This window comes from Lissotriton helveticus, chromosome 6 (genome assembly GCF_964261635.1).
Source record: "Lissotriton helveticus chromosome 6, aLisHel1.1, whole genome shotgun sequence".
Taxonomy (NCBI): Eukaryota; Metazoa; Chordata; class Amphibia; order Caudata; family Salamandridae; genus Lissotriton; species Lissotriton helveticus.
In genome coordinates, this window is record NC_136067.1 from 1,833,915,176 (window position 1) to 1,835,068,608 (window position 1,153,433).

General features: G+C 45.4%; 2 protein-coding genes and 2 long non-coding RNA genes across 4 annotated transcripts; 1 reads left to right on the forward strand and 3 right to left on the reverse strand.

Moving 5' to 3' along the window:
* Nucleotides 1-10,258: 10,258 nt before the first annotated feature.
* NEK2 (NIMA related kinase 2) lies at nucleotides 10,259-214,841 on the reverse strand. Its single transcript, XM_078649740.1, has 9 exons — nucleotides 214,645-214,841; nucleotides 186,504-186,721; nucleotides 152,637-152,877; nucleotides 131,767-131,849; nucleotides 97,915-98,041; nucleotides 59,677-59,896; nucleotides 36,364-36,418; nucleotides 30,315-30,370; nucleotides 10,259-12,725 (listed from the first exon to the last, which is right to left on the reverse strand). The coding sequence occupies exons 1-9, from the start codon at nucleotides 214,738-214,740 to the stop codon at nucleotides 12,505-12,507; spliced, it is 1,317 nt and encodes a 438-aa protein (XP_078505866.1). The 5' UTR covers nucleotides 214,741-214,841; the 3' UTR covers nucleotides 10,259-12,504.
* A 202,941-nt stretch (nucleotides 214,842-417,782) lies between these two features.
* Nucleotides 417,783-422,472, forward strand: LOC144763796 (uncharacterized). The gene is made up of 2 exons (XR_013596262.1): nucleotides 417,783-418,182; nucleotides 418,252-422,472. It is a non-coding gene; the product is annotated as an uncharacterized LOC144763796 (long non-coding RNA).
* Nucleotides 419,808-912,600, reverse strand: LPGAT1 (lysophosphatidylglycerol acyltransferase 1). Its single transcript, XM_078649741.1, has 8 exons — nucleotides 912,038-912,600; nucleotides 878,953-879,219; nucleotides 673,000-673,118; nucleotides 651,275-651,370; nucleotides 629,985-630,258; nucleotides 542,135-542,261; nucleotides 467,003-467,109; nucleotides 419,808-424,845 (listed from the first exon to the last, which is right to left on the reverse strand). The coding sequence occupies exons 2-8, from the start codon at nucleotides 879,188-879,190 to the stop codon at nucleotides 424,694-424,696; spliced, it is 1,113 nt and encodes a 370-aa protein (XP_078505867.1). The 5' UTR covers nucleotides 879,191-879,219; nucleotides 912,038-912,600; the 3' UTR covers nucleotides 419,808-424,693.
* Nucleotides 912,601-1,073,982: 161,382 nt separating this feature from the next.
* LOC144761916 (uncharacterized) lies at nucleotides 1,073,983-1,126,139 on the reverse strand. Its single transcript, XR_013595946.1, has 3 exons — nucleotides 1,126,014-1,126,139; nucleotides 1,125,719-1,125,848; nucleotides 1,073,983-1,074,277 (listed from the first exon to the last, which is right to left on the reverse strand). It is a non-coding gene; the product is annotated as an uncharacterized LOC144761916 (long non-coding RNA).
* Nucleotides 1,126,140-1,153,433: the final 27,294 nt, after the last annotated feature.

Sequence of the window (1,153,433 nt, forward strand, 5' to 3'; positions counted from 1 at the left end):
ACCCGCCAGGAAGTAGCAGATCTTGATGCATAGTATAATCCATCTTGAAAGCGTGCGCTTGTGCACAGCTCTTCCTTTTCTGCAACCAGCAAATCCAACAAAGAGCTGGTCATCCACTCGATAGTCTCTTGTCCTATCACGATAAAAGCTCACCGCTCTCTTAGGGTCCAGGCGTGAAGTCTCTCCTCCTCCTTGGAAGGGTGAGGGGGAGGATGGAAGGTAGGAAGGGTAATGGACTGTCCTAGATGGAAGGGAGTTACCACTTTAGGCAGAAAAGCAGCCCTGGTCCTAAGAACCATTCGATCAGCATGAATGGTCAAGAACGGGGGCTTTGAACTAAGAGCTTGAAGCTCACTTACCCTCCTTGCCGAGGTAATTGCAACCAGGAAGACCTTCTTAAAAGTTAAAAGTCTCATGGGACACTTGTGCAAAGGTTCGAAAGGAGAACCCATCAGAAATGTAAGCACAAGATTCAAGTCCCATTGAGGCACAATAAAGGGAGTAGGAGAAAATTTATTCGTAAGACCCTTTAAAAACCTTAGAACACAGGAGATTTAAATAAAGACGGCTGATCCGGCAAGCAGAGAAATGTCGACAAAGCCGAAAGATAACCTTTAACTGTAGCCACAGCAAACCCTTGCTGAGCCAGGAAAAGAGCAAATTGAATTATATCAGATAAACGAGCCCTCAAAGGGTCAACGGACTTCTCCCCACACCAAGTCACAAATTTAGACCATCTGTATGAATAGATTGCCTTAGTGGAGTCACGCCTGGCCGATAGAATGACATCCATCACATAATGTGGGAGAGAAAAGGAAATCAGGTTGCCCCGTTCAATCTCCAGGCATGAAGGTGTAAGGTCTGGAGGTGGGGGTGTGGAACCTGCCCCTCCATCTGAGAGAGGAGATCTGCCCTGAGAGGGAGACGGAGCGGCGGGCACGAGGAGAGGTGGAGTAGATCTCTGTACCACACCCTTCTTGGCCAATCCGGGGCGATCAATATGACTTGGGCCCGGTCTTGGCGAATCTTCCTCAGAACCCGAGGAATCAAGGGTATGGGAGGAAACGCGTAAAGGAGTTGCGAGTCCCAACTCAACTGAAACGCGTCCCCAAAGGCACTCTGCATCGGAAACTGGAGACTGCAGAATGACGGGCAGTGAGCATTCTCATGAGTGGCAAACAGGTCCACCCGAGGAGTTCCCCGCATCCGAAAGACGTGACGAACTACCTCTAGATGAAGCCTCCACTCGTGGTCGGCCGAGAACTGCCGAATGAGACTGTCTGCACGCACGTTCAGAACTCTGGCCAGATGATTTGCCATCAGACAAATCTGATGGTCCTGAACCCAGGACCAGAGACACAGGGCCTCTCTGCAGACACACTGCGACCCTACTCCTCCCTGCTTGTCGCAATACCACATCGCGGTGGTGTTGTCCGTCAGGACCTGAACCGACCGACTGCAAAGGGAAGGGAGGAAGGCCTTGAGTGCCAGACTTATCGCCCGCAATTCCAGAAGGTTGATGTGAAGCAACCTTTCCTCTGGGGACCAAAGACCCTTGATCTCCAGATCCCCCAGATGAGCACCCCACCCTAGAGTGGATGCATCCGTTATTACCGTGGCCACTGATGGAGGTAGCTGGAAGGACTTTCCTTGAGACAGATTGCCCTCTACACTCTACCAAGACAGATCCGCTGCAGTTTCTCTGGCGATCCTGATCGACTCCCTGAGATCTCCGTTGTGTTGATACCACTGCCTGCGGAGGCACCACTAGGAGTGCCCTCATATGCCAGCGTGCATGGTTGACCAGCAGAATGCAGGAAGCCATCAGACCGAGCAGACGAAGGACCTTCAAGACTGGAACGACCGCTCCATTGTGAAATAAAGGAATCATTTTCTGTATGTCGCGAATCCGTTGTGGTGGAGGGAATGCCCGACATACAGTTGTATCCAGTACTGCACAAATGAACAGGTTGCGCTGGGAGGGCACCAGGTGAGATTTGGGTACCAAAAAACCCACCCTGTACAACAACGGAGTGGTGACTTGCAGATGATGGAGCATTCTCTCTGGAGATTCCGCCTTGATCAGCCAATCATCCAGATAAGGGAATACTGGAATCCCTGATCTTCTGAGATGTGCTGCCACCACAGCCATCACCTTGGTGAAGACTCGAGGCGCAGTAGTAAGACCAAACGGAAGGACCGCAAACTGGTAATGTTGCGAACCCACCGTGAAACGGAGATACTTCCTGTGCGACTTCAGAATGGGGATATGAAAATAAGCATCCTGTAAGTCGATCGACACCATCCAGTCTTCTTCCAGCAGTGCTTGAAGAACCTGCGTAAGGGTGAGCATCTATAACCTCTCCTGCTTCAGGTAAAGGTTCAAGATCCTGAGATCCAGGATTGGACGTAGTCTGCCATCCTTCTTGGGGATCAGGAAATACCAGGAGTAGCATCCCTGACCCCTTTCCTGCTCCGGAACCACCTCTATCGCACCTTTTCTTAACAGTGCCAGGACTTCCTCCTGCAGGAGCAGCAGGTGGTCCTCCGTGCAAAACCCTTGGCAAGGAGGGTAATTTGGGGGAAATTCCCGAAAGGGAAGAGCATACCCATTCTCTACGAGATTGTGAACCCAAAGGTCTGACGTGACTGATTCCCAATCCGTAGAAAATAGGTAAGCCGGCCCCCCACAGGACCCGCATGATCCGGAATGCCGGATCTAGGGCTGCTTTGCTGTTGTAGGAGGGGGGTGGGTAGAGGAAGAGGAGGAGGAGGAGGATGCCTGACGTCCCAGAGGACGAGCTCTTTGTCGGACTTTGAAGGATTTACACAACGGATTTTGTTGCTGCTGCTGCTGCTGTTGTGACTGCTTGTAGGGACGAAAAGAAGATCTTCCAAAGCCCCTCTACCTTTTGCTCACAGATCCTCTAGTTTGCAAACCCAAAGACCAGGCTGATGCCCTGCTGTCTTTGAACCTCTCCAATGCAGCATCAGCCTTTTTACCAAAAAGGCCTGAGCCATCAAACGGCAAATCCATTAAAGCAGCCTGAACATCTGGAGAGAACTCGGAAGTCTTCAACCAGGCAGCTCTTCTGGTGGCAATCGAAGACTCGTTGACCCTAGCCACAGAATCCGCTGTGTCCATTCCGCTCTGTATGTCCTGCCGAGCAACAGCCTGAGCGTCAGCAAGCACCTCTTTAAAAAAAATTCTGTCCTCTTCAGGAAGTTTAGGGGTCAATTTCTTTACAGTATCCATCAAGGCATGGATATAACAAGTGGCATTCGTAGATTTGAGGGCCATACTTGCTGATGAAAAAACTTTATTCGCAGATTGGTCCTGCTTTTCTGAATCCTTATCACCAGGTACATGGGGAAAAGCACCTGCAGATCTTTTAGAGCAGGCTTCCTGCACCACTAAACTCTCTGGCAAAGGATGAGAGGACAAAAAGTCTGGGTCCCCAGGAGCCACTCTATATCGCCTTGCAACAGTCTTAGAAACCGCAGGAGTCGTAAGAGGCCTACTCTACACCTCCAGGATAGGATCCGTTAAAGCATCAGTAAAAGGAAGCATAGGTTCCACCACAGATGAGGGAGAATGGAGGACTTCAGTCAAAATGTTCGATTTATACTCCGCACTGGGCAGAGTCAAATTCAGCAGATTCGCTGCCTTCTTGATAACCACATGGTAGGGAGCCACATCTTTACAAGGGGCATCCGACACTAAGGCTAAATCCCAATCAGGGGACAGTTCCAGTCCACTTGCCTCTCTTAAATCATCAAAATAATCCTCCGATTCCTGAAGCTCACCCTCTTCAAACTCAGCTTCCCTATATCTCTGCTCCTCCAACAGGCGCTGGGCTTCACGCCTCGACCTCTCCTTCCGGAGCGACGTCGTCTGATCCGGAATCGACTCCGGAGGAGACGGAGCCGGCGTCGAACTCCGAGTCGGAAGACCATGCCGAAGATCTCGAGGTTGGACGGGAGCCGGTGACGCGGGAAACGGCGTTGATGACTTCGGCAGCGCCAAGAGATGCCAAGGCGGTGTCGGCGCCAGCATAAACGGCAAGATCGGCGCCGGAGCATAAGCTTGGGGGACTCCCAAATTGTATGCCAACGGACCCATGGGACCAGCCGGTGCTCCAGAGGGGTACATGGCTCTCACATAAACACCATACATGGCATTTAGGAACTGCGATGGGTCCTGTCCTGGACCCGGAAAAGGAGGATACAAACCCACCGGCTGCTCTCGAGGAGGCTGCACCGGAATGGACTCCTCTTGTTCCTCAGGTTGGTGAGCCGGAGTCGTCGAGCACGGAGGAACGGGAACCTCTTCCTCCTCCTGACCTGGAGACCGAGACGGAGCCGGAGAGGGATTCGACACCTGAGCCGTTGAATGCTCCAGCGACTCCAAGGGCAAGGTCTCACCTTCCGGATCCGGTACCGGAGAAGGAGATACCACATCCTTTCGATGTCGTCTACCAGGCGACTTCGCTCCAAATCAGACTCCTTTCCTGAATGGTGCCTTGATCCATGCTTCCTCTTCTTATGTTTCTTTTTCGTTGATCTGGAAGCATGCCCCGATGACGATTTTGAAGCCGACCTCGACCGTCTCGATCGCGATCTCAAACTTTTCTTGGCCTCTTTACCTTTTAATTTGGCAACCAGGAGCTTCGCCTCACGTTCACGAAGAGCTTTTGGATTCATCTTCCTACAGGAATGACAACCCTGAACGTCGTGATCCGAACTCAGGCACCATATACAGTCATCATGCGGATCCGTGATAGACATCATCTTCCCGCATTCACCGCACGGCTTGAAACCAGTCTTCTTAGTCGACATCACGACAGGAGACAGAAACACTGGAAAAGACACAGAAAACCACAATAGTAACAAAGTTACTATCAACGCTACAGAGGATCCCTCGAAAACCGTTTGTGTCGTCGACGTGGAAAAAAGGGAACTGAAATCATCACGCCGACATGGGCCTATTATGGAGTCGGAGACATCAGCGGAGCCACGTGCGATGCCGTGCTTCTATGACGTCGTCCAAGTCGGCGCGAAGCTACAAAAGAATTTCCGAGTGTTGCTGACGCAGGGGGATATTCACAAGGTGAGGAATCCACTGGCAGATGTATCCATCAGAAAAAGAATTACAGCCTCCTAGAGGCTGAAGGGGCAGGCCGTGGAGCGCGGAGTCAACGAGGCAGACTCCCGCGCTCCCAGGCCTTTTAACCCCTCACTGGCCAAGCCAGATCTAACCGGCCTGGCCTTCGTTCCACAGTGACCCTGAAGTGATTCAATCACTTCCGGGTCACTATGAGACCCGGGGTCCAATCGATGTGGAGGCGTGCCGGCCGCGTCATGGTGACACGAAGGGGGGCGTGCCCCACCACCGAGAGCGGGTGGGGCCGGCACGCACGCCATACTTGCGGCGGGGGCCGATGTCGGCCCCGCCTTTCTCAAACAGATGCAAAGGAGGAAGAGGGGCACAGAAGAGAAAGGTAAAGGACAGAAGAAAGGGTGGAGTGCATGCAAGGTCTTGATAGGGGGCCGGGGTGTGGCCAATCGGATGAATGCTCGCAAGAAGCCAGCTGGAAACTGTTGGGAAGGGACACAGGGGAGTGCCTGGACAGAGGTGTGGGGTGCAGAGCAGGGACTGGAGAGGAACACCGAAGGAGCCTAGGTGGGCTACAGGAAGGGGAAGTAACGAAGCACACAAAGAGGTGGAGAAGCAGAAGACTGAAGAGAGTGGTGCAAAGGAGGCAGATTTTGCAGAAAGGGTGAGGGAGCTGGTTAGGAGGGAAAGAAAAGCAGCAGGGACGATGTGAGCGGGATAGGAGACAAGGGGTCGCAGATGGAGGAAGCATGGGAAGCCTGCTAGTTGCAACTTCATTAGATACTACCAGTGAGTGGAAATCATGTTGGTGGTGGGAGTAGATGGAAAATACTTAGTGATAGAAGACGTAAAGGAATATTACAGACCCACAGTGTTTCAGGCACTGGCCGTGCTTAGGGGTATGAATGTCAGGATGACAGAGCAAAGGTCAGATGGCTTGTCAAGCTAGAGTTGTTTAGCAGGTAGGAATATAATCCTATTTTATGGGATTAAAGGCTCTGCTGAGTGAGGCTAGGCCCCTGCCTGGCTTGGTAGGTGTCTGCAGCATGTGTTGGTACAGTTAAAACAAAGAGCACTTTTGGTAAACTGTACAATATGTGTGTGTTGGTATTTGTAATGTGCTGGGCACCACGTAGAACATATACCATAACGTGTATTTGTAAAGCACACATTCACCCGCAGGTATCTTGGCGCTGAATAACAGATGCTTATTGTTACCCAACTCAATGATACTCATTTTATCGACCTCAGATGGATGAAAGGATGAGTGGAACCGCCAGGAGATAGAGGCAGAACTTGAATATGTTTATTGTTGAGTCAGTATATTTAGTGTGTGTTTTTTAACAGTCAATAATTGTGAATCATTGGCCAACTACAGTGACCGGGTGCGGCAAACAAATGTCTGTATTAAACGCAATAGCATAGCATCTAGTAAGTGTGCTACAAATAATGGGCCACGGAGACCTTGGATACTAACAACTGAAAACCAATATTCAACCTAAGAACTCATTACAGCAAATCCTAAAGGATGGGTCAACAGGAAACTAATCAGTGCCTGTCCGCAGCTCTAAACGTCGTTGAGGGACTATTTTGTACTTTTTAACTTTAAGTGCCCTGAAAACAGAAGCCACATAACTGGCAAAAACTTGCCCAGCAGTTAAAAACAAAATTGCTACATTTTATTTTCTTTAGTTAACTTTCTTTTATTTTGCAAGACTTCTTTTCTCCCTTTGAACTCATGTTTTCGTTTGTTTTTGCTTGTGGGTGCTGTTATCAAAAGATGAGGATTATCTTATTGCAAAGCAACATGGTTTCTTTCTTATGTGTAATTTCTGAACATAATCTTGCAGTTCATACCAGTCCACCCCACTCCAATCTGCCCCACTCAATCCAATGCACCCCAGACCAATCCAAGCATAACCATTCACCCCAATCCAATCAAATTCACAAATCCACCACACTCCAATCCTCCCAATCTGCCCCACTCCAATCCAAAACAATCTGCCCCACTCAATCCAAAACAAGCTGCCTCACTCCATTCCAAATCAATCTGCCCCACTCCAATCCAAAACAACCTGCACCACTCCAATCCAAAACAACCTGCACCACTCCAATCCAAAACAACCTGCACCACTCCAATCCAAAACAACCTGCACCACTCCAATCCAAAACAACCTGCCCCACTCCAATCCAAAACAACCTGCCCCACTCCAATCCAAAACAACCTGCCCCACTCCAATCCAAAACAATCTGCCCCACTCAATCCAAAACAAGCTGCCTCACTCCATTCCAAATCAATATGCCCCACTCCACTCCACCCCAGTCCAATCCACCCCTCCAGTCCAGTCCTCCCCCTCCACTCTACTCTACTCCACCCCACTCCACATCACTCTAATGCAATCCACCCCACCCAAACCAATCTAATCCACCCCACTCCAATACATCCCAATTTCAATTCACCCCACTCCAATCTACCCCACTCCACTCAACCGACTCTACCCCAATCCAATCCATCCCAATCTACTCCAATCCAATCCATCCCACTACCCCAATCCACCTCTCCCCACTACCCTGCACTCTACAACACTCTCTGCCACTGAACTACACTCCCCATATTCCACTCTACGACACTGTACTCCTGCAAATCCAGTCTATGAAACCCTACTCCCCCAACTCCACTCTAGGACACTCCACCCCACTAACTTGAAGCCAATCTGAACAGCAGCCACACTAGTGTACAATACAGCAAAAACACATTGCCAAAGCAAATTGCTTTTGCATAGGCAGGACCTATTGGCTTTGCAAATGCTCGTTAGCATAGTAGTCACTGGCTCAAATCTTGATAAAGGTAGTTTTACTACATATAATTTGCATTAAATGTGCTGCATATTCTATGCATCCCAGAATTCAGATGTTATGAAAGGTTTCTCCCGCTAGAAAAAAAAATCCTGCATTTCAATGCAATGCAATGTAATGGGGACATTAAGTGTCCCCTAATGTTTTTTTAAAGCTGCCTTTTACCTGTTCTCAAATGCTGGCATAAGTGTTTTTTTAAGGCCTCAGAATGTTTCTATATTAAGATGCCCTTATTAAAATTTACAAGGGAGTGGTGGCGCATGTTTGTACATTACACCACTGATGTATTTTTTGTGATGCTTACACAGGATCGCCTTCTCACTGTGTGTGCAACTTGGGGCTGGTTAGTTTGGAACTGAAAGAAGTACCTCGGAGAGCCGCATTTGTCAGGAGCTAGTATGCCATCCAATGGATTTTATTTTACCATTTGATACTTTTAGTCCTATGTTTATGGTGAATAAATGAAAAGGGCAAGTACCAGAACGCAATAAATGTAATCTACTAAGTTTTGACTCCATATTTAGGAGAGACGTCTTAATACGTATGTATTATTTTAAGTTACAAAACCCATAACTCAAATGTAAGCCAATAGACCAAAAACAAATCTGTACCAAAATCTTACTTTTCGATGCGCCAAAATGTTACTATGTAAGACTTGCAGCTGAAATGGAACAGCCCATTATAGAAAGTATACCTACCTACTCCTCTTTCACGGTACCCCTATGTAACTAACAAAGCATTTATTTGATTGCACATATTACATTGGGAGTGCTTGATTCTTCAAAATGTTCGGCTGCCAGTTCCTGTGTTCAACCCTCTGATCTGTAAGTCTTACACTGTTATTACTGCCAAGGCCTGTACGGAGCACCCAGCTGATTCAACCTGGAGCATGGTATACACTGCAGGCGATGCCGGCTGCCCATGAAGTGATTTGTACCCACCGATGGTAAACATGAATAATGCGCTGGTGGCGGAAGGGTTATCAGCCAGCTACTACACCTCTCATTCTCCCGTCAGCTGGATTTATGGCGAAAATCACTATTATTGGTTTTTGTAAATCCCTAAGGGAACATAATACATTTCAACTCCTTCAACATTTGAACACTTCACAATCCAGAGCTGCACTGGCATGTATGTTTCCTTATCCATTTCCAGGATACTTGTCAAAAAAACAGAAATAGAAACAAAATCACATCTTTCTCCTTTGTGTGTTAAACCACTATGACAAACCCTTAGTGAGCCCACCTGCACTCAGACAGGCTTTCCAGTTCAAACCCAAAGACTGCAATAAACACAGTCAAAGCAGAGGGCAACAGCTGTTCCCAAAGATACATAAAGTGTTAGAAAAAGCAGTTCCAACCTTCATCTAATGCTGCCCACAAGTACAAGAATGCATCATTGGGGAAGCCAGAAGAGTGCTTCCGTGTTGCTGGTTAAGCTTTCAGTTAACCGCAGCTGCAATTCTGCCGCATTGCGGCGGTTTAGCGGAGTGGGTGGGGCCGCATCAGCCAACGGACGTGCGCAGCCCTACGAGGAGGGTTAATAGTGTCCCAGAGCGAGGGTAGGATCCCAGCTAGTTGCTGCCTGCCGATCCCTACAGACCAACAACGTGCTCTGTTACCTCCCCCGTCAGGCTGTAGACCTCTTTACTAAGGGTCTTCCGCTACCGCCCAGTAAAAGCATACTAGGGTGTTTCTCTATTTTTGTCTGGTTACCACCCCACCAATTAGGAGCCAGACATCTAGTAGTGTACCACACTATTAACGTAGGTCCTGATGAAGTGCCACATGGCTAGTTAGGAGCAACAGAGGCACGAAACATGTCGACCCTTTTCACAGAGATAGCCCTCTAGGAACATTACATCCACATAGGGCTTCAATGTACTTTTAATCAAGCTGGAACTACCTTTAACATTAAAATAGTTTCGATTAGGACTGCTCCAGACTTATTTTAACTTTCAGTTTCCTTGCACTACCCTTGCCCTCTTACCCACACGTACTCTACGACTTCTTCAATAAAAGATCTCCGCCAAAGAGCCCCGCTTACGGTGAGCCCACCGGGCATTGCAGCGCCGGCCCAACGAGGAGCAAAGCCCAATGATGAAGCATGACATCCTTCGGGGTGTGTGAGGGCATCATGAAGAAAGACTTACCTCCCCCGTCCTCCCTAGGAACTTACCTATCCCTTGTAGCACAATTTACTAGGAGCCCTGTATGCAGGACATGTTTAAATAACGACTCCCGGTCCCAAACCCCCTCCTTTTGAATAATTCGTTCACATATGTTGTTTTATTTAGACACATGCTTTATTTTCTTTTTTTCCTGACCATTTGGCATTGTACAATACATTAATTTGATATTTTAAGAATTATAATTTCAAATTATACCTGATGGAACATTGCTGCAATTGAATAACTCACACCCAGTTCCTTTTTGGGTCTACAGACCACTCCTGTGCTCTATGAAACATATGAATTTGGGTCAGTGTCCGACATTGGTACCAGTACCAGATCCTCTTCTGCAGCTGGTGGTGTCAGTACCGGTGTTGCGGAGGAAAGGAAAGACAGAAAGAAAACATATTCTGACCACAGTCAGTACAAGCTTGTTGAGAGTCCCAAGGGGTCAGACAGCACAGAGATCTGCAATAGGTAGCCAGACTTGAGACCCCAGCGTTCTTTGTTATCGGAAGGCACAGATCGCCTTTGGTTGGGTGAGGAGACATTTATCGCACAACCTTTGAGTCGTTACCTGAGCCCAGACACAAGAGATGTCTTTTTTGAGGGTCTGGGTGTGCCATCTGTGTTTTGCAGTTGCGGTATGGTATAAAACCTGTCGTTTTGGGTGAGGACACCAGTCCCTAGCACACTGGGATTCATTTTAGAAGTCATCGACGGGCTGACAAAATTGGAAGCATAGTTCCCGATCCACTTCAGAAGGAGTGAAAAGAAAGGAACGGACATCAGCACACAGGGTTGGTGCTTATAAGCGGCTTCACTTTGTTACTTCCGGGGTGCTACAAAGCCAACGCTGAGTCACACAACGCCACCTAGAGGTGGCAGGACCACTACAGAAGAAAAGTTTCCTGATCATGGTTACCTACTGGGGATGATTCTAAGGTGAGTAGTCTGTGGATAGAAGTATCTTGCAGAATGGAACTCATTTACACAGTTGGCAAATATTCTGTACATCTGTCAAGGATCCAGCCCTCTTGTACTGGAAACCACTGATCTAAATCTCAGCATAGAATGTGTAATTTTGTGAATATATTTGTCGTGCATGTATCAAATGCACGCATATATGTCAGCTCATTGGTTTACCCCATTCATTTTTACAACGCAAAACAAACATGTTTTTAGAATGCCAGGTCAACACCAGTCAAGAAACAGGAGCAGTGTTTGCTGAAATGCATGCAAAGCCACCAATCTATGCTTCAAAATTAACCCAAACATTGCCACCAGAATTCTTAGCATTTCTCTGGCAGGAATCAATATAGGCGGGCAGCCTAAGGAGATTTGGCGGAGTCTTCATCTGACACAGTATGCAAGAGGCAAGCAATTCTACTGAAGGTGCTTGTTACCAGGCCACTCCTCATCAACTGTGGTTACTGCTTGCACACAATCTCAAAGCAGCCACTCAACCCCTGGCTACAATGCTGGCATGCAGGCAATGGGTCCAACTCAAGGTCTCTTAGCAGCTGCACAAGCATTAGCGGACCAGGAGACCATGATTGGTTCAGCAGGGATCTGAGGGGTGGGGGGCTGCGGGTAACTTGAAGTGGATTGGCAGAGGCAGGGAGGGAAGGATGGTTCGGTTATAGTAATAGCGATATGAATAAAAGAGGCCTACAATGTACATGCTGCAAAACAGAACATATTTGATCATACTAACATGCACACTTTAAGGAGTTTTCTTTAAATAAAAGTAGTTTAAATAATTTAATATTTAAATGTATAAAAGGCACAGATACTAAAATGTGTAAATTATTAGTTTCACAGATGCATGATATAGAACTAAACAAGTGTCAGAACATTAAGAAAACATACTTCAATGCCCTACATATCCAACAATAACAACTGCATATTCGTAAAATTACTTTCATAGTACAAAAATCACTAACATTCTTTAAGGGTTAGTGAAAGTTGCAGCTGCACACCAGAAGTTGAGGCTACACCAGACTCAAACACCCACAGCTATTGAAATGAATTCACTGCTTCAATATTCATGTTACCAGACCACACTGGCCTGCACACCAAAAGAACCACTCGTCATATCCCAGTACCTGTAAGCACAAACATACATCCTTGTAGCTCAGTTTTCTGAAATGAGTTGGATCAGGACTTAAATACAAAAATATATATATCCATTCTAATGATGATCAATTACATTCACTAATGTAGTATTGAGGTGTGTGGCATTTAGCACAAGTTACAAAGGTCACATTCAAAGCGGATATCAACACATTGCAGCAGGAAGACTGAGCTTACACCTACATAAAAAAAAATATGGAGGAATTATACATATGCACATTATGTATTAACGCATCCCCAGTATCTGTTTGCTTTTCAGCTGATAGTTTTTCTCCATATCGCACAATGCTTTTGCTCGTGCATTTGCTTCACGGAGACGTTTTTTCAGCTCTGCACTTTTTTCTTTACTGAGAGGATATTTCGCCGAGTTGCTATTTTCTTTACTTTCATCGACAAAGTGAACTTTCTTTTTCCTACTGGATGAGGAACTGGCCACAGAATCATCATCTGAAAAAGAAGAAAAGGCAAGTATTAAAGATTTCTAATTAAAGAAAAATAAAAAACAGGTATATTACGTAAACTCTGATCTACACGGAGTTCAGTAAACAAATGTATACATAGATTCTGAAACTAGACCTTTTTAACATTCTAGCAACAGCCTAATACACTCAATAGCTGATCTAACCAACCATCAACCTATTGACATTGAGCACATACACATCTAAAAGGTGGGAGGGGGATAAGGGCATGCAAAACAAAAATAAAAGCAAGCACTTAAAGAATACACCAGGAATAGCCAAAAAGATAAAGGTATCACAGTGCAGTGACTTGCAAGTATTTATTTTCATCTCGCTTTTTACTCTATGAATAAGTGCATGATGCTAGCCTTGGTGCTACTATAATTCAACCAATACTTTGTATCAGGTACATATTATTCACAAAATTCTATTTGCAGAACTAATATAAAATAATATTGTGAGTTCAAGCGTGGGCCCTACACCTGGCTATAAACCTATGAGCAGGGAGGTAAGTGATAAGTAGCTCATGAGTGGATTTCAGTAGCTTTTAGGTTTTTAATCAAAACTAGAGTATCTCTTGAACTGAAATAGTTTCTGTGAATTTAAATCTTTGGAGATATGTTAAAGGAATATCCTAGTTCTTTACTGAGAATATATATTAACAAGGTAAGATGAGGGGAGTGAAAGAGTAGATATGGATGGAAGATTGACCTACTTTGGGTTTTTCACAAGCCAGCGAAAGAACCCACTGACTTTCACCAACCCCTGGACATATGAGCAACTAGTTATCAACCCCAGATGAGATGGCTGCTTGTCGGGCATAGTATGGTAGCAGATATCTTTGCAAAAAGTCATTTCCCAACTCAACACTATCTCCAGTAGCTTAACTTTGTTGCAGAGTGGGACAGCAGAACAGGAGGACTTGCCCATCACTCGTGGTCCCCCTTAAAACACAACAGAGAGTAGGCGAAAGAGATTTGGAGTGGAAGAAGAACATATAGCCATACCCCATCCCATCAGCTTTCACCTCTTGCTCCTAAACTTTGTGTTTGGGGGTGAACTAGAGCAGATATAAGATGGCACCATCTGAAAACTACTTGCACTCTCCTGTCCAGATAGGATGGATAGAAGGAAAAGAGCCCCCTCTTCCCGCTGGGTAAAAAGGGTATGAGAAGAATGGGAGAAACAAATACAATAAGATGGGGATCAAATGCATCTGAAAGGTACGGAGAGGAGACACATGAACAAAGGGAGAAAGAAACACTTCAAGGGAACAGAAGTAATAAAACGTTATCTCAAAGCACAAGGGAGTGTGTCAGATTAGGGGTTGATGTCAGGTGATGGAGACCCCGAGGTAGGACGGAGGAAGAGAAATACAAAGAAAGCCAGCATTCAAAGTCATTCAGCCGAGTACAAATCATCTTAGAAACACAAAGGTGAAGACACAGAAAGCAGAAAGAAACCTCACTGACATTTAAGAGGAAGAGCCATACAAGACCCAGGGCGCTAGAGGGCGCACTGCGGAATGGCTGCCTTCTAAGACAGCTCCGCCGGTCCGGCTCAAACTGTGGTAATTAAGCACGTTCAGCGGACTCTAAACTGACCGCAATTGGCAGAAATGAGGATCGGAATATCTTGGCCCTGAGATGTGCAGGACTAAAAGCTGTCAGCAAGCAGTAAACGCTTTCAAATCATGAAAACAACCAGGCGCGAGGCGAGGCCCTAGTGGATCAAGATGGCGCGCCCTGATGTACGGTGGACTCCGAGAGGAGGTAGAGCGAATGGAGGCGTGCGGCGCATCATAGTGTGTAAATGCCATATTTATTGTGCAGCCGTGTCGAGACATTACACGTCGCGTTATCAGAGCGTGCCTAAGACACTGCATTGTTCGTGGGCAGCTTATATGATGAGCCCCGTATACCAGCGGCAGACAGTGTAAATGGCGGTGGCTGCTGAGATGTGAGGCGCGATGCTGTAGCGGGTATTGTGAAGGTCTGCTGCAGCGTCTCATCTGGATGGCAGCTCATTTGCGCCTTGCCGAACTTTGTTGTCCCGAGCTGCGAGATGCCTGCTGGTGATGTTTCAGTCCTCAGCGCTTATGACTGTCTTGCAAGCCCCACACCAACTGCACCCTGATTAAACCTGGAAGAAATGCGGAGAAAAACGGTGGCGCACCTTGCATGAAGGTTTTGTGTTGGCACTCACTCGCTAGCAGCACTGTAAAAGTTAAAATGGCTATCACTTGTACACTGCTAATAAACCTGGCGCTGCTGCTATCTGCTCATGTCCTAGTGAAGTGAATCCAACGCTTTCATGTACTGCTGACCCTATACTGCGTGTATCAGTGCATGTGTCTACTGTCATTGCTGCACATTGCCAATTGCGCCAAAAGTCTGACACACGACGAGTCCATTTACAAAACAGCTGTACATTTGGCCCTTTCGCCAGCTGATTCATCTTTGTGGCAGGGGCAGTAAGTTCTACCGTGACATATCCCGGCAATCCTCGCGCCGCCCCCTGCCAATGTCTGGATGCTCACTTAGCTATGATATGTTGATGGTTTGACGACTGTAGTTTTCAAATAACTAGATAATCATCTTCAGAGGAGCTGTAAACTGTGCATTGCCACGCACACGCCAGGAGACTCACCGTTATATTTTTGTGGCTTTAAAGCTGTTTCCGGCGAGAATGGGAAAGCCAGATAAGCAGCAGTCTAAGCTACCATTTGAAACTAAAAGACATGCCAAGGGTGCGACGGCGCATTCAGATACCGAACTTGAGACTGAGACCACAGCACGCACTGGCATGGAAGGTGTTCTGCAGGCAATACAGCAGAGCCTGCAGGACATTAATGGAAAGTTGGACACTATCACCTTAAGAGTCGACAATATGGCGGCTAAACTGGACAAGCATGGTGAACGCCTTTGTTAGACCGAAAATCTTATTACGGCGGTGGAGGACGAATCGCACGCCACGACACACAAAATGCACGGAAATGGAAAAGTTGCTGGAAGTTATCAAAAATAAAGCGGAAGATTTGGAAGCGAGATCTCGGCGCAATAACATCAGGATCGCGGGAGTTCCGGAGTCCACAAATACGGGACGCATGGAAACATATGTTGAGGAAATGCTTCACAGCGTGTTTGGTGCAGAACATTTTTCAGCGGTCCTCCTGATCTAGCGTGCACATAGATCGCTAGCCCCACGACCAAAGCCCGGCGCCACTTCAAGACCTATCATTGCCCGTGTACTCAATTACAGGGACCGAGATGTAACAATTACAGGGACCGAGATGTAATTTTGAGGCTGGCTTGAGAGAAGCGACAGATAAATTACCAGGGAAATGCACTGGAGTTCTACCCTGACTTCACTATGACGGTCCAACTTGCGCGAAAGGAATTCAACCCAGCGAAAAAGAAACTGCGAGAACTCGGAATAGAGTATGCTATGCTTTACCCAGCTCGTCTACGGGTGACACATGATGGCCAATCCACACTTCTCCAGACGCCGAGAGCAGCACAAGGCTTTATCAAGAAACTCAGCAACAAGCGAAAAGAACAAAAGAGAGCGGAACAGAACCAGGACTCGTAATGAGTGCAGACAGTGAGAGGGACTTCGTCAAATCTCGTACATTGTTAACTGTTAAGGCTTGTGTGAGTTTTGTGTCAACAGATTATTCTACTGGCGGTCTTGTACAACTGCGCAGGCTCACATGGACAACGACGCTTGGGGTCTACTGCCGGCGGCCAAAGATGGAACTATGGCACATCAGGCATACACCGACTTAGAACCACTTACTGCTGTTGCATAGTATGTCTAATTACTGTAATTGTGGTTCAAAAATGGTGACACTGCCTGCCCCGGGCTGACGTACTTTCAATTTTCATTGATGTCCAGATCGTGTCAGGAATGTTAGATCCTGTGGACCGCCGTGCACAGGTGGTTTGAATAACCCTGTTGGTCTACAATTGTTGGTCAATGCTATGCCTATATCTGGGGAGCAGAGAGAGACTTGTGCAGGTTATGGCATCGTAGCTGCACTGTGTACACAGATGTAGGAAATATGGCACTGGTGTTTGTCTCTTTTCCCAAGCTGTACCTCATTTGCAAACTATATTGACTATATGGGAACAGGATGGGAATTCCTTTACAGTATATTGCGTAAAACGGATATGGCCTAATAGCGGTCACTATGTTACTGTGTGTGTTGTATTAGTTGTTGGAGTCTGCGTCACTAATGTAAACCTGACCACATCCACTTTGCTGGATGGGGTTGTGTGCACTTGGCGGATCCCCCATGCGGGTGCTCCCCCAACAAAGTTAAGTTATGTTGTTCCTTTATTCTGGGGTATGTCTTTGGCATGGTTGGGATGCTGAAGTGGGTGGTGGGAGGGAAGGTTGGTGTTGGGTACTGTTATACAGACGTTTGCACACGAGAAACATCGCTGTAATCCAGACTAACACCGAAATACAAAATGCTGTCAGATCTTACATAGAAAACGAGAATCGTGCATGCTGCCAAACTTACAATATTTCTGCAGTAGGTATACTGTAGCTGGAGATGTCTACTGAAAGGGTACAACCTAAACATCTAAACTTGCTCACTTGGAAAATAAGAGGGCTTAATAACCCGAAAAAAAAATTGGCAGGTATTTGCATACTTTGACAGGTTGCACATAGATATTGCACTCTTACAAGAAACGCACCTTGCGCCCAACTCTAACACTAACATCGGACATAGATGGGTGGAGGCGATCTATAGCTCGTCATACTCCTCCTATTCTAGAGGGGTCATCATACTGATTAAAAAAGGGTTGCAATTTAATATAGAAGCCACTATGAAGAACGAACTGGGGCGCTATGTTATTATAACAGGTACACTCAGGGGACAGAGGCTTGCCATCATAAACACATATGGCCAAATATTGACGATCCTGAATGTTATCGCACGTTATGGCACAAAATCATCGACTTACCAGACATTCCACTAATTTGGGGCGGGGATTTCAATATTGCACTTCACGACGACCTTGACAGATCCGGTATGACAGTGGAACCCCACAAAAGGGCACTAGGCAAATTAAAAGATATAATATCCGACATGCGTCTCATTGATATTTGGAGAATTCGATACCCTGAGCATATGGAGGCAACGCACACGTCAACTGCGCATAACAGCTGGTCTCCCATAGACTATTGGTTGGGCACGGACGACGTATTGCTGTGGACGCGATCTGTGAGGCACCTACCTAGGACATTGTCTGACCACAACCCAGTATTACTATCTATGACTATGCCACATTATGTACCGTCCCCATACAGTTGGAGGTTCAACGCGAAAGCGTTACTAGACTCAGTATATACTGACACCATTAGTCAGCCTATAACAGAATACTTTGACCTAAATAAATCTACTACCGAAGATCCTGGCCTGTTATGGGAAGCTTTTAAAGCTACGATCAGGGGAGTCTGTATAAGCACTAATGCGGGCTTACTCAAATATATTCGACGTCAGTTATCTATTCGTGAGGATAAACTGCGCGCACTCAAACAGGTTTATGAGTGTACACAAAACACAAAGATATTGGGGGACATCAGGGTTGTATTGTCGGAATACCAAACATACGCTGAAGATGAACTCAAATATGTAACGAAGCGTCAGATAGCTAGGTCATACGGGGAAGGAGGTAGACCAGGTAGGGCTCTTGCAGCTAAAATATGTTCAGGTCATGCGCCACAAGTAATCCGGGCGGTCAGAGATACACATGGGGAACTGAAACAGGATACCCAGAGCACATTGAATGAATTCATGAACGCATATGGTGACTGGTACCCTTTGCAGCCTACAGCTTCAACCGATAATATAATGGAATATTTAAAAGATGTATCAATAGCATGGCTATCAGAGGCGCAAAGGGACTACCTGTCGTTACGGGTCACAGTGGAAGAAGTGACAGAGGTTATTAAATCACTGCCAAATGGTAAAGCGCCAGGCCCAGATGGATTCACCTGTGAATTCTATAAGTCATTTGTAGATCAGCTTGCACCACACTTAGTTGAGATGTATGGAGATGCTCATGATAAGCAACTACTACCGCTGACACTGAGGGAAGCCATGTTAATTGCCCTGTTAAAGCCTAACAAAGATCCAGAATATTGTGATTCCTATAGGCCGCTGTCCCTAATTAACGTGAATACTAAAATGTTGGCCAAACTTCTTGCCACTCGGTTGCAACCACTGATGACCAATTTGATACTGCCCGACCAATCAGGGTTTATTCCCTCAAGATCGTGGAGTGTAGCCGTGAAGAATAGAACTTTACTGTTCAAACGCTCTATTGCAGCATTAATGAACTTTGCCAAAAAATTAGGGAAGAGACCCCCTGAGATCATTCTAAATATATACAAGGCAAAATGCAGAAGTATAGCACTTTATGGGACGGGAATCTGGGGCTTTTATAACACAGCACAGATTCAAATAGCAGAAAACTGCTTCTTAAGATATTGGTTAGCCCTTCCCCAGGGTACGGCAGTTTTCAACTGCCACTCGGAATTAGGTATGGATTTTATCTCCGATCTCATAAAACTGCAACCAATTTTGCTCTGGCAGAGAGTATGGACCTCAGAAGCGTTGTCCCTTAATAGAGAAATCATCAAGGACGTAATGGCACTGGATAACGTTAAACAAATCCCATGGCTAGAGTACGTCAGGAAAACGTTCATTGACCTGCAAAGGCCAGAACTATATTATAACCCTGAACTGATAAGTGGGCTGTCTAGAAAGGAATTAAAGTCTATGTGCATGAATCACTATGAAACGTTAAGGTGTTCGGTTGAACTTTCCAAAAAAACTGTAATTCAACATCAGATGTCTTTGGTATGCTGCCCTATTCAACCTTACTTATCTTTATGTATCATTGGTTTTGAACGCTTTGTTTAGACTAGGTTTAGATTTAATTTATTTCACTACCTGGTAACTTTCACTACAAAAAATAATTGGTATAGGTATTTGGAACCATGCCCCTGCGACAAATCATCATCACAATCCACATTCCATGTAACCCTATTCTGTAATTACTATGAGAACGAACGCAGAAGATGGATTAGACAATATTTGAGACAGGGTTCCTGGCGGCAATGTAGACCAGCGTACTTAAGTTTACAGCAATTGGAAAATGCATTTTGATTATGATAGGCTTTTTAAAAAGTATCCTGAGGAAACGGAATTCTATGATCTCTTAATTTTACTAAGTAAATGCTTTAGATTGATAATGTATTAATTTAATACCATTTTAATGTTTTTAAAATTGGGAACTATTTATTCATCATGAAATAATGTGTGTATATATTTACATTGTCACTTTTATGGTTTTTATTTACTGTTAAATTTAGATTTTGTAGCGGTTTCTCATTTCTGTGGCGGCTGGGTGGAAGATGAGCGTTGGTTATTGAATATGTGTTGAAGCACCTTTTGTCCGACTTGTGCTTCCCTGTTCATCTATATATCCATGCAGTAGTGCTTCGTGAACGTGTGCACCGAAGCCCATGTTGCCGCCAGGCATATGTCTTCTATGGGTGTGTTAGCCAGGAAGGCTATTGTAGCACCCTTTTTCCTAGTGGAGTGGGCACGGGTCCCCTCTGCTAGTTCTTGTCCTGCTTGCTTGTGGCAGAGCTGTATTGTTTGTGCGATCCATCGTGCAATAGTCTCTTTAGTTACTGCTTTTCCCATGAAACTGTTGGCGAATGACACAAAGAACTGTTTTGTTTTCCTGTGTCCCTTCGTTCTCTCAATGTAGTGCATGACTGCCCTTCTGGCGTCCAGGGTGAGCAGAGCTCGCTCTGCGCTAGTGGCTGGTTTTTGGAAAAACCTCGGTATCTGTATAGACTGGTTCATGTGGAACTTGGCCACCACCTTTGGCATGAAGTGTGGGTCTGTTCTCATCACAACCCTATCATTGTGTATTTGTATGTAGGGTTCTTGTAGCGTTAGTGCCTGAAGTTCGCTTACTCTGCGCACGGACGTTATTGCAACCAGGAAAGCTGTTTTCATTGTTAGCATCTCTAGGGTGGCTTTGTGAAGTGGTTCAAAAGGCTCTTTCATGAGTTCCGTTAGGACTATGTTCAAGTTCCATGCAGGTGGTGGCACCAGTTTTGGTGGTGCGATCCTATTCGCCTGGTGTGATGTACCTGGCTAGTTTTCACCTCTCGGGTGTTCGTGACGGGGTGCCCCTTTTGCCACCTCAGAACTGCAATGCTCCCATGGACCTTGCCGTTTCGTTATCCTTTTTCAGTTGGCTGAGCTTCTCATCAACTGGTGCTCCAAACAAGGTTTCGCCGTTGAACGGTGTGTTTAGGATGCTGTGCTTCACCTCGGGCTTGAAACCTGAAATCCTGAGCCAGGCGTGTCTCCTCTCAGTGATGCCCATCATCATGAGCCTGCTGGAGGTGTCTGCCCCATCCAGGGCAGTCTTGAGGCAAGAATTTGCCGCGTTCTTCCCTTCCTCCACCAATTTCTCGGCCTTTTGCCTGGAATCTTGGGGCAGGTCTTTCACCAACTGACCGAGCTCCTCCATGATCTGGTACATGTGCCTGTTGATCAGGGCGTTGGAATTCGCCATGCGCCAGTGGGTTGCGGCATTCCGTTCAATCCTTCTGCCCACCAGGTCCATCCTCTTACTTTCCTTATCTGGAGGTGGCCCAGAAGTAGTGGGCACGTTTGCCCTCTTCCTTGCCGAGGCTGTGATGATGGAGTCTGCTGAGACCGTGCCCTGAATGTAGGGTGTGTCTTTTGACGAATGTTCGTATTTTTTCTCCGTCCTGGGGGTGACCGCCTTGCATGTTGCGGGCTCGTTGAATGCTTCCCTTCCCTCAGCCAAGACGCTGTCGAGCATGGGGAGGTACTGGCTCTTCGTTTGGGTGGGGAGCAGTATCTCTAGAAGGAAGTCTGCCTTCTGCTGCTCTTCATCGAGCTTTAGCCTGAATGCCGCAGCGGCAGTCTTTATCACAGAGTTGTAGGCCCCGATGTCGCCCGGCGGCAAAGGCATCGAGGGATATGTGTCGATGGCCTCCTCTGGGCTTAAGGTGTCGACATCCAGATAATCCACATCTTGTGTTTCCGAGGGAGCAGACCCGGGGTCCGTCCTGCTGTCCTCTTCCTACTCATAGTCGTAACTATAGTAGGGACTCTCTTCCTCTTCCTGGTCTATTTCCTCGACGTTAGCCGCCTGTTCCTTGGCGTCATAGTCTTCCTCTACGACCACTTCTACAACCTGTGCCTTGGTTTTGTGGGGGATTGTGTAGACCTTCATCTTGGCATCGAATTCCTTCTTCCGCTGCAAGATGCTTTCCAATTCGGCCTCGAGGCGCCTTTTCTTTTTCTCCATCTCGGCCGCGTGTTCCACGTCGGATGGCTCGGCCGCTCTTTTCGGCGGTTGGCTCGGTGCCGAGCTGATCCTCGGTGTTGAAGGCTTCGTCGCCAAACTGTATTTCGTTTCTCTGGTCGGCGTCGACCTCGAAGGTGCCTTAGGGTCCTTCTCCCTCGACGTCGAACGATCCTTTTCGGGAACGTTTTTCGACGACTTTCGCTGTTCAACAGCCCTCGCGCCGGGGACTCCTTCTCAGAGGATCCGCTAGGCCTGGATACAGCAGCAGGCCCCGAAGTTTTCGGCGCCGGCGCTTTTGAGGTCTTGCCCTCGTTCTTTCGAGACTCAGAGTCTCTCGGGTGTTTAGGGGCCGTAGAGTCTCCTACCTTATCAGAAGTCTTGGTATTATCGGTCTCTACGACCGTGTAGCCGTCGTCTTCGGCGGCGGCGTTGTCCTCTTCCTCGGAAGACATCCCCAGGTCGTGAAGGGATGAGTCGGGGCTTTGCCCTGCAGGGTGGCGTGCGCTACCCTCTGCCTCGCTCTCACACGAAGGGTCTTCGGGGTGAAGAAGGAGCAGGCATTGTAGTCCTCGCTCCCATGGTCGACCGGTAGGAAAAGGTTGCAAACCGGGTGCTCGTCCTTCTGCGCGTACTTGTGGTGGCAGTTACGGCAGAACTTGAAGGGCGTGTTGTCCATCTTGAGCGCTCAGGGGGCCCCCTGGTCGTGCGTTCGTAGACGGGCGTCGAAGTTCGACGTTTTCTGCTTCTCCTTCGTCGGCCTTTGGTTGATGAAGTCTCTTGAAGTCTTCTGAGTTGTTTTCCGTCCAATTTCTGTATTCGTCGTCTACTTTCCCCAAAAATGTCTGGAGCCCAAACGGGAACGATCCAGACCCGACCGCGGAAAAAAGAATCTGAAGATGGCGCCCAAGAGTGGGAGCTTCCGCAGGAAGCATGCCGACGTCACCGGAAATACACCCACAGAGGGGTGACGCCGACGCCCACCTGGGCTACGAAAAAATAAAAAACAAAGAAAAGACTACGATTCCGGACCCAACCACAAAACCGCGGAATAATGCAGCATAGCGAATCCAGAAAGATTCACGCTGCAAAACACTCTTTGCACTTTCACATTATTTGATTCCCACCACTAAGGCCGCTGCGATTCTTTTGGATGCTGCTAAAGCATTTGATTCTATTGAATGGTCCTACTTACACACTGTTTTAAGGCGTATGGGATTCCCCCCTATGTTTTTACAATGGGTGCAAATTCTATACACTGAGCCAACGGCACGTATTAAAGTCAATAAATATAGATCGAAGCCCATACCTATTGCTAGGGGGACAAGACAAGGTTGCCTACTGTCCCCTTTGCGATAGCTCTTGAGACATTGGCATGTAAAATTAGACAGGGACATCATTATTCCGCACTTCAATTTCCTCAGATGCCATTGTATATATCGCTTTATGCAGACGATATGATGTTGTATGTACGAGACCCTGAAATACATTTGAATCCTCTGCTGTCTATTCTTAAAATAAATTGGTCCAAATCCCTAATTATACCACTGACAGACACTATGCACCCACACTCAACGAACTATCCTCTAGAATGGCAATCAGAGCCCGTAAAATATTTAGGTGTTTGGTATCACCGAGACCCAGAAATTGTAATTTGTACCAATTATGGAAGGGTAATCAGTGTGATGGAAGATAAAATAGGGCGATGGATTCAATTACCACTCTCATTAGCTGACTGACTAGCCATCGTAAAGATGCTTATCCTACCAAAATTCCTATACCTCTATAATAATATTCAGATCAAACCTCCGGCAGAAGTCTTTCGCAGAATCTCCACCATGGTGCTTAGACTGATATGGGCGGGTAAACAAGCCCGGATCGAACTACGTGCTCTTACACTGCCCTATTCACAAGGGGGGGGTTCAAGGTCCTAGATTTTTTGCTCTATTAAGCACAAGCGCAATATGCACACTTTTGGTATCATCAAATCCATTACCTAACTCATGTCGCCATTGAAGAAGGGGATGCACTCCCAATTCCACTAAATGCTATTATAATCCACTGCAGATCACTGCTTCATAATCGTGACAAACACTATAAATGCGACAAATGGTGCTTGGCGAGAAATAGGTCGGAAGGAAAATAAGTTGCCACTATATGTCCCTAAACTGCTGCTACATTTTCACCCAGAACTATTGGTTACCCATTGATACTATGGGAGACTTGTACTCTAATGGTGTTTTCATATCGCTTGACGAGCTTTCATACATAAGTAATCAAACATTACTGTTTAGATTTACATATCATAGACTACAGGGGGCGGTCAAGAAAGTATATCCATCTTATCCTGAGGAGCCACCACGGTTGTCCACATTACAACTACTGCTAACCACGACTACTGCCAAACACATGGTGTCTAGGCTATATGTTAAATTGCAGGAAGATATAGGGGACACTACACAGAAAGCGCTAAAGAAATGGAATGATAGTCTGGATGTTCCATTGACGGAGGAAGAATGGGTTATAACGTGCTTATTAACTGGTCTGCTAACACCCAACGGGAATCTACGCATGTTACATTATAAGTACCTTCACCAGACCTATTATACTCCTGCAAGGCTCTTTAGGTATGGTATACACACAGATTTTAAGTGTCAACGCTGCAACACTGACTTGGCTGATTTTATCCACCTTGCATGGTCTTGTGCAAAAGTGGCGGAGTACTGGGCAAAAGTGGCACAAATATTAAGTACAATGGTGGACAGTACTATTGACTGCACTGCGCAGGTTTGCCTGTTGGGCCTGTTGCCCGAGGTGCTTGCCACTAAGCGCAAGTTTTGTGTAATTGCATTACTTCTGGCTAAACGCAGAATATCAATGTGCTGGGGTAGCAAAAAGGCCCCAAAGATTAAACAATGGCTGCAAGATCTGGTGTATTGTAAAGACACTCTACGTACATATGAAGAGGAGCTACCTACAGGTTCAAAGTCTAGAGATTATTGGAAATACTTGATTGCATATTTACAAATGTACCGAGTTGAATAATTGCAATTGTAAGCGACACAATAGAGAATGAGGTTATAGGTAATGATGTAATAATTGTAGAGACTGGATGATGGATGTTGTTGTGCAACGATCTGTATGTTAATTAAATGTTGGTCATTGTATGTCTTTAAAAATGGCAATAACATTTTTTTTTTTTTTTTTTTTTTTAAAGAGTCAAGACCCAAGGCAGACTTTAAGGAGACAGGATGGCAAGGAAGGGTACTGGAAGGAGTGGAAAGCTTCGCATCCAAATATTTGTGGGGAAATGGAGGAATCCACAATTCTTCCAGATGAACACTGTAAGCATTCTCGCACATCGGTTCCCATAGCAAAAAGCCCTAGTCAAACCACAGACCACCTAAATCCAGAGGTGCACATAGTTGTAAAGTCCACATATACTTATGCCGACTCACCCCCAAACACACACGCCTTAACAGAATCCTAAATATCCAGACTCCTACAACCAAGGTGTCCACCAACAGCAAAGTAGGCTTGTACATCTCATTACTCTGTGATACATACACAAAATGGCTTTATTATTAATTTAAACCAGGGGTGTCCAACCGTTTCTGTTGGGAGAGTTACTTCTGATCAGTGAAAATCATTATGAACTACTGAAGGCTAAGCAATTTGCACATTGTTACCAGGCGCCCCAATGCATAGGTTCACCGACTTTAGGCCTAAGATCCATAGGCCGGATACTATGGTTTGAACAAAATACTTTTTCTAGGGGCACAGGCTGCCATGTGTGTCAATGAGATTGTGATCTTTGGTATTGTATGAATGTAAGCCTATGAATGGCATATGTGTATGGGTGACACAGAGAGCCTATGGCGGTATGCACTTGTGGCATAGAACATACCCATCACCATATGTGGCACCATTACATGTATAAAACAAACTTAGAACCATTTTTTATATGGGAGCAATTTAAAGTGTAGAATTAAGTTCTGTACAAATGTTCATAGCATGAACATCTTTCTGTACTTTACCCCACTTAAATTAATGATTGTATTTTTCACTTATAAATAGGTCACCATGTCTACCAGCCACTGGGAGCAAGATGATCAGTTACATTGTTTTCTCATTTCGAAGTGTCACACTTACAAACACCAGACATCTTGCTACGGGTGGCCTGTAGACACAGTGCCATATTTATATTGGAACAATGCAGACATTTTTTTTTAAATGGGAGGACTTTAAAGTGAAGAAAAATGCTTCATAAAACATCAAGACATAATTGACTAAATTAAAAGTGGACAACGTTTCATAGAAATATTTGTCTTCACTTTAAAAAAATGACTATTTTTTAGTTATAAATATGGCACAGTGTCTACTGGCCACTGGGAGCAATAGACCTGCGGTTGTAAATGTGACTTTGAAATGGGAGAAAATTAAAATGAAAAGTTAATCTTATCATTAAGTTAACATTTCTTTTTCTCCTATATATAGGCATTCAGAAACATTTTGTTCTCGTGCTCCAATATTGAGTTGACAAGGACTTTTATTTAAGATTTGAATACCTCATTGCTTCAGTTCTTCACCTCTGAAACCCTCCCTGGCCCATAAATCTGACTCAGTACTGCTCATGATAAGTAGCATGAGACATGCTATCTGCAGCCTGAAGATAATAATGTAAAATAAACACAGCCTTCTGTAAACTTTAAAACAAAAATAGGACATTGTGTTTATTTAAAAAGGAACTGAAATGCTGCGAGCTACTCTGAAGGTGTCTGGGAGCTACAGGTAGCTCATGATCGACTGGTTGAAGACAACTGATTTAAATGAATGCGGTCTCTTTTGTGTATATAACAGGGCATGTTTCACACCTGTTCTGAAAACAGGCTGACATTTCAGACATTGCCGTTCCCAGACACCAGTGAAATCTATTAAAGTAATACTGCAGAGAGCCATTGAAGTACATGTATATCCACTCTCCCCGTGCAAATGAAGGTTATGTTGCATCTGTATAACACACAACTGCCATTAATGTGAACAGTAGTACACAAGGCTCTGTTGAGCATTACAGCCAGAACGGATGTTGAGTTTGTATTCTACCCAATGTGGTAAGAGGGGTGGGTAGTTTGTGAGTTCCTTCCCTTTACACGGTATGGTGTGTAAAAGCAATCATGTTCCTGCTGGAAGACACATGAATAAGAGACATACCAGCTTTTGAGACGTATCCAATTGGCAAGCATTAAAAAAAAATCACAAGTCCACACTGTTGATTCGTCACTCACCCATAAATCATTTATGGTCAGGAAAATCCCAAAATATCTCCTTTTTCCTCCATCGTACTCACACTTCAATACACCAGAATTTGTGGAGATGTCCCTTTTGGGCTCACTTTGGGTCACATTTAGTTTAGCATATTAGATATTTTAGGCTGCTTTGCCTTACACTGCCACACAACGTGTTTGTTTTTGTGCCATTATTTTAGGAATACACTGTATATGTTGTTCTGTTACTTAGTGATTCTTCATGGGAGTTAATCTGCACATTTCGTACAAGGTTGCCTGTCTATTCATAACAAAATGTACTGTTTTCTTCTGCCTGGTCAGCAACAGTTCCTAACGTTTTAGACATAACACAGTAACTCAGCTGCAGTTTTCCAATACATCAGTTTTATCATATAAACTGTGTTTTGTCTGCTCGGGATCAGAGAGGAGAATTACAGCACATAGACCTGCCTGGAACGAACACATGCAGAGCCTGTCATGCTGACTTTGCGGAAACGGAGTTTACACTCCTGACGCGGACCACCTAACCACAGACACCAGGTATGGGGTCCGGTGCTAATTCCAGAGATCACTAGTGTACCCCTTTGCTTACACAGTAGGCATAGGCATAGACCGATAATTTGCCATGGCGGGGTTCTTTATTGCATACAGCCTGCTAATAATGTTGACCCGTTACTTAGTTGTATTTGTCTACTCATCGCAGCACATATGCTTCATAACTTTTTGGGTCGAAAGATGATGAACTGTTTCACGGTTCCCTAGGGGACTAGAGGGTCATTTTCTAGGTTTGCCAAAATAACCTACTTCTCTGGGAAGGTTGAGAGTTCAGGTGAGGCACTGTGAGCTAGCCAGAATTTGGGAGGAGGGTGGTGGAGAAGAGAGAGAGCGAGACTCAGTACCTACATTCTGACGTACTGTCATCCCAAAGCACAGTTGTGCTTACCAGCAGAATCCTTGTGACACTTTTGAACAATTGCAGAAAGACGCAATGTTACTAGAAGAGTGTGTGGCGTCAGATTAGTGTGTAGATCATGGGAGCCATATTGGGAACGTAGGAAGCACAGCTTCTCGTTCATCTTGTTGACACCTGCTCAAGTACTGCAGCGTTGCGTCAGTGACCTTCGCAGTTGATGTTTCAAGCAATTCTTTGGAGTTTTGTTCAGGACTTTCTTATGCAAATGAAATTGACCCTAGGTCAAATTGGTACAGTACATAGTCTGTAATATTTGTTTGAACTGATTCAGGTATTCCTGTTCAAATGGTTTTCTGGACTCACAATTTCACACAAACTTCTTGGATATTGCTCTGTGATGTTAAGAGAAGGACTGCTGGTTTTCTAAATATGCGGGCATCAGCTATGAAGTATAACTGAACTTCAGAAATATTTTGGAACTATAATTAACAAGGTAGATTATAAGAATTAAAGGAGCTTAGAAAAACACTAAACAATATTTTTTTATTAAGACAGGAAGATAACACTACATGACGCCAGCTGTTGATTTCTCTTTCCCCAAGCCGCTGTCACCATTTTATTCTCATAAAGGAAGGGCAAACAATAAAAATTCCCCTCAGTTTTCGGGGTTATGCATTCATCCATCTCTGCAGTGCAGAACTATGACAATTGCCTGTGGCCAAGATTGCTAAAAGCATTTCACACATCACCTCTTCTTCCTCAATACCAGTGCTTAACCTCACTTGTATTCATCAGAACAGCTCTCAAAACTAGGTAATAAAGTGAAAGCACCCGCCTAACAAGGCTTCAAGCCTTACGCCCCCAATTGGTCCACCCCCGTGTAGGACCAAATTACATGTTGTGAGGATATGAAATGAAAAGAACTCACATGAACTAACATATGAAGGTTTCTTATTCTATTAGTTACTAGTACTATACTACTTACATGGACACCACGGTTTCATACAATGAGCAATCCTAGAGCTCTGCACTTCTTTACTGTACAGCTATGGTTTGAGATGCTCAAAGCATAAATATTTACAACAAGGGGTGGTGATGGACAGAGTCTCTGAATAAAGCAGAGTACTCTCACCCAGTCAAGAGATCAGGGCTAGATCCAACACCGTTTTTTAGCTCATTGCACCATCCCAGTTTCAGAACCTGGCTGTATGCAAATTAGTCTGGCCCTGGCCCAGTGCATCATGGGAACAGGGCAGACCAGACTACAAAAGCCAATTCTTACACTGGGAAGGAAACAAGCTTCCGGGGACCGGTTTCTGGCATTTCAGCCGTCTTCGGCCCGGCTTGCTTGAATCCTGATGGTGCAATGAGCAAGGGACTCACATCTGAGTATACCCTTCCACGCTTAGGGTGGACAAAATTATTTACAACAAGGGGTGGTGATGGACAGAGTCTCTGAATAAAGCAGAGTACTCTCACCCAGTCAAGAGATCAGGGCTAGATCCAACACCGTTTTTTAGCTCATTGCACCAACCCAGTTTCAGAACCTGGCTGTATGCAAATTAGTCTGGCCCTGGCCCAGTGCATCATGGGAACAGGGCAGACCAGATTACAAAAGCCAATTCTTACACTGGGAAGGAAACAAGCTTCCGGGGACCGGTTTCTGGCATTTCAGCCGTCTTCGGCCCGGCTTGCTTGAATCCTGATGGTGCAATGAGCAAGGGACTCACATCTGAGTATACCCTTCCACGCTTGGGGTGGACAAAATTATTTACAACAAGGGGTGGTGATGGACAGAGTCTCTGAATAAAGCAGAGTACTCTCACCCAGTCAAGAGATCAGGGCTAGATACAACACTGTTTTTTAGCTCATTGCACCATCCCAGTTTCAGAACCTGGCTGTATGCAAATTAGTCTGGCCCTGGCCCAGTGCATCATGGGAACAGGGCATAAATATAACTCAATTTCTGCAAATAGTATTTAAATAAAATAGACTAATACCTTTGTCATTATGGGACAGTTTTAACTTGTTGTTCCGGTTCAATACCTCTTCGGCCCTGTTGAAAAAAAAAAAGCACAGTTAACATGCATATTGCTTTTTGGTTGGTACTGGCAAAATGTATTACTTTCAATGGTAACAAAAAGTCATACTTGGCCACTGTAGTAAATACTGTGCCCTCACTGCAGAACCATGAGCAAGAACATTATTTTCAGAACTTAACATTTTAATAGCAAAATCCTGTACACATGCATAGCTAAGAACGTCACTCCTTTGTGCACCAGCCACTTGAAGGAGTCGCAGCTTTCTTCCTAATGAAGCAAAAATTTGCCTCGGGAAGTGCTTCCCAAACGTTTTAGAACCACGACCCAATTTTTAGAATGACAATCTTTTGCAACCCAATTATTAGACATGAGCCGGGCAATGTTTTAATGTAAGTAAAGCATGGTGTGGTAGTGCACGGACAGCACATTTTGCATTGAAATGGCCACTAAATTTGCACAGACATACAGTTGTACTGATAAAATTATAATTCACACAAATGATAGTGTGGAAAATCGGGTTTAATTGAATATTTATCATTTGTGCATCACCAAGTAAATAACTTAATTCAGCATTTTAGACTACAATAATAAACCCTGAGAGTAATGTCTTTTTTGGACAGTTTCTTGCCAGGAGAGCACTAATATCACACCCATCAAAAGCCAAAAAATCCTTCTAAACAGACTGGCCTTCATATAATCCAGGCAAAATCTATGACACCAAATGATGTTTAGCTCATGCAAAGCATCAAACCTTGAAAAGGAGTTAGGAAAAAGAACAAGAGAAAGATCCGAATGTTCAGAAAAGTTGAAAGGATATTGGGCAAAATTAAGGTTGATTCCACCTCAAACTTTGAATGTTCATATTCTAAACATGAAAGGACTCAATAATGGGTTTCCTAAAAGGGTTTTCTAAATAACATGGGAGATTTTAGAAATACCAACAGGGGATTAAGATGGATCCCAGAAACCATCTGAACACCAGACCTGGCCAAGTGAACTACAGAACCTAAAGAAAATATACTATGCATTTGCTTTGCACAGGTTCAATAACCTAATCAGAGCCACTTGCACATTTATTTTTGCCCGACTGTGGAATCGCTCCACGAACAAATAATGAATGTCAGAACAAACAAGTTATGAAAGCCGAGGCTGCCCGAAGAAATGGGGTAAAATATGGCAAAGGTGGGAAGATTACAGTGGGTTTGGGGAGCAGTAGGACACCTACACTTGGGCGGACTAGGATTTAGGATTTCTGCCAATCGAGTTATAATAAGAAATGCACGTCAGACTGAAGAGGTTAATGAGAACATGTAATTCATTCTCAATGTATGATCATGACAATGTAACGCTGACTTTGGTTTAATAAAAAGATTCTTTAAAAGAAAAAAGAAAATAGAAAACAGCAGCAAAACTCCGCCTTGGAAGACTGGGTTCGATATTTTCACTGTCTCACAATAACTGAGTTGGGAGGAGGTCCACCATTAGAATAAGGGGCCAAAAGGTATCATGCAGCATTTACGATGCTTTCAGAACTTCAGTACAACGTGGGTGATATAGAAAAAAGGTTGCATGCAGAAAGACAAATGCTCTCAGTCTGGGGAAAAAAGGGCCCACAGGGAGGAAAATCTTGCTCAGTCACAATACAGACTGACTGGACTTGACCCTGTGATATTAAGTTTCTATATAGCAAAGTGTAGACCAACCTCCTCAGAAGAAGTCAGATTTGAGATTCTACTTGAGGGTCACAAGAAACACTGATGGTCCGCTTTGGCAGTGTTCAACATTTAAGAGCATCATAGTGATGTATACCTAAAATTTTGCACAAATGTTGTAAACAAGCATCTCCCTGAAATTCACCCAATCTAATTCATATAAAACATTGAGATTAGTTCTCTAAGATCATTTTTCTCTGAAGAGGAAGTACGAGAAAGACGATTTTGGGGCGAGAAAGACTATTTTGGGGCAAGAAAGATGGTCTTCAATTGTAGAATGTTTGTTAGTGGAAGTTCATCCTGGAGGACGTTGTTGTGTTTACTAATGCACTGGGATTCAGGAAACATGGTCTCTGGGACATCAGTGATATGCAAAACGCAGCAACCAGTCCATAAAAAAAAGATTAGATAGGGAGAAAGAACATTAAGCTACCAAACCACCCTTCTATGGAACTTTTACAACCCTGCAGTTAGAGGATTAGGATTCCTTCAAGAAAAGTCTGATGAATACACTTTAGGACTGGATGTTACTAGTAATTACCACAGCTACTCTGTCTACTGATGTCCCCTTCTTTTTCCCTTCTCGGCATATCCGCCCCCTATCAATCACGTTTTCTAGCTTCTCTGTTTTCAGAGAGCTCTGACGAGGCACAATAAGTGGTATGAAATAATTCTTTAAATTATTTAAGTGAAAAAGTAAAATAAATAGCCTATTTATTTTCTCTGGATCAATCACGCAATTGCATGATTCCATCTATTCACCATCCTTGAACATATAAAAAAAAAAAGAAGTGTTGAAAGAAACTAGCTGAGACTTTTCTGCAGAATGAACTTCACATGAGATAATAGCAAGAGTGAAAAATAAATATAAAAATTGAGGTGAAAATGTACTAATAATGGTAAATTCCACTACATCAGGATCCATGATAAAAGTCTCTTCTATCTATAGAGACGTTGCTAATTGAGTGATCGATTTATAGTTAACGTTTTTAGCCTTAGACTTCTGGACATTGGATTTTTTTTTTTTTATTCAATACAAAATGCTGTACCGACAGTCAATCATTCACTGCTTTGTTTTACCAAAAAAGGGCATATGCTACCCTGTTGAGGCCTATCATTGGTAATGTGCACACTGGCTAGGTCTGACATGGCGGGAGGTTGTAGGGAGTAATTGAAAATTCAAAGGGCATCTGCTGTACAGCAGGACTAAAAGAAAATTGACAAAGCCAATAAATCTCACAGACGGAAATCCTATTGTCTTTGTCAATCCTTGTTCTAATAGTAGTTAAAATCGGCAGTGGCTCTTTCAGATGTGCCTGCGCTTTAAATACAACACAAAAAAAGTACAAACAAAATTACAAATAAAATCAAGGAAGACAATAATTAAAGAATTTCCAGTTTTCAAAAAGGATACTGCTAATTCTAAAGGCAGTTCTTTTTTTACCTCCATTTGATAATAACATGTTCTTTGAACATTTCATCATTGCAAAAAACATCAACACTGTATCTATTCAAGATTGGTGCCTAGTTCAATAATTTCACCTCATATTTAATGTTTACTCGGATGCTAGGGTTTTTGTTTCAGTCCTCCCTCTGGTTTGCTAAGCTTGCAAAGTGTGCTGGAGCTTAAAGCTTTAAGTTTAGGTAGGGTGTGCAAACACAAACATTACTTTTGTATTAAGACCCTGCATATTTACAAAACGATGCCTAAAGTAGTAAGTTAATAAACGCACACACCCTTCCAGTCTGCTTATTTCCTGTCTGATCTCTGCTTCCAGATAATGCATGGTCTCCAGCTTTTTCCTCGCTTTCAGTCTTCGATAAGTATTTTCTGATGGGGAAATAGGGTGACGTACATTTACAGAGACGTCATGCTCTGTAGACACCATTACAAAAGGACCCCAGATGACAACGTCTACGTCACTAGGATTGTCTAGCTTTCATTGGGGTAAAGTTCAGCAGCCGTGTCAAGGCTACGAATAGGCTGAAAGCATCTACGATAACATTATCAGCCCAAGTATAGAGCCGTATATGAGACATTGCAGGGCTTGCATAATGTCGGTGCAGATGTGCCGCATGCATTTTCGAAATATTTTCATGGTAGCACGGACAAGAATTATGTTTCTGTAATGGCTAGATAAACATCCAATAATATTTTTGAACCGCTCAGACTGTACATGTTTCTGAGAGCAGTGCATTACTAAACACCCGCTAAATGTCAGGAGTGCAGCTCTGGGACGCAAACTCGCTGCTCCTTTCCCGAGCTGATAAGATTCCGGACTGTTCTGTGGAGTAGGGCTGATATATATATATATTTTAAAAGCATTGTGACGCGGTAAGCACTGGCCGCGTCAAAGCTCTTTTTTTGTTTATTACGGAAGAGGGCGGGTCGGCAGGTAACAAGGAGGAAGGGATGGGGAGTCGGGGGGGCTACATGAACAACAGAGGGTTTAAGGGGGTTGGGGCAGAACGGAGGGGCTTCTAAAGCGGCCACCATTGTCCCTGCTCCTTCCTGCAGGCACGACATTCTTTGCTTAAATTCAAACACGTCCTGCCTGCAGCGAGAGAAACTTAATAAAGAAAATAGTTCTTACTGACTAAATAAAGCATCCAGTGTAACAACCAAAGTAAAAGGGCTGGTTGCTATGGGAGGTTACAAATGAAGACAAGGCGGTACTAAGGAGGGACTAACAAGCCTGTTAACGAATCAGAAGCCAGCATTTATGAAGGACAATGACACAAGCCAATGACAAATATGGGTGGAGCCTCTATTCCATACCCCACCCAAAGTCTCGCAGAGCAGCGCATGAGCGCGGACTCTAGGTTCGACCTAAAAAGGGACTACTAAAGACAATTCCAGACCCGACCACTAGATGGCAGAGTAATGCACAGCATGTGAATCCATAGAAGATTCACAATGCAAAATCTGATCTTAGACACCTCAGACAAACATTCTGGAAAGAGGACAATCATGGACAACATAGTAACACAGCACTGCAGATAGCAGGACCTAGGCTATAGTTTGATGCTGACATACACTTTAGACACCCAATATATCATGCAAAATTGTAACATTCAAAGGAACTTTGATTTACAGATCTGTCTGCTCACGCTACATTACATCACCATATGTCTTTCAGTATTACATTAACAACCATAACCAAATGTGCACACCTTTTAAGCGCGCTCATTTGGTATCTTGTAAAAAAAGTCTCTCAAGGTATGAACTCTAAAATATCTGACCTATGGCAAATATTCTCATGAGGTAGAAATAATGAGAGGTACCCCTTTAACTTAAAATCAAGGGAAGTAGGGTTAACCAACCAATAAACAAAGGATATTCCCTTGAAAAATATACAGTGAAACAATTTGAAACTCCAAGCAAGTAGTTCAATATTACTCTGTTCTATAACAGGACCAGAGAAGCAGGCAGTTCTCCACGGTAAAAGAGTAAAATGATTGTTTCTACCGGGAGGACATGACGAAAGCGCCCCATGTCCCACAAAAAGCTTTTAAAGAGAAAACCTGCCATCAGACAAGGAAATAGTGTTTGAAGACACAGCACGCCTACCATTTCAGGACACCTAACAAACTACAGACTGCTCAAATTTAGGAGAGTAAACGAAAAACGAAGCAAATCACTACGCCGTAATAGACCCCCACATGATAATATCCAACGGATAGCTTTAAGGGTGATCTAACTGACCCCAGAAACTCGACAGACAGAACGTAGTGTCTTGACAAAGGTGGCCCAGAATCATATATACCACCGAAACGCGTCGACGCATTTCATAGTATAATTCTTCAACTCGGACACCTTTGTTGACACATTAATAGACTGTGCATAACATATGGGGGTCGGATAGAGTTTGAATATACACTCAGTATTGCACAATTGAATGTCTCACTGTTGTCTGTCCTTGTAATTTGTTTCAATTTTGCAGGTCAATCTTGAATCCCATGTATTTTGATCATTTGTCTTATTAATTTTTTTAACTGTTTTTATTTGTGTAAGTGGTGCTATTGTCCACTTGGTATTGTAAATGAATTGTGTAATTTAATAAATTGTAATACAAATTTTTTTTTTTGCATAATTGTTGTTGATTTTATGTATTGAACTACTTGCTTGGAGTTTCAAATTGTTTCACTGTATATTTTTCAAGGGAATATCCTTTGTTAAATATTCTCATGAGCACTGCTCATGAGGACAGGCTCTTTAGGATTAGCTTACTGATCAAGACTTCAATAAGATTAAGAAAATTCTTTCATAAAGCAGAACATTAATGTCACTGTACCTGGCCAGCTGTTCATCAAAAAGTCTCTCCCTTACACAAAGCACACGTTCACGTTCTAAAAGAATTAACATTAGTTAGAATCAAGAAGAAACAACAAGTCTGCAATAAGCATCATGTACAGGTAAGAAAAAATGCACAATTATTTGTAATACAATCTATGATAAAAATGTTAGCAAAGACGCACAAGCAAATGTACTCATCTGTAAATTCCTGCATATAGAGATAAAAGCCCCAAGGGTATGTTTCAAAGGAAGCCTTTGTGATTCAGTCCATAATATATTGAAGAGTATTCACATATGATATGGCTGTGTACTAAGCATTAGCAGGAACAATGATCAACTTTCTTCATTGGGGATGATTGATCGATTGGTCACGTGACAGGAAGCAAGAGCTGTGCTGTGCAGGTGCGGTGCGGACGAAAAACGCAACGGAGCCACGGAGCCGGAAAAGTGACTTTTAATTAGGAGCCAGGCCCACGGCAGCCGCTCGGAAAAGCAGTTAGCGGTCAGCAGAGGAGTCCGCAGGGCTCGGCGCGGCACAGCAGGGGCAGTGCAGGAGAGCGGGAGAGCTGGGAGCTGCAGGAGCACTTCCACCGCGCTCACCTTTTCTCTTGTGTATCGGGCCGGGCCGGAGCAGTGCTGGGAGCTGGGGGGCTCTGCTCCCGGTGTGCCGCCGCAGGGGTGCTTCTATCGCCCCCACCTTTTCTCTGTGTCCTGGGTACTGCAGTGCCCCTGCGCCGTCGCGTTTGAGACAAGTCGTCAGGCTGGGCAGGGAGAGCTCCAGCGACCAGCGAGCGACGGAGGCCAGGACCACAACGGGGGCCCAGGTTGGGCTGGTGTCACGCTGTGCTGCCGAGCTGCCGGTCAAGGCGAGCAGCTGCCAAAGTGGGACCAGGGGCAGCAGCCATAAGCTGTGTGCAGAGTGCCGGGCACCGGCAACGCAGCCGCCATAAAGGAGACGGTCACGGGAGGCAGTTGTGAGCGGAGGTGACGCAAGCATACCATCGCCGCGCCGCACCATCCCGGGGCACCCGAATGCCCGCCAGGAGCAAGGAGTCAGGAGACAGGAGACAGTGACAGTGTTAGTGAATACATTCGTTTTTCGTTCACACTTGATCTGCAATCATTTAAATCTATTACATTTCCCGCCCCACCCTACGCCCGTCTTTGCCAAAGTTAACCTCAAATAAAGCTGGGGAACCTGAGAGCCATCTGTGGCCGGATGACTCCAAATCCAAAGCAGAAGCCACAAGAAAAGAGGTAGCGGGGGCAGCAGAACCGGGAGAAGAGGCAGGGGCAGGGGGGGACAGAGGGAACGGTGGCAGCAGCAGCGCCGCAGTACGCACCGCAGACATCCTTCGGCTACTGCGAAAAGGATAACATAAGTGCGAGAGAGCGGAAAGGCTCATAAACGACTGTCAGCAAGCGGCAGGTCTTACATTCACCAACTATCGAGACAAGAGTAAACAAATAAACAAAAAAAACCTTTTCAAACGATCAGATTCCGACGTAGGGCAAAGAGGAGCGCAAGGCCTTGTCTGGGGAAATGAGATCGGGGAAGATGCGCCAACCCACGGAAAGTAAAAACCCCAAATAAAAATCAAGGAAGCTTATTACGGAAGTTAAATCATCAACGGAAACAGGGACCGAATCAAACCCCAGGGAGAGGTTGGTATCAGCACCAACCCCCGATCTAACATCAGACTCCAGACGGAAAACCGGTCTCTTAAAATTCTTCTATTTAAAGGACCCAATGGCAGCGATCTACGCACCAACAGCCGAGGCTGGCAAGCTGCGAAGCCCCATTGCGCCATTGAATGTACCCTCCCCACTGGCAAACGGCTTGCAAAACACGACGAGCATCGAACCAGAGTGTCTACCCTTTCCATCTTGTTCAGGTTCCCCTCTCCAAGGCAAACTGGAGCTAGTAACCGCCCAGGTGCACAGTTCCAACACTCCCGTAGCCACAAACGAAACCAAGGGAGGTAGAGCCGGACACCATAGATAACCGCCTTGTAAAGGACACCCGGCCAAGTCGGAGTACAAGTGCGACAATCATGGAGCTCGTCGAAGTCAGCGTCCACACTAAGGAACCTAAGAGCGCCAAGGAGGGTAATTTAGGTCACAAAAACCTATCTACTTCATCTGGACAAGAAGGAGACCCATGGTTAAAGCCACTTTTCTTATCAAACGATTCTCAACTCGAGGAACTCTCTGAAAGAATCATGAAGTACATCGACTCACAAGGGCGAGGACCACGAACAGAATATGGTTTTGCTGATCGACATCTGAGTCCGGGTATGCTGGTCTCAACCCCTCGCTGCCCAGAACTAAAAAGAGACCAACAAAAAGTATCCATAAACGATAGTATCATTATGCAGATGAATCAGTCTCATTTCAACCATCCCGTACCAATTACAATGTCATCGGGGAGCACGCTGGACTCAGAGCCCAAGGACCCAAGCATAATCCAAAAAGTTGAACCCTCCACGTCATGGACTCATTCCCTGTTAAGCACTTTAGAGCAAGCAATAAGGGTATTGAACTACCAATCCAACAAAATGCAAGTCCAGATTGACCTCATCACGTTAGTGGCTGGGCACATTTCGGGCATAAATGCTAAACTGGACTCCTTAACATCCCTATTAACAACCCAGGGGAAATTGGAGGCCAACACCAGCTCGAGGAAACAAGAGTGCAACTGTGGATGCGGAAGCATAATCGAAAAGCTAGCAAGCCTCCCGGCCATCTTGATGGACATTTTAGGGGAGGTAAAACAATCGCGCAGTCACAGTCAGGTGATAGAAGCTAAACCAACCCCAGAGAAACCTCATATAGTAGAGGAAGCATATTAACGGTCCCACAAGGTGTAAACGAACAATGGATCAAGACCAAACATCAAATGAAACTGGTCAAGGAAAAATAGTCTCGGAAACTGACGAAACAATTTATCCAACAATCCTTCACTGAAGATAAACCAACAAAGAGGCAAAAGAAAAGGGCAAGGAAGGCTAGGCTCAAATCTAAAAAACAACTAAGCGCAGATCCGGATAAAAATTTTCCAATTTTCAAAACCAGCATCCCTCAGGAAAATAAACCTAAATTATTGAACGAGGCACCAGCGGGTGAGGAGTTTCTTGCAGAGCCATCTGAGAAGGCAAACTCATCGAGTACTTCAAGGGTCGAAGGCCCTAGAACAGGAGCCAACTCGTGTCCATCCCCATTGATAGGTGCAAACAGTCAAATGGATATAAGATCGGTCCAGCGACTAAAAGCGCAAGAGCCTGGACGAGAAAAAATGAGGTTCACGCAAGCGGTTGAAAATGGAGGATGTGAGCGAAACAAATTGAAATCAGCCCTGGAAAAAAACAGTACGGGCACAAAAGGCCTTTGCAGAGAGGGTTCAAACCACGGTACAAAAATTATTACTGAGAAACAATTACCCTCAACGTTTGAAAAAAGCGTAAACGAAATTCATGGTAAGCAGTAGCACCAAAAACAAAATCTGTGCCAACCCCCGTGCAAATCACAGTTTTTGAAAAGGATCGTAAATGTTCGCTAATGCCAAGGGTTTGAAGTACGGCACTAACTAAGTTAACCAACACAGCTCCATTACAGAAAAAAACATATACAATTGAGGGAGTACAGAAAGATGAAGCACTACAAGAGACACACCCCCCTTGCGGGAGTATTCAACTCCACAACTCGTCACCACGCAAAGCAGGCTTAATACATAAGGAGCTAAGTCAACATCTGGAGACATTTGACTTAAAATTAACTTTTATTCCCGAATATTTAACCAGGGGGACACAGGACATTCTAAACCGAGGTAATCTGTTAAGATTATTTAAGGAAATACCAGCTTTACAAGAAATTACTTCTCATGACCTTTACTCCACTGAATTTCAACAAAACCTAAACAACGCGGCCATTGAGGAAACAGTTACATGGGCACCCCTGCGGTGGATTATCAACATATGTAACCCATAAATATAATTGGGCATCAGAAGAGTTGGATGTGGGTCTGAACTGGGCCCAAGTGATTAGAATTACTGAAGCCCCGCTATCGGGGTTTGATCCATGGAAAATGTTAATATTTAATGTCTATATCCATCCCGACAGAAAGACACAAAAAGAAAAATAAGCGACCTTGCTGTCACTGATCAAGGCAATGCAAAGAACCCACTCACAATGCCCACTGGTTATTTCCGGGGACTTCAATAATGCCCTCATTTTCCAAAACAAGATGAAGTCGACCGCAAACATTGGCGGAAAAAGGCTAGTATCAAGCCTAAAAGAATACGGACTGTCAATCCTGAACGGCAACACAAAGGGGGATAGGCCGGCAGCCGTCACCTATCTGAGTGGTAAGGTCCATTCAACAATTGACTATTCCATAGTAAGTGACGAGTTAATTCCCAGCATCGAATCATTTAGCATTGAACACAGAGTAGAAAGTGATCATTTCCCCCAAATAATAAGACTGAATATCGTACTAAGTAAGGCTCCAACCATGACCTCCCTTCTCCACCATGCATCAAAGTTCAACTTAAGAAAACTGAAATGGCGTGGTGACGGGTTGGGCAAAATCACGAACACAGCTAAAGACCAAATGGCCAATCTTGGGACCCAAAAAGAGGAGGAGCTAGTCTCTATCTGGGAGCAAACGATTCAGGTCCTCCAGCAAAAGTTCCCAGCAAGGTCAGGGAACCAGAGTTTTCACAAAATCAAGAAGGAGCCTTGGTTCAACATGGACCTAAGAACAAAAAAAAGAAAAGTCGCCAAGGAAGTCCGAGCACTCGCAAGGCAAAAAATGTTGGGGGCCGTGACAAACAAATTTAATTTGAATGGAGCCAGGAGCATCTATAGGAAGGCACTGAGGGCCGCAAAGTACTCGCATAAAGAAACCATCTGGAACAAACTGCTAACTGCGGGCAAACAATCAAATAGCCGGGACTTTTGGGGTATCAAACGATTTAAATCAAAGGGCAAAACTCCAACAGGAAGTTGGGGTTGGAGCAGAAACCTGGACCAGACATGTGCAAATTCTATACTGTAACACAGATTCTCGCCCCGTTAATGGTTCCGGGGCATCACATGAAAATGTGGAGGAACTAAAAGGAGCCGAGTACATAGAAAAAAGAGCTTTCGAGCTGGAAAAAGTTCAGAAGGGGCCAACAGAGTTTGACGACTTAACCACCAAAGATGAACTAAGGATGACAATATCAAGATTAAAGTCAGAAGGAGCCGCAGGGCCAAATGGGCTGCCAAATGCGATCTTTAAGCATGACCCAGACCTGTGGTCTGAGATCCTAACGCCTCTGTTCAACCAAATATACAAACAAGCAGAGTTACCTGCATCCTGGAAAGGCAGTATCATCCACCCCATATTTAAGCATGGCAACCATCGTAACCCCAGAAATTTCAGACTGATATCGTTAATAGATGTAGAGGCTAAGCTCTATGCTTCCTGCATTCTAAGAGAACTACAAGCTTGGATAGCAGAAACAAAGATAATGCCCAAATTTCAAACAGGTTTCAGGCAAGGAATGGGAACCACAACAAATTTAACTTGCCTGTCCATCCTAATGGATCAAGCGGTTGCAAAGGGATGCCGCTTGTACGCCTGTTTTATAGACATCAAGTCGGCTTTTAATCGGGTGAATAGAGAGCGCTTGTGGATGAAATTAAAAAGCTGCGGGTTGCCACATCAACTCTTAATAGCCATCAAAGCCCTACATCACCATACTTGGGGAAGAGTGAAACTGGGAAACGGGGGTAATACAACCAGGAGCATCCCGACACGTCAAGGCCTAAAACAGGGCTGTGTATTAGTCCCCAACCTCTTTAACCTTCTTCTCTCGGACCTCTCAAGCGCACTGGAATCGGCAGATAGCCATCCACCATCTCTAGCTAACAACCCAATATACTACCTACAATATGCTGATGATATTGTATTGCTGAGCAAAACACCAATCGGCTTACAAAGAGCTATAAATAAATTAACATCGTACTTAGAACGGGAAAGCCTAGAATTAAATAAAGAAAAAACTAAAGTGGTCCGCCTAGTAGACGCGCACAAGTTACGGTACAAATGGATGGCTCAAGGGGCAACGGTGAAAGGAGAAAGGATTTATAAGTATCTGGGAATAATAATATCAAAAGGTGTTAACCACAAGGACCATAAAACAGCCCTACAAGCAAAAGCACAATCTTTAATCTTTGCGTATCGTTCTTTAAAAGTAAAAATGGATTGCCCTAACTATAACCATCTACTAAAAGTAATGGCAGCGCAGATCATGCCTACCCTATCTTATGGCCTAGCAACGTGGTGTGGCAAGGAGGCCGATCTTTTAAATGAACTACAGACGAAAATTTATAAAACTGTCTTCAATCTGTCAAAATCCGCCTCAGCTTCACAAGTCAGGCTTGAATTTGGACTGCAAAACCAGAAGTTCCGGAGCATGAGCGGCTTTGTGAAACTTTGTTATAAACTTCGATTTGCAGACCCAGACACATTGGACTGGCTGAGCTGGGAGGAAATCAAAAAATGGGCGGATACCGCACACCCGAACCCTTGGGGAAAGTACCTGAAACTAAGCGTGGAAAAGCTGGAGTTGGAATCAGTCTGGAAATTAGGGACAGATAAAGCAAGCCTAAGCAAATTAGCCAATGCGGCAGTAAAAAGGAAATCCTTTTTGGAGGATAAAGAGACATTGGCAAAACGTCGGCATGGCTGGACTATCATGAACTCTTATACAAACTCAAAACCACTCGCTTACCTATTATCTCACTTTAGTGGCCATTTAAAAAAGGCTTTCATTGATTATCGGATGGGGATGCACGTTTCAAAAGACTTATTACCGTCCTGGAAACCCTCCGACCAGAAGGAGCAATGTCGCCTCTGTGGGTATAAAACTGAAACCCTTGCCCACTTTCTTTGTGTTTGTCCTGCGCTGATAAGACAGAGACGACTGTTATTGAAACCTATTTTTAACGCGCTAAACATACGCTCTTGTAGACACGCCGTTACAAGCTGGCTTGGAGGTTCCCCCATAATCCTGGCATGCCGCGGAGTTAAATTCCTGGCAGAAGTAAGAAATCGCCTTGGACAAATTGAAAAGGGGGATCACCAGGTTGGTGGGTTATCAGGAACTTTTTAACATGATGATCTTTCACGTTTTGACCCTAATTTTAATAGATACAGAGAGTTTATAACTCTAGTATTTTTAATCAATTTTGTATTGCTATTTTACTATGCGAATTTTGTAATAATTTTAACCAATTATGCAAATAAAATTTTGACTTTGACATTGGGGGAACAAAAAAAAAACACACTTAAGTGTGTTCATTCGTATGAGCAAATGAAGTACATAACATTTTATGACTGTTATATGAATGACTGCTGATCAGTCTGTAAGGAAAAGCCCTTTTGCAGGATCACCCTAATTTTTCTGATAGATTTAATGCTGTTTTACGGACTCTGAATACTGAAGCACTGACACTCTGACCAGTATATGTGCAATTAGCTTATTCCAGACTGCCATATGTAACTTGCCTATAGGTCCCTAGTATATGGTACTCTGTTTACCCCTGGCCTGCAAGTTAAATTTCACTAGTGGACTGCAGCACTGGTTGTGCTACCTCTACGGTGACAACGTGAAAACAAGACTCTAGGCCTGCATCTTCACCCTAGCATGTCAGTTTTAAAACTGCAAATTTGACCAGGCAAAATACACTTATTGCCAGGCCTAAACCAGTCTTATTAATTCTTATTAGCAGGGCCACTGGAACTATACAGCAGGAGAGGGCCAAATTATGTGTCAGGGAGTGAGTAAATAATGAGACAAGAAAAAGCTAATTATGCAGTGTAATGTGGCATATTTTCTGATAGTTTTACTTCGTTAGTTTTCAATTGTTACACTTGTTCACCCTGTCTGAGCATTTGTTGTACCTCATTAGTACAAGTTTAACACCCTAATAGAACAATAAATAACAGAAATTTGACCAGTCAACCTTTGCAAAAGACCCTCCACTGCGCGGCAACCTGTGTCACTGCTTTTCTTTGTAACTTTTGAACCATGTGAGCTAGAAACATTTTTGGGGTTAAAATCAGCAGATTATGCGGCAGATGATGGATTATGTAGAAAAATGTGGCAAATCTCTAGTTATGTGAAAATCGCCACAGGCACACAATTCCAGTGGGCCTGCTTATAAGTTCCCACTAGGTTAGAGTCTAAAGGGCCCCAGGGCAGGGCGCATGGTAGTTAAAAAGTAGGAGATGTGTATTAAGTTTCATAAGTCATGACAGTGAAAAATCTTGTTGTTTTTTACTTTGGCGAGGCTGGTTCATCCCTTTAGAAAATAACTGGGTTACACAATAACACTTTTTAACATATGTATCAATTTGGGAACAGCTAAAACCATGGCTTAAGCACTCAAATTAATAGCAATTAAAATCCAAACTGGTCAGGGAGGAGCCTAGCTCGCGGCCGTGATGGTCGCCTTTTAGCTCGGCTCCCGCAGCCCTCCATCCTGACTGCCTATCCTGTCATTTATCCTGTCCCGGGACGGCACACTTTTGGGGAATTGGAAACATTACGGCTTGTTTGTACTTACCATCTGACCCCGGGGTCTTGACGTGCAGTGGCTCCGGAGTTCCGGCCTCCGAGAGATCGGGGCCTCTGCGAGACTTGAACCGGGACCTGGCCGGTGGGATCCGACGGCTCTCGGCCCCGGCCGAGAGCGAGAACCAGTGTTGGGAGCCGATGTGCGAAGATCCCGGCGATCCTGACCCGGACCTGCCCTGCTGGTCGCGTGGCCGACTTGGGTGAGAAGCCCCGGGACCTGATTCTGAGAGGGGGTCTCCCCCCGCCGCTGCTTTGTCCGGCGGCCCTGGTCCTCGAGGCCCGGACTCCGCTTGTTTGGGGCACCGGTGCTGGTGCGGGCGGAGACCCGTTTTGGGCGGACATCCTTTTGGCATCGAAGCCGCCCTTGCTGGGACCCCCGGCGCTTGTAAAGTCCTACATTTGAGAACTGTTATTTCCGGGGGTCCTCGTGGGCGGCGATTCGGCTGATTCACGAAATGGCGGCCGGCCCTCTGGATCGAGAGTCACCTTGTGGCGGCGGGCCCGAGTTGCCTGATTGTGTGGGGATCGGATCTGGTGGGCGTGAGCCGACAGTCAGAGATATCCTGGAAGCCCTCAGATCCCTGCACGCTTCCCTGGCCCTGGGCGTCTCGGTGGGTCCGCCACGATCCGCCGCCATTTTGGGCGGCCGTTTCTTCTTGTCGCCCTCTTGTTTCGATGCCTCCATTGCCTCACCCCCCTCGATTGACCTGTGTGTCTCCACCGCTGATCGAAGATCGTGTAATGTGCTGGTGACTTTGGGGCGCCCTGCTTTTCAAGGTTCGGACCCCGGGGACTCGGATGCTGTATTGCGACCCTGTTCGACATTATTGCCTGGAACTATGGGTGGACTTCCTCCTGTGCCCGCTTCGATGACTTTGCCTGTGTTTAAAATTGGGACCACCTCGCCCGCTCCAGTGGCGCAACTGAACTCCTGTTTCTCATGGCTTGTGCTTCGATTGTTGATGCATCGATACTTTCAGTTTGAACTATTGCTCACTTGTCGATCTATCTACTCCCCACGTAGCTATGCTAGTCTCCATTCCACTCGATTATATGCTGATTTCGTATTTAGTATGTGGTTGTACATTGCCATGTGGTGGGTGGGGTTTGTCGCTCGGAAGGGTTGGGGGTGAAATGTACGACTTCTGCTTGATTCCCGGTATGCGATTTCGTTGCTCAATTGTCTCTGATCGTAGAGGGGTGGGAGGTCCCCTTCTCCTAATATTTTGTGGCGCGTGATGGGGTGTCATCCTGGTCTGTTTTTTTGATTGTATTTGTCGGGTTGGGCGGAGGGCTGTGGCCTACCGTTTGTATTATAGTTCTTCTGCTCCTCCCTCCTGTTTTCTTTCTCTGCTTTTTTGGTCTTTTTGTCTCGTTTTTCATTCTTTCTTCTTGCTATATTTCGGGTTCTGGTTTAGGGCGACAGGCACGCTGTTTAAAGGGTAGGCCGTAGCCTTCTACAGGGGTGCAGGGTGGGACGGGTGGGTTGGGTCCTATTTTTTGTTTGTCTTCTGGTTCTATGGCCCTTTTGTATATCTTTTTCGTGAGGCCGCGTCTGTCCCGACCTCCTATGGTGTGTTTCGGGTGGGGGTAGGGCGTCGTTACTCCTCCTGCTACATTTTGGCTGTCTTTTCATCCGATTGCCATGCCCCACTTGGGCCGCTAATCCTTTTGTCTCCTGTCCTCTCACCACGGGGTGCCGTGTCGGCGTGTCTTTTCCCTTTCTTTTTTCATATTTCCCTATTCCCTTTTTATTGTTTGGTTTTTCTTCCCTCCATTTTCCTTTCCCTTCCTCTTCCCCCCCCCTACCTAGTCCCCCTTCCCTTTTTTCCTTCCTGCGTCCCAGAGGGTACTGTGACGGGCGGGTTTTCATGCATTGTCTTCCGATCCCACTGTTCTGGCTTGGTAGTGTCCCGGGTGGCGGGCGTGTTACGAGGATAACGCTCAGGGGTTGACGGTATCTCACATATCCTGATTTCTTCATTGCATTGTGTTGTCCCCCTGATATTTTGCCCCACGCCCCCTTCTTAATGTTGAGGTTGATTACGGGATATCGGATGCCTCCGTATTGCAGGTGTGCCTGTCATATGTCCTCTCCCCTTATTGTAAAATTAAGCCTTTTTTCCCCCATTGCGATTGTACGGCCTCTGCTTTGTATTGATTGATTATGTACTATTTGCCTGATGACTCCTGACTGTTTTGTACACTGCGGCCGGCCGGCTTGGTTGTGGGCCTCGATTTGTCTTCTTTGATATCAATAAAGGCTAAAAAAAAAAAAAAAAAAAAAAATCCAAACTGGTCGAAAAGTAGCATTTAAACATTACTATTTTGAAAAGGTCACTTTTGAAAAGTTGGCATTTTTCTGCTGTGGAAAGCCGGCTCCTTAGGCAGCATATCAAAATGAGATATGCTGAATTTGGGTATTCCCTTACGAGTGGCGAGGGCCTGCTCTAACAATCCTAAGGTGCTCTATTAGGGTGTAGTGTGATCGAACAGCCTCAGGATTATCAGAGGGGAGTGTTAGACATCTGAAAATGCACAGAATAGTCAATACATGATGCACACAACTCAAAGACATCCACACCAATTTATAAAAATAACAAACAAGTTACTTACCTTCTGTAACGCTTTTTCTGGTAGATACAATATCTGCCTGTGGATTCCTCACCTTGTGAATATCCCCTTGCGTCAGCAACATTCGGAAATTCTTTTTGTAGCCTCGCGCCGACGTGGACTTGGACGTCATAGAGACACGGCATCGCTCGCGACTCTGCTGACGTCACCGACGCCGATAATAGGCCCACACCGGCGTGATGACATCAGTTCCGCCCTTTTTTCCGTGCCTTCGAGGCACACAGACGGACCAATGACAGTAGTAATGTACATAGCATACACAGTACACGATAGTCAAAATAACACACACAATGTGAAGCAAATGTAAGTAAACATACACTTGACCATAAAATAAATACAATACAGATATACTGGTATAGAAGAGTGGACAACGGGGAGGCGGGTGGGTCAGTGAGGAATCCACAGACAGATATTGTATCTACCAGAAAAAGGGTTACCGAAGGTAAGTAACTTGTTCTTCTGATAGCTACACCTGCCGTGTGGATTCGTCACCTTGTGAATAGAGTCCCACAGCAGTCCCCACTCCCGGAGGAGGGCGTCCACTCTTCTAAACCAGGAAATCCTGAAGGACAGAGCGCGCAAAGTGGCCGTCCCTCCTCACTTCGGAATCCAAGCAGTAATGCTTCGCGAAAGTGTGGAGGGAAGACCAAGTTGCCGCCCTACAAATGTCCTCTACAGGAACACCTGTAGCCAATGCTGAGGTTGAAGATTTAGCTCTTGTAGAATGAGCCCTTATACCCTCTGGTGGTTCCTTACCGACCAAAGAGTAGCAGATCTTTATACAGAGGACGATCCATCTTGACAAAGTTCTTTTATGGACCGCTCTTCCTCTTTTGCAGCCAGCAAACCCAACGAAGAGCTGGTCATCCAATCGACAGTCTTTAGATCTGTCCAGGTAAAAAGACACTGCCCTTTTGGGGTCCAGACGGTGTAACCTCTCCTCCTCCTTGGAAGGGTGCGGGGAGGATAAAAGGTAGGGAGGGTAATGGATTGACCAAGGTGGAAAGGAGTCACCACCTTTGGGAGAAAAACAGCCCTGGTCCTAAGAACCATTTGATCAGCATGAATGGTCAAGAAAGGGGGCTTGGAACTAAGAGCTTGAAGCTCACGTACCCTCCTTGCTGAGGTTATTGCAACGAGGAAGACTGTCTTAAGAGTCAAAAGCCTCATAGGACATTTGTGAAGAGGCTAAAAGGGAGCACCCATCAAAAAAGTCAAGACAAGATTTAAGTCCCACTGAGGCACAATAAAAGGAGTAGGAGGGAACCTATTTGTGAGGCCCTTCAAAAACCTTAAAACTACAGGAGATTTAAAAAGAGATGGCTGGTCAGGCAAGCAGAGAAATGCCGACAGCGCAGAAAGATAGCTCTTAACTGTGGCAACAGCAAGCCCTTGCTGCGCCAGAGAGAGGGTAAACTGGAGAACATCAGACAAATGGGCTCTCAAAGGGTCAATAGATTTCTCCCCACACCACGTGACAAATTTTGACCATCTATAAGAATAGATGGATTTAGTGGAGTCACGCCTGGCTGACAAGATGACATCCACCACATCAGGCGGGAGAGAAAAGGAATTCAGGTTGCCCCGTTCAATCTCCAGGCATGAAGGTGCAATGTCTGGAGGTGGGGGTGTAGAACCTGCCCCTCCATCTGAGAGAGGAGGTCGGCCCTGTGAGGGAGACTGAGCGGCGGGTGAGAGGAGAGGTGGAGAAGATCTGTATACCACACCCTTCTCTGCCATTCCGGGGCACCCAATAGGACTTGGACCCGGTCTTGGCGAATCTTCCTCAGAACCCGAGGAATCAAAGGTATAGGAGGAAACTGGTAAAGGAGTTGTCTTCCCCAACTCAACTGAAACGCGTCCCCCAAGGCTCCCTGCATCGGATACTGGAGACTGCAGAATGACAGGCAGTGAGCATTCTCGCGAGTGGCGAACAGGTCCACCTGAGGAGTCCCCAACGTCCGAAAGACGTGACGAACCACCTCCGGGTGAAGCCTCCACTCGTGGTCGGCCGAGAACTGCCGACTGAGACTGTCTGCACACACGTTCAGAACTCCAGCCAGATGATTCGCCATCAGACAAATCAGATGGTCCTGAACCCAGGACCAGAGACGCATTGCCTCTCTGCAGAGACACTGCGACCCCACTCCTCCCTGCTTGTTGATGTACCACATCGTGGATGTGTTGTCCGTGAGGACCTGGACCGATCGACCACGAAGGGAAGGGAGGAAGGCCTTGAGCGCCAAACGAATCGCCCGCAATTCTAGAAGGTTGATATGAAGCAACCTTTCCTCTGGAGACCAAAGACCCTTGATCTCCAGATCCTCCAGATGAGCACCCCACCCTAGAGTGGATGCATCCGTTATTACTGTGGCCACATCTTTTGACTAGGTAGGAGTGTTCTGCTTAATTCAGATACTCTGTCCATCACCACCCCCTTTTGAATCGTTTTGGCCACCACAAGTGTGGAAGGGTATGCTCAGATGTGAGTCCCTTGCTCACTGCACCATCAGGATTCAAGCAAGCCGGGCCGAAGACGGCTGTAATGCCAGAAACCGGTCCCCGGAAGCTTGTTTCCTTTCCAGTAAAGAATTGGCTGGGTAGTTTGGTCTGCCCTGTTCCCATGATGCACTGGGCCAGGGTCAGACTAATTTGCATGTAGCCAGGTTCTGAACTGGGATGGTGCAGTGAGCTAAAAAACGGTGATGGATCAAGCCTTGATCTTTTGACTGGGTAGGAGTGTTCTGCTTAATTCAGATACTCTGTCCATCACCACCCCCTTTTGAATCGTTTTGGCCACAAGTGTGGAAGGGTATGCTCAGATGTGAGTCCCTTGCTCACTGCACCATCAGGATTCAAGCAAGCCGGGCTGAAGACGGCTGTAATGCCAGAAACCGGTCCCCGGAAGCTTGTTTCCTTTCCAGTAAAGAATTGGCTTGGTAGTTTGGTCTGCCCTGTTCCCATGATGCACTGGGCCAGGGTCAGACTAATTTGCATGTAGCCAGGTTCTGAACTGGGATGGTGCAGTGAGCTAAAAAACGGTGATGGATCAAGCCCTGATCTTTTGACTGGGTAGGAGTGTTCTGCTTAATTCAGATACTCTGTCCATCACCACCCCCTTTTGAATCGTTTTGGCCACCACAAGTGTGGAAGGGTACGCTCAGATGTGAGTCCCTTGCTCACTGCACCATCAGGATTCAAGCAAGCCGGGCCAAAGACGGCTGTAATGCCAGAAACCGGTCCCCGGAAGCTTGTTTCCTTTCCAGTAAAGAATTGGCTTGGTAGTTTGGTCTGCCCTGTTCCCATGATGCACTGGGCCAGGGTCAGACTAATTTGCATGTAGCCAGGTTCTGAACTGGGATGGTGCAGTGAGCTAAAAAACGGCGATGGATCAAGCCCTGATCTTTTGACTGGGTAGGAGTGTTCTGCTTAATTCAGATACTCTGTCCATCACCACCCCCTTTTGAATCGTTTTGGCCACCACAAGTGTGGAAGGGTATGCTCAGATGTGAGTCCCTTGCTCACTGCACCATCAGGATTCAAGCAAGCCGGGCCAAAGACGGCAGTAATGCCAGAAACCGGTCCCCGGAAGCTGGTTTCCTTTCCAGTAAAGAATTGGCTTGGTAGTTTGGTCTGCCCTGTTCCCATGATGCACTGGGCCAGGGTCAAACTAATTAACATGTAGCCAGGTTCTGAACTGGGATGGTGCAGTGAGCTAAAAAACGGTGATGGATCAAGCCCTGATCTTTTGACTGGGTAGGAGTGTTCTGCTTAATTCAGATACTCTGTCCATCACCACCCCCTTTTGAATCGTTTTGGCCACCACAAGTGTGGAAGGGTATGCTCAGATGTGAGTCCCTTGCTCACTGCACCATCAGGATTCAAGCAAGCCGGGCCGAAGACGGCTGTAATGCCAGAAACCGGTCCCCGGAAGCTTGTTTCCTTTCCAGTAAAGAATTGGCTTGGTAGTTTGGTCTGCCCTGTTCCCATGATGCACTGGGCCAGGGTCAGACTAATTTGCATGTAGCCAGGTTCTGAACTAGGATGGTGCAGTGAGCTAAAAAACGGTGATGGATCAAGCCCTGATCTTTTGACTGGGTAGGAGTGTTCTGCTTAATTCAGATACTCTGTCCATCACCACCCCCTTTTGAATCGTTGTGGCCACCGGAGGAGGCAGATGAAAAGGCTTTCCCTGAGACAGGTTGCCTTCCACGCCCCACCAAGACAGATCCGCCGCAGCTTCTCTGGAGATCCTCACTGACTCCCTGAGATCTCCGTTGTGTTGATACCACTGCCTGCGGAGGCACCACTGGAGTGCCCTCATGTGCCAGCGTGCATGGTTGACCAACAGAATGCAGGAAGCCATCAGACCGAGCAGACGAAGGACCTTCAGGACTGGAACGACCGCTCCATTGTGAAATAAAGGAATCATTTCCTGTATGTCGCGAATCCTTTGAGGAGGAGGGAATGCGCGACATACAGTTGTGTCCAGTACAGCACCTATGAACAGGTTGCGCTGGGAGGGCACCAGGTGAGACTTGGGTACATTTATCGAAAAACCCAACCTGTACAACAACTGGGATGGTCTCCTGCAGATGATGGAGCACTCTCTCTGACGACTCTGCTTTGATCAGCCAGTCGTCCAAATAGGGGAATACTGGAATCCCCGACCTTCTGAGATGCGCTGCCACCACCACCATCACCTTGGTGAAGACTCGAGGTGCAGTAGTAAGTCCAAAAGGAAGGACCGCAAACTGATAGTGTTGCGATCCCACCGTAAAACGGAGATACTTCCTGTGCGACTTCAGGATTGGGATATGAAAGTACGCATCCTGCAAGTCGAGCCACACCGTCCAGTCTGCTTCTAGCAGCGCTTGAAGAACCTGAGCAAAGGTGAGCATCTTGAATTTCTCTTGTTTCAGATAAAGATTCAAGATCCTGAGATCTAGGATTGGACGAAGTCTGCCATCCTTCTTGGGAATCAGGAAATACCGGGAGTAGCATCCCAGACCCCTTTCCTGCTCTGGGACCACCTCTATCGCACCCTTTCTTAATAGAGATAACACTTCCTCCTGAAGAAGCAACAGATGTTCCTCCGTGCAATAACCTTGGCAAGGAGGGTAATTGGGAGGAAATTCTACAAGATTGAGAACCCAAAGATCTGATGTAACCAATTCCCAATCCTGTAGAAAATGGGTAAGCCGACCCCCCCACCGGCCACACATGATCCTAAATGGCGGATCTAGGGCTGCTTTTCTGTGGCTGAAGGGTTGGAGGAAGTGGAGGAGGCAGAGGCTTGACGTCCACGAGGACGCGCTCTTTGCTTTCCCCTGTAAGATCTATACATGGAATTTTGCTGCTGCTGCTGCTGTTGCTGCTGCTCCTGACCTCGTCGGTAATTCCGAAAGGAAGAGCGACCGAAACCCCTGAATCTCTTGTTGGTCGAAGAGCCTCTGATCTGGAGACCTAAAGATTTAGCAGTCGCCCTACTGTCTTTAAATCTCTCCAGGGCCGTATCAGCTTTCTTCCCAAAGAGACCAGATCCGTCAAAAGTAAGATCCAGCAAAGTCGCTTGAACATCCGCCGAAAAGTCTGAGGATTTCAGCCAAGCTGATCTTCTAGTGGCGATAGCAGTGCCCATGATACGTGCCACAGAGTCCGCAGTGTCCAGACCACTCTGTATCACTTGGCGAATCGCTGCCTGTGCATCCGAAATTACCTCCTCAGAATCCTTCCTGTTGGCATCAGGAATCTTAGTAGCTAGAATACGCAAAGAATCCATAAGAGCATGCACATACCTCCCCATCAGACAAGTGGCATTAGTCGACTTCAAAGCCATGCTTGCAGAGGAGAAGGTCTTTTTAGCAACCTGATCCTGTTTCTTTGCCTCTTTTTCACAGGGTACCTGGGGAAAGGCCCTCACATTCTTTTTAGAGCAGGCTGCTTGAATGACTAGGCTCTCTGGTGAAGGATGAGACGTCAAAAAAGCAGGGTCTTCAGGTGCAACCCTGTACCTTCTTGCCACACTCTTAGATACTGCAGGAGCTGACAGTGGTTTCTTCCACACCTCCAAAATGGGCTTCGTCAAGGCGTCATTAAACGGAAGTAATGGCTCTACCACAGAACTAGGAGAATGTAAAACCTCAGTGAGAAGATTGGATTTAAATTCCACCGTTGGCAAAGTTAACTGTAAAAGTTCTGCAGCCTTCCTCATCACCATATGATAAGGCTGGACATGTTTAGAAGGTGTATCAGAGCCGGAAGTCAACTCCCACTCCGGAGAGAAATCCAGGCTACCAGCGTCAGCCAGTTCCTCAAAACAGTCCTCATCCAATTCACCTTCCTCCATATCAGGATGTGACTCCACATACCTTCGCTCTTCCAAAAGGCGTTGAGCCTCCCTTCTGGACCTCTCCTTCACACGCCTCGCAGCCGGATCCACCAACGGCTCCGACGGAGTCGGGAACGACGTCGGTATCGAATCCGAAGGACCAGCGGGATGCTCTCGAGGCCGTTCTGGAGCGGGTGACGCCGAAACCGGCGTCGACGGCTTCGGCGGAGCCGGAAACTGCCATGGCGGCGTCGGAGCCGGCTTATAGGGCATAAATGGAGCAGGAGGATAGGAGTGAGGGACTCCTAGATTGAAAGCCAAAGGGCCCATGGGACCCGAAGGTGCGCCAGAGGGGTACCGCGCCCTTGAAAAGACGCCATACATAGCGTTCAGAAACGCCGATGGGTCCTGGCCTGGGGTTGGAAAGGGTGGCTGGAAACTCTCAGGCTGGTCTTGTGGAGGGTTCGGATTCGGCTCTTCGGTAGGCGCGGAATCCACATCCACCTGAACCTCTTCCTCTTCTAGGGCCTGGGATGGCGCCGGGGACGGATTCAAAGCCGGAGTCGGCGACTGCACACGCGACTCCGAAGGCGAGGCCTCACCTTCAGGTTCAGAGACATCCAGCGTAACCACCTTAGAACGTACCTTCTTCGGTGATCTCGACCTCGAGCCCGACTCCTTACCGGAACGACGTCGGGACTCCTGTCTCCTCTTCTTCGACTTCGAAGCATGGTCTGAAGCGGATCTCGAAGACGACTCCTCTCGAGATCCAGATCTTGACTTCGACCTCGACCTTCGAGAACGAGACCTCGACAATTTACCTTTTCCAGCCTTCCGCTTCGCTACCAAGAGCTTGGTCTCTCTTTCCCTCAGGGCCTTCGGGTTCATCTTTCGACAAGAGGAACATCCATCCACATCGTGGTCAGAGCTCAAACACCAGATGCAGTCCTCGTGCGGGTCAGTAATAGACATCATTTTTCCGCACTCCCTGCAGGGCTTGAAACCGGTCTTCTTTGTCGACATCGTCGAAGAGACAAGATACAAAGAAGCAGAAATTGGTAACAAAAAGGCAACAAAGTACCAGTTGGCTACTGAGATTCCCGAAACCGTTAGCGTCGACGACGCGGAAAAAAGGGAACTGATGTCATCACGCCGGCGTGGGCCTATTATAGGCGTCGGTGACGTCAGCAGAGTCGCGAGCGATGCCGTGTCTCTATGACGTCCAAGTCCACGTCGGCGCGAGGCTACGAAAAGAATTTACGAATGTTGCTGACGCAAGGGGATATTCACAAGGTGAGGAATCCACACGGCAGATGTATCTATCAGAAACATATCTTATATGTTAAGGCACCAGAATTAATACGATTGGGTAAGTTGGTTTTCAAGAGAAATACTTTTGCATTTAAACAGTCGACACACAGTGCATTTGTCAGAATCTGCAATGTTATCCTATGGAAGGAAAAACCAATACGGCATACAAGTTCATTGCAGCAACTTAAGAAACCAACCTCCTGAATTTGAGGTGAGTATGGGGAAAAGTCCAAGGCAGCACCAGCAGATCAACGCCAGCGGTGTGAGGGCAGCAGGTGCAGCTGTGTCCAACAGTGTAGGGTGCCCAATGCAAGTCAATGGGGGTTGGGCTTCGTGAACAAATGCTGCAGTGCTGGACTGGGAGGCCAGTCGTGCTGAACCAACAGGAGGGCTCAGACCCCGCGATGCAGTTGTGGTAGATAGGGCCTGCCAACAGAGGTTGAATGAGGCATTGAGAAGACTACAGCGGGGCAATCTGAGGTGGGCTTCGAGTCTGGAGAGTAAGGGGACTATGTTAGCACTGTTGGCCAACTTCAGCTCGGGTGCAGTGGTGCTTTCCGGTGTCAGGTTTTCACGGTCTTGGAGTCTCATAGCTCAGTCCTTGCTACCTGGAAGATGCAGGGGAACAGCTCCCTTGTACCACTGGCGTTACTGTGTCTTTGGAGAAGTACTGGCAGTACTCCCAGGCTTTGGAAGATCAGCAGTTTGCAGGGTGAGAGGACTTTGGCTCAACTGTCGAGAATAGGCAAACAAGCCAGTCAGGCTGCTGCCAAGTCATTTACTTCTTCCGCAGTTCTTGCTTTCGCGTCTCTTCTGCCCTTCTTTTGGGTGGTAGGATCTGATTTTCTAGTGCCAGAGGTTCGCCTAAATACTGAATTTAGGGGTGTTAGAGGAGTGTAGGGTAGGAACCAATGACCTACCTACTCTTTGGGTCATTACACCCCAATATGACCACTTCTTGAGGGAGGTGGTCATAACCCTGTCCCAGAATTCCTGATTTTGCCATCACCAAGATGGCTAACTTTGAATAGTCGCCTCCACTTAAGTAGCTCACCTGAGGGGTGGCACGGTCCTGAGGGTGAACATGCCTCTTTGACCAGCTAATTTTCCCACCCGTCCAGGTGCCAAATGGCTCTGGACAAAGGCGGTCGGCCTTTTCTCTGGTGAGAAAAAACAGATTTGCATACCAAAGGCAGTAGGCCCTTTGAACCTCCCCTGCCCTGGAATGCTAATCTGCGGGTCATTTAAGGGGGCACCTCTAAGTTGCTCTCTGTAGGCATGCATTACTCAGACACTGGAATCAGTGCAGGTTTATTATTACGAAATGTTTGATACCAAACATCCCTATTTTCAGTGAAGCCATTATGTAACTAGGGAACTCGTTTCTACCAGTGTCCAGCACTGTAACATGGCTTCCCTGTTCACTTGTACTGTCAGCCGTGGAACTGACCAGCACAGGGGCACACCTGCTCATGCAGTGGTACTCGCACATGTAAAATGGCAGTTATTTTAGCCAGATCCCCACCTGAGCAGGACACTCACTTCACTGCAGGCAGCTCAGTCTCAACACATCCTCGACCACTCACCGACAATTTAAACAGGCCGATCTTTCCGTATGGGACTGCAGTGAAGGGTGCAGCAAGTGCCGCCAAACACAGGCTCGCACCAGTGGGTCAATGCTCCTGCATGGTCCCAGCGAATTGCAGAGGGCACAAGCACCCGCACCGAGATTAATCACTGCCAAGCGCCTGCGGCCCTCACAGCAATATTGCGGCTGCATCCACAGCAGGCCAGCACACTTCTGAGCACTCTGTCATGTCAGGAAATCCGGGAACGCTACTCACCAGGGTCTCACGGAGAAAGACATTAGATCAGGCACGCATCCGTGTCGTGGCCTCTTTACTCTCAAATTCAGCAGTGCCACCAGGCACCGAAGCAAGAAAAGCGGCCCAGGCCACATCTCTCGGCAATCCCAGAGCTGCATCCGCTAGCTTAAACTAGTGGACACATAAATTATAGGGCGCAGCTAGTAACAGGGAGCTGGTGTATGAGTCCGGAAGTGGCGGATGCCCCCAGCTTGTCGGGACAAATGTCAGGATTTAACTTGCTAGTTTACCTTGCTGAAAGCAGCGCTATTAAAAGAAAAGTTTCCAATGTCGAGTATTTCACTGGGATAAGCGCAGAGCAGCACACCGCTGTCGGATCAAGCCTGCCCTGCTGATGAGAAAAATCATCTACAAAAAAGACTAAGTCAGAAGGTAAACTTTGAATCTGAACAAATCTAGTCCCTGTAGCGGACCCATGCTCTATTGCCATTGGCCTTAACTTTTGATCAGGTCTAGTGCTACCAGATACCCGCAAGTGGCACTCCATACTTTTCGGCACCCTGAAAACCCCTAAAATCATATCTCCAGTTCTCTTTACTACTCTTCATTTTGGAGTTTATTTAAAGATACAAATATATACTATTTTTAGAAACAGGAGTGGGATTTTTTATTGTGTTGTGGTTTCGATTTATTAACTGTTTTGGGACTGATACATGCTTTACACTTGTTCACTTTGAGTTAACCCCAACTTCTCTGTGCAACTTTCCAATGACTGAGCTAAGGTTTAAATGAAAGCAACCTAACTGGTACCGATACAGAATAATGACAGTCAACTGGGTGGTTGAGAGACAACACCAAGTAATAATAATTAAGAAAGTAATCTAGCGAACAATCTGCATTCATAAATATCAGTGAACAATCATTGCACCCACAAACGATACAATTCCTGAATGATTGGACAAAATGAGATACATAGCATGGGCTCATTCACTACGACCTTGAAGACAGTATGCCAACAAGTAAAAAAAAAAAAAAGATGGCTCCAGATCAGTGTGATTGAGGCAAAGAGAGAAAAAGCAGAACAATTACATTTTTTATGACAGTCATCAACAAGGTAACAATTGCACTGGGCTCTATATGCTGCCAAAAGTGAGCCTCAGATTTGTTGCAGAGAAGAAGATTGTTGCTCGTGCTACAAAGATCTTTTGTATTGATTCTACTCAGACATAAATCTTTATTCCAGTTAAATATGGTGCAGACACTTGATGTGTGCGAGGTTTCTTGGGTTGCCTATTAGTCAATCAGCCAACTGAGGAATTCTGCTGTCCGCACACATCTTGAAGTACAACGGTGCTCTTCTGATATCTGTCCACAAGTATGGAGGAGAAACCCTTCTAACAAAAGGGACAGGGTTATGGATCATTGAAGACAACAAAAGATCCCTCTTGTGATATCCACTCGTATTCTCACACCTATAAACTCATCTTCCTTGGGGAAACACTTTCATTTACTATCCACTCAGCTATTTAAACACTGAATCCAGTTTATTGTTAAAATGTCCCTTTTATTTCATATAATGAATTCTCAGAAAAAAACAATATACTCTATTCAGCATTGTCTTTATGTAATACACTAGTTTATCATCAATAAAAGTTTCTTTAAAAACATTACTCGAATAATGAGAGAAATGTTTACATAAAACAGGATTCAGTGTTTAGATAGCTGAACTACATAAATATAGTACTGGGTACACAGAGTTGCTGCCAACATCAGTTCTCAAAGGAACGAGGGTCAAATGTATACAAGACTTCGCCCATGGGGACTGACGATCCACGAACTTTCAAGTTATTACCTTTGCGTGTGCCAATTTAAAGAACGTCTGGCTGCCTTGAAGCATGATCTCTAGCTGGGATGGTTTTAGAGTTTTGAGTATTTAATAATACCAGTGACAGAATAGTCTGTTTAAACCTGTAATATTTCCTCCACAGGCAGCTGCCATACAGCTGTATATCGTACGCATCACATTGAAAACTCAAATCCAATCCAATAAGGATAACATTCAGTAACATGCATTACATGTTACTGGGAAACTGCTGAAGTCTGTGAGAATTTGAACTAGATTTTGTATTGGATTTGATATTTGAGCGCGACATGTACTGTCCCAATTCCTAAAGATGAGGCAGTCAAGTCTGTAACCTCAACACTACTGGTATGTTACTTGATTGTGTCACAATGAATTAAAAAAGTATCTTGTAGCAGTTTTGGTGGTATGAGGCAGTAGCTATCTAAAGTACGATATTTTGTTACCTTAGCAATGAGGACCCTCCATTCAGACTGCAAGCCCCATATCTTGACAAATGTTAACATGCGTCATAACTGGCGTCTACAGTGAAAATACCTTTAACAAATTAAGCCACATCACACCAGAAAGAGCGTGTGGATGAATTGTCTAATGCCTAAAACATTGCTCAGGCCCTTCACAATATCCAGGAGAGGGTTTGGGTAGTAAAGTTAACTTAGTGCACCGTCATACCAGAAAATTAGAATCATAAAATGGAGGAATTTATTAGCACAATCCATACTTTCTAGTTGTGCTTCTCTCTCTTTAAGACTCTTCTCCCAGCTTATCAACTGCTGCTCCTTAAGTTTGTGTTCAAGCTGCGTAGGATTGGAGTGTTGGGCGCATGGATCGGGTACCAGGCATTTGCAGGGCTTCTTCTCAATCTTAGTTTTCTCTTCAGTAACCCATCGGGTTAACAGTGGATTTTGTAGGAGTTCATCCACAGAAGGTCTTAAATAATCCTGTAATGCATAAAAAGGAAATTATCCATTATAAAAAACAGCACTAAAACCTTTCAATACTTGACACCGCAATTGCGGATCAGAAAAATAACAATGTTTCTTGTAGATTCTATATCTCACAGATTACTCACCTTATGAATATCCTTCCAGTCGCCAGACTGGATCTGGAAACTTTTTCACCAGCAGTAGCTTTGCAGAACTGCCAAGTGGCGCCAGGCGGCTCGAGCTTCATTCCCCCCCCCGTACATAATATGAGGCACCGACTGACATGCTTGTGCCAGTATCTCCCACTTTTCCATTCCCCAGCGAGGCAGCAGAGAGGAGCTATGAGAGCATTAGAGACAACAACAGAAATATAGCATTGCATATCCTGGGATCTTCTAATAGCACCAACTCACATGGGAAGGAATAAGGGTGGTGCCGAATATGTGGAAAGATAGTAGCCACCTGAAACATTGATACCAAACGTAAACTACTTTTCCTTCTGATGGATCCTTTTTTCTGCAGATTCTTCACCTTATGAATTCCATAGCAATATCCTACAGGAGGAGGGATTAGGAAATACCTATTGGGCCAGGCTGCCAATGAGTCGTTGCTCAAGATAGCTGCATATTAATGAGTCTCCCTTCCATCAGTGCATCACTGCTTCTCACCTTTATGTGTGATATGGAGTAGAACGTTGCCTGGAGGTCGGTGAGCCCTTATTTCAGTATAAGTGAGCTGGATGCCTGAGATCTAACAAATCGAATGTCTTCTATCGGCTCCCTGTGCCCTAGATAGAGGCGGAGGTCCAGCAGGGACCGCCTGCTGCTGGTAAGCCTGCTTGTCCACTGGATGCCCATTTCCCTGAGTTGGCAAGGCAGAATTGTCTCCCTGGCCCAATAAGCAGAGCATATTAAGGCCTATGGCGTAAACTACGGTCCATTTGCTGTTTGGAAGTAGATCTTTCTGTGAGGAGGCTGGGCAAACCCCTATGTATGTTCATGGCCTGCCTGCATCACAGCTTCAATTCCTCTTCTCACTGCTAGAGTAGCATGAGGGGCAGCAGTGGGCCTGCACTACTCTTGCTGGGCTGATCATGCCCCTTATAGACTAGAAAATAAAAGTCTAGCAGACTGAATACATCAAGAGAGCAGGGTGCTGGGGAAATGGTTTTGCTAGAGAGGCCATGTCCAGTGAGCATGCTGCGTCTCTGCTGTTTTTAAACCCTCTAGAGAGCAGTCGGGGTTCTCTCCTAACGATTGCTCACTATCTAAGGGAAGTCCATGAGGGTTGCTTGAATGTCCCCGGAGAATCCACAGGAACACATTCAAACATTATGGTATCAGATGACAAGCAAGCCCATAATCAAACATTGCAGTCTACAGAATCTAGAATGCACTTCATGATCTATTTGTAAGCATCGGTTTTAACTCACAGAAATGTTATTTCATGTGATCAGGCAAACTGTTAAGTCTTTTTCGCCAAGTAACACAGGGCACAGACATTGCAGCCCAGAAGAGACCGTGCATTTGCCATGCAAAGGGAAAGACTACCCGAGGCAAAGATTTTTCAGCCTATGGATTACAGCCTGAGACTTTAGCTTGAGGGGGCCACACAAAAGACATTTGGGTTCAACTTAGCAGCAGAAGCTTGGACCACCAGACACTCCAGAAAAGGGTGCAACAAACATGTAGGTCTCTCACAGCCACACATGTGTAAACTGCAAACTAAAAAGGGGCTTCTCTCAGGCAGCCAGCAGAGGCTCCAAAACAAAAGTAATTCCAGCATCTTTGCGGCAGTTTTATCCACCCAGGTGAATGAAGAGAATTACCAGGACTCGGTCAGCTCTGTTGCAAGTTGGGAGTAGGAGGTCAGTCTCCAAGATACCATTCTCTGTATGGCCATAGTCTGTCAGGGCAAGGCTGTGCCAAGGCGTCACCAAAGCGATCCTGAAAGTTATTCTTTGAAGCTCGTAAAAGGTCAGCCAGCCCCAAAATTAGGCTGGGCGGGTGTAACTGCTTAGTGACCGAGGCAGTGACAAACACGATTGTTTTGTTGCCATGGAAGACACTGGCTTAGTTGGACCCAGATTCAAAGCCAGAGCTCGCGAAGGCATGGAGTCACCCATCGTCTAGGTCAGAGCCGCTAGAATCACCTATCCTGGTAGAGTATCTACTCTTGAGAAGTGGCTGGAGAGTGACGAAGGCATCCCGAAGAGATTGAGCATAGCTTGCAAGAAGTCTTAAAGGTAAAGGGGTGGGAAAAGTGGGAGGGTTTGGACAACTGAGTTCGATATTCGTGCATCATTTTTTTTCAGCGTTGGATTCTGTTCTGACAATGAGGAATTGCCCAGTGACAGGAGAACAGACCTAGGACACAGAAAAGTCACTGGAACAGGGTCATTTCATCGAAGAAGAGTAAGAGGTATTCTCCTTTCTATTATATTTTTAAACTTCTTGTGGGGACACGTCGTGAAAAATGTACCTGAAAGGTGAAGGACTATATTAATGTCTTCTTGCGAGACTTGGCCTGCAATAATTTGACATCCTGCGCTCCAACTGCTTTCTGGAGCATAAAAGAGCAGAAGTCGAAGGCATAGGGGTTGTGTTCTGACCCAGACACCACATTCAGATATGCTGTATGGGTCCAACAAGGAAATCCTTTGATGGAATCTAAGCAAGATTTGAACCCAGAAGGCTTTTGGAGGAGACATTTGAACTAGTTGCTGTCGAATGCTGAGGAATGTTGTTGGTAAGACACAGAGAATACTTCTGTATCTGCGCTGATGAGGAACAGAAAAAAGGAACCAATTCTAGCAGCTTAATATGCCTTAATGTTGACACAACCATGGCTGTAGCTGCAGTGTTATTTTGAGCTGCTAGGGAAAAAGGTATCCGGATCCACTCTGGTACATGGAGAAATATTCATAAGGTGAGGAATCGGTCAGGAAAACTATTCAACAGAATATTACATCATTGAATATGCAGCATGAAAGCAGTTACACAGTTGGAAGATCAAGCCGATGTCCCCACTTTGCATCCTTGATGAAAAATACCCTCTGCTTTACAGAATTGGATAGTATGCTTTAGAAGCATTACTCCAATTAATGCAAGCAAGAACACAGGCTATCACCACTGGAGCGAATTGGCAAATTAAAATCACTGGCTTGTAAAATAGCTCTTCAATTATTAGTGGTAGAAATTTGTGAAACAATCAGCATAAGTTATCATTAATAGATAGGCATTTAAACACTTGCAGCAGTAAGGTAGTAAAATGTTAACAGGATTTTAGGCAACCTTCTAATAGATTATGCCCACTCGTGGGCACCAGGCTTGATGGCAGAATGGGTTATTTATGTTAAATATTTTCTGCAACGATGAAGAGCCATTAATACATTTGAAGACTTCTTTTGAGATCTTCAGATTTCAGTAACGTTCTACTACTTTAATAAACCAAAGACCTGTTGTACAATATCTGCTTTCAGACATTCTTGCTCCTCATTGTACGAGTTACTTACCTTCGGTTACGGTGTAGAGAAGATTCTAGCCGCAGATTCCTTTACATAGAATTTTACCCAGGTGTAAGACTGGATCCGGAAAATGTTCTTTGCCACAGCATCTCTACGCGGCGGGGGGGGGGGTTTAGGGGGGGGGAGGTGGTACCATGTAACTCCGCCCTGACGTCGTCCACGGACGTGACGTCAGCAAGGTCACATTAGCCCCACCACGGCGCACCAACGTCAGTTTTCTTTGGAGAACTTTTCCACGCCACAACGCGGAGCCATCACAAACAAAAACTAAGAATATAGGAACAGTGTGCGAAAAAAGTCAGATGAACAGATAGGAAAAATCAAATGGTGAGGAACAGCACCATTCGGAAGAGTGCCAGGCACTGTGGTACCTAAAGTCATAGAAGGGAAGAGCAGAGCACAGCTACTGCGAAGCAACTCTGCAAGTAAACACAACATCCTCCCTGGGGGCAGAAAAGTATGTGAAAAATGTCATAGCAGACGAAGAGGCCTGCAACCACAGTCCATAAACACTGAAGGACAACAAGGCCAGAACATAAGAGTAACGACAAATTACCCCCAGACAACACCAGCAAGGAGAGGCACATCCCCTGTAAGAGCTAAGGGCTGAGGCACAGCCAAGAGACCCCAACCAGAGGACTGCAGGAGTCAGAAATTTCAAGCAATGCAAAAGGGAAGAGCATGAGTGGGCCCCACACTGGAAGACCAGGGTGCAGGGACGCAGAAGTACCCAGGAACCCACCAACCAACTACCAGAACGGAAGGAGTGGATCAAACAAACAGAACGAAGCATCCCACTAGAGAGGAAGTGAAACAGGGCAATCGCAGAAGACAAACCACCCGTAGGCAGGTGAGTGCAGAAGAGCAAGCTGAAGGTCCTCGCAGAACGGGGAGGAAGGGTGGGTCGTGAAGGAATCTGCTGCTAGAATCAGCTCTACCATATACATCACTACCGAAGGTAAGTAACTCGAACATTTGATAGAGACTACTAGCCGCAGATTCCTTAACATAGAATAGATACCCTAGACGTACCCAGAAGGAAGGAGGGGCTGCGAGAGGACCTCCCGGTAGGAAGGGACACACGGCCCCAGCAGGGGACGTGTAAGTAAGTATTAGACTTGTACAGCGCAGACTAAACCCAAGGGCATCAAGGCGCTAATGAAACTGAAAAAGGAGAGCGAACTAGACAACATGCTGATACTGGAATGTGTGAAAAGAGACAAGTTTTTAAGGTTTTACGGAAGAGAGAATGAGACGCCTGACCAGAAAGCTCTTCCGGGAGGGAGTTCCACTGCCTGGCCGCAGCCAAGGAGAAGGCTCTACCTCCCCACCTGGACTTTTTAAACCTGGACAATATTAACAGGTTTTTGTTTGAGGAGCGAAGAGGTCTACTGGGGACATACCGCTGGAACATCGCCCTGATTCCCTCTGGGCCTAAGCCATAATAAAGTAAACAAAAGAAATCCAACATTCAAAGGGAAGGGGGGGAAACGAAGGAGTGATCAATGAGTATTGAAGCACTCAGTGTTTGTAAAATACCCCTCACACACCAAAAGGCCCCTTGGTGTCATGCTTCATCATCGGGGTCTTCGCACCCCTCTATCGGGATGCGGCGTGCTGCGACCTACGGCTACGCGGGAGCACTTATAGTATTGGCTATGTGTGGTGTACAGTGTGTGGGGTATGTTTTTAAGAGAGTAGGGGGTGTAGTGAAAAAAGGTTAAAAAGTACCTGGCACTAGAGTGTTAAAGAAAAACAATTTTATTCTGAACTCTGGCTGGTACTGTTAAAAGAAGTGCAGGGAGAGGTCAAGTCTGTTGTATTAATGAAAGGGACCTCTGGTGTGCTTTGTTGTCGACATGTTTCGGAGGCAAGCTCCTTCTTCAGGACAGGGGCACAAACTCCCCTCCCTACTCACGTCTTCTTCTACAAAAAAATGTGTATTTACAGAAAAGTGAATTTTTGTAGGAATAGGCTAAGTGTGCCTACAGCGGTCTGCTACAAGCTCAATGACCTGTAGAAAGACAAAAATAACACCTAATGGTTACCCATGTAGCGGGTAGTTCATGCAGGTGCAGTCACCTGGAACCTCACTATTTGCTTATTAATAAGCCTGTTGAAAAAAAGGGGGACTCACAACACATACAACATAAAACACATAAAAACCTAGGATTTACTGTAAGTTGTTTTCATACTTGTGAAGCTTGGTTGTAGGCTTCATGAGCAAAATGGGAACGTCGGGGTGCTGCTCCAATGGCTATCTGTAGTGAAGAATGATGCAGCTTTTATAATTCATTCTATCACACTTACTTATGTAGAAGAGTGCAGATGGTCGTAGGATACTAGTTCTTCAGTATTATACTCACAAGGTCAGGACGCTCTGATCGCCGCCTTACCCCTCACGCTGCTCCGCTGGTGTGGAGTCAGGCAATGGTCATGGTTATTTATACCCCGTTTTACTGATTGAGCGGAAGCGATTGTGTCTCCATGTATGGGTATTCCGCTTTTCAACCATACAGGGCATTCGTATGTAATAGGCGCGTTAGCACGGGATCAGCGTCTGCAAGTACAGGAGGTCGTTTCTGAGCTTGTGCACCGGACTGCCACTGTTCTTATGCGCACGCGTGTTAGGAATTGATGTGTCCGTTCCTGGCGCATGCGCATTCTGCAACCGCGCGTCTCACTGAATGTCTTCAGCGCGCGTGTGTTAGTTATGTACCAATGTTACTAATGCGTGATGGATGAAATAAAGTGGATATTGCATGTGACTGCACCTGCATGAACTACCCGCTACATGGGTAACCATTAGGTGTTATTTTTGTCTTTCTACAGGTCATTGAGCTTGTAGCAGACCGCTGTAGGCACACTTAGCCTATTCCTACAAAAATTCACTTTTCTGTAAATACACATTTTTTTGTAGAAGAAGACGTGAGTAGGGAGGGGAGTTTGTGCCCCTGTCCTGAAGAAGGAGCTTGCCTCCGAAACATGTCGACAACAAAGCACACCAGAGGTCCTGTTCATTAATACAACAGACTTGACCTCGCCCTGCACTTCTTTTAACAGTACCAGCCAGAGTTCAGAATAAAATTGTTTTTCTTTAACACTCTAGTGCCAGGTACTTTTTAACCTTTTTTCACTACACCCCCTACTCACTTAAAAACATACCCCACACACTGTACACCACACATAGCCAATACTATAAGTGCTCCCGCGTAGCCGTAGGTCGCAGCACACCGCATCCCGATAGAGGGGTGCGAAGACCCCGATGATGAAGCATGACACCAAGGGGCCTTTTGGTGTGTGAGGGGTATTTTACAAACACTGAGTGCTTCAATACTCATTGATCACTCCTTCGTTTCCCCCCCTTCCCTTTGAATGTTGGATTTCTTTTGTTTACTTAAGTACCAAAGTGGAGCATAAATCCAACGATTAGCTCTACCTCCCTCATATGTTTTTGTTATAGCCTAAGCCATAATAGGCATTGTGAGTCAGGCAGAGAGACTTAAACAAGATCCTTTGGTCAAGAGACAACCAATGCAGTGACCTAATGAAAGCTGTGACAGAATGAAATTTCAGAAGATTCATCACCAGTCAAGCCACAGCATTCTGCACCATCTGCAAATGTCGCACTAGACCCTTGTTAATGCCCAGGTACAGGGCATTACAATAGTCCAGTCTGTACGTTATCAATGCAACAACAGCCTGCTTACGCGCTTCGAAAGAAAGAAAATGAAAAAAAATTCTAAGGACCCTAATGATCCCAAAACAGGTTGATATGGTCCTGCTGACCTGACGATACAGGGAAAGTGAATCATCAATGATGACCCCCAAGTTCTTTCCATATGAAACCGGACAGGGACATGCACCTAGACTAGCCGGCCACCAGTCAGTAGACCAAATATCCAGTTTACTTCTGAAGACCAGGACCTCAGTCTTGTCTCCATTTAATTTCATGACATTTTCCACCATCCAGGAGGAGACGGCCTGCATGCAGTTCATAAAATTGAGGGCAGGGTCCCTGATGTTCTGAGTAAAGGGGACAAGAAGGGCGGCTCAGCCCCCCCAGCGAAGCAGAAGGAAGCAAGGGCGAGGGGAGGCCAGGACACCCCCACGCCCAGTCAAGGTATCAGGAACATCCCCCCGAAAGCCCCAGAGGCACAGACCAGGGCAGAGGAGTACCGAGGAAGAAAGAATCACCCCAAAACCACAAGGAGACGAGGTAGAAGTGGAGGCAAGCCTTTCACAGGAAAAGACCCATGCACAGTGAAAGAGACAGCTGAACCAGCCACAGGCCCAAGGCAGCAGACAAGACAGGAATGGCTCCACAGTCAAGAAAGCAGGCATGAGTAGAAAGACGTAGTCATGGCAAGGCTCCAGCAGACCAAGAGGAAGGAGCACAAGGAACCACCCCAAGGCCCCCGGCCGTGCACCAGAAAGAGCAAGCATGCGCAGCTGGCAGTTGGGAAGTACTATGAAGCAGAGCGCCCAGACCAGTACCCCACTTAGGGTATGACACGTCCCAAACATGGGAACCACTCTTAGGGGGAAAAAAACTGCATCCAAGGACAAGAACATAAGATCTGCGGCAGGAACCACAGACGGCTTAGCAATCAGCCCAAAAATACACACTTGCCAAAAAGGGCTGAACCAGCAGCCAACAGAAGAGAGGGACCAACCAAGGGACCCCGAAGGCACGTCAATCCACACAAAGCAAGAAATGGGCCACTCAAAACACCAGAGCCCAGGACCAGGTGGGATAACGAATAGTTTCTTACCTGTCGGTGTAGGTTTGCAGCTTGATGATCTTTCTGGATTCACTATGCTGTGCCTTATTCCGCGGTCCTGTGGTTGGGTTCGGATTCGTAGTCTTTTCTTTCTTTTTTTTTTTCCCAATAGCCCAGGTGGGCGTCGACGTCCCACCTTTGGTGTAATTCCGCTGACGTCGGCACGCTTCCTGCGGAAGCTCCCACTCCTGGGCGCCATCTTCGGATTCTTTTTTCTCGTGTTTGTTTTGTTACCGAAGTTATGGCAATGTTCAACTAAAGTATTTTCACCGCTTTAACCTTTAAGGCTTCTTTTTCCAAGTATTGTCTTTGCTTCAACCACCTTATCACTCCCGCCTCATCTTTCTGGCGGAGTTGGGTGGGTTCGCTAGTGAATCCAGAAAGATCATCAAGCTGCAAAACAACACCGACTGGTAAGAAACTATTCGTTTTGCAGCGTGAATCTTTCTGGATTCACTATGCTGTGCATAGACTATGTAGCGGTTTCTCATGTTTGTGGCGGCTGGTTTGAAGATGAGCGTTGGTTATTGAATATGTGTTGAAGCACCCTTTGTCCGACTTGTGCTTCCTTGTTCATCTGTATATCCACACAGTAGTGCTTCGTGAACGTGTGCACTGAAGCCCATGTAGCCGCCAGGCATATGTCCTGAATTGGTGTGTTAGCTAGGAAAGCTATTGTAGATCCTTTTTCCTTGGTAGAGTGGGCACGTGTCCCCTCTGCTAGTTCCTGCCCTGCCCGCTTGTGGCAGAACTGTATCGTTTGGGCGATCCATCGCGCAATTGTTCCTTTAGTTACTGGTTTCCCCATGAAACTGTTAGCGAAGGACACCAAGAACTGCTTTGTTTTCCTGTGTTCCTTCGTTCTCTCAATGTAGTGCATGACTGCCCTTCTGGCGTCCAGAGTGTGCAGTGCCCTTTCAGCTCTTGTTGCTGGGTTTTGGAAGAAACTCGGTATTTGTATAGTCTGGTTCAAGTGGAACCTTGACACCACCTTTGGCATGAAGTGTGGGTCCATTCTCATCACCACCCTATCGCTGTGTATCTGTATGAAGAGTTCCTGTAGCGTTAGTGCCTGCAGTTCGCTCACTCTGCGCAGTGAAGTGATTGCTACCAGGAAAGCGGTTTTCATGGTCAGCATTTCTAGGGAGGCCTTGTGAATTGGTTTAAAAGGCTCTTCATGAGTTCCGTTAGGACTAGGTTAAGGTTCCATGCAGGTGGTGGCACCCTCCTTGGCGGTGCGATCCTCTATGCTCCCTCCAGGAATCTCTTAACGACCTGTGATGTGAAGAAACTCTTGCCCGTTTCTCCTCTCGTGTAAGCGACTATCGCTGCCAAGTGAACCCTCAGAGAGGATGAGCTCAGATTTTTGTCGAGCAGGTGCATTAGGTACTTTAGCACTGTTGAGTCCTTTTTTATCTTATTGTGTAGCTTTTCCCTCCTGCACCACAGTGTAAATCTCTTCCATTTTGCTACGTAGCACCGTGTGCTGGGTCTTCGTGCCTCCCGAAGTACCCTTATGGTGCTTTCTGGCATTTTCAAATGCGCAAACTTTATGTCCTCAGGAGCCATGCTACAAGGCTCTGGCTCTCTGGCTCCGGGTGCAGCACTTCTCCGCTTTGCATGGAGAGTAGGTCTTTTCTCCTCCCGAATCTGTGGGGTGCACTCTGTGTCATCTCCATGATCTGCGAGTACCATGTCTGCCTGGACCACTGCGGTGCGACCAGTATCAGGGTCATGTTGCTCGCTCTGCACTTGCTGAGCACCTTGCGTATCAACGGTATCGGGGGAAAAGCGTAAGCAAATGTCCTGGACCAGTCTATCCATAGGGCATTCCCCAGGGAGCCCTCCCCGGGCTGCCTGGATGCAAAGTTCTGGCATTTTGCATTCTTGCGTGTCGCAAATAGTTCTACCGACGGTGTCCCCCACCTGTTGAAGAGCCTCCTTGTCTCTTGTGCATTGAGTTCCCACTCGTGGGATGCTGATGTCTGTCTGCTGAGCCGGTCTGCTTCTACATTGTCCTTTCCTGGTAGATGTATGGCTAGCAGGTCTATTTTGAGTGGTATGGCCCATGTCCATATCTCCTGCGCAAGCTTCAAGAGCGGGGCAGATTATGTCCCCCCCCTGCTTGTTGATGTAAAACATCGCTGTTGTGTTGTCTGTCTGGATCAACACTATCTGGTTGTACAGTTTTGTTTGGAAGGCCTTTAAGGCTAGGAAAACGGTCTTCAACTCCAGGTAATTGATGTGCCTGACCGCATCTGCTGGTGTCCACAGGCCTCTTACTTTGAGTTCCTCCATGTGAGCGCCCCATCCCTTCTGGGACGCGTCTGTGGTAATGGTCACTGTTGGCGTTGGTGGCCTCAGAGGCTTCCCCCTTGTTATGTTCCCCATGTTCCACCATGCCATCTCTTTCTGCACTGCGTGCGTTACAACCACTAGATCCTCCCAACGACCTGTAGCTTGTGACCATTGATCCTGTAGCCATTCCTGTAAAGGTCTCATGTGGAGCCGTACGTTTGGCATTAGGTGTATGCATGATGCCATCATGCCCATGATTTTGCTCGCTGTCCTCACTGTCCGAGCTTGCCCCTTCTGGTAGAGCTGCGTCTCCCTCAAGAGCGCTATCGTTCTCTTCTCGCTGGGGAACACCTTGCTCTGTAAGCTGTCGATCTGTGCTCCCAGGAAGATTTTTATTTGTTCTGGTTTCAGGGAGGATTTTCCCCAGTGGATGGAGAATCCTAGGTTCATCAGTGTGTTGGTCACTCTCTGCGCGTGCTGTTTGCACGTTTTGTATGAGCTTGCTTTGATCAGCCAGTCGTCCAGGTAAGGGTACACGTGTATCCCTTACCTCCGTAGGTGTGCTGCGACTATTGCGAGACACTTTGTGAAAACCCTTGGTGCCGATTGGAGTCCGAACGCCAGGGTTGTGAACTGGTAGTGGTCTTCTCCGATGATGAATCTGAGGAGGTGCTTGTGGCCTCTGTTCTTTGGGATGTGCAGGTAGGCATCCTTTAGGTCTATGGTGGCCATGAAGTCCCCGCCTTGCAATTGAGGAAGTACCTCTTGTAGGGAGGTCGTCTTGAACTTTTGCGTTCTTTCGAACTTGTTTAAGAATCTTAGGTCCACGATGGGTCTCAGTTTCGTCCACCTTTGGTACCAGGAAGTATGTGGAGTATACGCCCTTGTTCCTTTCCCTGTAAGGGACTGAATCTATGGCTTGTTTTTGCAGGAGCTCCTTTGCTTCCTCCCGAAGGAGCTCTAGGTCTTTCCTTGCTAGTGGCCTTCTTTTTGGTTTCCTGTCCGTTGGCTTTCCTTCTAACTCTATGCAGTACCCGTATTGTATGATGTTGAGTACCCATTTGTCTGATGTTATACTCTTCCATTCCCTGAAGTAGTGTTTCAGTGTTCCTCCCACTGGTCTTACATGTACGGTGGTGTCTAGTTCGCGTAACTCCTGTCCGATGTGTTTGTGCTTCACCCTGGGAGTTTTTGCTCGGGTGAGCACATGGCGTTTTATTCAGTCACTTAGAGGCGGGTTGCTGTCCCCCTCTCTTATTCTGTCCACGTACATTCCCTCTCCCGCGAAAAGACTGGCCTCTTGGTTGGTACTGTTAGGACTGTTTTTGCTGCCCCTGCTGTGTCTGGGTGTCTGCTTGGTGGGTTTGTTGGAACGCCTGGTGTGATGTTCCTGGCTGGTTTCCTCCCCTCCAGTTAGGTCTTCGTGAAGGGGTGCCCCTTTTAGTACCTCTGAACTGCAATGCCCCCATGGATCTTGCAATCTCGTTATCCTTCTTCAGTTGACTTAGTTTCTCGTCAACTGGAGCCCCGAACAGCGTTTCTCTGTTGAACAGTGTGTTGAGGATGCTGTGCTGCACCTCTGGCTTGAAGCCCGAAATTCTGAGCCAGGCTTGTCTTCTTTCCTTGATGCCCATCATCATGAGCCTGCTGGAGGAGTCTGCTCCGTCCAGGGCAGTCTTGAGGCAAGAATTGGCTACATTCATCCGCTCTTCGACAAGGTTTTCAGCTCTCTGCTTGAATTCCTGTGGCATGTTCTTTATTAACTGGCCAAGCTCTTCCAGGATCTGGTATTGGTGCCTGTTGAGCAGTGCATTGAAATTCGCCATGCGCCAGTGCATTGCGGCATTCCGTTCAATTATTCTCCCCACCAGGTCCATTCTCTTGCTTTCTTTGTCTGGAGGTGGCCCAGAAGTGGTAGACACATTGGCCCTCTTTCTAGCCGTGGCTGCAATGATTGAGTCTGCTGAGACCAATCCCTGAATGTAGGGTGGGTCTTTGGAGGAATGTTTATACTTTCTCTCCGTCCTGGGAGTGACGGCTTTGCATGTGGCTGGTTCTTTGAAAGCCTCTTTTCCCTGTGCCATGACACTGTCGAGCATGGGCAGGAACTGGCTCCTTGTTTGTGTAGGGAGCAGTGTCTCTAGAAGGAAGTCTGCTTTCTGCTTTTCTTTGTCGAGTTTCACTTTGAAAATTGCAGCTGCATTCCTGATGACTGTGTTGTAGACTCCGATGTCCATCCGGCGGCGAGGGCCTCGAGGGATATGTGTCGACGGCTTCCTCTGGACTCTCGGTGTCGACGTCCTGCCAATCTATTTCCTGAGTCTCCGAGGATGCAGACCCGAGGAGTGTCCTGCGGTCGTCGTCTCCTTCCTCGTCGTAGTAGGAGGCCTCCTCCTTTTCTTGGTCGTCGAAGGTCTCGACCATCGACTGTCCTTCGACGTCGTAGTCCTCCTCCTCTGTTTCCTCGACTACCTGTAGCCTAGGTTTCGTCGGGATTGTGTATTCCTTCATCCTGGCGTCAAAATATTCTTTCCGCTGCAGGATGTTTTCCATCTCGGCCTCGAACCGTCTTTTCTTTTTCTCCATTTCGGCCGCACTTTTCGGTGCCGAGCCGACTTTCGCCGTTGAAGGTTTCGGTGCCAAGCTGGCTCTTGGGTCCTTCGTTGTCGCTGGAGCGCCCTTCGGGTCCTTTTCCCTCGGCGTCGAACGCTCCTTTTCGGGGGCGATTTTCGACGTCTTCTGCTGTTCTCCAGCTCTCGGCACCTGGGAGTCCTTCTCAGAGGATCCGCTGTGCCTTGGTGTAGCCGCGGACGCTGAAGTTTTCAGCGTCGGCGCTTTCGAGGTTTTGCCCTCAATTTTTCGAGACTCGGGGATCTCGGTGCCTTAGGGGACGTAGAGTCTCCTACCTTCTTTGGAGTCGTCATAATATCGGTCTCTACGACCGTGTAGCCGTCGTGTTCAGCGGCGGCGTTGTCCTCCTCGTCTGATGATAGCCCCAGGTCTCGAAGGGACTTTGGCTGTCCCTTGCCCTGCATGGTGGCGTTGGCTATCCTCTGTCTCTTTCTCACTCGAAGAGTCTTCGGCGTGAAGACGGAGCAGGCGTTGCAGTCGTCGCTCTTGTGATCGACCGATAGGCAAAGTTTGCAGACCGGGTGCTGATCATTCTGCGCGTACTTGTGGTGGCAGTTACGGCAGAATTTGAAAGGAGTGTTGTCCATCTCATGCGTTCAGGGGGCCCCCTGAGCTTGCATTCTCCGATGGACGTCGAAGTTCTTGAAGTTATCGAAGTTCTTCTACTCCTTCATCGTCCTCTTCGATGGTGTACTCTCTAGTAGTCTTCTTCTTTCCCCAAAAATGTCTGGAGCCCTTTCGGGAACGATCCAGACCCAACCGTGGAAAAAATAATCTGAAGATGGCGCCCAGGAGTGGGAGCTTCTGCAGGAAGCGTGCCGACGTCACCCGAAATACACCAAAGGTGGGACGTCGACGCCCACCTGGGCTACGAAAAAAAAAAAAAGAAAGAAAAGACTACGAATCCGGACCCAACCACAAGACCGCGGATAATGCACAGCATAGTGACTCCAGAAAGATTCACGCTGCAAAACACCTCCCATCAAGCCCCGGAGGAACAACAAGTCAGTCTACGGAGGGGGAGGAGGACGGAGTTCCGCAAGGAGACGCTGAATGGCGCAGTCCGCATGAGTGTTAAACAAAACGACCCTATCAAAGGGCAGGTCAACCAGACCCTCCCTAATATTCTCAGGAAAAACGGCATCCCGCAGCCAAGCATGGCGACGGAGAGCCACAGAAGTGGCCATAGCATGGCAGAGATGATCGGCAACATCCAAGGCAGCACGGAGAATAAACGCGGCCAACTCCCTACCATCCAACACATGGTGCCGCAGATCAGCAAGGGCACCCTCATGGGAGACATGAGAAAGAAGGAACTCCACAGAATCCAACAGGCTGGAAGTAGCCTTAGCCAACACACACAGTGTGTTGAGTGCCCGCAAGGCAGCACTGGAAGAAGCAAAGACGTTACGCCCCCATGAATCCAACTACCAGGGCCTCCCGAGACAGAGGGAACAACACTACAGGCAAGGACGGAAAAGCAGTCCACAGAAGAGAGCCTGGAGTAGAAGGGTGGAAGGAAAGGCAGACTGGGTCTTTCGGAGCAGGACGGTGGCGATGCAGGAGCGGTTGAGGCACCGGATCATCCGTGGCAGGACGCCCCCAGAAGAGAATTGTGGAGCGGCGCTTCAAGAGGAAGGATCAGCTCCCGTCCACAAGAGCCCTGGTGGAGGACTTTCAAGAGGTTATCAGTAGTGAACGGGGTGACAGGTTCACCCATCCGCAAAATGCCAGCGGCCGTGGAAATAGCCCGAACAAAGGTAACACTGGCCTCCGTAGGGCGCCGCGGGGGAGAAAGCAATTCCTCCGTGGGCGACGGCTGCAAACTGAGCCGTCCGTTCCCAAGTCCGGCTATAGGTGGAAGCGGCCAGCCCTGGAATGGTGGGGGATACATGCAGCTCTGGAATGGTGGGGATACATGGACGAGTGGAGAACTTGAGGGGCCCCCGGGGAAGGTGAAGAAGCCGGTGCAGGAACCAACTGCGAGCTGCGGAAATGAGGGTCTGAGGATTTAGGACGCGGGGACGGCGAGGAGCCCGCCCTGGAAGACGCCAGTGAAAAGGTGACAATGCGGCGTCCCTTCTCCGGAGAGGAAGAGACCAACAGATGACAAACCTTCAGAGAGGAAGGAGCCTCAGGAGACGAATCAAAGACCCGATGCCAGCACGGCGCCGTGGAGTGGGCATCAGCGGCGCAGAGTCAACCTCCTCCACCAGGTGTTCCCTAGGAGAATGGGAGCGGGGACGTAGACGGTTCGGCTAAGGAACGGCACCGAAAAGGCACTGGCTCGACCACTCGGGGAAGCAGCCCGCGTAGAGGACCGAGAGGGGCTCGGGAAAGCACCCCAGGCCTCCTCCCACGGCTCCGCCAGGGCCGGGGAGGAAAGCCGTCGGCCGTGTAACGGCACCGGTTCAGCCTCTGGTGAGGCAACTGCCTGCTCAGAGGGCCGAGGGGAACTCGGGGACAAGCCCTGAGTCCCGGTGACCTCCTGCGACGCCACAGGGAGCCCCGTAGGGATTTGCGGCGAGGCAGGGATGCCACAGGTCGAAGAGTGGAGCCCCGAAGGACAACCCCTCGAAGACACCACCCTCCTACAACCTGAAGCCGAAACCATCGGCCCGAAGCCGCTGGCGATGCCACAGAAGGCCCCGCATGAGGCAAGGGATCCGCGGACGTCTCAGGAGGAGGGGCCAAAGAAGCCTGCAGAGACGCAGCGTAGGCTGTCATTTGGGCCCCAGTCGCCCTGATGCCGGGAAACGGCAGGTAGGGTGGTGACTGGCAGGGGCGCATGTCCAGAGGGGAACCCGCGCCCTCCACCGAACGAGGACAAGACCTCGGAGACAAGCTACAGGACCTACCAGCTGGCGAGCGACGTCCTTGGGGCCATGGCGTAGGGCAATGCCGCAGACTGAATCAGCGGCTCCTGGACTCCGAGGTAGGGGACAAACGCTGGGACAACACTGACCTGGACAAGCGGGCCGACAGCAATTTCATCCGGCGCTCCCGCCGGGACTTCAGCTTGAGGTGCTGACATGCCTCGCAGTCTGTAGTCATGATGCTCGCCCAAATACCACATACATATATGGTGAGGGTCCGTCGCCGACATCCAACATGCAAAATCAGTACACGTCTTGAAGCCCGAAGGCATTCGCACACTGTTCCTCGAAGCAAAGCGTGAAAAGGAGGCTTGAAAACAGGCCAGGACACGATCCGGATCCGCATTGCACGCGGAAAAGAGAAAACACTGACGTCGGAGCGCTGGGGTGGGGCTTATGTGACCTTGCAGAGATCACGTCCGCGGACGAAGTCACGGCAGAGTCACATGGTACCGACCCCGGGCGCGCAGAGATGCTGTGGCAAAGAAAATTTTCCGGATACAGTCTTTCGCCTGGGGATAATTCTACGTTAAGGAATCTGCGGCTAGTAGTCTCTATCAGATCTTTGCTTACTAATTTCTAGTAAGGATACCTCACGCTACGTATAATTATTCCTGCTTCCCCATTCCTCTGACCTCATTTCCGGTCTCACATTTCAGTTCTAAACCCTCAGTCTTCAACCCAAGCACTTACCGTCATACGCTACTAGCAAGTCCCATTACCTCAAGCACTATTCCTTCCACTAGACTGCTCACACCAAATATTTCCTTCTCAGTACCTAAAATCTCATTGGACACTCTTCATTCCTCATCTCTCAACCCTGTTTTTCACCTCAAGAGTGAAGATTAAAATTGACAAATCCTAATAAAGTTTAGACTACAAGTCTGCAGGGACCCAAGCGGTATTAAAACAAAAAAAAAACACAATAAAAAAAAAACTTCGTCAATGGGGCCATTGTCATTCCTTAATGTCACTTGGTGTGTGTGTGTGTGCGCAGAGAATGGTACAGCAACAGTATGACAAATGCCCTTTTAGAAGGACACAGACCGTTCTAAAATGGCAGAGCCTTGAGGATGGAGACAAGTACAGATTCTAGAGGAAGAGAAGACACAATCTTTAGTCATCCCAGAGAGCATGTTTCTAATTTCTGGGCGGTTTGTCTGGCTTTGGGCTATGTACTTTTATTTAGAATGGAATTCTGCAGATGCAGGAAACGTTGTGCTCGTACTGAGTGCTGTCAAATGCAGCAGCAAAAAAATAAAATAACTGAACGCTATTGAGTCGCACCAGCTCCTGCACCCTTCAAGAAAGACTGTTTATTTTGAGTGACAAGGACCTATTTGTGAATTCATAGGCCACCTGATTGATGTGCAGTGAGGAGTAAAATTAGACAAGATCAGACTATAATCTGCCACGTGTAATTAGGAAGCAATAACATTAAACGCCTGTGATAAAAAGTCCAGAGACCCGAGTGTACAATGCTTAATTGGCGAGCCAGCTCCACTACTGTTTATTTGTATACCTGCCTTTTGCAGTCCAACATTTGCCAAGTTAAGTTCTGATGCGTGGATTTAGTGCAGTTACTCAAAAGCCACCACTACCTGTCTGCTGGAGAAGAATCCCTCACAATTTAACGGACTTCCCATACGTCTTATCCTTCAGCCCAAAATTTATACAAAGCACATTCTCATGCCCTCCATCTGAGCAACTCGCAACAGCACATTTTAAGATAAAAATATCTTGTGTTTCTCAATACAGTAAAATATTATTTTGTCCCAACTTTTGATCATTTAGGAAAGTTGAGCACTAGGGGCGTGAACTAGTCAGTTCAAGATTAGGGAGCACAGATACAGTATGACACATATGAATTACCTCAAACGGTTGAAATCTATCTTGTGCTGTAGTTTGGACATTATATAAGTCTTTGCTACTGTTCTATTAGCATATAGTGTCAACAAAGTGAAATAAGAATGTACAAGGACCTTCTGGGGCTGAGATACTAAACCAGTTATTTTAGTATTTGTGTTTATTTGCCAAGATGCCATAGCAGTGAGCGACGTAGACCACATGGAAATGGTAATCAAGAGCAATTTTTGGTGATAAAATCGATTGCATGTCATTGATGAAAAGTAAAAAAAAAAAAAAAAATTTGGTCATAAAAGTTGTGCCAAAAGAAAAAGTTATTTACCTGCAGCAACAATTTTCTAATAGATAACCTACCCACTTTTAGAATAATACCAGGCGTCAGACTAGTTCCACAAACGTTAAAGCTCTCCAAGTTGCTGGCAGGGGGGCCCTAGTAGTGTATATGTACAACAAGTGTCATGGGGGGGGGGGGGGGGGTGAGGAGCGTAATCGAAACCATAGTGTCCACTCCTGCATAACATCAGTTAGCATACATTTTTTCCAGGCGATCAAAGTGATTGGATTGAACTGGCATAGACAAGGAGTAGTGCAGTATGAGCTGGAATTGGAACCTTGTTAATCTTTCCCTAAAACACATTCATCAAATGGGTAGGTGGGCAGGGCCGGTGAGGAATAAAAAGGTGGATACAGCATCCACCAGAAGGAAATTGTTACTTACCCAGTGAGCATCAGTTTGTGGCATGTAGTGCTGTAGATTAAAATGCTTAACATAATCCTGCCATCTGGTGTTGGGTTTGGATGTGAGCAAGAAGATTTTCTTCGAAAAAAATTCTTTAGTCATGAGGTGTAGGGAATCCTCCTCTTGATATAATGTGGATGGTCCTCGACTCCATTCTTAGATTGTTTTCCGCAAGGCAGATGAGGATGGAGTATGAAGGATAGTGTAGTATAGTGAGATGACCATTCCCTTTTGCATGGTCGTCTCACTAAACTAAACTATCCTTCACACAACTTTAAGGACAGAAACTATCCTTCACAGAACTTTAATGACTTTAATAATTTGATTACCATTTCCAAGTGGTCAGCGTAGCTCACCACTACAGGGTCATGGCAAATAAAAACAAATACTATAACAACTGGTTTACTATCTCAGCCCCATAAGGTCCTTGTACATTCATTTTTCCATTTGTGAAAACAAACTCCGCCTGGAGGGGTTTACTGAGGGTTTGGAGCACGGCCGAACATCTAACTTCATTGAACGCTGGCTGCGCTCATGGATACCCGAGGACTCCCTCTCCCCATGGTTTGCCAGCGAAAGGGTCCACCGATCTCTCGTCCCCAAGCAGCCGCCAGGAGCGCCCACAGGCCAATAATAGTGCGGATCCTTAACTTCAGGGATCGGGACTCCATCCTGGCTGAAGCACGCAAGCAGCAGCAGCACCTTATATATCAAAGCAAGACAATCATGATTTTTCCAGACTATACCCGAGAGCTCGAAGGCCAACGACGCTCGTTCGGAGATGACAAACAAAAGCTGGGTGCCCTCAACATCCAGTGCAGGTTTCTTTTTCCGGCCCGCCTCCGGGTGGCGTCACTGAACAAAACCATTTTCTTCAATTCCCCTGAGGAGGCCTGGACGTGGCTGACAGAGGAGCGCCCTTCACGACTCCGCGCCCAGACTACAGCCCGCCCGAAGCCCAAATCATGACTGGCAACCTGGAATGGGGAGGGGGGGGGGGGGGTGTTGGGAATCTACAGTATCTATCGCTCCCTCATAAATAACACCCCCAACACCCTGCTCCGGCTCAGAGACAGATGGGAGGGATGGCTTGGGTCCTTGGAAGATGACTATTGGAGTGACGCACTGATGGCCACCAAAACAATCACAGCCTCGGCAAGGCTCCGCTTAGTCCAAATATACTACCTACACGCCGCCTACCTTACACCGCTGTGCCTCCACTACGCTGGACTCAGACCTAATTCATCCTGTCGCCGCTGCAGCCATCCACAAGCTGATTCTTAACACGTGGTATGGTTTTGCCCCGTAGGCACGCACTACTGGGAGTCAGTGGTAGGGGAGCTCACTGAGGTCCTGGGCTAGGAAGTTCCTCTCAATTCAATGAATGTGCTCCTGGGAATCATTGAGGGGATGGATGGCTCCAGAGCTGACAAACGCTTTCTGAATACCGCCATAATGGTGGCCAAGAGGAACATTGCGACAAACTGGCTGAACTCGACTGCTCCCACCATGACAAGATGGCAGGGGGGTGGATTGGTGTGCTGCGCAGGAGCGGCCCTTGTATGAGGCCAGATGATGCCCAAAAAAGTATCACAAAATGTGGGGCAAATGGGTGGGGTTATAGAAGATTGACGCTCTCATTGGGCAACCATGGGCTGTGGTGGGTGTTCCCCTGCCTTTCCCTTGACTATCAAGGTCATGTGCGATGTTATAATGACACCGGCTCGAAAACTCTGCTCAAAATATCCAGGATCAAAAAAGCAACCAACTTCAATTGTCTTAAGACAATGCCCAGACCACCTAAAATTTAGAAAGTCCTTGAAAACTGCCAACTTTTAGACCAGCCCACCGAACATCATCTTCTGCAAATCCGCAAGGGCGATTCATGCGCTATATAAGCCCATAAACTAAACTAAACCATGTTTTTGCTATTCGCTGATATCTGCACAAGCTGCTGGCTTTTTGGTGGCCTCTCACAAAACCAATAAAGTTGGTTATTAAAAAAAAGGCAGAAGGGGAGCACGGTAAACTGAAAGGTGCTCGTGGCCTACCTTCACCCGCAGGTAATGCCTATGGCCCGGCAGGATGAAAATGTGAAAATATGCATCCTGCAAGTCCAACATTACCTTTCAGTCTTCTTGGTCTAGTACTTGAGCCAGAGTGAGCATTCTGAATTTCTTCTTTTTGAGGAAGAGATTGACCGTCTGAAGATCCAAAATGGGCCGTAGCCCCTTGCTCCACTTCGGAATCATAAAGTAGCGGGAATAACACTTCTGAAACGGGGACCCTTTCTATAGATACCGTAGCCAAGAGAGCTGTAACTTCCTCTTGGAGCAACTTTAAATGATCCTCCGTCAGCCGTTCCTGATTTCCCAAAATAGGAGGAGGAAATGCAAGAAAAGGTAGAAAATGGAGCTCTTGGAGTATGTGCAAGACCCACTTGTCCGATGTTATGGATCTCCAGTGGGGGAGATGACAAAAAAAACCTTCTGGAGTAGTGTAGTCCTGCAGATTCAGCCTAGGAGTGCTTGGAGGCTGCGGCTGCTGGGGGCAGTGTGGTCGAAGACTTCTGGCCTCCAATCCGGGATCGGAATGCACCACGTCCTCGCACAGCTTGGGCAGTCTGTGTGGGACGGTAGCTGCGATACAGCCGACGCGGTTGGAATCCCCTTTTGTTGCCACAAAAGTGGCAAAGGGAAAGACTGGCCACGGGGGTGGAGGAGAGGCCAAAGAATCAGGCCGTTGCTTGAGAGTCCTTAAACCTGACCAGGGCAGAGTATGACTCTTTACCAAAAAGGCGAAAAGGCGGGTTCTATCAAAGGGCATGTCCATCAGATTGGCCTGGACATCGCTCAAGAAGCCAGTTGTTCGAAGCAAGGCCGCAAGGCCAAATCGTTAAAATCGATCTGCCTAGCAAATCTGTTGTATCTAGGCCACATCGTATGGTGAATTTTGCTGCATCTCTCCCATCCTTGACAGCTTGAGGGAGCATAGCCAGGGCCTCCTCGGGGACTTGTGGCAGCACTTGGGCAACCGTCTCCCAAAGGGAATGGGAGAAACGGCCTATTAAGCATGCGGTATTCACCAAATGTAATACATAAGTATAAATACGGGGACCCCCTCTCAAGTTACTTTTAGCCAGGGAAAAGAGGGGAAAATATCAAACACAATGAATAAAGATTTCCCCTGTGGCTATCTCAATTCTACCATAAACCTAGGTTCATACTAGGAATGACCTGTCCTGCACCATGTATTAACAACAAGTATACTGTGCATTTATCAAATTTTATTTATTTTTTCATAGTTATATCACAAAAGACTTTTTTTTAGATTAATAAACTTTTTTCTTCTTTTTTATACATCATGATTTCTTATTTCTTTAAGTCATTATATTATTTCAAACAATTTATATACATATAAAAACAGTTATTTCATCATCAAAATACAGTTGTATTATTTTATCCAATACCACTATTTTTCCAAAATCATGAAAACCTTAGATATCCACACCCAAATCACATGCATCACTCATACATTCATACCCTCACATACAAACATTCAGACAACCAGCTATTCCCATTACACTGGAAGGCTGACAGAGAAAACAAACTCTGACTGAGTAACCACAGAGTATTATATGGGATCACACGCCAGGTCGACGCGCGTTTCGGTGGGCTTGTACCACCTTCCTCAGGACCTCCACAGAATCCCTTTCTGTTTTTAGGTGAAAACAGGATATTCCATAATTAATGTGGTAAAAGAATCACGTTGTTTTTCCCGGAGTACCAAATTTCTCACTCCGCTCCAAATTTACATGCACGTAGTCATGTAGTAAGGGCTATTCTCGAGGGGACTTCCAATATACCAGTTTCTTAGTGTGTATCTTCAAACACTTCTCTTTCTTTAACTTGTAAAACGATATGCCTTCGTTTTCCTATCTATCTTCATCACAAAGTCTTGGTGAAGGAAGGAAAGATTTCCCCTTTATTTATAGTTTTCCTTATCTGCTAGTACGTCCGTCCGTAGTCGCGGATTCACTCGAGAAACGCCAGTGTTTTCACCAAATGTAATGCCAGGCTGGAGGAAGAAAACAACTTCATCCCGAATTAGTCCAGCCTCTTCGATTCCCTATCCAGAGGGGCGGAAGGGAACATGCCCTGGGAAGTAGAGGCCTGCACCACAAACTCTCTGGGGTGGGGCGTTGGCTGAGAAACTTTGGGTCGCCTGGAGCTGGGCGATAGTGGCGTGCAATCATCTTATTCAGAGGAGCCCCTGTGCAAGGTTTGGACTGTGTACCTAAAAGGAGGTCCGTAAAGTGCCTCATTAAAGGGCAAAAGAGGTTTGGACTTGGAAGCCCCAGGTTGAAGCACCTCAGTCAGGAGATTAGTCCTGATCTGCACTGAGGGCATCTCTAGTCCAAGGACCTTCGCTGCCCCTTTTACCACCATGGCATAGTATGACCCCTCCACGGTGGCCACTGTTGGCAGAGAGAGCATGCCAGTATCTGGGGAAGTATACAGTCCACTGTCCTCCCCAGGTTCCCCATACCAGTCCAAATTCTTCTCAGACATCCTGTTTTTTAATTCTGTCCCCAGACCCCTCCCAGTCCTCTCCTGAGTCTAGCACATCTTTTAAGTGTTCAGGTGACAATATAGAACCTCTGGGTTCTGTCGACTTCTGAATCTGCGTCGAGCAACCTCATTCTGGCTCTGTGTCGTCAGGGATGATGGCGCCACTGTTGGGCATCTGCAACATCGTAGGATCAGACGTTGCGGGGAGGGGGCGGGTGATTGGAGGTCGCGATGGCACGACCGGCGTCGAACAGGATCAGGAATCTGATCCCTGAGGCCCCACCTGCATAGACAGCGTTAAACCCGATGGGACCCCCTTCCTGCTCGCAGGGCCCCGAAGGCTCACCAGCGAGGTCGTTCTGCTCAAATACACGGCGCTTGGCCTCGTAACTCATATTTCAGCAGTAGTTGCTGGGGCTCCTGGAAAGGGGGGGTAGGCGCGAAAAATAATTTTGGCTCTGCGGAACCCTGCCTAGAGCGTCGGTGCTCCTTACCTCTTTCGCCGACGACGTCAGTTGTGGCAAAGATGAAGTTCGCGTGGATGACTTCTTGGGTCTCTTCCCCGAATCTCCAGAGGACCTTGAGTGGGAGAAAGAGGACTTAGGGCTCCAGGGCGGTCACGCTACCTCCTCTTCTTCGATCAAGACCTCCGTGGAGTCTCGCTGGACGGTGGCAACTACTCCATAAGAAGCTTGATCGCCCGCTCCCACAAAGTCTTCGGAGCCATGGCCCAGCATTCCGAGCACGACTTTGAATCATGGTGACGCTTGAGAGATAAGTGACAGACGCGATGGGGATCAGTGACCGACATCATGCAACAGGCCCACACGGCTTGAAACCGGTCTTCCTCGAAGATATATATCTTGCACATGAAGTCAGAAAAAAATCCTAGAATTCGACAAGTCGATAAAAAGCCTGCCAAAAAGCAGCAGAGGGGTAGCTCTTCCTGGATCAGCGCCTAACTGGCACGGAAAGAAAAGAACGGACGTCTGTGCGCCTGAGTGGCGCCTATACAGGCACTGCAGCGCCATAACAGACACTAACTACGCCTACAACGTCAACATCACGAGGAGCCGTATGGAGCCACCCGATGTCACGCACAAGGGGTATTGCTCAGCTAAAGTTTACGGATCCAGCCTGACGCCTGGGAAATTCAAAGGTAAGGAATCTGAAGCTAGAAGTCTCTACCTTCTGCACACTGCTTCTTCACCAGTGCATTACAGATCTTTATGCAGAGAGCAAATCCAACAGGAGATAGTTTGCTTCTGCACTGCTTTACCAGTCTTTGCGTTATAAAAAGAAGGAGGACCCCACACACACTTATTGGGGACTGGTGGGAAAGTTAGCAAATCAAGAAGGAATGTCCCCACGAAGAATGGACAATATAAAAGTGTCCAACTTCAATGTGTATTTCCTAGAAAAAACCTATTATTTAACGGACAGCACGCCACCAATTGGGCGGGAAAGGCAAAGGTACAAGGTTTGGCGTTATACTTCTCCAATTCGCATTCGAGCTACAAGGTGTTATCACCGACACTAATATTTGAAGGAGACCAAAGTACAAACATTAATCATAAAATACAATGAATAAAAGAAGATAGATGATTCCCACACTATGCGTTTTATAAAACTCTGTTACAATTTATTTTGATACAAAAACAATTTTACATCATCACAATATTTAAAAACATGTCATACAATTTTTAAAAAATGTCATGTTACATTAAAAACACAAAAGAATCAAAAAAGTCGACGCGGCGTTTCGGTATTCTGGTGGTAGACCTTCTTCAGGACTGATTCTAAACAAATTTGAAAACACAGAGTTACCATTCTTTTTTAGTGACAGAATCATCAACCATCTCCCTGTTTGTCGGAATCAACTTCCTAACCCTTGCAAATAAACACCTTATATCACATGGGCAGTATTATTTTCTATACTGGTTCCTTATCAAACAAAGTAATGCCAAACATTATGTTGATCTTATTTCTTGAACATATTGTCAGTTTGAAAAAAACATCTTCATCAAATATATCTCCACATGGCTACACTATTCACAAAACTAATGTTGTTTACCTTTCCCTTGGACATATTGTCCAATGCTGTTAATCCCTTATTTAGGAATATTCTGCACGTATTTACAGTGGCCTTGCCATTACGCATACCTTGTTCCAGTAGGATTTCTTATGACTACTGGGCACTGCTTTATGCTTTGCAAAAGGAATCCTGAAGGCTTCGGAATAATAGACCTGCCCCCGGTTTCTCTACACACTTCTTAATTTGTGGTGTCACTAGATGGAATGAACAATTTTTATTTATTTTACATTTTTGTTCGTTCTTAGTTATACAATGATGATTATTGTTTCAATTAATACGTTTTCATCACTAACTGAATATTTTCCATACCTTATTTAAAGACGAAATATTCGCAACCCTTTGAGTTGTCGTTTATATTATTCCATCTTCTGCTGAGCAAGTCTCTCTCTGCTCTATAGAGAAATTGTAACAGAGTTTTATAAAACGCATAGTGTGGGAATCATCTATCTTCTTTTATTCATTGTATTTTATGATTAATGTTTGTACTTTGGTCTCCTTCAAATATTAGTGTCGGTGATAACACCTTGTAGCTCGAATGCGAATTGGAGAAGTATAACGCCAAACCTTGTACCTTTGCCTTTCCCGCCCAATTGGTGGCGTGCTGTCCGTTAAATAATAGGTTTTTTCTAGGAAATACACATTGAAGTTGGACACTTTTATATTGTCCATTCTTCGTGGGGACATTCCTTCTTGATTTACCAGTCTTTGCTCCACAAAACCCTAGAAAGAATTGATCATCCATACAGTTTCCTTGGTACAATCAATATATAAATTCAGTGTCTTGGCGTCCAAATAGCATCCAAATGTACAATATCCAAAATGGCTCAGATGAACAGGTTTGTCTGCAAGGAAGTGAGGTAAAGCATGCAGTATTGGCGATAGCCCGCAGTGACACAACGTAGTAACCCCTTTCTGAAGACAGGAAGCTCTGGTCCTCAACACCAACTTCTCTGGAAAGAAAGTCATAACGAGGATTAATTGAATGTGCCTGCAGCTTATTCACATGTTTAGACGATGTTATGACAATGAGAAAACTATCTTAATCATCAGAAGTCTGAAGGGATAACCGTGCTGCTGCTCAAAAGTAGGGGTGGGTGGAATTTGCGTAATTGTGTTAAGCAAATCTCCGCGAAACAGTAAAAAATCTATAACACGCATAAATTCTGCGAACACGTGGAATTGCTTGTTCGCGATGCTTTTTTCCTGTTCGCAATTGCTGTTTGCCTGCTCGGGGGAGGGGGGGGGGGGAAAGTATCTTGCAAACACACATTTTGAGAACGCGAACAAGCAAAAAATTTCACAAAGTTGCGGAACGCAGAATTTTGGGCAATTTCGCATTCTCCGCGGAACACAAAATTAGCCATTTCCGCGAGCGGAACGGAATTTACCGCCCAAGCCTACTCAAAAGGGCTGCACATCAAAAAAAAGAGGACTAAGTTCCAGTACCACTAAGGCATCACAAAAGGTTTTGATGGAAACAAATTATGTCAATCTTTCAAAAATCTGATCACAAAAGATGTTATCAATAACGAAGGCTGATTTGGCAAAATAAATAAAGCCAAAAGAGTTGCAATGTAGCCCTTAACTGTTCCCAAGGTAAGTCCTTGATGGGCTAAAGACAGAACAACCAATAAAACTTCAGACAACGTTGCCATAAAGGGTCAGTTTGATTGTGACTCATCAAACTGCAAATTTGTCCCAACGACCCGCATACACTGATTTTGTGGAAGGATGATTCGTCACTAAGATGACATCAACGACCTCAGACGGAGGCTGAAGGAGGTCATTTGCCACCGCTAAATCAGCAATTACAGAGATGCAAGCTGTAGAGGCACAGGTGAAGTACACTGGCCTGCAGCTGTAACAAAAGATTATCAGAGAACAGAAGCTCATACCCAGGAGTTCCGGGTACCACACTCCCCCAGCCCAATACAGCACTACTAGGATGACTAGAACCCAGTCATTCTTGATCAAGTTTAGAACTTGGGGCAAGAGGCAGTGGGGGCTAGGCTTACAGTAGTCCCAAGCACCACTCCAGATGGGGAGTCTCTGAGATAGCTGCTTTAGAAACTGCAGATCGCAAAAGGGCTAGCATTAAATGCTTATAGCTGTAGCAACAAAAATGCAGAGTTAAGGTTCTCCTCCTTGCTGGAAGACCCCCTGTGTCACTTCTAGGTTCAGCTGCTATTCGTAATCCCCTAGCAGTTTGCGACTGAGTTTACCAGCTTTGGCGCTTAAAGATGCCTTCAGCTTGTTGACCTCCGATTAATCCATTGGCAGGTCAGTACTTTCAGGAGGTGAAGGGCCTACTGACGGAGGGGCCCAGGAACCCACCGGTCCTCTTTGTTGCATAACCATAGGAGTAGTGTGGTCTGTGAACGCCTGCACCCAGCATTCCTTTGATGGTTGGTAGGAAGGCCTTCTATGCCAAGCAAATCACCCTCAACTCCAACAAATTCTACAACGCTCCCAGATAGCCCCCTAACAGCAGTGGTGTGTCCATGACCACAGTCTGCTCTGTATGGGCTAATTTATTTATTTGAAAAGTTTTTAAAGCGCGAACATGACCCTTGCGAGTATCAGAGCACTGTACACAAAGGCAGAAGCAAGCATGAACTCAGAACAGTTGAGGTCAACATTGTAAAACAACAAGGAGTAAACAATCAAAGTCAGATATCGGGTAGAAGGCCCTTCTAGTTCAGTTTCTCAATATATTTCCCGTAACATTCAGTAAAACAATCATAGAGTGGCTCGTCACTCGTGGCTCATCACAGCATAGTAGTGTAAATGACAAATCTGTAATCGGCCCAAGAAGTATTCTTCTATTATAGTTCCGTAAGGGCCCTAGAGTAAAATAACAGTTAAACATCCAATCAAAAATACATAGCGAAAGATATGTTGGTATAAATGTCAAATCTGTCAACAAGGGGACTAGAGAAAGAGTACATAGTGATGCAGTTAATGTCCACTCAGGAAAAGCCATTTGACCGGTTTCTTGAAATAGGCAGTGGAGGGATTGGTTCTCATCTCCGTCGGAAGAGCGTTGCAAATTCTAGGCCGGAGAAAGCACGTTTGTGCGTACTTTTCTTTTTGAATTTAGGAGGTTTCAAGAGTAGTGCTGACGTACTTCTTAAGTTCCGACCGGAGTCAGAAAGAACACGCTTGTTCGCCAGATAGGCTGGAGTGTTAAAATGCAGGGCTTTATGTGTGAGGCAAGCTATTTTGAAATGGATCCTGGCTTCAATAGCCAACCAGTTGAGCTGCAAACGGTCAGGTGTGATGCGATTGTGTTTTTTGGAGCCTGTGATGAGCCTGGCAGATGCATTGAGCATGGCTCTGAGAGGGGCAAAGCTGACTTTCGGAAGCCCTGCAAGGGTCACCAGGCCATATTCCAGTCATGATATCACCAGGGATTGTATTGCAGGCTGTAAGTCTTCTGGCAGAAGGAAAGGCTTGATTTTCTTAATTGAAGAGAGGCCTGCCACGGACCCAATCGCAGTTCAGCAACCACAGCTGCAGATCTATTTTTGCAGTCCCCTCAGAAATCTGGATAAAATCTGACAGATTTCCCAGATATAGTGGCCATTGCTATTTGAAATCCCACTGCTGAGCCCGCATGTGCCACTTAGTGGCTAGCAGGATGTAGGAGGCCAACAACCCAAAAGCCTAGGAGTCATCTGTATGGAGAACCAGGACCAAAGCTGAAACATTGGTTTCATAACCTGAATGTCCTGGACACACTGCTCCGTCGGAGAGCCAGGCAACTGTACCATATCCAAAATGGCTCAGATAAACAGGATCATCTCCGAAGGAGTCTGTTGTGGCTTTGGCATGTTGACAGTGATTACTTATGTTGTTTGCTTGAAGCGAGCTCACCTTCAACAGCCAGTCATTGAGGAAGCAGAAGGGTACCTCGAACTCTGATTCTGTGTAGCCACTACTGCCATCACTTTTGTGAACACCCAAGGGGCACTGGTGAGGACAAAAGTTAGCATTGTGAATTGAAAATTCTCCTGGCACACGTGAACAACGGGTAGCGCTGAGCTGCTAGGAGGACAGGGATGTGGAAATAAGCATTCTGCAAGTCCATGGTGACCATCCAGTCTCTACAGGCAGAGAGGACCAGGGTTACAATGAGCATTTTGAATATGTCCTTCCATAGGAGAGCGTTAAGAGGGTGAAGATCTAAAATAGGACGAAGGCTACTGTCCTTTCCAGCACAAGGAAGTAGTGGGAGTAACACCTAGTTCCTACTTCATAGGCCAGAACTCACTCTATTTTCTTTTTGGCCAAAAGGGCCGGCTCTGCCTGATGTAAGGACAGACAAACAGGTCACCTCCATAAGCCACTCTGAAGGCGGCGGTTGGTGCAGCGATCTAAAAATGAAAAGAAGGGCGTAGCCCCGATGTGCTATTTGAAACACACACTTGTCTGTCGCTATGGCATGCAACCCCAGGAGGATATACCGGATCTTGTCTCTAACAGTGTGGCTGGGTGCTAGCAAGGAAACACTAAAGTGGTTTCGTGGGTGCGGCTGCTGGAGGTTGCACAGCTAGTATCAGGTGAAATGTTCAGCCACTGGCACCCTGAAGCTCTTCATACCAGTTTTCCTCATCATATTAGGTAACATAGTCCTCCCCTTACTCATAATTGTTTACTGAATTTGTGCCAATAAGATGGCGTAACATGTGAGCCCTACCATGTTATAAGGACAAAATATGGAATTTGAAGGATTGCCTATTGGCTAAGTGCCAGCCAGCGCTGGTTGAGACTTTGGTACAGGTAGTGGTGGATTCAGTCCAGAGTCAGAAAGCCCTATAGGTTCTGCATACTCATTGAGCATCTATGGGAGAGGTTCTGGAGCAGGCAAAGTCTGTACTAGAACTGAATTCAAATGCTTGTCAAATGGGCACAGCTGGTGCTTAGGGTAGACCGGCCAGCAGAAGCCAGGCCGCAGATTCCTGCAAATCCTTAGGGACAATACATCTCTTTATTTGTTCATCTGCCCTTGGCCCCTTTTCGGAGGTGGTCTGATCATCTAGATCACATCACCTTCTGCTACCTAAAACATCTGCAAGTGGAAACAAATTCTGTACTCTCTCATACTTTTAAAGCCATTACCATTTTGCCCCACTAGCTGGTACCTTTTAGACATGAAGAACAAGTTACTTAGCTTTAGTAAAGCCTTATTTAGTAGAGAAATGATCTAGCCACAGATTCCTTTCCTTTGAATTTCCCAGGCGTCAAGACTGGATCTGGAATATTTTTCTCCAGGCAATAGCCCTGCCCGCCAGTAGGTGGCGTTGAACACCTATATATGCACAACATTGACATGCTGATGTCAGTTACTTTTCACGACTTTCCATGCCAGAAACGCAGAGATATAAATAGTATTGACATTGGTGTGTTTTTAAGAAACAGGGGGTCTGAAAGGGAACAGCCATGACCCTAGAACCTTCTCAGAAGCATGGATGGGTGGGTCGGTAAGGAATCTGTGGCTAGATCATGTCTCTGTCTCTACCAGATAAGCCAGTACTGAAGGTAAACAAGCATTTGAGGTTTGAGATATTGGCATTGTAAATGACACTTCCTTTTATTGATGTTTTGTTTTTTAAAAATATAAATAAAAGGCATTGTTATTTACAATGCCAATAGCTTAAGCTCACGTAAATGCGAGATCTACTGCATTGCAAATGCTTGTTAAGCCAAACGGTGCAAGGCCCCTACGCCCGGGATGGGGCCAAGGGAGCAGAGCCGCAGAGCGCAGAACCCCCCGGAAACAAGCACCCAGAAGCCTCCTGGCCCCCATGGCTTCACAAAGCGCACGTTATCTCATTTGAAAAGAAGATGACGTGTACTTGTGTGAGCTGCCGACACTGGACTGGCAGCGACGCCGCTGATGCCCAGATGGGCCCCAGGGCTGGACGGGCACCCCCGAGGGCATCTTTAAACCCCCTTGTACGGGCTTCGGCGGCATCCTGTGCCAGTCAGCCGCACACGGACGGTTTGCCCGCAGGGAGGCCCGGATTCCGGGTTTAACAGAGCACTTCCTTCTGCTGGGACATGAGGAGGCCGGATGAGCCGTGGTGAGAACCTGGGATGCCGGGGGCCGCTGGAAGGAAGGCTGCGGAGTCAGCCATGCGTGCCAGCCCAACCTGGCACCCGTAGTGTCAGGTATGTGGCCAATGGCAGCTGACGGCGGAGGGCAGCAGAGTAAGGTGCGAGGTAATGCCACCTGACAGCCAGAGGTAGCTTGCAGGGCAGGGTGAAAGGCAACTATGCCAGGCATGCCCCCCAGGCAACCACAGGCAGCCGCAGTGTCAGGTGTGGGGTCAATGCCAGCTGACGGCGGAGGGCAGCAGAGTAAGGTGCCGGGTAATGCCACCTAACAGCAACCGGGGGAAGACAAAAAGGGGAGTAATAGGCAAAATGGGGAAGAGAAGCTGAGAAAAAAATGAAAAGGGAAAACGTGAGAGCAAAGAGAGTAAGAGGCAACGAAAAAAGGGAGGGAAAAGCGTAAGGAGACAAAAAGGAAAGAGAAAAGGACAAGGCAAGATGGATAAGTAAGATAAGAGGAAAGGAGAGAAGAGCGCTAGGAAAACGAAGAGGTAGAGAATTAGGGAAAGAGCAAACAGTGGAAAGTAGCAATAGGAAAAGGGAAGAAAAAGGGAAGAAAGGCGAGCAGGTGTCTAGGAAAAGTGTCTGTGGAAGAGTAATGGGAGACAAAGAAAAGTGAGCGAGAGAAAAGTGAGCGAGGAGGGGAAATGAGAGCGGCGATTAGGAAACGCGAGCCTGAATTAGATGCAGGAGGAAAGGATAAAAGGGACATTAGGAAGGAGAAAGAGCAGGAAGTGGAGAAACAACAAGGGACAGAGAAGAGGAGAAAAGAAAGAGGAGGAAACGAGAAAGCTGTAGTGCGCCGAGAAAAGGGAGAGGAAAAGGAAACAAGAATCCCGGAACACCTGGCAAAAGCACGCAGCCATGCACGTGTACGGAAAAAAAAAATGCGCACGCCTGTGCACATCCCGACGCTAATGAAAGTAAACAAAGATGGTGTTGGGCTGTCCACATGCGTGTGCATTTTTTTGTCCGTACGTGTGCATGTTTAGCTTTGTGGATGGCGAGTGCAGCCATCTTTGTCCATCTGGACGCGCATGAATTCAGCTTTGGCTGAATCGATTGCAAAAGGTCCTTTCCATGGCGAAAGCAGCGCATGCACTGCTTTCGCCAGGTGAGACCTAAAAACGTGCCCATCTGATAGAGACATCTAGCCGCAGATTCTAAACCTTTGAATAGTTACCCTAGCAATGCCATTCACAGAGGAACTGTGGACAAATTTACACTAGAAAATCCAGCAGGACTCAGGGGCCAAAATGGCCGTCCTTGCGGACTTGACTAGCCAGGCATTAATGTTTAGTGAACGTGTGCAGAGATGCCCAAGCTGCTGCCTGACAGATGTCCAGGAGTGGTACTCCACGTTGCAAAGCAGTGGTAGCAGCCTTAGCTCTGATGAAATGAGCCTTCAGGCGGCTGCTTCTTGGACAAAGCATAACAAATTTTGATGCAGAGGATGACCCCACAGGAGATGGTCCTCTTCTGCACCGCACAACCTTTCTTCACTCCAACTCACCCCATGAAAAGTTGGTTGTCCACCAGGAACTCTTTTGTGCTGTCAAGGTAGAAGGACAGCGCTCTTTTTGGGCCCAGGCAGTGGAGCGGCTCCTCTTCTTTAGAGGGATGCGCAGCAGCATAGAAAGTTGTCAAGGTGACAGATTTCCCCACAGGAAATGGAGTTACCACTTTCAGAAGTGTGAAGCACCAATTTTCTGTAAAACATATTACAAATTTGTTCCACCAGCAGGCCTATACAGTCTTAGTGAAGGGTCGCCTGGCAGCCAGAATAACATTCCAGACTTCAGGAGGAAGGCCGAAAGCTATCAACTGCCACCGCTCAATCCCCGACTCGTGCAGAATTGACAGGCTCGGGTGGAGGACCCTACCCTGCTCCTACGACAGAGGATCATCCCAAAGGGGCAGCCTGATTGGAGGATTGATGCTCATTTGCAGAAGCACAAGATGCCACACTGTCCGAAGCCAAAAGGATGACTTGGGCACGGTCTCTCCTGATCTTCTTGAGCACTCTGGGCAGGAGTGAAATGTGTAGATAGGCGTACAGGAGGCCTGAGCTCCACTCTAGACTAAATGCGTCTCCGAGCGAGAGCCACATAGGAAACTCCAACGTGCAAAACTGTTGACATTGCGCATTCTCTGCGGAGGCAAACAGATCTGACCAAGGCTCACCCCACTTTTGAAAGGGACCTTGTGCCACCTCCGGACTAGCTGCCATTTGTGATCCGCTAGGCATTAACAGCAGAGTTTGTCTGATCCGGCGTTCAGGGAACCTGCCAGGTGTTGAGCCTCCAGGGATATGCCCTGCTATTCCAGAAATGTCCAGTGACGCAGAGCTCTTGACAAAGAGTCCACGAGCCCACTCGGATCTGCTTGTTACAATATCACATGGCGGTGGTGTTGTCCGTGAACACTTGCACTAGCCTTTCTTTGATGGAGGGTAGAAAGGATTTCAATGCCAGCAGGGCTTCACAGAGCTTCAGCATTTTGATGTGGATACCTGATTCTGAAGGACACCAGAGTCCTCTGATCTCCACCTCCCCCAGATGGCGGCCCTATCCCAGAAGTAACGCATCGTCACTACCGTGAGATCTGGTCGAGGAAGAGAGTGGGGATTGCCTCTGACTCAATCGCGGTTCATCAGCCACCACTGCAGGTCTCGTACAGTTGCCTTCAAGATCTGGACCATGTCAGAAATATTCCCCTGGAACTTCAGGTCCCACTGCAGAGCCCGCATATGCTACTGTCAGGATGCAGGAGGTCTTGAGGAGCAGCAGCCTCAGTCATTCTCACCGAAATCCAGGATGGAGGCTGAAACATCAGTATCATACCCTGAATATCATGGACTCGCTGATTGGGAGGATAAGCCCAAAACTGCACTGTATCCAGAACGGCTCCAATGAAGGGGAGTGTCTGAGAGGGAGTCAGGTGAGACTTCGGTAGGTTGAAAGTGAACCCTAGCAAATGCAGGAGGTTCGCCATAGTCTGGAAGTGGGAGACGCCAGCCTGGGGCCAGAACCGTACTCTGACCACCAGACCCATGTTGTCAGAACAAACCGTGGCTGAATCTGTGCATGGGTTGCTGAACCTGCGCAGCTCGGTGGCTGGGGAGTGGCTAGCGCGGCTGCACTCCCCTTCCATAGCCATGAAAGGGGCATATTGGAGGCATGTGGCAACTGAGAGGCCCAAGGACGTGGCCATAGCCTGCGAGTCCTTAAAGCATTCCAGCACAGTGTCTGCCTGGTCTCCGAAGAGAAGGGTGCCATCAAAGGGCATGTCCATGAGAGAGGACTGGACATCCCCCGAAAAGCCAGATTTTCTCAGCCAGGTGTGGTGCCTGACGGCCTCAGTCGCTGAAATCACTCTGCACAGCAAGTCGGTTGTGTCGAGAATACACCGGATGACAAACTTTGCTGCAGCTCTCCCATTTGATACTGCATAGAAGAGGATGGCAAGGGCCTCCTCCGGGGCCTGTGGTAACACTTGCAAAACTGTTTCCCACAAAGTATGGGAATAACGGCCCAATATGCATACAGTGTACACCACTGCAATGCAAGTGTGGAGGAAGAAAAAAAATTCTTACCCCAACTATCCAGCCTCTTGGATTCTCTATACGGGAGAGCGAAAAGGAATGTGCAGTGAGATTTAGATGCCTGGACTACCAAGCTCTCTGGGTAGGTTGGATAATGAGTAAATTTGGATCGCCCGGAGCAGGGTGGTGGCAGCGAGCAATCGTCCTATTTACAGGAGCTCCTGGGCTGGGTTTGGCTTGAACCAGGTTCCCAGTAGAACATCCTCGAGGGCTTCATTAAACGTATTAAGGGTTCAGAGGAGGAAACTCCCGGTTGCAGCACCTCCGTCAAGATGTTAGGCTGACTATCACTGAAGGATGTTGAAGGCCAAGGACCTCAGCCACCCTTCGCTCCACCATAGCATAAGACACTCCCTCCTGCATAGCTATGGTAGGAGAAATAATGCCAGTATCTGGAGAAGTATGGCTTCACCCAATTCCTCCTACCAGTCCCTTTCCTCTTCTGGGTAGTCTTCTAAAGGGTCCAATCTTCTCCTACTACTATCCCTTCAGAATAAGGCTCAGTAAACAACCTAGAACCTGGAGGCACTGTCGGTGCCGGAATCGATGTCGAGTCATGCCGTACTGGCTCCAGGTCATTCGGGATGAGAATGGTGTTGACATAGATGGTGGGCACTGGCGGCGTCAGGAGCAGTGTCGGGGAAGGTTGCAGTGGCACGATCGACATAGATCCAGATCCGTGGGGGAATCAGCACCGGAGCTGCCGGCGCAGAACATAATGGAGCTCACATCTGACCCTGAAATCGTACTAGAGGGTTCAGGCTGCCCAAAAAGGAGATGTACAGCCTCATAAAATTCACTGAGTTGGGCGAGATTGCTCTGGCTCCTGTTAAATCAGGAAGGCGCAGAGCTGACCCAGTCACAGATTCCGAAGAGCAAGGCCTTGAATGCCGAGGCTCCTCGGTCGCGTCGGCTGATGGATTGGAAGAGGTTGAAGCACACTTCGACTTTGTGCTTCCTGTGCCTCAAAACTGAATGTCCCAATGATTTTGCATGGGTGGAAGAGGACTTGGGACTCGTGGAGTGGCACCCAGACCTTCCTCCTGAGTGGGACCGCAACCTCCGAGACATCAAGCAACATGGTGTCACCTGCCGGGCCGCAAGCAGCTTTAGGGACCGATCCCTGAGAGCCCTCGGGGCCATGGCCTGGCAGTCGAAGCACGACTTCGAGTCGTGCTCCAGATACCGTAGTCAAACCAAATGCGGGTCAGTCACCTAGATGGCACGGTGACAGTCGCTACCTGGCACGGTGACAGTCGCTACATGGAGCGGTGACAGGTGCCGCAGATAACCTTACCACCAAAAAAGGGGTCAACAAAATGTTTTAAAATCCTGTCAAAAAGTGACAGAGGGTTGATCAGTGGTTGACTAGCGTGGAAAGAAAAGATCAGACGTCAGTGCGCCGAGGTGACGCTTATATAGTTGATGCGAATGCCACTTTCGGCACGGAAGTCACTTCCAGGAATGGACATCACGCGGAGCCGACCAACGCCACCTATAGGCACACAAGGGTATTGCTCGAAGAAAAATCTTCGGGATCCAGTCTGATGCCTGGGAAATTCAAAGGTAGGTAATCTGCAACTACATATAGATAACCATTTTAAGTAAACAGTGGTCCAGCTGGACAGTAAATTTAATAATTGATCAAAAGAACACATTTATACAATTATTAAATTTACTGTCCGGCTAAAATACGGACGCCCATTGTCCTTATTCACTTTGTGGGTTCCCTTGTCTTTTTTTAAATAGATGTACATAAGCTGCATAATTTATTCTGGATGTTTCCATTCCTTTTGCATCACTGCCATAAAGGGCCAATGCACCAGTATGCTGGTCGTGGTTCACTGTTCATATTTGTCAAATAGTTCCATTCTTCTCATTCAGTCAATGAGAAAAAGAATCCCAGATTTTCTGAAAACTTTAACATTATAGAATATGCATTTATTAAAATGATTTCCTTCAGCTGAATAGATGATACTTTAGTCGTATATATATGTCCCAGGATGATTTCTCACCAGAAAGAATAGCAACTAAAGGCCCAATGATTTAATTGTTTATCATGCTTACTGGATATCAATACCATAGCGTCTACTGGCGGCAGGTCTAGCTGTTTGTGCATCATTGTGACTTTATCATGTAATGGTGCTGGCCTTGGCCACTGCCTCTGCATGCTTCCAACACACAGCCAACCTCCCAAAAGAGCAAATGTGCTTCCCAGCCCTCCACCCATTGGGGCTCAAATGTGTACCTCGCCATGAGTCTGTAGCACCAATGCATTTGTCCCAGCAACCACCACCGTAAACGGCTGAGCAGGAAGAAACGTCTCTGTGCATGAAGGACATTCTGCCTCTATTTATGCGGACAGAGCCTCTACCAGTGGACAGATGGGGAAAAAAGGCAAAGGAGGGCAAAGAGGCTCACTTTTAGAATCACATATAAAGGTTATGATACAGGTGGGCAGCTGCTGGGACAACAGGAGTCTGTCAAGCGGCATAAGTTGTAAAGGAAAGGATGAGGAAAGCATGAGGACACGAGGTAAAAAAAAAATTCTGAATGCACTTACATAACGATTTACAAACATAATACTTATACAATGTTAACATTTCAACATGAAGGATATGCATTTCAGAAGTGATTATCAAACATAAGTAACCTGCAGTACAAAAAGATGGACTTAAGTGCCAACTATAAACCAGTAATGGAGCATAAAATCCTCTACTATGTACACAAAATCACAAACTAGTACATTAATGAATTATTGGAGGACCTACCAAAATAAATACCTACATTGTATGATCAAGTGTGTTACTGATATTATGATCAACTATGGATGGCTAAAGGAAGTATTGATTGGGAAATTACAGTACAGCAAATGTAAAAAACAAAAACCTTTAAAAGGCAGGATATTAAAAAGAAAGGTGTTTACCTTCAAACTTAGCATTTTGACAATCACTTTATACAACTCATCAGAGTAACGAAATGGTATTCGTGAAAACCTCCCTTCCTTTATTTTTTCTGACAGCATCTTCTGGTTGTAAGCAGTGAACGGTGGCCTGAAAAACAATCCTTCATAAATATTTTATTGCAGTTTTATCATAATCAAAACACACAGTGTGGATGATACAGTTAAGGAAGAAACCTCTACGGCACCAGCAACCACACAAGATGAAGCATCTACTTAGTGGTCCCAGTTGATCTCCGTAATATCTACTAGAATTACTTATCTGTAAATGGCAAGGGAAGCATTGGTCATACTGAAGATGTATCTTAAATAAGTAGTTTATTTCGATTGTGATGCAGTGCTAAGGATTTCCTCTTAGTTTTTGTAGCAGTTCTGAAATAGCCAGAGTTCAATAGGTATGAATAGAAGTGTATGCAGCAGTCAACTACTATGAGGGCCCTACGCTAGTCTCCAACGACAACTGTTGGACCCAGTGAATATAACATAGCCCAATCACTGAAACTGTAAAGCAGATGATTCTTTTCGATTCTGTTTTTTATAAAATTGTTTACACTATAATAGAAAACTAGCATCTCTGAAAAGAAATACTACACTTGGTTCAAGAGAAAAAAGGGCACATTCACAAAGTAATGCAAAAAAATCCAATTTTTTGGAAGAAAAAAACACAGACTGAACAAAGTAGACACAGTGAACAACAGGACATATAAAAGATATTTCAGATGAGCCTATTCCTTGAGGTTTTCTTGCTAGGATACTTGAATGAATTTTGTCAGAAAGGCCCATGTACCGGTATGCAGTCTTTACCACGCAGGCCCTCTTTTGGTTATTTACTACACACGCAGGTAAGTTTTTTTTTTTTTTTTTAAATGTCAGTATTATATCCCTTTTTTTATAAAAAGATTTAAGAGTTATGAGACGGTACAGGGAGTCATAGCTAAGGGAGGGTAGAGATAAAGGATTTCTGGTGTTTACCATAAAAAAAGGAAAAATGTTTTTATGTGTATTTTTTAAAGGGGAGCTTGTGGTTGAACCTACCCCCCCACCTCAATGAGCAAATATATATATTTATGAATATCAGAAAATGCAAGCGCATTACATTGTAACGCCATAAGTAGTAAAGCCTTACTTGTTATTAAAGAGTGTTGTAAATATCAATACGTTGTAAAGCCCGGAAAGTTTAGGCATGTGTGGTAAATGAATGTGTGTTGAAGTCTGATATTAAGCTAAAACATCCTACAAGAAGAGCTCCTGAACCAGGAGCTTATCGGGTCCTTCACACCAACGTCACACTGTCTGAACTATCTTATGAGGGAGATGGTGTAGTAGACAATACAAAACTAACCATGCATCAAAATATATCCCAGCCCATATGGAAGAAACAATGCTTCTATATGGAAGATGGACACTGCAGTGAGCTAAATCGAAAATATGGAGGTTTCGAAAGCAGAGAAATCTTCATAACCTTCAGATAAAGACCATCACCACCAAGTGCAATCTGCAGAGAATAGCTGCTTCGAGACGGAGTCCATCACTTGGAACGGCATCAGAATACTCCTGGCAAGGGCCAAGTTTATACCTTCAAGCAAAGCTGGCCAAAGTCCATGCGAGATGCCGTCCTGATGGGCAATACCCCATAGAACAATGAACACATTTAACAGAGGACTCCCACAGTGTTCCTTGCCCAACCTTGGGTAGCGGGACCAGAGAAACAAAAACTATCCACAGAAGATAAATATATTATGTGCTATATGCAACAGCACAACTGCACAATGCAAAACAGGTTTAATTTTTTTTATTAGATTTTGCCAGAATCAATCACAGATGTGTAACAAAGGCACAAGAACAAAATAAGAGACGCAGCTAAGGTGTAACTGAAATTTGAGAAAACTTGAGTAAACACATAAGAATATAATAATCACCCCACCCACTTTGGGATGAGACTGTACCCGATCCATAAACATGCATGAAAAAAAACACACAGATAGACCTGTCAAAACCTTCAGTTCAACGTTAGACAAATAAAAGTTACGTTTGCAAGCTATTCCATCACTCCCTCTGGAACCCCGACCAGAGTCTGTCAAACTTCCTAAGAGAACGGATACCGCTTACTTTGGCGAGAGCGAGTGCAGACTCTTATATCTGCTGGATGTTAGACCACCACTCCGTGGCCTACGGCAGGGCTGAAGACACCCAGAATCTAGCAATGCAAAGTCTATCAGAGACAATAATTATAGACAACAACCGCGTTAGACCAGAATCCTATTCCGCTCTATATCCAATCATTATTTCCTTTGGAGTAAATTGTATTTCGAAGCCACAGCATAATACTGTCAGTTGACACACCCCCTACCCAAAATTCATGCAGGACAGGATTTCCTTCTGGCTTTGTGCAAATATGTCATGATGTTAGAAACTCACCTGGTCAATAGGAGCCTTACATCTAGACAAAAAGTAACTCCTCAGCAGTAGGTATTTAAAAACATTGTGTTAGGGAATATCATAAAAGGTTTGCAGCCCAGCAAACAAATGAAATCCATTCAGATCATATAGCTGCCCCACCGTGTCCACCCCTAATCGTGACCAAGCCCTGCCATTCGTCATGTAATACCTCCGGGAATCCCAGGTTATCTCATAATGGTGTATTGTCATTTATGAACACTCGAGAGTATTTTGCACACATCTCCCACCAAATAAAAATAATATACTTAATGAACTTAAATCTAACCCGCTCATAGTAGTTTGGGTCCATCAATATGTAGAAGAAAAGCCTGCAATGCGACCCAAAGGCAAGTCGATATTCCTGTATTGACTGATCTGGTTCAACTAATGTAAGAAATTGTGCAGTCAGCCAGCAAACGCTGCTCAGTAATACAACTTAAAATCTGGTAGTTGTAGCTTCCCCCCACCCAAGCCTGTACAGAAGCTTTGGAGCTGTAAGAGCTCACCAAGCTTGCTTAGATCTCTAAATGAAGCTGCTTATGGCTCCTTCAAGTCGTTTAAAAACGAATTTAGGACCCCGAGTGAAACTGCCCAGAATAAGTATAAGAATTTCGGAAGTATATTCATTTTTATGATGTGGTAACGGCTGATACTTACCGGCAGCCTGTTCCCGAACCGCAATTTAGAGACAACCGATTGCAGCAGGGGCCCGTAATTTAGCTTAAAGAGGTTATCGACCTGGTAGGGCGATCACTTGGCTAGAGGAGAAAATACACACTTGGTCTAAGCTTCCATTATCCCTCGCAGGACAAATAGCGATAATGAAGATTATTGTCCTGCCAAATGTTCCATCTATTCGCTAACATTCCTATACCGCTTACATCACAATTTTTCAAGCGTCTAAAATCCCCTATGGTTATCATTATATGAGTGGGCATTATACGGGTGGGCAAACAACCCAGAGTATTCTGGGAGCTCTCACTCTCCCGCTCGCACAAGGCAGAATGGGGGCTCCGGACCTAACACTTTATGCTTCTTGTGCTCAAGCTCAATATCTACACTTTTGGCTGTATCCGACACCATACCAACCTGCTGTATCCGACACCATACCAACCTCATGTGACTGTAGAGCAGGACCGTGCTGCCCTTGCCCCTTAAATGGGTGTTCCAGTATACTAAAGAAATGAAAGGCCAGCGTTTGCTCTCCTCTGGTGGGTGTGTTGCGATAGGTCAAGGACAGCTTACCTGAAAATCGTCGCCTCATTGTCGTGTGGCTCCTATTGGCTAAGCGCAGAGAGGCTATGGGGCAGGTGCCCTGCCCCCACTATCAAAGCTGGGCTGCGGGATGTCGCATTCTGTCAGGAACAACTATCCACTTACTGGGAACTCATGCCACTCAGGTCCAGACCCAAGGATATTTGGAGTCTGTTCACCAACTGGCTTCGACAACAAAGCTCCAACACCTCCACTCAGATGACCCCACCATAGCGGACACAATGTTGCATTAAGCTTTTTGTCACCCATCACAATAGATATATCTGTTTAATCCCTGCCGTTTCATACATGGTCCACCAGATGGATGTCAGGTATTATATTGTGGGTGTATTGTCTCCTGTTACCACCTTGAAATGTGTTGGATGGGTGGAACTATAGCTTTATCAATGACACACTTGACAGCACATATGCAATTGTTTACAATACAGCTTATTTATTTATTTTAGGAGTTTTATATAGCGCTAGCTGGACCCGAGGGTATCAGAGCGCTTTACATCAAGTAAATTATGCGCAAATAGGCAGTACAGTGTATAGTAAAACATGGGGCGACATGTACATACATGGTTACTTCCCTATAATCCCATTTCCCCTGGTTATCATTTAGTTATTGTTTTTTCTTTATTTCAGAGAGTTTGAGAATGCCATATGTTCTCTGGTCTGAATATGCAAAATTTCAATAAATACATTTCTGTATCTCCTTAACCGAGGCACGTATTTCGCCGCGGTGCGGGAGTTCTAAAGAGTGGGTGGGGTGCATCGGGCATCGGTCGTGTGCAGCACTGGGCAGGTAGTGCTGGCCGTTGGCCGACATGAGCACGGAACGGGTAAAAAAAAAAAAATAGATGTTATCGACCCTTGCCTCAATTTATTACCCAGATAAATAGCCAAGGAAACTGCCCTAGAGATCCGAACCACTGGCCTAAAATTCACATTAACAGAGTTTCAGCTACATTTAATTTATAGCCAGTGTATGTCAAACCGGTCTGCCTTTCAATCGCACATTTCATAGCATCCGATGGATTGGTCGAGTATTTAGTGACATCGTCAGCATCAGCGCTAATTTTCAGTTCACAATCTCCAGAGACCATAGGCCACAATTGTTCAGCAATGATTACAAACAAGGTTTAAGATAAAGAGCAAACAAAAGAGGGGAAAGCGGCCACCCTTTCCTTGTGCCCTCGATGTATCTTAAAATGTAGCAAAGAAATCCCAGAACAAACAAGCTTGGCATATGGAGTCTTGTATAAGGACTGCACCCATCTGTAAAACCGATTGCCAACCCCGAAAGCCCCCCCCCCCGTAACCCACAGAAAGTCCCAGACCAAACGGTTGAAGGCCTTTTCGGTGTCCAATAATATAATACCCAGCTCTTTCCCAGATTCTTCAGTTACTTCGAACGCAGCAATTGCTGTATTACTGTGACTGGTGGTGCCCCTGCCAAGGATAAGGCCATGTTGCTGTTGGGGCACTAAACCAGCGAGAAAGTGAGGAAGCCGAAATGCAAATAAGTTAGCAAAAATGTTTAGCGTCAGTGTTAATCAAAGAGATGGGTCAGAGGGAAACTAGAAGGTCCTACAAGATGGCTTCAAGTAAAGCCAAAAAAAGAATGGGAAAAAGATCGCTGGTCGTCGATCTGCTAAGCTTGTCGCAAAAATGACATGCAGCGATTTTGACTCTTAGTGACCAGGGGTGATGCAGTAATACCTCAGCCACCCAACAATAATAATTGCTGCCTGGCACCGTCATTTTAGCTCATTATACACTGGAGAAATTGAGCATACAAATGTGGCCCTTGAGCCTGAAGTCCATTGTCCCAAGACGAATGGGCTTTTCACTCTATCAGATATAAGGTCCAGAATCAACTCAATTCTTAGATCTAAAGCACCTGGGCCGGATGCTATCCCTGGAGGTCTCTCAGTAACACTGAGAATTGTCAATCTAAATTCTTACTCTAGCCAATGGTATCGATGCAGGCTCCACAATTCAAGCTTCTAGGAGGGGAGCGAGAGTAATTCCAGTGATCAAGAAGGGTGACCGCTTGATGCCTCCGAATTACAACCCTATTAGCTTGATCGATAGTGCTTAGAAGGTCTTTGGCCGTGCACTCCTTGTAAAAATACAAACTTTTATAAGTGACAATAACATTCTGTCTCTTTATCAAGCAGGATTTCGATGGAAAGTAAGCACTATCGATCAAGTTTTCCGCTTTCTGTTATCAGCTTGGAAGACTGTAACTATTGTAACTATTAGCCAGAGAAGCTTATTGACCTACGGTCTGCATTCAACCTCATCTCTAGACGCAGACTCTAGTGTGTTCCGAAGGAGATGGGCCTCCCCTCCGGCATACTAGCATTGGTTGTTCGCCTACATGAGAACAACTACGCAAGGGTCCGATGGGGTGGCCGTGGCCAACCGAGTGACCCCAATCAGGGTAGACAGGGGGGTCTGCCAGGGATGCGTGTTGGCTCCTACCCTTTTCTCACTCTTTATTAACGGCGTTGTACAGCATCTTGCGGACAGTCCAGCCGACGTGCCAACCCTGGAGGGTTTTGACAAGGTGACAACATTACTCTTCGTCAACGATACCCGGATAGTCTCCAAGAGCCCCAGTGGCCTGCAACATATTTTAAAATGCTTTGAATCCTTTTGCGCATTGAGGTCTCGACGTTAATACCTCGAAGACCAAACTTTTAGTGCGGAGTCCTCGTAGAGCTTTCAAAAGTAAGCTGTTTCTGGATCGGACCTCGAGAGAGAGAGAGAGATAGAAAGCACCTTTGATTATTTGGATGTTACTCTCTCTGAAGATTTGACTTGGAAACATCATGTTAAGACGCGGGACCTCCACCACAGGAGAATCACAGGGGCCCTGATCAAAGAGCAGAAAACCCCATTGAGTAAGCCAATAGCTGCCCCTCTTTGCATCATATGGCTGTGGGTGCAGTTTTTTACGGAGCCAAACTCTGGGGGTTTGACAAATTGGACACATTGCTTACAACCGAAAATAAATTATTAAGATCATAATGTTCATTTCCCCAGAGCACTCCCATGCATCCAATGAGATTAGACCTAGGCATTACCTCAATTGTAGAAAATGCCCAGCTAAGACCCTTACTCTTTTGGCTATGCCTAAAAACCACCCCTGAGTTACATCCATATGCTGCTGCCCTGGATGAGGTATACACAATTGATCACTTCAGGAAAATTGGATGGATGAGTAAGAAGTCTATGATCGATACTATAGAGTTGAAAGGCGCATGGGACACTAAAGACCAAGCATTGCTACCGAGTAAAGCCCTGATTAAGAAGCAATATTGGGACTGGGTGGCACAGTCTATTACTTTCTAACTTGGGGCCGTTTAGCACTTGATTTTATGGAGTTTAAACAGACAGGCGCCTTTGAATAATACTTGGAGGCCATCACAATTTCGCAGGATAGGAAGCTTTACATGCAATTCAGATTTGGCTCCCTTCCTGTAAACACCTTTTCAGCCTCCTGGCGTAAGTCACCTACTGTATCGCAGCTTTGCCCAGGCTGTGCCCTTGCAGCCGAGTCAATCAGCCAAATTTTCTTTGTGTGCCCCAGATACCAACTTGCAAGAACTAAGTGGTTGGCTGTGGCTTGGTACCCGTTGCCACAGTAAAGCCTTGCACATTTTAATATCGGACTCAAGTCTTTTAATAGTTTGTGCAGTTGCCAAATTTCTTCATAGGATGTGGATCATCAGGAGGTCCATGATGAAATTACAGCCATTTTAACGTTTTTTTCCTTAAAGACTCGTTGTTATATTGTTTAATCTATGTATATAACCATTTTTGGTTTGGTTTGAGTGCTATTTTTAGCATAGTGCCCGCATGGCGGGTCATGCTATTCTGTTTTTACAGTATAGACTTATGCAGCCATAGCTTATAAATGTTTTGCAAACCCTTTTAATAGTTTTTATCATGGTTTTAGCAATTTTGTCCAAGTGGCCACTGCTCAATGAGTCCGATCTACTGTTTTTCGCACATATAAATCTACCTTTCTTGTACTGCAGGCACATTAGTGGAGAAGTGTGGCTCACTGGTTAGAGGAGGCAGACCCTGAAGCAGAGGTCAGACCCGGGACCAGGGTTCAATTCCCGACGCGGCAGGGTCTTGAGCTCAAATATCCACGGACTCGATAATTCTCGTTTCGGTGCCTACTCGAATCACGGGTTCACACTCTGCAGCTCTGGGCATTAGCCTGCTTAATCTCCACTACGGCCCCCCCGCGGCGGGATGCCTGGCTTTCACCTTGGAGAAGCCAGGACGGGTTCCCAAGGCAAGCGCCGAGATGCCTACGGGTAATCGAGCGCTATATAAGAACTCATAATAATAATAATAATTACCTAGGCTATCATTCATTATTGTCGATCAATGGTTCAGATGGTCTGTGATAGTTTTTTGCTATCAGCCTTAGTACGTTATGCTCCATTTTCTGTTGGTATTGTGCGCACTTGCACTTTTTGGTCCTCCCACCATGGGTTGCAGATTAATAATTGTTCCGGACTTCAACACCATGTTATTAACCTCCTTATACGTGTATTTAGATGATAGTTTTTAGCTACCAGTTTTTAGTATGCTACTTCATTTTCCTACTGTACTGTATGCATTGGCACTTTTTGGCCTTTTCACCAGTGTTTGTAGATTATGAATTGTTCTGGACTTTTAAATCATCCATCTATCAATTTTCGTATTTGGATACACAACTTGTTGGTTGTCATAACAGAGGTTTGGCTAACCTACATGTAATTAATTTATACACCTGCTATTATCTTCTTTGTACCATATGCGTTGCACTTTAATGGTCAAAATGACCAAAATAAAGTTACTGATTTAAAACTATTACTTCTCGTAATGCCTCTCAATGCAGTGATATAATCTGATCTGCCATGGTAAAACGCTCAAGCATGTTAATAAAATTCACTTTTTTGAAGTTTGCAGAGTTTATCATGATTTTATGTGTTCAGTGCAAGATGTATTTAAAACTTAAAGTGTTCCTAAAGATTAGTTGTCTAGTTAACCTTCTTTGCTTCTTTACAGTTACTTTAGTTGACCTGTAAATAAAGTATGCCCATTTCACAGCTTTCTGAATGTTTCTGCTCAGTTAAGTGAACAGCAGCCCAGTGCTGCTGTTCACCAGGAAGCCGCAATTAAAGTCAGGAGGGCGGCATGCTTCCCTGTTCACTTATACTGTCAGTAATTAAACTGGCCAACTCATGGGCATATCTGCTCATGCAGATACGCCCTCATATGTAATATAATGCACCCTGCCGTAGCACTATAAGGCCTGCTGTATGGGTGACCTACAGATATTACCTGCAGTGTTAGGGGATATGGCACACATGGTGTGTGCCATGATGTGTTTTCACTTTTTAGAGCACCTTGTCAAGGAGCCTGCAGTGGCAGTCTGTATGAGTTTGGTGCTGAGTCCCTTCGAGAGGCACAAGATACTCTGCAGCTATTAAGGACCCTCTCTAATACATAGGCCCTAGGTACCAGGGGTACCATTTACTAGGGACTTACAGAGATGCTAAAGGCCTGGCCAACTGGGGATCAATTTACCAGTTTTGTTTGTTTTGGGAAAAGAACACTGGCACTGGGGATCCAGTAAGCAGGAGCCCAGTGCACTTCAGTTAAAGTTGCATTAAATACCACGTGTTAGAAATGGGGACTCTGGTTGGTTAGGGTATGCAACTAATCCAAGGAGAACCCACCACTAGTCAGGGCAAGTCTGTTACACACCAAACAGCACCTGTGCTCACCCTCTTGTAGCTTGGCGCAGAGCAGGCAGGCTTATCATTAGAGGCAATGCATAAAGTGTTTGTGAAACACACTCACACAGCAACACAATGCATACACTACAAAGAGACTCCACACAGGATTATGTTAAAATAGACTCTATTGTACCCAACATAAGACCAACAAACATTTGCAATGCAATAGGTCTAATATTACTGAAAGTTTGAGCTATTGGCGTTGCATCATTATTTGCAACACCAGTAGCTCAAACTTTAACTACTGCGAGACCTATTGCATTGCAAATGCTTGTTCTGAAGAAGGCTGGAGGGTAAGGGCTGGGAAGAGGTCCATTGAGGTTTCCGAGCGTTATTATAGAACATCTGGGGAGATGCTTCGGAGTTTGTTGAAATAGATGTTATATTTGAGGACTTCCCTATAAGCTCGTCTAGCGTACCTAAAGAATCTGTGGAAAGCTCCCTGAGTGCTTGTTACATGTTCCTATATCGGCTCTTGGAAGCGTCTATAGGGTTTTAGAGAAGTGTGTGGCGTCCACATAAATGTTATGGGTGGTCCCTGTACAGTTTATAGGGTCTGACATGTTCCCTGTCCTTTCGTTTACATCCTTAACGAATAAGATCCAGAACTGCCCTCCAGCCAGATGGTTTTTATAAACTATTTATTAACAGCAGTTTTCAGTAATAACAACAGCATTTGGGATTTCTCTTTTGGGCCCATGTTCAGAAAACAAAATGGCCAGATATGTGCGCGCGCATTGAAGTCTGATGTCACCGTTTTCACCTTTCCTTACCACCTCAACCTGCATTCTGCGTGTACCTTGTACATATAGCAAGTACTTATTTGTCTCTCGGGTGCCACGAGGCTGCTCCTGCAGCACGTGGCGCTATATTAAAGACAGCCAGATACACGGCAGCCGGCCACCAACCTAACAGTGAAAGGTTTCATATTTGTCCTCTTTTCATTTGCTGGTGTGAGCTCCTCGGATGTATTAAAGCTTCCGCCAATAAAGCAGATTTCCCGCTTTCCTGCCATCCTCTTCTAGTATACTTGTGGGGTAGCTTGTGTGGTTAATGCATTTACGGAAGAAAACTGCTTGCATTCGTGGTGTCGAGTCTGCACTTCATCCTGCCTAAGAGATTGAACGTGCTACTGATTACTTGGTGAACAATGCAAGCAATTTTTTTAAAGCACTACGAAGTTGGAGCATGTGCCTGCAGGTGCCACATCAAACGTTTATGATAAAAGGGCGGGGTCGCTGGTCCATGAAGTTCCATTGAGAGAAATCTGCCCAGGCTGAATCGAGTAAACCCGAAATATATGTATAAACGGTTAAACAATCTAAACTGAATTACACTGCATGTTACCATTCAATAAAACGTTGCAAACTCGCAAAAATTATATCGCTGCCTGCTTCTCAACCACCATTGAGTGGACTATAGTAATCCGGCACATTTAAGTCAAATTACGCATTAAAAAAATTATGCACTTTTTCCAACCAAAAAGTGGTGGATTTCGCATTTTTTTCCTCAAAACCCTGCCATTTCACCCCAGATCCACCCTCACCATCAACGATTTTTCAAAGATGTTGAAACGTCCAAATCCAATATTTTTAAAGGTCATTTTTCTCTTCTCGGGTGGGTGGTAAAGCGTAACCCCTTCTGGGGGTGTTTGTCACAAGGAGAAAGCGCTTCCCGAGACAGGGTGGACCGGAACCCGTGTTACGGCTTGGTCTGAAATGCACTTTTCTCGCCGAACGACCCCGCAATACCCGACCCGAAGCACAACTAGCAACAGCCGAAGGAAACGAGTAGTGCGCACCCTGTGAAATCGATCCAAAAAAGAAGAAGCCCGCGAGTTGTGCGCGCGCCACAGAGAGACATGTGGTTTTAATTATCACGCAAGTGTCTGGGCACAATAATTGAAACCACATGGCAGCGGTGCACGTAATAGACAACAATAGGCCATGGGCGGAGCAATGCGCTCCCCTTTGGCCAATTGCGTGCTGTCTTTGATAAAGACGCACGCAAAGGCCAATAGCGTGGGCCAAAAGGAAAAGCACACACACAAGCGTGTGCGATTCCTAGGTTCGTTTTCAAACCCCCTACATGAAGTCTCTCACTGCGCAAGCACTGCTGAGCACTAAAACGCTAGGCGCGAGACCTAAAAACGACATAAATCACAAAAAAACGCATTTATTTAGATGGTACTTGTCATCCTGATCACTACATGCTAAAAACAACATATCATAAATACTTTGCAGGTAATGCAGACATGTTTAGAGACCAACACATGACTCACGGCATAGAACCATAAACAAATAGGCCCCAGCGCACCTGTGCTCCTATTAGACTGGTTATGGTAAATTCTGTGAGTCTGATGGAAGCGAGTGTATTTGTGTACAAGATGTAGGGAGTAGGAGCATTTGCAAACCTACTCGACGCAATATGGTAATCTGGAATCACCTTTTGCTGAATGGCAAAAAAGTTCCTTTCCTTCTATTCGGCTACATGCAGGAGCACTGGAATTATGCAGCAGGAGAGGGCCAAATTATGAGCACGCAAATGGATAAAGGCGGGTGCATGTCCCACCTCTTTTTTAATGTTCACTCCCACAGCAGTTTTGCTCTTGGGAGTGAGGAGTGGCGTGCAGGGTGGCAGCTGCATTCCTCGTCATGGACCACGTTACTAATTAAACACAATGTGCCTTGCTTTTTTGCAAATGCTGGTTTCATTTGCCTTGGTAGCATTCTCGGATTGTTGTGTTCTTCGGCTGTTCGAACCAAACACGCTTATCCAAGGGTATTTGTAACTTTTACACACTTAGTTTGCCAAGATATTTTTAAGTTAACGTGTAAATGATTTGCTTTTTCAATCATTTTATTTGTAGGTTTACTGTAAAAGGGGTCTACGTTATATTTATCCCATTTACTTGTGCCCGCTTATAGGATCGCTTATATATCGTGTGTGTGATGTTTTGTTTTAAGGACAAAACCCACTCAGAAATGGGATCGTTTTTTAACAATCGGCATTCTAGTAACATTTGTTTTTTTAATGTGCGTTTACAAAGTGCCAGGTTTCTGATGGAAACCGAAGGGTTCAGGTCATGCAACACAAGCCGCTGACTGCATTTTAGGTCTCACTCAAGTGAGGGTCGTTCCTGGGTGCAGTTCATGAGCCAGGAGCGCTGCTCCGAAGTGCGGAAGTGCCTTGTCACGCCTTCTCCATGGTGTTGCTGCAGCATTGCAACTTCTGTTCAACGGGCTCACTAAATATGTGTATGAAGCATGTGTAAAAAAATATATACATATGCCATCTGCGCTACACCAAACCTCTTTAGCGGGGGAGCTATTGTCCGCTGCAAGGGTAGGGCATTTGATGCGAGCTCTCCATAAGAATGGCCGGACGACTGTCCTGCACTTCCCTGCTAGGACCCCCTTCCCTTCAGTGCTTGTGTAAACTGGAAGTACTTTACGTTTAGGAGTGAATGTGTCGGACAATGCTCTCATATAATGAACATCAAATGTTATTTTCGTTCGTGGGACAATAATCAAAGTTCAGTAACTTTGCCTTTACTAGTACTTTCTTTATGTTGGCTCTAGCCACATTTGCTTCTTTCTACGGAAGACTGTTAGAAGCTCCTTAACAAAGGAGTTTTATTGCCTCATTAATCAAACCGGTGTTTCAATCAGCGTTATCTGAACGGAATGCAAACATTCCCCTGCTCTGTTCAGAAAAGGAAGGCACAGAAACACTTTTTTAACAGCAAGTGATGTCAAGCTATGCCAGAGAGGAAACTCGGGAGCAGCTCAGTGGGTTTATGTGAAAATTACTGTATGGGAATGCTGAACGGAATCTGGGTTCTAGGCAGTCACCAGTTCATCTGACCTTCTAAGGGTGCGCTGTCTTTTCTTTAATGCTGGTTTTGCTCCTGTATGCCCCAAACCCTTGTATTATTGACAGCTTTCCAAGTGTACTGAAGACAGGGAAATATATATTCATAATCATTTTTGTTGTATATTTATCTCATGGTAATTAATTTAAGATATTACTTCAGCAGACCATGACTATTCTTTAGATACGATACAGCAAGGAGTAGGACTTATATTTTCATAAAACATGCTTATTTATTACAAAGGATACCTCATTGTCATGAACTAGCTTGGAGCGTGGGGGTAGTGATGCATGCTCCGTTTTTAGGTTTCGCCCTGGCGTTGCAACTGCGTAGCAGTTGCTCCGCCCAGGGCGATATCTCATGATCCTACATATGGGGCTTTGGTCCCGCCTCTGTCTCCCATTGGCTAGCTCCATTAATGGAGGCTAGCCATTGGGAGACAGAGGCTGTCAATCACGCTTTCCCGTGAAAACGCGATTCGGGGGCGTTTCTCTGTGTTTTTTTTTAAGTTCCGCACCTTTGTCCTGTGCCGCGCTGACATTGGCTGCCGGCCCGGGACACCCCCGTGACGTCATTCCCCGGGCCGCGCTGTGATTGACTGGCCGGCCCGGGACCTGACTTGTTTTCAGTGGGATGGTTGGCGAGGCAGATGCTTTTGGTGTAGTGGTCACTCCTTGGACATCTGTATTCTGTTTGCCCCCGCAGCAAGTCAGATTAGGCCAGTACATAGCAGCCTGAGGTAGCGTTGCAGTTACCATCTCCTTAAAGTAGTATCCTGATCAGACCTCCTCTACCCAAAAATGTGCCTCCTCCGAGCGCATCTGCAAATTTTACCCACAGTTAAGACCGGTTGAAACTACAGGATCTAATCCAAATATCAGACACTTCCTTCTCTTTGTGCATCTTTCCAAACCTATCTTCTCGACAAGTATACTTTACCCCAGGCATAGCTCGTGGTTATAAAGCAATGTATTTGCCCGCTGGTTTAATAATTTAGTTGCCCACTGTACGTGCAGTCGCTTATTTGATGAAATAGCTGACAGTCAAAAATTATTTATCCAGGATTTTTTTTCTCCATAAAATTGCATCGGTGTGCAAATTAAAATCCAGGTAATATGACACGTATAGGCAGCACTGTAAAGCAAATTGTTTAACTAATTGACTCATTTCCATGATAAAGGGCCATTGAGTCGGCGAGAAACCTTCTTACTTGTCGAAGGAACAGCTTCCTGGACACAAAACGCGATATTTAGTATCCCCTAGCTTTTGTTATTTTTCCAAATTACTAAACATTGTAAAACTAGTTTTACAGTTTTATTGTGCACTGGCCACAAAAAAAAAAAAATGCCTTCACAACAGCAATCTCCAGCGGCATCGAGCTGGCTGCTGTTGCGAAGCATCATTTTCGTCCTGCCTTTATAAAACAATTTATGATATATTTGTTGAGGTTGCCTGGACCCTGTTCCCTTCCCCCTGCACGGGGATTCCTCGCGTGCGTAACCATAGTAACCGCGCTCACGTGCCCGCACATTGATGCCTTGCAATGTTCACTCTGAACAACAGAGGTTATTCTAATCCCCTTCTTCTCATTTTAATTTAGCAGTGCGCATTGTTTCGGTAATTAAAGTGACCTCATCCACTAAGGAGTTTCATCTTAATTGTTAACAGGCTAATGTCTGTCTGAAATTGTCTCTATTGTGCACTGGCCACAATAAAAAAAAATGCCTTCACAACAGCAATCTCCAGCGGCATCGAGCTGGCTGCTGTTGCGAAGCATCATTTTCGTCCTGCCTTTATAAAACAATTTATGATATATTTGTTGAGGTTGCCTGGACCCTGTTCCCTTCCCCCTGCACGGGGATTCCTCGCGTGCGTAACCATAGTAATTGCGCTCACGTGCCCGCACATTGATGCCTTGCAATGTTCACTCTGAACAACAGAGGTTATTCTAATCCCCTTCTTCTCATTTTAATTTAGCAGTGCGCATTGTTTCGGTAATTAAAGTGACCTCATCCACTAAGGAGTTCCATCTTAATTGTTAACAGGCTAATGTCTGTCTCAACTTGTCTCTATTTCCTCCTCGCTAATGCTGGTTTGTGTATTTGCGAAGCAGCCTAGCAGCAGCATATTAGTGTTACTGAGATGCTGCTGCAAATCCCATCAGAGGAGTGACGACTAAATTTATGGATAATATTTTGAAACTTTAAATACAATGTTATAGGGCAAATATGTTAAAATCAGGCTTATCACGGTTCCCCCACAGTCAGAAAGTCGGAGATGCGAGTGCAGCCTATTAACGCCAAGCGGGATCACGACTTAACGAACTGGTCTCAGAGAAAATTCTCGGGTTACTCGAATGTTTCATTTTATGACACTTATTGCTCTTCCCTGTTCCTTATTAATGAGAAGAATCCAACTCCACACAGACACATCGCATACAAATGTGCAATTATATATAGTGATTTTATCTAAAGCACTTGTTATAGATTTTCTATACAATGTGTATACATATGTACAAAATGTATATATCTATCCTATACAGTATGGAAAGAGCCTGTGTCGGCCTTTTATCACCACTCCCTTTTGTAAGAGGAGGGTACAGGCCCTCAAACACCTGCTCCAATAGTTCCCACTAACCTGTACTCATAAATAATTCACTTTGCCATACAAAGATCATTGGACATTTTAGAGGGAGAGGAAAGGAACTAGAAATGGGATGAGAAAGAAAGGGCTCAATGTAATGATGTTGATCACATCATGCAGTTTCCAAGCCCTAGTCCTTCTTCAGTGAAGATGTACTTAGATGTGACAAATGCCTTTACTGACACTGGTATCTGATTGCTACTCACACTCCTAGGTTTATTATAAAATCTGTAAACTAAACAGAAACTTTTAATTGAGGGACCGAGTCAACTATTGCTCTGCTACCATTGGCTTGCAGTGTGTGATAAAGGTGTAAGGAATGGACCATGTAGCTCCTCTCAAGATTTGTGGACTAGCTACAAACTGAAGCCTGCTCTAACTTTTCCAAAGGCGAAACCGTTGCATTGTAAATGCTTGTTTGTACTATTTATCAAGGAAACAGATTCAAGATGGCCACACACAGAATGTTACAGTGCTGTTGACTTCCATCAAGCCACTTGTTATTCTGCTGTGGCGTTAAAAAGCCTTGGAATGTGCTCAAAAGTGGTTACTAAGTCAAGCATATATTCCTAACTCGGACTCCATGATCTAGTGTGTAGCTATTGTAAAGCTCTTCAATCCCTGGTGGCACAGCATCAAGGATAATGTGCTGTCTGTCTAAAGACTTGTAAGGTCCTAAAGGCAAGACCTGTAGGCTATGCCAATGCTTGTTAAACTTGCTAACACTTTCTGGGCCTTGGTTAGATTACATTAGTACCAAATTAACACTCAAATATATCAATAAGCAACAGAAAGGTGACCAGTCCAGCTTTGCAAAGAACCTAACACTGGGCTGCAGCACGTGTCATCGCATTTATAGTAACTTTTGAACAGTTTGATCTAGAAACCATTTTTTTTGGTTACAATCTGCAGACTATGCAGTAGATGATGGACTGTTAAGCAAATGCGAAAAAACCTATAATTATGTGAAAATCGCTGCAGCCGCACAATCAAATAATTCCAGTGGCCCTGGCTATATGTGGGACTACAGCGCACTGCCTCAGCACCAAACTACTGCGGTACATGCTCACACGGATCCCTTCTGGGCCCTCCGCCTGGAAGGAGTAGTTTCTGTCCTGTAACTCCAGTTCTGTAGTAGGGGTATCTCTGTTATAGTCATAATCTAGTGAATAGTCCCGCCCATGTGCGTGGACCCCGGAGCAATCAAAAATAATCTCTTACAGTGTCAAAAAATGCAGAAAAGCATAGACACTTAAGAGAGAATTTAAAGACAGATAATGCAGCCTAAAAAGAAAAAGGCTACACTGTCCAGTACTTCAACTAGAAATTCCACCATAAAATCCACAAAACAGCAAAAGCCTGTACAGATTTCCATTGCTTTAACAGCAAACTCCCTCAGGAATGATTGAGAGAAGAACCTGGACAGACAAGCCCCATAGGCTGCCATTATGTGGCTCAAAACAGGATACTGTGCCTTTAAGAGAATCTTCCAGAACCTTCTCCCAGTATCCCAGAATGCACATCAGGTCCAACTTACTTTCAGTTCTTTTTGAAGGCGTAACACGCCAGACCTGTAGCATTCCGTACATGAATATCTCGCTCCACCGGGGAGGAGGGCGGGCGCTTATGACTATAACAGAGATACCCCTACTACAGAACTGGAGTTACAGGACAGAAACTACTCCTTCTGTAGTAGGGGATCTCTGTGTATAGTCATAATCTAGTTAATAGAATGGCAAGCCCATCCCCACACCAAAGCGGCGGTGGAGAAAAGAGAATCTACACCACTATTTTGCGAACAGATTTCGCAGTGAAGCCTGTCCAACCTGTGCATCTGCCCTAGCATCAGTGTCCAGGCAGTAATGCTTAGCAAAGGTATGAACCGACTTCCAAGTGGCCGCCTTGCAGATTTCTGCAATCTGAACATTACGAAGCAATGCTGTCGTGGCAGCCTTGCCCCTGGTGGAATGAGCCTTAGGCTTACCTCCTAGGGTCTTATTAGCTTTTTGGTAACACAATTGTATGCAGGACACAATCCACCGCGAGATGGACTGTTTAGAGGTAGCAAGACCCGTCCTGACTGATCCATAATTGATGAACAATTGGTCTGACCTACGAATATCTTTGGTTTTATCCAGATAAAATTTCAACACCCTCCTAACATCCAGGGAATGCAAAGACCTTTCCGCTGGAGAGGAAGGATTCTGAAAGAACGTAGGTAAAGTTATAGTCTGGTTGATATGAAAATCAGAAACAACCTTGGGAAGAAACTTAGGGTGAGTACGCATAACAACCTTAGCAGCATGAAATACAGTATAAGGTTCTTGGCAACACAACGCCTGAATTTCACTCACCCTGCGGGCCGATGTAATGGCCACGAGGAACGCCGCCTTCCAGGACAGATGCTGCAACGAAGCCTTATGAATAGGTTCAAAAGGCTCCTTCATCAATCTGGACAGCACCACATTCAAGTCCCATGAAGGCGAAGGAAGCCTGACAGGAGGGAACACTTTCTTCAAGCCTTCCAAAAAGTCTTTGATCACAGGGATCTGAAAGAAGGAAGTCTGTGAAGGGCATTTCCTGTAGGCAGTCAAAGCAGCCAGATGAACCTTAATGGAATGGACATTAAGGCCAGACTGCGCCAGATGTAGCAGATACGGAAGGATGACATCTTCCTTGCATGTCGTAGGGTCATAGTTCTTAGACTTGCACCAGATGCAAAACCTCTTCCACTTGTAAGCATAAGTTCGCGTGGAAGGTCGCTTAGCCTCCTTCAGTATGTCCATACAATCCTCTGGGAGATTCAAATGGCCATATTGCACTATTTCAGGAGCCATGCCGCCAAACTCAAAGACGAGAGGTTGGGGTGCACCATCCGCCCCCCGAACTTCATGAGAAGGTCCGGCCTGCACGGCAGCTTCATGTGAGCAAGGAGAGACCGGTGAAGCAGGTCCGTGAACCACCACTGTCTGGGCCATTCCGGGGCAATCAGAATCATCTTCGCCCTGGATTGGGAGAGCTTGATGAGAACCGCCGGAATCAGGGGAATGGGCGGAAAAGCGTACAGAAAGCTGTTCGACCAGTTGATCCATAACGCGTTCCCCAGCGTCCCCGGCTGGTAGTACCTGGAGGCGAAGTCTCGGCATTTGCTGTTTTCGGCGGTGGCGAACAGATCTACCTCTGGAGTGCCCCACCTTGCGAAGACTTCTCCTAGTACTTCGTCGTTTATGACCCACTCGTGGTTTTCCTGAATCAGTCTGCTCAGCTCGTCTGCCTGAACATTCTGCACACCTGGCAGATGAGTGGCCGTTATCGAGAGTCCTCGAGCCAGGAGCCAATGCCAGATCGCCTGCGCCTCCTGAGACAGAGTGCGTGATCTCGAGCCCCCCTGCTTTTTGAGGTAATACATCGTGGTCGTATTGTCCGTCTGTACAAGCAGAGAGTTGGTCCGGAAGGACGGGTGAAAAGCCTTCAGCGCCATGTGAACAGCCCTGAGTTCCAGGAAATTGATGTGGTACGTGGATTCCGACAGGGACCACGTCCCTTGAATCTGTAAGTCTCCGGAGTGCGCTCCCCAGCCCTGGAGAGAAGCATCCGTCACGATAGTCTGAGTGGGAATGTCCTTGTGGAAGGGAACCCCTCTGAGGAGATTCTCCGCTGAACACCACCACTTCAGAGACTGAAGAGCATGTAGAGACAGTCTTATCTTGTCGTCCCAAGATCCTCTCCTCTGGTCCCACTGATCTTCCAAGCACTCCTGCAGCGGTCTCATGTGCAGCCGCGCATGCGGTGTCAGGAAGATGCAAGAGGCCATCGATCCTAGCAGAGAAGACACCGTCCTCACTGTCGTGGATGGAGTGGACATGAGCCTGAGCCTTCCGAAGGAGTGATAAACGTCGCTCTTCCGAAGGAGACACGCTTGCTGACAGCGTATCGATGGAGGCTCCCAAGTACTGGATGCACTGGACCGGAGTCGGGACAGACTTGTACATGTTGATGTGCAACCCCAGCTTGTTCAATAGAACGCACGTCTTCTGGAAGTGTGCCTGAGCTTCCGAGAAGGAGGAGGCCTTGATCAACCAATCGTCCAGGTACGGGTAGACAAACACCTTGTTCTTCCTCAGGTGTGCCGCTACCACTGCCATGCACTTCGAGAACGTCCGGGGCGCAGACTTCAGCCCGAACGGAAGTACCGTGTACTGATAGTGATTGGTGCCGACTTGAAATCGCAGGAACTTCCTGTGTTTGTGTGCAATGGGCACATGGAAGTACGCATCCTGTAGGTCTATGGCGCAAAGCCAGTCTCCCCGCTGCAGCTGAGGATAAATCTGATGCAACGACAGCATGCGAAACTTTTCTCTGCGAATCCATTTGTTTGCCTGTCGCAAGTCCAGAATGGGCCTGAACTCGTTCTTGTCCTTCTTGCGGACCAGAAAGAACCGGGAGTACAGACCTCTTCCTCTTTGAGACAGAGGGACAGCTTCTATCGCCCTTTTCCTTAAAAGGATGTCGGCCTCCGCCTGGAGCTCGCGCAGTTGATACTGCGAGCTGACCGGAGGAATCGATGGAGGCGGGATGGTGAACCGAAGACTGTATCCATTGCAAACAATATTCAGCACCCACTTGTCCTGAGTAATTTTTCTCCACTCTGCCAGAAAAAATTGAACGCTTCCCTCCACCGGAGCGGGTAACGGACGAAGGGGAAGTAACCGCTCAGGGTCGAGACCCAGCCGGGCCCTTGTTCGCGGTAGAGGACTGCTGTCCACCTCTACCCCTCTGACGTTTCTGGAAGGGTCTTCTGTATTGCTGCTGTTGTTGCTGCTGCTGTTGTGGCCCAGAAGACTGTCCCCTTCCTCAGCCCTGCGACCCCAACCGTCGTTGGAACTGTCGGTAGGGTTTCTTTTCTTTGGGCTTCTCCAAGCCCACAGCCGTCAGGGTTTCAGCCTCGGCCTTCATCCTGGCCATTTCGTCATCTGCGTGTTTCCCGAAGAGGGTGTCGCCGGAAAACGGCAGATTTGCCACTCGTTGTTGCGCTTCAGGCTTGAGCGACTTCAGCCGGAGCCAAGCATGGCGTCTCTGATTGATACCGTGGCAGTATCCATGCGCGGCCAGCAGGGAGATATCCGCCGCGGCGCTGATGGCCTGGTTCGAAACCAGCATCCCTTCCTGGACGATCTCCATGAAGTCCTCTTTCCTGTCGCGCGGGACAAGGTCCCCAAACTGTTCCATGGAATCCCACAGTGCACGGTCGTATCGTCCCAACAACGCCGAGTCACTGGAGGCCTTCAACGTCGTGGAAGACGTCCCACACGCCTTCCGTCCAGCTGAGTCAATCCAGCGGCTCTCCTTATCCGGAGGCACAGTGGAGGACGGGGAGGTAGCATGTAGTTTCCGAGCCGCCGTCACAATCACCGAATCAGGCACTGGGTCCTTCGGCAAGAAGGCCGGGTCCGACTCTGGAGCCCTGTACTTCTTGACAAGCCTGGAGGGAGCAGCTTTAACCACCGCCGGCGTAAGGAAGAGCTGTTCAGCCGGCTCAACCAGTCCCGGCACCAAAGGCAGTAGGGGGAGAGACAGGTGCTTCGTGTGCAAAGTCTCGAAGATCACAGAAGTTGTGGGCGTAGGGGCCGTCACCTTGATCCCCAACTTCGCCGCCCCTCTCAGGAGAACCTCCTGGAACGTGCCAATGTCATCTATCGGAGACACCCTCGTCTCCGGTGAATCCGACAATGTAGGCGAATATGAACGGGTCCCAGAGGCCGAACGGGACCTGGACCTATGCCTCCTATGGCGATGTCTGGATCTCGAGGAGGATCCGTGTCCACTCCTAGATCTGTCCCTTCTCCCTGAGCGTGACCTCGATCTCCTGGGTCTGGGACGCTCCGCCGGCTTCCCCGGGTCGGACGTCTTGGGCTTAGGAGGAACCTTCGACTTAGGAGTCTTCTTCGGAGGTGTCGGAAGTCTGGGCATCGACACCGATCTCGGTGGAACCGGAGGAGGAGCACCCGGCACCGGGGCCTGCGGTCCTGACGGAAGGGCAGGTAGAGGAGGCAATTGAGATGGGGTCGAAGCCCTCGGAGGAGGCCCTCTAGGCAAAGGAGGAGGAGGAGGAGGCTGTATAACAGTCTTCTTCGGTGTATACACCTCTGAATACGCCGTTCCCGGCGAGCCACCATCCTGTTCAGACTGAGGGGAGCCCCCCACAGTCCTCGGCCTGTCCTTACGACCCCCTGACGTCGAAGACCGGTGGTCAGACGTCAACCGTGGTTCCTTCGACGTCGAGCGGCCCTTCGGCGTCGACCGTTTCGCACTCCTCGGCGTCGACCGGCTTCTATGCCTCGACGTCGACCCCGACCAGATGGACGAACCTCTAAACCTCGACGACTGGCGCTGGTGCCTCGACGGCGACCTCGACCGCCTCGACGACGACCTCTTCGATCGCCTCGACGTCAACCTCTTCGATCGCCTCGACGTCGACTTCTTCAGCGCCGGAGACCTCTTCCGCCTCGACGGCGACCTCGCCGTCCTCGACGGCGGCCTCGACGACGAGGATCCCCTCGACAACGACGATGTCCTCGCCCTCGACGGCGAACGGCGGTGTCGCCTCGACAGCGAGCGCCGACGCCGGGCCCTCCGATGCCGTCCACTCGACGGCGAGGAAATGGACACCGGGTTCGACGGCGGCCTGTGTAAGTCCCTCCACGTCGACGGGCGACGTTTTCTCAACCCAGAGCCCTGGGGAGACCGGGAACTGGCCGTGGACCTTCCTCTCGACGTCGTGGTCATAGCAACCGACCCAGACGGAGATCTTGGACGTTTGCTGGACTTCCTGCCCCTGGGGAGCCCCCCAGAGGCCTCAGCATGGGCAGTAGAAGCCCTTCCAGACCCACCTTGAGCCTTCAGTCTTCTTTCTTCAAGTCCCTGAAGTCTGATCTTCCTCCTGTCCTTCAGGGTCCTGCCAGAGAAGCCTCTACAGATCACACACTCCTCTGGGATGTGGGAAGAGGGAAGGCAGAGGATAGACACCTCATGGGGGTCTGCCTTGGCCTTCTTCCTGGAGCACTCCGGGCATTTGTCAAATAATGCAGGCATTATGGACAACAAAAGAGTGCAGAAAACCAAGAAGAAAGTCACCAAAGTACTTTAAAAGTACACAAAAATCTAATTTAGTGAAAAAACACCAACAAAACCCTTGAAAAGGGAGAGCTCAATGCTCCAGGGTCCTGCTTGCAGGAGCCGGAAAAAAGAACTGAAAGTAAGTTGGACCTGATGTGCATTCTGGGATACTGGGAGAAGGTTCTGGAAGATTCTCTTAAAGGCACAGTATCCTGTTTTGAGCCACATAATGGCAGCCTATGGGGCTTGTCTGTCCAGGTTCTTCTCTCTATCATTCCTGAGGGAGTCTGCTGTTAAAGCAAGGGAAATCTGTACAGGCTTTTGCTGTTTTGTGGATTTTATGGTGGAATTTCTAGTTGAAGTACTGGACAGTGTAGCCTTTTTCTTTTTAGGCTGCATTATCTGTCTTTAAATTCTCTCCTAAGTGTCTATGCTTTTCTGCATTTCTTGACACTGTAAGAGATTATTTTTGATTGCTCCGGGGTCCACGCACATGGGCGGGACTATTCACTAGATTATGACTATACACAGAGATCCCCTACTACAGAACAAGGAATGCCCACAAATCTATGACTGACCAGGGGCCCTGACTGGACAGCTCTCAGGGGTATGAGGGGGGGGTGAGGGGGGAGAACGGCTTCCGCTGCCGTACAGGTGCACTGGTACTGCCAGAGGCTGGTCTCAGCCCCACCCTCCCAAGTTCTCCTAACACTATGGGGTACCCTCTTTGTGGATGGTCTCCCGGTACAGACTAGACTCCGCTCCAGGTCCACCCACCGGGATCTACCCTAACTCTGGAACTGCGTATAGGGCACCCTGGGACTTTTCAAGCCCCACCTGCCTCCTACCCCGAGAAGGGAAAAGGGACCCTTTACCTACCCCACTACATTGGGAACTGTCTGGGCTACTGTGAACCTCCCAAGTCCTCGGTTGGGGTGGGAACCTGATACACTCCCTTTAGGATCACTCCCAAATGCCTTTTTGAGACCATGTGGTACTCATCCAGAGGTCTACCCCCTTTTCAAGTTCCCTGGGGTCAGAGAACTTACACTCCAACAGGTGTTGGCGTAGCCCTAGAAAACAGCAACGGAATATGTGCTCTCTGACAGATTGTACAGCACTTCAAAAGTGTTTATTGTGCTACCCTTCACCCAAACATCCAGCGCTTTGCAAATATCCTCCATAAATTCATCCCAAGACTGGTGAGACAGCTTTCTGCTGCCTCTGAAGCTCAACCTTTACTCTTCAGGGGTGAATCCATATTTCTTCACCAGGGCTACCTTCGGGGGGGGGGGGGGGGGGGGGGGGAGTACCTCGGCCTGTCACTCCCTTCTAGGGCCAGTAGGACATCCATCCCATCATCTAGGATAGACCTACTCATGCCAGTTCCCCAATCCTCCTCAGGACTTCTGTGCACCTCCAGAGCTCTCTCATATGCCTGAAACCACTGATGTACATCATCTCCCTCCTTGAAGCTAGGCACCAAGTCTGTTGGTTTGTGAATGGTATCTTTAACACTAGACTCAATATTGCTGCCATCACTAAACTCTACTTGTAGTGTTTGTAAATCCAGAACTCTCAAACTACGCTTATGATCCAATTTACTCTCCCCAAGAGCAAGTTTTCCCTGGCAAAGTCCATTTCAGCCTCAGTCATCCTCTCCTTAGCTAAGGCTGTCCTCTCCTCAGCAGCCAGCAGAGCCAGCTGCAGCTTCAGGTCCCTCTCAGGCAGGGCCAGCTTTAGGGCATTATGTCCGGTGCGGCTGCACTGGGCGCTGACCTGTAGCGGGAGTACGGACATCAGGGGGTGGGGGGGTGGGAGGGAGTCTGTGTTTAGAAATAATGTACAATACAATTTAAAAGCACCTGCTGCAGAGCTACTTGTGTGCCCAGCTTTCAGGCATCAATATAAATGTCAAGAGAAAACTTGTGATTAATGTTTCTGCTAGAGAGAGATTGAAGTATTACCTTGTGGCAGTTTTGACTCGCCATAAAGTAGCGCAGAGGGTTAACATGCCTGCTGCAAAGACCAGATGTGTACTTTCTGCGGATTGCAGAGTAGAATAGTAAAGCCAGGCTTTACCAGTGCGTTTACACAAATAAAATGTATTTAAGGGATGGGCTATGGAGAGATGATGGGCACTTTTGCCCTGGTGGTAGTGAAGAAATCCAAGGAGGAGGTCATATTTGGGGGGGGAGGGGGCAAAAAATACTATTGCACCGGGTGTAATCGGTACTAAAGCCTGCCCTCCTCTCAGGCCGTCTATCTTTGAGTACCTCAGAGGACAGGTGGTGGGAGGTGACACAGCTCCCGGCAATAGACTCCGCAAGGGTCTCCCTATCTATGGGTTTCTCTCTCACTATTGGTGTCCCTGCCCAGTCATTTTCTCCCTCCTTCTCAATCTCCTCAGGGACACTACCCCTTTGGTGGCCAGGGGATTGGGGGTGTTGGGTCCTGATCCTCAGCAAACCTTTGATATTAGAGACCAAAGCTTAGGGTTTACGTGTTCTTGGCAATGGGAGACCCCTTCCCTTTTGGGGTGCAGCTGGGAATCCACCTACTCAGCGTCCTCACTGAGCTCGGAGTCCTTCTCCGGGTCTTCCCCAAAACACCAACCTCCTGGTCCCCGGTTGACATTTTTTCCCAGTGTGCCATTTTAATATGATACAGGGCTAACCGAAGGTCCCACTTTGTTAATTCCCCACTCCCACAGCGCCACAATAAATAAATACAAAGAGACTTCACAAAAGACTGTTAAAAAAATAGACTACACTGTGTACCACAAACCACATGAATCATAAATAATACAATCATTTAGATAGTACTCGTCGTCCTGATCAATACGGGCTAAAAAAGTCATATCTAACACGTTGCAGGCAATGCAAACTTGCTTAGAGACAAACACATGAATCACGACATATACCCATAAAAACAAAGGGACTAGCGGACCCGCGTTCCTATTAGACTGGCTATGGTAAATTCTGTGAGTCTGACTGAAATAAGTGCAATTTTGGACAAGATGTAGGGCACAGGAGCACCTACCCGATGTGATAAGGTGATCTGGAATCACATTTTGCCCAATGGCAGAAAAGATACTTCCCGTCTAGTCAGCTATATGCGGTACTACCATGCACTGCCCCAGAACCAAACTATTGCGGTGTAGGCACACATGAACCCCCTTCTGGCCCCTCAATCTGGAACAAGGAATGCCTCCACATCTGTGACGGACCAGGAGTCCGACCAGTAGGACCAGAGCTCACATGGGTAAGCAGGTAAGGGTTTCCGCAGCTGTACTGGTGCACAGAACTATCAGTGTGCATGGTGGGTGGAGCGTCCATGAGGTCCAGCCCTTACAATGTGAAGGGTGGATGCGGCTTCCCTCGCCGGAACCCTTGCATGCTGGCTTCTCCCTTACTCCAGGTTATGGCACCAAAGATGCCCAAAGCAGGCACGGAGCACCACAAAGGCAGTGATGTTTCAGGGGTGGGGGGACGGAAATGCTGCTGGACACACAAGGCTGCCTTCAGGAACTCGAAGTGGGCAACAAAGCAGTTCTTCACACGAGGCACTACCCTGGTCAGAGTGCGGCACTGTCTGCACACGGCACACTATCCTGCAATCCACGACATTCGACTTTGGTGCAGAAGGAAGCAAGGGAATCGCTCTCCCCTCGTACAGAGCGGTGCTGGAGATCACAAAGCACTCTAGGTTTACGCTGACCTGGGGAACAATACAAATGCTCCATGCACTGACTGTAGAAGTGCAGGATTGCTAGACTCAGAGTCCCTCAGAAAGGGATTGATGAGGCAGAGCCTTTTCTGGCCCCGAGACTATTGAACGAATAGGGGACAAGCCAACAAGCCCTTAGAGGACACTTAGGGTACAAAGAGAGCAACAAGTAGGCCAACACTAAAGTCCAGTTGCAGAGTGACAGTCCCTCCAGTACCCCAGCAGGCAGCCACCCAGCACAACAAAGCAGGTAGTCCCAATGGCGGGTCCTCCTGCCAGGACAGCAGTCCTCTGACAATGTGCTGATTGTAGAGCCAGCAGCGTTTAGTTACAAGTCATATCCAGGGTCTAAAAACATTAGGTCAGAGCCCCAGTACTTATACTCAAAAATGTCTTTGATGAAGGGGTGACTTCAGATGAACCCTAAGAAGTGTAAAACAATCCCTTTTAGCCCAGCCCTGGCTCCAGACTATCAGTAGGCGGTAAATCAGCCCTGTGTGTGAAGGAAGGACACAACCTGTACAAATGTGAAGTGTGAACTATCTCCCCAACCCCAAAATGACTATCGGTATGCAAATATATCCCATGTCACACCCAGACCTTCCTGTGTTGTGGCAGCTTAGAAAGTAGGCCTCACAGCAGTGAAAAATGAAATCAGCAGTTTGTCACTACTACGACATGTCACACAAAGGGACATATCCTACCTTTTACCTACACAGTACCTTACCATAGGGCTACCTTGTATAATAAAAGGGGATTTTAAGGCTTGGAAAGTCATTTTAAATGCCAAGTCAAAGTGGCAGTAAACTGTGCATGCAAGCCCTGCAGTGGCAGGCCCGAGATAGGTTTGAAAGGCTACTTCTGTGGGGGTGGTACAAGCAGAGCTCCAGGTCCACTAGTAGCATTTAATTTACAGGCCCTGGGTATAATGTATACCACTCTTCAGGGGACTTCTAAATAAATCAAATAAGCCAAACAGGTGTAAACCAATCATACCATGTTTAGGGGGAGAGCACATGCACTTTAGCAAAGTTCTCAGTGGTAAAACGCCCAGAGTTCCAATGCCAACAAACAGGTGGTCAGAAAAACAGGAGGAGGAAGGAAAAAAGTCTGAGGACAATCCTGCAGAAAGGGCCAGGTCCAACACCAGGTAAAAAGTGGGGGGAAGGTGGGGGGAGGGGGTGGGGGCAGTGCAAGAAAAACCCAGTTTCCTACACATGCTGTATATGTATTTTTCTCCCATAGGAAAGCATTACGCGTAAAGGCAAATTTAAGTGAACAATTTTACTTACCTGTGAAATTCAATATTTATAAGAGTACTTATCTGTTTGCTAAGTTCTTGGTATCAAACTGTATATAAAAATAAGACGCATTTTTCTGAATTGGTCTCAGATTTATTTTGTGTGTGTGTGTGTGTGTGTGTGTGTCTAATTTATTGTCTCTGTGAGTACTACAAATGCTTAGCACTACCGTCGGCAAGCCTAAACTGCTCGCCCTCACGACCACAAAAGAGAGCATTTAGTGTTATCATTTTTGACTCTGTAAACCAAGAAGGGCTGCCTGGGCTCTCTGCACAGTGTACCCATTCTGGTGCACTATGTAGAGCCAGCTTTCTACAGTGTGGATACAATACACTACTTTCAATTGTCCGCCATATCAAAATTTGGCATGCCTCGGAAAACAAGTTGGTTCACGTCAGAGAAGAAAAGACATATGATGAGTAGAAGAGGGCACCTATTGCATTGTTTTGAGGGACACAATGAAAGTTACAGATGCAAATCCAGCTTCTACAAATTTAGATTCATTATTCAGAGAGAACTGTGCTGAGAAACCATGAGCAAGTGAACCCCTGCTGAATTCAGAATTGCCAGACCTATTTACCCACTATTTTTAAACATCACAAAATAACAAGTAATGGACATAGACTGTGCCAGACAACCAAACACAAGTGCTGTTAACCAGACTATCATATGGTCAATTTATTATTCTCCTATTGATGGATTTTCTTTTCATATATAAAAAAAATTGCATTGACTTAATTAATAAACGTGCATGCAAGCAGTCAGAAGTCAGGCTCTAATATATATGTATATATATATATATATATATATATATATATATATATATATATATATAAACAGATCTGCCCCATTGCTCAGTCAAAGGAACGTGAATTTGACACTCCAGGTTTTAATCAAACAAGTGTAGTAGTAAAAGCATTTTAAGTACTCCTGAATTAAAGAGAATTTTTAACATTATGTGATCATGGGTATGTCACAAAGTGAAGAATGGAATTACAAACCAGGTCCTTAGTCCACAGCCACCAACATAATACCCTTTGACCACATTTCCCACAAAATAGACTGGCAAAGCATTCAAATATTGCCTGTGTCACACAAACCCATTTCTCAAGATTGAACCATTTCAAAGCCATCATGGTATATACATATATGTCATGAATTTCTGGGAAAATGGTGCCCTCATAGCATAAACAGCACTCCTTAACATTGTGTTTAAATAGGCAGAACAAACTAACTTCTCCACCTCGGCACTAGCAAGCTCTGGTATACATTAGAATAACAGAGACAAAAACAGGATTACAGATAGTGTTTCAAACGTGCACTCTTGATATTGTGGTTTTGTTGGTCATGAAAAAGAAACTAGTTGCTATTAGCACTGCATATAAGTAGGAATAAACACATACAACAGAAAAGCTCCATTTCCTTCGACAGCAAACATGTAGACGTGCGCTGTGGCTTCCACCTCTAGAAACAAAGAGACCCAGAAACAAAGAGACCCAGAAACAAAGAGACCAAGAAACAAGGCCACTGGGAAACAAGGCCACTGGGAAACAAGGCCACTGGGAAACAAGGCCACTGGGAAACAAGGCCACTGGGAAACAAGGCCACTGAGAAACAAGGAGACTGAGAAACAAGGAGACTGAGAAACAAGGAGACTGAGAAACAAGGAGACTGAGAAACAAGCAGATGAGTGACAGGAAATACGTTTTATTCCCTACAGCTACATGATCGTCACTCTGCGTTTTACTCCTTACACAGCCACTGAAATGATGGGGCTGGTGGAAGTTGAACAACATATTCCCTTTGCAACACAGGAGAAAGAGCTGGACGTATCCTCTGATATTTGAGAGGTTGGAGACATAAATGAGCCCGCCCATTCCATTCAAAATCCATTAGAGGCAAAATGGCAAAGCTGGAGAAGTAGTAAACAAGCAAACAAGCCCCTTTTAATGAATGCCCATCTGTTTTTTCAGCACCAGGAAGTAGCTGGAGTAACACCCAGCTCCTACTGTGTCATAGTGAATATGAGTAGCAGTCTAAGAGGCAGCTGGTACAGACAGATCCAAGATCAAGGCTCGCGGATGAGCATCATTTTTTCAAATGTGTCATTGCTTTCTGACTCACGATCAGATGGGGTGGTGGAGAAGGAGTTGGAATTTTCCTTACTTGTGAAGGCCTGTACCACCAAGCTCTCAGATGCAGGGTGATGTGCAAGTAAATCAAGGTCGCTTGTGTGAAGAAAGATATTAGTCTGTTAACTGGATATCCAGAGCCCAAAAGTGTATCCGTGAGAGTTTCTGTAAATGCCTGGCCCGGTTGGATTACCTCTTTGGGAACATTAGTCTTTACATAACTTCTGAATCACTACAGAGAAGGGCGCACTTTATTCTGTGGCAGGTCCAGGAGGGAAAACCAGCCCAGTATCTTGGGAAGTGTCTAGGCAACTGGCATCCTATAATTCCTCGGACCAATTGCCCTCATTATGCTGTGGTACAAAAGGGGGTGGTGATGGATGGAGCATCTGAACCAATCAAACACTCACACCCAGTCAAAAGATCTGGGTTTGATCCATCACCGTTCTTTAGCCCACTCTGCCACCCCAGTTCAGACATGGCCATATGCAAATCAGTCTGACCCTGTGTGCCTCATGGGAACAGTCCAGCCCGAACTGCCAAGCCATGCCTTCCCTGGACCGGAAACAAGCTTCCGAGGACCGGTTTCTGGCATTACAGCCGTCTTCAGCCCGGCTTGCTTGAATCCAGTGGCAAAGTGAGCAAGGGACTCACGTCTGAACATACCCTGCCACACTTGTGGCGGCCAAAGTGGTACAAAAGGGGGTGGTGATGGACGGAGCATCTGAACCAATCAAACACTCACACCCAGTCAAAAGATCTGGGTTTGATCCATCACCGTTCTTTAGCCCACTCTGCCACCCCAGTTCAGACATGGCCATATGCAAATCAGTCTGACCCTGTGCCTCATGGGAACAGTCCAGCCCGAACTGCCAAGCCATGCCTTCCCTGGACCGGAAACAAGCTTCCGAGGACCGGTTTCTGGCATTACAGCCGTCTTCAGCCCGGCTTGCTTGAATCCAGTGGCAAAGTGAGCAAGGGACTCACGTCTGAGCATACCCTGCCACACTTGTGGCGGCCAAAGTGGTACAAAAGGGGGTGGTGATGGACGGAGCATCTGAACCAATCAAACACTCACACCCAGTCAAAAGATCTGGGTTTGATCATTATGCTGTGGGGCAAATTCTTCCACCTCATCAAACTTACCATTGTTTGAGTGCATGCCATCACATATTGCGCAATTCCTGGACTCTGCTGTGAGATAATGGCAAGGTAGCTGAAATAGATGGTTTGGCTCAGAGTAGGAGAGCACAATGGGTTGTGCCTCCTCCTCAGTCATCAATGCAAAAGAAACCAGCGCTGGTAGTGGGCAGCACAGATGGCACCGGTGGAAGCCCGATTGAAGGTCCTTGTGGATCTTTGGGGCCCGAAGGTGGCCAACCTGCTGCAACATCATTGACGGACCCGGAAATATGGGGTGCATCGGGCCAATTTAGGAATCGGCTCCGATGGGGATAAGGAGCGAGACCGGAACGTGCACAGATGCCTCGCGCCTTTTGTGAAGTTCAAGAGTGGCGCAAAGGGGAAGAGTCCTGCTTAGGCTTCTTGCGTTTCTTTTTAGACTTACACATGGACTTGGACTGCGAAGAGGATCTGCTGCGGGAACAACTTTGGGAGCAGGAACGGGATCTTTATTTCGACCAATCACAGCATGGAGTCATTTAGTGTTTGGCAATGTAACGTTCCGCCTTGTGATCCCGTATGACTTTCGGGTTTCTCTGTGGGCAGTCACTGCAGGTCCTGGAGTAATGTTCCAATCCCAGTCACCACAGGAATATCTCTTGGGGATCTCTTTATGACAGTCCCTACAAGGCTTAAACCAGGTCATTTTGGGAGTGGGTAACACTTGCACACTAAAAATGGGGACAAATAAAGAAAAAAAATGTGTCTAAAGAAGAAGGAGTAGTTCCTGATACGCGCCTGAAGGTGCAGAAAGAAAGGAACTGATATTGGTGCTTGAATTAGGCTTTGCTTGTCACTTCCGGACTTCGCTGTGTAGCCACATGATACCACCTACCTGCACACAGGAGAACTGCTGTGAAGTTTCCAGAGCCAGTCTGACACCAAAGCAAAATTCACAAGATGAGGAATATGTGGTTAGAAGAATCCATTTAATTCTAGTTTTGTAGAGGAAAGTCGAGTTGCAAAGATAATAGTGTAGCTACACTCAAACAAATCGGCCTTTTCAATTTCTCAATTAAGTAACGGGTGAGGTGGCTTTTGCACAATGGATTTTTTCAACGGGAATTATTGTACTTTGAATTGGTTTTCAGACATTCATGTTCTTTTACACTGCGCCTAACTTAGTTGCCCTTGACTTTAGGCTACACTTAACTAAAGTGAGTAAAGAAAAGCAAGTCACATGTTAGAAATGGCAAAGAAAACAAGCACTGGTAAAATCGATAGGTCTGCTTTATTGTGTAACAAACAAACAGTATTTGTGCATGCTTGTACCTGCACTCATTAGCTCATTAAAGCCAGAACTATTGGTTTCTGCAAAGCATATATTACATGACAACAGATGAGAAGAACAATGGATAAGAAAAAATGGAGAAAATAATGAGGAAATTCATAAAAGGAAAAAAAAAACGGAAAATAAATAGAAAGGCAAAAGTAGGACGCGAAAGAAAAAAAAATCAGAGAGGACTAAATAGGAAAACCATGCACCTGAGAACTTAGTAAAACTTTTTTTTTTACTTGCTGGAGCAAAAAGACCAAACAAAAAAAAAAAAAAAATTCTGTACAAATCATGCTAGCACTCAAATGAGGGCAAAGACATGAGGTGAGAGGGAAATATTCCTCTGCAGTGAGCTAAAGCCAACTGGCTACAATATCATGCAGACAAGCAGCACCGTCATGCAAGACCTAAAAGATGGGCAAAAACAGTTGCACTTTTCTTTTTTACATGATGACAAACATGAAACCAATATAAAGAAATCCACACTTGCCCAACTTAGTTTGGAAGTGGCCACATATGTTATTTACTTTGCCAACAAATTGTACTCAATCACCCCAAAAAGAAAAGTAGTCACCATTCCAGAATGGTTACCATGGCTACTTGCCAAATCGAAGCACATTAATTAATCTCTATCGAAGGTCACTATTATAGGGTAGCTTTCTACTCCCCTTTGGATTACTAGTAGAAAACAATAAAACTTCCACTAAACAGATACATGGTAAAAAAAAACTTCTTTCTACAGCCATTAACCCCAACCTCCATATTTCCCCTTCAGTACATGACCACCCGTCACAAAACAATGGGTTCACACCATATTACCCCTAAAACGTGATCCATGTTGTTACACTTTTATGTCTGAACAATGTGTTCGTAATATGGCTTTAACCTCATACAGCACTGTACCAACACCATAGGATTTGTGTTATATGACACAAAAGACTAATCTGCTAGAATGCATGTGTACGATGTTGTTAAGAGTCCCCTAAAATGATAAGCGGTTAATTAATCCAGTGCACCATTGTTACAAGATCTGGTTTAAGCAACCCATACTTACGTCAGCGCACACAACTCGTATAGAAGACATCCTAGGGACCAGATGTCAGACTTCTCATTGTAGGCTTCATAATTCATTTGTTCCTGCAGACAAATTCTACAATTAACTGGAATAATTTTAACATAAACCAAGTATTCCCAAGAGGATGACAAAAGCAAATATCTTCCTTTCAGAGGGACTGCATTTTTTTGTAAGGTAGCTTATCACAAAATGTTCTTATGTACATTTTAAATAAATTCATCTGAAGTCACAATACATCACAGTTTCAGAAGATCTTAGGACATCAATGTAAATGTAGTCTAATTTGAAAAGTTTGACACATTAGTCTAAAGCACCCATGATTAAAACCTTTGGTGATAGTGAGAGTATTCTCTGCAGGCTACCGAATCCCAACACATTACAGTTTACAGTCAAAATTTGATAAAGGGCACAGAGAAAATCAATTGGGAAAACGCAACAACTTTTTTAATTATTATTATTGTTTTTAACCAAGATTTTTTGCTTTATAAAGGAGAAATGCACAAGTGCCACAAAGGAAATACAAAATGCATCAATCCTATTGGAATTCTCAATGGCGTAATTGCCACAAATCCATGCAGTGCCTAATATACTTAGTATTCTTCTAATGTCGGGTACACAAAATTAAAAATCAGGGCGATGTTTAGGATGGAAACTACATTAGTAAACTCAAAAAATGGGAAATTGGTCTGAAAACAAATAATACACACTGAAAACAAGGAAAAATAAATGTTACAAAATATGAATGTTTTTAGTAATGTTAAACACAACCACAAAAATATTTCCTGTGAAAAATGTTAAATGCAATTAATGAATAACAGAACTATGCATTGCCTGTGATGGACTTTTGAGAACCTATGGTGTGTTACACTGGGCAGGGACTGGTGGAGATTTGTTGGACATTGCAACAAAAAACAAACAAAAAAAAAATGAAGATTTGCGTCAAAAAAATCTTTATTGGAACAGACCCGGGGGTCTAACTCCAGTATGAACTCTAGAAGACCAGATGACCTTAGAAGGAGATCCGATCAACAATAACATTTCAGTCAGAAACATTTCCAAAAAGAACAGACCGAATGAACGAGGCAAGGCTTGGGCTTCTGGAGCTCACACATCTTGAGGAAGGCCCAGGTTAGTACAGACATCCAATGTAAAGACTTCTATGCAGCCCTAAGGGAAAATGCAAGCCAAGGCCTGCAGTACATGCAGCGACTCAGGGGATTCATTCTTGAACTATTCCATCCTGTGCTACAAAAGAAAGGAAGAAAGAAAGACAGAAAGATAGAAAGAGGGAGAGGGAGAGAGAACGAAATAATTAATTCAGTCTTTCCATTTCATTCCATGGTAACTGATGACGTTCCCTCTCAAAATAGATTCCTATTCGAGCGCATGTATGGCCCATTCTGGCCTGGCCCTAAGAGAAAGAGAAAGAAAGAAAGAGAAAGAAAGAAAGAAAGAAAGAGAAAGAAAGAAAGAAAGAGAAAGAAAGAAAGAGAGAAAGAACGGGAGAAAGAAAGAGAAAGAAAGAGAGAGAAAGAGAGAGAAAGTAAGAAAGAATTCAGTCTTTACATTTCCATTTCATGGTAACTGATGAGGAAACCTCTGTGACTTTTCCTCTTAAAATAGATTCTATTAGAGAACATTTATGGCCCATTCTGGCCTGGTCCTAAGAATAAAACATTATTGAAAGTTTCACATCTCAATTACACATGCATTTGTGTGTCCTTTAAGGAACTTGCCCAACATCCTGCTTCGCTGGAGGCCATTGGTTACACCAATAGAGAAAGATTAAGAGATTATTTACCTTCTATAATGATTTTCTGATGAATACATTATCTATCCGCAGATTCCTTACCTTAGAAATATTGATTCCAGATGCTCAGGATATCCTTTTCCTGATAATGCTCAGGATATCATTTTCCCCCGCAATGGCCCTCTAGCGCAGCCAGATGGTGCCATACACCTCAGCCATGTCACCAAACCAATATTAGGTGCCAACCACCGAAACTGGTGTCAGTTTCAAATTATCTTTCTATGTCCCAACAAAGAGCAAGGACGGGAAACAAAAAACTACAACAACAACAAACTCGGCACATACCAGCGGAGACCAAAAAATTAGAACAGGTGAGTTTTTAGCAACTTTCTGAATTGGGCCAGATTTTGACAAGAACGTAGATGGAAGGGGAATTTATTCCAAAATGCTGGGGCAAGATAAGAGAATGCTTTCCCTCCACTGCGTGCCTTTTTGATCCTGGGGGTACTGAGCAGAAGCTCAGTGCTGGATCTAAGTGTGCGTGTGGGGGTGTAAGAGGCAAGTTTGCTTGACAGATACAAGGGGCCGTGACCATTGAGGGCTTTATGGATAATACAGCCTATTTTGAAATTGACCCTCTTTTTTATTGGGAGCCAGTGGAGTTGGTTCAGGAGGGGTACCGAGGGTGTTCTGGCAGGGGCGTCGGTAGTAAGACGGGCAGCAGTATTCTGCACCACCTGAAGTTTATTTATGGAAGCTTCGTTGGCTGAAAATAGGAGGGCATTACAGTAGTCGAGTCTACTAAGTACTAAGGCCTGCATCAACATTTTCTTGGTGTATGTGGGTAAGAGGGGGACGATCCTACGAAGGAGGCCAAGGATGTAGAAGCATGAGCCCGCAGTGATGTTAGCGTGCGTCTCTAGGGTGAGGTTGCGATCAACCCTGGCACCTAGGTTGCTTAGGAAAACTATGCAACGATCACCATGTAGCCGCCCAGCATATGCCTGCAACAAGAACAAGAAAGCTATGGCGGCAACCATGGCTCTAATGGAATGGACACAAACGCCCTCCAGGAGGTCATTCCTTGACCAGGACATAGCAGATTTTGGTTAGATATTCCAGCATAAAATTGTGTTTGGTTACACCTTTGTGCTTTTTTGTTTTTATCCCTGTTGAAACCCACAGAAGGGCTAGTCATCCAGTTTGTCCTGACAGGTGGGGTTGATGTTATAAGACAGTACACATCTGGTGTCCCAAGTCACTGCACCCACTACTACAGGAAAATCTAATTTCAACATAGGGTCCACAACTCAAAACTCCTGGTCTTTCATAAGGGACGACTTTAAAACGCCCTTCATAGCAAGACCAATCACCCGTAGCTAGATAACTTTATGTGCACGTGCAGCAACATAAACTCAAACTATTTCACGCACCATTATGTCACCCCACTGAGCAACTCAGCCCAGAGTGGAGGAGGCTTCATGCATGCCCATGGTAGCCTTCGCATGTGTGGGGCTAAACTACCTCTATAAGGGATTGCTGGGGGCCATCAACCAGTGCAGATGCTTTTGCTCTGAATGGAAAATCTGAGCCTGTACTAAAAGATTTCCTTTGGTGTTGCAGCCACTGCCTCCTCTAAACACCATTGGTCGGTTCTCATCTCCCATCTAATGTGAAGCACCAATAAGTTGCACAATCATACGAGTCCTAACAGGTACAAGAACTGCAGGATCTGGATCGACATTGGAATTATCACCCGAGTATTTGCAATTCTCGGAGGAGGGGCAAAGGCCTTCATAAGGGTTGTGTCGAGCACCATTGTAATAAAGAAGTGAGGCCCCTGTGTAGACTGAAACATTTAAACACTTCTGGTAAAGCCCAGGTCTAGGAAGAGAGAAGTAGAGTCATGATCCACTTGTGAGGTTGGGCAGGCCAACGCTGGAGACTCCACCTTCACCAGCCAGTCAACTTTCTATGGAAACACCTGGACTCCCATCTTCCACGGCGGATTTGTAGCGACCAGCACCTTTGTCAAGATGCATGGGGCGGTCATCTGTCCACACAGAAGGACTGCAAATGGAAAGTGTTGGGACCCCACTATGAACCCTAAGTAGCATATGTAGACAGGAAGAATTGGAAGGCGAAATTAGGCGACCTGGAGGGCCAGGCACAACAATCTACCAAGGTACAGGACAGCATCTTGAACTTGTCCTGACGAATGAACAGGTTAAGAAAACTGAGATCCAGGAAAGGCCTCAGTCCAGTGTAAGTTTTTGGGCTAAAGAGGTAAAGAGCAAGTTACATGCCCCTCTCTTCCGGAGTTACCACCTCTATGGCCCCCTTCTTCCACCAAGGCAAAACCCTCCACCTCCAGGGCAGAGATGCGAGCCAATGAGCAGGAGAATAATAACTTTGAAGGGCGTAACTCTGGTGGATCTGCTGTAGCAGCCAGCAGTCTGTCACCAAGAAAGAAAATAGGAGACCCTCCTCCCAACAGGAAGATGACGATGTTGGTTGGTGGGACGGGAGGGGAGGTGGGGGGGATTGGGAGGGGTGGTTTGGGGATGGGTGGGGAGGTGGGGGTGCTCGAACCTATAGAGGACAGTGCTGTCTGAATTGCTGCTGCACTTAAAGCCTTCTAGATCCACCCTTGCCTCAAAAGGAGCAGTATATCTACTGGGGCTGTGACAGTTGCCAATAAAGGGACTTCACCGCCCTAGATAAATCACAGAAGGTTGAATACTGTTGATCGAATTGCTGTGCAAGGAAGACCAGGTCTAGGGTATGAGCTGTAGCTCTGCTATTTTTTTTAAGTGTTCCAAGGAGACTCCTTTCTGCCCGAATAGCAGCTCACCATCAAAAGAAATGTCCACAAGTGTAGGCTGAACATCTACCAAAAATCTAGTTTAATGCATCTATGAAAGTTAAGCACATCACAGGTAGGCCCTTAGAAAGTTGAAGGTGTCTGCAGGTTTGAAGCCGCATATCAGGATTTGTTTAGAGGTGTCAAAACCATGGCCCACCAGGTCAGAAAAAATTCTTCAGATGCTCCGGCAGGCCAGCATTCATAGGTTTAGCCACTTCCAATAAAGCATGGGCAAGTGGCATTAGCTATGTGGTGCTGCTAGAAGCAAACACTTTGTGAACCAAGGCATCCCAGCTTCTTGGATTCCTTATCTGATGGAGTAGTAGAGACAGTGTTTGGATTCTGCTTAGAAAAGGATACCAGACTGCCAAATGACAGATGGAAGGACAAAAAGTTGAGGTCACTAGGAGCTGGCTTATGTCAACTGGTAATCTGCTGGTAAGAGTGCTGAGCCTGGAAAGGGTTTCTCCCATACAGCCATAATAGGGAGTAGCTTACTTAGCCTCACTGGATGAAAGCATGGACCCGTGGAGGACAGAAAGATTTCTGTTAGAATAGTGAGACTTCACTTCTGCAGTAGGAAAAGTCAGTCCAAGGCCCCAGCTGCCTTCTGAACAACTTTTGTGAAAAAGGAGAAGTCTATGCATAAGGACAGGAAATGCCTGTAGGAAAGTGCCCCTTTTGCATGGTTGCCCCCCACTTTTTGCCTGATGTTGATGCTCTTTGACTACGTGTGCCCTGGGTTCCTGCCAACCAGGTACCCAGGGTCTATGTTCTTTCCCTAAAATTGTACTGTTACACCCCAATGAGCAACTCTTGCAATTCCCTTGAAAAAGGTACAATGGGTATCAGGGGCCCTGTGACCAGGGAAGGCCTCTAAGGACTGCAGCACATATTGTGCCACCCTTAGAGGCCCTGTACCCTAACACACACACACACACACACACACACTGCCATTGCAGGCTGCATGTTTTGGTGCAGAGCAAAGTGAAGAGTCGACACAGCACATATTCCTATGTGCCATTCTTACAATCCACTGCCTGTGGCATAGGTAGGCCACCCCTCTACCTGTGTGCACTATAACACTGGTGAGGGTGCAGGTGCATGAGCCCTGTACCCCTACAGTATCTTAATCCATCCGTAGATATTGTAAGTGCAGTAAAGCCATAAAGGGTATATGGTCTGGGAGTTTGTCATTACAAACTCCACAGCACCATAATGCCTTTACTGAAATCTGGGACTTTTGATATCCAACTTCTCAGCACATTAAATCCACCTTGAGGCCAGTGTGGGATTTAATACACAATGCACTCAAAGGGCATCTTAGAGATGCCCCCTGAAAAACGACCTAACTCTAGTGTTCTGGCTGAGTGGCTGCTCGCCAGCTGCCACCCCCAGACATGTTTCTGGAATCCCCCTGGGTCGAGAGCCTCCCACTCTCTGATTCCTGAAACAAAGCACATCTTGGAGAGGTGCCAAGCCTCCTCCCCCAGGATGGGCAGGGTCCACGAAGGCTTTGTGAGCCGACACCGCCATTTGCTGCTCCCAGCACCTGGCACCCACCGGTTCTGACCCCCACTTTGGTCGGGGGAATCAGCGGGAAAACCAAGGTAGGAGGAGAGGCGTGCCCACCTTTGCCAACCCCACCCCTCAGGTGGGTGCGATGAGGTGAAGCACAACTCTCCCCGCAATCTTTAATATGGGAGACCCAGCCAACCAGAGTGAGGCTTATGCACCCAAAGGAAGGGGCCCTTTAGTCCCAACCTGTACCGACCTGAAGCGCCCCTAAATTTAGTATTTAGGGGCAACCCTAAACCTTGCCTCCTCAGACAAAAATAAAGAAGGAGGACCAACGAGCTGTGCTGAAGGAAAAAGAGGGGGACACAAACTGACTTGGCCCCAGCCCTACCAACTAGTCCTAACCTCTACCTGCTCCAGCGGAATCCCGGTGCATCCTGTGCCAGCAGTCCCCCAGAACCCGGAGGACCTGCCCTGCCTTCACTAAAAAGACTGTCTCCCATGAGCACTGGATTTGCTCACCAACAGACTTCAACACCACAAGGAGGTCTCCCCGGCGAGTCTGACCTGGGGTCTGGTGAACCAGGACCTACCTCAACCCACTCGGCACCGCCTGCAGCCTCTATCTGAAGGATTACCCCATACTGTGACCGGAGCCTGTAAGGAAAACCAGACGCCAAAAGATGCCCCTGCACCTGACGCCCCATGGCCATAGGTGGCCCAACTGACTGTGTCCTGGCATCCCAACTTGCCTCTCCAACCGGTGGTCGCCTCCAGAAGATCTTCTTGCCCGAGCCTGCAGTGATTTTTATGACCGGAGCTTCCCCAATGAAATACACAGGGCTCCCAATGTCGATCCAGCATCCTGCACCCGGCCGCCCCAGGGGCACTTTGTGTGCTATCTTGGATCCCACTTCGTCCTGAGCTAAACCCTAAGAGCTTTGCTCCCACATCCAAGTGGCGTGCCCGTGAGCAGCCACCAACTGGATGCCCCTATCCCCATTTGGATAACATTGGGCTTTAGCACTATGCACCCGGCCGCCCTTGTGCCGCTGAGGGTGTTCTTTGAGTGAATTCTTGACCCTGGGGGAACCCTGGTTTTAACCCCAGAAATCCAACTCCCAAGACCGAGTACTTACCTTAAAACCGATAACATGATCTTCTCCCATAGGACTGCATGGACTTCTTTTCTGTGAAAAAGTTCTAAGTGAGGAGTTGTAACATGTATGAAAACCTAAGAAACTGAATGTTTACAAAAACAGACTTACTTACTTTTTATCTAGGAAATGTCCCAGTGCGATATCTAGGCATATCATACCGAGTACAAAAAGTAATCACAAAGTCATTTCAACTGTTTCTGAACACTTGACCTACATGTAGCAAAGCCAACTGCATTCATCTGTATTATTTTTGACGAGTATTATATTTACTTCTCTGCACCAAGTCCTGCTTGGTTCTAAAAATAAAATGCAACAAAGAAATATTTTTATACAAAACAATTAGTCAGTGTTCAGTCTTTGAGTGTGTGAAATCATTTCTTGCCTGAGTGTATACAATAAATGCTTAACACTATCCTATGATAAAGCCTTACTGCTTGCTCACACTACCACAAATGGAGAGTAAGGTATTATCTACTTTTACCTCTGTAAGCCTTTAGGGATCCACTGGATTATATACACAGCCAGCTTCCTACAATGCCCCTTCTGGTGTAGTACCTAGGTCACTGGTATATTTTAAGTCCAAGTAAATGCCTGGCATCAGAACTGTAAGGCAGCAGGAGACGATCGGCTCCAGAATCACCTTCCAAGTTGCTATAACCCCCATTTTCAAAAGCTAATAGCTGAATTTGAACCAAATAAAACATATTCATGCAGAAGGACTTTTTAGTCTTGGGAGAAAAAGGCCACGCAGTGCGAGCTGAAAAACCTTGATCTGTGCAAAGTCAGCTGAAGACTCAAGTCTTTCCTCCTCAGTTGCCCGGGTTTAGTGTGATGTCAAGATGAGTCTAGGGTCAGGGAACAGCAGAGACCCCAAGTGGTCCAGGACAGGGGCCACATCCTCCGGAAAAAAGTCTTTTTACTGCCTGTTGTACTTTGTGTCAAGATTCCTTTACGGAATGTTCCCTGGGAGAAGGCTTAGCATTGGGAGAGGGAATGTTCGTGGAAGTCTCCCCGAAGGCCATAGCCAAAAATACCTTGGCATTCCACTACGCTTTGGCCTACAGGTTCACAAAGATAGAAGAGTCACAGGCCGTGGCATCACACAGTAGTCGTGGGGGTCCGAAAGGGATTTCATCTTGCGGCACTGTGTGCAAGGCTTAAAGCTCAAGTCTTCTGGAAAGACATTTGACCTACTGGCTGTCAAAAGCAGAGTAATTTGTTTGTAAGGCACACAGAGAGAGAGCGCTCTGGAACTCATCTATGAGGTGTGGAACAAGAGAAATTGGTGTCCGGTCGCTGGCTGGCACCTAAACGTGACCGAACGTCCAGAGGTGGCGTCATGGTTGGAGCTGTATGTAGTCATCTGACGGCTTGGGAGGGCCATTGCTTGGTAAATGTTTTTCGGACTAATCTGAAGTCTGGAAGGAATATTCAGAAGGTCAGGAATCGACAAGTAAAGTCTATCCACTAGAAGTACCCAGTGGTTACTGTGTCTCTGTAGCACCTTGTAAGTTGAGGCTTTCATGGCAAGTAATTTCACTTCAGCTTGTTACCATAACAACGAGTCATATTTACTCACTGAATAATTAATATTTGAGCATTTGTTTGAAATAAGGAGCTACTCAACATCCCTGTAGACATTCTTCTCAATTTATAAATTTCTTGTTGTGATTGCCCAAGTGCTGGGAGGAAATGGGGGTTATTCTATGGTGCAGTTGCGTGACCTCCCTGTGTAATGCACTACCAACCCCTTTAGGACTAGTCAGGATGTGTTTGTTAAACCTTAGCTCAACTCTGGGTAGCTGTGGCTCTGAACAGTCAGGCTTACACAAATGAACAAGTGTAAAGCATTTAAATTGCCCCAAAACAATTGCAGAAGAGACAACTGAGACACTCAAGAAAACCAACACCAATTTATAAAAATAGATCAGATGTTTAAGTATTTTTAAATACCAAAATGAAAAAGATCCACCAGAGAGTTCCAGAGATACAGTTTAGAAACTATCTTAAATCACAACTTTTCACTTAACCGCGAACAGGCATTGTCAAATTCAACGGATTTAACACCTAGAAACTTTTTCACGAAAAACTTGAGTAAGCAGCAATGTGGTTACCTACTGTTAGTTTGGCGACCAACTTCGGCAGGAAGCTAGTCAAGGGGAACATCAAGGCCCACTGAAACAGTTACCTCAACAAGAAAAGCAGTCTCCAGTCCATTATCAGCATCAGTGGTTCCTTGCCATTTACTTCTATGGAGTGGTCATGATGCAAGGGAAACAGGATGCTGGGCGGTCAATGTGAGTCTTCCTGGGGCTACTCCTAGGTCCACGGGCTTGGTGAGGTGATCTAAGCCCCCAGGATTAACGTCCCTCAGAGGCCTCTTGAGCTTGGTAGAAGTCCAGTAGCCACTGGGCTACCAGTCACCCGCTACAGTGGTTCCTTTCTTTTGGCAGTAATTCGCCTACTGGGCAATCAAGCTGCACTCTGATGGCTCTCCCAGGTCCAGCAGACTCTGACGCAACTTCTGAGAATAGGATCCTGGTCCCTTAGGCTGCATGTGGCAAAGAATGGCAATCAGGGAATCAGGACTACCAACTCCTCCCAGCGGACTTCTTCAGCTGTGTGGCCCTGTTAGCCAACTGATGCTTCAAGTCTAGTGCCTTGGCTGGGGTCATGAGTCGACTTTGTATGCTGACGACACCCAAATAGTGGTATCTAGTGCCAAAAATGCAAAAGAGACGGCAGACAAATTTAAAAACTGCATGTCACAAGTCAATCAATGGATGCAGAGTAACTGCCTAAAGTTAAACGGAGACAAAAGCGAAGTAATGCTGCTAGGGTCAGATCCAGATATCTGGTCCAAGGTGAAAAACCTGGGTATGACACTGGACAACAAATGTTTTTTTGACGCCCAGTCAAACAAACTGGCATCTTCAGTGTGGTACATTTTGAAAATGATAAGGAAGCTCCTGCCATTTATCCCCCTTGATGCCCGGAAAACGGTGGTAACAGCTCTGGCCCTATCAAGGCTAGATTATGGGAACACCCTGTATGCGGGAGTACAGGCCCAGCACCTAGCAAAACTACAGCGCCTGCAAAACACAGCAGCGAGGCTGGTGCTGGATGTCCCCAAGTATGAATCAATTGCACACAAACTAAGTTCCCTCCATTGGCTTCCAATTCACAAAAGAATAAAGTTCAAGTCTGTATGTTTGGTCTACAAAGCTATTCATGGATATGGCTCCCAGTTTCTAAAAACGAATCCAAAACTATACGAGCCTTTCAGGAATCTACGATCCAGATCCCTAAGCACAAAAAGGTCAGGTGGGGGGGGGAGGAGAAGCTTTCTGCGGCATGCAGCCAGGGCCTGGAACCTCCTCCCACTATCCGTCAAAAACAGCCCATCACTACTATCCTCAGGAACGAAGTAAAAACGGGGCTATTCACCGCTGGTTATTTATTTGTTCCTGTAAGATCCAGAGTCTCTCTGAATCTACACAGCGCCAAGACGCCCATGGGCAATCGCGCGCTCTACAAATTCACAAATCAAATCAATTATATCAGCAGGCAGAGTCCTTTCCTTTGTTAGCCACCATTAGCAGTCCACCTCTTTTCGCAGGGTCCCTGGTGCAGTCAGGCAGTCCTTTGGTCCACTTCTCTAGTCAAACGAGATCCACGTTATGGACGCCCTTTTTTATGCCAAGAAAGCGTCCTTCTGCGAGGTCGGGGTCACTAGCCAATGGGCTACCAGGATTCCTCCTGCCTAATGACAACTTTCTGTGAAGTATGGCAGAACCCCTCTCCAGAGAATTTGGTAGCTAACCCCTGGGGTGTGGGTACTTGTGGCTACATGCCCGCAGGAAAAAAAGTTTGGAAACTGGTCTCCCTTCACTGTTCCTGCTGCTAGCCTGTCTACCTACGTACCTAATGGGGCAGCCCCCTCCCACGTGTGCTTACTACTTGCTCTTAAAAGGCAACTTCCACTGTGAAGGTCACCGTTTGGGCCATTTCTCCGTGTGGCTTCCTGCCAAGAGGAAGTAACACCTACTCCAAAGTTAGGCCTCTATTGTAACCTTTCCTGCGAGTCGTTGACATGTCCTCCCAGGAGGGCAAAAGGCTGCCTCGTGGAGTGCCTTAGCAAATGGCCATTGGAAAATTGGGCAAAAGAGAGGCAACTTTCTAAAAGTTGCACGTGGCGACAAGTTACACTAATTTCGACTCTGGCATCAAGTCTGGCTAAATGTAACAAGTAGTTTGATACCTTGAAGTAACAACTTTAGCAATCCCATTCAGAAATTATCCCAGCTGAGGGGCCTGCCTTTAACTCTGTACTTGCCAATAGGTCTACAAGTCTCTCTACCAGCTCAGCTGATGCTAATTATGAATGTAGCCCCACACATCTCGTGGTCCAAATGGCAGCTTACCATCTAGGCTACATTCAAGCCAAAGTTCATTATGCGTGGCCTATCAAAACTGTAGGTCAGTATACCAAAATGTTGGTGTACAACTTACAGTCATGCCTTTTTGGGTTTCGCCTGCCGAAAGGCTGCGCTCTGCGCAGCTTTTCAGCGCAGGTGAAATCCTATGTTGACCATAAGGACTTCGGGAACGTCCCCCGGCTCTCATTGGCTAGCTCCATAAATGGAGGCTAGCCATTGGGTGCCGGATCTGTCCGTCAAGGCCGGACCAGATTCGGGGGCGTTCCCGAGATTTTTTCCCTGGGCGGAGTTACGTTTTTTCCCCGTTCCCTCCCCTTTCCCGCCGTCCGTGTCCTCTCCCGCCCCCCTCCCGCCGTCCGTGTCCTCTCCCGCCCCCCTCCCGTCGTCCGTGTTCTCTCCCGCCCCCCTCCCGTCGTCCGTGTTCTCTCCCGCACGGTGCGGCATCCCCGCAGACCTCTTCTCCACGGCGAGGCAGGAAGCTGCTGGTGGTCCTGCCATGCACACGAAGGCTGTGCCAGGCACACTGCCCAGTCTGATCACATCTTCTTTCTCTTCGCCTTCCTCTGCTCTCCAAACTTAGGTCGGCCGTCCGCGCCGGCGGCTCCCGACGGTCACAGAGTTCAGCCTCAGGCCGCACGCCTTCCTGCCACCCTGGAAACTTGGGCACCAGCGGCTGGGCGGCGGGCGCAGCTCCTCCCCTGCGCAGGAGCGTCAGGCGCAGCCCAGGAGCACTCCTGCTCGGAGTGCCCGGCACAGATCAATACTGCCTGGAATATCTGAGCCGTGGTGGTGGGGCGGAGGGCTGTAGTAAGAGGGAGGAGGCTGGAGTGTGCGATTAGCACCACCTACCCTCCTTATTTGTAGCGGCCCCTTCCTCCCGTGGAGGGGCAGGAGGGAGGTTACCTCAGGACCTCACTGCCACATGAATTGCTCCTGTGCTGGAAAAAACGCGCGAGAGGTGGGAATGGGCATTTTTAAACTGACCACGTAATGTCCTGCTCCCCTGTCTCCCTGATTGGCAAACAAAGCGTCCATTTAAAGGCACGGGCAAGGGTGCAGGTGAAACTAAGGGGGCGGGGGTCATGAACGGCAGGAAATGCTTGGGAATTGAAGGTGGCCTTTTCCAAGCTAACCACTGTCTCATTCATCCCCCCACACGCCAACCCCCCCCCCCCCAAAAAAAATGTCTACTAGAAAAGGACCGAAGCTGTAAATGACATAGGAGAGAGGTGACAATAAGGCTGTGTGTGGTACAGGGCCGGAAGGAGGGGAGAGAGAGAGAGAGGGCCGAGGAATGCTCCCGAGGAGTCCTTCAAAATCCGGTTCAGCTTGCTACCTGGATCCAGAGAATGCCAGGCATTTATAACCGGATGTATTTATGGAGACCTCCGTGAGAGGAACTTTTATATAAATACATATATTGGTCATTCATTGAAAAAGCTATGGTTTTATATTACGTTTTTGCATGTATCCCCCCTCTCCTTCAGGTAGAGTAACCCACACCGATTAGATCTAAAAATCATACAAGGCCCGACTTCACAGTCTGTCTATGGAGTAATGTAAAAGGTACTGACCATTTTACTGTTTACCGAATGGTCTCCAAGGAGGGAAAACATGCGTGTTTTTCCCACCCGTACTAAAGATAAAAAAGTTACCCACCAATAACCGAAAAGGAGATTTAAGTCAGAAAAAAGTATTGTTTAGCGTTATCTAGTTAAGGAAAATGTGTTTTCCAGAAGAACAGTGGTAATTTACAGTGTGGTGCGGTAGGCGCAGGTTTGGGGTGCATGAAAGTGACTCACTTTGGGGGGGGGGGGGGTCTCCTCATGTTTGCGGTCTTCAGCCTGACACGCGTTGCCAGGAAGAGCTGCATCGACCTAGCCCAGCCCCAGAGAATAGCCGAGGGCAGTGTGTGTGCCCGACAGCTCGGGTGCACCGTTGTGCATCGTGCTGGTGTGGGATTGAAGCTAGCCAGGGTAAGTGACTGCTCGCCTCCCGTTCCCTTCTCATGGTGCGCACTCCAGGCCGCCTCCGACAGATCACTGCTTGGGATTCACCAGCGTCTACGTGTCATTTACAACTCAATTGAGGGGAGTCAGCACCGAATATACAGAGGCCACACTGGATTTAGTTAAAACAATGGCAAAACGTAGTAGACTTCACTTCATCAGAAATCTTCTCGGTGAGTTTGCAAGTTGTTTATTTGTTAAGGAGTTATATAATTCCACGAATGCGCCTCACTCTTCTGACGGTCGCTTGTTTTTTGACGAAGAGTATTTGTTCTTCCAATTCCTATTTTGTTATCGCCCTTGTCGTAAGCAATATTGTAACTACAATCATAAACCTCACTAACTTCTTACTTCCGCCTATTTCCTGACGCTGCAGAAGTGGCCCTGGATTGACTTCCATGAAGTTTGCCGCTGATATTAAACTAATTCGAACCTCCGGCAGCTTCGGTTGTAAACTGTGCGGTGCTCTGAGGCAACAGGTTACATCCTTTTCAGTAAGGAACTCTGATAGCTGTACCATCTAGTGTTATATATGTGATAACTTATGCTACGCTGAGCATCAGACTGTATTATCCCATTGCGCGTCATGTCGTTAACCTTGTTACTTGAGTGGGGTGCGTGTGACCTGTAATCGCGTTCAACATACGTTGCAGCCACGTTATTTCGCATGTTATGCGGTGGGGTCGTTCTTTCCAAGCCACAGAAGGGTTGCAGTGGGGTGGAGGGCTCCACAACGCACCGTGCTGTTGTCCTGCATTCGCTGGGCTGTAGTATACTCACTGCCACGCAGTATCCTGCTTTTAAATGTTCCTATTTTAATATTTTTTCTGGAATTTTCATGTCATGTTGTCACATTATGTTCTGTGGTGCGCTGCAACTCTTACTTCATTGCATTCTTTTTTATGCCTTGTTCTGACTTTCTGCTTCACGCACTCCACTTGTTACACGCTTTAACCACCAGGTCTGGTATTGTAAGAATAATAATATATTCCCGTCGTGCTCCGCTGTGCACTTTAGCCACTTCTAACTACTCCTGCTGTCCTGCTCACCTCTGTGCTCTCTGCTCCTCCTCTTCTCCGTTCATCTCGGTATTTCTGCTCCTCCTTTTGTGCACGCATTTTCATCCCCCGCTACTCCTCTACTTTCATGGCTCATCATTGACATCAGGGCAACTTGTTCCTCCTTTTTTCCATTATCCTAATTACTTTTTGCTCCTCCTTTTCTCCACTCGTAGTGGTACTTTCCGCTTCTTCTTTGACCTCACAGCGCCATTGTCCTCCATTTACCCCAAGACTATAATCTACTTTTCATTATTCACCCTGGTGTGCTACGTCCCCGTTTTTGTCTGCTCGTCTTTTTATTCAGCTGTCAGTATTCACTGCGCCTCATTCCCCACACTTGCCTGGCTTCTCTGCGCTTCTTTTCAACGCACCTCACTACTGTGCTCCTCATTTTCTCTGCTGATTTGAAAACGCTACTTCTTTTCTCCTGCAGGGGGTAGTTCCCACAGACTCCAGGCCCCATCATGCCCCCCAAGAAGATTGAACCCAAGAAGGACGCCAAGGCGGCTCCTGCCGCAGCACCTGCGCCCGCCGCCCCCGAGCCCCCGAAGGAGCCTGCATTTGACCCTAAAAATATTACTGTGAGTATCTCATGTACATTGAATTGCAGTATTATTCTAGCCCGCTGTTTCCAAGAGGATCAATCTTTCCCATTTAGGGTCTCATGACGTCAGCTTTAAACGCTGCGTTAACACTATAATTGCCGACAATGTCAAGTGTTGTAATTACCAGTTGCAGCAGTTCTGTGCTAATATAAGGTTTGAATATCGAAATGGGGGAATAACTGCGGGGGATCTGAGGTCGCAGATTATTCCCCATTCTGAACAGTTTGCTCTAGATGAATGCGGCTTGCTTTTTATTGCTGAAATGCTCTGTGTGTGTGTGTGTGGCTGGCTCTGGGTGTGTGTGGCTGGCTCTGGGTGTGTGTGGCTGGCTCTGGTTGTGTGTGGCTGGCTCTGGGTGTGTGTGGCTGGCTCTGGGTGTGTGTGGCTGGCTCTGGGTGTGTGTGGCTGGCTCTGGGTGTGTGTGGCTGGCTCTGGGTGTGTGTGGCTGGCTCTGGGTGTGTGTGGCTGGCTCTGGGTGTGTGTGTGGCTGGCTCTGGGTGTGTGTGTGGCTGGCTCTGGGTGTGTGTGGCTGGCTCTGGGTGTGTGTGGCTGGCTCTGGGTGTGTGTGGCTGGCTTTGGGTGTGTGTGTGTGGCTCTGGGTGTGTGTGGTAGTAACTGCTGTCTGCTGAGCTCGTCCGTAGGGTACAATAGGTCTCACATTTGCGAGAGATTAAGCTAATGGCAATGTAAATGACAATGCCATTTATTTATCTGTTTTCAAAACCAAATAAATACAAATGTTGTCATTTACAATGCCAATAGCTCTAACTTTTGAAAAGGCGAAACCGTTGCATTGTAAATGCTTGTTCTACTCAAGCATTCCATATTTTGGAATGCTCAACCCAGCATCTTTCTCCTCGAACGTTTAGCGCTCACCTGCCCTCCATCAAAAACACTGGAACCATGTATCTACACAGAAACACATGATGGTCTCCAAAGTAACTGGTTAGTTCTAGAGCCAAACTTCGTGTCAAAGGCAGCTAACACTACATAACATGTTATGAAATGTTACCTTTCAGGCATAAACCATGTGTACAGCAGAAGGTTTTCTACCAAATCTCAAGTGCTCCCTCCATGGCCAAACAAGCAGTAAACAAATATGCAATTAATGTACGTGAAATTCTTAGTTCAGCATTGCCTAGGAACAGTCAACTAGTAGTAAGAAAGTAGTTACTTACCTGTAACTCCAGTTTTTTAAATATTTTTTAATATTGGTATCTTTTATATATTCACATGTTTGAATCATCCTCAGTCATCAGGATGGGAATACCTGGCACATTAAAACAGCAGGATATAGTGTAAAATATACACCATACAGTATATTGCGTAAAATGGCCATAGGCCTAAAGCACCATAGTATGGTTAGCAATACATCCATCTCATTTGAAAGAACCAAAACATGAGCCAATGAGATGAAAGTTTAAGCTCTACTACTCCCCCTAGAGGCCAACATAGCTCAGCTTTCTACCACACATGTGTGAGAGTCCCCTGTCAGAGCTCTGCTGTAACCTTTCAGTGAAACATAAATGGTTTCCATGTTGGTCTGTCCTGGATTTGAACCAGCACTACCTTCAGCACTACTGTACAGCGAGTTGTTTTTAAGGAACAAGTTTACAAAGTCTGGACCTGCGAGATCACCTGCTCGGACAATTAACTGTCACCAACAATCACCCTTGCTGACAAAGAAAAAAATAATAATTCAAAAACCTGTTGCAGCGACGGCCCGAGACATTGCACAGGGCCTAGGGTGCTCCTAACGGCCGCTGCACGACAGAGGGATCCTGGGAGGGGGCCCAGGACTTTGTCCATGGTGAGATGCAGCAGCCAGAGTGTGGCGGACTTCCTGGGTGCTCTTCCCAGGAAGTGACGTACGGTAGAGCAGGGACTAGGTGGGGCGTGAAGTAGTGCAGCATCTCCCTGGAAGCTGTGAGAAGCGGAAGGAAGAAAAGGAGCCTGGGCACACGGCAGCTCTGAGGCAACCATTGGGTGGGGAGGATAACGAGGGCCTGAGACACCACGCAAGGTCCGTTTAGTGGGACTGGAGAACTCCAACCGAGTCTGGGAGCAGGCACGGCCCAGGACACTGCACAGGGCCTCACGGGGGTGGATCTACGAAGGCCCGAAACGGGGCCTCCGATTCGTGCGAGCGGTTGATCGGGGTCAGGTCACCAGACACCCACTAGATTCAATGTGTGGGCAGCAGGAGAAGCACAGGTATCAGGAAAAAGGTTTGCCAAGGGGGACAGTGAAGAATCCCTGAATAGAGAACAAAGACTCCACAGGGCCCTACGAGGGACAATCTGAGGCCAGATGTAGAGCTCCCGATTCACAAGAGTGGTGGACCGGGGCCGAGCCGCTGGACATCCTCAAAACTCATCGAGTGGGCACCGAGAGGTGAAGGAGCCAGACCTGAATTATACGCTAAGGTGGACAGCGAGATAACCCCTGTGGGAGTGGTGGAGCATAGAAGCCAGGGGGAGAGGAGGGCAGTGCTGGATCTATCAGACAGGGCCAGAAGCACTCGGCTGACCCTGAGAGACAGAGACCTACAGGGCCCATGGGTGAGGAACGAAGGTAGGGCCCGCAATAATGAACCCAGTATAGCCAACAGTTGTATACACCAGAAAACAGCTACAGAGAGGTACTGTTGCATAGGAGGCAAGGATACACCACGAACTGGTGTGACCGGAGGGCGTACCGAGGTGCAATGTGGAAGAGTAGAACTGACCTGCCGTCACCCAGAAGGGGAAGAAGAGCTGGCTCTAGGGCTTCTGTGGATCAGAGTCAATACGCTCCCAAATAGGCGCATAGGATTGACAAGACCCTACGGCTGTAGCGCTCCGGCAGTGGTCAGCTGCTAGCCCCTATCCTGACCAAATTGTTCAACTGCTTTGTAGGACCTGGAACGATTCCTTCAAATATGTTAGCGGCAGCTATAGTGGTCATCTCAAAGCCAGACAACACAAAACGTATACTACATTTAATAGACAAAGCACATCAAACAGCCATGAAAGCTCTACTTCCAACAGTTGATGCAGAGAAAGCACTGGACTGCGTGCACTGGCAATATATGGAAGAGACTCTCTCTCATTTCGGTATAGGAGATAGATACTGAGCCTGGGTAGCGAGTTGCTACAGCTCACCCACGGCCATAGTGAGGGTAAACGCTACCTCGTCACGCCCTTTCCTCATATGCCGTGGTACTAGGCAGGATCTCCTATGTCTCCTCTTTTATATGCCTTATATGTGCAGCCTATGGCTCAACGGATTAGGGGCAACCCAGAGATGAACGGCATTCTATTCGAAGGAGAGAGGCATTCGATCAGCTTGTATGCGGATGACATCCTAGCCTCCCTAGATACATCAGACATATCGTTGCCGGCCTTCCTCAGAGAACTCACCGCCTTTGGGTTAGCATCAGGGTTCCAAATAAATGTGGGTAAGTCACAGGCCCTTGCATTGGCGACCATTCCGGATCGCTTATCAGCACTTGAAAAACGAATTCCGGTAAAATGGACCACGTCCTCAATACCCTAAATGGGAATCCACCTGGCCCCCACGATTTCGCAAACCGTAACGCTAAACTACACTAAGCTAATCTGCCCACAGTAAGCAGGCAGCTAACACGCTTTGAAAAGGGACTGGTTACAAAACACACAGACAAGCGCCTGATCTCCGAACTATACGAATTCTTACGACCGCCCGCCCCAGTCCAACCTACACCCAGCCAGCGGCGAGGGAACTCTGAAGAGAGTTGTCTGTTAACAAATGGGGTGAAATCTATTACATGGCTAGGTACAGGGCTCAGAACACACCAGGGATAGAGGCAGCCACCAAGATAGCTACCTATTGGTACCTGACCCTAGAACGCCTTCACAAAGGGAATCAAGGGCGCAGTCCAAATTGTTGGCGAGGATGTGGATCGATAGGTATGCTTGTACACTTACTTTGGGAGTGTCCAAACCTAGCGGATTACTGGAATCGAGTTTTGGATGAGGTGGATGTCACAGTTTGATACACATCTAAGTAGAAGTCAGCAGAATGCAAGATTTCTGAGACTATCTCAACTAAGACGCTTAAGGACAAAGAAAGGAGGTTGGCTTTATTTCTTATGGACTAAGAGAATTTTCCTCATTCTAAAGGAGATACTCCCTCTTCAGGGGACGATTCCGTGAGATGTGCCCCTCCAAGCACTTCCATGACGGCAGTGCACAGGAGACTTGTAGTTTCCTGAACACTATTTATTTGGTTCAGCGCTTGCAGCCACCTCCTCTCCTGACAAACAAGATAAGTATGCGTCTAAGTGCTACAGAGATTCACTTGAAATAAAAAAAAATAGGTCTTCAAAGGAAACCTCGATGACACGACCATGGACTACTTCATCTCAGTCGTTCATAAAGAGGATAGCATCAACAATGAGCATTCCTTCAACAATGACACAGTCGACACTAGGACCTTGCAATAGCCTGAAGAACTTCAAAAGGGACTGAAGGAGAAACCAGCTGTAAAAGATTGTTCAGGCTGTGCATCTACAATTGCTGAAAGCAGCCCACGGTAAAGTGATAAGGGATTCGGGAGGGGGGCTAATACAGCAGGATAACTATTACTATGCAGACTGCAGTCTATTAACAAAGTTAGAAGGACAACTGCTACTATTATGCACCTCACTTATTGTGAATGTTTTATCAAAGACTACATTTATCCTCCTAGACACTTCAAAGCACAAAGAGATAAGAAACGAAATGCATCACATGGTACGGAGCGGTGGGTGAGTAAACTTGTCCAAAATTTGCCAATCCAAATCAGCGTCCCAAATGGAGTTCTGTTAAAGGGAAGTCTGAATACTTTGGTTTTGTCATGTCGTTGGGTTCAGATATTAAGCTCAAGCTGAGGGTATTGCAGAGTCATAGTTTACGTGTGCCCTGTGATCATTTTGAATGATCAGTGATTAATCTATGCCTATGGACTGAGTTAAGGATTCTGCCTGAGTTATAGTGAGGTACCTATTTCTGCAGCCAAACAGGGCTTTTGTCCCAGTACACTTTATGGATGGTGCACAAGACATTAAACATACTTGTGTGATAGTAATCATGTTCCAACACAAAGTATTCTTTAGAGTGATAAGTTAAGTTAATTTAAACGTGGAGTTCCACAAGGAAACAAAATTTAGGGAGATATAAAACTTTATTTTGGTGCTTGACTTCATACAGCGACAGGAAACCCTTTTGTATGACAGTGTGCTTTACAAATACACATAGCATTATATACAGAGGCACACAACCGCCCAGGCTGCCCTCACCAACCACTCCAATTAACTATTAAGTTGTGGATTATTTTTTTTCAATACTGAGAAGGAAGCTGCGGTTATTTACGTATAAAAAAGCAAATTAGTTACCTTGTTTAAGCACTAAGTGCAAATATCAGGAAAGAACCATACTTACAGGAGACATATAATAGGGAGTTCCAACAAATGTTTTTGCAAAACTGTGGTCGTGTTGCAATATCCGAGCCAATCCAAAATCCCCAAGTTTGACATTTTGTTTCGCATCCAGAAAAATATTGGCTGGTTTCAGATCACGGTGAAGTACAGTGGGGCCACCATCATTTCGTTTATGGCAATCTTTTAATGCCAAAGTCAGCTGGGCAAAGACGCGGAGGACAAAATCTTCATCTAAAAAGCGCCTGTAGAAGAAATACAAACCATGTAACCTGAACATGTCAACCAACCTTCCAATTTATCATAAGACCTTTATATCCAAACTGATCAGCTTCACTCTACAGTCAACTGCAATACAATTTGAGTAACACAAGAATCTCATCTACTGATGTATTGCAGGGCTTAATTTGGAGTTGGTGGTTTCCGATGCTCGGCACAGACACTTCATTGTAAACACCTGTACTTATGACAGTCTGTCACGTGTTGGCGCTGTTTAATTTAGAGATGAGCACACCAACAGTTATTTATTAATTCAAGATACATTAAAAATGACTAATACCTGCCGCCCAAACCATTCTTAATAGCTTTGGGGGCTTGGAATAGTCACACTTGTAGGAGGTTGATGGTTAATAGTTGTGTTGGTACAGTCTCTGGTGGTGCTGACAGGGACAATGAGTGGTATAAGTTGCTGTGCTCTTACAAGGGCCCTGGCCCTTTTTTGGACATACTTAGCACTGGCAGTGTTTATCATTTGAGATCAATTCAATAGACACATAATAAAGAAACGGAAGAACAGACACCACAAACCATGAGAAACTGAGCAATTGCTTTGATTAGGCAGTGTAAAAGTTATTTAGGAGTTTGCTGTGGAATACGGTGAATAAAGGGTGGGTTGAGCTAGTACTGGAGCAATATTCCACACATTTAAACCAAGTAGTCAGAAAAGTGACTTTGATGTGCTCAAACCAAAAAGAAAGTTGCCACGCTAAAATTCTCAAAGTCCTGGAATAGTCCAAACAAACATTATAATGTCTCTGAAGGACAATAAAGGATCACACTGTAGTCCTTGGCGTTGCCTTTACAATCCAATTCCTATGTGTCTTCACTTAGTACCAACTAGCCAACACGTTTCATCTGGCAAAATACAGCCACGACTTCGCCAAGGCTAGAAAACATAAAGCCCATGTTGGCTGGTTAGTGAGAAGTGAAGAAAAATAGAGGAATCTAATTACGACAAGCTAAGCACTGTACTGCAATCCTTGATTTTGCCCACAGAGACATTACAACACGAGTTTGCTGGGGTTTTAAAAGGATACAACTGATATTACCTTAATTCCTCTCTCCACAGATGTACAACAGATCAGAAAGCATTTATAAAACTATTGCTAAAGAGAGAGTTGGTAGCACACCTGGTTTGGGGCCACAAATGCAGCACACAAGGAAACCCTGCAAAACCAAACTTTCTGGCACTGCTGATAGGTCGAAGACAGGTCTCCTTACGTATTACATATTGGCACTACGGCTAGGCTCACAAGAAAGTGAAGAGGTGAGAGATCATGCATCAACTAAACAGGTTTACATTGACAATGTATTTGGGCCCAGATGTTAAGAGACTGGGCCGTCTGAATTCAGGGATGAAAGACATTTATGGGTTAGATAAGTGTTCTGCCCTCCACCTGTACAAACTTTGCTTTCTATCATTTCACTGCATACCATGTTGCCTATTGTTCCACTTCTCTCTCAAAAGATGCCACAAAAGGATAACAAATATTTTCATACGCTGCGTATTCTGAATGATCTAAGAGTAGCATACGTCTTGCCTCCCAAAAACATAAGTAGTCCACCTTAAGAAAAATAAAATAAAAGGCAAAAAAGCCATTTTGCATCAGATTATAAAAAACAAACAAAAAAAGTTTGGTGCCTAAATTGCTTGAGACATTTTCGAAAATGGCCAGAGGAATGCTTAATTAAGTGTTGTATACTACTTCTTTGGAAACTGAGAAATGCATAAAGACTCCAGGGGCTTAACAGGTGCTTAACACACAGAAACTTGTTTGACAGATAAATAATTTGGTACTTCAAGCAAAATCTATGAGGGTGCCTGGCAGTGCCAGATCTTTGGTGTTTGAACTTCTTAAACAAACCAGACGTGTGTCCCTAAATGTTAACTCTCGAATTGTATTTGGGTGTCAGTCATATGGGGCGAGTATGCTTTAATGGAAGCAAATCTGGATTTTTTAATCAGTAAATTTGCATGATCTTAATATAGGCAATGTTTGCCTCTGTGTATGGTCTTACCATTGGATGGTTATACCGTGCACACAGTCCAGGAGTTCCCCAAAAGTGTACATAGATCAATGTAAAACCCAAAGTGCTCTATTAGTGGCTGTGTGGGCGAGCAGCCTTAGCACTAATGTATACTTAGTTTATATTTTATTTTAAGACCAAGATCTTCGCAGAAAGGCGGGTACGCTTTTAAATAAAAATACGTTTCGCTTTAAAAAATCGTCACTTAGAAATTTAGCAGTACAGTTCAATGTTATCCTATGGGGAAAACAATATTGCGGTTAAACAGGTAAGTAATGCACTTACAACCCCAGTCTTCGGAAACAAAAGTTTCCTGGAAATCGAGTCTTCTGGTGTCGGGGTCCTTGGTGAGGGAGAGGATGAGCTGGGTGTCGTCGACATAGGATACCATGCTGAGTCTGTGCTGTCTGACGATAACGGCGAGGGGGGCCATGTAGATGTTGAAGAGCGTGGGGCTGAGCGATGAGCCTTGGGGTACTCCACAGTTGATTTCTGTGGGTTCGGAAAGAAAGGGTGGCAGTCTGATCCTTTGGGTTCTGCCGGTGAGGAAGGAGCAGATCCAGTCGAGGACGGTTCCCCGATTGCAGGCGTCGTGCATTCTGGTGGGTAGTGTGCGGTGGGAGACGGTGTTGAACGCTGCAGAGAGGTAGAGTAGGATAAGGACTGAGGTGTCTCCTTTGTTGAGGAGGGTGTGGATGTAGAAAAACCAAAGGTGATGATGGACGGAGCGTTGACAATACAAACACTCACCCCCAGTCAACTGATCTGGGTTTAATCCATCACCGTTCTTTAGCTCACTCCGCCACCCCAGTTCAGACATGGCCATATGCAAATCAGTCTGACCCTGTGCCTCATGGGAACAGTCCAGCCTGAACTGCCAAGCCATGTCTTCCCTGGACCGGAATCAAGCTTCCCAGGACCGGTTTCTGGAATTACAGCCGTCTTCAGCCGGGCTTGCTTGACTCCAGTGGCAAAGTGAGCAAGGGACTCACGTCTGAGCATACCCTGCCAACTTAGGTTGTGGATGTAGTCTGTGGCAGCGAGTAGAGCGGTCTCTGTGCAGTGGTTGCTGCGGAATCCGGATTGGGAGGGGGTCGAGGATGGAGTTTGGAATTTTCTTCGATTAAATTTTGTTAGATGGGCATTGACTATCTTTTCGGTGACATTGGCCGTGAAGGGAAGGAGTGAGAATGGTCAGTAGTTCTTGAGGTCCGTGGGGGACTGCTGAGGGCTTCTTAAACCGGGGTCTGACTTCTGCGTTTTTCCAGTCGTTGAGAAAAGTGGCGGTCTTGAAGGAAGTGTTGATGGTGCGTCGTAGTTCTGGAGTGATGGCGGCTCTGTGGTAGATGTGTGGCGGGCAGTGAATACCTTTCATGGTCGAAGTGGTGTCTTCGGTGGTGGCTGTAGTCCAGGAGGAGACAGCAGGCTGGCTGGCATTGCTGGAGAGGGAGGTGGTTTCAGAGCAAGGTGTCTGGTCGTTAAAATGGTGGTAGATGCCCTTCATTTTCAGATGTCAGTAGGATCCGATCTTGTCGCAGAGGTCCTGGGATGATATCTGTGGTTTCACTGGGGGGTTTGGTGAAGTCCTGGATGACCCTGAAGAGTTCCTTGGAGTTGCTGTAGTTGGCAAGGATGTGCTTTTGGTGGCTCCGATGCTTTGGTGGTATTAAGTCATGGCGTTCTTGTAGGTGGTGCGATCTTCTGGCGTTTTGCTGTTTCTCCAGTTCTTCTCGAGACGTCTGCAGGTGTGTCTGGATTCTTGGTGAACCAGGTGGCCTTCCTGGGGCGCTGTCTGTCGGAGTTGCGTCGAGATGCGAGCTCATCTGCGCAGTTGGAGATCCATCTGTGGAGTTCTTTGGCTGCGAGGTTGGCGTTGATCGAAGTGGTGGGGGTGTCACAGTTGAGGGCAGAGTTGAGCTGCTACTCTGTGATTTTGCTCCAGTTCCTTCTTGGAGGGCGCGGTGCAAGTTTGGGGGCGGTGGTATGTCAACGTTGAGGTGTACGGAGTGGTGGTCAGTTTATGGGGGTTGCGTGGTGTGGCTGAAGGGGATGCTGTTACCTGCTGCCAAGATGGGGTCGAGGGTGTGTACTGCTTTGTGGGTGGGTGTGGTGATGAGCTGTTTCAGGTCGTTGTTGGCGAGGTTGTAGTCCATGGAGGCGATGGTGTTAGTGCGAGGAGGTCAGTGATTGTTGTGGTGAACGAGGCGCGAGGTCCGGGGGTGTGTAAGCAAGGGTGCCACGAAGTGTGGTGCTAGGGCTGGTCTGGATCAGGAAATTAAGGTGTTCGGTGGTGGAGACGGAGTCATTTGTGGTGGAGGTGGAGAGTCCGAGGGAGCTCTTGTGTGCGATGGCGAGTCCTCCTCCTGTGCAGTTGGGGTGGTCTTTCCACTGGATCTTGTATCCGTCGGGGATGGCGGTGGCGATGTCAGGGCGGAGGAGGCATTGATCCCCGGAAGACCTCGGCCCACACCACATCTTCAACAAAGCCAGCAGCACCATCGCACCCCACCTCTGGAAAACCATCAACATCTCCTTCGAGAAAGCGACCTTCCCGGAGAGCTGGAATCACGCAGAGATAAACGCCTTACTAAAGAAACCCAAGGCAGACCCTAAGGACCTCATGAACTTCCGACCCATCTCCCTGCTCCCGGCAAAGGTCATCGAAAAGGCCAACAACAAAACAACTGACCAGCTTCCTCGAAGAGAACAACACCATGGATCCATCCCAGTCTGTGTTCCGCAGCAACCACAGCACAGAAACTGCCCTCATCGACTCCACCGACGACATCAGGTTCATGCTTGACAACGGAGAAACCGCGGCCCTCATCCTCCTGGACCTGTCAGCCGCTTTCGACACAGTCTGCCACCGCACACTAAGAGCACGCCTCCACGACGCCGGAATACAAGAGAAGGCCCTGGACTGGACCACCTCCTTCCTCACTGGGAGAACCTAGAACGTCTGCCTCCCCCCTTCCGCTCCGAAGCCACCAAGATCATCTGTGGCGTACCCCAAGGCTCATCCCTCAGCCCAACGCTGTTCAACGTCTACATGGCACCACTCGCCCGACGGCACGACCTAAACATCATCTCCTACGCCGACAACACCCAGCTGATCCTATCGCTCACCAAGTGTCAGATTCCCCGGGACGCGGCACGTCACCTGGCGAGGCAACAGCCGAAGAAGCCGCAGAACACCGCATCACGAGCGGACAAGAAACCACAAGTTCCAGCATGCCTGGCGCGAACAGCGCGCACACAGAAATGCGTATTTAAGACGCATAGGACGCCGGGAACGCTGTCGGATATTTGGATTCTTGCCGGCCGTTGGGTTATTTCCTGTTGTTCTCTGTGATCCTGGGAAACCGAACTTCGCGTGCTCCGAAGGAAGCGGTCCCGCGGATCAAGGTCAAGGAAGGCGAGCGGCTGCTCGTTAGTTTCCAACGCGTAGGAGTCTGGGTCGAAGCGTTAGTTTCTACGCTCCCTGGACGGATTGTGGGACAGAGACGCTCACCAAGGAGGTGATTGCCGCGTCTCTGTTTGGGCTGGAGTACCTCCAGACCCCTCGGTAGAGTGCCAGGCTGGGTGTTCCAGAGTAGTGTGTCTTCATAGCGCCTGGAAGCTGTTACTCATTCAAATCAACCCCAGCTAACAGTTCCAGCCCCATCAGTCGTACTCGAATGGCATTTTCGGCCGTTACTTACCACGGTGCCCTCTGTTGGACGAACACCGGGACCGGTGTTTCTGCAGAGGACGGTTGGACCCTGGCCCTCCTGGAAACCAGGCCTGCGACTGATGGGTATCGTATGATTTTGACTTAGTACAAAGCGAGACTATTCATCGCATTTTCTTTAGTTACCTTTATTTCCTGTATGTTATTGTGTTCATTAAACAGTAGCATATCAGCAGTACCTACACCTTGTTGTTTCAGTGAGTTCTTACGGTTTCCTCGATTCCGAGAAATAGAGAGGTTACATAATATCTGACCATTATAACAATACCAATCTTCTCCCGATCGAGGAACGCGGAACATGGCCACCCTGGATGACGTAGTGTCGGCTCTGGCCGCCGTCCAAATCGAGCTAACGGCGTCCAGGCAAGAAACAGCTGACTTGAAGGCCAGGTTCGAAGCAACACAGCGGAACCCCTTTGATGCTGGTAGCCTTCTACAGCGGTAGTGGTAGAGATGCCCGTGTCCGTTCCCCTGGCCACTCCAGAACGTTACAGTGGAGACCCTGACACGGTGCAGGTGTTCATGACTCAGGTGGCTTTGCACCTATCCTGCAAACCCAAGGCGTTCCCCACGAGCCAGGCTAGAGTGGCCTTTCTCATTTCGTACCTCGCAGGAAACGCAGCTCAATGGGCGGTACCCCTGGTAAGCAGGGACGACCCCATTCTATGCGATTGGGGGGCATTTCGCGAGGAATTCTTGAAAGTCTTCGACAGACGGGCAGATACATACACCGCAGACCGTGAAGTGCTTGAGCTACGTCAGGGCAACAACGACGTCGTGCAATACCTGAACTCCTTTCGTCGTTTGGTGGCAGAAACCAAATGGCCGGTTTCGAAACAGATAGCCTTGTTCCATCAGGGACTGAGCGAGGAGCTCAAGGATGTCGTTGCACAGATCGATCCACAGCCCAAAACCTGTGAGGGTCTCATCGCCTTGGTCCTACGCTTGGATCATCGTTTGGGCGAACGCAAAGGAGACCACAAAAAGAAAGGAAAATCCATGCCCGTACCAGGGACGCCCAGAACACCTGATAACAACGCCACCACCAAGGCGGAACCCATGGATATTGGAGCGAATCGGGCCAGCCTCACTTCCACAGAAAAAGAGGCACGCCGCAAACAAGGCCTCTGTTTATACTGCGGCAAGAAGGGACATTATGTCCGTGAGTGCCCTGCCAAACCAAGAACCAGCCGCTTCAGAACCAATAAACCGGTGACAGCGGCAGTCGACGTCCAGGCGGAAAACTAACAGACTCCCTGATTGATGAAGGGGCCTCTCGGAGTCGTTATAGCATCCCTTCTTTGTCGAGTCCTACTCGTACGAAACCACAGCACCTGTAGGTCACCATTCATATATCCGTTGAAACAAGGTGGATTCCCGTAGAGGCCATGGTTGACTCCGGGGCCACTGGCCTGTTCATGGACGAAGACGAGGCCCGACGGTTGGGTATAGCCCTCATACCCAAGGGTCTACCCGAAGAAGTATATGCCGTGGATGGTAGACGACTGATCACCGGACCCATAGGGCATCACACGGGAGTGCTGCCGGTGAGATACGGGGAAGACCGCGAAGAGGGCATAGACTTTAGTGTCATCCGAGCGCCTCAGTATGGGATCATACTGGGCCTGCCATGGCTCAAAAAGCACAACCCGACCGTTGATTGGGCGACACACCAGATCAGGATGACGTCTTCGCACTGTCGCCAACACTGTGGGGTACGGACGGGGTCTATCACCGGTCCTGTGACAGAACACACAGTAGCCACAGCGGCAGAGAAGGCGGTTACGTTACCCGGAGCATACCTTGCCTTCAAGGACGTTTGACGAAGCACGGGCTGAGGTCCTTCCGCCGCACCGGATCTACGATTGTCAAATCGACTTGGTTCCGGGTGCCAGTGTCCCCAGCAGCAGGCTGTACGCGTTGACGGAGCCGGAGAACGTCCATCTGCGCTCCTACCTTGATAAACTCCTGGGGTTGGGGTTCATCAGACCCTCTAAGTCCCCAGCTGCTTCACCCCTTTTCTTCATCCCGAAGGCCAACGGTGAGTTGAGGGCCTGTGTGGACTTCAGGGCGTTGAACGCGATTACCGTAAAGAACCGGTACCCTCTGCCGCTCATAAACGTCTTATTGGAACAAGTAAAAAAGGCCCGGGTTTACACAAAGCTAGACCTCAAAGGGGCATACCATCTGGTACGGATGCGCGACGGCGACGAGTGGAAGACGGCGTTTAAGACCAGATTCGGCCCTTCGAATACCTCGTCATGCCGTTCGGGCTTTGCAACGCCCCTGCGGCCTTTCAATACTTCCTGAATGAGGTGTTCCGGGACATCATGGATGAGTACATGGTGGTGTACATTGACGATATCCTCATCTATTCCAACACAGATGAGGATCATGTACATCACGTGGCCACGGTACTTCAGAGACTCAGAGACAACCTGCTGTTCTGCAAGCTCAGCAAATGTGACTTCCACGTCACGTCTGTGGAATTCCTGGGAGTGATGCTGAGCCCTGAGGGACAGGAAATGGCTGAGCGCAAGCGACGCCGCAGGGAGTGAAAGACGTGCAGTGCTTTATCGGGTTCGCCAATTTCTATCGCCGCTTCATCGACGGGTTTTCAGGGTTGGTGGCCCCGATTACTCAGATGCTACGAAAGACGCAGCCCTTCGTATGGAATGCGGATGCTCAGGGCGCCTTTGTGGCATTGAAAAAGGCTTTCGTTTCTGCACCCATCCTGGCTCATCCGAACCCCGACTTGCCGTATGTGGTAGAGGCGGATGCCTCTGAGGTCGCGGTGGGGGCCATTCTGTCGCAACGGCAACACCACTCTGGAGTGCTACATCCCGTGGCGTTCATGTCCAGAAAGCTGAACACCGCAGAACGGAACTACCACATAGCGGAGAAGGAGCTGTTGGCCATAAAGGACGCTTTTACGGAGTGGAGGCACTGGCTGATGGGGGCCAGACATGAGGTGACGGTATACACGGACCACCGCAACCTGCAGTTCATGACGGCGGCAAAACGCCTGTCGCCGCGGCAGATGCAGTGGATGCTGTTCTTTTCCGGTTTTCGCTTCCACATCACTTACAGACCGGGCACGGAAAACAGGAAGGCGGATGCGCTTTCCCGCTAATCGTCTGTTCTGGCTCCGCCGCCTACTCCCGTGCACTCCATCATACCACCGGGCGCAGTGATTGGGGCTATACAGCCAGACATGTTCCTTAAGAGGATCCAGAGGGGGATACAGACCTTTGCCTGGAGGAGGTGGCCATCGAGCCACAGGGAATGGCAGTTGATGGACGGTGTACCGGTGCACGGTCACCGCTTGTTGGTATCTACTCCCCGACTACGGAAACAGGCCTTTACTTGGTGCCACACGTCACCCTGAACGGGCCATCTCGGGTTTGCGAAAACAGTGTCTAGCCTGGGGAGGCATTTCTGGTGGCCGTCTTTGCGTGCTGATGTCCGTAGATGGGGGGATGATTGTTCCGTCTGTGCAGCCGCGAAATCGGACCATCGACGCCCGCAGGGCCTGCTGCAACCACTCCCCACACCCTGCAGGCCTTGGGAAAACATCTCCTTGGACTTCATTGTAGGATTGCCTAAGGATCAGGGCTGTACGGAGATCCTGGTGGTCGTGGACTATCTCACAAAGATGGGGCACTTCGTAGCCTGTAAACAGGTGCCCTCGGCGGGTCAACTAGCCTTGCTCCTTCTGAGGAATGTGGTGCGGTTGCATGGGCTGCACACACTGATCGTGTCGGACAGGGGATCACAGTTTACGGCCCAGTTCTGGAGGAAGTGGTGCTCGGCGTTGCACGTCACTTCCGCTTTATCAACCAGCTATCACCCACAGACAGACGGAACGCCTTAACCAGTCACTAAAGCAGTACCTGCGTTGTTTTGTGGACCAGGGGACCGAGGAGTGGGTGGATCACCTATGGCTGGCGGAGGTCGCCTACAACAACGCCACACATAGCTCCACCAAGGTTTCTCCGTTTTACTCCAACTATGGTCATCACCCCAGGTTTCTACCATTCGTTCACCCCGTCAAGGACCTTCAGGTGCCGGAGGCCGCTAGGAGGGTGTCGCACATCAAGGAGACTCTGGTTCGATCTCGTGCCTACCTGGAGGCGGCCAAAGCGGCGTACAAAGCTACGGCCGACAAGAAGCGACGGCCTGGACCTGTGTACACGGTTGGGGATTACGTATGGGTGTCCACCAGGAATCTGCGTTTCCGGAAGCGCAGCGCGTTTCATCCTAGGTACATTGGTCCGTATCGCATCACCAAGCGCATCAGCCCTGTGAACGTACGTCTGCGTTTGCCTAGCCACCTGAGGGTCCATCCGGTGTTCCACGTGTCCCTTTTGAAACCCTCCGCTCAGGGCGGACGTATGCCGCCTGTGCCGGTGGATGCCGATGTGGAGTACGATGTGGCCGGTATCCTGGATTCCAAGTGGCGGGGCGACAAGCTCTGGTATCTGGTGGCGTGGAAGGGGTACGGCCCGGAGGAACAGCCGGGGAGCCAGCGTCGGGTGTCCCCGCCCCGCGGTTGGTTGCTGCATTCCACAGGAAGCACCCGTCCAGCGCGGGCCCTGTACGGAGGGGCTGATGGGGGGGGGAGGATGTACTGTAAAAACGCGGCACGTCACCTGGCGAGGCAACAGCCGAAGCAGCCGCAGAACACCGCATCACGAGCGGACAAGAAACCACAAGTTCCAGCATGCCTGGCGCGAACAGCGCGCACACAGAAATGCGTATTTAAGACGCATAGGACGCCGGGAACGCTGTCGGATATTTGGATTCTTGCCGGCCGTTGGGTTATTTCCTGTTGTTCTCTGTGATCCTGGGAAACCGAACTTCGCGTGCTCCGAAGGAAGCGGTCCCGCTGTTCTGAAGTCCGGATCAAGGTCAAGGAAGGCGAGCGGCTGCTCGTTAGTTTCCAACGCGTAGGAGTCTGGGTCGAAGCGTTAGTTTCTACGCTCCCTGGACGGATTGTGGGACAGAGACGCTCACCAAGGAGGTGATCGCCGCGTCTCTGTTTGGGCTTGAGTACCTCCAGACCCCTCGGTAGAGTGCCAGGCTGGGTGTTCCAGAGTAGTGTGTCTTCATAGCGCCTGGAAGCTGTTACTCATTCAAATCAACCCCAGCTAACAGTTCCAGCCCCATCAGTCGTACTCGAACGGCATTTTCAGCCGTTACTTACCACGGTGCCCTCTGTTGGACGAACACCGGGACCGGTGTTTCTGCAGAGGACGGTTGGACCCTGGCCCTCCTGGAAACCAGGCCTGCGACTGATGGGTATCGTATGATTTTGACTTAGTACAAAGCGAGACTATTCATCGCATTTTCTTTAGTTACCTTTATTTCCTGTATGTTATTGTGTTCATTACACAGTAGCATATCAGCAGTACCTACACCTTGTTGTTTCAGTGAGTTCTTACGGTTTCCTCGATTCCGAGAAATAGAGAGGTTACACCAAGGACCCCCACACCGCCAAAATCAACCTCCACGAAGGAATGAAGGCCGTCTACGACTCGATGAGGAACAGCCGACTGAAGCTAAACTCGGACAAGACGGAAGTCCTCATCCTCGGGTCCACCCCCTCGGCCTGGGAAGACTCCTGGTGGCCGATGGCACTAGGAGCACTCCCCACACCCACAGACGACGCACAAAACCTAGGGGTCATCCTCGACTCCACACTCTCCATGACGAAGCAGGTCAACGCCGTCTCCTCCTCTTGCTTCAACACCCTCCGCATGCTTCGCAGGATCTTCAAGTGGATCCCCACCGAAACTAGAAGGACGGTCACCCAGGCCCTCATCAGCAGTAGACTGGACTACGGCAACACACTCTACGCAGGAGCCCCGGCCGAATTCCTGAAACAGCCCCAACGCATCCAGAACGTCTCCGCACACCTGATCCTCGACATCCCCCGCCGTCAAGGGTATGTAGCAGGCTTTACGAATGCTATGATTGATTGATTGATTGAAAGAAGGCTACATCTGGTGAGAGAGTGTCGAGGATGTCCCAGATCTCAATGGCGTGTCTGTGCAGGGAGCGCATGTTGAGGAGGATGCACCTCAGGGTTTCGGAGGTGTTGGCGTTCGGTGCGGAGGTGGTGGCCGTTAAGTGTGCTGATGGTGTTGAAGGTCTGGCGGCAATGAAGGCAGGAGAACTGTCAGTGGGTGGTGCTCGGCGTGGATAGTTGGCAGTTGTTGTTCCTCCCGGGGTTGAGTGCGAGGAGGGTAGATGAGTCGTAGCGGTGGATGGTTGGAGATCCAGGGTCTCTGGCGCTGATCGCGTCGCAGACAGGCGAGTGCTGTATACTGAAAAGTGGAACCTGTACTTTTACAGGTACAGGCAGTAAAAATTCTAAATTGTCGTGTTTACTGTGAAAAGGCTAGTAGACCATTGGCATATACAGAGTTACAGGCAACTGCTAACTGTGAATTGGACTACTAAGGTTGGTAGGTATCAGAAGAATCAGTACATTAAATCCGATTTAATGGTTACATCGAAATCAATGTCACTGGTGGGCAAAGTGCAACTCTAGAAGTTGCCACTTTAGTTGCCCAAAGTTTTCAGTCACTGGTTACTGATATATACAGGGCTTGACCTGCAGGCAGCTTTCTGCTTTCCTTGGGAGACGTGTCAACGATGCCCAAAGGAGGATACAATAGTGGCCTTCAAGGGAGAAAGGTAGCAGTAAGCCACACAGGTGTTAGCCCAAAATGCGGGCTTCAAAAGAGAAGCCACTGTTGATGGGTGTTAGACCGGTCTGGTTTTTTTGCGTAGTCCCTCCACTTTATTATTTATTTTGTCCCCTTTTTGCCCCTCATACCCTTAATAATTTTTGTCCACTGACTTTTTCGAGGTGTTGGCCATGGGGATAGGTGTTCTTTTTCCCCTCATGGTTTTTCACCTCAGGCCCAGAGGCCTGTTCTGTCAGGAAACTGCTGTAATTCACAAAATGGAGGGCTCTAACTGTTTCCAACTGCCACATCCTAGACTGCCCCATAGGATAACCTTAGGCCTTCCAGAACTTTCTGGACCCTACAGGACCCTGGGTGGATTGTCTATAAAAGGGCAGGGGTCAGGAAGCCATTTTGTGTTGACCAGAGAGTGGAGGAGTGAGGCAGTGGTGAGAGGAGGAGGACGCACTGGGAGCAGTTAGTTTGTTCTAGTGACAGACAGCCACTACAGGGAGACGTTCCCCCTTCAACCCCTGACCAATCCCTCCCAACCACCTCCTTCTGCTGAAAAGATTGGTCTGATTGTGGTGGAAGCCCCCTCTAAGCCTTGGCCCCACTGACCCCTGTCGGGACGCTCTTGCTGAGAGACTTCCTTAATTCCCTGGTGGCAGAGCTTCACCTACCGGTGTTGTGGAGAAAACGGACCCGGGCAAGGTGTAGTTTCCGGTATTCCCTCGAAGCTGTGAGCGGGAGACGAGTGTCTGCTGAGCCTTCGTGGCCTGGGGAAGTGAGCGTTCCGCTCTGACAGTGCCTTCTGTGAAGCCAGGTGAGAGGAGAGACTGCGGGCATAGGAGCGGTGACAGGCGGCGCCAGGCGGGAACACTAGGCCCTCGCGCCCGCGCTGCCCCGCTCCGTGACTGAGGAAGCTGAGCCGGTGACGCGAGGCCTGCGGGAGGCGGGGCCAAGAGAGGAGTGTGTCTCAGAGGCGAGTCGCCTTGGTGTACAAGCGGCCTGAGACGCGTGTTGGAAGCGTCAGGGAGACGCGCAGGCCCAGTGGGAGGCCGGCGGACCCCTGTGTAGCGTCTCGGCGGGAAGCGGAGAGCTGCTCTTCTGCCCTCGTTCTTTGCCGTTAAGGGAGCCCTCGCCTAGCGCTGTGACGAGGTAGCGTGGCTGCACTGAGGGGATCGGCGGAGAAAGCAAGCCGCCCTACAGGAGCTCCTCCTTCAATCCTTTGGTTCCTCTCTTCCCCCAGCAGTACTGTTCAGCATGGAAAGGAGACCTTCCACAAAGTAAGGAGAGTGGGGGTGTGGGAAGCGGAAAGCAGGGAGCCTCTTCTACCGGCAACGAGTCCTTGAGACAGGAGGGGATTTCTAAAACCTTTTCAGTTGTCATCAGGGATTACAGGCTGACAGGAATCTAAAGAGCCTGATAAAGAGGTATCAGAGGAGTGATCCTAGCCGTCCTACCGGGTGCCATCTTGGGTTGACTGCCTGGAAGAAACCTATCTCTTTTGACCTCGCCAGAATGTCCCTAGAATAACTGAGATTATTGATAATCCCCCCTCAAGTCAATTGCTCAATGACTGTACCCTCTTTTACCATAGAGTGTGTGAGATAGAGGGTTATAGGAGGAGGAAGTTATAGGGGATTTCTTCAGTGTTCAATTGTCCTGCTTCTCCCCTTTAATTGAACTGTAATGTCATGAAATTGTAGAACATAGAAGGTTTATTGTGACTTCTACTGAAATTGAATATGTATTGAATTGAACTGTTAATGCCAGTAATGTATTGATTTGGTAATCTGGAAAGTAACAACATCTATTCTCAAAACCAGCTGTAAAATACTAAACTGCATTTCTGAACCAAAGAGCAGAGCTATATTTTTATAAAGCAGTACTTATTTTCCCATACTTTGGTGTAGTGTTATTTTTGTGTGCCATTGCGTGGATTTATTATTGGGTGGTTTGCAACCTTCACACTGTGCCTCTAGAATTGCATGCCTTACCCCTAGGCCAGGCTACCCTAGGTAGCCTGACATCCCAGGTTCCAACAGATTGGTGCCTAGCGGTGGGATCCTGACTTGGTTGCAGCTACTCATTAGTAATTCAACGCAATACACTGACCTACACCAGGAGTTTTCTCCTTGCGGCCCTCCTAATTTGAATTTTGTTTTTTCCAAAGTTATTTCTGGTGGTGGGTGGAGGTTAACCTCAGGTCACTTCTTGGTTTTCTCCTGTGTGTTAATTTTATTCCATAGTGAAAGATGGAATTGAATTTTAAAGAGCTAGAATCCAATACTGTGACCCAACTCAGAGAATGGTGTCAGCAACAAGGGGTATTCTTTAACAAAGGTGCCAAGAAAGGCGAGTTGCTGACAAGCATAAGGGCATGGGTGGAAGCTCATTTAGTGGAAAAACCCGATACTGAAGAGAGTGACGGGGACACTGTCCTTGAGATTGCAATGTTGAACCAACCTGGAAGGGGGAATCTGCTGACAGGTCCCAGGACACCTTCGAGGGCGAGCAGCAGCGTCTCAGAGAGGGGTTTAACTGACGCCGAGCTAGAAGATAGGAGGGAGGAGAGGAGAATGAAGTTGGAATTAGCTAGGATGGAGATGGAAAGGGAGGACAGGAGGTTAGCCCATGAGCGAACCATCAAAGAGATGGACCTACAAGCCTTAATACAAAGGCCTCCCAATCCAGATAATGGTGGCAGCGAAACTAAGGTGAACACCAGAGAACCCAGACCCTATTTACCCAAAGATGTCATGGCTAGTTACACCCCAGGCGATGACATTGCCAAATGGCTGGCCGCCTACGAAGTTTCTCTAAGGGCTCACGGGATCTTAGAAACTCACTGGGGAGGTGGGCTGTATAAATACATGCCCCCTGCTGGCAGAGACACCTTGTTGGCTCTGGAGCAGGATGAGCAAACCCACTACCCTACAATGAAGGTGGCACTGGTGAAAAAGTTTGGACTTACCCCTGAAAGGTACAGACAGAAATTCAGGGGAAGTCACAAACTGAGTACTCAGAATTGGGTACACTTTTTAGACTACGCCAAGAAAGCTTTGGAGGGTTGGGTCAAGGGCAGCGAGGTGAAAGATTATATGGGGCTGTACAATCTATTTTTGAAAGAACACCTCCTCGAGAAATGTTTTCCCGAGTTGCGCCAACACCTGGTGGACAGCAAGCTGACCAATCCCCGGAAGCTTGCAGAGGAGGCGGACACTTGGGCAAGTACCCGGGTGTCCTCAAAGGGGACTGGAGGGGATTCTCAAAAAGCCGGACAGGGCGCCCCCCAGAAGAAGGAGGGGGGAGATAAAAAGAAGGAGTTCTCCAAAGGTCCCCAAAATAATTTCCAAGGTAAGGGAGCAGGTTTCACCCCTAGGGCAAACCCGCCCAGAAACCCTAATCCTGGCCAAAGCCAGCAGCCAAGGGTTCTCCACTGTTTTGAATGTGGTGGTGTTGGACATTATAAGGGAGATGTCAGATGCCCAAAGAGACCACCCCCTCCCACCGGAGGAAAGTCACCGGGAGTAGCTAGTGTAGCGCTCGGGGAGGAGTTGCCCTTAGATAAGGGGGGTGAGTGGGCGGGTGTCACCTTAGTGTCCCTGGGAGAACGGGAGATGGTTCCAAAGATCCAGGTGCCCCCAAATACTACAAAGTATGGGCAGTGGGTCACCATCAATGGCCAGAGAGGGGAGGCTCTGAGAGATACAGGAGCCAGTATGACTATGGTGAGAAGTCAACTGGTGTCTCCAGAGCAGGTGATTCCCAATGTACTCCACCCCGCCGCGATGGCTGATGGCAGAATGGGCCACTATCCAGTGGCTGATGTTCCCTTTGAGTGGGAGGGGGTTGCAGGTTCACTTCGAGTTGCCGTAAGCCCTGCCGTGCCAGTCGATTGACTGTTGGGGAATGACATGGAGCACAACACTTGGAGAGAGGTGGAATACCGGACGCATTCTGCGATGCTGGGTACACCTGACTGGGCCTGTGTAAGCACACGGTCTGCGACTGCCCGGAGAGGGAGTTCGCCTGGGTTGGAGCCTGGAACAATGGCCCAACCAGCTGCTAAAAAGGGACAGACCCGGAGACAGGAAGAGCCTGCTCCGGCTTCCACGCCCCATGTGACAGATCGGCCACCTGCGGTGGTGGACCAGGAGTCCGTGGAGGGGGAAGTAGACTCTCTGGAGGATTTACCCATCCCTGCTGAGTGGCATGTGGAGGGAGGTCCTACCAGAGAGGAATTCTGTAAGGGGCAGAGGGAGTGCCCTACCCTTGAGGGACTGAGGCGACAGGCTGAAGCCCAAGCAGCAGGTGATGTTACGGGACACTACCATATTTACTGGGAGGATGGACTCCTCTACAGTGAACCCAAGGTACCCTTACCTGGTTCGTCAAGGGCCTTGGTAGTCCCGCAACAATTCCGAGCCTTTCTGCTGGAATTGGCTCATGCGATACCACTGGCAGGACACTTAGGCCAGGTCAAGACCTTTGCACGGCTTGTCCTCCACTTTTACTGGCCTCAGATGAAAGTGGCGTCCAACACTTACTGTCGGACATATGTATCCTGCCAGGCCAGTGGGAAAACAGGGGTGAAGCTGAAGGCTCCCCTGGAACCACTTCCAGTCGTTAGCACACCCTTTGAGAGGGTGGGCATCGACATTGTAGGGCCTTTAGATCCACCAACCACAGCTGGTCACAGGTTCATCCTGGTCCTGGTGGATCATGCCACACGGTACCCAGAGGCCATTCCTCTGAGGACAGTCACAGCACCTGTGGTGGCTAGGGCCCTGATGGGAATCTTTACCCGAGTAGGATTCCTCAAGGAAGTTGTGTCTGACAGGGGGACCAACTTTCTGTCCGCTTACATGCGGGCGATGTGGAAGGAGTGTGGAGTGACTTACCGGTTCACCACTCCTTATCACCCCCAGTCGAATGGACTGGTTGAGAGGTTTAATAAGACCCTGAAGGGCATGATAAGAAGTCTGCCTGAGAGCCTAAGGAGGAAATGGGACGTCCCCCTGCCTTGCTTGCTGTTTTCCTACAGAGAGGTGCCGCAGAAGGGAGTTGGTTTCAGCCCTTTTGAATTGTTGTACGGGCACCCTGTGCGTGGACCTCTCAGCCTGGTGAAGGATGGATGGGAAAAGTCTCCCAGGAAACCTCCTCAGGATGTGGTGAGCTACATGCTGGCCTTTAGGAGCCAGATGGCCAAGTTATGGAAGCAGGCTTCTGATAACTTGGAGGCCAGCCAGGCCGTAATGAAGGAATGGTACGACCAAAATGCTCACCCGGTGGAGTTGGAGCCTGGCCAAAAAGTATGGGTGATGGAACCTGGAGAGCTAAGTGCCCTTCAAGATCGTTGGACAGGTCCATTTGAGGTGTTGGAAAAGAAGGGTAAGGCCACTTACTTGGTGGATCTTAAGACCCCGCGACAGCCCCTACGGGTGCTGCATGCCAATCGCCTCAAACCCCACCATGAGAGGCCAGAGGTTATCCTGATGATGGTGACGGATGGTGCCGAGGAAGCAGAAAGCGAGCCTCTCCCGGATCTCTTTTCATTCCAAGAGAAGGATGGGTCGGTGGAGGGAGTGATTCTCTCCCCATCCCTAACTCCTGAGCAACGAGAGGATTGCCGCCAGGTATTGGAGCAGTACTCTTCGTTGTTCTCCCTTGTCCCGGGAAGAACCCACCTGTGTACCCATGATGTGGACACAGGAGACAGCCCCCCAGTGAAGTCAAAGACCTACAGGCTGTCAGACAAGGTGAAGGCTAGCATCCATGGAGAGGTTGCCAAGATGCTAGAGCTAGGAGTGATAGAACCTTCCAACAGCCCTTGGTCCAGTCCGGTGGTGCTAGTGCCAAAAGCCGCCCCACCAGGCACCACATCAGAACTGAGGTTCTGTGTGGATTACCGAGGACTGAACTCAGTTACAAAGACTGATGCGCATCCGATCCCTAGGGCGGATGAGTTAATTGACCGGCTAGGAGCTGCCCAATACCTAAGTACCTTTGACCTCACTTCAGGGTACTGGCAGATCTCCTTGACAGATGGAGCAAAGGAAAGGTCAGCCTTCTCCACGCCTGAGGGACACTTCCAATTTTGTGTGATGCCCTTTGGGCTCAAAAATGCCCCTGCCACATTTCAGCGGCTGGTGAACCAGGTCCTCTCTGGAATGGAGAGTTTCTCTGCTGCCTACCTGGATGACATTGCTGTCTTCTGTAGCAGTTGGGAGGACCAATTGCAACATTTGCAAGCAGTTCTCCAGGCCCTGAAAAAGGCTGGATTGACAATCAAGGCCAGCAAATGCCAGATTGGGCAGGGGTCGGTTGTGTACCTTGGACACTTGGTGGGTAGGGGGTCAGTGCAGCCCCTGCAGGCAAAGATTGAGGCAATCATGGCCTGGGAACCCCCCAAGACACAGACTGAGGTCCGAGCTTTCCTGGGCCTCACAGGTTACTACCGTCGCTTTGTGAAGGGGTATGGCACTATTGTAGCGCCCCTCACAGAGCTCACCTCAAAGAAACAACCTCGACGGGTAGTTTGGATGAGGGCTTGTCAGCAAGCCTTCGAAAAGTTGAAGCAGGCCATGTGTGCAGCACCGGTCCTGAAGGCTCCCGACTTCTCCAAGGAGTTCATTGTCCAAACAGATGCATCAGAACATGGCATTGGGGCAGTGTTATCGCAACTAAATGAAGAGGGCCTGGATCAGCCTGTGATCTTCTTATCCAGAAGACTGCTTCCCCGGGAACAGAAGTGGAGTGCAATTGAGCGGGAAGCTTTTGCGGTGGTGTGGGCTCTGAAGAAGCTGCGGCCATACCTCTTTGGCTCGCACTTCCTGGTTCAGACTGACCACCGACCCCTTCGTTGGCTGATGCAAATGAAGGGGGAAAATCCCAAGCTGTTGAGGTGGTCCATCTCCCTACAGGGAATGGACTTCCGGGTGGAACATCGGCCTGGAGTGTGTGGAAAAGTAAATTTTGCCATGTTCTGTGTCCCTACGCCTCATCCATCATATGTTATGTGTGCATGACCAATATGCATATGTTATTCCCCATGTCCGATTAATGACGCAATTATAGTTGTGTCCACCTCTAGTATGCCAGTTTCCAGTTCTCGTGAATACTACGAATATCAGGCCTATGTAAAGCTACGTTGCCACGTTTCCCAGTGTGCACGGAATTTCATTATAAAGTCCCCGTTTCCAGGCCTCAAAAGGGCCTGGACATCAGATTCAGCTCCTGTCTCCTGAAGCCTCGTTGAGGAGCGATACAGCCCCCACCTGTATCCTCGACCTTTCACTTGCTTCCTGCCTCGCAGTGCCCGGTGCAGCCTGGCTCTGCCTCTGAGTCTGCCAAGAGTATGTTATGATTCCAGCTATCAGTTTAGTCCTCCTTCTCTGCATTCCTAAGCTACTGAACTGCATCAATAGTTTCCGTCATTGTCTAGCCTTCACGTCTCCATGTTAGAGAAATACTGTATTTCCTGGTCATTTAATATTCTTCATCACGCACTACATGTAGAATAATGCATGGTCCAGTCTTAAAGTCAAGTTAACTTTTCCCCTCATGACTTCTAGTTTATATCAACATGTTCCCTAAACATCAGATACTAGATAGGGTTTAGGTACATGTCGCTCCGACCCTCCAGACTTTAGTCTCTGCTCCTAGCACAGAGTTCATAGCCCCCAGCTTCTCCTAGTGATACGTCATTGCCAGTTTACGCGCACCACCAGGTTAGAGGTCCCGGCTCCTTAGGTAGCCCCCTCCAATGTTTCCGCCCCATTCATGACATATTCTGTTACGTCTGCACCACATGTCTATGTATACGCCCAGTTACACCTACTTTTACTGTTATCTTTCGCGACTGCTACGCGTCACACCTTCTGCTCCACCCACTGCTACGCCTACTGCAATGTAATGCTATGTGTTCGCGCTATGTATATATGCCCGTGTATTGTTATTAAAAGTTAGCGCGCTCATCCCAGACCCAGCCCCGGCAGCTGCCGGGCCACTCTAGCCCTGCCATTCTGTTCCTATGCAGGTTGTCCTGATCCTGTCCTTATGCTGTAATAAACCTGCAGAAACTCCTACTACCTCGAATCTTGACTCTTATTTATTGAGCTATCTGTTATGATATATGCCTAGTCAAAAATAGGGTATTATTTATTTATTTACCACATAATGGCGCCCGAATAGGGACTTGCCCTTTCCCCACGCGTCGGTGAAGCCACGCCGACCCCCTGACCCTCTGCAGTCGTGACGGAACCATACTGGCCAAGTGCAGATATTTCTGCTTCAAGTATCCCTCAGGCCCACGGAGGAGACGGAGGAGGCGGTCCAGCATCCAAACGAGACGGTGGAGGAACGCGGCGAGTCCCGACCAGAGCCCAAGCCGAGAGTCCAAGGTCCGAGGTATCCGGAGGCCCACCCGTAACTGAAGTCCGAAGTCCGAAGTTCGTCGCCATCAGTCCAGTCCAGTCCGAGGCTTTCCGTTCCGTGCTGCCCGGTGAGTACCATTGCTGGGGTAGTATCTAGACAGGACCAATCTAAATTGACTCCTGGTCCGTGGGTTGGTGGTACCCAGACTCACAAACGAAGTGTTCACCTAGGTGGATACGGGTCTTGATGCGTCCCTTTATGGGACCGGTATGTTCCGTACTGTTACAGCAGTGCATCCAGTAACTCTAGTCTGTTCCGTTCGAGAAAATTCTTGTATTTCTGTTCTCAGTATTCCAGGTAATATTCTGTTCGAACTGTTATGTTATGATATTGTTTAATGTATTTTCAATGTCGTGGTATGCCTGAATTGTTTTCCCAATTGTTATTGTTCTTTGTGTATTGTATTGTGTTCCGATTCAAGTTTACAATGCCGCTCTTTTCCAAGTTACGTCAGTTAAAAACTAGAAAGGGTTTATTAGAAGAAGCAGTTCCTGTTCCGCCGAGGGACAGTCCAGGTCATTTTATGTATCAGAAACATGGCATAAGTGCCATATTGTATCTAGATTTATGGGTAGAGTATACCAAACAGTTAGAAGAAAAGTATAGATGGCCCGTATCGGGTACATGGGATGCCGAATGTATCATGCGAGTAGAAGAAGCATTATGGAAAAAGAAAGCCAGACAGTCACAGAAAGATGCCATCGAGTTATGGCGTAAAGAAGCGCATAGAAGAACCGAAAAGGAAGTCAGAAAGTCAGAGTTAAGTAGAGAATCCCAAGAACGAGCCCAAGAAAGAGAATTAATCGAGATAGGTGAACAAGTCAAAGCCGAACAGTCAGACAGACAGAGGCATGCCCTTATTAAGGGTATGTATCCTCTTCTTGCCGAGGGCTCGCCAAAAGCGACCCCAGAGGCATCCAGTAATTTCCCGCCACCATTAGTTCCGACCAAGCTACGTCACAAACAGACGGCAGCTGATATTTTTATTTCGTCCTATTTGGACGACACAGTCCCAGAATATGCAAATCCTGTTCGCGCTCCGCCAGTCCCTGTAAATCAGGCACTTCCCGCTCTTCCAGACACCGGAGTACCTGCTACGGTACCCCCGGTCCAGCCAGCATTTCAACTTCCCGCTCCGCCACGAAGAATGTCCGTCGATGATTCTAGTTTAGGGGCCGCAGGAGGAGGTCCTCCTCAAACCCCGCCGCCACACAAGCGTTTAACGTTAGCCGAATTACATGCACAAGCGTCACAGCGTACGCCTAGACATCAGACTGTAGCAGAAATAAGAAAATCCCTTGCCGAATGTGTCTATGATCCAGTCCCAGGCGAGGATAATATGGTTTTATATTCGTTCCGCGTAAGAAAGGTGGCCGAGTATCTAGTCACCTTACCGAATATGAAAGAAGATCTAGACAGAATATATCGTTTCATCCGTACAGGGGATGATCCAGAAAGTATTCACGAAGCCATGTCTCAAAGGAAAGCCGAGATCCAGCTCATGATATTAAAGTTTCTGATTAATTGTCTAATAAGAGAACAAGATTACCCGTCTAAAGATTCTGCCGAAATGAGAATCCTGACAAGGTGGAGTGATAATATAGCCGAGGGTAAGCACAAGACCGTCGGTGCCATGGAAAGTATGTACAAGAAAATCCGTAAAGAAATAATAAAGATACACGAACAGCGTAAAGCAGCACAAGTAAGCGAGAAAGAAAGTACCTCTGATCCTGAAGAGGAAGACGACGAGAATTCCGCCAGAATAGCGTATGTAGGAAAATCTAGATTTCCAGATCGTCATTTACGTCTAGAACCCAAGTCTATTTTCCATCATTCAGTACCAGAACAAGGTTCCCTAGAACAAGTATTTCAAGCTACCGATCACATTCTGAGATCACGAATCGGTTACAGTGAGTTAAGTACTATGCATGAACAAGAACTAGTTCGATCAGCAGTCCGATGGATTACTGATTCTACCACTTTTCCAGACGAAATAGTGGCACAAATGTTTCTGAAATTGCCCCCAGCCGAGCAGCGACTGGTGGGTATGTATATGATCCAGCACCTCATTACTCTGTATGAGGGTCAACATTCTGATCCAGGTCCGTTACATGACATCCTGAACGAGTTACTCCAGTACAAATGGAGAGGTCTAGGTACCGATTTAATTAGTGTCATTCTAGAACAGCGTCACAAATATAGAACGTTCTTGAACCCGCATTTTGTTCATGTCTCACCCCCAGAAAGTAAACCATTCTACATAGACAGACAGAATCCGTTACGAGAAGTCCACCCAGTTAGAGGAACGGGTGGCGAAATGCAACGAGTGTTTGTATACACTCCGATTACAAAGATGGAACTCCTTGAAATGAAGAAATTAATTCCCTGTCATGACAAAGATCCAGCAGGGTTCCATCGAGAATTAAAAGACATGCTCCGTATGGGAGAATACACTTACCCAGATATCATTAAAATGTTAAAAGTTCTGCTACCCGCAGGGGTGTATGAAAAGCTAAAGGAAAAAGAATGGGAGGTGGGAGAGAAAAAGATCGATTGGACAGCTCTAGAAGCTGAAGACAAGGCACGAGTACCAGGTACCGGTCTTGGAGATAAATGTAGAGAATTACCAGAATTATTAATTCAAGTTTTACCCAGATTATTAACAACGAGAAAAGAAGACTGGGATGCAATCTCAGCCTGTAAACAGAAACAAGATGAAGATATTAGTGATTTTTATTCTAGATTTGAAAAATGTTTTAGTATTAACAGTGGCCTCAAGACAAGTAGTGAGTCATACCCTCACCTTTTCGTTACTAAATTAGTCGAGAATTCAAGCCCATCAATTAAAAATCGAGTTTTGAAAGTCGAAAGCACCTGGCAAGCAAATACTCCGTCCCAGATGCTCCAGATGCTTCAGTATCACCAGAATAGAATCAGGGAAGAGCAAGAACACGAGAGAAAACGTATGAAAGATACGAAAATGAAAGTGCTAGTTGCACAATCTGTTCCTCAAGACAGTCAGAAGAGGGGTCCGAATCAAGCCAGTCATCCTGCAGCTCCCGTTAAAGGGAACTGCAATTATTGTAAACAGCCAGGTCATTTTATAAATGAGTGTGCAGTTCTGAAACACAACATAGCTACTGGTAAGACTAAAGAAAGACCACGTCCGCCTAGACAAGAACAAGTTTCACAGATTCCTCAGCCACAGAATGCACAACAGACAGTTACAGTACCGCAGCCTATTGCTGCAACACAGCATGTCACATCGCAGATGTACCAGTATGCACAGTCTGAGTATCCAGAGTACCAGCCATATTCATGAAACAGCCTAGAGAGGGAGGTAGGCTTGCCTCTCATCGAGATACCTGTAGATCAAGAAGGTCCCTATGTACACAGTCAAGTATTAGGGAAAGACAGAAAGTTTCTGATTGATACAGGGGCAAGTAGGACCACAATTAGTCATGCCGAAGTTCCAGGGGCTCCGCTCTCAGGCTCAAGAAATGTTTCCCTTGGATTTTCAGGAAAACCTATCGTTAACGAGATATCTAAGCCAGTTACTTTAGAAGTAGGCCCATTGTCCCGCACTACTGATCTGTTACTTACTAAGTCATGTCCAGAAAATCTATTAGGCATTAAGACACTGAAAGAGTTGGGTGCAGTCATATGCTGTTCCCCAGAGGGAATACGACTGTTCCTACGTGACTTTAAGGGTCACTATGTATTACGAGATTTTGATTCAAGACTGTCTAATGTTCCGCAGCATTTATGGGCGCAAGGTCCAACTGATGTAGGTTACATGCAAATCACACCCCATCGTGTGACTCTCAAACCAGGTGTAGTGTTACCACGAATCAGGCAGTATAGATTGCCACCTGAGGCTGTAGCAGCCTTATCCAAAATTATTGACGAGCTCATCGCTCAAGGAGTAGTTGTAGAAACTGACTCCAATGTATGTAATTCTCCGATCATTCCAGTCATGAAACGTACTGATCCAAATGCACCCCCAGTATATCGATTAGTGATTGATTTACGAGAGCTTAATAAATGTATTATTCCGCAGTACCCAGTTGTCCCAGACATCTCTTCCCTATTGACAGCTATTGATCCCGAAGCCATGTTCTTCACTGTCATAGACCTCAAGAATGCATTTTTTAGTGTTCCCATTCATCCAGACAGCCAGTTCCTTTTCGGATTTTGTTTAAATGGAAGGAGCTATATGTTTACACGCGCTCCTCAAGGTTTCACAGAAAGCCCTAGTATTTACAGTCAAGCACTCAAGAGACAACTAGACAATATTCACATGCCAACTGACACTGCCCTGCTCCAGTATGTCGATGATCTACTGATCACAGCCCGTTCTGAACGTGATTGCGAGCGGGCATCACTGACAGTTCTGTATTTCCTAGCCGAGATGGGGCACAAGGTGTCCCCTTCGAAGCTTCAATTCTGTGTCCAGCAAGTGGTATACTTAGGACACTTGCTGTCCAAGAGGGGTAGGCAGTTGACACCAGACCGTATCCAGTTAATAGCGAGTCTTCCCCAGCCCAGAACCCAGAAGGAGGTGCGTGCTTTTATCGGCCTTACTTCTTATTGCAGACAATGGATTCCCCAGTATGCATTCCTAGCCAAGCCACTGATACAGTTAACGACACAGGAGGCAGCCGTATCGACTGTCCTCCCTTGGACATCTGAACATACACTTAGTTTCAACGAGTTAAAGAAAGCTTTATGCCAAGCTCCAGTTCTAGCTACACCGAACTACAGTAAGCCTTTTACACTTTTCGTCACAGAACGTGAAGGTACAGCATTATCTGTTCTCACACAAGATCAAGCAGGTCAATACAAGCCCTGTGCTTATTTTTCGAGCACATTAGATCCAGTCGCCCAGGCGTTGCCTGCGTGCCTCAAGTCAGTTGCAGCCACAGCACTAGCTATCAGACAAAGTGATTCCATAGTTTTAGGACACTCCCTGACAGTACAAGTCCCACACTCCGTGGAAGTTCTTTTAAACCGTACACAGACTCAGCACTTGACAATTGCACGTTTAACAGGTTATGAATTGACACTGTTTCAGCCACACATAGAAATCAGACGCTGCAATATCCTGAATCCTGCTACACTGTTACCATCAGTTAATTCAAATCCTGACACACATGACTGCGTGGAAATAGTTAACATTACGACAAAGCCAAGACAAGACCTGACAGATATTCCGTTATTAGACCCCGACCTGACACTTTATGTGGATGGTTCATGTATGAGAACTAGTACAGGAGAACTAGTCGCCGCGTATGCAGTGACTACTGACACTGAAGTTATTGAAACACACCGTATTGATACCTTGTCCGCTCAAGCAGCAGAGCTAGTTGCTCTGACACAAGCCTGTATACACGCCAAGAACCTGAAAGTTAATGTTTACACAGATTCACGTTACGCATTTGGAGTTGTACACGACTTCGGAGTGCTCTGGCAGGAGAGAGGTTTCATGACTTCTCATGGAACCAAGATTCAGCATGGTTTCCTTATCCAAGCTCTGTTAGATGCCATACATTTACCGACATCCATTGCTATCATGAAATGCAAAGCACATACGAAAGTTACTGACATTATTTCCCAAGGTAATGATCTAGCAGATCGCACAGCCAAGCTTACAGCACAGACTCCAGACATTCCAGTTAACCTGACACACACTCCAGATCCGACTACATGTATGACAGTTAAGGACCCTACTCAAGAGGTCATAGATATCCAGTTACATGCTACTCCCGATGAAATCAAGAAATGGTCCGAACAAGGAGGGGTCCAGACAGATCAAGGATGGTTAACAAAGGGTAGAGCCACATGGTTTCTCCCCGACTCTATGGTTCAAGTCATTATTAATACCGCACATAGTCCAGCACATTTAGGAGAAAAAGCCATGTTAGACAGTATCCAGAACATTTGGTTCAACAAGCATTTACGAGCTGCAGCCAAGCAGAAAGTCCGTACCTGTATGATATGTTGTCAGTTTAATCCAGGTAAAAGTGTCCCGGTGGAGCAAGGTGGTTTCCAGCCTCCTGACCACCCTTTTGAAGTCCTCCAGATGGATTATATTCAGATGGAGCGATGTCGAGGTTTCAAGTATGTCCTTGTAGTTGTATGCGCTTTGTCCAGATGGACAGAAGCATATCCAGTCCCAGATTACACAGCCGCGACCACTGCCAAGCAGTTGGTTCGTGAATTCTTCCCTAGATATGGACTCCCTAGAGTCGTATATTCTGATAACGGTCAGCCATTCTCATCTGAACTCATGAAGCACGTTTCCCTTTTGTTAGGGTACCAGTGGAAGTTCCATTGTGTACGCCATCCTGAAGCAGCCGGTCTAGTCGAGAGACATAATCAAACTCTGAAAATCCGTATCGCCAAAGTTTGTAAAGAAAAGGGTGTGGACTGGCTAGTAGCTCTGCCAGTCGCTTTATTTTATATGCGCATGGTCGCACATTCCAGATCAGGTCTGTCCCCGTATGAGGTCGTATTCGGCCGCCCCCCTAACATGTGGGGTACTCCTAGACCCCGAAGTATTACTGATGTTTCATGTAATATGCTGACAGATTACCTAGCTTCCTTGATGTCTGCCCTCAACTCATGTCGTTCACAGGTTGCCGCCGCATTTCCAGACAATACCGAGGTGGCACCGCATGAAATCGTTCCAGGTTCGTTGGTGATGATCCGAAATTTTGACAGATCAAGTCCGCTGGAACCTCGTTGGAAGGAGCCCCGTCAGGTCCTCCTCACCACCCGTACAGCCGTGAAGTTGGAAGGCCGAAAAGGATGGATACATCTTTCTCATGTAAAACTTTTCAATGGATTAAAACCCGTTTCTAAAAACATTTCCAAGGATTCCCAGGATTTTATGGACTGCCGAAATATTGTTCCTAAGGACTGTCCCGCAAAAGACATTGACACAACCCCTTCCCTGTTAGAGAAAACTCCGCAGCAGGAGTATAAGCAAAAGCTCCGGTCTAGTAAAATAAGTCAGTCAGTTTGATTGTATAAGTCCTCCCCTAGGTGAAACGGTTAGGCTGTTTCTGACATGTATAAAATAGACCCCCATAGTGAGAGAGTCAGTCAAAGTTCAATTCAATGTATCATTTTTCTAAGCTTCATATTATTCATCAGCATTATGATTTCTTGCATCAGCTATGCATTTTTCCTGTATTTTTCAGTTCCTCATGTAAATAAGTCTGCTAATGTTACAGTAGAGCACACGTTTAGTGATCTGCCTCCTCACGAATATGCTTACCGCCTCGCTATGCGTAACAACTCATTTATCCGTATGTTACATTACTCACACCAGACCAGCAATGCCACTAATTGTTGGGTGTGTGGTCGACTCCCCCCTTTCCAGACACCGAAGGGAGTTCTGCCACTCTTTCCTTATCCATTCTCACATAATGGTTCGTGTGGAGCATGGTCCACGTTAACGTCATCCTTAACAGATATGTCTTTTCTTAACAGTACATGTTTCCCAGACAAGCAAGGTTTCCCCCACAGAACAGGTTTAGATCCAGAAAATGAAGTGTATAATTTAGGTAATTATTCGTCGAATTTTATGGTCCTGAATGTCCAGTCTGATACTACTCCAGACTCACCTGCTATTTCAGTATTACCAGTCAAAGGCGAATTATGTGTCCGTAGTCATGGTTCTGTACACGTAGGACATAGTGATTGTACTACTATTATCCAGTATAGTGACAGTGGGAAATCTATTTTTAAAGCTTCACGTCATTCTTATTTTGTTTGTGGTCAGACCGCATATGCTCGTCTGCCCCTCGATTGGGAGGGAACCTGTTACATTGCCTTCCTACTGCCACCAGTTTTTCTAGCCCCACCTGACTATCATAGAAACACACATCTAGTACATACTAGACACAAGAGAAACCTCCCGATTGTCGATTATACTGAAACTGCCGCAGAGCAATTCATTGATATAGATAAAGGTGTGTTCCCTTATTTAGGTACAGTTGTAAATAGTAAGCTAATCCGTAGGTTAACAAGAACCCTTGAAGCAGTAGTAGATGAGACTGCCTCCGCTCTAGGTAATTTAACCGAAGAGCAATCCTTTATGAGAATTGTTGTGCTCCAGAATCGTCTCGTCCTTGACGTCATACTGGCCGATAGGGGCGGGGCCTGTAGAGTTCTCGGATCTAGTTGCTGCATTTTCATTCCTAATAACGCGCCGTCTGTTTATTCAGCTATAACCAGACTTCATAAAATTGCCCATCTGTTACACCAAAATCCAGGCACCTGGACATGGTCCGGTTGGTTCTGGAATATAATTTCCGCCTGGGGATGGAAAGTCCTGTCCTTTCTAGGTATTGCAGTAGCGATCATATTTAGCTGCTGCCTCTGTATACAATGTGGCCCTGCGATTTGCGGCATGTGTGCTACCTCTTGTATTCCTAGTCCCAAGCCCCGTTCTAAATCCCGTTCCAAGACAATTCGAGACGAGCAAATGGTACTGTATGAAATGATAGATGGTATCATGAATATTGATGTTTCCTGATGGAAACGTAGTGACAAGGAGGGAATGTGGAAAAGTAAATTTTGCCATGTTCTGTGTCCCTACGCCTCATCCATCATATGTTATGTGTGCATGACCAATATGCATATGTTATTCCCCATGTCCGATTAATGACGCAATTATAGTTGTGTCCACCTCTAGTATGCCAGTTTCCAGTTCTCGTGAATACTACGAATATCAGGCCTATGTAAAGCTACGTTGCCACGTTTCCCAGTGTGCACGTTATTTCATTATAAAGTCCCCGTTTCCAGGCCTCAAAAGGGCCTGGACATCAGATTCAGCTCCTGTCTCCTGAAGCCTCGTTGAGGAGCGATACAGCCCCCACCTGTATCCTCGACCTTTCACTTGCTTCCTGCCTCGCAGTGCCCGGTGCAGCCTGGCTCTGCCTCTGAGTCTGCCAAGAGTATGTTATGATTCCAGCTATCAGTTTAGTCCTCCTTCTCTGCATTCCTAAGCTACTGAACTGCATCAATAGTTTCCGTCATTGTCTAGCCTTCACGTCTCCATGTTAGAGAAATACTGTATTTCCTGGTCATTTAATATTCTTCATCACGCACTACATGTAGAATAATGCATGGTCCAGTCTTAAAGTCAAGTTAACTTTTCCCCTCATGACTTCTAGTTTATATCAACATGTTCCCTAAACATCAGATACTAGATAGGGTTTAGGTACATGTCGCTCCGACCCTCCAGACTTTAGTCTCTGCTCCTAGCACAGAGTTCATAGCCCCCAGCTTCTCCTAGTGATACGTCATTGCCAGTTTACGCGCACCACCAGGTTAGAGGTCCCGGCTCCTTAGGTAGCCCCCTCCAATGTTTCCGCCCCATTCATGACATATTCTGTTACGTCTGCACCACATGTCTATGTATACGCCCAGTTACACCTACTTTTACTGTTATCTTTCGCGACTGCTACGCGTCACACCTTCTGCTCCACCCACTGCTACGCCTACTGCAATGTAATGCTATGTGTTCGCGCTATGTATATATGCCCGTGTATTGTTATTAAAAGTTAGCGCGCTCATCCCAGACCCAGCCCCGGCAGCTGCCGGGCCACTCTAGCCCTGCCATTCTGTTCCTATGCAGGTTGTCCTGATCCTGTCCTTATGCTGTAATAAACCTGCAGAAACTCCTACTACCTCGAATCTTGACTCTTATTTATTGAGCTATCTGTTATGATATATGCCTAGTCAAAAATAGGGTATTATTTATTTATTTACCACAAGTGGACCACGCCAATGCAGACGGTCTCTCCAGGTATTTCCGCCTTAGTGATGAGGACTCCCAAGGGGTTGGGTAGTTCTCCCCACTTTCAGCTGGGGGGGACGCGTGTTAGACCTGTCTGTTTTTTTTGCGTAGTCCCTCCACTTTATTATTTATTTTGTCCCCTTTTTGCCCCTCATACCCTTAATAATTTTTGTCCACTGACTTTTTCTAGGTGTTGGCCATGGGGATAGGTGTTCTTTTTCCCCTCATGGTTTTTCACCTCAGGCCCAGAGGCCTGTTCTGTCAGGAAACTGCTGTAATTCACAAAATGGAGGGCTCTAACTGTTTCCAACTGCCACATCCTAGACTGCCCCATAGGATAACCTTAGGCCTTCCAGAACTTTCTGGACCCTACTGGACCCTGGGTGGATGGTCTATAAAAGGGCAGGGGTCAGGAAGCCATTTTGTGTTGACCAGAGAGTGGAGGAGTGAGGCAGTGGTGAGAGGAGGAGGACGCACTGGGAGCAGTTAGTTTGTTCTTGTGACAGAGAGCCACTACAGGGAGACGTTCCCCCTTCAACCCCTGACCAATCCCTCCCAACCACCTCCTTCTGCTGAAAAGATTGGTCTGATTGTGGTGGAAGCCCCCTCTAAGCCTTGGCCCCACTGACCCCTGTCGGGACGCTCTTGCTGAGAGACTTCCTTAATTCCCTGGTGGCAGAGCTTCACCTACCGGTGTTGTGGAGAAAACGGACCCGGGCAAGGTGTAGTTTCCGGTATTCCCTCGAAGCTGTGAGGGAGAGACGAGTGTCTGCTGAGCCTTCGTGGCCTGGGGAAGTGAGCGTTCCGCTCTGACAGTGCCTTCTGTGGAGCCAGGTGAGAGGAGAGACTGCGGGCATAGGAGCGGTGACAGGCGGCGCCAGGCGGGAACACTAGTCCCTCGCGCCCGCGCTGCCCCGCTCCGTGACTGAGGAAGCTGAGCCGGTGACGCGAGGCCTGCGGGAGGCGGGGCCAAGAGAGGAGTGTGTCTCAGAGGCGAGTCGCCTTGGTGTACAAGCGGCCTGAGACGCGTGTTGGAAGCATCAGGGAGACGCGCAGGCCCAGTGGGAGGCCGGCGGACCCCTGTGTAGCGTCTCGGCGGGAAGCGGAGAGCTGCTCTTCTGCCCTCGTTCTTTGCCGTTAAGGGAGCCCTCGCCTAGCGCTGTGACAAGGTAGCGTGGCTGCACTGAGGGGATCGGCGGAGAAAGCAAGCCGCCCTACAGGAGCTCCTCCTTCAATCCTTTGGTTCCTCTCTTCCCCCAGCAGTACTGTTCAGCGTGGAAAGGGGACCTTCCACAAAGTAAGGAGAGTGGGGGTGTGGGAAGCGGAAAGCAGGGAGCCTCTTCTACCGGCAACGAGTCCTTGAGACAGGAGGGGATTTCTAAAACCTTTTCAGTTGTCATCAGGGATTACAGGCTGACAGGAATCTAAAGAGCCTGATAAAGAGGTATCAGAGGAGTGATCCTAGCCGTCCTACCGGGTGCCATCTTGGGTTGACTGCCTGGAAGAAACCTATCTCTTTTGACCTCGCCAGAATGTCCCTAGAATAACTGAGATTATTGATAATCCCCCCCTTAAGTCAATTGCTCAATGACTGTACCCTCTTTTACCATAGAGTGTGTGAGATAGAGGGTTATAGGAGGAGGAAGTTATAGGGGATTTCTTCAGTGTTCAATTGTCCTGCTTCTCCCCTTTAATTGAACTGTAATGTCATGAAATTGTAGAACATAGAAGGTTTATTGTGACTTCTACTGAAATTGAATATGTATTGAATTGAACTGTTAATGCCAGTAATGTATTGATTTGGTAATCTGGAAAGTAACAACATCTATTCTCAAAACCAGCTGTAAAATACTAAACTGCATTTCTGAACCAAAGAGCAGAGCTATATTTTTATAAAGCAGTACTTATTTTCCCATACTTTGGTGTAGTGTTATTTTTGTGTGCCATTGCGTGGATTTATTATTGGGTGGTTTGCAACCTTCACACTGTGCCTCTAGAATTGCATGCCTTACCCCTAGGCCAGGCTACCCTAGGTAACCTGACATCCCAGGTTCCAACAATGGGTAAATGAGTAACACTTAGGAGAGGGGCGCTCTATTGTTTAGGCAGACAAGCTGGCACTGGGGACAGGAGAGGAGAAGCCAGTTGTCCAAATAGCTTTTCCAGGGGCATGTACCCCTTGGTAGCCACACCTCTCTCTGGGGTGTACGATTCCACCCACCAGGGGAAGCAGCACTCTCTGTACTGACTGGAGAACACCAGAGCTGATAGAATAGACTGAATGAAGCAATAAATAAGATTAAGAATCCAGTCCGTCTGCATGAGATGTGAGAATATCAACATGTTATGTAAATAAGTAGTAGTTGACATTAATACATGGTTAGCAAAATATATCACCAGCTACTGACCCCAGTGACTAAGATGCTTTACCATTGAAATAGCAGAACATGTTTTTGTTGACAATAGTAAAAAGTAAAGTAATTTGCGGTCTACTGTATGTATCATTAAATATCAAAGAGGCCTGTATCACTCATGACATCGTTATTTCCATTTTCCAAACTCAGGAACAGATACTAAAATCTATATGAGTAGCAAGCATAAAATACAATGGATGACATTTTCGTCTCTTCTAAAAAAAAAAACGAAGGAAGCAGAAAGTGAGAAACACAAAATATGTAAGTATTTACCATTTTAGCATATAAATTACCCTGAACAAATATAATAAAGGCAGTTATTGTTTTGTATTGCAACCTATACAATATATTAAAAACATAACAGAGCTCTCGTCGATCATGCACCCGTGTGAAACCTTAAGGATATTGGCTCAACAGCAAACATGGTTTAATTATATTTAAACACAGCAAAACACTTTCCAAGACATACCTCTCGCTCACACATTTCTTAATTAAAGTAGCCAGGTCTCCTCCTTCACAGTATTCCATCACTATATAGAGTTTTGCATTTGTTCGATCTACAATCCTATCGTAGTAGCGAACAATATTTGGATGCTTCAGTTCACGTAGTACATTTACTTCAGAAACGAGCATCTGCTTCTCAGACTCAGACATGCTGCTGTAGTCCAGCTCTTTCCAAAGCAAGATCTAGTGAGGAAAAGAAAAATATCTGATCTTAATGTAAATGTGTTATTTTGAATGAAACTTACAATGGCAGATTCCAACAAAGCACCACCAGCTTTTTTTTCTCCCCTTTTTTAGATGGAAAACCTCCAATATAGGATACCCAGAGTTCTATACATCAAGTTCTTTCCCACAATTCAATCTGAACTATAATAATAATAATAATAATAATAATACTGGATTTTATACAGCGCGATCAGCTACCTCGCGAGGAGGTGTCCCGGCGCTAGTAGATCACTGATAACCTTAGGCATACAAATAGGAGAGCTAGCGTGGCTGGGTGAAAAGCCAGGTCTTTAGCAATTTCCTAAAGCAGGGTTCGGAGGGGGCCTGTTGGATAACTTGTGGCAGGGAGTTCCACAGAACGGAGACGTTGGCTGAAAAGGTCCGACCGCCTAGCCGGGCCTTTTTTGCCCGCGGGATGACCAGTTGGACCCGGTCATTGGATCGTAGTGCACGGCTTTGAAAGTATCTAGGAAGGCGGTTTTTCAGGTATTGTGGGCAGGAGCCATACAGAGATCTGAACGCAAGCGTCAAAGCTTTGAATTTTATCCTGTTGGCTACTGGTAGCCAATGCAGGGTTCGAAGATGCGGAGAGACTGAATGCTTGAAAGGGATTCGCAGTAACAGTCTCGCAGCCGCATTTTGAACTACCTGAAGCCTGTGAGTCAGGTATTTTGGGAGGCCCAGGTATAAACCATTGGCATAGTCCAGCCGTGAGGTGACAGTCGCGTGGACAACCGTTTTTCTACAACTCTCCGGTAAGAGCCTTAGGATTTTTCGGAGGTTTCTCAGCTTGCTAAGACAGCATCCGGCCACTTGTTGGACATGGGATGAAAAGGACATGTTATCATCCCATCTCACTCCAAGATTTTTTGCCGAGTGACTTGGTGAAGGGGGCGGGCCCATCTCCGTGGGCCACCAGAGTTCAGGGGCGGGGGGGGACCCTTGCTGAAGAAGATGACTTCAGTTTTATTGGCATTCAGCTTTAATTTATTAGTGTTCATCCAGTGTGCTATATCCTGGAGACAGCCTTTGAAATTTGAGAAAGAATCATGTGTCATCTCCGAGTACGGAAATACCAACTGGGTGTCGTCGGCATATGAAATTGCCTTGACACCCCAGTTGGCAATTAACGTGAAAAGAGGAGCCAGGTAGATGTTGAACAGAAGGGGGCTGAGGGCCGATCCCTGCGGGACTCCACAGCCAAGAATTTTGGGTGTGGAAGAGAACGTCCCAAGTGCTACCTTCTGCGTTCTAAGTGATAGGTAGGAGTTTATCCACCCTAGTGCTCTGTCCTGAATGCCTATCTCTGCGAGCCGACTGAGTAGGCAACTATAGTTCGGAACCACCCAATGCACATCACTTTCTCGACTTACACCAATATAGGTTTTAAATGAGCAAGATGTCTTGTCCAATCCAAATTGTAAACCATTTTCTTTCTGCCCTGGGGCAGTTCAGAAAACCTTTCATGCACGCAACACGTATACATAGCACAATTGCAAAATTAATACAATAGAGAAGTGGATGGTTAAAAAAAAAAAAAAAAAAAAAAAAAAAAAAAAGGGAACCCACTAAACACGTAAAAGGAGGGAAGATGCAGGAAGTGGAAAGTTGCAAAATGTGAAACTATATTTCATGGCGGAATCCAAAAAGGATTATATACATTCCGGGTGGACCACCAGCTTCCTCATTATGATTGCCTGTCGAAGGAACTTGGTTGGCTACTTGCTGTGTCACGTACCCGTTAACAAGCACATTTTGCACAGCAGTGTTAAAAAGGAAGCACTATGACATCATCAGCCCTAGCTGTGGCATAGCTCTTTTGTATGTGTTTTTTTAATACATTCAGCCATGCTCCTGTATAACATGGCTAAAAAACATTAACAAGGCCAATAGCTCTCAAGTAGGCTATACCCATTTGCTTCGCCAATGCATTTTTTCTGGCAGAGGGGGCAATCAACAAGTGAGAGCGGTGAGGGTGACGGGGCAAGCACCAATGCACAAGGAGGGCAGAACAAGCAAACAAGCATTGGAAATGCAATAGGTCTCGCATTAGAAAAGTTGGAGCTATTAGTCTTGTAAATGACAAATATTTATTTATTTGTTGGTTTTTAAATAAGCTAAATTGATAGCTTTGTCATTTACAATGCCAATAGTTATAACTTTTGCGAATGTGACACCTATAGCATTTGGAATGCAACATGTTTTGTATTTACGTGACTTAGATGGCAGCTCTGGTTGTTAGGAAACATCTCTAGAGAGCAGGAGAGTGCAGAAGGGGAGAGAAGCACAGCAATGCAATAGGTCTCGCATTAGGAAAGTTTGAGCTATTGGTATTGTGAAGGACACATTTTTTATTTATGTGCTTGTTTTGAAAATAGCGAAATTAATAGCTTTGTTATTTACAATGCCAATAGTTTTATCTTTCGCAAATGTGACACCTATTGTAACACAATATGTGTTGTAGCACTGAATGGTTTGAGGGTGAGGGGTGTGAGGGTGAGGGGGTGTGAGGGTGAGTGAGGGGTGTGAGGGTGAGGGGGTGTGAGGGTGAGGGGGTGTGAGGGTGAGGGGGTGTGAGGGTGAGGGGGTGTGAGGGTGAGGGGGTGTGAGGGTGAGGGGGTGTGAGGGTGAGGGGGTGTGAGGGTGAGGGGGTGTGAGGGTGAGGGGGTGTGAGGGTGAGGGGGTGTGAGGGTGAGGGGGTGTGAGGGTGAGGGGGTGTGAGGGGGTGTGAGGGGGTGTGAGGGTGTGAGGGTGTGAGGGGGTGTGAGGGTGTGAGGGGGTGTGAGGGTGTGTGAGGGTGAGTGAGGGTGAGTGAGGGTGTGTGAGGGTGAGTAAGGGTGAGTGAGGGTGAGTAAGGGTGTGTGAGGGTGAGTGAGGGTGAGTGAGGGTGTGTGAGGGTGAGGGTGTGTGAGTGAGGGTGTGTGGGTTAGGGGGTGTGAGGGTTAGGGGGTGTGAGGGTTAGGGGGTGTGAGGGTTAGGGGGTGTGAGGGTGACTGAGGGTGTGTGTCATTTCTGGCGCCGATGACACCAACGGTGAAAGCAGAGCAGGTGGACGTCACCTACCAGTGAGCAGGAGTACTGCTCTCGAAAAAACTTCCAGAAAACCCCTGACGCCTGGGGGAAATTCACAGGTAAGGAATCTGAGGCTAGAAGTCTCTTTCAGATAAACTATATAGCCATCAAAGTGTCTCACCATAGACAAGTTTTGTCCAAACTTCAGTCGTAAATAAGGCACCCTCAGACTTTCATAATTAAGGGGTCAGTAAATTGAGAAGCATGAATTGGTTAATTTTAACGATATTTACAGTGCTTAGAAACAGAAGTGCTTCATGGAGTGCTATACAAAAATTGCACACTATTTTAATATTTAGTCCTGCTGGTTCTAAGCCTCTTCGGGGTGTTTTATTGTAGAGGTTTACAGGCCTTCTTATTAGGGGTTACACTGCCCGCATCAATTTCCTTAAAGGCTCTCAATGATCTCCTGTTTGACAAAGAGGCCTGCAGGCTTTATAATCAGAACCTCTGTAGTAAAGAATCATTCACCTAAGAGCAGTCACAACAACTAATGGGAGTAGGCAGCATCAACAAACTGAAGGGAGGTGTCTAAGTGAGCCTATGGATTACAGAATAAAGGAGAAGCAGGGTGTGGGTGGAAGAAGGATGCGAGTCCAAGTGTACACAGGCCAAAGGTTCAGGGGCTGCTCCTTAAAATGTCCAAAGGGAGAAGATAAGACAGAAGGACGCCCTTAACCTCTGCACCATTATCCTGAACTACAAACGTAGTTCCTTGCGGTGAACAGAGGCACAAAAAAAACAGACCCTGGTGCGAGAGAGAGGCCATGTGTGGAACGCGTCTACGCTGGGCAGGGGGTGATCAAAGACGACAAAGATCTGCTGAAACGAAAACAGTCGGATAGAGAGGAAAAATACAAATAGACACGCTAAAACCACTCACATTTACAGGTAGAGTGGCTGAATGTTCTTGAAATATATTCATGCAAAGCCGTTGTTGCCAAAAATGTGGCCCGCTACAGCTGGGCACTGAGTTCGGGCTCCATACGAGCTCATGCATCAGCTTCCCAGTAGTGGCACCGCTGCCATGGAGCACCAGATGGACGAAGGCTTACACTACTCCACTGTTGGCCAGTGAAACCCGAGACAGCTCTTCACAGCACGTCAGCGCGGGGGAGCTCGGTCAGCCGGAACACAGCGCGCTTGCTCGTCGAAAGTTATCACCCCCCCACACACACACGCACACAAAGAACAGTCAAGAGCGGAAACAAATCATAAGTCTTAAAGATTATAAAACAATTAAACGATTGCTTTTAGGTCAATGCGCTTGCGCACGGGCACAGCATCAAATCGCCCCTATAGTCTCGCTTCGCTCAATGCGCATTCAGAAGCGAGACCTAATAAAGGGGCAAGCAACAATGAGGAGTGGGACGAGTGTGGAGTTAGGGATAGACTATCTGTAAATACATGCCCTACTTAAACTAAGAGGAAACAAGCATTTGCAATGCAATAGGTCTCGCATTAGGAAAGTTTGAGCTATTGGTATTGTAAATGACACATTTTGTATTTATGTGTTGGTTTTGAAAATAGCGAAATTAATAGCTTTGTCATTTACAATGCCAATAGTTATAACTTTCGCAAATATGCCACCTATAGCATTTGTAATGCAATATGTGTTGTATTTACGTGACTTAGATGTATTGATATTACAATGGCTTAATTTTTTTAAATAATTAATACTTAAATAAAAGTTATTGTAATTTATAATGGCAATAGCTTAAACTTTTGTAAATAACTTTTGTGAAGATTATGTTCAGTGTATTTTATTGTGACGAAAATCCAAGAACAGAAGTGAAATATTAACATCTTTTTGTGACATTTGTAATAAAGCTTGAAACATTGATAGAACATATTTGAACCAGTTGTTGTTGAATGGTTGCACAGATTGATGCTGTGGTGCCCCTGAGTGATGCGATATATAGATAGAGGGAGGGCGATAGATAGAGGGAGGGAGGGCGATAGATAGAGGGAGGGAGGGCGATAGATAGAGGGAGGGCGGGCGATAGATAGAGGGCGGGCGGGCGATAGATAGAGGGCGGGCGGGCGATAGATAGATAGATAGCGGGCGATAGATAGATAGAGGGCGGGCCATAGATAGAGTGAGACCGATCGAAAGATAGAGTGAGGCCGATCGAAAGATAGAGTGAGGCCGATCGAAAGATAGAGTGAGGCCGATCGAAAGATAGAGTGAGGCCGATCGAAAGATAGAGTGAGGCCGATCGAAAGATAGAGTGAGGCCGATCGAAAGATAGAGTGAGGGCGATCGATAGATAGAGTGAGGGCGATCGATAGATAGAGTGAGGGCGATAGATAGAGTGAGGGCGATCGATAGATAGAGTGAGGGCGATCGATAGATAGAGTGAGGGCGATCGATAGATAGAGTGAGGGCGATCGATAGATAGAGTGAGGGCGATCGATAGATAGAGTGAGGGCGATCGATAGATAGAGTGAGGGCGATCGATAGATAGAGTGAGGGCGATCGATAGAGTGAGGGCGATCGATAGAGTGAGGGCGATCGATAGAGTGAGGGCGATCGATAGAGTGAGGGCGATAGATGGATAGAGTAATTATGTGGCGTGTAATTATGTGGCACTGAGTGGTATTTGGAGTGTATGTTGCGTTGAGTGCAGTGTAATTATGTGGCGTGTAACTATGTGGCACTGAAGGGTATTTGGAGTGTATGTTGCATTGAGTGCAGTGTAATTATGTGGCATTGAGTGGTATTTGGAGTGTATGTTGCATTGAGTGCAGTGTAATTATGTGGGGTGAAATTATGTGGCACTGAGTGGTATTTGGAGTGTATGTTGCATTGAGTGCAGTGTAATTATGTGGCGTGTAATTATGTGGCACTGAGTGGTATTTACAATTATTCAAAATGAATCACAATGGTTAGTGTTCTTCATGTGCTGCTTTCTTTCTTAGATGAACCCACTAACCACCGGTATGGGTAGCAGCAACCTCCTAACGCCAGCCGGCGCGGAGAAGCCTGTGTCGCTTTCTTCTATTGGAAATCGATAGCCTTAATTGCCCAATGATCGAAACGTATCCCGGACGCGAACGGGGCCGCTGTATGATTCAGACGCGAGCCTCGAACTCCTGAGATCGAGGCTCGCGTCTGGCGTTAGGAGGTTGCTGCTTCCCATACCGGAGGTTAGTGGGTTCATCTAAGAAAGAAAGCAGCACGTGAAGGACACTGTGGGACATGAATAGGTGTTGCAGAGTTTTTTGGAGAAAGAGGTTGAAAAGAAAGATTTCCCGTTTCTGTGTACTGATTGTTGTTGGTCATGAGGAGAATCCCAAGAATAAAAGGGATTCGAAACGCGTTGACCATCGGGTCTGCCAATTTGTTCCTTTGTTAATTTTTTGCTATTTTTTGTGATAGCAATACACCTAACCATTGTGATTCATTTTGAATAATTGTACATGCTAAACTGAATTGGATGGGGTGTATTTAAGAAAAACCAATGGTCCAAACATTACGTTTTGGCAAACCTAGTGCTATTCAAGTGGTGCATTGATTCCCCGTTTGATTTAGCACCGTGTAGGTTGAATGTGTCAGGTGTGATTGTGAAATGGGTGAGTTTGTGAGAATGATTGTATATGTGTGAATTTTTTTCACTATCCCTTGTGTCCATCCCCATTGTTTGTACAGAATTTTGATATAAATAGGATTACATTTCTGAGGATTTTTAAATAAGTACTTTTGAAATAAACAGCTATTAATGAGCATTCAGATGCATGGTCTTGTGGTCTATGCATCTTTGAGATATTGTTAGTTGGAATAAGGTATCAGTATTGGCATCTCTTTTTGTTGCTCAAGCATATAATTATGTGGTGTGTAATTATGTGGCAATGAGTGGTGTTTGGAGTGTATGTTGCATTGAGTGCAGTGTAATTATGTGGTGTGTAATTATGTGGCACTGAGTGGTATTTGGAGTGAATTGAGGGGGCAGTGTGTGTGAGGGTACAGAGTGGGTGAGGGGGCAGAGTGGGTGGCCTAAAGTAGTGTGTGGGCGCAGTGTGTGTGGCCTAAAGTAGTGTGTGGGGACAGAGTGCGTGGCCTAAAGTAGTGTGTGGGTGCAGTGTGTGGGTGCAGTGTGTGTGGCCTAAAGTAGTGTGTGGGCGCAGTGTGTGTGGCCTAAAGACGTGTGTGGGCGCAGTGTGCGTGGCCTAAAGCACTGTGTGCGCGCAGTGTGCGTGGCCTAAAGTAGTGTGTGGCCGCAGAGTGTGTGGCCTAAAGTAGTGTGTGGGTGCAGTGAGTGGGCACAGTGTGTGTGGCCTAAAGTAGTGTGTGGGTGCAGTGCTTGTAGCCTAAAGTAGTGTGTGGGCGCAGTGTGTGTGGCCTGAAGTAGTGTGTGGGCGCAGTGTGTGTGGTCTAAAGTAGTGTGTGGGCGCAGAGTGTGTGGCCTAAAGTAGTGTGTGGGTGCAGTGTGTGTGCGCAGTCTGTGTGGTCTAAAGTAGTGTGTGGGCGCAGTGTACTAAAGTAGTGTGTTGCCTCATTTGTCAGCAGCGAGCGCAGATGCTCTTCCGAGGGTCTTTGCTTAGTTTTCACACAGTCTATCACACGAGTCTGCCCTTACTTGAAAGCAGGAAAAGGGCGCGTTCCTGAGTTGTGAACAGCTAATGTGAGAATGAGCTTAGAGAGCGAAGTGGCCTGCTGTAGGGGCAGCCGGAGAAAATCACCAGGAAACTACAGGTCACCAAGAACGCAGTGCTCTAGTCCTGGATTTTACTGTGCATTCTGGGGGATGTAGTTCTAGTTCACTTCTCTTGCTCTAACGTGAAAACAATGATTTCTATTTGAGAAAATCAGGGCTGAAGCATTTTATCCTTGGCGATATGAGGTTATATGGTAATCTGAGGCATTTTAGAAAGTCGTCCTTTCACACTGTAAATGTCACAAAAAATATTAAAATAGAAAATAATAGCAAATTACCAAGCTAATAAGGAACTCACAATTTAGTCTAACAGTATTGACTGACTCTAAATTGCATTTATATGTAGATGTGATATAGCTCCAAGAGCTATTGTTTCTTTACAGCATCAAATACACATAGAAACCGATCAGAAGAATTGTGTAGCCAATGAAGCAGCCAACAGAATCAAAGGATGGAGGCAAAAAAGTGTTAGCCACGTGGACAGATTGTACGCCTATTTAGCACTATTCATTCATTGTATTAAATGCTTCACCATATAGCCATAACATAGCAAAACCAACACACAAGTTTAAAATTCCACTTAGCACCATTAACAACAAATGTGGAAAAAATGCATTCCGTTTCCTTCATGAAAGTAAGCTCAGTTTACCATATTTGCAAAACTACTAATAGACAATGACAATAATGTAACAATGTTTGTCCTTTCATCCTGGAGACAACAGAAATCAGTTCCACCGTTTAACAATTATTTGGTGCAAAGCAAGGAAAAAGTAGTGATAGTGTGCAAATATAGTAGGTTAAGTTCATTCTGCTTTTTTCCTCAAAATGGGCCACACGGTTCGTATATAAAAGACAACAAATGAGACAGTAGCAATAAAAACAAGCTCTCGGCATTGCGGGGGTGGGGGAGGGGGGCGGATTCCTTTGAAGTCCGATGCCCAGGCTCAGACAAATGGTGTGAGATGTGGCTGGCGATGTGCACGCGCCTGGCTCACATGAACTGTTCCTAATCCACAGTTTGGGTAGACTTTTGAAAGCCTTACTATAATCTCGCCAAACAAGCATTGCTAAAGCAATGCCTGAGGCTCGACCTAAAAAGTACCATAAAAGTCCTATGAACAGTGAACGGACACACTGGGCATGGAAGCAGCACTTGGGCTGTCTTCCAGTGGAGGGACAAACACAAGATGAAGAAGTGAAGCCAGCAAACGCAGACCAAAAGGAAGCATGGAAATGAGGGACGGTGAACCCAACCGAGAGCAATTGGTAGGCTCAAGCACCCTGTAAGGTAACAAAATGTCTCATAACCGACGGCACATGCGCTATATGAGGCAAGTCAGTCAGGTTCAAGAAAAAAGTGCTTCCTACCATTTCAAATTCGAGCTGGCCATAAAAGTCTGAGCAGGGTGAAGCTCCCAACTGACTTCATAAATTGGAAACATGAGTAAAAAATGTCTAGTGTCTTGAGGGTCAGCACCGGTGGCACAAAAAGACAGCAAATTTGTGTTGCTGGATTTATTTAGCACATTTTGCACCAAGCTGTTGCCTGCGTGCCTCTGCCAGACCATCTCCTTTTCCTGTAATTTTTGTGTTAAAATGTATTGTCATATGGTTTATCTTTGTTTTATTTATTTTCAGGTTATCCCTCTCAATGTAGATTTCCAGGGGGACCAATTGAGATTTTAGGGCTTTGTAGTTGAATGCAAAAAAATACTGCATCGTCTGCCTAGAGACTGTCAGAATACATAGCATGTTTGCATATGGAGAACAAGGTTGAAGCCTAAAGGCAATCTTGTTATTGTGTTTGCCTTCACCTAACATCTTTAATTGCCGACTCATTTTCATGGGATGATTGTTGGCTTGTTTATGTAGTTGATGAGCGTTAGAGAAGAATATATGATCACCCAAAAAGGTATCAATGCTGTTAATTTATATCCAACCGACTTGTTTTTTAAAGAGCCAAAACATATATAGCGGCTTATTGTCTAGGCATTTTTAGATTCTTCCTAGACTCAGCAGAGCAAAAGGATATGCTTGATATGTCCTTACTGAATTAAAAGACATGGAAAGACTTTGGGTAGCCGTGGCTTTCCTATCAACATCTGGAGCAATCCTTTTCTGGAAGACTACTATAGGTGTAACATGGAAGAGTTTGAGACACAATATTTGCCTACCACCGACTATCTTGATTCTGAAACCAACCAAATAGACCACACTGATGATCGGAAATAATCACCTACTTTCCACAATCAATGTAGACTCTAAGATTTTCATGATGGGCAGACCGAAGTGAGTAATGATCTCTGTTGCATAGTGATCAGCATTACATCATACCCCACAGGAATACAGTACATAACGTAAGACGACTACGTCACAGATTATCTGAAATCTTAGATGGACCAGTATGCCTTAGAAATGCTGGATTTAGAGGATGAGGTACAAGTGGAGGGTACTTGAACGCAAGGGATATGGAAAACATTATCTGAAATGACTCAAGGTGCGACAAACGATGCATACTGCAAGAGTTTAGACAGGTTGAAAGTTATCAGAGTGAAGGGTCTTGTAAAGAACTGATATGTCTGCTCTCATCCTAGGTGTTCTTGGAGGGCTGCTTAGGCAACTCTAGCCAGATATGGACCAGAGATTAATCTTTTCAATATTTGGGGATTCCAGCAGGTCAAGGGGAAGTGGACCGCTGGTTACTTAATACGGGCAGAGTTCTCTTTGGGTTGAAATGTTCAGTCGAGTTCAGAACACAGAACTTCTAGCAAACCTTTCCTGGCTAAAATGATTTTCTTACCATGTACTCCCCGGTCCACCACAGCTTCTGTGCTGATTGTTGTGGAGGGAGGTTCAAGCGACACCACTTCCTGGTTGCTCCATCCTGGGCAGCCATCTTGGGGAGGTTGACGGGCTAGTCTCCACCCTCACCTAATCTATATGACCTCTTCCTACCTCGCGCAGCGGTAGCGCCGTATACGCGCCGAAGAGGCGCCAAAGAGAAGCCAGTCCGCGTTCAGACGCTTCTCGCTGGCCCTGGCTTGGGAGCCGCCCAGCACTATGGTGGGTCTTCGTATTTCCTACAACTCTTTGTTGTTACACTCCCTACGTCCCCGCACCAGTCCCTCCTGTCGCCACTCTTTTCCCCCAGCTAATCTTGAACATTACTGTAAGCACTGTACATGGAGCACCCCACGCCCATACAGCTACACTCTCCCCCCGGGAGAGATTTGGAGATTGTATCTCCTCAACTGCCGGTCACTACCTAAACACTTCACAGAGCTGCATCTGATGATTGAAGAGCTCAATCCTGACGCTCTATTTTTAACGGAAACTTGGCTCCAGATGGACAATGACCCGACTACAATATGGGCCACACCTCAAGGCTATACCCTCAAGCGCCTCGACCGCCAGTCGGGGAGAGGCGGGGGCCTTGCCATCATATATAGGGACAGTTCTAAGGGTCGTGTCATTCCCAATTCCTCGCCGACCTGCGAGAGCTTACACTTTGCGCTTGATTTTTCCCCCACCACCACTTTCTCCGGTATCTTACTCTATCGCCCACCTGGTTCCCTTAACAATTTCATTACGCAAATCACGGACCTCACTGCCAACACAGTTTTGACCTCATCTAACTTCACCTTGCTTGGGGATTTTAACATCCATTTAGATGACCCCCATGATACGTCAGCTAATAACTTACGGGTCAACATGCAAGCGTTAGATCTTTGCCAGAGAGGCCATCAGGCAACCCACAAGAAGGGACATCTTCTTGATCACATATACAGCAACACCAACCTTAATGTAGAGTCCCCAGTTCCACTACCCTGGACCGATCACTTCCTGATACCTTTTACCTGGCTTTCCAACTCCTCTTCCCCTTGTGATGTTCCTATTAAGTATCTGGGCAGGAAATGGTCCTCTCTTTCTCTCACTGACTGGACAACTGCTCTCGTCCAAGATCCCCCGAGGAAGGCTACGACTCCTGCCTCTGCCTCTAACGATTTTGATCACTGGATTTCCGGCACCCTAGACCTAGTTCTTCCCAAACGCCCTTGTAAACTCATTAGAAGACCTAAAGTCGCACCTTGGTACACTCCTGCTCTAAGGTCATTAAAACTTGACTGCCGTAAACTGGAGAGAGCGTGGAGGAAGGACCATTCTTCGTCTAGGAAAGATGATTATAGGTCTGCAATGAAGCTCTACAAATTAGAGATTAAAAAGGCGCAAGCCTTTTTCTATGAAGGGAAAATTAATGCAGCAGCCAATGCCCCTAGGGAAATCTTTAGGATAGCTAAGTCCCTTATTTCACCCCCGGCTGAGCGTCCCACTGCCGAAGGTGCACAAGATCGCTGCAATGAGCTGGCTGCCTTCTTTTCAAAGAAAATTTTGACCATATACTCCTCCTTTAGCAATTCTATGGTCATCGCCCGCTCTGCCCCACACAAACCAGCTGACTCTCTGGCTCTCTGTAAGCTGGACACAATTCCGCTTCTTGATGCCTGTAGTCTGGATAGATTAATCTCCAAAGTTACTTCCGGGTCACCCAATGACCCGGCACCCCCCCGGATCCTTGTCAAGGCCTTGGACGTTATTCGCCCTGTCATCTTGGAAACCTTAAACACTTCCATTGTGTCCAAATCGGTCCCACTCTCCTGGAAATGTGCCATGGTGAGGGCACTTCTCAAAAAGCCCACCCTGGATCAGAGCAACCTGTCCAACTACCGTCCCATTTCGTTGCTCCCCTGGTTGAGTAAACTGCTGGAGAGGCACGTCAACAACATCTTAACAGACTATTTGGAGTCCAACGGTCTGCTGCGTGCCTCCCAGACAGGATTTCGTCCTCAACATGGTACCGAAACCGCTATGTTAACGGTTACAGAAGAAGCAAGAGCTATTCTTGATCAGGGAGGAAAGGTGGCCATCATCCTGTTAGACCTTAGCGCCGCGTTCGACACGGTGAACCATGCCACGCTATTACATCGACTGGCTGGCATGGGCGTGTCGGGCGCAGCCCTGGATTGGCTTGCCTCCTTTCTGAGCGAGCGTTTCTTCCAGGTCTTTGAGGGTGAGACAGTCTCTCCCAAACATCCTCTCAGGTGCGGGGTTCCTCAGGGCTCCTCCCTGAGCCCGACCCTTTTTAACGCCTACATGGAACCTCTGGACAGGATAGTCCATCCCTTTGGTGTGCGTATTGTCACCTACGCGGATGATACGCAGCTGGTGGTCTCGCTAGACCACGCAGACGGATCATCCAACACCTTAGGCCCCTGTCTAGAGGCTGTTGCCAGATGGATGCAAGCCTCCTGTCTGAAACTTAACGGGGAGAAGACAGACATCATTCTCCTCGGAAATTCCTCCCAGTCTGTTCTTGCACCCGTCTGGCCACCATGTCTTGGCGTTCCCCCCGCCCCCAGGTCCCAGATAAAGAGCCTCGGGATCTGGCTCGACACCGCTCTTGATTTCTCGGTCCAGGCCACTAAGACCGCTGCCACTTGCTTTGGACTAATGAGGATGCTCCGGCGGGTGCTCCCTCTGCTCCCTCTCCAGGCGAGGAGGATCATGGTCCAGGCCCTGATTCTCTCCCGCCTGGACTACGGGAATGCTCTCTATCTGGGAGCACCGGCCTCGGTACTTCAGAAGCTCCAGGTCACACAAAATAGTGCGGCCCGCCTACTGTTTAATCTGCCCCGTCGGCAGTCGGCGAGGAAGGTTCTGAAAGACCTCCATTGGCTCCCAATGGCTGCCAGAGTGCAGTTCAAGGCTTTGTGCATCCTGCACAAATCCTTCCATCGTGTAGGCCCAGCGATTCTGCACCCCTTGGTTACGCCCTATGTTCCAGCTCGCTCCCTTCGTTCTGGCACCCTGCAGCTGGCTACCTCCTCTAAGATCAATAAAGCCCGGTGGGGTGGCCGCTCTTTTTCCCACTCGGCGGCCAGACTCTGGAACGCCCTTCCCCTCACCATCCGAGGAAACAGCAACCTCTTGTCTTTTAGAAAGGTCTTGAAAACGCATTTGTTTGCAAAATCCTGCTGATCTGCCCTGAGCCTGCGCTAAACCATTTAATCTTCAAGCGCTGCGAGGCCTCAGGGCAGTTATGCGCTATACAAATGCAATTTTTCATGTCATTTCATTTCATTTCATTTAGCCTATATGTCTATAGGTATCTTTGCTCACTATTCTGCAACGTTTATTCACAGAACTGGATCAGCTCTGGTTTTATTGGTCTGGGCAAGGACGCATAGCAGGGTGATGCTGGACACTTTGAAACAACTATGGCATCACATAGGCTTGGGCCTTCCAGGCACGGAAATGTATTATATTGCATCTCAACAGCAGCACACAGTTACATAAAGAGGGAACGAGGACAACTGGGAGAAGAATCTCATGAAATGGTTTTATGACCAAGTACCACTCTTAGATGTATTAATAATGGGACAGATCAACAGTGAGTGCCTCCTATGTCATTTGACAAGTGTGGCTGATATGGCATAAAGTGGTCATGATGGTGATGAGGCACTGTCCTCCCCTTGCAACAGAAATGCAACTGTGGTCTATTTTGGTAAGATTGCACTAAACAGGTCTATGATGTGAAGTGGAGAGAGAGTTTTGCTAACAGTTGGGGACTTGTATACAAACAGTAGGTCAGTTACTTTTGAGAATGCACAAGAGTATTATGGGAGTTGGTCCTAATAAATTGTTACATTATGCAAGCACAGCACAGAAGACTAAATAAGTATGGAATTTGTTTCCTAGTTCACGAAGGCCCACTAACTACAAATACTATGGAAATGCCGAGTCGCTTGACACAAAACCAACTATTATGAGGTGCTTAAACTAGACAAAGGGAATGACTATGTGGTGGGCAGAAACAGATGGACTTCTAACTGCCCGGGGCCCTTAAGGAGCAGGAATAGGACTAAGAATGCAGACAGGGGTGGGTGACAAATAAAGTATTGAATAAGGCAAGGATTAATATGGTTAGATGTATTTATCTACATGGCATGGATGATGCTGTAGAAATTGGACAGTTGTTTATGATGTCGGGGACCTGGAGCAGACTTTAGCCACATATGGTGATTTTCTCCTATACAAAGCATTCAGATAGAAGTGACAGAAGATTAAACTGGATTACAGAGGGCCTTCCCACACTAACGCATAAACAGTGTCTGCTGGGGCAGGTGCACATGAAGGGGAAGTGTAGAAAGAAGTTAGGGCCAAGGCTTTATTACACAATAATCATAAGTAGAGTGTATGGAATAAGACACACAATTCAGGATGGGAATTGAAATGCTATACAATTAAATATTTATGTAATCAGCCGCATGTGAGAACTTAGTTGACCTGTGAAACGATTTTCTTTGGACCAGTCATACACTGCAGAGATGTCCTCACTTTATATGTGGTTCCCTACAGGAATGGTTGATTAACATTTTTTAAGCCAGTTAAAGGCTAACTAGACATTCCTTCAACATGGACAGTTTATAAATAGCGGTCAGTTGTCAACATAAATCCTGATGTTTTGTGCTGTAGGGTCCAGTAATTCAAAAAAATGTACTGGTCGCTGAAAAATGTATCCAGCAGTGTGACACCCACAGGTACCAGGAGCAAACTCGCATACAAGCAGTGGCACCAGTAGCAACTGGCGTACATGTGAACAAGGGAGTTTGCATCTTCAAATAGGGGGAGCACTAAGAACCTTAACGGCTCAAATAATGGTTCTAAATTCAGAGCAATTTCAACCAGACAGTGGAATCAGGCTCCACATTGGGTTTTGAAGACCAGCTATTCCATAATTCCAAAGAAGATGGATACAGACATTCCAAAGGCACAATAGGGTGGAGGATGCAGCAGGCTCATTCAGCTTGACTCATGGAAGGGATTTGCAGCCAACCAAGGTGCTCCCTTACTTCTCCCAGGTACTTGGGCGCATGTAACTTTGTGGCTCCTAGACAGATTCAGTCTCTGAAAATGTCCTTGTAATGGTATTGCAGTCACTTCTATCCGTGTGATTCCTTCCTTGGAATCAGGTTTCTCCTCCTAGAAGATTCGGTTCAGCATGTTCTACACACAGATAGATCCTTCTTCTCTTTCTGGACAAGAAGGTGAGTCTTCTGACTTCCCAAACTTGGGGTAAGTCTAGATGGTGAATGGCAATTACACAGTGATTCTAACCCTGGTCCAAAGACTTTTTGGGGTATGTAAGCCTTTTGGTATCCAGTCAATAAAGATGAACCAGGTATTTACCAAATGGAGAATTACATCCTCCTCCAATGGCTAAGGCAGACTGTCACAACTAATCAGAGGGTCTGCAACTTCACACCTCGCAGGGCTTCTCCTGGTTTCCCCATAATTGGTGGCCAAAAGCACAGATGTCCAGTTTGCTCCCCACTTAAACTAGTTCAAGAGAAGTGTTAACTGGTCCCTCACTGGAGATCCCTTGTCATGCATGATGGTCTCAGAGGAAATGAGAGGCAGTGTTTTTTTTAATTAGACACAGGAAACCTCCACTGAAACAAAAGGCATCAGGTGGCTACCACCATCAACTAACAGGTGTATCCATTTTTTTTTGGGGGGGGGTGATTGGAAGTGGATATGCATCTGAGACATCCAAGACGAGCATTATCAGTCCAGCACAAGAAAGGCGACCATTTTGTGCAGTACCCATACCCGAGGTCCAATTGGCTCCAGCATTCCCCAGTTCTTTCACAACACAGATAGAGCCATAAAATCTATGGGCTTCATTTCATTGTCCCAGACACGAGTAAGACAAATGACTCCAATTAATGAAAAGAAGACTGTCAGATGAGAGCCAGAATACAGTCTCCCAACAGGTTAAAAATAAAATATTTGTACTCTCTTTAGTCTCCCCTTCCCACATCAACATGCTACAAACGCAGTCAGTAAATACACAGCCTAGGTTGAGAGGGCAGTAGCCACTCACAATATAGGGGTACAATTTAAGTTCCCTTGAAATCAGAGTCCAGTTCTAATTTCTACAAAACCAGTAAACAACAAGCATTGGAAATGCAATAGGTCTCGCAGCATTAGAGTTAGTGCTTTTAGAATTGTTTATGGGTTTTTTGTTGTAAATCTTTAGCATTTTTATTTCTTGTAGCCAATGCTAAAGAATTACAAATCAAAAAAGCCATAAACAATTGTAAAAGCTTTAACTAAAAATCCTCTGAGACCTATTGCACTGTGTGAGGGTGAGGTGTTGAGGGTGAGTGAGGGTGAGGGTGAGTGAGGGGTTGAGGGTGAGTGAGGGGTTGAGGGTGAGTGAGAGTGAGTGAGGGTGAGGTGAGTGAGGGTGATTGTGAGTTAGGGTGAGGTGTTGAGGGTGGGTGAGGAATGGTTTCCCTTGACGTAAAGTAAGGATTAACCGCGCTTCTCAAGAAGCCCCTATCTACGCAGAAGACCAACATAGTTTGCGCTCTTGTATATTTTACTTTGTTAGCCTCTGCCTCTTTGCATGTAGATTTGGAAATAAGACAGGTGGTGGACGGTACTGAATGTCTGCTTCACAAGTTAAAAGGACAAGGCAAGATGGTGATGCTGAAAAAAACTGGAGGACGAAGTATCCACTATGGAGGGAAACATTAACTTTTCTCCCCGATCGTGCACTACTAATGATACATAAGAGGACTTCATGAGTGACATTAAAAACAAATCTTGTTCAGTGGAGTGCAGGTTGTTCTAATTTTACATGCAATATTGCTGTGACCAGCGAAACGTGTTGCAATCCTGAAACATCTACAGTGGTGGTTAAACCTGTGTGCGTCTGTGCTAGGGAAAGTTTGGGGGAGGGGGCGAAGGAAGTTGGGAGTGGTGGGTGATGAAAGACAAGCAGAAGTGCGACCTGCCAAGAGGAACGGGTAGGAGAAAGTGTAGAAAATGCAAAGTAAGCACCGTAAGGGTGGGCACATTTCACAGATCGCATGCATGAGTAGCTGCTTTCTGTATTTGACCCTCCTAAATGCAGTTACTTTCGACACGACACGTCTGATGATGCTTTTTATTCTGTATGGAAAAAATAAAAATGTTATTTTCTATACCTGTGGCACCCTTAATCTGAGGCCTGCCAGTCTGTCAAATTCCAAGCTGCGCCTGTGCTAAAGGGGACTTTGCTTAATGGCGTACGTTATCCAGTTTCACAGATCAGCCAGAATGGGGCCTTATTTAGAGGACTCAAACCTCAAAAAGGTAAAAAGCGGGTGCATTTAGGGGACTCAACAGATGTTTTCCTGCAGATCTGCGAAGGTGTGCTGGAAGATGAGGTGTTTTAAATAAACCCAAGAACTTAAAAGTTAAACTTAATAGTTTATGGTCATGGTCTTGAAATGTAACCAAGTCTTGATAGGGAGCCAATGCAGTTTCTTTAATGAGGAATGAAGTATGAGGCCCTCGGTGGGTTAAGCTGCCCGAGTTGTTGTGTTCTGTAGTATTTATGCTTTAGTTTGGTTCTAGTGGCTTGCTTGGGATATGAAGGAAAGCTTTGAGAAATGCTTGTGGTACTGGAAACATTCTTAATGGATATAAGCCTATTAGGTGAAACTCAGTCGGAAGCATTTACCTGAATGTTTCAAAATTTTGAGGTTTGTCTAGATGTTCTCGGGAGGTGCGTTAGAAACGCATGATTTCATCTGTTTTCCACTGGAATGGTTGCAATTTCTAGAAGATGGAAAGAAAGCAAAGCAGCGTAGTGGCATGCCTCTCACTCCTGATTTAGGCTGGCATTCATTGCACAGAAGGAAGACGTTATTGTTGTTAGATTAGAGGTTGCAATACATTCATGTCTGCATATAATGACCGTGAAACTCCTCATATCCGGTCACGCGTGAATTGCTCAGAGTTCTAGAGCAAAATGGAACACAAAATAACTTCCTTTTTAATTTCATGGTGCAGCTGCAGGGAATACAAATGCTTTTTTAATCCATATTAGAACAAATGCATTTTAGTATCAGAAAAAGTTAAACTTTGTAAAATCAGGTCCAAACAGTATAAATACGATCGCATAGGGATTAAATATATCCTCAAAATAATGCGACACGGCGGGAAGGGGAGGGGGCGGAGCGGGTCAAATAAACAAACAAGCCGGAGGGAAGAGAGGGGAGGGGGGAGGAGAAATGCGACACGGCGGGAAGGGGAGGGGGCGGAGCGGGGAGAGCGAGAGCGGCATGTGGGTGTGAAGGAGCCTAGATGTTCTCGGGAGGTGCGTTAGAAACGCATGATTTCATCTGTTTTCCACTGGAATGGTTGCAATTTCTAGAAGATGGAAAGAAAGCAAAGCAGCGTAGTGGCATGCCTCTCACTCCTGATTTAGGCTGGCATTCATTGCACAGAAGGAAGACGTTATTGTTGTTAGATTAGAGGTTGCAATACATTCATGTCTGCATATAATGACCGTGAAACTCCTCCTCCTATATTTTACGCAATAGATATAAATAAACAACTGGTTTTAACATGACAGTTATCACCTATTCATTTAGAAGGATCAACCTACTGTATGTTTACATAATCAAACTCAATATACAAGGCATATCAAGAAAAAAAAAATTGGGATAAACACAGAGGAGGTGGTAACAGAATGGGTGGTGGAGGGAGAGCCACAGAGAGCTAAAGAAGAGAGCGAGGTATAGAGGAGGGTACATTATTGATCAAAATATTCTCTGAAAAGTTGAGTTCTGTTATTTACAGCTCTGCGCTATGTCCGGGTTTAAGAACACGGGAGCTGGAAGACAATTGCCTGTTTCAGACCGACGCCCGTAAGCATCTTCGTTCATGGAGGGGTCGCGAGCTGAGTGGCGGGAGACTAAAGTGCGAGGACGATGACGGCATCTAAAGAGAGGAGGAGCGCCATGTGGGTCGGCGAGGGAGGATGAATGAGCTAAAAATAAAATGCTGTGGGGTTTGAGCGGCACATGACCCGGCCCTGGCATTTCTCCACACACCTGCCCACAGAAGCATTCTGGCCTTTCTAATGTTATTTCTCTGTAATACTGACCAGTTCCTCGCTCGTCAAGTTGCCAGAGCGCAGGGTTCTCAAGCCCTGCCGCCATGTGGCTCTATCCATTTCGGCTCATGAGATGGGGTTGTTAGACCACTCTAACACTATAGTAATTTAAGGCAAACAGACCCTGGAAAATGAAGAATACGAGGCTATTAAAAGAAGCACTGGTAAAGAGAACAGGTCTTGTTTTTATGTGCTAACACATACAGCAGTAGCGCTTTCAAGTGAGGCACACAGCAGGGAGTCCGCAGGAGCGGACAAACGGGGCTGTAGCTGAAGTTTAATTGTAAGGTAGGAGCGGAGGGCTACCACTAAATATCATTAGGCGATAGGCGAGAGATAAATAATGAGGCCGAGCTAAGACGTGATTAACAAAGTCTCAAACTACTGGCGGAAGAAGGCTCGTGGAAGCAATCCGATGGAGGCAAGGGGCAAAAGTAAATAAAAATAAAAAATAGGAAAAGTTGAGTCAGTGCCCTGGCACAGCTCTGCGTCTCCGAGTGTTCATGTGTTTTTGCAGTTTTATATAGCATGAACTCGACGCGATGGTATAGGAGCGCTTTTTACACGAGCACAAGTTGCATTACACAAGAACACATTTTTGTTAGCAACGGAGATTAAATGATTTGCCCAGAATCACAACAGGATGTTGAGCCGACGCCTAGACTCGAACCCTGTTTCCCAGTTCCAAAGTCGGCAGCTTTTGCCGTTATGCCACATTCTGACTCAAGTAATAGGGCCTGAAGACAAACACGAACATTATTGATCAAAATATTCTCTGAAAAGTTGAGTTCTGTTATTTACAGCTCTGCGCTATGTCCGGGTTTAAGAACACGGGAGCTGGAAGACAATTGCCTGTTTCAGACCGACGCCCGTAAACATCTTCGTTCATAGAGGGGGCGCGAGCTGAGTGGCGGGAGACTGAAGTGCGAGGAGGATGACGGCATCTAAAGAGAGGAGGAGCGCCATGCATGTGGGTCAGCCAGGGAGGATGAATGAGATAACAAGAATGTAGCGTAATGCCCAGAGCTGCAAGCGAAAAGCTAGAAAGCCAGGTACAAGTTAGAATGTCAGCTCACTATACTGTGACTGTGGGAGAATTAGTTAATGTTCCTGCGGCTTTAAGAAGGCAATGTGTTCTTGTACTATGCAACTAGCTCTCATGTAAAAGTGGTGCCGAAGGGTGTGAAGGATGGGGGTGGGCGGGGAGCGTAGGGACGGCTCAGAGGCCTGAGGCAGAGCGCACCATATGGAGAGGGAGGGGGGTGGCAGTGGGAGGGTGATTGATGGGCGGGGCAGTGCTGGGGAAGCCTTTGATGTGGCCTGGCGGCCGTGGAAGCCGGGCCTTTGAAGTGAAGCTAAGCTTCACTTCAAAGGTGTCGGAGGAATGCGGGCGGCTGTGCACGCGCTTTTAAGCTCAATGCGCATGCGCATTGAGCTTAAAAGTCACGGGCACTGCAAGGAATCGCCACGATTCCTTGCAAGTTAGATAAAGAGTCGATGAGCCCCTATAGTCTTGCTTGCTCGATGCGCATGCGCATCGACAGGCGAGACCTAAAAAGGTGTGTAAGACAGAGATCACTTGTGGGAAAAAACACATTTGGAAGCCCAAAAACTCACAAGGGCATGTTTGCACAGTTTTACAAAGCAAAGTAATTTCATCCCAAAACAATTGATACCAAAGACCAAGATGTAGTCCAGTATAACATATTTTTCAGTATGAACATGAATTGATGTGCCAATAGAAAAAAAAGGAGACATTCAAGATAGATACAAGCGGAAAAATTCAAAGTGCAGGGCATACGCAGGACATGCAAACTGTGGCTATGTCCATGATTTACAGACACCGACTATTGTTTTAGCTACCAGCTTTCCATCGAACTTTGTCTATAATGTAATATTTATTTACAATAAAATAGCATGCTCTGGAAAAATACTGTAAATATATTTGAGCAGGCTTGATTATTACCCGGCACACAGTGACATCAAACAAATGTAAATTGCATATCAATCACGCGCTTTCACTTTTAACTGATTAATATGTAAACTAAAAGTAGAACACCTAGGAAAACAAGCATTGGCATAGCCAATAGGTCTCGCATTTGGGACCTTATAAGCGTTTAGCCATGCAACAGTTGGTGTTGTTGCACCAAGGATATTCTGCTGCATAACTAAATAATTATAAGGTCCCAAAAGCGAGACCTATTGGCTATGCCAATGCTTGTTTTTTAGTGTGACTAAATCTAATGAATGAGTTGCCAATTCCTGAACACTAAGAATAAGACGTTGATTCCTACGAAGACTACTACTTTTTTGTCTTGTATGAGTTTGCTACAAGTAATGTGGCAACAGTGTTTTCGGTCCAAAGTATCAGCCAAACATAAACCAGAAAATGCTGGTTGTGCAAAAGTTGGCTGACGGGGTAGCCCCGCTGAGAAGCGTGAAGGGATGACGCCGCCTGCAAAAAATAAACTGAAGGGGGCACGGTCTAGTGTTGAACTGCTAAGAGGGAAGCAGGCAGTCAGTCAAGACGGAGATCTTAGGACGCGAGTGGTGCGCGCGTGACGATAAAAGTGAAGGCGAAACCTAAACTATGAACCTGGAACAAACAGAGAAGTTAGGCGAAATTAAAACACGCAAAAGATAGGGCATGAGGGAGTGCGCGAGAGCGACTGTAAGGCATGAACAACGAGAGAGCGGGGTGGTGAGGGGATGAAAGGAACAAGCATTGGCTGCAAAAGTAAAAGTGATTGCGATCAAGCGCGGTGGCCGCTAGAAACGATCTGTGGTGGGGGAGGGGGAGAAGAGGGAGTTGCGTGAGGAGGAAAGACAGCGCAAGCAACAAGAGCGGCCAGGAAACTGAAAGTACGGCCGGCCACCCGTGAATAATTAGGGGAGGAGAAGCCGCAGAGCACACGCTGGGAGAAGCCCTTTGATGTGCTGTGCGGCAGTGAATAAATGCAATTAGGAGGGAGGGAGGGAGGCTGATGCGCGTGCTTGTTTGGTCACGTGATTCATGTGAACTCAAAGAAAACCGCACCAAAAAGCCCTTGGTTTCACGAGGATTTTGAGCACTTGAATTCTCCCCATTTCCCATTCCTTCGGAATGGAAAAGGCGAGACCTAAAAAGCATAATAAATCATACCACTACTCAATTACTGCATTGTGAAGTAGTGCTCTTTAAAGGCGTGAATTTCCAGTTCACTTCTAAATTGGAGCAGAGTGGGGTGGTTCTGATAAAAAAAAAAAGGACGATGTTCCTGATCATGGAGGAATAGATGTAGCGATAATTTGACTTTTTTTATTTCACGTATTTTCCGACCAGTCTGAATTGTGCAATGCAATAGCAATATTTCTGGGATCTTGCCACTGTAGGGGACAGTAAGGTGCCAGCCATGTTTCAAAAACATCAATTACCCCCTCCCAAAGCACCTTATCTTGCTCTTGGATGCTTTCAGTTATTTCTGGTCTTCCACATGTGTGTTCCTCGTACTGAACACTAGTTTCTACACTGCATTATATCTTTGAAAGTAGAAAGGTAATTTTCCTGCTCAGCATTTTACGCCAGGATTTTTCCTTGTCAATTTAAAGTCTGATGTCTATGGGACTCAAGAAACATGTATGTAACCAGAACATAGCCTGGAGGCCAAGTCTAGGAAAAGGCTGAGTTCAGAACATGAATACTCATTTGAATATCAAAAAGGGACCTATAACTACAAATACAAATCTTGCAAGTCGTGTCTAGGAATATAGCAATGTACCTGCTTATATGAATATATTTCCAGACTCCCTTAAGAGGGGTCCACAGCAGCTTAGGTCCCACTTTGCAACAACGTATTAAGCATATCCTGGAAAGTATAGCCTATAATTTGCCATGAAGCTATCTCTTTGAACCATCAAAACTATTTTTACTTAGGAGCTTCATGGTTTAGTGGCACGCTGCTTAACGTTCACTATGCTGCTTAGCATCAGTTCCTGCGAGGGAAAGCCCAGTCCAGGCCTCAATCAAGCCCTGACGGCTACAGTCAGTCAGGTTTTCCATGCTTTTTCCACCTCACCGAATATAAAGTTTCTTCCCGAAATGCGATACATTAGTCCGGTAAGTTCTTGTTCGCCAAGAAGTGCTGCAAGAGGTGCACAGTTTAATCATGCAATCTCAAACTCAGAGGAAAATTGTAATGGCCTTTCTCCCACAAAACTGATATGAAACTAATTTTATAAAGAAAAGGCTACGGATATGAAAAGCAATTGAAAACAAAGTAAAATATCAATGCAGTCCAACAACAATCCTCGATGATTGTTTATTAGTTCATGTGGGTTCCAATACAACATAATTTAACGTTAAAGCGCAGTAGTCCGCTCAGCTCACCGACACTCTGGGAGTAAATAGAGCAACAGAGTTTAATTCTCCAACTTCTACACACACTGATATAACCAGCTAACCTACATTATTTAATTATGAATAAGTTATCTTGTCTTTTTACCCTGGAGGAAAACTCTACTAACAATTGACCCCTTTAAGTTGGAAATGTGTAAACCAAAATACTATTACTTTACTCCATTGAAAACTTTAGGAGTTCTGCAATCAGTTCTGCCTCTTAGGGTAATGAAATTAGGTGATATCGAGCTAGTAAACCGTAGGCTTGACATTCACAAATAAAACTGGCAACTTTCATCTAATCAATACTCATAAATGATCTGCTGTTTAGGTATGCAAGTATATTCAAGCAAAATCAAGGCAGCTGGATCAATATGTTCGACATGTCTCAATGGTCCATAATGGCCTGCCCACCTGTTTGGAAGCGATACAATGCATGCTTTCTTCTAGAATGTGACAGTCGGATAATATGTTCGACAGGTCTCAATGCTACATAATGACCTAGCTGCCTGTTGGGATGTGATACGTTCCATGCTTTCTTGTAGAATCCGACAGCAGGATTAATATGTTTGACTAGTCTTAATGGCCCATAATGACCTGCCCACCAGTTTGGAAGTGACAAGCTCCAAGCTTTCTTCTAGAATCTGACAGCAGAAGAGCAAAAAATGTTAATCTCTAAAACAGGGTCATCTATTAAAATTAAAAAATAAGATGCCTGATGTTATTAAAAATTAAAGTCTTACTTACGTTAAAAAAAAAAAACATTGACTTCTACTAGCATTAACTTAGAATCCAATCATGGATATTTACAATCTTGTCAAGCCCTGATAGGCTTATCAATAATCTCATTAAAGCAAACCCCGTCCGTATGGGCACTTTTTTTTTACAGCCAATGTTTGCTTATTGTGTCAAAAATTACACATTTCCTGATTGTCAAAAGTCAGTCTATTGGCTCCATTCACGATTCTGGGAATTACTGTAACAAGTTTGTAATACAGCACTGTAAAAAAAATCCTTAAAAGTCTGCTCAGACTCTTGCGGATGAGCTGTAAGAAAATAAGTCAATACCTATGAAGCATGCAGACTTTTGTCCACCATGTTCTACATAGTCAGCAATTGTATATCATCTTTACAGATCATAACAGATAAATATGCAAACCAAAAACATTACCCAGTGAACAGGACACTTACTAATGCATCATGAGAATTCGTTCAAGCATATAGACCCATACTGCATGCAGATAGAGCTACAACTATTGGGAATTTAGAATACGCGGTTAAAGATTGTTAAAAGGAATTGCATGACAAGACGTGGGTACTAATACAACCGGAAAACAAAGCAACTTACAAATATGTCTCTTTGCCCTTTCATTGTATTTACAGCTTGCCGATTTACCTGGAGTCTCAGATTGTTTGTTTCCTCCCACTTGTATTAGGAGGGAGACCATTCAACTGCCAGTTTTATGCTGATTAGTACCTTTTTAGGACAACATAGTACATTGAAAAAGCTCACGGACGAACGAGCCAAGTGCGAAACACATAATATCTAGAACATATTTGAATGCATTTCACTTTGTAGCACATGATTTCCCAGTGAACAAATAAGCATGCGTTTTCTTTAGACTAAATGTTTTGGCTTTAATCAATCATTTTTGATTGCTGTATCATAATTCTGTTGAAAGCTAAGTGCCAAAGCCTTCTTATGGACCTAAAGCATGCACTGGTCCTTGGCCAAGTTATCAACCCAAACACTCAGGACAAAAGAGCAATACCCTAGACCCAAGACATGATTTGATTACGAGCACCCAACAACTAGTGACTCAGTCTACACAAATGCTGTTATTAGCATTCGTACACCACACTTTGGCCCAAAGGATCCCCTTGTCCCAGGGGTGACTGTGGGATAGCTAAGAACCTAGGGATTTGGTTTGGGGCTGACTTGTGCTTCCGCGAGCAAATCACGAGATTAGCGGGATCATGCTTCGGTACCCTAACAACCCTAAGGAAGTTCTTCCCCCTTCTGCCCCAAGCTGCCAAGGAGGCAGTTGCCAGGGCGCTTATACTCTCGCACTTGGACTACGCCAATGCCCTCTACATCGGCTATCCTGGCTTTCTCCTCAGCAAACTTCAAGTGGTTCAAAATGCGGCTGTTCGGCTCCTCTTTGACATCCCCAGGAGACTAAGTGTCCGCAAACAGCTTAGCGATCTTCATTGGCTCCCAGTGGCTCAAAGAGTGCGATTCAAGGCATTGGTCCTGACTCACAAAGCCCTTCATGGCCCTTGTGCATCTTATATGAGGGCCAGATTTACGCTCTATCAGCCGAAGCGCCATCTCCGCTCGGCGGCCCTCAGAAGTCTGGTGGTCCCCAGGTTTAGGAAATCACGTCTAGGTGGTCAGTCTCTGGCTGTTAGAGCTGCCACCAAGTGGAATGACTTACCAGACCTATTAAGACATACCACTGAATTGGCCATCTTCAAAAAACTCCGCTAAACTCATCTGTTTCAACAAGTAGTTTAGTTCCTTAGTTCTCTCTGTCATTTTTTTCTCCCACGCGCCAGGAGAGTCTTGACTAACAGTGCGCGCTACAAATTCATTTATAACATAACATAACATTTGCACGGTCCTGTAGTGATTCAGAGTTATTCAGAAGTCAGCCCTTGACGCGGTAAATGAGAGTTACTGGTAAAGATCCATCAGTACAATATATTATTAATTACCATCTCATACTGAAGTAGAGTTTAACATTTTTTTGCAATACCCATTAAAATTATTTGGGAAATTGTTGATGTTTTATGATGCATAAAGTCGGGACTGGATGAATTAAGTTGCACTTTAAATGAGTTTACCGAGTCATTTAGAAATAATTAATACTGGGAAGAAGATATTCCACATCTTCTTATGAGATACTATTTGCTTTAACATGGGGCACTTTTAGATGTCTGTTCGTCTTGCTCATGTCCCCCCCTCACAGTATCCCGCTGCAAACCATCTTCCTTCCACCTCGTTTCTGCAGTCTATGATGTGTATGGGTATGTGGTGAAAGACTAACATTTGTGTTGTTCTGTTACTCGAGGCCCAAACTAACTAGCAATAGGAGCAATACTGTACTGCGCCAATTTACGACCTTGTCAAAACATACATTTAATCTAAAACGGTGGTATAGAAAATCATAATAGAAATACGCATGTAAACTCAGGAGAGTGCTCTATAAATCTGAAGACACCAGTAAATTCCTGTCAACACCCCGGTGACCCCCTAACAACTTCAACCAGAGTCGATTCTTAACCTCACCCTGCCAAATCCTACTCAGGCTAAAATAAAATGGCTCCTGCGTCACAGTCAGAGAAAGCTCTCAGGTAAGGAAGACGCACCCCATATACAATGAAATAATAAACCTTGCTTTCCATAATTTTATTGCACCCATTTGTCTAAGTCAGAAACACCGCGAATCTGCTTAGATGGCAAAGCTGCAACATACCACCGTGATACAAGAAGCTAAACACAATGGAAACAAACAGTCGGTGTAGAAAGGGGAACCGAACATCAAAGAAGATTCTCGACTTTGTGGTAAACAGTAGACGCGCATCTTCGCCCAGAAACCCTATTCCACTCAATAAACACGCTCCCTAAATACTCGGTTCTAAACTAACAAACAAACTGCTAATAAAGACACCAAATCCCAAGCAGACACGGATTCATCCTCGCTGATGGCCCTCTGCCCATCCAGCTGGAGCACCCCCGGTCTCACTGCCCCCGCCTCACCTTGCCGTCCGATTTCCTCATCACCTTCTTACACTTCCCGTACGAGCCACTGCCCACGGTGTGGAGCTCCTGGTAATCCTCCAGTCGGGAGGGCATGGCTACAACGGGGGGCAGCTAGAAACTCAAGCTTTCCACGTAGGTAACCTGCGAAGCGATGGTAACAAGTCCTGCAACCTTCAAACTGCGCCGCCTCTGGGGCGCGCGTCTGATTGGACGCCGACAGTGCGGCTCACGACTCTCTGATTGGAGGGCCGACATAAACAAGGAAGGTCGCTAGGCTGAGAAGAACGCCGCGCGAGCAAGCGCGCGCGCCCCCAAAGTTCAAGCATCTCAACACAGCCGATTATCCCCACCTCTTCCTGCCTTTTAGTAGAAACAAAAGAAAGACCCACGTCGAGACACTACATAGGCACCATGTATAGACCACATTAGATTTTTTTTTGTAGTTCTTATATAGAGCGAACTTTATCAGAAGGGTATTGGAATGCTTTACAAGAGACCCATAGTGACATTGCACAAGGACATGTTCATTTTTGGGACACGGGAAAAGAAAAGTGATATTCCCAGAATCACAGGATTTTGAGCTGATGTTGAGACTCGAACTTGATTCCCTGGTCCCATAGGGAGCTCTGGCCATGACCCCGCACTCAATTCGTGACTGCAGGGATGGAAGTGTTCATGGGTTAAATTCTATGTTTAAATAAAATTAAAAACATGCATTTGCAATGCAATAGGTCTCGCATTTGCGAGAGTTTGAGCTATTAGCATAGTAAATGACAATGCCTTTTATTTAAGTTTTAAAAACCAAAACATAAATAAAAGTCATTAACAATGACAATAGCTCAAACTCTCGTAAATGCGAGACCTATTGCATTGCAAATGCTTGTTTATTTTTTTATATGTTTTGGTCATGAGCGTACCGGCAAACACCGGGTGAAATTAAGCCCCTGAATAAAGAGAGTGGCGCGCTGCACACGTGCACCTTCTGTTGAAACAACTTTGAGAGGGAAGTTTGAGGCATTCTTCGAGTTCATTTTTGTGCTCAGGACAACATTTTCATTACTGCTGTTGTAAAACGTGGCACACAGCTCTACTGTGTATTATTATTTAATAAACTTGGACAAAAACAGTGACAAAAAAGGTTCTTTGGGGACTACTTGCAATTACAACAAGCATTTCAAAGAAAAGCCAGGGAAGAAATCAATTAGTAACAGGATGCTAGGTTAACCAAGGGCGGTAGCATCTGTAAACGCCATAAATTTCATTAGCAGATGACAACCAAAAGCGAAGCGAAAGCACGTGACCAACAAGCAATGCGCTATTAAGACACTGTATGGAGAGAGCAGCGTGCTGCACAAATGCCCTATAGCATACCATATATATATTAGCCATATTTTTTTACATTTTAATATCTTCTGGTCATGAGCGTACCGGCAGACACCAGGTGAAAAGAAGCCCCTGTCTGGAGAGAGCGGCGCGCTGCACAACTGCCCTATAGCAAAAAAATAGTGACGAAAAAGGTCCTAGCTTGCATTGCAGACACACAAGTAGTGCTCTACTGAGGTGTATAGTGACAGCGCTTTTACCAGCTTACACTTCAAACGCATAACAAGTAGCACTCTGCATGGCTGTGTACTAATAATCCCTTTTCTGCAGGACCGTGTACTGACAGCCCCTTTACCTGTTTGCGCTGCGCTGTAGGCACACAACACGTATGATGCTCCTGGGCTCAAAGAGACACGTATTTTCTTAATGTAATTGTAATTGTATTTCTATAGCGCCTACTATCCTTGAAGAAAATCAGGCTTCACGCCTTCAAGGCCAGTAGTTTCACCAGCAGGCTGTGCACACTGGTGTGGAGAACACCAGGTGAAATAAAGCCCCTGTACAAATGCCCTATAGCATAGCGGGAGCACCTTGTGTTCAAACATTTGCAACAGAGAAGTTTTGGCCATTAAATGTGTTTTATACATCAATAAAACACAGCGATGCCCGGTAGCACGCCAGTGGCTATGATGACGGAGTAACTAGACGGGTCCCACAGCGTGGTATAACGGACAGGTCTGACAAGCATAAGCACCCAGCAGCAGACAGCTACTTCGACAAGCATTTGAGAGAAAATGCAGGGCGGAAATGCATTTGTAACAGGATACTGGGTAAATTAAACAAGGGCGGCAGAGTCTGGAAAGGCCATAAAATGCATTATCAGTGACGAAAAACGTCCAAGCTTGCATTGCGGACACACAAATAGTGCTTTGCTGAGGTATATAGTGACAGTGCTTTTACCAGCTTACACTTCAAACGAATAACAAGTAGCACTCTGCATGGCTGTGTACTATCAATCCCTTTTCTGTAGGACCGTGTACTGACAGCCCCTTTACCTGCTTGCACTGCGCTGTAGGCACACAACATGTATGATGCTCCTGGGCTCAAAGAGACACATATTTTCTTAATGTAATTGTAATTGTATTTTTATAGTGCCTACTACCCTTAACGAGCCTTAATATGTTCTGGAAGAAAATCAGGCTCCACGAGAAAACAACAATAGTGGGATAGCAGACACGAAGGAACAGTGAGTGCTAGTAGATGCCACTTTTGTCTGAATTTAGAAAGAGGAAGTAAAATGCCAGAGGGAATAAGTATTTCAACGCACGGTGTGGCACTGTTTAAAACGCAACATTGCATTTGTGGTGAGCCACGCATAAAGATAGCTGCCTGCTAGTCACACAAGCTGTAGCCCGGTGACTGACGAGGAGGGAGGCAGAGAAGGGAGGGGGTAGTGAGAGCAGAGAGCAAGGGGTGGAGGAGCATGGAAATGAAAGTGATTCACGCGCTGTAAGGGTGCCCACGAGCGATGCACTTAATGAGCCATGACGGAAAGCCAGATGTTGCCTGTGAGCGTAACCACAAGCTTTAGGCCACAAGCAAAAGCTTATGGTCGGATTTTTAAAGCCCACTTACTAAATGTCTCGCCAGACCAGCGCATGCGCTGGCTCAGGAAAGACCTAAAAAATAGGCATCAGTGCTTATGCATTTTGCATAGAAGCTAGTATTTATTTAGTTTTATATTGCGCGGTGTAGCATGGGGCTAATCAAATATTTATGTTCATGACCACGCCAGTGATGTTCTATTCACATAAGTTAAACGTAGACAGCAAAGCACTAATATGCGGGCACTGTAACATGACCTTAATGTTTAAAACCCAAAATACCAATGAGGGCAAGTTGCAACTAACACTACTAAACTGCAGATCATTGGCCAGACACAAACATGAGATCCATAACTTATTAAGGGAAAGATCATTGGACGCATTATTCCTGACAGAGACCTGGCTTAACGAGAGCCCCACGCCAGATGTCTTGGATGCTATCCCGAGCGAGTATATGTTAGCAAGGCAGTATTGGGAAGGTCAAATAGGCGGCGGTATCATTATAATCTATAAATCTACAATAAAATGTTAGATTAAACAAGCCGACCTAGAAAACTGTGAGGCGTTCTTATTTACCCTATCAGCAGCAGAAGATAACACCATAGCTGGTTCTTAATCTACCGACCACCAGGCCCAATGCACAATTTATGGCAAGTCTGGAAGAGAAAGTAGTGCACCCAGCTCTCCGATATAACATTTTTCTGGTGCTAGATGATCTGACTATACACTTTGATAACAAGCTGAACCATGAAGCTCCCACACTATGTAAGGACTTACTGACACTAAATCTGGTACAAAAAGTAGAGACACAAACGCACCAAATGGGTCACATCCCAAATCCAATTTTCTCCAATTTTACAGAGACAGAGGTGAGAGCACCACGGCCAATTCCCTGGTCAGATCACCATCTAGTTCCTTTCACAGTGCCTTCTCACAGAAAGAAATCACAACAACCAATGAAGAAAATTACAACAAGGAAGTGGAATAACTTCAATTCCACTTCTTTTACACAGGCACTGATGGAGAAAAATCTCATACTAGACGAAGATATAAACCTAGCTAATAATCAACTGGAAACATGGATTACAGAGGTACTAGATGAGAAAGCACCATGGAACACTAGGACTCCTAAGAGACAGAGTGCAACAGCGCCATGGTTTAATGAATAACTGATGAAGGCCAAAAAAAAAGTGCAAAAAGCTTGAGCGTATATGGAGGAAGGAATATTGTAGTAGGGCCAAAGAAAATTACAAAAAGGAAGTGAAACTATATATTTCACTAATTAAGAACTCCAGATATATATTCTATACGGAAATAATTGAAAGAGCCAGTAACGCCCCCAAAGAAATGTTCGCCATACTGAAGTTTCTCAAAACACACGAAGATAATAATGATACAGCTGACTCTGTAGAGAGCTGTAATAAGGGGGCAGAATTTTTCGCAGAGAAGGTGAAAAAATCTATGACACCTTCCCGGTGCAAGCGAGAAAGGGGACTATCCTAACTTGTGTAAGCCAGACAAATTTTGCAGGAGTGACTCTGGATGAATTCAAGAACCAGGAAGTAGTAGAACTCAAAGCCACAGCAAAAGGAATAAAATCTGGTTCCCCCTTAGACCCAGCACGACCAGAGATAGTAATGGAGGGAGCGGACTCTATTATGCCATATATCTCAGAGCTTATTTCTCACTCCTTTCAGATTGGTGTGGTCCCCACTAAATGGGGAAACAGGCTATTGTTAGGCCACTGAAAAAAAAAACATCAATTGAGAACACAGTGTTAGAAAATCTTCGTCCGATCTCACTGTTACCATTTGTAGCCAAGATCGCTGAGAAAATAACTAATAAACAACTGGTAGACCACATCAATATGAATGACCTATTGCACCCATCTCAATCAGGTTTCAGAATTGCCCACTCAACGGAGTCTGCACGACTCCTGGCCACAGAAACACTGAGAAAGTATGCAGACAAAGGACAAACAGCCGCACTGATCCTTTTGGATCTCAGTGCAGCGTTTGATACTGTATCACACAAGCTGCTCCTCCAAAGACTTGAGGCTTGTGGCATCAGGCGAAGCGCTCTGAGTTGGATGACATTGTTTCTTTCTGGACGGAGCTTTCAAGTGGCATAACAGAAACACCTATCGGAAAGTATTCCCTTGTCCCAGGGGTCCCACAGGGTTCAATTTTGAGTCCCACTCCATTCAATCTCTATGTGGGACCGCTAGCAGAACGAGTGGAGAAACATAAGGTGTCGATCGTTTCCTACGTGGAAAACACATAGCTGCTATCTCAAAATGAGGATCAGGTAGCAATCCGCTTCTCCAAATGTTTAGAAGAGGTGGCATACTGGATGTCGAAACCATTGCATCAAGCTAAACAGGAGAAAAACGGAGGTAATGGTTGTAGGCAAGGCACCAACCATATGGTCATCTACGTGGTGGCCTGAATCACTAGGCCAATTACCCACCCCAAAAGCAGAAGTACAAAACCTTGGAGTCTGGTTTGATGCCAAGTTGACATTCGATAGCCAGATTCGGAAGGTAGTGGGTAAATTTTATGGGGCCATGAAAATCCTGAGGAAAATCCTTGATCTTCTACCATCTAATGCCAGGAAAACAATAGTACATGCAGTAATAACCTCCCAATTGGATTATGGGAATGTTCTATATCTTGGCCCCACAAATAAAGGACTGTTCAAACTACAGAGGGTGCAAAATGCGGCGGCTCGATTGGTTCTTAATCTGCCGAGAAGAGCTAACACGAAGAAAGCCCTGATAGGACTGCACTGGCTGCCAGTGGAAAAGAGAGTCATGTTTAATGCAATGTGCCATTGTCACCATATTCTATCAAAGAACGGCCCAAGGTACCTTCAACCAGTGCTAACCCAATACATCCAAGGACGGAGTCTAAGATCTATGGGGAAGGCACTGATGACAGTACCAAGAATATTTAGAGCAAGAATGGGGGCACATTCCTTCAGGTACCTTGCAGCAAAAACATGGAACACCCTACCGATGGCCTTAAGAACAGAGCCATGCAAAATTAGATTTTGCAAACAACTAAAGACCTGGGGCCTCATTTATGAGGCTGTGCGTCACTTTTAGACAGCAGTGTAAAAAATGTGCCTTGTTGCACCATATTTACAAAGTGACACATCTAGGTAGATGCGTCACTTTGTAAACCCCTGTGCTACATTATACCTACGCCAGGTATAATGTATGCAGGGGGGCGTTCTAACGCAAGAAAGGGTCATAGAAGTGACGCAGTGAAATCTATAAGATTTCACTGCGCCACTTCTAGGACACAAATGAGTCAATTTCTTACGCCTGCTGTGAGGCAGGCCCTTTCACATGGGGCTTGCCCCATGTGAAAGGACACATTGCTGGAGTTGCGTCACTTTTGTGACACACTCCAGCAATGCGTCACTTTTGCGCCATACAGATACGTCAGAAATACTGACGTATCTGTAACTCCTTGCGCCATGATGCGTCATACTGTAAATATGGCGCATTATTGGTGTCGCAAGGAGGGCGCAGTGAAAAGTGACGCATCGCTGTTTTCACGTAGCAATGCGTTACTTTTCATAAATGAGGCCCCTGGATGTTTGCTGAAACTGAATAACGTCAACACCTCGGAGTCTATGTAACTTGGTAGGTCATTCAGATGACAGTAACACCTCTTCAGAACCGATGTCTCAGCGCGGGGACACACAGACGGTGTAACCATGCACTCTACAAATGAATAAATAAATCGCAATCGTGGTTAGGCACAATGTTTTTATTTGTATTGCGTTGACACGCGGAACCTTGTGTGCTGTTTATATTTGTATGCCTTGCAACATACGGAGCACATCACCATGGCATCAGCAACCATATGGGAGAGGACCTGAGGCAAGAGGGCTCCTGCCTATTTGAGAATAAATCTTTATTTTATACATTCTGTATTTTTCTGCCTACCTTCATTCACACACAACATTTTGGCGACGAGCAGTGACAGGCAGGAGTCTACTGTGCTTCCTAATTTTCTTCAAATATTGGATCCTGCATGCAGCAGCAACTTCAGAACTTCTTTGCTGCTTCAAAGCTTGCTGTTTGCCCTTCAATGAGTTACACGCTCACCTTGGATTGCGGGATCATTCTTCTCCTCTTCTTCGAAACCGTGAACGCATTTTTGTTGTGTTGCTTGGTTACGAGGAATGCTTGGTTAGCATGCATTCCAGGAATGTTTGGGTTTGACAGCGGCAGCTTCTAGGGCAGTTGGACGAAGAACATTGGGAAGCTGGTTGTGTCCCTCTGTGCTCCTCAGTTCAATAAAGGAATTACTTGAAATTGCGTCCAGTGCATCATTTCAACATTGGCGACGAGGATGGGATTTTCAACAATTTTCCTTTGTTTATTTCAATATTACTTCAGCACTCACCTGCATCTGCTCACACTCTGCTCCTACTCCATGCGAGTCTTACTTCATTTGCATATTCAGCCTTCATTGCAGATGCTCTACGTACTTACTTGGCAGTCATCTTGGATTGGCCTGCAGTTTTGATTGTCATTACGTGAAAGTCATTTTACAGACAGCGATTAACCTGGAAGGCGTCAAGTTGTAACAAAAGAAAAGCCAAACTTTGCGTTTGTTCCTGCAAATTCAAATTTTATACATAATTTTGCCTGATAAAAAATGTTTTTGCACAAATAGTTCTTCATAACTCCAAGAATTCTCTCCTTTGTTTGTTTTCAATAAAAAAAACACACAGAGAGAGACATGTCTAATATTCAACAGTTTGTGTAGATACAACCATTTCTGCAAAATCCAGGTAAACCTTTGCAACCTTGGGACAAATGGCACAATTCTTTTGAAAACTTCTTGGTGGCCATTGATGCAGAGAAATTCTTTACAGCAATCTTGTGGTTGAAGGTCAACACGTTTTTGGCAGTTTACCTCCAATCACACAGTCAGGAGAGGGCGAAGGCTGGAATGAATATTTAGAGGCAACGTCCAGAGTGAAAAACAAATTTACAGAACAGCCGAGTGTTTTATTAGAAATATTTAACTTCAACAGAAGGAAACAATCTCCTGATGAGACTATTGAAGAGTACATCTCTGCGCCCGGGATCCTCGCTGCAAATGTAATTTTGGGCTGTCTGTTTATGTGTCAATTAGGGATCAATTTGTCTTTGGATGTAATTTAAAGAAGATTCTGGAACGTCTTCTTTCATTCAGAGATCCAACTTTGACAGAAGTAATTGACATGGCGAAAGCAATTGAACGTTTCATAATTTACAGTAAATGTATTTCTTCTGATGTATTGACTCATCCGATTAATGCTGTTCAGGTCTCTGAATCAGACTTTTAGGTCTAAAAATAACAAGTCTTCGGGTAACAAAAATTATTTTTGCTATAGGTGTGGCTCAAAGACTTACCGTAGCAACAACCCTGTTTGTCCTGCCATTGGTAAGAAGTGTACTAGATGGGTCATTTTCAGGGTGTCTGTAGGAATGGTGGGGGCATCTCTAGGATAGAGTCTGTGGACATTGCTTTTATAACGGAGGATTGTTCATAGGACTTCTCCAGAGTTGTACTCACCCTTGTAAGGACAATATTGAGGCCATTCCAATCAAGGGACCCATATGTGATGTGTATATAGGTACCACTAAGTTGGACATGATGGCAGAATCAGGTGCACCCATCACCATAATATCAGAGTTTTATATGAACAAATTTGGTCTTCAACCAAACTGTTAGAAAAACCAGATGTATTTCCAAAGGCATATGGTGAGAAAGACATGGATATGCTTGGGTTTTTCATGGAAACTGTAACATGTTTAGGTAAAAAAGGCTTTCACCAAGGTTTATATTGCTAGGAAAGGCAAGTTGATTTTAGGGTGGCAAGACTTGGCAAAGTTAGGGTTGATGTTGGTTCCTGGGTCATCTAATCCAGTCAGAATTTGCAAAGTGAATTTAGCCTTGGTGGAAGAGGCTGAAGATGATCTTGCAGCAGAGATTTTAAAATCTTTTCCTGATGTATTCTCCAAAAGAACTGGCATGATACAGAAGTTTGAATACAAAATTAAATTGAAGAAAAATGCCATTCCTATTTCGCACAAGCTAAGACCAGTACCCTTATCGATTAGACCTGAACTCAAAACTTTACTAGATAATTTGGTGAAAGATCAGGTGATTACTGAGACTGATTCTTCTGAGTTGGTCAGTCCCATTGTTATAGTTCATAAGAAGGATGGCAGTATTAGGTTATATGCAGACTTGGGCACTTTAAACAAAAACCTAGTTATTTACTGTCATCTTTTGCCTAAGATTAATGATTTGCTGTCGAATATCAGTGGAGCAAAATTATTTTTACTCCTGAACCTCCACTCTGCATACCACCAGATCCACTCGCTGCAAAATCTCAAGACCTCACAACTTTCAAAACTCTCTTTGGGGCATACAAATTCTTAAGGCTCCCATTTGGTCTAGCTTCTACAGCGAGTGTGTTTAAAAAACTCATGGATTCCATACGATCTGGAATTCCCGTAACACATGCCTATCAAGATGATGTTCTAATCTTTTCAAACTCAAAAGCAGAGCACAAACACACCCTATCTAAGGTATTAGAAACATAAAAAAATGTAGGCATCACCCTTAAACCTGACAAATGTGTAATTTGTAAAAATGAAATAGACTACCTGGGACATCGCATTTCTGACATTGCCATACATCCCAAATTCTCACTCATACAAGCCATACAAGAAGGTCCTCCTCCTAAGGATAAAGACGTACTTACGTCTTTTTTAGGAATGAGTAAATGTTACGCCAAATTCATTCAGGGGTATGCTATCATTGTTCAACGCCTTAGGAATCCTCTGAAAAAGAATGCTAAGTTCCTGTGGGATGAGGTTGCTGACCAAGCGTTTAATACAGTAAAAAATGTCATCACTAATGCTCCTGCTCGATAAGCATTTAAACCAGGTGCAACATTTCTACTCACTGTTGATGCCAGTCAGGTTGGTATAGGTGCTGTGCCTTCACAATCCTATTACAACAATGAGCACACCATTGCTTTTCCATCCCGCTGTCGTAATTTAGCAGCGATTAGATTAAGCATTAGCAGAAGACATCCTGTATTTAGAGACTATCTTGTCTTTTTATGGAATCCATTTTGTATTTGGCAGCCATTTTAGATGGCCATGTGCTCACCATGTACTCAGTCCTATCTTGCTGTTCTCTGCTCGGTATATTTAGCCTCTTCCTCCTACTTTGCACATGCTCAGTTGTGCTTGCAGCTGCTAATATTCTGTAACTGTCAGGATGTGCTTGCTAGCATTGGCAAAACTGTTAGCTCCTCCTACTTGTCGACTGTGCATTTTCTGTATGACCATCTATGTGTGTAACTCTTCTTATGTGCACTTGTACTGCCCTTTTTTAGCCCCTGTGAGGGTATATAAGAGATACTGTGGCCTTCAGTCCTCAGACCATCTCATACAGAGTGCTGCGGCTTCTGTGTGACATGGCCTCACTTGTTGTAATTTAATAAATATGTTTCTCTTGATTACAGATTCTGTGCCAACTTTTTCATGCTGCTCTAAAGGATCAGGTGTTAGTGCAAACCCCTGAGATGGGATTTTTGATTTCCCTCATTTGGCGCGCCAACTTGGGGCTCATCAGAGCGGTGACTATCTGAAGGAGTGAACTTATCAGGAGTCAGACATTTACTGAGGAAGACAAGGCAGGATTCTACTAAAGGAGGTACCAATTCTGGGGGTTCTTAGTCTCTGTAGCCCAGTCTACTTCTGATCTTACTGATGTTTGATCCTCCACATGATGGCACCCCTGACTGAGAACATTTCTGGCGTGAATATTTTAAAAGAAAAGACTGTTAGGTCATTCAAAACTTGGCAGATAGAACCTGGACGCTCGTGCTTGGTAAGAACCATTGTATGGTAATTACTGTGAGCTTATGGTAGCCAGTGACTCGCAAGGCAGTTTTAGGATACGCTTGCTGTGGCTTATGGATATGGATATGGATATGGATATGTATGGATGATCGATCATATTTATGATATGGATTATGTGATATGTGCGTTGCAACACATGTAGGCAGGTAATGTGGAGATGTTTCTCCATTTATGGTTATGAGCGGCGCAATGATTAAGTGCCATTTTAGATTATGATAATGCATATTTTGCATTATGTTTGTTTGCATGCCTGTTCCAAACTCACATGTAAAATGTGTAGTTTTATGAGAGGTACCATAGTGAGATATGAATTGAATTAGCCGGCTTCCCCTAGAGGGAAAACTTAAAATAGGTTTTAGGTATGAAAACATATTTCTTCCTTGGTGAAATTTTTCCCCAGAGAATTTAAATATGCCCATAATACATATGAGGATCCTTTGTTCTGTCGCATTTTATGTATGAAGATATGCAGAGCGGTTTTTGGTGTTCTGCCAGCCTGAATTAGTGAATTGAAAGTATTTCTACTTCAGTTTTTAGAATACTGTTGAGAATAGGGTTTCTCCTTGTAAATATGACTTACAACTGGGATTTACATAGGTGGTTTGGATGCAGTCTGCGGGCTGTCTTTTGTTTCTGGCTTTAGTGTTGACCCATGGTTTAAAAGGTGTGTTTAAATGTCTAGCTGATTTGTGGGTTTTTTTCCATTCATGTAACTTTTGCTTGTACATTGCGTCGTCGCTATTTACGAAACATGGCTAAAGCGCGCTGTATTGTGTGTCTTTTGTGTTTTACCCCTTTTCTGTTTATGTCTGTACTGAGCTCAAATGTATTTTTGTGGGTATTTTTGATGTTTTCAGTCTGTTAAACATAATGTTAGATTAATTAATATTAGGGAAAAATTCGATAGAAATTCAGGAATGACCTATGTGATGTGCTAAACATAACTATATGTTTCTCCTTAAAGTTATAGGGTAAGGAATAGCGCACATGTACAATTGTTAAATGTTTAAGGGATAAACTTAAAATTCTTATTCACTAGGAATATTAAATGCCTACAGCAGAAAAATGAAATGGTGTGTTTTTGTAGACAACACACTCATAGCATGTTTACTTAATATACATTGCATTAAGATGCTTACAGGCAAAACAGTTTAGCTGGAGTGAGTTTTTCTGAACTTAAAATGTGTATTCTTAAACACGCATTTCAAAGCTTGGAATGTCTGTTTTTAGTAAGGCTGCCTCCAGGAAATTTAACACTGGGTAGGGCCTGCCGTCAAGGGCACAGCTGTTATTTTCGCAGGCCTCGTTTATTTAGCCAGGACTTCTTCCTTAGTTAAACGTGCAACTTTGCATCTCAGAGTGTTATTTTGGAAGCAAGGTTTACAAAAATAAGGTTAATTATTTGTATCACAGACAGACATTTCAATTTCGGTTTTCCTTCTCTTTTAGCATTTTTCTCGTCAGCACATGTCTGGCTCTGTTGCTAAAATCATTGTCCTTTTCAAATAAAAGTGGCGCGAAGTTGTCGTATATTTAAAATTGAGCTTCTATACTTAGGCTTGTGAATAGGTGCTCTAAAAACATAAGCAAGGGGCAGATTTAGAATAGGGATGCAGCTTGGTTTTAAATATAGGATTATTACAAAAACGAAATATGGAGAGTAATTTTTTAATTATGACATAAAAAAATTATTTTTGAAAAAAAATAAGGGCTTTTTAAAATCGTTTTTTGATATTCATAAAGCTTAATACTCATACTGTGACCTCCTAGCATTATAATTTAATTTAAGTTGTGCAGTACTGCATAATGAGGACATTTATGTATGGGACCTTCACTTGGCGCAGGCGTAAGAAGTCATTTTTTTTAAAGATTTACATGAGATATGTCTAAGTCCGATTTCTGCAATCTCTAAAGAACATGTTGAGGATGATTAATATGTAACACAATTATAGGTTATTTATTTTTAAGTACCTCAAATTGCAAAAACGATATTGAGTTAAATAGACCATTTTAAAAGGCTTTCTTGCCATTTAAACTAGTTTTATAGTGCCTTAGGCTTCAGTGAATGCATACATTCAAGTATAATACAAATGCGCACGTTTGCTTTTTCATAGCTTAGTGAGTCAATGTGCCCAGCGCAGAGGCTTATGTTTAATATCAGGGTTGAAAGTTTTGACTTCAGCGGGCCTACTGAGCCATTCATTCATTTAAGGTTGATAAAATGTGTAACATTGCATGGCACAGTGACACACATTTATTCTGAAGCTGGTATGGTGTGTTATGTTCCATAAATTATTCACAGGCTCTGAGAATAAATAAATTGTAGTTCTCTAAAAAAAGTAATATATTTAAAATGTCTTTTTTTTTTTAAATAGGGTTGATTATTGCACAGACTTGCAGAGACTTATTGTCTTTGTCAGTTTCACAGGGAGGTTACAAGAAAGCTTGGTGCTCCAGCCAGATTTTGACCTTTACGTCAGTGTGGTGGGGGCTTAGCAGTATGTGACAACAAATGGTGAAGTGATTGCTTGGAAAAGCGTCACGCAAAGGAGCCATTCACGTCGACATTTGAAGAGTGCATTCCTGACACGGCTTTTTATAAACAGCAGGGCCTAAACTGGGGGGTTGGTGTAAGGGACACGCAGAGGCTGTGAAAGAGTTTTTGCTTAAGATATTTTGTACAGTTACAAAAACTGGGTGGTTCCACTTGAGATTTTGCGTGTTATGTGAAGTATTGGCTGTATGATGAAATAAAGATGTGTTTTTATGACTTCTTTGAAATGAATTATCTGTGCATTTTCATGTTTTTTGCATTTCTTCCATGAATTTTCCCTGCTTTTCCTGTGTGTCTGACGCGACACAGTAAGTTATATTTGACAAGCTGATCTTCACTGACTGCTTGATCTGCTGTCAAAAGGGTGAGGATGGATTAAAAGAAGGTGTTATTTAGGTATAAGTCTGACAAAATTAAAATGGGCCCAAATGTTTTTTTTTTATGTTATTGGAGTGTTTATTGTGCAGAAAGTGCATGAAATGGTGTTGCATGCTATTGTGTTTTTCTGTGCTTAGGTATACAGCAAAGTATATCTGATGGCTTGGCATGACATGTCCTATATTATGTATGTTTGTGATCCATGTTGGTACTTTTGTAAGTTTTGCTGTGTTGTGAAGGGATGACATGACGATGTATATCCTTTGAGCAACAGTGGTTAAAACTTGTTAAGTAGTAAAACTTGCTGATACTAAATTATGATATATGATATTGTTATATTGTGAGCAAGAACAGACAGCACTTCACCAAGTGCATGCCTATGTGGTTATAATATATACAGCAAAGTGTGTCACCTTTACTCACGTTACTGCTCTTTTCCCTTAAGGAAAAGGCAGCCTCACATTTATATTTCCTTGATTGGACCTAAGGAAGCAATTATAGATCTGTGACTCTTATGCAAGGTGACCTAATTTCTATATAGTATTAGTTAAATGATGTTCTGTCTTAAAAGGAAACCAGGTTTCATTTTCCCCGAGAAAGGAAGGAATGGGATCACTAGCTGAGATTACCGTAGATGGTGTAGTGGCCAGCGGTAGAGTTATAATATGTGTACTATTTTTGACTTTTTTGTAACACCCATGCTCTTGGCATTATGTCACAAACTTGACTATCACCCAAGTACTTTTTGTCCTTCCTATGGATTTTTCTTTTGCTGCTTCTCCCCTGATTGATGTCACATTGTGCCTAGTTTTTGGGGATTTTAGCTGTGTTCTAGTCCTATTTTCTTTTTCTTTTTTCTTTCACCATTTAGAGGTTTACATTTCCAGACTACAGTGATGTATCAGGTTCCTCTATAATATGTGTAATTCCCTTTTGTATGACCAAACTGGTTTTCAAAATTTCTTCAGGCCTACTCTGATGTTTTCTAGTCGGACTGTTAGGGTAGTGATAGATTATAGTAAGATCAGTTGTCCACCTCAATAGGAGATACTTTCACGAGTATTTAGTATGACAAATTCAAATGCCTATTCTAATTTGGTTTTTAGTTCTTTTTCCCTGCTGCTTTAATTTTTGGTGGGATCAGATGTGTCCTAATCATAGAAATACCAGGACTCTAGTTATTGTCTGTTGTTTCTACATTGCTATTAGCTTTTGTATTGTATAGTACACCTGACGCACAATTAGTCTACATGTCCCTGATAATCTGTATTATGTGATTTCTCTTTTTGAGGTGTTCTAGATAAGGAATTTAGGAACACCTAGACTTGATCATTGAGGAAAGTTTGTTTACCCCCTTAGACAATGTCACTATGTGTAAAAACATCCACTCAAACAGAATTTGTATGTAGCTGTTTTCCTTTAGATGGTAGAGGGTATGCTCTCACATGGAACCCCAATTGAAGAGGCTAGAGGTGCTGTTTTACCTACTACCTTTTGTCTTTGTACTCTATGACAATGACAGTATTTTGTTTTAGATCACTATAGTCCCATGGTGTATGGCCACTCCTTTGAAGATTGCAGGCCACCTGCTTGCAAATCCCCTGCAATGAATTGTTTTTTGTATACTTGCCAATAGGTCCAGCCTGTGTTTTTCTTTACTCTCACATAGATAGATGGAAGTGGTTCTTGGGTGCCTTGCTAATATATGGGGCATCCCAAGACTAGGAAGTATTTTCTAACACTCTGTTGATAGACTGTTTCTGTGCCTTGTCTAAAGACAATTTGTTCTGTCCACCAATAGATATTTGCTGCTGTACAAACCACTACCAGAGGGGCCCGGACATCAGATTCAGCCTGGGGAGTCAGCGTCAGCACCAGTGCAGCTTGAAGCCAAAGTGAAGGTAACCAGCACAAGCATTGCTGGCAACTAGGACCTCAGTGAAGGCGGAAGCCCTGTGATTAAGTGTGTACCCCTGCCACTGTTTTGAGCGAAAGACGGGGTCACAAATCAGAAAGGAGAAATCGTGGATCATGCCTAGCTGAGAGTCACAGACCGACCAGAATGGCAAGGAGGCTTTTGCTTGAGGTGACCCCTTCTGAAACAAGGGTTGCTTCAGAGATCCTAGAATGAGGCCTCTGATTTCTGGTCCTAAAGTGAATACAAGTTTGCACCTTTGTTTGTTGGTCAAGAGATACCTGGGTACACTGGATGCAAATGTGTAGCCCCAACGAATGAGCAGTGCGCCAGCAGAGCAATATAGGAGATAGGGAAGGACTTGAGATTAGGGTTCAAGTGCTGTGTCTCTGGTGCCTGTTAGATTGAAGTGAAGAAAAGTGGTGCACTGTTTGAGACACTGGACAGGATCGCTAAGAGCATTTGCCTGTTGGGTGACTGCCCTATCCTGAAAGAAGAGACTTTTTTCCTTGAAACTGGATTGTGATTCTTGAGTTGCGAGTTGTGCAGCTCCACCGTGGAAACAACAAAGAGCCTGCCTGTGAGGCTCAAACGGACACAGGGAGAAGACTCCCCCTCTGGTTGGTTGTACAACGGCTTCAATTTCCCCAAGGACTTCCTCTTTTTGTTAATAATGTATCCCTTTTAGTTGTCCCATTTTTGAAGAGCAGCCCTTTACAGCTCTTGGTCCTAATTCCTATGGCCCTGTGTGGTCCTCCTGGTCCCAGATATGCTTGATGTTCTAGCCATCATAAAAGGAAAATGTAACAGTCAATTGGAAAATGTTTTTATTAGATATGAGCTGTTAGCTATTCTGAAATTTAAAATGAATAGTCACTGAAATGCATAGGAGCCCTGAAAATGTCTACTAGATGATTTTAGGATTTGCTTTAGCTTAGGCCAAGAAAAATGATAATTCTGTTTATAATAGTGGCCATTGCTTTCCCCTACTGTCTGTATGTTTATTATGATCCAATGCCCGTTTTTCTTGGATTCCTGCTGATACCCTTAGTGAAATGTTTAGACTGGAAAATGCTCCCCTAGCAATAAATTAGGATATTGATAAATTGTGAAATTGAATGTACAAATATTTTCTATGTTCTTACTGGATCATGGGAATGTCTTCACCTAATGCTGAAAGGGTCGTCTGTCGTAATTTAGCAGCGATTAGATTAAGCATTAGCAGAAGACATCCTGTATTTAGAGACTATCTTGTCTTTTTATGGAATCCATTTTGTATTTGGCAGCCATTTTAGATGGCCATGTGCTCACCATGTACTCAGTCCTATCTTGCTGTTCTCTGCTCGGTATATTTAGCCTCTTCCTCCTACTTTGCACATGCTCAGTTGTGCTTGCAGCTGCTAATATTCTGTAACTGTCAGGATGTGCTTGCTAGCATTGGCAAAACTGTTAGCTCCTCCTACTTGTCGACTGTGCATTTTCTGTATGACCATCTATGTGTGTAACTCTTCTTATGTGCACTTGTACTGCCCTTTTTTAGCCCCTGTGAGGGTATATAAGAGATACTGTGGCCTTCAGTCCTCAGACCATCTCATACAGAGTGCTGCGGCTTCTGTGTGACATGGCCTCACTTGTTGTAATTGAATAAATATGTTTCTCTTGATTACAGATTCTGTGCCAACTTTTTCATGCTGCTCTAAAGGATCAGGTGTTAGTGCAAACCCCTGAGATGGGATTTTTGATTTCCCTCACCGCTCTCTCAAGTCATCGGAATCTAGATACAGTACTATCGAGAGAGAAGCTCTAGCTTGTTCCTGGGCTATTGAGAAATTCAAGACTTACTTATGGGGGATGAGTTTCATTCTATACACTGATCACAAACCATTAATTCATCTCCTAAATGATAATGGGTCAGGAAAAGCTCCTTCTAGGTTGGTAAGATTGTTATCACGCTTGCATGAGTACACTTTTAGGACTGAATTCATTCCAGGCAGCAGAAATTGCAGAGCGGATCTTTTGTCCAGAATGCCCATTCAAGACATCAATTCTGGTGAAGGACAGGAAAATGTTGAGTCTGTGGTGGCTACCTTGGACGATATTTTGAGTACTGATAAAGGGGTTTCTCGCAGTGAGTGGATGTCTGCTGTTCCAGATGATAACATTTTATCTCAGGTCATGGATTTTGTCACGAAAGGATGGCCCAAAGAAAGATGCTTAGTTGCCTCAATCAGACCTTTTTCACATGTTTCAAGTGAGTTATCAATAGTGGATGGCTTACTATTTCGCAGCAATTTGATCCCCCCACTTGCAGTTAGACCCAAAATATTTCAAGCAATACATTGTGGGCATTTAGGTGTTGGAGCCACTTCTAAAAATTTGAAGCAATACTTTTGGTGGCCCGCTTTAGACTCACAAGTTGCTGCTTGGATTTCATCTTGCAGCACATGTTTATTGTCTGACAAACATTGGCCTTCTCACAAAATGCCCTTGCATGTAGTTCCCTTTCCAGAGGATCCATGGTCTAAAGTAGCCCTGGATTTTGCGGGTACATTTAATCTGTTATCATCTGATACAAAGTTTTTCTTTTTATAAATCTTTTTATTAAACAGTAGTGAATCGACATTGCTAATCACAACTGGATGGGATAATGTAGAAATTAGATACATATACAAGGATATCATCGATGCACAATATAACCTTAAATAATAGTTTTCATCAGTTATTTCATATCAGGATCTTCAAGAGAGGGGGTGATTGGTGGGACACAGATATTACCTCGGTTTATGTTCAATTTGCTCCATATTAAAGACCATTTCTTGGGACACCCACGTGCAACATACACAGTTTTAACCTAATCCTGCACCAGTCCATGTCGGCCTTCCAGGCTCCCACCGTGCGAGACACTCTAGCACCCCACAATTGAGCAATATTCCTTTTGGCCACCATCAAGCCTAGTGTTACCCATATTTTATCCTTACTGTTTAGGTCTGTGGGCTCCCAAACATTCAAAAGACATCTCTTAGCTTCAAGTCCTAAGTTAAGTTCAAGAACCTCCCCCATACAGTCATGGATTCTTTTCCAGTAGTGCTGGATATACACGCATTCCCACACGATATGCATAAATGTACCTTCTAGGCCACACTGCCTTCAACACATTCCCGCGTCTGCTCTGCCCATGCTAATAAGCCTAGACCCCGTGACATAAATTCTGTGGAGGATCTTGAGTTGGACCAGTCGCAGTCTAGAGGAGATTGCAACCACACGTGGGGAGGCCACCTCCTCCTGCCATTCTTCATCATCGAGCTCTAGTCCATCCCTCTTCCAGCATTCCCAGACCAGTCTGAGGGGTTCTGGGGAGTAATTAATCAACATCTGATAAAAAAGTTTAAATAGTTTTAGTTGATTACTTTTCAAAATGGATTTTATTTTACTTTGTTCCTAGTGCAAATACTGTCTCAATCATAACATTCTTATCTAATATGTTTAATTGTGAAGGACCCTCATGGATTTGGTAACTAACAAGGGTGCGCACTTTCTTTCAAATCAAATGAAAGAGCTTTTTGCAAAATACCATATTAGACGCCTCAAAGTAGCGTTATATTCTTCAATTTCCAACGGGTTAGTTGAGAGAGTAAACATATTTTTGAAAGAGGGTGTGCAATCCACTTTGTCAAATGGAATACCAGTTGATGTTTTTCTTAAACAAAAGGTGTGGACATATCATCTTACCCCACACTCCACCATGGGTGTGTCTCCTTTTCTAGTATTAAGGAAAATAATCCTACAGTAAGAGGTATTTTTTGATTGGATAAAGGACACATTGCCTAAAGATAAATCTTGTTTTTGTAATTTGGCCAAATTGGTCAAACAGAGAGTTGAGGCTGCACAACTGAGGATGTATTATGATACCAACCCATGGTGTAAAGAGTGTTGAGCTTGATAAAATGACTGGGTTCTCAGAAAACATCCTAACAAGGTAAAAAAGGGAGAATCGGTATTCTCTGAACCTATTCAAGTTGAGAAAGTGTCTAAAGGTTCTGTTTTCTTACAAGATAAAGGATGGTGGAGTAAAAGAGATGTGATCAAATTAACACCTTAACAGGCCAGAGACATTTGTAAATATAAAAAGTTGGAACCTGAAAGTTGGTTTAATTTGGGAAATGATATGTTGTCCTCAGACTTGTACAGCCTCAGGTTTCAGCAAATTTTGCTGATGCTAATCTTGATGGTGAAAGGTCCACTGATAGTGCACATGATGATATTCTTGGAGATTGCCATGATGATTATGACCCCATTTCATCTGACTCACTCCAGAGCTGCACGTAATGTTTCCATGCCAGCTAGGTTTACAGATTTTTCCGTACATTAAAATGGTAATTTCTTGGTGTTTATTAAAAAAAGGAAGATGATGTAGCATGAGGGCAGGGGTAGTTTAATAATAAAAATAAAATAAAAAACCACATTGAGCTACCAGCCGCCTCCCGCGTTGCGCCTTAGTATTCCTGGTCCCACTGGGGCAGCATTAGACTCCCTGTGCAATCCCTGCTCTGCTCTCATGCTATGAGAGCAACACAGGGATTGGCCTGAGTGGGCTGAAATGATGCTCCGCTCAGACCAGGGAGTCTATGCAGTTTCTCCAGCCCTGATGTTCAATACAGCTGGGCTAGAGAAACCTATGCGCGCATGTGTGTTTAGCCAGCATGAGACGGCAGACCAAACATACATGCACACCTAAAAGTGCACGTAGCACTCCTCCTTCCCCCTCTCATGACCCAGCCCCACCCCTCTGTGGACATGCTGGCTCAGTTCCGGCAAATGAAAAATAAAACGATTATAGGTAATCGTTTTATTTTTCACCTGCTGGCTCTGAGCCAGTCGGGCAACGCTCCTCCACCATGGCGGAGGAGCTGCCCCTGCTTTCACTTTGTGTATGTCTGTTTGTGTGTGCGCAGTTTTTAAAAGTTGCTTTCAGACCGTGTTTTTGAAAGGTTCAGATTACTACCTTTCTACAGTTAATTTACTTGTTGGTCACTTTCTGCATTAAAATCAAATGATTCTTCTTTTAAAAGACACATTTGCTCGTGTTTTGGCACTCTGTTGTGGCTTGCTTTTTCCAATATCCTCCTGCTAACAGTCGCTGTGAGTTTCTTGTGGTGCACAGGGTCTCTGCCAACCAGGTCCCCTGTGCCAGGGCTTCTTCCCTAAAACCTATCCACAATTGGTACTTCTATCCCCTGTAAGTTCCCAGTAAGTGGTACCCTCTGTACCTAGTGCCTGGGAACTGAAGAGGGTCTCCTGGGACCCCACCTTACTAGGACCACGCCACTGCCTCCTGCAGCTGGCATGCCCTTGTGAGGTGAAAGATGACATGGCCCCCTGCCTGGGTGCCATGCCAACCAGCACTGCCTGCAGGCATAGGTAAGTCACCCCTCTAGCAGGCCTTATCGCCCGAAGACAGGTTGCACTATACCACAGATCTGAAAGAAACAGGTTAGTATTAGATTCCTTACCTTAGAATATCCCCAGGCGTCAGTCTGGATCCGGAAACTTTTGCGTAGCAGTACCCCTGCGCGTCGGTAGGCGTCGTCTGCAGGCGTCCCCTGCGGCTCCGCGTCGTCGGCGTCGTGCGCCGTGATGACGTCGCTGGAGTATATAGACGCCGCCTCCGCGCGCTGACGTCAGTTCTTATTTTTTCCGCGCCAGTTAGCGCAGATCCGAAGAGCAGTACTCCGGTCTTTTGACCAAGTTTTTGTTACATCTAACTCTATCTTCAGGTGCCGGTAGGATGCCCGGTTTTAAAAGTTGCGACGGGTGCGACCGCCTGATGTCGGTCACCGACCACCATCGACTCTGCCTCCGGTGTCTGGGCGCGGACCACGACGTGGAGTCCTGCGTCGACTGCCGGGCCTTGACAAGTAAAGCTAGGCGGGAGCGGTCCCGCAAGCTGCTCGAGCTCCGGGTGTCGGCCCCGCGTCGAGAGCGGTCCCGGTCCGGTCGGAGGTCGAGGGAGCGGTCGAGAGAACGATCGCGGAGCCGCCATGAGCGCTCCGGGAGTCGCCACCATTCCTCCGGTTCCTCAGGTAAGCGCAAGAAGTCGGGGCGTCGTCATCGTACCCCCGACTCCCCCCGACGCCCGCGTGATGCGGCCGGGGGTTCGGGTGGCCCCACCCCCGCGGCCCCGCGTGGGTCGCCGACGCCGTCTGCCCCATACCCGTCGGTCCCTGGGGAAGGCGCGTCGCGCGAGGAGATTGAGGAGTTCCTCATGGCTATGAGGGCGATGTCTCCTCCGGCGGGGCCTACGGCGCCTGCGGGCCCGTCGGTCCCGTCTGGGGGCCCGAGCGGCTCGGGTGCACCTGCCCCGACGCCGCCGGGTGCTCCGGCCCCGACGCCGCCGGCGGCTCCGGCCCCGGCGCCGCTGGGCCCTTCAGGGTCGTCGCCGGCTGGTCATCCGGCCTCTCCGGCGCCGATTCCATCGGGGCAACCCGTGGTGCCGCCTCCGCGCGGCGCCGTGACTCCGCCGTCGGTTCCGGCCGGCGTCGGGGCTCCGGCGCCGGCGCCGCGCGGCGCCACCCCCATTCCCTCTCTGACTCCTGACGCGGAGTCGGACCGGCATCGTCCGACGCCGAGTCCGGCGCCGTTGGGGCCCCTTGGCTCCGAGGAGCCGGTCTATATCGTTGACTCGAACTATGGCGATGAGGACGATTATGGAGAGGGTTGGGAGGGGTCTGAGGACCCTTTGTCACGAGCATGCCAGTACGACGTGGACTGGGTAGGTGACTTAGGTGAGGCCAGTGGTCTGGACGAGTCGCCTAACCCTGGGTTTGTCTCGCCTCCCACTGTGGCGTCGGAGGCTGGGGCTGCCTATTCGGTGGTACTGATGAGGGCTGCCAAGGCCTTGAGCCTTGAGCTCCCCGTCGCTAAGGTGAAGCCTAACATCCTCACCGAGGTATTTAAACCGCAGTCATGCCCACAGGAGCCTCTGCTGCCGTTTAATGACGCTCTGACGGATGTCCTTTTGGGCACCTGGTCCAGGCCCGCTTCCGGTTCACCTGTTGACCGAAACGTTGCCAGGCGTCACCGTCCGTGTTCGGACGACCCTGCCTTCCTCTCCACCCATCCCTCCCCGGAGAGTCTGGTGATCCAAGCCTCCACTTCCCAGTCCGCATTCCCGACGGCCCCGCCCGATCGGGAATCTAAGCGTTATGACCAATTTAGCAAGAAGGTCTTTTCGTCTTTGAGTGCAGGACTGCGGTCTTGCAATACCGCATGCCTCTTAGGCCGCTACACCCACTCTCTGTGGGATACGGTCGCGGAGTGTATGCCGCAATGCCCGCAGGAGGTGCGGGACAAGCTCAACCAGGCCTTGATTGAAGGCCGGGACGCGGCGAGATATTCCATACGGTGTGGTCTTGACACGACCGACTCGCTGGGACGGGCTATGTCCACGACGGTGGCGATTCGTCGCCATGCTTGGCTGAGATCCGCCAACTTCTCGCCGGATGTCCAGAATGCCCTCATGGACATGCCTTTCGATGGCAGTCGCCTGTTCGGTGACAAAGCGGACAACGCGCTTGAGCGCTTCAAGGACTCCAGGGTCACGGCCAAGTCCTTGGGTCTTTCGACCCAGCGCCAGCAGACGGGTTCGTTTCGCTCCTTTCGTGGCCACGGAAGGGGCGGTCCCACACGTGCTGCCAGCCACGCACCGCAGAACGCTCCTCAGCGCGGTGGCGGCCGTGGATTCCGCCGGGGTGGCGGTAGGGGACAGCGGCGAGGTCAGTCCACACCTCCCCCCGCAGCAGCCTCCAAATCTTCCTAGTCCGAGCTTTCGGGCCCATGTGACGCCAGTGGGTGGCAGGGTTCGCCATCACCACTCCCGCTGGCGCACGATTACGTCGGACAGGTGGGTGCTGCAGCTCGTCCGAAGGGGCTACTCCCTCCCCTTCGAGTCCACTCCTCCAGCCATGCCACCGCAGAACCACCGTGTGTCGGGGGACCACTTGACACTTCTGCAGGAGGAAGTTACGGCCCTCTTGGCCAAGGGGGCCATCGAGCGCGTTCCTGGGCCAGAAGTAGGGTGTGGTTGCTACTCCCACTACTTTCTGGTACCCAAGAAGGACAAAGGGGGCCTACGTCCTATCTTGGACCTACGGAACGTCAACGGCTTCCTCCGGAAGGAGAAGTTCAAGATGTTGACTTTGGCTCAGGTCTTGGCTGCTCTAGACCCACAAGACTGGATGGTGGCGTTGGACTTGCAGGATGCGTATTTTCACATCCCCGTCCTGCCGGCCCACCGGCGTTACCTGCGGTTCACGGTAGGCCACGAGCACTTTCAGTTTATCGTGCTCCCATTCGGCCTTACCAGCGCCCCACGGGTGTTCACGAAAGTGATGGCGGTGGTCGCAGCTCATCTGCGCCGGTTAGGGGTTTCGGTCTTCCCCTACCTCGACGACTGGTTGTTGAAGGCGGGCTCGCCCCAGACAGTCGTCCACCACCTTCAGATGACGGCAGACCTCCTGCACGAGCTGGGGTTTTCCATCAATGTGCCGAAATCACACCTGTGTCCCTCTCAAAAGCTCCTTTTCATCGGAGCAGTTCTCGACTCGGCGCAGTTTCGGGTTTATCCTCCGGAACGGCGGGTCCGGGATATTCAGGCTCTGATTCCCATCTTTCAGCCGTTGTCCCGGGTTTCGGTCAGGTTGACGCTGCGGCTTCTGGGGCTGATGGCCTCCTGCATCCTTCTGGTGCATCACGCCAGATGGCGGATGCGGGCTCTGCAGTGGGACCTGAAGTTTCAGTGGGCCCAGCATCAGGGCAACCTGTCCGACCATGTCCTGATCTCGGAGGGCACTGCGAGACAGTTGCAGTGGTGGCTTACGGACCGCGATTGGGTCAGGGGCAGATCCCTCTCCCTTCCCCAACTGGAGCACGTAGTTGTGACGGACGCGTCCCTCCAGGGCTGGGGAGGCCACTTGGGAGAGGCGGAGATCAGAGGCATCTGGTCTCCGGCGGAGTCCCGGCTCCATATCAACATGTTGGAGCTGCGGGCGATTCGCCTAGCACTGAAGGCATTCCTCCCCTTTGTCAACGGGAGTGTAGTGCAGGTGTTCACGGACAACACCACCGCCATGTGGTACTGCAACAAACAGGGCGGTGTGGGGTCGTGGACCCTTTGCCAGGAGGCTCTGCGCCTCTGGCAATGGCTGGAACGTCAGGGCGTGACTCTGACGGTTCAACACCTGACAGGTTCTCTGAACGCCAGGGCGGACGAACTCAGCCGTCGGTGCTCGGTGGATCACGAATGGCGTCTGAACTCGGACGTGGCGAACGGCCTCTTTCAGCAATGGGGAGAGCCTTGGTTAGATCTATTCGCCACAGAAGAGAACGCGCAATGTCATCAGTTCTGCGCTTTGGAGTTTCCAAGACGGCACTCCCTCGGCGACGCCTTTCGGCGCGAGTGGAGTTGCGGTCTGTTGTACGCCTTTCCGCCTATACCACTTCTGCCCAGAGTGCTGAAGAAGATCAGGCGCGACCGGGCCCATGTTATCCTTGTGGCTCCGGACTGGGCTCGAAGATACTGGTATCCCGAGCTACTCAGCATGTCAGTCGGTCCCTCGATCCGCCTGCCCCTTCAGGAGGACCTTCTGTCGCAGCAGCAGGGGACGGTCCTCCACCCGAACCTGTCCAGCCTCCACCTCCATGCGTGGAGATTGAGCGGCGACAGTTGAGGCCATTCGACTTGCCTCCTGAAGTCTGTGATGTGATTCTGGCAGCCAGGCGTCCCTCCACAAAGTCGGTATACGCCTGCCGGTGGAACAGATTTGTGGCATGGTGCACAGCAAAGGCTGTGGATCCCCTTTCTGCCCCTCTTTCCGAGGTTCTCCTCTTCCTTCTTTCTCTTGCCCAGCAGGGCTCTGCTCTGGGCACTATCAAGGGCTACCTTTCTGCCCTTTCCGCCTTCTACCTGATCAGCCATCTTTATTCAAGTCCCCTATTGTACTGAGATTCTTGAAAGGCATCACGCACATGTATCCACCTGTTCCGTTCGTGATGCCTCAGTGGGACTTGAACCTGGTTCTGACATTCTTGATGTGTGCTCCCTTTGAGCCGCTTCATTCCTGTCCTCTCCGTCTTCTCACTTTAAAGACGGCCTTCCTGGTTGCCATCACCTCTGCCAGGAGAGTGAGTGAGCTCCAGGCTCTTTCTGTTAAACCTCCTTTCTTGTCCGTCCATCCTGACAAGGTGGTTCTTAGGACTAGGCCTTCTTTCCTGCCCAAAGTAGTTTCTGCTTTTCACATCGGGCAGTCCATCACCTTACCCTCCTTCTTCCCGCCTCCGCATCCTTCAAAAGATGAAGAGCGGCTCCATCGTCTGGACCCAAAACGTGCGCTTTCATTTTATATGGATCGCACACGCCAGTTCCGGGTGGATGACCAACTGTTTGTTGGCTACGTGGGTGAGAAGAAGGGAAGGGCGGTACAGAAACGAACCATCTCTCGGTGGGTCGTCCTGTGCATCAAAGCATGCTACTCTTTGGCTCGGAAGGAGCCTCCTGTTGGGCTGAGGGCCCATTCCACTCGGGCCACGGCGGCTACTACTGCCCTGGGCCGGGGAGTCCCTTTGCAGGACATTTGCCAGGCGGCTACGTGGGCCTCGCTGCACACCTTTGCGAGGCATTACTACCTGGACAGTCAAGTCCGGAGGGACAGCTTCTTTGGCCGTTCGGTCCTCCAGGATTTTCTGGTGTAGGATTGTATTGGTTCGCAGACCCACCACCGGGGTTGGTATTGCTGGGGTATCTATTCTAAGGTAAGGAATCTAATACTAACCTGTTTCTTTCAGATGAACAAGTTACTTACCTTCGGTAACGATATATCTGTAAGAAACAGTAGTTAGTATTAGATTCCTTACCGCCCCACCCGTCCTCCCCGTTCTGCAAACTGATACCTAGGGTTAAGGACATCCCTTTCAGGGCCCTAGTTTCAAATGGCACCAGTGTTAGTTCTCACATGGCTCTGCGTGTTCTGGCGCGGAAAAGCTGTGTGCAAAGAACTGACGTCAGCGCGCGGAGGCGGCGTCTATATACTCCAGCGACGTCATCACGGCGCACGACGCCGACGACGCGGAGCCGCAGGGGACGCCTGCAGACGACGCCTACCGACGCGCAGGGGTACTGCTACGCAAAAGTTTCCAGATCCAGACTGACGCCTGGGGATATTCTAAGGTAAGGAATCTAATACTAACTACTGTTTCTTACAGATATATCGTTATCGAAGGTAAGTAACTTGTTCGTCAGGGCATATCTGCATGAGTAGATATGCCCAACAGTACTTAAGTTAATTCTTAAATATTGTAAGTGCCAGGGAAGCCATAATGGGTACATGGGCTAAAAACTCAATACCTTGAGTTCCCAAGCACAAGAATGGCTTCACTGAAACCAGGAGTGTGTGGTACCAAACAGATCCTTGTAATAAACCCACACTGATGCAAGTATGTGATTTATTAAAACATGTACTCAGAGGGCACCTAAGAGGTGTCCCCTGAAAACCTACAGACCCTGGTGTGGTCACTGACTGGCTTTAGGCAGTCTGCCACACACAGACATGTTTTTGGACCCCTGGCTGGAGAGCCTCTGCTCTCTGGGACCAGACACAATGCATATCCTGGGAAAAGGTGTCGCACCTCCTTCCCCAGGATGGGCAAGTGCTCGAAGGGGAAGCTTCAAAGCCCTGCCGCCTTTGTATTGCAACCCCCAGCCTCTGCTGCTTGCAGCAGATGGCAGACCCCAGTTTACACCCCGTTTGGGCAGGAAAACTGGTGGGAAAATTTAGAAAGGCTAGGAGGTGTGCCCACCTTTGCCTACTCCGCCCTTCTGGTGGAGGAGGCGAAGTTAAGCACACTCTTCAGTCCTCTCCATCTTGAAGATGAGGAGACTCCACCAACTAGGCCTAGTGCTATGCTCTCTTTTCACAGGAGTATAGCATAATAGTGGGTGCAGTCACCCCCAGTATGGTGCCCATTGGCCCTACATACTACTCCCCTAAAATGCCCCCTAAATCTAGCATTTACAGGGCTCTCACAGACCTAGAAACTAGATCTGTGAGGACCTAAGAAGAAAGTAGACACCCCTGCAGAGAAGCCTGACGACGACAACTGTCTTGGCCCCAGCTCTACCGGTCTGTCTCCAGCTTCGGAGAACCTGTGACCAAAAGATGACCTGTCTTGCAGCCAGTGGCCTCTGAAAAGGCTGGGAGGATTGCTGCCTTAGAAAAAGACTCCTATCTCCTGTGGACTGCAGACCTGTCCAGAAGAAATCTACTCCAAGGGCTCCGGATCCAGCTGGAACCTCGACTCCTGCCCACTCTGCACCTGACGCCCACGGCCCGAGTCTGAGTGGCTCACCTGTTCAGTGAAGTCTCCCCAGCGATTCTGACCTTGAGTCCAGCATTGGCTGACCTCTCCTGATCTCCAAGTCGGAGCCTGCAGTGTGAATCCAGAGGCTTCCCCTTACCATGACCGGCTTCGGTAAGAAGACTCCGAGGTTGAAAGGCACTCCGGCACCCAAAGCCCCTGGGCCTTGGTGAACTGAACCGACTGTGCTCTGTGAAACCCTACATCTCTATTTACCTCTGCTGTCATTGGTCTCCCATCTGCAAGCTCCGGTGCCAAGCCTGCAGCCTGTTTGTCGACAACAGAATCCTCATTGAAGAGCATTGGCCGCCCAATGCTGAAATTGCACCCTGCACCCGGCAGCCCCTGTGCCGCTGGTGGTGACTGTTTGGTGCTACTTTGTGACCGCCCCCTGTGCTTAACCTAACCCCCAAAGCTTGGCCCCTGCAACCAATCTAATTACCTGTAAGTATTGTTGCATCGAGCACCCCAGTCTTTGAAAAGCATTGGGCTGAACTCCGAATTTGACCTCTGTACCTGGCTTCCGCTGTGCCGCTGGTAGTGCAGTTTTGGGACTCACCTGACCCTTGCTCCTTGCTCACCTTTGGTCCCGAAGACTGGAACTGTAAGTGTAAAACTTACCTGTTTAACATTGATATTGTTTTCCCCATAGGATAACATGGAACTGTTCAGAAATTGTTAAACTTTTTAAAGTGAAAAGTATTTATCTCTAAAAATATACTTACTATATTGCAAAAATCTTGGCCTTAAAATACAGTACAAACAAAGTATATTTTTCTAAAATAGGTGTGGATCTCCTTTTTGAGTCGTGTGTCCATTATTGCTCAATGTTGTGCAATAAATGTCTTACACTACCACTAATAGAGCACTTTGCATTTTACATTGAGCCCTGTACACTTTCAGGGAACCCCTGAACTCTGTACATAGTATAACCACCTAGTGGCACACCATATACAGAGCCGGCTTCCTAAACAGATGCACTAGAATTCCAAATTGACTCTGATTGATGGTTGGATTTTTGGAGTTCTTCCACTGGCAAAGACTTTGACAGATTCATAAGGTAAAAAACATTTAACAGAACAGATTTACCAGATACTTTGTTTCTGAGAGTTTCTGATATGAGAAATGCAGCAAATTAACTCTTCATAATCTATGTGGAAACCTGCTATCTGATTGATTCTTTTGCAGTTCTTCTGCAGCACACTTCTGAAGGATGTTTTCATCATTAAGGTTTCGACCCTTTTCATGAGCATTCCACCTGGCCATCTGTCTAAAGGCATGGCAAACTGCATTCCTTCAATTTACACAATTCTGAAATGTGTGCACGCCAAAACCAATGCGATTAGCTTTACTTTTGTAATGCAAGCAGTCACAAACATGCATAATTCTGTTTTCTGCACATTATTACATTAAACCCAGACCTTTTGGCATTGCCGATTATTTGTGTTGTTCACGTTGATGTTCAGAATCGGCACCAGGAATTGGCAAAGCAGAAGGACCGACTAACAGAGGCGAGATCTATTGGCTTTACCAGTGTTTGTAATAGGTGATAAGAGGTCAAGTAGAAGCTCTGAGGGAGTTCCAGATTTTTGTGCCATGTAACATTTCCTCTAAAAGATGGGAGGTTCAAGGAGAATGGACTGAGCACTTCTTGAATTCAGATTAGTGCCTGAGATTTTCAGTTTCTCTGTTAGGTATGAGGGTGAAGAGGAGTGAAGTGCTTTGTGTGTGATGTAGGCCATCTTAAGTTGGGATCTCACCTCTTTGGGAAGACACATAAACGAAGCGTGGAATAGGAGTGATGTGATCAAATTTCTTGTAATCTGTTACAAACTGTGTTGCGGCATGTAAAACTGCTCTGAGTGGTCCTATGTGGATTTTGGCGATGCCTGATAGGAGGGTGATTCCGTAGTCGTGTCTGGATAGGACAAGAGCCTGGACAACTGATTTTAGGTCCTGCTCTTTTATATGGCTTTTCATGAAGTTGTAGACAGTGGAGTAACACATTCCAAGTCACCTGCAAGGTAAGTTGAGGGGCACCTAATTCCCTTGTTCACCTTGTCTTTTTCCACCACCCATGCAAGATGCCACCATTTTTAGAAAATAATACTGGTAAAAACAAATAATGTAATCAAAACCTAATATTATACATTTTTCTCACTACAAAGCATTTGTGCACATATGAATCTTGTAGCTAGGGCAATGAGAGAATTGGGAGGCCAAGATTGAGAGCGGTTCCATGATCCATTCCAAAGGAGATGATGGCCTCTAATGTAAGACTACCAAAGTGAGAATTGAAAGGCAACAGGTGGAAACCACATAGTTAACCTGATTCATTAATGCAGGGATTTGTCAATCAAAACACCAAATTGTTCACCAAGGTTGTAGGCTGGGAAGGAACCCTAAGAGCATTATCCCACCAAGTTGAAGTTCAAATGGATAGAGAGCCTTGCAAGACCAGAACGTCTGGTCTGTGTTGACACCAGTTTGTGAAATAGAGAGGGAGAGAGATGCAGAGAGTGCATGCTTCGTCTGTGTAGGGCTGTTACTCTTCCAATGTAAAAAATGCATTCCTGCATGGAACTGCTTGTACTTTCCCTCACAAATAAAACAAGTACAGACAGTGCCTTATACTCCTTGCCCATTTAAATCACGGGTTCAGCTTCAAAGTGTCACTCATCATCAATGTAGCATCATGTAAAGGTGGAACTGATCTTTGGTAACTAATTAATAATCTTGGTATCATCAGTGTAGGAGTAGAAGGCCAATCCATAGGAAAGAAAAAGGTAGGCTATATGTGTGACCTATATGTTAAAAAGGGTAGTTCTGAGAGAAAAGCCCCGAGGGAGCCTCATAGTGAAGTTGGCAAGCAGCAGATTACAAATGAGAAAGGCCCACAGCTTAAAAGTGGTTTTGAAGAAAAGACAAAAACATGCCAAGACCATGAACCTGAGTCACAGTTGCTGCTCTCTAGAGACAAGCATAGTATAACCAATGTTGTCAAAAGTAGCTGACAAATCTGAAAGAATGATAGCTTGACACAATTGGTCTCTAGAAATAAAGTGATGTTGTCAAGAGATGATTCCCATATTGTTTCAGTTACACGTGTAGTACAAAATTCTGCTTGCTCATGGACATGAAGAGTAATCCTTTCAAGAAGGAAGACAACTGGACACTGACTACCCTTTGCAGGATCTTGTTTGGGAAAGACAGTAGAGAGATGGGTGGATAGTTGCCAAGTACTGTAAGATCTTCTGTATGCCTTTTCAGGAGGAGAACCAAAAATGGGGATATTTCGTGGATAAGACTTAGATTTAGTTGTAAGATGTTGTTCATAAATATGTGATTTCGTGAATGTGCTTAAGTGGTTTGGGATAGATAGGCAGACAGCGAGACAGATCTCTCTACAGATGAGTGTAATATGCTATTTATCACCATTGTTGAGTGTGCATGGGCGTCATGACTCGTGAGGGGAGACATCTTATGCGAGTCATGCTGCTCCTCACTTCCCTCAACAGTGATAATAAACAGCATATCAGCGTTTGTTGTATTTCGATTTGTCTATTTCAAAGTCATAAAGGCATTTCACCAGAGCACAGAAAGTTAAATCCATGTAGTGCAAAAAAAATCACACCAAATAAGCCTTGTAAATAATAGTTACTTTCCTATCAAGTCATTAGAACATGAATTGTGTGATATGATACACAAGAAAACAACAAGGTGATGGGTGGAATGCTTGAATTAATTTCAGCCACAAGTACTTACTCAGGCGGCATTCTAGTTCAACATTTTTTGCCCACAATGCCAACCCAGAGACCAGCCTTGTGCACTTCAGACTTGGTTCTGCTCCAGTAGGAATAGTTTAGCCAAAATTGCCAGACCAGGTCCTCACTAAAAGGGAACACAAGCAACCCCACCCGCCAAGACCAGTTTACGCCTACTTTTTTTTACCCATGAAGATAATACCGTTTTTTAGGTCAGTTTCTCTGTATTGTAGTAATAACATGGATACATATATATGTATGTGTTCATACTTCTCAGCTGCATTTTTCAAGCAGAGTAGTCATAATGTTTAGATCTACATTTTGGATATATTTCTTCTTATTTGGCCAACCTAAAAATTCATTCTTCAAAAATGCATTTTATTCTGTGATTGGAGCCTGTTTCACTTCATTACTTCAATTGCTATTTCATCCTTTCAGCTATCTAATGTTGGGTGGCATACTTTCAGACTGGTGCAGATAGGAGGTGGCAATGAGTGGCAGGTTAATCACGCACAGGCTCCTCCTTATCAATTTCAGGAAACTAAGAAGAAATCCTTTGACATTTCCTTTGGCTGAATCCCGTAGGTATCCAGGTTGTGTTGATGCAGCTCTAAATATAACATAATGTAAAATGTTAACCATAGGATGAAAGGGTGCATTGACGCTGCTGGAATTCTTCCCTGTGGTCTACAGGTTCTATACAGATATCACCAGTAACCATGCCACTTGCAAAACCTAACCATGATTACAATCTGTAACATGCAGGAGAACATACATCTCTGTGCATAGTGTAGATCAGGACAGAGATGTATTGTGAGACATCCGTGGATATAGGAAAACTAAGATATGTGTGCCTGCCACAGGGGTGCATGGATGTACATAGAGAACTCTGTAATGCCTCTTCCAACACACTCTCAACATTCTACATGACCTCACACACTGGATGAGCAGCAGGGACTTGGAAGGCTGGGGAGTATCCATTAAGTCACAACAGCCTCATTGCTGTGGCTACCTCAATGCCAAGATCAGGCTTGAGGTGCCCTGTGAGAGCTCGTTGGATGTTTCAGTGCTTGGATAGCTTTGTAAGAGGCAGGTCAGGAGGATTCAGAGGACATTTCAGTGCTAAGATCGTTTTGCATGGGGAAAGTCAGAATAGAGGTGCATAGTGAGAGATTGTTGCTCGTCTCACTCTCAGTGGTAGGATAGCTTTGCATTTGGCAGGTCTGGGTAAAAGTGCATTCTGGGAGTTTGTGCAGGTACGTTTTAAGTCATAGGCATAGTGGGCTTTGGCCCAGGTCCCCAGCCTTTCACGGGGCCCCTGATAGTGTGAGCTCTGTTCTGGAGAGAGTTTTGCTCTAATGACCTTGTAAAGTTCTTAAACAGTTTTAAATAGCATTTTCCTTTAATTTTTAGGGCGAGGCCTCCGCCCACGTAAGTGGGAGGAGTTTCGAGATCCTAATGTTAAAGAAGAGAAAAAAAAAGTATCTCCTAGGGCTTTGGCGAGACAAATTCCACACATTCCTTAGTGTGTTCTGTCATCTGGCCAGTGATTCGTCTTCGTTGTGTTGTCGTTTTAATAGGCTTGAAGTGATAGGGTAAATGTCGTTTTCATCCGCCATGTTGGGCATTTTTCGTTCGTGCTCGCGCAAAGAAGTACATTAATTATAATTAGGAGCTGTCAGGGTGCCTCCGTAAGTGAATCCAGATGGCCGGGCGCGTTCACCATTCAGCAGCGCTCAGCGCGCAGCTGCTCCATGCCAGGCCGGGAAAGGGCTTCATTAGCCTCACTCATCCGGCGCTGAGACAGGCCCCCTCCCTCATCTGTATCGGCGAAACAGGACAACTGGGGGGGGGGTTGCCTAAAATATCCTGTTAAACGAGGTTGCTGAACTTGTAATAAACTGCGTTTTGCTGGACCCATAAAGGAAATGCAGTTGTTTACTATTCCATGGGTGAGTGTGTTGAAAAACATGGATGTAGGTTCGTTGTTATAAAAAATCCTGCTTGTGCAAGACTAATGTTTACTTGTTTTTATATGGTGTCTGGTGCCCTGGCGTTTAGATTTGCATCGATATAAATACTATTTGGAATTCCCTACCAATTCGGACTCCGTGATTATCGGCATTGACCAGAATGGAATGGAAGATGGAGGCCGCCTGCTCTAACTCAAACCCAAGGCACCCCAAGTCATCTTACCACCCTAACACTTAATCCTCCTATTATGTTGACATGGGTACCGGAAGCCCACTTGGCTGGGAGAGGCTCGTTAATGGTCTCTGGCATCTCCAAGACTGACCGCGCGGCCGGCCCGAAGCCTCACAGTAGCGCTCCAATGGAAAGCGCCTGCTTCAAAGCGCCCGCTCTTTCTGAAATGTTGGCCCCGTAAACTCGCTTGGTGTCACATGTTTGGGGTAATAATATATGGCTGTAGTTTGTAAAGGCAATGCCTTGTTTACAGCACAGACCATCAAAGCCCCCCCCCCCAACCCCCTCGGGGGACTCCCCACTCCACTGATGCCAGCAATAAACAGATTGTATGATCGGCTCTCCCCCGTTTTGTGTTTGTGGCGGCAGCGCTTGACAATGCTGATCCCAGACGCTATCGGGGGCACCGCACCACAACAGAGGCGCTTGTTATGGGGGCGGGGGCGTAGGGTCAGCTGTCTGAGACGAATGGGGAATCGAAAGGGGGCGTCTCTGTTCCAGTCATGAGACCGAGCCTGAGGGGCTTCACCTTTAATGTCGTAGATCGCGGTCACTGGTACATTCACCCTCTGTGACCTCCGTCGAGAACCAATGGCATCCTTTACAGCCCGACACGTCACTAATAAGAGGCCCCATTCGCATGGATCTTTAACTTGTACACGTTCAACCCTGTTGCCTCGTGAATATACAAAGATTGCAGCAACATTAACCAACTGAGCTATCTTACCCGGATACGAGGGTGTGATCGCAAATTAAACACGGAGCTTAGAGAATGTACAGTCGCTCACCTAGGTTTGTCCATTGGATTCTTCCCTGAGACCTGCAGGCTACACCCATACCTCAGCAGCAGGAGCATTAACCCTCAGGACTGTTTTACCAGCTAGTGCGCTTCCATTTGTTTTCGGGCATAGCCGCCTGCGTGTGATGGGACTACGGGCAGTGCAGAGTGCAGAATCAGAGTGCAGAATCAGAGTGCAGTTTGAGAGTGCAGAGTGCAGATTGAGAGTGGAGAGTGCAGTTTGAGAGTGCAGATTGAGAGTGCAGTGTGAGAGTGCAGTTTGAGAGTGTAGTTTGAGAGTGCAGTATGAGAGTTGAGAGTGCAGATTGAGAGTGCAGTTTGAGAGTGCAGATTGAGAGTGCAGTTTGAGAGTGCAGTTTGAGAGAGCAGAGTGCAGTTTGAGAGTGGAGAGTGCATATTGAGAGTGCAGTTTGAGAGTGCAGTTTGAGAGTGCAGTTTGAGAGTGCAGATTGAGAGTGCAGTTTGAGAGTGCAGTTTGAGAGTGCAGTTTGAGAGTGCAGTATGAGACTTGAGAGTGCAGATTGAGAGTGCAGATTGATAGTGCAGATTGAGAGTGCAGAATGAGAGTGCAGAGTGCAGATTGCAGTTTGAGAGTGCAGTTTGAGAGTGCAGTTTGAGAGTGCAGAGTGCAGTTTGAGAGTGGAGAGTGCAGTTTGAGAGTGCAGTTTGAGAGTGCAGTTTGAGAGTGCAGTTTGAGAGTGCAGTTTGAGAGTGTAGTTTGAGAGTGCAGTATGAGAGTTGAGAGTGCATTTTGAGAGTGCAGTTTGAGAGTGCAGTATGAGACTTGAGAGTGCAGATTGAGAGTGCAGATTGATAGTGCAGATTGAGAGTGCAGAATGAGAGTGCAGAGTTCAGATTGCAGTTTGAGAGTGCAGTTTGAGAGTGCAGAGTGCAGATTGAGAGTGGAGAGTGCAGTTTGAGAGTGCAGATTGAGAGTGCAGTTTGAGAGTGCATATTGAGAGTGCAGAGTGGCAGTGAGTGCAGACTGAGTGCAGAGTGACAGTGAGTGCAGACTGAGTGCAGAGTGACAGTGAGTGCAGACTGAGTGCAGAGTGACAGTGAGTGCAGAGTGACAGTGAGTGCAGAGTGACAGTGAGTGCAGAGTGAGTGCAGTTTGAGAGTGCAGATTGAGAGTGCAGTTTGAGAGTGCATATTGAGAGTGCAGAGTGGCAGTGAGTGCAGACTGAGTGCAGAGTGACAGTGAGTGCAGACTGAGTGCAGAGTGACAGTGAGTGCAGACTGAGTGCAGAGTGACAGTGAGTGCAGAGTGACAGTGAGTGCAGAGTGACAGTGAGTGCAGAGTGAGTGCAGAGTGAGTGCAGAGTGAGTGCAGAGTGAGTGCAGAGTGACAGCGAGTGCAGAGTGACAGTGAGTGCAGAGTGACAGTGAGTGCAGAGTGACAGTGAGTGCAGAGTGACAGTGAGTGCAGAGTGACAGTGAGTGCAGAGTGACAGCAGAGTGACAGTGAGTGCAGAGTGACAGTGAGTGCAGAGTGACAGTGAGTGCAGAGTGACAGTGAGTGCAGAGTGACAGTGAGTGCAGAGTGACTGTAGAGTGAGTGCAGAGTGAGTGCAGAGTGACAGTGAGTGACAGTGAGTGCAGAGTGACAGTGAGTGCAGAGTGACAGTGAGTGCAGAGTGACAGTGAGTGCAGAGTGACAGTGAGTGCAGAGTGACAGTGAGTGCAGAGTGACAGCAGAGTGACAGTGAGTGCAGAGTGACAGTGAGTGCAGAGTGACAGTGAGTGCAGAGTGACAGTGAGTGCAGAGTGACAGTGAGTGCAGAGTGACTGTAGAGTGAGTGCAGAGTGAGTGCAGAGTGACAGTGAGTGACAGTGAGTGCAGAGTGACAGTGAGTGCAGAGTGACAGCAGAGTGACAGTGAGTGCAGAGTGACAGTGAGTGCAGAGTGACAGCAGAGTGACAGTGAGTGCAGAGTGACAGTGAGTGCAGAGTGACAGCAGAGTGACAGTGAGTGCAGAGTGACAGTGAGTGCAGAGTGACAGTGAGTGCAGAGTGACAGTGAGTGCAGAGTGACTGTAGAGTGCAGAGTGACTGTAGAGTGCAGAGTGACTGTAGAGTGCAGAGTGACAGTGAGGGCAGACTGACTGTAGAGTGAGTGCAGAGTGAGTGCAGAGTGACAGTGAGTGCAGAGTGAGTGCAGAGTGACAGTGAGTGCAGAGTGACAGTGAGTGCAGAGTGACAGTGAGTGCATAGTGACAGTGAGTGCAGAGTGACTGTAGAGTGCAGAGTGACTGTAGAGTGCAGAGTGACTGTAGAGTGCAGAGTGACAGTGAGTGCAGAGTGACAGTGAGTGCAGAGTGAGTGCAGAGTGACAGTGAGTGCAGAGTGACAGTGAGTGCAGAGTGACAGTGAGTGCAGAGTGACAGTGAGTGCAGAGTGGCAGTGATTGCAGAGTGACAGCAGAGTGACAGTGAGTGCAGAGTGACAGTGAGGGCAGAGTGACTGTAGAGTGAGTGCAGAGTGAGTGCAGAGTGACAGTGAGTGCAGAGTGAGTGCAGAGTGACAGTGAGTGCAGAGTGACAGTGAGTGCAGAGTGACAGTGAGTGCAGAGTGACAGTGAGTGCAGAGTGACAGTGAGTGCAGAGTGACAATGAGTGCAGAGTGACAGTGATTGCAGAGTGACAGCGGAGTGACAGTGAGTGCAGAGTGACAGTGAGTGCAGAGTGACAGTGAGTGCAGAGTGACAGTGAGTGCAGAGTGACTGTAGAGTGAGTGCAGAGTGAGTGCAGAGTGACAGTGAGTGACAGTGAGTGCAGAGTGACAGTGAGTGCAGAGTGACAGTGAGTGCAGAGTGACAGTGAGTGCAGAGTGACAGTGAGTGCAGAGTGACAGTGAGTGCAGAGTGACAGCAGAGTGACAGTGAGTGCAGAGTGACAGTGAGTGCAGAGTGACAGTGAGTGCAGAGTGACAGTGAGTGCAGAGTGACTGTAGAGTGAGTGCAGAGTGAGTGCAGAGTGACAGTGAGTGACAGTGAGTGCAGAGTGACAGTGAGTGCAGAGTGACAGCAGAGTGACAGTGAGTGCAGAGTGACAGTGAGTGCAGAGTGACAGCAGAGTGACAGTGAGTGCAGAGTGACAGTGAGTGCAGAGTGACAGCAGAGTGACAGTGAGTGCAGAGTGACAGTGAGTGCAGAGTGACAGTGAGTGCAGAGTGACAGTGAGTGCAGAGTGACAGTGAGTGCAGAGTGACAGTGAGTGCAGAGATAGTGAGTGCAGAGTGACTGCAGAGACAGTGTGTCAGGGTGCACATTGTGTGAGTGTGCAGAATGAGTGTGCAGGGTAAACAGTGTGTGACTATGCAGGGTGACATTGGGAGTGTGCGGGTGAGCAGTGTGTGAATGTGTAGGGGCAGTGTGTGAGTGTGCAGAAAACACCACACACACATACACCACACACACATAACGCACACACAAACCACACACCTCAGTCTCTCAACACCACACACTTGTCACCACTCAACACAACACACTCACCACCACACTCACTCCCCAGGCTCACCCCCACAGACTCACCACCACACACTCACCAGCACACAGAAAACAACACACACAACAACACACCCCCAGCCGTCAATGAATGCTTTCACCATGCACAAACACCAACAACCATCATCCATCTGTGCACGCTTTTACCAAGCACACACCCACCAGCCGTCAGTGCACCCTTCCACCAGGCACACACACCTCCAGCCGGCAGTGCACTTTTCCACCAAGCAATCGCAGTATGGTACACTTTACTTTTAAACATATTCATATAAAGCACAGCATGCCACCATTGGTAAAATTACAATTCAACCAAGATACTTCCACTACACACCACATGCACACACTCCATAACACATGGCAAAAAGACATTGGCATTTACAATGCCATTAGCTCAAACTCAAATAAATCCGAGCCCGATTGCATTTCTAATGCTTGTTTTTTAATGTGGGGGGTGGGGGGTGAAAGTCTATTACAGACATTTTGCAGACGAGTGTAGTGTTTATGTTTCATGCAACATCCATAAAATGGTTTCTTTTATATCAAAACAGATTACACATATGAGAAATGAGAGGATGTCATAGAAATTATGTGCAGTAATAATAGTGAGATCATTCTGTGTTACAGTATTGAAAATACACATCACTATCCCTGAATAAAAGATGTAAATACATTTAGAATTTTAACTAATGCGCTTGTGCGCTGTCAGTGACCTGGCCAAAGAGGATATGAAAGAGCTGAAATTGGATCATGAATTCAAAGCTGTTCTGAATAGAGGCGCCCGGAATACGTTTGGCCCAGAGCCCCCAAAATCCTTAAGATGTCCCTGCAGTCTCCGATCTAACATAGCTTTGCATGAAATAGTTTAGGCTAGGAGCTCGTTTTGAGAGGAAGAGCTATCTTAATGTTAAGATAGTTGTGAATGGGCCAGGACAGGACATAAGTACATTGTGAGAGCGCATCACATTGCCAAGCTAGCTTTGCATGGGCAATTCCAGGTACATTGTAAATGATCTCTGTGCATGGCTGAGTACTTGCTTCAATGCTAGGATAGTTTTGCATGGGGAAGACAAAGACAGAAATTCATTGTGAGAGCTTAGTGCATGTCTTAATGCTAGGATAGCTTTGAATGGGGCTGGTCAAAATGGATGTCCATTAGATAGCCTTTTCATAGTGTAGTCCAGGGCAAAAGTTCATTTTGAGAAAGCGGCACATGTTGTATCGCTAGGGCAACTTTACATGGAGCAGTTCAGGACGAGGGGTTATTGTGAGAGCTTGGTGCACATCTTTACATTAGGACAGCCTTTCTTGGGGCACATCAGGAGAGAAGTGCAGAATAAGAACTCTGTGCAAGACACAGTACAAGGACAGCTTTGCATGGGTAACATCAGGGTATAGGTGCAACGTGAGATGTCAGCACATTTCTCAGTGCACTTTCAGTGCACACCTCGGTGATGGGGTTTCTATCTGCTAGGTATTTTACCAGCTTGGCCTGTATTTTTATGTTCAGGCCTTTTAAAAAGTTATGAAAAGCAGTGGAATTCCATATTTGTTTCCCTGTTGAAATGCTAGCCCAAAAAGCAAATATGTAAGAAAGCACTTGAAAAAGTATTTGAGAGATGTCTAAATTACTCTTACGTTTTTATTAAAGCAACCGAAGTGATAATTGGGACGTTTAAAAAAACATTGCGGATTTTGAAAAAAAAAGCTTTTTTATGTGCCTGTGCCATTTTCAGAATAGCAAAATATGTGCAAATGGCAGTTTTTAGGTCGAGCCTGGGCATCGCATGCACTGATGTGAGGCATGCAGTAGTGGAGTATAGCTTGGATGCCCCGCCCACTCTCCGCCCATATTTTAAATTGGCTTGTGTAATTGTCCATCGTAGATGCTGGTTTCCAAGTCGTTATTAGGCTTGTTAGGCCTTCTTAGGCATCGTCTTGTTTGCATTTTTTACTTATCAAAATGACTGGACCTTTTACTAGTGGTGTTACATGGTCTACTTTATAAGTCGGTGAGCACTATTTTATTAGGTCGAGCAGACTACTCTCAATGCGTGAGCATTGAGAGTCTGCTACAGACCTAATGTGGCCCGTATTCAGGAGAGTGGACACGACTCAGACGCGCGCTTTTGCAGTCTCAGTTTTGACCGCGGGAGCGCGCGTCTGAGCCGCGCCTGCGCAGATGAACTCCCAGCCCCTACTTTCGCGTCGCTCTGCTCTCATGCATTAATGGCACAGACACAGCCAGCCCCCACCCCTCTGCATGCACACACATACAGGGGCGCGCGCACATAGACAGACAGACACACGCAGACAGACACACACACGCACACACACATATGCGCGCGCACCCCCTCCCCCCACACTTACCGGGGTCTTTTCGTGTGTCCCTGTCTCCCTCGGCAGCCTGCGGGTCAGTCTTGACAACAGGCGGGGCTCTCCACGACCACGGGAGCTCCGCTAGTTCACAGGCAAATCTTCCGGCTGACTACAGAAGCGCGGGGCTCCCGTCCGCTTCCTGTTTGCGGACCCGCCCCCGTCCCAAAACAAGTTGCCTGGCTTCCGTTCTAATCCGGACTGCAGACATAAAGCCCACAGGTAGGTCCCCGGGTTTCCTTTCACGGGTAATACCTTGTTAACATTTGCCAATGTGTGTTCCTTCTATAAAGTGCAACATGAAATAATACAACTTACATTTGTGCATAGCTTGTTTAATAGTAGTACTGTAAAAACTCTACTGTAGTGCGCCTTTAAGAATCCTCTGCGAGGCTCGAGCACTTTGCACGGCACCCCAGCTCTCCTCCGCTCGCCCTTCGTCAACTGGTGAGTGAAATGATATCAATAGCGGATTTGTGTGATGTCCTTTATTTTTTAATAAATGCACCTCTTACTAGCTATTGAAGCCTGCTAAAAGCTTGGACTTCTCTTTACCATGCTAGTTTCTGAAGGCTGCACAGGACGGATGTCTGATCCCACAACTGCTCCCCTCCACCCTGTTCCGCCACAATCTTGTTTTTCGTTGCAGCACGCTTTCACTTTGAACAATAGCGGGCTTCTCCATACCACCCGGTCGCGCCCTCCAAACCTTCCATGTTCTTGCTGGAGTTTAGCATTAAACAAACAGTGCCTGTTTGTTTTTACAGTGCTTGTTTTTATTTGCAGTGCGCATTCACTTTTAACAAGAGCGGCCTTCCCCATACTCATGCATAATTGATATCCTCAATGTGTGCCTCAGCCCTTATTGAAAATACATTAACCAGGCCGTGACATTTGTAAATAAGGGAATAACCCTCGGCAGGTCAGCAGAGATAAACAAGCATTTGCAATTCAATAAGTGTCGCATTACTAAAACTTTGAGCTATTGGCGTTCTAATTAATGCAACGTAATTAGCTCAAACTTTAAGTAATGCGAGACCTATTGCATTGCAAATGCTTGTTTAATGTTCTTCCCCTATTCCACCCACTACCTCCCAGCACGCCGTCCGTTTTTTTTGTTTTTTTTTACTACTGGGGGTACGCTTTAATTATAGCGGGCACGTTTTTAAATTTATTAATTTATTTTAGCAGCGCCGTCCACATTTATCAGCTGTGCTTACGCATTCATTTTGATTACTAGCGCCCATGCGGCGCTTTCTCATTCATACAGGCCGCACCCCTTTCTTTATTACACAAACGGCATCTAAAGTAATGTACGTGGCCAACATTAAAGTGAAACACCGGCATGGGCATTTTTACAAAAAAAAACATCTGTTTGTCAACTTGACAAACAGATGCTTTTTTTGTCAGAGCCCCCATGCCGGGGTTTCGCTTTAATGTCGGAAACGTCCCTTTCTTTAGACACGGCTTGTCTAAAGAAAGGGGCGTTGCCTTCATAAATGTGAAAGTGCCCCATGGGCGCTAGTAAAATTATTTGCAATGCAATATGTCTCATATTTGCGAGAGTTTGAGCTATTGCATTGCCAATCGCTTAAACCCTCGTTAATGCGAGACCTACTGCACTTCAAATACTTGTGTATCTGAGCAAGGTGGCAACGCTATTCGGTGCTACAAATGCTTTGCACAAGTCATTTCAGGACAGAGGGGCACTATGAGAGAAGAGCGCATCGCATTGTTTAGGTACCTTGGCTGGTGCAGGTTAGAAGCAATGGAAAAGCTTCAATGTCATCTTTGGAATGGCATAGCCCCCTGAAGCCTCACATGCAGGCTTCCACACACTGTCACATTCAGCGCTTAATTTTTAACATCAATTGCCTTTCACCTGTAATTCAGCACATCTCCTCTGGGGGTCAATCCTTTCTCACAATAAAGGAAAAAGCAAGATTATGATTTCTATGCAATGAATAAACAGAAAACATCTGTGTTTTAAATAAAATGAAAGTAAAAGCAGGGAGGGTCTAACTCCCTACCCTTCTGCCTCTGCGGCCTCGTCAAGGGACAGACTGCAGTTCTTTCCACCTGGGTCTCACCTTCTTTCCCTGCTACTGGGAGCAGAGAGCCCACTCGCCCTAGGCTCCCACTCACTGCCTCTGATATGAACCAAAAAGAGGCCTCAAACAGACACTGCCAGCAACATACAAGTTATTTTTATTGTATTGCCTGTGATTAAAGGGGCTCTTCTCCGATTCTTACGCCCCTTTTAAATTTGAATGTCATATGCAGGTGATGTAGTCATCTTGGACCTAACTCTAGTTTGCCCCTAAGGAGGCCTTACAGCTCTGTATGATTATAAAGACTCCACATTTCTTTAAAATGTATATGGAGAAATCTAAGATTAGTGGTTTTAGTAGGTCTCAACGAAGGTGTAAAGACAACCTAAGTTGGGATCTGAGAAAAAATAATCAGATCTGGTGTCCGCTTACAAATATCTAGAAATCATTTCTTCTTAGAACATGAACTTCAAACTTTACACTCTGCATCTCTTACCTACAGGCCTCTTTTAATCTTTTGGCTGACTACGAGGCCATATGGGAAAACAGCAAAACTATGCTTTGAGCATCTACAATGCCAAGATTCCTCCAATAATCCTATATGGCATTGAATATCATTTAAATCCGAAATACATGCTTCTAAAATGGGGTTGAGGGATGAATCCTAAGATCCTAATACCTTTGCTAATATCTAGCCCTACTACCTTTCCATAGCTTTTGCAAAAGTCAAGACACCCACCTAAGTTTGGGCCTGATGGCTTGCTATTCCAAAGAACATGGAGCGATAATGAGATGAGGCTACAAAATGTATAATGCAGCGCCAACTCCTTACGCTTAGTATTCAGGGAGGATAGATCACTAAAAATAGTTTACCATGTTTAGAAAGTTTTCTTTCTCACCACATAATTTAGGTATGAAACCAGGCTCTCAATTATTTTCATTACTGGCCTATTTCTCAGGAGTTATAAAAAGATTAACAGAGAAATCAAGTTTTAAGTAAGATATTTGATATTGCAGTCATAAAGCCCATCAAGAGGCTGTATGTACAAGCACAAAACCAAAGTTGATGCTGCCTTATTTGTTGTTACTCAGGGATCGTAAACTTAATAGGGTTATTTTAAATCTGATAATGAATGGATTACCCCTGAACTGCAATTTGGCAAAATGGTATTTTAGCAGGGCCCAATATTCCTTGTTTATTGTGAAAAATTGCGCCACATGACCTCATGTATGTTATGTTATGTTATAGTACACTTATAATGTGCACAGATACTCAAGAGTGTCCTGGCGCGGGAGGTGACCGTGAGAGTGCGATACTGAGATTTAAATGGGCATATTAAAAAGTAGGGTTTTTAATTGTTTTTTGAAAAGCCTGGGATCCTGAGTATTCCGCAGTTCCGTGGGCAGGGAGTTCCAGGCTACCGCTGCTTTGACGGAGGAGGAGAGGCCTCCCAAACGCGTTAATTAACCGGGTACAGAAGTGAATGGAGGCACAGGAAAAGAAGCAAGGCAATTACGGCGAACACAAGAGATGGCAAGAGTAGTTACCGTTGGGCAGACTGCTGGCTCGAACCCGGAGCTGGGAGACAGTGAGGAGAAAGCTGGGGAGAGCGCTGCACCGCTATTTGCGAATGATGTTCATTGTTAATAATATAATTATTGCCTTCAAAGTTTTGAATTTTGTTTTCAATCCTCCAATAGTGACTGGCAAGTAGGATCTACACGTTTTTAAAAATTGTGATTGAATATTTTAGTATAATGTATCATTTTCAGTTTTTTTCTAGTAATCAACTTCGGAGCCACGGTCAAGCACGGTCAGGGTTTACAGAGAGGGAGTAGACCTGATGGAGGTTTTGTAGTGTCCAGAGACAGCGACGTCTCACAGCAACCAGAGCGCCATCATCAGCAAGCAGGATGGCATGCCCAAGCGAAGGTACAAGGAGCGGTGACACAAACCTCCTTCGCGCAGACGAAGCGCGCCAATGCCAAAACACTGTAACGGTGAATAGCGACCACGAAGAAGATAGCACAGCATGACGACTCATGCCGAAGGTAAAGCCGACCACCCAGTCTGGTCGCCAAAGGAAAGAAAAGAAGCAACAGAGAAGATTGCGACAAACGGTCCAGTCAAAGAAGAGAAGAACACCATGCTGGAGAGCTATGCCCAGACCAGAGAGAAACAGGTGGAGTGCTCGCTGCCTGGGGAAGACTGGTCGGGAAGGCCAACGACAGCAAGAGGACCAGACCACGTTGCAAGAAGGAACATGGAAAGGAAGGGCACGACGCCATAAAGAAAATGAAGGAGGAACAGTAGAGCCAAAGGAACCCGACGAGACAGGAGAGTCACGATGGAATTGACCAAGGAAGGGTATCCTGATTGAAGGCAACAGAAGAGATCAAGTAACAGGAAGATACGACAACAGATCTAGTCAACAAGCCAGGGGAAGACAGTGTCCTACCACATGGACAAGACCAGGGGGACGACATGTAGAGGGCCCGCTACATGGAGAAGCCTGGTTAGCATGAGTAAGCAAGAAAGAAGACCGGACCGCGTCGAGGAAGAGAACGAAGAGGAAGAATGGAGTAACACAACATCACTCCACAGAGGAAGAGAGAGAACCACAGTCAGCACACAGGAACATCGGTGCTGTCCAAGGAGCATCGCAACAGTCAGCACACAGGAACATCGGTGCTGTCCAAGGAACATCGCAACATCCGTGTGGATCCCAGTAATCCCTAAAACCTGCATTCGAGGAGACCAACCACTGAAGAACCGTATGGGTGCCCCGTGAACCTGAAGTTGCCGAAGCAGAGCATACCCGAGCACTAGACAATCCACCCTTGTGGACTACACAAGACTCGACTGTGGCCATGTCCGAAGTTCCGCAGCGACCCGCACAGCCCATGCGATCAAGTGGTAGTCCAGGGGACAAGGGCCTCGGCCGCATGTCCTGTGAGAGAGGAATCCGAATGGGAGAGGTGCAGCAGAGGCAGCTCCACGACAGGCAACAGGAAGCACAAAGGCCCCAGGTGAACACCTGGCACCGAGAAACGGTCTGGTGAAGACACTGAACCCATGTCCTAACGGCAAGACCATCCTGGCGGATGACATCAACACCCCCGAGGACATCATGAGAGACTTGGCGGTGAGTCCGTTGGCAGTTCCTCAACGACGCGTTTGCGCGGCTCATGCGAAGCCCCGCACGGTCCACCCGGTCCCATCGCGTCCAGCAGGTGGGTCCTCCCAGCGACTCTAGTGAGAGAAGAGTCCAAGCAGGAGAGGCCTATCCTCGAGGCTCCAGTGAGAGAGGAGTCAGGCAAGAAAGGCAAGTCGGAAGGCACTCGACCGGCAGGAGGTGTGGAAGCATCAAGATCAGCCAATCCAGGGAAAGACCTCTCGTGCCATAGTCATCTCCAGCAACCAACAAGCGTTGTCATCCACTGGACAAGGAACACCTGAGAGACCCCTCAAGGTTTACACCCATTCTGCTCCCGATGCTCCAAGTGATGAACACTGTATATAAGCGTCAACACAGCAAGACAAGGATGATCTGAAGTACACCACTGAGGTGAAGCTCATCTGATTGACTTTGCAGTCCAGAACTTTTGACATCTCCCAGCCGGCCGCCTGAAGAGAATCCGTTGGGGGCTGTAAATTTCTGGTATTCTGTTTTTCTTGCAGGTTGGACATTCGCTTTTCCTTTCATTAAATTTTGAGAGGGATGTAGTGTCCTGCCAGGACACAGTCTAGTTGTTCCTAAGTGTAACCCTACACTGAACACCCACCCACCACAGACGTCACTGGGTCAGGTGACTCTGTTAATAAAAGAGGCCGAGCGCACGTACTCGAGGCCAGAGTTACTATCCCCAACTGGTGTCACAGTTATTCACATCATGCGGGCCTAGGGCCCCATCTTTACAGGTTTGACTACAGGCGTCCCTCCTCAGACTCACCGATGGACTCATGGGGCCCAATGTTCGTCACATTATAAGTCTTTTTGATATTTAACACAGGCCAATTAGGTATATTTATTTTGACTTCCATTCAAAATCTTTATTTCGGCATAAATGCCATAAAAGAGTCACAGCACAATTCATTACATTAATATAAACATTTTTGTCGAAAGGTTTTAAAACATCAATAAAAATAAATTTCTTAATACAAATACAACTAAGCACAACCGTTTGGATATACCAGATATCGAAAAAACAAGTGTGGGGAGGGTCAAAGGGAAATATTTAATGACCTTGCTGCTCAAACCCCAATACCAATACATAGAACACACAAGAGAGCAGACAAGGTCCAAAAAAGGGTGTGTAACTGCAATGGCGGCCGTGAGGCACGGGTGGTGAGTGCATGAGATGAGGGGTTGTGAAAATTGAGACTAATTGTCACACAAAAGGCTAAAGTAATTCTCATCAGACCACCCATGTGGTGGAATTTACGTCATCTGAGAATTGCTCATCTTCCCATCCCAGGTACGACCATATAGTGTCGATATGGGAAGAGTTGACAAGAACAAGGACAAAGTCTTTGTTGTGACATCCTAAAGTGATGTGAGTAAGAAAAGTGCAGTGCTCAAAAGTTAATAAAAAGTAAAATTGACTACCAGGATTCTAGGACTGTTCTAATAGATGTCCAAGTGTCAAAAATTAAAACCACGCCGAGTAGTGAGACTACTCAATGGCGCAATGCAGTACGGTCGACATGTTTCAGCTTTAGGAGCCATTAGCCCAGCTTTCTTCAGGACCTATTAACCGAAAAACAGCTACTGCAACTATATGTGATGTGTTGTGAGTAGTGGATAAACAAAATGTACTAATACAAAGTTACATGAGTACCAGGAACAAATATACTTAAATGCCCACTGGAGGAAAAGAAGAGTATCTTCTTCCTAAGAAAAAAGAGAGAACATAAAAACAGTATGTCAGACAACCCGAAGTTTCATACACACTCGTCGTGCACACACATAGACCATGCAGACACACCTGCAGTAATAATATACATTCTGCATTTCAAAAAAACATATTAGTTTGATCACCTAGAGGCATTTCCTCTAGGTGATACTCACCCAGCTTTGTGTGGGTGATAGCCTCACCTCACCCGGCAACCGCTCGGGAGTATGAGGCCCCGCTCTGTAGTGTAGAAATAAAAGACACAATAAGCACACAGCTTTAAAGTGCCTAACCCAATGGTTCTACACAATAACCCAACTGACGTGTGATAGTACGCCTAAACGTCACACCCATCACTAACCACCACAAAGATTAATAGAACACATGCCTACTGTGATAATACACAGCCACCAGTTCACTGATGTAGGAGTATGTCTCTATGTAACTCCTTTAAAAATTACTGTATAACGTAAACCAATACTGAAGTAGCAGAAGAACATATCCGAATTTTTAGGGAATGTCTAGGAAAAAGGGGAAGCAGGAGACCTGCTGGGGAATCCAGCCAGTTAGACATGAGTGGGGGTTTATTATGAAAAAAAAGAGAAGGAAGACCCTAAGTGGCTATCTAGGCCACCCAGGTCCATGGACTGCTAACCTCCCTTAATTTGTATCAAGAGTCCGATACCTAAACCCTAAAATAGAGGCCATATCAAGTTCCACTAAACTGGCTCAAATATCAGAGAATAGGTATTTTAATGTCTCAAAGGAGACTGTGCTGAGCCCAAGTACAGGGAGTCCAAAACTCACCTATCCGTCGGTGCCTTCGTTACGATAAACGAGCGGAAGTGGAGGTGAAAAGGGTAATGCCCTTCCTCCTTAAAAAACCTGCCATTGATTTTGTAATTAATTACATCTGGAGTCTAGATGAAGCATGACCGCGGCGACTCGCGTCCAGGGAGCCGCTACTAATCGCGCATGCGTGGTGGCTGTGAACCACTACTCTCTCGCGCATGCGCTGAACCCTCGCCAGACTACGGAAATGAATATCTCCGGTTCCAACAAATTGGACAGTGAAAACCCAAGGTGGCCGATCCATAGGTCTGTGTAAAGATATTTGTAAAGGGAGCAAAGGATCCCATTTATTTTACAAAAGCGTGTAATGCACTTTTTAAAACACATCCGACCTGCAAGTATCATACAGTCGGGCTCCCATGTGGAAAGTAAGAGCTCCCCTGGGGGCCGAGCCAAGGTACGTATAATGGTAGTTATTTTGAGAGAAGAAAATCTCTATTATTTATCAAAGTATAGGACAGGCTATTTCAAAGCACCCGACCGCCCGGGGTCCCGTGATGTGGATTGATATAGGCCAGTAAAGTAGAAAAGTGTGCCTCCATAGTTACCAAAGGATGTAATTTCGATACAAGATATAGGAGACACATCCCAGGTGTAGAATTTCTATCAACAGAGAACTTGAGGTGTAAGGTGTCTGATAGGACAAACTAGCAAAATGATCCTCAGGCTTACTGGTTCTACAGAGGAGGAGAAAACAGTGTCTAAAACGGAATGGACATCTTCTATTTGTACATGCCAACATAGGTCAAATGTAAGGTTTACGGAATAGCAAAACCCCGTAGGGGCTGGTAATTACTTAACAGTTATAAAGGAGGATGCTATAATCCTCGAGTGTCAGTTAGGGTGGACAAAGAGGCAACACACACACAAAAGTTGGGTGAGCTATAGGGTGTAAAAAACGTTTACACCCTTATTTAAACGACCCGCAACTGAAAAGTTGCACTCAATACTGAAAAAACAAGTGTGGGGAGGGTCAAAGGGAAATATTTATTGACCTTGCTGCTCAAACCCCAATACCAATACATAGAACACACAAGAGAGCAGACAAGGTCCAAAAAAGGGTGTGTAACTGCAATGGCGGCCGTGAGGCACGGGTGGTGAGTGCATGAGATGAGGGGTTGTGAAAATTGAGACTAATTGTCACACAAAAGGCTAAAGTAATTCTCATCAGACCACCCATGTGGTGGAATTTACGTCATCTGAGAATTGCTCATCTTCCCATCCCAGGTACGACCATATAGTGTCGATATGGGAAGAGTTGACAAGAACAAGGACAAAGTCTTTGTTGTGACATCCTAAAGTGATGTGAGTAAGAAAAGTGCAGTGCTCAAAAGTTAATAAAAAGTAAAATTGACTACCAGGATTCTAGGACTGTTCTAATAGATGTCCAAGTGTCAAAAATTAAAACCACGCCGAGTAGTGAGACTACTCAATGGCGCAATGCAGTACGGTCGACATGTTTCAGCTTTAGGAGCCATTAGCCCAGCTTTCTTCAGGACCTATTAACCGAAAAACAGCTACTGCAACTATATGTGATGTGTTGTGAGTAGTGGATAAACAAAATGTACTAATACAAAGTTACATGAGTACCAGGAACAAATATACTTAAATGCCCACTGGAGGAAAAGAAGAGTATCTTCTTCCTAAGAAAAAAGAGAGAACATAAAAACAGTATGTCAGACAACCCGAAGTTTCATACACACTCGTCGTGCACACACATAGACCATGCAGACACACCTGCAGTAATAATATACATTCTGCATTTCAAAAAAACATATTAGTTTGATCACCTAGAGGCATTTCCTCTAGGTGATACTCACCCAGCTTTGTGTGGGTGATAGCCTCACCTCACCCGGCAACCGCTCGGGAGTATGAGGCCCCGCTCTGTAGTGTAGAAATAAAAGACACAATAAGCACACAGCTTTAAAGTGCCTAACCCAATGGTTCTACACAATAACCCAACTGACGTGTGATAGTACGCCTAAACGTCACACCCATCACTAACCACCACAAAGATTAATAGAACACATGCCTACTGTGATAATACACAGCCACCAGTTCACTGATGTAGGAGTATGTCTCTATGTAACTCCTTTAAAAATTACTGTATAACGTAAACCAATACTGAAGTAGCAGAAGAACATATCCGAATTTTTAGGGAATGTCTAGGAAAAAGGGGAAGCAGGAGACCTGCTGGGGAATCCAGCCAGTTAGACATGAGTGGGGGTTTATTATGAAAAAAAAGGAGAAGGAAGACCCTAAGTGGCTATCTAGGCCACCCAGGTCCATGGACTGCTAACCTCCCTTAATTTGTATCAAGAGTCCGATACCTAAACCCTAAAATAGAGGCCATATCAAGTTCCACTAAACTGGCTCAAATATCAGAGAATAGGTATTTTAATGTCTCAAAGGAGACTGTGCTGAGCCCAAGTACAGGGAGTCCAAAACTCACCTATCCGTCGGTGCCTTCGTTACGATAAACGAGCGGAAGTGGAGGTGAAAAGGGTAATGCCCTTCCTCCTTAAAAAACCTGCCATTGATTTTGTAATTAATTACATCTGGAGTCTAGATGAAGCATGACCGCGGCGACTCGCGTCCAGGGAGCCGCTACTAATCGCGCATGCGTGGTGGCTGTGAACCACTACTCTCTCGCGCATGCGCTGAACCCTCGCCAGACTACGGAAATGAATATCTCCGGTTCCAACAAATTGGACAGTGAAAACCCAAGGTGGCCGATCCATAGGTCTGTGTAAAGATATTTGTAAAGGGAGCAAAGGATCCCATTTATTTTACAAAAGCGTGTAATGCACTTTTTAAAACACATCCGACCTGCAAGTATCATACAGTCGGGCTCCCATGTGGAAAGTAAGAGCTCCCCTGGGGGCCGAGCCAAGGTACGTATAATGGTAGTTATTTTGAGAGAAGAAAATCTCTATTATTTATCAAAGTATAGGACAGGCTATTTCAAAGCACCCGACCGCCCGGGGTCCCGTGATGTGGATTGATATAGGCCAGTAAAGTAGAAAAGTGTGCCTCCATAGTTACCAAAGGATGTAATTTCGATACAAGATATAGGAGACACATCCCAGGTGTAGAATTTCTATCAACAGAGAACTTGAGGTGTAAGGTGTCTGATAGGACAAACTAGCAAAATGATCCTCAGGCTTACTGGTTCTACAGAGGAGGAGAAAACAGTGTCTAAAACGGAATGGACATCTTCTATTTGTACATGCCAACATAGGTCAAATGTAAGGTTTACGGAATAGCAAAACCCCGTAGGGGCTGGTAATTACTTAACAGTTATAAAGGAGGATGCTATAATCCTCGAGTGTCAGTTAGGGTGGACAAAGAGGCAACACACACACAAAAGTTGGGTGAGCTATAGGGTGTAAAAAACGTTTACACCCTTATTTAAACGACCCGCAACTGAAAAGTTGCACTCAATACTGAAAAAACAAGTGTGGGGAGGGTCAAAGGGAAATATTTAATGACCTTGCTGCTCAAACCCCAATACCAATACATAGAACACACAAGAGAGCAGACAAGGTCCAAAAAAGGGTGTGTAACTGCAATGGCGGCCGTGAGGCACGGGTGGTGAGTGCATGAGATGAGGGGTTGTGAAAATTGAGACTAATTGTCACACAAAAGGCTAAAGTAATTCTCATCAGACCACCCATGTGGTGGAATTTACGTCATCTGAGAATTGCTCATCTTCCCATCCCAGGTACGACCATATAGTGTCGATATGGGAAGAGTTGACAAGAACAAGGACAAAGTCTTTGTTGTGACATCCTAAAGTGATGTGAGTAAGAAAAGTGCAGTGCTCAAAAGTTAATAAAAAGTAAAATTGACTACCAGGATTCTAGGACTGTTCTAATAGATGTCCAAGTGTCAAAAATTAAAACCACGCCGAGTAGTGAGACTACTCAATGGCGCAATGCAGTACGGTCGACATGTTTCAGCTTTAGGAGCCATTAGCCCAGCTTTCTTCAGGACCTATTAACCGAAAAACAGCTACTGCAACTATATGTGATGTGTTGTGAGTAGTGGATAAACAAAATGTACTAATACAAAGTTACATGAGTACCAGGAACAAATATACTTAAATGCCCACTGGAGGAAAAGAAGAGTATCTTCTTCCTAAGAAAAAAGAGAGAACATAAAAACAGTATGTCAGACAACCCGAAGTTTCATACACACTCGTCGTGCACACACATAGACCATGCAGACACACCTGCAGTAATAATATACATTCTGCATTTCAAAAAAACATATTAGTTTGATCACCTAGAGGCATTTCCTCTAGGTGATACTCACCCAGCTTTGTGTGGGTGATAGCCTCACCTCACCCGGCAACCGCTCGGGAGTATGAGGCCCCGCTCTGTAGTGTAGAAATAAAAGACACAATAAGCACACAGCTTTAAAGTGCCTAACCCAATGGTTCTACACAATAACCCAACTGACGTGTGATAGTACGCCTAAACGTCACACCCATCACTAACCACCACAAAGATTAATAGAACACATGCCTACTGTGATAATACACAGCCACCAGTTCACTGATGTAGGAGTATGTCTCTATGTAACTCCTTTAAAAATTACTGTATAACGTAAACCAATACTGAAGTAGCAGAAGAACATATCCGAATTTTTAGGGAATGTCTAGGAAAAAGGGGAAGCAGGAGACCTGCTGGGGAATCCAGCCAGTTAGACATGAGTGGGGGTTTATTATGAAAAAAAAGAGAAGGAAGACCCTAAGTGGCTATCTAGGCCACCCAGGTCCATGGACTGCTAACCTCCCTTAATTTGTATCAAGAGTCCGATACCTAAACCCTAAAATAGAGGCCATATCAAGTTCCACTAAACTGGCTCAAATATCAGAGAATAGGTATTTTAATGTCTCAAAGGAGACTGTGCTGAGCCCAAGTACAGGGAGTCCAAAACTCACCTATCCGTCGGTGCCTTCGTTACGATAAACGAGCGGAAGTGGAGGTGAAAAGGGTAATGCCCTTCCTCCTTAAAAAACCTGCCATTGATTTTGTAATTAATTACATCTGGAGTCTAGATGAAGCATGACCGCGGCGACTCGCGTCCAGGGAGCCGCTACTAATCGCGCATGCGTGGTGGCTGTGAACCACTACTCTCTCGCGCATGCGCTGAACCCTCGCCAGACTACGGAAATGAATATCTCCGGTTCCAACAAATTGGACAGTGAAAACCCAAGGTGGCCGATCCATAGGTCTGTGTAAAGATATTTGTAAAGGGAGCAAAGGATCCCATTTATTTTACAAAAGCGTGTAATGCACTTTTTAAAACACATCCGACCTGCAAGTATCATACAGTCGGGCTCCCATGTGGAAAGTAAGAGCTCCCCTGGGGGCCGAGCCAAGGTACGTATAATGGTAGTTATTTTGAGAGAAGAAAATCTCTATTATTTATCAAAGTATAGGACAGGCTATTTCAAAGCACCCGACCGCCCGGGGTCCCGTGATGTGGATTGATATAGGCCAGTAAAGTAGAAAAGTGTGCCTCCATAGTTACCAAAGGATGTAATTTCGATACAAGATATAGGAGACACATCCCAGGTGTAGAATTTCTATCAACAGAGAACTTGAGGTGTAAGGTGTCTGATAGGACAAACTAGCAAAATGATCCTCAGGCTTACTGGTTCTACAGAGGAGGAGAAAACAGTGTCTAAAACGGAATGGACATCTTCTATTTGTACATGCCAACATAGGTCAAATGTAAGGTTTACGGAATAGCAAAACCCCGTAGGGGCTGGTAATTACTTAACAGTTATAAAGGAGGATGCTATAATCCTCGAGTGTCAGTTAGGGTGGACAAAGAGGCAACACACACACAAAAGTTGGGTGAGCTATAGGGTGTAAAAAACGTTTACACCCTTATTTAAACGACCCGCAACTGAAAAGTTGCACTCAATACTGAAAAAACAAGTGTGGGGAGGGTCAAAGGGAAATATTTAATGACCTTGCTGCTCAAACCCCAATACCAATACATAGAACACACAAGAGAGCAGACAAGGTCCAAAAAAGGGTGTGTAACTGCAATGGCGGCCGTGAGGCACGGGTGGTGAGTGCATGAGATGAGGGGTTGTGAAAATTGAGACTAATTGTCACACAAAAGGCTAAAGTAATTCTCATCAGACCACCCATGTGGTGGAATTTACGTCATCTGAGAATTGCTCATCTTCCCATCCCAGGTACGACCATATAGTGTCGATATGGGAAGAGTGGACAAGAACAAGGACAAAGTCTTTGTTGTGACATCCTAAAGTGATGTGAGTAAGAAAAGTGCAGTGCTCAAAAGTTAATAAAAAGTAAAATTGACTACCAGGATTCTAGGACTGTTCTAATAGATGTCCAAGTGTCAAAAATTAAAACCACGCCGAGTAGTGAGACTACTCAATGGCGCAATGCAGTACGGTCGACATGTTTCAGCTTTAGGAGCCATTAGCCCAGCTTTCTTCAGGACCTATTAACCGAAAAACAGCTACTGCAACTATATGTGATGTGTTGTGAGTAGTGGATAAACAAAATGTACTAATACAAAGTTACATGAGTACCAGGAACAAATATACTTAAATGCCCACTGGAGGAAAAGAAGAGTATCTTCTTCCTAAGAAAAAAGAGAGAACATAAAAACAGTATGTCAGACAACCCGAAGTTTCATACACACTCGTCGTGCACACACATAGACCATGCAGACACACCTGCAGTAATAATATACATTCTGCATTTCAAAAAAACATATTAGTTTGATCACCTAGAGGCATTTCCTCTAGGTGATACTCACCCAGCTTTGTGTGGGTGATAGCCTCACCTCACCCGGCAACCGCTCGGGAGTATGAGGCCCGCTCTGTAGTGTAGAAATAAAAGACACAATAAGCACACAGCTTTAAAGTGCCTAACCCAATGGTTCTACACAATAACCCAACTGACGTGTGATAGTACGCCTAAACGTCACACCCATCACTAACCACCACAAAGATTAATAGAACACATGCCTACTGTGATAATACACAGCCACCAGTTCACTGATGTAGGAGTATGTCTCTATGTAACTCCTTTAAAAATTACTGTATAACGTAAACCAATACTGAAGTAGCAGAAGAACATATCCGAATTTTTAGGGAATGTCTAGGAAAAAGGGGAAGCAGGAGACCTGCTGGGGAATCCAGCCAGTTAGACATGAGTGGGGGTTTATTATGAAAAAAAAGAGAAGGAAGACCCTAAGTGGCTATCTAGGCCACCCAGGTCCATGGACTGCTAACCTCCCTTAATTTGTATCAAGAGTCCGATACCTAAACCCTAAAATAGAGGCCATATCAAGTTCCACTAAACTGGCTCAAATATCAGAGAATAGGTATTTTAATGTCTCAAAGGAGACTGTGCTGAGCCCAAGTACAGGGAGTCCAAAACTCACCTATCCGTCGGTGCCTTCGTTACGATAAACGAGCGGAAGTGGAGGTGAAAAGGGTAATGCCCTTCCTCCTTAAAAAACCTGCCATTGATTTTGTAATTAATTACATCTGGAGTCTAGATGAAGCATGACCGCGGCGACTCGCGTCCAGGGAGCCGCTACTAATCGCGCATGCGTGGTGGCTGTGAACCACTACTCTCTCGCGCATGCGCTGAACCCTCGCCAGACTACGGAAATGAATATCTCCGGTTCCAACAAATTGGACAGTGAAAACCCAAGGTGGCCGATCCATAGGTCTGTGTAAAGATATTTGTAAAGGGAGCAAAGGATCCCATTTATTTTACAAAAGCGTGTAATGCACTTTTTAAAACACATCCGACCTGCAAGTATCATACAGTCGGGCTCCCATGTGGAAAGTAAGAGCTCCCCTGGGGGCCGAGCCAAGGTACGTATAATGGTAGTTATTTTGAGAGAAGAAAATCTCTATTATTTATCAAAGTATAGGACAGGCTATTTCAAAGCACCCGACCGCCCGGGGTCCCGTGATGTGGATTGATATAGGCCAGTAAAGTAGAAAAGTGTGCCTCCATAGTTACCAAAGGATGTAATTTCGATACAAGATATAGGAGACACATCCCAGGTGTAGAATTTCTATCAACAGAGAACTTGAGGTGTAAGGTGTCTGATAGGACAAACTAGCAAAATGATCCTCAGGCTTACTGGTTCTACAGAGGAGGAGAAAACAGTGTCTAAAACGGAATGGACATCTTCTATTTGTACATGCCAACATAGGTCAAATGTAAGGTTTACGGAATAGCAAAACCCCGTAGGGGCTGGTAATTACTTAACAGTTATAAAGGAGGATGCTATAATCCTCGAGTGTCAGTTAGGGTGGACAAAGAGGCAACACACACACAAAAGTTGGGTGAGCTATAGGGTGTAAAAAACGTTTACACCCTTATTTAAACGACCCGCAACTGAAAAGTTGCACTCAATACTGAAAAAACAAGTGTGGGGAGGGTCAAAGGGAAATATTTAATGACCTTGCTGCTCAAACCCCAATACCAATACATAGAACACACAAGAGAGCAGACAAGGTCCAAAAAAGGGTGTGTAACTGCAATGGCGGCCGTGAGGCACGGGTGGTGAGTGCATGAGATGAGGGGTTGTGAAAATTGAGACTAATTGTCACACAAAAGGCTAAAGTAATTCTCATCAGACCACCCATGTGGTGGAATTTACGTCATCTGAGAATTGCTCATCTTCCCATCCCAGGTACGACCATATAGTGTCGATATGGGAAGAGTTGACAAGAACAAGGACAAAGTCTTTGTTGTGACATCCTAAAGTGATGTGAGTAAGAAAAGTGCAGTGCTCAAAAGTTAATAAAAAGTAAAATTGACTACCAGGATTCTAGGACTGTTCTAATAGATGTCCAAGTGTCAAAAATTAAAACCACGCCGAGTAGTGAGACTACTCAATGGCGCAATGCAGTACGGTCGACATGTTTCAGCTTTAGGAGCCATTAGCCCAGCTTTCTTCAGGACCTATTAACCGAAAAACAGCTACTGCAACTATATGTGATGTGTTGTGAGTAGTGGATAAACAAAATGTACTAATACAAAGTTACATGAGTACCAGGAACAAATATACTTAAATGCCCACTGGAGGAAAAGAAGAGTATCTTCTTCCTAAGAAAAAAGAGAGAACATAAAAACAGTATGTCAGACAACCCGAAGTTTCATACACACTCGTCGTGCACACACATAGACCATGCAGACACACCTGCAGTAATAATATACATTCTGCATTTCAAAAAAACATATTAGTTTGATCACCTAGAGGCATTTCCTCTAGGTGATACTCACCCAGCTTTGTGTGGGTGATAGCCTCACCTCACCCGGCAACCGCTCGGGAGTATGAGGCCCCGCTCTGTAGTGTAGAAATAAAAGACACGATAAGCACACAGCTTTAAAGTGCCTAACCCAATGGTTCTACACAATAACCCAACTGACGTGTGATAGTACGCCTAAACGTCACACCCATCACTAACCACCACAAAGATTAATAGAACACATGCCTACTGTGATAATACACAGCCACCAGTTCACTGATGTAGGAGTATGTCTCTATGTAACTCCTTTAAAAATTACTGTATAACGTAAACCAATACTGAAGTAGCAGAAGAACATATCCGAATTTTTAGGGAATGTCTAGGAAAAAGGGGAAGCAGGAGACCTGCTGGGGAATCCAGCCAGTTAGACATGAGTGGGGGTTTATTATGAAAAAAAAGAGAAGGAAGACCCTAAGTGGCTATCTAGGCCACCCAGGTCCATGGACTGCTAACCTCCCTTAATTTGTATCAAGAGTCCGATACCTAAACCCTAAAATAGAGGCCATATCAAGTTCCACTAAACTGGCTCAAATATCAGAGAATAGGTATTTTAATGTCTCAAAGGAGACTGTGCTGAGCCCAAGTACAGGGAGTCCAAAACTCACCTATCCGTCGGTGCCTTCGTTACGATAAACGAGCGGAAGTGGAGGTGAAAAGGGTAATGCCCTTCCTCCTTAAAAAACCTGCCATTGATTTTGTAATTAATTACATCTGGAGTCTAGATGAAGCATGACCGCGGCGACTCGCGTCCAGGGAGCCGCTACTAATCGCGCATGCGTGGTGGCTGTGAACCACTACTCTCTCGCGCATGCGCTGAACCCTCGCCAGACTACGGAAATGAATATCTCCGGTTCCAACAAATTGGACAGTGAAAACCCAAGGTGGCCGATCCATAGGTCTGTGTAAAGATATTTGTAAAGGGAGCAAAGGATCCCATTTATTTTACAAAAGCGTGTAATGCACTTTTTAAAACACATCCGACCTGCAAGTATCATACAGTCGGGCTCCCATGTGGAAAGTAAGAGCTCCCCTGGGGGCCGAGCCAAGGTACGTATAATGGTAGTTATTTTGAGAGAAGAAAATCTCTATTATTTATCAAAGTATAGGACAGGCTATTTCAAAGCACCCGACCGCCCGGGGTCCCGTGATGTGGATTGATATAGGCCAGTAAAGTAGAAAAGTGTGCCTCCATAGTTACCAAAGGATGTAATTTCGATACAAGATATAGGAGACACATCCCAGGTGTAGAATTTCTATCAACAGAGAACTTGAGGTGTAAGGTGTCTGATAGGACAAACTAGCAAAATGATCCTCAGGCTTACTGGTTCTACAGAGGAGGAGAAAACAGTGTCTAAAACGGAATGGACATCTTCTATTTGTACATGCCAACATAGGTCAAATGTAAGGTTTACGGAATAGCAAAACCCCGTAGGGGCTGGTAATTACTTAACAGTTATAAAGGAGGATGCTATAATCCTCGAGTGTCAGTTAGGGTGGACAAAGAGGCAACACACACACAAAAGTTGGGTGAGCTATAGGGTGTAAAAAACGTTTACACCCTTATTTAAACGACCCGCAACTGAAAAGTTGCACTCAATACTGAAAAAACAAGTGTGGGGAGGGTCAAAGGGAAATATTTAATGACCTTGCTGCTCAAACCCCAATACCAATACATAGAACACACAAGAGAGCAGACAAGGTCCAAAAAAGGGTGTGTAACTGCAATGGCGGCCGTGAGGCACGGGTGGTGAGTGCATGAGATGAGGGGTTGTGAAAATTGAGACTAATTGTCACACAAAAGGCTAAAGTAATTCTCATCAGACCACCCATGTGGTGGAATTTACGTCATCTGAGAATTGCTCATCTTCCCATCCCAGGTACGACCATATAGTGTCGATATGGGAAGAGTGGACAAGAACAAGGACAAAGTCTTTGTTGTGACATCCTAAAGTGATGTGAGTAAGAAAAGTGCAGTGCTCAAAAGTTAATAAAAAGTAAAATTGACTACCAGGATTCTAGGACTGTTCTAATAGATGTCCAAGTGTCAAAAATTAAAACCACGCCGAGTAGTGAGACTACTCAATGGCGCAATGCAGTACGGTCGACATGTTTCAGCTTTAGGAGCCATTAGCCCAGCTTTCTTCAGGACCTATTAACCGAAAAACAGCTACTGCAACTATATGTGATGTGTTGTGAGTAGTGGATAAACAAAATGTACTAATACAAAGTTACATGAGTACCAGGAACAAATATACTTAAATGCCCACTGGAGGAAAAGAAGAGTATCTTCTTCCTAAGAAAAAAGAGAGAACATAAAAACAGTATGTCAGACAACCCGAAGTTTCATACACACTCGTCGTGCACACACATAGACCATGCAGACACACCTGCAGTAATAATATACATTCTGCATTTCAAAAAAACATATTAGTTTGATCACCTAGAGGCATTTCCTCTAGGTGATACTCACCCAGCTTTGTGTGGGTGATAGCCTCACCTCACCCGGCAACCGCTCGGGAGTATGAGGCCCCGCTCTGTAGTGTAGAAATAAAAGACACAATAAGCACACAGCTTTAAAGTGCCTAACCCAATGGTTCTACACAATAACCCAACTGACGTGTGATAGTACGCCTAAACGTCACACCCATCACTAACCACCACAAAGATTAATAGAACACATGCCTACTGTGATAATACACAGCCACCAGTTCACTGATGTAGGAGTATGTCTCTATGTAACTCCTTTAAAAATTACTGTATAACGTAAACCAATACTGAAGTAGCAGAAGAACATATCCGAATTTTTAGGGAATGTCTAGGAAAAAGGGGAAGCAGGAGACCTGCTGGGGAATCCAGCCAGTTAGACATGAGTGGGGGTTTATTATGAAAAAAAAGAGAAGGAAGACCCTAAGTGGCTATCTAGGCCACCCAGGTCCATGGACTGCTAACCTCCCTTAATTTGTATCAAGAGTCCGATACCTAAACCCTAAAATAGAGGCCATATCAAGTTCCACTAAACTGGCTCAAATATCAGAGAATAGGTATTTTAATGTCTCAAAGGAGACTGTGCTGAGCCCAAGTACAGGGAGTCCAAAACTCACCTATCCGTCGGTGCCTTCGTTACGATAAACGAGCGGAAGTGGAGGTGAAAAGGGTAATGCCCTTCCTCCTTAAAAAACCTGCCATTGATTTTGTAATTAATTACATCTGGAGTCTAGATGAAGCATGACCGCGGCGACTCGCGTCCAGGGAGCCGCTACTAATCGCGCATGCGTGGTGGCTGTGAACCACTACTCTCTCGCGCATGCGCTGAACCCTCGCCAGACTACGGAAATGAATATCTCCGGTTCCAACAAATTGGACAGTGAAAACCCAAGGTGGCCGATCCATAGGTCTGTGTAAAGATATTTGTAAAGGGAGCAAAGGATCCCATTTATTTTACAAAAGCGTGTAATGCACTTTTTAAAACACATCCGACCTGCAAGTATCATACAGTCGGGCTCCCATGTGGAAAGTAAGAGCTCCCCTGGGGGCCGAGCCAAGGTACGTATAATGGTAGTTATTTTGAGAGAAGAAAATCTCTATTATTTATCAAAGTATAGGACAGGCTATTTCAAAGCACCCGACCGCCCGGGGTCCCGTGATGTGGATTGATATAGGCCAGTAAAGTAGAAAAGTGTGCCTCCATAGTTACCAAAGGATGTAATTTCGATACAAGATATAGGAGACACATCCCAGGTGTAGAATTTCTATCAACAGAGAACTTGAGGTGTAAGGTGTCTGATAGGACAAACTAGCAAAATGATCCTCAGGCTTACTGGTTCTACAGAGGAGGAGAAAACAGTGTCTAAAACGGAATGGACATCTTCTATTTGTACATGCCAACATAGGTCAAATGTAAGGTTTACGGAATAGCAAAACCCCGTAGGGGCTGGTAATTACTTAACAGTTATAAAGGAGGATGCTATAATCCTCGAGTGTCAGTTAGGGTGGACAAAGAGGCAACACACACACAAAAGTTGGGTGAGCTATAGGGTGTAAAAAACGTTTACACCCTTATTTAAACGACCCGCAACTGAAAAGTTGCACTCAATACTGAAAAAACAAGTGTGGGGAGGGTCAAAGGGAAATATTTAATGACCTTGCTGCTCAAACCCCAATACCAATACATAGAACACACAAGAGAGCAGACAAGGTCCAAAAAAGGGTGTGTAACTGCAATGGCGGCCGTGAGGCACGGGTGGTGAGTGCATGAGATGAGGGGTTGTGAAAATTGAGACTAATTGTCACACAAAAGGCTAAAGTAATTCTCATCAGACCACCCATGTGGTGGAATTTACGTCATCTGAGAATTGCTCATCTTCCCATCCCAGGTACGACCATATAGTGTCGATATGGGAAGAGTGGACAAGAACAAGGACAAAGTCTTTGTTGTGACATCCTAAAGTGATGTGAGTAAGAAAAGTGCAGTGCTCAAAAGTTAATAAAAAGTAAAATTGACTACCAGGATTCTAGGACTGTTCTAATAGATGTCCAAGTGTCAAAAATTAAAACCACGCCGAGTAGTGAGACTACTCAATGGCGCAATGCAGTACGGTCGACATGTTTCAGCTTTAGGAGCCATTAGCCCAGCTTTCTTCAGGACCTATTAACCGAAAAACAGCTACTGCAACTATATGTGATGTGTTGTGAGTAGTGGATAAACAAAATGTACTAATACAAAGTTACATGAGTACCAGGAACAAATATACTTAAATGCCCACTGGAGGAAAAGAAGAGTATCTTCTTCCTAAGAAAAAAGAGAGAACATAAAAACAGTATGTCAGACAACCCGAAGTTTCATACACACTCGTCGTGCACACACATAGACCATGCAGACACACCTGCAGTAATAATATACATTCTGCATTTCAAAAAAACATATTAGTTTGATCACCTAGAGGCATTTCCTCTAGGTGATACTCACCCAGCTTTGTGTGGGTGATAGCCTCACCTCACCCGGCAACCGCTCGGGAGTATGAGGCCCCGCTCTGTAGTGTAGAAATAAAAGACACAATAAGCACACAGCTTTAAAGTGCCTAACCCAATGGTTCTACACAATAACCCAACTGACGTGTGATAGTACGCCTAAACGTCACACCCATCACTAACCACCACAAAGATTAATAGAACACATGCCTACTGTGATAATACACAGCCACCAGTTCACTGATGTAGGAGTATGTCTCTATGTAACTCCTTTAAAAATTACTGTATAACGTAAACCAATACTGAAGTAGCAGAAGAACATATCCGAATTTTTAGGGAATGTCTAGGAAAAAGGGGAAGCAGGAGACCTGCTGGGGAATCCAGCCAGTTAGACATGAGTGGGGGTTTATTATGAAAAAAAAGAGAAGGAAGACCCTAAGTGGCTATCTAGGCCACCCAGGTCCATGGACTGCTAACCTCCCTTAATTTGTATCAAGAGTCCGATACCTAAACCCTAAAATAGAGGCCATATCAAGTTCCACTAAACTGGCTCAAATATCAGAGAATAGGTATTTTAATGTCTCAAAGGAGACTGTGCTGAGCCCAAGTACAGGGAGTCCAAAACTCACCTATCCGTCGGTGCCTTCGTTACGATAAACGAGCGGAAGTGGAGGTGAAAAGGGTAATGCCCTTCCTCCTTAAAAAACCTGCCATTGATTTTGTAATTAATTACATCTGGAGTCTAGATGAAGCATGACCGCGGCGACTCGCGTCCAGGGAGCCGCTACTAATCGCGCATGCGTGGTGGCTGTGAACCACTACTCTCTCGCGCATGCGCTGAACCCTCGCCAGACTACGGAAATGAATATCTCCGGTTCCAACAAATTGGACAGTGAAAACCCAAGGTGGCCGATCCATAGGTCTGTGTAAAGATATTTGTAAAGGGAGCAAAGGATCCCATTTATTTTACAAAAGCGTGTAATGCACTTTTTAAAACACATCCGACCTGCAAGTATCATACAGTCGGGCTCCCATGTGGAAAGTAAGAGCTCCCCTGGGGGCCGAGCCAAGGTACGTATAATGGTAGTTATTTTGAGAGAAGAAAATCTCTATTATTTATCAAAGTATAGGACAGGCTATTTCAAAGCACCCGACCGCCCGGGGTCCCGTGATGTGGATTGATATAGGCCAGTAAAGTAGAAAAGTGTGCCTCCATAGTTACCAAAGGATGTAATTTCGATACAAGATATAGGAGACACATCCCAGGTGTAGAATTTCTATCAACAGAGAACTTGAGGTGTAAGGTGTCTGATAGGACAAACTAGCAAAATGATCCTCAGGCTTACTGGTTCTACAGAGGAGGAGAAAACAGTGTCTAAAACGGAATGGACATCTTCTATTTGTACATGCCAACATAGGTCAAATGTAAGGTTTACGGAATAGCAAAACCCCGTAGGGGCTGGTAATTACTTAACAGTTATAAAGGAGGATGCTATAATCCTCGAGTGTCAGTTAGGGTGGACAAAGAGGCAACACACACACAAAAGTTGGGTGAGCTATAGGGTGTAAAAAACGTTTACACCCTTATTTAAACGACCCGCAACTGAAAAGTTGCACTCAATACTGAAAAAACAAGTGTGGGGAGGGTCAAAGGGAAATATTTAATGACCTTGCTGCTCAAACCCCAATACCAATACATAGAACACACAAGAGAGCAGACAAGGTCCAAAAAAGGGTGTGTAACTGCAATGGCGGCCGTGAGGCACGGGTGGTGAGTGCATGAGATGAGGGGTTGTGAAAATTGAGACTAATTGTCACACAAAAGGCTAAAGTAATTCTCATCAGACCACCCATGTGGTGGAATTTACGTCATCTGAGAATTGCTCATCTTCCCATCCCAGGTACGACCATATAGTGTCGATATGGGAAGAGTGGACAAGAACAAGGACAAAGTCTTTGTTGTGACATCCTAAAGTGATGTGAGTAAGAAAAGTGCAGTGCTCAAAAGTTAATAAAAAGTAAAATTGACTACCAGGATTCTAGGACTGTTCTAATAGATGTCCAAGTGTCAAAAATTAAAACCACGCCGAGTAGTGAGACTACTCAATGGCGCAATGCAGTACGGTCGACATGTTTCAGCTTTAGGAGCCATTAGCCCAGCTTTCTTCAGGACCTATTAACCGAAAAACAGCTACTGCAACTATATGTGATGTGTTGTGAGTAGTGGATAAACAAAATGTACTAATACAAAGTTACATGAGTACCAGGAACAAATATACTTAAATGCCCACTGGAGGAAAAGAAGAGTATCTTCTTCCTAAGAAAAAAGAGAGAACATAAAAACAGTATGTCAGACAACCCGAAGTTTCATACACACTCGTCGTGCACACACATAGACCATGCAGACACACCTGCAGTAATAATATACATTCTGCATTTCAAAAAAACATATTAGTTTGATCACCTAGAGGCATTTCCTCTAGGTGATACTCACCCAGCTTTGTGTGGGTGATAGCCTCACCTCACCCGGCAACCGCTCGGGAGTATGAGGCCCCGCTCTGTAGTGTAGAAATAAAAGACACAATAAGCACACAGCTTTAAAGTGCCTAACCCAATGGTTCTACACAATAACCCAACTGACGTGTGATAGTACGCCTAAACGTCACACCCATCACTAACCACCACAAAGATTAATAGAACACATGCCTACTGTGATAATACACAGCCACCAGTTCACTGATGTAGGAGTATGTCTCTATGTAACTCCTTTAAAAATTACTGTATAACGTAAACCAATACTGAAGTAGCAGAAGAACATATCCGAATTTTTAGGGAATGTCTAGGAAAAAGGGGAAGCAGGAGACCTGCTGGGGAATCCAGCCAGTTAGACATGAGTGGGGGTTTATTATGAAAAAAAAGAGAAGGAAGACCCTAAGTGGCTATCTAGGCCACCCAGGTCCATGGACTGCTAACCTCCCTTAATTTGTATCAAGAGTCCGATACCTAAACCCTAAAATAGAGGCCATATCAAGTTCCACTAAACTGGCTCAAATATCAGAGAATAGGTATTTTAATGTCTCAAAGGAGACTGTGCTGAGCCCAAGTACAGGGAGTCCAAAACTCACCTATCCGTCGGTGCCTTCGTTACGATAAACGAGCGGAAGTGGAGGTGAAAAGGGTAATGCCCTTCCTCCTTAAAAAACCTGCCATTGATTTTGTAATTAATTACATCTGGAGTCTAGATGAAGCATGACCGCGGCGACTCGCGTCCAGGGAGCCGCTACTAATCGCGCATGCGTGGTGGCTGTGAACCACTACTCTCTCGCGCATGCGCTGAACCCTCGCCAGACTACGGAAATGAATATCTCCGGTTCCAACAAATTGGACAGTGAAAACCCAAGGTGGCCGATCCATAGGTCTGTGTAAAGATATTTGTAAAGGGAGCAAAGGATCCCATTTATTTTACAAAAGCGTGTAATGCACTTTTTAAAACACATCCGACCTGCAAGTATCATACAGTCGGGCTCCCATGTGGAAAGTAAGAGCTCCCCTGGGGGCCGAGCCAAGGTACGTATAATGGTAGTTATTTTGAGAGAAGAAAATCTCTATTATTTATCAAAGTATAGGACAGGCTATTTCAAAGCACCCGACCGCCCGGGGTCCCGTGATGTGGATTGATATAGGCCAGTAAAGTAGAAAAGTGTGCCTCCATAGTTACCAAAGGATGTAATTTCGATACAAGATATAGGAGACACATCCCAGGTGTAGAATTTCTATCAACAGAGAACTTGAGGTGTAAGGTGTCTGATAGGACAAACTAGCAAAATGATCCTCAGGCTTACTGGTTCTACAGAGGAGGAGAAAACAGTGTCTAAAACGGAATGGACATCTTCTATTTGTACATGCCAACATAGGTCAAATGTAAGGTTTACGGAATAGCAAAACCCCGTAGGGGCTGGTAATTACTTAACAGTTATAAAGGAGGATGCTATAATCCTCGAGTGTCAGTTAGGGTGGACAAAGAGGCAACACACACACAAAAGTTGGGTGAGCTATAGGGTGTAAAAAACGTTTACACCCTTATTTAAACGACCCGCAACTGAAAAGTTGCACTCAATACTGAAAAAACAAGTGTGGGGAGGGTCAAAGGGAAATATTTAATGACCTTGCTGCTCAAACCCCAATACCAATACATAGAACACACAAGAGAGCAGACAAGGTCCAAAAAAGGGTGTGTAACTGCAATGGCGGCCGTGAGGCACGGGTGGTGAGTGCATGAGATGAGGGGTTGTGAAAATTGAGACTAATTGTCACACAAAAGGCTAAAGTAATTCTCATCAGACCACCCATGTGGTGGAATTTACGTCATCTGAGAATTGCTCATCTTCCCATCCCAGGTACGACCATATAGTGTCGATATGGGAAGAGTGGACAAGAACAAGGACAAAGTCTTTGTTGTGACATCCTAAAGTGATGTGAGTAAGAAAAGTGCAGTGCTCAAAAGTTAATAAAAAGTAAAATTGACTACCAGGATTCTAGGACTGTTCTAATAGATGTCCAAGTGTCAAAAATTAAAACCACGCCGAGTAGTGAGACTACTCAATGGCGCAATGCAGTACGGTCGACATGTTTCAGCTTTAGGAGCCATTAGCCCAGCTTTCTTCAGGACCTATTAACCGAAAAACAGCTACTGCAACTATATGTGATGTGTTGTGAGTAGTGGATAAACAAAATGTACTAATACAAAGTTACATGAGTACCAGGAACAAATATACTTAAATGCCCACTGGAGGAAAAGAAGAGTATCTTCTTCCTAAGAAAAAAGAGAGAACATAAAAACAGTATGTCAGACAACCCGAAGTTTCATACACACTCGTCGTGCACACACATAGACCATGCAGACACACCTGCAGTAATAATATACATTCTGCATTTCAAAAAAACATATTAGTTTGATCACCTAGAGGCATTTCCTCTAGGTGATACTCACCCAGCTTTGTGTGGGTGATAGCCTCACCTCACCCGGCAACCGCTCGGGAGTATGAGGCCCCGCTCTGTAGTGTAGAAATAAAAGACACAATAAGCACACAGCTTTAAAGTGCCTAACCCAATGGTTCTACACAATAACCCAACTGACGTGTGATAGTACGCCTAAACGTCACACCCATCACTAACCACCACAAAGATTAATAGAACACATGCCTACTGTGATAATACACAGCCACCAGTTCACTGATGTAGGAGTATGTCTCTATGTAACTCCTTTAAAAATTATGTATAACGTAAACCAATACTGAAGTAGCAGAAGAACATATCCGAATTTTTAGGGAATGTCTAGGAAAAAGGGGAAGCAGGAGGACCTGCTGGGGAATCCAGCCAGTTAGACATGAGTGGGGGTTTATTATGAAAAAAAGAGAAGGAAGACCCTAAGTGGCTATCTAGGCCACCCAGGTCCATGGACTGCTAACCTCCCTTAATTTGTATAACTAAACCCCAAGATGCAATTAATTACAAAATCAATATGGCATAGGTATTTTATTGTTAAAGGAGGAAGGGTGCTTTAGCCCGGGTTCAGGACCTCAGACTGTGCTGAGCCCAAGTACAGGGAGTCCAAAACTCACCTATCCGTCGGTGCCTTCGTTACGATAAACGAGCGGAAGTGGAGGTGAAAAGGGTAATGCCCTTCCTCCTTAAAAAACCTGCCATTGATTTTGTAATTAATTACATCTGGAGTCTAGATGAAGCATGACCGCGGCGACTCGCGTCCAGGGAGCCGCTACTAATCGCGCATGCGTGGTGGCTGTGAACCACTACTCTCTCGCGCATGCGCTGAACCCTCGCCAGACTACGGAAATGAATATCTCCGGTTCCAACAAATTGGACAGTGAAAACCCAAGGTGGCCGATCCATAGGTCTGTGTAAAGATATTTGTAAAGGGAGCAAAGGATCCCATTTATTTTACAAAAGCGTGTAATGCACTTTTTAAAACACATCCGACCTGCAAGTATCATACAGTCGGGCTCCCATGTGGAAAGTAAGAGCTCCCCTGGGGGCCGAGCCAAGGTACTGAGAGAGCGCAAACTGATATAAATATATGAGTACATCACACTTACCTATAGAGAGCATAATTCATGAAGAGAAATGCCATGAGTGCTAATAGTATCTGAAATTATATTCTAAATGTATAGCTAATATAGAGATTTAAGTAGAAGTGGAACTAATACAGAAATGTGTGACATTATATGATTTTATTAGACGTGATTATTTTGAATCTATGTCGTGTAGCTGTTAACATATAAGATGGTCTGTGGTAAAACGCAGAACGTGGTAGGCCTCAGGGCCAGAGCTGGAGCTAAAAGGGAAGGTGTTTCTTTTCACGACACAGATTGTTTAACGTTTTTGGTCATTGCATTAATGGGCCATGATTTGGAGTAATGTTTTCCAAATAATAGAATAAGAGTTTCAACATGCTTTAATTAAATGAAGAAATTGAATGCTATAATCATAATGTGAAATATTGTAGGCCTGAAATGTTTTAGCATTGATTTACACGTACATGTCTGGGCTGAGAAATGTTGCAAGCCTTTTTTTTAGAAGTCTATGAGAGTTGGGTTCTTGGCGGCAGATATCTGTCTGCAACAGGAAAGGGGGGATCCAATTATAAGTGAATGAATAGAGGCCTGTTCAGTAGACGGCCCAGACATGGAGGAGGGTTCTGGAATGTTTAAGGGGTATCAGCGGGCCGGAGAAGAGACTGAGAAGCAAGGTCAACTCTAACGTCTGAGGCCCAATACAAAGCATCATGGAAAAAGCCTGAAGTTGCACCACGTGAGAGGCGTTTCGCAAGGGGCGTCTCAAATGTTGTTGACTGTTTTGTATTAGGGACAGCACCCCTGGGTGGAGTTAGAGCAGAGACCTGAGGACCCTTTAGAGAGCGGATGGGTAGGCAGTGAGGGGTCATGACTGGAGAACTTTAGGTTTTCACCAAGAGACTTAGAGTGGGTGACTTCCCTTGGGGGTCATTCATTGCTGACACCTTTGTTAGGTTGGGATTTGGTTAAGTAGGGATACCATCTAGAACAGGGTAGGGACGCCTAACCTGTGTTTGTTTTCCCCTAACCTAAATGAAGGAGAGATATGCGTCTATGCTGATAGCTTTGCTATTTTTAGAACTTGTGTTAGTGATTTCTGTTGCTCGTCTGAGGGCTTTTCGAGAGCACATGTATGTAATTGGACCTGTGTATCTCGTGAATCTCATTCTGAGATGCTTGTATTTGCAGCTCATTATATCTTTACAATAAACTTTTGAAACCTAGAAGTTGTCCGTGATCTTTGAGAGTAGAGTCCTTTCTTGGGTGAACTAATTTGCAGATAGGTGTACTGTTTCCTTCCAAGACAGGCAATAAAGGTTCAGTCGACCAGAACGAGGTTTGGATCAATAGATATAAGGTATCGATCAAAATCTCGCCCTTTCAGTTGGTAGCAGAGGATGGTTGCCTTCTTGAGGACGGTGACCTAGGCCAGGTTAGCTTACCCCAAGGCCCCTAGAAATCGATGATCGGAAGAACAGCCCGCAGATGAAGATCCGGATGACGTGAGACAGAAAAAGCAGCAGTATCGGTCGAGAGTGAGTATAAAGGGTTATGCGTGTTAGATTGCGGTGTTTTTGTATTGTGTCTATGTTGTAATGTCTGGCGGAGTTGAATGTCTGTAGAGTGACTGTGGAACAGGTTGCGAGCGCGCGCAACCGGTGGAAATCTTAAGTTCAAGGAGAGCTTAAGTGGTTCGGGTGTATCGGACACCCAGAGTAATTGTCAACTAGTGTGAAGGGGGTCATGAGGTACCATTGATCACCCGAGAGACCGAGATAGGGGGAACGTAAGAGTGAGTGCGTGAGTAACGGACGCTGGTCGGAAGTTACTGTGTGTGTAAGTAACCTATCAGAGAGACGATAGACATCTCGTCAGTTGTGTTGACAATTACAGATAGACTGTGGACGTACAGTCGAGAGAAGTGACCGCTTGGTCGGAAGTAGTCATTTTTCAGTGTATGAATGAGACGCATGCATAACCGGGAGACGAGTTGAGAAAGGAGGGGTGCTGCTGCGAAGCGGAGAAAAGAGACGTCAGGTGGTGTCGCGCAGTGATTGGTTGACCGGAGAAAGACCGCGCTGTGATAGGCCAGCTAGCGAACACGTCATACAGGGTCGCGACGTGATTGGCCAACAGGAGAAAGACCGCGCTGTGATAGGCCAAGCTAGCAAAGCCGCGACAGGATTGGTGGATTGTCATCAGGAAGTAAACAGAGTAGCGAGGCTGAATTTTGTGCGCATAATTATGAAGTGTTTTAAATGGTTGAAAGCGCTGTTTAAGAAAGAGAGGCGAGGATCGTATGAAGGGGAAGAAGCCCCGCCGGAGGGTACGCCAGCTCGTTATATGGCAGTAAATGTTGGGTTGCATACGATCCTTTGGATATCAGAGTGGAGTAAGATTACTGAAGGAAACGAGGAACTGACGTTCCCGAAGTACGGGACGTTCAGATTAGAGGTGTTACATCGATTGAAATCAATCATGACCTCAAAGAGACCCTTGCCTAGACCAACCCAGTTTGAAGCCCTTGATGCATGGCTTAGGGCAGCGCATGAAAGGAATATGAACAGACGGCAAGAAAGGGTGAAACGCTCGGTAAGGGCAGTACAGGATGCCAGGTGGGATGCGGATGCTAAAAGATGGAGAGTGCATAATTTGGAAATAAATAAACTGTACCCAGTGTTAGAGGCGCCAGTAAATAAAAGCCCCCTAGAAGAAGATGATGAGAGCGAAACAGAGGACAGCCTGATAAACAGATTACTGACAGACAGGCCACCCCCGTATAATAGAGCAGGGGGAGAGGTCGAGAATACTGAAGGAGAAAAGGGGGGCAATGCAGGAGAGCATAGACCGCTTCCCAGTTCAGAGTGGGATCCTGAGCCAAAGAAAGAGTTGCTCCAGCCTAGTCAGGTGCAACAGGTAGTCGGTAGGTTTGTGGTACAAAGAGCGCCGGAAACGGAAAGCGCCACATCCTACCCATTACCAGATGCACTACAGGTACCTGTTACCATAGGTCCTATAATATCGATATATGACCAAGAGAGAGCAAAAGGGGAAGAACGGAAACGGAAAGACAGAGAAAGAGCAGAGCAGGCAAGGAGGAACGATACCACTAATTCCCCAAGTCAGATGCCGATACCCAGAGAGTGGAGCACCCCGATGCACACAGAAGGGGACCCAGGAGGAGATCCTGGGGGCCCTAGATGGCCAATGGATCTGAGGGGATCTGGACGAAGATCCTTTCAAGAGCTAAATGAGTACATGAAGCAGTGGGATGAGGCAGTGAAGGCTCAAAAGTGCATCAATGCTGCAGAAGCAGAAAGGGAAAGTCAGGACAGCAGAGCACGAACTCACTGCGGGGCTGGGGAGAGTAGCCCGGAGTGGGACTGTAGAGGGAGTAGGGGAGTCACCCATTGGGCCCGGAATGGAGGTAGAACAGACCTGGAAAACGGGGGCCCCGGGAGTGGAGGGGTGGCGTGCCCAATACTCAGTGAAGGGGAGAGGAGAGCGCAAGAGTACAGGAACAGCTTTAAGTGTCCACACTGTGTGCCTGCCACCAGAGAACAGAATGGGAGTTGTGAGAGGTCGCACCATAGTCCCTGTGATGACAGAAATGAGCGCAGCCCAGGGAATATGGGGAACCAGGAAGGATCGTATCGGATACTGAGCGATACGAGGCAAAGGGAGTGTAGCGACCAGAGGGAAAATAACAGAGAGATGTGCGGTGAGAGGAGAGAAGAAGACGAGAGTGGGCAGAGAGAGAGTAGGGATAAAAGGCCCGTGTTCCATCACCTTCCAAGATCGGATGGCCGAGCATGGGACCTGGAGAGATGGGAGCAAGGGAGGCCACCCATTAATTCTCCTGAGCCCAAACGCAGAGCTCGAAGTTGGGATGGTAGGGAGACCAGTGAGCCCCCTTCGAAAGACATATTGCGAGCTGAGATAAAAGCCAAGAGACTTGATGTCTCCAGCTTAAGGTCAGATCTGGATGACATGGTAGATGGTACCCTGCCTTTAGAAAGAATGGAAATGTATGAACAGGATGAAATACTGTATATGGCAAAGGACATCACACGAAAGGCGAGAGCAGTCCATGAGAAGTTAGTCGAACTAGCAGGCAAATATATGGTGGACTTGTCAAGAACCAAAGCATTACAGGGTAACCACAGGCTACATTACTCAGATCGAGATCTAGATGAGAGGAGAACGATTGGGCTGAAAACACACATAAGGGAACTGATTACTGGAATAAGGACATGGAGGGCACTAGATAAATGGGAAGAGAGGTGGTCCAAGAAAGGGACCGGCAGAAGAAGCATGATTGGTATAACACCAGGACAGCAGGGAATAGAAGCTTACCCTTTGCGTGAAGTTGCCAATGGGAGCTATGTACATGTCCCTTGGAGTAGGGGAGATTTAGCTGCTTTTACCACATCTTTCCCCAAGTTACGAGAGAGCCCCGTGGAGTGGTACAAGCAAGTCGAGAGGTTTGTAAAGATCTCAAAAGTCCTATGGATAGATCTGAACACGCTGTTTGACATTGTAGTACCAGGAGATCTGTGGACAGCATGCAAGGTTAGCGCTGAGTGGCCCACAACGGAGCCAGAGAGAGATGCTAGGACTAATGGGCCGTCCGAGATCGTGATGGCAAAATTCGAGAGAGTGATGACTTGGCTGAAAGAAAAAGTGCCAATGCAAGACATAGATTGGGTCAGAATAGACAGAACGAGACAGGAACCCAAAGAGACAGTCCATGAATATTACGAGAGACTGCTGAAGGCGTTTAAACAGTATAGCGGCTTGGATGTAATGGATCCAAAGGACATAGGGCAATTCGTGTCCAAGTTCGTCCTGGGACTGAGACCGGATATTAGTTTAATGATTCAGCAACACTCGATTTGTTGGCAAAGTAAACCCCTAGATGAAATACTGAGATATGCCAGGTACTGCTGTGATGAGGTAGACTCCAAGGCTAAGAAACTAAAAGAGAAGCTGATGGTGGTACAATTGCAGACAGCAGGAAAAGGGGGACCGCAACAACAGCAGCAAGGGACAGGTACAGGAGGTAAGAAGCAGTACAGTCAGCACAAGGGTAATGAGGAGAGTACTACCTTTAGACCCAGAGTAGACATAGCTACCTTGAAGAAAACGACTAGGTGCCACCAGTGCAACGAGTTGGGGCATTGGAAACGCGAGTGCCCTTACAATGTAGAGATCGGAGAGCAAGAGATAGAGGAGGAAGAGGTCCAGAGCGCACCTATGAGAGGGGCGACGCCATACCAAGGAAAGGTGCTCAAAGGGGGGGGGGCTCCTCCCCGAGCCCAGTTCCCGCAACCTCCTCGAGTAGGGAGTATGGGTAAGACCTATAGACAAATGCCCCTGTTTATGGAAGGGGAAGAATGCTATTATGTGGACCCATTAACCGGACAGAGAGTGGAAAGAGAAGACTGCACCCTTGGGGCAGCCTTAGAGGTAGATCAGAGGGGACCCTATGTGGAAGCAGAAGTAGCAGGGTGCCCTACGACATTTCTGGTGGACACAGGAGCCACTAGATCCACGATCAGATCAGCTGCAGTTCCAGACCTGCCCATGTCTGGAGAGACCATACAGGTGGTAGGGGTCGCAAACAGGAGAATAACCAGCCAATTGACAGAACCGGTACAGGTGAAAATAGGGAAGTACAGCGATGAGCACCAATTTGTGGTTTGCGATTCAAGCCCTGTGTGTCTGCTAGGAAGAGACCTGTTGTGCAAATTGAATTGTACTATATATTGTACACCCCAGGGAGTGGAGGTATTGACTAATGATGATGATGCAGATTTCAAAGTTGCAAACTCAAGAATATGTGTGGAGCTGTACCCTACTTTGACAGTAGACGAGCTTCCCTGGGATTTGAGAGAGACAGTGGCATCAGAGGTATGGGATTTCACTGGGGAAGAGATTGGATTGGTCAAAGGGGTGGACCCAGTGAAAATTGTAGTGAAACCGCATGCTGAGTTCCCAAGAACACCCCAGTATAAATTGACTCCAGAAACGATTGCAGGCATAAAACCCGTGATCGAGTCCATGATTAAACAGGGAATTCTGAAAGAAATCGTGGGTAGTCCATGCAACTCCCCGATTATGGGTCTACAGAAACCAAATGGGAAATTTCGGATAGTGCAGGACCTTCGAAAGATTAATAACATAGTCGTTTCATGTTGTCCAGTGGTACCGAATCCATCAGTGATACTGTTTCAGATTCCATTCCAAGCAGAGTGGTTCACTGTGATAGATCTTTGTCAGGCTTTCTTTTCGATCCCTTTGGACGAAGATAGCCATTTTCTTTTCGCATTTAAGCTGGAAAATCGCGTCCTAACATGGTGTCGTATCCCTCAGGGGTATACAGAGAGTCCATCGATCTTTAACCAGCTTCTGAAGAAAAATCTTGAAAGTCTAGTGCTGCCCCAGAAGTCAGTTCTGGTCCAGTACATAGACGACCTCCTTGTGGCGTCAGACACAGAAGAAGCTTGCAGGGAAGACTCCATTGCTTTGTTAAATCACCTAGCTGCCAATGGGCATAAGGTATCCCCGGGAAAATTGCAGTACTGCCTGACAGAAGTGCAGTACTTGGGACACAGAATTGAGAAAGGAAAACGAAAGGTGTCACCAGACAGGATAGAGGCGATCATGAAAATGAATGCGCCTCAGACACAGAGAGAGGTCAGGATGTTCCTAGGGATGGTGGGTTATTGCCGACAGTGGATCGTGAACTTTTCACTGAAAGCAAAGCCCTTGCAAAAACTGACGCACAAAGAGGTGAGTGATCCGGTACCATGGGACAAAGACTGTTTGATGGCATTCTTACAGCTGAGAGAGGACCTGTGTCGTGCTCCGGCATTGGGAATGCCTGATTACAATAAACAATTCTTTCTTTACTGTTGTGAGAGAGAAGGTTGTGCGTTGTCTGTGTTGGTCCAAATCCATGGGAATGCCCGTAGACCAGTTGCTTATTTCTCGGCTACTTTAGACCCAGTAGCCGCAGCGTTGCCCGGATGTCTCAAATCCGTTGCTGCAACGGGTGTCAGCATTGAGAGATGTGAAAATATCGTCATGGGGCACCCGTTAGAGGTGTGCGTGCCACATTCTGTTGAACTGTTGATGACCAGGACCAAAACACAGCATCTGACCAATAGCAGGCTCACGCGCTATGAGCAAGTTATTCTTGCTGCAGAGAACGTGACCCTCAAGAGATGCTCTGTTTTGAACCCTGCTACCTTAATGCCACTTCCAAATGATATTGATGATGATGATGAATATACAGACCATGACTGTCTCGATGTGACTGAACTATGCACCAAACCCAGACCCGACATCGTAGATGAGCCACTGACCGACCCAGACGAAGTTTTCTTTGTCGATGGCTCATGTGTAAGAGACGAAGTTGGGCAGTTGAGAGCAGCTTATGCTGTTTGTACAATTGAAGGAGTTGTGGAAGCAGGGTGCCTGGAAGGAGTAAACTCCGCTCAGGTAGCCGAGATTATTGCCCTAACACGTGCTTGCTTAGCAGGCAATCAAATTCGAGTCACCATCTACACCGACAGCCAATACGGGTTTGGGGTAGTTCATGATTACGGGCAGTTGTGGTCTCAAAGAGGGTTCATGACTTCTTCAGGCTCTCCCATTCGCAATGGAGAGTTTGTGCGCTTGTTGTTAGAAGCATTGCAATGTCCAGCAAGTATCGCAGTTGTAAAGTGCATCGCACATACCAAAAATGAGGACTTTGTTTCGAAAGGCAATAGATATGCTGATGAAGTTGCGCGGTATTGCGCAGAACAAGGTTACTCTTTCACAGAGGTGGATGTGGGTGGAATAAATGTAAGAACTGAATTAGCCATGATATTGGAAACTGTTGATACTTGGGATGAATTGTCAACCATGCAAGAAAATGCTCCTGATTCAGAAAAGGAAACATGGGTAAAGGCAGGATGTGTAATGGGTGAGACTCATTTTTGGGTCTCAGCAGACGGCAGAGCAGTGTTGCCCAATGAGATGGTGAGTCCAATGGCTAGACTCATACATGGTCCCGTACACTTAGGGAGAGATGCTATGCTGAGAGTGTTTAGACAGACTTGGTACAATCCTAAGTTTAGAATAGCAGCAGAAGCAGTGTGCCAGCGTTGTGTGACCTGCCAGCAGCTGAATGTAGGGAAAAGAACACCAGTTGCACTAAGTCACATAGGAAGGTCTGGAGGTCCATTCAATAGAATGCAGATAGATTTCATTGAAATGCCAAGATGCAACCGCCTCCGCTATGTCCTGGTGGTTGTTTGTGTGTTCTCCAGATGGGTTGAGGCATACCCTACACGTAGGTGCGACACCCTCACAGTGGCTAAGTTACTGCTTAGAGAACTTATCCCTCGTTTTGGGGTGCCGGCCTTTTTGGAATCAGATAGGGGAACACATTTTAACAGCGAGCTTGTGAAGATGATTTGTGTTGCACTGAATATAGACCAAAAGCTCCATTGCAGTTACCGACCAGAAGCCTCAGGAATTGTGGAACAAATTAATGGCACGATCAAGTCCAGAATAGCGAAAGTTTGCTCCTCAACGACCCTGAGTTGGCCTGATGCCCTGCCATTGGTACTCATGAGCCTTCGTAGTACCCCAGACCGAAGAACAGGGTTGTCACCACATGAGGTGTTAATGGGGAGAGCAATGAGACTGCCATCTATTCCAGCTACTGCACTGTTAAATATCACAGATGATATGATCCTGGACTATTGTAAGGGGCTGTCTGATGCCATGCGTTCTGTGTCCCTTCAGGTGCAGGCTGCAGAGGTTCCAGCGTGCCAGGGCCCTTGCCATGACCTGTATCCTGGGGACTGGGTCCTGGTGAAGAAACATGTGAGAAGAAGCTGCTTGGATATTCGTTGGCGTGGGCCCTACCAGGTCATCCTGATCACAAGTACAGCTGTAAAGGTGGGAGGCCTGCCCAACTGGATACACGCGTCGCATACGAAAAGGGTTCCAGCACCTCTGGAAACAGCTCCTCTCTCGGATGGACGTCCAGCTGAGGACCAAGAAGCCATAGAGGGGGCTAGCCAAGCTGTAGAGGTGCCAGTGGAAGCAGGGAACGAGTCTGACCAAGCTGAGGACGGTCAGTACAACAGCGAAACAGAAGACGCTACGGAAGGAGAAGACAGCTGGGAGTACGAGTCTGACCCTGACAGGTCTGAAAGAGAGCGAGAACAGACCAGAAGGAGAAGGAGTAGAAGGGCACGTGGAGAAGCAAATTGGCCGCAAAGAAGAAGTTCTAGCCTGAGGTCAACTCCAGAAGCAACCCTTCCTCCGATATCAGAAGACTCAGACCCAGAAGAAGGTGCTCAGGGCGCTGAGGCACCGAACCGAAGGAGGTCAGGAAGAGTGCGTGTGCCTAACAGAAGATACTCCACACCTGAGTGGACATATCTGGCGACAAATGTCTGTGAAACCGGAGACAGGGAGGATCCGAGCGGTGGTGGTGTCCAGTTCTGAGCCCATTATCACCGTGGAAATACAACTGTTGGTACCCGGTGTCGAACAAGAAGGGTCACTAACATTCGTGCTCCCCAGACCTCCCCGCCTCAGCAAGTTAAAACACATGTTTCTTACAGAATTGAAATTCCCCGACTTTGGTACCACGATAACAGCACATGAAGAGCATACTCTTCGCATGGAAATATTGAACTATGCTATTGAAGCTGCAACCACAAATCTAATAGTCGATTGTTAAAGGACTTTGTAAATAAAGCAAGCAGAAGAAAAGAAGATTACCTAGCGCCCAGGAAGCAGAGAATTTTAGGGAACCCCTTGAGTGGATGGAGAAGGGCTAGGGTTGTCTTTTTGAACTGTGAAAGGACTTTTTGCGAAAAAGGCTGTCAGCCTCCAGCTGTGTGGATTCTAAAGACAAAAAAGGATTGAAAGAGACTGTAAAGGAACGAGAGGAAAAGAACTTTTTTTTGCAAAGAGAAAGGGAAAAGCTAGATTGTCTGACGAAATGGAGGCCGGCACCCCGAACCGCAGAGCTAAATGCATAATAGGTACACTAATAGTAGGAGTGATAATATTAATAGCTTTAGTGGTAACAATTTCTTATGTAAAGGGACATGAGGAAGAGGTAAAGGTAACTGATGCGAATTCTGTAGTAACACTTACACCCACTGTTGCAGGTGAGAAAAGGGAAAACACTCAAGAGAAAGCGTTATTGGCTGCAGAAGCCCGCAGGTTACATGTAGACGAGTCCCAAGGAGACTTTAGGTCAAATGCTTATGCTAAACTTTTGTATGAATACGTGGATGCCATGGAGGTTAAGGATTGCTACGTCTGCATGCAGTTGCCTGCGTCTGTAGATGAAGGAATTCGATATCATCACCTCCCTCTGACATATGGCATTACATGTAGCTTATTGCTTAGTATATTTTATGAGAGAGATAGTTTTGAATACTATTTCTCCAATTATGATTCTGTGTTGCCAGAAGTCCCGAATTATAAGCAGATGAATAAATGGGATTACTGGAAGAGTGAAGACAGATTGGCCAAGTTCTTCATTCCTTGGATTACCTTAGATACTTCACATGCCCGTAGAAATAATCTGACATGCAAGGTGTCAGAAGTCGAGAAAAAGTTCATAGGGCAGGTGGATGATCGTTACAGGAGACAAAAGATTTTGAAAAAATCAGGACAAGGGAAATTAGATTGGACCGAGGAAGAGAAGTCACACAAGAGAAAGGGTAGTAGTGGTCCAATAGCTTTAGATAAAGCGCAGAGAGGAAAGTTATGTCTTCACCGAGCCAAAACGTATTATGAAAATGTATACGTGGGTGAAGTTGACTGTGAACATGCTTTTAATTTAGAGTACTACACTAAGGATTTCCTGAAGGGAATGCAAGTGATTCCAAATGTGTATTTTGTATGTGGAAGAAATGCTTACGTGAGACTACCTGACAACTGGTATGGATCATGTTACTTGGCAATTGTCTTCCCCAAAATATATCATGCACAAGACTTATTGATCATTGAGGGCCAGACATCATCGAGGGGAAGGAGAGATTTAGGCGATGCAGAAATGGTTGGAGATGTCTTTGGAGCTATGTTCCCTCTTTTGGGAATAATCCTTAATGATGTTAAAATTAGACGACTGGCAACAGTTGTCGACAGGTTGTCTGCCAGCACTGCTCAGTCCTTAATGCTGGTAGAAGGAGAGATGCAATCGATAAGGGCTATGGTTCTTCAAAATCGGCTTGCATTAGATGTCTTATTAGCAAAAGAGGGCGGAGTCTGTAAGGCTTTGAAGGTTCAGGAATGTTGCACTTACATTCCAGACCTTTCAAAACCCCTTGAGAAAGTTATTAAGAACATAACTAATATACACAAAGAGATCGAAGACTTGAGTAGAGAAAATGTCTGGGAAAAGGTGGGCCACGGAATGAGTACAGTTGGAGGGTGGTTTTCCACCTTAGGCAAAAGCTTTATTTGGTATATCCTAAAGCCTATCATCATAATATTGATCTGTGGGATAATATTGTGGGGATTGGTGAGGGTATTCAAATGGTACAGAGCAAGAAGGTCAGAAAGGGCCCAAAGAGAACAGTTGCAGAGATTGGCTGCCATACAAGATAATCAGTACAGGAGCCTGAGAGCTCTGGAAGCGCAGAGAATGCCAGCAATAACTGCAGTTTAAATGTTAGTGATGACCCCGAGAGGTCATCAAAGGGGGGAACTGAGAGAGCGCAAACTGATATAAATATATGAGTACATCACACTTACCTATAGAGAGCATAATTCATGAAGAGAAATGCCATGAGTGCTAATAGTATCTGAAATTATATTCTAAATGTATAGCTAATATAGAGATTTAAGTAGAAGTGGAACTAATACAGAAATGTGTGACATTATATGATTTTATTAGACGTGATTATTTTGAATCTATGTCGTGTAGCTGTTAACATATAAGATGGTCTGTGGTAAAACGCAGAACGTGGTAGGCCTCAGGGCCAGAGCTGGAGCTAAAAGGGAAGGTGTTTCTTTTCACGACACAGATTGTTTAACGTTTTTGGTCATTGCATTAATGGGCCATGATTTGGAGTAATGTTTTCCAAATAATAGAATAAGAGTTTCAACATGCTTTAATTAAATGAAGAAATTGAATGCTATAATCATAATGTGAAATATTGTAGGCCTGAAATGTTTTAGCATTGATTTACACGTACATGTCTGGGCTGAGAAATGTTGCAAGCCTTTTTTTTAGAAGTCTATGAGAGTTGGGTTCTTGGCGGCAGATATCTGTCTGCAACAGGAAAGGGGGGATCCAATTATAAGTGAATGAATAGAGGCCTGTTCAGTAGACGGCCCAGACATGGAGGAGGGTTCTGGAATGTTTAAGGGGTATCAGCGGGCCGGAGAAGAGACTGAGAAGCAAGGTCAACTCTAACGTCTGAGGCCCAATACAAAGCATCATGGAAAAAGCCTGAAGTTGCACCACGTGAGAGGCGTTTCGCAAGGGGCGTCTCAAATGTTGTTGACTGTTTTGTATTAGGGACAGCACCCCTGGGTGGAGTTAGAGCAGAGACCTGAGGACCCTTTAGAGAGCGGATGGGTAGGCAGTGAGGGGTCATGACTGGAGAACTTTAGGTTTTCACCAAGAGACTTAGAGTGGGTGACTTCCCTTGGGGGTCATTCATTGCTGACACCTTTGTTAGGTTGGGATTTGGTTAAGTAGGGATACCATCTAGAACAGGGTAGGGACGCCTAACCTGTGTTTGTTTTCCCCCAACCTAAATGAAGGAGAGATATGCGTCTATGCTGATAGCTTTGCTATTTTTAGAACTTGTGTTAGTGATTTCTGTTGCTCGTCTGAGGGCTTTTCGAGAGCACATGTATGTAATTGGACCTGTGTATCTCGTGAATCTCATTCTGAGATGCTTGTATTTGCAGCTCATTATATCTTTACAATAAACTTTTGAAACCTAGAAGTTGTCCGTGATCTTTGAGAGTAGAGTCCTTTCTTGGGTGAACTAATTTGCAGATAGGTGTACTGTTTCCTTCCAAGACAGGCAATAAAGGTTCAGTCGACCAGAACGAGGTTTGGATCAATAGATATAAGGTATCGATCAAAATCTCGCCCTTTCAGTACGTATAATGGTAGTTATTTTGAGAGAAGAAAATCTCTATTATTTATCAAAGTATAGGACAGGCTATTTCAAAGCACCCGACCGCCCGGGGTCCCGTGATGTGGATTGATATAGGCCAGTAAAGTAGAAAAGTGTGCCTCCATAGTTACCAAAGGATGTAATTTCGATACAAGATATAGGAGACACATCCCAGGTGTAGAATTTCTATCAACAGAGAACTTGAGGTGTAAGGTGTCTGATAGGACAAACTAGCAAAATGATCCTCAGGCTTACTGGTTCTACAGAGGAGGAGAAAACAGTGTCTAAAACGGAATGGACATCTTCTATTTGTACATGCCAACATAGGTCAAATGTAAGGTTTACGGAATAGCAAAACCCCGTAGGGGCTGGTAATTACTTAACAGTTATAAAGGAGGATGCTATAATCCTCGAGTGTCAGTTAGGGTGGACAAAGAGGCAACACACACACAAAAGTTGGGTGAGCTATAGGGTGTAAAAAACGTTTACACCCTTATTTAAACGACCCGCAACTGAAAAGTTGCACTCAATACTGAAAAAACAAGTGTGGGGAGGGTCAAAGGGAAATATTTAATGACCTTGCTGCTCAAACCCCAATACCAATACATAGAACACACAAGAGAGCAGACAAGGTCCAAAAAAGGGTGTGTAACTGCAATGGCGGCCGTGAGGCACGGGTGGTGAGTGCATGAGATGAGGGGTTGTGAAAATTGAGACTAATTGTCACACAAAAGGCTAAAGTAATTCTCATCAGACCACCCATGTGGTGGAATTTACGTCATCTGAGAATTGCTCATCTTCCCATCCCAGGTACGACCATATAGTGTCGATATGGGAAGAGTTGACAAGAACAAGGACAAAGTCTTTGTTGTGACATCCTAAAGTGATGTGAGTAAGAAAAGTGCAGTGCTCAAAAGTTAATAAAAAGTAAAATTGACTACCAGGATTCTAGGACTGTTCTAATAGATGTCCAAGTGTCAAAAATTAAAACCACGCCGAGTAGTGAGACTACTCAATGGCGCAATGCAGTACGGTCGACATGTTTCAGCTTTAGGAGCCATTAGCCCAGCTTTCTTCAGGACCTATTAACCGAAAAACAGCTACTGCAACTATATGTGATGTGTTGTGAGTAGTGGATAAACAAAATGTACTAATACAAAGTTACATGAGTACCAGGAACAAATATACTTAAATGCCCACTGGAGGAAAAGAAGAGTATCTTCTTCCTAAGAAAAAAGAGAGAACATAAAAACAGTATGTCAGACAACCCGAAGTTTCATACACACTCGTCGTGCACACACATAGACCATGCAGACACACCTGCAGTAATAATATACATTCTGCATTTCAAAAAAACATATTAGTTTGATCACCTAGAGGCATTTCCTCTAGGTGATACTCACCCAGCTTTGTGTGGGTGATAGCCTCACCTCACCCGGCAACCGCTCGGGAGTATGAGGCCCCGCTCTGTAGTGTAGAAATAAAAGACACAATAAGCACACAGCTTTAAAGTGCCTAACCCAATGGTTCTACACAATAACCCAACTGACGTGTGATAGTACGCCTAAACGACACACCCATCACTAACCACCACAAAGATTAATAGAACACATGCCTACTGTGATAATACACAGCCACCAGTTCACTGATGTAGGAGTATGTCTCTATGTAACTCCTTTAAAAATTACTGTATAACGTAAACCAATACTGAAGTAGCAGAAGAACATATCCGAATTTTTAGGGAATGTCTAGGAAAAAGGGGAAGCAGGAGACCTGCTGGGGAATCCAGCCAGTTAGACATGAGTGGGGGTTTATTATGAAAAAAAAGAGAAGGAAGACCCTAAGTGGCTATCTAGGCCACCCAGGTCCATGGACTGCTAACCTCCCTTAATTTGTATCAAGAGTCCGATACCTAAACCGGTCGGGTGCTTTGAAATAGCCTGTCCTATACTTTGATAAATAATAGAGATTTTCTTCTCTCAAAATAACTACCATTATACGTACCTTGGCTCGGCCCCCAGGGGAGCTCTTACTTTCCACATGGGAGCCCGACTGTATGATACTTGCAGGTCGGATGTGTTTTAAAAAGTGCATTACACGCTTTTGTAAAATAAATGGGATCCTTTGCTCCCTTTACAAATATCTTTACACAGACCTATGGATCGGCCACCTTGGGTTTTCACTGTCCAATTTGTTGGAACCGGAGATATTCATTTCCGTAGTCTGGCGAGGGTTCAGCGCATGCGCGAGAGAGTAGTGGTTCACAGCCACCACGCATGCGCGATTAGTAGCGGCTCCCTGGACGCGAGTCGCCGCGGTCATGCTTCATCTAGACTCCAGATGTAATTAATTACAAAATCAATGGCAGGTTTTTTAAGGAGGAAGGGCATTACCCTTTTCACCTCCACTTCCGCTCGTTTATCGTAACGAAGGCACCGACGGATAGGTGAGTTTTGGACTCCCTGTACTTGGGCTCAGCACAGTCTCCTTTGAGACATTAAAATACCTATTCTCTGATATTTGAGCCAGTTTAGTGGAACTTGATATGGCCTCTATTTTAGGGTTTAGGTATCGGACTCTTGATACAAATTAAGGGAGGTTAGCAGTCCATGGACCTGGGTGGCCTAGATAGCCACTTAGGGTCTTCCTTCTCTTTTTTTTTTCATAATAAACCCCCACTCATGTCTAACTGGCTGGATTCCCCAGCAGGTCTCCTGCTTCCCCTTTTTCCTAGACATTCCCTAAAAATTCGGATATGTTCTTCTGCTACTTCAGTATTGGTTTACGTTATACAGTAATTTTTAAAGGAGTTACATAGAGACATACTCCTACATCAGTGAACTGGTGGCTGTGTATTATCACAGTAGGCATGTGTTCTATTAATCTTTGTGGTGGTTAGTGATGGGTGTGACGTTTAGGCGTACTATCACACGTCAGTTGGGTTATTGTGTAGAACCATTGGGTTAGGCACTTTAAAGCTGTGTGCTTATTGTGTCTTTTATTTCTACACTACAGAGCGGGGCCTCATACTCCCGAGCGGTTGCCGGGTGAGGTGAGGCTATCACCCACACAAAGCTGGGTGAGTATCACCTAGAGGAAATGCCTCTAGGTGATCAAACTAATATGTTTTTTTGAAATGCAGAATGTATATTATTACTGCAGGTGTGTCTGCATGGTCTATGTGTGTGCACGACGAGTGTGTATGAAACTTCGGGTTGTCTGACATACTGTTTTTATGTTCTCTCTTTTTTCTTAGGAAGAAGATACTCTTCTTTTCCTCCAGTGGGCATTTAAGTATATTTGTTCCTGGTACTCATGTAACTTTGTATTAGTACATTTTGTTTATCCACTACTCACAACACATCACATATAGTTGCAGTAGCTGTTTTTCGGTTAATAGGTCCTGAAGAAAGCTGGGCTAATGGCTCCTAAAGCTGAAACATGTTGACCGTACTGCATTGCGCCATTGAGTAGTCTCACTACTCGGCGTGGTTTTAATTTTTGACACTTGGACATCTATTAGAACAGTCCTAGAATCCTGGTAGTCAATTTTACTTTTTATTAACTTTTGAGCACTGCACTTTTCTTACTCACATCACTTTAGGATGTCACAACAAAGACTTTGTCCTTGTTCTTGTCAACTCTTCCCATATCGACACTATATGGTCGTACCTGGGATGGGAAGATGAGCAATTCTCAGATGACGTAAATTCCACCACATGGGTGGTCTGATGAGAATTACTTTAGCCTTTTGTGTGACAATTAGTCTCAATTTTCACAACCCCTCATCTCATGCACTCACCACCCGTGCCTCACGGCCGCCATTGCAGTTACACACCCTTTTTTGGACCTTGTCTGCTCTCTTGTGTGTTCTATGTATTGGTATTGGGGTTTGAGCAGCAAGGTCATTAAATATTTCCCTTTGACCCTCCCCACACTTGTTTTTTCAGTATTGAGTGCAACTTTTCAGTTGCGGGTCGTTTAAATAAGGGTGTAAACGTTTTTTACACCCTATAGCTCACCCAACTTTTGTGTGTGTGTTGCCTCTTTGTCCACCCTAACTGACACTCGAGGATTATAGCATCCTCCTTTATAACTGTTAAGTAATTACCAGCCCCTACGGGGTTTTGCTATTCCGTAAACCTTACATTTGACCTATGTTGGCATGTACAAATAGAAGATGTCCATTCCGTTTTAGACACTGTTTTCTCCTCCTCTGTAGAACCAGTAAGCCTGAGGATCATTTTGCTAGTTTGTCCTATCAGACACCTTACACCTCAAGTTCTCTGTTGATAGAAATTCTACACCTGGGATGTGTCTCCTATATCTTGTATCGAAATTACATCCTTTGGTAACTATGGAGGCACACTTTTCTACTTTACTGGCCTATATCAATCCACATCACGGGACCCCGGGCGGTCGGGTGCTTTGAAATAGCCTGTCCTATACTTTGATAAATAATAGAGATTTTCTTCTCTCAAAATAACTACCATTATACGTACCTTGGCTCGGCCCCCAGGGGAGCTCTTACTTTCCACATGGGAGCCCGACTGTATGATACTTGCAGGTCGGATGTGTTTTAAAAAGTGCATTACACGCTTTTGTAAAATAAATGGGATCCTTTGCTCCCTTTACAAATATCTTTACACAGACCTATGGATCGGCCACCTTGGGTTTTCACTGTCCAATTTGTTGGAACCGGAGATATTCATTTCCGTAGTCTGGCGAGGGTTCAGCGCATGCGCGAGAGAGTAGTGGTTCACAGCCACCACGCATGCGCGATTAGTAGCGGCTCCCTGGACGCGAGTCGCCGCGGTCATGCTTCATCTAGACTCCAGATGTAATTAATTACAAAATCAATGGCAGGTTTTTTAAGGAGGAAGGGCATTACCCTTTTCACCTCCACTTCCGCTCGTTTATCGTAACGAAGGCACCGACGGATAGGTGAGTTTTGGACTCCCTGTACTTGGGCTCAGCACAGTCTCCTTTGAGACATTAAAATACCTATTCTCTGATATTTGAGCCAGTTTAGTGGAACTTGATATGGCCTCTATTTTAGGGTTTAGGTATCGGACTCTTGATACAAATTAAGGGAGGTTAGCAGTCCATGGACCTGGGTGGCCTAGATAGCCACTTAGGGTCTTCCTTCTCTTTTTTTTCATAATAAACCCCCACTCATGTCTAACTGGCTGGATTCCCCAGCAGGTCTCCTGCTTCCCCTTTTTCCTAGACATTCCCTAAAAATTCGGATATGTTCTTCTGCTACTTCAGTATTGGTTTACGTTATACAGTAATTTTTAAAGGAGTTACATAGAGACATACTCCTACATCAGTGAACTGGTGGCTGTGTATTATCACAGTAGGCATGTGTTCTATTAATCTTTGTGGTGGTTAGTGATGGGTGTGACGTTTAGGCGTACTATCACACGTCAGTTGGGTTATTGTGTAGAACCATTGGGTTAGGCACTTTAAAGCTGTGTGCTTATTGTGTCTTTTATTTCTACACTACAGAGCGGGGCCTCATACTCCCGAGCGGTTGCCGGGTGAGGTGAGGCTATCACCCACACAAAGCTGGGTGAGTATCACCTAGAGGAAATGCCTCTAGGTGATCAAACTAATATGTTTTTTTGAAATGCAGAATGTATATTATTACTGCAGGTGTGTCTGCATGGTCTATGTGTGTGCACGACGAGTGTGTATGAAACTTCGGGTTGTCTGACATACTGTTTTTATGTTCTCTCTTTTTTCTTAGGAAGAAGATACTCTTCTTTTCCTCCAGTGGGCATTTAAGTATATTTGTTCCTGGTACTCATGTAACTTTGTATTAGTACATTTTGTTTATCCACTACTCACAACACATCACATATAGTTGCAGTAGCTGTTTTTCGGTTAATAGGTCCTGAAGAAAGCTGGGCTAATGGCTCCTAAAGCTGAAACATGTTGACCGTACTGCATTGCGCCATTGAGTAGTCTCACTACTCGGCGTGGTTTTAATTTTTGACACTTGGACATCTATTAGAACAGTCCTAGAATCCTGGTAGTCAATTTTACTTTTTATTAACTTTTGAGCACTGCACTTTTCTTACTCACATCACTTTAGGATGTCACAACAAAGACTTTGTCCTTGTTCTTGTCAACTCTTCCCATATCGACACTATATGGTCGTACCTGGGATGGGAAGATGAGCAATTCTCAGATGACGTAAATTCCACCACATGGGTGGTCTGATGAGAATTACTTTAGCCTTTTGTGTGACAATTAGTCTCAATTTTCACAACCCCTCATCTCATGCACTCACCACCCGTGCCTCACGGCCGCCATTGCAGTTACACACCCTTTTTTGGACCTTGTCTGCTCTCTTGTGTGTTCTATGTATTGGTATTGGGGTTTGAGCAGCAAGGTCATTAAATATTTCCCTTTGACCCTCCCCACACTTGTTTTTTCAGTATTGAGTGCAACTTTTCAGTTGCGGGTCGTTTAAATAAGGGTGTAAACGTTTTTTACACCCTATAGCTCACCCAACTTTTGTGTGTGTGTTGCCTCTTTGTCCACCCTAACTGACACTCGAGGATTATAGCATCCTCCTTTATAACTGTTAAGTAATTACCAGCCCCTACGGGGTTTTGCTATTCCGTAAACCTTACATTTGACCTATGTTGGCATGTACAAATAGAAGATGTCCATTCCGTTTTAGACACTGTTTTCTCCTCCTCTGTAGAACCAGTAAGCCTGAGGATCATTTTGCTAGTTTGTCCTATCAGACACCTTACACCTCAAGTTCTCTGTTGATAGAAATTCTACACCTGGGATGTGTCTCCTATATCTTGTATCGAAATTACATCCTTTGGTAACTATGGAGGCACACTTTTCTACTTTACTGGCCTATATCAATCCACATCACGGGACCCCGGGCGGTCGGGTGCTTTGAAATAGCCTGTCCTATACTTTGATAAATAATAGAGATTTTCTTCTCTCAAAATAACTACCATTATACGTACCTTGGCTCGGCCCCCAGGGGAGCTCTTACTTTCCACATGGGAGCCCGACTGTATGATACTTGCAGGTCGGATGTGTTTTAAAAAGTGCATTACACGCTTTTGTAAAATAAATGGGATCCTTTGCTCCCTTTACAAATATCTTTACACAGACCTATGGATCGGCCACCTTGGGTTTTCACTGTCCAATTTGTTGGAACCGGAGATATTCATTTCCGTAGTCTGGCGAGGGTTCAGCGCATGCGCGAGAGAGTAGTGGTTCACAGCCACCACGCATGCGCGATTAGTAGCGGCTCCCTGGACGCGAGTCGCCGCGGTCATGCTTCATCTAGACTCCAGATGTAATTAATTACAAAATCAATGGCAGGTTTTTTAAGGAGGAAGGGCATTACCCTTTTCACCTCCACTTCCGCTCGTTTATCGTAACGAAGGCACCGACGGATAGGTGAGTTTTGGACTCCCTGTACTTGGGCTCAGCACAGTCTCCTTTGAGACATTAAAATACCTATTCTCTGATATTTGAGCCAGTTTAGTGGAACTTGATATGGCCTCTATTTTAGGGTTTAGGTATCGGACTCTTGATACAAATTAAGGGAGGTTAGCAGTCCATGGACCTGGGTGGCCTAGATAGCCACTTAGGGTCTTCCTTCTCTTTTTTTTCATAATAAACCCCCACTCATGTCTAACTGGCTGGATTCCCCAGCAGGTCTCCTGCTTCCCCTTTTTCCTAGACATTCCCTAAAAATTCGGATATGTTCTTCTGCTACTTCAGTATTGGTTTACGTTATACAGTAATTTTTAAAGGAGTTACATAGAGACATACTCCTACATCAGTGAACTGGTGGCTGTGTATTATCACAGTAGGCATGTGTTCTATTAATCTTTGTGGTGGTTAGTGATGGGTGTGACGTTTAGGCGTACTATCACACGTCAGTTGGGTTATTGTGTAGAACCATTGGGTTAGGCACTTTAAAGCTGTGTGCTTATTGTGTCTTTTATTTCTACACTACAGAGCGGGGCCTCATACTCCCGAGCGGTTGCCGGGTGAGGTGAGGCTATCACCCACACAAAGCTGGGTGAGTATCACCTAGAGGAAATGCCTCTAGGTGATCAAACTAATATGTTTTTTTGAAATGCAGAATGTATATTATTACTGCAGGTGTGTCTGCATGGTCTATGTGTGTGCACGACGAGTGTGTATGAAACTTCGGGTTGTCTGACATACTGTTTTTATGTTCTCTCTTTTTTCTTAGGAAGAAGATACTCTTCTTTTCCTCCAGTGGGCATTTAAGTATATTTGTTCCTGGTACTCATGTAACTTTGTATTAGTACATTTTGTTTATCCACTACTCACAACACATCACATATAGTTGCAGTAGCTGTTTTTCGGTTAATAGGTCCTGAAGAAAGCTGGGCTAATGGCTCCTAAAGCTGAAACATGTCGACCGTACTGCATTGCGCCATTGAGTAGTCTCACTACTCGGCGTGGTTTTAATTTTTGACACTTGGACATCTATTAGAACAGTCCTAGAATCCTGGTAGTCAATTTTACTTTTTATTAACTTTTGAGCACTGCACTTTTCTTACTCACATCACTTTAGGATGTCACAACAAAGACTTTGTCCTTGTTCTTGTCAACTCTTCCCATATCGACACTATATGGTCGTACCTGGGATGGGAAGATGAGCAATTCTCAGATGACGTAAATTCCACCACATGGGTGGTCTGATGAGAATTACTTTAGCCTTTTGTGTGACAATTAGTCTCAATTTTCACAACCCCTCATCTCATGCACTCACCACCCGTGCCTCACGGCCGCCATTGCAGTTACACACCCTTTTTTGGACCTTGTCTGCTCTCTTGTGTGTTCTATGTATTGGTATTGGGGTTTGAGCAGCAAGGTCATTAAATATTTCCCTTTGACCCTCCCCACACTTGTTTTTTCAGTATTGAGTGCAACTTTTCAGTTGCGGGTCGTTTAAATAAGGGTGTAAACGTTTTTTACACCCTATAGCTCACCCAACTTTTGTGTGTGTGTTGCCTCTTTGTCCACCCTAACTGACACTCGAGGATTATAGCATCCTCCTTTATAACTGTTAAGTAATTACCAGCCCCTACGGGGTTTTGCTATTCCGTAAACCTTACATTTGACCTATGTTGGCATGTACAAATAGAAGATGTCCATTCCGTTTTAGACACTGTTTTCTCCTCCTCTGTAGAACCAGTAAGCCTGAGGATCATTTTGCTAGTTTGTCCTATCAGACACCTTACACCTCAAGTTCTCTGTTGATAGAAATTCTACACCTGGGATGTGTCTCCTATATCTTGTATCGAAATTACATCCTTTGGTAACTATGGAGGCACACTTTTCTACTTTACTGGCCTATATCAATCCACATCACGGGACCCCGGGCGGTCGGGTGCTTTGAAATAGCCTGTCCTATACTTTGATAAATAATAGAGATTTTCTTCTCTCAAAATAACTACCATTATACGTACCTTGGCTCGGCCCCCAGGGGAGCTCTTACTTTCCACATGGGAGCCCGACTGTATGATACTTGCAGGTCGGATGTGTTTTAAAAAGTGCATTACACGCTTTTGTAAAATAAATGGGATCCTTTGCTCCCTTTACAAATATCTTTACACAGACCTATGGATCGGCCACCTTGGGTTTTCACTGTCCAATTTGTTGGAACCGGAGATATTCATTTCCGTAGTCTGGCGAGGGTTCAGCGCATGCGCGAGAGAGTAGTGGTTCACAGCCACCACGCATGCGCGATTAGTAGCGGCTCCCTGGACGCGAGTCGCCGCGGTCATGCTTCATCTAGACTCCAGATGTAATTAATTACAAAATCAATGGCAGGTTTTTTAAGGAGGAAGGGCATTACCCTTTTCACCTCCACTTCCGCTCGTTTATCGTAACGAAGGCACCGACGGATAGGTGAGTTTTGGACTCCCTGTACTTGGGCTCAGCACAGTCTCCTTTGAGACATTAAAATACCTATTCTCTGATATTTGAGCCAGTTTAGTGGAACTTGATATGGCCTCTATTTTAGGGTTTAGGTATCGGACTCTTGATACAAATTAAGGGAGGTTAGCAGTCCATGGACCTGGGTGGCCTAGATAGCCACTTAGGGTCTTCCTTCTCTTTTTTTTCATAATAAACCCCTACTCATGTCTAACTGGCTGGATTCCCCAGCAGGTCTCCTGCTTCCCCTTTTTCCTAGACATTCCCTAAAAATTCGGATATGTTCTTCTGCTACTTCAGTATTGGTTTACGTTATACAGTAATTTTTAAAGGAGTTACATAGAGACATACTCCTACATCAGTGAACTGGTGGCTGTGTATTATCACAGTAGGCATGTGTTCTATTAATCTTTGTGGTGGTTAGTGATGGGTGTGACGTTTAGGCGTACTATCACACGTCAGTTGGGTTATTGTGTAGAACCATTGGGTTAGGCACTTTAAAGCTGTGTGCTTATTGTGTCTTTTATTTCTACACTACAGAGCGGGGCCTCATACTCCCGAGCGGTTGCCGGGTGAGGTGAGGCTATCACCCACACAAAGCTGGGTGAGTATCACCTAGAGGAAATGCCTCTAGGTGATCAAACTAATATGTTTTTTTGAAATGCAGAATGTATATTATTACTGCAGGTGTGTCTGCATGGTCTATGTGTGTGCACGACGAGTGTGTATGAAACTTCGGGTTGTCTGACATACTGTTTTTATGTTCTCTCTTTTTTCTTAGGAAGAAGATACTCTTCTTTTCCTCCAGTGGGCATTTAAGTATATTTGTTCCTGGTACTCATGTAACTTTGTATTAGTACATTTTGTTTATCCACTACTCACAACACATCACATATAGTTGCAGTAGCTGTTTTTCGGTTAATAGGTCCTGAAGAAAGCTGGGCTAATGGCTCCTAAAGCTGAAACATGTCGACCGTACTGCATTGCGCCATTGAGTAGTCTCACTACTCGGCGTGGTTTTAATTTTTGACACTTGGACATCTATTAGAACAGTCCTAGAATCCTGGTAGTCAATTTTACTTTTTATTAACTTTTGAGCACTGCACTTTTCTTACTCACATCACTTTAGGATGTCACAACAAAAACTTTGTCCTTGTTCTTGTCAACTCTTCCCATATCGACACTATATGGTCGTACCTGGGATGGGAAGATGAGCAATTCTCAGATGACGTAAATTCCACCACATGGGTGGTCTGATGAGAATTACTTTAGCCTTTTGTGTGACAATTAGTCTCAATTTTCACAACCCCTCATCTCATGCACTCACCACCCGTGCCTCACGGCCGCCATTGCAGTTACACACCCTTTTTTGGACCTTGTCTGCTCTCTTGTGTGTTCTATATACCAGATATCCCCATATAATTACTAGGCACATTCTAATTCTGTATTAGGGATATACTTCATTTATAGCTGTTGGCCCTTTTTTTTCCGTAGGAAAAAGATTGAGTGTAAAAATCGACTAACACTAAATATTATTGTTTGATTTGTATTGGTTTTAAGTATTCTCAGGGCCTGGTTGCATGATCTCAGGCCTAACAATAGGCATAGTGGTTTAATCCATCTTATTCTAGCCAATACATAGGCAGGGCAAAAAAAGAAGATGTGAATCTCATTTTCAATCTGGCTACAGTCACACATGGCACAAATTTCGTCAGCCTCCAGGGATAGAGCATTAGACCTCCTTGACCAACGTGCTAGGGTTGTTTTGGTCAAGAGATTGCCATATCTTAATTTTAAGAATAGAGTTTTAGCAAGTGGGGGCTCTATCTCATCTAGAAAAGTCTCAAATAGTGGCTCATCCTTGAAGCTGAGAAAATTTGTTACCAAGGTTCCAGCAGCCGAAGCATTTGTTGCCATGTTAACCATGAAACTCCAAAAGGCCCTTTTTAGTGTTAGTTTTGAGTTGGACGGTAGGTGTTCTGGATTCTCCCAGAAGTGTTTTAAACCTATTTTGGTAAGCCAAGTTTTAACATGTTTTAACCATGGGATAGTTGTTGAATTATCAAACCCCATGATTTCTTTTAGACCATCCCTGTAATTCTGCAATTCAGGCACCCGCCACAATCTAACCCATAACATCAGTGGGCGGATTATGGTGTAATGGTCAGTTCTTTTAACATTTAGATCCAATTCAAGAGGCAATAAGGGAGTGCCTCTTGGGACCCTTACCAGACTTCTCATGAAGTTATTGTCCAGAACACGAAAAGTATCTTTTGACCCTGGCCCCCAGATTTCTGCGCCGTACAACGCTGCTGGTTGAACCTTAAATTTAAAAAGCTCAACTACCGGAGACACGGCTTTACTAGTACTCAAACTTTGTTTCCTAAGAATTGGCTTTACATTCTGAGTGAATGCCAGCTTACTTTTTTCCATTTGGGCTCTCCAAGAAAAATTAGAGTCTAAAGTGACCCCCAAATAAGAAAAATGTGAGACCGATTCTAATATAACACCGTTCAGTGTTAAACATCCTTTGTCAGTTTTTGGTGGTTTAAGGGTCATACATTTTGTCTTTTTCCCATTTATCTCCAGTCCTTTCTTGCTACAATAATCACTAAAGGAATTAAGTAGTGCCTGGAGACCTTTCTTAGTTTGGGAAATCAGAATAGTGTTGTCTGCAAACAATAGTGATGTTACCCTTTCTCCATTCAGTTTTGGTGAATCGTTTATACATCCCTCTAGATGTGTAGGGATGTCGTTCACGAAAAGGGAAAAAAGTGTAGGGGCCATTACGCAACCTTGGCGAACGCCACACTCGATAGGAATTTTTTGGGTCAGTTCCCCACTTGGGCCCCATCGGATTTTCGCAAAATTCCCTTCGTGCAGTTCTTTTATCTGGACCAATAGGCTATTTGGCAACCCTACAACACTCAGTGTTTTCCATAAAAGATTGCGCGGCACTAAATCAAACGCTGCTCTCAGATCGACGAAAGCAACATATAGATGTCCCTTTTTAATATGTACATATTTCCAATAAAGACAACAGAATCTAAATATCTGGTCTATTGTGCTTACTTTACATCGGAAGCCAGCTTGAAATTTGGTTAAAATTGCATTCTCCTCCATCCAGTCACTGACACGAGTTAATATATGTCGTGAGTAGATTTTCTGGAGAATATCCATCAAGCTGATTGGCCGTTAATTAGAGGGGTCCATCCGATCCCCTTTTTTAAAAATTAAAACAATTTCAGCCCCCCTCCAACTTTCGGGGAAATCTAAGCTAAGGGATAACATATTGCACAAGTAATTTAGATATGGTGCCCAAACTGTTAGATCATGTTTGTATAAATCACCAGGGATCTTATCCAAGCCTGGAGCTTTGCCAGACTTTACTAAGTTAATTGCCATCTCTGTTTCGACTAGTGTAAAGTCCAGGTAAATGAACAACAACATGGTTTCGTAGCAGTGAGGGACACTGCTACCCATGTTAACATGCGATCACCGGTTTTGATGTTGCAGCAACTAACCACACCCCACTCGGGATGATACTTTTAGACGCAGAGAAGGCGTTTGACCGAGTGGGGTGGGATTACTTATGGGGGGTGATGAAACAATATGGCTTTAAAGGACGTTTTTTAAGAAGTATACAAGCTTTGTATAAAGATCCTAATGCCAAGATCAGCTATGCAGGGGCTGTTTCATCTAAATTTTCAATCTTACGGGGGACACGGCAGGGGTGTCCTCTGTCACCCCTACTCTTCGCTCTTTTCATGGAGCCGTTTATCAATGCCCTTCAAGAGCAAGTCAAAATAAAACCCATACATCATGAAGATAAAATCTTGAAAATCACTGCTTATGCCGATGACTTAGCCATTTATACTACCAATGTGGCAGAAGCACTAGTAGGGATCTCAGAAGAAGCCAACTACTTTGGGGCTATTGCAGGTTACAAATATAATATAAATAAAACGCAGGTTATAATGAATTATCAGTCTAATCCTCCAATTTCAGGACATTGCCTGGCTGCGCTTTATTTAGGGGTTAACATTTCTTCAAATATCTCAGATATAAACTCATTAAACTATGAACCTTTATCGAAAGAAGTGGCAGCTCTTTTAAAAAAGTGGCATAAGATTCCGCTTAACTTGTTGGGACGAATGAATTTGATTAAAATGAATGTCCTGCCTAAATTCTTATATCTTTTTCATTGTATTCCCTGCGCGTTAATAATGTGTTTTTTTAAAAGTTGGGGACAGTATTATTAATAGCTTTCTGTGGGGCTATAAGAAGCCTCGAAGATCGATGGCAATTCTGAAATTACCATTGGAAAAAGGAGGTCTTAATTTCCCTGATTTTAGAGCCTACTTTTTTGCATCCTTTTTGCACCGGCTTCGTAGTCTGTTCACTAGCTATAATCAATTTTTATTTCATCAATTTATGCTTGGCAGAGAGGCAAAACAATTTTTGGCAAAGGTGCAGGACCCCAATTATTTTAAACGTGTAAAATTCAAGACTGCACGGGATGCAGTACGCATCTGGAATATGATTATGATTAATTGTGAAACTTCTTTTTTTCACACTGACTTGTTACTTTGGGGTAATCCTGAACTCCCAGGGATTTTTAGTGATAATACGGGACGAGATTGGGCTAAATACGGTATTCTAAAATTAGGAGACTTATACGGTGTAAGTGGCTTCCTACAATTTGAAACTTTGAAACTTTTGTTCAAATTACCGGAAATGATGCGCTTTAAGTATATTCAAATAAGGGACTATTTAATTCGTAAGATGAACTTGATATCTGTAAGTAGCTCAGATATATGGAGCTGTTTTTACTCAACAAATCGAAAATCTCTAATTAGTATGGGATATAAGTGTTTAAATCAAAACAAGATGGATGAAACTCCTCGATTAGCGATAAAATGGACTTCCATATTAGGATTTAATGTGACAACTCAGAATATCTCAAACGCTTTAGCAAACATCAACAAAGTGACTCATTCATCTAGTCTAATGCTTCAATCCTACAGAACAATATCTCATTTATATTATACACCTCTAAGAATCTCCAAATGGGCACAAAACACTCTGAGCAGTGACCGTACTAAATGCCCTAAATGTGGGCTGGTGGCTGCAGATATTGTACATATGATTTATACTTGTCCGGTATTAACAGGGTATTGGTCTGTAATAGAAAATATTTTATATAAGCAAAAAGTGATCAGCTCTGCATTATCAGCTACCTCAATTCTACTTGCAATATACCCATCTAGCACTACCAACATAGATTTGTTAAATATACTTCTGACCTGCGCTAGATTGGTTATTGCGAGAGCTTGGATCTCTCCGAACCCTCCTCATGCAATGGAATGGTGGGCGTTAGTTAATGAGATCTATACTATGGAGGGGTCAATTGCAAGGAACCGAGGATTAAAAGCAACCGGGAAATTTGTTAAAATTTGGGGCACCTTTTTAGAATAGTACATGACTACAGAAGACACTAACAGTAGCAGGCCTCAGGGAATATATATCTGTGTTTTTCCAATCTGTCATTATGGATCCAGGAATATACATACTTTCTCCATTTGCTTTTTGTTCTGTTTTATGACTATATTTGAAGGATGTGCAATGCAAAGAGTCTGGCGTTATTTTATTTGTATTCAGATCTGTACCGTTATTTGATTTTATATTACATGTTTTGTTAAAAATGTATTCGTTGATCTCCTTGTCAATAAAAAAAAGAAAAAAAAGAAAAGAAAAAAAAAGTCCAGGCAATCAGTGGGGTATTCAAGATATGGGGCATCCACATCAGATTGGGCATCATCATACTTTTTATAGAGGTTAGTGAAATGGTTGACCCAAGTTAGCTCGTCCAAATGGACGTCCTTGGCCACTCTACCTACATGGTTCCCATTAGCTACTAACCTCCAAAAACCTACGCTATCATTAGTTTTAACAGCTTGGAGCATGTCAGCCCATTTTTCTTCCTCCCAGGTTTTTTTGGAAGCCTTTTGTACTATCTTATAGTTATTCCTTGCTATTTTTATATCAGATAGAATCTTGGATTTGATAGCTAATATGAGCACCCTTTTAGATTTCCTACAGATTCTATCATACCATGGTTTGCTGTGGGACAGATTCTGTATCTTTTGTTGGTTTTTCTTGGGCATTTTGGTAACTAACATTTTTAAATCATTAAAAAAAAATTGTGCAGTGACATAAAATAAGTAGGGTTTCCCTCGTTTGCATTGGAGCCTATGTAAGAGCCAAAGGTCCCTGAAAAAAGTGTGTATATATCAGCCAGGATCTCACCATGGTCCAATATGAAAGGCCATTTGAGGACTCGTCTATTATTACTGATATGTATCTCAGTGTTATCTCCATTATTTTCATCTACTAGTGATGTGCCCGCTACTCCCTGAAACAATGAAGCTTCTATTGAAAGGCTCAGGGGAAAGTGATCACTTTCTAACCTGTCCTTTACCTCAAGGTCCAGGATACTCGGCCAAAGAGGAATAGAGACAATTACAAAATCTAAATTGCTCCTGTAATTATTTCTACTGAAAGTTGGTTTTTTCAGATTGTCAGACGGAAGTCGTCCATTGCAGGCCCTTAGACAGTATTCCGCACATAATTTTGTTATTTGGACTGCCAAAACCGAACATTTAACCGGTTTGGCATTCTCCAGTGCTGGAATTTTATTAGCTTGGTCTTCATCTTCGAAAATGTCACTGAGCCCCAGGACTGGTTCATAATTACAATTTAGGTCGCCAGCCAAAATAACGTGGTCGTCTTTGCCATCTAATCTATTTAGAAAAGAGTCTAGTTTGGCTAGTGTGGGTGATTCTTTTGATAGAGATGTTGGTCTATTATAGACATTTATTAGTAGGAATGTTTTCCCTTCGCATGTGGTGATTTTTAGCGCTAATATATCAAGAGAATTTATGTCTACCACCTCAATCTGTAGCCTCAAGTTAACTTTCACCCAAATTAATAGGCCCCCAGAGGGCCTTCCGCTCTTGGATGGGGTGGCGCCTATTCCAAAAGATTTAAACCCTAGTCTATGAGGCGTTACCACCGCCCAAGTCTCCTGCAACAGACAAAAATCATTGGTATCGATGAATTCTGCCCATTCGGGGTCCCTTAGGTTCTTTGAAACTCCGGCTATATTCCAGGAGACTAACCTTAGAGGCTCCATTGCATCGACCAGGGTCACAGGTTGAGCCACCAATGTTGTCTCCTCAGTTGTTGACATACGTGTCAATATTTCTTCTGCTGCTCCTAGAACATTAGGACCTCTTCCACTCTCCCCTCTAACACTTTCATCCCTAAAAGCCATATTGGCCATTGGTGGGTTTACTGCAGTTAAACACCCTGGGATAACTCCTGTAGATTGATCTTGACAATAACCCAAGGATCCCCGATCTTCAGACTCCTCGAGGGGTACCATTAGGGCCAAGTTATATCGCGAGCAACCCTCCCCATATATGCTTATGGGGCCTGGGTGCTCGTCGCACACCGTGGACATCTGGTTATTATCAATCAATCTCGGGGCTACCGATTCTGTGCTTGCAATCGGACTACTTAATAGTATTGTAGTGGTTAAAGAGTTGACCCCAGGAGTCCCCATCTCTTCCACTCCAATATCAATGCCATCCATACTAAGGGAATGAATTCCACTTCTATCATCCCCTGAACTCACAAGGCGTCAATCACAATCATCTAGGCCGTTGAAAATGTCAAACCTATTTATGGTCTCCAATGGCGTGAATGGTTTTAAGTGGTCCATTCTCCTATTGGAGGTAAAGTTGGACCTAGTTGGTACTAGGTTCCACCCATAGGGATCAGGGACCAGCAAGGGATAGGGCGCATGTAGAGAGTTCCTGACGTCCTGTGTGGTTGAAGGATGGGCTTGTATTTGCATATATTGAGGGGGTTGGTGCTGGAATGGAAAAACCACTGATCTTGGATAGAAGTACGTCAGTGGTCGGGGAATAATGCGGTTGTTAGTATTACCAGAGGGCCAATTTAATATAAAGTGAACAGCATTGGTGTCCCTGAAGTTCACTACCACCACATCACCCTCGATATCCTTAGGTCTGCCCCCCAACCACTGTGTGCGGCGAACGTGTGCAATGTCGCCATTGATGTTGCTTGCGATTGGCCTATTTAACCTAAGCCAATGAATAATCTTGTTCTTCAATTGGGCAAAACCTTCCCGCTTATTTTCTTCCAACACGGGGACCCCTGTAAGGACTACAACGAAAGGTACTGCTTCCGGTGGAAGTTCTGGAAGTGGAGCCCGATTTGGTCTCCCCCGGATATGCCTAGTACCTTCCGCTTCCCTTATTGGTCTCCTCAGTAATGTGTCACCTAGGCCTTTAGATGGTTTACTGGTTAAGGCAGCCGGAGTCTGGTCAGGTTTGGATTTTGGCAGATTAAGAGGTGGATTATGTTGTCTATCATTTTTTTTGTCAATGGGTTTTAAGTTAATTGTATTCGTGTTTGCAGCAGGAATCGGGACAGATGTAGAGGGTTGGGTAGACAGTGTAATAATTTGTGTAGCATTATTTGCAGCTGTACTAGTAGAGACTTCCTTTTTCCCCAGTTCCTGCTCAATTTTCCCTAGTCTTTCTTCTACCTTGTTCAGTCTCTCTAAAATTGCTAGGGAATAGTTCCTAATTAAGCTTTCAATGCTATCCAATGTGGCAAGATTTTGGACTGCTAGGGGCACAATGGCATCTGGGCGGGTGTCAGTACTAGCCTCCCTATCTGTGTGCATGGTAGCTAAAGGTAGGGGCATTGAATTTGTAACCTCAGGTGCAGCTATTAGGGCCTTATCAGTCCTAGTGGTAATCTTTGCCTTTTTGCCAAAGTCAGAATGGCTCAGTTTTAGTTGGTGGAGTTCCCCCCTTTTCCGCCTTTTTTTAGTAGGGGGTGGGCCATAGTTTCTAGGTGGCGGAGTGATTTTTTTTACCCTGTTCCGTGTATTTATGCATGGCATAGGTGCAGGAGTGATCTGTGCCTTAGTTATGCTAGGAGTACTATTATAATTAGTAGGCGAGAGACCATTTGTGTTTGACTTAGGGCAAATACTAGGTGTCGACGGACAATCTCTAAATACTAGAGGCAAGCTATCCAATAATAGTAGACTTTCATTGCCATTTTGGCTCCCTTCATTGATAGAGACAACGGGTAAAGGTGACTGTAACACTAACCTATTCTTCATACTTTCTACAGAACGACGGCGTTCCGCTCGTCGTTCTGCTAAAGCAGTTTCCTTGGGAACCTGACCCGCAGTCTTGGTAAAATAATTGTCCAGGGTTCCATTAAACATACCCCCTGCCTGCCTTCAAATGCAGGCAGAAGCGAGGAGATCCTCAGCGGCACAGTATCCCGGTGTTAGCACTTCCAAGCACTTCCAACAGTTATTTTGACTTTATCTTCTTAATTATTGTGTTAAGTGTGACACTCGGAGTGGGAAGATCATTTTTTCTCCTAGGTCCTGACGAAATGCCTTGGGGAAAGGCATGAAACTAGTTGACTATAAAGGGAAACTATAGGTTCTGACGCCTGAGGTTTTCCCACATGTCCCCAGATTTTAACATACCTTCTTTGGGGTAGGGAATACATTTGTTTTTGGACCCACAAATTTGGTATTTTTAAACTTTTTTCATTTCTGCAACAACAAAAAAAACACTCCCTTTAAATTTATCATATATGGTTAAGTGTATAGGCGCCTCCCTATATTTAACAATTCAGTTCTCCCACGTATTTGTTGGTAGCAGCATGCCCCTGTCAGGGAAGGACAGGGATGGACCCAATGATGAAGCGTGACACCAAGGGGCTACCCGGGTGGGTGAGGGTTTTATGAAAAGAAAAAACCTTTTCTTTTCTTTTTGTATCTCCTGCAAGGTATTGTAAAGAACCCCCCTTTTTTCCCTTTAGAGGGTGCCTCTCTTGATTATTTATATGGCATGTAGGATCTACACGTTTAAAAAAATTGTTATTGAATATTTTAATACAATGCATCATTTTCAGTTTTTTTCTAGTAATCAGGTTTGTTGGATCACCTTCATGCTGGGGGTACAGCGTGTCACCATCAGGAATAGGACGTCAAGCCACAGATCTCTGTATATTTCTGGATCCGGACCACCAGGTCTTCACAGTCCTTGTCTGCCAGGGATAACGTGACCCCTTCCAGGAGCCACAATGCTACAGACACTGGGCAGCGCCTTGGGGGAAAGTGCCTGTTGGAGGGGGGAAGGTCGCTAGGGGGACAGAGGTAGTTACTTCTGGCCACTTCTGGCCACCCCGGGACCCACCTCCTCCAGGAGCGTTACTGAGCACTGGAGTCAGACCCTCCCAGCGGGAGGATTAAGCATTTATGGTCGTGTACCTTGAGACTCTGCCACACACAAATTGACACCACACTAGTTTATCAGTTGCAGAACACGTTCTTTATATATCAATTCTCATCATGTCAATATTACGATACACAATCCTGTTAGGGACCAAGGATACGCTAAGGTCGGGGGTAGCTATAAAACAGGGGGGCCGATCTGGGGACTTCGGGGGAATGTTCGAGGTACTCACAGTCTCCCCGGAAGGAATAGTCTCTAGTCCAGGCGGGCTCTGGGGACCCGTGGAGGGGTTAGCACTCTTGGCACAGGGCTTGGCTGCAGCGTATCCAGCGTACGGCTCTCAATCCTCGAGCCGCGGGATACTGAAGGGCTGCGATGTGGGTGTATCAGGCGTACGACTCTCAATCCTCGAGTCGCGTGATACACAGGGGTTCCGGCGCGGTGGGCTTGCATACAGCTCGTACCTCCGAGCACAGTTCGGCCCCTTAGGTCTTACTCACAACGAGTTCTGGGCACGGCTTACACTTTTGGGCACCGTTAGTTCGGGGCGCACCACAGGGACGGCGGATGCACGGTGCGGCTCGTACTACTAGTGCGGCGGGCTCTCCCTCGTCCCACCAGTACGGTGTGTACGGCCCCAGGTGCGGTGCGTCCCTTTGAGCACGGCTGGTCCTCGAGCGCTCCCAAGCCCGGTGCTCACCCTCCCGGTGTGTGGCGTACTCTTCAGCGCGGCTGGTCCTCGTGCGCTCCCAAGCATGGTGCGTACCCGCCAGGTGCAAGGCGTACTCTTCAGCGCGGCTGGTCCTCGAGCGCTCCTAAGCACGGTGCGCACCCTCCAGGTGCGAGGCATACTCTTCAGCGCGGCTGGTCCTTGAGCGCTCCCAAGCACGGTGCGTACCCTCCAGGTGTGAGGCGTACTCTTCAGCGCAGCTGGTCCTCGAGTGCTCCCAAGCACGGGCGTACCTTCCAGGTGCGAGGCGTACTCTTCAGGAGCGGTGCAAGGCTCGAGCCGCGACTAAGTCAGTAGGGTTCAAGTCGGGGTGAGCGAAGCGTCCGCACAGGGTAAGGGAGCCGCAACCACGTCAGCAGGCTCAAGAAGGGGGAAAGTGAAGCGTCCCTTAGGGTTAGGAGAGCCGCGATCCAGTCAGCAGGGCTCAGCGAGTTTTGGTCGGGTGGTGACGTTCTTCTTCCAGCAGGATGGGCCGCGACCACGTCAGCAGGGCCCTCTTCTCCCAGGATTCAACTAACTCCACTCCCGAGGCGGTTCCAGTTATATCTCTCTTTTCCTCCCAGACGGCTCCTTGTGGCCTGGGGCTGATTGTCGGCGCGTCCGGCCATCTGGCACTCGTATCCTTTGAAGTCTTGAGGTGGGGCTTTTCCGCCACCCGGCAGGGAGCGGGGCCATTCCTGGCAGGAGGTGCGATTGAAACTCCTCCGCCCCATTCTACTGGGGAGAGGCTCGCTACCCACAGCTGGGCAGGGTGGGGATTTAGGTTTCTCTGAGGTTGGGGCCCTGTGTGGAAGGGCGCTGGCGGATCTCTGTTTTCTTTCGCTGGGCCTTGGCACTAGGCTTCATGCTTCTGGGGGGAATTGGGGGTGCTATGCTGGGGCGGCTACTATTCTTCTGGGATCAGGGGGGGATTGGGGAGGGCAGAGGACAGGGTTACACTGGTGGTGGCCTCGCAAAGGGTGACGGTTGGGGCCCTGGATGTAAGAAGACCCACGCCAAGGAGGCCAGGTCTAACACACGTCCCCCCCAGCTGAAAGGCAGGGAGAACTACTCATCCCCTTGGGAGTTCTCCTCACTGAGGCGGAAAAACCTGGATAGACCATCCGCATTGGCGTGGTCAGTACCCGGGTGGTGTTCGACGGTGAAGTCCATCCACTGGAGGGAAATGGACCACCGCAACAGCTTGGGATTCTCTCCCCTCATCTGCATTAACCACCTGAAGGGCCGGTGGTCGGTTTGGACCCGGAAGTGAGTTCCGAACAGGTTGGGCCTCAGTTTCTTCAGGGCCCAAACCACCGCAAAGGCCTCCCGCTCGATGGTGCTCCACCTTTGCTCCCTGGGTAGTAATCTCCTACTAATGAAGGCGACTGGCTGGTCTTGGCCCTCCTCATTTAGCTGGGATAGAACTGCCCCATGCCATGCTTGGAGGCCTCGGTCTGGACAACAAACTCCCGGGAGTAGTCAGGGGCCTGGAGTACTGGGGCGGTGCACATGGCTGTCTTCAAGGCGTCAAAGGCCTTCTGACAGGTGGGGGTCCAGTGCACCTTCTTAGGCTGTCTCTTAGAGGTCAATTCTGTCAGGGGCCCCACCATGCTGCCATACCCCTTGATGAATCTCCGGTAGTAACCGGTGAGGCTGAGGAAGGCCCTCACTCCGGTCTGGGTCGTGGGGGGTTCCCAAGCCAGGATGGAGTCGATTTTGGGTTGGAGGGGCGCCACCTGGCTGCTCCCTACCTGGTGCCCTAGGTAGACCACTGACCCTTGCCCAATTGGGCACTTACTGGCCTTGATGGTGAGCCTGGCCCGGCGCAGGGCCAACAACACCTCCCAGAGGTGTTGCAAGTGTTTTCCCCAGTCGGTGCTGAACACTGCAATGTCATCCAGATATGCGGCGCTGAATTCTTCCAGCCCTGCCAGTACCCGGTTGACCAGTCTCTGGAAGGTGGCCGGGGCGTTCATCATCCCGAAGGGCATCACCCGGAATTGGTAGTGCCCATCGGGGGTGGAGAAGGCGGATCTCTCTTTTGCTCCTTCGGTGAGGGTCATTTGCCAGTATCCTGAGGTCAGGTAGAAAGTACTGAGGTAATGTGCCGCCCCCAGACGGTCAATGAGTTTGTCTGCCCGGGGAATAGGGTGTGCATCCGTTCGCGTTAAGGCATTGAGTCCACGGTAATCCACGCAGAACCTTAGTTCAGGAGTGGTACCTGGGGCGGCCGCTTTCGGGACTAGGACCACTTGGCTGGCCCACGGACTGTCAGAGGACTCCACTACCCCCAGGGCAAGCATTTTGGAGACTTCCTCCTTAATGCAGGACCGGACTCACTCGGTCTGGGACATGGTAGGCTTTGTGCCACACAGGGGTGCTGTCCCCAGTGTCTACATCGTGGACACACCAATCGGTGACACTGGGGACCAGGGAAAATAGGTCAGAGAACTGTCTTAATAGCTGGCGACAGTCTTCGTGCTGTTCAGAGGTCAGGGAGGGGGAGAGAATCACTCTCTCCACGGAGCCATCCTTGTCCTTAGCACAGAGGAGATCGGGTAGGGGCTTGGTCTCCTCTTCCGCTCCATCATTGGTGGCTAGGAGCATGCTCATCTTAGACCGCTCGAAGTGGGGTTTGAGGCGGTTCACGTGGCGGACCCTTAAAGGGTTCCTTGGGGACTGTACATCTACCAGCTCTTGCGCTCCACTCCCTTGAAGGGACCGGTCCATTTATCCTGGAGGGCGCAAGGTTCCACCGGGGCCATCACCCACACCTGCTGACCAGGCTAAAACTCTACCAGAGTGGCATTCTGGTCATACCAGCGTTTCATTTCTTCCTGGCTAGCCTCGAGGTTGGCCTCCGCGAGTTCCCTGAATTTCCGAGTCTGCTTCCTTAGGGCCAGGATGTATCGGAATACATCCTGGGGAGGGTTCTGGGGGGCTGTCTCCCAGCCCTCTTTGACTAGGCTTAGCGGTCCTTGGACGGGGTGACCATAGAGTATGTCAAATAGGTCTGAACCCCAGGGACTTCTGGGGGACTTCCCGGTATGCGAATAAGAGGTAGGGTAGGAGGATGTCCCACTTACGCCTCAGGGGCTCCTCGAGGCCCATGATCATTCCCTTGAGGGTCCGGTTGAACCTCTCAACCAGACCATTGCCTTGGGGGTGGTATGGGGTGGTGAATTTGTAAGTCAGCCCACACTCCTGCCACAGGGACTTCATGTGTTTGGAAATTAAGTTGGTCCCCCTGTCGCTCACCACCTCCCGGGGGAATCCCACCCGGGAGAATATTCCCATCAGGGCCCGCCCCACCACGGGGGCCGTTACTGTTCGGAGGGAGATGGCCTCGCGGTACCTGGTGGCATGGTCCACCAAGATTAGGATGAATCTGTGGCCCATGGCGGTCCGGGGGTCCAGAGGTCCCACAATATTGATTCCCACCCGCTCAAAGGGGGTACGGACCACCGGAAAGGGCTGGAGGGGGGCCTTGCGCCTTCCCCCACTCTTCCCACTGTCCTGGCAGGTCTGGCAGGACTGGCAGTGGTTCGCTACGTTTTGGCGCATCCTGGGCCAATAGAAATGGGTGACCAGCCGGTGGTAGGTTTTATCTTGTCCCAAGTGTCTGGCTAGAGGCACGTCGTGAGCCAGGCTCAGTAGGAAGTCTCGGACGCATAGGGGTACCACCAGCACCCGGTCCGACCTTAGCTCAGCAGACTTCGGCTCGCTGTAGAGGAGACTATTCTCCCTGTAGATCCAGTGGGACCCGGACTGGTCGCCCGCAGCCTGTGCGGCGGCCTGCTGCCGCACGCCTAGGAGGGTGGGGCAGGTGGTCTGTTCCTGGCAGAACTCTTTCCCGGGAAGTTCCACCCTCTTGTCGCCACTGGGCCAATCCAGGGAGGTCCCACAGCTCTGCAATCTGCTCGCTGGTAGGGCCCGGGCATCCTCTTCAGGGTTGGTTTCTCCTAGGGTGTCGGGACTGGAGGGGTCAGGTTGTCCGCACTCCCTTTCTCCTCCCTCTAAGGCGGGGCTCTGGGCCCCTCTCTCTGGCCCCACTCCCTTTGGAGCACTCATCCGGGCAGCCAGGGACCGAGTAGTGGCGCATACCCACTCGGGTAGGCCCATCATTCTCAGATGAGCCTTTCGTTCCACCTGTGTCCACGGTGAAGTCTCCAGGTCGTTGCCTAGTAAACAATCGTCAGGCATGGAGGGTCGGACCGCTACCTGCGGGATGCCGGATACTCCCCCCATTCAAAGGGAATTTGGGCCATTTTGCAGAGGCTCTCAGAATTGTTGGCCGAAATGACGGGACAGAGGACGGGAACGACAATCTGCTCTTTTGATACCAAGTGACAGCGGACAGCCATGACACTTGCACCGGTGTCGCGGAGGGCCTCTACCCGGTGCCCGTTGACGGTCACCCACTGTGCGTACTTCGTAGTGTTGGGTGGCAGCGGGGTTCCGGGGACCATTTCTCCATCCCCTAGGGAAACCAGGGACATCGCTACGGGTTCCCACTCCTCAGGAGCTTCTAACTCCTCCTCGAGGGTGACGGCGGTCATCTGACGGGTGGTGGGCTTTTGTAGAGGGGACACTGGGCGTCACTGGCATAGTGGCCTGGTTGTTGGCATTTGTAACAAGATATGGCGTTCCTTAGCCTCGGTCTGCCTGGGGGGGCCCCAGGACTCATTACGGGGGGAGACTGTGATCCTGGCTGCTGGTTCCCTTGGATGACACGTTGGGGCCTTGGCGGGAACACCCGTGGCTTACCTTGGCCTCCCCCTCCTCGCTGTCCGGGACCCTTCTCATTTCTGGCATAGTCACCCACTGGGCCCCTGGGGGACCCGGGTGGTCACCCAGCGGTCCACCTCCACAGCAAGCCTTCTGGGGTTAGTAAGCTTGCTGTCCAGGAGGCGCTGGCGTAGTTCTACAAAGCAATTTAAGGATAGGTGCTCCCATACTATCAGATCAAATAACTCTTCGAAAGTGGTGACCTTGCTGCCCTTGATCCAACCTTCAAAGGCTCTACTGTAAAAGTTGACATATTCTACCCAGGTGGTACCAGGGAGCTTTTTGCAATCCCTGAATCGCTGCCTGTACATCTTTGGGGTCAGCCCATACCTAGCTAACAGGGCCTCCTTCATGTGGCTGTAGGAATTCAGTACCGTGGAGGGTAGTTCTAGCAAGGTATCCCTCCCCTCGCTCAGGAATCGCCCTCACAGCCTGGCCCCCAATCATTCTCAGAGACCCGGTGGGAGGTCATCGCTACCTCATAGGCTTTAAACCACTGTTGAATGTCATCATTCCTATAATATTCCTTGACTACGTCTTTGGGGATGTGTACCTTGGCTTCTACAGGGGGAGGGGCTCCTCGGTTCCCCGGGGGCCCGGCTTCCTCACTCCTAGCCTTGAGCTCGAGCTCCTTCAAGCTCCGTTCGTGCTCTAACTGGAGTTTCCTGCCCTCATGCTCTCGCTGCAACTTCTTTCTTCCAACTCCCCCTGCAACCTCAATTCTTCTATAGCTAACTTCCTTGCAGCTAATTTTAACTCCCCTTCAATTTTTAGCTTAGCAAGCTCTAACTCGTGGGCGCGGCTTCTCTCTCAGTCTGCTAGCTCCCCGGGGGACAAGCCTTGCTCTGACGTGCTGCTACGTGCCGGGGAGACTGCTCTCTCTTTCTCAGGGGCCCCGGGATCGTCCTGCCGCCCATCCCCAACACCGTTCCCTTCTACCTGGGGAGGCGGGGCTCTGGACCCTACCCAGGCCCACAGGGCCTTTTGGAAATCTTCCTTAGTGCTTAGGCCAGTGGTAGGGATTTGGAAGTCTTTACAGGATTGTTTCAGTTCCCTATAGTGGTAAGTTTCTAACTGTTCTTCTTGAAAGGCTGGGTTCACGTTGGGTACGGTACGACTCATGGTGGCCGGGGGGTGACCCTCCTTCTACTAGTTCGGCAGATATTTGGGCAAAAAGGTTCAGTTCCGCAATTTCAGGGTTACGTTCGGGCTCGCTCTCGCTAGGTAGTGTGTCAGCCGCTCATTTATGCAATGACCACAATGCTGATTTGGATCCTTTTGCTTGCCACCAGTGTTGGAGGGGGGAAGGTCGCAAGGGGGACAGAGGTAGTTACTTCTGGCCACCCTGGGACCCACCTCCTCCAGGAGCGTTACCGAGCACTAGAGTCAGACCCTCCCAGCGGGAGGATTAAGCATTTATGGTCGTGCACCTTGAGACTCTGCCACACTACAATTTGACACCACACTAGTTTATCAGTTGCAGAACACGTTCTTTATAAATCAATTCTCGTCAGGTCAATATTACGATACACAATCCTGTTAGGGACCAAGGATACGCTAAGGTCGGGGGTAGCTATAAAACAGGGGGGCCGATCCGGGGACTTCAGGGGAATGTTCAAGGTACTCACAGTCTCCCCGGAGGGAATAGTCTCTAGTCCAGGCAGGTTCTGGGGAGCCATGGGGGGTTAGCACTCTTGGCACGGGGCTTGGCTGCAGCGTATCCGGCGTACGGCTCTCAATCCTCGAGCCGCGGGATACTGAAGCGCTGCAATGTGGGTGTATCAGGCGTACAACTCTCAATCCTCGAGTCGCGTGAGACACAGGGGTTCCGGCGCGGTGGGCTCGCATACAGCTCGTACCTCCAAGCACAGTTCGTCCCCTTAGGTCTTACTCACAACGAGTTCTGGGCACGGCTTACACTTTTGGGCACTGTTAATTCAGGGCGCACCACAAGGACGGCGGATGCACGGTGCGGCTCGTACTTCTAGTGCGCAAGCTCTCCCTCGTCCCATCAGTACGGTGTGTACTGCCCAAGGTGCGGTGCGTACCTTTGAGCGCGGCTGGTCCTCGAGCGCTCCCAGGCCCGGTGCGTACCCTCCCGGTGCGAGGCGTACTCTTCAGCACGGCTGGTCCTCGAGCGCTCCCAAGCACGGTGCGTACCCTCCAGGTGCGAGGCGTACTCTTCAGCGCGGCTGGTCCTCGAGCGCTCCCAAGCACGGTGCGTACCCTCCAGGTGCGAGGCATACTCTTCAGCGCGGCTGGTCCTCGAGCGCTCCCAAGCACGGTGCGTACCCTCCAGGTGCGAGATGTACTCTTCAGCACGGCTGTCCTCGAGCGCTCCCAAGCATGGGGCGTACCTTACATGTGCGAGTGTTACTCTTCAGGATCGGTGCAAGGCTCGAGACGCGACTAAGTCAGCAGGGCTCGAGTCGGGGTGAGCAAAGCGTCCACACATGGTAAGGGAGCCGCGACCACATCAGCAGGCTCAAGAAAGGGGAAAGTGAAGCATCCCTTAGCGTTAGGAGAGCCGCGATCCAGTCAGCAGGGCTTAGCGAGTTTTGGTCGGGTGGCGACGTTCTTCTTCCAGCAGGATGGGCCGCGACCACGTCAGCAGGGCCCTCTTCTCCCAGGATTCAACTAACTCCACTCTCGAGGCGGTTCCAGTTATATCTCTCTTTTTCCTTTTAAGTTTGAGCCCTCCCAGACGGCTCCTTGGGGCCTGGGGCTGATTGTCGGCGCGTCCGGCCATCTGGCACTCGTATCCTTTGAAGTCTTGAGGTGGGGCTTCTCTGCCGCCCGGCAGGGAGCGGGGCCATTCCTGGCAGGAGGTGCGATCGAAACTCCTCCGCCCCATTCTACTGGGGAGAGGCTCGCTACCCACAGCTGGGCAGGGTGCGATGGGGGTTTAGGTTTCTCTGAGGTTGGGGCCCTGTGGGCAAGGGCGCTGGCGGACCTCGGTTTTCTATCGCTGGGCCTTTGCACTAGGCTTCCTGCTACTGGGGGTAATAGGGGGTGCTATGCTGGGGCGGCTACTATTCTTCTGGGATCAGGGGGGCTTGGGGGGGGACAGAGGACAGGGATACACTGGTGGTGGCCTCGCACAGGGTGACGGTTGGGGCCCTGGATTTAAGAAGGCCCACGCCAAGGAGGCCAGGTCTAACAGTGCCTTCCAGAAATGGCCCCAAAGAACAGCAGAAAACCCCCCAGGGAAAAACCTCCTTGATGTTACAGGCTTGGCGCTGGATGAAGAGTGGCTAACTGCAGGAGACGGAGGCCGCTGGAATTGAAGCGGTGGAGATAGGATTTCCAAAGTACAGCAAAACAACTGGATCGAATCCAGGCAGAAAATACCCAAAACACTGGAGAAAGCAGGAGCGAGAGCACTGCAATTGGAATATTTAAAGCCTTACGGGGCAATTAGTAACCAGTGTTTTGCTCCTTAAATAGGGAAAAAACAGGAAGTGCCTAATACGCTATCTTAAATTGGGCAGCTCCGTTCAGAACCCAATGGAGAGCGGCCATCTTTGAATGTAAAGTTTTAAACCTTACTAGAGGCATAAATGAAGCACTCAGGGAAGGGGAAGCACTGAGCAGGGAACTCTGCCCCCACGCATAGTCCCAGGAAGAGGAGTGCAGTATTGGAAGGCAGCACCAGCAGGCCAGCCGCCATGATGTGTGAGTTTCACGGAGAGAGGAGGTGTCCCTCCGACATGCTTGCTCTCCCCATTGCCTTAAGGACTCAAAGCAAGCAATGCACCACCACCCGCAGCGGGCTTCTCCCGCTGGTGGCAATGGGTGGGGCACAATGCACTGTGTGTCACATCCTGATGGCGTAGGGTGGCCTAAGCTGTCTCTGAACCAGTGGGCTCACCGCGGCGGCAGGGCCATGACATCAGCCTGCCTGAACTCAGAGCCGCGCAGCAGAGTGGGATTGGAATGTGTAAAATACATTGTAGCAGCACACTGACTGTGAGCCTGCTCAGCTGCTGGGAGTGCCCCAAGCCTGCGGGAGTTGCACAGGCCAAAGGAGCGCGCTCACTGCTGCCACACACACACACACACAGTTTGCAGTGTCTCTTTGACAGGGCTAAGTCTATGCATTATGCGTGACAATGCATTTCAGTGCGGTGATGCGGAGCACCGCACTGAAATGCGTTAGCGTCACACCTGATGCATGATGGTTGGCAGGACTGTGTGTCGAGGCAACCCATCTGCCACCAGCAATCACTGCTACTGCTGGCGGTCAGACGAGAAAGCATCGCAGAAGCGCAACAGTATGCTCCCCTCCCTGAAGCCTAAGGTTTGTCAGGAAATAGCTAAAAGAAACAGTGAACCAGATTTGGAGCATGAACTGACAAAGCACTCTCCCAGAACCACTCACTAGGGGGATAGCCCTTCCACTGTAGCAAGAATTGCATCCTTCCTCAGATGTATCTGCATTCACAACTCTCCGGCACTTCATATTTAGGGACATTATTCGCTAAAACTGGAGGAGGTCGAGGAAAACTCAGGTGATAAAGATCCAAAAGAAATGGCTGCTTATGAGAGGAATGAAAAACAGGGTGGATCTTCCAGTGTAGAGTTAGCTGTAGAAAGAAGGCCACAGGGTTGATCATGTGGGCAGTTATAAAGGAGTAATATCATTTGGGCTGAAATTTGTTTTGAGAAAGGCAACAAGGAAGAAATTATGAGGACAGCCACACGTTGTCCCCTATAGGGGTAGGAACCCAAAGGGAATCAGCAAAATGTTTCATATTTTGCTGAGACTCTCGAAGATTGAACTTTGCACCTGATGGTGCGTAGCTGTCAGAAAAAAACTGGTGCTGAAGTGCGTGTGGCACAGAATTATTGTAGGAGAATTCAGCTAATGCCAAAACTAAGGACCAATTGCTCTGAGCTGAGTTTAAAAAATATCGAAGATATTGTTTGAGCCCTTCATTAGGAGGTTAAGTTTGACCAATAGTCTGGCGATGGAAACCAGAAGACAAGGCTACACCAATGTGAAGTGTTTTAGAAAAGGATTTCCAGAAGCGAGAAACGTGTGGGGCTCTCTGTCTGAGATACCAATGTGGGGTAACCCATGTAACCGAAAAATTTCCCTCAAGAAGATTTGACTCAATTCATGAGCCGACGGGAGCTTTTTCAGGGCTGTAAAATGGGACATCTTAGTAAAAGAATAAATGGTTACCATAATTGCAGTGGTCCCCTCGGAGGGTGGTAAGGCTACAATAAAGTCAGTGGAAACAGTGTGCCAAAGTTCTAGGGGAACTGCCAAGGGCCGAAGATAACCAGCAGGTCGAGCAAGGGAGGACCTATTTTGAGGACATGTTGGGTAAGATGTTACATAATTCTTTGTACCCTTCAGAACAGTGGGTCACCAGAAATAGCGAAGAATCAGTTCCAGAGTAGATTGTATGCCTCGGTGACCAGCGACAGGTGAATCGTGGCACATCCTGAAGACTTCAAGTCTAAGATCTTGGGATGGAATAAATAGAGATTTGCCCTTAAAGAAAAGGTTTCCACATTTCTGGATATTGTCACTTAACAGATCCCATTCTTTGTCAATTTGGAATAGTTGGCATGTACCTCGTCAATAAAAGACTGTACAACCCCAATTATCTTTTGAAATGGAAACATATTGGGCTCAAAAACTGGAGAAGTTTTAGCATATGTTCAAGAGAGACTATCAGCTAGAACATTTCCGGAACCAGGAATATGGGTAATGTTGAAGTTGTATTGATTAAAGAAATAAGCTTGATGTCTATTTCTACATGGCTTACTCCTCAACCATTGTAGATTTCGATGATCAGTTCGTAGTTCAAATGGTTCTGGTGCCCCAATCAACAGATGTATCCACTCAGTGCAGGCCTACTTCATTGCCAGGTAGTCCCTTTCTAGAACTAACATGTTCTTTAAGCGTCTAAGAGTATGTGGGACAGATTAAAAATAGGATGTTCTAACTCGTCATCTTCATGAACTTGTAGCAAGACAGCACCAATGGCTCTATCAGAGGCATCCGTCTCAACTATAAACTTCTGAGTTGGATTCGGATGCAAAATTGGTGCTTGAGTGAAGGGCAGTTTTAGTTTAGTGAAGGCTTCATCTGCCAGACTGTCCTAACAACATTTATGACTAAGCATTTCTTTCTTGCGGATTATATTGCTTGTATATTGAGCAAAACTAGGTCTGAATTCATGACAAAAGTTGGCTAAACCAAGAAAGCGTTGAATTTCTTTAACAATAGTAGGGGCTGGCCATTCCAATATTGCAGTAACATTTTCAGGATCCATAGAAACCCCTTGGCTAGTCAGCTGAAAGCCCAAGCATTCAACTTCGTTTTGATCAAACTCACACTTTTCCAACTTACAATGTAGATGGTTTTGCTGCACCTTTCCAACACTTGGCCAATATGGGAATGAAGTTCCGCTGGATTCTTGGAAAAGACCAGAATATCATCGCGATAAATCACAAAAAAATGATTCATGTCAGCAAATAGTTCATCCATAAATCATTGGAAAATTACTAGAGCCTTGCTCAGCCCAAAGGTCATGAGGCAGTACTCATAATGGTCCAAAGGAGTTCTAAAGGCAGTCTTCCATTCGTCACCCTCCTTTATGCAGAAGAGATGGTAAGCACCACGAAGATCCCAGCTTGGTGAAGATGGTTGATCCCCTGCTTGACTCCAAAGTGTCCTCGATCAAGGGTAACGGTCTATCAGCCGCAATGTTCAGTCATTCTGCAGGTTTACAGCTAATGTATCTTGCTTCTCACAAAACCAGGCGGTTGGCTACGAGGAACTAAGGTGCTATCGTAAGTATGAAATGGGCTAATTAGGAAATAGAAAATAAACATACACACATAAATAGCCTTGCACTCTAGCAGCAGAATATGGGTCCTAGAAATTCACCTCAAAAGTGGGAGTACAGACTTAGTACCGTATTACAAGTGACTCTTATACTATGGATATTTCCCCCTAGCATATCAGGAGCATTTGCATAGGTGTTCCGAGAATGACTGCCATGGTTTATATGTTCCTCTTTCATTCAACAGGTTAATCCAGTGGCGGCTCCTCCACTAAGGCGGAGGAGCTTTGCCCACTGCTTTTCAATAGTGTAAAAAAGAAAAAAAGACAATTATAATAGCATGATGTTATTATGATTTTATTTATTCCTGCTGCTGCAGCATTGAGGGTGGGGCGGGGTAGCTCTGGTGACAGAGGAGCAGGGGGAGGAGTGGTGCACACTCTGTAAGTGTGCATGAATGTTTGTCAGGAAATTGCAGGCAGGCCAAACAGTCATGCACATGTTGCATGTTCTCCACCAAGGCTGCATTACAGCCTGGGTGGACCATCCGCCAATCCCTGTCTGATCACCGAACCACGGCGCTCAGACCAATCACATGGGAAGCCTGGATGCTTCCTGCTTCTGTTCCGACTGGGAGTGATACAGATAGAGACGCAGTTTAACATAAGTGCATATATATTTTTTTCTTTCTGTTCCCTCTCCACCCCTTGCCACCCCCAATCCTTGACAGTCGACGCTTGATTTATCTGAAAATGGTGCCGAACAGGCCACCCTAAATTGAGTGACCACTCCAAAAACATTCTCGGCAGTGTCCACCACAGTAGCGGCCGGTGGGAGTGCTGCGGGCGGGGGTGGAGCAGGGTGGGGGGGTAGTAAATTATGGAATAGGGCCCAACGGAGGTAAGTAAACAAATAAACAAATAAAACAAATTTCATTGCGTGTGCTAAATTGCCAAATGTGATGCAGTGCACACAACAATATTTGTTTTATTTATTTATTTGTTTACTTACCTCCGTTGGGCCCTATTCCATAGTTTACTACCCCTCACCATGCTCCACCCCCGCCCCACCCCACCGCCCGCAGCACTCCCACCACCGGCCGCTACTGGTCCACTATGTCCAATGACAGATCCCAAGGTGGAGCCAGTAGATGTCTTATTTTGTATTGTAATTGGATTTTACAGTGCTTGCTACCCATGACAAGGCACTCAAAACCTTTATGGCTGGCTAGAAGCACACAACTCGGGAACCCAAAGTTAGAGGTTAATCCAGTGGCTATTGTTTATTGTTGGTTATTGAGATTAGTCTTGTGCTTCTAAGGACATTGTTTTATATATTTTCTCCAGTGTCTTTGTGGTATATTAGAATATATTAATATCAGATAAGTGTGATTATTAGCAGGGTATGTGAGTTCTTGCAAATGGTTTGTGAGACGAATAGAGAGGATAGACGATATTAGGTATTGTTGGCCTGCAGGGATATGGTTTCAAAGAATGGGCGGTTGTGGTCATGAATGGGGTGTGGGCAATTTGCATATATTCAAAAACGATGAATGGGGAAAAACATGATTTAGAGTAACCTATACTCAGAGAGAGGGGGATTGCATATTTGGAGGTAATAAGGGGGTCATTCAAAAGAAACAAAGATGTGGAAACAATTGTTCGTTTTAAGTCAAGGTCAGATTTTCATGCATGGGGAGGAGAGTTTTTGTTATAGCAAGCAATCTGAGGATTGAAAACTGTAGAAAGAAACTGTAGAACCAAAACATTTACCTGTGCGATTTAGACTTGGCTTTTTCAGCGGGTTCACCCCCAGACTTTTTGCTATTTGGCCTCCTGTTTTTGACCTTGTTTTATTGGTTTTAGGACTCTGGGCACTTTACCACTGCTATCCAGTGCTAAAGTGCATATGCCTAGACCTAGGCAAAACCTGTCTCCTAATCCTGCTAGACCTTTCCTCCGCCTTTGATACGGTGAACCACGAAATTCTCATAGAACGCCTCAAACTCAGGATGGGATCGGATGGCACCGTCCTTGAATGGTTTAGATCCTTCCTCCGAAACCGATCACAGAGAGTCCTCATCAACGGTGATCTATCCGCCCCCTCGCCTGTTTCTGTTGGAGTCCCACAAGGATCAACCCTATCGCCCACCCTCTTCAACCTTTACCTTGAACCGCTCACCGAGGTGATTCGTGCCGCCAACATCTCCTACCTTATGTATGCAGACGTTACACAGGTCTACATGAAAATCTCTTCCCCTAAGGACATTCTCTCCCTTAACGAGGCCCTAAAGCTGACAGTCCATTAGCTCACTGCAACCAGCTGAAACTCAACACAAATAAAACCAAATCTCTCCTGATCTCCCCACCCAAACCCAATCCAGACATCCAGGAATGGATCCAGACCATCACAGCACTAAACTGCCCTCCTACCATTGTTGACTCAGCGAAATCCCTTGGAATAACCTTGACAGCAGCTTGAATATGAAAGGCCATATAAACTCCATGTCCAAAACGGCTAGATTCCACCTGAGCTACCTAAGAAACCTAAAACCCTTCCTCGAGGCGTCCGACCTTAAAACGGCAACCCAGGCCCTTGTCATTTCCAAACTGGAATATGGATGCTCTACTCTTGCAGGGCTACCCAAGAACTCTCTGGCCCCATTGAAAGCTTGCCTCAACACCGCTGCCAGACTCCTAACAGGCTCAAAAACATTTGACCACATCTCTCCCCACCTCAAAGCACTGAACTGGCTTCCCCTTGAGGCTAGAATACAATTTAAACTGGCCTGCATTACTCACAAAGCTCTGTACTCTAATTCCCCTTAGTTTCTCGCACGAAAACTCGTGATATCTGGAGGAACCAGAAACTCCAGATCTGCCAAAGACCTGCTGCTGCAACCAGCACGCTTTCGAAAGAAAAAACCTACAACCGGACCTTCTCGGGTGCCGCACCAAGAATCTGGAACTCTCTCCCACCCTCCATTAGAAGACTTCCATCCTTGGCACACTTTAAAAAGGAGACCAAAACTTTCTTAATGGGAAAATACCTCATCTAATGAATATCTTTCAATCATCCATCAAGAGCTGAGACTGCGTGTATGTTATCCCTTCCTGCTTGAATTGTTTAACTACCTTAATATTGATCCCACACGTAGATTGGACCTTTGACGGCACGCACATCTTGTATATTCTACTTGCTTTTTCTTTTTTTTCTTCCCCACATGTAGCTTGCACTATATACTGCATGCTCCTCCCTCACAATGTATCCCAAACTTTCCCAATGTGATCCCTCCCTTCCTTATGCTTTGTATTCCTCCCCCCTTAATCCTGTAAAGCGCTCTGATACCCTCACGGGTCTGGTTCGCGCTCTATAAAACTATAAAATAAATAAATAAATAAATTGTAAATTGTGATTATGGATTGGTGTTTCCATAATTGGCTTATCTGATTTACTACTAAGTCCCTAGTAAAGTGCACTGCGTGTGCCCAGGGCCTGTTAATCTAATGCTACTAGTGGGCCTGCAACACTGGTTGTGCCACTCACACAAGTAGCTTTTCAAAGGTGTCTCAGACCTGCCCCGTCAGTATCTGCACGCAGTTTGGAACATGCCATGTTGACCTGGCAAGTGCACCTACTTGCCAGGTCCTTCCCTTCACTTTTCTTACATCTAAGTCACTAAGGTAGGCCCAAGGTAGCTCCATGGGCAGGGTGGAATGTATTTAAAAGGTAGGGCATGTAGTGGTGTCTATGTGCATGTCCTAAGAGTGAAATACCGTGTATTTCGTTCTCACTATTGAAAGGCTCTCTCTCTAATAGGTTAACATGGGAGCTGCTTGGTAACAATTTACTAAGGTAGCTTGCCAGTGGGAGCTGATAGAACAATGGAGTTTAGTATGCTTGAACTCAGGATTTAAAAATACATCTTTTAGTAAAGATGATTTTTATATTATGTGTTTAAAAATACCACTTCTGGAAAGTTGGCATTTTCTTGTCTAATCATCTTGTATGCCTCTGCCTTTTGTATATTCCCTGTCTGGGTTTAGAGTAACAAGAGCAGGGGATGTGCATTCACACTAGACAGACACAAGGGGCCAGGGCCGGACTGGGAACCAAAACCGGCCCTGGCAAAGTGCGGGGTGGTATCCCCCCTCCCCACTCGGGGGGCAGGGGGGGTTTCGGGGTTGGAGGTGCCGCCGGGCTCTTTGCCGGGGCTGTTTTTCGGCCGATTTTGGTTCAGGGCCGATTTTTGCAGCTATGCTGTCACAGCTGTCACAGATGAAAAAGGTAACCCGACGCCGTCAACGACGCTGCTGCTGGCTCCGTGACCTGAAGCAATCACAGAGGGCACCGCCACCCTTTGCACAGCAACCCTGGTCTCACCGATGCCGCTGTCCGATGCCACCACCAAGCCTCTGCTTGCACCATGAACTGTGGGCACCGCACTACACACCGTCTTGCTTCACACCACCACCTTGGAACTCCCCACAATGCCGCAATGCCATCACCAACGCCGCTGCCTGCACCGTGACATGTGGACACCACTCAGGGAGAACACAGAGCACTGTCCCGCTTTGCGCTGCAACCATGGTCTGACCGCTGCTGCCGCTCCAAGCTGACATCGCTACGGCTCACTGCCCCATGGTTTGTTGGCACTGCTCATAGGGTACTCGAAGCACCGCCCCATCCCACACTGCAGCCTTGGCCCACCGACGCCAGTCGCCATTGACTCCAGATCATCAGCCACTGCCTGCACCACAACCTCTTGGCCCCACTCATTGTCTGGCACCACAGCCTTGGGTTTACTGATGACAGCGGTTCAGCCATACCCGACGCCACTGCTTGTACCGTGACCTGTCAGCACAGCAACAAGCACTGACCCACTTTGCACTGCAGCTCTGGTGTCACCGATGTCGCTGAATGACCTTCAATAAGCCGCTGCCTGCACCGGGACCTGATGGCACAGGACGTTGCACCATTCCGTTTCACACCGCAGTCCCGAAGCCTGCTGACGCCGGCACTCCTGACTTCCAACTCACAGAGTTTGACCCGCAAGATGTGTGACTTCAAGGGCCTGACAACTCCTGCACTGACTCCTGGAACCGACGCCTGCTGACAGCACCCCTCCGGAGCTCACCGCAAGGTCCGACAAGGTCCGACAACCTGCATTTTCAAAGGTACTGTTTTATTGGTCTCCCCGACACCATAGCTGGGCTGGGATGCCACGCCCAGCCAGAACTGTTGGATTTGTTTGCTCACGACACCGTGATACCCCCGGATGGAGTTATCATCTTCAAGGAACTGGTTTTAAAGTCTATTTTTACTTTATTCATAATTTGATCACTGTATGTTGGATGTTTATCATTTTGGCCTTGTTTTAATCAGATAAATATTGGCTATTTTTCTAAAACCGGTGTGGTGTCCTTTAAAAGTGTTTTCACTGTATTACTGTATATTATGTGCAAATGCTTTACACACTGCCTCTGAGATAAGCGTGAATGCTCGTGCCAAGCTACCAAGGGGGTGAGCAGGGGTTATTTTAGACCAGTGGCGGTGCGTCCATTGGGGGCGTTGCCCCACTAAGCCACAAGGACGACCGTCACACTAAAACAACCGTCACACTCACACTAAAATGTAATTCAATCTCAGACAGTAAAATAAACAAAAGTTATCTCGCAGCACAGTCTCGCTACCGGGACAAGCCTGACTCAATCGGACCAGCCGTCACTGAAGAGGTTGGGGGCAGGGCTGCTACAGTTTGAGTCAGCGAGGCAATAACAGCACAGCAGTGCTGCTGCTGTGTGCATGTCCGTTTTTGGGCTGGTCATTTTTATGGCCAGCCCAAACATGTGCCCACTCCGCACAGTAGTACCTTCCCTGTACAGTTGTGCCTGGCGACGGACCCGAGGGTGCTGATTCATACCGCAGCCCCTCGGGTCTCATTATGGGCAGGGAGTAACCCTGCTCGTAGCAAATCCTGGCGCTGCGGCGCTGCTAATGCAGCGCCAGGATTGGCTGAAACACCGCGCAGCCTGTATGTATGGGTGCCGCGCGTGGGTGGTGGCACTGCCGCACTTGTATGGCCAATCACTGTGGCTTATGTGAAGCCATGCAGTAGTGATTGGCCATACTCGCAGCACAGTCCAGCACGTCAGAGCGCAGTGGCCACACGACGAGGAGTCACGACTCGAGTCGCACCTACACAGACCTCGTGAGTTGTGCCTAGTTATTAGTCTTAGTAAAGACTCTTAATAGCAACTTTTCTATGTTGCGTGCTGGGCAGAGCAGTGGGCGGCTGCACAGTGCACACACAGGGCGCGTCTGGAGAACCTCCGCCCAGCACATGTCAGGCCGTCACCCAGGACCTCCTGTCCATTAGAAGTGAGTGCATCGAGCAGGTGGGCACTCTGTGGTGGAGCGGGGGTTTGAGAGAACAGTCTGGGCACAGAAAAGGCTGCACTGACATGTGTGGATGGGTGTGCAAACGAGACAACAGCATCCGGCCTCACGGGTCATGACGTGGAGCAGAGAGGTTCGTGTGTGCGGTCTGAGACCATAAACATTTCCATTGACTTGCATTCGGTAATGTTGAAAATTAACAGCAAGTGTTCGTGTACTTTTTTGTTTCTGTTTACAGTAACGGTTTTGCTTTTGTTGATGCTCATATTACATTTCTTGTTGGAAATTCGGGATTGCTGATCATTGCAGGTGAACAGATGCCCTAGCAAATTTAAATCGGATAATCTAAAAAGACCATCAACAGCAAATATTTCCTCCCCTTCCTCATTAGCATATTTGTTCGGATAGGTATTTGTGTGGATCTGTAGAATGCCACGCGCTTTTTATAGCTATCTCTTTCACTAATGGGAGCCACTTGCATTTGGTGCCTGTGCCCGTTTTCTGACCCAGTCCGACCCTAGAATGGTATCCTCACCAAGTCCTGCTAACAACGAGGCCTGGCCGGGACTTGGTTGTAGCCACTGTGCAGACAGACGCGCTTTGCTGGAGCTTCCTGGAGACGGTGAGGGGTTGTTGAGGGGTGCTGCAAGCAAGGGAGGGGTGTCAAAGAGTCTTTGAATCTTTCAAATCATAAGCTTCCTATGTGGGAGTGAGCAATCAGCAGCCAATCAAGAAGCAGCAGGCTTATATGTTCGAGAAACTATCATTTTGTGCTTTGTTTAGGGGTTACCAGTGTCATTATTGGTAAGAAAAGGGGACCGGTTAAGAAAAACACACACATCATTTCATGTTGATTTCTAAGTTTAACAGTGCAACTAACTTTATTTTCAAAAAGTAGCTTAACGAATCTTTCTAGGATGTGATTGTATTAATTACTCAGTTACCTTAAGATAACTTCACATGTGCGATTAAACTTTGCTCTGATTCTGTTAACTAACAGTCCTGAAATAGAAAGATTGCAGCATCATTCGTTTGTAAGGTTGAAACACAGAATTAGTTACTGCTGCGTTTCTCTTGCTCAAACTCATTCCCGTGGTTGAATGTCTCCTTTATCCCTGCTCATACCTGGTATAGGAGCAGACCCATCAGCCTCCTCCTCCCTTTGTGGATTTCCCAGTGCTTAGCATTTCTACTCTTATTAAATTCAGTGAATGAACATTTAGAAAGTCAATGTTTTAAAGAGCGCATAAGAAAAGCAGAAAGATTGCTCATGAAGCAAAACTTTCCTTCTGCAGGCCTTATCAACACACCATTCATTTTGATGAGTATTTGATGTTTACTTTTGTTAATGTTATACTATTTTGCTTCAGAATTTTGACTTGTGCTGCATCCAATTACATTCTTGCCTAAAGTATAGACAAAACAATATACAGTTAGTGTGGTGACTGAAATGAAGGCTCGGTGGTTTTAACAGTCATAAAGTAATAGCTGTCCTGATATAGTTCTGTAATACTTACAGTTAAAAAAAAATTGTATTCTACTTTATGATACCATCGTGGTCAACAGGGTTACAGGCTTACATTCTCTTGTGCCCTAATGATGGCCTAACTATAATTACTTTATTAACCTTCCTGCTTTATCAAACTTGCTTGAAAATGCACCATTTGCACACTCTTTTAAAAAATCTATTGCCCGGGGGTGGGGGCAACTCGCCCTTACGACAACCGGGCGCATTTGCTACACTCGCGCGCCACAGGGGACTCATCCTAAACATTTACTCCTCACCACTTTGAAATGTCACCAGCCGCCACTGTTTTAGACGTGTAATCCTCTTATCCTGACTCGAGTGGTGGATTCTGCCTTGCTTAGGTGCATACCCTAAGCAGCAGAAAACCCATTTCTAACAGTGAGAAAGTAACATATTATGTATTTTGATTGGCACTGGCATCAGGCAAACTGCCGCTAGGATTGATTTCTGTTCGAATAAGATTGTTGCCTCCATAGTATGTGGGTGTCTATCCCTTCCCTGACAGCTTGACTTCACGTTCATCTAATATCCTGTCTTTTTATTTTGGCCCTGGTGGTAAACTAATTTACCATGTGCAGAGAGACGTAGACCTGTCCCGATATTTCGTGGTCCAGGACCTGTCATGTGCTTAGGCCAGTGGTAGGGATTTGGAAGTCTTTACAGAATTGTTTCAGTTCCCTATAGTTGTAAGTTTCTAACTGTTCTTCTTGAATGGCTGGGTTCACGTTGGGTACGGTACGACTCATGGTGGCCGGGGGGTGACCCTCCTTCTACTAGTTCAGCAGATATTTGGGCAAAAAGGTTCAGTTCCGCAATTTCAGGGTTACGTTCGGGCTCGCTCTCGCTAGGTAGTGTGTCAGCCGCTCATTTATGCAATGACCACAATGCTGATTTGGATCCTTTTGCTTGCCACCAGTGTTGGAGGGGGGAAGGTCGCGAGGGGGACAGAGGTAGTTACTTCTGGCCACCCTGGGACCCACCTCCTCCAGGAGCGTTACCGAGCACTAGAGTCAGACCCTCCCAGCGGGAGGATTAAGCATTTATGGTCGTGCACCTAAGTTGAGACTCTGCCACACTACAATTTGACACCACACTAGTTTATCAGTTGCAGAACGTGTTCTTTATAAATCAATTCTCGTCAGGTCAATATTACGATACACAATCCTGTTAGGGACCAAGGATACGCTAAGGTCGGGGGTAGCTATAAAACAGGGGGGCCGATCCGGGGACTTCAGGGGAATGTTCAAGGTAATCACAGTCTCCCCGGAGGGAATAGTCTCTAGTCCAGGCAGGCTCTGGGGAGCCGTGGGGGGTTAGCACTCTTGGCACGGGGCTTGGCTGCAGCGTATCGGGCGTACGGCTCTCAATCCTTGAGCCGCGGGATACTGAAGGGCTGCAATGTGGGTGTATCAGGCGTACAACTCTCAATCCTCGAGTCGCGTGATACACAGGGGTTCCGGCGCGGTGGGCTCGCATACAGCTCGTACCTCCAAGCACAGTTCGTCCCCTTAGGTCTTACTCACAACGAGTTCTGGGCACGGCTTACACTTTTGGGCACCGTTAATTCAGGGCGCACCACAAGGACGGCGGATGCACGGTGCGGCTCGTACTTCTAGTGCGCGAGCTCTCCCTCGTCCCATCAGTACGGTGTGCACTGCCCCAGGTGCGGTGCGTACCTTTGAGCGCGGCTGGTCCTCGAGCGCTCCCAAGCCCGGTGCGCACCCTCCCGGTGCGAGGCGTACTCTTCAGCACGGCTGGTCCTCGAGCGCTCCCAAGCACGGTGCGTACCCTCCAGGTGCGAGGCGTACTCTTCAGCGCGGCTGGTCCTCGAGCGCTCCCAAGCACGGTGCGTACCCTCCAGGTGCGAGGCATACTCTTCAGCGCGGCTGGTCCTCGAGCGCTCCCAAGCACGGTGCGTACCCTCCGGGTGCGAGGTGTACTCTTCAGCACGGCTGTCCTCGAGCGCTCCCAAGCACGGGGCGCACCTTACAGGTGCGAGTGTTACTCTTCAGGATCGGTGCAAGGCTCGAGACGCGACTAAGTCAGCAGGGCTCGAGTAGGGGTGAGCAAAGCGTCCACACATGGTAAGGGAGCCGCGACCACATCAGCAGGCTCAAGAAGGGGGAAAGTGAAGCATCCCTTAGCGTTAGGAGAGCAGCGATCCAGTCAGCAGGGCTTAGCGAGTTTTAGTCGGGTGGCGACGTTCTTCTTCCAGCAGGATGGGCCGCGACCACGTCAGCAGGGTCCTCTTCTCCCAGGATTCAACTAACTCCACTCTTGAGGCGGTTCCAGTTATATCTCTCTTTTTCCTTTCAAGTTTGAGCCCTCCCAGACGGCTCCTTGGGGCCTGGGGCTGATTGTCGGCGCGTCCAGCCATCTGGCACTCGTATCCTTTGAAGTCTTGAGGTGGGGCTTCCCTGCCGCCCGGCAGGGAGCGGGGCCATTCCTGGCAGGAGGTGCGATTGAAATTCCTCCGCCCCATTCTACTGGGGAGAGGCTCTCTACCCACAGCTGGGCAGGGTGCGATGGGGGTTTAGGTTTCTCTGAGGTTGGGGCCCTGTGGGGAAGGGCGCTGGCGGACCTCGGTTTTCTATCGCTGGGCCTTTGCACTAGGCTTCCTGCTACTGGGGGTAATAGGGGGTGCTATGCTGGGGCGGCTACTATTCTTCTGGGATCAGGGGGGATTGGGGGGGACAGAGGACAGGGATACACTGGTGGTGGCCTCGCACAGGGTGACGGTTGGGGCCCTGGATGTAAGAAGGCCCACGCCAAGGAGGCCAGGTCTAACAGTGCCTTCCAGAAATGGCCCCAAAGAACAGCAGAAAACCCCCCAGGGAAAAACCTCTTGATGTTACAGGCTTGGCGCTGGATGAAGAGTGGCTAACTGCAGGAGACGAAGGCTGCTGGAATTGAAGCGGTGGAGATAGGATTTCCAAAGTACAGCAAAACAACTGGATCGAATCCAGGCAGAACATACCCAAAACACTGGAGAAGGCAGGAGCGAGAGCACTGCAATTGGAGTATTTAAAGCCTTAAGGGACAATTAGTAACCAGTGTTTTGCTCCTTAAATAGGGAAAAACCAGGAAGTGCCTAATACGCTATCTTAAATTGGGCAGCTCCGTTCAGAACCCAATGGAGAGCGGCCATCTTTGAATGTAAAGTTTTAAACCTTACTAGAGGCATAAATGAAGCACTCAGGGAAGGGGAAGCACTGAGCAGGGAACTCTGCCCCCAAGCATAGTCCCAGGAAGAGGAGTGCAGTATTGGAAGGCAGCACCAGCAGGCCAGCCGCCATGATGTGTGAGTTTCACGGAGAGAGGAGGTGTCCCTCCGACATGCTTGCTCTCCCCATTGCCTTCAGGACTCAAAGCAAGCAATGCACCACCACCCGCAGCGGGCTTCTCCCGCTGGTGGCAATGGGTGGGGCGCAATGCACTGTGTGTCACATCCTGATGGCGTAGGCTGGCCTAAGCTGTCTCTGGACCAGTGGGCTCACCGCGGCGGCAGGGCCATGACGTCAGCCTGCCTGAACTCAGAGCCGCGCAGCAGAGTGGGATTGGAATGTGTAAAATACATTGTAGCAGCACACTGACTGTGAGCCTGCTCAGCTGCTGGGAGTGCCCCAAGCCTGCGGGAGTTGCACAGGCCAAAGGAGCGCGCTCACTGCTGCCACACACACACACACACAGTTTGCAGTGTCTCTTTGACAGGGCTAAGACTATGCATTATGCGTGACAATGCATTTCAGTGCGGTGAAGCGGAGCACCGCACTGAAATGCGTTAGCGTCACACTTGATGCGTGATGGTTGGCAGGACTGTGTGTCGAGGCAACCCATCTGCCACCAGCAATCACTGCTACTGCTGGCGGGCAGACGAGAAAGCATCGCAGAAGCGCAACAGTATGCTCCCCTCCCTGAAGCCTAAGGTTTGTCAGGAAATAGCTAAAAGAAACAGTGAACCAGATTTGGAGCATGAACTGACAAAGCACTCTCCCAGAACCACTCACTAGGGGGATAGCCCTTCCACTGTAGCAAGAATTGCATCCTTCCTCAGATGTATCTGCATTCACAACTCTCCGGCACTTCATATTTAGGGACATTATTCGCTAAAACTGGAGGAGGTCGAGGAAAACTCAGATGATAAAGATCCAAACGAAATGGTTGCTTATGAGAGGAATGAAAAACAGGGTGGATCTTCCAGTGTAGAGTTAGCTGTAGAAAGAAAGCCACAGGGTTGATCATGTGGGCAGTTATAAAGGAGTAATATCATTTGGGCTGAAATTTGTTTTGAGAAAGGCAACAAGGAAGAAATTATGAGGACAGCCACACGTTGTCCCCTATAGGGGTAGGAACCCAAAGGGAATCAGCAAAATGTTTCATATTTTGCTGAGACTCTCGAAGATTAGAACTTTGCACCTGATGGTGCGTAGCTGTCAGAAAAAAACTGGTGCTGAAGTGCGTGTGGCACAGAATTATTGTAGGAGAATTCAGCTAATGCCAAAACTAAGGACCAATTGCTCTGAGCTGAGTTTAAAAAATATCAAAGATATTGTTTGAGCCCTTCATTAGGAGGTTAAGTTTGACCAATAGTCTGGCGATGGAAACCAGAAGACAAGGCTACACCAATGTGAAGTGTTTTAGAAAAGGATTTCCAGAAGCGAGAAACGTGTGGGGCTCTCGGTCTGAGATACCAATGTGGGGTAACCCATGTAACAGAAAAATTTCCCTTTTCAGGGCTGTAAAATGGGACATCTTAGTAAAAGAATAAATGGTTACCATAATTGCAGTGGTCCCCTCGGAGGGTGGTAAGGCTACAATAAAGTCAGTGGAAACAGTGTGCCAAAGTTCTAGGGGAACTGCCAAGGGCCGAAGATAACCAGCAGGTCGAGCAAGGGAGGACCTATTTTGAGCACATGTTGGGCAAGATGTTACATAATTCTTTGTACCCTTCAGAACAGTGGGTCACCAGAAATCGCGAAGAATCAGTTCCAGAGTAGATTGTACGCCTCGGTGACCAGCGACAGGTGAATCGTGGCACATCCTGAATACTTCAAGTCTAAGATCTTGGGATGGAATAAATAGAGATTTGCCCTTAAAGAAAAGGTTTCCACATTTCTGGATATTGTCACTTAACAGATCCCATTCTTTGTCAATTTGGAATAGTTGGCATGTACCTCATCAATAAAAGACTGTACAACCCCAATTATCTTTTGAAATGGAAACATATTGGGCTCAAAAACTGGAGAAGTTTTAGCATATGTTCAAGAGAGACTATCAGCTAGAACATTTCAGGAACCAGGAATATGGGTAATGTTGAAGTTGTATTGATTAAAGAAATAAGCTTGATGTCTATTTCTACATGGCTTACTCCTCAACCATTGTAGATTTTGATGATCAGTTCGTAGTTCAAATGGTTCTGGTGCCCCAATCAACAGATGTATCCACTCAGTGCAGGCCTACTTCATTGCCAGGTACTCCCTTTCTAGAACTAACATGTTCTTTAAGCGTCTGATAGTATGTGGGACAGATTAAAAATAGGATGTTCTGGAGGAGGAGCTTAGCGCGCACCCAAGATGGTCGCGTGAGCTCAGAGCTCCCGGACCTTCGCCACCTCCATCGACTATCCTGCATCTAATCCTGATTTGGACGACGGGCTTCTGTGGTCGTGAACCTGCTGATCATTTATCCGTTGGCGGATTTCGCTTTGGTCTCCGGGAACCTGAGATATGGCTTTTTGAATATTTGCGGCCTGCTCCATGGCACTGCCCCGGGCTTGCCTACTCTGCCAGCCAGGTAGTAATTGAATAACAACGGCCTGCGTTAACCTCCCTTGCCCGGTCTTCTACTTTCGGTTTCGATTTTGATGATCCTACGTCATTGACCTTGCCTTGGTCGCCCGGGTTGCTTGCTTCACTCATTTATTTGCAACATCGCTTGGAGATCTGGACTTTCTTGCTCTTTGCCTAGTGACTGGTCCTCACTTTATTCCTTGAGCTTCTGCGGGCACATCAAGTGTAGCAATTTTCACTAGGTCTCAGACTACCCTCCGGGGCACACGACCTAAGATGGCCACCAAGCCTGAAGCGGAGAGGCGCAAGACCAGACCGGCAGCTCGAGGAGGTTCTGTCCAATCCAACGTCATGGACCGATATACCCTCACTAAGAGCTCTCCGAGCGGAATGGTTAAACCCCCAGCCGGCATTGAGGACGAATCCCTGCTGGGTGATGACCCGTCGTTGAAAGACGTCATGTGCGCCATTGCTGGGATGAAGGCCGCGATGGGACAACAGTATGAGGCCCTAACCCACAAGCTGGACACTGTTGCCATAGATGTCAATCTAATCAGGGCGGATCTTGCAAAAACCAACGAAAAGGTCAAGTCTCTCGACCTGAAGACTACTAGTCTCATCGCTGACGTCTCTGACCTACAGACGGAGGTCGGTAATCTGAGATCCGCCCGTGACTATCTCTCCCGTCGCTTGGACAATTTTGAGGGCCGAGCACGATGGAACAACGTCCGACTGGTCGGTGTCCCGGAGAAGACGGAATCGACAGCTGTGGACCTACTGGTGGAGGACCTTGTCCTAAATCATTTAGCGCCCAAGGGCCTGAGCAAGTTCTTTGCAGTAGAACGGGCCCACCGTGTCCCGGGTGGCCCGCCCAAGCTGGGTGCCTCTCCGCGCCCCATCATTGCGCGGATTTTCAACTTTCGTGACAGGGATGTGATACTGCAGGCTTCCCGCACATCAGGCCCCACGGAATATGAGAACGCTGCGGTCAGCTTTTATCCGGACTTCACCCAACAAGTCCAGAAGCAGCGGCTAGGATTTCAAGGAGTGAAGAAGAGACTGAGAGACAGGGACATGAAATATGCCATGCTTTTCCCGGCTCGATTGCGTGTCGTCCACAATGATAGAACATTTTTCTTTGACCATCCTGAAGCGGCTAATGACTGGCTGGACTCGCTACCTACGGGATGAGGGCGGTTTGAACAATCGGAACCTTCCGGTGGAGCAGAGGGCGGCCCGACGGAGCAGGAATAGGGAGCGACATCGGCTCCCGGACCAACGTTTTGACTTTCGGCAATGGTTCGATGCTATACTGATAATGATTGCAACTCCATTGTCTTACTGGGGTGTGGGTGAGGGGCGGGTGAGACTTCCTCCTCTGGGGTTCTTTTCGTAGATTAGTTGTATGTTAGGGCGACAGGCACGCTGCGAGTTGGGGTGGCTTTTGAGTCTAACGCAGGGGCGCGGGGTGGGGGGTATGATGTTGTTTTGGGGGGTTGGGAAGTTCAGGGATGTGTTTCTTTGTTTTTTTCAGGGCATAATGCTGATGATCTTCTGTGTTGTGGTGTCGCGGCTGGCGTGGGGGGAGACTTGGGGTGGACTCTGGGATGGGGGTAGGGGACTACGGATACTGTGTTGGAACGTCAATGGTTTGGGAGACAGAATTAAACGGGGAGTGGTCTTGCAGTTACTGAGACGCTTGTCCCCTGATGTGGTTTTGCTTCAGGAGACGCACTTGCTGGGTAATACGTGCCACGCCATGAATAGGCGTGGCTATCGTCTCATTGCACACTCAGGTTTCACTTCTGGCTCCAGAGGGGTGGGCATTCTAATCCGGACCTCCCTCCCCCTAGCTGTTGATGACATTATACTTGATGATAGAGGGCGGCACGCCGCCATTGTGGGGCGTTGGGAGGGTAGGGTGGTTACACTATTTTCTGTTTACATACCCCCAGGTCTTCAAACTACGACCTATGCGGATTTGGGAAGAGTGATTCTGGGAGTCCCTGAGGGTTTGCTTGTGGTCGGGGGAGACTTTAATTCAGTAGTAGCTGGGATGTGTGATCGTTACCCTCCCCGAGTTCTCGCTAAGTTCCAATCCTGGCTTGGGGACTTCATGGAGGCGCTGGGGCTGACCGATTGTTGGCGATTACATCATCCTGGGCAACAACAGTATACCTTCCACTCTGGGGCCCACGGCAGCCTTTCGAGATTGGATTATGTTTTGATGCCCTCCTCCCAGACTTCTCGTATAGGGGAGGTGAAACATCTTGCCAGGGGTATTTCGGATCATTCCCCACTGTGGTTGGTTGTGAACGCACATGGGGGATCGGAGGGTCGAGTGGCCCCGATCAACCCATGGTACCTCCGTGATCCCAGGATTAGAGCGGAACTACTTAAGACAATTGATCACTACTTTGCCGAAAATGTGGGGTCAGTATCCTCTTCTGTCTCCTTGTGGGAGGCGTACAAAACTGTAATTCGGGGGCAGGCCCTCTCGTCGATTGGCACTGTTAAGAGATGTAGACGAGAGGAGGTTGTTCGTCTTGAGACTGAAATTACCGTTCTTGAGGGAGAGTTGGATGCTGGAGTCTCCCCTGAGAGGCTTCATCTGTTGGACCTAAAACAACATGAGTACAGAGCTCTGGTGACTGATGCAGCGAAGGAGATGAGTCGTGAACAGCAGGGACGTCTGTATGATGTGGGAGATAAGGCTGGGAAGTTGCTTGCTTGGTTGGATAGGAGAGAATGCGCGAGTCGAGTGGTTCCTGTTATAGTTGACGCGAATGGTGAAAGTATCACGGACCCTGCTGGGATTGTTGAGAGGTTCGCCGATTATTTCCGGGTGGTGTACTCCCCTGTGTCCGATAGACCGGAGCAGGACTCCCACATGCTTTTACGCGATATCTCGCTACCATGTTTGTCTGAATCTGAGCGGGACCTGCTGGAGGCTCCGCCTACGGCGGATGAAGTTGCGACCGCTATCCGTTCGATTCGCTCCGGGAAGGCCTCGGGCCCTAATGGACTCCCTATAGAGCTCTACAAGCTTCGTCCGGATGTACTGGCACCGTATATGCGATCTATGTTTCTGGAATCACTGGCGGAAGGGTTTCTTCCTCCTGACCAGAGATTGGCTTCCATAGTGGTTATACATAAAGAGGGTAAGCCACGTGACCGCTGTGAATCGTACAGGCCTATTTCCCTAATAAATGCTGAACCCAAGATCCTGGCCAAAGTTCTTGCTAATCGTCTGGTGGCTGTTATAGGCGATCTGGTTCATCCGGACCAGTCCGGATTTATACCACATCGCAATACGGCACTTAATCTTCGGCGCTTGCATGGAGTCCTCGCGCGAGCCGGGACATTGAGAGAGTCGGCCATCTTGGCGTCTTTGGACGCCACCATGGCGTTTGACACGATTGAATGGCCCTATCTTTGGGCGGTCCTCTCCAAATTCGGGTTTGGGCCCACCTTTATCCGTTGGGTTCGATTGCTTTATGCTGATCCCTTAGCCCAGGTAGTGGTGAATGGACGTGTCTCGGCCTCCTTTGTTCTCGGTAGAGGTACGCGCCAGGGCTGTCCTCTGTCCCCACTCTTGTTTGCCCTTGCTTTAGAGCCACTGGCGGCTTGGCTGCGATGGGAACCATCCATGAAGGGTATTCGATGGTCTCCGGACTTTGAAGACCGTGTATCTTTGTATGCAGATGACATCATTTTGTACCTCACATCGCCCCGACAGTCGTTAATCGTCCTTTTTGACGTTTTGACTTCTTTCCGTAAAAATTCCGGCTTAGTTATAAAATTGGTCTAAATCTTGCGTTTATGTTCTCTCCGGTGATACTCCCCTCCTGCCCCGTGATTGTCCTATTCCGGTGGTACTAGATGGTTTCAAATATCTGGGAATCTTTGTCACCTTGGACCCCACACTTCGGTATGAGCGCAATCTGCTGCCCCCTCTCAGACGCCTTCGGGCGGCTGTCGGGACTTGGAGCAAGCTCCCCCTTTCTCCCTTGGGACGAGCTGCGTTGTTTAAGATGATGTCGCTCCCCCGATTCCTTTATGCGCTTCAAAACACGCTTGATGTAGTGCCAGCGGAATATTTTCGTGAGATTGAGAGTCTACAGCGGCAATTGTTATGGGGGGGCCGTCCTCGCATCGCCCTCTCGAAGCTTACACTCCCTTGGTACGATGGCGGCATCGCTCTCCCGGACATTCGTCGCTATTACTGGGCCTCTCAATTGGGGGCCATCAACCATGGCACCTACACTCCCCCACTAAACCCGGCTTTTGCGATGGACAGATGGTTGCTACCCGGTGGGGACTACAATAGGGCTCTATATGCGAAATCAGCTGGTGACACTCTTACGGGCCCCACCAAAACAGCAGTGCAGGTGTGGCGTAGAGCTACGGCGGCCACGGAATGGGCCGATAGGCCGACCCGGGCTACCCCACTATATGCTTCGGATAAACTGGGCTCCCTTTGGCAATCGAAGGGATTTGATCGGTGGGACATGATCGGGATAAGTAGGGTAGATGACGTATGGATCAAGGGCAGGGTCAAGACGTTTGAGGAATTGAAAGTTGAGTATGGGCTGAATGATAAGGAATTCTTCAGATATGTGCAAGTCCGGCATGCGGTCTTGTCTGTTTTTCCACTAGGCTCGGACGTGCCGGAGGCATCCCCGCTCGAGGATCGGATTCTGGATGGTCACGTTCCTGATAGCACGATCTCGCTAATTTATAAAAAGTTGATCAATACCAGGACTGATCTACTAGATAGTCTTCGAGGGTTGTGGACCGGAGATGGTCTGGAACTCGATGATGAGGACTGGCAGTCTGCTATTTCTTCCCCGAGGGAAGTAGCTATCCCGGCACGTCCTCGGTTCGTCCAACTGAAAATTCTGCATAGGGTGTATGTGACCGGCCCACGTCTGGTTCGTATGGGATTTTCGATGGATGGCTTGTGCAGGCGTGGATGCGGTATGGTGGCTACGTTCCTTCATATTATCTGGGAATGCCCTGCTGTGATACGTTATTGGAACCGCGTGCATGAAGTAATGAGTGAGGTCACGGGAGTGCGCTTAATGCCTGAAGCGAGAAGATGCTTGTTGAATGTCTGGGAGCCGAATGACTACAATCGAGCGCAGCTCCGCTGGGCGACCTTGGGAAACATGGTAGCCAAGCGTGATATTGCCCAATTGTGGGGCGCTCAGAAGCCTCCGACACTTCTGGGATGGACACAAAACATGGATTGGTGCATGTTTCGAGAAAAAACTGTATATGTTTCCCGTGGCAAACCAGGCACGTGGGGGAAAGTGTGGACCCAATGGAACGCATACCGTGGAGATATATGTACTCCCCCAATGTCGGAATTTGATGCTGATTTGTCTTCCTCCCAACCTGACGTTTCCTCCGCAGGAACATAGCTGTTTTGTATGTATTTTGGTCTCCTTCCCCTCCCCCTCTCCCCCCCCAATTATTGATTGCACTACTGCTTGATTCCTCTATGTACCCCCCCCACAGACCACGTGATGACACGTTTTAATGCACTGCCTTGTTTTGTATTGTTCTTTTGTTTTCTTGTTTTAAAATCAATAAAAAGTTTTCAAAAATAGGATGTTCTAACTCGTCATCTTCATGAACTTGTAGCAAGACAGCACCAATGGCTCTATCAGAGGCATCCGTCTCAACTATAAACTTCTGAGTTGGATTCGGATGCAAAATTGGTGCTTGAGTGAAGGGCAGTTTTAGTTTAGTGAAGGCTTCATCTGCCAGACTGTCCTAACAACATTTATGACTAAGCATTTCTTTCTTGCGGATTATATTGCTTGTATATTGAGCAAAACTAGGTCTGAATTCATGACAAAAGTTGGCTAAACCAAGAAAGCGTTGAATTTCTTTAACAATAGTAGGGGCTGGCCATTCCAATATTGCAGTAACATTTTCAGGATCCATAGAAACCCCTTGGCTAGTCAGCTGAAAGCCCAAGCATTCAACTTCGTTTTGATCAAACTCACACTTTTCCAACTTACAATGTAGATAGTTTTGCTGCAACTTTCCAACACTTGGCCAATATGGGAATGAAGTTCGGCTGGATTCTTGGAAAAGACCAGAATATCATCGCGATAAATCACAAAAAAATGATTCATGTCAGCAAATAGTTCATCCATAAATCATTGGAAAATTACTAGAGCCTTGCTCAGCCCAAAGGTCATGAGGCAGTACTCATAATGGTCCAAAGGAGTTCTAAAGGCAGTCTTCCATTCGTCACCCTCCTTTATGCAGAAGAGATGGTAAGCACCACGAAGATCCCAGCTTGGTGAAGATGGTTGATCCCCTGCTTGACTCCAAAGTGTCCTCGATCAAGGGTAACGGTCTATCAGCCGCAATGTTCAGTCATTCTGCAGGTTTACAGCTAATGTATCTTGCTTCTCACAAAACCAGGCGGTTGGCTACGAGGAACTAAGGTGCTATCGTAAGTATGAAATGGGCTAATTAGGAAATATAAAATAAACATACACACATAAATAGCCTTGCACTCTAGCAGCAGAATATGGGTCCTAGAAATTCACCTCAAAAGTGGGAGTACAGACTTAGTACCGTATTACAAGTGACTCTTATACTATGGATATTTCCCCCTAGCATATCAGGAGCATTTGCATAGGTGTTCCGAGAATGACTGCCATGGTTTATATGTTCCTCTTTCATTCAACAGGTTAATCCAGTGGCGGCTCCTCCACTAAGGCGGAGGAGCTTTGCCCACTGCTTTTCAATAGTGTAAAAAAGAAAAAAAGACAATTATAATCGCATGATGTTATTATGATTTTATTTATTCCTGCTGCTGCAGCTTTTATGGGTGGGGCGGGGTAGCTCTGGTGACAGAGGAGCAGGGGTAGGAGTGGTGCACACTCTGTAAGTGTGCATGAATGTTTGTCAGGAAATTGCAGGCAGGCCAAACAGTCATGCACATGTTGCATGTTCTCCACCCAGGCTGCATTACAGCCTGGGTGGACCATCCGCCAATCCCTGTCTGATCACCGAACCACGGCGCTCAGACCAATCACATGGGAAGCCTGGATGCTTCCTGCTTCTGTTCCGGCTGGGAGAGCTACAGATAGAGACGCAGTTTAACATAAGTGCATATATATTTTTTTCTTTCTGTTCCCCCTCCACCCCTTGCCACCCCCAATCCTTGACAGTCGACACTTGATTTATCTTAAAATGGTGCCGAACAGGCCACCCTAAATTGAGTGACCAGTCCAAAAACATTCTCGGCAGTGTCCACCACAGTAGCGGCCGGTGGTGGGAGAGCTGCGGGCGGGGTTGGAGCAGGGTGGGGGGGTAGTAAATTATGGAATAGGGCCCAACGGAGGTAAGTAAACAAATAAACAAATAAAACAAATTTCATTGTGCGTGCTAAATTGCCAAATGTGATGCAGTGCACACAACAATATTTGTTTTCTTTATTTATTTGTTTACTTACCTCCGTTGGGCCCTATTCCATAGTTTAGTACCCCCCACCATGCTCCACCCCTGCCCCACCCCACCACACCGCCCCGCAGCACTCCCACCACCGGCCGCTACTGGTCCACCATGTCCAATGACAGATCCCAAGGTGGAGCCAGTAGATGTCTTATTTTGTATTGTAATTGGATTTTACAGTGCTTGCTACCCATGACAAGGCACTCAAAACCTTTATGGCTGGCTAGAAGCACACAACTCGGGAACCCAAAGTTAGTGGTTAATCCAGTGGCTATTGATTATTGTTGGTTATTGAGATTAGTCTTGTGCTTCTAAGGACATTATTTTATATATTTTCTCCCGTGTCTTTGTGGTAGATTAGAATATATTAATATCACATAAGTGTGATTATTAGCAGGATATGTGAGTTCCTGCAAATGGTTTGTGAGACGAATAGAGAAGATAGACGAGATTAGGTATTGTTGGCCTGCAGGGATATGGTTTCAAAGGATGGGCGGTTGTGGTCATGAATGGGGTGTGGGCAATTTGCATATAAACAATAAAGATGAATGGGGAAAAACATGATTTAGAGTAAGCTATACTCAGAGAGAGGGGGATTGCATATTTGGAGGTAATAAGGGGGTCATTCAAAAGAAACAAAGATGTGGAAACAATTGTTTGTCTTAAGTCAAGGTCAGATTTTCATGCATGGGAGAGGAGAGTTTTTGTTATAGCAAGCAATCTGAGGATATAAAACTGTAGAAAGAAACTGTAGAACCAAAACATTTACATGTGCGTTTTAGACTTGGCTTTTTCAGCGGGTTCACCCCCAGACTTTTTGCTATTTGGCCTCCTGTTTTTGACCTTGTTTTGTTGGTTTTAGGACTCTGGGCACTTTACCACTGCTATCCAGTGCTAAAGTGCATATGCCTAGACCTAGGCAAAACCTGTCTCCTAATCCTTCTAGACCTTTCCTCCGCCTTTGATACGGTGAACCACGAAATTCTCATAGAACGCCTCAAACTCAGGATGGGATTGGATGGCACCGTCCTTGTATGGTTTAGATCCTTCCTCCGAAACCGATCACAGAGAGTCCTCATCAACGGCGATCTATCCGCCCCTTACCGGTTTCTGTTGGAGTCCCACAAGGATCAACCCTCTCGCCCACCCTCTTCAACCTTTACCTTGAACCGCTCACCACGGTGATTCGTGCCGCCAACATCTCCTACCTTATGTAGGCCGACGATACACAGGTCTACATAAAAATCTCTTCCCCTGAGGACATTCTCTACCTTAACGAGGCCCTGAAGCTGACAGTCCATTGGCTCACTGCCAACCAGCTGAAACTCAATGCAAATAAAACTGAATTTCTTCTGATCTCCCCTCCCAAACACAATCCAGACATCCAGGAATGGATCAAGACCATCACAGCACTAAACTGCCCTCCTACCATTGTTGACTCGGCGAAATCCCTTGGAATAACCCTTGACAGCAGCTTGAATATGAAAGGCCATATAAACTCCATGGCCAAAACGGCAAGATTCCACCTGAGCTACCTAAGAAACCTAAAACCCTTCCTCGAGGCGTCTGACCGTAAAACGGCAACCCAGGCCAAAGTCATTTCCAGACTGGAATATGGATGCTCTACTCTTGCAGGGCTACCCAAGAACTCTCTGGCCCCATTGAAAGCTTGCCTCAACAGCACGGCCAGACTCCTAATAGACTCAAAAAAATTTGAACACATCTCTCCCACCTCAAAGCACTGAACTTTCTTCCCCTTGAGGCTAGAATACAATTTAAACTGGCCTGCATTACTCACAAAGCTCTGTACTCCAATTCCCCTTCATTTCTCGCACGAAAACTCATGATATCCGGAGGAACCAGAAACTCCCGATCTGCCAAAGACCTGCTGCTGCAACCAGCACGCTTTCGGAAGAAAAAAACCTATAACCGGGACTTCTCTGGTGCCGCACCAAGAATCTGGAACTTTTGCCCACCCTCCATTAGAAGACTTCCGTCCTTGGCACAAAGACCAAAACGTTCTTAATGGGAAAATACCTCATCTAATGAATACCTTTCAATCATCCCTCAAGAGCTGAGACTGCGTATATGTTATCCCTTCCTGCTTGAATTGTTTAACTACCTTAATATTGATCCCACACGTAAATTGGACCTTTGACGGCACGCACATCATGTATATTCTACTTGCTTTTTCTTTCTTTTTTCTTCCCCACATGAAGCTTGAATTATATACTGCGTGCTCCTCCCTCACAATGTATCCCAAACTTTCCCAATGTGATCGCTCCCTTCCTTATGCTTTGTATTCCTCCCCCCTTAATCCTGTAAAGCACTCTGATACCCTCACGGGTCTGGTTCGCGCTCTATAAAACTATAAAATAAATAAATAAAATGTAAATTGTGATTATGGATTGGTGATTCCATAATTGGCTTATTTTATTTACTACTAAGTCCCTAGTAAAGTGCACTGCGTGTGCCCAGGGCCTGTTAATCTAATACTACTAGTGGGCCTGCAACACTGGTTGTGCCACTCACATAAGTAGTTTTTCAAAGGTGTCTCAGACCTGCCCCGTCAGTATCTGCACGCAGTTTGGAACATGCCATGTTGACCTGGCAAGTGCACCTACTTGCCAGGCCCTTCCCTTTTCTTATATCTAAGTCACCCCATGGGCAGGGTGGAATGTATTTAAAATATAGGGCATGTAGTGGTGTCTATTTGCATGTCCTAAGAGTGAAATACCGTGTATTTTGTTCTCACTGTTGAAAGGCTATCTCTCCTATAGGTTAACATGGGAGCTGCTTGGTAACAATTTACTAAGGTAGCTTGCCAGTGGGAGCTGATAGAACAATGGAGTTTAGTATGCCTGAACTCAGGATTTAAAAATACATCTTTTAGTAAAGATGATTTTTATATTATGTGTTTAAAATACCACTTCTGGAAAGTTGTCATTTTCTTGTTTAATCATCCTGTATGACTCTGCCGTTTTGTGCATTCCCTGTCTGGGTTTAGAGTAACAGGAGCAGGGGATGTGCATTCACACTAGACAGACACAAATGGGGTTGAGGGTGTTCTGCCTTGCCTGGATGACTCATAGCCCGGCTGAATATACCTGGCTACATTTAGATTAGTGGGAGGAGTTGTGGCCAGCACCTGAATGGACTGTGGATGCCTCTCGCAAAGCTGTGGCTGCCTCTCACAAAGCTGTCTCCACCTCCTGTGGTGAACCTTGCCTGAGCCAGACTGAACTGGTTTATGTGCACCAGAGGAACTTTGTATGTACCAACTTCAAAGGAAAATGTGGTATAATTATTGGTGTCGGGACCCCAGAACTTTAGATTACAGCTGGACTAAGGAACCTGCCAGGAAGAAGAGCTGGAAGAGCTGTGAGGAGAGACTGTGCTGTGTGCTTTGCTGGGTTGGCCTGCAGTTGCTGCTTCTGTCTTGTGCAGGGAAAGAACTAGGCTGTTCTTTCTGCATTTTAAGTATCTCCAAGGGCTTAATGTAGAGCTTGCCTCCTATTGGAAGTCTCAGGGAAATCAAAGACTTCAACTTCTTCTGGGTTCTGGCTTCTGGAGCTGGATGTTTCAGCTGTCACAGAGGGAAAAGGTAACCCGACGCCGTCAATGACACAGCTGCTGGCTCCGTGACCTGAAGCAATAGCAGAGAGCACCGCCGCACTTTGCACCGCAACCCTGGTCTCACCGATGCCACCACCAAGCCACTGCTTGCACCACGACCTGTGGGCACCGCACTACACACCGCCTTGCTTCACACCACCACCTTGGGATCCCCCACGATGCTGCAATGCTGTCACCAAAGCCGCTGCCTGCACCGTGACCTGTGGACACCGCTCAGGGAGAACACAGAGCACTGTCCCGCTTTGCGCTGCAACCATGGTCTGACCGCTGCTGCTGCTCCAAGCTGACATCGCTACGGCTGCCTGCCCCATGGTTTGTTGGCATTGCTCATAGGGTACTCGAAGCACCACCCCATCCCACACGGCAGCCTTGGCCCACCGACGCCAGTCGCCATTGACTCCAGATCATCAACCAACGCCACTGCCTGCACCACAACATGTTGGCCCCACACATTGTCTCGCACCACAGCCTTGGGTTTACCGATGACAGCGCTTCAGCCATACCCGACGCCATTGCTTGTACCGTGACCTGTCAGCACAGCAACAAGCACTGCCCCACTTCGCACTGCAGCTCTGGTGTCACCGATATCGCTGGATGACCGTCACCAAGACGCTGCCTGCACCGCGACCTGATGGCACCGGACGTTGCACCATTTCTTTTCACACCGCAGTCCCGAAGCCTGCTGACGCCGGCACTCCTGACTTCAAACTCACAGAGTTTGACCTGCAAGATGTGTGACTTCAAGGGCCTGAGAACTCCTGCACTGACTCCTGGAACCGACACCTGCTGACACCGCCCCTCAGGAGCTCACCGCAAGGTCCAACACCCTGCATTTTCAAAGGTACTGTTTAACTGGGCTCCCCGACACCATAGCTGGGCTGGGATGCCGCGCCCAGCCAGAACTGTTGGATTTGTTTGCTCACAACACCGTGATACCCCCGGATGGAGCTATCGACTTCAAAGAACTGGTTTTAAAGTCTATTTTTACTTTATTCGTAGTTTGATCACTGTATGTTGGATTTTTATCATTTTGGCCTTCTTTTACTCAGATAAATAGTGGCTATTTTTCTAAAACTGGTGTGGTGTCCTTTAAAAGTGTTTTCACTGTATTACTGTATGTTATGTGCAAATGCTTTACACACTGCCTCTGAGATAAGCGTGACTGCTCGTGCCAAGCTACCAAGGGGGTGAGCAGGAGTTATTTTAGACATGTAATCCTCTTATCCTGACTCGAGTGGTGGATTCTGCCTGGTTTAGGTGCATACCCTAACCAGCAGAAAACCCATTTCTAACAGTGAGAAAGTACTATATTAAGTATTTTGATAGGCACTAGAATCAGGCAAACGGCTACTAGGATTAATATCTGTTAGGATTAGAGTGTTGCCTCCATAGTGTGTGGTTGTTTATCTCTGCCCTGAGAGCTTGACTGCACGTCAATATCCTGTCACTTTATTTTGGCCCTGGTGGTAAACTAATTTACCATGAACACAGAGACCTAGACCTATCCCGATATTGCGTGGTCCAGGACCTGTCATGTGACCTAAAGGGATGCACCAAGCATACCCTCAGAGGAGACAATGACAACTGGCTCTATCTTGGATGTGAAGTACCACCAATGGCAAGGAACCACCAAGAAAGGCACATAGGACTTTCACTTCCACCATTCCTTGGTTGAAGTCTTGCTACCGCTCTTCCCGAAATGCAGCTCTAAGACTGGGTGATCTAATGAAACCTAACTTGAGAAAATTCTAACGTATAAACCTCCAAGCTTGTCCCACTCACTGGTGTTCATCTGTTTTTATGATGCTTTTTTCTTTCAGTGTCACAATTACTGAACACCTATGCTGCCCACTAACTGGAGACTGCTTATTTGTACCCCACGTTCTTCTATGTTACAGTGCTTAGTGAAAGCCAGTGGTTGCCGTGGGGCCTTCCTACACTCTTTATTTTGGGGGGGGCAAAACTTATTCTTCCATCATTTGAGTTAGACTTGAGCGAGAGCAAAAAAGGGTAACAAAAAAGGGGGGGGAAAGAAAGATGATGAAAACAACTGAGAAACAGTGATAAGGGAAAAAACAGAGTGAAAAAGAACCCGCAAGAGTTAGATAAAGGGGCAGAGAGTTTATATAGGTGGACGAAAAAGGTATGAGGTGGAATCAAGACTCGACAGCTTTGGTATCTGTCCACCCCACTGCTTCATTTGAGCCAGTTGTTGCAGATGGGGCCCACTCAGACTCATTTTTGGGCACCAGGGCTTATTTATCATCATCATTCTTTGACCCAGAACACGAGAGAGAAACGCAATAAAAGGAGAAAGGAGAGGCTCGAGAAAAATGGGAAAACAGTGAAAGAGAGAGAAACCAGGGATGTAAAAGATCCCGCAGGAGTGAAATAATTGGGCAGGGAGTGCAGAATGGTGGACGAAATAGGCTAAAGCCTGAATCAAAATCAAGCAGACTTTGTATTCGACAACCCGACAGTAAGCACCACCAGCTGCCAGGTTCTGAGGGAAGCTTTAGGCACGATACACTTGGTTTCAGAAATTATACCAACCCCACACTCAATCAATCAATCATGGCACTTGTATAGCGCACTACTCACCCGGACTGAGATTTGACAGGCTGGCAGCAGGCTTCTGAAAAAAGTATGGGACCCCTGCACTTACTATTTTACAAATTAAGCATTGTTACATTAGTTTTCTGAGATGTTCACCAGACTTTGAAGTACAGTACTGCTGTCTTTTTTTAGATTGAAGCCTACTAGACAGCACTGCTATCTGCTTTGCTAAAGACTTCTTGGGACATAATGAAAGCTTACCTGAGAATGCATTCTGCCCATTGCTTACCATTGGCTTGGCATTTTGTAACTCACATTTCCTTGCTCTCTATTTGCTGGGTTCCACAAAACTCCCTTTTACTCTACTTTATGCCACTCACTCTATGACACTTTATTCCACTGTATAATACTATACTCCACTCTTTGCTATGCCACTATTTGCCACTCTACTCTACTTCACTCTACGCCCCTCCACTCTATACTCCTCCACTGTTCACCACTTCACACCACTCCACTCTATGACACTGCAAGCCACTCTACGGCACTCCTTGGCATTCCAAGGCACGCCACTCTACTCCACTCAACCCCAATCTTTTCACCTCTATGCCACAATATTTTTGGTGTGCTGAACAGCAGCCATGCAGCAGGGCTAAAACATGTTGGCAAATAAGAGAGAGGATGTGGTGTAATGGCCAGAGCTGTGACTATTGAGATGAAGAACAAACTGCTGGAGTCTCGGCATTAGCTCAACAGGGAAGAGGGGTTGGCCTAACGGCTAGGGCGCTCGACCTCGGACCTGGAGGAACTGGGTTCGAGTCTCGGTAACGACGCCAAAACCTCCTGTGATTCTGGGCAAATCACTTAATCTCCCCGTGCCTAAAATGAAAGTAACTGGGAAACGTAAAAATGTAACGTAACTGGAAAAATATGTAAAGCGCTCTGATACCTGATTCGGTTCGGGTCTAGTTCGCGCTATATAAAAAAAAACTCTGCAACATCCTGTGATTCTGGGCAAATCACTTAGGGTCTGATTTAGATCTCATCGGACAGGGTATTCCATTGCAATGGTGACGGATATCCCATTCACCGAAATATAAATCCCATTGTATATTTCGTGCAGACGGGATATCCGGCAACGTTGTGACAGAGTAACCCGTCCGCTGAGATCTAAATCAGGCCCTTAATCTCTCTGTGCCTAAAGAAACATAAATGAATGTATCTTTGTGTAATATAACTGGTGGTCATGCAAAGAGCTCCAATACCTTCAGGTAGAGTTTGTATTATATAAAACTGCAACAAAAAAGAAAGAAATAGCTCTTGCATAGGCTCGACCTATTGCCTTAGCCAGTGCTTCTTTTTTTAAATATATATATATATATATATATATATATATATATATATATATATATATATATATATCTCACTCCAACTCTCTCCTTTACGGAAAGCAACGAGCCGCACTCCAACAGTAAAATTAAAAGATTTTATTTAAATTCCTTGGCAGTCCTGACGCGTTTCAGTCGTGATTCGACTTTCTTCAGAGGTTCCGCCTCAGCTTCCCATCGTTGCCACAACGTTGATTCCCTTTAAATAAAGCCCCCTAGTGGGCGTCCATTGATGGATGCTACCAATGCATCCTGGGATTTGTGGTACTGATTCGAACCCTCCAGTGGGTGATGCCGCATATAGTTCAAGATTTTATATATATATATATATATATATATATATATATATATATATATATATAATTACACGCGACCGGTATTCCATTCTCTTAGCAATCTGTGCTGCTTAACATGGCCAGTTCCAGCAAATGGCGCAATTTCCCTTCCGACTGGAATAATAACCGCTGGACTCTTGAGACGATCACCTCTCCAGTTAGATGCGCCCAAAATATACGCACTCTTGCTGTTCCAAGAGTGGGTTGAAAATATTTGTAATAGTGGGTCTAGAAAGCCAAGTCAATATTAGCACGTTGTCCAGTTTTGTCAAACCGCTCGATATTTTACGGTCCCAATATCTGTGTAATGTCTGAAGTGATTGCGTGTATTTCTGCACAACATATGGCTAGACAAAATGTGTACCTACATATATGTATTGAGGAGCATAAGTGGGAGAGACAATGGAGGTGTGAAATGCAATTCCGTGCCTGTTATGCTGATGAGCTGTGACAGAGAAGAGTGTTCGAATCACAAATGTGTGTGTGTTTGTCACAGGTTTCTTTATGTATGTCAAAACTATTCTTCAATAAAGCTGCCTATATTTTATTTAAACGTATATTACTTCTTCTCAAGACGTCTATTCATATAGGACAAATAAAAATCTATGTCTTTCACGACAAAGGGCAGCCCAACGCGGCGTTTAGGACAGTGATGGTTCAAAGTGTTAGGAGTGTGACTTTCTTAACCGATAGTCGCCACAAAAATGTGAAGTTTGTTCACACAACGCCTCAAAGCCTGGATGTTTTTTATTTAATAACGAGAACCTCTGGTTTAGAGGGGCGCCCCAGAGTTCGCCTATTTCACGCCTACTTTGTATCCTTTCCCAAGAATCTTTCCTTGGACGAACCTGGAATCTAGTCGTGAAGTGAGGAGCGCGTTGTGTAAATGGCGCCCTTAGTACTGCCAGTAATGTAGTGTATTTCCCTTGGATCATGATGACGAGTTGCTCACCTTCAGAGGTTTGATACCCAGGCCTACAGTTTACTCGTTGGAAAGGAACAAGTCTTAAAATGGGACTAACCTAGGGGCCGATTAGGATGGCGGACGGACCTGCGTCCGTCCGCCACCCCAGAGTAGGAGGGACCGTCCGCAGGGGCAGCGGCGGTCCCCCGTGCAAATTAGGATGTGACCGCCACCCTGGCGGTCACATCCTGTATTTTTAACATTGAAGCGGGTGCTGCTTGAAGCAGCACCCGCCGCAATGTTAAAAATGAAAGCAGTGCATTTGCATGCACAAAGCGGCAGGCACCGCGCGGTGCCTGCCGCTTCGTGCACGCAAATGCAGGGGGGTACCATAGGTACCCCCCATGTGCACCCCCCACCCCCCTTCACCCCTGGGGGGCCCGCAACGGGCCCCCAAAGAAAAGACCATATGCCTTTCCACGGCGGAAATGCCGCCGTGGAAAGGCATAGGACCACAGCTATCGTAATATGGCTGGCGGTGTCTGATAGACACCGCCAGCCATGTTAGAGCTTTTCCGCCGTGGTCGGAAGGCGACCGCGGCGGAAAAGCTGCGGACGATCTTCCAGACCCCCCAGCCATCCTAATCAGGCGGGGGGTCTTTGAAGGCTCCGCAGCGGTTTTTCTGCATCCTCCGGGCCGGCGGACACTTCCGCCGGCCCGGAGGATGCGGAAAAACCGCGATCCTAATCGGCCCCCTACTTAGGTCGTATGCAAGTGACATCATGGCGCATGATATCGCAGCGCGTGACATCGCACGCGGCATCACAGGGCATCTGAACCAATCAAACACTCACACCCAGTCAACAGATCTGGGTTTAATCCATCACCGTTCTTTAGCCCACTGTGCCACCCCAGTTCAGACATGGCCATATGCAAATCAGTCAGTGTTTGATTGGTTCAGATGCTCCGTCCATAACCACCCCCTTTTGTACCACTTTGTTCGCCATAAGTTGGCAGGGTATGCTCCGACGTGAGTCCCTTGTTCACTTTGCCACTGGATTCAAGCAAGCCGGGCTGAAGACGGCTGAAATGCCAGAAACCGGTCCTCGGAAGCTTGTTTCCGGTCCAGGGAAGGCATGGCTTGGCAGTTCGGGCTGGACTGTTCCCATGAGGCACAGGGTCAGACTGGATTGCATATGGCCATGTCTGAACTGGGGTGGCAGAGTAGGCTAAAGAACGGTGATGGATGGATATATGACGGTACCACGCGTACTTTTACAACGCGTACCGTTACAACGCTACTTTTACCACGCAGTCGTTACAACGACTTGCGTGGAGGGGCGCTGGATAGTAAATTTTTTAATTTACTATTCCAACTCCAGTCCCCGTGGACTCTAGGGAAAAGAGTTGGATAGTAAAGTAATCTATTTACTATCCTGGAGCGCCCCCCAGCGCAAGTCGTTGTATCGACTTGCGTGGTAAAAGTAGCGTGGTAACAGTACAGCGTTGTTAAAAATGCGTGCTAACCGCTGTATACCGTGATGGATTAAACCCAGATCTGTTGACTGGGTGTGAGTGTTTGATTGGTTCAGATGCTCCGTCCATCACGACCCCCTTTTGTACCAGATACATTTATTTGTCACGCTATTATTCACTGCAAAGTGGCATTTGAAGTACTGCAGGATCAGACATGTTTGCATGAAATGTTTAAATCGGACTTTCTATGTATGTATAAATACATAGCTACAGATATATATACAAGAAACACATAAAAAAGGGATGGAAGGCTGCTTGCAATAAGTCTAATCACTGGCAATCGCTCAGGTTAGCACTCCAACCCATTGTTCTTTTGCTTACCATGCCATCTCAGTTTGGACCCAGCCATATGCAAATGAGTCTTGACCCTGCTCCTCATACGAACACTCCAGCCAGAACTGCTAGGCAAGGTCCTCCATGAATCGAACACAAGCAAATCAGGACCGATTTTGCCCCAGTTACGGGTTCATCAGCTGGATTCAGCTTGGTTCCAGTGATACAGTGAGCATGGGACCCACGTCTGGGCATACCCATGCCACTAAGGGCGGTACATGAAATACATAAAAGGTGATGGGAGGCTGCTTGCAATAAGTCTAATTCTTGCAATTGCTAGGGGTAGAACTCCAACCCATTGTTCTTTTTCTCACCATGTCACCTTAGAATGAGTGCATGATGAAGGAAGCCAGCAGAGCCGCGGGAGCCCTGGTGCTTTTCCCAGTGCCCTCAACATAGTTTGTAGTAGGTGCTCCATGTGGGCACCGGAGTACACACATCTGGCCCCGGGGATGGTGTTCCCAGGGAGTTCTTGAGGCACGGGGAGAGAGGATGTGCACCGCCTCCCCTTTTTTATCATATTGGCCTCTGGGATTTAGTCCCCAGGGCCTAAGAGGCTCCGACAGGCCCACACAACCCTTTTCTCTTTTTAAAACATTTGCCCCAGGGAATGGGACCTTAAGAGGCTTGGGCAGGGCAGCCGTGCGCCCCCTCCTTTTAAATAAAAAAGGGCACAAGGGATGGGTTTTGCTTTGTTCGCCCTAAGTTGGCAGGGTATGCCCAGAAGTGGGTCCCTTGCTCACTTTGCCACTGGATTCAAGCTAGCCTGGCTTATGACGGCTGATTAGCCAGAAACCGGTCCCAGGATGCTTGTTTCCGGTCCAGGGAAGACATGGCTTGGCAGTTCGGGCTGGACTGTTCCCATGAGGCACAGGGTCAGACTGGATTGCATTTGGCCATGTCTGAACTGGGGTGGCAGAGTAGGCTAAAGAACGGTGATGGATTAAACCCAGATAAGTTGACTGGGGGTGAGTGCTTGCATTGTTCAACACTCCGTCCATGATCCCCTTAGGTTTTGTTTTGTTTGCCCTAAGTTGGCAGGGTATGCCCAGACGTGGGTCCCTTGCTCACTTTGCCACTGGATTAAAGCTAGCCTGGTTGTTGACGGCTGATTAGCCAGAAATCGGTCCCAGGATGCTTGTTTCCGGTCCAGGGAAGACATGGCCTGGCAGTTCGGGCTGGACTGTTCCCATGAGGCACAGGGTCAAACTGATTTGCATATGGCCATTTCTGAACTGGGGTGGTGGAGTGAGCTAAAGCATGATGAAGGATTAAACCCAGATCAGTTGACGGGGGTGAGTGCTTGCATTCTTCAACACTCCGTCCATCAACCCCTTTGGTTTTGCTCTGGCATTATGCAGAGCAGAAGGTTGAAGGGTGCTCAATTTAATTTAGTGGTAGCTAGGCTCCCTCTCTGCATGTTCCCATGCATTGATTCTCTGACTGCCTGCTCCATTTAGAATTCATTCTGAAGCCAACTGCATGGGTCTGGTTTCTGATACACATCCAGTGAATGGTGTAGGAAGGATCTTTTGTTTCTCACAGGGCCTGAGCCAAGCCAGTTCCAACAGGTCAGATTGTGGTGTGGCAAGAGCAAACACCTGAACAACGAAGTGGCTAAAGGCTGGCCAGGACTGCCCACCGCCCACATCCTGTGTTCTGTCATGCTGGTCAAAGAAGACCCCAATAACATGTCTGTCAAGTGCTTTGTCTGGAAACCAGTTCACAGAGTTGAGTGGCAGCTTCGTTGTGACCAATTGCAAAGGAAATGTGGCACACTTGAGAAGAAAATGTATTCTGTCATGATTGATTACCCATAAAGTGTGTGCCCAACTCTGAATCTGAGCGGAGAGTTGGATCCAGTCCTTCCGACCTAACACTGGAGTTACATGGACACTTTGTGCTTATGCAGTGTTCACCTTCTACTTTTCAATTAAAAAAAACTATGCACAGATGTGCTGAGGAAGGATTGAATCGGAAGCATATTGTTTAGCGGTCTCCCTTTGAGGGATGTGCACTATATCAGTGTTTGCTTTTCAGCACCTTCACCTTGTACAGAGGATACATTTACATTTTCTTCAAATAGGAAACAAAGGTTGAGGGAATATTAAACGTTTTCATATTTTTTGCAGAAATGGCAGTTCAGGATCCTTATTCTACTTGCTCTTTAAATAAGCCAGGGAGCTGCGCCATTGTGCTTTCTTTCATGTACTGGCCGCTAGTTCTAGCCCAATAGGTTGCACCGTGATATATGTGTAACATGTACGTCACTGATTCCAATGCCAGAAGGGTGGACTCAAACTTTCATTCTTCTTTGCACCATGAAAGAAGTACTATTATTCCAACACAATTCCATTTGTGGCGTGCCTTACCCGAGTATACAATGGTGAATATTTGTAATAATTGTGCTTCTAGTAACCCACTGCAGTAACTGCGTGATTACAATGCGGGCTACAGATCTGGATATTGCTGCTTCTTTCCCTTTGATGGTGGGCTCATGCACCTGTTGCAACTGTTGTAACTATCGCTGTGTAACCAGCCTGACACATTTTAGAATCCCCTTTACTAAGCATTTTTAGGTCTTGTGCCTGCGATTGCAGGGACGAAAGCCCCTGCTGTCGCAAAGCGAGACTATTGTAATCATTTCAGTCCTTTCCGCTTTCAAGGACTAGGCAGAGGAGACAACAGACTGTCACGCGCACGCAGCCAGCCGGAATCGGATCAGGTCGCGCGCTCCGATTCCGGCCGGCTCTTCAGTCACCATGGATCACGCACGCACACAGAGACACACACACGAGCGCACACATACAGACACACACCACACCTCCCCAGCCCCCCCGCCGCCGCCCCCCACCCACACACACGAGCGCACACACACATTCAATTCCCCCCGCCGCCGCCCCCCCGCCACCGCCCACACACACACATACAGAGAGACCCCCCCCCTACTAACCCCACTCACCGCATCGCTGGACTCTGCAGCCTCCGCGGGGCTCTCCCTCGGACATGGGAGCCCCGCGTCACCACTCCTCTGGCCAGGCACTCCGTGTGCGCGGGCTTTTGTAGTCGGAAGTCCCGCCGCAGACCCGGTTTCAGTTTCGCTCATCCTCAAGCGTCTCTGTAGCTGCTGAGGGAGAATGCGGGCTCCGCCGACGCGGGAAGGGTTAAGCGTGCTATCAGCGGCGCTGCCTGTGAGGCGTGTCTCCCTCACACACAAACACATGTCCACATGTCTCCAGTCTGCACCAAGGCTGGCCGAGCACTGCCAGGCGGCGGCGGGGAGGGAAAGTTCACCAGGGGCAGGAGGAAGAGGAGATACGAGGAGCGGGGCTGACACTGACAGGAGGAACCCCGAGTCCAGCAGCAGGAACAGGAGCAGCAGCAGGGACTGCAGTGCATCCCCCCGCCCCGCAGCAGCAACAAGGGCAGCAGGAGACCCCCCCCACCTCCAAGGATAGCAGGAGCCCCCACCTCCGAGGATCCGGTACTGGAGAGCATCTGCCGCCCCTGTCAGCAGCAGCCCCTCCCCCTCCAGCAGCAGCCAGGCTCCAGCCCAGCAGCAGGAGTGTGGGGCTGGCCAGCAGCAGGGTCTGATCCACCATGCCTTGCCTTGCTGTGCCGGGAGCAGACCCCGCGGCTGCCTCCCGCGGCCTCTGGTAGAGCCCCCCCTCTCAGTGCTGGAGCGGGCAGAGTGGCAGAATGCCTGGAAGCAACACCGACTTTGCCGTGGACCGGACCTACCCGGACCCCGAGAGGCACCAGCGCGCCAAAAGCAGGGTAAGCAGCGGAGCCGGGATTCGTGGCGCTGAGGCGGGAGAAGTCCAGGCTGGAGCCGGGCGGGGGCTTCAGGGGTAGCCCTGTGTCCTTTGTGTGTGGCGAGGAGGCAGCTGGGCCCCGCCAGCCCAGGGGGTCGGGGTAAATGATCAGGTTTTACCCCGGGGGCGTTTGCAGTGTTCAGTCAGGGGGTAACGCGCTCTGTGGAGTTGCGGTGTACCCCCTGTACGAAGGCATCTCCCTGTGAGGCGCAATGCCCCTTCATACAGAGAGCCTGCTGTACTTTGGTGGTATCTGGTTTCTGGGCGGTTGGGGATGTCTGTCAAGACCCTTTCTGAAGTCATGACTTGTTTCACTGAGGCTGGACTTTGTGATGTGCTGTCTCCTGCTAGTGCTCAGGTGTGCATGATGCATCTCTCTTCTTGAGCGGTAACGCACGCTGGCTGCGTGAGATCCAGTGTCCCTCGGTCTCAAACACATTTGTTACTTTCTGAGCGACAGCTTTAGAGTAGGCGCTACCCCCACCCCCGTGATGGCATTCGCTGGGTGTGATGTCCTCCGGGGAGTTGCAGTCTCGCCTTCTGGTATCTTGGTGGATGTTACTCTGGGGAGGGCAGCCCCGGGCGAGGCTCTGAGCCCTGACAGGTTACTCTGGCGAGGGCTGGGTAGTGGGAGGGGCCAGTTTCCTCCACCCACCTGAACTCCGTTCTATATCGCCTGCTCTTGGTGTTTCTATGAAATCCATAGAATGGATTGGTCCATATATTGCTTGAAACAAGCCTTGGCCCGTTGTGCATGCTTCCAACTTGGCAGAAAAGTGAAATGAGGCACAGGGAGATACATTGATATGCTCAAGATTACATGTAGTAAAGTGCGTAGCCGGTATTAGAAATCACAAATACTGAGCCCAGATATTAATGCAAACAGGTCAGAGGTCAGGTCAGGTGGCATTATAATGAGCTGGACTGGACTACTGGGGAGATCAGAGCCTAGAGTAGAATTGACTATATCTAGGTGGGACGATTATTGTGGCACGTAAGAGAGTATGATGGCGCACCTGCAATTCCATATTCACTGAAGCCATAAGACATTTGGGTCAGTGAAATGTATTCCTCCACGGAGGAGTGTGCAGCATCTCGGAGCAACCACCCCCTCACCCTCACACCCCCTTACCCTCAAACACCCTCACCTTCACACCCCCTCACTCCCTCTCGCACTCACACACCCTAACTCACCCTTACCCTTACACCCTCACATGCCCACACCCTCCCTCACCCTCACACACCCCCTCACCCTCACACCCCCCCTCACCTTCACACACCCTCGCCCCCCCACACACTTCACACCCCCTCACCCTCCCTCACACCCCCTCACTCTCACACACTGTCTCTCACCCTCACACACCCCCTCTCACCCTCACACACCCCCTCTCACCCTCACACACCCTCTCTCACCCTCACACACCCTCTCACCCTCACACACCCTCTCTCACCCTCACACATTCTCTCTCACCCTCACACACCCTCACTTACTCACCCTCACTCACTCACCCTCACTCACCCTCACTCACCCTCACCAGCATAGCATCACAAAACATAGCATAACAAAAAAAACAGGATAGCAAAAGATAGCATATCCTAATTATTCCCAACTCTCCTTATTATTAAGCAACATCTGACAGTTTGCAAATCATCTTTATACACTAATTCAGAGTTTTCGAAAAAATGTATGCAACGCATTGTCATACACAATGCCAATAACTCAAACTTTAATGCTGCGAGACCTATTGCATTGTAAATGCTTGTTATGTTTTGGCTCCCTCTAGTGACGACTTGGTGCATAAACGACACTGAAAACAAAGGCTGTTACGGTAGAAAATAAATATTTCTTAACATTACAAACGAAGAGTTTTCACCTGGAAAATTAAGACTGGCAAACTCTGATATCCATTGAGGTACACCCCTGCTTTCTTGACCCGTTTCAAGGAAACGTAGACCAAAAAACAGATTCAGGAGGGAGAACTTTTTTTTTATTTTTTTTTTTTATTTAGATTTTTTTTTTATTGGTATACAAAAGAAGGTCGTACAAAAATATATATATACAGATATAAGTACACAGATGGCGGTCATATCCATTGTTCTCCCTCCACTGGAGAAGAAAGAGAAAAGAAAAAAGGAGAGGAGGGAGAACTTTGAACGGCAAAGCTGCAGTGGTTCCCAAACTGGTGCGCATCTGTTCGCGGCGCCCCTGGCTTGTATTGACAGCACACCGGAGTGCCCTGACGCACAGATTGGGAACCGCTGGATTTGCCCCAATAGTAAATGAGGATTCTCCTTTAAAAAAATAAAGTGGAAGGGCAGAATATCACTAAGGGGCCCACTGTGTTTCCCTATTAAAATACCTCCTGGAGTAAATCCATGGACTAAAAGCTGAGCTACGAGATTTGAAGAGTGTGTTGTTTTTTTACTTTGGCAAATAAAGCTCGTCATATCTGCCTTGAAGCCATAAGTATCTCCCCCTCGTAGAGGTAACATAAATAAGTCTATATGGTCACAAACAGAAGAAGGACATCCCCAAATCTCTTAAACAAGTAACAAACAGAGGGAAATATTCCTGTCCCATCCACTGACAGGAATCCCCAAAAAGAACTGTGTCCACATTGAACAACATACTTCGATGGCTATGCTGAAGGACATTCAGTAGGCGTTGGCTAAAGATGGAACCCGTCACATCATCCCAGAGAGTTCAATGTGCAGCAGAGTCAGGTAGGAAAGGGTAGTAGGGATGCTTGTGAGGACCCCTTCCCTCCATAATTATTAGCATTTATGCAGCACAGCTCTTGGGGCTCAACTACTTTTTACCTTATTTCTGTAAAAGAATACGCCTTAGACAAGCATCTTGATGCTCATTGGTTATATCAAACATACATAAGTTGATTTTGGAAATTCCATCTGTAACATAAAAGGACTGTCACTTGTCAGGAGAGGTCCTTTGTCCCAGATTATTGCGAGCAAGATACTGCCAAAGAAGAGCTTGCCTGCCAGAGATGCTATCATACCAGTTTTCACAGGCAACACGGCCTCTTTGACTCATAATAATTAAAGGACTTTACTGTAAAAAAAAAAGTATGCAGTGTGCTCATTCTGTCTAAGAAAATTTAGATGCAAGTTATGCTACTCCATGCTCTTAGTGTAGCACATAGAAGTAGGTGTTAGGGCTTTTGGTTCTTAGATGACATTCTAACTATGGTAGCAATGTTCCTTTTATTCCAATTGTTCGCAATGTGCCATTTGTGCTTTTTTTTGTCAAAGATATGTTTATTGGAAATTTGTACCATGCATTCCACAAATGAAAATACAACAGCACTGTAGTCCCACACAGGGGATCAAAGAGTTCCCGCAAGAAGATTTAACAGTTAGCCAAATTGCACAAGACAAACTAGACCAGCTCCTCTGCACAATAGGAAAGCAAAATGAGGGATACAGCTGCTTAACGTACCGGAGATGCCTCTTTGCGTCAACCTATAAGGGCTTTTGTAACCATGCAACTTGACTGTACATCTGAGCAGAGCGATAGTGTGCGCAACAGGTATCAGCGGCGTCATCTCCCAAGATGTCCAGCTGGAAAGCCTTAGGCGAAGTAAACAGAACAGAACAAAACTTGTCCCAAAGTGGGACACATACCCCAAATTTATAACCCCCCCCCCCCCCCCCAGAACCCCTTCGCCCCTCATTTGTGCTTTTTTAATTGTATTTTTTGTGGCTATTTTAGATGTGCTGAGCAACAGGGTGCTTCTGTTGAAATAAACATGCTTTTTAGTTAAAGTGTTTTTTTCTTAGCACAGTTTTGTGTGCGTTGTATTGAAGATAATGCAAAAGGTTTGTTTCTAATCACCACAGTGTCCCTTGTTTAGGGACTGTTAGTAACCCAAAATCGTTAACACCCCTTCAACCATGTGTTGGGTGGGGTTCTGAAGGGGCCAGAAAAACCTGCCTTTCGCATTCAAGCGTTGGTGCATTGAACTAAGTTCACTCATTTAACTTGAGGGTGAGAAAACAAACCTTGTAGAGCTGAGCAAGAGACTCAGTTTATGCAACATTGGTGCCCAGTGCTGGGCCTGGATGTTTTGGGAACCCTCAAGTAGTTTCTTCTTGCTACACACACACACATGAACCATTATTACATCATTTGGGCGACATCCGTAATAATCATGGTTACCTCTTACAGGGAATAAGGGAGCGCTTATTGCTGTAGGGTTGTCAAGCTGGACTCTTAAAATGTTACTAACCATTTTATGGGTTTGCTAATTCTTTGACTCCATTTAATTTGAGTCTATTCATATGGCGGCCCCTATTATGATAGGAGCCACAGGGAAGCAGTTACTCAGCATCTCAAGCTCTGCACTGTCCCCGATGCAGTGGGGGTCAGTTACTTTTGTAATAGCTGCTCAATCAGCGTATACCTTTGAGAAGTTCTACTCATGGAGGAATTTAGATGCTGCCTCCAGGCAATTTCAAGCTTATAAGGCAGCACCACCGCCTTTAAATTATAAGGCTTGCCAAGATTTAGAAATCCCTTTGACTTACCAGTAACACAAGCATTGCTTTCCAAGTCAGTTACCACACATGTACTGTTTTGTTTGGGACCCCAGAACAATGAAGGTGCCACAGGCCAGTCTGGGCTGGATAAACCCATTAATCCTCTTGATGCTTTTGCGGATATTGGAGGGGTGTTAAATTACAAAGTTGTCTTATGCAGAAGACCTGCACAGTTTGTACTGCGTACCATGAACTCTAGACCATCTTTTACAGCGGAACAAGCAATTCCAGCACTGATACAAGTTATTAGTCCACATATCATCACCCCTATAATGGGAAAAGGGCTGCAGAAGAGTGAAGAGATTCCCCTCTGAGTTGCTCAGACGACCAACCAGTTAGAAAGGGTCTGGCCATTCACAGCTCCCCCCAACCCCACAGGACAAACACAGAATATTGGCTACGTGTCTTCCTCTAGGGATAGTTCCACCCGAAGAGAAATTTAACACGCAGAGAAGCATATTTGCATGCATTTACACCAGCATGCATGCACACCTACATTGGCAGTTCTCAATGAGTTACTAAAACAATTACAGAATGAACACGGAGCTGCACCAGTTCTGGACTTAGGAATGAAGCTAATGGGGAACTTTTCTACAGTTTCCTCAATCATCCTGAGCAACATTAAGGGAGAAGCTTCAACTCGGGCTGTATGCCAGATTCTGGAAGCAGTTTCAGATTGTGAACCAGAACAACTAAAAACAAATGCCGAAGTTAACACCTCGGTGGGCCATGATATGTTAAGTTCACAAGCCGTTAAGCCACATTTAAAACCTTAAAGTGACTTTGAGCATTCAATTAATGAGAAATCTGCAACAGAAGGCAGGAAGAAAGAGTAGTAGAGTGCAAAGACTAACTAGATCTCAGGAATCTAGGTAATCTGGTGGGAGTGGTTATAATTTAAGGGACCCTGAGCAATTAAAAAAAAAACAGAAAGGTATCAGTATTATGATGTCCACTCTCCCCGTTCATTTCCGGACACAGATAGTAAACAAGCAAAGAGAGGGAGTTGATCCAAATAGCGCAGAAAGGAGTCTGGCAGAAAAGGGAAAACAGGACGAGAGACTGAAGTCAGCATGAATAGGGAAGAGAAAGGATTGGACTCTAAAAATTCAGTTAAGAAGAAAGTAGCAGGACTTTCTAACAAACATGCCAATCCAACAACGGATTCTCCTGCAAAACAAGACTTGGTTGAGTGCTCCTAGAAAGTACAGCAGACGTAACTATGGTAAATTGGACGCTTCAGACGCTACTGGTGGCAAGTCCAACTGATGAGTTCATATGGGTTGAGACTCTAAATAAACATTTAAATCCTCTTGACAAGGTTTATGATTTAAAATTACAGATTAAAGGGGACACACCACACACCATTAAAGCCATCTTCTTGTAACTTATCTGAAGATTATGACATCATACTAGCTGAGGAGACTGGCCTCCAGTCTTTTTATTGTGATGTGCCCTGAGGGGAGGCAGTACAAAAGAGTAGCTTTCTCTCAGATAGCAGATGAAGCCACTCGGGTGGACAAAGTTGTAACACTTTTGTTCACAGAAAAAAAAAATTAGATTGCCTACCGTACGGAGAACTTCCTCGGATAAGAGTTGTCAATGAGGGCAAGTGTCTGGCTTCTGATTTATTTCAAAAGTGTTCTAGTTTGCAGCCTCCTAACTCACTGAAGAAGTTACAATCCATGCAGGGATTTCTTAACTTTGAACGTACCTACTTGCCTCTCTATGCTGAGTTAGTAAAGCCCTTGTATGGCCTGATTTTTCCTACGTTTGCAGCATAAGAGTGGCCTAACAGGCATTCTGATATCGTGCGTACTTTACAAACAGACATAGAGACAAAATATTTACAAACAGTAAGACCAACCAAGTTTTTCGAGTCATACAATTCGCTCAGGTTATACCTATGTTATCTACAATGAGGGACAGGCTGTTCCTAAAGCATATAGGGCTCACTTTTATTCTCCAGCTCAAACAGGTTTTGCTTCCATTGAAAAAGATCTTCCAGGAGTGCAAATAGCTATTTTGAAGGACACCCTTTGGCACAGGGAAAAATCATGATTGTGGCATCTCCTGTGCAGGCCCTAGAGGCAGCCATCAAGCATCTACACCCGATGTGGGTGCAGTGAGCCTGTTCCTTAAGTACAATGGTTGTAACGTTTCAGTAGGATTCCACTCTTTCAGGGGGCTTATAAAGCGAGCTACTCACTCGTGAGGATCTCAAGGCCCTTGGGGGGGGGGAGCTGCAGCTCCAGGTCAGCCGAAGAGCCAGGTCTTGAGGCTCTTCCTGAAGATGTGAAGGGTAGGGGTGTGTCGGATGTTGACCGGGAGCTAGTTCCAGGCCTTGTCAGCGGCATATTAGAAGGCTCTACCACCTGCTCTAGTTCTGTCGACCCGCGGGCTGTCTAGGGCAAGGTCGGCGGAGCGGAGGTGTCTTTTGGGTACATGGAAAGAGACTCTTTCATTGAGGTATTTGGGTCCGATGTTGTGGAGGGATTTGTAGGCAAGGGTGAGTAGCTTGAAAGATACTCTCTTCTCAATGGGAAGCCAGTGGAGGTCTCGCAGGTGCTGGGTCATGTGTTCATGTCGTGGGGTGCCGAGGACGAGTCAGGCTGCGGTGTCCTAGAGTTTGTGTAGCAGGGATTTGTTGATTCCAGCATAGAGGGCGTTACCATAGTCCATTTTGCTAGTGATGAGTGTGTGGGTGTCCGCCTTTCTGGCTTTGAGGGGGATCCACTTGAACATCTTGTGGAGGATACAGGGGAGTAGAAGCATGTGGAGGTGACTCGATCTGGTAAGTCATTGTGAGGAAGGAGTCATGAATGATGCCAAGGTTCCGGGTGTGGTCCATCGGGGTGGGTGGGTTTCTGAGGCTGGAGGGCCACCAGGTGTTGTCCAAAGCAGTGGGGGATGGTCCAAGGACGAGGACCTCTGTCTTCTCAGAGTTAAGCTTTAGGCAACTGTTGCTCATCCAGGCTGCAATACCTTTCATTGCTTCCTGGAAGCTGAGTTTGGTGTCTTCGTGAGTGAGAGGATAAGCTGGGTGTCACTGGCATAGGATAGAATGCTGAGCCCATGCTGTCTGACGGTGGTGAGGGGGGCCATGTAGATGTTGAAGAGCATTGGCTGTGTGACAATCCTTGGGGTACTCCGCAGTTGATCACTGTGTGTTCGGAGAGGAAGGGTGGGAGTCGGATCCTTTGGGTTCAGCCAGCAAGAAAGGAGCAGATCCATTTCAGGCCGGTTCCCTATGTGCTGGCGTCGTGGAGTCTGACTGCAAGAGTGTGGTGGGAGACGGTGTTGAAGGCTGCAGAGATGTCTAGCAGGTAAGGGCCGCGGTCTGTCCCTGGTCAAGTAGCACGCGGATGTCATCGGTGGCGGAAGGAGGGCGGTCTCGGTGCTGTGGTTACTGCGGAATCCAGACTGGGAGGAGTAGAGGATGGTGTTCTCTTCGATGAAGGTGGTCAGCTGGCATTGACTAATATCTCAGTGACCTTGGCTGCAAAGGGAAGGAGAGAGATGGGCCAGTAGTTTTTCAGGTCCGTCTAGGGTTTCTTAACCTCAGTCTGTTTCCAGTCGACGGGGAAAATGCTGGATTTGAAGGAGGTGTTGATTGTGCAGCATAGTTCGGGTGTCATGGCGGCGGCAGCTCTGTGGAAGATGAGCAGAAGGCAGGGATCCGTGGGGACTCCTGAGTGGGTGCTCTTCATGGTAGGGGTGGTGTCTTCGGTGGTGACTAGTGTCCAGGTGGTGATGGTGGGCTGGCTGTCGTTGCTGGAGGGGGAGGGGGTTGGTTTCTGAGGTCTGTTTGCTGAAGTTGTCATAAAGTGCCTTGATGTTAAGGTGGAAGTAGGGGAACTTGTTGCAGAGGTCCTGGGACGACGTGACGACCATGGCTTTGCTGGGGGTAGTGATGAGCTGCTTCAATCCGAGGTTGGCCAGGCAGGTGGTGGAGTCGGGGTCGCAGTGGTTGTCCATGTGGAAGTTCAGGTCTCCGATGAGTATGTTATCGGTGAAGGCGTGGGGTGCGATGAGGTCGGCAATTGTGGAGACAAAAGAAGCGCGAGGCCCGGGGGGATATTTAGGGTTGAAAGGCTCTCAAACCTACTAGACAATCAGGACATCCATTAGGGTTCTTTCTGTTGTAATGAGATGGTAGTAAGGTTATGGTCAGTAGACCCAAGGACAATGAGCTTGCTCCTTCATCAATCAAAATAAAATGTAAAATGCAAGCAGGGTGGAGGACCCTGGCAGATTACCATAGGCGCCGTGCTTAATACCCTGAGAGGAATTACATCTTTTTTTTTTTGTAAATAGATTTTATTGATCTGCAATAAAACAGCAAGAACCACCTTTAGGGGGATGTATGACATTACAACGCATGCTTTTACCACGCACGCTGTTACAACGCAGTTTTTACAACGCATAGCGCTTTGGGGTGCTGGATAGTGAATAGTTTAATTTACTATTCCAACTCCAGTCCCCGTGGATAGTAGGGAAGGTGTTGGATAGTAAATTAAAACTATTCCCTATCCTAGAGCGCCCCCCAGTGCAATGCGATGTAATGGTTTTCGTTGTAAAACCTGCGTTGTAAAAGCACTGCGTTGTAAAAGTTCCTCCCTCAGGGCGCCTCAAAAGGCCAGCTATATAGTTCAAGTTCCAACATACTGGGATATAAAAATGCAAAATTGTCCATCAAATGTAAATATCAGCCATATTGACAGGGAAGCAAAGGACCATACACCCTAATCTAACACTCACCCAGTGTTCAAGGTTCAGTAGAGCTTTCTAGGACAGTTTACGTGTTCGAGTTTCCATTAGGCATCGCAGCAGAGATAATACTCAATAACCCCCCACCCATCCCCCCCCAACTGCAACCCAACTCTCTCTGCACTCTCTCCCACCCCACCCCCCAGGCATGTCGCTAATGCAGTCAAACATCCATGGTCAGTCATTGGTCATGTCACTCATATAATAGGAGCGCTGTTTTCCATGTGTCTGTTTACTGATGGTAGTGAACGGGATCGGCAACCTGTCTGTCCGGTTCCAAAATTGCCAACCTGGCCAAATGGCAGTCCTAGCTCATTCTCCCACTGCAGGGTCCACCTCCCCGGGACATCCTCCGCTGCATCAGTCGGGTGTTGTAACAGGTCCACCAGTGCCACCCATGCCCGTGCTATTTCTAGTGTTTTCGCATTACCGGTACGGCTAGCCATCGGCAGTCGGAAGGCCCCCTCGCAATCCGCCCACTTCTCAAACTCCCTAGTCCAGCGCTTCACATTTGGGCCGTTCTTCGTATTCCAATTACTAATAAGTTCCTTAGACAACACCAGCCCCAGATCCATGAACCTACTAGTAAGTTTATTCCTAATTTTTGTGTGGGAACCAGTGCAGCAAACAACAGCCTGGCGTCAATGCTACATTTCTCTCCGTCACAGTCGCCAAGCTAGTTGTCACCTCCCTCCAAAATTCTCTCAAAAACGGACAGCCCAAAACATGTGAAGGAATCCCACGCCCTTCTGATTGCATCTTGGACACGAGGTCTTGGCCCCAAAGTATTCATTAATCCTACCCTGGGTAAGGTACGCTCTGTGCAAGACATAAAAGTGAATCAGCGAATTGTGCGTTCCTGGAGCTCTTCCAGGCCCTCTCTAAAATGTCCTCCCATGGTTTTTCAGTAATTGCCTACCCCAGATCTTCCTCCCATTTGAGGCGCAATTCTGTGAGGGGTCGTCGCAGTCCCTGTGTAATACGCCTCTAAAGGCAGGTAACTGCCTTGATAGTGCCCGCCGCCGTCACCACATATTGGCAAGCCAGGCAACTTTGGGGCTCCACCATCCCCCCGCCAATGTCTCCTGATAGCTGCTGTCAAATCAGCGTGCAGAAGGAAATCCCCTCTAGGGAGGTCATCTCTCCCGGAGAGCATCAAAAGGAAGCAGATTATTGTCCTCAAATAGATGTCCTATAGTGGAGATCCAGATCTCAGTCCTCAGCCGTAATCCGCTCCAGTCCCCAGGAGCGCTTCACAAACCGCCAACGGGATCTCGAAGCATATGGGGTCAGTATCTTCACTCGTCTAGCAAGCCTGACCCATCATTGGCGTACCGTTTGTAAATCAGAAGGGATCTCCCCCACCCTCATAGCAGGCACAGCAGCACTCTAGAGATGAGGACCAGGTTCAGATCCAGGCTATCATGGCCCTCCGTGTCCTGCAACCGTCTTGCCATCCATTGTCTTTACCTCTGCAGGTGCGCTGTATGATAGTAGGCCTCAAAATCTGGTAGCGCGAAACCACCCTCCACTCTAGGTCTCCTCATATGGTGAGGGCTACTCTCCGCCCCCCCCAGAGGAAACCCGTGAGCAGTGTATTGAGGTGTTTAAAGTTCCTGGTTGGGATCCATAGTGGCAACGTCCCGAAAAAATAGAGAAGCCTGGGTAAAGTGACCATTTTGACCAGCGCCACCCTGCCTAATAGAGTTAAGGGGAAAATCCAAAGTTGCCCTTTGCGTTACGCACTGCTCGCCCTAAATTACCCTCTAACAGATCAGCAGGGTCATGATAGACCCGAGTTCCCAGGAAAGGGAGGCACCTGGTTTCCCAAGGGACATCTTCAGCTTCTACACATTCACCCCTACCAGATCGCGTTTGGAAAATATATGACTTGGTCCAATTCACCCTAAGCCTTGCTATACTCCCAAAGTCAGCCAGCAGTTCCTTAGCACCTAGGAGAGCCTCTCCATAGTCAGCCAGGAACAATAGGAGGTCATCCGCATATAATGGAATGTGTTGCAGTCGGCCCTCCACCTCTAGCCCCTGATAGTAGCTTCCCGATCTAGCATGTGAAGCCATGGGTTCCATAGCCAGTGCGAACAGCAAGGGTGAGAGTGGACAACCTTGCATCATCCCTCTGCCCACCAAACAAGCCTCCAATATCAGCCCCCGAGTCCGGTCCCTGGCAGTGGAATTTTTGTAAAAGAGGGGATGACATCATCATATCTGGACAGGGTAGACTGATTAACCAAAGATGAGAAAACAAGAGATAATTCTGTGCAGACAGTCAACATGATAGGGATGGTAGAGCCACAGACAGGAAACCAATCGCCTCCAAAGACAGCAAATCTGCCCACTATTAATCTTACCTTGGAATTTCGCTAGCTTAGCTTCTGAGCTAGAGGACCCCGATTGTGGTCTGTTTATTGAAAACGATATATGCCTTTTACAAGAGACCTGGTGCCTCGCAACCATTTTCTTTTTTTAAACTTTTTTTATAAACAACTTGTAGTGAACCATTTCACATTTTGTAAACACATGATCAAACCGGACAGGTAGGCATTAGTACAGTATAATTACTTTTTCACACCAACACTTTCCCCATTGTTCACATGGGCTTACACCAAAGCATCTGCCTTCCTCTGTGCTTCGCCCTATATCTGCCCTGTACACTTCCCACGGGGACCAGATCTTTTCCCATTTCCCTGGGCATCCTCTGCTCTGATATACCGCTTTCTCCGCTAACTGACACCAGTCTAAGTGCTCTCCTCTCACCCATTTTTTGGTCAAGCTACTCTTCCTACCATAAGCCAGCAGCTCATTTGGAGAAAGTGAGACCATTAGGAGGATTAGCAATTAGGGTGAAGACAGCCCGGTGTCTCAGGTTTACTGAAGCATTGATTTTAACACCACAAATGACCCCCTAGCAATAGCCCCACAGGATAGAAGGAGTAGTTTCTGTCCTGTAACTCCAGTTCTGTAGTAGGGGTATCTCTGTTATAGTCATAATCTAGAGAATAGTCCCGCCCATGTGCGTGGACCCCGGAGCAATCAAAAATAATCTCTTACAGTGTCGAAAAATGCAGAAATGCACAGACACTTAAGAGAGAATTTAAAGACAGATAATGCAGCCTAAAATAGGCTACACTGTCCAGTACTTCAACTAGAAATTCCACCATAAAATCCACAAAAACAGCAAAGCCTGTACAGATTTCCCTTGCTTCAACAGCAAAATCCCTCAGGAATGATAGAGAGAAGGACCTGGACAGACAAGCCCCATAGGCTTCCATTATGTGGCTCAGAACAGGATACTGTGCCTTTAAGAGAACTTTCCAGAACTTCACAGAATGCCCTGCAGGTCCCAGTTACTTTCAGTTCTTTTTGAAGGCGTAACACACCAGACCTGTAGCATTCCGTACATGAATATCTCTCTCTCCACCGGGGAGGAGGGCGGGCGCTTATGACTATAACAGAGATACCCCTACTACAGAACTGGAGTTACAGGACAGAAACTACTCCTTCTGTAGTAGGGGATCTCTGTGTATAGTCATAATCTAGTGAATAGAATGGCAAGCCCATCCCCACACCAAGCGGCGGTGGAGAACAAAGAAATTACGCCACTATTGTGCGAACAGATTCCGCAGCAAAGCCTGACCAACCTGAGCGTCTGCCCTGGCATCAGCGTCCAGGCAGTAATGCTTAGCAAAGGTATGGACCGACTTCCAAGTGGCCGCCTTGCAGATCTCTGCAATGGGAACATTACGGAGCAACGCTGTCGTGGCAGCTTTGCCCCTGGTGGAATGAGCCTTCGGTGTGCCCCCTAAGGTCTTATTAGCTTTGTAGTAACACAATTGTATGCAGGACACAATCCACCTCGAGATGGACTGCTTAGAGGTATCAAGACCCGTCCTGACTGATCCATAATTGATGAACAATTGGTCTGACCTACGAATATCCTTGGTTTTATCCAGATAAAATTTCAGCACCCTCCTAACATCCAGGGAATGCAAAGACCTTTCCGCTGGAGAGGAAGGATTCTGAAAGAACGTAGGTAAAGTTATAGTCTGGTTGATATGAAAATCAGAAACAACCTTGGGAAGAAACTTAGGGTGAGTACGCATAACAACCTTAGCAGCATGAAATACAGTATAAGGTTCTTGGCAACACAACGCCTGAATTTCACTCACCCTGCGGGCCGATGTAATGGCCACGAGGAACGCCGCCTCCCAGGACAGGTGCTGCAACGAAGCCTTATGAATAGGTTCAAAAGGCTCCTTCATCAACCTGGACAGCACCACATTCAAGTCCCATGAAGGCGAAGGAAGCCTGACAGGAGGGAACACTTTCTTCAAGCCTTCCAAAAAGTCCTTGATCACAGGGATCTGGAAGAAGGAAGTCTGTGAAGGGCATTTGCTGTAGGCAGTCAAAGCAGCCAGATGAACCCTAATGGAATGGACATTAAGGCCAGACTGTGCCAGATGAAGTAGATATGGAAGGATGACATCCTCCTTGCATGCCGTAGGGTCATAGTTCTTGGACTTGCACCAGATACAAAACCTCTTCCACTTGTAAGCATAAGAAGTCCTAGTGGAAGGTCGCTTAGCCTCCTTCAGTATGTCCATACAATCCTCTGGGAGATTCAGATGGCCATATTGCACTATCTCAGGAGCCATGCCGCCAAACTCAAAGACGAGAGGTTGGGGTGCACCATCCGCCCCCCGAACTTCGTGAGAAGGTCCGGCCTGCACGGCAGCTTCATGTGAGGAAGGAGAGACCGGTGAAGCAGGTCCGTGAACCACCACTGTCTGGGCCATTCCGGGGCAATCAGTATCATCCGCACCCTGCACTGGGACAGCTTGATGAGAACCGTCGGAATCAGGGGAATGGGTGGAAAAGCGTACAGAAAGCTGTTCGACCAGTCGATCCATAACGCGTTCCCCAGCGTCCCCGGCTGGTGGTACCTGGAGGCGAAGTCTCGGCATTTGCTGTTTTCGGCGGTGGCAAACAGATCTACGTCTGGAGTTCCCCACCTTGCGAAGACGTCTCCTAGTACTTCGTCGTTTATGACCCATTCGTGGTTTTCCTGGATCAGCCTGCTCAGTTCGTCTGCCTGAACATTCTGCACACCTGGCAGATGGGTGGCCGTTATCGACAGTCCTCGGGCCAGAAGCCAGTGCCAGATCGCCTGCGCCACCTGTGACAGAGTGCGGGATCTCGAGCCCCCCTGCTTGTTGAGGTAATACATCGTTGTCGTGTTGTCCGTCTGTACAAGCAGAGAGTTGGTCTGAAAGGACGGATGGAAGGCCTTCAGTGCCAAGTGAACAGCTCGGAGTTCCAGGAAATTGATGTGGTACGTGGACTCAGTCGGGGACCACGTCCCTTGAATCTGTAGGTCTTCGGAGTGCGCTCCCCAGCCCTGTAGAGAAGCATCCGTCACGATAGTCTGAGTGGGAATGTCCTTGTGGAAGGGAACCCCTCTGAGGAGATTCTCCGCTGAACACCACCACTTCAGAGACTGAAGAGCATGTAGAGACAGTCGTATCTCGTCGTCCCAAGATCCTCTCCTCTGGTCCCACTGATCCTCCAAGCACTCCTGCAGCGGTCTCATGTGCAGCCGCGCATGTGGCGTCAGGAAGATACAAGAGGCCATCGAGCCCAGTAGAGAAGACACCGTCCTCACAGTAGTAGATGGAGTCGTCAAAAGAGCCTGAGCCTTCCGAAGGAGTGATAACCGTCGCTCCTCCGAAGGAGACACGCTTGCTGACAGCGTATTGATGGAGGCTCCCAAGTACTGAATGCACTGTACCAGAGTCGGGACCGACTTGGACATGTTGATGTGCAACCCCAGCTTGTTCAGCAGAACGCACGTCATCTGGAAGTGTGCTTGAGCTTCCGAGAAGGAGGAGGCCTTGATCAACCAATCGTCCAGGTACGGGTAGACAAACACCTTGTTCTCCCTCAGGTGTGCCGCCACCACTGCCATGCACTTCGAGAACGTTCTGGGCGCAGACTTCAGCCTGAACGGAAGTACCGTGTACTGATAGTGATTGGTGCCGACTTGAAATCGCAGGAACTTCCTGTGTTTGCATGCAATGGGCACATGGAAGTATGCATCCTGTAGGTCTATGGCACATAGCCAGTCTCCCCGTTGCAACTGAGGATAGATCTGATGCAACAACAGCATGCGAAACTTTTCTCTGCGAATCCACTTGTTTGCCTGTCGCAAGTCCAGAATGGGCCTGAACTCGTTCTTGTCCTTCTTGCGGACCAGAAAGAACCGGGAGTACAGACCTCTTCCTCTTTGAGACAGAGGTACGTCTTCTATCGCCCTTTTCCTTAACAGGATATCGGCCTCCGCCTGGAGCTCGCGCAGCTGATACTGCGAGCTGACTGGGGGAAATCGATGGAGGAGGGCTGGTGAACCGAAGACTGTATCCATTGCAAACAATATTCAGCACCCACTTGTCCTGAGTAATTTTTCTCCACTCTGCCAGAAAAAATTGAACGCTTCCCCCCCACCGGAGCGGGTAACGGACGAAGGGGAAGTAACCGCTCAGGGTCGAGACCCGGCCGGGCCCTTGTTCGCGGTAGAGGACTGCTGTCCACCTCTACCCCTCTGGCGTTTCTGGAAGGGTCTCCGGAACTGCTGCTGTTGTTGCTGCTGCTGTTGTCCCGAAGACTGTCCTCTTCCTTTCTCCTGCGAGCCGAACCGCCGTTGGAACTGGTGGTAGGGTTTCTTGTCCTTGGGCTTCTCCAAGCCCACAGCCGTCAGGGTTTCCACCTTGGCCTTCATCCGGGCCATTTCGTCGTCTGCGTGTTTCCCGAATAGCGTCTCACCGGAAAACGGCAGATTGGCCACTCGCTGTTGCGCCTCAGGCTTGAGTGACGTAAACCTGAGCCACGCATGGCGGCGTTGGTTGATACCGTGGCAGTAGCCATGTGCGGCCAACAGGGAGATATCCGCCGCGGCGCTTATGGCCTGGTTCGAGACCAGCATCCCTTCCTTGACGATTTCCATGAAGTCCTCCTTCCTGTCACGCAGGACAAGGTCCGCGAACTGTTCCATGGAATCCCACAGCGCACGGTCGTACCGTCCTAGCAACGCCGAGTCGCTGGAAGCCTTCATAGTAGTGGAAGAAGTCCCACACGCCTTCCTTCCAGCCGAATCAATCCAGCGGCTCTCCTTATCCGGAGGCCCGGTGGATGACGGGGAGGTAGAATGTAATTTCCTGGCCGCCGTCACTATCACTGAATCTGGCACTGGGTCCATCCGTAGGAAGGCCGGGTCCGAGTCAGGCGCCCTGTACTTCTTCAGAAGTCTGGATGGAGCTGCCTTCACCACCGCTGGCGTAAGAAAAAGCTCTTCCGCAGGTTCGACCAGGCCTGGCACCAATGGCAGTAGAGGGCGAGACAGGTGCTTCTTGTGCAAAGTCTCAAATATCACGGACGTCGTAGGTGTAGGAGCCTTCACCGTGATACCCAACTTCGCAGCCCCCCTCCGGAGAACCTCCTGGAATGTACCAATGTCGTCGATCGGAGACACCCTAGTCTCCGGGGAATCCGACAAAGTAGGCGAATAGGAACGGGTCCTAGAGGTAGTACGGGACCTGGACCTATGCCTCCTATGGCGATGTCTAGATCTCGTGGAGGACCTGTGTCTACTCCTCGATCTGTCTCTCCGCCTGGAGCGCGACCTCGATCTTCTAGGTCTGGGACGTTCCGCCGGTTTCCCCGGGGCGGACGTCTTGGGCTTGGGAGGTTCCTTAGACTTAGGAGTCTTCTTAGGAGGTGTCGGAAGCCTGGGCAACGAGACCGACCTCGGTGGAACCGGAGGCGGCTTGTCTGGCACAGGGGTCCTAGGTCCTGTTGGAAGTGGCGGCAGAGGAGGTAACGGAGGAGGGGTTGGAGCCCTCGGAGGAAGACCTCTTGGCAATGGAGGAGGAGGTGGAACAGTCTTCTTCGGAGTATACACCTCCGAGTACACCGATCCTGGTGACCCGCCATCCTTTCTGGACTGAGGGGAGCCCCCCACAGTCCTAGGCCTGCCTGCACGACTCCTCGACGTCGAAGAATGGTGTTCAGGCGTCGAATGTAGATCCCTCGACGTCGAGCGCCCCTTCCATGCTTCGGCGTCGAACGGCTTCTATGCCTCGACGTCGATCCCGACCATCTCGACGACGATCCTTTATGTCTCGACGGCGATCTTTTGCACCTCGACGGCGACCTCGACCGCCTCAACGGCGACCTCTTGGACCGCCTCGACGGCGACCTTGTCCGCCTCGACGGCGACCTCGACCGCCTCAACGGCGACTTCTTCTTCGCCAGAGATCTCTTCTGCCTCGACGGCGATCTCTTCCGCTTCGACGGCGGCCTCGACGCCGAGGATCCCCTCGACGACGACGATGTCCTGTTCGTCGACGGCGATCGGCGGTATCGCCTCAACAACGAGCGCCGACGCCGGGCCCGTCGACGCCGATCACTCGACGTCGACGCCGAAGACGACGACGATGAAACCGTCACTGGGTTTGACGGCGGCCTGTGCAAGTCCCTCGACGTCGACGGGCGACGTTTTCTCGACCCAGAGCCCTGGGGAGACTGGGAACCGGCCGTGGACCTCCCTCTCGACGTCGTGGTCAGTGCTACCGACCCAGACGGAGACTGGGGACGTTTGCTGGACTTCCTGCCCCTGGGGAGCCCCCCAGAGGCCTCAGCATGGGCAGATGAAGCCCCTCCAGAGTCCAGACCCACCTTGCGCCTTCAGCCTTCTTTCCTCGAGGCCCTGAAGTCTGATCTTCATTCTGTCTTTCAGGGTCCTGCCAGAGAAGCCTTTGCAGATCTCACACTCCTCTGGAACATGGGAAGAGGGCAGGCAGAGGATACACACCTCATGAGGGTCTGACTTAGCCATCTTCCTGGAGCACTCCGGGCATTTGTAAAATAATGAAGGCATATTTGACATTAAAAGAGTGCAAAACACCAAGAAGAAAAGCCCAAAAGTAATTAGAAAGCACTTAAATCGATTTTACAGTGAAAAAACACCAATAAACCCTTGAAAAGGGAGAGCTCAATGCTCCAGGGTCCTGCTTGCAGGAGCCGGAAAAAAGAACTGAAAGTAACTGGGACCTGCAGGGCATTCTGGGATACTGTGAAGTTCTGGAAAGTTCTCTTAAAGGCACAGTATCCTGTTCTGAGCCACATAATGGCAGCCTATGGGGCTTGTCTGTCCAGGTCCTTCTCTCCATCATTCCTGAGGGATTTTGCTGTTGAAGCAAGGGAAATCTGTACAGGCTTTGCTGTTTTTGTGGATTTTATGGTGGAATTTCTAGTTGAAGTACTGGACAGTGTAGCCTTTGTTAGGCTGCATTATCTGTCTTTAAATTCTCTCTTAAGTGTCTGTGCATTTCTGCATTTTTCGACACTGTAAGAGATTATTTTTGATTGCTCCGGGGTCCACGCACATGGGCGGGACTATTCTCTAGATTATGACTATACACAGAGATCCCCTACTACAGAACTGTGGAAATTGATAACAATGGGGAATGCCTTCTCTGGATTATGTGGTCAGAAAGGACTGGCCAAGTATTTTCCCTTACCCTCAAATGGGATCTTCACTCCTGCAATGTCAGAACACCTTTAGACAGGGCTGGGCACCCAACTTACAACCATCCTGGCTTTTCCAGTTGTATTCACTGTTTCTTAGTTGGGCTAGGGCTATGGCCAGCAATAGCGAATATGGTAATGGCTGACTGTAAAGCTAGCCATCACAATGTTCTTGCCCTAACCTTGATGAGTTTACTCAAGAATCTATGTGAAGAGCCCTTACTCCCACCGTTGGGAGAAGTTATATTGTCAAACAACAGGCATGGGCGCAAAAGAAATCAGAGATTTTATCCAAGAGTGAAACGAAGGGTGGCACTTGAAACTGAGAACTTACACCTGCCCACAATCATGGAATATATGGTAGTGCCCACAGATAACCATGATTTTTTGTTCAATACTTTTGTGCCCTGCTCTTAAAAGGTTCCAAATAAAAAAGAAAATCCTCAGCAACCTGGTATGACAAGGACTGCAGTAAAAGGGAACCTGGTAACAGCATTCAAATACAACTCTAAAGAGTGTCTAAATGTTACAAGGAAGATATACCCTAGCAAAGGTAAAAAGAACCTGGGAAAATTCTCTCTGGGAGGAGTTGTAGGCCACAAAAAATAAAGACAATAAGACTTTATGAAAATTAGTAGCTATGGGATCTTCTAAAGCATCAAACAACATAGAATATTTCATCCGGCCACAGGGGTTGGTGAACAACTTTAGCTCTCTGTATAATCAGGATGTTAGCGCTATCATGGCTGAGTAGATATTCGTGTTCAGGCAAAGATTAAAGATTCCACTCCCATAGTTATCTCCATCAATGATACTATTAGGGCCATCAAAAGTATCACTTAGGGGAAAACTCCAGGCCCTGGTAAAATACAGTGGGATCTATCTAGATCACCGAGAAGTCTGGGGCCTAATATCAACTTTATCTCCAACTGTATCCTTGAGGGAGCCAAGCAGCTTAACACATGGAACGCAACAGACATCCCCTTATATAAGAAGGGTCCCCATGATTGTCCAAATAACTACCTACCAGTCTCCTTGATAACCGACAGAAGGTGTTCTTCAGAAAGATATTGAACCAACTCCAAGACTGGATAGGGAGCAACAATGTATTAACATTTCCAGCAGGGTTCAGGTCAGGCATGAGCACCATCTATCAGGTCTTCCGATTGTGTAGCATCTAGAGGAAGACAGTTTTAATCAACAAGAGCCACATGCAAGTCCTATATTATGTTATATGAGAAGTATGTTCTATGGGGAATCTTAAATTGGATTAGTCTTAGTCTTGCGGCTATAGCCACTTTCTTTGGAGGTGCCAGCGCTTCCTGCCAGTCCTCATCTTTCAATATCCCTATGTTATTTCGCCATTTCTCCTGCAGGGTCTGGCATATTATTAAGTAGTTTCTTTTACGTTAGAGAGATTTGCTTGGAATCTATACTGTCGTTCAGAAGTCTGTCCTCCAATGGTGTTGCCTCTGGTAGGCCTGTACCCTGTGAGATGGTTGATTTTAGAGCATGTGTTAAATGATTTAATCATTCTGCCTAGAAATGAGAATGCAGCTCAATAGTGCAAAAACTAAATCAAATTCATGACCTTTAATGCGTCTATAGCCATAAAAACAAGGTTGAAAGCAGCGAATGCAGAGTTGCGCAAGTCTGACATTTTGTTTATCTGGGAATTAGACTATGCGAGAACTTGTCTTGGTCACCTCAAATTCAGAAAAGCCAAATGAGTCTAGAAACCTATTCTGCCAGTATAGTGAAAATGTATAAAAGTTCAACCTCAAGAGCATTATCCCTTGCCCTCAAGAATTTAGAACATCAAGCCCTAAGGGCAACACTTTATGGAGCAGACACTTGGGGGTATGCTAACTGAAATCTACTATCAGTTACTGAAATGGATTTTTGAGATTCTGGTATGTCTGGATTTGGCACACAGACAAATCAAAACGAGATATGTAGGCGACCTTTGTTCTACTAGGATTGATTATGGACCACAAATGAATTTTCTGCCTATAGACAGGGCATTAAGGACCTCCTAAAGTTTCCTGGTAGTTCCAAAATCCATTGGCTATGTAAAGTCAACCTTGTCAAAACAGGGTTTTGAAACATTCTGGTTCCACCCAGAAGAACTGGTGTCAACTTCGAGGGCAGTTTTTAAGGAGACCTTTTGGAATTCTGTCATTGAGGAAATTACACAAAATTGCAAGAGAGGGAGTCTTACTGAAAAATCTCTGAATTTTAAATCTTCCCCCATGTATGAGGTTTGTTTCAACTCCTCTCACTAAAAAACTTTTTTTGCAATTTAGATATGGCACCCTGAATACCAGATCATTTAGCAAAAGATGATCTTGTGCGGTGGATGTCCGGACATTTGCCCAGCATGCAGGCAAGAGGCTGAAACGGTGGTGCATCTACTGGTTTTCTGTGGGGCGTACACTGCACAGAGGAAGAAATGCAGGCCCATATGCAGGCGTATTGGTACAGGACGCTATACTGAGACTTTTAAAATCCTAAGCAGTGATACAGACACCTTTGTAGTGTATTGCAGATCAAAGTACCTACTATCTATATGGTTCACAAGAGGAAAGTTTGAGGTGGAAATCAAAGTCTAACCAAACCTGCAGTTTCCAAGTGTTTTCTCACTTAATTTAATGAATGTATGTGCTTGTCCAAACTTACTTTGGAGGGAAACCGCCTTATATTTGTACTGTAAAGATGGAACTGTTTTTGACAATGTCGTTTTTTTAAGGAAAAACACTTCTCCAAAATAAACTATATTTGGTATTGGTTATTTGACATTTGTAGAAAATACAATACTCCGATTTGTCAAAAGGTGCATTCCTTATGTGACATGCAAGATTTTATGCCACCCAAAACCAATGGGGGTATTGGGTCTTCGTCATTCCTTACTACCATGCCTCTTTTAGGAATATTTATTGATTGGACTCTTCGGGCAAAGGACAAAGTTTAGCCAGACAACGACTGAAGGGACTTTTTATTACTTAGCAATGAAGCAGAATTCATATACGCCTTCTAATGTGTACCTCGGCACCCCTAAATACTACTCTGGCAACACTGGAGTCTAAATTTGTGGTCTGTTGAGTCGAACCACATTCTCTTCGCCATATACTTCCCAGCACGAAAACCGGACCGTTTGACAAGTGGGGAATCAGAGGGCATCTTACAATATCCAACATGTTTGATACGGAAGCTATTAAATCATTTTTGATCTGTAAGTAGGACATCATCCTAAACAAGTGTGAATGCTACCATTACACAGTTAAGGCACTAGATGATGAATTCAATTGTAGGCGAAGCAGCAACTGAAGACCGTGCCCCTTTTGAAAAGGTTATAGCGATCTCTTATGATTTCAAAGGCATTATACTAAACATATACAAAGTTTAGATAAATGATATCCTGGACATGTATGGGGTGCCGATGAACAGATGGGACCACCTAAGGAGGGAAAAATATTGAGGAAGAGCCATAGGTACTCCTTCAGTTAAGGAACTCGGTAGTACTGCGGAGAAAGAAGCTCACTACCAAGTTACCTTTAAAAATGTTATTCAGCAAAGCTCCATAGTGTGTAGCCTTCCACAAATTATTATTAATAAATCTTGTATAGCGCATAGCTGTCTAAATAGGGTTTTCCAGTGTTTAAACAACAGGTAGTGCAGCATAAACAAGGGCTGATTTACCCCTTCCATGCTCAAGACGGCCCCGCGTCGCCATGAGTCACGGTGGGCGTGTGCGCATGAAGGCCGGGGTCCGTCCGAGCCACGCCCGTGGTTGGAATGTCCAGCACTGCGGCGGAATTCGCGCCGCAGCCAAGGTGTTAAAACAACCATGTTTTCAAGTTCTTACGAAAGACTGTTAGTGATGTACAACATCTGGGTTATGGGCTTTTGAGAGACTTTCACCATATCTGGTAGGATATTGCCGGACTAGAGGAAATCCTGGCAGTGTTGAAGGAGATTCTTGGTTATACTGGCTTTCACTGGCAAAATACTTAAATTGGAGACATAAATGTTTGGGGTAATTTTACCTTGTAGATGGATGGGGTGGGAGATAGGTTCTGAATGGGAAAGAGATGCTAGTATTTGTTAGGAAGGGGTAAATGTGACCCCCACAGTCAGCCTGTACTGCACCCTTTTATTTTTAAAGCATTGATGAAGGAACAATTCATCACACTAAGCCTGGTTTTAAACTCCAATTAAAAAAAGTGCAGAAAAAATATATTCAAAACTCCTGACCCAAGATTGAGTTTAGCTAATCATCTTTCTTGGGGTCAGAGAGAAGGTTGAATACACTTGTTACAGCCTAAAAGCGGATTATTCTTTACACAACACAGTAACTGATTAAGGCACAGAAACTCTAACGTGCATTTTGCACGTCTAGAAAAACAATACAGAAACTGAGAAAAGTTAAAGTACTAGCACCATAAAAGCGTGATTGCATTAGTAGAAATAGAATTTAAATGCAAGAACTTAAACATGCTGATTGAGTATTACAACAAAACAGTTGTGAAAATTATTCATGAAAATGCTTTCACTGACAAAATAGTGCAATTCTTAATGATGAGACTTAGCATCTCTACTGCCTTCATTGTAATGCAATATGAGAATAGAAAGTGGAGCAAAATTAGGATGCAATGACTTACATGAATGATATTTTCAGTATTAATATTTCACTTCATTAGAATAACAAACCTATAAAAACGATTTTAGTACACTGATTTGTAAAGAATAGTTCACATGCATGACCTTTGAAAATTGTGGTTGTAGGCTATACTCAGGGTTAGGCATTTCAATGCAATATTCAATGACGTTACATGCATTTCTCTACAGTAGATGCTTGATATATTTCATTATGTTTGAATCTGTGAATGCATTTTTCTAAATAGGAATTGCTAACTTTAAATACACTGAATTACCTATTTCCCTTAGGCTGCATTATTACACAGCCAAGTGTAATGAACTTTTGCTGCATTTCTTCAAATGTTGCTTTATTTGTTCTGTTTATGCAACATTCTCTCATCAATAGGCCGGTATTCATTGTGAGTGAAATGGTGAGACAGTGACCTTTTGCTTACACTCACGGAGAGCAAAAAAGTAAACCGCTCATAGTCAACTAACCTGTGAGGATGGAATGGACAGTTGTTTCTCATGAGCAACATGGGAAAATATGCTGGAGTATCAAATATGTACCTGGTGAACAGAAGAATGGTCACATGACAATCAGACTATTGTAAAGCGACAACTGATGTCACATATAGACGATTTCAAGTATAACAAGCATTTGCAATGCAATAGGTCTTGCCTTATTAAAGTTTGAGCTATTGGTGTTGCATTCTCATTAGAAATGCCAATAGCTCAAACTTTAATAATGCGAGACCTATTGCATTGCAAATGCTTGTTTCAAACCTACCAGGAACTGATGAAGAGATTCCTAGCATGCATAAACCCATTCACTTAGGCAGAGATCTCTGCCACGAATGTTGATAGATCCACAGTCGTAAATCCTCCTCATGGGGTTAAAAGCGTGCATTCCAAGGTATGTACATTGGTGGCCATTCTAAACTCGGATCTAGCCCTTTCCCACCCTGGGACTAGTGGGAAATTTACTCCAGCTCAGGGCTGGAGTAACTCCTCTGCCAGGGCAGTCAAAGGAACAGATCCCCCCCCAGATATGCGAGGGCTGTAGGAGAAAAGTGATATCAACATAATGCTTCTTTTGGCCAGAGCCTGGAGCCACCAGCTGCTATCACTTGAGGCACCCCTAGGGGGGGGGGGCCCGCCCCCCAGTTTGAAGAGCTCTGCCCTAGTCCATCCTAGGAAAGAGAAACACAATCACGGTACAAATCCAGCAGAAATTAGGACATCATTTTCGTTTAACAGTCACCACCTTCATATTCTGGGCCATAAAACGGACTATCTCTGAGAGGTAAATTCAAAGTTTCTAATGAGTTAAAAAAAACTGGGTTCTGTCAGACTGAGCCCGTAATATATTAAAACAGCTGGCGGGGTTTCCCTAATGCTGTGCATGGCAGCCAAGTAATCGACGTGTAAATCCTCTCGTGAGAATTCTTAAAGGGGAAGAACATTAAATGCAATTCACCCCCATTCCCCCTCACATTTCTGAAATCATGCTTCTGATAGTATATCACACACAACACACCTGATTCATTTGTTACATATGGCTCCTCTTGCGCCCGTACCTTGGATCCAAAGCGCTCACACGTGGTGTCAGGGGTGTAACAGGCTCCCGCAGCCCACACGGTGCGGGGGGCTCCAAGGGGCCCCCTTGGCACTGAACTCTGGCCGGGAGAGCTCCATATTGAGCCCGGAGGGGGCCCCCCTAGGTACCGTGCAGGGAGCCCCCCTCACTTTTCGTTACGCCAGTGTCGGGAGCGTGCCAAACTGAATGTCACACAATGTGAGACTCTGCGCCCTTTGACGCTTTAATGCTGCCATTATGTACCAGGGTATCGGGGGATACAAGGTGTAGCGCGCAGACCTCGAGGAGCTAATCAGTAAAATGTGTCTGACGAAAAAGGCGAAGTTCAAGCGTGCAGGGCGCAGCAGGCCTCCTTAACAGTTTATTCCAGAGCACAGAGTCTGCCATTCGACTCTCACTTGGGAAATTTGCGCGAGCGGCTTTGAGAAGGTAACGTGCTTTGGTAAGAAAGAGGTTTTGAAATGAATGCAGTTGTGAGTTTTCCGCAAGCCACATAGGCTTCTACTAAGCCGCATTGCTCCTTCCTTTCACAGGCTGAGATTTTAAATCACTGCTGTACCTTATGTTTTTCAAATATCGCAAGACTAAATTGGCTTGGTGAGCACTGCTGCAGTACAACTTTTTTTTATTTCAAGTGAATTTTATTGAGAACAAAAAGGAAAGTTTTTATATATACAAAGGTACATTATATGTATATGTATGTATAAATTGTTTTGTAGAGCGCTCCGTTACTGGAGAGTTTCCTGGCGCGAAGGAGAAAGCGGGGGGAGAGCAGCAGGGATCAACTTATGTCACACTTCTGAACAGATGGGTTTTAAGATTTTTTTTGAACTGGGTAACACCTTGACTGGAGCGCAAATGCAAAGGAAGAGCGTGTCAGGCTCGGGCCGCCACTACAGCAATGGACTGGCCACCCAGCCTGGCTCGCCTAAACCGAGGAAGGGTCATTTTGAACAGCGAGGATGACCTAAGGGCTCTTGTAGGGACATAGAGAGTAAATCTCTTCTTAAGATAGACCGGACCTTGGTCATGAGTGGCTCTAAAAGCAAGCACTAAGGTTTTGAAAAGAATGCGTTGCGGTACTGGGAGCCAGTGGAGGCTAGACATATGAGCCCGGACGCTCTTCCATCTTGGGACATTAAAAAGAAGGCGGACAGCGGCATTCTGGATGACTAGCAGCCGTTTGACTAAGTAGGCAGGAATGCCGCTAAACAAGGCATTCGCATAGTCCAGCCTTGTTAAAATAAGTGCTCGGGCAACAGTCTCCTTAGCCTCTCGAGAGAGCAATGGAAAGAATTTTCTGAGCATTCTTAGAGTAGCAAAACATGTCCCAGAGACTTTCTTTATATGGTCCTCAAATTTCAGATCCTCTCCGAACCAAATACCTAGATTTTTCGCAGGGCCCCCCATCACCTTAGGGCAGGGGATATTCGGGGGCCATAGCGAACTCCTGAAACTAAGAGGGAAGGAACCGTAGAAGAGGACCTCTGATTTATCCTCATTACATTTTAGTTGAGCCATAGTTAACCAACGAAAAACTGAAGATAGGCAGAGCTGAACCGTCGCCGTATCTAAGTGATCATCTGGCCAAGTAAAGAGTAGCTGCGTATCATCAGCATACCCTATAATCTTAGCCCCATACTGTTCAGCCAAAAAAACCAAGGGGGTGATGTATATGTTGAACAGCAGGGGGGCTAAGAGTGGATCCCTGTGGTACCCCAGTAAGCAGTGGTTTGGGCTCAGATGAGAAAGGTGGCATCCAGACCTGTTGTGTCCTACCAGAAAGAAATGAGGACAGCCAGGCCAGGACACTGCCGCCAATACCAATTGCGGCTAGCCTGGCAATGAGGAGAGCATGGGGAACAGTGTCGAAGGCGGCAGAGAGATCCAATAAAATCAGGACCGCTCTGCCGCCCCCATCCAGACACTCCCGAATAGACTCCGTCATCTCTACCAGCGCCGTCTCCGTGCTGTAAGCCGCCCTAAAGCCAGACTGGGCTGGGTGCAGAACATTTGAAGTCTCCACAAACCTTTCCAATTGGCGAAAGACTACTTTTTCACATATTTTCGCCAATGCGGGCAACAGAGAAATGGGGCGATAGTTGCCTGGGACAGTAGCATCAAGGCCAGGTTTTTTCAGAAGTGGCAGGAGCATAGCCTGCTTCCATTTCCCAGGGACTTCCGCCAAAGAAAGGGAACGGTTCACTATCTGGGTAACATCCCCACAGACAATGCTGGCCACATCCGCAAGAACACGAGCAGGGCAGGGGTTTGAGGGAGAGCCCGATTTAAGGGATTGAAGAAGGAGCGAAATATCACACTCTGCGACCGGCGAAAAATTAATAAGCTGCTGAGTTTCATCATGGCATGGCCTGATAAAGGGTCCGTCCCCAGAGCTGTCGGTCGGAAGGGCAGAGAGCAAATCCTGCTGAATCTTTGCTATTTTGTCTATAAAGAAGTTAGACAGATCTTCACACCATTCTGCCGAGGATGGGAGTGTGGTGGCTTCCGCTACCGGGGATACAAAACTTTTAACAATTGTACAGTATTGGTCGCCTGAGGGGAAGAAAAAGTTAATAACATTGTATGCCGGTTTGGTTACATACAGCCTTTTGTAAGGGCATGTGTGCGGCATTCGTATACTCAGTGTTTAGCTTCGTGGCGGCTTGTGTATGTTCCCCCAGGTGATGAGGAAAGTAAAGTGGGAAAAGATGGGGGGGGGGTCTCTTTGCTTAGTTCTTCTCTTGTGATTGCCACTTTTAATTTAAGGAAATTGTAGAGCTAAATTTCACTTAGTTTATGTGTGTCACTCCTCCAGAGGCGCCTCACTGAGAGAGAAAAGTCCAACCTCTGGACGTCAGCAACACGCAACAAGGTCACCACCACCCTAGCACAAACCAAATACTGGCTACTACACAAAACATACTGGACCCCTTCCCGCCTAGCGACAATAGGGCTACGAGACAGCGACGTGTGTTGGAACAGTACAACATTTGTAAGCATGGCGGGATGCTGTGCTGCTTAGTGGTTGGAGCGAACGACCTTTAAACTGGCGAACAAGGTTCCAATCCCTGCCTCAGTCTAACATCCTGTGATTCTGGACAAATCATTTCAGACCCCAGTGCACAAGGAAAAAAATATGTGTAACCTCTGGTTCTTGTACAAAGCGCTTCAATGCTCATGGGCTAGGTTCGCGCTATACATAACAAAAAGCAAACAAGTATTGATGACTCCATGCTAAGTCTGTGAGAACGAACTAATGCAACACTTTAAAGTGGCTAGGACGATAGGCTTTGTCAATGCTTGTGTTTGGCTGTAATATGAGCTCCGAACAATTGCCTTTCCCCAGTTTTCCCTTCAGCTCTCTTTCGCCTGCCACGTTCCACCCAAAAAAAGAAACGCGCTGCTTAAGCTCACACAGGTTGTTCACATCTGAGTGCTTTCGAATAGCTATTGTTTGCAATTACTACAAGCAAGCGTTTTGTGTCGGGGAGAAAAATCAGCATTGTTACGCGGTGTCTCCTTTTGGGTGGACATATTACCAGTCTAGGAGACAGCTCTTTGTTATTTACTGCACTCTGTTTTCCACGCTGCCGGTGACCTCACATGCCCTGGCTCTGTTATGCTGTGCCCTGCACCGTCTTGCCCACTTGCAGCACGCACAGAGCCGAGGTCCGGCTGTAGGGCTGACACCTACACCGTCATGCAAGGTTTTTGGGGAAACTCGCACACCCTGTTTAGGAACTGGACTACTTTGATAATGGAATAGTCCGGAGTCTAATTATAAAGTAACTGCAAAGCTGCCGGATCATAACACATTTCTACAGGAACAACAACAGTAGCAAGGGTTGGAAAGGGAGACCTCTTGCTGGAAAACTGCAAAGGAAACTGTTGCCAGACAAATACAGCTTAAAGAACCAGAGAGGAGCAGGGCCTGGAATGGAAACTAGGGGTGCGCGTGCAGAGGAGCAGGGGAGGGAGCGCGGCAGCGAGGCGAACGCGCGCTGCTGCGCATGCTAGCCACCGTCGGGAATGGGCGGAGCAAAGGCAGGACATGCGCCAGCCTTTGCCTAATTGCGAGCCGGCTTTTTTAAAAAAAAGCATGCGAGTTAATAGAGCCGCGGAAAGCAAAACCACACGCACAAGCGTGTGAGCAGCATTGAAAAACCCCATACAATGGGCTCTCGCTGCGCACTGCAACGCAGGCGCGAGCCCTAAAAACTGAGCCTTCAAATGAGTGGGCGGGTATGGTCTTCTACCACTTCTGCTCATGCTGCTGGCTCTTAGCAGATCGAATGAAATCCTTCTTTACCGTCAGCTTGTTCAATTACTTTTCTACGCCCCTCACCATTTTTCCTTTGCTAATGAACTTGCCTGCTGGACTATTTGAAGCAGTCCGGTGAGAGACTAGACCTGAATTTTTCAGATTTTTGCTCCATTCCCCTTTGCCCATGGACTTTCCCTTTGTGGACTTTAACTGGATCTCTTTGCCCTTCTGAAAGAACTCCTTTGAACCATCCTACTGCCCTTGTTGGTGGTAGGTAAGGTATAAGGTAAGAAAACAAGTTTATTTAGACAATTGTCCATAAAACATTCTAAAGCACAAATGACAATTAAAATCATTAAAAATGCCCCATCCTAACTACCCAACACCCCCTACCCACTACAGTTCTTCATTAAAACTCTGTTTAACAGACCGTAAGAAATCGAGCAATTCAAACAGCCACATCTAAATAACGCATTTCTGTCCACAGTTTTCCTCCTATGGAGAACATCATATTTAAACAAGCATTTACAATGCAATGGTCTCGGCATTGTTAAAGTTAGAACTATTGGCATTGCTCATGACATTATTTTTATTTATGTTTTGGTTTTTAAAACATAAATAAATGGCATTTTGTCATTTACAATGCCAATAGCTTAATCGCTCGCAAATGCATGGCCTATTGCATTTACACCAACACAGTGCCACACACACAAAGCCACCCACACACACATACAAAGCCACCCACACAGTCATTCACATAGAGCCACCCACACACACAGAGCCACCCTCACATAGAGCCACCTAGTGCAGTGCCTGTTCTCTGTGGGTGTCACTCCCATAGCATTGGTGCACTGCCTGTTCTCTGTGGGTATCACTCTCACAGCATTGGGGCAGTGCCTGTTCTCTATGGGTGTCATTCCCATTGCACTGGTGCAGTGCCTGTCCCCTATGGGTGTCATTCCCATTGCACTGGTGCAGTGCCTGTTCCCTATGGGTGTCACTTTCACAGCATTGGTGCAGTGCCTGTTCTCTATGGGTGTCATTCCCATTGCACTGGTGCAGTGCCTGTTCCCTATGGGTGTCACTTTCACAGCATTGGTGCAGTGCCTGTTCTCTATGGGTGTCATTCCCATTGTACTGGCGCAGTGCATGTTCCCTATGGTTGTCACTCTCACAGCATTGGTGCAGTGCCTGTTCTCTATGGGTGTCATTCCTATAGCATTGGCGCAGTGCCTGTTCCCTATGGGTGTCACTATCATAGCATTGGTGCAGTGCCTGTTCTCTGTGGGTGTCATTCCCATTGCACTGGTGCAGTGCCTGTTCCCTATGGGTGTCACTATCATAGCATTGGCGCAGTGCCTGTTCTCTATTGGTGTAACTCCCATTGTACTAGTGCAGTGCCTGTTCTCTATGGGTGTCATTCCCATTGCAGTGGTGCAGTGCCTGTTCCCTATAGGTGTCACTCTCACAGCATGTGTGCAGTGCCTGTTCTCTATGGGTGTCATTCCCATTGCACTGGAGCAGTGCCTGTTCCCTATGGGTGTCACTATCCTAGCATTGGTGCAGTGCCTGTTTTCTATGGGTGTCACTCCCATTGCACTGGTGCAGTGCCTGTTCTCTATGGGTGTCATTCCTATAGCACTGGTGCAGTGCCTGTTCCATATGGGTGTCACTATCATAGCATTGGTGCAATGCCTGTTCTCTATGGGTGTCATTCCCATTGCACTGGTGCAGTGCCTGTTCTCTGTGGGTGTCACTCCCATTGCACTGGTGCAGTGCCTGTTCTCTGTGGGTGTCATTCCTATAGCATTGGTGCAGTGCCTGATCCCTATGGGTGTCACTCCCATTGCACTGGTGCAGTACCTGTTCTCTGTGGGTGTCACTCCCATAGCATTGGTGCAGTGCCTGTTCTCTGTGGGTGTCACCCTCATAGCATTGGTGCAGTGCCTGTTCTCTATGGGTGTCATTCCTATAGCACTGGTGCAGTGCCTGTTCCCTATGGGTGTCACTATCATAGCATTGGTGCAGTGCCTGTTCTCTATGGGTGTCACTCCCATTGCACTGGTGCAGTGCCTGTTCTCTGTGGGTGTCACTCCCATTGCATTGGTGCAGTGCCTGTTCTCTATGGGCGTCACTCTCACAGCATTGGTGCAGTGCCTGTTCTCTATGGGTGTCATTCCTATACCACTGGTGCAGTGCCTGTTCCCTATGGGTGTCACTATCATAGCATTGGTGCAGTGCCTGTTCTCTATGGGTGTCACTCCCATTGCACTGGTGCAGTGCCTGTTCTCTGTGGGTATCACTCCCATTGCACTGGTGCAGTGCCTGTTCTCTGTGGGTGTCATTCCTATAGCATTGGTGCAGTGCCTGATCCCTATGGGTGTCACTCTCACAGCATTGGTGCAGTGCCTGTTCTCTATGGGTGTCATTCCTATAGCATTGGTGCAGTGCCTGTTCCCTATGGTTGTCACTATCATATCATTGGTGCAGTGCCTGTTCTCTATGGGTGTCACTCCCATTGCACTGGTGCAGTTCCTGTTCTCTGGGGGTGTCACTCCCATCACATTGGTGTACTGCCTGTTCTCTATGGGTGTCACTCTCACAGCATTGGTGCAGTGCCTGTTCTCTGTGGGTGTCATTCCTATAGCATTGGTGCAGTGCCTGATCCCTATGGGTGTCACTCTCACAGCATTGGTGCAGTGCCTGTTCTCCATGGGTGTCATTCCTATAGCATTGGTGCAGTGCCTGTTCCCTATGGGTGTCACGATCATAGCATTGGTGCAGTGCATGTTCTCTATGGGTGTCATTCCCATTGCACTGGTGCAGTGCCTGTTCCCTATGGCTGTCACTATCATAGCATTGGTGCAGTGCCTGTTCTCTATGGGTGTCACTCCCATTGCACTGGTGCACTGCCTGTTCTCAATGGGTGTCACTCTCATAACATGTGTGCAGTGCCTGTTCTCTATGGGTGTCATTCCCATTGCACTGGTGCACTGCCTGTTCTCTATGGGTGTCATTCCTATAGCATTGATGCAGTGCCTGTTCCCTATGGTTGTCACTATCATAGCATTGGTGCAGTGCCTGTTCTCTATGGGTGTCACTCCCATTGCACTGGTGCATTGCCTGTTCTCTGTGGGTGTCACTCCCATAGCATTGGTGCAGTGCATGTTCTCTATGGGTGTCACTCTCACAGCATTGGTGCAGTGCCTGTTCTCTGTGGGTGTCATTCCTATAGCATTGGTGCAGTGCCTGTTCCCTATGGGTGTCACTATCATAGCATGGGTGCAGTGCCTGTTCTCTATGGGTGTCATTCCCATTGCACTGGAGCAGTGCCTGTTCCCTATGGGTGTCACTATCATAGCATTGGTGCAGTGCCTGTTTTCTATGGGTGTCACTCCCATTGCACTGGTGCAGTGCCTGTTCTCTGTGGGTGTCACTCCCATAGCATTGGTGCACTGCCTGTTCTCTATGGGTGTCACTCTCACAGCATTGGTGCAGTGCCTGTTCTCTATGGGTGTCATTCCTATAACACTGGTGCAGTGCCTGTTCCCTATGGGTGTCACTATCATAGCATTGGTGCAGTGCCTGTTCTATATGGGTGTCATTCCTATAGCATTGGTGCAGTGCCTGTTCCATATGGGTGTCACTATCATAGCATTGGTGCAGTGCCTGTTCTCTATGGGTGTCATTCCCATTGCACTGGAGCAGTGCCTGTTCCCTATGGGTGTCACTATCATAGCATTGGTGCAGTGCCTGTTTTCTATGGGTGTCACTCCCATTGCACTGGTGCAGTGCCTGTTCTCTGTGGGTGTCACTCCCATAGCATTGGTGCACTGCCTGTTCTCTATGGGTGTCACTCTCACAGCACTGGTGCAGTGCCTGTTCTCTATGGGTGGCATTCCTATAGCACTGGTGCAGTGCCTGTTCCCTATGGGTGTCACTATCATAGCATTGGTGCAGTGCCTGTTTTCTATGGATGTCACTGCCATTGCACTGGTGCAGTGCCTGTTCTCTGTGGGTGTCATTCCCATAGCATTGGTGCACTGCCTGTTCTCTATGGGCGTCACTCTCACAGCACTGGTGCAGTGCCTGTTCTCTATGGGTGGCATTCGTATAGCACTGGTGCAGTGCCTGTTCCCTATGGGTGTCACTATCATAGCATTGGTGCAGTGCCTGTTTTCTATGGATGTCACTGCCATTGCACTGGTGCAGTGCCTGTTCTCTGTGGGTGTCACTCCCATAGCATTGGTGCAGTGCCTGTTCTCTGTGGGTGTCACTCTCACAGCATTGGTGCAGTGCCTGTTCTCTATGGGTGTCATTCCTATAGCACTGGTGCAGTGCCTGTTCCATATGGGTGTCACTATCATAGCATTGGTGCAGTCCCTGTTCTCTATGGGTGTCACTCCCATTGCACTGGTGCAGTGCCTGTTCTCTGTGGGTGTCACTCCCATTGCACTGGTGCAGTGCCTGTTCTCTGTGGGTGTCATTCCTATAGCATTGGTGCAGTGCCTGATCCCTGTGGGTGTCACTCTCACAGCATTGGTGCAGTGTCTGTTCTCTATGGGTGTCATTCCTATAGCATTGGTGCAGTGCCTGTTCCCTATGGTTGTCACTATCATAGCTTTGGTGCAGTGCCTGTTCTCTATGGGTGTCACTCCCATTGCACTGGTGCAGTTCCTGTTCTCTGGGGGTGTCACTCCCATCGCATTGGTGTACTGCCTGTTCTCTATGAGTGTCACTCTCACAGCATTGGTGCAGTGCCTGTTCTCTATGGGTGTCATTCCTATAGCATTGGTGCAGTGCCTGTTCCCTATGGTTGTCACTATCATAGCATTGGTGCAGTGCCTGGTCTCTATGGGTGTCACTCCCATTGCACTGGTGCAGTGCCTGTTCTCTGTGGGTGTCACTCCCATAGCATTGGTGCAGTGCCTGTTCTCTATGGGTGTCACTCTCACAGCATTGGTGCAGTGCCTGTTCTCTATGGGTGTCATTCCTATAGCATTGGTGCAGTGCCTGATCCCTATGGGTGTCACTCTCACAGCATTGGTGCAGTGCCTGTTCTCTATGGGTGTCATTCCTATAGCATTGGTGCAGTGCCTGTTCCCTAAGGTTGTCACTATCATAGCATTGGTGCAGTGCCTGTTCTCTATGGGTGTCACTCCCATTGCACTGGTGCCGTGCCTGTTCTCTATGGGTGTCATTCCCATTGCACTGGTGCAGTGCCTGTTCTCTGTGGGTGTCACTCCCAAAGCATTGGAGCAGTGCCGGTTCTCTATGGGTGTCACTCCCATTGCACTGGTGCAGTGCCTGTTCTCTGTGGGTGTCACTCCCATAGCATAACTTGCAAGCACAGAATAAATAAATGTGGCACGTTTATTATTACAAGAGGTGTGTACATGAAGGGTTCTTTTGTGCTCAGGTGACACTATAGGTGTTTATGCAACCTACCTAGTTTTGAAGAGTACAGAGGAGGTCTGCGTTAACACTAACGAGTGGTACGGCATCTGGCTTCAATTACCACAGGCCCACAAGCTTTGGCAGGGAGCCAGCATGCGCGCACACACAGCTGAAAAAAAAAATGACCTGGATAAGGTGAATACGCACAGAGCATCTGCCTTCAATTACCACAGCCCCTGACAGCTGGTAATTGATGAAATATGGACGACTGGTGCGCGTCCTCGCACGGAATATGCAGGAAACGGAGCAGTTCAAAAGCCTATGGCCTATTGCGTGCTGGCTTGTAAAAACACAGCCATGCGCGGGCCAATTGACATGCAGCTGCCATAAATTCCGAACCCATTTCACGCACTTCTCTGCAATGTCTAGGTTAGCTCGCCGAACTGCTCTCTAGAGGACTCTGAAGCCACACCCACTTCGTGGGATGTAGGCCGAGCCCTAAAAACAGTGGTCTTAAATACTTAATTCGATTTGTAAGATGAAAAACGCAGACCATTAGTATATGAAGTAGGGAACATTTAACCCTTAGAGGGCAGGGGCAAAGACCACTATTATCCTGGACCCTGGCCCAATATAGGCGGGATGAATAAATTGGGTTCCATCCCACCCTCACACCTAGTATTTCATTTCACAACCCTGGGTCTGGTAGCTGTGATAAATAAGGAAAAAGAGTGTCCTGGGACAGAGTGGGGATTGAGAAGCTGATGGATGGTTTCTTACTCGGATAAGATAAATAATTCAATTCAGACACCAAAGCGACAGATTCTTTCAACGCATGATTGCCGGCGAAGGGGGGCCAAGATGCAATTGAACCACTATCTGATTGGAGGTTCCTAAGAGTAATTAAACTATTTCGTACAACCTTTGCCCATATTCTTTCGCTACATTGAATCTCTTCCCAGCACAACTTGGAGACTTTAGACACCTCACCATTCTCCAGTAATGTATTAAAATATCTTAGGAGTCGAATTGAGGCCATCAGGCTCCAGGAGACCAGATTGCCCTCTCTCCTTATGGCCTGAGCCATAGTACCCTGGGAGAGGGATGAAAGCCTTCTAAGCACTGCCCCTTCTAATCTGTTTCATTCATATGACGGACCAAGGGGAAAAAAACCCTCTCTTCCGTGTAGACTCAGTGGAAGTATCTTCCCTTCATAAGCCCTTAGTAGTGGAATATGAGAAAGCCCACCAAATCTACTATTAAAGTTTTATAGATAGCTGGCCTGCAATAAGGCCTTCTGCTTGATGCCACATCCCAATGCATACCCCAGTTCAAGTACCTCCTGAAGTTTAAGCCCAAATATTTGTATTGGTCGACTTGCTCCACCTCCAGTGTACATAAAGACCAGTTACATTTCTTTACTCTTTTCTCAAAGACAAAATCTTGGTATTTTCCAAGTTGATGTGAAGCTGGTTCTGATTACTGAAAGTTGCTAGAGCGTTTAGTTTCCCCTGCAGACCAATAGGGGTATAATCCAAGAATACCAAATCATCTGCATAAATCAGACAAACAATGTGCTGTTTCCCAATTTTTGGGTGAAAAGGAGTTAGATTGCGGAATAAAGGGGGAAGGTTGGCTAGAAATAGAATAAAAAAGCAGGAGTGCTAAAACGCACCTGCTGGAGACCCTTGTCAATAGGGATTCTTTGAGATAAATGACCCGACTTATCTAACTCTACCTGGGCCCTGTTACCAGAGTGCAAGGATTGGAGTACACTGAGGAGGTTTAACGGGAGCCCCCAGGCAGCAAGTTTCCCCCATAGGATATCCCTATCCACAGAATCAAAGGCTGTCCTGAAGTCTAAAAAAACAGCAGCACAGCCTATGATTTACCAACAGGGATTTCCGAATAATGGCCCGTAGTGCAAAGCAATGATCCAAATTGGAATGACCCTCCCGAAAACCACCCTGCTTTATCGGAATTCTCTTGGTTTTAGTAGCCCAGTCTTCTAGCTTAGATAAGAATCTTAGAAAAGATCTTTAGTGAAATATTAAAAAAAGTATTGGGTCTGTGCCACTCCCCTTTTTTAAAATAGGTTTCACTATTGACCCTTTCCAAGAAGGAGAGTAAAGCTAAATAAGGAAGAATAGACCGTGGCCCACCAAGCACTTTTCGTTTTAATTATTACTGCTGGAATGTTATCGGGGCCGGCAGTACGGGAGAGCTTTACTCTCCTGATTATGGCTTTTACTTCCTTTATTGAAAACCAAGCAACAGGGAGTTTTTGTCCAAGATTTCTACTGGACTTATCTGAGCCGGAGAGTCCCCTGTATGGTTCTGTCAAATAAGTAGCCCACTGAGCTTCCGGGATCCAACAAACGAGAGTACCCCTATTTTGGCCACTAAACTCATTGACCATTGCCCAGAACTTCTGCTGATCCTTAAGGAGTATAATTTCCTGTATCTCGTCCCACTTGCTGCGATAGAAGGTGGCTTTTTTTGTCTGCACAAGGGATTTATATTGGTATTTAAGCTTCGCCAACTCATGGGAGGCTAAGGAGCCTGGAAGACGCCTAGCACTCCTGGCAGTTCGACTCACCAATCGCTTCAACTCTTAGTAGTCCGAGTCAAACCAGTCGTCATCCCCTTTGGACGCGGGTCTGCTCGCACACCCTTCACACATATATTTACTGTGAAGCAGCCCAAAACCTGTACTATTTTATTGTACCATACAATGGTATCACCTAGATAAATGGGGAGAAATCAATCTTCACCTCTAATTGCAAGGTGGCTAACTGTTGGTGATGGATAGGATCCAAGCGCATTGAGTCTACGCGGGTAGGACATTCCTAGGGGCAGAACCCTCTCAGGGGACACTGGTTGAATTGCCAAAGAGGCGTAAATATGTAGTCAATGGGGGAGGGGCAGAGCTTGCCGGAGCCGAAGATGGCCGCGCGTTGAGCGAGCTCCGTGAGCCATCTCTTCTATTCTTCATTTATCCTGCGTCTATGCCCAATAAGTTATCGCTGAATCACGGCAGGGGATGGCTTGTGGCAGTAGCAACGTTTGAGGAGAGTTCCATGGAGATCGGAGCACTGGAGACGTCGTGACTCGCTGGGGCCTACATACGCGCTCTGGCGCTGATCTTACTTGCTGCCTCCCCCGCCTTCACCCGTTTGGGAGCTGCCAGTTCCGGGCTGTGCAGCGTCCCAGACCTCGCTGGAGCCGACCGGTGGGTCTACGGCTTGATGACCTACCCTTGGCTTGGCTCACCGTGCCCGTGATTGCAGTGGGATACGGCAGCCCTTGCCAGACAAGCTGAGGGCCTAGATCGAAGGCTGAATATCGTGGAACAAGACTGGACGGCTTGGCCTTGTGGAGCCCAGTGCGGGCCGCGCTGCAGGTCGCGGAGCTGGAGGAATCATCCGGTCATAGGATGATCATGGAGGTGAGGTGCGGTGGTGGCTTTGAGCGGCGCACGGCGGGCTGTTACGTCTCTGGCTCTGCTGCTGCTGTCCCTGGACGCCCTGCAGCCGGTCTTGTGCTCCCTGTGCTCTAGATTTTGAAATGTGGTGAAACGCTGGGGTAGAGCCTCCTGAGCAGCGGCATTCACTGGAGGTTGGAGGTGGGACCCCATAGACTTTCTGTGGGTGCAAAGTGGCCCAAGCCAGAGGTCTTCTGGCGGTTAGTGGACTCCTGGACTATTTTACTGCGCTCACTCCGACACTGCTGCCTGCAAGGCATTATCCCTACCTGTTGTGGTGCAGGGGCTCCTGGCTCATTGAATTGTGCTCGCCTGACGTTGCTGCCCGCGAGGCACTTCACCCATCTGCTGTGGCGCATGGACTCCCGGTTCATTGTATTGCGCTCACCCTGACAATGCTGCCCACGAGGCACTTTCTCCACCTGCTGTCAGCCCCTGCGTCCTGAGCGCCTAGACCACAATACCTGGGAATCTACAGTGTGAAGCCCTAGTGAACTCTGCACCTCAGGTACATTGAAGCGGCCCATTCTTTCGAGCGAGGGGCGCCCAGTATCCTGGAAAACCCACTTTGATAGTAGACCATAATTTGCGTAGAGGTAAAGGTTGAACTATATCCTTTCCTAGTGGCCCGGGGCGGAGCGCAGCTGATCGGCGAGGAGCACGGTCCACGCTGACCCATCGACATACTATGGGCAAGGTAGACAAAACCTAGACTAAGCTGCAGTTTGAGCAGCGCAAGTCGAGATCTAAAGACTCAGAGGGCGCCCCTTCCACTGATGACCAGGATGATATGTCGGAGGAGACAGCGGGTGATCTAAAACAGATCCTCACAGCAATACAGAAAAGTCTCTCCACCATCGACGGCAAGATTGACACTCTAGCATACCGATGGACCGAATGTCAGAACGCCTAGACAAACATGGCAAACGCATTGATATGACAAAGGAGATTCACTGAGGTCGAGGAGGCGCAGACGGAGGTCAGCACAACACAAAAACAGTTTTGCTAAGATGCTAGTCGCCTTGCAGGATAAAGCAGAGGACTTGGAGGAGAGGTCCAGGAGGAGTAATTTACGCATCATGGGGCTGCCGGAAACAACCTCTACTGGCAAAATGGATGTGTTTACTGAAAAATTGTTGGTCACACTCCTGGGTCAAAAGATATTCTCGGATATGTTCATTGTGGAACAAGCACACCGATCGCTGGGCCCCGGGCCTCCCCTGGGGGCACCGCCGCGACCAGTAATCACTAAGCTCCTAAATTACAGGGACGCGGTCCTGAAGCAAGCAAGAGCAAAAAGGTACCCTCCAATTCGAAGGTTCCACCATCTCCCTGTTGCACAAGTTAGTTACCATTGGTAACTATATATTTGCAAGAAACAGTAGTTAGTATTAGATTTCTTACCTTAGAATATCCCCAGGCGTCAGACTGGATCCGGCAAATTTTGCGTAGCAGTACCCCTGCGCGTCGGTAGGCTTCGTCCGCAGCTCCGCGTCCGTCGTCGTTGGCGCCGGGATGACATCGTCGGAGTACTTAGACGCCGCCCTCACGCGCTGACGTCAGTTCTTATACACAGCTTTTCCGCGCCAGAAACACAGAGCCATGATAAAAACCAACACTGGTGCCATAAAACTAGGGCCCTGAAAGGGGCTGACCTTAACCCTAGATATCAGTTCGCAGAACGGGGAGGATGGGTGGGGCGGTAAGGAATCTAATACTAACTACTATTTCTTACAGATATATCATTACCAAAGGTAAGTAACTTGTGCATCTGAAAGAAACAGGTTAGTAATAGACTCCTTACGTTAGAATAGATACCCCAGCAATACCAACGCCGGTGGTGGGTCTGCGAACCAATGATCACACCAGAAAGACCTGGAGAACGGAACGGCCGAAAAAGCCATCTCTCCGGACTTGGCTGTCCAGGCAGTAGTGTCTTTCAGATGTGTGCAGCGAGGCCCATGTAGCTGCCTGACAGATGTCCTGCAAGGGGACTCAACAATAACCGTGGGCGGCCAGCTACGCTCCGTGCACGGAGTGCGCGTAGTGCCGTCTCCTACGCATTTTGCGTAGCGGGCGTAGCCAGGCGGCACTACGCGCGCTCCGCAGACGGTGCGTAGCCGGCCGCCACCCGCCTCCCTCCCGCCCTCCCTAAATATGTAAATAAAAGGATAGAAAGGTTTTAAAGACACTTACCTTGTCCGCCGCATCCCCGGGGCTCCCTCTCGCCGTCCCTGGATTCGCGCCGCCATTTCGGATACTAATGCGCATGCGCGGGCGGCCGCGCATGCGCATTTCTCATGAGAAATGCGCATGCGCGGGCACCCGCGCATGCGCATTAGTATCTGAAATGGCAGCGGCGCGAATCCAGGGACGGCGAGAGGGAGCCCCGGGGACGCGGCGGACAAGGTAAGTGTCTTTAAAACCTTTCTATCCTTTTATTTACATATTTAGGGAGGGAGGCGGTCGGTGCGTAGTGGGGCTACGCGGAGTGCGCGGGTGGGCGTAGTTTTGCGCCCACTTCGCGTAGCTCCGCGGAGCCCCACTCCGCACACTACGCCCAGGGTTACTCAACAACCCAGGGCAGTGGTAGCCGCCGTGGCCCGAGTGGAATGGGCACGTAGCCCCACAGGAGGCTCCACTTTAGCCAAAGAATAACAAGCCTTGATGCACAAGACGAACCATCGGGAAATGGTTCGTTTGTGCACCGCCCGTCCCTTCTTAGTGCCCACGTAACCAACAAAGCGTTGGTCATCCACCCGGAACTGGCGTGTGCGATCCAGATAGAATGAGAGCGCACGTTTTGGGTCCAGACGGTGGAGCCTCTCCTCCTCTTTCGAGGGATGCGGAGGCGGAAAGAAGGTGGGCAAGGTGATGGACTGCCCGATGTGGAAGGCTGTGACTACCTTGGGCAGGAAAGAGGTTTAGAAGAAAGGTCCTGGAGCTCACTCACTCTCCTGGCAGAGGTGATGGCAAACAGGAATGCAGTCATAAGGGTAAGAAGACGAAGAGGACAGTTATGAAGTGGCTCGATGGGAGCGCACATCAGATAAGTCAGAACAAGGTTCAAGTCCCACTGAGGCATCACGAAAGGAACAGGAGGGAACATATGAGTGATGCCCTTCAAGAACCTATTTACAACTGGGGACTTGAACAAAGAGGGTTGATCAGGTAGCCTTAAGAAGGCGGAAATGGCAGAGAGGTAGCCCTTGATAGTGCCCAGAGCAGAGCCGTGCTGGGCAACAGAAAGAAGAAAGAGGAGAACCTCAGAAAGAGGGGCAGAGAGTGGATCCACAGCCTTTGCTGTGCACCATGCCACAAATTTGTTCCACCTGCAGGCATATACCGATTTTGTGGAGGGACGCCTGGCTGCCAGAATAACATCACAGACTTCAGGAGGCAAGTCAAATGGCCTCAACTGTTGCCGCTCAATCTCCAAGCATGGAGGTGGAGGCTGGACAGGTTCGGGTGGAAGACCGCCCCTGCTGCTGCGACAGAAGGTCCTCCTGAAGAGGCAGACGAATCGGGGGGGATCGACTGACATGCTGAGTAGCTCGGGATACCAGTATCTTCGTGCCCATGTCGGAGCCACAAGGATGACTTGGGCCCGGTCGCGCATGATCTTCTTCAGCACTCTGGGCAGAAGTGGTATAGGCTCCACTAGCGACGAAAAGCGTCGCCGAGCGTGTGCCCCCATGGAAATTCCAACGCGCAGAACTGATGACATTGCGCGTTCTCGTCTGTGGCGAATAGATCTAACCAAGGCTCTCCCCACTGCTGAAAGAGACCTTGTGCCACGTCCGAGTTCAGACACCATTCGTGATCCATCATGCACCGACGGCTGAGTTCGTCCTCCCTGGCATTGAGGGAACCTGCCAGGTGTTGAACCACCAGGGTCACGCCGTGATGTTCCAGCCACTGCCAGAGGCGCAGAGCCTCCTGGCATAGGGTCCACGCCCCCACCCCGCCCTGTTTGTTGGAGTACCACATGGCGGTGGTGTTGTCCGTGAACACCTGCAGTACACTCCCCCGGACAGAGGGGAGGAATGCCTTCAGTGCAAGCCAGATCGCCCGCAGCTCCAGAAGGTTGATATGGAGCCGGGACTCCGCCGGAGACCAGAGTCCTCTGATCTCCACCTCTCCCATGTGGGCCCCCCCCAGCCCTGGAGGGACGCGTCCATCACAACTACGTGCTCCAGTTGGGGTAGGGAAAGGGATCTGCCGCTGACCCAATCATGGTCTGTGAGCCACCACTGCAACTGTCTTGCAGTGCCCTCCAAGATCAAGACGTGGTCGGACAAGTTGCCCTGATGACTGGGCCCACTGAAACTTCAGGTCCCACTGCAGAGCCCGCATCCGCCATCGGGCGTGATGCACCAGAAGGATGCAGGAGGCCATCAGCCCCAGAAGCTGCAGCGTCAACCTGACCGAGACTCGGGACAACGGCTGAAAGATCGGAATCAGAGCCTGAATAGAGGATAAACCCGAAACTGCGCCGAGTCTAGAACCGCTCCGATGAAGAGGAGCTTCTGTGAGGGACACAGGTGCGACTTCGGCACATTGATGGAGAACCCCAGCAGGTGCAGGAGGTCGGCCGTAGTCTGGAGGTGGCTGACGACTGTCTAGGGTGAGCCCGCCTTCAACAACCAGAAGGATGCAGGAGGCCATCAGCCCCAGAAGCTGCAGCGTCAACCTGACCGAGACTCGGGACAACGGCTGAAAGATCGGAATCAGAGCCTGAATAGAGGATAAACCCGAAACTGCGCCGAGTCTAGAACCGCTCCGATGAAGAGGAGCTTCTGTGAGGGACACAGGTGCGACTTCGGCACATTGATGGAGAACCCCAGCAGGTGCAGGAGGTCGGCCGTAGTCTGGAGGTGGCTGACGACTGTCTAGGGTGAGCCCGCCTTCAACAACCAGTCGTCGAAGTAGGGGAAGACTGAAACCCCTAACCTGCGCAGATGCGCTGCGACCACCGCCATCACTTTCGTGAACACCCGTGGGGTGCTGGCAATGCCGAAGGGGAGCACGGTGAACTGAAAGTGCTCGTGGCCCACCGTGAACCGCAGGTAACGCCGGTGGGCCGGCAGGATGGGGATGTGAAAATAAGCGTCCTGCAAGTCCAACGCTACCATCCAGTCTCCCAGATCCAGGGCAGCTAAGACCGGAGCGAGAGTCAGCATCTTGAACGTCTACTTCCGGAGGAAGCCGTTGACGTTCCGCAGGTTCAAGATAGGGCCTAGGCCCCTTTTGCCCTTCTTGGGAACCAGAAAGTAGTGGGAGTAACAACCACACCCTACTTCTGGCCCAGGTACGCGCTTGATGGCCCCCTTGGCCAAGAGGGCCATAACTTCCTCTTGCAGAAGTTCCAAGTGATCCCCTGACACACGGTGGTTCTGCTGTGGGATGGCTGGAGGGGTTGCCTCGAAGGGGAGGGAGTAGCCCCTTCGGACAATTTGCAGCACCCACCTGTCTGACGTGATGGAGCACCAGTGGAGGAGGTGATGGCGAACCCTGCATCCCACTGGCGTCAAATGGGCCTGAAAGCTCAGACTAGGAAGGTTTTGAAGCGGGTGCTGCGGGGGTGGATGTTGGACTGACCGCGCCGTTGTCCCCTGTTACCGCCGCGACGGTAACCACGTCTGCCGCCGCGATGAATGGTAGTCTGCGGCCCGTGGCTGGCAGGACGTGTGGGGGCGCCCCTTCCGTGACCACGAAAGGAGCGATGGGCAGAAGATTGCTGGCGTGGGCCGACAGGCCCAAGGACTTGGCCGTAGCCCTGGAGTCCTTTAAGCGTTCCAGCGCACTATCTGCCTTGCCACCGAAGAGGTGGCTGTCATCGAACGGCATGTCCATAAGGGTGTTCTGGACATCAGCCGAAAAGTTGGCGGACCTCAGCCTGGCGTGGCGGCGAACCACCACAGACGTGGAAATCGCTCTTCCTAGCGAGTCCGTGGTATTCAGTCTACATCGTATTGAATACCGCGCTGCGTCTTGAGCGAGTATCACCCGGGCCCCCTGCGGGCACTCAGGCAGCACTTCCGTGACCGTATCCCACAGAGAGTGGGTGTAACGGCCCAAGAGGCACGCGGTGTTAGCCGACCGCAATCCCAAACTAAGGGAGGAGAACATCTTCTTGCCGAATTGTTCATACCTCTTAGATTCCCGATCTGGTGGTGCAGTTGGGAATGCGGATTGGGAAGTAGAGGCCTGGATAACCAGGCTCTCGGGAGTGGGGTGGGTGGACAAGAAACTAGGGTCGCCTGGGGCAGGGCGGTGGTGCCTAGCGACGTTCCTATCTACAGGGGTACCTGTAGTGGGCCTGGACCAAGTGCCCAACAGGACGTCTGTGAGAGCCTCATTAAACGGCAGTAGAGGCTCTGGGGAGCTTACCTGCGGTTTAAGGACCTCTGTGAGGATGTTAGAACTCATTGTTGCGACGGGGAGCTCAAGAGCCAAGGCCTTGGCTGCCCTCATCAGCACCACACTATAAGCAGCCCCCTCCTCGTAGCCACAATAGGAGGAGAGACAAAACCAGTGTCTGGGGAGGTATCCAGACCACTAGCTTCCCCTAGATCCTGTGTCCAGTCATGAAATGACTGGCACTCACGTGCCAGGGGGTCCTCAGACCCCCACCAGTCACCCTCGTCGTCCATGTCCTGAAATTCAGAGATAAAGGATGGACCCAGATCCTCGAAGAATTCCTCTTCGGCAGACACCGAATGCAGCGGAACCGGACCGAGGGTTGGACCAGGGACGGCGTTGTGCGGGGACGGCGCCGGGGTGACACCCTAGGGGTCGATGCCGGCGGGGTCGTAAGGTCGACCAGCGGCGACCCGGATCCGGATCTAGTGGGGCCTTGCGGCGCCGGGACCGTAGTCACCGACGGCGCCGGGGCCGAAGCATCCGACGGCTTGGGGGCCGAAGCACCCGGCCGAGCTTGGGCTCCCAGTCAGGGCCGCTTGGCCCGAAAGGGCCATGGAACCCGACGGAGGAGTGAGTGACCTCATGGCCATGAGGACGGCCTCGATCTCCTCCGGCGTCGCGTTCTGCCCAGGGACCGGCGGGTATGAAGCAGGCCGCGACGCCTGCATGGGCGGTGTCACCCGAACCCCCGGCTGCGTCGCGTGAGCGTCGGTGGGAGTCAGAAGAGCGATGTCGTCTCTTCGACTTCTTGTGCCTCTTACCGGAGGACTTGGAGCCCGACGAGTGGTGTCGACTCGCCGAGCTGTGATTACTCCGGCCCCGTGACCGGTCCCTCGTCCTCCTTCCGGACCGGGACCTCGAGCAGCGCGGGGCCGACTGCCGGAGCTCGAGGCACTTACGAAACCGCTCCTGCCTAGCCTTCGATGTCAAGGCCCGGCAGTCGGGGCACGACTTGTCATCGTGGTCGGGCCCCAGGCAATGTAGGCACCGGCGATGGGGGTCGGTAACCGACATCAGTCGGTTGCAGTCGGCACAGGGCTTGAACCCGGGCATCCCTACCGGCACCGATGGAGTCGTAGACTTGAGACGGATCCAAAAAGGATCGAAAAAGCTTAGTCAAAAAATGACTAAAGGGTACCACTTTCTCCGCATCTGCACTTGCTGGCGCCAAAAAAAGAAGAACTGACGTCAACGTGCGAGGGCTGCGTCTAAGTACTCCGATGATGTCATCCCGGCGCCAAGGATGCCGACGACGGACGCGGAGCCGCGGACGACGCCTACCGGCGCACAGGGGTACTGCTACGCAAAATTTTCCGGATCTCTAAGGTAAGGAATCTAATACTAATCTGTTTCTTTTACATCCCGGACTTCACGATGAAGGTGCAGGAGGCCAGGCGTCAATTCGCTCCTTTGAAAAGGCGACTACGAGACAAAAACATCGATTACGCAATGCTTTACCCTGCTAGACTGAGTTTCAACTTAAATGGGCATTCCAGAATTTTCCTAGACCCCCGAATCACTCCAGAAAGCATTGAAAGGCCTTCCTAAAACAACTGGACGCAGTCAGGAATCTGAGGGGCTGGGTGAGGCGGCCGGTGGTGCTGCCGGAGATGAGGATTAAAGTGTCACCCGCCAAGTTCCGCTGGAATGAGACTCACCATTATGCTTGGATAGGCGCTGCCCTCGCAACCCCTCTTTTGATCACATCGATCCATGATTCTGTGCCTAGGTCTCTGTTCCTGCTCTATATTATCTAGGAATCCAGTGTACCGCAAGTATTGTTTAGCTTCTCATGTTATTAGGTGTGACTGGGATTGGTTTGACTTTTTTAACTATGTGCCAATGGTTGGCTTCACACCCTGAATATAAGGGCGGGATGACGTGCTGTTGCAGCCGAACTACCTGCTTTGTTATTGTTAAGCATGGAGGCTACAGATTAGCTTTAGATGGCAGTATTATGATTTCGGTACAAAAAGGGGTGGTGATGGACGGAGCATCTGAACCAATCAAACACTCACACCCAGTCAACAGATCTGGGTTTAATCCATCACCGTTCTTTGGCCCACTCTGCCACCGTTGTTAGCTCTGCATTCACAAAGGCATTAGGTGCTTGGTCGACATGGTTCTACTGATAGCTAAGCGTGTGGTTGCAATACACTGGGCCAGAGGTCCCCCTCCCACCATAGCGCAGTGGTCCAGAGATATGCTATATTGTAAAACGCAAACTGAAGTATATAGTGAATTACTCCCCCCCCCCGCCCGAGTCATCCCAAGAATTTTTTGAGCCTATATCAAGATTATCTGGCAGATAAAGCATAAACCAGATAACTGTGGAATCTTTCCCTCTCTCCTCGCAGGGGGTAGTGGCAAGATATTACTGGCTTTCCTCATGGGAATTGCACTTTTGTGGCTGCTTGATGTATAGCTATTGAAAGCTGTTTTGGGGGCTCTCCTTTGAGATCCCTCTCCACACATCGATCCTCTATACTGTATAACTTCCTACCGATGATTGTAATTATCTCCTTGTATTGTTCGCTATCTCCTACTGTAAAGCCTGGTGATATTGTGTACCATGTATGAGAATGTTCCTGGACCCATTACATATACATTCTGTGATTGTCTTATTGTTTCTCCCCTTAGTTATGATCGTTAATTATTTGTCCTGGCTTTTTTTCGATTGTAAAACTCAATTAAAAATAGAATAATAAAAATGAAAAATATGTAGTCAATGGGGCCTAAGGACTGGCCCAGCCAAAAAGTTGTGGCTGCTGGTGAATAACTTTTATAATGTCTGTTTAAATAAGTCAGACCATGATTCACCAGTCATTGACTCAATATTTTAGCCTCCTATTTAATGACAGAGGGGCACTGCACTGGGGGAATGTTATAAAGAGCCAAATCCTCCTCCAGCTGCAGGTCCAGCTGTATAGGGAAAAAGACTAGCATTGACATCCCAGCCATTGTTATCACTGCTTCCGGATATTTTGCTACCAGACGCTCGAAGGGGAATTCATATAATTCCAGCTAGGATCTCATTTGCCGATGGTCTTCTTTATGGATGTAAACATTTATAAGTAGGATATATATAATAGTGACACTGCTCAAACCCATTTTTTACCATTGAAAACTGTGATCCACTTGATACTTTTATAACCTTCAATGATCTCCCGATCTTGGTAGATATTGTTAGGACACCTGCAGATGCTCTCACCTTACCCCGGCTACTGCCTTTGCTATTCAGTGTCATAAAGCCTTCTACTGAATGGTCCTCTCTCAACAGAACTCCTGAAGAAATACCATATGGAAGGGTCTCAGACTTTGCTCCAATTTACCGCTATTCCTCAAGCATTTGAACCCATGGATATTCCAACTCAGGATTCTCAGGTTTGGAGAGGACTAATCATTCTAAGGGGGGCTAGGACCAGTGTTCCGATTGCCATCCTCCAAATGGCACTGTTAGGGAGAAAACCTATTACCCTGCGCCCATGCTGGTTTCCTAGACTGTGCGTGAGGTCTATCATTTACTATAACCACTCCTAGGTCATTAGGTGGCCGACTACTTTGCCATGTACATTCTGGCCTTACAGGCGGATTGTACGGTATAAACTGCTCCCATTAGGTAGCGGATAATCCGCTATGTAAACTTAGGATAGCAGGAGGAATAGGGCCCAACTGAGGGGCTGAAGGGGGGGGGGGTGCTTTTTTCAGGGGCATAAGGCTTGTAGTCCTGCTTTAGCCAAGTCCTCTTTGGCCGTAACCACTAGTTGCGGAATGCAGGGCAAAATAAAGGAAAGTCTAGAGGCTTCTCTACCTTGTTCGCCAAGTTGAAACGCAACCAATGTTAGATCCTGCAAAGAGATCCCTGAAAGGGAGGGAATTTAATGGAATATATGGAGGATTTTTGAGCGATTTAAAGGTCGGAGTTTCTTTGCTTTTTTCCCTATGAGTAATATCCAGAATAGCTCTGATGTCACCAGCTGCAAACTGAAGGGGGATTCAAAGGAAGAAGGGAGTTCTTTAAGGGATTTATTCGGAGACTGAGGTTTAACCACCTTACTGCAAGCTACTTTTGGGGCTTTATTATTTGCGGTGGGATGTGCTACCTGGTGGTGAAAAAGTGGGGTCCGGACTACTTTTAGGACCATATTTTACATTTGATGTTTCCTTTTTGTATGAGGATGCATTTACAAATCTACCACCCCAGGGCTAAAGTATTGACCTTGTGGGGGGGCTCCACTGCTAGCTTTCCCTTTCATGCTCACGGCCTTCTTTTTGCCTACACATAGGGCATGAAACCTGGATAATCCATTCCGAGTACATACCCCCTATGAATGGCTGAGCCTCGAGGTAAAATTAAAAGGATTTAAACAATGACGCTTTTTTCGCACAATCATAGGACATTTAGAAATGTAAACAGATCCTTTCAAATTTCATTGACCTTCAGTTTCCCCTGGCATTGCACTATGGGACTCCCAGGCTCTGAGACCGTTACTGAAGCGGGTGCCTTAGGGCCCGCATTATTTTTAGAATGCTGTAGTTCATGACGAATTGTTGGTGGTAGGAATTTCTAACTTTAATCATCCTCATTATGGATTCTCTATTTACTAGTTCGAATACTTTGACTAAATGTGTGGTTTTAGACTATAAGCTATAAGACATATGACTGAACTGCTTAAAAGGTTACTTATAGGCATTGATTTTGGATCACTAATACAGTAACCAAATTGCCGGAGTCTCATCATTGTGTCTTAATGTTCTTTCCATAGAAGCTGTGCTTATGAGATTGATTTCTAACTGCGTGACAGGTAGAGTCGTCCATTATTTTCATGTTGGGCTGCTTTTATTCTATGTAGCGACTGCAGACCTTCTGGTCTGTTAATTCTTGGTTAGACTAAACTTCTTTAGGAGGTTGGGTCTTCCAATTTTAATACTTTATTTTTATAGTATGGTTCTGAGGGTAGGGTATTTTAACCGCATCGCTAACGTGTGAGTTGGCAACCAATTAATGGTCCTCAATGGGTGGCCAATGAGATTGGACATCTGATTTCTTTCATCTTACTGCGATGGAGAAAGATCCATCAGAGGACCATCGCCTCTGTGGTTAATTACAGTCATCAAAAATTGTCAAATCGTTTAAGGACCCAGTTTGGCTAGTGAATTAAAAATAAAATGCGTCTGCTGGATCAGACTCCAGTACAGCTTTGATCTACAGGGACTTCCAGTACAGCTACTTTTGAAATCAATGCTACAATCTCCTTTGACAACAGCGGGAAATGGTCCATGTTTACCTGTGTTTGGGTAGTAGTGTGTGGTGCACAGTGTAGAGGAATTTCTATGAATTCGATACCGTGCTCACAATTGGTAGTGAACATTTGTCAGTGATTTCCCTCCAGAAATGAGGAAAATGTATTTCAGCCTTCCATACTAGTGTTTAGCATTCAGGGGCGTGGGATGATGTGAATAGTGTCACTGTTCTGCTATTAGAGGGACATCCATAGCGAGGTCCTACTACCAGTGTTGCAGCACTGCCACAAAAATGGCCTCACTGGTATTGGTGGCCTTGTGGTTTCTGCAGCTGTTATGTTGGAGAAGTTTGCTGTTTGGTTAGGCAGTCTATGTGCACTAATTTTTTGCTTTTCCTGTATCCTGTAGAATTTGTAGTGCATCAATGTATTTGGTGTGCTCGTATTTTCTCAGCATCAAATTCACTTGAGAAACAAATTAATGCTCACCCATCAAATGACATTGCTGTTGTACTTCTGGTCTGAACCCGTAGATCCTTGTCTTGAGGCCTACTCATGAAGATCCGGCATTCGAGTTTGACCGGTGAGAGTTGAGAAAGGATTGAGGATGACCTTGCTGCCAGAATTCATCCTGTAACTAACAATGTTTGGTGGCTTGGAGTTGCTGCATCTTTGAATTCTCCTTTCGTTATTGACCTTCCCTCGAGTAGTGCTCTGTGTATATTTTGTGAGAAGTCTCTGATCCACAGACAGAGCTTCAAAGTACCTTTAACTTGGTTGTGTGGATTCATCTCAATCCATCTCCAGGAAAACTACTCCCTTTCGGCACAGCTTTTGAATCCCTTGAAAGTCCCTCTTCGATTGCTTGAGTTCTTTTTTTCCGTGGCAGCATTAAATAGTAGGACAATTTTCACCATGCCTTTGGTGGATATTCTTTTGAGACCTAAATTCTTAAAATGCCAAACATTGTGATACACAAACTCGAGGAAGGTGCAATTTGAATATCCAAATTTGATTGATACTTGACAAGTTCATGTGGCATGAGGGCCACGTCTAAATGTCATTTTCCATACCCCACCCTCTTGGAGTCATTCTGCAACTGTCTTAACCCCCAGAAGGAAGACCTGCCACTTTGCATCAGAAGAATTTCTTTCCTACTTGTGTCCGGTTGGTGATTTCTTCAACTTTGTTCAGGTGATATCTTAAATTTATATTTTCCCAGCTCCTATTTTGGAGCGCAGAACTCTGCTCCTAACCCGATGGCAGGAAAAAAAAATCAACAAAAAAAAATCAAAGTGGAGTCTGTATCGAGGTGCATCGTAGGTTCCGGGGAACAGGATACTTCAACATTTTTTTTTGCATGCAAGCAACTTAAACTAAGACTTTGTAAAGTAAAAAGAAAAGGCATTATTCTAAACCCAACGGTAGATGACAGGAGAGTGCCCAGCATATGATCTGCAACACTGACCGATGCATTCCTTGTAGTTAAGGATGCTTATAGCAGAGAAAACTTTGTGGACAAGATTGAACCTCCTATGCCTAGGCGCCTGTTCCAGCAGTTCCACTAGGGGACCCTTCCCCTTCGGTCTTTCACAGCTAGATGGGCTAAAGTACCCAGTGCGCATGAGTGGCGCTGCCCGTCATGTGGTGCTCCCTGGAGATCCTACATCATGTCCTGTTTTTCTGCCCGATGTACGAGAGCAATTGCAAGAGACAAAGAATGTGGCTGACCACGGTTAAGCACTTCAGTTTCTTCAGTGGGTTTGTCAGTATCGGGTTTGTGCACAGAACATCCGGAGCTAGCGATATACGAGAGCAGTAGGCGTTGCTGGATATCACCGCTGTGCCGGTCCCTAGGCACTAGAAAATATAAAGTTGCCCTAAGGATACCAAGAACTGATCTTAGTAAGCCATTCATTTTTGCACTAACACGTAACCTACTGGCCATGTGGAAAGCCAAGGCAAAGCTCTCCATGCTCCCTGGAAACCCATCCGACTGATGAAGTACTGTGATGTATTGTACTTTCTACGCTTATACTTGGATCCTAAAAGTACTATTAACTTCTTACATACTTCACTATAGTGTGCCCACTAACCAATAGCTTTTTTAATTAGGTAAAACTGGATGGTTTATAATCCTAGAACACGAAGGAACTGTATTTTAATGGCATTTATGTTTTTAACTATTAATGTTTTGTATTGGAAAATGTTTTTATGTGATTTTATGGCTGTTTGAGCCAAAATAAAACTGATTTGAAATTTGATTTGCAACACAATTTTCTGTCAGATTTAATAAGCGCTGCTTCATTCTTCTGGATAAAAAGAAGACTTTTCACTCTCAGGGTCATAGCTGAGACCAGTTATGGAGATAGAAAAGAAGGATATGAATACAACAACTGCGACGTAACAGTTCGTGCTGGAGTGTCATGGGACCAGTTCATAGTCTCTTTAAAGAGGTTTGTAGGTCAACTGATAGTGAGGAATACTTAGAGGCTGAACTAGCAAATAAAGAATTGCCTAGCTCATGCTGTCATTTATTTCCTTTTATTTCAAAGTTTCATTCTATTTCACGGCTTCAAATACTTCACATGTTTATTTACATCACTGTGATATGTTGTGGTTCAGTTGTATTTGAAGTGTTTGACATCTCTTGGCTCATTAGAAAACAACAAAGCACCAAACAATATTATCCGAGTCCTGAGAGGTAAAAATTTATTGATTTATATCAGATCAGCATGTTATGATATGGTCACACCTGCTCACACAGCTAACGTTCTCATAGTCAAAAGTATTTTTTTTATTTTAAAAATAAAAAATGTTCACAGGGATAAACATTTTAACAAGAACGGTTCATATGAAACAAGTATTGAAAACAATGGCTTTTTCAACACATGAAAATAGGACTGGTCAAGGAAAGGATAGCTCACTGCTGTAGAGAATAATAACATTTGTTTATCATTTTATGTTGATGCCATTTTCATCCATTACAACAAAAATAAAGTCCAACAAAGGATGGTGTAAAATAAAGAGGTAGACATCACAATGTGCCACAGTACCATTCAGTGACTATGTAATCTGTTCTGGCAGATGTCCTATTATGATCAAACAAATTACAATATTCGTTTACTTTTCAGCTTGGTAAATTTCTGTTCTGGCAGATGTCCTATTATGATCAAACAAATTACAATATTCGTTTACTTTTCAGCTTGGTAAATTTGCATTCTAAAAAAATAGACACTTTTAAAGTGCAAATGTGAAGGATATGATCCAAAACTAAAGATACAATGAAAGCACACCAAATAGCAAACCACATATTATATAAACTGATTAGGCAACAAAAGGTGAAACTAAAGTGTAAAAAAAAAAAATGTTGGCAATTTAATCTCTACAAGAGAGGTCACGTTAATCTTTTAAACAGAGGCCATTTACAGCTGATTACCTCCTTAGAGACGTTAAGGGTTCAGGCTCAAAAGCATCCTCAGGCACAGAAAATGCCATTTAAATGCTCTGAATGTCATCTTCCACAAGTGTCACAAGAGAAATGATCTGCATTGTCTAATTTATACAGAGGCAAAGATTATCAAACAACACCACATATGGTGTGTTGAGAAATAACAGGTTAACTTTTCAGCTTTAATAATCATGGTATTTTGGAGAGGTATACACAATGCATAAAAGAAAAGTGCTACTTTATCACCCTTCTTCTTGTATTATGGCAATCATGTTAAGTGTTTCTTTTATAATAGAATCAAAGTTTTGTGTAGAAGTAGATAATCAACTTGCAAAGCCTGCAAGTGGAGGAGGAGATAAACAAGTAACTGTTTCATAAAGTCTAAATATTCCATACAGCAAAATAAATATCCTCATTACATGTGGACAAGACCAACATTATTTCAATCAATTTTCTAAAAAGAATAGACATTATAACACCGAAAACTATGGTGGAAACATCACAAGACACTGGAGCAATTTTTACTCTAAACGGGGACCACTTTACTGGCATTACCAACAATGGATATGTGTAGTTTGTGTTAGTAATTTTCTTTATTTCACTTAACTTTGTTCCTTGCTGAGTTCAGGGCTTCCTGATGGAATACCACAGTGATGATTTCAATGTGTAACACTTTACCACCACTCAGAAAGTCAACAAAATAAATTATATGAAACCATGGATAGTTGTGTTGCAATTTATTTCTGGAGACAGGTGTGTGATTAGAATAAACTACAGATTTCCTTTTATGGAGGTACAATGAAAACATCTCAGCGCAATTTAAATCATACCTATGCCTGTTTATTTATTATTCATTTCCATCTGATTTTCTGTTGGCATTTACACAGCCCTGAATCAAATTAACAGCTTACCATGCCACTGCAACCCTTTGATATTCTTTTAGGACAATGATTATGACATAATTGTTTTATTGTATGTAAACTGAGCTATGCAAATTGGAATGAGACGCAAAAGTGAGCGACACATAGCCCCGGTAACAAGGTGGGGAGCCTAACCTGCCTCAATCCTACTAATTCCGAATGGAAGCTCTATTCTCATTAAAAGATGAGATTAAGATTTTTATTTTATTAATGGCCAGATAGACACATACTACAGTTATGACACCATTATAGATATCTGCAAACATGTAGGAAAATGTATAGTCTGCTCTAAAAATAAATTTTAAAAAACGCGCAGTTCACATGAAAACGATTTACCATCAACTACACACGAGAAAGACAATGTTTATTAAAGTGAAATGAATCTGCATTGCATCACACAGAGCATTAACCTGAACATTTGAAGAACAGAATCGAAATACTTTTATTGTGAACTTAGAGGGGCAGGAGAGTGATGACATGACTTTCGTCAGAAAGTAAGCATTAATGACTGATGCAAGCTTAGCGAGCATTGACAGGCTTACCTTGCAGACCCCCAGTGTCATTAAAAACAAACATTGCCAAGGTGAAATTAAACAGCAATGCCAATAACAAGACATTTAATGAGAAACTATGAACTTGCTGTGAAATTTCTAGATCCTAGTTTGAAGTCAATATGAAATGTTGAAAGAGGTTTGGATCTAAAACACATTTTGCACACAGTCGAGTCAGTTAACATCAACCTGAAGTCTTTCTTCTTTAACTTGAAAAGCAAATTAAAGTGTTTGCTTCTGCGGAGAGAAAGTGAGGTCAACGTGTGATCTATACACAAGCAATAATGCCCTTGCTACACAGCAGTGGAAAAATGTCACTACGTATTTGACAAAGCAAATAAAAAGATAACCAGCCCAATACAAATTCAATCACACTCACAACAGTTATGCTCACTTGTCTCATGCAGAGGTACATAAAAAACTTTCAAACTGCCCAACATCAAACATGGCAGCTACACAATTGAAGACGGATGTATCAAATAAAGAGTTTTGTGGTAATACGAATTTGAAAATAATGAATACATTCACTTTATCACAACAGCTGTTAAACGTATTATGGATTATATGTTCAAAAAGGCATGGAAATTGTACAAGTGAAGGATGCTCTAACATCTGGAGACCGGTGTTACTGCTCCACACCCAAAAAAGCCGTTCAATACATATGACAGCATTCTCTGGAAAAGGATTGTTTTTTTAAATTTTGTACTTGAAACTTTTTTAATAAGTATTAAATATTAAAGGTAAAAATTAACAAACAACTCTGCAAGACACCACATAGCTTCTTTCATAATACACCCAGTGCTTTTCCCAGACCACAACTAGCTGTGCATCACGTGACATACTGGAATAAGGTCCAACCTGGTTCCAGACAAATCAAGTTCACAGCAGAAACGTATCAAATAACAGGTTTTCTTGCAACAGGCCACGGCGTGATCAAAAGTGTCTGAATTCAGTTAGCTTTGGTCCCAATACGATCACATTTCAAGCCAACGCTGCATTCTGTACAAACCTCTTCCACTCCCTGACAAAATTTTCAGACTACAGTTTAACAACAAAAGACCATCCCTTCGCTACACTTTTATAGGACACGAGATGCTGGCATAATAAATGACTTAACAAATCATTGTTGCATATGCATAAATGTGTTTTGCAATCTTTCTAAAAGAAGATGCTATTCTTTTATTTCTTAGGAAAGTGTTAAAGCAAAAAAAGACAAAATAGTGCACAAAAATCTCAACGTACTTTCAGTATGGGTGACATTCGCTCAAATGCGTTAGGTTTTTGTTATGCAAAAAAAAAAAATTAACTCCTAGCAGAAGCAATTCCAAATTACAAAAGTGGATTTTTAGTGACAGTGTGCCTCATTCAAATGTGCGACATCTAAAATGCATTGAACAGAAAAGACAATATCTACTGATTTGAAACACTGCCAACATGAACAAGCAACAGTAACTTGCAGACTTTTGAATGTAGATATTACACAGGTTCACATCAGAAATGGAGCTGTGACCCCCAAACAAGATTCCACAAACCCAGCAAAAACGTCCAAAAACAGATATTTGGGGTTAGCTTACTTTGTCTGCTTTGATCCTTCATGTCATGTAAACTACAAAAATACACCTTAACTTTTCGCCAGCTACAAGTTTAACCAAATGCACTGTCAAGATTAGCAGTGAGTGCTACAGTCTGCCCTAATTACAAACCTACGGGTTGTTTGCACGAATGTCCTCTTTGAATGGACAGTTCAATATTTAGCCTGCCGCTAATGGAGGACTCCAAAACAATAACAGGTTTGTAATAGACGAGAGGTGGACATGGAAATGAGTAGGGTGTGTCAAAAATATGCTGGTGCTAGAGCGTCTCAGGAATGTCGCCCACGATACTAAATTTAAAATAATGTTCTGATCTGATTAATTTCTATCTGATCTGCCATTTTATTGTATGTACGTAGCCCATGACGCTAGGGATGTTTATTCTCAAATGTTACAACGCTAGGGATAAAATGTTTGTGGTAACCTGAAGCCATAACTACTGGGTATTGTATATTTCTGAAAGTAAAAAAAAAAACTCAGCCAGCAAATAGGCAATTTCCTCAATGTTAGGTAAAATGCAGTGCTTGAAACACATTAATAGATAGTGTATACAATATATATAGCAGGCAGCAACGTTAAAATGTACTTTCACTTTATTGTGAATTGCTGTCACTTCATTAGAAATTATTCAAATGTATTATTAAAAAAAATATGGAAAAAAAAGAAACATATGGCCTACCATTGAAAACTACAGTGCTTAAAGTTTTCTTTTTTCATTTGTGTGGATCAGTTAGTCTCCTGCTAATTGCTGCACTTTATCTGCAGTAGCATTTTATATCATGTATCATGTCTTTCTTCCTTTGTTCCCTCTTACACCATGTAAACCACACACACACACACACACACACACACACACACACACACACACACACACACACTTCAGAAAGAAACAATTTAGGAATGGGCACACACCAGGGAAGGTCTACACACGGAAATAGCTTGATTTTAACAGGTCATTGTTTAAAAACAAATATGTTTTAATTACAGGACAAATGTTAGAAATTCGACTCATTATTGCAAATGAGCAAACTGCAGTTGGCACTTTACTATGGTAGTGCATAAAATGGAAAAACCAATTCGAAAACTGGTGTACTTCCCATTCACATGGATCCTGCAGTTAAAGGTACGTGGAAAGTGCCTGTTCATTCTAAAGTCTTCGCATGTGTGTATGAGTGACTTTCTCAATAGTGCATTCTATAATTTTCAAGTTCAAAACACACAGTAAGCATCTAACGCGCACAATGAATGCTGAAAAAAGTGTTAACACTTGTGTATTTTACTTGTACACACATCATGGCATTGAGGTATCTCAGCTGATGTTATTTCAATAACATCAATAACTGATCACATCAATAAGTGTGAGCGACTGTGTGTGTGTGAGCGCATGTATCTAGGACTATATGTATGCACACAAACACAAATAAATTGGCATGTATAACTTCCCATCCTATTGTTTGCCAAGATTTTAAATGGTGTTGGGCCTTTTTCATCCACATACACTTAGGAGAAAGAAAAAAAACTCAGTTTCCCAGATATTTCTTAAGCAGATTCCTCCATTGTAACCTATCTCGTCATGTTTTCATTTAATTTCTATCTTCAAAGTAAACAATTGCGATTACTCTACCCCCACACAGTAACTGAAAATAAAAGCATGATTTTATATGAAAAAGTACTAACCAGTACCACTTCATATTTAGTTGAGTTTTTCAATCTTCTGTTGAGCAACTTTATTCAAATTGCCAGAATAAATAAAAAAAACATGGTGAATGACCCTCTAAAGGTACAGACATCACTGGCACAGCTGTAGAGAGTATTTAAATGCTCTGCCCAAAAGATTATTAACGGATTTCGCAGGTGATTGGACATCTTACTGAGCAAAGGGCTGGTTCTTGAGATACTCACGCATCGTCCAACAACACAACTATTTGAAATGGTCATGAACTCATTGCTATTTACACAGGTAAGTGAAGTACTGTTCTATCATGAGCCAGAAAGCGCCCTAAAGTCTTCTATAAGTGAATAGATTTCTACTTAACCTGAACTAAATAAGATGTGCCTATTGTCAGCAAACGCACTTGGATGTTTGGCATTGGAGTGCTTCGACCCCTTCTCTTTTACCCAGTTGATTCACGGCCCTTGAATCATCTTGTTTAGCGCTACACTGAAATGAATAGGAATATTCTAGATAGGCTAAGAAACCCCTGGAGGAGCGAGGTTCCGGTTATCAAATGTTTCCTGGGACTAAAAAGCATCAGCTTTTAAGTACATCTTCAAGGCAGCGTCATTTTCTTCAGAGTCCCATAAATCTTCCAACACCTATGACTGCATCATAAAAAGTGCAATTTGCAAAGGACAAAACATCACTATCTAGGCCCAAAACACGAACGGGAATAAGGAACGGGACTGAATTACATTGGTTGATTCCCTCACAAGAGGGAATGGCCTATTCCCTGTAAAGCAGTTTTTTTACAGTAGGAGAATGGCAAGGATGAATCAATGTAAAATTGTAAAACACTGGTGTTGCAATGTGTTTTTGAACAGTTTTGGTTTTTCTTCAATGGTCTCGTATTCCAAGTCTTGGGTCTCCCACCAACTGTTGAAGTAGTAAGATGATGTAACCAAGATCATTTCATGCTCTTCCTCAAAGGTTCCCCAGAATCTGTGTTTATGGAAATAATGTAGACACTCAAGCACACTGTTGCAGTATGAACCAGAGCACAAATTTAAACAATTTTCTGAGCAATCGATTAATGCTATTTGCAGGTCTGTGTTTCTTATTTCCTAGATTATTTGCTCCGGGATAGCTGGATCTCACTTCGTTGAAAAGCGAAGTTTCCTCGAGTTGAGCGAAGGGAGAGAAAAGTGGAGATGATTTATGCATTTTGAAATGCATAACATACCTAGAAATACATTAGCATGTCACTGTGATACTCCACTTCAAGTTGATTTTAAAATCTTCCCAATGAGGGGTAAAAAACGTATGTGTCTTATTTTGCTTTCCTTTTCAATAGTCACATTCTCACATGATCCACTCCTGTAAGCATCTTTCTCGATACTTGACTAAGTCCTCAGGTCCCATTTTGGTTCTAAAACAGGCACTGATAACAATACTGAAGGATGCAGTACCACATGTAGCCAGACAAGAACGCAAAAGACTGTACAAAACATAGCCAGGAATTGCTGAGTGTCATCTCCTTGGAAATCACTCTTGTTTGGCCTGGTGGCGGAGGAAAAGCACCTGGAAGAAGGGAGAAGTGTACAATTAATAATTAGTGTTGAGAAATACCATACAAGAATTATAAAATAACAATAACTGACACTCATTATTTCAATGATATCAAGTTTCTCTAAAAGTTTAATTTACTGAGTATTTATGAAACAAATGACAATTTTTGAAAAACGGCAAAAAACTCTATTAACTACTGCCTACTAACTAAACAATATGTCCTCTACAGGATGAAGTACATTGTTTCTTTAGACACAGTGTCATTCATGAGCTGTATGTATATTTATTGCATGCACATCCCAGTGTCAGCAGTAATTCGATGTGACTTAAATCACCACGCGCAAATCAGAAGAACTTAAATATGTTTATATAAGTAAGCCCTTTCACTGAAAAGTGATGGATAAAGAAAGACATTCAGAAGGATCGTGGGAGTAGTAACCTGGTGAGATAATGCCCCACTAAAATATCCTGCGTAAGAGACAACATTCCCTACAACACAAGTATTTTCTCTTTCAGTTCCCTCCAAATTTCTGTGCCTAAGTCATCATAATCACCTGATATGAATACTGTCTTTCAGTTACAATTCTCCCCCCCCCCCCAAGAGCTGCGTTTAAAATTACTCCTTGAGCCATTGCTGCAAAAAGATACACAGCTGGGATCACAGGATTAGAGCATAGTCATTCACATCATTACATTAATATGATAATAACTTGTCTCGTTTTTTTCTTCTTTAATTAGCACTGAAAAAAGAAAAGCAGCATGCACTTTCAATAGCTAATGGATATTTTCAAATATCATGCTAAATTCGATTTCTATTGCTTAGGACGTATGCAGGACCCTGAGTGAGTGGTAATTAATGGGGTGATGACTTCAAGTTTGTCACCTCTTTGTGTCTTGCCTACCAGACTGTGCACGCTGTTTAGTTGCAAAAGACCTCTTGTGAACTTACAGTGGGCTTACAGCCTGCCCATTACTTACAATTTATTGTCTTTATTGCCACTCTTACATTTTTCAAAGAGAACGATCAGCACCACTATGCAAACATATAATATAATATATATATATATATATATATATATATATATATATATATATATATATATATATATATTTACAATTATGAGGAAACAACAGAGCTAGATAACGTTCTTCAACTCTGTCTTAGTTACCTCGTCTTACAGTTGAAGCATATTCAAATACATCCAATACTCAGGGTTATGAAGTAATATCTTTTTTTTCCAAAGCAGTCAGAACTTACACGGTTCTACCTTCTGGAACTTGACCAAGTTCCTTGTTTTACTTCTGTCCTGACATCACACGCCCTCAATTGCTCTAGCACCCAAGATACAATACAAATGTCCATTAGAACACTTTAGGCAGAACAACTAGCATGCAACTGACAAAGGCCATTAATTACAATCTGGTGTCAGATGGTTTCCCACAGCACTCGTCACCCAGGAACACCAAACATGAACATAAAACAGAATATCTCAAATATGCACGATGCATATACCATAGTAGCAGATCTGCAGAGTTTCCATCACTAGGCATCAAATGTTACAGAGAAACTGAACATACCGTATATATCACTAACCTAATACTGGTGAGCACATTTGACAAACTGATATATCCAACACAGAACAGACAGTCCACCAAACAGGCCAACAAGTAACTATATCTTGCACTTGCCACCAAAAGAATCACCATACCAACAAAACCAAACATTCTAGACAGATCATCCTACATACATTCATTCACTATATCAAGTAGGCACAAGAATTGCTCTAACCACTAAGGAGTCATCCTCATAACAATAGCCAAACTATCTCACTCACATCCAATGTTCACTCCAATATTTTTTCATGCGTTTTGGAAAGTATGTCTTCTTTACGCTACAGGTAAGTCTATGTGCACCGAAGGCATGCAACGATTTATTATGCAAGCACACAATCTACCAAATTCTGTAGTTTAGATGGCTGAATAGGGGAGAAATCCATCTTTTTAATCAGTAATATCGACAATTAACCTTCAGGAGCCTTTTTCATCTTGGGAAAATTAGGTGAATAATCTAGCGCCGAGACGCCTATGGGTATTCGTTCGCGCTTAATAAATTGCAAAAATAAATAAATAAATAAAAATTATCATACTTCTCCATCAAACACATTGTCCCCCCCCACTGCACAGTTGGGCGAATTTAGGGCATGAATGCTACAGTGCACAAAACATGTTCAGAAAAGGGACTACTGAAAATCTATACTCATTCAGGATTTGGCTTCTTAGCTGAGAGAGAGCAACTGTAATATCATATGCAAGGCATCTGAAGTAAGCAGCACAAATTCAGCAATTTCAAACATCTGTAATTCTAATCTAGGAAAACTGTGATTATGACTCACAAGGTATTGGGAAAAGCAGCGAAGGCCAGGGGGGCATGCTCCAAACGGTACAGCTGCCTAGAGGCTCGTCCCCGCTTTCTCTCCCTAAGGAAAACAATAGTGCATGACTAGGTAAAGGACCAGGTGGTAAAGGACCAGGTGGCATAGGCCAGGGCTGCTTGCCTCACATTTCCAATGCTGAGCGGTCTGCACCTCATTGTTTACCCCGACAGTGCCACTGAAGAATCCGCACATCTATCCGAGGATCATGTAAGAAACCATGCCCCCATTCCAACAGGGCCGTTGAGGAGGAACATGAGATATTTTGTATGGTCCTCTTGTCTTGTAGAATTTATATAGTGCTGTATACCCCTGCTATAGCTGCAAACCGCTCCAATTTTCAATAGGATTGTGGGTTCCCTTTCTAAGTGTGTGGTGGCATAAGGTATTAGAAATAGTTTGGCCTAGTTGATGAGTGAGGTGAATGAGAATTTTAGACAACCAGTGTGAGCATGAGGTGTTGTAAAATGTGAGTTGTTCTCAGCGCAGTCTAACCTACAACACTGTCTTTTATTCCTCGACAATGCCACTGGAAACTGTGTAGTATTATTATTATTATTATTATTAATACATTTTGTAAAGCGCGTAGTCACCCGTGAGTATCCCAGCGCTAGGAACAGTGAACCTGAGGGTAGTGAGGGGCGGGAAGTGAATTAGGGATTTTGTGGGAATAGGAGGGTTTTCAGCCTCTTTCTGAAACGTAGATAGTTGGGCTCTGTTCTGATCTCGCGGGGTAGAGCGTTCCAGAGACGTGCTGTGTGTACTGAGAAGCGTCTTCCGCCCGTCCGGGCCTTCTTGACATTGGGGATGGTGATGAAGTGTTCCTGATCGGAACGGAGAGATCTTGAGGCTTTGTAGGGTGTGATGAATTTAGCTAGGATCGGAGGTCCTTTGTTTTGCAGCGATTTGTGGGCCAGGCAGAGTGCTTTGAACTGCACTCGTTCCCTGACCGGGAGCCAGTGGAGGAGTCTCAGAGCGGGTTTAGCTGAGGCTCTGGCGGGAGTGTTGGTCGCAATGCGGGCAGCCGCATTTTGGATCCTCTGTAGCCGGTTCAAAGTGGCCTCCGGAGCACCCAGGTAGATGGCATTGCTGTAGTCGATCCTGGAGAGTATTAGACCTTGGACCAGTAATTTTTTTGCGGTCGGGGGGAGAAGGGGCAGGATTTTTCGAATTGATTTTAGGAGCCCAAAGCATATCCCTGCTACTTTTTTTGCCTGAGTAGCAAACGATAAGTTCTTTTCGAGCCAGACACCTAAGCTCTTGATCTCGGGCTTAGGGTCTGGGGGCGGGCCTAAACAGGGTGGCCAAATTTTCTGTGACCAGATGTTAGATGACAGGGAAGGCCCCTTCTGACCAAGGAGAAGGACGTCGGTTTTTGAACCGTTAAGTTTGAGGTGAGATCGGTTCATCCATCCTTGTATCTGTGTGAGACAGGTGTAGAGGTACCTTATCATTATATGATAAGGTACATGTATTTATAAAGCGTCTATTACTCCAGATGAGCTTTCAAAGTGCTACTGCAGAGGAGTAGTACGGTACTCTGCAGGATCCCAGTGCTAACAATTTAGTCTTGCAAGAGAGTTATGGCTTGACATGCACGTTACACATCCGTTGCAAGACCTAAAGTTTCATGCCCATCAATATGGCTCAAAACTTCATTTCTGATAACTGAAGGTATTTGTTTCAATCACACTGTGTGAGATGGGGTCCAGGTCCTCCAAGGAGGGACACTGTCAAGCAACAGTACCGCTTGCTTTGTTCTTGTGTAGGAGAAACACACACCAGCACTCATTAACAAACAGGAGTCAGCTCAGCTACTAACTTAACATTTGCAAACATTTCCCATTAAAATGCATTTGTTTTTAGGTCTCACCTAGGCAGCGCTTCGAGACTTTTATGCTCCGCCCATTTTCCACCAATCTTTTCAATTGACTCCTGTTACTGTCCTTTGTAAATAGTGGCTATTGATTAGTGAATAGGTTTAAGTAGTCCCTCATTAGTACCTCCTTTTCTCCTGTTGTAACACCCCATGAGGACTGCCCCTGATACATGTGTTGCTACTCGGTTTGTTTTATGCACAGTAACACAGACCTGAATCAAAAACCTTTTCAGATCTTCAAATCCCAGCTAATTAGTATTTGGTACAACACTCATCCGAAATAGGAAAGGTTGCACATTTGTCTAGACATAGTATTTTTTTGGTACCAGTACAAAAACTAGGCTAGACTCTCAGACAACATTGCATTATAGGGGGCGTGGTCTGGCCACACAGGAAGATGGCCGCCTGCTAGAGAAGCTCCGCCGAGGGACGGAACCCTGACGAGCTTTCTCGACGTACCTGTTTGTGTGGGGCTTTCTTGTGGCACTTGGAGGACGCAGGCTGCCTTGAGGAACGTAGCGGTGGTTTCCTCTCCAGGCTAGCGGCACTCGCTCTTGCACTGTAACATGATGGTGAGGTAGCTGGCTCTCCTAGAGCACGCCTCGGCTCTCGCGCGCCCCCGAAGCCGCGCCTCTCCACAGCAAAGGCGGCGCCCTCGTCACTACAGCCTTCTTCAGCTGGTAGGCCGCGCCTCCTCAGACGGTGGGGGTGCGCTTCTTTGCATCTGAGGAATGGCTCCAATAGCCAAGCCCCCTGCAAATCTAGGGCCGGGCTTCCTCTCAATCTAGGCCGCACCACCTCAGAAGACGAGGCTTCCAAAATACACGGAGAATATGATGCGCTTAACATTGTGTATGTTCCTAATACACGGCGCCTTCATTTAAAAGTGTTTTCCAGGGATTTCTTTGCAGTCTAGTCACAGAACACCTTGAGACTTTTTCTTTTTTTCTTCTTTTTTTCTTCACATGATGTACTTCATCATCTAGAGACCCTCTGAATTATTCCCTACAGGATTTTCTGTTCTGCCTCCTCCAACTCAGCTTTATGTACCTCAGTGTGTTGATATTGCAAACATACGGTCTACTACTGCTTCATGTTGGAATTTCACCGGCAGGCCTATAAGCACTGGCCCATATATCAGTACTTCAAGCTCAAACTCTCCTTTGAGGCTGTCCTGGGTGTATGATATATATCTTCTCTCACATGCTGCTTTCTTCCTTGAGATACGCTTTTCCTTTTACATTTAAGTGCGCGCTTCTTAATGTGTATAACCACTTTATCGCCATTACATTGCTACTCTACTGTCATACCCATTTATTGTATTTACATGCTTTGCTTATGAGGTAGTTTTAGTGCGCAAGATTGCTTACTCCAACTCTTCATTGGTTTTGTGATACGCTATTTGCTATTTTGTGGCGATGTTGTACTGATTTCAGGCATTAGTTGTAGGCTGTTTGTATGGATTATTTTCTTGCTGTCTACAATTTATTACCTCCTTGTTATTTGATACACCCCTGGCTTTACCATTGCCACCTATTCCAATATTCCTTCTATTCGCTATTGCAGACCACCATTAAAACGTTACATTGCCATGTCTAAAAATAGGAATGGTGGTCATGGGCCTAAACAACCACTTTTCAATGAAGTGGTAAAGCAATCCTCTCCTTTGGCAGTTAAGGGTACTGGCTCTACGTCACCTCCTTCGCCGCATGCTGCATTACCTCAGAACGACAAGTCCCTGTCTGACACTATGCAACACATTTTACAGGAACTTTCTGGGGTCAACCGACGGCAGGAGGGCCTGGATATTTCTATGGCTTCATTGACTGCAAACCAAGTCTATCAGGGCAGAACTTACTACTTTTCACACCAGGATTGATGTCATTGACTCTAATATAATGGACATAGAGGGTCGACTGGATTCTGTTCAGGGTTCAGATCAAGACCTACTCTTCCTACACAGTAAGATCATCGATTTGGAAGATCGCAATCGTAGAGACAATATCCGTTTTTTTGGTTTTCCAGAAAATATTGAAAAGCAAGATATGAAGTCCTTTCTTTGTGATGCCCTTCCCACTCGGACTGGAATTTCTTTCACTCCTCCTCTTGAGCTCCAACGTGCTCACAGACTGGGCCCACCACGTCATGGCTCTTCTGCAAGACCTAGACCAATCATTGCTTGTTTCCTTCGGCATGAACAAACTAGACAGATTCTATCAATGGCTCGTACACGTGGCTCCTTTTTGTTTCAGGGTCATACCATCCACATGGCTGCAGACTTCTCTAAAGAAACGAATGAACGAAGAAAAGCGTTTCTCTCCATGCGACCCCAGTTACGTCAAATGGACATCAAATATGGATTATTTGAGCCTGCACGTTTTCGTATTACTAGGAATGGAGAGTCCAAAGACTTTTACGACCCTGCACTTCTACAGCAGTTTCTGGATGGTATCAGGTCCGATGATATGGAAACTCAGTCTTCTTCCAATGCCCAATCTTCTCAATCCAAGTCCTCATCTGCGACTTTACCAACATCTCATTTGTATACCTCTCTTGAATCTAGACAACGTGGCAGGGATCTCACTCGTCTGCCTCGCTCTCAGGATGACATGGATTCGGCTCTACGCTCTGTCTCTTCTCACACTAATACGCAACAAAGAGACAAGTCTAGATCGCCTCTTAAGACGCCATCTGATGCGGACTGAATTCTTTTAATGCTTTAATGCTTTATTACCTTTTCTTACTATATAAGCTTATAGCAGTGTTTATTGTTCACAATGCTTTTGTTGCTCGCTTAGCTCACTGAAATTTTACTGCTTGATATAAGTTTTTGTTGCTGATTGAAGGCATATAGCAGTGTTTGTTGTTGTTCTTATATGTTGCTTCATGCTCTATTGTTATCCTTTACTCGCTACTAGTATGGGATTTTCAGATTTGCAGTTCTTTAATCACTTTCAAGTTTTGCTTCTTATGTATTGTACGGTTCTTATCTCTCCCACATTTATTACCTGTCCCGCTTTTGTATGATGTCTATGTGTCTTATTGCTCACCTTGCTTAGAGTGTCTTTTGTCATTTTCTTTTGTTTCTCTTCTATTGTTTCACTTTCTAGGTTTTTCCTCCTCTCCTCCTACCTATCTCTCTACCTCTTTTTATGAGATATTGTTGGTTTGGTTCCTCCTTGTACATCCTCTTTCGTGTTCCCCTTGCTCTATTTTTCATATTCTTTTTTCTGGTATATCATGTTTTTATTATATCTAATTTTCTTGCGTTTTCCTTTGATGGTGTGATCACTTTGGTTCTCTGTTTCGTATTGTGACCTATGTTTCCATATTCTTCTATGTTTTTACACTGGATATTTGATATCCTCACAGTATTTTGCCGATTGCAGACTTCTCTTCAAGTTGTTCCCTCTCCTATGGCGATTTCTTTTCCAATGCATTTTTTTCCTTTTTTCTTTATGGTGCTGTGCTGGTTGCTACACATGACATTCTTTATCTTCTTTGTTGGACTTTCCATTATCATTTATACTTTCTATTTCCTTTCCACTTTTCTTTATATCGATGTGGCTTTCTCATCCTCTCATTTATCTTTTCTATTTATTTCACTCTATCTTCCACACCTCCTCTATTATATAATATGTTTTCTTTTATTTCATCCTCCTTGCTTTCATTCCTCTCCTTTTGTATGGTTCTTGTATCATACCTTTAATAATTCTTTCTACTTTACTGGTCCTGATGCGATACATTGCTATATTTCTCTTCCGCTTTTTCTCTTCTATATCTTGTCTTCCTTTTGCTTCATCCTCCTTGCTTTTATTTACTCTCCTCATGTTCCTCTCATGTAATATTTAGGTTGGGGGTTTATTGGTGACAGTTTCTTGGAGGGGATGAAGAGGAGTTGATTCCGATTTTGATGATGTTATTTTGTTATATTGTGCTTTATATATTTCATGTTACCATTTATCCTCTAGATCCCCACTCTTCTTTGCTCTAAGGGGATCCGATCTCCCTTGGCGTTGCCCTAAGTGCGCCCAGACCCGCAGTTTACAGTCCAGGTTTCTTCTCTACTTTCCTATCTACTCTTCCCTTTTTTTTTTTGTTTCCCAGAGTAGCATTTCTATTCTTTTTTATCTCTCCTCTTCTTCACTTTTTGTTTCCTTAATCCTATTCTCATGCCTTCTACCCATCCGTTGTCTGTGATTTCTTGGAATGATCATGGCCTCACCCATTACATAAAACGCAAGAAAGTTCTTTCCTATTTACATTCTAAGCATGTGGACGTTGCTCTCTTACAGGAGACTCATTTGGACGATATTGAGTCTAGTAAACTCAGCAGGGACTGGGTTGGTAAAGTCATACATAGTTCAGTCTCTAAACCTGATCCCGCAAATCCTAATCCTATTCTTAAATGCGGAGTGGCCATTCTTTTTCGGAAGTAACTTCCTTTCACAATTCTAAAGTCATGGTCTGACCCGGAAGGTCGATATGTATTTGTTAAACTGAAGCTTGGCAATTCCTTCATTTGTCTTGGTTCTGTATACGCTCCGCTAGGCTCCCAAAAACAATTTTTTCTTCGACTTAATCATCTTCTTACGGAAATAAATGCTTCTCAATTTCTCATCGGTGGTGATTGGAATTTGGCACCGGATCCTGCTCTTGACAGAACAGGCTGCATTGACATTAACAACACTCCGGACAGAGCCATTTTCTGTGACATCCTTACTGACACTGGTCTTGTTGACCATTGGAGACTAAGTCACCCACAGGATAAAGAGTACACTTTTTTTTCTTCTACTCACGGTACGTTTTCGCGTCTTGATTATTTTCTTCTTTCGCAACATTCAGTCCGATTGGTTAATGATTCCCAGATTTTAGAAGCAGCTATATCTGATCACTCCCTTGTTCTTCTATCTCTAGACTTGGGTCTTATGACTCCGGGGCGCAAACCGTGGCGTTTGAATATCAACAAATCTAAAACGCCAGCGGGTAAACTTCTTTTGCAATCCCACGATTATCTTCTCCATAATGAAGATTCGGTTTCCTCTAAAAGAATGGTCCGGGCAGCGGCTAAGGCAACCATCAGAGGTCAACTTATGCGGGACGCAACTCTTTATAATAAACAGAACGCTGCCAAACAACTTGATCTGGAAAAGGATATTCGTCGACTCTCTCAACTATATATTTCGAAACCGACTCTCCAAAATCGTAAATTATTGGAACAAGCACGCATGGCCCTCAATACTCTTTTTACTTCTAAGGCAGAATATGCCTTGCAAAAGATGAAGGGTCGTCATTATGAACAAGGGGAGAAGGCTGGTCGATTATTGGCTGCGCAACTGCGTCAAAGAGAGGCCGCTATGTCGATTCCAGCGATTAAATCAAGTGGTGGCGATATCCTTACTCGGCCACAAGACATAGTTGAGGAATTCGCCTCATTTTATAGATCTCTCTACTCTCCAGGCACTCGGGTTGATACGCTAGCGATGTCTAAATTTCTAGATGCAGTACATCTTCCACGACTCTCCGATGATGGAAGAGCTCTACTTGAAGGACCTATCACGATGGATGAAATCTCCTCAGCTGTATCTTCCTTGCCGTGCCATAAAGCTCCGGGGGATGACGGTTTTCCTCCTGAATTTTTTTAATGGACTGGTCAGAGCATGATTGATACTCTTCATGCTGCCTTTGGGGAAGCCGTGGAGGAGTCTTCTCTTGGTTCGATCTCTAACAAAGCCATCATAGCGGTTCTGCCTAAACCTGGCAAGGATCCTCTATTGTGTGGTAGTTATCGTCCTATATCCCTCTTGAATTCTGATGTTAAGATCCTTGCTAGCATTCTTGCATCACGACTCCGCAAGATTTAACCTTCTTTAATTCATAACTCCCAAGTAGGTTTTGTTCGCGGTCGTTCCTCTCGCAATCACTTGCACACTCTCACCATGCTTTATGGTCAGCTAAACATCTTACTGATGATGCCCTCCTTCTCTCTTTGGATGCTGAAAAAGCATTTGACCGCATTGAATGGGAATACCTTTTTACCGTCATGCAAAGATTTGGATTAGGTGATCAGTTCATAGCTAAAGGACGACTACTTTATGATAGCCCATCTGCTCAAGTTAACTGTGGCGGTTTTCTTTCTACTCCATTTCCTATCCGACAGGGTACTCGCCAGGGTTGCCCACTCTCCCCTCTTCTTTTCATTTTGGCTATGGAGCCTCTAGCTGCTGCAATTCGTCAATCGGCTGATGTAGTGGACACTCCTCTTCCAATTGGTCACTCCAAAATTTATTTATATGCGGATGACATTCTTCTTACACTTCCTGATCTTCCCCGCTCTCTCCCTGCTCTCCTCCGTGTCATTGATGATTTTTCTTCTTTCTCTGAATATAAGATAAACTGGGACAAGAGCGAAGCATTACCTATGTCCATTGGTACTACGAAGGACGCCATCTCCGGTTTTCCATTTCATTGGCAACCCTTTCGGCTTAAATACTTAGGTATACTCCTCAATAGGGGATTGGATAATGTTGTTACGGACAATTTAACTCCTTTAATTGCGCAAATGCAAAGAGACTTCGATAAATGGAAGGCCCTACTTTTATCCCTTTGGGGACGGGTTCAGGCGATCAAGATGGTCACCTTACCACGTTTTCTCTATGTTCTGGGTATGCTCCCTTTGACCATTCCTTTGGCTACTCTTCGGTCCATTGATTCGAAAATTAAACTTTTTATATGGGGTACAGCTAAACCGCGTCTCACCCTAGCCAAATTAAAGTCCCACCAATTGCATGGAGGTTTGGGTCTTCCCTCTATTGAGCATTACTCCCTTGCCCTCCATCTTTCCCATCTTTCTTTCTTTTTACCTAAGTCTAAAGACATCCCTCAATGGGTTCCACTTGAACGTCACTTATTGGCTTCTGGCCCTGGTTTATCCCTTTTATATGGCAAGGGTTTCAGTTCTCTTGACCCCAAGAATCCTATATTATCCGCTATGTATAAGTCTTGGCAAAGAAGTCACCGTATCTTTAAGTCTAACTCGCGACTTCACTTTCATGCTCCTATATGGTCTAACTCGGCTATTCGAGTGCGGGGTCGTACTGTGTCCTGGCCTCTGTGGCAGGAAGCTGGTATTCATTCCCTGGAACAACTGTTCCATGGTGACAATTTTAAATCCTTTCCCCAACTCAGTGAGGAATTCCATCTCCTGCCCTCACAATCCTGTCAATATTCCCATCTTCAACAAGCTCTCACAAAACGTCTGGGTTCCCCACCTGAGCTGCTGTCCACTTCTCCTATTTAATCTTATTTGAATTTATGGGGAACTTTTAAGGGTGTCACCTCTGACCTTTATAAGACTTTCTTACATCCTCTATTTTCGCAACCCCTTTCAAAAGCGCTTCAATTGAAGTGGCAATCACGTCTTTCTGTGACATACTCAGACGCCCAGTGGGATCTCATTTTGGAAGGATTACATAAGAGTGTTCGAGAAGCTCGCCTTAAATTCTGTATTTTGAAAATTCTCCATGAATGGCACTGGTCCCCGGTCAAATTACATCGTGCTAAGTTACTTCCCCATTCTTTGTGCTGGAGATGTCCTCATTCCAGTTGCGATATCACGCACATTATCTGTGAATGCCCTCGTACGAGATCATTTTGGCTCTTTGTGCGAAAGACTTTGGCTTCCTCTATGTCATTGCCTTTGCCCCTTACCTCTGCAAATATAATTTTACACGACTTTCGTGACCTTCCAACATTTACTAAGCCACAGACTCGTCTCCTACATACTGCTCTAGCCACGGCAAAAATTTACATATTGCGTCATTGGAAGTCTTCATTACCTCCTTCTCAGGAGGAATGGTTGGTGGCAATGATACAAACAGCTTCTTACGAACGTATAATTTATAATTTGCAGGATCAAGCTTCCATTTTTCTTCAAGTTTGGTCCCCATTCCTGGAAACCACAGTGGGTAATGACTGTTTCTACTCCTTCTTCTTCGGCTACTCTTCCTTCTTCATTCCATCTTTTTCGCACCATGTTCATTCTCTTTTTATTCCTCTCTCCTACGCCCTTCTCACTCTTCTTGCTTCCATAGTTAGTTTTGTTACTCTGGGGCTCCCTTTTTCTTCTCTTTTTCTCTCTTTTTTCTTTTCCTCTCTTTCTTTCTTTTTCTCTTCTCTTTTTTCTTTCCTTTTATCCTTCGTTTTCCCTTATGAATTCTACAGGATTTGTTGTTTATGTTTCCTTAGTTATATTTTATGATTCATTTCCTCATTTATGCCATCTCATTTTTTTTTATTCCTCTGCATATGTATCTACAATTACGCTTTATCAAATATTATTAATAAAAAATGTCAACACAAACATTGCATTATAGTGCAGTGGTGCTAGAGAGAGGGATAGCCTTGACACTTCTCAGCTCTCTCCCTGTTATGCAACACAGCCAATTAGGCTGATGCACTGCGTTCAGTGACAGTTTTGTAAATCGGGGTCTTACTGTAGTAGAACTTGTGGCATTACAAACAATTCTTGGTGTGGTGTAAATATGGCATATTACATCCAAGTGGCCTGTTTTCAACAGGAAAGTACATCTAAGAGGTGGTCCAACAAATGTTTTCCTACCAGCAAATCGATAGTCCTAAACTACTAGTGGGACCCTGCAAGGGAATACTGGCAGTCGGCTAACATGCTACTAACATGGGATTGTCAAGGTGTAATCCACCCGTAATGATTTATTAGTGATCCACAGTCATTTGAAGGTTCTTATGTAGTCATAATTTAGTAATCCACACTCATTCTGTAGTTGTCCTTAAATAATCCTGAGTAATCCAGGCTCATTTTAGAGCTGTCATAAAATCATCCTAGAGTAATTACACTCATACTGAAAATATCATTGGGCAATTCTAAAGTAATCAATAGCCATCCTGAAGCGGTCATAGGATCATCCAGGAATAATCCACACTCATCCTGAAATTGTCATGGGCTCATTCCAGAGTAATAAACTTCCATCCTGAAGCGGTTATAGGATGATTCAGGAATAATCGACAGTCATCCTGAAACAGTTGTAGAATCATCCTAAAGTAATCTGCACGGCATCCATAAATTATCTAGAACCCATCCTGGAATAATTCTCACTCATTCTGAAGTTGACAATTAGTATTCGTGGAGTTGTAAAAGGTAATCTCTTCCTGCCAGTAGAAGTCATCAGAACACCATCCTAGAATAGTTTTTGTGATTACAGTAAGAGTCATCCATTTAAATATTTTACCCTGTGGGCATACTTCAGGATGGTCTGGGATGACGTCCCCAGTTACTTAAAGGAATAGCTCAGCTGAAGTCATCAGATGGCTTCAGGATGGCTCCAGGATGATCTTCCTTTTTGACCAGGGACTATTTTCTTAAAGGACTTTCTTCTGCCTGCTGTTGCAAGCAGGACACTCTCCCGCAACAGCTTGTTTTGCAGTTGGAGCTTGAAACCGACCTGAAGGTATTGGAGTGCGTTACGTAAGCACCAGTTCTCCAGTTTCAAAGTAGCAGCTGGCCGCCATAACATTTTCCAGCAAGGACTTTTAATGGCATCAGGTTTGCTTGTCGGCTCACTTGCTAAAAACAAGCATTTGCAATGCAATAGGTCTCGCATTAGTAAAGTTAGAGCAATTGGCATTGTAAATGACGAATCTTTTATTTATGTTTTTTTTTAAATACTTAAAGTAATAGGTGTGTTATTTACAATGCCAACTTTTGTAAATAAAATATGCATATTGAAGTTGTTGCCTAGTTTGTGAATTTTCGCAAAGGGTGTGTGGCAATTATTAGTAGTTATGAAAAGCATGACATAAAAATGTATGTGAAAGAAGTGTGATTTATTGAAGACGAACTTGTTATGCTGTAATATGAAGCGTGTGAAAAAGCACGAATAGAAGAAGGGCAGTAAGGGGGGGTGCATGGTAACTGGAAGCAGAAAGCTAGGCGCAAGAACAGCGGGAATTAATACTATGCAAATAAATGTTAAGAGTGGACAGGGAGCAGGTGTTTAATATTGTAGATATTGGGGCAAATTTATGAAGGCCTTGCGCTGCCGGTGCGTCACTTTTTCCCATGTTAAAAGTGACGTACCGGTAGCGCAAGGCCTTTATAAATCTGCCCCTTAGTGTTTGTTTGCCTAAATGTAAGGCTGTTTGCGGCACTAATAAGGTGCTGTCTGAAAGGCTGATGCTGCGTATGAGCAAGGACATCCAAAAGGTGTAAATAAGCGTAACAAAGGCATTGTAAAATAATAGTAGCAGGCAATAATTAACTTTTTTTATAGTTTGCGATGCAAACAAAGCCTTTTGCACCTAAATACAAAGTACATTAAAGTTATTTAAAACACATACAATTTTAAATGGGCGTAACTTTACATATTAAAAAATTACATCGTAAATACAATAATGTAAACGCATTTTTCCAGTTATTTTAATGTGCGCAGCTCGGCATGTAGTAAGTGTGAGGTGAAGTGGAGAGAGAGAGACTGTCTTGTTGTGGTGTAATATAGTGCGTGTAAAAGACAATAAGTGTAAATGCCTTTAATTTATGTGTATTGACAACTTGCAAGCGGTGCATAAAGCACGCCCTTTCTACTTGTAGTCCTTGTTGACTTAATAGCACCAAGAGATTTTGTTTTGGTAGTGTTTGTTAATGCTATACGGATGTTAATTTAAAAATAATTGCATTAATAATGATTATAATTATTAATATGAAGGAGGCTCTTCTTGTACTGAGACTAATGGAAGCTTGTCTGCTACGGTTTGTGCTGTATCTTGGTGTGTGAGAGAAACAAGCAGTGCTGCTGTCAGTGCTGGAATTTTCGACGTGAGGGAAGCTTGCACAGCTGCTGCCTGTGTTGTAACTGTTCTCTATGCAGGGGATGGTGTTGGGGTGGGGGGGAGTGTGTGTGTGTGTGTGCGCGCGCACCCTGCTGCTGCCTGTGCTGCACCAGTTATGCAAGGGATGCTTGCACTGATGCTGCCTGTGCTATATTTGTGCATGTGTGTGTGTGTGAGAGTGTGAGAGAGAAGAAACAAGTAGAACTTCTGTCTGAGCTTTACATGTTTTATGTGTGAGGGAAGCTTGCACTGCTGCTGCCTGTGCTGTACCTGTTCCATGTGTGAGGGATGCTTGCACTGCTGCTGCTTGTGCTGTACTTGCTCCGTGTGTGAGGGAACTTGCACTGCTGCCGCCTGTGCTGTACCTGCTCTGTGTGTGAGGGAAGCTTGCACTGCTCCTCCCTGTGCTATACGTGCTCTGTGTGTGAGGGAAGCTTGCACTGCTCCTCCCTGTGCTGTACCTGCTCTGTGTGTGAGGGAATCTTGCACTGCTCCTCCCTGTGCTGTACCTGTTCCGTGTGTGAGGGAAGTTTGCACTGCTCCTGCCTGTGCTGTATTTGTTCCGTGTGTGGGAAGCTTGCACTGCAGCTGGTGCTGTACCTGCTCCGTGTGTGAGAGAAGCTTGCAGTGCTGCTGCCTGTGCTGTGCCTGCTCTGTGTGTGAGCAAAGCTTGCACTGCTGCTGCCTGTGCTGTACCTGCTCTGTGTGTGAGGAAAGCTTGCACTGCTGCCGCCTGTGCTGTACCTGTTCCGTGTGTGAGGGAAGCTTGCATTGCTGCTGCCTGTGCTGTGTCTGCTCTGTGTGTGAGGGAAGCTTGCACTGCTGCTGCCTGTGCTGTATCTGTTCTATGTGTGAGGGAAGCTTGCACTGCTGCTGCCTGTGTTGTACTTGTTCTATGTGTGTTGGAATCTTGCACTGCTGCCGCCTGTGTTGTACCTGCTCTGTGTGTGAGGGAAGCTTGCACTGCTGCTGCCGGTGCTGTACCTGTTCTGTGTGTTCATTTGTCTGTTAAGCGTCAATGGAAAGGAAAGGTCAAAGGTGAACTATAAAATGGAAGGAGTTTCGTTTCTTTGAAATCTACCCAGTTACTGAGAATTGCAGACACGTTTCTGGCAAATCGAAACTTACCGTTCGTTTCAGTATGTGCCCGTCATGTTTATTTAATAATATTGTTCGTGTTCATTGTTTGTGCAAATGTGAGGCAGCTTGCCGAAGTAATGCGATGCCATGTAAGGGGCTGGTGTCGCATACAATTGTAATTGCATGTTACTTGACATACTAATAATACACCTTGGCAATTTAATAATTTAAACGTATATCTCCAGTTAATTTGATGTGTGTAGCTTGGCGTGTACAAAGTGTAAGGTGAAGTGGAAAAAGGAGTGTGTTTATTATGTTGTATTATAGACCGTGTAAAAAGGAACGATTAAAAGAAGAGCACTGGGCAGGGGGAGTTTAGGGGAGGGGGGGGCTTGCGTTGGGTGATAGTAACTGTAAGCAGAGAGCGAGGCGCAAGAAAAGCAGGGAAGCTGCTTGCAGAATTAATGGGTGCTGTCTAACGGGGTGGTGTCCTATAAAATTGTGAGTGCACATTACATGACATAATAATATACATTGGCAATCTAATAATGTAAACGTATTTTGTCAGTTATTTTGTTGTGCGCAGCTTGGCGTGTAAAAAGTGCGAGATAAGGTAGAGAGAGGAGCAGGCTTGTTATGTTGTAATATGGAGCGTGCAAAAAGGAACGAGTGAAAGAAGGGCATTGGGCAGCAGGAGGGAGGGGGGGCTGGGTGATAGTAATAGAAATAGAGAGCAAGGCGCAAGGAAAGCGATAGATAATGCTGTGCAAGTAAATATTCAGAGCGGACAGGGGGCAGGCCTCAACTAACGTCGAGTTATTGTTTGTTGGAGCAAATGTGAGTGTCATTGCAGAAGTAATGGGGTGCTGTGTAAGGGCTGGCGCCGCGTACAATTGTAAGTGCACGTTACTTTACATGGTAATAATATACATAGGCAATACAATAATTGAAAAATATATCTACTGTTATTCTAATGTGCGTAGCTTGGCGTGTAGAAAGTGCGAGATAAGGTAGAGAAAGGCGCGGGCTTGTTATGCTGTAATGTGGAATGTGTAAAAAAAGAACGACTTAAAAAAGGGCATTGGGTAGCGGGGGCAGGGTAATAGTAGCTAGAAACGGAGAGCGAGGCGCAAGTATAGCGATAGAGAATGCTTTGCAAGTGAATATTAAGAGTGGACAGGGTGCGGGTCTTAATTGTCATCGACTGTTTGTTTGTTACAGCAAATGTGGCATTGGGCAGTGTAGGGGGGTGTGGGGTGGTGGGGAGGGCTGAGTAGGGCTGGGTGATAGTAACTGAAAACGGAGAGCGAGGCGCAAGGTTAGCGATATAATGCTGTGCAAGTGAATATTAGGAGCAGACAGGGGGCAGGCCTGAATGAATATGCTACTTACCAGTATGCATCTGTTCTTGGCATGTAGGGCTGCTAACATTCATATCTTAGCATTAGATCGCCGCCTAGTGTTGGGCTCGGATGATTGCACATTGTTGTCCTGGAAGAGTCTTCGAAGTATCCTGAGATAGGTGGCTCCTCCCCTGGACTACAGTGCGCATGGGCATCGGCTCCATCCCCAGATTGTTTTTCGCCATTGTGGCAGAAGATGGAGTGAAAAGTGTAAAGGATGTCCATGCTAATGAATAAGTACAATAGTATATCTGCAGCTGCGACAGGCACCGGGGAGGAGGGCGGGCGATATGAATGTTAGCAGCCCTACATGCCAAGAACAGATGCATACTGGTAAGTAGCATATTCAGTTCGAGGCATGTGGGCTGCTAAATTCATATCTTAGCATAGAATACATAGCAGTCCCTCCATCAGCGGCGGTTGCCCGTGCCAGCTGCAGAAACCTGAAAAAGTGTCTTCAGAACAGCCTGTCCTACAGCAGCTTGCTGCTTGGAATGCACATCAACACAGTAGTGTTTAGTGAAGGTGTGTGGTGTAACCCACGTGGCTGCTCTGCAAATATCCTCTAAAGGAATGTTCCCTAGGAAAGCCATGGATGCCCCCAGTTTGCGTGTGGAGTGCGCTCTGGGGGGTATTGTTAAAGTGCGCTTGGCTTTTTGATAACATATCTGGATGCATTTAACAATCCATCTGGCTATCCCTGCTTTGGAAATCGGGTTGCCTTTGTGTTGTGGTGCGAAGGCAACAAAGAGTTGTTTTGTTTTTCTAAAGGGTTGTGTTCTGTCTATGTAGTACATCAACGCCCTCCGTACATCTAAGGTATGGAGCATTCTTTCCGCCACCGTTTGCGGGTTTTGAAAGAATGCTGGTAAGTCAATAGTTTGGTTTAGATGAAACTGTGACACCACCTTCGGAAGGAATTTGGGGTTAGTGCGTAGCACTACCCTATTTGGATGGATTTGAATGAATGGCTCTTGGATTGTGAGCGCCTGCAGCTCACTGACACGCCTCAGAGACGTAATAGCTACAAGGAAAGCTACTTTCCACGTAAGGAACTGGAGTTCAAACGAGTGCAGTGGCTCCAATGGCGGTCCCATCAGTCTGGTGAGAACGACATTGAGGTTTCACACCGGAGCTGGCGGTGTTCTTGGGGGAATGACTCGTTTCAGACCTTCAAGGAAGGCTTTAATGGCAGGCACCCTGAAGACAGAGAGGTGCTGCCTGTTCTGGAGATAAGCCGCTATGGCGGATAGATGTATCCGAATGGAAGTGTACGCTAGATTGCACTTGTAAAGATGCAACAGATAGCAGATGATGTTAGGGATAGATGCATCTAGCGGGTTGATGTCATTGGCTGTACAGTAAATGACAAAACGCTTCCACTTTGCAGCATAGCATGCTCTAGTAGTTGGTTTCCTCGCCTCCTTGATGATGTGCATGCACTCCGGAGGTAGGTTAAGGTATCCAAACTCTAGGACTTCAGGAGCCAGATCGCCAGGTTGAGCTGTTGTGGATCTGGATGCTGAATGTCTCCATGGTTCTGCGTCAAAAGACTGGGCGTGAGGCGCAGTCTTTGATGCGGCACCACTGAGAGTTCGAGGAACGTGGTGTACCAAGCCTGGCGCGCCCACGTTGGAGCAACCAGGATGAGAGTCATCTCGTGCTGCCTTAGCTTTCTTGCGACCAGCGGTATTAGAGGGGCTGGCGGAAAAGCGTACGCAAATTTGCCTGACCAGTTCATCCATATCGCATTCCCCTGCGACTGTGGGTGAGGGAACCTGGCGGCAAAGAGTTGGCATTTTGCGTTCTCTGCTGTGGCAAACAGGTCTATCTCCGGATGACCCCACTGCTGGAAGTACGGGTGGAGAACAGATGGGTGTATCTCCCACTCGTGCATTTGATGGCTGTATCTGCTGAGCAGATCCGCCATCTGATTGTCCTTTCCTGGGAGGTGTTCTGCCATGAGGAAAATGTTCCTCTGAATGGCCCACTTCCACATGCTCTGAGCCAGATGAGACAGCTGTGGCGAGTGGGTGCCTCCCTGCTTTTGAATGTAGTACATCGCGGTCATGTTGTCCGTCCGGACTAGCACGACTTTGTTGCACAGATGTACAATGAAGGACTTGAGCGCCATGAAGATTGCCATCAGTTCCAGATAGTTGATGTGCATCTTTTGTTGCTGCGTCGTCCATAGTCCCTGCACTGTGTAAGTGAGCACATGAGCTCCCCATCCCTGGAGAGATGCGTCCGTTGTCAGGACAATCTGCGGCACGGGCTCTTGGAACAGTCGGCCCTTGCAAAGGTTGTGTGGAGTCCACCAATGCAGAGAGTCGTATGCCCGACTGGTAACCAACACTAGGTCTGTCAATTGCCCCTGAGCCTGTGTCCACTGATTCGCTAAGCACTCCTGGAGCGGGCGCATATGTAGCCGTGCGTGAGGGACTATGAAGATGCAGGAGGCCATCATGCCTATCAATTGCATGAACACTCTCGCTGGAAGCGAGTGTTGTGGCCTGAACTTTTGGATCAGAGCCTGCATGCTGTCTATCCTGACTTGGTTTGGCTGAGCCATGGCCGTCAGGGTGTTGATCGTTGCACCTAGGAACTGCCGGACATGCGCCGGCTGAAGATGCGATTTTGGGTAGTTCAGGGAGAAACCCAGATCGTGAAGAAGGTGAATTGTAGTCGACATGTCTGCGGCGCACTGTTGCTCTGACTTGGCTTGCACGAGCCAGTCGTCTAGGTAGGGGTAGACATGGATGTTCTGCCTCCTGAGGTGCGCCGCTACTGTCGCCAGACACTTGGTGAACACCCTCGGGGCTGTTGTGACTCCGAAGGGTAGGACTTTGAACTGGTAGTGCCTGCCTTGAATAGTGAACCTGAGGTATTTCCTGTGTGACGGGTGTAGTGGAATGTGGAAATAAGCATCCTTGAGATCTAAGGTTGCTAAGAAGTCTCCCTGGTTTAGCAAGGGAAGAATCTGTTGCAGTGTAAGCATGTGGAAATGTTCTGATAGTATGTACAGGTTGAGGGGACGTAGATCTAGAATGGGCCTGAGAGATCCGTCCTTCTTTGGAATAAGGAAGTACAGGGAATATACCCCCGTGCCTTCCTCCCCCACCGGCACGAGCTCGATTGCTCCCTTTTGCAGCATCACCACTACTTCCTGCTGCAATAAGAGCAAGTGCTCTGCGGACATAGGCCGTTGCCTTGGCGGGATGTTGGGTGGAGTGGACTTCAACTCTAGGCAATAACCATACTGGACTAGTTGTCGCACCCACCTGTCTGTGGTGATGTTTCTCCAGACGGGCAGGAACTGCTGCAGTCTCCCCCCGACAGGTGTTAGGTGGTCGGGGGGCAGTGACAGAGAGTCACTGTTTGCTGGGAGTAGAGGTGCGGGAGCTGTTGTTTCCTCTGCCGCGACCTCTGTTGCTGTTATTCCTGTAACCTCCCTTGTTCTGTTTAGTGAACGAGGATTGTGCCCCACCTTTTGCGAACTGGGATTGTTGACCCATTTGTCCTCTGGTGACTCCACGTGCACCTGAGCGACGAAAATTGCTGCCACGAAACTGTTGTGACTGTAGGGCCCCCATAGACTTAGCAGTTTCTGTGTCTTTCTTTATTTTCTCTAGGGTGGTGTCAACATCCGGACCAAACAGACTATCAGGATTGACTGGCTGATTAAGAATTGTTGTCTGAATATCCGGTTTAAACCCTGAGATGCGGAGCCACGCTTGTCGTCTCAGCATAACGCTAGTGTTGATAGCTCTAGCAGCTGTGTCCGCAGCGTCAAGTGCACACTTGATGGCTGCATTTGAGATTAGCTTCCCTTCCTCAATAAGCAGTTTGGTGCCCTCTTGGAACTGTGGAGGCAGGTGTTGTACAATCTGTTCTAGGGTGTCGTAGTGCGCCCTATCATAACGCGCCAAGAGCGCCTGTGTATTGGCGATGCGCCAAAAGTTTGATGCCTGTGCAGCTACTCTTTTGCCCCCTGCCTCTAGCACTTTGGATTCCTTATCCGGGGGAGGAGCTTCACCCGTAGTCTGGGAGTTGGCACGTTTCCTGGCATTGGCGACCACAAGAGAGTCCAGTGGCAATTGTCCCCGAATGTATGCGGGGTCTGCAGGTGCAGGTCTGTACTTTTTTTCAATGCGAGGGTTGACCACTCTCGCTCTCGTAGGCTCCTTAAATATGTCCCCAGCATGCTTGAGGACTCCTTTAAGCATAGGCAGTGTCTTTACTGTCCTTTCAGAGACTGAAAAAGTGTCGAAAAGGAAGTCTTCCTCAACAGGGTCGGCATGCATGTCCACATCGTGATTGGCTGCCGCCCTTTCGAGTAGGGCATGAAAACCTGCTGAATCCTCAGTCGGGGATGCCCGTGCATTAAAAGGCTGCGGGTCCTGCCCCGCACCTTGGGTGTTCTGGTCACCAGTGTCATCATATGAATCCGGTTGCACATCAGGTTCATTGATTGGGAAATTGTACTGCTCGTCCTCATCATACCCCTCACCCGCAGAGTGTTCTGGGGAGGGAGTAGGGCTCCGTCTCGGAGGAGGCTGGATTGGTTCCGTGAGGCCTGAGGCGTCAAGGGGCACCCTCTTCTTCTTTAGTGGGATGACATAGGGGTCCACTGGCTCCGAAGTGATTTTCCTCTTATAGAGGGTCAGTTTGCCTGTGTCAGCGTCGATGAAATGCTCCGAATCGTCCTCGGATTCGAGTACCTGACGTGGAAGTGGGCCAGTCGGTGAAGAAATCACCTGTTTCGGTGCCGATTTGGTTGAAAATGCTTTTGGCGCCTCCTTCGGCGGCAAAATAAAGAGAAGTTTCCCAGACGGCTTCTCTGGAGTGTCTTTTCGCGGCTGCGTTGATGGTATCGGAGCCGACGGGGCAAAGGCCTTTTCCCTGATTCTTTTCAGTGATTCGGCTACGGGGGACGGCACACTCACAGTTTGTGTCGGCGCTGACGAGGATGGTCTGATTTTCCCCTCCGATCCGACGTCCTTGTGGGCCTTGTGCGTTTTGGGCGCGGATCCTGTCTTTACCGCCTCCGATTCCTGCGTTCGGGGCACAGACTTCTTTCCGTGTGCCTGCGTAGCCTCCTTGGAGCCGACTTTGGCGGGTTTTGACGGCGTCGTAGACGCTGTCCCGTGCCGACCATCTTTCTTGGAGGACCCCTCCTCTGGCGTCGGTTTCGATTTCGCAGCATCGGAATCGACGGACTTCTTCGACTTCTGCGGACCGGAGGTCGACGGAGTCGATGGGGTAGCGGGCACCGTCGGTTTCACCGGCACGGCAGCCATCTTAGGGACACTCGAATCCTTAACTTTCGGTTTCGTTTTCGGGTCGGCCATTTTAGGTGTTGTCGATCCCGATGGTTTCGGTTTCGGTTTCGAAACAGTCTGCCCAGCAAGTAAGTCCGTGGCCGGGCCCGAAGGCGGGGCTGTGGCTTGCGGCAACGGGTCTTGGGTAAGGCCGACAGGCGATCCCGTGTCCCGGTCGGTATCCTCGTAACCTTCGGGGCAGAGCTCGTCCGCTGAGCTATCCGCCGCGGCCCCATAAATCTCATCGTCGTCTCCTACCTCGTCGACGTATTCAAGGCCTTGACCCGCGACTCCGTCGTCGTCTCCCGGATCCGCCTCGACCTCCGTCTCGGGTGGGGAGATTTGGAGATGATGACCCTGGTCCTCTTCGTCTTGGTCGCCGAAGATGTTCTCCGGATCCGGGGCCGCTTGTTTAGCTTCCATGCGCATCGCGCGCCGAAGCTTGAGAGTCTTCTTCGAGCGGAACTGTGCACACAACTTACACTTGCCGTCGTCGTGGTCAGGCGAAAGGCATTTGTTACACACGGGGTGTAGATCGATGTGTGGGTACTTGGACCCACAGAGCGGGCAGTACTTAAACGGGCTCCGCTCCATGACCGAAAAGGCTTGCAGTCGTGTCGCGATGAGAAGGCCTCAAAGTTCCGAGAGCGAAGAAAACTCCGCTTATTCCGGCTCCAAGAGACGGAAGACTCGAGACCGTGCGCAGACAATACCGACGCAAGAAAATCGAGGCCTTTTGGCCGCTAAAAGTTAGTTTTTCTTGGTTCCGACAGTAAGACGTCGAGACCACATCCGAACCCAATGGCGGAAAAAAACAATCTGGGGATGGAGCCGATGCCCATGCGCACTGTAGTCCAGGGGAGGAGCCACCTATCTCAGGATACTTCGAAGACTCTTCCAGGACAACAATGTGCAATCATCCGAGCCCAACACTAGGCGGCGATCTAATGCTAAGATATGAATGTTAGCAGCCCACATGCCTCGAACCTATTATTGACTGTTTGTTTGTTAGAGCAAATGTGGCATTGGGCAGCGGAGTGGAGGAAGCTGGGTGATAGCATCTAGAAACGGAGAGTGAGGCGCAAGGAAAGCGTTAAATAATGCTGTGCAAGTGAAAACTAAGAGCGGAGAGGGAGCAGGCCTCAACTATCATCGAGTAATTGTTTGTTGGAGCAAATGTGGGATTGAGCAGCGGGGGGGAGGGGGCTGGGTGATAGCAGGCAAAAACGGAGAGCGAGGCGCAAGAAAAGCGATAGATAATGGTCTGCAAGTGAATATTAAGAGCGAACAGGGAGCAGGCCTCAACTGTCAGCTAGTTATTGTTTGTTGGAGCAAATGTGGGATTGGGCAGCGAGGGAGAGACGGCTGGGTGATAGCAGCTGTAAACGGAGAGCATTTATTGTTTAAAAGCACGACAATGTTAATGCTGTTTTAATAACATTGCTTACGCTTACTGGACTGTGTTAATGAAATGTAACCTATTTCCCTTGAAAAAGTTTCTAATCGTAAAGAACATGCACCATACGTATTTAATATGCCATATTTACAAGAACATACATTTTTACTGTTTGTCTGTAATTGTACTTGCGTGCTGCTAGTTTTTACACAAGACTAAGTTGCATGATGCCACATTTAGCGAAATAAATGCAGAAAGCAGACAAGACGGCGGCAAGTTAACTTTCTAAGTATGTCTGCCACTTTTAGCACAGGCCTTAGATAATGAAAGAGCCACCAAATTACCATGCGACATCAGATACTAGCAAAGTTCCCAAAATGCAGTGTTTAGCACCTATTCGACATCACGCTGTTCTAAGCATACTGCAAACTTTCCCACCCCCCGAGGAAATTGCTCCAAAACCACACCTTGTTAAACGGCACCATTTTTTTTCTAAAGATACTGCTCCGTACATTTGCATGGCGCCGACTTTATAATGTAATACACAAAGAGTGAAAGAAAGAAAGTAACACCTCTTAGACAGCTACTGACAAACTGCTCGCCATTTGCATGGCGCCAACTTAGTAGAGCATACCTTTTTAGCAACACTTTGCTATTACGATCTTTGAAACTTTTCCCAAAAATTTAAACTGCTCAATTTATCATTGTTTTGCACTTGCATAGCATCATTGAAATAATGCCACCAAAAATGTGAGCGTATTAATTTGTATGTTTGTGTTATGTTCATTTAAAAATATTGTTCGTGTTCATTGTTTGTTTGTGCAAATGTGAGGCTGCTTGCAGAAGTAATGGGATGCTATCTAAGGGGCTGGTATCGCATACAATTGTAAGTGCACGTTACTTGACATACTAATAATACACTTTGGCAATTTAATAATTTAAACGTATTTCTCCATTTACTTTGATGTGTGCAGTTTGGTGTTTACAAGTGTGAGGTGAAGTGGAAAGAGGGGCGTGCTTGCTATGTTGTAATATGGAGCGTGTAAAAAGAACGATTGAAATAAGAGCACTAAGCAGGGGAGGGAGCTGGGACTGGGTAATGGTAACTGTAAGCAGAGAGCGAGGCACAAGAAAAACGAGGAGGCTGTTTGCAGATTTAATGGGGTGCTGTGTAAGAGGCTGGGGTCGCATACAATTGTAAGTAGACGTTACTTGACATACTAATAATATACATTGCCAATACAATAATGTAAACGTATTTCTTCAGCTATTTTGATGTTCGCAGTTTGGCATGTAGAAAGTGAGAGATAAAGTAGAGAGAGAGGCAGACTTGTTATGTTGTAATATGGAGCGTGTAAAAAAGAAAAAGAAGGGCATTGGGCAGCGGGGGGAGGGGGCTGGGTGCTAGCAGCTAGAAACGGAGAGCGAGGCGCAATGAAAGCATAGATAATGCTCTGCAAGTGAATATTAAGAGCAGACAGGGAGCAGGCCTCAACTATTGTCGAGTTATTGTTTGTTTGAGCAAATGTACAGTGGGCAGCGGGGGGAGAGGGCTGGGTAATAGTAGCTGGAAAGGGATAGCATTTTTTATTTGAAAGCATGAAAAGTTTATGCACTTGCATTGCATAGCATCATTGAAACGATGCCACAAAAAAAACGAGCGTATTAATGTAAAAACAGCTTGCAAGGCAGCTTTGCAAATATTGATTCAAAGGCATATTTCCCACAAAATGCAAACAACCAGCATGTTACTTTAAAGGCAACAGCAGAAAAACGAAAATAATGAAAGCAAAAAAAATAATAAAAAGCCAGCTTCATAAATAATGAGCATGTTCATTACTAGGCAGCTTGCAAATAATTATTTAAAGACTGCTTTGGAAATAATGCAAATATCGAGCATGTTATTCAAAAGCCAGATTTACAGAAAATGGTAACAGCAAGCGTGTTCATTCTAAGCCAGCCTCGGAAAAACGAAACTAATGAAAAGCGAAACTGACACTGCACACACAGCAAGAAGCGCGCTCACGAGGTGAAAACTGAGCTACTCTGCGCTCGTGCACCCTCTCCTGTCCACATTCCCAAAAACGGGCAACATTAGTTGTCGAAGCAGACTGCAACAATGCTTACGCATTGAAGCAGGTCGTGCTTCGACCTAACCAGGACTTCAAAAAACGGCTCTTACCCTCGCTTTCCTCGATTTCTTCCTCTGTGAAACGGATCCAAAAAAGAAAGAAAAACTTCGGCTGCAAATGACGTCTTCGGACACGCTCTGCGCTTGGAATGCACAAAAAATATTTGAATGTATCCATTGTAAAGGCACTGCTGTTAACAGAGTGGATTGGTGATGTTCTGTGTATTAGGCTTTCGGTTCTTTATGGGACTAAGCACGAGATTTATCAGTGGTTTTTCTTATTTTGCTTTATAAAATGTGTACTGCGGCTCTCTGTTCAAGGATGTGGTCATTTTAAACCATGCTGCTTACGTTTTGTAAGGCTATAAGCAATGAACATTGAAACAGGTCCATTCCAGCCATACAGTCACATTCGTAACTTTTCAGGGAAAAACACTCAGTGATTTCTCAATAAAAAGTGTAAAAGTGTTAACATAACTATGTTGTTCCGGGTTACATTTCACATGCTTTACATATTCTTCCATTCCCTATGAGTGATTGCTATTTCCAGGATGTTGTTAGCCAGCATATTAATCCTGTCTCCCCTCCCTCATAACCTATTTCACTTGTTGTGGGTCTCCAGGACTGCAGTCATACGAATCGCAATAGAGCTATGCACATATCTTCACTCCACTGCATACAAAAACACAAAAATAAAAAAACATTGTCATTTGCTACTTATCTCTGCCTATTCTTCACTGCTCGATGTCCAGGGCCTGCTGCAGTGCCACTGTCTGCGCTCCAAAAGAGATACGTTTCCAAACTACCCCGTCTTCGTAAGCAATTGACTGCATTTTATTAAATATCTCTTTTATTGCAGGAAGTGGCATGCGCGCTCTGAGTAACTAGATGTGCACGAGAACAGAGAAGGCTGGGCGCACGTAGTTCATATCCAACACAGTCAGATAGACTACACGCCAAACAATATCCCATTCAGACATTACGAACAGGCAGGCAACAGCCATGTTAGCAAACAAAGAGTTGTGCAAGTAACTGGCTCAGTCCTGTGATCATACCTCTCCAAACCCAAATTATATACTCACAGCTCAAAAACTTCAAAGCACCATCAGAAAGTGATAAGGTATAAGGAAAAGAGGGGCATTCACTAGGCCTGTCAGCTAGTACAATGGACGGATGCTTAGGCACAGACACAAGGTTAAGATTAGCAAAGCACAGCAGATGAGTAGAGAAACAAGAGAGTGTGGGAGAGTTATCAGGTAGTTCTGGATCACAAAGCAATGTAAAAGCCAGCCTGACAAGTCAGAAAAAAATAAGTTACCTACCCGTGGTTCTCCACTACACTGTGGTTCTCCACTATTGGCATCTTTCATAGATCCACATGCTGGAATCTGCCCTACCGTCATGGTGGGAGTCCCACAGTTACAATTGCAAGCATTACATAGAAAAAGCATTGAAAACAATACAAAAGCAAGTAACATTGCTAACCAGTTCATAGAACAGCCAAAGTTAAACTAATAAGAGAGCCGTCCTTGAAGCACTCTTCCCCTCCAGGGCTGCCATATCTCAGATTGATAGCACAAGTGTTATAAAAGTAAATAGAATAAATATTCGGAGTGATGAGCCCCAATAAGGAGGCGGGAGGGTCACATGTGAATTGATGAAAGATGTCAAAACTGGAGAACCACAGTGTACAGGTAGGTAACTTTTTGTTCTCCAGTACTGAATCTTTCATATACTCACATACTTGAATCAGAGTAGCGAGCAATAATACCTGAAGAGGCTGTAGTGGGTATTGCAAACCACACAGAATAAACGTAGACTACGATACAACTGAGCATACATAATAAAGCTATGTCGACACATACATATATAACAGAAAATGAAAACATCTGTTGACATAAAAGGAACCTCACCTCATTGGAAAAGATGACAACTGCTTGCTCCACTACTGCATCTGTGTTTGATGCTGAACCCATACAGTAATGCTTGGTAAACTTAAGTATGTTAGATCAGGTTGCCGCCAAGCAAATGTCCGGTATTTAGACCCCTGCAAACATGGGTGTAGAAGTGGTGACGCTTCTTGTACAGTGTGTTTTTACGTTACCAGGCAATGGTCACCCAACTTTGTCATGACAATAACAGGTGGTTGCAGAAACCCAGCGAGCTATGCTAATCCTCGATGGGACATAGCATTTCCTAGGAGGAGCGTAGGATATCAGGAATGGATCAGATTTTCTGAAGCTTTTAGTTCTTTCAATATTAAATGTTAAACATCCCCGGACATTCAAAGTATGTAGAGCTTTCTCAGCTGCATAAAAATTGGATTTTGGAGAAAGTTTTAAAGACAATTGGTTCGTTTAAGTGAAAGGAAGTTAGGACATTCAGAATGTGGCCTAAGAGCTAGAAAGGTCGACCTCGATGCTTGGGAACCAGGTTAGAGTCTTGGCAGGGACGCTCAACATCATATGATTCTGGGCAAATCACTTAATCTCCCCGTGAAATGAATGTGTTCGTCTGTAATGCAACTGGTGCTCATGTAAAGCGCTCTGATACCTTCCGGTAGAGTTCGTGCTATGTAAAACTAAAAACTAAAATATAAAAGATTGAAATGGGGACTGATGCTTAACATCTCTCTATCCTCCTTAAACTGTATGTAAATGCCTGAATCTCACTTATCCGTTTGGCCGACGTGAGAGCAAATAATAAATCCATCTTCCAGGATACATAATTTAATTCAGCTTTCTTCAGTAGGTTCAAACAAACCTCTCATTAGCTAGGATACTGTTGTAGTAAAGTGCCATGCCACCGCTCGTCTATTTTCATAAATTCCTTTAATAATCTGTTAGACTGGTAATTGTTCCACATAATCTTAATTGTTGATAGATGGACCTTAACTGAATTATGAAGAAACACCTCAACGTGCCAGGTGCAGCAAGTAAGGTAGAATCTGCTCAGGAGTAGATTGGAATGGGTCTAGCTCGTTACTGGAGCACCAAAAACAAAACCTAGTCCATTTAGCTTGATAGAACTTGTTTGTCGTATCTGCCCTCGAATTCTCCAGAATGTCCTTGCAGGCTTGAGATATGTTCAAGGAATGGACCTCTCAGTCATGAGGAGCCAGGCTGATAAGCTGAGTGACTTCCGCTTCGGATGAACATTCTGGCCCTTGTTCATTGTTAGATCATCTGGTACCAGCATGAAAGGAATGTGTTGACATTCAGATAGAAGCAGCTATTAGGATTACCTGGCAAGGTTCTCTTTTCATTTTGTGAAAGACTCGGCATTTCAGGAAAAGGAAGGCAGGCATAGGTGAAAATTCTTGTCCAAGTAATGCAAAAAGTATTCCTACATTCGTGTTTTTGTGGATATCTGCTTACAAAGATATATCACTTTCTGTTTTGATGTGTTGCAAACAAGTCCAGATTTGGAGATCCTCTTTCGGGGTAGTTCTATAGCTGCTGCTGGTTTAGCTCCTACTCTAGGCAGTCTCTGAATGTTCTTCTGAGACAATCTGCCCATTTATTTTCTCTCCCTGGAACATGTTCTATACATAAAGTACTCCTGTGAAGAAGAATCCAACTCCAGATCTTCTGAGTTTCTGCTGACAGAATTCTCAATCTTGTTCTTCTTTGTTTGTTTAAATAGAACCTACAATCAAGTTCCTTATTTTGGGGGAGAAAAAACTGGAGGCCCGAAAATACTGCTCTCAACTCCAGAAGGTTTATTCATTAACGATGGGCCCATCATTAATCTTTTCTTTTCAGAAGACTAATCCTTTGAGGAAGGGGTTCAAGGCTCAGAACTGATCTTAGTGGTCTCTTTTGAGAGGGAGATGAAGAAGAATCCCTCTTTCTTGAGGATGTTAGCCTCAGTTGATTTTTTAGGATGTCTAGCCTTTTTTTGAAGGTTTTCCAGAGGAGTCTGATCCTTCACGTCTCTGCTTTTTGGAGGGTGAATATGTCTCCTGCCCTTCATCCACAGAAGCAGGATCCTCCAAAGCCTTTTTCTGGAGCAACAAAAGAAGCCATGCTTCTCCATCTTTTTAGGTCTTAGTTGAAAAGGTACGTCAATGCTTAGACTTCCTAGGTTCGTGGTGGGGATACAAGCAATATAGACATTCCCCGTGGAGAGCCTCTGAGAATAATCTTAGTTTACAAGATTTAACGTGGTCTAAAATGACTTTAAGACCTTTCTAACATGGTTGTTTTTGTCAGAAAAACACATCTCAGATGTTACCTTAGGCTTGCTTGGAGTAAAAATGACAACACATCTCTTTGAAGAGGCTAAGTGACTGAAAAGCACTGAAGAACTAAGCAGAACTCTGGGAGACTCACACAACGTGCAGTTGGAAATCTGAGGTATGATGGCCCTGGAGGGGAAAAGTGCTAAAGGGGCTGCTGTCTGATTGGTTCAACTTTGGCTGTTGGAAAACTATTTGAATTGGTTAACAATGTCACTTGGTCTGGTATTGTTTTCAATGCTTTTCTATGCACTGCTTGAAATTATTACCGTGGGATTCCCACCATGACGACGGGGAAGATTCAAGCATGTGAATCTATGAAAGATTCAATACTGGAGAACGTAGCTTTGTGAGTAATGGATGACCAACTGTCTTACAGTAAGATTGGTTGATCTATATTGTAATCAATATATATTAATAACTTGGTGAAGGTAGAAAGTCTGGAGAACTGTCGGTAGACTTTTGTAGTAACTTAGTTTAGTCATGATGAGGATGTTAATAGTGTATTAGCACTGTGGAATGGGAGGTGAGGGTGAATCGTGAAGATCAGTTTTGATCTGGGAGCCCTACCAACAGAACTTCCTAAGGATTGAAGGTGCTTTCTTGAGTCAATCAATCAAACAATCAATATCTTCATTCAGCCGGAGCCATAAAATGTAGGAATAAATTATACAGTACAATTGTTTTTCATACAAACTAAAAACATAGTTAATAAAATCGATATTGTTCATAAAAGCCTAAATACTATAAACAAAAAAGCATTTCCACACAATCTCAAAAGGAAGCGAATATGCTACTTACCAGTATGCATCTGTTCTTGGCATGTAGGGCTGCTGACATTCACATCTTTGCATAGATCGCCGCCTAGTGTTGGGTCCGGATGATTGCACATTGTTGTCCTGGAAGAGTCTTCGAAGTATCACGAGATAGGTGGCTCCTCCCCTGGACTACAGTGCGCATGGGCATCGACTCCATCTTCAGATTGTTTTTCTCCATTGTGGCAGAGATGGAGTGTAGTACAGTAAGTGATGACCATGCGAAGAGTAATTCTGAGTGCTGCAGCCACGACAGGCGCCGGGGAGGAGGGCGGGCGATGTGAATGTCAGCAGCCCTACATGCCAAGAACAGATGCATACTGGTAAGTAGCATATTCGGTTCGAGGCATGTGGGCTGCTGAATTCACATCTATGCATAGAATACATAGCAGTCCCTCCATTAGCAGCGGCTGCCTGTGCCAGCTGCAGCAGTCTGAAAAAGTGTTTTGAGAACAGCCTGGCCTACAGCTGCTTGCTGTTTGGAGTGCACATCTACGCAGTAGTGTTTAGTAAATGTGTGTACGGTAGACCATGTGGCTGCTTTACATATTTCTTCTAAGGGAATGTTCCCCAGGAAAGCCATGGATGCCCCTAACTTCCGTGTGGAGTGGGCCCTTGGGGGAATCGTTAAAGTGCGCTTAGCCTTTTGATAGCAAATTTGGATGCACTTAACGATCCATCTGGCTATACCTGCTTTAGAAATGGGGTTGCCTTTGTGTTACGGTGAGAAGGCAACAAACAGTTGTTTGGTTTTTCTGAAGTCTTTTGTTCTATTAATGTAGTACATGAGAGCTCTTTTTACGTCTAGTGTGCGGAGCATTCTCTCTGCCACTGAATCTGGGTTTTGGAAGAACACTGGTAGTTCTATTGTTTGATTCATATGGAACTGTGAAACCACCTTAGGCAGAAATTTAGGGTTAGTGCGTAGTACTACCCTGTTGGAGTGAATTTGGATGAAAGGCTCCTGGATAGTTAGTGCTTGAAGTTAACTAACGCGTCTTAGCGATGTGATTGCTATAAGGAAAGCTACTTTCCACGTTAAGAATTGTATCTCGCATGAGTGGAGAGGCTCAAAAGGTGGACCCATCAGTCTGGTAAGGACCAAATTAAGGTTCCATACAGGTGCTGGTGGGTACCTGGGCGGAATAACTCGTTTGAGTCTGAGCTGAGCTCGTCATCAGCGCCGAAGGGGTTAAAGATGTCTCCAGCGTGTCTCAGGACACCTTTTAGCATAAGCAGAATTTTAACAGTTCTCTCAGAAGTGGAGAAGGTGTTAAACAAGAAATCCTCCTCAATAGGGTCAGTATGGAGTGGGACATCGTGATTTTTTGCCGCCCTCTCAATAAGTGCGTTGAACGCAGCTGTGTCTTCTGTTGGTGATGTTTTAACAGTATAGACATTGCTGTCAGTGTTAGGACGTGGTTCCTCTGGGTCAACAGCGTCCGCACAGGGTTCATTGTGTTCGTCTGGATCAGAGTCTATAGGATAATTGTACTCCAGATTGTAAGCCTCCTCCACATCTGCATCTGAATGTGTGGGCGAAGTAAATTCTTGTTCTTGGCCACATGGATGCAGAGGTTCCGACAGAAGAGGTGAAGTTGCTGAATCCCTCTTTTTCTTTAATGGAATCTTGTAGGACTCCATTGGCTGTTCTGGGACGAATTTCCGCTTGTGAATGGAAAGTCTACCAGTTTCAGCGTCGATGAATTGCCTCGGCTGGTCTTCCTGGAGAGGCGGTTGATGCTTTGTGGCCACTTCAGTTGTAGTAGACTTTTTCCCCACGGACACCTTCTTTGCTGGCTCGACGCCCGTAAGTGGCGCGAACGCTTTAGGTGGCACCGGTGGTGGCAGTATAAACTTTATCGGCGCCGAAGCCTTTGGAGCGGTGACGACCGATTTTGGGGGTGGAGCGGCCTTTGGTTCGACAACCAGGGCTTTATCCTTTATACGCTGCAGCGAGTCCGACACTTGCTTCGAAAAAGAGGCGGATGGCCGTATTGACTCGACGGGATCTTTAGAGCCACGTTGTTTTGTGCGCTCGATGTCCTTTCCGACTTTCGGATTGTCAAGTCGACGCTTCGGGTCAATAGCGTTCTGCGCTTTGGCTCCTTTAGCGGCATCAACGGTTTTCGGCGCCGACGTCTTTGGGTCGATGTCCACGACCTTTTTCTTCGGCGCCCCGGATTTCGGCTCGACCCTTTTGGGTGGCTTATCCGGCCCGATCGCACCCTGTGGCGTCGTCGAAGCAGGCGGCTCAGAAGCCTTCGACACGAGGAAAGTTACTTGCACTTTCGGTTTCAATTTTGTTTCCGGTGCTTTCGGTTTTGTGGACACTGATGTTGTTGGTTTCGATTTTGGTCGATCAACAGACGGCTCTTTAGAAATGTCCGTAGCCGGGCTTTGAAGGGAGGCTGTAGAACTACTTGTTTGATCTTGGGTAAGGCCTTGAGGCGATCCCTCGACCTGAGCCTTATTGAGGGTCTCGTCGCAGGCCTCCGAACCAGCGGTCGGGCCTAGCTCTTCACTGGAGCTATCGTCTACGGCCCCATAGGGCTCATCGTCGTCCTCTACCTCGTCGACGACTTCGATATCCTCGACCAATTCTTCATTTACTGCGTCATAGTTGGAGTCAACCTCCGACGCAGGATCCGACTGGTGCTCCTGAACTTCATGCTCGACCCCTTCGTCGTCTTTGTCAAAGATGTTGACCGGGTCAGGCGTTGTGTGCTGGGCCTCCTGGCGCACCGCGCGTCGAAGGCGAAGTGTTTTCTTAGACCGGAACCGAGAACAGGCCATACAGCTGGCCTCATCGTGGTCCGGAGACAGGCACTTGTTGCGCACCGGATGGACGTCAATATGAGGGTACTTGGAGTTGCAGACTGGACATCTTTTGAACGGGCTCCGTTCCATTTTGAACGTTGACAAGGCCTACGGCGCTGACGTTCGGCTCGAAATTGAGCTGGAATGAGTACTGGGCACCGATCGCAAGACAATACCGACGATAAGTAAAGGCCTTTTGGCTAAAAAGGAAGGTTTCTATCGATTCCTAACTTGAGTTAAATATGCATCCGAACCCGATGGCGGAAAAAAACAATCTGAGGATGGAGTTGATGCCCATGCGCATTGTAGTCCAGGGGAGGAGCCACCTATCTCGTGATACTTCGAAGACTCTTCCAGGACAACAATGTGCAATCATCCGGACCCAACTATGCATAGATGTGAATTCAGCAGCCCACATGCCTCAAACCATTAAACCGAGGGCCATGCTTCAATCTCTATAGCACTTTGTAAATTAAAAAGGCATTAAAAGTAGTACAGGAAAAGCAGAGGCGAAACCGAATCCAATTCCTTTATCAAAGAGTGATCATCTCATATTTCTTTCGGATTGCGATTGCTCTTCTAATTAAATTAAGTACAGCAAAATAGGAACCTATCTATGGTGGGAAGATTTTGTAAAAAGGTCAAAACCTGCATGTAAGTTCTCAGATTGGTTTTTCCGTAATACCTTAGGAACTCATGTCTGGGACCATCATATAATGAGCAGGACAAAATAAAGTGACTAGTGCTTTGCTTTGTAGTTTGGGGACACCAGCAAGGTGGTAAATCCTGGGACCAGACACACAGAAAGGGAAGGCTAACTTAAAATGAATCCTAAAAAAATCTAAAAAGGGAAAGATAGCAGCTAAAGATAGGGTATGTGACCCAAACAAGGTATAGTTCTGCATTATCTGTCATAGAAATCATTACACATCTTGTAAGTGCTACCATGGACAGTGCTTTCTGGAGTCTTAAATTCAAATGATAATTAAGGAAACAGAATTGAACTTCTTTACTTTTTTGGGTGATCGAAGCTGGATTATCAAACAACTCTTTCATACCTATTGATGCAAAAGTTGTCTTTAAATAGGTAAACCAAGGGATCGTACCAGCACTGCTTCTGGGTTTATCCAGTACGTGATCCACAATAAGAGTGGTGCAAGACCCAGGGTGTCTTTCAAATAGGTAAGGCCTAGTTCTTCGTGGCAAATCAAAGTTACAGTCTCCTGAGGACCATTAATAATCTCAGTAAAAAAAAGGTTTCAGCTCGCCAGAGAATTTCCGAATATGCACTGCCATAAACTTGCTCCATATGATCCTGCAGGAATACATTTGGTTTTATTTAAGTGGATCACTTCTTTGATGGGTTTCTGGCCTAACCTGTGAGAGGATCTAAAAATGGCATCAACACTTCTTTTAAAATAATGTGCTCTGGTGATTAGAACTGACTTTTAGTTCATAGAGGAGTGAAAGAGAATCCCTACATAGTTGAAGTAATTTACTTTCTCCAAAACGGAGTTCCCAATGGCAAACATGTTTGATTTAGTGCTGTGAGGCCAGCCTGTAATAATGAAGGATGTGTTGTGGTTGATATTAAGAACCCAATTTCCCATGTAGGGGGAAAATGCACCCAAAATGATTTGGAGCCCATTTGCCTTCTTGAGTCAAATAGCACTCTATGATGGTAGATGGGTTAACATATTGGGATCAGAAATACAATTATGGGTGACAGGAGAGCAGGGTCACAGATAGCTGGAAAATAGAGGATTTTTTTTTTGGATGGGAAAAACAGAAGTGAGCTAATGACCACCCAGTGACCTAGCATTTAGACATTTCCTGCATGGATGTGATGGATGAGAAGGATAATGTTACTTATTTATTTTGAAAGTTTTATATAGCGCGAACAAGATCTTTGCAGATATCAGAGCGCTTTACAAGTACAAGGGGGTGATAGAGTAGTAATTGTGGTAATTAGGTACAAGGTGCATGGTTACATAGGTAGGTCAAAATACAAGAGGTAGGTCACAGGTGAGGTAGTGTCGGTCCAAGGAGCATAGTCAAACAGTTGCGCCAATAGTATAACAGTACAAAAAATAAGGAGCATATACTTGTTTAAGCGTGCTTAAAATGCTTTTGGAGATAGCATAAAGGCATAGTTGAGGTAGGTGTGTGCAGGGTGTATAGTCACACAGGTGCATCAGTAGTACGAGAGTAGGGTTAAGGTGGTGTAGGTAGAGTGTGCTAAGTCAAACAGGTGCGTCAACAATATAAAATATACACAGTGGGAACGTATATAATCAAATAAGTCGATAATACAAGTAATACAAATAGACCGAGGGGTCAGGCAGGTAGTACAGAGTGGATTCATGAGAAATACAGAATAATAGATCATGTGTATTTAGCCATGAGGATCGCTTTTACTTCTTTCTTAAAAAGTTTGTTGGAGGAGATGAGCCTGGTTTCACTAGGGAGTGAGTTCCAGATCCTGGGTGCCATTCCTGAAAAGGAGCGTTTATAGGTTTTTTCCTTCCGAAATCTTTCGAAACTTACCCAGTAAGCATCTGTTCTTGGCATGTAGAGCTGTAGATTCACATGCTTTGCATACTCCAGTCATCTAGTGTTGGGTCCAGATGTTTGCAAGTTGTTTTTGATCAAAGACGTCTTTCCAGTCACGAGGTAGGTGACTCCTCCTTTCGGTGATAGTGCGCATGGGCATCGACTCCATTGTTAAGATTGTTTTCCCGCAGAGAGTAAGAATGGAGTTAGTATGTGTAGAATAGAGGTGTCCATGCGTATGAATGTGAATTTGAACTACAACAATTACAGAAGACCGGGGAGGTGGGTGGGCGCATGTGAATCTAAAACTCTACATGCCAAGAACAGATACAGACAGACTGGTTAAGTATATGTTCAAGGCATGTGAGCTGAAGATCACATGCTTTGCATAGACTATATAGCAGTAAGCTCACAAAGCGGTGTCTAACCTGTAGCGGTTGTAGTGGTTTGAAACAATGTTTTAAGTATTGCTTGGCCTATATTTGCCTGTTGTCTTGCTAAGAGATCTACACAATAATGTTTGGTGAATGTGTGCGGTGTAGACCATGTTGCTGCCTTACAAATATCAGCTATGGGAATATTTCCCAAGAAGGCCAAGGTAGCCCCTATTTTGCAAGCAGAATGCGCTCTAGGGGGATACTAACAAAGTTCTCTTTGCTTTAACATAACATTTGGATACATTTTACAAACCATCTTGCAATACCTGACTTAGATATAGGATTGCCCTTGCGAGGTGGCGAAAAAGCAACAAATAGTTGCTTGGTTTTCCTAAATTCTTTTATTCTTTCTATGTAATAAAGTATAGCAAGTGAAACATCAAGTGTGTGTAGAGCTTGTTCTGCTACAGAATCAGGTTGAGGAAAGAACACAGGTAACTCAACTGATTGATTGATATGAAAAACAGAAACTACTTTACGGAGAAATTTAGGATTGGTACCAAGAACTACTCTATCTTTGTGAAGTTGAAAGAAAGGCTCTTGTATAGTTAATGCCTGAAGTTCACCAACACTCCTTAGTGAGGTTATCGCTTTGAGGAAAGCAACTTTCCATTATAGGAATTTGTAACAGACGTGTGCATTGGTTCAAAAGGTGGACCCATTAGCCCTGTAAGGCCTATGTTCAATCCCACTTTGGAGCAGGGGGAATTCTTGGTGGCATTACCCGTTTTAATCCTTCCATGAAGGCTTTAATCACTGGTACTCTGAATAGTGATAAGTGCTGTCTATTTTGCAAGTATGCAGCTACTGCTGATAGCTGTAAACAGATGGATGTGTAAGCTAATCCACATTGCTGTAAATGCAATAGATAACAAATGATGTTTTGTACAGAAGCATCAAGTGGATTGATGATGTTGTTACAACAGACAACAAACCATTTCCATGTTGCTGCATAACCTGCTCTAGTAGTAGGCTTTCTAGGCTCTTTGAGAATATTCATACAGTCTGGTGGTAGTTGAAATATCCAAACTCTATGATTTCAGGAGCCAAATCGCCAGGTTGAGTTCTGAGGGATTTAGATGTCTGATTTCTCCATTGCTCTGATTGAAGAGACAGGGTGTGAGATGTAGCTTTTGATGTGGAACCACCGAGAGGTCTAACAGGGTGGTGTACCAAGGTTGACAAGCCAATGTGGGGGCTACTAAGATCAGTGTAAGGGACATTTGTCTGAGCTTCCAAACCAGTAATGGAATAAGTGGGAGAGACGGAAAAGCATAAGCAAATATCCCTGACCAATTCAACCCTAGAGCATTGCCTTTGGATGCTCGGTGTGGGAACCTGGATGCGAAGTTTGGGCATCTATCTGTGGAAATCCTCATTTTTGAAAGTAGGGAAGAACAACTTGGGGACGGAGTTACCACTTGTATATTTGCTGCCTTTATCTGCTGAGCAGGTCTGCACTCTGGTCTACTCCTGGAAGGTGTTCTGCTAGGAGATAGATTTTGTGGCGAATCGCCCAATTCCAAATGCTTTGTGCAAGATGCGACAGCTGGTAAGAGAGTGTGTCCCTCCCTGTTTCTGTAGCTAGTACATTGCTGTCATGTTGTCCGTGCGAACTAAGACCATCATGCCTACAAGTTGGGTGAGAAAAGTTTTGAGTGCTAGGAACACTGCTAGGAGTTCCAGGTAGTTGATGTGGAGACGTTTGTCATTGTACGACCACAGCCCCTGTACTGTATAAGGTTGAAGATGAGCATTCAAACCTGTTAACGATGCGTCTGCTGTCAGTATAGTCTGTGGAATCTGGTTTATGAGAGGCTGCCCTTTTGTTAAGTTTTGAGGGTTCAACCACTGCAGAGAGCAATGGGTGCAGCGGTCTACCAACACTAATCGGTTAATAGACCCTGTGATTGATTGACTGATTGACGCGCTAGACATTCTTGCAGAGGACACATGTGAAGCCTTGCATGAGGTACGATTGCAATGCAGGATGCCATCATTCCCAGCAGTTGCATGAAGACTTTGGCTGGAAATGATTGATTGGGTTGAAATTGTAATATTGTGGCCTGAATATTGTGTATCCTGGCTACATTGGGAGTGACAGGTGAGATTTTTGTTCATTTATTATGAAACCCAACTGATGAAGTAGGTGTACCGTTGTTGGAGTGTGTAGTATACAGTTCTGGTAAGTGCCCGCTTTGATAAGCCAGTCATCCAGGTAAGGGAAGACATGTATACATTGTCTTCTGAGATGAGCGGCTACAACTGCGAGACATTTGGTTAACACTCTGGGGGCTGTGGTGATGCCAAATGGAAGTACCTTGAACTGGTAATTCTTGCCTTCTATCACAAACCTGAGGTAGTAAAGGGAATAAACCCCTGACCCTTGGTACTGAAGTGGGACTGCTTCGATAACCCCTTCGAGTAATAAAGATTGCATTTCTTGTTGGGGACAAAGTCTTGAAGTCGTCCTCCAACAGGTGTGGAATCGTCGGAAGGAAGTGTTGGGAAGTCACTGTTTACTTGAGGAAGGGGAAGCGCGAGGTGTGGTGTACAGTTTTTTCTGTTTAGGATCCAATATAGGAGGTACAGTGTCCGTGTTTGGATCCGGTTATGCTGTAGGCAAGTCTTTGCTTTTCGGCACCAAAGCTTTCGGAACCGAGCCTTTCGGTGCTGATGGTTTCGACTCGGAGGGTTCTTTCTTGGGTTTCGGTGTTGAAGGTTTCGGTTCGGAACCCATCTTGGATTTAGAGCTCGAAGGTGTCGGCTCAGAAGTGGGCTTTGGCCGACTCGGTCCTGAGCCGGAAGGCTTTTCAGAGTGTTTCGGTGCTGAGCCATGAGGCGGAGCGGGAGAAACCGGTCCCAGGATGCTTGTTTCCGTTTCAAGGAGGACCTGGCCGGGCAGTTCGGTCTGGACTGTTCCCATGGGGCACAGGGTCAAGACTGATTTGCATATGGCTGGGTCCAAACTGGGTTGGCGTAGTGGGGAAAAGAATGATGGATTTAACCCAGATCTTTTGACTGGGGGAGAATGTTTGCATTGTCAGCATTCCGTCCATCATTTGTTTGCTGTAACACCTTGGCCTTGAGGTGGAAGTGGTGCCGAAGCCTTAGATTTTTTTAGGGACGGTGGGAGGGGGGAGTAGGTGTCTTAGGACCTCACGTCCCCTTGTCCCTTTGGTACATCATCGTCCTCGAGGTCAATCTTTAAGTCTTATCCGGAGTCAGACGCAGCTGAAGCCAGCTCTTCCTCTGCCGCTTATACCACTTCTTGTTCGGAATCTTTACCGAAGAGGTTCGGTGTGACATCCAACCGCTGCATCTCTTTAAATCGAGCCCGACGATCACAGTTTACATTGATCTGAAGGATCGGCATGCGTCTCAGTCTTGCTCTTTGTGCTCGGGGAAAAGCACAAATTACACACCAGATGAGAGTAAGTATGTGGATATTTCTTGTGGCACAAGGGACAGAATTTAAATGGAGTCCGTTCCATTGATGAGGAGCCGAACGGACATGAATGGGCTGGAAGGCTGACCGCAGATCTTCCAGTCGAATTGTCGAGGTTTCGAAATTGGAATCGAACCATGGAAAGAGAAAGTGTGTTCGAAAGCAATACCGTTGAGGTAGAGAGAAGTACACACCAAGGGGGTACCAGAGGATCGATTCCAAAGCGGAGCGCAGCAGTACCTGTCCGAACCTGATGGTGGGAAAAACAATCAATGGAGTCGATGCCCATGCGCACTATCACCAAATGGAGGAGTCACCTACCTCTTGACTGGAAAGACTTCTTTGAACAAAAACAACTTGCAAACATATGGACCCAACAATAGATGGCAGGAGTATGCAAAGCACGTGATCTACAGCTCACATGCCTCGAACATAAGAAAACAATGTTTATCATTAATCTAGAGGTGAAACTGGATCTGACTCAGGAGATGATGGCCTTCATTGAGGTGATTCAGACGATGGTAGGAGGCCTACACTTACAGAACAAGGGGTGGATGGCAATTCAACAGAGCACCATGACTCTGAGAAGCAGCAGTGAGAGGGGATATGAGGAGGAACATATAACTGTTATTGCAGTACTACCTAGAGAATTATGGTGTTGTGTGGAAATCTGATGTGGAAGGTATAAATGAAGCTCAAAGATAAAGGAGGATAAGTTATTATAAGGGATGCTGTAATGCAAGAAATTAGAATAAATGGGATTAGGTAGATAATTGAAGGAGTAGTCTTGGGTAAACTGGTTAGACATTAGCCACTTAAGAATATGCAAAAAAGAGCAGTGAGAAACAGATGTTAGAGAAGAAAGATTAGGCAGTTGTGGGTCTCTTGAGAGTCCTGACTTGAAACACTGTCAGAGAGAGATTTAAAGCAGATAGAGGCAAGAGCACTGGAGAAGAGCACAACATATGTGACAGACGGAGGTCAGTCTAGGCGAAGGATCGGAGTTGCCAGTTTGAAAAAATAAAGTCTTGCTGGGAATGTGATGACAAATGGGGTACGGTTGGTGTATATGTGCGGTGGAGGGGTTTCTAGGAACATGGTCACAGTGGACCTAAAGGTATTTATACACAGATTAGCTGTTTCCTTAGCCAACAATGATGTGAACAACCCCCTACCGTTGGAGCATCTTCTGGTCTGTTTTGTGACTGCCATTCAGCGTTAAAGAGGTCAGACACCATACATCATTGGGCATGCAGGCAGGAAGTTTAATTCTTGACGGCTGAATGCAGGTAAAATGTGAAACAATGTTTTCTTAAAGAACAGCACAGAATATTTTAAACAAAGCAAATACCTGTTTCATAAAAATGCGATAAGAGGTCTTCCTTTTCAACAAATCGCTGGTACAACCAATCAGTGAGTGCTTCTGTTTCTAAAGGTACATCTTTAATTGGATAAATCCTGGAGAGAAAAAACATACACATAATTTCAGTGCATGCCATGTCATGTATACATACACAATTTAGAAGAAATAGATTCTGGGGGAAATTCTTTTGTGTATTACTTTCGCACTACTCTGTTAATCATAACCTGCGCAGATATTCTTTTGGCCGAACAAAAAATCACGGAAACGCTTTGACCCACTTCAGGAGTTTCGAGGGCTGTGGTGGGAAAAGGAGTACTTTACAAGAAGGTGCTTAGTGGAAATCTTTCCATGCAGCAGCAGCAGCATCCTACTGGAATGCTGGGGGAGCCATTATTTACGCTGGAACCAGAAACAGCAACCACTGATACACAGGCCGCTGTCAGCATTCCAACTGCAGCAGTCCACGTGTTCTGCCACATTACAAACTGCCACCACACAGCTGTTCACCCTCTAAAAGCAGTGTCTGTGAAGCTCTCATATGCATTTAGAGTAAACTTTGAAAATTATCTTAAGAACATACTACTTTCGCTCATCTGGCACAATGCAGTCTCTGTGGATGGCTTAGATTTAATTTCCCATGTGAGCTTTTATTGCTCTTCCCTCCGCACCTGCCAAACAGCACAAGATGCATACAAACAACAACATGTGAAAAACCCGGACATGGCACAATGAAAGCAGCCGTAGTCCAACTTTTGAGTAATAAATCAAATGCGCCTCTCTATTGGGACATAAACCGTGTAGAACTACAATGGTACAGATATAAATCTCAAAGCTTCTGGTATGTCTGATTAGATTTAAATCATTATATTAATAGTCAATTAAACCTAATGTAGTAAACAGGTCTTTGTTTGGACTCCATACAAAACACTAGAAAGAATCCAAACACTTCCCAAAAATCTACAGAACAGCAAGAAAAGTACAACATTTCTTTTTCAAGTAGAACATTTCTTTTTTAAGTAGAGCATTTCTTCCTCATTTTACTTTAAAAAATTCAACAGGCATAATAATTACAATCTTTGATAGTAGATAAAAAGAATTAACAGTTAAAATAATGTAAAATATGATGACATACACACAAACACATAGGAAAAAACTATACAATCAAAATACACATAACCATGAGGTTCCTATCCCAGTGCCCCAAATCCCATTAAACATCAGTCAACCTCATAAAAATAGAAAAATGCTATCCAGAGCTCTTCAAAACTGTGCGTTTTTTTCTTGTTATAAGATATCTTTTCCAATGCAAATACGTTACCAGTAGCTATCCAGAAAAGAGTTTGGAGATGGCTGGCTAATAGGTAATTATGATTAACACAACTACCTAATTGTAAACATTTAGAACATTAGAAACACTAAAACAGTTGTCCTCTTTTTTAGGTGACCTCGCATAAGCCTTAAAATCTTGGTTAATGACCTCAAATGTACAACCTAGAACCACTAGAAAAAGGAGATATAATGCTGCCCTTGGACAAACATGGCGCTCTGGAGTAAGAACCTTTGGCCTACTTGAAGGCACAGTTCAATATCTGCATAAAAGTGTGTGTGTGTGGGGGGGGGGGGGTTCCGGAGCATGGCCCTACATTGCGCTGTAAGACTATTGCACATGTGCAATGCTAGACAACTTCGCTATGTGTGGGAGTCTACCCATGAGTCAGTAAGTGATGATTCTATAGAGGAAAAGGTAGAATTTCTCCTTTGGTTGCTACCTCCAGGACCGATGCAGCAAGTGCAGCAGAAGGACATGCACATCAGGATGGTCTGACGGATAACTATTTTTAAGTAAAGAAAACAGCTTTTACAAATGTAAATAAAAACATAACACCAAATGGGATGTATAGTAACAAACATTCTGTTTATTCACAAATTATGCAGAAAGTGAACAAAATAGCCAATTTTTCTTTGCAAACAAAAATATTGATTTACATTTTTTTTAAATAACTCAAAGCGCTTATTTTTTGCACAATACAAGTCTTGCCAAAGTTTATGTGACTATTTATGCCTTTGACGTCCACTACTTGGTCTCTGTAGGGAAAAATGGTTGTACCTTTCTTGTCCTTAAGAATTGTGGCTTTTAGTGTTCATAGATGTAGCATGCCCACCCATAGACATTCTGCTTACACTTGAGCCCTCCTCAGCTCCACCCATAGACATTTTTGACCTACTTCCAATATTAGCAGTTGCAATTTCTTCAAGGGTGTTGGTTATTTGTCCAAGGATCTTTGCAACATCACCAGTGAGGGGTACTGACTCAATCTCAAAGTTAGCGGCTCGCCTACACTTTGTTGAAGTCACTGCAGCCAACCTTTCAACAGAAAGCTCAAAGGTTTGGGTCTCATGTTGTGTAGTGATTTGTAGGCTTGGGTAAGTAGCTTGAAGGTCACTATCTTCTCGACGGGGAGCCAATGGAGGACTTGCAGGCGTTGGGTCATGCGCTCACGTCGTAGGTTGCCGAGGAAGGGTCTGGCCGCGGAGCTCTGGATGATCTGGAGTTTGTGTAGCAGTGATTTGTTGATTCCAGCGTAGAGGGCGTTTCTGTAGTCCAGTCTGCTGGTTATGAGTGGGTGAGTGAAGGACTTTCTGGCTTCGGGGGGGAACCACTTGAACGTCTTGGGGAGGGAGTTGAAGCAGGTGGAGGCGACGGCGTTGATCAGGTGATTCATAGTGAGGGAGGTAAGGGAGGCTCTCTCTAATCTTCTTACCCATCTACTAAATTCAGATGTTGCTCTGTGCTGCTTATATTGCATTATCAGCATGGATTGATCCAGCATATAAAATGGCACAGGAGTAGGTGATGTCTCACAGACCTCTTCCCTTCTAGACCTCACAGTCTGTCTTATGGGCGTTCTTACTCTGTGCACTACAGGTACTGATGGCATATTTTTGCTCTTCATTGTCAGCTGAAGTGGCATGAGTGGTAAAGTGTTCCATTGCAGTCGCTGCATTGAAGTGACTGCCTGTTTCAGTGAGAATGTTAATTACAGTTTCTAGCTGTTCAGCCTCAGTGGCATGTGACGTTTCATCCACAGTCAGAGTTTCAGGTTGGTTATTGTTTAAAGGTTGATCTGTATCGAATCTGAAAAAATAAAAGCATTTAATAGCAATGTAATTAAATTTTTAAAGAATCTTTACTCAAATTGTTTTTATTTTTCTTTACAGAGATTTTACACATCAACATTTATTTTTTTGGGATGTAAGAATTCTAGAAACAATAATGCATATTGGTTACGGGAATTTTTTTTTAAGCTGGATTTAACTACAATACTGTTAATTCATTGTATCAAACACTATGAAAAGCGGGCATGTATTTTCCCAAAAACAGTATGTTAGGTTCATTTAATCAGTCTAATGTTGTTCAGTTAATAAATCTAAAATAACATGCACAATTATTTCTTTTCTCTATTTATTAAAGTTTAAGTATATGTTTTAAAGATTAGTATAAATTTAAGATCTACAATATTAAATAACTAACCTTGAGTATCTGATGCAGGGACAGAGGTATCAATAGCTGATACTCGGCTTCTGGCCGTAAAGTTGATATCATATCCTCCACTAGGGTGGGTGGTGGTTTCTTACTCTTCCCTGACACATTCTTCTTTTGGTTTGCCACATTCTCCTTCATACAGAAGAGGAGTACATACCACCTCTTGCCTATTTCTTCCACCAACCATTTTGTCACTACAACAGCATGAGTTCTGTTGTGAATCCTGTTCCATATTGGTTTCCTGGTGGATTCTGGAATAGACTGGGAAGCCTCAAAGAGCATGTCATGCTCCCCCACACACTCATCCACCACAATCTACAGCTCTGCATTATCAAATTTTCTTCTTCGCTTCCTCAGTACCTCCTCCCGTGGCTGCTGGGATTTTCAATAATAAAAGTTCTTGCTGGAAGACAAAGAAAGACTGTGCTCTGCTGCTCCCAAGAAATACACTTCCGGAACTGGGTGTGATCCTCATTACCTTCAGATGTCACATTCGCAATTTGCTATTTATACTAAATTGCATTTACCAATTCAGTTTTTTAAAAGACCAAATAACAGATCGCTAGTTACAAAAAGTAAATCTTTGTAAATCATCTATAGCCTTTTTCCAATTCGGTTTGAGCCATAAATTAGGAAGCAGTAAATTTGATTTTCATAAATTAGGTCCACTGAACCTATTCAACTGACCAAATCCCTGCCCTGAGATGTGTCCTCCATTTAATGGGATCAATGTCAATGTCAGCTACACCATGAAGTCACAATGAAGCCATCAGACCCAAATCCAGATTGAAAATCCTTCTCGGATGCTACCTCATGCATCTTTCAAGTAGATTAAATGCTTTAACGTGACATATTTCTATCACTTCCTCTAAACCATATTGTCACTTTTTTAAAAATAGTTTGTTTATTTTTAATTTCACATTTGTTGGCATAAACAGTGCTATATCGTATAACGGTTACAAACATGAAATAAACTTTATAGCCATTCCACCCTCTCCCAGTGTAGTGTCCAAAGGTACATTCCCATTTTTTAAAGGCCTTCAATATATGTACTACATGCGGTCCAAAGGGGAAGTTCCTTCAACATTAGGTTCAAGACTTTTCGTAGGCGAATCCCCTCCCGCCGCAACAGAGCCTGAATTCCCTGTATCCTGCACTGTTGCTATTGTTGCTTCAAAGTCCTCTATGGCCTCTCTCCATAAAGCTAATTCCTCTTCTGCATGGTCATCCTCCGCTACAGTCCATTCTTTGACATCCTTACGCCTGTGGTTCTGGATGACCTTTGGCAAACTTCAAGAAAATATGTACTAGAAGAGTGGCCAAGAAAGAGGGATATTAATTCTGAATTACTACCTATGCTCAATGTAGCAGATGTACTGAAGATGGAAGGGAACTTGATGTTTAAAGGAAGTAAGCGTGTTCCTCCTAAAGGAATACAGGAATTGATCCTTAAACTAGCACATGAAAGTCACCCCGGAATGTCTGCCATGAAACGTCTAATACGGAATTATTTTTGGTGGCTGGGTATGGATAGAATTATTGACCATGCAGTCAGGGAATGTGATGTATGCCTTCTAGTGAAAAGATGGTAAAAGTGAATACCCCCTTTCCTTAAAAAGTGTTTAGCGGCTGGAAGATAGTTGGCTATCATTCTAAATGGTCAGAGGTGAAATTTGTCTCTCCAGCCACCACTGGCGATGTAATAAGAATTCTTCATAGAAGTGTTTACACGTGAGGGGCTCACCGACAATGGAGTACAGCTCCCGTCAGCTGAAATGGAAGCCTTTCTTAGGCATTGGTGCGTAAAACACGTGATGGCTTTAGTGTACGAACCTCATGAAAACGGTCAAGTTGAGAGGTTCAACCGAGTGTTGAAAGGGTATGTAGTAGAAGCATTTAAGCATGGTGGTGATTGGAAGAACTCCCTTAGAGGAAGGTTGTGATTATATCACCCCGCACACAGTTACTGAAATTAGTCCTTTTAAATTGTTAAAAGGAAAGGATACGGCATTTAGTTTGTGTCCTTGGTGGTTCAAGGAAAGGTGCAGAAGAGAAAGAGAAGATGGTGGTGGTGGTAAAGAAACTACAATGCAGGCGAGGAGAAAACAAAATAAAGCTAAAATTTGGTATGATGGTAAATGGAAGGCAAAACAACACAAGTTCAAAGTAGGGGACGGGGTAAGAATCTTAAGGTCAGGGCTAATCAGTAAGGGAGCAGCCAGATTTGTAAAAGCCATCAAAATTCTGAAAGCTTCACTAATAGTGTCACCCAAGATGGTAAAGTTTGGAATGTCAGGAGAGTAGCCAAGTGTCCCGAAGGGTACAATCCTGGGTACAATCCTTGTGAGAAGGACACGGAAGGAGATTTTCTTCTAAGATTAAACAACCATGCCCAAAGCGGTGATCAAAATAGCGTGTGTGGAAATCGTTCAGAATTGGCAGGTAATAGTGAAGGTACAGTGGCTTCAAGAGTCAAATGTGCAAGTTGATTCAGAATCTCCTAGAAGGTTGTATGTGCCGCTATTGTTTAAATTGTGTATCTTATGTTGTATTTTCTGTTCCTGGTTGTTTTTCCACTTAGCTTTGTTAAATGAGGGGGGTGGTGTCTAGCATCCTTATTGTCCAATCTATGCATGCAGCAGTTCATTCTCTCATCACTGTGGCTTCTGTGCATGTGCTGTGTTTATTTTTGCATCACTTTCTAAGTTCTAGTGGTGTATCTGTGTATTGTTCTAAGGATGCTTCATTTGCACCTGAGTAATCCGGTCTGTGGACGTATTGCTGTGTTGCTGAAAAAACGACAAGAAAAACCCAGTTTTCTTGGATTCTTAGTAACAAATGAGTATGCAGTTCCTAAGAAAAGTCAAAATGGGAGATCCCATAGGTATCATACCCCTGTCAATAAAGGCCAGAGGAATATAAATATTCAGAAGCAAGAGCCCTCACCCACCCAGATGGGAGGCATGCTTCATCACTGTGCAGCTTCTCGTTGGGCCGGCACTGTAATGTCCAACTGGCCCCTCTAGGGGGCTTTTTGTCGGAGACCTTTTTTAGATTTTGTTAGCTGTGACAAGCCTAGAGGGAGGGAGCTAAAAGTGTGGCTTTAAAAGACCCTCCTTTAAAAATACCACTTGAGATACAAAGGAACATTATTCCCTTCACTGTTTCCTGTTGTTTTTAGACATGACGGGATCCATCACCTCAAGTAAAACATTTTTAATTGGCACTTGGTCATTTTTATCCAGTCTCACTTCCCTTTCCAATTTACACTTTTAGCACCCTCCCTTTAGGCTCATCACAGCTAATACCATGAAGCATGCCACCCAATTGGGTGGGTGAGGGCTCTTGCTGCAAAATATTCATATTCCTCTGGCCTTTGACATGGGTATGACACCCACAGGTTCTCCAATTTTGACTCTTTTTAGGAACTGCATACTCGTTGTATATCGATTCATATAAAGGAGCATGTATGCTGGACCTGAATAAGCTCCTAGTCCTTTTCTTCTTGCAGTATTTTCTTCGGATATCGTAAGCAATTGCAGACACAAAAGGACCTCAGTGGTCACAAGGCTGTTCACTGATGTAAGATGAACTGTTACAGACCGGTCTCAATCTCCTTTCAAAGCCCACATTTTTAAGGATTTCAGTTTATGCACATATTAAACTAGGAATTTTTATAGAAACAATGGATATTCCCAACAACCGAAGCCTAAAGTTAAGTGAGTTTACTTTGATGAAACTTGAAACTCATACTAAAATAAATACTCCAAGAGCAATATTATAATGCTTGATTGAAAAACAACATATAGGACCATCAAGGCCAGTCAACTCACTGATGTTCTCTCTTTAAAAGGATCCTCATAATCACCCATGTTTCTATTTAAATTATTTAATTACAAAAGCAAATCTGCAAATGTTGCAGGTCAAGAAACTCACTGGAAAAAATATGTTGAGCACAAATAATGCCAATCTCTCTTGGATGTAACCAAACTATGCTACAGAAGCAGGTCTTGAATCCCAAGAAACAATAGCAGCATCTTCAATGGGTTCTTCTTGAGATGCCAAAACTATGCAGTACAGCCAAACACGGTGCCAAAGATCAGCAAAACGTTTAGCAATTATTTGTTACAGCAACGACTAGCTGAGCCAAACTGCAATCTGAAGGAACAATTGATCAACATTAGGCAATCACTCATTTTGCATCATGGATTCTGTAAATATTAAATGCGGCTTCTACTGTTCTACAGTTGATTCTACTGATGCTGTTCAATGTATAATAAAAAAATATATAAAAACAAAATCACAAAAAATATCAGTCATCATAAACTCTCATCAAACATTAATTCCTTGAAAAGTTAATCTCCCCATTCTTTTCATTCTTTTTTTCTTTTTTAATTATTCTTTGACAAACAACAACTTGTGCAAAAGCAATTTAGTGGTAGAGATGGAGAAATAATGATCTGTGCATGTTTTATGGTCATTCGTAGGTGCAATGCAACTGAAGCGACAACAATCCTGCACAGGTGTATCCATTTAGGCACGGTTGTGTGAATGTTCAGTTACTGGCTCAGTTTAGCGATGCTGATTGTCTCTCACAACGTTCCTCCTCATTTCGGTCAAATCAGTTATGATGTGTCCAGCCCCACCAGGTCTTTTCAAACATTTTTGGGGCAGTCTCTACCTACATTAAAATTATTTAATGTATCCATTACATAACAAACACAACACCTTTACCACACTTGAGGTTGTGCATCCACAATCTCCCGCCTTAGGACAAATTACATTAAATTAATAAAGTTGCTTTCCGTGCTGGGGAAGAAACCCTCCCCCGACCTCAACAGCAGGGAAACATTTCCTGTCCCCAGCAGAGCTCTCACTTCACCATCTCCTTTTAGTTAGTCCCGCCTGGCCTTGAAGCTCTTGTTTAGTAATCCACAGTCATTCTTTTCTTGGCTTGGGACAAGTGGGGCACAATTATGCATGGCAAGAGCAACCAGGCTAGCAGCCCCAGGCCTTTGGGTAGTTAGGTTTCTGGAGGGTCTGCATGAGCTTAAGGTGCTAGGGAACATTGGTAGCAGTAAGACACTCTAATCTATCTAGTCTCTCTGTCGTCTGCTGAGCAGAGTCAAACTACTTACACATATGCCATAGGGGCTCCCTACTGACATATATACAGAAGCTGAAGGAAGAGTAGGTAGAAGGGTGGATGTTGATGAGCACCCTTTACTGGTGGCTTAAGCAAAGCAGCTAAAAAGTGCAGTTCCACATAGGGACGCATTAATATTCCCCAACCCACTAAAGTATTTAGCCCGGGTCCAATGAAAGTGTGCACAGGACCCACGTCTGAGCGAGCGAGAGAGAGAGATGGGAGTTTTCTCTAGTGGAAGTTTTGACTCATGGTAAGGGAGCGCAGAACGTTTATATGCCTGCTGCAAAGAACGTGTACCATGCAGATCACAAAGTGCATATGATGTAAATAGGTCAGTGGGTTACTGCTTTTGTCAGAGAGATCCTTTTGTTACATGCAGTTTATATATTAAAATCCTAATATAGAACAGTGAGCAACTAATGGTCATCAAAGTGCTGCATGCAAACTGCAAGGTATAGATTAGAGTGGTCATGATTTCCCCCCAGTCTTTAACCCCTTGGCCGCGGTGCGAATTCCGCCACGGCACTGGAGGGGGTGGGGGTTGACCGCCACGGGCGGCGTGTGCTCATGACGGTGTGGTTCCGTCACGGCTCCGCCCACTCATAATTCGCCTGCACAGACGGGGAATTAATACCACGTGGGCGGAGCGGCCGCAGCATGACGAAATCACGCAGTCATAAGCACAGGCCGCCCTTGGCTCATGACGGCGTGGTTCCGTCATAAGCAGGCAAGGGGTAATTATCCTAATCTTTCAAAAAGGGTTCATTTGGGGAGAAGTCAATTCTTAATATTAAAGAGAACCCCTAACAATGGTGTTACATTTTAAATTCTGAAATTGTGCTTTTCCAGACCAAGGACTCAGACTATACTGGCTATCAGTATGGATGACGTGACTCCTACACCTTGTAGTCCTCTGCCTTTATAACATTTCCTATACACTGATTTGGAAAAATTGGGAGTCAGCGGGCCATCCCGTTGTCTAAGTGGTAATGTAATGCACACTTTCACTGGGAACCCACTTGGTTCTCTTCTGGTAAATTCGTAAACAATAATAGTCCATTCACTGGTTAATCTCGTTTCAAAACTTTCATGTTTATTGATTTCATTTCATCTTTTAATTACTGCGAATCCTTTTGTATCCATGACATTTCATGTTAACATTTCCCATTTACCCAATGCATTTCGGGTCTATGGTGACCCTTCTTCCGGGGTCTCGGTGCAGGCAGGTCACTTCTGCAGCAGTGACCTGCCTGCACCGAGACCCCGGAAGAAGGGTCATCAATAAACATGAAAGTTTTGAAACGAGATTAACCAGTGAATGGACTATTATTGTTTACGAATTTACCAGAAGAGAACCAAGTGGGTTCCCAGTGAAAGTGTGCATTACATTACCACTTAGACAACGGGATGGCCCGCTGACTCCCAATTTTTCCAAATTTCGTAAAGTGTTTTCAGACTAAACACTAGGTGAATGTTGCACAACAACGAACGGGTTAATTAAGAAGAAGAAAAAACAAAAAATTAGAGTGCTGGATGGACTCAATAAAGCTATACACTGATTTGCACATGTATGATTGTCTCTGTACAATAGGTGTATGATGTAAAGTTCTGTGACACCCTACACAATTATGAATTGCGAATAAAACGAAATGCATCTGAGAGAGCGTGGTTATGGTGACTTGAGGGGCACTGTTAAATGATGGCAGTGAGGGAATCAGTGGAAGAGGTGGTCAGTGGGGGGGTACCATCAAACATTGTCGCACTGGGCGCCAACAGCGCTAAAGCCGGCCCTGCACAGTGCCACTGAAACCAAGCTAATCCTGGAAGATGAGCTCTAATGAGAGCGAAACCAGCCCTGGTATGCGTGTGTTGCAGATCAAGGAGGGCCTGGCTTGACAGTTCAGGCTGGACTGTTCCCATTGGAGCTGGGTCCGGACTGATTTGTATATGGCCTGGTCCAAATTAAGGAGGCACAGTGTGCATAACAACAATAGACTGGATGTGGCTCTGAGCAATTACCAGTGGCTGAGAATAACTCAAGCTTTCCAACCATCACTTTTTTATATACTCCTGGGTATCCTTGACCCAGTAGCAAGACTGGTCACTTTAAGTAAGGCCATTGTCTTGGGGCCATAACTATCATTACTGCCTGTTCCCACATGTTGTATTGCCAAATTACAAAGAGTCTATTAACTTTTACATTAAAGACCTTCTCGGTCACAGTTTTCATTCTCATTCTGATCCTTTCCGGCATGATGACGACATACCTAATGATCAAAGGGATACTTAAGAATTCAAAGCATATACACCAATTTTCTCTGCGAAATAACAAACTCAGTCATGTGCAGAGTTTAGAGATACCATGCTATTGTTTTTGAAGAAAACACATTATGTTACCCTAGCAAATGGTGTATGATGAAACGTGCAAGGCAAAACAAATAACATTAAAATCTACAATTTCAACCCTAGATACCATGTTCCATCCCAAGTTGATACCAAACTTTAGTAAGTATTAACTGGAAAAGCCAGCGTAGTGAAACACACTTCAGTCATAACAATGTGAGTACCTTTTTTACTTCTGGAACAGGAGACAGAAGACCGCAAACAAAGTGCAAAGTTGTGCCACAGAAATAACAAAGGGACACTTTGAGTGGTGACCACTGGAGGAAGATGAGTGAGCAGCCAGGCACAACAATGCTGTGTATAAGCAGGGAAGAGGTAGGAGACAGCTAAAGATGAAGTAAAAAGGCTCATTCAGAGAACATAGGGGAGGGGCAACCATAAATATGTTTAAAGAAGGGACGTGAGGGAGTAAGATTCACATTTGGAGGTGGAGTAACCCCACACCAGGCTAAAAGTCAAACCTAGAGAGGAAGGCTGGAATCTAAACTTTAAATGTGGCTCTATTCACAGCACACCCTGGGAACTGTAGAGGCTTTAGGAAATAATGTCACAACCGGGGGAGCCATAGTGCTCATCCCTTGGGGTTCAGATTCCCCATTGTTTTCAACCTTTGTCACTAGCTATTTGATTAGTCTTCTAGGCTTATTATCTTACTGGATTGTAGTATCTGCCCTATTCATTTGAGTTTTAAATGTATCCTCCCAGGAGAGAGGTTCCATGCATTGGGACATACAACTCTGGAAGTGTGACACTTTATGCTGAATTCCCCATACTGTATTTTTGAGCAGCAGTTCTTGAAGGCTGACCTAGACATCCTGGAAAAATATATTATAAACATTATATATACTGGGCTGAAGATGAGCTAATTGATAATAATGAGACCGGCTTGGATAGGCAAGAAATGTTCGGCTAAAGCAATAGGCATGGCATTAACTGATGTGACAAGTAGCTTGTGGCTTGGATACTGTCCACAGGCAGGGTGGGTGTTCCTAGATATGTGCCCTTGTGAGGTGGAGGGCTGAATGCGGCGCAAGAAGATACTTTAGTAGACAACCAGTTTCCTGCTAGATGCCTCGTAATTTAGTGGTCGAGATTGGCCCACAGAACTGAAGAGGTGTGTAAAGTGCAGGTAGAATGGGCTAGAGAGTTATGATTTGGTACAGCCAGGTTGATGAAGCTTCAGATCATTCGGTAGAGCTGAAGAGATGCGGTGAAAGAGCCTTGGATTTCATGTGCCAAGATTCCGTAAGGTTTGTGCTCCTCACAGGTCCTACTGACCATAAGTGGATTTGCATCATCTCCAAGCAACTCCAATTAGTTCATGATGTTTCCAAAATGTAAGGAATGTTATTGTATTGTTACTGCACAAGCTGGCATTGAAAGGTCTAGTCTTTATACAGCATAGTGGAAGTGCTGAAACTGCTGTATTGATAACAATGACTTCAGAGTGTATTTCGACTGCTTGGATATATTGGATTATATATATATATATATATATATATATATATATATATATATATATATAAATAATCGGGTTTTGTGCCAGACATGGAAAGGAGATACTAACAACAAAAGAACCGGGGGTCTATAACGGAGCTTCAAGTACTCCGAGCTGCTGCAAAACTCCTACATAAGTGAGTTAGGCGCTATTAGAGCTACATAAGTCTCTATATCAGAATGTGTGCCAGGACAAACCTGTCGAAGGACCTACTGAGATTGTTGGTAAGACCCGTACAGAGATGTGTTGGATTCCCATCAAATAGGTATGTAGATCAAGTGTTCTCATTTGGTCATCCAAAAATGGGGTGGTATGTCTCTTGATCAATGAGACCCATCCATCGCCCTTACTCAATTGGGTCGCACCATCAATCGCTAAGGTACCCATGAACAAATGATAAAGATGGGATCGAGTGCAGTGCAAAAATCAAAAGATGTGTGAGTTAAAAACAAGGGGTAAAAGGATCAATAGGCGAAAAACTCTAATGTAATTTGTCCTTTCCCTCAAACAAACGAGAACAATGCAGAGGAAGCAGTCTAAACATATAACTGCATTTACAAGGCCAACATGTTTCAGCCGGTAGGGACAAGATCCCATTGCTTTCTTCAGGGCCAGAGTTCTAAGCATTAGCTACTGCATACATAAAGTGAACGTAACGACAATCTGTAAAGGATATACATAAATAGTCCAAAATCGTGTTCCTCTGTACCAAACGGTGTCTCTTACATCTGAATAGTACAGGGAGTGTACCTCACCTCTCCTGGAACCCAGCTCAGGAAAAAGGAGGCCCCGCTCTGTCCGGCGTTGTCTCATCGCAGGACCCGAGCTTGGTGGAAGGAGATAACCTTTTTCTAGTACTCAAAAGAATTTCTTGTACATGCTTATAAAAGCCATTAGATACTATTCCCAAACAGAGGTATGTCAGTCTGATTTGGCCAAATAATCAGAACCGAACTATCAATATTTTTTTGCGGGGGTGTGGTGGGGGGGGAGGGGAGGGGGGGTGAAGAGCTGTTTTATAGTGCGTGCTAGACCGGAAGGTATCAGAGTGCTTTACATGAGCACCAGTTGCGTTACAGACGGACAAATTCATGTTTGTAGGCAGGGGGGAGATTAAGTGATTTGCCCAGAATCACAGGATTATTTTACATTTATTTATTTTATTTATTTGTGTTTTATATAGCGCTGGCTAGACCCGGAGGTATCAGAGCGCTTTAAATGAGGTTCCACATTGTTATGAAGTTAAAAATTACACCTGTTGTTGGAGAGCATGGAAGACCAGGAAAAGGAGCGTAGAAGGGTAAGGTAAAAGGGAAAGCGGTAGATAAGGCGGAGAGACGAAGAGAAGTCTGGCTGGGTAGGTGACGGTCGGGGTGAAGTCCACAGCCCATCTCGTACATAGCTATCAAGGTAGCTCCACCGGATATCGGCCTAAATTGTTAGGATGTTGAGCGTTCCTGCCGAGACGCAAACCCGGTTCCCCAGCTTTGAGATCGATTACCCTAGCTGTTAGGCCACATCATTGTGTGACAATAGTTCAAAAGATTTCTCACAGTCTTCAATGCCCACGTCAAACCCCACCATAGCTGCAATAACCATTATGATGTAAATCTGCAATTCTATCAACAGATGACAGTTCTCAATACTTAGATATCTCACACACACACACACACACACGCACGCACACGCGATGTCTATGAGGCAAGGAAATGGGATGGGCAGTAATTGCCTGAAGCTCAATGATAAAAAAAACACTAATCCTCAGATGAGAACCTTTGCCTCATAATTATTCTCATCTGTGATGCTCTCCTATCATTCCAAGCCACCACTACCCCATGAAGAAAGAAAACAGACTATATCTTTTTGACTATTCCCCTAATGATGAAAACCTTACAGATTATCACACCCCTTTGACCACAGTCACAACTAGCATCAAAAGTTGTCCTTGTACTCAAAGCTACTCATGACATCAGCTACAGTATTACAAAACCCTGCAACCTAGGTAGTGGCCCAAAATTATGCTTTAATCTATTAAAATCTAAACTGAAGGACTTCCATTAGCTTTCAATGAGAATCAATATAAAATGTGATGTAAACCTTATTTGGCATAAAGACATACACCACCAAACTTCACAGCACCACAAGAAAAAACACAATGCATACCAACTGAACAGATCAGTTTTCACAACCAAACCAGTCTGGATACTGCATCTCCTTCCAACATAGCTTCAGGAATGCAAAACATCTCAACATGAATCTCGCTAATTCTCCTACAACTAATAAAAGATTAAATACTCTGCTTTTGAAAAATGGGTGTCCTGCACCATATGGCAAGCAGTTAGTACGAAAAGTAAAATGTCATGGCAATAAAAACACATGGTAGATTATCCGTCAGCTCTATACTGGTATTAAATTAGCAACTCATGAGAGGACTATTTGATTGTTGGAGTGAATATTTATTTGGTTTAAAAAGTTTAGTTCATGATAATCTAAGACTTGCAGACGTATATGAATGAATGAATATAAGCTTTGTAAAGCGCAAACTTAGTCCAGGGGCATCAAGGCGCTGCAGAAAGGGATCAAGATCAGAGATGACCATAGTTAACCGGGCTAACAGATTCGGACAGGTAAAGAGCTAGGTCTTCAAGGTCTTACGGAACGAGGAGTGTATTTCCAGAGTCGAAATTGAGGGAGGAAGGAAGTTCCACAGGTTAGCTGCAGTCAGCGAAAATTGGCCCATCTTGACTCTTTGTGAGCGGTTCAGGAGGAAATATGTAAGCAGATTGAGGGCAGAGCCCTCAAGCCCCATTTCCCGGAGTCTCCCAACCAATCTAAGGGGGGGGGGGGGAATTCATATCAAAGGCTGCCGTCAGGTCCAGAAGGATCAGTAAGGTGGTATGACCAGCGTCAACCTGTTGTCGAATGTTGTTAAAAACAACGGCTAACCCAGTCTCAGCACTGTGTTCACTTCTGAACCCATGCTGTGAGCCATCAAGCAGTTGCTATTCCTCCAAATAAGTACTGAGGTGGAGGTTAAAGTGTTTTTCCAGGATTTTGGCTGGGCAACAGGGAAATAGGCCGATAGTTCTTTAACTCCGCAGTGGTCCAGAGAGGGCTTCTTTAAAAGAGGTTTAACCACTGCAATTTTCCATGCGGTGGGAAATTGGCCAGAGGTAATGACAGTATTAAGGATGCAGGTCAAAGGAGGGGCAATGGCCTCCTTTCCTAGTTTCAGGATCTTAAGGGGACAAGACTCAAGGGGGAGCCAGATCTAATGCCAACTAACGCCAGCTCAGTGTCAAATTGGAGTATAAGAGGGAAGGAGCGCAGGCGGCAATCCTTCAGAGGTATTACCAGAGGATCCAATAGAAGGTCTGACTTGAATTCTCCTGTGTTGGACATCTCCAGAGAGGAGTATATGTCCTTGATTTTGGCATAGAAGAAGCATGCCATTTTATCACAGAGATCCTGAGAAACCTTGGTGATAACAGTGGCCGTGGGAGCTGGGAGGGAATTGATCATAGTGAAAAGTTCCCTTGGGGATTTAATGGATTCCGTCATCTTGGAATAATAAGTGACCTTTTCCTCGTTAATGGCCTGCTTATAATCCTTTAGTCTAAGTTTGTGCAGATCCCTTTCGACTGTGGTAGGATCACTGCGTCACTTTCTTTCTTGATGTCGGCAGACCTGTCTGAGCTTTCTCAGCCTTTCAGAGAACCATGGGGCCGAAGGCGTTTTCTGGCCACATAGTGCTCCTTGAGAGGGGCAAGAGAGTCCAAGGCTGCCGAAAGCCAGTTGGAGAAGTCGTCAGATAGAGTTGACATCCGAGTGAGGGAGGCAGCAATAATTGCTGAGTTTGTTAAGAAGATCCTCCTTATTAATCCGGCTAAAGTTTCTCTTCAACTTCACCCTGTTCTTAAAATTAGGGTCTAGGTGAGATACTGGCATTTCCATAAGGAATGGGATGGAAAATGATCAGACCAGGAGAGTGGAATAGGACCCATCACCTCTATCCTAGGGTCATTAGTGAAGAGCCTGTCCAAGATGTGTCCTGCCAAATGCGTGGGGCTCCTCACCAGCTGAGGGAAACCACAGGAGTCCATAGTTTCCAAGAAAACCTGCGTTTCAGTACACAGCGTTTAATCCAGATGGAAATTAAAGTCACCCAAAAGCGTTGCATTAGATCTAGCTAGATAGGGCTCTATTCGATTACTGAAGTCCTGAGTGAACATTGCTCTGGGTCTAGGAGGCCGGTAGGTGACAACTCCAACGAAACATTCGGTGAGTAGGACCTTCAAGGAGAAGTATTGGGCCTGATAGAGATCCGAGGAAGAGGTGAGGGCCTTGGTGAAGCATGAATAGATATCTTTATAAAGTACTTCTAAACGCCCCCCCCCCCCCTCTACCTTCCCCTCCATATCGAGTCTAGACAGGACATACCCGGAAGGAATGGCCTCCACTAAATCTGGTCCTGAGCAGTCTCTGGCCCAGGTTTCAGTAATGAAAACCCAGTTGGGCTTTCGAAGGGACACACAGTATGTATTCAATACTGTGCAATAAAGTAGAAAACAATACAGCAGCATGCCCTATAATACAGGTACAAGTAACATAAAAAGGCCCTATGCTATTTATACAGTTTGTAAATATGGCTCTTGCTAACAGGAAAAGAGCCAGTAGTCAGGAACTGTGTGTAATCCATCTGCCCAAGGGGAATGGAGCCCACCACACACCACTAGTGTAGGCAGATGGGTGCAGTAAACAAGGTTAGGGAGCGATGATGAACTTAATGGGATCCTATGCTTAAAGCTAAAATAATCCTGAGCTCCAGATCAATGTGACAGGTTTTGCAAGATGCTAAGCAGTGTACCGTAATTTACTTGTTAATTAAATTACTGGTTAAGTTCCCAAACACACCTACAAGCCTGCCACATTCCTAAGTTTAAAAAGCGGATACATAATGTCCATAGAAAATTTAATAACTTATTACGACTGAGGTTTAAATGTAACTTACAATGTATATCTTGTCTCATGGGTTACAAGAGTTAATAATTCAAGAGGGTACATTCTCACACAAATGTATGTAATTAAAAAAATGTACCCATAGAACGTGCACCAAGCCAAGTCTCTAGCACAAACCTAAAACAATGCATATTTGTTCAGTCCTTCCTTAATGGGGAGCACATTCTCTCTCAAAATCTACTTTGTTGCCAGTGGTAATTCCCCGGAAACATTTGAAGGACACCCGAGTACTGACTAGCTCTTTTGTTTGAGCAGGGCATAAACTTTGGGTGGCTTGACAAGTGTAGGAGTCAGATAGAGGGGTGGGAGCATTAACTGACAGATTTGGGCTCTTATTATCAGGCGGATGAGTTTGGGTCCTTCTTGGTTGGTCCTTGTATGAAACCGAAGGCCACTGGATACACAAGGTGTCTGCGCTTATATGTTAGGCTCTATGGGATGAGGCGTAGCTCCCAAAGTCCTCTAGGCCGAGAGTGAGCTATTTTAGTTTTTTTTTTAAATATTGGTCCTACGTTGGAGGTCTCAAATTTGGTGTCAAAGTTTCAGAAGATAACCACCTTTCCAACACACTCTACTTCCCTTGGGCAGTATTATGATAAGGGGTACTTTTCCTATTTGCATTACGGTACACATTCAAAGAGGTGTGAGCAAACAGAGAAAGTGGGCCCTATTATGTGAATGTACTGCTCTCAGTGCAGCCGCGAACTCGTGCTGCTCTGGGGGCAGTGCATTCAAGTTAAATACGCAGAGGCTGCTTCAAAGCAGCTCCGTGTTTGAACGTGCTGGCAGCAAACCACCTGTGCTTTAAAGAGGGATTAGCAATCCTTTTGCAGGTGGGTGCAATCCTTTTGCAGGTGGGTGCAATCCTTTTGCAGGTGGGTGCAGTAAGTGATTGCACATGCCTGCAAGAGGATATAGGAGGGGTGGGTCAAGGGAACCTCCTTTTATCCGTCAAAGAGCTGCTCTCAGAGGGCACACTGATAATGTGCCACCTTTTTTGGGGCACACTTTCAGTGCATCTCTTGACAGTGTCTTTGCTTTTGCATAATAGGGCGCGAAGGCAAAGAGATTTGCTTATTTGAATGGGGTCACGTCTCCATGCAAATGAGGGAACGGCCTTTTGAGATGGCGCTTGCACACATGCAGCACCAGCGCTATCAGAATTCCAGAAGGGGCCACACGAGTGTCTGTGGCCCCTCCCGTAATTCCAAAATACTCCAGTGGTACCATGGCAGGCGTACGCGCTCGTTGCCCCTGTTGTGCAACTTAGATTTCTCACCGAGAAATACAAAGAAACATTTCACATTGGACAAAGGGTGGATGCAAAATGTTGAGATGTGTTTTAAGGCGGTAAGATAAAAAATTGTGAGAAGTTTAAAAAAGATTACCATTTCATTTCAAAGGCATAGCAAATGTATTATTGTGAATTACACCACTGGGTCCGAGCCCAGGAAAATAGAGAAGCAGTGATTAGGCAACCCCATGGAAGAAACAAAGGAGTGATAGCCAGCATATACGGAACACTTCATCTGGGGCCTGAAATACAGTGGTTGTTTATGAAGCAATGGCAGCGGATCGTAGGTAGAGGCCTTCTGCCGCACAGTTGGCAATGGCTATAGGAAGGCATTCCCACTTTGTATCACAGTGCCCAAAATAAAGAATCCATGTGTACAAACATATTTTTCTGTGGAATATTACCCCTCCTAAGATAACGAGCACCAATGAAAGTGTAGATGGGAAATATTGGTGTGTCTTTTTGCAAAGAACTTTTTAGCCACATTAGAGACACCTTGGGTCACTCAGTCAGTCATAATACTTTTATTTGATTTCATTAAAATCATAAAAGGGTATACAAACCACTATAATACATTGTAAATACAACTTGGGGAATGTTTGATAATGCTCAAAGTTCGGGCGTAAGGCAATCGTATGCTTAAGATGCGACGAGCAATAGCTTTAAAAGTATCTGATTGTGAAATAAAATATTCTGAATTTTTTTTACAAACAATAAAATGCAAGATGGCAAGGCTAATTAAAAATTGAGCAGGCCGTTCAGTTCTGGACTGCGCTAGTTATTTCATTTGCTTTTTTTTTTTGAGTTCAAAAGATTTTTATTAGGAGCTGCAAAGAGAATCATCAGTACAGGAATAGTCGGTTCAGTACGAATAGTTACAGTCACATGAATAGGAATACAGAAAGTTGGTACCAATAATGCAATTGAGTCCATAAAACAATGAGTCCATCACGTTACATAAAATTCCCCTTAAAATGTCCACATACATTCCGATGATAACTGGTGTCATGTATAGCCTGACCTTGAAGGAGATAGGCACCACCCCACTATCGCAGAGGCTACATAAGATGTACAATTTCGTATCCCAAACCTGTAGTACATGTGGGAGCTGGAGTCATCACTCTGTGGTTAAGAATGTACAAAAACATAGACTGGCTAACAATCAGAATGAAATATTGTGTGATGACACGCTTTAGGACCTTGTAGACAAGATTCAAGGAGGTTTGTATGCATCAAAATGAGCGTCTAGCGAGGACCAGATTTTCCTCGATGGGGGTCTCCACTGGGTGGAGGTCAAGGATATATTGTCAGCACCTCTCAAGTACGATACCCAGTTCAACCAGTGAGGAAAGGAGGCTTTGTTCGTGCTTTTCCAGTTGTTAAGTATGATTTTAACCCCAGCCGTCAGCAGCAGGTCCAGTAGGGCTTTATCGTTTTCATTGAGAGTGACGGCTTTGGCAAAACCTAGTACAAGCGACGAGAATTCTCTTGGTAGAGTAATATGGAGGACTCGACTGCCCCATTGCATGTCCTTGATTGTGCCTTCCTCAGCAACTCCGGAGCAATGTTTTTCTAATTTCTAGTAATGAGGGGCAAATACATAGCAGGTGTAGCAGTGACTCTTCTCCTTTTCCACAGAGGCGGCATTCTTTGGTCGGCCAGCTGCATATCCACTTCGGAGTTAAGTCTTTCGTGGGAAAAGAGCCCAGCCGCAGTAATGTCAAAAAGTGCTTTTTATGATGTGAAAAGTGTTCAGATAGGTATGCTTGGGGCTTCAGCAACTGATATGATTGTATCACGCCCCAAGCGTGACTTTTCATGGCAATGGTAGTTTTGTCCATTAGCAAAGAGACCTGTTTAATTACGTTATTCGCTGCTGTTTTGAATCCAGAGTATGTGGGAATTGAGAGCCATGATTCCTCTAGTTGAAGGGCCAGAAGTGACTCTTTTAAGATGGTAACAATTGAATTCTTTAGCCTGGCTTGTTTTTCTATCTCTTCCCAACAGAAGTGGGCCAGGGTGTTATCATCGGCTTCCCTCATCCGCTAATAATATTTAGCCATTGCCCCTTGTCTAGCAGGTATCTGGTTTTTTTAGGCCATATTTCAGTGCTCACTTTGCCACTGGATTCAAGCAAGCCGGGCTGAAGACGGCTGGAATGCCAGAAACCGGTCCTCGGAAGCTTGTTTCCGGTCCAGGGAAGGCATGGCTTGGCAGTTCGGGCTGGACTGTTCCCATGAGGCACAGGGTCAGACTGATTTGCATATAGCCATGTCTGAACTGGAGTGGCAGAGTGGGCTAAAGAACGGTGATGGATCAAACCCAGATCTTTTGACTACGTGTGAGTGTTTGATTGGTTCAGATGCTCCGTCCATCACCACCCCCTTTGGTACCAACCACACAAGTGGCACAGCGTTTTTAATCGCCACCAATGGGGCAATGCTGGGTGTTAAGAATGTTGTGGAATCTTGAGGATTACGGAAGTTTCCATCAAATAATCTAGTGGGATTCACACAAGGTACACCACCCTGGAATCCCCTGGTTGTCAACTGTTCAAAAATGTCTGTGGTTGAAAGGTTTCCATGGGTGGTGGGCAAGCATGGTCTAAAATCTCGCATCTACCCCTATTGCTGATCTCTCCAAATAGCACATTAAGACCTTTTGTGTCAAGGTCTCATGGCCTAACCACACAAGTGAGGTTCCATTTTTATCGAGAGACTTGGGGGAATGCTGTGTGGTAAGAAATCTGTGGCTCACCACAGATTCCAGGAGCTTTCCTCACAAAAATGTGAGGAAAATGTGCGTGTTTTAGTCAATGTTTGAGGTTTGCAGGGCATTGGGGTAAAAGAAATGGTGTGGATGCATGGGAAGCACACAACCCTGGAATCCCCCAGATGTCTAGTTTTCCAGACTGTCTGGGTGTAGAAGAGATTTCCATGTGGCAACCTACCCAAGCCCAAAAAGTACAGCCATTCACCATTACAAGTGGGACGATTTTGGGAGTTACCCACACTCCCCTAGCCTATATGTAAAAACAACACCCAAAAGAATCAGATGTCCTCTCGCTTGCCATTGTGATGGGATGCTTTTGTCATCTGCAGGGGAGCACAAAGACTGTTGGGGTTATAGGGGTGAGGTGTTCGGATGGGAAAGACCCACCACATTTTTCTATTAAATATTATATTACAGCCATACAGTTGACATTCTGCCTACCTCTTAGTTGGGGTGGGGACATGACAATACCCATGATGGTCAGCCACCAGACCTATATTTAAAATACAAAACATTCCCTGGCAGTGGGCTTTCTGCCTCCCATGCCCCTGGGGATGGGGTGGTGAATCGGTAATTACCCAAATCTGCCCACACTCCTCTATTCCTATACAATGTAAAAGAAAACTGGTGTCTAGTGGGCTTTCTGCAGAAAGACTGCAATATAAAAATTGGTAAGAGGGAGCACAAGCGCTTGCCCAAGGGCCACTCCACCAATCCCTGGCGGCTAGTGGGTGAATCCCTGCTTCGGGAGTGTTCTTCTGTGCCGATCCACAAGCACGGTTAATGATCAAAGGACGAACTATGAAAAACAATGGAGGCCACTTCTGAACTATTTGGCTGGGAGACAGACTGGACTGAGATGTCCAGTGAGAGAGGTCATATAGGCTGGTATGTTTATAATCTGGATGTCTTATATGAGGGGTGGTATCTGTTTTTGAAGTCAAAGACGATGTACTGGCCTAGTATTGTGAATTTTTATTTGTGCCCAATTCTTGGGATGTGTGATGGAAGGGGTGGGAGGTTAGAAATGCCAGAAGTATTTAAGACACTGTACATATTAGCTGTGAGTTACTGTTGTATGGCTGTTTTTTAAGCTATGAAATGTTCAAATTAATAAAAAAATACCATGGAATGGAAATCTACTTTTTATGAGCAGGAAAACTTCTTACACCTTTCCGTTAGAAAGCGAAAGCGGACATTGAATCCAGTAACAAAAGTGGACCTCCTAAACAGTGGAAAAGACCCCCTTTTACGAAAAAGAAAAATTCACTATTTATTTCCAGATTTGCCATGGAAAAACTCCAGACTTAAACCAGGTTAATAAGGTTTGATTCTTATGCAAGGCAAAGAAACAGACGCAAATTGTGGGCTTCTCTATGACTCAACCATCATTTGAAGTGCCTGCTTGCTGGCACTATTTCAATGGACACCACTCTGATTACACCCACTCGTACATTAGGGCGATGAAGTCACATAATAATACTTGACATTTAAACACAGATTTGTTTTTCTCTTCGGTAGTTACTTTAGGAGAAACTTTCCCTTCTGGGAATCTGCCCCCTCAATGTACAGCTGGCCTGAAAACATAAAATAAGAGAGAAATAGGGTATATGGTTATAGGTAAACAACTTAATTTCTAATTACTACATCAACCCGTGATAATCAGAGCAAGAAACCACGTGCTTTGTCCACTCTGACAGGCCCAGTCAGCCAGATAATAACAGGTAGCCGGACGGCCAACCTTTTGCAATAATCTTCCTTTGCTCTGTAGTTATATGCAGACTCCTGCTGTCTTATGTATAACACCAAAGCAATTTTAAGCTAAGGAAATAATTGAAAAGGGGGAGAAGGGGGGCGGGGGGGGGGAGTCGAAACATATTAGGGGAGAATAAAGACAGATCAAAGCGCAACACTGGCATATAAGAGGGACATACAGACACATCAGAGGGACATAGAGACAGACCAAGAAGAAGCAGAGACAGTTATGGGGAAGTAGAGAGTGATTGAGGGAGGTAGCGACAGATCAAAATTAGAGACCAGCACAGGCAGATAAAGAAGAAAATAGAGACAAACTAAAGAGCAGCAAATACTAGTCATGCAGAATAAGTAGAAATGGCAGACATCACTACAAACAGATGGGGAAGAAATGAAGATAGGTAAAAGAGCAGGAGCACAGAGTGACCCGGAAGTTCTAAAGTGAGCTCGAGGAGCAGCACGTGCAAAGATTCAGACAACTTAGAAATATTTATTAGAGGCAGATCAGAGAGCATCACAGATCGATCAGGAGGAACGGGTAGGAACAAATGAGGGAGCATCAGAGAACTCAGAAAAGTGTAGAGGCAGTTAGGCAGATCCTGGATCGCCGCGAACGAATCAAGGAGAGGATGTGGATTAACGGCTAGAGCGGCCGACCTTGACCCAGGGGGACCAGGTTCGAGACTGGCGGGGGGCTCAAGCATCCTGTGATTCCGGGCAAATCATGTAATTTACCCGTGCCTATAAATGAACGTGTCCGTCTGTAGTGCAACCGATGCTCATGTAAAGCGCCCTAATACAGTCATGTCTAGTTTGCACTATATAAAACTGCAAAGAAATTATCAAAAGGCAGGCCAGGTGCGAAATCTATATCATGTAGCAGCGTGTGCAGGTGGTGACAGGATATCGAAGGGTGAAGTGGGGAGATGAGGAAACAGCAAAAAAAGACCAAGGGGCAGCAAGCAAAGAAAGTTGGAGGAAGGGCAATAACGAGGACAATGAACAGTATGTTCTGGACATGTGAGGGAGCCGCACACGCAGGACAGGGCAAGCAAGTAATTGAAAATGGCAGTACTGAGTTTAGGGGGCAGCGATGAGAGTGAAGGGGTTCAGGCCCCAAGGAGACAGGTAAGAGGTCAGATTCTAGATCAAGGACCAGAGAGAGGACAGAAGAAAATATCACACGGACAGCGGGAGGGGGGGGCGGGGTAACGGGCTCACGGACAGCGGGAGGGGGGCGGGTGAACGGGTGAACGGACAGCGGGAGGGGGGCGGGTGAACGGGCTCACGGACAGCGGGAGGGGGGCGGGTGAACGGGCTCACGGACAGCGGGAGGGGGCTGGTGAACGGGCTCACGGACAGCGGGGGGGGGGGCGGGTTAACGGGCACACGGACAGCGGGAGGGGGGCGGGCAGGCACACGGACAGCGGGAGGGGGGCGGGTGAACGGGCTCACGGACAGCGGGAGGGGGGCGGGCAGGCACACGGACAGCGGAGGGGGGTCAGGAAACAGCCAGCAGGACAGGGACAAGACGAACAATGAACACAAACATCGGTGTAAAAAAAAAAAAAAAAGTACACGCCCACGTCTTCATGACGTTGCGGAGAGGGAAAGAATCGGCGGAACGCCCACCAATCACCTCGGTAAATGACGGACAGATCTATCTTCCAATGGCTAGCCTCCATTTATGAGCTAGCCAATGGAAGAGAGAGGCTGAACTAAAGCACACAGTGTAAGACATAATATTTCGCTCTGCGCGAGAGTCTGCTGCGCAGCTTTCGGCGAGGCGAAACCTAAAAATGTCCTCCCTCCTTCCTGCACTGCAATTAAATCTAAAGAAACTCGCCCATTAAGGCTGTGAAGCAAAGGTCTGGCTAATGAGCCGCTCAGGAAGCAGCAGGGATCTTCTCCGGCTCCTTATCCAAGCTTTCATAGGGCTCAGCGTCTCCAGAGCTTTCCTGGCAATGCACATTGGCATTGCTGCCTGTTAATCCTCAAATAATCATTCTTGACGTTAACACTTTTGGATTCTCACAAAGCTCTCTATTCTGCCCAGATCGGTCTTAAAATTTCAATGTAGCTGCGAGGCCTTCTATTTCTTTACTTATTTGTTTCCACGGCTTTCCACAGCACTACCATACTGCTTTGCGATATTTCAGCACGTTTTGCTAGGGGAACACTACAGTGGCGAGTAGAGGGTGAACGTGGTGGCAAGGCAGTTACTGAGGGAAGAAGCATTCCAAGGAACTCTGCTCACTGGAAAATGAAAGCTGTTATATTGGCTACAGAAATTGTATTTTGTGCAAAGAGAAACCTAGTTCTTCAAGTAATTGAGAAGAGCTCTGTCGGCCATTTGCGACCTGGGATTTAAATCATTTTAGTGCCATTGCGGCCACATTTCACGTTTTCACTTGCTTAGTCCATGGTATGTCCTTCCACACATCCAGTCATACTCCTTTCTGCTGCAGTACATTTGGTTCCATGTGCTCTCGGTAACTCTAACCCTGTCCCGTAAAGCCAGGGCTTTAAGTGGGTTGAAAAACCTGGAGGGCCTCTCAAAAGGGCGTTGCCAGTGTAATTAAGGGCGTGGCTTAAAAACACAAGCTAAAAATCTATGTTTAGCATAGTGTGCCGCCCGATTTGTATTTTGCTGTTTGTTATTGCACCCAGATATATGATACAACAAGTAACATCATACCTACAACAAGTCGGGACTATTGGCTTTGTGTCAATGGTTGTTAGTTGCATAAGACAAATAAGAATCAATTATGGCTTGTTGTATATAATATTGAAAAAGCTTCCACTTAAAGCCCTGGTGACACCACGACAACGTTGCTTCTCCTGGGTTTCAAAAAGAGAAGGAAAATCCAGAGAGAAAATTGCTCTGTTTAAAGGATTTCCCTTCCCTTACAATGCTCACCTGGCATGATGTCATGCCGTAACTTCTCCACAAGTGAGAAGTGAGCAGCGCACATCGATGTGCCTGCTGTCATTGTAGTCGGGAAAAAAACATACCGCCTGTGATAGATCACAAAACAGAGCCCGATAGAGTCCCGTTTCGAGGCCCCCTTTAAAAAACTGACAGGGCTCAGACCCGGACCACTTAAAGCCCTGCGTAAAGCTCATAGTACATTTTTAGCCAGCCCTTAAAGTCTTTTTGCTCTAAATGCTAGTTCAATGTGGCCTTTCATCAGACAGGGACAGTACTGCATCAGCTACCATCCATACGTCATCTCCTTCTTCCCATTCGCACCTGTATGAGCACCACCACCGGTCTCTGGTGAGGCCCACGTACAGCTATCTGATGGGAACTGCCTTATTTTGGAGGCTTCTGCCATGGTCGAGGGCATCTTAACCATAAGTTTTTCTGTGACAAGAATAAAATAATATTTGTAGCAGCACATAATCTATCCTCAGGTCTCCCCATGCAATCACTATAATGATCTATTTATGATAGCCAATTTCATCCATAAATCCCAATCCGTTTAAATTCCAACACACTTCTGGTTTAAAACAGAGCCTGAGGTCCTTCTTCTACACCTTTTAGGTCAAGAAACAAAGCTGTCCATCTCAAGCCTTCCCCCTGCATGTAAATGTACCTGGCAGGGCCTGGGAATTTCTGCGCACTTTCAACATAACAGAGAACATTATATGTGATAGTCTTTACAAATCTCGGTTTAAAAAATATTATAAGGGTCTCACCCAACTACAGTCACTTGAAGTAAAAATACTAAAGACAAAAACTGTCCCTTTACTTATGTCATAAAATGAGCAGGGTGTGGGTATTGACACAGGGCAGGTTAGGGACTCTGCTTTAAACAGGACATGTATTTTGGGATATACACAGAGTCCGAAAACAGACAGACTTATAGGAATAAAAACAAGCATTTGCAATGCAATAGGTCTCGCATTTACATGAGTTTGAGCTATTGGCATTGTAAATGACAATGCTTTTTATTTATGTGTTGTTTTAAAAACAGATAAATAAAAGGCACAACGCCAATAGCTTACACTTTCTCAAATGCGTGACCTATTGCATTACAAATGTGTATAGTGCTATAAAAAAATGTAAAAAAGCGTTAGGAGAGTGCATGTCCTGTTTGCAAAAGCAGGCAGGACAAAGCTATTTCAGAAAATAGTGCTCGGAGGCTGTAAGTAAAGCCTATAGAAGTAACAACACACGTAACAAGGGGTGTTGCCATGGGATTTTACAAAATGTGTCAAGACAGTACTAAGGCGGGGCTACTAAGCCTATTGACCAATCAATAGTTATGGTTTACAGTCGCCAATGACAAAAATCAATGAAAAATATAGGTGGAGGGTGGGCAGAGCTTCAAGTTCCTACCTAAACACAGCATTCCTCGCAGAACAGTGCATGTGCTGCCCAGGCTCGACCTAAAAATCAGATAATTATGCAGCATATAATGAACTACCTCGGTACTGAGGTAAATTCATACTGATGAAAAAACTCACAGATGTAGAATCACTTTTAAGTAGTATCCTTTGGTTTACCTTGCACCAACTACTAATCTGGAATCAAACTTTTTGCATAATAAATCATGCCACAATCTAGCCTACTTATTTGGTAAAGAAATTATATGTGATTGCGAACAAGGCCATTGAGACAGCACATAAAGAAAAAAAAGACAACACAAAAGGGGGTCGGACTGTCCTCAATCATTAAAGAGAATTGGAATGCTAATACGCAAAGCCAGAACAGACTTCAGAACAAAACAGAATACATTTAATATATAAGCAAATCTGAAGGTGTGTTCACACAAACAAATATGTATGTAAGAGGAGAACATTGCTCTCTCGTTTTCACCATAATAGGACCAGTGGCCCTATTCAAAATCATGGGTCTCCTCTGCAGAATATGAGAAGGGGCCCGCAGCATCACATATCTCACAGATATTCATAGGCCTTCAGAGGCATGTGGGCTCCTTGAATATTGGGGGCTTCTTGCACCACGCCTCCGAAGGGAATGTATGATTAAATGAATACGCTTTCCAGGGACAGCTATGCCCTCCTAATTGTTAAGAATGGCTGCACGTTTCAACCATGTGTCCATTTGAACCACAAGAACCTTCTAAAGAGTGTTTACAAAATCTGTTTGTAAATCATGTGTAAATGTAACGCATGTATCTGTAACTTTCTGTCCTGAAAATGATGGCGCTGCCAGGGATTTAACACAGAACAGACGGGTGCTGTAGAAAATATTGTGCAAACACATTTCCGTAGTTGTTCACTGCTGCACGCATGAGCTATGAGTACTGTAGGGTGGCATGCTGATGCAAAGACACCAGACTCAGTGGCTTGAACAATATCTTATAGGCTGAAAGGCTACTTTGTGCCTTGATGCGCCAGGCGTTTAGTGTAGTACAATCCCCCTCCACTGCATTCACATGGCAAGTTGTTGGACACTAGCCTTTAGATGTCTGTTTTACTTTTCAGTAACAGAAGATGGTTGCCACAGAAGCATCCTTTGCCATGACACCGTTTCCCGCCTCCCACTGCTGCCAGTGTGTGAGTTTTATAAACGTAAAATTCCATTCAGTGGCACAGCAAGGAGGCTTTAATCAGAAAGCAAGCAATGCACACGAGTTCAGTGACCAAACATAAGGGTGATGATAAAAAAGGCAACAGCGACAATGGGGATCAGAGGAACCCTCACATAAATCGGACCTGGTGCTAATGCACCTCCTGCACTAAAGCTACGTCCGGTTATCACTAGAAGAACAATATTTTCCCAGAATAACTAATAATGCATAACTGGCACCCAAGCGGCCATTGTGCATTACCAGTGTGCAAACGAAATAAAAGCATTAATAATAAGAAGCAGCCTTACTTGTCAGTGGCCTCGCAGGCTGGAAGTGTCCCATTTCGCAGCGCTGTTGCTCTCTTTGTTTTACATTTGTGCTTAGGTGAAGGGGAGGTAAGGGAGCGGGGCAAGGGGAGAGGGCTGAAGTGAGGAGAGGCACCCGAGAGGCCATTGTGGCGAGCGACGCATTTTGTAAACATTATGCCGGCCCCCTTAGTAAAACAAGCAGAAGGTCACCAAATCAGGTTGCCTGAAATTAACTAAGCAGCAGGTCCTCGTCTTATACACCAGGAAGTGAGGTGCACTGGAATGCTGACAGCGTTTTGTGCTGCCCAAATCCAATTTGCTGGAATTAAATAAGCAGCAGGACAGCGTCTACAGAGGCAAGGAGTAGGATAAAGTACGTGTGACAGCGTTTTGAGCTGCGCGGCCCGACCCACAACAACAAAGGGATTTTTTTTAACGTAAAGTCAATGAAAATACAAGAACCGGATTGTAATGAAACGTACTTACAGTGCCTGTTACACAGCAAAAACTCGCTTCTGGACAACTGTTGACACGAAGAAAAAAAGCGGTGCTCTGCAGGACAGCACCTACTTCCGGTTTGGCGGCAATGCTTCCGGGTCGCCGCAGGCAGCGCGGCGGCCCGCCCTGCACGGGGAAGCGAGGCAGCTTTCGAGGAGGACAGCACCTGGCCGCGAGCGCGTTCTCGTGCGCGTGACCTTAACAAATCGCCGCGCGCGGCCAGTGCTGTCCTCCTGGAATGCTGACACGCTAACTATAGGTCTTTGGCGAGAGCGAGCTTCGCTCGCTTCTAGCCGAGACCTAAAAAGACAAACTACATGAAGGCGGAATTCAAAGTGTCTTCCCCCTGGCGTGCCTGAAAAAAGTACTACATGGGTGGAGATTTATTTTAAACTCCAATACTAGCTTATTTTAAAGTCTAACTATCCTGTCCATCTCCCTTTCTATAATCCTGTCCTACTGCCAGTGGCATTATAAGGTCAGGTGGTACCTGGTGCCGAAAATTTCTTGTCACCTCTGGCTTGACAAAATGGCCAAAATATGTGTTTAAAACACATATTTATGCCATTTTGTCACACCCTTAGTGGCGGACAACACCCACCGCACCCCCACTTCCTACACCACTGTCTACTGCTTCTCATCAGATTCGTTTGGCTTATCAAACTTAGCTCTTGTCTGGTAGGTGATACACCAGGACAGCGGTTCTTAACCTTTCGACTGCTGTGGACCACCATTGAAACCTTAACTTGAATCCGATGACCCCCACTGAGTCGTTATTGGAAGCTGGGGACATCAAGCCTAAGCAATTTCTAGAATTTTACTCTCAAAACATTGCACAAAAATAGAAAATCAAGTATACACCAAACAAAGGCACAAATAGTGTTTAATTAACAATCAAATATGCAAAAAAGTTTTAAAATTCTCAATGTTGTTTCTTTATGTGTATATAATTTATTCACTTTAATGTATGGATTTTATTATTATTTAGTGTTGTAAAAGAATCAAGGACCCCTTATTTAGGTTTCACTGACCCCTAGGGCTCTTCGTACCACTGGATAAGAACTGCACCAGGATATCTGCAATACATTTTACATACAGAAGAAAAGACAAATGGAAACAAACATGCTTATTTGCCCACTTTGGGGTTTCTTTTCTTTAACATCCACAAAGGGGCGCTGTTGATAAACCTTAAACACACAGGAGCTCGAGAGACAAGAAAGCACAATAAACAAGCATTTGCAATGCAATAGGCCTCACATTTACGAGAGTTTGAGCTATTGGCATTGTAAATGACAATGCCTTTTATTTATGTGTTGTTTTTCAAATAAATAAAAGGCATTGTCATTTATAATACCAGTAGCTTAAACTCTCGCAAATACGAGACCTATTACATTGCAAATGCGTTCGGCGCCCGTGTTATAAAGATTTTTTTTAAAGCGTTAGGAAGGATCGTGTCCTGCCTGCAACAGCAGGCAGAACAAAGCTATTTGAGAAAATAGTGCTCGGAGGCTGTAATTAAAGCCTACTGAGTAACAACACATGTAACAGGTGGTGTCCTTATGGAAGGGTACAAAATGAGACCAGGCGGTACTAAGGACGAACTACTAAGCCTACTGACCAATGAAAAGAAGTTCATACCGGACTACAGCATGCGTCGCTGAGTCTCGACTTTTTTCACACTAAATTTAAAGACAGTAATCAAAGAAATGTTACGCGACATTTAAGTGCATTAAATAACACACATAAAGAACCTCGCCAGCATCAATTTAACAATCCGGTGTAAGTTTAAAAAAAAATTACAACCTTCAAGTGCAATAGATTACACTACAGTGTGGTTGAGTTGATAAGGTGCAGGTATATCGAGATCCATAAACTGCATTCCTTCTAATTACATAAAAAGCACCGTCCCGACTGAATCCAAGCACACCTTTTATTAACAACATTAAAAGAAGTAGGCACGTTAATTTACACTTTCTAACGCTGGTCAAATGAGGCTGCAGGTCCTTTTAATTGTAACTTCATAGTTTATGTCGGGTAGGTTATAGTACTTCTTGAGAGCAGATTTTCACCCTGCGAAGGGCATCTTTAGCCTGAAGAAATAATTACGCATGTACACAACCAGCCTACCACATTTGTGGGAATAACCTTGAGACATGTCTGAACTTTTGATTAGATTCTTTCCAGTCAGTAACAAAGCCCGATCTCCTAATGAACATCGATGAACCCGGGGATCACGAGCACCCAGTAATCCACAGATCTAGGTACACACGTTGTACAGTACCACTTAAAATGGTGCCCAAGGGATGGGCGGCCTGAGTGGTACAACGCCAGCGCACCAAACATTTTAAGCCTTTCAAGTCTCTATTCTAAGGTAAGTTTACAATATATTATAACTACCATACTTTGATTATAGTGTTGGATAAACATTATATGGGTAAAAGGTGGTAACATACTGAAATAAATCTATGCCTTTGAGCCGCAATGCTGCAAGGCAAAAAAGCTTCTGACTGCAATGAACAGGTTAATCAGGCCATATTTTTAAATCAGTGTATCCTCCCACTTAAGCATTCGTAAAAATTACGACCTGCTTGATTTTATGGAAATTCATAATATCCTGGAAAACTGTACGGTAGTCAGTACATTCTTGGGCACCTAACATGCTAATCTACCTTTCAAAAAATAATAAAAATAAACAACGCAAAGAACGGCCTGGGTTGCAAAACACTCACCTTTGAACCTAACACAGGTTAGTTATCTGGTGATAAAGATAACTGGTGCTGATTTCAAGGAAAAATTAACATGTAGAAAGAACTTTCATCTAAATTCTAGATCAACTTCCTTATACCTTGAATGATTAAAAGAAAATGCAACAAATCAACCACATTATTTTGTAGTAATCTAGCACAAGGAAAGGAAATAACAATATGCAAATTATCGAGTCACTTAGAAGGTTCTTCAGAACAAAATGCCTTTATCTGCTGAAAAGCTCTATCGAACATTGATAGAAAATGGAAAGGTTCTGGATCAAGAACGCTGACTGGAATTTCAAATTCACTCGCCTCAAAACGCCACAGTTGGCTTATAAGCGTAGTGTTAAAATTGCGCAATCGTTGACAAGCAACTGGTAAGTGGCATTAAAAGGCACACCGTTACACTGTAATAGATGGATATCGGGGTACAGCAGGCTCACTCTCTGCCAGGAAGCGTGGTGGTTGATGTACCTGCTTCGAGGCTACTCGTCACTTGTAAGGCACCTGCTTGAATCCAGGCAGGTCCGCTTAGCCCTCTATCTTTAGGAGGTTAGTCCACTAAATACCACCAAGTGGAGTAAAAAATACAGTTACTTGCCTGGCTTGAACACTAAGTGGTTTTCAACATAAACAAGCATTGGCATAGCCAATAGGTCTTGCTTTTGGACACATTATAAGTATTTAGTTATTCAGCACAATATGCTTGCATAGCTAAACACTTATACGGTCCCAGAGGGGAGACCTATTGGCTATGCCAATGCATCTTCCCATCACTTTTTGTACGTTTGACCCAAGAGTGCTTCAATTTTAAGGTTAAAAGTAAAGCGCCGGTGCCGCGACTATAGCAAAAGTAAAGAAATAGAAAAAAACATCTATTTCTTTACTTTTTGTTATAATCGCGGCACCCGCGCTTCACTTTTAATCTTAAAAGTATAGTGTGGGTGCCACGATTATAGCAAAAGTAAAGAAATAGAAGTGTTTTTCTATTTCTTTACTTTTGTTATAATAGTGGCACCGGCGCTTTACTTTTAAAATTAAAAGTACAGTGCGGGTGCCGCGAATATAAAACAAAACCTGTTTGGAAGGAAAAGCGTGCTAGGGGTGGCTCTACGATGTGTTGACGCAACTGCTGTAGCGCATTTAAAGCCTATGATTGGTTGGAAAAGTGAATAACATGCCTGGAAAAAGGGTTGCAAATGTGCATGAAACGCTTGGCCTGCTTTCTCCGGAAGTGTCTGATTCTAGTGCCCCGGAAGTGATTACCTTTGCGGTTTTAAGAGGTCGGACATTACCATACAGAATATATGGATCGATCTGAGCAGTTTCTTGCTGTGTTGCGAACATTCTGACAGCGGACTCAAAGCATACACTTAGAACTCCCCCTTGTGACTTAGACGTCAGTGCCTGAATGACTGTCAGCTTCTTTGCAGCGCTAAGGACAGGGCATATAGGAGCCCGGGAAGAGAAGAACACACAGACTGACGTGCTTAGGACCCTAAATGAGGTGCAGTAACCAAAAAAGAGCATGAAGAGTGAAGGTGAGGCAGCCGCGAAAGTGCAAAGCGGGAGAGGGATAAAAAAGCATAACGGAAGGGTGCCGCGAGGAGAGCCAGCACGCGCCCGAGCGTGTAACCACAAGCTCTAGGCCGCCGTGCAGCGTGAAAAAGTGATGTGCATGTTGCGCGCGCTTGTGCGCGTAATAGCAAGCTGGTGGCCGGCAAGGTAGCACTGTTAAAGCATCTACTAAATGTCTCGCCAGAGGAGCACATGCGCTGGCTCAGGCTAGACCTAAAAACAAGTTACTAGAAAAATAGAATTTTACTGCAGGAAGCAAGCCTTTCTAGGATGAAAAGCTTTAGTTATGGAAAGATTATGGAATGGTTTGAGGCAGGCCCTAGCAGCCATAATCCAGTTCCTGTTGACAAGGATTGCAACATTTCATTTTGTAAAGGCTGTAACCGCTGAGCTAAGAGGCACCTTCAATTGATGCACCAAAGACAGTCATCATTGCCAGGAAAGACACCAGGGGTTGTTTCGAACATCAAAAACTCTACATCCTGTGAAAAATAACTTGGTAATCCTTTTCATGGTGCTTAAAGCAACCTGTAGACCGCAAGTTGAACGAGTCCTGCAACCATAATGGCCTTACCAAATGACCCAAGACAGAAGATAATTCTCAAAAGGCTTACTTATTATAATAAAATGGAACCTCGGTGATGGAAGCATGAGGCCAGTTAAAAAAAATATTTCAGTGATGGACTCATACAGCCAATTCACAAAAGTATTTTAGTGATGGAATCATACGGCCAAGTCACAAAAGTATTTCAGTGATGGACTCGTACGGCCAAATCACAAAAGTATTTCAGATGGACTCATACAGACAAATCACAAAATAATTTATGTGCATGGAAAGCAGCACTAGAGGAGCACTAATAAAGTACTTCACATACCTTTGCGAATCGGCCAACATCCAAACGCCTAGGAATAAAAGTGCAAAGGGCGCAAAATAATTTCTATTTATATTAAATGTACAATAACATTCCCATTAAAAATGTTTTAGGACCAATTCACAAAGGCATGCAAGAGTACGGAAAGAGTACAACAGGAGTACTCCTTTATATATTCTTGCATACCTTTGTGAACTGGAACGTATGTGTTCACAAGAATTTCTCATTTTTAAGGACTAAGTAATGAGCGAACGCTACATGACTACTGCATCACGATCATAATTCCACTGATTAACATTATGGGGAACAGCCCTTTTTTTTTTTTTTTTAAAAGTGGCAGTCGCCACGCCTTCTTTAAATTAAATAGATCCCCAAAATGGCAGCGTTACTTATTCAGGAGAAACGAAAGGTTTGCATAATTATGGCTAAACCTCCCTTCAATACATAAACAAACACCACAGTGTGCTCCATAGTCTATTCAACAGGACTCTGAAATAGCAACCACCAGTTGTAGTAAAACAGTTTTGGCCTTGATCATTGTGATCCAATTCATACTACAACAGTGCAGAATAAAGTGTTATTTCACATTATGTTTGCAAACAAAAAAAGTCTTGCGCAACAATGTCAAACGGTCTTCGAGCTGAAACACCAAACCCAATTCAAAATAAACAAGCATTGGCAAAGCCAATAGGTCTGGCTAGGCCGTTAGCCTTTTGGCAATTCTTGTTTTGAAATGTTTTTTTGCAAAATCTTTTTGTTCAAAAGGCTGCTGGGTCTTCATCAATTTAAAAAGGAAAAATTAGCATAGTACTCCCTGGTATTGGAGGAACTGTTTTATATGGGGATGTGCTCCCTGTGAAAGGGAAACATGACTTAATTCATAGTGAAGTCAGCCAATGGATGAAGTAGGCTGGCGCTTTACCCAATGATGCTCGCTTGAGTGGGTGGAAGAAAAATGTGAATGACAACCACAGAAAAATGGATGACGTGTGGCTGAAAACCTGTATAAGTAATTATGTTATACACATAGTTGTGATAAAATCAAAAAGTCCTGGCTAACACAGACCTAACAAAAGAAGCCAATCAACTGTTCTGCCTTTAAGAAAAAAGAAGGCAAGAAGGAAATAAAGAAGGTAGGAAAGAAGACAAAAAAGATAGAAAGCAAGCAGCAAAGAAAGAAAAAAAGAAAGAACGCAACAAAAAAGTAAGATGGAAAGAAAGAAAGAAAACAGAAGCTAAGAAAGAATGAAAGAAAGAATAAAACAAAAAATGTAAAAAGAGAAGGAAATAAGACCAGAAAGGAAAATGAAAGGAAGGGTAGAAGGAAGTCATGAGAGAAAGCAGAAAAAAGAAACATAAAAGTAAAGAAACATAAAAAGGAAGGTAAGAAAGGAGGAAAGAGAGAAAGAAGGGAGGAAGGAAAAAAGAAGGAAGGAAAGAAAGAAAAGTGTTACAAGTACTGCAAATGAAATACAATAAAGGCTGGTTTCCCCCCTGGGCAAAATTTATTAAAGAACAATTGGTGAAAAGGAGTCTAGAATAAATGTGTTCTGAATAACTGTGCGCTTATGTATTCACATCTTAATATTGAAGCTTTTGTCTTGTGTATTGCATGCATAGAAAAAAGAGACTAACTTAATACATAACACAATTAGATAAACAAAGGGTGCCCCCAAAGGGAATTGATACCATCATTGGCAGGAGAGAAGTACTGATAAACCTAGATTGTGCTCCGAGCTATAAACCATCCTGCTATCACATCAGTCTCCAAACACAAAGCAGTACTAAAACAATTCTGAACTAAAAACAAAAACATTGGCATTGGAGGGACTACCTTGTCTGGGATGTGCTCACCGTGCGCGAGCAGTCATTCATAGTGAGGTTATCCAGAGGCTTAAGTGGACTGACCCATTGTCCGAGGCTGTTGGCTCTAATGGGCAGAAGCAAAACGCGAATGACAGACCAATGGATGAAGAGAGATGGTCAAAAGCCCCTTCAAGTATGTTTATTATACATATAATTTTAGTAAAATCAAAAGGTCTTGGCTAGCAACAGACCTAAAAACAGATCATTCACCAAAGAATGCTGGGTCTGAGGATACTGGTCCTCCATACCCATTCCGTCTGAATAGTGAGGAGCTTCTATTTGTGAGCGTAAATGCATTTCGTTCATTTGACATTAGACTGGGGTCTCGGTTTATTGGATTTTCTGTGGTCTAAAAAGACCCTGTAGGACCCCAAATGGTGGAAACGTCTCCGTTCCAGCTAGAATAACTTCTAAGCACCTCGAATTACGGAGTGCGTAAAAAACCTGGATCTACCCAGTCATATGAATGTAATGTAAAAGGCTTCTCAATAAAGTAGTACGTATCACCATAATGGATGGCGCACATCACTTTTCTGCAACATGTCATGTGTATGCACAGATACAGTTAGGCGCGATAAGTTCAGAGGTCTCTAAACTTTGTTTACCTCACCCAACACCTTACATGCAGTCTTCACTACATCCAACTTATTGAAATTGCCCTCCGAACATGGCACCCACAAACCAGGTGCGCGTTGGAGCTTTTTGCAGCTTCATCACGGTATGAAGGGCTATATAAATTCTACAAAATTATGTGAATAGTCAAGAAGTTACAAGTTACAAATGTCACGCAAGCCAACGATTGCGGTTAACTCTGCCTTGTCCTTACAGAAGTGCATTAGAGCACACAGGTGCCTACTGAACGCAATCCATAAAATCTCAGGACTGTTAACTGCGTATTCGTGTTCAGGCGTAGAGGACCAGGGTGCCATCAGCACACATGTAAAACTCAAATGTTTTTATTTTACGAAGTAGGGGCGTCAACATACGTTTACAATGGATCGAGGAAAAAGAGGGTCCTCTGTGGAGTACCACAGGAGAAAGGAAAACCCTGCCATGAGAAAGATCTGACGCTTGCCAGGAGATGACAGCACCACCCAGCCCAAGTGCAGCAGACAAAACGAAAAACGAACTCCGGCCCCACGGACATTTGTAGCCTGGAAATCAGGTGAGATGACAGGCCTCTTACATAAGGACTGTGGCTAGTAAACTAGTTGAATCCACAACACTGCGATATAGGCGGTAGGCTGAGCTTTGTTTTAGCAACTATGGTGTTTCGCTAAGATTACAATCAGCTACTATGAAAAGGCAGAGACATTACTTCTATCTCTTTCAAGACTCCTAACTAATCTCCCTGCAAGAACTGCGTAAGGTACCTACACACCGCTCCTCTGGTCTACTCGTCACAGTGAAGAAACTTTCTCTGGTAAAACCTTAGGTAACACAAGTGTTGACATTAACTGTCCTTCTATAAAAAAATGAATTTGCAGAAATGCTTCCCACTGCGTATGAGGAAGGAGGTATGTTGTCATGAGAACCATCTTTCATAGCAGTTGATCAAACATTGCTGTGGGCACCTGCTGTGGTATCTGAGATCATGAAGGAAACATCTAGCACTCCCAGATTTGTGATGTGATGAAACGATAGCCGGTAAGAGGCGATGGCTAGTCACAGTTCTTCCATTGAACTCTACAGAAGCGTGCAGTTGTGTTTCCAGCATCACTCGCTGCAACACCTACAGTCAAGGAGTCACACTGTCCACAAGGACAATGGCTTCCTTTGTGGTTTAGCTATTTTTTGCTATGCTTGGATAGGAGCGGATGTACTCGCCAGCTGCTGGAGCTGCCAGTTCTTTTCCAGTCGCACCCTCTTGGGACTCATGCGATCCATATCTGTCTGTAGCAACCAGATGACCGGACGGAACTGCTCTGTGCTCAGAATGGGAATTAAACCGGGATGAAATTTCAAAACAATGCAATGCATCTGTCTAATCCGCATTGGTGAATCACGCAAACCTGCAGTGGCCACCAAGACAACACGCGGAGTGTGAAAAGGACATTAGTGGCTCATTGTCGTGCCTTTTTTAGTATCCTCCATTGCTTTTGATGGATCAAATTTCCAACCACAGATCAGATTTAATCCCATATAAAACACTGTATGGCCATAACTGCGAGCAGCTAATCTAGTGCTCAGGCTCCGTTAAAGAACTTCATCTATTAAACATATGTATTCTCTCAATCTAGAATAAAGTAATGAAACCTCACACAAAAATCCCAAAGCATTCCATGTGTATTTAATTAACTAACTAAATTCTGTGTGCTTAATATTCATATATTGGCCCCATGTAGCTTTATAGACAAATTTAATTTCCAGGTTTCTATAAAACAAAACAAGCAAAGACTTGACACTTCCACAAGTTGCGTAAGAGCACAGACTAAAATAGGAAACCGGACTTTGAAAGAAATATATTAAAAAATAACCTAGAAGGTAATTGGGGCATTCTTTACTACCGTTTTCCTACTTGAAAATAGATGTGTAAATCCATTCCTCTAGCAGACCTGGGCAGAAACTAAAACTGTGGCCTTAAGTCACAACACAAAATCTTTGTGCCTGGATTCCCATATGCCTGCCTCGCCAAGTAGTTTTATGTATCGCCACCAATCGGTCATCAGTGCCAGTAGGTTTTTCTATGTTATGACAAAGCATGTACTTGTCAAGGAGGCTGTTACGAAAAAGGAGGATGGATCAAAATATCTGATTGGCATGAAGTTCATTGTATTTCTCTTTAGCTCGGCTTTCCAACTAGAGCAGATGGACTACAGCTACTGACAAATGGAAGGACCTAGCATGTTAGACCAAAAGAGGCACTGCAGATAGTTAAAGACTATTAAAGGTGTTGTATGTATCCATGTGACTGCCATGTATATTTACAAGATTGCGCATGCACCTAACTCTAGATTGGATAAGCAATACCCACAGATCAAGCAGAATGAGTCTCAAAACTCTTCGGAAGATATATTACACACATCTTGTAAGAAGCAACCCACAAAGCAACCGGGGTGCTCTTGTTAACAACTCTGATCAATTCTTCAAAAAAATACTATAACAAGTACACAGAGACCGATTAGGCGTTAGTTCAGCCATTTGCTTTTATGTGGTTTTTTTTTTTTTTTAAAGAGTTTTTCCATGCTTGGATTGTCTGTCAATCAAGGTCTGTAATTGTGAGCATGGCTTCATTGTTTCACTTGGGTTTCCATTAGGCTTTGATGATAGTGTAGCAAATAGTCCTTTTGTTAGACTGCAGATATGACAATAAATGTAGTGTGCAACTGAATAACAACAACGTATTGTAGGAAGCCGGTTTGCCCAGTGTGGCAAACTGCCACTATTGTGCAAAACTAGCTACTAGTTAGGCAAACACTATTTCTCTAAGACAGTCTCGTCTACGCCTTAGAAGCGCTGGACCAAGACGTAACGCAAATTCAGAGTGTGTGTTAATGGTTATCAGTACCAGCACAGCACACATTCAATAAATCTCCTGGATTATTTTAGTAAATTCAAAAAGAAAGTATCTGACAATTAAGAGAAGGCCAATATGACAGCAATTGGATCAATCACTGGAAAGTTATAACTTCTTAAAGGGGATAGTTCCATTCCAAATGGCTTTTCTGTTCTGCAAGGACATGGGAGTTACTGAGCACTATTCACAAGTTGCCACTAGAGGCTTCTTCTCCATGCAGTCCAACATCACAATTCCAGCCTCCCGGTTGCCTCTAGCCTAACGTCAGGCAGAAGTGGCTGGATGACAGTCAATCCACTTGTGCAGACAGGCACAATTCAGTTTCCAAACTTAACAGGGCACATGCAGAAAGTCCCTCCCTGGCATACGTTGGCACAGCAGAGAGGGTCCCTGTTATGTCAACCTGCCTAGGCCAAGACATTGTAGCCCCTCCTCTCCTTCTCTGCTCCCAGCACAGTCGTTGGTGTTTACTCACCTTCCTCTAGAGTCCCCATTACAGACTCCACTGCTCAGTGAGTGTGCAAATCATCTTTTCCACACACTTTCCAGTTCCAAAAAAAAATGGTCACTAAGTCCAGTGTCATACTAGTTGCAACTGGTCATCTGGTCTGTTTCATAGGTGAGTCCTTACGTGCTTTTGGATGGTCTGATCGAGCTAAAGGGGGGGATCAGCTCACAATTAACTTTTATAGAACAAAATATTTAAGTCTTGGTCAGGTGGGCCTCGTCCCCAAACAAACTTCAGCAGACCTAATCCACTTCCAAGGCCTCCATCACACAATTTTGTCAATCTAGTTATCCTTTTCTTCTTTGACTTCCTGCTGTTTCCCATTCTGGGTTCAAGAACTATCAGGCTTGACATTGACATAAACTCCCTCCCCTCTCACTTCAGACTGTCTGTATTTCGGAGCCTCTCAAGCCGACAGGCAGCAGAAATAGGTCTATCTTCAGTCCACTGTAATCTAACACTTCTCACTGAAAACCAGCAGCTGGCATGGCTTGGTACGGGGACACCCTTATAGCAATTCCCCACCTCTACAATGTATGACAGACTTTCTGTTATAGTCCAGATCCACAACATGAGTGGTCGGCAGTGCTGGAATAACAAAGAAGGTTCCATCAAACCAGGGTTGCTAACCTCTGATCATAGGCTTCAATGGTGTACAGCCTGAAAGCATAGCTTTCCTCTTCTTGTATCCCACCTTTGAAGTTTCACTGAAGATACATTTTCTATCTCCGGACCGGGCCTCCTAAGAAGGTGGCTAACCCTCTTCTTTCCTCTTCTGCAGACCACTGTGAGGTTCAGCAAAGGGAAACCAGAATGTCTGCAGTTCTCCAGCAAAGAACTGCAGGTTGTACACCTGCGGCTGAGAAACTGAACACTATCAACTTCCATACTATAAAAACATATGAACTGAGAAACTAGATAATAGTTTCTCAGCATGCAGAATCAAAACAGCAGTGTGAAGAGGTGTTTTTTACACATATTAATTGCTGGGCTACAGTCTTTTTATTTTGCAAGTGTGTGCTGTTTAGATAACTTACTCTGTCATAAAGACAGTTCACTACTCACCACTGCATTGTCATCTGTTTTACTTCACGGTCATGATAATGTTGTTCTATGTACAGCTTGTTTTCTTCACACACTAAGGATGAGCACACAAACAGCCCAAGGCACACAGCCCAGGAACCAGGGCTTTCCCAGGGGCTAGAGCACCACGGTATAGAAGAACCCAGCACCCTAGGAAAATATCCACAAAACATCAGAGCAGTTGTCACCACTTCTTTAAAAAAATGTAATTAACTGCTGAATTTGGTTTTTGAAACGTTTGCCCTGATGTCTTATAAAGAGCTGTACAGTCATTCGTACAAACACAATATTAATAACAAGCACTGGCAAGGCCAACAGGAGTCACATATGTGAGAGCTATTGGCTTTGCCAATGTCTTTGGCTAAAAGTTGGTGGCGTGGCGTAGAGTAGAGAGGTATAGACGAGAGTGGCGTAGAGGAGAGGAGTAGAGTGGCGTTGGGTAGAGTGGCTCAGGGTACAGTAGAGTGGGGTACAGTAGAGTGGAATACAGGGGAGAGGCATAGAGTGGAATTCAGTAGAGTGCGTACTGTAGCGCGGCACTGTAGAATAGAGTGGTGTGGTGCAGAGTGGTGTGGTGCAGAGTGGTGTGGTGCAGAGTGGTGTGGTGCAGAGTGGTGTGGTGCAGAGTGGTGTGGTGCAGAGTGGTGTGGTGCAGAGTGGTGTGGTGCAGAGTGGTGTGGTGCAGAGTGGTGTGGTGCAGAGTGGTGTGGTGCAGAGTGGTGTGGTGCAGAGTGGTGTGGTGCAGAGTGGTGTGGTGCAGAGTGGTGTGGTGCAGAGTGGTGTGGTGCAGAGTGGTGTGGTGCAGAGTGGTGTGGTGCAGAGTGGTGTGGTGCAGAGTGGTGTGGTGCAGAGTGGTGTGGTGCAGAGTGGTGTGGTGCAGAGTGGTGTGGTGCAGAGTGGTGTGGTGCAGAGTGGTGTGGTGCAGAGTGGTGTGGTGCAGAGTGGTGTGGTGCAGAGTGGTGTGGTGCAGAGTGGTGTGGTGCAGAGTGGTGTGGTGCAGAGTGGTGTGGTGCAGAGTGGTGTGGTGCAGAGTGGTGTGGTGCAGAGTGGTGTGGTGCAGAGTGTGTGTGGTGCAGAGTGGTGTGTGTGGTGCAGAGTGGTGTGTGTGGTGCAGAGTGGTGTGTGTGGTGCAGAGTGGTGTGTGTGGTGCAGAGTGGTGTGTGTGGTGCAGAGTGGTGTGTGTGGTGCAGAGTGGTGTGTGTGGTGCAGAGTGGTGTGTGTGGTGCAGAGTGGTGTGTGTGGTGCAGAGTGGTGTGTGTGGTGCAGAGTGGTGTGTGTGGTGCAGAGTGGTGTGTGTGGTGCAGAGTGGTGTGTGTGGTGCAGAGTGGTGTGTGTGGTGCAGAGTGGTGTGTGTGGTGCAGAGTGGTGTGTGTGGTGCAGAGTGGTGTGTGTGGTGCAGAGTGGTGTGGTGCAGAGTGGTGTGGTGCAGAGTGGTGTGGTGCAGAGTGGTGTGGTGCAGAGTGGTGTGGTGCAGAGTGGTGTGGTGCAGAGTGGTGTGGTGCAGAGTGGTGTGGTGCAGAGTGGTGTGGTGCAGAGTGGAGTGGTGCAGAGTGGAGTGGTGCAGAGTGGAGTGGTGCAGAGTGGAGTGGTGCAGAGTGGAGTGGTGCAGAGTGGAGTGGTGCAGAGTGGAGTGGTGCAGAGTGGAGTGGTGCAGAGTGGAGTGGTGCAGAGTGGAGTGGTGCAGAGTGGAGTGGTGCAGAGTGGAGTGGTGCAGAGTGGAGTGGTGCAGAGTGGAGTGGTGCAGAGTGGAGCGGTGCAGAGTAGAGCGGTGCAGAGTAGAGCGGTGCAGAGTAGAGCGGTGCAGAGTAGAGCGGTGCAGAGTAGAGCGGTGCAGAGTAGAGCGGTGCAGAGTAGAGCGGTGCAGAGTAGAGCGGTGCAGAGTAGAGCGGTGCAGAGTAGAGCGGTGCAGAGTGGTGCGGTGCAGAGTGGTGCGGTGCAGAGTGGTGCGGTGCAGAGTGGTGCGGTGCAGAGTGGTGCGGTGCAGAGTAGAGCGGTGCAGAGTAGAGCGGTGCAGAGTGGTGCGGTGCAGAGTGGTGCGGTGCAGAGTGGTGCGGTGCAGAGTGGTGCGGTGCAGAGTGGTGCAGAGTAGAGTGGTGCAGAGTAGAGTGGTGCAGAGTAGAGTGGTGCAGAGTAGAGTGGTGCAGAGTAGAGTGGTGCAGAGTAGAGTGGTGCAGAGTAGAGTGGTGCAGAGTAGAGTGGTGCAGAGTAGAGTGGTGCAGAGTAGAGTGGTGCAGAGTAGAGTGGTGCAGAGTAGAGTGGTGCAGAGTAGAGTGGTGCAGAGTAGAGTGGTGCAGAGTAGAGTGGTGCAGAGTAGAGAGGTGCAGAGTAGAGAGGTGCAGAGTAGAGAGGTGCAGAGTAGAGAGGTGCAGAGTAGAGAGGTGCAGAGTAGAGAGGTGCAGAGTAGAGAGGTGCAGAGTAGAGAGGTGCAGAGTAGAGAGGTGCAGAGTAGAGAGGTGCAGAGTAGAGAGGTGCAGAGTAGAGAGGTGCAGAGTAGAGAGGTGCAGAGTAGAGTGGTGCAGAGTAGAGTGGTGCAGAGCGGCGTGGAGTGGCATAGAGTGGAGCATGGTGGCATAGCGTAGAGTGGTATAGAGTGGAATGGCGTGCAGTGGTGTAGAGTAGCATGGAGGTGCATAGAGTGGAGTAACAGTGTAGAGTGGCGTAGAGTAGTACAGTTTTGGTTGTAAGTAACAAAAGTGTTAATAGAGGCAGAAGATAACTAATTGAAAGCAACATAAATAAAAAGCTGCATGCTTGTGTTAAAAGTAGGAAACCACAATGCACGTCCAGGAATAATACCCAAAACACTAAAAAAATAAAAAATAAACAGTGTTTCATAAAGAGGAGGAAGAACACGTGTACTTGGTCCATACTCCAGGGAGGAGCCAACACAAGAAAGGAGGGAAGCCTACAGGAGTTAAGCAAATGAAAGATTGCAAATGAGAGTGACAACAAAAACAACCAATGGTATTCTATGGGTGGCTTGTGAGCCCACTGAGCTGTAGCCCACTGAGCTGTAAACACTATGAAGGTGAGAAATAAAAAATAATGACTTTGGCTTTTTAATTAAATAAACCTTGAACATTTTAACTTCAATCTAATGACACCAATTAATTTAATAGCTAGATAATTAGTACAGTTTTATTTTAAGTTGGATTTGCTGGTTTGCTAGGTCATTAGTAACGCAGTATGGTTTGTGTGCTCATCATTAAAAACTTTGTTTCTGAAAGATACTTACATGCCTGAGCCTAGCGGATTGGATTTTTAAGCTCTTCACACATGTGGTGGGAGACTTCAACACTGATAATGTTAAAGCGAAGATAGAATTTTTTGTGTCATAATTTTAATGATGAGCACAGGAACCATGCTCCGTTACTAATGACCTAAAAAGCCTTGAGAAAGCCCAGGTCTGACTGACTGCTGAGGGCAAAACACGTGTCGGCTGGTGCAGTTCTATCAATGTACTATTAAGTATTCATGTACTGAACTTCACAAAGCACTGACAAACCAAGCACAAAAATGAATAAAAAAAAATAAAAAAAGTTCTTCATAAGGAAATAAGATCTTATTGTGTTCTTTAAATACAAATAAGAGGAGGGGTACTTAAAATCATTATCCATAGTGACAATTCAGAGGCTCGAAAGGTCCAGTGCCTCGAGTGAACCCCCTCTACACTTACTTATACCTAGACTGGGCAATACCATCCGGCACTGGGATCCCTGGACCTTGCAAAACTAGGATTGACTACTCCACTCTACATGCCACTGCACTCTACGTCACTCCACCCAATTCTATGCCAAGCCACTAACTCTTAACCATGCTGTACACAGCAGCCATGCTGCTGTACAAAATGGCTAAAAGACATTGGCAAAGCCAATATCTCTCACATTGGTGAGACCTATTGGTGCTGCCAATGCTTGTTTAAAGAGCTAAACTCGTTTGTTGCAAGTTTTATACCTTAGCAAACAATGGTTTGAGCATCATTCTCCAAAACAGTATTGGAGACACATGTGACTTTGAGCCCCCTGTCACCACTGAAGCCGTTATATTGCTGGTCATTTGTTTCGCCCTCCGCTCCTAAACACCTAATGCTTGCTGTCAAGTCAATGACATCAGCTGCTCCCTATTAACAATGCTGGCATTTCCGATTACGTAAAAATGCTTATTGGAAGTACAAACTGAACAGTAAAGGGAGCAGTATTTTGTTCAGCTACAGAGCGCCAACAGCACAGAGAACTACAGTTCTAAAAAAACCCTCATTCCTAAAATGGCCCCTCTGTACGGGGTAAGCTGAAGTGAGAGAGAGAGAGAGAGAGAGAGAGAGAGAGAGAGAAAGAAAGACCTAGGTCTCATCTCATTTTATATCATCTCATTTTATAGCATATCCACCTCTTTTTGTAAAAGACCAAAAACTTGCAACAACCAATCAGATTAGCCTCACCCCATAGAACCTTCCTGAGAGAGTCTCAGAGCCTCAGATTTCATAGCCGTTGTGTAACAGTAACCACATCTACTGAAGGCTGAGCTTTCCCAGGAGAGGAGGGCATGGGAATCTATGAAAGTTACCAATACTGGGGAACCAAAGTTACAGGTAAGTAACTTGTTTTCTTGCCCCAGTATTGGAACTTTCATAGATTCCCATTGCTTGTATCAGACTAGCTAGCAGTAAGTAATAACAAAGCACATTTTGTGATATAAGCATCAAATACATTAGTATCCATACTGTCATAAGAAGCAAAAGCCATTGAAACAGTAATCAGTAAACATTCTCAGATACAAAATGTGCAATCATAGGAAGGTGGGATAGAAGGGAAAGCTCACCGCTCATTGGAAGAGATTGCTCAGGACCGCTTGTCCAACCGCCGCTTCATCTCTTGTGGAAGAGTCCAAGCAGTAATGCTTTGTGAACGTGTTGGCACTGCTCCATGTAGCTGCCCTACAAATGTCTTTGATAGGACCTCCAGCGAAGAGAGCCGTAAAGGATGAGACTGAACTCGTAGAGTGAGCTCGTACATGCCTTTCTAGCGGCTTACCCGCCGCCTGGTGGCAATAATGAATAGCACTGGAAATCCAACGTGAGATTCCTTGTTTTGAACGAGGAAAACCTTTTCGAGGAGCACTATAAGCAACAAAGAGCTGTGAAGATTTCCTGAAAGCTTTTGTCCATTCAAGATAAAATATAAGGCATCTTTGGACATCCAAGGAATGCAGAGACCTTTCTGCTGGAGACGTAGGTCGAGGTAAAAAAGAGTTCAGAACCACAGGTTCGTTCACATGGAAATCAAAGGGACCTTTGGAATGAATTTCGGATTTGTTCATAGGATTAGAGTATCTTTTTTGAACTGTAAGAAAGGTTCCATAATGATAAGAGCTTGCAGTTCCCCAACCCTTCTAGCCGACGTCAAGGTTAAAAGGAGAGCCACTTTCCATGATAGAAACTTTAGATCCGCTTTGTGAATAGGCTCAAATGGAGGTCTCATGAGATGAGCCAGAACCAGATTGAGCTGCCAGATTGGAGGCGGAGGCCGAACTGGAGGGAAAGCCCTGAAAAGACCTTTCAGGAATTACTAGACAATCCTCGCGGACCAGAGAGAAGGACCTGAAGCTGTCCGCCTGAATCTAAAGATAGCCGCCAGGTGTACCTTGATTGAGGAATGTGCCAGGCCTGACTTAGCCAGAGAAAGAATGTAAGGCAATATCTGGTGAGGAGCAGAAGAGAACGGATGGAGATTCGGTCTGTGGCGCCATAAGCAGAAACGTTTCCATTTTGCGCGATAGGTCTTATTTGTACTAGGTGCACGGGCTTGAGATAATATTTCTTTACACTCCTGAGGTATATTTAAATTCTGGAATTCTCGGTGCTCAGGAGCCACGCTGTCAATTGGAGAGAACTCGGGTCTGTATGCAACACTTGGCCTTGGGACATTGTCAATAGAGATGGAATGGGCCGCAGGTGAATTGACTGATCCTGAGAGAGCAGGAGAAGCTCAGTGTCTTGATCCAGTTCCCACTCGTGACAGACTGATTTCAGACGAATCAGGGTATCCGCTGTCGTGTTGAGTGTACCTGGGAGATGTTCTGCTGAGAGAGAAACTCGGTTGAGAATTGCCCATTCCCATATCTCTTGGACCTCCCTTGAGAGAACTCGAGATCTTGTTCTGCCTTGTTTGTTCACTTAATGCATGGCCGTCGTGTTGTCCGTAGGAACCAGTACTGTGGAATTCAGAATTCTCTGAAGGAAAGCTTGCAGAGCTAAATGAATTGCCTTGAGCTCCAGAAGATGGATGTGGAAAGGACGCTGCTCGGGCGTCCAATGACCGCTCACTTGTAGGTCTTGTAAAACAGCTCCCAAGCCTCCCAGCGAGGCATCCGTGGTCAGAACCAAGGGAGATGGAGCAATCTATAGAGTGAGACCCTTTGAGATATTGTCTTTGTCCGTCCACCAGTCGGCCGCCTTCCTGATGAGAGGTGTGACCATTATCTTGTTGTCGAATGAGCCTTCCACCTGGAGCCATTGCCGGTCTAGCTGCTCCTGCAACGGGTGCAAACGTAGTCCGCAATGCGGAATTAAGGGTATGCAGGATGAAATCGATCCTAGGAGCGATTTGTACAGACGGACCCATAGAGACCGTCTCCTTTGCAATTGACAAGCCGAGAGAATGAGCTTTCTTTGTTTTTCCTTTGATGGGAAAGCCTTGCAGCATCTTGTATCCAGAATGGAACCTAGGAATTTGGCCGACCTGGATGGGAGAAGGACTGATTTGTTCTTGTTGAGTTGTAGACCCAGATGCTTGAAAAGTTGAATGCAACTTGTGACTGCTCTTGTAGTTGCTTGAGAAGATGGAGCTTTTATCAACCAATCATCTAGGTAGGGAAAAACTTCTAGAGATTGTTTTCTGAGAAACGCTGCCACCTGGGCCAAAACCTTCGTGAAAATCCAAGGAGCTGATCTGAGACCGAAAGGCAGGACTTTGAATTAAAAATGGCTCTTGGCTACTGTGAAGCGTAAGAATGGTCTGTGAGCTGGGTGGATTGGTACATGAAAATATGCGTCCTCGAGATCCAGAGTTGCCATGTAATCTCCTGGATTGAGAAGGTGCAAAATATCGTGAAGGGATACCATCCTGAATGATAGTTTTATGAGATAGGTGTTGAGCTCCCTCAGGTCTAAAATTGGGCACCATTTCTCCTCCATCTTGCGAACCAGGAAAAACCTGGAATAGAACCCTTCTCCTCTCTGAGATAGAGGCACAGGCTCTATCGCTCCCTTGATGAGCAGTTGGTGGGCTTCGAGACGTAGAAGCTGCAGATGTTTTGATTCGGTGGCACGAGGGGCTCTGGAAGGTGGGAGGTCTTGGAATTCCAATGTGTGGCCAAATTGTACGATACTGAGGACCCACCGATCCGATGTTATGATCTTCCAACTGTGCAGACAGTGTGAAATCCTGCCCCCTACTAATGTTACCAGGGGTGGAGGAACAGCAGACAGAGCAGAGAGGCCGCTATAGATGTTTAGAAGAATCTCTCCCTTGACGCCCCTGTCGACCTCTTGCAGCTTGGCGAGAGAAAGACGCCGACTGGCCCTGGCGCTGAGAGTATTGCGGCTTGTAAGTCTGCGAAGATTGCAAATAGGAGGAGTAGCGTTGTTGGTGTCCTCCTCTGTAATTTGAAAAGCCTTTAGCTTTCGCCCCTCCGAAAGGTACCTTGCGATATTGCAATGTGTCTAAGGACCTAGCTGTTTCCGTGTCCTTCTTGATGTCCTGTAGGGCATCGTCTATATGCTTACCAAAAAGCATGTCACCATCAAATGGCAAATCCAAAATCTTATTCTGTACCTCAGGGAGAAACCAGGTAGCCCGAAGACAACCTTGCCTCCTCGGGACAGCTGAGCCTGCCAAGGCGAGAAAAGCAGTTGCGGCGATGTCCATGGCACAATCAATAATCTCTTAGGAAGATCGCGCCCCCCCCCCCTTCAGAATTGAATTTTCTTTTCATCCGCTTTGGAAGTATCCAGTAGCTGATCAAGGAAAGGAGACAAATCACACCACATTTGGCGATCATATTGTGCCAAAATAGCTAGTGCATTGGAGGCTCAAACCAGGAGGCTGGACATAGAAGAGAATCTCTTGCCCACGTTATCATTGCGCCTTCCTTCTCTATCCGGCGGTGAAGCAAGAGGAGCCAATGGGTTCTTTGACTTTCTCTGAGCCGCCTGGTAGATTACGGAGTCCGGCCTTGGTTGGCCAACCAGGCAAGCAGGACTACCATCAGGAGCCTTATTTTTTTTTCTCTAGCCGCGGTAGAACAGGTATAATAGTAGCTAGAGACCTTCATACCTTCACTCCATATATGCTCTATGATGGGAATAGAACAAATGGATTTCCTATAAGGCTCTTTAAAATCATAGAGAAAGCAGTCCGATTGAACAACCGGAACAGGAAGACCAAATCTTTTTGAAGCTCTCTCCATAAGATTATGGAAACCTCCCATGTCTGCTGGAGGAGAATCCACAGGATCCGGTACAGGTGAAGCAGGATCTGGTATAATATAGTTGTTCCATTCTCTATCCGGGTTTGGGACCTCTCTTACATTTCGGTCATCCCCCGAGGAACCATCGTCATCATCATCATCCACATTAGCCTGCCCTGTGGCAATATTTTGCCGTTCCTCCAAAGGTTCCGGCTCTAGTGGTTGAACCGTAGAAGTTGAAGGAGGAGGAGGTGGTGGTGGCGGCGGACATGGTTGCATGGATGCGGAGGTGGTTGCATGGATTCAGAGGGTTGGGATGGAAATCTCCTCCTATAATTTATCAACATGATCTGTAAGTCACTTATTAGGGACGGAAGGCATAGACACCATACCCTGCTGAGATTGTTCTTGAGGCCTTTCCCAAGAAGGGGGTTGCCGTTGTTCCTCATAATAGTCATCAGAATCTGAGTCCTGGTATTTCACCTGGAGCTGAGAAGGACTATATGCGTTGTCATAAGGACTATCTTCCTCATCAGAATAGTCTTCATCTAAAAGTAATGCAGGAGGCAAAGGCGTCACCCTTCGCGGAGATATCATCTCCGGGGTGTAATTTGACGTTTCCTAATTGAAATCTTAACTTTTTGCACCGTCGACGGAGGCGTCGACATAGTCGTCATTGATGGAATCGTCGTCGACGAAGGCATCGTCGACGGAGAAAGGATCATCGTTGACACTGGAGAAATCGTTGAAGGTATTGTCGACGAGCTCATCGTCAGTATCATGGTAGCCGTAGTCATCGGCATCGTCGACACCACCGTCGGCGCCATCTTCGTCGCGACACGGAAACAGGACCCTGCGTCGTCGACGAAGTCGTCATCGACGAAGTCATCGTCGAAGCCCTCGATGACGGGACCGTCGACAGAGCCATAAACGACGCCTGGTGCCCTTTAGAAACCGTCGTCGACGTACCTGATGAAGTTGTCGTCGACGAGCGGGTTTTCATGTCTGATTTTCCTTCCTGAGGTAAAGATGCTGGCTTTTTAAAACCTTTTGTCTTCTCAGATGGTGTAGAAACAACAGAAGTTACTTGAGTCCCCTTCTGTGTAGAAATTACCTCAGTCACAAGTCCCTCCTTCTCCTTTGCATCTCAGTGAGGAGATTTTCCGGGACTGGGCCTTTGAGACCTATCAGACCTATCAGAGGTCTTTTGAGGTTCAGTTGATGTTAAAGGGGAAGACCTATTCTTTGATCTTCTTGATAAAGAAGCTGAGGAGGAATCCTCGTTGTCACTAGAAATCACCTCCTTCCGTGACTTCATCTTTTGTAGCCAAGTCAAAAGTCTTCCTTTCCTGTCTCTCAGAGTCTTGGTAGAGAAGGTTCTGCAGATTTTACAATCAGTGGCTCTGTGGTCCGGGTACAAGCAATAAATACAATCCTTATGCTTGTCCTCCACATAAAGCCTTTTCTTAGAACAGGTAGAACAAGCCTTAAATAAAGCCTGCTTCTCTATCTGACATCTTGAAGAAAAAGCCAAAGTTGTAGAGAAAACTGAGCAGAGGTCAGTGGAGACTCCCTTAGCACAACGTGCGGTAGACAATCTGAGGCTCCGAGGTTCTCTCAGGAAGGTTCTATGGTGTGAGGCTAATCTGATTGGTCGTTGCAAGTTTTTGGTCTCTTTTACAAAAAGAGGTGGATATTATACAAAATGAGATGAGGCCTAGGCCTTTCTTGCTCTTTTGTACCTACTGCTATGGTATTTTTATTTACAGAGGCTCCCATTCCGACGACGGGGAATGATACAAGCAATGGGAATCTATGAAAGTTCCAATACTGGGGCAAGCATTCTTTACGTTGTTCTCGGTACACAGCAGAGGCTTAGCTCAAGAAAGAGGCAGATAACAGTTTCTTGCTAAAAACAAAGTCCGATGACATAGGGAGGGTTAGGAAGTAGAAAATCATACTCCAATGCATACTCTTGCATACTTCAATTTTGTAACAAACAAACCTGCATTGTTTTCAAGTTAATAATGGAACTTTTTGGGTGTTACATATTAAGCACGCTAGATAATATGCATCCCACAATTCCATGGAATGCAAAGTCTTACGCTCACCCTAATATTACTGGGTAAGTTAGATGAGTATATGCACCCTTACTGCATATTAAAATCAAAAAGTGCAGCACAAAGTGAAGAAAAAAGTGCCTTGAAAACCATCTTCTCCCTTGGCAATTGAGAGAGCAGGGAGGCAAGATGCAGGGCAACAGCTAGGAGTACTTGCGCACAATACAACACAAGTCAACAGGAGGGAGGCTGAGCGGATCATCACAAGAATAATTTACAGCAAGCACCAGTAGAGATTGATTCTGCAGTGATTGCCTAGACCACAGCTGGCAGGTGGCTGGGGTGAGGGATAGACTGATCAAAATTACCCACTTACGCTGCTGCGCTGCCACTTGCTCCTAGTTTGTTCCAGTAACGTGATGAAGGCGTGGTCGAGGGCTTTCTTGAAGCAACATTCAGCTTGGAGAAAGCAAGATGTTTTTTCTAGTAGGATCGTATGTTTGAAGATTGTTTGAATGGTCACTAGTGACAAACGTGGGCAGGACAGCTCCCTCAAGTTAGGTTGTGCTGTTTGGTCCACCAGATGAGGAACATATTTGTCTCCTATGAAGCTGTTGTTTGGTCACTCTTTACAGAAGGATGCGGTGATGGTCTCAAACTGGAATGTACAAATACAAGGAGGCAGGATGCTATCAACGGATAGATGGAAAGAGCTAAAAGAAGTGCTGGAACACACTCCAAAATCAGCATCAGTTATAAAATCCAATTTAAGTATTGAAGGTACAACGGATGGGCAAACCCAGGGAGAAGTCCGGCACAGCTTCAATGAGTGGTTGCCTTCAAGAAGGAAGGAGATGAGAGTTAGCAGGTTGAACAGAAAATGTCATACTTTATGAAGAGCTGTGAAACTGACTTAACATGTAAATGGGTGCATTACCAAGCAGTGGTGTACAGAGGAGTAAAGATGGAACCTCGGATGGGACTGCTCCTAACTGTTTGGCGAAAACTCTGGGATTAAAATTCACACAAAACAAAGGACAGTTGTAAAGGTCACAAGGACAGTCCATCACAGACCTCAGCTAGTAAGGGCCCTTTCCCTTGACAGGAGCATAGAAGCATGCAGCCTGTGGGTCTCCTGAACACATTCAGTTAACAATTACTATTTAAGTTGGCATGACACTACGTACTAAACACACAGGACTGCCTCACCACCCCAAGGGCGATTACCAGAGCAAAGGGTGAAACACATCAGATGCAATACAAAGGATGTTCAGTTGGGATATACACAGGCAGCAGATAAGAAATGAAAACGACAATATTTATATGTTTTCTTTGAAACTGGACGATAGATGCAGCCTCTGGCTAGTACGCCGGGACATGGTCATTACAAACGTAGTGAGTTAAGACCACTAATGTTATACCTAAAAGGCATTTCAAACAATACATAAGTACCAAATAACCTAAACAGCGACACCAAGTCCACTGATCTAGCATTAGCACACATGGACACAGAAGCCCTTTGCTCAGAGCAGCCAGATCAGCTGGAAAAGGCAGTGAGAACCTTGCAAAGTATGTGTGTAGTGTTACAACTTCTGCCAGTCCTTGGCATGCCGTGATATTCCGCATGATCTCTCCACATTACTGTTTAGGGAGCCTGATCATACACCCATCACTAACTTGATTACTTGGGGCAGTGTCATCATCAGGATGCCCACAACTGAAGACAGCGGATAAAAAGGACGGCGACTCCATGTATAATGACTGGAAGGTCTACAATAATAATTATCCATACTTGTAAAGCGTGAACATATCATCCCTTAAGGTTTCAAGGCGCTGAGGGCCATTGACGACATTAAGTGAGCTGTTGCCCAGTCACATGATGCTGAGCTGCCACCGGCACCGGAGATCGAGCCGCGGGCCCGTGCTCCGGAGTCAGACCGCTCTCATCCCTTGCCAAGAACACATCCATAATTGTCTGAAGGAGATCCCTTCATATTCAGCAGTTGATCAGGTATGTACGTTCAGACCACACAGCTCTCTATCTTACACACTTCCACCACGCCACTGCGAGGGACACTCGTGGCTGGCTTTAAGTGGGCCGGGTCCTGCTCAGCACCGGCAGTTCTAAACAGCAGGTGCTGAGACGGGTCCCTATTGGCCTCTCAATTTTGGCCCTCACCCTCAGGGTTAAAAAAAAAAAAAAAAAAAAAAAATCTTAATGCTACAGCAGTTCCAACCTCCACTGCCTTTAATGTAACTTCAAAGAGACTAGTTATTCTTCTTTCACTGACTCATCGTTTCAAAACGTTTCAATATTTTCAGCCTTTTCAATATTATATACAACAAAGCCATAGTTGTGGTTTATTTATCTTACGCAGCTAACAACCATTGACAAAGCCAATTTGTAGGAGTAATGTTACTTGTTGTATTATATATCTGGATGCAATAACAGAAGCAGCAAAATAACAGTCGGCAGCACACTATGCCAAGCGCAGATTTTTAGCTTACATGTTTAGAAGCCACTCCCTTTGCGCGCACCCCCGCTTTAAAGCCCTTGGGACACTGTTTTGAGCAGTTGCTGAGGGCGCAGTCCCCATGCACACTTCCTTCCCCCATGTTATATTGCTATTCTCATCGCTCAAAACCTACCAGATTTGAAATCTTGTGGTTAAGACCAAGTACACTTTTTTCATCAAGTCCCTTGCACACTTATTTTGAAAAAAGTTGACCTCGAGTGTTTATATTTCTCAGGACCTCTTTTTGTAACGGAAAGAACAAGATATTTGGAAAGAAAGCAGTCTTTGGTTTTGCAACAGTAGAAAGAGAGAGTTAGGCACGCCTTACAAGAGAGGAAGTGCCCAGCAGTCGAGAGCCTCGCCGCCACACCCACGCCTCTCGGTGGTGCAAACAGTTCTCTAATAACTATGGAGTCAACTAAGATAATAGCACGCGATGAATCACAGCGCCTGCGGAAGCAGACACTAACGTGTGCTTTTAAAGCATTACTAGAAAGCAGCAAAGGTGGGAAAGTGCAAATACAGCAGGAGAGAACTAAAAAGTCAATTGGTGTGCTATAAATGGTGACGTTATTTTCCATAATATATCCTCACTATATCGCATGCGTTATACTGCAGGATAAAAAAAAGTCGCATACAGTAAGTCAACCTAATCAGTACATTCATTTCAAGGTAAGTCTAGTGGCACTTCAGAGACCTGGAGGTTATAATAGTAACTATACACTGACCACGAAAATGTAGTACATGGCACACATTACGGACCTCGATAATGAAACACAACCTTTTCCACCTCCCGTCAGAATGTGAATCAATGAAAGCTTCCCAACTGCCGTGTTGGCTGATCTGCCGATCTGGACCTGGATTCTAAGTCAAGTGTCGGGCACATCTCTGAGAACCGTGTCATCCTCGGTAAATCACTTGATCTCACTGTTTCCAACGCTGTAACTGTGTGTAAATAATGTCCTTCTGCACTTCAAAGTTGGAAAACCCCAATTGTTGTACACCGTCCTAAATGGTTCTGTTGTTACTCGGCTTTGCCGTGTATTACACAAACAGTACTTGATTTACAGTGACAGCTATCTTCTGTAAACGAGCAGGCACAAAAAACACAACCTTTTTGTAATGACCCGTGTTGCAATTTCAAACCACAAGTGATGGAAAGAAGAACACAGACTCATGAGCCGCTGCTGGCTGTGGCGGCCCTGACTGACGGAAGGAGCAGCATTTCACCCTTCACAGCGAGGCGTGTACAGGGCCGGCCGTTCCTCAGACAGCGCCCCGGCCGACACTACATGTGGCGCCTCTCCCGATCTTCCTGAGACAATGCGTCCCCATTGCTGATTTGTGGAGGGTGGGGGAGGTCCTAGCTGAATACACAGATGTGCATGCTGTTCCCTTACCGAAATCCTCTAGTCCGTGCTAAACTGCAGGTGAGAGTCCCAGGGAGTGGGTGCGCGGTTGGGAAAGAGGTAATCGGAGGGCCCCGGGCCATCGCCCATGACCAAAGCCGCCCCTGCGAGTGTACTAGCACGGCTGCTGGCAGCTTTGTGTGAAAGCGGCCCCGATAGCATTAACAGGCTTCCTGCGCCTTTACAGAGCGGATTCTAAGTAGGTTAAGTGCAGGTTCCGCGCGCACGTGCGGCCGTTAGTCACACCTGGCGCCGCCCGCGCGCGCTCACCTGCGGCGGTTACAGGGTCCTCCCAGAGGGGAGACCCGCGGCGCGTGCCTATTACCCCGCCGGCCGCACGCAGAGAGCAGGTCTCAACAACAATCCATCTGACATGTCTGCGCCTGCCCGAGGCCACGCAGTGGCCATTGAGAGGGCGGGCCATTAGTCTCTGAGGGCTGTCCCGCCCCCAGCAGGTTGTTGGCTTCTCCTCCTCACTGGTTGGAGGAGGCGGCTGGCCGTGTTTCTCGTCCGGGGCGGCGGGGAGGGGCCTCCGTGGGTACTTAGGTTACTGCACCACGCTGGAGGGCCTCTTTGCCGCCCGGGACGTCGTCGGGTGCTCGTCGGGACACTCTTTTCGGAACACTTGAGGTGAGCGAGGCCCTGGCCTATTTCCCCCCCCCCCCCCTTGTCCGCCGCCTGCTCCCTCCGCGGGAGTCGTGAGTCTGGCGAGGCGGCCCATTTGCGTGGGCTGCTGTGGGGGGGGACGTCCGTTCCCCGAGAGGTCTTCGTTTCCGTGCCCCATTCGGTGGCATGGGGACTTCGCGGCCGGCCCGATTCTGTGTCCCCAGGCCATGCTACCCGGAGTTGTCTGATCCCCGAACTATCTCCTCGCACTTGGCGGCGCAGGGGCGACGCTTGCCTCTTTACCCTTCGGGGGGGTGGGGGAACGTCTCGGTGGCGGGGCCCAGGTGCACGTTACTTTAAGGCAGCCTTCGCTACCCAGGCCTGCTTGCAGCCCCCTCCGCCCCCCCCCCCCCAACTCATCCGGTTGCTGGTGGCCCCTGCGGCCATTTTGGGGTGGGGGAGTACCGGGCGGCCATTTCGGCGGTCTGTGGTTCGGCTTGGGCACTCGCCCCTCACGTGATAATCCCTTCCTGGGGCGGGCTAAGTGCCTGTTAATAATTGCAGTTGCCGATTAGGTTGCCTGTCCATTCATGAGTTCCGGGGCACTCGCCCCTCACGTAAACATCTCGTACTTATGCCTTCTTGTCGTGTGGAGCAATTTGCAGTTGCGCTCTATCGACTGTTGCCTATTTATGTATTGCGGGTGCCTATCCATGTTTCGCCTGTCTTTCATGAGTTCCGGTCCATGCGGGTCGTGGACCTATCGAGCGCTTCTTGTCGTGTTTAGAAATTTTGCAGTTGCGCTCTATCGATTGTTGACTAATTATGTATTCTGGCATTGATTTCGATATTCCTATTGGTGCAAGATCTAACGCGATTGTTTACAGCACCACAATCTCGCCCCCCCCCCCGACATGTTCAATGCATGGTTATCCCGCGTCCTGGTGGCGCCTGCCCCCACACAGTCTTAGCGGCGATGTAATTATTTGCGCATATTGTATAAGTTGCGTTTTCTTTCAGGAACCGCTTCGTCGGGCCGCTGGTCGGCTGGGGGCAGGCGATGTCTTTGCCAATATCAATGGTAGTGTGGTAAGTTGGCAGCCCCGCCCCACGGAACGACTGAGCGTGGGTCTTAGAGCGGGGTGGACCTCAATTGTGCAACCCTGCCGCAACGTGCCTTTTCCCTTGGGCCGTAGGGCCACGGGGCGGGGGTCCAATACCAGGCCGGACCTCATTTTATTTTAGGGGGTGAATGTTCGGCCACAGTGCGAGGGTCCAGGATCCGGCTGGACCTCATTTGGTTTTACGGTATGAAGAGTTGTTACTTCCAGGTTGTGCACGGCGCGGCCCTAACGAGGCCTTTTGTGGAGTAGGCCACTGTGCACAGCGTTGACGCCAAGGGGTGTGTCGGCTTACATGTATGAACCCAAGTATTGGAAGTGAAAGAATTGCAGTTTCCACGCCTGGCCCGCGAATGGTCAGCGGCGTGGGTAATTATTTATGTTTGGTATGAAGGTTGTGTTTCCCTTAGGAATCGCTTCGGCCGCCTGGGTTAGGCACGTACTTTACCGTGCCATCGGTGACGTGGTAAGTCGACCGCCCTGTCCCACCCAATGACGGTGCGTGGGACCAGGATCGGGCGGGACCTCGCTCTGTCCCTCGGTGTGGGGAGTTGTTTCCAGGTGGTGCACAACGCTGTTTTAACGTTCATTCCTTTAGGTGTGTGGGCCCTCAATGCATAAGGCAAGGGCGTTTGGTGACATTGTCTAATTTTGTTTTGCAGACTCTGGCGCGAATTCGCGTTGCGCATCCTGGCCCCCTCCTCTGATCAGAGCTTCTACACGAACCCCCCCCCCCGCTCACTGTGCTACAAGGTATGTACGACACAGAATGGTGGGCGCTTCCCCCCTTTTTTCATCATAGGATAATGCCCTTCCGTGGGGCCCGGGAGGGGTGGGGAGACGCCTATCGTCTAATTTGTGTGTTGTTGCTTTCCGGTTACGGCTGGTACAAGACGTTAGGTCCAGTGTTCTAATTTCCTTTGTCTCACACAGTGCACTCGGTCATTGAAACGGATCCCGGGGCACCCTCTCAGCGCGGACTTTTGGGCTTTCTCAGGAATAACAGTTGAGGTATGTACGTCATAGAGAGTGCCTGTACTATGGAGGTACCTAGGCGATATCCGTTCACGTTCTCCAACAGGTATCCGAGCGTCCTTTTCTCCCCCCCCCTTTTTTTTGCGGGGAAGTCATGGCGGCTTGGGGGGGTGGGGCCAGTCATGGTGTGGGGGCGTGTGTGCTTTCTTGACAAAGATGCTGGAGTTGGTGGCTCATGGTTATCTCTTTTTCAGGATACACTTGAAGGCACCATGGAGAGTCAGGGGTCCCCATCGCTCTTTACGCAGACGTCCCAGGTTGATGACTCGGGTCTAGGACCATCCCAGGACCCCCAGATAAAAGTTTTGTTGGACATGATAAAAGCTAATGGGGTGGCGTGGGCCAGTGAACTGTTGTTGGCCAACCCCCCGAAAGCCCCCGGCCCGCCCCCCGCCCCACAGATATCTGAAATAGAGGTGGCAGAGGACACGGCCACTGGGAGGCCTAAGCGCGCTAGGAAGCCGACAGTGAAGGACTTCCCTGCGGAACCCCCCACTAAGACCAGGGCAGCGGACCCTGTCAGGAATGTCATTGTGCATGCCCCGGCATCCCCCCCGGCGGTGATCCGGGTGTGCCCTCCGTCACCCCCTCGCCCGGTGGTGCCTACTGTGGAATTTGCTACCCGGGAAGATCTGGGTAAGATTACAGACTCGCTGGCATTGTTCATGTCAGAAATCAGAGCCGGTCTCCGCGCCCCCCCTGTGCAGTCCCCTAATTCAATGCACTCACAGACTGCAGTTCCGCCAATTGTGGCGCCACTTCCCGCCGCTGGGGAGGCAGACGTGGCTCGGGTGTGGGGTGGGCTCGCAGCTCAAGGGGGGGACATTGCCAGTCCTTTGTCAGGTGTGGTTGCCCTGCCTGACGCCACGCCTCCAATCATTGTGCCTTCAGCGCTTCCTACCCAAGTGTTGCCGTTGGCCCCGTGTGTGTCCCAGGACGCCCTTATCCCCGCGGTGGCCCCGGCCCTGACACAGGCGGTTTCCCCGGCCGCTCCCCCCTCTTCCGCGGCCTCCTCGACTTTGGGGGTTGCCCTACCCGCGCCCACAGTATTGATGACCATGGCACCCCTCTTGTCAGGCAAATGTTCCCTAGCCTGGCTGGTCCCGCAGGCAGCGAAAGAGGGCATATGGCGTAGAGAATTTATAGACATTTTTTCCCTGTTGATGTTGGGGGCGCAGGGGTCGGATGTGACAAGAATGGGCTCCAAAGAGGAGGTCAAGAAGGCGCGATTTCAGTCATGGCCAGAAAAGACAATAAAAAACTGGCGTCAGGCTTTCGCCATCCTTGCAGCGGTAATCACAGAGCGCTTCCCTGATCAGGCGCAAGGTTTATTCCAGTATAATAGTATAATAACCAATGAAGCTGAGGCATCTTCCGGGATGGGGTGGTACTCATATGACTGAGTTCAGGAAAAAGATGTCGGTCTGTCCAGAACTAGAGTGGGACCAGATTGAAGTTAGACTGTGGATCGTACACATGGGTAAAGGCAAAGCTGAGGGTGGTGCCAATAGCGCGGTCCAGGTCAAGAAGTCTGAAAGCGATATGTCCTTTTCCCAGAAGAAAAATAATTTTAGGCAGCCCTTTCGAGGAGGGCGTGGGGGGGGCCGTTTCAACAGACAGTATGCCAAGAGGAATGTCTCTTCCACTTGCAGGTTGTACAACGCAGGAAACTGCACCTGGGGGAAAGCATGTCGTTTCTCACACGCTTGCAACAAATGTGGTGGTTCCCATCCAGAGTCTTCCTGCGATAAGCGGTCTTCCTCTACCAGCGCTGCCAATAAGGATAAATAATGTCCCCAAGCCCCCTTCCATTCCCCTTGCCCCCCCTGCTGCGCCCCCCCCCCCTCAGCTTGGCCTTCCGCTCCTACCACCCTAGAGGGGGGTTCAGTCGCAGTACTGCCTTGCCGGGACCTCCACCCCCTGAGTTCCAAAGGCCCGTCTCCAGTCATCATCCACAGCCTGTTGCGCTTGTTGCGAGCCTATCCCAATGAAAAGGATAGGGAGGTCCTGACTTCTGGTTTCCTGGACGGGTTCAAAATTCCATATCAGGGTCCCCGGGTCAGCAGGGACGCAGAGAACCAGAAATCGGTCAGGGAGCTCCCCGAGGTGGTTGACAAGAAGATTAGCAAGGAGGTGGCCTTAGGGAGGGTGGCGGGCCCTTTTCCTTCCCCCCCCCTTCCTGACTTTGTGGTGTCCCCGTTGGGGGTGGTCCCCAAGAAAGAACCTGGGGCTTTCAGGCTGATTCATAACTTGTCTTTTCCAGAAGGGAACTCTGTCAATTCTTGGCTTCCGGAAGCGGCCTGTTCTGTCTCATACTGTTCCCTAGATATGGCCATCGACTTAGTGAGGAGAGCTGGGGAGGGGGCCTGGCTAGCAAAAGCACATATTGAGGCAGCTTTCCGCTTGTTACCTGTACACCCTGACAGCCAGCATTTACTGGGTTTCAAGTGGAGAGGGGGATTCTACTTTGACAGGTGCATGCCGATGGGTTGCGCTGTCTCGTGTGCCTTCTTCGAGGCCTTCAGCACCTTCCTACAGTGGGCCCTCACAGAAGAATACAAAGTGGCAGCAGTGTCACATTACCTGGATGACTTCCTCTTCATTGGAAGGGAGGGCACGCAGGAGTGTCAGGAGGGTCTGGACTGTTTTATTGACCTTGCTAGTCGCTTAGGTGTGCCATTGGCGCCAGGTAAGACGGAGGGCCCTGCTCAGGTGCTGACCTTCCTGGAGATTGAGCTCGACACAATTCAGGGAGTGTCTCGTCTCCCAGCGGAAAAGGTTGTGGGTCTGAAGAATGATATCCATGCTTTGCTAGGTAGGGATAAGGCACCTCTGGGGGTCATTCAGAGTCTTCTAGGCAAGCTGAATTTCGCTGCCAGGGTCATTCCGGTGGGGAGAGTTTTTGCGAGGCGCCTCGCCAGGGCTACCGCCAAGGTCCACCGACAGTATCACTTTGTTAGACTGACCTCGGCACTCAAAAAAGACCTACTAATGTGGGATGATTTTCTCTCTGATTTTAATGGTACTGTGATATGGAGGTCCCCGTGGGTGGAGAGCCCGGAGTTGAATTTGTACACGGACGCTTCTGGTCGCGAGGGATTTGGTGCTATTCTGGGAGAGTTTTGGTGCGCGCAGGGATGGCCCAATGCTTGGCGCAGGCGGGGGATTACTGCTAACATCACTGTCCTGGAACTCTTTCCTATTGTGATTTCTCTACACCTGTGGCCGGATACCCTGTCCAACAGGAAGGTTTTGTTCTGGTCGGACAATATGGCAGTCGTGCAGGCAATCAATGGTCTATCTGCCAGCTGTCCGTTAGTGCTGTCTCTACTCCGGGAATTGGCTAGTAGGTGCTTGCACTGCAATGTTGAGTTTAGAGCTAGACACATTGCGGGGGTCACGAATGTCGCAGCTGATGCTCTTTCTCGTTTACAGCTGGACCGTTTTCGGGCGGCATGCCCCCAGGCGAGAGAGGAGATGACCCCCTTTGCACCAAGGCTCTGGCACATCTTGGAGTGGAGCAGCAATTGAGAGACTTAGGAGAGAAATCTTTGGCACTGGGAACTAGGAAACGCTATGCGAGTCAACGTGCTACTTTCCTTAAAGTCATTGCTGATTTAGGCTTGCAGGCCCTGGCACTGGAGGGGAGAGTTCAGGCGTTCATTGTGTGGGCCAGGAAGCAGAAAAAGTCCCACTCTTGGGTTTGCGGCCACTTAGCGGCCATTAGTCATGAGGCTAGGTTGTGCGGAGGGAGTGATCCAGCCAATTCCTTTGTCATTAGGGCTGCCCTGAAGGGTTGGGCTCGGGAGGATCCTAGGGTCCCGGATAACAGGTCCCCCATTAATTTTCCATCACTTCAAGCTATGCTACAAGTGCTGCGCGTAGTTGTGCACTCCCAGTATGAAGCGGCCTTGTTTTCTGCAGCCTTCAGTTTAGCATTTTTTGGCGCTTTCCGGTGCTGCGAGCTGGTTGCCCGTTCGAAGACAGATGTCTCTGGGGAGGCGTTGGGAGTGGGGGATATCGCCTTTGGGGAGGTGTTGTCCATCACGCTCAGGCGGTCCAAGACTGATCAGGCTGGTAAGGGGTGTGTCATCAGGCTCTCCCCCCTTGGGGATCCGCGCTTCTGTCCGGTATCAATCCTACGGGCCTTCATGGCCATGCGGCCCGCGGGGCCGGGTTACTTGTTGGTCCATGCTGACCTCAGCCCCTTGACTAAATATCAGATGGACAAAATAATGCTGGCCTGCCTGGACAGGGCTGGTCTGTTAGTTCAGGGAAAGAAGTTTTCCAGCCATTCCTTCCGCATAGGGGCGGCCACATCGGCCTTCCGAGCGGGCATGCAGCCAGTTCAGGTTCAGTCAGTGGGGCGCTGGGAATCTGCTTGCTATAAACGTTACATTAGGCCTTGATTTCGCTACATAAGGATGTAAATTTCTTGCTTTGTTGCTGTGTTGGTGTGGCGTTATTTGTTTTACTTGTGATTTACTCAATAAAGACCCTTGAACTTATTGCGTCTTTCTTTGGCAGGTTCGCTTGTATGGGTCATGGGGCACTCGATGGTCGACAGATTGGCCCGATGGGCAGAGGTCAGGCAGTGGACCAGTACCTTCACAAGTATCTACTGTGTGTGGTTGGGTTTCCCGGGCATGCGCTGGCACAGTCTACTCTTCAGACTTCGGGAGGCCCTGGCCCGGGGTGGTCCACCTCCCCGCCATTTGATGATCCACTTGGGTGGCAATGACATTACGTACTTGGGGAAATCCACTCTGTTACAAAAGATAAAGACAGACTTGGGCATTATCAGTGGCCTTTTGCGGGAATGGAGATCTGGTGGTCCGAAATTGTGCCCAGGAGATCCTGGCGGGGTGCTAATTCCTCTGAGGCAATCGAGAGGTCTAGAAGGCGGATCAATGCTGCCATGAAAAAATTCACCCAGCGCAGAGGCCTAGGTTTTATCAAACATGAAATGATCCAAGACAAAGTGAAGGGTTATTTTGAGGAGGATGGTGTTCACCTCATGCCTGTAGGTTTAGACCTCTTCCTGCTGGACCTGAAAGAAGCACTCTTGAGCAAAGGTTGCAGGTAGTAAAGGTAGCAAAGGTGGGGGGGCCTGTGCGGCAGCGGGTACCACCGCACAGGCTGTGGCGGAGTTACTGGGCGATCCGGAAGAAGAGAGGTGCAAACGATGTACTTCAGCGGGCACATGGGGGTGCCAGAGCCTAACCTGTATCCTCATGGGAGGTGCAGGAATTCGTGTCGGCGCCCCAGTAGTCCATCGGGCGGTTGTGGGCCTGTGCAACCGGGGGTTTGCCTAGTCACGCCCCACAAGGGGCGTGTCAGTATTTATATTTTTATTATACAGCAGTTGGGTGCTTTGCCACTGTGCTGTTTGGCTCAACAGGCGAGCAGGTGGCGAGAATGCAGCCTGCCCGGGATCGCCCGTAATGTTTACCCACCATCATTACATATGTTGTATGTAAATAAACCTGCAGCAATTTTCTCCCAAACTAATACGATGTCTGTGTATTATTTTGCGTGTTTGGGGAACTAGGGGGCGGGAGACTTCCGGTGGCCCTGATGTGACTATGCGCCTGCCCGAGGCCACGCAGTGGCCATTGAGAGGGCGGGCCATTAGTCTCTGAGGGCTGTCCCGCCCCCAGCAGGTTGTTAGCTTCTCCTCCTCACTGGTTGGAGGAGGCGGCTGGCCGTGTTTCTCGTCCGGGGCGGCGGGGAGGGGCCTCCGTGGGTACTTAGGTTACTGCACCACGCTGGAGGGCCTCTTTGCCGCCCGGGATGTCGTCGGGTGCTCGTCGGGACACTCTTTTCCCTCCCTTGCCTCTAACCCAGAGTGTTGGTATAGGGGGATTTGTGGAGGTTTTTAATGTTTCCATTTATCGTTGCAGGTTGGAGTTAAGCGGAGTTACTGGGCGATCCGGAAGAAGAGAGGTGCAAACGATGTACTTCAGCGGGCACATGGGGGTGCCAGAGCCTAACCTGTATCCTCATGGGAGGTGCAGGAATTCGTGTCGGCGCCCCAGTAGTCCTTCGGGCGGTTGTGGGCCTGTGCAACCGGGGGTTTGCCTAGTCACGCCCCACAAGGGGCGTGTCAGTATTTATATTTTTATTATACAGCAGTTGGGTGCTTTGCCACTGTGCTGTTTGGCTCAACAGGCGGGCAGGTGGCGAGAATGCAGCCTGCCCGGGATCGCCCGTAATGTTTACCCACCATCATTACATATGTTGTATGTAAATAAACCTGCAGCAATTTTCTCCCAAACTAATACGATGTCTGTGTATTATTTTGCGCGTTTGGGGAACTAGGGGGAGGGAGACTTCCGGTGGCCCTGATGTGACTATGAAAACCGTGTGCGCTGTGACTCTAGCAGGGCTTGAGACACCAGGAGGAGGCATGGACAGCCATTCACAGAAGAAAAGGCGCAGGCAAGGAAGGCGCCTCTATAGCCGGTCTATGCTTGAGCAAAAAGATTGAGTATAAAGCCTGTTGGCTCCGTCACACAGCAGAAAGGATTTTTGTTAAGAATTAATCACTCAACAATTCTTGAAGTCTGGATTTATTATCAGATAGAATACAACACACCGGGTGAAAGAGGCAGCGCTCCGGTCACCGGCTCAATACAACTGACAGCTGTAAACTGTAACTGTCAGCTGGCATTGGGGAATGCAAGCTGACGTCATGAGAGCAAGCGCAGGGGAGCGCGCGGCAGGGACGGGGGGGGGGGCAAGGAAGGGACAAGTTAAGTGGAAAGTGAATAACCAACGCAACAATTTGCTCCATGTTTCTTAAATATGAAACCCTGCACGGGTCACGCGATACAATCTCTGAGATCAACAAGGCAAAACTGACATTTTTTTGTGTCTGGTGATGGCTAAGCCATTTTAATGTAGTAAAATTATAAACTATAAATGCTGACTAACATCACGTTAAGTGACGGCATTCTGCTTTCACAAGGAGCACATCAATCAATCAAACAATCACTGCATTTCTAAAGCGCGCTACATACCCGTGAGGGTCTCAAGGCGCTGGGGGGAGGGGGGCCGCTACTGATCGAAGAGTCAGGTCTTGTGAAGTCTTCTGAAGGCCAGCAGGCCCTGAGTCTGTCGTAGGCTGGTAGGGAGAGCGAACCAGTTCTTGGCGGCGAGGTAGGAGAAGGATGTTCCGCCGGCGGTGGCTTTCCGGATACGAGGGACTGAGGCGAGGGCGAAGTTGGCTGAGCGGAGGCTTCGGGTGAGGATGTGAAAGCTGAGTCGGTTGTTGAGGTATGTAGGGCCGGTGTTGTGTGCGTGGGTGAGGAGTTTGAAGGTGATCCTCTTGTTGACGGGGAGCCAGTGCAGGTCTCTCAGGTGGGTTGTGATGTGGCTGCATCGGGGGACGTCGAGGATCAATCGTGCCGAGGCGTTCTGGATTCGTTGTAATCTTTTAAGGAGCTTGGTTATTGTTCCTGAGTAGAGGGCGTTTCCGTAGTCGAGTCTGCTGGTGACGAGGACCTGGGTGACGGTTTTTCTCGTGTCGGGGGAGATCCATTTGAAGATCATGCGAAGCATTCGGAGGGTGTTGAAGCAGGACGCGGAGAGGCGTTGACTTGCCTGGCCATGGAGAGGGTGGAGTCGAGGATGACCCCCAGGTTGCGTGGTCTGTGGGTTCCGCGGGTGAGCCTAGTGATGTGGGCCACCAGGAGTCGTCCCAGGCTGATGGGGTGGGTCCAAGAATGAGGACCGCCGTCTTGTTTGAATTCGGCTTCAGTCTACTGTCCTTCATCCAGTTGGCTATGGCCTTCATTCCTCTGTGGAGGTTGGCTTTGGCGGTGTGGGGGCCTTCGGTGAGGGATATGATCAGCTGGGTGTCGTTGGCGTAGGAGATGATGTTGAGGTTATGTTGTCGTGCGACGTGGGCGAGCGGTGCCATGTAGATATTGAACAGCGTCAGGCTGAGGGAGGATCCCTGTGGGACACCACAGATGATCTCGGTGGTTTTTGAGCGGAAGGGTGGGAGGCGGACGCTCTGGGTTCTGCTGGAGAGGAAGGATGTTGTCCAGGCCAGGGCCTTCTCTTGAATTCCGGCGTCATGGAGGCATGCTGATAGGGTTCGGTGGCAGAGTGTGTCAAAGGCTGCTGATAGGTCCAGGAGGATGAGGGCGGCTGTTTCTCCCTTGTCCATCAGCATCCTGATGTCGTCGGCGGCAGCGGTCTCGGTGTTGTGGTTGCTGCGAAAACCGGATTGGGAAGGGTCCAGGATGTTGTTGTCTTCGAGGAAGCGGGTTAGCCGTTTGTTGACGATCTTCTCTGTCACTTTTGCCGGGAACGGGAGCAGGGAGATGGGCCGGACGTTCTTGAGGTCCTTGGGGTCTGCTTCGGGCTTCTTCAGAAGGGCGTTGATCTCGGCGTGCTTCCAGCTTTCCGGGAAGGTTGCTGTCTCGAAGGAACTGTTGATTGTTTTCCGGAGGTGGGGTGCGATAGTTGTGCTGGCTTTGTTGAAGACGTGGTGAGGGTAGGGGTCGGATGGGGATCCGGAGTGGATGGAGTTCATGGTTTTGACGGTGTCTTCGTCGCTGACGTGGGACCAGGTGGTCAGGCGGCTGGTGCGGGTGGTGGGCGCAGGGGTGGTGGACTCGGTGGTTGGTGCGGGGGTGGCGGTGTTGAAGCTGTCGTGGATGTCGGCGATCTTGCGGTGAAAGAAGGTGGCCAGGGAGTCGCACAGGTCTTGTGATGGTGGGATGTCGTTGGTGTTGGAGCTGGGGTTGGAGAGTTCTTTCACGATGCTGAAGAGCTCTTTGGTGTTGTGTGCGTTGTTGTCTAGGCGGTCCTCTTGGCGGTTCTGATGAGTTGGTGGTGTCTGCGGGTGGTGCTCTTGTGGGCTGTGTGGCTGTCTGGTGTTCGATCGTGGAGCCATGTCTTCTCCAGCTTCTGACAGGTGCGCTTGGAGATCCGGAGGTCTTCGGTGAACCAGGTGGCTTTCTTGGTGGTGTGGTTGGTTGTAGGGGTCTTGAGAGGGGCGAGGGTGTTGGCGCAGTCGTTGATCCATTGTTTGAGGTTGGTCGCAGCGGTGTCTGGGTCGGTGGGTGGTCTCAGGGCGACGGTGGTAGTCAGTTGGTCCTTGGTGAGCTTTCCCCAGCAGTGGCGTGGTAGCTGTTGGGAGCGGTGGTGTGTGGTGGGATTCCTGAAGGTGAAGTGGACGCATCTGTAGTCGGTCCAGTGGGGTTCGGTGGTGTGGTTGAAGGAGACGTAGGGGCTTGTGGAGAAGATGGGGTCCAGCGTGTGTCCGGCGGCGTGGGTGGGTGTCGTCACGTGCTAGTTTCATTAGATCCATTTATTGCCTGTGACTACCATGGCAACTTCCACTTTTTGAGACAAAAACATATTTCTCCTATTAACCATTAAAAAATATATATTGAAGAGTGAGAGCCTAACAGTGCCCACACAAATAAAGTTTTACAAAAACATGTAAAAACAAAACCAACATTGACAAAACCAAAAGGATGCCGGAGAGCACAAGGCCTATTTATTGTCTTTGTAAAAGTTGGTTTTGGAATTAATTTAACTCAGGTGAATTTTACATACAAAGGGGCAATGAAATCACTCCCCCACCCTGAATCTTATTCACTAGTAATTGGAATCTCAGCGTATCTGATATTAACTCCTTCCCCTAGTCTACATCTTCTTTTTAAGATTAAAATTAGCCTTGTGTAAAAAAAAGATCAAGCTCACTGGGGCAAACTGATGACTTGCGCTCCTCAGTAAAGAGTGATTATGGACTGGGTGTAATTATTTACATTGTTCCTACATAACAGGCCCTTTTTATGATGTACCATGAAAGTAATCTCTTCATATGGATCTACGGAAAATTTTGCTTTCTGGAATTCAGGTGATGCAATACATTTTTAATTGCACTTGAATTTCATTTTGTAGCTAACGCGTGCAAACGTTCTTGAAAAACATTTTCGAATCCTTCTAAATTTAGTCTGCATCGAAATCTATAAAGTTGTGCTGAAACCATTCCTGAAAGGTCTTTATTAAGTATTTATGATCAATTAATTAAAAATGTTCTTTTTATTGAGGTTTATAACGGATCACGTGAACTGATAAACTGACTTTTGAATTTAAGTCAATGTGAAGCAGTCAACAAGTACCAGGAACACTTGCAAACCAAAGATACTGAAAGAGAGAAATGACATAAGTGGGTAAGGTTGACTTCTGCACGCAGTTCCCGAAGGTAAGGGAAAGAAGAGGACCAGTCACCAACATTCATCTACCCCTCTCATCAGTCCACGTGGTGTCACCCAGAGGTATACAGTTTTGACCCTTATACTGCAGTCATACACAGATTAAGCAACAGGCTTAACACTGGGCTCTTGGGAGACCTAATCAGCAAACTACATTAGATCCAAAAAATTGCAACAAGACACGTGCAGATGTGACCACATCGCCGCAATAATCAAGGCCTTGTACTGTCTCTCTGATGCCATAAAATCTTGTCGAACGCTTTCTGCATCGCCCACCTTTTCCAAGGTGAGCAGCTCCATGAATTATGGACTTGAGAATTGCTACGCATGATAAGAACAAATCGGATAATATAGCATTACCGCAGTTTAAATGGGAAACAGCTCCTCTGAATGACCCATTCAAGGTTCTAAATTGCGACAGTTGGGAAATAGTTTGTTAATACAGTTGTACATAAAAAAATGCTTAAACAATGATTGCCTTCTGTAAAAAATTGGTAGAAGGTATAAGTACTCACCTCAAGTAATAATCACAATCTTTGTCAGGGTGAACCACTAAAGTCACTAAATAAATCTGAGCTTAACCTCATGGTAGCAATGGTACAGAGCAGACAGACTTAACTGAGTTGCAATAAATAAAGTACTTATGCAATACGAAAACAATAAAACGTAGAGGTGCAAAACAAATCCTAAAACAAATTAGAAAATGTTCTTTGAGGTGAAACATGTGTTGACATTTCATTTCATAGTATAACTAGCACCCATTAATAAGCTAGTGTTTTATCAACGAACAGAGATAGTTTCTATATCAATGCCTTTTTTAGTTTGTCTAGAGTAAGCATTTTGCCAAAATATCGACCTGAAAATATTGTTTATTAGTTCATTTTATTCACTACTGCAGCATCTTTAATCTTCATATATAATATATAAATGAAATCAGAATTTTGCTATGACTGAAGGCAATACCTCTACTCCCACTTGCAGCCTTTTTGGCTACATGTTAGACTTTAGTGTTTACTTGATACATGCCTAATAAATTAACCTAGCATTTAGTATTTTGATAAGGCATTTAGACAGGTACACCATAAAAGAATAGACGTGTGTCTGTGGAAAATGTAGCAGGTATGCAAGTATTAAGTTTGACACTGTCATCCACAATAAAGTATAACAATTAACGGAAATCTACTAGAACTATGTATATTTTGAGTTACAGGTACAGGATGCAATATTCCCACCATAGAAAAAGATTGTAAGCAGTGGACAATTCACCTCGCTGCTAACTGATGTGCTAGGTGCTTCTTGCATTTTGGTATTATGGCTTATGCCTAAAGGAGACACCACAATATTACAAACTACAAGAGAGACCAGAAACCCCAGATGAGACCTGGGTAAATATAACATGCAACAATGTCTCAATAAGAGTCAATAGAACGGCACAATTTTAAGAGTAAATTAATTGCAAAAGAAACAAAAACACATAGTCCCAACTTTTGGTTAAGTGCAATTATATATGATCAACAGAGGCATAGAGTTTAGCTTTGAGGGTAATAATGCAGCACCAATCATGCTTTTAGAATGTGTACTGAAGTGTAAGGTGAACACATTTGCTCGTGAAGAAATATTTAAGTGGCGTAAATGAAACATTAATGAAAAAGTTAAACAGCATATTGGGAATATTTTGGAAAATTATTATGCCCGAGTCAATTCAATAAAAATACTGTGAAAATCATGTCATAATTGGAGATCCAATTTAGCTTGTACAAGTAAATGGCGTTTCGACCTTCTTGACTAGAGGTCATCATCAGGACATGGGTGACACAAGGAGGATGATTGCTGCCTGAAAGAAATCCAAGGCACCTGGAGGGGTTTCGGTCAGTGAGTGTATAAGCCTGGTTCTGCTGGTCACCAGGGAGGAAAGAGGGGATCTATTGCGTTCTGTCTAGGAAATAAGAGTCAACTTCAACATGAGGTGTATCAAGCCTGAGAAGTGCCAAATTCATAGCCACATGGTGAGAATAACCTCCAAGGAGGAGAGATGTCGGTTTTGAAGGCTGGATCGAGGTATGCTAGTTATCCTTGCAGGAGCTGTCAGTGGAAATATTGAACAGCTCAGGAAAGTTCTAGGTGGTGTACACCGGGAAGCGGAGTGGTGTGAGACCACTCTTCTTCAAGCCACTGATAATTTACACGTGGCGTGCATCAAAACTCAGCAAGGCATATGAATTAGCTGCAGTTAGTATGCCGACGTGACACACGCGTCAATATGGAATCACAGCGGCGACAAACTTGTAATCACAGAGTGCCTGAACGAATCAGGCGATTCATTGGCATACTAACTGGAATTTTTCCTGCAGGGAATAACAATGGCGAGGTGTGGCCTCATTATCCAGGACAAATTAGCACCCACAAAAAATAAAAACATTTATGTCGACGAATTTCGATCTTGTAAAAAATAAAAAAATTAAAACATATAGTTATCATCAAGACAAAAGTAATTACGGTTGAAGCACCAACTACAAGACTGGTTCACTGAGCCCCTATACGCCCGAGGAGGAATCCCTTGAAAGAAATTAATTGAAACAAATTGTTTTTTAATGCTAATTTATGACATACAACTCCGGAATCCATGCTAAGATTTTTCCTGTTTATTATACGCATTAACTAATTACCGCCTACCTGTATATGCAAATGTTTACACTTCATCAAATATCACCGAGTGGTTTGGGGTTTTTGTCTCCGTTTGCTCCATATTAATTCACAAACAATGGATATGTTTACAATCCCCAATATAAGAAAGAATTAACAACATAACTTTGGCTTGGATATCATATGTGTAAAAAGGTTTTAAGGTTCTAGCGAGGACTCTTCAAAACGGGTTTATGGAAAGGACAGAGGCGGGGACATTTAACAAGTAAACACAACTGGTACACTGAGGTTACCTATTACTAACACATGCATTTCTATTTTTTCCTGCAGTATAAGCATGATCTACAATTTGGTGGATTGGTTTGTACTCACAGAATACCACTATTAATTCCATGAGTATGGTAAGACAGTCACTTGACAACTGATTATGCTGCAACCTGTACTTGACACCGAGGGGCTTTAAAACTGAGCGGAAAGGCAAATGGGCGATCATCCACTCCAGCTGAGCGCTGAAGTGCAATGCTTGCGTCAAAGGAAGAGGAATTATGTTTTTTTTTCTTTGTGTGTTACATACCTGCCTCTGCAATGAATGCAAAGCGAACACGGCACTTAATTGTGTAAATTGTGGGAGATTGAAGATAGGGAACCCAATTACACTGTACTATCAAGGGTATGTAGCCTCTGGCAGCTGCTTGGATGGTTAAGAGGAACTATAGAAAGATAGGCCAGTAAACAAACTTTCCTGCCTTTCCTCTGTCGAGGGAGTCCAAACAGTACATATTATCCTAAAAGTGGACATAAGCAGGGCACGAGTCAGGAGTACACGCGGGTGGACAGCGTCCACCCACTTATTTCACAGGGGAGACGCCGTCCACCCTACCAAGAAATTGGGCCCCACCGATAAAGATGCTGAATTCGTCCAGGTGTAATTTCCAAAAACCGGGACACTTTCAGCAGCGCCTGCACATTGTTATCTGCTTTCCATCCGCAACACGTGCAGGCGGAGAAGGGCCCCTCTTATTTCTAACTCCTGCTGGCTCTTAACAAAGGCCGTGTCCTTTTGTTCGAGACTCCTGGCTGGCAGCAGTCATGAGCCTCACACCCAGAAGCAAATGCAGCAGAGGAGAAACAAAGGCTCACACCTTGTTAGCACTTCACACATACTTAAGAGAGGCAGCTTTTCACTTTGTTCAGGCTCTGTTTAGAAGATATGCATGCACTGTAAGAACTGCAGATGTGTTAGTCTTTCCCAATATTTGCACAAAATAAATAGCATTTATATAGTGCTTACTACCCCTGATGAGGCGTAATAATTTAAATATCAATATTTTTTCTTTGAAAGCACTATAATTAGAGGAAGCTTTACGCTGACAAAAGGCAACATTATGTGTAGCGTACAAAAGTGTGAATCTTCTGCCTAATTCAGGAGAGTTTACAAGTATACTCGAAATGTGCTCCAATGTACTCATGATACACCTGCTAAATATGTATGTGAGGGCTTAAGATCTGATGTCACTTCATGCGATGCCACTTTCTGTGATGTCAAGCGCTGTGATGCCACTTGCTTACTGATTAACTAGGTTAGTCCTCCCACTTCTTTTTTTAGGACTTGTGCCCTGGACATAAGCATCCAAGGCAAACCAGACCCTATTGTAACAGCACTTTTGGAGCTGGCTATACTAGCATACTATACTAGATTGTACTCTAGAAGGGAAGCACTTGTTGAAACCCAGACTACATGAATACTTGACTGAGAGTCAGAAAGGCTAAAAGGCAATAAGATCATTAGCATTCAAATGTTTGTTCCAGTGCTTACAACGCTGGTCCTAGAGACAATCCCATTCTCAAAACTAACACAAGGGCCAGAGTCGATAAACCATGCACTCCTAACAAACAAACTGAACCAGTGTGGGAAACGTTTCTAACAGAGTGGCAGACGAAGTCTAGAGGTTCTTAGTCACTGAAGGAAAAGAAGAAACAGATGTCTAAAAGTACCTGTTTTAATCCGGCATGTCTATAAATTTATTTAAGACATGTATTACTCTATCTTGAAGGTAAAGTCTCATTCTCAAGTGGAAGAAAAGCTGCGATCCCACCCTTTGCTGACATACTGCAGCTATAGATAGAAGAGCCTCACATCGGCTTATGTGGTAAAGAAATACCAGCCTGTTCCACAACATAGAAGATTCTACAGTGTTGCACCTTTTACTGCAGTGTTCAATGTTTGAAATTTTTTGATCCAAGCCCCTAGGAATTAATTGAAAAGTATGAAAATATACCCTGAAGAGCAATGTGGCTGCTTCTCATCAGCAGCCTTTAAACCAATGTTCAAGACATGGGGGATTATTTGAAAGGCATGAAAAAATACCCTTAAGAAGAGCAATTTGCCTTCCCCTTATCAGGAGCCTTTCAACCTATGTTTAATAGTTGTGATCTTTTGAAGCAATGCACACTACTTGTCCAAATGGTCAAGTACCCATGAAGATTTTTTTCAGAAGAGGTATATTTATATTAGTGAGTGTTCTGATAGTTATCAAATACTGCAAAAGTTTCAAACTATATAAAATAAAATTGGTGAGCGTCCCTACCTTTTCAGAAACAGATCAAGAGCATCTAAAAATGGTATGACACAAAAATATAATTTTCTGAATATCGTCCGACACAAATATTATGTCCTGAATATCATTGAGTATCAACTTTTTGAATCTTAATAAAATATTATGTACACCCAAAGGCATTATATTTTTGGAAACTACATTCACGAAACACTATTTATGCCAGAAAATATTTCTGCACCCCATTCCGACATACAACCCTTAAAATAGCACTATATAAAGTGTGAGATTTTGCAACCAGCAAACAAAAATTCAATTACCATGTCACAGTGCAAAACGCTTTGCAACAGCAAATATCATTGTACTTTCAGAATATTCAATTTTTCCAGTAATTAATTTAATATTCAACTGAAGAAGAGGAGCAACAGCTGATGGAAACACAAAGGGTTGAAGTCGGACATAATGATACAATACCATGCGCGATGCTCCAGATTGGGGACGGTCAAAGATGGTGTCCTACCTGTAATATACATGTGTCACCATTGGTTGCCTGTAGCCAAGAATCCACGTTTGGATGTCCATTGGGTCAGCGTTGGGGTAACCAATTGTGGTGTCTATTACCCACTGTAGGCCTTTCGAAGAGCACTCTAGATATAAATGAAATAAAAAAATAAAGATGTGCACATGAGGAGTAAGAACAATTTCTTATTATTCAGGACTTACTGTGCAGTAGCCACCTACTAAATATATCATAAGCAAAAATTTAAATGAAAATTTGCATTCAAAGATTTATCTTTTCCAGAGACTGACTTTATGTCTCGGCAGAGATCTCTTTCAAAATCGTTTTGTCTGCTGCCGGCCTGTGTGCTGAATATTGGCGGGCTGCTGTACGGCAAGGTACAGTTGCTAGATGAAGAGCAAACTGACCCAATCAGGTGATCACTAGGGCCCGTATTACATACATAATATGCGTCAGGGGAACAAAGGACCTGTGCACCCGTTTACTGCACCCCTGGGACAAAAGGTGGCGCAGTCCTTCTGTAATACTGATAGCACCAGTGCACATATAGCATAAGGGTGAACACTTTACCTCTGTGCCCGCACTGTATTATGGATGCGGGCATAGAAGCAAAGAGACCACCAGGAGGTGCAATGATGTGTGGAAAGCCTTCCACCCCCTTCCAAGGGTGCTCGCTGAAAGGGGGGAAAGAGGGTCCCATGGACCCTCAAACATCCCCTTGCAGGCCGGTGCAGTTGTCTGCATGGAGGAGCACTGTCCCCGTTCAAAATATGCACTATAAAAGACAAAGGCTGCATCAAGCCACTACTTCGCCATTTACTAATGCGTGGCAGTGCAACGGGGGAAGAGCGCCTTTGCATAATGCAGCCTCAGATGGACTGGACTGCCCTACAGGGAATAGAGCTGGTCCCCTGCTTGGGCTGTTTCACTGTAGCGGGTAAGACTCCTCATTATTATCTCTTAAGGTAAGAGCGTGTTTGTTAAACAGTGCAGGGCACCTTGTGTGCTACAACTGCTCCCTCTCATACACCATATACATTTTTTTTTATTTTATTTTGAAAGTTTTATATAGCGCGAACAAGATCTTTGCCGATATCAGAGCGCTTTACAGAGCAGGGAATACCAAACAAAAGAAAGAATACGTGAGGGAGCATAATAGTACAGGTGAAACAATAATGCAAGTACATAGTCATAATAGTAGGTGGAAACAATAATAAAGGTAAAACACATATTCGTAGGGATGTAGCAGAATAATACAGGAAAAAACACAAAGTCATCGGGATCGAGCTGGGTAATATAGATCGGTGCCGATCCTTTATAGTTTCAAGTTGAAAGCTCAAGTGTATTTGGCCATGAGAAGAGCTTTTACTTCTTTCTTAAAAAGTGTGATTGAGGAGATGAGCCTTGTTTCAGGAGGGAGTGAGTTCCAGATCCTGGGTGCCATTCCTGAGAAAGAGCGCTTATACGTTTTTTCCTTCCTGAATCTTCGAGGTTTTAGCAGCAGATTGTTTGTGCCTCTAGTGTAATTAGAGCCTCTAGTGTATCTAGAGCCGCCAGAGATTGACAGCTTCTGATTGAGGTATCCGGGAGAGCTCAAGTGTATAGCCTTATGTGTCATGCTGGCAATTTTCAGATGTATTCTGGCTTCAAAAGGCAGCCAGTTCAGGGCTTTCAAGTCGGGGGTGATATGCGAGTGTTTTTTTGACCCAGTGATGAGTCTTGCTGCAGCGTTTAGAGAGGCTCTTAGGGGTGCAGTAGTGGTTAGTGGGAGACCGCAGAGGGCGATGCTGCCGTATTCAATTCGCAGGATTACTAGTGCTTGTACCGCAGTTTGGAAGTCTTTGGCTGGTAGGAAGGGTTTCAGTTTCCTCAGTGTATTGATTTGGAAGTTCGCACCTTTAGTAGCCTTGCTGATATGATGCTGCATGTTGAGATTGGAGTCGAGAGTTATGCCCAGAGATTTTGCTGAGTCCACGATGGTGGGTAGGACATTGAGTGCAGTTAGCTGTTTAAGCCACGTTTGGGAAGTAGAGATCTTCGCGGGAGGTGAGATCAAAAGGAACTCTGTTTTCAGGGCATTGAGTTTGAGATGGTTATTTGCAAGCCAGGATTGGGTGCTTCTGATTGTTGAGTTCAGGAGTAAAATGTCATTGGGAGATTGTAGTTTGAGATATAATTGGGTGTCATCTGCGTACATGTGAAAAAGTACATTGGATGCTTGTAGCAAGGTGGTGAGGGGTTCCATAACTAGGTTGAACAAAGTTGGTGAAAGGGAGGATCCTTGAGGGACACCTAACGTAACAGGTATTGGCGAGGACATTAGGTTGTTACTCTTGAATTTCTGCGACCTGTTGTGTAAGAAGGATGTGAACCACTTGAGAACAGTCCCAGATAGACCCATTCTTGTGTTCAAAAGTTCGAGTAAGTTCTCATGTTAACGGTGTCGAATGCTGATGAGAGATCAAGAAGGATGAGGAGGCAGGTATCATTTTGATCTAGCATTTGTAGCGCGTCATCAATTATGTGGGTCATAGCACTTTCAGTACTGTGTCCTGCTCGGAAGCCTGATTGATGAGCGTTGAGGAGATCAAACTGATCAATGTGTTTAGTCAGCTGCAGTTGTGCACATTTTTCCAATAGTTTGGCGAGAGTGGGAATATTGGTAATGGGACGGTAGTTGTTTAGGTCGGATGGGTCGGCGGAAGGTTTCTTTAGTAAAGTTGTGACTTGTCCAACTTTGAGGGAGTCAGGGATGTATCCTTGCTGTAGCGAGCTGTTGATAATTTTAGTCCACAGTGGAAGGAGCCATGGGGTGAAGTCTTTGACAGCGTTGGCAGGGAGGGGATCCGTGAGGTGATTGGACGGTTTCAAGGTGCTGAGCAGTTTGCCTATTTCTTCTTCAGAGTAGGTGTCAAAGGATGACCACGTAGCATTGTTTTTTAGTTCAGTGATAAATAATAATTATTAATAAATAATAAATAATTATAAATAAATAAATAAATAAAATAAAATAAATAAATAAAATCATAAATAATTGCTGCTCCCTCACAAGACACCGTAAACAGCTCATGTGCTATGGGGGCATGGTTGCTAGAGCGATGCCGCTCTGAACCCCTTGAAGCATCAAATCATGAGCCAGTCCAGCAGTCTACCCCTGCACTAAATGGATTCTTCATTTCGCCACTCGTCACTTTCCCTCTTCCTCACTGCTCCATTTCCACTGTGCTGAAGCCGTGATCTGGAACATACGGTCCCTTCACAGGAAATCCCCACTCTAAAATGGAGACGCACCATCGTCAAACAGAACGTTTTTCAGTGGGCTGCATCTTCTCACCCCAGGTGGTAGCACAACAAGCATTTACAATGAAACGGTCTCGCCTCTGCAAACGTTAGAGCTATTGGCATTGTAAATGACACATTTTTTATTTATGTGTTGGTTTTGAAAACAGATAAATAAATGGCATAGTCATTTACAATGCCAATAGCTTAATCTCTTGCAAATGCGAGACCTATTGCATTTGCACACACACACACACACACACATGTGGATGATGTGGTTGATGTGGTGGTGGTGGATGTGGTGGTGGTGGATGTGGTGGTGGATGTGGTGGTGGTGGATGTGGTGGTGGTGGATGTGGTGGTGGAGGTGGTGGTGGTGGTGGTGGAGGTGGTGGTGGTGGATGTGGTGGTGGTGGATGTGGTGGTGGTGGATGTGGTGGTGGATGTGGTGGTGGTGGTGGATGTGGTGGTGGTGGTGGATGTGGTGGTGGTGGTGGATGTGGTGGTGGTGGATGTGGTGGTGGTGGATGTGGTGGTGGTGGATGTGGTGGTGGTGGATGTGGTGGTGGTGGATGTGGTGGTGGTGGATGTGGCAGTGGTGGTGGATGTGGCAGTGGTGGTGGATGTGGCGGTGGATGTGGATGTGGCGGTGGATGTGGATGTGGCGGTGGATGTGGTGGTGGGTGTGGTGGAGGATGTGGCAGATGTGGTGGTGGAGGATGCGGCGGATGTGGTGGTGGAGGATGTGGTGGTGGAGGATGTGGTGTTGGTGGATGTGGTGGATGTGGTGGTGGATGTGGTGGTGGTGGATGTGGTGGTGGTGGATGTGGTGGTGGTGGATGTGGTGGTGGTGGATGTAGTGGTGGCGGTGGATGTGGCGGTGGATGTGGCAGTGGTGGTGGATGTGGTGGTGGATGTGGTGGAGGATGTGGTGGAGGATGTGGTGGAGGATGTGGTGAAGGATGTGGTGGAGGATGTGGTGAAGGATGTGGCGGATGTGGTGGTGGAGTATGTGGTGTTGGTGGATGTGGTGGTGGATGTGGTGGTGGTGGAAGTGGTGGTGGTGGATGTGGTGGTGGTGGAGGTGGATGTGGTGGAGGTGGACGTGGTGGTGGTGGACGTGGTGGTGGTGGACGTGGTGGTGGTGGACGTGGTGGTGGTGGACGTGGTGGTGGTGGACGTGGTGGTGGTGGACGTGGTGGTGGACGTGGTGGTGGTGGTGGATGTGGTTGATGTGGTGGTGGATGTGGTGGTGACGGTGGATGTGGTGGTGACGGTGGATGTGGTGGTGACGGTGGATGTGGTGGTGACGGTGGATGTGGTGGTGACGGTGGATGTGGTGGTGACGGTGGATGTGGTGGTGGATGTGGTGGTGGTGGTGGATGTGGTGGAAGTGGTGGTGGTGGTTCAAGCTCCCATGCGCTTTCTCCACAGGCCTCCTTTTAGAAACTCCTGAAGGATGGAGGAGCAAGTGAGCGTGCAGCCGGCCTTCCTGAAGAGGGCAGTCGGGGAGCTGGATGACTACCCCCCCCCAAACGTCTTCACAGGGGCACCGGTCCGAGGAGCCCCAGTCTCTCCCGGTGCTGCGCTTCCGCCAAGACCTGTACGACGCCAACTTCCCCTGCTACCAGCAGCCGGTGGAGTTTGGGGTCTTCTCGCTGGACGCTGAGCGCCGCTTCTTCAATGACACGCCGAGGCTGCGCTACTACCGGCCGCCGGCCAACGAGAAGAAGCCGGGCTTCGACCTACGGGACGGCTACCACGACCGCTACATGCGGCGAGACGAGGGCGTCAAGGAGCGGCTGGACCACCTGCTGAGATGTATCACCCACAACCGGCACCTCCTCCAGTCCCGGAAGGACGCCAAGGTGGCGGCATCGAGGTGAGGCGCACACGCAACAACCGCTTTTGGTGGAATACTTTTAGTGACGAATCTGGGCATTGATTGTGTGACAAATGAGGGGTTTTCCTTCTTATTTTGTCGTTTGTTTGATCCCTAGCATTACCCAAGCTTTGTTAACAAAGTTAACAAAGTTATTTCATTACTAAGGCACCAGTCCTTCAAATTAAATAAAAGATGTAAAAGTTGTTTTATAACCCTAGAGGCACCCTTCTTATCTTTCCCCAGCTAGGGGAAAGGTAAGAAGGGTACCTCTAGGGTTATAAAACAACCTTTACATCTCTACCCCTAGCAGTGTGACCCCTGGCAGTAATTTAGTCCCTGGCTTAGTTAGACAGGCAGGCACTGTCAATGAACTTTATTGTCCGCCTGTCTATTTGTATTTAAATTGAAGGACTGGTGCCTTAGTAATGAAATAAATCGAAGACATTGTATAAATGTGTATTTGGTGTATATTGTAAAGCACAGTATTAGTTTTGTGTATATATTCATGTTTCATTGTCTTTATATGTTTAATATTGTTTGATGACTGTCCCTTTGTTGACATACGAAAACTATTGTATAAAGTTTTTTCAAAAAAAGAAAAAAAGACTAAAATAAAACAGTCGAATCACCTAGAACTCTTTGACTAGGTGTGACAAAAAATTAAAAAATTCAACCTGTCTAGCTACTAGCTACTGTTTCTGTTGACCAATTAGAAGGCAGCAAATATGAGTGACAGTGAAGCCAAGGAATGTTAAGCAATATGTGTGCTGCAAGCCCCATGTTGTATACAACATCTCTCGCAAGTGAGCACGTGCAGTCATGTGATGTCGCAGGCTAGACCTAAAAAAGGTGACAACAGCAAAGGTCCAAGGGAGTGGCTTTAACAGATTATTTCCCCTCCTGCTGTGTAATAAAATGGAAATGAAAGCCATTTTCTCCGGTACAACTTCACAATAGCGCAAGAGACCATGTTGCAAGCCGGATAAAAGTAACTGCAAAGATTACAGGCTGCCCCCACCACCCTCATCAAATCTCTGCGATCCAAAGCAGCAATCTGGACAGTGGCAATACCAAAACTCCTATGACTGATGTGGCAAAGGCCCTGTGAAAGTATGCATGTCCTAACCCTGCCTGCACCACAGAACACCACATTATTGGTGGACATCTTTTTTCGGTCGAGGGACCTATAAGCTGCGCAAAGCGCAGCTTCCGGTCCGGAGATCTTATGTTTTGGAGTAGGGCAGTTTAAACCCGCCTCTCAGCTCCGTTCGCTTCCATTGGCTGGCTTCCTAAATGGAGGCCAGACATTGGAAGAGAAGGGAGTCACTCCAAACAAGCCCCGTCTCTTTCGGATTCGGGGGCGTAAGTTTTGCTGTTCTTTAGCTCGTGACGTCGTCCGTCACTCAGGACAGCAAAACACGCCCCCGAATCCGAAAAATTTCGGAAGCTTTGAGGCAGCCATTTCTGACCGACCACCGCCGCCGGCGGAAGAAGTCCTGGCGTGAGGATCCCCCCCATCGGGTGCTCACCCCGCTGTATATTTAAATTAAAGAGGGAGCCTACCCCTCATCAGCACCGCATTACCGCCGCAGCCCAGGACACCCGAAAATCGCAGCTGCGACCCGGAAGTACAGTGGGCTAGGCAGGAAGCGGATGGGAAGTCTCCCCGCGCTCCTGCCCGGCAAGGAGAAGAAGCCCGTCCCCAGCCACCGCCGACCGGAGAAGCCCAGCAGCCCTGCCCGCGGTAGAGAGGAGCCGCCGCCTCCCCAAACAGCCGGTGAGTGCCGTTTTTCTTGTTTTGGTTTACTCTAGGGCGCAGCAGCATCGTCAGCAATAATGTGCCACAAAAACAATGATTAAACAAAACACGCATTGACACAGCCCAAAGATTGCCAGCTAACGCCAGAAATTCGCTTTGGCAAAGCTTGAAAAAAAAAGGCTGTGTATGATAATCCATTGTTTCTCAATCTGGCTGCAGGCAAGGTGCCCCCGTCAAGTCGCTCTTCGTGCGCGTTATTACATTCGCCCCCTGAAATATGTGGTGAGTCTTCAAATCTGTTTATCGGGAGGGTGGAGGTACGGGCGATGGCCTTGAGGTGGGTGGAGAGTCCCGGTCAGATATCTGGACGGACTTATTCTTTGGAATGTAAGTTCGTCAAATACTATTTTTGAGTTCGGTTCTTTTAGCAAAGCGACCAAACTTCCTTCCCATCTTAACCGTGAATATTTTATTTTTGGTAGGGGCTGGAGTTTGGTAGGCAGCCTACACCGACCTCCTAAATATATGTTCCCTGCGTTACTCTGAATTCTACTTTATTGTAACGATTTTCCGCCTGCCCTATAGCGTTTTTATTGCATTTTTCTTGGTGGCAAGTTTCTTCGGCGTTTTTATTGCATTTTTCTTGGTTGCAAGTTTCTTCGGCGTTTTTATTGCATGTTTCTTGGTTGCAAGTTTCTTCGTACAAATAAAAAAAAAAACATGTTTTATTATTCTTCTGCCACTACTGGGGCAAATGTGTTGTCTTGACTCTTTCGACTTGACCAATCACGGCTCTGTATGTAGAACACGTTATTATTGGAAGCATTTATAAAGCTGGGCCTCGATCCTCGACTCGTCACCTGATTGCCATAACTATATCTTCTGCTCCCTCTCTGGTATGGAAATTTTAAGCTATCAAAGAGCAACTATTTCGAATGAATCCTCAGTCTGGGAAGCTGAGGAAAAGAACTACAGTTACCAAAATGCATTTCAACTAGATGATGCGAGGTGTAATGAACTAGCTGGTCAGTTGCTTGGTTCTATGACGGAGGCCATGACGTAAGAGCTCAAACAGCCACGTTTTTTGCATCAGAGCAAAGTCTCCGTTTTGTTATGGCAGGGTTTGAAACTAACTTTACCCGAAGTATTTATTTTCGATGTGATCCGGCATTTCCGAATCCTACACCAGCAGATAAACCCAGCACACACCGCAGTTAGTGAATTTCATGCCGACAGCGAACTTTGCAAACTTTGGCTGCACCTGGAAGTGTTAATGCAACTGCAAGAGAAGCCACGCTTTCTTTAATCTTAAGATAATGACCTTAATATTAACCTATTGTCTCCACTCATTTGGGGTGCACCACCTCTTAGACTTTTTTTTATTTTTTCAGGAGAGTTGTGAGCAATTTCGGGGAGCAGGGGGCCCTGTTCCACTTTGAAAGTGGTGATTTCATTTCCATAGTATCTCTCCCAGGCGCGGTTCGTCCATTGGGGCGTGGGGGCGTAGCCCCCCTGCCCGACGGCCGCCCGCAGCTCCCTCATGACAATCATGTCAATGAATCAACATGACGTCAGGCCGCCGGGCGGGCGTCATGTTGATTCATTGACATGATTGTACGGACGGCAAACACAAGTACGCATACGTGGGGACGGAGGGTGAATTTTTACCCGTGCCCACGCATGCGCACTTGTGTTTTGGCGGCGTTGCGCATGCCCATCAGGAGCCCTAATGGGCGTGCTGCGGGCGAGAGGGTACCTGTGCCCCTGGCGCCAGGATTGGCCAGGGGCGCTGTGAGCCTGTGACGTGTGCGGGACCGGCAGCAAGGTAAGTGTGTGTGTTTTTCGGTGTTCCAGTAAACTAGCTTGCACAAATGACTTGAGATAGTTCAGTGTGTTAATGATGTATGGATGCAGGATGGGTGGGTGGATGTATGGGTGGCTGCATGATTGATGTATGGATGGATGCATGCATGATGGGTGGATGCATGATGGATGGATGGGTGGATGCATGAATGAATGATGTATGGAGGCAGGATGGGTGAGTGGATGGATGGGTGGATGCATGAATGATGTATGGATGGATGCATGGATGCATGCATGATGGGTGGATGCATGATGGATGGATGGATGCATGAATGATGTATGGATGCAATGATGGGTGGATGCATGATGGATGGATGGGTGGATGGGTGGGTGCATGAATGAATGATGTATGGATGGTGGATGGATGGGTGGATGCATGAATGAATGATGGATGCAGGATGGATGGGTGGATGCATGAATGAATGATGGATGCAGGATGGATGCAGAATTGGTGGGTGGATGGATGGGTGGATGCATGAATTAATGATGGATGCAGGATGGGTGGATGGGTAGATGAATGAATGATGGATGCAGGATGGAAGCAGGGTGGATGGATGGGTGCATGACTGAATGATGGATGCAGGATGGATGGGTGGTGCATGAATGGATGCAGGATGGATGGGTGGATGGATGGGTGGATGCATGAATGAATGAATGATGGATGCAGGATGGATGCAGGATGGATGAGTGGATGCATGAATGAATGATGGATGCAGGTGGATGGGTGGATGGATGGATATGTGGATGCATGAATGAATGATGGATGCAGGATGTGCATGAATTTTTATTTTATTTATTTTGAAAGTTTTATATAGCGCGAACAAGATCTTTGCAGATATCAGAGCGCTTTACAAGGCCGGGAGTACAACAAGAGAGTGAGTAGCAGGTCATTAGGTGTAGCGAAATTAAACATGGTAAGTGAGATGGGTAGGTACGTGATGGAGCAAAGCAGAACAGGTACATCAATAATGCAGATATTACAACTACATGTGTGCATATATAGTCAGGTAAAACAACAATACAGGTGAGACACATAGTCGAAGAGTTCGAACAGAAAAAGTACAGATCGGTGTAGTCTTTACAGCTCCACAATAATAGGTCAAGTGTATTTGGCCATAAGAATAGCTTTTACTTCTTTCTTAAAACGTGTGATGGAGGAGATGAGCCTGGTTTCAGGAGGAAGTGAGTTCCAGATTCTGGGTTCCATTCCAGAGAAGGAGCGTTTATAAGTTTTTTCCTTCCGGAATCTTCGAGGTTTTAGCAGAAGATTGTTTGTGCCTCTAGTGATTCTAGAGCCGCCAGAGATCGACAGCTTCTGAGTGAGGTATCCGGGAGAGCTCAGGTGTACAGCCTTGTGTGTCATGCAGGCGATTTTCAGGTGTATTCTGGCTTCAAAAGGCAGCCAATTCACGGATTTCAGGTCAGGGGAGATATGAGAGTGATTTTTTGACCCAGTGATGAGTCTCGCTGCAGCGTTTAGAGAAGCTCTTAGGGGTGCAGTAGTGGTTAACGGGAGACCGCAGAGGGCGATGCTGCCGTATTCAATTCGCGGGATTACTAGTGCTTGTACTGCAGTTTGAAAGTCTTTGGCTGGTAGGAAGGGTTTAAGTTTCCTCAGGGTATTGATTTGGAAGTTCGCACCTTTAGTAGCCTTGCTGATGTGATGCTGCATGTTGAGATTGGAGTCGAGAGTTATGCCTAGGGATTTTGCTGAGTCCACTATGGTGGGTTGGACATTGAGTGCAGTTAGCTGTTTAAGCCAGGTTTGAGTGGTAGAGATCTTCGCGGGAGGTGAGATCAGAAGGAATTCTGTTTTCAGAGCATTGAGTTTGAGGTGATTTTCAGCAAGCCAGGATTGGGTGCTTCTGATCGTTGTGTTCAGGAGTAAAATGTCATTAGGGGATTGTAATTTGAGATATAGTTGGGTGTCATCTGCGTACATGTGAAAAAGTACATTGGATGCTTGTAGCAAGGAGGTGAGCGGTTCCATAACTAGGTTGAACAAAGTTGGTGATAGGGAGGATCCTTGAGGGACGCCTAACGAAACAGGTATTGGCGTTGACATCAGGTTGTTACTCTTGAATTTCTGCGATCTGTTGTGTAAAAAGGAGGTGAACCACTTGAGCACAGTCCCAGATAGACCCATTCTTGTGTTCAAGAGATCGAGTAAGTTCTCATGTTTGATAGTGTCAAATGCTGAAGAGAGATCAAGAAGGATGAGGAGGCAGGTATCATTTTGATCTAGGATTTGAAGGGCGTCGTCAATTATGTGGGTCATCGCACTTTCAGTACTGTGTCCTGCTCGGAAGCCTGATTGGTGAGGGTTGAGGAGATCAAACTGATCAATGTGTTTAGTCAGTTGTAGTTGTGCGCATTTTTCCAGTAGTTTGGCGAGAGTGGGAATATTGGTAATGGGACGGTAGTTGTTTAGGTCGGATGGGTCGGCAGGTTTCTTTAGCAAAGGTGTGACTTGTCCAACTTTGAGGGAGTCAGGGATTGTTCCTTCTTGGAGTGAGCTGTTGATAATTTTAGTCCAGAGTGGAAGGAGCAATGGGGCGAAATCTTTGACAGCGTTAGCAGGGAGGGGATCCGTGAGGTGATTGGAAGGTTTCAAGGTGCTGAGCAGTTTGCCTATTTCTTCTTCGGAGTACGTTTCAAAGGATGACCATGTTGCATTGTTTTTAGGTTCGGTGGGTGTTATGCAGTTGTGTGTGGTGTAGAGGCTTGCGTCAGTGCGGAGATCATTCTTTATGTTGTCAGTTTTTTGGGTAAAGAAAGCGGCGAAGTCTTCACAGGAGGGTGCTTCGCACAGGGTACTGAGAGGCTGGGGTTGTTCCTTGGCTTGCGTTCTGATTAGCTCAAACAGTTTTCTTGGACGGTTTTTTGCTTGGTCGAGCTGGAGGCTGAAGAAATTTGCTTTTGAGCGCTTTATTTTCCTGAAGTAGGCGTTTCTCTTTTTCTTCAGGGTTTTCAGGTGCATTGCAGAGGGAGCTGATCTCCAGGTGCGCTCTGCCATTCGCATGACTCGTCTATCTTCATTGAGACTCCCGTCGTACCATGGATTGGAGATTTTAGCGGAGACTCTTTTTAGCTGCATGGGAGCAGCCTCATTAATTATTGTGGTCATGGCGTTGAGATAGTGGTCAGTTAAGGATTGGACATCTGTAGCGCCCGCAGGAGGGAGCAGGAGGGAGCAGCTGTTCGGGGGTAGGGAGTGTGGGTTTAGTTTTTTCAGGTCTCTTTTCCAGACTTTAGGTCTGGAGGATTGAACCGTGTTGAGTTTGACTTTTTCATTGATGTGGAATGTGACAATATGATGGTCTGACCAGTCACAGGGTTGGATAGACTCAAGTTGAATAGCGTCCTCTTTGGCGATGATAAGGTCGAGGATAGAACCTTTCTCATGGGTAGGGCTGTTGCATAATTGTGTGAGGTCCAGAGCGTTGAGGAAATTTTTAAGACTATTTACCACCGCATCATTGTGATCGTTCCAGTGGAGGCTGAAGTCACCAAGGTATATTTGGGTGAGCTGTCGTCCGGCGTTAGTTGAAATCATGTCCATGATTTGTTGGGCGAAGGTGAGGTTGTCTCTGGGTGGGTGGTAAATGCCGTGAAGAGAGCATATCGGTTTTCCCTCACTGATAATATCGAGGCAGATGTATTCGCAGGAAGTTGGAGGGTAGGGAAGGTGTGGAGACTTTCAGAACAGAAAGGCTGTTCCTGTATATGCATGCGATTCCACCACCTATCTTGCCAGACCTGTCAAGCCTAACGATGTGGTAGTTGGGGGGAACCAGAATGTCCAATATAGGTGTAGAAGATTCGGTGAATGATGGATGCAGGATGGATGCAGAATTGGTGGATGGGTGGATGCATGAATGAATGATGGATGCAGGATGGATGGGTGGGTGGATGCATGCATGCATGCATGAATGATGTATGGATGGATGCATGGATGCATGCATGATGGGTGGATGCATGATGGGTGGATGGATGGATGGGTGAGTGGATGGGTGGGTGGGTGCATGGATGGATGGGTGGGTGCATGAATGAATGATGTATGGATGCAGGATGGGTGGGTGGATGTATGAATGATGTATGGATGGATGCTTGCATGATGGGTGGATGCATGATGGATGGATGGGTGGATGCATGAATGAATGATGTATGGATGCAGGGTGGGTGGGTGGATAGATGGGTGGATGCATGAATGATGTATGGATAGATGCAAGGTGGTTCGGGCTCGCTCGCTGCGCTCGATCGCTGCGGTGCAATATGCAAATTAGTTTACGCCCCTCCACTTTCAAATGTCACCAGCCGCCCTTGATCTCTCCACATGTAAATCTCAAAATGTCACGTATAGCGCCTACTAGTTTAATAACTGTAGCGCTGCCGTTCACACAATGAATCTTCGAAGCTCAGACAGTTAAATGGTACAACAGGCTTAGGCCGTATACACCCAATGGGTGGCCATAAAAATCTTAGTGAAGGTGGTAGACCAAATAAATGTATGGACAGGAGATATAGCATAACGAGAATTGCAGGCAGTGCCCTTTGTCACCAAAGAAATAACGTCTTCTAAACTTCAGATGAATTCTCACCCAGGTATCAAAAGTATTAGAAAGAATGTTACCTCAGAACAGCAGTTTCTGAAAATGCACGTTTTTCCATGAAAAACTTCATTTTAGGGAAACTAACTTTCCCCAAGAAAAAGCTTACCCGTAGTACAAAAACATGTTTCTGAAATAGCTTAGCTTCAGATAAGACATATTTGGCGTCTTTTCTTCTAATAGTATTGCACAGTATGGTCCTGTAAAGACAGATTCTGCCGGATTTATCAAGTTCAGATATGAGACACTCTTATTAGGATTTTTAGCATTGTGCCAACAACGGGCACAATTATGCCTAACACTGTGGTAAAATAAACCCATTGATCCAGAATGCGGTTGCTTTGAGTTAGTCTGGCCGCTCATTGGATCTGCCCACTCTGTTGCACTCCATCTGGTCTGAACACCTCACCCTCAAACCCAGTGTGGTTTCATTGTGTTTTGTTTCCTCCTTCCAGTTTAAGGTGCTGCAGAAGATGAAGTCTCTAGTTGGCTTCTCTGTGGCTGTGGAGGATGTGGGCAGTGCAGACCTCCAGACCACCTCGCCCACCTCTAGGCGCGTCATCACCGGGAAGAAGAGACTGGGCAGGCTGGCACACTTCCTCCTCTCCGTCGCCCCACAGAGGCTCCAGACCGCCCTGGGATACCCGGCGTCCAAAGGCCTTGGGGATGGCGATGTGTCTGATGGCAAGCCTTCCTGTTTAAGTCTAGGTGCAGGGCCTGCTTTGGGGTGGATACAGGGTTGTTGCTTGTGTAGTGTATTGCTGCCACTTAAACTAAGTCTGGGCGTACCTGGGTGTCTTTGGATGAAGCGTCGTCTCCAGGTTGTTTCTTAAAGGTGGCTCCGTTGGCTGAAGAGCATCTTGAAGGAATATCTGGAGGCCAGACGAGCTGACTCTCCATTCTGCTTGACCCTGAGGCTTTGGTTCTGGATCCAATTGGTTGTGACTGACATGGAACTCGGAAAACTTTAACCCTTTGCTTGCTTCAGCACATGTTTCACATTCTCCATAGTCCCTCATTAACATGGTAATTCTGCACAGAAACTAATCTTTTTGAAGTTCGCCTGGCAAGCTGCTGACATTGTATGTCATGCATTGCAATGAAAGTTGGGTTCACTCATAATGTGAAGGCCATTGGGAGTAGAATTGTGTAGTAATTGATTTATTGATGTTCGTATGCATAGATATTTAGGTTGAGGGTGGAAGAAACAGGGGTGAAGGGTCTGGGTATACCTTGGGAGAAGGGATGGGGGCACATTTATTTGTGCAGTCGAATATGGAAATGAGACGTGCAGTAGAGTGAGTGTACACAGAACTGGAATAGAAGTGCAGACATCCTTACTGGAAAAGGTGACACGTGGATGCCTAAAAGAGTTCAACAAGGCTAATGATTCTCTTCTGCTCCCACCCTGATTAGTGCCTTCAGGATTGTTCAGGTTTTGTAAATTAGCCATCTTTCTGAGGATTTACATTTAAGTTTCCATGGAATAAGTCGTACTTAGCCGGAAGTAGTTGTACTGAAGAGGTGTACGTTTCCCGTGCAAGCCATTCCATGCTGCTGAATCCTAAGACTGGCATATTGCCAGCCTCCGAGGGATAAACTCTCATGCTGGTTCTAGAATTACTTGATGTGTAGATCATCTTGGAGGGGTGTATAATCAGACTCCTGAGATTGAAAATGTTCTCTGTATACACTCTTCGTTGATGGTGGTCCTAATGTACTAGGAAGCCATGACTATGGCCGATACATGCTTTACAGAACCATTAAATATAGCATGTGTTCCTTTTCCGCCCCTCATCGGAGCGTAGCTGGTCTGTTAAGTCCTACACCTTTCTAGAAAACTAAAGGCATGAGTGCCTTTTTTATTTTAGGTGAGGTGATAAGACCATAGTTAAAAACATTCAGTCTAACACACAGGGGTGGTTTTTGTCTTTGAGGAAATGCTGAGAAGAAGAATACATAGAGATGTTGGACACGAAGTAGGTATTGCAAGGTAGTAGAGTGGGTCATGATATTAACCTATCAAATGCTATTGTCGCCAGGCTGGTGAATCTGCAAGGCTGTCCAGGATTGGCCAAAAGTTTGCCGCGCATCAAGCTTGAGTGGCCTAACTTATCAAACTGTACCGGTTTTGCATGGCAATGCCTTTCGAGGTCTCTTCATTGTCTGATCACATATTTCACAACCCATCTTTGTGATTAGTGCTCTTTCTTGGTTAGTTGCTTGGAGGATGTGTTTCTGTGACCCAGCTGTCTGGATAAGATAACTGGGTAAATAGCATAAACCCTGATGTTTAGACCTTCCCTTAATTATGGCACTTCGTGAATGTGTAATTGTCACATTTGTATGTAAGTGTTCAGTGTCCCTAATATATAATTATTTTTTTGGTGGAGATCTATTCTATACCATGAGCATGTCCATACAGTTCTTTCAGGAATTTACTAGAAATTGATTGTCTGATGGAATCCATATGCATTTGCCACATCTTACAACCTTTTGATACCTGAACTATGCAGCGCTCAACAAAACAATACCAAAAAAAGCAACATTGATCAGTTTGGCAAGTTTCCTTCAGTAAATAAGTGGAAAATGCTGGCCTAATTCGTGTCTTGATATACCCATATCTTACCTGGAGTTCTGTACCTACATTTGGTCTCAGTTACAAGTGGTCACTTGAGTACCAACTCCAAATTACTCATGGTTTGAGCATCGAAGGATGCAGAGAAGTCAACAGAATACATACAATTGTTCTAAAATATTATTCTTGTAATCAGATTTCCTTCAGGCTTTGCCAGTAAAACCTGGCAATTGACCACAGTAGTGGTGTGGTTTTCTGGCTCTTTTCTGATTTGAAAATATTCTACGTACAAGCATATAAGGTGTCCAACACGGAGTAGTGCCTCAGTAACTTCAGCCCTGCCATCTTGTTAATGGTTTTCATTGATGGACACTATCTCAAACCATTGTTAATTTCACAGTGCAGAAGATGACCTCCATGTTGTCCCAGTGGAATTGCCTTCTAGCTGATCAATGTTTCTTGTGGCACTGCTCTTCCTAGGTTGACTTTAGAATGTATTTCCTTGTGTCATGTATTCCTATAGGTTCTGAATCGATCCCCCTATTCCTGACCCTATTCTGGTTAAACTAACTATCAAGTTAACTAACAGTCAGCCCATGAGGCAAGAACAGCCCCCATGATGCAGATACCGTTATCTGACGCAGTCACACTACGGCACAGGAACGTGTTATCTGATTAGGTCATAACGCTTGAGATCTAATTAGACAAGCGACATTCCTCCAGCCCCTGATAAGGCATACGACGTTCTCATAACAAATGAAACCTATGACAACCTGGAAAATCCGTGCGGCCATTGTTTTGATTTCACAGAGAACTTCAGTAAAAGAATGTGCTAACGAGCAAGTCGTATGACATCTTTATTGACGTATCTATGTCCATCCTTACGTCAATCTCGGCACCTTTAAGGTATAAATATTGCCGATCTTGCCCTATGCAAACACACGCGTGGTGACAAGACGGAGCAGCCATACTTGCCGAAGCCGAGAGCAGAAGCAGACCCCGCTGGCGCAGCCCCGCCTTCCTGACGCGCTGAGAGACGCGCTGCTATCTCAAGCCGAGAGACCCAGCACTGGCGTTTCTGGGCAGCCCTCGCAGGCAGCCTGGAATATCGAGAGCAGAGAAAGAGATACCATTCCTCATTCATCCTAACTTCCAGGTACGGAACTGAATAACCCCTCACAGAGAATTCTTTAGTTATTCACTTGGCAAAAACAAACTTAACTTAAACTGTAACTTTCTATTCCCGCCCACGCATTAGACTTAGGTCAGGTACACGGGGTAGGCGTATTTAGAAACACCAGTTGAGTACGTTTAGTCAAATGTATATGTGTATGTAAATATATTTTAATCATTTTAAACATCATATGGCTCAGAAACCATATCAATGTTTTTACAGTATTATTTTATACTATTGCTTTTAATGTATGCACTTTACTTAACTATAAGTATTGCAATAATATCGATCCATTTCTCTTGTACGAGAAAAGAGACTGATCAATAAATAACATCTTTTTATTGAACACGCCCGTCTCTTCCTTTTCTCTACAATCTGATGAGACTAAGAATGCACGTACTGACTGAGTAAAATAATTGCCTTGTGCTCACACGACTCTCGAGATTGACTCTTGATTAGGGGAGAGCAAAGTTGTCATGTTCTATGGTTGTCAGAAACTAAATCCCTTCTTGTCTAATCAGGGAAGTTAATTCCTCCTTGAACATTCGAGAAAGTTTCTAGCGAACTCTGAGCTACGCTGGCAAACCCAAAAATTAAGTCTAGTATCGACAGTAGAAGACCTAGTTAACGTCTGGTCTAGGCCTTTACTGCTGTAGGTATTATTCCAATGCGCAGAGCCTATTGGGAAAATAGGAACTACACTACATGGCGCCCAACGTGTTTGGAAAGGGCGATAAAACTAACGTAAGACATTTAGAGTAACTCAGTCGTGCTTTCTCACTCAGACCCCTTTTCCCATTATACTCCAAAGACGTCTGGAGTGGGTGAAAGGTAATATCCTCCAAAACCTCGCAGGAGGGAACTCCTATGTATGGTTCTTGGTATAGTCAACGTTGAAGGATAAAAACAGTCCCAAAATATTGTGCATCTAATCTCTGTTTCCATAAGAAACCTGATCTGCAAACAAACATAATACCATCCTGTCTGTAAAATGGCAGAGAGTGATGATGAAAGAGAGGCAGTTAGATTAGCAACTGAACTCGCAGATGCTGATGCTACCATGCAAGCAGCAGACCCGAATATAACACTCATTCCGGTCATTAAAAGGAGATCTATAACCTTAAAACTTATAGAAAATGGACTGACACCTAGAGGTGGCACAGTCATATTCGTAATCGAGGCACACGAATATCGGCAGACAGAGGTATACTATTCATGGATACATTTTCCAGCAGCAAATGCTGTAACAAAGTACTTCCACTATTACAAAGTAGAGGAACCTCCTGAAACGTACACTCCATTCGAGGAGGTGGAAGTACCACTCAAATTCCAAGAGCATTTGCTCTTATTTGATGGCGCCCTAATACATAACAATCACATTACAAGGCTCGGTCCTTTAGGTAGACCAGGAGCAACGTGGCCGGTCTTAGCCGGATACACACCACATCCAGACATCGATAGGATGCCTGCAGCTGAGCTGTTAATACAGCTAAAACAATTACTAAAAATTCATAGACAATTAGTCCAGTATGTAATGCGGACTTCAACAATTCAGCCAGCGATTAAACTTCCACAGCTGACCCCTCACCAGGGGAACACAAATAAAATTACACCACAGAACATCCAATCCTGCCTAGGTAAAGTTCCAGCTAAACGGGAACAGATACCATTCTGGTTGGCACAGACAATCACCCAAATAGAGGCGGTGTTTCCTGACACCACCCCATTAGAAAAACACAGGATTCTGACTATATGTCTCCCAATGGGAATCGCACCACACATTGAGGACTGTGACACTTGGGGTACAGTCTTTGCTTCCATCTACACAAAAACGCACGGTGTTCCATCCATTTCGGTAATACCAGATGTGCTAAAACAAATTCAAGATGAATACGGTCCAGAACCTGCTTTAACTCTTGGTATGAAATTACTAAAAGACTTCAAGCAGGTCTCGGCTATATTATTAGCCAACATAAAAGGTGAGGCAGCAAACGTGGCGATCCGCCAGAGGTTAAAAGAGACGATATAGCAGACCAACCAGCTGAAATTGCCAGAATCATAGAAAAATCCTATGAAGAACTAGGCAGAGATAGTCTAGGTGGAATACCAGTAAAACCGCAACTGACTACAAGTCCAGAAAAAATATTTTTTAATAATAATTCACCAAAAAAGAACTGGGATGGAAACAAACAATCCAATCCTAAAGAAAAGAAATTCCAGTCCCGAGGGAGGTCTCCCAGGCGAAGAGAGAAATCTCCAAACCAAAGACAGAGGTCACCGCAGAGTGACCCCTCTGGGAATAGATATAACCTTAGAAATAGGGATAATATTAAAAAACCTGATAGATATCAAGACATTGATACACGTCCCTCTCAATCTTTTCAGACTTCCTCGCAGAAATCGGAAAGAAGAGGACGATCAGAAGAGCACGCCAAGTCCAAAGACAAGGAACCTGCTCAGCTAAAAAAGAAATTACAATTTCCAAAAAAGAAGGTAGCCAGTATCAAGGTAGTTAAAAATGCCGAGAATACTGAGGACACAACTGAAAAACGGAGAATGGGCTCAGACAATGCTAGACAGCGCAGCAGAGGTGAGCATAGCTCGCAAAGTCCTTATGAATCATCTGGAGACAGTGGACACGAATGAATACCTTCAAGTGGAAACTGCAGACACCAGAGTTAGCAAGCCCCACAAGATATACGAGATAACATTACGTATAGAGGGAGATAAGACTAGGGAAATAAGGGGACTATTTTGGGATAATCTCTCCAAGGGCTATGATATCCTTCTAGCTGAAAAAGACTGGCCACCAGAGTTTGTCAGGGAGTGCCCTCATGGCGAAGAAGTAATTATGCCTGCCTTCTCGAATCATATCCCGATTCATAAAAAATATACACTTGCTAGAAAGTGGGCAGTGGCTCTAGCACCTGCTTTATATAAAAATCATGTAGGATGGGATGAGGATTCTCCTCCTCACAAAATCCAGTTAAAATCACAACCTACTGCACAAAGGCAGTACCCAATTAAGCAAGAAGCTAAAAAACAAGTAAATGAAATACTAGATCAGCTAGAATACCAGGAGGTGATTGAAACTTGCACCTCACAAATGAACAACCCTTTGTTTCCGGTCTCCAAACCAGACAATTCATATCGTCTAGTTTTGGATTACCGACACCTTAACACATGTTGCAAAACTTTTGCAGTGCAAAACTCACACAGTGCTGCACTAATGAATAACATAGTGCGTAAAAAATACAAAACAACCTTGGACATCTCCAATGGATTCTTTTGTCAAAACATAGCACCAGAGAGCAGATATTTAACTGCATTCTCAGTAAATGGCACTCAAAAACAATTCTGTCGGTTAGCTCAGGGGTACAAGAACAGCCCGGGGGTATTCTCAGCGAGAGTAACAGAATTACTACAACTATATGATGATGAAGCATTATCTTATGTCGATGACATTTACTTAACAGATGATGACTTGGAGACTCACTTGAAAAGGGTGAACACCATAATACTTGGGTTCGCTGCAGAGGGTTACAAATTCAACTTTAAAAAGTCCAGAATTGCCCATCTGACGGTCCTATTCTTAGGATATGAGTTATCAAGTGAAGGCAAAAGCCTGGCAGACAATTTCCTAGAGAAATGTGCCGTAATCCAAGCTCCTAAAACACTAAAAAACCTACAGTCAATTCTAGGTTTCCTAAATTTCATACATTGCAAATTACGCAGAAAGGGTCAAACCCCTTTATGATCTAATTAAACCAGACTTTAAAAGATCCAATTGGACTCAAACACACACAGAAATTTTGAGATCCTTACAAACAGACATGCTAATTAAAACAAAATTAGAAACGCGTGATAACACACGCAATCTTGTGATTCGAGTCATCCCAGGGAGATGCGGATTCACATACCTGACTTCTAATGAAGGAGAAAAGGTACCAATTGCATTCAAATCACACTCGTACACAGAAGCTGAACAGAAATTCAGTAATACAGAAAAAATCATTCGTGCAGTTCAAACCGCAATAGCTAGAGAAAAAGACATAGCTGACGGTAGACATATCACAGTCAGAACAGCAGAATCAGCCTTTGAGGCACTAACAACACCTTGTAACAACACCTTGTAATTTACCAACAACAACATTGAATCCGGAATGGATACAATGGGTGAATTCAATCACAACGGACAAAGTATACTACTACTTTGATCCAGAACTAGAAGAATTAAAAAATCTAAAATATGAAAAGACGTATCCTCTGCCAATCGACATTCTGCCTCTACGACATTACGCCTGTGTAATCTATACAGACGGACATGCTCAACCCTCCGTTTGGGGAGAACATGCATACAACCACACATGTGAGATTACAAAAGAAGTGTGGCGCGGAGGTAAACTAAGACCTCTATTAACAAAATCACACTCAGTAGAAACTAATTCAGAACTACAAACTGAAATAATAGCTTTGAAAATGGCGCTAGATAATGCGGATCGCGAATTCCCGACACTTATAGTGTCAGATTCATATTACTGCGTCAAAGCATATAACAAGGATTTGCAGACATGGATTCAGAACGGTTACAAAGATGACACAGATGCACCGATAAAGCAGAAACTGCTCTGGGAACAAATAGCTCTTTTACAAAAAGAACTACCAAAGACTCACGTGACACACTCACTGAGTCATCAGCGTGATGGCGTTCACGTTGTGGAGAATTCATTGGCTGAAGCAGCCGCAGCCACTAAACCGGCTCCCGTAGATCGAAAAAAGCGTACATTAAAATACATTGACGGTGAAACAATGCTGGCGGTGAAAACGTCATCAAAAGGCGACTGCTCAGCGCTACCGATCAACTATCCACTCAATTATACATACATAATCGATGCGAACTCCGTCCCTTTTGCTCGAATCCCTGGAGTGGGGGATAGAGTGATTCCAAACATGGACAGGAGAAGCTTGTTAATCGCAGACGCACACATGGGCGAGGGTCTCAGACACCTTAAATTAAAAGATTCTCTGGAAGAATTACAATCACGGTACTGGTGGCCAGGCATGAGCCTGCACTACACCATGTTTGTAAAAAACTGCCCAAACTGCAACAGAGATCGCAGTGGGGAGAGAAACAGTTTAATACCTCGTCGTATCAAGGCAGATAATATTACCAGCAAAAAGAATGGCTTGCGATTAACATATACAGGCTAGTTTCCACTTATAATGTAGATCACCAGCACTCGGCTGACGTCCGGACTATTATACAAGATTTGCGAGTCTAAATGGCATATACGCTAAGAGCATGTTACGTTTGACCATTGTTTTCACTCAGGCATACCAGCCTGGGGGGAAACATGGCCAAATGAGCACAGTCCAGCGGGAATCTTCTCACTTCCTTCCTGAGGGTACGGGATGGTGTAAAGAAAAAACCAAGGCAGAAAGCAATCTATAATGGAAAGGATATTAGGTTCGGGAGCTGGGTGGGTCAAACATCTAATAAGTGTCCAACGTAGTCTAAATAACTTGCCAAGAAATTCTCTGAAGGGATTCAGTCCGTACGAATTATTATTTGGAACTAGAATGATAATCTCTGACCTTGATAGTCAGACTTCAGTGGTTAAAGAAAAAAGCTTTGATGTCAAAGACCGTTTGGCTATTTTGCAGGACTTAAACAAAACAAGAAAAGACCTGAGCAACATACAGTTGAAACAACAGCCAACAACCACTGAAGAATCACCACCTGTCCCAGCAAGACCTGTCTGGATTCCAAAAGTCGGGGATCTAGTCAGGGAGAAGATCGCGGTAAAGAAGGAATTTGGGCCTTCCTACAGAAAAGCAGTTCCTGTCTTGTCTGTCAACGGGACAAGATCAGTTGTACTACCGCCACTTGCTGGAAAAAAGGAGAACCGAGTTGTATCCATCGACCTGGTAAAACCACAACATGTGGCCGATAACAAACAGTAGGCCAAGTGGACTCCCAATAAGTAGCAGAACACCAAGGTTTGCTACCAGCACAGAGGTCCTATCAAAAAGGCTCATCACATTCGAAACGCCTGCAGAAGAACAAGAAGGACTATGCAACAATGCAATAGAACTCAGACCTCTGAAAACCCAAATAAAGACATTTAGCAGAGACACACCAATCTATACTGAAGTACCAAGTGAAAATGCAAAAAACAAAAATCCTGAACCAATTGGAACAATTGACAGAACTGCATCCGGTTACTTCATCAACTTCGATGATTCCTCTGACGGCTTCAGTGAATCAAAGACACAGCCATCATCAAAATCCTTTAAAGACAAAGCGAAGGAACTTTTGAAACAACTGAAAGAAACATATCTGGTTTCTCCATGGATTGAATTTTGGGTGGGTTTTGGTGCATTTATCCTCATACTTTGGCTCATCATGGTATTTACTTTGGGACGCTTCATTGAGGGAAAATATGCTAAAATGGACACAGCAAGTCAGAACATCAACTTGATCCTCAAACCACACACATCTTCACACGTCGAGAAAAGAGAACTTTCTTCAGAACTTTCTTCAGCCAACTTCACAGCCAATCCGATACCTGGTGGGGTAGCCTGGGACAACACTGACTATGAAATTTATGGTCCGGTCGAGATCCTGAAATATCCACACCAAATCAAGATCTCCTTGAGTGACTTTGCAAAACCAAACTCATTTGCTGATGATTGGGACTTCGAAAGCATTAACAACATGATGTCTGACTTAGTAATGTCTGCTAAATTTACCAAACATGATTATTTGCAAGGTTCTACAAATTATGATAGTATGTATTGCTATAACCATTATGGTAACCATTTTTTACATAAATCTGCACAACCTAGAAATGTTTTAAATTATAATCAATGGGAACATTGTGCTACACCTCCAAAAGGAAGCTCTAGAACCATATATGACAAATATTCATATTTTTCAGGTTTTAACATAAGTAATGCTGAAACATTTTATTTTAAATTGTCAAACAAGACAGGGATGAAAACCATGATAACCAACACAAAATTGATGTATTCAGATTCATTCTTTGAAAAAATGAATACTTTTGGATTTGATTATTGGGACAAAAATGTTGATTTGAAAAGTGTTTGGGGTACAAAAGATTGGCAAGTACAGGGTATAGAAGCTTTGTTTAGAGCCTGCATGATCCCAGAACAAATGATATTTTTAAATGACACTGTTCAACAAGCCACCTGTCTTGGCTTAGCCAAAATCAAAGATTTAAATAAACCGTCTATTCCAAAGCCAACAATGTTTAGCAATAACTCTGATACAGATGAAGAAATAGACGTAAACCATATATTAAACCAAAACAGAACACATCCTGATTGGAAACAATGGTTGATCTGGCCCACAGATACAAATAACTGTCAAGATAGATTCCTGAATAAAACACAGGGTTTCAAAATGACCAGGCCAGACCCTAGATATCCCCAAAGACATCACCCAGGGATAATAACAACCTACAGTGTGGGCAAATTATGCCTTCAATGGCTACAAACTTCCACACTGCCTGAAATTAAGCAACACCTAACTTTACTTACTGATGGTGCCGACTTGCGTGATTTCATAATGGGACCACGCAAACAGCGTCAAAAGCGTTTCATAGCAGCCTCTGTATATGCAGCATACAATGAGGCCTGGAAGGTTACTCAAATTGAGACAGCAGAAAGAATATGGGAAATTGACCGTATTAATTTGGAAAAATCACTTTCTGTAGTGGACAATGGGTTAATGACTCTGTCCTCCAGAATTTTTTCATTGGACAGCATTGTGTCTTCAGCAATCGATATATTATCGCAAGACTTACTGTTATTACAACATGGTCAGTCACAATTGCGTTCAATTGTACAGCTTGGCTGGACGTTACAAAATCTGCGTTCAGGCTATGTGCCTTGGCGTTTAATCAACACAACGTCACTATTCCAAATCTTTAACCTTACTGATAGACAAATCGGTATGGCGCAAAAGGGTGCTGATTATACAATCTTGAGCATTGAAAAACTAGAAAGATTACCAATGACAATGTCAGAACGACCTGTCAGTGAATGGATAATACACGGAATCATAAATATTCCAATCTCAACCTTCAGGTTTCAATACTGCCAAAAATATATACAGGCTGGCATGTACGAGAAATTGGGAAAGGGGTACCTTAAAACAACTTGGAACCTGCCCTATTCACATGCATGTGTCAGTAATAAAGGACAGAAAGTGTTTCTTAGTGGCAACAATTGTGCTATGTCACTAAGCGGCACGCTTCTGTGTAACGGTATTAGTTTGCACGGAGCCTGTGAAGGGAATTCATACAACCTTTCATGTCACCAGCAAGGCGCCCCTGCAACTGAAATAGAACCATTCTTTCAAAGACTCTATAATGGGAGTTACATTCTTATTGTAGACCGCAGATGTTGTAGTCTTATGCCCGGGACTCCTTATCTAGTCACTACGACGGCGAAGGTCAAGTGCTGTGGACGCTCTTTATTCCCCAGCTCCTTTCCAGACAGGGAGGCAAGGGCATGGCCCAGTTTGAAAATTACTTCTATTCGAATAGATACTTTAAGCAGAATGAAAACAGTGCTTCTTCAGACGCCTACAAGGCTCACGTCATCAAAAGAAACGTATGATCTACAAGTCGCAAGGACGACTGCAGAGATACATACATTATTATCAACTAATTCCCCCGTACATTTCACGGAAATCCTGAGCGAAATCTTAAATATTTCTGATACCAATGGGATCTCAGGGGTATTTAAGACAGTATTTTCGATGGCATTAACACCATTCAAAGCCATACTGGGTATTTTTCCAGATTTCGTCCATTCGATTTTTGGCGGACTTCCCCTGATCCTGGGACTAATTGCAGGAATCCTATTCTTAGTCCTTATTTTTCGTTATGGCAACCCATGTCACAGATCAAACTCTCGCGACAATGGAAGAAACGATCCTAGCCATTGGATACCGAGACCGGATATCTAAAATCCTGGGACTATCCCTGCTTAGAGACCTGAACATGACTTGGTTTCTATCATTTCGACCAATGTGGCAAAGATGTGTTTTACCTGTATTGAGATGTCTGCTATGCGGAGAAGAATGCGTGTTAGACACCTGTCTGACGCTACAATCGGATGTGCCAGTGGATGCAGATACACTGTTGGTTCCTCCCAAGGTTCACGCTTTGTGCTGCCCTCAAAGGCTGCCAATCCTGATGACGGCATTCCTGGAATCTTCACCACTGCGATTGAAGAGTAGTGAAGTTCAAGATGAAAGCAGCATTGAACAGGTACGACCTTCTGTCAGCAATGCGAATCAGAATGTCAATGCAGACAATCATGCGCACGAATGCATGGTTACCCCTATTTCCGACTTAGTGGAACTTTCCCATGAAGCTGTTGACAGTTTTTTCGAAAGCCTTAATGATATGATGTTCTCTCCGGAACAGAAATAGAGACTTTTGAGCAAGCTCGCACACGGCGTTCCCTGAATTCGGCCTTCAACTTTAAAAATAAAGTCACATGAACAATTCTTCCCACCAGTTCACGGACAACAATTTTTTAGCAGCCCCAAATTATTTTTCACAAATTTTTCGGGACACTTATCTTCTGCTTAAAGTAAGAAACTATTCCTAGAGAACTAAGATTTCTATTTTTAGATACTTTATGAACTTTAGTTGCCCGCTGGGATGTTCACAAATATTTTATTATGTGATGAGATGGTCTCGAACTTCCTTTCTGTATAGCCATATTAAGAGCCATTTCATGTGTATTTCTCATATACCAAATAAGCAATAATGTCTACAAATGCGTGTTTACTTTAGCGTTTAATTCATAGCTTAAGTGCATACAATATATATGACTGCAATTTTTCAGTATATTTGAAAATTTCAAAATGCATTTATGTATTTTGGGGTGGTAAGGTATACACTATAGTATGTTGTACTATGTTATACTATGCATAGATTAGTAAATATGACCATAGTTAGCGTGGAGTGGGTGTCATGTATTCCTATAGGTTCTGAATCGATCCCCCTATTCCTGACCCTATTCTGGTTAAACTAACTATCAAGTTAACTAACAGTCAGCCCATGAGGCAAGAACAGCCCCCATGATGCAGATACCGTTATCTGACGCAGTCACACTACGGCACAGGAACGTGTTATCTGATTAGGTCATAACGCTTGAGATCTAATTAGACAAGCGACATTCCTCCAGCCCCTGATAAGGCATACGACGTTCTCATAACAAATCAAACCTATGACAACCTGGAAAATCCGTGCGGCCATTGTTTTGATTTCACAGAGAACTTCAGTAAAAGAATGTGCTAACGAGCAAGTCGTATGACATCTTTATTGACGTATCTATGTCCATCCTTACGTCAATCTCGGCACCTTTAAGGTATAAATATTGCCGATCTTGCCCTATGCAAACACACGCGTGGTGACAAGATGGAGCAGCCATACTTGCCGAAGCCGAGAGCAGAAGCAGACCCCGCTGGCGCAGCCCCGCCTTCCTGACGCGCTGAGAGACGCGCTGCTATCTCAAGCCGGGAGACCCAGCACCGGCGTTTCTGGGCAGCCCTCGCAGGCAGCCTGGAATATCGAGAGCAGAGAAAGAGATACCATTCCTCATTCATCCTAACTTCCAGGTACGGAACTGAATAACCCCTCACAGAGAATTCTTTAGTTATTCACTTGGCAAAAACAAACTTAACTTAAACTGTAACTTTCTATTCCCGCCCACGCATTAGACTTAGGTCAGGTACACGGGGTAGGCGTATTTAGAAACACCAGTTGAGTACGTTTAGTCAAATGTATATGTGTATGCAAATATATTTTAATCATTTTAAACATCATATGGCTCAGAAACCATATCAATGTTTTTACAGTATTATTTTATACTATTGCTTTTAATGTATGCACTTTACTTAACTATAAGTATTGCAATAATATCGATCCATTTCTCTTGTACGAGAAAAGAGACTGATCAATAAATAACATCTTTTTATTGAACACGCCCGTCTCTTCCTTTTCTCTACAATCTGATGAGACTAAGAATGCACGTACTGACTGAGTAAAATAATTGCCTTGTGCTCACACGACTCTCGAGATTGACTCTTGATTAGGGGAGAGCAAAGTTGTCATGTTCTATGGTTGTCAGAAACTAAATCCCTTCTTGTCTAATCAGGGAAGTTAATTCCTCCTTGAACATTCGAGAAAGTTTCTAGCGAACTCTGAGCTACGCTGGCAAACCCAAAAATTAAGTCTAGTATCGACAGTAGTAGACCTAGTTAACGTCTGGTCTAGGCCTTTACTGCTGTAGGTATTATTCCAATGCGCAGAGCCTATTGGGAAAATAGGAACTACACTACACTTGCATCCCTTTTCAAACTGGATTTGAAAAATTCAAGTGTATAACTCCTGCGTGGAATGGTTGCAGAATTAGCTAATTTGTGCAACAAGAGCTCCAGATATGAAGTCTGTCTTGCAATTGAGATATGAATGCTCTCCTGCTGCATACGTCACCTGACCTGCAAGTGATGTCGACAGTTGTTTATTCAACTCAGTTGGCCAATCGATTTGCACTCGCTGGGGTTGGATAGTCTGGTCACGATCACTGCAGTTTGATCCTGGAGTGATACCTGCTTTGTAAGCACTCTGCCATGATGGGCGTGGGTGTGCAGCTCCAACGTGATCCAAGTAGGTCATTGGGCCACTATCTCTGGAGGTCTCACCCTTCTCTGATGCCTCTTAAGAGCTAGTTTTGAATGCTGTAATGAGTGTGCCATTTACAAGGTCTAATACATCCTTTATCTTGTACATGTCACGATTTTAGAAAGGTCTTTGGCATAACTCTTGTTATTCTTTTGTCAGAGGTGAGGCAGTCTCCCACCAAGCACTGTGGCAAGGGGAGCAAGAGGAAAGCGGAAGACGTGGTCTTGGAGGAGCAGCAGTCCTGGATCGAGGCGCTGGCCGAAGACCTGCCGGATGAGAACGATGAGGGCGATGTAACTTACCAGGTATGGGCAGGCCAAGAGGTGATGTGAGCCGCACTGGTCTTACAGCTGTGCGGTACTGTCCAGAGTTTGGCCACAACATGGGCAGCCCTACTGTCCCAGAGGCAGTCAAAGCAGCATGTAAAAGCCACAGGGGGTCCTGGAGATGAAGTAAATTCGTATCCCAAGATTACAGTGCCCACACAAATAAACAATTAAGATTAAGTAACTTTCACAAAATATCAACCGACTATACAACCAGAACATTTGTGCTCAACATTACACAAAACGTACACATTCATTCAAACAATACATTAACAAAACAAATACTGACAGAGGGTCCTCCATTTAGTCCACACAAGATGGAACCTATTACAATGTTCCTTTACATTTTGCCAATCTTGTGATACACATTTACGTTCTAGCCTGGAAGGAACCCTGTGGCTTTTCGATGTACTTTCCACAGAGCCGTTGCTGCACAACGGGCCAAAGGCCAGCCATGCCCAGAGGCTGACATTTCTATGCTTTATCAGAATTTAAAACTATTATTTCAAATATGAGGACCAGACTAATGAGTTTTCCATTGTTATGCAGTTATGGCATACTACCTTTAACCTGGATGATTTCTGCTTCTGTAAAAATATTCAGCATACACGCATTTTTAATCGCTGCCTATCCCAGTGGGTCCCTGATGGCCAATCTCACCCCCCCCTCGATCCTCCCTTGTGCAGGAAGTTCACTACCATGTAACTTCTGAGCACGCTTCAGACCATCTAAAATAGATGAACTCGTGAGTAGGGTTGAAATTGACTCCCTAACTGGAGTAGGTGGCATTTTGGGCTTTGAGGTACGGAAGGGTAGGACGAACCATGTGCTTTGCCAGTAAAATCTGCCACCAATGTTTAGCCTGAGATTATAAAAGTTAATCTGTTTTTGGCCGTTTTTTTGCAGGGTCTCTCTGTGTGTCTGTGTGTGTGTGTGTATATATGTGTGTGTGTATATATATATATATATATATATATATAATTAGTGACATGATCCCTTGAATGATAGTTTACAGTCTGACTTTCAAGAAATGAGATTCCGAAGTGCAACGTTGAGTCTGAAGTTGGCAAAGAATTTTCATTACTTTCAGTTCACAAAAGCGAATTATTACGTGGGTAGAGTATGCATTTCTAAGGTGGAGAAAGTGTGTTGAAACCTGTGGACAGTTTAGAAGTCTTGCAAGTGATTTACTGGAATGCAAAGTAGACAATTTATAATTCAGATCGTGCATGTCATTCACGTTTCTTGAAGTAAGTGATTAAGGAAGTTGGCTCTGCTGGTGTGTGTGTGTGCGCATGGCTCTGTGTGTGTGTGTGCGCGCGTGGCTGTCTGTGTGTGTGTGTGTGCGCGTGGCTCTGTCTGTGTGTGTGTGTGTGCGCGTGGCTCTGTGTGTGTGTGTGTGTGTGTGTGCGCGTGGCTCTGTCTGTGTGTGTGTGTGTGCGCGTGGCTCTGTCTGTGTGCGCGCGCGTGGCTCTGTGTGTGTGCGCGCGCGTGGCTCTGTGTGTGTGCGCGCGCGTGGCTCTGTGTGTGTGGCTCTGTGTGTGTGTGGCTCTGTGTGTGTGTGGCTCTGTGTGTGCGCGAGTGGCTCTGTGTGCGCGAGTAGCTGTGTGTGTGTGTGGCTCTGTGTGTGTGTGTGCGTGGCTCTGTGTGTGTGTGTGCGTGGCTCTGTGTGTGTGTGTGCGTGGCTCTGTGTGTGCGTGGCTCTGTGTGTGCGTGGCTCTGTGTGTGCGTGGCTGTGTGTGCGTGGCTGTGTGTGTGCGTGGCTGTGTGTGTGCGTGGCTCTGTGTGCGTGGCTGTGTGTGCGTGGCTGTGTGTGCGTGGCTGTGTGTGCGTGGCTCTGTGTGTGCGTGGCTCTGTGTGTGTGCGTGGCTCTGTGTGTGTGCGTGGCTCTGTGTGTGTGCGTGGCTCTGTGTGTGTGCGTGGCTCTGTGTGTGTGCGTGGCTGTGTGTGTGTGCGTGGCTCTGTGTGTGTGCGTGGCTCTGTGTGTGTGCGTGGCTCTGTGTGTGTGCGTGGCTCTGTGTGTGTGCGTGGCTCTGTGTGTGCGTGGCTCTGTGTGTGCGTGGCTCTGTGTGTGCGTGGCTCTGTGTGTGTGCGTGGCTCTGTGTGTGTGCGTGGCTCTGTGTGTGTGCGTGGCTCTGTGTGTGTGCGTGGCTCTGTGTGTGTGCGTGGCTCTGTGTGTGTGCGTGGCTCTGTGTGTGTGCGTGGCTCTGTGTGTGTGCGTGGCTCTGTGTGTGTGCGTGGCTCTGTGTGTGTGCGTGGCTCTGTGTGTGTGCGTGGCTCTGTCTTTGTGTGTGTGTGTCTGTGGGTGCGCGTGTGGCTCTGTGTGGATAGCTTTTTTGGTAGGTGGCTCTATGTGTGGGTGGCTCTGTCTGTGTGAGGGTGGCTCTGTGTAGGTGGCTCTATGTGAATGACTGTGTGGGTGGCTCTGTGTGGGTGGCTCTGTATGTGTGTGTGGGTGGCTTTGTGTGTGTGGTTCTTTGTGGGTGTAAATGCAATAGGTCATGCATATGCGAGCGATTAAGCTATTGGCATTGTAAATGACAATGCTATTTATTTAACGATTAAGCTATTGACAATGTAAATGACAATACCATTTATTTATGATAAAAAAAAAAGAAAATGTCATGAGCAATGCCAATAGCTCTACCTTTAATAATGCCGAGACCATTGCATTGTAAATGCTTGTTTCTGATTGTTGATTATCAGGCCTCATGCAAGAAGGCGAACTGAACCTTGTTGGGTGATCTTCTCGGCGTTTATTGTGTTATGTTACCCGAAGAGGAGGGCCATGAAATTTCCCACCGCAGATACAGTCGGTGACAGGTTTCACACTGTAGAATAAAATCAGCCTCGGGAGACCTGCATCTGGGATAGCTGAATGCCAATTCCTAGTGGAATTTGCGGGCGACAATTGGGGCAAGATAACGAATGGTGAAGAATCTGTTCTTTATCATCTTAGATTTTACATTCCAAGTAGATCCTTTGGGGGTTTTGGGTTATCTTAGGTCAATGTACTTAAATACTCCGTTTCATTCATTCCTATCCAGTGGTGATAGTGTAGGAGCAGCCTAAAGAAATATATTTAGGGTCTATACCTTGCACCCTCACTCACACCACAGGTTATTTCATCCATTAGGGAAGGAAGGACTAAAAGGACAGGAAACCCCAGGTCCGAAGAGGTCCAGGTGGATATGAAATGCCATGCTAGAAATGTTCCATCACTAGATATGTTAGGGTGCAGGAGCTATGAAACTAAAGCACCTCTTGAAATTGTGCTGCTAAAAAGTGACAGAGGTCTGCAACTTGATCCCACCTACTACCAAGGTCATGATAGTGTACAGTAGGATCTCGAGAGGCCACACCCTTCAATCCACAGAAGTTGGGACAAATATTTGCAGCTGTATAAAAAGGCAGAGCCAGACTTGCGGAAATTACATAAGTAATAGAGTAAGAGGACAATAAACACATTTAATAGCTGCCCACAATATGGCGGAATAAACCACCCTGTCCGCATCCACCTAGAATGCATTCAGGAAAGAGAGCAGGTTCAACAGAAGTACTTCATCTCTGTCATTGCCAATGGCAATACCAAATGTTTACTTTCACTGGCGGCGCATTGAAAACTGGTTCCATCAATAATGGTCAAGCTGGGTAGCATTAGGGGTACCATTTTTAGACCTCTCCCGAGTGATTATGAGATCGCTAGCCCAGGATATAACTGAAATATACCCAAGGCGCTGATGTCTTGGGATATGTGAAGTACAGCGAAATGTCCTCAAATATACAATAAAATCACTCACTACTAAAGACTAACATAATCTCTGTTCCTACAATCCTCTGGCCTGTGCATCAGGGCTAAAGGCTCAACTGAACGGGCAAACAGCATAGAACACAGGGTGCTACAGAACTCAACACCATTCCGAATACAAAGAGTAGGAAACAGTTTGCTATTGACCAGAACCACAGTTATGGAATCCGTATTCAACATCTTAGTACAGGATCCATCCTAAAATACTACAGCGCCTGACAGGACACATAAGAAAACTGTGTCAAATAACTCCCTTGTCGCTGCACTAGCTCACCCCTCCACACATCTACAGATGTAACTTGTTGTAAAACGATATGTCAAAGAAATACCTTTGTCAGAGCAATTAAGTGTAGGTACTAAGGCTTTAAGGAGATTTGCTCCAGTTAAAGCTCACTGTGCATTGAACACAGAAAGAGGGTGTTGTGACTTAGATGGTCGCTGAGCGGCTTGGGATGGACACAGGCGAAGGTCTCATACGTTATAAGAGGCAGTGAGCCTAGTAGACTAGTGGCCAGTGCAATGGGACATGGTTTGTAAAACTCTGCCCCTAAAAGTCAGAGCCGTGAGCCTTCTTGGATGCCAGCAAACCTATAGCTGACAGCACTCCAGGCAATAAAACCCGGGCTTCCAAGGTGTCCCGTTCATTCCTAGTTTCCCCTGGAAAAGCAAGTGAGCCTAGGGATGCTAGCAGTCCAGTGGGACCCAACTGACATCACCTGAATATAATGGTGCCAACAGTACTGGCAAAAAGGCTGCAGCCTGATTCACTGTCAACGAACACCTCCCCAGAAGGGTCAACCAGACAGGAAATGAGCGGAAGGCCAGGCATGAGAACAGGCAGGGAAATCGCACTGCCCATGGATCCATTTCAGCACCCTGTGGCTGAGAGATTTAATTTCGCCATCAGTGCCCATTAAAACAACTTTGTTGGGTCTGAATGTTGTGCAGCTGGCGATCCAGCCAAGACTGGGCACGTGCAGCTTCCAGTCCCGTCAATCTTCTCTAAGATTCTGCATAGTGTTCCACGAATCTTATTTTCTAGCAAAATGCATGTTTGCAGCTTTATGTGACTCCTACAGTGACGAGTATGTAATCGGAAGAAGCATCAGTTTCAAATAACAATTGCACATACTCTGTTAATGCTGACCGAAACAGTACACTGGTCAGACAGTCGTTCTTAAATCTGTACAAGGATAGAAGTCTTAGATTTCCCTCAGTTAAGGGTATTCTCAACAGAGGCATAGTTCTTCTTCAGAAAACTATTGAACACTCCTCTTTTTCAAAGGCACGTCACATATATCCTTCAGCCACTGAGTTCACTATGTTCTTTTGGACAGGACCGATATGTTTAAAATCAAAACTCTAGACAAACAGTCAAAGGAGAAACCTCAGATTCAATGTGGCTCCAATCCTATATAAGACTGCCTACAGAATGCAAGAATAACATATCTTTTTATTTCAGAAATCAAAAAATATCTGCTCTCTCGTGCTTGAGATCCAGTTATAAACTGTTGTTTGAGGTTACGCAATTCAAACATACCCACTGGGGGTGAGGTGGGCATTCTTTTAGTGTAAAAGGAGCCAAGTTGGTGAATTGGACATGCACCATTCCCTCACCTGCTACAGTTCAGAAAATACCCTATAACTAGGCTATTATCACAGTAAATGGCCTTCATCCTGCTCCCGCATGTGACGAGTGTCAAACGCTCCGTTAGAATGATAGTGCGCTAAATAAATTCCCATAAATACAATTCTAGAAAGTAGCTTTTTTTAAAGGCACATCTTTTCCTAGGAGACTTACTTAAAATCAGGTTTTGTCCATTGTACATTTACACTCCATCTGATATCCTTTGGGATCTTGTTCGCGCTATATAAAACTTTATAAATAAATAAATAACTATTATAGCCCTTTAAGATTTATTTATTAGGATCCAGGACTCAGACACACTAAGTGTGGGAAATTTCAGCAGGTCTGACATTAAAGTCATGTTGCATGGTAATATGAAGCATATAGCATGGGGTTGGATATGTATTGGTCAGGGTGGCTCCTCCTCGGGAGCAGAGGAGCGTCGCCCCACCTGCTGCGAGAGCAGCAGGCAAACACAAATAAATAAAATGGCATGCCAATGACATTTATTTTATTTTATTTGCCACCACACCGGCTTGCGCAGTGTACAGTGCGAGGTTGGGGCTGAATCCTGCAAATGCAGGATTACAGCACTTGTCTACAGTGCGCATGACAGATTGGCCAGCCGTCTTGCGTTGGCCAGCCAGACATGAGCACTGTAGTCCCAACAACCCAAAGATTGTGTAACGTCCTGGGGCTTGCTGACACAGGCCTTCTCCCTCAAAATGAGCGCGGGGTGAGCCTGCTCCCACCAATCCTGGAGCTTCTTTTACAGCTTGAAAGCAGCTCCAGGATTGGTTGGAGTTGCATTTCACGAGCAGGAACGAAATCCTTCCTTTTTCTGCACGTGGGCAGTGCTGCCTTGGTCGAGCTTCTGAATGAATGGCGAATTGTGCGCCTTCGCGCCACACCATTATTTTTAAGCTAGCCGCCACTGGTATTTGTGTGGATGAAAAGAACTGTAGAATTATATTGGAGCAGGGTAAAAGGTCAGGTGGCATTTGCACTCTAACGCTCCCAACATGTGGGCGTAGCCAAAGCCCTTCTCTCTAGTGGTACTCACGTAATTGCCTGACGGCAGCTGCGCTGTCAAGCCTGACCATAAAAATATCTTGAGACCCCTTTCGCCGTTAGAGAATGTAAATGTTTGAAATTTTCAGGAAGATGGGTGCAACATGAGAAAATCTCATCTGAAAAATATAGATTGAAATGGCTTAGATTTTAAATACACTAATTTAAAAAAGTGGGTAGAAACCATTGACGTATTAGAACAATGTTACCTCCAGTAACACTGATCAGGGACAGTGAATATTGCGGCAAACACGAAATGTATCATTAAAAATTTTAACATTTAAAAAAAACAATCCCTGTTCTTCCTCGCCCATCCCAGTCCTGATGAATTCGCAGCTGCCACCATCCTTCCATGCTGCTAACAGGAAGTACTGTGGCCAGGGGAGCAGTAAAAGGAAGAAAGCAGAGAATAATATGCCTCTGGGAAAGAGGGGCAGAAAGGAGCACAGGTAGGTGCGACATGTGGGGTTTGAAACAGTACAACACACATCGAAAATAAAAGAGAACGAATGATGTTTACCATTAGATTTTACCTAGTACTCACAATATGTGACACCTTTTTATTCTCACTGAAAAATTCAAACCAGGTATCCTTTAATTTCTTTTTCACTAACGAATGTGCGAACAAGTGGCGTGACATCATTTATTGCACTATACAAGAACCAAAGCAAACCATGGAAATGGAGCCCTTAAATTCAATATAAAAGCAGACACGTGCTAACTGCACTTTGTAGTCATCATGAGGATCCGTGTGCAGCACGCACACTCCTGGTAGAAGAATCAACCTGACCATCAGGTACATCTGCCATTGGCACTGAAGCCTCATAAAGCGCCTGGGACGGACGGATATACAGCAATCTTCTATAAGACGTCCGCCTCTGTGCTCAGCCCTTATCTGGCACGCTTATTCAATCAGATGGCCGATGAGGGGGAGACCTCGAACTATGGCGGAGGCCATGATCTCGGTCATACCCAAGCCAGGGAAGGACCCTAGCAGATGTGCCTCTTATAGGCCTATTGCCCTGCTCAATCTCGACGCAAAGCTGTACTCCTCTATACTTGCGAAAAGGCTTAATGATTTAATGCCTGCTCTCATCCACCCAGACCAGTCTGGATTTATTAAGGGGCGCCAGACCCACGACAACACTCAACGTATAGTACATCTGATTGAGAAGGCCAATAAGTTTTAAATCCCGGCGGTGCTAGTGGGGCATGATGCCGAAAAGGCATTTGACAGGGTGGACTGGGTCTTTCTATTTCAAACGCTGACCGCGTTCGGCTTTTCCTCTAGGTTCCTGAACATGCTTCGGGCTAACTACTTGTTAGTTCTTTTTTGCTTTCTCTTTTCCTTTCTGACAAAGTCGATAGGTAGCGTTTAGTAGGGGGACGCGTGGATCTGCGCTTTCGCCTGCGAAAGATGTCACTTTTTGCATGGGAGGCGCAGGTCCGTCAATTTGTTGATCACAGTCTGGGCGCTAAGATGTATTGCCATTTACCTTTTCCATTGGACAGCTGTTTTGCTAACCCCCACTCCCGTAAGAAGATGACACCCTTAGAGTGCTGCCCTGTTAACCTGGGGTCTTAGTTCGGATGGACTTTTGCTCTGTCCTGGCTTTGCATTAATGACTGTTCCCCCTGCGTGGGATGGAGTGCGGGATTGTCGCAAGTTTTTTTTTTCTTTTGATATAACAATAAACATATCTTTGAAGAAAAAAAAATAGATCATCTTGACTTCAACTCCTCTATAACGGACTATGCCCCGAGTTATGAGTGCATCAAGATAGTAAATTACTTGTTTACTGTTCCGAAGCTTGGATCCCCTTACTGGTACATTAACAGAATATACATTTTTTTGCGATCTCCAGTACGCACATCTCCCGCATGGGTTTGTCAGATTACACACCAATGGAGCCAGCACTGAGCGCATATGCCTATATGCTCAATATGTACATGTGGTTATATCTGTTCAAACTCTCTCCGTCTTTAACATCACATATGTAGGGATATGACCTTTCTGCAGGGCCACCTCAGATTTTTCGCCTTATGCCAGACCCTATATTTTTGCTGGCTGTAGAACTCCGTACACTTCAGCTCTGCTAACCAGTGATAAAGTGCTTGTTGTTTCCCTTTCAGCATAGTGAAATGGTCATACCTCTAATTTGCCCATTTAACTTACCTATAAATCCCTAGTATATGGTAGAGGGTGTACCAAAAGCCTGCAAGTTAAATGTCACTAGTGGTCTGTAGCACTGATTGTGCTACTAACTATAGGGGAAGTGCAAATATGCCTGCAGGCCTACCATTTGTAGGCTGTCTGCTGCAGTTTTAAAATGCAAATTTGAGTTGCCAAAATCTTCCTTCTAAATACTTATGTCACCCCTATGAATACCCTTTTGCCCATAACGCAGGGTGCATTGCATTTAAAAGTAGGACATTTAATTTAACCCCTTAGCTGCTGGCCCGATTCCCCCGCTGTGCTGGGGGGAGGGGGGCACGCACAGCGCCCAGGTGCTCATGACGAGCTCAGCTCGTCATGAGCCACGGTTCTCGTGTGCTCATGACGAGATGAGCTCGTCACGGCCACACCCGTTTTCTCAGAACGCTCAGCACAGCAGGGGAATTATCCCCACGTGCGAGTGTTCTAACGGCCGTGACGAGCTCAGCTCGTCTTGAGCACACGAGACCCGTGGCTCATGACAAGCTGAGCTCGTCATGAGCGTGGGAGGGGTTAATGTTAAACATGGCCATACATCGAAAAGGCCCCCAAAAGCTTTTTTCATTGCAGCAAGGCTGGCTGTTCCATAGGAAAACAATGGGATGCAATATTATATACAAATACTGTACCTCAGGAATGTGATTAGCTAGACAAATAAGTTAACTTTTAAAAATAGCTATTACAAATCCGATTTAAGGGTGAAGTTGGATACTATTAAGGAAAAGTAACTTTTAGAAAGTTGTCTTTTTCTTGCCTCAAGTCCCTGAAGGCTAATTTGCCTTTTTCTCTCGTCCTTCTGCCAGCCTGTGATTAGTACTTGAACAGTGTAAGGCATGTAAGATACATCCAAGGAGAAAATAGGCTGACTTGAAGGAGTTTAGATTACCCCTTTGTACCTGACAGAATGCGCAGGGTGAGGCTGAGAGCATCAATTTTTACCCTTAAAGTGTCGAATACTGTTCGATAGGTCTGCTGGGGTGTTTCATATAACGTTTGGTGCACACTTCAGAGGCATGCTCTGGCATAGGTAAATGTTAGCTGACACCTGGGCAGTACCCTTCATTTGTACACCCCCCCCCCCCACACACTAGCACCCCCTACAGACAGGCTCCAATCAATTACTTTTCGACATTACAGTGTCAAATTCTGTTTGAGTATCTAATCCTGTTTGCAGGTATGCTGGGTTTTACATATAACCATTGGCTTACACTTCAAGGTGTGAGAACTGGATTTTAGTGTTAGGTGTGCGATTACACTAGAATTGCCATAGTACACTACCCTCACACATCCACAGCCCCTCAGAACCCAAGTTTAATTTGTCCTAAAGGTCCGGCTTTCACATTGTGGATCAAAAGGTGGGTTGGAAACCCCTGAAAGGAGTGAATCTCCAACTAGTGTTTGGAGCCTATACAAAGCAGATGCCCTCGTAAGGTGTGGCTTCATGGAGGATTTGGGAGGACCACATAGTTTGAGGTGTCTACTGAGTTGAGATTCTTCCTCGCCAAACAAGACACTGCTAGACAACGGAGCTCCACTCCTACCCCCCCCCCCCTCCCCAACCGAACCCCTACCAGCACCATAAATGAATGACTGAAGGGAAGGATTGGTGCATCCATGTCATAAAACAAATGTATGAGGCAGAGGGTTGGCTCCACAAACCTGAAAATATCTGGGGGCCATGGTTAAACCATTTCTAATTGTCATAAACACTGGACTGTGCATGCCCCGCAGAGCTGCATTAGTATGGAATCAAAGTACAGCAGTCCACTGAACTGAAAGGGATAGTGCTGGTTAAGGTCTTGCTAAGAAAGTTACTTATTTATGAATTATTTCCTACAAGCTGCAAAAAAAAAACCAATTAAGGATGCAACACTGGTTTTTATTCAAAAGTTTCATAAAGCCTTCAATGCTTCTAAATAATGCCCGAGTAATCCGAGTTGAAAACATGTCAGTGACATGAACTTTTTCTGAATGTATTCACATAACAGTAACATTATGTTTCAGCACATCTGTGTGTTTATTCTCGTTAAGGTTGAGCCTGCAGTTCATAATCAACGCTGCTTACATTTTCACAGAAGCATCTGCAACTGTATTCCACACTGCTTTCTTTGCAACAACGCTGCTTACATTTTCACAGAAGGCACCTGCAACTGAATTCTACACTGCTTTATGTGCAAAAGTTTATTTAGAAGCAGCTTTCAGTAACCTGCCCATGGGTCCACATTCTCTTTTTAGTAGAGAAAAAAAAGGTTTTTATGTCGAAGGCTTACCTAGTTAGCAAACAAAACAGTAACATTTATAAAACCATACAATAACCTGAAAGCCTGCCCAGGTCTGTTTTTTCGCTTACGCACATGTTTAAGAATAGGTCCCAGAAACGGGGGCTGAGGGAAATCACCCTGAAAAAATCGTGTTTTAGAGAATATTCTTGCTGGGAGGAAAAGAGAATGCAGTTAGGCTATCGCTGGATTTTACCCAGCAGTGCAATTCCATAATTAGAACTTACAAGCTAATTATATGTTATTATAGAAAACCAGATCTGCTTCAGACTTTCGATTGTCCTTTGGCAATTTTTATCTAAATGTTGGCGGAAATTGCAAAGGCCAATCACTCTCAAAACAAAAAAACTGTGCAAGCGTTGTTATGTCTCTCAATCATATTTTTGTGGATTCTTCGAAGCAACTTGTTGGCACTTCATTACAAGCATTGGCATAGATAGTCAATAGGGCTTCCCTTTGGGACCGTGTAAGTGTTTAGCCAGAGCTATTTATTGGCTCTGCCAATGTATTTAGAGTAGTAGATGTGCAGCATGTTGAAAAGTAATAATAAAGTGTTATACGCATTTTTCTTACCTTATACATAACCAAGAAGACATTTTATACAACTGAATGACCCTATCAAAAATAGAATTAACAACAAAAAAATCTTCTAGTTTTTTTTGTCCTTGCAATATTGGCAAATTCTTCCGGTTTGGTTTAATGCTTGTTTGTCTTAGCTTTTGTTGTTGTTATTGTTTGGGGTGGGGGGGAGGGGGAGCTAAACTACGGGCAGGTGGATGTTGGGAAATAGTACCAGAAATTGCAGCGGATGGATAGTAGGGGAGAATCAACAGATGTCAGATTCTGAAGGCAGTCTGAGGTGGTGCTGAGTGAAACTGAGGTGGTGGTGTGCTGGTGCAGAGGTGATGCGGAGTGATGCTGAAGCGGTGGCGCTGCACTGGTGCTGAGGTAATGCTGTGCTTATGGTTGTTCTGTGTTGATCCTGAGTTTGTGCTGCACAGGTGCACTGATGAGATTGTGCTGTGCTAATATGGTGCTGTGCAGAGGTGGTGCTGTGCTGATTCTGAGGAGGTGCTGCCCTGATGCTGTGCTGGCGCTGAGGTGATGCTGCCCTGATGCTGAGGTGATGTTCAGGTGATGTTGAGTGGTACCGAGGTGATGGTGCTGCACTTGTGCTTAGGTGGTGCTAAATTGCTGCTGTGGGGCTTCACTGTTGGTGGTGGTGCTGTGCGTATGTGGAGATGTAGCGACGCTGAAGTTGAGGTGGTGCTGCGCTGATGCTAAGGTGGTGCTGAACTGGTGATGGTACATTGATGAGTAGATGGTGCTGTGCTGATACGGAGGTGTGCTGTAGTGGGGCTCAGGTGATGCTAAGTGATGCTGAGGTGGTACTGAGTGATGCTGAAGTGGTGCTGAGAGATGCTGTGGTTTTGGCCAGTCATACTGAGGTGGTGCTGCTGCGTCAGTGCTGAAGTGAGGCTGCCGCAGCAGCGCTCAGGTAGAGCCGAGTCAGTGCTCAAGTGGTGCTGAGTTGATGCTGCTCTAATGCTTTAGTGGTGCTGCATTGGTGCTGGATTGCTTTTGAGGTGGGGGTACGCTGGCGCTGTGGTGGGGCTGCGCTGATGGTGAGTTGGTGGGGCACAGAGGAGGTGCAGTGCTGATGCTGAGATGGTGCTGTGGTGGTGCCATGCTGATGCTCAGGTGGTGCTGCGCTGATGCCAAGTGATACTGAGGTGATGGTGTGCTTGTGCTCAGGTGGTGCTGAGTCATGCTTTGGTGGTGGTGCTGCCCTGGGTGCTGAAGTGATGCACTGGTGCTGAGTTGGTACTGAGATGCTGCTGCACTGGTGCTGAGGTGGTGTTGTGCTGGTGCTGTTGTGGGGCTGTACTAAGTTGGTGACGCACTGGTGGTGGTACACTGATGCGGATGTGGTGCTGTGCCTGTCTTTGGTGATGCTGAGAGTTGCTGAGGTGGTGCTGAGTGATGCTGTGCTGTGGGGGTTTCGAGTCATGCTGAGGTGGTGCGGAGTCATACTGAGGTGATGCTGATGTGAGGAGGTGACGCTGCGCTGCTGCTGAAGAGAAGCTGTGCTGATGCTGAGATGGGGCTGTGTTGATTTTGAGGTGGTGCAACACTGGTGCTGCCCTAATGCTGAAGTGGTGCTGCATTGGGGCTGCGCTGGTGATTGTGCACTGATGCAAAGGTGGTGCTGTGCTAATGCTGAGCTGATGTTAACCCCTTCGCTGCTCGCGGTATTTCCCCGCTGTGCTGGGGGCACGTACAGCGCCCCCATGCTCATGAAGAGGTCAGCTCGTCATGAGCCACGGCGCTCCGGTGCTCATGACGAGCTGAGCTCGTCATGACCGCGCCAGTTCCAATGGAACGTTCAGCACAGCAGGGGAATCAACCCAGCGTGTGAGCGTTCCATGGAACGGGCGCGGTCATGACGAGCTAAGGGGGTGCTGCGCTGGTGCTGAGGTGGTGTTGCACTGGTGATGGTGCACTGATTAAGAGGTGGTGTTGTGCTGATGCTGAGGTGGCCCTGAGTGATGTTGTGGTGGTGCTGAGTCATGCTGAGATGGTTGTGCTGCACTGGTGCTGATCTGGTGCTAACTGATGTTTAGTTGGTACTGGGCTGGGCTGAGGTGATATTACACTGGTTCTGAGGTGGTGCTGCGCTGATGCTGAAGTGGTGCTGCGCTGATGTTGAAGTGGAGCTGCGTTGGTACGGATTTGCTGCTGAGGTGGAGCTGCACTGGTGGTGGTGCACTGATGCAGCGGTGGTGCTGTTCTGATTCTGAGATGGTGCTGTGCCGATGGTGAGGTAGTGCTGCGGAGTTGGTGCTGCAGTTATGGTGGCAATGCACTGTTGAGGTGGTTCTGTGCTTGTGCTGAGGTGGTGTTGCATGATACTAAGGTGGTGCGGAGTAATGCTTTGGTGGTGCTCAGGAGATGCGGCGGTGCTGAGTTGGGTCTGTACTGGCGCTGATGTGATGCTGCACAGGTGCTAAGGTAGTGCGTGTGTAAGTGGTGAGGTGGTGCTAGGTTGGTGCTGCTGTCCTGATGCTGTGGTGGGCTTGCACTGGTGCTGAGTTGGTGCTGCGCTGGTGATGCTGTGCTGAGGTGGTGATGCTGAGGAGATGCGCTGGTGCTGAGTGATGCTGCGCTAGTGCTGAGTGATGCTGTGGTGGTGCTGAGTGATGCTGTGGTGATGCGGTGATACTACACTGATGCTGAGGTTGTCAGGAATCCACCTACCGCGCCTACCTAATGTATGGACTACGACTCCCATGAGCCTCTACTGTGAAGGGGTATTTCTTGTCTTATCGCGCTGCGGAGCATGCGCGTTATTCTGTGTCTTCCGGCTTTGCGGTTGGAATCCTCTGTGAGCGGTTTGCCCTTCCCCGAGTCCCGGAGCTGTTCCGAGTTCCCTGCGTCTCCCGCTGGCTTGTGCGGCTTCAGAGGCGGGTGAGTGATAGGAGCGGCTGCTCCTTCTACATGAAACGGAGCGCGGTGTATCGGCCGACCACGCGCTGCCGTTTCAGTCTTCCTGAGACTGGCTTGTTTCCTCCGGTGTCTGTGCCACTGCTGCGCAGGTGCGCTTCGGACACAAAGCGGAACGTAGTGGGTCGACGGACCACACGTTACCGTTTTTGTTTTCATCCTTCTTGGGGTATTGATGTTATTGCAGAGCATAGTGGTGGCTACTACATGCTGCTGTGATAAGGACACTCTGCTCCTTCTATAACAGAACGCTGTGTGTAACCCGCCACATGTTGCCGTTTATGTACATTTCACGTTTGCCTGTAGTGCGGTGGTAGGTTGGTCTAGACCTAGCCGCAAGTACGACTTGGACCTTTTTTCCACAATATATATACAGCGGAGTTCAGTAGTGTTGCTACGTTCTTTCGTGGGTATCGGACTGCATTGTGATACTGAGCCTTCCTCCACGGTATATGAGGATACAATATACATTGGGTTCAAGGAAGAAGACTTACTAGGATTTGTTCTAGAGACTAACGATCTCCAGGTCTTAGTTGGAGAAGTTATACCAAGCCCTTTATTAGTTCTACAAGGACGGTGTCCTTTCTTCCTGGGTTTCGAGAAAAGGGCTTGCGCTTATTGTTTGTTTCCTGGTCTACTGTTGGATTGTTGGTTCCACAGTTGGGTGTGTTTCTAATCACTCCTGTATTCATTTTCCTTAGCGAGAATTGATTAGAGTAGAGATTATAACGTATGCATTGTTTTAATAGTGTTTTCTATGATTATGTCTTTCAGAGCCTAACATCCCAGCAGTCCCTTCCCCTTCCCTGTTTTTTCCCCTCGCCTAATGGTTCGAATTCCCTGTATACAAAAGTCGGGAGTTGGTAACATTAGGAGGTGGACCCCTTTGAGCTACAACCGGATCCTGTGGAGCGTATTCCTGACAGAGGTAGTGCTGTGCTTATAGTGAGGTGGTGCTGCACAGCTGCAGATGTGGTGCTGTGCTCGTGCTGAGGTGGTGCTGCGGTGGAGATCTGGTGTTGCATAGTCAACTTGCAGGATATAATGTTAAGTAACCTCACATTACAAGCTGCTTATGGAGATCATGAATAGGCATCCCTTGATATTGGTTTTATTTCACCAACGATTGAAACCTGAAAGAAAGCATCAAAAGTTGGAATCACGCAACTTAAAGCTGCTTCCATTTTCATAAAACTGAGCAATAACAGCATGTTTACCTCTTTAATCCTATCCAAATAATCACAGCTGTCAAAAGCACAATGTAAACAGGTTGATCCTATTGTTGGCTGTCTTAAACTACACTTCCGTTGCGTAAGTAAATTATTAAAGCTTGGACATTTGAGCTAATGAAATCAGAAATGTTATAGGATGAGAAACAGCCTCTGGCTCAAAAAGCGCTTGTGAAACCAAAGACACTGGAAAACAAGAAATGGATATGAATATCAGCCCTTGGCTGAGGGCATTCAGAAAACCAAACAAGCCCAGGTAAAAGAAAAAGATGGCCGATAGTGAAGTGATCCACATAACCGGACCAGTCTCCAGGGTGTGACCAACACACAGCAAAAGGAGGGACAAATATAAACTATTCACCAATGAAAACAATGGAATTTCGAAAGGCACAAACGAATGAATCGAAACAGTTGGGCGTGCTGAAAGTCCGTACAGTGGATACAGCATGTCTAAAGAGACAGCGTAGGCACCGCCGAGACCTAAAAAAATAGGAATAGAAATCTATATATCTATCTATATCTATCTATCTATCCATCTATCTATCTATATCTATATACATATACATATATATAAAAAAAAATTAATAAAACATCCATGGTTTTGTATTTCTGTGCCTAAGCCTACTATATCCATCATTATGAATTATTGTGACTAGTCTTCACCTAACACCACAACTTCAAATGTTGAAGTCCCAAATCATTTACATGTTATTCTATATTATACTAGGTAGAGGAAGCATTCAAGTAAACACACAAACTGTTTGTGGGTGACAAATCTTAGCATGCAAAGAAAATGATATTCATATCAAACATGAAGCAAAGAGATTATCTCTCAAAACAGCCATAATCAAAATTAAGACATGTAAAGTGGCCTCCATTTATTCCTTTACACTTTGGTTGACCCCATCCTGTCCCTAAATACAAACCAAATAAAACAGACAAGGCAAAAGTACAACTATGTACACCAAAAGGGGATGGAATGAAAGAGGAGGACCTAACTAACCAAAGTATTCTTGCAATAAAAAACCCAAATAATGGATTTCAAAGCTTTATTTGAACATAATCTACATAGGTTACACCAAACTGGATTCAAACAGCGAATATTTGTGATGATGAATAGCTTCCCGATTACTCAAATCTTTGATCCAATCTTAGGTATGGATGCCGATTTCCACTTTATGGTCGCTCTATGGACAAAGTCAAGCCCTTTAAAATTAATACATTTAGACCCCGAGGTATTCCCCTGACTAGATATTCCTAAAGACGACCGTCAATAACAAAAGCCAAACAAGCGTTGGCAAAGCCAAAAAATAGGGCACAGGTGAATCCTATTGGCTTTGCCAATGCACGTTTGCCTTTTGATAATGCCTGTTGTCTTAAGGAATATCTACTTGCCATAAGGATTATCTAGTCAGAGGAATCCTCAGGGTCCAAAAGCATTTGTAGGTTTCACCTATGCAAGATCTATTGGCTTTCTCAATGATTTTCTTTTTAAACATGTTGCACAGCAGCACTGGCTGCTGTACAACATGGCTTAAAGGAAAAAACACAGTAGCGCTAGGACGGGGCCAGTGTTGACCATGTCAGTATTTTTTAGGTCGAGCCCTACGGCAGCACACATGCACTGCTCTCTCTGCGAGGCATGCTGTAGTAGAGTATGCTGTGGAAGCCTCTCCCACTCTCCTCCCATATTTTTCATTGGCCGGTGTCATTGTATTTGGTAAATGCAGGCTTCCGATTCATTATGAGGCTGGTTAGTCCCTCCTTGTTACTGCCTGTCGTCATTTGTTACCGCCCATAAAGACTGGACCTTTTACTTGGCACGTTACACGGTCGGCTTTATCTAGGGGGAGCAGCAGTATTTTGTTTATGGGCACTTATGGGGACAATAGAGGGTACTATTTGTTTCCTAAGCAAGGCGCCTGCTTTGGGGGCACCGCGCTCAGTTTATTTATTTTATTTATATTCAACTTTCATGTTGAGCGCAGGGTCAACTTCTGGGACACCACACTGTTTTTGTTTTGTTTTTTTACTTTAAAACTGAGCTTGGTTTCTTATTTTTTTTTTTTACTTTAACACTGAGCGCGGCGCCCACTTTAAGAACACCTCGCTCAGTGAAAGTTAAGAAAAAATAAAGAAACCAAGCGCGGTGTCCTTGAAGTGGCACCATGCAGTGTTTTAAATTTAAACAAGTATTTGCAATGCAATAGGTCTGGCATTTATTCGAGTTTAAGCTATTGGCATTGTAAATAACAATGCCTTTTATTTGTTTTAAAAAAACTAAAATAATAGGCATTGTCATTTACAATGCCGAAACTTAAACTCGTGTAAATGCAAGACCTATTGCACTGCAAATGCTTGTTTTCTTAAAGCCGTGCTGCACAACAGCCCGAGCTGCTGTGACATATGTGTAAAAACAGCATGAGCACGCAAGGGGTTAAGAGTGCAAGTTAAAAGTAAACAAGCATTGGCATAGCCAATAGGTCTCACCTTTGGAACCTTATAAGTGTTAAGCCACAGCTAGTGGCTTTGTTAATGTCTTTAAGCTCTTTAATAACTCCATCTCGCGGCGATGAAGCGGTATATGCTTCTCTGAGCGGAGAGTGTCAGCCTCAAGCGCAATAAATGATCAAATACAACCCCACAAAGGATGCCAGAGGCCGTAGAGACTATAAATCACTCTTCCTCGCAGTGATGGAGAGGTTTATGGAGCTGAGTGGGGTTATCCATCCGCTGAATAAATTACAGAGCAATGCTATGTTCAGGAGACAGAGAACAGAAAAATACTTCACACAGCTGCGATAAGCGGTTCAGGCTTGTCGGTGGAAGAAGGGAATCCATCTGAGGAATACACATAGGTAAAACGATATATGTGTTTTTCAGGGCACAGGTTACCCGAAGATGGACAGTGGAGAGGGTGGTGCAGGTACGTTTCTTCCTCCTTCCGCATTAGTCCCCACCTTCACTGTGGCTGCTGACAGGTGAGCTTGCAGGTCCTGCAGGAACAGCGATGATGTTGCAAAACAGATTACATGGAGGAACAATACCGGAAGAATAGTGGTTTTAAACTACAGCACGTTTGAAACAAGGAGTAGTGGTGCTCAATTGAGCTGTACAGTCAGGGAATCCCCCCAGGACTCGCTTTTGCCACAGAAGCAGACCTTGAGGACACCGGGAAACGGTGGCCCATGAAAAGCGCCTCCCTCTAAAAATCAACGTAAAGCAGGGCAAATGTTCACAGTCATCAGGCGGCCAAGCAGACCAGTTGTGGCACTGCTTATGAAGTGGCATTCCGCCCCGTAAGCGTGCTGGCTACACACAAATACGTTACGTGGCTATAGTCGTCTGGTTTTAATTAAATCTGATGGACTCCGAATCTTGATTCCATTTTAGCTCCGAGGCATCAAATTTCCGACCACCAGTTGACGGTGGAATGTTTGGAAGTTGGAGCGTGTTCAGGGATTTCGGACTAAAATGCTCAGCATCCGTTGCTGTCATTTGAAAGCAGACTTGATTACCTCAGCCATCTCCCACTGCCTTTGTTATGCATATTTGCATGTTAAGGTCACAGAATAGTCTCTGCCTGTCTGCACCAAATACCTTAATAAGGGTCAGCTGAACGGTCAAAGAGCTACTGAACGTGGTTTTAGCACAACGAGAAAAATGTGCATCTGAACTTTCCTAGCTGAAATAGCAGCAGCTTTTTAGTTTATTTCTTTTGCTATAAAACCCTAAAACAAACACACATAATACAATCCAACTTCCTCTGAAATTGTTAGAATCTGGTCATGGTTCAACTGCAATGCAAAAGCAACATGAGCAGATACAAAAAAGCGAAAGCACGGTGCTGTGCGTGTAACCTGACCCATAAGGAATGCAGCTGACACCCTGGACACCGCTGCTCGTTCCCCAGAGCAAAACGCTGTGGGAGTGAACATTAAAGAAGGTGGGACATGCGCACGCCTTTAGCCAATTGTGTGCTTTCATTAGTGAAAGATGTACGCAAAGCCAATCCTATGTGTGGGAGGAGTCAGACCCACACTGAGTAGTTTAGAGTACTTACAAGAAGCCTCGCAGAGCAGTGCATGCTGGCTGGCTCAGGCTCGACCTAAAAAGGAGTGCCTGTAGGAGCCTGCAGCGAATGGAAGGCTACTGGCCACGGACAGGAAGCTGTTCTTGGTCCATACTCCAGGCAGGGATAAGCACAAAGCACGAGGAGGGAGCAGAGGCGAGAAAAAGATGTAGACCAATAAGCAGCATGGAAACAAGAGTTACGTTAACGCCAATCAGTAGTAAGTAATGGTAAGTAAGGGCCAGGCCCTCCATCCATTTTAAGCTTTAGACTAAGGGGGACTTGAGTCCAGGAAATATAATTTCTAAACTATTACATACTTTTATGCTCGAAGAGCCCTCTGAACTGTCTTACAAACTCCAGTAAGACTTCACATAAGGCAAAATAGATCACCTCTGTCACCAGTGATCTTTCAAATACTCCCTTTACCCAGGAGGAATATAGGCCACCATGACATCTTACAATACACCCAAGCTGATGACACTTAAGTGAACCACATACTGCTGTTAATCCAAAAACAATATCCTTGCTGGCTGCGTTTGATGAACTGCCCATATTCGGGGAAGAGATGGCACCAGCTATGATGGCACCAAACCTCAAAAAGCTCGGCCGCTAACCTCTCAGGTGAAGGCCTACAGCACACACTGATACTCAGACCCAGATTCCAAAAGTGAACTGCACACTTGGGTGTGTAAAATTACTTATTGTCTGAGATAACCAGTGGCTGTGAGGATTCTGCAGCTCACTTGAACATAATGCAGAAAGGCTGCAAAAACAATATTTCCTTTTTCACACAGCCAGATCCAAATGAAAAGTATATGACTAAATGCAAAGACCCTTAAAAAGGGAGGCCAGGGAGGAGGCAGCTCGATAGAGAAAAAGGAAGGCTTCGAAGAACAGAACCAGTTATTTAGATTAATGTGTTAAATGTTCTTGCCTTTCTGTTCACAGACACTGTTCTAACCTAGGTCCTCTTGTTGCTGAACTAAGAACTACAGGAGGGCATATTCTGTTCAAAACAAAACTTTCCACTTATAGGATCGCTTAGCCAAATAACCCTTGATGGCAACAAATGGAGAGAAAAAAAACTCGAACCAAAAGCACTCACAAATCAAGGCAGGCTACAAACAGGCACAATGGGATCATCTGTATGCACTGGTGCTAGCGTACTAAGGGTTGTCATTAGGGTTCGATCCAGATTGCTGGGAATCTAATTTTCCTCTTGCTGCTCTGTCTGTCATTGGAGGCAAAGAATTCCCAGGCAGTTTCTCTCATAATGGAGCAAAGATCGTGTGTTTTTGTTCTCTATGTCAACAGTTTTCTTCGAACCTGGGAGAAACTAGGCTTTTGGGAAATATTTCTACATGTGTTTCCCAAGGGAGGGTGCAATACAAGTCATTCTCCATGTCAACGCTGCCAGAGGCCATCTCCCTCATGGGCCATAATAATGCGTGTTCCGAACGCCATTAAAGTTTGAGGGCTGGGGAGGGAGTCTCAAAGGATCCAAGACTTCCGCAATAGAATGCAGGGAGACAAGGTTTAATGTCCTCTAATCCACTCCACTCTACCCCCCACCCCACCCCACTCTATCCCACCCCAATCCACTCTACCCCAGTCCACCCCAATCTTACCTTACTCTTCACCCCACTCTACCCCACCCCGTTCCACTATAACCAAGTGTACCTCACTCCTCTCCAATCTAAACCACTCTACCTCATTCCACCCTACACCCCTTTACTCAATACAACACTCCACTCTACCAAAATCTACCCCATTCCATTCTTATCTACCCCAAACCAATACACCCAATCTACCCCACTCCACCCTAATCTCTCCTACTCCACTACTATCTACCCAATCCAGCCCAAACTAGCCCACTCTACTCAAATCCACCCCACTCCACATTTCTACCCTAATCCACCCCAATTAAATGTTCCCCATCCTATGTTACCCGAATCCAATCTTACCCAATCCAATCTACCTCAATCCAATCTACCTCAATCCAATCTACCTCAATCCAATCTACCTCAATCCAATCTACCTCAATCCAATCTACCTCAATCCAATCTACCTCAATACAATCTACCTCAATACAATCTACCCAACTGTGCTTGTAATGAATCAGTAGTAGTTTGAAGCAGCAGAGAATTACTCTGAATGACTTCATTCAGCCTTTTCCGAATTGGTGCCCATAAAAAAGGCTAACCAAGTTGGATCTGCCCTTCTGCCCGTGGTTTTCAGAAGCTATCAGGCCTAGAGAGAAAATGGAGAGCGCAAAAGACTCCTTGGAGAGAGAAAATTATAAACTATCATTTACCAAATATAAATCACTCCTTTTTAATGTGAATGTTGTGGAACTGGACCCATTGGTTCAATCTTTCGGCTTTGCTTTGACATCTTATGTGGATGACAAGCAAATCGTGCTCTCCACGCTCAACACTTCTATTGAGCCAAGTCACTGCATTCAACAATGTATGAGACATATCAACACCTGAATGGATAAACATGGTCTCAAGCTTAATGCTGGGAAAAGAGATATGATTTTGGTTGGGAACAACTCAAATTTCTGGTCAGCTTCCTGCTGGCCAGCCGAAATAGGATCCCTCCCTATTCCCACTAGCAAAGCAAAAATCTTGGGAGTAATCTTAGACGATAGCCTAAATTTAGGCAACCAAGTCAATGCAGTGATCTCGTCTTCATACAATATGTTAAGAAGAAAGCACTGATGTTCCTCCCTGTTGCAGTCAAGAAATCAGTTCTCTCCACACCCATTATCGAGAATAGATTATTGCAATGGCCTCTACAACGGCCTGCAGGCCCAATATTTGAACAAACTGCAAGTACTACAAAACTCAGCAGCAAGATTATTCCTGGGACTTCCCAGACATCAATCAGTCTCCCATGCATTAAAAGACCTTCACTGGTTGAAGGTCAAACACAGAATTACATTTAAGGCACTCTGTCTTACTAACAGAGCCCTTCATAACTCTGGACCCCTGTTTTAGGAAAAGGCCTTAACCTGGTATACGCCTACAAGAAATTTAAGATCGTTAGGGGCTTTCAAAGTCAATTTTATCAGATTTAAAAAAGCTAAATGGGGAGGAAGCAGTTATGTGGTGGGAGCATCCAGAGCTTGGAACCTCCTCCCGCTCCCCGTTAGGGCAGTTCCCTCCCTTTTCTAATTTCGAAAGCATTTAAAGACATGGCTTTTTAATCAGTCGGTTCTTCTCTTCACTTTGGCCCACTGTTGTTCGCAGCACGACTAGCGCCAAGACACCTCCGGGTAAACGCTGCACTCTATATATTGGCTAACATACCATAAAACATAGTTTTAAATCAAGCTTTATTTCTCCTACAAGTTACCTCCGGGTTCTCTCCCCTTGTTCTGCTGTACATACCATTAGATTTCCCTACATTCCAGTTCTCTATTACATAGTTCTCATTCTATCAACTTATAATTGAAATTCAATTTACATATTAAATAAAAGAAACCCGTTATTACTTAATTTCTATACATAACAAAAGTTTTAAAAAACACTACAACTAGCAGCAGTATACATAGTATACATACATTTTAAACAATATGCATCAACGGTCTCACACAACATTTCATGTGTCACGCACAGCATTGCTTGGACAGCTAGTGAGTTTTCACAAGTCCCCCAAGCTCCACACAGATCCATCTTCCAGAACCACTACACTCGGTTTTACATTTCTCATTTTGAACAGTTGAGAAAATTTGCTAATTCCCATTCTGATCATACCGTCATTTCTTACTACAACGCAAACACCCGCTTTCACGTCCAGTACCTCTCCTGGCATCATAATATTCCTTGGTTCTCGGTTGTTTCACAGCGGTAATATCTTTCACTGTGTACCAATCAACCCACACAAACTCTTTACTTTTTAACCATGTAGGAAACACTGTTCTCTTCTCTTAATGGATTTAAAAGAAGATACCTCAGTCAAAGAATGTGGCATTATCCTATATGCCCACGTCAATTTCCTTAACTCCTCCTTCCATGGTAATCAGTTAGCAAAGGATAGCTGAACATTTTCCATAGACAATCGTTTAATTCTTTCAACCAATCCATTGACTTGCGGTCTGAACAGCCACTTTTTCATTAACCATTACCATTATTGTTAAAAACTCAGTCATACTCCTGGAAATAAACTGCACTCCAATATCGGACACCAGTGTCTTGGGAGCTCCTTCATCGATGAATACAGTTCCTAAGAACCTGATTAAATTCTCTGCATCAATATGATCCATGGTTCTGGTTACAAACCACTTGGATTGGTAATCAATTAAAGCAATCCTATACTTGTCCCTGGAACCCAACCTGGTTTTGGACCTAAGAAATATATGGCCACCCTTTCCCAAGGTTTGTTTGGCAGCTCTACACAGCCCAAAGGAGTCTGGCTCGTAATCTTAGTTTTGTCACTGTTAGCACATGCCTCACAGTCCCTGACCATGTGTCTTCAATAGCATAAACCATTTGGGCTACCAGAAAGATTGCCTCAGTCTCCTTTTTGTCATGGTATGACCTAGGTGTCTTTCGTGTGCTATATGGATTATCTTTTTCCTAAGGCTCTCAGGTGGGATTATTTGACTTCTCATTAATTTCCCTTCATTCACACTCATTTCATCCTTACGTTATTGTAGGCACTCAATTCCCTACTCTGAGCCTTACTTCTCAGCCTTGTCTCACATATTTCTCTAACACTCTCAGCAAAGGATCCATAGCAGTTATTCTTTCTTCAGAGCTACTTCTTCACGCACATTCATCACTTTCTCTACCTTCTTCCAAATCCTGTTCAGTTTCCTCTATAGGTAATCTATATAAACAGTCTGCCACCACATTCCTTAAGCTTTCCACATATTCCATGTCAAAATTATATTTCAATTCGGACAGCATCCACCTGAATATTCTAGGTGTTACCTTACCTTCTAGTCTATTTCCCCCTATCCACAGGTGTATCAAAGGTTTGTGGTCAGCTCTAATTTCGAAGGGCAGTCACCACACAAAATATGTGAATTGTTGATGTCCCAACAGCATGCCAGCGCCTCGGTTTCAATCACAAAATATGAGGTCTCTGCTTTCTGAAGACGCCTAGATGCAAACCCTAGTACCTGGTCTTGTCCATCCTTCCCTTGGGTCAACACTGCCCAGATGCCCACATTACCTATGTCTGTTGTTTTGAAGGTTTTAGTGGTTACATCAAAATGTCCCAATGTTGGAGCCCTAAAATTCCCAGTCTTCACACTCTCAAATGCTTTCTCACACTCGCCACCTTAAAAACGGCACTCTTTAACTTTAATAATATTAGGGGTTCTACAAGTTCAATGAAGTTGGCTCCAAACTTGGAACACTATTCTGCTAGCCCTAAGAATGATTTTAATTTGTCTTTGCTTTTAGGTCTAGGTGCTTCTTTCACCGCCATTACTATACTTTTCCCCGGTTTGAAACCATCCATAGAAGTTTTATGCCCTAAGTAGGTAACCTGGCTCTTCCTCAATTGGCTTTTCTTTGTTTTTATTGTTAGACCGTATCTTTTCAATCACTCTAGTACTTTTTCTATTAACTAGTCACATTCTCTCTGACTCTTTCCTACAATGAGGACATCATCCTGAAAACATAGGACATCATCAAGCACTTCAAATATCGGTTTCATCATCCTTTGGAACACCGCTAAGGCCAAAAGGCATCCTTTGATATCAGTAGGCCACCAACTGTGTTACAATTATGTCAAGTGCTTGGAATCCTCAAGCAAGTCAATCTGGTGATAGGCAGCACCCATGTCATCATACTGAAGACCACTCCACTCCCCATAGCTGTCAACATTTCAGAGATATTCAGTAAGGGCTGGCAATCTACTCATACGTTTTTGTTCAAATCGCTCATTTCTAAACAGAACCAAATCCTTTCCCCTTCTTTTGGTGCCACCACCAATGGTGCCAACCATTCTGATGACTCGAGTGGATCTATAATCTTTTGCTCAAGTAACTTATTCAATTATTTTTGCAAAGGTTCTCTCATTAAGTGTGGGACGTTTCTAACTCTATGACCACAAGAGTTGCTTTCTTCAGAATTATCCTGTGAGAGAAGCCCTTCAATTTGCCCAGCTTCTCTGTAAATACTTTCCAATATCTTTCCATTAATCTCTCTCCATATGATTCATGCATCTTAGCATTTGTTTCAATCTCATCAATCTCAACAGCCATTGCCTGATTTGTTATGTATACACAACCAAATACTGCTTTTCCTCCAAACTCAATTACTAGCCATTTCATCCCTATAATTTCAATCATTTTTTCTCCCTTTTCCACAGCTTTGATGCCCGATTCACTCCATTTGGTATCTTCAATTCCCCATTTCTGGTAGGAGGTATCTTTGGACAATAGGGTGTATAAACTGCCAGAATCTGCTAACATTCTTACTAACTGGTTGTTCAGATACATATTGCAGTGAGGTTTCTCTAACTTGTCTATACTCTTTTTCCACTTTCTTCCTGAGAAACTATGCTCACTGTCTGTTCATCCTCGGCAAACTCCTCTATAGTCAACACCGATAACCTTGTGAGTGCAGGGTGAGCAGTGTCTATGGAAGTGTATAGCGAATGCAGTCTTTGGATGTGCTTGGTATGTGGTGTCTGGAAGCGCAGGGTAAGAAGTGGGCATGAGTAAATGTAGAGTGAGCCGCAGGTCTGCTTGAATGCAAGGTGAGTAGTCGGCTTGCCTGAGTGCCGGTTCAGCAGCCGGCCTGCGTGACTGCCGGCCTGCGTGACTGCCGGCCTGCGTGACTGCCGGCCTGCGTGACTGCCGGCCTGCGTGACTGCCGGCACAGGGGAGTGGTGCTCACTCCAATTTAATGTGCGCATGTCACTCTGGCTGGCTATCTTGCGACGGCCAGCCTGACATGCACACTTTAAGCCTCTCCACCCATCTGTATTAGACAGCTGGGTGGGAAAAAGGCACAGACTCTCAGTGCCTGCTGGAGCGTCAAGAGCAGCCTGTTCCAGCCAATCCTGTTGCTGCTCTCATGCATCTCAGCTGCAGCATGAAAGCAACATCCGGATTTGGAGAGGGGAGTTGGCCGAGGCTCCAGGAGGTGCAGTCACGCTTATGACATTCAAGAAGGAAACACTGAGGACAAGAAAGCGTGGGCAAGTCATTTTTTTAATTTTGTTAATATCTTTTTGGCCCACTGACAGGCACTGTGAGAAACTTGCATTCACTTGAGCCTCAATTCCAGAGTTCTCAGTAACAGCCCATTATAAACAACAATCTGTTCACAAGCCATGATTGAGAGCTTTGGAATTTGAATCTAAAGGCATTGTGATTTATTACAATGCTGGTCACTGGGTTTGGCATTCGGTCTGCTCGACATCCCTCCCTGTTGAAGGTCACCACCTGCCACTAGCAGGGAGGCAGGAAATTCCAGACACTTCCGTGGAGGGGAACCTCCAGAAGCTTCTTCCCCTTCAAAGTAGACACCAGGTACACAAAGGGTACCCTCAGACCCACTCTTCACTTTCTAGACATGCAGAAGGACTTTCAAAGGACTTACAGCTGCTGTGGCCTGCTGTGTACTTCAGAAGACTGCTTTGCAGCACCAGGAAAAACTGACCTGCTGCTTGCTTTGAGCCCTCTGAGGTCTGCCCTGCAACTTGGGCTTATCTATTCTACTTGAACTCAGGGCTTCCAGAGGGACTCCAAGGTCTAGTTGGTTGGCCTACTGGTTAGAGCTTTACGAACATATATGGTTCCAACCACCTTGAACCCACACTTAAACCCTGCCTGAGGGAGTCTGGTCCCTTTACGTGGTGCCTCTTCAGTCCAGGACCCTTGGAAGTGGTGGTAAAGGTGGGCTTTTATGCCCGAAATGCATTGGGTATTTTATCGAATAAACGCTGCCTTAAATGAAGTTTACTCTAGTCGTGGTCTTTCAAAAGGTCCGGATTGACACAGTAGGAACATAATTAGTATGGGAAATAGTATTTACACTCCGCGTGTGGATTCTAACAACAGAGAGAATATTTTTTTGATAAAAAGAGAAATGAGCAAAATAATGGAAATAAAGGAGTACTTTGATAGACACATTAGTGCCATGTTGGCGCAACTCAGCAGTGCGATTGGTTGGGGCGAGATGACGCCCCATTCTAGGATGGGGTGTCTGGCTTAGTTGAGCCCCTGTCGGCTACAGCCATGTCCTGCTGGAGATTTTCAACTTCCAAAAAGAAACTAAGTCTAAATGTAGTAATCTTCACCACAATTTTGTCCAGTGGCTCCTCGACGACAATACCTCCTCCTCAAACACTTTTGGCTGCCTTGCCCCACTGAATGTTACAATCTTAGACATGTTCTTCCAAGTTAAGTCAGAAGGTAAGCTGAGACCCAGTCCGTGTCCGACTCATGCTCCATTGCGGTCGGCCAAAACTTTCGAAGTTGCCGTGGTCTTCTGCGATTAGATGATCACGGTGGCACTTTGATCTTTTCAGAGCTAGTTTTCACTTTTAAAATTATTACTCCAGTTCTCCTGATTGGATTTTTGATGTGTTGTGAAATAGTTTATTCAATTTTACTCTACTTTTCTAAATTGTTGTAGGATTTTTCTTGTGGTGTGTTTTCTTTTCACATTATTACAGTTTGAGTGCTTCATAAATACTTTACAGATTGCCTCCAAGTTAAGCCGGATTGCGTTGGTGCCAAGCTACAAGAGGGTTAAGCACAGGTTAATTTAGTGAATGCTTGTGGTTCATCCCGACAGGGATTGTGGCTACTGTTTGAGAAGGGCTCACACCCCCTCAACCAACAATCTAATTTCTCACACTGATGATACCCAGATTATTGTTTACATTTCTGACAACGCAGGCGAAACAAAGAGCCGTTTTGTCACTTATATGAGGGTGGTAGCAGAGCTGATGAACAATAATCTCTTGGAGCAAGACATATTTTGCCTTTTGGATCAAATTATCCCAAATAACTGAAGCTCTAACTGGTGGCCACTGAATTCGAACTTTAAGCTACTCCTACTGCTTGTTCGCAATCTGGATGTGCTGTTTGATACCAGTCTCTCTCTCACCCCACAGATCATGGCCGTAGCCAAACGCGTTGGTTTATTGCGGCCTATTTGCAAAGTTCTTCCCTATTTGTGTGTGTATATGTAAAATCGTTGTTCAAGCTTTAATTGTTGCCCACTTGGAATATGAAACTCTTTGTATCTAGGTTTTTCTGCTTTTCTTGTGAATAGGTTACAGGTTGTTCGGTACTCTGCTGTTCAAGTGATTCTTAATCGTTCATGGAGAGTGTCGGTTAGACATCGCCTTCCTAGCCTGCACTGGCTGCCAGTCCAGCAGAGATGTACATTTAAAGTGTTGTCTTTGGTTTACACATCTATTAAAGGAGAAGATCCTATCCATCTTAGAGCAAGGGAGTGATTGTACAGGCATGTTCGTTCTTTGCGCTCCTCTGATGCTAATCTCTTGCAGGTTCCTAAGATTCTGAAAATTCAGGTTACTTGCCGTTCCTTTTCCTTCGTTGGTGCAAAGCTGTGGATAACCTGATAACCACCACTTTATACTTAAGTGTAATGTTGAGATTTCCCCCCCCCCCCCCAAGTTACGAATAGAGTTCCAGGGGGAGAAAGTAGATGACAGCACTTCAAAGTGTTCCAAATAGAATTGGAGAAAAGGTTGTGGGAAGCGGTTTGTTCTATATGGAGGTGTTTGCGAGGTATGCAAGGTTTGAATATATGCTTCAAACACGGGGTGGCCAACTGGTGGCTCCACATATGCAAGGTTTGTTGCAAATCAGTGTAAGAATACAAGCAGTCGCACGTGTTAATACAAACTCCCATTTTCAAAATCTTAGTGTCACAGAATCCTTTTAATATCCTTGCTATACAACCGTGCATATCACTGATATGAACAGAGATGGCACTGGCTTACTTTATTGATGCAACACTGATCAGCACTTACTTTACGCACGATGGACAGGTAAAAGGTGTGGTGCTGATAGGACATTGACAATGCTAAGTGCTTGCTCATGGCAGATAAACAACATACTTCCTCCACAGCAGGACAATGTTCAAGCGCACCACGCACTTATCAATCCTTTACTCAGACCTGCATATGGCTTTGAAAAGAGAAAATAGCTTTATTGAAATGGGTATGCAAAGATTGTTTGCAACTTTTGCAAAGTTGTAAGGAAACTTTGATAACTTGGAAAACTGCAGGTTTTACGTTTTGACGTGTAAATTGGGACATTTGCGAAAAATGCATCTTGCAGAAGGTAAAGTTGCAAAAATAAGTCTGCATACACTTTTCATCTAGGTGGGTTCAATCAGTGCGAACATTATATCTCAATGCACAGAAATATAAAATTCAAAATAAAAAATTCAGACAAAATGATGCCGGAAATTTTACAAAGGCCACAGACACCCACAGTGCCCATTCAGCAAAAGATATTCAGAACTGGGACCAATAATACAAACGTCATAGTTTTGAAGGTGTAAGTGGGAGGAGACAGGGTGTCTCAATATGAAATATTCACCCGCTTTCCACAGCTTAACCGGTGCCCTACAAAAGAAGCATTTTAATTTTTAATCCAAGAATAAAACGCTTTCATCCAGAACAGATATCAGAAAAGAATTGTTCCGCCCGCAGAAAGTGTTGTATTCCATGCTCAGCATGGCTGGACACGTGCGCAGTCTGTGCCTGTGAAGGAAGCCATGTCTGGTCCAGGTAACCAACCGGATACCTGGCGTCTGTTCTCAACAAGTATCGGATGGTGGTGTCCTGTGTAATTGCAAACTCCTTGTAAACAAGAACGTCAACGAGAGCGTAGCCAAGTGAACCACGCAGCTACGGGTCACCCACATATAATTAAGAGGCAGAGGGTTCGGATGTCAGTGTTGAGTTGCGGAAAAAAGGACACGGAAAGCACACAAGCTGCACTTTAACTACAGGAGTCGTTTCCTGTAGCTCATAAAGTGAATGAACGAGTCCAGTGCTAATTCGCTGAGGTGCTTTGAAGAAGGAATTCCGTTTTACAATGAAGAAATGGTATCACAGACATACCAAAGTACTGAAAAGGCTTAAAAACAACTCGTGTTGTTTTCTGTATAAGTGAATGCCACTTCAAAAATTAATTTCCTAATCTGCTTGGTATATCTATATTCGCAGGAAGAATGATAACCTTACAAGGTAAGAAGCATTGTCTCGATCTCATTAACAATGCTCTGTATTCATATTTATCCTGGATAAAGAGATGGGGGTACTGCAAAGAGTTATGTCTCTTTTGGTGCGGTAAGTTCTATTAATATCAAGTACGTACATATTTTCAACCGACTACTGCAGAGCCAAAGGTTGCGGCACAAACCCGCTTTTCTCGCAACTGATCACTGCATCTCACGACCTTTCACGAACACAAGTTTCTAGACTTTCAAATTTATCTCCGTTAATTATATGTCTTTTTAAGGTCTTCCCTACCAAAAAGATTGGAGCTGCATATAGTTGAAAGCATTTTGTAGACCACACCAAAAACTTACAGTGGACTTACAGCCCACCGATTGCTTGGTTTTGTTGTAACTTTAATTTGCCTCCTCATTCCATGGCTTACCTTCCTCTGCTAGTGTTCAGCCCTCCTCTGGAACATTATTTCTTTACCCTCCATTTTTCTTTCACTGCTCACATTTAGGGAACAACTTTTTTCATTAGACACTTCACTGACAGTGCATGTGTTTTCTTTGTGTCTATAGAGTGCTGCTTACACTTCCCTCAAATACACACCTCCCCTCAAACACCCAGTGCTTCCCCTTCACCTGCTACTCTGTTGCTACCCTTCCTTTATAGAAGTTCAAATACATGTTTTAATTAGGCCTGGGTGGAGCTTGCGGAGTGAAATTCTGTGGAATTACCAAATATTTCTGCCGAATTCCGCAGAGTTCCCCCTGCAGGCAGAGTATTGCTCGGCCACCCCTTGTGTTATAATTATGGAAGGTGTATTGTTGCGGAACATCACTGGTGCTTGAACTCATGGTATTCAAGAGACTGTAGCAGAACGTGTGATGCTGCAGAGTGTTCAGCGGCCCCGGCTGACTGTGCCTTGCCACTGCGAGCATACCGGGGGCTGACCGGGTGCGCGCACCAATGTGCCAGGTGTTCGGCTTTCCTACCTCTCACTCCTACGCCGCTGGGTATCCACTGAGCCTGCTGCGACTGCAAGGAATTTAAGCAATAGTGTCTACTTGCTTAGGAAATGGGTTTTATTGCTTGGCGAGATTCCAGACACTTGAAATGCGAAGAATGAAAACTATTTTGCTCTGCAGGTGTGTGTATATAGTCGTGTCCAGCTCCTGCCTTATTCCTTACTGCACACAGTAAGTATACCCACATGTTGATAACAAAAAGGCATCCGAGTTTTTTTTGGGTGCTTAATAACACTTTTTATATGTGCGTTATATAATGACTGACCAATATATTATTCTTTTTGAAAAAGGGCTTGCAGGACAAAATTTCACCAAGTGCTAATCTTTCTGAGCAGCCTTAAAGATGCAAGAAATAAGGAATACAACCGTTTCAATTTGGTTAAGGGATTAATGGTCCTGAAATGTCAACTCACGGCATTCCAATTCTACCAGAAAATGCTAAACAAGCATTTACAATGCAACGGTTTCGCCTTTGGAAAAGTTAGAGCTATTGGCAATGTAAATGACAATGCCATTTATTTATCGGTTTTCAAAACCAACACATAAATACAAATTTTGTCATTTACAATGCCAATAGCTCAAACTTTTCCAAAGGCGAAACCGTTGCATTGTAAATGCGTGTTATTATTTATGTTTTCATATGAAAGAGCTATGCACAAAGGGCTTCAATGTTTCATGTAAAATGTGATAGCCTGGATATGCATTATAATGAATAAAGTATCACCTTTAGCACATCATAAGGATATTGGAAGTCACCTCGGAGTTTCATTACCTTATAAAAGAACTCAGCCTTTGGCCTCATTCTTATACATGGTCATGGAACACCTCCATTATTTGCAAACCCCAAAGTGGTAGTTTGTTGTTCCCTCATATGCAGGGCTTGGAATGACTGGGTATTTATTGTTTTCTATCAGGTCCAGGCCGCGTTGTTGTATTCAGTCCAGTTAGGCTTTCTAGGCCTGTTTGCTACCATCTCTCTAGCAAATAAAGTGACCGTTGACACTGTACTGGTTATTTACGTTTGCAATTCACCATCTGTCCGTCTCGCGCTCTGCCTCGCGCTCTCTCTCTTTTGCTCGCGCTCCCTCTCTATGGCTCGCGCTTTCTCTGGCTCTCCACCATTCCGAAGAGTTGGCTGTGTGTCCTCGTGCACAATCGCCGCCCTTGCGTTAACCTTGCGTATTAATAATGCACGAGCAGCTTTGGTTTCTCCGAGACTCTAAAAGTATCCGATTGCAGGCGAGGAGCCCTTAACGCCGGGGGCCCGGAGCCCCTTCGGGTTCTCATAACAATCAGCCACGGATCAAAGCAACGCCTGGGCGGGAAACGAAGAGAACCCCCCGCCTGGAGACCACCGAGTGCCTTTCATTTCAAGCAATGCCTGCTGCAGGGGTGGCCCGTTGCGAAAAGCATGGCGGAATTAATTCAATTCAATGGTGTGGCCAACAGTGGATGGGAGGGGGAGGAGAAGCGAAGGGGGCAAGGGGAAACATGGAAATGGAGGGGGGTCGAATGAGGCAAAGAAGAGCGGATATTGAAGGCAGGGACGAATGACGAGTTTAGAGAAAGGGGCTGACAGGATGATGAAAGGGGAGTAGGAAGAGCTGGTACGAAAAGAATGAAAGAACAAGTCAGGTCCCGGGCCGTGCTGTGATTGGCTGACGTCACGGGGGTGTCCCGGGCCGCCAGCCAATCACAGCGCGGCCCGGGAATGACGTCACAGGGGTGTCCCGGACTGGCAGCCAATCACAGCGCGACCCGGGACAAAGGGGCGGGGCTTAAAAAAACACCTCGAAACGCCCCGAATCGCGTTTTCAAGAGAAAGCGTGATTGACAGCCTCGGTCTCCCAATGGCTAGCCTCCATTTATGGAGCTAGCCAATGGGAGACCGAGGCGGAACCAAAGTCAATATGTAGGATCATGAGGTTTCGCCGTGGGAGGAGCAACTGCTACGCAGTTGCAACTCCCAGGTCGAAACCTAAAAACAGTAAACCGGGGGGGCGTGGCTTCAGAGGCGATGAGATAAGTGGTGCCTTCAGAGAGCTCCGGTGCCCCGCTGCCTATTTGAGCGATTTTAAGCGGAGTTTGGGGGCTGTGCACCAACCCCAGGTATCGGGGGGAACCCTGGAACGTGGGGGTGTCGGAGGAGTGGCGAGAGTGGTTGGATACGCCACCCGAAGAGCTGCGCTGTTTCGGCGGGGTCCTTACGAGCAGCCGAGCCCGCCATCTTGGCTGCGCAGACGGCGGCGGGCCCTCTCATCTGGGCTCTGGCTGTTCCCGGTTTGTGGGTCCCGACCGGGATTTGGTTGTGCAGAGCAGTGCCCCGGAGTGTACCGCTGCCGGGTCGCCCGGTGGTGCTGGCTGCCTGGGAAGAAGTCCCGGAGCCTGGTGTGGCCTGTCGCAACCCCGGCCCGCAGTGATCCCGGCGCCCCGGCGCTGGGCCGGACTGTGGGCCTGGAGGCGGGCTCCCTCGAGGAGGTCGGAGAGGCCCTGGAGGGCAGGGGCCCTCGAACGCTTATCGGTGACTCGCCTGGGGGCTGGAACGGCGAGGGCGGGAGGACGACGCGGACTGGCGGCCGCCATTTTGTACCCCTTCCTGGTGCGGAAGCCACAGGAGACGGCAAGACTGTCCTGTAGCGGAGCACTGTGTGGAGGGCACGGAGACGGTGGTGAGCTGCGCCTGCTGGGGGCCGCGAGGGCTGGAGCTGGATGCAAGGAGCGGATCTGGGCCCCTGGTGACTGCGGCAGCTCTGCTTGGCAGGCTGCGGCCGGAGATACTGCAACCCAACACCCCTGCATGGTAGTGGGGTTCTGAGGCCTCGGCTAGAGGCGGGGAGTTGGCGAGGGAGTGCCGGGGCCCTGCGGCCCTTTGCGGCGAGAGACGCGGTGCGGAGCCAAACTTCCGACGGCGGAGTTGCCTGTTGCCCGCCATTTTGTGTACCTTGCTGGTGCGGCGGCCTAAGGGGCGGCGAGACTGTTCTGGAAGGCAAGGATACCACGGTGAGCTGCTCCTGCTAGGGGCCCCTAGAGCTGGTGCTGGACTGCGAGGTGGGGAGTGGTGGAGAGCTGCGAGCCCCCCTGGGGGAATCGCGGGACGATCCGGGGCCCCTGGTGTCTGCGGCAGGCCCTGCCCGGCATGGTGTGGTGTGGTGCCGGCAGTGCTCTGCTCGGCTGGGGTTTGAGACGCTGCACCCTGCTCCCCCAGCTGGATGCGAGAAGTCGGCGGGAGAGTGCTGGGGCCCTGTGAACTTTTGGGGCGAGTGACGAAGTGTGGCTTCGGGCCCCCGGCGGCAGAGCTGCCTATTGACGCTGAGTGGTGGCAAGTGGGGGGTGACGCCTGCCGTCGTGGCCTGCTTTATGCATCGAGACCTGGGGGCAATACATTTTGAGCGGTGGTGTGGACACTGGACTCTGATTGGGCGGAGGAGCTGGCCGAGGAGAGTTGAGCCACTGGTTGTTGGCGGAGGGGGCGGGGAGCGGTGAGCGGAGTGCAGGCAGGCCACTGTGAGCTTGTGGGGCTGAGTCATGGACCAGACCTGGGCCCTCGGTGGTGGAGGTGGCCATCATCCGGCCAGCACGCGCGGATTCCGGTACATTGCTGTGGTGTTGGCGGCAATGCTTTGTCCGGAGACTTGGTCCTGCAGGCTGTGTGCGCTGTTGAGCCCTGGGTCCCTACCTGCTGCTTCTCTATACCCTGGCGCAGCGGCTTGACCATTGCTTTGTGCTGCGGGGCTCTGTCTAGTGGCCGTACTGTGCTTGTGCGCCCTCGAGACACCCTCTAACTTGGGCCCGGGGTGAGCTGGGGAGTCCTGGCCCCTGCTGCCTGAGCTGTTGCCACCTGGGGGGTCCAGAGCCTTGGCGCATTGCTGGGGAGGTGAGGAGATCTGAAGTAACACGGCCCGGGGTGGAACCTCCCAACCGCCTGCTCCCTTGAGCCTACGGTGCTACACCCTGACTATACTAAGAGGCACGTGCTGACGGATTTTACCTGCAGATCTGGCGATGACGAGGTCCAAGGGGGGCAATGCGGAACCGGCGGCGACGGCCAGGGACACGTCGGTGATGGCTATGTGGGGCAAGGCTGGGGTGGCGGCACCGGCCGACAACTCCTCGCAGATGGCTTAAGAATCGCCGCCGGTGACTCAGGCCTTTATGGCCTCCTTCATGTCTGAGCTCAAAACGGAGATAGGCTCCTTACGCTCGGAAGTGCAGTCATGCGTCAAGGAACTGCGAAAGGAGGTCACTGAGATGGGCGATAGGGTTGACGGACTTGAGAAAATAGTCGATGCGTGCACGGAAGATCAAGAGCAGCTGTGGCAGAGAGTTGCGGCGTTGGAAGAGCAGAACATTGAACTGCAGGTTAAGCAGGAGGATCTTGAGAACAGAAGCCGCCGGAACAATCTCCGAATTCGATGTGTCCCACTTGAAGAGGAGGGGAAAGACATCCTGACTTACGTGGCGCAGCTCCTTCATGAGGTTTGGGGGGACGAGGACGCCTCCCCCCGACTTTGGACCGTGCCCATCGAGTTTCCGGGCCGGCGGGTAGAGCGGGCCTCCTCCCGGACATCTTGACGCGCGTGCACTACTTCGCTGAGAAGGAGGCCATTCTGAAAGCGGCGAGGGACAAGCCTGACCTTACCTATGGAGGCCACAAGATTCAAATCTTCCAAGATCTGGCCCCCAACACCCTGCGCCGACGGAGGGCTTTCAGACCGGTGACGGAGAAGCTGAGGGCTCTCAACATCTCTTATCAGTGGGGCCACCCCTTCGCACTCATCTTCCGCTGGGAGGACAAACGCAGGGTCATACGGTCCTATCATGAAGCGGCTCAGATGCTTAAGCTGTCGGAATCGCCGGCGCGCTGTCCTTCTCGACCAAGGCACCAGGAGAGGGTCCCCGCTCACCCGGACTGGACCAAGGTTCAGCGGCACCGCCGCTCCCCTCCGGTGGATGAGAGATCCTCCTCGCAGGCCAAGCAAGACTCATGGCGCACAGCCGCTCTCTTGAGGGTGACCGTGATGGCCAGGTGTCGCATCCGTCTACCCCGTGACCCGGAGTCCGCTGGGAAATAATATCTTCACGGCTTTTGTCGCTGATAAAGGGTGCTTGCATCCCATCCGTCCGAGGTAACCTATTTGCACGCTGACTGAGATGACATTCCGTGCAACGCCTCGACTTCTGCCATGTACAGCTGCCACTGGAGGGGACTCCGACCCCCTTGCTGCGTGGATGCTCTGTACCCCCTGTGGCATCTTGGCCTCCCCAACACATGCGTTTGCAGCACCATCAGATGCAGAAGAAGGCTCCCTACTCGTGCCACTCGTGCAGTGGGTCTGGAAGCGCAGGGGGTCCATCTTGGCCGCTGTGCATGGCCCACTCCGGGAGGGCATATGATGGACACTGCCATGCTCTACCGGTCTGTGCAGCTGCATGGTACCCCCGACTCCAGATTGGGCACCGAGGCTACCAGGGTCGATGTCTCCTGTACTTTTAGTGGGTGCCCCCATACTGTCCCATAGGGAGTGACATTCCTGAGTGCGTCCAAACCCTTGGGTAGAGGATGCCCAGTGACTGAGGCAGTCCAACGTGGCCCTGTTGGCCCTGGTTGACCTTTGTAGTTGTGGGGCCGGCCTGGCAGCCCATCAACTCTCTTCCCCCCCCTTTTTAGGTTTCGCCTGGGGCACGGAGCGTTAGCTCCGCCCCCAGAGAAATCTTATGTCGCTACAGTGTACTCTTAGTCCCGCCCTCTGTTCCATTGGCTAGCTCCATAAATGGAGGCTAGCCATTGGAACAGAGATCTGTTCGTCAAGGCTGGACCAGATTCGGGGGCGTTCCCGAGATTTTTTCCCTCTCCACCCACTTCTGTTCATCATCACGGTGGTGGGTGGGTGTTATTTTTTTTTTCGAGTGGGCCTGTTTTGTTCCTTTTCAAAGTGTCTGTTGTTGGAGTTGGCTGCAAGATTCGAGTTCCCACAAGGCGATCAGGTAAGGAGCATTTTGTTTATAAATGTGCGTGCGCTGTGATCCTCCCCCCACCCCTCCCGCTGTCCGTGAGCATTTTGTTTATAAATGTGTTTTCACTTTGTAAGTTTACGTACACTTCTAGTGCTGGAGCGCTTTATGTGCCTCTATAGCGCTTGGAAGTGCGTTGCTGCTGGAGGCCGGCGGCGGCTCGGCGCGGGAGCCCACTCCGCTTATTTTGCCGACTTGGATTTGCCCAGTTATTTAATTAGCGAGTGCCCACCTCGCGATTTCTGCCCGCCTAGCGAGGGCCGCCGCGCTGCCCGCGGCGACCCGGAAGTACCTGGCCGGCCGGCCAATCCCTTCGCGGCCGGCCGGAAGTCCCGCCCCCGCAGCCCGGGGGAGGGAAAGGGAAGCCTTGGTGTTTGCCGCTTCCCCCTGCCTGGGGGAAGCCTTTGCCGGTGTTGCCGGTCTCCCATGCCTGGAGGGAGACCGGAGAGGAGCCTGACTAGGGAGGAGCGGAGGGGGCGCGGGGCACATTGTCGGTGCCCGCCCCCACCGCAAATCCGTACCGGCAGCAAGGAGAAGCCTGGCGGTGCGAGGAGGAGGGCAGCTTCAGGCGCAGGCGGGGCTCCGGTGTCGTGGAGAGCCCCGCGCTGCCTCAAGAAGAGCCTGGGGTGTTGCTGGCCGGGACGGAGCTGTGCGCAGGTGACCCCGCGGCAGTAGCAGGTGGCGCTGTGGCCGCGCAGTCAGACTGCACTCTCAGAGCAGTGAGTGGGTCACGCTCCTCTTTCCCTCTATAAGCGTCAGGATTATGAGACCCATTTGTGGCTAAAGATAGCCAGGGGTGGCTGTAGTCCGTCCTCTAGGGGCCCATAGAGCGGCTCTGCTGAGGAATGAACACGTAGGCCCCGATGGAGGCTGGAATCCTTTGTCTTGCTGAAGGAGCTCAGCGCTGTGAGGCACCGGGACCTCTTCGAGGCCCGTTACTTCACCCCACGGCTCGCCTGACCCACTCCATACCGCCGTTTTCTGAGGGGGTGATATGCGCACAGGCAGGAGCGCGGGATCCGCCACGGTCGTCAGGCTTCCTCACAGCCCTCCCTGCAGAAGCTCAATGCACCTCACCGCCCTCCCTGCAGAAGCTCAATGCACCTCACCGCCCTCCCTGCAACTCACAGCCCTCCTTCCACCTCACAGCCCTCCTTCCACCTCACAGCCCTCCTTCCACCTCACAGCCCTCCTTCCACCTCACAGCCCTCCTTCAAACTCACAGCCCTCCTTCAAACTCACAGCCCTCCTTCAAACTCACAGCCCTCCTTCAAACTCACAGCCCTCCTTCAAACTCACAGCCCTCCTTCAAACTCACAGCCCTCCTTCAAACTCACAGCCCTCCTTCAAACTCACAGCCCTCCTTCCACCTCACAGCCCTCCTTCCACCTCACAGCCCTCCTTCCACCTCACAGCCCTCCTTCCACCTCACAGCCCTCCCTGCAGGAGCTCACTGCACCTCACAATCCTTCCTGCAGGAGCTCACTGCACCTCACAATCCTTCCTGCAGGAACTCACTGCACCCCACAGCCCTCCCTGCAGGAGTTCACTGCACCTCACAGCCCTCCCTGCAGGAGCTCACTGCACCCCCCAGGTGGTTAAGCTGATCTCGCGAGGATAGCTCTGGTTGGTTCCGGAAGTGGGGGTCTACGACTTTGAGACCGCCTTCTCCGTGTTTATTCCACCTGGCTTTGCTGTGGCAGAGACTTGTTTGATATTGGACAAGGTGAGAGCAACTCGACGTGACAGCTTCTTGCATTTCCACCAGAATTTCCAGCCTGTCCTCTCCCTGCCTGTTGTCGTGTCCCGGCGGCAGCAGGCAGGAGCGTGCACTGCGTCCCCGAAGTAACAGCCCTAAAGCAAGCAAGAAGTACGCCCCCCTCCCACCAATCCCTGTTAGGTAGTGGAAACTGTCCAAACTGGGGTGCAGACAGCCCCTCTCACCTTTCGGCTTGGTACCACTGCACCAGCCGCACTACTCCTGCACGCCTCAGTTTTCGTGCCCCTGTTGCCTGCTTGTGCCTCCGTGTGCCCCTGTTGCCTGCTAGTGCCTCCGTGTGCCCCTGTTGCCTGCTTGTGCCTCCGTGTGCCCCTGTTGCCTGCTTGTGCCCCTGTTGCCTGCTTGTGCCCCCGTTGCCTGCTTGTGCCTCCGTGTGCCCCTGTTGCCTGCTTGTGCCTCCGTGTGCCCCTGTTGCCTGCTTGTGGCTCCGTGTGCCCCTGTTGCCTGCTTGTGGCTCCGTGTGCCCCTGTTGCCTGCTTGTGCCTCCGTGTGCCCCTGTTGCCTGCTTGTTCCATGTGGGTGTGTGTGGAGGGCTCTGTGTGGCTGTGTGTGTGGGGAGCTTTGTGTGGCTGTGTGTGGGTAGCTTTGTGTGGCTGTGTGTGTGGGGAGCTTTGTGTGGCTGTGTGTGTGGGGAGCTTTGTGTGGCTGTGTGTGGGGAGCTTTGTGTGGCTGTGTGTGTGGAGGGCTTTGTGTGGCTGTGTGTGTGGGGGGCTCTGTGTGGGTGTGTGTGTGGGGGGGCTCTGTGTGTGTCATTTGCGAGAGATAAAGCTAGTGGCATTGTAAATGACAATGCCATTTATTTATGTTAAAAAAACAAATAAAAATGTCAAGAGCAATGCCAATAGCTCTAACTTTAACAAAGGCGAAACCATTGCATTGTAAATGCTTGTTTCTTTTTTCTTTTCTGTCTCTTGCTGTCTCCCTTTCCTACTTATCTCTCTTTCCCTCTTCCATGTTTCTGTGTGTGGCAGGGTGGAGACGGGGCAGTTGCGGTCCCTTGGGTGGGAGGGATTACCTATGTATCTTTCCATGCGCAGTGGCGGGTGTGGGGAATATGGGCAGACTCTGAGTGCTGTGCGCTATGGCTGAGAACATCCCTAGGCCCCTGAAGGTCTTGACATTCAATGTCAAGGGCTTGAATTCCCCTAATAAGCGCAAGCAGGTATGGCATTATCTTCTCCAACAGCAGCCCAACATTATATTCCTTCAGGAAACACACTTACTGCAGGGAGACACATCACGCATGGCACATCCCAAGTACCCTCTCCAGTTTTTGGCGGCTGCGGACACTAAAAAAGCGGGAGTAGCCATACTGTGCAGAGCTGGCTTTAGGCGGGGAGGCATAAAGCCCTATGGAAGTGGGGATGGGCGCTTTCTCAAAGTTACGGTACGCATGGGGGGGTGCCAATTTACCCTATGTAACATATACGCACCCAATCAGTTGCAGGACAGATATCTCCAGACGCTTCTGCGGGATCAGATTCCGTGTGGGGACCCGAATGTGATATTGGGCGGGGACTTCAATTTAGTCTGGGACCCGGACATGGATCGTAGTGATGCCGCTTTCAGTGGCACAGGGGCGATGTCCTCTTCCCTGCGCAAGCAGATTGCGGACTTGGGGTTAATTGACGTGTGGCGCTACCACTGTCCGGACCTGAGAGACTACTCATTTTATTCACCTCCCCATAGGTCCTATTCCCGCATAGATTTTCTATTTCCGTCACTCAACCTGCTGCGGGACACGTTGGCGGCCTCCATCTCGGACATCTCACTGTCGGACCACGCTCATGTCGAACTACTCCTGCTAGACCCGGCTGCGCGTCCCACCCGGGAGGCGCGCTGGTTCTTGCCGCCGAGAATCCTTAGGGATGCAGCAGATGTCGATAGCATTCGGGAGGCCATAGAGTCCTGCTTTGTTTCTAACGACTCCCCAGAGATGTCCTTCTCTGTGGTATGGGACGCCATCAAAGCCACGATACGGGGGCACATTACTTCCCTGGCTATTGCCCGGAGACGTGCAGCCTGCAAATTGGAAGCTGATCTGGCGGGGACATCAAAAAAGCTGAGGAGCAAGATCGGAAACATTCGCTGCTGGAAACCAGGAGGAGATTGGCTAACCTTAGGGGGCAGCTTCGGCTTTTGCGCACCAATAAGGCGGAACACTCTTTGCTGGCACTGAAGCAAAAGTACTTTGAGGGAGGGGATAAGGTTGGGCGATTGCTGGCGGTGAGGTTGAGGGCGCGTGCGGCTAAGGCCCAAATAGCCAGTGTCCAACTCCCGGATGGGTCGAGAGCTGTCTCGGAGAAGGCTAAGCAGGATGCTTTTGTGGACTACTATGCCACCTTGTACGGGAGGGAACCTGCCTCGGCGGACGCGATTGCGGCTGTTCTGGACGGCTACGAGGGGTCGTCACTACCTTCGGGGAGCGTGGTGGAACTGGAAGGCTCCATTACTGACGAGGAGGTCACGGCGGCAATTAAAGATCTTCCTTTGGGGAAAACGCCAAGACCCGACGGCCTACTCCTATCTTTCTATCGCACATTCCAGACCCAGCTTCGACCCTATCTCCTACGGCTGTTCAACTCCTTTACCGAGGACACAGGGCCGTCCCCTGACATGGGAATGGCGGAGATTGCATTGATCCCAAAACCCGGGAAGGACCCCACGATATGCGCTTCTTATCGCCCTATTGCCCTGTTGAATACCGATCTTAAAATATATACTAAACTTCTCGCTAGCTGTTTAAATCCGTATATGCCGGGACTTGTGGACCCCGATCAGACGGGCTTCATTCGAGACCGACAGGGAGCAGATAATGTACGTAAGCTTGCACACCTGGTGGGGAAGGCACACCACTGGAAAATCCCGGCTTGCCTTCAATCCCTGGAAGCGGAGGCGTTTGATCGGGTGGACTTGGTCTTCCTTAGGGCGATACTTCATAAGTTTGGGCTGGGCCCGAAGATGATCATGAGGATTATGGCCCCATACATAGGGCCTCAAGCCAGAATCCGGATCAACGGCGGCTTAACAACCCCGCTGGCGATACACAGGGGCACCCTATCGCCCCTTTGTTTGCCCTCGCAGTGGAGCCCCTCGCGGAGATGATACGGCACGAGCCGGACATCCACGGGATAGTTCATGGTGGGCGAGACAATAAGGTGGCGTTGTTCGCAGATGACTTGATTCTCACCCTCACGCGCCCACGGGTGTCTCTGCCGGCCGTCCATAGGGTGCTGTGCGTATACGAGAGGGCCTCCGGCCTTAAGATCAACCATGATAAGTCTTGGCCTCTCAACCTCACCATTCCGGCAGAGAAGATTTCCTCTTTAAAAGAAGCCGCGCCCTACCAGTGGGCTGAACGTCATATTCGATACTTGGGCCTCACTCTGACCTCATCCTTGGGCGATTGGTCATCCGTGAACTGGCAGGAATGCCGAAGAGCGTTTCTGGAGGATCTCCGAAGGTGGAAGCCTCTGATGCTGTTGTGGTTAGGCCGGCTCAATGCGGTTAAAATGTCGATCCTCCCCAAAATTCTGTACGTGTTCCAGTGTCTCCCCACTCCAATCCCGCTTCATTGCATACGGGGATTGCAACGCCAGCTCATGTCTTTTGTGTGGGGCGGTAAACGATCCCGGTTTTCGCAGAAGATCCTTATGTCGCCAAGGGCCAGGGGGGGGGCTTAGCTTGCCCCAACTTAGTGCACTACTATTGGGCTGCACACCTCTGCTTTGTGATAGAGTGGGGGGTGCGGGAGAGTGAAAAAGGTTGGCTCCATATGCACAGAGCGGTAACGGGACGCACAATCTGGCATCTGCCGTGGCTCCATCGGACAGCTCGCTCTAAGAGCGCGTACATGGCGGTGCCCACGAAGACGGTATTAGACATTTGGGACAACATTGCTGTGTCCAAGGGGCTCACCACGTTCCGTTCCCCACATACTCCCATAGCCGCAAACCCGCAATTTCCGCCAGCCCATCACTCTCGGGCATTTGAGATATGGACGCAAGGAGACTGCAAGGTGGTCTGCGATCTCTTTGACGGGGTAGCGCTCAAATCCTTCGACCACTGCCGGGAAGAGTTTAGGCTGCCGCCAACAGCAGGACTGCAGTATGCCCAGCTGCGTCACTGGGTCTCTACTGGAGAAATGAGCCAAGCAGCCACACAAGCTTTCACCCCTTTTGAAAGGCTGGCACGCTCCCTTGAGGGACTAAGGAGGTTGATTACCCAGATCCACCATATTTTGCAGCATCCACCGCTTATACTCACCCACCCATACCAGCGCCAATGGCAACTGGCGGTTGACGCGGACATTGAGCCACCGCAATGGGACAGATTATGGAGAGATATCCCCAAGATATACCGGAGTATCCCGCAGAGGGAAAATGCCTACAAACTCCTGACTCAGTGGTACTACACTCCTCCGCAGTTGCATAAGATGTTCCCCGCTGTTTCCCCACTGTGCTGGAGAGTCGGACTGCAACAGGGGATTTTGTGCACATATGGTGGGGGTGCCCGCTCCTAACTGTCTTTTGGAAGGAGGTCCTCAGCCACATTAGAGGGGTCTTGGGGTTCCCTTTGCCTGAAGCCATAAGCACAATCTTACTTGGCATTAAACCTCCCACTCTCAAGGCACTTACTCGTAGCGACTGGATTTTGACGCTCCAAATGCTGGGAGCGGCCAAGCAGCTCATTGCCCTGTATTGGAAGAAGGCTGAAGCACCTCCCATAACTTCCTGGTTTGTGAGGCTCTGGCACGTTCTAGCGATGGAACTCCTCACAGCGCGAATACAGGCGCGCAACAGGCACTTTGGGGTGGTCTGGAAGCCCTTAGTATGTTACCTCTGCTCAATAGAACATGCACGACACATGCCCACTAGATTCCGGACTCTACACCTTTTTGATGACGCTGTCACTCCAGGAGATCCCACTCGATTGCTCCCCTAGCTGCCCTGCAAGACGAGAGAGCTGTCGAGGTTGTCTCTGGCTGCCTGGCACCCCCCCTATTGAACAACACGCACGCCCTGCCCACACGACGCTCTCCCTATCTCTCGCTTCCCGTACTCTTTTCACACTCTTCTTCTTTCTCTTTCTTTCTCTAGATTCCACATGTGCTTGTTGGCCCCCGTTGGGTCGTTCTGAAGTAGTGGGCTAGTTGCCCGTACATTCATCCCTAATGGCTTGGTGCCTGGGCTTCATGCGCTTGGTGTAGCCATAACAGCTGATGTTAGGCCACCCGGCCGGCCCCACTGGGGTTGTAGGCAAGGCGCTGTATTAACTTGTTCCTTTATGCAAGACTTATGTCCTATTTGCCATTTTATAAGCGGACGGCCTTGATGTAAGGTTGTAGGCTTAACGCTGTGTCTCTGTGCCCCTGACAGGGGAATTATTTCATAAAATAAAATAGATTTGGAACAAAAAACAGTAAACCATTGAATATATTTGTGTCAAAAGTGCGGTCCCAAGCGATCAGCGATGCTTTTGTACTCACTTAGCCAGGGTGAAGAAGGCATCCATCAGCTCCATCTGTGAGGCCGATCGGTCATCATCAAAGTCTCCAAATGGGGCTGCAGGCTAGGTTTCTCAGCATGCATCATCGTTCATGCCCCAGGAACCTGCAGAGATGATTCAGGCTTTACGCGGCCCAGAGAGACAATAACAACGAAGGGTGCTGGTCCAGGGATCAGAAAACTAAAGCCTGGCAGAGACGTCTCTAGGCCTAGTCAGAACAGAGATACGGTCTGATCTGCCAAAACCAGGCGCATGAGCTACGAGCCTTGGAGTTTGCATACAGCTGGGGGAAATCCTGCCTCTTCTGCACCAGCAGTGTCTGGTCCCGAAGCAATGAAAGGGTCAGTGCTCAGCGAGAGTCTGTGGCTGGAGCGGTTATGTTATGTTATGTTATATTAAGCTAGTTTGTATAGCGCATGGCTACCCCAGCAACGGGGCGTCCCAGCGCTTGCAGACGTGCCAGAGGACGAGACATCAGAGCCAGTGAGAGTGTCTTAGATGGAGGAGAACAACAAGGTTTTAATTTGTTTTCGAAAGAGTATATGGTTGGTGGTGACCCGTGCTCTTAGGGGGATCGAATTCCAGAGTTTCGGGACCAGATGCATAAATGAGCGTCCTCCGGCTCTGCTCCTCCTTCATCTTGGTAGTACGAGCAAGTAAGAGGTCCGTCGAGCGGAGAGCACGCGTAGGGCCATAGAAGGTACAAAGTCCTTGCAAAGTCCTTTGCACCTAGAAGGCACACTTTAAGGGTCCTGCACTTCGATCTCTCAGCCTAGCCCTGAAGCCTCCCCCCCCATTCATCGCAGGGATGAAATGGTGCTGCCTGATACAACGTGTGCAGTGTTGATCATCTTGACAAGAACAAATCAATGGAATGCTAGGGGGTGAGCGCGTGCCGGTGAACTCTGCTCTGTTGGCGGCTGGCAAGTTTTAGCGAACTCCGTGCTCCAAGTGGAGTGTGGAATTGCAAAACTCTGCAAACTCCTCCGGCAACGTGGAGTTTTCTGCCCACCCTTAGTTTTAATTTAAGAGTACTTTTTGGGGAGGGTTCAGCACCTGCCATTTGCTGCCAGACTGCTCTGTGTTCTAACTAGCTTTTTCAGGACTCCATTGCTCCCTTGCCCCTGCCTGCTCCCTGTTGCTTAAACTACCTGCTCTTTTGCTGCTATTATCATTTTTTTGGGAGGACCCAGCAGCTGCCACTTGGTACAGGGATGCTTCGCTAGCTGAAAATCACTTTCACACTAATAAAACTCAATTTCTTTCTCTTTACCTATCTAAATGGCATCTGCCATCTTAGATGGTTTTAAAAAAAATGCTGCCTGCGTCATTCGTAGGCGCACACATGCATGGTGACGTATGTGTGTGCATAACATTACGCATGCATACAGAATGGGGGGGGGGGGTGGGGGCTAGCAACTGCTGGCACGTCCCTGCGTCTTTTCTTTTGTGCAGATGCTGCACACCATCTGCAAGAAGTATTTGGATTAAAAACGTTGACAGAGAAAATACATCCACAAGACAAAACCTACGGAATCTGCAAATTCTTGCTTAGACAGTTAACTCAAGAAGTGCTTGGGTCCTGGGCATCTGGCACTCCATCCCAATTGTGGGAAGTTTAATAAAGAAGAAACACATTTCTTGCATGACTGGAGCCCTCTTTCCTTTCCAGCTCCCAAAAGCAGGCAAGTGGAAAAGGCAATTCCTTGGGTGGAATTTATGTGTGAAGATAAAAAGGTATTGATTTAAAGAAATCGGTTTACATTGAGCGTATACCCTTTGAACTTTACAGGAAAGTCCTGCCCTTGAAGCGACCTGTTACATCATAAGAGACAAAGCACCAGAGGGCTTAGGACTATGTTCTCAATCTGAAGTGTGTATGTAGGTGCAAACTGCTGCTGTGCGTGTTAATGTGGTTCATGTGTAGTTTAATGCAGTCTAAGACCAGAATGCTGAAGCCTTACGTGGTTAAAATATTAAGTTACTGAGATGCCCTCTAAAGTAGTAAAAGTTTCCAACATAAAATAGCATTTCTATTCCTATATACTAGATACTTTAAACAAGCTGCAACATGTTATTAAAGCTCCATATGATGGGAGAAATAATGTGAAAGTGTACGAAGGAAACCAAGGGTATCAGGGTATCCTTTAACAGAATTGGATCTCTCCAGTTTCAATATTTTGGATGAAGTGGTATGTTCTCAAATGTCAGAAAGCGGTTTGGCAATACAGTTCATGGCTAAGTTATTCGGCTGCTGCCAAGAATAAGGAAACTACCAGGTAACTAGTAATAATTTAGTGGGCCCTAATCTACATTTTCATAGTTTCAAAACATTGAAAAAAAGTCCTGTATTTAATATTTTGTAACACAACTGGCTGTTTACCGTACAACTCCCATGCAAGAAGGAACATACACCATGGAAACAGAAAACTCGGTGGAACCTCACAAAGAATTCTGGCACCGAAATATATGACAAATACGGGATGCAGTCGAAATGCTTGTTTGTGGTTTTGGTTTATTATCCGAAATACGATTTAATTACGCAACTTGCTCACCTCATAAATCAAAAACGCCCATTACTTTAATATCCGTAAATATTGTCACTGTCAGTGTGTGCTTTGAGGCTTTCACAACTCTCTCTCATGCAGCTGACTCAGAAAGGAGTCGGTCATTAGCTTCTCCCACTTAACTTCACCTGAAATTTACTTCCATGCAACTGCTTTCACAGCACCTTCACACCTTTCATTTAGAGACACACCATCACTTTGCCAAAGTATCAGGAAGGTACTTGTTAAATAACGTATGAATTAGTAATATGGTTGAAACATTTTGGGTTGTGGAATTACTGTTCATATTTTTATTACAATTAATTTACAATCAATAACATTTACTGTTGGTACTAAAATAACTGAACGACATTACGTAAAATTTTATGTATTTATCGTTAAAAATTCGGATTAGTTTTTCAATAAAGTTTTAAGTTATTTTAATTTAATATAGTGTTAGGATGAGAATTAACAATATAATAAACATTAACTGAATGCAAATGTTTCAATCAAAACAATTATAGGATTAATATAATACAGACTACAATACGCATATTAATTTTTAATCTAAAGAAACAGCTGGAACAGCAGGATTAGGGTTAGAATTAGGATGAGAATTAACACAATATAATAAACATTAACTGAATGCAAATGTTTCAATCAAAACAATTATAGGATTAATAGAATACAGACTACAATACGCATATTAATTTTTAATCTAAAGAAACAGCTGGAACAGCAGGATTAGGGTTAGAATTAGCATTAAAATTGAATAGTATAAGTCATATTTGTCAGTTTAATTCAATATAGGTTTGGTGTCTAAATACGCTCATTGATTTTCTATAAATAGTTTCATTTAAATGACATTTAGGGCATGTGTTGGGTAATTAAATTAAGATTAAGGACACAGCATTAATATATGTTCAGGTTTAGGGACAGGGAATGAAGTTCAGGTAGGACAAAGTAAGGAGGGTGAATTAAAAGGGATGTCACTGTTCAAGGTGGGGAAGGAAAAGCATACCACCTTCGGCAAAGGATTTCTCTTGGTTGGACATACCCTCCTTTTATGAAATACTTGAATGAATGGGATTTGGAAGGGAACACGTATCTTGGTTCTACTGCTCTTCACAATGCCACAAGCCGTAGTACAGCAGAACGTATGTGTCTGGTGATTTTAAGCTAAAATAAGGCCCAAAACAGGGCTACGCCCCGTTCTCAATGTTATTCACTATAATATAAGAGCAGGAGCATGGGATGCAAAGCGATCTAGTGCTGGAGAGATTCTAGTGGCCATAGTGGAGAAGCGGAGCCTGAAATTCTGTGTATGGGGAGGACGTATTCTGGAAACACAGCGGTCTCAATATTAGGGGGCAGAAATTATTCCGGAGAGGATGTGGCGCTACTGAATTTCCCCCTTAAGATTACTTGGGAATCCTTCAAACACAGGTTTCTGCATGTTGTTAGAGTGGAAAGAAATCTCCTGAAAATCAGTTGTGACCGTGCAATTAAATGTTTGATCAAGGATGTGAAATGCTAAAAGTGGCTAACCTTATCTCTAATAGTAAGTAAGTAAACTTTATTTGTATGATTACTTAAAACCATTGCACAACAAAATGGCAATATTAAATTATCACCAATAGGGAGAGTGGCATTGGATACAATTATTTTGTTCCAAACTTTGCTATGTATGCTGCAAAAACATTGTATGTGACAAACCCATTACACTTTGGGTAAAATAACAGCGGTAGAAGGGGAGAACAGGAGTTATTTTGAGAAGCCAAAACCATGAGGATCACATTTATTTATTAGATTTATATAGCGCATTATCACCGATTGGTCTCCAAGCGCTTGTACTTAAGAGAAACTGATCAATACAGAGAGGCAGGTAACCAAATTAAATCAAGCCCCACGCTTCTCGGAAGAGTACAGTTTTTAACATTCGCCTAAAAGGCAATAGATTCTGTTCCTTCCGCAGGCAGAGTGGTAGTTTATTCCAAGCTGCCGGTAGGGTAGTTGAAAAAGCACGTCCACCAAAGGTAGCCATGCGGTAGCGAGGGCAGATCAGAAGAGTGTCCTCGGACGAGCGCAGGGTCCTTCTTGGAAAATACTGCACCAGCCTAGCTTTAATATAACTAGGAGCATTGCCATAGACTGCCTTATGCGCGATGCACAGACCTTTAAATAAAATCCTCTGCCTAATGGGGAGCCAATGTAATTGGCATAGGAGAGGAGAGGCATGCGTACTTCTAGATTTTCCAAAAATCAGTCTCGCTGCATCGTTCATCACGATTTGCAGTCTTGAGAGTTGTTGCTGAGGGAGCCCAACATAGAGGGCATTTCCATAGTCCAGACGACCTAAAATCATTGCGGACACCACAGTCCTTAAAGTAGAAAAGGACAGCATCTGCGAAATTTTACGCAACTGCCTAAGGAGGCCAACGCATGTGCCCACCACAGACGACACTTGATTTTTCATGGATAGATTACCATCAATGTGGATGCCCAGGCTTTTCACCACCCTAACTGGTGCCGGAGTCCTACCCAACTCTTTAGGCCAGAAGCGATCGTTCCACGGGTTGCCCGAGATGGTAATGGGCAACACTTCGGTCTTCTCTGGATTGATCTTCAGGGAGTTGGTGGACATCCAGTTACTCGTGAACATCAAAAGCCCTCTGTAGGTATGTGTGTGCGGAGGGTTTAGGGGATCTATTAAGAAATGCCTCAACATCTTTGAATAAGTGACAAAAACAAGTGCTCTATAGGATACATTGTGTGGAAAGAGGACACTACAAAATAGTCCCAGATGAAGCAAAGACCCATGCCATTTTGCAGGACCGAGAATAGTCCCAGATGAAGGAAATTACAATATGATAACATGGAATCGCAAAACCATGTTAGAAGCTGCCTTACAGAACCAAATAAACTTGCAGGTTGTTCTTTTTTCCATTCCAAAGTATGTATCGTTTCTTTTTTTTTACTTTACAATATCATTCAGTGTAACATTAAAACATTCTCATTACATCCCTGAATATATTTCACCTTCTTGATAAATATTTCTCATTTACAGTTATGTCACAATGATTTAAGTGATTACCACACTTAGATACCATTTTCTAAGATGCACCAGATAATAAAAGAAAAATGCCACCTATACTGTAAGCATCTCTTCGTGGCAAGTAATACTGTAGATTCACATGCTTGGCATACTCCCTGCTAGTGTTGAGCTCAAACAATGTTCTTCTGCAAGAAGTCTTTTGAGTCATGAGATATGGTGTGACTCCTCAGTATATACCACACATGGGCACGTGCAGCATCTTAGATTGTTTTTCGCACAGGTGAGAGGATGTATGGAGTGTGAACGGAAGGTATGGTTCAACAGCGCAATGTACAATAAAAAGGTGATGATTGGAATTTGATCGGCAAAAGTCACACATCTCAAAAGGGTGGGGGAATGTCCATCTACGGCACTACACACTAGGATTAGATGCATACAGGGTTAATAGTATTTTCTGATTGCAATGTGTGGCTGTAGATACACGTTCTTAGCACAGACTGTAGTGCAGTACCCTCCAGGCAGCAGCAGCTAGCGCTTAGCTGATGCGGTTGTTTGGAATAAATGTTCTTCAAACGGTTTGGTCAATTAAAGCCTTTTGACTTAGCTAAAGGGATGTTTCCCAGGAAGACCGTAGGAACCCCCATTTTAAGTGCACCCTGGGGGGCATGTAGAACTAGCTTTGCCTTATGGTAACCTGTCTGAAAGGATTTGACAAGTCATCTAGTTATGTCAGCCTTGGAGATATGATGAAACTTGTGAGCGCCCTTTTAACATCTAATGTGTAGTGCTCTTTCTGCAAAAGAATCAGGCAGCTTGAAGAAGACAAGGAGCTTTATGGGTTGGTTAAGGTGCAACGGGAATAACACCTCAGGGAGGAACTAAGGTTAGTTCTAAGAAAGATCCTATCCTTGTGGGCCTGGATGAGGGGCTCCTGAAGAGTGAGTGCTTGCAGCTTGCTGATGCGCCTCAGTGTAGCAACAGCTACAAGGAAGGCCATCTTCCAGGAGAGGAACTAGAGAGGACATAAATGCACAGGTTGAAAGGGCGGACTCAGGAGTCTAGTGAGTACTATGTTGAGATTCTAAACAGGAGTGGGCGGTGCCCTAGGGCAGTATGACCTTCTGAGGCCTGCCAGAAAGGCCTTGACCACAGGTACCCTGAATAGAGACAAATTGTCTTTTGGGATTGTAAGCCACAACTGTGGCCTAATAAGTGTTGGTGAAAAGAGGTGTATGCAAGCCCCACTTTTGAAAGTGCAAAGAGTAGGGAACAATCTCCTCAGCCGTGGATTTTAAAGGATCAAGCTTTTTTAAATTTAGTAGTGTACAAACTTCTTCAATTTTGCTGCATAAAAGGCCTATGGTATGGCCAGTTAGACTTTTTTTCAATATGTTCATACACTCTCTAGCTGAAGGTGAAGGTACTCTAGAACCTCAGTAGCTAAATCTGAAGATTGGACTCCTCAGGATCCGGGGGCATTACCGGACTTTGCCTCTGTGTGGAAGATCCGGCCTGATGGGAAGCCTCTCATGGAGGCGGAGTGATGATTACAAGAGGGAGAATGGAAGGGGAGGGGACGGAGTGGTGGGGGGTGCAAAATCTATTTCGTCCAGGATGCCACTACTTGAATGAGAGTCATTGATGTTTGTCTGAGCTTCCTCAACACGGAAGTAAGCAGTGAGAGAGGCAGAAAAGGGTAGACAAATATTCCTGAGCAGTTCATCCACAGAGCATTTCCCATGGACTGCGGATGCCGTACCTGGTGGTGAAGCTTGGGTAGTTTGCATTTTCTAGAGTATCAAACATGACTATCCGCAGTTTTCCCCCACACTGGAAGTATGTGTGAAGGACCTGGGTAGAGTTCCCACTTGTGGATTTGTTGATGTGTCCTCTTGCTCAGGTTCACTAAGTCATTGTCTACCCCTGCAAAATGCTCAGCCATGATGAGAATTTTGTAGCAAAGTGCCATGAGCCAGAACCCGTGTGCTATAAAGGAGAGCTGAGGGGCATGCATGCCATCCTGCTTTTGGGTGATAAACATGGTGCTCATGAGCCAGTTCAACATTCTCTCACTAATCATTAGATCTGATCCATGACAGAGGCTCCGGGCTGGGTGACAGTTGTGCTAGTGGGAGCCAGATTGAGTGGCTTCCTCCTGTTCTGGCGTGCCAAGAGGATCTTCCTCCATGAGGGTGTCCAGAATGGCCATCCATCCTCCAATGTTCCCAGCTGGACGACATGTCCCCGACTTCTCACTCTTACCTTTCCAATACCCCCAACTGATGTTCCCACCATACATCCACCTTGTTCGAATGCATTACACCCCCAACCCTTTCTTCTCACTACATTTTGCCTCAACAAGATCTAGAAGTCTTGTGATTGTATCAACTGCAAAGGCCATTATTTACTGCTAATATTAGAAGTAATTTTCGTTCTCTTCCATGTATGTCAATATCCAAGGTAATAAATTAAACTTTAAAAAATATTTAAAAATTTTCAAAATCCCTGAACGGTTTGGGTGCTGCATTATTGTGTGCCCTGCATAATTTTCTTCGGTACTGAAGTGTTTTCTTTCAACAGGGAGGCGAGGTAATACAGGTAAGTGGCATTGTTGTGGTCAGGGGATATGCAAAGATTGCACATTTGTGGTGGTCCGCCCACATATATTTGGCGTGGCAGTGTGGGCAATTCTGGAATGGTGGGAGGTCCATTACTCGTTGAGCATTCTCAGGCAACGGCAATTTGGGAATGAATGGTGCTGGACCCCTGAGGAGGGTTAGACCGTAGATGCATGGCTGTGACAACGGCGGTCCTCGGAGGCACTAGAGAGTGTGTTTCAGAGCAGAGACAGCACCCAAGTTCCAAGGAACCCATTGCAGACGGGTAGTGAAGGAACGCCAAAGAAGCCTGATGAATAACGTGAGAAAACACGGTCACCTCGGAGCCCACTCAGGGCACATCCAAACCAGATGGTGCAGAAAAACATGCTAAGATGTAGTGCAATATACACAGAGAGAAGGAGTTGCACCACATATCATGACTCAAAAGACTTCTTCGAAGAGAAACAACTTGAAGGCGTCTGAGCCCAACACTAGACAGCAGGAGTATGATAAGCATGTGTATCTACAGCCACGCATGTGAAGACCAAGTTTATCATTATCGCCACTTAATTCATAGACCATTCCCAATATTTATTAGCAAAGACTGAGCAGTAGAAAAAGATACCTGGGCCAAGTAAACCCAAAACATTACAATGTGCAGATCCATGTTGCGTTAACAGGTTATATATCCTTCTCAGGTAAGGGATGGCGCACACACTCCCTGCCTCAATTTGTTTTGTCAGATATTTCAAACAAATGTAATTGTCTCAATAAAATCACAAGGGATACATACTTAAAGAACTATTCATCATAATTCTCTGTCCTTCATATCAGAAGTAATTCACGTCAATGTATTGACATCTCTTTGAAACGTTCTTAAATAATGAACTATGGGAGTTAGACCTTGTACGCAACATGAGATTAAAGGCCTCTTATATTAATATTCCAAATAGGAAAACGTAAAGTGCAGCAAATATCAATTTGTAATTTCTTGCTTGGAATGCATATTAATGAATGTGATTTTTTTTGCACCTTTTTTTAGGTCGAGCTTAGCGGTAGTGCTCATGCGCTGCTCGCTTTGCGAGGCATGCTGTATTAGTAGCCCGCCCACTCTCCACCCATATTTGATATTGGCTTTGAGTCATTGTCATTCCTAAATGCTGGCTTTTGATTGGTAAATAGGCTTGTTAGTCCCTCCTTGGCACAGCCTTGTCTCCATTTGTTACTACCCATAACGGCTGGACCTTTTACTCGTCATGTTACACAGTCTGCTTTATCTTGGCTGTAAATACTATTGTGTTTAATTGTATTTTTTTTTTTAAATTACAGTCCCGGTTCGCTCACTTTAGCGGCTGCGCTTGTTTACATAATTCATTTGCATGCGGCGCTGTCTGCTTTCACTTTAGCGGCCGCGCTTGTTTATTTAATTAATTTGCAGCGCGGTCTGCTTTCACTTTGGCGGCCGTGCTTGTTTAATTATTTTGCAGCGCCTGTGTGCACTTGTGCCACCTTCTGCCACTGCCTTAAGTTCACTCGGTGTCCCGAACAGCAACACTGCACAAGCTCCGCCTCAGCAGCTACTACAGCGCCACCCCCCAGCCTCAGAAAGTTCAGATTAGGGGCACAGGCGGGGCTGAAGCCAGGCACCTCATGCGAGGCTTGCTTCTGTTCTGATGAAGCACTTTTACCTACACAAGCATTTGCAATGCAATAGGTCTAGCATTTACCCGAGTTTGAGCTATTGACATTGTAAATGACAATGCCTTTTATTTTTGTTTACGTTTTTAAAACAAATAAAAGGCATTGGCATTTACAATGCAAATAGCTTAAACTCGCATACATGGGAGACCTACTGATTTGCAAATGCTTGTTTCATTTGAAGGCACGCACTGTATGAAAACAAGCATGGTCTAAAATCAAAATATATACTTATTTACAAGGTGAAAGCACAAACGGCATCAGTAGACCCTGGCAATGAAGGGACTACTTATTGTGCGGATGTGCACATTGTGCAAGAATAGGCTGCATGTCGCTCACAGTCAGATAAGCCAATGTCTGAAGTGGGCTAAGCATACACCCATCATTGTATGCTGCGGTAGGCAGCAGCAAAACGTAAATGATACTACTGCAGACCAATGGATGGAGTGAGCCGAGTGAAATCCCATGTCCGTGAGTATGAATAATAGATACTTTTTATTAAAAACAAAGGTCTTGGCAAACGTCCGACATAAAAGTTCTTCCACGTGTAGACTATTACCACAACAGTGGAACTGCAGGGCCTACAATTGAGCGGCAAGATGTGCCTCATTAAATCATGTTAAATCCACATTAAATGTTAGGGCTTTTGACAATAGATTATGGTTAAGTGCTTTTTTTTAAATTATGTCTCGAGGCGCTATGATTTTGTTACACAGCATACCAAAATATGCATGAAGGGCACCAGTTTGTACGGTGTTTACTTTGTTGCAAATAAATGTTTAAGGCTAACTACTACATGAAGATTACTCACCGAAAACCTGTAAACTAGAAATGAAAATGTCCAGCCTTAAAAATGGACTATCTAGTAAATATTAATATGGAGACTGTCCTCCCATACAAAGCAGCCGTTATTCTGAGAACAATAGAGGAAAAGGGAAACCCAAGGACACATTTCACATTCCCGACTATATTGGAATGGTTAAGCAAATCTCTCCGCGCCTTTTCCGAGCACACGTGTCTGTGTGGGTCACTTGCATACTTGTGCGCACCAAGCCGTTTATCCTTGCACTCCGCCTGTGTATCTTGCATACACATACTACATACATGTGTATATGTGCCTTGTCAGCTTTAGTGCCCTGCATATTTCCTCACACATTCCCACGCACACGTTCACTTTTTCTCATGCACATTATTTTCCATCGGGTAATTTAAACACGGGTAAATTCACAGTCTTTCATTTTAGAATTACTGAATAATGTCATTGAATTGAAAATTGAACTTGGAATACTGTAAGTGCTGATAATTAGTGGGGATGGGGAAGGGGGTGGGCGGACGGAGAAGGGAAGAAAAGGAACAAACTAGAGCGCTTATAGGTTATTACCACATATTTATCCTTCAAGGCCCTGCCATTTAACAGAGTTTATCGTCAAACTATTCAATTTTTCGTTCTTTGAACATTACGAAATAAAACCTACAATATGTACTCCCCAGGTGGTCAGAGTAATGAATAAAAAATAGTTGAAAATTGCTGAAGGAATGTGAAATGTTTCTGCATTTTGTAACCAACATACCCAGGAGTGACTCTAGTTTCCTCAACTTAGTGCAATTTGCGTTTTTACAATAAAAATACACCTAGTTTACAATCTGTATTTTGAAGTTCTGTTTCAGAGGTCAGGGGTCAAGCGCCGTACATATTATAAATCGGTCTTTCAGCCGCATTTTGAATAAATTGAAGGCGCTTAAACATAATCAGCATTGCCAACATACAATCCAGCCCCATAGTCCAACCTACTCATAATCAAAGCTCTAACAATATTCCTTCGTCTTTCTACCGGAGTCCATCGACATAGTCTGCGTTGAGTGCGTAGGAGTCCAAAACAGCTCCAACACACACCATTAACCTGGTCCTGCACGGACAGAGTCATTAGTCAGAAGTCAAAATTCTTCTCAAATTTCTTTGGCCTGTGTGCAGGGCCTAACCATGAGGGCCACCAAGAGTCATTCCAGACATTGCGGGCCCCACCAAAAAGCACAATCTCCATTTTGTCTGCATTAAATATCAGACAGTGGGCTTGCATCCACCTTGTTACTTCAGAGAGGTGGCATACTAAGTTTTCTTGTGTCTTAGTACACTTATCGATGGAAATAATCGGCTGAGCATCGTCATCATAAGTAAGGATCTCAAATCACAAATCCCCAAGCCTTGACAATGCCCGACAGAGGTGACAAGTAGATATTCAACTAAGTGGGACTTAGGGAAGATCCTTCAGGAACCCCACAACGTAATTTCCGAGGGCTAGATTTAAGAAGGGGGCAGCTGTACAGAATGAAATCTGTTGCACAAAAACGAGCTGAACTACTGTAAGGTAGTAGAAGGCAGGCCAATTTCATGCAGCCTCTGTAGCAGAAGGAAGTGCGACACAGTGTCAAAAGCTGCACACAAGTCTAAAAGGATGAGGGCCGCAGGTTTATTCACCAAAAGCCTGATGCGGTCCAACACTGCCAATAAGGTAGGTTCAATGCTGTTTTTAGCTCTGAACCCAGTTTGAGAGGGATCCAACAGATTATTACTCTCCCGAGCAGAGTACCAGACGTGGGAGATTGTGGAACACACAAACAAGATAAATATATATATCTGCTTAACTAAAAAGAAAAAAATAGCACAAAAAATGGAGCAATTTAAGAATACAATAATGTGTCCATGCTACGGGGAAGGGACACATTTACATAGGATAATTAAAGCCCATCAAATTAGAGGCAAGCAAATGAGAATAACAATGGGGCCAACCAAAGGTAAACAATGGGCGGGTTTAAGCCCACTGTAAGCTAACAAAATGTCTAGACAGTGCATGCGCTGTTTTTGGTGCGACCTATTAACGGAGTGTAGAGCTCGACACATGCAGCTGACCAATCTACGCAGCACATGTTCAAATCATGTACATACAACATGGTCATGGGTTCTGAGACACCCATTACTTTACTATGTCACTGTATATATTGTGGAGCACTGAAATCAATATGTAGCAGTACAACCCACTTATCCCATAGCCATCGTCAATAAAGGCATGAGTTATGCAGCACCCTGAGGTGTACAAGTACTTGAATTTTACTTTGATGAATACGCAACAGTTTTACAGTTAAGGATGAGTAAAGTTTTTCCTATGGGAAAAAAGGTAAAATATATGGAAAAAGAGGCAGAAGTGTGGAGGAAGTGCCACGCTCCATCGGTCACAAAGTTCAGACCAACCCCAGAGTGCATAAAAGTAATTTCAAGACACAATGTTAAAGTCAATTTACTGGAATAGAAAGTTCCAAACAATACTGGCAAAGTGCACAACTCCCCAATCCAGTTCTCTGGTCACAGTTACATCATATTCAGGCTTGAGGGAAAGAACTGCAGTGAAGTACCCAATCTTTGACAGCGTTCTTACCTGCATGATTAGCCGTCCCACTAGATGCAGCTCCATTTTCCTGTTGGGCTACAAGTGTTTTCAAAATGACTTGAGTTGCCCCTAATCGTGGCAGGGTGACATGGGTTATAAATGGCAAGTTATTTTTCTTGGCAAATCTCTGGCTTGTTTCTCTTCGTTTCCGGAGGAAGCCTCCCTCTGGAAATAAAACAATCCATTTTCGATTCCTATTTCTGTAATATCGATCTAGATGGTCCTTGAGAAGGATGAGTTGTTGGTCACGATATGCTTTGCCCTGGAAAATAAAACACAGCAAGATTACAATTTTCTCAATTTTTCTGACAAAAATACCAATACATGATTAAGAACTCCTGGCAGTTTGTAATCCGGATTCTGGGTGTAATTGTGGAGCTTAGTAAAACGGCGACAAGGATGTACAAAAACTGTCTTTATAAGGACACAGAACTAAGACAGCTTGCCAAATCACGATGGACATCATGGACTTGCAGTTCTGTCGTTCACAATTGAAAACACACCTGGCTCCCCACCGTTACCTCACTCAGGACTAGATGACAGAAAAATTGCAACACAAGGTTACTGTGGGACACTTCAGGGGTCAATGTCCTTACTTTACAAGCTGTCCAAGGACAACGTGAAATGTACCAACATCATGTTTAGCTTTGGTAAACTATAGGTTATGCTGAAGACAGGGACATGTATACTTGCACATATTCAGATATATCCACATAAATACCATATACAAACATAATTGGAGCTGGCACTAGGTTGTGATGTTGCAGACAGCAATATGATGATGGGTCCTGTAAAATACCACTGATTATTCATGCAGCTTTTATCAAGGAAATCAGAAAACACAGTGCGAGAAGCATCATGATGTCCTACCTCACTTTCAAAAGTGAGAGTGACGCAAAACCAAGGACTATGAATCCCACAAATGCAGTACATAGTTGTTACCACATATCATGCTCAGCCTTCCAGAAAACTACTTACAATTGGCACTCCGCATCAGGAAAGGCAAACCTGAAGGGACCGCATACTGATGAGGATACCACACAGACATCCATAAGGTTTGGAATACCAGGAAAAAGAAGGGGAGGATTTTCAGTTGGAACCCGTAATCTTGAAGAGGGCTACAACATCAACAGCTAGGCAATACCTCAGGATCAATAATCAACTGATCACATTATTGGATTAGAAAGGGAATGAGAAGACGAGAAGGCAGGTAGGGTATGTACCTGCAGAAGAAGGGATTAAGGGATATACAAAGCTGGAAACGTTTTCACCCTGGCTGATTCTCCATTCCAGTAGGTCTTCAGAAGCTACTGGAAGTGGGTTGAATTTGGGGGACATTGGAATTGGGTGTATGGGGTGGATTAGAGTGGAGTAGAGTTTGGTAGATTGTAGTGGAGTGGGGGAAATTAGAGTGCAGTAGATTGGGATAGATTTTAGTGGGGTGGAGTAGAATGGGGTACATTGAAGTGGAGTAGACTGGAATGGTGTAGAGTGGAGCAGGGTGAGTGGAGGAACGTAGAGTAAAGTGGCATGTTGTGTCATGGAGTAGAGTAGATAGTAGAGGGGTGGCAGAGTGGAACGGCGTGCAGTGGCCTAGTGTGGAGTACGCATGGTGTGGTTACGCACAGCCATTACAGGCAACGTATTTTCAATTGAAATGATCATTACATTTGTACCGTAATACGTTTTTTCTGCACACAAACGATAGAGTGCAAATGTCATCACCTTGTGTATTGATGGTATTCAAATATTTGTTTCCCCAATACTTAAAACTACAAAAAAATATGTTGCATTTGTACTAATTCTGAAACATCAGAACAGTTAATTTTTTTGTTGTGTTCCAAAAAATATTGCACACCCTCTCTTCTTACATGGATACTAAGCAGGATTATCACAAATTCTCTCACTTTGAAGCCTGAGAAAGAAAAGTAAACACCAAGCTTCCTAAGAAGAGCGAGCTTGACATTGGACCTCTGTCTTTGAAATCACAGCAAATGTAACAAGATGAGAACAAGATTTAAAGGCCTGTTTACAGATAGAGAGTTTGTGGAAGAATACAGTAAACAAGGTTTGGGCAACGGGAGGGGCAAACTCAAGCTAGTCAGCCTAAAGCAAATAACACCAGCAAATAGAAAGCCAGAAAATGCGAGTTGCAAACCACAAAGCGAATAGTAAGCAACGGGGGCAATGCATTCCTAAGTCCGCTTTCTGAACCTCCCCAAGATGTCTTTAGAAAACCAGATAACTATGCTGTCTAGTAGGCTTCAACCTAAAAAAACAATTACAGACCGTGGCTACGCTACAGGGATGGCGCAGGCACCTAAAGAAGGTGACCACCAGTGATGTGACTAATTGGAGGTTCTTGGAATTCATCTATGAAGTTACTGCTAGGATGCACTCATGGAAATTAGGGCGAGCTATAGGAACATCCTTTTTGAGTCTCAAGATAATATAGGTGTTATCAGTATAGGTAATAAATTCCAATTTAAATGACCTAATAAGTTTGGCTAAGTGTGCCACATTAATAGTGAGAAGGGTTGAGCTAAGCCTTGTAGAAATCCACATGTGGTGGAATTAAAGGTCATTTGATGAGGGTAACTCATATCACTTGATCACACACCAGAAGAAAGGATGAAAGTCATTCGCCCTTGTACCTGCCTCATGCAGACAAGATCAAAGTTGAATGAGACATTGTAACAAGTAGTCCAGTCCAATTGGAGGTCAGGGATGATAGGGCGGGCCTTGGACTATTATCCCAAGTCATTCTAAGATGATCAATAAAGTTTTATAATGGATGTGTCTGTGCTGTGATGGGCCCTAAAACCAGACTTTACCCGATTAAGGGCAAAGGTCTATTGACGAAAGAAGACAGTTTGGTGCTGACTATTTTCTCAGTTACTTTGGCTAAAAAAAGGCAATTGAGATGGATGTTAATGGGTGCAGGAGTGTTAGCAGTAGTTTTTTAAATTAATGTTTTAAGGAGTGGGACAATTGCCAACTGCTTACATTGCATAGGGACATAAGCAGTTTCAAAACAGATGATACAAAACCTTGGGCCAAACACTCAGATCCAAGATGATGACTGCGAGAGGAGCCAAGATTGAGCAAGGAGCTCAATTTCGTGGCCAAGGTCAGAGCACATGTCTGACCTATATTGAAGGGAGAGAATTCCGACAAAATAAGAGCCCTCAGGTTAGTCATAGGAATCCTGAAGAGTTTGTGGGGACTAAATGGTAGCACTGGAGGCAAAAGTGGAGCTGGATGGTGATACACCAGGGCGAGAGAGATTTCCAGTGTCTACCGAAGGCAAAATGGGGAAAGTTCAATAAAGAGAGTTAGATAATATGTTACATATTTTAAAGAGTTCTTTAGAGGAATCACAAGCCGATTCATTCTAAAGAGTATATACTAGGAGGTGCGAGTGACTGACTTTTTGTTTTGTAATTTTTTAATGCCACATGGCAGGTAATCGTGGATGTGGGATAATAGTCCCTACACCACAGACGGTCCAACGCTGTACAAGATCTTTTGTTCACTCTCAAACATTCTATGTACCAGAAGGCTGACGGGATTTACCTACTGGAAGTTTTTTTTTTTTTTTTTGGTCTTTTTTTTTTGTCCTCATATATGCCACCAGAATATATGTGCTCTAGGTGGGTCCCACTGTTGCCTCTTACACTGTTGTTTTACTTCGAGTCCGCCCTGGAAACAGTGTCATAGCAGACAAGGATCCCCAGAGGTAGGCTGCTTTCCTTATCCTACTCCTCCAGGCCTATTTTAGGCGCCCTAGGCCTGAAAGAGGACGGGACCGACACAACCTCTGGCATAATCACAGGACCGCTCACCTATTTATCCAGACCATCAATTTAGACCAAACATTCTCAGTATTGGCACTAGTGCCAGCCAAATCCATTTTACATACTTCCATTATGTATTTCAAGCATGCTGCAAATCTCGTCGGAGACACCGACTTCCACTCCATACAAATTTGTCTCCTTGCAATAGCTATTATGTAAAAAATAAACTGAGTATCCAAACTTTTAATATTGTAGTCTTTCAGCAGACCAAAAAAGATAAGTTGGCGAGAGCAAATAGGGGTTATTGAAAGTACTTCGCCCACAAAATCCAAAACCGCTTTCCAATATTCTTGAATAAGTGGGCATTCTAAAAAAATATGGATATCATCAGCAGCATTATAGTTACAGCGAGGACAGTAATAATTATTTCGTGTAATCTTATGCAGCTTGGCCGGTGTCCAGTAAGCTCTATAAGCCGTAAACAAGTGGTTGCGTCTTAAATTGGCTGGTTTAATTAACCTCTGAGAAAGAGAAAAGGAATCTAGCCAACCTTTGCTAACCACTTCAGGGGGCTCAGATATACAATTTCCCCATAACTTTATTATCTCGGAATGCAATTTACTCTCCTCTTCCTTAATCATCAAATTGTACCAAAATGAAAGCTCTTTAACCCATTTCCCCACTCTACCAATTGCATCAAGAATTTCTGTATCATTCTCCCTTTGCATATTCTGACTGGACCACCAGGCGGATAGTTGGTAATATTTAAACCTTGTCACCTGTCCATCTGTGAGTTGTACTAAGGTATTCCAACTTACAAGGCCCAAATCTGCCCAGAGATCCCCCCATTTATTTAACCCAGCTGTTTTCAAGGGTTGTGACAATTGGTCCTGGAGACATTGAGGAGTGCCAGGGGAGTCCCATATCGGGGAGTGTGTATGGTAATAGGGAATAGCGAATATTTTCCTAATGAACCCCCAATTTTTTAGTGCAGTCTGTAAGATTTTTAGTCGAATTTTTAAAAAAAAATTCTGGTCTCCAAACTTAAATAAAAAATAATCGTGGCCATAAGGTAAATCAATTAATAGAGCTTGAAATAGGCGCCCCTGTGATGATGCATCTAGCTCATTTGCAAGAAGCCTGAAATTTTTGAAGTGAAATGCATGACAGTAAGACAAAAGATCAGGGAGGGCGAGCCCTCCCATTTTTAGACCCCTCCTCAGTTTCTTCCATGCAATTCTTGTTGACTTACAGGCCCATATAAAAGATCCAATTTTACCCTGTAAAGTATTAATGTCTTTCAGTGAAAATGATAAGGGTATGCTGTTAAATAAAAAAGTCAATTTTGGGAGGATTGTCATCTTGATAAGGTTAACCCGGCCGTATATATTTAATGGCAAATTCCCCCATCTTATTAATGTTTTATTAATATCCTTAACCACCTTTTGCCAGCTAAGTGATGTGATATCTTTTATTCATTGGGTTAAATGAATTCCCAAGTACCTCATGCTTTGTTTTGCGCCCAGTATGTGTGTGTTGTTATTCCACCCCATAATCTCCGTTTTCTCCTTATTTATCTGGTAGCCAGACAGTCTCCCAAATTCTTCCGATAACAGAAATAGCCTTGGAATAGCCGCCGAATGATCCGAGGTGTATAGGAGAAGATCATCTGCGTACAAGGCCACCTTCAGTGGCATATTTCCAAGCTGAAATGGTTGAATAACATTATCCTCTCTAATCCCACAAACAAAAGGCTCCATATAAACGTCAAACAAAAGGGGAGACAGAGGGCAACCCTGCCTGGTACCTCGAGATATGTCGAACCACTCAGATAAAATTCCATTGACCAAGACCCTTGCCCTCGGATTATGATATAAAGATTTAACTGCCTCTATAAACGTTTGAGGGAACCCAAAAGCCGCCATCGTCGCCCATAGGGATTTACCTACTGGAGTTGACATGTTTACTAGAGGGAGCACATTATTAGCATTTGCAGTCTACAGAAGCTACAAGATTGAAGCTGAGATTGACTGGGTGGTTATCTAGAAAGTCTATCAACATGGTCTTGGTAATCTTAGAAAGACTTTGTATGGTTTGACTACTACCTGCACGGGTCGAAGGAGGCAGGGTAATGCAAGAGGTAACAGCTGCATGGTCCAACCACCTGAGTGTAAGAGAGTGAAGCGTAGTGATCAAATTAGCAGGAGAGGAAATCAGGTTAATAATGTGAGCACAATTTGTACCATTTCCACAGCACTCTAAATGAGGCTGAATGTGCGTTTGTTAAAGTATGTGTACAAATCTATGTGTTTAAAAAAAAAAAAAAATAGAATGTGCGAGTGCATTTAAGAGGAATTCAGCAATCAATAACAATAGCTTTGGGGTAGGATCTGTACTCGATATGACAATGAAATAAACCTGAGCCATGCACCATTGCCATTTTTAATGCTAGCTAACCTAGGTGATAAGCACAGCCACAGCATGTGGTCTTTTCCACTGCAAAGGTCCATCACAGATAATTCAGTCTTACATCTTATATAAACAATCAGTTTAGCACAGTTATACTAAACACAAGCTACGTCTGTGTGACTGCTATTTGACCCACAATGAACACATTGTTTGTACTGTAGAGACAGCCTACATGCAATCAATTGATATTAATGATACATGTATTTCAAACATGGAATGCTTGCATCAGAGTGTGTGTTTAGAAGACTTGGACACGTACAAACGTTGGTACCTCCTACCAACAAAGATTAATTTTAGGCAGACATTGCTTTTCATGGATGACCAAAGCAAAACCGTACAAAACCAAAGACAGGAGGCGTGGACTATGGGAGGAAGGATCATAGGAGAGGGAACAGAAGTATAACCGAGCCAGAGTGGGATAGAAAAGGGAGCAGAAGGGGCATAATCCCCAAGAGTTACTTTACAACAAGTTAATGGGACAGACGCAGCATAAAAAGAGGTGTTTTCACAAGATGGCGGATGGAAAGCAAATGAGATTTGGTCCAAATTTCCACAGCAGGATATTTCCAGAAGAGGATATTGGCTCCAGAGAATGACTGACAATGCATGAGAGGAAACACTATCTGCCAGACCACCAAAGAAAAGCCACTGGGAAATGTCCACAAAAATCCACTCTCAAGATACATAAAGTACACTCATCTTATTATTACTCCGCCCAAAATGCTCCTTATACTTTGGTTCCTTAGAAAACTTTTCACAGTAATTAGCCAATCATCCCCTTTATTAGACCTTCGCTGCTCTTCCAGATTAGACTCATTCTAATGGCTGGCCATGTACTCCTGCAGCCTACACTGCAGCCTAACCTTGCATTGAAGGTGACGCTGGGTGCCTGGATTGCGTGATTTTCTAAACATCTTTGAATGATACAATCGCCTGCCAAGATAAATCATTAGCCAAGGCTGACTGCACACAGTCCTTGAACATGCGGTTTGTGCGCTTCACAAATCCATTCGACCTAGTCACACAAAACAGTGAGCTTGAATTCTACATCATGCTCCTTCAAGGGGGTCTGAATCTCACTTGAACAAATGTAAACATCAACGTCTGATGCTAGTTTAATGAGTCCTTTAGGGATTAAAACAATTCAATGAAATCATCAGTTTTGAAAACACTTTTAAGAAATGTAGTAATGCACTCTGGAGTAACTATACCCACAGATGTGGCCTCATACCCCCTCAGAAAATAATATATTCACCTCAGTCAACCAATATATTAACAGGTTCCACAGTCCCAAGTGGCAATCCTAAATGTAAAGCACTCTGATACGCTCTTGGGTCAAGTTTGCGCTATATAAAACTTTATAAATAAACGGTACCCCTGTTTTTCAAGGCAGCCACCTGATGCAAAGAATTACAGTACTCTGTAGCTTATCACTTGTGGTCCAATTGCCAACTTTCCTAGCTGTGTTTCTTTCCACGTATCCATGTGTTACATTTTCCATCAAGGGCAAGTGATGTTTTATTGTATTGTCAACGGAACCAACCTTTCATTTCTAAAAACACAGTTAGATGCAATACATGCGCTGAGACACAGCGATAGTGCTCATCTTTAAGTGTCTGAAGAGAAAACCATAAAGACCTGGAAGGTATGTCCTCTCCATGTGGAAAAGGCCAGTATATTGAATCTTTCTGCAGGTGCACATGGGCTAATAGTTGCACCATCCACTGCCCGCCGTACAATATTTGCTTTTATAGCCACTGTTGACTTTTCTAGGTAGTATGTCTTTAGTTTTAAAAGGGATACTTGGTTTGATGATTACTAATGTCGTGATCTGACCTAATTCTCACCTTCATATATTTTCGTATTTCCATCTCTTGCTTAAGGGAAGCTGAACTCACAAGAAGGTCTCCTTGCTCTTAGTTGCACTGCGGCATTCTTAAAACCTATGCCTACCAGGGCTAGAGTTATTTTGATGCTTTCCCCTCAAAACAAGAAGGGAGGCATGAAATCTGCCCTTATTGTTCGTTTCAGAATAATTTTGTATTCGAACATCAGCTTTTCAATATTGGGGGAGAGTATTTCCTTGTTTTCTTACTGTGGAGAAGGCAAGCTGAGACAATAGAAATATGGGCATGCATGTAATGAGTGTGTATGAACAGTAGAAGCGGCTGGCCACCAATCGACAGGCAGCTTCAACATATGGAACACATGTTTAGGTAAAAATGTGCGAACAGGCGATTTAGGTTTTTCCCAAAGGAACGCTGACCGGATATTGAAGACCACTAGTGGCTCAAATGTATGCAAAGGCTTTCAAACTATTAGGCAGCATACAACACAATCCCAAACAGCAGCCTGCAGAAAAACGAAGCTTAAGCAATTATGGATGTGAAAGGAATGATCGTGTGTACCAGCACGGGCCAGCATGACAAAGACAGTGGCCAGCATCGCCCATGATAACCGAGTCATTGATTTAGTTTCCATGGGAAGGAAACCAGCTTGTTTGCACACATTTTCTGTCACTGATGCCAGCTGGCTTACAAACAGGTGTTCATGTTGACGTCCAAGAACTAACCGTACAAGAAAACCGAATCAAATCCTCCATGTCGGCCAGTCAGAAAAGAAAGAAAAAACGATGGAGACAGTCAGTTCCGTTTGAGCACCATGTGAGAGTTCGATCCATCTATTTATGCATCCATTCAAGCAATTTTGCTTGAATTTGCCAACTGAATGAAGATTAGCCTGTTTCTGGGCATCTGAATTGCGCACATATTTGGATCCCTTGCTCAGCTGTGCTTGATGGACATTGAATTACATGCTTCCTGTACAAAGTAGTCAAACCAGAGGCCAAAATATGGAGACTCATATTTTCACAGCACAGGACATCCTTCACAGTAAATCTAGGACTCTAACAGTCAATGTACTTCATATGGCTACAAATGTATATCTGATTAGCTCATGATTACCACATGTTTCTAATAAAATGTGGTTGGAGGGTCCCATGGCCTCTTTATCTAGATATTTGAGATTCACCGTGAAGCTTTCCTTGTCTGCCAATACCCCAAGCTTTGAAAGCGACATTTAACTCTTTCTCCTTCGTAAGATGGAAAGCCTCTTTCATACTCTAGACTTACTACAATGCCATCCAAGCAGTAATACCACAGCTGGATTGTGTCGGCATCAGGCTCCCTCAAATTAACCCTGGTTTCCTATGATGTCCTATGGATCCAGCAGGTTAGCACCCAGTTATACACATTCTCTCACATAGCAAGGATAGTGCCAGACCCAGAGTCACTATTTCAATATATAATTCGCTTCAGGCTTGTATGTCTTGCCCATTGAAGCCCTAAACAAGTGCTAGCTACCCAATCAACCACCCTGAAAAGAAAATTGAAGGAGTACAGAAACGTGCAGTAAAAACACACAGCCCTTTATAAGCTCCCTTGACAGCAACCCAAGGATTGAATCACGTTTTGTCTAATTTGATCTCTTAAAAAGCCAAATACCCCACAATATTGCAATTGATATAAATATCTCAAAATCCATCCCACAGGCAATAAACTAATTGTTTGTAACGAAGACACAGGCTTCACTAAACAAAAAACAACATTGGCCATTTTACCCTTACACAGAGAGCCCTGCAGCACCCAAATGGTACCCCACAGAAACCTGGTAGTATAATCCCTTGCTATTTATCTGCTTGTACCTGTTGATGCCGTGTCCTGTAATCTAGATCTCAACTCTTGTACTACTGATGCACCTGTGTGATTATGCACCCTGTACTCACCTACCTCAACTTTGCCTACCTTTATGCTATCTCCAAAAGCTTTTTAAGCACGCTTAAACAAATATATGCTCCTTCTTTTTGTACCTTTATACTATTGGCGCATCTATTTTGACTATGCACCTTGTACCTACACTACCTCTACTTTGACCTATCTCTTGTATTTTGACCTACCTATGTAGCTATGCACCTGTACCTAGCTACCTCAACTATTACATACTATTATTCTATCACCCCTTGTCCTTGTAAAGCGCTCTGATATCTGCAAAGATCTTGTTTGCGCTATATAAAACTTTCAAAATAAAATAAATAAATAAATAAATAAATCCCAGAACACTGTGCCAAAATACCATGCTCACGCCCTCTCCGTGGAGCAGACCAGAATACCACCAGAAAGCTGGGAAGAGTATGCAACAGCAGCATACCTGTTAAACTTGCACCTTGCTATGAGCCACTGTGAGTGCCACTGAGCTCAGTGATTTTTTTCTGGATTCACATGCTGTGCTTTGATTATGTAGCAGTAGTTGAGGAACATGCCAGCACAGACGAGCAGCTGGCAAGCCAAATGCAAGCCCGCCTGCGCCTGGATGGCTCCAGGGGCTAGGTCATTGACTGTTTGAAGTTTGCCCAGATGAAATACTCTAAATTAGGTTTGTTCGAACTTCTCGCCACCTTGCCTAGGGCCTGCCATCATGGGTTAGACTTGGCTATGGATGGGAATAGATGTGTGAACTGTGGATTCTCACTCCTATCCCAGAAAGCGAGGCAAGTCACACCCCTAAGACCTCGGCTAAGTTCTTCTCTATGAACTGCAGGTGGGTAGTCAAACATAAACCTGATATGTATGACTTTCTGGAAGAGCATCAACCAGATGTGGTCTTCCTTACTGAGACGTGACGTGGCTCTCGTGGAGGATTCCTCCCCAGGCCTACTACAAGCCATCCCAAAAGGATCCCCCCCGGGGTCCTACCTCCAACTTTGTTCTGAGGTTAGCAGATGTCTTGTTCCCTCTGGTACTTCGCGAATCCAAATTTTTGGTGGCCGGAGATCTGAACCTGCACTTTGATGACCGCACTCGTCTCGCAGCTACAACAGTGACTGTAGACCTGGAGGGTTTGCAGCTCTGCCAAAATGTGACATCCACCACACACAGGTTGGAGCACACTCTGGATCAGTCCTGCTCTGGATCATTTTTCTTATAATCTGTCGGATAGAGCTATTAAGCAACCAATTCCAATTTTATGGCCTGATCACTTAGCCCTTTCTCATAGGAAACCAGAAAAGGAACGGCAATTAGTCACGCATCTGCTGTAGCAGGGCATGCTAACCAGCGGGCAAAAGTGACTCCTTTGGAATTTGTGTTGACACATCTGATGCACAATTAGATAAATGGACTAAAGGAGCATTAGACCAAATTGCACCTCTAAAGAACAGACCTTTCATAAACCAAAAACCATCGGCTGAAGGGTTTAATGAGGAGTGGAGAGTGTTAAAAAAAGAAGATAGGTGCTTGGAGCGCCTTGGCACAGACAGTATGATCCTGCTTGCAAAATGGAGTACAAGGCAGCAATACAAATCTACCACTGTGGCATAAAGAAATCTTGGCGTGAATACTAAATCAATGAAATTTGAGCTGCCCGTAACTCCTTGCCTTGGTTCAGTTCTTCCTGGATAAGGTGGCTTATATTTACAACTCCTTTCCTGAAGTAGCGAGAAATGCCAAGTGTATGAGTGCCTGGTTCAGTTGGTCAAAGGAGAGCTCTGCGTTGCTGAATTTCAGGCCTATTGAGACTTTAGAGCTGACCGCGCTTTATGTTGCAGTGAAGTCAGAATCTCAGTTCAACCCAGCCTCTCCATCCATTTTGGTACGAGGCTGGGAGATGGTCCATCCAGTAGTGGGTGATTTGATTAACAGCTCCCTGACCTCTGGCCAGGTACCAGGGAGATGGAAGCATACTATGGTGAATCCGCTTCTTTAAAAAAACGGTGCAGAATCCTTCCAAGTCGGAAAAATATTGCCCGGTTTCGCTGCTACTGCTATTTTCCAAGATCACAGAGAAGTAGGTCAACAAGCAGCTATCGAGCTTCACAGAGTGTCAAGACCTATTGACACATTCGGGTTTCTGCCCCTCATACAGCACTGAGTTAGCCTTGCTGCTGGCAACAGAGTCAATTAGGCAGACCTTGGACGTTGGCAATTCTGCAGCACTGTTGATGTTGTATCCAATGCCGCATTCGACACCGTGTCCCACAATATCTTGATAGAGAGACTTTGAAACTGCGGGTGGGGCATAAAGCATTGCAATGGGACACATCTTTTTTGCAGGGTGGAACCTTTCAGGTGTCGCACAAACCCCTCCAGTCAAATGTGTTCCACATGAAGCACGGGGTGCGGCAGGGCTCTTCTTTGAGCCCAATCTTGTTTAACATACACACGCGACCATTGGTGGATATCTTCAAAAGCTAGGGCTTCGTGATTGTGTCATATGGAGATGACACTCGGCTTATCACGCAGTCAAAGAATTCCACCGATATGGCCTCTTCCCTGTTCCTCTGCCTAGCAGAGGTTACTAGATGGATGGATGGACCTGAACTGCCTCAAATTCAATATGGGAAAGACAGAGGTTTTGACACTGGGCAATCAGTCACACATCTGTCTACTGCATGGGATCCTGAGGAGCTGGGTCCAATTCCTGATCCTTAACCTATGCCAAGAATCCCAGCATTTGGGTGGATGAAAAACTGTCTTTTGACAGTGAAATCACTGCAGTTGCTGGAAATTCTTTGTACTTCTCAAAATGTTAAGGAAATTTTAGCACGTCTTACCAGAGTCGGCTAGGAAGACGGTAGTGCAGGCCTGGATTGTTTCGAGGCTTACATAGAGTAGGATAAAGAGACTCAAAGTGAAGAACGAGGCAGCCAGGCTCCTACTGAATCTGCCACGGGGTAAGTCTATAGGGACTGCACTTGAGCAGCTTCATTGGCTGCCAGTGAGGCAGAGCTCCTCATTTAAAGCCTTGTGTTACTGCTACAAAGCTCTGAAAAACAAAGGCCCACAGTACTTAATTTCATTGGTTAGACCTTGTATACCGTCGAGGAACTTCAGATTGGCAAGAGAAAGGTTGGCTATTGTTCCCAGAGTTAAGAAAGTGCACATGGACAGAAGTTCGTTTTGTTAGCTCGCACCGAAACTGTGGAATGTACTGCCCCAAACAGTTTGACAGGCTCAGTCAGAATGCTTTTTTGTGAAAAATCAGAAAACTTGTTTTTTCACTTCGGGATTGAAGGGGGCTTAAAACTGAATTGGGGCTGGTGGATACCTGTACTTAGAGCTTAGAGCTATGAGGTAGCTATACGCTCTAGAAATCACATTATTATTAGGTCCTGTTGGGAGATTGGGCAGAAGAGAGTGTGGGCTAGTGAACATTTGTTTTTAGAACTTTTGTCCCATTTGTGCTTCCGGACTGACCTGAAAGTCTACTGAGTAGTGTCTGGTGAATGTGTGAACAGATGACACATTGCTGTCATTGAAGATTTCATTTATGGGTGCATTGGTTAAGAATGCTAGGGTGGGTCATTTTTCCTAGTGGAGTGTGCTATTGCTCTTTCTTTTAATGGCACCCCCAGTAATTTGTAGTATATCTGGATGGTCTGTACTGTTCGTCTTGTAAAGGTTCCCTTAGTGACTCGAATCCCTATGTTTTAAGGTGCAAAAGAAATAAAGAATTGAATTACCTGCAAGTACAGTTTTTTCTCTAAAGTAGAAAATAACTATTCTTCTAACATCCAGTGTATGTAATGCTCATTCTGTGTCGTCTTTGGTCGTTTTAAAAAGGCTGGTAGCTAGACTGTTTAGGAAAAAACAGAGTTTCTCCTCATGGCTACCCTATCCTTATGTACTTGTAGGTATGGTTCTTGTATAATGAGGTCCTTAGTTCGCTAACTCTAAGTAACGATGTATTGGCCACTAAAAATATGTTTGTATGGTTAGAATTTTTTGTTGTGCCTTGAGCAATCGCTCAAAAGGTGCTTTCATTAGTCACTTCAGAACTAGGTTAACGTTGTGCATAGGTGTAGGTGCTGACCTTGGTAATGCACTTCTTTTAATGACTAGTAAGGTAAAATGACTTGCATGTAGTGCCCTTTATATATCGTTTTGGTTGCTAGGTGTACCTTTATGGATGCGTATAAGAGTTCCTTGTCCAATAAGTATATTAGGGTATCTCATTGCAGCGATACCCCTGGTTATGTTCGGCTTTAGATTTTCTTTCCTGCATCAGTGAGCAAATCTGTTCAACTGTAACATTTCCTTGTTGCTGGTCTCGTAGCTACCCGAAACACCAGCATCTCTGAGGCAGGCCCATGGAACTGAACGTCTAAGGCTCTTTAGTTCTGGGTGACACACCTGCCCAACAATATATCATTAACTAGTTATGTGAGATTGGCAGCTTCATTACTCGGTCTTGTGCCATTCGCACCAGACCTGGAGATGTTACTTCTCTGCCTCATTGCAGGGCTATTAGTATCATTGTCATGGTTGTCTGTTTGCACATTTTTATCTTTAGTGGTATTGGTGGAAAAGTGCATACAAAGGTCTTTGACCAGTCTATTGATGCGGCATTCTCCATAGACAGATGGTGCTAGCACCTGGATGTGAAAAGTTTTTGCCATTTTGCATTTACTTGTGTCCTAAACAGGTCTAATGCAGTGTGCTCATTGTTAGAAAATGAAGTCTACCACTTATTGTTTGAGTTACCACTTATGTGATGGGCTTCCTGGTCTGCTTAACCTGTCTACCTCTATGCTTGATTTCACTTTGCACGGCCTATCTCCATAACTTTTGTGTTAGTTTAGATATGATATTGGATGTTGTCCTTCCTGGCCTTTTTTAGATAGAACACTGTTGTGATATGTCTGTTTGAACCTGTAAAGTCCTTACCGTCACATGCATGTGAACTGCTTTTATTGCTAGGAATACTGGGTTGAGTTCCAGCACATTTATGTGCTTGATCGCTTCCTGGGGGTTTCACTGCCCAGTTTACTTATGTGTGTACCCCAACCCGTGTGGGATGCATCTGTTGTGATGGTCACAGAAGGGGACATTTATTTGAATAACCTGCCTATTGATACATTCTCAACTTTCCACCATTACACTTTTTTTTTGTACCTTCTCTGTGACAACCACTAGATACTTCCAGATGAGTGACCATTGGTCCTGTAACCATTCTTGGATTGGTCCCGGGTGAAATCTGAAGAATGGGATTAGTAGTATACAAGAGTCCATCATTCCCCATAGCTCCATCACTGTTCCGTCAGAGATTGTCTCCCCTAGTAGAGGCGAACAGTTGCATCAATGCAACTGTTCTTTTCTGCACCAGCAAAGCCCTTGGCTTGTCCTTCTCAGGTATTTCGATAGATTTCTCCATATTTAGTGGAACCCCAGTTTCCGTAAGGTGTGCATTACTTTCTCTATACTGTCCTTGTATTGTCACATTGAACTCTCTTTCAACATAGGGTCATCTAGATAGGAGTAGAAATGTATGCCCTGCCTTCTGAGGTGAACTGCCACCCCGAGAGGCATTTCTTGTCAACCTTTGGTGCGGACTGTACCCCAAAAGGAAAGCATTTTGAAGAGGTAATGTGAACTGTTTACTAAAAACCGGAGTTATTTCTTGTAACTGCTGTTCATTGGGATATACAAGTAGGCAACCTTGAATGATATGGTTGCCATGTAGTCCTAATCTTTCTCCATAGGTATGACCTAATGCAGCTTGGTTATTCTGGAACTTTGTGACTAAGAATTGTTAAGGAATCTGATGTCCATGATGGACTAAAAACGTAAGATCCTGTTTCAAGGCCAAGAAGTACAAGGAGTGCAACCCATTGTTCTGCTTTTCATCATGCACTATGGCTTGATTTCATAACTGTTCGTTCACCTCATGTTGTAGGAGCTGCGGTCTTGCCTCTTGTAGCATCGTTTCTTTGGTGTTGCTTGCAATTCTATGTAGTGTCCATACTGTACTACACTAAACATCCAATTGTCAGAGGTGATCATCCTCCAATCGTGAAGGAACCCACTATTTTTTCCCTGTTATTTGTAGGAGGTTTTTCCCTGAAAAGTCACTTGAAGATCGATGTCAACTTTCTAGGGATCTGTCTTGCCCATCTTCAAAAGGGCAGCCTCTGGTAATGTTGGAACAGCCACATGTGTTAGATCCCTGTACCATGGTAGATTGTGAGTCCATGTCTACAGCTGGTTAGGGAGAAAAGATCCTCTGTCCGTAGGTTTCCTTATGGGAGCCAAGCCTCTATTAGATCCTTTCTTAACGTTAAGGCTCCCATTTCCTTGGCTGTGACCTTTTCCTTTTTTGTCACAGTGACTCACCTACAGCTGGCCCAAACAAGCTCCTTCATGAAGCGCATGTCAATTATGAATCCGAAGACCCGAAGTCATTGGTGTCCTCTGAATGTGGTAGCTGCGTACAATTGCTTGCTTGCACTGTCAGCTCCTTCCAGGGCTGATTTGGGGCATATTTTGCCTATTAGCTTGCCCTCTTAGATTATACAATTGGTAAATGTTCTTATATTGTTCCCATTGTTGGTGAACATACCTATTCAAGCTTGAAGCCCAATACCCTAAGCCAAGGGTATCCTCTGAGTGCGGTACCTGCGTGCAATTGCTTGCTTGCACGGTCAGCTCCTTCCAGGGCTGATTTGAGGCATGCGCTGCCTATTATCTTGACCCCTTAGATTATAAAATTTGCAGATGTTCTTATAATGGTCCCATTGTTGGTGACCATACCTATTCAAAAATGAATTCATTGTGATAGCTAATCTGTCCATCTTTCTGTGTACCATGTCTATTCTCTTGCTCTCTTTGTCTGTGATGGTCCCTTAAAGGAGGGAGTGTATTAGAGCCTATTGATGCTACAATTAAGTAAGACAAATGCAAAAAGAACAATTAATGGACAGAATGCAGAACAAGGTCATACATTCACCCCAGTACAGAGAACTGGGCCTAAATCGATTGTTTTTTTGCTCCTCATGTCATTTCAGTTTGTACCTAAAAACAATGGATTCCGGCCCAGATCTCTGTACTGGGGAGAATGTAGGACATTGTTCTGCATTCTGTCCATCAATTGTTCTTTTTGCTTTTGTCACACCGAGTGGGACAGGTATGCCAGACATGGGTCCCATGCTCTCCTGTCTGATGAGGGGTGAAACCCGTAACCGGTCCTAGGCTGCATGTTTCCAATCCAGAAAGGGCTTGGCAGGTCGGGCTGGACTGTTCCTATTGGGCGCAGTGTCTAGACCCATTTGCATATGGCTGGGTTCAAACTGGAATGGCATGAGGAGCAAAAAAACGATGGATTAAGGTCCAGATCTCTGTACAGGAGTGAATGTATGACATTGTTCTGCATTCTGTCCCTCAATTGTTCTTTTTACAGTCGAGTATGATGGCACATTGTTGTTTGTTTAAAATATATGGGGTCTTGTGTTGAAAGTCTGTAATTTTCTTAACCTTGGTGTCTCAGTTTCAAGGATACTGGCTCTTTGAATGATTCATCCATCTGATTAATACTGCTGAGTAGCATGTACAAAAACAGGGTTTTCTTTTGTGATGGTAGAAGTGTCTCGATTAGGAAGTATGACTTTGCATCCTTTTTCTCTAAGTGTACTCCATCAGTGTTTGCTGTTCTTTCAATGAGTTTTAGAGGGGTATGCATAGAACCCTTCAGCAGGAGAATCAGTGTCTAAGCATTCCCAGCTATCTTGCTCCTGTGCGGTGTCAGCCACTGGATTGTCATATAGATCATATGCTTCAGATTATCCCGTCCTTCCTCTTGAGATTTAGGTGTTCGGGTGGTTCTTGTTTGAACTTTCCTCCTTTTCACCAGTCGACCCTATTGGCTTTTTTAGCATTCATAACTTCTTGAGGTATCCATCTTTATCCTTCTTTTTCTGTTGCAACCTTGCCAATAAAAGCTTTCACCCTGCATCTGTTTCTTTCGATGCTGAGCGCCTTCTGTTTGGCGTTTAGCATCAGTCCTTCCCTTCTTTTTGGAGTTTAGTGGTTGTTTTTCAACTCTTTTGCCGCTGCCTGATCCTAAGCCCCTCTCAGAATTTAATAGGGGTGTGAAGGCTTGCCCTTAGTGGTGGGTTTCTTTGCTTTCGTTTTACCTTCAACAACCTTGAATTTCATTACCAAGGTTGTTTTCAGAGACTTTGAGCCCCAAGACCTCAGTTCTGTCAGACTGCAATCTTGTAGGCATGGTTTTGGGGGATTCTATTCCCCTGGATGGCTTTTAGTGAGCCTCCTCTTTCCTAGGCTCAGTGTACTGCATTCTCAATATCTGCACTCCTGATCTTCGTAGACCTCTTCTGTGTCTTCAGTGGTGTCCTCATTGCTGGAGTCCTAGGAATTAAGGGGCTGTTAAGACTGCTAAACTATTCCATGGTGTAATGACCACCTCTATTTCTCCCTTACCTTAAAGGCTCTAGGGAGAACTTTTCACAAACTCCGCAAATCTGCAGTCTGGTGGTCTTTGGTGAAACACAAATTGAAAATTCTTTATCCTTATCATTTGGTGCTACTTTATGATGGCACTTGGGAAAACATCTAAAAAGAGGTGTTTTCCACATTTTTGGGGATGCAACAGGGTCTATACACCATTCACCGCCCCTCTAATATCCATTCTCTAACCAAGTGGCTGAAGCCTGGTAGAAATAGAAACACCTGTGGTTTTCAAAGGTTTTTCTGAGCGACATCTTCTTCCGATGCACATTCGTCGTTAATAATGCTTTTTTCCATTATATTTCATGTCTGTTTGGCATTATGCAATGAATCTTCTGTGTTTTGACCCACAGCTATGGCCTTTCTTCCTACAGGGGTGGAATAAAAGAATCGAAAGATGGAAACACATACTGTGACTTTGGGGTAGGGGGTGTCTAACATTATAGCACATCATAGGATAAGGGGTATGCCCACTTACTGGTCGTCGTATAAGAGAGGGGTGAAAAAAAGGATAACTTTACAGACCCAACCACTATGTGGCGGAATAAGGCCAAGCCTGTGAATCCAGAAAAGATTCAAATTGCAAAACCTTGTTTTTACTTAGTAGTTTTTCCAATATAGAGACCTAGACGTTTAGTCCTAAGAAGGCCACAACTTGCAATCCTGTCTCCTTGAAGGAATAAATATTGCAAATCGTCTCAAACCAAATACCAGCATTAACCAAATGTTGGTAGATTCATCTGATAAACCATCCCTTTCCATCCTCCAGTTGATGAATAGCTCACTATACTTTCTTCACTTGGTATTAGACAACCCTTGTTGCTAGGATGAGATCCATATGCAATACTCTTGATTCTAAACTGTTCTTCAGACCATGCAGTGATGCATCTCACAATCTTGTTTTATCCAACTTTGATATCTTCCTTAACTCCCTCATATTTCAGAACCACCAAGTCTCTTTCTAGGCTGGTGGTGACAGAGAGGATGTAGCCTTACGCCTAGAGCGGTTGACTTCGAAGCTGGGGAACCGGGTTCGAGCCTCTGCAACGACGCTCAACATCCTGTGATTCTGGGCAAATCACTTAACCTCCCTGTGCCCAACAAAAATGAATGTGACCTTCTGTAACAAAACTGGTGCTCATGTAAAGCGCTCTGATACCAGATGTCTCAGGTCTAGTTCGCGCTATATAAAACGCAAAAAAAAGTAATCTTGGTGTGTTTGCCTATTTATGCACGGCTGTTAGTTTGAATTCTGTTGTACGCAACTGTAATCACATTAGCAGGTCTTGATTCATGTACAATGGTCACTTGTGTACTTTCATATTGATTTCAAACATTACTGCACAGCTTCAAGGATTTTATGCTTTCACAACCCATCTACCTGGCAGGCAAGCTAAAGATTTCAGTAATAAGTGGAATGCCAATTAGAAATTCCAAAACGTTGGCATGCTGCTTTCTCTGTGTTCTTCAAAGAATAGACTTCCTCTAAACATTAGACTGTGTTTTCGCTCTGTAGGCCTTTCACTGGGCCCTGAAAACTTGGCTTTTGCATATTAATGCTGGTCACTACTGTTTTCTTTGTATTTATGTTTTCTAGTTCGAAATGCAATTTTTCATTGACTTAATATTTATATTAATCAATGTTGTTATCCTTGTAACTGCTTTGTGCAGCATTCTGATGATTGCAGGCCACGGTGCGATCAATGAATGCTCAACAATTTTTAAAACCGTACAACAATGAGGTATTGGCATAGATAAATACAAGTCCCTCTGGAAGAATGGGCTTCATGTAAAAAAGACACACACCCAGCCGAACGAGTAGTCTGCTCAGTCCAATATTAAGGCAAAGATTAACTTTCTATTCAGGAACTCAAATGCCACAGAGATTCTGGTGCTAGCGGTTCCAGCTGTATACTACAGAAACAACTGTGCAAGGGGAAAAAGTTCTTCATTGGTCTGCAATTCACATCTTCTGCCACCTATGAAAGCTCCTACCAGAGAGTGGGGTAAAGCAAGAAAGTTGATACAATTCTTTATCAACCATAAGGACATATATGTGCAAGGAAATAAATTCGAAGTGCAAACCTCTTGAAAGCAGTGATATGTTTAGACTGAAGACTTGTGAATGGCTGGGCAAGCAAAACAGCGATTTCACCATGGGAAACAGTAGCTTCAGTAAAAGTTGTCTCTGTACATCACAGGATCCTGAGTTCTCATGATTTGAACCTGGCCTCAGTGTACGATCCCGGGGCTGGAAGAAGGTGTACACTGCGTTTACTAGCGATATCATGAAATTCTCAAAATCCTCTGATGTCACATCCCTTTCCATCTCCCACAATAGTCAATGTGTTGACTGCTCAGCCGTTTATCCTCACGGATGGTGCTTTATTGAAATGCAGGGCTAATGACTCATGAGGCAGAATCCAGCCATATATAACCTGTAGTCTCTATTGATATTCAGGGCTACAAAAGGTGTTGCCTTATACTTTAAAACGTGCAGGAACACGGACATTATACAAAAACGTGAATGAACTTTTTTTATTAAATTTCATAAATAAGTTCATGGATAACATCTGATTGGATAAACTGCAGATAATGCGGATTTATTTAGCTTGAAGAAATAATCACAATTTCATTTAATCAGGACGACTGAAATCTGAAGGAGACATAAAATACATCAGGTGAGGGTATGAAGTGCATAACACACGCTGCTTACCTGCCTAATGAAGAAATCTCCATGGACTAGTGATACAATACCAAAGTTGGTAAATTTGAATATGTGATCCATCAACCACATCATCTGGCGGACAACCTGCAACAGTTCAGAAAGCGATACATAATCAAATATCCATAAGCAACAAAACACAATGATCTCAGTGAAGTTTTGCATTCCGTAATTTATAACTAGTTCATGTTCTCCATTTAAATCCATCACCAAACTCTCATCAGTAACATGCCGCTTTCCTAGATGTGGGCGAGACACTTCAGGTTCAAGCTAGAGGCTTTGCTGTGTCTCAGCTTGAGGTCCTCTTGCACCCTCGAGCCCAAACCAGCCAAGGTTTAATTTGGCTTCGGCCTGCCACCCACACTCTATGGTCCTGCACCTAGAATTAAAAACCAAGCATAAACCTTTGGGGTTAGAAAAGAGCGAAAAAAGTAGCCATCCAGTAGGTGAACTGCATATGTGAAGCCAGAAAACTTGAGACCAATCCTTGACTACCGTCTTGACCAAATTATGCGGTTCTGGGCAGATCCTCATTTTCCTTCCTTATCACATATGAGAGCACTTTGAAATATGTGCATCCAGAGTGTGCTCTGTACAAAAGGATTATGTTACTTGCCCTGTACGCAACTGTTCTTGCCATGTAGTGCTGTAGATTCACAGTTTACATATGTATCCGCCATCTAGTGTTGGGCTCAGAAGATTATAAATTGTTTTTGTTCGAGTTAGGAGGCTGTCTGACTCCTCCTTTTGGTGACACTGCATGGGCATCAACTCCATTGTTGGATTGTTTTGCCGCAAGCGAGTGAGAATGGTGTTCGATTAAGCATTAGTAATGCGATGTCCATATTAGTAATGCAAATTAAGGTAAAAACAAACAGAACTGTAAACTGTGACTTTCACTGGCATCCGGGGAGGAGGGTGGGCACATGTGAATCTACACCACTACAGGCCAAGAACAGATGCGTACAGTGTAAGTAACAATCAGTTCGAGGTATTTGAGGCTGTAGATACACATGCTTTGCATATACTGTAAAGCTGTCCCTCTCCCAAATTGGTGGGTAACCTGTGGGGGTTGCAGTTGTTTGAAAGAGAGCACAAAGTAATGCATGTTCAACATTGGATTGTTGACATGCTGAAACATCCATGCAGTAATGTTTTGTGAAGTTGTGTGATGTGAATCATGTTGCTGACATGCAAGTGTCAGCAAGGGGAATGGTCCCTAAAAATGCCGTAGAGTCTCCTATTTCATGGTTCAGTGAGCCCTAGGGTAAACAGGTAAAATACTTTTAGCTTTAGCATAACAAGTTTGAATGCATTTGACTATCCACCTGGAAAGTAAATTTTTTTAATTGGGTTTCTAGTGTGAGGAGGTGAGAAAGCAACAAATAATTGCTTTGTTTTCCTGAATGCTTTGGTTATGTAGATATAATACATTAAAGCTCTTTACACAATAGAATCAGATTGTGGAACGAATACAGGTAATTCTATTGATTAATATGTAAAGGAGAGACTACTTTGGGAAGAAATGTGGGGTTTGTTCTGAGCACCACTTTGTCTCAGTGGAGCTGGAAGAATGGTTCTTCTCAGGTTAGTGCCCGGAGCTCACTGACACATTCTGAGTGAAGTGATAGTTATTAGAAAAGCTACTTTCCAAGATAAGTATTGGAGTTGTAGTTGTTCAAATGAAGGCTCCATGAGCCTTGTTATTACATTGTTGAGATTCCATGCTGGCACAAGTGTAGGGGGAATTACTCTTTAAAGTCCCTCCATGAATGATTTAATGACTGGTATTTTGGCTAAAGATACTTATGGTCCGTTTCGTAAATAGGCTGCAATTGCAGCAAAGTGTAGGCGTATTGACGGGTAGACTATACCCGAGGTTTGAAGATACACAGGTACAAACAATTGTTTGTTATCTGCTGCATCTAAATGGTTTACTTTGATGCTGGCAGTATAAAGCAAATCTTTTCCATTTGGCAAAGTAGCATTTTCTAGTTGTAGGCCTGCAAGCTTCTTTAAGAATATTCATACATTGGTGTGGTAGGTTAAAATACCCAAATTCTATGACTTCAAGAGCTACATGGCAAAGTTAATTTTCTTGTGATTAGGATGTTTGATTTTGCTATGGTTCTGTGTGAGAAGGCCCGGGTTGAGAGGAAGTTTCTAGTGGGGAATCTGTGAGAGTTCCAGAAGTGTGGTGCACCATGGTTGATGGGCCCAAGTTGGAGCTATGAGAATTCGAGTGAGTACGGTCTGCCTGAGCTTTCCAACCACAAACGTAAGTAGTGGGAGAGGTGAAAAAGCGTAGGCAAATATCCCTGACCAGTTCATCCATATAGCATTGCCCTTGGCTAGCGGGAACCTGGATGAGAAGTTAGGCATTTTGTGATTCTGGGTTTGCAAACAAGTCAATTTGTGGAAATCCCCACTTGTGAAAGTATGGTAGGAGGTTTCTGGGATAGAGTTCCCATTCACTGACTTGTTGATGCATCCTGCTGAGGAGGTCTGCAACTTGATTGCTTGTCCTGGGGTACATGTTCTGCCAGAATATGAATGTTATGATGTACTGCTAAGCGCCATATGGCCTGGGCTAGGTGCGATACTTACAGAGAGACACCCCCCTCTTTTTGTAGAAAGTACATGGTTGTCATATTGCCCATCCGGACTAGGACATCTTTGTTTTTCAGGTGAGGCAGAAATGCTTTAAATGATAGGTGAACAGCTTGCAGCTCTAGGTAATTTATATGGAGACCCTGGTATTTGGAGTCCCATAAACCCAAAATTGTAAGATTTTGAGGGGGGAGCTTACCATCCTTTCAGTGAAGCATCCGCTGTGAGAATGGCTATGGGAAGTAGGTCTAGAAACGGCCGCCCCATGGACAGGTTTTGTGAGTTCCACCACTGCAGAGAGTGATGTGTGCGGCTGTCTATCAACACTATATCGTGTAGCTGACCATGTGACTGCATCCATTGGCTTCAGAGACATTCTGGTAGCAGTCTCATATGTAAACGTGCATTAGGGACTATTGCGATGCAGGATGCTATCGTGCCTAAAAGGCGCATTACTGTCCAGACTGTGACTTGAAACCCAGTTTGAAAATGTTGGTCAAGGGTCAGGTTGTTTTGTAGTCTGGCTGTATTTGGGTAGGATCACTGACATATTATCGAAAGACACATTATCGAGATACTAAAATATCGACACAAATATATCGGAAGCATTAATATCGACATCCTATACTTAACTATACATATACCAAAATATCGGAAACATAATATCGATATACATAAACACCGATGTCAAAATTATCGACTATATACATATCGAAGACCATAAATACCGATCACATTAAAATGTATACACAAGTACTAAAATATCGATTTCACTAATATCGCCAACAATAATATCGTAATTTAAAATATATCGATAATATTAAATATGTATATAAACATAATTGCTATCGCCAAAAATTATTATTTTCTATCAAATAAACACCTCATTTATTTATACATTTTAAATAATTTTTTTAATTCAACATATAATAATTATTATTTATATTTCCAAAATAAAAATATTTATTTTATTTACTTGTAATCATAAATAAATTACATTAACCTTATCTAACAACATGAAAATCCTAACCGAAATTCAAATCTACTAACCAATAAACACACAGAAATACTAAATTAACCAATAGCAAACTAATTGCTAATTACAATACTCTATATAAACAATTATCCATTAAACACAAACCACATGCTAAAAAAACCGAAAGGAGACATATCTATGGATGAATTGCACTACAACGACAAGAACATCAAAATTAGAAGAATTGATTCATGACTTTCAAGTAAGTAAATCAAATAATATAAATATATTTTACTACTAAAATGTAAATTAATTACTAAATATGCACTTTTCCATTTCTCAATTAACTACAGATTAGTATACTAAGATATACCACACAACTGATTAATAATTAAATAAAACGCTAAAATGTGTAAATATATTGTCTATATTTGAAACACATTTAAATCTTTTTAATAAAATACAAACCATATTATTAAAATCCTATACTTTTTTATTTCTCTTCTAACACTGCAGATAACTATCCTAACAAATACAAGAATACAGAACTCAAACATAAAGATACAACTAAGAAAGTAAGTATAATGACTCACTAAATTAAAAGCTAAAATCCAAATAAATGAGGACATTTTGTAACTAATTATACATATCTCCTTTCTATGTTTTACTACCACTACAGACAATTCGACAGACAACAAACAGAGAAAAATACTCAGAGAATGAAAGATACACAAAGCTAAGTAAGTATATTCAACATTTTCATTAACTAGTAACATGTTTAAAATGAAACACTGGTTTACATTTCTAAAACATAGGAAAATTTGTATTTCAGAAACGACTACATAAGACTATACTACAAAAGAACAAACAACAACATTATACAATCAAAAAGAACACTTACAAAGTAAGTACCTCCAAATACAAAACTAAGAGTTAAAACGCCAAAAACAGCATATGTTCCAATTAATAACAAATGTCTACTTTTTTTCCCTCCTAAAACTACAGAATACTCTGTCAAAAACAAGAAAATAAATTACCAATTCACAAAGATATAACAAAATAAGTGTGTATATATAATAACGAAAGTAACAGATAAAATGTTAAAAACCTAAAGACATGCTAACATTTCTAATAAATCGTTTTTTTTCCAGATACTACTACAGAATACTCTACTAAGAAATAACAGACAACTCTACTCCAACGTCCTATCTAAAAGTAACAATGTAAGTATAATCACACATTTTTTTAATATCCTAAAGTTATTAGCAGCCAATTTTATTGAAAAATTGGCCCTGAAACTCTAAAAAAAAAAAAAGCAAATCATTAAAATTGCTCTTATTTTTACCTTACAGATCAGAGACAAACAGAAAACACAGTCAACAACCGAAGAATAAAGCATATCAAAATATTTCACAGATTTGAACAAATTGTAAGTATATACTAAAGTATTGTTTAATTAATTATTTTTATACACAAACATTACCATTTACATAACTAATAAATATATCTCTTGTAGATTTACAAACAACAAAATGACTGAGGGAGCAGAATTTGTGACCAGCCAGAAAGGAAAGCTATTACTCTGCTACATGGGTTACACTTATACCCAGGAGAAACAATATGGGTTGAAAGTAAATTGGAAATGTTGCAAATATTATTCTAACAAGTGTTATGGAAGGGCAACAACTAGAGAAGCAACTGTACTTTATACAAGGGAACACAACCACCCACCAAACATAACAGAAATAGATGTTAGAACAGCATTAGAAAACATAAAAGAAGCAAGCACAGGTTCCCAAAAACCAACCAGTGTCATATTAAAAGAAGAAATTCCCAAAATTCCTAAAACAGCAACAACACAGATGCCAAATGTTCGTGCACTAAAAAGAACTATAGCACGAACAAAAAAAGTACTACTACTACCACAACACCTCCAAGAACATATAGTGATACAAGTTTAAATGCCAACCAAACCATAACTCTAAACAAACAACCATTTATCATTTAAGACAATGAAAGCAACGATAAAAGACTTATAATTTTTGGAACAAATCTTAACTTAATAAAACTTCAGCAAACTCAATATTGGATGATGGACGGGACTTTTAACATTTGTCCCAAACCATTTTTCCAATTATACACCATACATGGCCTATATAATAACTGCAACATACCTCTTCTTTATGCACTACTACCAAATAAAACTAATTCCACATATATGGAATTATTAAATATAATCAAACAAAAAACTAATGACTATTCCCCAGAAAAAATAATCCTAGATTTTGAACAAGCAATGCTTTCAAGCATATTGAAATTACACCCCCATACCTGCATTCAAGGCTGCTACTACCATTTAAATCAGTGTATATGGAGGCATCTACAAAAGACAACCTTAAGTATAGAATATGCAACAAACTCATCTTTTGCATATCAAATAAAAAAACTCATTGCACTAGCTTATGTCCCAGAAACAGACGTAGCAGAACACTACAACATTCTAATAGATAGCCCCTTTTATAAACAAAATGAAGCAAAACTGAGTCCATTTTTGGACTACTTTGAAGACACCTGGGTAGGCAGACTCCATAGATCTGGCCACAGAAGAAATCCTAAATTCCTAATACCCTGGTGGAACGTTTACAAAAGCACCTTAAACGGAGAATCTAAAACAAATAACGCAGTGGAAGGTTGGCACAATGCCTTTATAAAATCAACTGGCAGAACTAAACCAAGTTTAGAAACATTCATTAAATGCCTTCAAAAAGAACAAAGCTACCAGGAGTTTAGAATGGAACAATCCATTACTGAACTAGTCCCTAAAACATCTAAACAAACCAAACAAATGCACAAATACCTAGAACAACAAGTAAAGTTATACCCTAGTACTAAAGGAATTGAATACCTAAACTTAATTGCCAAAACACTACTCTAAATAAATAATACCACCAAACAAGTACATAAAAATGGAACCTAAGCAATTAAAACAACATCAAAATCTTTATTTTCAAAACTCTTAAATGTATGCAATATATTTCTGTGGCGGTTCAGAAGGAGGGACACTGGCAACTGTGTGAGGTAAGCGAGGCTTTATTTTTATGAAAGTTTTCTTCTTTCGCTGGGACCTCCTCTCTCTTGCTAAGGTGGCGGGATCCAAGGTTGCCGCTAGGTCTCTGGCTCGACGGGGACTTGCTCTGCCGTCTTCCTCCTCCTCTTCTCGGTCTCGGGCCGGGTTCCACCGCCACATAGAAGATAAGAAAGAGAGAGGCTCTCAGGGTTACTGGTCCTGCCTTCGGCGTTCCCTTTGGGGTACCAGGGTTTGTGAGGACACCGGTGCAAAAGTGCTAGTCTTATTTACAGTGCAGAGGTAAGTGAGTGGGGGGTTCATGAGGGAGTACTAACCAGGGGCTTTACAGGAAGGGTTTTGGGATGGTCAACAACACTATACACTATTTACACGGCGCCTCCCGCCTTCCCCACCAGCCTGCTACCCTGTCACGCACCTGTGATAGCCACACTCCTCCTCCTCCTCTTCTCGGAGTGTGGCTGGGCGCAGAGCGATATCGCGGGCCTCCTGGCGCCGCTCCTCCGAGTCCCTTCGCGTCTTCTTCCTCCGTTCTGGCCTCTCGTTCCTTCTCTCCGTCCTGGGCGTCCTCCTCAGTTGTCTCCGTCCTCGCGGTGTCGAGCACACACGGTTCAGCGTCTTCCGGGTATATGATCTCTCCGCCTTGCCATGCGTCATCAGGGGGCGTGGCCCTCCGACCCCAGCCGCATTCGCCGAGGTTGACCAGCACGTCATAGGGGGGCGCGTCTTCCCTTTCCTCGTCTGTCTGCTTAAAGGCGCAGTCCTCCCGGGTACACCATTCGTCTGTCTCCGGTCCCCAAGCAGTCTGTGACAGAGATGGAGCGTGAGTGCTATTAGGGGTCCACCAATCCACCGCAAACCCCTCCACCCTGCTACAATTTCATATTTTTTGACATAAATATGCACACATTACTTACAATGCATTACTATAACACAGAACCAAATTTATAAATACATTACCCACCCACAAAATATTTTTTTTTTTAAATAACTCACCATGCATGTCGACAATCCAGGAAATCCTTCTCCCCCAAAATAATCCAGGTAGTGTAAAATGTTCCCAAAAAAAAATGCTAAATTGCAAATTTACTAAAAATCGATAATCCATCCAACGAAGATCCTTTGGAAAACCATAAAAATCCCGAAAATTGTTCAAAAATAAAATAAACGCTCCAGGAAAACCGAAAAGTTTGAAGAAGTGTTAGAAATGCAGTAGTTAATAAAACTAAGAAACACTTCCTTAAAAAAAAACGCTCCTTCCGAAATGGCAAACACCTAGAACAGAAACATATAAAACATACATTCCCACCCACATAAAACTACACATAAACAACTACTAACATTAGTATTAACATTATATTCCTAATACTTATACTTTAAACATCTATATAGTAACTCCCCAAACAAGCCTAAAAAACTGTAAAACTACGTGTACCTACCACACGTAAATAAACAATAATAAATCCTGTAATACCACTCACTTAAATCTAACAACAATAAATATCACCACACTAGTCTCAAAAATAACATTAAATACACATAAAACATATAAAACAAACCTTACCTTAAGCGACGTTAAGTTTCTCCCAACCGCGAGCTGCTCTCCATCCAAATGACACAAAACGACCTAACCCGGTTACAAAATAAAAGACCCAAAAGCAACAAAATAGTCCATAATGACAAATATATTAATTAATCTGTGTAAAATGACCTTCAATGTTGGCAAAATTAGTACAATATTTAACATAATGTTTTTTTTCTCCTTATATTAAATAATTGTGAAATATGTAGTAAAACTGTAAAAATAAATATAATAACAAAATGTTTAATATTAATTTAAAATATTTGAAACATTTAATGTAATGTTACAAAATTTTGTTATGACAATTTTCAAAATGTATATAAAGAAACCTATGTTAAAAATAAAATGTATCGAAATACATTGTTTAACTAATTAATATTAATATATTAAATATTAATATTAATACAATAATTGCATTTACTAAGAACATATGTAACACTATAAAAATGTGATATGATATTAAACAATACTATGTTTTATTTTTCTCATGTAAAAATTTATTTTACATTTATATAATGTTTTTGTTTCAAAAATATAAATTTTTCACAAATGTCAAAATTATATGTTGAAAATAATTTACTCAGCAAATTATACAATACCTAATAAATTTATGTTGTTTGAAAAAATTTATTAAGTGTGTGTTTTACTATTAATATCATAAAAATGTTTTTTTCCCATACACAAAAATAATATATATTATTTTATTATACATAAATCAACAACTCTTCCCAAATTAATCCACATATATATCAATTAGTTACTGGACACTAAATAAATATAATTTACTATTCCCACTCCAGTCTACATTCAATTGAAGTAGGTGCTGGACACTAATTAAATATAATTTACTATTCCCACTCCAGTCTACATTAAATTGAAGTAGCTGCTGGACACTAATTAAATATAATTTACTATTCCCACTCCAGTCTACATTAAATTGAAGTATGTGCTGGACACTAATTAAATATAATTTACTATTCCCACTCAAAACTGACCCAGAACCCTAAAAATACCCCTTTACCCAAAAACTGAACCTGAACCCTAAAAAGACCCCTATACCCAAAAACTGAAAACTGACCCTGAACCCTAAAAATAGCCCTTTACCCAAAAACTGAAAACTGACCCTGAACCCTAAAAATAGCCCTTTACCCAAAAACTGAAAACTGACCCAGAACCCTAAAAATACCCCTTTACCCAAAAACTGAAAACTGACCCTGAACCCTAAAAATACCCCTTTAGCCAAAAACTGACCCAGAACCCTAAAAAGACCCCTATACCCAAAAACTGAAAACTGACCCTGAACCCTAAAAATAGCCCTTTACCCAAAAACTGAAAACTGACCCTGAACCCTAAAAATACCCCTTTACCCAAAAACTGACCCTGAACCCTAAAAAGACCCCTTTACCCAAAAACTGAAAACTGACCCTGAACCCTAAAAATACCCCTTTACCCAAAAACTGAAAACTGACCCTGAACCCTAAAAATACCCCTTTACCCAAAAACTGAAAACTGACCCTGAACCCTAAAAATACCCCTTTACCCAAAAACTGAAAACTGACCCTGAACACTAAAAATACCCCTTTACCCAAAAACTGAAAACTGACCCTGAACCCTAAAAATACCCCTTTACCCAAAAACTGAAAACTGACCCTGAACCCTAAAAATACCCCTTTACCCAAAAACTGAAAACTGACCCTGAACCCTAAAAATACCCCTTAAAAAAACAAAACCATATAATTTACTATTCCCACTCCAGTGTACATTAAATTGAAATAGGTGCTGGACACAAATTAAATATAATTTACTATTCCCACTCCAGTCTACATAAAATTGAAGTAGGTGCTGGACATAAATATAGGAAATGGTTAATTGTTATATATGAAAAAACTTCTAATATTATAACAGTTTTAAATTAAAACTAAAAGACTATAAAACAAAAAGATTTTTTAAAAATATTATATAAAATATATATATATATTTTATCATTTTTATACAAATCTAAATATTTAATGTAGAAATTTAAAATTTACAAAACATCAAAATGCGAAATTTAAAAATAAAATTTAACAATATTTATAATTATTAATACATATATTTGTAAAATTGTTATATTTATTTAATAAAAATATATGTATAAAATATTTTTAGATTTTTTAATTTGTTATATATTGTATTATATTTCTAATGATTATATATTTATTAATAAATATATAATCTATATTTAGGAAATTTTATGAATACATATATTTTTCAAAATCTTTACATATTTTATTTAAATTTCTAAATTCTAATTTGGATTTTGTATTTGTATTTTGTAAAATTTATAATTTTTTTATATTAATTATATATATATTTAAATTATATAATAAATAATTCGCAATTTATTTTAATACATATAATTTTCCAAAATTGTTAAATATTTTATTTAAATTTCGAATTTCTAAAATCGAAAAATGTAAAAAAAAAATATGGTTTTTTAAATTTTATAATTATATAAATATCTAAATATTTAAATTATATAATCAATATTTCGATTTTTTTTATTATACATATATTTTTCCAAATTAGTTAAATATTTTATTTAAATTTCTAATTTCTAAATTCGAAATTTTTTAAAAAATGTACAATTGTTTTTTTACATTTTATAATCATTATATTAATATTTATAAAAATATATCATTTTAGAAATATAATTTTTTTTAAACATATATTTTTAAAACACTCCCCACCCTTATCCCCTATAAACCCAATAACCCGCTCCTAAAAATATATATGTATTTATAATTATTATAATATAATCAATATTTCGAAAAAAAATTTAATACATATATTTTTTCAAATTTGTTACATTTTTTATTTAAATTTCGAATTTCTAAATTCAAAAAAAATTCCAAATTTATTAAAATTTCGAATTTCTAAATTCGACATTTTTTTAAAATTTTCAAATTGTTTTTTTAATTTTATAATCATTATATTAATATTTAAAAAAATATATCATATTTTAGAAATATAATTTTATTTAAACATATATTTTTAAAACACTCCCCACCCTTATCCCCTATAAACCCAATAACCCGCTCCTAAAAATATATATGTATTTATAATTATTATAAGATTAAAAAAAATTACAATATTTTTTGTTCAATAACATTAACTGATTTCAATAAAATATTAACTTAATATTAACTTAATATGCATATTTTTTACTATTATTTACTATTATACGATATTTTTTTTTATTCGATATTTTGTCTTCCGATATAATTACTTTCGATATTATGATAAACATACTATTTACGATATTTTTGTATACGATATTTTTTAGTTCGATATTTTTGACCTACGATATTTAATGTTCGATATTATGTCAGTTCGATATAATAATTTCGATATTATGTCTGATTACCATTTGGTTACGGTTGTATATGATATGGCTGTAGGTGGGATCTTGTAGATTGATAGTGAACAATAGGTGACTTAGTAGGGAAGGTGTTTTCTGTGTAAGTTGGCTGCAAACGTGGGAGCAGTTTGTCTTTATAAGCCAATTGTCAAAGTAAGGAAATATGGGAATGGTTTGTCTGCAAGATGTGCTCCCACTACTGCTAGGCATTTTGTGAATACACATGGTACGGTGGTGATTGTTAAGGTAAAAACTTTTAATGGATAGTGTTTTCCTTGGAAGACAAAGAATAGGTATTTGGGGTGTGAGGGGTGGATGAGTATAGGAAAGTAGGCATCTTTTAGGTATAATGCAGTCATGAAGTCGCCCTTTTTCAGCAATTGTTTCACTTTTCGAAAAGTGATCATGTGGAAATGTTCCGGTAGGATGTAGTTGTAGGAAGCTAGCTCTGTATATACTATACCAAAGTGAGGTATAGTGTGCACACAGAGTCCAGTGGAACCCCAAAGGTAGGCAGAGCTAAAGTTTGATAGCACCTTGCTCTCTATTTATGGTAGTGTGGTCGAGCAGTAAGGCAGTATTAGAGGACAGTGTTAAGCATTTGTTGCACACATTCAGTCAGCAAATGAATTCACACACTCAAAGACAGAACTTCAGACCAATTGTTTTTGTATAAAAAAATATTCTTTTAGTTATTTTATTTTCTAGAACCAAACAAGCCTGGCACAGGTTAGCAATTAATACTTTACAGTAGTAATGCAGTTTGTAAACTGTTTGAATTGTAATTGTATATAAACTTTGTTTTGACTTACAGTATGGTTGCAGAGAAATGCAATATTTTATAGACTTGAAATGGGCTTTTCAATAAAATTACAGGTAAGTTACTTTTTGGATTACATTTCTTACTCAGAGTAGTATACCTGGATACTACTCTGTGACATTTCCTGTAAACAGGAAAGTAAAATCGTTTTGGTTAAAAAGTACAATTTTAAAGAATTTCTTTAGGTTTTCAAACTCCACACTTAAAAACTTTTCCAAGAAAAACAGTCAATGTTATCATATGGAGGAAAATAGTGTTATCGATTTTGACGTAAGTATTTGGTAGTGGGAGTTGAGGTTCTGGGGGTAGACTCAGGGGTCCTCCAGGGTCAAGGATGCACTCTAGATACACCCTCAGCAGCACTAGGGCGTCCGGGTGCAGAGTGCTGAGGCCCAATGTTATCCAATGGGGGATAGGGGGCCTCCCGTTGGTGGCTGCTGACGAGCAGGCCACTTGGTTGAGGGAGCAATGCTCCTGGACTTTAGCTCAGGGCAAATGTGAAAAAGTAGAACTAAAGGTGCACCCTCAGCAGCACTAGGGCGGCTGGGTGCAAGGTGCTGTTTCGTCGTAAGCACCCTGTTTGCAATGGGGAACCTCCAGTTTGCAAAGGCAATGCAGGCTTGAGGACGAAGGTCTTCTGGGTGCAACCACCACTTGGAGAGGTAAGTTGGGATCTTGGGAGTTGGTTAGGCACAGTCGGTTTGGCCACCCAAGGCCGTGGGGCGTCGGGTGAAGGGGTGCCTTTTAAGGTTGCTCTTCTTACCAGCTCCTGGTCGCGGTTGGGGGAACCTTCCGGACCTAGGCTGTAGACGTCGGTTGGAGGCAGGTCAGGGGTCGCCGGATCTCGGGTCAGGATCGCCGGGGGGCCCTCCTCACGGTGTTTGCCCACTTGAGCTCGGGCTGTGAATGGCGGGTGCAGAGTGGTGCTGATTTGCGGTGCCCAGCCAGAGGTTCTACATGAGCATATCCGGTGTTCACGGGAGACACAGTCTTTGTGGTTGAAGGCAGGCAGTCAGGTCCTCTGGGGTTTTTGAGGTTGCTGGCTGCAGGACACACCAGTATTTCGCAGGAGCAGATTGATTTGGAGACAGGCCGGTAGGGCTGGGGCCAAGTTAGTGGGCGTCTTCCTCTTGTTAGCTTCGGCACGGCTGTTCGGTCCTTCTTTTCTTGTAGTTTCTTCTGGTCTGAGGAAGCAAGGTTCAGGGTTGCCCCTAAATACTAGATTTAGAGTGTTACTGGTAGGTAAAAAGGTACACCCCTATTATGTCACCCTCCAGTGGGAGGATGGCATAAGCCTGGTTGGCTAAGTCCCCCCATCCGCAAGATGGTGGGGATTGGGAGTTGGGCTTCACCTCGCCTCCCCCACCTGAGGGGTGGAGTTGGCAGAGGTGGGCACACCTCTCTTCCTCACTTGATTTTTCCCTTGGTTCTCCCGCCCAAAGTGGGGGTCACAACTAGTTGGGACCAGTTGCTGAAAGCAGTAAGTGGCCTGGGGAAGCTCACAAAGGCGGCAAGCCTTTGAAGCTTCCCCTCCGTGAACCCTACCTATACTGGGGGAGGCGGTTTGGCACCTCATCCAAGGGTGTGCATTGTTTCAGGCCCCAGAGAGCAGCAGGCTCTCGACCCAGGGGTCCAGAAACATGTCTGTGGTGGCAGCTGAAAACAGTCACTCAGCCAGGACACTAGTGGCAAGTCGTTTTTCAGGGGGCATCTCTAAGAAGTTCTCTGTGTGCATTTTTCATTAAATCCCACACTGGCACCAGTGTGGGTTTAATGTGCTGAGAAGTTTGATATCAAACTTCTCACTTTTCAGTGTAACCATTAGGGTGCTGTGGAGTTCGTAATGACAAACTCCCAGCACCAAATACTCTTAATGGCAGCACTGCACTTATAATGTCTAAAAATGGACCTAGACACTGTAGGGGTACAGGGCTCATGCACCTGTACTCTCACCACTACTACAGTACACCCGGCTAGAGGGGTGACTGATCTATGCCAGGGCAGTGGGTTGTAAGTATGGCACACAGGGATGTGCCATGTCTACTCTTCGCTTTGTTCTGCACCAAAACACGCAGCCTGCAAAAGCAGTGTGTGTAACGGTACAGGGTCTCTAAGGGTGGCACAATAAATGCTGCAGCCCTCAAAGGTCTTCCCTGGTCACAGTGCTTTGGGTACCTGTGGTACCATTTACCAGGGGCTGACCTGTGACCAGAGATGCCAATTGGGTTAATTTGGGGGAAAAGAACACAGGCCCTTGGAACCTGACTGGCAGGGACCCAGGGCACATCAAGTCAAAAGTGCATCAGTAGTCTGGCAAATAGTGTGCGGGGAGTGGAGGGGGGGGGGGCGGGACTGCAACAGAAACCCACTTTCCTACAGTAGTGATTTAGTGGGCCTGAGGTAGAGAATTGTTTGAAGTGATCCGTACTTTTTGGGAAAGAGAAAGTGTAGTGAATATACTCCTGTTCCCTGATGTTGAAGTTGAACTGGCTTTATGGCTCTTTTGCGTAAGAGAGCAGAAATCTGTTGCTTGAGGAGGGCTTTGTGGTGTATGGATAGCTTGTACTTGCAGATGGGATATTTGGATGAGTGGTTATGAGCTGCAGACCGTAACCATGTTGGATAATTCCAACACCCATTGATCTGTGGTGATGGATTTTGATGCAGTATAAACGTTTTGAAGACGTCTCCCAACAGGTGTTAGATATTCAGCAGCACCTTCTCCTTCCTGACAGCCAATACCTGAAATGGCCACCCACTCCACCTGCGGACTCTATCCACCCTACAGAAGTTCAGAGATGGCCTAAAAATCTGGATGTTCGACTGACAACTCCAAGCCGAAGCACCACAACCCCCCGCCCCTTCCCCCGTGCCTGGATACCCTCACGGGTGATAAACAGCACTCTACAAATCGTTGAATGACTTATTGACTCTAAATGAGCATCTGTAGTAGCTTTTAGAGTTGGATGACTGCACTTGGATTTTGTAGGAGGATCCCGTAGTGTCCAAATAGGCAGATCTGACACCTTGTTTGCAAGTTGGGTGACGAAAACATCCACAATAGGTGGGAATTCGGAGGGCCCCCATAGATTTTGCTACCTTGGTGTCTTTTTTCATCTTTTAGAGGACTGTGTCCACTTGTGGCCCGAAGAGGTGTCCCTTGTCTAAGGCTGTACTTCAGGTTTAAAACCAGAGACACGAAGCCAAGCATGTCTAAAGAGAAGGCTGGTATTGATGCCCATTGCTGCAGTGTATGTGGAATCTAGCACACACTTGATGGAGTTGTAGGTGACAAACTTTCCCTCATTAACTATTTCATAACCCCTTTTTTGCATTTCTCTGGGAAGTGTTGGAGGAGCTCCTCCATTTCGTCCCAGTGAGCCCTGTCATAGCGAGCCAAAAGGGCTTGGCTGTGGCAGTTCGTCAATGATTTGCGGATTGGGCTGCCACCCATTTACCGGAGGCGTCAATTAGTTTTGACTCCTTGTCTGGGGGTGGTGCGTCCTTAGTTGTTTATGAGTTTGAGTTAGCCCTTATCCTTGCATTGGCTACAACCAAGGAGTCAGGTGATAGACAGGCAGGCAGGTAGGCAGGTAGGCAGGCAGGCAGGCAGGCAGGCAGGCAGGCAGGCAGGCAGGCAGACAGACAGACAGACAGATAGATAGAGTGAGGGCGATAGAGTGAGGGCGATAGATAGAGTGAGGGCGATAGATAGAGTGAGGGCGATAGATAGAGTGAGGGCGATAGATAGAGTGAGGGCGATAGATAGAGTGAGTGAGGGCGATAGATAGAGTGAGGGCGATAGATAGAGTGAGGGCGATAGATAGAGTGAGGGCGATAGATAGAGTGAGGGCGATAGATAGAGTGAGGGCGATAGATAGAGTGAGGGCGATAGATAGAGTGAGTGAGGGCGATAGATAGTGTGAGGGCGATAGATAGAGTGAGGGCGATAGATAGAGTGAGGGCGATAGATAGATAGAGTGAGGGCGATAGATAGATAGAGTGAGGGCGATAGATAGATAGAGTGAGGGCGATAGATAGATAGAGTGAGGGAGATAGATAGAGTGAGGGCGATAGATAGATAGAGCTGGCTTATTTTTTTGTTAACCCTTGGTGTGATTATTCATTATTTTATGGAGTCTTTAAAAAGGTAATCTGCATGAGCATTGGTAAATATTGAGATCCTTGTTTAGCAGTAGTGAGAGTCTCAAAGAGGTAGTCATCCTCTATGGAGTCCTTATGTAAGGGCACCTGGTGGTATGCTGTAGCTCTGGCTAAAAAGTCCTTGCATTATCTGGTGGGGATGGGCGTGCACAATAGATATTTGGATCTGGATCCCCTTGCGGCTCTATATCATAGGCGTCCCATGGGTCCCCAGGATGTGTGCCTTCCCCTATATTATAACTGTCATCTAAGATTTCTTAATGTGGTGAGAATTCACCTTCTTCAGGCTAGTGTGCTAAAGCGGGTGGTGGAGTGGAGGCTGGGGGGTAATGTTGGTGGAATTGAAGAGGTAGGAAGAGGAATGTGTAAAGGGCCACCATCAATGTCTTTTTCTTCTTTTTGAGAGGTGGAGCCAGAATATCAATAGCCTCGTCTAATGTCAATGGTCTCTTAGAAGGTTGAGGCATTGACTGTTGGAGAATAATTTTCTTCCTTCCGGCTGAATTTGTAAAGTTTTTGCCTCGTATCGAGCCGTTCCTGCAAGGTTACGAGAATTTGCTCTGGTGGGGTTTCGGGCTGAAGATGTAGCGTTTTAGTGCAGGTAGAGGTTTAGTTTTCGGTGCCAGTGTGGTCGGTGCCGAAGTATTGTGCATTTTATCTTTCATACCCAACCTAACGTCTGATGCGTCAGTGCTGAAGTTGATTTGGTGGAGGCCCCTGCTGTTGGCTGATGTTTTGTCGCTGAGCCTGAGGGCAGGGCCTCAAAGTCTGTGTTTTCCTGTGCGCGCTATGGATTTTGTGCAGTGGTGGCATGGGAGCAGGTTTATTGGTCGGAGCACATTTGTTTGAGCTTCGGATCAGGGCAGGTGTACTCACAGTCTGACCTCTTTCAGAAGACTCCAGCATGACTGTATCTTGCTTAGCCTCGGAATCTGAATTGGTTTTGTGGATGACAAAGTATTCCTCCTTTGCTGCTGTGGCATCTTCTTCCTTATCCTGTCGACCAAATATATCGGGTGTATCGTCCGTGTATCTCTGCTGCATTTCGAGTCATTGTGCACACCAATTCCTAAGAGTCTTTTTAGATTGGAACGATCTGCAGGCCTCATAGGTATCCTACCCATGGTTGGGCAACAGACAAATTACAGACCGAATGCAGGTTGGTATGAGGGTATTTGGACGGGCAATTCGGACAGAAGCTGAATGGAATGCGTTCCATCAGCAGCTCATTTCTCATGTAGAGCTGTTAAGTTCGAAAGGGTCCAGCTGGGCATGGCCAGTAGGCCGTTTAAGCGAGTCAAAGAACCTAAAGAGTAACATTTTTATTTTTCTTGGAACCAAGATTGACTTACTCTATCGAGACAATACTGACAAGAAAGGGATCTACTGGCGAACCGAAAGGAACCGAAAAGGATCTCAAACTGGAGCATGAGAGCGCATATCTGAACCTATTTGCGGAAAGAAACAATTTAACAATGCAGTGGATGCTCAAGTGCAGTATCACCAAAAGGAGGAGTCACACATCCTCCTGACTCGAAAAACTTCTTCGAACAAAAAAAACTTGAAATCTAGATGGTGGATTAATGGAAAGCATGTGTATCTCTAGCCACAAATGCCTTGGACATAAAGTAACATGTTAAGGTGAAATTTAATAAAATACTTTGAAATTACAAAAAAAAAAACTTAAGGTATAAAAAAAAAGCAGCTTCTCGTTCAGCATTTCAAATATTAGAGACCTTGTGGAATATCAGTGCATTTTCCATGGACCTCAATGCCCTTTACTGATATCTGGACCTTTACAGCTGCTCATGGCTGTAGGTGATAACTTTGAAACTCATTATTGCTCTAAAAAACTTTACCAGAATGATTTTAGCCTCCTTTGGCAGTTTGCTGAATTTGTTTTATCCCTATCCTCTCTGGTATTCTAACACAGTAAAATCATCTGTAATCCTCTCAGACTCCACTGTCGTGCCCTCTCCTATCTCTTTCTTCTTTGTTCTGAATTAAACACATGGAAACCCACCATCTTTCAGAGGTCTGTAGCACTATTCACTCCCTCCTGTTCTATGGTGGCATGGCACGACAATGCCACTATGCATCTTCCACTCTTAAGTATGGCAGTTTTGTGCCCAAAAAAATAATACCAAATGCACACGACATGTCTCCTTTTCTGCACTCAGGTCAGCATGGAGAAAATGGGTCACTGATAGGGTTGTACAGTGCACTATTACGACTTCACAAGGGCAACCTTTTTATATCATTAAGAACACTGATTCAAATTGTGTGATGTCCAAGAGCCCACCGGCTACCACTATCCAAATTTATTAAAATAAAGTTAATAAAATTCAAACAAACATTGCTACACATGCGTCTAGGAAACACTGCTTAAAAATTTGAACAATGGAATCATCTGCAAGGGGAAATGACCCCATAAACACAAGGCACCTCGATGGCGCAAAGTGGCCATCCGTTTGAGAGAAGAAAATCACTGAGGCATAAAGGCACTGGGATGCTTTGTTGCTAAATCACTAATAAAACACCTACTTTCATCTACTTTTACCAGCAATGCACACCATAGCAATTTACTGCTATATGTGTACAATACAACAATGTGTGTTTACGTCGTTCACAACTCCCGATAACCCTTTCTGGGGGAACTTCATGCACTCTTTCTTTAAAGATCTTTCACATTCATCTCCTAACATAAGGGCAGCTAGCATTTCCACTGCAGGTTATCTCTTGCATAAGAGAGGTGTTGTCATGAAATAGGGAATTTTCATGACATCTCACAGCCAATTAAATTTAAAAAAATGCCATTCCCATATGATTTTCCATAACTTGTCTCACCAGACATTTGCTTTTTGTAAAGTGATATTGTGTATTTTGAATGCCTGCAAAGGTTTTCGCCCAGCTCCGTTAACAGGTGAAATATTCCATAATTGCAGTTTAATTTTGGGACTACTTGACCATTCTCTCAACTTTCCAAAACTGAAGGTGTGCCTTCCTCATAAATACACCTCGTTGACTGCTCTGCTCGATTTAGAAATCCTAGACTGCAGCTAGTTGCCAAAAGGAAACCATTGTTTATTGCTGCCAAAGAAAGTAACTGAACTGCACCAATCACAAGCAGCTGGAGCAGGTCAACAGCACAGACAGGGATGGAATGACGTCAAACAAGAGAATAATGTCAACAGCGGCACAAGAGGGGTTGAGTCTTGCTGCTTGCCGACCATATCCCTTTCAGGAAACCTTAAGGATACATAGACACTCCAATGACTGAGATGACGTCCACCAGAACTCTCATCTCTCGCTCTCCTTAGAGTTCACCTTGAAGCTTTATTGATGATCAACCACTCCTTCCGAGAAGGATGGGGACTAGAAGATTCAAAGGGGCAGGAAGGAAGAGATGAGAAAATCTGGAACTGTGTCCCGGGGAAAGGGAACATTTAGGATCTTTTAGACTACAAAGATCTGGAACATCAACATGCTCTTACAAATTAGCAGTGAAGTGCTAAGCACAGATAATAAAAAGAACTCCTTTGCAGTTCGAGATTGTGCTGAAATCCACAAAAGTGTTTTAAAAAACCGAATGATAGAATGCTTGAATTAATCCCAGCAACTGGTAATTACTCTGGACCACATCCCAATCCATCGTTAGCAGGGGTCCAAGCTTTTGTGGCATAGTGTACACACTACGATGGACCCAATAATTACCAGTGGTTGAGATTAAATCAAGCACTCCATTCATCATTTTTTTGTATACTTTAATGTGTCACCCTAAGTGGGATGTATATGCCCAGTGTATCCCCCTGCAGACTGCTGCTGGAACCAAGCTTCACCTGGCTGATGAGTTCCAACTATGGAGAAACTGGTCCTGGGTGGCTTGAGTTCCGTTTCAGGGAAGGCCTGGCTTGGCAGTTCGGGCTGGACTGTACCCACTGGAGCAGGGTCAAGACTAATTTCCATATGGTTGGGTGCAAGCTGAGGTGGCATCATGTGCAAAATAACTATGGACTGGGATGCGTCCCGGAGTAATTACCAGTGGCTGAGATAAATTCAGGCATTCCATCCATCGCTTTTGTGTAGACTTTAAGAAATCCACAAAAGGCACGAGAGGGTTGAAAGTAAAACTTTACACATCCAACATAAGGAATGATAGCCCTAGGTGACACCTCCATTCGGAGGCAATCGGACTGTACACAGAATTGAAGTCTTTGCTGCAATTACTTTTTGGTCCAGTCTATACACTCTATTTAAAATCCAAAGTAAATAATTCAACATATGAAGGAAAACAGACCCTAAGAAGAGTTCCCCGTACCTTCACACACACAGGAACACCATCACCAGCACAGCAGATATAGCTTATGTTTAAGCATCAATCACAGAGGGTTCAATCCACAGTCACGTCTTGTTTCTACTCAACTCTACTGTTTCTAGATTTTCCTCTATTAACTTTAAGAGCTGTTGGAGTGTCCAATTGAAAGTCTTCAGTTCAACTCAAACAGACTATTCACTTGGCATAGGTAAGCCTGGCAGTGTGCCAGAAATAAGACTCCAAGCTGTGTCTTGGTACCTTGAGAAAGTAGGACAGGAGAGTGCTGGGCCGCTCCAATCAGTGTCCCTGTATTCAGGCTTTACAGCTCTCCCCTCTTAAGTTCTTCCCCAGGTTGTACCTCTTTGACATTTAGCATTGAAGAACTTCCTTCTTCAAGCCCTACTCTGCATCAATGAGTCTGTTTTTCCAACAGGATGGAAGAAAAACATTTCAGTTTCAGGGCACACAAAGCATGGATTAGGAATTTGGTATATTCATATTTCCAAACACTATTTTCGAGTAACATCAAGTCCATCCTAGGCCAAAATCTACAATGACCACAAAATGTTCACTGAGCTCTATTGTCGCGCGACATACACACTGCGAGGTCTCACACAGAGAGCTCAAATGTTTCTACACAAGCAGAGGTGTAGCAGAAATCATTTCAATGCAGAACAAACCACAAATATATGCATGTCCATTTTATGCAGAATATGTTTGGAATAAAGCAAACATAACAGTCCTGGTCCCTGGAGCTCGCCTACCGTGCCTTTGTCCTGAAGGCACATCATTAATGTGCAGACGTCTCCCGTCGATTGATGGTTAACCAGCATCACTGCTTCCTCTTCTGTAATCGCTTGAATATCATCTCCCCATTCAACGACTGCAACAAAACGAAAAACACAATGGCGCTCAGAGAGGAGTTTAAATGAGTCTTTCATGTCGCTCACAGAAATTGGCATGATGTAGAGGGAAATGGGCGTAACGAGATTAGGCTTGCGATTTCCTCCAGAGTACAGGAAACCTGTTTATCCATTTAAAAAACAACAAGAACTGAATACAAATGTAAAAAAAACACGATCCGGCAGGACACTTACCCATTAGGTTTCCCAAATAGCTGTGAAGAACAGAGTATTTCCAGTTGATCATAATAAATGCACAACACAGCCTCTGAATCTAGGTTTCCAGTTTAAGGTTTGAGCCAGAGCATGCGTACACGAATCTTTATATGTATGGTAAAATACCCCAGACACACGGTTTGGTTTGCTGTACTGTAGGGTATCTGCAGTACTGGCAGTGGAACAGGTATGGATTAAGGGAGTACAAATACTACGGCAGATTGAGCACAGCTATTGTTTCCATTTTAAAACTGTCACTGTGTTCTCTTATCTATTTCATATTTCTTATAGCCCGGATTACACCCAGAGATTAGTTACAGGAGCACTTATTTATTTTTATTTATTTTATTTTGAAAGGTTTATATAGCGCGAACAAGATCTTTGCAGATATCAGAGCGCTTTACAAGGACAAGGGGTGATAGAATAATAGTATGTAATAGTTGAGGTAGCTAGGTACAGGTGCATAGCTACATAGGTAGGTCAAAATACAAGAGATAGGTCAAAGTAGAGGTAGTGTAGGTACAAGGTGCATAGTCAAAATAGATGCGCCAATAGTATAAAGGTACAAAAAGAAGGAGCATATATTTGTTTAAGCGTGCTTAAAAAGCTTTTGGAGATAGCATAAAGGTAGGCAAAGTTGAGGTAGGTGAGTACAGGGTGCATAATCACACAGGTGCATCAGTAGTACAAGAGTTGAGATCTAGATTACAGGACACGGCATCAACAGGTACAAGCAGATAAATAGCAAGGGATTATACTACCAGGTTTCTGTGGGGTACCATTTGGGTGCTGCAGGGCTCTCTGTGTAAGGGTAAAATGGCCAATGTTGTTTTTTGTTTAGTGAAGCCTGTGTCTTCGTTACAAACAATTAGTTTATTGCCTGTGGGATGGATTTTGAGATATTTATATCAATTGCAATATTGTGGGGTATTTGGCTTTTTAAGAGATCAAATTAGACAAAACGTGATTCAATCCTTGGGTTGCTGTCAAGGGAGCTTATAAAGGGCTGTGTGTTTTTACTGCACGTTTCTGTACTCCTTCAATTTTCTTTTCAGGGTGGTTGATTGGGTAGCTAGCACTTGTTTAGGGCTTCAATGGGCAAAACATACAAGCCTGAAGCGAATTATATATTGAAATAGTGACTCTGGGTCTGGCACTATCCTTGCTATGTGAGAGAATGTGTATAACTGGGTGCTAACCTGCTGGATCCATAGGACATCATAGGAAACCAGGGTTAATTTGAGGGAGCCTGATGCCGACACAATCCAGCTGTGGTATTACTGCTTGGATGGCATTGTAGTAAGTCTAGAGTATGAAAGAGGCTTTCCATCTTACGAAGGAGAAAGAGTTAAATGTCGCTTTCAAAGCTTGGGGTATTGGCAGACAAGGAAAGCTTCACGGTGAATCTCAAATATCTAGATAAAGAGGCCATGGGACCCTCCAACCACATTTTATTAGAAACATGTGGTAATCATGAGCTAATCATCAGTCCTTAAAGATATACATTTTGATCATTTTTAGGTCGAGCTTAGAGACCGTGTGCATGCGCTGGTCTGCGAGGCATACTGTATTCCCTCTGAGGTTTGAACACGCTCACAAACGCCCACCACTTGCTACTTGCACCATGTTACTACGGAGGTGCGGTATTCAAATTATAAACCATCCTGTTACTACAGAGGTGCTACATTTAAATTACAATGCATACTGTTCCTACGGAGCATTAGCCCCATATGCAGCAGTTATTCTGAGCTCCAGTCTTGGCACAGACATGCCTCCAGTAATGAATCAATCGTCTATATACCAGTGATTGTGTGCCTGGCATGCCCTATTGGCCTCTCAGATGCCACCATCATGTGACTATCGTGACCAGTGGCCGATATAGTGCATTGTGTAAGAAGCGACTGCTTTGGTGTGACAGGTATGAACTCACTGAAACCGTTTACAAAGCTGCAATGCTTGAACACATCCTAATGAATGTGGCTGTGGCTAGCGGCATTTTATTTGCTGGTAATTTCAATGCTCAGACCTATAAATTAATGTATGCGACGACTTGACGGCTAAAAATTCAGTTCTGCCAGAAAGTGTCCTATTACAGGACTACTTGGCACCTATGCCACCCAATAGATGGAGGGGAAGTAAAAAAAACAGAAACATTTACTTTTTCTTGTTCTGTCACTTTAATATGCTTTCTGATTTTTTTCGATGTCAGGCACATAGAACAAACAAGCATTGGCAAAGGCACGCAGTCTTGCTTACCTATACAAGTGAGACTTATTTGGCATGCCAATGCTTTACAGTAGTCGGTCAAGATTGATGTAGTAGATTCACAATATTGCTAATGATTTTCTAGTGACCAGTAGGTGGCAATAAAAGGTTGCAAACTGGTGTTCTTTAAATGAGGCTCTATTTGCAATGCTGCTTTCAGAGTAGGAAGAATGATGAATATACTAAGAGAAAAAAGAAAGCTCCTGTGAGCGAGTCAAACACAGAAATGGAGGAATTCAATGAATAGGAGCTAAGAAACATATTGACACAAACGCTGTACAATCTTGAGCAAGGATTGGCTCTGTGGAGTATCCAAACAGACAGCTGAATCGGTCGGTAGTGATACAGCAGAAAAAGTGTCTTAAGTAGCAGTGTCACCTACTTTGATGTACTTCCCGCCTCACAAACCGTTCAGAGCCAATGTTTGCATTTCAAATCCGCCACACTTTAACAGGATGATCAAATCATATGCGACTTTTTGGATCTTGTTAGCGATAGCCAGTTAATTTCCTGACTCAAATGTTTTCTGTTCACACTGGAATTATTTCTAACAGTGTACCAATGAAAGCATTAGATGCACAGGAAGAGTAAAGTTCCATTCCTGAAGCATGAAGTAATTGCAATGCCAGCAATTGCACGTAGTGCAACAAAGTACCATAGTTCTGAACCTTCAAAAGAATATGACATACATGTGGGCACAAACCATGCTCAAATCCAAACCAAATTACAAAACATAAATAAGCAACTAAAAAAAAAGGCCTCAAATTTCAAGCTACACTGTGATTGTTATTGTTAACTACAGCTTGTATAGCGCCAAATCACCGTCAGGTCTCAAGGCGCTTTTGACAGAAGAAAGCTTTGCTAACAGAAGAGCAGATACGTAGAACCCTGGCCCTAAGAGGAGCTTAGGGCTTCCCTGAACAGGAGTGTTTTTAGGGATTTCCTGAACTGCAACAAGTTGGGTTCCTTACGAAGAGATTCTGGGAGTTTATTACAAACCTGTGGAACCACCACTGAGAAAGATCTGCCACCCTTCGTTGCTAATTTATAGCGGGGGCAGGACTGCAGTTGAGTGTTCGAGGACCTTAGTGATCGTGTGGGTTTATAAACTCCAAGGCGTTCTTTAATGTAAGCAGGTGCTTGACCATAGATTGCCTTGTGGGCAATGCCAAACTTTTAAACTCCACCCGTTGTTTTATGGGGAGCCAATGTAGCTTACAAAGCAACGACGATGCATGAGTGCGTCTAGGTAGCCTAAAGATTAGCCTAGCTGCATCGTTCAAGACTACTTGCAGCCTATTTGTCAGTGTTTTGGGGAGACCCAAATACAGGGCATTCCCATAATCTAATCTTGAGATTATTGTGGCAGAGACAATTGTACGGAGCGTAGAGGAGGAGAGCAAAGGGACTAACTTACGTAACTGTCTGATTAAGTTAGTGCAGGTCCCGACCACGGAGGAGATCTGGCTGACCATTGACAACTCATGGTCGATCTTTATGCCTAGACTTTTTACGTTGGAACAGGGTTTAGGGGTCAAGCCAAGGTCTTGAGGCCAGAACAAATCACCCCAAGGAGCACTTCGGTTGAAACCACCAGGACCTCCGTTTTTTCTGGGCTGATCTTCAATGAATTTGCTGTCATCCAGCTCACCGTATGACTAAGTATTTTTTGAGCATGGATCTGTGCGGATGCTGTGTTATCAATACTAAGTAACAACTGGGTATCGTCAGCATAGTTGAAGGTTTTACAGCCCATGCTTACCAAGGAGTCGATTAAGGGCTGCAAATAAAGATTAAAAAGGCGTGGGGACAAGGCAGATCCTTGAGGGACTACACACTTCAGGATACCCAAGTTTGATATAGAGTCCTCCAGTTGAATCCTTTGAGATCTTCCAGAAAGAAAGGATTTGAGACATTTATAGGCTAAGTCTTGAATCCCAGACGCGGCCAGTCTGTCCAAAAGCAAGGTATGGCTGACAGTGTCGAATGCCGCTGACAGGTCTAATAATATCAGGGCACTCGGTTTTTTATTGTCAGCAATACCTCTGAGCTCATCAAGCACCGAAAGCATCACCAATTCGGTGCTGTGATGCGCCCGAAAACCTGCTTGACGTTCCTGGAGTAGATGGTGTGACTTCAGGAATGATGAAAGAGACATCAAGACATGCTGTTCCAAAATCTTGGACAAGAAAGGGAGCTGAGATATTGGCCTATAATTTTTTAGGTTGGTGGGATCAGCCCCCGGCTTCTTTATTAGGGGCCTAACTTGTGCTTCTTTAAAACTGGATGGAAGCTGGACAGTGTCTAATGATTTATTTAGTAGGGAGACAAGATGACTTTCTAGGGCAGGGAGCGCCAGGCGAAAGATGCTAGGGGGACATGGATCTGCAGGAGAGCCAGACTTTGTTCGATTCATGAGCTGTTCTAAGACTGTAGAATCAATCAGAGGAAACTTAGAGATAGTGTGTTTTGGCGGAGGGGATTGGGGATAGGGAGGAGAGGAGTGGCTGCTGAAAGTATTCTTGATGTCATTAAGAATAGTTTGTACCTTGTCAAGGAAGTAGTGTTGAAAGGTGTTACAGTCAATTGGAGATTCTGATCTTTCTACTTTCTTGCTCAACTCTGATAAGATCTTAAAAGTTTCTTTTTGTACATTATCCGCGTTGTTAATTCGGGATTCATAATATTCTGCTTTTGCTGACCGAATGCAAGTTTTGTACAATTTAAGGAATGATTTATAATGATCCCTATCAATGGGATAGTTTGATTTCCTCCAGCGTCTCTCTAAAAGGCGGAGTTTTATTTTGCGTTCCCTCAAGGAAGAATTGAACCATGGGGCTCCGTTTACCGTTCTATTTATTTTCTGATTTCTTTCGGGTGCAATTAGATCAATGGCCTGACCGAGATTTTGCATTAGATGTGCATTTCCTGATCAAGGTCCCCATGCGTATCATAAAACTGTGACTTTTTGAGAAGGGTGTCCGTCAGGGTTTCTAAATCAATTTTCCTCCATTGACGAACTTTTTTAGATTTAAGGGGTAGTGGTTGAGGCAAATGGCCATCAATAGGGATAGCGCAATTTATCATGTAATGGTCTGACCATATGCAAGGTAGAATATCTGTTAACGCTACAGCTGGATCGGAGGTCCAGATAAGATCAAGAGTGTGACCTTTAATATGTGTGGGTGCCTCTACTAATTGTTTGAGTCCAAGTGAGGTCATAGAAGTTTCCAGCAGTCGCGTTGCCCCGTCCTTGCGTAAATTGTCCCAATGGACATTAAAATCTCCTGTAATTAGGACCTTTTGATAACGTGTGCATATATCTGAGATGATTGGGGTCAGTAGGTCATTAAACAGAGCGGTAGATTTTGGGGGGCGGTAGACTGTAAGGATGACAAGGCTGGTGTTTCTCTGTGTAATCTTCACCCCAAGTATGTCCGCTAGATCCACTGTTTCGGCCATTAATTTGGTAACTGTTAAGTGTTTTTTTAAAAGAATTGCCACCCCACCCCCACGGGCATTGTCTGCACGATTATGCCAAATCGCATCATATTCGTTAGGGAGGGAGGCAATGATATCAGGTAGAGAGCTGTCGCCCAGCCACGTTTCTGTAAGAGTTAGGATGTCAGTGTCTTCATCTTGAAGAAGAGTGAAAATTTCAAGATGGTGTTTTTGTAGCGATCTGGTATTCAGACTAGTTAACCTCAGGCTGGGGTGACGCTCCGGCATGCTCCTATCAGTGGACAGTATACCAGTCTCTTTTAACTTAGTTAAAGTGGTTGAAGTTAAGGTGAGAGTACTAGAATCTAGCTGGTGTAACTCACCAGAGGAATATATCAGACGACGAACAGGAGAATAGGCCCTAGTGCCCGGTTGTGCGCAGACGGGCGCAGACGGGCACGACTCTGGCACGACTCCGGCACGACTCCGGCACAGGTCCGGCGCGTCCGCTGCGCTGAGGCATGGCCGTCCCCTTTTAAGCGCAACTAGAGTGCGTCACCCGCCCAGCCCACACCCAATATGGCCACCAAACCCAGGAACCAACCCTCGGCGTCAATGCTCGGCCGAGAGCGGTCCGGTGGCGAAGGGAGGGGGGGAGGGGACACAACGTACAAGGAAATCCCAGGACAAAAATACAAAGCTTATTAAATCAAGCCACAGTAAATACAATGTTTAAAATGCACGAATTATTAAAATGCACAAAGTAAAAAGGAGAGACCTCCAGGCTTCCGCCTCAGGAGGGGGAAAGGAAATTCTTCTGTCAAATCAGTTCGCCGGGCACTCTAAGCCCCTTTTAAGCACAACTAGAACGCGTCACCCGCCCAGCCCACACCCAATATGGCCGCCAAACCCAGGAACCGACCCTCGGCGTCAATGCTCAGCCGAGAGCGGTCCGATGGTGAAGGGAGGGGGGAGGGGACACAAAGCACAAGGAAGTCTCAGGACAAAAATACCAAGCTTATTAAATCAAGCCACAGTAAATGCAATGTTTAAAATGCACGAATTATTAAAATGCACAAAGTAAAAAGGAGAGACCTCCCGGCTTCCGCCTCAAGAGGGGGAAAGGAAATTCTTCTGTCAAAAAAAAAAAAGCCGCCACACTTTTACATGGGAGAGCTACCCTGAGTTCATTTTAAAAGCAGTTATTTGCAGGGAGACATGCCAGCAGATGCGGTAGGAGGTCTCTGCCCTAACAAAAGCATTTAATACTATGACTTCACAGACCCGAGTCACAGCCAGAGCATAGGTAACCAGAGTCAGTCTTAAACAGCTTGTCTCTTTAACACCAACAGAGACCCCATGAACACAGTCATGTATTGGTTACATAGTGCATGTGCCATTTCCTACAATCGTGATTCAAATTAAGACAAAAAAAAGGGAGTCGATCTGACCATGTGGCCGACCACAACAAGAAAGCCTGAGAGGGCGCTCCATGTATCGGCTTTGTAGAGCTGAAGACAGCAACTCTTTGGTTATGGTGGTGCAGCTCAGTTGTTTAAATAATATATACAGCATTATATATATATATATATATATATATATATATATATATATATATATATATACACACACACATATATATATATATATATATATACACACACACACACACACATATATATATACATTGACACATGCACACATACATGCGCACATATAAATGCAGATACACACACATATATATATATATATATATATATACATATACACACACACACACACACACACACACACACACACACACATATATATAAAGCTATACAGAGATAGATTTGCTAAAGCATACTTGGCTTCATTTTACGAACCTGTACAAAAAGTATTTAGGCATATTGTACATTTCATGGCAATTTGTATACAAATTGTTGAAGGATAGCAACACGTATTAGAGTGTCACAAAGCGTGTGCTTTCAATTCCTATTCGAGTTTATGCATAAGTATAGACTAATGGACAGCTTTACAACATGCATGACAGAAAGGAAAGATTCAGTTCAACTTTTAACACTTATGTGGTTTGATGGAAATCTGCAAAAATTTTAAAAAATATGAAAAAGGGGCATTAGCTTCAAGTTGATAGTTTGGGTCTCGAATCAGATTGAGGACAAACATTAAAAGCACTGAATTGACCAATATACAGAAAAAATCCCCGAGCCAACGGCGAGATTCAACATCCTGAGAAGCATGCGATCAGAACTCTGCAGTTGATTGGCTTACAGAGAAGTTATTCTGACTGGCCAAGCAGCTGATATTGGTTCAGTCCATCCTCATGAGGTTTGTGAACGGGCTGTACCCATTTTAAACCTTGTTTTGACCAATGGGAATAGGGTGCGACTACCCCACACCCCATATACAGGGGAGTTTAACATCCACCTGCACATGGAGTGATGGGGGGTGGCCAAAGGGAGGCTGACAGCAGTTCAGGTATCCAACGATACGCGAGCCCAAAAATTACCCTTTCCCTCATACAGGGTACGAGGAAAAAATACAAGACCTGCAGGAGGCCGAAGACACCTCACGAGAACAGGAAGAATACTTCTATGAGTATGTGATGAGGAAAAATGTGAGGAGGAAAAACAAATACTGATATGACATATGACCTAGCGGCCCAGAGGTTAAAAAAAAAAAAGCTCTTTGGGGCCTGTGAAAGAAACGTTAAAAAGTATTACAACCCCTTAATTTCCAGCCATGTGTGCTAGGTAAAAACAAAATAAAAAATATGCTGGGCTCGGCACAGCATGCAGAGTTAAATAAATAAAAATAAAAACATGCACACCACCACAGGCCATTACAAGATGCCCTATGAAGTTAGCCCAAGGCTATTGACTTCACAGAAACGTCCAATAAAATGTGTGGCACTGCACCCTAGCTGCTGGATCCAGATGGACATCAAGTAAAGGGCTGTGGAACAGTACTAGATGTCTCTGTGGGGTCAGCTGCAAAAGACCGCAGTACCACGACCCATTACTAGAAGTCCACAATGAGACGGCAAACCATTTCTTACTTCAAAAGGACATACAGTAATGGCTCATAATTAGGGATCCCGGTTTTATGGTATTTATTTTTTCAGAATTTCCGTCTGTATTTATCCATGTTTAGTTTTTTACTCATTTTTACTGCATTTATCCATTTTATCTTGTGTTTTCAGTATAAATGAAGCTGCAATGGGCATTTTTCCACATTTATTTAAATAATAAATGTATACTCGCATTTATATATCAAAAGGTTTCAGCAGTATAAAGTGCAGTAATATTATCAGAAAACACTTGCATTGTAGAATAGCATAAATAACTGTAGATCTGCATTAATTAAGCTTAATTAGGAAATCTATTGCCTTTTTTCATCTCCTCTACCTCTCAATCTGTACACCTACTGACCTGGCACTCATGATTAACAACATAAAAAAATAATCAAAAAAAGGCCTATTTTCTGTATTTTAAAATAAATACAGACAGGAAAATAAATAGTTTTCAGTCTGAATTTATCAGTAAACATCAGTAAAAACAGAAAACTGGTAGCCCTACTCATAATACCACACTGATATTTTCACATTTACTATCCAATTAAATCCATAAGTTTACATTTATCTATCAAGTGGCTTTAATTAAAATTTTGAATTTCAAACAAACTAAAAGGATTTAAGAACAAAGACCTTGACAGCACGGGCAGGAGTGAACCAAGAGAATAATTATATGTTTGGTATCTCCACTGCATAGAGCTGTGTGGGCATGGCAATGCCAAACAGGAGAGCAGAGGCTACAACCCGGCTTTGGAACAAAACATGAATGAAAGTCATGGCCTGTGAGGTCTTCTGGGAGAGGAGAGAGATCAAGGAACATTGCATTGATGAAATCATGTCTTCTGCTGAAACTTCCTTGGACACAGCCAAAGACTGTGCCCGACATGTTCTGTGGGCTGGTAAGAGCCCTGACCAAAGCCATGGCATAAGCCGAGAGCTCGCTGGGTACGGCTCTCCCATGGTAAGATCGGGTGCTACCAAGAGCAGGGCCTGTGCGCAGAGCTCTTTATACCCAGCCAATGAAAAGCTCAAGGAGCGGAAGGATATGGATGTCATCAATGATAAGGTGACTTGTAGTAGTTAATGTAATTTGAGAGGTTGTGTGAGATTAATAGGAACAATTATGAACAGGGCATTGGTAAAACTTATGGTTCAAACAGTGATGGACGCAAATCCTGGAGGTGATATAAAACACTGATCATTACTTTGAGTGCTTTCTAAATCATCAATCATATGCAAATCAGTTATAGCCCCACCCTAAAAAGAACAGCCCAAACTGAGCAGGAACACAAGCAACTTAGCCAATTTCAACTTTATTGGTCAGGACCTATGCTGCCCTGCACATACCTACATAAGTTAGGGTGTCTCAAGACCATGGGTGCTCGCAAACATTTTCCTGGGGGCCAAAAGTTTTACCTTTAGTGTGATCGAGGCCCGCATTGATGGCAAAAGGGGGTGGAGGGTATAAAGTGGGCATCTGGGAAGCAAAGTGTGTACATATAATGGCTGAAGTAAGAAAGCATGGGATCAATTTCAGTTTCCCCACGTGACCATATTGTGTGACCCTGGACAATTATTTTATTTCACTTTACCTTCATTTTCTTTATTATCACATATAAGAGGACATCGAAATACATGACTTCAGGATGCGCACTGTCTGAAACCTTCACTTTCATTTGCTAAACTATAATGTCATCCATCTATAATAGGAACCCACTGATGATAAACATAACAGCTGACTTGCCTCTTAGTCCACTATTTGCAGTGTTGCCAGGGTGGAGGGGAATCATGAATGTTTCTAAATTCATCTGATCACTTTAAAGAAAAAAAATTCTCAATGCACTGATATAATCTAATGTAATAAGACAAAACACTTCTGCATGTTAATTAAATGCACTTTTTGAATTTTGCAGAGATTGTCATGTTTACAGCCGCACCATGTCTTTAAAACTTAAGATGTACCTACATTTAAATGGTGAACCACACCTTAACTGCTTCCTTGAACTTCAGTTAAGCTGTAAATAAATCTGTGCCCCTTTATTTAACATATTTCTCGAGGATTGTGTTGAGTCGATAAACAGCTGTCTAGTGCTGCTGTTGACCAGGGGGGCAAATGAAAGGTCAGGAGGGCCGCATGCGCCCCCCGGGCCGTACTTTGGATATAACTGCGACAGTAAATACGTCAAGCACATCCCAGCCCAACAGAATGCCTAGAAGTCGTGGCTCAAACTGCAGTACGCATAATTACAATTTACGCACGCATAATTACAACCCACTGTCTGCTTTTATTTTTATAACATTCTATAACGTTACTTAATAGACGGCAGTGACTGGCAGGAAGGCCGATGAGCCGAGTTCACCTACACGAACAGGTGCATTGATACTAAAAAGGCAGTTCAGTTGTGAGGACGGCTGGCTGACTGACTGGTAACGGCGCGGAAGGATACGCAGATGGTTTGGGGCATGAGGTGTCTGGACAGTGTCAGCCGTGCTCCGGCGCTCAGTGACCGGTTTCCAGAGAGCGCATTTCCTTTCTCCCGAGCACTGCACTTATGAACTTCAGAAGCGCTGATACAGTGGAATCCTGCCGTCATCTGTTGTTTCGCAGTTCTTATGACTCATGGCCTCTGCTTACAACTGAAATGTGGGAGAAGGACGGATTCATCATCACGCACGAGGTTCACCTCAAGGTCATACGCCAGAGTTCAAGATACAGCGGCCGCAGCAGAGGTCAATGTAAACCATACGTCACGGCAGAGGCAGAGCCGGCCCATAAAAGGAGATGGAAATCGAAATATTTGAGCGTTTAATAAATGCAACTTCAGAATAACACAAGCATTTGCAATGCAATAGGTCTCGCATTAGGAAAGTTTGAGCTATTGGTATTGTAAATGACAATTTTTTTATTTATGTGTTGGTTTTGAGAATAGCGAAATTAATAGCTTTGTCATTTATAATGCCAATAAACTTTCGCAAATGTGACATCTTTAGCATTTGTAATGCAATATGTGTTGTATTTACATGACTTAAATGTATTGATATTACAAATAACAATGGCTTAATTTTTAAAATAATTAGTACTTAAATAAAAGTTATTGTAATTTATAATGGCACTAGCTTAAATTTTTGTAAATAACTTTTGGGAAGATTATGTTAATTGTATTTTATTGTGACGAAAATCCAAGAACAGAAGTGAAATATTAACATTTTTTGGGTGACATTTGTAATAAAGCGTGAAACATTGAGAGAACACATTTGAACCAGTTGTTACGTTCCAGACTTCAACATCAGCCAAAAGAGGTTTTAATGAAAGGAGGGATTCCAGCTAGTCATAAATCTGTAAAATACCTATTTTAAGTGGCTTTGAAAACGTAATACTCGTTTTCGGGTCAGTAAAGACCGCGATGGCCATCCCTCCATGAGGTCACGAGGGGAGCTGGCAAGAGGCGCTACAAAAAGGGACATTGGCGGGCGTGCCACGGCCCGCTTTCTGGAATACGGCTGACAGGGAAGAAGCCTAAGCCGGGAAGCAAAGCGTGGCGCAATTGTCACGATACTAACGTTCCATTCCGCGCTGGACGTCGGCAGGGTCAGAACTCAGGGCACCTACCGATACCCTGCAATGGAAATAATCTTAGCCCTCCCGCTCTTCAAGTCTGGACATGAAAGGAATGGGAAGAACCTTACTTTTCCACGGGGAAGGCAGACAGACCCTATGAACAGCCCCCCACCCCGCCCCCAGCAGCGAATCCAGCTGAGAGGAGAGGCGGCCCGCTGTGACCGCGGCGGCTGGGACAGTGCACGCACAGCTAGTAGCCAGAAGGAGGCGTGCTCGCGACAGGCTGGGGAGCGCGCGCACAGGTTCCAGGCAGCGACGGCGGCCTGGCGCGCACCGCCTCCCTGTGCCGTGTCGTGCGCCGTGGGTCTCGTCCCCTTTTCCTCTTCCCAGTGTGTGCACCGCGGGGCCCGTTTCCTACGCTGGGGGCCTGCAACCGCCGCTCCCTGCGATGTTGGCGGAGGCTGGCGGGGATGCGCCCCCGGTCTGGGGGAAGCTGCCGGTTTTGTAGCCACTCTCGCCACCTTCTTCCCCAGCGGGAGATGATCGTATCGGTCCTTCCCCAGAAGCCGGGCCCGCCTTCCCACCACTGCCTCCTCCACCCGGAGCCTCCGGAGCTGCAGAGGAGCCTGACTCTAGACGGGCCGGAGTACGAGGAGGAAGAGGTGGAGATTCCGCTGACCGCTCCGGCGCCTAACCAGTAAGTACCGATTCGGGGGTATGGCAGCGGGGGGGTGTGTCTGTGTGTGCGTGCAAGGGGGGGGTAGTGGGCGGCAGCGTGTGTATGCGTGCGTGTCTGTGTGTATGCGTGTCTGTATGTGTGTGTGTGCAGGGGGGTGGGGGGCGGCAGCGTGTGTGGGGGGGCGGCAGCGTGTGTACGTGCGCCTGTGTGTGTGTGTGTGTGTGTGCAGGGGTGCGGGGGCTGGCTGTGTGTGTGTGTGTGCGCCGTTAGTGCATGCGAGCAAAGCGAAAGCAGGGGCTGTTTGCGCGTCTGCGCAAGCGCGTCTCAGAAGCGCGCTCACACGGACAAAACTGAGACTGGAAAAGCGCGCGTCCGACTCGTGTCTACATTCCCAGAAACGGACAGCAATAGGTTTCGAGCAGACAGCAAGCAATGCTTCGCATTGCTTGCACGTCTAGCTCGACCTAAAAACGTTTTTAAAAAAAATATCTGTTACTAAACTAAGGCTGAGCAAAGCCACGGTTCATACCTTTCCAACATTAAGACAGGCAGGTATGCATGCAGTTTTAAGCAAAACGTTAAGCAACAAACGTGTCCACGCGTATTAAGGGAGTTTTCATTAAATTATCAAGTTACTTATTTTTTTCTGTAAAAAAGCTGAACTCTTAATTCAAGTGTGCCTGTCTCTCTAGAAACGAAAATGGGGCACAAAAGTAGTGAGGGTAAGTAGTATTAGGCATAGGGCTCTATTATTTTAAAAACACGTTACGCTTTTTGACATATTAAACTAGCCAATAAAATGTGTAGTCGCATCACCATTAATGTGCGACTTTCAAACGATTTAAATAATTTCTCCCTCCATATAGGCCATAAGAAATATTATCCCAACAGATAGCTGGTAACTCTGGCGAGCTCTAACCTTTTTTTTAGGGTTCACCTATAGACAACTTTAGGCTGACATAACTTTTGTACTATATCCGTACAAACACAATAAATTCGTTTTTGCGAGAAAGTAGAACAACAACAAAAAAAAGAAAAATGGCTAGTGTGCGTGCACATACATTTGGACACAAGGACAGCCATCTTTCCATGGTTGTTGTCATAGATAGTGACAAAGACAAATAAGTATTGACAATGCCAATAACTTTGTGCACTGGTGCCAAATGCCAGACCTAAGGGTTTACCAATGCTAGTTACTCTAACATTTCCAGGGACCACGTGGTTCATATTTTTCCTAACTCTTGCCTTCTGTTTGCAAAAAACTTAAAAGGTTGGAAGCATGTGATAAAATATACATTTCTGAATGACATTTAAAGATCGTGCTTAGCTTGGAGGGAAAATTACTTCTCCCTGGGCCGTCATAGTAGTGTTGTTACCCGGAATGCCACTTGTCAATTCATCAGCAGAAGATGTAATGGGATGTCAGAAGATAAACCATAACTTGCAACGCCTGTATTTTTAAACGCCTGTATTTTTAAACTGAATGTCAAACAGGAATTCGTACAAATTAAAAAGTATTCTTTACTTAAACTAGTGGTGTAACAAAAAAGTCTGCTGTAAAGATGAATTACTCAATAAAGGCGAAGCTGCTTGTTAAGTCCTCGCGAACAGATTTCAAAAATCGGATCATGGATTCAGAAAAGGGTTCCCTAGTTAAATCTAACACATCTCCCCACATTCTGGAGGACTTGCATGCAATTGACGTGTGGATACAAAAGTCGGAGTTTTACTGCTCCCAAGCATGCTCGGCCTGGAAGCCTTTTGTAAGGAGCAGTGCTCTGCACTTCTAGGAAGCTCCAGAATGAATTAATTGCATTTGTATCACTCATATGGCACATACAGTGTACTAAAAATAACGTTATTTTTAAATTTCAATACATTTGAATTTAATTTGAAAACAAATGCATCCAGTATAACTTAAGTTCTACCTACTAACCTCTTCCCTGCCACCACAATTACAAACATAAGCCAACATCTCCCCTCCCTTCAGCCCCGTTTTGTAGTGGCCACCAGCAATAAAGATCTATTGTCTTATGCGGTACGTTTAGCCTCTCAAGGCACGTGACCTAGATGTCTGACAAATAGGTTTCAGGAAAGGTGATCTCAGCTGCCAATGAACAACAAAGAGTTGAGCCAAGACTGATCTCCACCTATTTCTTGCATGGCACAGTGGCCAAAGAGCGATGGACTGGACTGCGGGCAGATTGTGGGATTACTTCAACTATTCCATCCATTCATCAGGTTTTTATTTTTTAATGTGAAAGGCCCTAAATGCGATGGGATATGCCGAGATTAAGGTTCCCGTGCTCAGACTGCAACTAGACTTGAGCTGCATCTCACTGCCGATGCCCAAATGCTGAAACCAAGAGTGATCTGCTTGGAGTGGCATAGTGGGCGAAAAAATGGACTGGATGTTAGCCCCAAGAAAAACCCTGTGCTGAGACTAATTCAAGCATTTCACTCATCACGTTTCTGTTCCCCTTCCCACATAGCTAAAATTCATTCTAGGTTGAGTGACAGTTTTTCATAACAGGTTAAAACAACAAAAAAGTTTCAAAGGTTGAGCAGAGAACTAGAAAAATGCATGCACTAATCAAACCCTGTGAAGATCAGTGCTTCAGAGATATATTTGGACACCAGTGCAATTTCATCCAGAAGACATGATGTTCAAAATAATGATTGAAATCAGAGCAAGTGGCTCAAAGATCAGTCAGGGAAGGAAAGTGGCAGAAAATAAACGGTCAGCGTGGTGAAAGGCTGATCGACAATCTGCCTCATTTACAAAACGTTTTCTGCACCAAAGTATGCACAATCTTAGTAAGATTCTAAACTCTCACGATTTGTGAAGTTTTAGACCTGAAATTCTACAGTCTGCTTCCCTGGTAGACTTCTCTGCGCAGGTAACTCTGCAGGGCCACCTCTGTAAACTGCCTTTAAACTATTTTTCTTTTCCGGTGCAAACTCCTGTGAATGTCCATGAAGTGATAACCGTATGGAAGCCACTAATGTTCTCCGTGGCGCCCCCACAACTGAAGCATATGGAAAACGCCTCGTCAAAAGGCATGAACTAGAGTGGCTCAAGGTGGGAATTAAAACAAACCATTGCAGTTTTGGGGAACAGGATTTTTGACAATGAAAAGTGTTTTTTTTGTTTGTTTCCACAAAGGCTAGTGAGGTTTTGTGGGAAAGGGAATGAATTTTACGACCTGCCACTGAGGAGTTAAGAGACACTTCCAACTGCTCACTTAACAAGCATTGGAAATGCAATAGGTCTCGCACCATTAGAGTTAGTGCTTTTAGAATTGTTTATGGGTTTTTTTTGTAAATGTTTAGCATTTTTGTTTCCTGTAGCCAATGCTAAAGAATTACAAATAAAAAAAGCCATAAACATTTCTTAAAGCTGTAACTGAAATGGTCTGAGACCTATTGCACTGTGTGAGGGTGAGGGGTTGAGGGTGGGTGAGGGTGAGGGTGGGTGAGGGTGAGTGAGGGTGAGGGGTTGAGGGTGAGTGAGGGTGAGTGAGGGTGAGGGGTTGAGGGTGAGTGAGAGTGAGGGTGAGTGAGGGTGAGGGGTTGAGGGTGAGTGAGGGTGAGGGTGAGTGAGGGTGAGGGTGAGTGAGGTGTTGAGGGTGAGTGAGTGTGAGGGTGATTTAGGGTGAGGGGTTGAGGGTGAGTGAGAGTAGTTGAGGCTGAGTGAGGGTGAGTGAGAGTGAGGGTGAGTGAGGGGTTGAGGGTGAAGGTTTGAGGGTGAGGGTGAGGGGTTGAGGGTGAGTGGGGGTGAGGGGTTGAGGGAGGGTGAGTGTGGGTGAGTGTGGGTGAGGGTGAGTGAGGGTGAGTGAGGGTGAGGAGTTGAGGGTGAGTGAGGGTGAGGGTGAGTGAGGGTGAGGGGTTGAGGGTGAGTGAGGGTGAGGGCGAGTGAGGGTGAGGCTGAGGTGTTGAGGGTGAGTGAGGGTAAGTGAGGGTGAGTGAGAGGTTGAGGGCGAAGGGTTGAGGGTGTGAGGGTGAGGGGTTGAGGGTGAGTGAGGGTGGAGGGTGAGGGTGAGGGGGTGAGGGGTGAGGGTGAGGGTGAGGGGTGAGGGGGTGAGGGTGTGGGGTGAGAGTGAGGGGGTGAGGGTTAGGGGGTGAGGGTTAGGGGGTGTGAGCGTTATTGATAAGTATCTCTACATATGTACCACAGCACAAGTGTTGCAACATATCTGTCAACAAGCATTTACATTTAGGTGACAGTAGATCCTGCAGTCCCCTTCTGTGATATGAGGAACATTAATCAGAATAGAAAGTTATAAAAGTGCGTGGATGAGGGGTGGGATTGGAGGACGATAGGGAGAGAGTTGTCTTGGTGGAAAATACTTGTTTGTTATTTGTATGAAATCCTAAAGGCAATGAGTACTACTACTAATTTTGATCTAAAGAAATCTCGAAGGAGAGGAAAAGTGGTCAAGTGAAATGCTTGATGACCCTCTACAGAAAGCAAATAAGGAAAGTGAAAAAATGTAGCATGGATGCACTGCTTTGTGTATCATCGACTGGAGAACAGTGTAAGATTGGGTTGGCAACTACAACTCAAATGGAAAACGTTAAGATAAATACATTATTTTACTGTTCTATATATCAGAATATAGGTTAGCATGCTTAACTTCGCGGTTGATCAATCAACTTTTCGAAACAAAGATGCGTACATTTATGAAGTTATAAGAGGGGCCTTATTAGAGACTGAAAAACGCACTGCACCCACCCTTCAATAAGGGAAACATGAAAGACTAAAGATCATATGTGGGTGCACAAAAGGAAAGTTAGACTTCTTTCAAAATCAAAACTGGGTGACACTGCTATTAGATTTAGGATAAGGATAAACAAGTCATAAAAATACACTGGTTTTAGGACAAAATCTATTGCTGTTATTTTTGTTGGAACACAGGTTTTATGCGTGATGCATTCAGGGCTCAACAACTCCCTGCATGCTGTGCTTCTAGAGCACATACAGATGTAACAAGATGGAGGGAAGCAAAATAAATTTGCAGTGCATAGCCCGTCAAGAACTAAACAAGCATTGGAAATGCAATAGGTCTCGCAGCATTAGAGTTAGTGCATTTAGAATTGTTTATGGGTTTTTTGTTGTAAATCTTTTGCATTTTTATTTTTTGTAGCCAATGCTAAAGAATTACAAATCAAAAAAGCAATAAACATTTGTAAAAGCTTTAACTAAAAATCCTGTGAGACCTATTGCACTGTGTGAGGGTGAGGTGTTGAGGGTGAGTGAGGGTGGGGGTGAGTGAGGAGTTGAGTGTGAGTGAGGTGTTGAGGGTGAGTGAGGTGTTGAGGGTGAGTGAGGGTGAGAGTGAGTGAGGGTGAGGGTGAGGGAGGGTTATTGTGAGTTAGGGTGAGGGGTTGAGGGTGGGTGAGGGTGAGGGTGAGGTGTTGAGGGTGAGTGAGGATGAGTGAGGGTGAGTGAGGGGTTGAGGGTGAGTGAGGGTGAGTGAGGGTGACTGAGTGTGAGTGAGAGTGAGTGAGGGTGAGTGAGTTATGAGACGCCTCACGCCTGTATCATAGTGAGGTGCAAAAGGAGACGCACGGTGCGAGAACCTTACAAATATGAAAAGCTTGCAGCATGCCAGATGCTAGGATGCGCGGGCGTGTGTGAGATACAGGTACACGCGCGAGAAGCCCTGATGTGGAGCGGGAAATGCACAATGATGAGCATAGTTCGATATACAGAACGAGGTGGCTGTGTGTGGGTGGTACTCAGAAGTGTGGTGTTTGCGATGAACACAGCACGAGAGCCCGAGGGAGATACTTGAAAACTGTGAGAAACATTTCCAAGCGAGTACACCGCACGAGGTCACAAAAGAGCAGTGCATGAGATGCTCACAACACAAGCACAACAAACTCAAGTATGTGGGAGACAAACACATGAAGCATTTTGTATGTAATGCGTGGGGCTCCTCACACACGGGAAGGTGGAGAAGGAATAGAAACACAGAAGTGTGAGGTGGGAAAAGATCGTTTAACATGGGAAACTGGTGTGAGGTGCCAACAAACGAGCCCTGTGTGTGATTTTACCACACAGGGTAACCCTGATGTGAGAATACGAGCGTGTACAGTGCGTGTGAACCGCTCAGAGCGCGAGAGGCTCACACACACGGGTGTGAGATAGACGCCGAGTATGGGCGAGTCTGACGCTCTCGAGACGCCTGGTGTGTGCCTGTGATGCCCCTGTAAAGCGCTCTGACACCTTGGATAATATTCGCGCTATATAAAATCGCATTAAATAAAATAAATGAAAAAAATAACATGGAAGATGCTCACAGACGCAGGAATAGTGTGAGATACTCGGAAACATAAGCGTGTTGTGTGTGACTCTCAAAAACAAAGTGTGTGAGGTGAACACCGGTACCATGCCTGTACGAGATTCAGGGTGCGTGAGATATACTCAAACACGTGGCGCCCGGTGCGTGAAATGTGTAGAGCTGCGACAAGCATTGTGTAGAGCTGCGACAAGCATAGTGCGTGCGACGCTCACAGGCAGGAGAACCGAGCTGCCCAGCCCACCCCCTCCCCCAGGTAGAGACTGAGGCCGGAGTCGTACACAGAAGCCGAATGCACGTGCGACACAACTGCAAAGACCACGAACAGTACTAGGGTCTTATGGAGAAATAACCCCCTGGGGACTGTAACTGGTAGTCAGACCGTGGGAGTTGCACCGATTTTATGGTATACGCCAAAATAATGCAGTTTAATAGGGCATTCTCGAAATCATGTACTCCTCCTGCCTAGACGTGTAGCCATATGCGATAGTTCTTGTATTGAAGGTGCAAAATGCGTTGTACGAGGCAAATAGAAAAGAATAAAAACAATAAGGTTCGGAGGTGGTAATACACGTTTAATCTCATTTCCATACAACACAAGGGCTTCTGTATAAATATGCTCAGATTCAAAAAAACATTTGTGTACGCGAAATGAGTGTCATTTCTCCCACCGAAGCCTAACAAATACTGCAGGAATAAAATATATCAAGCGTGTACAAACAGAGGAATCCGGGGTGAGGCGTTCAGGCTGGCTACTTGCATATCTCGTTCGAAGCAACAAAAGACTTGCGCTTCGTGTTGCCGCCACCCGTGGTGACTGGAAAGCCATTTTAAGTGAGCGAGAAGGAAGGCGAAAGATAATGGCCGATGCACAGGCTTCAAAGCGTGAGGCGGCTTTCTCTGCAGTGCTGACTCAGGGGAGGGGGCGGAGCGGGGCAGAGCGGCATGTGGGTGTGAAGAAGCCGGGCCTTTGAAGTGAAGCTAAGCTTCACTTCAAAGGTGTCGGAGGAATGCGGGCGGCTGTGCACGCGCTTTTAAGCTCAATGCACATGCGCATTGAGCTTAAAAGTCACGGGCACTGCAAGGAATCGCCACGATTCCTTGCAAGTTAGATAAAGAGTCGATGAGCCCCTATAGTCTCGCTTGCTCGATGCGCATGCGCATCGACAGGCGAGACCTAAAAAGCATTGCGGGTAATATTATGGTACGTTTCAACAGACAACAATATCAGTATGACTGAATTTTAGCATATTCTGGTGAACATACAGATGCAAAGAGTCCAGTGTAAAGCTGATCAAGCTCTTGCTGGAGTAATACTGTGAGCAAGAACCTTTAGAATCAGATGTTATCTCGGCACTTTGATACAGAATGGCGAGCACACAGAGCACTCGACATAATGTCCTGTAAGCAGGGGCCTTTTTATGCTCTTTTCCCTGTGAAATACGTTTTGCAAACAGCAACATATTCTTATATTAGCGTTGACAATATAAAAGCCTTAAAATCAAGGCATTTGTTGACTGCCAAATTGGCAATTATGTTAATAAAGTATATACCAATTCTGGCAATGAGAGCTAGCTAGGGTTTCAATTTAAAAACTTGAACGTGACTGCTTTAAGTTACTAGAGGTTTACTAGAGAAAGCAGGGTAACCTGACCCAGGAGGGGGGAGGAGGGAGGAGAAATGCGTCTCAGCCGGAGCAGGGGGCGGAGCAGGGAGAGCGGGCTTTGAAATGTACTTCACACGGCCGGCCGGTCGTGAAACTGAAAGCATGGCCGGCCGGCCGGCCGTGAAAGCCTTTGATGCCGCAGGGGGTGGAGCGGCACCAGCTGGGAGAGTAGGCAAGGCAGGCGGCTGGGGGCATGTGCACGCGCTTTTGAGCTCAATGCGCATGCGCATTGAGCTTAAATTTCTCGTGCACTGCAAGGAATCGCCACGATTCCTTGCAAGTTGGATAAAGAGTGGATAAGCCACCATAGTCTCGCTTGCTCGATGCGCATGCGCATCGACAGGCGAGACCTAAAAACATGGTAAATACCAACAGAGGATGCAAGAGCTCCATAGACAAACCAGTGAAAGGAATGTGGCATTCCAACGATTCATTTTAGAATGCACTTCTATTTTCTGCTCATCACGCACCCTAGGTATCATTACATTTATTTAGCTGTCCGAATACATATTCTTTTTTCTTTTATAGATTTCAGTTCTCACCTTCTTTACTTCACATTGGCTCCTCACTTCTATATACCAAAATTACTGCAGCACGAAGGAGCAACAACACAGTCAAAACACATGAGCAGAGAAGCAATGACTTTCCAGTTCGAAACGGAGAACAGTAAGCTGGTCTTTTTACCTTCACATGGTTAATAGCACAAATTCCCTATGAGGATAAACAAACAACTGTCATGGTAAAAACTGAGTTTCATATGAGATCTGCTGATTAGCTTCCTCTCAAGGGATGACCAAAAAAGGCAACTGGAGGAAGGCAAGACTCCAGGGCCCAATGGCCTGTGGCTGAAGTATTCAATCGCTTACCGAGTAAGGTACCGGCAGTGGCTGCCGCTATTTTCCGAGGGTGGTGGGGCAGGGTGAGGGGGTGGCGGGGGAATGTCAATTAAAATAATATTTTTTAAAAACACTCCCCTTTAGGCCGGCCTCCCGGCCAGGCGCTGCCTCAGTCCGCTTGCCGCCACTTCTCGCTCCTGGAAAGCAGGAAGCAGAAACCATTCAGGCTACTGACTCCCCTAGCCAATCCCAACGCCAGCCTTGTGCTTGGTCTGAGGGCCGTAATCCGGCACTCAGATGGGGAATGGGAGCCCGGGCATGTTCTGCACCCAGGCTGAAATGCAGCCTGGGTGCAGAACATGCAAAGTGTGCATTACTGTTATGGTCGGCCCGAGAGGGCCGGACAGTTACGCGCATTTAAGAGTTTAGCAACCACTCCTCCTCCTGGCCCCTGCTCTGGCAGTCCAACACCGCCCACTCCAGGAAACGGAAAACGAAAATGATAACGCTTGTTATTATCATTTTAGTTTTCTTTTTATTACGGTTGGCGGAGCAGTGGGGCAATGCTACTTTACCTGAGAGTTGGAGTCGTCTCTGGTGACAAGACATTTAAATCAATCCTCTAGTATAATTGGGCTAATTTCTCGAGACTAGAACAGACAAACCAGGTACTACGCAAAGACCACATTGACTTCATATGGTCAAAGCCTTCCTTTTTCCCTGCAGCAGATGAAGGGCCATCCACACGTGTGGTGCCATTTTCTATTGGGAGAAGTGTAGGAACCCATTTTTTTATTTAACTAGATTTTACCATTTGAATGTCTGCATGGCCAGTTCAAAATGAAATATTGTAAACTTCATCGAAGTTGTTGGCTCTGGCTAGCTTGTGTTTTTGGACACCCAACAAACACTATATATCCCTGCAACAAGAAGGGTCTCACGGATGTAACTTTTAATTAGAATAATATTTTCTTTATTGCATCAGTAATAAAAAAATACAAAATTAATAGTACACATAAGTTAGTTAACCATTAAGAGGTGTATTTAAAACAGTTATACGCGAGTCGGATCAGTCAAGGTTATTGGTTACACCCTTGGCAATCAACACATTAAATGATGTTTGCCTTGATAGATAGAGTTCACCTGCCAGGGTCAATATAAACATCTTAATTTGAGCATTTTGATGGTCTGATTAGGGCCTAATGTGCTGACTGGGCTCAGTATTTTCAGGTTTCTTTCTTACATTTAATGATTTATAAAGTTATATATAGCGCAAACTTGATCCCGAAGGATATCAGAGCGCTTTACAATATGAGGCAAAGGTAACAAATCAGAACATTAGTCTAACATGGGGAATCTAATGGGCATTGAAACGTTTACTCCTCAAAAATCGGAATGGTTGTTGTATTAAAAATGCATAGATAGAGAGAGGGCGATACAGACAGATAGAGTGAGGAAGATAGATAGATAAATAGATAGATAGAGGGCGATAGATAGAGTGAATATGGATTATACATTTCTTAGCTCTCACAAGACTTCGATGCTACTTGTATGAACCTTATAAAAGCACTGGACAGATGCAGAATATGAATGAACACTGAAGCCCTCTTTGACAGATGATTCACGTGTTTTATTCCCAGAAGTCTGAACAGTGGGAGGAATACGCAAGCACAATCTTCATACAAACCTGGACAGCAGCAGAGGATGTCAGCCATTGTGTCAGATTGTTAGATTTATAGCCGCACAGCCTACACCCGATAGGTGAAATAGAAGCGGGGATGCACCCGTTATCCTATGTAAAAGCTGACAAAAAGTCTAGCACAAAGCTATAGGAGTGACAGTGGCAAAGTACCTGTTTTATGTGGTTTAAGTCGACCTTGTATTTAAGAGGATAGCAGCACATCATAATCCTTGACTGTCTGTCTGCTCTTTGAATACTGCTTAGAAAAATGGAGGTACATGAATTTCTGTTAAATGACTGAAGTAATACAGATTATGTTGATACCCAGGAATCATACGATTCTGGGGTGTCCAATGAGCTGACACAATTGGGGTCATGTCTTAGCTTACATTTAGATGCCAACCATAAAAATTAGTTCAGAGAGCTCTTCTTTGTAGTTTTACACCTATAACAAAGATTCGCAAGACGTGTTGCTAGTACTGTTGATTGCCTTTCTAAATTAAATTTCAAGTCGGATCTGAGCTGAGGAGGCTGAAGATAAAAGAGCAAAAAGTTTCCTAAACAGATTACATTGAGTTTTTTCCAACCAAATTATCAGATTAAGTGAAAATACTTCAATAGCATAAGACAGTGATGGCATGAACTTTGCTTTGATGATGTTTAGCAATGGTTTTATTGATGGCCCAATCAGATTGTTTGCTAATTTGATAAAGATGAACAATAGATAAGACTTCATTTCCGGTAGATGCTGGGTAAAGCTACCTGTGCTTTGAAACCAAGCATCTTGACGATGAGGCCTTAGCAATCTGCTCTTTGTTCATTTGTGAGTGCTGTGGATCTTGGTCTTAAGCATTTCTGTAAAAAAAATGAATGTGTGATTTCTCATAATTTATTGTTAATCTTAATCTATTACTATAGGTCACAAAGCATACACTTTCTAACACAGCACTACTGCCCCAAGCCCCAACCTAATTTTTTAAAACAAAAAAGTCACAATTTTGCTATATTTTGGCTATTTGCTCTGTTCCTGCTAGGGGAACACACAAAATGAGGGACTACAAAGATGACTGGGGCTTTTAACAACTGTAATAGCTGAAGGGTTCCATGGCTTTCAGAACATACCACCCACTCAGGGTAGATTGCTCTAAATTAAATATAGAGAAAAAGAATGCAAGCATTGGAATGTTGAAGCAGGAAGTCTATACCACTCATTAGTGGCCATGTGCCACTCCGTCTTATATGGAGCTTCTAACATTACAATGTTCAAATTCTTCAACTTGTTTGTTTCTTTTTTACTACTATAAAACTCACTGATGAGGGCTATGCCAGCTATTAAAAGCCCTTAACCAAAGTTATAGGTCTGAGTCTCAGGCAAAAATCTAGAAACAAGGAAGAGGGTCATTAACAATCAGTAAAACCTAAGGATGAAGAGCTACAAAGTTATCAGAGCACTTTATTCGCTGAGGATAGAAAGTAGTAAATGTAGGAGAAACACTGGAATTATGGAGTGTGAATTCTATCCTGACCATTAATAGTCCTATGCTGCTCTATTGCCCATAGCAGAGCTCCTAACATTCCAATGTTCTAAACCTTATTGAAGAACTTGTTTGCCTCATATTTAAACACGAAGCAGTCTCTTTCCCTCTGGCAAACCCTTTGTTGTATGAGAAAAGCTCACTTGCCTCTACCATACTACTTCCAAAATGCTGACAAACTCCTACAATGATCCACTGAAATGGCCTGCATGTTTACAGCTGGCATGTTTCGGGATTCCTGTATTTGCAATTATTTGGTTCAGGCATTATGAATCATCTTCTGGAGTACCACAAGAGGTACTCAATACAACTGACGATATTGAAAAGCATTACACAAAAGCACACATGCATAACCAGCGGATTGGTTGTAACCACCGTATAAGAAAGAGCATTGTATTCTAGAGTAAATCTGCATCACATTATTTGTAGCCTGAATGAAAAAACATTAACGCTGAAGAAATGAGCCTGTACACAACAAATTTAATAAGGGTGCGGCTTCCCTGGGCCTTAGAGTATTCCTTTCCAATAGTCTCAGATTTGTTAGACAGTGACAGGCCGAAGAGACGCCAGACACAATTCTGCTTTTTGAAGATTTAATTAAACTTCATATTTTGAAATTAGGCAAAGAGGAATACAGTTGTATGTAGGCCGCATGGGAATCCACACGCACAGCCTACGCTGGATGTTTGTGCATATTGAACCAATATTTCGACTATCCACACTCTCAAGCATAATCTGTAGCTAAGTCTTGAGCGCTATTTTGGCTTCATTAGCAACCTAAGACATTGCAATTAGCTCAGTCTCGGGCACTAGCGGGCGTCCTCAGCAACATGAGACATTACCATAACTCAGTCTTGGGCATTAATTGGCAAACCGAGGTATAACACATAGCATAGTCTTGGGGTGCAGTGGAAATAAATCACTGACTTTTTGAAAATGTCACGGTGAGAAGTATTCATTTTGCCTTAATTTGATCAAATCTGGTGCCATTTTATTTGCTGAATACAATCAATGATTTCAAAGACTGGGGAAGGCATTCTGAGTGTGTATGTAACTGCGGGATTGCTGCGACAGACACCCCCCTTTTCTGAATTGATACCCGTCAGAGCAGTTTGAAGTACCAGGGAGACACACAGAACTTCAGAGGAAAGATTGAAATGAGCACACCTGAAAGGACGAGGCTTTCAAGATTCATTAGCAATTGATGTTCTCGGCTGAAGGAGAAGAGGACATGTCAATTTGTGTTAAAGAGGTCACAGACTTTGTTAAACTAGGATACCTCAGCCACTCGTCAGCTATAACACAGAAGGAAAGCTTTTAACCAGTGGTGCAGAAGATCTGCAGCGCAAATGTGCTAATTTAACAAATTGTGTGTCTTCTTTGTCCAGTATTCACTGCACCAGTACCTTGAAACCTCACAAAAGAGGTTAAAACATAAGGGATCAATCATCTAAAACGCAATACAATAGAGAAGTCATGAACCTAACAGCAGTGATGTAACTGTACCTCACTCAGCAACCTGTAGTAAACTCGCCTTTACAATTTTCACGCAGCAGACTGAAGGGAAAAAATAGAATACTCATGTGTGCCAGCAAAGCAGCTAAACAATCAAGGGACTCTTATTACATTTCTCCTGCTGACTAATCTAGAAGCCATTAGATAAACCTTTGAGCAGGCCCACAACACTGAGAACTGGCTTTGAGTGAACACTTCAGAGTTCATATTTAACAAGCTATCACAAATCGTTAAGTAATCACACTAGCATAAACAAGGGATGAGGCAAGACTATTGTCCATTTATGGAATTGCCAAGTCAATGCATTCGATGCAAGAGATTTTGTTTCACTTTACAACCAATACATCTAGAAAGAATGTGGTCCAGACGTCATGCACAGTACTTAGGGCTCGATCCAATACTGAGGAAGCAGTCGGAGCACCAGTGCAGGTGGTAGAGCCACTACACATTCGCCCCCAAGGAACTCTGTAGGAGTCGAACACCTCAATACTGTTCTAAAACAAATGCCTTAACTTTGCATACCATAACATCAAGAAAAGAGACATTAGCTACAAGCTGTTCTCTCAGGAAATCTGAAGAAACACCAGCACTTGATCATGTTTCAGAGCTTTTAATATCAGGAGATGGTCTGCCACTTGGAGTCTCATTCTTGGACCGGGGGGAACCCGGATTCCAGCATCAACAGGCGTTTGCACCTCAATCAAGATTTTAAGTTTTACAGAATTACTGCAACTCTTTGTTTCTCTGCACAGTTTTTGCCATGTAACCCATGGTAGAATTTGGGTGGGAGGGTAAAAAGGATCAATCCGAGGTTTTGCAGCTCAGTACGGTATTACTGTGTTATCAACTCGTGCATGGGCAGCCTTATCCGCTACTTCAGTAACACCCCTCACCTTTGTCATCTAAGGACATACATGTAGGATCAACCAGACCACTAGATCATGTAGTCCTTACAACATGGTGACCACTACACTGGATAGGGTGGTCCGTTAGGGGAGGCGAGGAGCTTATCAGTTCCTCATGCAGTTGTGCCCCTTTCCAAACCACAGGACATAACCCAAACCCAGGTGAGAACTCTAAGCGTATTATCAACAAAATAGGACCGTTTAACCCAATTATGCCATCAGCTGGGTGTTCTGATAAGCAAGAAAAAATGTGGTCTTTTACTTAAGAAGATGGTGGTCTGGGAACAGAAACAACCCACTAAAACACAAGGAATCATTAGGGGAGGAGCCATGACCCCTACTTACCTAACTGAAGGAGCCAGTGGGTGGAAGGTACTGGGTTGGTTTTCAAATCCCCTAAACGACAGTGTGGTGGAGACAGTGATGGTTGTACATGGCCCGCCACGCCTCACCCGACCAAAAAACGGCCACACCTACCATCACAGGCCCTGAAAGCACAGTTCCATTGTGACTCCAAATTTTGCTCCAAAAAGCTTACAAACTGAACGAACTTCAGATGCCTTTCATCTATCTGCAGTCCCTTCCCTGGTGTCACTTGTAAGCACACCAACACTCCAGATAGGTTTACATGAAGGCAAACCAGATCCCTATCTTGAGGAGACCCCGAAATCCACAGGGGTGGAAACGTGTATACACCATCACCAAGGGGCAGGCGACTCAAACCTTCCTTTGGAAAGCTATTCAAAAAGGACAATAGAAGCAATCACAGGCTTTTCAAAAGATTGATATGTCCTAATATCCCCTGACTTAATGAAAGCTGAATGAGTCGATCACAAAAAGACATTAAGGAACCATTCCTTATCCCTCATTATTTAGGAACCAACATATTGCTCCAGATTTTCCCAAAAACGAAATCTATGTAAATGTTTTTTTTCCAAAAATCATTTTCACTCACTTGTGACGGACACATTTATATCATAATACTGGATATGCTAATACAAACGTCGATCTCATTTTTTGTGCTTTGTAAGGACGACTCTGTGAACAACAATATATTTGTAAGTTTACTGAAAAGTTGAAAAATTAACTAATGAAAAATCTGAGACTCAATTGGCTCATGGCCCTTTGGGTCCTATCTGGTTGGTCATTGGTAATGGCAACACGCGATGGATCGTTTTTTATTTACATATTTGCTTATGTGGTCCTACCCTCTGATTTAAGGACCCATCCCCTTCCCATCCAGGAGCAGCGATTATTGTTAACCTGTAATTCTAGCACCACCCACCATCACTATTTTCTGATTCTGCAGTCCGGACATCCTGGGAGTCCGAAAATGAAGGCTTCAGTTCCCAAATCAGCAATATGATATCCAAACAGCAGAATAAATTTGTTCAGTTCAAAAAGACGACGCTTTGTCAGTAATAATTAATTCAAGTTGGAAAAAGATACTTCCCTGGGGCGACATAGTTTGTTTATTGCGCATTCTGAATTGGAATGAGGTGCAGCTTGCCAACACTAACACTCGGCAGACTGAGTCACTCCAGCTTGGACTGAATGAAAAGCCTTAGGCAAGCTACTACTAAAAGGGAGTCTACGAGCTAGCACTGGTTGTTCCATTTCACGACCTTTATTAGTATGCTTCATTCAAGCAAAAATATCTTGGTACCACCAGGAATAAGGCACTTCTACTCAAGATACCGTATTTACAACTGCACAATGCAAAGATTAAACCAAGAATCCAGGGAGGTCATAGAGCGACACAGCTGGATGGAAAAGGCGCAATTACCTTCCTCTGACATCCGCCTAAGTAACACTGGGGCTGTCATCAATCGTCTCCATCAGACGATAGCCCCATTATTCACTGTGCACCTCATCCAGGCATTAACACAGCTTACCTTTTTATGCACGTCTGCGTGTCTTGCCACCTTCCAACATGGATGTTAAGGGATGAGAGGAAGCAACAATGCATCATATCAGCATGCAGAAGTCCAAAACAAGACAGAAGCAATATAAGTGGATAGGGAGGAAGAGGACGGCACAGAGAATGTATAGATTAATATCTAAATAAAAACTCAAAAGAGTGCATTCATCATTATCATTGTTCATGAAGGATAACAATCCTACTCAAAATAGAGAACAGACTGCAGTCTGTGAAGCAGTCATTGAAATCTGAGCTTCATGGTACCATGCTACACAAACCTAATAGCACTGCACAAGGAAGTAGCCTGAAATTAAATACACCCACTTTGAACCAAAGCTCTGATGGCAGGATGGAGGAGTGTGGCTCAATGGTTAGAGCGGCAGACCCTGATGCAGAGTTCTGGCCAGGGACCAGGGTTCGATTCCCCCCTCGGCGGGGTCTCGGGCTCAATTTCCTCAGACCTGTTAATTCTCGCCTCGGTGCCTATTCTAATCACGGGTCCCACGCTGCAACTCTGGGCAATAGCTTGCTTAGCCTCCACACCGGCCCCAACAGCGCTAAGGATGCCTGGCTTCACCCTGGGGGTGCCCAGGAGTGGACACTTCACAGGGAAAGCCAGGAGGGGTTCCACAGCGGTATGAGTATCAGCGCCAGGAAGCCGAATAGGCGACACCGCAAGGTGACCGTCTGGTGACAGTGCGCTCTATAAATACCATGGCATTTAGATTTACATCAAGCAAGTGAATCAAGTGATCCCGACCTTCACCAGCACAGCACCCCTGTCCCTTCCACCCAAGCATCTCTCCATTTACCATTTCACTCTTCCATCCACTGGCTGAGATCCACCATTTCACCTTTACATTCTAGCATACATTTATTCTTTCATGCATTGTTAAATATCTCACCATTCCATTCATCCATAGGCCATTCCATCCATCATCTATGCATGCATCGTTTGACTTACCCATCCATCAATACGGATATCCACCTATCCATTCACTCATCCTTTCACCTCCTCATCCATCCAATAGCAGATCCAGCCATTATTCGCATCACACCTGCTAGGTTTCTTTCAATCATGGGGAGAGTATGTGGTCCAAAAGCTAGGGTTGTTGGCCTCAAATCTGGGGAACCAGGTTCGAGTCTCGGCAATGACACTCAACATTCTGTGATCTGGGCAAATCACTTAATCTCCCCGTGCGGAACAAAAATGAATGTGTCCTTGTGTAACACAACAGGTACTCATGTAGAGTGCTCGGATACCTTCGGGTCAAGTTTGCGCTATATAAAACTCCGAAAAAGAAAAAAAATTGTGTTTACTTTCACTTTCACCTTTCCTTCCCTTCTCTTTTTCCTTTTCTATCAACTAGTTTCTTCCCTCCTTGTAGTGTTAATTGTCGACTTGAACATAGCAGAAGACTATAAAGAACCCTAGCCTCACTGTGGCTGCTAAAGTGGGGGATTCACAACAGTGTTGGTGCAGCAATGCCATATTAAAGGGCAACAAAGCCAAGATAAAAGCCCTGGCTGTGTTACAGTCACCAGGGCTCTAGAATAAGACGGACTGAGGTTCCACTCTAAGGGAGGTCAGGAGAGAAGTCAAGGTGCTTTTCTCCTGGTCTAATACAATTAGTCAAGCAGGGATGGGGAATTCCTACAGCCCGACGCCCGGGACATATTGTTTGGGGTCAAGGGCAACAAGTTATCATGTGTATTTTGTCCTTGGGACAAGTAGGCCCAACCCACTACAGCACAAACCCTTTGGCTGCCAGTTTACAGCACCGCGTTATGGATCAGGGAAGGGCACCATCTGCAGTTAAGCTAATATTTGTGTCCATGTGTTAATGCTGTTACAACTTGTATTTATGGTTCATTAATGCAAAGCCTTTATTATTAGGGTGAGCGCTCTAAGTAAATGTTGTAAGCTCAGACTGCACTGCTGACATTGGTTCCAGAATAAAAATGTGCAGACACACTTTTCAATGTTTAGCAATATGAGGCTATGTATAGTGCTCCCAGAATGCTTTCTAATTAGATGCAAATATTTGCAGAAGCTTGAAAGCAAGTTTGATGACTCTTTGCTTTCAAAATAAAATGTTCACAAAATAATGCAAAAACATTTTGCTAAACTGCCGTCAAATCTTAGGTAACACTTCTTTGCAGCATCATTTAGTAAAATGTGTTGATGTATGCTAGTATTTCCCCAAAATATTCATAATCGAAAATCAGTGTAACCAGTTTTAATAAGATTATGGGAAACATAAAAATAAACAAGCATTAGTAAAGCCAGTAGGTCTGAAAGTGTTAGTCAGCCTTTTGGTTTTGTTAATGCGTGACTTGTTTTGGCATGCTTTTTGTAAAACTTATTGGTGTGAGAGCTGCCAGGCCCTCACCATTATAAAAAAACACTGGCAAAAGCAAAAATTGTTTTGGTCTCAAAAAGCACATTGCCTCAGAAATTCCTGGCACTGAACAAAACACCTGTGTGTCAATGTGCTTCTTGTGAAAGAACAGAATGCTGTCACTCACAGTAAAGCTAGCCGATAGACAGAGAGAGAGAGAGACAGAATTTTAATAAACACAAAAGGTCATGCTTAACGCCAGACCTACTTAGGGGCCCAATTATTAAATAAAGTCTCAAAAGTGCACCCATGTCCTTGCATCAAGTGCAGATATATGGCTTTCGTGAATTCACAATACTTTACAGAAGTAGGCCAAGCAATAGTACTCCTAGAACATATTTGTGAACTGCATTTTTAGCATGATCAAATCTGCAGGTGTAGATTTGCTCATGCGAAATTTTAAAGGTTTGCAAGTTCCTTTCCTCAAACCACTTTTTCCCAACCCTGGAAGAAGTTTTATGTCTGCCATTGTCAGGAGTACACTTCCAACCTGTCTCAGTATGGCACTCTAAGTTTAGAGAAAAGTTGGTGAAAACCCTTAAAACATGCAAGATAGTAGGTTTGCACAGACTCAAAAAGGCAGTCCAACCCTGGAAATGTTGCTTACTATTACCTTCAGCCCCAGCATGTAGATCTAAAGAAACGTGGCAACATAAGAGAACTGCTAGCATTCAAACCCTACTATGGTATGATCCCTGGCATATTCAGAGAGGCTATTTCAGAGCTCTTAATATAATGAGATTGCTTTCATAATTTATCGCCTCATTACACTGCACAAAACGGACAAGTGGATTTTGTTACAGGACAAGTAGATTTATGAAGCAACCTGCCCCATGGACAAGTAGATATTTTATTAAATTCCACACCCCTGGTCAAGTATCTGAATTGTAACTGTATGCAGCACTTAACTGCTACAGAGAATGTATGAGCAATGTATGTATATTATGAACCGACAGGACTCAACCATGATAAAATGAATCCACCCAAAAATACCAACAGAACGGGTCAAACAGCAGAGTAAACAGTACTGAATACATTAACCTCCACACTTAGTTTCCATATGATCTTCACTTTGCTCCACTTGCCATCCACAAAAAACAAGCATTGGAAAAGTAAATAGGTGCAGCATTCACTGTCAGACTTTTGGTTCTGTCAATGCTTGTTTTGTCATTATATATACATACTTACATATATATCCACATACACATCTCCCGAGGAGAGCTGGCGCCACTGCCTTATTGAACACCCTTCATTGGCTACCTATCTCCAAGCGAGTCCTTTTTAAATGCCTGACTGTGGCCTTTAAGGCCATACATGGTATGGGCCCCAAATATCTTGGGAAACGATTTTCCCGGTATGTGCCAAGCAGGACTCTCAGATCATCGGGTCTGTCTTTGCTGACTGTCCCTGCAATTCGTCGTGCACGTTTGGGAGGTCGATCTTTCCGCTATTTGACACCTAAGGCATGGAACGAACTACCATTGTCCCTGAGATCGGCCCCCTGTCTTCTTGCTTTTAGAAAGGACTTGAAGACATGGCTTTTTAGGAAATAGTCCTTTTATTTCTTTTACTGTTGTGTGGTTGCTTTTTATGCTGTTCCTTTCTTTGCCAAAGCGCCGGGATGCTCCTCTGGAGTTGCCGTGCGCTATAAAAGAAATAAAGTAACATAACATAACATAACATACATATATGCTGCTAGTGCTTGTACAAATGAAATAAAACAAAGAAATTTGCACTCTTGTGGTTCGTGCTCCTGTTTTTTCAAGAGGATTGAAGAGAAGTTGCAGTTATGCCGATATATATATATTACCTACTGGCAATAGCCAGTAGGTATATATAGTTCGGATTGTTTTCCATAGGGAAATCGCAACATTCTATTAGGAATAACTTTGGCGCCGGTTGAGGAATCTTCCTGAAATTTTCCTTAACTTTGCCTCGCGGCGCTCCGCTCCTTCCCTGAAAGTTTGGGGGGGATTCGTCAAGCGGGGGCCGAGATAAAAGGGGGGGTCCCAAAACGTGTTTTCCCCATGTTAATTTCCATAGGGCGGTTGGACTCACTTTTAGCCCAAACGGCTGAATGGTTTTCCACCAACTTGGCAAAATTGTAGGGACTGGTAGCCCGATGTGCCTTTGCTATGTCTCAAGATATGTGCTCCAGTGGTTTTTATGAAAATTAACTTTGAAAAATATATATTGGGCTACATTGGGCTATATACATGTTAGAGCCCAAATGTAGCCCAATGTAGCCCAAAGATGGCCACCAGAGACAAAAAAAAACAAATGTAGCCCAAATATCAGCCAGATGTAGCCCAACTATAGCCCAATGACAGAATGTCCCAGAGTGTTCTAAAGAACAACTAGAGCGCTAACAGTCTTACTTATGACAAAAGTATGGCACACCTGAAGTCATCTTGATTGGAATTAAATGTGTTAACACTTAAAACATTTAATTTGCAAAGGAACAAAATGAGGGGGTTCATTTTGCCATAGAAATTATGATTAGTGCTGTAGAAAGAAAAATTAGGGCACATTTTGAGTGACTTCTCAAATCCTCTTATATTTCATTAAAAAAATTCTGATATGCAGTCTCCCAAGATGGCCACCGGAGACAAAAGAGCCCAAATGTAGCCCAAATATCAGCCAGATGTAGCCCAACTATAGCCCAATGACAGAATGTCCCAGAGTGTTCTAAAGAACAACTAGAACGCTAACAGTCTTACTTATGACAAAAGTATGGCACACCTGAAGTCATCTTGATTGGAATAAAGTGGTAACACTTAATACATTTAATTTGAAAAGGAACAAAATGAGGTTTCATTTTGCCATAGAAATTTTATATATTCACTGAAAAAACCATAGGTTTCACACCAGTTATAGTTAGCTGGAAATTTTACTCGCATAAAACCATTCCCACGTTATAGTTAGTTGAACTCACTATAACTTGCACGTCTGCAATGCACTGCTGATGACGTCACATATTACATCACTCATGCATATATTTAAATATTTAAACATTACTCGCTAATATATGTATTCACTAAGCTACACTTAATAAGCCAGTTAACCAATCAATTTTTTTTTAAAACACTGAAAAAACCATAGGTTTCAGGCCTTATATAGTTAGGAATTAGCATTTAAAAAACCTTTGAAATTCACTGAAAAAACCATAGGTTTCAGGCCTTATATAGTTAGGAATTAGCATTTAAAAAAACCTTTGAAATTCACTGAAAAAACCATAGGTTTCAGGAGTTATATAGTTAGGAATTAGTTTTTAAAAAACCTTTGAAATTCACTCAAAAAACTATAGGTTTTAGTGGTGTTATAGTTAGCTGGACATTTTACTCATACAAAACCAATGAAATTGCTCCTATATTTCGCGCACCCGAAATCCACTCCTGATGATGTCACATATTAGATCATTCATGACATGGTCAGTGACATCACTGATGACATCTCAAATGACATCACTGATGACATCATCCACGTGACAATCACATACACCTTTTCATACACTATTACAGTTTTTCATCACTGTTTGTAAAATACGGAGTATCATATTTAAATCCATTGTCACAGCAATACGAGTATCTAAAAATCCACTCAGTGATTCATAGATGTATACACACATCTAATCACTTACCTATGGATTCACTCATACATGCTGTCAATGAACAATAGAACACTATCAAAAATACTTATACATCTATATCGACATTAAACAACAGCACTCATCCTATTCACATATGAAGTCATCCTACTCACTTATGCAAACAATGGATCATACTTACATATTTACTTAGCAAAACACTTATACAAACACCACTTCTTCTATTCATTTAGATAGTAAGTCATACTTAGTGAATTATAAAATCATTATTACAAGTATACAGTTATCCATACAGTCACTCACGCAATCATTGTGTCTTATGTATACTTATTTATATACAACAACTGACACATACACTGCCTTTTACTTTTCTAGTTTGTTGGACCTGTACCTTTGAGAAATATATTTGCTCATCACCACACCCATAAAGAGATTCCCTCACCCAAACTGTTAGAACATGTAGTTTTAACTTCATATATCTACTGAATCAACTATTCACACATCTTTGGACAGTCACACATCCCCCACCGAACCACACACACTTTCACACTCCCATACAAATACTCAGTTAACTAATCAATAACTAATATAGACCTTCACATAGCTAGTAACCAACTGTAGAATCAGTTTACACAACAACTGACAAAGTGATACAGATATTCACACAGTTTAGTCACTATCCACTATATTTAGTGAGACATTATAAATTGGTCAAGTAAACAGTCAATTACACTGCTACTAAATCCTCCATCCAAATATTTACTTATATATATCCACTCATTCTTCAATGTAAATTGCTATATATATAATGCATATTTAAATAACGAAGCAAACCACATTCACTGGATGATGTCATAAGTGATGTCATTTGTGATGTCACTGACCATGTCATGAATGATCTAATATGTGACATCACCAGCAGTGGATTGCGGGTGCGCGAAATATAGTTAGTACAACTAACTATATAGGAGCAATTTCATTGGTTTTGTATGAGTAAAATGTCCAGCTAACTATAACACCACTAAAACTTATAGTTTTTTGAGTGAATTTCAAAGGTTTTTTAAAAACTAATTCCTAACTATATAACTCCTGAAACCTATGGTTTTTTCAGTGAATTTCAAAGGTTTTTTTAAATGCTAATTCCTAACTATATAAGGCCTGAAACCTATGGTTTTTTCAGTGAAATATATATATATATATATATATATATATATATATATATATATATATATATATATATATATATATACATATACACACACACACACACACATATATATATATACATATATACACACACACACACACACACATTCTTACACACATACATACACATATACATCAAAGACAGTCCAATGATGCGCACACACTGAGGATGATGAAGCTTTGTGCAGTTTTTTGCTCAGTTGCCACCCTTTGACAGATAAACTGTCTTGATCACAGATATACATATACACATATATACATATACACACATGTACATAGGCACACAAATGTATATACATGTGTGTGTATATATATATATGTGTATATGTGCGTCTATATATGTAGGTGTGAGTGTGTGTATATATATATATATATATATATATATATATATATATATATATATATTTATACACATACATACATATACTAATCCATGGTGATGAAGGGATGTATTTTGTCTGCAGATCCTTACAGATTAAATGCAGCAGTGAAGAATTGTTTCAAGGTAAGACATTTTTTTTTAGATTTTACAGGTGAAAAGTGCCTTTCCCCAGGAGGCCTTGTGGCTGCCAGAGATGGTCGAGAGTTTGGTTAGGTAAGATTGCTCTCCAAGATGAAGAGCACTGTGAGATAATGGAATATAAACATAACTTTGGCTTTATTTGGTAGTCAAATTCCAACTTGGCAGAAAGCAGGTAGGCTGTGGCATGAAGCACAGTCTTCACTGAGGTGGATGAGGACTGACTAACACCTGTCAGAATGGATGTACCTTCAAGTGGATAAATGTGCAAGCAGAAGATCTCAGTTGGTTAGTGTAGTATTCTCTTCATATCTATGATATGTCTGTACCATGGAACATAGAATGTAAAGGTGATGAATATTCCTGTGGGATCAGTTGCTGCCAGGTAGCTGATGGTTACGGTGTTATGAATAAATCTTACTTAAATCTTCAATATACTTCTGCATTTATTTACAACCTTACCTTGGCGACGAGGATGGGATACAGCGAAAGGAAGGAGGAAGAACACCTTAACATCAAGCTAAGTAGTTTGACGTTGGTTGGACTAATTTTTGTGACTTTGTGGAAATTAATATGAGAAATAACTATTATTAAATCTACGTAAGGAATTGAAGTATTACAACGTTCACCTTCGTTGTCTAATTCTATTTGAGCTTCCCCAGCGGCTGTAAGTATAAGAGAATGCCGTTCGGTCTTGTGTCTGCTGCGTCGGTTTTTCAACGTGTCATGTCGTCCATTTTGAAAGGTATAAAGAATGTAAAATGCTATCAGGATGATTTGTTGATATATGGTGTGAATCAAGAAGTTCATGATAGAATTTTAAGGTCAGTTCTTAAAAGATTGGAAAGTGCTGGTTTGACGTTAAAATATGAGAAATGTAAATTTTCTGTCTCTGAGGTGAATTATTTAGGCCATTGCATTTCAGCTCTTGGTATTTCACCTAAGAAAGACTTGGTTGATACTATAAAAAATCTTGTATCACCAAAGAATAAGGAAGAGGTTGTTTCCTTTCTTGGTATGGTGGAATATTATAGAAAGTTCATCAAAAATCTAGCAAGTAAATCTGGTGGTTTAAGAGATCTTTTGGGTAAAAACAAGGAATTTAAATGGTCAGATGTATGTCAAAGGGAGTTTGAGGATATCAAGAGAGATTTGGTTACTGCTCGTGATTTGCAAGCGTTTGTTCCGTTTGAAGAGACATATGTTATCACTGATGCTAGTTGTAAGGGTTTGGGTGCAATTTTGAAACAAAGAAGGAATGGACAAGAGAAGCTTATTGCCTGTGCTTCAAGGAGTTTGAGAGGTGCAGAACTGAACTATTCGGTCATTGAGAAAGAAGCCTTAGCCATATTTTGGGCATTAAGGAAGTTCAGGAATTTTTTGTGGGGTCAGGAATTTAAAGTTTGTACTGATCATAAACCGCTAAGAGAGATTTTCATGGTAAAAGGTTTGGATAATGTTTCATCAAGGATCAGAAAATGGGTGATTGGTCTTCAGGAATTCTGTTATGGATTTGAATATATTCCAGGTGTGGAGAATGTATCTGCGGATTGTCTTTCACGTCTTGTTGATGACTCTCATGAAGTTGTTTATGAGGAAGTTGACTGTGAAAGTGAGGTAAATGTTTGTGAAATTACCTCAGGTGTCATACTTGAAGAGGAGTGGTTGGAGGAGTGTAGCAAAGATGGTGAGATTAAAGATGTGATTTTGTCTGTTTCAAGCAATTCTGATCTTGGTAAAGTTTTATCTAAGGTTTGGCATTTGATTAAGAATGAGTTGTCTGTGGAGAATGGTATTCTTCTTAGGGGTTCTAAGTTGATTCCTCCGAGCTCTTTAAGGAAAAGGTTGATAGAAGAGGCACATCAAGGTCATATGGGAATTGTAAAGACAAAGGAAAGGATTCGTAGTTCTTTTTGGTGGCCAGGGATGGATTTAGAAATTGAAAGGGAGGTGAGGGAATGTTTGCAATGTAAGATAAGTGACAAAATTTTAGTTTCTCGTACTGCTCCCATGATTTGTCGTGAACTTCCTAATGGTCCTTGGGAAGATATAGCTATTGATATTGTGGGTCCACTTTCAGGTGAGCATCGACTCCTTTTTTGATAGTTGTGATTGATCTTTATTCAAGGTGGGTTGAGATCTCTTCTGTTTCAGAAGTAACTTCTTCATGTGTCATTGTTTTTTTGAAGGAAATTTTTAAAAGAGAGGGTTTTCCGAAAACACTGTTGTCAGACAATGGTCCTCAGTTTTGTTCTGGAATGATGTCAGATTTTTTTACTTCCTGTGGCATTAAACATAAAAAATCTTCGGTTTATCACCCAGAGACCAATGGTACTGTAGAAAGATTTAATAGGGTGATAAAGGAGAATATACAACTTTCTAGGGTTAATGCGTTGGATTGGAAGGAAGAATTACAAAAGTGTATTCTGGCGCATAGATTTTCACCTCAAATGTCTACCATGAGAACTCCATTTGAATTATTTAAAGGAAGAACTCCTAATACTAGTTTGAGTCCGGCATGGATGTTCTGGGGCAAAGGGGTAAAAGATAATGGTATTGGTGAATGGAGACTAAGAGAGGAAAAACTGCGATTAAAGAATAAGTTGTGTTTTGATGAAAGAAAAAGGGTAAGAGAAGGTAAAGTTGCAGTTGGGGATGAAGTAAAGGTCAGAGCTCCAGTAGGTTCTTTGTCCTGGTCTAAATACTCTTCTCCCATGAAGGTTATTATATGTTTTAGTAATTCTGTCAAGTTGGAAAATGGCAGGATATGGAATTTAAATTGTGTTGCTATTGCAAAAAAATGCAATTCTGATTTGGATTCTGGTACATGTCATTCTGCCTCTTATAATAACTCAGAGGTACCTTATAATAGATTTAGCACATGTGTAAAGAAAGTTCCAACATACCTCAAGGATTATATCTCTTGAAAGTTTCTTTATATTTTTATGCCATGATTCTTTTCCTTGCATTCTGTTTTAATCTGTGACTTTGATGATTGTTTAATGAAGCTGTCATATTGTCATTTTATCTGTAAGTTCTATTTTGTTATAAGAAAGAGGATGTGTAGTATTCTCTTTATATTCTGTCTGTACCATGGAACATAGAATGTTAAGGTGATGAATATTCCTGTGGGATCAGTTGCTGCCAGGTAGCTGATGGTTAGGGTGTTATGAATAAATCTTACTTAAATCTTCAATATACTTCTGCATTTATTTACAACCTTACAGTTAGTACTTGCCATTATCTTAAGCAAGTGTAGAAAGTTGGCAGATTAGGCTAACATTACTGCAGTGAGGTGAACAACCAGTTGTCATTGGTATAGGTAAGGGATTTTACTAAGAGAGACAGAAAAGGTAAAGAAAATTGTCTAGTTTATGTTCATCAAGAAGTGCAAGATCAAATTTGTTCTCGAGTTTGGGTGTGATGAGGATGAACTTCGTTTTTCAGGCTTTAATAGGAAAAGTTCTATGACATAACCTGCTGAAGTTTAATAAAGCAGCAGCTAAGCATTCAAATGGCCTTGATGGATAACGCCTTAAACACATCTGCAAACTAGAAAATTGTGACACCGGTCCCTCTCAATAAAAGCCAAGTGGTTTAAGATACAAATTAAATATGGATGGAGTTTAAGGGACAAAACACATCAATGATTAGCTGCTAGAGATAGGATTTCTAATCTAGTCTCAGCAAGATATGTAAAAGGAAAAACATTCTGGAAACTGATTAGTGCAATCCCATTCTTTGTTCTATCATGATAAGCATCCGGTGTTGGTCAACCATGTCAAATAGAGTTTAGGTCACACTATAAGAAAGAATGGGTCACCTATGTCCAATATGAGATTTGTAATATCAATCCCTCTTAGAGTAGCTGACTGCATGCTGAAAAGAGAAGGTAATCTGATTTATTTTATTAGCTGTTTTGATACAGTATCCAAATGTTAAACTACCTTGAGTAAACTGAAGACCGATATAAGATTAACTAAAATGTTAAAGTCCAGGTTTGACTTTTCAAGGCTGTGACAAACTAGCCTGTTTTTGGGGAATAGGAAAAAATACCCTGAGACGCTCTGGTCATTAGATAACAGGCATTTCCGAAGAGCTGGACATCAGAATTGATGTTAGCTGATTTGTTGTTTTATGTGCATTCTTAAAGCGCACCATCACCCGAGAGGGTGTCAAGGCACTGAAGAGGTGTGTGTGTGCCTAGGCCTGTATATGCTAGGTTGGTTAATTGAAAAGCCAAGTCTTCAACTTCTAGTGGAATTCGAGAGGAGAAGTCTTCAATGTAGAGTGGGAGAGCGATCCATGCCAGGAGAATGAGGGCCGCCATATCTACTCTGTCAAAGATTTTGCAGATGTCTGTGGTAGCGATGAGTGCCGTTTCTGTACTGTGGTTAGGCCTGAATCCAAACTGTGTGGCTTGATTGGCTAGTAGTTGTTGAGGGGGTTGGTGAGGCGTTGGTTGATTATTTTCACTAAGATCTTTCTTTGCCAGGCATGGTAGGCGGGAGATGGGTCTATAGTTGGAAAGCATGGCTTGGTCAACAGATGGCTTCTTGAGCAGGGGCATGACTGTGGCATATTCCCAGGTGCCCGGGAACGAGTTGATATAGGCATTGAAATTCGTGCTTTACTGATTCATAGGAGTTCTTCGATGAAGGCATGTGAGAGGCACGAGTAACAGTTTATGGGTTGAGGTGCTTCACGGATTTGGAAATGTAATCTATAGCAATAGGACAGACGCACATATGTGGCATATTCCCAGGTGCCCGGGAACGAGTCGATAGAGGCATTGAAATTAGTGCTTTACTGATTCATAGGAGTTCTTCGATGAAGGCATGTGAGAGGCACGAGTAACAGTTTATGGGTTGAGGTGCATCACGGCTTTGGAATTGTAATCTATGGCAATAGGACAGACGCACACCATGTGGATTACGTTTTTGGGAATATGTGTTTGTGATATGTGAGGTTTGTCAAGATTTCTTCTCTGATGAGATTTGTGTGACGAGTGAACATCTAGAGACCATTCTCCCATTTTGTGGTAACGTTTTACCGTGCTGTAGGTTTTTTCAAATGAATTACACTGGCTAGTTGTAAGAAAGAAAGAAAAGGAAGGCACAATTATCTTTCTTTTTGGACACTTACGATGAAACCAATCTTATAAAGTAAGGGTTACCCTTATAAAAGGTACGCTTTGGCAAATTGCAAGTAACGCATGTCATTTACCACTGTAAACAGCTCTGTTGTTCCAACATTCTTACAAGACTTCAGCCACCTAACTACAGCTGAAAAGGCATGACTGTCAAAGAATCCATGACCCCGAGGGTATTATAAATGTAATCATGTATCTGTTCACTTTCAGCTAAAATAGGGTTGTGCACCCAGTGAGCAAGCCCCAATCCTTTCACTAACAGACAGATCAACCGATTGGCTATCACTCAAGCCTGAAAATGTGACAATTGTGTTTAATGCTGGCAAGAATGTGTGCTCATAATCCCCTTGAATGCAAACGTTGAAACAGTCCAACAAATCCCCCAAAATACGCAGAATAAATTCCTGTAATTAAAAACAAACTGAAAAAATGTCTCGATAAACAAAACGCAATACACTTTGAGTCACGTGGTTGCAAGTGCACACGGAACTACATAAATATGAAATGACGCTTATCTTTATATACCACTTAAATGAGATTTACCATCTCTTACCACTAAGCACAGGTATTACTACTATCACTTCTATAGTGCTCAATGTACCAACCTCACAGGGATAAAAGGAGGAGTTGGCCAAGCTAGACGTTGAATTCGTGGCTTGGATCAACAAATGTCGGCATGAGCGCTTGACTCATTCAGCAATCTTTTTTTTTTCTTTTTTTTAAACAACCTTTATTGTAGCAGCATCGATCGACAGTCACGGGCCTACAACCAATCCGGCCGGCCGCTACGCATATCAGGATAAAGGAACAACACAATATACAAGTCTCAGCGGTCCGGGGGTCGAAGGCAGGTCAACAATCAGGACATGTCATACATTTAAAGTAACACATAAGCAAGGATCAATGACGGTTCATTTTACAATAACAAAAAAGTTAAGTGGAATCAATGTCGCACTATCATATACACCCCCATTACAGCTAGTCTAGAAGCAAGAAATTACGCCAACGATAAACATAAATTGCAAATGAGGGGAAGGGGGCATCACGGAAGGAGAGACGCGACAATCACTAAATAATCATGGCGAACAAGTCCCATCCTACATGGCGAAACACACTAAGGGTGACACGAAAGAAAGCGACATCAAAAAGAGAAAAGGGCAAAGGGCCATAGAAACAAAAGAAAAACAACACAACAAACCCATCCCCCAACCCTCCACCCTGCACCCCTGCGGATGGCTACGGCCTACCCCCCCAGCAGCGTGCCTGTCGCCCTAAATAAGAGACCCGAAATACAGAGAAGAGAAAAGAAAAGGAAAATATACAGGAGGAGGGCCCTCGATCTAACGTTCCGGCTCCTCCCACCTTCGCATGCTAAAAATACGAACAGCAGCGAACGAAAAGTACAAGTGGCAGCAATCATGTAAAAACGCAATCAATTGTAGCTCTGCAAGCGCCCCTTAAATCACCATAAACCATCCATGAGTCCCTCCACATCTCAATCAAAGTCACCCTTGGCCTCTTCTGTCGATAGCACAAAAGTCGAACCAGTCTTCAGATAGGATATCAAATAGCACTAGAGGTTCGATCACACCGGGAGGATTTGGCAACGCCGTCGTGCCATAGGTCACAAGCCACCGGAGTCTCGTCAATGATGCACGGCGGGAGACGGAACGGGACGATATCAACAGTGCCAGCAGTTTTAAATCAGAATACAGTCTCGCCATCCCTGAACAAAAAGTCACATGAAGCAGAAAGCGCTGATACCACACCAAAGCCGCCCACTCAATGGACCGATGGTGTTCCTCCACATGCAGTTGAAAGATATGCCCCAAGGAAACAACCACAGGCATAACCGATGCAACCATAGCCAGCTCATGATCCACAACTGTCTTCGACTCCACGAGAGCAGATTCACTCGGGGTCAATGTATCAAAGGTAGACACAGTGGCGCCACCAGGAGAACAGTTCGTCCCATCACAAAATAGCGGAACAAAGACGGCATCCACTTTTCCCCCCCCCCAAGTCTCGGGCCTCACGGATCAGGGTAGCGTGCAAAGTTGTTAATGCAGCCAGGACATCCGTGGGGGATTCTCTCGTGCACTGGATTCCCCGCCCGGGTGAAGGGCACACAGGAGGGCATCATTCGCCATCTTAGCCGTTTCGGTTTCCCGTTCCTCCATATCGCCGTGTGTTCGGGTCCTGCACCCGGCCACTGCAGGGTTCTCAACAGGATCTCAGGTCGGGGCAGGCGGCAGAAAGGGGAGGCACCAAAAGGCTAGCCCAGCCGCCGTGTCTTCTCGGGAGCCACCCAGAGGCTCCCGGGGCGGGCTATGAATATGACCGGGGATCTCACCGAGGGGGAGCTGGGCCTCACAAATTTCTTTCCGGCACAGCCATATCACGCCTTCCGCCGGGTGGCCCACTATGGGAAGTGGGTGGATCTCTTCTCTTTCGGTTCACGGATCTCGGAATCTCTACGACCGGCGTCTCAGCGGAACCCGAGGCCGGTGACGAATCACTTCCGGTCGGACACTCTCCTCACTTGGGATCCCGGTCTCGACACCCCGGAGGCCACCAAACCACAAGGGACATTTCTCCAGTTCTACTGCAGGGAGGGGTTGCAGAAGCAGACGGTAAGTGAGTGTATCCCTTCACTTATTCGAAATCACAGACGCTGCTCAGGATATGCATCAGGATATGCGTGCAAGGCAGTACTCGCAACGATGGCTGTGCGGTCTTGATGACAGAACGAAATTGGATTTTCGGCATTTGAAAAACTGAAATTGAAGCCACAATTGAGCACCCGCGGCGGACTTACAATGCAGCTGGGTAGCTAGGAACCCCTATTCCCGATTGCTCACTGTAGGGGTCCCAAGAAATCTTCACCACGCACTATATTGGTTGTTTGAGAAGACTGAAGAGCGCTTCTATGGTCCTGATGAGAACCCCACCAGCTTGAGGGTTCGAAACGCGTCGACCTACATCCCAGGTCACCTGTAAACGGAAGGCATCATCATTCCTTTAGTGGATCTATCGTTTGAAATTAACAATTAGCACAAACATTATTTCATAATAAGTTTCATTTTTTTGAAATCTAATTGTTTCACTTTGACTTAGGTGTCCCTAGGGATATTTGTTTAGTATGTATGGGAAGTTTGAAAGAGTTGTGGATGTGGTATAAGTGCAATGTGTTCAATTGTAAATGTTTTGTATATTGTGTATATATTTGTATATAGAATTTATTGTATAAAGTCTTTTCGCACAGTTTATATTTTTTCAGAAATTTGAAAAAACAAAAAGATTGAGATTGATCATTAAATGATGCAAATAGTCAAGCAGACGCTTATGTTTTATTCATAGGGGTCATTTTTGAAGTTTCATTTTTCCTAAATACTATCAGTCCTGGCACACTCATTGTTATTTAAACCAAACCACAAGGGACATTTCTCCAGTTCTACTGCAGGGAGGGGTTGCAGAAGCAGACGGTAAGTGAGTGTATCCCTTCACTTATTCGAAATCACAGACGCTGCTCAGGATATGCATCAGGATATGCGTGCAAGGCGGGAGGGCGCACGGACTCATTCAGCAATCTTGACAACGTAGCATTAAACTTACCAACTGGTGACGTCAACACCTCCTCCATCCCGACCCTCCAGGTGGAAATCACCCAACTCTAAATAAGACTCCCTCAAACATTCCAGCCGACCCGTCAATTGACAGTCCACCTCCTCCCATAAAATACGTGAGCCCTCCTAAACTAGACAACTGCAGCAGGTGAGAACTCTAAACCAACGCCATCATTCGAACCTTCCATAGTGCGAACGCAAACCATAAAATAAAGGTTTAGCACAACTCATCCGCTTGGAACTTTTGATTAGAAAGTGTAAATGCATTTTGCTGCTTGGCTGGTGTGGTACAGATTTCATCATCACAATCAAGCTAATTTCAAACTACCCATTCTGATTAGCATTTGACCACCATGTTCGTAAAGCGGCAATCATGCAATTTTATAGATAGTCTAAAATGAATCCGGAATTAAGACAAAGATCTCATCGGCCACTGCTCTCAACACTAACGCATGTTACACTCTGGAATAATTGCACATACTCACTTACTGTTCTTTTATGCAACAAAGAAGCAATGTTGCGAAAGTCACTGCTGAGACGATGCAATACATTTTCAGATTTAATCACGGAGAAATGAGTACCTTTGCTTTAGAACTGGATCCCAGCACTTGTAGTCCGCTGCCACCAACATGAGTAGTGTCATAGCCTGGAATTAGGAGTAAAACACGTTGGGTGGACCCGTGCCATCCAACACAGACTAGCCTCTGTTGGTGAGCAACTGACAAATCCATGTAACGTTTTTATGAGGGGACTCATTGCAGAGCAGGTGTCTCCTTTAAAAGAAAACGTACCAGTTGGGACAGAATGAGACCATATGGATCAGACTGTAACATGGGGACTAATCTAGGGACTTTCGATAAAATGATGCATCATGGGGCTTAACACTGAGAATGTACAACAGATCAGTAATCCAGTATAGGAGAAAATATAACCGCTATGAAAATATACCAAATGATAAAAAAACATCATGAGAAGTCAACATGAAAGAAAGCGGGGAGTTGTGCTTGACCAATCATCCAATAGGCCACTTAGTAGACTCCCCTTGCAATGTACAAGAGTGGTACCAGCCACACAAGTATGTGTAAATGCTGCTACTGGTGAGTGTGACGCGTAATGAAAAAGGAAGCACATCCTTACTTCTTTTGGGTGAAAAAATAATGGACACCAAATTATATGTTTCAGACGCAATAACACCACACTATCGGTCTATACATGCTCATTATGGTGAGCAAATCGGTGAACTCCTACAGCTGTGAAAAACGGGGCCAGGCCAGTGGGAGAGTCGATCAGTCAACCAGGATTGCTAGAGCGTGACTAGTCACCCTTGAGGGTAACCAGGTGTTCTGTTCTTGATGGGATAAGTCCAAGAGCCAGGTCTTGAGTCCTTCTGTGAATTCAGGGAGAGAGAATGATGTGCGGAGGTGCAGGGGGATGTCATTCCAGGACTTGGTGGAGGTTGTTCCGGGACTTGGTGGCGAGGTAGGGGAAGCAGCGACCTCCACTGTTGCTTCAGCGGATGTAGCGAGTGTGAGCAAAGTTGAGGGAGGTAGAACGGAAATGTCTGGGTGGTTGGTGTAAGTTCAGGCAGTGGTTGATGTATGCTGGTCGGAGTCGTGGAGCGACTTCTAGGCGTGCCAGCATCTTTTCCGGATGGGGAGCCAGTGGAGGTTCTACAGGTTGGGGGGGATTTGGGTCTGTTTAAGAAGGTGGAGGAGTTTGGAAGCTGGGTTTTGTATCCTCCGGAGTCTCTTCAGGAGTTGGCTGGAGAGTCCTGCATAGAGTGTGTTGCTGTAGTCCAGCCGGCAAGCGTCTAGGGCTTGAGTGACTGCTTTCTTTGTGTTGACATGGAGCCATCTGAAGATTTTTCGGCGCATGCGGATTGGAAGCAGGTGAAGGATACTACGTTGATCTGGTGTTTAATGGTGAGTTTGTGGTCGAGGATGATGCAGAGGTTGCAGGCGTGGTCTCTCAGAGTGGGTGTGGGTCAGAGTTTGGAGGGCCACCATGGGACGTTCCACGAGGAGTTATTGTTTCCAAACATAAGCACTTCAGTCTTGTCCGTGTTGAACTTCAGGTAGTTGGTCTTCATCCAATCGGCAAAGCTCGTCATGCAGTTGTGAAAGTTGGTACTAATGGTGGAGGGGTCTTCTGAGAGTTGAGAGGGTGAGCTGGGTGACTTCTGCGTAGGATATGATGTTGAGGCCGTGGGTTCTGACTATGTCGGCCAGGGGCATCATGTACATGTTGAACACGGTGGACCTGAGGGATGAGCCTTGAGGGCCGCCGCAGATGATGCCCATGGGTTCTGAAGTTAAATGTAGTAGGCATATCTTTTGGGCTAGTCCTGTGAGGAAGGATGAGATCCATTTGAGGGGGTCTCCCTGGATCCCGATACAGCAGTCTTTTGATGAGGGTGTGGTGGGTTACAGTTTCAAACTCTACTGAGAGGTCGAGGAGGATCAGGGGCGCAGTCTCCCTATGGTCGACGAGGGGCCTGATGTCAACGGTGACAGCCATCAGGCCCGTCTCAGTGCTGTGGTTGGCATGGGAGCCGGTTTGGGAGGTGTCCAGCAGATTGTTGTTCTCCAAGTGTTTGGTGAGTTGGTGGTTGATGGCCTTCTCAAGGACTTTGACTTGAAAGAAGAGCAGAGGGATGAGGTGGTATTTCTTGACTTTGCTGAGTTTGACAGAGGGTTTCTTGAGGAGGGGGCCTGACCTTTGAGTGTTGCCACTGATTAGGAAAGGTGGCTGTGAGTTTGACGCCGATTTTCTTACTCCCAAGGTTGGACAGGTGGTGGGGGCAGGGGTCCGTGGGTGCTCAAGAATGGATGGAGTTCATGATGGCTGTGGTGCTCCAAGTGGTTTCCATGCAGTGAGCGGATGGTTGTGGGTGGCCTCAGTTGCAGTGAGGAGGCTGTAGAGATCAGTACGTTGGGCTTTGAAGTTGCTGTAGATGGTGGCTATCTTGCTGTGGAAGTAGTCTGCCGTAGTGCTGCAGAGTTCCTGAGAGGGAGAAATGGTGCTGTCAATGGCTGAAGGGCAGCAGAACTGTCCGACAATGTTGAAGAGTTTCTTGCTGTGGTTGGAGCTGGCTTCGATGCGGTCCACCAGGGCTCATCTTTTTTTGTCTCTCAGGCATTGATGGTATGTGTTGAGGGCAAACTTGAAAGTGACTGGGTCTGTGGGATCTTTGCTGATGGGCCATCGACTTTAAAGGCATTTGCAATTGCGTTTTATAGTCCTGAGTTCTGGTGTGTATCAGCTGGCTTGTTTGGTGGATCTCTTGTTCTTTGTTGGCTTGATGGGGCGACTATCAGCACAGTTGGTGATCCAGACGGAGAAGTTCTTAACAGCCTGTTCCAGGTTGGTTGCGGAGTCGGGATGGGTGGTGTTTAGGGCGTCTATCCATTGGGTCACTGTCGCTTTGTTCCAGCTGAGGTGGGAGGAGCTGGAACGCTTGCTGATGGTGCGTGAGGATTCTTCGAAGGTGAAGTGAACTATAGCGTGGCCAGTCCAGGTAAGCTCGGTGACGTGATGTACTTGACTGTCGCTGGTGGTTAAGAACGGGTCAAGAGTGTGTTCTGCGCTGTGTGTGGAGTTGGTGACCAGTTGGGTGGGGCCATATAGTAAAGTAGATGAAAGATTTGTACATTTTATCTTTTGGTCTTGCAAATTGACAAAGGTCCAACACCGAGTCATATTGTGATGTGTGATTGGTTATATGGTGCCACATTATACACGTTAATATATGGGAATGTTTACAAGATGCTCAAGAGCTACCTCTCCAAATGACAGAGGTCTGGTTTCAATAACATGTGGATGAATCACCACATGTGACTTCATTTTGGCAAACCTTTGGCCGTTTTTGGGAAGGCTGGTTTTTAATCCTAGACCTATAATCAGAATATTGCCAGGTGGATTCTATTTAGAGCTGTACCCTTTGACACTCTGCAAAAACAAAGCATTCTGTGACACTGAGAGATTTGTATTCCTGTTTGGGATATAAACTATATTACCAAACATGCATTAGCAAAGCCAATAGCTCTTGCCTATTCAAGAGCTACTGGCTTTGCCAATGTGTCTTAACCATGTTGTACACCAGAGTGGCTGGTTTTCAGCATTGCTAAAAGATAGCGGTGCATAGTGAAGTGGCAGATAGTAGAGTGGCAGAGAGTGGAATTGAATGGCACGGCAAGATATATAGTGGTGTGGCATACAGTGTAGTAGAGTGGAATGGCATGGCAGAGTGGCGCAGAGTGGCGTGGCATAGAGTGGCCTTGAGGGAAGTGGATTAGAGTGTGGCATAGAATGGAGTGGGGGCAGAGTGCAAAGGAGTGGGGGCAGAGTGGAAAGGAGTGGGGGCAGAGTGGAAAGGAGTGGGGGCAGAGTGGAAAGGAGTGGGGGCAGAGTGGAAAGGAGTGGGGGCAGAGTGGAGAGGAGCAGAGAGGAATGGGGCGGCGCCAAGTGAAAAGGAGTGGGGCCGAGTGAAGAGGAGTAGCGCCGAGTGGAGAGGAGTGGCGCGGAGAGGAGAGGAGTGGCGCGGAGAGGAGAGGAGTGGCGCGGAGAGGAGTTGCGAGGAGAGGAGTGGTGAGGAGAGGAGTGGGGAGGAGAGGCGCAGAGAGGAGTGGAGCAGAGAGGAGTGGCGCAGAGAGGAGTGGCGCAGAGAGGAGTGGCGCAGAGAGGAGTGGCGCAGAGAGGAGTGGCGCAGAGAGGAGTGGCGCAGAGAGGAGTGGCGCAGAGAGGAGTGGCGCAGAGAGGAGTGGCAGCCCGATCTCGGCGGACGAAGGGTAGGACAAAAGCCTGCTACGCGGAGAGCCCAAGCCTCAAATCTAGGGGCACCTTTCACGCTGTACAACCCGCCGAGTATTGATGGGGCGGATAACTCTTGACTTTTAGGCAAGGAACAACACAATTGAGGTAAAAGCTCTTCCCATAATTTAATGTATGAGCCTTCTTAGTTGACTTACATAATATTCTTTTTGTAGACAACACCACATAGGTCCTGACGAATCGCAAGTCAATGCACATAGCGAGAAACATGTCGACCGTCTCTTTTTATATCCTAGTCTAGTCTAGAACAAGGAAACATTATTTTCCAGATAGTCTAGTCTAGTTGCACCTTTTAATTGTAACGAGGGACCACCGGAATAAAGTAGTCTCAGGTACCCTACGCTGCATTTTAACTCACAATCAAGTCTACAATCCCTCTGGCCCCATACCCACACTTCACCAATTGGCAGTTGGATTCAAAAGATCTCAGCCAAAGAGCCCCTCTTTGAGGTGAACCCGTTGGGAATTGCACCGCCTACCCGACGAGGAGCAACGCCTATGATGAAGCATGACACCTGCAAGGGTGTGTGAGGCAAACATATCCAACACAATGGATACCCAGTGGGAGGTTAACACCCTTTAACCACCACTTTCTCCCTTGACCAGTGCACCCCACTCCCCTCCCTCCTTTCCACCCGAGGAACAGCCTTGTCCAATTTTCTTGAATAAAATGACGACCGAGGGCACAGACTGAGACTGGACCTTCCACTCCTTTTGAGTGGTAATCACGCCCCAACCGATCCACTTGGATCACGCTCTCCCTCCTTTTGAAAACATTAGCATGCCATACAAATCATAAATACAGACTCACAAGAGTTATGTTCACATATGTTTTTGAATAAGCTCCAACTGACACCAGCTACTTCTACATGGGATACACACTGAGTTGGGCTTGCAGAAAAAGCAACACTGGTATTAAAAAAAATATGGTTTTATATTTTTTGGGTGTATATATATATATATATATATTTTGATGGTCCCAAAATTAAGAGGAGAAATGAGAAAACAATGGCCTGTTTTAGTAGGTAAAACGCATTCTATACTAAAGAAAACAGTCATGCCAGGTTTGGGGCTTCTCTTTCAAAACCGTTTTAAACAGGAGAAATGTGAACAATTTTAAAACTCTGGACTGATGCACAAATTAAGTCGAGTAGGACACATGCAATGGTGCCCTGTAAAGAGCATTCTTAATTTGATGTAGAGTGTAGTTCAATGCGTTACGAAAGACCCATGATATCCTCCTATACATTTATATGAAAAAGTTATCCAAGACCAGCCGAATTGTCCAATGTTTAAAACAACTGCCCCAAAGTTTGAGCCAATTCCAGCACTGCTATGGGCGAACACAGATCAGCATTGTAATAGACAAATGTGTACTGAGTTTCACGTCGTCTACATCACTAGAAACTTCACGTTGTAAATATACACAGGCTACTTCAAATCAATAAAAAATTCAGTATGACACATTAAATCATATTGTGGGGGTGATATGTTGTTATAAAAAAGGTTTAGATATTGATTGAACTGGTAAATGGAATACGTCTGACTGACTGCCACATAATTCACAGTGGATTCCATCATAAACCCAAACAGATGAAAAAGTTGGAACGCGTTTGCATCTGTAGCCTCTTCGGTCAGACGTGACAAACCAGGAGGAGGCTTGGCTCCCCCAAAGCATATCGGTTGAGAGGCCTTTTCTAATCAGTACGAGTATATGCTGACTAGATATGGAACAACGTAACCGAAGAAGCCTGAAATGCCCATGCAAAGGATACATGGGTTAACAAGCACTGGCGTTGCCAATAGGTCTCGCAATAGGAAAGTTGGAGCTATTACAATTGCAAATAACAAAGCCCTTTATGTTTTTAAAATGAAAACAAAAATAAAAGGCATTGTTATTTGCAATTGTAATAGCTCCAACTTTCCTACTGCGAGACCTATTGGCAAGGGTGGAGTTGGAGGGTGGATTTGGAGTTGGAGGGTGGATTTGGAGTTGGAGGGTGGATTTGGAGTTGGAGGGTGGAGTTGGAGTTGGAGTGTGGAGTTGGAGTTGGAGGGTGGAGTTGGAGGGTGGAGTTGGAGGGTGGAGTTGGAGGGTGGAGTTGGAGGGTGGAGTTGGAGGGTGGAGTTGGAGGGTGGAGTTGGAGGGTGGAGTTGGAGGGTGGAGTTGGAGGGTGGAGTTGGAGGGTGGAGTTGGAGGGTGGAGTTGGAGGGTGGAGTTGGAGGGTGGAGTTGGAGGGTGGAGTTGGAGGGTGGAGTTGGTGTTGGAGGGTGGAGTTGGAGGGTGGAGGGTGGAGTTGGAGGGTGGAGTTGGAGGGTGGATTTGGAGTTGGAGGGTGGAGTTGGAGGGTGGATTTGGAGTTGGAGGGTGGAGTTGGAGTTGGAGGGTGGAGTTGGAGTTGGAGGGTGGAGTTGGAGTTGGAGGGTGGAGTTGGAGTTGGAGGGTGGAGTTGGAGGGTGGAGTTGGAGGGTGGAGTTGGAGTTGGAGGGTGGAGTTGGAGTTGGAGGGTGGAGTTGGAGGGTGGAGTTGGAGTTGGAGGGTGGAGTTGGAGGGTGGAGTTGGAGGGTGGAGTTGGAGTTGGAGGGTGGAGTTGGAGTTGGAGTTGGAGGGTGGAGTTGGAGTTGGAGGGTGGAGTTGGAGTTGGAGGGTGGAGTTGGAGTTGGAGGGTGGAGTTGGAGTTGGAGGGTGGAGTTGGCGTTGGAGGGTGGAGTTGGAGTTGGAGGGTGGATTTGGAGTTGGAGGGTGGATTTGGAGTTGGAGGGTGGATTTGGAGTTGGAGGGTGGATTTGGAGTTGGAGGGTGGATTTGGAGTTGGAGGGTGGATTTGGAGTTGGAGGGTGAATGAAATTTCCACGAGGGAATCCAGAATTAGCAGGAGAGAGAAACAAACCATCTCAGCATCGAGAGTTGGCACTAAAGCAGAAATCTCACCAGTGGCATTTACTAACTTAAATTCCCGGCAGTAGATTGCAATTGCTTCAAAGCAAATCTTTTAGCGTGGGCTGTTTTATGGGCTCAACTTTAAAAGTTGGTCACCAGGCACCCGTTTGCTAGTCCTGAATGTTTTTGCAGGATGATACTCATATAGAAAAAGTTTTAGCTATAGCAATGTGAAAGGCAGTAATGAATCTATTTTGAGGCAGCGAGTGGGGAGGGAACATCCTAACAAGTGGCAGAGGCATAGGAGTGGCCATTTCTCTAAAGGGAAAAAATACGTTTTAGTACAGAAACATTTACAAATGCATGTTACATCAAATTTTAGCAGAAGTGTATACAAGTACAGAGTGACACAAATGTGAGTATTTCTGGGAACGCCTGGCAGAAACCACTTACAATGAAAAGGCTGAAAATATTGTGAATTGCTGAAAAGTCAGCAATATATAAACTGTAGTTGAATTTTATGAACTGGCCATTGTTAATATGAGCAATTTAACGTAGTGTGTGTTTCCAGCGAAATGACTTCGATCGGGCTTGTGCAGTAAAAAACTGGAAACAAAGCAGAGCCTCACGTGGTGCCAGTGTTGACCTCTGTAACATGAGCTCTTTTGTTTAATCAGCGGGAACATCGGTGCTCTCGGCACTGGCATCTAATGGTCAACACCATACTTAGAACAGTCTACCATTTGGTGGCACTGCATCTAATTTAGAGATGAGTAGAACAGTTGTTTAGGAATAATGTATACATCAAAATTGGTCAGAGTCCTGGCGCTTAATATTTTACAAATTAAGCACTGGGGCAACATCCAAGGTATTGTGGACTATTCACAACTCCGCCCATCTGAAGAGCTTCCTCCTTATACAGTGGGTAAAGTGACCTTCACGAAAATGCTGATCCCGTTATGCCTGTGATTTGGGAGGGGGTGGGAGGTTGATCAGGCAGAACTGGGCAATGAAGAGGCTCTGGCGTAATGGCTGGAGCGGGCGACTTTGATGCAGGGGAACTGGATTTGAGTCAGCATTCTGACAACTTTGAAGTGGTGGTACAAAAGTAAGGGGGGAAAATTAAAACAAAGTGCATAAAACATGAAAGGCGACCAGCGCACAAGACGGTGCTACCATGATTGTGTATTAAAAAAACGACTTGGTTCAGCGGCGCACAAGAAGACTCCTGCAGCCATGATTTATGTAAATTAAAAAAAACGAGTTATGGGAGCGGGTGCCTGCTGTGAAAATAATGCTACAGCTGCCATTGTTTGTATTACCTGTGTTTACATAAAAACGGGCGCTAAGCTGAAACATTAAGCACGGTTCCCTGGTCATGAGGAGTAGACAGCTGATCAGTGGTCCGCGGGCAATGAGTTGAACTATTCACAACTCCGCTCATCTGAAGAGCTTCCTCCTTATACAGTGGATAAAGTGACCTTCACGAAAATGCTGATCCCGTTATGCCTGTGATGTGGGAGGGGGTGGGGGGTTGATCAGGCAGAACTGGGCAATGAAGAGGCTCTGGCGTAATGGCTGGAGCGGGCGACTTTGATGCAGGGGAACTGGATTCGAGTCAGCATTCTGACAACTTTGAAGTGGTGGTACAAAAGTAAAGGGGGGAAATTAAAACAAAAGTGCATAAAACATGAAGGGCGACCAGCGCACAAGACGGGGTGGTGGCATGATTGAGTGTTTAAAAAGAGTTCAGAATGCAATGTCAGAAGGCAGCTCGGGTTACAAGCTGCCTTTGAAGGACAGGCAGCACTGGGAGGGGGGCTGATTCACGAGCAGATGGGCCGGTTTATGACCTGCGGAGCGCGTGAAGTGGCTTTGGGAAATGTCTTGCTTTGAGGGAGGAGTAGGGGGAGTGGGGCGTGGGGCGTGGGGCGTGCATGAAGTGGCTGTTGGCAAAACGAACCCTGGGAGATGATTGAGTAACAAGCCCGCCCTGTGCAGTTTCATACAATGCTGCGGCAATGTAATTAACCCGCAGAGTTATGCGTGCCTTTTTAAATATAAATCGTGCAAGGCTGAGAGTTGGGTCTATTTTTAATCTGGCAGTGACAAATGGCCGCTGGTTTCTCAAGGAGCCAGAGCTAACATACATGATGCAGAAAGTGGCGCTTTCTTATCTAAGAGTTCGCACCGGACGCTGCTGATGCAAACTACAATCCCAACCTGCACAGCTTAATTAGATCAGCCGAACACTAAGCATCTGTGTGGCAGCGGAGCCAACAATCCAAAGACGGAGGGAAGGCAGTGAAGGGGAGGGGGGAGGAGAAATGCGACACGGTGTGAAGCAGCAGGGGCCGAGTGCAGTGGGAGGAGTGCTGCTACGGCCTGGGGGAAGCTGGCTGGGGAGGGGGTAGGAGAAATGCAAGTTTATGGCCCAAAAGCGCGTGCCTGTGGCCACGTGAACTTCATGAAAACCGCAGCAAAAAGCCCGTGGTTTCATGAGGATTTTGAGCACTTGAATTCTCGCTCCCTCAATGCGCTTGCGCGCATTGTAGGTCACGAGACCTAAAAACTAATGTCAGGTGAATTGGTTTAGTAATACATTTACCGGGATAGAATAGAAAAACCATACCATTTGAGGTTAGAACAAGCATTGGCAAAGCCAATAGGTTGTAGCAATCAAGGCTCTCAATGGTATTCTCTTTTAGCCCTGTGTTACAGAGTGGCTAATTAGTCGTAGTTTAATTAATGAGCTAAAACATCCGTTCAGCGCTCTAAGTTTCTACGAAGAATGTTTTTTTTTTTCATATAGTAAAGCCTTTATTGCGGCATTTCAGCAGTTTCTATGCGCACTGGGTAATAGATATACTATTAGCCTATTGAAATGGTTCTCAATTAACCGACCTCTGAAGGATGAAAAGGAGTGTAAGCCTTGCGAGGGTTCAAAATCGTGACCTGCAGTCTACTGGATAGCTAAACAGCAATGTTTAGTTCACTGAGCCGGAGACACACGTGGGACACTCAGGGGCACAGGTGGTTCATCAGTTGGTTCGTTGTTTTACAGACAAGGCGCCTTTGCTGACTAGACACTGACATTTAATTTTAAATATTTTTCATTTGTTTATGGCACTAATCCACACTAGGAGCGGTATCAAATGTCTGCCGCAGGCTCTCGCGCAAGTGTGATGGGAGCTTTGGGATTGCGCCTGTAGGGATAAGAAGCTTCATCAGAAATGTGTCCAATATTGTGTATTAAGTAAAAACACGGGCCTTACTGCAAAACTGCGGCAATGCTGAAAAAACCTACAGCACAATTTCACAATAAAACAAACAAGATTATAGTATGGAATAGAAGTGTTATTTCTGAAATGGCACTAGGGTTTGTAATCTACCAGAGAGCATTCATAATTTGGTTATAAAAACGACGAGATTATGCTTGCATCACCCTTGAATAAACTGTAATTGGAATAAAGTTATTATACACAAAAACACCAAAGTTTCAGCATGTTTTCTAATTAATCCAAGCCAAATCGCATGCAGCTTTCAGTCACAGGCGAATCATAGCAATCAGGATGGAATGTCCAGTAATTTTGTGATGTCAATACTCGAGCAAAACTAGAAGACTGAAACAAACGTCCAAAAGACCTGCGTGCTCCGGTCTAAACCAGGGGAGTGACCAAGTCCAAGGGGTGACCATGGCAGTGTCAGGCAAACCCATGCCTCATATGGACGTCAGCATGGAAATAGAAAGGAGATTAGCACAGTATGGAAACATTTTGAATAGCTAAACCACTGAATACTTGTTACAACTCTACTTTTCTGCATTGAGAACGCTGGGCTTGGAGGAAACGGCTGCGCTCGCCTCCTGAACACAATGCAAAGGAGGAAGCAGCTGGGAAGCTAAAGATGGAAGATGGAGATGGAAAGAGGAGGGGGCAAGCAGATATGAGGGAGGAGGTGAGGACGGGTCAAGCATTGAAGCGGGAGGGGGACGAAACACAGAAAACATCATCTGACATTTGATCTCGGTCTTTGAATAAACAACAAATGTGAGAAAATAGGGATAAGATTTACAGGGCTGTTTACAGAAACTGCGCTCGGCTCAAGTGCTAGTGTGTGAAATGCTCAAAATCAATTTAAAAAGTAGTTTGTAAAACAGTTGCTTTAAAGGGAGCTGTGGATGGATAGTAGTAATTGGTCCATGCTCTTGGGAAGGGCTAAACACAGGAAGAGGTATGACGAAAGCATGCTATGTGCAAATGGGGAGAAAGGCCAGGCGAGCGACGAAGCCAGCAAATGGGACGCCTATGGGCAGGATGAAGCCCACAAAGTATATACATGTCTTTTCGAGACAGCACATGCGCTGTCTAGAGCGGAGACCTAAAAAACATGTTTTATTATGATGCATTTTACACACTATGTAAAGAGCAAACCAGTAGCTCTACAGAGGTTTTCCTTACACGTTACCATCATTTTTAATGTCACCTTTGGAAACATTGATTTCAATCAATTTTCAGAGCTGTAATCTATAAGATTGCCATAGTAATCTACACGAAGCAAGCTTGCTACGGCAATTACTAGTGTCCGGAAAAGAGTTCTCTAAGCTGGTGGAAGTAACAAAAAAGGTTGCTCAGTATTTGTTTGCAGTGAATTTATTGCATGGAATTCTCCAAAATACAACTTCTTCATTTATAAGTTAGTATAAACTAATTATGGAGAACTGCAATGCTCATTGAATGCCCTGCCCAACTTGTTGGACTCGGCTGAGGTGGCAACAGAGAAACTGGAGCTTAAAAGTGGAGCTGGAAGAGACAAGTCATGCCTTCATAGGAAGCCCACCACAGATAATAAGCACCAAGAGTAAACGTGTGGTAATAACAACTAAGTAAAAGGGGGTCCTCTTCACTTTGAGGTAAGATTGCGACAGATGCCCCAACATCAGAGACTTCAGGAAAAGAATCTCAAATGTCAGGCATGGAACCTTTTCTTAGTTACGTGCAAGAGAACAGGAAAAACCTATGACTCACCAAAAGTGGAAGCACCAAAATAAACCATGCTACAAAGAGGACAATGGATCGTGAAGGAGAAACAATTACTTAAACCAGGTAACTTAAAGTCCACAATGGATTTACCCATGAGGAAAATGGCACAAAAACATTCATGTGGACATGGTACACTGACAACACATGCAAGCCCTACAGCATCCAATGACAGAGTACTAAGAGAGAGAGAGAGAGATTGATCAATCACCCTTCACTAGCCACTTTATGCAGCCCTCCCATGTGGTCTAGTTTATATCAGAGCGCCAAAGATTGGCAGTGACCTTGATCTTTGTGCCATATAGGTTATGACTTTGAAATGCAACCCTCCCAAAGTCCCGCTCGGTCTAGATAGGTGATAATAGCCTCAGTCTCCTCCAAAAACTAAACTAAACAGGCTCTTGATTAAGACCATCATAAACGGAAGACATTGGCTCATGACCGCATGCACCTCCATCTCAAATTAATCATTGTGTGCTTCTTTTGAACATGATGGGACAACCGCGTCCCCAGAAGAGCACAGATACACGAGTACTACTTAGGATGGAAAAAACGTTCCTAGTGATTTAGATTTATGAATCCACTGCTGCGAGGAGGATGCTCAGAGGTAAATCACAGCAGTTCCAAGTGAAGAGTAAAGCTCTTCCTTGCTGCAACCACGCCTCTAATCACACCACCTCCCCTCAGTGCACGGTTTATTATATGTGAAGCCTTCCAGTCTACAGAGAGTTATCAAGGTCACTCCTGTCAAGCAGTCTACCATGCTTACACCTGCCACATAAGAGCACTCTTAAAGAACTTTTACATTCTCTACAGGACTGGAAATAATTTACAATGCTTATGAAGTCAGTAAGAAAGCAGATTTCACCATTTCGAAAGAACATTTGGGGAGGTGGTATGACATAACAGCCATAGATGTCGAATTTGGAGCTGAGGAACCAGGTTTGTGTCTTAACATCCTATGATTCTGGACAAATCACTTAATCTCCCCGTGCCTAATAAATATTAAAGTGTCCTTGTGTAACGTTTTTGGTACTCATGAAAAGCGTTCCAATACCTTTGGGTCAAGCTTGTGCTACATAGGAAAAAAAATGTAATTTCTCCTCTAAAGGTCTACAATGCCATTAAAAAAGTCAGACACATTTTAAGAATTCCCACTAGGATCATCTAAATTTGCAAGATATGCTCCTGTCAGGACAGTTACAGACCGTGCCATAGTAATTTCTGGAACAACACAGAAGCGGCAGCAGACTCAATTCATAAGTCTGGATATTCCCAATGACCCCACAGTTCAGACACTAAGCTGGTAACTACATGACAAATGTAGTGATGATAACTCTCCATGGACAGATCTGTCCTGTAAGGGGCAGATCATCTCCCCCAGATCAGGAATCAGTAAGTCACCAACAATAAAGATTAGAGCTCTGATTCAGAAACTGTTTTGTCGCCAAGGAATAGAGGAAAAGGCCTTCACTACCCTCACCTACCAAGATACTCATTACACATTCTTGCCAGCCACCATAAAAATGAACCAAAAACTCCCACTGTTTAAGGAACCTAATCTGAAATGAAACTGTTCCATCATCTATCTTCACTTTCTGGGCAAGGGCATCGAAAGAGCAGCAGCACTGACACTCTAAAGCTACTAGATCATAAGACATACTACAAGTCTACTAACCAGACTTCCAGCTCAGCAGCAGTATTAAGAATGCAACTCCACACGCCGTCTAGAACACCTTCAAGATCAGTGATTCTTATGCTTTTGACTTCTGAGAACCCACACTTAATCACTACTGGAAGCCAAGGACACCCACTAAATTATCATAGTAATACAGGACACCCCCTCCTCCACTGAATCAGTACTAAAAGTCAGGGACCCCAGCCTAAACATTTTCGATGACTTGAACTGCAAAATAATCAAAAAAAAACAGAAATAAGCATTCAAACACAAATTATGAAATATTTTATTTGTTCATAAGCAAATAAAAAAAATCTAATTTTAATGGGAAAGATGGAGCTTTTCTAAATGCAATTAAAACCTCCAATTTCTAATTCCTTCACATTTTCAATTTTGCTTCTTAATTTATATACAAGCTATTCATCTTTTAATATTATTAAATTTTTTAAGAAGATGCGTACCCCCTAATTAGGCTTCACGGACCCCCAGGTGTCCCCAAATCACAGGTTAAGAACCACTGTTCTAGATCACCAACAGTGACCCATGCCTCCTGGATCTGCTCAACCTTTTGGCGGCTTTGGACATTGTTTACACGCTTCCACAGGTAAGAGCTTGTCTTGTACCCTCCTCAAATTGTTACATTTATTCCTTTGAAGCAGACAACAGAATAGCTGCATGGTAGACTCCTCCGAGCAACCCTGCAACAAATAAATAAAGAGTCCCTCAGAGTTCCAGCCCCCCCCCTCCAAAAATAAAACATTCAACTGAACAATGAAGCTGTTGCAAAATGAAGCTGTTAGAATACTTTGCCGCATCACTGCTTAAACCTCCTCCTCTCCCACTGGAGAACGGTATTCTTCAATACTGATTTTCAAGCAAGATCTTTAGACTCCTTTCAGTGCAATTTCCGGACCATTGCCTCCAACCAGAATAGCGTCCACTGAGAACACGTTTCCTCTGCAACACCCTTGACAAGACCCTCTTTTAATGGTGTACTCTTGCTTCTGCTGCCACCCAATACTTACCTAACCTAATTTACTTTTAGAAACTTCCACCTGTGCTTATGTAACCCTCACTCTGCAGCAAGTATTGAGGTCTATGGAAAGCAGTTTGCTGTCTATGAGACCCATCCCACACAAATATCATCTATTGCGCTCAAAACACAAGTAAAGAGTTCTAGAGGGAGTAACTATGTGAAAGACTTTGTATTAATGCGCACAACGGTGCCCAACGCGCTACGACTCGGGCCCAGCGCGCTACGACTCGGGCCCAGCGCACTACGACTCGGGCCCAGCGCACTACGACTCGGGCCCAGCGCACTACGACTCGGGCCCAGCGCACTACGACTCGGGCCCAGCGCACTACGACTCGGGCCCAGCGCGCTACGACTCGTACTGCCTAAGTACCCGCAGAATGATCATACCAAGGAAAACTGGTTGACACGCTTGTTTGAAATGTCCACTCAATGCAAAAGCTAGTACTGGAAACAAGCATTCTGAATATGTCAAGGGAGGCACTTTCAATATCTATTTGATTCCAGCATTGTTCTGATCAAAATAATCTGGGTGACCTCAAAAGGTTCCTGCTGTCCATCAAAAGTGCGTCATACGCTCTCAAATACAAAACTTTACGGGTGTACTATACAGATTTGCTGGCTTTCCGCCCCCTAGGCATTTCAAAGTGCTAGTCTGAAGAATAATTAGCATCATCTTGGGGTGGGCAGCTTTGCAGCAGAGAGAACTTAGGCACTTAAAGTACTTGCAAGGTCTGCGATCAGCTAATACCATTTGATGCCTAAGACATGGGGGATCTAAAGAGGGACCTTTGCAAAGATGAGGCATTCACCGGCAGGTGGTCATGAGGTCTACTGCAGGAAGCAGAGTCTGTTCTTAGAATGGGGCAGATCCTCCATTTTGATTTCTTAAGTCGCTGCACTGGATTGTGGGTTTGCAGACACCACAAACACTTGACATGCCTGGAGAAGGGCTCAGTTGCGAGTGGGTTTTCTCTCCATAAATGGTAATGTATAGGTCAGGGTAATGGGGAGAGAGTGTAATGGGGGAGGAAGTATTGGTGCTTGAAAACCTAAATCTGTTGGAATCAGAAGACCACCGAACCACTCTGATAAAAGAAGGCCCAAAATAAGTACCTACCTGGAGAAGGAAACTCAGTACCCAAGAATTACTATGTGAACACAATTCTTTGTTGTCTTTACTCAGCAAACATGTCTCATACTCATTATGAAACCTTTACGCTTTCTAGGGGGAAATCCCAACAAGCAGCAGAAGTTTCTGAAACAGCTCCAGGAAGAATATACAGAGTGGTGTGATCTTGCTCAACAAAGTACTGGGAGAAGAATAGTGGGCCAAAACAGAGAAAAGTTGACATAAAAACCCATCGCAAATCTATGCAATGCTCCACTGTTTCGAATAGTTTTATGGAGAGTTAAAGGTTAATGTGTATGATGAGTACTAAGGAGAGATAGGGTTACTAATTATGTCAATTTTTTTCACCTTCAACGCTGAGCGACCAGGTTAAGAGTGAGTCAGCACCAAATCGACATCAGAAGTAAACAAGCATTGGCATGGCAGATAGGTCTCGCCTTTGGGACCGTTTAAGTGTTTAATTATCCAGCACAATATCCTTGGTGCAACAATAATAACTGTTGAATGGCTAAACACTTATAAGGTCCCAAAGACGAAGGCAGGAAGGGATGGGGCAGCAAGCTGACAAAGGAGAGTGCGACGAAGGGGCTGGGACAGCAAGCATACAATGGAGAGCCTGCGGAAGGGGCAGTGATAAAAAAATAATAGACAGCAGGCAGGAGGGGTTGGGACAAGAAACAAATGGCGGGAGGAGATGGGGAAGCAAGCAGACATTAACCTCTGCCCATTCTGATGGGTAACAGTTAGCAATACACATTCACCTGGACAAACATCTACTGAGAACGTACCTTATTTCCCAACCTCTTTATTTCTTCCTTTCCTATGCTGTCTTGTATCATTGTTACAGTTCTATGTGAAGCACTCAATTGCCTTTGTGTCCATGCTACACAAATACCTTAAATCCATAAATTAAGTGCATTCAAACAAGCAAATGTTTGACAGAAAAATAACCTTACGTTCTTTCTCATCCAATCCTTAATTTTGACATCCATGTCGGAAAAAGAACCAATCGAAAGAGAGCTCCCCTCATAAATTGCAGAAACAGGCAGATACAGAGAAGATCAGCAGTAGAATGATCATTGATGACATCTGGAAAGAGAAATGAAGCAAGAAGTGCGTTCGAGGCAGCCTGAAAGCAGATCCTGGAGACCACTCAGCCATCACAGAGCAAGAGCACTATGGAGCTCACAGTCCAGAAACCTAAATCTGTTGGAATCAGAAGACCATCACACCACTCTGATAAAAGAAGGCCCAAAATGAGGACCTACCTCGAGAAGGAAACTCAGTGCCCAAGAATTACTATGTGAACACAATCCTTTGCTGTCTTTACTAAGCAAACATGTCTCAAACTCATGATGAACCCTTTACGCTTTCTAGGGGGAAATCCCAGCAAGCAGCAGAAGTTTCTGAAACGGCTCCAGGAAGAATATACAGAGTGGTGTGATCTTGCTCAACAAAGTACTGGGAGCAGAATAGTGGGCCAAAACAGAGACAAGTTGACATAAAAACCCATCGCAAATCTATGCAACTTACTCCATAAACGAGAAGCCTTGGCAGATTTAGACTGGTAGACTGAATGTTATCAGAATGTAGCTGAAAGCGGCCAGAGGATTTTAAGGTCACAGACCAATGGGTAGGTGTAAGGCAGTCCAATCAGTAAACACCGGAAACAAAGGACGTCTCAGATTTACAAATGAACTTTGGTTAGAATTACTATGGGCAACTTTGTGAAGCTATGGCTACCACTGCAGATGCCTACCTTTGCAGAGATGGCAGGGTTTACTAGCTTTTGACTCACCCAAAGCTGCGGTAAGCAATAGAAGATGCACATGTTAATCTTTCTGACTCTTCATGACAGGATCTTACCTTGTACCTCTTTGTAAACAACCTCATGGATTACATCCCTGTACAGAGTTCATTTGCTCTCTAGCTTGGTTGGTGCTCTACAAATACATACATACACACATAGAACTAACCTGATACCTACATTCAAGACAGAGCTCTGAAGCATTACTTGGTATGGATGTTCAATACAGCTAGCGTTTAAGTGTCAGCAACTGCTACTTCACTGTAAAATCCCTACAACAGGATTGAGAACACAGCTCTTCACAGAGCCAGGAGTTTTTAAACACAGTAGATCAGAAGTACATTTCATATGCTGCATTTTAAAACGGGTTGAGATGGTACGTCAAGAAGATAATAAGCACTTTTACTTTACTGTAAAACATTGAAATGTTCATGCTCACTGTATTTTAAAAGCATAAATTGCTTTTCCCTATTACAAGAAAGTTGGAAAGCAGGGCAGAACAGATGCACATGTGAGCTGCTCTGTTCTTATTGGTTTACATTTCTGGCTCTTGCCTACTGAACAGCACCTGTGCCGTCTGTTTTGTGACATCCTGTGGGCTTACTATGAACATAGAGGGGCTTGGAGCCCACCCAAAACCTACCACTGATGGGTTTGCCCGTCTCATTTGCCTGCTTCTTATTCATGTCACAGACTACCAAGCTTGTATTTGTCCCTTCCATGAACCAGAGCCTCTTTACCATCTCTTTTGATTGACCCCCTCTTTCATGCGTGCACTGCTTGCTTTACAAGAAGTACTTTTTCTCTTGGGTGAAGCACTCCAGGAAACTGAACGCTTTTTCCAGCAGTCTCCCTTTTGTACTTCTCTCCTCCCCACACTCTGTGTTGCCTTCGGTCACCTGTGTGCTCTCCCTGCCCCTCTATGTTGCGATAGCCCTCGTGTACTTCCCTCTTCCCACCGGTGCTTTCTCACTCATGTTCCACCACCCAAATCCACACTATTATCTCATGTGCTGCTTCTGCTCTCCACCCGCCCTCTATGCTCTGGCTCGCTCCCCACCCATGCCCTCTGTGTTGCTGCAGCCATAGGCAATTAAAAAACCTTTTGTGCTAATTATTTTTTCTAGTATTTACTGATCGAATTAGGTAAATAAAAAAAGTGTGCCTACAAAACGACATCACTGCCACATTATAGAACGCTTTTTTAGTTTTCGATATTCTTTAACCTAGCTGCACTAAATCCGAGATGCAGGGCAGCATGGCTAAAAACCATTGCAACAGGTCCCAAAGGGGAGAAGTATTGGCTTTGCCAGTGAGTGTTATATCGTGCCAGCTCGCAGCTATCAGACGCTTTGCAGTGCATGGAGTTATGAAGACAATACAAAGGAATAATAAAAGTATACACTAAAATAGTAGCAAGCGCAATGAAAGCAGATTTCATCTTTGCTGATAGTCCTGGGCACTTGATATACCTTCGCAAAAAAACAGTTGTCCAGAGATTTGAGTTTTTGTATCATTAGAAAAGTAATTTACCTTGGGTAGACAATCTGGGTCAACATTTTTTTAAATGGCAGATGTGTCGCAGTGATGTAATATTTCAGGAACCATGAGACCTATATACTTCATTTTGGTGTCAAAACATATGTTTTGTGGGTTAAGTAGTCTTATAGAGACAGAAAATAACTGAGAGAAAAATGGCAGCTCTATAATGATTTTTTTATAGTTATCATGTTGGTAATTTAATTTAATATTGTTTTTGTTTCAGGTTTTCCATTGAATCAAATTCAAAAACCTGAGTGAAGCAGGTGGTAGCAGAGGATCATTACCTCCAGACAGTGTTGCTAACTACAAAATCTGAGGACTCTTCAACAAAGAAAAATGTGTCATATGCCAAACTAATCAGAAAGAAAAGCTAACTTCAACTGCGGCTGGACAGAAGACAGTTCAAGATGCTGCAAAAATATGGAAAGAAAGTTCACAAAAGATTGAAACTGATGTGTGAAGAGGATCAAATGTTTTATCATTGTAAAAAGTGCTACAAGTCATATACGATGGCAAAAAAATCCTGAAAAACTCGGTCAAAAAATATCAGAAACCAGTGAATCACAAAAAGAATCTGAGTCATCGGAGAAAACTATGACAACCAAACCCAATGCCCATCCACTTAGAAGATTGATGGCTACTCATCGTCCACCTCCAACAACTGATCAGAAGGCAGAGGATCTTCAATTAGTTACAATGGGTTAGCCAGAACAAGGGCCCAAGAGATTAACGAAAGAACAAGTACAGAGTATGTGAGTCTCAAAGAGCAGACATGTTTTAATCTGCAGCTAGTTTCATCGAAGAGGAAATTAAGTTTTCTGCCAAGAAGGTGATCTAAACAGAGAGGTGAGTACATTTGCAGCAGATTTGTATGCCCACCCGAAACGCATGAGTGCATACATTCAAAAATATGTATGTACAATGAGATTCCAGCAGCAACCTAACCTCCAGCCTTCAGTTAAGTTTGCACTCTTTGAAAAGCAAATGAAGTTTAAAAGCCACTCGAGTGCGTGCTTCGGGTTCACACTCCGTGAGATCAAAGAAATATATGGTCAACATTGATGAAACTGTATTCATTCATAATAATTAAATAAAGATATTTCGGGTGAGACTGTACAATAACAGAAGTCATTTTTGTCAATCAAACAAAAAGAATGAGCCACTTATGGTGTTCTCAGCTGGTTTGACAACTGAAGTTCTAGCCGCTAAAATAAGATCACAGGATTCAGTAAAATGAGCAGGTACCATTGGAAGGAATGTCCTGAAAGATTTAGATTTTGGACTTAATGACAAATTGTGTGATACCCCAGAGCTCTGCAAATCATGGGAGTCAACAAGAATGCCTGATGTGGTCTAAACATTTTTTACATCATTGCTTATATTAGCAAAGCAAAACCGTTACAAACCAAAGTTCTTGAGTTCGGAACAGAAGCCAACAATATGGATGATGGATTTGAAGATATGAGCGAAGAAGTGGAAGACAATCCCATGAATCCCAGGCTTATGCTGTACAAATGCACGTTTTTTACAAATCATGTTTTATGAAATACATCACAGCAAAAAGAAAACTTCGCTACACATGAGGATTGCCCACACAATCTATGACAAGTGCAAAAGTAGGTAGCTAATCACTTCAATTAATAGGATTGGTGTATTAACAAGTTATAATGACATAGTACGGAGCAGGAACTTGTTAGTAGCTCGTGCTGTAAAATCTTGTGAATCTGACAGCACTCCACTTCCAAGTCACTTTACCAGGAAAGGATTTACAATTGCTGCTCTTGATAATTTTGAATTTGGAGACAGCTCTTCTTTGTCTGGAACATCCAGCACACATGATACTGCCATGATGCTTTTTCAAGACTGTACCAATGAAGTAGCTGCTGGAAAACATGCAGTGTCAGCTGTTGGCATAAGCAAATGAAGCTGCAAACTTATAACCCAACTGCCTTGCTAACGTGTGCAAAATCACAACAAGCCATCAACACGTCCCAGTCTACCAGAAAGTTTCAAAATGGGCAAGGAAATGGATCTTCTACCCAATGCTTCTGTCTGCAAAGCTGAATTAACAGAATGGATCATATCGCTTATTCAATGCGGGATGAAGAATGAAGAAAAGCCAGTTCCTACGCGGGCTCGAATTCATGCTCTGATCTCCCAAATAACCATCCCACTGAAGAAGGTTGGGTTTTTACCAACAATACCATCTCCAGTCACAAACTACACAACAGTATACACAGCTTTAAATAATTTCCAAAATGTGCATGCTCAGCTTGTAGCCCAGCCAATCCTGCCAATTTTCTGTGATAAAGGTGTTTTCTGTATTGTAGCTGACATTTTTATGAGCAATCCAGTAGAATTTGATCTTCATTGAATGATGCGTTGCGGTGTGCAGGAAGTTATCTTAGTGGATGTGGCATATTACGATGCACTTATTGAGGTAGAAATCTTTGGAAGCAAAACTGTCCAGTCTGTATTGAGTGGAACTCATTGAGTTAGTTTGTTACATGGTATGCTCATCATATCGGAGGCCACAGAAATATTGTTTTGGAATGTTTTTTGTAACAAGAATGGCAAATTACGTTTTGCAAATCTTATCTCAGAAGTGAACAAGGCACAGGGTGCACTTCATTCAAAAGACATAATGCAAAGCCAAGCAATGTTCAATACACTCAGTTCAAAATTGAAAATCTGAAAACCAATCCGTAGAGTTTGTCAAAGAATGTGTAGAAAAGTCAGAACCTAGCTAGTACTTAGGAAATGTTTTACATATGATGCCTCTAGTGAAAAACCTGGTACATGCTGGTAGAGAAGGTGATTAAGAGCTACATGTGAGGACTGTGAAGTCACTGATTATTGTGCTTCATAAATTCAATTGCATAAACTACGTGAGATATGGGAACTGGTATTTTGAAAGAGTGAAGAAGATAGAGGTGGAAAACCGTACCTCTACAAAAAATTCATCCAAAGACATTTTGTGGTAAAAGACAGAGAGGGAAGATTTAATGCTATGGTTCCAAATATGAAACTGGTACAGACAACTCAGAGATCACAGAAAAGCTCCAAGTGAAATGTTAGTCAGACATATAAAAGTGAATATGTTGCTCAATGGAAGCTAGTTTATCATGAAGTCCTATCTATTTGCAATGTTTTCAAAGGGATGACAAATTCAAAATCAATGGGCCATCGTGAAACTGTTCTTCACCACGAACGTGTGCGAAAGAGAGGGGAACATTTTAATAAACATGTTGACAGCCTTCTTCATTTCATGCAGCAGCAAGGAAACTCCTTTGAAATGACTGAGCCTGTACGACTACACAACTTAGTGACAAAGAACATGTGGCTAACGATATAAAGACACATCGAAAAGATGTCCTGGAACATGGATCAAAACTGAAGGAGGGATTTGCATTGAAGAAGAAAAAGCTGTTTGACAAAATCACTAAAGGTAAATGTCCAAGCTTTAACTGCGATAGCAAGAGCTTCATCCAACCAGCCACTACAAAATAGGTTACAAAAAACAACTTTTGCAAGCAAGATGAAAGTAGCAAAAGAAAGGGGTGAATTTATCAAGGACATTCTGTCGCATGATCTTCTTCCAACACACAAATTATTTGATGGGGATGCTACAACCACACCAGCAAACTCGTACAAGAGCATGAAAAAAACTTTCAGCTGAAGAATTTCAATTCGAAAAGGTGTCATTGAAAACTGCTTTTGTGTGAACCATATGTCACAACTGCAAATGGTCAAGATTTCATCCATTAAAAACTTCGGAGAGGTTGCTCACAATGTTCTACAGATATCAAAGTCAGTGTGCACCTTGCAAGAACTGCACATGGTCTTTAACAGTTATCTTGAACTATCTGTCAAAGAATGTGAGAGAATCAGACAAATGTCTACACGTGGAACAGTTGACCTTACCTGCATCAAAAATTCAACACCTATAGCTGTGCACTTTGATAAATTCAGGTCATCAACATCGAACACGATGCACTTGGAGATGTTAACTCACCAAAGCATTGCTGATGCTTAGATTTGTTGAAATGTTCATAAGAAAAGGATTGTCAGAGTTATGGATACATTATGGAACAGGAGAGAAAAGGCACTTAATCCCACTTCATATTCTGTACAAGAAACCTGACCCAGATATGCCCAGTGTTCTTATCAAGGCATGATGACACTATGAGCATAATTGTAACAAAGCTTGGAGATTTAACTGCGGTCTGTGAAGTTTCTAAAAGGATTTGCTGAGACAGAAGAATGTGACTTTAAAGACGTAGAAAAATACCTTGTGCGTGTGTGGAAAACGAGTTGTGACTGTCACACAATTGAGATTCTTCGGTACAGTGAGTTCAAGAGATCAGTCTCGCTAAATGACCTTCCACCGATGTCATATTCTTTATGCAGACACATTAACAGCTTTCTACTTGATCAGAAGATGTGTAAATGTTTTCGATATGTAGAGAAAGATCTGTGTGAATTTGGTTGGGAAGATATTGATGGAGTGCTAAAACCTACAAAATGTCTATAGCCACTACCCACAGTACATACATGTACGTGCAAAACCTGTGCTACAAAAAGATGTCCCTGTCGATATGCTCTTCTCAAATGTTCAACATTCTGAAAATGTACCACGATCGACTGCCAAAACAAATAAAGTGAACTATGAAAATGTGTCTAAAACAGGAGTGATCATAAACATTGTTTGGTGCATACATAAAAGGATTAAAAACCATTATTATTTGTTTTATTTCTATATTTCTATTTATGCCTCTTCTTACGCTATTATTGCCGCCATTTTGGAAAATAGCGGAAGGGTTGCTCTAGGGAATTATTTTATGTCTCTATAAGACTACTTGACCCCCCAAAACTTATTTTTTGACACCAAAATGAAATTCATAGGTCTCATGGTTCCTGAAATATTACATCATCACTGCAACACATCTGTAATTTTTAAAAATATCGTCCATAAAAATTCGTACCAGATCAGTAGCGTTTACCAAAGCAAAATTATTTCTCTAATGATGCAAAAACACAAATCAAAAATGAAAATCTCTGGACAACAATTTTGTAACCGAGGTACATCAGGGGCCGGGATTATGATGCTTGAGTGGAAGAACAGTGTTCATAAGTGTAATTATACATGAATCCACATTTCCGTGTGCTCCATTTTTTTCCTTGCCAACTATTGGACAATCAAAACAATAGTGACCAATTAGAGCCGACCCTTAAGTCAAAGAACAAAAAGGCAAACACTTAAAAGCAAGTATGTTTGGCCTTGGTATGGCTTATAAACACGCACACAGACCTTACTGGTACACATTCAAAATAAAACAAAAAATTAACAGAGACACATTTTCAAGTCAAACAAGCATCCAGGATTCATCACACGCAGATCAATAACCATACATAACCATGTGCCATACGAGAGGCACATTTGATGTGTGGCTGGAGACCACAAGGTAATGAGCAAAACCATGAGGACAACGAGATGTACCCAAATAGGATACTAATGATGAACCTCTGGGGACTCGCCACACAAGAACGAAATTGAATGTGGCTCTTGAGAGCACTATAGGATATCAATTTGAGGGTAAATGGCTGTGTGCATTAGTTGGTATTGGAGGATGTGCAGTAAGGGTCCTAGGGCAACGTACAGTTGTGTGAGACATTTTCGGTGTGTCCTGGCTTTTATGGCCAAATGTACTTTGCAAGCTGAGGCTTTTAATCATGTACTTGTGATAGTAATTATAAGATTACAAGTCCCAGAATCATCCAAAGTCCTACTGCTTAAAGTAATTCATTTATTGTATTTAAGTAAATACAATCATTGCAAAATACTGGTATTTTCTTTTAAGTTACGAAGACTACAACAATCAATTACATACCAATTAATTCACTAAAAATAATTTAAAAATACACATTTTAAGATTTAGCTTTTAGTCGGCTCAAATTAATTCCGAGAATTAAAATATTTGAACAAGTTTTCAAAAACAGTTTGAAGAAATTTGGGAAATAGCAAAGGCTAAGATGTATTTGTGTTCAAACAAGGTCTTAATGCATCATTACACGTAACTTTGCTCTAACAATAACCTGTTAAATGTAAAGTTGTCGATTGAGCTTGACTGCAGGACAACAGCATAGAAGGTGCTTGTAATCACAAGCCTTACATGTTGGATTTATGACTGTTGAGCAGACCAAAAAAGGCTGAATTAATTTATGGGAAAAAGCAGGAATTACATTCAGAGCAGTTTTGTCATATTGATTCATGTAATACTTCAAATAGATAGTATTGGGCATGCAGGGAGTTGTAAGATTCCATGATAAACTTTAACAATCTATTTTTGCCAGCTCAATGTTCTCTTCCATGGGACCTATCATTACTTTTGGTTTTAATTGCCACTTTAAAGGCCAATCTTGTTAATTTATATTTCCAGATGGTGCCTATTTATTGAGCTTGATTCACATCCAATAAATATCTGGACCATGGAGTATTGGAATCATTTTCGTCCCCTGTGATTACACAAATGACTTGTTTCAAACTGCCTTCGTCAGAGTTGATGACAAGACAACAGCAGTTGGATGGACAGAAAGAAAAAATAATCCTAGTCATTTTTTTTGTTTGCTACTTTAACGCTTCATGTGCGGTATTTGATGCCTTATATTCTGTAATATTATCGTTCAGGTCTTTTTATTTACCTTGCTCCTCTAAAACGTTTTCGTTCCAGACACACGGAGGACCATGGAATACTTCATTGTAAAGGAACAAGTTACAGATGACAGATACTAGCTGAATGAACTGTAATGCCACTGTCTCCTGAATAAAAGTATTTTCATGAAAGCCAGATGGGTTTTTCCAGTGACAAACCATGACAACAGTAAATGCTGTTAATAAATAGGGTGAACAAACACTCCTGAAGCATGATGGTGACAGCTCAACCAATTGCAAAGCCAGTTATTCCACTTCACGCACCACAGTCTATTTTAAATATTACCTGCAACAGTCGTTGACGTATCTGAATAGCACGCTACAGCATTCCCAAAGGCTATCCTTACAAAAAACAATACCGTGACCGTAAAAGGTGAAATTGGGAGAGGAGGATGATGGAAAGAGAGAACGTTTTTTTGGTTTTTTTTTTAAAACAGATTGCTGCTTCAGCTCATTGGTGGACCCAGTAAAGTAACACTTAAAGCAAATCAAATTCATTATACAATAAAACAGAAAAGGGGGGTTTAAATGTGAAAACACACATGCAGTACTTGTAACCTCATGTGCAGGCATGCAGCAGGAGGCGGTGAATGTTCCCCAATGCCATTTTACGCCCCCTGTAGGTATATCCTAGATGAGTGGGTTGTTCCACTCAGGACCACAAGCAGTAATATAACAAAGCCAGGACGTAGCTTCATACAGTGATGATGAAGGGCTAATGAAAAGCATACATACAGCCATGGTGCTCTCAGCAATACCAAGAACATACTTCTTGAACCTGAACTTTCGAGCTTTGAGGCTAGAAAGGATTAGAATAATCCTGTGTGTGAAACCGAAAACCAGTCACCAGGTAAACTACATTGAAAATGAGGCAGTAAAAAGACTGCACACAAAACGAGGACTTTAGAAAAGCCTTAGTCTTGGTTGCATCTTTGTGCTTCTAGGCACGATCAAGGAATGAATCTTAGAATAGTTGACACCATTGTAAAATCACGCCACTGCCACATTCTTTACCTCATATAATTCACAAGGGAGACCCCTGTGATGAATTGCCGTTTGCACCATGTGTCTTGAGGCTAAGACTTACTAATATGAGGACTAGAATTAGAAATCATTTTAAAGATACGTACAGTACTGTAGAACGTAAAAAACCCTAGTATTATTTCTCTCGTCACAGTTTACAATTTGGAGTGCCTTCCTTCTCGCTCATCCTACTACACATTTTTAGGTATCGCCTGTTACCGCACGTTATGTTAATGTTAATGTTATGAGTACTTATAGAGCGCAAACTGATACCCCAAGGTGTCCTGGCGCTATGTGAAGAAACCCTGGGCCAGGGTGGGAGAGAGAAATACAACGGGTCAATTAGCGAAAAGCCATGTTTTGAGTGCTTTTCTAAATGGCAGAAGATTGTTCATATTTCTAAGTTCCAGAGGAAGAGCATTCCAACCTTTGGCTGCATTGACCGTACATTCTCATTTGCGAGAGATATTGCATACAACAAAGGGCTAACAGCCTGACAACTGCTTACCTTTTGTTGATGTCATTGTCACTCTTATTTGTTGGCTTCTAATTGGCCAGCAAGTGCTGGCTTCGCTTCCTCTTCTTTCGGATGAAGCAAGGACCAGGTACTGATTGCTTTAGCTTGATTGCTGACCTTCTGCCGATTGCGTTCGGATTGAGGTATTACTTTTATTTTTTCGTCTTCTGGTCGTCCCTGTTGAACATCTTGCCATTTGTAGCTATGATCTACTAAGCCGCACACACTTCAAAGAAGCCTTTTTCTCCTTTGAAATTGATGTTTATGTGACAACAGATGTTTCTGCTTCTGAAAGTATTTTCATTAAGATATGGACATTGGCACAATTGCTTTCTTCATGTGATAGAAATTTTTACCAAATGACATTTTTTTTTTTTTTTTAGCTTTTTCACACATTGGCGAGATGAACTGATTTGCTCCGAATCACAGGGGTGTTGTGCCGAGACTTAACAAGCATTGGCAACAGGTCTCACCATTGACACTATTGGCTCTGCCATTGCCTTTTGTTCCTTCTACACAGCATGGGCATTGCCAACTTTGGCAATGATTTGTGGGCATGCTTTATAGCAGTGTGGCTACTGTGCAGCATGGTTAAAAATAATACAAAAGAAAAAGACTGAAGCATCCACCAATAATGCAAAAAATTATTTTAGACGTGCATTATCCCAGGCTTCTTCAGTGGTTTTTTAAATTAGTGTTTGCCACACTGCAAAGCATCCACATTAATGTACATCATGGTTCCAAAACACACCTACTCAGAGAATCATTCACCACTTGCAGACCACTCTGACTCACACACCCACTGGCTGACCCACTCACTCACAGACCCACTCATAGACTCACACAACCACTCATAGACTCACACAACCACTCACCTTCTCACAGATCCACCCAGCCATATTCACAACCATACAGTCATTCACAGCCACTCACACACCCGTACAGCCACTCACACACCCACCCTTAAAAGTTACAGGTTACAGTTCGGAAATACAAGTTTAATATTTCCTGAAAAAAACAGGGATTTATAATTAGGAAATAGGATTTTTTTTAAACATAGAAATTCACTGAAAAAACCTAAAGGTTACAGGTACGCTATAGCTAGGCTCACATTTCACAAAACCAATGAAATTCAGCGGTTATATTTATCTGAGCTAACTATAACATATAGCCCCGGAATCCACTGCTTATGACCTCACTTATTACATAACTCATGACATGGTCAGTGACATCCACAGAACAACTCACACACCTATAACCTTTGGCTTTTTAAGTGAATTTCTAAGGTTTTTAACTAGTAGTCAGGTTTGCACACTCATGGACCAGCTCTCAGCAATTCCACTGTGTGGGATTTACTGGAGGTACCAGGAGGGGTTGATGGCCCCAAAGGACCTCAGCATTCAAGAGGACTTCACCCTGCAACTACTAGTGTGCCAGGAGGCACATCTGCACAGTGGTAGAGAAAGAGGGCAAGCCTCCGACCAGCTCTCAGCGATCCAGCTGTATGGGACTTACTGGAGGTAACAGTAGGGGTTCTTGTCCCACTCAGCATCCAAGAGGACTTTGTCCCCCAAACAGTAGTGCACCAGGAAGCGCGTTTGAAGAGTGATGGGGAAAGGGGGAGGGGCCTCCCACGACCTTTCAGCAAACCTGCTGTGTGGGACTTACTGGAGGTAACAAGAGAGGTTGTGCACCCCCAAAGACCCTCTGCAGCCAAGGAGACTTCATCCCCCAACCAGTAACTCATGACATGGTCAGTGACATCCACAGAAGGCCCCTTGCAGAAAGGTTGATAAAGAGGGCAGGGCCTCCGGCCACAAACACGCCCCCCCCACCCCACCAACCCCCATGGGCCGGCCTTTTTTAATTTTCATTTCAGGGACCAGAACTTTCTCAATGGCTGATTTCGGTCCCAGAGCACCCTTTTCCCTAGGGACAAGGCTTTTTTTGCTCTTTTTGAATTTTTATATATTGGCAAAAATGGGGACGTCTCCCCCTACCCGTGTTGATTTCAGATCCAGGGACCCCATCGTCTGGGGCCCATTTTCTTTTCTTTTTTTTTAAAAAAGGAGGGCAAACTTCTGGTCCCCCTTCTGGGGACGATTTCAGATTCGGGGACTTCATCCCCCAGGCCCCGGCCAGGTCTGCTGGGTGCCCCCAGGGTACCCAGTCGCCTCTAGGACTGCAGGGGTAGCCTGAATGTCCCTGCCGGCTCCCTGCCTCCTGTGGGAGCCGACATTGCTTTCAGACATAGTTAGCTCCCTGTGTCTGACAGCAATTCTGCTCTGCCTCTAGCAAGCAATTCTAAGCTCTTGCTTGCTGGAAGCAGAGCGTTTGCGGAGACTTGACAGGAGTGGTAAAGATCCCGTCAAGCCACAGCAATCAGCTATATCCTGACGGTGGGCTCCTCAGGAAATAGCAGGAGCCGGACGGAGGGTGGTGGTCCCCAGGGTTATCTATGGCTGCAGGAGGAGGACCGCATACCCCCTCCTTTATTTATAGGGCCTACCCTAGGGAGGTGGCAGTCTCCTGGGCCAAGAACAGCCAGGGAGGGTGGCCTTGTGCCCCCCCTCCATTTTTTTCTTTTAATAGAAGTTGAACCCGAGAGGGTGGTGGTCTCTGAGGCCAGATGGTGGTCCGAGAGGGCACCCCCATAACAATACATAAGCCCCTGGGAGCTGATGGTCCACGGGCATTTTTAAGCCCTGGGGGCAGGGGCCTGTGCACCCCTTCCTCCTTTATGTATAAATGCTCCCGGGACCTGGCCCACGCAGGGGCCGATAAGTAAAGAAGCGCAGAAGCCCGCGCTTATTTTTTTTTTTTCTCAGAGGGAGCCACGGATCCAGCGAGACTCCCACTTTTATTTTTTTTAAAGTTATTTTGCCCCAAGAGGCCTAGAGGGTTAGGGTATTGCTAACTTGCCCCCTTTTCATTTACGTTTTTTGGGGGACTCTGCTCAAGCAGTGTCCCAAGATGGCTGCTAACACTTACTGGTTTGAAGTGTTGGCAGCTATTCAGATTTCAGCATGAGTTCGGGAAGGTTCATGGAGCCTTCTCGTTTGTATACATACAAACTTTGTTTTTCCTTAATATTTGAAAAACTACTGAACGGATTAAAGCCAATTTAGAAAAAGATCGATTTCTGGACCAACAGCTATGATTCTGCCAAATTTGATGCAATTCCGTTCAGCAGTTTGGGCTGTAGTCTTTTCTACAATCTCTAGGGGCATTAACATGGGGAGAACGCATTTTGGGGACCCCCCTCTTTTCTGGCCCCTGCTTGACAGATCACCCCGAAACTTTCAAGACAGTAGCTGGAGTAAGCATCATACGATTTGAGAATTTTGTGTGGATTCGTTAAATGACGCCAAAGTTACTGGCAAATAAACAAAGCTCTTCCTATGAAAAGTACACCCCAACTATAACCACCTACTGGTGGCTGCATATATTACCTACTGGCAATAGCCAGTAGGTAAATATAGTTAGGATTGTTTTCCATTGGGAAATCGCAACATTCTATTGGGAATAACTTTGGCGCCGGTTGAGGAATTTTCCTGAAATTTTCCTTAACTTTGCCTCGCGGCGCTCTGCTCCTTCCCTGAAAGTTTGGGGGGGATTCGTCAAGCGGGGGCAGAGATAAAAGGGGGGTCCCAAAACGTGTTTTCCCCATGTTAATTTCCATAGGGCAGTTGGACTCACTTTTAGCCCGAACGGCTGAATGGTTTTCCACCAAACTTGGCAGAGTTGTAAGGACTGGTAGCCCGATGTGCCTTTGCTATGTCTCAAGATATGTGCTCCAGTGGTTTTTACGAAAATTAACTATGAAAAAATATATATTGGGCTACATTGGGCTATATATATGTTAGAGCCCAAATGTAGCCCAATGTAGCCCAAAGATGGCCACCAGAGACAAAAAAAAACAAATGTAGCCCAAATATCAGCCAGATGTAGCCCAACTATAGCCCAATGACAGAATGTCCCAGAGAGTTCTAAAGAACAACTAGAGCGCTAACAGTCTTACTTATGACAAAAGTATGGCACACCTGAAGTCATCTTGATTGGAATAAAGTGTTAACACTTAAAACATTTAATTTGCAAAGGAACAAAATGAGGGGGTTCATTTTGCCATAGAAATTATGATTAGCGCTGAAGAAAGAAAAATTAGGGCACATTTTGAGTGACTTCTCAAATCCTCTTCTATTTCATTAAAAAAATTCTGATATGCAGTCTCCCAAGATGGCCACCAGAGACAAAAGAGCCCAAATGTAGCCCAAATATCAGCCAGATGTAGCCCAACTATAGCCCAATGACAGAATGTCCCAGAGTGTTCTAAAGAACAACTAGAACGCTAACAGTCTTACTTATGACAAAAGTATGGCACACCTGAAGTCGTCTTGATTGGAATAAAGTGGTAACACTTAATACATTTAATTTGAAAAGGAACAAAATGAGGGGTTTCATTTTGCCATAGAAATTTTATATATATATATATATATTTATTTTTTTTCTCACTGAAAAAACCATAGGTTTCACACCAGTTATAGTTAGGAATTAGCATTTAAAAAACCTATTAAATTCACTGAAAAAAACATAGGTTTCACACCAGTTATAGTTAGGTGGAAATTTTACTCGCATAAAACCATTGAAATTCCCACGTTATAGTTAGTTGGACTCACTATAACTTGCGCGTGCAATGCACTGCTGATGACGTCACATATTACATCACTCATGACATGGTCAGTGACATCACTCATGACATCACTGATGACATCTCAAATGACATCACTGATGACATCATCCAGTGAATGTGTATCTTTCTGAAAAATAAATATTTTTTATATATGTATATCTAAAGGTTGATGGAAGAATAAATGGGTAAATAAATGTCTAAATGGATGTTTTTTGTGTGTAAAATTGATTGGTTAACCGACTTATTAAATGTATCTTAGTGAATACATATATTAGCGAGTAATGTTTAAATATTTAAATATCTGTATCTGTGTCTCACTTTGTGTTTAAGTGGCTGCATGGGTTGGTGAGTAGCTACATGAGTGTGTATATGGGTTATTGTTTTTTTGAGTATCAGTATCAGTGTCTGTATGGTTCGGTGGGGGATATTACTTAGAGCACAGATGCATGAATGAGTGACTCACTATTTGTATGTATTTTGAAGACAGCATGTGTGCAAGACTGTATGGGTGGATGATTGTGTGTATGGGTGGGTTAGTGAGTATGTGTTTTTATAATTGATTGTTTAAGAGAGTAAATATGTTTCCGTTTCTGTAGAAGTATGTGTAGTGGTGTGTATATAGCAGAATAATCAAGTAAATGGTTTTTTGATAGTTTATTTGCATGTGTGAATTTGTGTGTGAGTAACTATATGGATGAGTATTAGTGTGTAACAGGATGTATAGGTGTATGAGTACATATGATGAGTAAGTACATGCATGAGTGACTATATAGAACTGTTGGTGAATGAGTGGATGTGTATGTAGATGTTGGAATTACCTAATAAGTTGTTGTAATTGGTATTGGTTTCTCCTTTTTTAAGAAAATGTTAGTTTCTATTTTTGAATGTGTGTGTCAAAGGTTATTTTATGCTGATAGGAGGTCTGCCACTGTCACAAGGATGTTGTCATCAGTGATGTCATTTGAGATGTCATAAGTGATGTCATGAGTGATGTCACTGACCATGTCATGAGTGATGTAATATGTGACGTCATCAGCATCACAACTCTACCTCACCTGCCTCGACTACATCTCTTCATGTATGTATGGACTTAAATACTACACAGTGCATTGCACGCGCAAGTTATAGTGAGTCCAACTAACTATAACGTGGGAATTTCAATGGTTTTATGCGAGTAAAATTTCCACCTAACTATAACTGGTGTGAAACCTATGTTTTTTTCAGTGAAATTATATATATATATATATATATATATATATATATATATATATATATATATATATATATATATATATATATATATATATATATAAACATTACTCCTTATCATATAAAAGTTTAGGGACTTGTAAGTTTCAATGTAAGAAACTAATTCTGATCACATTTTCATGTTGTTCATTAACAGAAAAGCAATTAAAGCGCTAAACTAGAGCTTTTCAATCTGCACTTGAACTGTGTCCTCGGCACCTCTACTTACCATGGAGGCCACATCGCCATATTTTTCTATTTTGATAATCTTTGTAACTGGGTAAGGGGCCTGGGCACTCCAATCGTGAGCTTGCGGTCTGCCACATAACATGAACAGCGCAGTTTTTGTGGTGTTCTCGGCTTCTCATGCTGAATTATCCTGGTAGGTAACCATCCCATTAGCCACAGTGCCACAAGTTTCCTAACATTCTAAACCAACATCTTCATACTTCCAATTCCAGTAGGTCCTACAAATTCTAAACCTTTGCAGCAATCTCTCCGGATGTGAATGAGACTTTAGAATAGTTGGAAGAATAGAGCGCTTAGCAACTAAAATCATTCAGCAAAGAAGTAGTATAAAATGTATATAACGAGCTGGCTAGAGCCTGACATATCCAGCAGTAAATTGTACCTTACAAATGTACCAAACTGAAAAGACATTTACACATGTTTTCAGCTTAGATAAAGCGGTGGGCCGGGAAACACACGTCGGCTGCATTTAAATGATGAATGATAGCATATCTCTATTGGCAACCTCTGGATTCGGATGAAAAACAAATGATAAGAAACAACTGGAACAGCACAACGGGAATAGGATGGAATCTCACGGAGACTATTCAATAACGTTTGAGTGGATAATTAATTAACTCTATTCTCAGGAATTAACGGATGTTAATTATCAAAGTTCAATTTAATAAAAGTGAGAGTGATGTAACATATATTGCCTTTGTGAATAGTGTGCAATAAGAAGTCTCCTTCTCATTTACCCACAAACGAGGATGCTATTCCCAGATCACATAGGGCTCCTCTCTTTAATTTACACTCCTAGCACATTTCAAGCTTGAGTGCGATTTATTAAGGGATTTTAAGATTTGCCTGTTATGTTCTCTCGATTCCAGATCAAAGCATTGGTCTAAACCTTTGGCACCACCCTCGGACATAAACAAAGCTCAGCCTAATCCCTGCTACATGGCTTGAGCTGAGGATTCTCAGAGGATATTGACATACAAGGCACCAAATAATACTGCCTGGCCCTTGCTATAAACACGGATTTGGATATACTTCCTCATTTGTCATGTCCAAGCATTTTGGGGCAGCCAAGCAGTGCCCTGTGGTGCTTTACAAAATCACATACAGATAATGTAATCCAAAGTACTCTGCTACAATCAAACGCCTACACAGCAAACGCGTAAATAACAAAATGCAACACTCCAAACACAGGTGATCCAATGAAAATCCACTTTGCTGCCAGAAATACAATCCAGCTTAAAAAGAAGCCCAGCTAATGGAGCAAACACCCTTGAGACATACCGAGCACAACAAATAAAAAAAATAGAAAATTCTGCACCTAGTCCTATAGTCACACAGTACCTTCTCGTTACTCACTTCAATAAGCTATGCAATACAGAGCAGACCTAGCCCCTTGAGCAACTGAGCTCTCCACACAAAGCAAAAAATACAATAATGGAAAGAAGGCTATATAACTGTTGTTAGAGAGTAAATTTAGTCTTTGAAGTCGATTTTGAGCAGCTTCATTTTCAACTTTTTTCCAGAAGGAAAGCAAGCATCTGAGGGACCAAGGATAGGCAATTCACAGTCCTAATGTTTGACACGCAAAGGCTTGATTTAAAGTATTGAACAATAGGTGGGTGGGAAATGACACGCAGCAAATCCTTCGAGCTGCCCTATACTAATAAGCGGGAACCAGCAATGACCCTGTTAAGAATAGTATAGAAAACACTGACATAAGCAAGGTTTCACTGCAGGTGTGACATTGATTTTGAAATAGGATTATCCGTTTGTGAGTAAAAGCCATGGGAGAAATACAAAATTAGAAGGTGTTTGGGTGGGGTCTTCAGTTTTGCGGTTTTTGTGTGTGTGTGTATATATATATATAATTTTTTTTCATTTTGCTGTTTTTGCCCGTCTACAGACTGAGAACAGACCTGTCAACTCAGACGGTGCCACCATATCTCATATAATAGCAGAACACTTGATAACCGGTGAAGAGCCGACGTCATAAGGTGAGCACAGTGTGAGTCTAAAAATCCTACACAGAGTAGGTTTCCAGCTTGTCTATTGGAGGCTCTGTGACCTCGAGGCTTCTTAGGCAACGCCTGGCACTAAGACCTCCACCCCGCTCTATCCCCCCCAAATGCCTCACCTTTAATTTGCCTCTCTAGTAGGCCTGGGCGGTGAACTCCGCTCCGTTCGTGGGGTTTGCAGAGTTTTCTGCACGCTGCAGAGCTGCCGGAGTATAGAAAACTCCACTCTGCATAGTGCAGAGGAGTTTTATCCCCGCTCGCGCTCGCCAACAGTAAGCGAAACTCCCTGAACTACGCCCAGGCCTGCTCTTCAGGGCTGTTTAAGCAGCGAGTGCTGAAAGACCTGTCTTTTTCCAAGACCTACCCTTTCTCATACGAAAACCTTTCCCAGGTCTGTGAGAATATAGAACTAATTTAACAAACAAAAAGAATACTGTTGGTGAGATGCGGCAGTTGAGTGACAAGCTGCTGCAGAAACTGGGCCTTATGGGAAAATTAGAGGACCTCAACAGCTAAGCCGCTGAAAGATGTAAAATGGGCAGACCCAACATCGACCATCGTCAACGTTGTCTCAGTCTGTGCATTACAAAAGCATTGCTTTAAGTTAGCAAGCACCAGCTGTGGCTGAGCACCAGCAAAGCACATCACGTGGTTCAAATTGGTCCCTACTAGACTTGTTTTTGTTTGGCCTACTCGCAAAATAAATTCTGGAAGTCAATTTAAGAAATAAAAAACCCAAAGTCCAATGACAGGTTTAGGAACAGAGGAAAACTGATCATCAACCTTATCTACTTTGGTGCCACTAACCTGCTGATTTAGGGAGGCTTCAGTGTAGGGGTTCACATTGATCATTGTTAGCATATCTTACAGTGAAGACTTGTTTCGAAAGCTATGTTTGCAACTCCAGGTCTGGCCTTCCAATGAAAGGAAGTCTGGCAACTGACTGCCACCTTTGCACAGACCCTATTCGCAGTGTCATGGCTGTGAAAGGTACACAACATCAGGCGCAGGAGTATTGTGTCTGCCTCTGCTTGCTTGAAAGCCATAACTGGCTGATTTGTGTGTGAGGGGGGCGGGGAGGGGGCAGGGGAATGAACAGTGATAAGAATAGGAAGATGACTACGTTTAGGACTAAGAATGGAACGAGGACTGGAAACCATACTAACCAGCATTCGCATAGCCAACAGGTCTCGCCTTTGGGACCTTGTAAGTGTTTAGCTAGAACTATTGGTTTTGCCAATGTCTATGTTGTAAAGCATTGTGGCTTCTGTACACCATGTTGAAAAGTTATAATAAAAAAAGGTTACGAAAACAGTCTTCGAGCACAACAAAAAGTAGAGTAGAGTGAGAGAGCAAGAGTTATAGGAAGTGAAAGAAAGAGTAAAAGAGATTCGAGATGGAGGAAGTAAGCAAGTGCATGAGGCTTGGGCCTGGAACAGTATTGGAGCTAGGTCTGCAAGGTACAGTCGAAGTACTTGGCACAGGTAAGTGGGACAGGCAGGGCCAGGTAGTGTCTGCTTAAAGGATGGTTAGCAGCAGCTGAAATTAAGTAGCAACTGACCAGGAAGTACTTCCGGGGGCAAGGGGTAGGACTGGAGTGGGCAGCAGGAAAAGCAGGTGGTAGTACAGTGCTGGGAAAAAAATTGGGACGTGGCGGGCGGTGCAGAACAAAAAGCAGGAAAAGCAACAAAAAAAGCTGAAGCAGAGGTTAATCTTTTGCTACTGCTATTTATACTTTTTTTAATTAGCATTTTTTGTGTTACCTCTAGTAATTATATGCCTTCTCCAGATTAGAAATAGTCCAGGCAAAAAGCATTTGAATACCAATGTGCATTGGTGGTTGCGCTCACAGTATCATGGCATTCCCACTAGTACAACACCCATCTCTCTATAGGAGAATTACACACACGAAAATATTTCTGCAAATCTTTCTTGAGTGTAGAACACGCTTTTTGAATGTCAAATGGCAGTCCGGCTATCTTCACCTGTACACTAAACATACACTGCTACATTGTTTTGCACTTAAATTGAGACTCGTTTCAAGTTGTGCAAGGAGGCCTAAGGAGATTCAACACAGAGAATTCTGTCATATCTAGTACATCGATTCATTTATTAAATACATGATGAAGAGAAGGGGGAGAGACTACAGAGGAGGTGGTCATAAAAGAATTAAAGGGCTAGTTACAGTGCAGAATGGTTACGCAAATGGAAAAAGGAGAGAGTGAGATGGTGGAGGACAGTTACAGGTGGAAAATGGAGGCAATTGGTGGAAGTAGCGAGATACAGAGGAAGGGAGAGTAAAGAAAAGGAAGGCTGAGTGGAAACAAAGAATGAGGAATAAACGGAGAGTGAAGGGGTACGATGGGAGAGGAGGGACAAGGAAGGCAGGTGAAAAGCGAGACAGTGGAAGGAAGATATGCAGTGAGAAATCAAAACATCAGCAGACAATGGAAAGGCGTGTGGAAATGAAGGAAGGGTAATAGCAAGGGAGGCGAGGAAGGGGTAGGAGACATTCAGGGAGTGATACAGGAACGAGGAGATAAAGGGGAGCAGGGTGCGGTTGGAAAATGAAAGGACCCTGTAGATGTTGGTAGTGGTATCGCATTCGGGGGAAATAGCAATAGTGAAAAAGAAGCGCCCTCTACAGGGTCACTCTGCAGAACACATCCCCAGGACTGCGAGCTGCGCATTGGCCCCTGGTGAGAATTCCTACTCTCACTGGTCAAGGAGGTGGCAAACGGGGCCGCAGAAACAGAGGTGCTGTGACGTCACAGGTCACCCGATTCCTACTCTCACAGGTCAAGGAGGCGGCAAATGGTCAGCGCAGGAACAGAGGTGCTGTGACGACACAGGTCACCTGTTAATATACCAACACACTAGAAGAAAATGAACTTCAGGCCTTCCTACGAAGCCAGCCTCCCAGTCATTTAATGTGGGCAGTGCGCTCCGACTGAGAAGCCTCCTTTGCTTTATCATGCCGGCTGAGAGGGCAGCACATTTGAGGCGCGGGGTAGGTTTGTCTGCCCCAGGTTGGGATTAGTTTGTTAGGCTGGAGTGGAAACACTCTGAAGAGCCCCCCTTGTCCGTAATTGAAGTATCTGGGAGTCAATGGACACCCCCGCTTCCTCTGACCCCATCATTTCCTCATTAGCTGCCTCGTTAGCATATTCACGTTTCCCTTAGTGCCAAGTAACTCCTGTCCCAGACCGGTGGCTGCGTGTGACTGGCGGGAGCGCGAGGTGGCCCCAATGGCATATATGAATACGGGGTCTGGGAAGGGGACCGTGGACGGGAAGCAGAGGAGGCGCACAGACTGCCTCCAGTCCTTCAGCTGCGTCTTTAAGTTCATTGAAAGGAAAATACCGGGCTCACGAGAGTGTGAGATCATTAACCCAAAGAAGGGATTAAAGTAATTAGAAACAGCAAGCCCGGAAGTGGTGTACGCGCACTTGTGCCCGTCGCTGCAAGCTTTGAGACAGTAGAGGGGAAGGAAAATACGATTGGAATAAACCAAATGAAGAGCATGAACACAGGAGGATACAGGTAAGAAGGATAAGGTGATGATGCTTTTGTCACGTCATCACAGCTGTATGAAAACAAAGGTCGCTAACCAAATTAAGTAGCACAGGCAGTCAGCTCCTTTTCAAGTGCTTTTGCTTGTGCTTGTGCTTGTGCTTGTGCTTGTGCTTGTGCTTGTGCTTGTGCTTGTGCTTGTGGCGGTATCCACCTTGCGGGAGCGAGCAGACGCACGCGCGACCTTGCTAGTTGGAAACACATGGCCCCTGCGCGCCACTGCTCGCTCCCGCAAGTTGGACGCCGCCATAAGCACGAGTGCTTGAAAAGAGCTGACCAATTCCAAAAGGTCATCTCCTAGAGCAGCGCATGAGCGCTGCCTAGGTGAGAACTAAAAAGGGGACTAGGATTAGGTGCAGGAAAGGACTAAGATTAGTACCCTGAAAGATGAAGAGGACTAGAATGAGGAAGAGGAGTAGGAGTAAGAACAGATTGAGGAGGGGGAATAAGAAGAGGACTAGGCTAAGGCTCGAAAGGGGACCATGACTCAGAAGAGGAGTAGGATAAAAATGGGGACCAGAAAGTGACCTAGGACTAGAAGAAGGAAGTTAACTTCTGTCATGAATTTTCCGGCAGAGACTGACTGCCGATTCTTCACCTTATAAATATTCCCAAGCGTCAGACTGGATCCAGAAACTTTCGGAGCAATTCCTTCATGCATCGGTAGATGGCATTGTGTAGCTCTGCGACAGGTCCATCCCACGCCGGATATGGTATCAGGGCCCTATGTATGCGCCACCTCTACCCGCTAATGTCCGTTTCTTTCTAATCCGTCTGCGCCAACAGACGTGAAGCCCATAGAAAGCAACGTGTGACAGTGTGCAGTTGTCTTCAATTGATGGAACATTATTAATGGACAGTATGAGCCCACTGCACAGAAAACAAAGAGGAGGGTGGATCAATGAGGAATCTAGAGTTAGAGTGAGTCTCTACCAGAAAAAGCATAACCATAATGTAAGTCACTTTTTCATACAATAGAGGTTTCTAACTACAGATTCCTCACATTGTGAATAGACACTAAAGCAGTACCTTCCCAGGTGGTGGGTCAGTGAAATGGCTCAGTCCAGGAAATCCTGCAGGACAGACTAGGCAAAATGCCTCTCGTGCTGGACCTGGCTAACCAGGCAGTAATGCTTTGTGAACATATGGCTGGACGCCTACGTAGCAGCCTGACAGATGCCTAAGAATGGCACACTGCACACCAGCGTAGTGGTAGCAGTCTTTGCTGCGGTGAAATTGGCCCACAAACCTTCAGGGGGTTGCCTCTTGGCCAGTCCACAGCAGATATTGATGCACAGTACAACCCATCAGGAGATGGTTCCCATCTGCATCACTTTCATTTTCTTTACTCCATAAAAATCAACAAAAAGCTGGTCATCCTGTCAGTATTCCTGGGAATGAACAATGAGGAAGCTAAGGGCTCTTGTTGGTTCAAGACGGTAGAGTTATTCTTCATCCATGGAGGGATGAGGCAGTGCAAAGAAAGCCGGCAAGGTGAAAAAGAAGGACTACCTTGAGCAGAAAGGCTGATTTTGTCCGGAGAACCAGTCTATCTGAGAAGGATGGAGTGTACTGTGGTAACAGACAATGCCTGCAGTTGACTCACTCACCTGGTCAATGTTATGGCAATGAGGAAAACTGTTCTTGATGGTTAACAGTCGAAGTGGACAACCATGCATTGGTTCAAAAGGCGTGCACATGAGTGAGAGCCAAGTTAAGGTCCCACTGCGGCATCAGAAATTATGTTGGTGAAATAATGTGGGACAAACTCTTCAAAAAGCGCATTTCAACAGGTGATTTGAAGTGAGAAGGTTGATCCGGTAATTGGGGAAAAATGCTGAAAGAGCCAATAAATAAACTTTAATTATGGTCATAGCAAGGCCTTGCTCTGCAAGTGAAAGACAAAAGAGAAGAATGTCAGATATACTTGCTTGCAAGAGATGACCCTGACTGGAGTAACACCAAGCAACCACCACCCTGCATATACAATTTAGGTAGATAAATGCCTGCTGCTAGAATGACACCAACCACATTGGGTCGAAGATCAAAGGGCATCAACTGTCACTGTGCAATCTCCGGAATTGTTAATTATCTACTGATAAGTCTTCGAGTGTATTCATCTGCAGAATTATATTGTTAGTTCTGCATTTTAATTAACTTATTCTATACACAGCTACATCAGCTATGGGCATTGGGTTTTTTGGAGAATATTAAGCCAGAATAAAAAGTAACGCTTAGAGTAGAAGACAACAATACTACTACTACCTTGGACTATAAATTTGGAGTGCCCCAGGCCACTTCAAAACAGTGGCTCAGTTATTTTGCCTTGTAGTTGAACGATCCCGATAGGGGTCGCATGATCAGTGATATGCCATGAGCTTGCAGCCACTTCCAGAGATGTAGAGCCTCCAGGCACAGGACCCAAAACCTCACACCGCCCTGTCTGTTGCAGTACAACATGGTGCTCATGTCTGTGAGTACATGGGTGCCCCCTCCCTTTCATGGTCAAGGGAGTGGAATGCCTTGAGTGCCAAGAGAATTGCTTCCAACTCAGTAAGTTATGCGTAGGCGAGATTTCGTCAAGAGACCAGAGTCCTATCACCTCTTCCAGAAGGCGTCCCCAACCCAAAAATGATGCATCCGTTCTGGGTAGGGGGAGGGGGAGGGATATGCCACTGGTCCAACTGTGGTCAAGCAGCCACCACTGCAGACCTTTCATGGTCTCCTTTGACACCTATATGGAGTCTGAGAGATTGCCTTGGTGCTCAGCCCACTGAGAATTCAGATCCCAGTGAAGAGCTTGCATGTGCCATCTGGAGTGGTCCATCAGCAGGATGCAGGAGCAGAGAGGTATCAGAGCCGATCTCACTGAGACTAAGGCTGCAGATCAAAAAAAATCAAGATCCTAGCTAGTATCCTGTTCTCATTGAGGCAGAGGGGTGACTCAGGAAAAGCACTGTATCCAGGATGACTGATAACAAGGAAACGCTCTGAAGGAGTCCGGTGTGACTTTCTCTCTTTGATAGAAAAATCCAACAATGTCAACAGGTCAGCAGTAATCTGGAAGTGGTTTACAACTGTTTGAGGCAAGCCTGCTTATTTATTTATTTATTTGTCTTGTAGAGCGCGACAGATACCCAAAAAGGGCTTCCCGGCGCTTTCAGCAACTAGTCGTCCAAGTATGGGAAGACTAGTATTCTCAATGTCCACAAATGAGCCATGACCACCACTGTCACTTTTGTGAACACTCGAGATACACTGGTCAGGCCAAAAGAGACCACTGAGAACTAGAAATGTGTGTGGCCTACCTGAAACTACTTATAGCAGCTGTGGGACTGCTGGATGTGGATGTAAAGTAAGCGTCCTGCAAGTCAAGCTCCACCATCCAGTATCCTGGATCCAGGGCAGACGAACGTGGACAGGGTGAGCATTTTGAACATGTTATTCTAAAGCAAGAAGTACAAAGTAGGGCTAGAAAAATCCTAAAAATGGTACTAGTCCTGCAGGTCTAGTACCTTGAAAAATCTACTTGACCTAACTACTACCTACTTGACCTCCACCTATGAAAGCAGAGCAAATGTGACAAGATAAGATTTAAAAGCATCTTTATTGCTCATTCACTTTGTGAGCAATAAAAATGCCTTTAAATCTTGTTATCTTGTCACATTTGCTCCGTTTTCAGAGACAGGGTGTTAGAAATAAAATAACAAGCATGAACATTGCCGGCGCCATCTTGCCTAACAAGAGCCTCTGCATAAGCGGCAACCATTTTAGACATCACGGCCGTTTCATACTCTGCTGGTCACCTATGTTTCACTCTGACCTTGCTATCATCCCCCAGTGCTCTGACTAAGCCTGAACCAACGTACTGGGGTCATAAAACATTGTAATCATGACAAAGCCCCGGAACCACTTCCCGCCCTAAACCCACTTGTCCTTCCATCCTCCATGCACAGGCAAGCCCCCCCTTTTATAACCTCCATCCCTGCACCTGGCCACTCAGTCCGGTCCCAGGCACTAACCGACCCCTGTGGACATTGTTTATTGCCTACACATGGCAGGGCTTGTTTCACCAACAAAGGTGCCTGACTTAATAACCCAAAACCCTTAGATCTGACCGATCCCACGTGTTTTTAGATCCTGTCGGAATGTCCAGCTGCGAGATAGCGATCATCTGTTACATCTGGGTGGGGGACGATTGCTGCTGGGTTGTGTGGGAACTAGCTTAAGGCTGGGATTCCAAGGATTTTTGACTATGCAATAAACTGATGCCAGGAATGTTTGACCATGTAATAAACTGACGAAAAAGCATATAAAAGGCCATGCCACAGAGATGCAGTTAGAGCACCTCCTGACGTTAGCCCCGGTGTCTGATGTGATGTGTTCTCCTCCTGGAGTAATAAACCTGTTCTTCGCTTTCCATTTACTAGCGCCTGCCTCGTTATTTTGATATCTAATATTAAGGTGAATTAGAGGTGGTTTGCACCAAGCGGCATTGAAAGTCTCGGGAGTCACGCTGCTTTTCATCAATGGGACAAAAGTTAGTTTGTCTTCCTACTCGCCAGAAAGGGCAAGTAGGACCCAACAATAGCTCGGCCTCATTAAATCTATCTCGCAAATGTGAGCGGGCGAGTGGATTTTTCAAGCCCTGCAAAGGGCAAAGATCTAGGACGCAACTGAAGCCTCCATCCTTTTTTGGCACCAGAAAATAACAGAACCCTCTCCACTACTCCCTTGACTAAGACAGCCAGAGATTCTCCTTGGAGGTTGATCAAGAGTTACTCTAGGAGGTGTTGCAGTGTGCATGCATGTCTGGTGGGACAGGAATGTTAGGGAATAGCTATGTTCTACGATCTGGAGCACCAACTGGTCGGTCATGGTGCTCCTGCAAACGGGGAGGTGAAATGGGACACAACCTCCCACAAAATGATCGTGTGCCACCTATGGTAAATTAAAGCAGTTTTGTGGTGGCTGCGTAGTGGATGAAAGGGTTTGGGTAGAGTGTTCTCGGGGGGCCTGGACGTTGCTGGCCCGTTCCCCTGCCTCTGCCTTGAAAGGATTGTTGCGAGGCTTGCTTTTGCGGTAGTCCACATTGGCACCTCTGCCCCATTTGATGTCTAAAAAGGGGCTAATTATGTGGGGAAGCTGGCATGCAGGGGGAGTTAGGCCCAAAGAGACAGCTGTGGCCTTGCTCTCTTTGAAAACGTTCCAGGGCCGAGTCCGCCTTTGCTTCAAATAGACAATAACCATCAAATGACATATCTTTCCCGTGCACCCGTAAGTCTTTTCACATTGCTCAAAATATATTTCCCCAGTTTAATTGCCAGACATTGTACAGCAATACCCTCTATCTAATGTTTGAAGTCTGAAGGTGTCTTTATGCATAGCTGGGATGAGGGCTAGGTTATCGTGTATGGGTGTATTTGTGGAAGGTTGTTAAATGCATATCCTTTGTTACCTTGCCCCAAATAAGTAGAATGCGTTTGACCGGTATGGCGATATTAGTATTTAGGGGTCGCTGCGATGTTGATAACATGCAAGATCCCACAGTGCTCTTCCCCTTACGGCTCTATCCATTTCTTTCCTGTTTTTCCAGTGCTCCATTTGTTTATTGCACCGAAACATACCACACTGTAGTAGTCCACATTATCAGAACAGGCTAGTTATCCATTATTTTGTGGAGCTCTTATGAAATTTGTGCTTTGTCTAGCCATTTTGCCCTCCCAAATAGAGGAAATCAAATCCCTTGCAAAAGGTGAAGGTCTTTTTCCTGGTTGGGGACTGAGAGGGTCTGAAAAAGGTAAAGCAATCACAGCAGTACAATCACTTTAAACATATGTACACCCCCAACAAGTATACGTCTCATTTATTTAGAGCCCTTTATCTGTCTCCTTAATTCAGGCCATTGGTCGAGCGCCACGTCTTAATGTTACTTGTGAGATTCAGGCCCCGTAATTAAATAGGGGTATTGGTCCAACAAAAGGAGTATGTCTAGCTAATCAATTGCTTTTCAGCCCTTGAGAGAGTAATGGTTTTTCACGATTGAGTTTGAAACCTGAGACTAATTCATATTTCCTCAGGACTTCAAGTACTGCTGGTAAAGAAGTACTGGGTTTCAGAATTCAGGGGAATATAATCAGCAAATAGCCATAATTTATGGTGATCTCCACTAAACATTATTCCATGAAATCCTGTATGATTCCATATTATAATGCTTCTACTGGCAGTTCAATGGGGAGGATTGAGAGGAGACATTCTTGCCTTTTACACATCTGAAGGTTGAATGTGAAAGACGGCATCACATTAACTCTAACCCTTGCTTCAGGAGTTTAGTCATTTTGCCATGATCCAGCCAATTATTATTGATCCCAGCCCCCTTTCTCTAATTAGTACCTACAAATATTTCCAACTAATCCTGCAAAACTAATTTTTAGCGTCTAGGCTCAGCAGAATGGCTGAGATTTGTTTATATGTTCCTTTATCAACCAGGTGGATTATTCGCCTCACTTTATCACTCCCTTGCCTGCCTTTAATGAAGCCTACCTGGTCTGGTTCCACAAAAAAGGCATTAAGACCGCAATCATGTTAGCTAAGACTTTCATTTAAACAAGCATTAGAAATGCAATCGGGCTCGGATTTATTTGAGTTTGAGCTAATGGCATTGTAAATGGCAATGTATTGTTGCTATGTGTTATGGAGTGTGTTCATGTGGTGTGTACTGCCAGTGATTTCATTGTGAGTGTGAGAATATTGCACCGTTACTGCCTGTGTTGTCCTTCTTGTGAGTGTGAGAAGCTTGCACCTCTGCTGCCTGTGGTCTCCTTGTGAGTGTAAGAAGCTTGAACTGCTGCTGCCTGTGATGTCCTTCTTGTGAGTGTAAGAAGCTTGCACTGCTGCTGCCTGTGATGTCGTTGTTGTGAGTGGGAGAAGCTGGCACCTCTACTGCCTGTGGTCTCCTTGTGAGTGTAAGAAGCTTGCACTGCTGCTGCCTGTGGTCTCCTTGTGAGTGTAACAAGCTTGCACTGCTGCTGCCTGTGATGTCGTTCTTGTGAGTGTGAGAAGCTTGTTGCATTGTGCATCTCTGTGCTGTGCCTGTTCTTTATAAGGGACTCTTGCTCTGTTGCTGCTACTGCCTTGGCACAGTACCTGCTGTGAGTGTGTGAGGGAATTTTGCACCACTGCTGCTTGTGATGTCCTTCTTGTGAGTGGGAGAAGCTTGCACCTCAGCTGCCTGTGGTATCCTTGTGAGTGTAACAAGCTTGCACAGCACTCAACAGCACTCTGCCCTCAACAGCAATCTGCCCTCAACAGCACACAGCACTCTGCCCTCAACAGCACACAGCACTCTGCCCTCAACAGCACACAGCACTCTGCCCTCAACAGCACACAGCACTCTGCCCTCAACAGCACACAGCACTCTGCCCTCAACAGCACACAGCACTCTGCCCTCAACAGCACACAGCACTCTGCCCTCAACAGCACACAGCACTCTGCCCTCAACAGCACACAGCACTCTGCCCTCAACAGCACACAGCACTCTGCCCTCAACAGCACACAGCACTCTGCCCTCAACAGCACACAGCACTCTGCACACAACAGCACTCTGCACTCTGCACACAACAGCACACAGCACTCTGCACACAACAGCATTCTGCACTCTGCACACAACAGCATTCTGCACTCTGCACACAACAGCATTCTGCACTCTGCACACAACAGCATTCTGCACTCTGCACACAACAGCATTCTGCACTCTGCACACAACAGCATTCTGCACACAACAGCATTCTGCACACAACAGCATTCTGCACACAACAGCATTCTGCACACAACAGCATTCTGCACACAACAGCATTCTGCACACAACAGCATTCTGCACACAACAGCATTCTGCACACAACAGCATTCTGCACACAACAGCATTCTGCACACAACAGCATTCTGCACACAACAGCATTCTGCACACAACAGCATTCTGCACACAACAGCATTCTGCACACAACAGCATTCTGCACACAACAGCATTCTGCACTCTGCACACAACAGCATTCTGCACTCTGCACACAACAGCATTCTGCACTCTGCACACAACAGCATTCTGCACTCTGCACACAACAGCATTCTGCACTCTGCACACAACAGCATTCTGCACTCAACAGCATTCTGCACTCAACAGCATTCTGCACTCAACAGCACTCTGCACTCAACAGCACTCTGCACTCAACAGCACTCTGCACTCAACAGCACTCTGCACTCAACAGCACTCTGCACTCAACAGCACTCTGCACTCAACAGCACTCTGCACTCAACAGCACTCTGCACTCAACAGCACTCTGCACTCAACAGCACTCTGCACTCAACAGCACTCTGCACTCAACAGCACTCTGCACTCAACAGCACTCTGCACTCAACAGCACTCTGCACTCAACAGCACTCTGCACTCAACAGCACTCTGCACTCAACAGCACTCTGCACTCAACAGCACTCTGCACTCAACAGCACTCTGCACTCAACAGCACTCTGCACTCAACAGCACTCTGCACTCAACAGCACTCTGCACTCAACAGCACTCTGCACTCAACAGCACTCTGCACTCAACAGCACTCTGCACTCAACAGCACTCTGCACTCAACAGCACTCTGCCCTCAACAGCACTCTGCCCTCAACAGCATTCTGCCCTCAACAGCATTCTGCCCTCAACAGCATTCTGCCCTCAACAGCATTCTGCCCTCAACAGCATTCTGCCCTCAACAGCACTCTGCCCTCAACAGCACTCTGCCCTCAACAGCACTCTGCCCTCAACAGCACTCTGCCCTCAACAGCATTCTGCCCTCAACAGCACTCTGCCCTCAACAGCACTCTGCCCTCAACAGCACTCTGCCCTCAACAGCACTCTGCCCTCAACAGCACTCTGCCCTCAACAGCACTCTGCCCTCAACAGCACTCTGCCCTCAACAGCACTCTGCCCTCAACAGCACTCTGCCCTCAACAGCACTCTGCCCTCAACAGCATTCTGCCCTCTGCCCTCAACAGCATTCTGCCCTCTGCCCTCAACAGCATTCTGCCCTCTGCACTCAACAGCATTCTGCCCTCTGCACTCAACAGCATTCTGCCCTCTGCACTCAACAGCATTCTGCCCTCTGCACTCAACAGCATTCTGCCCTCTGCACTCAACAGCATTCTGCCCTCTGCACTCAACAGCATTCTGCCCTCTGCACTCAACAGCATTCTGCCCTCTGCACTCAACAGCATTCTGCCCTCTGCACTCAACAGCATTCTGCCCTCTGCACTCAACAGCATTCTGCCCTCTGCACTCAACAGCATTCTGCCCTCTGCACTCAACAGCATTCTGCCCTCTGCACTCAACAGCATTCTGCCCTCTGCACTCAACAGCATTCTGCCCTCTGCACTCAACAGCATTCTGCCCTCTGCACTCAACAGCATTCTGCCCTCTGCACTCAACAGCACTCTGCACTCAACAGCACTCTGCACTCAACAGCACTCTGCACTCAACAGCACTCTGCACTCAACAGCACTCTGCACTCAACAGCACTCTGCACTCAACAGCACTCTGCACTCAACAGCACTCTGCACTCAACAGCACTCTGCACTCAACAGCACTCTGCACTCAACAGCACTCTGCACTCAACAGCACTCTGCACTCAACAGCATTCTGCCCTCTGCACTCAACAGCATTCTGCCCTCAACAGCATTCTGCCCTCTGCACTCAACAGCATTCTGCCCTCTGCACTCAACAGCATTCTGCCCTCTGCACTCACCAGCACTCTGCCCTCAACAGCATTCTGCACTCTGCACTCAACAGCACTCTGCCCTCAACAGCACTCTGCCCTCAACAGCATTCTGCACTCAACAGCACTCTGCACTCAACAGCACTCTGCACTCAACAGCACTCAACAGCACTCTGCACTCAACAGCACTCTGCACTCAACAGCACTCTGCACTCAACAGCACTCTGCACTCAACAGCATTCTGCGCTCAACAGCATTCTGCGCTCAACAGCATTCTGCGCTCAACAGCATTCTGCGCTCAACAGCATTCTGCGCTCAACAGCATTCTGCGCTCAACAGCATTCTGCGCTCAACAGCATTCTGCACTCTGCACTCAACAGCACACAGCACTCTGCCCCCAACAGCACTCTGCCCCCAACAGCACACAGCACTCACCAGCACACCACACTCACCAGCACACCACACTCACCAGCACACCACACTCACCAGCACTCACCAGCACACAGCACTCACCAGCACACCGCACACAGCACTCAGCACTCAACAGCAGTGTTTCATGCGTTTTTGCCTGTCTACAATGGAGGCGGCAGTCCCAACTGCAGGTTTGTAATCCTGGAGGGGCCTGTTGCTGGTGAATGCACAGGCTGCTGAGGTGTTGAATCATCAAGAATCAAAAATTCAAAGCAGTCGCTGGGGAATCACCGGGCCGTATGTGGCCAGGAAACCTCCCTTCCGATCCTGGCTGCTCTCTTGAATAAACAGTTTGATCCTGTGCACACCCTCATTCTTTGTTGAACACACCGGCACAGCCTCACTCAGCGGCTCACCCCCTGGAGCTTGCCTCACCCCTGTCCGGAACCGGTTGCTCTGGAGCACTCTCGCCAAGGAGACTGAAAACCGCTTTATTTACATAAGAGACTTTAACAATATGTATATAGAGATACATAGAGTGACTTTACAACTTGTACATTTGCATTTTTTTATATTTGTATCTCTTCCCTGTGTGACTTTACAACTTGTACAATTGCAATTTTTTTTCCTGTTTGTATCTTTGATGTAACTCATGGAATCCTAAATCCTTATGTAGCGCAACTGGTTCTTTTGTAAAGCGCTCTGACACCTTCGGGTAATATTCGCGCTATAGAAAATCGCATTAAATATATAAATAAATAAATAAATGAATAAAGAATTGTAAATCGCATTCCAACTTTAGCATTGCAGTGCTGCAGGAAACGGGCCACTGGGCGGCCTCAGGCCTCGAAGGCACGTCCTTGCAGGCATGGCCTGCCGAGGACGGACAGACAGCGCCTTGAGGTGGCCAACTGCAGGCATGTTGCAATAACGGGCAGCTGTCAGGCTCGTCCCAGCGCCCGGCCCGGACAAGAACCGGCAGCGCTAGCACGGCTCGCCTGGTAGGCTTCGAAGCACTTCATTATCTGTATTTTATTTAACTTTTCGTTGTGATTTATGAGTTGCGAACACGGCCTTTATTAAGAGCGCTTTACTTTTCAAACAAAGTTACAGAAGTGAGTGGCAAAAGTACAAATGTAAAGGTATTTTAAAATAAAATCAGCACAAACGTACCGGAAAACTAGGGAGAACACAACAGGAAGCTGTTACTGGCGGAGAGGAGGGCCTTTCATATAATTTTAAAGCCGGTCTAAATGGCAATGCATTAAGGCAGAACATAAACGACTACGAAATAAACAAGAACTACAGTGTGGACGAGCATGTATGAGTCATCTTCTGTGAGCCTCGCCTGCTGCCTCTCGTCATTTAACATTGAACGCGCTCACCGCTGTGAACGCGTTCGCATCATCTGGCTTGCATTAGACGGGCACTCTGACAGCTCGTAATTAAGATTAATCACTCTGCCATGCTCGTTCTCGCACACAAAATGCCACATCGGGCACGCGTACATTACTTACAGCCTATCACTTCAAGGCTACTACATACACAGCACAGGGAAGACGAATCACTGACCAGATGCCAGAAAACGCTAAGGAATGTGTGGAATTCCTCTCACCAAGGCCCTAGGAGATACTTCTTTTTTTTCTCCTTTAACATTAGTTCTCGAAACTCCTCCCAGTTTCACTGGGGAGGAGTCCGAGCCCTAAAAATGTACATCTTATTTTATTTTATTTTTTTGTTGGTTTTATAGAGCGCGAACAAGATCCTTGCGGATATCAGAGCGCTTTACAACTAACAAAGATGAATATACCAAATGAATAGCAAGACAATATAAAGAACAAGCATAGGATAAATAAAATAAAACACACAGAAAGAATCATAAAAATACCAAAGCATGGCATCATAGTTGTTCCAAGAACATACACAGCGAGACTCGGATGAAAAAAGTTCAGGGCCGGGAAGAGTGGTCAAGTACATTTTCCCATGAGAATCGCTTTTACTTCCTTTTTGAAAGATACGAAAGAAGAATTCAATCTGGTTTCAGGGGGAAGAGTATTCCAGATCCTAGGCGCCATCCCAGAAAAGGTTCGTTTATATGTTTTTTTTTATTGAATCTTTGAGGTTTCAGAAGAGGGCTATCTGCAGCCCTAGAGGACCTTGAGCCACCAGAGATTGTCAATTTCTGTGCGAGATAAATGGGTGCCTTGTGGTGTAAGGCCTTATGTATCATGCAAGCAATTTTTAGCTGAATTCTTGCTTCGAACGGGAGCCAATTCAGGGATTTTAGGTCAGGGGAGATGTGGGAACTTCTTTTCGAACCGGTGTCGAGTCTTGCTGCAGAGCTTATTGATGCTCTAAGGGGGTCGGTAGTCGTTTTTGGGAGGCCGCATAGAGACAATACCATAATCCACACATTTAATAGGGTTACCATCCTGTAGGTCGTGCATGGTTCTGGATCTTTCCCAGATTTATGGATTGGGGGAGGGGGGCGGGGGATGCGGGCAAATGTCTGATAACCTCATAGAGTACTTGTATTCTTTTTTTCATTTGTAAGTTCCTACCTCTATACTGCCAGCACTGTAAACAACATGTGTTGTTGTTACCCAACTTAAAGGTTCTCAAATTTCGGATCTCAGAAGGCTGAGTTAACTTCGATGGAATTCCAATTTGAGACCTTCAGATCACAATGGGCATTCATAGAGAGCATTCAACCTTAAGTGATTGCGTGGAGTTGCCCTGTCCCCACCTCCCACAACCCACTCCCCCCCCCTTATCACATACCCTCCCGTCTATCATCTAAGGGCCTGCTCCCTGTGGTTTCACCACGCACAAAAGTGAGGGTGTGTATGTTCAGTGCACTCCGCTGCTCTATGGTATAACCTATCCCATTTTATTTGCTGCACCCGTTATATCTGCTTTTAACTACTCTGCAGATTTCTCAAAAAACACTGATTTGTAAATGAGCTAGGTTTGCTTTCCGGCTGCTCTAATCCCTCGACATAGTTATCAATTGATCAAAACAAAATCACACAGTAAGCATACAGCTCGACTAGAGAATGAAGGCAACAGAAAACAAGTACTGGCTTTGTTTATTTTTTGTTTTGCTACTGCTGTTCAGCATTTGTAGAAATTATTTTGCCCATATCGAGCAGCATCGGCCCACCAAAAAACAGGGCACAATGATGCCTACAAGTGCATGCATCATCAAATGACTGTGCATCACAAGGCATGAATGGGTAGGAGTCATGACACAGCGGACGACTGGTTTTAAATTACCATTTCAAGGTGGCAGATGACCATCTTGGATAAATACCTTTAAAAAATATAGAAAATGTACCAAACTGTGTTTTTAAGGAGCGGTCTTCCAGCACGCTGCAGGTACCAAGCCATCCAAAGTTTTGTTGTTTTTTTAAGTAAGAAAAAAAAAAGAAATGAATTGGGACGGAGGAGCCAAAGAAAGCGCAGATAAGCAGTAAGCACAGCAAAGGCAGGTGGGGTGAAGCAAAGTAGTGAGTGTATAAAATAGATTATAATAGAATACAAAAAAATAAAAAAAGAGCAAGGGGAGGCAGGAGCGCAATAGATAGAAATGACAAGGGCAACCCGAACAGCGCGTGGGGATTTGAGCGGGTGAAAAGATCATGAGAGAGCAAAAAATGCACAGGCACCTGGTTGGAGTGTTTAAAGAAAACGATAACAGCAGCTCCGGGAAAGTAACTAGTAGAAGGCCACAAGCCATCCAATCAGAAGGAAGTAAAGAAGGTATTCTCCAGGGGAGGAACTAACACAAGAATAGAAAGAAACTCTACTAAAGAAGAGGCGAGCAAATGAGAACGACACGAAAAGTAACCAATGGTAAGTAAGGGTCAGCCTCAAGGCCCACCATAAGTGTGGATATTGGCCACAAGAGGTCTTCGACAACAGACAGGTAAAAGCCGTATGCATGTAAAACCATAAAATGAGATTTCGATTCTTCTGCTCAATTTGCCACGGACAAAAGCTAGTTTTCATCAACCTCCCCCATGAAGCACCGCTGAGCTACAAGTACAGTTCACCTACTACAGTATTCATGTGGAAACGTGATCTACCCGACACAGACAGGGCTGTTCTCAGCAGCCACAACTGCCTGCCGCTCTTTTATGGGAACTAAATTATTTAGAAAGACAGAGAAACATTGCACTGTGTCTACAGCAACACGCTACAGAGGGAGAGCGCGGCTTGTTCGTGTGGACACTCGACACACACGGCTTAGCACAGAATGATCATTTATTGTAAACCCGAAGATGGATGCAACCCTTACAATGATATCTTCCCTTTCAAAGTCAGCGTCAGGACTATGGCGGTACTTAAGCGCCTTTATAGAGATCAAATACCAAATATGGACGCCAGCTTTTGATGCTACCCAGTAAATAAAACCCAGAGCTAACACAAGTGCTAGAAAAGCTCACCAGCTACCGTGTGTCCCTTTAAAGGGAGCGTGTGCTGGTTACAGAGCAAACCCAAACAGAAAAGCACTCCGATTCTTGGCTATGCGGCATAGTGCTTGATACTGGGGAGCGAAGGAGCCGCCAGCCAGCTTTAGTGTTAGTGGCGCCCTGTGCGACAATCCCTGATAGCAGGCCCCCCCCCCCTTCCCAAAACGGCCAGCTCAGCTGATTCCCTCACTATAGCCCTCGTCGGTGCCCCTCATCTCTCCATTCCCCCTCGTTCACATTTATTTTACTGTATTTCTTTTATACAACTGCCCGTTCCCATCTAGGGCGTTGGAGCTATTTATGTCACACACACATATTATACCGGGGGACTGCATCGTGCAAGATTACAGCAATGTATAGAAAATGGTATATAAGGCAATGAGGGCTACAATGTTTAGGCATGGCCTCCACACTGAGAAGTATTTTAGGTTAAGAGTGCCTGGCCCGGAAAAAACACCTCAGCATTTAAACCAATAAGAGTTTACTACTACCCAAAAGAACCGTCTTTACCAATCTTAGAACAAGGAAATAGAGAAAAAAAACAGTAAGGTTCTTTCCTATGCCTTTAATTAGGATAGATTTTTCATTCTCAATATTTACAACTTTTCAGAAATGTTAGGGTTAATGCTGATCACTTCACCTTTAAAGTTGTAACGAGAGACCCCAGGAATGAAAACACCTCTGTTCAACCATATCATGGTGCACCCTGACATACACTGCTAAATCACAAAAAATTTTCTAAAAGGTCAAAACTAGAAGTTGGGACGCCAGGTTACTTGTGAGATGAAATCACACTTGATAGGCCACTAAGGCATTTCATTTTTCATAGGTTCATAACATCTGCTATTTATAGTATTTAGAAACTGCAGAAAATGTGGTAGCATGAAGTCCATAAACAAGTTATTACCAGCCCCTAGTATTGCCATATTAGCAGACACAACAAATGAAACAGCTTATCCAAATAACCACCCACAAGCCTGACATATCAGTAGAATGTCGGCAGGTTTACTCTTCCAGATATTTACAAAAAAGAAAGCGCTCTTCCTTTCCTGAACGAGAAGTTACGAAGGAGCCATTTTAACATTGACAGACCCCCTTTAAGTGAAATCGGGCTTCAGAGTTGCACCAGTAAAGTTTGAGATTATGTAGTTTACTTAGTGCCAGACGTTATAAACTCTCTCCATAAACATGTTCCACATTACAGAACGGCTGCCTTAAAACCAGACAGCACAACTTAGCATAGACCGGTTATGGAATTCAGAACAGCGCAATGTCTTTGATCCCTCAACTAAAAATATTTACCTTCATGCAGCCAAACCAAAAGACAGCATGTACAATACAGCCCATTCTTCTTGGCTTGTGTAAAAAGCATTTGTAATGCAATAGGTCTCGCATTTGTCAGAGTTAGAACTATTGGAATTGACAATGTCTTATCTATAGAGCTCGCTACGTAAGCCCATTTTTCACACATCTATTATCCACTTTCTCAAATTCCAGCCACCCCTGAGGATTTCAATGGGACAGGGACGTAACCACACAGAGCAGAGGGTCTGGGGCAGAGTCAGGAAAGGCAGCCGATCAGTTCAATGGGTGATTGCTCATATGTGAGGTAAGAGTTGCGACAGTCTACTGAAGAAGGAGAATATGGATCGGACAGTCTGGGATGCCACATCAAGTGGCAGAATTGAGGCAACGGACGTGGTGGCATGGTTGTGGCGTGAGTTCTTGAAAAGCCATAGTCTGAAACGGGTTGGGGCCAGGCCAGTGGGTTTCTGGGCTGGCGGGGTGAGGGTGAAAGGGACAAGACCAGGGAAGAAGTGACAAGCCTTGGGCTAGAGTAATAATAAAGAATGTGAAGCAGATGGTGGCAGGGCAGTTAACGAGCCAGTCTGCTATCAAATGACAAATGCAAAAAGAACAATTGATTGACAGAATGCAAAACAATGTCATACATTCCCCCCAGTACAAGGATCTGGGCCTAAATCCATCGTCTTTTTGCTCACCGTGCAATTCCAGTTTGGACCCAGCCATATGCAAATCAGTCTTGACCCTGTGCCCCATGGGAACAGTCCAGCCCGAACTGCCAGCCTAGGTCCTCCCTGACTGGAAACAAGCATCCTAGGACCGGTTATGGGGTTTTGCCCCTCTTCAGCCAGGATAGCTTGACTCCAGTGGCATGGAGAGCAAATAGGCCTCTGGACACAGAGAAAGGTTTTAGACAAGGCTTTGTGGCTCCTCCCTCATCTCCAAAGCTTACAACATACCTCACGCACCAGTCCACTTGCACATGTACTTTTACCCGCTGTGCTCCAGCTGTCTAGTTGTGTGCAACTCCAGGATTGCCTTTCACTCGGAACCAAAACAACATGGTGGCGAAAGGCGCGGACACACCCAAGCAGCACCGCCCGCACGCAAGGACAAACCCCAACTGAGCCTCACATAGTGAACCTGTAAAAACAAGCCGTGTCTGTAGGCAATAAAAGAAGAACTGAAACTGCTCATCATGGTTATGCAACACTGCTGAAACAACAGTGCCATCTTGGAATGGTCAAATGTTCTTAGTGGTGTTTGGACGTATTCAATAAATATAACGGTGGGGTATCGTATGATATAGCGTTTTTAAGGACACAAATCATTTTAAGCGTGGTCCAGATTGTTTAAGTTGCAGCGCTACTGAAATTAAAACATTAGGTGCAGCTAAAAAAAAAAAATAATAAAGTGCATCGCCCGCAGTGCTGAAACTAAAACCTATTATGCGCTGCCGAGAAAAAAGCAGTGTGCAGCGGTGTTTTAATAAAAAAAAAGCGTGGCACACTGCTTTAAAAAAAATATTGTGTTGTGTGCAGTTTCTACGAGCCGCACATAAGAAAAAAAAAGGCGTGACAGCGTGCCATGCTGATAAAAAAAAGCGGTTACTGGAAAGCGTGTCCTGCCTGCTGAATGTCATTTAAGAAAATAGTGCTCACAGACTGCAATTAAAACATACCAAGTAACAACACATGTAACAGGGGCAGTCTTCCTAGGAAGTTACAACAGGAGAAAAGGAGGTACTAAGGAGGGACTACTAAGCCTATTAACGAATCAAAAGCTACCGTTTACAAAGGACAGTAAAAGGAGCCAATTGAAAAAGACAGACGGAAATGAGCGGCGCTTAAAGTCCATGGCTGAATACAGCAGGTCTCGAATAGACAGCGCAAATGCTAGCTAGACGAGACCTAAAAAGGGCATAGGGAATTAAATGTTTCTTTTTGGAAGCCGCAAGGAAGCCTGCCGGTCGTAATGCTCACACCACTCAAAGGTCGCTCAAACTGCTAAGCCGGGAAAGGAGAGAGAGTGTAAGAGGTGAACATGAGAGCAAATGAAGAGGCCGGAAGACTAGTGAAGACCAGACCATCTTTGTGGGAGTGAAGGAAATGCAGCACAATCTGATAACAAGATCACCACCCGGAACCAGCAGCTGCCCGACTTTTATTTCCATGATGATTCGATGTTGTGAAAATAAAAAACTGGCAACAATGCTGGTTTCGTGTGAAGTGCAATTGGTGCCCCCGAACGTGGCACCCGGTGCAACGGCACCGGTTGCACTGCCCTAAAGTAGGCACTGCCACCAGTCCTAAAGGTTTGGACCCGAAGCCTGGACTACTGTAGCATTAAGGGAAACAGATTACAAATGGCCAGGATGTGCGAACAAACATCAGAGGGCATGGGGCCCTTGGTCTTCAGAAGCTTGGATGCTTGAACTGGTTTAACCTAAGCTGCTGTACTGTAAGTCTCGCTGCAGCTGAACTGGTATTGTGGCCTTTTGATTATGAGGTTTCGCCCTGCCGCTGTATTTGGTACAATTGTTTTATGTTATGGTTTGTTTTAGATAAATTTAAAACAAACAGTTGTATGAGAAAAAGATAAGCACTCACAGCAAAATTAACAATACTACCCTATTTTTACATAACTTTTGTTATACTGCGTCTTTTGCTTCTTTGCACTGCAAATAACATGTTATTATTACACAATCTAATGATACTCAATTTGTTAACCTCAGAGGGCAGGGAGTCGGGCAGGGAGTCAGTCAGTGTTGCTGGGTTTCAATTTCGTAACCTACAGTTCACCACCTATAGCAAAGACAGGGCTTTAACTCGCTGAGCTTTCTTTCCGTCTATCACGGCATCACTTAATTGTTCTATGAAGTAATGTAAGATATCCATTCGCAAGCGTCTAAACAAGGCCTCAGCTGTATTGGGCAGAATAAAAGCGGGCTGACACTATATAGGGAAAAAGACACAAGGGGCAGAACTTAGCAAGGTATATACATGCAGTGGTCGAAGTGGGGAAAAAATAGTATGGGAACTGCATGTAAAGGGGCGGGGCAAGGGATGGGGTGTGTGGGCGTGGCTAAAAGAAACCAAAATATTCTCCACGTTTTTTCAGTCTTTCACCTTCTGGTAACTACATATAAAATAACACACAGCTTACATGACCATTAATATGTTAATCAGTGGGAAATACACTATCTTACAATATGAAACCTCTATTAGTTAATTCACTGCACCAAATCCTGGTTGATGCAATGGAGAATAGCGACTTGTGTATGTTTAGTGCTACAGGGTCCCAATCTGTGACAGAAAACACTGCGAACATGCAAGACATTATTTAAAACTTGCTTTACACACAGTATGAGATTGGCTGCTACAGACTGCTCAAAAAGGTTTAAAATAAAAAGTGTTTCCAAAATATAGATTTTTTGCAGGGTGTACATAGTGCATTTTTGTTATTTTTTATAACTGTCTATTAAAAGCACATAATTCACAGCTTAGAATGCAACTCCCTTACCATACCCCTTAAAAAGAATGAACGTGTGTCATCAGGAAGCAATTTTTTTATGTATGTATGTATGTATTTATTGCTTATTGAGCGCAGCTGTCACCCAAAGGGTATCCTGGCGCTGAGACCTAACCATGCATCTATTAAAAAGCTACATTACTCTGGGGAACAAGTAGGTTTTAAGGCTCTTTTTAAAAGTGAGCAGATCAGGGCAACTCCTTAATGTCAAGGGGAGAGTATTCCACAACGTGGCAGCCGCGAAACTAAAAGCGCGACCACCCATTCTCGTTCTATTGATTTTGGGGACTCTTGCCAGAAACGCCGAAGATGATCTTAAAGGTCTGGCTGCCTGATACCAGAGGAAGAGAGTCTGGAGAGGTATTGGTCCCAGTCCATGCAGGGCCCTAAAAACAAGGCAGAGAGCCTTAAACGCAATTCTCTGCTGGACTGGGAGCCAGTGCAAATCGGCCAAAGCTGCCGATGAAGAGGCGGACCGTGGTCGAGACAGGGCCAGTTTAGCGGCCATATTCTGTATCCTTTGGAGCTTTAAGACCAGAGTCTTCGGGGCGCCCAGAAGTAGTGCGTTGCAGTAGTCAATCCTACTGAGAATGGAACTACGCACTACCTCAGCTCTGGAGCCCCGTGGGAGAAGTGGCAAGATTTTCCGTAGAACACGGAGCAGGCCCATACATGTTGCTGCCGTTTTGTTTACGGAGGCATCAAGCTGCAAATTGGGTTCGAATAGAACTCCCAGGTTGCGAGCAGACTCTGCCGCCTCCACCGAGCCCGGGATGGACACTGGCCAAAAATCGGCCGGTAGTGTACGGGGAGTTCGGTCCAAGGAGCAGTGGAGTACCTCCGTTTTTGATCCATTGAATTGTAGCGCATTGGCTCGCAGCCATGCTGCTGTGGCTGCCATACAACGGTGAAAGGCATCCCTTGAAATAGCATCTGAACCCTCAAATGAAAAAATCAACTGAGTGTCATCGGCATAGTTGACAACAGATATGCCGAATGACTTTATCAGTGCTATCAAGGGACGAAGATATATATTAAATAGGATCGGACTAATGGCCGATCCTTGAGGAACTCCCTGTTTCACCCGCCTAGTGGCTGATCGAAAAGGTGGTAGTGCCACGGCTTGTTGTCGGTTGTCCAAATAGGACATGAGCCAGTCTAAGGCCAGACCGCACACTCCCGCACTCCGAAGACGGCCTAGTAATACTTCATGGTCCACCGTGTCGAACGCGGCCGACATGTCAAGTAGCACCAAGAATGCAGACTTGCCCTTGTCGACTCGCGTTCGCAGATCATCCAACACGGTGACCAAGGCCGTCTCGGTGCCGTGCGCTGGCCTGAAGCCAAATTGTGCAGCATCCAGGCATAGATTTGTTTCTAGGAAGTTGGATAAGGCTCTTGTAACCCATCTCTCGAGGATTTTTATCGCAAATGGTAATAGCGAAATTGGCCTGTAATTAGCCGAGCAGAGAGGGTCCAAAGAAGCCTTTTTCAACAGAGGTGTTACAATAGCCAACTTCCAGCTGTCTGGAACTGACGCTGTGGTCAATGATTGACAGCAGATGGAGTGCAACGGAGGAAAAAGCTCATCTTGAAAGGCCTTCCAGATCTTATGAGGCATTGGATCCAGCGGCGATCCTGACGATACACTACTTGCCAGGGTAACAAATTCCTCTAACGAGGGGGCGGAAAAGCTGGACAACTGAGGCATACCTTCCTTGTTAGGTGCCCAATTGGAGTCCAAATTGTCCAGGTTGTCAGACGGGTCCAAAGGAGAGACTACGGATGTTACAGATTGTTCAGAATTTTCGAGTCCAGTCAGGATAGTCCTGATTTTCTCCTCAAATGCAAGGGCCAGTGAGTCGCACAGCGCCTGCGAGGCCGGGATGGTAGACACCATGCAAGGCGGGTCAGACAAAGTCTTGACCAATCTAAACAGGGTCTGAGATTTGTTAGAGGCCTTCGCCAAAGAATCTTCCAAAAACGTGGCTTTTGCGGCTCTTAACTGGGCCTTGTATTCGTGCAAGGCTGCTTTATAGGCCGCCTTATCCTGCTCCCTGTATCCTCTCCTCCATGTACGCTCCGCCTGTTTACAGCGAAGTTTGGAGTGCCCCAATTCTTCGCTGAACCAGGCGTTTAGGCCCCTGGGCCTGTCTCTTACCTTGCGTAAGGGGGCCAGGTCATCAAGAGATGATACAATGGTTACTGTCTTTTAAGAAAACACACTTCACATCTTAGCAGGGAGCTCCCTTACAGTACCGCTCAAAATGAATAAATGTGTATCGCCAGGAAGTTTCAAGGGAGTCCGTCAGTTGAAAGGCAATACCAGCTTCCAGGCGCCCTTTTTTACATTTGCAGATTCGGCATTTGGCACATTTACACTTCTTTCAGGTAATCAAGCACCCTGCCAAGAAGACTTTGTTTTTCTGTCTTCCCCTCCCTCGTTTTCACAGCTCTCGAGGCTACCTGAAATTAACCATCCCAGGACAGCTGACTTTTGACAAGAAGTAGGGGAACTGTTCTCCTAAAATTAAAAAAGTAAGGGCACGCCGTTCCCCTCAGACCCCCCCACTTCGACCACTGTATACATGTGTGTATGTACGCACGTCATTTATGGATAGGCATTTGTAAAGTGCAAAACAACCTAGAGAGCAAGAGAGGACGGACTATCCCCGAGTTAAGATACAGGGTTGTTTAAAGTAGGATGTTCATGGGTGGTAAATCATAGAAGTATGCATATATGCACCTATAGGTACACTTTGGTTATTGTAAAGGATGGCGAGATCAGAACGTGACCCTAGGAAATGATCTCCTTTCAGAAGGAAAATCGTCTTCGAAAAGTCAATTACTCCCCTATTTAGCCAGTTAAACCAGCAACAGTAGAGTATAAAGAATAAGTGAATGCAAATCTATTCACTGGTACTACTGGAGTGGGGCTTACATCAGAAGGAAGACTATGGTTTGAGATGCAGCGAGAGTGCATCCACAGCAGTGCCCCATGCCCGACCGCAGTGCACACGGGTGCAAGCAACGTGCTTGATCCAGATTAGTGACTGGTTTATTACAGTGAAGTAGCTCTATTAACAAGGTCAATTTCTTTATATACATCAGCAACAGACACACACCCACAAGAGAGGATCTGCAAATCTACTATAATTTAGAGACAAATAAAATATAATGTAATAAAGTGCATTAGTCTTAAATTCGCGGAACCTCTGAAGGTCTTTAGCTATGTTATGTTAATTAAAAATGTATTAAGCGCACTATCACCGGTTGGTTTCTTGGCGCTGAGATCGACAGTAACATAGTCATAGATGTGGAATGAAGAGTTATTGATATGCTTGTCTGTAAAGCCAGGTCCTTAAAGCTTTCCGAAATGAGAGGAGGTCCTGACAGGTCCGAATCTCAAGAGGGAAGGTGTTCCACAGACAAGGAGCCAAAGTTGCACACCTACGGCCGCCAGAGCGCTTGCGTTTAGTCATGTTAGGTAGCCTTTATTTGCTGGCTGTGCCTCCGAAGCACGGAAGGCACTGCAGTGAATCCGTAAAGCCTCCCCTTGTGGGAATAAGCATCTCGCACACTCACAGGCAGGGACGCTGGGAGCCCAGGGAAGCAGAGAATGTGAGTCAGAGAGAAAACAAGGTCAATATGTAAGGCTAATAGTGGGACTGGCACGCCAGAACGACTGCTTTTGCTTCTGTGGATGTATCACTTTTGAAGGCAACGACTACTGCCGGGGCTAGGTGGACCTGCCAGGCCCGCTTGCACTCATGGTCATCAGGTGGTTTTAGGTCTTGCTAGAGAACTACTCTGGAAGGTCCTGATGGATACAGAAATGTCCTTTCTGATCCTGGGTACATAGATGGAGTTGTTAGCAGTGTGATAATGCTTCCAGTGGTGTGCAACTGGTACTCTGTGACTGCCCGTCTGCAAAGGGTGAGGTCTGTCGGTATATAGGACATTTTGCTTTTCCATCGTAAGGGATTCATCAGATCCCCGTGTGTTTCTTTGAGGCCTTGGTAGAAGACTTACTGTGCAATTACTTGAAAATGAACAAGTCTCACTTGCAGAATTTACTTTCTCAGCTTGTGCACCTTAACATCCTGCTTTCCCGAATGAAGCTGCCCAAAGATTTTTTTGGGCGGTGGGGAGAGGGGAAGCTTAGTGACCAAGCTATTCATATATTTGCATTCGACCGCCCTCATCCAGTGATCGGTAGGCTGCCCTCAACTTCAATCCTCCAGCCCGGCACTGATTTATTTATAAAGTTTTATATGGCGCAAACTTGATCCCGAAGGATATCAGAGCGCTTTACAAGTTGAGGCAAAGGTAACAAATCAGAACATTAGTCTATGATAGACTACAACATGGTGTGCACAAACAGTTGTATTTACTAGTGTCCCAAGCACCAGCCACACCAGTGGACGGTCTCCGCTCACTTTCCCAACTCCCTTACTGCTCACAGACATGCAACCTCTGCTTCCGGCCTCACATTACCAGCTCCACAGCAGTGTCTAGCAGCTGCTTTCCCTGGTGGAATTGAGCATCAGTGCACCAAACCCCAAAGCCATCCAGCTCTGCTGAGAGTGCATATACAAAGTGGGCATGTGCAGCAATGTGTCCTTCAGGGTGTGGTTTGCCGTCAGGCAGGACCACTATACTGCGCATGTGCACCATAGTTGCGTACTAAATAAATCAACAAAGCACAAACAGCCTCTGCATCCCCGCATCCCGACCAAACCCAATGTGATCATTGTACACTAGGATCACTGCTGGGTGAGATGCACTTAGCACACCACATCAGCTTGGTTATTTGATTCTTTATTAAAGGAAGGAATGCTTACCAGCCCAATCCATACATTGGCACTTTAAGTGTGGAAGCTGCAACCATCTTAGGAGGAGTCAATCCATAAAGCTTCATGCCCGGTGCAGCAGCCCGGGTGCTTCTGCCATTCATGTCATGACGTGTCTCTGCTAGTTTTGGACTGGTGATCAGCAATGTAGCTGTTGGAACTTGCTGTGCCATATCAGCGACTCTGGGGTAGATGAACAGTAGAAGAGCTAGATTCTTCTGGGGTACTCAGCAAACGCAGGGCACTTCCGTTGCAGTTTAGGTGGAAAAGTAAAAACTGGTTTAGGGGTCACATGGCAATCGGGGGTTACTAGGCTCCACCTGTGACAATTGGAATCTATTACCTCTGGTGTCCTGAGACCGTGTTTGCTAGTAGACCCAAACGCAGGACACATTGCTCCAAGGAATGGAGTCTCCAATTCCCCCCTCACACTCTCCCAAATTCCAGAATGCTGGTAGATACTCACCCCCTGCCACTCTGCCTGTGCACCCCCACAAACATTTCCCATTAAGTCTTTGCACCTGCTCTCAATTCTCACAGTTGTGAGCCTGAGCCGTCCAAGGCTTACTCAGGGAAGTGGGGTAGGTTAGAAGTAAGAACTTCAAAAACATTAAGCAGTATAACAATACATCAATGCCCAGTCACGGCCTTCACAAAGAAATGTACTGTAATTCACATACATCTAAATGCTAAACATAAAATGATAAATGCACACTATGAAAACTAGACATTTCTACTCACCCCTGAACTAAAGATCTGTATAAGGTCTCTCAGTGCATAACACTGCATAGCCCCATCCTATGATGTATGGTAAGAAAGTTCACAATGTAAAACCTCCGACTACTGTATAAGATAGAGTCTGCATTTATAATTTCTCTATCCATTATGAGCAATGGAACTACTTTTTATGTGGGATAACATCTATCGGCTGCAAAATCAAAGACGACAAACAAAAAGGGCACAGCCAAAGTTATGTTATGTTATGTTATGTTCTGTTACTTTATTTCTTTTATAGCGCACGGCGACTCCAGAGGAGCATCCCGGCGCTTTGGCAAAGAATGACAGCATAGAAAGCAACCACACAACAGAAAAGGGCAGGAATAAAAAAGACTATTTCCTAAAAAGCCATGTCTTCAAATCCTTTCTGAAAGTAAGAAGACAGGGGGCCGATCTCAGGGACAATGGTAATTCGTTCCATGCCTTGGGTGTCAGGTAGCGAAAAGATCGACCTCCCAATCGTGCACGACGAATTGCAGGGACAGTAAGCAGAGACAGACCAGATGACCTGAGAGTCCTGCTTGGCGTATACCGGGAGAGACGTTTCCCAATATATTTGGGGCCAATACCATGTAAGGCCTTAAAGGCCACAGTCAGGCATTTAAAAAGGATTCGCTTGGAGATAGGTAGCCAATGAAGGGTGTTCAATAAGGCAGTGGCACCAGCTCTCCTCGGGAGTCCAAAGATAGAACGGGCTGCCGAATTCTGGACAACTTGCAAACGGGTCATAAGATATTTCGGTAGACCCAAAAAAAGAGCGTTTGCGTAATCCAGTCGCGACCCGATCAGTGCCTGAACGACTGTTTTCCTGTGGTTGAGTGATAGTAGAGGAAGAAATTTCCTCAACATCCGTAAAATGCCGAAGCATTTCCCAACAATAGACAGGGTGTGAGGTCCAAAAGATAAATCACAATCTACTATCACTCCCAAATTCTAGGCCTTAACAGCAACCTTGTCAGGGGGAAACATATCCTGTGGCCACCAAGATTTCCAGTCATGTTCCGGTGCGCAACCGAAAAAGAGCAACTCTGACTTATCAGAGTTGCATTTCAAGCCATGACCTCTGAACCACTCAAACACCGCACCAAGGCAATCCCTGATCTTTGTGCCATCAAATGACCCACCCCTGTCACATGTGAACAGGAGTTGGGTGTCATCGGCATAAGACACGATCTGGGCGCCAAAAGATTCCGCGACTTCCGCCAGAGGGGCCATAAAGATGTTAAACAGCATAGGGCTAAGAATGGAGCCCTGCGGGACTCCCACCTCTAGCGGAGCCATATCAGCGGAAAAAGGAGGCACCCAGATCGTTTGTCGGCGGTCGGCCAGAAATGATTTTAGCCAATTCCACACCGTTCCGCGAAGGCCACACTCCCAGAGTCTTACAAGGAGGACATCATGAGGAACGGTGTCGAAAGCCGCCGACAAGTCAAGCATGACTAACACGGCCTTTCCCCCCAAATCGAGTACTTCCCTGATGGCATCAGTGACCTCCAGCAGAGCCGACTCCGTGCTAAAATTAGCGCGGAAGCCGGACTGCGAGGTGTGCAACAGGTCGTTTCCTTCGATGAAACTGGAAATTGTCCTGTGCACATAACGCTCGGCCACTTTTGCCAGAGCAGGGAGAAGGGAGATTGGCCTGTAATTGGCATGTATGAGGGGGTCCAAGGTGGGTTTTTTGAGCAGTGGTAAAATCATGGACCGCTTCCAGGCCTGAGGCACCTCCCCTGTCGACAAGGATGTATTCAGCAGGGGGTTCACCAAGATGTTAATGGCGGATGCCACTTTCCCCAAGCATTTAGCCGGGCATGGATCTAGAGGAGAGCCGGATTTCAAGCCGGACAAAAGCTCCAAAGATGTACTAAGATCCATGGGAGGGAATACAGAGAGGAAAGGGCCATGGCCTTCCACAGAGCATGGAAGTGTTAGATAGCTCAAATCCGATTGCGCACTAGAGAGAGAGGCCTGGATGGCTGTGATCTTACTGACAAAGAAGGTGGCAAGTTGTTGTATCCACGCGTCCGTATGAGTATGGTTAGGAGTACAGACAGCAGGAGAGATAAAATCCTGAACCACTTTGAAAATTTCTTTGCCAACATTATCAGCCTCATCAATGCGGTGCTCAAAATAGGCCTTTTTTTCGTCCCAAATAGAATGATGATAGGCTTTAATTGCTGCCCGAAATTTCAATTTCTCAATTGGGTCGTAAGCCCGCCTCCAGGCCCTCTCAGCCCTTTTACACTCCTGTCGTTGTGTCCTCAACTGAGGGGAGAACCATGGGGCTGACGCCCTGCGCTCTCCTAATTTAGATCTTTTTTTGGGGATTAAAGTCTCAAATCTTGCTAAAAGCCATTTATGGAGGAGAACAAGATTCTCCTCCAGACTTCCCAAAAGGGGACAAGGAAAGGAGATGAGAGCCTCAGATAGCATGTCCCCAGAGAGCAGATGGAAAGGGCGTGAAGTCCGCGTGGCCCCAATTTCTCTCTCCCGAACAAGGGCAATGACAGGCAAAGAGAAGGAAATTAAAAAATGATCCGACCAGAGTACTGGCTGTATGGCACAGACAGAAATGGGTCTCGTTGAAAATACCTGATCTAAGGTATGGCCTTTATTGTGTGTTGGACCTTTCACAAAGGGAGATAACCCTAACGGAGCCGTGATATCGATAAGTTTTGTAGCGTCAGGGTCGCAGCTATTGTCCATATGGACATTAAGATCTCCAAGAAGAATGCAGTGATTAGACCTAAGACAAGGGACTGCAAGTGCTTCTTGCAGTTCGTCAAAGAAAGGCCCTGTTGATCCAGGGGTTCTGTATACAAGTATCCCAGTACAGGCCTGGAGAGGGGAGAGGTGTAAGGTGAAACCAAGGGCTTCACATCCCTGCATATTCTCCACCGGAAAGGTAGAGCAGGGGATACTCTAATCCACAATAAGAGCAACTCCACCACCTCTGCCCGATGTTCTATCCCTCCTAAAGATGATATAATTCGGGGGGATAGCGTTTGCCAGGTCTGGTGCGGAGAAATCGCCCAACCAGGTCTCGGTCAAAAACAAACACGTAATGTTGGAATTATGCAACAAATTCCAAATATTAATGGAGTGACGATTTACGGACCTGGTATTAAGGAGGAGACATTGAAAAGAGACAGGTGTATTGTCATGCCCGGTTTCAACTACAGCCGGGAAACGCCACGCACATGACGGACAGCCTTTCCTTAGTTTCCTACCACCTGGGAAAATATGAGAGCATTTTCCTCGAGGGAGACGTAGAGTGAAGAGCTCAGCTGAAGAATAAGTCAGCATATTTAGAAAGTTAAAAACAACAACAATGGCCGTAATAATACAAACCACGAGACCGGCCCCTAGAAGCCGTCCAGCCCCGTCCGCCTCCGGACGCTGACGGGCGCAGACGGGCTGGACTCTGGCGTGACTCCGGCGCTGGGGAGGCGCCCCCGCTGCGCGATCCCGCTGCGCTCACAAGGGAGCTTTATATAGGCTAACATCCGCTACCCACAGAGCGCTAGTCCGCTCGTAATCCCCGCCCCTCTGATGGCCAAACACTACTCAAAGATGGCGGCCGATGATTTTACCACCCCGGGACCCGGACCCGCTACAGCAGCGGTGGTCTCAACAATTACAATGCAGGTAAGAGGGAAAGATAACCCCAGCTTAAAAACAGGGGATAACAAAGTAAGAAGCAAACAAATATTAAACAGGTCAGTTTAAAATGCAGCGCGATGTAAAAGCGCAAAGTGCGAAGCGCTATGCAGGGAAATCCTTTACCTTGGCGAGGGAGAGCCTAGGACCGGTCGCCTTATATAGGCTAACATCCGCTACCCACAGAGCGCTAGTCCGCTCGTAATCCCCGCCCCTCTGATGGCCAAACACCACTCAAAGATGGCGGCCGATGATTTTACCACCCCGGGACACGGACCCGCTACAGCAGCGGTGGTCTCAACAATTACAATGCAGGTAAGAGGGAAAGATAACCCCAGCTTAAAAACAGGGGATAACAAAGTAAGAAGCAAACAAATATTAAACAGGTCAGTTTAAAATGCAGCGCGATGTAAAAGCGCAAAGTGCGAAGCGCTATGCAGGGAAATCCTTTACCTTGGCGAGGGAGAGCCTAGGACCGGTCGCCTTATATAGGCTAACATCCGCTACCCACAGAGCGCTAGTCCGCTCGTAATCCCCGCCCCTCTGATGGCCAAACACCACTCAAAGATGGCGGCCGATGATTTTACCACCCCGGGACCCGGACCGGCTACAGCAGCGGTGGTCTCAACAATTACAATGCAGGTAAGAGGGAAAGATAACCCCAGCTTAAAAACAGGGGATAACAAAGTAAGAAGCAAACAAATATTAAACAGGTCAGTTTAAAATGCAGCCTGATGTAAAAGCGCAAAGTGAGAAGCGCTATGCAGGGAAATCCTTTACCTTGGCGAGCAATTGGACAACCTTAATACAGGACTGCTGGTTTACAGAGGTAGAGTAGTCTACGGCTTACTAAGAGAGACAGAGTTTCAACTCCGAAATCTGCAAAACATATGATACCAATTAACAAATCAATATTCAGTATTTTTCCTTTTTTGCCTCTATTAAAGATCCATAAGGAGCATCTATGATCTTGAGCAAATAAGTTTCAATGTCGAGACTTGACCTAAAACCAGACTAGCGCAGACCCAGTAACTGGATTTCTGATTTATATTTCTTCAATTGGGTAGCTCCAGATTGTCCTAGGACTTTAGACAAAAGGGTAGCCCTGCAATGGGTCTCTTGGTAATAAAGTTTATTGGGGTCAATGTTAGATTTTCTTTTTAATAGCAGGTGAACATGTCGCACACATCTAGAATAGTGAGTGTCTTGCACTAGTGTGGAATGTTTCATTTCATGCAATACAGACAGGAGGGCATCAGCATGTTCCGTGGTAAGGGAAGGTGGCAATTTGTCAGCATGGTAGGATGAAGGCATAGTGCTTGAAAGGACTTTTTGAAAGTCAAATCCTGAAATAGGATTATAGAATGACCGTGGATACTGGCTGAGCTTTTCTGATTACAGGAATTTGCTTAGGCTCTGGTTGGAAAGCTAGGCAGTCAGTCATTTCTGATTTCTTTGCGACTTTTGTAGCTAGATCATTGCAGTTCGGAACATTAGGCAGTGGAGTTGTGGCTCCATTCATCTGGTCATGTATACATTTTTTTTAACTCCCTGGTCCAGTGTGAAGTTCATTCTTTTTGCCCTGATCACGCCCATTTTTTGACTGATACTGGTGGTAAACGACTCTGACGACACCCCGGGCTCAGCTAACCAGGCCCTGGGCCAGTGCTTTGATTAAAACGTTTATGGCAATTAAGTGTAATTACAATTGGTACTGACAACCTACCTCCAAGTACCTAGTATATGGTAGAGCAAGTAGGTTTAGAGGCCCAGCAGCTTTGAGAGACACCAGTGTGCACTACAGTGTTGCCTTCTGTCATTTTAAAATTCAGCCCCATTTTGCAAGCAGCTTTTAAATTGGAATTATATTCAAATTTGACTTTGGAATTAAAGGTACTTCCAAAGTATTAAACTACCTTACTTTTACATATAAGTCACCCATAAGATCTACAATGGGTGCCCCAAGTGTAGGGTGCCATGTTAAAATAAGCAGTGATGGTGTAGTTTCAAGATGTATGTTGGAAAATTTAACAAAAAAATACCTTTGGAAAAAATAAAAATAAATAAGCAGTGACATTTTAAAAGATGTTTTGAATGCCCTGGTTACAGAAAAGCTACCAACTTTGTTTTTTCGGTCGAGCCCGAGTCAGCGCACATACGCTGCTCTGCGAAACTTGTTGTGGTGGAGTATGGAATGGAAGCCCCGCCAACTCTCCGCCCATATTTTTCATTGGCATGTATCATTGCCCTTCGTACATGTTGGCTTCTGCTTCCTTAGTAGGTTTGTTAGTCCCTCCTTAGTACAGCCTTGTCTCCATCTGTAACCTCCCATGGCGACTGGCCCCTTTACTTGCGTGGTTACATAGTCTGTGTTCTTAAGTCTGTAGGCACTTTTTTCTTTAATGAAGTCTGCCGCTGGGGTCCAACATGGCGACACCAACGCAGCTATCTGCCACCCGGCTGCTTATCGATATTTTTAAAAAAGGTGGAAGCCAGCACACCAATATATAGGTGTCTCTCTGTGTCTCTGTCTCTCTGTCTCTCTCTCCACCCTCCCTCTCCCCCCTCCCCCCCTCTCCCTCTCCCCTCCTGGCTGATGAAGGGTAATACCCGGAAACCTGGTCCTAGGATGCTTGATTCCGGTCCAGGGAGGACTTGGCTTGGCAGTTCTGTCTGGACTGTTCCCATGAGGCACAGGGTCTAGACTGATTTACATATGACTGGGTCTAAACTGGGGTGGCATGGTAAGCAAAAGATCGATGGATTTAACCCAGACTGGGGGTGAATGTATGATTTATTCAGCATTCCGTCCATCATTTATTTGCGTTTCACTTTTAAATAAGAGTGCCTGCTCAGTTGTTTTTGTTTTAAGATACTTTTATTTCACCTTCTAGCCTTGCAGGCACACACCATTACTTCTGAGTTCCGAGTGCATTCTAAAATGAACTGCTATAGTTACACTGTGGACATCGGTTCCTATTTTTAAATTCTGTCGCATCTGCTTTTCCACCTTTTGTATCTTTCTCTTCTAGGTGGAATTGTTGTGCAGCAACCATCCAGGTGCAGTGTCATATACATTGAACTGCCATCCTTTATTAAAACGGGGACTCATGCACCTAAGGGGGCGTAAATTCACTATTTTTGGTCCTGATGAAGTGCCGCCTGATCCTTTGAGCAATATAGGCACGAAACAGATCGATCTCACTTTGCTATCTTGCTACATTGAGACCACACAATTGCACCACTGTTTTTATGTAGTCCTGGTACCCTCAATCTATAAAAATCGTTTCGGGCACCATAGTCTATTTTAGATATTCCTCACTTTTCACACCCTCGCATAGCCCCCTCACATGCATTCACCTAAATGACGTTTTAGGATCAAAAGACCTCAGACAAAGAGCCCCCTTGCCAGTCAGGCATTGCAGCACCGCCCAGACAAGGACCACCCAATGATGAAGCATGACACCCTAACGGGTATGTGAGGGAATTAAGATCTGATATTCAGGTCTCCCTGCGACTGCCACCCCTTGTAACCTCCCGGCCAATGAGGAACTACCCCTATTTTGATGACTAACCAAAGAGAAGGGGCAATAGGAACGAGAGACAGCAGTGACTAGTGTAGAAAGAGAATGATTGGTTCATCAACAAGTGCAGTGTTAGGCATGGCCGGAATGGTTCCTTGGCTAGTGAGAGAATCTGTGTCAGGAGGGAAGACATTAGGAGAGTGATAGGTTAGGGAAGTATTACTGAGCAATGGAGAGACTAAGAAGAGGATTTGTTGAGGCACAAATCTCAGGTTAACTATCACAGTTAGCATTGCCCTTTGGGTGTCAATGTGGTCACTGATGATACCTACCAGTGACTGGGTAACAGGGTGGCCGTCGGTGGTGTTAAAGGAGGGTTCGATTTAAGATCTTTCAGGAGGTTGAAGATGGTTGTGTATTTGCATTTCACAGTTTATCAGTTAAGTCACGACTGCAGGTTTTAATAGCTCACATTCTCATTCCCAAACACGTAGTGCTCATTGTGCTTATTAATGGGGTCAGTGTCCTCAAATTTTGCTTTATTGCAGTTTCTAATCTGTATTTTTTCTGTTTGGAACTCACTGCAGAAGTGACTCATTGCTGGTTTATAAGCAGTTAAATATCCATACAGCATAAGGCTCGAGTGCTGTGCTGAATCGTCACAGCAATTGTTTTTCTGCTGCTCCTACTGGGCCAGAATGGTCATATTCCTCCAAATAATCTTGTTAGCGGATGTGAAATTGTGAAATGACAAACTACATTCACATGGTTCTTTTTGTCTTACAATATGCAGAATGTTAACATAGTTACGCTGAACCCCCCCCCCCCTCCCCCCACCCACCGGACCTGTACGGACCCTATCTTTTCCAGTTCTCCATCACTCTTATTTCAACGAGCATTTACAATGCAATGGTTTCGCCTTTTGAAAAGTTTGAGCTATTGGCATTGTAAATGACCAAATTTGTATTTATGTGTTGGTTTTGAAAACAGATAAATAAACGTCATTGTCATTTACAATGCCAATAGTTGAATCTCTGGCAAATGCCACACAAAAACACGTGGGTTAGTTTAAGACACCCTGCCATACCTCAGATGCGCGCAATGGAGGGCTTACATACCTCAGTGAGGTACACTGTCATGTTTGCTTGTACTGAAGAGCTGCTCTGTGATGTTCCTTAAAGTGAGACACACACTTATGTTTTTTCGGTGTCTTATATCTCACTTTAGCCCGTGTGTTTTGGCCGGGGTTGCAGCACAGCGCCCATGGTTGAAGACAAAATAGTGCGTCCCTCACATAAGAACAGGGGGTGGGGCACTTGAAGTCCATCCTCCACCCCACGGAGGCAAAGACGGAAACGGAAAACAGACAGAAAACTAAGACGACAGCCACGAGCCAAATCGGGGCAAATCACTTAATCTATCTCCATGCATAAAAAAAACTGTGTTGTCAGGCACCGATCCAGCGTAGGGCTTCTGGCCCAGCACTTCATTCTTCTGCCAATTAGGCACTGGACACCGCACTCTTGGGAATACTAGCGCCTAGAAGCAAAGCAAGGTCTTCGCTCTGAATTGGCGCCAGCTAGAGGTCCACGGAATCCCCAACTCACCTGCTACCTCCCCGCTCACTTGTCCTCTTGCCTCTAATAATTCACGTATTTCAACAATAAACACCGCCGACCTTTTCTCAGATGTGAACACGCATTGCAACAGGTGCTTGCTTCCCTGTGTATTCCGCGGCCACACCCAGTGCGTTACTTTACATCAGGCCTGGTTTGTCACACAATATTCCTGCTTGGACAGTTTAGTCGATTCCATTACAAAAATAGGTTATATTACAATTCAGGTCACCTGACACCGTAATGTTACCGAGGAGGCACAGTGACGTGCCTGGGTTTTTAACAAGCTTATGCATTCAGGGAGTTATAGTACAGATTCGTGCAAGCACTTTTTTGCATAAGGACAAAGTCGAGGGTGTTGTAGTCAGCCCTCTGTGACATGGGGTCACATGATAACCGTAACAACAACCCCAGCATGCGAAGGCCTCTTGGGCGGGAGGCCGGACTGGTGCCCGATTTTCGCAAGGCCCTGTGCCCGGGGATATTGTTGCCATATATGGATGTGGTCTGTCGGCTAAACTGCTGACTGTTGGTGCTGGAAACCAGGGTTCGAGCCTCGCGGTTGCGTCCACATCCTGTGATTCTGGGCAAATCACTTAATCTTCCCATGCCTGAATGTGGATACGGTAGTCATGTAAAGCGCTCCAATACCTTCGTGTCGAGTTCGCGCTATATAAATATGCACAAAAAAAACCACGGCCATTTATTGTTTTAAGATCCCAAAAAGGTTAATAAACAAAATCGCATGCGTTCATTCTGCCCTTGTTTACTTTATTTATTCGTCAGAGATCGTTGACGTGGCTCTAGAACATATTTAAACGTGTTTTCTATTTATTTTTGCTGTTTGAAATATGTATAGATAAGACCTAAATATATCGGCTTTGGGTGATTTTGCTTATTTTTGTACCGGCCGTGACATTAAAGTACCGGTGAAGTCGGTAGAAACCCGGTCAGGTCACCTGGGCCTCAGGTGGCAACCCTACGAGGGAGCTGGGAGGTACAATTGAGCGCCTGCCTAAGTTGACCAGAAATATGCTGAAACACGTGTCCCTCCATTGTACACACCCTCCTGTCCATGAAATGCAGGGTCGAGTCCGAGAATCTAGAGCTTTTATGACGTCGAATTGAGTAGATTACCGCTTATGTGCGTTTTTGTTGCATTGTGGGACTTGAGGTCTTTTCCACGGTACAAACGCAGTTCAACAAACCAGAGTATGTAAAATAAGACAGGATATAAGGTATTACCTGCGGCGGGGTTGTTTTTAGGAACTCTGTATAGTTCCGCGAGAGGGAGGTGGTCGTACCCCAGTGAGGTGTAGCACATATATTTTTGCGTGGGTTAGTTTGAGACACCCTGCCATACCTCAGATGCGCGCAATGGATGGCTTACATACCTCAGTGAGGTACACTGTCATGTTTGCTTGTACTGAAGAGCTGCTCTGTGATGTTCCTTAAAGTGAGACACACACTTATGTTTTTTCTGTGTCTTATATCTCACTTTAAAATCCGTGTGTTTTGGCCGGGATTGCAGCACAGCGCCCATGGGTGAAGACAAAATAGTGCGTCCCTCACATAAGAACATGGGGGGCACTCTAAATTCGACATGCCTTTAAGTCCATCCTCCATCCTTTACAAATTAAAAAATACTAGAGCCATTCTTTGCAGCATTGCTCACAATTACAATGTAGAAATGATGTGACCATGACACTGATGAAATGTCGGCTTAAGAAAAATTTATTTAGGTTAATATCGGTCAGTTTCTTTGTTGATTTACTGACACTTTTTTTATCGAATTATTTACTTTTCTAGCATATGGGAAAACAGTCGCTTTTCTTAACATATGTTCTTTCCTGCACAACTTTCCATAGCAAGAAGAAATGCGTTACTTACCTGTAACAGCAGTTATCCAGTATTGGTGTCTTTCATAGATTCACATGCCTGAATCATTCCCCGTCGTCGAGACGGGAGTCCCCGGTACATAGAAAAGTAATGTCCTATAGACATACATAGAGAAAGTAGGCCTAAGGGCCTTGCCTTAGTAGCCTATCTATGTCCTTTTGTAAAAAGGACCAAATTCCAGAAGGTAGCCAATCAGCTACCACCTCCCTCTAGAACCTTCCTGTCAGGAGCCTCAGTCTCTCAGATTTTCGTACGCACTAAGCTAGGTAGGCGTAATATATGTTAGAGAGAGAGAGAGGTGAGACCTTCCAGGGGAGGCGGGAGGGTTGCATGTGAATCTATGAAAGACATCAATACTGGATAACTGCTGTTACAGGTAAGTAACGCATTTCTTATCCAGTATTATGGGTGTCTTTCATAGATTCACATGCCTGAATCAGAGTAGCAAGCAATATATTATGCACATTTCTGATGTAACAGCATAAGCAGTCTGAGATAATACATATCATGCGACTAAGAACCATCAACAAGTGACAAGAAGTAAGTAAATAAATGTGCATACCAGTGAAGTATGGTGGGAAGGAGGAAGGCTCACCTCACTGGAATAAGTGGCGAAGCACAGCCTGGCCCACAGCCGCATCCTGCATCAGTTCTGTATCCAGGCAGTAATGCCTGGTGAAGGTATGAGGCGATTTCCAGGTCGCCGCTCTGCAAATGTCCAGTATCAGCACTCCAGCGAATAGCGCCGCTGATGTGGACACAGCTCTTGTAGAATGAGCTCTCACCTTGGAATGTAATGGCCGTCCGGCCTTGTCGTGGCAAAAGGCAATTGCAGAAGATATCCATCTTGAGATACCCTGTTTGGAAAGTGGCATGCCTTTTCTAGGTCTGCTGAAAGCGATGAAAAGCGGATTAGTTTTTCTGAAGTTCTTGGTTTTATCTAGGTAACACTTGAGACACCTCTTCAGATCCAAAGAGTGCAGGGACTTTTCCGCTGCAGTGCTGGGATTTGGGAAAAATGAACGGAGGACCAGAGGTTCATTAAGGTGGAAGTCCGACGGGACCTTAGGTATAAATCGAGGATTAGTTCTTAAAATCACTCTATTTTCCTTGAATTGCATGAAAGGATCTTGTATGCAAAGGGCCTGTAGTTCGCTGACCCTCCTGGCTGAGGTCAGAGCAAGTAGGAGGGCTGTTTTCCAGGAGATGTATTTGACATCAGCCCTGTGGATGGGCTCGAAGGGGTGCTTCATCAGCTGGTTGAGCACCACGTTGAGATGCCATGATGGTGGAACTCTCCTTGGACGAGGAAAGGATCTGTAGAGCCCTTTAAGGAATTGTTTTATTAACCTGTGGGACCAGAGAGAGGGTCCTTTTGAAGTTCTTGTAAACCGGGAGATTGCTGCCAAATGCACTCTGATAGAAGCATGCGCAAGACCCGATTGTGCTAGTTGGTATGAAAGCAACTGCTCTGGGGTAACTTGAAATGGATGGAGACCTTTGTCTCTACACCAGATGCAAAAGTGTTTCCATTTTAAGGAATAGGTCTTATTTGTGCTATCAGCTCTTGCTTTTGCGAGGACATCAAGGAATGTCTAGTTGGTAGAACTCTCTGTACTCAGGAGCCATGCCGATAATTTGAGTGAGTTCAGGCTCCGATGAAGTACTTGGCCTTTGGACATCGTGAGAAGAGACGGATGTTGGCCTAGACGGATTGAAGGTTGGACTGAAAGGCGATGGAGGTCCGTGAACCAGTGCTGTCTCGGCCAGAACGGTGCAATCAGAACTAGGGTGCAGTGTTCCGTCTTCATTTTCCGAAGGACCCTTGAGATCAGGGGAAATGGCGGAAATGGGTACGCAAACACGTTGCGCCAGGCGATGGAAAATGCATTTCCTAGGGACCGCGATTGGGGATGCCAACTTGCGAAGTTACGGCATTTGCCGTTCTCCCTGGTGGCAAAGAGGTCTATCTGTGGTCTTCCCCATTCTGAGAAGATGTGGTTCAGCACTGTTTGGTCGAGTTCCCATTCGTGGGACAGCGATCTCCGTCTGCTCAGAGCGTCTGCTATGATTGTCCTTGCCTGGGACATACTCCGCTGTTAGAGTGATATTCTGGAGCACAAGCCAGTTCCAGATTCTTTGCAATTCGCGAGATAGGAACGCGTTCGCTTACACTCCCTGCTTGTTCAGGTAATGCATTGTTGTGGTGTTGTCGGTTCTGACAAGCACTGTGGAGTTCCTGATGCGCGGGAGGAAGGCTTGTAGAGAGAGAAAGACTGCTCTGAGTTCGAGGAGGTTTATGTGGAGTTGACGTTCCTGGTCTGTCCAATTGCCGCTGATCTGCAATTCTTGAAGGACCGCTCCCCATCCCTCGAGGGAGGCATCCGTAGTTATGACATGTGGAGTTGCAGGCAGCAGGAATGGTAGACCTTGCGAGAGGTTCCTGGGCGACATCCACCACAGCAAGGCTTTCGTGATCTGCTAAGTGAGGACTATGTGATCGTCGAAAGAGCCCATGCTCTGGGTCCACTGTCTGGCCAATGCCTCCTGCAGAGGGCGCATTTTGAGCCGGCAGTGTGGGACAAGCAGGATACACGAGGACATCATCCCTAGGAGGGACTTGAAAGTGCGAACCCGTATGGATGTCTTCGTGGTCAGTGCGGTAGCCAGCGAGACAAGTTTGTGTGTCCTTTCTAGAGATGGGAATGCTTTTGAGCATTTCGTATTCAAGGTTGCCCCGAGAAAGGTGAGAACTCGGGAAGGTTGCAAGGCAGATTTTTGGTAATTGAGTGTCAAACCCAGGTACTGGAAAAGATTGAGACAGGCGTTGAGGACTCAGCTGCGTCTTTCAGAGATGGAGCTTTCACCAGCCAGTCGTCCAGGTAAGGGAAGACCTGGTGTCCATGTTGACGTAGGAAAGCTGCCACAAGGGAGGACGCAGAATTGGTAGTGCTGACATGAGACTGCGAATCTGAGGAATTTACTGTGGCGTTTGTGGATAGGGATGTGGTAATATGCGTCTTGCAGGTCTAAAGACGTCATGAAGTCTCCCTCCTCCAGCGACCCTAGGATCTCTTGGATAGTGACCATGCGGAACGATTGACTCTTCAAGAATGTATTGAGTGCCCTGAGGTCTAGAACGGGCCTCCATTTCTTCGCCTTCTTCCGTATGAGAAAGAAGCGGGAATAGAATCCCTTCCCTTTTTGAGCTGAAGGAACTCGTTCTATTGCTCCTTTCTTCAACATGGAAGATACCTCTTGAAGGAGTAATCGTACATGCCTGTGTTGTAGTTGGCGAGGAGGAGTTGCTGGGGGAATTGAGGTGAATTCCAGTGAGTGTCCAAATTGTATCACTTTAAGTACCCACCGATCTGTAGTTATTGATTTCCAATTGTGGAGGAAGTGTGTTAGTTTCCCTCCAAGTTTGAAAGAACGAGATGGTAGAGGGACTGGCTGGAGGAAACGGTCATTGGCGTCCGCCAGTGGCCTTTCTCTGAGGTTTGCCCCTGTAGTTAGACCTTCCGTAGGAGGTCTGGCGGCTCTGTGGCTGTTGTCGCTGTTGGTACTGCGATCTGTTTTGGTTATAAGAGTAAGAGGTCTTGCTTTGGTACGATCCTCTGTAAGTGGGCTGACCTCTGCCCCTGCTCCCTCGAAAGGACTGGCTTTTGAACTGTAATGTGCCCAGTGCTCGTGCCGTATCCGTGTCCTTTTTGATGGTTTGTAAGGCCTCGTCGATCTTCTCGCCAAAGAGGTGCTGTCCGTCATAGGGCATGTCGAGGACCTTTGAATGCAAGGTTCAGCGAGGGGTTATGAGAGTGTTCAGAAATGTCGAGGCGCTCTACAGGTAGTGGTCAATGGGTAATTTAAGAAGTTAGGTGGTTGGTGCTACTTGATCTGAGATAACCCTTGTCTCAGAAAAAAGAAGGGGAGGGGGCCTCAACCTTCTGTGTACATAAATGCAATGTCAAGCGCACACAAGAAAAACCAGCTGACACGAGTAGGAGAATTGAAACAATACTAATTGAGTGGGGCGATAAGTGACAGCAAATTTAGTGGTGGGTGAATGGGTAGCACGCCTCCCCCACTGGCCTGCAACCCATTCACCCACCACTAAATTTGTTGTCACTTATCGCCCCCCTCAATTAGTATTGTTTCAATTCTCCTACTTTATTTCCCCAGCCCTGAAGAGTCACGGGTTTACCCCGGTGTTGACGAAACACGTGTCGGCTGGTTTTTCTTGTGAAACAAATACTTATATTGAATGAATAAACACCTTACAAGTCAAAGACATTGGAGTTGGATCCTATCCTTTTCATTATATGACTACCAAACTTAATTGCTAGACACTGATGCAGGTTGTGTGCGCTTGACATTACATTTATGTCGATGACCTTTGTTTGGACTTCTTGACGGAAGGATGTGGCTTTCAGCCAGCCTTGTCTTCTCAAGACCGCGGCTCCCGCCAGCTGTCTAAAGCCGGTCATTGCCACGTCTACAGCACAGTCAATGAGCTCGGATGCCGATGTTTGTCCTTCTTTTAAGGAGTGATTGGACTTCCTCCTTGAGATCATCAGGCAGTTCTGTGAGGTATGGTGCAATATCCTCCCACAGTTGTCTGTTGTAACGGCCTAGCAGCGCGATGGCATTAGCTATCTTAACGGTCATGGCCGATGTAGTAGAGAATCGTTTGCCAATGCCGTCTAATTTCCTTCCCTCCTTGTCCGGTGGAGCTGACAAAGGGGATGATGGATTCCTAGAGTTCTTTTGGGCCGCTTGGGTAACCACGGAATCTGGCTTAGGATGTCCAGTAAGGCATGCTGGAGCTGTCGACGGTGCCTTATACTTTTTGTCTAGCCTTGGAACCACAGCGGAGACCGAGGCTGGCGTCTGCATGAGCTGTTTTCATTGTTCCCAAATGTGATTAATGATGGGAATTGATCTGGAGGTTTTCTTGACAGGGTCCTTAAAATCGTACAAGAAACAGTCAGTTTCGTGAGATTCCATGGTCATGTGGAATCGTGTGGCCGCTCTCTCCACCAAATTTTGGAAACCGTCAATATCTGCTGGCGGCGAGTCTGAGGTAGTGGGTAGTCGTCGTCGACGATGAAAATGCTGACGACGTCGTCGTCGATACCGTCGTCGTCAATGTGGAGACAGAGACAGCAGAGACTGTTTTCTTTAGCGCTGATGGTAGTATCGACAAGCCCGTCGACGACGACTGCGCAGGCTTCCTGAAGGCAGGAGCCTCCTTGTCAGACGTTGTAGATGTTTCCTCAGAAGACTTTTTCGTAGTCTTTTTAGGAGGAACGTCTGTAGGGCTAGGGGAAGTAACCCTTGGCCTCTTCAAGGATATTTTAGAAGAAACTGAAGCCATCTCACCGTCCTCTGAAGACTCCAAGGTGTCTCTGGAGTTAAGTCTGTTTAACCAGAGCAGCAGTCGACCTTCTCTGTCTTTCAGTGTTTTTGTAGAAAAGGTTCTACAAATTCTACACTCTTTGGGAGAATGGTCAGGATAAAGACAGTACAGACAGGTTTCATGCTTGTCATCGACGTGGAGCCTCTTCTTACCACAAGAAGAGCATGCCCTGAAAAGACCCTTCTTCTGCTGGTCAGCCATAGTTGGTTTTTTAAAAAAAATATCCAAATTCTGTGAGGAAAAGAGAGAAAACGAGTAAAACCTGAGGAGAACTCAGGAGGAGACTCCCTAGCACAACGTGCGGTAGAAAATCTGAGAGACTGAAGCTCCTGACAGGAAGGTTCTAGAGGGAGGTGGTAGCTGATTGGCTACCTTCTGGAATTTGGTCCTTTTTACAAAAGGACATAGATAGGCTACTAAGGCAAGGCCCTTAGGCCTACTTTCTCTATGTATGTCTATAGGACATTACTTTTCTATGTACCGGGGACTCCCGTCTCGACGACGGGGAATGATTCAGGCATAGGAATCTATGAAAGACACCCATAATACTGGATAACTACAACTTCTCATACTGTCTCTAGTGACGTCGAAGTCAAATGGGTAAACTCTGTCTGAACCCTGCACACGTTGTATCTCTGCCAACCCTGGATACCATGATGCCCACGGTGGGGGTACAGGTGGGTTCCAGTAGTAAGAGGGTGCATGAACGCGCGTGGAATCGGGGCGTCGCTGCGGAGAGGACTTTACCTGTTAGATGCACTGTGCACAAGTACCATGGCAGCATCTCTCCTGTTAAAAGGAACCAGGCGCCCCAAAGTCTGGTTTGCAGGTCAGACATCCAGTGAGTGTCAGGGTTGTGCACACTTCCCCACCTTGTTGCGTGAAGAGATGTAAGTGCTGCTAATGATACCAGCAATTAGATGGACCATTTATCGCAACGTTCAGGTAATGAGCTCGCTGACAGAGGTGAACACGAGACATCATTTAGCCAACAGAACATATGCTCGAAGAGCTGCTGGCATGACTCCAGAGCGGAACATGTGTAATGCAGGTGTAATACAGGGGCACTGACTGCTCATTGTAATTAATGCGGCGATCCTGACAACACTGCCAGGGAGACAACCTGGGAAGTAATGAGTGGACGCATTCATCAGGAACAACTTCCTCTAGCTCCCAGAGGCACAGAACCTCGACACAAAAGAGGTGTCCAAGAACGCAGCCTTGTCCGTCAATGGTTTTAGATGCCTTACCTTGGAATGTGCAGGCAGAGGTCCTGAGAACAGTGAATGAGCACGGTCCGTGGTATTCAGCAGCGCTCCTGTGTGATGACAGTATGTCGGGTTACGCTGCACATTATCACGATAAAGTGCCACCCGTTGTTTGACAGCCAGTATACTCCGTGCAAGGGAGGCTGTCTGAGTTAAAATACCCCGTCATTTCACCTCCACGTAGCCTCGCTTTAAAGCAGCTTGTCCGTCTGCAGCTCGTCCGACATCGGCCAGCGGCCTCAGTGCGCAGCCCACCCCTTCCAAAGACACGTCCAAAATGGCCAAAACATGCAGAGAAAAAAAAAACACCGCCCACTGCCGCATAACGCACGAAAATGGGCGGGAACGCCCACGAATCTGCTCGCAGAATGACGAGCAGATCTCTCTTCCAATGGCTAGCCTCCATTTATGGAGCTAGCCAATGGAAAGAGAGGGTGGGACAACACACACATACTGTAAACATTAGATTTCGCCTGCGCCGAAAAGCTGCGCGGTGCGCAGCTTTCGACAGGCGAAACCTAAAAAAACCCTGCCTCTCCCAAGCTACATTGCACTCTGTATAGACCTTAGAAGCACGTTGACAAAGAGAACCTGAAAATACATTATACTTTCTTTGCACAGAAAAGTTAGCTACCCTCTCCACGGCAGTAACCCACTTTAACAAAGCTATTACAGAAGCCTTAGACAACCTCGCCCCTCTCAAACCGTACAAGGGCAGAAAAACTCTCTCAGACAAGTGGTATACCCCCGAACTGAAGGAATACAAGCGGCTCTGTCAATGCCTCAAACGCATCTAGTTCCGCTCTGAAATTTAGCCTGCTCCTTTCAGGAAAAGATTAAATCGATCCATTTTGATTTTGTCCCAAACTCCTTGGAGTTCCTCAACGATAACCCACAACTGAAAAGAGATGCACCTTTGCAAACTTTGCACATTAGGCACCACAGCAGTAGGGAAAGCTATCCAATCTATTCGATTTGTCACCCCCCCATGACCATTGCCCCCACTTTATTCTTTCTTCCAATGCCAACTTATTCAGAGCCTTCCTAAAGCTCCATTTAACTCCCTTGCAACACAGCAAACCTTCAGACTAGATGGAAGCAAGTCAGCGCACTCCTGTTGCTGAAGGAACCCTTGACAGACCCACTCAAATCTGCAAACTACAGGTCTATCTCACTTTTCCTGTATCCGGCAAAAGTTATTGAAACCCTTATCAATGCCCAGTTGACCTCTTATTTGGAAAGTAACAACTTATTGGATCCCTTGCAATCTGATTTTAGAGCAGCTCACAGCAGAGGGAGTGCCTTGCTGACCGCTACTGACAATGTCAGATGCAGTCTGAATAAGGGCAGGCTAACCACTGTTACCATCTCAACTTATGTGCAGCATTTGACACTGTACCCCATGCGATATTAACTACAGGTCTGCATGATACTAGCATATATTGTAAGGCTTGTAATTGTTCCAGGCTTTTCTACCCAATGGATCCCAAACTGTTTAACTACCACCACATACTTATGATCCAGTTAAAATCTCTTGTGGAATCCCTCAGGGGTCCACTCTCACCCCCAATCTTTTTAACATTTCCATGGCCCCTGTAGTCACCCTCATCAAATCATTTAACTTTGATATATGGTCTCTTACGCAGATTATACTCTACTGGCAGAAAATCTTGAAGCGACTTGAGTTAAGTTCCCAGTATGCATGTGTGCCATCGGTCACTAGATGAAGGTAAGTGCTTAAAGTTAAATGGGGAAAGGACAGATCATCCTATTCAGTGAAGCAACCACACTGTGGCAATTGGTTGGTGGCCTAAGGAATTCGGTTTTCATCCTTCCCATCAGAATCAGTCAGAGATCTGGGCATCATCTTGGATAATGTATCCAAGTAGAGGAACTCAAGAGTGTAAGCCGAGATTGGAGCTCTGCATCCAAAGCCAGCAACTTGGATAGATTTCAGATGTACATTTCACGGTGCTGACACCTGCATGCCTGGCCTCAACTTAACAGTTAATTATTCAGGGGTTCAAACATTAAAGGCAATTACTTAAATTACCAGAGAGGGTAAGGTACAATGGCAGGAGGCAGTGGCTCTCTGAAATGTTCTGGATTCTCAACATAACCAATCTTATAGCTTCGAAAATAGTACACTTGTTTGGGGGATAAGGCAGGTGTGGTGGTGAGGTTTTGACAGTTTGCTTGCCAATTGTCTGCACATACACAGGGCACTTATTCACCTAGTAAGCCAGACAAGAGTTTTTCAGAAGAATCATTAAATATTATTTTGGCTCCTTTTAAGGTGTGAAAGCACCAAGTTTTCATGAAGTGCTTCAAACTTGTACTTTAGCCTGCTTCTGGGCATGCCTATTTTGAACAACAATGGTTTGAACAAGCATGCAATCACATGTAGTTCAGGCCAGAACCAACTTCTGCTCTGCCAAACCCCACCCACCTTAAGAATGTGATGCTCGACCAAGCCGAAATGATCATCTTTTGACTAGTTCTATTAATGGCCATAAGGAGACGTGTTGATATTCTACAAAACACAGAATGAACAAATCGGTAGTAGGCACTCACTGAGCGTTTCTCCACTTATTTATTTATTTATTTAGTACGTTTCCTTTTCAGCTGCCATGTAGAGGTGTTCTAGAAGATAAGCTGCACAATGGACATACATTTGCTCAAGAAGGAGACCCAGACAGCAAATTAAAGCGAATTGATTTTGCATCAAGAAAACTCACACTTTCTCAAACAATGGAAACAAGCATTTGCAATGCAATAGGTTTCGCATTTGCGAGAGTTTGTGCTATTGGCATTGTAAATGACAAAGCCTTTTATTTATGTGTTTGAAAACTTGCAAGCTGTGCGTAAACAAGCACTTTGTACTTATAGTCCTTGCTTATAAGAAGCAAGGCTGGCAGGCTGGGAGTTACTCACTTAAGTGTGAATTAGTGTAGGGGACAACCTTCTGCTATGAGACACACTGATGGGTGGGTGTGTGAATGAGAGGTGACTTTGTACGAAAGACGTTTGCAACCTCCACGCCCAAAAAATGGCCTGGGATGCCCTGCGTCTGGAAAGGCGAGGGTTAGTTGTTCGGATAAAGTTATGCCAAACAATCACATTGCAGCTGGTACCAGGGGTGGTGACAGACCCCCATCCACCCCCGGTGTGTTCCACCCACCTGTACTGGGTGTCACTGAGAAAGTTAAAGAAAATGTTTTCCTTTGGTCGGGGTCTGTATTAAAGCAATACACGCCTCAAAGGCTAATACACATTCAACACACCTCAAACACCATTCAGAACGTATGAAAGCACTTATAAAGAAATAATTATACAAAAAGTTGTATCTATTGCTCAATAAAAACATATACCATTTCACAGTATTTCGTTACAATTATAAATGTTAATTTGGATCCTATTTAGACAACAGAGGGCATAGGTCTTAATTCCCTGTCACAATTACACCGCTGAATTATCCAAATTTAACAGAAAAGTCAAGACGCAGAGTGTTCTATTCTGCATGTACCTGAAGTCTTATGGTTGCAGGCAACAGAAAAACAAAGGCACATCCAAAAAACTGCCACCTGGGGGTTGGAAGTGGTGCCTAACACACAGAAAACGAGATTAATTATGATTGTATGAGTGACTTGATAAAGATCCTTGGGGAACAAACTACACGTATAACCTTCTTGGACTCAATACGAACTTGCCAACACAGAGTCCATGCATAACACCACAACATAATACAAGTGCAAATAGTGAAGAGTGACAAACAAAATTCTGAGTATAACAAATAAAATGTAAATGAAATTCAGAAGAAGAAGAAGCTTAATGAGTCCAATCACAAGTCCATTAGGAATTCTTACAGCACAATTATTGGGGAAAGTGGCACCATCAAAAACAAATTATTCTGAAGCTAGTCGTTGGCACAAGCTACCAACACAAGGAATCAATGGTGCTCCCTCAATCAAGTTTTGTTATTAAACAGTTTTGAAATTCTTTAAAAAACGGCAAGTTATCTAATTTCTAAGCATAAGTGCTGCAGTCATGGACTGTTTCAGCCTCCCTATCGTTTCTGTCTTCCATGCTGTGTCAAGAAAAGTTGACCTTATCCTGACACAAAATCTTTGGATAAAAAAAGACAGCATTAAAAAAAAATGTCAACTAGTTCAACTCTGGTTGACATCATTTTAATTACAAAACTGTATTTCCTGCTTGTGCTTTTGTTCATAATCGCCGTCCCTTCATAAGTGAGGATTTGAGCATGGCCTTTTATTATAAACTGAGCATCTTAACTTTATTTCAAAGATTGAGTTCTATTTGAAGGGAACTCGAGTCCTTCTGGACACTAATGGCGAGAAAAAATCTTAACACGCATCATCAGGCAGCCTGTCACCACTTTGAATAATTAGAGTCCTACGTCACACTACCGACAGCACATGGGCACTCTGAAGCTCAGATGAAAAGTAAGTGGCTCTTTGCAGGATCAGCTCTAAAATCGGCTTAACAGGCTGTATAACCTGAAGCCAAAACTTGAGAAAATGGTGCGGCCCCGGTTGAAGACGTAAGAAAGATTTATTCTCCCATGAAGGAAGGAGGCGACTCCAGTAGCGGCAGAAGCCTTTTGTGGGGATCCTCTTGCAGCGAGTAACGGAGAACGTGCGACAAGTTGAAATCTAAGCTTAGGGTGATCAAGTGTCCCGGTTTTCACCATCTGTCCTGTGAAATTTCTAATATAGTTAACATACGTCCCTGCTTTCAGGGAGGCTTGCCTTAAGAAAGAGACACGTTTTCTTGTGCTCCAGCACAACCGGCAGCCTATGATGCAACGCGTGTACGCTGAATTTCCCCACGGTGCCTCGTCGACTGTTCCATGTTAGTAGTGAGCACTGTTAATTGCATCTGTATGCGCCCTTCGGTTTATGCAAAACGGCATTCCTTTTTTATGTTCGTGGAATGTCCCGGTATTTGGTTTCCAAAATCTGGCCATCCTAAAATACACTCTGCGTAGCTGCTCTGTCGCACAACACACCACTCGGCGATATGTAAAATACATTTTTTACATTTACACCACTCGGAAATACATATCATGGTTTCCAAAACCAGTTAAAGGCATCCAAAACTGCAGAAATCTCGAGCTTACTAAGGTAAGCGTCAGCAGGACGGTGTCCTTTCTGAAGGAAATAGTGGCGCGGGCCCATTTCTTACCATCCTGATGCTAGGTAACATGAGACAGTAAGTGGCTTCGCCGTCCAGACTGTCTGCCAATGGTAAACGTGCAGGGGGCGGCCACAAATCATTTCCCTAACACTCATACTCGCCCACTGACCACTCCTCCATATAACGGTTCATACTGCAGTCTGCGAAGGGAACGCGTGTACACATAGTCACACACCACACTACCGAAAAGTGCTGCGATGCCATGATAATGACAGATGTTGTACAGTGCATTTCCATTGCAAAGAAGAGCGTATTGTGTAGAGCTATAATTAAATAGAATGCATACCGTGACCCTGAGCGTCATGTTATAGGTCTCAGTGAGACAGACCTGCCAACTTGAAAAAGATATTTCATCGTGTGAGGAGGGGTGGTGACTTGTGCAGAGAAATACCTAAGAATTATTAAACAAGTCCGGTCCCGGGCCGGCCAGCCAATCACAGCACGGCCCAGGGAATGACGTCACGGGGGTGTCCCGGCCGGCAGCCAATGACAGCGCGGCCCAGGACAAAGGGGCGGGACTTAAAAAAAGACCGAGAAACGCCCCCGAATCGAGTTTTCACGGGAAAGCGTGATTGACAGCCTCTGTCTCCCAATGGCTAGCCTCCATTTATGGAGCTAGCCAATGGGAGACAGAGGCGGGACCAAAGCCCCATATGTAGGATCAAGAGATTTCGCCCTGGGCGGAGCAACTACTACGCAGTTGCAACGCCAGGGCGAAACCTAAAAACCGAGTGCAATGGCAAAGGAAGGGAAGGGAATATAGTATTGAGGAGTCGAGAGGTGAGGGTAGAACAGGGTTCTATTGAACAGGCCCTTTCTTCTATACAATATCTTCAAATTATTTTTTTTCATTTGATCACCTTGTACAGCCAGAGTTGAGAACAAAGGGTGGGAGCGGTGCCGCTGACCAGGTTCAAGTCAAAGATAGACTAGTCACACAAACCCATGAAATAATGAGCATAAACACATTCAGTCACCACCAGTGATGTAATGGCATCTATCCAGTGAAGGTATGCACCTGGAAAAGATTAAATCAACTCAGCCCGAAATACACGTAGTTTCCAGGTAAGACTGCATCTGTACCAATCCCAGTTCAGAAAAGCAGCAGTTAGCTATAAATTAGGTTCCTTACTTCCCGCCCTGCCCCCAGCTGAATGCCACAGTCATAGAAACCTGCGCCTTCTTGCAGCTCTAATAAAACAGTGCCTCGCCATCTTGGCCATCCGGGAGGCCTTGACTAAAAACTTCAGCAGATCTAGAACATGGCGGCTGTGAGACTGCTGTGCAATCTACGGACATCAACCATTACTCAGCAGGTGACTGTCTCCTCACGGACTTCCAGCAAAAAACAGAAATCATTTTGAATTGCAGTACACTGCCCATCGGGCTTAGTATAAGACGTGACCGGGTTTTTTGATCCATCTTGTACCGCCTTATATTCCAGGAGTCGTTTGACATCTAGCACTCACAACCAATCTGTGACTGGGGGTGAGGGTCTGAAAAGTGTCAGCGCTCCGTCCATCATCTCCTACTGCCATCTAGCACGCTGCATTTTCTCAGCATCCCCCAATGTGCTGTGGCCGCAAGACCTCTTCAGGTTCTAGGACTGAAGCTCTGGAGCCCTCTGCTGCTTCAGCTCCATTGACAGAGGATCACTTGAAGTTTTGGGAAGCAAGGAAAATATTATCTCTTGTTTGCTTGCAAGATTTCTGGGTATGCTCGGTGGTGCTTGGGCCCTAGGCTCCTGTTCGGAGTCTGTTGGGGGTCGGTAGGCCTCGTTTCTGCGGAGGGATGTTTTATAAAGTACTTTGGCACGGTTTCTACGACTGAAAAAACGGTCTACGTTTCTGGGATAAGTAACATAAACTTACAGAGGTATTCAACATCAAAAATAAAGAGAAATTAAAAGAATTATCAACTATACACAGAGAAAACAGTTAGTTCATATCATAAATATCTGCAAGTGATCACAGAAACAGACTGTAAGGCTTGGCCAAATTCAATAAGCAGCTGAAATCGAACACTTCCCGTTCTCACTGAAACAGGATACGCCATGCCTCCACCTTTCACAGTGCCAAAAGCCAAGCCCAGAACTGCCAAGAACATGAACACGCTCGCCAAGGAATCCGTCCTGTTCACTAGCCGGTCTCCTCGTGGCCTACTGCAGCTTCAGGAACCTTAGGCCCTCAACCAGAATAGGAAGAACACATATTTCACACATTTGATCTTGGTGCGATTTAGTTGGCCCGGTTCAGGAAATACACAATTTGTAACTCTTACAACAAGCACTGGCAAAGCCTATAGGTCTTGCCTATGCAAGATATTGGTTCTCGCAATAAGTGTTAGCCAGGTTGTACACCAGTATAGCTGCTGTTCAGCATGGTTAAAAGTTACTGGCGCAGAGGAGAGTGCCGTGGAACATCAGAGTGGAATGGCGAAGAGTGGAGTGTCGTAGAGAGGAGTAGCATAGCATGTTGGGTATTCGAGTGGCATGCAGAGGACTGAACTGCTGTAGCATGCATTGGTAGAGTGTTGCAGTATAGTAGCGTAGAGTAAGGCATCACAGAATTCCGCAGCATACAATGCTGCGTCGTAGAATGCAGTGACATATATGAGAGTGTTGCATTGTAGAGTACAGTGGCATAGAGTACAGTGGGGCAGAATGGAATGGTGTAGAGTGCAGTGGTGCAGAACAGAGTGGCTGTGTGCAGTGGTGCAAAGTTGAGTATAGTGTGGTAGAGTGCAGTGGCGTAGAGTGGAATGAAGCAGAGTGTGGTGGAATGCAGTGATGCAGAGAAGAGTGGTGTAGAGTGCATTGGCATAGAATGCAGTACAGAGTAGAGTGGCAGAGTATAGTGTTGCAGAGTAGAGTGTCGGAGAGTGCAGTAGCGTAGAGTGCTTTGGTGTAGAGTGCAGTGGTATAGAATAGAGCAGTATAGAATAGAGTGGCGCAGAGTAGAGTGTAGTGGCGTAGAGTAGCGTAGAGTGGACTGGTGTAGAGTATGCAGAGAATAGTGGCCTAGTGTGCAGTGGCATACAGTGCAGTGCCATAGATTTCAGTTTCATATAATGCAGCAGTGTATTTTAGAGTGATGCATAGTAGAGTGCAGTGGCATAGAGTGCAGTGGTGCAGAGTAGAGTATCAGTTGCGTAGAGTGGTGCAGAGTAGAGTATAGTGCTGCACAATGCAGTGACAGAGAAGATTGCTGCACAGTGCAGTGGCGTAGATTTGAGTGCTGCAGAGTGTAGTTAGGGTAAAAACTGATTTGTATATGGCTGGGTCCAAACTGGGGTGGCATGGTGAGCAAAAGAACAATGCATTAAACCTAGATCTTTTGAAGTGGGGGTGAATGTTTGCATTGTTCAGCATTCCGTCCATCAATTGTTCCCTTTGCATTTGTTGCCCTAAGAGGGAAGGGTATGCCCAGACATGAGTTTTGTGCTCACTGCGACACTGGATTCAAGCTAGCCTGGCTGATGAGGGGTGATGCTTCGAAACCGGTCCCAGGATGCTGGTTTCCGGTCCAGGGAAGACCTGGTTTGGCAGTTCGGGCTGAATGAACTGCTTCCATGACGCACAGGGTCAAGACTAATTTGCATAGGGATGGGCCAGAAGTGGGGTGGCGTGGTGAGCAAAAGAACGATCGATTAAACCCAGATCTTTGTGAGTGGGGGTGAATGTTTGCATTGTTCAGCATTCGGTCCATCAATTGTTCCTTTTGCAAAGTGTAATGGCATGGTGGAGTGATGCAGAGTACAGTGGCGTAGAGTGCAGTAGTGCAGAGTGCAGTTGTGCACAGTAGTGTAGAGGTGCATAAAGTAGAGTGGATTAGTGTAGAGTGCATTGGAGTAGAGTGTTGCAGAGTGTAGCGGCATAGATAGCAGCATTGCACTCAGTGCAGTTCTCCAACGTGGGGTGATGCATAGTAGAGGGGATGATAGACGGAGTGTTGAACAATGCAGGCACTCACCCCCAGTCAACTGATCTGGGTTTAATCCATCCTCATTCTTTAGCTCACTCCGCCCATCATCCCCTTTGGTGTTGCTTTGTTTGACCTAAGTTGGCAGGGTATGCCCAGACGTGGGTCCCTTGCTCACTTTGCCACTGGATTCAAGCTAGCCTGGTTGATCCTGGCTGATTAGCCAGAAACCGGTCCCAGGATGCTTGTTTCCGGTCCAGGGAAGACATGGCTTGGCAGTTTGGGCTGAACTGTTTCCATGAGGCACAGGGTCAGACTGATTTGCATATGGCCATGTCTGAACTGGGGTAGCGGAGTGAGCTAAAGAATGATGATGGATTAAACCCAGATCAGTTGACTGGGGGTGAGTGCTTGCAATGTTCAACACTCCGTCCCCTTCGGTTTTGCTTAGTTCAGATGAACACCAAACGATAGACCATCATGAAGAAACGGACAGATTTACTAAGTGTTTTTACAAACTCTCGCAGTCAGAATAGGTGGCGGAACCCTCAAAACATTTTTGCTACCTACTCACAGCATTTTTATCGCTATTTGAAAGGAGCGTGTTGTATCAATGTTTTCCAACGCAAATCCAGTCCCAAATTATTGAAAAATTACTGACTTCCGATTTGGGACCTCTACTCTGTTAGTTTTTTTTCTTTTTTTTTATTTGCTTGGGGAGGAGGCAGGTTACATTGAGAATTAATAAGAATTGGAATTGTTTTAACCGATCTATTTCAGTACATAGGTCAGGTCTAAAAAATACTGGTTGACAACGATGTGTGTATGTGAGAGAGAGACCGTAAGTAAGCATGAACAACAGAGTGAGACTAAAGAACCTGAAGTGCCGAGTTCTACCATTGAGAAAGGAAGTGAGGCTATCTGAGGCCTTATCCCAGATGCCAATGGAATAAAGACAACTGAAGCGGTTGGAACTGGAAACTGTATTAAAGGCAGTACGGAGATCTGAGCGGAGATCTGAGTATCAGTGCTGCTCTGCTACCTTGAGCTGTGTTAGTCTGTAAGTATTCCGGAAAAGACAGAAACACAACACTCACTACATACAGAGTCCTTAAGTCAACTTGGGAGACGCCTAAAAGATAATTGTAAATCAACAAAATCAGATCTCTCACTTTACCTCCTTCTCAGGAAGTAGGACAATGTAATGCACCAACTATCTGAAGGAAGGAAGAGGAAATTAGGGGAGGGTGACGTCTTAAAGGTGGTCACATCAGAAATATGTCCGAGTTTTAGAAATACCAAAACGATGGACCCTGCACAGAAAAGGTTTATCCTCCTCTGCTTTTTAAGTTCATCCTGGGGACAACCACAAGTCATTGATTTGATGGTCTTAGAGTTCTGGTAGGGCAATAGAGATTAAGGGCCAGCTGTATCAAAGGGTTTTGCCCATTCTGTGTCTATGGGGAAATGTGTTGATACATATGGCCCTAAATGTCTCTCTCACATAGTAAGGGTCCAAGTCATTTATAACTATGAACATTAGACAACCCAACCCAGTTAGAAGCTACTGTGGTCATTGTAACCTGGGCTGGTGGACCAGGGTTGATGGGAGCGCTTGTAGTAGGGTCGGGGTCAGGTCTTATGGTTGTACCAGGTTGCACGTTAGGGACGAGATGGACACCAGGTCTTGCAGGCAAAGAGGGTTTTATTGTGATTGCACGTTTTGAATTGAGCATTAAAGTTCTCCTGGTTCTAAATGTGAGTCTTTCCCTGGCAAACTGGCTGGGATCCGTTTTGGCAGCAGGGGTGTTCGCTTCTCCGTTTTCAGGTCCCCGGGCTTTTTCTTCTAGGTCTGGTCAGGGAGGACGGCTCGCCGCTCCGGATCCCATGAAAAGGAAGACCAACAGAGAGGGAACCGTTAGTTCAGCTGTCTTCCGGGGAGTGCACCTTTTGGGACCGTGTGTAGTGAGGTAGGGAGGGGGTCACCAGTTTTCAACGTGCAGCTCAACTACTGTCGGTGACGTGGGGAGGCTACAGGAGGTGAGGGTTAAACGCGGGGTAAAGGAAACAGTAGGAAGGGGAAGACGCGGGACAAACTAACACGGGGCTATTTACTCTATTTACACAAGCTTTCTTCCCGCCCACACCGCCATACGCTGCCGTACCTGGGTCAGCCACGCTCCTCCCCTGGGAGAGTGGCACGGCGCCTCACGGGGTCGTTGGCCTCCTGGCACACCGTTGGTCTCGTCTTCTCCTCCTCCGGGATGTTCCTCGGGGTTTCTTCGTTGTCCTCCGCAATCGCCTTCTTCTCTCCTTCCAAACCGCTCTCCGTCGCCGCTCCTCGCCTTCTCCTCCTCCGGGGTGATGTCACACCCCTCGTGCATTACTTCCTGTGATTTAACCAGTCCGAGCTCACTGACGTACACAGGAGGAGTGGTCTCCTCCTCCTCCGAGAACGCCCACTTAAAGGCGCCGTGTTCCTCATCCAGGTCGTCCAGTCCGGTCTCCCAGGGGTCCCTCTGTAAGGAAGGAGGCACAACAGGGTCATTTCCGGGAGCCCACCACTCCTCGGATACATTCCGCCCCACTCCGTTACAGTCATGAACTAGGAGCCAATGGAGGGAGGGCCTGGCATGGCCTGGGTGATCAGCTTCTTTGTCCCAAGTCCCACAAAGCGGTAAAAGTTTTTGGACACACTGTAAACGTTGAATCCGGTATACAGGTACAGCTGCATAAAGAATATTACCACTCTTTATTTACAAGTTACCATTCACTCCTGCAATCACAAATTTATGACAGGGAGATAAAAGAAGAGAACAGGTCCAAGCATTCAATCAGTGCAGACAGTCCTAGAACACAACCGATTTGTGCAGATTTAGACATATTAGTGTCAGAGTGGAATCCTACATTTTCTACTTTAGATAGGGAAAACATTGTCTAAATAGTGTAGAAAGTGTGTGAAAGTAGCCATTCCAAAAGGTTGATTTATGTTTTAGATTTGTTGAGTTATAGCGAGCAAATTTCCATTCATGATTGGGCCTCAACAAATTGGATCAGAAGCTCTACTTTTGAGGCTCTATCTTTTGTGAATTTAATGTATACTTGTGTACTGCCTGGATATTACTGAATGTCTCTCTGGCACTCTCAATGTGGCAAGGCACTGGTTAAACAAGGTAGGTGAGAGTGGAGGGCACTGCGAACCTCCCCAGGTAGATGTACTTTCGAAGGCAGAAAAAAACCTGAAGAGACATGTTAGCCCTGATTCTGAAGGAAGGATTCAAAACATCTTAATGAGAGTGTGTGCATCGTCCCAGAGTCTGATCTGTTCAATGAAGCCTGATTTGGGGAAGAGAATGACATCTAGTTGTTTCTGAAATTGAGAAATTTGTCCAGCAGTAATTGGTTAGTAATTGCTCTATAGTTCCGCGAGGCTGATATGTCTGAGGTTTGCCTAAAAAGCTGTATTAGACAGAAAGTCCAGGAATATCCATTATTATTGTATTGAAATCATTATAAGAGTGGTGGTAAGAAGCCATGCTAGGGCAAAACCAATGGGCTTCAGGGAGGAAAATTAATGTCATTGCAAGATCGGAGGTTACCATTATACACAAACATTTTATTGCTGCCCCAACATGCATCCATTTACAGAACATTTAACCCATCATAAATACAAATATTCCACTTTAGAATATCCAGAACAGTATATAACCATGTCGCAATGTCATAGTCCTCTTTTATATGCTGCTCCTCAACAAGATAAGTACCTCACATTATTTGCTATGAAGTCTTACTTTGAGTATTCTTGATGTTATGTTATCACATCTGCTTACTGTTTTTGGTACGTAGGTGTTATTGGTTTCCCCCTCCATTTTATGGTTGGGTTAGCACGTGTTTCCATTTAAATGATTTCTGCTTTATGGGCGCCTTATGAGTGACAGGTAGGTGTTCATAGTTTTGTTTGTTTTTTAAAATCGGCCCTCTGCCATTTTGTGGAGCTTTCGGCCTGAATTATGGGCTTTTTATGGAGCCACAGAACGCCTCCCGCTTTGCAGGCGTTTTACCCTCGGCCCGCTGCACCTTCAAAGGACGAGCGGCCAGGGGAAAGGGAAGTCCGTTGCTTTCAGCGTCAAAGACGCACTTCCTCGCTATGCAGTGCTTAGAGCTTGTAAGGCTGAATCGGCAGACGGGATGTCTCCCGGTCTTTGTTATTGATTACTGCCAAGTCCCAATGACAGAGGGCTCGACTTATTTGGTGGCCATGCTTGTTTGGGCTTGACGCCTTGTGCCTAGCGCATTTGGCACGCAAAGCGTTGCCATGGGAATGCATGTTAAGTAACTGTTGCAGTTATTTTGTAAAAAGTCAGCTGTAGGTAAAGAAAGATCTTGTGACAAGCAATACTGGATAGATGAGGGTGTCAGTTATGGACAGCCATCCCCTTGTCTTATCTTATTTATGTGCAGAAAGTAAGTCAATATTTTCACTTAGTTGCATCAAAATTTGAACCCCTTTGTAGCAACAAAAAGTGAAAAACAAGTCACGTTCCAGCTTTAAAGGCCACTTGGGTTCGCAATAAGCCTTAATAAAAATTTTGTCACAATGCAATTTTTTTTTTGCTGCGTTAATAGTCAATCTGCATTTTCTTATACAAAATCTACATATACAAAACATCTGTTGATGGTATTGCAGCGCTCCAGTACCAAGAGGCCACCAAAGAAAGTGTGGAAAAAAAAAATCACACAATATAAGGGGAGCCCTCTTGCAGACCATGCCAGCAATAAACTGCTGTGGTAGTATGCATGGCCTGGAGTTGGGGGGTTTGAGGGTGGCAGCTGAAAATCAAAGTGCAAAGGCCAGGGCTGATGTCTATGAAAGGTTGCCGCTTCTACCTCACCCAGTGTAACTGTTGAAGAACCTGAGCAGGGCCTATTCGGGACCATCTGTGACACTGTGCTCTCTGCTGCAATCATAGAGAGGAAATATGGAGGACATGGAAGATGCACTGCACTGGCGACCAGTAAATGGACTTGGGTACATGAGCAGCGGGCAGCTCTTCCCCCTCTTTCTCTCTAGCATCCTTGATCAACATTACTTCTCCCCCTCATTCTTCTTCTGTGCACGGTTGTCAATTCCCTTTTCCACCCTCTTCCCAAAATTTTTAATTGGATGGTTGCCACTAAACACCATGCTGGGAGAAAGCAACTAGGGCCTTAAGGGTGTTATCATCCAAGAAAGGACACTGAACAATGAGATAGCGGCAGTGTTAACAATATTAATGGCCATACAAGCATGCTGCTAGAGAGCTGCGAGTAGGAAGAGACCCATGGTCACTCTGCCCCTGAATTGACAGAAGAGTACCAGAGGCAATCTAGAGGAAGCTAGCCAGCCTATATGTAGCCCCCCAAGAATGCCTTTTATCGCAATTACATTTATTATGGAACCATTGGTATGGAAGGTTGGGAGGGTGGGGTGTGTGAGAAGTTGGCCTGGTATATGATGCTCACTAGTTCTAGTGATCACCTTGTACCATGCCAAGCAACCCTTATGGTGCAGGTTGTAAAGTCAACCTTATAGACAAGCTATCCTAGGGGTAGCATGGACTAAGCAGTCTTAGGCTAAACTCTGTAAAGGCATGTGAAGCAAGCTGTTTTTCCATACACAATCCCTTGAATACCAAATGAAAGGACACCACACAGATATATATTGAAAATATATATAGATTTATTTCTACAAATATCCCTGATCCTCTTTATGAGCACAGAAGCAAATGCGTTAAAACAAAAACACAGTTAAAATACACAAAAGTTGCACAATTTTGGATGAGCCCTAGGGGCCACCTAAACCATATACTAAAATAGTGGTATAAGAACCACTATGGGGAAAGTGAAGAGGCCTAGGGCATCGCTGGAGCTGTTCGGGACTAGCAGTGAAGAAGTCGGGAAAGGCCCGCGGGACTCTGGTGCAGTGCGGAAAGTGCACGCTTTACCAATGCAATGTCAATGGTGCGTAAAAGTTACAAAGTTAGTTAAAAAGGAACCTTCCGAGTGACCTAGAAGGATGAAACTTTAGACACAGACCCTAGAGGTGTGTACCAGTGTGGGAACACCGGCGGAGCGGAGTTACCTCACCCACAGGAAGCGGGTGCACAGGGTCGAAGTAGTGTCGGGTTTCGTCACGCAGGTCGATGGTGCTTGGAGCTGAAGATGCTGCAGGCGGCTCGATGTGAAGAGTTCCGGGGGATCCAAGGGTGGATCTGAAGAGGTGAAGACCTGAAAGCAGAGGGGACAATGTTTAAAGTCACTAGCCAGTGACTACCGTGGAACCAGAGTGGAACCAGGCGATGTCGGGTGCAAACAGGCGATGTCGTGTAGCTTCTCTCTGCAGCCACGTGGACACGAGGGGTCGAGGACATCCAGGAGTCGGTCACGAGCTGTCCCACGCAGGCTTCTCGCCGTTGGCGGTGTCGGCAACTTGATTGGAGCAAACAGGCCTTGGCTAATGCAAGTCACGCAGGAATCGAAAAAAGGCTTGTTACTCGGACCAGCAAGGTCAGAGCAGGTACTCCTTTTTACAGGAGTGAGGGCAAGTCTGGAGCAACCAGACCCGCAGTGTAAGTCGAAGGTTTCGTCGCCAAGATGGCCGCTAGCCACGTGGCAAGTGGCCGGGATGGCGCGTCGAGTGGCACAGTGAAAAAGGGCCCCACGCAGATCGTGGAGATGCTGGGGGGCTGATCTTCGGTGCAAGGGCTGCTCGAGGTTGGGGCTTCTCAAACCCCAAAGCACAGCGTCGAGGGTGCCTCTGATGCTGCGCAGTCAGCTTCTCGGGGGTCTTACAAGAGGTCCGGTCCCACGTCTCTCGGTGCCTTCCCGGGTCCCTTCTTTGCAGGGACTGTGGATCGGGCGGTGAGAAGTCTGGGAGTCTGGGTCTTGTCAGGCTCTGGGCTCCGGCGGGAGGCGGGAGGCGGCGGCAAAGCAGACGTCGTGTTGCTGGTTGGTGCCTGTATTCACAGGGTGGTCACTCCTTGGCCACAAGGGAGATTCTCTTCCGTCTTCTGTGCAGCAGAATGTCGAAGTCCAGTCTTCTGCTGTATTTCAAGTTGATTCAGGATGATCTGAAGTCTCCGGACACAGCTCCCACTCTTATTCGAATCTGGGGGGCCGGATCACCTACTAGGTCCCTCCTCTGGGTGGAACCAGGAAGGGGGGTGGTTACACCCCCTTTCCTTTGTCCAGTTTCGCGCCAGGACTGGGGCTGGAAAGCTCCAGCACCGGTTTGAACTGGCCTATGCACAGGGACACCTTTTGTGCCCCAGGCATGTCTGATTCTATTCAGCCCTGTCCTACCCAATACACAAAATCCTGTCTGGAGTGGTTCTAGCACCTCCCCAGGCAGGAAACCCTTTGTCCAAGCTGCCCTCGCTGGAAGGACTCCCAGCAGCAGGAGGTCAGACTTGTGTCTGTGGGGGCAGCATCCATTTTGTGATGCTAAGGCTCTGTTTAACTTTAACCGGGGTTCAGGCTAGGTACATGTCGTGTCCCTCTAGAAGGGTGGAATGCTACCCCCGTCGCCAGAACTGGCGAGGGGGTAGTATTCCAATTCGTATGATACCTTACTCGACATGTTTTGATAAAGCCAAATCCAAGATAGCATTTAACCGCGAGGTTCATAATGCACTTAAGAGTATATGGTATGGCAATATCATGAAACAGCTAAAGGACATGGTTCCGAAAGCTGCAGACAGGCTCAGCTCATGCCAGAGCACCATCTCACATATTTCCAAGCACTCTGCCTCCAGGATTGATGAGGCCTTCCATAGGAGTGGCTGACAGGAACATATGTGTCCATTTTAGGTTAGGTATAGGCATACTACACCTAAGTAAGGGGTGGTTACACCGACTTACCCCAGCTGAGTGATCAGCCAGTTGTGTCACATATGGAGGCCAGGCCAGGGGTGGCACAATACATGCTGCAGCCCCTGGTAGGCCTTGGAAGCACCTATGCCCTGGGTACCTGGGTACACTGTTACAGGGGCCAATAAGGTGAACCAGTTCCAATTTCGTTATGCACCTAAAGTACATGGGTTACAATTTAGAGAGAGAACAGCAGGCTGTGGGTCTGATTAGCAGGCCCACAGCCACATTAAGTCATAAACCAGTGAAGCAAAAAGCAAAAATTTGGGGTGACCATAGGATAGCAGACCCTACTCTCCTACAGGGTGTAAAAAAACAAAGATCTACAATTTAATCCAGAAGACATTGTTGTACACTAAGGCTATACTGATACCACTTATTGAATCCGTTAATGAAAAGGCCACTGTCCTCTGGCTATTTGAGTATTTTGGGTATATTCCAGTCTCACAGCAATTAAAGCCACAACTGTGGGTGATGACGAATGAAGAACCCATTATGGATAATGTGCTGTAATTATTGCTCACACTGGGTTCATTGCACAAGGCGGTGACTCCAGTATTAAGGCCACTTAGAACAAAAAACAGTAACTGACCACAGATGTGACAGGTTAAAATGGGAAGCGGAAATTAATAGGTCAATCACCTACAGAGAAAGGGACAGTACCAAGCACTTCCCAAAGAATGCGTCTAGGAACACTAAATTCAAATACATAAATTCATCTACCTCCATCAGATATATCTGACCACCATAAGGCTGTACCAACATAAGCTCAAGTTACCTAGTAACTGCCGCAGACAAACTGAGGCAGAGGCAACCTTTTCAAATATGATGTGGTCATGTGGAGCATTGGAAGGTAGTTACGACAGTACTGGTGGAGGTGGCAGGCAGAACTGGTTTGTATAATCCTACGATGCTTGTATATTAGGTGACTTACTCAGACCTAAAAGACAACAGTCTGCAAGCTCATAGACCTCATGCTACTGCTACTAAAAACACATGTCAAGAAACTGGAAATCTTTGGCACCTTAATGGTGAAGGGCCAGGTAGTGGAATCAAGGCAATGGGTGAAAGTTGAATTTACTGCACTTAGATCCAGGAACAGGATAACTGGGACCACAGGTTGGAGCTAGGTACAGTAGGAGCTGCTACGGTTTTTCTCCAAAGACTGCATGAAACAAGACTAGATGCAGGAATAGGTCTCAAATGGAAAAGGTCATTAAAGTTTAAAGATACAGCACTGATTAGTGAAACCATGGGTACTGTGTAGATGGACCTGACATGGGTAGATGAATGTGCGTAGTGAGCAGATTTAACATCTGGTTGGACAAGGGGTTTATATCCGTTGGGCTTTAAGAACAATAATGGACACATGGGCATTATGAACTGTGATGGAAGTAGTTTGAGGTAAGCAGACAATGTGCTTGAATAAGAAATGGATATACTCCGGGGCAACAATGCCAGTTGTTATTGTGATATCTGTTTACCTGTCAGATAACTGTATAGTAAAACGTATGGATGCACAAATGAATGAGCGCTGCTTCAAAATCTGAATAAAAATATATTTTTAACAAAATATGGACTTTGGGAATCTGACCAAGTATGGACAAGAATCTGAAAGCCCACCTAGAAGAGGACTGACCATATGCAAGGACAGATCTGCAGTTGTTTGTGAAGATTACACCTGCGTGTGGAATCTTTGTAAAGAGTGGACAGATGAATTAATTGCTGACTGCCCATTTCTTTCAACTTGAGAGAAAGCTGGGAGCCTTGTTGTCACTAGGACCTAAACAATCATAAGCCGCCTTCACACAGCACTGTGGTTCACTGGTCTAGATCCATGGAAATCTGCATTTCAGGTACTTAGGTTTACAGTCCTTCAGTACACACATGATTTGCTACCGTAAGAAGGAATTGCTTTACATCTAGTATCGCTTCATAAGTTAGATGCTTGACCTTTACCCCGGTGTGAACCTCCTATAACCTTTCCCCAATCACATCTGTCTTACTACAATCATAAGATCAAAGAGCATCACATTTGCAATGTGCAGAAATGAACAATCTGATGTGTGCATTATTACTAGAGCACTTGAGCAATTCAATTATTCAATCACTCAAGTGCTTGTTTGATATTTAGTGGCACGCCCTGCATTGTTGAGAATTGCTTCATAGAAGGTTGGGGTCTGTGAGAGGTAGGACCTTTCAGAAGGTGTAGCGTTGTATTTTGATTTATATGTAATAACACTTGTGCGGTTGTAAAAGATTAGTATCATCAACAGGAAAAAAGAGCGAGACGGAGTCCTTAGATTCACACATCTTCAACAATGCACATAATGCAGCAAAACCTGTGGACTTGGTTTCCTTTTACCTAAATCTGTAAACTGTATTTCTTACAATTTTGTTTCTCGCCATAAAACAGAGACTAAGGACTAAAGTGGAGCTAAACTGTTTTGTTTCCAATCGACAGTCTTTACTTTATGTTGTGTCTAACTTATTTTTAAGCATTTTAGAAAAAGCGTCATTTATTCATCATCAAAAATGACTTGCCATTGAAAGGAAATACCCTCTATGGCCATCTTTACAGTCACCCTCCAGCAAGAGATCAAGCCCAGGCAGATAAGTTAGGTGCAAAAATACTAAAAGGTAGATCTTTCCCTTGTTTTTAGCTTATATGAATCCAGGACAAACCTCAGAATAACTTTATAAACTATTTTCAAATTCTTAAATAGTGGTTAACTTAATCACCCTAATATTTATGGGCAGGAAATTTCACATGTATGTAAATGAGAAGAATTTTACTTCTTTTATATCATTATGAAGGAATTTTTAGTTCCAATGGAAATGGTAAAGGGATAAAAGAATATACACTTAAAGTTATTTGACTTAATATGTAATGATTATGAAAAAGATTGCAAAAAATATTTTTGTGACACTAGCAGTGGTACCTCTAAGTATCATCAATCATACGCCAATAATGCAATGCTATTTTATCAATTGTGTAAATACATAACGATGTGCGATGCAATTCGTACAGTCGCTTTGTGAAGGTCATTGTTTTCTCCTTTCTCCTGTTCGTCAGTCGGAATGGATTTATCTATAACTTGAGTTGCTTAGCTGGCCTCATGTTAATAAAACCGCTTCTTTTGATTTTGAAAATTTTCAAAAATTGGTTGCATCCAGTGATCTAATATTTAGATGAATTTGATAATGGCTATTAACTATTTTAATATGTTGGTGATAATCATGTGCTGGTTTTTCAATTATTAGGTCTTTTTTATTGTGAGACTTTTTATAATAGGGAACAAGAATTGTACTTTGTGTTCTGGTTCTCAGTTTGTATATAATTTGTTTAGAATAGAGACGAAACGCGTTGGCTACTCTTGAAAATTTGATCTTATGAAGATTTGAATAAAAAAGTTTTAAAGCACAAACAAGAATCAGAGGATGAATAATGTGCAACCAATATGTATGAAATACCGAAGAAAATGTATTCCAAGTAGAAAAATTGCGTGTGCAGGTCAATTTTGTTTGATAAACTATTTTCACTTATTCAGCAATCTATTGCTTATACTATAGTGAATTGCTTTTATGAATAGGTATTTTACTCTCACACGATTACCAAGAAATGCAGAAGGATAACAGTGTAGACATAAAACGCTTGTCTGAACCTGAACAGCAAGCTTGAGACCTGTATCAGGTGTGTCGACGTTGGCTGTGATCCAGAAAAGACATGTAAGCAAACAGCTTTAGATGCACTTGGCCAGCAACCACCGATGGAAGCCCGCCAGGCAGAATTCTATCCTAACAGTGGCAATGAAGCAGCTCTGATAAACATTAAAGACAAGCGGCTGGAGAGAAAAGTGTGATGGGGAAAGCAATGTGTGACAAGTTAACCAATGCTGTCAATCGGTGGATGGGAAGTGGACTGTAGCAAGGATTTCATCTGCACATACTCAAGCCAAGAGTCTCATCATAGCACTACTTCATCCACTTGGGCAACTGCAGTTCTTATGGGCAGACCACGAAGGACCTTGTACTGCCAAGGTAGACTAAATCAACATCGCTTTCAGACCTTTGCCCAAAATGACCTTTACAGCAACGTCAAGAGATGATCAGTCCACATTATCATTACAGCTATATCGAGAAATGAGCGGTTCACATGAGCTTTACGGGCAAGCATGGAGAATATAAGTTCACGTTCACATGAGCTTCACGAACATGTCTACCTACGATCAGTTCATATGAGTGTTATGGATTTGCCGAATGATCAAACTATTTTTTGCTAAATCTTTTTTGTAGTGGGTGTGTGGGTCTCAGCCACTTCTACATGTTATAAGTAGAGGTAGAGTAGTAGTGTGGAAAAAGTCATCAGCTGTCCTTTATTAGTGTAAGACCATAAACTAGTGCAATGGGATGGGTTTCCAATAGACATCTAAATCATCCCAAAGAGGCATGGAAAAGACTATTGGGTGTTAAACTGTGCAGATGAAGAAATTCCTTAAGTGCCTTCTTTGTTACTCATTTCCAAAATATCCGTACCTTATTTTTATTGCTTCATTTGTGCTTTGTCATTCGTATAGGGTGTTACTTGGCATCTCTGGAAGCTTCTTCAGGCACTGTATTTTGGTGACATGTCAGTGGTGGGGCTCTGACCCACACACCTGGGGCAGAGCGAAGCTTTGATATTGGTTACTTTGTAACCAATTTTAATCGGCGGTCACATTATTACTTTCATTTCGGCTCACCAGCATTCTTGTGCCAATATTACTCATACTCAAGCATTTGCCAGGTGCTCTAAAGTGTGTGAGTTCTATCCCTACTGCATGATTTAAAGTCTTTTATCTATATAAAGTATTTCCATTACATTTCTTTTTACATCAGAGTGTTCTGAAATAGTTATACATTTTCACCTGCAAGTAATTTCAGTATACTAGATTGTAATACAAATCAGAGGAAGCTGCAAGGTTTTGAACCAGACATTGATGAGAGTGAGAAGATATTTAAGGGCAATCTAAAAACTTTATTGATCTCTTTATGGCAAATTCTGTCAAGAAAGCTAATGCAGCCTCGGTGTCAGTAATGGTACAGGACATAGGTAAAAATGTCAAAGAGATGATTATGGCACAGACCTAGTCAGCAGATCCAAAATGCTCTGGTGGGGACGTGTGAAATCCCCACCAGGTGAATACATGGTCTTGTTTTCGACAAAAACGACCATAACCCAGAAAGGAGCATACAAGTGTTTAACAATACATATATGGGTGCACTTTCGCGGACTGTTAATTTGAGTCCCACCACGATCAGTGATTGCACTGAGGATGTTACATCCAGGTCTGGCTTCAAGTCGGTTTCTAAGCCGTCTGACAAGCCAGTGTTTAATACGCGCAAACTTTCTAAATCTTTGAATATACAAGACACTGATGATGACTGAAATGCTTTTGTTTACACATTGGACAAAGATTCAAATATTGCAGATGCATGGATCTAAATTAGTTTGGTAAAAAGGAAAACAAACTAAGAAAACGTCAAAGTTCATTAATGAAAACACTGTGCAGGGGAATTGAGATCATTGATAAGGCCAAGGAACATCTGTTTGACCCTTCTCTTTTATTCCACCCTCTACTACCCGACTAGACTAAGCTCCCTCATGTCACAGCTTAGATCAGGGACTAACTGGGCCGGTCTGTAATTGGTCACAGTAAGAGTGAGCTCGCCCCTCAATCTCTGGATTCTGTTCACTCCAGTCACTGACCAGAAGCTGTTGGGATATTTCACAAAATATCAGAAAGATCCTAAAAGGGCAATGACAGATTCTGAGCGGCGGAAAAAATCTTTGATTTGGTAGACCAAGTTAAAGATGGGTTTGTAGCCATCAATCCAACTCAATTATCACCCAGGATTCAAAGAGTGATGTGGTTTGTCGGTAACACTAACCAGGCCATATCCCTTGAACGCTGCAATTAAGAATGTTGCTAAACTAGCATACCTGAGTGCCACAGAGCCAGTCCTGCTGCTCAAGCACTATTGTTTGGAGGTAACTTTATAAAGGACATTTCAAAATTCATTAATGTGGGAGACAGCCTGTACAACACAGTCATTACAACACAATAACTTTACCATGCATTTTTACCACAGAATGCCTTTACCATGCAAATCCCTTTACCACGTATTCTTTAAGAACAAAATGGTAAGTATATATAAGGCAAATGTGTGAATGTATATATATATATATATATTAGGGTTTACGGTTGGGAAAGGGAGTAGGGTGATAGGGGGGGTTTTAGGTATTAGAGGTGCGTAAGGGAATGGGGTGTTAAGGAGGGTTAAGGAAAGGCTAAAGGTATAGGGTGGCAAAGGTATTTCAAGGCTTTAGGAGTGGATAAGGGCATATGGTGGTAAGGGTGTTTTTAGGGTTTAAGGACGGGTAAGAGTATAGGGAGGCAAGGGTGTTTTTAGGGTTTAGAAGTGGGTATAGGGTAAGGTTACCAAAAAAGGGGGTTTGGGGTGTCCCTCCAAAATGAAAATATGTATATTATTAATTTCAAAAGTGTGGGGTATGGGGGTCCACCACCATTTTAGAAAATGTTTTTAGAATATAGTAATTATAAAAAGGGTTTTGGTGGAGGGGCTCTTCCCCCCCCCCCCCCCAACAAAAATATTTTAGATACACATATATATGACATATTAATGTACATATATACATTATATCATATATACACACATATATATCTATACATACACACACACACATATATATATATATATACACACATATACACACGTGTATGTACGTTTTACTTACCTCATAGATACTTTAAATACTTACCATTTTGCTGTAAAGTCACGTGTGGTAAAGGTATATGCGTGGAAAAAAACATGCATGGTTAGGACATTGTGTGGTAAAGGCATTGCATGAGAAAGATATACGCATGGTAAAGGAATGTGTTATGTCATGCAAGGTTAATATCTTCATATCCATCGACAAATCCCTGCTTCCTCCATGCAAGGTTTTTGGAAATCGGGTTTTTGGCAGAAATGGCAGAAAAGGGTCCCATTCTACCGGTCACTTCATATTGGACAACAGAGCCCAGTTCGCCCAGTGGAAAGGGTAATATAGTTATCAATCCAACAGACAATCATTCTTCCCTCAAATACGGAGAGGATATCAGTGAGGAGTAAACGGGGGACCAATAAGAGGTAAATCTACTTCAGGTAAGTGTTGAGTTCCCACCTCTTATCATAGGTGATCAAATACAGTATGATGTAAGAACGGTCTCTCCAATTCAAAAGATGCCGGAATAACACAAATTGTCAGTGTTCACCACACAGAATTATTTCAGACCCAGTTTTAACTTTGTTACTAAACTCCTTTTTAGGTCGGGCCCTGAGCCAGCGAGCAAGCGCTGCTCTGGGGTTGATCTTTTGTAGCCTTCCATGGCTACTGGCCCCTTTAATTTGAATATTGCAATGGCACTATTTTATTCCCGTGACCCCTCTCCCACTGTACGTGCCTTCTCTACCCCCCACTCCTGTTGTTCATGCCTTCTGGCACCCCCTGCCCTCCGCCCGCACTCCAGTTTACATTGCAAATGCTTGTTATCTTTCTTGCAGATCAAACCTAAGCTTAGCTAGAAATAATGGCTCAGGACAAGTTTGCCTTCCTTCAACATCTACAGTAGAACATCTCCTTTCTGGAGAGCTGAGGTGTTGTGATCGATGAGGAAAAATACCTTCTTTGTCATTCAGCCAATGGAGTTCCTGGGATTTCAGGTCAATGTTCTTTCTTCCACTTTTTAGCTTCTGGCGGTAAAATTGGCAGCCATCCAAAAGCAACAGTGCCACTTTCAGACTCTCTTGGATCTCCCAGAGTCACATAGCCAGAACAGCGGGCTTGCCGGCATCATCAATTCAGAATGTATTATTAGGCTTGCTTAATTATCGGGCCTTTGAACGTCTGAAGGTACATTAATTAAGGAGAGCCCATTCTTATTGAGACTTAATTCCTTTAGACTTGGAAACAAAGCATAAAGAATCTGACTCGGGTTTGTCCAGGGAGGGGGTGGGTTTATGCTGCGGCTGATACTAGACTGGAGGTGCATGGTTTCAGAAAGAGTCTTCCACAGATATCACGGTTTAGAGCTGTTTGACGACTCATTTGCAATTCAGACCTTTACAGAACATCAAATCAGTTATTCAGTTTTCCTCCATATGGACAACCTCACTGCAAGATCGTACGTATATCACCATGGGCGGGTACTTGGTCAAAGGTACTAACAGAACCTACAAAGCTGTTTTTAAAGTACAGTTTACATCATCATGGATCAGTCCCAATGGAATACATTCAGAGTTCTCTCAATATGTAGGCAGACTGGCATTTACACCATTTCAAAGTTATCAGCAGGTTTTGAGAATCATTTTAAAGAAAGGGAATCACTACTAGTATAGATTGGCGACCTAACGTCCTATTTGTCAGACTCTTCAAGATGTTTAGATTCCTTTCTGGGTGGATCCATCTCCTGGGTGAACATTGAACTCAAACAGTTTTATGGCAGAAGACCGGATACGCTGGCGATGGGCACAGATTTCTGTTCCATCACTTCTGGGATGAGATCCTTCCTCGTGTATTCCCTCCCTTCATTATGATCTCACTTTGCTTTTCCAAACTCAGGAGGGAGTCTGGATCTATTATCATGAAAACCTCATTTTGGCCTTCTCTTGTGCGGTATCTAGATTTTCTGCAAATGACCACAGAGATCCCAATGCTCTTTCCTCTCTTTGACTGTCATCTGGTCAATCGAATGGGTCTTTTTCACAACGTGACATTATAAGGCAGTTTTAAATTGGAGTAGGAGGAGGTTTCAGGTCTTCCTGGAATGTCCCTGGCTTTTCAGCAGACTTTGGCAAATTTGTCAAGTGCTCTTGGGCACTAGGTAACAAAACAGTTTAGAAATCAGCATAGGCTGTGTCAGATTGAGGTGGGTGAAATCACATCGAAATCCTGTTACAGCACATATCTCTGCCATAGTGTACTTTCCAAGTACGTTGGTATTTGCAGGTGTTACATACTCTGTCAACATGCAGTTATTAGCTATATCTTTACAACATGAGTTTGTTGATAGTTAACCAGTAGAACATGCCTTGATTCAACACCTTTTAAAAAGGCATAAGGATATGTGTTCCTCCTTTCTTAAATATACAGTGTTCTAGCACGTTCATTTTGTGTTGAATATGGTTCGTTCCTAGCCTAGAAATTGTTCTTTTTCTTTAACCACTTCGACGCTAATGACAAAGCCAGCTCGTCATGGGCGTTACCTGCCCTGCGCTCATGACGAGCTGGCTTTGTCACAAACAAGCCATTTGCTCCTCTTTCAGCGCAGGGCAGGTAAACGCGGTAGCGCTGAAGGTGTTAAATGCTCAACAGCAAAGTTAACGATTCGATGCCTTACATCATTTAAAAGAATTTCTGATACGAAAGCAAAAGATTTGTGTGCTAGACCGCTTATTCCATAAGACGTTCTCTTTAACATTTACAGGACAAAAACTCTTACTTCTGCAATCGAATACCATTCCTTTCCAGATTATCCAAACCTGTGCATTGTGAAGTGTTTTAAAAAAAGAAAATTAGAAGGTCTATATGTCGGCTCTTAGAACACCTGCCCCCAACTATTTATATCTTTCAGAAAAAAGTATTGCCCCTTTCCACTGTCACTCTATCTAGAGGAGTTAAATGGATGATGCAATAGGCTGGAATCGAAAGTCTTATTTTATTAAAGACACGGAGGCAAGTATTAGTCCTCCATTTTGATAAGTCTTCAATAAAAAAATTTTTTTATTGAATTTCTCTTTAGTTTCCCCTGCCCTTCTTATGCTTGTGATTCAGGTTGTTATAGACACACCAGTCACAGTCAATCTACATGATTCACTTATTTATTTATAAAGTTTTATATAGCGCAAACTTGATCCCGAAGGATATCAGAGCGCCTTACAATTTGAGAGAAAGGTAACAAATCAAAACACGATAGTACACAAGTAGGTCTACAGAGAGTTTTAAATGCTTTTAATGATTGATAAGGTGTGTGTGTGTCATGGTCTTTAATTAAAAGAATGACTTAGCTACATTAATGATTTACAAACTCCACATTATACGGGGCCCCTCTGACAGAAAGCACCTGAAGATAGACTTAATTTTAATTTAGTTTAATGTTTCACACATACTTATAATTTATTCTGCAAATTGTCATTATTCTACTAGCCTGCGGGTCAGTCGTCAACTTAACATTAGTACATAAAGATGCCTGACAGTTCATCTGTGATTCTTTATTCACAGACTCGGTCTCTCATCCAATCTGCTGCTGTTAAACAAGAAGGCTCAACCACTTTGGTCTATAAATGGGAAAGTCTAGGCCCTCCTCAAGAGTAGTACAAGAATGGTTCTTGGTAGTTCTAGAAGCCAGTGTTACCTACTGAGGGTTTCTCTTGAACTGCTGGTCTGTCAGGAGCACCTCCTGCTCCTTCCCCAGTCTCTTTTTCTCTCCAAGTGCAGTCACACTGCAAGCCTCAGACAGAATGTTCTAACGAAATATCACAAGCTCCTCACAGGCCGCTTCCACCCAATCCAACCTCACCAGCAGAGTGCAACTTTATGTACACAGTCATATCCAAACAGCCCCATAGAAATGCTTTTCCCATATCTATACAAAACTGTAGTGGAAGGAATGCTTGAATTAATCTCAGCCAATGGCAATCACTCGGGCCACATTCCAGACAATTGTTTCTGCCCATTAAGCTGTTCCAGCAGAAATCTGCTTCATGCAAATCAGTTCTTGGTCCATCTCAAACTTACAGTCTAGGGTTGCCTTAGACGGGAACATAAGTAACCACCAGACAGGCTTCAGCCTACTTTGGTCTCAACAGTGAGGCTTAGCTTGAGTCCTGTGGAACAGTGAGCATGGGACACACATCTGGGAATACCCATCGAAGTGAAGTCTTCTGCAGACAGTCTTGCACCTAAATTTCTGAACACGCTTCCTTACAAAGATACTCTGCATGAAGCTTTGCACAGTTACAAACATAGGGACTCATTTTAAAGAAATACAAGTTTCAGGTAACACTATCTTCAGCACTGTAGCCTGTTCTAGATCTGAAGACAAAACGATGCTATGGGCAGTGTGCCTGGGCTGAGACCGAGCTGTGCATCAGCTTGCTCTAGTTCCCAATTAGAGCTTGCTCTAAATCCCAATTAGAGAATCACCTCTAGAGGTGTGGCTGCAAAAGTATTTTCACAAGAATTTTTTAAAGTATTTATGTTCAGAATCCAGTGCATGAAAAGTCCACTAGGAGTGGTCATAGGGCAGACGTGAGGACGGAGGGTTAGAAGAAACGGTGCTAGTGTTGCAGAGAAAGTCTAGTTACTAATTAAATGGATACTCGTGGCCTAGGGACTGAGCAGGTCACCATTAGGCTGGTCTTGATGAATGTGTGGCTAAATGCCCTGCTCTATGCCAAGCCTTGAGTGCAGGGCTGCGCTAGAGATGAGATGGAGCCACGTGGAACCAACATCCATTGGTCTTCTAAAAGGCAGTAGGTGGAAGGGCACCTCACCCCATCACTTAGCGCTGGCAACCCATTTCTGGTGGGACCTTGCTCCAGGGAACGGGCCCATTTCTAAGTGGGAAATATGAAGCTATCAGGTTTATGTAGTAACTCACTTTAGGTTGGAGTGAGGGTTTCCACAGCCAGATGTACATTATTAGAGTGCAGGGTTTCATGTATGCTTGTGACTCAATTGTGCGACCTGCGCCATCCACACAACGAGAGCCTATCCAGAAATATCGCCCTCTATCATTTCCTACAATGAGAGACATTGCTTATTGGCACTCTCTGTATGTTGGAGAGTGTTGTAATAAAGAGTAATGCAAAATGCCGGCAGTGTGGCTCGTATTGCACCATTCATGGTTCCTGCTACGGGACAGCACAGTGAAGGGCCTAGTTGTATACTTTTAGTTTCACTGGTTTGCTGGTTCCTTTACCTTTACCCCATGCCCAGGCACCTTGTGGGTTCGCTCGGATAAAGGTTGGCGCCTATCATCCCAGAAAGGTAGCCTGGGAGGCTAGGTGTCGGCTCCTCGGTAAAAGGAAATAAGTTACACTACAAAGGGAACAGATATGACAGACAGCCTCCCTCCCATCGAACGTGGAAACAGGGCGCAGTCACGCCATACCAAGGTTTGATAAATGACTTAACAGACAACGGAAGTAGAAAGAGGAAATAGCAGTATGTCATCACTACAGTTGCTCTTTAGAACAAACAAAAGCGCTCAGGTCTTGTAGCACCACCCTCCGGCAAGCTGGCTGACGAGCCCTCACCCACGGCTTATTAACGTCGGCACAAACACGACAAATTAGGTTTCTTTTTTGGCAGCCAGACGAAAAAGAGGCATGCCTTATGTTAATAAACGGACATTCAACTGCAAACTGGGAGAAAAAGTCGGCACGATGACTGAAAGCAGGCAGCAACGACGGAAAGCAGGGCTTCCGTTCCGTTTACTGTTAAGAGCTGAAGACGAAAGACTTGAGAATCGAAAGCATATCCTGTCAAGCGCTCAGAGCACAAGTCCGAAAAAGTCCTTGAAGACAAGCATTTGCAATGCAATAGGTCTCGCATTAGGAAAGTTTGAGCTATTGGTATTGTAAATGACAAATATTTTATTTATGTGTTGGTTTTGAAAATAGTGAAATTAATAGCTTTGTCATTTACAATGCCAATAGTTTTAACTTTCGCAAATGTGACACCTATAGCATTTGTAATGCAATATGTGTTGTATTTATGTGACTTAGATGTATTGATATTACAAATAACAATGGCTTTTAATTTTTTTTAATAATTAATACCTAAATAAAAGTATTGTAATTTTTAATGGCAATAGCTTTAACTTTTGTAAATAACTTTTGTGAAGATTACGTTCAGTGTATTTTATTGTGACGAAAATCCAAGAACAGAAGTGAAATATTAACATCTTTTTGTGACATTTGTAATAAAGCTTGAAACATTGAGAAAACATAATTGAACCAGTTGTTGTTGAATGGTTGCACAGATTGATGTATACCTTGCAGGGGACATTCCCATCCGAACAGCATGTTACGGGAATATTATGTTTTCCTAAATTAATTTGGCTTCTCTTATGGTCTGTTCACTCTGTACATGTTTAGTTGACTTCTGTAAATGTGATATTTTGTGGCTACTAAACAAGTGCATATGTGCATCTCAATGTTTAGTCAATAATTGGTCTAAATATACATTATTTCCATGCACACATTTGGTAATAGTCGTCCCACAGCCTGTGTATTGTGAGCAATGTGAATGCTTCACTTTCTTTACTTCTGGAGAGGGTAGCAAGGAAAGCTGATGGAGCAAGTAAAGTTAACAAAACCACAATACCGGATGTCTGCCTTGCTTCAGAGAGATCTGCCCTATATTCTGGAGAGCTGACAGTGGCCAAGAGCCATTCCACAGGAAAGGAGATCTGATTAGGGGGAGCTGTTGAGCAATCTGTAGATCTAATGAGGAGCTAAAGATCACAAACAACCCTTTAAGAAATGTTCTGGGGAAAAGGGTTATTCATTTGCAATACCTGAAGTGGTAGTACCTCAGGACATCTTGGTTCCTTGGCAACAACGCAAAAGGCTTCCTCATCACTGACCCTTGCTGATTGCAAATCACATCTGAATTACTTCCTACCAACCAGTGACCTTCTCCCTCCGTACCGTCCCGCTGTTCAACCACACTCCTAGCAGCATTGCTCAGTTCAACAGATAACAAAACACGAAAACAACTACAGTTAATCGCCTTTAACTTCCTGACCACAGAAGACTCCACCAATGCAGCAAACACTTGTAGACCTGCAGAATCACCAACAGACCAATGTCCTCTTGGATAGCTCTGTAGCCAATCCAGCCGGAACGGTCAACAACTCCTTGAATACAGGCATCTGCACAAAGGAACTCTAGATGTCCTAAACCAAACGTGCCATGAAAGAAGAGATCCTTCCTACATCTGGCCAATAACAGGCTCTTTTAATGAAAAAGATAGAAAGGTCTGCTTTGAGACAAATCACTGCATTGGAGTACCAACATGCTTATACTTGAACTCTTCCTCGCTTTTGATCCTATTCATCACCCCAATCTTCTGCAGAGACTTGGACACAAACAGGGAGAGAACTGAAGCCGACTGCATCGTTCCTACCTGATGGATCATCACCATCTTACTTTATCCCTTCAGGTCAGCTCCATTCAATTCACAAGTAAGGCATCTAACAGTTCTACTTCATCTGTAACTCTTGCCTTTGCTCTCCACCCGACCTACTCTCCTGCTTCAAATACAACTATTACTGTTATGCAGATAATACACAAATCTTATTCAAGTATCAAAACATATCTGACTTTGATGCATACTTAGATGGACGATACCTAAAGTGGTCAAATAAACAAAGATCTCTAATCACAAATAAATAAACATCACAAATAGATATATTCATATGCAGCTAATGGGTCAACCACGGCCCATTACCAATATGGCCTCAGCAACTAGGCCCGCCACCAAACAAAGCCGAGTGGGAAACAGGGGTATCCACAGACTGCAATCTTTCAATCATAATCACATTGGGTTTGTCTAATATGTTTAAACTGCACAGTTTTTCACTTCTTTCCCTCATATTGGCTATGAAGATAGCTCTGTCCGCATTGCGTGACCCGCTGAAGCTCGAAAACGTAGCTAGCTTGCAGGTGCAGCTTCACACAGTGTGGGGTGGGGGGCCTTAAGTGGATAACTTTTGAAGCCAAACCTAGAGTTTCAGCAGCTTCGCCACGCCTGTCACCGATTCAGTAAGCAGGGTAGCAACAGAAAGTAAATGTTTTGGAAGTCTCTTTCCCATCGATGCTTGTTTTAAGAAAGAGGTTATTAAACCACTAGATATGTTTCGGCATAAAAAATAGAATAGCGTGTTAGCATTCAGTTAACCTAATCAGCATGTTATTAAAAATGTCAGCATTTCAATAAGGCTATCGGTATGTAGATACGCGTAGCGACATGAGATTAAATGTCTCCGCATACCACTAAACTTATTAGCATAGTATTAAAAATATATCAGCGTGTCACTACAAATAACAGGCCCATTACAGCTGGCAGCTTTAACTCCTCAGCAGGTCTCTATCAGACTCGCCATGTCCTCAATGCATCATAAGGCCATCAAAATAAGCAGCCGGTCTTGAAACGTGTCAGCGTGCGGTTCGAAGTGTTACTGCGCCACAACCATTAACATATTAAACCTGTCTGCACGGGCCGGGGTCATCGTGACGGTGGAATGTCAGCTACTCAACGGTGGCATCGGCATGAAACCACCGGGTCATTAAATTTAGTCATTAAATGTATAGGAGCTTTGGGAATAGAATGCAATTTTGTTAAACGGATCACCGTGCAGAAGTAGTTTTATTCGATGCGTATAGCAAGTGGCATACCAACGGGCATTGTATAATTAAATGTATCACTGAGTGCTAGTATGGGGTGTATCAGCGCATTGTCAGAAATGCCGGTCAGAGGCTCAGGATATCATTTGAGAGTAGGTCAGCAGCAGGTAGCACCGCGGACAGTGCGCGCAGCGCCCCCCGCGGGCGCAGTTCTCACCGGTCAGGCAGGCGGCCGTGTCGATCCACATGAGGAGTTGTCCAGCGCTCAGCTCGGCCCGGTGGTTGGCGTGGACCTCTCCAGAGCCCCTGCTCTCCGGCTGTGGTGACTCCGGCACGGGCCCGCCAGCCACCTCTGCATGCGGTGGGTGATCCATGGGCTGCGGGGCAGGACCAGGGGCGGAGGCAGGAGCTGCGGAGCTCCGGAGAGCAGCCTGCGTGTGCCGGTCTCTCGCAGCACAGGCTGTTAAAAGAGCATCGCGCAGGGGAAGCGGCGGGAGCGAGGGAGGGTTCGGAGCTCCGGAGAGCAGCCTGCGTGTGCCGGTCTCTCGCAGCACAGGCTGTTAAAAGAGCATCGCGCAGGGGAAGCGGCGGGAGCGAGGGAGGGTTCGGAGCTCCGGAGAGCAGCCTGCGTGTGCCGGTCTCTCGCAGCACAGGCTGTTAAAAGAGCATCGCGCAGGGAGGGAAAGCGGCGGGAGCGAGGGAGGGTTTGTGGGACGTCCAGCAGGAGTGAGAACCAGAGAGACAGGAGATTGGGAACGCGCGCGGCCGGCTCCGATCGCTTTCCAGAGCGTGCGCGCGCCAGTCTCTGTCTCCTGGGAAGCAGACTCCACAGCTATAGTATCGCGCCTGCGCGATGCATATGGCTTCGCCATATGCGTCGCAGGCGCGAGACCTAAAAAAAAAGGGGGGGGGGGGAGACTAACCAAAGTTAGGCAGAATGCAAGTGATATCGCACGTGGTATCACAGGAAGTGGCATCACAACCCATGACCTCCAGTAAGTGACATCCAAGAAGTAACATCAGACCTCAGACACATGGTTAGCAGTTTTATCATGAGTGCATTTGTGCACATTTCGAGATTTAACAAGTGAGATTTTGCAACAGGTTGTGGAAAAAAAAGTGACATCTGGGCCTCAACTTAAACATTTATTTGTTTATTTAAAACTGTGCCACACAGAAATTGGCAGCGATAAGAAATGCAGCAATAAATCTGTTCTGCTGAATTTGTGGCAAAGTCTGCATTTTGAAACAGCTTATGGGGTTAAGCCACCTGCCACAGAGACCTTTGTTTGCCCAGTAACTCTCAGGGAATAATAATCATGGTTAGATAATTCCGAGGTTAACACATTTGCTGGAGAGATCTGTGTTTTGTCTAGCCCCCGTTGTGAATCAAAGTACCATAAAAGGTAAATGTGTCTCATTCAAATCACATCATGTAAGATGCAGATGACATTGTGTTTATGTTATGTAGCTAGGTAAGTGGGTTACTGCTTTTAACGCAGAGATCCTTTCTTTTACTTAAGAGTTCATAAATTGTAATCTTTCTAATACAGCACAGGGATCTATGAAGTACGTGACTCCTACACTTTTTAACCCTCACGGTCAGATGAAACACATCCTGTACAGTGATTGACACGCACGATTTATTGTCAATGTATAATGTTTCCGTGTGATGTAACACACTCTGACATTCTGCATTAGAAAGAGAAGCACTTTAAAACAAAAGTGTTGTATTTAAATTGTTATTTGTGTAAATACTGGACCGGACCAACACATCTGATATTCTTGCAATGCATGCATATGTCTTATATACAAAAGCTTGCCGCTCTGAAGTACCTTTGAAGTGATAACAAGTTGTGTGCCTTTGTTTACCCTCCATTGCATTTGCATCTAAAATCGGACTCCTAATAACTCCCAGCCATCATATTCGAACAGAAGGAGGCCTGAAGGCCCCTTAACTTCGGCATTTTTTTGGGGCCAGCTGGAATTTAAAATAAGAAAGCCCACTCCCCGCCTGCACTGTTACTATTCGGAACAAAACCAGGCAATGTGCAGGCGTTGCTGAAAGTGTCCTGGTGTCTGAAACCTACACCGGGACAAATTCAGCATATTTTGGGGAGGCCAAACGTTTTAGCAGGGTGGAAGGCGTCCACTCTGCTAAAATAGTGGGTGTATGCCGCCTACCCGCGTGTACCCCCTAAATGTGCCCTGCAAGTGCTAGTTATAAATGTGACCCGGACCACAGAGCCCCAAAAGGGCGATGCTGGTCTTGGTTTGCTTGTGTTGCGGGTCAGAGAGGGACTGGCTTTGCAGTTCGGGTTGGACAGTTCCTAGGACAGTTCCTATTGGAGAAGGCTCAAGTCTGATTTGCATATAGCTGGGTCTAATCTGAGGTGGTATGGTGGGAGAAAGAACGATGGGTTGAAATGCTACCCAAGCGATTTCCCAGTAGGTAAACTTATTACAAGCATTCCTCCAACCGCCTTTAAAAAAAAAAAAAAATACATAAATGCAGCCCCACCAAAGAAACTCGTGCCAGTTAGTCAGCTCTACTCAATGTTTTGCCTTTTTAATGCATCTGTTTCTAGTCCTTCAGCACGAGGCATCTGCAGCGCAATGAAACCATCGCATGTCAACTGACATACTTTTATGTTGGATAACACGCAAACCGCTTTCCATCATGGTATGGTTGTTTAAAAGCCCTGAAGTGCGGACAACGGGACAGATAGAAAAGTGAGCCTAGGAGAGGTGACAGGTAAAGGGACAAGGAAATTGGGAGAAGAAGGGTTCTTCAACCACCCCTGGTCATCCACAGCGGTTTGAGATAGGCCGTTAATGGAATTCGGCTGTTGTACTGCAGTGAGCTGCAATGACATCGTACCTGGTGAAAGATTCACCACTGATTGGAGTAAGCTGCTCCTGTCCTGCTGATAGATAGAAGGATTCAAACTGCATGCCTTTGTACAACCGCGGCCTTCCCATCTCTAGTGGCAGGGAGTGGAGGTAATCCAAGACGAAAATACAGAGCAAGCATGTGCGCAAGTTGTTTCATGCTGGGGAGTATACAGCTGGTAGAGGACAATTGAGCTACACAGCTATATCCAGAGAGTGGAGTAAGGCAGGGGAAGATGTGCCAAGAGAAAAACTACTTCAAATAACGCCGGTAGCCTTGAGGGCCACTAATGTGAGCTAAGTCACTGAATACAGAGCACTGACATATGTACAGTGCACACTACTCTGCTTAATGTTTATAGTAGACAGGATTTTTTTTGTTTTTAACCCGCTTTGAAATTCTGCAGCAGTCTGTGGCCACACAACCCACTGGGAGGCAGCTACAGCAGCAGGTTTACTAATGCTGCAACAACAGCATGAGCAGCACATCGAAGTCTGAGTGCGCATACTACTGTGTGAGCAAAATACTTTTTAAAAAAGGAATACCAAGGCAAGGTAAATCAGGCCAAGAAGAAACCATTGAGATGTAAACAATATATGTGAGCATACAGTGACCGAGTCCACTGAGATGTTGGCCAGGTTAAGCCCTATTGCAATCGCGCACAAAGATAACAGAAGCTAAGAATGTGTGTTGACCTCACAGACCGCAATGTAATGTCTAGGCAGATAAGCAATCATTAAAAAAAACAAGAATTTGCAATGCAAATGTGACACCTATAGCATTTGTAATGCAATATGTGTTGTATTTACGTGACTTAGATGTATTGATATTACAAATAAAGGTTTTTAATTTTTTTTAATAATTAATACTTAAATAAAAGTTATTGTAATTCATAATGGCAATAGCTTAAACTTTTGTAAATAACTTTTGTGAAGATTATGTTCAGTGTATTTTATTATGACGAAAATCCAAGAACAGAAGTGAAATATTAACATCTTTTTGTGACATTTGTAATAAAAGCTTGAAACATTGAGAGAACATATTTGAACCAGTTGTTGTTGAATGGTTACACAGATTGATGCTGTGGTGGCGACGAGTGATGATGTGGCATTCAGTGACGCTGTGGTAGCGCATATTGATGTTGTGGTGCCCCTGAGTGATGCTGTAGTGTTGCAGAGTAGAGTGTAGATATGTGGCGTGTAATCATGTGGCACTGAGTGGTATTGCTTGGAGTGTATGTTGCATTGAGTGCAGTGTAATTATGTAGCATATAATTATGAGGCGTGTAACTTTGTGACACTGAGAGGCATTTGAAGTGTATGTTGCATTGAGTGCAGTGTAAGTATGTGGCGTGTAATTATGTAGCACTGAGTGGTATTGTCTGGAGTGTATGTTGTATTCGGTAGAGTGTAATTAGGTGGCCTGTAATCATGTGGCACTGAGTGGTATTGTTTGGAGTGTATGTTGCATTGAGTGCAGTGTAATTATGTAGCATGTAATTATGTAGCATATAATTATGTGGCACTGAGTGCTATTGTGTGTAGTGTGTTGCATTCAGTAGAGTGTAATTATGTGGCATGGATTTATGTGGCACTGAGTGGTATTTGGTATGTATGTTGCATTGAGTGCAGTGTAATTATGTGGCGTGTAATTATGTGGCACTGAGTGGTATTTGGAGTGTATGTTGCATTGAGTGCAGTGTAATTATTGGGCGTGTAACTATGTGGCACTGAGTGGTATTTGGAGTGTATGTTACATTGAGTGCAGTGTAATTATGGGGCGTGTAACTATGTGGCACTGAGTGGTATTTGGAGTGTATGTTGCATTGAATGCAGTGTAATTATGTAGCATATAATTATGTGGCACTGAGTGGTATTGTGTGGAGTGTGTTGCATTCAGTAGAGTGTAATTATGTGGCATGTAATTATGTGGCACTGAGTGGTATTTGGAGTGTATGTTGTATTGCGTGCAGTGTAATTATGTGGCATGTAATTATGTGGCACGGAGTGGGATTTGGAGTGTATGTTGCATTGAGTGCAGTGTAATTATGTGGCATGTAATTGTGTGACAGTGGTATTTGTAGTGTATGTTGCATTGAGTGCAGTGTAATTATGTGGGGTGTAATTATGTGACACTGAGTGGTATTTGGAGTGTATGTTGCATTGCGTGCAGGGAAATTATGTGGCGTGTAATTATGTGGCACTGAGTGGTATTTGGAGTGTATGTTGCACTGAGTGCAATGTAATTATGTGGCGTGTAATTATGTGGCACTGAGTGGCATTTGGAGTGTATGTTGCGTTGAGCGCAGTGTAACTATGTAGCATCTGTATGCTCTGGTTCAGAGGAGCATCATTCCTGGCCGATACTCAATATGTTTTTGGTGCTGCGACCTGGAAACTTAAATTTTATTCTGCTGCTCATAAAGCACAACGCCCGCACACTGCTGCCTACTAAATCTGAGACCTGCCAGATATCAGGAACTGTCCCTCAGGGCACAGATGTGCTTAAGAGACCTACAGCTCAAAAGACCATATGACCATTCATATTTCTGAGCTCGATAATATAAATACAGTTACATTAGGTAATATTGCCAGTGTTTTCGAGCAGTAAGAAAGGTAAAACTGTGATAGCTAGCGCGGTTTGTATTATAGCGTGTGCATTTTGACAGAGGTTTTGAACTCAGTGTATGAGACATCTTGAATCCAAATTCATATCCTTCTTACTGTTGTAAATAAAAAACGTGCTTTCTACTAGTTGCGCAGTTTCAAAGCGCTGTGAGTGCTTCTAAGTATTATTTATAGCCATGTTTATGCAGGCAATCCTCACTCCGCTGCTTGGGCATGTTACTTCCCTTATCTTCCTGGAATGGGAGCGCCTGAAGTTTCCAAACTCTTCTGAGCGCTGGGAGGAGGAAGAATGCTGCCCTGATGTCAGTCGAGAATGTTTTGCATTCCTCTTTCATGGCGTGCCGATTTGGAGGCTCCCGAAGCGGCTGCTTAATTACACAAGTAACATGGTGTAAGGGGTGAGGGACGGGAGCACCAGGCAGAAGGAGGAGTGGGAGGTTTTTATTTTTTTATTTTATTTATGCGTTTGTATATAGCGCGGACTTTACCCGAAGGTGTCAGAGCGCTTCACAATGCCTCAGGCTACATACTATCTTGCAAGTTCCCTAACAACCTTGTTAAACACCTTCAATATTAAGCATAAAGAAGTAGTCATGTATATACATTAGAAGGGCCTTAAAAATTAGCTGATCAAGTAAATTTGCTGAAATACGAGTGCCTTGCATCAGAGTTAATGTATGCGCCGTCTTGCCGATGAGTGGATGATCAGGGTGGGTGATATCAACAAAGACTGCGTAGGGTGAGGGACATCTTTAATCAGCACTACGGTCCCCTGGGCTCACAGCAGTACTGGGGAAAGGGATGTACACATTGTGCTAAATAGCTGTTTCTCCAGTCAAGACTTGCTTGAGGAAGAAGGTCGATTTCATAAATGTTACACCTATCGTACACAAGTCTTGCACAACCTTCGCTACCCAACCCTTGTATTAGGAGCAGATAAAACAACATACTAAACGGTGCTAAAGAGCAAGATAATCAGATGGACATGTGAACTAAACAAGTCGGGTGGGGGGGGCGGGGAAGCAGGGGAGTGAGCATATGGTGTGTGAGTGAGGCCAAGCGCGCGCTGGCGAAGCGTCGCGCTTCAAGAGCCTGGTGGAGTGCGAGGCTGTGTGTCGGATGGGGGCGGGGGAGCGAGTGGAAGGGAACGAGCATATGTTAGGCCAAGCGCGCGCTTGCGAAGCGTCGTCACGATTCAATAGATCACATGAACTGCATGTAATCCGCTTGGAATCCGCTTGTTCAAAGAGTTTGTTTCAAGTACTATAGATCTCGACATCTGCAATGCGCAAGCGCATTGGCAGAGGTCGAGACCTAAACATTGGGGATAACCTTAAAATGCCAGAGGATGAGGAGTTTTCTATGTGCTGCTGCTCTAGTCAGCATCTTCCCGAGTGGAGTTCCACCCAGAGTCCTGGCAGCTTATTGCATTTAATTACAGGCATGTACCTGTTAAGTGCAAGTTCACCATTGACCTACTTCAGTGCTTATCAAGGAGGTCCTGGAAACACTAAGGCATGTTCTGTTTCTAAGGCACCATCCTGATTTGTGGAACCACAGACGAGGAACATGACAAGCGGTCGCATTTTTGAGATTTTCACGGAGGGCAAACCAACAAAATGTTGAGATATCAAATCGGATACCGTCCCAAGGCTGTGTTCAGAACTGAGAAACTTGTAGCTTCATCTCACTATCTACTGGACAGCACTGTAGCCAGTCATGCAGGAAGAATAATACTATAAAGCAAAAGGATTCATACCGGCTAATTTTTTATACTTCAATGTACATTTGTTTTAAAAGGAGAGAAGCCAATACTTTTTTTTTTTTAAAACAAAACCAACTTTGGCTTCACGAAGGCTTCAAATGTGTGGTATGAGGGAAAGGGCAGTCTTGGACCTCAACATTAATATATGCAGTACACTGCTAGGGAAGACAGCGAGTTCACATAGAATGTCAAGACAGACGCCCTAGAGAGACTGAGATCCAGTTGGATTTAGAGACCCCACCATCAACATAAAATACAGTATGAAATCTGACAGCGATTATGGACTCAGTCCTTGCCCTGACCCCAAGTGAATCAGGTCACAAAAAGTATCCCTCTACACAATGCGAGCACTCAGACATATCCACCATCTAACAGGATTTCCCAAAAACTACAGGTCTTAATACTTTCTGCATGTAATGTTCAGTGTGCACAAATGGGCTGTATTTAGAGGTACTTCTCCCCTTAATATGTAAATTACAAAGGATGTAAAATGATGCAGCTTGACCTTTGTCTGTGGAAAAGCATTGCAGTGGTGGGCCAAGCACTTCACCATCTCCTTACAGTCAGATGTTCTGTTTTCAAAGTACTCTGTATTGTGCACAGGGTTATTGTAGGCAAATACCACAACTGCACAACTACCCATCTCCCCTACAAGGAAGACATCAATGGACGGACCCTGGTTCATATTACCAGTGGCAAAACAATGGGACATTCTCCCAGCAAAGGCAAGACAAATGCACAAACATGTGAGGTCCAGGAAGGAGTACCAGGCCACTGTTGACTCCAACTCACAGATCAACTATACGATTCCATCCCAACAGACAGAAAAAACACAAAAATGCCACAAAGATGGGGCATTTTGTGTAACTTTTAGCCAGTGAATATCTGCTTCTTTTGGGTAGACTCCAAGGGGTTTTGACCATGGCTGCAATACTCCTACACAAGGCCTTCGGTCAATCTCTTCACAGCTCCAGTACTACCTTTCAATCATTCGTTATGAACGACTGCACCCAGTGCATGCTGCTTTCTCCTTCTCGCCCTCCTGGTTGAACCCTACAGGGCATTTACATAAAACTCTTGAACATCCATAATGTCTGCTTGTATTCAATACAAGTTGTTGTCTGCTCCTGTACCAACCCTATTCAGACCTACATCGGTTTTTTTTTAAAGATGGCTTTCTCCAACTACCTCAAACTGCAGACTGCTCATCTGTTCACTTTCGGATGGACTCTACATGGCACAGCCATGATCGGATTCAATTACACACGCCTGGCTATTGTCCTCTCTATCTGCAGAGCTTTATTACAGCAGCCTGCAACAAGAGCACGCCTTGGTCACCCTATTGCTCTTGGATAGTTCTGTTTCACTCCAAGTTGACTTGCCAAATCAAGGAAGATTTCTAACTGTAAACAGTACATGATTGAAGTCGCTCCCCTGCTACTCTAAGGCGTATTTAGTGATAGCCCTGGCTACCTGTAACCAGTGTATGCCATGTGCTGCTCGGCAATCACTTGAGGATGGACTTTATGAAGGCTCCATGATTCATTAGCAACAGTCAAATTGATGTAAAATGTCTTGGTTCTCTCATTCCTGTTCCTACCATTTCATAAACATGTTATGTGACCTAGGACGAGATCAGAGCTCTATTCTCGCCATTCATGTAAGGCAACATAACTTCCCACACAGGTCACGCCGCAATCAAACAGTCTTCCAACTCAGCAATACCCCCACAGTGTAGTGAGTTACCTCTCTGCTTGTGTGCTTGGACTCCCTGTCAAGGGTATGAAGCGCTACATGAATGAAAGTACTGTTAAAGTAACATTTCCGGAATTCGCAGTTTAGGATTCACAAACCGTGCTCAAGGCTAATACTGGTCCCTCAACTCATTAGGCAGATTGGCTTAGAGAGTGACCTGGGAAATCCCGGTTGTGAAAATATCTAACACCGTTCCAGCTGTGTTTGCTTTAAGGGAACCTTTTAAGGGCTCCCACGATTATGCAAAGACAGGTTAATGTCAATGCGATTTGTTGCAACAAACAAATGGCTGATCAAGAGGTGTATGCATTTTAAAGAATTTGATCATGGGGGTTAAAGGTGAAATATCGGCTGAAAAATGTTTTAGTTCTTAATTATCATTGAACTTAGCAATCATTTACCATGACAATTCCATACCATGACCATTCAAAAATTACAGCATGCCAATCAGTCCCTATCAAACAGTGTCATTTCAAGAAGAGTCTAATGGCATTTGCCTATCAATAATATAACACGGATACATAGGAGACTTTACAAAGACCAATATAATGCAAAACAGATTGGGAGTGAGCCCAATGTGCATACATGTGCAGATACCAAAACCACAACCCAGGCCATTTTGAAGTCTTAATGACACTACTACAAAGATGCATGTAAAAAAACACAGTTAAAGGCACACTAACCTACATCATCTGTTGTAAAACGGATTTACTTCTATCACATGAATAGAGAGTTCAGCCAACCGAGCAATGTATAAGGCTGCACACCGCTGCCCTTTAATGAACCATGTGCGATATAAAGAGGACTACAGTTCAACAAAAAATTTTACATCGCACCTACTATACCCGAACACTACTACATAGAATACAAAGGGCACCACACCCATACTGCCTCAGGGGTTGCGGGGATGAGGGAACTCTCCTCCACACGATATGGGAATGTCCACAAATAAGGGAACTTTGGAGACAGATTATGCGCACAGTCTCACAGGCCATCAATGTATCTGTCCTGCCGGAACCCCGTAAGTGCTTGCTGAATGTCTGGGACCCTACAGACCTAAATAGGTATGGACAACTGTGGGTCACACTGGCGGTGACAGTGGCCAAGCGAGACATTGCGCAGAGATGGGGGGCCCCGGAGTTACCGACGGTAGCAGGGTGGATACGGAACATGGACCCCCTAATGGTGAAGGAAAGAGCTGTATATGTGTTAAGGGCATGCCCCCGCAAATGGAATAGGGTGTGGACGCCATGGAACAAATATAGGGGGGAACCATGCGAGGCCCTGCCAGAGGGGGAGGACTCGGAATCTGAGGAGGACGAGGACTAGTAGCAAAGGGTGTGCCAACACGATACTGGGGGGGGCCGGGTGGATGCGAGAACGCAGCGCTACCTTAGGTGAAATGCTGAGTAACTGACCCTGTGGACAACTATATGTAGCTAATCACACTAATGTGCTCAATGATGACCTTAGTTGGATTTTAATGTTTTATGGTTTATCTACAATTACGATTTGTTGAATTCAAAAGGATATGTCAGAAGTGCATTGTCAGGGAGTCCTTATGGATGGGAAGCAAACTTGGGCCATGCTTTCTGTATGCTTGTCTCTCTTAATTGTTCCAGTGCATGGCGAATCCGGACACTGATAGTTGCTGACAAACGATCTGTTAAGTTCTTTTCTCATGATGACACTTGTTAACGATATACAATTGTGCTTAACGAATGTAAATGTTAATATCTCTTTTTGATCTCCTGATAATAAAGAATTAAAAAAAAAAAAAAAAAAAAAAAAAAAGAGGACTACAGAACAATGGCTCATTCATCCAAGAGAAAACTTTGAAAGACATTAATAGGTGCTAAAGCTTACAGCACTCATGTAAACATGGCGCCTTGAACGCAATCCAGGTCTACACTGTGGAACACAGACAACAGCCTAATGAATGAATCAACGCTGTATTCCAAGAACACACTGTCCACAACCCACTGCACCATAGCTCACAGCAATGAGAAGGACAGAATAATGTACTAATAAGTGTCAGAGGGAAGCCAAGATGGGAGGAAATCTCTATGGGAGCGAATGAGTACAAACACTTCACACCATGGACCGAGCCTCTTTTAGGTGCTAGAGAACACAGAGACACTCAATTGAAATTTGAGTTGTTTATACATAAAAAACCTCCACTGCTAGTGTATACACTGATGATGTAGCAGAAATCTTATTTAAATTGTAGATGTGCATCATAATCACGTGTAGAACGTATCCACATATAATCATGCAATTATCGTTAACATGGGGTATTAGAACTGTGAACGTATTAACACAATTATATGACGTGCTTTAGTTGATGGATAAATGTAATGGAGAAATGATGTAGAAACTGAATGTAACTCGCAGAAAACGTTAACACAAACTCGTATTGTGTAACTGACACATTCGTACATTGAATGTACTTATGTAATTTTACATGTAGGTAAATGTATTAGTTGAAACGCTAATAGTGTTTGTGGAAATCGTATTAATGAAAAGAGCCACGTCTTACGTTAGCGGAACTTTGCAGGCCTGAAATGCAAGTCTCTGGAAACTCTCGCTTTAATAATTAATAGTTGAATTTCATGTGCTTTGCAGATTCTGTTCCTCACGTTTCCACTGCGGGTGAAGAATACATTCTTTAGGGAAAGTATTGTATTTGATTTAGTAAGCTAGGCAAGTAGAGAAGAAGTTACAATCGTATGGCTTAGGTCGATAAAGGAAGGTTGTTGTGCTTCGCACAGGCAAAGGAATTGGAACCAAGGAAAATTTGTATCGCGAAAGGTACACAGTAGACATATCTATCTATCGTGATCCGAACTGCTTCGTGGGAAGGTTACTACTGAATAATTGGTTGTTGAAGTTAGGGATGGTGCAACACTCTATTCTTGCCACCAGAGAGAAAGAGAGCATCTTAGAACAAGCTCAGTCTTCTGTAGCTTCATGATACTTGACCCACTGATCGTGGAGAGACTTCTTAGGGAGACTCAAAAGTGCCGACACCTTTTTACCCAGGTTTTTGAAAATTATTATTTAGTGATGTCACTTTGGTGCTAGGAGTTGAGATAGATTTATGCTTTTCACTCATCAACCCTCAATGTAAGGAAATTTGGACTCACACTTCCTGATTTTCTTCATGCTACTTCTTGAATTAATTGTGCTGTTCATGCTGCATTGTCTAAACTAGATACGCAGATTCTGCTTCATGCCGATTCCTGGGTACTTCTACACTCTTGTGTTAAAGTGTCTCTATGGTCAGTTGTTCCTGGCTTTGTAATAAATTAACTAAGCTCAAGTAGCCGTTTATGAGTTATGTATAAATACAAGTTATTGGCTAATTGATTGTTTCTCCAATTAATTTTCCTCCCCTCTTCACTTTCATACTGCTAAAAAGAACTAACGGAGTAAGAATATAGAACGACCTAGAACTTTTGGGCCCGGCCCTTTCACTGGTATCCCTTGGGTCCAAACAAGCTCTTCTTATGAACGAGGAGTGTACTAGTGACTCTATAGTAGTGTTCGTGTATTTGCTTTTATATTTAGGGAGATGCCAGCTCGTCTCCCGTGAGCACCTGCTGGTGCTTAGGAGCTGCTGTGATCTGAGCTGGTAATGTCAGTCCATGAACAATAAGTCCATCACCAGAGCTCTTCCATGTGGCTGGTGGGTGCCACCGACTTGGGGGTGGTCCAAGAAAAGTCTTGCACTGAAGGAAAGGAATTCTTGAAACTATAAGTTCAGTTTAAGTTCTATTTAGAATAACAGTGGAGCCACATAACAGCGCAAAATCACATTCTCGAGTTATAATTGCACAAAAAGGAGTGCATATTTACTGCCTCATAAAATACCATTCCATGACTTCCATAGTTTATTGAAAGATTCATTCACTTTTATGGCCAGATATGTGTTGTCGTCCCCGCCACAAAGTAGCACTAGCTGACAAAGACTGGTTTCCTTCAAGCCTTCTAGCTCTGCATCACTTTTCGTTGTTATTGACAAGGACGTGGCCCAATACTTTGTTTTCTCTTACTTGATCACACTTGCAAAGGTGGTAAACACCAGGAGAACCCTGTACCACAGGGTGAGTCATAAACATATCTCTTGGATGACAGTTCGGTAAACTGGGCTCAGAAAACGCACCGTACTTCTACAAAGTTTTTCCATTTTAGCGAACATTCTCCCTATAACCTCAGGAGTGATAGGGGAAAATATATTATGAGACACTGAGGTTCTCCACAGGGATAAACTGTCAATTTTGTCTTTAGATATACCGTATGGTATTTGCGAGTATCGCTTGACTTCTTACAGCCTAAAAGTTCATTTCTTAAATTTATTGATCATCCATTCTACACATAGGTTCTTGCTTCATATCAAAAGCTTGCTTTGTATAAAGCATAGCAGAATATTCATTTTTAGGTCTCGCATCTGGCAACGCAGCGCGAAGCGCTGTCGCCAGCGAGACCTATGGTCGCTGACTTGGCTCTCAAGGGAGACAGGAGAAGGGCACGCGCAGGCTGCAGGCCGGACTGGAAATGTGATCGCACGCGTGAACACGCACGTACAGCTACGCGGTGTGCAGATCTCCTGTCCCCCTCGCAACTCGTAAGCCTCATGCAATTTCAGTTTTTTTTTTTATGTGGCACACAGGGACTAGAGAAACAGTGTTCTAACACACGGTAATGATTCTGCACTGCTTCGCCCCTTCTCTGCTTATCGCAGGGCAGTGAGGTCACACCCTGCGCATTGAAGTTAAGCTCGCACGGCGCTAGAAAGTTGGGTACTGCACACGGTTCTGTTTAGCAGTGTCGCGTCTCTTAAACTCACAATCTGGTGAGGCTCTTTGCTTCAGTGCACAGAGTCGGAGCAGCGCGGCGCTCGCAGCCACGGCAGTGCCGTCACTCACCCGCCTTGGTCCCCTCCCGGTAGCTCTTCTCGGGCAGGCATGCTCATCGGCTGTGCAGCATGGCGTGCAGGGGCATGTTTCAAATATCCATGGATGGCCACGTGAACGGACCCGCTGGTGTAAGGTATGTTTGATATTAAAGCAAAAGCACCCTATGCTCCTCAGGACCCTCGCGGCGTCAGCAGAAGCGCGCGCATGGTGCGCTTTCCCTCCCTCCCTCTCTCCATCAGGCCCCTCCTTCTTCCACTGTGTACTGGACAGGAGATTGTGCGCGGGCACGTCCTCAAGCGACCCTTCCGCCTTGTTATTGTAGTGCGGACAGAATAAATCTTTCATCTGGGTAGAGCCAGTGGCACAGGAAAGGCCCCTACAATTAAAAGCACCGAATACTAAGTATTCTAGGCGCAGTAGCGGATGCAGCCCCCTGGTGCCTGACAGTTTGTTGAGCGAGGCAGATTGATGCTCAACAGGTTAACTCGGGAGGCCTTATTGGCACCCCCAGGCACTATACTGGTCGGGAAAACAGTTGAGAAAAGGCCCTGTGCTGTCCAAATATAGAGCGTGACTCGTGTGTGGCTCAGCCCATTGTCTATAAATGCAGGCTGGGCGCCTGGGCATAAGGGACCTCCAGGCCATGCGTAGCGGTATGTGTCAAGCCTTCAGCTAGGAATGTTCGCTCTCTACTCCTTTATCGCTCTTTCCAGTCACTGCTTTCTCCCTTTGTGACGATTTTGCCTTCTTTCTTTTCTTGCATCGTTCTGATCTGTGTGTTCCCCCCTCCTCTTGCGTTCGATAAAAATATGATGTGGGAAAATAAGTGCCAGTTCCCAACAATGAATGCCGGTGCCCCCTCCCCCAAAACCCCCTCCCAACTCAAGCAGGCACTGGCTCAAATTAACCCCTTCACTGCGGAGCTGTTCTCCCCCGCTGTGCTGGGGGCGGGGCGCATGACGAGGTCAGCTCGTCATGAGCCACGACGCTCCGGTGCTCATGACGAGCTGAGCTAGTCATGACCACAGCCGTTCCAATGGAACGCTCAGCACAGCAGGGGAATCAGCCCAGCATGCGAGCGTTCCATTTAACGGGCACGGTCATGCGGCAGAGCGCCGTGGCTCAGGACGAGCTGACCTCGTCATGAGCACAGGAGGGGTTAAGCCCTGGGAATGTACCAAAGATATACCAGTGGGATGGAGGCGATAATGTGTACATTAAAAAAAATGATCTCACCACGTTTACCCTTTTAGGGGATTGCATAATCTATTAAGAACAGGAGTAAGGTTCCGTAATGTGGCCAGGGGTCATATACAACAGCCCTGGTCCGGGGGGTAAACTAAGCGGACACCAGACACTCTTGGGTCTGGGCGTGGCCATGATTAGGCCTGTTTATTTATGCCTGGGGGCCTCTCTAGGTGGTACTCAGCACTTTTAACCGTTCCCCGTGTTAGTCTTTAGCCCTAACCCCCTGGTTACCCCACACATAGTCTTTCAGCATACGACTGGGCTCTGGGTTCGGTCTTCGACAATACGTACATTTGCCAGGGGCCCGCCATCTCCAGGCGTGGTGTTCCATGCGCTCTCTTGAACAAGGATATGTTCCTGGTGATGGACTCTCCCATTCTCACCCTTGCACTGCTGTGACCATCGTCCCTTGCATCCGGGTGACTCACCATGGGTCCTCTCCATAGGGTGTTCAAAACTTGTGTCCCAGGTTACAATCTTTGATAACACCCATGCCCTGCTTGCTAGGTTAGTGCTTGTGTCCCTCTTCTCTGACCGGCCTTAGCTTCGATTTTGTGACCTTTTTCCTGCACTGCCTCTTCATCCATGGATGTCAGCAGTCATCAACAGCTGGCAAGTATGGTATCCCTCGCGGGTCGCTTGAGCAGAAGGTCCACATTGGGCACTTCTCGTGGTGCTCTTTGGGGTTTGTCGGTTACCCATCAGGACCCACTGTAATCCAGCTTCAAGGTATTCACCCAAATTAACTCAGATTCTTAGTGTTTTATCGAGAGTCCTCATAAATCGTTCCACTTCTCCATTGGCTTGGGGTCATTTGGGGGTGACTTTTAAGTGCTTTACCTCAAGGCTCTGGAGGTACCTTTTGATGTCTTGGCTTTGGAATAGGAAGGAGCCCGTTATCCATCCGGGTCACTTCTGGTAACCCAAATAGGGCAAATGTCTTCTCTAGGATGTGTTTTAACTTTCGGAATGCTGGAGATTAGGTCACCTCCACAGCTAAGTCCTTGGTGTGGTCATCCATAAGGACGACCGTGGTGCTCCCATTGGGAAAGATACTAAAGTCCATACTGAGGTTCTTCCATGGATATCCTCCAGGGTCTGTATGGTGCCAGAGACAACAAGCATTTCCAATTCAATAGGTCTTGCATTATTTAAGTTTGAGCTATTGGCATTGCTAAATAATGCAACACCAATAGCTCAAACTTTAATAATGCGACACCTATTACATTGCAAATGCTTGTTCTTTATTTTACATAAATATTCCCACCAAGGAAATCATTCCACGTCCATTTTTACAATAGGTTTAAAATATTGAACATTAATTTAACATCCATTCGGTCAAAACAAATTAACAAGCATTGGCTAAGCCAATAGGGCTTATCTTTAGCACCCAGAGGTCGTGTTATTATGTAGGCTAAACATTTTTTTTTATCTACAGAGATCGATAGGTAAACAAAAATGTAGTGGGAACATCACGGAGTGAAGGAGTGGGGAGAAGAAGCATCAGACGAGGGTGCAAAAAGACAATACGTAGGGTGGGCAGGAGAAGTAATGGGCAAGAGAGCAACGTAGAGCAGTCAGTAGAGAAAGATACAGGTGAGCAAGCAATGGGATGAAGGATATCTCAACATAAAGAAGGTTGGGAGAAGCACACGGGGAACAGAGCAACAGAGTGCGGGGGAAGAAATATACAAGGGAAGGAACTGAAAAACATATGCACGCTCATGGAGTGGTTAAACCCCCCCCCCCAAAAAAAAACAAAACATTGTGCTTGAAAAGTAAGCAGTGGAAAGCGGAGGCATAGAAGCCAGACAATTAAAAGATCTCAAAGAAGCTATGCTCCAGAGGATGGACAAACACAATATTGCCAACGGGGCTGCTCAAACGTGGGTTAAGTGCTCACTCTACTACAGGACTCAAGCTACACCTCATTGACGGGACCCAAGGAGGATGAAACCAGTCTGGATTGCTTGTGCTTTCTGGACTTGACCTGGCACTTATGGATGGACAGCTACTATTGGAGCAGGACCAAGACGGATTTGCAAATGGCAGTGATCGCTCTAGAAAGGCATAGTGGGGGGGGGGGGGGGGGGGGACAATGAACTGGAATGTGCCCCCGAGGATTACCACGAGGTGACATTAATTCATGCGTTCATGCTAGCACTTTGTTGTTTGTTGCTATTGTACATACTTGGCTCAACCAGAACAACTCTGTAGGTAGTCAGAACAACAAAATCACAGAACGCCCCTTCTTAGAAACATGTAGTACAAAAATTACCCAAAAGAGTTCAAGTAGGTCAAATGGTCCTAATAAACAAACTAAAAAACAAATGAAAGGTGTGCTACTTGGGTTATCAAAATTGCTTATATCTTTAATCTATTAAATTAAGCCTCAGAACTCCGACGGCCAATATGAACCTGCGTAGCCTCTTCGATTGAGGCAGATATTGCAAACAACACTAATGAGCCCAAATGAATGTAGACAAAGCTGGTCAAGGTTACTGGAATGGACAGAACCACTATTAAACTTTTTTTGGGATGTATGAACTCGGATGTGAAGTCTCTGCTAGATCGAGCAACTGCTTGTGGTCTTACCACCATTCAGACATATTATGAAAGTCAAACAACCAACATACAGTCGCCTTACACAAAGCACAGTTGCCTTACACTTTCGTACATTTTTAGGTCTTGCCTAGGCAGCACATGTGCTGTCTCTTCGAGATATGCTTTATCTACTCCGTTGGTTTAAAGCCTGCCCATCACTTTTAATTTGTTGTTTTACGTGTTCTTCGCAAAGGCTTGCTTCTGGTTGGTTATATGTTCATCCCTTTTGCCTGTCAACCCCTCCTATGTTACTTGCAGGCTTGCCTCTGTGCATGTAGGTTTGTTGAAGCGCACTATATTTTTTAAATGTTGTTTCTGGCTGTTTGAAATGTCTGCTTTTCTTCCTGTGCTCATTCACCCGTCCCGATTGCCGTAGTGCTAATAAACGTACAGATCGGCATTTCTCATTTTCATTCAATTTCATATGTAGCTTGCAAACAGCATTTTGTTGGCTTTCACTGTGGTTTTATTTAGATTTTTCAGGATCGGCATGTCTCGGCATTTTGGTTTTTTGGGAGGCTCGGGGAGAGTCGACACCGAGACTCAAACCTGGTTCCTCAGTTCCAAAGTTGGAAGAGCTGGATGTTATGCCACATCCTCTCTCTAAAACAATCAGCATTTTTTGGTGTTTTTGTCTCAGTTTCCCTCACTGAGTTACCCTCCCAGCATTCACTCCCCCCCTTAATCTCTTCTTTCCTTTGGTTTCCCTGAGTATCCCCACTGTGTACTCCACATCCTGGGGGGTCTGCTTAGGTATTATTACAAACAGCACTAGCCCCTTTGTAGAGCAACAGGAAACCCCATCACTACGAATTTCCCTTCACTTTCTCAAACTTGAAACCACAGCGTACACTAAGTGGAAGGTGACGTCAGGTGTGGGAGCACACTACGGAATGGGCTTGCGACCGCCCTTTAATTTGTGAGCGCTATAAACACCATTGGAGGAATACAGTTGGGAAAGTGTTACTGCCACCAGGCGCAAGGAAAGGAAGTCTGAGTTACGAAAGTGAGTGTACCTGGGTGGTACCCCCCCCTCAGAGACTTCACCACTTCTGCTCCTCACAACTGTGTTCAAAGGTGCTGGACAGCCCATTTGGCCCCTAGTGTGCCAGCCACCAGCCTCTCTCTGCTGTACTGTGTGAGCTTGGTCAAAGCAATAGTTATGTATGTTCAGGCTATGCCGGCAACGTGGCTTGATTGGCATGGGGCCAGCAGGGTGCAACACATTGAGGACTGCTTCTTTCAGAGCACATGCGATGTGCAATGGAGCCATATGTTGGAGGGAACCGCTTCCTCTTCAGTTGGGAGGTTTAGCGGGTCGGGAAGACTTTCCGGTGGCTGTCGGCTAATGCTTTACATGAGACACGAGAAGGGGATGGGCACAGTCCTGCCGGTTAGTTTCACCCCAATGAGAGGACCCACATGGCTTCAATAGGATTTAAAATTTTATAAAGTGCAACAAATGCCCATGGGTGTCTTGCCGCTGCCATCTGAAAGAAAACTGCCTAAGATTATTTACAGGGGTAAAGTAAACAGCCAAGTTTTAAGTGATTTTCTGAAAGCCATATAGTTGGATTGTTTTCTCAGATGCCAAGGCATTTTATTCCAGAGGCGAGCTGTACCATGAGAGAAGCTTCTGCCTCTTCAAGAAGCTGTATGAATCAGTAGAACAGATACTTTTTTAAGCTGGGACTGATCGGAGCTGTTTATTTGGAAAGTACCAGGAGATTTATTCTTCACGAAATCTGAGCCATTTTCATTACGCGTTTTATGTATTATACATAGTACTTTAAAAGCAACTCTCTTTTCTATGGGAAGCCAGTGAAGCTTTTCCCTAGCCTTGGAAATGAGCTCAATTTTTTAAAATATGTTTTAGGACCCAAACCGATGCATTTTGCAATCCCTGCAGTCTTCTCAGGATGCTTTACTGTGCCCCCATTAAGACGGCATTGCAATAATCCAGTTTTGCTAATGCCAGGGAGGTGCCCACATTCTTTTACAGATCATGAGTTAGGAATGAGAGAATTTTCTTTAAAATGTTTAAAACAAAGAAGCCAGAAGATGTAAGAGGACTGGTCTAATCTCTAAAAGAGATTACTGGCAAATATAATTCCCAGGATTCTTGCTTTCTGAACTGGGATGGGAAGAGCCATGGTATTGTGGCCACCAGGAAGCATTCCAAAAGGAAATATCCTGTCCAAAAACGAGCATCTGTCTTTTCAGAGTTAGGTTTCAGACCGTGTGAACTCATTCAGTTAGCTATAGCACTCATATACCCTTGCCTGCTTTTCCCCTTACGTATTTGTGCTTATTGTTTATCTCGACCTTACAAGTAACTATGTTGCCATACTCTAAAAACTGTGTAACCTTTGTAACGATGTATCCTGTAACTGTGATCTGATACTCATGTAAAGCGCTCTGATACCTCCGGGTCTAGCCAGCGCTATATAAAACCTTTAAAATAAAATAAATACAATTTTTGAATCTCAGGGCCACCTCCTCTGTATTTTTGGTCGTGGATACCACAATTTGGGTGTCAGAGTAGGAGACCATACAAACATTACAGGATCCTATTAAATGAAGCAGAGGAGCTACATATATGTTATATTATGTAGGGCTCAATGAACCCCACAGGGTAGGACAAAAGATGTTGAGCTACAGTCTCCCATATTGATTATTTGTTCCCTGTTGTCAAGAAAAGAGCATAGTAGCTCAAAAAATTTACCTTGCACACCTATCTCCATCAACCGGCTTTTTAATAGCACATGACTTACGATGTCAAAGGTTGCGGATAGGTCTAAAAGGCCCACAGCAGCCTTATCATCCCATCCAAGATGACCCTAATGTCTTTAGTAACTGCTACTAACGCAGTTTAATTGCTATGTGATTTACTGAATTCAAACTGGGCTTTATCTAGTAGCTCATTCAGATCTAAAAATGCTGTGAGAAAAATGTTTAAGTTTTTATCTAAGACTTTTGGTAGCAAGAGAAGCTGGGTAGCAAGGGAAGGCGGGATATGGGACGGTAACTTTTTTCCTCCAAAGCTTCTGTTGCTTGCCTTTTCTGGGGTCCAAAACTGAAAGCGTTTTGGTTGACTGCACCTCTACTTAAGACAGGTAAAGTACCAGAACCCTATAGTATGGTTTTCACGGCATGTTATCTTCATCTTCCCTTGAATACTTTGAAAACCATTGCGGACAAGTTGGCCCTTTGTATTTGATCGGATGTCCCTTTAGTTTTTTCAGCATGTGTGCATTTGGTCTTGTTTGAACAGGTGTACTCGCACTACAGTACATGAATCTTGAGTAACCTAAAGCTATGCTAAATCCCCCCCGCCCCCGCCCGAACGCCACCCAAGTCCACTCACACACACTATACCGGGCCGGGATGTGGCACTACAGCTAGACTGTGGATGTTGGAACTAAGAAACCAGGTTGGAGTCTCGTGTCAGCTTAAAATCCTGTGATTCTGGACACATCACGCAATCTTCCCGTGCCTTAAAAAGATAATAAATGCGACAGTGAGTAATGTAACTGGTGCCCATGTATAGTGCTCCAATACCTTCAAATTGAGTTTGCGCTATACAAAACTGCAATAAAAAAATGAAAAATGTGCTGATGTTCCCCTGACCTGCTTAAGTCGAGAAGCATTTTTAAAAGTGTAAGCTAGCATTTCAGTTCAACCTCATGGAAGAGCTCCCATGCAGTATTTATGTCCTGGCATGGCAATGGTGTTTATGCCATGTGTTTGTCTCCCCTGCTACATGCTGTTTTGTAGTCATTAGTAAATAACTCCCTTAACTTGTGTTTTTAAGGAGGTATTTCGGCGCACAGTTTTGGGTACTCAAATGCGCGTTTAGTGCCATTTTTTAGATTCATTTTTACAGCATGTACATTTTAGCGGTTGTTACATGCCATCTCACATGATCTGTACGTCAGTAGCAGAAGGCTTCCAGGCTTGGGGGCAACTGGCTATTATGCCCAAACTAGTTGTGCTTCATGCGTGTACCTCAATAACAAGCATTTGCCATGTAATAGGTCTTGCATTTGAGAGACTTTCAGCTATTGGCATTGTAAATGACAATGCCTTTTACTTATTGCTTTGCTAGTTAACACATAAATAAAAGGCATTTTCATTTACAATGCCAATAGCTCAAACTCTTGAAAATGCGAGACCTATTCAAAGAAGAGAGAGAGCAGAAAAGCAATAACTTACCCGGGAGGACGCCGCCATCGCCAGGAGTCATAAACACGCTGTGAAACCGCGCCCTGCTGACACCGCGACAGGAGGCGCACATAAACAGAGCGAAGCTCGGCCTCGCGGGACGCCGGGCGAAGCCCGGGCCAAAGGCGGGCCCGTTTAAGCCCGTTCAAGACCGGCCAAGGACGGGACGGGCCACCCCTCTGAGACCTGCTGCTGTATGTAAAAGGTCAGTGTTGTTGTACATTAAAGTGGTGTGACATTTATCGTTAATATTTGCTGATTACACTGAGTAACATCCAGGACTAACTAAGGATGGCTACTCCACCAGATGCTGGCCCAAGTAATAGGAAATCTACGGGCGGATCATTAATGGGAACCTTAGATAACTTTCTCATTAGGGTATCTACCGCACTTGCTAAGGATATTGAATTAACTGAGAAAAGACTATCCTTGGATACATCATTTCACAAAAGGTCTTCGCTGGGACCGCTGGCAGAAGCCAGATCTCCAATACACTCACATATTGACTCCCAGGGCACGCTTCCTCCGTCGGGGGTGGCAATTAACCTTTCGCCCCAGGCAGTAACCATCCTGAATATAAGTGAAAATTCGATAGGAGATGGAACACCTGTAAATGACACAGAGAGAGCATCTTCACCTAATATTAAAACTAGATCAGCTGGACAAGTAAAACCAACTATGATTCAGCCGAAGGGGAGGGCGCAGACAAAAAGGAAGCGTCCTGGGCCGCAAATTAATGCCGGAGGGAAACAAGCAAGGTCATGCAAAAATATTGTTCCTGTCGATGACCCAGCAGTAACTACACCAAACAGCCCGGCACAACATGGCGTGGCCGATGATAATGGGCAGGATAGTCATTTGGATATCAGGGGGGTGAAGACAGATTTGGACTTGGGACCTTCATTCTGAAAAAGACTGGAGAGTACTTTTAAGAAAGTGTGTCACCCATTGCATGAGCGGCTGGACTCCATTGAAAACAGAATAGTGTGCATTGAGCTGAACTTGGCAACAACTCAGAAACAGGCAGGACCAAGGCTTAGTGGTCACATTGCCCGAGCGAAAACGCCTGTAGTCCATGGTTCAACTGATTCAAATAGTGGTGCCAGCTCAGGACAGGGGGTTGGGCAACCCCTAGCTACTGATAAGGTGCACACTATTAATTCTCAACCCGCTACCTCGTCAGGGGTGGGAAACGCATGTAAAGATAGTGTGGCGCCCCAAACTTCACTGGTCCGAAAAGATGTTCACCAGGCGCCCCAAACTTCATTGGTCCGGAAAGATGTCCCCCAGGTGGCCAACCATACAGGGGTGGGAGTGACACCTTCGAGTAAAGAGAGTAATCAGGATGTCACTACTAGGCTGGATGCTAGACAGCAAAATTTGCCTGTTTTACCCAGGACTTATAATGAACCTTCCTTACCCTACATCGACCTCCCTCCCCAATCAGCCCCCTTTGTGGTAGTCTTGGCAGTGGTTCCACCAGTAATCCAGGGAAAACGTGAATCATACCTAGATCTAAAGCACAAATGCATTTTCTGGCTTAACAAGAACCGTCCTCTGCCAGTTAATGCACGAGTGGAAATACTAGAGGTTAGGAGAGTTAATTGGATAGGCAGGGGCTGCAAGACGGTGGCAGGAGACTGCATTGTTATCAATTTTAAAGATCAGAAATGTGTAAACTACATTTGTAATTGGCCCTATAATGATCAGCCAAATGGGATACACGTTCTACCCTTGGCTTATTTTTATGGCCCCCCGATTCCGGTTTGCTTTGAGAGGGATATGTTCCCATATGGACCTGTACTAAACCCTTGTCCTATAGGGAACGTAAGGTTGTTTAACAGATTTCAGGGCTTGTCGGGGTTAGGGGTATGTGATTGACAGTATGAACTGCAAAGGTTTACCCAGGGTAGCAGAGTAGGGGATATAAGGGCGGGGATAGAGACCAGTATAGGTCAAGAGTCTATTCTAAAAACCGGGAAAATAGGGGAGGCTGAAACTGGCCAAAGTAATACATGTGATACCACTATTGTGGTGCCAAATGTAGATCTGCTCTTGGGCATGTACAATAATGCACATCTTGGCACGGGGGGTCGCCACTTAAGGGGCGAATTGGATGTAACATCTGATGGACCTCTATGTTATACAGCGTTGGTCTCATGGAATGTTGCGGGACTGGGGTCAAAATTAAATTCCCAGGCTTGGGCAGATTTCATTGATTGCTTTGATATTTGCTTGTTTCAAGAGGTGTGGACGGTTGAACCAATGTTTAGAGTAGGATACTTGAATTTTTTTGTGCCTGCTATTAAGAAAAGTCATAGTCGACCTATGGGGGGTTTAGTGATGTGGGTTAGGCAGTCCCTAAAATGTCAAACCCAACAGCTCTCAGGTGCAAGTAATGATATTCTTGGTGTCAGGTTTAGTTTCCCTGCTAACTTAGTAATCGATATTTATAATGTCTATGCGAGGGGGCTCCAGGGAGGAAAGAAATCTGAAGTTGTAGCGGAATTGGACAAATTACTTCAGGCGACTCCCCCCAACATATTGTCACTAATTGCCGATGACTTCAATACTACTTTTGAACCCCTAGGTTTGGACGACATACATTTGACTGAGGATGAGGATGCCAGGTGGGGAGTTCCTCAGCTCGATACTAAACCCATAAGAAAATGGACGGAGGCCGCAATACAGTTAAAGGGCCTATGTATTGAAAATGAGCTCCGAGCAGCCAATGGGCGCACATTATCGGATAAAATGGGAAAAGAAACTTTCGACAATAGAAATAGGGCAACGAATAGTGACTATTTACTCGTCCCCTTGAAGATGTGGTCTACTCTTGTTGATATGGAGGTAGTTACTCGTATTGAGAGCGACCACAATCCTCTGACCGCATCATTTAATCTGGGTACACACAAAGTGGTTAATTCTCATGAGGGGAATACCCCTCCAGATTCAGTTCTGGCAAATGATGAGCGCCATCTTAAGTGGGGCCAAGTTGCAGATCTACAGGATATTATTGATAATCTTGAGGAAGATCTGGCAGAGGCCCTAGGGGCTATTGAGGCAGCCACCCTGAATGGATCTCCCCTTAATCTTCTGTTGGAGGTACATAATGGGTTTTTTACCAAATTAAAAACATATTTTTGCAAACATAGCTCAGTAAAAAGAGGTGTACAAACTAAAAAACCTGAGAGATGGTATGGCGGTTCTTGCCGCCAAGCCAGGGTTGAGCTGGGTCAAGCCTTAAAATCCAAAGATATGTGTACTATAAAACAGGCCCGAGCAAACTATAGGTCTAAGCGATATAAAGCTAAAAGGGAATGGGAAGAGGGTATGTGGCAGGATCTAAAAGTGGTGTGTAATGTACAGAATGCCAAACTTTTTTGGGACATTTTTTAAATGGGACAGGGGAGGGCACCGTGAAAACCCCCAAAATAATGTCGACCGAAATTCATGGGTTGACCATTTTAAGCCCCAATACGCTAATAGCACTTCTGAAAAAAGTGGAGGTTCTTTTGTTCATACTTTTTATGAATAGCCTGCTTTTAATTTAGGGGAAGTAGATAGGGCTTTGGACCAAGTTACAGAGGGTCGTGCTACTGGCTTGGATTGTGTTCCCGCAGATTTATTTCTAAGTAACAGAGGGCGATGGCGGGTCTACATCTTGTATGTGGCTAATGCCGTAGCCCAAGTTATGGATGTACCTAAATCCTGGAAAGGGGCCGAAATAGTGCCGGTGTTTAAGAAGGGGGACAAGTCGCTTGCAGCCAATTATAGACCAATAAGTCTAATTGACTGCATACAAAAAATCATGGGACGGCTGGTTTTGGGCAAAATCCAGACCTGGATGGATAATGACAATATTTTGAGTCACCTGCAGGCTGGCTTCCGCCCAAAAACAAGTACCATAGACCAGGTCTTCCGGTTTATGTTATACTGGCGTACCGTGGTCCTGGAAAAGGGTACATTGTTTGCCGTCTTCGTTGATTTAAAAGCGGCCTTTGACCTGGTCCCACGAAATACATTATGGGAAGTTCTTGCGGGGCAGGGGATGCCACCTGAATTGTTGGGTCTAATCGTCCGCTTACATGAGGGTACGTTCGCCCAGGTCCGGTGGGGTCGCCAGGGGGAAGTCACGGAATCCTTCCCTGTAGAGCGGGGAGTGAGGCAGGGGTGCATCATGGCACCGACCCTGTTCTCGCTCTTCGTGAACGGGGTTGCAGATTTTCTCTCCCTGGTCCCGACCGATGCCCCTGCATTGTGTAGTGAGCGGGTTTCGATCCTCATGTTTGCGGACGATACCCTCATTATTTCAAAAACACCCAGTGGGCTTCAACAAGCGCTGCGGCGCTATGAAGATTTTTGTCTCGATAGGGGACTGGAAATAAACACGGCAAAAACCAAGTTTATGGTCCTTACGGGCCGTAAACCACATGGGACTTCCAGGCCCTATAGAGGGACGATAAATATGAATGGCTCCCATTGGAGCGTGTAGATGCCTTCACTTACCTGGGGGTCACTCTCCAGAAAGATCTGGGGTGGTCTAGACAAATAGACATTGTAGTCTTAAAACACCGACAGCAGGCAGGCACTCTTCTGAAAAAATTCTCTTCTTCAATGACAAGGCCCATTAGCCCTCTATTAGAAGTATATGGGATGAAGGTCCTAAGTTCGGCCCTTTACGGTGCCGAACTTTGGGGTTTTTGAAGATCTAGGAAAATTGACGCTAGCAGAAAATGAATTTCTACGAAAAGCTACTAGCGTTCCCGTAAGTACCCCGCTAACACCCTTAATGTGGGACCTTGGAAATAAAGCGGTGCAGGACCTCGCCCTTTTGCGGCCCCTACTTTATTGGCGCCGCCTATGGACCACAGAAGAACTAAGCCACTATGCTCAGGGCCTGAGGGAGATGATGAACAAGGACTCCTCCCGAAAAATACAATGGTTAAAGGCCATTCAGTCTCTACTTTTTAAATTGGGAATGAGGGAATTGTGGGAAGATCCGGAAAATGCTTTTTTCCCCTCCAAAACTCTTCTTAAAAAAAAAAGTACTGGGAGATGGTGATCACAGAAGAGAGGGCAGAGGGTCTCTCCCGGCACCTGACAGGTCGTTTCATGGATATTAAGGCCCACCCGATCCTGGACCCCTCTTGGGATATAATTGGTAAACAGCTGGATCGTAAGCTCTATTTTCAGCTGAGAGTGGGTACCCTCCCAGTAAGATCTTTTACAGCAAATTAGGCAGGAAAAAATGGTAACGACAGATGCCCAAAGTGTGGGGAGGAACAAGAGTATATAAGCCACTTCCTCTTCTTCTGTCCCATGTACACTGCCCCTAGAACGGTGTGGATTAAACCTATATGTAAATTGCTTGGGATACACAGGCACAAGGAGGCTCTTAGAATTTTATGTACTGACCCAACCCCTACAATTGCTGTTGCTATGGCTAAGTTCCTAAAATGGATTTGGGTAATTCCTGCAAAACAAATAGCGACAGACATATGTTGATTTAGCCCTAGCTGTGAGCTCCTATGTAACTTACCCCTGAAAGAATTGTATATTGATCAGATTGATTTTAAATATGTAAGTTGATATTCGTCAATAGTCTATTCTAGTTTAATTCCTTTTTAATATTTATTGTATGAATTTTAATGGATTTTTAAAATACTGTTTTTTTCTATATATACTTTTATGACTTAAATTGTCGAATAAAGTTTATGAATGAATGAACTATTCAAAGAAGAGGTTGCCATTATTCTGGGCTGCTTGAAAAGTGAAGGCATGCATGGCATGCTGAAAGTTGCAGGAAAGCATGTTGTGCCTGCAGTAGGAGAAACGCAATAAAGAAAATAGTGCTACCAGACTAAAAAAGACGTACCGTGTAACAACCAAAGTAAAAGGGTCAGTCCTCATGGGAGGCTACAAATGAAGACAAGGCGGCACTAAGGCGGGACTAACAAGCCTATTAAAGAATCAGAAGCTAGCATTTATGAAGGACAACTAGGCAAGCCAATGAAAAATGTGGGTGGGGTTTTTATTCCATACTCCAATACAGCATGCCGCAGAGCAGTGTATGTGATGCAGAGGCTCGGCCTAAAAAGGTGCCTGACTAATTCTCCACTCACTGCCCAGATGGATAAAAAATAAAATATTCTCTCTCATCAGTTGTCGAAAGGGATGATGTTTAAAGTTCTGGCCAATATAAGCTTGGAGGCAGGGCTCTCCGGGCATCCCTGCTGGTCGTCTTATCAGAATGTGTGTTGTTTTAAGGGACAAAGCAACTATTTAAAAGCCGGCTTCATAGCTGCTGGGAGCTGTAAATGCATTGACTGTGCTGCGGGTGTCTTCCCTTTAAAAAAAATCTCCTTGCAATGAATACTCGCTCATCCTCTCCCCTTGCTTCAGTCTTTTGTGCACATAAATGCCCCACACAATAACTTCACCATTCGTTTTTAGGGTTGTAACTAGTGATTGTGTTTACGGTTTTAAAACTCTGCTTTTCATTTTTCCGTATTCTGCCCAGGTGCGCAACGTCCATTGGGCACAAAGTGTTTCAGCCCCCCCCCCCTTGTCGTGTGTGTCAGCTAGGCTGAGACAGCTTCCCGGGCACACACAGCTGCACCCCAGTACATCACAGCTCTTTAAAAGACCATTTACTTGCTAACGAGGCTTTGTTGTGTTTTCACCCCTTCTTAGAGCCCCTGCATCTTCACTCTGCATATTACGGGAAGAATCAGCCCCCCTCCCCCACCACCACCGAAATGTGGCTCTAGTTGTGCCTCGGACTCTGCCCATGTGCTTGACACCTTCGCATCGACCCTTTCTCCCGTTCCAATCCTAGAGCGCCGCCTCCCAGACAATAACACCACTCTTGACCCATGAGCAGCAGGAGGAAGTTGACTGTACATGAGGCCATTTCAGGGACACACACACGGAAACACATTTCTGAAAAATACAGAACTGGCGGAAAGCCTGAATAAAGCTCATTCTCTTCGTGACCGCACCGGAGTATGGCTGGATGCACTTTTATGGCATTCACCAAGCGTATAACAGCGCACACAGACAGACGAACACACACACAAAAACAGAGTGTAGTGTAGTAACATATGTATAGCTCGGCAATCCCTGGCGGCACAGCGCCAAGGACAATGTGCTGCAAGGCTACACACTTACAGGTTCCAAAAGGCGAGACCTGTTGGTTATGCCAGTGCTTGTTTACTCATTAGAGTAGGGCTCCGACACCTGGCCGCTTCAGCTCAACAAACCTTGCAATGCTCCTCTCGTGAGGTCTGGGCCAAGTATCCTGCAGCTCCAGCTGCTTACAGACACTGCGAAGTAGGAGACCAAGTCTGGTTTGTATCCTATTAATCTCCCAGATACCTTCTCAGTGGTATTCTTGCTGGAATCACTCCAACCTCCCTACGGCCTCTGGTGTGTCTCCTGTTTTCACTACTCTACTGACTCCCTGAAGCCCAATAGTAGCGGGGGAGGGAGGTGCAGAGAGTAGTTGGTGCTGGAGTGTGAGGTATGTTCGTCTAAGGGCCAGGGCATGTGCAAAGTGGAGACACCCAATACACGGTTCAGCAGGGCCAAACGAAAACAAGAGGAAACCAGAACACGGATTCAGATGTGCAGTGTGCGTGGATGAGAGGTTATGCATAGCTTAGAAATGTGCACAGAGCATCACTGAGGAGTGTGCACAGAGCATCACTGAGGAGCGTGCACAGAGCATCACTGAGGAGCGCGCACAGAGCATCACTGAGGAGCGCGCACAGAGCATCACTGAGGAGCGCGCACAGAGCATCACTGAGGAGCGCGCACAGAGCATCACTGAGGAGCGCGCACAGAGCATCACTGAGGAGTGTGCACAGCAAGGCTCAGTGTGTACTGATCACGGTTTGAATATAGAGAATTAGGAGGGGGGGTGCAGGGCATAGCTGAAGTTCTAAGGCAGGTGGAGAGCATGACTGTGACCAGCACACCCCAAGTGTGGATAGCATGGCTCAGGGACTGCATAGTATGGACTATGTAAGGAGAAGCGAGTGCAGAATGAGTGCGGGGCAAAGTATGCAGAGCGTGTCAAAATCCAGGGGGCAATTTCAGTTTTTTTTTAGTTAGTAACAATATTATAGACCATTTTTGATAGAGGCTAACATGTACCAATGTAGGGACCCGCATACTGGACCCAACTACCTACCTACCTACCTAACACACACACACACACGCGCAAACATTTACCACAGAATGAAAAGTAAGTAGCCAATTGCTATTTCTGGAGGTAGAACAGTGGTTCATTCACAGCACTTGACGACACCTACGTGGTTCCTGACACTTCGCCAGCTGCCTCACGCAGGAGTCCCTATACATCATATACTGCTATTCATTATAAACCGGGAATTTACCACTAGCTGCCGGATACTAATGCCCAAGGTATGTATTGGTTTACTGGTGAAACAGTTTGTGGTATCTGGGATGTTTTAGGTTCTTGTATTAGTATGCACAGCAATGGTCATGGTGATGTAATAGTAATGGTTTGACATTAATTAATCTGTGTGTTCTACACTGGAATGTATCATGTGTATATTTTAATCAAGGTACAGTTGAATGCAGTCCTCTGGGACTTTCACATGCATCCAGTATTCAAGTTTGCCAATAAACTTCAAGAAGAATAAAACATTGGATGGATAAATGTCTTTCACATATTGTCAACGAGGTTTCACATTTTATCATTTATTCAAGGTATGTAAAAAAAAATCTGGGCAGTGAATTGTTGTTTTGTTCCTTGCATTTTTTTTTTTTTAAGGCGGATACATGTAGTGTCTGAGCTTGTATTAGTATGCACAGCATAGCTTATAGTGATATAATAGTAATGGTTTGGCATTCATTGAACATCTGTATGTTCTACAATGGAATGTAAATATTTATATCAAGCTAAAGTTGAATGCTGTCCACCGGGCCTTTCACTTGTATCCTGTATTCAAGCTTACCAATAAATTTCATGAAGAATAAAATATTGCCAGGATACATGGCTTTCACACAGTTGTCAACTACACATCTGCCCAGCGACTATATAAGCATAAAATGCTGAAGACGTCTTAGAAACAGACTGGCTCGCCGACCATTTGGAACTACAATGTAGTCAGCCTAAAAATGCGGGTGTGTCCCAAAATGCAGTGCGCAGTACAATCAACTATGAGGAGTAGAATTATTGCTATGGGGGCAAAGTGATGGAGAGGGAAACGGAAGAAGTGGGAAAAACATTGAAAGAAAGAGCAGAAAACATCAGAGAAACAGGTAGAGGAGGAGACTGTGTGTGGAAGGAGTCTGAATTATTAGGGTATTAAGAAGGCCACCTGGTGACGTGCATGGAACATACTACAGAAATAAACCCACTTATTAACTCATTTTGAATTAGCAACCTAACACATTCCTAACTCGGCGCATGCAATCCTCAGCTGTACTCGTTTATATAATCTTCTTTCCTCGATATAATGAAGAACACAAAACAAGCTTTTCAATGCATTCGGGGTCGGCCTAAGTAAAACATTAACCAAGCACTGTCCCCAGGAAACGAACAGTGAAGCATTATTTCAGGTGTCTTTCTTTAAAAGTGCTTTGCGCTTATGATCAGAGACAAAGCTTCCACTGTACTGCTAAAATCGTGTCAAAGACACCATAAAAATACCAAAGACAAAACTCGGGCACATTACTGTGCATAGAGGCATTCATTCTTAGCCAGAATTACCGACCCAGCACTTTCAAAGCGTTAGTGCAAGGCTGCATCTACGAATGACATTTAAAGCCTTTGCAACCTGAGAAAATTATATGAATGATTTCAAAAGACCCTGTAGAGCGCTCCACGGCCTGTTGGCTAAGCTCGTGATGTGGAAATGCCCCACAATGACACTGTTTGCCCAAGTAACACTCAAGCCAAGTGAGCCGTCCGGGTCATAAATACAACTCCCCCCACTTCCAGTAACTGCGGAGAAGCAGGCGGGTCACAGCCTCCGGGTTTACATACCAGAACGATAAGGCTGTTAATAACATGAAAAGCACCAGTGACCTGCAGCGGTTCAACGCTGAAATCACAACGAGCAACAGGGGTGCATATGGGAGGTCACTGCAGACGAGCACAATGACAGGGAGATTGTTACAGCCCGACAGTGGATACCATAAACTCTCGACCTCCCCAGCCACAAACATCCCAGCGCGCCCACTGGCTTTGACTGCACCTCGAGGTGACACGTCTCTTTCAGATGAGGATGAGCAAGGGTGAGACCAACACGGCTCTGTCTTTCCTCTGTGTGTGTGTCGATTCCCGCCTCCACTCCAGGACAAGCACTGGCAAACGCAATAGGCCTGCTGAAAATTATTGTTTCGTCCTCAGTCCTGCCAAGTGCCACGCATCGCGCGTTAGTCTAACGCATTTGAAGGCAAGTCCCGCATCACTGCATTAAAAATTGGGCTCCCGGTTTTATGGTATTTATTTTTTTGCCATTTCCGTCTGTATGTATCCATATTTATTTTTTCTAATTTTATTTGTATTTATCCATATTTATTTTGGGTTTTGAGGAAAAATTAAACTGAAATTGGTATATTTCACCATTTATTTACCAAAAAATATGCACTCATGCTTGAATGTCGGCCAGGTTTTCTCTTTTTAACCCCATTATCTATCAATCCACAAATCTATTGGCCGGACAGTCATGGTAGACAAAATTTAGATTTACTCAAAAAGCAACCCAATTTCCGTTTTTATCCACATTTAAAAATAAACAGACAAGAAAATGATTGTTTTCTGTCTGTATTTATCTGTAAAAATCAGTCAAAACTGAAAACAGGGAGCCTTAATTAAAAATAATTATCACGCATAATAGCGCCTCCTGTCCTCAGCTGAATAATAATTAGCACTCCCTGAGGGAAAGCTGTGAGTGCCGGTCTGCGCCGGCTGTTCTTAGCTTAGAGGGTGGCTGAGCTGCGCCAGATACACTCACCGGCAGCATTCTGAATCACATGATGCGCATCAGGAGAGGGAGTAAATGATTTGCCCAATGGCAGTGCAGCAGAGACAGGGCACTTGAAGGCAGGCTGGGTTGCCACTCTGGTGCTCTTACTGTTGGTCATTAGTTGTGCGCCACTGTGCTAGTAATATGTGCAAGTTCCTTGGTCCTGCCCCCGCCCTGGGGAAAGTACTGTGTAAAATAAACACCTCATCAAAACAGTGAAGAGTCAAAGTGCTAGTTTGTGAGACATGTGGATAGTTAGTACTGGAGGTGGGCGAATAGTGGCATCGCAAGGGATTGGCCTAGACCATGGGATCAGATGTCCTTGTATATAACGTTTCTGCCTCCCAGTCTGCCCCATCGGCATGATTGAGAGCTAACAAGTTCAGGCTAAAGGTAGTGCAACGAGAGAGAGCGCGAGAGAGAGACAGAGAGAGACAGAGCGAGAGAGAGAGCGAGAGAGAGAGCAGTCAAAATGGCTCAGCTCTGGCCCATACAGCGTGCTCGCTCTCTGGTGTACATTATTTTCATGGTATTTACCTCCTTTGACACATTTATGTTTTAAATTAAAATGTCCTGGCCGCCCGGCCCCCAGGAGTTAATTGCCGAGTTAAATAATTAGAGGAGGAGGCGGGTGTTCATCTCTTGACCTCAACACTTGTTGCCTGGTCAGTCCAAGTAGTGGGATGTCCCCGGGGGTTCTTTTCGGTTGGCGTGAGTCTTAGAGCAGGTGCGGAGTGTCTTTAAAATCACACGGCCCGGCTCTCAAGACAGTGTTGTCACTTTGCAGCTTGTCTCACCGTCTTCACTGCGTGAAATATATCCGGATTCCAAGTAGCTGTCTGCTGCCAAGGTGGTGACACACTCCAAGAGACTGCGGGTACCCATGGCCAGAAGTCTTTATATTCCCAGCTGCAGCATTGTGTGTGACTCATTAGACTTGGTAAGTGTAAAAATGAAAGCTGCTGACATTATACATCTTACGACTAAGGTCGGAGTTGAAGTATTAATATCATGGTTAGATATTTGTTTTACGGTGTGATTAGGTTACAAGGGCACTAGCTTAGTGCCCTTCCGTTTTTCATGCTTTACAGCAGTTTCAAGATCTTCTTATAGTTTCTTGTTGCTCCAATGAGTGTAATTTCTTGTATTTATATATGTGTCCCTCGTCTTCAACGCTTGATTTTGCTCACGTGAAAGTGTCAGTTGTTGAAATTTCACTCATAATTACACAAGAAATTATGAAAATGTCACACATAGCAATCTGAAACCTTGGCAGCTATTTGTCCTGGTTTTGCAAAACCATGTCTGGGAATACGCTGGGCCATCATGAAGAAGAAAAAAAATCAACTGCTACACTCAAGTTTTTTGGGCCTAAAAAACAAAACGCACACATTACCATAGTACTCCCTGGCACAGAAGGGAACTACTTTGTGCGTGGATGTGTTCCTTGTGAAAGGGCAGAATGCCACAACTCGTAGTGAAGTCAGGAAATTGCTGATGTGGGCTGATACATTGCCCCTTAATGGCTGCTGGAGTGGGTGGAAGAAAAATGTGAATGGCACCAACTACAGACTAATGGATGAAGTCTGGCTGAAACTGACAAGTAACTACGTTATACACATACTTTTAGTAAAATCATAAGATCTTGACTAACATAGACCTACAAAAGTAAATCAGTCTGGCACAGCCAGCAAGCCTCTTGCTGAAAGAAAGAAAGCAAGAGAGAAGGCAAAAGAAAAGGAAGGTACAGAAAAGAAAGAAGGGAAGAAAGAAAGAAAGAAACCGAGAAAGAAAGAGAAAGAAAGACGAACAAAAGAAGGCAAGATAAAATTAAGTAAGAAAGTAGGAAAGAAAGAAGAAAAGCGAAAGAAAGAACTAGAAAGAACAAGCATTTACAATGCAACGGTCTCCCCTTTGCAAAAGTTAGAGCTATTGGAATTGTAAATGACATTATTTATGTGTTTGTTTTGAAAACAGACAAATAAATGGCATTGTCATTTACAATACCAATAGCTTAATCTCTTGCAAATGCGAGACCTATTGCATTTGCACCCCCCCACACACACACACACACAGCCACACACACACAGAGCCAAACACACACACACAGCCACACACAGAGCCACGCACACAGAGCCACACACACAAACCACAACACGCTGCTTTTAGGACCTAATTCAGGGCGCAAAATAGATTGTGGTATAGATAAGACTAAGAAATTAGCCTATATATGTTTACAATAGTTTTGAATCTAGTTACGACGTTTGCTCACTGCCCAGTGATTCTGTGCAAATTAGTTAGTATCGCCGCGCCATAGGCAATATGGCAGTAGGCAATCTCCTCAACGCAGCAGGATGTGGCGGAATGAGCAGAGCTGCTGAGCAAGAAGCTGTTAGAGTCACGGCGTTCGCTCACCGCCGGGTGATACTGCACTGGAGATTCTGCGGAGAAGATGCATTTTGCCTGCAGAGGAACACAGGCCTTGTCTGCATTTCCATTGCTCCTTCTCCTGCCTCAAGTTATGAGCTTCTCAGATCAGTCACGCTTTAACAGTAGAATATTACAATCAACTTGATTCATTTTTGTGAGGTGTCTTACGGTTTAATTAGTTGCATTGGAGCATTTTTTTGTGTTTAACTTGTAACTCCAGTTTTTAATATTTTAAAATGTACAGTTGTCAATAGGAAATTCTCAAATCTAATAATCACGGACCTGTGATCTGAGCGTCTCTCTTGTACCACATAAGAAAGCTGCGTGGGAGTGAGGTGAGTGATGGCTTGTGGTGAGTATTAGCTGTGTGGCAGCGATGTGAGTTTTGATTGCATGGCAGTGAGGCGAGGGTGGCTGTGTGTAAGTGAGGTGCGTGGTGACTGCAATATAAAGTGGAGTGAGTGGTGTCGGCGAGCCAGTGAGATGAGCGATGTGTGTGTGCAGATGTGGTGAGTGAAGCCTCTGTGGTGGTAAGATGAGTAAGGACTCTGGGGCGGTGAGGTGAGTGAGGGCTGCATGGCAGGGATGAGAGTGGTGGCTCAGAATGAGTGAGCTTAGATAGCTGTGGGACAGTTTTTTTGATGTTGCAGTTTTATATTGCGCGAACTCGATATCAGAGCGCTTTACAGGGGCACCAGTTGCATTACAGACGGACACATTACATTTTTTTACGCGAGGGGAGATTATGTGTTAAGTGATTTGCCCAGAGTCACAGGATGCTTGAGACTCTGCCAGACTCGAACCATATTTCCCAGCTTCAAAGTCGGCCGCTCTAGCCGTTAAGCCACATCTTTAACCGGTGGCTACATGGCAGTGAGGAGAATAGTGACTGTGTCAGTGTGATGATTGGGGATTGAGTGGCTGTGATTTGAATGCAGCGGGGGTAGTAAGGTGAATGGTGGCTGTGTGTCAGTGAGATGATTGATGGTTGCGAGGCTGTGAGGTGAATCTTGCGACGGGGTAGTGAGGTGAATGGTGGCTGTATGTCAGATAGGTGAATGGTGGCTGTGTGTCAGTGAGGTGAGTGGTGATTGAGTGGCTTTGAGGTGAGTGCTGCGGGGGCGTTGAAGTGATTGGTGCTCGCGTAGCAGAGAGGCGGCTGTGTGACAGTTAGTGGCGGCCGGGCAGTGCTCACCTGTGCACGGAGCTACGCATCTGCTTCACACTGGCTGCTGGGCCTTAGTATTCCACATCCAGGGATACAGCATGCCGTGGGAACACTGCGTGCCGGGGTCAGAGGCATCGCCAGAGGCCATGAAGTGGGAGGCCTCGAGCCCTGCTCTAGCTGTCAGCAATAGACTGCATCAAGACGCTGTTCTGACAATATAATTGCCATCCATGGGCCAAAGAGAGCGTTATTAGAGGGGCCTCTGCCAATATGATCATGAAAAATGCAAGGCATGGAGCTGCGGGCTGACACACATAGCACTGGGAACAAATCACCGGTTAGCCAGCGTCAGCACAGACTTTATATGCAGCGATAGGATTACAAAAAGGGGGGAGGGGCGAGGGGCGCTGACCGCAGGCTAAGTTTCACGGCGCTTGCAGCTCTTGACCAATAGAACAGCATCAGCTACGTCGGCATTAATAGCAATGGGCTTGCGTGGCGGGGGCAGCGGACTATAGTTCAAAATACCCGCAATGGTTCTGGCATCAAACTAATACACGTGAGTGCCTCGACATGCGGTAACGGGAAGCAAAGTCCCGTAGCAGCATCGCTTCACCCACCAATCTCGGGGTAACCATACTCACTGTATCGAGGAGCTCCATCCACCGGGCAAGGTCTTAAAAAAATAGGCGCAGGCACGGAAGGGTGGCCGCATCCAGTGATATCACACTGGCGCCGGTGCGGACATCCGTCTTTAAAGCATGTCGGGAACTACGCCTCGCGAGTCAAAACGTGTGGGAAAACGGAATAAAAGCAAACACGTCTTGACGGTGGTTAACATGAATGAAGCGGTAACTTCATTTACGTTACGGCGCAAAACGTTGTTCTTATATACAACCTTACATACGTTTCTCCATAAAAAAAAAACTCCGGGTGAAGAACAATAAATCGCAATTGACGCACAATGCACTCCTGCAGTTATTCGCTTTTAAAAAAAAAAAACGGAAAGACTAAATAAGAAAATAAAGTGCGTTCTCCTCTGAAACTATTTTTTTTTCTACCCAGCCAACATTGAAGAAAACTGTGTTTTATACTTTCGAAAACTTTGATTTAAAAATTCTGGAAGGCGTTAGGAATTTGATTGAGTAACTCTGGCGAGGAGCAGGCTGTGGTTACTACTTTACAAACTGTTTTTTTAAAATAAGGCGGAGGCCAAACTGATGTCGCCCCTTCCCTCCAATTTAGTGTGTGGAGTGGGAAATGGACACGTATTTTCCCCCATTCCTTGCTTTGTTCATGCAATACTTTTTGGCATTTGGTAGAGCGCCACACTTTTAAATAACTCCACTCTAGAGGTTTTAAAACTGACCTGCATTGAAATAAACTCTGTGAAAAAGAACATTGAAAAACTATGTCAACATTTTTGAAGAATTGTTTATTAAATGCAAAGAGTCGGTCAACTAGGGGTGGGAAAATGTCCGCTCTCAATCCAAAATACCTATATAACGGGTTATTTCCTTTTGTTTTGTCGTTTTTTCATGGGAGCATTTTATATGTCCTAACATCATCGGGACAAAGCCGTGGCTTCTTTGCTTTCTGGCATTTTTTTCTTTACCTTTGAGCATTAACTAAATGGCTCAGTGGGTTGAGCGTCTACTGCCACGACCCGGGTGCAACCTGCAGGGCACAAATTAAAATTCAGGGGACCTGGTGGCCATTTTTACGATGTGGCTAAACTGAGTACACGTCAGTTGGCTGAAAACAACTCTCTGTCAAATACCAGTTTGTTGTTGCGCACTTCATAAATGCAATGCACACTGATGCAGTCAACATGCTGTGTTAGCACTACAAAGTGAAATAGATTTTTTTTTTAAACTCTGGTATCAAAAACACAAAACTGTTTCTAGGAAAGGGAGATTAAAATGGCGTAAAATTACTAGACAAACAAATGCTCAGATTTTCTTAAAACCGAAATCAATAACAATAAAAAAAAAATATATATATGTAATTTGTCTACACTTTAGAAGTCTGCAAACTTTTACAAAGACACGTGTGCTCCCACCTTGGCACAGTTTCCTTAATATGTGCTCTGCCTTGTAAAATGGCCAGGTTTCGCCTCACAGCTGCAGCACACTCGCTCCATTTGACTCCTGTTTCTGCTGTTCCTGGAGATGGCTATGTGCTCCCACCTTGGCACAGTTTCCTTAATATGTGCTCTGCCTTGTAAAATGGCCAGGTTTCGCCTCACAGCTGAAGCACACTCGCTCCATTTGACTCCTGTTTCTGCTGTTCCCGGAGATGGCTATGGATGGGGCAGCCACTGATGGGGCGCCGTCCCCCCATTATTCAGGACGGCCAAATGTATTAAAAAATGCTAAGCGAGGAGGCATTTCTGTGAAATGAAGCATGAGGGGAAGCATGTTAACTTTTCACCCTTCTCTGCAGCTAATGAATAAAATGCCTCGGAAAGGGCTTGGGGGTCACTGTTAATATTCTGCACCTGGAAAAAAGCTGAGAATGTGGTTTTCAGCATTTTTACGTGGTGCAAATGCTCATCTCGGCGTGTCAGGGATAAGCTGGACAGGTTTCTGTTTCCCAAGGAAAATGGCTCGCAGTACTGACGGGGAGTATTGTTAAGCAGGCAGTGGGGAGCAGAACTACCTCACCTGGGGGTTCAGCAAACAGAAGGAAAAACAAGTCAGGTCCCGGGCCGGCAGCCAATCACGGCGCGGCCGGGGAATGACGTCAGGGGGGTGTCCCAGTCCGGCAGCCAATCACAGCGCGGCCCGGGACAGACGGCAACAAGGGGCGGGACTTAAAAAAGAGTCAGAAACGCCCACGATTCGCGTTCTGACCGGGAAAGAGTGATGGACAACCGTGTCTTCCAATGGCTAGCCTCCATTTATGGAGCTAGCCAATGGAAGAAGGGGCGGTTTCAAGTCCCCACTATTGAGATTACATTAGATTTCGCCATGGGCGGAGCAACTGCTACGCAGTTGCAACGCCAGGGCGAAACCTAAAAAAGGAAAGAAAAAAGTAAAAAAGAGGATACCAGTTTCAAATGAACACAATCTGGTATGATGTGAAATAGCAGCAGCCAGAAAAGCAAAACACTCCCAAAGGAATTTACAATAGCATTGGCAGGCGATGGGATCTGATAAAGATGGATAGTGCATCAGAAGTGTCCGGCTACCACACAGCAGGCTCAAGACCTCACAATAAGTCATTATAAAGCATAAACAAAAACACTGGCACTGAAACTAGAACTAGCTTGTGTGTGGGTGTGATGCTTGTAAGAGAGAAAAATGCAGTCACTCTAAGTAAAGTTAACAAGTGGCTTAAATAGGCTGGCCCACTGCCCCATGCTATATGCAATAGTGGGTGGAAGCAAAATGTGAATGACACAACAGACCAATGGATGAAGAGAGGTGGCAGATAGCATCTTCATGTAAATATACTATACATATTTTAGTAAATGTATATCATACATATATCAATAAAATCAAAAGGTCTTGGCTATCACCAGACCTAAAAAAGAAACAGCTGGCAGAGCTAAAATGCATGTACTACTATAATTTGGCTAACGCGGCATGACATGTGGGGGTTTGACATGCAACAAGCGCACACATGATACATTTCTTCCACTCTTCACCAGCAATGATCCAGTCTTTGAGGCTCCCTCATCTCTCTGCGCCTTCTTCAACAAGCTGTACGTCTAATATTCCCCCTAGAATCGGAGGAGAAGCATAGCAAAGGGTCCAAACATTCAAGGACGGGCTACTTTGCTACTCTTAACACAGTTCTTGAATATTTGGGAACAATATATCTTTGAGAGTCTTGTAAGCAGCAGATATGGAAATATAGGCATCAGTTGCACACACAGGAGCTACTATGGGGCACTAACAAATGATAAGTGTCACAAGATGGAACTACGCCAATCAGGACTCCACTTACAATACGATGCGTCAGTGTCCGGCTACATAAAGTATGCAGGATCAGAGGCAACATGAGGGAGCACTCCCATATTATCCTACAATGGGCAGGCACCCAGTTGTCACAAGACAAAATATTAAAGTAAAGCATTTTTCAAATTAAGAGATTCTAGAATTGGGGGTGGGACGAGAGAGGTGGTTAGTCAATAAATGAGGAGTCTCTGAGGGTATAAATGAATGGCCAAGCCCATCACAAATGGAATGAATACGATAAAACACACAGAACAAGTAGTATACTTTGAAAGTTGGTCAGCTCTTTAGATTTATCGCAGATAGAAAAATAGGATATGGGGTTATTACTTATTGCCTATCTCCATGTCCACTCTCACTCAAAATACTTAAAACCAAATAAACAGATGACAATTCAACAAAATGCCTGACGAACCAGATATAGGATCATGAACCCTTTGAGACCCAAAAACGTCACATGCTTGGCCCGGTGCCCCATCCGTGATCCTCAACACTCCTCTTTACTGCTGACATGCTCATGGAAGGGTACAAATGGAAACTGCAAAGATCTAACAGGGAGCTTAGGGTGTCCAGTTTAATTTTTATACGGCTGCTATTTTCATGACCAAAGACAAGGGGCAGGCATGCCACTGGAAGGTATACCAAAGAGCAAGAATCAATTGACATATGAATAAATACAGGGGGAAAACGCACACAAGATACAATGGCATCTATCACTCAGGATCCCAGCTCCCATCTGGAAATGAAAAGTTCAATCCCACACTTGTATATGCCTCATAAACCAGACCATGAAGCTGGACAAGCTAGAGGACTGAAACCTCATTTGAAAACTGAATTGAAACACACTGTGCAGCACACAAACACAAAATCTCTGAACATAACCGGTACAGCTCCTGATATTTTCGACCATCTTGAGCTCCACCGATAATATGCCTTCACATTTACACATTTATTTTGCTTTAATTTTCTGCTGGTCTGTTTTCCTGGTGGTAGGGGTTCACAGTTATCCACCTGACTGGATGTCTTGCTACACTCCTCTGGGAATGATATGTAGCTACATTATACAAGCCGAGCAGTGGGAAGACAAGAGCCCCAGGCTCTACATAACAGCCAGTAAGTGAGCAAGTTCCTTTCGGATGGGAAGTGGGAAGTGGGGGGGGGGGGAGTGGACGGACTCAACTAGGTGGACATGCAGATTGGGGGTGGGAAGGGAGACTGCACTATGCAGCAAAAAGGAAAATTCAGCAGACTTTATGTTCTCACTCAGGTTGAAAGAAATGTGAAAATCGGGTCCACAGTTGTGGTCTAAATGTGAGCCATACGAAACAGTTACATAGCACTGCAAGTAAGTACAGTTGAAAATGTGCCCATTTGGCAGGGTCACAATGGATGTTTTTGTCTTTTTACTTAACCCTATTTCTGTGCCCATAGAGATCTGCACATTTTACTCCTGCAAACCGTGATGAACTATTTGTGCTTCCTCTTTTTAGCATCTTGAAGTCGGGATGCACCTGATTGGCATTTTTAACCAATCTAGAAGTCCCTCGTTTATGGTACAAAGTGTAACTAGAGCATGTAAGTTAAATATCACTAGTGGGCTGCAGCACCTGTTATGCCACCCAATAAAGTGACCAAGCAATCCTGACTCCAGGTCTACCATTGTATCCGGACTGTGCAGTTTTAAATAACCAGATTAAATCCTTTTTGACAGGTTAAAGCATACCCTTTAAAAACAAATGTCACCCCCCATAAGGCATGGTGCATGGTATTTAAAAGTAGGATGTGTAACATTTACTATTCCACGTGTCCTTACAGAGAAAAAGGCCCACAAACTATTTTCACTGTAGCTAGGCTGGCTGCTCGGTATGAAAACACAAGGGTACATCTAATTATGCTAATTTCTGTTTAGACAAGAAAAACTACAGGAGAAGACCCATAACCCAAGTTGAGACCTGGGGAGATCAATTATAACAATCAACAATGTCTCAACAAGTCACATTTAAATAGACAGATTTATAAAAAGCATGTAAATTGCAGAAGCACTGAAAAAAAGGGAGACAGGCAAGGATGTTCTTTGAATACTTATAGCAGTCTGTATTTATAAGATTAATACACATCAATAGTTATATCAGTACAATTTTTAATGTATGTGGGCGTAACCCAAATAAGTGCGTGCCATACGTGCTCGTGCAGGAAGTGATCGGCATTAGTGTCATGTGAAAACATTTGAAGAAACAGCTAACTATACGGCGCATACAATTTCAACAAAAGATGGTTACAAAACAGTATATTTGCAGTGTGCAAAAAATGGTTTCAATCTTTTTATGTAACCATCAAAGTGCCAGGAAATGCTTTGAATGGTCGACGGGGTTTTAACCTGTAAATGTCAGGTTGTCATCAAGACTGGGTTACAATTCATTTGAGGAGTGCTGTGGTTGAGGAGTAATCCACGTGGTATGCAAGAGGATCCTACAATCCGGTTAATATTTAAAGGGGGTCAAGGCGTTTCAGCACATCCGTTGGCGGAATAGAAGAGCTACAGAATTCTGGCAAAAGAAGCAATCGTGTCGTGGAAAGCGCAATTCGGGTGTGACCCAGCGGATACCCATTGGATAGATGGCCGATGAGTAATCCCAACAGATGAACCATTAACCTCCAACCTCTGGAGGTCCGATTCAAATTGGTAAACTGAGGCAAAAGACTGAGATCGTCTTGGGGGCTGGCGGTCAAAAGTGGATGCTGTTTTCACAACGTGACAGGTACCAAACCTATTACTTTCATCCGGCACCAGACTCCCGCTGGCTCTGCAGCCAAATTCTGGACCCTAACACGGGCGCAGTACTTTTGACCGCCAGCCCCCAAGACCATCTTCGTCTTTTACCTCTGTTTACCAAATTGAATTGGCCCTCCAGAGGTTGGAGGTCAATTGTTCAGCTGTTGGGATTGCTCATCGGCTATCTCTCCTACCCCGCTGGATCGCACCCGAATGGTGCTTCCCACAACGCAATTATTTCTTTTGCCACAATTTTGTGGCTCCTCTATTCCTCCAAAGAACGTCCTGGCACGCCTTGACCCCCATTGCATTGCAAATGCTTGTTTTATTAAGAGCCTGGAGCTGGGCTTTTATTTTCAAAATTAAGCCATGGTTCTGTCAAGAGGGATCACAGACGCCCCAGTGCTTCAGCTTTGTCCGGCAGGACAGGCACATCTCTACAATAAAGCAGTATAGAACCGAGCGCACCATAGGCAAATCTTGAGTCTCAACCAGTCTCCAACTGCTGGCAGCATCACAGCGACTGCGTCCAGAGCCATCCTCTCAGGGGCCTTGCAAGTCGCCAGACTATTATTAGAACAATGTAGGACACTAGATACCCAGAGGACACCTATATGAACATCTAATGAAGGAAATTTAATGTGACAAGGGAAGCAGAGAACTCAGTAGTCGGATAGCTCACGATCTCATGCTCCACATTATTTTAAAAAGCTAAAAAAAGAAAAATAACTTAAAAGAAGCACTTCAATAGAATTAGAGCAATATATATATATATATACACACACACATATATATATATATATATATATATATATATATATATATATATATATATATAAATATAAAAGCTCCTACAGCATATACACACTTACAGATAAAGCCTGTTAGAGCATCAAATAGTGAAGCTGGAACATGAACTACCAAGTCTTGATCCCCCACCCTGCAAGAATAGTCATTGGTACACCACTTGTCATCCACTAAATCAGTCTGAAGAAGTCACTAACACGATGCACCCCTTGAGAAATGTCCTGTGGCAAAACTGTGACAAGAGCAAGACCTCTCAGCTTACATCTAGGGCAACGCTGGTAACATGTAGGAGAGATCCTTGACATGGCAACTACCACGGATCGAGGCACACTACTGGTCAGGACACACATGATACGCCCAGTACACAGAGCGTGGTTAAGCTGCACACCGACGCCAACGTGATGGAACCAGATATGTGAAGTTGCTGCTGTTCATTATATACATATGTGTAATGTACCAAGATTTGCGAAATTGGAAATGTAGCTGTCTAACCCTGTTGAGGAAAAATAAAAACAGAATTTTTTTTCAAAAGAGCAAGAACTCTGAGTACATAAAGGCAAGTCCTACCTGTATATCCGGCAGTCCATCCCCATGACGCAACCATCGCTAAAAGCCATTTAAACATGACTCCTTCGATGTACCAAAAAAGGTTCCTGTCCAGCACTCGCACAGGCTGCAGTACTATTAAATATAAAACGTACGACGGAATGGCCACCAAGTTGTTGATGAACATGAAGGCGAATCTCAGGATCACTTTGCATGTTAATAAGAACATCTTCTGAATCCGGTGCACAGTCTCAGCCATCCTTGAGCACAAGAATTCGAGGGCACGTCCTGGAGGAGAAAAAAACGAGAAGGAATTCAAGAAAACCATAAAATAATGAAAGCAGAAGGGAGCAGCAAGGATGCTAAAATGACTGCCCTTCAGAAGGGTCAGTTCATTAACGGACCCAAACAGCAGGTGACATGACACATGTGCAAAAGAAGTTTGAGGTGAAAAGACAAAGTGATCTTTTGACAGGCAGTAAAGCATGAAAGAGGGAGAGAGTGTGTGGTGTGTGTGTTTATTCAGAGGGCAGGGTTCAAAAGTAAAAGATCAGAGACTCATCAATGCAGAACTTGCTCTCACACAGTTGAAGGAATGCTTTGGTTTCAAGTTACGTTTGCAGCTCTAATCTACTATACACTTGTGGTTCTGAAAGTCAACATGGCTTTTTCCTTTAGTCCCTGAACTCTGGTATTAGCCAGATCCAAAGATTCTGGAAGGAATGTGAGAAGGTGCAACCTTTGGCCCTCTTGAAACGCTGTAGGCCAATGGCAGCGCGGCTTGAAAGGTTTAGGCTCCACTCCTTAAACCGCATCTGTGGTTTGCAACAGTGATATGTCTAGAATGCTTTTGGTCCCACCCAATTAAAGACCACCATTACCAGGAGAAATACTTGCCCTTTTAAATTACTGGAAAGTTCACAGAAAATGCACTCTCTCTGAAAAACAAGCAGCCAAAATGATAATCATTCTGGCTTTTGTACACCAGAAAAAAGTGTCAAGCTTCAGTAAGACATAGATAGGAGCCCCATAGGCATCAGCTTCCCTTGCAAACAACGAAAAGGTTCCTCTCACAGAACATGAATTACATTGGCATCAGTGCTGCACGTTTCCCTCACAAACAGGTTTTATTGCAGGCATTATAAAAGGGTATTACACTGGCATGAGCCGTGCAAGCTTATCTCGCACCATTTCAAGTAGGCATCAACTGTGGAAGCTTTCGTAATACAATTTTACATTGGCTCCTTAATGGTAGCAGTACATCAGTTAAAGACCACATCAGTACCATGCCAGCACTAGGTCTCTGGAGTGAAAAGTGATCCAAGGAAGGATAAAGTGACCAGGCCTGTCACTTCTCTGCCTGCTGTCTCTGTTCCTCACACACCACTACAATAAGTCGCTGATATCTAGACAGCAAAACGCCAAATGAAACATTCTCGATTGCTCACCACTACTGCAAGGCAGCGGTTCTAAGCCTTTTGTCTTCTGTGGACACCCACTGAATCGTTACTGGAATCCTGGGACCCCTCACTGAGTCCTCCTTGAAAGTAGGGACCCCCTGCCTAAACAACTGTTTGAACCTCAAAAAGATACACGTAAAATACAAAACCAGGTATACACCAAACAAATGCTCAAATATTTAAATATTTTCTTCAATTCAGCATCAAATATAGAAAAGCTTTTACATTTTTCAGCTTTACTTCTCTATTTGTATGTACTTTATTAATTTTAAGGTATTCATTGTATGTAACATTATTTAATTTTGCAGAACTTTTGCAGACTCCGAGAGTGGGCTTCGTAGACCCCAAGGGTCCCTGGACCACAGGTTAAGAACCACTGCTCCATAGGGAATGGGTTACTGACCTTTTTGAAACATGGCACAACTTTTCAGAATTCCCAACACTCAGACCGCAAGAGAAAATTTTTAAATGGAAGCATTTTAATTTGCATTTTTAAAAGTCGGGAAAAAATATTTATTTTAGCTGACAGTGCTTTTAGGGATACAGATCTATTTTCATTTAAAAATTAGCCATTTCTACCTTGATGCCTGGTTTTATCTGGAACTTAATTCACGTATATGAACAGCTTTATTTTGATCTTACAGCCACCCTAGGGTAAAAAATTAAAAATCACAATAGCACAGTTCCTCCTAGTTGGGGTGACCAGGCGTCCAGGATTTGCCCGGACCGTCCCAGTTTTTTGGCAGCTGTCCCAACAGATTTCATGAAATTAAGCTCATGTCCCGGTTTTTAGAGAGGGTCCGGTGAAAACGGTGGGAAGTATCTTTTTATGTTTTGCAAAGCAGGGATATTTAGCAACTGTTGTAAGAAAGCACTTTGATTAACAGGCATGCTACTGGCTTTAAAAAATTCATTTTATGGATGTCTTACTGCCTCTTCAGTAATTCTCTGCTAAGGAACACTGTTATTCTGTGCACTGGGATGAAGGACAATTGTAGTCCTTCTATTTTTAGGAAATGTCCCGGTTTTTGGCTTTAAAATTCTGATCACCCTACTCCTAGTGGCACATCAATACGGAGGATTGTGGCCTGGACAGATCTGTAGACAAAGAGCTTGAGCAGAGTTCTGCGTATCCGGTACGCACCGATGGAACTGCTGGCTTGCTTTCATAGAGTTAAACAAGCAAAGTACACCTCATATTTGGTGGGCTGCCAAAAGCAATTATCCCTTTGGCACTCATCAAGTATTTTGTCCCACCACAGCAACCTGAAGCAATGCCAGGAACATTTAGAGTTTACTGGCAGTCAGGACACTGATGCCATGTCACAAAGAAGGATCAGTGTGAGACCGGAGGGGCTTCACACCTGGACACTGAGGGCCTCAGGAGCAGGTCCTTCTGACCTGACCTTCTCTTGACCCAGGAGCTCAAGGACACTATCCGCAGCAGAATGCAATTTTTGGGGAGCTTTTAGGATCCACACAATTCAGCCTGAACTTAGACTGACCACGAAGAGTTGATTTTACTTCCATTCATCTCTTCACTTTCCTGAGCCCTTTGAGAGACTGAGTGCTCATTAACCCTCGCAACTTATCGAATACAAATGTGGCTGCAACTTGAACTCTCAAAATAAAAACAAATCAATTAGTTTGTGACATAAATGGGGAAACAACCTTAACAACGCAGTCATTACATTGTGTTACCTTTAGAACGTGGTCGTTACAACGACCACGTTGTTACATTGCAGTACATTACAACGCAAGTCATTACAACGACTTGCTATAGATGGCGCTCTAAACTAAGGAATAGTTTAATGTACTATCCCAAAACCTTCCCTACTGTTGCACACACTGGAGTTGGAATAGTAAATTATACTATTCCTAAGCCCAGCGCACCATCTAGAGCAAGTTGTTGTAACGACTTGCCTTGTAATGTACTGCGATGTAACAAAGCGGTCGTTGTGAAGACCGTGTTGTAATCGCATGTGTTGTAAACACATGCATTGTTATGGTATATATTCCATAAATGAGCTTGCAGGTGTCAAACCTGGCCCAAAATCTGTGCAAGCCTGACTGGGGCACAATCACGATGGCAGAGACACTCAGAAGACAGCACGGGCCACACTCCTGGTCATGCGGGCACCGCAATGTCAGCAGATACGGCATGCGGGGGTTCCTTCAACTGAGTCATCACTGGCACATTAAAACAAAACACCCCAAACTCTCGATTAAACGGATAGACCAGACCAACAATTTGATAAAGACAGTTACAAACAGTGGTTGCCAAACGCTCTTTTTATCATCACTTTTTGCGCCGCATTATCGCCAAAGTTCTGATCCGTAAATATTTCAGTGTGTGGTTAAGATAAACAGTATGCCATGTAAGTGGCACACAGTTTAGGATATTTAGATACTGGGCAGTTTTCGTGTGACACAGTGAAGGTGAGATAGACAATGAGAGAGTGAGCAGTGGGAGAGGACTTGCGTACCAAGGTACCGGCAGCATCCTTTGATTAGTGGAGTGCTTTCCGATAGATCGTCGGTGATATATCTAATGTCAGCTTTTGCCAGAAACCTCAAACACATATGAAAACAGATTATATATTTTCACATATTTCCGTGCGTAAAGTAACAGTAACAATAACAATAAACAAAACACTTCATATTGCCATAACACCCCCCCCCCCCCCCAACCAAGGAACAAACTGAAGTTCATTAAATAAAAAAATAAAAAAAATAAAAGAAACAGTCTATATCCAATCAGGAACCTTTATGTAGTATAAACCATCTTGTCCCTTGCCCTCTTTCTTCACTGCTCGCAGCGGTGCCAAGTTCAGTGTTCGGACTCCAGTCCTTATTGCTCATTTTCGTTAATGCTAGGGTGACCAGGCGTCCCCGTTTTGCCAGGACGGTCCCTGTTTTTAACCAGCTGTCCCAGCATTTTAGCTCATGTCCCCCATTTTGGAGAGGGTCGACTGAAAATGGTGGGAGGTGTTTTTTATGTTTTACAAAGCAGGGATACTGAGTACTTGTTTCAAGAAAGCAAATTTAATTAACAGGCAAGCTACTGGGCTTAAAAATTGCATTTTATGTATGTTCTTACTGCCTGTTCTGTAATTCTCTGCTGAGGAGCGCTCTATAGCTTGAAGTAAAATTGTAGTCCTTCTATTTTTGCGAAATGTCCCAGTTTTTGGCTTTAAAATTCTGGCACCCTATTAATGCAGAGTCCTTGGTCTGTGTTTTTTCCTTTACGTGGAGGTGCTGCCACCTCAGTTAATATAGAGTCCGGACCACTCCTTCACAGCCACTTTTCATCATTGTTTGTTACTTACCCTCGTCAAAGGGTTGGGGCCCTCAGCGTGGGCTGGCTGCCAACCGCTAGAGGGAGCGTGCTGCTCCGCGTCTATCTACTGCTGAAGACCGCAAAGTGGCGCGCACGTCAATTTCCCGTTTAGCGGAGCGCCTCCACCGGAGGCAAGTTTGTCAATTTGACTGCCCCTTGAGCCTGGAGCTTGAATTCTCGCCCTTTCCGGGAGCGGCGACTCCTGTTTGCTGTGGCAGACAGCCCAGGCTGGTAGAGATACTTTGGAAGCCCATTTTGAGTAATTTAGAGCGTTTTTCTGCCAACCCCTATACTGTTGGGAGATAGGAAAAGGCACAGCGCCCCTCTTGGAGTAGTCAATATATGTGTGTACATATATTCTTCACCTATAGACTTCCTCGTTCTGGTGCTTGCCATTCTCCTCATTAACACTGCTGGACCTGACTTTAAGGTTTACTACAGGTCACAGGTGGCTGAATATCTCTAGGGGCTCCATCCCTTTCCCATTATTCACTCTTACCAGGTGGGTGGCCACTGTGACACTCCTCTACCTACTTGTACCTACCTCATACGTATGTAGAGTATTAGGAGGAGGATGAAGGGATAGAATACTATCCAGTCACAGATGATTTCTGCAATGTGGTGGATGCCTCCATAATTCAGACACAATGGCCCGTTTGAAACTCATTGAAATGGTGCAATGGTGCCTACAATCCCTAGTACCGAGGGCAGAACTTCCTGGGACTTTGCTCCAGAAACTACAGCCCGACGCAGGGGTGGACTTGGACGCAAGGCTAAAAAGAAGGTTTTTTAAAGTGCAAATACACCCACAACCCCTTTCTTTGTCCAGCACACCAGATGTTGTACACCCCAGCGAAGCCTCGCCTAACTCTACCCCCACTCCCTCCTTGGATGGTTCCCCTACTGGTTCAGAGGGTCCTGAGACGACCTTCCAACCCCCCTTCTGGATCACAGTCCACCATAGAGGTACTACTGGTTCCTAATCAGACCTCCTGCATCCAGATGACCTCATGCACCCCCACCCTTCGGAGTGGACACCATGTGATAAGGTGGGCAAGTATGTGGACAGTAGGCTAAGGAAGCCTCAGGATCAAGAGGTCCAGAACCACATTCAGGCGGAACGTCCCTGCTCGTCTGTGGACGGCAAAGTGGCCCTTACGTCTGACATAGATGCGTGCACTGCAACATTCTGGAAAAATATATCAAAAACCCTAAGAAAGCATTGACTGCTCCTATCAAGCTCCTAGACATCACTGAACCACTCGTGAAGCTCTTTGGCATGACGGAGGACAGCAAGGCCTCCTGGGCTCCTATTCCCCTCGATTTGCTTTCCAGCTGGGCCCAAAGGGTCATTATATTTCTGGGGAACGCAAAGTGCAATATTTCGACGAGAGGCACATCTCTTTGCTGATTAAAACTCACCCCAAGCTAAGAGAGTTGGCTAGCTCATGGGTGGGCCAGGTGGCACAAGGTGGACTCTCAGGCAACCCGTTAGTCAAAGTCCTCAGAAAGTTTGTTTCAGTATTGAACTCTCAACAAAGCCTGGTTCACTGTCAAATGCATTTTTAATGCACATGTTCTCTCTGGGGCCGGCGGTAGTAGAAGGTGCTCCGCGGAACGTTCCCAATACTCTGCCTCTGGCAGAGGTCAAGCTTCTCAGCGAGGGCAATGGTAGGACTACTCTCGCTTTTGGGGATTCCCCCCGACCAGAGGGTGATCACGCCACAGAGGCGCCGAAATGGACCCCCGCAGAGGGAGAGCCAATGCAAATTCGCACTGCAAGTTTTTCTTTTATTTAATGCACTCACTTGAGGCGTGGGGGGAGGCTCGCCTAGCACACTTCGTAGACAAGATTTAACGACTTCTGGCCAAAGGGTCAATTTGTCACTTTGACCCTCATCCTTCAGAACTTATAAACAATCAGTTTCTGGTTCAGAAGCAGGATGGCGGTCAGCGGCTCGTGATCAATTTCTGGGAATTCATTCAATGAGAGGCTAGTGGACAGCCACTTAAAGATGCACTCACCTCCTCCGAGATCTGCTTCGCCCCAGCGAATTGAGGGTCCGGATGGACCTCAAAGACTCTCATCGCATGTTAACCATTTTTCCACCGCACAGACATTTTCTCTAATTCCAATGGTAGGGACAAACGTAAGAGTTCACCTCTCCATCTTTCGGCCTGTCGGTGATCCTTTGGTGTTTCACCAAGGTACTGGTTTTCATAGAGTTTGGTAGTATACCTGGATGATATGCTGATAATGGACCAATGTTCGAAGGCACTGTCTCGCCACCTACAAATGGCAGTGAATCACCTGTAGTCCCTGGATTTTGTCATAAATCAAGTGAAGTCCAGTCTAAACCGTTGGCACTCCCCCACCTTTCTGGGGTTTGTGATAGATTCAGTGGTGCCTACCCAAAGTTTTCCTTCCAGGATAAAAAGTGAAACCCAGAAACGAAGTCAGCAGGAAACTGGCGAAACAGAAGACCTCCCTCCGCCAGATAGCCAGGGTGGTAGGCCTATAGTCATCCTCAATCTGGCCATTTTTCTTGGCCTCTCCACTTCCGGGCCTTACAACGTCTGAAAGAGTCTCACCTTCGCCTGGGTCTCACATAATCCTAGTTTTTATTCCCCTGTTGGAGGAGGCCAGGGAAGAGCTCCAGTGGTGGGTATCCCACACAGAGGCATAGAATGGACACACCATCTTTGCTTCCCACCCGGATCTGGCCATCTAGTCAGACACTAGCGGTTCCTGTTGGGGAGCTCACTGTAGGCAGTTCACCACAGACAGAGGATGTACTGCCAAGGAACAATCCCTTCACATCAACTGCCTGGATTTGATGGCAGGTTCCTCTGCGGTCAAATGTTGGACCAGGGGTCCCGTGTGCAATCGTGCGTCCTGCTGTAAATAGACAACGTGGCGGCGGTTCACAACATCAATCATCTAGGAGGCACTCTGTCGAGGGCTCTCTCCGAACTAGCCAAGAATTTTTGGAAGTACTGCCTTGAACACTATGTTAACGTGACAGAGGAACACCTCCCAGGCTAGGCCAATCAAGTAGCGAATTGGCACTCTTGCCATCTCTGGGATTGCAGCATTTGGTGACTCCTTCCAGCAATGTTTCAGGGCATGTCCTCCGTCTGGGGACTGTTCACGGTCAACTTGTTTTCGTCCCGTCTCGATCACCAACTTCCCAGGTACTTCAGCAGGAGACTGGACACAGGTGAAATGATGACCAATGTATTTCGCCAGGATTGGTCACTGGAGCAGGGTTAGGATTGTCTGCCATTCACCATGATCATGTGCTTGACTGCCCAGGTGAGCAGACAGGAAGCGGTTCTGGATTGATCATCCAGATGTGGAAGTCGCAAGTGTGGTTTCCAGTTCTAATGGAACTTTCTTGGGCTTCTCCAATCTGTCTACACCAGTATCCTCATCTTCTCACCAATCGATCAGGGAATCCTTACCATCTGGTGACGAGAGGCAGCCTTCAGCTGATGGGGTGGAGGATTACAGAGCAAGATGGGAAGCCCCTGGCTTATCAAGAGATGCAGCAGACCTCCTCTTGCGGGCTTGGGGCCAGGGTACCATGAAGAGGTACCATTCAGCCTGGTCTTGGTGGGTGAATTGGGGTCTGAATCCCATGGAGACAGACACTGTTCACATCCTGAACTACTTGGCCTCGTTAGTGGCAGGAGGCATTGCCTACAGATCCGTGAATACCTTTAGATCCGCTATTTCTGCGGGCCTCGTAACAATTGCTGGTGTGCCAGTGCAGGAACATCTTCTGGTTAGGAAATTGCTCTGCAGCATTCGCCTTTCTTTGCTTCCAGAACCCAGCTACTCGGTCCTCAGAGACGTGAATAAGGTTTAAAATGTCTTATCCTCATGGCCAAGTAAGATATACGTTTCCCAAAAGCAGTTATTGGCTAAAATAGCCACTCTGATGTGCCTGTTCTCCTGCAGATAGGGGTCAGATGTTAGGGCCCTAGACATCACAGGAAGATCTTTCACTCCAGAAGGAGTTGCATTCCATGTCGCTAGATTGGCCAAATATAATTCACCGGTAATTTACTTCCGGGCCTTCCCAGAGGTGGTATAACTGTGCACTGTCAGATGTAACAAAGCCTATGAGAATATGACGGTGGGGCTTTGTCCCCACGAGGAAAAGCAACTCTTAATTGCTTTGAAGAAGCTTTTCCGAGCAGTCTCCTTACAGACCATAGCTAGGTGGGTGCAGGGGAGCATGCAGGGAGCAGGGATTGACACCACAAATGTTGGTACACACTCCGCTCAGTGCTCGATGGCTTCCAAAGTTTTTGTTTTAGGAGCCCGCTTGGAGGATATTTTGAATCCAGCGGACTGGTCTTCGGATTCCACATTCAAAAAGTTATATTTAAAACCAGTCTCCTCCATTGCAGCTCTGGTAGTGGATAAGCTAGCATAATACTCGCCTCTGGGTCCCGCCATAGAATGAAAAATGTCCTAGCTTTCGTAACATGAAGTTTCAATTCTAATAAGGACCCATAGGAAGCAGTCGCTAGGGCTTGGTGTTGGTATACATGTGGCCGACTGTGCAGGTCGAAACGGTGAGCTCTGTGGCAGCTTAATTATGCCTCCCACAACTTGCTCTAGCTTTGACCTGTGCTGCATAATGTGTGCATGCCACCCCAGATGTTTAGTTAATGTGAAGTCCAATTACGTAAGAGTGTGCACTCTCTCAAGGGAAGTCACTGATAATGTCGGATTCGTCCTAGTCGAATTCTCTGGGTTCAAAATCATATACTTGGGCTTGCCCACGTTTATTTCATGGCCCTTCAACTTGCAGAAGTACTCGAAACGGGCTAGGAGTTTTTGCAGACTCATGGGAGACTTAAAATAGTAGGAGGGTGTCATCTGCAAACATGAGGGCAGGGACCTCATTTTTACCAGCCTGAGGGCATTGATGTCACTCTGTCCTACAAAATGTATAAGGCCATTGATATAGAGTGAAAATAAAGTAGGAGTAAGCACATATCCCTGCCTTACACCTATTTACAGGGAATGGCTCTGTCACCCCGCCTGCATGACCACACCTGACCTGCACACAGTTGTTATTGTGGATCCTCACGATGATCTTGCGTACAGATGGTTACCCCCATCCCCCCCAAACTCCTGCAGTACCGCCAGTAAATCAGCCTAGGGACCAGCAGCAGCTCCTCAAGGGAGTGATGCAGTGGGGGGGTGGGGGGGGACAGGGTCAGGGTGAGGGGTAGTAAACTAAGGCATAAGGCCGAATGGAGGTAAGCAAAGAAATAAATAAGTAAAACGAATTACATTGCGCACGCTGCAACGCCAAATGGCGATGCAGCGCGCGCAATGTAATTTGTTTTATTTATTTATTTACTGACCTCTGTTCGGCCGTATGCCGGAGTTTACAACCCTCCACCTTGCCCCGCAGCACTCCCTCGAGGAGCCGCTACTGCTAGGGAACTAAATCAAAAGCAAAAAGTAGGTCCACAAATATGACATACAGGCACCCAACCCCCAGAGCAAGTCCTTTCTAGTACAACATCAGGAGCAGGAACACTTAGTCAATCGTGCTTGTGGCTTCCATAAAGCCTATCTGTAGCAGGGGCATAATATCATTTTCTGTCAGCCATTCCTGCAGTCTGCCAAGTATGACCCTGCTAAACAGCTTTTATGAGCCGTCAATGAGACTTATGAGTCTATAGTTGGCTGACATTTCACAGAGACAATTTTAATGTATGAGAATGAATTCAGCCTCTGCCCACATCAGAGGCACAGGTTCCCCTTTCAAGAAAGCAGTAAACAATGGTAAAAAAAATAGGTGCTCCAAATATCTGCCTCACTCCAGAAAAAATTCCCTGGAATTTGATACAATACCCTTGAAGGCTAAACATATTTCCTGGGCTGGAATTTCCTGCCCATTAAAAGCACACCCAGTGGCAAGAACTTCAAGTGGGGCCACCCCAATGCTATCCTCCACCTACCTTGTATCCTTGGCTGGCAGTCCTGTAGTCCCCAGGCTCATCAGATCGCTAGCAACAGTGGTCAATTCTCCTGTCTACACATACATGCTGGAAAAGTCTACCCAACTGCTGGCTAAGATAGTAGTTTCAATAGAACTAAACCCATTCCTGCTGCCAGAGGACACCAAGTTCCAGAGGAATGGTGGTCTCTTTGCTTAGTGGCAGCTAGGAGGCTCTCCCACCTACCCCGTTACCACTCTTTTTCTTTTTTAGCAACGGAGAGAATCTTTTTATGGGTGCCCCTTGCTGCCTGGATCACTGCACTGTCTCGCTTTTTAGGTTGAGCGCAGCACGCATGCGCTGCTCTATGGGAGGCTTCTTGTCAGCGCTCAAATCTTCCCTGTATGGGTCTAACTCCTCCCACAAATTGGATTGGCCTTTGCGTGTGTCTTTCAATAATGAAAGCACGCAAATGGCCAAAGGCGGGTGCATGTCCTACCTCTTCTTCAAATGTTCACTCCCACAGCGTTTTGCTCTCGGGAGCGAGCAGCGGCGCACAGAGCACTGTGGCAGCTACATTCATCGTCGTGGATCAGGTTACGTGCCATGCTTTTATCTTGTCACTTTTACTGGGTTTCCTGGATTGCTTTACAGCACACAAGTAAACGATTCCCTCCTAGGCCCTAGAGGGTCTTTCTTGGTCATATTGTAACCTCGAAAGAGGCCCTGCAGCTGAGAGTTTAAAAACTCTCAAAGATTAAATTGTCATTATTATGTGGATGACTGACTCGACCTACTTAAACAGCTTTTTATACCCCTAATTAATAAAGATTAAGCTATTTTGAATTGGGAAAGGCCAGCATCTTGTTTACGGCACCTCTGCTTTGGAGGGATGGTAAAAACACACACGTACACACACTAATGGGCGGCATCTTCGGAGCCATATCTGAGCCAGATAAGGAAGACGCGGGAATGTCGGATTCACCTTGATATAGAGGGCGCCGGACACCCAAGGAAGACCCCTGTAAGGGCTTCGATTAACTTTTAGGGAGTGGTAGTCTTAAAACGTCATTATTAGAATATATTGTTTTTTCTCGCAGTGTTATATAGCGCGCAAACTCGACCTGAAGGTATCGGAGCGCTTTACATGAGCACCAGTAAATTACAGACGGACACAATCTTTTTTTTTTTCTTTCTAGACATGAGTAGATTAATTGATTTGCTCAGAATCGCCAGGATGTTTGACCCTCCCAAAGAGACTCAAACCCTGTTCCCCATCTTCAAAGTCAGACTCTCTGTCAGTTAAGCCACGACGGTAAATGCTTCCTTGCCAGAGTTTTTTTTTTTTTTTTTTTTTTTTAGTAAATTACACCCATAACAAAAGAATGGAAGTTGGGTGCTAAGCAAGGGGCCAGTGGAGAATGTTTGCAGTTATGAATAAACTCCTGGGGGTAGTAAGCGCTATATAATTGCCTGTGTTACAATTCAGTATAACAAAACAAACTTCTATATTCATGATCACACATCCTTTACTAGTCAGGTGAGGTGGAGACCACATGATACAAGACTCTTGAACCCCAGGTAAGTGATCTTAGACGCCTAAACATATCTTGAAGGATTTCAGAAAAGAAGCTGGATTTTCCCAATTTGTGGCTCATCTCCTATTTAACAGAGAAGACCATTCATGTGTGAATGTGTTTCCCCTGAGGATCATTGGGGTTTTCCCCCAGTGCGTGTGTACGGAGGCCTTGCACTTTCTTAAACACTCGCCAGCCCCCAAATAGCTCACCGCTGTTAATATCCATTAACTTGTGCCCCTGGGCAGGGGGTTTGGCACGAATGACAGAGTATAAAGGGCTTAAACCGAGGGTGGTACCGCACTCTTGACAACTCCAGCGGCAGGAAGCCTCTCCCACCCTACCTGGCACCGGAGCTCCTGCTGTCTCGGAACCTCCTGTCACCATGCAGACCCTGGTACTGGTGGGACTGCTGGCACAGAGTGCCACCGGCTGGGCTCTCCCTGCACTGGTAAGTCTTGCTTTGGGGGGAAAGGCACTTCAGGTATTGACCATCACTTCATGTGCTAAGAAGCGGTGTGGGGGGGTGGGTGCCGTTGTATTTAATTAACGTAAGGAATTGACATGTTAGTTACCATCGGTTCCTAGCGAGGGTCAGTTGTAGGAACAATTTGAACAAAGCTGTTTTCGGATAGCAAGTACGTGCTTTCTGGACCTAGAACTTCCACACATTTACATTTATGTCATGGATTTGGTTTTTTATATTTTACCTTAAAAATGTGTCCCCTAGTAGATACACTTGCAGTGAGGAGTTGGGACACGTTCCTATCGGCTCTCTCTTTTGAACATCTATTGTGATTGTGTGTTTTTAAGGAAATATGTTTCACTGTCAAAAGGAACTGAAGCAAAAGCATAGAGCACTTTAAATAAGTACTTCTCAATACAGTGCTGTAATATGCCTAGTAGTGTTGAAACTTCCACGTTAAAGAATAGTAGATGTTGTAGCACCCAGGATAATGTGCTGCATGGCTAAGTACTTATGCGGTATTAAAGACGAGACCTATTGGCTTTGCCAATGCTTGTTTATTACTCCAACCAATTTGGTCTTGGCATCGCTGAAATTTTTAATTGTACCAGGTCAGGGGGCGCGTCCTCGCAACTACTTGCCTTGTCTCAACAAATAAAAGGTTTCTCGGTTTTTCAAACAACCCTTTCTGAATCTCAGAGATTGCCCCCAGTAAAGGTCTAGGTACCCCTGTTGAAAGCAGGATCACCATCTCCCGCCGTACCATTGGTCACCAAGCTATAGATCTGACTTCAGGTCTCCTTCGAATTCTTCATGCTACACCATTTGACCCTACGTCTGTTGCTGGGTGACTGTCAGTCTTCTATCCAATGGTGCACCAGTGTTATCAGATTGGCCTTTAACATTTAGGCTAAGCTTGAAAGGCAGGGCATTTTGGTCACTGTCTTGGCATCACTATCATACCCTCCAAGTATGGCCATAACTTAAGATCCAGCAGAATGTACATCGATTAGGCTGGTAGAGTTGGTATGGTTAAATGTATGGGACCCTGTCCCATCGGAGTTGGTTCTGCCGTTACAGGTTCATAACCCCTGGCTTAGACTGAGTGCATTCATTTTTACTTTGGTAGGTTTCCATTTCTTGATGGAGGGAATCTCAAGAGCTGGGACTGGCCATAGGGTATCTTCATCTGTCAAGAAGGACGAAATCTCAAAGCTCGATGGTTCAAATGAGCAATTAAAGTACCACCCCCCCCCCCAAAAACTGTTTTCCTAGCATTGATTGGCAGCAAAGCTAAGTGTGCATTTAGTTGTTCTAACGTGACGGGTTCCTATTGCACCCGACAGATCTACTGTACACATTATAGAAATAGTAGGTTTCGCCCTGGGGAACTGATAGAAATACACACAGTAGGTCTAATGAATCCACCGTCACTTCTCTCAGCAGGCCTGACACTGTTGAACTCACCTAAAGGAAGTCCCCAGAAGGCCTACCCTTCCCAGCTGTTATGGCTTCCTTTGGGAAGTTGGCATAGCCTGCATGGTGCTGGTCTGGGAGAGTGGCTATGGTTGTTGCAATCTGGACTATTCCTCCCTGGGCTCGACTAGTCACAGAGTGATCTATTTTCCCTGCGATATGTACTGAAAGGCGGCCCCTGGGCACATAGTATAGGATGCTCCTTATTTCTAAATCCCTGCACAGCTCTAGGCTCACTAATCGCATTGAGTTTGGTTATGTCAAGCGGGCCTGCGCCTGTCTACTGGCACCCAATTCCTGCTCTACAGCTGATAGGTGGGCGTATATTGGGGTTGAATGCCCCAATCGTAGTTCTTAACCTTGCACAAACAATCATACATTAAATGCTAAAAGCATTCAGGCGAAGCCCTACCACTACACTTTGCAGGGGATGTATTGAGCGGCTCTCTCCTATAGTATGTCCGGGTTAGAACTGGGGAGCAAAGTGCCTCTTGGTTTTTACGGCTTACCGGCTGTATAGTTTTTTGGGCTCTACCGGTGGGTTGGCAGGTGCTATTCGTACATGGCAAGATGGTGCTCGTAGAATGACTTTCTATCACTCCTGGGGATGGGCATGGTGGCATGGGTGCGGGCTCTAACACTGGTTGAGAAGATGTGTCTTGATCGGACCCCAACTCAGCTGCTGTCTCTAAATGTAGTGACAGCTGCTGCTCTGTGATCCGTTCTCTGTGCTATTTACCCAGATAGCTCGATTGTAACATTCGGTCAATGGAATTAGCCTTGACCGGGGTTGTGTGGGCTGAATGCCAGTACATGGCATTCAGCCCACACAGCCCAGTCCATCCTAGCTAAAGCAACAAATCAGCCCCCTCCCTCCAGGGTATATACAAATAGAAGGAGAAAATTGGCAAACCCAAGAAAATACTGAACAAAAAAATAAATAAACTATTCATCACAATAATGTCGGTGCCATTTCTCAGGTAGCCAAGGCGACCATGGCCACAATAGCCTGATAAGGGCCCAGTCCACTTGATGGTCTCTAATACATTGGATGGTGTCTTCCCCCAGATCAATTGTAGCCCAGGGAGAGCTGGCTCTTCCTGAAGATTGTGCCTTGTAGGTTCCAATCATTCCTTCCAATACCAGAATGCAGTCAGGGTTACTCCCTCGCTTAGGAAGGGGCAGCTATGATAGACTATCAAATAGCCCCTAATTGAAATAAGTGCGATAGAGGGATCTGGCCCACCATATGTATGATAATAGTTTGGCAGGCCCAAGGGCTAACAGGCACTGTGAGGCTAAAACGGGGCATTGCCCGGACTGTGGTAACAACAACCCAAAAAAAAATTGGAATTCCGTAATACTGAAAGTGATTATTCTTTGCGACTCTGCCTTTTTCAGTGGACATGGAGAATTTAGGCTTCTATTCACTTTGATTGAGCCTTGGAATATATTGACCCACGTATACATACTAATCGTACTGAGATTAGGATATTTGAGCCCTGACTAAGTTCCATTTGGAACGAAACGCGTTGGCTGATGCCCAATTTTAAACTACTGCTACAATTAAGGATATATTTTTGGGACAGATTTGAAGTTCATTGACTACTACTATGGCCCTTTTCTTTACTGTGAACCCACATATCTTCTATAGGAATCGCTCTATGGTACTGTGCTGTCTATAGATGAACGGGTTGGGTGGACAAGACTAGCAGTGCACACAAATATTTTTAAAACCTCCGACAGCCTTCCAAAGTAGTATTGCGAGTGGCCCTAGAATCCACATCATATAGAAAAGACTCTACCTGAGGCAACAAGTCATGCTGACCCAGGAAAGAGAAAAGACTGCAAGATCCTTACTTGACACTGCTATTTCTGTTAGTGTGATAACACACAGAGCAGTGGAGTGAAACACAGAAGTAAAATATGCGTCTGTTGCTCCCAAAATGTCTGCCAATCCAAAATGAGGCTTTGCACACAAGCTAGCTGGCAACCAACACCGGTTTAGTTAAATGCAGTATCTGCTCTTCAAAGCACAGCTTGACCTGCTTCCGCTAATAAGTATGTGTTATGGCACTGATTCCTATGTGTCAATCAACAACAGCTACCTGTCATTTCTCCCGCACCAGAGAGACTTATGCTGTGCTCACACGTGAAATATGCTATCTACAACTTCTAATAGTTGGACCATGCGGTTCTGCCATGAGACGTCATGCTGCCTCCCCGCTGCCTCTCGGGAAATCCATGCAACCTTAGTCATGCCTGCACCGCTGCCAGCGGTTACCAACAGCCTATGTTACCAACAGACTACCTGCCTGTGGTTCCACTGCCTGTTCCCTGGAAAAGTGTGACAAGGTACAAGATACTTTATTTTGTGCAAAGAACTGCCACATAAGCACTACAGTAAAGCTGAGAACCTTAGCCATCAATCACTTACATTCTAGCAAAAAGAACACAATGGCATGACAACAACGTTCTGAACAAAAACCCAAAACTGCAGATTCCTGGTGCTCGATCAGGAGGACAGAATGCATAAATGCTTTAACAAAAGTTGTGCTCGAGCTGCAATGCACAGCAACGCCCACAGTAAAGCTAGAGCCCTGGGAAAAAGAGGACATGTACACATCTGACATTCCAAGCACTAAATAATAATAATAAAAAAAGGCGATCAGAGCAATAATCCAAGGTCAAATACTTTGAGCAGGGACAATTCTTGCTCCTTGGATGCAAAAACGAATACAAGCATAAGAAAAGGGCATGACAAGCGGCAGAGTGAAGGTTAGCAACTGCAACTGAAAAGTGAAACAATGGATAGCAGAATGAGTGACACCAACAACAGCTGGAGCCATCAATAAACCCCAGTCTGAAAGTAAGGGGGATTTCCAAATGCAAGTGGAGTTCCTAACAAGTGTGTACCGTGCTTACTGCTTGTAGTATCAAACTAAACCAATGTTAACAATGTTCAAAGGATGCAAGGAAGAGATGGCCCTGGATTCAAACCTGTGACTTTCATGCTTCAGACAGATTGCTTCAGTAAGAACAGAATCCCACAGAACTACAAATATGTATTTCATGCTGTCAAGGTTCCGCAGCTGAAGTTTTGACCCCGATTGTCACTATTTGTCTGCGAATCGGGGAGACCAACTGTGCTTTTGTTTCTCACGCAGATCACAAATCTAGATCATGTGAGTGGCTCACATAAGGCTGCTTTTAGTGCTTAAGCTTGTTCATTGGTCACAATATTGCTGCTTCTGTGATTGTAATCTAGAGGTCTAAAATGCAAAACATAACTGTAGCATTTAGCAAAATTACTTTGCCAGCCATCACTAAAAATGAGTGCGAGGGCATGAAATATCCACCACAAAGATCATTCTTACAGAGTACAGTATTAAACTGGGCATGAATGTAGCGCCACGAAAACAAGAAAAGCCTTGTTTGATACTTAGTGGCATCTGTAATTGATCGTGGATACTTACATGGGGCTTACATGAATGTAGGCACCTTTGATGTACAAGATTTTCATGTTGCAGTCTACACAAAACACTGCTGTCCTCTCTAAAAGAGGAAAATAGTTGAAGCCTTTATGTTCAAATTGGTGAAATACGACTCATGTCCTTAAAAAAGGTCGTACTGGGACCCAGCAACTCCCCAACACCTGTATTATTCAACTTCAGGGTGATGAGGAACATCAGACCCTCTGTGGGCCTTCATGCAAATATAGTGCACTCAGAAGTGTGCGACAAGGTGTGCAGGCAACAGGTCAAAAGAGGAAAAATGCAAATATAGTAAGAACGTGATGGCATCCCCGGCAGGACAACCTCCTTCAGAAACGTCTGCCTTTACAGGTACGATAATGAAAGACTGGGCTGCTGCTATCATGTGAAGAGTGACTGGGTTCTAAGCAGGACACAATGACCATAGTTTTTCCCTTCCTTTCTTCTCCACTCTTAACATCAGTTTATAGTCTGACCACCACCATCTTGCTGAATATTAAAACACGTATCACACAATAGTGCTTCCATTTGCAGGCACTGAGTGAGAACTGTGGAGAAAACAGTCTAAATTCAAGGTCCACAAAGGTGCTTTTTGGTCAAGAAAGTGACCTAAAGTGAACGGACAAGTGTGTGCTTGTATTTAATCAAGTGTGACAATGTGGATGTGCCGCCTTACTGGTGAGGTTTACTGGTGGCCTTATGCAGGCCAAGGGTCTCGTCATTGAAGTCCGCGAGGAAGGATTGTTGAGTGTCCTGTGACTCAAACAGGGTAACTTGAACTGGATTCTTGCTGTGATCTGGAGCCGGTGCTGGCTTTTACACCAAAGAGGTGCAAGCTGCATTCAGGAGAGCTCAGTCCAGAAGCTGCTCCAAGTAGAGGTCACTTCAGAAACCTGATCTGAGCACAGTGTTTACACTGTCTGGCCTGGCCGGCGCAGCTGTCTGCACATGTATTATCACCAATTCTTTCAGATATGCATAGCAGGCTTCGGTTCAGCTCACTGAAGTATTACTCTCTCAACTCAGGTTATTGAACCTTTAGGATAGCCCTACTGCCTGTATGAAGTGCGTGAACGGCAATGCATGAGGGACTATTTTACATCTCAAAATCACACCGTTACCTCATGCTATTGAACCTTCAGGATAGCCCTTCTGCCTCTATGAAATGTATTTTTACGGATGCATGATTCTGTCAAATGTTTTAGGTCAGGACTCAAAATGCAAGAAAGACTGGTTAGCTTTGCAAATGCTGGTTTCCGTTATGTGGCTGTGGAGATGGTAGCAAATAGCTACGGTTGTGTCTTCCAGTTGGATCCTTAAGGGAAAATGACGTTACTTCCTCCAGAGCAGCGTGTGTGCAAAACTGACTTTTACCTTACAGAGGACTTTGTGCGAATAAAGGGACAAGGGTCCGGTCGACAAGTGCGCCCAAACGGAACAGGGTTTGTAGAGAGACAGGAGGCTGAACAGAATAAAGGAGAATCTGCAATGGTGAGTTTCATATCCCTGATAGAAACAAACCGTTCAAGAGACCAAAATTGGTCAGTGTAAGGTACTCTTGGACTAAAGGGACAACAGCATGAGACTGAAGGCAAGTAATCCCAACTAACCTTTGGAAAAAAAGAACGGTGGGTGTTGAACTCACTGAGCCTTTTTGTGATGTGTAAATGCTTGTGCCACATCCACGGGTGACCAGCAGGAGGCAAGAGTATCTGACGAGTTAACGCCACAGTATTCTATGGAATCCAAGTGCACAAGTAACCGCACCCAGCTACTGGTGAGATTTGGTATGAACCGGTGTCTGAAATCATAACTAGAACGTAGTAAACCATGAACACGAGCACACAGAACAACATAACCGGTATTTTCGTGATGTGTATTGCCAGTTAAGATAAACAATGTGGACAAATACCACTGTTTGCTTAAAGCAGACTAGGACACTCGACCTGCCCTTGTCCAGAGTTCTCAATTGCCACATCATGACCGGGTCAGGCAGACTTGTTTATCTTCCTGCGGACATTCGCTGCCTCCAGGGTGCGCGCGCCCGGGGTCATTCACATCCAAACAACTGTACTCGTTATGGGTTGGGGGCACAAAAGCCATTAAAAACAGAGCATTTACTCCAGTAAGATCACGCCTACATTGCAAGCATTCAGAAAGTATCCTATGTGCACTCCTGAAACTCAGTAAGAGTCGCAGATTTCTAGGAATACGTCACTTCAGAGAGTAGTCATGTGGACACTGAGTAAACCGAGCATCTGCACTGTGACCTTTTTGCCAAACTAGAAAATATTTTCCATGCAGAGAACCCCCTTACATTGAATCACAATTAAACACGAGGATGTCACTGTCCCTTCCCCAGCCTGCAAATGGTGCACACGCCTGCCTTTGGCAGAAGTGAATGCGAGAGTTATCCCAGGGCAGGACACCATCAACAATGGGTACATACGGAAATACTTAAATGTCCTACTTTATGGCCGATCGTCTGCAGCACGGTGGTCACACAAAAACGCCCCCCGAACCGCACCAAACCCTAAATTTACAATGATGGAAAACCCACCATAATGCCGGATTTTTCACCATCGTAAACGCACATTACGGTTGTCAGGGCCGTTTCTAGGTGTTTTGCCACCCTAGGCAAGAATAGAAAAATGCTCCCCTTCCTTTTACTACCATCACTCTCATCCAGGCTAGAAGAATGAATGCATTAGATATAAAAAGAACTTGTATTCAACATTAATCAATAAAACACATCAACAATAGTATTGAAGTAGAACAGGTTTACATACGTACAATGGGATTTTTTTCTTCAGACCTAGGCAAGATCTGTATAAATTCAACGGCTTCAGCTTGACACAGCCCTTCAATAATTTCTGGTGGGTATCCTCTGTTAAATAACATTCTTATACGTCCTGATCTCAAAAACAGACACTGGATTTGAAACTGATCTATTCCGAAAACGGACGGACCGTAATAATACGCTACACTTCTCTAGCTTCCACCAGGGTTCACTTAAACGCCACTTACCTTTTTCGCAGATGCTACGCGCCAAACGCATAGCATCAAACTCCTCAAATGCCCCTGTGGCAAAATTTACATAGGGAAGACCAAGAGAAAAATAAAAGTACTATTAAACGAACATAAATCGAACATCCGCACAAGAAATGACAAATCCAACATCGCAATGCATTTTTTTGAATATAAACACAGCATTGCACAACTCAAGTTTTTGGTACTAGAAATCATCGAAAGAAAAGAGGGTAAAGACAATAATAAGACACTACTCCAACGTGAAACAGCCTGGATATATCGCCTGCAGGCTATGAAGCCCTTTGGGCTCAATGACAGGACTGAATTCAGCTGCTTTCTGTAAACCACCAGTCTGGTGGTCACCTAATGCATATGAAATTTGTGCTGCCCGTAAAGCAAACGTTAATTTCATGTTCGTAATTGTATTGTTTATATTGTTTTTATAGTTGTGTACATTATCATACTTTAAGTCACCCTTTACACATCTCTGACACCCATACAATATGGCTGCTTACTATCCAGGCAACCCACGAGTCCGCTTTCTTCTGTTATTACGCACGAGAACACCGCTTCCGGGTTGGTGTGTTTAACCGCACGGTATATCTAGCGTTTAGTCACAATGAAAGGATTAAACGCGATGTGTTTGAGAGACGTCCCTGTTACCCGTTTATAACTAACCCCTGAAGGATTTTCAAGTAAGTCGGCGCTTTCGCCCGCTGTTACCTTTTCCTCTTGGCAAACGTCCGAGAGGTCAGCTCCCATTAACTCGGATCCTTTACATTTGTTTTCCATAGGCGATGAACTTGTTCTAGCTGATTCACGTAAGCCCTTTTGTTTACCGCGACGCATGTTTTATTCCACCATTGAGCACATTATCGTTACTGAGCCACACACCCCCTACCCACACGGCATAGCGTGTATGCACTCCTCCGTTTCTTTTGCATGTAATTCAAAATGTTTGTACTGCTAAATGTGATACCTTCTGAAAGCTGAAATGATGGGCAACATTGTTTTATTTCATTTTTTGCAATTTCAGAGCTCCTTGAAAAAGGGCTAAACAGCCCGAAATGCATCGGAGCAACTAAATATTTTGTGAAAGTCATAAAAAGCATGGATTACTTAACACGATGAAATGATATTTAATGGATTGATGCCTTCAACCTTGAAAAATAAAATCACTTAAACAACAACAAACCTGTGTGTATTGGAGTCTTCTTATGAAGAACCAAAGGTGTGCCCAAGGCAGGGATACACTCATAATCAATGTGTGTACTACTTTAAGATGTAGAATTATGGCATCTCCTGAGAAGACGAAACATGTGAGAGGTGCAAGGTGAGAGCAGGTGATTTCATTTATGAAACAGATAGTGATAGAATGCCTTAGATTCTCAGCTGTTTAAGCATCTAAGTGACCAGGGGTCAGATGTAGGTCGCCAAACACCGGTCGGTAACGGCCGATTTCAGCCGTTACCGACCGGTATTTGGTTTTTGATATGTAGGGGGCCCAATTTTTAACGATTCTGTAAATTTACCGATTCGGTAAATATACCGATTCGGTAAATATACCGATTCGGTAAATATACCGATTCGGTAAAATACCGAATCGGTATATTTACCGAATCCGTAAATCTAGATGTACGTGGCACTTAAACTAGTGCCACAGGTCCTTAAGAATTAGTTATTTACCATGAAATACTATTTCATGGTAAATAACGAATTCCTGTGTACATGAACATCTGTGCATGTACACCTGTGCCATGTGGCACACATACATGCCCTAAGAGCTTGTATGTGTGCCACATGGCACACAAGCCAGAATCAGGGGTGCAACAGGGTGTCAAAGTGACACCCTGTCCCCCTTCACAATTCGGTATTTTTACCGAATCGGTATTTATCGATTCGGTAATTGCCATTGATTCCTATGGGCCTCAGGGCACATAGGAATCAATGGCAATTACCGAATCTGTAAATACCGATTTGGTAATTACCGAATCTTAACGATTCGGTAATTTTTAAAGAATATTTACCTACATAGCATTTACCGATTTGTAAATACCGAATCGGTAAAATTCGGTATTTACGAATCGGTAAATGCCATTTACCTACATCTAGCCCAAAGAGTATTGCATACTGCCAAACTGCTTCCTTTACCTGACCCACATATGGTAGTAGCTTTACCTCGTATAGGTACTATTCTTTGTTATTGCAGTATCACATTCACAAGTATTCATGTGAATCTTTCAGCTGTGGGAGCTCCCTATCTCCGCATCAGAGCCACGGTATTACGTCGAAATCTTCGACCACAATATTTAGAAAACTACGGGGCATATTTACAAGCCCCTACAGGCACATCACATTTTATGACGTTCCTGTGGCGATAGGGGCTTCGCCTTATTTACAAGGCAGCGTTAAGCCACTTAACGCTGCCTTGTAAATAAAGCGGTACAAAAGGGGGTGGTGATGGACGGAGCATCTGAACCAATCAAACACTCACACCCAGTCAAAAGATCTGGGCTTAATCCATCACCGTTCTTTAGCCCACTCTGCCACCCCAGTTCAGACATGGCCATATGCAAATCAGTCTGATCCTGTGCCTCATGGGAACAGTCCAGCCCGAAATGCCAAGCCATGCCTTCCCTGGACCAGAAACAAGCTTCCTAGGACAGGTTTCTGGAATTTCAGTCGTCTTCAGCCAGGCTTACTTGAATCCAGTGGCAAAGTGAGCAAGGGACTCACGTCTGAGCATACCCTGCCAACTTATGGCGAACAAAGCCTTGTAAATAAGGCCTCTTTTACAGTGTGAGGGGCTGGGCAGACGTATCCCCATCTGAAATGTTGGTCCCTTCCTATGCAATTTTGTCATGTTTACTTATCTCTGGCCATAGGGTCTGCTTATGAATTGCACACCAGCAATTTCCACTGTCTGCCTCCCCTCCCCTCCACTATCAACACTACCTTGGGACAGCACTTGAAATTGCAGTGAGCGGGATAGACGAAGATCCCCTGGAACTTTGAGCTGAATAAATCGGAACGGACATTTGTGTAGGCCTCACCTTGCCTCATCTCTTCATTTTTTTTCTAATTAGGGACTCTATTTAGGTGTTATTTCTTGGTGAATCCGATATTTTGATTTGAAAACTGTCTATGTGTGGCACAGACGGAAAGCCTTCAAATTGTCAGTAAACTATCCTGAAATGTGAGGCTATCGGAAAAATGCAAGCAGCCGGAAATGAAATGTGTACATTCCAATCGTTTTTTCACGGACGAGGACAGACACTGTTTTGGTCTTTTTTTCATACATTTCTCCAGAGTTATTCCTTCCGAATCCTTAGCTATTGATTGTTATTAAGGGGATTCCCAAACTTGTGTTTTTTGCCGCCCTCCCCCTTTTTGTCGCCCTAGGCAGCCGCCTAGGCTTGCCTAATGGTAGAAACGGCCCTGACGGTCGTACAATTGTACTAATCTAGTTACGGGAAATTAAATGGGTGTGACAATTCCGATCATAAAATGTTTCCAGACAAACCTAAAAACCATTTAGAGGGACGTGTGCATTTTATGTTTTGAGATAGACATGGGTGGCATTCGATGACGCCATCCATCTGGCACTCACAACGTAATGGTTGGCTGGTACATTACAGAGGGGACAATTATTAGCCAATAACCCAACCCGGCGCACCCTTTAAACTTCCAAAGTCCAGGGGCACAAAACAGTAAAAACATCATCAAGATCGAGATAACACGCAACCAAACACCACGTAGGAGCAGTCAATAGACTCAGAAAAAGACACCAAACGCAAGCAATCTCGTATTTAAGTGCACTCCACTGCAGTTATTTTTCACACCCCAGAAGACAGTCACATATTGTCAGGGTTTGAAGTGGGATTAAAAAACCTGGTTCGGGGGGGGTGGGGGGGGGGGCTCTCAAAGGGGCGTAGCCAATGTAATTAAGGGAGTGGCTTAAAAACAAGTTATAAATCTGAGCTTAGCACAAAGTGCTGCCCACTTGTATTTAGCTGTGTTTGTCATTGCATCCAGATATATGATACAAGTAAAATCATACCTTCAACACGTCAGGACTATTGGCTTAGTCAATGGTTGTTAGTTGCATAAGATAAATAAGCAGCAACTATGGCTTGTGTATAATATTGAAAAAGCTTCCACTTAAAGCGCTGGTGACACTACGACAACGTTGCGGCTATTGATTTTCAAAAAGAGAAGGGAAATCCAGAGAGAAAATTACTCATTTTAAAGGATTTCCCTTACCCTACAATGGTCACCTGGCATGACGTCATGCCGTAACTTCTCCACTAGAGAGAAGTGAGCAGTGTGAGCACACGTACATAGATGAGCCTGCTGTCACTGCAGTTCGGAAGAAGACCGCCTGGTCCAGGGCACGAAACTGGGCCCGATAGAGACCCATTTTGAGGCCCCCTTTAAAAAACTGCCTTTGTTCAGCACCGGTGAGACCAGGCCCACTTAAAGCCCTGCATATTGGTGAAAGTGTTGTAGAATACTGACAAAAGTAAAAGAAACTGCATCTTAAACAAGTAATACGTTTTTTGTGGTTTTGAGATCCTACTTTGGAGTGAGAGTAAAGAATGCTAAATTGCAACATTTGATGGTAACAACACTTCGGTCTACCATTTATGCTTCAAGGAAGGACTATGGGAGAACCATATCCATATCTACCTGTCCATGGGACAGGTTTCTTCATGAGTCGTCTTGTCCTGTATAAAAATCTGCTTGTCCCTTTGCTTATACGTAGTGTGGTGGCAAATTATGGCGGCATTCTCATTATATAATAGCTCTGATAATAGCCTCTCTGATTATGCTAGGGCTCATAGTATAGTACGCTTTGAATACCAACCAATCACTTATTTCACCACCTTTCTGAAGATCGACATACTGGGGCTGGAGTTAGCGTTAAGTAATAGTTCCAGGGTTGGAATGCCCTTTTGAGTCTGTGTAAACCTACTAACTTGCATGTTTTAGGGATTTCACAAGCTCTACTGTAATATTTTCCCATACTGAGAAAGGTTGGTAACTTATTCCTGACAAGGGCAGAGGTTCCAAGAATGGGAAAAAAGCGGTTGGAGGAAAAGTGAACTTGTAAACTCTCAGCAGATTTTCGCATGAGCAAATCTAAACGTGCATATTTGCACGTGCTAAAACGCAGTTCACAAATATTTTCTAGGCGTACCATTTCCTGGCCTCCTTCTGTAAATTCATGAAAGCCGTACACCTGCATTAAAGAAAGGAAATATACAGTGGGTGCACTTTTGTGACTTTCTGTAAGAATTGGGTCCCTAATTAAGTCAGGCGTTAACCAAGACCTTTTGTTTTTATTTAAAATCTATCTGTCTATATGGCGGCTGGCTTTACTGTGAGTGACGGCATTCTACAAGTAGCATATCGGTGCGCCCAGTAGTTTTGTTCAGTGCCAGGGCCTACTGTGGCAATTGTGTTTTATGAGACTAAATAATCTTTTTACCAATGTGTGTTAGAATGGTGAGGGCCCAGCAACTTTAACAAAAATTAATTTTTGCTAAAACATATTAAAAAAAGACAAGCATTGACAAAAAGAAAAGGTTAACCACCGTCAGACCTATTAGCTTTGCCAATGCCATTTTATTTTCATGTTTCACATAATCTTGTTGAAATTGATTACAATGATTTTCCATTATGAATATTTTGAAAAATAATTGCTTCAACACATTACTAAATGATGCTTCAAAGAAATAGTACATAAAAATTCACTGTAGTATTGTTTTACCTCGTTGCATTGTTTTGTGAACCTTTTACTTTGAAAGCGAAGAATAATCAAACTTGCTTTTAAGCTTCTGAAAATATTTGCATCTAATCAGAGAGCATTCTATGAGAATCATTTGTAGCCTCATATTGTTAAACTTTGCAAACGTGTGTACACATTTTTATACTGGAACCACTGTCAGTAGTGCAGTCCAAACTTCGAACATTTCATAAGAGCACGCTCACCCTAAAAATAAAGGCTTTGCATTAATGAACCATATTTACAAGTTCGAACAACTTTAACTTATGGATATAAATATGACCTTAACTGCAGACAATGCCCTTCCCAGATCTATAATGTGGTAGTGTAAATTGGCAGCCAAAGTTTCTGTGCTACAGGGGACTGTGCCTACTTGTCCCAAGGACAAAATAAACATGAACATTGGTTTTCCTCGACTCAAACATTATGTCCTAGGCGTAAAACACTACATGTCTTTGATCTGCGCCAATTCAAGCCGGAGGATTTCCTCTGAAAACAATCTTCCTCGATGAAAACAACTAGGTCCGAGTCAAATACTAAAAAACGTACAGAGGAGTCCAAATCATGGTGCCCAACAACTCGGCAAGCAGTTAGTTGCCAAGGACATTCAGACTTTGCAGGCCTTTATCTTTGGTGCAAGTGGGCAGCAGTTAAGATACACAAATTGCATGATGTAGCAGCCAATTGTCTTAAAAAAAAAAAAAGGCAAAATGCGATTATGTGCGGATTTACACTGGCTGAACAAGAACATTCTGGTGGATTGCCACCTGTTGACGAAAATTCAAGAGATGTTAGTGGCAATAGGTAGAGCCACATATTTTTCCGTCATCGAATTAAAATCGAAGAACCATCAAGTTTCTTTGTAACCATGTTCTCAATATGTGACTATGTTTGTAACACCCTTTGGGGCCTTTACATTTCTGAGATCACCTTTTGGCCTAGCATCAGCTGCTAGTGTTTTCCAGAAATTGATGGACTCTGTGTTGTGTTTAAAGGCATCAGGGGTGTACAGGCCTTTCAAGCCGAAATACTGATTTATGGAAAGGACATCGTTGAACACCATGCCCCACTGGAGACTGTTCTTGGTAGTTTGAAAAAGAGGGGTATGACAGTATCCAAAGAAAAGCATAACTTTCTTGTAAAGGAACTAGACTGTTTAGGTCACACCGTTAATGTTGATGGGACAAAACCAAAAAAAGATCTCCTTGACGCCATCAGGAAGGCACCACTGCCTACTGACAAAGACTCACGGAGGTTGTTTCTAGGACTCAGTGAGTAATATGCACGCTTTGCCCAAGGCTATGCTCTCTATGTTGAACCTTTGAGATGTCTTATTCAAAACAAGCATTTGCAGTGCAATAGGTCTTGCGTTTGCGAGAGTTTAAGCTATTGGCATTGTAAATAACAAGGTTTTTTATTTATGTGTTTTCAAAACCAACACATATATAAAAGGCATTGCCATTTCTAATGCCAATAGTTCAAACTCTTGCAATGTGAGACCACTTTCCTAGTGATCACGCCCCTTTCTTTAGACACTGCTCACCGTAGTCAGGTTACAGCGAGCTGCGTCTAAAGAAAGGGACGCGGCCACAATTAAAGTGAAAGTACGTCACAGGATGCTTTTATTAACAACAAGAAAACATTTGTTCACAAACAAATGGGTTTTTGGGGGTAAAAGGGCCTCATGCTGTGCTTCACTTTAATGGTGGGCATGCCCATTTTTTTTTTAAACGTGGCTCACTGTAACCTGAATACTGCAGCAGCGTCTAAAGAAAGGGGCGCGGCCACTATGTAAGTGAAAGCATGGTATGGGGGCTTTCACTGAAGAAAAAAATGTTTCGTAGTGCGGCCGCTAAAGTTAAAGCGGACTGCGGTGCCAAATTAAATAAATAAGCGCGGCTGCTATAGTTAAAGCGGACCGGAGTTAGCAATTAAAATAAAAGTGGGCAGCGTGCTGCTTGTAGGAAAGCACGTAGTGGGTTGCATAGGGCCAAATCATTGCAGAAAATAGTGCTCATAACCTAGATAAAGCAGACTGTGTACCAAGACAAGTAAAAAGTCCAATCCTCATGGGAGGTTAAAAATACAGACAAGGCGTTACTAAGGAGAGACTACTAAGCCAATTCATGAATGAAAAGCAATGATTTAGAAAGGACAGTAACAGGAGCCAATTGAATACATGGGCGGATCTTCAAGTCCACACCTGAATACAACATGCCTCGCAAAGCAGAGCATGCGCTGACAAAGCTCGACCTAAAAAGGAGAAGTTCATTTGGACAGAGGAGCCGGATAAAGCTTTTCAAGTAATTAAGGATATGATTGTCACTGCACCAGCGTTACAGCCTTTCTGCAGTATTGACAAGAGTGCAGTTATAGTGGGTGCCAGTTCTGTTGGCCTGGGTGCAGTACTTACTCAGTCACATTGTGGTAAAGAGCAAACTATAGCTTTCAAATCATGTACCCTGAACAAATCTGAAACTCACCACAGAACAGATGTTAGCGATAGAAAAATTCAAAATTTGCCTTTGCGGAAATAGTTTTGAATTGGTCACCGAAAACAAACCTTTGATTTATTTAAAGAATGAAAATGGAACAGATTCAGCTACACTACTTAGGCTGCCACCTAAATTACAAGAGTATCATTTTAACGTGAGGTATATTTCGGGCGGGAACAATTACAGAGCGGATTGACGATCTTGTTTGCCTATTAACCCCTTCGACGCTGATGACGAGCTGGGCTCGTCATGAGGTAGCCTCCTCGCACGCTCATGACGAGCCCAGCTCGTCACGTAAAGTGCGCTTTTAAAAAAGTCAGCGTACGAGCGGAATTCCGCCCGCACGCATGCGGTTAAGAATGTAGGTGATTGTGAGTTAAGTCAAGACACGGAGTGTGCGGTGTCTGTCATGGATGCCTCACAACACACTATGGTATGTATCTCCGAGAATAAAATGGATGTTCGCCTATGTCAAGGACATGGAACTTTCTTGGGGTAAAAAGACATATTTTAGAAGGCTGGCCACCGGTGAGAAATCTGCAGAAAAGTATGGTGCCTTATGAACAAGTTTCTGCAAAACCGTCTGTAGAAAATGGTCTGGTAACTAGGTAAAATTGGTTTATACCACCTGAAAGTTTGAAAGACAAGGTGATATGTGTGGCGCATGAAGGGCATCCTGGAGTATCTGCAATTAAAAAGTTACTCAGAAAACATTATTGGTGGCCGGGCATGGATGCTTGTGTTGAGCAGTTTGTAAATAAGTGTCTGGAACGTTTGGTATCGGACAAGCACTGGAAACTCAACATACATAAATAAGGCTAGTACCAAACCTCTACCTGAGCAACCTTGGATCAAAGTGGCCATAGTATTTTACAGAACCATTTCATATGTTTCCACGGAACATGAAATTTTTGATTGTACCAACAGATTATTACTCTAAATGGATATCTTATGAATTTGTTCTACTGAGGCAGTTATTAAATTCTTAGAGAAAAAGTGTTCATTTATGAGGGAATCCGAAAAATACATGGTTTATGACAATGGCACTAATTTGGTGTCCCCAAAAAATTATATAATTTCTGGAAAAATATGAGATTAAGCAAGAAAGAACCCCCCTATACTTTCCGGCAGCCAATAGATTAGTAAAGAGATACACTAAATTCTTCTAAAAAGGTATTCAAACCGCATTCACTTCCAATCTACCTGTACGCAGGTATCTGCGTAAGAAGGTTTGGAACTATCTGAACACACCCCATTCTACCACTGTTTTCTCACCTTTCTTTTTACAGAGAGGAAGAGATGCAAGAACTAATCTTGCTCCCAGTTGTGCTGCTTTCTCTCGTCAACATTTGGCTGAGAAGGGTTTGAAATCTCACTCTAGCGTGGATGAATGTGTCAGTGAGAATTTTACACATAAACATAAAAAGGCTGAGCGTGAATTTGCGCAGTTCCTCAAAACAATTTGATACAGGAGAATAGGTGTTCGTAAAAAATAACGGTTAATGGAAAGTCAAATTTCTCATGAATTGTAAGTCACACGTTCTGCTGTTTTGCTTAAAAATTGTGGATGATGGCACAAAGGAGCGATTGTAAGTACCAAACCATTCCAGAAGGAGTTAACAGAGAAAAAGACGCTTGTTATGATAGTGACAGAAGTAGTTGTATGACATGGGATGTAGGTGTAGAGGTAAAAGACTTTACTTCTGGCAGTGTTACCACACATTCCATGTATCAGCCTGCTATTCATATTCCTGAATGTGTCAATGTAAATGATATGAATTAATCTGAAACTCACACAGAGTCAAGTTACCAGGAAGCGAGTGATGAGGTTGAAGAGTCAGTGATCTCAACCCTAAAGTTTCTAATTCTTCTACTTCCGATTCCACGGGCAATGGTAATAGAAGGAAAACTGTGTTGCCTGTAAAATACAATTATTATTTGTATTAGGTGATACTGTGTATTCTCATTTTTCACTTTATTGCTTTTGTTTTTACAGCTCGGTTTGCACATTTATCTTATGGTGTATGTATTTTCACTCTCTTGTTTTGTTAAGAAAGGGAGATGTATTGGGGCTTTGTATTATTCATATGCAGGTGTTCCTTATGTGTACGTGTCTTCATACAGGTTTACTTTTGGCTGTGGATTATGTTGCCCTGGTTGCTGCTGTTGTCCACCTGACATCCCAACTGGATGATAGGCTTGGACAATTTTATGATTACTTTAATGTGGTTTCTTGCCGCAGTTAGATGGGTTCTTTTTGGTGAGGTCTTGCTCGTGCTGCGCTGATCTTCCTGGTCTGCCTCTGGTCTGGTCAGCTTCAGATGTCGCCAAATGTTGTAAATAGATTAGGTAGGCAGCAGGACACATCTTCAGTTATTAAGATGGATTTATTAAGTTAGACAGGATAAGACAGCAAAGCAGTAAAACCCCACAGCTGACTAGACCAACTGCCAAGGCTGGAATCCCCACACACCAGATAGAACACACTTAGTAGAAGATAGAAACACTAAGAAAGGACTAACTACAGACACCAAGTAGCCATATTGGACCAAGTAAGAATATACAACAGACAGCAGCGTTTCGAGAGGCTCCTGTCTGCTCTTCGTGTTATTGGACAACTCTCGACCACACAAATAAACCTGTTGAGTTAGTTGTTCCAGTTCTGTTGCGTGCGATTATACTTTTTTTCTACATTACACACACCGGCCCCTTTCAGTTTCTCTCTTCTTTACTGGGATTCACGGCAAGAGGCTTTCTGTGAGCATGCTGCAGTATCATATCACACAAGTTAAAAGGGCTTGTTTAATGTAAACAAAGAGGGGGGGTGAATACAGAAAATGACACTACACCACCCTTTTTGGACCCAAAAGTAAATATTTCGAATAAAGGGGCTCGGTGATCATTTCATTCACGGTGTGCGCCTTATAAAGTCTCTGGGCCCAAAATAGAATATAAAGGAGAAACTGTATGCAAGTGCAAAACGAAACTAGTAAAGACGTGCACATAGATCCAACGCACGCGGTGTGCAATTTGGAGCTCTCCGTCCAGAATAAACTTTGGCTGTCAGATCCCAGGGATTGGCCCACGGACACTAAACACACAGAAGGGAGGAGAGTAAGTACACTGGCGTTGACTGGATGATTCAAGAGGTTGGTAATCTCAGACGGTTCTGATAGTGAACAATCCACTCTTGGGTTGTAATACAGCATATACAATAAACAGGGTCGAATGGCCTCGCACAGACATAAAAATACGTTCAAGTACAAGCAGTTCTCTATATGCAAATGACCAGTGAATAATAAGGATGGTTGTGCGCACACAAATGTATGTATGGCCTACACTCTGGAAAATAAGTTGTGCCTGGAGGCAGCAGTCGGAAGCAGTTGTAGAGGGGGAAGTGAACTGGCCCAAAGGGGGAAGTGAAATGGTCCGGGAGGGAGGTGGCGGGGGGGGGGTCTGACGTGTGCATTGAACAGGGTGACCTTATCCTGCCAGACGTGAGAGGCACGCTGATGGCAGGGGAGACACAGATACCGGTAAAAAGGGCTACTATGATGATGGCGGGGGGGGGGGGGGGGGGGTGGCATACGAGATTAGATGATGCTTGCTCAGTGAAAGATGCAGCGAATGATACTTCATTGCTGGTAAGACACTGTACCAATTGTAACGGCGGTATATTCATCTCGGGTAAGAGTAGTATGCAGATGCCAGCATGTTGTACAATGATGCTGGCCTAGTAAATACACTGCTGCTTGCAAGGGGGAGCACCAGAAATGACACCGATAGTAATATTACACTGATATCTTGATTCAAGTACATGGGCGCATTGATGTTGGTAGTAGGCATGCTAATGTCAGTAAGGCACAGTGATGCTGGTAACACTGATACTGACGGATAACGTAGTGGTAACTCCATGCTGGGAGGGAAGGTTGTAAAACTGCTGCAGGGAGGAGTATGCAGAACCTGGATGGGTGACAGCGCTTGGGAATGTCCTGAAAAATAATGGTTACCTGTTGTCCTTCATGCGGCCCTGGGTCCTAGTGCCTCCCACAGGGCTCGTGGCTCATGCTGGGCGAGTCGGGCTTCCCTCCTCCGCTCTCGGCTGGCAGCAACTCAAGCACGCACCCCGAGCCGCCGCCAACGCTGCTGGAGGAGCCCGGGAGGAGGCGCGGCTTCTCCCCCTCCCATGGAGTCCCGATGGCTGAGCCTGGCCGGGGCGGGAGGAGGAGGAGGGTCGGCGGCGCTGACTGCTTCGCTGGACTCTCCCCCTTGTCCTCCAATTCGCACTATAATGCGGGTTTTGATTGGTCGCAGTGCCGTGGCTGCCAGCGAACCAGGAGCTGGCAGCATCACCCCCACGCGCCCACCGGCGGCAGCATCATCAGAGGAGCGGCGTGAGGGGAGGGGGAGCGGAAGCAGGGTCAGAGTGCCGCGAGGCGCCGTGCAGCGCGCGGCCGGGCGCCTGTGTCACGAGTTTATTCCGTCACGGCCCCGCTGTCCGGGAGTGGCGGTTTGGCCCCGCGCTGGTCCCTAGACCTGGCTCCTGCGCTGCTCATCTCCAGGCTACGCTCTCGCGGGGTAGCTCATTTCCACGGCTCTGCCCCTGAGGCGCCGAAGCTCATTTGGCTCTCTTCCACGCAGCTGCTCATCCTCTGTTCCTCGGAAGCGGCAGCTCACTCTGGAGATTTGCTTTTGGGAAGCAGTCGTAGGACGCCCCCGGTTCGAACCAGCTCCCTCGCATCCTTACTCTCACCATTTATTTATTTATGCGTTTTTATATAGCGCGGACTTTACCCGAAGGTGTCAGAGCGCTTTACAATAGAAACAGAACTGATACATGAGAACATTACAGGTGAACAAATTACAAAAGCAAACGCTAAGTTACATGAGGCAAAAGTGACAATTGTGAGCAAACAAAATACACGAGGTAGTAAACGGTGCATTACAGGAGGAAAAAGTGACATGTGTGCAGGTTACAAAAGCGAAAGTACAAATAGAGGTATAATACTGCAATAAATGGAGGACACTCAAACACAAGAACAAACGTTACTCAGGCAATGGTGGCACTTGTGCAAGTATCGAAAGCAAACAAAATGTAAGAAGTAGTAAACAGTGTGTTACAAGAGAAAAGTGACGTGTGCATGTTACAAAAGAGTACCAAACACAGGTAAAAGGGTAGTACTACAATAAATGGCAGACTCTCAAACCGCAGGAACACACTGGGAAGGCACTTCCATAGTCATGGGGAATAGACATTTTCTATACTAAAAAGTCTTCCTTCAGATAATAGAGAGGGCATGAATCAACTTTGGAAGTGTCTTTGAAGGAGGAGAACTTTGAGGTCAGTTTTGAAGGCCTGGGAGGAGGTGGTGGTCCGGAGCTGAGGCGGAAGTGAGTTCCAGATTCGCGATGCGTTGCGCTTTATTCGGCCGTGCGCCTTGTATTGGGTTATTTCTCGATTGAGATTGTTTGTGAGGCTCCAATGAGGGACTCGTATGTAATAGCCTTCAATGATTTTGCTTAAATCTCCATAGCTGCCAGGGTTTTCAGATTGCTTATGTGTGACATTTGCGTTATTTCAGTACCCTTATGAGTGACATTCAACTACCTTAGAGTGACACTTATCACACGTAAAACCAAGCAATGAAGTGCATTGAAGCAAATAAATATCAGAAATTGCACTCTTTTTAAGCAAAGTGAACCGCTAATATATCTTGAAAATGCTGCGAAACCCCTGGAATGGACGGTTATCTGTTTATAACATTAAATCGGTGCATGCCAGGATGCTCCCTATCGAGGGCTTTAAGGGGAATGAAAAAACTGGGTGGTCTCTCATAGGGTTTTGACCAATGTAAATCAAATCAAGCTTTATTTGGTGGAGCGGGTGGCGACTACGGCAGTCAGATCCGGCTGCGGCAGTGACGAGGGGTGGGCTGGGAGCCCCCCTCGGGGCGCACAGTAGACCCCACAGTCAGGAGGTGGCTGGTGGGGTGAGTCAAGGCATCCCCCTGGGGGGCCCCCCTCCCTGATTTGTGGAGCCTGCGGGGGCGCTTTTCATCTGGCTGGGGGCCTCTTCACGGGGACATACTCAAGGCGTTTGGCCTTTGACTTGTAACGGGTCTGGCCTCACGAAACCACGGAGGAGTGCGTGGAGCGAGTGCCTGTTGACCGGCACCGTCGTGGTCCTGCTGGGGGCATGGAGGAGGGCCGGGGCCCCCCGAGGGGTGACCCATTCTGGAGCGGGACGATTGTGGGAGCTCAAGTGGAGGCCTTGACGGGACTGGAGCACCCACTAAGGGCCTGGAGGGGTGAAGAGGTTCGGCGCATCTAATAGCTGGAATCCGACAGGCTGCTATGGGGAGGTCTGCTCATATCCGGAGTCGGGGCGCTGGTGATCGGTAGGGCTGCACACACGGAGAGGGACTTGGCCCGCTGCCTATGATGACGAGAGGTGGTAGCGGTGGTACCACTACAAAACATGGTCCCATGGACAAATATGCGGGGCCGGGTGGAGGAGCCGGGGCGGCAGGGGGCCATCCCAGCCCAGGGCCGGATAACGCAGCACTGATGGCAGCCATAACTCAATCCAGAGACATGTTGGATGCGAAAATATGGGCTCTGGGAGCGGATGTTACATTTCTGTGTCAAGACTTGCACAACGCTGTGGCCCGCATTACCGAGGCAGAAACCAGGATTTCAGGGGTAGAGGATGACATGGTGGCCCTGAAACGTAAGGTCGCAAGTATGGAAAGTATCCAGAAAAACCTGGCGCTCCGGGCTGAGGATGCGGAAGGGCGGGCCCGGCGGAATAATCTACGCTTTGTGGGCCTTCCGGAGGGTTGCGATAAGGGCAGCATGGAGAAATTCTTGGCCCAGTGGTTGGAGAGCTGGCTCCCCCCGGACTCCCTCTCGAGATGCTTTGTGATAGAGCGGGCACACGGGGCTTTGGTCCAGAAGCCGCCCATGGGGTCCCGTCCTCGGCCTGTGATTGCTAAGCTATTGAACTATCATGACCGAGATGTCATTTTGCAGCAGGCGCGGGCGAAGGAGCCTCTTATGTACGACAACCAACGGTTCCATATTTTTACGGATTATACGAGACTTGTGCAACAGCAGCGGCAGTCATTTACAGCAGCAAAGGCAAGACTCCGGGATCTCAAGCTTCCTTATGCGTTGCTTTATCCTGCTTGCCTGCGGGTGGTATTTCAGTCTCGCACTCATTTTTTTGACACTCCAAAAGAGGTCTTTCAATGGACTGATGAGACAGTGAAAGTAAGAGTGCACACCCCGTCGGGCCTTGACTCAGGCTCCTCACAGAATGAGGCCCGCCCACGCACAGCCCCGTGGCCGAGAGGGGATAGGATCTGGCGTTCCAGATCCAGGAGACGCTCAAACTCAGGGAGGCCATGGAAGCGACTGGAGGCGCCCCTGATCCCCAAATAGTGGATCCTTGAACATTAAGCGCATGGACAGGGAGGGATTGGATGTCATTGTGATCTGCTGTGCTTGGTTTACCTCGAGCACCACTGTGGTGCGCCCCCTTTTGAGGGGGTTGGTGGCATGCATACCTTACAGGACATGCTGTTTCTACTGAATGTGGGATGGGGGGGAGAAGAGCGAGGAGCGGGACCTATTCCCCTATTGCTCAGGGCTTGTTGGGGGGGGGGAGTTGGGTTTATGGGTAGGTTGAAGGGGATCCATTGGTGTGGCCGCTCTCCGGGCTCCCGTTTGGGGTCAGGAGCTGTCTATACTGCGACAGGTACTTCAGCGTTCTTGAGGTATGGGGGGGTTTGGGGGGGAGAAGTTCTGTGTGTTGCAGGGAGGGTTTGAAGGGGTTTGATCGCACAACAGTTAGGGTGTCTCCACGGTTCTTTTGTCTTTACCTTCGTGGCCTGTCATTGGGTCATTTTCCTTCCTTGGGTTTGAATGGCGAATGCGGAGTCTAGGGCTTTAGGCCTCAGAGCATCTCTTTGTGTCCTGAGTTGGAATGTGCGGGGTGTGCTGGACAAGGTTAAGAGGAGCGCTGTCTTGCGTGAGGCGAAAAGAGAATGCGCCGATGTCCTGTTGTTGCAGGAAACCCACCTACTAGGTAACAAAACACTCTGCCTACAGCGCTTCGGCTATCAACAAGTGTATCATGCGGGATTTGTCAGAGGGTCTCGGGGGGTAGCCATCTTAGTTCACCGGAGGCTCTCCTATGTGCACTCCTCCCAATGGGTTGATCCGCAGGGCAGGTACATATTTATCAGAGGTATGGTGAGAGAGGAGTCCCTGGTGCTGGGTAGTGTGTATGCCCCACCCCCGTTGCAATGGTCATTGGTGGAAAAGTTGTTCACAGTTTGGGCTGATATTCCCGAGACACCGGCAGTAGTTGGGGGGGACTGGAACGATGTCATGGATATGCAGGTAGATAGGTGTTGGCCTGGTGGGGGTCAGACAGCGGGAGGGGCCACAAAACTGGGGGATTTGGTTCGAGGCCTGGACTGGGTAGACACATGGCGCTATTTGCATGCACACGGGCGGGAGTACACCTACCTGTCAGCGGTCCACAAATCCTTCTCTAGACTAGACTATATATTTGTCCCTCGTTTAGCAATAGGTAGGGTGGAGTCGGTGACTGTGTTGCCTAGGGGGCTTTCAGATCACTCCCCAGTTGCCATCGAATTTGCTTTAGATAGGGGGCGGCAGCCGTTTCGATGGCGCCTCTCTACGTGGCACCTACAGGATGAGGAATACCAGAAACACATGCGGGAGGCCATAGCACACTATTGGGTGAAAAATGCTGGATCTGTCTCTGAGGCCGGGACAATGTGGGAGGCCCTGAAGCCCACGCTGCGGGGTGTAGACATTGCATGGTGTGCGGCGGCACGCCGGCAGCGTAAGGCGGCCTTGGTCAGGGCCGCGGCAGAAGTGGAGGCCCTGGAGCGCCGCTGTAGTGTAGGAGGGAACAATCAGGCGGTAGGGCAGCTTCTTTGGGCGCAGCAATCCTATGCGTCGATACTGTTGGACGAGGCGCGGCAGGTGTGGATGGCGATGCGTAGCAGGATTTATCAATGGGGAGACAAGTCGGGGACGATGCTGCACCGTCTCTGCCAAAACGCTTTCCAGGCGCAGACCCTACCGGGACTCCTGGATATGGTGGGGATCCGATTACGGATCCTCGGGAATTAACCGAACGTTTCGCTGCGTATTACGTGACCCAATATGCCCCGAATGAATGCCTACCGGCAGATATGGTGGACACATTTATTGCGGACTTGCCACCACGTGCTGTGACGGATGAGGTACGAGATCGCCTGGAGCTCCCTCTAACGGAAGAAGAGCTTGGACAAGCACTGGGGGAGCTTAACACCGGGAAAGCCATTGGGCCCAACGGGTTCCCTAGTGAATTCTATAAGAGGTATCACCTACTGTTAGGTACACACTATAGAGCTGCGCTGGAGAGGGAGAGGGGTAGCCTCCCCGCAGATTGGCGCCATGCGGAGGTGGTGGTGTTCCATAAACCAGGCAGGCCTCCGGAGCAGCATGCTTCGTACCGCCCCATATCCCTCCTCAATGTTGAAGCTAAGATTTTGGCTAAGGCGTTGGCCAATCGTCTCTTACCCCATATTACAGGGTTGGTGCACCCAGACCAGGCCGGGTTCATGCCCGATAGGGCAACTACGCACAATATACGCAGGGCTCATGTTGCGGTGGCAGCAATACAGGGCACTGGGGTCCAGGCGGCGCTTCTCTTGGCAGATATAGACAGAGCCTTTGATTCCCTGAGCTGGCTTTATTTGTTTGCGCTTTTGCCTCGACTCAACCTGGGACCTCACTTCATATCCTATTTTAAACTTTTATATACAGACCTGACAGCTTCGGTCAGGGTTGCAGGGGCCATATCTTCCAAATTCTCCATCGGGCGCGGCACACGACAGGGATGCCACCTGTCACCGTACCTGTTTGCCCTGGCCATGGAGCCTCTGGCGGCTTGGGTGCGAATAGATGCACAGCTTCACGGTTTTGTGTGGGAGCAGGGCCCGACTGATAAGATCGCTATTTATGCCGATGACGTCCTGTTCTTTCTCACACATATTGACAGGTCGGGGCCGCGTCTACTTGAAATTATGCAGATATTCGGCGAAACCTCCGGGTTGTATCTGAATCCTCGTAAATCGACCCTATGGGTGCCTGGGGGGAGCTCAGATGTTGGGGACTGGGCGTCCACTCTGCAGGTGGCGGTGGGGGGAATCAAGTACTTGGGAGTGTTCATCTCAGCGAGTCCTGCGATATCCTGGGAGCACAACCTGGTACCAGTTTGGGACAGGGTCCGGTCGGAGATGAGGACGTGGTCCCGAATGCCCCTTACTATTTACGGCCGGTCGGCCATCTTTAAAATGGTGGCCTGTGACGGGCTCAGGAGGAAAGGGCAGGAGTCGGGTTCTAGTCAAGGAGGGTTTTATTGATGCAAAAAGAAAGTCAGTACAGGTCTTTCGATGGTGTAGAGGCCGGCGTGGGGATCGGCTCCTGCTCCGTCTTCGACTCGGGACTTGGGCGCCTCGGCTCTCCTCAGTCCCTCCGGGCTCTTCCTCTTCAGGGGCTTGTCGACTTCCGTGGTGACTCTCAGGTAACGATAGCCCAAAAGAAAGAGAAGGGAAGTGTCAGGGCAGTACTCTTGGACGCAACAGTGTTAGGAATGGGGAGTGAGGGAGTTTCCTTAGTGCAGCACACAGGGCTGTCAAACGGTGAGGGGTAGTGCTCAAGGGTAGGGTCACCGGGTTTGAACAGGAATCCCAATCACTCGTCAGGCCCGCCTTTCCTACCAACCCAACCCGCAACTCTCCTCCGTAGCTGGGCTAGCCACGCACCTCCTCCGGGTGAGTGGCTGGGCGAAGCGCCGTGTCGGTGGCCTCCAGGCGTCTCCTCTGTTGACGGTACGTCCCTCTCTCTTCCGCGGGTTTTCTCCTCTGTTCTCTCACTCTTCTCCTCGCTGCTCTCTTCTCTCACCTCCTTCTCCGTCCTCCAGCCTCCGGTGAACAAGCACACCCTCCCGGGCTCAGCTTCCGCATTTGACGCCGCCGCGTCCCTGGAAGGCTCCGCCCACTCGTCCGAGGGCTGCCACTTAAAGGGCCAGTGTTCCCCGTTGTCCTCGGAATCCCTGGCAACCCCGTAATCAAACGAGGGGAGTTCTTTCTGTACGGGGAACAAGCAGGGGGTAAGTGACGACGGTCCCAATGTACAGTCCCTGCATCAGTACCTGGTGGGGGCGGCCGATGCCACCCCGCTACATGGCCCTTCCCCGCTTACTTTACCAACTACAAAATCACCCATACCCGATCTCAACCCAGTGGTTCCGGCAAGTGGATTCGGCACTAGGACAGTTTTTGTGGGCCGGGGGAGCGGTTCGGGTGGCGCTGCGCACCTGTTTTCTGTCCACCTACGATGGGGGCTTGGCAACCTCCGATATCCTTTCATACTATCAGGCCTCTCACCTCTTGGTTCTGAATGAGTGGTGGTATGGAGATAGGGGAGAACCGGCAAATGCCCTGGAGCGTCACCTCATGGGCTCCAATACTTTACATACAGTCCTTTACGCGGCGCAGTTGCGAAAGGGGCTGCCGCCGGCCACCCAGGTGGTTTTTCAAATTTGGAGACAGGTCTTGCGTCGCATGGGATGGTGGGGCCGGCTGACACAGGAGACCCCACTGTGGCACAATGGCCGCCTAGCTGCTCTGGCGTCTCTCCAGGGCTTCAGTGGCTGGGACGACATCTGTATCTCATCCTTGGGGGATGTAATATCAGGAACAACGCTTAAGTCCTTCCAAGATTTGTGTGAGGAGTACGATTTGCACCGGTCCCAGTTCTTTAGATATCTACAGTTCCGCCATGCCATCGCACCGAGTCTTGAGGGTCTTGATTCCCTGCCGGAATTTAGCCCACTGGAGGCCAAAGTTTTTATGGGAGATTTGAAGGAAAAAAAGATTTCCCGCATTTATCGTACACTTGTCATACATTGCTCCAATACACTGACGAAGCTCCGGGAGTCGTGGGAGAGGGATGTAGGGTCACTTGAGGAGGAGGATTGGCGTGAGGCGCTGGCGGCTCCCAGGGGTGCGACTAATCCAATTTAAATACCTGCATGGAGTCTATTTCACGAGGGAAAGGTTGTGGCGAGCGGGCCTTATTGCTTCCCCAGACTGTCTCCGGTGTGGCAGGGAGGTGGAGACACTGATACATACGGTATGGAGCTGTGTTTCACTGGCCAGGTTTTGGAGTGGGTTGTGGGATTGCCTGACAGAGGTCCTAGGGTGGGAGCTTCCACGCACACCGCATTTAGGCTTTCTACATGTTCTGGAAGGGGTGGGGGGCAACATATATAAAAGGCATCTTCTGTTGCTGGGTCTCACCCTGGCCAAGAGGGATGTGGCCAAGACATGGAAAGTCCCCCGGCCTCCCTCAGTCCTGGTGTGGAAGAAGGGATTGGATTTCTGCATGGGGCTGGAACAACCAATTTTCGTAGCTCGCGGGTGCCCATGAAAGCACTACAAGATATGGAAGAGGTGGGCAGAGTATAGGGGACTTTGGCTGGAGCCTCCAGTGGACCGAGAGATGGATCAGGAGGTGGGATAGAAAGGTCACATGGAAGGTATACATGTTATGCTGGACTGCAGTTTGCATTGGAGGACCTGAGAGATGATGTTGTGCGACCGGGGTGGGTGGGATCCGGGTGGGGGGAGTTGGGGGAGGTTTGGGGGTACCGGGGGGGGGGGGGGAAGTTATTCAGTTTGATGAATCATTCGCATCCAAAATGCTGTATAGATTGCTAATTTCTTGATGCTCTATATTTGATGTGCAGTTAACTTCGGAGTGCAGAGTGCTGCAATGTATGTGCAATCTGTCAATAAAATCTGTTTAAAAAAAAAATGACATGGATGGTGGATTGACATGAGCAATCGTCACAAGGAGAGGCTGTCATGGTGCGGCTCCAATTATTCATGTTAGGAAAGCTGGTAAGTCTACGGAATATGCCTAGTCTAAATCTTGTTAATAAAAACCTATCGTACCCTACTGGAACTATTGCTAGATAAGGCGGCATTTTAAAAAACACTTAAGATCATTTGATTTTCTAATACCGTGGGCTTAAAAATTTCAGTTGTCAATCTTGTCATTGCCAACATTGCAATACCTTCTTTTTAGGTCTCGTGACCTATCAATGCGCATGCGCATTGAGAGAAGCGAGACTATAGGGCTTTAAACAAAGTTTACCTAACTGTGGCGATTTGGTGTTGTGCCCGTGCGCTTTTAGGTCAATGCGCAAGCGCATTGACCTAAAATGCGCGTGCACATCATCAAATCGCCATCTGTTCCCAAAGCCACACTCCTCCCACACCTTTGAAGTGAAGCTTAGCTTCAATTCAAAGGCCCCGGCTGCTTCACACCCTCATGCCGCTCTCCCCGCATGCCGCTCTCCCCGCTCCGCCCCCTCCCCTGCCCGCCGTGTGCATTTCTCCCCCCCTCCCCACAGCAATGCCCTCCGTCTTGTTCTCATTCCCTACCACAGCTTCCTTTGACAATGTGTCTTTCTTTATTGTATTAGCTATACTGATTTCCTATGCTTTATGTGCAAACATAAACATGGCCTTGTACCTATGGCAGCATTTGCATTGTGCACGTATGTGCGCTTCTAAGTCGCTTCTTGCGCCAGTATACCCCACACTGCTCTTTTGTTACTTAATTCGCTGCGCCTCACACAGCCTGTGTGTTACAGTCGACAGCCCCCGCCCACCACCTTCCTCATTACTGTGTCTGATTCTTCGTTGCTTCTCTGCATGTTTTTAACAACATGAAGATTTTGGTGCATATCACACTGAAATCTGCACCTACGGGTAGCACTGTACTCTCCCATTAAATTCTGGCAGGTGAATTCTGACGAGATACCCGGTAATTACCAGGTGCGGTAAATACTTAACTCGTAAGTGCGACCCCTGTTCAAACAGGGGTTTGTGCAGGTGTTGGACAGCACCGCTCGCGTCCGTTCCGCTCGTAATCAGAGCTATATTGTCTAGTCCCCAGCTTTTTTTTATTATTTCATTTTTTTTTTTTTTTAAAACCTTTATTGTACAGAAGGCGCTCACAGATACGGCCCTACAACCCATCGGGCCGGCCACCACAATAAATGACATACTAGGCAATACAGGAGTGACAACAGGATTTCTAAATAGCTCATATGAAGGCAAAGGTAACAAGTCTTCGAGCCGCCATCACGGACAGGATAAGAGTAGGTTAATTTTATAATAGAAAAAGGGGGTTTCGCAGGATAATGACAATCTGTAGAGTCCAGAGGGCCGCGGTGGGCCGTGAGCAAGCCGAAGTTTCGAATACAGGAAAAGACCAAAAGAACAGTCACATTTTGGCAAAGGCAGAACGTGAGTCCCACATCAATAACAATCACAATCGCTGCTCAACGCCCTCCCACCACTACCATGACACATAATAGTAAAACAGCGAAAATACGCTTACAAAACTAAAAGCCCTCCGTACAGCAACCCAGGAAAGGAAAAGAAAAATGAGGGGGGGGAAAGGGAAAATAAGGGAGGAAAAGGACATCGAAAAAAAAGGAGGGGGAAAGAGAGGGCGCAGCGTCAGTGCACGCCCCCCATGGCCAACAAAGCACCCAATACTAATTCGGCACAAGGAACTAGTGGCAACAGGAGAAACGGATGCGTAGTAAACCGTTACAGCGGACATATCAAAAGGGCCATGCCAGCACAAACACCCCGGGGGGCGACGCGCCGACACCGCGTCACGAAATTAGGGGATACACAAGAGCCATAGAACAAAAAGAGGAACAAAGGAAGATACTATAAAACAAACCCCCCCACCACCCCGCACAGCCCACCCTGCACCCCTGCAGAAGGCTATGGCCTACCCCCCAGCAGCGTGCCTGTCGCCCTAATTAGAACCCGAAATATAGAAGAAATATAGAAAGAAAGAATCACGTAGATAAAAAGGGGGAGGGGGAAGGGAAAACAGGGAAAAACAGCGGGAGAGGAGCCACAGAATCAAAACCCCTTCGGCTCCCACCCCCCCGCCCGAAAATATTCAGAACCCACGGGAAGATGGTATATACACGGATAAACTCCGGGAACGTTAAGAAGTATCAAACAAAGTCATACAATTATAAACGGATCACCCAACCATACCACAAAATAACAGTCCACAGAGGCAAGATCAGCTCAACCCTGTCCTCGTTTTTCGCGAACTGTAATCGTCCAACGAAGCAGGAACCAGATCACATGGAAACGGAGGTGAATTACAGGGAGTCGAATCACAAATACACTCAAGTCATAGCGATCGCGATACGGATGATCCAGAAAGTACAGTAACCACCTCTGGCAAAGCAGGCACAGTTCCGAAGAGAACACGGAGAAAGCCGGTCCAGCGGCACAGTCACAGGATCTTCGTTCGGCCATGTGAGGCAAAAGAGGAAAAGGAGACCCATCAAGGGCGGTCCAGACGGGATCCGGCTGGCGAACCTCCGGAGCAGACGGAGGGACAGGATGAAGAAGGGCAGCGGACTTCCGCATATCCACACCAACAGCAGCCTCCAGGTCCACGACCCCAAGGAAGGGTCCAGCAGCACACAACAGAGATGAAGCCGCACAAACCGGAGGGGGCCCGGCAGGCCCAGCCAAGGGACCTCTCTCCAGGATAGCGACAGGTGCGGTCACGGGCGCCTCCCAGGAGCGCAGGGCGGCGAGGATGTCGCCAAGTGTAGGCTCACCTGTGCAGTATTCAGAAATCGTGCCGTGCGGCGTATCCGCATCGCTGGTCCCAGCAAGGCCGAGAGTCATGGGGCCGGCCGCCATCTTAGAAGCCCGGCGGGGCCGCTGCAAACACCAACCCCCGCCCGGACACCAACAGGGCCAAATAGGATACCGGCAGCCACCGGCGGAGGTGCCACCAGGGCAGGAAGAGGGGCCACCAGAAGAAGGCGATGCGCCGGCACCCAACACGCCGCCGGCACCGTTCTCCGAGCCCGGGCGGAGGAACTCAAAATGGCCGGGTCGGAGAACAAAGGGGAGAAGAGCCAGATGTACGGTTAACCCCGTCCATGGAGTGCAGCGCCCCAACACCAGGCCGCAGGACCGCCGGACCAGGCCCGGGGGGCCGCAATCGGTCTATTAGCACATCGGCCTCTCCGACCGACTCCACACCACCACCAAGGGCCGGCCACCGCACCCCGTCCAGCCCGGGCGCCGCCAAGGAGTGCCAGGCCCGGCCGCTCCGGAGGCCCCGAAGCAGACAGGGGCGTAACTCAGGATCCGTGACACCCAGGAACCACCGGAGCAAACGGTAAGCGCCTGTGAGGTATCGTCGTTCCACTGCACATCGTAGAATACTTCCCGGGGCAGGATAAAGTACAGGATAGTTGTTGCAGACAGGAGAGTGAACGGAGCCGAGCTAAAACGCGGCCATCTCGGACGCGAGCTTGGCTCCTCCCTCTATTATTTCATTTTTAATATTTCTGTTAGTTCAATTGGCTCCCCTGAATCACATCTAGACTAGAACCACCAGAATGCATTGGTATCATAAATAAAAGACAGGAAGAGTATTTATCCTACACGGAGTCCTTCAGTGAACTGTCAGTTGTGAGAGGTGGTGTCTCTTAAATTTACATGGAACGTTAGTTGACCAAAACTCCTGAAAGTGCTCTCTCATTCCTGGAGCAGTGTATTCACTTTGGCCAATCGCAGTACATTTATCCTCCCTCAAATCTCACTAAACAACCAATCACCTTCCAGATCAGGTCAGACTGGACGTTTTGTTTGCTAAAAAGAGAGCATAAGATTACATAGCGCGGGCTTGGCAAGGCTTCTAACGCCCTCCTGGCCTGACATTTGCACAGACAACTCATATGTGGATGTACGGCCATCTTTATTTACAAGGTAAATTTGAAATTATTTGCTGAAGTCAACAATTCATAGTCTGCATTGACATGTCACAGAATATTTTAAAATATTCAAGATGACACATGAAACTGCTTTGCAATATCGAAGACAGCAGCTGCATCATAACATTCGTGGTCAAGTCGCCATATTGCTCTTAGCACCCATTTTTATTTTTTGGGGGGGAGCAGCGGGAGGCAGTCCTGGGTAGAATTCTTGGTCAGGGCTTCCAAGTTTTTAACCTACTTATGTGTAACATTTGCATGTTTGCATTATGTGTGACATAACAATGTATTTTGTGTGACACTTCGAGTGACACTTCATCACAAATTGCCTTATTGGCATGAAGCAGAGAATCAGTCGTAGCAGTGTAAAATGTGGCCCTCAGCAGCACATTCAATTACATTCAGGCAGTGTAATTGCTTCAAGCAGGCCCAGCAACAGGCTCAGCAGTGAAATGGCAGCTGGAAGGGCGCATAAAGCTGGCTGACTGCTCCACGCGTACTCCGCTTTACCAATTTCTTGCAGGAGAATCTCATTCATGCCCGGTGACTCTTTGCACTGTCTCATCTGGTGCACTGGATGAATAATGAAACAAAAAGGACTACAGAGACCAAAATGCAAATAAAACAAGCAATAGGTGTCACCTTTGACTAAGTTAAAGCCATTTGCTTTGCTAATGGTATTGTATAGCAAAGAAAATGGCTTTAACTTAATAAAAGGCGAGACCTATTGCATTTTTAATGCTTGTTTAAATTCCTTCCTATTGATTGCAGGGATTCGGGACCAGTAAAATACTCCGGATGACCCAGATTCTGCATAAAATTATAAACATAATAAATCCATGGGATCCTTAGTACTTTTTCCAATTTTAAAATATCCCTATTTAATATGAGTTCTTCTTTAGTCCATACTCGATGCCACAATAAAACTGGCTCAAGTTTAATATTGTCAGACAAATACATTAAACCCAATTCGGTGTGGCAGATGTTGTTCTGGGTGCCGACAATAGATATTTATATATACACCCAAATATGAGAAGGGTTTTGTTGTTTCAATCTTTTGGTCCGCAATAAACATTTCACAACGTTTTTTCATCCCCGAAACACATCTCATGACATAAGTCTTGGAAGTGTTCACTGATAGTCCTAAATCGTACATAAAATCATTAAAACTCTCAGTAGACCTACTTGTGTACTATCATGTTTTGATTTGTTACCTTTCTCTCAAATTGTAAAGCGCTCTTTTATCCTTCGGTATCAAGTTTGCGCTATATAAAACTTCATAAATAAATAAATAAATAGACAGTAAAACCGCGTTGTTGGCATATAAAAGAGCAGGAATAGAACGACCATTAATCTTAGGGTAGTCAACGTTTTGCTCAAGTAATGTGCCCTCAAGATCATTTATGTACAAATTAAAAAGAAAGGGTGCAAGGGCACATCCTTGGCGGACTCCCCCTGCGTATTGGGATTGGAGTTGTGCACCCACCCTTAACATCAAAACAGACTCGCGTTTGAGCATTACAATAAAACAGTCTTAAAAAGTGGATAATTTGATGATCCACGCCTATCTTTTCTAGAATCTCCCAAAGTTTAATGTGTCTTACCGAGTCAAAAGCAGCTGTCCGGTCTACTAAAGCTAGAAACAAGTTACCATTTTTTACACGGACATATTTTCCCACCAATAGGGCAAGGTTGAGAGTCAGCTCAATGGTGCCCACTCCTTCATGGAAGCTGTACTGTAAATCAGAAAGGATTCTATTGTCAGATGCCCACGCTTTTAATCTTACTAAAATTACATGACCTAGAATTTTTGTCATTGAGTCTAATAACTAGATGGGCCTGTAGCATCTAGGATCTTGGCGGTTTCCCTTTTTAAAAACGGGGACTGTAATTGACTGTCCAAGTTGCTGGAAATTAAACATGGCAACTGGCATTCGCTACTTGCGTAATGATTGGGCCCCATAGAGATAGGTTTGATTTAAAAAGATTGAGATTCTTTGTGAGGCTTCAAGGAAGGACCCGAATGTAATACCCTTCAATGATTTTGTTTAAATCTCCATAGCTGCCAGTTTTCAGATTGCTTATGTGTGACATTTCCGTTATTACAGTACACTTATGAGTGACATTCAACTACCTTATAGTGACACTTATCACACGTAAAACCAAGCAATGAAGCGCATAGAAGCAAATATCAGAAATTGCACTCTTTTAAGCAAAGTGAACCGCTAATATATCTTGAAAGTGCTGCAAAACCTCTGGAATGGACGGTTATCTGTTTATAACATTAAATCCGTACATGCCATGCTGCAGCCTATCAAGGGCTTTAAGGGGGATGAAAAAACTGGGTGGTCTCTCATAGGGTTTTGACCGATGTAGTTAAGGGCGTGGCTTAAAGACGCGTAATCTATAAATCTGTCCTTAGCATAGTGTGTCGCCCGATTGGTATTTTGCAGCTTTTGTCCATTCATCCAGATATATAATAAAAGAAGGAACATTACACCTGCAACAAGCCAGGCCTAATGGCTTTGTCAAAGGCTGTTAGTTACATAAGATAAATAAGCAACTATGGCTACCATGTATATAATATTGAAAATGCTTCCGTTCTAAAATGATGAGATTGTGAAAGAGCTAAAACGAGTCTCTTTGAAGGTACCTCAAAGGCAGTGAAGGGTGGTACTGCTAGAGAGTTGAGATTTATTGTTTCACCCTGAAGGTCAGGGCAAAAATGGAGAGCCCGATAGAGACCCGTCTCGGCACCTGCTTTTGAGAACTGCCGGTGCTGGGCACTGGCAGGACCCGGCCCACTTAAAGCCCTGAGCCTATCATGGTGTACTACAATTTTATGACCATGGGCATTTTCATAGTGCTTTCAGTTCCAGACTACGAATTCGTAGCACTATAATACAGAACTCACTATTCCCCATAGCGCCAACCAGGATTCAATTCTGTTTCTCTGTGGTTAGACACCAAATCTTTGCAGGGATTGCATTAAACAATGGACATTTCATAACATTAACATAAAGAATGCATTTTACATCAATTTCTTTAACTCGTATTTAACTTGTTTAATCTTTCATGTAGGTGTCTGGCTATTTTGTATTCAGTTATCTGAAGTTAAAAGACCAACAAAAAAGTTATGGAAATCGATTTTCTTCTTTCCGATTTGTTGTGAGACCTAGGCTGCACTGGCTGCTCCAGCAGTCAGAATTAAAGCCAATTATTACTTTGTGACCTCTGCCTCTTCAAATTGAAACAGATAGTTAAGACTGAGTTTAGTGTAAGGCATAGGAGCAGCATATATCATGAGATACTAACAACTTGGCCTTTACACCTATATGGAGCTGAAAATTGCCAAACATCATTAATGGCAATTACAACATAAATACCTTTCATTATGTGTGTAAACATGCAGGCTACAGACTCCCCTTAGGCTGCAGAGAGTTAACAAGGCAAATTGGACCAAGTAAGTAATTTATACATTAAACTTTGAATTATGTGGCCGAAACGGGTAAAACTAATTTATTTCACCTTGAAAAAACATGGAAGCTTCTCATCTGATTCAAAATGTTCTATTCTCTTTAGGAATGTTCTTGCAGAAACCAGAATGAGGAATACTTACACATCCCCACACAAGCTTTGTACTCCTCAGCAACTTCATCTGTGGGAGTCACAGAGTGGATTTTTGGATCATTGCTTTGCAGTTATGTTATGTTAGGGTGCATTTGTAAAGCGCTAATCACCAAAGGTCTCTAAGCGCTACAGCATGGGTCAGACAGGCCAGAGTCCTTTCACGCAACTACACTCAACATGGAGCAGTGTTGGCATGTCCGAACGCCTCTGTGAACAGCATCGTCTTGAGTCTCCTCCGGAACTGAAGTAGTCTGCCTTCCTTATGCATACCATCCAGTAGCTTGTTCCAAATCTGGGGGATGGTATCTGAAAAAGCCTGGCCTCCTAAAGTGGCTCTATTGAAATGTGGGCAAGCGAGGAAGCTAGCTTGCGACGAACGAAGATAACGTCCAGGCGCATAGGGCTTCAAGCGGTCTTTGATGTATTTGGGTGCTTCGCCAAACTGGGATTTATGTGCAATGCACAGACCCTTGAAACTAACCCTTTGCTTAATGGGTAACCAATGCAGCTGTTGCAACAGGGGGGTGGCATGCGCTCTTCGAGGCAATTTGTAGATCAACCTCGCTGCGTCATTCATGACCACCTGGAGTTTCCCCAAGAACTTTCCGGGGAGACCAATGTATAAAGCATTGCCGTAATCAAGGCGGGATAGGATTAATGCAGTCAGCACCGTCTGCATGGTAGCGGGTGACAACAAGATTGACAATTTCCGGAGCTGCCGCATCAGTCCGATGCAGCTTCCCACTACGGCAGACACCTGGGTCTTTAGGGTCAGTCCAGTGTCCGGCCTAATGCCCAAACTCTTCACGGTTGGCACAGGTATTGGAGTGGTGCCCAGCTCTTGGGTATCATCAATTGGTGGAGGGAGAGAGAGTAGAGATCCTTTCAATCTCCTTTCAATAATTATAAATCAATGTGGAAAGGATCACTGGTCCTGCATAACCAAGGTCTGCAGGTGGATCGGTAGGTGTCTCCCAAATAAAAGACCCTCATACACGTGTTTTTTCAGAGTCGTGTAGCGGTATATGATGTGTCCCCGCTTCTTGTAACACGTGTCCGTGCGTAATCCTTGGGTCAGTTTTTGTTTGCACCCTCTGCCAGGAGGTTGTACCATTGGTTAAAACAGTAGTGATGGTGAATAGGTGAGATAGTGCTATAAAGGTGTTCTAAAATACCCGGACAGCCAGAGGTTCAACTTGAATATTTCTGGATTCGGGTAGAAGATTAAGGCGTGTCGCTATGGAATTATTTAGGAATTCTAGCGCACTAAACTTGTGAGGTTAAAAGTGGTCGACATGTTTAGCCAACACGCCGCCGGCACCGTTCTCCGAGCCCGGGCGGAGGAACTCAAAATGGCCGGGTCGGAGAACAAAGGGGAGAAGAGCCAGATGTACGGTTAACCCCGTCCATGGAGTGCAGCGCCCCAACACCAGGCCGCAGGACCGCCGGACCAGGCCCGGGGGGCCGCAATCGGTCTATTAGCACATCGGCCTCTCCGACCGACTCCACACCACCACCAAGGGCCGGCCACCGCACCCCGTCCAGCCCGGGCGCCGCCAAGGAGTGCCAGGCCCGGCCGCTCCGGAGGCCCCGAAGCAGACAGGGGCGTAACTCAGGATCCGTGACACCCAGGAACCACCGGAGCAAACGGTAAGCGCCTGTGAGGTATCGTCGTTCCACTGCACATCGTAGAATACTTCCCGGGGCAGGATAAAGTACAGGATAGTTGTTGCAGACAGGAGAGTGAACGGAGCCGAGCTAAAACGCGGCCATCTCGGACGCGAGCTTGGCTCCTCCCTCTATTATTTCATTTTTAATATTTCTGTTAGTTCAATTGGCTCCCCTGAATCACATCTAGACTAGAACCACCAGAATGCATTGGTATCATAAATAAAAGACAGGAAGAGTATTTATCCTACACGGAGTCCTTCAGTGAACTGTCAGTTGTGAGAGGTGGTGTCTCTTAAATTTACATGGAACGTTAGTTGACCAAAACTCCTGAAAGTGCTCTCTCATTCCTGGAGCAGTGTATTCACTTTGGCCAATCGCAGTACATTTATCCTCCCTCAAATCTCACTAAACAACCAATCACCTTCCAGATCAGGTCAGACTGGACGTTTTGTTTGCTAAAAAGAGAGCATAAGATTACATAGCGCGGGCTTGGCAAGGCTTCTAACGCCCTCCTGGCCTGACATTTGCACAGACAACTCATATGTGGATGTACGGCCATCTTTATTTACAAGGTAAATTTGAAATTATTTGCTGAAGTCAACAATTCATAGTCTGCATTGACATGTCACAGAATATTTTAAAATATTCAAGATGACACATGAAACTGCTTTGCAATATCGAAGACAGCAGCTGCATCATAACATTCGTGGTCAAGTCGCCATATTGCTCTTAGCACCCATTTTTATTTTTTGGGGGGGAGCAGCGGGAGGCAGTCCTGGGTAGAATTCTTGGTCAGGGCTTCCAAGTTTTTAACCTACTTATGTGTAACATTTGCATGTTTGCATTATGTGTGACATAACAATGTATTTTGTGTGACACTTCGAGTGACACTTCATCACAAATTGCCTTATTGGCATGAAGCAGAGAATCAGTCGTAGCAGTGTAAAATGTGGCCCTCAGCAGCACATTCAATTACATTCAGGCAGTGTAATTGCTTCAAGCAGGCCCAGCAACAGGCTCAGCAGTGAAATGGCAGCTGGAAGGGCGCATAAAGCTGGCTGACTGCTCCACGCGTACTCCGCTTTACCAATTTCTTGCAGGAGAATCTCATTCATGCCCGGTGACTCTTTGCACTGTCTCATCTGGTGCACTGGATGAATAATGAAACAAAAAGGACTACAGAGACCAAAATGCAAATAAAACAAGCAATAGGTGTCACCTTTGACTAAGTTAAAGCCATTTGCTTTGCTAATGGTATTGTATAGCAAAGAAAATGGCTTTAACTTAATAAAAGGCGAGACCTATTGCATTTTTAATGCTTGTTTAAATTCCTTCCTATTGATTGCAGGGATTCGGGATCAGTAAAATACTCCGGATGACCCAGATTCTGCATAAAATTATAAACATAATAAATCCATGGGATCCTTAGTACTTTTTCCAATTTTAAAATATCCTTTAAAATATCCCTATTTAATATGAGTTCTTCTTTAGTCCATACTCGATGCCACAATAAAACTGGCTCAAGTTTAATATTGTCAGACAAATACATTAAACCCAATTCGGTGTGGCAGATGTTGTTCTGGGTGCCGACAATAGATATTTATATATACACCCAAATATGAGAAGGGTTTTGTTGTTTCAATCTTTTGGTCCGCAATAAACATTTCACAACGTTTTTTCATCCCCGAAACACATCTCATGACATAAGTCTTGGAAGTGTTCACTGATAGTCCTAAATCGTACATAAAATCATTAAAACTCTCAGTAGACCTACTTGTGTACTATCATGTTTTGATTTGTTACCTTTCTCTCAAATTGTAAAGCGCTCTTTTATCCTTCGGTATCAAGTTTGCGCTATATAAAACTTCATAAATAAATAAATAAATAGACAGTAAAACCGCGTTGTTGGCATATAAAAGAGCAGGAATAGAACGACCATTAATCTTAGGGTAGTCAACGTTTTGCTCAAGTAATGTGCCCTCAAGATCATTTATGTACAAATTAAAAAGAAAGGGTGCAAGGGCACATCCTTGGCGGACTCCCCCTGCGTATTGGGATTGGAGTTGTGCACCCACCCTTAACATCAAAACAGACTCGCGTTTGAGCATTACAATAAAACAGTCTTAAAAAGTGGATAATTTGATGATCCACGCCTATCTTTTCTAGAATCTCCCAAAGTTTAATGTGTCTTACCGAGTCAAAAGCAGCTGTCCGGTCTACTAAAGCTAGAAACAAGTTACCATTTTTTACACGGACATATTTTCCCACCAATAGGGCAAGGTTGAGAGTCAGCTCAATGGTGCCCACTCCTTCATGGAAGCTGTACTGTAAATCAGAAAGGATTCTATTGTCAGATGCCCACGCTTTTAATCTTACTAAAATTACATGACCTAGAATTTTTGTCATTGAGTCTAATAACTAGATGGGCCTGTAGCATCTAGGATCTTGGCGGTTTCCCTTTTTAAAAACGGGGACTGTAATTGACTGTCCAAGTTGCTGGAAATTAAACATGGCAACTGGCATTCGCTACTTGCGTAATGATTGGGCCCCATAGAGATAGGTTTGATTTAAAAAGATTGAGATTCTTTGTGAGGCTTCAAGGAAGGACCCGAATGTAATACCCTTCAATGATTTTGTTTAAATCTCCATAGCTGCCAGTTTTCAGATTGCTTATGTGTGACATTTCCGTTATTACAGTACACTTATGAGTGACATTCAACTACCTTATAGTGACACTTATCACACGTAAAACCAAGCAATGAAGCGCATAGAAGCAAATATCAGAAATTGCACTCTTTTAAGCAAAGTGAACCGCTAATATATCTTGAAAGTGCTGCAAAACCTCTGGAATGGACGGTTATCTGTTTATAACATTAAATCCGTACATGCCATGCTGCAGCCTATCAAGGGCTTTAAGGGGGATGAAAAAACTGGGTGGTCTCTCATAGGGTTTTGACCGATGTAGTTAAGGGCGTGGCTTAAAGACGCGTAATCTATAAATCTGTCCTTAGCATAGTGTGTCGCCCGATTGGTATTTTGCAGCTTTTGTCCATTCATCCAGATATATAATAAAAGAAGGAACATTACACCTGCAACAAGCCAGGCCTAATGGCTTTGTCAAAGGCTGTTAGTTACATAAGATAAATAAGCAACTATGGCTACCATGTATATAATATTGAAAATGCTTCCGTTCTAAAATGATGAGATTGTGAAAGAGCTAAAACGAGTCTCTTTGAAGGTACCTCAAAGGCAGTGAAGGGTGGTACTGCTAGAGAGTTGAGATTTATTGTTTCACCCTGAAGGTCAGGGCAAAAATGGAGAGCCCGATAGAGACCCGTCTCGGCACCTGCTTTTGAGAACTGCCGGTGCTGGGCACTGGCAGGACCCGGCCCACTTAAAGCCCTGAGCCTATCATGGTGTACTACAATTTTATGACCATGGGCATTTTCATAGTGCTTTCAGTTCCAGACTACGAATTCGTAGCACTATAATACAGAACTCACTATTCCCCATAGCGCCAACCAGGATTCAATTCTGTTTCTCTGTGGTTAGACACCAAATCTTTGCAGGGATTGCATTAAACAATGGACATTTCATAACATTAACATAAAGAATGCATTTTACATCAATTTCTTTAACTCGTATTTAACTTGTTTAATCTTTCATGTAGGTGTCTGGCTATTTTGTATTCAGTTATCTGAAGTTAAAAGACCAACAAAAAAGTTATGGAAATCGATTTTCTTCTTTCCGATTTGTTGTGAGACCTAGGCTGCACTGGCTGCTCCAGCAGTCAGAATTAAAGCCAATTATTACTTTGTGACCTCTGCCTCTTCAAATTGAAACAGATAGTTAAGACTGAGTTTAGTGTAAGGCATAGGAGCAGCATATATCATGAGATACTAACAACTTGGCCTTTACACCTATATGGAGCTGACAATTGCCAAACATCATTAATGGCAATTACAACATAAATACCTTTCATTATGTGTGTAAACATGCAGGCTACAGACTCCCCTTAGGCTGCAGAGAGTTAACAAGGCAAATTGGACCAAGTAAGTAATTTATACATTAAACTTTGAATTATGTGGCCGAAACGGGTAAAACTAATTTATTTCACCTTGAAAAAACATGGAAGCTTCTCATCTGATTCAAAATGTTCTATTCTCTTTAGGAATGTTCTTGCAGAAACCAGAATGAGGAATACTTACACATCCCCACACAAGCTTTGTACTCCTCAGCAACTTCATCTGTGGGAGTCACAGAGTGGATTTTTGGATCATTGCTTTGCAGTTATGTTATGTTAGGGTGCATTTGTAAAGCGCTAATCACCAAAGGTCTCTAAGCGCTACAGCATGGGTCAGACAGGCCAGAGTCCTTTCACGCAACTACACTCAACATGGAGCAGTGTTGGCATGTCCGAACGCCTCTGTGAACAGCATCGTCTTGAGTCTCCTCCGGAACTGAAGTAGTCTGCCTTCCTTATGCATACCATCCAGTAGCTTGTTCCAAATCTGGGGGATGGTATCTGAAAAAGCCTGGCCTCCTAAAGTGGCTCTATTGAAATGTGGGCAAGCGAGGAAGCTAGCTTGCGACGAACGAAGATAACGTCCAGGCGCATAGGGCTTCAAGCGGTCTTTGATGTATTTGGGTGCTTCGCCAAACTGGGATTTATGTGCAATGCACAGACCCTTGAAACTAACCCTTTGCTTAATGGGTAACCAATGCAGCTGTTGCAACAGGGGGGTGGCATGCGCTCTTCGAGGCAATTTGTAGATCAACCTCGCTGCGTCATTCATGACCACCTGGAGTTTCCCCAAGAACTTTCCGGGGAGACCAATGTATAAAGCATTGCCGTAATCAAGGCGGGATAGGATTAATGCAGTCAGCACCGTCTGCATGGTAGCGGGTGACAACAAGATTGACAATTTCCGGAGCTGCCGCATCAGTCCGATGCAGCTTCCCACTACGGCAGACACCTGGGTCTTTAGGGTCAGTCCAGTGTCCGGCCTAATGCCCAAACTCTTCACGGTTGGCACAGGTATTGGAGTGGTGCCCAGCTCTTGGGTATCATCAATTGGTGGAGGGAGAGAGAGTAGAGATCCTTTCAATCTCCTTTCAATAATTATAAATCAATGTGGAAAGGATCACTGGTCCTGCATAACCAAGGTCTGCAGGTGGATCGGTAGGTGTCTCCCAAATAAAAGACCCTCATACACGTGTTTTTTCAGAGTCGTGTAGCGGTATATGATGTGTCCCCGCTTCTTGTAACACGTGTCCGTGCGTAATCCTTGGGTCAGTTTTTGTTTGCACCCTCTGCCAGGAGGTTGTACCATTGGTTAAAACAGTAGTGATGGTGAATAGGTGAGATAGTGCTATAAAGGTGTTCTAAAATACCCGGACAGCCAGAGGTTCAACTTGAATATTTCTGGATTCGGGTAGAAGATTAAGGCGTGTCGCTATGGAATTATTTAGGAATTCTAGCGCACTAAACTTGTGAGGTTAAAAGTGGTCGACATGTTTCAGCCTTATCTGCCTGTTGGTCAGTCGGCTTTCCTCAGGAAAAAGAAAAGAAAAAGGTAAATTTGTAACCTGATTCGTTTTGTGGTAGTAGGTCACATTGTACCTCTACATTATGTAAGACTTGTCTCCTCAGGAACCAAGGATTCCGGGTCACCAAGGCCAGAGACAGCACAAGCTGCTAGACGGGTGTTTGAAGGCTAGAGTGAAGCCTCCCCCTAACTGCCTTGGTTCCTGAGGAGACAAGTCTTACATAATGTAGAGGTACAATGTGACCTACTACCACAAAACGAATCAGGTTACAAATTTACCTTTTTCTTTTCTTTTTTTCACTTAATCACTTTATGGTCCTGAGGAAAGCCGACTGACCAACAGGCAGTTAAGGCTGAAACATGTCGACCACTTTTAACCTCACAAGTTTAGTGCGCTAGAATTCCTAAATAATTCCATAGCGACACGCCTTAATCTTCTACCCGAATCCAGAAATATTCAAGTTGAACCTCTGGCTGTCCGGGTATTTTAGAACACCTTTATAGCACTATCTCACCTATTCACCATCACTACTGTTTTAACCAATGGTACAACCTCCTGGCGGAGGGTGCAAACAAAAACTGACCCAAGGATTACGCACGGACACGTGTTACAAGAAGCGGGGACACATCATATACCGCTACACGACTCTGAAAAAACACGTGTATGAGGGTCTTTTATTTGGGAGACACCTACCGATCCACCTGCAGACCTTGGTTATGCAGGCCCAGCTCTTGGGGCCAGAAAAGTCTGTACCAGGGGGATACCCCTGAGGTAAGAACCAGTACTTCAGTTTTGTCTTGGTTCACCTTCAGGGAGTTAGAGGTCATCCAGTTCATGGTGAACCGGAGAATATTCTCGACATTACGCTGAGAGTCAGGGGAATTATCAATACGCACTATTAACTGAGTGTCGTCCATGTAGTTAAACACCTGACAATCTGCTTTTGCCATAGCCTCAATCAGAGGTTGAAGGTAAATGTTGAAGAGCAAAGGGGACAGCGCGGAACCCCCCAGCAGAGATTACCCTGCCTGGACATGCAGTCTCCTAATTAGACCCTGTTGGACTTGGCCCTTTTTGCAGGGTCATCCCTAAACATTTTGCCTTCCTTCTATATTTTTTTTTACCTGTTGGCTATTTTATGACTCTGGGCACTTTACCACTGCTAATCAGTGCTAAAGTGCATATGCTCTCCTATTGTAAAATGAATGTATGAATGAGTGATTCCATGATTGGCTGGTTTGGTTTACCTGTCAGACCCTAGTACAGTGCACCAGGATTGCACAGGGTTTGTAAACCACATGCTGCTGGTGCCACCCACAGAAGCAGCCTGTAAAAATGTGTCTAAGGTCTGCCATTGCAGAGCCTATGTGAAGTCTGGTACTGCCATGTTGACTGAGCACGTGCACCCACTTGCCAGTCCCTAAACCTTCCCTTTTCTTCATTTCAGACACCCCTATGGTAGGCCCAAGGGCAGGATGCATTGTAAGTATAAGGTAGGACAAGCCCTGGTGTATGTGTGGCATGTCCTAATAGTGAATATCATCCATTTTCATTTTTCACTATTGCAAGGCTACCTGTTCTCCATAGGCCAGAATAGGCAGTTAGATTATTACATCTTATAATCCTAACTGACTCAGGGAACATGGTAGAATTTCGAGTTTAGTATGCCTGAACTCAGAATGATAAAATACATCTTTTAGTGAAGTTGAGTTTAACATTCTGTGTTTGAAAATACCACTTTTAGAAAGTACGTATTTTCTTGTCTAACTATCCATGCCTGCCTCTGCTAGTTTGTGTATTCCTTGTCTGGAGTTTGAGTGACAGGGGCTGGGGGATTCCAGGAGACCGGGTGAGTCCACCCAGTGGGGAATAGAGAGATCTGCATCTAGATGGGAGGGAGGAGTTGCATCTGGGACATGAATAGGGCTGTGCCTTCCCTCCACAATGCTGGCTCTACCCCCTGTGGTGCGTCTGATGTCTCTGCCCTGCACTGTCAAAGACGAGAAGGAGTCATGTCATCAGAGTGCTCCAGGACTGACCAGAACTGGTTTGGATTAGGCAAAGGCCCCTCTACCCTCAGAGGACATAGGATTTTGGGGTATAAATAGTGGGACCCTGATCCCAAGAATGCAGATCACTTTTGGACAAAGAAGAAGAAACCTTTGCTGAGGAGCGGAACCTGAAGAAACTGAGGAGAATCTATCCCAAAGCTGAATTGCTGCTGGAGGATTGGCCTGCAGTGGTTGCCTGACTGCCAAAGAAAGGAGAAAGGACTTTGTGTGCACTTTATTTAACTAGTAAAGGATCTCCAAGGGCTTGAGAGAAGAGCTTGCCTCCTGCTGAAGTCTCAGGGACAGCGGACTTCAACCCCCAGCTCCCCAAGAGTTCTTTGGAAGTGCCTGCTGCTGTTTTGGGCCTTCTCAGGGACTGCGTGTCACAAGGAGCTGGAAGCGTCTTGCAACGAAGAAGGAGCATGTCGCTGCTGCTGCCGTCGCATCTTGGATGTCGCCGCTGTAGCTGTCGTACTGCATCGCATCGAAGGAAGCGTCTCGCAACGAAGGAGAAGCGTGTCACCATCGCTGCTGCTGCCGTCGCAACTTGGATGTCGCCGCTGTGGCTGTCGTATAGCACCGCATCGAGAGAAGCGTCTCACAATGAAGGAGAAGCTTGTTGCCGTCGCAGCTGCTGCCGTCGCATTGTGGATGTCACTGCTGTAGCTGTCATATTGCACCGCATCAAGAGAAGTGCCTTGCATCTACGGAGTAGCGGGCTGCAGTCGGAGCTGCTGTCGTCGCATCACGGAACCAGGGTATCGCAGCTGACGCATCGAGTCGAGACTTCTTGCATCATCAGAGAAGCGTGCCACAACAACAAGAAGACAACGTCTTTATTTCTTTGCACCAAAATTTCAACGCATCCCCATCATTGCAACACTTTCGTTGCCCAGCGTGTCGCATCTTCAGGTACATTGACTCAAAGTGCTGTATTTTAAGATCTAAAGAGAACTAAGCTAAACCTACCATTTTAAGTAAAGTATTGTGGATTTTTGTCGTTTGTGGTCTTGTGTTAAATCGATATAAAGAATACTTATTTTTAATATACAACTGTGTGGTGTCCATCTGTAGTGTTGTCACTGGATTACTGTATGTGTTCACAAATGCTTTACACACTGCCTCCGAGATAAGCCTGTCTGCTCGTGCCAAGTTACGGAGGGGGTGAGCAGGGGTTATTTTAGGAGTGCACCCCCTTACCCTGACTAGAGGCAAGGGTCCCTATTTGTCACAAGTACCAACTAGAGACCCCGAAATCTAACAGACCCTTTGAGATTGATCCTCCAAAAAGGATGTGATCCACTGGAGGACCGTCCCAGTGACTCCCAGCCGCCGGACACGAGCAAGTAGCTTCACATGGTTCACCGTATCAAAGGCGGCTGAGAGATCACATAAGATCAATGCTGGGGGTCTTATCGGCTGCAAGTCGCAGATCATCCAGTACCGAGAGCATTACTAACTCAGTACTGTTGTGGGCCCTAAACCCAGCTTTTCGGTTATGTAGCAGCCAATGTTGTTCAACATGAGACGAGAGAGCTCCAAGTACATGTTGTTCAAGTACTTTAGCCAGGAACGGGAGCCGGGATGGAAGTTTTTGAGATTCCTAATATCTGCCCCTGCTTTTTTCAACAGTGGAATCACTAAAGCTTCCTTGAATCTCTGTGGTAACGTTTTAGTTGTCAGAGAGAAATTTAATAAAGACAACACCTCTGCCTCTACAAAAAGGATGATCATTTTGAACACCTTCGGTGGACAGGGGTCCTCTGCTGACCCCAATTTCACTTTGGCCACAATGTGAGCTAAATCCTGTAGTTCAAGCACAGGGAACCAAGAGAGAGAGAGATGCACTGACGGTCAGGGGGGTCCTCCTCCACTGACAGGGGACAAGGGGTGATGCACATATTATTGATATCGGAGATAATGTCTTCAACCTTGGTTAGGAAGAAGTCCTGTATTTTATCTCAATAGGTTTGATTGGTGACCGGCCTTGGTTCGGTCAGCCGACTCAGTTCCCTGAGTACAGAAAAAGCCTCTTTCTGCGTATCTTTTGCCCCGCTAATCCTGCCTTCGTAGTGTGCGGACTTGGTTTTAATAATGGAGGCTTTATAGAGAGCCAATTTTGCTTTGTACAGCTCCTTAGACTCTGGGTCGGGGATTTCCACCATAATGGCTCATATTGACGAAGAACTTGGTTTTTCCCCTCTAAGCTCTTGTGTACCATGGTTCAATGCATTATCCTTACCCTCTGGGCAGGAACTACATTGTCAATGGCTAGCGTCAGGAAATCTTCATTTACAGGGGAGTCTATTTTACTGTGAATTTTGGCTCTGCGGTTGCTTGAAGGCGCTACTGCCCCACACTGTCACCCCTGCTTGTCGGGGTTGTGGCCCCATACCCTGTTGTGTTGGGTTCCCTATCTGAAGTTGCTGCTGACACGTGCGCACCCAATTACTTGATCCCTGCTGCGGTTATGTGGCGAATGGCGGACCTCTTTGCGACTGAGTATATGATATGTTCTGATTACCCTGTGTTTGGAACTGAGGAGGGAAGTTAGCCATATTCTGCCATGTGGGGTTTCGTGGTAGCTGTTCCTTATTCTATAAGCTCTTTTGCTGCTCATGGTATGCCTTTGTCCAGCATGCCTGTGCCAGGTGACCCTTCCTATGGCAATAAAAGCACTCTCTAATGTCTGGGCACAGCCAGCCTCCCTGGACTCTACTACCATAACCTGTTTGTGTTCCTGGACTACCTGTTTGGAACCCTCTAATGTTTTGTGGTGGAGCCCCCATTGTGATTTTACTGGTGCCATCTGTACTGCTGCAGCTATCGTTGCTCCCTCGAGGGCAGTTTTTCCCATTTTATGCTGCACTAATTTTGCTGCTCCTTCTTCTCTCAATCCTTTTCTTGCTTTTTCTTATGGTAGTAGAGTATATGAGCTTATATTTCCTGCCAGCGTTTGGTATCTAAACCAACTACGCTGCCCAGCCCGCTCTGCATCTCGGTGGGTAACCCTTTCTTCAAAATATTATCGAAAAATGTGACTTGTGGGCCTATGTTGGCCCAATGCTGTCCGGTCTCCTGTCTCCATCTTCCCCTCATTCTTTTTAGGAAATTGTTTATGCTTTCCTCTGGCTTCAAGATCTATGCCATTGGCCCTCCTACATCTGGGTGGTCAGGGAATATTTCTCTCAGGACAGTCCATATCCGGCGCCTGTGCGTATTAAATGCGCCCCTTCATGCTTGCTATTAGCGTGATTGCTGGAATGCGAGCTTAGGTGAACACCATATTTGTCTGCTCTCCAAGTAGGCTGCTTAGCCGGCTCTTAATGTCACCTATCGCTAGGTTGATGCATGCTGTGCTTTTCTCGAAACATGTAATCCATTTCCTTGCCCCATCCAGCAATGATAGCAACTTTGTTCTCAACCCTTCTTTATCCATCTGGGCCCATGGCACGAAAATAATCCCTGCCATGACCTTCTGCAGTAAGGTGTACATTCTCATTCTAGGTGACTACGCATTTCTCTTCAACATAGCGCTACTGTCTTGTGAGGCATTGCTGTACGTAGAGGAAGTTCAATCTGGGCTTTCCTCCACTACTGCCATGCCCTCTGGCTCAAATTATCCTTCCCTCTGCAAAGATCTGCAAAATCGTTCCTGCTCCTCAGTCCAATCTGCTGATAGGTCAGAAAATGAGTACTCAAAAGTCTTGCCTTCCTTTTTGGCTATTTTCTCCCTTGGGGTTAGTTTATTTTTGTCGAGTACCTGTACGGAGCAGATCTAACTGTTCATTTTTCGATGGTGGGGCTCATTGGCTTCTACTATTGCTGGATTTGAATATAATAGTGAAGGGGGAGAAGGTGTGAGTACATCCATCCCTGCATATAGTGGGAGGTGCCAACGCCTTCCTCACTATCGGCATTGTAGTGCTATCAGTTTTGGCTTCTTTAAAGATAGCCCATAATTCAAACATTGACTCTTTTGTCTTTCTTTTGTTCTACATATGTAGTCTTTATATGTGTTTAGTATGTTCAATTATATTTCTGTCAAATGTTCCCTCCTTAGACCAGGGAAATGTATGTGCCTTTGTGTGTAAATGCCACTCTTGGTAAAACTTATTAATTTTCATTATCTTTTTTGGGGAACCTAGTTTTCATATGCTTCAATGGGATATCCATGGCGATTTTAGTAATTTGGATAAATACACCTAAAATGATGTTTTGTAGTTTTTGTTTGCCTAATCTCAGAGGCAATCGTACATGGTGCACTCTTAGAAATTAAGTACTAAGAGCTTAGCGCTTTTACAATATTTGCATCAAACAGTTCGACTGGACATTTCAATAAAAACAAGATAAAAATGCATATGTAGTATTACAATATAGGAAGAATATGCAATATGTTAGAATAGCATCCGCATGATCTACATTTTTTCATACAATACAGTTTGCAATGAAAAATCAATACAACATCATCACATACATAATATGTTCAATAATGGTTGACAGAAAAAATTACTTTGTCAAAAAATGAATACGCTTAGTTTCGACACATCCTCTCCCCTAGTCTGGAGGGATTGGATTCACTGGCGGAGTTCAGCCCAATAGAAGCGAAGGTATTTTTGGGGGAACTTCAGGATCATAAAATCTCTAAGATCTACCAGTCCCTAGTGACTCACAGCTCTCCTACATTGCAGAAGCTTAGAGGGGCCTGGGAGGGAGATGTTGGCTCACTTGATGAGGAGGATTGGACGGAGGCCCTGGCCTCCCCCCAGGGGGCGGCCATAGCGATACGTCTGCGCCTTGTCCAGTTCAAATATATTCATCGGGTCTATTTCACTCAGGTCCGGTTATGGAGGGCGGGTCTGGTGGCCTTCAATGTATGTCTTAGATGTGAGCCGGAGGAAGGGACCCTGATGCACACGATTTGGCATTGTTTCTACTTGTCACTGTTCTGGAGAGGGGTAGTGACCTGCCTCTCTGAGTTGTTGGGCTGGAACCTGCCCCATTCGCCGAAATTGGTGCTAGTGCATGTCATGGACTTGATTGGGGGTGGAATGTTTATAAACTTAATCTTATGCTGCTAGGGTTCACTCTGGCAAAGAGGGACTGTAGCAGGGATTCCGTTCTCCTACAGAACTGTGCATAGAGACTTGGAACCTCAGTGAATTAGGGTGTGCCAAAACTCACCTTAATACCCAAAATCCCCTTACCGAGCTAGCTACAGTGTCTCATTGGCCATTACAAACTCCCAATGTTTAGACAAACCAGAACATGAACTTAGAATACCTCAGGCCACGTGGAACACATGAACACTCTTTCGTTAAACAATCATTTCAAACCAGAACGTGGAGTAAATGAGGACGCGTGCACATTTGAAATATTTATTTACTATTGCAGTGTTCTCAAATGCAGTATCTTAGATAATACAAGCAAACATATTATAAGAAGCAAAGTTATCAGCATAGTTACTAGTCCATAGAATGCAAAAGGTGACAACATGCTAAAATGCTGAAATGAATAGGGGTTAACAACACCTAATTCTCACCCTCCCTATCTAGTATATTATATTATATCTAAGAAGGTCTCTTTGGGTTTTAGCAGGGCGGCCCCATACCTCAAGATCCTAGTAGTAAGGGATCACATCTTCTTCCACCAGCTCTCTGCATGCGAAGCACCATCAAGCGTGTGTCGTGTGCTCTGTGTGGAGCAATATAAAACGTGCCTAAAGCCAGAATTTGGCTGCCGCTTGCATGTATGTGATGTCTAGGAAGGTGCGAAGATCAGACCTCACAACAACACTGTGTCAAGTTATCCTTGAAGGTTTCAGCACTCACTGTACAGACACAGTTTACCAAGCAAAGCTGATATCAGAGCAATAACATATTATTCTCGTGTAAATCACAACGCTCTACTAGGCTGAAAGCTAAAACAACAATTATGTGTCGTGTGCAGAAGCAGCAAAAGGTAAAAACATTTAATAAGCTCATGCTAACTTAACACAGTATATAGGCAATGAGTAACTATATGACATCCCCCCATGATCTGAGCACGGATAAGATAAGATAAGATAAGGCAAGGGGCACATCATGAAAGCAGAGTTCAAGAACGATCAGCCAGTTCAAATTCAAAATAGGTAGAAAAACGTTTTCGTCAGTCAATTAAAAGAATTCCAACTTGCCAATTTATTGTTCACTTTCACTCAAGTCAATAGATCTGGGTGGTGAAAAATGTCCACATAATTTTCAAAAAAATGTGTAAGTAATAACGGTATGTCATCAAAAGCATTGAAAGCCTTTAGGACAGGACTGAATATGCAAAATATGCAGCAACAGCCTCCAGCAGGAAGTCACTGTCATCATCCGAAAAAAGTTCAGCCATCCAATTTAATAGTTGGAAAGAACATACGTGCTCATCCAGTACCGGAGCCTCTAGCATCATCAGAGGACAACTCGGTGGGTTCTCAATAAAACTGTGTGCCAAGAAATCTTGCGCTGCTGCGAGTATGTTCCATCGACCCATTAGTCCATGCATTGCTGCCAAGGCCATAATCCTTTCGTCAGAACAAACCAACTCATGAGCAACTAAGGGACTCATCAGCCGATTAAAATCCACGTTAGGAGACACCGTCTTGCTGAGACACAAATCAAGGGCCCACTCGAAATCGCAGCTCAGGCAATGAAACACAGGCTGGACACATGTGAAATAGGAAAATCGAAACGATAATCCATATGCTGCGCTTAAGGTGGCAAGCGGCAGCGTGCCATAGTACTCAAACATCCTGTTGCAAAACAGTGCAAGGTGGGGCTGCGCGTCGCGTAACACAGGATGGGCATCCATTCTTAATAAAACAAAATATCACCATAACGCCTGCAGCCAACGCCAGCAAAACAGGAAATCCACCAAATAAGCTTGAAAATATCGAATGAAAGAAAGCAGGGATGACTCCAAATATCTTTTCAAATGAAGTTACAAGACCACTGCTAACTATCTTAAAAAAGTGTACGAGGCCAGAAGTGGAGGACGCGTTAAAGATTGAATGAATCAGCTCACTGAAATGCAATGGCAAGTCAGTATTTAATAGCGCCTGCACCTCTGTGCGGGTGTTGGCGACGTGAAGGACAAATGTTTCACGAGCTGAACTCAGGGCCACTTCTTTTTGAGACAAAAGGGCTCTTATTCTACTCATTCCATTGAACTCTGCCGTCAAGGTTGGAATCCGCGGCCAGATGGAAACATCCGAGTTCCCATGCGGAGGAGGATATAGAACGTTTTTGCAACAAACTACACGTTCAGACACTGTAACCACATAAGCAATACCTCTAATTAACCCACAACAATCTTCATTATTTAAAAGTAAATAACTGCAGTTTGCCAGTAATGTGAAAGTGGGGACGATTGCGGGAACAGGAGTACCTTTCAAAACACAGGCTAAATTGGGCCGTTCTTGGTTGCAAGAACCATGTAATTGAATATGTCTACACATTAATGAGTGATCTGGTGTCTCTGTGCACTCTTCACCTTTAAGATAAACTTCTTTCCCATCTTTTAGGCATCTGTAAGTAAACGGAAGCGACCAGGCTTCATGTAAAAATGAACTACCTAGTGGTTCGTATCGGCCTATTGCAATATATCGCATACAATTTGTAAATTTAAATAAAGCAAATGTTAACGTGATTAACCCGTGGATAAGCCACGTTGCTGCAGTGGCCTCTGCCACAGAAAACGGTAAAGACTCCAACCTTTCAATGTGTAACGTAGAAAAAGATGCATCTCTCATTGAAAGTAAGCGCTGCTTGTCAGTCAAATTAAAAGGTGCAAAGAGGGAGAACACGTTCATGTAATTCCAAGGCACTTTCCCAGACTTAAGCGTCTGCAGGGTCCACGCAAATTGCATAATGGAACGCAATTGATTTTGACCATGGTATAACATAGACACTTCATCTTGCACAATATCAACAACAGATGACACAATATTATCCAACGTGTAAATGCGGGAAGAAAGCATGTTAATGCTATTATCTACAACTGCAAGCACTTTTTCTAAATTAGCTTGATCAATAGCTCTAAGGCGTTTAGCCGCTTCAATCTGTGATGTTTTCCAGATTTCATTGTAAATCGCATATATCCATCTTTTCGATCTACCACTAGCCGGGCCTTTTATGAAATTATTTAAATCCACATCATCAGTCAGCTTGGATAGATGCAGTTTAACCGATGCCAAGGTAGAATGTTTGAGCCAATTCTGAGATAACTTGCCTACTGAATAAGTGGTGACAGAATGGTCAGTTTCAAAACGGGGATCAGTCCTGACTTGTGTAAATCTATCGGCTAAACCCAGAAAACGACGTTGGCATGAATCAGCACTTCTGTGCCACACCAGCCAACCCCTTGGGTCCAAACTGGATATGTTAAAGTATGAATTTTGCAAAAGAGTTTGCAACTCTCAAATTGAAAATTCTGTAGTATTACCCCAACCGGAATATTCTTCTAAATCAGGTAGGGATGGAGAATTTAATTTTTTAGAAGTAGCCAATCCAAAGCATGTTGTTTGAGAAATGGTAGAATTTAAAAACAACATATGATTTGGGATGAGACATGCACGGTGCAAAGCCTCAGTGCCTTGTACCTGCCAACTTTTAGAACCCCAAACAGATTTAAGGTCAACAGTTTCCTTCCATAACTCGTAGCCTTCTACAGCCAACTTGTCTAGAAAGGACTTCAAGTACAATAACTTAGTATCAGTAAGTATAACCTTGGACATGGACTTCTCTGTCATTTTAAAATAAAAAGATGCGGGATTGGACTGATTAAAATCAGTAAAATAAGTGTACTTTTTCAAAAAAGTACTCGAACTGCCTAGTAAAGGAGCCAGACAATGCTCCCACTGTGTATAATTTACAGCACTCCTTCTGGAATTAGTTTTATGCAGATAATGGTTGCCAAAATGTTGGAAGCAAAACAATTCACCATAATTAGCAGATTCTAAGTACAAATCTTCAGCATCAAAGGCAGCATAATATTTCAAATCAGAAAACAATGCCTCTACGGCCTGAATATCCCAATCATCAGAACGTATGTTTTGTTTTGCTACATCCCCCATGTTTACCCTGAGCACATTAGGGACATTAACAACCTCAGTAGGGCCATGGATTTGAAATTTAACAGCATCCCACACATTCCCATCAAGGACAGGCCAAGCAGTGATGTTAAGAAAAGTCAAGTCTCTCTTCAGTCTGTGTGCTGAATGCGATGAGGAAAGGGGTGCCAAAGTACCATTTAGATGTCGAATGCATGTTCTCTCCTCGACATAGTGTCCATTGACGATTCGAAAAAAATAAAACACAAAACCAATTGACATAAAAAGGTAAATTGAAAAAAGTACCAACCAAATATATGTCCAAGGGGGAATCAAAAAGTGTTTTTTAAATAAACTGGTATAAATTGCAAAACATGAGGGCTTTTTTGAGTTATGTGAAACAGTGTCAAACGAAAATCTGGATTTTGTGGCCAAACGTGTTTGCAAATCAGGCATCGATAAGTCAGTCGGGTAAGTGTAATCAATTTCATCAACATTAGTACTAGGCAAAGTACTTAATAAAGGACTGGAAATTGTAGGCATCTCGATGGCCACCTCTGGCTCAGGATTAGAAGCAGTGGCCAAAACAGAATTTTTCACAATCGAAGGACAGGAGACAGCCGATGTCATACTAAGAAGAATCGGCCACTGTGTGTATCTTGACATTGTCAATGGAGATAAACCTGTTTTCCTTACGACCTGGAAGTGGTGGTAAAATGACTGTTCTTGTGCCCTTCACGCCAAGCACAGGAACCGGAGCTCGATAGGAGGGACCAAATTCTTTCTTGTTATCGATCTTCTCTCGAACCAGTTCTCCAAATTGGAGTAGCCAGCCAAATACCGGGATCTGCAACGCATCATCCGATGTGGAGGGCAAATGTTCCTTTGCAAGACTGTCTCTGGTCTTTTGTAGATCCTGTAAAACATTGCAATGTTCATCTACGTCAAAGGCTGTGGCTTGGGCCACGCAGTCTAGACCGTCAAGGTCCGGGACATACATCTTGATACCAAAGAGCATTTCGTATGGGGTCCGCCCACCCAGAGACCTTCTAGGGAGATTATTAAGAGCACGCTGCACGCCATTGAGATGGGCCAGCCAGTTCCTGCCAGTGCCTATAACTCGAGCTGTCAATGATTGCTTTAAGTCACGGTTCATTCGCTCCACTACACTATTACCCTCAGGTCTGTATGGAGACGAAAACTTGACTTGGACCCCCATCGACATCATGGCATCCTTATACGCCTTAGAGGCGAAAGCAGGACCCTGATCCGAATGGAAGGTACCACAGGCAAAAATCCCTACAAAGACGCGCAAATCTCTTATGACAGTTCGTGAATCAGCGCTACGGTGGGGCCAGACCCAGACAAAGCGTGTGCATGAATCAACTGCGACTAAGATATACTTATATGCAGTATCAGAAGAAAAAGGACCGCAGTGATCTAAATAAACGCATCCTAGTGGTTTATTAGATATGTACAACTGTGTCTGTGGCGGACGCGCAGCAGTTGAAGGCTTAATCTGCTGGCAAATGTCACATTGAAGGACATAATCGCGCGTCTGTTTGTACAGTCCCCGCCACCAGAAACGCTGTTGCAACTGAGATACAGTGGCCGAGACGCCCGCATGTGCAGACGCAACACCTTCATGTGCCGCTGTGATCAATGTATTCCTGCGGTCCGAGTTGGGAATCAACCTCTCCCCAACTTCAGGAATTTTCACATAAGGAACCTTATCCGGACTTAATTGGTATGTGTACTTCGAAAGGAACCCCGCAGGATATTTACCTCCCTTCTCAGTGGCAGCAACAGCCGCCAAGATATCATCATCAATCTTACTTTTGGACCGTGTAACTGCTGCAACTAAATATGTCGATACCGCTGATTTCGCCGCCTCATCAGCAAGCGAGTTACCCACAGCGTGAACTCCAACACGCTGATGGCCAAGAGTATGAATTACAAACACAAGTGGCAACTGCTCTTTAAGCTCAGCTACTCGAACCCAGATCCTTTTATGTTTTATTGTGCTACCATTGGAATCACGAAAGTCATTTTGAATCCAAAAGAACAAGTTTTCATTGTAAGACTGGACACAGTAATAGGAATCACTCACAATAAGAGTCGTCACACTAGGATCTGCGTACTCCAACGCAAGCATCAGAGCATGAAGCTCTGCCAATTGTGCGGTGCAGTCCCCTAGAGTCTGCGTGTGCACGACTCTGGACTTGAACTCATCGTTCACCATGGCACCGACCACAATGGCGCATGCGGAAACGTAGGCGTGTTTAGAGCCATGTGCAACCTGCGCCGACCCATCAGTGTAAATGATGCAATGGAAATCCTCCAAAGGCCCCTTAGCAAAAGGAGCTGGATGAACTAAATCATACTGTAAGTACTCCTGCGACCGTAAGGAGGCGTAAAAAATAAACGTGACATCCGGGGACGTCAGTGAAGCAGCCCATTGTATCCACCGAGGGTGCAAAGCTTTTGAATTCGGTACACTGGCTTTCGTAACTGCTTCCAAAGCAGGACACGGGGTAACAACCAACATTCGTTTTCCCTGTGACAGTGCACGTTCCTTTAGAATCGCTATCTGTACAGCCGTCAAAACTTTCTCCACAGTGGAAAAATGCATTTCAGCCGAAGTGTACAAGTGTGACTTGTAAGCATAGGTACTGTGTCTCCTTCATTAAAAGTCAGGTAAGTGAAACCCACCGTCCCAGGGATGATTCTTATCACCAGGTTGGTGTGGTTGTCACGAGTCAGTAAGAATTTAGAAGCGAGAAGATCAGCCTGCAAGGATTGCAGAATAGCTGAGTGCTCAGGCAGCCAGCCTGATTTGGAAAAAGTTGGTTGTATCAAAGCATACAAAGGCTTGATACGCTGGGCATATTCCAGAATGTATGTTCTCCCGAAATTCAAAAATCCCAGCAAAGACTGTAATTTTTTCAGAGTTGTCAGAGCGCGCAGTTGTGCGCATTTCTCCAAGAAGTGAGGAGCCAAACCTCTACCTTCATTGTTGAGCTCGTAGCCCAGGAACAACACTGTATACTCTGCAATGTGCGATTTTGCAAAGTTGAATTTGTAACCCATGTCTGCAAAGCTACAAATTAAGCGGTCAACGCAACACAGATGCTCCCAAAGTTCGTCGTCTGTGAGATAAATGTCATCCACATACGAGCATGCATCTGGGTCGACTCTCTCTAGAAGAGAGACTATGCGGGCAGTAAAAATCCCAGGACTATTCTTATAGCCCATAGGTAAACGTCGAAATAGTTTTTGCACACCGCCGCAAGTAAAGGAGGTCCATTGGGAACTCAGACCATCCAAATGGTGGGCATAAAAACCGTTGGAAATGTCAAGCGTGGTCTTGAAACGCTTACGCACAAGACTATCCACCAATGCAGAGCCGCGAGTATTCTGTACTGCACAGGTACGGCAATGCGAGTTTAAATGCCGGTAATCCAATACCAAACGATAAGATCCGTCTGGCTTGGTCACAGTAAAAAGAGGGTTATTCATTGATGACACACATGTTTCAACCACTCCTTGATATTCCAATTGCTCAAGGATTTCCGCAACGGAAGCCTTAGCTTCACGTCGAATGGGATATTGAGGTTGAGGCTGCGGCTGAGACCGCAAAGGAATCTCGTGTTGTGGGGAAAATTTATCCCAACCACAGTGTGTACGGTACAGAGCCGGCGCTAGAGCCTTAGCCCACTCTTCTGCAAAGTTCAGCGCATGCTCCTTCGAGACTGTGTGCGCGAGACTGGGGAGGATCACCTCCTCCCCTCGCGGAGCTGCGAGAACAAAAGGTGGGGGCCAGTCAGCCTCCGGTAACAAAATGTCATAAGTAGACGAAAGATTTTACCAAAATATCCCTTTTATGGTACGCTGTATGTCACCTTCGATCAACAGGACAATTTCATAAAGTCTGTCAGGGGGAGCAACTCTAGTGTCAGCTGTTTCTACTACAACATAACGGTCAGTCGCTGTCACCTTCAGTAGTGGACGCAGGGCCTCCCGTATTATGGTAATCTCTGCCACGCTGTCCAGCAAAGGTCAGAGCCCATGTCAGATTCCGAAGCTGCGTTCTCACTATCTGTGGCATATCTCGCTGTTAAAGCGGTGACTTTCTTCTTTTGAAACTGGGGTCTTTTCGGTGTAGAGCCGTCCTGCTTGCCTGCACTGTCTTATGGGCGGGGCTGGTCACGTCCTTGCTGGCCACCCCGACCCCTTCCGCCTCCTCCACCACCGGTCGCCGAGGCCGATGACTCCTGAAAAGAATGAGGAGAGCGTTGATCAGAAACCTGAAATCGATCAGGTGATTTTATCTTCGGGCGATCGCGCAAGTCATAAATACGTTCTGGGGGCGCAGGCAATGGAGACGCAGGACGAGACTCCTGTTTCTGTTGCTGTTGTTGTTGCTTTCCCTGTTTTTGTTTTTTAGGCCAATTTTGTTTTTTGGACTTGGGCTGAACGTCAGTGTCAGACTTCTGCCCTTGAGGTTGCGTTTTCTCTGTAGTAGAAAAAGGCTTGAGACCCCTACTATTGCGACCCACGGTTTTATAAGCCGCTACAATAATCCTCGCTAACTGTCGGGGTTTCTCGGCATCGGGAAGCGCACTCAAAGCATTAGCTACCTGAAAGTTCACTGCATCCCCCTTGACATTAGCAAGAATGAGATCGCAAACCACATCAAAAGTGCCACACAGGTGCATATCCAATTCAACCGTAGCCTCAGGTCCGTGCTCATCCTGAACACGTATAAGGACCGTTGGCAGGACAGTCATAGACGGAGTGCCGTAGCACCTCGCATAGACCGCCGCAAATGTTCTACCCCAGGTCTCACAATCACCGATTTCAGGGACCAAGTCTTTGGGTAAACTAATTGTCAGAATCCTGTGTTTTTCACCAGGAGTCGTGTTAGGAAATACAGCTTCCAGCTGGTCAGATTTCTCGGCAAGCCAGAAAGGAAAATCATCCTTATCTTGGGGTCGTTTGCCCATCACAGCATTGACCATCACGGGACTGAGCTTCATACCCCCCTGTCCCGCAGGAAGCGCCGCATCACCAGGGGCCCCACACGGGTTATGTATTGTACCAACGCTCGAATAACGCTAATGGAGACTACATGTACTCTACGAAGTTCAACAATGGTACAATTGCCGTGTTGAGGATGAGGAGTAAATCCAGCCAAAACAGGCCAATTTGCGCCTGGAATGGACAAAGGACCTAACCTCGGAGCGGTTAAAGAATGGGGGAGGGCGCCACCAAACCAAACTCGATGCTGCCAAGTATCTATAGGTACCTCCTGTGCCCTATACGGAGTATAATCATTCGGCACAGGCGTGGGAGTGTACGTGTGGAACACACCTGAATTTCCGTCCACAGCTGGGAATGTCACCCACGAATAAAAGATTTCGTAAGGGTAAGCTACCTCCGCACTCACCACCATTATCACGGCCATGCCATCCACGGGGACATTGTACTGCTGCAAATGGTTGCGCACCCCAATGCGACTATGCTGCGGAATGTCCACGGCAGCGGCCATGACGTCACAGAAAGGTAAAAAGACAAAGTAAACTTTGTAGCACAACTGGGTAGTAATTCAAGGAAACCGTTTAGAAAGATTCAAGCTTGAAAAGACCTATTTCACAAATAGGTAGGTTTTTTCCGACACCACCGTTTTCCGGAAACGACAGTGAAGGGGTTAAGGATTGAATGATGTACTACTCGAGTGTCATGAAATAAGACCACCAACGTCTGGGCGCCATGTAGCAGGGATTCGGTTCTCCTACAGGACTGTGCATAGAGACTTGGAACCTCAGTGAATTAGGGTGTGTCAAAACTCACCTTAGTACCCAAAATCCCCTTACCGAGCTAGCTACAGTGTCTCATTGGTCATTACAAACTCCCAATGTTTAGACAAACCAGAACATGAACTTAGAATACCTCAGGTCACGTGGAACACATGAACACTCTTTCGTTATACAATCATTTCAAACCAGAACGTGGAGTAAATGAGGACGCGTGCACATTTGAAATATTTATTTACTAATGCAGTGTTCTCAAACGCAGTATCTTAGATAATACAAGCAAACATATTATAAGAAGCAAAGTTATCAGCATAGTTACTAGTCCATAGAATGGAAAAGGTGACAACATGCTAAAATGCTGAAATGAATAGGGTTAACAACACCTAATTCTCACCCTCCCTATCTAGTATATTATATTATATCTAAGAAGGTCTCTTTCGGTTTTAGCAGGGCGGCCCCATACCTCAAGATCCTAGTGGTAAGGGATCACATCATCTTCCACCAGTTCTCTGCATGCGAAGCACCATCAAGTGTGTGTCGTGTGCTCTGTGTGGAGCAATATAAAACGTGCCTAAAGCCAGAATTTGGCTGCCGCTTGCATGTATGTTATGTCTAGGAAGGTGCGAAGATCAGACCTCACAACAACACTGTGTCGAGTTATCCTTGAAGGTTTCAGCACTCACTGTACAGACACAGTTTACCAAGCAAAGCTGATATCAGAGCAATAACATATTATTCTCGTGGAAATCACAACGCTCTACTAGGCTGAAAGCTAAAACAACAATTATGTGTCGTGTGCAGAAGCGATACAAAAGGGGATGATGGACGGAGCGTTTGAACAAATCAAACACTCACCCCCAGTCAACTGATCTGGGTTTAATCCATCACCATTCTTTAGTTCACTCAGCCACCCCAGTTCAGACATGGCTATATGCAAATCAGTCTGACCCTGTGCCTTATGGGAACAGTCCAGCCCGAACTGCCAAGCCATGTCTTCCCTGGACCGGAAACAAGCATCCTGGGACCGGTTTCGGATTCATAATCCTCATCAGCCAGGCTATCTTGAATCCAGTGGCCAAGTGAAGCAGCAAAAGGTAAAAATGTCGTTTAAACATTTAATAAGCTCATGCTAACTTAACACAGTATATAGGCAATGAGTAACTATATGACAGGACTTTGCTAGGACGTGGAAGGCACCAGTTCCACCCTCAGTGTTGGCTTGGAAGAAGGGACTGGACTTCTGTATGGGATTGGAACTTCCTATTTTCACTGCAAGAGGTTGCCCTCAGAAGCCTTATAAGCCTTATAAGGTTTAGAAGCAGTGGGCAGACTATCGGGCTTGTTATTGGAGCCGGATGATGTAGCGGGCCCCTCCATCCAGTATAATATTACCCTGCTGGTGCAAGCTGTAGTTTCTTCCATTTCCGTTTATTGGAGCGTGTGGTGGTAGTGTAAAAGGCACAGCTAGGCTATATGTGGGAGGTCGCCAGGAAACCAATTTTTTCCAGATATCCGAATTCTACCCTGTTAAACGCACGTGGTCCAAGCTAGATGTACCTCCCACACTCCTTGCAGATACTATAGGTGTTAATAAACTTTTTAGCACTGAGAAATCATTGAATTAAAAAACTATGAGACTGAGGTATCAACCCCACCCAATCAGGATAGCTGTAGCTCAAAAATCAACGTCATAGGAGTTATCAAGGGCTATCTTCACCTTAACTAGAGTTCTCATCTATCGAGAAAAGGTGACTTCCACAGGAACGCCTCCAAGTCCGCCTTACGACTGATTCAGTTAGGACATATAAAATAGGTAATATGCCGGACCCTGACACTGGCACAATCGCTTAGGTTATCTTTGTACACTTCGCCCTAGTTTACCATCCGCCAAATACTTTAGACTATGTTTGAGGTTCTTATGTAGTCTTTTAACTTATGTAACGGCTGCTTCAGGGTGAACCTCCGCCGTGGGGTTCAGCAGAACTTCCAATCAATTGCTGTGTCTGCCCACCTTTCTTGTTGCCCAACTGTGAATCCCTCTGGCCGGGGTCTCCTTCCTCCGGCTCCAGTTAGATTTGAGGTCCCAATAAGCTCCTGGCTGGCTCGCCAAAATGTTGCTTGAGTTCAAATTCCCTTAAATAACAGAAGACAAGAGGCGTTTGGTAAAACAGGATCAGTTTGTTTCATTAAACATTACGACTGGGAGAACAGTTAAAGGCACTTGGTCTGAGGGCTGTTTAGAATCAGTATGAGTCCTTTGATACAAAACATGATGGTTTATAAAAGTTTCTGGCATACCATATATGGTGAGGAATGTTTCTTACTGCCTTTGGAGTCATAAATTAGTTGTTTAATGGATACCACAGGTGGTTTTCGCCCTCGTGTGGACACAATGTGGCCAGTGGATAACGTGTGCAGATGCCCAGCATGGGGAGAGCGTGATCACTGCGTGTGCTAGGTCCTGATTGACTATGTGTTCCTAACTCATGTGGCATCTGACTTGCTATGGTGTTTTATTATTATTTATGTTATTTATAGAGTGCACTGTGACCAGACTGGTATGTGGCACTGGGAGTAGCAATTGCTTAAGGGGAAGAAAAGGAGGGATAGCAGTGCATCACTACAGCTATCCATTATTTAGGGAACAACTAGATCTTCAAGGCTTTTTAAATTTCAATAGGTCTATCAGTGCTCTTAGATCAGGCGGCAGCCTGTTCGAGTACTGAGCAGCCTTAACTGAAAAGGCACGTTCGCCTTGTTGGACCTTTTGAAACTTCTGTTCCTGTACAAGATTAGCAGTAGCTGGTCAAAGAGCCCTCCTCAGAAAATATCTCTTAAGTTTCTGTTGCAGCAGTACAGGGCCTTTCTTGTGAAGTGCTTTAAACACAATAACATTGATTTAAACAGGATCCTCTGTTCCACCAGAAGCCAATGAAGTTCCCTACGGTCAGCAGATGCAGATGGTCTCTGTTATTTATTTAGTGTCAGTTTTGCTGCAGCAACCTGGACTCTGTGCAGTCTCTTAATCAGGTAGTCCTGGACCTCTTATAAGAGAGCATTACAATAATCCAGTCAACTCAGTATAACACTCCTTATGATTACAGTCTTAGCACTTGTAGGTAGAACAAGAAATAGATTTTGGAGGAGTGCAAAACAAACCCCAGCTACATTATTGACCTGTTTCTCTAAAGTGAGGTGATCATCAAAGATGACACCATGATTATATACTGCCTCCGAAGAGTATAGCTCAGTCTCCGTCCGTAATGGCCAGAAGTTCGGGGATAGTGGCATTGGGATTTTATTTGCAGAACAACAGAGAAATTCTATTTTATCCCTGTTTTGTTTAAGGAAATTTGTGCTCATCCATTGTACAATTTCGACTATGCAGGTTTGAAAAGTTTTAATAGGGTCCTGCTGGCTATTATTAAATGACAAGATCAGCTGCATATCTTCCACGCACATCCCACATTCCACTAAAGAGATATGCAATTTTATCAAAGAGATTAGTGGCTTCATATAGATGTTAAATATCATTGGACCGCATGCCGAACCATGAGTATATCTAAAGTATGATTGATAATGGGGTAGAACCACAGCCTGGCAACGGTCTTGGAGATAGGATTTCATCCCCCTCCATACGGTACCACCAACACCTAAGGCCGCCAGCTTTGTCAACAGGATGTGGTGACTGACCGTATCAAATGTGGATGACAGATCCAGCAAAACAAGGATTGTTGACTGGCTGCTATCTACTGTCATGCGAATCACATCCATAGCCACTAGTAGAGCCGTCTCTGTACCATGGACAGGTCAAAAGCCAAATTGTTCCTCCTCTAACAAGGAGTGAGAATGTAGGTAGTGAGCTAGAGTCCGGCTAACATAGAGTTCCAGAATTTTCTCCAGAAAAGGGAGCAGGGAAATCTTCCTATAGTTGCCCAAAAACGCTGGGTCTAGTGAGGTCTTCTTCAGCAGTGGCGTAACTATCGCCTTCTTCAGGCTACATGGTATCAGACGGGACTCTAGGAATTGGTTGCAGAGTTGCATCGGTGGTGTCATTAGTTATTCTGTTCATTTTTTCCACTGTCAGGGCGGGAGAGAATCTAGTGGAGAACCAGACATAGTGGACGAGACACATGCTTGAAAACTTTCCTCAGTGATTAATTAAAAAGATTCAGGCCTACAGTTAGTGTTCTCAAAAAGATTCTGTTTGTCACGAATTCTAATCCCAAAACGTCTCTGAACCGTTTGTGTAGGATGGTGAACCTACAGCTACCTCAATGTTGCCATTGGTAGGTACTATGTCTATAGTAGTGCTCCAATGAATGGGTCTCAAATTCACATTGGGTCGCCTCTAATATCTTTCATGATTTTACAAATCTTTTCTTCAAAAAAGATCTCCAGATCATCACACAGCTTCTGCATGGCGACAATATCTTGTTCTAAACAGGACGGTTTAGATAGCTCATGAACAATATTGAAAATCCTTTTCGCACAATTTGCAGGCACACACAATGGAATCCATGTAGGAACCAGCCTTTGCTGTCTGTACCTTCTTTTTATGCTTATTTAGTGCTGCTTGTAAGGATTGGTTTTCTTCCTCCATCTAGTGCTGCCGCCATTTTTTTCCATTTGCTCACACACTAATTTTGCTGCTTTTGGTGACTCGCTGTTCCACGGGGCTGATGGTTGATTACGGGGTTTTAAGTTAGTGGGGGGATTATTTTATCTAAAATTGCAGTCATTATTTCATCAAAAATTAGACAGTTAGTTTTAATTTAATTTTTACAATCAATAGTGTTTGAAAAGTCAAAGACAGGTCCATCAAGGGGTTTCATGAGTTTATTCCATGCCCGTCCCTTTTTCCCCAGAAAGAGCAGGGCTTTTAGGGCCCTGCAGGTCCTGGGTATGTAAGTGGAAGGGAATCAACGCACAGTCAGTCCAGCAGAGGGGAATAATTTCCTTTATTGAAATGATACCATCTGTGGTCAAGATGAGATCTAGGGCCAGATGTAGGTAATCCCAATGTACCTATTCTTAAATACCGAATTTTATCGATTCGGTATTTAAGAATAGGTAAATGGGATGTAGATACATTTTCGGTAAAAATTACCGAATCTGTAAGATTCGGTATTTACCGAATCGTTATTTACCGATTCGGTAATTGCCATTCATTCCTATGGGCCTGGAGGCCCATAGGAATGAATGGTAATTACCGAATCGGTAAATACCGATTCGGTAAAACGGGGGGAATATTCAAGGGTGCCAGGGTGTCACTTTGACACCCTGTTGCACCCCTGAATCGTGCTTGTGTGCAGATGTGGCACACATACATGCCCTAAGGGCATGTATGTCTGCCACATGGCACAGTTGAAAATGCACGGATTAGCATTTTCAAAGGTATTCGTTAAGGTGGTAAATAACAAATTCTTACAGGTGAAAAGCACTCACTTACATCCCAAATGCCTAATACCGGTCGGTAACGGCTGAAATTCGGTAATTTCAGCCGGTACCGACCGGTATTAGGGTTCCTACATCTGGCCCCAGTGTCTAACCCCCTTGATGAGTGGGACCATTAACCAATTGCTGGAGACCCACAATTACACTGGAGCTCTGCAATACTTTAAAATGGAAAGATAGGTTCCTCTCGGCCCACAGATTAAAATCTCCTAAAATAAAAAAAAGTTGGAGTGAACAAGAGCCATAGGACTTCTAAAATTGGTTGGGGTGTGAATTTCATGATCCTGGAGGCCTGTAACGTGAGCCCCTGAGATGAAATTAACCCTCTCACATTTCATAGAAAATCCTAACACTTTTATTACATCATACTCATCGATTGGAAAAGTGTAAAAATCCCACTTTCTGTTGAATATAATGTCTACTCCTCCCCTTTTTATTTATCCAACAGGGCATGCCATATCCAAATCTACAGCTGAATCAATGTTTCCGTAATAAATAGAGCATCTCAGGTACTAGCATCAAGTTGGTTTCTTCTGAGTGCTGTACTAGGGATCTGGCATTAAGTAGCCCACATTTCAAACAAGCGGGCGTTCTAACCGTCGAAGAGTTTATAGAAGACAGCGACTTGAGTTTTGATTCTATCTTAGCCGGAGGTTGGGGTTGTGGTCACAGTGACTGCTTACCAATTAATAACAGTTGCAGCTTTTATCGGATTATGCATCAGCATTCATGCATCCATCCCTTCCTCAGCCATCTCTCTCCATCACACCGGCAGAGCACAGGCGAGCAGAGCAGCAGAAAGCTGCCAGCGCTGCCCGTGTGTTCATTTTTAATGGGAGCTTGGGCCTACACAAAGAGTAGGGAACGCCCCTTCCTACTAGTGAGTTGCAAAACCCTATTTTGTGAGTCACAAAATCGGGTTTGTACATTCCCCATGCTGTTTTTGAATGCGCAAACAGGTTCGCAAACCGGTTTGCGCATGCAAAAATGGTCATACTTCTGGCCCCTGCTCTTTTGTCCCACAGTCAAATATCCTGTACAGTGTGGTCTGTCAGGAGTCAACATCATGCTCATGTTACAATCTATCAATGGCTCACTATTGCTAGTTGGTCTAGAAATTCCTGTTTAAGTGTCAGTTGTAGATGCAAGATAAAAACCAAAAAAGAAGTAAACGGAAAGGAAGGATGGGAAGGGGCTGCCCAGAGTAACAAACTCCTGACTGTAAGTCTACAAAAAAAAAATTACCTGGGAATTATGGGAAGAAAGAGTCTAGAGGAATTACCTATTTTAAAAGATCCTACCTGTGTTACTATATAAGCCTTGAATATTATTTACATTTTTGACAGACCCTCATACACCTACCCAGGTGTCATGTTCATCATCAGGTTATCCTAGTTGCCCGACAGTGTCCTTGGGTGGCATTTGGGCTTTTCAAAACACTCCGAGATCACTTTGGAGGTCGTAGTAAGCTCACTGTTGATGAGGTCCGGGATCTGTGTGAAAAAGATAAAAATCCATTACAATGAAGTCCTTTTGTTATCTTTTATTCTGGGAAATTCACTGTCCCAAAATAAAAACACTAACTATGGGACTCTAGGCGATATCATGACTCCCTAAGGTTTATTTATTTTTATTTATTTAAGAAGCTTATGTAAATGTGTAGTACTTGTATAGCGCACAAATCACCCATGAGGCATCTCAGCGCTTGTATGCATACCGCTGAGGAACCCTTCCTGGCTTTTCCCTGTGAAGTGCCCACTCCTGGGCACCCCCAAGGTGAAGCCAGGCATCCTAGCGTTGTTGGGGTCGTTGTGGAGATTAGGCAAACTATTGCCCAGAGTTGCAGAGTGGGACCCATGATTAGAATAGGCAGTGAGGCGAGAATTATCAGGTCAGAGGAAATTGAGCCCGAGGCCCACCGAGGCGGGAATTGAACCCTGGTCCCGGGCTAGACCTCTGCATCAGGGTCTGTCGCTCTAACCATTGAGCCACACTTCTCCACTTATAAAGCGCGCAGTTACCCACAAGGATCTCCCGGCGCTATCGGTGGACAATAACAGGGGCAAACAGAAAGAATACCTAAGATGGCGAGGGTTCAGTCAGGGCCGCTGAAAAGCATAGTTTTTAGGTTATTACGGAACTGAAGCAGCGATTTACAGTATCTGAGAAGATCCAGAGTTTAGGGCCCAAAACGGAGAAGGAGCATACCTTAAAATGAGCTTTACGAAACCTGGACTCAGTAAACAGTGCGAGATTGGCTGATATCAGCGCTTGGGAAGAGACATATGGAGACACCAGATCTTGGATATAAGAACGAGCTAGACCATGTCTAGTAAGAAACATGTAACACACAGCCTTGAATTTAATCCGTTTATCAACCCTTAGCCAGTGCAGCTTGTGAAGCGATGGAGAGACGGAAGAGTATCCCGGCAGACGGAAAAGAATGAGGGAAGCCGTGTTCTGGATGATCTGCAAGCGACCAATCAAGGCTTTATCAGCACCCAGATACAGTACATTCCCATAGTCCAAACTGGATGTAACCAGGGCCTGCAGCACTGTTATCTGTGAGCTTAAAGGAATCAGCCAGAGTATTTTCTTAAGCCATTTCAGAATGGAAAAACAGGAGGCCATAAGCTTGGAGACCTGCAGTGTCAGGGAGAGATTTTTATTGATAATATAACCGAGATTCTTAACCTTATACACCGGTGCGGCGAAAGGCCCCTGTATGGCGGGCCATTGGCTGACATCCCAAATTTCAGGGTTGTTTCCCAGGATCAGGACTTCGTTTTATTGCCATTGAGTTTGAGGGTGTTTCTGTTCATTCAGAGGGCGACATTAGCCAAGCCTTCCCTGAGAGGGGAAGGATATTTATTCTGAGCATCAGATAGTGAGAAAATAGTCTGAGAATCATCTGCATAATAAAAAACGGTGAGACCAGATTCAATCACATCCATCAAGGGGCGTAGGTAGATGTTAAACAGCAGAGGGCTCAGATTAGAAACCTAAGGAACCCCCGGGGTCAATGTTAGAAAGGTAAAGGTGTTGTTAGCTGAGGAGACCTGAAAAGTTCGATCTTTCAGAAAGGAGGATAGCCATTTCAAGGCAGTGCCGGCAATGCCTGAAGCCTCCATCAATCCAAAAGAGTGGAGTGTGAGATTGTATTGAAGGACGCACTTAAATCCAGAAGGATAAGGGCGGCTGTCCCACCAGAATCGAGTTCTTGCCTCAGAAATTCTGTGACTCTGAGTAGGGCGGATTCAGGGCTGAAATCCACCCTAAACCCAGACTGGGAAGGATGCAGCAAGTTGTGAACGGTAACGGAAGAGGAGAGGTGAATATTATCATGTTTTTTCAAACTTGTGGAAAAACCTGAGAGAAGCCACATTGGCCTAAAGTTAGACCAGCACGGAGTGTCAAGGTCCTACTTCTTGAGCAGAGGGAGTACCAAGACATGTTTCTTGTTTTGAGGTACCATACCTGTGATCAAGGGGGAATTAAGGAAATCCAAAACTACCATGAGGGCCGCCTCCTCAAGTAATCTAAGTTTAGATGATGGGAGGGGATCAAGCGGGGAGCCGGATTTAATGGTAGCCAATAAAGTTTGCAGTCGTGTAAGATCCAAAAGGGGCCGTACATTTGATTCCCAAGGGTTTGTCTGACTTAACTGTGTGCTGACCGTCCCCTGGATGTGGGACTAATAGTCCAGGTGGTTGAGACACATCAATTAGGGGTGTAACAAACCTAGAAGCACCTGCTTCTAGTTGCCGGTGAATTAACTTGACTTTGTTTAGAAAAAACAAGGCCAGTTCGTCACACTGTTGATGAGAAAGGAAAGAGGGTGGTGTAAAAGAGCTAGCTGCCGACAGATCCTTTACTACTTTGAGCAAAGTTTTGTGACAATTATGAGCATTAGTAATCAGTTCTGTATAGTAGACTGCCCGTGCAGATTTGCAGGAGGCATGATATTTTTTCACGGTTACATATTCAGCCTTGGCCGCAGGTGCGTAGTATTTCCTCCAGACCCTTTTAAGAGTTTTACAGGCCTTTTGACAAGGTTAACATGTTCCGGTCACCCATTATGTCACCACAGGGTTCCACAGCCTTCCTCAGGGCTGAGATCCTTCAGTGCAACAACTCATCCACAGTCATACACAATCAGACAACCCGATAATTATCGTTCTTGTGGTACTCCCTGTGGAAGTATCTCTGTTGTGAAGGTTATGGGACATGTGAGCTACAAAGACAAGCATAAAGCTTAGATGGAAACTCTAGGAAGACTGTAATAATTCCTGGGGTGCCGCAACCATTAGTTGGTCTCAGAGAAACCGAGTGGCAGAAGATGATGGCACAGCACAGCAAGTCCATGCAGCCCTCATGATGATGAAAAAACACTGTAAAAAACACAGATGTGCGAGGAACAATACAGTGTAGTGGCAAACCACACACTTTCAAAATAGGTAATTACTTTAGTATTTGCCTTCCCAATTATTTCCAGGTAACGTCTTCTGTCTTTTAGGTGGAAGATAAAAGGCATTTTATTGAAGGCGAAAAGCGAAATTCGCCCTTTCAACCCTTTTAACCAGTGCTTGACTGATACTCAATACTACATTTAATCCAGCTACTTGCAATCAAATGACAGATAAATCAGTGTTATCGTTTTCGGCAGAGCGTTATAGGCCCACATCATCTCTTCCCTCTTGACTGAGGTAGACACCAACTACATTAGCCTCTGTGAAAGGTTTAGTGGCCCATGTGGACGCTAACATCACTTTTGAGAGATTTGTATCAACAGTCTGTAACAACTGCTCCTTTGAGTTTATATATCCTGAAAATCATGCCTCTCCCATTCATCAAAAGTCATGCAGTGGTACATGGGGTGCTAGCATTTTCTGTGTTTTGCATACAATGTCCCTATTTGGGTTTCCAGAGACAATGTAACATTTCTGATTGTAAATATTTTTGTTGTATTTGGAATCTTCAGTCAATGAGCATTACACGTCAGTGCTATAAGCAGTCTTAATATGCCCAGCTGATGCATTGTATTGTTCTTGTTAATGCATTCTGAAGTGACAGTTTTCAAAAGTGATAGTAACAAAAAATTAATTTGAAACCCAAATAAGTACTTATGGCCACCATTTTGGTAGCTCAAATCCATAGCACCTCTGCTACCACTAGGCTATTATTTAACTTTCTTATTTTTGTTCAGCGTGGCCTCTGTTTGCTGCCATCAACCTTCCTGCCCCCTGACTGTTGAAATTGGGTTTAGGCTGCATTGCGCATGTTTGCGTTGATGTTACAGAGTGGATGAGGTGGTGATACTGCCGGTCTCGGCGCTAAGACGTTACAGGTACAGATTAGCATTGCACAGCACTGGGGGTTTACTAGGGGCGTTGGTATTTGACTTATACACATATGGTCGTGCTTAAGTAAACACGAGCAGCACTTTATTTTTAATCTTTTTTAATTGTACGTTTGATGTTTTAGTTACAGAACTGATCTTGGGAGTGCGTGGGGATAATTCTTAGCATGCATGTTAGGATTCTAGAGGTTGTGTGATTACATGGTTGACAAATAAATTGATAGATAGGAATTCACATAAGGGGTTACGTCACATTCAGTTTAAGTTTTATGTGAGTTTGTTCAGACAACTAATGTTCGTTTTAATATTTCAGTTACCCCCTGATGAAGGGCTGTAGAGTCTGAAATGCATTGGGTTATTGTGAATGTGGCCACCCAGGATGAATAGTGATTCCTATGTGCTCTAGAACATAGCCACAGATAGGCATTTCTTTTGTATTTGAATTTGTTTTTAATCATCCAGCCTTTGATGTGAATGAAAACAAACAAAGAAAAATTTGTGTAAAAACAATGGATCTAAATATGATTAAAACGGGTTACTTTAACAAAACATTAGGTCTTTGGAATATTTTATGTCCTGCAGTGCGACCGTCAGCTGGTGCGACATGTCGTTCCTTGTTTCATGTAACACTGCCAGTGGGCTATTTCCAAGCGGGACTGCCCAAGGTGGTAAGTCAGCCCTCTAGAAGGCCGTACAAACCCTAAGGCAGTGTGCACTAAATCTCAGGTGTTGGAATATTTGCATGAGCAGATATGCCCCATCAATATCTAAGTCTATTCTTAAATATTGTACGTGCCAGTGAAGCCATAGAAAGTACATGAACTGGAAACTCAACAACTCGAGTTCACCAGCACCATGATGGCTTCACTGAACACAGGAGTGTTTGGTACCAAACATTTCTTCTTAATAAACTGACACTGATGCCAGTGTGGGATTTATTGAAACATATACCCAGACAGCATCTCAGAGGTGCCCCCTGAAAACCTACCAACCTTGGCTTTAGGCAGCCTGCCACCACCAGACGTTTCTGGGCCCCTGGGTCGAGAGCCCCTCCTCGCTGAGGCCAGAAACTAAGCACATCCTGGACGGAGGTGTCACCCCTTCTCCCTCAGGATGAGCACAGTGCTCGAGAAGGGAGCTTCAAAGGTCTGGCCGCCTTTGTAATTTGACCCCAGCCTCTGCTGCTGGCAACAAATGCCAGCCCCTGGTTCAAACCCCCACATTTGGCATTTGGCGGGAGAACCGGCGAGAAAACCAAGCTAGAATAGCAGGTCTGCCTCCCTTCGCCATCTCCACCCCTCAGGTGCTGGAGGCAAAATTAAGCACATTTTTCAGTGCCCACCGTCTTGAAGAAAGTGGGACTAATCCAATCAGGCGAGGGCTATGCCCCCTCCCACAGGAGGGTGGCATAGTTGTGGTTGTAGACACCCCAGGTAAGGAACCCATTGGTCCCTACCTGTTACTCCCCTGTACCACCCCTAAATATAGTATTTAGGTGGCTCCCCAGACCCTGAAATCAGTTCCTGCCAATCTAAGAAGGGGGAGGACAAAGAAGATGCTTTGCAGAGAAGACTGAAGACACCCATTGACTTGGCCCCAGCCCTACTGGCCTGTCTGCACTGTCAAAGACCTTGCAAAGAAAACGACACCTGTCCTGCAGCCAGCAGCCTCCAAAACCCTGGGGAGGACTGCCTGCCTTTGAAAAAGACCAGAACTCCAGAGGACAACGGACCTGTCCCCAAGAAACCAAGACCAAGGTCTCTGTTGCCCTTCGGAACCTAGAAACCTAGCCACTCTGCACCCGACACCTCCAGTCTGAGCCCAGGTGGCCCACTGGTCCAGGAAAAGGTTCCCCATCGATCCTGAGTCCAAGTCTAGTGTTGGCTGACTCATCCTGAAGTCCACGATGACACCTGCAGTGGAAATCCGAAGGCTACCCCCAACTGCCTCCGGTAATAGAAACCTAATGTCAAAGGGCACCCCTACACCGAAGCCCCTGGGCCTTGGAGAGCTCGACCAACAGTGTCCCTGAGACCCACAGCATTCCAACTTACCTCTGCTGTCACTGGTGTTCTTCGTGTAGCCTCCGGTTCGACGCCTGCAGCCTGTTTCCAAAGCTGAGTTCCTCCATTTACTTGCATTGGGTGCCCGGCACCGTATTTGCACCCTGCACCCAGGTGCCCCTGTGCCGTTGGTGGTGTATGTTTGGTGCTGCCTTGTGATCCTTCCCTTTGCTTCCTTACACCTCCGATCCTTGAGCACAGAACCACTCTAGTTACCTGCAAGCAGCGTGCCTTCAAGCACCCACAGTCTCCATTGATTAACATTGGGCCCTAACTCCAGATTTGACCACCTCTGTACCCGGGCGCCCCTTTGCCACTGGTGGTGCAGTGTTTGTGCTTACCTGAACCCTGCTCTCTACTGATCTCCAACCCCGAAGACTGGAACTGTAAGTTGTGTACTTACCTGCAAAACCACATTATTGTTTTCCTCCCATATGTTAACATTGCAAAGACTGAAAATTGCACTGTGTTCACCTTTGAAAATGGAAAAAGTATATTTATTAAAAAACTTATTTGCAAAGTTTTGTGGTCTTAATAAATAAATATACCAAAGTACTTTTTTATAAATTGGGCTCTGATTTATTCATTGTGTATGTGTCTCTTTTATTACCACTGTTTGTACAATAAATGCATGAACACATCCCTCGCATAAACTGCTTGCCCACACTACTACAAAATAGAGCATTAGTGTTATCTATTTAGCCTCTATACAACCTCTGGAGATCAACTAGACTCACTACCCACTTTACCTCTTTTTGGTATAGTATATGGTGAGCCAGCCTCTCATAGTCTGTCTATTTCCCCATTCATCTTGCAAGTCCAAAGGTAATCTGCTATGAGTAAAACCAACATCTCCATTAGAACAACAAGCGGCAGCACTACCATCTCAGGCCCCTGTAGTTTTCTCTTCTCTGCTATGTCACACTCTCCAGAAGTAGTGTCTCTGTTGAATGCTGAGGATTCTGATGGTTAGACCTGGTATTTCCCTCATGGACCCAGATAGAGTGAGTATACCTACCTGCCGTTCAGAGCAAAGTAAATGGACAGGTGTTCCATGACCTCTCCCTCATACCTTCCCTGATGGAGGGTGTAGCTGTGGAGAAACAATCAGTCATGCCAGAGATGGACAAGCTTTTGATGAGTTCCTGTCTACCTGCTACTCTGGTTAGCGCAAACCTAGAAAAATAGAGGTTTGTATGCTAATTACTTTTATTACATGCCAACCTACAACAACAAAATTAGAACAATAGTAAGAAATATCACAATTATATTGGCAATTATGAACACAAAAAAATACACATACTGAAGGTGAGCTTTTATTAGTTTGTTAATATTTTCTCCTGCATAGACTAATGCTAATTATTAGTAGCTGAATATTTTGTGATAAGGAGAGATGAAATACAGAACCCGCACACCTGTAGGCCAAGACCACTCTCAGTCAAACCCACAATCTGTTGCAGACAGTGTTGGGGGTGAGTACCAAAGTCCTTTTAGATATTTCTCCCTGGTCCGAAACTCCTCTCTGACTGATGACTGTGCATAATGCCCTGTTTGTAGCACATCCCACCAGGATGCACCAGAAAGCTTTTATCATGATGTTTGGTGGGAACTGTAGTGTGTGAAAATGTATGACAACTATAATTGTATATAGGACGTATTGCCCAGGTCGTACCATCAAAGGTTTTAAAGGACACTCCTAAAAGCTAGTGGCAGCTGCTAATAATAAACACAAACAAAAACTGTGTAAAGATACTTGGTATAATACTAGAGACAGATGTAAAATGCTGGCGGGCATAAGACATAGACATAACTCAAGAGAAAATAATGGTGTGCACACAACCCAGATCTAATAGTGACTGGGGATGAGTGTCTGAAAAGTTTCAGCAGTCCGTCCATCATCTCCTTGTGTTTGCTTTGTTCGCCCTAAGTTGGCAGGGTATGCCCAGACGTGGGTCCCTTGCTCACGTTGCCACTGGATTCAAGCTAGGCTGGCTAATGGAGGTGTTACCCCAAAACCAGCCCCAGAATGCTTCTTTCTGTTCCAGGGAAAATCTTGCTTGGCAGTTTGGACTGGACTGTTCCCATGAGGAACAGGGTCAAGACTGATTTGCATATGGCTGGGTCTGAACTAGGGTGACGAAGTTAGCAAAAGAATGATGATGGATTTAACCCAGATCTAATAGTGACTGGGGGTGAGTCTGAAAGTTTCTGTCTGTGAAATGTTGCCCTCATAGGGGATGCATTCCTCCTACTCCATACCTAGGTGATGCTTTTTAAAGAAGTTCCATTTCAATTATATGTAGTTTCCCCAAGCAGCAGAAACGGCAAATGTCTCAGGCAGTTCCAGCAAAGGAAGTTACTACAAATATTTGGAGTTATACTTTACACAAAGCAAATTTCCAATATAGCTTGCTTCAAGTCCACCCATGGTGTTCAATCAATACAAACCATCCACCTCATTTTCTCTTTCCAAGAATGTTGCATCTTGGCATAAATATAAAATATTGACAAAATCCCCTTTGCTCATGCACTGGTGGGAACATGGAAGAAATGCCACATTCTCCCTCTCATTGGAGAGAGCTGGGAAAGGCCAGGGAAGAAGCGGAAGATATATTTGGTCACTTATTTCTTTCTGTCTCGCCCATTGATCACAAATCACCTTTCAGCTACTTCAGAATGCTTCTGGACCCAGAAAGAATCAGGGCAAAGAAATATGTGTTGTTGGTTAATTATGCGTTTGTTAATGAAAGATGAGGAGAGCAAGAGAGTGGGGTGAGAGTGCAGAGGTGGAGACAAGGAAAAGGGGACATAAGGCGGAGGAAGTAGAAATCACGAGAATGGGTGACATAGACAGAAATGTTTTAAGGCAGGGGCAAACTGGGCTGTGCCCAGGGCCCACTCCTTTCAAGGGGCCCCTTGTTTACTGATCGGGCCTGTCCCAGCTGCTCATCATTTTAAACACAATGTATCACATGCTTTATTCAAGGGTAATTCTTGTGAAGCAGCCAGGAAATCTCACCGTCCCCTACCTTACTCAAGGTTGAAGTTGTAATCAGGGGCTGACAGTCATCTTCTGATTGTGCAGGGTTGCACACATGCCCGACACGAGCGCATGTTCCTTTCCAGCCTGCATGTTACTGCATGGGATCTTGTGAAGCGCCTCGTCGCCTTACCAGGGCAGAGGAGCTGCAAGCAGAGAGCCACTAAACATTCTTTGTGAAGGCCCAAGCTCCCATTAAAGTTGAATGCACGGGCAGCCCTTGCAGCTTTCTGCTGCTCTGCTCGCCTGTGCTCTGCCGGTGTGATGGAGAGAGATGGCTGAGGAAGGGATGCATGAATGCTGATGCATAATCCGGTAAAGGCTGTAAACTTTAAATTGACCTATTAATGTTTATTGTGCGCAGACCTTTTCCTCAAAATAATTTCAGTTGAGGTTTTCAAACTGTGCATAAAATGAGGGTGTGGGACTGGCTGAATTTACACGTTACTGGTGTAAGAAACTCGTCCATCTGTCTCTACCTGTCTGTCTCTCTGTCTGTCTGTTGTTCTCCGAGTCCCTCTCGGTCTGTTATCTATGTAGCTCACGGCATCCGTGTTTATCTCATATTCTGACTTTGTCTGTTCTTTTGTGTAGCTGATGTTGCTGCTTCTCCTTCAATCTGTACTTCTCTCTATTCCACCTAGCCTCACTCTATTGTATTCCCATCTATCTTTCTGTATCCCTGGTTCTGGCCATCAGTCTATCGATCTGTTTGTTCTATTAATTTTTCTATTTGACTCAGGATGCCTCTGTTCTGGCCTCTGGATCTGTGTTTTTCAATGTATGTGTTCAGATGAGGATCTGTTGGTGATTTTTCTCGTATTTTTCTGGACCACGTGACCAGCAGGGCTAACCCATTCCCTAGGCCAGTCTGTGTGACTGTTCATCCATATCTCTATTTTGCTGAGTAGGGGCCAGCATATAGTATTTTTCCTCTCCCAGATCGCAGTCCCTTCACAGCACCTTCTAAGATTCGATCACTTTCAGCTGCACAGTGGCCCTCTTGATAATGTGTGCAAGAAACACCTTTTAACTGGACCCCTGGTATCGACCATTCCTCCTATTAAAGCAGCATTTAAATGGGCCAATGCCTTCTGTGACGAGGGCAGGCAGAGTTTTGCTAGCCGTTGATACAATACATGTGAAACTGGAAAGTCAAAACTTGGTAATCTTGAGGTATGTCTCAGCCTTTCAACCTTTCAGAGGTGACAAAAAAAGACTATTAGGTTGAGTTATGTACCAAGAATGAGAGATATTTGCAGGACGATGGCGTTGCCTGGAATTTCCAGCAATTTAAATGATAAATGAAGCAAAAATGAACATTCACATCCCACCTACCACCTCCCATCGTCATCGAATAGATATTTTCTCACAGTTGGAGCTTGAGCTGTCTGAATACGCTTTTCCTTTTTTTATGGCTCTTGTGATAATATTTACCTAATCAAATAAAAATGTTACATAGGTATGGAAATTTGTTAATGCAAAGTTTAATTTTGATGTTTTATTCTCCTTTACTGCCTATCGCAGACAACCCTTTACTCCCTCACACAAAGGACAAAGTTATAAAGAAACTTTTGCATTTGACAACGCTTGGTGATCTATTTGAAGGGGGTTATTTACTAACTTTATAGAGCTTCTATAATAGGGGTGGCAATATGCTGTCGGCAACCCGGAGCCATTACAGATTAAGATCAGTGGGCAAAGTAGCATTTGCTAATTTTCCCAGTCTTCCCCCTGAAATGTCTTTGCTGGCTGCCTATATTCAAAGGGCTGACATATATATTCAAAGGCTGACTTGCCATTGACCTTAGAGAACGCCAATGGGGCAAGCCCAAAACAAGATGGTAAGCATATTGCATGTTTGCTCTATGCGGACGACCTGGTGATCATGGATCAGACCGAAATAGGCCTACAAAGGAAACTAAATATATTTCATGATTATTGCTCCAAAAAGAAAACTGGTGGTCAATATGGATAAGACTAAAGCCCTGAGCTTTGGTCGGAGGAAAGTTGGGTTTGCATGGTATTTGGGGTCTGAGAAAGTAGAAACCGTCACAGAATACAGGTATTTAGGAATGTGGATTGAAAGAATTTTGAAATGGCATACCCATCTAGATGCATTAACATTAAGAACATCAGCATCGATTAGTGGACTGAAATTGTTTAACAAAACCTATAGTGCAATGTCAGATAGACCAGCGTTAAAAGCTTACTCTGTCATGGTACCTCCGCAGTTTCTGTATGGTGCGGAACTTTTATGCTTGAGTGGCAAAAAGGGTTGGGATGTCGAGGAAGGTAAAAATCTAAAAAATCTATTCTCACTCCCCTCGTCGGCAATGGTACATGCCATAAGACTTGAACTAGGACTGACTGCTGGGGGCATCTTAGCCAGTATGGCCCTTCTTTGTTTTTGGCAACGCCTAGGAGTAGGTGAAAACACCAAAATATCACAATGGTATAAAAATTAAATTCGGAATAGTGAATTAGAATGGGCAAAAGAGACTAGACCTACCATGACGAAGTTGTGTAGCACGATGAAGGTTAAATTGTGTCCCATTACTTACATGATTAATTATGATAAGAAGGTACTAAGGGCATTGGGAAATGAAATATCGCAGGCACAGGTTCAAAAGTACCTTGCGAATAAAACCTCAGTACACTTTATGACTGTGGCATGGAAAAATGAACAATGCTTTCCCTATGTTGACAGATTACCTGATTGTTGGTTGAGAAGAGAGGTTCTAAGGACAAGAATTTGGGTAACCCCGTGTTATGTAAATAATGTGGTAAAAAGCTTAATGATTGATAAAATGGGAAGATGTATTTGCACTTTGGGCTCTTCATGTGATTTGATACATATTTTAATAGATTGCCGGAAGTTTCGTGATATTCGAATCATGTTTTGAAGACCTATTGTTTTGTAAATATGAGATTAAGTCTAGGGCCCAGGCTGTAATTTTGGTGATGGAAATGAGCCACTTAGATATTGCTGTTGCTATTGGGAAGTTCATGCAAAGAGTGAAGGCACTTCTTCTTAACGGTTTTAAATGAGTTTTTAACCCACCCAGATTTAATTAATAAATGGAGGGTGTATTAATTGTATCGTATTTTAAGATGTGTTTAGTATATTTAAGAAGATGTAATTTTAGATGTATTTAATTATATGTAACGTTTGAGGACCAAAGGTCCAAATAAATGTAAATTAAACTTGAACTTAAAAGGGCTGACATGGCACACACTACATCCTTCCGTTATTCAGAGTTTATGGCATGTATCAACTCTCTGATGAGCATAACTATAAGCATAAATTGATACATTTCAAAATATTTGCATCAATATTATTACACCTCTAAACAAATAGCTAAATTTGATCTGGAGGCCATTCATAGTGTAAAAGATGTGGCTTATCTAATTCAACTGTTCTGCATGTTTTAGACCTGCTTGCTTGTGTCAATGTTCAGGCGACGCCTGTTTGAACTCTTGAGTAATATACCGCACTTGACTTTGCCCTTCCCCTCAGATGGCATTACTAAGGGACACGTCAGATCTCCTGAACACAGTTCGTCTATTGGTATCAATGACTCTTGCTGTGCAAAGAGGCAGGTGGTAATGGTCTGGGTGTAGAGGAAGTCACCCAAGATGAATCAATGAATTAAAGACATGACCCACTGCTGTGACCTGGTGAAACATTATACTGCAGTGATCCACCCCACAGCTCGCCCTAAGTACCTTTAGGGCACGTTCCTAGTTCATATTTACCGCAATCATCATTTCCTTCACCTGCCATGCACTCCTTTGACTGTATGCAGCATTTGGATGTGCTCTCTGGGAACTAGATGAATGCCAGGCATGGTGCCCAACCTGCCACAGGTGGTCAACTTCTGCTGCGTGGTCTTTAGCCATGAGCAGGCAATGTTGGCTGCAGGGCCTAACCTTTAGCCAAATCTGCAGCATCTGTCTGTGCATCCTACCAATGCTATTTATCCACATCAACCTTTTTTGTAAAAATCATAAGTATCCTGAAAATTGCAACTGTATAGTGCTAAGATGTGTAAAGAGGTGGGTGGATGAGGGAAAAAACCTGCGGGTTAGAGGTGATGGGTGAAAAGTGACAAATGCAAGTAAAGATGATGTGGATAGTGGGAGAAGGGGATGGCTGGAGAGTTGAAGCAAACATGATGTGCAGAGTAAGTAAACAAGACAAGAGACTTTACTGGTATGGAAAGCAGGTGAAACACACAATAGATGAGCTGGCATTAAATTGAGGAAGGACAGTGAGAAATTATGTTTACAATGTATTTTGCTATTTTCTGTACTGTGTTCAGCGACAACATGTTTCCCTTTGGATACTTCCAAGACTGATCGATATTGCAGATCTGCTAAAAAAGAAAACTGTGGAGTTTAGAGAATGCAGACCCTGGTAGCAGTTGTGGGACGCACAGGGTGCTGGGTGTAAGCAGTACATAAAGGTTATGCATAAACATGAGAAAAGTGATCAGAGTTGGTCACCTTGGTGACAGGACTGCCATTTGTTAGATCTTATTATTATTATTATTATGCGTTCTTATATAGCGCTCGATTACCCATAGGCATCTCGGCGCTTGCCTTGGGAACCCGTCCTGGCTTCCCCCAAGGTGAAAGCCAGGCATCCTGCCGCAGGGGGGGGCCATAGTGGAGATTAAGCAGGCTAATGCCCAGAGCTGCAGAGTGTGAACCCATGATTCGAGTTGGCACCGAAACGAGAATTATCGAGTCCGTGGATATTTGGGCTCAAGACCCTGCCGCGTCGGGAATTGAACCCTGGTCCCGGGTCTGACCTCTGCTTCAGGGTCTGCCTCCTCTAACCAGTGAGCCACACTTCTCCACTGGCATGCAAAATAGTACTCTATTAGTGGAAGAACTCCATAGACGTCTCCTTCAGAATGTGGCAGGATTGGTTGTCCTTCCTCAGAGAGGCAGACAACATCTCCCTTAATTCCTCTCCCTGGCGCGCTTCACATAGGAAACTATGGAGGTCCCTTGAGGCCTTTTCTTTCACCGTGATACCCATCTCTCTGCATTCCATCACATAAACACCGTACCTAGAGTCCCCGAACTCTATAAGAAGCCCTCCCACTTGCTCCCCCATCACCAGAGATCATTTCTTATAGGATTGTTTCACGGTTTCCTAGAATGTATTATAGATAACTTGCTACGTCCTCTATTGTACACCTGTAATATAATTTGATCATAGATCGAAAGTAGTCTGTGACATTCATAGTCCACCTATACCGCTCTAATATAACTGCATTTCCTACTGCAATGCACTCAGATTACTTGATGTCCTTTTTCTTATTTTGTAATTTTTTCCCTTGTTTTTATCATTTCAGTATTATTGTTATTTGTGTTATTATTACTGTGATTTCATTTATTATTGTTCCTTTCTTGAAAAATCAATAAAAACAACTTGAATTAAAAAAAGAATGACATATGTTATGCTTGTGGGTGTCAGGGCGCCCGCCCTGGATATTCTGGACGCTGTATCGGAAGGCTATGCGATTCTTAGGGTGGACTGGTCTGGCCAGAGGGGAGGGGGGGGGCTTGCTGTGATTTTCAGGAGAGATGTTCAGCTTAAATTTGATAAACTCACACTTTTTAGCTGCAAAGCAGCTTCTTTTAGCCTGAATAGCACTAGCTCTAAATCTGTTTCTGGGCTTCTTATTTATAGACCTCCAGGTCCGGGGAGAACCTTTATTGATGAGCTTCTGGAAATACTACCCCTACATGCCCTCTGCTACTCTAACTTTCTCCTATTGTGGGATTTTAATCTGTATTTAGAAAATAAAGGCTGTAATGAATCGGCTGAGTTTTCACTAGGACTTCAGCTCTGGGCCTTAACCAACTGGTCCATACTTCCACACACAATAGAGGTCATACGTTAGATAATATTTTCACAAATTGCTCAGAGACAGTAGATGTTTCGCCGGTCCCTGTAGCCTGGTCAGACCCCTACCTATTGCCTTTTAGTATACTGACACCAGGTCAGGCCCTCCACTCACAGGGTAGTTGTTCCAAACTCATATTGGTCCGGAAATGGGTCACTAACCCAGGATGCCTTCGAAGAGGCACTGGCTGGCAGTCCTCCTGAGTTAGGGGACAACGTCCAGAGAGCTGATAACTTAATATCAAGTTGGATGATGGAGGCTGTGGACTCCCTGATACCACTGAAACAATGCAAAAGTGGGCATATATCTGCCTCTGTGAAGTGGTTCTCAGGAGAACTGGGGCAAATTAAATCCAGCTGTAAGCACCTTGAGCGCCAGTGGAGGAAGAGCTATCGGGATGAAAATAGAAATATTTAGAGGCTCTGAAGCTCTACCATCGCCAGATCCATGGGCGTAGGAAGTGTGGTGGACGCGGGAGATATATCCCCCCAGGTTTTGGAGTGGGGGGGACATGGGGGACAAGGGTGGGGGACGAGGAAACAAAATAATTTGCCCTCTCCCTTTCGAGATTAGCAGGGCCATTAGCGCGCAAAATCGGTTCCTATATTGGTCCTGCATTTGCCGTGTGACCATCCTCCAGTCACAGGGGCCACCTGCCCTTTGTTATGCTTCACCCCTCCACAAAAATAGCCAATGTCTATGGACAAGGCTTGGTCACTCTGACGGGCAGAGAAGGAAAAAAGACACTGTGAAATGGATCCAAAAAAAGAACGGAACACTTTGGCTGGAAATGTTGTCGTTTTCTGTCCTTATTCTATTCCAAAGTGCAACCTCCACACCAAGAGAAAAAAAAGGATCAAAGACGAAAAAGAAATAACTAAATAAAGCAATACACAGTGCTTGCAGACAGGCCAGATTGGTGTTATTCACACCCACACACATTAGCGCCACTTTACATAGTTTGCCAGTGAAGTGTTACTCTCTTTTTATCTTCTTTCTTTGAATAACATTGTTTTCCCAGGGCGGGGAAGGGCACCATTCCTAGAGGGACTGCAATACCTGGTTGATGGGTGAATAGAAAACGTTTAATGTGATCCTTCTCAACTGTTTTAATTATTTTAGCTTATAAAATGTGTACAGCGGCTGTGTGTTCAGGGATGTGGTCTTTTTAAACCAAACTCCTTATGTTTTGTAAGGATATATGCAATGGACATTGGAACTAGTCCCTTCGGGCCCTGTAGTCATGTCATGAACTTTTGAGGCAAAAGCACTACTGATTTTCTGAATAATGAGTGTAAAAGCGTTAAGGTAACCATGTTGTTCCTGCTTAGATTTCACATGCTTTACTTATCCTTGCATTCCCTATGAGTGTTTGCTTTTTTTAAGATGTTATTACTTTTTTGATTCAGGCAGGATATTACTCTTGTCCAGTACATCATTTGAATTGAGTCGTGGTACAATTGGGTTGTAGCTGAAGGCAGTGCAAGTTTCTCTCAGTGGGGTAGCATGATGTTCAGTGAGGGAGAGGATGTGGCACTCTGGCCAGAGCTGCCAAATTTGGAACTGGAGGACCAGGTTCAGCCTTCATGACCAGTCCACCAGAACACTCTCCTGACGGAACACATTCCCATGCTACACCTTAGGCCCGGACAGACCTTAGAAGCCCTGGTGGCTTAGCACCAGTAGGTGGAACCTGCAGTGACAAATGTGGGCTAACCTTGAAGGCCTGTCCACCACAATCCATACTGAAGTTCACCTCCAGTTTTGCGGGTGGGCATTTGAAGCAGCTCACCCTAGAGCGATAGTGACTCTGTCACTACGGTCACAAGACGCTTGAGGCCAGTCCACCTCACCCATTGGTATCCCCATTGGCCTATTTCAGCAGTAGTAGAGCAATTCACTGGGGATCGGCAAGCCAGGATTTGCACACACTCGAAACTAAGATTGCAAACTTCACAGTTTCTCTGCTTCATGCATAAATATAAAATGCCAGCATTTGTCAAGCGCCAGCTACCTCCGACAGAGGTGTCCCGGCACTGGGGGCCGTCAGGAAGATTAGGCAAGCTATAGCCCAGAGTCACATGGGGCTGGGCTAACCTGCCACCGGAGCCGGGGATCAAACCATGAACCCTGTGGCCCGGAGTCAGGCTGCGCCACACCTCTTCCACCACATAAGCACTTTAAACATCTGCTGCCTGCTCTGGGGCCACTGGAATTATGCAGCAATGGAGGACAAAATTATGTCACAGTGTTGACTAAAATGTGCAGCAAAAAAAAGACTGCAGCATAATGCGGTACATTTTATGAAACTTTATTATTTTGACATTCTTATATATACTAACAGCCTCTGCAAAGATTTTACCTCATTAATACCTGTGTAATATACAAATGCAGCAGTGACAAAGGTGACCAACAAACCTTTGCAAAGGGCCCTCCATTTCGCAGCAACATAAGTCACAACTTTTTTGTAATTTTTGATCCGTTTGAGCTACAAACAATTATTTTGTTGAAATCGTAATATTATGCAGCAGATGATGTATTATGCGCAAATATGGTACAGCCATAAATAAGTGGAAAACATCTGTAAACTAGAATATTTTGCCATTTATGTTTGAGATGCTCTTGTGGAAAAAGGGATAAGTGCAGATGACAGAAACTGCATGGCTCGGAGACAGATCGCTTGTGATTCCACTTTTAAGCATATTTGTTATATTCTGTGATCGGAAGCATATCCCACTTTGTTAATGTATTTTAATGTCAATAACTCATTTTAAACCTTAAATAACCATGTGTATTGGTTGAATTAAATAATGTTATATTCTGTAACTGGTTAGTGAATTGCCACACAAATACTAAAAATAGGAAAGTTTTGCTCTTTCTGGCCACACCTCTGACTGTGCCCACAGACCCAAATCTCAGGTTATTCTCGGCCTTTGATTCTCCGCCCACAGTTTTCCTACTTTTTTTCCCCACTTCGACCACTGCTTCCTGTTTATTGTATTTTGAATGTCTAGGGCTCATGAACTGAATTATTATCGTAGCCTGACTGTAGTGTAAATCACAACAGTTGCAGTTCACAGTTGATTCAGGTGAGAGCTGGGGCTTGAAATTCGGAATCACAGACTGCATAGAGCACTTTCCCTGTGCCTTCTTACTTCAATATAGAAGCCTAGTAAAGGTACCAGATGACATTGTTCTATGTTAGGATTTTAACTTATAAACTGTAAGTAACAAAAGAATCTCTCAGACAAAAGCAGTAACCCACTGACCTATTTCTTATCTCTTATAATCTTTATTTCGATACAAGGTATCATAAAAGATCCATTTAAAACTTTTCATACATTAAAAAAGCAAAAGTAAAAAGATGTCAACAATTCTACATTAATACAACTACCATGGGTAGATAACCACAAGGCTTCATGAGCATGGATTGGGGCATTAATCATTACTAAAACCATATAAATAATTTAAAAAGGCATATCAATATATATTTACAATTGGGTTTCCATTGAACTAGTATTCGTCATTTTTCACAAATTACAGGTTATTGAGTGAATTTTTTCAATTTTTTTAACCTTGCTATTTCAATTTTTACCATTTATGCCCCTGTAAGTTATACATTACATATCAGTTCTCCGTGCATTCCTAGAACTTCTCACCAACCTTAATCCTAATGTAATCTACGGCCAGCAAAAACCGGCTAATTCCGAAGACAATAACCTGGCGAGTATCAGTTTTGAAAACCCTTTCGGCTTCTCTATATGATTTCAAGCCCATGTTTATGCAGAGAGGTTTAATCCATCTCTCCCTGGCAATCGAATAAGCCTGGCAAAAAAATAAAACATGCATAGGGTCTTCCTTAGCTTCCCCTGTACACAGCATGCATAAATCGTTACAGAAGTTATCCCACCTTTTTGTGCTTGATTTTAACATCGGAACTCCATATCTGTACTTAAAGTACAGTGACTTTGCCACTGGTGGATTCACTTCATCCAGAAAAGATTCAAAGCAAGGACTATCCTTAAACAAAAGAAATTCGATAGTCAAGGATCCTTTATCTCCTCCATTCGAACTATTCCGATCCATGAAGGCCCAAAAGGATGCCTTTAATATCTTTTTCGAATCTGAAGTTAATGACAAAGGGCTACTCCAAAAATGGGCTAAGCCAATCTTCTTAAACCAGGTACCCACGTGTTTAAACCATGTAATGGAGTTATTTTCTTCCAAATCCTTAATCTCTGTTAATGCCGCCCTATAATCCAGTAACTCAGGCGTTATCCAGAGCCTAATCAACAACATCAGTGGTCTAATGATTACCTGGTAATCTGTACGCTTGATATCAAGATCAAGTATTAACGGAATTAACGGAAGTACGTACAGGAATTTTTAGCAAAGCTCTTAAAAATTTATTCTCATTAACCTCAAATGACCTTTTACTCGATGGGCCCCATATTTCGGCACCATAAAGTGCTGCCGATTGGGCCTTCGATCGGAAAATCTCCAGTGCTGGAGTTATAGCTTTGTTATGACTATTCCGATGTCTTTTCAGGATTGGTAGTGTGTTTTGAGTTAGTAGCAACTTACTTTTATCTATTTGTGTTTTCCATGTTGTTTTTGAGTCTAGTGAAACTCCCAAATAATTAAAACTTTCGACATATTCCAGTTTTTGTCCATTAAGAACCACATTTTCTCTAAACCACTTATGGGAATTTATTGCCATATATTTTGTCTTACTGGTGTTTATCTCTAAGCCTTTTTTACTGCAATATGTTTGGAAAGTGTTAAGCAAGGTTTGAAGGCCATTAGGTGTTTGCGAAATAAGGATAGTATCATCCGCAAATAAAAGGGCCGGTATTCGCTCATCCCCAATTTGGGGGAATAATTATTGCAACCTTGTAAAAAGCAAGGAATATCGTTAACATATAGTGAAAACAATGTTGGTGCCAGGACACATCCTTGGCGAACCCCCCTTTCTATTGGAATAGAACTAGTTAGTTCGCCCCCTGGACCCCATCTCACCTTGGCATAGTTGTTTTGATGTAATCTCACAATTGGTTCCAATAGGTTTGCCGATAGACCTTGGTTATTGAGCGTTTCCCTTAATAAGTGTCTGGGGATGAGATCAAACGCCGCCCTTAAGTCGACGAATGCCACATATAGATGGCCTTTCCTCAAATTCACATATTTCCAACACATGCTGCAAAACCTAAACACCTGGTCTATCGTACTTGTTTTAGCTCTAAATCCCGCCTGGAATTTGGAAAGGATTGCCCATTCATCAATCCAGTAATTGATACGGTTTAAAATATGCCTTGAATTTTTTTTTTGTAAAACATCAATTAAACTAATTGGGCGGGGGTTCAAAGGTTCGTTTCTATCGCCCTTCTTAAAAAATACAAATAATTTCTGCCCCCCTCCATGTCTCCGGTATCTCGGCTCCATCGGCTATAGAGTTGCACAGATAGTTGATATAAGGACCCCAAACTCCGATATCATGTTTGTATAGATCCCCAGGGATCTTATCTAAGCCTGGGGCTTTGCTGGTTTTGACTGCGTTAATAGCCAAATTAGTTTCCTGTAAATCAAATTCTAATTTTTCTTCATTACGGTTAATAAAAAACCCATCCTTTGTGGAAACTCCATTCCCAGGAGCAGCATAAAGATTTGTGAAGTGCTCTATCCAGGTAGTTTCATCAAGGTAGATTTCTCTAGAGCCCCTTTCATTTCCATTCCCATTTGCAACAATTTTCCAAACGGCCGTTTGGTCCCTACTCGGTGCTGCTGTCAGTAGATCTAGCCAAATCTTGCCATCCCAATCTGATTTGGCATTCTCTAGGACTTTCTTGTAGTTTTGTCTCGCACCCTTAACTATCGAACTATTATTGTTTTTAATTGCAAAAACTAACTCCGTTTTAGTGCCCAACAGTCTTTATTATACCAGGGTTTTCCCATTGGTTTTTCTTTATTATTTGCGCCTTTGTTTCTAGGTTTTTTTGTTACCAATGGTACCAATGCTTTAAAAAAGCCCCTATGTAGTTCTAAAAATAAATGGTTGTCTATTTCCATGGTGATATAGTCAGTAAAGATGGTTGCCAGGGTGCTATAAACACTCGCTAGCTTTTTGCCGTTCTCGAGCATATGCGCTCATTTAACGGAGCGGCGATTATTACTGACTATAATATTATCCATATGATTAAGAATAATACCTCTAGTCTCAACTGAACTGGTCAACAAGCTACTATCTATGGTTATTGCGAGGGGACGATGATCGCTCTCCACCCGTGGCACTATTTTAAGATCTATAGTATAATTCCACAGATCAAATGATAGAATAAAGTAATCTAAGTTACTCTTAGTGGTGTTTCTAAAGAAAGTTGGTTCTTTCAACATGTCTGAGGGAAGGCGACCGTTACACGCCCTCAAGCCACGATTCACTGTTAATCGCATTATTTATTGTGCTAGAGCAGTACATGGGACCGAATTACAATTGGATAAAATCGGAATCTTATTTGCCAGGTCTTCATCTTCTAAAATTGTTTCGAGCCCCGTGATGGGTTCATAGTTACAATTGAGATCTCCACCAATTAATATACTAGCATTAGTATCTACTGAGCTAAGAATAGAGTCCAATTTATCCATTGTTAAAGACTCTCTTGATGCCAGTCCTGGTCGATTATAGATGTTATATATGTGTAAAACCCTTTTATCCTTTGTCACTATTTGGATACCCAATATATCTAAAGAATCTATCTCTAGTTGGGTTACACTAATATCAAGGGTTACCTTAACCCAAATAAGTAGTCCACCATAGGCTCTTCATCTTATAGACGGTACCGCTAGTATATTAAAACTTTTGTATCCCACTCTATGTATAATCTCTGTTGCCCATGTTTCCTGCAACATGCAGATGTCACTACTTTCAATAAAGTCGTTCCACTCCGGGTTTCTAATATTCTTTTTAAGACCCGCGATATTCCATGAGACAATATTTAGATCAGGGCTAGCTTTATGGATAGTGTTAGATATATGGACTTTTCCTTGCTACTGTATTAATACAAATTGGGGGCAATATCTCAACCTTGCTCGCCTGGCTCCTGATTTTTCCAACCAATTCTATACTTGACCTTTCCAGTTCCTGAGTTAACACAATGGGTACATTTGTTGGGGGTTGGCAGGTACAGTCAATCCACTTCTTCCAGCAAGGATAGCTCGTGAAATCTGTTAGAGGTTTCCGGCAACATAAAATTTGCTTGATTTTTTAACACTTTAAATCCCACGGGTTTGTAAAAATGGCCCAGTGGTACAGCACAGATGGTGGTTTCCCGGGTTGGCATTTCCTCGTGTGCTTTCAGTAGTGTATGGACTGTGTGGGGGTATCTAAAATTTACAACAATGCAGTCTCCCTGTATGTCTTTGGGAGAATCACCCACCCACCCTACCCTACGCACCATCAAGATTTCATTCGCTTTATTTGGATTAAACTTTTTGTATTTAACAAGCCAATCTACAACTTTATTATTTAAGTTATGCCAGGATTCTCTTTGGTCCCTTTTCAACGCAGGGACCCCCGCTAGAACTATGACATAAGGACAAGCGGCTGGGGGTACGTTCAGATTATCTAAGTTAGGGATTAAATCTGACCCCTTTGGGCTATGCTGTACTTCCCTGCTACTAGTACGTCCTACACCAGGAGGAGTATTGCGTGGCCTGACAATAACATTCTCCCTTTGTTTATTTACCATTATAAGCTCATTTGTCCTTGTATTCTCTATTACCCTTAATGTCTCATTTGCCCCTGTAGCGTCTGCGCTATTCCTAGGCCGGACAATATTTGATGCTCCTACGCCTATTGGGTATTGGATTTCCGGTGCTTTGTTCCCGCATTCACAGCCCCTTTCATCTCTTATGAGCAATTTTAGATCCGCTATTAGGCTTCCTCCTTCCTTAGCTACTCTAATTCCTTCTTCAATACTACTACCCAGACTACGACTTGCTTCATTTAACTGAGCAATCTTATCATCCATAGCTTTTAATTTGTCATCTATACGCTCATTTATTTTTGTCTGGATAGAGTATAAAGCAGTCTTAAAGATATCTGCCACAGTTTGTTCTAGTGCTCCTATTACCTCATTTTCTTTATCTAATCTAGGACAATCATTGGCATCAGTTTGTATCCCCATTGTTTTGGATCTATTGCCTTTATTGTCTGGTATGGTTGAATTTCCATTACATCCATTGCCTCTCCCCCCTGTCTTCCCTTTTTTTGGTGTGGCTTTTTTCCCCTTCTGGTATTTATCGTTCCTCTCCTCATTCAATGTTCCTGCTGCCCCCACTGCTTTTTGTACCCGAAGTCTACTTGAAATCCCAGGGCTTGACTGTGCACTAACATCAAGGGCTTCTGTTGGATCTATTAATTGAACGCCCAAGACAGGTTGAACAATAACACTATCAAGCCGGTTATCTGTTCCTGGGTTTGTAAGCACTACTTTTGTTGGGGACTGGGCTGTGGTCGCTGTGTAAGTGGGCAATTTGGAAGGGTCCAACGAAAGTCTTCTCTGGGCAAGTTCAATCTCGTAACATAATACGGATTCGGCTCTGGTTAAAAAGTCGTCCAGTGTCCCTGCCGTTCCCTTCCTTTTGCTCATTGTCAAGGTAGACATTTCAAAGGGGAACCTCTGGACCACTAAGGATCAGTCAAATGACCAATGGCTCAGCGTTATCGGACTATACTATATCACATACACAAAAATTATCAAACAAACGTGATACATATATTTTAAAGAAAATGAGTTAACTTCCCATTAATACTTAATGATTCTGTTGTAAGCTATCGCCTTATATCTATCCACAGAGTCCACATAGTCCACAGTGACCCCGACCAAGCTAATCAGTAAAGGGATTCCAGGATAGGCACTATATATTTTTTGAAAAGCCAGAGTTTCTAGTATATCTTCCTTTTGGACAAATTGTGGTCTCATTGGGCAGTACTACCTAACAGCACAATATCGTTAGTTGGGAAAACAGTACCTTTTTTCCAAGGTGTAGAGCCAAGAGAAAGGGCCCGGCCTTACCTCTTCCGGCCTTAGACGGCCTTAGACGGTCCCGCCCTTGTCCCGGGCTTCTCCCAGCGCCGCCCGCGCGCGTCCCGCGTTGCGTGGGGGAAGGCGGCGCTTTAAGCGAGATGGCAGCGCCTCCCCCTGCAGCAACAGCAGGTCTCAATTGGGCCTCAGATGCACCCTGGGACCACGAGTCCCACCAGGGCAAGGACACGCAGAAGTCCGCAGCGGCGTCTCCACCCGCGAAGAACACACACAGCAGGTCAATAGCAACCTCCAAAGTGGCAGCAAGCAAAAAAGGGCCCTGAACTATTTACATTATATGTACTTTGTGACCTGCATGGTGCACGTTCTTTGCAGTTGGCATACTAACCCACTGTGGCTAACTTACTATGAGTCAAAACTTCCACTACACAAACCTCCGATCTCTCTCCATGAAGAACATTAACCACAGGAGTTGTCTTGACATTTTTATTGTTGCCTGAAAATTGCTGGACAGCAGGAATGCAGAAGCAGGTACTTTTCAAACCATTATGCAGTTGCACACACCACGCCCCCAACTGAAGTCCGCGACCTTTGTTTGCTTGGTACATGGAGAAGCAAAATTCATGTGCATTTTTTCAGATATGGTCTAATTACTATGAATGTAAATAACAATAAAACATACTTGCAAACGGTGACTACATGCCTGCTTTTCTCAATATTTCACTTAAAAACTGTGCAATTATATTTGTTTAACAGGTTTATGGTCTCACACAACAGGGGATTTGTATAGGGTCACTGGAAAGTCCACAAGGTTGTCCCTGTCCCCCCAGAATTTTAGTGTCTCCTACGCCCCTGGCCAGATCAGGAGAGTGTAGAGGGAATACTATACAGGTAGTGAAACAACTATCCTCTCTGGAACGGGTGACAGCTGCGCTCCCTGCTTCTATGGATTATTGTAATAAGGTTGCTGACTATTTCATTGATAAGATTGATAAGTTATATGCCACCTTTCCAGAAGGCAGTAGGAGGCATGTTCCTGTGCCTAGTATGGAGGCACCGTGGACCGAGGACAAGTTTGCCCTCTGTCCTCTGGTGGAAAACGAGGTTCTTAGGCTGATGGAGGCTGTGAAATCTGGGTCACCTATGGACCCGGCCCGTCCAAAATTTCTGCAACTAGGGAAGAAAATGATTCCCCCTGCTCTCACCTCGTTACTGAACCTGTCCTTTAGCATGGGGCAGGTTCCCAGTACTTGGAAACATGCCATGTTGGTCCCACTGTTGAAAAAACCTTCACTGGACCCCGCTCTTCCTGAAAACTTAAGACCCATATCTCTACTTCCCTATGTAGCAAAAATCGCAGAGAAACATCTGAATGACCAACTCTCGAGGTTTTTGGAAGAGAGGCGGGTTCTGCACGATACCCAGTCCAGCGTCAGGCCTGGGCATAGTACAGAGTCCGCTCTCCTCCTGGCAGCCGAAGTGTTGAGGATTGTGAATGATGAAGATAGGACCACTGCCTTGATTCTGTTAGACCTAAGTGCTGCGTTCGACACTGTGTCCCACGGCCTCCTACTTGAGAGGTTATGGGAAGTCGGGGTTGGAGGTGTCACATGGATCTGGTTGAAGAACTTTCTGGAGAATAGATCCTTTCAGGTCCTGCAACACCCTTTTAGCTCCAGAGTCTGTCCTTTGAACCAGGGGGTGCCGCAGGGATCAGCTCTCAGCCCCACCCTGTTTAATATTTATATGTGCCCACTTGCAAATATTATTTTGAGACATGGAATTAAACTGGTGTCATGCGCTGATGACACTCAGCTGGTTGTGACCCTCGAAAAAAAGGAATCTGGTAGGGCCGCCGATTTCAAAACCTGCTGGGGGAGCTTATGGACTGGATGAGACTAAGTTGCCTCCAGCTAAATGCAGGGAAGACAGAGGTGATGGTTGTTCGAAAACAGCCCTCTCTCTGGTCGCAGCATTGGTGGCCGGAGGAACGAGGACCTAGTCCAGTACTGAAAGCCAAGGTGAAAAATTTGAAAGCGTTCAATGAAAATCTCTCCTTCTCTGAGCAAATTTATGCTGTTGCCGGTACATGGTTTGGCATTCTTAAAATGCTGTTTAAGATTCTGGACCTCCTCCCCATGGATTCTAAAATAACTATTGTACAGGCTTCGGTCACGTCTCGCCTGGATTATTGCAATGTTCTGTATCTAGGGGTGACTGCAAAAATCTTGCAACATCTTGCAGAAGGTCCAAAATGCAGCACCCCGGCTTATCTTGAACATCCCGATGAGGGCCTCGGTTGGAGAAGCTTTGAAGGAACTGCATTGGCTCCCAATTCAGGCCAGAGTCACCTTTAAGGCCTTATGCTTCAGTCATAGGATCCTCAGGAAAAGGGGGCCGCGTTTCTTACTCTCCCTCCTGAAGGTCTACCAGCCCACCCGCGATTTGAGATCATTCGGTAGTGCTAGAATGACTGTGCCCAGGGTGCGGAAGGCTCGGGTTGGCGGGAGAGCCTTTGGTTTCCTGGCAGTCAAGGCTTGGAATGAGCTCCATGTGGATTTGAGGACATGTGAGTCGGAGTCTCTGTTCCGCAAGAAAATGAAAACCTGGCTCTTCCGTCACACTTCGGGTGGTCTAAAGTAATTGTGTAGAGGTCTGCGTAGGAAGTTGGCTGGCACGGGAGGGCTGCTGGGTTACATCTATGTCATAGCACGGGGGCACTCCGTTTGGAGTAACCATAGCGCTTTACAAGCTTCCTAATAATAATAATGTTGAGGGTACAGGAGTATGTGCAGTGCAGTTTATACACACCTCCCCGGTTTTTTGTAATCCACTTATGGGTGGTGGTGGTGGTCCAATAATAATTTTGACCTCTCCTCTTGCCTATGTGATTTGTATTAAGGTACTCTTTTGTTGTTTTGTAGTATGTGCAGATGACACATGGGTATCAGGAAGACTGTATTGACATAGGTAATCACCTGTGATGCCATCTGTTTGTTAGTGTTAACACCATTAAAGGCTGCTGTGAGTTTCTAGGATTAAGGATCATAATTTGATGTTTTAAAGAACCACTCTTGTTTTCTGCAAAAAAAATTAGAATCATGTATCATTTTGAGAGCGGAGCAGGTCTCATTTTAGAGTCCTTTGAATGACTCAGTATTGGGATATCTGTGTTGGGTGAAGTCAGTAAGGGCTATGGAAACCCTACAGATGCCTCAGTATTGGAATATCATTGAGAAATCTTTTTTTCTTTTTGGTGAAGCAGTCCATGAGAAGGGATATGCTCCGCAGCTGACTCCCTCATGTACTTCTCTTCCCTCTTCCGCTGAGCTCTGTGCTTCTCATTTTCTGCTCCATGATGCGCTTGCCCTAGTGTGCTTCTGGCCTTCAGCTCCAGATGTTTCTCTTACCTGTGTGCCTCTTTTCCACTGCTGCTCCACCCCATGTCATGTACTTCTCCTGCTCCCTTCACCTTCCTTCTCCCCACCTGCACCCTATGTGTACCTTCCTCCATCACCCTATGGGTTGCTCCTTCCTCCCCCACCCTACTTTGTTGTTGCTTTCCCCGCCCACTACTTTAAAATGAAAGTAAATGTTTTCATACAACTTCTTTTCTTTTTATTGACCGATCCAACTGAGATGTGTAAATATAAAGAAAAAAGCACCTGTGTTGTTTAGTAGGCTCGCATAAGTGGAGTGTGCACCTATAAAATGACGCTCATAGACCTTGTCCTCCTCTTTAGTCCTATTGCACGACATCGCTAAAAACCATTGGCAAAACCAACAGGTCCATAAGGCAGATCTATTGGCTTTGCCAATGCTTCTTACTTCAGTGACTGTAACCTGCGGAACGTCTTTCCACCTTGGCTGCCTGCTTGACCTCTGGTGCAGCGCCGTCTACTGACAGCTGCTTCCTTCGTTGCCTCCAACAAGGGGGTGCGGCTTCTGATCGGAATGTTCTGCAGTCGCGCGCGCTCCCTCGTTTCGTTTCAAGAGCTGCGACGTGACCTTTTCTGCACGTGGAGCACGTTGTCGCCTCCCTAGGCAACCGCTTCCTTCGACTTTACTGGCCTTCTTTTTCTGTTTCTTGCCGTTTGTTTTCCATGAATTTTTACTTGTCCGGCCTGTGCTGCCGGATTTCTTAAAGAAAAAGTGACTTTGAAAAAAAAGGTAGATTTTGGCTTCCTCGAGGAGACACACATTTTCTGATAATTAAAAGAACCCCCTCCAACGTAGTTTATCTCATTGCTCCCGATCTTTAGAGGTTAGGTTACGTTAAGAGTAACTGATAAGATGTGGAACAGCAGCGCTAAAACGGGTAAAACAAGAAGTGAAGGGTCTTGAACTAGAACAGCCATGAGACGTCACAGGATGTTACATCACATGGTGTAGGTCTAGAGAGAAAAGGCCACGTGGAACCCGCCTGACCCGGAAGGCGTTATGAGAAATAACGGCCACGACATAAGTGAGTGACTGTAATAAAGAAGCTACCCCACTGAAATGATGCGAGGACGCAGTTATAAGTTGCTAATTATTTATTCTCCCGGAGCGCCGGGAACAAGTGACTGCCTCGGAGCCGTCCGGCGCCTTACAAGATGGCCGCCTTCCGGTTCCTGCAAGGGAGCTTCCTGTTCCGGTAGGAACATAAACAACTAGACCGATACCACAGTGACCTCTGTGCACTGAAACCAACCAGTTTTTTTAACCTCAGTAACAGGTCTCCTCATCAACAGGCATGCCTTTACGCTGCAGTGGTAACAGTTAGAAGCTCGAACAGCAGCTCCGACTTGAGAACATTTACGATTTTGTACACTTGTTGGCACTTCTCTTCTTGCTCAGGAAAGTGAGTTTCACTTCTGAGAAGGTTGAAACTGCAGCTTCCTCAAAAGCAGTAGGACGACTGTTGGCTGGTGTTGTGCAGCATCTAAGCAGTGTTGCCAAGTTGCCAAGCCTCTGTGAATATTTTTATTTTATTTTAGGTTTCTTCAATGCCGTGGAGCAAAGGCTTATTCTGCACCTATCAAAGGGTTTGGCACGGAAAAAGTAGAGTTTTGTGCTCATAGTCACGTGCCACACTCAAATTGGATTAAGAAAAAGATACTATTTGTGTGATATGGACAATTAGCCTGCATTTTTTTAAACACCTTATCTCTCGATTCAACCTCATTTGGAGTGTGTCACCTCCTTGGTCTTAACTTCACCCTCTAAACTAGCAACAACAAAAAACTATGGCCCTCAATGGGATCACCAGCCCTGAAAATGTTCCTACCCCTAACAAATGTTTTCCTCTCCATTGATTTCAATGGGAGCACCCTCCAGACCCACTTGATCTCTCTCTCCTTGGAGACTCAAAACATTGACAAGTATAAAGCAATGGAAGGTTCTACTTAAACTAGCTTGGCATGCAATATCATAATGCTGCATTTTAACTGGCTGCCCGTCACCAGTAGGTTCTAGGGACCTTCACAATGGCAAAACAACAGTACCAACTACTTCACTAAACACTCGTATTGAGGACTTTTATTGTGAGTGCTTGTTTTATTGGTTGCAAATACCTAGGGTTGTTTGGGTCACAAAGGAAGGTTCACTCGTGGGGGTCGTAGATGCAGTATCATAAGTTCACACACTGATTGGGTATTGGTTAGACCTGTGCTCTTCTAAAGTGGCACAAACCTACCTCTTGCTGGACCGGGAGGTGTTTGAGGGAAGAGTAATCGATGTTACAAATCTTTTCGCCACGGCATTGGTGGAACTAGCTATAAATCAGATGAAGAGTCATGTCTCAGCCCAGGGGCCTGCTGCTTGTTGTGGTTTGCTGGCTGTGCACTGCTAATCTCTGTCTCCTGAGTGTTGTGGGCTTCTACGATGATTAGACAATGGGATCTACTATTTAAACTTTAGTCCAATGAGTCAAGGTCAGAATATGTTCAACCCAGGTTCTGTTTATTGTTAGCCTTGGTGCCTTGTAACGCAAGTAAACCAATAGTTGCCTCCACCTCAGCAAGCGTGTCAGATATTTCCAGCTTAGGTATAGAGACAGGGGAGTCTACTGCTAGTACATCAGGCACCAATTTGCTCCTTACAAATCCTAGCTCCTGTTTTTTATTGGCACTACAATTATACAGGAAAGGCACATGACTAGATTACAACAAACAAAAACCATAGCAACCAGAAAGGGAGGGAAGAACAACAGATACAAACGTAAGGAAAGGAGTTGCCATAAGGCCCCCCTCTTGCAACCTCAAGAGTTGAGTGCATCTTCCCACATTTCTGAAAATATGGTGGCCGCAAAGTAAACCAGTAATGATAATGTGTCTGTTATTATTTGTCTAACTATGCATTGTCTGCATAGGAAAACAATGTACTTGTAAAGGTTTGGGGTTCTGCCCAACCTCCTCTCCGGGTTTTGTGCAACTACATATAGACGAATACAGATTTACACGTCGTCAGAAATAGATAAAAAAAATCTTTGAGGAAAAACCAAAGTATAATGTACCCTCCCTGCTTTCTACACCTGAATGTAATAAGACTGTTAAAGATATTCAAGATTTACACATACCGCCTTTGACTAGCACAGACGGCTTCTACTTTTATGGTTGGTTGTACACAGGAACGTTTGTTTCAAACCTTCTTTACTTTTGATCACTGTAATCTTTGATTTGGAAAACAATCACACACTATGGTGTCATACCTACAGGTATGTCTTAAGGGATTTTGGGACTTCCCTTCTTTTCTTCCTTCGTCCTACATTCTTTATGCTCAACAAATATGTCTGTTCCTGCCCCATGACACAGATTTTTGTGTATATGGATGGTTTCTGACTGCCAGTTACTATATTATTAAAATGTTGCAGCCTTGAAGCAGTCACTCGATTGACGAAACACGAGTTGACAGTACCTTCTTATGTCACTTTGTCACATGAAGATCTCTAACAATAAACAGAACCTGGATTGAACATTTCCTGACATTGACTCATTGGACTAAAGTTTAAACATCAGATCACATTCACGAGTGCTGTGATATCCTTTGTATACATGTTATGAGCGGTGGCCTTTTGGACCCATCGCCCTCTTTTGACACCATTGGTAGGAGGGTGTCTGATATTAATTAGCAAACACAAGGAGATGATGGACGGAGCGCTGAAACTTTTCAGACACTCATCCCCAGTAACAGATCTGGGTTGAATCCATCATCGTTCTTTAGCACACTTCGCCACCCCAGTTCACCCCCAGCTATATGCAAATCAGTCTTGACCCTGTGCCTCATTGGAACAGTCCGGCACGAACTGCCAAGCCAGGTTTTCCCTGGACCGGAAACAAGCATCCTGGGACCGGTTTTGAGGTAACACCCCCCATCAGCTAGGCCAGCTTAAAACCAGTGGCAAAGTGAGCAAGGGACCCATGTCTTGGCATACCCTGCCAATTTAGGGAGAACAAAGCAAACACATGGAGATGATGGACGGAGCACTGAAACTTTTCAGACACTCACCCACACTCACAGCAGTCCGCTGACAGTGGCAATTAAGAAAGCCATGGGAGATAAAGAGTTTAAAATGACTTTAATCATACCGTACCTGAGTATTTTGTGTGTCTGCTTATGTCTGTGTGTTTGTCTGCATGTGTATGCCTGTTTTTTTGTGAGAGAAAAGCTAGAGAAAGAGGGAGAGAATCGAGACACTCTCAGGATTTATTTTAAAGAAAATGTTTGGTGCTTTGTGTGTGCATGTCTGTTAGGTGACAAAGGTTCATAAATAACGTAAAAGAGAGGTTTGCTGGGTGTGCGAGTGAAAGGCTGCATGGGTGTGCAAGTGAAAGGCTGCATGGATGGATGGGTGAGTGTAAGGGTGGATCTATAGATGGATGGATTTATGAAAGGATGGATGAGTGAAAGAATGGATGGATGAGTGAAAGAATGGATGGATGAGTGAAAGAGAGGGTGGATGGATAAAAGGGCAGATGGGTGGTAAGTGAAAGAAGGAGGGAGGATGAATAGAAGTGTGGATGGATGAGTGAAAGGGAGGACGGGTCACGGGTGGAATTAAAGGGTGGATGGATTGAGGGAGTGAAAAGGTTAATGGATGAATGGGCGAAAGGATTGATGGATGAGTGAAAGAGTGGATAACAAGATGGATGGATGCATGGATGGATTGATGGATGGATGGGTGAAAAGATGGATGGATTGATGGGTTTGGAGATGGATGGAAAGGTTTGGATATGGAAGGGTGGACAGACGGAATGGGGAAAAACTGAATCTAAGACAAAATGTAAAGGTAAGTGGTGGACATCAGCAGGTAAATAGTAGGATGAAAGGATGAATGGATAGATTGATGGAAGAGGCAAGATATCTCTTCTGGGGAGGGTTGTGATGATGTGCTTCATTTGATTGGGTCCATAAGAGCTTTGTTTGAAGTGGGGGTATTTTAACTTTCTGACTACTCCCTGTTCAAATATCTATTGTATTGTGTCAAACAACAGCAATTAACAGAATGACTTTAAGAAGGTGCAACTATCACAAAATAAGGAAATGTTAACATATCATTGCATTTGGCTTTCATTTTGTTTCATGAATTAACCTGTTTTGTTTATATAAACACCTTTCGCATGTGTTTTGGTATGTGCTGCAGCTATAATAGAAGTCATTAAGTAACATGTCTTTCTCTTAGCACCGCCCCTAGCCCCACCAACTCACCACACCTCTAGCTAATGAGTACCTGCGCTTATTTTTTCTCATTTAAAGCACTGGAAGAGAGTAACCAGCCATGATTATGGTGGCGTAGGGACATGATGTGAGCAGAGAGGACGGTGTTGGTGTGTTTTCCGTGCATCTCTGACTAGTTTGATTTGTGTTTCCTCCCTGCGTTGTTGCTAGGCCAGTTCCTGGAGACATGCAAGATTCAAGGGCAATGAGGACATGCTCGTGACAGTATTGCGATTGTCCTTGGAAGCACCAACGTATGATAAAAATGCAAACTCACTTAACTGCCAAGTACTTCCCTTTTAAGCTTTGACTTTCAGGGGTAGTGAGACTGAAAAGTGAAGTCTTATACTTTGAGGAAGATGTGGTCCAAGCTGGAAGTCAGATGGCACATGAACCACTCACTATAAATACATTTAGTGGGTAGTGTTTACCTTTTTTTATGTGCTTAGTGACTGACAGTCATGTAATCCTACTTCTCTAAGCTCTTTATACTGTTTGTGCATCCTCGACATTCTAGCTCCTTCTCAGCTTGTTCTTCGCTCATTCACAGCACGGATGCAAGTGCTGAGGGAAATGAACACTCTAGCCAAGGAGCATTTTGTTTTATCTCAGTATGTTTTTTTTTTGTTTAGGAATTTTTTTTATTTATCATTGAAAGATAATACAAAAGACATGTCATCAGTAGTGGAAAAAATACATAAGCATAAGTATTCCATGACATGCGTAAAGATAAAGAAATGCAGAAGTAAGAGGTAAAAAGAGAGAGAGGTTAGGTAAAGTTAAGGAAAAAGAGAAAGAAAAGAGAAAAGGAAAGAAGGGAGGAAAAGATTAGAAGAAAGAGAAAATAGGAACATACTACGTGGGATTAGTAGTAAGAAATGGAGTGGGAGATTTGGAAGAAAGATAAGTGGTGAAAGGAAGCCATAGTAGATCAGATTTAATTTTCAGGGGGACAGAGGTGGAAGATGCAATAGAAATTCTATGCTCATCACAGATAAAATTCCACCAGGTGTGCATAGAGAGCTTAGAAGTATCTTTCCAACATAATAAAATAACTTTAAATGCAAGAGCAATAAACAGGTCCAATAACTTAGCAGAAGAAGATACAACAGTAATATCATCAGATAGAGAACCTAAAAAAACATTCAAAAAGGATAATGGGGCGGAGCAGGAGAACATTGGCATGCAGATATTCCAAATTTCATTCCTAAATGGTAAAACATAAGAACATTCATATAATAGATGTATAAGAGTCCCAGTTTCCTTCATGCATGACCAACATAAGGAAGAGGAAGTTTAGGAAAATTTATGGATACTAATCGGGGTGAGAACAACTCTATGATAAATAAAGAATAAAGATTGGGTAATACGTGCAGCAGGAGATACTTTAGAAAGTTTGGACCATATACGATCCCACAATACAACAGGCAGGGAGACATCAAGATCAGTCTCCAAAGCAGTCTCAACATTTGATTTAGAACGTCCTGAAACATTAGATAACAAAATTGAATAAACAAGAGCAGCTTTTGGTTGCTGAGTAGAAAATAAGGAATATAGAGGAGTGGTAGGAATAAAAGAGGGAAAAGAATCAGGCAGGGAGAGGGAAGACAAATGTAACTGAATGGCAGACGTTAAAATAGTATATTCATTAAGAAAGGATAAAGGCAAATGAAATAAATTCTGAATTACTGAGAAGGAAAGGAGAGATGAACCATCAAAAAACTGATGTACAAAGCACATATCCTTCTCCTTCCAGTGTTTAAAGTAAAATGATTTGCCTTTATATCTAAGAAATTTGTTGTACCACACAATGGAGGATAAAAAACATTGAAGAGGAGATAAAGTAGAAGAGAAAACAGTATGTAATAAAAATTGGGAGTACTTCAAAATGGGATGTTTGGATAGAAAAGAACAATTCGACATAAACACAGTATGTTGGAATGAGAAGTCTTTCAAAAGGGAGCGCTCCAGAAGAACCCATTTAGGGACAGGGTTATCTATGAAGTCATAAGCCAAGGAAAAAGATTGTTTAATCAAAAAGGCAGAGTGGTATGTTTTAAAATCAGGAAATCGAACGCCACCCTCAGGTTGGATCTAATTAACTTGTGCAATGCAATTCGAGGGTGTTTATTGTTCCACAAGAATTTAGTACAAATAGTATTAATACGTGAAAAATAGGATTTGGGAATTTTAAAAGGGAGCATGGAAACAGTATAAAGAACATGTGGAGTAATCATCATTTTAATGGTATCTAATCTACCCCACCAAGAAAGGAATAAGGGGGACCATATTGGAAGAAGGGATTGAATTTTGGTAATGAGTGAGTCAAAAGTCAATTTAAGGGTGGTCGTTAATGATGAGGAAAACCATATACCCAGGTATTTGATTTTGGAGGGGCCCCATGTAAAATCCGTATTGTTAAACATATATTGGAAACAGATCGAATTGAGGGGTAGAACTTCTGTTTTAGATAAATTTAGTTTATAACCTGATATAGAGGAATACAAACGCACCTCATTCAAAAAGTGTGGCAGGGAAGATTCAGGATTAGACATGTATATCAGGACATCATCTGCATAAGCAGAGAGTTTAGTTTCAGTAGAAGAAAGTTTAAGGCCAGTAATATTAGGATTAAAGCGAATGCATTCTAAAAAAGGTTCGAACAGAGAATAAATAATAAGGGGGAAAGGGGACAGCCTTGTCTCGAGCCTCTAGACAATGAAAAAAACCTAGAAAATTGGCTGTTAACAAAAATACTAGCACGGGGAGAGGAGTAAAGGAGTTTGACCAGGGATATGAAGGAAGGGCCAAAACCAAACCATTTGAGGGTATGGAACATGAATTGCCAATTTATACGGTCAAAAGCTTTTTCAGCATCTAAGGACAGTGCCGCTAATGGGACTTTAACGTTTTTACTGCAGGAAATGACATTGGAAAATAGACGGGCATTGTCAGCAGCAAGTCTTCCCTTCACAAATCCTACTTGGTCAGTATTAATTAAACGGGGAATAATAGAATCAAGACGAGAAGTGAGGATTTTAACAAACATTTTACAGTCGTAATTAATTAAAGATATGGGGCGAAAATTTTTACATTGTGAATGATCTTTGTCTGGTTTGGGAATAATTACAATTAGAGCGTCCAAAAAGGACCAAGAAGCCTTGGCTTCTGAAATAAAGGAGTTGAATAATTGAAGGAGTTTCGGTGCAAAAAAAGAGGAAAAAGAGGAGTAAAATTCAACAGGTAAACCGTCTGGACCGGGGGCCTTAAACTTTTTGAGAGAATTAATGGCATTCGTAATTTCCTGAAGAGTGATGTCTCGTTCCAGGTGGGCAAAGTCCACCGGAAGAGAAGGAGGGGGAGAGAGGCCTTCAAAAAATGACATTAAGTTCGTTTCAGAGGGGTGAGTGTCATCAGTATATAATGCTTGGTAGTAATTATGAAACACCTCAGCAATATCCTCATCAGAGTTAACCAATTGATTTGTGGAGTCGTTAAAAATGGGACCAATAGTTTTGCGTTCGGATTTGACTTTTAAATAATTCGCCAACATTTTGCCTGCTTTATTTTGACCCCCATGAAATTTAGATTTGATTTTAAGAAGGGTGTTACAAGCTTCAGTGGTGATAAGTTTATTAAGATCTGATTTGGCCGAAATTAATTCCTGAAGGGCAGAGGGGGATTTGGAGGAAAAATAGGAATGTTCAAGGCGTTTAATGACCTGGAGCTGGGCTTCGTACTTTTGTCTATTAAGTTTCTTCTTTTTGGAAACGTAAGATATAGTGAATGCACGGAAAGCAGCCTTAAAAGCATCCCAATTATTGGAAATTGAGGTGTCAGAGGGGTTGTTGAAGAAGAAAAACTCAGTGAAAAACTCCAAACTCTCTTTCATAAAACAGGTATCAGACAAAAGAAAGGAATTAAATTTCCAACGACTAAATTTAGAAGAAATAAGGGAAAGATCCAGGGTAGTATAAACAGAAGCATGGTCAGAAATGAATATAGAACCAATAACAGATTTCTGAATGGAGGGCAAAAGAGACTTACTGACCATAATATAATCAATTCTCGAGCGTGTATGATGTAGATTGGAAAAAAAAGTATATTCTAGCAAATCCGAATTACACATTTTCCAAGAATCATATAAAGGACGAGAGGCAATGGCAGATTGAAAACTCTTATGAGATTTATCGGGTTGAAAGTTACTAGAGGATAATCTATCTGAAAAGGGGTCTAACCACTGGTTAAAATCACCTGCTATGACAAAGTCAGGACAATCTATGGACGAAATCAGGACTTTGATGTCCTTCCAAAATTTTGGATCAGGGCGTACTGGACCATAGAGATTGAGTAATACCAACGTCTTGTTATGAATAACAACCTTAGCCATTGCCCAACGTCCTTCATCATCATTATGAGAAGAAATAATCTGAACATTTAAAGATTTATGAAACAAAATAGCAACCCCTCCCTTTTTATTAACAGCAGGGGAGAACACAACTTGGCCCACCCATTGCTTCTTCAGCTTAATGGATTCAACATCTGTACAATGCGTTTCCTGAAGAAAAACAACCTGTGAATTAAATTTAGATAAATGAGACAATACCTTTTGATGCTTGACAGGGTGACCAAGACCTCGCACGTTCCAAGAAACGAAGTTACACATGATGGTGGGTGGGGAGAATGGGCAACAAATGGAGCAGACACACGGCAAGGAGAAAACTACAAAGGGGAAGACAAATAATACATGAGTGGTTGATAAGGAGAACTCCCAGGAGAATCACATTACTGAGACCAAACAAACCAATAATCATAAGAAGTAATGACAAAAAAAACAAAAATAGAAGTGGAGACCGCTTAGGAATAGAATGGAACTGAAAAATGGAGAAGAAGAGTAGAGGCAAAAAGAAAGGAGGAAAAAAGAAGAAGAAGGAAAGAGAGAAAGAGACAAGGAAAAAAGGAAAAAGAGTGGACAGATCAAGGCATAAAAGCATGATCGGAGAAAAAGAGAGTAACCAAAACATAGAAGGCAAGGTTACACCAGAGAAAGGACGAACCCCATGAGCTACCAAAAGGAGGACAAATATAGAATACACAGAAATAAGAGGGTTAGAGCAGAACCTCAAGAAGAGGAGGAAAACAAAGAAAAGGATCAAAAGAGGTCAAAAAAGAAAATAAGAAGAGTTACAGCGAAGAATGCAAAAAAAGAAAGACATTAGATATTAGTGTCCATATTGGAAGGAGAAACACTCTGAAGATAAGCATGGAGCTTCTGCGGATCATCGAAGGATCTGGTACGGCCATTATGTGTGATCTTGCAAAAGCAGGGATGAAGAATTCCATATTGAATGTTCAGTTGTCTCATTAGAGGACGGAGATTCAAGAATTCTTTGCGGCGGGCATTGGTAGCAGATGAAAGATCTTGCGAGATAAAAATGTTATGCCCAGACCATTGGAGACGGCGTTTAATCCTGGCGGCTTTTAGAACAGACATCAATTCTGTAAATTCAAGGAAAAGCATAATGATGCCACGAGGTTTGGTAGAGTTGGAATTGAGACGACCAAGACGATGGGCTCTTTGGATATTTAGAGGGTGTGATGATGGTTGAAGGTCCAAGAGTTCTTGTAGAAATTTTTGTATGAAAGACACCATGTCAGAACCCTCCAAATTTTCCGGAACACCATAAACGCGTAGATTGTTTCTACGATTGCGATTTTCCAAATCCTCTGTGTGGAGCTTTACCTTGTGGATCTCTTGCTCCAATAATGGGATTTTAGATGAAACGTCTTGAATATCGCTCACACGCTGTTCCAAATTTAAAACCTTGCTTTCCATGGCAACCCATCGTTCCTCAATCTGTTGAAGCTTCGCATTAGTAGCAATCATGAAAGGTTGGAGACCACGCACGTCCTCAAGAATAGTATCCAGGACAGGATTAGAGGATGACTTAATGGGAGAAAGCGGGTCATTTTTAGGCCTCTTGTGTTTGGTGCCAGTCTGTGAGAATTTTGGAGGAATAGAGTCATTCGCCATGATGATGAAATCCTATTAGTGAGTGCTCCAGAGGGAAGGAGGTAAAAGGTAAGCACTACTGAAGGCAGCAGGAACTTATGTAGGTGAAGAAACTGCACTGGCTCAGAGATGTTAGAGTAGTAATAGAGGCATACAAAAGCAGCGAGATGCGGCAACAAAAAAGAGCAGGCAAAGGAATGCACGTCACTGAAGAGCTTATTCTCTCACGTTAGTGAGAATGGCGAAAAGACCTGTTACAATGGTGTGAGAAAAACCCAGAAATGCTATAGGAAGCATCTGTAAAAGCCAGCACATATAAGATGAAATACAATGTGGAAGCGCTATCACTTCACAACTCTTAGAGCCATGAAAAAGGAAGAATAGAGGCGACGATAATGCAAATCCAAAGAGTCTAAAATGGCGGCCTTTGGATCCTCACAGAACGGATGTAGAGCATTACCAATGCAGGAGCAATGGGTCAAAGGAGATAAAAAAACAAGAGAGCATGACACATGGTGAGAATATTTCCAGACATGACCACCAATGAATGAGCGAGTGAGGAGAAACTGTAGCCAAAGAGGAAAAGAGAGCACGACAAAATCGGCACCTTTAAAATGGCGACTGGGTTTCTTCACAGGAGATCAGTTGAAGGCAGTAAGAGCAGAAAAATGAGAAGCAAGTGTCAGAGAGCTTCAGGAGATTTGCAGAAGAAGGAAATAATATGCCCAGGCGACACCTTCAGAGTTCGACAACATTACTGAAGTAGAGCAGCTTGTGAGACTCGGTGCAGAGGTGCGTGTGAAAGAACGGCATACAAAATGGCGGCCACCCCTGTAACGGGAGAAGTAGAATTTACCGGAAAAAATATCTGCCGGTCTGCCGCATGTAGACGCCGCACAGCTGCATCCTTGTATTGCAGGCACCTTCCGCTGATACTGCAGCCCAAACAGCCGTTCAAAAAACGGCGAGATAGGCTCTCACCGCATCCGTGTTAATTGTCCGTAGCGGAGCTCACGGAGAAGCCGTCCTGTCTCGATGGCGCGCAAGCCACCTTATCTCAGTATGTTAGTCTCAGTTTACTCTGCTCTCCGTTGTGCACACTTTGGCTCTGTCGGATGGAGTAAAGCGAAGGAAAGTGCAACGGGCAAAGATTGGCCCAGGGTCTCAAAGGTCTTCCGGACATGACATCAGTGGCAGAGTGATGGCGTCACAGCGCGGGAGCCAGGTGCTGATTGGACCACCGACAGTGGCTGCTGTCTCAGCGGTAGCGGCTCATTGTGGCAGCTGAAGGCAGGGCAGGGCCAAGGAGCGCGGCAGGCATTGCCCCAGGCGGGAAACCAGGCGCAGATTGGCCAGAACAGAGTTGCACTGGAATTAGGGGTGGTGGAGGTGCTGCAGAACCCCTAGATAACCCAGAGGAAGTTTGCATTGAAGTTCGCATACTCTACAGGTCAAACTGAGCTAATGAAAAATTCTACTAAGACCATATTTCAGGTAGTGAAACAACTATCCTCTCTGAAACGTGTGACAGCTGTACTCCCTGCTTCTAGGGATTATTGTAATAAGGTTGCTGACTATTTCATTGATAAGATTGATAAGTTATATACCACCTGCTACCACCATTGCCCTCTGTCCTCTGGTGGAAAACGAGGTTCTTGGGCTGATGGAGGCTGTGAAATCTGGGTCACCTATGGACCCGGCCCCTCGAAAATTTCTGCAACTAGGGAAGAAAATGATTGCCCCTGCTCTCACCTCGTTACTGAACCTGTCCTTTAGCATGGGGCAGGTTCCCAGTAATTGGAAACATGCAATGGTGGTCCCAGTGTTGAAGAAATCTTCACTGGACCCCGCTCTTCCTGAAAACTTAAGACCCATATCTCTACTTCCCTATGTAGCAAAAACCGCAGAGAAACATCTCAATGACCAACTCTCGAGTATTTTTTGGAAGAGAGGCGGGTTCTGCACGATACCCAGTCCAGCGTCAGGCCTGGGCATAGTACGGAGTCCGCTCTTCTCCTGGCAGCCGAAGTGTTGAGGATTGCGGCTGATGAAGGTAGGACCACTGCCTCGATTCTGTTAGACCTAAGTGCTGCGTTCGACACTGTGTCCCACGACCTCCTACTTGAGAGGTTACGGGAAGTCGGGGTCGGGGTCGGAGGTGTCACGTGGATCTGGTTGAAGAACTTTCTGGAGAATAGATCCTTTCAGGTCCTGCAACACCCTTTTAGCTCCAGAGTCTGTCCTTTGAACCAGGGGGTGCCGCAGGGATCAGCTCTCAGCCCCACCCTGTTTAATATTTATATGCACCCACTTGCAAATATTATTTTGAGACATGGAATTAAGCTGGTGTCATTACGCTGATGACACTCAGCTGGTTGTGACCCTCGAACAAAAAGAATCTGGCAGGGCTGCCGATTTCAGAACCTGCCTGGGGGAGCTTATGGACTGGATGAGACTAAGTTGCCTCCAGCTAAATGCAGGGAAGACAGAGGTGATGGTTGTTCGAAAACAGCCCTCTCTCTGGTCGCAGCATTGGTGGCCGGAGGAATGAGGACCTAGTCCAGTACTGAAAGCTAAGGTGAAAAAATTGAAAGTGTGGTTCAATGAAAATCTCTCCTCTGGGCAAATTTCTGCTGTTGCCGGTACATGGTTTGGCATTCTTAAAATGCTGTTTAAGATTCTGGGCCTCCTCCCCCTATATGCTAAAAGAACTATTGTACAGGCTTTGGTCACGTCTCGCCTGGATTATTGCAATGTTCTGTATCTAGGGGTGACTGCAAAAAACTTGGAACATCTTGCAGAAGGTCCAAAATGCAGCAGCCCGGCTTATCTTGAACATCCCAACGAGGGCCTCGGTTGGAGAAGCTTTGAAGGAACTGCATTGGCTCCCAATTCAGGCCAGAGTCACCTTTAAGGCCTTATGCTTCAGTCATAGGATCCTCAGGAAAAGGGGGCCGCGTGTCTTACTCCCCCTCCTGAAGGTCTACCAGCCCACCCGCGATTTGAGATCATTCGGTAGTGCTAGAATGACTGTGCCCAGGGTGCGGAAGGCTCGGGTTGACGGGAGAGCCTTTGGTTTCCTGGCAGCCAAGGCTTGGAATGAGCTCCCTGATTTGAGGACATCTGAGTCGGAGTCTCTGTTCCGCAAGAAACTGAAAACCTGGCTCTTCCATCACCCTTCGGGAGGTCTAAAGTTATTGTGTAGAGGTCTGCGTAGGAAGTTGGTTGGCACGGGAGGGCTGCTGGGTTACATCTATGTCATAGCACGGGGGCACTCCGTTTGGAGTAACCATAGCGCTTTACAAGCTTCCTAATAATAATAATGTTGAGGGTACAGGAGTATGTGCAGATGACACATGGGTATCAGGAAGACTGTATTGACATAGGTAGTCACCTGTGATGCCATCTGTTTGTTAGTGTTAACACCATTAAAGGCTGCTGTGAGTTTCTAGGATTGAGGATCATAATTTGATGTTTTACAGAACCACTCTCGTTTTCTGCTCAAAAAATGAGAATCATGTATCATTTTGAGAGCTCAGGCTGTCTTAGTACTGGCAGAGAGGAGCAGGTCTCATTTGAGAGTCCTTTGAATGACTCAGTATTGGGATATCTGTGTTGGTTGAAGTCAGTAAGGGCTATGGAAACCCTACAGGTGCCTCAGTATTGGGATATCATTGAAAAATCTTTTTTTCTTTTTGGTGAAGCAGTCCATGAGAAGGGATATGCTCCGCAGCTGACTCCCTCATGTACTTCTCTTCCCTCTTCCGCTGAGCTCTGTGTTCCTCCCTTTCCCCTCCATGATGCGCTTGCCCTAGTGTGCTTCTGGCCTTCAGCTCCAGATTTTTCTCTTACCTGTGTGCCTCTCTTTTCCACTGCTGCTCCACCCCATGTCGTGTACTTCTCCTGCTCCCTCCATCTTCCTTCACCCCACCTGCACCCTATGTGTACGTTCCTCCCTCACCCTATGTGTTGCTTCTTCCTCCCCCACCCTACTTTTTTGTTGCTTTCCCCACCCACTACCTTAAAATGAAAGTAAATGTTTTCATACAACTTCTTTTCTTTTTATTGACCGATCCAACTGAGATGTGTAAATATAAAGAAAAAAGCACCTGCGTTGTTTAGTAGGCTTGCATAAGTGGAGCGTGCACCTATAAAATGACGCTCATAGACCTCGTCCTCCTCTTTAGTCCTATTGCACGACATCGCTAAAAACCATTGGCAAAACAAATAGGTTCATAAGGCGAGATCTATTGGCTTTGCCAATGCTTGTTCCTTCAGTGACTATAACCTGCAGAACGTCTTTCCACCTTGGCTGCCTGCTTGACCTCTGGTGCAGCGCCGTCTACTGACAGCAGCTTCCTTCGTTGCCTCCAACATGGGGGTGTGGCTTCTGATCGGAATGTTCTGCAGTCGCTCGTTTCGTTTCAAGAGCAACGACGTGACCTTTTCTGCACGTGGTGTCACATTGTCGCCTCCCCAGGCAACCGCTTCCTTCGACTTTACTGGCCTATGTTGTATCTTGAATCTTCCTGCTGCTCAGCTAGAATGTCTGTGTTGTGGAATGTTGGATGGTTAGAATGCTTGTGCTTTGTGAATGTCAGTTGGGTGAAGGCTGAGCAGCAGGACAGCTGCTCCTGATGGGGTTTTCTTATCTTTACTCTTAACAACATATCTTAAATAAAGTATCTTAAATAATCCATCCTAAAATATCCATCTTCCTTTGGATTACATCATTTGGCGACGAGCGTATACTTAGACTTTGGTGAGCGAACTCCAACTGTCAACTGCTGTGTTCTTCATACTCGGAGAGATCCTTTCACTGGGAAATCGTCTTTGGTCTGATGATGTGTCAGAATTTTCGGGGCTCATGGTAGACAAGCTGCGTGTCCTACGTCACACGCTTACCTCTGTTCCTCCCGTTACCTAGCTAGCGAAGTCTGACAAGCTGCGTGTCCTGCGTCACACGCTTCCCTCTGTTCCTCCCGTTGCCTAGCTGGCGAAGTCTGACAAGCTGCGTGTCCTACGTCACACGTTTTCCTTTGTTCCTCCCGTTGCTTAGCTGCCGATGTCTGCTTAGTTACTAGCTTTTGGCCCGTGATTAGGTTTCAGCACGTTTTCGCGCATGTCGACAAGCGCATGACAAGCCTGCCCTGCCAGCGTGAGGACAATGACGAACACACTTATGCTCCTGAACTCGTGAGAGGCACAAACTATTTAGCGACGTGTTTGTCGTGTGAGCAATCGGAACAGTAACAGTACTTATTTTAAAGTTTAAGAACCCGGAAGATAAGCAAAAAGGACAGATCCTTCAGTGAAAATTGATCTTTGAGCCAAGAAAGAGTTTTAACAGTCTTAAAGTCAAAGTGATGGAAGCAGATCTGTGAACCCAGAGGACGCTGTGACAGTACGAAACTCAAGGTGTTGAAAAGGGTTTGAAAAACCACGTTCGTGGGAAATGTCCCAGAACTTGAAATGCAACGATGAACACCAAAAATGAAGTCGATGAGCCTACCTTGGGGACAAGACTCTCAAGACTTGATCAATACTGGTTCTAGGACGACTAAAACGTTATTTATGAGTGGTTCATTGTTTGTAAAGTTTGGTTGTTGAAGACAATTGTCCAGTAACTTTGTACACGACAAGTGTTGTGTGTGAGTTGTGCCTAGTTGTTTGGCAACTTGTTAGCTTGTGTATAAGGAAGTTCTGTTATATATAGTCACCCCTTAGTTGTGTTGTTTGTGCACAATGGTTAATGGCGTATGGATGAGTTACGTAAGTGCTCGTTCTGGTGTATGATTGAGTTATGTAAGTGCTCGATCTGGAGTATGAATGAGTTATGTAAGTGCTCGTTCTGATGTATGATTGAGTTATGTAAGTGCTCGATCTGGTGTATGAAAGAGTTATGTGAATACTCGTTCTGGTGTATGATTGAGTTATGTAAGTGCTCGATCTGGTGTATGAATGAGTTATGTAAGTGCTCGTTCTGATGTATGGTTGAGTTATGTAAGTGCTCGATCTGGTGTATGAATGAGTCATGTGAGTGCTCGTTCTGGTATATGAATGAGTTATGTAAGTGCTCGTTCTGGTGTATGATTGAGTTATGTAAGTGCTCGGTCTGATGTATGAATGAGTTATGTAAGAGTTAATTTATTTGTCTGTAGCGTACACGTTGATTCCTGTTATTTTTAGTGTTATGGTTTGTTCCTGTGGGTGCTGCTTCTTGTTATGGTCTGGCCAACTGGTATGATTTGTGGCGTTTGGGTTTGATAGTGTATGATGAAGGATAATACTTTATTTCAGGGACCTATGTGACGTTCTGCTCAGACTGTGGTGTGTGAGATGAGATGTTATTTAGCGTCTCGGGTTGTTTTTTATTTATTTATTAGTTTGATGAATCGTGGTATAGCGATTCAGGATGTATATTCTTTGTAGTTGGTGAGTTATAGTATAGTGTGTCATGTGAGGTGAATAGAATAATATTACATTCATTGCATATTCATTATTAGTGCATTGTTTTAAGTTTGTGACTATGTTTACTTTACATGTGGTCATTATCTTAATCATTTCGATAATGCGCTGCGAGGCCTCAGGGCAGTTATGCGCTATACAAATGCAATTTTTCATTTCATTTCATCTGTTATATTTCACAATGCAATTCTTCCCATAACGAAGGGAGATATGTTGTATCTTGAATCTTCCTGCTGCTCAGCTAGAATGTCTGTGTTGTGGAATGTTGGATGGTTAGAATGCTTGTGCTTTGTGAATGTCAGTTGGGTGAAGGCCGAGCAGCAGGACAGCTGCTCCTGATGGGGTTTTCTTATCTTTTATCTTAACAACATATCTTAAATAAAGTATCTTAAATAATCCATCCTAAAATATCCATCTTCCTTTGGATTACATCAGCCTACCTTTTCTGTTTTTCTTGCCGTTTGTTTTCCATGAATTTTTACTTGTCCGGCCGGTGCTGCCGGATTTCTTAAAGAAAAAGTGACTTTGAAAAACAGGTAGATTTTGGCTTCCTCGAGGAGACACACATTTTCTGATAATTAAAAGAACCCCCTCCAACGTAGTTTATCTCATTGCTCCCGATCTTTAGAGGTTACGTTAAGAGTAACTGATAAGATGTGGAACAGCAGCGCTAAAAAAACGGGTAAAACAAGAAGTGAAGGGACTTGAACTAGAATAGCCATGAGACGTCACAGGATGTTACATCACATGGTGTAGGTCTAGAGAGAAAAGGCCACGTGGAACCCGCCTGACCCGGAAGGCGTTATGAGAAATAACTGCCACGACATAAGTGAGTGACCTCTGTGCACTGAGACCAGTTTTAACCTCAGTAACAGGTCTACTCATCAACAGGCATGACTTTACGCTGCAGTGATAACAGTAAGAAGCTCGAACAGCAGCTCCGGCTTGAGAACATTTACGATTATGTACACTTGTTGGCACTTCTCTTCTTGCTCAGGAAAGTGAGTTTCACTTCTGAGAAGGTTGAAACTGCAGCGCTTCCTCAAAAGCAGTAGGACGACTGTTGGCTGGTGTTGAGCAGCATCTCAGCAGTGTTGCCAAGTATGAGAGAGGATATGTTCCCAAGCCTCCGTGGAATGTTTTTTTTTATTTTTTAGGTTTCTTCAATGCCGTGGAGCAAAGGCTTATTCTGCACCTATCAAAGGGTTTGGCACGGAAAAAAGTAGAGTTTTGTGCTCATAGTCACGTGCCACACTCAAATTGGATTAAGAAAAAAGATACTATTTGTGTGAGATGGACAAGTAGTCTGCATTTTTTTTAAACACCTTATCTCTCAATTCACCCTCATTTGGAGTGTGTCACCCCCCTCGGTCTAAACTTCACCCTCTAAACTAGCAACAAAAAATAACCTATGGCCCACAATGGGATCACCAGCCCTGAAAATCTTCCTACCCCTAACAAATGTTTTCCTCTCCATTGATTTCAATGGGAGCACCCTCCAGACCCACTTGATCTCTCTCTCCTTGGAGACTCAAAACATTGACAAGTATAAAGCAATGGAAGGTACTACTTAAACTAGCTTGGCATGCAATATCATAATGCTGCATTTTAACTGGCTGCCGGTCACCAGTAGGTTCTTGTGATCTTCACAATGGCAAAACAACAGAACTAACTACTTCACTAAACACTCGTATTGAGGACTTCTATTGTGAGTGCTTGTTTTATTGGTTGCAAATACCTGGGGTTGTTTGGGTCACAAAGGAAGGTTCACTCGTGGGGGTCGTTGATGCAGTATCATAAGTTCTCACACTGATTGGGTATTGGTTAGACCTGTGCTCTTCTAAAGTGGCACAAACCTACCTCTTGCTGGACCGGGAGGTGTTTGAGGGAAGAGTAATCGATGTTACAAATCTTCTCGCCACAGCATTGGTGGAACTAGCTATAAATCAGCTGAAGAGTCATGTCTCAGCCCAGGGGCCTGCTGCTTGTTGTGGTTTGCTGGCTGTGCACTGTTAATCTCTGTCTCCTTAGTGTTGTGGGCTTCTACGATGATTAGACAATGTGATCTACTATTTAAACTTTAGTCCAATGAGTCAAGGTCAGAAAATGTTCAACCCAGGTTCTGTTTATTGTTAGCCTTGGTGCCTTGTGACGCAAGTAAACCATTAGTTGCCTCCACCTCAGCAAGCGTGTCAGATATTTCCAGCTTAGGTATAGAGACAGGGGAGTCTTCTGCTAGTACATCAGGCACCAATTTGCTCCTTACAAATCCTAGCTCCTGTTTTTTATTGGCACTACAAATATACAGGAAAGGCACATGACTAGATTACAACAAACAAAAACCATAGCAACCAGAAAGGAGGGAAGAACAACAGATACAAACGTAAGGAATGGGGTTGCCATAAGGTCCCCCTCTTGCAACCTCAAGAGTTGAGTGCATCTTCCCACATTTCTGAAAATATGGTGGCCGCAAAGTAAACCAGTAATGATAATGTGTCTGTTATTATTTGTCTAACTATGCATGGTCTGTAGAGAAAAACAATGTACTTGTAAAGGTTTGGGGTTCTGCCCAACCTCCTCTCCAGATTTTGTGCAACTACATATAGACGAATACAGATTTACACGTCGTCAGAAATAGATAAAAAATCTTTGAGGAAAAACTGAAGTATAATGTACCCTCGCTGCTTTCTACACCTGAATGTAATAAGACTGTTTAAGATATTGAAGATTTACACATACCGCCTTTGACTAGCACAGACGGCTTCTACTTTTATGGTTGGTTATAAACAGGAACGTTTGTTTCAAACCTTCTTTACTTTTGATCACTGTAATCTTTGATTTGGAAAACAATCACACACTATGGTGTCATACCTACAGGTATGTCTTAAGGGATTTTGGGACTTCCCTTCTTTTCTTCCTTCGTCCTACATTCTTTATGCTCAACGAATATGTCTGTTCCTGCCCCATGACACAGATTTTTGTGTATATGGATAGTTTCTGACTGCCTGTTACTATATTATTAAAATGTTGCAGCCTTGAAGCAGTCACTCGATTGACGAAACATGGGTTGACTGTACCTTCTTATGTCACTTTGTCACATGAAGATCTCTAACAATAAACAGAACCTGGATTGAACGTTTCCTGACATTGACTCATTGGACTAAAGTTTAAACATCAGATCACATTCACGAGTGCTGTGATATCCTTTGTATACATGTTATGAGCGGTGGCCTTTTGGACCCATTGCCCTCTTTTGACACCATTGGTAGGAGGGTGTCTGATATTAATTAGCAAACACAAGGAGATGATGGACGGATCACTGAAACTTTTCAGACACTCATCCCCAGTAATAGATCTGGGTTGAATCCATCATCGTTCTTTAGCACACTTCGTCACCCCAGTTCAGCCCCAGCTTTATGCAAATCAGTCTTGACCCTGTGCCTCATTGGAACAGTCCAGCACGAACTGCCAAGCCAGGTGTTCCCTGGACCGGAAACAAGCATCCTGGGACCGGTTTTGAGGTAACACCCCTCATCAGCTAGGCCAGCTTAAAACCAGTGGCAAAGTGAGCAAGGGACCCACGTCTTGGCATACCCTGCCAACTTAGGGAGAACAAAGCAAACACATGGAGATGATGGACGGAGCACTGAAACTTTTCAGACACTCACCCACACTCACAGATCTGGGTTGAATCCATCATCGTTCTATATTTCGTCACCCAAGTTCACCTCGAGCAATATGCAAATCATTCTTGACTCTGTGCCTCTTGGGAACAGTCCAGCCCGAACTGCCAAGCCAGGCCTTCTCTTGACCAGAAATAAGAATCTTGAGACCGGTTTCAGGGTAACACCCCTCATCAGCCAGGCTAGCTTGAATCCAGAGGCAAAGTGAGCAAGGGACCAACGTCTGGGCATTCCCTGCCAACTTAGGGCGAACAAAGCAAACACCGTGAGATCATGGATGGAGCGCTGAAACTTTTCAGACACTCAACCCCAGTCACAGATCTGGGATGACTACATCATCGTTCTTTAGCTCTTAGCTTTTAGAACTGTTTATTTTGGCTTTCATGAACATCAGCTTACCCAATCAATACTTCTGAAAACTAACATAGGAAGAGTTTGAAAAGCAGGAAGATGATGGTTTCCCTGGGGAGGCGCCACTTCTGTGGCAATTGAAAGAACACCCCTGATACTGCTTGGTATAATCCCTTCTTCAAAGGTTCAGGACTGAATGGCAAGGAGGGAACATCAGTACTGAGGTGACAGTAAGGAAGGGAAGAGAGCAGTGCTTTAAATGGGCCAGTACTCACCGGTACTGAGTACCGACACTTCTTAGTTTTTATCTCTCTGAGTACTGGCACTTCTCTACTGCCAAGGAGAGTATCGGCACTCATGAAAAGGTAGGCTTATTGGCTATGAGTTTTGGTGAGCCCGAGTGGAACCAGTCTCTGGCAGCTAAGGCCCCGCTTCTGTAGCCCTGATCTGAGCGCCAGCTGAACTATTATGAAAGAGCAGGGTCCATTCAGGCCCAGTGCTGTCAATCACATTCACACTATTGGGTACATTTGTGCAAACACAGGAATCAAAGCAGTCCGCTGACAGTGGCAATTAAGAAAGCCGTGGGAGATAAAGAGTTTAAAATTACTTTAATCATACCTGAGTATTTTGTGTGTCTGCTTATGTCTGTGTGTTTGTCTGCATGTGTATGCCTGTTTTTTTGTGAGAGAAAAGCTAGAGAAAGAGGGAGAGAATCGAGACACTCTCAGGATTTATTTTAAAGAAAATATTTGGTGCTTTGTGTATGCATGTCTGTTAGGTGACAAAGGTTCATAAATAACGTAAAAGAGGTTTGGTGGGTGTGTGAGTAAAAGCTGCATGGATGGGTGAGTGTAAGGGTGGATCTATAGTTGGATGGATTTATGAAAGGATGGATGAGTGAAAGAATGGATGGATGAGTGAAAGAGAGGGTGGATGATAAAAGGGCAGATGGGTGGTAAGTGGAAGAATGGATGGATGAAGGAGGGAGGATATATAGAAGAGTGGATGGATGAGTGAACGGGAGGACTGGTGGAATTAAAGGGTGGATGGATTGAGGGAGTGAAAGGGTTAATGGATAAATGGGCGAAAGGATTGATGGATGAGTGAAAGAGTGGATAACAAGATGGATGGATGCATGGATGGATTGATGGATGGATGGGTGAAAAGATGGATGGATTGATGGGTTTGGAGATGGATGGAAAGGTTTGGATATGGAAGGGTGGACAGACGGAATGGGGAAAAACTGAATCTAAGACAAAATGTAAAGGTAAGTGGTGGACATCAGCAGGTAAATGGTAGGATGAAAGGATGAATGGATAGATTGATGGAAGAGGCAAGAGATCTCTTCTGGGGAGGGTTTTGATGAATTGCTTCATTTGTTTGGGTCCATAAGAGCTTTGTTTGAAGTGGGGGTATTTTAACTTTCTGACTACTCGCTATTCAAATATCTATTGTATTGTGTCAAACAACAGCAATTAACAGAATGACTTTAAGAAGGTGCAACTATTACAAAATAAGGAAATGTTAACATATCATTGCATTTGGCTTTCATTTTGTTTAATGAATTAATCTGTTTTGTTTATATAAACACATTTCGCATGTGTTTTGGTATGTGCTGCAGCTATAATAGAAGTCATTAAGTAACATGCTTTCTCTTAGCACCGCCCCTAGCCCCATCAACTCACCACACCTCTAGCTAATGAGTACCTGCACTTATTTTTTCTCATTTAAAGCACTGGAAGAGAGTAACCAGCCATGATTATGGTGGCGTAGGGACATGATGTGAGCAGAGGACGGTGTTGGTGTGTTTTCCGTGCATCTCTGACTAGTTTGATTTGTGTTTCCTCCCTACGTTGTTGCTAGGCCAGTTCCTCGAGACATGCAAGATTCAAGGGCAATGAGGACATGCTCGTGACAGTATTGCGATTGTCCTTGGAAGCACCAACGTATGATAAAAATGCAAACTCACTTAACTGCCAAGTACTTCCCTTTTAAGCTTTGACTTTCAGGGGTAGTGAGACTGAAAAGTGAAGTCTTACACTTTGAGGAAGATGTGGTCCAAGCTGGAAGTCAGATGGCACATGAACCACTCACTATAAATACATGTAGTGGGTAGTGTTTACCTTTTTTTACGTGCTTAGTGACTGACAGTAATGTAATCCTACTTCTCTAAGCTCTTTATACTGTTTGTGCATCCTCGACATTCTAGCTCCTTTTCAGCTTGTCCTTCGCACATTCACATAACGGATGCGAGAGCTGAGGGAAATGAACACTCTAGCCAAGGAGCATTTTGTTTTATCTCAGTATTTTGGCCTCAGTTTACTCTGTTCTCCGTTGTGCACACTTTGGCTCTGTCGGATGCAGTAAAGCGAAGGAAAGTGCAACGGTCAAAGGTTGTCTCCAGGGTCTCCAAGGTCTTCCGGACATGACATCAGTGGCAGAGTGATGGCGTCACAGCGCGGAAGCCAGGTGCTGATTGGACCACCGACAGTGGCTGCCGTCTCAGCGGTAGCGGCTCATTGTGGCAGCTGAAGGTTGGGCCAAGGAGCGCGGCAGACATTGCCCCAGGAAGGGAAACCAGGCGCAGCTTGGCCAGAACACAGTTGCACTGGAATTAGGGGTGGTGGAGGCACTGCAGAACCCATAGATAACCCAGAAGAAGTTCGCATTGAAAATGAGTCATCCTTTGTACGTTTCTCTTGCAACATGTACAGTTTGTTTCCGGAGACATGGTGCCAACCGTCTTAGGGCGTCTTCTGACTAGCTGCTTAGAATTCTTTTAAGGAAGTGTTTACTTTTACTTTCTTTGACTAAAAAATGAAAGCATTTTTTAACTTGACTCAAGTGACACTTGTATGGGTACAGAGCGATACCAAAGGGAATGATGGACGGCGCGTTTGAGCATAGTGTATGGGTACAGCAGAGTGCGAAATGAAAAGCCTGCAGGTTGTCAATGTTCTATAGCATACATGTAAATAAAACATCTCATACATGTAAACAAAAACATCTGTGCTTGGTTTACAAACTAAACTTTCCAAACTAAAAAAATAACAGATGAAACACAGTGGGCCTCATTATAAGACCCAAGGCCTGTGGGCAGCTAACCACACCCAGTGAATACAGCTGTGTTGAGATATTCACCATGTGTAATATTACCTACCCAATGTGAGTTCCGCACCTCAAATGAGGGGTAACATATTAATAACTCTTTATTCCCCATTCATGCTGCAAAACTCAAAATATCGTGGCATTCTCTCATGCAAATTCTGCCAAGTTTTTCTTCACAAAATGTGTGCTGGGGATTTTAGCACAAGTTGGGTTCATGATTCAAGCTCACTTTTGAGGACAATGACCCACACTTTAGACAAATATATGTTAACAGGTGCTGCAAAATCAAACGTTGGGCATCATACTACTGCCCTTGCACTAAACATGAATCCCTCATTAAATTTACTTCCTCTTTAAATAGCATTTTGATTTTTCACAACCCTATATATTTACAGAGTTGATGTTGCTAGCCATCACCCCAAATCACAATGCTGTTCCAGCACCATTGCCAGCCGGGTCACAGGACTGTGGATGTGGGAATAGGGCCCTAAGTAGTCGCAGCGTTGCAGGTCCAAACAGGGAACGCAAAGCAGCTCTGACACACTTGCTTGTTTTACTGGGGGCCGATATTGCAACACTGCTGCAAAACCGACCTCCACTGCTGCAAAACTGGCCCCCACTCTTCCAGCCTCCCGGGAAAACGCCTGATGCCCGGTCCGACCAGTCTGGCCCTGCAGAGATGAATCCGCTGCCGAAATCTCAAGCACCACAAAGGTTTGTTGTACATTGGAGGTAAAGTGTAAATCGTCTGGATAGTGATGCCAGTATCAGAGAAAGACTGTGAATGGAATGTTCCAAAGGCTCTTTCACTCTCTTTGCTGCCTTGCAAAATTGAACACACAGAATCCTTCAAGACACACATATTTGGCTTTAGAATATGTTCTGCCGGGAGGTGGGAGTGAAAAGCAGAGGTCCAAGAGGAGGAGCAGGGAACAGGGGAGACAGCAGCTCTGACTACCAGTAAACTGTATGACATGCCATACAACCCTAGGAGCTACATACATATGGTGGAACCCCAACACTGGCACCGCACCTCTCATACCAAAACACTACGGTCACACACCATACGCATTTAAGATTCTGGTGGTCCTTTCATGAGCCTACAAGGACATACATAGAGTTGATGGGCAGTCTCCCTTCTGCTAAGGAGAAAAAAGGCCTTTACATCACAACTAATTATCAGTTGCCACCACCAATGGTAATGTAATGCCAATGTAGTCCACAGTCACCCATGATAAAAAAAGAGTATCCCTATTGTCCAACGTTTCCTCATTGCCCAGTAGATTCTAGATCTTAGGTGAAGAGATTTTGCAGTTTCTTTTCCTGATCAAGTTTGTTCTGGTAGAGAATGGTGCTCTGTAAAATGTCTATCACGATAGTGAGTGGAACTGGGGAAGGACATGGAAATTTCACTTCAAATTTTCTGCCCATCCAACTTGCGTTTCGTCATCAACTCAGCCCTAAATTTTGAAGAGCCCATTACCAAGATTTCCTGCACTAAACCAACTTCACCGTCTGAGAAAAACTGAAGAAACGATGACCTCAGAGGGCTTCACACTGGTGGTTTCACCTATGGTGCCCTCACAAATGTCACTATTTTGAAAGGCACATGAGGAATGTGATGATTTCCTCCCCTCACAAACGGGATGCAATAATAGCCAGTTTATAGTTCGTCCAGAGGCAGCCGATCTATTGTGACTTTGAGTAGTAGAATTTGAATTCCATCGAGGAAGGCTTTCATTGCACTGGGTTCTTTGGAAGAGGCGATTGCAGAAACCAAAGTTACAGGATGACAGGAAAGTCTATCCGTGATCACTCCAAGTTCGTCTGCCTGACCCAAGCATCTAACACTTGACTGCCATTCCTGCTAAAAAACACAACAGGCAGCCCCCCCCCCCGTGACAAGCATGCCGAATGGCCATGCTTTTGGAGGGGCAGTTGTGATAGAGGTTTGGGATTAGATCCGGGCTTTGTTAGTGAAAGGGGCCCCCCAGCTAGCACTCCTCTCACAAAAGGGCTGGTTATTAACCCTCCCGGAACCAGAAGCAAAAGCTGTTTGAGAGCCAAAACTTCTTCCATCTTAAAAATGGACGAATGGGCATCATGAGTTTATTCTTTTTTTATTACTTTTTGACAACCTCCTCCAGTTCTGGGCCAAAAATCTTGGAACCAGCAAAAGGTAACTTTAACAAGACCAATTCTTGTGTTGCATCTGCTTTCCATGAGCGAAGCAAGATATGACAATGGGCAGCAACTGCAGCTCCTGAGGCACCAGCTGAAACACATAAATTATGTCACGTCAGAATTTTTTTTTTACTTGTTGCTCCATCATGGACAGCAAGGAAGACGTTTGGAACCCTCATCCATCAAGTCCTCCAGGGTCTGGAAATCCTTTAGGAGAGATTGAACTGTGCATGCGACATACGTATTTGCTTGAACTGAAAAGCTGGCTGCCAAATATGCTCTCTTTATCGCCCCTTCGACCTTCCAAACCATCTGATACGATGGACAGGCATTCTCTGATACCACAGTGCCGATAAACCCCCAATCAAGTTATCAACCTTTACATTAGGAGGAAACTCTTCTGAAAACCGCTCCAGAGGGTAGCGCTTACATCGGAATCAAGGATAAGAGACTTTAGCAGGACTCCCTAACCTTCCTAGCAGCCAGACCCCTCCCCACCCTCTCCCTGGATGAGGCCTCACTCCTAGAAAGCGACCTCACGGAGGAGGAAGTGAAGCAAGCCATCCGAGCACTACAAAAGGGCAAAGCAATGGGACCCAAAAGCATGCCTAATGAATTATACAAACTCACGGCACCCACCATTGGGCCGTATCTCCTAAAAATATTTCAGGAAAGTAGAAAAGTGGGCACACTCCCAGAGGAGCAGAGACTTTCCTCGGTGGTTGTAATTTATAAGGAGCATAGACCTTCAGATCAATGTGCCTCCTACAGGCCCATCTCCTTACTCAATGCAGAGCTGAACATACTAGCCAAACTCCTTGCTCTCCATTTGACTCCACTAGTGACAAAATTGTTCCATCCTGATCAATCGGGATCCATCCCTGGCCGAAATATGGTGCTAAATCAGTGCCGACTCCAAGGAGTCTTGAGATGAGCACACAAAATCCAGGAGGATGCAATGATTCTGTCACTTGACGCTCGCATGACCTTTGATACCGTGGAAAGGCCATATCTTTTTACTGTGCTCCGTCATATGGGCTTTGGCCCGATTTTTTTTATCCTGGCTGCGACTACTATACTTGCCAACCCTGACTTGATTGGTAGTGAATGATAGGGTGTCGGAGATTTTTTTCTTCCACCGAGGAACACAACATGGCTGCCCTCTCTCCCCCCTAATCTTTGCATTGAGCCTAGATCCACTGGAGGCATGGGTCAGAGGAGACCCCCTAATCCGGGGCTTGCTCTGGGCGGAGGACAGAATATCACTGTATGCCAATGACATTCTCCTTTATATTGCCTCCGCTATGTCTTCCATCCCCAGACTAATAAGTATTCTGTCGACCTTTGGGGAATACTCTAGATACCTAATTAATTGGCCCAAGTCAGTGATGTTTATCCTCCACGGCCCAGCGCCATGCCTCCCATCTGAATGTGAAGCACGTGTGGTCATGGGGAGTTTTCGATACTGAGGCATGTACGCTACTACTGATCCCAAGATTTTTATAGCCAAAAATCTGACAGGTCTCTTGGCTCGCCTTAAAAGTGATGTGCAACATTGGAGATCTCTCCCACTTTCTTTATTAGGAAGGGCAGCGCTATTTAAGATGATGGCACTACCCTGTTTTCTTTACTTGTTGCAGAACCCCCCTTCCCGGTGCCTTACACATATTTCAAAGCAATCAATAGTGAACTTAGTTTAGGAGAGTGGGGTCTGCAATCCCATGACCACCCCAGATTTTTGCTTTTTGCTTCACTGGTTTACGACTTTCCCTGGCTGTGGGCCTGCTAATCAGACCCACAGCCTAGCTGTTCTCTCTCTAAATTACAACCATGTACCTTAGGTGCACTTTTGCCAATTGGTACTGGGCCACCTTATCAGTCCCTGTACAGCATACCTTAGGTATCCAGGGCATAGGTGTACCCAGGGCCTACCAAGGGCTGAAGCATGTATTATGCCACCCCTGGCTGGCCACCCAAACAGACACAACTGGCTGCACGACAGCTGGGGCAAGGTGGTGTAATCACCCTTTGCTTTAGATATAGTATACCTATATCTAACCCTAAAATGGACACATATATTCCTATCAGTCACTCCTATGGCAGGCCTTATCAATCCTGAAGGCAGAGTGCTTGGAATTAGGTGAGATGGTGCTCTGGCATGAGCTGAGCCCGTTTGCAGCTTGCGGAACCAAGTCCAAATAGCTGTTCCATGATAACGCTATACCATATACTCTTAAGTGCATTATAATCCTCGCGGTTAAATGCTAACTTTGGTATAGCATTATCAAAACATGTCGAGTAAGGTGTCATACGAATTGGAATACTAACCCCTCGCCAATTCTGGCGACGGGGTTAGCATTCCACCCTTCTAGAGGGACACGACATGTATGTAACTGTGAACCCCGGTTAAAGTCAGACACAGCCTCAGCTCCACAAAATAGATGCTGCCACCGAGACACAAGTCTGCCCTCCTGCTGCTGGGAGTCCTTCCAGCAACGCAGGCCTGGACAAAGGGTTTCCTGTCAGGGGCGGTGCTAGCCCCATCCCAGACAGGATTTTGTGTATCCCAGGTAGGCAGGGCTGAAAGGAAGGTGACTGCAAGTGGCACCCCGGTGCTCACTGTGCATATGCCGGCTCAAACCAGTTCCTGGGGCACCCCAGCCCCTGAGCTGGGGAGAGACCGGACAAAGGACCCCTCCTGGTCCCACCCATAGGGCAGGACCTAGTCGCGTGCCAGCCCCTTTTCTTAGGATAAAGGTAGGAGCAGGCCCCCTTCCCAAATTAGATCATTCTGAATCTTGAACTACTTTCCACGAAAGGAACTCTTGACTTTTCTGAAGACTCTCCCTTGTGGCTAAGGAGTAGCCACCCTGCACCAGCAGGCACCATCGAAGCTCTTGCGGTTTGCTGCACGTCCATCCTCCGGATCAAGACTGCCCAGCTCGACGAGACCCGGATTTCCTGCCATCTCTGACCTCTACCTACATCATCCAGCCCAGCTGAGATTCGTGGGTGTGATGAGACCCGTGGGACCGGCCATCTTCAAGACCTGCACGACGCTTCACCAGCACGACCCCCGAGAGACCCTCGAGTGAGTGCACTGGGGTTTGAGAAGCCCTAACCCTAAGCAGCTCCAGCACTGAAGTCCAGCCTCCCAGCATCCACGAGATCTGCGTGGGGCCCTTCTGCTTCTTTGCTGCTTGCCACGTTGTCCGGTCACTTGCCCGTTGGCTAGTGACCCTCTTGACGACGTACCACGACGTTTGCACCGCTAGTCTAGGTCCCCTAGACTGTCCCTTGCTTCTTGTCCAACAAGAAGTGCCCTGGACCCTCCTGGTCCACTCCAGACGCCATCTTGACTCCACCGCGTGGGCTTGCCTTTGCCAAGGTTTGTTGCTCAAATCCTGAGTCCAGCATCGCCGACAGCCTCGTGGGACAGCTCGCACCTCCAGCCTGGACGCCGACAACGCCTCCTAGCCCGTGTGACTGCAGAGTCCAGCGTCGCCCACTCACCTGGTCGAGGTGACTTCATCCGGTGCCATCCTGATGCCCACATAATCACTGGCTAGTGATTAAGAACTGAGTCCCCTCTGCTTTCAGGTCGTCTTCAACTCTGATCCAGGCTTGGATCACTCTGAACATCTTCACTGGTCGCCTGCCAGCAACTTCTTCTTTCAGGCTCCATAGACTTCAACGAGGATTCCCGACGTCTTTTGAACCCTATGCAGCCGCGGCCGCTAAGCTAGGTAACTTGAGTATTTCGGTACTCCAGCACAGGTTCACTATCCAGGTGTCCAGATCCTTTGTCGTTTTTAGTCTACCTAGTCGGATTCGTCCGGAAACAGTAACTTTAGAAACGCTAGCATCCATAGACTTCTTCCCGCATCCCGCGTGAGAGTGCACACTCTGCACTCGACCTCCCTAGGCCTCCTGCTCCTAACCTTAGGGTTCAGTAGTGTAGTCCTAGCGATCCTGAAGCCTCTGGATCTTGTTACTTACCTGCCAGTATTTCGCATTCCACTTTTTGTGTATATGGTTTTTCGTGCCCCTCGGGCCTTTGTGTAAATTGTGCAACTTAAAGTATTTTCGTAAGAGTTTTGTATTGTGCTTAGCTCCCTGACTCATAAAGAGTTCAGGGTAGATTTGTTATAAATAAATATCCTTTATTTTCATAACAACTTGTGTGGTGTCCTTTCACTTGGTGTTCAAGGGGTAAATGTGATGGTAAAACAGCTGGCTTAACACGCCCTCTAGAGTTTAGCCTAAAGACTGCCGTGTCCATGCTACTAGGATAGCTGGTCTAATAAGGTTGACTTACAACCAATCATCAATAAGGGTTGTTTGGTATGATACAAAGTGATCACTAGAATAGTGAGCACTATATATCAGGCCAACTTCTCACATTGGTGTGCAGCGGTTGGGATTTGAGCTTGCTGTTGTTTTACCTCGCACGTATCCTAAGAATATCAATTGAAAGATCACATAAGTACCCAGGTACATATAACTTAACTTAGAATACTCTGAGTTCTACTGAACCAGCTGTTGTAGTGTAACAGGGCTTAGCACACCCTGACTACAACTCTTAGCAAGGGATCAGTAGGTAAACCCATAGTGTAGGTAGGTGCATCACTTACACCACACTAGAAGCATGTCTACCCATGGAGAGTCTTCAGAGACTCCCCTTGTGGTTGTTGACCCTCCACAGGTCACTTCCAGATATGCAGGCCTTAGCTTCCAGGAGATGAGACAATTGTGTACCTCCAGGAAACTAAAACAGGGTTCTAACCCTACCACTCCTTTTCTGTTAGGTCTCTTAGAGACTTATGATGCTAGAAAAGCTACTCATACAGATGGGAGCATGCCACCCTTAGAAGGTACCCTTGGAGATCCTGACCTTACTGAAACTGAGGAAGTAGAGGAGGAAGAGGATGAAGAGGTTATTTCTGGGGATGAGGCAGACAATGGTCCTGAGCTAGTCAGCAGACTTACTAGGGCCAACTTAGACCTACATAGGGAAGGATCTGGGGGACCCCCAGTACTGACCCTAAGCAGGCCTAACTTTGGAGTTAGAAGAGATAGGTCTCATTCTAGGGACTACAATAGATCTGTGCACTCTCATGGCTCTGCTCAGAGGACAATAACTTCCCCTCAGAGGAGAGAACATGAAGCAAGGATGAAACAGGCTAATCTGAGGATTCAGAGGGAAGAACTTGCCCTTGCCAAGGAGAAGCTTGCCTTTGCTAGAGAGCAACAGTTAAGTGGGGTAGTCCCCACTGGTGGCAGCAATATCCCTAAGGATAAAGACAGGAGTTTTGATACTAGACACCTGAGTAAAATAGTGCCCCCTTTAAACAAGGGGATAACATCCACAAATGGATGACTGCTTTGGAGAGGGCCTGCACTGTCCAGTGCATCCCCCAGAGTCAGTGGGCAGCTATTTTGTGGCTCTCCTTTGAAGGTAAAGGTGGAGATAAGCTCCTCACTACTAGAGCTGAGGATGCTAACAATTACCAAGTCTTGAAAAATACACTGATTGATGGGTTTGGCTTAACCACTGAACAGTACAGGTTGCTGTTCAGAGACACCCAGAAAATTCAGTCTCAAGATTGGACTGACTTTGTAGATTGTGCCACTAAGGCTTTTGAAGGCTGGTTACTGGGAAGTAAAGTTACTGATTACACAGGATTATATAATCTAATTATGAGAGAACAAATCTTAAGTAATTGTCAAAATCAGTTGTTGCATCAGCACCTTATTGACTCAGATCTGACCTCTCCCCAAGAATTGGGAAAGAAGGCAGACAGATGGGTCAGGACAAGGGTCAAGCAGCAGAACCAGAACCAGGGTGGTGGCCAGAAGAAAGCAGATCCCAAGGGTAATGAGAACAAGCAAAATGACTAGAAGTCTTCAACAGGGCCCCAACAATCTAAAGAGGGTGGGTCCCAGAATTCCCAGAATTCCCAAAAGAAGAAGAATGGTCAGAAGAAACCATGGTGCCAATACTGCAAAAGTAATACTCACTGGTTTAGTGAGTGCACCAAGAAAGGCCCAACTCCTAGCACTACTGCCCCTAAGGCACCTGCACCCCCTAGTACAGTTAGTAGTGGTAGTAATCCTCCTAAGGCTATAGTGGGGTTAACCCTGGGAACTGAGGCGGGCTCTGACTTAGTCAGAACACCTACTCAGGCTGTTCTTGTTTGTACTGGGGACATGGATATGACCCCTACAATAAGTCCCAGTACTCTAGGCAATTACAGGCAGACGCCTTTGATTAATGGAAAAATGGCTCAGGCCTACAGGGACACTTGTGCCAGTGTCACCATGGTGACACCTAACTTTGTGGACCCTGACCAGGTAATACTGGGAGCAGACTACCTGGTGACCAATGCTAGCAATGCCACTACCTCCCATAGTATGGCACTTGTTAACTTCTCCTGGGGAGGGGTGAATGGCCTCAAAAGGGTTGTTGTTAGTTCAGACCTCCCTGTGGACTGTCTTTTGGGCAATGATTTGGAATCCTCCTTATGGTCAGATGTGGAGTATAGGACTCATGTGGAAATGTTAGGTTTGTCAGCACATGTCCTTGCTGTGACTAGGTCACAGGCCAAGAAATGCCCAGCTGAACTAGTGCTGGATCCTGGAACAATGGACCAGACACTACCCAAGAGAAAGAGCAGTAGGGGTAAGATTGACTCTTCCCCCCTGCATCAGGTGATGGATCAGCTCTCTCAGGAGACTGACCCCAAGACCCCAGAAGGAACTGTCCCAGAAGAGCTTGAGCCTGAACAGGTTGAGTTTCTTGGGACAGGGGGCCCTTCCAGGGCATACTTGAGGCAGGCACAGTTAGACTGTTCCTCTCTTGAACCCCTCAGACAGCAGGCTGCTGCTGAGGCTGCAGGGAATGCCACAGGTGCCCATAAAGTGTACTGGGACGATGGACTCCTTTACTCTGAGGCAAGAGACCCCAAGCCTGGTGCTACCAGGAGGCTGGTCATCCCCTTGTCTCTGAGAGGTTTCCTTCTCACCTTGGCCCATGAAATTCCCCTTGCAGGTCACTTAGGCCAGAATAAGACTTGGGACAGGCTTGCCCCACACTTTCACTGGCCCCATATGTCTGAGGACACTAAGAACTTTTGTCGTTCATGTGTCACCTGCCAAGCCAGTGGCAAATCAGGTGGCACAACAAAGGCCCCCTTATACCACTACCTGTGGTGGGGGTTCCCTTTGAAAGAGTGGTGATTGACATTGTTGGACCAATGGACCCCCCAACAGCATCTGGGCACAGATTCATACTGGTGGTAGTGGATCATGCCACCAGGTATCCAGAAGCTATTCCCCTTAGAACCACTACAGCTCCTGTTGTGGCAAGGGCCCTGGTTGGAGTTTTCTCCAGAGTGGGGTTCCCTAAGGAGGTGATCTCTGACAGAGGTGCAAACTTTATGTCAGGATACTTGACTGCTATGTGGAAGGAATGTGGTGTCAATTACAAATTCACCACACCCTATCACCCACAATGCAATGGGCTTGTTGAAAGATTCAACAAGACCCTCAAAGGGATGATAAAAGGGTTACCAGAAAAGCTTAGGCGAAGATGGGACATCCTTTTACCCTGCCTTCTGTTTGCTTACAGAGAGGTCCCACAGAAGGGGGTTGGTTACAGCCCTTTTGAGCTTTTGTTTGGACATCCTGTAAGAGGACCCCTATGTCTTGTGAAGGAGGATGGGAGTTACCTCTCAAAAAGCCTAAACTTGACATAGTGGACTATGTACTTGGTCTCCGCTCCAGGATGGCAGAGTACATGGAGAAGGCATCTAAAAACCTGGAGGCCAGCCAAGAACTTCAAAAAGCTTGGCATGACCAAAAGGCTGTCCTAACTGTTTACCATGCAGGACAGAAGGTGTGGGTGTTGGAGCCAGTGGCCCCAGCAGCTCTCCAAGACAAATGGTCTGGACCCCACATCATCATTGAACAAAAGGGAGAAGTCACCTATTTGGTGGACATGGGAACTCCCAGGAGCCCTCACAGAGTACTTCATGTGAATAGGCTCAAAACATTTGTTGACAGGGAGGACATGGGCTTGCTCATGGCCACAGATGAGGGACAGGAGGAAGAGAGTGACCCTCTCCCAGACCTGCTCACTCAGAACCCTGATGATGGGTCAGTGGATGGTGTAGTCTTTTCGGACAGCCTCTCTGAGCATCAGCAACAGGATTGTAGGCAAGTCCTTCAATCCTTCAGACAAATGTTTTCTCTGATCCCCAGTCAGACAAACTGGTGCACACATGAGGTGGACACTGGAGACAGTCTGCCTATAAAGAGTAAAATCTACAGGCAACCTGACCACGTAAGGGACTGCATAAAAACTGAAGTACAAAAGATGTTGGAATTGGGAGTCATTGAACCCTCAGAGAGCCCTTGGGCTAGTCCTGTAGTTCTAGTGCCTAAACCTCACACCCAGGATGGTAAGAGAGAGATGGGGTTTTGCGTAGACTACAGGGGTCTCAATGCTGTCACTAAGACAGATGCCCATCCAATACCCAGGGCAGATGAACTGATAGATAAGTTGGCTTCTGCAACTTTCTTGAGTACATTTGACCTGACAGCTGGTTATTGGCAAATCAGGTTAGCTGAGGATGTCAAGGCCAAGACAGCATTTTCTACCCCAGGAGGTCATTACCAATTTGTGGTGATGCCCTTTGGTTTGAAAAATGCCCCTGCCACTTTTCAAAGGTTGGTGAACCAAGTTGTCACTGGGTTGGATGACTTTTGTGCAGCATATCTAGATGATATTGCTGTCTTTAGCTCCACCTGGGAGGATCACCTGATCCACCTGAGGAAAGTTTTAGAGGCCCTGCAAAAGGCAGGCCTCACTATCAAGGCTACTAAGTGCCAGATAGGGCAGAGTCAAGTTGTATACTTGGGCCACCTTGTAGGTGGAGGCCAAGTTCAACCTCTGGAGAGCAAGATACAGGCCATAAAGGACTGGGCTCCTCCAACCACCCAGACACAGGTCAGAGCTTTCTTGGGCCTGTCTGGTTATTACAGGAAATTTGTCAGAAATTATGGAACCATTGTGACTCCACTTAATGACCTGACAAGTAAGAAAATGCCAAAGAAAGTTCAGTGGACTGTTAGCTGTCAGAAGGCATTCGATGACCTAAAGCAGGCCATGTGCACTGCACCTATTCTCAAGAGTCCAGACTACTCCAAACCTTTCATTGTCCAAACAGATGCTTCTGAGTTGGGTGTGGGAGCTGTTCTATCTCAGCTGAATATTGATGGTCATGACCAGCCCATTGCTTTTATAAGTAGAAGGCTGACCCCTAGAGAGAAACGTTGGTCAGCTATTGAGAGGGAGGCCTTTGGTGTGGTTTGGGCCCTCAAGAAGTTGAGGCCATACTTGTTTGGTACCCACTTCAAAGTTCAGACCGACCATAAGCCCCTCTTATGGCTAAATCAAATGAAGGGTGAAAACCCCAAACTTCTTAGGTGGTCCATTTCCCTACAGGGGATGGACTTTACAGTGGAGCACCGCCCAGGAACTGACCATGGTAATGCAGATGGTCTCTCCAGGTACTTCCACTTAGAGCAAGAAGACTCACCTGGTCAAGGTTAGTTTAATGTCCCTAAGTTTGGGGGGGGGTTATGTAGGAGAGTGGGGTCTGCAATCCCATGGCCATCCCAGATTTGTGCTTTTTGCTTCACTGGTTTACGACTTTCCCTGGCTGTGGGCCTGCTAATCAGACCCACAGCCTAGCTGTTCTCTCTCTAAATTACAACCATGTACCTTAGGTGCACTTTTGCCAATTGGTACTGGGCCACCTTATCAGTCCCTGTACAGCATACCTTAGGTATCCAGGGCATAGGTGTACCCAGGGCCTACCAAGGGCTGAAGCATGTATTATGCCACCCCTGGCTGGCCACCCAAACAGACACAACTGGCTGCACGACAGCTGGGGCAAGGTGGTGTAATCACCCTTTGCTTTAGATATAGTATACCTATATCTAACCCTAAAATGGACACATATATTCCTATCAGTCACTCCTATGGCAGGCCTTATCAATCCTGAAGGCAGAGTGCTTGGAATTAGGTGAGATGGTGCTCTGGCATGAGCTGAGCCCGTTTGCAGCTTGCGGAACCAAGTCCAAATAGCTGTTCCATGATAACGCTATACCATATACTCTTAAGTGCATTATAATCCTCGCGGTTAAATGCTAACTTTGGTATAGCATTATCAAAACATGTCGAGTAAGGTGTCATACGAATTGGAATACTAACCCCTCGCCAATTCTGGCGACGGGGTTAGCATTCCACCCTTCTAGAGGGACACGACATGTATGTAACTGTGAACCCCGGTTAAAGTCAGACACAGCCTCAGCTCCACAAAATGGATGCTGCCACGAGACATAAGTCTGCCCTCCTGCTGCTGGGAGTCCTTCCAGCAACGCAGGCCTGGACAAAGGGTTTCCTGTCAGGGGCGGTGCTAGCCCCATCCCAGACAGGATTTTGTGTATCCCAGGTAGGCAGGGCTGAAAGAAAGGTGACTGCAAGTGGAACCCCGGTGCTCACTGTGCATATGCCGGCTCAAACCAGTTCCTGGGGCACCCCAGCCCCTGAGCTGGGGAGAGACCGGACAAAGGAGAGGGGTGTAACCACCCCCTCCTGGTCCCACCCATAGGGCAGGACCTAGTCGCGTGCCAGCCCCTTTTCTTAGGATAAAGGTAGGAGCAGGCCCCCTTCCCAAATTAGATCATTCTGAATCTTGAACTACTTTCCACGAAAGGAACTCTTGACTTTTCTGAAGACTCTCCCTTGTGGCTAAGGAGTAGCCACCCTGCACCAGCAGGCACCATCGAAGCTCTTGCGGTTTGCTGCACGTCCATCCTCCGGATCAAGACTGCCCAGCTCGACGAGACCCGGATTTCCTGCCATCTCTGACCTCTACCTACATCATCCAGTCCAGCTGAGATTCGTGGGTGTGACGAGACCCGTGGGACCGGCCATCTTCAAGACCTGCACGACGCTTCACCAGCACGACCCCCGAGAGACCCTCGAGTGAGTGCACTGGGGTTTGAGAAGCCCTAACCCTAAGCAGCTCCAGCACTGAAGTCCAGCCTCCCAGCATCCACGAGATCTGCGTGGGGCCCTTCCGCTTCTTTGCTGCTTGCCACGTTGTCCGGTCACTTGCCCGTTGGCTAGTGACCCTCTTGACGACGTACCACGACGTTTGCACCGCTGGTCTAGGTCCCCTAGACTGGCCCTTGCTTCTTGTCCAACAAGAAGTGCCCTGGACCCTCCTGGTCCACTCCAGACGCCATCTTGACTCCACCGCGTGGGCTTGCCTTTGCCAAGGTTTGTTGCTCAAATCCTGAGTCCAGCATCGCCGACAGCCGACAGCCTCGTGGGACAGCTCGCACCTCCAGCCTGGACGCCGACAACGCCTCCTAGCCCGTGTGACTGCAGAGTCCAGCGTCGCCCACTCACCTGGTCGAGGTGACTTCATCCGGTGCCATCCTGATGCCCACATAATCACTGGCTAGTGATTAAGAACTGAGTCCCCTCTGCTTTCAGGTCGTCTTCAACTCTGATCCAGGCTTGGATCACTCTGAACATCTTCACTGGTCGCCTGCCAGCAACTTCTTCTTTCAGGCTCCATAGACTTCAACGAGGATTCCCGACGTCTTTTGAACCCTATGCAGCCGCGGCCGCTAAGCTAGGTAACTTGAGTATTTCGGTACTCCAGCACAGGTTCACTATCCAGGTGTCCAGATCCTTTGTCGTTTTTAGTCTACCTAGTCGGATTCGTCCGGAAACAGTAACTTTAGAAACGCTAGCATCCATAGACTTCTTCCCGCATCCCGCGTGAGAGTGCACACTCTGCACTCGACCTCCCTAGGCCTCCTGCTCCTAACCTTAGGGTTCAGTAGTGTAGTCCTAGCGATCCTGAAGCCTCTGGATCTTGTTATTTACCTGCCAGTATTTCGCATTCCACTTTTTGTGTATATGGTTTTTCGTGCCCCTCGGGCCTTTGTGTAAATTGTGCAACTTAAAGTATTTTCGTAAGAGTTTTGTATTGTGCTTAGCTCCCTGACTCATAAAGAGTTCAGGGTAGATTTGTTATAAATAAATATCCTTTATTTTCATAACAACTTGTGTGGTGTCCTTTCACTTGGTGTTCAAGGGGTAAATGTGATGGTAAAACAGCTGGCTTAACACGCCCTCTAGAGTTTAGCCTAAAGACTGCCGTGTCCATGCTACTAGGATAGCTGGTCTAATAAGGTTGACTTACAACCAATCATCAATAAGGGTTGTTTGGTATGATACAAAGTGATCACTAGAATAGTGAGCACTATATATCAGGCCAACTTCTCACACTTAGGACCCTGCTCTGGAATGGAGGATCCTCCCGTATTGCCTTGACAAAATTTAACCAGGGGTGGTGTGACGGAGGGATAGCCCTACCTGTTCTTCAATTATACTGTACAGAAGCCCAACTAACAACTGCCAACTATTGGGCCCACCCAATGCACTTGCAAGCAAAATATATAAAGTAAGATATATTTTTCAAAATACTAGGTTCGCCCGTGTGTTTTTATGTTAAGATAATTTTTCCTCTCTTGATGTCTAATGACACTTTAGTGTTTGTTCCGGTAGGACTAACCCCTTGATTTATCTCTGAACAACGAAAGATTGTTGTGAATAAAATCCCTTGTAGGCTCCTTTTACCATTTTGATTACTGCCCAAGCCTCCGAGGGTACATTGGGTTTCCCTAACTATTGATTAACTTTCTAAAAGTGGCATTTTCAGAAAACAGTGACGTAAAAATCCAACTTTACCATTAAAGAGGACTTTTCATTACAGTTCTTTAGACACCACAAACCATATTCCTTCCTGCCCCAAATTAATGTTTTCATTTATTAAATGTAATAAGTTAACCTAATGTTATCCAATCGGGGAGGTAAGCCTCACAGTTGTGGAAACCCAATTTAGGACTTTTTCACTACTAAGAAATGTAAAACTTAAAAGTACATGTCCACCTTTTAAATACATTGCACCCTGCCCTCTTGGCTGTTCAGGGCCTACCCTATGGGTGACTTATACATAATAAAAAAGTGAGGTTTAGGCCTGGCAAGAGGTTTATCCTGCCAGATCGAAATAGCAGTTTAAAACTGCCACCACAGGCTGCAGTAGCAGACCTGAAACATGTTTAAAGGTCTTTTTAAGTGGTGGCACAATCACTGCTACAGGCCAATAGTTACATTTAATGTACAAGCCCTGGAAAAGTGTAATACCACTTTACTAGGGACTTAGAAGTGCCTATTGGGTGTAAGCCAATGTTACCATGTTTGCAGGAGAGAGCACAAGCACTTTAACACTAGTTAGCATTGGTAAAGTACATGCAGTCCTAAAGGCTTAAAGGCTTAAAGCCAGCAAAAACAGGAGGTTGGTAAGCAAAATGTTGGGGGGAAAACCATGCCAAGGATGTCGGGTCCAACAGCAGATATTTTGTGTTTTCACTAATCTCCCATCAGCAGTTTGGCCTTTAGGGGGTTAAAGTCTGGTAACTCTTTTAAACTTTTGATATGAGGAAGAATGGCATGTGTCAACTTTATGTACTGGAAAAAGTGACTTGTATGTATCTCATATGAAAGTACTCAAGACAGATCTGTCTATTATGTCCCCCAAATTGGATATCCCTGTTGCATTCCAGTCAAGGAATCCCTGCTACATGTTTCCCAATCGTAAATGGGTTTCTTTTGTAAGTTTTTTGTGGCATTCTAATGTGCACAGAGTCTCACGGGATGAGGTTACTACCATGGCAGTTGCTGGCGGGAGTCCCAATGTGTTAGTTCCACTAAACAGCAGATGGAAGGGGCGTCTACCACTCAGTGTCAATTTCTCCCTTGTTTACGCTGGATCATTGTGTTGATCATTTAAACATTTGGGCCTAGATGTAGGTAATTTCATTTTACCACTTCTTAAATACCGAATTTTACCGATTCGGTATTTAAGAAGTGGTAAAATAGAGGGGGGGGGATGTAGGTAATATAGAATCGGTAAATACCGAATCGTTAAGATTCGGTATTTACCGATTCTGTAAATTCCGATTCGGTAATGCCCATTGATTCCTATGGGCATTAAAGCCCATAGGAATCAATGGGCATTACCGAATCGGTATTTACCGATTCGGTAAATACCGATTCCAGCAAGGGTGCAGGGGGTGTCACTTTGACACCCTCTAGCACCCCAAATACAGGCATGTGTGCCATGTGGCACACAGACATGCCATAAGGGCATGTCTGTCTGTCACATGGCATAGGTGTGCATGCACACCTGAATTCGGTATTTTACCACCCAATTGGATTGGGTGGTAAAATACCGAATCTGAAAGGCCTTTGGGACTCAGAAGAGTCCCACCTACATCTTGAAGTTACCGAATCGGTAAAATACCGATTCGGTATTTTACCGATTCGGTAAATTTACCGATTCGGTAAAATTGGCCCCCTACATCCCAATAACCCATTTACCGGTCGGTAACGGCCGAAATCGGCCGTTACCGGCCGGTAAATGGCCACCTACATCTGGCCCTTGTTTATTACTAACAGATGAAATGTATTTCACTTTTGATCATAGCTTAACAAAACCTATACATACACACAGATTATTATTGTGCAACAAATCTTAGAAAGTCCAATCAAAGTTTATAAAAGTGTAAACATTTTTTAAAAATATACAAGACCTTGTATTTAAAAAAATGTTGACAGCAAACCGTTAACAAAAGGCCGTAACATGTTAGCATGGCAGCCTGGACATACAAGGCACCAGGAGAACCCCAGCAGGCTGGAGGACTGGGCCAGCTTTACATGTAGTGTATCTTCGGACATTCTCAGCCTGTCCTGCCCTAAAAGAAGATCCTAGGGAGCAGTACACAACTTTTTAAAGGCACATGTATCATTTACTGTTGTGGACAAATATTGCTTGAGTAAAGTGCCAAACCATGGTGGCTTCACTCATTCCATGAGTTTTACTATAGAGCTAAAAAGTATGAATTCGATTTACAAATACCTTTTCAGCTGTAAGAAAAAGCTCATGGTGGAAAGTGGCTGGATTCATGCCTGCTAGCTAATGACAAAAGGATAACTTGCATGTGTAAATCCATTTACACCTGCGTAAATGATCGCCAAGACGGCGTACCATTTCGCAGGTGTAAGTTGCATGTGAAGAGTTGGACGTGGGTTGTACACAGCATGGTTTGCCTTGTGAGTTTGGTAAGTCCCACAAAGAGGTCACTTTGCAAGCACAAACTGCTCTCCAACCTTTTCCCGCCCTGGTAATAGGCAGAGGTTTGGTCCTGCCATGGAATCGAGTAGATCCCTTTCCTGGGTGGGAATGGGAATGGAACACCCCACACTTTGCGGGGATCTGATGGAAGATGTTTCTCCACGTGGTAAAATGCTTTCCCCATGGAGGAATCAAAATGTACAAATGTACAACTGCACTTTATGTCCTCTTTTCGCACTGTGGAATTCTATGGTGCATACAACAATGCCATTTAGGGAAAATGTCTAGGCCTGAAAAAGTCACGTGACTTTTCCATGTAAAACTTGGAAGCCTGCAACTGACTTTCAGTCCTATGCCTAGAAAGGTCTGTGAGCTGGAAAAAATGTAAAAGAACATAAAGGCATGGGTGTAAATCTTTGCACACATTTCTAGGCTTTTGTTTTACGAATCGTGCCCAATAGGCATGTAAGGCAATACAATTTAAATATTGTGCCATAAAATACATTGCTTTTTTTTAACCCTAACACAGAAAGGTTCACTGATAATTCAACATTTTGTAGGACAGCTTTCAGCTCCCAGTCTAATCTCTGTAGAACAGCATTAAACTGCTGAGATTTGTCTGCTGGTAGTTAATGGGAACGCTGGGGCCTTCACTTGTCACGGGATTTCCATGTATCTCCCAGCTGAGCTCCCACAGTCATCCTGGGGCTGCATCTTATTCATAACATTTATCTAACTTGGCCACAGAGATTCGACACGCATCTCAATAACCATCATTCGTTCACAGAAGGGTCTTTGTTCTATCATACTCTGGCAGTGAGGGAAGCTCTGTTGGGTGTGTTGTAATCAGATGTTCTAATTTCATGCATAATTTAACTTGCGCCATGGTTTACAGTCATTTCAAATTCTGCAGACACTGTTAGATATGGACCCAAGCACACAACAAAGGCATCTCTGTAAAAGTGTATGAGAATAATGATTTCTCCCTTAAATTTATATATCAACAATGTGATCACTTTCAGCAACGTAGAAACAATCCTGTTTGTATTTTTCCATATATATATATATATTTTTTTTAAACATGTTTTTATTGATTTCATTACTTCACAACAAGTCACAGTGCAGTACGTACAAGTCCCCGAAGGGGGAGAAGACATTTCATGCATTACAGTGACTATAGGAATAGTCCCATACAGTGATGTGAACACCCCCCTTCTGGGAGTACTCTTAAAGCAGGTCTAAGTCACCCCCCTTCAAACCATTTGCTCCACACGTTGGCGGGCTTGGCTGGACAATCCCGTACTTCATAAAGTGGTTTCTCCTGTTGGACGCACCAGTCCGCCCCCTTCCTCCAGGCACCAGTGCAGGAGACCTGGAAGCTTTCCAGCAGGCTGCGATGTCCCGCTTGGCCACCAGTACTGCCGTCCCCGGCAATGCCCTGCCTGCCCTCTTTTCCCCAACTCCCTCCTGCACCCCCAGAGGTATCATTAACGGGGAAAAAAAGTCAAGCTCCACACCCATCGACCCTGTATGAGGTCACAGAACCACGTCATATGAAACAAAATCAGCAGGTGCGTGGAAATATCGAACCATGAAGGGTCAGCCAGCAAATTCGCACAATAGAGCCTTTCGGGGGACAAGTGTAGATAGAATTTCTGCACCAAGCGCAGGTGACATGACTAACACCTGATGGGCCCCCAATGCGTCTCTCCGGTCTGCATCCTCTATCAGCCCAATCCACCCCTTTCAATGCACTCTAAGTACCGGTGAGGTGTCTGGGGCATTGACGATACATGTGCGGTATATCAGGGAGACTTCCCCCCTTCCCAGAGCTCCCATCAAAGTCTTTGCCTCCACTGGGCTCAATTCTGGGTTTTGCGAGTCTGGGTCACGTGTACCCTAAGGGCATGTCTGAGCAGTAGATATTTGTGAAACTGGGTCCCTGACAGGGCATATATGTGTTGAAGGTCTTCAAAAAAGACCATATGAGCTCCCTTCTAGACATCTCCAAGAAGCGTAATGCAGATGGTGTCCCAGTGGGAGAACCCCTCCAGTGACCCCATCTCCCTCAGCCACCTGCCCTGCCACAACGGAGTCTGTTGCATGGGATTGGACCACTACCGTGTGTGTTTGTAGGCTGCTCTCCACCCTTCAAATACTAACCGGGTTCTCTCTGGGAGCATGGAGGTACCAAGTCCCAGTAAAGGTTTTGCAAGAATCCCGGGCACATCCATCTCAGTCAGCTCTAGCTTGTATGCTGGGTCCGACCACGATTCTCCCACCCACTCATTGATTACTAACAATTGTGATGCTTGGTAATAGAGGTAAAGATTGGATGCTCCCAGACCACCGTCATATGGGGCGCATTGACAGGTTTGAAACGTCAATCGAGGTCACGAGTTGTGCCATAGGAATGTTATCACTAAGTACATCTCACTTAACTAACAACGGGGAAGAGGGTGTGAAAAATTGATACAGGAAGCGTGGCAGTATCATAACGCTATCCTGCCCATTATGTTCAATGGGAGTGACTGCCATCGCTTGAGATCCTCCTTGCTGATGTGAACAAGCGGGGTGATATTAAGAGACCATGTAAATTGGGGAATCAGAGCAACCATGATGTCCAAGTACTTAAAGCTGAGGCATCGAATAGGAATGGTCGTCTGCCAGATCACACACACGCCCAAGAGTGTCAGAGGGATCAGCACCAATTTAATCCTGAGGCCTCCTCAAAAAAGTTGCAGGGTCCAGAGACACCAGGGACCACTTAAGGCTGGGTCAGTCAAGTATAGCAAAACGTCATCCACATATAAGGCAATGTGGTCTTCTTGTACTCGGCTCCATTCCGACCCCCGTATCTGCCCATCACACCATATGAGCCTTGCCAGGGGTTCAATTGCTAGCGCAAAGAGGAGGGGGGTGCGGGGGAAGCCCTGCTGGGTTTCTCGCCGTGTAGACACCGCACCAATAACCTCAATTCTCGCAGTAGGGCTCGAATAAAGTATCTTTTTTTTTTTCTTTTTTTTTACTTTTATTTTTGATTCACCAGGCAGCAGTATATACATACACCAACAATATAGTCTCAGATACAACATCTCGTCTCTCTGTACAATCTTACATTATATAAATCAGTAATAATCAAGGCAGTGACGCAGCATTTCGAAATATTACTTGTGCAGGAGGCTACAATGGAATAGACAGTTCACATTATACTTGAATCGAGCATATACATCATTTGGTGGGCCTCATATTACATTTTCCCCATCTGTAGCTTGGTTTACAAGTGCGTCACCTATTACAGCGCCTCCCAATTCCTCCCCATTGTCCGATGATCCAATCTCTGATTGTTTCTGTAAGTATTCCATAAGGGGCTGACAAAAATCTTTCGGCCTAGATGCCTGTGGAAATTCTTCTTCGTAGGTTCCCAGTGTTTCCTTGCAATATACCATATCAGACACCCACTCCTTAAACCTAGGTGGGCGCTTACTTCCCCACTTCATAGCTATGCGTCTTTTTGCCAGGAGGAGCGCCACTGCCAGCAGTTTGCGCCGCCTAGTCAGTTTGAGCCTATAAGCGCCTAGAAGACATGTCATGGGTGTGTTGGGGATGTGGTCTTCCAACATCCGAGCCAGTGCTTCCACCACCTCACGCCAGTACGTTTCCAGTACAGGGCATGCCCACGCCATGTGTAGGAAGTCAGCCTTAGGGGCGGCGCATCTCTTGCATTTATCATCTGCTCGAAGCCCATATCTATACATTGTATCTGGTGTGTAGTATGTCTGATGTAGAAAGCGAAAGTGTATAATGCGCAGATTGCAGTTCGGCGTAAGTAGATGCAACTGTGTACAGCTGTAGTTCCATTCCTCCTCAGAAATAGGGGCCCCAAGTGCCTCCTCCCACCGTGCCACTGCCCTATTTGTGTCTGTATATTGCTCATTTTGTGATGTTGTGTATAATTTTGTGACCAGTGCTGCCCTGGTCGGCGCAGTGAGTAGCGTCTGTAGTGCTTGCAATGGGATCTGTGCAGTCGGGAAATCATCATATAGTTCTCTCATTGCCTCCCGCAATCGAAAGTAGGCAAACCGTTTCAATGGCGTTTGGTGCGCGCTCAGAGACGGGTCCTGGCAGGAAATGAATTTGTTATGTGGGAATAGTGCACCCATTGTCTGAAGACCCATCTCCCCAAGAATCTTTCTCATATTCTGTTCTTGTGTGACCGACAGTTTGGGGTAATGCGCCAGTGGCAGCGCCGGTGCGTGAATTGGTAATTTACATGCTCGCATTGCTAATACATGCCAAGCTCTCGAGGTGCACTTGACAGGGTGTATTATGTCATTTGGGTAATTCCCTACTAGGTCTACTATGTATTGTATCAGTTTATGCGGGTGGATGCTGTCAGTCTCCACAGCTATATGCGGGATATGTGAGTGTGGCTGCCTCCAGTAGTGTGCATGATGTACTTGTGCACAGTAGTAGTATAGTTGCAGGTCGGGGGCGGCGAAGCCTCCTTGATAGTACGATTTCGTGAGGACCCTTCAGCCCACCCTGGGCTGCTTTCCGGCCCACGAGAGTCTTTGCAGCTTCGTTCGCAATTGAGTAAAGAAGGCCTGTGAGAGCCAAATAGGAACATTCCAAAACAGGTAGAGGAATCGGGGTAGTACTATCATTTTTTGCAGTGCAATACGATCTGCCATTGATAGCGGCATTTTAATCCATCGTTCAATTTGGTCCTCTAGTTTGCCCACTGCCACTCCATAATTTGCTCTGATCACCGCCTCCGGATCGCGTGTATCCAGATCCCCAGATATTTCACCGGTTCAGTACTCCATGTCAATGGATAATCTAGTTGGGGTTCTAGGGTTCCCGCCGTCAAAGGTATCACTACTGATTTGTCCCAGTTTATACTTAGACCTGAATATTGTTCAAACTTTATGTATTCCCTGATCAGCGGGTTGAGGTTCTTTTGGGGGTATCTATTGCACAGTACCATGTCATCTGCATATAAGGATATGCTCACATGGCGAAGACTAAATTGGAGTGCAGTTTCTGGGTGGTGTTGTCTGATTTTACATGCCAGCGGCTCCCGCGTGGGCGCAAATAGTATGGGCGACAACGGGCATCCCTGCCGTGTGCCACGGCTGATCCTGAATGGTTGGGAGGTTAGCCCATTGATACGTACTCTGGCCCTGGGTTCATCGTATAGTAATGCGATCCATTTCAAGAACGCGGGCGGGAACCCCATCCTGGAAAGGACGATCATCATAAACTCCCACTCAACTGAATCGAAGGCTTTCGCCGCATCAAGTAATGCAGCCCCCGCCGGCAATTCTAGGTTCAAGCTGTGGTACATCGTAAATACAGTGCGTATGTTTTGGGTTGTGGACCTCGTGGGTATAAATCCCGCTTGATCCGGGAGTACCAGTAGCTTAAGCAGCGGTTGTATTCTGTTCGCTTTTATTTTCGCCAATATTTTTACGTCTATATTGATAAGGGACAGGGGGCGATATGATTCACAGACTGTGGGGTCTTTGCCAGGTTTTGAAATTGCTATTAGCAGCGCCTCTCGTAGCGTGGGTGGGAGTGCACCCTCCTCATAAGCCTCCCCAAACATCTGTGCTAGTTGTGGAATCAGCAGGTCGTTGTATTCTTTATAGAACTCCCCTAGTAGCCCATCTATCCCTGGGGTCTTGTTATTAGGTAGCGAGTTGACCGCATCTTTAAATTCGTCCTCAGTAATATGGTGTCCTAGGAATTCCCTATGAGTATCTGTCAACCAGGCCAGTCCTATATCATCTAGGTACTCGTGAATCTCGGATTGTGAGTCTTGTACCTTTGTGGTGTATAGCGCAGAGTAGTATGTTCTGAATTGATCCAGAATGGATGGGGTGTCATATACCTGCCCTGCCTGCTCATCCTCTATTTGTGTTATTAGGGATGCTCCCTGCATTGGTTTAATTTTGTATGACAGTGCTCGACCTGGTCGGCCTCCCTCACCATAAGCTCTAGCTCTATATTGTTTGGAGAGGTATTTAATTTCTGTGTCCGCATATTCATGATATGTGTTCACCTTACTCCTTATGTCCGCTAGAATGGAGTCCTGCAGGGTATCGGCATAGTTGGTCTCTAACATCTGAATGTCCTTTTCTACCATTGTCAGCTGTTGTCTAATATCTCTGAGAATTCCTGCGTATTTACTTATACAGTGACCTCTTATAGTTCGAATAAAGTATCTTTACCAGAATGTGTAGCCCGATTCCAAATCCCGCTCTGACAAGAACCCCCAATCAACAGTATCAAACGCTTTCTTGAAATCGACTAAAAGCAGAGCCAGGGGAGGTGGCAATGCACAAGTGCTATGTGGAGACTTCAGAGACAGTGTTACGAGCTCCTCCCACGCATGATGCCACACTGGTCAGGATAAATAAGGGACCAAAGGCCCTACCTGAGGAGCGTGGCAAGAATCGTGGTGAAGATTTTCACTTCCCCATTAAGACAATTTTAACAGTAAGGTTCTACAAGGTCAACAAATAATGTCTGGCCTGCTCCAGGAGCACAGAATATCAATGGGGGGAGTGAAGAGGTGGTGCTCAACGGCACTGAGGTGGGCACATCCTCCTCTCTTGAAAGTACATTTAATCAACAGGGTCCACCTCACGTGGGATACACACTGTGTGTTAAAATACCCCTCACACACCAAAAGGGCCCTTGGTGTCATGCTTCATCATTGGGGTCTTCCCGTCCCTCACAGGAGAGCAAGCACAACTAGCTTCATCTCTCCGCATCACTTTTTTAATAATACCAGCCAGTGTTTATTAAATAATTTTTTCTACCACTAGGCCAGGTATTTTTTAACATCACTTACTTATATCACCCCTGGCCCTACTGACACTCACTCCATTTCACTCACATAGCACCCACATTAAAAGGTGCTCCTGCTTAGTCGCTAGTCGCAGCACTGCCCCGTCCCGCAGCGGGCGGGAGGACCCCAATGATGAAGCATGACACCAAGGGCCCTTTTGGTGTGTGAGGGTATTTTAACACACAGTGTGTATTCCACCAACATCAGGATACACACCACATTCCACGTGAGGTGGACCCTGTTGATTAAATCTGCTCCAGGAGCAGCCCTTGCAGGTAAGAGCAGTGGGGTGATGGGGCCGGGTTGGGGGCATTCGACAGATGACCACGAGGGAAAATGAAATGAATAATTCAATTTTCCCTCATTGTCATCTGTCGAAATCCCTCCCTCCCAGCCTCACCACCCCACTGCTCCCCCGCACCTACCTGCACAGGCCGCGGCTGGCTTGCTCTAGATACAAAAGAGGTCCAATGTACATTTTCTACAGAGAAGAATGTAATAGATATATAATTTCTTATTTCATCTAATTATAAAATGTTGTATCACTTTTCTTTGCTTTTACAGAACAGGATATGTACGGGCATATGTAGGTAATTTCCATTTTGCGATTCCCAAATAGCGATTTTTAAGCAATCGCCATTTGAGAATAGCAAAATGGAATGTAGGTAAAAAGTCGCTATTTTTTTGCAAATCTCTAACATTCCTTAATTGCGATTTGCAAATTGCGAATCGCAATTAACAAATGAGTGTCCCATTCATTCCTATGGGCTAAGAGGCCCATAGGAATGAATGGGGATACATTCTCAAATTGCGATTTTCTATGAGAAAATCGCAATTTGAGAATCGCAATTCCAAGGGTGGCAGGGTGTCCAAAGGACACCTGTTGCACCACTGGAATGTGCCTATAAGTGTGGCGCCAAGGGCATGTCTGTGCGCTACATGGCACTTTGAATTTTTCAAAAAAATGTATTTTGAAAGGAAATCGCAAAATACCATCTACTTGGAGTAGGTGGTATTTTGCGATTCTTTAAGCCATTTTTAAATTGAGTCCTACATAGCATTTACGGAATCGCAAAATTGCGATTCCTTAAATGCTTGAGCAAAATAAGGAATCGCAATTTTTGCGATTCCTTATTTTGCTAATATTCACCTACATATGAATACACTGTTTGCGATTCGCATACGTCGGAAGTCTGCTCTGTTTTCCAGAATGATGGATTGAGGATCATTTAGGAGAATATGGCTTTCCATATTAAATTCTTTGATCTACATTCCTGAAATGATGAGCAGCCATCCAATGAGCCATAGTATCAGGTCAAATCCCAGTATCTGGCAGAGAAGTCCTTTTCCTTGGACATTGTTCAGCCCATGTCTACGGACAGGCCACTATGTAAAAAGGTGGTGCTTATGTTTAAGACAGATTGAGCACGTCTACTGATGGAGTATCAGAATCTGCCATCAGGTGGTATGTCCTAATCATTATTTATATGGCAGGGTTTTTGCCACTTCTGAAATTTACCATAAAATGCTGACTAAGGCAAATTTTCAGGTAACCCAAAAAAGGGAATTGATCAGTTTTGGAAGGCTTGCCAAGACAAATTGCTTGATTTGAGATGGTCATGGTGGCTTAGTAGAAGGGCTCAGTAACAGTCTCCATCGTTATATTTTGTTATATTCTGTTATTAATATTGCACTGACTAAGGGGTGTCCTTGTGCCAAGATGCAAGTAAGAGTACTACATATGATATACTATGAGAGAGAAAAGCCAGGTGGTTTCAAGAGCCTTGAGAAAGTGAATATGACTAGGTTGGGATCTATTTGATTTTGTAAGTCCGTTCCATAATTTTGCAGCCAGGAAGGAGGAAGCCTGGCTCCCACAACAAACCTTATTAAACTCTGGAACCTGCAGTGAGTAGATTGTAGATCACTGAGAAGAATGAGTTGGGACATAGGGCCATAGATTGTGCTGAAAATAGAGAGGAATGGTTTTCTATAAAGAACAGAGAGTTTAAGAAACATATGTGTAGCAAAATTTAGGAACCACCTGACGTCATGTAATAAAAATTTGAGTACATCAAGATATAAAAAATTTGCAAAATCCAGTCTGGAAATAATAATGATGTTGGTAATGGTTTTCCTACAATCAACTGGAAAATATGGGAGAATGTTTCTCACAAAGAGGATATAATAAAAGCCATTGACTGTGGTCTGAGTAATCTGGGTGGCCAATGAGAGCTTGTCATCAAACCAAAAACTCAGGTTTTTAACACAGCTGGATACCATGTCAAATACTGCATACAGGTCAAGAAAGATCAGGGGTGGGCATCCACCAGGGTCGGTAAATCAGATTCGGTATTGAGCAAATGACGAAAACCCTTTGGTGCTGGATCTAACACATTCTTGGTATCTAAAAAACTAGAAGTCATGCTCGCAGAGTGGGCATAGAAAACAATCTGCCTCTTACCAATGCCAATTGCAATGGTTTGACCAAGTGACACCTTGCTATCAATCTCGAATTTGATCTAGAAGATTTGGCTTCTTCTGAGGTGTGTACTTCTGTGGGCAGCCCCCTTTTTAGTGATTTTTGTTAAGAAACTGGGCCACCCATGGCCATATCTTTAAAGCCCTGGGCAAAGCATAAGCTTCCATAAACAAAATCAATCAATCAATCAAGGCATTTATAGAGCGCGCTACTCACCCGTAGGGTCTCAAGGCGCTGGGAGGGGGGGGGGTGCCGTTACTGCTCGAACAGCCAGGTCTTGAGCTTCTTCCTGAAGGAGAGGTGGTCTTGGGTCAGGCGCAGGTCGGTCGGGAGGGAGTTCCAGGTCTTGGCGGCCAGGTAGGAGAAGGACCTTCCTCCTGTTGTCGCTCTTCGGATGCGGGGGACGGCGGCGAGGGCATGGCTGGTTGATCTGAGGTGGCGCTTGGGAGCGTAGAAGTTGATTCGGTTGTTGAGGTAGCTCGGGCCTGTTTCATCCCATCATTTTTTGGAGGGCCGGCAGTGGAAAAGAGTGCACAGTTAGATTTTTCCTGCAACAAAGCCTCAGAAATTGCAGGCCTTCTGAAAAAAAGTATTCTGGGCTCAACAGTGAAGGGTTTGTTCCTTTGTTCCTTCCATCAAGGACATGAGCTGGCGATGGAAGCTTTCCCAGCAACAATTACTGTGAAGAGGGTGAATGTTTTTCTCAGCAACTGTGAACTAATTATCTACAACATATATATTTTGCAGAGTATACAAAAAAATCTAAAAGAATTCTACAGGTCTCTCGCTCTTCGCTCTTCTATCAAGAAACAGACAGATTATTGTTTAACTGAGTAGAACAATCTATTATCACCCAGCAGGTGAATAAATTGCCGGCAAAAGGGTTGGTGGGACCTGTGGGGCTTCATGCAATGGAATTCATCAGCAGTATCTTCCTTGTAAAGGAAAGAAACAAAAGATTCTCACTGACCATCAATTTATGGAGTACAGAAATTGACCCATAGACATTTCAGGATGGATGAAATTCATATGCTGATGGACTTTCTGCAAGAGGGCGACTGGATGGTCCCGTTAGATTTTAAGGATTGCTACCTGACAATTCATATTTTTGGCCTTCAATGCAGGTTGCTCCAGTTCTAGTGGGAAGTCAGATTTTTGAGTTAACAGCCTTACCTCTCAGAATTTAATCTGTTCTGTTTTACTTCATGAACATGATGAAACCTGTGACAAACTTTTAGAGGGTGGGTGAGGTTGGATCCTAAACTACATTACAACATTATTTTCAGGGCCCAAGAATCTCAAGATTTCACTTTCTCCAACCCCTCTATTCTCACAAGAAAGTTGGGGCTTAGGTCTCGCAGTATATGGCAAAGCATAATGTATTCATACACCGAGTTACTGTTCTCTTTTTATCACTGCCAACATCAGGGTGGTGTTCATCACCTGCCTCCAGGAGCACTGGCTCTGTTTAGACAGGAGAGGGCCCAGAAGCCTGGAATCAATGAGGTGAGGGCTCCTTGCGGGTTTAGGACAAAACACAGCAACCACCGGGCAGTAGGAGGCGTACCATAGAAAGACTTCCCACGACTCCTCGCAGATGCTCTTCCCTCCGGGCTCCCACAGACCCCACGGAAACAAGGATGTTGATTGCTGCACCCAAGAAGGCAGATTTAAGGAAGGTGAGCGGTCCTACTGGAGTGATACCCTACTTCAGGTTCTTGTGCGCCAAATTCTCCTTATTGTGCTGCGGTCGAAATGAGTTAACGATGTTGAACTCCACATGCTCACACCAGTTTGTAGCTACTTGTGCGCTACGTCAATCATGTAAACATCAGTTCGTAGTCTCTTGTGTGACTGAGTCTCATGTTCAGCGCTCACCCCAATGAGCGAGGAACGTTAATGGTGGTGAATTCTTGCACTCAAATTGCACCCTCTCAAAATCACACCAGTTTGTTGCTGCTTGTATGCGACATCAATCAAACTCCCAAAAGTTTGTAGCCTCTGAAGTTTAGCAGTACAAAAGGAGAAGATTCCTCATGTACAGTGTGCACCCTCATCAGAAAGCCACAGGCCTCTTCATGCTGACGTCGGGAGCGGAGAGTGGCATTGGACAGTTAATTCTCTCTCAAAATGTCAACATGTTTGAAGGATGTTAAAATCACCATATCCCTCTGGCATACAGCTTTCTCCCAAGTCAATAATTCAAGCGGTGAATAGGGGCCACGTTGGAACGACCGTTAAGTCACCACTGCGACTGCCGCGAGTAGCCACTTACTGGCTGCTCAGTCTCACAGCCAACGACCATCGCAAATGTACTCACTGGGTACCAGAGTCCATTTGACAAAACTATCCTGGATCAGTCGTATGACCTGGGCTCTTCCCTGAGTACCCTTGAGTTCCTGAGAGTGGCCACACTCCATTTTCCGGCTGTATTGAGTGTGTATTGAGGTGTACCTGGAGATATCCCATCCTCATCAATAGTGTCAAATGCAAGATAATAGGGTTACTCAATACACCGACCAGAGAGTGAAGAGAATCTTCAGGTTTATGCCATACACCTCAGCCACAGCATACCAACTGCTAATTCTGGAGCACACTGGCTCCTCCCTCTACATTCTAGAAGTTTGTGACAGCAAGATTCTACTGTTTTAGTCTATTCTACAATGTTTTGGTTTTTGTCTAAGGTGCAAGAGACATGAGTTATGGACAGATACCTCAGTTTCCACTCTGCTGCTTTACATGTCACCCAATCACCCACTTTAACCACTTTATCTACCCCTGTAAAATTCAACCTGTGTCTCTCTTGATAGATTTCCTGATCTTTCCTCACTTTTGACCCTAAAACTTTATGACTGATTCTTACTCCCATGTCCTCCTTCCAACTATGGCAAATCTTTGTGCATGGAATCCTTCCTCTAAATCATACATATAGTGATTCTCCCATAGAGGAGTCTCGGGTAATTCAATAGCTCTTCAACATTTTCCTCACTTCTCTTTTCCAATTAAAGCGGCTCTCAGTTCATTCATTATGTAGCTGGTTAAAAATCCCACCAACCCAATTTCTTTGGGGTGATCCAATGCATTTCTAATATGTACAATGCACAAGTTATGAAAAGAAATCTCAATGTGACATTAAACAAACATCCTCCTGTAACCAATAAAACCATTTTGTAATTTATGGTGTGGCCTTACTCGCTGCTTTTGTGGTAATTTGCCCATATTTCAAACGAAATGCCCGTTGGGCATTTGCAAAAATGCTGCTCACTCCCTAGTATGCTAAGGCCTCCTTACCTATTACTTATTAGCCAAGACAAAGCGGATGAGACAGGTGTGTGTCTAGGAAGAGCTGCTATCCCTCCCTCTTGTGCCTAAACAACACCTACCTACCCTTACTCCACCCACAGAAATCCCTACTCTACTTCCCTGCCAAAAGAGAAAGGAGACAGATGAGTGTCTAAGAAGCCCTGGAATCCCTCGAGTGTTCTGGGCTCTCTGTCTTACATAGATAAGTGCAGAGTCTGCCCATACCTTCCCATCCTTTGGCTCCTTCTGATTGGCGAGTAAGGCTCTTGGCTCCAACCCTAACTCACTCGCTTCATTTCTCTCATTTAATTTATTTTTCCGGCTCACCGTAAGGCTCTTGACTCCTATGCTAACACACTTGCTTCATTTCTATAAGGTAATTTATTTTTCCAACAGACCATCTCTTTTCTTTATTCACTGTTACACCTTTCTGATGATGTTCTTGGAGGAAACAGTTATGCCTCGCTGGTGAGGTTTTAATGGCCAATTCAATAACAAGCAGCGGTTGTCCGACACTTGAGACAGTGCTTTCTCGTTGGCCATCATACTCGCAGGTACAGCCGTCTTTCTTCCCTTGTTGCGGGATAATGTTTCACATTTTTGGAAGGGGGATGACTGCCATAAGAAACTAGTCACCTCCTATCCTCCCAAAAGGACCAACCTACTTACTGCAAAGTTCACTATATCGCAAGAACTCAATGAGAGTACAAATGTTTCAGTGGCCACGCATTTATACTTCTGGACGTAGTCAGGGGTGCTACTGGAAAGGCGATGATGTTTGCTTATTCACACTGCATTTCTGACTTTGTGCACCTTACCCTGACACCGGTCCCAGGATGCTTTTTCCGGTCCAGAGAGGACTGGTCCCATGGGTAATGTTTTTAAAACTGATTTGCATATGGTTGGGCCAAATTCGGGGTGGCATGGGGCGCAGAAAACCAATGGATTGGGTTACGACCCAAGCATTTGCCGTTGGCTGAGGGGAATTCAAGCATACCATCCATTACCTTGTCATTTTTGCATTTGCCGCCAAAGTGCTCCGGGTATGCCCAGATATGTGCACTGTGCCACAGGCTCCAAGCTAGCCTGGCTGGTGAGGGGTTATACTCCGAAACTGGTCCCAGGATGCTTGTTTCTGGTCCAGGGAGGACCTGGCATTTCAGTCTGGACTGTTTCCATGGGGAGCAGAATGAAGGCTGATTTGCATATGACTGGGTCCAAACTGGGGTGGCATGGTGGGTAAAAAAACTATGGATTGGGATGTGGCCTCAAGCGATTGTCAGTGGCTGAGATGGTGTTTATGCATTTGCCACCATAAGTGTGCTGTGTGCCTAGACGTGGGACCAGGCTCACTGTGCCACTGGATTCAAGCCAGCCTGGCTTATGAGGGTGATACGCCGAAACCAGTCCCAGGATGCTTGTTTCTTGTCCAGGAACAACCGGCTTGGCAGTTCGGGCTGGACTGCTAAGCAGAGTCCAGAGTGATTTGCCTATGGCTGGGCCCAAACTGGGTTGGCATTTTGGGCAAAAAAACTATGGATTGGGATGCAGCCCGAGCTATTGCTAGTGCCTGAGATTAATTCATGCATTCCATCCATCACCTTGTTGCTCTTTAAAATTTAGTGGCAGCAAAACCGATCACTGGGTATGTTCGTAGCTCTTTGGACCAATGGACATTATACAGGACTTGAAAAATATTGTCTTGAAGTCAAGATTGACCATAAAAGTAAAGTAATTAGCAACCAAGTACTCTAAATCAATTGTATTTTGGAATATTAGTCGGCCAAGTAGGAGAGGAGTAGAATATTTCTGGTGCCAACTTTTAGTAGATCACATTTCACTTTATTTAGATCCTCCTCTAATTAATTTGTACACCGCATAAACAGGAAAAGAGCTAACACACATCCTGCTCAACTCCTCCTAAACTATGTAGGTGTGTACATCTGCCTTGTCAGTCAGACCTCGCTGAAGCCTTCAATGTGCCATGCATGTTGTGCACAAAAAGGTTGCACACTAGAAATGCCCGAACCTGTCCTCCCAAACGCATCATGGTAAATGTAGTAAAATCTACTGAAATGTAGTAAAAGAAGTCTGTTTACTCACATTTCTGTCAGTATTGGCTATTCATTTAAAATGCAGCCAGTAGTGGGCACCACTCTACATATGTATGTTTTTTTGTTGCGGCACCTGTCAGAAGAGATCATAACGGGAGGTACATGACTTGCTACTTTAAGTTACTATGGTGAAGTATCGAACAAAGCCCAGGTGTTGGGCTGGCTGAGGTCCTTCCTGGAAGGGCTGGCCCAACAGGTTTGGCTGCTCCGGCTGCCTCTTCTTCGCAGGCGGTCAATACGGGTGTACCTCAGGGGTCTTCCCTTAGCTCCCTTCATTTTAATATCTATGTCACTCCTCTGGTCTTTTTGGCCGAGGAGTTGGGGGCTAAGGTGATAGCATACACTGACGACACCCAGCTCCTCTTTACATGGGGTAAGGATGCGGACTCAGTTCTGCCCGTACAGAGGTGCTTGTATCCGGTATTTGGGTGGCTCGCAAGGGCACAACTCAAGTGAAACAAAGACAAATCTGAGATCCTTCTCTACGGCAACTTTCCCCCTGACTTCAGAAATATGATTTGGCCTCCTGGATTTCCCTTTCCTTCTTCTAATGGGAAATCCGCTAAAAATCTAGGAGTATGGTTTGAGGATAACCTCTCCTTCTCGGTACAGGTGAAAAGATTTCAGGTTGCTGCTTTGGCCTCCTTAAAACAATCAGGAGTTTTCTCCCTCTCCTCCCTAGGTCTGCCAAGGAGACGGTTATTCGGCATTAATCCTGTCTCGCTTGGATTATGCTAATGCCCTGTATATTCGCATCCCTGGCTACTCTATGAATAGACTTCAGGTGATCCAGAATGCGGCCGCCAGGCTGCCTTTGGGAATTGCTAGGAGGAGTAGTATGCGTGTTCATCTCCGCGCCCTGCACTGGTTGCCTGTGGTGGAGAGGCTCAAATTTAAATCATTGGTAATTGCTCACCGTGCACTTTATGATCATGGGCCCATCTATCTACAGAAACGGTTCTCTTTTTATGTCCCGCCCAGACTGTTGCGTTCTTCTGCCCTTTTGTTGGCGAGGGTGCCGCGTTTCTCCCGCTTTAAAGTGGGTGGCTGCTCTCTTGCTGTTAAGGCTTGTCAGGTTTGGAATTCTCTTCCATTCTTTTTGCGTAACACTCAAGACCCGCTCGTATTTAAGAAACTATTAAAAACTCACATTTTCCCATAATTGCTGGCTATTATGTTAGAAACTCCTCTTGGCTCCGCGCTGGGACACTCTTTGGAGTAGGTATTGCGCGTTATAAAAGGATTTAACATAACATAACATACTTCCTCCGTCAACTAGCCCTGGCGCCTCCAGCGATGAAGACCTGGAGTCAAATTTCTGCAAAGGGTTTGCATACTTTGCAAACCTGTACCAGTCTTCCTAAATCCATCATAGTTAATGCATGTTTAAAGCAGCCATTCTACCTAAATTGCATATTTTTAACAGCAGACAATCTCCCCATGATCCAGTTTCACCTCATACTTCTAGGAATCTCCAAGAGCTTGGGCCTGTCCAGCAGATCAAATGCAGGCCCAGGTTCATAAATGCCAATTAGATCAGGCCTTCTCACCTTCATATGTTTTTTAATTACTAGATAGAAATTAAGACATGGTTTTTGAGTGATAAAGCCCTCCCTAATATCAAGCTGAACAGTGGATTCCACTAGACTTTGTTCAATCTTATGTCATCCACAGTGGGAATCTTCCCATCTGCTAAACAGTAAAGTCAATTAGATCAGTCTGTAGCAGCTCAAGCTTAACCTGTCACCCTTCTTTAAGACTGGAATGATAATTGAGAGTGATGAGACACCCCAAAATCGGGGAATCTTCAGGAACCATATATTGTGGTAAAAGCAGTGAGAAAAGGTATCCAGGGAACCAAATCGGTCTTACTTACATCCGTGTGCACCCCATCTGGACTCTTGTCAATCGGGCTATTCTTAAATGCTTTTATAGTTTACTGAAAAGTAAACTATATTTTCCTATAGGAAAGCCGCCTTTTCGGCAGGGTCAACCCAGATTTTTCACCTTTTGCTGGACCCTTAATCTTTGCTGGCTTTAGAACTCTATGCACTTTACCTCTGCTAACCAGTAGTAAAATCCCTGTGCTCCCCTTTTAACCATAGTTAAATGGATGTATCCCTGATTGGCACATTTAACTTGCCTGGATGTCTCTTGTATATTGTGTAAAAAGAGCATCCAGGGCCTGGAAGTTAACTGCCCTTTGTGGACTTCTGCACTTATTGTGCCATCCACTACTATGGCAGTGCAAACATGGCTACAGGTGAATCCTGCCTAGCCTGACTGCCACTGTGTAAATCCTGATTGTGACCTGTTCAGTTATCCCTTTTTGACAGAGAAAACCCTAGTTTTTTAAAATATTAATAAGTCACTCAATGTAAGTTTTGTAGCCCCCAAGGTAGGGTGCATGGTATTTAATAGCGGGACATGCAGAAAATTAATATTACCATGGTACTACAGCGACAAGGACCAGAAAGCTATTTTTACTGTGGCAGGCCTAGCTGTTCCATGTAGAAAACCAGGGTGCAGATTAAAATCTTAGTACTGCTAACTCAGGATAAGGGACCAGCTGGAAATATAATTGAACCACTATTTGTAATCATGATTATAAGTTCAATTCAATTATGAAGTTGGACAGATCTTTAATAAACATTCAGAAAAAGTAACTTTTAGAATGTTACCTTTTCCCTGACTGAAGCTTCTGGAGGCACATATTTCCCAGGAGCTAACAGTAAGCTAACTTGAATGGGCAGAGATGACTCCTCTGAATCTCCCAGAATATGCAGGGGGAGGCCTGTGGGCACCTATTTTGACATTATGGTGTCAAATCCTGCTTGAGCGTCAAAGACTGCTTGACAGGCCTGCTGAGTTTACATGTAACACTTTAGGAAGCCCCTAAAATGCAAGGGTATTCACAGTCTGGTTGATGGAAACCCCTGCTTTTTTTACCAGGCTTCCTTCTCTGGGTTCATTGCGGGTACATAGGCTCCCACAAACTGGATTTTGGTATTAGATGTGGGAGGACACTAGGATAACCATAGTACTACACTTGCCATCAGTGGTGGCTGGTCAAGTTTGAAAGTGGCGGAGCGTATACGTTGGGTATGACTTTCCTGTAGCGAGTGAAACAAGGAACCTTAATGGACAAATGTGGGGCCCAGAGGGTGGGGCCCTGAGGATGGGTCCTCTTCCCAAAAAAAAAAATGAAAAAAAGATTGGCAAATGGTGCCTTTTTAAGCAAATAATTTTGTGAGAATGCAAGGTTTATAAAGCAGTGGGAACATATAATCTTGAAATATTAAACATATTACAAACTGCTCCATATCTTAATGCATTCATATGTTCCACAGTTACTGTAATGTGCAAATGGCACAGTGTGACAACTTCCAGCCTTTTAAAGTGTGTGCTTGCCCAGTGTCTTGCACTGCACACAGCATCGACTTTGGAAGTAAATGCTCTAACCAGACATCAGGAAGCACCCACAGCTGTTGTCATATAGAAATATGTGCAGACAGGTCTTTAAGTGGGATGAAAAAAGTGAGGGCTCTCTGCAAGAGAACATGTAAAATACATTTCTGTCAGTGCCATAGTTTGCCTTCTGACCAGTATTTTGGTTTCTCTCTGAAATGTTATTGTACTCCGATATATAACAACTGATATACACCTAAAACCTACCAGTACTATTGGCTTTGTCAATGGTTGTTAGGTGTTTAAGATAAATGAGTAACAACGATTTGTTATACATAATTAACATTGGAAATATTTCAATTCTGAAATTGTGAGAGTGTGAATTAAATATTATGAGGCCAGTGGAAGCAGTATTGGCCTTCAGTTATGTGTGCTTTATGTTAGGTATATGTGCCCTTTTCTCTGCATATCTCGCCCATCTACACAGCTTCAACCTCATCTCTTTTCTCTTCAGCATCCTATTTTCACTATTCCCGAAATGCACTTCCTGGCATATACCTCATTTCACCACCCAAGCATACTCACTCACATTTAAGCACTTTCTTTTCCTTTACTTTTGCCCTGTAAATATTTTTACATCTATGTATCCACTTCCCATGCATTTAGACAGAATTTCAATTGCAACTCGAATACAGGACCAGTGTTCTGTGTGCTCTGCAGAGAGGCCAACTCATTGGCAGGCACTTTGCTTTGCCAACGGCCTCAGAATCTGAGCTCTCAATTAAAGGCCTGCATAAACGCCTGGCACGATTCAAAGTATACACTATACAAGAGTGATAAGATGCCCGAAAAAATACAAAAACACAACATGATGAAATAGCTAACAATCTTAGGGAATGCAATATTAAGTAAAACTTGAAATAAAAGAGGAACTAAATCGCTGTCCTGGATTACCTTAACGTTTTTAACTTTCAGTGTTCATTAACCCCTTGCATGCTGCCGCGATTCTGCGCCTGTGCGGCAGAATCGCGAGTGGGCGGGTTTATGACGGCCCCCAGCCGTCATCAGCACACGAGCGCCGTAGTGCATGACTGATGGGGGCCGTCATCAGCATGCAAGGGGTTAATCAATCCATGTTTTTGACATTAATGTTACAGGCATGAATATAGGGCCGATTTGAAAGCTATACAGCATGTAACTGTCTTTACTATAAGCTCATATTTCTCAATTTGTGCTTGACTCATATATCTGGATCAACTTTGCAAGGGAACAAAAACCTTGCTTGTCTTTAAGACCAATGTCGCTGAACACACAAATACAGCTGCTCAACTTCTAAAGGGGCCAGCGACCTGCAGCCAGGGCCTGGCATATCAATGTGGGGGAGGTTAGAGTGATCAGGGGTCTCAGGACAAAATACATAACACAAGATTAGCCTTATAACACTTAACATTACAGAGAACAAGGTGCCAAATCACCATGCTTGCATCCAGTCCTACTGTGTGACGAATGGGAAAGAGTACGATCTATGCCTGTGAATGACGGGCATCTGCTTTCAACCAGGGATGCAGCCTTCGGAGCCAGAAACCATGACGCTGACAGTGTCACTGGCCTTCATTGGATACCACCATAGACTACAATCGCGATGTAAGGCTTTAGAAAGTTAAGCCCAGTGTTGTGCATCACAGTGCAATTGCAAAAATGTAATTTACTGCCTGGCTTCCTTCTCCTGCGTCAGAGCTAGGCGGGCAGGCAACCTGGAATATACAGCCCAGACTTAAAAACATCATTTTTTTTAGTAGATATATGATCGAGTCTCTAAATAAATGGATCTATTTAATATTTCTTTAGGTAAACTCGTAAGAATTTCAGAGGGATACAGCTCCAGAGCCCTAATGGAGACACCACCTCTTCTCGCCTCACACAACCCCAGTACTCAGAGCCCAAGTTTAGTGTGGCTGAAGACATTCACCATCTTGAAAATGCCCAAAGTGGGCAGAGATGGCCTCTGGAACTTGTACCCCATTAGTTAAGATGTGCTCAAGTTCATTCCCACCCAAAAGCTCATACTAGGCATAAATGTAGCATCTCCAGGCTCTCACTTCAGAAAGCTCCTGGACTTGAGGAAGAACAGAAAAGTATTGGACCTGATAACTGTGACCTGAGAGGGGCCCTGAAGGACTGGGTCTGCCCCCTCTTGTACCCAGGACAAAGAAGTGGATTGCAAGGGTCATAAGGCTGACCTACTGTCCAAGCTACAGTGCCACAAAAAGTTACAAGAGGCCTTTCCTGCAAATGCCTAGCTGATCAGTGGCAACTGGTCCTGGACTGGACCTTGCTGTTGGTCTATATCTGAAATGCTGAGAGTCTCTTGGTGCCTCCCCTGTGGTTCCAAGGGGCTTTAGAAGTGTACTCCTGTGATGGATTGGGGCTTAAAGGACTAAAGTCAGAAGTTATAATCTTTAACAGGACGAATCTGGTTGGTGTATTTGACCCAGGCATATAGTAAGCTGCATTAAATTGTGCCTAGGTCCTGGTCCACCAATGAGTTTAGAAATTCACCTAATTGGATATTTTAGTAATTTTGGTGTAATTTTGTGTATTACATTTTTCTCTGCTTTTCTAATTTGGTTTGGACTTTTTATTGCTTTGCATTACAACCTTATTATTGTTTTAGTACTGCTTTGGTATATTAAGTCTGTCTGTTTTATGCCATAGCTACAAGAGGGATGTTCACCCTAACAAAGGTTGTGATTATGCCTTGATGTGTGTAGTCCTCCCGCTCACCAAATAATAATACAATTTCTTACAACAGTCATTATATATGGCGAGGTCACTTCATTAAAGAATTAATTAAATGCAGTGATGATTGAATATGACCCCACCCACACTCATCATTTTTATTTCTTTTCTCTGAGTTTTATATAGCCCGAAGGAGGTATCAGAGCACCAGTTGCCTTACACAAGGACACATTCATTTTTGTTAGGCACAGCAACAATAAGTAATGCCCAGAATCACATGATGTTAAGCGTCATTGCCGAGACTCGAACTCGGTTCCCAGATTTGTGTTTGAGTGCTGTAGCTGTTAGACCACATCCTCTCCCCTTAGTCAAGAACAGAAGCTGTGGTCTTTTTTTCAGATGCCACAGAAAACCCCAAACGGCTTTTGGAGATGTAATGCATTTGGTGACTACCATTGCTGTGCCGCCAACACACTGTGGATTCATGATGCGATATGTCATGCTCAGCATTGTGGCTCTCCCCTTCTAAGAGGAACGCTTGACCTACCAGGATTCGTTGGAGTAAATCATTTGTGATTAATTTCACCGCATGACGGATGGTACGACCACGGTCTTCTAAGCAGCAGTAACACTGCATTGAAGGATTTTTTTGAATTTATTTACTTCTCTGAGTGTCCATCATTCTCACCTATGCCCATAAAAGCCATTGAAGCCCCATCGGCCTTGACTAAATTTTGTACCTACTAGGCTTTTCTCACATCAGATACGGTGCCCCTCTGCACTCACCTTCACTATTGTCCTGAGGAAGACCCTGTTAGTAAGGACTAGAACCAACCTACATGGTTTCAGAGGTCGAAACGTCAACACATCATTGATGCCAGTATCAACAACAGTGCACTGTGACTTTCTATTGTACATGGCTATGTAAACGATTGAAACTATCTGTTATGAACTTTATTATGAATGCGTGGCATCGTGTAACATGCCCAACAATTTTATTGTTATGCTTTTCTTGAATATTGTATGTAACTTGCATCACCACCTCACTCAAGTCACCCTCCTTCCTCCCCCACCCAGTTGGGCACACCAACGGTTTTTATTCTAATGTTTTCTGTAAATTGTCTCCTTCATTAATATATATCAGGTGCTTAGTGTGATGAAATAACACTTTAGCACAAATCAATCTTTCTGTGTTATTGAATTTTTGTTATTACTTTTAAATGTATTTGTACTGGGACCACCACTTTCTATTCAGCATTGTAACACTGCACGCCTCATGGATTTACAGTGCATATATTGCCGCATCTCTTCTCCACCTGACCGTTGTTGCCTGCAAGGGGTCTGTCACTTGAGGAAGTGGGGCTCAGAATGTATAAAAATGAGATTATATTGTACGCCTCGACTTAGGAACTTCTATTAGCTTGGTTTTACAAAATGTGACATATAGTGTGTGACTATAGGGGGATGTTCTCTCTTCATTCCTGATGAGGCCGGTTGCTCCCGGAATTGGGGTGAGTTACTGACTGAAAGTATTTACCTTTCCCCTGTATATGTTTTTCCCCACCTTAGTGCAGTGCTGTCACAAAGTGTGCAGTTCAACTCCAATCACGTTTTTGCATGTTGAAACATTAAGGCGAATGTGTCCATGTTTCCATTGATCTTTTTAATGTTTGTGTTTACGATATAGGATTAACTGTATTTCCAGAAACATAGCGAGTGAGTATTTGGTATGTTGTCATGTCTGTTTTGTCTACATAAAGTATGAGTTTTATGTGTTGACTGGACTTAAAAACTACTGACAGTGACACTGAAATTATTAGGGATCTAATGATCCTGATGAAAGCCTTGTGCCCCTGTGGCAGTTGTGAAGGCTGAAACATGTCGACCTGATAGGATGGTGGGATAATAATTTCGCATTCCATCCAACCACGTAATTTTATTCTTGTCTGGGATAAAATAAAAACACAATAAATTACTGAGATTTTTTCCAAGGCCCTTTTAACCTTCCAAAAAAGTCATTTCAGATCCCAATAAAACAGTAAAAAACACACTAAGAGCTCCCATCAGTGTGATCGAGCCCATTCTGACAGAAAATATGTCAGGACCTAGAGCCCGATTATGAAACATACCACAAATTGTGGGTAAGGGCAATTCTTTAACCTTTCTTCCTGGGAGTATCTAAAGCATATACCCCCAGATTCATCAAGAACACATTTTGCTAATCCTTAATAGCGAAAAATACTGAATCGCTATTAAGGAATAGCAAAATGCTATGCATCAAGAAATCACAAAAAAATAGCGATTTCTAATAATTCCTTAATTGCGACTCGCAAATTGCGACTCGCAATTAAGGAATATCTCTCCATTCATTCCTATGGGCCTAGAGGCCCATTGGAATGAATGGGAAGACAATATCAATTTGCTAATCGCAATTAACGATTCGCAAATTGAGATTGCGATTTCAAGGGTGCAGGGGTGTCCAAAGGACACCCTGTTGCACCCCTGAAATCATGTGTGCACATATGTTGCGCACACACATTCCCTTAGGGCATGTGTGTGCGCAACATGAAACTTTGAAAAATGCACTTTAGTGCATTTTTCAAAGTTTTTGCAAATTACCATGAAGTTGTACTTCATGGTAATTTGCATGCCCTATTAGCGAATTCGCTATTTTTAAAACTTTCATGCATTGCATTTAAGGAATCTCAATTTGAGATTCCTTAAATGCAAATAATCGCAATTTAGCGAATTCTCAAATTGCGATTTTTGCATTTGGGATGATGCATCCCAAATGCAAAAATACACCCCAACTTGCATCATTGTTCCATTTTGCAATTCCTTAATTGCAAAAATGAAGGAATCGCAATTAGGGAATTGCAAAATGCAATTCATTAAGAAATTAGCAAAAAAATTGTGATTTCTTAAAATTCCTTAATTGCGATTCTCTAATTGAGAATCGCAATTAAGGAATTTTTACCCATTCATTCCTATGGGCCTAGAGGCCCATAGGAATGAATGGGAGGGCATTCTCAATTTGCAATTCATCATTGTGAATTCGCAAATTGAGAATGCAATTTCAAGGGTGCAGGGGTGTCCAAAAGATACCCTGTTGCACCCCTGAAATTTGCTTTTGGATACAACTTACACACGCACATGCCCCAAGGGCACGTGTGTGTGTAACATGTAACAAAGAAAAATGCATTTAAAAGCATTTTTCTAGATTTTCACAAATTACCATGAAGGTCAACTTCATGGTAATTTGCATTTCTAATTTGCAAATTCGCAATTTCTAAAAGTATGATGAATTGCATTTAAGGAATCTCAAATTGAGATTCCTTAAATGCATTTGCAATTTAAGAAATCGCAATTGCGCGATTCCTTAAATTGCGAATTTCTGAAAAAGGTTGGTGCATCCCAAATCAGGAAATTGCATTCGGAAACGGCCGAAAAATGCGATTCGCACCGTTTGCGAATGCAATTTACCTTGATGCATGTGGCCGACAGCTCGCAAAGGGCCAGATTCTGAGAATCTGGCCCTTTGCGAGCGGATTTTTGTTTGATGAATCTGGCCCATAGTACCTAAAAGTAATCATAGTTTACTACACTGTTTGACTGGTGTTAATTGCGTATCAACAGCTGAATTCATGTCATATTTTCATAAAATCAACATGTGATCCACATAGGCTAAATTTATAGGCCATCCACATTGGATAATTTTCGAATGAATCTTAAATAGGAAACCTTTACAAATTCACCCTGCAAATTTGCCATGGTTCTGGCCTGCGTGGATCAATATGGGGCTCCGCCTGTGTAAGGTGTCTTGTGTGTGTATTTATGGAACCCATCCATACCTAAACAATCTATGCACACTATTGACTTTTTAATTAAATAATTTAAAAAAGAACGGCAAGTTATCTATGGGGGATTGAGTTAGAAAGGACACTGTCAACAATAACAAAAACCAGACAAAAAGGGGCAAGTCTCAAAACTTCAAATGTAATCTCAGAGGCCATGCAATGCATAGGTCAGATGCCAAACTGGAAACTGATGCGATGACGTGCCGCGTGGTGTCACTCTACAATAAAAGAAAACGTGCTTCTAATGGAACATTAGGAGCATCCCTGTAGGCACACCATATCCCACTCAATATGCAATGAGGGTTTCTGACAATGTTAATACTTGAAATTCTCCATGTTTTATTCACAAATAATCGAGATTTCACTTTTCTTACTAGTTCTCCTTAAACTAATTATGGTATTTGATCAGTTATGTTTCATTCAATTCACTTTATGACAAACGACATTATTTCTAGATCCAATGCATTTTGGGCATTATACTCTGCCCTTCATCAGGGAACAATACTACAAAGCAAAGGAATAAGACTGTGACGGGGCGTGCGGACAGAATAGTACGATTCCAAGGGACTGGTGGTCCGCCACCCCACTCTCACCTTGCCCCTTCTCCCCACAGCTACCACCTTGTCCTTGGAACGAGGAACCGGAGTCAGGATGGCAGGACTATAACAACCCGCATGGTCCCTTTAAGATCCCGGACCAGGAGGAAGAGGTCACGCCCATCGAGAGTGTCAAGACGTCAAAAGACGGAAGCAGGATAGGGACGGCGGAAGGCGTTTCCCTGGAGCGTGCTGGAGAAGGAAAAAGGCTGGATTCGAGCGATATCGTGACGAAAGAGACCCGGACCGACACGCCAGGAGGCCAACGTTTCCATGCTTCGTCCCGCCACGTTCCCACGGGAGGAGCGTGGCTTCAAGAGGTACGGGCCGTGTAGCGGGTTGGGTGGGGAGGAGAAGTCAGCCCCGTGTATAATTCTGTAAAGCCCTTGTACAGTTACCCTCCCCCCTTCCTCTCCCCTCACTTGCACTCCTGTTACCCGAGTTGTATAGCCTTTACTTCACAGACTGTTTCCCTCACTCCCGGCCCTACCGAGTATTTCAAGGTCAAACCAGTGATCTGACCTGATTTTCCTTTCTTTCCGGTACCGGAGTGGAGAGCCGAGAGACGTTTTTCCCCATCCGGACCCTCCAGTAGCTGTTCACACCCCAGGAGTAGCCAAGCTGGAGCAAGTTACTTTTCCTGTGGATCCCGCAGCTCACAAAAAGGATCGGGCTGCACCGATACTTAAAAAGACTTACATTCCAATAAAACCATCCCTAAAACCTTTACTCAAGGCGCCAGTGTTTCTCTTTACACCAAAACCTCTAGTCAGTCCGAACCCAGTAACAGAAAAGCCGAGTACCCCGACCACCTCGGGACAACTGGTGTCAGAAGTGGGATCCCCTCCACCATCCGTCTGTAACAAAAAGATGGAGGCCCTCATCGAGCACATAATCAAAGGCCAACAAAAATTGGAATGGGCCGTGTAAAGTCAACTAACCTCCGCACAAGCCGACCGTGAATTATTCACAACTACACTTATGGCCCAGCTGGATAGCCTTAGGAATGTGCCGCCTCCCACTCGGGTCCTTCCTGGAGAAACACGTCTACATCACCCCCATCCCACAGGTGTGGCTCTCCAAAAATATGTGCCTGGCGAGGACCCAGATTCCTTCCTACTTCATTTTGAAAGGGCCGCCCGGGCCATGAGCTGGCCCGAAGAGAAGTGGCCGTTCTTTCTGGCGCCTCTCCTCACAGGAAAAGCCCAATCAGCCTATCAGGCTGCTAACCCCCTAGGGACCACTCCCTATGCGACCATTAAGGGGGTAATCCTAGATCATTTGGGTCTGGATCAAGAGGCTTACCGCCTTCGCTTTAGAAAGGAAAGAGGGGTTCAAGGGGAGAACCCAAAGACTCTGTTCTTTAGATTAAAGATGGCCGCAGATAAGTGGTTACGACCAGACCTATGTAGCAAAGAGGAAATACTGAATAAAGTTTACTTAGAGCAATTCATGGAGGCATTGCCCTATGCCACCCAACGCTGGTTGCGACAACACGCTGGGCTCACAGTCGAACAAGCCATAGAAATGGCGTCCCACTATGCTCGAGCTCAGCCTAAGACGAGCCATTGGTAACAAGAAAAGGCCCTCAAACCCTTACCGCCCCCGAAAGTAGACAAGAGACCCAAAGCCGGGAACGAGATTCCCAGACTACTCAGACCTACAGGAACGATGTCCCCCATGAACAGAGGACCTCAATGTTTCGAGTGCGGGGAGTGGGGGCACATAGCGAGAATGTGCTCCAAAAGAAAACCACAAGTGGAACCTATGGAGGTTGGGTATCTCCCGAAAACCGTGATGTACTCCGCGGAAATGGGCAGCACGTTCTATGTGAGTATGCGGATGAATGGTTTCAGGGTAAGAGCCTTGTTAGATTCGGGGTGCAGACAGTCCGTGTTACAGACGCGTTTTGTCAGTCCCGAACAAATGAACCCCCAGACTCCAGTATATATCCGTTGTGTGCACGGGGATGTGAAGCCCTACCCGGTAGCCTCCATTCCCATAAACATACCAGATAGAGAGCCCTGTATGGTCCAGGTAGGAGTGGTGGATTCCTTGCCAGAGGACATGATCCTGGGGACAGACAACCCCAAATTCCTTTCCCTCTTTAGGGAGACCCTTTCCAGAACTGTACCTAGAGGGATCCTGCCCACATACCTGTCCCCCGAACCCTGGGTGATCGATAGGAGTTTTCGCTTTGCGCAAGGAGAAGATCGGATCCTATTCCACGCCTGGGAAAGTGCACACGCCGCGGATGGACTCAACCCACAGAGGCACCCCCGCTTCTTGATCAAGAATGAATTACTATACCGCCAGGCCAGACAAGATGGTGAACTTCAATTGTTGGTGCCTCGCTCCTTTAGGGAACAGGTTCTCTTCTTCGCTCACGCCCATTTGACGGCCGGCCATGCAGGCAAAGAAAAAACTACCGAAAGTATAGTTCGGCATTTTTTTTGGCCTGGAATCTCTCGGGACGTACAAGACTTCTGTGCCAAATGTGAAGTATGTCAAAGAAGAAACACCCACTGCTGCGCCTCTAAAGAAGATGCCCATCATCGGAGTCCCTTTCGAAAGGGTCGTCATGGATATAATTGGTCCTTTGCCAAAGTCGGGCCGCGGACACCTGTATGCCCTCGTGGTCGTCGACTACGCGACACGGTTTGTGGAAGCCTTTCCTTTACGCAGCACCACCACCTCTGCAATCGCTGAGAAATTCGTAGAGCTGTTCTCGCGCATAGGCTTCCCCAAGGAGGTGCTTACTGATCAGGGGACCTCCTTCACATCCAAGCTGATGAAAGAAGTGTGTACCTCCCTAGACATAAAGCATTTGAAGACATCAGTGTACCACCCCCAAACGGATGGCCTTGTTGAAAGGTACAACCAGACCCTCAAGGCCACCCTAAAAAAAATGCTGACTGCGAAAGGGCCTACCTGGGATCGACTACTGCCTATCGCCCTATATGTCATAAGGGCTCAGACACAAAGCAGCCTGGGATGCTCATCCTTCGAGCTATTATATGGAAGACTGCCACGGTCCCTCCTGGAAATAACGAGAGATATGTGGGAAAATGAAGAAACCCAAGAACAGAAGAGCATGTTGGAATATACCACTCAATTGAGAACCAAACTGGGAAAACTACGAGAACTAGCCTACTCCAACCTGGAACACCAACAAGAGAGGTATAAAAAGACGTATGACAAGGGAAAGAAGATGAGAAAAATCGACGTCGGGAAGTGGGCCCTCGTGTTATTACCAACCATTAGTAACAAATCCAAGAATGAGTGGCAAGGTCCGTTCCAAGTAATTGAAGCCATCGGTCAGACTACCTACAGGTTACGCATGTCAGCCACCAAAACACAAACGTACCACATTAATATGTTGAAAGAATGGTTGGGGCCCTTACCAAGAACGAGTCATTTTGTCGGTGCAACAACATCCCCCAACTCCTCCACATTGGGTCAGCTGATAGTCAACCAGGGGTTGACATCCCAAGAGAAGGCAGAGCTGACGTCCGTCCTGGAGCCGTTCTCCGACGTATTCTCCGACATCCCAGGGAGGACTCACCTAATCGAACACCGCATCGAAACCCTTCCGGGGAAAGTGGTGAAACAACGACCTTACAGGATACCAGCGGCCAGAAAAGAAGCTATACGAAGAGAGGTCCAAGACATGATTAGGTTAGGGGTAATCCGACCCTCCCAGAGCCATTGGTCATCCCCAATCGTGATGATACCTAAACCAGACGGATCCAAACGCTTCTGTATGGACTTCAGGGCATTGAACGCGGTGTCACACTTCGATACCTACCCTATCCCTCGTGTGGACGATTTAATAGAGAAAATTGTCGATGCCAGATAAATCACGACCATCGATCTCACGAAGGGGTATTGGCAGGTGCCTCTTCGTGAGGAGGACAAGAAGAAAACCGCCTTTGTAACGGACGATGGGGCCTATGAGTTCACGGTCCTTCCTTTTGGACTCCATGGAGCCCCGGCGACTTTTCAACGCCTCATGAACCAGGTCTTACAACCATACATCTCGTTCAGTTCAGCCTACCTGGACGATATAGTCATTTATAGCCATGACTGGGAGGAACATATGCGGCATCTGCAAACCATCCTCACAGCCCTGCGTAGAGCCGGACTACACATCAACGCCAAGAACTCCAGAGCGGCGTTTTACACCGTAAACTACCTGGGATACGTACTGGGGGAGGCCACCATCGCCCCTCAAAGCGAAAAAGTCAGAGCAATCACTAAAGTACCTTTTCCCACCACTAAAAGAGATCTACGGGCCTTCCTAGGTCTGGTAGGGTACTACCGTCGGTTCATACCATGCTTCGCCGAGGTGGCTGCACCCTTGACCGACCTTCTCAAAAAAGACACAAAACCCCGTGAATATTCGCACCCCTCCCAAGACTCCCTGAGGGCTTTTCAGCTATTGAAAAATACCATGACCACCGCCCCCATCCTGGTGTCACCCGACTTTACCAAACCCTTTGTGTTAGCCACAGACGCCTCCAATGTGGGAATAGGTGCAGTGCTATCCCAAGTCGACAAGGAAGGGGTTGAACACCCAGTATTATTTGTAAGTAGGAAACTCTTCCCCAGGGAGTGTAAGTATTCCACTATTGAGAGAGAGGCCCTGGCCATAAAATGGGCGGTAGAAAAACTGAGGTACTACTTAGAGGGTAAACCATTCATCCTTTATATGGACCATGCCCCTCTGAAGTGGATACATCAAAACAGCAGTCATAACCCCCGAGTGTTACGGTGGTTTCTGTCTTTACAGCCATACTCCTTTTCAGTGCACCACTGAAAAGGGAAAGATAACGGCAATGCGGACTTCCTTTCCTGCGTGATTCCTCTCCCCGAACGGGAGAAGCCAGGGGGGGAGGAATGTGACGGGGCGTGCGGACAGAATAGTACGATTCCAAGGGACTGGTGGTCCGCCACCCCACTCTCACCTTGCCCCTTCTCCCCACAGCTACCACCTTGTCCTTGGAACGAGGAACAGGAGTCAGGATGGCAGGACTATAACAACCCGCATGGTCCCTTTAAGATCCCGGACCAGGAGGAAGAGGTCACGCCCATCGAGAGCGTCAAGACGTCAAAAGACGGAAGCAGGAAAGGGACGGCGGAAGGCATTTCCCTGGAGCCAGCTGGAGAGGGAGACGGAGAAAGGCTGGATTCGAGCGATATCGCGACGAAAGAGACCCGGACCGACACGCCAGGAGGCCAACGTTTCCATGCTTCGCCCCGCCACGTTCCCACGGGAGGAGCGTGGCTTCAAGAGGTACGGGCGTGTAGCGGGTTGGGTGGGGAGGAGAAGTCAGCCCCGTGTATAATTCTGTAAAGCCCTTGTACAGTTACCCTCCCCCTTCCTTTCCCCTCACTTGCACTCCTGTTACCCGAGTTGTATAGCCTTTACTTCACAGACGGTTTCCCTCACTCCCGGCCCTACCGAGTATTTCATGGTCAAACCAGTGCTCTGACCTGATTTTCCTTTCTTTCCGGTACCGGAGCGGAGAGCCGAGAGACGTTTTTCCCCATCCGGACCCTCCAGTAGCCGTTCACACCCCAGGAGTAGCCAAGCTGGAGCAAGTTACTTTTCCTGTGGATCCCGCAGCTCACAAAAAGGATCGGGCTGCACCGATACTTAAAAAGACTTACATTCCAATAAAACCATCCCTAAAACCTTTACTCAAGGCGCCAGTGTTTCTCTTTACTCCAAAACCTCTAGTCAGTCCGAACCCAGTAACAGAAAAGCCGAGTACCCCGACCACCTCGGGACAAAGACGAAATCAGAAAAAACATTATACGATTTGGTTATTACACAATATCATGTCGTAGTATTAAAGTCATTTCAATCTCCTTCTATTATATCATGTTTAAAGCATCTCGATGGTTTGTAACATAAACGTTAATTAATACTGATTGTATATTCAATCTGTAATCTCTTGTGACCTTATAACCCGTAAAAATTCAAACTTTAGCCATATGGCCCACTTACATGCCGATTCAACCGTATGTTTTGTCGCAATGTGATAGAAAGCTATCCAACAATGAGCTATCTAAAAAACAGTAAACGCGGGCATTAGGGGTAAAGTTCTGATAGCTAAACATTCCTTTTTGCTGTTTAAGTTCGTGTGTTTGCCTTAAATCTATTCTCCCAACTAACCTGTTTTTTTCTTCACTCGCAAACCGGCTTACTCGAAAGGTGACCCAACTTTCAAACAGTATTCCTTCGTATCCATCTTGTTGTAATCCCTATTACATTCATTGGTTACTCTGCCGGTCACGTGATATGAAAATGAAAAACACACTATCTGTTCCCATTCGGGTTGTCATAACAAACCTTGCTAACAATGGCCCGTATCATGTATTTATGTGTTTGGGTAATTAATGCAACATTACCAAGTTCTAATATTTTAAGAACTGAGTTAAAAAAATTAATTAATAAATGTGGCGACCTGGGGATACGAACCCTACGGTGTCAAAATTTTACTTATCGGGGGATTTAAAGGTCTGAGCTATGATGACCACTATGTTACAATTACTAAACCAGTGCTTATAGGCATGTGAACTTGAGGCTATGACATTGTACAAATCGTACTCATGTTATTTTGAAACGAGGTAAATTAAATTATAAACATTGCAAGAATCCATTATGTTGCACCAAGGCAAGGTTCTAATTTCACGAATAACAAGACAGTTCCATTCGATTATTAAGCCCATTCGGCTTGTGTGTAGATAATCTATGAATCCATGCATTCTCTCTCTGTAGAAGATATTTGGTGTTGTCTCTCCCTTCCATCTTATTCACAGTTTCTAACACAATGGATTTTAACTGAGATATATTGTGTTGTTTCTCCACAAAATATACCGCAACCGTTGATTTCATGTTTTTCGTGCGAATATTAGATTTATGTTCGATTAGTCTGGTTTTTATACATCTTTCTGTCTTCCCAACGTATAACTTTCCACAAGGACACTTCAAAGCATAGATAACATTGGCTATATCACATGTAGCATTTACCTTCAATTTGATTTCATTTCCTTTCATAGGGTGATTAATCTTATTGCCTTTAATGACGTTATTACAGTTTCCGCAGTTGAAACAGGGTTTTGTACCTTTGTATTCTGGCTCTATTTTTTGTTTGGTTTTAAGGATTTCCCCTACGTTGCGAGCTCTGGTGTAGGCAAAAAGCTGTGTTTGTTCAAAAATTCCATTAAAGTCTGGTTCAAGGTTCAGTACAGGCCAGTTTTTCATGATTGTTTTTCTGAATCGATCACTCATTGTTGAAAATTTTGAAACCACCACTATTCTGGTTTCTTCAATTTTTTCTTTGGTTTTTAATAATTTGCTTCTTTCTGTTGAGTTGACTAGTTTCCGTGATTCTTCTATGATTTGTTCAGGGTAACCTCTTCTTGCAAATCTCCTGGCCATTTCGTCCATTCTCTGTTGTAATTTGACCTTGTCAGACGTGATCCTTTTCACTCTTGCCATTTGAGAAAAAGGTAAATGTTTTTTTAGACTTGGATTATGAAAACTCTGATAGTGGAGCATATTGTTTCTGTCAGTATCTTTCTTGAAAATGTCCATTTCAAAACCTGTATCTGTGATCACAATCTTTACATCCATGAATGTGACTTCAATTTCTGATATATTCCAAGTTAATTGTATACGATCATCAATTTCATTGAAAGCAATAAGTTTGTCTTGCAGTTCCTCCTTAGTGTTCTTCCAAATTATGAATATGTCATCTATATATCTTATCATGAGTTTCAGGTTGTCCTGCCATTCGGTTTTTGCAAGAATGTGTGTTTCTTCCTAATCCTGCATAAATATATTCGCGTATACCGGAGCCGCTGAATTTCCCATCGCTGTTCCTACCAGTTGCTGGTACCAGTCTTCTTGATAGTGAAAGTAACTTTGATACAGAGTAAATAGCATCAATTCCATAAGGAACATCTGAAATGATGGTTCAAGTTCCGAGTTAAGTAGAGCCTTTTCCACTGCCTAGATCCCCAGTGAGTGGGGTATTGATGTATATAGTGATCGAACATCAGCTGTGCACATAATTAGTTTTTCTCCTGGTTCAATTGACACTGTTTCTAGTTTTGGGATTGGCTTTAATCAAAAACTTTTTGGTTTTATCATTGAATGTTCCCATTTCATAAGCTTTTTCAACGATATTCTTCAGAATTTCCATGAATTCCATTGTAGGATTGTTATCCAGTTTCATATATGTATTGGTGTCCAATATGTGCTCTTTGACTTATTCTTCCTACATAGTAGTATTCATGATGACTAAGGCACCGCCTTTATCAGCTTTGGTACATACAATCTCCTGGTTATTGGCCAGTTTCCTCAGTGTGTCAAGATCCTTTTGAGTGATTTTTTTTTGGTTTGTGTTGTATATTTGAGTTTTGAAATGGGAACAATCAATGACAAAACCAAAAAGTTTTTGATTAAAGCCAATCCCAAAAGTCCGGTATTACGAATGATACCGAAAATACATAAAAACCTCAGGGACCCCCCATTACGTCCGATCGTTTCAACTTGTGAGAGCTTACATGAACCTGTAGGACAACTATTGGATAGGTACCTTCAGCCTATTCTTAAAAACATGAAAACCTTTGTCAAAGACACCACAGACTTTCTATTAAAACTAGAAACAGTGTCAATTGAACCAGGAGAAAAACTAATTATGTGCACAGCTGATGTTCGATCACTATATACATCAATACCCCACTCATTGGGGATCGAGGCAGTGGAAAAGGCTCTACTTAACTCGGAACTTGAACCATCATTTCAGATGTTCCTTATGGAATTGATACTATTTACTCTGTATCAAAGTTACTTTCACTATCAAGAAGACTGGTACCAGCAACTGGTAGGAACAGCGATGGGAAATTCAGCGGCTCCGGTATACGCGAATATATTTATGCAGGATTACGAAGAAACACACATTCTTGCAAAAACCGAATGGCAGGACAACCTGAAACTCATGATAAGATATATAGATGACATATTCATAATTTGGAAGAACACTAAGGAGGAACTGCAAGACAAACTTATTGCTTTCAATGAAATTGATGATCGTATACAATTAACTTGGAATATATCAGAAATTGAAGTCACATTCTTGGATGTAAAGATTATGATCACAGATACAGGTTTTGAAACGGACATTTTCAAGAAAGATACTGACAGAAACAATATGCTCCACTATCAGAGTTTTCATAATCCAAGTCTAAAAAAACATTTACCTTTTTCTCAAATGGTAAGAGTGAAAAGGATCACGTCTGACAAGGTCAAATTACAACAGAGAATGGACGAAATGGCCAGGAGATTTGCAAGAAGAGGTTACCCTGAACAAATCATAGAAGAATCACGGAAATGAGTCAACTCAACAGAAAGAAGAGAATTATTAAAAACCAAAGAAAAAATCGAAGAAACCAGAATAGTGGTAGTTTCAAAATTTTCAACAATGAGTGATCGATTCAGAAAAACAATCATGAAAAACTGGCCTGTACTGAACCTTGAACCAGACTTTAATGGAATTTTTGAACAAACACCGCTTTTTGCCCACACCAGAGCTCGCAACGTAGGGGAAATCCTTAAGAACAAACAAAAAATAGAGCCAGAATACAAAGGTACAAAACCCTGTTTCAACTGCGGAAACTGTAATAACGTCATTAAAGGCAATAAGATTAATCACCCTATGAAAGGAAATGAAATCAAATTGAAGGTAAATGCTACATGTGATACAGCCAAAGTTATCTATGCTTTGAAGTGTCCTTGTGGAAAGTTATACGTTGGGAAGACAGAAAGACGTATAAAAACCAGACTAATCGAACATAAATCTAATATTTGCATGAAAAACATGAAATCAACGGTTGCGGTACATTTTGTGGAAAAACAACACAATATATCTCAGTTAAAATTCATTGTGTTAGAAACTGTGAATATGATGGAAGGGAGAGACAACACCAATTATCTTCTACAGAGAGAGAACGCATGGATTCAGAGATTATCTACACACAAGCCGAATGGGCTTAATGATCAAATGGAACTGTCTTGTTATTTGTGAAATTAGAACCTTGCCTTGGTGCAACATAATGGATTCTTGCAATGTTTATAATTTAATTTACCTCGTTTCAAAATAACATGAGTACGATTTGTACAATGTCATACATAGCCTCAAGTTCACATGCCTATAAGCACTGGTTTAGTAATTGTAACATAGTGGTCATCATAGCTCAGACCTTTAAATCCCCCGATAAGTACAATTTTGACACCGTAGGGTTCGTATCCCCAGGTCGCCGCATTTATTAATTCATTTTTTGAACTCAGTTCTTAAAATATTAGAACTTGGTAATGTTGCATTAATTACCCAAACACATAAATACATGATACGGGCCATTGTTAGCAAGGTTTGTTATGACAACCCGAATGGGAACAGATAGTGTGTTTTTCATTTTCATATCACGTGACCGGCAGAGTAACCAATGAATGTTAATAGGGATTACAACAAGATGGATACGAAGGAATACTGTTTGAAAGTTGGGTCACCTTTCGAGTAAGCCAGTTTGCGAGTGAAGAAAAAAACAGGTTAGTTGGGAGAATGGATTTAAGGCAAACACACGAACTTAAACAGCAAAAAGGAATGTTTAGATATCAGAACTTTACCCCTAATGCCCGCGTTTACTGTTTTTTCGATAGCTCATTGTTGGATAGCTTTCTATCACATGGCGACAAAACATACGGTTGAATCGGCATGTAAGTGGGCCATATGGCTAAAGTTTGAATTTTTACGGGTTATAAGGTCACAAGAGATTACAGATTGAATATACAATCAGTATTAATTAACGTTTATGTTACAAACCATCGAGATGCTTTAAACATGATATTATAGAAGGAGATTGAAATGACTTTAATACTACGACATGATATTGTGTAATAACCAAATCGTATAATGTTTTTTCTGATTTCGTCTTATTCCTTTGCTTTGTAGTATTGTTCCCTGATGAAGGGCAGAGTATAATGCCCGAAATGCATTGGATCTAGAAATAATGTTGTTTGTCATAAAGTGAATTGAATGAAACATAACTGATCAAATAACATAATTAGTTTAAGGAGAACTAGTAAGAAAAGTGAAATCTCGATTATTTGTGAATAAAACATGGAGAATTTCAAGTATTAACATTGACAGAAACCCTCATTGCATATTGAGTGGGATATGGTGTGCCTACAGGGATGCTCCTAATGTTCCATTAGAACCACGTTTTCTTTTCCAATAATTCAAGCGCCCCAGGATGTCGGACGCCACCTATAGAGCACCCAAAATTTCAAAAGAAATTCAACAGAAATCAAAACACCGAAGCTGTGCACTTGCCTCAATCATTTATTGTCACTCTAAATACACATGAATGACAAAGAAATACAGAGGCTTTTTTTACAAGCCCCTTGAGTCGCCGGTACGTCACTTTTTCCCATATTAAAAGTGACGGACTGGCGGCGCAAGGGACTTGTAAATATGCCCTACAGTGTTGACGGTGCTGTTCTGTTGATGGGAAGTTAAAGATGCGTTAATTAACTAATTTATTGACATTCGTGTCTTCCATTGTGTGCCCTTTCATATAAATATACAACAGAAAGCGCACAGAGCAAGTCGTCCTGCCATGAAGATTCCGCACCCACACACAGCACGTGGCGCTCGCAGCATATTGACATTATTCCCGTGCACTCAGGATTAACAGACGCTTTGCTTGACGGACAGGGGTACGGGGCACTAAATAAAATACAAATAACAAAAAACGTTTCAATTGGATGCCATGCAGGGGGCGTGGCCTTCCTTCCGGTCCTGGGAGGCGGCGGGCAGCACCGACGAGGTTAGGCTACATTTTTGTTCTACAAACGGCTTTGGCAGTAGGCCTCATCCATCGACAGCTGACGCCGTGATCTTGCGGAAGACATTTGAGCTCCTGGGGCTCGAGGGTGGAGTTTGTGCGCTTGCCACAGACTACTTACAGGCTTGGAAAGAAGTTGAGGAATGCAGGAGGGCTGAAGAGGGCGGGTCGACGTGGTTTCCAAGCTCCCGGCGGCAACCGCACCACAGTGAGACCCGCCAGACAGCATTCTTCTGCTGCACACAGTTCCTATCCATGTGACTTATGTCAAGTGATCATTTTCTCTGGGCCAATCTGTACATGTGCGTTTAACATATTTTTATTGTTGTTACAGTTACACATTTCCTTTTTAGCGCAGAACTATATAATGACAGGTACAGAAAAACAGAAAGTGGGGGCTTGTTGCTCCTGAAGTTTTAAGATTATTGTGGACTGACCCCTGGAGGATCGGGTGCAGTGACTAGCAGACCATCCTAGGTCAAGGGGCGGGACTTCCAGGTCACAACAAGCAGTGGCACTGTTAAATCATCAGGAAGGCAAATGGAAGCTGCCTGGCATCTTTCCGTGTTGCGTTGGTGTTTCACTTGGCGTTGTTTTCTTTCACTGATCTCCTCCCTCACCTTTATTTTTTCTACCTTTATGGCTTCTTTGGGTACCTCACTTAGCCTGTTTCACTGATCTTGCTTTTGGACTTTGAGCCAGATTTACTAAACTTTCACGCAAAACAGTGCACCAACGCAACTTGCTGTGATGCGTTGCGTGAAGGGAGATGCCCTTGCGTGAATGTGCCCTATCACTTCTGCTCTCTCATAGCGTTGGCACACTTCAGGCAGCCTAGTGCCAACACAGGCATCCTTGCACATTTGGTGCTAGGGTGCCTGCGTTACAAGCAGAATTGTTTTTGTACGGGAAGGTATGTATGCCTTCCTGCACATGGGTGGATGCACAGAAACGTCCATGTTCCACCCATGGAATGTGTTGTTAATGGAAATGAAGGCTGATACAGAATAGATGTATATTAATATAGCCTTATAGCCCACCGAAGGCAAGGGCCTTTAAGAAGGGAGCGGGACTTTAATAGCCGGTATAGCCCAGCTACGAAGGGCTATAAGGCTGTTGGAACATTCTGCAGAATGTTCTAATAAATAATAAAAAAGGCCTCTTGGAGTCCGAGGGGATTTAAATCCCCTTGGGCTCCAAGAGGCCTTTGTGAAAACAACATTGGAATGTTGCTTTGCGGGCCTTTACCGGCCCGTAGAAGCTCGGAGCACTCTATTGAATTCAATGGAGTGCTCCACATTCCAATGTTCTAATGTAATTTAATGCAGCACATAACCGAGCGTGATCTATCTAGACAGTCACGACAAAACACCGCTAATGGCACTCTTGTCACCTTATGTTGCACCAGTATTTCATCTTTTTTCAATATGATTCTGTGTACATAACCTTCAAGATATCAAAGTTTCACTTCAAACACCCTCCTTGCACCACTCAAGATATCCTTTATCTGCAATTCTTCCACGAACATAACTTCATTTGGTGCCCTAGGATTTATCACGATGGTCAGATCAAATTGGTCCATCCATCCTAATATAGGAGGAACATCAGCAGATATATACACCTTCTCTTCAACCTTGTGATTCTCAAAGTTTATTGTGCCCACCATATACCCCGAAATGTCTATGGTTTCACCTTGGTACCCACCAGCGCATCGATGCCTTTGGTCTACACATCCTCCTCTTGTCACCCTCAATCTTTGTTTCTCCACTTATCTCATCTACGCTTAATATTCTGTCACCCATATCCATTTTGCTGCTCTCTTCAACTACACCTACTTAAGTCTTGTTGCTTTCCTTGCTAGTCCTGTTGCTTTCCTTGCACATGCTCGCAAAGTGGCCATTACGGCCACATTTCCTGCAGTCTTTATTAAGCATAAATCACTGTTTGGAATCTGATCCATGGTATAAGCTTCTGCATTGCTTATAACCTTTAGAATTATTCTTAATTAGTGTTCTCAAATTAATCAGCTTGCTACATCCCCTGGATACCGCATTACATCCCTTATATCCCTTTCCGGACTCTCTTTTTTTTGGCCATATCTACAATTGATACTTCACCACCAACTTTCTCCCTTTAACTCAATTCCCTCATACAATACTCTGACTCCTCAATCACTTTGGCAATGTCTACAGCATCTTTGAGGCTTGCGTCTTTACCTGCCCGTAGTCTTTCCTGTATCTTTTTGCTGTTGCACTGAACTATGAGTTGATCTCGAATAAGCTCATCTGTCATCACAGGAAAACAACATTTCACAGACAATTCTCTAAATCTAGATACAAATTCATCATTAGATTCTTGTTCACTCTGTGGTTGGGTATAAAATGTATAGCGTGCCATGACCATATTGACTTTTTTGGCAAACCTAACCTCTAGTCTTTTTAGTGCTTCCTTAAATTCATCGTCCATTGGTTGACCATTGGGCCCTAGGGCTACAGGTAAGTACTTAAATATGCGTTGATCCTCATACCCCAACACACTCAACAATAATGCTTACTTCCTAGCTGGACGAAACGTTTGTCCATCTAGGGCTGTAATATAATTTTCAAAGATCCCCATGTAGAGAAATTATATGACTGTGTGACTCCATATCGTCACTAGGCCGTACACCCGGAGTAATATATTGTCAGAATATCCTGTACACTTTCAATCAATCAATCAGTTCATTTTTAAAGGGCATTACTCACCTGTGAGGGTCCGAAGGCGCGGTGGGGGGGGGGGATGCTGCTACTGCTCCAATAGCCAGGTCTTGAGTAGTCCCCTGAAGGTTAGCAGGTCATGGGTCTGCCATAGGAGGATGGGGAGGGTGTTCCAAGTCCTGGCGGCGAGGTGGGAGAACACTCTGCCACCGGAGGTCGCTCTATGGATGCGGGGGATGGTGGCAAGGTCGGCGGACCTGCTTTGTCATGGAGAGAGTAGAGTCGAGGATGATCCCCAGGTTGTGTGCGTGGTCGGTGGTGTTGGTGCTGGCCCCAGTGCGGTTGGCCACCAGGAGTCGTCCCAGGCCGAGGGGGTGGAGCCAAGGATAAGGACTTCTGTCTTGTCCGAGTTCAGCTTCAGACGGCTGTTCTTCATCCACTCGGCGACAGCTTTCATTACTTCGTGGAGGTTGGTTTCAGGGGTGAGGGGGTCCTTGGTGAGGGAGAGGATCAGCTGGGTGTCGTCGGCGTAGGAGATGATGTTGAGGTCGTGCAGTCGGGCGACGTGGGCGAGCGGTGCCATGTAGATGTTGAACATCGTCGGGCTGAGGGATGAACCCTGGGGTACGCCGCAGATGATCTTGGTGGCTTCGGAGCGGAAAGCGGGGAGGGGAACGCTCTGGGTTCTGCTGGAGAGGAAGTAAATGTAAATGTAAATGTAAATGTGCTGGACTTGTAAAGCGCACAGCTGCCCGTAAGCGTCCCGGCGCTTGCTTAGGGAACCCGTCCTGGTATTCCCCTGTGAGAAACCCCGGCAGGGTGTCCACAAGGTGAAAGCCAGGCATCCCGCCGCGAGGGGCCGTAGTGGAGATTAAGCAAGCTATTGCCCAGAGTCGCAGAGTGTGACCCCGTGAGTTGAGTAGGCACCAGAGCGAGAATTGTCGAGTCTGTGGAATTTTTGAGCCCGAGACCCGCCGAGGCGGGGAATTGAACCCTGGTCCACGGTCGATCTCAGCTTCCGGGTCTGCCGCCTCTAACCACTGAGCCACGCTTCTCCTCCAAGTAGGAGGTCCATTCCAGAGCCTTGTCTCGGATCCAAGTTTTGGGGAGGCGTGTGCATCAGGTGTGGTGGCAGACAGTGTCGAAGGCGGCTGACAGGTCCAGGAGGATGAGGGCAGCGGTTTTGCCTTTGTCTAGCAGGGCCCTGATGTCATTGGTGGCGGCCATGAGGGCAGTTTCGGTGCTGTGTTTGCTCGGAACCTGGACTGGGACGTGTCCAGGATGCTGTTCTCCTCGAGGTAGCGGGTCAGTTGTCTGTTGATGGTCTTCTCAATAACCTTCGCCGGGAACGGGAGTAGGGAGATGGGTTGGAAGTTCCTCAGATCCTTAGGGTCGGCTTTGGGTTTTTTGAGTAAGGCGTTGATCTCGGCGTACTTCCAGCTCTCCGGGAAGGTCGCTGTCTCGAAGAAGATGTTGATGGCCTTGTGGAGATGGGGTGCAATGGTGGCGATGGCTTTGTTTTTTTTTGTAAATATTTTTTTAATTGCAGCAGGATCAGACAAGCATACAGCATGTTCCAACATCTCTCCTTGGTTCACAGGTGGTGCGTCGCCCCTCACCCCAGTATTACACAGCCATTCAGCTCACAACCCAGAGGTTGAGCGGCAATAACACGTTGGAAAGAAAAATTTCACTGGAGCGTTCAGTTCATGCCCCTAGTCACCAAGCGGAGGAGGAATAACATGGCTGCTTTTGGTCCTAACATACTCTTCTCCCTGTCCCAAGGCCAAGTGACCCAGGAGTCTCTTTTCACCCAACCTGAACAAACCCCCCCCCTTCCCCGCAACACCCTCAACCCCAACTACCCCTCCACCCTTGCCCAGGACCACCCCTAATAGCCCTCCCCTCCCCGTCCAGACCCCCCTCGACCCCAGGCGTGCCAGAGTATTGCCCAATCAGATTCTTAATCCCATCCACAGAACAAGATCCGGACCTTAGCATCAGGATTTATCAGCTATCATTCGTAAGTCCTCACAGTGGAACTCAAAGGTAGGGAAGCAGCAAATCAGGTCTAGACTGTCCCCCTGTCTGACGGGCGCTCCGCCGGAGCCGGACTATGTCCCGGGGAGTCCTCCTCCTCCATGTCCACGAGAGTGAGTCCCAGGACCATCCCCTCCCACGCCCTGGCTCTCTCCAGTGCTGTGTCGTTGCCTGCCCTGAGCGCGGCCCGCAGGCGAACCTCACCCTCACATCTAGCCCATTTATGCAGTTCAGACCTCCAGCGCCCTATCACAGGGCCCCGGGACGCCTTCCACTGGGACGTGATGGCTCGCTTCGCCAGGATGAGCCCCAAGTCCAGAAACTTACTAGTGACTTTGTTTTTTGAAGTGTGTGGGAACCAGTGTAGTATGCAATGCGCCATGGTGAGTTGCAGGTCCCTTTCCGTCACTTCCCCTAGAACCTCCACTACTTCCTCCCAAAAGGGCCCCAGCTCGGGACATGACCAGAACATGTGTTTGAAGTCGGCGGGAGTGGCGATGGCTTTGTTGAAGATGTGGTGTGGGCATGGGTCTGACAGAGAGCCGAAGTGGATGGAGTTCATGATTTTGATGGTGTCGTCGTCGTTTATGTTGGTCCAGGTGAGCAGGGGATCGGTGCGGATGGTGGCCGTGGGGTCGGAGGTCTCATTGGCTGTCGGGGCGGTCATGGCGTTGAAGCTGTCGTGGATGTCTGCGATCTTGCGATGGAAGAAGGTGGCAAGGGAGTCGCACAGGTCTTGCAAGGCTGGGATGTCGTTGGTGTTGGAGCTGGGGTTGGAGAGTTCCTTCACAATGTTGAAGAGCTCTTTGCTGTTGTGTGCATTGTTGTCTAGGCGGTCTTTGAAGAAGGCCCTTTTGGCGGATCTGATGAGCTGATGGTGTCTGCGGGTGGCGTTCTTGTGGGCCGCGTAGCTGTCCGGTGTCTGTTCATGGTGCCATTTCTTCTCTAGTTTTTGGCAGGTTTGCTTGGAGGCCTGGAGGTCCTTGGTGAACCAGCTGGCTTTCTTGTTGGTGTGTCTGTTGGAGGGTTTCCTGATCGGGGCGAGAGTGTCGGCACAGTCGTCGATCCACTGTCTGAGGTTGCGGGCGGCAGTGTCGGGGTCGGTGGGGTCGGCGGGTGGGATCCGGGCGAGGGTGGTGGTTTGCTGGTCTTCGGTGACTTTGCTCCAGCAGCAGAGAGGGATCTGTTGGGTGCGGTGGTGCGTTTCCAGAAGGTGAGTTGGATGCAGCGATGGTCGGTCCAATGGACTTCGGTGGTGTGGCTGAAGGAGACGTGAGAGCTTGCAGAGAAGTTGGGTTAAACGTGTGGGCGGCAGAGTGGCGGAGACGGGGGCCAGGGGTTCTGGCGCTGGGCGCAGTCCAGGCGCGGTGGGCGCAGACAGGCTCGCCAGCAGCGCACCCGCTGTGCGCATCTTCTGCACGGCCGCTATATAACGGGAGATGGGAGGGAGGAGCAGCTGGGAGGCGGGAGCGGCGGCGAACTTACAGCAGCAGCGGGCTGAGGCACGAGCACACAGGTGGTGCTGTGTGGCATGGGGAACGGCCTAACCTGAAAACAGGGTCATTGGTCGCTCTCTTGACTGCGCAGAGGCCGCCATATAAGGGGAGGTGGGAGGAAGGAGCAGCTGGGAGGCAGGAGCGGGCCGGTGAATGGGCAAGCAGGGGTGCGGGGCCCAGGGGAGGCAGCGGTGGGAAAAACGAGCAGGCGAAAACAGAAGGTAAAAAAGGCAAAAACAGTACAAAACTGAATTTAGGGGAAACAGTTGACCAGATGAGCAATTACAAATAACAGATAACAATTACAAAACAATAAAATTACAGGAGAGGCACAAATAATGAGAAGGCAGGGCAGCGAGCTAACACAGTAGTAGCGAACTTACCGCAGCAGCGTGCTGAGTCACGAACACACAGGTGGTGCTGTGCGGCGTGGGGAGCGGCCTAACCTGAAAACAGGGTCAAGTAATCAATTGTCAGAATATCCTACAATGGTCACCAATACATAAAAGTACCACAGTGTATGCTCTCACCACCGCATTCAGATGAGATGAATGTTAATCATCACAATGTAGTATCGTTTGAATGGAAAGTCACTGATTATTTAGTTGCTAGTACTAAATTTTCCCAGAGAACAGTTTGCAAAATACCTTGTGGATAGCTCTTTAAGGTGATTGTATCACAGTGTGCACACTAGCATTCCGATTATTGTTTTAGTGTTGCTTAAGCATAGGTGTGCATATCACGTATATGCTCTCTTCAAGCCGACTGGTACATCATATGATCAGTGAGATGAGCGCATCATCGTATATGCTTGTGACTAAATGCCCAAATCCGTGCTATGATCCGTAAGGTGAGTGCATCACCACCTATGCTTGCTACACTCAGATTACTGCATCATCTTATACACTTGTGTCAAAGTTAGTGATCAAATGCCCACACCGAATTATAAATTTGCAAACATTCGTGACAAGAATTTTCAATTCTATTAAGGACAAGGAGGCGAGGATTATGCTATTCTCATTTCTTTAATGAAATGCCCAGCAGCCAAAGAAACAAATAAAAAAACACAATACCCATGAACACTTGGGTAACAACCATAGAATCTGCAGTATATAAGGCCATAAAGAGAGTCACATTTCCTCTTTCTTTCGTGAAAACAGATCCAGTAAACCAGAAAATCCAACATGGAAAGTCAAGTAAGGCAAACACCATCACCAATCCAGGAAGTCCAAGGAACATCCAGAAGGAAAACAACGGAAGAGTACTGGAGCCACAATCCCCGAAGGAGCAGGCAGGAAAAAACAGGCATCCTTGCAAAGTCCTCATTTGGGATCAGATCCTGAAAAGAGACATAGAGCCGTAATACACATGCTATGCAAAAATTGAGCATAGAAAGAAGGGGGGTAGAAAAACAAGGTAGATGCAAATAGACCACATTAAGCATGTATGCAACATGTGTATAGCAGTAATAAATGCATACAACAATGGGTGGGATAATCCTCGCCTCCTTGTCCTTAATAGAATTGAAAATTCTTGTCACGAATGTTTGCAAATTTTGAATTCTATGTCAGGACAGGAGGCTCCGATTATGCTTGTTTAAAGCTGATCCACCACCACAGAAGCAACATTAGCAATAGGCTTGTAATAAAATGTCTTAAAAACAGAATCAGAAGACCAATCAGCGGCCTTCATAATGTCAAACAAAGTGACCCCAATCGAGAAAGCTTTAGAGGCCATTGCCCCTCGAGCGGAATGTGCCCCAAACACAGCAACATCAATACCTTCTTCCGCCATGAGCCAACGTACCCATCGGGCCAAAGTAGCCGGGGTGACGGGGCGAAAAGGCTTCTGCAAAGCAATCAACAACTGACCCTGCATATCGGAACGTAAAGAAGCTGTCGTGTATTTCTATAGGTTCTGAATCAGTCCCCCTATTCCTGACCCTATTCTGGTTAAACTAACTATCAAGTTAACTAACAGTCAGCCCATGAGGCAAGAAAACCCCCATGATGCAGATACCGTTATCTGACGCAGTCACACTCCGGCACAGGAACGTGTTATCTGATTAGGTCATAACGCTTGAGATCTAATTAGACAAGCGACATTCCTCCAGCCCCTGATAAGGCATACGACGTTCTCATAACAAATCAAACCTATGACAACCTGGAAAATCCGTGCGGCCATTGTTTTGATTTCACAGAGAACTTTAGTAAAGAATGTGCTAACGAGCAAGTCGTATGACATCTTTATTGACGTATCTATGTCCATCCTTACGTCAATCTCGGCACCTTTAAGGTATAAATATTGCCGACCTTGCCCTATGCAAAGACACGCGTGGTGACAAGACGGAGCAGCCATACTTGCCGAAGCCGAGAGCAGAAGCAGACCCCGCTGGCAGCAGCCCCGCCTTCCTGACGCGCTGAGAGACGCGCTGCTATCTCAAGCCGAGAGACCCAGCACCGGCGCTTTCGGGCAGCCCTCGCAGGCAGCCTGGAATATCGAGAGCAGAGAAAGAGATACCATTCCTCATTCATCCTAACTTCCAGGTACAGAACTGAATAACCCCTCACAGAGAATTCTTTAGTTATTCACTTGGCAAAAACAAACTTAACTTAAACTGTAACTTTCTATTCCCGCCCACGCATTAGACTTAGGTCAGGTACACGGGGTAGGCGTATTTAGAAACACCAGTTGAGTACGTTTAGTCAAATGTATATGTGTATGTAAATATATTTTAATCATTTTAAACATCATATGGCTCAGAAACCATATCAATGTTTTTACAGTATTATTTTATACTATTGCTTCTAATGTATGCACTTTACTTAACTATAAGTATTGCAATAATATCGATCCATTTCTCTTGTACGAGAAAAGAGACTGATCAATAAATAACACCTTTTTATTGAACACGCCCGTCTCTTCCTTTTCTCTACATTCTGATGAGACTAAGAATGCACGTACTGACTGAGTAAAATAATTGCCTTGTGCTCACACGACTCTTGAGATTGACTCTTGATTAGGGGAGAGCAAAGTTGTCATGTTCTATGGTTGTCAGAAACTAAATCCCTTCTTGTCTAATCAGGGAAGTTAATCCTTCCTTCAACATTCGAGAAAGTTTCTAGCGAACTCTGAGCTTAGCTGGCAAACCCAAAAATTAAGTCTAGTATCGACAGTAGTAGACCTAGTTAACGTCTGGCCTAGGCCTTTACTGCTGTAGGTACTATTCCAATGCGCAGAGCCTATTGGGAAAATAGGAGCTACACTACATGGCGCCCAACGCGTTTGGAAAGGGCGATAAAACTAACGTAAGACATTTAGAGTAACTCAGTCGTGCTTTCTCACTCAGACCCCTTTTCCCATTATACTCCAAAGACGTCTGGAGTGGGTGAAAGGTTATATCCTCCAAAACCTCGCAGGAGGGAACTCCTATGTAAGGTTCTTGGTATAGTCAACGTTGAAGGATACACCGTTCCAAAATATTGTGCATCTAATCTTTGTTCCATAAGAAACCTGATCTGCAAACAAAAGACATAAGCTTCCTGTCGGTAAAATGGCAGAGAGTGATGATGAAAGAGAGGCAGTTAGATTAGCAACTGAACTCGCAGATGCTGATGCTACCATGCAAGCAGCAGACGCGGATATAATACTCATTCCGGTCATCAAAAGGAGATCTATAACCTTAAAACTTATAGAAAATGGACTGACACCTAGAGGTGGCACAGTCATATTCGTAATTGAGGCACACGAATATCGGCAGACAGAGGTATACTATTCATGGATACATTTTCCAGCAGCAAATGCTGTAACAAAGTACTTCCACTATTACAAAATAGAGGAACCTCCTAATGAGTACACTCCTTTCGAGGAGGTGGAAGTACCACTCAAATTCCAAGAGCATTTGCTCTTATTTGATGGCGCCCTAAAACATAATAATCACATTACAAGGCTCGGTCCTTTAGGAAGACCAGGAGCAACGTGGCAGGTCTTAGCCGGATACACACCACATCCAGACATCGAAAGAATGCCTGCAGCAGAGCTATTAATACAGCTAAAACAACTACTAAAAATTCATAGACAATTAGTTCAGTATGTAATGCGGACTTCAACAATTCAGCCAGCGATTAAACTTCCACAGCTGACCCCTCACCAGGGGAACACAAATAAAATCACACCACAGAACATCCAATCCTGCCTAGGTAAAGTTCCAGCTAAACGGGAACAAATACCATTCTGGTTGGCACAGAAAATCACCCAAATAGAGGTGGTATTTCCTGACACCACCCCGCTGGAAAAACACAGGATTCTGACTATATGTCTCCCAATGGGAATCGCACCACACATTGAGGACTGTGACACTTGGGGTACAGTCTTTGCTTCCATCTACACAAAAACGCACGGTGTTCCATCCATTTCGGTAATACCAGATGTGCTAAAACAAATTCAAGATGAATACGGTCCAGAACCTGCTTTAACTCTTGGTATGAAATTACTAAAAGACTTCAAGCAGGTCTCGGCTATATTATTAGCCAACATAAAAGGTGAAGCAGCAAACGTGGCGATCCGCCAGAGGTTAAAAGAGACAGATATAGCAGACCAACCAGCTGAAATTGCCAGAATCATAGAAAAATCCTATGAAGAACTAGGCAGAGATAGTCTAGGTGGAATACCAGTAAAACCGCAACTGACTACAAGTCCAGAAAAAATATTTTTTAATAATAATAATTCACCAAAAAAGAACTGGGATGGAAATAAACAATCCAATCCTAAAGAAAAGAAATTCCAGTCCAGAGGAAGGTCTCCGAGGCGAAGAGAGAAATCTCCAAACCAAAGACAGAGGTCACCACAGAGTGACCCCTCTGGGAATAGATATAACCTTAGAAATAGGGATAATATTAAAAAACCTGATAGATATCAAGACATTGATACACGTCCCTCTCAATCTTTTCAGAATTCCTCGCAGAAATCGGAAAGAAGAGGACGATCAGAAGAGCACGCCAAGTCCAAAGACAAGGAACCTGCTCAGCTAAAAAAGAAATTACAATTTCCAAAAAAGAAGGTAGCCAGTATCAAGGTAGTTAACAATGCCGAGAATACTGAGGACACAACTGAAAAACGGAGAGTGGGCTCAGACAATGCTAGACAGCGCAGCAGAGGTGAGCATAGCTCGCAAAGTCCTTATGAATCATCTGGAGACAGTGGACACGAATGAATACCTTCAAGTGGAAACTGCAGACACCAGAGTTAGCAAGCCCCACAAGATATACGAGATAACATTACGTATAGAGGGAGATAAGACTAGGAAAATAAGGGGACTATTTTGGGATAACCTCTCCAAAGGCTATGACATCCTTCTAGCTGAAAAAGACTGGCCACCAGAGTTTGTCAGGGAGTGCCCTCATGGCGAAGAAGTAATTATGCCTGCCTTCTCGAATCAAATACCGATTCATAAAAAATACACACTTGCTAGAAAGTGGGCAGTGGCCTTAGCACCTGCTTTATATAAAAATCATGTAGGATGGGATGAGGATTCTCCTCCTCACAAAATCCAGTTAAAATCACAACCAACTGCACAAAGGCAGTACCCAATTAAGCAAGAAGCTAAAAAACAAGTAAATGAAATACTAGATCAGCTAGAATACCAGGGGGTGATTGAAACTTGCACCTCACAAATGAACAATCCTTTGTTTCCGGTCTCCAAACCAGACAATTCGTACCGTCTAGTTTTGGATTACCGACACCTTAACACATGTTGCAAAACCTTTGCAGTACAAAACTCACACAGTTCTGCCCTAATGAATAACATAGTGCGCAAAAAATACAAAACTACCTTGGACATTTCCAATGGATTCTTTTGTCAAAACATAGCACCAGAGAGCAGATATTTAACTGCATTCTCAGTAAATGGCACTCAAAAACAATTCTGTCGGTTAGCCCAGGGGTACAAGAACAGCCCGGGGGTATTCTCAGCGAGAGTAACAGAATTACTACAACTATATGATGATGAAGCATTATCTTATGTTGATGACATTTACCTAACAGATGATGACTTGGAGACTCACTTGAAAAGAGTGAACACCATAATACTTGGGTTCGCTGCAGAGGGTTACAAATTCAACTTTAAAAAATCCAGAATTGCCCATCTGACGGTCCTATTCTTAGGATATGAGTTATCAAGTGAAGGTAAAAGCCTGGCAGACAATTTCCTAGAGAAATGTGCCGTAATCCAAGCTCCTAAAACACTAAAAAACCTACAGTCAATTCTAGGCTTCCTAAATTTCGGAAGAACATACATTGCAAATTACGCAGAAAGGGTCAAACCCCTTTATGATCTAATTAAACCAGACTTTAAAAGATCCAGTTGGACTCAAACACACACAGAAATTTTGAGATCCTTACAAACAGACATGCTAATTAAAACAAAATTAGAAACACGTGATAACACACGCAATCTTGTGATTCGAGTCATCCCAGGGAGATGCGGATTCACATACCTGACTTCTAATGAAGGAGAAAAGGTACCAATTGCATTCAAATCACACTTGTACACAGAAGCTGAACAGAAATTCAGTAATACAGAAAAAATCATTCGTGCAGTTCAAACCGCAATAGCTAGAGAAAAAGACATAGCTGACGGTAGACATATCACAGTCAGAACAGCAGAACCAGCCTTTGAAGCATTAACAACACCGTGTAATTTACCAACAACAACATTGAATCCGGAATGGATACAATGGGTGAATTCAATCACAACGGACAAAGTATACTACTACTTTGATCCAGAACTAGAGGAATTAAAAAATCTAAAATATGAAAAGACGTATCCTCTGCCAATCGACATTCTTCCTCTACGACATTACGCCTGTGTAATCTATACAGACGGACATGCTCAACCCTTCGTTTGGGGAGAACATGCATACAACCCCACATGTGAGATTACAAAAGAAGTGTGGCGCGGAGGTATATTAAAACCTCTATTAACAAAATCACACTCAGTAGAAACTAATTCAGAACTACAAACTGAAATAATAGCTTTGAAAATGGCGCTAGATAATGCGGATCGCGAATTCCCGACGCTTATAGTGTCAGATTCATATTACTGCGTCAAAGCATATAACAAGGATTTGCAGACATGGATTCAGAACGGTTACAAAGATGACACAGATGCACCAATAAAGCAGAGACTGCTCTGGGAACAAGTAGCTCTTTTGAAAAAAAGAACTACCAAAGACTCACGTGACTCACTCACTGAGTCATCAACGTGATGGCGTTCACGTTGTAGGGAATTCATTGGCTGAAACAGCCGCAGCGGCAGCCACTAAATCGGCTCCCGTAGATCGAAAAAAGCGTACATTAAAATACATTGACGGTGAAACAATGCTGGCGGTGAAAACGTCATCAAAAGGCGACTGCTCAGCGTTACCGATCAACTATCCACTCAATTATACATACATAATCGATGCAAACTCCGTCCCTTTTGCTCGAATCCCTGGAGTGGGGGATAGAGTGATTCCAAACATGGACAGGAGAAACTTGTTAATCGCAGACGCACACATGGGCGAGGGTCACAGACACCTTAAATTAAAAGATTCTCTGGAAGAATTACAATCACGGTACTGGTGGCCAGGCATGAGCCTGCACTACACCATGTTTGTAAAAAACTGCCCAAACTGCAACAGAGATCGCAGTGGGGAGAGAAGCAGTTTAATACCTCGTCGTATCAAGGCACATAATATTACCAGCAAAAAGAATGGCTTGCGATTAACATATACAGGCTAGTTTCCACTTATAATGCAGATCACCAGCACTCGGCTGACGTCCGGACTATTATACAAGATTTGCGAGTCTAAATGGCATATACGCTAAGAGCATGCTACGTTCGACCATTGTTTTCACTCAGGCAATCCAGCCTGGGGGGGAAACATGGCCAAATGAGCACAGCCCAGCGGGAATCTTCTCACTTCCTTCCTGAGGGTACGGGATGGTGTAAAGAAAAAACCAAGGCAGAAAGCAATCTATAATGGAAAGGTATTAGGTTCGGGAGCTGGGTGGGTCAAACATCTAATAAGTGTCCAACGTAGTCTAAATAACTTGCCAGGAAATTCTCTGAAGGGATTCAGTCCGTACGAATTATTATTCGGAACTAGGATGTTGATCTCTGACCTTGATAGTCAGACTTCAGTGGTAATAGAAAAAACCTTTGATGTCAAAGACCGTTTGGCTATTTTGCAGGACTTAAACAAAACAAGAAAAGACCTGAGCAACATACAGTTGAAACAACAGCCAACAACCACTGAAGAATCACCACCTGTCCCAGCAAGACCTGTCTGGATTCCAAAAGTCGGGGATCTAGTCAGGGAGAAGATCGCGGTAAAGAAGGAATTTGGGCCTTCTTACAGAAAAGCAGTTCCTGTCTTGTCTGTCAACGGGACAAGATCAGTTGTACTACCGCCACTTGCTGGAAAAAAGGAGAACCGAGTTGTATCCATCGACCTGGTAAAACCACAACATGTGGCCGATAACAAACAGTAGGCCAAGTGGACTCCCAATAAGTAGCAGAACACCAAGGTTTGCTACCAGCACAGAGGTCCTATCAAAAAGGCTCATCACATTCGAAACGCCTGCAGAAGAACAAGAAGGACTATGCAACAATGCAATAGAACTAAGACCTCTGAAAACCCAAATAGAGACATTTAGCAGAGACACACCAATCTATACTGAAGTACCAAGTGAAAATGCAAGGAACAAAAATCCTGAAGCAATTGGAACAATTGACAGAACTGCATCCGGGTACTTCATCAACTTCGATGATTCCTCTGACGGCTTCAGTGAATCAAAGACACAGCCATCATCAAAATCCTTTAAAGACAAAGCTAAGGAACTTTTGAAACATCTGAAAGAAACATATCTGGTTTCTCCATGGATTGAATTTTGGGTGGGTTTTGGTGCATGTATCCTCATACTTTGGCTCATCATGGTATTTACTTTGGGACGCTTCATTGAGGGAAAATATGCTAAAATGGACACAGCAAGTCAGAACATCAACTTGGTCCTCAAACCACACACATCTTCACACGTCGAGAAAAGAGAACTTTCTTCAGAACTCTCTTCAGCCAACTTCACAGCCAATCCTATACCTGGTGGGGTAGCCTGGGACAACACTGACTATGAAATTTATGGTCCGGTCGAGATCCTGAAATATCCACACCAAATCAAGATCTCTTTGAGTGACTTTGCAAAACCAAACTCATTTGCTGATGATTGGGACTTCGAGAGTATTAACAACATGATGTCTGACTTAGTAATGTCTGCTAAATTTACAAAACATGATTATTTGCAAGGTTCTACAAATTATGATAGTATGTATTGCTATAACCATTATGGTAACCATTTTTTGCATAAATCTGCACAACCTAGAAATGTTTTAAATTATAATCAATGGGAACATTGCGCTACACCTCCAAAAGGGAGCTCTAGAACCGTGTATGACAAATATTCATATTTTTCAGGTTTTAACATAAGTAATGCTGAAACATTTTATTTTAAATTGTCAAACAAGACAGGGATGAAAACCATGATAACCAACACAAAATTGATATATTCAGATTCATTCTTTGAAAAAATGAATACATTTGGATTTGATTATTGGGACAAAAATGTTGATTTGAAAAGTGTTTGGGGTACAAAAGAATGGCAAGTACAGGGTTTAGAAGCTTTGTTTAGAGCCTGCATGATCCCAGAACAAATGATATTTTTAAATGACACTGTTCAACAAACCACCTGTCTTGGCTTAGCCAAAATCAAAGATTTAAATAATCCGTCTATTCCAAAGCCAACAATGTTTAGCAATAACTCTGATACAGATGAAGAGATAGACGTAAACCATATATTAAACAAAAACAGAACACATCCTGATTGGAAACAATGGTTGATCTGGCCCACAGATACAAATAACTGTCAAGATAGATTCCTGAATAAAACACAGGGTTTTAAAATGACCAGGCCAGACCCTAGATATCCCCAAAGACATCACCCAGGGATAATAACAACCTACAGTGTGGGCAAATTATGCCTTCAATGGCTACAGACTTCCACACTGCCTGAAATTAAGCAACACCTAACTTTACTTACTGATGGTGCTGACTTGCGTGATTTCATAATGGGACCACGCAAACAGCGTCAAAAGCGTTTCATAGCAGCCTCTGTATATGCAGCATACAATGAGGCCTGGAAGGTTACTCAAATTGAAACAGCAGAAAGAATACGGGAAATTGACCGTATCAATTTGGAAAAATCACTTTCTGTAGTGGACAATGGGTTAATGACTCTGTCCTCCAGAATTTTTTCATTGGACAGCATTGTGTCTTCAGCAATCGATATATTATCGCAAGACTTACTGTTATTACAACATGGTCAGTCACAATTGCGTTCCATTGTACAGCTTGGCTGGACGTTACAAAATCTGCGTTCAGGCTATGTGCCTTGGCGTTTAATCAACACAACGTCACTATTTCAAATCTTTAACCTTACTGATAGACAAATCGGTATGGCGCAAAAGGGTGCTGATTATACAATCTTGAGCATTGAAAAACTAGAAAGATTACCAATGACAATGTCAGAACGACCTGTCAGTGAATGGATAATACACGGAATCATAAATATTCCAATCTCAACCTTCAGGTTTCAATACTGCCAAAAATATATACAGGCTGGCATGTACGAGAAATTGGGAAAGGGGTACCTTAAAACAACTTGGAACCTGCCCTATTCACATGCATGTGTCAGTAATAAAGGACAGAAAGTGTTTCTTAGTGGCAACAATTGTGCTATGTCACTAAGCGGCACGCTTCTGTGTAACGGAATTAGTTTGCATGGAGCCTGTGAAGGGAATTCATACAACCTTTCATGTCACCAGCAAGGCGCACCTGCAACTGAAATAGAACCATTCTTTCAAAGACTCTATAATGGGAGTTACATTCTTATTGTAGACCGCAGATGTTGCAGTCTTATGCCCGGGACTCCTTATCTAGTCACTACGACGGCGGAGGTCAAGTGCTGTGGACGCTCTTTATTCCCCAGCTCCTTTCCAGACAGGGAGGCAAGGGCATGACCCAGTTTGAAAATTACTTCTATTCGAATAGACACTTTAAGCAGAATGAAAACAGTGCTTCTTCAGACGCCTACAAGGCTCACGTCATCAAAAGAAACGTATGATCTACAAGTCGCAAGGACGACTGCAGAGATACATACATTATTATCAACTAATTCCCCCGTACATTTTGCGGAAATCCTAAGCGAAATCTTAAATATTTCTGATACCACTGGGGTCTCAAAGGTATTTAAGACAGTATTTTCGATGGCATTAACACCATTCAAAGCCATACTGGGTATTTTTCCAGATTTCGTCCATTCGATTTTTGGCGGACTTCTCCTGATCCTGGGACTAATTGCAGGAATCCTATTCCTAGTCCTTATTTTTCGTTATGGCAACCCATGTCACAGATCAAACTCTCGCGACAATGGAAGATACGATCCTAGCCATTGGATACCGGGACCGGATATCAAAAATCCTGGGACTCTCCCGGCTTAGAGACCTGAACATGACTTGGTTTCTATCATTTCGACCAATGTGGCAAAGGTGTGTTTTACCTGTACTAAGGTGTCTGCTATGCGGAGAAGAATGCGTGTTAGACACCTGTCTGACGCTACAATCGGATGCGCCGGTGGATGCAGATACACTGTTGGTTCCTACCAAGGTTCACGCTTTGTGCTGCCCTCAAAGGCTGCCAATCCTGATGACGGCATTCCTGGAATCTTCACCACTGCGATTGAAGAGTAGTGAAGTTCAAGATGAAAGCAGCATCGAACAGGTACGACCTTCTGTCAGCAATGCGAATCAGAATGTCAATGGAGACAATCATGCGCACGAATGCATGGTTACACCTATTTCCGACTTAGTGGAACTTTCCCATGAAGCTGTTGACAGTTTTTTCGAAAGCCTGAATGATATGGTGTTCTCTCCAGAACAGAAATAGAGACTTTTGAGTAAACTCGCACACGGCGTTCCCTGAATTCGGCCTTCAACTTTAAAAATAAAGTCACATGAACAATTTCACTCCAGTTCACGGACAGCAATTTTTTCAGCATGCCCCTTAAAATATTTTTCTACATATTTTTTCCCGGGACACTGATCTTCTGCTTAAAGTAAGAAACTATTCCTAGAGAACTAAAATTTCTATTTTTAGATACTTTATAGACTTTAGCTGCCCGCTGGTAGGTTCACAAATATTTTATTATGTGATGAAATGGTCTCGGACTTCCTTTCTGTATAGCCATATTAAGAGCCATTTCATGTGTATTTCTCATATACCGATAAGCAATAATGCATAAAAATGCGTGTTTACTTTTGCATTTAATTCATAGCTTAAGTGCATACAATATATATGACTGCAATTTTTCAGTATATTTGAAAATTTCGAAATGCATTTATGTATTTTGGGGTGGTAAGGTATACACTATACTCTATAGTATGTTGTACTATGTTATACTATGCATAGATTAGTAGATATGACCATAGTTAGCGTGGAGTGGGTGTCGTGTATTTCTATAGGTTCTGAATCAGTCCCCCTATTCCTGACCCTATTCTGGTTAAACTAACTATCAAGTTAACTAACAGTCAGCCCATGAGACAAGAAAACCCCCATGATGCAGATACCGTTATCTGACGCAGTCACACTCCGGCACAGGAACGTGTTATCTGATTAGGTCATAACGCTTGAGATCTAATTAGACAAGCGACATTCCTCCAGCCCCTGATAAGGCATACGACGTTCTCATAACAAATCAAACCTATGACAACCTGGAAAATCCGTGCGGCCATTGTTTTGATTTCACAGAGAACTTTTGTAAAGAATGTGCTAACGAGCAAGTCGTATGACATCTTTATTGACGTATCTATGTCCATCCTTACGTCAATCTCGGCACCTTTAAGGTATAAATATTGCCGACCTTGCCCTATGCAAAGACACGCGTGGTGACAAGACGGAGCAGCCATACTTGCCGAAGCCGAGAGCAGAAGCAGACCCCGCTGGCAGCAGCCCCGCCTTCCTGACGCGCTGAGAGACGCGCTGCTATCTCAAGCCGAGAGACCCAGCACCGGCGCTTTCGGGCAGCCCTCGCAGGCAGCCTGGAATATCGAGAGCAGAGAAAGAGATACCATTCCTCATTCATCCTAACTTCCAGGTACAGAACTGAATAACCCCTCACAGAGAATTCTTTAGTTATTCACTTGGCAAAAACAAACTTAACTTAAACTGTAACTTTCTATTCCCGCCCACGCATTAGACTTAGGTCAGGTACACGGGGTAGGCGTATTTAGAAACACCAGTTGAGTACGTTTAGTCAAATGTATATGTGTATGTAAATATATTTTAATCATTTTAAACATCATATGGCTCAGAAACCATATCAATGTTTTTACAGTATTATTTTATACTATTGCTTCTAATGTATGCACTTTACTTAACTATAAGTATTGCAATAATATCGATCCATTTCTCTTGTACGAGAAAAGAGACTGATCAATAAATAACACCTTTTTATTGAACACGCCCGTCTCTTCCTTTTCTCTACATTCTGATGAGACTAAGAATGCACGTACTGACTGAGTAAAATAATTGCCTTGTGCTCACACGACTCTTGAGATTGACTCTTGATTAGGGGAGAGCAAAGTTGTCATGTTCTATGGTTGTCAGAAACTAAATCCCTTCTTGTCTAATCAGGGAAGTTAATCCTTCCTTGAACATTCGAGAAAGTTTCTAGCGAACTCTGAGCTTAGCTGGCAAACCCAAAAATTAAGTCTAGTATCGACAGTAGTAGACCTAGTTAACGTCTGGCCTAGGCCTTTACTGCTGTAGGTACTATTCCAATGCGCAGAGCCTATTGGGAAAATAGGAGCTACACTACAAAGCAGTACTTACCTCATAATCCTTGAGACACTGAACAACACAAAGGTTGGGATGGGCGGGGAAAGAAGGGTAAGTAATGAATGCAGTATTCGTTTTGGTAGGGCGAGATAGCCGAAACATGACGCCTTCAGGCGTAAAACTGCGACCGGCCAAATCCAAAGCACGGACATCAGATACCCGCTTGCAGAAGACCAGACACAGTAACATAGTGAGCTTGGCCGACAGTTGTTTACGGTACAACAAAGAATTGGCAGGCCAGGCCTCCAGAAAACGTAATACAACCGACACGTCCCATAAAGAGACGTATTTAGGACGTGGAGGGTTAGCCAGACGGATGCCCTTGAGCAACTTAGTAATTAAAGGGTGTACACCCACCGGCTTTCCATCCACGTGGAGATGGCCCGCGGAAACGGCAGAACGGAAATTGTTCACTGTGCGATAGGCCAAACCAGAAGAAGCAAGGGAGGCCAAAAAATTAACCATCACAGAGACATCTGCTGAAGTGGGATCAACCTTCCGTTAAACACACCAGTCACACCAACGCTTCCAAAATCCCCTGTAGCGTTTGTGGGTATTGGGAGACCAGGCATCACTAATGAACCTGGAAGCGTCTGCAGAAAGGCCCGGGACCGACCAACGTTCCCAGAAATCCGCCACGCAAGGAGCAGGAGAGAGCCTGACAGAATCAGGGGATGCGGATTGTGAAGAGGATCTAGCTGGAGATTCCACTTCTGGGGAAGAAGGAGCGGCACTGCACAAGACATCTCCAGGAGAACCGGGAACCACGCCTGAGCCCGCCACAGAGGAGCAATCAGGATCAGCTCTGATTGATAGCGCGTCATGCAAGCCAGTACCCTGGGAATCATCATGAATGGGGGAAAGGCATAACACAGAGTCGATGGCCACGGTTGCAGAAAGGCATCCGTGGCGAGGGCTTCCGGATCCGGTCTCCAACTGAAGAACAGCAGGAGTTGGGTGTTGAGGCGAGAGGCAAATAGATCTATCTGGCACTGGCTCCAAGTCCGGAGAATGCGGCGGAACACGCGGGGATGGAGTCTCCAGTTGCTGAAATCCCGCAGGTGTCTCGAATTCCATTCCGCAATCTGATTGTTGCGGCCGGGCAGATACTCTGCAATAACTGTGATCCTCTGTTGCAGACAAAAGTGCCAAAAATCTTTGGCAATCTCCGCCAGTAACCTCGACTGAGTGCCGCCCAGTTTGTTGATATAGTGGACTTCCGATACGTTGTCCATTCGGAGAAGTATACAGCAGTTGGACTGAAGGGGATAGAGGCAACGGACCGCAAAGGAGCCCGCCAGGAGTTCCAAACAGTTGATGTGGAGAGTGAGCTCCTGAGGAGACCAACGACCCCCTGTCGAGACTGGGCCGCACCGGGCTCCCCAACCCCATCGACTGGCATCTGACTCGATCACTATCTCTGGCGAGGAGCCGAACAGGGCTCGCCCATTGCAAGCATCCATGTGATCCAGCCACCATTGCATCTCCCACCTTGCCTCCTCCGAGAGAGGAATCTGGTCCGAATAGCGGAGGCCTTTTTGGAGATGACGTATCTTCAGGCGTTGCAAAGCTCTGTAATGCAGAGGGGCCGGGAAGATCGCTTGAATGGAGGAAGCCAAAAGACCGACAACGCGTGCTAACGACCTCAATTACACAGTCGGGTTGGAAATAACCGAGGGGGGCGTGGCCAAGATGGCGAGGTAAGCGGTCGCACTCTCTGCAGGCTCCCCCGAACCGGAGCCCTTAAGCCGTGATTCAGCGCAGATCTCCCCCCGATCCACGGTGAAATGGCAGCGGAGTCGGAGAAGCGACCACTGGTCCGTCGCTGAGCCCACACTCTCCGGGGAGGCTGCAGCGGAGTGGCTCCGAAGAGAGACAACAGCCGGAGCGGAGCAGAGGCGGAGCCCTGAACCGAAGCCCTCTGGGGGAAAGGGAAGCATCGAGGCCCGGCTCGAGGCAGAACCGAGTGCCGCGGACTGCCGGACAGTGGAGGCAGGACTTCGGGGGCGCCAGAGGTGGAGAGGTCCCGGGGCGGTGGGGTGCCCGGAGACGTCCGGCGACGGCACCGGAACGTCTCACCGGCCGGAGACCTCTATGCAACGCCAGGGACGCGGCCTACAGACTCAGCGGCACAAGCCCCTACCCCAGGCTGAGCGGCGATGGAAACGGCTACTGGCGGGGAGGGGAGAAGGCACCGGCATCGACAGGGGGTGCCCCGAAAATCGGCTCCCTGTAGCGACATTGCAAGGAGGCCTGCGGACGCGGCGGGCCCTGATTCATCTCCGCCAGCACAGCGAGGCCTCGGTGAGGAGCGGCGGGAGAGACAACCGGCCTAGAGTCAAACGATATAGGTGAACACGGGGCCCTCACATGCCCGACCGGACCTCTGGTGGCCATAAAACATCGTAGGCGGACAGAATATTGACCAGGGACGGCCATTGTGAGAAGCGGTCTACGATGCGGAAGGTGCGCACCCGGCCCGTCCCTTCAGCGGTGCGCCACGTGGCGGGCGCCGAATCGTGCGGCCTGGTCTGGCCGGGGGTCCGGATCACGCCAAGGAGGGAACTCACCAGGGACAGAGGCTGGAGGGCGAAGTGATCAGAGGTCGGGGTACACACGATAGGGCCTCCCCTGATTGAGCCAGCACGAGGTGAAGTGGTGTCGCCGGAGAACTCCGGGCCTGGAGTTCCGGACACAACGGCCAGAGGTGGTCACCCGGGACAAAGTTGGCACGCAGAAACGACACCGGCGGACATCCAGGAGAGCGGAGTACCGAGGCTGGAAACGATAGGAGCTGGTGGACGGAAGCACCCCCTGGGGGACCGTGGCGTAAGGAGCAATGGCGGCCTGCTGACGCGGCCTGGGGCCTACACGGGGTCCGTTGGAGCGCTGCTTACGGGACGTTGTCCGGAATTGGAAAAGGGGCTAGGGCCGGTATAGACTCTGTAAGGCCTCTTAAAACAAGCGTATTCGGCCGAAGGAGGTTGCAGCCCGATTAGTGACGCTCCAGAGGGCCGGGTGCGAGACTGGCCAGGCAGTGGCATAACGGGCAAACCCGGTGAAGGACGGGGCAGCGAGTACAATGGCCGGCAACAGAGGGGGCAAGAAAGGGGAGCGGACGTTGCCCGAAATGCTGAACAGGGGAACGACGAAACAAGACTAAGGACAGCACTCGCCGGGCCCCTCAAGAAGCCCATTGGAGGCCGAAGGTAGGGAACCACCGGTCACCAGGTCGTTCCTGGAATCTCTCTTCAGTTCCCTGCGCGAAGACTTCCAAACGCGGAAGCAGGAGGTAGCCGGGGAAGTCAGAGAAGTACGGAGAGAGGTTGATAGCCTCGGTGAACGAGTGGCCACCATGGAAGGAGCAGGACACTCCAGGGACGAGGAGATCGAACAATTGCTTTATATCAAAAGGGAGGGAAGAGGATTCAAAGTCCATTCGGTTCCCCTAGTTCAATACTGAGTTAATCAAAAATGGGAATGGACACTAGTGTCTACTTAACCATTGGATAAGCTTTGACAACCCTCATAGACAGCCTGGTTCATTCGATGCGGTATATCTTTTTTCCGCCCCGCCAGGAGTCATGGCATAGTCATAGGGTTGTCAAATAACGTGCGGTATGCCTGCCTCACCCGAGGCTACCTCTGGTTCAGGTAGAAGTGTCCAGAAATGATAGGGAAAAGGAAAAAAAGGTTTCAATTAAAAACAGTGTGTCACCGAAAAGATTTTAATAAAAAAGGTTGACACTGTATTAAAAGAATTCGATATATGAATGTAATCGGGTAACTAGATTACCATATATCTATGTATATATGGATGCGTCAACATGTTTCAGCTCTTTTGGCCCAGCCGGGTCTGAAGAGCTTTCGTCAGGACAATAAGAACAAACAACATACAAAAGGTACTCACACAACTTGTGTTGGGTCCTATTTGGCTAATATAGCATTTCTTACTTAGTCACCTATAATGTGGGGACACAAACAGTACACTAAATAAAAGTATATCAATTTTGGTGATTAGGCATAATACTTTATGTGAGAGCGCACCGACTAGAATTACTAGTGAAAAAATATATATGCACCTAATTCAAGATACATAAATTATGCGTGGGTAGGAAGAAACGGGAGACAGTAGGTTTAAATGCGAGTACAGGTAGAAAGCTGTTTCTACATTGCGTGTCTAAATGAGTAGGGGGGGGATTTGTTTTATGGAGGAGTAAGAACACTGTGGTAGTGCTAAAGTAGTCTTAATGGTCGAGACATCTGAGCGTTGTCGAGCAACTTTTGCCCAACAGCGCGATGTTGTTACGCGCGCTAGGACTCTGTTAAAAAGTCTCAGTAAACACACGTTAAAAAATAAGTGAAAGAAATACCTTAAGAGGTTTTCCTGAAGGCGTCAGCAGGAGTGAAGAGTCGCTTGACGCGGTCTTTGCTAAAAAATTTGTCAACACGGTTAGAATATGGACAAAAGGACTTCTTACCAGTAAATGGTCGTCTTCAAGGGGAATTCTTACCCACGTGGACCGGCTTGCAGTCCCTGTGCTGACTCTGCTCCTGGTTACAGGCGGAGCTCAGTTTCCCCGGCTTAAGGCAAGAGTCTAGACACTGAAAGAGGACTAATGTGTCAACAGATTTGTGAGGGGGCAGGATCAGGGGGTGCAGTGAATGGCGAGTCAGAGACAGGGGGAACAGGATCAAGAGAGACAGAGTCAGGAAATAGCGCTCTAAGTGAAGGTTTTATTTTAAGATAAGCTTTCCTTCGTTTGGTAGTCACTCTCACTCTTGCAAATTCAGAGGGTTCCGTCCTGACGCCTCTTGTGAATCCTGAGCTAGCCAGAATGAAGCAGGTACGTGAAACAGCCGATCCGCTCTCTTCTGTCTTGAGGGGGGGGCTTGTAGCTCGCCGGAGATATCCAAAAATGGAAAGGAAAGAAAAGGAAACAGTCACTGGGACGTCCGTGACGGATTTACAGGGGCCCGGGGAGTGAGGGAAACCAAGTGCTCAATTATTTACAAACGTCCGTAGTGCTCGTGTGGGGAAGGGCTCACAGACTATACAATTTCACACTGGGTCTCGGGTGTTCGACTGGCCGCTCCGTCCCACCCAGCCCGCAACAGTACCCCGTACCTTGTCCAGCCACGCTCCTCCCATGGGACCGTGGCAGGGCGAAGCGCCAAATCGGTGGCCTCCTGGCTTGACGTACTCTGCTGGGCTCTCCTCGTAACCTTCTCCTCCGACACTCGACTGTACCGCTCTCTGTCTCCACTCCAATACTCCTTCCGCCTCCAGGGAAACGCCGTCCGTCGTCTCTCTCGTTCTTCCGGCTTTTGGCTCTCTGTCGCTCTCAGGGGGCGGGGCCTCGTCGTCCTGCCGTCCTGGGTTAAAGGGACCCTGTTCATTTACCGGAGGGTAGTTCCACCCACTGTTCGTCGTGAACCAGTCCCCTTGTTCGGTTGCCTCAGTCTGTGCAGGGATGATAGAAAGGGGGGTCAGCGGCACAGCGGACCACCAGTCCACGGAAACATCAGTGTCCACATCCCCATGGCCCGCCACCCCGTCACAAGATTGCATACCTCAAGGTGGCTCCCACCTACAGACTGTAACGCTATGTTTTTTTATCAACATTGCTCAATGGTGTACTCAATAGAGGGTGCAATATTAACCAACTCAAGAAAAGGGAAAACCAAACATTAATCTAATACTTTGAGTTATACACTCCTAACTGACCCAATACGCCAGTAAGTGTATATGTGTCTCACTTATTCATGTCATTTTTGTAAATGCCAGAATTTATTACTCACAGTTACCAGGTTGAGGAGGTGATCATGTACTCATCTGGATGAGATGTTATTGTCATAATCGAAGTGGTTCGTGAGTGTAATGTTCTTAATAAAACTGACTCCAGGGAATATTATCATTCATTCCTGATATATGGGTGCCAAGACGGTCCACCCACCTTTGTTCCTTTTCAAAGAGAACTTGCTCTGCATTGTTGTTCTTGTTTTGTAGCATTTCGAGTACTGTCCAACATAACTCATCACAGGTGTGTTCTGCTTCCACGAAGTGTGTGCAAAGCTTCGTGTTGTTTTTCTTCATTCTGACATTGCTCCTATGTTCTCCAATTCTTAACTTGATTTTTCTACAGGTCATGCCTATATATTGGCGTCCGCAAGGGCAGGTGACCATATAGATTAGATGCGTTAAATTTCAATTGGTGTGTTGCTTTTGAGTCCATTTTAAGGTAGCTGTCAGTTGTAGAGTTTTTGTCGGTTTAGTAAATTTGCATACACCACAAGTACCGCATGGATAGTGTCCAACTACAGGTTCCATCCTGATATCTCTCATAACAGGGATGATTTGTTTTATCTTTGGTCTTGTGTGGACCAAAACATCTCTGATGTTTTTAGTTCTTTTATTAGCAAATCTCGGTTTCGGCCAATTCAATTGTCCAGATGTGATTATCTGCCAATTTTTTCTGATGAGCTTCTGTACATCATAGGTCGCCGGACAGTAGGTGGTTACACAAGTTACCAGGTCTTTTATTGGTTCCTTTTTGTTGGTTTGCAAAAGGCATTCACGTGGTTGATGTCTGGCCCTTTTCATGCATTTCTTGATCACAGGGGATGTATAGTCCCTCAGTTGTAGTTTCTTGCTCAATTCCTGTGCTTGTATTAGGTAATCGCTGTTTTTACTGCAATTCCGTTTATGACGTAGAAATTGGCTGAAAGGAAGATTGTCCCGCAATGGTCGTGGATGGTAGCTGCGGTATGAGAGCAAACTATTCTTTGCTGTGGGTTTTGTGAAAGTTCTGGTCTCCAACTTCCCATTCTCATGGAAGATGGTCAGGTCAAGGAAGTCTATGCTTTGGTTACTGGCAGCGAAAGTGAATTTCAGCCACCGATCTCTTCTATTCAACCATTCCATGAATTTTAGAAGATCTCCTTTTGTGTCCCAAATTAACAACACATCATCTATATAACGTTTCCAGTATATAATACTGGAAACATAAGGGTTTGTGGTGTTCAGCACAGAGTCTTGTTCAAGTTGGCTTACATAGAGCCCTGCTACCGAGGGGGCACAGGCACTCCCCATGGATGTTCCATGGCTTTGCAGAAACAATTGTCCATTGTACTCAAAATAATTTTCTTTTAGGACCAGACGGCAACATTCTAAAATGAAATGGCGAGGAGTTTTGTGAAGCCATTCTTGATGGAAAAGAAGGTCTTCCAACATTTGTAATGTGTCTTCCTGGGGTAGGCTTGTGTATAAGGCCTCAACATCAAGCCCTACCAGCAGCATTGTGTTGGGGTTGAATTCAAAATCTGCAATTTGAATCAGGAGGTCCCTCGTGTCTTTTAGGTATGTTGGAGTTTTTTGAACCAGCTCTTTCAAGTACTCATCTGCAAATTTAGAGAGAGGCTCCAACAGTGACCCTATTCCCGAGACAATAGGACGTCCCGGTGGAGGTGACTTGTTTTTGTGTGTTTTTGGTAGTGAATAAAAGAATGGTATTTTCGGGCTTTTTGGTGTCAGATATTCTGCTTCTTTTTTTGAAATCCATCCACTGACTTCGGCTTCATGTACCATGATGGCTATGGTGTTAGTCAGTCTATCAGTAGGATCTTCCTCAAGTCTTTTGTAAAAGTTCTCACCAGACAGAAGAGACAGGCATTGTTGGTCATATCCATCCTTTGACAAAATCACTACCCCACCCCCCTTGTCTGCTGGTTTGATGACAATTTTCTCATTATCCTTCAACTCGGTCAACGCAAGGCGTTCCTTTTTGTTCAGGTTTTGATAAGTCTTTTTGTTGGGACCCAAATTATCGATTCCTTTCATGATTGCCTGCTCGAAAGTTTGTATCTCAATGGGAACTGTGGTCGTTGGGGGACACAACTTGGATTTTCTCTTCAGATTAGTGTCACCTTCGTTATGGGAACTGGTGGATTCATTGAAGAAAGCTTTAAGTTTGAAAGTCCGACAAAATTCTGAGACTTCGCATTTAAGTTTGAAGCGGTCCAAAGGGGGTGTAGGCACAAAGCCTAGTCCTTTATTGAGGACAGACATCTGATCATTGGTTAGGCTAATATCTGATAAGTTAACAACTAAAGAGTCTTCTTGCTGGGACCTGGTTGAGCTGACGACATACTGCGTGTCTGTACATTCGGTTGTTGGTCTTGCCACGTCAAGTTTTTCTTTCTGCCTCGCATTTGGTTTTGGCCTCTCCCTAAAAAAGGCTGTTGTGGTTGACTCGTGGCATTAGACATTGTGTGGTTGTCCATTTGCTGTTGAGGGTGGATATTAGGATTGTAAGGGTCCATCCATCCTGCAAACGGTGGCATAAAGGGTTGATAGTATGGTATTTGATTCCCATGAAAGAATGAAGGGCGTTGCCACCTATTGCCTCTTCGAGGGCGATGGGATCTGAAATTGTTGCGGCCCCTTGTTGGTGTCGATTCGTCTGAGCTCACATCTGAACCAATAGATCCTGTGTCAGAGCCATTTTCTGTTGTTACATAGTCTTCTTTCGTATAGGGGTGCATCTTTACTTGACTGAATTTTTTCAGATCTTTTCCCAATTTTTGCAGTTTGTTCTGCATTAAGTATTCTTGCGTTTCGTCCATTTCTTTCATAATTTCATCTAGACGTTTTTTGTATATCAAAGGATTAATATTTTTCTTCATTTCATTCTCGCAATCTTGTATTTCTACCAATAAGGCATCGGAAAGCCGTTTCGCTGTCTTCACTATCAGCACTAGATAGTCAAGGGTGCATTTCCAAGATATGGAAGACCAATCACATCTGAATGCAAGGTCATGTAGAAAAATTCTTGGTGCATTAGAAACCCACAAGCCCTTTGGTGCCGTTTTTGACCTCAAATACTCAGTCATTATTATGCCGTGCATGGCAGTACGTATTTGTTCCCTTTTCTTGTTGGTCAATGTATCCCAGTCATCGGTTTGAGCTATGACCTGGATCAATTCTGAGTTCTGTAGCAGTGGTTGAGCTGCTAAAATTTCATCAATGTCAACTCCTGTGAAGCTTAAACCAGTATTGTTCTCCATAATTTCTTCCTTTCTGTACGCAAAAATAGTATGCACCCCAAAACCATATAATATATAGGAGGGGTGAAAATTTCCAGCAGCTGCACGCTGCTTAAAGATTTATATCAAAAGGGAGGGAAGAGGATTCAAAGTCCATTCGGTTCCCCTAGTTCAATACTGAGTTAATCAAAAATGGGAATGGACACTAGTGTCTACTTAACCGTTGGATAAGCTTTGACAACCCTCATAGACAGCCTGGTTCATTCGATGCGGTATATCTTTTTTCCGCCCCGCCAGGAGTCATGGCATAGTCATAGGGTTGTCAAATAACGTGCGGTATGCCTGCCTCACCCGAGGCTACCTCTGGTTCAGGTAGAAGTGTCCAGAAATGATAGGGAAAAGGAAAAAATAGGTTTCAATTAAAAACAGTGTGTCACCGAAAAGATTTTAATAAAAAAGGTTGACACTGTATTAAAAGAATTCGATATATGAATGTAATCGGGTAACTAGATTACCATATATCTATGTATATATGGATGCGTCAACATGTTTCAGCTCTTTTGGCCCAGCCGCGTCTGAAGAGCTTTCGTCAGGACAATAAGAACAAACAACATACAAAAGGTACTCACACAACTTGTGTTGGGTCCTATTTGGCTAATATAGCATTTCTTATTTAGTCACCTATAATGTGGGGACACAAACAGTACACTAAATAAAAGTATATCAATTTTGGTGATTAGGCATAATACTTTATGTGAGAGCGCACCGACTAGAATTACTAGTGAAAAAATATATATGCACCTAATTCAAGATACATAAATTATGCGTGGGTAGGAAGAAACGGGAGACAGTAGGTTTAAATGCGAGTACAGGTAGAAAGCTGTTTCTACATTGCGTGTCTAAATGAGTGGGGGGGGGATTTGTTTTATGGAGGAGTAAGAACACTGTGGTAGTGCTAAAGTAGTCTTAATGGTCGAGACATCTGAGCGTTGTTGAGCAACTTTTGCCCAACAGCGCGATGTTGTTACGCGCGCTAGGACTCTGTTAAAAAGTCTCAGTAAACACACGTTAAAAAATAAGTGAAAGAAATACCTTAAGAGGTTTTCCTGAAGGCGTCAGCAGGAGTGAAGAGTCGCTTGACGCGTTCTTTGCTAAAAAATTTGTCAACACGGTTAGAATATGGACAAAAGGACTTCTTACCGGTAAATGGTCGTCTTCAAGGGGAATTCTTACCCACGTGGACCGGCTTGCAGTCCCTGTGCTGACTCTGCTCCTGGTTACAGGCGGAGCTCTGTTTCCCCGGCTTAAGGCAAGAGTCTAGACACTGAAAGAGGACTAATGTGTCAACAGATTGCATACCTCAAGGTGGCTCCCACCTACAGACTGTAATGCTATGTTTTTTATCAACATTGCTCAATGGTGTACTCAATAGAGGGTGCAATATTAACCAACTCAAGAAAAGGGAAAAACAAACATTAATCTAATACTTTGAGTTATACACTCCTAACTGACCCAATACGCCAGTAAGTGTATATGTGTCTCACTTATTCATGTCATTTTTGTAAATGCCAGAATTTATTACTCACAGTTACCAGGTTGAGGAGGTGATCATGTACTCATCTGGATGAGATGTTATTGTCATAATCGAAGTGGTTCGTGAATGTAATGTTCTTAATAAAACTGACTCCAGGGAATATTATCATTCATTCCTGATATATGGGTGCCAAGACGGTCTTCTTCTATTCAACCATTCCATGAATTTTAGAAGATCTCCTTTTGTGTCCCAAGTTGGCTCATCAAGAATGGCTTCACAAAACTCCTCGCCATTTCATTTTAGAATGTTGCCGTCTGGTCCTAAAAGAAAATTATTTTGAGTACAATGGACAATTGTTTCTGCAAAGCCATGGAACATCCATGGGGAGTGCCTGTGCCCCCTCGGTAGCAGGGCTCTATGTAAGCCAACTTGAACAAGACTCTGTGCTGAACACCACAAACCCTTATGTTTCCAGTATTATATACTGGAAACGTTATATAGATGATGTGTTGTTAATTTGGGACACAAAAGGAGATCTTCTAAAATTCATGGAATGGTTGAATAGAAGAGATCGGTGGCTGAAATTCACTTTCGCTGCCAGTAACCAAAGCATAGACTTCCTTGACCTGACCATCTTCCATGAGAATGGGAAGTTGGAGACCAGAACTTTCACAACACCCACAGCAAAGAATAGTTTGCTCTCATACCGCAGCTACCATCCACGACCATTGCGGGACAATCTTCCTTTCAGCCAATTTCTACGTCATAAACGGAATTGCAGTAAAAACAGCGATTACCTAATACAAGCACGGGAATTTAGCCAGAAACTACAACTGAGGGACTATACATCCCCTGTGATCAAGAAATGCATGAAAAGGGCCAGACATCATCCACGTGAATGCCTTTTGCAAACCAACAAAAAGGAACCAATAAAAGACCTGGTAACTTGTGTAACCACCTACTGTCCGGCGACCTATGATGTACAGAAGCTCATCAGAAAAAATTGGCAGATAATCACATCTGGACAATTGAATTGGCCGAAACCGAGATTTGCTAATAAAAGAACTAAAAACATCAGAGATGTTTTGGTCCACACAAGACCAAAGATAAAACAAATCATCCCTGTTATGAGAGATATCAGGATGGAACCTGTAGTTGGACACTATCCATGCGGTACTTGTGGTGTATGCAAATTTACTAAACCGACAAAAACTCTACAACTGACAGCTACCTTAAAATGGACTCAAAAGCAACACACCAATTGCAATTCAACGCATCTAATCTATATGGTCACCTGCCCTTGCGGACGCCAATATATAGGCATGACCTGTAGAAAAATCAAGTTAAGAATTGGAGAACATAGGAGCAATGTCAGAATGAAGAAAAACAACACGAAGCTTTGCACACACTTCGTGGAAGCAGGACACACCTGTGATGAGTTATGTTGGACAGTACTCGAAATGCTACAAAACAAGAACAACAATGCAGAGCAAGTTCTCTTTGAAAAGGAACAAAGGTGGGTGGACCGTCTTGGCACCCATATATCAGGAATGAATGATAATATTCCCTGGAGTCAGTTTTATTAAGAACATTACACTCACGAACCACTTCGATTATGACAATAACATCTCATCCAGATGAGTACATGATCACCTCCTCAACCTGGTAACTGTGAGTAATAAATTCTGGCATTTACAAAAATGACATGAATAAGTGAGACACATATACACTTACTGGCGTATTGGGTCAGTTAGGAGTGTATAACTCAAAGTATTAGATTAATGTTTGTTTTTCCCTTTTCTTGAGTTGGTTAATATTGCACCCTCTATTGAGTACACCATTGAGCAATGTTGATAAAAAACATAGCGTTACAGTCTGTAGGTGGGAGCCACCTTGAGGTATGCAATCTGTTGACACATTAGTCCTCTTTCAGTGTCTAGACTCTTGCCTTAAGCCGGGGAAACTGAGCTCCGCCTGTAACCAGGAGCAGAGTCAGCACAGGGACTGCAAGCCGGTCCACGTGGGTAAGAATTCCCCTTGAAGACGACCATTTACCGGTAAGAAGTCCTTTTGTCCATATTCTAACCGTGTTGACAAATTTTTTAGCAAAGACCGCGTCAAGCGACTCTTCACTCCTGCTGACGCCTTCAGGAAAACCTCTTAATGTATTTCTTTCACTTATTTTTTAACGTGTGTTTACTGAGACTTTTTAACAGAGTCCTAGCGCGCGTAACAACATCGCGCTGTTGGGCAAAAGTTGCTCGACAACGCTCAGATGTCTCGACCATTAAGACTACTTTAGCACTACCACAGTGTTCTTACTCCTCCATAAAACAAATCCCCCCCCTACTCATTTAGACACGCAATGTAGAAACAGCTTTCTACCTGTACTCGCATTTAAACCTACTGTCTCCTGTTTCTTCCTACCCACGCATAATTTATGTATCTTGAATTAGGTGCATATATATTTTTTCACTAGTAATTCTAGTCGGTGCGCTCTCACATAAAGTATTATGCCTAATCACCAAAATTGATATACTTTTATTTAGTGTACTGTTTGTGTCCCCACATTATAGGTGACTAAATAAGAAATGCTATATTAGCCAAATAGGACCCAACAAAAGTTGTGTGAGTACCTTTTGTATGTTGTTTGTTCTTATTGTCCTGACGAAAGCTCTTCAGACCCGGCTGGGCCAAAAGAGCTGAAACATGTTGACGCATCCATATATACATAGATATATGGTAATCTAGTTACCCGATTACATTCATATATCGAATTCTTTTAATACAGTGTCAACCTTTTTTATTAAAATCTTTTCGGTGACACACTGTTTTTAATTGAAACCTTTTTTTCCTTTTCCCTATCATGTCTGGACACCTCTACCTGAACCAGAGGTAGCCTCGGGTGAGGCAGGCATACCGCACGTTATTTGACAACCCTATGACTATGCCATGACTCCTGGCGGGGCGGAAAAAAGATATACCGCATCGAATGAACCAGGCTGTCTATGAGGGTTGTCAAAGCTTATCCAATGGTTAAGTAGACACTAGTGTCCATTCCCATTTTTGATTAACTCAGTATTGAACTAGGGGAACCGAATGGACTTTGAATCCTCTTCCCTCCCTTTTGATATAAATCTTTAAGCAGCGTGTAGCTGCGGGAAATTTTCACCCCTCCTATATATTATATGGTTTTGGGGTGCATACTATTTTTGCGTACAGAAAGGAAGAAATTATGGAGAACAATACTGGTTTAAGCTTCACAGGAGTTGACATTGATGAAATTTTAGCAGCTCAACCACTGCTACAGAACTCAGAATTGATCCAGGTCATATCTCAAACCGATGACTGGGATACATTGACCAACAAGAAAAGGGAACAAATACGTACTGCCATGCACAGCATAATAATGACTGAGTATTTGAGGTCAAAAACGGCACCAAAGGGCTTGTGGGTTTCTAATGCACCAAGAATTTTTCTACATGACCTTGCATTCAGATGTGATTGGTCTTCCATATCTTGGAAATGCACCCTTGACTATCTAGTGCTGATAGTGAAGACAGCGAAACGGCTTTCCGATGCCTTATTGGTAGAAATACAAGATTGCGAGAATGAAATGAAGAAAAATATTAATCCTTTGATATACAAAAAACGTCTAGATGAAATTATGAAAGAAATGGACGAAACGCAAGAATACTTAATGCAGAACAAACTGCAAAAATTGGGAAAAGATCTGAAAAAATTCAGTCAAGAAAAGATGCACCCCTATACGAAAGAAGACTATGTAACAACAGAAAATGGCTCTGACACAGGATCTATTGGTTCAGATGTGAGCTCAGACGAATCGACACCAAGAAGGGGCCGCAACAATTTCAGATCCCATCGCCCTCGAAGAGGCAATAGGTGGCAACGCCCTTCATTCTTTCATGGGAATCAAATACCATACTATCAACCCTTTATGCCACCGTTTGCAGGATGGATGGACCCTTACAATCCTAATATCCACCCTCAACAGCAAATGGACAACCACACAATGTCTAATGCCACGAGTCAACCACAACAGCCTTTTTTAGGGAGAGGCCAAAACCAAATGCGAGGCAGAAAGAAAAACTTGACGTGGCAAGACCAACAACCGAATGTACAGACACGCAGTATGTCGTCAGCTCAACCAGGTCCCAGCAAGAAGACTCTTTAGTTGTTAACTTATCAGATATTAGCCTAACCAATGATCAGATGTCTGTCCTCAATAAAGGACTAGGCTTTGTGCCTACACCCCCTTTGGACCGCTTCGAACTTAAATGCGAAGTCTCAGAATTTTGTCGGACTTTAAAACTTAAAGCTTTCTTCAATGAATCCACCAGTTCCCATAACGAAGGTGACACTAATCTGAAGAGAAAATCCAAGTTCTTTCCCCCAACGACCACAGTTCCCATTGAGATACAAACTTTCGAGCAGGCAATCATGAAAGGAATCGATAATTTGGGTCTCAAAAAAAAGACTTATCAAAACCTGAACAAAAAGGAACGCCTTGCGTTGACCGAGTTGAAGGATAATGAGAAAATTGTCATCAAACCAGCAGACAAGGGGGGTGGGGTAGTAATTTTGTCAAAGGATGGATATGACCAACAATGCCTGTCTCTTCTGTCTGATGAGAACTTTTACAAAAGACTTGAGGAAGATCCTACCGATAGACTGACTAACACCATATCCATCATGGTACATGAAGCCGAAGTCAGTGGATGGATTTCAAAAAAAGAAGCAGAATATCTGACACCAAAAAGCCCGAAAATACCATTCTTTTATTCACTACCAAAAACACACAAAAACAAGTCACCTCCACCGGGACATCCTATTGTCTCGGGAATAGGGTCACTGTTGGAGCCTCTCTCTAAATTTGCAGATGAGTACTTGAAAGAGCTGGTTCAAAAAACTCCAACATACCTAAAAGACACGAGGGACCTCCTGATTCAAATTGCAGATTTTGAATTCAACCCCAACACAATGCTGCTGGTAGGGCTTGATGTTGAGGCCTTATACACAAGCCTACCCCAGGAAGACACATTACAAATGTTGGAAGACCTTCTTTTCCATCAAGAATGGCTTCACAAAACTCCTCGCCATTTCATTTTAGAATGTTGCCGTCTGGTCCTAAAAGAAAATTATTTTGAGTACAATGGACAATTGTTTCTGCAAAGCCATGGAACATCCATGGGGAGTGCCTGTGCCCCCTCGGTAGCAGGGCTCTATGTAAGCCAACTTGAACAAGACTCTGTGCTGAACACCACAAACCCTTATGTTTCCAGTATTATATACTGGAAACGTTATATAGATGATGTGTTGTTAATTTGGGACACAAAAGGAGATCTTCTAAAATTCATGGAATGGTTGAATAGAAGAGATCGGTGGCTGAAATTCACTTTCGCTGCCAGTAACCAAAGCATAGACTTCCTTGACCTGACCATCTTCCATGAGAATGGGAAGTTGGAGACCAGAACTTTTACAAAACCCACAGCAAAGAATAGTTTGCTCTCATACCGCAGCTACCATCCACGACCATTGCGGGACAATCTTCCTTTCAGCCAATTTCTACGTCATAAACGGAATTGCAGTAAAAACAGCGATTACCTAATACAAGCACGGGAATTGAGCCAGAAACTACAACTGAGGGACTATACATCCCCTGTGATCAAGAAATGCATGAAAAGGGCCAGACATCAACCACGTGAATGCCTTTTGCAAACCAACAAAAAGGAACCAATAAAAGACCTGGTAACTTGTGTAACCACCTACTGTCCGGCGACCTATGATGTACAGAAGCTCATCAGAAAAAATTGGCAGATAATCACATCTGGACAATTGAATTGGCCGAAACCGAGATTTGCTAATAAAAGAACTAAAAACATCAGAGATGTTTTGGTCCACACAAGACCAAAGATAAAACAAATCATCCCTGTTATGAGAGATATCAGGATGGAACCTGTAGTTGGACACTATCCATGCGGTACTTGTGGTGTATGCAAATTTACTAAACCGACAAAAACTCTACAACTGACAGCTACCTTAAAATGGACTCAAAAGCAACACACCAATTGCAATTCAACGCATCTAATCTATATGGTCACCTGCCCTTGCGGACGCCAATATATAGGCATGACCTGTAGAAAAATCAAGTTAAGAATTGGAGAACATAGGAGCAATGTCAGAATGAAGAAAAACAACACGAAGCTTTGCACACACTTCGTGGAAGCAGGACACACCTGTGATGAGTTATGTTGGACAGTACTCGAAATGCTACAAAACAAGAACAACAATGCAGAGCAAGTTCTCTTTGAAAAGGAACAAAGGTGGGTGGACCGTCTTGGCACCCATATATCAGGAATGAATGATAATATTCCCTGGAGTCAGTTTTATTAAGAACATTACACTCACGAACCACTTCGATTATGACAATAACATCTCATCCAGATGAGTACATGATCACCTCCTCAACCTGGTAACTGTGAGTAATAAATTCTGGCATTTACAAAAATGACATGAATAAGTGAGACACATATACACTTACTGGCGTATTGGGTCAGTTAGGAGTGTATAACTCAAAGTATTAGATTAATGTTTGTTTTTCCCTTTTCTTGAGTTGGTTAATATTGCACCCTCTATTGAGTACACCATTGAGCAATGTTGATAAAAAACATAGCGTTACAGTCTGTAGGTGGGAGCCACCTTGAGGTATGCAATCTGTTGACACATTAGTCCTCTTTCAGTGTCTAGACTCTTGCCTTAAGCCGGGGAAACTGAGCTCCGCCTGTAACCAGGAGCAGAGTCAGCACAGGGACTGCAAGCCGGTCCACGTGGGTAAGAATTCCCCTTGAAGACGACCATTTACCGGTAAGAAGTCCTTTTGTCCATATTCTAACCGTGTTGACAATTTTTTTAGCAAAGACCGCGTCAAGCGACTCTTCACTCCTGCTGACGCCTTCAGGAAAACCTCTTAAGGTATTTCTTTCACTTATTTTTTAACGTGTGTTTACTGAGACTTTTTAACAGAGTCCTAGCGTGCGTAACAACATCGCGCTGTTGGGCAAAAGTTGCTCGACAACGCTCAGATGTCTCGACCATTAAGACTACTTTAGCACTACCACAGTGTTCTTACTCCTCCATAAAACAAATCCCCCCCCTACTCATTTAGACACGCAATGTAGAAACAGCTTTCTACCTGTACTCGCATTTAAACCTACTGTCTCCCGTTTCTTCCTACCCACGCATAATTTATGTATCTTGAATTAGGTGCATATATATTTTTTCACTAGTAATTCTAGTCGGTGCGCTCTCACATAAAGTATTATGCCTAATCACCAAAATTGATATACTTTTATTTAGTGTACTGTTTGTGTCCCCACATTATAGGTGACTAAATAAGAAATGCTATATTAGCCAAATAGGACCCAACACAAGTTGTGTGAGTACCTTTTGTATGTTGTTTGTTCTTATTGTCCTGACGAAAGCTCTTCAGACCCGGCTGGGCCAAAAGAGCTGAAACATGTTGACGCATCCATATATACATAGATATATGGTAATCTAGTTACCCGATTACATTCATATATCGAATTCTTTTAATACAGTGTCAACCTTTTTTTCCTTTTCCCTATCATTTCTGGACACTTCTACCTGAACCAGAGGTAGCCTCGGGTGAGGCAGGCATACCGCACGTTATTTGACAACCCTATGACTATGCCATGACTCCTGGCGGGGCGGAAAAAAGATATACCGCATCGAATGAACCAGGCTGTCTATGAGGGTTGTCAAAGCTTATCCAATGGTTAAGTAGACACTAGTGTCCATTCCCATTTTTGATTAACTCAGGATCGAACAATTGCAGCAGGAAGTGCTCCGCCTGAGAGATCAACAATTGGACCTCCAAGCACACAATGAGGACCTCGAAAACCGGTCCCGCCGGAATAACATCCGAGTCCGGGGAGTGCCTCCTACGGAAGAGGGGGAGGACATTACCGGGTACCTGCAAGCCTTGTTTAGAGAGATACTGAGTGAACAAGAGGACTTCCCTATTAGGATCGACAGGGCGCATAGGGTGGGTCGGACACGCCGAGCCTCGGCGCCACCACCGGACATCCTAGCCTTCCTACCTGACTTCCCGCTTAAGGAACGGATCCTACGTGAAGCACGCAAGCAGCAGTCATTACGCTTCCGAGGGCACACAATCGCCCTCTTCCAGGACCTTTCCGCCATCACGCTCCAGAAGCGCAAAGCCTTTAAGATAGCAACGGACTTCCTGAGAGAACATGGGACGCAATACTCCTGGGGACACCCTTTCCGCCTCATCTTTCGATGGAACGGTACCCTGCACCAACTTCGATCCCTCCAGGATACGTGTGATGTACTGGGAATTACCGCGACGGACGGCGATACACCTACTCCACAGCGACGACGCATTACCAGGGATGGTTGACAGCGGGTCTCTAGGCGCCGGTCCTCTGGATCCTCTGCTCGACTGGACTCGCCTACTATCCGAGCGAAAATGGACGAAGCAGTGCGAGAGGTAGCCAGAGATACAGGCTCGAGTGACATCGCGCTGACTGCCTAAGATGACTCCGGGGGGAGATCGACACATCAGCCTTTGCATCGCAGGTTTGGGGGTTCTGGAGGAGGGGTGGCAGGCGGGAGTGTAGTGGCTGAACGTCCACTTCAGTAACTTACCACAGACTTGTCCTCTGAGGACTGAACTGGGACTATGGGGTTCTGGCATTCCACAAGGGTACATGGAGAGGGGGAGGGAGGGACCAGGGATTGTTCTAAGTTTGGGTCAAGGGACGAGGGGCTGGGGGGAGGGACGAGGGAGTTTTCATTGGGGGTAGGGGAACCGGGAGGGGTGGGTGGGTCGTCCAGTGCACTATGCAGGTCTCAGCCGCCCTAGCAGCATTCATGCGCCCTATCCCGCCCAGGCGGGGGTCTTACGCTTTTACTTTCACCATCTCACATGCCGCCCACGACTCTTAGGATAGTGACTTTTAATGTCAGCGGCCTAAACAATCCAGTCAAAAGGAGGGCAGTGTTATCACTACTAGAGAGCAACCAAGCGGATATCTGTCTCCTTCAAGAAACCCACTTGCTGCCCCGTGACTCCCATAGACTATGCTCCCATAAGTTCCCAACACAATTCTTCTCATCCAACAACACTAAAACGGCAGGAGTAGCGATCCTGGTAGCACAACGCTTCAAGGGGGAGGTCTTGCACAAACTTGCCGAACACAAAGGCAGGCTATTAGCTTACAGGTTCAGGGTCGGGGGGTCACCCTTACAATTGGATCCTTGTACAGCCCTAATGACCAGCAGGAACGCTTCTTGCGATCGGCACTGATAGACGTCACCGCCTCGCAAGACAGGCACATTATCATCGGAGGAGACTTTAATATGGTCTTTGATTCAGCCCTAGATCGATCCGCCCAACGCTCTCCGCAAGCCGGGGAGTTCTCGGCTGGGTGTAAAGCTCAGTTGTCGGAGGTGGACCTCCATGATCTCTGGCTTTGCATGCACCCCACTGATAGGGAGTATTCCTATTACTCCCAGGCACACAAGACGTACGCGAGACTAGACCATCTTCTGGTCACAACTCCAGTACGTACCTTGACCTCAGCGACGGAGATGGGAGTGATATCCCTCTCGGACCATGCCCCGGTCTCCGCCACGCTGTGCCTGCCACCGGTATCTTGCCCACCTAGGGTCTGGCGCCTTCGGGACACCTTATTGCATAGGAAGGTGGTGGTTACACGCATTGCCGGCGCTATCTGGGACTATTTGTCTCACAACGACAACTCTGATATCTCTTTGGCGACACAGTGGGTGGCCTTGAAGGCCGTCCTTAGGGGGGAGTTTCTGGCCATCTCCTCAGCTGAAAATAAGGAACGGCAGAGTAAAAGGGATGAACTCACTCGGCGAGTCCGGGAGCTCGAACAGATACACCGCCGGACGGGGGCCCCCCGGATCTGGAAGCAGCTTAAGGAGGCGAGGAAACTCTTGACAGCCCTGGACATGGACCGGGCTGAGTACGCTGCGCTTCGTCTGCGCCACACATACTACACCGGGGGGGATCGATGTGGCCGACTGCTGGCTAATAGGCTCCGGGTGACGCATCAATGGCAATTGGTGAAGGAGATCGTTGACCCCACAGGGTCGAGGGTCACGGAGGACGCCCATATTGCCGAAACCTTCCGCAGGTTCTATGCAGATCTTTACACCGGGGATCCCCCGGATGACTCTGCGACTACGGCCTATTTGGATACGGTCACCCTTCCCTCCCTAGCCCCCTCGCAGGCAGAGCACCTAGACAGGGAAATTCGAATCGAGGAGGTGATCTCCGCCATTGCCAAACTTAAGCCCGGTAAGGCCCCAGGGCCGGACGGATATACATCTCTCTTTTATAAAACGTTTTGCCCGTCGCTGGCCCCACTCCTCACCCGTCTATTTAACTTGTTCGCTGCGCCGGGGGCCATCCCCCCTGATCTCCTGCGTGCCTCTCTCTCGGTCCTCCCCAAGCCTGGAAATAACCAAAGTCAACTCCCTCTTGATGTAACACATTTTTTGATTGGGTAACAGAAGTTGACACGTAAGAGAATTGACCTGGAAGCCCAAGAAGTCTATTACTTGCGTCGGGCACAAGACTTACTTCTGAACGTTCACCAGAAACCCCAGGGATTGCAAAAGGTCGATGGACAATTCCAGGTGAGTCAATAATTGGGACGGGGACTCCACCAAGATGAGGATGTTGTCCAGATAAATGATCAGATGAATACCCCGAGTGCGCAACGACTCCACTACTGGCCTCAGCAGTTTCGTGAAGCACCAAGGTGCCGACGAAAGGCCGAACGGGAGTACTTTGTATTCGTACCACGTCCCCAGCCAATGGAACTGAAGGAAACGCCGATGAGGAGGAAAGACAGGGACGGACAGGTAAGCGTCCTTGAGATCGAGGCGAACCATCCAGTCCTTCTCTCTCAGAAGATCCCGTAATAGATGGATGCCCTCCTTAATAATTCACAATACAATATGCACTTGGCTTAACGCAAAAAGTGTTTTATCACATCTACAAACTGTAATGTAACTCCATTTGCTGTCACTCAAAAATAATACATTAACGCAAGAGGCTACATTAGCCATTTATATATCAGAAAGGTTTCCACTAAAAAACTACAGATTGAATGTCATAATACTAGTGATGGCTTTTAAATAGCATTTGCCACCAAGACTTGCAGCAATAAGTGGGGTCTAATTATCTATATCAATTGTACTTGTTATCCCTAGCATGGGAAATTATTTCCAGTGCTCATCTGGCAATGCACAATCCGGTGGCAAGGGATGTGCCAGCTCCTGCTTGGGTCTGAGGTGCCTTAAAGCTTGTCTGCTGTTCATCCTCCATCAGGCCATCATGGACATCGATTCACCAAAATACTAGGGGTAGCGAAAATGACATCATATACCCTTTGACCATGATGTCACAGCAAGTGACATCATATGACCTTTGACCCTGCATCATCCCAAGACGTGATGTCACATAACCTTAATCCTGATGACATCACAATATTTAACATTGCTGAAGTCACACCATTGCATAATTAATATTATATATTCTTCTAAGGGACAACAAAAGTTGGGGGTTTCTCTTTCCTGAGAAACATTTGAAAAAAATTGGTTTTACTTGTGCATTTTAATGCACAATTTTCACATAAATTTGATAAAACGCCAGAGGCTGTAAAAAACACTCACTAAATATTCAGGTCCTTTCATGGTGAGCCAAGCCACTGAAATCTGACAGTCCCCACAAGTTCACCCAATTATGTTTTTAAATGTCCTATGGGTACCCTCTTATGTCAAAAATGACCTCCATTGATAGGACCAGCATTTTGCCATGGTGGCCCCTTTTACCCAAACATTACATACAATACGCCAGTGCCAGAACTTTCCTAATACTGCTTCTCTTGCACTATGGAGGTCCCTTATGTCAGAGGTTATGTCTAATATGTCAAGGACCACATTTCGTCATGGATGGCCCATGACCTTGCCACAGTTGTCTTCCCATATGCCAAGAATTTCCTCCAATGTGCCATCACCAGCAATTTACCACAGGTGCCAACTATGCCAAGAATTGCCTCCACCAGGCCGGTGCTGGCATTTTTTCATGGGTGCTCCATGCCAAAATGTACCTACAGACTGCCAACAGTAGCATTTTACCGAGGGTATCCCATATACAAGTATTGGCTTTACGCACAATGCAATCCTATGGAAGGAAAAGATATATATGCATAACGGTAAGTACGGTCGGATGCAGGGGTTCACCTTCTAGAATTTGGGTAGTAGTGGGCCAAGCTCCAAAGTACTACCAGCAGTTCATCGGGACTGCCTGGGTGTAGCTAGGAGCAAGGTGCTTGTGGGGTTGGTAGGTGTGTGCTACGGAGAAGTGTGGGGGGGGTGAACTGTAAACAGGTTGCATAGGGGTTCTTAGGGACAACTCTAAGAGCTCCCAAAAGGGGGCTTGGGTCACGAGGGGTCTTGGAGCAAGGGGGCACAGCCGGTTCATCAGTACCAAGGCCGGGCTGCTCGGGTGCAGACTGGGTAGGCCAGCTGGCCTGGATGCGCAAAGATGATTCTCGCAGTTAGGGACGAACAGCTGGCAGAGGCAAAATCAGGACGGCTGGGCCACTCATTGAGTGGGTCTAAGTGATGCTGCTGTCCCTCAACGGCTACTCGGTCATGGTGCTGAGAGAATCCGGACTGGACTCTCGCTGTCTTTTTGGTGCAAGGCGTCTGGTACCCTGGCTATTGGTGTGGCACGGCTCCGGTTTGTCCTGATGTCTTCACACTCGGTGGGTAGAGAGATCTGACTCTCCAGAGGTCGAGTACCTCTTCCTGGTCATCTGCGGCATTGGCCAGGTTTGGGAGCTGCAAGGTGATGGACCAGACTTTGCTTTTCAGTGCATGGTGGCTACAGGGGAGTAGCTCCTCTACTCCAAGGGCGAATGAAGTCAATTTTCGAAGTACTGGTAGGCTACCCAAGGCTGTGATTGATCTCCAGCTTGCAGGACGAGTCTCTCTGTCATGATTGTTGAGAGAGTTGTGAGCAGGCAGGGGTTTGCACCAAAAGCTCACAGTTCTCCTGCAGTGTCTCTTCTTCATCCTTCTTTTCTTGATCCGTCGAATCTCAGTTCTTGGGTTCAGGGGTGCCACCTAAATACTTAATTTTATGTCAAGACCGGAGGCTCCTATTATGCTTTCTTATCTTGCATTTTATTTCGATAGCAGCCAAGATAAGTACTAAAAACTACAGTTCCCAGAGGGCCAAGCAAAGAACTGTCCAATGGGAACGCACAACATCAGAACATTATAACCAATCAGGTCGTAGTAACATGTATAACATCATAACAGACTGTGAACCTTCCTCTTTTCTTGCTGCTCGCAGTCAGATTAGTGCCTTCTCTTCATTGCTCCATTGTTATATGCTTCAATTTTATCGTTATCGTTTTAACATTGCTTTTGCTGTGCATTGTATTACTGTATGCTTAATATTGTCTGTTTAGCGCTTACCAATTTGTGGCTGTTAGCGTTTTCTCACCTGTTTAATCGCTCAGGTGTTCCCCGCTTGCTAGCTCGCTCGCGCGCGCGCATTGACTGTGGTGTTTAATGCGTCGCGCGGCGGCTGTTTTCAGCACGTGGCGGTTGTTTTCATCGAGTGACGACTGTTTTGAAATTATTTGTCCCGTTTTCGCCGAGCGTCTCCCTTTCCACGATGCTTCCGGTCTTTCTGCCTCACGGAGCTTCGTGTTTGCTTTCCTTCAGCACCGCCTCTAGGGGTGTGACTTCTGCTGGTTTCTGCCTGGTTTCCGCGCCCTTTATCTCCCGGACTACAATTTTAACCCTGTTCTCCCCGTGTTTCACACAAAGTAATTTCTTTATAATGGAGCTGGATAGCTCTCCTACTTCAGACATGAATAATGAGGAAGGCGAGGCCTTCAAAAGCGATCTAAATGCTTTTATTAACAGTTCTGAAGAGAATGCTGTGGAAGCTTCCATGAAGCGTTTCTCTAAAGGCATGGAAAATTCAATGCTCAGTCTGTTGTCCAAAGCCTTGGCCCATTCTGCAGGGGATAGCAGAAAAAGAAAGTTGGTACCCTCTGTGTTTTCTAATGTCCTCAAAAGTGTGTCATGCTTGATTACCAAATCTTCTTCACTCCAGACCGAGGACTCTGTTCCTCCCAGGCCTCCTTCTGAGAAGGGGTTGACATCTGCTGATCGTAAAAGAAAATCAAAATCCAAACACGTTGAGAAACCCAAAAAGTTGGTGATATCCACCATTATGGACACAGACGATAATATGGGTGTGCAGAAGATGATTTATTTGATGTCTTTGATGTTTTTGATCCTCCTTCTCCTCCCTCTAAGAAATTCAAATATGACTCCTTTGCTTTTACCCCAGTGTTAGACTCAGAAGGTGCCCCATGTTTGATCCTTCCTCTATCCGTCATCCTAACTCCACGGAGTGGTTTCCGTCTGTGCATGTTGGCGATTATATCTCGGCCAGGCTTCGGTACCCCCTTGACAAGTCAGCACGATCCAAGTTAAAATCTGAATTTCCTAAAGCTTTTTTACCTTCCAACATTACTGTTGTTCCTTCCAATGACCAACCTCTTCTTACCTTTTTCTCAAAATTTGGTAAAGACCCCCGCAAAGGGGTGGATAAAGCTTGGTCCACCTGCCAGGACGAGCTTTTGGATATAGTGGGCCCTTTGGCTCGCATTTTTGATGTGGCAGAAGCTGCTTGCTTGGAAGGACAGGACTTGAATGCTGAAGATGTTTCTTTGTGGGTCTAACAAGCCTTCTGTCTCTTAGGTAACGCCAACGCAGCTATCACTCATGAGCATCGCAAAGGGCTTCTTATCAAGCTTGACCCGAAGCTGGCTAATCTGGCTCCTCTTGATCCCGGCCTCAAGGCAGATGGACTTTTATTTGGGGATTCCTTGGTTAAGGACCTCAGTAAATTTGTTACTACCTTCGCCTCTTTGGATAAGGCTCAACAATCAATTAAAAAAGGTTTTTCCCCTCTGGTGTTTGGGCGGGCCGGCAGAGGCAGGAGTCGCTCTTCCGGCCACTCCTATCCAAATCAAGGCTCCAGAGGCTCCTTCAACACAGGCTATCAAGTGTACAAGCCTCAGTTCTACCCACAACGAGGTTGTGGATACAAAGGTCGTGGACAGAAGAATTTACGTCACAGCAACAACAACCAACAAGGTAGGTTTTCCCCCGGTGGGGGGTCGTTTGAAACTCTTCATCCAAAAATGGCTCACTCTCACTGCAGACCCCTGGTTTCTAAACACTGTCTAAGGTTATTTTATAGAGTTTTACGTGCCACCTTACCAAACAGTGTTCCTTCCTCCTCTAGTCTTTTCGGAAGACATGGTTCAACTCATTTCTATGGAAATCCCAAACCTTCTCCAAAAACAGGCCATTCAGATCGTCCCTCTAGATCCTTCAGGTTTTCTCAGTTCCATTTTCCTTGTCCGTAAGAAAAACAAGAAAATGCGCCCTGTTATAAATCTAAGGTGGTTCAATCAATTTGTGGTGTATTGCCACTTCAAAATGGAAACCATAATTCATTTGCGAGACACTCTTCGCCCAAACGACTGGATGGTCAGGTTAGATTTGCAAGACGCATATCTTACCATTCCTATTCACGCTTCTCACTCAAAGTTTCTTCAGTTCCAATGGCTAGGCGTCACCTTCCGATTTTGCTCCCTTCCGTTCGGCCTATCGTCAGCACCATGGTTCTTTACAAAAATCATGAAACTGGTGGTGTCTTATCTACGATCCCTCAGGATCATGCTTATCATTTACCTAGACAACATTCTGCTCATGAACACGGACAAACAGAACCTTTTGTCAGATTTGAACACCACTCGGTCTCTTCTTCTAGAGCTAGGTTTTTTCCTCAATATCGAAAAGTCTATGCTCATTCCTTCCCAGAGCATCAAATTCCTGGGCTTTCTATTGGATTCCTCCAGGGCGTATCTTCTTCTTCCTCAATCAAAGGTCTCGACCATAAAGTCAGAAATTTCTCATGTCCTTCAGACCTTTCTGATCTCCCTCAGATTTCTTGCTCGGATCGTCAGCCTTCTCTTTGCTTCCATTCAGGCCATTTTTCCAGGGCCTCTTCATTATCACACCCTTCAACGTCTAAAGATCCGGCATCTTCGCCAAGGTTTGGCCTACTCCGAACTCATCGCTTTGGATCAGGAGTCTTGCGTCGAACTCTAATGGTGGATCGACCATTTAGATGCTTAGAACGGGCAAACTATTTTTGCTTCGGCCCCAGACCTTGTATTAGATTTCGATGCAAGCCTATCGGGTTGGGGCGCCCGTTGTGGTCCAGTATCGACTGGCGGTACATGGTCGCGCGAGGAGTCGAAATTGCACATCAATTGTTTAGAGATGCTGGCAGGCTCCTTTGCAATCCAAAGCCTCACGAAAAACAGAGTGCGCTGGTCCATTCTCCTTCATATGGACAATGTTTCTGCGGTCCGCTACATAAACCATCTAGGTGGCACCAAGTCCAAACCTCTAGCAGATCTAATTTAATTTAATTTAATGTAAAAAACATTTGTAAAGCGCGGCGTTCACCCTACGGTTTCTTGGCGCTATAGTAGTAGGTCCAGCAACTGGGGGCGGAGTGAACCTGGTGCAGGGAAGGAGGGACAAGTTACAAGGAAAAGGCCTGTTTGAACAGAAACGTTTTTAGGTCTTTGCGGAAGGAGGAGTATTGTGTGGCAGATCGTAAATGGTCGGGGAGGGAGTTCCAAAAGGTGGGGGCCAAAGTTGAAAAGTTGGCTCCCCCCCACTTTTTACGTTTAAAACGCGGGATTTGCAGGAGGGATTTAGCGGAAGAACGAAGCTCTCTGACCGGGACATATTCATTGATCACAGAAGAAATGAAGGCTGGGGCAGTGCCCTGGCGGGCCTGAAAGACCATACAGCCGGTTTTAAAGAGGGAGCGTTCCTTGACAGGAAGCCAATGGAGCTCCTTAAGGAGGGGTGTAGAGTGGTGAAAACGTGGGAAACCATACACCAACCGAGCCGCTTGGTTCTGGACCATCTGGAGTTTGCGCAGGCTGTATGCAGGGATGCCGTTGTACAGGGCATTGGCATAGTCCAGCCGCGAGATCACCAGCGCGGACATGATCAGCTTAAGTGCCTGGGGGGAAAAGAAACGGGAGACAGCGCGGATAGTTCGGAGAGCGAGGAAACAGGAAGAAACTACAGAGCTGATTTGTGAGTGTAAGGTGAGTTGGTTATTTATTTTGACACCCAAGGTTTTAACTGTGGAGGAAGGAGTGGGGGAGGGACCAAAACAAGAGGGCCAAAAAAGAGAGTTCCAGGGACTGGAAGAACCACCTGTGAGAACCAACTCGGTTTTGTCCGGGTTCAGCTTGAGATGGTTGTGGTTCATCCAGTCCCTGATGAAAATCATAATGGACTGGAAGTTTGAGATAGAGAGGGGAGAAGAGGAGAGGTTAAAGATGAGCTGGAGGTCATCCGCGTAATTATAAACGGTGACCTCCAGCTGCTGAAGTGCCAGGATTAGAGGAAAGATGTAAAGATTGAATAATAAGGGAGAAAGAGAGGAACCCTGGGGGACACCGCAGGTGACTTGAAGTGGGGTGGTCGTGAAGTCCCCCAACCGAACCGCCTGGGTGCGGTCCCTCAGGAAGGAGGATAGCCAGACCAGGGCTGAGCCCTCAATTCCCGCCGCCCTGACACGTGAAAGTAAGATGGTATGGTCCACCGTGTCAAAGGCGGCGGAGTGGTCGAGGAGCACCAGAGCCTGATGTTTGTTGCAATCCATACCCTTCCTGAGGTTGTCCAAGACTGACACCACGACAGATTCGGTAGAATGCCTGGGGCGGAAGCCGGCCTGACGAGATGCCAGACCCCCATTTGCTTCTACATGGGTGCTGAGTACCGAGGTGACATGGCGCTCAAGCACCTTGCCCAAATATGGCAGCAGGGAAATGGGGCGGTAATTAGCTGAGATGGATGGGTCAGCGCCGGGCTTCTTTAAAATGGGCACTATTGTAGCTGATTTAAGAGCGGGGATCACCACTCCCTGAGTAAGGGAGCTGTTAAGGAAAATAATGGGAGGCTGGGGACAAGTAGAGTAGATCTGTTGTAGGATTCGTGCCGGACAGATGTCTGCCGGAGAACCAGATTTGACTTTAGGAAGTATCTTTAAGAATACTTCCTCAGTAAGGAGGGGAATTGAAGTAAGGTGGCACTGAACAGGGGGAGGGGAAGGGTCAACAAAAGTAGAGGAAGGGAGGGGAATATTAGCCTTAATGGTTGCAATCTTGTCCAGAAAGTAGGAGTTTAATTGGTCACACAGGGGCTGGGTTGGGGGGATTTGAGGTGAGGCTCTATCGGAATAGGCTAGGTCATTAACTATACCGAAAATCTCCCTAGATTTATTTTCCGCTGTCATTATTTTTGTGGAGAAATAGGAGGTTTTGGCAACTAAAATGGCTTTCTTATACTCAGTTAGTAGTATTGAGTAGTGAGTTTTTAATAAGGGGCAGTAGTTTCTTCTCCACTGTCTCTCTGCTTGCCGTAAGGTCAGTTTTTGTTCTTTTAAGTTGTCGTTGAACCACCTGTTGGAGTCCTTGGGTCGTCGGGTGGAGATACGACGGAGTGGAGCAACCGAGTCGCAACCTCCAGCCAGCCAGGTATTGATAGCGATGGCTTGGGAATTGGATGAAAGACCAGTGAGGGTCGGGGAGGAGTTCTGAAGCAGGAAGGTCAGGGAGGGAAAATCAACTCGGTGCCAATTCCGCGCCCAGGTGTTTCTGGCATGTGGGACCTTAGAAATAGGTTTGAGAAGGATGGAAAAAGAGATAAGGGCATGGTCGGACCAGGGACAGGGAGATACAGACACCGGGGAAACAGGAAGGTTGAGAGACCAAACCTGGTCAAGTATGTGACCACGAGAATGTGTAGGGACAGATATGTGAGGGACAAAGTTCAGGGAAAGAAGAGATTCAGTGAATTCTTTAGATGCGGTGCACTCTGAAGGATCTGAGGGCCAGTAGTTGAAATCGCCTAGCACCAAGACCGAGGCATAATTGACCACCAGAGTGGCCAATAGGTCTTGAAATGCTGGCAAAAACAGAGACGAAGGCTGGGGTGGACGGTACATCAAGAGGCACGTAATTGGAGGGGAAAAGGATAGGGAGCGGACTACAAGGAATTCGGTTTGGGCAATAGGGGGAGAGGGGAGAAGTTGAAAATTAAAATCGGACCGAGCAATTAAGGCCACACCACCACCCATCCTGCCCGCGGGGCGATCGGCGCGCAGAGCAGCGTAGGAAGGGGGGAGGGCGGCCAAGAGTGCGGGTAGGGAAGAATCACAAAACCAGGTTTCGGTCAGGAGCAGTAAGTCGGGCTTCTCGGAATCAAGCAGGACAAACAGCTCGTGGTGGTGTTTGACCGCTGACCTGGTGTTAAGCAAAAGAACAGATAAAGAAGGAGTAGGAGGAGGGGGGTCAGGCAGGGAAGAGCACAGCGGTGAAGAGGCCGGCAAAGGCAGCGTCAGTGTTGGCAAAGATGGAGGGGCAAGCCCTAGTAAAACAATGTGGCTGCAAACAGATTCTGAAAGTGGCCAGTGGCCCTGGAGGGAAGTGAGCTCCTCAGTAGAGTACGATGTTAATTTGGCATGGGGACATGCCCCTCGCCCCGTCCGGCCGCGGACGGGCGCAGACGGGCTTGCCTTAGGCGCGCCCGCTGCGCACGTCCGCTGCACGTTCTAGAGTTGCACATTGAGATATAGGTCCTTAGGGGCGGGAGGGGGCGTGGCCTACAAGTGGGCGTGGCCAGCGGCGATGGGAGCCGGTAGAGGGGGGGCACGTGACAGCGCTAGATCCGCTGCACGGCGCCCTCAGGTGCAAAGTGCTTAAAGTTAAAACAAATAGTATTTAAAAACACAAGTAAACAATCAAATTCTGCTTCTCACGGCTTTCCGCCTCAGGAGACAGGAACCAACAGAGCGCTCGTGTTCAGCGCTTAAAAAGGGCGGGAGGGGGCGTGGCCTACAAGTGGGCGTGGCCAGCGGCGATGGGAGCCGGTAGAGGGGGGGCACGTGACAGCGCTAGATCCGCTGCACGGCGCCCTCAGGTGCAAAGTGCTTAAAGTTAAAACAAGTAAAAACTAGCAAAGAGTCTTTGGGAGTACTGTCTGTCAAACAAATTATCGCTTAAAGCAGAGTATCTTCCTGGAGATTTCACCTCCATAGCGGATTGACATTCTCGCCATCTTCGAGATTCCAGCGATTTTAAGCTTCTTCCATCCGTCTTCCAATCTCTCTCTCTCTCTAAAGTGAGGCCCTTTTCATATCGATCTGTTTGCTTCTCGCCAATTGCCTAATTTCTACAGTTGGAGGCCAGACCCCCTGGCTTTAGCGACAGACACCTTTCTCCAGGACTGGTCCCTTCATCTCAATCATGCCTTTCCTCCTTTCTTCATGATCAACAGAGTACTTCCTCAGGTTTGTCGCCAATCGACCTCCCTGGTCATAGTAGTTCCCTTCTGGCAATCACAGATTTGGTTCCTGTCTCTTCTGGAGATGACAGTGGACTTTCCGGTGTTGCTACCTGTTTGCAACGATCTGCTTCTGAGACCTTGGGGTCATCCTGACAGCCTCATCCTGGACAGCTCCTTGGTTCTGTCTACTTGGAAAGTCTCCAGCCTGTCCCTCCTGACCTCCTCATTTTGCAGGTAGCTTCTCTCTTCATCAGTAGAGCCTGGGCCTCAAGAGCCTACAAGTCCGCTTGGACTTTATGGTCAAGCTGGTGTCTGGAAAGACATATTGATCCCTTCTCAGCCCCTCTAAACTTTGTGGTTAATTTTCTGGCTTCCGATGCCAGTGCAGGTAAGTCATATCGAACAGTCAACTTAAACAGATCACCCATTTCCCTCAATCACTGTCCTCTTGATGGCAAGCCTGTCGGAGTTCATCCTCTCATTTGCTGCCTGCTTCGAGGAGTACGATTTTCCAAACCTCCGTTGGCTAAGTATTCTAAATTATGGGATGTCAATTTGGTCCTTAATCTATTTTCCGATTGGCCAGACAACGCCGCTCTTTCTCTAAAAATGCTCTCCGCTAAGCTTACCATGTTACTGTGTCTTGTTTCCATTAAACGTGTTTCAGATGTCAAAGTACTAGATGTTTCCTCTCGCCAGTTTTCTCCCACTAATGTATTGTTTCATGTTAATAAACAAACTAAGACAAATCTAAACTCTGGTTTTTAGGTCTCGTAGAAAGACCTATTACGGTGTAACCAAACTATTTAACTAAAGCGGATTTCGACGAGTGCATGAGTTCTCGTGACCGCGCTTTTATCAGAGCCGCCTGCCTCCGAGAGCTTTAAATTAAAGCCATCTGTTGCTTCCCCAGCGCACTCGGCCTCACTTCTCCTCCCCCTAATTAACACACAGTTCTAGCACGGCCGCGAGGCTGTGCTTCAAAGGGATCCGCTCCGGCTTGCCCCACATGGCTGCATGCCCCCCAGAGTGTATGGCTCACGAACTCCTCGAACACTTGACACTTCTGCCCCTGCTTAGTGACGTAGGTTTTACTGGAAATACCCATGTGATTTTTACCAACAGGTAGAGCAACAGGTAGAGCGCAGCACTGCTGAGTCCCGGCCTCTGTCTCATCTCGGACCCGACCATCGCCGGAGACTCGACCGCCGGCGCACTCACCCGCCTGTCACCTCTGAGTCAGAGCGCACTCTGCTGTCACCGTTCCTGCACTCTCGTCTCAGTATCAGACCTCTCTCACTCTCGTCTCAGTGTGTGTCAGACCTCCCCCCTTACTCTCCGCTCTCATCTCAGTGTCAGACCTCTTTCCCCTCTCACTCTCTGCTCTCTCTTCCCTCTCACTCTCCGCTCTGTCTCCCCTCTCACTCTCCACTCTCTCTTCCCTTTCACTCTCCGCTCTCTCTTCCCTCTCTCCGCTCTCTCTCCCCTCTCACTCTCCACTCTCTCTCCCCTCTCACTCTCCACTCTCTCGCCCCTCTCACTCTCCACTCTCTCCTCCCCTCTCTCTCCCCTCTCACTCTCCACTCTCTCTCCCCTCTCACTCTCCACTCTCTCTCCCCTCTCACTCTCCGCTCTCCCTCACACACCCTTACCCTCACCCTGACACACCCTTTCACCCTCACACCATCACCCTCACACCCCCTCACTCACCCTCACACACTCTCACTCACCCTCACACCCCTCACCCACCCTCACACACCTTCACACACCCTCACACAACCTTACCCTCACCCCCTCACCCTCACACACCCTCAGTCACCCTCATACCCTCACCCTCACACCCCCTAACCCTCACCCCCTCACACCCCCTCACCCTCACACCCCCTCACACACCCTCACCCTCACACCCCCTCACTCACCCCCTCACTCACCCTCACACCCCCTCACACACCCACTCATCGTCACCCTCACACCCCCTCACCCTCACACCCCTCACACCCCTCACCCTCACACCCCTCACCCTCACCCACCCTCACCCTCACCCACCCTCACACCTCCTCACATCACATACCCTCACATCCTCTCACCCTCATGCACCCACACACCCTCACACCCTCACCCACCCTCACACCCCCTCACCCTCACACCCCCTCACCCTCACACCCCCTCCCCCTCACCCCCCTCACCCTCACACACCCTTACCCTCACACCCTCACCCTCAGTCACCCTCACACTCACACCCCCTCACCCTCACCCCCCTCACCCTCACCCCCTCACCCACCCTCACTCACCCTCACACCCCCTCACCCTCACACCCACCCTCACTCACCCTCACAACCCTCTCACCCTCACACACCCTCACACCCCCTAACCCTCACACACCCTTACTCACCCTCACACACCCTCACCAGCATAGCATAACAAAACCTAGCATAGCATAGCAAAACATAGCATAGCATAACAAAACAAAGCATAGGATAGCAAAACCAAACCTAGCATAACAAAACAAGAAATAGCATAGCAAAACACAACAAAGCATAGCATAGCATAACAAAACACAACAAAACATAGCATAACAAAACATAACAAAGCATAGCAAAACAAAACATAGCATAACACACAACAAAACATATCATAAGATAAAACATAGCATAACATAACAAAACAAAGCATTGCATAACAAAACATAGCAAAACACAAAGCATAGAATAACAAAACACAGCATACATAACAAAACATAGCATAACAAAGCATATCAAAACATAACATAACTTAGCATAACAAAACACAACAAAACAGCATAAAAAACACAACGTAGCATAGCATAACAAAACAAAGCTTAACATAGCATAACAAAACATAGCATAGCATAGCACTACAAAACATAGCATAACAAAACATAGCATAGCAAAACAAAGCATAGCATAATAAAACACAACAAAACATTGCATAGCATAACAAAGCATAGCATAGCATAGCATAACAAAGCATAGCATAGCAAAACACAACAAAACATAGCATAACAAAACATAGCATAGCATAAAAAACAAAGCATAGGATAGCAAAACTAAACATAGCTTAGCATTACAAAAAAAAGCATAGGATAGCAAAACAAACCATAACATAACATAACATAACAAAACATAGCATAACAAAACACAACACATAGCATAACAAAACATAGCAAAACACAACAAAACATAGCATAGCATAACAAAACACACCAAAACATAGCATAGCATAACAAAACACAACAAAACATAGCATAACAAAACATAACAAAGCATAGCAAAACAAAACATAGCATAACAATACACAACAAAACATATCATAAGATAAAACATAGCATAACAAAACAAAGCATTGCATAACAAAACATAGCAAAACACATAGCATAGTATAACAAAACACAGCCTACATAACACAACATAGCATAACAAAGCATATCAAAACATAACATAACTTAGCATAACAAAACACAACAAAACATAGCATAACAAAACACAACATAACATAGCATAACAAAACACAACATAGCATAGCATAACAAAACATAGCATAACAAAACATAGCATAGCAAAACAAAGCATAGCATAATAAAACACAACAAACAATTGCAAAGCATAACAAAACATAGCATAGCATAACAAAGCATAACATAGCAAACCACATCAAAACATAGCATAACAAAACATAGCATAGCATAAAAAACAAAGCATAGGATAGCAAAACTAAACAAAGCATAACAAAACACAGCAACACATAGCATAACAAAACATAGCAAAACACAACAAAACAAAACATAGCAAAACACAACAAAACATAGCATAGCATAGCAAAACACAACAAAACATAACATAGCATAACAAAACAAAGCATAGCAGAGCATAACAAAACAAAGCATAGGATAGCAAAACTAAACATAGCATAGCATTACAAAAAAAGCATAGGATAGCAAAACAAACCATAGCATAACATAACATAACATAACAAAACATAGCATAACAAAACACAACAACACATAGCATAACAAAACATAGCAAAACACAACAAAACATAGCATAGCATAGCATAACACAACAAAGCATAGCATAGCATAACAAAACAAAGCATAGCAGAGCATAACAAAACAAAACAGCATAGCATAACAAAACACAACAAAACATAGCATAGCATAACAAAACAAAGCATAGGATAGCAAAACTAAACATAGCATAGCATAACAAAACAAAGCATAGGATAGCAAAACAAAACATAGCATAGCATAACAAATCATAACATAACACAACATAGCATAACAAAACACAACAAAACAGCATAGCTTAACAAAACAAAACATAGCATGGCTGAACAAAACATAACAAAACATAATAGCATAGCAAAACACAGCATAGCGTACCAACACAACAAAATATAGCATAGCATAACAAAACATAGCATAGCAAAACACAACAAAACATAACATAGCATAACAAAACAAAGCATAGCAGAGCATAACAAAGCATAGCAGAGCAAAATATAGCATAGCATAACAAAGCATAGCATAGCATAACAAAACATAGCATAGCATAACATAGCATAGCATAGCAAAACATAGCATAGCATAGCATAACAAAACATAGCATAGCATAACAAAACAGCATAGCATAGCATAACAAAACAAAACATAGGATAGCAAAACAAAACATAGCATAGTATACAGCATCACTCAGCACCACCACAGCATCACTCAGTGGCACCACAACATCACTGAGCTCCACCACAGCATCAATCTGTGCAACCATTCAACAACAACTGGTTCACATATGTTATCTCAATGTTTCAAGCTTTATTACAAATGTAACAAAAAGATGTTAATATTTGACATATGTTCTTGGATTTTCGTCACAATAAAATACACTGAACATAATCTTCACAAATGTTATTTACAAAAGTTTAAGCTATTGCCATTATAAATTACAATAACTTTTTTAAGTATTAATTATTAAAAAAAAATTAAAAACCATTCTTATCTGTAATATCAATACATGTAAGTCACGTAAATACAACACATATTGCATTACAAATGCTATAGGTGTCACATTTGTGAAAGTTATAACTATTGGCATGGTAAATGACAAAGCTATTAATTTCGCTATTTTCAAAAACAAAACCTAAATAAAAAATGTGTCATTTACAATACCAATAGCTCAAACTTTCCTAATACGAGACCTATTGCATTGCAAATGCTTGTTATCCCTATTTCCCTTCCCATACTAAGCTATGTGTAGGTCAATGCCTCAAGGTTTATGAACAGAGAACCTCCAATCTCAGACGTCCTCATTCCCAACTTCTCATTTCTTTCCGTAAACCCCACCTTCCGTTTCCTCTGGCCCGTTGAGTTCGTTGGGTCATGTCCCTTGCGGGCATCGACGTATCAGTGTTTGGAGCCCATTCCACCAGGGGAGCCATGGCCTCCAAAGCTTTTTGGGCAGGCTCTCGCTTGGAGGACATTCTGAGATCTGCGGATTGGTCTAACGACAATGTATTCAGAAGGTTTTATTGTAAACCAGTTGTTTCTGCTGTGTCTTTGGTTATTGATATGATTTGAACAAGCATAATAGGAGCCTCCGGTCTTGCCATAAAATGTAAATGTTCCTAGTAATTTATGACGGAAAGTCTTAATTTTATTAAAGACACGGAGGCGAGCATAATCCCGCCTCAACACTTCTAATCTGTGTTTTCTCCCTCCCTACAGCGGCTCCAGCATTGCCTCCTGCATCTTCGTAAGAGGGTTAATAATCTGCAAGTTTTCTTCTCCTCTTCATGACGCCTCTTCTTCCTGTTCGACACCCTCTTCGGAGATTCCGGCCGCTCGTGTGACCTGGTTGGATCTTGGTCAAGAATTTTGTTCCTGGACTTTGGCCTTTTGTATTGTGATATCAATTGTTCCTTTATTTATTGACTCTATCTGAGCTGCTCGTCAGCGAACCGAGGAAGGTTCACAGTCTGTTATGATGTTATACATGTTACTATGACCTGATTGGTTATAATGTTCTGATGTTGTGCGTTCCCATTGGCCAGTTCTTTGCTTGGCCCTCTTGGAACTGTAGTTTTTAGTACTTAACCTGGCTGCTATTGGAATAAAATGCAAGATAAGAAAGCATAATACTTACCTCCATGTCTTTAATAAAATTAAGACTTTCCATCATAAATTACTAGGAAAATCTACATTTATGGGCATTAAGGGGAGTGACAGGAAGTAGGGAATGAGCTAACTACTTTTAGGGTGTCAACACCATCTATATGACCAGTTCCTGTGGGAAGTGGGCATAACCCTGACCCTAGAATGCCAATTCCAATCAAAAGAAGATGGAGGAATCAGAAAAGGTGGTGCCCACATCATCTCATCCACCTTAGAGGTGGTGCTGGCTTTGTGTTGGACACACCTCCTAATCTTACTAATTTTCCCGCCTGTCTTGCCACCAAAAAGTGGGGTTAGAATGTGGGGCGGACATCTCCGCTATCTGGAGAGGCAAGGGTTATATAACAAAGGCGGAAGGGCCTTTGAAGCTTCCCACCCAGGAATGCAGATCCTGTTTGGAAGAGCTGTAAGCATCTCTGCCTAGAGCAGGCTTTGTTCCCGACCTCTGAGAGCGATGGCTCTCACCACAGGAGGTCAGAAACTCGTCTAGGGTGGCTGGTTGTCGAGACCAGTCAGTCCAAAACACTAGTAGAAGGTCGGTTTTCAGGGGGCACCTCTAGAATGCCCTCTGGGTGTATTTCTTAATAAATCCAACACTGGCATCATTGTGGGTTTATTAAGATGAGATGTTTGGTACCAAACATCTGGGGGTATAGTGAAGCCATCATGTAGATGGAGAACTCATAATCATGAGTGCCCAGCCCATGTACTTGGTATGGCTTCCCTGTGCACTTGTGGTATCTAAGCATGGACTTGGATATCACTGGGACACATCCACTCACACAGATATGCCCACACATGGGTATAGTGTCCCTGCCTTAGGGTGTAAGGCCTGCTGTAAGGGAGACTTACCTATAACACATGTAGTGTTTTGCAGGCATGGCACCCAGGGGGATGTGTGCCATGTTGACTCTTCACCTTTCTCTGCACTAAGACACGCCGGTTGCAATGGCTGGTTTTTGCATGAGCTTGGTGAGGGGTCTCTTAGGGTGGCACCATTTATTCTGCAGTTCTAAGGGATCCTCTTTAGTCCCAATGCCCTTGCTACCACAGGGAGTCTAAAGTGGTGCCACCTGTGGAACAATGGTACAGTTTAGGGAAAGAAAACTGGTACTGGGGACCTGGTTAGTAGGGACCCAGTACACTTTAATTCAAAGTTGCATCACATACAAGGCAAAAAGTGGTGGGTAACCATGTCAAAATGGGCACTTTCCTCCAGCTGGTCATTCCTATTTGGAAATTAGTCAATTATCTCTTATAGACCGAGTCAGTGATATCGAAGGCAGACTGGTAACACTAACTGGCAAGCTTAACAGGGATCACCTGCAGTTGATTAATGTATATGGGCCAAATGTGGACGATCCTGACTTTTTTGACACATTGCACAGACATACACCAAGTATCATGATTAGCCCACTATTTGGGGGGAGGGGGTGACTTTAATCTTACCCTCTCCACGGTGCACAATAGATACTTGGACATCCTCCTCCGCACAGCATGCCAGGGTAGCTCTCATCCATACACAAATTCCAATGCTATTACGAGTGTCTTTATGCTCCCAGGCCATTATTATGTCCTCCTTAAGACCGGAAAAAAAAACAATTGAGATCACCTCATACAGACTTCTGCCTCTATTAAACACAGACAACAAGATGCTCGCCAAGATCCTCCCTCCAAGGTTTCTGCCCTTAATGCAATTCTTAGTGCTGCGCAGCCAGTCTGGTTTCATCCTACAACGCTCTACCTCTTTTAATCTTCGCACGCTAATGACCATTCTCCATAATGTTGACCCACAGACGTCATCCATCTCAGTTCTGCTTGATGCGGAGAAAGTGTTTGAATCTTTGGACAGGACATTCATTATGGAAACATTTCACAGACTCAGTCTAGGCAAGTTCTTTCTGTTGCTTATTGGTTTATTATACACGGCTCCCAAGGCCAGAGTCCAGATAAATAATCTCTTTTCTGCCTCACTCGCAATTGGTAAAGGCACCCGTCAGGGATGCCCTTTGTTCCCATTGATCTTTGCATTAGCCACAGAGCCGCTGGCCTGCTATATACAGGAGTTTCACTCACACAGAAGGTTGTGCCTTAGCAACCAATCCCTGATCTTTATCCTATATGCATATTATATCATTTTATATATACAGCACTCAGATGATAATCTTGGATCTATTATTCAAGAAGTTGTCAGATTTGGGGGATACGCTGGTCTCTTCATGAACTGGTCTAGGTCAGAGATACTTCCACTCCAGGATGTCTGCCTGGCTCTTACATTGGAGTATCCTTTCAAATAAATCCACGATGGGGTAGGGTGCCTCGGGATCTGGGTCTCCCGAGACTACGACGACTTGATTTGTGGTAATTTTGGCACTGCCTTGGCGGCAGTCATGGCTAAGATTGAGCCGTGGATACAGCATCCTCTTTCTCTTCTTGGGAGATCTCATTAATTAAGATGGTGGTGCTTCCCACATTTTTGTACCTATTCTTTAACCTTCCTGTCCACCTCCCTCTTCAATTCTTCAAACAACTGAAGAAGGTTTTGCCGCATCTAATCTGGAACGGTGGTCAGCCTAGATAATGTGGGGATATACCTGTACGGCCCATGCAGTTGGGTAGCCTCGTGCTGCTTGATTTCGATTCTTATTACCTGGTAGCACAGGCTCACTACTTAAAATACTGGCTCCTGATGCCAATAACTCACACCCACGTTCGGGCTGAATGGGCTATCGCTCGCACACACTACCTATTGGGGTAGATCTGTGCAACACCATGAGCTGCTTTGCGAGATGTTCTTGACCTCACTTGTCGAGCCTGGTGGGAGCTTTCTCGCGGTATACATCAGTCAAATCCATACTCGCCCCTGCTTCTGCTGCAGATAATCCCTTGCTACAACCCACAGGTGAGAAGGCCATAAAAGGACTCCTCCAACAGATTGGTCTCCTCACAATCGGCGACATGTTCGAGAATGACGTCATCCTGGAACAAGCATCCTCACTCCTTTTTGCTACCTCAGACTACAGTCTGCGTTCCGTGCAGCCATTCCCACGTTCCCCGCTATGCCACCTAAACAGCGCTACGATAGACACACTACCTCATGTGCTATAGCTATGAAGATGACAAGCAAATAATCCTTCAACTGGAATGTCCCAAAAACATTGGAAACTAGCCAATTTACAGTTGTCTCAGAGCCGTGGATCAATGGATAACATGGAGCCATCTCAAGTTGAATGCTTCCAAAATGGAAAAATACTCACGTGTGACGATTGGAAAAATTATGATCCACTCGCTGCATGGCCTAATGATCTGGGAACACCGCCCTAAGTATCAAAGGAAGTAAGAAACCTCAGAATGCCAAAGTGGACAAACAAGGAAGAACAAGCTTTGTTGCTACAAAAACTCTGAGATGCATCTTCTCCTACCTGGGATTTCCACACAAGGTCCAGGCTACCATCTCTCCTGTTCTGTCCAAACTTGATTACGCCAATAGCCTCCACGGATCACCTTTCATATCTATGAAAAGACTACAACTGGTTCTGAACTCGGCTTCCAAACGCTTTATCAATGCAATTACAATACAATACAATACATGCGGCTCAACACAGATGGGAGGCTTCAATGGGTTGCTCACTTACAGACAAGACATGGGCCTACTGCTGCTCCTCTGGTAAAAACACTCTTTACAGTTTAAATATCTCCATCAGTAGTATTACCCTCTGGCCACACTCTTCCAGTTCACCGGTTACAGTGATAGTGCATGCCACAGATGCGGCCCCGTCAAAGCTGATTTCATGCATATGCCATGGCAATATCCGGACCAAGCCTCTTTCTAGCATGAAATATTTCAGGCTCTTTCAGATATCCTGGACATCAGTTCGCACCATCACCAGACGGCCATACTGGGCATCACTTCCTCTCTTCCATACATGTGCTGGCGCCTTGCATCTCTAATGCTCGCTAAATGCTGCGTCTCAATGGTCTGGATGCAGAAGAAAGTCGCTGGCTCCAAGACATAACATATTGCCAAGACATGATAGACCAATATACTGCGTCAGCTCTTCCTTTTTCTCACCCCTCAGACTTCTGGGTTCCGATTTGCTCCTACCGGCTGCAAGGCTCAGATCGTACCCCCTTGTCACCACCTGCTGCCCGCATGACCACCAAAGTGTCTCATGCCATATTCCCCTTGTTCACATCCAATATTATTGCTATTAAGGGTACTACTTACTCGACAAAATATATTTGTACTCTGAGATGGTGTTTTAATTTATATAAAAAATGGGCGAGTTCAGTGTGATCCATACGTTTAGGCATTGAAGTCATAGAAATCAGCCTCCTGTTCTTTCCTCTTGAGGAGTTGTTGAGTGATCAGATGTAATGCAGCTGTAGACTCCTTGACGGAATGTAGCAAGAGGCTAACACGTACATACAGTGATGTGAAAAAGTAAGTACACTCGTCAATGGAAGGTCTTGCCCTCTATCGAAGAGTTGCTTTATCCTTGCGACCTGATAAGGAGACTGTGGAAATAACACAAAGCCTACGTATGAAGACAGTGAAAATGAAGGAAGGACTAGATCAAAGAAAAGGATGGTAAAAGAAGACAGTAACATAAGGAAAGAAAACATAAATAAGGCCACAAAACGAGGACTGATCTTTGGCCAACGGGAGAAAGAGGACACGACCCTGGCCCATATAATCACAGTGGCAAATGGGCTCACTGAAGTTATGTCGCCTGGGACCTTCAGACTGAACTCACAGGAACCAAACAAGGAACAGCAGACTCAGGCTAACACTATCTTCTAAAATCCCATATGGAGGAGGATAAAGATGCGGATGAAGCATGGCGTGACGAATTGTGGTATCCCCCTGCCGGCAGTGAAGCCTTAGGTCCTGCCATGATCCAATGACCGATCGTGGTTTAACCAGCTGCATGGCGTAAAACTGTTTTTTTTTTAATAGTAAGGAGGGGCCATAGGGCCTTTAAGGTGATCAATAGTAAGTGATTTGTTTTTTCGTCTTCTTGAGAAGGAATATGGGGGCCTAAAGAAAATAGGATATTGTTTTAAGACAGACCAGCTCACCTCTTCCTCCTTCTGGTTGATAAAACATGACAATGTAGAGTTTATGAAGGGTACAAAATATGCATTAACCTTGTGCTCGTAATCTAACTGGAGAGAATGAGCTATTCCATCTCTCTCTGCCTCCACCAATGGCCCCATACATAGTAATATGAGGACTAGTTGTAGAACTAGGGAAAGAGATAAGAGAGAAAACAGACAATTGACTCCAGCACTCTAACTCTTCTTGTCTGTTGATCAAGAATGTCTGCCTGATGTAGTGAATATTTATCAGATCCTGTACATACACAAACAGACAGGCACCTGCTGCTTGCTGTGCCGGAGCCTGGGGCGTGAGGAGGCGTCGCCTGGTGTCCTTAAAGATGGGACTTTAGTGCAACTCTGCAGATCCAGGAAAGCGGAAGTGAGAGGTTGGAGGTTGGGGATTGAGGAGATAGGAGGAGGAGAGGAGCGTGAGGACGATGAGTGAGGCTGGAGCCTGATTTTAGCTCTAGCCCAAGATGGCTCCCGTAATGTGGCATCCATGGCTACATCCGTGGAGAGCACTTGGGTGCAAGGAGGACAAGTTTGTGACACCCAAGACATGAAGCTGAGGCTCGAGGTTCAGTGCGGACACGACTCGTTTTAACTTGTTTCCAACCTTGGCCCGCACCATCTTGCCGCACCAGCCGGAGATGCTGCCAGGAGTGGTAAGTTGCGTGTGGGCTTGCAGTGTTGGTGGATGAAGGAGGTGCTTCCTGAGTGGTTAGGTATCTGGGTGCTGGCCTTCTGCCCCCTTCAGTCGGCTGGCTGCCCGATGCTGAAAGCTGCATGTTGTTGGAGGGGCTGGAGAAGGCCTTCTCTGCTTTTCCAGAATCCGGCTCCCTTGTTTGGAATTACTCACTTCTTTTTGAGACTTTTCTTGGTCCCTGGATCTACCTTAGGGCTGAGAATTGAGGTCACAGAACGAAGAAGCCGAGCCAAGTTAAAGCTTAATCTTTGCAACCCTACAGTCGGTAGTGTCTCCCTTTCTTACTTTTCTACAACTTTAATTATAACTGATAGGGAGTGATTCATCGGGGCAAGGAGTCTGTTGGTCCACCTCAACCCTCTATTTGTGCATAGTCAAAAGGACATGTAGACCCACTTTTAAATTACTCATAAGGCCTGTATAAGTGATGCGTTCAGGAAGAACAAATACTGCTGTTATTAATGTCATTTCCAATACTGCCCCCACAAAGAGACGGACTTGCCAAACCTTGGCCAATACTGTGAAAAATCTGAAGTTAACTCAACAAGATCAAGGGTGTCACAGCAAAGACTTCAGAAGACAGCAGCAGTGCTGCCGCTGTTATCGCCCTTTGACTTCTTTAAGGTACCAAGAGAATCTACTATGGAGAATAAGGAAGAGGTGATTGTCAAAGGGACACCGAGTCACCGTATCTGCAATCAGCGGCTCTGGTCATTGAAACCAGGGCATCAATGACTAATATTGATGACAAGAACCTGAATATATGCAATACAGACTTCTGGTAGCATTAAAAGGAGGCTGAAAACAGTCTTTACAATGCTGTAATTACCATGCATCCTTTACCAATCAATGCCTTTACCACCCAGGTCCCACGAGGCTTACCAAACCGGGTGAAGTACAGGAGCCTGTTGACTTCAGATTATCCAGCTTATTGTGATCTTCCTATTTCACCGAGAAGTATGGGTTATTCTCCTAGAGCTGCCCCATTTTTCCAACCTCTGGACATAATATGGGGCTAACCCAGCCCACTTCATGGGCTTTGTGACAACATGGATTTACTACAACTTCTTTCTCGTTTGAGGATGACCACACCACAAGAGAACCTGGAACTCTTTCTTCCAGCTACATCATCCCTCATGGCCATCAGAACAAAGGTGTTCAATGCTGTTTTAGAGAGAGTGTTCCTGTGTCTGTAATAACCTCTACCGTCTGAATTGTCTGCGATAGAACAATAAACAACATTTCTCATCATATAAGTGACACCGGGACTACAAATATCTCAGGGTGTTGGGACACCCTGTGATACCCATTACAGGCGGTAGTAAAAACCTTTAATTACCACTCAACGAAGATTTCTGGTGGACCTATACACAACCTGGCATTTTTTATCTCTAGCATTACTACTAAATTGGAACAATTAAACACGCTTAAAATCAAAACACAGTCAAAACATGACAACAACTACGCATGTTATCCCAGCTCTCCCATAGTAGACAAGTTGAGTGCCCTCCCACAGGTTCCAAACACCCTATTAACTGAATTAAAATCGAATGGGTCACAAGATTTCTTGCCAATGCACCCAAATCCAACATGAGCAAAGATGGACCAATTTCAACAACCCAAAATAGCCCGGTGGGACGAGCAGGAGCCCTGTGGCGATCACAGCAGAGGCAGACGTATGCTGGGGTAGTAGTTCATTCATCAGAGGACTGTACAAATCCTCGGACTAGAAGATTTCATATATCTTTGGAGATCCATCAACAGAATGAAGGTATGAATTTGAGCGAGCGTAATGGTCCAGAGCGAGGCAAGAATGTCACACCTGAGATGAATGAGAGTGGGCGAGCTTCGCAGACTCTGGTAGGACGGGCTCATCAATATGATAAGGTCAGTTTGGAAAAAATTACAGCGATGTTGGATCGCTCCAAATTGCCCGCCAATGTGGTCTCAAAGATTGGTAACCCCTGCGCTATATCCTCATTAGCGGCAGAAGATACACCAATAGTTAGTTATCCATTACGGGAAGTTGTCAGTGGGAAAAAAGAGGATTGCTGTGCAGCCAGAATATTTCTCAGATGTCAAAAAGAGCCCAAAAGAGACAGCGCAAAGGGAGGAAACACTGATTGCAGCTCCATCTTCTGCGATGAAGCAACCCTCATCAAGGGTGTTTCTTATTTTTGACAAGAGGGTTACAGATAGGGTGTCCAGATATCCTGGTTTTCCGTGGACAGTCCCAGATTTCAGTGGACTGTCCCGGTGTCCCAACACATTTCTTCATTTTAAATACTTGTCTCGGTTTTTGGGACAAAGGTCAGGTCATTGTAATAGGAAGGAGAATTGAAAGGTATGCTTTCCTTACACAGGCGCCTGAGAAGACTGAAAAAACATTAACATTAAGTCAGGCAGCACAGGAGCAGGTCGGCTGCATGCTCCCAGCAGAGGGGAGACAGGCAGGGGGCTCAGGGTGGAGGTCCCGTGTATGCCTATATATATATATATTTACAGGGAACAGGCTAGATATAGAAGTGAGACTAGACTTTAGTCCTAATTTTACTTCTGGCATGTCCTGGCTTTTGGTTCTCTAAATCTGCCCACCCTAGTTACAGAGCCAAAAAATGGAAAGTTTATCTCGAAATACCATTGTTAAGAAGGTAGTTCCCAGTGACTTGATAGTAAGTCAGTCATCGCCGAACCAGTTCAACAGGTGGTGAACAATTAATCCACTAAGCGGTCAGGCTAAGGGCAGCGTCAGATTGGTAACGCAGGCACTCGGGCAACGCCCGAGGGGGCGGTGTCCGAGTGCCAGCTGTGGGCTGCTTTTTTGAGCAGTCTGGGGGCCGATTTGGGCGATATCTCTGTTGCTCAGATACAGCCAGTGGCCCAGTGGGTGTCTGAGTGGCCTTCATGGAGGCAGATGGGCGTCCATTACCTCCCGTTTAGCAACAGGCAGAGGTGTCACCCCCTTCCTCTCGCTGGACCGGCCCATTAATGTATGCCTATTGAGCGGGGCAGGGGGCCTGAGCAGAAGTGGCCTCATTTGTTTTCAGGTGTTTCACCAGTGTAAACCAATCCGTGCATTTTTTTACCCCCCCCTTTTTTTAAATTAAGTTTTGTCGAACCAGTGATTTGAGGAAAAGCAATATGCAAATGTGTGCCACTTTTTTTTAGCGTGCCAGGGCCTATTTTTTTTTTTTTTTAAAACCTTTATTGTGACATCAGGCAAATACAATTGCAGGCCAGCAAGAGCACAGTCGGCCAGTATCACAGAGACGGTCAATGCAAATCAATAAGTCAAAACACATACATCCCGCCTCCTCAATTCCACATCAACACCCAGGATACTGTCGCACCATAATGATACCAGGATAAGAGAGGTTTTTTTTTTTTTAAAGTTCAGAGATAGAACAGGATCCGATGTCATATAATCTAGTAACACCAGAGGTAGGGGACATCACAAATCAGGATATGCACATTCGGGACCACTGCAGGCGGGGCGCAGGCACTAACGCGCACTAAACAGGATAGACAACAAATAATACATTACGCCCCCCAATGCAGCACACGCCCGCCGTCTCTAAAAAGGAACTAATATAACATCCCCCATACAGGCTTGAGACATAAGAACATCCGGCAAGCCACCTACTACTCGGAATCCCAAAGATAAGAAAAAGAAAGAAAGGAAAGAAAAAGCCAAGCAAAGCAAGAGAGAAAAAGAGGCCCTAGAAACTGAAAAAGGGAAAGAAAAACAGAGAATACCCCCCACCCTGCACCCCTGCCTCCGGCTACGGCCTCCCCCTCAGCAGAGTGCCTGTCGCCCATTTTATGAAACCCGAGATTTAGAAGAGAGAGAAAAGAAACTACCACCCACCTAGACTAAAAGAGGAACCCAAGCGAGGGAAGGAAAAGAAAGAAATGAAAAACGGAGGGGAGCCCTCCAGCAGTCCCCCGGCCTCTCCCTCTGCAAATAACGTATGTGGACAGGACGTAAAACACCTCCGCTAAAAGCAGTACAATAGAACAGTACACTAGGCACAGGATCAGCCCAGCATGGTAACAAATAAGACAATATGCCACACATCCCCCATAAACCCGCAAGCAGGAAGTATCGAGACGGAGGAAACATCATTTATCCTTGTCCTGTCCTGCGCATACCACGATGGCCCACCAAATTGTCGCACTCCAAATCCGCAATCGTAAGGAATAGGAATATCAGAGCAAACCCAGACAGCAGCAATTCTGTAGTGCTGCGATGCGATCGGACCTCATCCGAGCCCGTTCCTGCCAGCGTGATGGACCCAACCTGACGCAATAACATGACTGCCACATCGCAATCGGCAAAGCAGAGCAGGGAAAGATCATCACATTGTCAAAACGTGGTTGGAGCAGAACCAGAGATACCAACAGCATGGCGTAGAAAGAAAGTCCATCGCTCGGTTCCAAGCAGGAGCCCACGGATAGTTCTAGATCACGAATGTCACCAACTGGAGATGGCTCGAGAGCCCGTGTCCCGGATTCTGGGATATCAGTAGCCGGCACCATATTGTCGCGTCTGGGTAAGAAGTGAAGCATCCCACTGTGCGCCCACGAACCACCCGGGCTCATTAGTTCCGCCACAAAGACAACATCATCCAGCTTGTCACCCAGTGAACGGGCATCCTGCTCCAAGGTATCACGAAGGTCAGCTAGGGCAGCAAGGAGATCGCCAAGATGTAGTTCTGCTCCGTGCCCCCTGTTTGTCAAGCTCCCTTCCTCCATAGGATGCAAATCAGGTCGGGACTCGGTTTCACGGATGCAGCACTCTGCTCCCCTCGCTACGTTCCGAGGAAGCACAATCATAGATCGGGGCTGGGGCACGGGCAGCAGGGCTTCAGGCGTCATGGTATCACCAGCAGGGCACCCAAACAGCGGAGACGTAGCCAAAACACAGCCGCCGAGGGAGTCCGCGCTATTAAACGCGGCCGGGCTCAAATTCGGGATTCTCCCGCAATTAGCGGGACGGGTCTCACCGCGGTCCCCGGCGGCAAGCGAGCAAAGGTCCCAAAAAAGCACAAACGACTCAGGGGAACCATGAAGGGTCGATCTAACTCATGCCCCCAATCAGCTGAGCGAGCGAGCGATCCGAAAATCGGCCGGTCCGATTCGATCTGGAGCCGACCGGCCCCTCACTGCAGCTGGTGGCCGTTGTTGTTCAATTGATGGCCGGTCCTGCAGTCCAGACGAGTCCCCGGTCTTCAAGCTGCCTCGGGCCGCAAACGCCGCTGTCCGTTTCTCCCCGTGTGGAGGTGGTACAAACCTTGGGGACGCGCCATCGAGTACCGGAGCTGCTCCTGCGCCCATGTGTGCCCTTTCGAATCAGGATATCAGGCAGAAGGCGCCCTCGGGAGGAGACGGTACACGGAGCCGGGGGACTGGGCGGCCATCTTCGACGCCGGCTTGGCTCCTCCCCAGGGCCTATTTTTAATCCCAATCCAACCCTGACTAAGGGGCTGCAGCTCCTGTCGAATCAGCTGCAGGCGTCATAGGTATTGGGGCAGTGCAAGATGCAGAGGGCATCACGAATACACCTAACACGATGGAGCTAAGCCAATAAAATAAAATTGAAGAAAATAAGAGTGCTGTTATACCTGAACCCAGACACAAAAACTTACAGCAAGACGTGTTTTATGAACTGGAACTTAGTTAGACCTACTACTCCCAGGAACACAACATCCAGACCCCGGCATCCTATCAACAAGGACTCAAAAACAGAGAACAATTTTGGTATTGCCTCATCCTTTTCCAACTTGAATTCAAGTCAAGAGGACCACAGGACATACTAAATTGGGGACCATCTTGAACATTTTAAGAGGCCTGTATGACCTCAAGGTTGTATCCCCTGACAAAGTCTATTGAATTTTTCCCACCAGGGCTTCCTGTGTATGGAGCTCACTCTGGTAACATTCGCCTCGAGTTTACTTGCTCAGGTATTCCTTAGTTTTAAAGACAAACTTTGGGACTGGAGGGGGGAGGGATGTAATGGTCACCGAATTTTATGGGCATGCTTATACGCCAGCGCTGATCACTAAGTCAAGAGAAAATCTCAGTGAGCAAGTGGTTTACTGGGATGTATTTCATTCAGGCAAGCAGTAAAGCAGAAGACAAAACCTTGCTCTATTTTACATAACGCTACTGGCATCTAAGAACAACTATAGCATGGTATTACATAAAACTGACTGACTTTTTCTTAGATATCCTGGGACAAAGTACAAGACTGAGCTTGGCTGCCTGCGACCTAAGCTTCAGGCACTACAGCGTGACTGGAGGCCTCATGGGATCCATCACCCAGACCGTAATTATTTACGGGATCTGTAGTCCTTCCTGATATCTACTCATGGAACATTGCAGATCTTTGACAAATGCTAAAAAGCTAGACGAAGTCGACTTCAGTGAATACATGCAGAAATTTCATATTATCATCTTACAGGAAACCTGGCTGGAGCTTCCAATTCCTTTAGCCGAGTTCACAGTTGTCTTTACTCCCACTTGCAAGCCAGTGATGAAAGAGCGGCCAAAGGATGGTCTTGTTATGTATTTTAGTATGGATGTTCCTTCTGATGTCAAGATCCTGGATGGACAAGTATCATAGCTGCATGCTCGGAAGATAGTCGGATGGACCGGTGTAGGAAGCGGGCTCTGTATATGGTATGCCACTAGGTGGTTATATCGTGCACAGATTTCAGGGGTTCCCCTATAGTGTACAGGGCTCAATGCAAACCCAAGTTGCTCTATTAGTGGTAGTGCGTGCGAGTAGCCTTAGGCCTACCTCAAAGGAGTGTAAGACATTTATTGTACAACATTGACCAATAATGGGCCCACAACTCAAAATAATTTTTGAAAAATATGCTTCGTTTGTACTTTATTTTAAGACCAAGATCTTTGCAATAAGGTAAGATTTTAATTAACAATACTTTTCACTTTCAAACGTCGGCAGTGCAATTTCTGAAATGTTCAATGTTATCCTATGGAGTAAACCAATAATGAGGTCATGTAGATAAGTATGCAATTTACAGTTTCAGTCTTCGGGATTAAAGGTCAGCAATGGACATGGGTCAGGTGAGTACCAACACTGCACCACCAGGAGCACAGGGGCGGCCTGGTGAAGAGGTCAAAATCGGAGTTCGGGCTAATGCGTTTCAGTGGAGACTGGGGCACACTTTAGGGGTTTGGAACAGCACATGGGGGGACTCAAAGCAGCACCAGACAAACACCACCAGTAGCACAGAGGCAGCCAGGTGCAGGGTGCAAACACTGCGTCGGGCATCGAGTGCAATCCTACAAAGATTCTTCTTTTTGGAAAAAGGCTACAGGCGTCAAACTGTAGGGTGCAGGCAGAAAACCAGCATCAGGTGCAGGGTTGCCTTTCGACATTGGATTTCTTCTTACCGGGCCGGTCACAGTTGAGGGGACCCTTTAAATTCACACTGCAGCCGTCGTCGTGGAGGTCGGGGGAGGTCTGCCAATGCTGGATTTGAAGTCAGGATCACTGAGGGACCTTCACTGCCCTGGAGGGTTACCTGGATACAGGCTGTAGGCGTCAGATGCAGAATCGTTTCAGCTGGCACAGGAGTCATTGAAGTTGATTTCTTCTGAACAGGTCCGCTGTGCTCAGGAGATAGGAATATTTTTCAAGCTTTTTTAATCTAGAGACAGGCCGGTAGGGTTGGGGCCAAGGCAGTCATCGTCTTCAGGCTCTTCTGGAGGGTAGGCTTCAGGGATGTCTTCTTTCTTCTTAGGTCATCGCAGATCTACTTCCAGGTTTGAGAGAGCCTCTTAAATACTAGATTTAGGGGGCATTTTAGTAGAGTAGCAGTAGGGTCAATGGGCACCTTAACTGGGATGACTACACCCTTATTTATGCTGCCCTCCTGTTGGAGGGGGCAAAGGCCTAGTCCTGATTGGAGGTGTCCTTTCATCTTCAAGATGGAGGGGACTGAAAGTGTGCTTAACTTCGCCTCCTCTGAGGGGTGGAGTTGGCAAAGGTGGGCACATCTCCTAGTCTTTCTAAGTTTTCCCACCGGTTTTGTCTCCCAAAGTGGGGGTGTAAACTGGGGGCTGCCATCTGCTGGTAGCTGCATTACAAAGGCAGTAGGCCTTTCAAACTTCCTCTTCGAGCACTTGGCCCACCCTGGGGGAGAGGGGATGACACTTCTGCCCAGCATGTGCATTGTTTCTGGTCACAGAGAGCAGAGGCTCTCCACCCAAGGGTCCCAGAAATAGGTCTGTGTGTGGCAGGCTGCCTAAAGCCAGTCAGTGACCACAACAAGGTCGGTAGGTTTTCAGGGGGCAGCTGTTAGGTGCCATCTGAGTACATAGTTTAATAAATCTCATACTGGCATCGTCGGGAATGTATTACAAGGAGTTGTTTGGTACCAAACACTCCTAGTTTCAGTGAAGCCATCATGGTGCTGAGGAATTCGAGTTGTCGAGTTTCCAGCCCATGCACTCCTTATGGCTTCCCTGGCAGTCACAATATTTAAAAATTGTCGTAAGTATTGCTGAGGGATATCTACTCATGCAGATATGCCCTCACTTGTGGTATAGTGCACTCTGTAAGGCCTGCTTGAGGGGTGACTTACCTATACCTTCAGGCAATGCTGACTGGCATGGCACCCAGGCAGGGTACCATGTTGACTTTGTTGTTTTTCACCTCACAGGGGCATGCACGCTTCAAGGGCAGTGGCATGGTCCTAGTGATGGGGTGCCAGGAGACCCTCTTAACCTTCCAGGCCCTAGGTACCCATGGTACCCCTTACTAGGGACTTACAGGGGGAAAGTACCGATGGTGGATAGGATTTTAGGCAAGAGCACTGGCACAGGGCACTGCTGAATTGCTGAATTATTGCCAGCCTTTTCAAACGACTGTGTTCTACTACCATAACTCTGTTATTTGTTACTTTACACCTACCGCTGCTGCTCCGCTAATCTGTCCCTCGTTGAGCCGCTTTCCGGTCCACCACAGCTTGTGCTGATTGCGTGGAGAAAGCGTAGGCTCACTTCTGTTTGTTTCGGTTAGCGGTCTAGTTTCTGCCTACCCTTGTACTTTAAATTCAATGCTGAGACGGACGCGCAGCGGATTAGACGCTGGTAGTGTTCCTTTGTTAATGCTCTGGGCCTGACACGAATGAATTTGGGCGCTCACTCGGATTCTTTTAGTGTGCGAATTCTGTTGCTTTCGCTTTTTTAACTTTTAATAAATACCTGACCCTTAGCGTGCTTTTTAGCTATCTTGGTTTTGTACTGTGAATATTGCTGAATTATTGCCAGCCTTTTCAAACGACTGTGTCCTACTACCATAACTCTGTTATTTGTTACTTTACACCTACCCCTGCTGCTCCGCTAATCCGTCCCTCGTGAGCTGCTTTCCGGTCCACCACAGCTTGTGCTGATTGCGTGGATAAAGCGTATGCTTACTTCCGATTCCGCTTTGTTTCGGTTAGCGGTCTAGTTTCTGCCTGCCCTCGCACTCTAAATTCAATGCTGCGACGGACGCGCAGCGTGTGCGCCAAAGGCGCGCCTAAGGCAAGCCCGTCTGCGCCCGACTGTGGCCAGGACCCCTGGTGCAAAAGTATGCTACGCCAAGGAAGACCTGGTCAACCTGAAATGTTTGTCCTTTGGAACTGCCCTCCCCGTCTCTGTTGGTAAGCGGCTGTTAGCTGAAAATCTTCTCTCTACAGATTCTGCACAGACATGCTTGGTGACCCCTTTGGGTTTGAATGTTGCTCTACTAAATAGTAGATCCTTCACCAAGCATAGTTTAGAAATCTTTCCACTCCTGCATGAGACAGAGCTGGACTTTTTAGCTCTGTCAGAGACTTGGCTAGATGATACGTCTGGACCTGATCTAGTGGCCTCTCTCCCTCCTGAGTTTACTGCCTGGACCTACAATCGCCAAGGACATTGATTTCTGAGAGAATAGTGGAGGAAAGCTTAGATGGGGCAGAGGTCCTGGGGATTAAACTTGGTCTCACTGCCTCATGCCTGATAGTGTTAGTGGTCTATAGCCCCCCGTCCCTCCCCCCTATTTAACGATCTGTTTTTTGAAATAATGAGCGATCTTCGCTCGCGATATCAACATATCCTGGTTCTTGGCGACTTCAATTATTATTGGGAGCTGACCCCAAGAGAGGGTGCGGCTGCTATGTTTGACGATGCCATGACCGCGTTAGAGCTACGCCAAATCAAGGAGTCCGCTACACATGAGAAGGGTCATACCCTGCATCTCATTTGGACTACTTGCACGACTAACCTCCAGGCCAACTGTACGCCCTGTAGCTGGTTCGATCATTCATTGATCAGTCTCCTCCTCCCATCGACAGTCGCATCAAACAGCTGGCAGAGGGGTGCAAGACACTTCGGAATTGGCGCAAATTAGAGGCTGCCAATTTGATGGACGCTTTGAGTAGGACATCCATTCCCAGCCTTGTGTCTGAGGACCTGGATTCAGAGGTTGAAACTTTTTTACATCGTCTTAGGATAACAATTGATGAAGCTACCCCCTTTCGGAGGGTCAGGATCATGCATGGCTCTTCTGGGGCCCCATGGCATACACCTGGGCTGAGAGGGGAGAAGCAAGTTCTCTGCCAAGCCGAGCGTCTATGGGGGAAAACCTCTAACCTAGAAGCCAAGGAAAGTTTCAAAGCCAAACTGGCTCATTATAAAGCCTCCCTTATTAGAACTAAGGCTGCCCATTATGAAGCTAGGATCAGTGAGGCAAGTGACATGCAAAAAGAGACCTTCACTGTACTCAGAGAGCTGGGTAGGCCAACGGTGCAAAAACCAGCCGTCAAACAAGCTGACTGTGATAATATACAGGGATCACTGAAATAATATCGAGGGACAGAATATCGACCAACAAAAATATCGTTGACAAAATATCGAGAGACAAAATATCGAGTTTCTATCTACAAACATGTAAGTACAAAAATATCGAGTTAAAAATATCGTTTACAAAAATATAGTTGTAAAAAATATCGACTTTAATAAAAACAATGTTTAATTACATTAATATAAAAAATGTATTACTAAAATATACTTAACAATACTTAAAATAACTTTTAATAATTAAATAATTAATGAAAGTAAAAAAATAATATTTTTTTAATCATATTTCTTAAAACATATATATATATAGTAACACAATTTAATTAAATAATAGCCAATATTATTAACGTACAAATACAAAAGAGTAAAAATTACTATTCCCACTCCAGTGGGTGCAACAGTAGGGAAAGCGTTGGATAGCGTAGGGGTTAAAATTACTATTCCCACTCCAAAGAGTGCAACAGTGGATATATGACGTTACAATGCAACTTTTACAACGCACTACCATTACAACGTAAGTATTAGTAAGTATATAATAATTTTTTTAATTTAAATTATTTAAAATTAATTTAATATAATTTAATTTAATTTCATTAAATTAATTTAATGTAAATTTAATTTTACTTTATTTTTACACTGTACCCCTGTACCCCAAAAACCCAAAACTGACCCTGAACCCTAAAAAAAACCCTTTACCCAAAAACCCAAAACTGACCCTGAACCCTAAAAATACCCCTTTACCCAAAAACTAAAAACTGACCCTGAACCCTAAAAATACCCCTTTACCCAAAAACTAAAAACTGACCCTGAACCTAAAAATACCCCTTTACCAAAAAACTCAAAACTGACCCTGAACCCTAAAAATACCCCTTTACCCAAAAACTAAAAACTGACCCTGAACCCTAAAAATACCCCTTTACCCAAAAACTAAAAACTGACCCTGAACCCTAAAAATACCCCTTTACCCAAAAACTAAAAACTGACCCTGAACCCTAAAAATACCCCTTTACCCAAAAACTAAAAACTGACCCTGAACCCTAAAAATACCCCTTTACCCAAAAACCAAAAACTGACCCTGAACCCTAAAAATACCCCTTTAATTTAACATAATTAGCAATTAATCAATTAAATTAAATTAATTACCAATTACATTTTAATTAATTAACAAATATTTTTAATTAACAATTAATTAAATATTACTACCAATTATTACATTTACATATTTAATTAATTATAATTAAATTACTTCCCACCCTATTCCCCTATAAACCCACAACCCGCTACAGGAAATAAATTATTTAAATTTACACAATTAGCAATTGATCAATTAAATTAAATTAATTACCAATTAAATTTTAAATAATTAACAAATATTATTTAATTACCAATTAATTAAATATTACTACCAATTAATACATTTACATATTTAATTAATTATAATTAAATTACTTCCCACCCTATTCCCCTATAAACCCACAACCCGCTACAGGAAATAAATTATTTTAATTTACATAATTAGCAATTAATCAATTAAATTAAATTAATTACCAATTAAATTTTAAATAATTAACAAATATTATTTAATTACCAATTAATTAATTATTACTACCAATTAATAAATTTACATATTTAATTAATTATAATTAAATTACTTCCCACCCTAGTCCCCTATAAACCCACAACCCACTACAGAATAAAATTACACAATAATTAAAAAAGAAATCATTAATTAAAAATAATTATAACATAAAATGACACTTTTCACACATATTATAACATAAAAAACACTATAAATACTTAAATATTATTTAAAAAACGATATTTTTTACTATCTAGATTATATACTTGGATATTTTCACTTTCTATATTATTTACAGTCGATATTACTTCACTTACCTTAAAAACGATATTTTGGCTGTCTATATTCTGTCCTGTCGATATTTTGTCCAAACGATATTTCAAACTCGATATTCTGTCCAAACGATATTTTGGAGTCGATATTATGTCTGTGCACCAATATACAGAGCTTCTTCCTAACCAAAGTCGAAGACATCGTTATGGCTATCAATAATACGCACATCTCCCCTTGCCTATCCCCGCCCTGTCTATACTTGGCAGAAAAGGAGCCCCCTGACTGCTTGGGCTTCTCTCTAGCTCAAATTCCTGTGCTTGAATCACATGACCTGTCCCGTTTAGTGGCTAAAGTGAAATCTGGGTCACCTGAGGACCTGTGTCCTCCTACGGTGTTCAAGATGATCATTCCCCTGGTCGAGGCTGAAGTGTTGTCTGTCTTGAATTCATCTCTGAATTCTGGAACAGTGCCCCAGAAATTCAAGGAAGCAATAGTTCTCCCACTGCTGAAAAAAGTGGGGGCAGATACTAGGAACTTGAAAAACTATTGCCCCATTTCCCAACTACCATTTCTGGCTAAGGTACTTGAACAGCATGTCCTGAGAGCCCTCGCACTATACACTGAACAACATAACCTGCTGCACTATCGGCAAGTTGGGTGCAGGGCACACAACAGCACAGAGTTAGTTATGCTCTCAGTCTTGGATGATCTTCGACTGGCAGCTGACAAGAAGACCAACTCAGCCTTAATCCTACTTGATCTCTCAGCCGCCTTTGATACGGTGAACCACGGGCAGCTATTAGCACACCTGCGGCGTCGGCGAATCACCGGGTTGGCCCTTCAGTGGTTCACCTCTTTTTTGGAGGATCGTTTGCAGAAGGTCCAATTAGGAGATTTTATGTCTAAACAGAGCCGCCTTCGCTGGGGGGTACCGCAGGGTTTGGCACTGTCACCTCTGCTCTTTAACATTTATCTCCAACCCTTGATTGAGGCCCTGGCAAAGGCAGACTGCCAGGTGTTTAACTACGCCGATGATACTCAGCTAATTGTCTGTGTTGACAACTACGGTGACTCACAGAGGAACATCCAGCATATCCTTCGGTTCACCATGAATTGGATGACCTCCAACTCCTTAAAGGTGAACCCTGATAAGACAGAAGTTCTGGTACTCTCCCCAGCCTCCTCTCCCTGGTCCAGTCTTTTCTGGCCCCTAGAGCTTGGCACTACTCCAACGCCAGTGCCAGTGGAGAAAAGCTTGGGCATTAAATTGGACTCTGGCTTGACTATGAAGACCCAGGTGTCAGCTGTTGTGGGCAGCTGCATCAGGTTGATGCACCAGCTCCGGAAACTGTCGATTTTGTTGTCCTCCACCACTATGCAGTCAGTGGTGACTGCTCTAATACTATCTCGGCTGGATTATGGCAATGCAGTCTACATCGGTCTGCCTGGCACTCTTCTGAGGAAGCTCCAGGTGGTGATGAATGATGCTGCCAGGTTGATATTCAAACTGCCCCGCAGAGAACATGCCACTCCCTTGCTGCGTCAACTGCATTGGCTGCCTATTAAACAAAGGATCAGTTTTAAGGGTTTGTGTATTGCACACAAATCCCTGTTTGGTGCTTCCCCCTAAATACATCAAGGACCGTTTGAAGCCTTATGTACCGGCCCATCAGCTTCGTTCATCACAGGCAAGTCTCCTTGCCTGTCCCCGTGTCAGTATGGCGACTTTTGGTGGTAGGGCCTTTTCAGTCTGTGTCCCCCAGATGTGGAATAAGCAACCAGATGACATGCGCAAGGAAGATAGACTGTTTCCATTTAGGAAAAGGCTTAAGACAATGCTGTTTTTAGAGGCATTTGATTAACTCCATTAGGTTCATCGTCAGGCTTCAGGGGCACAACGGAACGCGGATGGCCACTCTATGACATAGCACTTAGAGACCTTTTGGTGATTAGCACTCTACAAATGTAATAATAAATCAAAAATGGTTGGCAGGGACCCTGTGCACTACAATCGAAACCACATTAATGTCCAGACAAAAAGTGGGGCGGGGGGGCTAACCGTGTCAAAAGAGGCTCTTTCTCACAACCAGCAATTACAATGTCTCATTAATCATTGTAAATGTCCTATATAAACACATCCCATAGAGTTAAACAATGTCTTTTGAACAAAATGCAAGGTGTAGTCGAGGACTTAAGAGCAACACACCTGGAGCCCAGGCTGGTAGTTGCTGGGGATTTTAACACAAATCTGCTGCAAGACAATATAAATAACGAACACACTAACGCCCACGATATTTCATGGGATATTCCATTCCACGTACTTCTTCTAGGCATAGAGACAAGCTGGGCGAAAAGACGGCTACCACATTATTGGCAGTTGGACTAAGAGTCCTTAATGGTCTCTTTGATGGGGACATCACACCTTCGTGGATATGTATTACTGAAAAATCTAAATCAATAATTGATCATACACTAGCCAGTCTGATGTTGTTCAACCAGATAGCTAACTATTCAATTGATCTCTGACCTGAGAGTGATCATCATCCTCAGATTATTAATCTCACCACTAGTTTTATACCACATCAAAACAGCAATATTCAGGACAAAGATGCGTACACACAGAATTTTAAAAGGCTTAGGTGGAATGAGAAGTTGTCTTCTGATATCAAAAAAATTATCCTTCAACTCTGGAGGGACTTTTATCCCAAAGAAGGAAAGCTGACTGCTTCCTGGAACGAATACACAAAGAAGATTCTGTAACTATGCTCTGGCAATTGTACTCAAAAACTCCATCCTCTGAATATGAAGAAAAGATCCCCATAGTTCACTACCAACACACAAGCAGCACAAGAACCAGCTTTCTAAACAAATACAGCACCTAAAGAGAGTCCCCCATTACCTTAACCTAACTGTTGACATTAGAAATCTGCTGCAACAGTATAGAAAGGAAATTTGGGCCGCAAAGAAACAATATCAGGAAGAATTTTGGCCCAAACTGTTTTACGCCTGTAATAGGAAGAATGCAAATGTAAAAGTGTTCTGCCAGAAAATTAATTAATATATTTAAACATGTAATAGGTCCATCTCTAAGAAGAAATAATCCTTAAAATGAGATGAGGATGTTCAGTATTGTATTAGAAATAACAAAGCAATGATACTGATCACCATACTGTAATCAACAATACGTGCTCCAAGTGACGGTGCAGTGTAAGTGAAAATCAGTGAGCCATGAAAATATAAAAAAGTACAAACAAACAATTAGTATATTACAATATGTACATAGAGCCAGAACCAATTGGATGTATGAATTAATCAATCACAAACCCAATGATATGAACATTTGAGTCTGGAAACCTTTCAATTAAAGATATGAGTAGGCCCATGAAGTGTCAACATTTCAACCCCAGTTAAGACAAATCAATCGGTGTCTTCATCAGGACAAAGAAATGGTAGCGGCTTATAGGATGAAATATATAGATGGTCAGTCTGAACTCATTAGGCATCTTGATGAGTAGGAGAGAGTTGAAGACAACAGAATGTGTCTTACTTAGCCAGAACAATTTGGATCAATATGCAAGCAAAAATAAATGTTTGTCACTCTCTAGATGAATAGAAGGGAAAGAAGTGAAAGACCCTTACAATCTTCTGGATTTGTTTGCTGACAAAATTTCTTGTATCTTTAATTTTTTTCCATTCCTATGGTGAAGCTCCTGTTTTTTCTGTTTTGGGAAACAAGGCTACTCTGACAAATTTTAACCCTTTATAGAATGAATTGAGGTGTTTTTTACTTCCATTTCACCTGAGTCTCCTTTGTGTGTATATATATATATATATATATATATATATATATATATATATATATATATCAACCACAAATGCCCCTTGCATCAGAGAATCACACACGATGTCCTGCCCTCCGGCCTGTTTCATGCAGTCAGGTTTCCAAATGCGCTTTTGTTTGCAGCAAGCCTACGCGTTTCAGGGTCACAGCCCCTTCTTCCTGGGCAGTAAGAAACCACACCTGAGCCCTGCACACTTGTTACGAACTTTATTAACATGCCTGCTTACAAGGGCGTGTCCGTCTGACGCCCATGGGTTTGTGGGGCATGTAGTTGCAAGTGCAGGTGATTTGTCCTCTTTTCAGAAAGTTCAAATGTGTTTCTCACGATTACAGTCCTTTACCATCTCTAAGTGAGTACGCATTGGTAGCGCTGACTAATGTGCATATCGGAACATCGTACCGCTTACAGTTCTGAAGGTTCAGTTCTGGCGGCTTCCTCCTGCTGAGACAAACTTCGCTCTCAGCTGGTGACGGTGCCTTCTCCCACGGCTGGGACCGCCGCGTAGAATATCAACCACAAATGCCCCTTGCATCAGAGAATCACACACAATGTCCTGCCCTCCGGCCTGTTTCATGCAGTCAGGTTTCCAAATGCGCTTTTGTTTGCAGCAAGCCTACGCGTTTCAGGGTCACAGCCCCTTCTTCCTGGGCAGTAAGAAACCACACCTGAGCCCTGCACACTTGTTACGAACTTTATTAACATGCCTGCTTACAAGGGCGTGTCCGTTTGACGCCCATGGGATTGTGGGGCATGTAGTTGCAAGAGCAGGTGATTTGTCCTCTTTTCAGAAAGTTCAAATGTGTTTCTCACGATTACAGTCCTTTACCATCTCTAAGTGAGTAGGCATTGGTAGCGCTGACTAATGTGCATATCGGAACATCGTACCGCTTACAGTTCTGAAGGTTCAGTTCTGGCGGCTTCCTCCTGCGGAGACAAACTTCACTCTCAGCTGGTGACGGTGTCTTCTCCCACGGCTGGGACCGCCGCGTAGAATATCAACCACAAATGCCCCTTGCATCAGAGAATCACACACGATGTCCTGCCCTCCGGCCTGTTTCATGCAGTCAGGTTTCCAAATGCGCTTTTGTTTGCAGCAAGCCTACGCGTTTCAGGGTCACAGCCCCTTCTTCCTGGGCAGTAAGAAACCACACCTGAGCCCTGCACACTTGTTACGAACTTTATTAACATGCCTGCTTACAAGGGCGTGTCCGTTTGACGCCCATGGGATTGTGGGGCATGTAGTTGCAAGTGCAGGTGATTTGTCCTCTTTTCAGAAAGTTCAAATGTGTTTCTCACGATTACAGTCCTTTACCATCTCTAAGTGAGTACGCATTGGTAGCGCTGACTAATGTGCATATCGGAACATCGTACCGCTTACAGTTCTGAAGGTTCAGTTCTGGTGGCTTCCTCCTGCTGAGACAAACTTCACTCTTAGCTGGTGACGGTGCCTTCTCCCACGGCTGGGACCGCCGCGTAGAATATCAACCACAAATGCCCCTTGCATCAGAGAATCACACACGATGTCCTGCCCTCCGGCCTGTTTCATGCAGTCAGGTTTCCAAATGCGCTTTTGTTTGCAGCAAGCCTACGCGTTTCAGGGTCACAGCCCCTTCTTCCTGGGCAGTAAGAAACCACACCTGAGCCCTGCACACTTGTTACGAACTTTATTAACATGCCTGCTTACAAGGGCGTGTCCGTTTGACGCCCATGGGATTGTGGGGCATGTAGTTGCAAGTGCAGGTGATTTGTCCTCTTTTCAGAAAGTTCAAATGTGTTTCTCACGATTACAGTCCTTTACCATCTCTAAGTGAGTACGCATTGGTAGCGCTGACTAATGTGCATATCGGAACATCGTACCGCTTACAGTTCTGAAGGTTCAGTTCTGGCGGCTTCCTCCTGCTGAGACAAACTTCACTCTCAGCTGGTGACGGTGCCTTCTCCCACGGCTGGGACCGCCGCGTAGAATATCAACCACAAATGCCCCTTGCATCAGAGAATCACACACGATGTCCTGCCCTCCGGCCTGTTTCATGCAGTCAGGTTTCCAAATGCGCTTTTGTTTGCAGCAAGCCTACGCGTTTCAGGGTCACAGCCCCTTCTTCCTGGGCAGTAAGAAACCACACCTGAGCCCTGCACACTTGTTACGAACTTTATTAACATGCCTGCTTACAAGGGCGTGTCCGTTTGACGCCCATGGGATTGTGGGGCATGTAGTTGCAAGTGCAGGTGATTTGTCCTCTTTTCAGAAAGTTCAAATGTGTTTCTCACGATTACAGTCCTTTACCATCTCTAAGTGAGTACGCATTGGTAGCGCTGACTAATGTGCATATCGGAACATCGTACCGCTTACAGTTCTGAAGGTTCAGTTCTGGCGGCTTCCTCCTGCTGAGACAAACTTCACTCTCAGCTGGTGACGGTGCCTTCTCCCACGGCTGGGACCGCCGCGTAGAATATCAACCACAAATGCCCCTTGCATCAGAGAATCACACACGATGTCCTGCCCTCCGGCCTGTTTCATGCAGTCAGGTTTCCAAATGCGCTTTTGTTTGCAGCAAGCCTACGCGTTTCAGGGTCACAGCCCCTTCTTCCTGGGCAGTAAGAAACCACACCTGAGCCCTGCACACTTGTTACGAACTTTATTAACATGCCTGCTTACAAGGGCGTGTCCGTTGACGCCCATGGGATTGTGGGGCATGTAGTTGCAAGTGCAGGTGATTTGTCCTCTTTTCAGAAAGTTCAAATGTGTTTCTCACGATTACAGTCCTTTACCATCTCTAAGTGAGTACGCATTGGTAGCGCTGACTAATGTGCATATCGGAACATCGTACCGCTTACAGTTCGGAAGGTTCAGTTCTGGCGGCTTCCTCTTGCTGAGACAAACTTCACTCTCAGCTGGTGACGGTGCCTTCTCCCACGGCTGGGACCGCCGCGTAGAATATCAACCACAAATGCCCCTTGCATCAGAGAATCACACACGATGTCCTGCCCTCCGGCCTGTTTCATGCAGTCAGGTTTCCAAATGCGCTTTTGTTTGCAGCAAGCCTACGCGTTTCAGGGTCACAGCCCCTTCTTCCTGGGCAGTAAGAAACCACACCTGAGCCCTGCACACTTGTTACGAACTTTGTTAACATGCCTGCTTACAAGGGCGTGTCCGTTTGACGCCCATGGGATTGTGGGGCATGTAGTTGCAAGTGCAGGTGATTTGTTCTCTTTTCAGAAAGTTCAAATGTGTTTCTCACGATTACAGTCCTTTACCATCTCTAAGTGAGTACGCATTGGTAGCGCTGACTAATGTGCATATCGGAACATCGTACCGCTTACAGTTCTGAAGGTTCAGTTCTGGCGGCTTCCTCCTGCTGAGACAAACTTCACTCTCAGCTGGTGACGGTGCCTTCTCCCACGGCTGGGACCGCCGCGTAGAATATCAACCACAAATGCCCCTTGCATCAGAGAATCACACACGATGTCCTGCCCTCCGGCCTGTTTCATGCAGTCAGGTTTCCAAATGCGCTTTTGGAAACATTTGTTTTGGAAACAAAAGCGCATTTGGAAACCTGACTGCATGAAACAGGCCGGAGGGCAGGACATCGTGTGTGATTCTCTGATGCAAGGGGCATTTGTGGTTGATATTCTACGCGGCGGTCCCAGCCGTGGGAGAAGGCACCGTCACCAGCTGAGAGTGAAGTTTGTCTCAGCAGGAGGAAGCCGCCAGAACTGAACCTTCAGAACTGTAAGCGGTACGATGTTCCGATATGCACATTAGTCAGCGCTACCAATGCGTACTCACTTAGAGATGGTAAAGGACTGTAATCGTGAGAAACACATTTGAACTTTCTGAAAAGAGGACAAATCACCTGCACTTGCAACTACATGCCCCACAATCCCATGGGCGTCAAACGGACACGCCCTTGTAAGCAGGCATGTTAATAAAGTTCGTAACAAGTGTGCAGGGCTCAGGTGTGGTTTCTTACTGCCCAGGAAGAAGGGGCTGTGACCCTGAAACGCGTAGGCTTGCTGCAAACAAAAGCGCATTTGGAAACCTGACTGCATGAAACAGGCCGGAGGGCAGGACATCGTGTGTGATTCTCTGATGCAAGGGGCATTTGTGGTTGATATTCTACGCGGCGGTCCCAGCCGTGGGAGAAGGCACCGTCATCAGCTGAGAGTGAAGTTTGTCTCAGCAGGAGGAAGCCGCCAGAACTGAACCTTCAGAACTGTAAGCGGTACGATGTTCCGATATGCACATTAGTCAGCGCTACCAATGCGTACTCACTTAGAGATGGTAAAGGACTGTAATCGTGAGAAACACATTTGAACTTTTTGAAAAGAGGACAAATCACCTGCACTTGCAACTACATGCCCCACAATCCCATGGGCGTCAAACGGACACGCCCTTGTAAGCAGGCATGTTAATAAAGTTCGTAACAAGTGTGCAGGGCTCAGGTGTGGTTTCTTACTGCCCAGGAAGAAGGGGCTGTGACCCTGAAACGCGTAGGCTTGCTGCAAACAAAAGCGCATTTGGAAACCTGACTGCATGAAACAGGCCGGAGGGCAGGACATCGTGTGTGATTCTCTGATGCAAGGGGCATTTGTGGTTGATTTATATATATATATATATATATATATATATATATATATATATATATATATATATTACCTACTGGCGGTCGCCAGTAGGTATATATAGTTAGGATTTTTTCTCTATGGGTTTTTTGAAAATTCTATGTCTAATAACTTTGGCGTTTGTGGACGGAATTGGCTGAAATTTTCAGGAAAATGGCACATTTTGTTTCTGAGCAGCCCTTGAAAATTTGGGGGGGGGTCGTCCAGTGGGGGCCGAGAAAAAAGGGGGGTCCCAAAACGTGTTTTTAACATTGAGTTTTCCATAGGGCGGTTGGCCTCACTTTTAGCCCGAACGGCTGAATGGATTTGCACGAAACTTGGCAAAATTGTAGGGACTGGTAGCCCGATGTGCCTTTTGTAGGTCTCAATATATGTGCTCCAGTGGATTTTGAGAAATTAACGTTTAAAAAAAGATATATATCTGTAACAGCGGACCGGGCAGCGGCCCAGGACGCGTACTTTTCGCGCAACGGAGCTTTGTGAAGCGAAGCTGATTGGTTCTCTGGCATCTGTCAACATTCCAAACAGTCCGTAGCGGCCGCCATCTTGTCTCTCGGTAGGATCGAGAGACAAGAGGAGGCCAAAGCGAAGGGGCAAATGACCATAAGGGGGAATAGTAGATCCTCGCTGACCCCCTAGGTTTGATGTGGAGGTTTTAAAAGGGCCCCGCGGGGCAAAAAAAAAAAATAATAATAATAATCGAACGGCTGAATGGATTTGCACGAAACTTGGCAAAATTGTAGGGACTGGTAGCCCGATGTGCCTTTGCTAGGTCTCAATATATGTGCTCCAGTGGATTTTGAGAAATTAACGTTCAAAAAAAGATATATATCTGTAACAGCGCTCCGCCTCGCGTAACGGAGGTTTGCGAAGCGGATTGGTCATTCTGTCACTGGGCTATAGTTGGGCTACATCTGGCTGATATTTGGGCTACATTTGTTTTTTTGTGTGTCTGGCGGCCATCTTTGGGCTACATTGGGCTACATTGGGCTTCATTGGGCTACATTGGGCTACATTTGGGCTCCAACATATATATAGGCCAATGTAGCCCAATATATATTTTTCAAAGTTAATTTTCGTAAAAACCACTGGAGCATATATCTTGAGACATAGCAAAGGCACATCGGGCTACCATTCCCTACAATTTTGCCAAGTTTCGTGCAAATCCATTCAGCCATTCGAGCTAAAAGTGAGTCCAACCGCCCTATGGAAATGAAGGAAATGAATGGGTAATTTGTAATTAGCAAATAGCTAATCGCAAACTAGGAATGGTAAAGAATCGCTATTTATTCCTTAAAGTTCGCTATTTAGGAAATGCAAAAAACTTTGATGATACATATGGCGGTTCATCTCTAACAAGATAAGAAGCATAGGGATACATTTATGATGACTGGCGCATCACCAGGGATGTGTTAGTCATTCTGTGCCGCTGTTCCGTCACCTATGGTGTGCTGCATTTACAATGCGGCGCATCATGGGGCAAAAACAGCACAGATGCGTGATGTATCTGTGCCGTAAAGGTGGCGCATTGCTGGAGTTGTATCGCAAGTGTGATGAAGCTCCAGCAAGGGTCGGGGGTGCCCCTGTCGCAGGGTTTCTGTTCTCACACAGAACTGTGGACAGAGGATTGGAACCTCGGCGAATTAGGGTGTCCCAAAACTCACGTTAGTAATCAAAAACTCCTTAGCAAGCTAGGTACAGTGTCACATTGGATATAACAAACTCTCAATGTTTAGACAATCCAGAATATGAACTTATAGTACCTCAGGATACGTGGAACTCATGAACAGTCGGTCGTTATATATTTCTTAGAAACCAGAACATGGAGTTAAGAAGAACACATGTGTATTTGAAATGTTTATTTACTAATGCCGTCTTCTGAGGCGTAGTATCTTAGATTATACAAGTACACATATTATCAGTAGCAAAATTACCAGCATAGTCAGTAGTACATAAAAAGCGAATGGTGACAGTATGTTAACATGCTGTAAATGAATAAGAGTTAGCAACACTTATAAGCAGCCGCGGGCCGTGGAGGGAGTTACGGTGAGGCAGGGAGGCGGGGAGGGGGAGAAGCAGGGTGGAGAATACAAGTACACATATTATCAGTAGCAAAATTACCAGCATAGTTACTAGTACATAAAAAGCGAATGGTGACAGTATGTTAACATGCTGTAA

Coding starts and splice junctions, on each gene's coding strand:
- NEK2 (XM_078649740.1), bottom strand. CDS start 214,740: ATGCCCTCCCGACTGGAGGATTACCAGGAGCTCCACACCGTGGGCAGT. Junction 131,850..152,636: donor CTCCCTATTATATGTCTCCT/GTAAGTATGGTT, acceptor ATTTGTCTGCAG/GAACAAATGAATTATGAAGC. Junction 98,042..131,766: donor TACGAGTTGTGTGCGCTGAC/GTAAGTATGGGT, acceptor ATTGTTTTTCAG/GCCACCGTTCACTGCTTACA.
- LPGAT1 (XM_078649741.1), bottom strand. CDS start 879,190: ATGGCTGAGACTGTGCACCGGATTCAGAAGATGTTCTTATTAACATGC. Junction 542,262..629,984: donor TGGGACGGCTAATCATGCAG/GTAAGAACGCTG, acceptor ATTTATATCTAG/AGTGCTCTTCGAAAGGCCTA. Junction 467,110..542,134: donor GTGACACATGTATATTACAG/GTAGGACACCAT, acceptor TTTTCTCTCCAG/GATTTATCCAATTAAAGATG.